Genomic DNA, 1,014,537 nt, shown 5'->3' on the forward strand with positions numbered 1-1,014,537 from the left:
ATGTACATGACTTCCTGTCTCTGTGAGGCTGGGCTAAAAATCCCAGAAGGTGGAATTGGAGAGACAGAGAACTGAGCCAGTGGGGTTTATTGGTTTATTTACTAAAGACAAATCACTGTGCACTACGAGTGCACTTGGAAGTGCAGTCGCTGTAGATCTGAGGGGAAGCTCTGCTGATTTCGATCATCCAAGTGTGCACAAAAATGCTGTTTTTTATTTCCTTGCATGTCCCCCTCAAATCTACAGTGACTGCACTTCCACGTGCACTTGCAATGCATTTGTAGTGCACAGTGATTTGCCTTTAATAAATAAACCCTACTGGCTCAGTTCTCTGTCTCTCCAATTCCACGTTCTGGGATTTTTAACCTAGCCTCACAGAGACAGGAAGTGATGTGAATAACAACGCACAGCCACTTCTAAATATGGTCAATAGAGGGCAGAATATTCCTGCACAGACTACAATGAACTTCCCCTACTAAGTAGAACATCATTTAATGAACTTAAAATATACAAGATAAAAATGCAGGGTTGCAAGTGGATTCGCCTTTACTAAGTAAACCCCAGTGTGTATCTGAAACCTTGTGACTGATTTATCTCTGTCCTGTTGTTATTATCTCACATGCACAATGCCAGCTAGCTAGGTCTGTGCTACTGTATATGTGTAGTGGTCTATTTTCTGTATATTTGCTGGTGCATCTGTTTATTGCAATAGAATTTATATGTAGTTGCTGCAACTTTAGTCAACCCTGTCCCTTCTGGTCTGGGATTCTATAGCTAGTTTTAGCTGAGGACTCAATAATCAGCATAGGCTAGGGCCAGATTAGGCATCTGAGGGCCACTTATAGTACTTAGAGGTCCACTTTCATGTCAGGTTTGAAACTACTAGGGATGAAGACACAGAGTAGATAGGCTGACTCTGAGTTCCAGTACCATATGTTTCCCGCTAGTGAGAATCTGCATTCCAGGCTGGTTGGACAAAGGTTGAAGGACCTCCCCATTACTGCTCATTTTGTCTTCATGTCACCAATACAAAGACAATGCTGCATTACAATCATCCTCAGCGGCCCCTGCAACGGAACTTTCCTGCAACATTCACCTGGATGTATCTTAATTAATAACTGTATGTACCCGGGTATGTGTGCACAAATCCACCAGGACTTTTGTTGGGCCAATTTGCTGATAATTCCTGTTTGCACATTGGATGTATGTACTATTATGTTCTATTATTAATCTTTTCCTATATAAAGCTTGTATTATTTTTATGCTGGTGTACATCTATATACGTATGGTTAATACTTATGGTTAATGTTATATGCTGGTTGCAGTAGTTCATCTGATCCCAATTACTAGGATAAGATAGCTGGTTAACTTCCCAGGAAGAGAATCCCCTCCGTTCAGAGGTCCTGTCCTGGATTGACTTTATTATCAAACCCACTCTTCCACTTCCACAAAGGTTCTAGTTCTCCTAATTACTTACAGGTGTAGAAAAATATTAGTGATCAACCGATATTGTTTTTTTATTGCTGATACCGATACCAATATTTTGGTCATCGCATATCGGTATCGGCCAATATTGGCCGATATTTTTGCACATTAAATACAGATACTCTTGTGGAGGGATCTGGGGGTCTAAAAGACCCCAAACCCCTCCTCTGCACTTAAAAGTATTCAAAACGCCAAGTTTAGCTGTTTTTGAATGCTGTAATTTTTTTTTGATTTGGTGCTGAGTACCCGGAAGTGATGTCATGACATTACTTCCGGGTTTTTACACAGAGATCCAATCCGGCTTTGATCAGGTCTTCTCTTCGGCGGCCGTGCAGGATGGTTGCCCGCCGCAGAAGGTGGCGGGAGGGGGGACATCCCCTCTCGCTCCTTGTAATGACAGCCGAGCGGCTTCTCAGCTGCATCGGTTGTCATTACAAGACAGCCGACCGTCAGCTATGGACGCGGTACCAGGGTATTGCCTCTAGCTGCAGGCATCACTCCGGTACATGCACTTTCCCGAAATATCGGCAATATTGGTAACCTCAGGGGCCGATTCCGATATATCGGGGAAAGTGCAGATCGGTTCTCGATATATCAACTTTGCCGATAATCGGTCGATCGCTACAAAATATCATGTTTTGGGGAGGGCCATTTCTCATAAGCCTTAAAGAGGGCTACACCTGTAAAAGAGTGCTGTTTTTTATGGATTTGTATTTACCTGTAGACTCCAGACCCTACCCTTTAAGCCCCTCACACTTTTAGTGCAATTTGGCCCAGCCCAAATTGTCAAAAAAAACCTTATCACTGGGTCTTTATTGATTATATGTATCTCTTGCTTTGCTGAGCACCCAGGCTCTTTTTTTTTTTTTTGTGCAGCAGCAACTATTAGAATTTTTATACGGTATATACTGTGTGTGTGTATATAAGTGTGTATATGAATGTGTGTGTGTATATATATATATATATATATATATATATATATATATATATATATATATATATATATATATAATATGTATATGTATGTATGTATATATATATAAATACACACACACACAAACACACACAGTGTAAATCCTTGATATCTAGAAAGTTGGCTATACCAGAAAAAATACAAGGCACTGTGTCTTTGGGAAATTGTGTGCATTCCACAGTTTTCTTTTTAATTCATAGCTCTATCTTTGCACTAAATCAGCATTTAGATGTCCTGCAGTCAGGGGAGGACTGGCAATGGGGGTAGGGTGGCAATTGCCCCCCGGGCCATGCTGAAAAGTGGTAAAAACTAGTAAAAAGTTAGTAAACTCAGGGCTGGATTAATGTAGGGGCCAGACACTGTATACAGCTGTCAGTCCAAAACCAGGTGGGCACGGATGGTGAGCTGATTCCATGGTTCAATGGGCCACTTGACTGGATTTGCCCCCCAGGCCTAAGGCTGCCAGCCCTCCCCTGCCTGCAGTAGTATGTTAATCTGTGCTGCCCTAAGCATTGGGGTGCACCTGGTTTTCAAACCTATGAATGGTATCAAGCAGAGGAAAAAAAATGAAAACTAAATGAGGCTGCAGCTCTGTAATGTATGGCTTTGTCTTGGACTATTTGAGTGTGACAAATGCATACAAGCAACACTTGTTGTGACTTTACTTAACTAGGAGAATTTGTATATGAAATTATTTCTGGGATTCCACATGGGTGATTCACAGGAGGATACACATTTGCAATTTAAAAAAAAAATATGTATATATATTTTAACACTGAAAATTATTCTGCTTGACTGAATCTCAGGAATGTTGATTATTTCTACTTAAACTAAATTCTTCCAATGCTTTGTTGCTGTAATATCTTGCCATTACAGCTGTTTATAATGCATGGATACTGTAAAATCTTACTAGTACTGCTGTTTATTATGTTTGTTCCCCCTGATTGAATGTGAACATTGTGGAGTAACTTGCATAGCTTGGTCTGTGCATGATAAGATTATAGCAATAGAAAAAAAATGTCACATGCACATTTACCCATGTCCTTATTTCTCAAGCTGTGAAACAATTAATGGGCAGAAAACAAGATTTACTTTTCCTGGGTGGGTTTCCAGGACCTAGTAAAAGAATTGTGCAATGCATATTTAGAAAGTGCACATAGTAATATAATTTTATTGCTTACATTGAAGCATATCTAAATCTAAGAACTTCAGTGTGATTCTGTATATTGCAACTTATCAATCCTGTGGTGCCAAAATCAGTTTATCTTTTTCTTTATTTCCATTTATTTTATCAGGTGATCCTCCCAGTAGCACGCTTTCTAAAGCTGACCATACATGGATCAAAATTGGTCCAGTTCAGCAGGAGCCAACTGAATTTCATTCCATGTATGGGCAGGCTGGTGGTACACAAGTTGCTCTATTGATTGACTTGTGTACCACCAGCAGGTTGAGTTTTCCCTGAACAATCATTGCTGCCTGCTATAGCCGGCAACACTGATCTCTGTGTTCTGAGAGCGGGGACGGCTACCCGCTGCTCAGAATACAATACCACACTATGAAGAATTCCCCTATCCACCTTGAATGTGTGGATGGGGGAATCAGCTCATTTTCTTCATTTAGCTAGCTGGCTGAACAAAAAATAATAAATCATGCATGGCCAGCCTAAGAGGTGACACACACACTGTTTATACAGGAGCAGTTTTGTCATCCCCATGCATCTTTAAAAGATCGCTTACAATTGTAATATTATTATTACCTTAACCAAAAGGCCAAGATCAAGTGTAGTATCTGTTCTTATCAGTTTTCTGGGCTAGGGGAGGCAGCGGTTAGTAATTCCTGATGTAATAAGGGGGAAGGATCCTTTCCTCCAGTGTTGATTCTGGCCTGGTACACCAGGCTTGTCCATAATACCCTTCTGGTAGGGATGGGGCTGTGCTTGTCTGGCTAGGGACTTGATGACTCAAGCAGCTGCCAGTGATGTTCCCCCTAGGTGTGGTGTCCCAGAGGCTCCAGAAATCACTATATGGTTGGTACCTCACTGAGTTTAACTGGCACTTGGTCACATCACTTGGGCAGGCCTTTTGGTTAGCCTGGAACAATTTTTATACTGGCCGAAAGGTTTGCCATATGTACTGTCAGGGCCAGTGCTACCGCTAGGCACACAAGGCAGCCGCCTGGGGCGCAGCCATAACCTCCTGCACCCAAGCGTCCCTGATTCGTCGGGATCGTCCCCAGCGAATCAGGGCTGAGTCCCGGAAGGCTCGCGGCGGTGCGGGCGGCTTGGTTCCCGCACGCCGCCCACGAGTTACACACACACATGGCAGCTGGTCTCTCTTCCCAGCTGCCTGTGTCAAAGCAGAGAGCAGAGATGAGCACTGAACCCACCCCTCCCCCTTCCTGTGGGTTTTCTGTACAGAGGAGGAGGCGGGCAGCAGCTCTCCACTCTCTGCAACAGCGCCACTCTGATCTGAGGTCTGTGATGTTAATAACTAATACTAACTTGCAAGGGGGGGTGTATGGAGCTGGGGGGTGTATGGTGCTAGGGGGGTGGAGATGGAGGGGTGTGTGAAGCTGGGGGGGGTGTATGGAGATAGAGGGGTGTGTGAAGCTGGGGGGGGTGTATGGAGAATGAGGGGTGTGTGAAGCTGGGGGGGGTGTATGGAGATAGAGGGGTGTGTGAAGCTGGGGGGGTGTATGGAGATGGAGGGATGTGTGAAGCTGGGGGGGTGTATGGAAATAGAGGGGTGTGTGAAGCTGGGGGGGTGTATGGAGATGGAGGGATGTGTGAAGCTGGGGGGGGGTGTATGGAGATGGAGGGGTGTGTTCCCACCCCTGTCATCTTCATCCCCCCTGTCATCTTCCCACCATCCCACCCCCTGTCATCTTCCTCCCCCCTGTCATCTTCCCACCATCCCACCCCCTGTCATCTTCATCCCCCTGTCATCTTCCTACCATCCCACCCCCTGTCATCTTCATCCCCCCTGTCATGTTCATCCCCCTTGCCCTGACATCTTCATCCTCCCTGTCATCTTCATCCCTCATCAGCTTCCCCCATCCCACCCCCTGTCATCTTCGCCCCCTGTCATCTTCCTACCATCCCACCCCCTGTCATCTTCATCCTCCCTGTCATCTTCCTACCATCCCACCCCTGTCATCTTCATCCTCCCTGTCATCTTCATACCATCCCACCCCCTGTCATCTTCCTACCATCCCACCCCCTGTCATCTTCATCCCCCTGTCAGCTTCCTACCATCCCACCCTCTGCCATCTTCAACCCCCCTGTCATCTTAATCCCCCCTGTCATCTTCCTACCATCCCACCCCCTGTCAGCTTCATCCCCACTGTCATCTTCCTACCATCCCACCCCCTGTCATCTTCATCCCCCCTGCCCTGACATCTTCATCCTCCCTGTCATCTTCCTACCATCTCACCTCCTGTCATCTTCATCCCCCCTGTACCCCACTACCAGCTTCCTACCACCCAAGCCCCTTAAGTTTACTGGTGCACATCATATATGATGGATGCAGGGACATTTTTTTCTTCCAGTGAAACCACCAATGCAGGGAATTTTTTATTTCAGTGACACCAAGGATGCATCTCTGCCCAAAACCCTGCTCACCCATAGTGCAGTGACCCTGTTTTTAAAATGTTTTATAATGTTTTTTTTTTTTGGGGGGGGGGGGGGGCATAAGTAACTGGTCTTGCCTAGGGCGCAAAATAGTCTAGCACTGGCCCTGTGTACTGTACTTCACTTTGCACTTCATTTTGCACTTGCACAAAAATGGAGGGTGCCAAAGAAGCCGGGGAGCCGATTCCCCCCCTCCCCCCCGCTCATCTACCTGCGGCACCCCCGCAAGGCTGTCTCCCCCCTGGGATTGGTGTTTCAAGTTTGGGTTGGGCTCTCATGCTTTCCCCCTCATTCCTGTGCTCTCCCTTCTCCCCTTGGGATCAGATCCTATCAGAGAGCCCAAGAGTGAGAGCCAATGGAAACAAGAGAGAGAAATTGCTGGGCAGAAGCTATGGGGATGGGACTTGTAGTTTCTTTGAGAGCTGAGCACAATGCAAGGTAATGGAGATAAATGGCTGAAGAACTGCAATGTCCAGGATTACTTGCACTTCAGAGGTGGAGAGACTGGGCTGTTTTCCCGGGTGAAAGAGAGACACTGGGGGTCTTTTTGCAGAGGGAAGCTGTGATGGGAGACCCTACAGAGAGACATGCCACAGCTGTATCCATGGCAGAGTGTCACATAGTGGGGATTCACTGCCTGAACCTGTCTACCTGCAAGTGAGGGAGGACTGACCTGCTGCCAGACTGCATCTGTGTGCGATCCAGCTGAGAGACTACCAGGAGTGTTGAGAGGAGTTACAATTTTTAACTCCCTCTACACTAATTTTCACGTAGACTGTCTGCTACTTAGCAGCCCTTCAGCTATATACCACCTACTCTTAGACCCCGTTCACATTAGGTCGCTCCGACTTAGGGCACGACCTGTGAAGTCGCGTGCAGCGCGACTTTGGCGCGACTTGCACGGACTTCACATAATGGAAGTCAATGCAAGTCGCCTCCAGGTCGCCCCCAAGTAGTACAGGACCCTTTTTCTAAGTCGGAGCGACTTGTGTCGCTCCTATTAGAACGGCTCCTGTACTTCACAGTGGGAGCGACGGTGCACGACTTGTCAGGCTGACCAAGTGTGAATGGACACTTAAAGTGATCGTAAAGGAAACATTTTTATTTAAAAAAAAAAAACGAAAAAACAAAACAAATATGTCAAACTTACCTGCTCTGTGCAGTGGTTTTGCACAGAATAGCCCCTATCCTCCTTATCTTGCATCCTCCGCTGGTGCTCTGGGCCCCTCCCCCTTGCTGATTGCCCCCATAGCAAGCTGCTTGATGCGAAGTCTTGCTTTGTTTATCAGCTTTAACACATAACAGTTACTTAACTTACTATCAGGTAGTCTGTGGCCTAATTTCCATGCATTATTATGGGGGTGACTTGCTATCACTTAAAGTGGTTGTAAACCTCAGACATGAAATACGAACAAAGCATGTTCCTCTATAGTATGTACTTGTCTCAATTAAGAGCACTAAGTGTAATTTCTGTCTCCTTCTTTGTTCATCTGCTATCAGCATGAACCAGTTCTGACAAGTTTTCCTGACACCTAGAGAAAACCGGTGACAGGGGAGGGAGCTCCAGATAATTGACAGCCTCAGCTCTGTTCCTGTGTACTGTGTGAAGTGTTGGTGCTCTTGGAGTTCTCAGTTCTCGGCCCCCTTTTTTCTGAACACTCAGACAAGCTTTATACATTCTGGACTTTGAATGGATGTGGAGAAGAGAAGACTGCAGAAAAAACAGGTGCAGATTATGTAGGAGGATTCGCTTCACCTGTGTATTACCTGAGGCCAGTCACTTCACTGGGTATACAGTATGTAAGGTTTTACAACCACTTTAAATTATCCATGTGTGAGAGGTCCTCTACTTATAACTGGGTGTGTCAGTGGTGACCGAGCAGAGTCATTGCAGAACAGGGGACATATAGTTACCAGCGCCTTCTGGGGGGGATTGGTGCTACACAGGTTTATTAGGTTCTCTCCTGATGTTAGGAGGAGGATCTGTGACTTTTGGATCTTTTTCCTTTCTTCAGGAGAGCCCTTGCCAAGAGCTTGGTGGACCAGCCTCAGCAGGTCCCAAAGGAGTGGAGTCTGCCTGTCTTTGGCCAGGTAGACCAGACTACCTTCACCCTGTTTGAAGCCCTGTCCCCGAGGTTCCAGGGACAGAAGCTCTTCTTCAGAGGTTGGTAAAAGCACCTTAGTGAACTTTTTTTTGTGCTGTGATTTCATGGTTTACTTTTTTTGTTCAGAGAATCGAAACACACTGCGCTCTGAAGCTCCATAAGAAAGGAAAAAAATGTAATCAATTATTATCAGCAAGCAATATATCAATATTTTATTGATCTCTTTCTGCAAAGTTAGAAAGGATAAAGTTGATTTAAAGATGGCTCACATAAAATGTCGAAGATGTCTCAGATGTCAATGCACTTTTCACAAAAGGCAAAAAGCATTTTGTCACAATATGCTGCCATGGATCGCTTTGTGCCAAGATTGCAATCTGGGAACCCCTTAGTGTTTATTGCTAGGTTGTGCCTGTCACAGAAAGCCAGTGGTTTCTGCATTAACATCTGCTGGAACATGCTACAGTCGTCTTGTCTGGACACATTTTTTAAGCAGCACTGGAACAAACCAATGTAGTTGCTGCAGTTGAGCCACATTTTTACTGCCCCCTCCCCTCCAAACATCGGCCCTTGAGCTGTAAATGCAAGGGACTGGGGTGTACACATGCTACAGCTGCAGTGATTTGCTTGACAGCCATAGCAGGAATGAAATGCTCAAAATGTTTTTTTAAATGACGTTCCTTGGCATAAGAAATCAGACACACAAGAAACATTTTATTTTCAATTAATTGGCTAAGTTTGTAAAGAGTGAGTAAAGCACAAACATTGTGTTGCAGGAAGCATAGCATGCATATGTAACAAATATGGACAAGGTAATTTATGTTTTGATGCAAAAACGGGTCTGGCAGTGCAAGGTTTAACCACTTGCCGACAGCCTCTTTCTGATTTACTGTGGCAAGGTGGCTTGGCTGCGCATAATCACGTAGATCTACGTGATTATGTGCATGCGGTTTTGGCGACGCGCTGCTGGAGCTTAGACACAGCGGGAAGCAGACTGCGGGAGAAGCAGGCTCAATCGCCGCCTGCCTCCCGCAATCTTTGTCAAAACTGACAGGAGAGCCGTCTGGAATGTAAACAATGTAAACAATGTAAGATTGCTCTCCTGTCATAGAGGCAGGGAAAGATCTTGTGATTCAGCTAAGCTGAATCACCGATCTCTCTCTGCCTCTGTTCAATCCAACCCCCCCACTGTATACTGTATTAATGTCACCAAAAAGTGTCACTTAGTGTCAGATTTGTCCGCCGCAATGTGGCAGTCACGATAAAAATTGCTGATCACCGCCATTACTAATAAAAAAAATAAAAAGTCCATAAATCTATCCCATAGTTTGTAAACGCTATTACTTTTGTGCAAACCAATTATTATATGCTTTTTGGAGTTTCTTTTACCAAAAATATGTAGCAGAATACAAATTGGCCTAAACTTTTTTTTTTATTGGGAATGTTTTATAACAGAAAATAGAAAACATTGGTGTTTTTTCAAAGTTGACGCTCTATTTTTGTTTATAGCGCAAAAATGAAAAACCGCAGAGGTGATCAAATACAACTAAAAGAAAGCTCTATTTGTGTGAAAAAAAAAGGACATCAATTGTATTTGGGTACGGTATTGCACGACTGCGCAATTGTCAGTTAAAGCAACGCGGTGCCAAATCACAAAAAAAAAATGGCCTGGTCATTAAGGGGGTAAAACCTTCCGGGGCTGAAGTGGTTAAATAAAGCAAACGCAGAAGGCTAGTGTGAATGTAGCCCAAAGCTGACCATACATTATATAATTTTCTTTAGATTTACCTTCAGCTATGTAGTGCAGGGCCTGCCTGACTGCATAAAAATTAAACGTGTTTAGGTTTGACCTCATATTATATGGTTTGGATTAATCTAAAGGAGACATAAGAAAATGATATATTGCATGGCCAGCCTAACAGACTTGTCTGTCCTTATACATTGATATAGCAAGTGTATCCATACTTGAAATAAATCTTGAGAACGTGAGAGAGGGAGTCTCTGTGTGCATGTGCGTATATATACATACTGTATGCTGTTAGATCTCTCTGTCGATCGCTTCAGCTATTCATCTACCACTTCACTTTAAAATTCAATAATGCTATTTTTTTGTTTATATGTATTTTTTAGCTAATTTAGAGAGAAATACCAGCTTTTTGCCTCTTACAATGTAACACCCAGACATGCAATCCTATACTGTATTCCACTGCTATTTTTTCTTTACCCACTGGATGTGTTTGTGCGTCTCAAAGAGAGACACTAATGACCTGCCATGCGCATGCTCTATTGTATTTGATACTCCCCCTCCTCCTCCTCCTCCTCCTCCTCTCCTCAGCAAGTAGCTTTCTAATTCCATCCATTAATACAAATAGGGGAAGCCTGGAAAAAAAAAAAACAGCATCTCCAGTATTTGGGAAACACAGATAAAGAGATAGACAGAGAGATGCATGATTGATGCAAACAACCAGGATTACAAGTCAGCAACATCAGCACCAGCACGTAATAAACAAGGATCTTGTAGCCCAGAGCAGCGATCAGAAATGCCTTCATTTGGGATTTTGTCACTCGCAAGTTGGACGGGATATTGGGACTCCTAGCTGGACAGACCGGCTGAAAAGAAAACAACGCAAAAAGGTAAGAGACACAATGAAGTGGCGTGACATGAAAACAATGCTTGTAGGGCTGACACCAGATCAGGTGAACGACAAATCCTGCTGTGATTTGGTTACACCACAGTATGGAGAGGAGAATGTGCTGAATGAAATGGTATCTCTCCTGTTTTATATGGCAAAAGGTTTATTACAACATGGACCTATGTACCTGAAATGGTGTTCCTTTGCATCTCCTTTTATTGCCATGACAAATTATGCAGGATGCTGCAGCCTTGGATACCAGTTAAGATTTATGTACTGTCAAACACCAGCTCATTCAGCTTGGCATTAATTCCTTCTCCATTTGCATACATAGGTTTTTTTTTTTTTTTTTTTATCTTATTGGACTGGGATCTTTGGGAATCTGGAACATGCAGGTTACACCAGCCATTCCCATTGTGCTGTCAGTTTGGAAAGTAGTAAAGATGACGCGTGAAAATCACTGTGTAATTTGAAAACAAAGCGTCAGATTTATCAAAGGAATGGATTTTTTTTTCTGTTTAATTGCTGGACTGGAAAATCAAAAAAAGGGGTGATGTTGAGGTCATGCATGGACATGATGACTTATTATTTAATACTACCACAAAGTGTCTGTGAGCTTGTGAAATAAACCAGGGGGGGGGGGGGTTGGTGTTGCTCTCATATTATCATTGGTGACCACATTCCCAGGGGATGGTATGCAATCTGCACAGGGAAATTGTGTTTTTTTTAATGACGGGGGGGATGGATGGGATATTTGGGAAAATGTGATCATATGAATTATAAGCAGAATTTTCCAGGATTTTAAAAAATGCATGCAGCAAATAATAACACATAAAATATACATAAATGATTTGGCTATTGAACATCAAAAAAATGGGAATCAACGGTTAAAATATAAGTGAAAAGCTGCTAGCAAAAAAAGTGCAAAATATACTTACACTAAAACATCAAAAATACAAAAATTGCAGTGCTCAAATATGAAAAAAGTGCAAACATATTATAGTGCATAAAATGTATGAAGTGTCCCATTAATATAAAAAAAGAAAATTCATAACATATTAATGGGACACTTGATACATTGTATGCATTATAATATGTTTGCATTTTATCATATTTGAGCGCTGCAATTTTTTGTATTTTTGGCTATTGAACATGCTGTCTCTGTGTGCTTGCATGATTGTGCAAGGCACGTTAGTTTTGTAAGCTCATTTGGGGAATGGGTGTACAAGTCAATTGCAAAGAATTTTATTACAATAATAATGTGCTAATAGGAAACCATGTTAAGCATCAATTTAAAAATTGAAAAGTAACATGATCATTCAATTGAAAGCTTTTCTTCCCTTATGTGAATCTTGCGCTACTGGACAATTCTTAGGATTTGACAGTGCCAACGTTTTTGGAAATATCAGAATGGTATACAAATTATAGCAACCCATATTGACATTATTTTAATACATTATGCCAGTTAAGGATGACCAAATGTTGTTTACAATTGTTTTTTTAATTAAATGGCAGTGGCAATTTAATCTAAATGATTGCTTGGATTGATAGGATGAACCAACAGTAATCCTCTGCTGAGAATCATTTTTGAACTAGTTGGAAATTCTTTCCACTTAAGGCTTCTATTCTTATCAGTCATTAGTGATTGTGTTGGTACCTAGAATACTTAGAGTTCTCACGGATGTTAAATCTTGTTCAAACAGTACAAAACAGTCATGTGTATGGCCAGCCTTAGTTCCATCTGCTGTGTGTTTAATAAAAGGAAAATGCTCTGTGCTCACTTTCTAGGGCACAAACAATAGGAAGGTTAGCGTTGAATGGAAGAGGGGGTGGGTCAAGTCTGCTCACTAATAACTTGGAGGGTTAGCATTTACTTTTGGTGTTTGTTCAGGAGTACAGCTACCATGGAATACAAAGCAAATATTTTATAAGCTACCTTATCTTGTTCTATGCTATTTTTTTTATTTTTTTCTAAGGATTACAATTTGTTTTAGAGTTGTAATTTATTGAGTGAGAGATCCACTCTGGGGTAGTGATTTATGGGATGCTATACATCCTATTTGTGAAAATTGAAAACATGTATTGTAGTTACTGTTATAATTTCTGCACAGGGACCAATTCTCTAGTCAATTATCAGCAATCACATTACAGAAAATGACTATGGATGTAACGCAAACAGGCCTGGAAAAAGCTATGCATGTGTTTTTGTTTTACATCATGGACCCTATTTGTAGTGCAAGTTTCTAAGTGAGGTTTTGCGGTAATTTCCGGTTTTCTTATAGCTGTATCTATTCTTTACATTTATTACACAGCAGATGAAACGTGTGATATGCTCATTGTATGATATGCTCATCTCATGATTATGTTGTGCAAAGTATTTTAATTTGTAAATTAATTTTGTACAGTCAGGTTGTTGATTTTTTATTTTTCAGTGCATACTTACTGGTGGACTCATTGGTTATGGTAAAAAAGGGATGCCTTGGCCCTTACTTGTTTTATTTGATTAATAAAAATTTAATAGATTGTTACCTTTATAGGATACTTATAGTGCATACCGGTCACAGTTTTAAAAGTATAACCAATTGGACTGCATAGCTTAGATCATCTCAAACTCTCATCTCATCTCATTGCACATCTCAAACATGCACTAACAAATGGTAGAGTTACATAGTTGGTAAGGTTGAATAAAGACACCAGTCCATCCAGTTCAACCTGTGTAGGTGTGTGTGTTAATAATCATTTCTTATATCTCTGTATACTGTGCTAGCTAAGATATGAGTCCAAGAGTTTTTTAAATCTATCAATTCTTCCCACTGACACCACCAATTGTGGAAGTGAATTCCACATCTTTACCACCATGGCAGTGAAAAACCCCTTACGCAGTTTAAAGTTATTGTGAAGTCTTGTTTTTTTGGGTTTTTTTGGTTAAAAATAACAAACATGGTATACTTGCCTTCTCTGTGTAATGGTTTTGCACAGAGCAGCCTGGATCCTCTTCTTCTTGGGTCCCTCTTTACTGCTCCTGGCCCCTCCCTCCTGTTGAGTGCCCCCACATTAAGCAGCTTGCTATGGGGGCAACCGAGCTGAGCTGAAGTTCCATGTATCCATTCAGACACAGAGCCTTGGCGGCCCAGCCCTAACCCCTCTCTCTCTTCTGATTGGCTCACTGAATTTGATTCTTCAGCAGGAGCCCATGGCGCCATGCTGCCGTCTCAGCCAATCAGGAGGGAGAGTCTTAGGCAGCCAAGACACTCCTGCAACATCGCTGGATAGAGATGAGCTTAGGTAAGTATTAGAGGGGCTGCTGCACACAGAAGACTTTTTATCTTAATGCATTTACAACCACTTTATGGTTAAACCGCTTCTCCTCCAGTTTTATCGAATGGCCCCATGTCTTCTTACACTCCCTGAGAGTTTATTCCCTATGCAAGTATCACCTTTGAGGTATTTGTATATTGCTATCACATCTCCTCTCAAGCGTCTCTTCTCCAGAGACAATACGTTTAGTGCTTGTAGTCATAGAGCCTAATATCTGAGTCCACTAGTGTAACATCATTGGGTAAAAGAGTCCACTTAGTAACTAATCAATGCTAGCCTTTATATATTTACTTTTGGAAATTACTTTGACCTAAAGTGGTATTAAAACCAAAACCAAAAATGTATTATAGTGCAGCTTACCAATCATTGAATGCGGTGGTTGCATATGTTTTCTTTTATTTGGCTTTTCCCCCTCTGTTTTCACCTGGTGATCTGGTCAGTAACACACCTATTAGTGAGACACCATTCTGGAGGAATGTGAACAGGAGGCACAGCGGACAGCAGAATTGTCAGTCTGGGGGGAGGGTAGTGTAAAATATATTAGCAAATTTAAATACACTAAACAAATTGAAGCCAAACTCTAGCCCACACTTTATAATCAGTTACAGCAAAAAGTGTTTTCCTTTTGGGATAAAGGTTTTGCATGAATAAACACTGCGTAAGCTGATCAAATGGTTTGCCTCATCCATGTAAACTGATCCATTCAACTGGAGAGCTTGAGCTTTTGAAAAAAAAACAGACCCACTGGCTGAATCACCAAAAGAAAATAGAAGAAAGAAAAATTTAAAAAAGGAAACTAATACAGTCAGTACATCTAAGAATTGATAAGCTGCAATAATTTGAAAGTAGAAGTCTACCCTAACACTAAAATCCCTGCACCTATAGACCTCCACAATCTAACACTAACCTATCCAGCCCTGTAAAGAAAAAAATAGTATACTTACCTTCCAGCTGTCAGCTGCGGCTTTGCTGTGTAAGCGGGTGTCGAGGGCACAGCTGACAACGGAAGCCCCATAGTAAGTCTATGGGAGACGTCACTTCCCATTCATTTCATAGCTGTTGTCAGCTGTGCCCTCTTCAGAGCTTCTGGCGCTGGAGTTCGGATCAGCTTCAAAAAAGGTATGTATACCTTTAGGTTAGTGTTAGATTGTGGAGGACTATAGATGCAGGGATTTTAGTTTTAGGATGGACTTACACTTTAATATTTGATTTTGGGTTTAATACTGCTTTAATTGTGTAATTGTGTCTACCTTTCTTTCAGTTGCCGTATGCTACCCGTGCCATTACCCTAATTTCAGGTGAAAAACATTAAGATGGACCTACAGAAGGATCTTGTAGTTCACAGAAACCCATTATTACAGAGAACAGAATAATCAGCCTATCCAGTGGAAAGGTTGATTATTCTGTTCTCTGTAATAATGGGTTTCTGTGAACTACAAGATCCTTCTGTAGGTCCATCTTTATGTATCCACCCTCAAGGATTAATATGTCATATATGTGGTCCTGGCAACTAGCTGTCCAAACATGATATCAAACCCTGATTGTAGCCATACAAAATATCAGTTCCTGAAAAATGACTGCGTAACAGTGCTACAGTGTATGCAATTTTAATTTACACATATAAATTGTCCTAAGGTTATCAACACCAAGACTAGACATTGTTAGGTAGATCTAATTAGCACCCTAAACATGTTGTAGGAGGTGGTACACCATGTTTATATCTTAATCATTTGGAAGTTTAGACGTTTTTATTAATTGTTTTAATATTATTGGATTATACTGCTAATGTGACACATTTGTAATGAGGAAATAAACATGAAACTTAATGAAAGAATATTGATCCTATCTCCCCCTGTTCCCAGAATCCCCATATCAAATTCATCTATCACTAAGGGTCAGACTGAGCAGGTAAATGTATGTGACAGCCTCATTGATTATTGAGCGTTAGACATGCATTTTGTAACCAGATCGCTATATTGTGCACAAATTCCATATATTGCTTGGCATCTGTATAGGAATATTTTTAAATTATATTTTCTACATATACTGTATGTTCAAAAAATCCACTAGATTTTAGAAAATCTCTCTTTGCTGCGTAGTAGGGAAGAGTTACCATGTATACCCTAACCTACAATAATAGTCTTGCAGCTTTGGAATTTGCTAGCTTAACTAGTGTATCCGGCAGTTCCTCTGGACAGGTCTAATCTTTTATTTATTTTTATTTATTTATTTCAGGTACTTATATTGCGCTGTCAATTTTACGCAGCGCTTTACATATACATTGCGCATTCACATCAGTTTTTAGTCAATTCAGCCTTAGGCATCTCTGTTTATTATTATATTTTCTATAGGCTATAATCCTTTTTTTTTTACTGAGGCACTACCATGGTAGTGAGAAATATAAACATTACTCTACAGGACTTTTCAAAGCATAACCGTATACACAAATATAAGTTGGACCTTATTTTTTTCTGGCCTAAGTCTTATACCCTACAAAATGTATTGTAATGCATATTAACTAGTGATACATACCTCCCATTGCTAAAGCTAAAGAGACACAGTCACCCTTCCCACGCACGTCTCCGCAATAGTCTTCTTTTGACCCCCTTATACTTATATTTTCATTCTTTTGGTGCTCCCCTGTCGTTAACAATACCGGCACTTCCCAGTATGGAAGAGCATGTGACTTCCTCCCCTGTGAGGGTACTTGGGTCTAGCAGCTATTCTCTAGGTCTGAGTACTGTCACATGCCTGAGAGGTGACACCACCACTCTTCCTTGTTGCTGACACAAGCCATTTTATTGCCAGTTGTAAAGGAGGAAGGACTGATGAGGGATTGCTAGTAAGATAAGTATAGGGGAGGCCCTTTGCAGAGAGACTGTCACTTTGCCTTGTATAGACAAGGTGAGGGTGTCTCGTTAAAAATAAGCAATGTTCTGCATTAAAGCATTTTTTCACCTTTATGGTGGTGGGATCTGCACAGTTTAGATGCTCACCCACCCAGAGCTGTCCAGCAGAGATCCTACTGGCAGCGCTCAGTCCCGCATGTTTGCTATGATGTCATCAAGAGGCTGTCAGCTGTTCTGGGATCAGCCTGAACGTCTCTCGGTGACACTCCACTAGGGTCATCCCCTCCTTTTTTACCTAATGAAAAGTTTTGCCTCCTGGGATGTGTGATGTGCATATCCTAGGAGGCAAAGGTAGGACAGCGCACATCGTTCGCCTAGGCAGATGACAGGCATAGTGGGCCGGCCAGAGAATTTCATTTAAAAAAAGTAAATAAACAGAAAAAAAGAGTTCTAATCGTGCAGAAGACTGGAGGAAGGGCGGAGAGGAGGGGTGAATTGGAGGGTGAAAATTCACTTTAAACTGTCAAAAGTGTCTCCCTTACCTTCAAAACTTCACTCCAGGCAGATATATAACAACACAATTTAACCACTTCACCTCCGTAAGATTTACCCCCTTTGTGACCATTTTTTGCGAAACAGCACTGCGTTACCTTAAAGTGGATGCAAACCTGATCATGAAATTTGACCTAAGCACATATATCTGTAGTGTTTTCCTATCTCTATCCAAAGCCCTAAGTCCCATGTCTTTCTGCTGTTTCATTGCTCTGTTATCAGCATGATAACTTCTGTAAAGTTCTCTGTCAACCAAGATAAAACCAGGCTGAAATTTGTGTTGTGGGGAGGCTGCTATAAATAGATTAGCAGAGAGCTTGTCTTGTCACAGCACAGCTCGGCAAGTCTCTGCCTATGTGGAGCGGGGGGGTGCCTTTCCTCCAATCAGCTGTCTTGGCTGTATACCAAGAATCCACTCCCAGTGCTGAACATGAAGAGAAAATCTCTAACAGGATGTGCACTTTCTAAAGAATATATAAAGCTGAAGACAGCATGTAGGGAGATTTGTTTCATCTCTATGTATCATCTGAGGCTGTTCACTTCACTGGATATATGTGAAGGTTTAAAAAATTAACAAAAAATTAATTAGCGCAATACAATGGGTAAAATAAAAATAAATAATAATAAAATAGTGCTATAAGACTGGCTGATATCACTAATAAAGTGTGTTCACGGCAAACATATAATCAAAAAATAGTGCTGCACCAGAAATCATGTACATAAATACTTGTGGACGAATTCAAATATAAATAAAAAACACAATTCAAAAGTCCATAAAACAAAAAAGTATTTAAATATAGTGAGTTAACATAATCATCCACCATCCATGCAAGTAGCCAATAAAAGTGCCTCTCCTCCAACTGTGCAATCAAGCCGCTCACCTTAAATTCTGACCCCTGTTTCACCAGTGGGTCAGAATTAGCAGAATTAGCAGCTCCCCTCTGAGGATAAAATAGGATCTGGTGATGTCTATGGCTGTGCTCCCTTTGGCCAGCTTCTAAAACCTCGGTCCCGGTCAGCAGTGTGTCAGTAAAAATAAAAAAGCAACATCTTGTGCTCTCCATTTTAAATGGATATTTATTAAAAATAATACACAACTCACAAATAAAGCACTTCAGCAGTGCGGGCTGTTCTAGCGAACAACATAAATCACATCTCATGCAATGACCGCAATGTGACGTCAACACGCAGGCTCTGCCCCCTATACGCGTTACGTCAGGCGTTAACTTCCTCGGTAGGGTGAGGGTTTACATCCACTTTAACTGACAATTGTGTGCCACTCTGAACACAAATATTGCAGTATGTCCCTTTTTCCCCACAAATAGAGATTTTTTTTGGTGGTATTTGATCATCTCTGCATTTTTTACTTTTTGTGCTATTAACAAAAAAAGAGCGACAACTTTGAAAAAAAAAAAAAAAAAAAACAATTTTTCTTTCTGCTATAAAAAACATCCAATAATTTAAAAAAAAAAATCAAATTTCTTCTTTAACCTCCCTGGCGGTATTCCCGAGTGTGGCTCGGGGTGGAATTTCAGTGCCATTAGCGGTAACCCCGAGCCACACTCAGGGTCTGCCAGGTAGCATCGCTGGATCCAGGTAGAGGTTACTTACCTTGTCCCCGGGATCCCGCGATGTGTCCCTGCAGCATACGGCAGCCGGATCTTCTTCCCGATGTTGTGAGCCCCGGCTTCCATCTCCTACGAACGTCACGTCGCCGGGGGGTGAAACCGGTGGCAAATTCAAATAGTAAAACACACAAACACACTGATATATTGTAATCCTATTGGATTACATTACAAAATAAAATAAATTGACATTAGTTTGCCCCCCAGTGCCCTTTCCTGCAGTTTTACAGTACTTTATATATATATCTATATATCTACATATATATATATATATATATGCACATATATCTATATATATATATATATATGCACATATATCTATATATATATATATATATATATGTATATATATATATGTATATGTGTATATATATATATATATATATATATATATATATACTTTAACTTATTTATAGTTATTTATTATATTATAATTTATGATTTTGTGTTTCAAACTTTATAACTTTATCATACCCGAGATGTTATAAAGAAGAATGCACAGTAAAAAAAAATCGTATGTAAATAGTTGGTTTGGGCTGCTAGTCCCTAAGAATTACATGCAAAATAATTGTACCGCTTTCAGCATCTAAAATCGGAAACAATCATACCACCAGGGAGGTTAATATAGGCAAATATGTATTCCGCTACATATTTTGGGCAAAAAAAAAATCCCAATAAGTGTATATTGATTGGTTTGCGCAAAAGTTATAGCGTTTACAAACTTTGAGATAAATTTATTGAATTTTTATTTAGTTATTTATTTTTTACTAGTAATCGCGGCGATCAGGGACTTATAGCGGGACTGCTATATGGCGGCGGACAAATTGGAAACTGACACTTTTGACACTTTTTGGGGACCAGTGACACTAATACAGTGATCAGTACTAAAAAATATGCACTGTCACTGTACTAATGACACTGGCTGGGAAGGAGTTAACATCAGGGGCAATCAAAGGGTAACTGTGTTCCTAGCCAGTGCTTGTGTACTGTGTGGGAGGTGCTTTGACTAGGGGAAGGCATTGATCCATGTTCCTGCTACTGACAGAACGGCAATCTGCCTTGTTTACATAGACAGGCCGCCATGCTGGCTCTCTGCCTAATGATTGGTGGGTGCCTGTGGACATCGAGTCCATGGTACCTGCAGATCAGCTTCCACTGTGTATAATAACAGAAGGAGCGGGTTGCTGGGGGCGCCCATGCACGCCCCAAAACTGAAAGTGCAGGATCACGTACTAGGTGTGTGATCCTGTGCAGGAGAGCCGCATGGCTGCCATATATGTAAGTTATACGGTCGGCAAGCAGTTAATGTACTTCTGTATTCATTTAAAGTGGTGGTAAACCATATCCAAAGAAAAAAAAATTGGGCTCCAGTTTAAAGGAATACTATAGGCAAGCACAGTAAAAATCATTATTGACATATAATAAGCTTTTAAGATTGATCTGTATTGTGCAAATAAATTAAAAAGCTCTCTTTGTACCTTATATTTGTTCAAAAGTGCTCCGGTCACGTGATTCTATTTCCTCTGCTCCCTCAGTCTTTTACAGCAGCTGGGCGTGCCATTACTCCCCAGCTGCTGGGCATGTTCCATGAATAAATATTTTAACCACTTTACCACTGGTAAAGTGGTTAAAATATTTATTCATGGAACATGCCCAGCAGCTGGGGAGTAATGGCACGCCCAGCTGCTGTAAAAGACTGAGGGAGCAGAGGAAATAGAATCACGTGACCGGAGCACTTTTGAACAAATATAAGGTACAAAGAGAGCTTTTTAATTTATTTGCACAATACAGATCAATATTAAAAGCTTATTATATGTCAATAATGATTTTTACTGTGCTTGCCTATAGTATTCCTTTAAACTGGAGCCCAATTTTTTTTTCTTTGGATATGGTTTACCACCACTTTAAATGAATACAGAAGTACATTAACTGCTTGCCGACCGTATAACTTACATATACGGCAGCCATGCGGCTCTCCTGCACAGGATCACACACCTAGTACGTGATCCTGCACTTTCAGTTTTGGGGCGTGCATGGGCGCCCCCAGCAACCCGCTCCTTCTGTTATTATACACAGTGGAAGCTGATCTGCAGGTACCATGGACTCGGAGGATTTTGCTGTCTTACGTCTGGGCCACTTTTTGCGATTTGGCACTGTGCAACTTTAACTGACAATTGCGCGGTCGTGCGACGCTGTACCCAAACGAAATTTACGTCCTTTTTTCCCACAAACAGAGCTTTCTTTTGGTGGTATTTGATCACCTGTGCGATTTTTACTTTTTGCGCTATAAACAAAAAAAGAGCGACAATTTTGAAAAAATAACAATATTTTCACAATTTTTTATATGAAATACCCCCCCCCCCCAAAAAAAATGTAAAAATCAAATTTTTTTATCATTTTTGGCCAATTTGTTTTCTGCTACATATTTTTGTAAAAAAAATCGCAATAAGCGTATATTGGTTTGCGCAAAAGTTATTGCGTTTACTAACTAAGGGAAAGATTTCTGTCGTTTTTGGTGTTTTTTTTTAACGAGTAATGGCGGCGATCTGCGATTTTTTTTGCGGGACTGCGACATTGCGGCGGACAGATTGGACCCTTGACTGACATTTGTGACACTTTTGGGGTTACCAGTGACATTTCTGCAGTAATCAGTGCTATAAATATGCACTGTTACTGTAAAAATGGCACTGGCAGGGAAGGGGTTAATTTTATTGGAGAGGGAGGGGTTAATGTATGCCTGGTGCTTACTAACGTGTGTGGGGGGAGGTGACTGAGTGACACAGGGACAGATCTCAAGTTCAGCTCAACCCTGCAATCTGACCCTGCCTGTCACTTCGGAGATCCGCCCGCTCTGTTTACACAAGCGGGCGGATCTCCAGACTCGATTCCCCTACGATCGGGGAAGAGCAGCGGCGATCGCCGCTGCTCCTCCCCTGGCCCGACTCCCGCTGTGACTGAAACCAGCGAGAGCGAGCCTCCGGCGGTGCGCGCGCGCCGCCGAGATGGGGGATGTCTGCCGACGTAGGTCTACGTCGTCAGACCTACAAGAGCCACTTTGCCACAGTAGAGCTCTAGTGAGCAGCGGCAAAGTGGTTAAGGAAGTGACATCGTCATTTGTAAGTAGTGTGTGTCTCTCTGTGTGTGCCATGTGCTGCTTTAGCCTTCGCTCCAGTGACATCAAGTAAATATCTCCTTAATGGTGCACATTTAGGAGGTATTTGCAGTACCTATAGGTAAGCCTTATTATAGACTTATCTATAGGTAAAAATCATACATGGGAGTTTACTCCCACCTTAACCACTTGCCGACCACCAGCAGTACATATACTGCAGCAGGTTGGCTCTGTCCTGTGACAAAGGGGAACCTGATCTGCGGGTCCGGCGGCCTGCGACTGCCGCCGCGCACCCACGATCTCTCCCCGGAGACAGAACGGCGGTCTGCCATTATAAACACGGCAGACTCCTGCTCTCTCAGCGATGAACGCAGTGATCCTGTGTTCCTCCTATTTAGGAACACAGGTCTTTGTGTTCATTCCATAAGTACATCCCCTACACAGTTATAAAGCATCCCCTAGGGACACATTTAACCCTTTGATCGCCCCTGGTGTAAACCCCTTCCCTGCCAGTATCATTATTACAGTAACAGTGAATATTTTTAGCACTGATTACTGTAGTAATGTCACTGGTCCCCTCAAAAGTGTTGAAAATGTCAATTAGGGGTCCGATCTGTCCACCGCAATGTCGCAGTCCCGCTAAAAATCTCAGATCGCCATTACTAGTAAAAAAAATAAATAAATAAAAATGACATAAATCTTTTCCCTAGTTTGTAGACGTGATAACTTTTGCGCAAACCAAATATACTTATTTGGATTGTTTTACCAAAAATATGTAGCAGAATATAAATTGGCCTAAAATTATGAAAAAATGTGATTTAAATTTTTTTTTATTGGGACTGTTATATAGTAGAAAGTGAAAAATATTTTTTTTTTTGTTTTTAGTTTTTTTCAGAATTGTTGCTCTTTTTTTGTTTATAGCGCAAAAAAAAAAAATCGCACAGGTGATCAAATACCACCAAAAGAAAGAGCTATTTGTGGGGGAAAAAAGGACATCAATATTATATGCGTTGCACAACTGCACAATTGTCAGTTAAAGTACCACAGTGCCGAATCACAAAAAATGGCCTGGTCATTAAGGGGGAAAATCTTCCGGTCCAGAAGTGGGTATGTCATAATGTATGCATAGTATGCACATTATGACAGACTTACCTGAAAACGAAGCCCTCCAGTAGGGTGCTGTCACCGTTGAAGGCACTTCCATCTTCATCTGGTCTTCTTGGCGGATTCACGGGCATTGCCGATATGAATGGCAGAGCTGGCGATGATGTCACTCCCGCGCATTCACGCAGGAGACACTGTTTTTGGCACGGCTCTGAAGGAACAGCACGGGTGCGGTGTTCCTTCAGAATGTATGTGCCGGTGACATCACCGGCTGCATCTAAAGTAAATATCGCCTAAATGGTGCCCTTTAAAGAGATATTTGCAGTACCTATAGGTAAGCCCTAATTTTGACTTATCTATAAGTAAAAATTATACATGGGAGTTTACTCCCACTTTAAGAAAATGCAATTAAATATTAAGATACCACTAACATAGGCAACCAAAGATGCTTGGCTGCAAATACCCTGTGCAGTACAAATCAGACTGGAAGAGTAAGGCAGTCTATACATTAGTCAGATTACATGAAGAAACTTCAGGCAGCTGCACCCTGTGGGTGGGTGGGTGGGTGGGTGGGCGGGGAGGCGTTAAAGCCCACCCTTTTTCCACCACACATATGCGTTATGCAAGTGGCAACAGGATAAGGAGCCACCATATCCCATATTAGTACAATGTAGGACATATTTATAAAACTGAATGTGACAATCATCAAACATTTACAGACGGTTAGTCTTTCTCTCTAACTTAAACTACTTTAAGGAAGATTCACATGCAGTGAATGTTTGGCAAATGTCACATTCACTGCTTTGTAAATAGTCCACTGTGTATAATGCTAAAAATTTCCTTCATAACAGTATAGGTAAAGGTTCCCACACATGTATAACAAATGATTTATGACATTTATATAAAACTGGCCACACAGTCCCATTTTTTTCAATATATTTGTAGTGCGACAGTTTACCTAAACAGTCTTTCTTATAATTGCCCTTATCACAGCACATTTGTTGGTAAATGAAGTTAATCTGACAGGTCTAATGTGAAACAAAATCTGACCGTGTGTGGCCAGCATACCACTGCTGTGTAGCATATTGTTTTATGCAAGCTTCCCTTTTAGTCAAAAGGAGGCTATGGAATAACAGATGGTAGTTTAATTCTGTGGGATTACTGGACACAATGTTAGCGGTGTGTTGGAAAATAATACTCTCTTCTAGGCCATCTTCAATTTAAAGACCAGCTACAGCCAAAATTGGAGAAAATGAATTGGGTTAGAATCTCTGGAAGGCTTTTATTTGTCAATGTGTTGTAATAATTGGGGGTGGTTTAGCTTTAGTGTAGTGGAGACCACGCCAGTTGTGCCATTTAACCCTTTCGCCGCGAGGCCCTGTGCTCCCCTTTTAAACTTAGCTGGCCAGGCCATTTTTGCAATTTTTCCATTGCTTTTTTATTTTTCCCTTCCAGCTTTCAGAGTTTGTTCAAGACCCCCCCCCCCCAACCAAATATTTTCTGAAAGCACACAACCAGTAGAATACAAATAAGGTGCTACTGATTTTTAGGGCACAATGATATTTGGGCAAATGTTCATTAAAACAATATTTCTGCTAAAAATACACTAAAATCATTATTCACAAATAAAAAAACACAACATACAAAATTCCTGCTAAATATAAAAGCTAACCTGTATTGAGTTTATAAATGGTCACTATTTGTAAATTTTAGATTGCGCCTTTTTTTGTGAAATGGTGAAAATCGAACATACACAAAAATGGAAATATCCAAATTTCTCAAAAAAAAAAAAAAAAATAGAGGTTTTCATTGTTTCCTTACAGCTTTCAGAGTTTGTTTAAGACCACCCCCCCCCCCCCAAAACCATATATTTTCTGAAAGCACGTGACCTGTAGAATAAATAGAAGGTGCTACCTATTTTAACAGCCTGCGATATTTGCACAAATTTTTAACAAAACTATATATTCGCTACAAAATTCTCTAAATTCATTTTTAGCAGATATAAACACAGCAAATTTCACAAAATTCCTGCAAAATTCCTACTAAATATAAATAGAGATGTCGCGAACAAAAAATTTTCCGTTCGCGAACGGGAATTTCCGCAAATGTTCGTGCGGGCGAACCGCCATAGACTTCAATAGGCAGGCGAATTTTAAAACCCACAGGGACTCTTTCTGGCCACAATAGTGATGGAAAAGTTGTTTCAAGGGGACTAACACCTGGACTGTGGCATGCCGGAGGGGGATCCATGGCAAAACTTCCATGGAAAATTACGTAGTTGACGCAGAGTTGGGTTTTAATCCATAAAGGGCATAAATCACCTAACATTCCTAAATTGTTTGGAATAACGTGCTTTAAAGCATCCAGTGTGTGTATACGATCAGGTATGATGTTGTATCGATCAGGTAGTGTAAGGGTTAGGCCTGCTTCACAGTGACAGACCAAACTCCCCGTTTAACGCACCGCAAACAGTTCATTTGCACAACCGCAAACTCCCCATTTGCACAAGGTTGGATACCAAGCTAGCCATGTCCCATTCCTTGTCCTCACTGACATCACTGAAGGTCTCTTACTCGACCCAGCCACGTAAAACACCAAGGGTCCCAGAAAGGTGACAACAAGCCCCCTGGGACGCCTGCTGTGGTTGGTCTTCCACCTCCTAAAAGCCACCTTCCTCCTCTGACTCCTCTTCTTCAGACTCCTCTCTCTGCGTTGCCGCAGGTCCAGCAATCGACGATGACAAGGCTGCTTCTGGTGGTGATGGTGACCACAACTCTTCCTCTTCATGCTCATCTACGGCCTGATCCAGCACTCTTTGCAGGGCACGCTCCAGAAAAACGTATATGGGATGAGGTCGATGATGTTGCCTTGGGTTTGACTGACCAGGTTTGTCACCTCTGCAAAAGGACACATGAGCCTACAGCCATTGTGCATGAGCGTTCAGTAACGCGGCCAAAAAATACCCAGCTCCGCAGAGGCTGTCCTCTTTTCTTTTAAATTAAAAAAATCTGTTCTTACCTCTTTAATCTCTGTTTTGTCCCCTATCAGGGGCCGGTGTATGGAATAGATTTTAGGAACCGGGAGATGGAAAAAGATGGTTGGTCGGCCCTCTCACTTCCAATTTGGGGCACTGCGCATGCGCCATGCAATATACTGTACCACCCTATATGAGTGGTGTGTAAAGTAGTACTATTCTTATCAGTTTAATCCCTGTTACGTCCCCTACCAGGAGCCAGTGTATGGAATAGATTTTAGGAACCGGGAGATGGAAAAAGATGGTTGGTCGGTCCTCTTACTTCCAATCTGGGGCACTGCGCGTGCGCCGTGCAATGTACTGTGCCACCCCATATGAGTGGTGTGCACACAGTACAGTCTGTGGGCCTGTGGCCTCTCTCACACGGGCAGTCAACAGCAATAAAAGCCAATTAGGGGGCAGGAGTCTGCTAGGAATGTGATTGGAGTGACTACGGGGTCCAGAGGCCAATCAGGAGTGAATACGCCCCCCAGAAGGTTTATGCCTCGTTTCAGGCTCTGATTGCACAGCATGCAAACCGCTTGTGTCCTGTCATCAGCACATTGTTTGAAGAACTGCCACGTTAGGGAACTCCTTTGAGCTGGCTTTGGTGTGCTCGGTCCCTTGCTGCGTTGGGCAGTAGCAGGCATAGTGTCTAGGGCACGGCCTCTCCGCTTTTGCACCCTGCTCCCTCTTCTGCGGTGCTGGTGGCTCTGTGCGACCACCGCCTCTTCCTCCAAACTACTCAGGTCATTTGCATGACGTTCATTCCATGTGGGGTCGAGGACCTCATCGTCCTCCACACCATCTTCCACGCAGTCTCCACAATTCAGAATTCCGCAGCAGTTGGCACCTGTGTTTCGTCATCATCCGAGACGTGCTGCGATGGTCCTCCCATGTACTTATCTTGATACATAAATGGTTGGGCATCGGTGCACTCGATCTCTTCCACTTCTGGGGCAGGGCTAGGTGGATGACCCTGGGAAACCATGCTAACAGAGTCATCAAAAAGAAGAAGAGACTGCTGCATGACTTGGGGCTCAGACTGCTTGGCTGATTTGCAAGGGGGTGAGGTGAAAGATTGATGGACATCGGCTGCAGATGCCAAATCTGACCTTTCAGCAGAAGACTGGGTGGGAGACAATGTGAAGGAACTGGAGGCACTGTCAGCAACCCAATCTACTATCGCCTGTACTTGTTCTGGCCTCAACATTTGTAGAGGCGCATTAGGCCCTGCCAAATACTGCTGAAAGGTTCTGTCGCCTAATCGCAGCTGAGAAAGGTGTTTCACTTGTGCATGTAGCTGGCACAGATCGACCACATCCTCTCCTTGCAACAGAAGCTCCACCAGCAGCACCACGACCCAGCACTAACATGGTGGAGCAGTAAGTGTGCACACGCCTAGACATACTGAATGTCTGCCCCCTTCAACTTCTTGCTCTCCAAATTGGGCACATGGCATGAGCTTGCCCTTTACGCCTTGGAGGTGCAGGCCTGCCCTGCAGCCAGTGTATTATCTGAATGTGTATTTAGCATGGCTGGGGGCATTATCACAGACAAGCGCAGCCGCCTGTCCATAGCCAATGTGGACAAGCTCACATTCATTAAAATGAACCAGGCATGGATACCACAGGACTTTTCCGTACCTTGTGCAGAATAGACATGTATACCGGCCTTACCCAGCCATTGTTGTATTTTTGATCTTTCTCACTCTTTTTGGGGTGTACCCTAATTTAAAAAGAAATAAAATTAAAAACAAAAACCAGTGTTGGCTACCTCGTCCTCCTCCACCGCCGCTTCCACCTACACTGCCGCATCCACCGCCACCTCAACCTCCTACTCCATAGGGGCCTCGTCCTCCTCCTCCTCCTCCTCCACCGCCGCCGCCACTTACACCTACACCGCCACCTCAACCTCCTACTCCATATGGGCCTCGTCTTCCTCCTACATCATTCAAGATGATTATTTTTTATTTTTCTGTTTTTTATGTTATTTTAAGTTATTTCCCTATCCACATTTGTTTGCAGAGCTTTCCAACTATTGACACTGAGACCATGTAGGTTCCCATCTTATTTATTTATTTATATACTGTTGTCCAATTTGATTAATAACACTATAGTATTTTGTATATATATACACTATATATATACACTTATTTTACTGGGATTGGTATATTTAGTTACAGTACCTCTTCACATTCACATTTTTATTTTATTTATTAATACATTTTAATAAGTTATTAAATGATTAATATTTAAATATATTCACTTAAACTATTATGTAATTAATTTATACAAATTGAGTTCACTAATTTTATTTGGGTTAAGCACTATGCACTCATTAACTGAACCCCAATAATTTTATATACATTGGGAATAATTACACCACAACACTATTTTTTTGGTAATACTAATGGTACCTTGGTAATTAATAAATATACATTGTACATCTATATATATATAGAATTGATGCACCATTAAGGGTTAATATCCCCATTCGGTTAGGTACAATATTGGATTAGAAATTTGCCTTAAACCATACAAGTCTCTGCATAATTTACTTATTTTATTTATGTATAAAAGTAATGTGGAAACAATAACGTTAATTAGCATTAATACCTGAAAGAACAGACAGACTCAAAATAGAGATATTTACTAAGGAAAGAGGCACCAACTACCCTATATGCATAAGTAGAAAAGAGGAGAAGGGGGGGGCATATAAAAGGGGACTTTCTAGAGGGGTGCCGTCATTAGACCAATATAATTAGAGAGTATGTAAATAAAACAAATATTTTATTGAAAAAACATAATATAAAAATATACTGTATTACCAAACAGGGTGAAACAGTATTACAATAATCAATTAAGAACATGTAAATACAAGCCAAATCATAATAAACTGTAAGTTGAACAGTACCTGCATTGAACAGTACATAGCATTAATACCTGTTATTTAATTGATTTTATCTGATCATTTTAAATATTTATTTAAGTAATGAGTAGTAGATAATAATATGGAATTATAGCAGCCTTTAGTATAGCCACCTATTAGGGCTAGTATATGTCATGAGTGTACGATATGTTTACACAATAGGAATAGCCGCCCCTCCTACCTTAAGGTGATGTAATTAGGAGGTGTGCATGTCAGCCAATGAAAAAAATATGAGGTGGTTATAAATTACAATGCAGCCTACGTTCGCGCTTTCCAGAATCTGAAGACGTCGCTTATTGATGACGAAACGCGTCATTTTGGAACGCACGCAGGGGGCACGTGACCGGTAGTCTGGTAGGCGTTCCCCGTCTCTCTCACACACTTGCGGTGATACCACAACATCCGTGCCTGCCTCATTATCTTGATTTTTGCAGTGTTCTCACGGTTTTTGTTACCAGTTTGAGCTTTTAGACCTGTCTTCACATTATTTCTACGGTTTTTAAAAGTTTGTGTTTTTAGATCTGTCTCATACGCATGCTAGCTTTTATATGACAGATCATATTTGAACCAATAAACCCCTTTTCAAAAATGGATCTCACTATGAGGCTTCATATTTTTTAATATATACCTGGCGACCACGGAGTGCATTTACAAGGGACCCTACATCCAGGAGTGCTGTGAGGACCAATAATACAGCCCCTGACTTTGGGAAGATAAAGATTCATTCTATACAAGTCTGTACGATCTCCCTGCCGTAAGGTAAGAGGGGATCCAACCTTTCTGGTGAGCCTCCCTACATTCTTCCCCTGAGCACTGTGGTGACCCTTATAATATATCTTTAATACCGATATACTATCCTGGTCGGAATATTCATCCTGGAACTCTGGACTCTCACCCATATATGGTGTAACCCTCACACCCTACATAGAGTGTCATATTGTGGACATTATTTATTTATATATTTACCTTCACAGGATTTTTATGTTTAATTTATACAGTTGGATGGATTATGTGGTTTAACTAATATTTGCATATGGTAATTGTTGGCACATTTAGGGTTTTCACATTATTTAAACACATATATAATTTTTGGTATACAGATTGCAAGCACACTAAACGTGTGTGTGTGTGGGGGGGGTCCCTTCTCCTCTTTTTTCACAAATTTTCTAACATGGACCAACACAGGACCAATACTTCACAAAGGTTCTAACTTGACATCCATCTATCCAAATGTGGATTCACTTTACATATTTCTACTTGTTTTCTGTGGAAAAGCATTTATCTTTCTGTGGAAAAACTAGTAAATGCAAGGGTCCAACTCTGCAACTGCTGACAGGGGACAGAGTTTTCTACTCTGTGGCTGCTTTCTAAATATTAATACAAAACTTTAAGACATTGAACAGCTTTTCTTTTTATGCATCAGAAATGTATTTAATCATTTTAAAATGAAGGTTTAGTTGGGCTTTATCACAGAGATTAAGGCCAACCCCCATGTGGAAGATTGTCTTTTCCAGCTTGTCCTCACAACTTCCTCAAAACAACTGTTCATCTTTTATAATGCATAGCTTATGATCGAAGGTGCACTTGCAAATAAAGATTGGCTGATCACTCATATACATGCACACTGTCTTTATTACTGTACTTATCTTATTCAAGGCTGAGGGGACAGAGGGCTAACGTTTACTGCATGCGATAACGCTGTCACTTGACTCATTTGCATAAATTTACGCATGCAGTAAATTAGGTCCAATCCACAAAAAAAGAAACGATTGTGCAATTTTTATTGCAAAATAAAAAATGTGCCAGTAAATATCATTTGAAAACCATGCGGTAAGCTCTTAAGTCCAATTCACAAATGGAACAGTTAATAAAAAAAATTCAATATTTATCACTAGGGTTTTGCTGTCGGTGTCAGATGCAGTATTTCTCAAAAAACAGTGTGGAGGTCCCCCAATAGCCGGTTGCTAAGAAGCGGGCCTGGAAGCCGGCTGTCATGTCCTAACAACGGATGACTCATCAGCTATTAACAAGTTCCTGTTGACAGCTGAATGTAAATAAAAACATGCTGGCTAATAAAAATTATGAAAAAATAAAAAAACAATGTGGGGTTCCCCCTAATGCATACCAGGCCCTTCGGGTCTGATATGGATTTTAAGGGGGACCCCATGCCAAAAAAAAAAAAAAAAACATTTGTAGTCCCCCCAAAATCCATACCAGACCCTTATCCGAGCAAACAGCCCAAAAGGTCAGGAAAGGGGGGAAAGGGAGCGAGCAGCCCCCCTCCTGAACTGTACCAGTCTGCATGCCCTCAACATGAAGGGGATGGATGCTTTGGGGGCCCAAAGCACCTTGTCCCCATGTTAATGGGGACAAGTGCCTCTTCCCAACAACCCTTGGCTGTGGTTGTGGGGGTCTTATCTGAATATGGAAGCACCCTGTAATAAGGGGACCCCCAGATCCCAGCCCCCCCTATGTGAATAAATATAGGGTACATTGTACTCCTACCCATTCACAAAAAAGTGTAAAAGTAAATAAAGACAGGAGCCAGTTTTTGACAATTCCTTAATTAAAAATTAATTAAAAAAATATAAAAACAATGTACCCCGATCTATTGTAAATAACGATGCCCGCCGCACCGCTGACCTGAAAAAAGAAAAAAAAAAGATCAGCTCCCGACAAATGCTCCTGCGGACTACCTGCTCCGCTGTGTGACAGGTCTTAAATAGGTAAGGGACAGGGCTACATTACCTGGTACATTACTATTACTTATCCCCTGATGAAGTCACGTGCTGTGACGTAACGCGTAGGGCCCCTCGATACCGGAAGTGAAGTAGATATGAGCTCTGCGCTCGTGGATTTCGGACCTCTGTATTTGTGTTTATGTGAGTACATCTGTTGCTTTTTAATAAACTATTCCCAAAACGTATTAAACTATGGAGCCTTCTCTTTTTTACATCTGAATATGGAGCAAATTGGATGATAAAGAGAAAGCTACCCCAAAGGAACTACACATGTTGTGTATGAACAGAGATTATCTACCATTGAGAAAAACCTCTAATGCTGTTACCTTACAGTAAGTAAGCAGTAAGGTGAGCGGTTTGTACAACCCCAGGTGCATCTTGCACTGAAGATTGCGTGATCTATCACCGGTTGTCACCTATTTCATAGCTTGGATTAACAATGTGTTGAGTCTATTTGAACAGTGCACTATCACTTATTTTACAGCTTGGATTCACAGTATGTTGGCACCAGATTGTTGTATTTTATTTTATTTCAGTTTATTCATGCAACCATTCTTTTTTATTTTTAAACATAGATAACTGTGATTTGTAATTTATCACCATCACACTCAGGGTGACGGACACCTACATTTATCTACTGTGCATATTAATGGTTCAGTTTTACATTTGATGCATTTGAATTCATCAGGCTTTTTTCAACATTTATTAATTGCACCTTGCAGCGCAACATTTTTTCTCACTTGTACTGCACCTTGTGACGTTACCGATGTATGCTGGGTTGGTGACATCAGAAGGGGCAGTGACACCAAGTGATGTCACCGGGTGGCCTCACCTCATACCTGTTTAAGAACTGTCACACGGCAGGGCAGGCAGACCGTGGGAGCATTCGTCGGGAGCAGAGATTTTTCTTTTCTTTTTTTTGGGTCCAGTGGGGGCAGTGGGTGTAGTAATTGACGATGGATCTACATCGGGGGACATTTTTTTTTTTTTTTTTAATAAAGGACTATTCAAAAACTGTGTGTTTTTTTCTTTTTGACACTTTTAGGTGAATGAGTATGGGTACAAGGTACCCCATGCTCATTCACACAGGGGGGAGGGGGCTTGGATATGGGGGTCCCCTTGTTAAAGAGGGCTTCCAGATTCCGATAAGCTCCTTGCCCCCAAACCCCGACAATTTACCACAAGCGTTTTTTTACCGCATTTTTTTGACTGTTATTTAACTCTTAGTGAATAGACCCCTGAGTCTCTTTAGCAATCTGTTTAGAACAGCCCATGTTGCAAGCATCAGTAGCGTGTGTGGGGACAGTGGTTGGCTTTACATATGTCTTTAAAACAAAGTGTATTTTGGGGAAGAAAGGGCCTTTCAAAAGCACGCTTGGCTTTACTGATGTAAATTGTACTTTTCCATAATAAAACCATTTTTCAGAGCAAAGTAACACCATGGCAACAGAAAGATCATTCATTTACTCCTATAGACAACATCAGTCATTTATATTACCATTTCAGGGACAGAGTATACAGTATTAACACATGGTAAATTGCAATTTTTTAACAGTGTAAGAGTTTAGGTACACATTGATTTATAAACTGAGAAATATTTTTCTACCCATACTAGCCAACAGAAAAGCAAAAACAGCTTGATAAAGAGGTCAGATGTAGGTCAAAAGCCACTCTGAAGAACTCAGAAGCATTTCAAATTAATCTTAAAGGCACGTTGCATGCACATGAAAGAAAACTATATTTGGTCATCTATACAACCCCTAAGATATTGAAAGGGAATACAAATGTGCAGTCAAGTGGTTGGTTTGTTGCAGTGTACAATTAAAATCATTATTTTAGCATACATTTAACTTATGCAAAAACAGGCAAAAACGAATTTAAAGAATAATAAGAAATTTGACGTATAGTAAGTAATTATGCATTTAAACTATGGTAAGTAGTATGTGCATATAGTATAGTAAATACCAGGATTTGGCCAAATATGGTGTGTTTATTGAAGGCGTGGTCAAATAGAGCCAGACCTGTTAGCATTTGATTCAGGTGGTGGTATTTTTGGATTTTCATTTAACTTTGGGGTATATTGCTTTTTATTGTCCATCTGTTCTTTAATCTGCTGTTTGTTCCAAGTACTCTGCTACATAATTTTAAAGGAAATAAACTATGTGCAAGAACAGTTTGCACCTTAGCCACCTCATATTTTATTACTCACATTCAATGCACCCTCTTTTCCCCACAGAGTAAATAAAATTTAGGTATGCACCAGTTGGGTCTATTATCCCTGATTAAATTAGTCCTGCTGCTGACCAGTTTTACACGGCTGTATCCTTTGCATGATCTTATTTCTTGTAGAAAAATCCACTTACTGTACTTTTTATCAAGTAAATATCAGCCTACTTTCCCAAATGTAAAATGTCCTGCTGCTCGCCAATTATACACTGCTGCATAATCTGTGGTCTATTAATTTTTAGGCCTTATGCACATGAATGGTTTGAGGCTTAAATTACTTGCACGGCACATAAAGCTATTTTCTTCTTTGGCCCGCACTACTACCATCTATAGCTCCCTGGGGGGAGGAAAAACACTGGGATTTCCATGTGCAAGAGGCCTTAACCTCCCTGGCGGTATGATTATGTCTGGAATTACATACCAAAAGCGGTACAATTCTTTTCATGGAAATTTGGCGTTATGTATTATAGGCCTACAATTCTTAGTAATTACTGACTTAAACCTGACCAAAACAAGAGTCTAGTAGACATCCCAGATGTGATCAATTTGAAACACAAACGCATGAATTATAATCAAATCAATAATATTATTTTATTTTTTAATATATAATATATATAATAAAATTATATTATTGATTAGATTATAATTCATGCATTATATATTATATATAGATATGTGTGTGTGTGTGTGTATATATATATATATATATATATATATATATATACACACACATATATATATATATATATATATATAACGCATGAATTATAATTGAACCAATAATATAATTTTATATATATATATATATATATATATATATATATATATATATATATATATATGTGTGTGTGTGTGCATATTATATATATATATATATATATATATATATATATATATATATATGCATATATATATATATATATATATATATATATATATACATATATATATATATATATGCATATATATATATATATAATATAATATAAAGTGTGTTTTGTGTAACGTTTTTTTTTTTTTTTTTTTTGAATTTCCCTCCCTAGTTCCGCTCCCATGCAGCATTGCTGCTGCAGGGAACGGAACTAGGAAGTGATCGTACCGACGGAGGGACGGAGGAGCGGCGGGACTCTCGGCTGGCGGTCGCAGCAATGAGAGATCATCGCTGGATCGCCAGGATAAGGTAAGAGAAGCTCCGCTGCGCTCTCTGCAATCCACCCCGAGCGTGACTCGGGGTTACCGCTCCTGCAATGAAAAATCAACCCCGAGTCACGCTCGGGATTACCGCTAAGGCGGTTAATAGGAACTTTTTTTTTTTTTATCATTTAATTTTTTATTTTGTTTCATAGTAGGCATCTTAAGTACAGTAACAAAGTGTTTGTAGAGAAGGTGTACATTACAATTAGGTAACCTGCAGGTTCGCGTATGAAAAAGGAAACATCCCTACATAAACAATTCAAATACAGTTACAGTACAGAGGATTAGCAGAGAAGTTGCGTTCAATATTTAGATAACCTGTATGTTTAAATATGAAAAAAGAGTTGTCTAAATATAGACAAATTAGTATTCAACCATAACTCTATATCTAATTTGTTGGAAAGAGAAAATAAACCATACCTCTATGGCTTTACCCCTTACCTCTTTGAAAATTTTGCCATATATCCCATTTGTTTTTAACTTTGGTAAATGGGCAAGATTGTAGTGCAGAGTATAGTTCTAGGTCTTTTGTGAGGTTGAGTTGCTGTATCACATCAGAAATATTGGGAGCCAAACATTGTCTCCATTTGTGCATTATTATTAATCTGGCCGCGTATAAGATGTGCATGACCAGGGTTCTAAGATTGGATGGGAAAATATCAATTCCGATACTGAAAATAGCTAAGTAGGGAGAGGGGTTAGTTATGAAGCCAGTTATTTCAGAAATTAGGGTGAATCCTTTTTTCAGAAGGGGAATATGTGCGGGCATTCCCATAGAATGTAGGTTAAGGACCCGGTTTGGGAGCAGCCTCACCAACAGTTGTCATTGTCTAGGTTAACAAATTTGTACATTTGTACTGGGGTTAGGTACCATCTCTGATGGAGTTTTTGAGAAAGCTCCCAGTAGTTGACACACTTGGAGGAGCTAAGGTTATAATGGATAGTTTTCCTCCATTGGTTGTCGGAGGGTGATATGTTTAGGTCACGTTCCCATCTTTTGAGAGCTTCTGTTTTTTTTAATGTGTCTTTAGTTTGGAGAAGGTTATAAAGCAGGGTAATGCCCTTCATATGTAAACAATCCGAGGACCAAAAAGCCCATGCCTTTTTAGGTATGTAGACCTTCGGGATGGAGTTTTATGTGGATGTAAGAGGTTAGTTGTCTATAGGTAAAAGTGTCTTGAGGGGGTATGGTAAATTTTTCTTGAGGAGTAGACAATGGAAGAAGTTTATGGTTTTGGACCAGTGACAACAGTTGGCTTCATCTCATGGAAGACCAGTATTTAAGGGACATGTCAGGTATCAGGAATTCGCCAATTTCCAGTGGAACTGGGATGCATGTGTCTAGTATCTCCTCTGGAGTTTCTTGGAAAAATATTTTCCATGTAGATAAAGCAACTGCGTTTGTTGGGTGGTCTATTTTTTGCATCTTGCTAGATACTGAGTGGGCTAGTAAAAGGGTACTCAAATCTCTCTTGGGGTGGAAGCTTGTTCTATCTGTCTCCATTGTTTATTTATGGTGGGGATGAACCAGTGTCTTATCTGGTCCAGTATCACTGCCAAATAATAATCTTTTACCTCTGGGGAAACCCATCCTTCTGCCTCTTTTATGTCTGATGATTGTAGCATATGAGCAGCACAGTTTTCTACGTTACCAAATATAGGAGCTTAAGATTTGTTTAAGGGAGCTGAAAAAAGAAGATGAAACCAATATTGACAAAGTCCTATATAGGTAAAAGAGCTTAGAATGTGTTATTATCATCTTAAATGCAGCCCCTTGCCAGCCCATGAGAGGTAATGCTTGTTTATCTTTTGGAGATCTTGTTTGCAGATATTGAAGAAAAAAGATTAATTATAGGAGTACAGTTTAGAAGAGGGAGATGTTACAGAAATGCCTAAGTAGAGCATGGAAGTGGAGACCCATTGAAAGGGGAATTGCGATTGAAGGGATGTCTTTGTAGAGGCTGGGACACTTACACTTAAAATATTGGATTTGGAGTCATTCACCTTGTAAAAAGAGCATACATTGAATATATCAAGTACTTTACAAACTTCTGGAAGGGAAGAAGTCGAGTTAGTCAGGCTCAGTATAATATTGTCCGCGAATAGGGTGGTTTTGTATTCCTGGACCGCTACTGGAATACCTGCTATGTTCTTTAGCTCACATATTCATTGGCCCAGTGGTTCCATCATAAATTTAAAGATTAGAGGGGATAGGGGAAATCCCTCTCTGGTACCACTGGTGATGTTAAATAATTCTGACAGAACTCCTTCCGAAAAGACTCGAGCTGAAGGCTTCGAGTATAGGGCCAAAATGACAGAGAGTATGTTGCCCTGGAAGTCAAATTTTAAAAGAGTGTGTTCCAGTAGATACGATCGACTCAGCGTCGAGTGTTACAAAGATGGTCTGAATGTTTTTTGTTTCGGTGTAATGGAGCAAGTTGATAATTTTCTGGGTGGCATCTGGAGCCTGTCTGTCTAGGGTGAACATGACCTGATCTGGGTGTATGAGTTGTGGCATATTAGGAGCTAATCTTTGGGCCACTAGTTTCACATATAACTTGAGGTCCTTGTTAAAAAGTGAGATGAGGTAAACATTTTGGGGAGTAACCGGCTCCTTCCCTGGTTTGGGAAATGTTACAATATTAGCAGAAAGCATTTCATCTGGGAATTTGCCAGAGGACACAGCAGCGCTAAATATTCAACACATTTGAGGGGCTAGAGTGGTTGAGAAGAGCTTGTAGTATTCAGCGGAGAAGCCATCAGTGACGGGGGCTTTGCCATTTGGGAGACTGGAGATCGCTTTGCCTATTTCATTAGGGGGAGAGGGGGTAATTAAGGGTCGTTAGGTGATTCTCATTTAATTGAGGACATTTTAAGGATTCCAAAAGGCCTGAAATGACTTGGTCTGAGGGTAGGTTTACTGTGGGGTCATCACAGAGATTGTATAGGGCACTGTCTGTAGTATGTTTAGAAGGCATTGGCAATCTCTTTTGGATAATATAGTTTGTAATTTGTGAAAGGGTCTAAAATGTAGGGGATTTTTTGTTTGGCTCTATGTTGATTGATTTGGTTTGCTAGTAGCTTGCCTGCTTTGTTCCCTGAGGAGTAGAAGTTGGCTCGCACTTTAAGGAGATATTTGGAGTGCTTTGTATTGTGGAGAGATCTAAGTTTACTTCTTACCTGGTAGATTTTATCGTTAGTGGCTAAGGAAGGAATGTGATCAGTGATGTCTCAAGGGGGTAGTGCCACCTTTTCTTTATTAAGCTGTCAGAAGGGAACCCTGATGAAAACTGATGGCTCATCGGTTGTTAAGGACGTTATGGCCACCCACTCCATAACAACCATGACAGTTACTGGTTATTAGGACATCAGCGGTCGCCTGTTTCTTAACAACCAGTATACATTCCTTAAATACTGCATGCCTTGACCACTTCTTAATTACCACATGCTTTTGCTTATTTATTTCTCTCAGTGAATTGAGTTTAACACCTGTTCATGTGGTATTACCGACTATTTGCAGTGTTTTGCGCTAAACACAGCAGAACGGTATAGTGAATTGACCGTTTCAAGATTGCATGCAGTATTTTGGAAAAAGGTGTCCAGATACCTATATACCGCATGTGATTTGGTTCTGTGAATGAAGCCCATTAACATTTCTAAAACTGTCTAGTTGGTTACCAGAGACAACTACACATCATGCCTTATCAATTAAGCTTTCTTTTACAGAGCTTGTATCATACTGTTTTCACATATATTGATTGAGCAGCTTAAGAGGTTTCATCTGTTGTGCAAGATGAGACAATCATAGGTCTGGCGTGGACCTTGTTAAGGAGTGCTTGAGAGATAAAGAGAGAGAGAGCACTACACATTGTGCAGGTTGATTAGGAAGATACACTTCATCATTTGCTGAGATATAGAACCTCTTCACTGCAGTTTTTCAGGTGCAAAAAATCATCCTATCAGGTAGTCCATTCCTATTGGCTAGTGAGGCTAACCATTATAGTGATGAGCCAAAAGAAATTTGCTGTAATGGCTTAGCAGCAAACTATGACACTATTAGGAAGTGTCAGAGCTTGCCTGTCAAATAACCCAGTATATTCAACTGAGACAAAAGGGTTTGAGACTAAAGCAAGGGCATGCACTTCATTCCTTCAGCATTGCTGCAGCAGTCCCGCTTCCCATACCAGTGACAGAATTGCAGTCATAAATAAGTCAATTTAAAAATTAGAATGACCCATTTCAGTCTGATTGGACATTCTATTATGGTTTTTGGCAAGATGTATTTGTACCATTTAACCTAGTAGACTGTACAGTCAGATTGTAATCTTTATGGTCATCTTTACTGTCTGACCATTTTATACAATGTATCTATTAAGTTTAGGTTGAATGGTACAAAGATCAAACAAAGGAGTTATTAGATTAAAAAAAGTTTTGTGGCATTACCAGTTCTACCACTTTGGGTAGAGCTCATCAAAATCTTTCAAATTTCCATTCAGTCTTTCATACAACTCAGTTTCTAGGAAAAATGGTACATATAATCCTATGCGAGCCTGCATGCGTTTTATTTTTTTATTTTGTACAATTCTATTTAAAATGAATTGATGATACTATAAGACTGTCTAAAAGGAACAAATATATATCTGTCGCACACCTTACAAAAGGAAATCTAAACATAGTTGGGTGCTGCAGCAACCCACGGATTTTGCTGTGGAACAATTTGCAATATAATAATGCTTCCAGCACACTTACTTCTTAGGAGACATATTTTATATAACATGAAACAGTCACAAAAAAATTTGACTCTTGAATGTGCTTTCTAAGAAGGTGTGATGACAGCTTATTATATCCAGTCTTCAATTTAAAATCATGCTCTATTACAAACTATTTGTTGCTAATGGTAAACCATATAAACATCTACCACCTATTTATGTGTTAATAATATGTGCACCCTTCTTTACCCTGTGGTTTGGTGCTCTCTTCAAGCAATCCCTCTGCTCTAGTGCAATCAATATAGAAAGCAACAGGAAGGTCAGAGAGTACTCCTGTATCTCTTAAAGGTCCAGTTTGATTTCACACATATTTAGGCTTATCGTATGAACCAAATAAATGGTGACAGGGTGTGCAGAGGATGATAACTCATAGCAACTAAAAAAAGATTTTGGCTTATTTAAATGCTTGCTCATTAAATGCTCTTGGTCTTGATTTGAATCCTTGCACAGAAATAATGCTAAGCTAAATCTATATGTGCAGTATATTGTAGTGCTATTTTTACATATTATTCTAAATGCAGGTTTTAGGTTGTAGGTATTTACTAACAACAATTTTTCAAGTTATCGTTAATAATTAAACCCAGTACATCAGAGAAGGCAAAGATCCATAGCTTTATAATAGAGTCAGTGTTAGTATATCAATTGATATCTTGTTGTTTTTTTTTAAGATACTTTAAAAAGGTTTAAGATAAAGGCATAATAAGCTAGTATGTATTGCATATTAGCCTTATTATAAAATACTTATGTAGCACTGCCCTCTAGAGGACTGCCGAGTATTACACTTTCTGGATATCCCTGGGTTACCCTTATCAACTGATAGTAGACAAATAGCATTGAAAGTCCTTGGCTCAGTCAATAAACAATCCAGGGGATGTTGGTTTATGTGTTTTTATTTGGAACTGGGATAGGAGAAGGGATTAGTGGGATACCCCAACTATGAACTATGCACAATCTTGAGGACAACTAGCTGTAGTGTGCAGCAAGGCCGCTGCTTCACCCTGCCACGGAAGTGAAGATAGATAATGTGTTCCCGCTTGAATTACTCTTCAGGGTTCTAACTTGGCACCCCCTTTCTCAGTTGCTGAATGTGCTGACATCTGTCCACTGACTCTCCACTGGAGTGGTCCCCTTCCTGGGCAGACCCCCGGCAAGCTTCCCGGTACTCACAGACACTGTTTTTCCCAAGGTTGATCTGCCTCCAACTCCACTAGTCAGTATACACTGCACCTCCTGGCTCAGCTCCACACTCCTGGCTCACAAGGCTGATCGCCTGTGACCACCATCCACTGCAGTAGAAGGAGAGACAAGTGTCACCCTCCTTCTGGGACCTGGCTTCCCACCCAAAAACCCCCTGTGCCCTTGGCTTTGATAACATATACCAGGATGCACCACTGTTTGTGCCAACCCACTGGGATAGTTAAAAAAGCCTGTGTGTCACTGGCTGGGTTTCCTCCACTGTCCAACATGCTCCCCTATTGGATACAGTGGGGAAACTCCCTCAGCCCAGATGAATCACACATGGACATATGCAACAGGCATAACTACTGATCAGGCTCCCCTGATAAGCAGATGGAGCAGACTATTCTCCTTGCTAAATATATATGAAAGGAGGTTGTAACGGCGCTACCTTAAAGTGAATAAGTGCTTATTGTATGTGCCAACTTAAGACAAAGTGCCAATAAAAATTGTGTCATAAAAAAACATTTAATTTAAAATTAAATAAAGTGCACTAGTGATTTGTGGTGTGACCAAGTTAGTTGGTTAATAAACTGGGCCCATAAGGTGCAACTCAGTAAAGTGCAAGTGCTGTGCTGCATATACTAGACGAGTAAGAAATAATGGGTTCCCAATGTGCATTTATTTTATAATAACAATTGGCAAAAAATAAGTTAAATTCATAAGTGAAAAATCGCATAAAACAGTGAACATAAATTCATCCGTGCTGTGCGTGGAATTTGTAATACCACTAAAGTGAAAAAAGTGCTAAATTGAATAAGAGAAAGTGATAAATAAAATTGGGGTTGCAATTTTTTGTACATCCACTAGATGTCGCCCCTAGATATACGACCTGTACTTAAGGAAAAAGATGGTCGGTTTCTTCCGGGGTTCTCCAGTGGGTCGAACCAGGCTTTTTAGTACCTCAGGTTATATATTTCACACTTTAACCCCTTGTGGGTTTGGTTGTTGGCAGCTTACACCTTCACTATTGTCTAAGGTCTACACTCCATAGCGCTGGTCACCCCTACCTTTCTATTCTCCTTGCTAGCACCTATCTAGGAGGGTGCTACACTTACCTTAGAGCAAAGCCCTCCAGTGGCGCCCACACACCGCTGAGACAGCTGACATCTTCCCCGTTGTTTCTTCCGGGTTTGCGGGCTCCAGCCCATGCACGAGGGAGCCGCTGTTTATGGCATGGCTCTGAAGGTCTGGCACAGTAAGCCACAGTAAGCCAGACGGTTGCATATACTCTGAATATCTCCTAAACTGTGCAAGTTTGAGAGATATTCACAGTACCTACAGGCAGGCCTTATTAAAAAAAAAATAAGGCTTTACTTCCTCTTTATTGCTTTGTACTATCCTTTTTTTTTGTACAAATCTTAAACAGGTCACAGACGAAGACCAAACCATGCTTTCTATGTCTAATTAAGGCACAATGTTGGTAAAGAAATTGTCAGTACAAGTAAAATTAAAGGGCACATAGGGTGTAAGTCAGAGGACAATAGAGCAATATCGAATGTAATCAGACAAGGCACACTAATATCCTGGATGAGATACCAATGTAAGGGAGCTAGATACCCATTTATGCCGTATTTCATTTAATAAGTTAGGCCTCTTCCTAAGTTCAATAGTAAGTTTATACATAGGAAGACTGTCCTTAATCAATTTAACCTTCCTAGCGGTATTCCTGAGCGTGACTCGGGGTTCCATTTTAGAGCCAAAAGCGGTAACCCCGAGCCACACTCGGGGTACCACTAGGAAGATCGCTGGATCCTGGAAGAGGTTTTACTTACCTTTTCTCCGGGATCCAGCGAAGAATACGGGCGGTATGCCGCGGCGGATCTTCCTCCCGATCGTCTGCGAGCCCCGGCTTCCGTCTCCGGCGATGTGACGTCCGCCGGGGGGTGGAACCGGCGGCAAATTCAAATGTAAAACACACCAAACACACTGATACCATTCAAAATAAAATAAAATCACATTACATTGCCCCCCAGTGCCCTTTCCTGCAGTTTTACTGTACTTTTTATGTATATATATGTATATATATATATATACATACATATACATATATATATACTGTATATATATGTATATATATATATATATATATATATACATATATATACATATTTATGTGTATATATATATATATATACGTATATATATATATATATATATATATATATATATGTATATATATATATATATATATATATACACGTAATTCTTGTGAATGAGTAGCCCAAACCAACTGTATACATTATATATATATATATATATATATATATATATATATAATATATAATAAATGTATACAGTTGGTTTGGGCTGCTCATTCACAAGAATTACATGCAAAATAATGGTACCGCTTTCAGCACCTAAAATCCAAAAGAATCATACCGCCAGGGAGGTTAAGAAAGGTGGTCAGAGTATGGTGGGTTGTTCCTTTCAAGGACAAGAGTATGGTCTTTTTAGCAAAAAATTACAATATATGTAACAAACATGTGCAGAGGCAGGAAGTTCACCAAAAATACCCAGTAAACATTTTTTAAGATGTACTATATTAGGTTCCACCAACACAGTAGAAAGAAAAGAATCAACCTCCGATCAAAACACATGAACTTACAGGGCAGGACTAGAAACAGTGTATAAAATAAGCAGCCTTCAAAGCATTCAGATGTAGGGTGTAGGCCCATTTTACACATCCAGAGAGGAGAAAGATGACTGTGATGAAATATTTTCAGTTGTACAATTTTATCCTCGGAGGATATCACTGAGCTCTTATAGGTGTAAGTGAACTTGGTCCAGTCCTTATCTATAAGTTGTATATTCAAAGTAGTCCAGTGGACTTGGACAGCAGCAAACCTAGGATTAGAATCAGACATTAGAGTAGAATAGTATTCAGAATTTGATTTACAGGTGTTTGGCCTTCTTAGTAATTTTTCCAGTGGAGCTAGAGATAATAGGAGAGGTTGCAGGTCAAATTAGGCCCTAAGGGCATGGCGCATCTGATGATAATAGAATAAAAAGGAGGAAGGAAGGTAAATTCTTATTGCATTTGAGCAAAAAGGCTTGGACCAGTATACAAGTGATACTTGATTCACCAGGAGATCCAATGTTGTGGTTCAGTAATCATGAGAAATTTGTTTAGAATATGGTTATACTAGAATGGATTTTTGGGTTAAGTAAACCACATAGCTTTTAAGAAACAAGTCCCTATAGTGATTGTGATAAAAAAAGGTCAAATTAGTCTGTAACATAGTGGTCCCAGGACAGGATATATACTTGTCTCCTATATACGTTATTATGTAAGGCTTTAAAGGAGGAGACTATAGGAGCTTCAGTAGTGTTGGTTTTTCTTAAAATCTTTTCAACTTATACTATAGATTTTGATCAGTACGGGGTCTAGTGCAGTGCATTAAGGTCCCATTCACAGCTAGTGATCCTGCCCGCGATTGTAAATGAAGCTAAAATCTCTGCAGAATGCGCAAAGCAGGTTTGGGTGCCAATTCATCCTTAACAACACCCCAAATGCAGTGTAGTTTTCCACAACTGATGTATGACAAAACAAGAATGTAAAAATGCTTCTGGCTCAGGGTTAAAGTTTGGTTCTTGAGCCTCTTTGCTGCCAGAAACCCACATAGGGCCGCCCATTCAAGTAATTAGGCTGCCCTATACGCAACACATGAAAACGCGTGCAAATTGCCCAACAAGTATTGTGAGTCGGAACATGCATTCCCGCTACGCTAAATGTGAGTAAAGCCTTATGCACGCATGTTGTTTAACAGATTAACATGCGTTGCATTAGGGCATCCTATTCATTTGAATAGGTTGTCCACCACACCATGGAATGGAATGGAACAAGAATGATGCATGCATGGTTTTCTTCAGTGAACTGCAATATATGTTAGTGTGTTGCCAATCCTTGCGCTGCATTAAAATGCACATCCACGGTGAGATGGGGTGCCATTAACCACTTTACCACTAGAGCATTTTGCTGTCTTACGTCTGGGCCACTTTTTGCGATTCAGCGCTGTGCGACTTTAACTGACAATTGCGCGGTCATGCGACGCCGTACCCAAACGAAATTTACGTCCTTTTTTCCCACAAACAGAGCTTTCTTTTGGTGGTGTTTTATCACCTGTGCGATTTTTACTTTTTGCGCTATAAACAAAAAAAATAGTGTTTATTTTGAAAAATTAACAATATTTTTAACATTTTTTTATATGAAATTCCCCCCAAAAAAGATGTAAAAACCAATTTTTTTTTTAATTTTTGGCCAATTTGTTTTCTGCTACCCATGTTTGGTAAAAAAAATCGCAATAAGCGTATTTTGATTGGTTTGCGCAAAAGTTATTGCGTTTACTAACTAAGGGAAAGATTTATGTCATTTTTGGTGTTTTTTTTTTAACGAGTAATGGCGGCGATCTGCGATTTTTTTTGCGGGACTGCGACATTGCGGCGGACAGACCGGACCCTTGACTGACATTTTTGACACTTTTGGGGGTACCAGTGACATTACTGCAGTAATCAGTGCTATAAATATGCACTGTTACTGTAAAAATGACACTGGCAGGGAAGGGGTTAATTTTATTGGAGAGGGAGGGGTTAATGTATGCCTGGTGCTTACTAACGTGTGTGGGGGGGGGGGGAGGTGACTGAGTGAGCCAGGGACAGATCGGATGTTCAGCTATGCGTGAGCGCCGCCTGCAGGGGGAGGAGTCTAGCGACGTAGGTCTACGTTGCTAGACGATAACGAGCCACTGTGCCGCAGTAGCAGCACAGTGGCTAGTGTTAAAGTGGTTAAGAACATATAGTACTGCATCGCACCAAAGCGTGTAATGATCATTGCCATTTGTTAGTGTGAGCCCTTAAATGTTCTCTTAACTAATCATTATCAGCTTTGCAGTAGCATTTCATTATCCATCTACCTAAATGTAAATAAAATTACTGTGCTTATTTGGTTTTTTTTTGGCTGTGAAAAAACATAACTGACAGAAGTGATTGCTTTTCAGTACATAGCACAGATGTAGAGAATATTGATTACAACTTGTAATTAACCCAGCACAAATCCTGGATTGCATAGAGGTGATAATGACATGCATTTTTTTTTTTTCTGAAAGAACAGGAAGCATGGGACATAAAAGGCAGAGAAATACATGTTTTTCATGAGGTCTGTATATTTCCTGTTCTAAAAGAACATTCTTTTAAGATGGTGGCATTCCCAATGGCAAAATTACAGTCATAGCAACTGTGTTTTAAGACTGGCAAAGAAAGACTAGTAAAAGAGCAATGGTTCATTTTTCATTTTTTTTCTGGTGTATAAAATGGCTATTATGTATATGTTCAACCTGTAAAGAATCAGTGCACAAAGGCATTCACAATGAACAGCATATTTTATACAACATACTGTAGTTTTGCTTTTAGGCCATTAAAATGGCTGCATAGAAACTTTGTAAATAACTACTTGCTTTATTTATTGTGGTCAGGAAGGTGAGATTAAAAGTGTTTTTTTTTTTTGTATCTGCTGAATAGGAAATATTGAATTTTAATATTTTTAAAGTAAAAAATATTTTACAATTTTTCTGCTTGAACCAGCAGTTGGAGCTTTAAGGCAGGCCATAGGTGGTGCAGATTTCTTGCCTGCAACCACAGGTTGCAGGAAAGAAATTTTGCATGATATCCCCATCTACACTGACAGTGCTGACAGGGGAATCCCTTCTGCTGAACAACTGTCTGCACTACGTCATTGGGGCAGGGATGGGAAGCCCCCCCCCCCGGGAGAAGACAGTGATTATTGCCAGTAAATCTGACTCAATCGATCAACTTGGTACATTCAGCCTGCTCACACACGGTTCGAATCTCGGCTGGTTACTGCTAAACCGGTCGAGATCTGAAATGTCTATGGCCAGTCTTAGCTTTCTTTTCCTGTTTTTCCAGACTCTTTTCTATTGCTTATTTTATGTAAAATCTGTTTAACACTTAAGCTCTGGAAGATTTTTTCCCTCCTCATGACCAAGGCGTTTTTTGCTAATCGGCACTGGGCTATTTTAACTGGTAATTGCACGGTCATGCAACACTGTACTAAAATGAAATGTATATGATTTTTTTTTCACACAAATAGAGCTTTCTTTTGGTGCCATTTGATCACCACTGGGTTTTTTATTATATAAACGAAAAAAGACCAAACATTTAAAAAAAAAAAAATATATATATATATATATATATATATATATATATGTTTTACTTTCTGCTTTAAAACATATCCAAAAAATGTCCTTATAAATTTAGGCTAACATGTATTCTGCTACATGTCTTTGGTAAAAGAAAAACCGAGTAAATGTATATTGTTTCATGTTTGCGAAAGGTATACCATCTATAAACTATGATATGTATACTGGAATTTTTTTTATACTAGTAATGGCGGTGAACAGCAACTTGTAGTGGGATTTTAATAGTGTGGTAGGCAATCTGACACTAACTGACACTGGGTGGGACCTGACAAACTGAAACTGACATCACCAGGGACACTAATACAGTGATCAGTGCTAATATTATACAATGTCACTGTCTTAATGACACTGGCTGTGAAGAGGTTATCATCTAGGGGCAATCAAAGCTTCTCCATGTACAGAGCCATGTGTTGCTAGTAAATACAGGGCTCTGCATTGTGATTTGCTAAGCCAATTTAGCAGGTCCCATCCATAAATTATTGATCGACTTGTGCTATATGGAATCACAGCACAGACGGGACAGCAGGCACTACCAGGAAATGCGGATCACGTACATGTACATGATCCGGCACAGAGCAGCTACCCTACTGCAATATATTTACATGGGGCAGTTGGAAAGCAAGTAAAGAGCCCGATAACTCAAAGCAGAACTCTACCACTTGTAGGGTGACTGGGTTCTTGTCACAATATGCATATGTGAATGGAATACCTCCATGTTGAGGCACTCCTATCCTTTAGTGTGTTCTCCTCCAGGAATATGATATGCAATACTAATTTGGCAACCAATGATGATATGACATCTGGGTATGCACGCTGGAGTTACTTTGTGCTTACTCCATTCTCTGCATCTTTCAGATGCTGGGAATGAGCCAGGGGTGTACATTACACTGCTTATGCTTCACCTACCCTTCTGCCCCTAACTTGATTTTTTTTTTTTCATGGACTTTTAGTTCCACTTCACATTGATACTTACACATGTAAGTGCACTGATCAAACCAGTGACTTACCATAGTGGCTAACCATTTATCAGAAAGACAAATGGGCTTTGTTGCTTAAAATGAACCTGTACTTTGACTATGGAGGGCAAAGCGACAAATTACAGACACGGCCTTATCCAGTAGCCAATGGTCAGATAATGAAAGATTCTTTTGAACAGGGGTTCTAAAATTCAAGGGCCCTGAAAAGAAAATTGTTACCATACTGGGGTACAAAAATCAACATGTCAGCAAAGGCAAAATGACAATGGACAAGGAGCATAAAACACATTGCAGATGCTCTTAACCATTTCTGTACACTAGCAAATCCAACAGAAATAAATTTTTTTGTTATATTTTCTTTTTTTTTGCCATTTTCAATTAGTGCCTGTATATTTCTCTCTGCCCCCAGCTTTGCAGGCATGCACACTACCTGTTTTTTTGGATATAGGCATCTAGGGATATGCTCAACTTTATACAAGTAGCAGTGCATAGTTGCATACAGCCGACTTTACCTGTTTATATCTCAGCACATTTACACCTGTTGAGCGGACACCTAGATGTCCGTGTTCGACGGGTTCGGCCGAACTTTAAAAAAAAGTCCGGGTCCGTGTCCCGGACTTTTACCGAACTTTTCCCGGACACCGAACCCCATTGAAGTCAATGGGGACCCGAACTTTAAGGCACTAAAATGGCTCTAAAACACCAAAGGAAAGGGCTAGAGTGCTGCAAATGGCAGCAAAACGTAATTAAGAGCATGGCAAGTGCTCTGCAAACAAATGTGGATAGGGAAATAACTTAAAACAACAAAAAAAAACAGAAAAATAAAACAATGTTCTTCTTCATCTCTGAAGGACGAGGCCCATATGGAGTAGGAGGGAGGTTGAGGTGGTGGTGGATGTGGCGGTGACATAGGCGTGCGCACAGGGTGTGCTGGGTGTGCCTGGGCACACCCTAATCACCTAGGGCACATAGCATTGCCAGTGAGGAGATGGGAAAGATCTCCCTGGGACCTGCTCTGCTCTATTTCTCCTTGCCTACAGGTACATGGCCCCGATACATTACTCTCCCTGCTGGCAAACACATGCATGTGTATTTCAACTTTGGGGTGCACACCTTAATGCAATAGGCTGCGCACACCTATGGGCGGTGTAGGTGGAAGCGGCGGTGGAGGAGGACCAGGGCCGGATTAACAGCATCAGGGGCTTGGTGCTGAGGATTTTGAAGGGCCTTAAGGGCCGTGCCTTGCCATGCACCCAGAGGAGGAAGGGTGCAGCCATGCATGCCTAATTCAACATGGGATGCTGTCTCTGAAGCCCATAAACACATCCATGCATCGCCAACTGTCCCTCCTTGTCCGGCCTTCACGCTGTGTGGGGAGGTTCTGAGGGTGCTGCCTGGGGAAGCGAGCATAGAAGCCAGACTTCTGTGTTTACAAGTGACAGAAGAGCGGTAACAGTGAATATGGCCAACCCGGGGCCTATATAAAAGGTAGGGGCCTGGAGCTGCAGCTCCAATAGCCCCTACATTAATCTGGCCCTGAGGAGGAGGACGAGGTAGCCAACACTGCTTCTTTTCAAAAATTTTAAATGAGGGTACACCCCAAAAGAGTGAGAAAGAGCAAAAATGGAACAATGGGTGGGTAAGGTCGGTATCCATTGCTATTCTGCATAAGGTACGGAAAAGTCCCGTGGGATCCATGCCTGGTTCATTTTAATGAACGTGAGCTTGTCCACATTGTCTCTGGACAGGCGGCTGCGCTTGTCTGTTATAACGCCCCCAGCCGTGCTAAATACCCGTTCAGATAATACACTGGCTGCAGGGCACGCCAGCACCTCCAAGGCGTAAAGGGCAAGCTCAGGCCATGTGCCCAATTTGGAGACCCAGAAGTTGAAGGGGGCAGACCCGTCATTCACTACAAGTAGGCGTGTGCACACATACTGCTCCACCATGTTGGTAAAATGCTGCCTCCTGCTAAGACGTTCCATCTGAGCTGCTGGTGCTGCTGTTTGTTGTGGCGTGCTGACAAAGCTTTTCCACATTTCGGCCATGCTAACCCTGCCTTCTGAGGTGCTGGCCGTGCCCTGGTTGCGTTGGCGACCTCCTCCTCCTCCTCCTCTGCCTTGTGCTTCCACTGTGGCCCCGCTGTCAGATGGGAATGCCAGCAGCATGGCGTCTACCAGCGTGCGCTTGTACTCGCGCATCTTGCGATCGCGCTCCAGTGAGTGAATTAAGGACGGTACGTTGTCCTTGTAACGGGGATCCAGCAGCGTGGCCACCCAGTAACCAGCACAAGTTAGAATGTGGGCAACTCGGCGGTCGTTGTGGAGACACTGCAGCATGTAATCGCTCATGTGTGCCAGGCTGCCCAGAGGCGACGAAAGGCTGTCCTCTGTGGGAGGTGTATCGTCCGTGTCCTCTGTATCCCCCCAGCCACGCACCAGTGATGGCCATGAGCTGGCCTGGGTGCCACCCTGCTGTGAACATGGTTCCATCTCCTCCTCCAGCTCCTCCTCCTCCTCATCCTCCTCATCCTCCAGAACTGTGCCCCTGCTGGACAATTGTGTCCCTGGCGTTTGTGTGTGCAGGAACCCACCCTCAGAGCCCCTTGCGAATGACTGCCCTGAAAGCCTTTGAAATGTTACCTCTTCATCCTCCTCCTCCTCCTCCTCCTCCTCATCCTGTGCCACATCCTCTTCCATCATCGCCCAAATTGTTTTTTCAAGGAGGCATAGAAGTGGGATAGTTAAGCTGAGAATGGCGTCATTGCCACTGGCCATGTTGGTGGAGTACCCAAAACAGCGCAACAAGGCACAATATATGCAAATGTCAAATATGCAAACTATGCCGCAATTTAATGTTTTTTACACCAAAAGGGTGTGTATTGAATAGCGGAATAGGATAAAAAACTGTGTATCTCACACGTACAAACACAGACTAGGCCCGATTAAATTTTTTCCTACCCTAAAGGGAGGATGAGGAAGAGGAGTATGGAACATGCAGCACCCTCAAATCTTCAGAAGTATGAGATGAACCCCAAAAACTTGGAAAGGTGGATCTCTCTCACACGTACCAACACAGACTATCCCCCAATTTAACTGATCCACAAAGGTTTTTGATTAAATAGCGGAATAGAAAATATGATCCAAAAAAAGTGTATGTATATCACACGTACACAACCACACTAGGCCCCAATTACTATTGTTTGTACCCCTAAAAGGCTAGATGAGGAGTAGGGGGGGTATGGAACAGGCAGCACCCTCAAATCTTCAGAAGTATGAGATGAACCCCAAAAACTTGGAAAGGTGGATCTCTCTCACACGTACCAACACAGACTATCCCCCAATTTAACTGATCCCCAAAGGTTTTTGATTAAATAGCGGAATAGAAAATATGATCCAAAAAAAGTGTATGTATATCACACGTACACAACCACACTAGGCCCCAATTACTATTGTTTGTACCCCTAAAAGGCTAGATGAGGAGTAGGGGGGGTATGGAACAGGCAGCACCCTCAAACCTTCAGAAGTATGAGATGAACCCCAACAACTTGGAAAGGTGGATCTCTCTCACACGTACCAACACAGACTATCCCCCAATTTAACTGATCCCCAAAGGTTTTTGATTAAATAGCGGAATAGAAAATATGATCCAAAAAAAGTGTATGTATATCACACGTACACAACCACACTGGGCCCCAATTACTATTGTTTGTACCCCTAAAAGGCTAGATGAGGAGTAGGGGGGGGTATGGAACAGGCAGCACCCTCAAACCTTCAGAAGTATGAGATGAACCCCAACAACTTGGAAAGGTGGATCTCTCTCACACGTACCAACACAGACTATCCCCCAATTTAACTGATCCCCAAAGGTTTTTGATTAAATAGCGGAATAGAAAATATGATCCAAAAAAAGTGTATGTATATCACACGTACACAACCACACTGGGCCCCAATTACTATTGTTTGTACCCCTAAAAGGCTAGATGAGGAGTAGGGGGAGTATGGAACAGGCAGCTCCCTCAAACCTTCAGAAGTATGAGATGAACCCCAACAACTTGGAAAGGTGGATCTCTCTCACACGTACCAACACAGACTATCCCCCAATTTAACTGATCCCCAAAGGTTTTTGATTAAATAGCGGAATAGAAAATATGATCCAAAAAAAGTGTATGTATATCACACGTACACAACCACACTAGGCCCCAATTACTATTGTTTGTACCCCTAAAAGGCTAGATGAGGAGTAGGGGGGGTATGGAACAGGCAGCACCCTCAAACCTTCAGAAGTATGAGATGAACCCCAACAACTTGGAAAGGTGGATCTCTCTCACACGTACCAACACAGACTATCCCCCAATTTAACTGATCCCCAAAGGTTTTTGATTAAATAGCGGAATAGAAAATATGATCCAAAAAAAAGTGTATGTATATCACACGTACACAACCACACTAGGCCCCAATTACTATTGTTTGTACCCCTAAAAGGCTAGGAGTAGGGGGAGTATGGAACAGGCAGCACCCTCAAACCTTCAGAAGTATGAGATGAACCCCAACAACTTGGAAAGGTGGATCTCTCTCACACGTACCAACACAGACTATCCCCCAATTTAACTGATCCCCAAAGGTTTTTGATTAAATAGCGGAATAGAAAATATGATCCAAAAAAAGTGTATGTATATCACACGTACACAACCACACTAGGCCCCAATTACTATTGTTTGTACCCCTAAAAGGCTAGATGAGGAGTAGGGGGGGTATGGAACAGGCAGCACCCTCAAACCTTCAGAAGTATGAGATGAACCCCAACAACTTGGAAAGGTGGATCTCTCTCACACGTACCAACACAGACTATCCCCCAATTTAACTGATCCCCAAAGGTTTTTGATTAAATAGCGGAATAGAAAATATGATCCAAAAAAAGTGTATGTATATCACACGTACACAACCACACTAGGCCCCAATTACTATTGTTTGTACCCCTAAAAGGCTAGGAGTAGGGGGAGTATGGAACAGGCAGCACCCTCAAACCTTCAGAAGTATGAGATGAACCCCAACAACTTAGAAAGGTGGATCTCTCTCACACGTACCAACACAGACTATCCCCCAATTTAACTGATCCCCAAAGGTTTTTGATTAAATAGCGGAATAGAAAATATGATCCAAAAAAAGTGTATGTATATCACACGTACACAACCACACTGGGCCCCAATTACTATTGTTTGTACCCCTAAAAGGCTAGATGAGGAGTAGGGGGAGTATGGAACAGGCAGCACCCTCAAACCTTCAGAAGTATGAGATGAACCCCAACAACTTGGAAAGGTGGATCTCTCTCACACGTACCAACACAGACTATCCCCCAATTTAACTGATCCCCAAAGGTTTTTGATTAAATAGCGGAATAGAAAATATGATCCAAAAAAAGTGTATGTATATCACACGTACACAACCACACTGGGCCCCAATTACTATTGTTTGTACCCCTAAAAGGCTAGATGAGGAGTAGGGGGAGTATGGAACAGGCAGCACCCTCAAACCTTCAGAAGTATGAGATGAACCCCAACAACTTGGAAAGGTGGATCTCTCTCACACGTACCAACACAGACTATCCCCCAATTTAACTGATCCCCAAAGGTTTTTGATTAAATAGCGGAATAGAAAATATGATCCAAAAAAAGTGTATGTATATCACACGTACACAACCACACTAGGCCCCAATTACTATTGTTTGTACCCCTAAAAGGCTAGATGAGGAGTAGGGGGGGTATGGAACAGGCAGCACCCTCAAACCTTCAGAAGTATGAGATGAACCCCAACAACTTGGAAAGGTGGATCTCTCTCACACGTACCAACACAGACTATCCCCCAATTTAACTGATCCCCAAAGGTTTTTGATTAAATAGCGGAATAGAAAATATGATCCAAAAAAAGTGTATGTATATCACACGTACACAACCACACTAGGCCCCAATTACTATTGTTTGTACCCCTAAAAGGCTAGATGAGGAGTAGGGGGGGTATGGAACAGGCAGCACCCTCAAATCTTCAGAAGTATGAGATGAACCCCAAAAACTTGGAAAGGTGGATCTCTCTCACACGTACCAACACAGACTATCCCCCAATTTAACTGATCCCCAAAGGTTTTTGATTAAATAGCGGAATAGAAAATATGATCCAAAAAAAGTGTATGTATATCACACGTACACAACCACACTAGGCCCCAATTACTATTGTTTGTACCCCTAAAAGGCTAGATGAGGAGTAGGGGGGGTATGGAACAGGCAGCACCCTCAAATCTTCAGAAGTATGAGATGAACCCCAAAAACTTGGAAAGGTGGATCTCTCTCACACGTACCAACACAGACTATCCCCCAATTTAACTGATCCCCAAAGGTTTTTGATTAAATAGCGGAATAGAAAATATGATCCAAAAAAAGTGTATGTATATCACACGTACACAACCACACTAGGCCCCAATTACTATTGTTTGTACCCCTAAAAGGCTAGATGAGGAGTAGGGGGGGTATGGAACAGGCAGCACCCTCAAACCTTCAGAAGTATGAGATGAACCCCAACAACTTGGAAAGGTGGATCTCTCTCACACGTACCAACACAGACTATCCCCCAATTTAACTGATCCCCAAAGGTTTTTGATTAAATAGCGGAATAGAAAATATGATCCAAAAAAAGTGTATGTATATCACACGTACACAACCACACTGGGCCCCAATTACTATTGTTTGTACCCCTAAAAGGCTAGATGAGGAGTAGGGGGGGTATGGAACAGGCAGCACCCTCAAACCTTCAGAAGTATGAGATGAACCCCAACAACTTGGAAAGGTGGATCTCTCTCACACGTACCAACACAGACTATCCCCCAATTTAACTGATCCCCAAAGGTTTTTGATTAAATAGCGGAATAGAAAATATGATCCAAAAAAAGTGTATGTATATCACACGTACACAACCACACTAGGCCCCAATTACTATTGTTTGTACCCCTAAAAGGCTAGGAGTAGGGGGAGTATGGAACAGGCAGCACCCTCAAACCTTCAGAAGTATGAGATGAACCCCAACAACTTGGAAAGGTGGATCTCTCTCACACGTACCAACACAGACTATCCCCCAATTTAACTGATCCCCAAAGGTTTTTGATTAAATAGCGGAATAGAAAATATGATCCAAAAAAAGTGTATGTATATCACATGTACACAACCACACTAGGCCCCAATTACTATTGTTTGTACCCCTAAAAGGCTAGATGAGGAGTAGGGGGAGTATGGAACAGGCAGCACCCTCAAATCTTCAGAAGTATGAGATTGTGTTCACTGTACCCCACAAAGATTGAGTTCACTGCACCCCACAATGATTGTGTTCACTGCACCCCACAAAGATTGTGTTCACTGCACCTCACAAAGATTGTGTTCACTGTACCCCCCAAAGATTGTGTTCACTGCACCACACAAAGATTCTGTTCACTGTACCCCACAAAGATTGTGTTCACTGCACCCTAAAAGGATGTTGTTCACTGCACCCCACAAAGATTGTGTTCACTGCACCCTAAAAGGATGTTGTTCACTGCACCCCAAAAAGATTGTGTTCACTGTACCCTCCCAAAGATTGTGTTCACTGCACCCCACAAAGATTGTGTTCACTGCACCCCAAAAAGATTGTGTTCACTGTACCCCCCAAAGATTGTGTTCACTGCACCCCAAAAAGATTGTGTTCACTGTACCCCCCAAAGATTGTGTTCACTGCACCCCACAAAGATTCTGTTCACTGTACCCCACAAAGATTGTGTTCACTGCACCCCAAAAAGATTGTGTTCACTGTACCCCCCCAAAGATTGTGTTCACTGCACCCCACAAAGATTCTGTTCACTGCACCCCGCAAAGGATTTTGTTCACTGCACCCCAAAAAGATTGTGTTCACTGCACCCCAAAAAGGATTTTGATCACTGCACCCCAAAAAGGATGTTGTTCACTGCACCCCAAAAATGATTTTGTTCACTCCACCCCAAAAAGATTGTGTTCACTGCACCCCACAAAGATTGTGTTCACTGCACCCCAAAAAGATTGTGTTCACTGTACCCCCCAAAGATTGTGTTCACTGCACCCCACAAAGATTCTGTTCACTGTACTCCACAAAGATTGTGTTCACTGCACCCCAAAAAGATTGTGTTCACTGCACCCCAAAAAGGATGTTGTTCACTGCACCCCAAAAAGGATGTTGTTCACTCCACCCCAAAAAGATTGTGTTCACTGCACCCCACAAAGATTGTGTTCACTGCACCCCAAAAAGATTGTGTTCACTGCACCCCAAAAATGATTTTGTTCACTGCACCCCAAAAAGGATTTTGTTCACTGCACCCCAAAAAGGATGTTGTTCACTCCACCCCAAAAAAGATTGTGTTCACTGCACCCCAAAAAGATTGTGTTCACTGCACCCCACAAAGGATTTTGTTCACTGCACCCCAAAAAGATTGTGTTCACTGCACCCCAAAAAGGATGTTGTTCACTGCACCCCAAAAAGGATTTTGTTCACTGCACCCCAAAAAGATTGTGTTCACTGCACCCCACAAAGGATTTTGTTCACTGCACCCCACAAAGATTGTGTTCACTGCACACCAAAAAGGATTGTGTTCACTGCACCCCAAAAAGATTTTGTTCACTGCACCCCAAAAAGATTGTGTTCACTGCAGCCCAAAAAGATTGTGTTCACTGCAGCCCAAAAAGATTGTGTTCACTGCAGCCCAAAAAGATTGTGTTCACTGCAGCCCAAAAAGATTGTGTTCACTGCAGCTCACACACAGAAAAATGGATGTGGATCACTGACACCTGCCTATCTCCAATCCCACACCACACAGCAATATCGATTGTAGTTTGTAGAACACAGTTTCCCTAAAATTCAGCAGACTCTGTCCCTAACAGGATTGAGAAGAGATCGTAGATCAGGATTGAGTGCAGATTCACCCCACCCCCCACACAGCAATATCGATTGTAGTTTGTAGAAGACACTGACCCTATAATTCAGCAGACTCTATCCCTAAAATGCCTACAACTCGCCCTGCCTAAACACTCCGACCTGTCCCTCAATTCTATCCGGACACAAATGGTTTTTTCCTGCCTATCTTTCCCTAATCAGCAGCCAGCACATTGATGTGTGCTCTGTCCCTTAGCTAAGCAGCAGAATGACGCTGCTGCGGCGGCTGCCTCGAACTTATAAAGACTTGGTCACATGCTTCAGACGGCCAATCACAGCTACTAAGACATTTGCAGGCATGGCTGGGATGGCTTAAGGCACACCAGTTAAACGATTGTTGATTGGCTGTTGAAAGCCCGCCATGAAAAGAGCGCCAAAGCATGCAAAACCCGGAAATAAAACGACCGAACACGGATTTTTACCCGAACATACAGTAAAGTGTCCGTGTCCGTGTTCGGGTAAAAAAAATCCAATTATTCGGTACGAACACGAATAATACAGTCCGTGTTCGCTCAACACTACCCGTTAATATTACCTGGTAATCCTGTTCATTACATACTTCCTGCCCTTGCCTGACAACATTCCCTCACCATAGTGTATCTTTAGAGCAGAAGAATTGTCACCCTAGAACAGGGTTAGGACCACAAAACTCTACTCTACTTATAGCCCTACTTGCTACAACATAAGAGAATGTGTAAATAACAGACGTTCATCATTAGAATTCAGAGAGTAGTGGTTAATGATTCTTACTCTGAATGATCTAAGTGGTATACCCCAAGGTTCATTGTTGGGACCCTTACTTTTTAATATATTTATAAATTATATAAGGTCTGGGATTAAAAGAATAATTTCTAATTATCTTTGCAGACACCAAGCTTTGCAGTGGAATAACTTCTTTACAGGATGTCTCCGACTTACAAGCTGACCTCAATGCACTATTTCATTGGGCAACTATGTGGCAAATGAGGTCTAATATTGATAAATGTAAAGTTATGCACCGAGGGGGGGGGGGGGGTAAGAATATGTGCATGCATCATACATACTAGGTGGAGTAGAACTGTGTAAGAATGGAGATCAGACGGTTCTACTATGTAGGACCGTTGATCTCTGTTCTTACACTAGTAGCCACAGCCAATCACAGTTAGAAACACGCCCCTAGGACACACTTAACCCCTCCCTCTCCAATACAGTTAACTCCTTCACTGCCAGTGTCATTTTTACAGTAACAGTGCATATGTATAGCACTGATTACTGTAGTAATGTCACTGGTACCCCTAAAAGTGTCAAAAATGTCAGTCAAGGGTCCGATCTGTCCGCCGCAATGTCGCAGTCCCGCCAAAAAAAATCGCAGATCGCCTACATTACTCGTTAAAAAAAACCCACAAAAAATGACAGAAATTTTTCCCTTACTTAGTAAACGCAATAACTTTTGCGCAAACCAATCAAAATACGCTTATTGTGATTTTTTTTTTACCAAAAATATGTAGCAGAAAACAAATTGGCCAAAAATTATAAAAAAATTTGATTTTTACATTTTTTTTTGGGGGGGGGGGGGGGAATTTCATATAAAAAAAATGTGAAAAATAATGTTATTTTTTCAAAATTTTCGCTCTTTTTTTGTTTATAGCGCAAAAAGTAAAAATCGCACAGGTGATCAAATACCACCAAAAGAAAGCTCTGTTTGTTGGAAAAAAAAGAACGTAAATTTAGTTTGGGTATGGCATTGCATGACCGCGCAATTGTCAGTTAAATTCGCACAGTGCCGAATCGAAAAAAGTGCCCTGGACGTAAGACAGCAAAATCCTCCAGTGGTAAAGTGGTTAATAATGACAGCTGAACTCATAGAATGGACAGATTTTTGTCTCTAAACAGAAGGAATTCACATTTTTTCAATGATTATACAGAAAATTTCTGGAGTGCTGTGTTTTTTTTTTCTGACTGATGCTATCAACATCCAATTACTACAAGTGAAGGCTGATTGTATATATTTTATTTTCGGATTTATTCGTTTATATAGCACCAACATGTTGTACATTCACATCAATCCCTACTTTCAAGGAGTTTCCAATATCAGGTCCTTCTCTCACATGCATACATTCACATATTAATGCCAGTCGACATGGATGTCCCCGTCTATGGCTAGGTCTGTTTCTGGCTAGGTTGTCACCAAGGATCAGAGTGAGGCTTGGTATTTCATGTGAATCCAGAATGAGGCTTGGAGCTCACACTTAACATTCACACATATGAATCTTGAGTGAGGCTAAAGGCCCGTACACACGAGTCGAAATTCGGCCGGGAATTTTCGTCCGACGACCGATCTGCCGATTTTCGGCTTGTTATTATGATGCTTCCAACAACCGATTCCGACTTTTCGGCCGAAAAAAATCTGGTGTGCAGGCTATAAAATTTTTGTCCTCCGTCAAAACACGTCCGATTTTTGTGCAGTCAGTACAGATTTCGACAGGGAAAAATCATATAAGCAAGACTGGGCATGCTCAGAGAAGAAAGAACACAAAGAAAGTAAACCAACACATGACATCACTTCTGAAGTAGAATTTTGTTGTGCGGGAAAATTCGTGTGCAGTCTAGAGCACATTCCAACCAACAGAAACCACTCTGGACAAAAGATGGACGACCGGTCGGCGGAAATTTGTTGCATGTGTACTAGGCTTTAGAGTGCACTCCAACAATCAGAGTGAGGCTTGGTATTTCATGTGAATCCAGAATGAGGCTTGGAGCTCACTCTACACCGCTATGTTTGGTTCCAGGAAGTAATGATTCAGGATGTGCCTTCAAGGGGACATCAATAAGGGAAATTACTTGACATTTTATATATATAAGCAATGGCCAAAATTTCTTCAGACCACAGATGATGCCTTTAAAGATGAAACGCATTGGGTTTCTTATCATTCAGAGCATTGCACTATGATCTTGTATACTGCATGATTTTACAAGCGATTGTTTATTGGGAACGATGTACGTTTTCTACTTTTTTAAATACATTTTGGAGATGTAGTTATACACTTTCCAGCCTCTGTCCTTGTTGCCCATATGGGCACCCGCGGTGCCCTACACTTATTTTCCAGGAAAATTGGTCCAACCTGGTCAGTAGCAGCACCGCTTTCAAACTCCCAGATGTCCTTTAATGGAGTTTCATAAAACCTCTTCTTTCTAATTTTCATTTCTATCACAATACTGACTGATTTACTAATTGGGTTAATCTTCTTCTTTATGACCTTTTGTGTCTTTAGATTTTCCCCGTTATACAGGCATTGGGGATATATCTTTTGAAATCCGGCCTTTAATAATGCTGTCAGTTTCATTTGGATCCATTTCAGATTGTCTCTGGCGATCTGCTACCTCCTCTGCATACATTATGTCCGGACCGGATGTTGCCATCCCCGACCTTCCGGTTCCGGCCGAACAATGCAATGCGGTCACGTCTTGATGACGCACTTCCTCTTCGGTCTCCATTGGACCACTGGGCGTACCTCGCTCTCATTCCCCCGGTGACGTCAGACGCCGAGGGAGTGGAGAGGGTGTATAAATGCCGACGCAATACGGTCAGTATTACACTAGACCACCGGGGAACGACATATGAGCTTCGAGACCATTTGCGGTAAATGAAATCTTCTAAACCCTGCTTCTCTCCTTACATCTTTTGTATATTAGATGCTGACTATGTCCTTCCATGCCTCTCTCTTCTTTCTCCTCCCGTGCAGTCTCTTTCATTTTGAGCGTACTAAAATTTGTTCAATTACAATGGCGGTGAACTTTTGAATACTGCATGATAATCTATGTGCCCCATTTTTGCCAATTTTGGGTAAGTATGCATACCCTCAAAACTTGACAGACCCGCATTGCGTTTGTCATTGTCATTAATAAACTCAATTTTTCTCTTTAAGGGATACCTCCCATTTGGGGATACTAAGGAAACTTTGTTTTCCCTCCCTGCTTTTTTACATTGGGGTACCTAGTGAATCAACTGCACATTCATTATAATCAGGTGAATATTTTAGCAATTTTTCAACCTGATATTTAGTCCTATACAACTGGAGATATAGCAATCTTGGGTTGAAGTGCATTTCCATGCTCTGGTCTCATTATTTCTACCCATCATTCCTAGCTTGGCTGTCACCCTCTCTATGGGTCAACTTTAAGAGGTTGGATGTCTCGGTTCCCCTCCCCCTCTGTGCTCGCTTGGGTGGCGTCACCTTTATTGCCTCCACCTTCGGCATAAGAAAGGGTTCAGGTCATCTTAAGGTACTTTTATTGGTATCATTGTCTTTCTAATATGTAAATCAATTGGGCACTCAACTTTAGGACCATTGAGATAAGCCCTATGTATATACACATGCTATGTCTTTTATGTTCTTTCCTTTTGTTACCTAGAAATGTTCACTCTCGAGAAATGTCTATGAAAACTCCTGAAGAAGCTATTATGAAGATGGCGAAACATGTAGAGTTGATATTTTCGAGTGCATTTTCTTGATTTTATCATTTTATATTGATGTACTGTCTTGTCCTCACCTCCTATGTGTAATAAAATGTACAATTTTTGAGAATTCAGATTTTTCTCCATCATTTTGCACCGTTAAAGTCCCACTTTGCCCCCCTCCATTGTAGCTAGTTATACACTATGTGGAGCCTTTCTTTATTTCTATGGTCCAACGCACTGTGTTGACACCAATCTATGTGGAATGGATTCATTGCGTTGTTACGTGTGCAAACGTTTGGAGTCTTCTAGTACCACTCCTGGACACATTCAAAACGTGGTTGACCCAGTACCTGTATGGTTAACTGAGTCCACATGTTCTGGCAAGCAGTCATTTTTACAAGTGGTGGAAGGTTTTCACATTGAGGATTGGAGCACAGAAGGTGTCACGACCCTGTTCTGTGATTATTTACTGCACTGGGGTATATGTTTTCAATTCTGCGGACTTTATTCTTTTGGAATGCATCGTCACTTTATTATTGTTGTTATTATATATATTTCTTCACATTTTTTGTTCAGCTTATTATAGTGATATTTATTTTTCAATTTGATTTAGCGCTGCACTTTCTTTGATTATTTGAATCAAGGACCCTAGTGCTAGAAGGCATAACTAATCCCTAAGCCACTGTGCTATTTCTTCATTTGTATAGCTGCATTTTGACAATTTGCTTCTCTAGACAAACTGGAATAAATAAATAAATAAATAAATAAAAAAAAAATAAAAAAATAAAAACCTTTTAGGCTATTTAGACTCTCAGTTTGACATGCAATCATTTTTGCAAAAAACTAAAAAAGAATATTCTGTTGGAAGAAGTTTTGTTTGCAGAGCTTCCATTCAACTCTACACTACAGTCCACAAAACAAGAGATAGGGGATATGGCAGACTATTGCTTGAGTCTAGACTCCGGAATATCCCCTAATAAGCTCCTGCACTGTCTACCCTGTACACATCTAAATTTAACTACTTATATAGACAGGTCTAGACAAGGTGAAAAAATTAAGGAGAAAAGTAAGCACAATTTTTAGGTTTTGTGGCATGGTGCTATTTTAACCACTTGCCGACCGCCCCACGCAGATTTTTCTGCGGCAGGGTGGCTCGGCTGCGCATAATCACATAGATCTACGTAATTATATGCACGCGGTCTCGGCGGCCCGCGCACATCGCTGGGGTGATGCTCCCGCTATGATTAGACACAGCGGGAGCCAGACCACGGGAGGAGCAGGCACGATTGCTGCCCGCCTCCCGCAATCATCAGAGAAACTGACAGGAGAGCCGAATGCCTATGTAAACAAGGCAGGCGGCTCTCCTGTCAGACAGGCACAGTGGGATCGTGTGTCTCAGCTAAGCTGAAACACCGATCTCTGTGTGCCTGTCACAGAACCCTCCTCCCCACTGTTAGTAAGCACAATTAGGCTTGCAATTAACCCCTTGATCACCCCCAGTATTAACCCCTTCCCTGCCAGTGTCATTTATACAGTAACAGTGCATATTATTTAGCACTGATCACGGTATTGATGTCACTGGTTCCCAAAAAGTTTCACTCAGTGTCAGATTCGTCCGCCACAATGTCGCAGCCCCGCTAAAAATTGCTGATCGCTGCCATTACTAATAAAAATAAAAAAAAACCCAAAAAGTCCAAAAATCTATCCCATTTAAACCTTATAACTTTTGGGCAAACCAATTAATATACATTTTTTGGGATTTTTTTTTTTTTACCAAAAATATGTAGCAGAATACAAATTGGCCTAAACTGATAAAAAAAATTGATTTTTTTATTTTTTTTTATTGAGAATGTTACATAGCAGAAAGTAAAAAATATAGTTTTTTTTTTTTTGTTTTTTTTTTAATTGTCGCTCTTTTTTTGTTTATAGCACAAAATATAAAAATCGCAGAGGTGATCAAATACCACCAAAAGAAAGCTCTATTTGTGGGGAAAAAAGGACAGAGTCGCACGACTGCACAATTGACATTTAAACAACGCAGTGCCGAATCGCAAAAAATGGCCTGGTCATTAAGGGGGAAAATCTTTCCGGTCCAGAAATGGTTAAGGGGGGTAAAACCTTCCGGGGCTTAAGTGGCTATGTAACATCACTGTAACCGCAGAACTCAGTAACTGACTTACAATTGCTTTACAGTAAATACACCCCTGATCCCTTACTAATGTGAATGATTTTTGCAAAGATGGTAACTTTATTATTTCAAAGATAGTTCATGACATAAAGATGCTGTATATCTATACTAGCTGACGTACATGGAAACAGGAAAACAGTTTATGTTATTGCTTTATATACCAAACAAAACAGGCCAATTAGCAGAGGCCCCAAGAGTCCACAGATAGTGTTGAGCGAACACGGACTGTATTATTCGTGTTCGTACCGAATAATTGGATTTTTTGTACCCGAACACGGACACGGACACTTTACTGTATGTTCGGGTAAAAATCCGTGTTCGGTCGTTTTATTTCCGGGTTTTGCATGCTTTGGCGCTCTTTTCATGGCGGGCTTTCAACAGCCAATCAACAATCGTTTAACTGGTGTGCCTTAAGCCATCCCAGCCATGCCTGCAAATGTCTCAGTAGCTGTGATTGGCCGTCTGAAGCATGTGACCAAGTCTTTATAAGTTCGAGGCAGCCGCAGCGGCGTCATTATGCTGCTTAGATTCAGGGACAGAGCACACATCAACGTGCTGGCTGCTGATTAGGGAAAGATAGGCAGGAAAAAACCATTTGTGTCCGGATAGAATTGAGGGACAGGTCGGAGTGTTTAGGCAGGGCGAGTTGTAGGCATTTTAGGGATAGAGTCTGCTGAATTATAGGGTCAGTGTCTTCTACAAACTACAATCGATATTGCTGTGTGGGGGGTGGGGTGAATCTGCACTCAATCCTGATCTACGATCTCTTCTCAATCCTGTTAGGGACAGAGTCTGCTGAATTTTAGGGAAACTGTGTTCTACAAACTACAATCGATATTGCTGTGTGGTGTGGGATTGGAGATAGGCAGGTGTCAGTGATCCACATCCATTTTTCTGTGTGTGAGCTGCAGTGAACACAATCTTTTTGGGCTGCAGTGAACACAATCTTTTTGGGCTGCAGTGAACACAATCTTTTTGGGCTGCAGTGAACACAATCTTTTTGGGCTGCAGTGAACACAATCTTTTTGGGCTGCAGTGAACACAATCTTTTTGGGGTGCAGTGAACAAAATCTTTTTGGGGTGCAGTGAACACAATCCTTTTTGGTGTGCAGTGAACACAATCTTTGTGGGGTGCAGTGAACAAAATCCTTTGTGGGGTGCAGTGAACACAATCTTTTTGGGGTGCAGTGAACAAAATCCTTTTTGGGGTGCAGTGAACAACATCCTTTTTGGGGTGCAGTGAACACAATCTTTTTGGGGTGCAGTGAACAAAATCCTTTGTGGGGTGCAGTGAACACAATCTTTTTGGGGTGCAGTGAACACAATCTTTTTGGGGTGGAGTGAACAACATCCTTTTTGGGGTGCAGTGAACAAAATCCTTTTTGGGGTGCAGTGAACTAAATCATTTTTGGGGTGCAGTGAACACAATCTTTTTGGGGTGCAGTGAACACAATCTTTGTGGGGTGCAGTGAACACAATCTTTTTGGGGTGGAGTGAACAACATCCTTTTTGGGGTGCAGTGAACAACATCCTTTTTGGGGTGCAGTGAACACAATCTTTTTGGGGTGCAGTGAACACAATCTTTGTGGGGTACAGTGAACAGAATCTTTGTGGGGTGCAGTGAACACAATCTTTGGGGGGTACAGTGAACACAATCTTTGTGAGGTGCAGTGAACACAATCTTTGTGGGGTGCAGTGAACACAATCATTGTGGGGTGCAGTGAACTCAATCTTTGTGGGGTACAGTGAACACAATCTCATACTTCTGAAGGTTTGAGGGTGCTGCCTGTTCCATACTCCCCCTACTCCTCATCTAGCCTTTTAGGGGTACAAACAATAGTAATTGGGGCCTAGTGTGGTTGTGTACGTGTGATATACATACACTTTTTTGGGATCATATTTTCTATTCCGCTATTTAATCAAAAACCTTTGGGGATCAGTTAAATTGGGGGATAGTCTGTGTTGGTACGTGTGAGAGAGATCCACCTTTCTAAGTTGTTGGGGTTCATCTCATACTTCTGAAGGTTTGAGGGTGCTGCCTGTTCCATACTCCCCCTACTCCTAGCCTTTTAGGGGTACAAACAATAGTAATTGGGGCCTAGTGTGGTTGTGTACGTGTGATATACATACACTTTTTTGGGATCATATTTTCTATTCCGCTATTTAATCAAAAACCTTTGGGGATCAGTTAAATTGGGGGATAGTCTGTGTTGGTACGTGTGAGAGAGATCCACCTTTCCAAGTTGTTGGGGTTCATCTCATACTTCTGAAGGTTTGAGGGTGCTGCCTGTTCCATACTCCCCCTACTCCTAGCCTTTTAGGGGTACAAACAATAGTAATTGGGGCCTAGTGTGGTTGTGTACGTGTGATATACATACACTTTTTTGGGATCATATTTTCTATTCCGCTATTTAATCAAAAACCTTTGGGGATCAGTTAAATTGGGGGATAGTCTGTGTTGGTACGTGTGAGAGAGATCCACCTTTCCAAGTTGTTGGGGTTCATCTCATACTTCTGAAGGTTTGAGGGTGCTGCCTGTTCCATACTCCCCCTACTCCTAGCCTTTTAGGGGTACAAACAATAGTAATTGGGGCCTAGTGTGGTTGTGTACGTGTGATATACATACACTTTTTTGGGATCATATTTTCTATTCCGCTATTTAATCAAAAACCTTTGGGGATCAGTTAAATTGGGGGATAGTCTGTGTTGGTACGTGTGAGAGAGATCCACCTTTCCAAGTTGTTGGGGTTCATCTCATACTTCTGAAGGTTTGAGGGTGCTGCCTGTTCCATACTCCCCCTACTCCTAGCCTTTTAGGGGTACAAACAATAGTAATTGGGGCCTAGTGTGGTTGTGTACGTGTGATATACATACACTTTTTTGGGATCATATTTTCTATTCCGCTATTTAATCAAAAACCTTTGGGGATCAGTTAAATTGGGGGATAGTCTGTGTTGGTACGTGTGAGAGAGATCCACCTTTCCAAGTTGTTGGGGTTCATCTCATACTTCTGAAGGTTTGAGGGTGCTGCCTGTTCCATACCCCCCCTACTCCTCATCTAGCCTTTTAGGGGTACAAACAATAGTAATTGGGGCCTAGTGTGGTTGTGTACGTGCGAGATACATACACTTTTTTTGATCATATTTCCTATTCCGCTATTCAATAAAAACCTTTGAGGATCAATTGAATTGCGGGATAGTCTGTGTCGGTACGTGTGAGAGAGATCCACCTTTCCAAGTTGTTGGGGTTCATCTCATACTTCTGAAGGTTTGAGGGTGCTGCCTGTTCCATACTCCCCCTACTCCTAGCCTTTTAGGGGTACAAACAATAGTAATTGGGGCCTAGTGTGGTTGTGTACGTGTGATATACATACACTTTTTTGGGATCATATTTTCTATTCCGCTATTTAATCAAAAACCTTTGGGGATCAGTTAAATTGGGGGATAGTCTGTGTTGGTACGTGTGAGAGAGATCCACCTTTCCAAGTTGTTGGGGTTCATCTCATACTTCTGAAGGTTTGAGGGTGCTGCCTGTTCCATACCCCCCCTACTCCTCATCTAGCCTTTTAGGGGTACAAACAATAGTAATTGGGGCCTAGTGTGGTTGTGTACGTGTGATATACATACACTTTTTTTGGATCATATTTTCTATTCCGCTATTTAATCAAAAACCTTTGGGGATCAGTTAAATTGGGGGATAGTCTGTGTCGGTACGTGTGAGAGAGATCCACCTTTCCAAGTTGTTGGGGTTCATCTCATACTTCTGAAGGTTTGAGGGTGCTGCCTGTTCCATACCCCCCCTACTCCTCATCTAGCCTTTTAGGGGTACAAACAATAGTAATTGGGGCCTAGTGTGGTTGTGTACGTGCGAGATACATACACTTTTTTTGATCATATTTCCTATTCCGCTATTCAATAAAAACCTTTGAGGATCAATTGAATTGCGGGATAGTCTGTGTCGGTACGTGTGAGAGAGATCCACCTTTCCAAGTTGTTGGGGTTCATCTCATACTTCTGAAGGTTTGAGGGTGCTGCCTGTTCCATACTCCCCCTACTCCTAGCCTTTTAGGGGTACAAACAATAGTAATTGGGGCCTAGTGTGGTTGTGTACGTGTGATATACATACACTTTTTTGGGATCATATTTTCTATTCCGCTATTTAATCAAAAACCTTTGGGGATCAGTTAAATTGGGGGATAGTCTGTGTCGGTACGTGTGAGAGAGATCCACCTTTCCAAGTTGTTGGGGTTCATCTCATACTTCTGAAGGTTTGAGGGTGCTGCCTGTTCCATACCCCCCCTACTCCTCATCTAGCCTTTTAGGGGTACAAACAATAGTAATTGGGGCCTAGTGTGGTTGTGTACGTGCGAGATACATACACTTTTTTTGATCATATTTCCTATTCCGCTATTCAATAAAAACCTTTGAGGATCAATTGAATTGCGGGATAGTCTGTGTCGGTACGTGTGAGAGAGATCCACCTTTCCAAGTTGTTGGGGTTCATCTCATACTTCTGAAGGTTTGAGGGTGCTGCCTGTTCCATACTCCCCCTACTCCTAGCCTTTTAGGGGTACAAACAATAGTAATTGGGGCCTAGTGTGGTTGTGTACGTGTGATATACATACACTTTTTTGGGATCATATTTTCTATTCCGCTATTTAATCAAAAACCTTTGGGGATCAGTTAAATTGGGGGATAGTCTGTGTTGGTACGTGTGAGAGAGATCCACCTTTCCAAGTTGTTGGGGTTCATCTCATACTTCTGAAGGTTTGAGGGTGCTGCCTGTTCCATACTCCCCCTACTCCTAGCCTTTTAGGGGTACAAACAATAGTAATTGGGGCCTAGTGTGGTTGTGTACGTGTGATATACATACACTTTTTTTGGATCATATTTTCTATTCCGCTATTTAATCAAAAACCTTTGGGGATCAGTTAAATTGGGGGATAGTCTGTGTTGGTACGTGTGAGAGAGATCCACCTTTCCAAGTTGTTGGGGTTCATCTCATACTTCTGAAGGTTTGAGGGTGCTGCCTGTTCCATACTCCCCCTACTCCTAGCCTTTTAGGGGTACAAACAATAGTAATTGGGGCCTAGTGTGGTTGTGTACGTGTGATATACATACACTTTTTTGGGATCATATTTTCTATTCCGCTATTTAATCAAAAACCTTTGGGGATCAGTTAAATTGGGGGATAGTCTGTGTTGGTACGTGTGAGAGAGATCCACCTTTCCAAGTTGTTGGGGTTCATCTCATACTTCTGAAGGTTTGAGGGTGCTGCCTGTTCCATACCCCCCCTACTCCTCATCTAGCCTTTTAGGGGTACAAACAATAGTAATTGGGGCCTAGTGTGGTTGTGTACGTGTGATATACATACACTTTTTTTGGATCATATTTTCTATTCCGCTATTTAATCAAAAACCTTTGGGGATCAGTTAAATTGGGGGATAGTCTGTGTCGGTACGTGTGAGAGAGATCCACCTTTCCAAGTTGTTGGGGTTCATCTCATACTTCTGAAGGTTTGAGGGTGCTGCCTGTTCCATACCCCCCCTACTCCTCATCTAGCCTTTTAGGGGTACAAACAATAGTAATTGGGGCCTAGTGTGGTTGTGTACGTGCGAGATACATACACTTTTTTTGATCATATTTCCTATTCCGCTATTCAATAAAAACCTTTGAGGATCAATTGAATTGCGGGATAGTCTGTGTCGGTACGTGTGAGAGAGATCCACCTTTCCAAGTTGTTGGGGTTCATCTCATACTTCTGAAGGTTTGAGGGTGCTGCCTGTTCCATACTCCCCCTACTCCTCATCTAGCCTTTTAGGGGTACAAACAATAGTAATTGGGGCCCAGTGTGGTTGTGTACGTGTGATATACATACACTTTTTTTGGATCATATTTTCTATTCCGCTATTTAATTTAACTGGGCCTCCATGCGAGACCTGTGTGCCTTGTTGCGCTGTTTTGAGTACTCCACCAACATGGCCAGTGGCAATGACGCCGTTCTCAGCTTAACTATCCCACTTCTATGCCTCCTTGAAAAAACAATTCGGGCGATGATGGAAGAGGATGTGGCACAGGATGAGGAGGAGGAGGAGGATGAAGAGGTAACATTTCCAAGGCTTTCAGGGCAGTCATTCGCAAGGGGCTCCGAGGGTGGGTTCCTGCACACGCAAACGCCAGGGACGCAATTGTCCAGCAGGGGCACAGTTCTGGAGGATGAGGAGGATGAGGAGGAGGAGGAGCTGGAGGAGGAGATGGAACCATGTTCACAGCAGGGTGGCACCCAGGCCAGCTCATGGCCATCACTGGTGCGTGGCTGGGGGGATACAGAGGACACGGACGATACACCTCCCACAGAGGACAGCCTTTCGTTGCCTCTGGGCAGCCTGGCACACATGAGCGATTACATGCTGCAGTGTCTCCACAACGACCGCCGAGTTGCCCACATTCTAACTTGTGCTGATTACTGGGTGGCCACGCTGCTGGATCCCCGTTACAAGGACAACGTACCGTCCTTAATTCACTCACTGGAGCGCGATCGCAAGATGCGCGAGTACAAGCGCACGCTGGTAGACGCCATGCTGCTGGCATTCCCATCTGACAGCGGGGCCACAGTGGAAGCACAAGGCAGAGGAGGAGGAGGAGGAGGTCGCCAACGCAACCAGGGCACCGCCAGCACCTCAGAAGGCAGGGTTAGCATGGCCGAAATGTGGAAAAGCTTTGTCAGCACGCCACAACAAACAGCAGCACCAGCAGCTCAGATGGAACGTCTTAGCAGGAGGCAGCATTTTACCAACATGGTGGAGCAGTATGTGTGCACACGCCTACATGTAGTGAATGACGGGTCTGCCCCCTTCAACTTCTGGGTCTCCAAATTGGGCACATGGCTTGAGCTTGCCCTTTACGCCTTGGAGGTGCTGGCGTGCCCTGCAGCCAGTGTATTATCTGAACGGGTATTTAGCACGGCTGGGGGCGTTATAACAGACAAGCGCAGCCGCCTGTCCAGAGACAATGTGGACAAGCTCACGTTCATTAAAATGAACCAGGCATGGATCCCACGGGACTTTTCCGTACCTTATGCAGAATAGCAATGGATACCGACCTTACCCACCCATTGTTCCATTTTTGCTCTTTCTCACTCTTTTGGGGTGTACCCTCATTTAAAATTTTTGAAAAGAAGCAGTGTTGGCTACCTCGTCCTCCTCCTCAGGGCCAGATTAATGTAGGGGCTATTGGAGCTGCAGCTCCAGGCCCCTACCTTTTATATAGGCCCCGGGTTGGCCATATTCACTGTTACCGCTCTTCTGTCACTTGTAAACACAGAAGTCTGGCTTCTATGCTCGCTTCCCCAGGCAGCACCCTCAGAACCTCCCCACACAGCGTGAAGGCCGGACAAGGAGGGACAGTTGGCGATGCATGGATGTGTTTATGGGCTTCAGAGACAGCATCCCATGTTGAATTAGGCATGCATGGCTGCACCCTTCCTCCTCTGGGTGCATGGCAAGGCACGGCCCTTAAGGCCCTTCAAAATCCTCAGCACCAAGCCCATGATGCTGTTAATCCGGCCCTGGTCCTCCTCCACCGCCGCTTCCACCTACACCGCCCATAGGTGTGCGCAGCCTATTGCATTAAGGTGTGCACCCCAAAGTTGAAATACACATGCATGTGTTTGCCAGCAGGGAGAGTAATGTATCGGGGCCATGTACCTGTAGGCAAGGAGAAATAGAGCAGAGCAGGTCCCAGGGAGATCTTTCCCATCTCCTCACTGGCAATGCTATGTGCCCTAGGTGATTAGGGTGTGCCCAGGCACACCCAGCACACCCTGTGCGCACGCCTATGTCACCGCCACATCCACCACCACCTCAACCTCCCTCCTACTCCATATGGGCCTCGTCCTTCAGAGATGAAGAAGAACATTGTTTTATTTTTCTGTTTTTTTTTTGTTGTTTTAAGTTATTTCCCTATCCACATTTGTTTGCAGAGCACTTGCCATGCTCTTAATTACGTTTTGCTGCCATTTGCAGCACTCTAGCCCTTTCCTTTGGTGTTTTAGAGCCATTTTAGTGCCTTAAAGTTCGGGTCCCCATTGACTTCAATGGGGTTCGGTGTCCGGGAAAAGTTCGGTAAAAGTCCGGGACACGGACCCGGACTTTTTTTTAAAGTTCGGCCGAACCCGTCGAACACGGACATCTAGGTGTTCGCTCAACCCTATCCACAGACACTTCAGTATTACTTGACGTCTTTGACTAAAATAGACACTTGATAATGGTGTTTTATTTATTATTCCAAGAACAGTGCCAAGGCATTAAAGTAATTTTAAAAACAGTTTTTAACCCTTTTTTTTTTTTTTGCAGCTTTAAAATATTTTTTGGTGATCCTGCCAAAAAAGTCCTTGTACAGACACTTGTAGAATGACAGTGTTCTGTCCCTGTCTTCTAACTGCGCTCTTAAATTGCCACCAGGTTATATGCCTTTCCAGTTGAGATTATAAGTGGCTGTGCACAGATGTGGTCCATTGTTGCCACCTTTGGGAAACCTGTCCTAAAAATGACTGGCAGCTGCTACTGGAATGAGTGCTTGTAGACAGAAAGTGGCAAACAAAGATAAAAAAAATGTATTTTCTAAAACCAAAAAAATATATATTACAATCGCTTACGATACACATTGCTTTAACAAATACACTATATTACCAAAAGTATTGGGATGCCTGCCTTTACATGCACATGAACTTTAATGGCCTCCCAGTCTTAGCCCGACTCTGTGCAGGACAATTAAGTTCCTTCATCCCAAACTCGCTCATCCATATCTTTATGGACCTTTCTTTGTGCACTGGTGCACAGTCATGTTGGACCAGGAAGGGGCCATCCCCAAACTGTTCCCACAAAGTTGGGAGTAGGAAATTGTCCTGAAGAGTTCCCTTCACTGGAACTAAGGGGCAAGCCCAACCCATGAAAAATAACCCCACACCATAATCCCCCTTCACCAAATAATTTGGACCAGTGGGCAAACAATGTACAAAACAATTGCCGTAAGATATGAGCCACACCCCTATGTAGTACAAAACCAAATAATAGACAAAAAGTGGGGTTTTTGAGGCTCAAATGAGGTGGTCAGTGCGCAAACAAGGTCCATAAAGACACGAATGAGCGAGTTTGGGGGGTGGAGAAACTTGACTGGCCTGCACACAGTCCTGACCTCAACCTGATTGAACACCTTTGGGATGAATTAGAATTGAGACTGCGAGCCAGGCCTTCTTGTCCAACATCAGTGCCTGACCTCACAAAATGATCAAACATTCTCATAGACACACTCCTAAACCTTGTGGACAGAATTCCCAGAAGAGTTGAAGCTATTATAGCTGCAAAGGGTGGACCAACTCAATATTGAACCCTACGGACTAAGACTGGGATGCCATTAAAGTTCATGCACGTGTAAAGGCAGGTGTCACAATACTTTTGGTAATATAGTGTATTAGCTAATTAGGGTTTAATCTACCTTAAGGCTGGACTTGGCAATCTGGTCATTTAAGTATATGCCAGAAGGATCTGTCTGTCTCTGATCAACGATGTGCAGCTGTGAAATTCAAGGGGCTGCTTATACTAATTTAGCCCAGTTTTAATATTTAAATTTTAAAACAGAGTTAACACTGAACTCTGGGGATAAATAACCATTCACAGGGCCGGAACAAGGGGTGGGCAGGAGGGACGGCTGCCCTGGGCACTATGGTATCATGTGATGTGCGGGGGGCGCCATAAGGACGATTAGGGGCGAGGGGATTTGTGTTGGGTGGGGGAATTTGGGGGGCAAGGGGGTAAGAATTGTTTTAGGAGGGGAAGTTTGGGGGTGCTAGGGAAGGTGGTTTGGGGGGAGTTTGTATTATGTGCTAGAAGAGGTAATATGATAGAGGGGGAGGGGATTTTTTTTTTTGGGGGGGGGGGGGGGGGGAGTTGTGCTTGTGGGGATGATTGGAGGGTATTTGTGCTAGGAGGGGAAATTTGGGGAAAAAAATGAATTGAGCTGGAGGAGGGGGGTAAGATTTGAGCTGGAGGTGGATTTATACTGGGTGGAGGGGGGATTTATGCTGGGGGGGTAAACATGCAGATTAGTGCTCATTTTTTTGGGGGGTGATTTTTGCTGACACATAATGCTCCTGCATCTTGGGGGGTTGGGGATGCAGTTTGGCATGTACGCCCTGGGCTCTTGATAACCTTGTCCCGTTACTGACCTTTCACTCACAGTTGCCCCCCTTCTCTACTGCAAGAGTTAACTGCTTGCTTTGCCTAGGGGATAATAAATAAACATATATACTTACCTTATTCTTCCTTCCTGAGTCAATCAACTCTCTCCTCCACTGTCCAACTTCTTGGGTTGCAGATGGGTCCTCTGCAACCCTGAACCCTCCCATATAATGCAGGACTGCTGGTCCTGCACTGTACAGGATGACATCAGAGAGTGGCAACTGGTCGGGCAATGAAAGGAAAAGTCTTAAGGGGATCGGTCACATGAAGGAGGGGAAGCCTGCAAGAATAAGGAACAATATCACCTTATTCATCATCCCCTATACAAAACATGTAATTAAAGTTTCATCTTTAACTGCAGCCTGTTCACATTTAGCATTTGGTCATCACAGCGGTACAGTAGTAATGAGTCAGCTTTTGTACTAATAATTAATCATTACTGCTCTGTTAGGCTTGGCAAATTTTAAGGGAATTGCTGTGTTTTTAATATCTTTTCTTAGTTGAGGCCTGGTTAATTCAATATATATATATATATTTTTTTTTTTTTAAGTAGTGCAGTAGCCTGCTGCAACTTATCATAATTCCATTTGCTGTAGATAATGAAAGCTAATTTGCAATTTGTCACTAACAGTTACTAAACATAACCTGCCTTTGCATTGTGTAACTGTGAATTCCATGTGTTCAAATGAGAATCAGTTGGCCTCTGGTATTCAAAAAACTGTGGCACAGCATTAGCATAGTGCTTCCAATTCACACATTCACAGCCCTGCAGGCTTGTCACATATCTGTACAGCTGGACTGAGTTACAAAAACTAGTTAACCTACAGCCAAGGTGCAATCAAATGGATTCCTAGTTTTATTTAAAAGGAAAACCTTACTGTAAAGTTGGCATCATTTCAAAAACAGCGTAAGTCCTTAAAGTGATACTAAACACACACTGTTTAATTTACCTTATTGCTTCTCATTCTGTATGTAGATGATGGCACTATAAACATGTTTTTCTTGTTCAAGTATTTTATTACTCAGGAAAGAATAAAGGGAGTACAATCAAACATTGGTCCTTACATGGACAAAAAAGTAAACAGGTAGCACTAGGGTTGCCACCTCATCCCTTTAAACCAGGACACATAATAATTACACAGGTTCTGTGGCTGATTAAGGTGGTAATTAAACTCACTTAGTGCCTTATGTGCATTGTTTTAGGCTCGATTCACACTGGGGCGGCACGACTCTTTACTACTTGGGGGGCGACTTGTGCATTGCCATGCACCACGACTTCGGAGTGACTTGCATGGACTTCACATAATGGAAGTCTACGCAAGTCGCTCCGAGGTCGCCCGATGTAGTACAGGACCCTTTTTCTAAGTCAGAGCGACTTGTGTCGCTCCTATTAGAACGGGTCCTGTAGCAGTCAATGGACCGCGAGGGAGCGCGACTTGCCAGGCTGACAAGTCGCCTGACAAGTCGCGCTGGTGTGAATGGAGCCTTAGCCTCAGAACCTGTTTAATTAATATGTGTCCTGGTTTAAAGGAATGAGGTGGCAACCCTAGATAGCACAGCAGTAACCATGAGCATTTAACGCATAAGGAATTATGCATATATGTAGGTTTAAGATAAAATTCAAATAATGTGGGCTAAAACCTAAAGTCTAGAAATATAGAACATGTGAAGATTGCCTTGAATATGTTAGAGTGGCACTGTAATTAAAAAAAAAAAAAAAAAAAAGCTTCCATTCCTCTGCTGCTGGTCACATGTTAAAAAAAATGAAAAAAACAGTCTTTGGATTACAGAGTAAAAATAAATAATTAATATCAATAAACTGTTTTAAATCATCATACAAATATATATTTAAAATCAAAACCTATTTTTTTTTTAATAATAACCTGATCAGTCACACCCCTCCAGCCTATGTCTTAGAATAAGAGGGAGGAGAAGTCTCCATCAATCATCATGTAATAGCCCACCCCCATTATGTTTAGCTGGTTAGTGGGCATGGAGCAGGCTGCCATTTACCGCTGTGTATACGCCCATATATGTGACTCTATAGTCACATGGGCTGCTCATATGTGATAGGGAGGAAATGCCCAGCATAGAAACTCACTGAAAACTGAGCATGTGAAGAGCTGCCACCACTGCTTGGCAAAATCCCAACTGCATTGGGGACATGATGAAAGGGGGGAGATAGAGAACATCAGGATCAACTAGGATTTTTGCAGACTACAGAAAATAATCTCACAGTGAGTATGAACAGCATGCAATACACCATTTGTTAATAGTTTTATATGATGTGGGTTTAGTGACACTTTAAGGGACTCTTTTTTTATTTAACTGTGCATCCAGCAAGCCATTCTAGGTGGAGAATGTACTTTGATTAGGGGTGGGAAATGTATTTAAAAAGGGCATGGTTCTACAAGAGGCCTATTGTAAAACTAATGCACAATTCATTTAGTTATAAAATACAGCATATACAGGAGTATTTATTATAATAAGGAATAGGGATGCATCGATACCGATATCTGTGGCAATACTAAGCATTTGCACAAGTATCGGTACCCGTACAAATGCACCGATACCTGAAATGAATACTTTCAGGCTGTTAGTGGGATTCCCCCACTGACAGCTAAAAAAAAAAAAAAGCCGACAATTATCAGTTGTCAAGGAACAGAGCCACCTCGTCCTTAACAACCGGTGACTCATTCAGCTGTCAGTGGGGTTCCCTTGTTAACAGCTGAAGTGTTAAAGAAGTCCTGCAATTGGAGCTGTCAAAAAAACAAAAAAAAAAACAAAAGCAGCCAGGCAATGTTTATCAACAAAATTGCTCAGGCGTGAAACACTTAGGCTACATTCACACCTGAGCGTAGCGTTTTTCGCGCGTTTTTTACCGCGATTTTACCGCGATTTTTGCGGCGATTTTTACCGCGATTTTACCGCGATTTTTACCGCGATTTTTGTGCAGGCGTTTTTAGATTGAATAGAGATCAATGGAAAACGCCTGTAATCTGCCCAAAAAGAAGCTCATGTACTTTTTTGAGCGTTGGGCGTTTTGTATACAGCTTCAAAACGCTCAGATGTGAACAGGGGCCATTGAAATGAATAGGATTTGTCTTGTTGGGCGTTTTGAGAGCTGATCCTAGAGCAGAAAAACGCCCCAAAAACGCCCCAAAACGCCTACATGTGAACGGAGCCTAAGATAAAAAGGAACATTGTTTCTTTTTGTATCTTTTTGTTTCTTCACCTACAGATCAAAGGGATGAACTTCGATTTGCAGATGAAGTCAGTTTAAAGCAACCTGTCAAGCAAAAAAAAAATTATTTTTGTGTTTTCGATCAAATCTTTTTAACCCCTTATTCTCCTCCATTTAATTATTATTTGCCTGCTGATTTTAGTTTTTCATTCACTTCTATTTTATAAACTATTATTAATTAAACCTTTTTTGTCTGCTTTGTTCGTCAGTATTTTTACACCTTTAACCACTTTACGACCGGCGCACGACGATCTACGTCGGCACTCAGCCCCGGCCAGGCAAACTGACGTAGGCCTACGTCAGCACAATTTGCCGGCCCTGTGCGCGCTCCCGTGCGTCCCCGCCGCCGATGATGACTCGATTGGGTTCAGAACCGATCAGTCATCAGGTCCAGGCCAATCATTTTTGGTCTGGACCTGTTGATCGGTCCTGCCCAATCAGATCATCCTCTAAGCCTGTGAAATGTAAACACAGGCTTAGAGGAGATGTGCCCTCCCCCCACAACGGTCTTTTCGGATCCAGCGTGAGAGGAGAGCACATCTTACTGTGAGTACTGCACCAAGCACACCCACACACAGTTAGATAGGCACATTTCACCCCCGATCGCCCCCCCAATTAACCCCTACAGCACCTGACACAACACACACTATATACAGCATATAGCATATACCTATATACCTGTATAAGTGTGATTTGTGAACAGGTGTAGCCCTTGCGACCCCCCCTTTTCCACTCAAATTACCCCCCACCCCCCCCTAATAAAGATTTAACCCACTGATCCCCCCTGAACCCCCCCTGATCACCGCCGTTAACCCCTACACCCTCTGTCACATCAGCACTAATACAAACGCAATATACGGTGTTATTGTATTTTTGTATTAGTGTCATTGTGATCAGAATTAGCGCAGGCGACTAAGTTTCTGTCCCAAGAAGGTTTAGGGTCCCCGCCACCCGCCCAATAAAGATTTAAGCCCCTGACCCCCCCCTGATCACCCCTACACCCCCTGCCATAACACACACCGTATACAGTATATAGCATTTTGCTATATACCCGTATAAGTGTGATTTGTGGTCAGGTCTAGCGCTTGCGACCCCCCTTTTTCCACTTGAATTACCCGCCACCCCCCCCTAATAAAGATTTAAGCCCCTGATCCCACCTGATCCCCCCTGATCACCGCTAGTTAACCCCTACACCCTCTGTCACATCAGCACTAATACAAACGTAATATACTGTGTTTTTGTATTTTTGTATTAGTGTCATTGTGATCAGAATTAGCGCAGGCGACTAAGTTTGTGTCCCAAGCAGGTTTAGGGTCCCCCCCACCCGCCCAATAAAGATTTAATCCCCTGATCCCCTCCTGATCACCCCTACACCCCCTGCCACAACGCACACTGTATACAGTATATAGCATTTTCTATATACCCGTATAAGTGTGACTTGTGACCAGGTTTAGCGCTTGCCACCGTTCCTTTTATCCTTAGGATACCCGCCAGTCCCTTCCAATAAAGATTTAAACCCCTGATCCCCCCCTGATCACATCCCGTTAACCCCTACACCCTCTGTCACATTAGCACTAATACACACATAATATACTGTTTTTACTGTATTTTGTATTGGTGTCATTGTGACTTGAGGTTGCGCTAGCTAGCTAGTTTCTTTCCCAAAGGAGGTTTAGGGTCCCCGCCACCCCCCCCAGATCCCCAGCGCATAGTTTAGAAGTAACCCCTTGATTGCCACACACGCACGCACGCACGCACGCACGCACGCACCTACACTTCCATTTCTAGTATAGTGTTTGAACAGATCAATATCTGATCTGATCAGAACTATACTAGCGCCCCCATAGTTTAGGGTTCCCAAAACGCGGTGTTTGCACGATCAGTACTGATTCCGGCCAGCACCTGCGTTTAACCCTTTCACCCAGGCAAGTGTAGTAATCAATAGATTACTGTCACTTGCAAAAAAACACAAGACACAAAACCGTTGTGTTAGCAGAGTCAGGCCTGATCCCTGCTAGCATTAGCAGTTTTTTTTGTAGCGCTTGAAATAGTCTTCGACAACCAGGTGCTTTTATTACCTGTGAGTCGCATCACTGTACGAGTAAATTTAGTTGCCAAAATGACCAAACGTTCGTACAGGGATGAAGAGCTTCTCAGTTATATGCTGACCGAGTCATCTGATAGCGAAGGGGAAGCTACAATGACCGAATTAGTGTCAGTATATGAACCTGATGACGGCAGCGGCTCCCTGACAGATAGCTCCGACGACAGATGGGTCCCTGTTAGACCCAGGCGTACCCGACCCCATTCTGAAGTTGTTGTGATGCAGGAATCGCAGGGTGCTCGTATGGAGCAGAGTGTGGGTACTAGTGCCGCTCATCCTTCTGGCGACCTGGCAAGCGCCAGCGGCCTAGTACAACCTGGACCTAGTACAACCAGCACTGCAGTAAGACCTGGTGACGTGGCGAGTCCCCTAAGTGCAGTTGAAGCTGGTGCGGTGGCTAGCACAAGTAGTGGCCCGCAGCCACCGCGTATTCGAAGACAGGCCCGTAGAGCCCATAGTGCCCTCCCTGATGCGCTGGCATTTCCTAATTGGCAACCCACCGATACTACAGCGCCAGTACTTCCCCCATTCACCGCCCAACCTGGAATCCACGTGGAGACAGCTGGTTTTACGCCCCTGAACTTTTTTGAGCTGTTCTTCACGGAAGATCTTTACAGATCTATTGTGGATCAATCAAATTTGTATGCACAACAGTTCATCGCCGCCAACCCAAATTCACACCTTGCCAGACAATTCGGCTGGAAACCTATAACGGTTTCCGAATTTAAGATCTTTCTGGGCCTTTCCCTCCACATGGGCATAACTAAACAGAGTGAATTGCGGCTATATTGGTCCACTAGCCCAATTCACCATATGCGCATGTACTCTGCCTCTATGTCCAGGACGAGATACGAGCAAATTCTGCGATTTATGCATTTCAGCGACAATGAACTCTGTCGTCCTCGGGGAGACCCTGCATACGATCGGCTCCACAAAATTCGGCCCCTCATAGACCACTTCAATCAGCGGTTTGCAGCCTTGTTTACCCCCGAACAAGTTGTCTGCGTTGACGAGTCCCTGATTAAATTTACTGGCCGCCTTGCTATGAAACAGTACCTCCCCAGCAAGCGTGCCAAGTACGGGGTCAAACTGTATAAATTGTGTGACAGGGCCACAGGCTATACAGTTAGTTTCCGGGTCTATGAGGGAAAAGATAGCTGTGTGGAGCCCCCCAACTGCCCAGACTACATAGGGAGCAGCGGTAAGATCGTTTGGGACTTGGTGTCACCCTTATCCGGAAAGGGGTACCATTTGTACGTGGACAACTTTTATACAAGCGTGCCACTATTTAGTCACCTTCTTGATTTACAAATTGGCGCATGTGGCACCGTGCGACCTAACCGCCGGGGCTTCCCCCAACGGCTTGTAGATTCCCGTCTTAGTCGGGGGGCGAGAGCCTGCTTGAAAACGGACAAATTACTTGCGGTGAAGTGGAAGGATACACGGGATGTTTATGTTCTGTCCTCCCTTCACCCAGACACGACGATCCAAATTCCTACGGCAACTGGCGTTGTGGAGAAACCCCTCTGTGTCCACGAATATAACCTTAACATGGGAGGGGTGGACCTTAACGACCAGCTTTTGGCGCCGTATTTAGTTGCCCGTAAAGCCAGACGCTGGTACAAAAAAGTGTCTGTTTACCTATACCAATTGGCTATGCTGAACGCCTTTGTCCTATACAGGGCGTCAGGACGAACTGGATCTTTCCGGGAATTCCAGGAAGAGATCATCCTTGCCTACCTGTACCCAGGAGGCATGCCTGCCCAACTTCCCCTTCCAGATGCAGTGAGCCGGCTGCATGAGAGGCATTTTTCACATGTCCTCCCGAGTACCCCTACCCAAAGATGGCCCCAAAGAAGATGTCGTGTCTGTAGCAAGCGCGGATTTAGGCGTGACACCCGTTATTATTGTCCCAAATGTCCTGACCAACCTGGTCTCTGCATCGGGGAATGTTTCGAGCGCTACCATACACTAGTGGATTATTAGCGTAGGGTACAGCACGACACAGTGTAGGGCACATAAACACAGGGTCTCGAAGGATGTTGGATGTCCATCGACATTTTGAGAGACCCAAGCTGGAAGAGAAGATCGCAGATGATCGCAGTCCCTCCCAAATCAAGAAGTAAAGGAACAGTTAGAAAGAAAAATAAAAGGATCCAAAAACTGTTGTGGTGTCAGTAATTTTATATGTCCTTCTACTCCTTCCTACTATACTTTTTTTCAATGTCCTTTGTTTGTTTTTTCATTCTTTTGTGACCTGTTTCTCTTGCAGGTCCCTCGTCGGCTACCACGCATTGATTTTATATATTCTGACACAAACAGCGTTTGCGCTCAGCATATATGGATACCTTTGCTGATAGCAGCTGTGGTGATTTTCTGATTTCAGCACTGCAGTTAAAATCCTATTTTGGTATACGTGGATAGCGCCGTGTATACCCATCATTCAATTCAGTGGGTGGTTGTTTGGGCGGTTAATGATGAAAATCCAAAAACTGTTGTTGTCAGTCATTTTATATGTCCTTCTACTCCTTCCTACTATACTTTTTTTCAATGTCCTTTGTTTGTTTTTTCATTCTTTTGTGACCTGTTTCTCTTGCAGGTCCCTCGTCGGCTACCACGCATTGATTTTATATATTCTGACACAAACAGCGTTTGCGCTCAGCATATATGGATACCTTTGCTGATAGCAGCTGTGGTGATTTTCTGATTTCAGCACTGCAGTTAAAATCCTATTTTGGTATACGTGGATAGCGCCGTGTATACCCATCATTAAATTCAGTGGGTGGTTGTTTGGGCGGTTAATGATGAAAATCCAAAAACTGTTGTTGTCAGTCATTTTATATGTCCTTCTACTCCTTCCTACTATACTTTTTTTCAATGTCCTTTGTTTGTTTTTTCATTCTTTTGTGACCTGTTTCTCTTGCAGGTCCCTCGTCGGCTACCACGCATTGATTTTATATATTCTGACACAAACAGCGTTTGCGCTCAGCATATATGGATACCTTTGCTGATAGCAGCTGTGGTGATTTTCTGATTTCAGCACTGCAGTTAAAATCCTATTTTGGTATACGTGGATAGTGTCGTGTATACCCATCATTAAATTCAGTGGGTGGTTGTTTGGGCGGTTAATGATGAGTAATACTACGCATTATTCCTGTGCTGATTTCTGATAGGTTCTCTTTTTTTCCGTTCAGCCCACAGGCTGCATGAAAAAAAAAAAAACCTATATGCCAAACAAGGACCAGCAATGTACTGGTACGTTGCTGGACTTTGAGTGGTTATACCAGGATGATGCCTGCAGATTTAGGCATCATCTTGGTATCGTTTTTTACAGCCAGCGGTCGGCTTACATGTAAAAGCAATTCTAGCAGGTAATTGGCCGCTAGACTGCTTTTACATGCAGTGGGAGGGGCCTCCCCCCCCCCCACCGCCGCCTTCCGCAGCCTTCCGCAGCCTTCCATGGTTTTTCTCTGGCTCTCCTGTCCCACCGGTTAACCCGAGAGTGCAGCCGGTGGTTCAATTATCTAACCATAGAGCTAATTGGAGATGAGAATGGCTCCAATCATCTCTATGGCCTAAGATGCCGGAGGCTACGAGCATTTTATGACTTCTGTTTCGCCAGAAATAAACAGGGCCATTGGGAAATTGGGAAAGTATTTTATCACACCAATTTTGGTGTGGTCAGATGCGTTAAGGTCAGAGGAGAGATCTAGAGTCTAAAAGACCCCAATTTTTTTTAAAAAGAGTACCTGTCACTACAGATTGCTATCATAGGGGATATTTAAATTCACTATGATAACAATAAAAATGATTTAAAAAAAAAAAAAATTAAAGGAAAGGTGTCAAAATAACATAAAAAAGCAAAAGAAAAAAAAAAAAAAAAAAAAATTGAGCCCCCCCCCTTACCCCCGGTGCTTGCGCGCAATGGCGCACGCAAGCGGTGGTCTAGTGTCATATGTAAACCACAATTGCAGCATGCATGTGAGGTATCGCCGCGATCGCCAGATCGAGTGCAGTAATTCTTGCAGTAGACCTCCTCTGTAAGTCTAAAGTGGTAACCTGTAGAGACTTTTAAAGGTTTTCAAAAATGTACATACGTTTTTGTCGCTGCGCAGGCATGCGCAATTTTTAAAGCATGTCATGTTAGGTGTCTATGAACTCGGCATAAGATCATCTTTTAAATTTTACCAAAAAAATTGGAATTATATAGTGTATTTGTGCAATAAATTAAAAAAAAATGTATTTTTTTCGCAAAAATTGCGTTTGGAAAATCTGTGCGCAAATACCGTGTGACAAAAAAATTTGCAACATCCACCATTTTATTCTATAGGGCCTCTGCTTTAAAAAAATATATAATGTTTGGGGGTTCAAAGTAATTTTCTAGTAAAAAAAAAATATTTTTTCATGTAAACAAAAAGGCACAGAAAAGGCTTGGTTTTCAAGTGGTTAGAAGAGTGGGTGATGTGTGGATAAGATTGAGTATAAAATGCCGGAACTGTTCAAACACCCCCCTAATGACCCCTTTTTGAAAAGTAGACACCCAAAGCTTTTTTCTGAGAGGCATGGTGAGTCCATGGAGTATTTTATATTTTGCCACAAGTTTCGGGAAAATTATTATTTTTTTTTTTTTTGTTGTTTTTTTACAGAAAGTTGTCACTAAATGATATATTGCTCATGCATGCCATGGGAATATGTGAAATGACACCCCAAAATACATTCTTTTGCTTCTCCTGAGTACAGGGATACCACATGTGTGAGACTTTTTGGGAGCCTAGCTGTGTACGCGCCCCCGAAAACCAATCCACATCTTCAGGTTTTCTAATGGCGTAAATTGCTGATTTTACCCCTGACTACCTGTCACAGTTTCAGAGGCCCTGAAATTTCAAGATGGCACAAAACCCCCCCAAATGACCCCATTTTGCAAAGTAGACACTCCAAGCTACTGGCTGAGAAGTATGGTGAGTCCATGGAATAGTTTATATTTTGCCACAAGTTTCGAGGAAAAAAATTTTTTTTATTTTTTTTTATTTTTTTACACAAAGTTGTCAGTAAATGATATATTGCTCACACAGGCCATGGGTATATGTGAAATGACACCCCAAAATACATTCTGCTGCTTCTCCTGAGTACAATGATACCCCATGTGTGAGACTTTTTGCCAGTCTAGCCGCGTACAGGACCCGGAAAACCAATGCGCACCTTTAGGCTTTCTAAGGGCGTAAATTGTTGATCTCACTCCTTACTACCTATCACAGTTTTGAAGTCCATAAAAAGCCAAGATTGCACAAACCCCCCCCAAATGACCCCATTTTGCAAAGTAGACACTCCAATCTATTTGCTGAGAGGCATGGTGAGTATTTTGCAGCTCTAATTTTTTTTGGAAAATGAAGAAAAAACAGGAAAATGCATTTTTTTTCCTCTTTTTTCAATTTCCAAAACTTTGTGACAAAAAGTGAGATCTGCAAAACACTCAACATGCCTCTCTGCAAATAGCTCAGGGTGTCTACTTTCCGAAAAGGGGTCATTTGGGGGGGGGTTGTGCTGTCTTGGCATTTCATGGCCTCCAAAACTGTGATAGGTAGTCAGGAGTGAAATCAACAATTTACGCCCTTGGAAAGCCTGAAGGCGATGATTGGTTTTCGGGGTCCTGTACTCGGCTAGACTGCAAAAAAGTCTCACACATGGGGTATCCCTATACTCAGGAGAAGCAGCAGAATGTATTTTGGGGTGTCAGTTCACATATACCCATGGCATGTGTGAGCAATATATCATTTACTGACAACTTTGTGTAAAAAAAAAAAAAAAAATATATATATATATATATTTCCCGGAACTTGTGGCAAAATATAAAATATTCCATGGACTCACCATGCCTCTCAGCAAATAGCTTGGGGTGTCTACTTTCCAAAATGGGGTCATTTGGGGGGGTTTTGTGCTATCTTGGAATTTTAGGGCCTCCGAAACTGTGATAGGTAGTCAGGAGTGAAATCAACAATTTACGCCCTTGGAAAGCCTGAAAGTGGGGACTGGTTTTCGGGGACCTGTACTCGGCTAGACTGCAAAAAAGTCTCACACATGGGGTATCCCTGTACTCAGGAGAAGCAGCAGAATGTATTTTGGGGTGTCATTTCACATATACCCATGGCATGTGTGAGCAATATTTCATTTACTGACAACTTTGTGAAAAAAAAAAAAAATATATATATATATATATATTTCCCGGAACTTGTGGCAAAATATAAAATATTCCATGGACTCACCATGCCTCTCAGCAAATAGCTTGGGGTGTCTACTTTCCAAAATGGGGTCATTTGGGGGGGTTTTGTGCTATCTTGGAATTTTAGGGCCTCCGAAACTGTGATAGGTAGTCAGGAGTGAAATCAACAATTTACGCCCTTGGAAAGCCTGAAAGCGGGGACTGGTTTTCGGGGACCTGTACTCGGCTAGACTGCAAAAAAGTCTCACACATGGGGTATCCCTGTACTCAGGAGAAGCAGCAGAATGTATTTTGGGGTGTCATTTCACATATACCCATGGCATGTGTGAGCAATATTTCATTTACTGACAACTTTGTGAAAAAAAAATAAATAAATATATATATATATGTATTTCCCGGAACTTGTGGCAGAATATAAAATATTCCATGGACTCACCATGCCTCTCAGCAAATAGCTTGGGGTGTCTACTTTCCAAAATGGGGTCATTTGGGGGGGGTTTGTGCTATCTTGGAATTTTAGGGCCTCCGAAACTGTGACAGGTAGTGCAGAGGTGACATGCACAATTTACGCCATTAGAAAACCTGGGAGTGTTGATTGGTTTTCGCGGTCCTGTACACAGCTAGGCTCCCAAAAAGTCTCACACATGGGGCATCCCCATACTCAGGAGAAGTGGCAGAATGTATTTTGGGGTGTAATTCCACATATACCCATGTCATGTGTGAGAATTTTATCTTTTAGTGACAACGTTGTGTAAAAAAAAAAAATAAAAAAAAAAAATAGTAATATTCCCAAAACTTGTGGTAAAATATAAAATATTCCATGGACTCACCATGCCTCTTAGCAAACAGCTTGGGGTGTCTACTTTCCAAAATGGGGTCATTTGGGGGGGTTTTGTGGTATCTTGACATTTCAGGGCCTCCTAAACCGTTAGAGGTAGTGAGAAAATGCAATGAAAAATGTACGCCCTTTGAAATTCTGATGGTGGGGATTTGTTTTTGTGGTCCCGTACACAGCTAGGCTCCCAAAAAGTCCCACATATGTGGTATCCCTGTACTCAGGAGAAGCAGCAGAATATATTTTGGGGTGTAATTACACATATACCCATGGCATGTGTGAGCAATATATCATTTCAATGACAACTTTGTGTAAAAAAAAAAAAAAAAAAATTTTTAGTCATTTTTCAAACACCTGTGACAAAAAAATGAAATATTCAATGAGCTCAACATGCCTCTCAGAACATTCCTTAGGATGTCTACTTTCCAAAAAGTGGTAGTTTGGGGGGGTTTTGTACTGCCCTGCCATTTTAGCACTTCATGAAATGAGATAGGCAGTCAAAAATTAAAGCTGCGTAAATTTCTGTATTTACACCATAGTTTGTAGACGCTATAACTTTTGCGCAAACCAATAAAAATACGCTCATTGAATTTTTTTTTGTCAAAGACATGTAGCTAAATATATTTTGGCCAAAAAAAAATACATAAATTGAGTATATTGGATATTTTTTAAAAGACAAAGTTGAAAATGTCATTTTTTTGCAAAATTTTCGCTCTTTTTTTATTAATATCGCAAAAAATAAAAAGCGCAGAGGTGATCAAATACCACCAAAAGAAAGCTCTGTTTGTGGGAAAAAAAGGACGTAAATTTCGTTTGGGTACCACATTGCATGACCGCACAATTGTCAGTTAAAGTCACGCAGTGCCGAGTCGTAAAATACCCCCTGGTCGGAATGGGGGTAAAATCTTCCGGGGCTTAAGTGGTTAACATATTGTTACACGTTTCACATTGAAATAAGCACAAAATGTAAAAAAGATTTAATTTGCAAATAACTTTTCAATGCTTTTTACCATTGCTGACAGATGAAGTGTAAGGCCCCTTTCACACTTGGGCGACTTGTCCTGTGATATAGGACTGCAAAGTTGCATGACAAGTCGTTCTCCATGATTTCCAATGAGTACCATTCATATCTGTACGACTTCAAGTCGCAACAATTTCAAAGTAGTCCCTGCACTACTTTTGGCCGATTTTAATGCGTTTTGAGGTCCATAAACATAGGCATTGCTTCAAGTCCATTTAAAATCGCTGCAAAATCTTGGTAAAATCGCGTGACTTTTCAGTCGCACAAGTGTGAAAGGGGCCTTAACAAAACAGTTGCAGTAGGTATCGGTAACAGCGAGTACTTAAAAAAAGGTATTGGTACTCGTAAAAAAAAGGGAATCGATCCATGCCTAGTAAGGACCGAAACACAGCCAAGAAGGTATTTTTCATTAGTAAAATTAGTAAAATTATTTATGTATGGCTATCTACAGTGTCTACAAAGTCCTTACAATCTATTTTCAATGTGGCAATCCAACAGCTGTGGAAAGAATACATGGCATACACCAATTACACTGCAAAAACATTTACTAAGTTAAATATTTAGAAACATAATTTGACACTGATCTTTTTGCTGACAGTGCTGGGTACTGTAACATTGGTTGTGGCTGCTGATGGGTTGAAGGTTTTAGTAGGTGGCAACATTCCTGTGATAAAACTAGCTAGGACTGTTGTTCTGACCCCCTTAAGCTTAGTTAGTAAATAATTGTACAGAAGGTGGTAAGTAGATGCACACAGCGTAGCAGAGATAAACATGGAAACATGTCATTGTGAGGATTTGCCATGCATGCGCAGTAATGAGAGCAGGCTCAGTGTTATGTTACATGCACAATCGGGGCCCCTATTTGAAAAAATGGGGACCCATACAGCCTACCTGACTATACTTGAATCAACCATATAGTCAAAAAAGTGCTACAATAACTCCCAACTGGTCATGGTGTATAACGTATATAAGTTATATGGCACACAGACAAGCTTGTGCTAAAGTGAAAGGCCCTTCTTAATTGCATATGATCACATATAGGGTTGATTTACTGAAGGCAAATAGACTGTGCACTTTACAAAGTGCAGTTGCACTCCTACAGGTGCAGTTGCTCAAGAGCTTAGTAAATAAGGTAAAGCTTCACTTTGCAAGGAATACCCAATCACATGCAAGGAAAAAAAAACAAAAAACAAAAAAAAAACAGCATTTTTGCTTGCACATGATTGGATGATGGAAGTCAGCAGAGCTTCTGCTCATTTACTAAGTTCTGGAGCAACTGCACTTGCAGAGAGCAACTGCAATTTGCAAAGTGCACAGTCTATTTGCCTTTACTAAATCAACCCCAATGTTTCTAGACCATGCAGGGGTCCTTCATCAGGCAAATGAGAAACATACAGCGAGCAGTGCAAACATAAAGATTTTATCCATTAATAGGAAATAAACCTTCTAGTGTCTCATTGACATCTTTTTACCAATACAAAAACAATGTTAACCATATCATGTGTGAAAATAAATGTGCAATTTCCCTAGATTTCAAGAGATACGCATGTGCAGCAACATGTGCCTGTATGCAAATGCGCATTCATGCAGCAGTATCAATGCACAGCTCGTGAGTGGCCTAATGTTTCTAGCAAGCACACTTGGATGTGAGTTGCACATCTGTATCTGCTAATTCTTTAACCCTATTACAAATTGACACAGGTAGGAACCTCTCACCCATCCGGGAGGACATTATATGACATCCTGCCAGTCACGCCGCTCTTGCGCAGCCCCAAGAGCGCATCGTGCGGCAATCAGTTGTAAGGCATGTCCCTTGGACACAGCCCATCCCTGATCAGGGTAAAAAGCCAACATGAGCTGCTGTGTCCAATCACAGCCAGGCACAAATGTAAAAAAAACTGCGGTAACTCACTGTTACCAGGTTCTTCTTCTCATACATTGATAAAGTGTGAGGAGATCTGGAAACAGTGAGTGTACAGTACTGTGCCCCAATGGCCCCCAAAATAAAGAGGACCTGTCTGTAAGCCCACCAGAGTACCTGTCAGTAAGCCCATCAGAGTACCTGAGTACCTATCTTCAGCCCATCAGACTACCCAAGTACCTATCTGCAGCCTATCAGAGTACCCAAGTACCTGTATTCAGCTCAGAGTACCCGAGTACCTATTTGCAGCCCATCAGAGTAACCAAGTACCTAGTGTCCATTGTCCTGGTGCTCTAGGGCCTTCATAGGATTGATAGGTAGTCAGGAAATTAGAAGCGTAATTAATGCTCCTAGAATGCCTGAAGGTGCGATTTGGATGTTGGGCCTTTCTATGTGGCCAGGCTGTGTAAAAGTCTCACACATGTGGTATCACCATACTCAGGAAATGTAGCAGAATGTATTTTGGGATGTCATTTTTGCTATGTACATGTTTTGTGTTAGAAATATCTTATGAATTGACAACTTTGTGTGGAAAAAATTGTTTTTTCTTTCCACATTTTCCAAAAACTTGTGAAAAAAAAATGACACATTCAAAAGACTCATAATGCCTCATAGAATATACATTTGAGTGTTTGCTTTCCAAAATGGGGTCATTTTGTGGTCCTTTCCATTGTCCTGGTGCTCTAGGGCCTTCAACGTTGTGATATGTAGTCAGGAAATTAGATGTGTAATTTATGCTCCTAGAACGCCTGAAGGTGTTACTTAGATATTGGGCCTCTCTTTGCGGCTATTCTGTGTAAAAGGCTCACACATGTGGACAAGTATCAGAATGTATTTTGGGGTGTAATTTTTGCTATGTACATGCTATGTGTTAAAAATATCCCATGAATTGACAACTTTGTGTGAAAAAAATACTACTTGGATGTTGGGCCTATGTCAGGCTGAGAAAAAGCCTCACACATGTAGTATCGCCATATTCAGGATAAGTAGCAAAATGTGTTTAGGGGTGTAATTGCAAGTATGCCTATGCCGTGCGTGAGAAATAACTTATTAGTATAATAATTTTGTGTAAAAAAAATATATAATAATTTTCTCATTTTCCAAGGAATTGTGGGAAAAATTACAACTTAAAAAAAAAAAAACTCGCCCTGCCTCTTACTAAATACCTTGGACTGTCTATTTTCCAAAAAGAGGTCATTTGGGAGTATTTGTACTGTCCTGACATTCCAGGACCTCAAGAAATGAGACAGGCCCTCCCCTTGTAGACTCTCTATAACTTTCACACTAATAAATAATAATAAACACTAATGTGGGTTATTTTGGCCAAAGATATGTATTAGTACACATTTTCAAATATATAACAAAAATTACTTATTTGAAAAATTTTATAATGGAAACTAAAAAAAAGTGTTTTTTTTTTTCAAAATACTCACTCTTTTTTTTTTTTGATATCACAAAAAAATAAAAAAACCCAGTGGTGAATAAATACCAAGCTCTGCTTGTGTGAAAAAAAAATTATACAAATTTTGTTTGGGCACAGTGTAGCTGCAGTGTTGACTGAGTAATTGTCATTTAAAGCGTGAGAGCACAAAAAGCTGAACATTGGTCTGGGCAGGAAGGGGGTAAAAGTGCTCAGTATTGAAATGGTCAAGGAGATTGCATATTCATTTTCTTAGTACCCAATATCACCTACTGTATGTATATTTGTTCATATTGTGTATATATATGCATGAGATTTTTGTGTTTTCAAACATGATATTGTTTGCCATGCTAGCACGGTTTACTCTAGGTTTGTCACCTGCCTGTCTCGGCATAGTCCCAAAACATTGCCTTTCTTTGTGATCATGCAAAGAAGAAGAGCTTTGCACTTTAAAACAAGTGTTTGTGTGCTAATGACATATCTAATTCACAGCCTAGCTAACCATCCTTAACACCTCCTACTCTCATCTCTGGTGAAGCTTCTGGCAGGAAAAAAACAGATCTGCATCTAGTTAGACTGTATCAATTACTTGACACACACTAGGATTGCTTCATAAAACAGAGCCCAGAAAACTGCAAAGTACAGCCGCTGCCCACAGCAACCAGTCAGTGTTTTGCTCTTAATAAGGAAGCTGGTTGCTGTGGACAACTACTCCACTTGTGCTACCTACTAAGTAAGTCCCTTAAAGTGGAACTAAAGTCAGGATTAATCACCTTTATTCTTACTATCTGATCCCCACGAGGTGCCAACATCTTCTCCCTGGCTTCTTCTGAGTACCATTTTTCGGCCATCTTGATTGGCTGCACAGGATGATGTCACTCCCTTGCATGTATGGCAGTCATTCATCCAGCCAAACTATCACTGAGTAGGAAATGTAAACTGAGTTGCACATGTGCAGCTCTGTGTACATTCTGCAGGCAGGTAGGTTTAGTTTATTGTAGAAGAGGCATTGCATTTATTTTCTGCAATAAAGAACCTGCTTGTTCATATTTTTTTCTGACTGTAGTTCCGCTTTAATTGGTGATACATTTTCGACATTACAGAATAATGTAGATGAATTTGACTAACTACTACCAGCTCAACTTCTGCTCCAGTTTTCAAAAGTACTTTCCAGCACACCATGCAATGTCCTGTATGATGCGTCCTACATTCACAGAGACGTGCATCTCACTGGGAAATTGCTTTGCTCTCTATGATTAGGCGGCAGGATGTAGAGCTCTGCCAGGGATGGAGTTAGCTGGACCACCATGTACATGAGGAAAGGATCCCTTTGCCTGCACATCCATGTAGTCCCTCTTACCAGTGTGAAAATGGCAACCTCAGCCTGGACTCCAGCAAGGTAAAGGTGGTTTACTCCATCCTTCGGAGCTTAGTCATGGGGTCCTTTTCTTCTGTAGAAGCTATAGTAGGAGCTGGGACGAGCTTCATCCCGTGCAAGCACTCCCAATGGTGGATGCTTAAAGATCGATATACACCCAGCTTCAACAAAGCCTAATCGGCACACTAAGTTGTATTGGGTCTCACTATGTACTGTACATAGGTATTCACTCCTGTGAGCATACTTATGTTGCACTTTCACTCTGCACCAGTTTTCCCCTCCACTATCTTACATGTGCAGGGGCAAAAAATGTGGAGCCACGAGCCAATCTGCCCCATCAGCACCCCCAGCACACAACCCCAGGCTGAGCGACACTTACTGGCCTGGCTGTTGAATGGTATGATGTTACTCTTGCCCTTGGTTTACATGCTTGTAGAAAGCTCATATTGTCACACATCTGTCAGACTCCCTGGAAACAGCTCTGTCACAACGGTGACACCTACTCTGATAGGCCTGCCAAGCGGCCTGTCCTATCTGCTCGCCATGGTATCCAGTTTGTTGGACAGACTCATCCCCTCCTTCCCCACAGGCAGCCCCTGTCATGCCTGGGCCCTCTGCTAAGCTGATCCAATGAGGCTCAAAACTGGAATGGGGCTGCTTTTGTCCACCTATTGGTGGCCCTGTGCACAGTACCCTGAACAAGCCTTACTTTGTGATCCCAGGAAACAGCCTGTGAAACATTGTTGCAAAAGGACTTACGAAAAAGTGGGACAAAAATGCTTTGTTTCAAACATATGTGCTTGCAATAAGCAAGCCTTATTACATGTGTTTTCACAACTGCCTAAAGCACCAGTGCTTGTTTTTCATATATGATAGTCTGCAGTCCTAATATTATATGTCTGAGGGATTCAAAGAAAGTAAAACTGAGGTGTATATAAGCAGAATTTCTAAAACACAAAAAAATATGAGTGGTTTTATTATATAACCATTATTTTCTATGGGGACAAGAAGGAGCTTTGTAAAGTGTTGCTTTGCAAATCAGTAATGTTAACTATCCCAGGAGAAATGGATGCACTGTTTCCTGTTGTAAACCCCAAGCTGCATACTGCAGGAAATTCCATAGATGTGAATAGGCCCTACTTCAACCTTATTAAGTGGAAAACACTTTTTTTATTGGTTTATGATTTTATACTTCCACTCTGGGTCTCAATACGCAGTGTCTGTTAAAAAGTGTTGTTATTGCATGAAAAAAAAATAATTTATGCAGTAGCATATAGTCTTCCAGTAACAATCTGGCAGTAAAAGCGGTGTACATTTTTTTTTCCATCTGTTGTTCAATTTTATGATGATATATGAGTCTCCTAATGTTGTAAGAAAAAAAATATCTGCCATAAAATTATTACTCCAGCTCTGTTCTTCTCGCATGACTGAAAATGGTCTTATTGCTGAAACTCTAAGGTGCAGACGGGGCTGAATTTATACTTCCTGCCACATAGACTAACTGTCTTAAGTCACCCCCACCACCTCCATAGAAGTAATAAAGCACTAGCAAGAGGTGTCGTAACCACATGACACACTGAGGCTAGGGAAGCAGAGACAGCTTGAAGGGTATGGTGAACCATAAGGGACAGTAACAGTGCAGACCCAGCCGAAATGCATTGGCAAGTAGGATGGCAGGGTGGCAGACTAGAATATTTTATTATACATGAGCATGTGTTACTGACAGATAGCAATGTGATCTATAGGTGGCTGTAGGCCAACCCTGGCTGCAGTGATGCCTAGACCCTGGCTAATGTTGGTTTTGCAGAAATCTGGCCCTGAGTACAGACTGTAGGGTTTAAAATTGAAACACTCAGACTCAGTCCATAAACTCCATAAACATTTGCAAATGCCAATTTAGACGTAAAGTCTTTAAGTGGAACTAATACCTCTGATGCTTATCTCCAATCCAGTGATGCAACTTTTGCACGCTCCATCACCAGTGCCGACATCTTCACCCACGTTCTATCATGTTTGTATCTTCGGTCATCTTGATTGATTGATGACTATCCATCTTAAAGTGTTTGTAAAGGTAGAAATGTTTTATCTTAATGTATTCCTATGCATTAGGTTAAAAAAACCTTCTGTGTTCTGCTCCCCTATCAGGTCCCATTAAATACTCACCTGACCTTGCTCTCGATCCAGCACTGTGCCCAAGAACAGCATCACTGCTCTCTCTAGCTCTCACCACTTGCCATTTGCTCCTGCTGCATGTTGCCTCCCATCCACCACTACCTCCCCTCCGCTGCACAAATAGGGCATTTGTTTATTTGTTGTTTATTTACATTTATTTTAAATAATGCTCTGGCCGCACATATTGCAGGAGGCATAGTCCTTTATTGGGAAATGAATTGGGGGCGGGGTCAGACAGCGTGTCAACAGGAAGTGGCCGGCTTAACCCAGAAGATCCGGCAGCCTACTGATGACGTCACAGAAGAAGATGGTGGCTACAACAGGCCAAAAGAAAGTACCATTCCACCTGGTGGGCTATGTTGACAATTCCAAGCCTTTCACAGACCCCCAAAGACCTCCTAACCCTCTATTTTTTTGTTGATAATTAAAAGATTGGGTGGGATAACTTCACTCTCAAGTCAGGCTTTCCAGAAATATTTCCCAGCAGCACTCTAGCCATACCTCTGCAGCTATTCCCAGTGACCGCTAACACCACATACAGTAGGTAAAAGCCTAACTCCGGGAATTATCCCTTGCAGTGGGACTGCACCCACACTGCAGGGGTTTAAGTGTTTCTTTTATTTACCTGATTGTCTGCTCCCTCTGCAGATAGTGTACCCCCACGCTCTTTTGGTGGACTGTCCCTGGGTGTTATTACGTCCAATGCACGGTTCTGGATCCTGCTTTGGTCTTGATGAAAAGGCAGCTTTTTTCAACTGGGATGCTTTCTGGATTCTTTAGGAGTGCCTTGAAAAAATACCTAACAATTGCCCCAAATTGCCCAAAAAAATTATAAGCCAGCAGGTGGATCGAGCCTGCCTTTTGTTACACAAAGCCATTGGTTTTCAATGTGCAACATTACAACCTCAGGCACCATGTGGACCAGCTGCCAACATTGTAACTGACATCAGTTGATAAGGGGGATATCTGGCACATGCACGGCATCCTTGTTTGACCCCCCCCCCCCTCTCTGTCAGCACTGGGGTCATGTTAGCTGCATGGTGGAGAGAAAATGAGGTAGAACAAATGCTGAGATATAAGTCATTACCAGCGTGGAAAAGTGTATTTGCTTTGCAAGAATAAACTAACTGTAATGTTGGGTGTCCTAAGTGTGTGGATGCTGCTGCAATATTTAAAACAATTAGGGGTGCCTCAAAATTGTGCATACTTTTTAAGGGTGCCTTGACTGGTAAAAGGTTGAGAAACACTGGTCTAGACCACCAAAGCATGGGGAAGAAGAAGCTGCAGGAACTGGTCTCCAGGAAAAAGTGAGGAATCGGGTTTGTTTTTGTTCTCCTAAACAAAAATGATCAATTAACTGTTGCAGTGCAGGCACAGCCCTACTTCATGGTGATTTTTTTTAGTTGCCCAGGGTTTAAGCTTTAACCTTTTTTTGGGAAAATTTCCTTAGTTATGTAGTTCCTCCATCCATTTTTCTCTTCTAATTTTTTGCACCTAATGAAAAAATATTCCAGTATGTTCACATCTAAAGAAAACATCAGCCCACGGTTGAAATACCTGCTGCAAATGACTACAAATGGTACTGCAAGATGTTTCTAAATCTCTAGGAATATCTGAAATTCTAAATATAAATTGTGCTACAATTTCTCCTCCATATAGAAATCTCCCCTCCCCCTTTTTTTGTCAAACCTAAGTAAAGTCATCTGTTATTCGTGAAACATCCATATGGCCATGGATATGTTTGCATAATGTAAGTTTCACCTACTCTCTTTATGTAATAGCTCAGCAGGCATGGATGATTAGAGAAATGTGCATAATTAAAAGGAACTAAAGCATTTTTATTATGTTCTAGCTATATTCTGAACGTTAAAGGGTAACTCCGCTTTCATGGGGGAAATAAATAGCAAATAAAGACAAAATAATTAAAATAATAAAATAATAAAAATAAAAATACTGTTGCTACACAAGTCATATTGTAATTGAATGTTATTAAAAGTTGCCTTTCCTTTTCAATCTGAAACTCTGTAATTTTCTGGAAAGTGCAATGCAATAAGGCTACCTGGAGATGTTCTGTACACAGAAACATAATTTCCTGCTTGTGTGATTGGCTCACTGATTTTCCCAGAAGTCTGCACTAAGATGCAAGTCAGATTTCTGGCATTCCCTGCAATACAAATGTCACTTTTTCGTGAGATACTCCCAATAGGGAATTGCGTCTAAAGGTATGAATGCCCAGCAGCTTTCCTCATTAGTGCTCTGCAGCTGCGGCAGCTGATTGATAATTATAACACTCCCATTAGACCCATTTCTTCACAATCACAAAAGGTAGGAATCAGCATCAAGGTTTGTTAAAATCCTTGCACTATACAATATCTCACAAAAGTGAGTATACACCTCAAATTTTTGTAAATATATTATTATAGCTTTTCATGTGACAACATTGAAGAAATTACACTTTGCTATAATGTAAAGTAGTGAGTGTACAGCTTGTATAACAGTGTAAATTTGCTGTCCCCTCAAAATAGCTCAACACACAGCCATTAATGTCTAAACTGCAACAAAAGTGAGTATACCTCAAAGTGAAAATGTCCAAATTGGGCCCAATTAGCAATTTTCCTTCCCCAGTGTCATGTGACTCATTAGTATTACAAGGTCTCAGGTATGAATGGGGAGTAGGTGTGTTAAATTTGGTGTAATCACTCTCACTCTCTCATACTGGTCACTGGAAGTTCAACATGGCATCTCATAACAAAGAACTCTCTGAGGATCTGAAAAAAACTATTGTTGCTCTATATAAAGATGGTCTAGGCCAGTGATGGCGAACCTTGGCACCCCAGATGTTTTGGAACTACATTTCCCATGATGCTCAAATACACTGCTGAGTGCATCATGGGAAATATAGTTCCAAAACATCTGGGGTGCCAAGGTTCACCATCACTGGCCTAGGCTATAAGAAGATTGCCATGACCCTGAAACTGAGCTGCAGCATGGGGGGCAAGACCATACAGTGGTTTAACAGGACAGGTTCCACTCAGAACAGGCCTCGCCATGGTCAGCCAAAGAAGTTGAGTGCACGTGCTCAGCGTCATATCCAGAGGGAATATCCAGTCATATCCAGTCTTTGGGAAATAGATGTAGGAGTGCTGCCAGCATTGCTGCAGAGGTTGAAGGGGTGGGGGGTCAGCCTGTCAGTGCTTAGACCATATGCTACACACTGCATCAAATTAGTCTGCATGGCTGTCGTCCAAGAAGGAAGCCTCTTCTAAAGATGATGCACAAGAAAGCCCGCAAACAGTTTCCTGAAGACAGGCAGGCTAAGGACATAAATAAGCTGAGGTCCGAGCGTTTATGGGTTAAATAAATGTGAATATGTTCACCAAAAAAACGTGGAAATAAAAGAAAGGGGGGGCTGCTGCTAACAAATAAGGTGTGGTGCCTTTAAATTGAAAAAGTGAATAAAGTCAGCGCTGCTTCTCACACTGTTTGTAATATGTGTGGTAAATCATAATATATAATTAAAGTCCTGGGTGTAACTTTGAATTAATTTATATACAAAGTTATATGTCAATATATAATAAAATGAATATCATCAAGTGCTGGTTTTATATACATGCTCAAATATATATCAAATCAAATTAATAAATAGCAAATAAAGTCCTTGTATAATAAAGTTCATAATGCAAAAAAAGGTGCTTCAGTGCTGTTATACACAAAGTGCTTCAGTGCTGTTATACACAAAGTGCTTCAGTGCTGTTATTCATAAAGTGACGGTGCTCCCCTTGGGTGACCCGCTCACCAGAAAAAATGTATGTAATCAGCCTAGAATGATCTCCTTAGGATTGGTGATTACACTTTTTCAAGATGACAACAGGAATGCTGAATGACTCATTCTCTTACAATCCTCATGAAATAGAATACAAAAGGCCCGCCATGGTGAAGTATGTAAGGACGATTTAATGAAATCAATTGAAATGCACTTACAGAGATACAGGAAGTGAATAGCAGTGTGGTCCGATGGATGCTGCTACCACAGCGTGCGTTCCACCGACCAGAAGTACCCGGAACTGACGTCACACGCTGACTTTTTTCACGTTTTCAGACTAAGGACATGGATTACTGGAACCATGTCCTGTGGTCTGATGAGACCAAGATAAACTTATTTGGTTCAGATGGTGCCAAGCATATGTGGCAGCAACCAGGTGTGGAGTACAAAGACAAGTGTGTCTTGCCTACAGTTAAGCATGGTGGTGGGAGTGTCATGGTCTGGGGCTGCATGAGTGCTGCTGGCACTGGGCAGCCACAGTTCTTTGAGGGAACCATGAATGCCAACATGTACTGTGACATACTGAAGCAGAGCATGATTCCCTCCCTTCGGAGACTGGGCCGCAGGGCAGTATTCCAACATGATAACAACCCCAAACACACCTCCAAGACGACCACTGCCTTGCTAAAGAAGCTGAGGGTGATGGACTGGCCAAGCATGTCTCTAGACCTAAACCCTATTGAGCATCTGTGGGGCATCCTCATGTTATACAAGCTGTAAACTCACTACTTTATATTGTAGCAAAGTGTCATTTCTTCAGTGTTGTCACATGAAAAGATATAATAAAATATTTACAAAAATGTGAGGGGTGTACTCACTTTTGTGAGATACTGTACAAAGATCATTCAGAGAGGAATGTTTTTTTCTCAACTAAAGTGGAGTTACACTTTAGGTGGTTGTTCATAAATAGCCTTATCAACATGTTAGGCCTCTTTCATACGGAGTGGACCGTATTGCGATCCGCTCCGACACTTTTTTTTTTCACGGACACGGATGACACTTGTGTCATCCGGTCCATATGTCCGCATATCATCCCATCCGTTTGCGGATGATATACGGACATAATGTATGTCCATGGGATTGCGGATGTGAGCGGATGACACCGCTGACATCCGATTTTGCAATCCGTTCCGTTTTTAAACGGAAGAAAAATAGTATTCTGTTCAATTCCAAAAAACGGAACAGAACTGAAAGGACGCAAATCGGATGTCAGCGGATGGTTATCCGCTGACATCCGCAATCCCATTGACATGCAGTATGTCCGGATATCACCCGCAAACGAATGGCGGGATATACGGACATACGTAACGCCCGTGTAAAAGAGGCCTTACTGTTTTATAAACCTTGTTTATAATTATGTATGTAAACAGGAAGCATTCTTTTTACCCACAGTAATGTTGTCTCTGTGATTTGGTAATATTGAATGGTTGTTCCTTACACATCCCGATTATAGTATGCTGAGCTTCTAACGGTAACATCGTTTACAGTAAACGCGCTGTTAAAGATCTCCTAGGGTCTGATAATGAGTGCATCTGGCAGTTGAGGGTGCTAATTATTGCACAGGGAGATTTTCTTTTTAGAAGAGTGAAGAAGGCAAGTACCATATGTGTGCTGCTCTTACCATAAAGCAAATATTGCCATTGTTTCCACATTTTGGAACATGGCCAAATATCTCAACATCAGTCATTCTTGTGCAAATATAATGCCATCTGTGGGGACTCATTCTGCTCATCTATTTCAGTGCAAATTCAAAGAAATGCACATCTTATGGAGTGAAATTGTATCTCAGGAGTTGCTGATAAAGAAGGTTTTCAAAGTTTCCTTAATGCCAAGATGATATTTTGCCAGCTTGTTAATTCAGGACTTCGGGCTCAGAAATTTTGCTTCCCTTGTATTTTGGATGGTGACATGGTTCATGCCCTTCTTATGCCTTCGCCTCAATTTTTGACTCAAAATACAAGAGTGCATCTAGGCCAGCCTCATTATGTCTTGGCTGTGTGAACCAGCCCCTTAGGGCAACAACATCATGCCATAAGCTGTGAGCCTTCATTCTGCTTCTTGGGATATGTAGTCCCAGAGTGGCAGTGTACATCACAGATGTTGAACAAATATGCACCGTAGATCTCCTCTCATGGTCCAGTAAAAGGTAAGGCTGCTGCACCAGTCTTCTAGCTTAGCTTTGACTTTAGCATGCAGGCATTGTATGGCCAAAAAAAAAAAAAAAACAGGATAAAAGAGGGAATCAGAGGAATATGGTACTTTGCATGTTGAAATTCTGCTTTAACATATGTTTAAGTGTTTTTTTTTTCAAATGTTTAACATTATTATTATATTATTCTTTTTAAAGTGACAATACAATCTAATAATGAAGTTTAGGCGACACCACTAATGAACCTATAAATGCTACCAATTCAAATTGATTAAATAAATAAATGTACAAGTATATGTGAAAACAAATCAATGCAAACCTACTAAGAAATGCATAAATATGTGCATAAAAAGTGAATAAGTGAAAAATTACTAGAATAATAAAAATGTATTAATTTGTATCCCGTGATGCAAATCAATAAATATTTGCCAAAAGACAACATGAATATTTGAATAACAAATATTATCAGTTAGACAAAGTATAAATTTGGTGACATTAAACCAATATGTGCCATCAAAGTTGTGCAAAATACAGTCCAAAAAAGGTTATCCAAAACACCAATAAAGTACATGAAACACTTCTAGTTAAAATAGTTTCACCACACCATATAGTGACATCCATTGAGCAGTAAAAACACTAAACACTCACCAGACCATCAGTGACCACTTATTGAAAAGTGGTCAATAAGCGCTTTATTCTATTCCATAGGTAGAAAAACTCAACTCAGGCTAATGAAACATCTCTCCTCCTAATAGTTACTATAGTAATAACTAATAACTAGTAATAATATCAGAATAAGCCCAAAAAGAGAAAGAAATCTCAGTGCAGTAAATTAATTTAATATGTGGAGACTAAGAGCAATAAAAGCAAATGGATGGCCTCCCAAGTCTGAAAAGATTCCCGATCAGCACCAATATAGCCCGCAAGTGAAAAAGGAACTCGCACCTTCGCCTGCTGTAACCAGGAACCAGTGTATTCCAATCACTGGAAATTAAGTCGCCAGAAGTTGCGTCCTCGAAGCTCCATCTCTAAGTGTTTCGTCACAATGACGTCTTCAGAATGCCGAGCAGACATGGACTGTAAAAAACATGGCTTAGAATATTTTTTGTAGACCCTTGTAAACAGTGGGTTATTGTCTTCACTTTCAAAGCTAGATGACACACCTTTGCCCCCATGTTGATGTCCCAGGTTATGTGTAATGGTTAATTGTACCACCATGACAGTCCAAAGTCATCTGAAACAGCTGCTTTAAATATATTAAATGATTGCTAAGTTATGAAAAAGGTAGTTTGGCATTTGTTGAAAAAAATTAAATTAATGACCAAGTCTGTATAAATTCAGGCATAGGTCCCATGCTGATAATCGAGAATGTTTCATTTGGGAAATAATCATAAATAAATGTCCAGACATACAAATGGTACAAGAGGGTTGATTCATACCAGAGAGCAGACACTGGAGAAAAAAATAGCAGCCACCGCACACCTGACAAGCCCAGCTATTACAGATTTTTCTCAGGCAATCCAAGCGGAACTGGAAGCGGGTACCTATCAAAACCAGATACCTGCTCTATAAAAAAAAAAAAAGTGCCCAAAAGTTGGAGAGGAGGGGGAGGTAGAAAAGCAGAACTTCCTCTTTTGGGTGAAGTTAGGCTTTAATCACATATTAGGACAATATGGGGTTGATTTTCTAAAAGCAAAAAGACTGCAAGTTCAGTTGCCCCAGAGCTTAGTAAATAAGCAGAATACTTCCATCATCCAATTATGTGCAAGCAAATTTCTTTATTTATTTATTTTTGTTTCCTTGCATGTGATTGGGTATTCTTTGCAAAGTGGAGCCTTACCTCGTTTACAAAGCTGGATTTGCAGAGGGCAACTGCAATCTGCAAAGTGTACAATCTATTTGCCTTTAGTAAATCAACCTTTATGTTACTACTTCCTTGTGTACTGGCTCTGTATTGAACATTAACTTTGTTTCAAATGTTAGGAGTAGAAGAAGAAAATCAGGAAAAACACAGAGGAAGGATAAAGAGTTATGTGGAGATGGGGTCAATGGTAACTAATCCTGAACCTCCATTCACTCTTGTGTTTACAGTACATATGAAATTAGAGACTAGTACCTCAATTGTGACTATTTTGTACTATAGATATAAATATTCAGAGCTGGCCAGCACAGGATAACCCCCACCCACAACCCATCCCTTGAGGGACAAAGGAATTCTTAGACTGTCAGGATGTACAAAAACAGTCTGACCAAGGGGTGGTAAAAATAGAAACAAAAACTTACAGACCCAAGAAAAAAACGACAGAAAACTGGGGACTGTCCGGAGTTCAAAGGGCCACCCAAATGACCCAATGCATAAAGTTGGCATTAGAGAAGGCCTGAATATCCAGCTGGTAGAACTTCGGAAATTAAAACAGAAAATCATGTGGTAGCCTTGAAAATTGGGGAAAGCTACTTGACGCTGAAAAGAAGCATTCGCAGATCCAGTAGAATGCACCTTGACAGGAATGGATTGAAACTGTTGTTGTGTCATTGTGTCTTGTTCTTTTCAATGTTGTGATTTTGTGCTGTCTTTGATGAGTGTTGCTGTGTTACAATAATTTCACCTCGGGATTAATAAAGTATTCCTATTCTGAAACAGATCCTTAAGATGATAAGTATGGGTGATGGCCTTCCTGAGTCACCTGGAGATGATGACATAAAGCCAGAGCAATCTTCTGGGGTTAATTCTGAATTACTAAAATAGATTATGCCATTCTGAAAGAAGCCATAGCAGAGGGAGTCTCACAGTTCGAATTACAGAGATACACCTGCTTGATTGCATATAAAACTGAAAGTGTTTAGGTGTGACCTCGTATTACGTGTTTTTGGTAAATCTAAAGGAAATTTGTTGAAGAAAATTGTATAATGTATGGCCAGCCAAAGTTCAGAAACTCTTGTTAGATGGCTATTCCAATTTTCTCAAGTTTCTTATCTGGATAAGACTTCTTCACCAAAATGTCTCACATTCCCAGCCTCTCATTTGCTTTTCTGTCAGCTACGCCGCCAAGCCAGCTGATTAACCTAAGTCTTTCTCTGCCTAACTTACTTCTATCTGAGTTTCACCTGACATCACCAGAGCCCCATAATCCACTACTCAGGTGCAGTGAATAAATTACTGATGTCAGTAATTTATTCACTGCACCTGAGCAGTGCATTGTGGGGTGGCTTGTGACGTCAGGTCACTATATAAGAGCTATCAAAATCAAAACAGCTCATTCCACGGGAAGTGTACGGGGAAGCAGCAGCTTCTTCTTTTTTCTTTTTTCTATTATTCCGCCGGAAGGGCGACTGATCATCGGGGGAAAGTATTTTTTTTATTTTTTAATAAAAGACTTTTCCAAAACTGGCTTTTGTCATTATTTTTTTTGTATATGTTTTTGGTAAATGGGTAGGGGTACGATGTACCCAATATCCATTCACATAGGGGGGGCCGGGATCTGGAGGTCCCCTTGTTAAAGGTAGCTTCCAGATTCCAATAAGCCTCCCCCCGCAGACCCCCACAACCACAGACCAGGGTTGTGGGGAAGAGACCCCCGTCCCCATCAACATGGGGGCAAGGAGCTTTGGGGCAAAAGCACCCATCCCCCCATGTTGAGGGCATATATCCTGGTATGGTTCAGGAGGGGGGGGCGCTCTCTCGCCCCCACTCCCATCCTGGTCAGCCAGGCTGTGTGCTCGGATAAGGGTCTGGTGTGGATTTTAGGGGGAACCCCACGCCGTTTTTTTTTAATTTTGGCGCGGGGTTCCCTTTAAAATCCATACCATACCCGAGGGGCGACCCAACACCATTTTTTTCAGCAATACTGACATAAACTGATATAAACTGAAGTTCATATATATATATATATATATATATATATATATATATATATATATATCTTTGTGGTATACACTGCACTGATTTCAACAAACTGTAAAAAGCAAAAATCTCTCTCCCTGCTAGCAATGTAATATTAATTATAAAATCTCACTTATAAATTACCCGTTGGCCAAGGGATTCGATCTCATAACCATCGCAATTGCAGGACTGGTATTCTACACTTAGTACGCTTAGGTTGAATACACTTTCCCTGCCTAATTAACTAACTCCTATCTCAACCTACACACAGTGGATGAGATAAAAGTTAGGGAGAGCGTGTTCAGCTTAACAGTGGAGTAGGTGGTAGAATGCCAGGCTTGCAATGATGAGAGCTGTGAGTTTGATCCCCCCTGCCAGCCAGTGATTTATTTACTGGAATTCAGAAGTCAGAGAGTCCATGATAATGCGGGAACTCGAAGTTCCCACGAAGAAGCCCATTTGTACGTCATTCGACAAACGAGTGAACAGCCAATGTTCGAGTCGAACTTACACTCGACTCGAACTCGAAGCTCATCCATATTAAACGGTATCCTCCACTGGTTCAAATGCTACGAGGGTTTACATCCATATAATCCTGATGGGCACTTGTGAAAATTGTTATTTTTACATACCATGTTGAATTGCAGTTGGTAAATATTTAACCCTACTGTTATTTTTATACTCTTTTGGGCTGCGTCCTTGTCTTTTTGTTGCATTATTATGCACCCTGTTCCGTTCCCTTCCTTTTGGGGTTAATTCTACTATGTCTTTATTTTTGCACGTTTACCTCTATCTTTAATAAAATATTTGAACAATAAAAAAAAATCACATTCAGGAGTTTACTACCACTTAAAGTAAATCACATTAGTTTCGGCAACATTGAATTTCTATCTTGCAAACTTAACTCTTTATATTTATTTGAGGGTATGAAGACAGTAGAAACTTTACCAGTCTCCTATTCTTAAATGTTTCTTTCTTGAGCAGATCTATCTATCTGCATAACAAATCCAAAACCGCCGCCGTAGCTTATTTTGCAAGCAGTGTACCATTCAAGTCTGTTTATAAGCAATTCATTAGTCCAATTGAATAATTGAATTCCTTAGCAAATATAATCTAACAATTAGATTGCAGCCTCCCTGAGGTTTGTACTTTTGTAACACCAAACAAAGAATATGAAGCATGTGTACAATCATTTGTTTTCCTACATAGGACATAGATGAGTTTTCTTTAAACATTAAGTAGGACAAGTTTGAAGCGCATGGAAATTTGTGTTCCTTAAATTGCAAAACAATGTTAATTAAATAATAATGGTTGCTAAGCAGGTTCTATAACAGCAATGGCAAGAATACAACACAGTGATCGACATGGTATACATTGAATTATTTTCCTTGATAATTAGCATATCAGGCAACAAAGAAAAACAATTATGTCTAAACTGCTTTCAAACTGTTTCGTATAATGCCAGAACACAGATGTTTTTTTTTTCTTCTTTTACAGTTACTTCAATGTCCTGAGGGAAACAATAGGCAAACACAATGAGATGAAAATATAGAAATATGAGTTATTGGGGTTCATAGAAAGATAAAGTAAAATTTGATCAGGTATAATTCTGAATTAGCTATATGTCAAATTTACAAACTCAAATGACAGAGGGGCCCAATGTGGACCCAATTACCCAATATGATTTTTGCATGAATATTCTCATGTGAAACTCAATGGCTTTTAATACAACATCCCCTTAATATGCAGTTCACTTATGTGGGACTATAGACTTAAATATAAACTGAAATAATTTTAAGCCCCATTTTTTTTAAATATGAGAAATTTACACACTCTGTTGCATTAGCAGTTTGTGAACCCTGTCAATAAAAATGGAAAACAATGAAGGGAAGGTTAAACTGTTGATCAGAATTCCATCTGCTTTTTTTTTTTTTATTATTATTTATAACCATTACATTGCACAATTTCTATCTAAACATCTTTTAATTCTTTGTTTCCAAGTGGTCTGGAGTTGTCAATTGGGTACCCCAGGGCTCTGTCCCGGGACCAATTATGTTTAACCTGTACATAAATGAAATAGAGGTGGGAAAAAAATAGCCCAATCTCAGTGTTAGCTGATGATACAAAGCTAAGCAGAGCAATAACTTCACAACCGAGTATAGCGACTTTACATAAAGACCTAATTAGAATAGAGGGGTGGACAGCTAAATGGTAGATGAGGTTTAATAAAGGAAAATGTAAAGTAATTGACTTGGTAGCTAAAAATATGCACGCAAGTTACATGCTAGGGGGAGAACCTCTGGGCAAAACAAGGATGGAAAAGGATCTGGAGGTCCTTGTAGACGTAGCAATAGCATGCCATGCCAAGATTCAGCAAGCAAGGCCAACAAGGCTTTTAGCATGTAATAAAAAGGTATTTATGGAAGGGATAAAACTATAATTATATCACTTTCTAAAATTCTAGCACCAGTTCTCAAAAATGATATCGGGGAACTAGAGAAAGTGCAGAAAGGCAACCAAACTGATAAAATGTGGAAAGATTAGAGGAACTGAATTTTTTCTCTCTTAAGAAGAGGAGAGTAAGGGGGGATATGATCAACATGTATAAATACATAATGGGTCCATATAGTGAACTTGGTGTTGGGTTGCGAAAAAGAGGGGGGAAGAGATCTGCCACGAAATGTATGTCTGGTTGCCTCCATCCCTAAATGTGTATTGTAAAAGAGGAAGAAATGTGGGACTTTAAATGAGTTTGCAACCAGGCATATTCATATACAATAAAATCCATAAAAATACTAGGTTACATCTGACATCAATTTCTCTATAGATGTCAGATGTATAGGTGTTGGGTTATTCACTTTAACCTGCTCCCATCCGCGCTACAGCCTATATACGGCTGCAGCGCGGACTTGAATTTTCGGGAGGCCGTTTTTAAACGGCCTCCCAGTGACACGCCCCCCGTGCGCTCCCGCGAGCGCGCATCGGGGAGAATCTGTGTCGGCCGTGTCCCTTGGATCGTGGTGAATGGCCAATCACAGCGGCCCTTCACCACGTGATCAAGCCGTCCAGTGAGAGATGATCTCATATGTAAACATATGAGATCATCTCTCATCGCCGGCGCTCCTTCCTCACACAGAGCCTGCAGTGTGAGGAAGGAGGGGGAGCCGTCAGCCGCCGGGGACACACAGCGATGTAATCAGGGCACTGATCACCAGTGCCCTGATTACTAAAGGTAAAAAAACACACACAGTGCCCGCCATCAGTGCCCACAGTGCCCGCCATCAGTGCCCCCATCAATGCCCACAATCAGTGCCCATAGTGCTGCTAGTCAGTGCCCATCAGTGCCTGCTCATCTAGGCACTGATGAGCACTGACTGGCAGCACTATGGGCACTGAGTGTGGGCACTGATGGTGCTGCCCATCAGTGCTCATCAGTGCCACCCGTCAGTGTCCATCAGTGCCATCCAACAGTGCCCATCAGTGCCGCCTATCAGTGCCCATCAGTGCCGCCCGTCAGTGCCGCCTCTCAGTGCCCAGCAGTGCCACCTCTCAGTGCCACCTCTCAGTGCCCAGCAGTGCCGCCTATCAGTGCTCATCAGTGCCGCCTATCAGTGCCGCCTATCAGTGCCGCCTATCAATGCCGCCTATCAGTGCCGCCTATCAGTGCTCATCAGTGCGGCATATTTGTACCTCCTCATCAGTGCCCATAAGTGCCACCTCTTCAGTGCCCATAAGTGCCACCTCATCAGTGCCCATCAGTGCAGCCTATCAGTGCCCATCAGTGCCGCCTCATCAGCGCACATATCAGTGAAGGAGAAAAATTTATTTTCAAAATTTACTCGCAGAAAATAAGAAAAACTTTTTTTTTTTTCAAAATTTTCTGTCTTTATTCTTTTTTTTTGTAAAAAATAAAAAACCCAGAGATGATTAAATACCACCAAAAGAAATCTCTATTTGTGTGAAAAAAATGATAAAAATTTCATATGGGTACAGTGTAGCATAACCGCGCAATTGTCAGTCAAAGTGTGACAGCGCTGAAAGCTGAAAATTGGCCTGGATGGGAAGGGTGTTTAAGTGACAGTAGGCAAGTGGTTAAGGTCATCACAGAGGACTAGGGGACATCTTATACATCTAGAGCAAAAGAGAGTTCATTTCTAAATACAGAAAGGTTTCTTTACAGTAAGAGCTGTAAAAATGTGGAATAGACTCCCTCCAGAGGTGGTTCTGGCCAGCTTAGTAGATTGCTTTAAAAAAGGCCTGGATTTTTTCCTAAATGTACATAAAATAACTGGGTATTAACATTTTTATGTAAAGTTGATCCAGGGAAAACCCGATTGCCTCTCGGGGGATCAGGAAGGAATTTTTTTCCCTGCTGTAGCAAATTGGATTATGCTTTGCTGGGGGTTTTTCGCCTTCCTCCGGATCAACTGTGGATATAGGATTGTGTATATGGGATTGTATGACTTTTTTATTTATTTTTTATTGGTTGAACTATATGGACTTGTGTCTTTTTTCAACCTGACTAACTATGTAACTTTACCAAACTCTGGCTCAGCCATATTTTGAGTATGTCATCCTGTTCTGGTCACCAATCCTCAGGATGGGTGTGCTGTAACTGCAGATAGTCCAGAGAAGGGCAACAAAGCTAGAAAGGGGACTAGAAGGCCTCCATTATGGGAAATGACTACAAACATTATTCTCCCTGACAAAGAGATGCTTAAAAGGGGAAATAATTGCAGTATACAAATCTTTAAATGGTGACTTTAGTACGGGAAGAAAATTGTTTAAACTTAGCACAATGAAGAGTGGTAAGAATGTGGAACTCTCTTCCATAATTGATGGTGTCAGTGGGGAGTGTAGATTAATGAAAAAAACGTTTAGATGTGTTTCTTAGCACACACCAGGGATGTGCAGTCAGGGGAAGCAGGGCATAAAAATAAAAAAAAATAAAAAATGATTGTGCTTCGAGGGTCGTAGCTAGGTGACTTGGGGGTCAGGTAGCGGAAGATCTACCCCACCACTGATCAAAATTTGGGGCTCCTAGGTTCCAGAGATATGGGGCTCCTTGTGCAGCCTGTCAGAAGCTACATACAGCATGGCCAGTTTAAATACAAGCTGGCGCACACAGTTTGCAGAAGACTGAGAAGATGAGCTCACAGTGCCTTTGGTTTTTTGTCAGAGGCACTGAGCTCAATGGACAGCTTGGAGCCTTGGGCCAATGTTAAAGCACCATTGGCCCAAGCTGTCCAATAAAAATGCTGCAGTAGAAGCTCTCCTCTCACTGTAGTGTCATAGAAGGGGGCATGTGTCTAAAAGACAAATGCTTCCTTCCAGCCCAGCCCTCTTAACTACAAGGAAAAAACATGGGTTTATGGGTATAAGGTTTACCCATAATCCCATGTTTTTCTCACACAGTTAAGAGGGAGAATCTGCTGCTGCTGAAAAGGTACTTTTTTAATCAAGCTAAATAATATATTATTATGCTATATGTTATAACATAATAATTTATTATTTATCTATTTACTGTGAAATTACTGGTTTAAAGTTATAACTTCAAACTTAAGTAATTTGCCCATTAAGCCACCTCCTTAAATACAGTTTTTGAAAATAATGCGCGTGGGAGCCGCCGTTCACGGCACAGGGCTGTGAAGGAACGGCATGGGTGGCCATTCCTTCAGAGCGCATGCGCCGATGATGTCATCGGCTGCATGCACTGTAAATATCTCCTAAACAGTGCATGTTTAGGAGATATTTATAGCACCTAAAGGTAAGCCTTAATATAGGCTTAACTATAGGTAAAAGTCTTTAAAGTGGATTTACAACCACTTTAAGTGTCGGTTCACACTTTGGCGACACGACTTCAGGGCGACTTAATGAAGTCGCCGTGCACTGCGACTTCGGCGCGACTTGCACGGACTTCACATAATGGAAGTCAATGCAAGTCGCTCCGACTTTGTCCAAAAGTAGTGCAGGAACCTTTTTCTAAGTCGGAACGACTTGAGTCGCTCCTATTAGAACGGTTCCAATTGCACAGCACGGTCCGCGACTTGTCAGGCGACCAAGTCGCCTGACAAGTCGGAACAGTGTGAACCGGCACTAAAGAGACAGTGTTTGTAAATATTTTTGTTAAATGAGTATAACTAGTAGAACTAGTAGAACGGCAATCACATATGAGATTTGAATACGTAACTTGTTAATATGTAACCTGTGTGTATCTGGCTCTGATACTAGCCAGTACCACACCAGCCACTGACCTCACCGCACCTCCCTGGCACACACATACACTGGTTGAACTGGATGAACTAATACCAATATTTACCCTTACCAACTATATAACTATGTACTAAAAAGTGGGCTGTCCTACCTAAAAGTGTAACTGGTAGCATACAGTTTTGTTTCCTGTACAACTCTGCTTGTATTTGTAGAATTAAATATATTTAACAAATGGGAAGTTTGCTCAGGTAGTGAACTACCATACAGTTATAAAGGATGCTGTGGGGTTGATTTACTAAAATGGGAGCACTCAGAATCTGGTGCAACTGTGTATGGTAACCAATCAGCTTCTAACGTCAGCTTGTTCAATTAAGCTTTGACAATAACCTGGAAGCTGATTGTATGCAGAACTGCACCCAATTTTGCACTCTCCAGTTTTGGTAAATCCCTACCTTTGTGTCACTGACCCTAGCACAAATCAACTAGGGAATAAAAACAGAGAGCAAACAGTTTACTGACCTTTTTTTATTGTTATATCTGGTTATTAAAAATATATTTTATGGGTTATAAGTGAAATAAGATTTGAACTGTTTATCATGTTCTTTTTTTAACAAATAAACATTTACAGGGTGCACTCTTTAAAGCAGTTTAGTCAAACATATTTTTTTCCCCCTACAGTTGCAGTCCCATAGTTACATAGTTACATAGTTAGTTAGGTTGAAAAAAATCCATCTGGTTCAACCAAAAAAAAAAAAAAAAAAACTGTATTGAAAACCCAACCATACAATCCCATATACACAATCCTATACCCGCAGTTGATCCAGAGGAAGGCAAAAAAAAAAGCAAGCAAAGCATGTTTGCTACAATTTGCTACAGCAGGGCTACATCAGTCACCTTACTTACCTGTAATGAAGTATGTGCCACATCATGCAGGCTGCTGGATTGTGTAGACATCTTCTCTGCAGGGTGCCTGGTCCTCTTTGTGGTCCTGAACTTTTGGCACGGCAGGGGTTAATAGCTTTAGATCTTTGGGCTAAACTACATGGTTTAATAGGGATCCCTCCCTCCCCTGTCTCATCCATTGAGAAAAGCCCATGTGTTGTTTACACTAAATATAACACAATGTATGAAGGGAACAGAGATGAAAGACAGGATTCCCTCTCACATTTATTTTTTTTTCTGACTCATTTATTAAAAAAATATGTGGTGATCATGCCAAAGAAGTCCTTCTTCATGCACTTACCGCTATAGGTTGACAATGCTCTTTCCCGGTCTCTCAACTACTCTCTTGTGTTGTCACCATGGGCCTAATTCACTAAGAATAAGGAGAATAAATAATCATTCTACATTTAATTACTCCCAATTAAAACAATTGAGATCTCAACTAGGTGAATATATGAACAGAAAAGTGAGTACAAATAGGTGAATATGCATTCGTGAATTCCAAATCGGCATAGTCAGGGTTCCATAACTGGCAATTGCCCACAAGTTTCCTATATGAAACTGCACTGCAGTATTTAGCTATGATCATGTGTGTACATGTATGCCAATACATATGGGGTGTGCTCTATCACTTGTGTGGCTATTTATTTATATTACAATTATTGTGCATAGTTTGTTTTCTTCTTTGGCTAACTAGTGTTGTTCTGAATGAATATTACAATGTAATGTCTGCTATTCCATGAAGTTACATGTATTAATCATTTACAGTTACATATCTGTTATATGTTTTGTTTTTTTCATGTTACATTTATTTTTTAGGATACTATAGAGTTCTAATTATCTATGTTCATTCTTTAATCATACTAAACTATTATGCAAGTCCAACTGTACTTGACACATTGGCTTAGTGGTCTGCGTTCATGAGCAAAAAAAGCTCTTGGGTCATGAGTTCATATCCCAACCCTGCGTGTTCACTAGTGTTTGACTATTTTATTTCTACACAATAATATTTCTGCTTAATAACATATCATTGCATGCAAATACTGAAACAACCATGCTGATGTGGCAGTTAGGTGTTTGCCTATTTTCAGAATACTCTGCTGTTTAAAGTTTAAGCACGTGACACCATGCTTGGGATTTGAACCCATGGTCTGAGTCTTGATAGGTAGGAGTGCTACCCACTAAGCCATTGAGAGAACCATGCTTACACTTACAATTTACAGTAGTACCATGATTAATGAATGAACATAGATCAAGAGAATCTATATTCCCCATAAATACAAATGCAAGATCATTGCTAAAGCGTCAGAAATTAGTAGATGTGACTTGTTTTTCTTATTTTCAGGGCCGTCTTTAATATGGATTGGACCCTGGGCAAAATTTTTTTTGGGCCCCCCCCCCCATGCAATTTATCTCTCCACCCCAACATCTCAATCTCTGTGGAAAAGTTTTGCACAGAGCACCCCCAATCCTCCTCTTCTGGGGTCCCCCAACAGCATTCCTTCATACACAAATCACAGTATCCCTTATCACATCACAGCGCCCCATTACATTGCAGCAATTTTCATGCATAGTGCCCCTTCACAAATCACAACACCCCATTACATTGCAGCCATTTTCATGTCACAGTGCCCCTTTACAAATTACAGTATCCCTTATCACATCACAGCGCCCCATTACATTGCAGCCATTTTCACATCATAGTGCCCCTTTATAAATTACAGTACACCTTATCACATCACAGCGCCCCATTATATTGCAGCCATTTTCACCTCATAGTGCCCCTTTACACATCACGGTACCCCTTATCATATTACAACACCCCATTACATTGCAGCCATTTTCACATCAATGTGTATACTAGTGCGGTATGATTTAAACATGCAGGGGGACCAGTTTTTTTATTTGTAAATTACTTTACTACTGCTTTAGGCCTGATTTACATGTACAGTATGCGGGTTGGCGGCCCACATTTTAGAAGGGACAGCATCCTATTCATTTGAATAGGCTGCTATGCCTGCATTTCACATAGAAAAAAGGTGCATGCAGCATTTTAAAATTTCAGTGGCCTTGAAATCCATCCTGATTTTGCACCATGCGACTTACCTGCAGTCCTGGCAAGCTTTCTGCGCTTTTAGGTATGTGGGCCATGCATTTAAAAACACAGTGCGTTTGCATGACACAGTTAACGCAAATGCACTGTGTTTTTAAATGCATGGCCCACATACCTAAAAATACAGCAAACTTGCCAGTGAAGGAACTGCAGGTAAGTCGCATGGTGCATGGTGCCACTGAAATTTTAAAATGCTGCATGCACCTTTTTTTTTCTGCAGGAAAGCAGCTCATTCAAATGAATAGGATGCTGTGCCTTTGAAAATGTGGGCCCCCAATCTGCATACATGTGAATCAGGCCTAAAGTAGGCCTATCAAGCATTGTCTGGTCTGGTGGTGGCCCAGAGTCATGCAGCGTGCTCTCTAATAAATAAATCCTTCTGGACACAGCCTGGCAGTGGCGGCTGGTGCTCAAAATTTTTTGGGGGGGCACAAACAGAAAAATGTAATAGGCATTGCTTTGCGGCAAAAAACGCTGTAAAAAAATTGCATGACTTTGAGGTCACAAAAGTGTGAAAGGGGCCTTCAGTAATTAAGGTATAGTGTGCCCCCCTTTCAACGCAGAGAGACCAGCGTGCCCCCTTTCAATGCACAGAGACCAACGTGCCCCCTTTCGATTCAGAGAGACCAGCATGCCCCCTTTCAATTCAGAGAGACCAGCGTGCCCCCTTCCAATGCAGAATGACCAGCGTGCCCCCTTTCAATGCAGAATGACCAGCGTGCCCCCTTTCAATGCAGAGAATGACAAGTGTGCCCCCTTTCAATGCATTGTGACCAGCATGCCCCCTTTCAATGCAGAATGACCAGCGTGCCCCCTTTCAATGCAGAATGACCAGCGTGCCCCCTTTCAATGCACTGTGACCAGTGTACTCCCTTTCAATGCAGAGACCAGCGTACCCCCTTTCAATGCAGAGACCAGCGTGCCCCTTCCAGGCTGCTGTCATGTGCATTACCCCCCCCCACTCCACTCCCAGGGGGGGTGGGGGTAATGCACATGACAGCATTTAATCCAGTTAGTAAATCCTGACCATTCCAGGCTGCAGTGGCTGGATTAAATGCTGTCATGTGCATTACCTGCCCCCCTCTCCACTAGCAGTGGTGGTGAGGGGGGTGGCTGGGAGGGGGGCAGTGGAGAGCAGTATAGGGGGACAGTATGGGGGGGCAGCATGATGGGAGGGGGACAATGGAGGATAGTATGGGGGAGGAGGACAGTATGGGGCGGGGGGAGCAGAGTGACAGTCAGTTGGACACCTGGAAAACTATACTTGCTGGGCAGTGTATTTCCTGATACTCTGCTGTGGCAGAGATTGTGTGTGTATCTAATTGAGCAGCCTCGGGGCAGGGAGCATTTCTCCTACCTGACCAGCGGCAGGGAAGAAGCAGGAGTTGAAGCCGGAGTCCGGGGGCGGAGCTAGGAGGCGGTCCTAGGAACAGATGACTACTTGTCAACACCGTGAATACAGCTAGTGCCAGGCTGGATAGGAGGTTCGGTGGGGCGGCATATGGTAGAAATAATCCCGCCCCTGCAGCAACTGAAAGCCCTGCAGGAGCTAGGAGGAGAATGGAGGAGATCGGTTCTCCTATATGTCGCCCCTCCTGCCTATACACCCTCGTGCTAGCTGTATCCAGTGTGGACAAGTGACAAGCAATAAACTTATCCGTACCTAGGACCGCCCCCCAGCTCCGCCCACAGCTCCGGCTAAGGCAAGCTACGGGATGTCTAAACTTGACAGAGGACCTGTGCGGGCCCCCTGCAGGCTGCTGTCATACACAAGGAGGGAGGGGAGGAGGGAGAAGAGGACTTTGACGCTCTTCCCCTCTGTCTCAGCTCACCGAGCACAGCACCGTCCCGCTCTTCTGTGCACCCGGCCACCCCCGCCGCCCGGGATTGGTCCTGCTGCCGATTTGCGGCTTAAGGGGCAGCTCTGCTTTGGGCCCCTAAAGATTGACAGGGCCCTGGGCAGCTGCCCCTTTTGCCCTGCGGTAAAGACGGCCCTGCTTATTTTGCTGATATTTATATTAATACCATTGATGTAGGAGTTATATCTCTATTTTATATATGTCAAAAAAATTGTATGTCTAATTCATATTTTATGAAAATGTTGAGTTCATTTTATTTATGTTCATCTTATATATGTTCATTCTGTAATCATGGTACCTCTTTATATGCTAAGTAAAATTGTACTCAGCATAGGGGCCTAATCTTTAGCACTCTTTGCTAGCAGAACTTAGGTCATAAGTTCAAATCCTACCCATGCTACCAACTCCCTAAAACTGCAATGGCAAATGCGCTTTGGTGAACACATAAGTGCCACCAGCAAGAGCTAAATTGTATCACACTGATAGCAAATATGCTTTCGCCTATGGACATATCCATTCACCATTGACACTTTAGGGAGGTGGTAGGTAGCATAGGTGGCATTTTAACCTATGACCTGACTGTTAGCTAGATCAGAGCGCTAACCACTAAGCGACTGTGTTGATCAGATTAAACGCTAGAATATATAGTAGTACCATGATAAAAGCATAAACATATATAACTAGAAGTCAACATTGTACTAAATTCTATTTAGACATTAAAACAATTATTTATCATATAATAGCGACCTAAGAACCTGGTTTGATATGGGTTTACCTCCATGCTGATTTTTTTTCTGATCAAATTTGCGTTGTTACACCCACTTGTGGCAGGCAGCACACCTCCACTCCACAAAGCTATGTAGAGTTCACTGGACACAATTAAGAGTTATCCCCAACTTTCTAAATGTTACTGAAGTGGATTTGTATTTTGAAAATGTTGTTGCAAAGCAAACAAGGATTAGAAGTAGTTAGCAACTAGTTCATTTTAGGTGGCTAAAGGTGGCCATACACTATAAAATCCCATTGTACAAGCTCTATACAATCTCCTTTAGATTTACCAAAACTATATAACGGGATGACACACCAGCTATGCGATCAGTCTGTATCCAATTCAGGCAGGTCCTTGAACTACATAATTGATGGCAGAGATGGCAGGAGATTGTACAACCAGATTGTATAGTGTATGCTGAGCTTTACAGAACCCAGGACACACTTCTACTGTTTTCAATACTACAGCTCTATCCATATAGGCAGTTATCTGATCTCTCATTTTCTGCACTTTCCAAATAAATAGATCTAATGCAAGATGAATTTAAGACAAAACAAAAATGTCTGTATTTAGTGAGAACAGTGATCACTGATTAGTTGTATTAGAAAAGCGTGCAACTAGCTGGGGGTGGTTGGGATCTGCCAGAAGGAGGGAACATAGTCACAGATGAGTGCTAATGAGGTCAGCTGATGAATTCCTTCCTGTGTCTTATGGTGACCATACACTATATGAAAAATCGGCCAAAAGTCGGTCATTTGGACAGTACATTCGCTTCTCAGCCAATTCATGGGCACAAATCGGTAATCTATAGTGAAGTTTTTGAGCCAAAAAAACCAAAGGACAAGTTTGGAAAATTTCTGCTGAATGAACAATAAATTGAAAGGCTAATATGTTTCTCGTCCAAACTGTTTGCACTAGGCATATGTGAAAAAACTGATTCATTTATGTTCATTGAATGATTTATCAGTCATTACATGATGGCACGATCATCTGCTCTCATGGCCGAGTGTTCGTTTTTTTAAAATGAGTTTGAACGATTTTTCGTATAGTGTATGGTCAGCATTACTGGCTTCTTTGTCTAATATCTACATACCAGCAAGAGATGAAGCGTTCTAAGGAAATATAGCAAAAGCACAGGTAAGGCCTTCTCTCAATTAAAGAAATTGGGTATTGTTTTGCAACAGAGGTACATTAATGGTATATTGTTACATAGAGGCACTGGAATTTAGCAAAATGAAAAGTGAACTTAGCTTTTAGGTGAGGCATATGCAGACACCCTCAGCTGTCAGGGAAAACTGGTAAAATGTGACCAGAGATGACTCATCTGTGAACAGCACCAGGATGAGGCAACCCAAAACAAGACATGTATGTATGAGATGGTGAAAATTGCTAGCTAAGTTATATGTGCGTAAAGTTCATTATGACTATACAGGATTTGATTTTATCCAACAGTTTGTGGACTTGCTAAAATAAACACACACACACACATTTCACACTGTATTACAGGAACATGTAGAAATGCAGGAAGTCTTCTGTGCATAGAATCAGGAAGTGATGTGTGTTCTGAGGATCACTAAATACAAAATTCCAACACTAATCCCTGGGAACATCACAACATCTCCCACACTTACCTTACAAATCAGCAACATCTCCTCATAATAAAAAAAAAGTGATCTTACCATGTTAACTTGCAGACAACTCTGAGCAGCACTAACACTTGCAAGTGCATCTGACCATCCTTCTACACACATGAGGATGCATTTCCAGGCCAGGAGCTAGCTCGGGCAACCAGTTGTGTGCCATTGCGAAAATGTGTTCAATATGCTTATTAAAATAATTATTTCAAAAATTGTGTTTATGGGGTGGGCAACTGGTGTTTAGAGAAAGTGAATACTTAATTTGGCATGTTCAATAGTTTACCTAGACCAGTGTTTCTCAACTCCGGTCCCCAGGGTACACTAACAGGCCAGGTTTGCAAGAAAACTGAAATACATCACAGGGGATATAATTTGCTGCTCAGTGATTGCAGTATTTTAGTCTGAATCTCCCCAAGGTAATACTTAAAATCTGGCCTGTTAGTGTGCCCTGAGGACCGGAGTTGAGAAACACTGACCTAGACCATAGCAACAATCAATGGAGCCTGAAAATCAGCATTGGAGCTGTTAAAAGCTTGCTCATTTAGTATAGGATTTATACTTTCTCTATTTAATGACTTGCATGTGTGCAGAATAAAATTATTTTGTAGCAAAGTAGATCTAGTAGAAATTGGAAAGTGTGTTAAAACATTCCACTTCTAAAATATTTTATTAAAACTCAAAATAAAACAAAAAAAAATACAAATCCAAAATCGATTCTACATTTTATTTGGACAATAGGAACACTATTTTGTTCATTCAGTTACTTTGCCCCAAAAAATTGACTGCCATTTAATGTTGCAACACTTTTCACAGCACTTTACAACATGGTTAGAAGGGCCCTGCTCTAAAGAGCTTACAATCTAAAAGAGAAACACTTAAATTGGACAAACCTTACATTTCATAGTGTACAGTAGGGATGGGCTCCGTATTCGAGTCAAACACAAATGGGGCGCTCAGTGGGAAGGTCGCCCACCGATGAGCGCACCATAATGCACTGCGCTATTGCAGTGCATTGATTGCTGATGATTGGCCAAAGCATGCACCTGATCTGTATGCTTTGGCCAATCACAGCACAATGTTCTGTCAGAGCCATGATTGTCCAAAGGCAGTCCACACCCCATACTATATAAGGCTGCTGCTTACATGGCAGCTGTGTATATTGTGTGACAATAGAGATTAGGCAGGTAGTTAGTGGATAGTGAGTTTAGTCAGTTCAGTGCAGTCAGTGTAGTGTACAGGCATACCCCACTTTTAAAATGTATGGATATGTTGTATTTCTAGGCCCCCTCTCTGTGCTCTCCAAGTTTTGTGTCCCTGTGACTTATAGTTTGGGAGCAGTGCTATGCCAAGTTGACCAAGATTTCCCTAAGAGGCCAATGTTAAAGACAGGGAGCAGTGCAATGCCAAGCTGATCAAGATTTCCCATAGATGCCAATGAGCACTGAAAGCTAAAAATTGGTCTGGGCAGGAAGGGGGTGAAAGTGCCCCATATTTAAGTGGTTAAGAGGACCCCTCTGACCGAATTTTTTAAAAAAATGGCATGGGGTCCCCCCAAAATCTATACCATATTCTCCCTGGAGAGTAGACGCCTGAGAGGGGACATGATAGCAACTTACAAATACATCAACGGTGATCTCAACATACAAAAAAACCTATTCAGGCGCAAGGAATGCATTAGGACACGAGGCCATACAATGTGATTAGAGGAGAAGCGTTTTAACCTCAGGCTACGCAGTGGGTTCTTTACAGTAAGGGCTACAAGATTGTGGAATTCTCTACCACAAATGGTAGTAACTGCGGGTAGTATGGCTACATTTAAAAGACTCTTGGATGTACATCTCAAGGATCAAAACATTCAGGGGCATGTGAAATGATTACAGCCACACACACCTACACAGGTTGAACATGATGGACTATTGTCTTTATTCACCCTCAACTACTATGTAACTATAGTGTCATATTTGTCCACCGCAATGTTACAGTACCGCTAAAAATCGTCGCAATTACTAGTAAAAACAATAAAAATAAATAAAAAGTCCATAAATCTATCCCATGGTTTGTAGACGCTATAACTTTTGCGCAAACCGATCAATAAGCACTTATTCTGATTTTTTTTTTTTACCAAAAACATGTAGCAGAATACATATTGGCCTAAATTAATGAAGAAATTAAATGTGTTAAATGTTTTTATTAGATATTTTTTATTGCAGAAAGTAAATAACATTTTTTTTCAAAATTGTCGCTCTTCTGTTGTTTATAGCGCATAAATAAAAACCACAGAGGTGATCATATCCCACCAAAAGAAAGCTCTATTTGTGGAAAAAAAAGAAAGGACATACATTTTATTTGGGTACAGTGTCGCACGACCGCGCAATTGTCAGTTAAAGCAATGCAAGGCCGTATTTCAAAAAATTGCCTGGTCATTAAAGGGGAAAAACCTTTCCGGAGCTGAAGTGGTTAAAACATTAGAAGCAATTGCTTATAATAGCGAGTTTGCAGATGTTATTGAACGCAAAGCCAATAACTTAGCAAGATATCTGTTCGGGTCATTGTTTCTTGCAGAGATAATTAAAAACTGCTGCAGTTTTAATATTCAGAATGCATATTAGTCCCAAATGGATGAACATCCACTACTGAGAGCAGAATTAGCATTTCTTTTGACCATGCCTCTTTAGTTCTTGTGCTGAGTGTAATGAGTTTATCTAAAGTGAAAAGTCAGGATCTACCTGAAGAACGTTGCACTTTGGAGTTGAACTATAAATGAAAATATGCTATATTATGCAATATGTAGCAGAATACATATTGGCCTGAATTGATGAAGAAATTCGATTTTTTTCAATGTTTTTATTGGCTATGTTTTTTTTTTTCTAAATTGCTGGTCTTTTTTTGTTTATAAGCAAAAATTAATAAACACAGGGGTGATCAAATAGCACCAAAAGAAAGCTCTATTTGTGGGGAAACAGGACTTTTTTTTGGGTACAGTGTCACACAACCGTGCAATTGTCAGTTAAAGTAACGCAGTGTTGTATCACAAAAAAATGGCCTGGTCAGGAAGGTAGGTAAGTCTTCTGGAGGTCAAATGGTTAAAAAACAGACTTTTTTTCTTGATAATTGAATGACGGAAGTCTGCAGTGTTTCACCTCATTCACTAAGCTCTAGAGAAAATACGCTTGCAAAGTGAATGGTCTACTTGCCTTAGTACATTAAGCTCAGTTTATCTACTCCACTTTAAAAAAAAAAAAATCCCTCTTTTTCACAATTTTTTTATTTCATAAGTAAAAGTCCATTTTAATGAAGGTAAATTAACATTTGGGATTTGATTGATTAAAACCATTTCTGATTTAAAAAATATAAAAAAATCAATGAGTTTACACTTGTGGTTGGGGGTGGTAAAAACATGCTGTTAAGCAATATTTTTATGACTCCCAACTGCTCCCTCTTAAAGAGGTTGTAAACCCCACATTTTTTTTTTCAACCTGCAAGAGAAACACATAATGAGCTAGTATACATAGCATACTAGCTCATTATGAAATACCACAGAACAAGCCCCCGCCGTGCCGCCCCCTTTCCTCTATGATGGGCGACATGTCCAGTCGCCCGTCTTCCGGGATCCCGGCATCCGGCCATCTGATTGGCCGGAGCCGCGGTGATGTCACTCCCACGCACACGCGCGGGAGCCGACGGTCACGGCACGGGCCTCTGAAGAAACGGCACCAGCGGCCGTTCCTTCAGAGCGCATGCGCCAGTGACGTCACTGGCTGCATGCAAGGTAAATATCTCCTAAACGGTACATGTTTAGGAGATATTTACAGTACCTATAGGTAAGCCTTATCATAGGATCACCTATAGGTACAAGTGTCAGAGGAGGGTTTACTTCCTCTTTAAGCTGCAAAGGCAATGGAGGGCGGTGTACACATGCCACTGGCATCGTGCCCTTGCGAAATTTATCTCAGCTGTCACGTTTGACAGTCGGTACCGCCCATCAAACATAGCCTACTACAACTAAATAGGAGCACCCCACAGCCACGTGCAAAGCCAACGGTTGCGGCATGCTGATGTTGAGTTTAAGGGGTTAAAAAATGTGGTAAGAAGATATAACGCCATTTCACTGTCCGTCAAATGCCTTCTATAGAGCAATCCAAAGTGGATTACTCTTCAGAGGGAAACCCCAGTGTAACGAAGCCCTATATTTTTAAGCATTGATGTCAGTGGGGGCGTGATATAAAAAGGAGCCTACTGCTTGCATAGCTAGATTGACTGTGTGGATATGTGCCCATAGTTACAAAATAAAAATAGGGGTTATTGTGAAATATTAATAAGCAGGTGTAGTTTTCAAACCTAATTAGGTGTGAAATTAAAAGGAATCTGTCAAGCATTTTCTAAGAGAATAAGCCCCCATTCACACTGGGGCGAGCAGCGCGCCGCTACCTCGGAGCGGCCGCCACGGACTTCGTAACATTGAAGTCTATGGCGGTCGCCTCCTGGTCGCCCCAAAGAAGCTCCGGACCCTTTTTCTGAGTCGGAGCGACTTGTGTCGCTCCTATCAGAACGGGTCCGCAGCTTCCCTATGGGTATTGAGTGGCCTATTGAGTGGCCTCAATTATTTATAAGAATGCTTAGGAGCCCCCCCCCACTATATAGCTGAATGTTTTTTCTCCTATGTCCTTGATTTCCCACATGACAGATTGTATTTTCTTTTGATTATTTTGTTCTATTTCCTCTTCCAATCGGCATGTTTGGCCTGTCTTTGAATATTGAATATTTGAATACCTCTATCGTATCTTCATTCCATTTTGAGGTTTATTTGCTCTGATACTTATTATAGCTACAAACCGTGACCTCTGTATTTTTCCTATAAACATCTTCTTCAATAATCTATATTTATTTATATACGGTTATGTCATCATGACGATCTTAAAGTGGTTGTAACCTAAAAAAATATATATATACGGTAAATATCCTGATCCTTTAAACCATGATAGCACAGTGCCTGTGCTGTGTTATTTAACCCTCTCTATGAAAATCTGGAATAAAACAACAAAATGTTTTAAAAAAAAGTTCCTATGTCCCCTTCTACCCCCCCCCCCCCCCCCCGTCCCGTCAGCTCAGGAGTCAGCACAGTGATATTCTGTAATCCCAAAAAATAAACCTTGATTAACGCATTGTAAAATGATGTAATACATTTTGTAAAAAGATTATATAATGTCCAGTGTGTCTCCTTTTGTACATTTACAGTGGAAAATACCTTATTTACAGCTCCACTGGGCGCTCACGTGACCCGCTGGAGCCCTTCTTCCTCACTCCAAGTACTGCAGAGGGATGGGCTGCTGATGTCAGCCGGGAGGAGAGGAAAAGATCGCCAGCGGGTCACATGAGCACCCAGCGGTGCTGTAAATAATGTATTTTCCACAATGAAGTTGCAAAAGGAGACACACTGCACATTATATAATCTTTTTACAAAAGGGTTACATGTTTTTACAATGACTTTAACTAGGGCTTATTTTCAGGATAGGGCTTGTATTGCAGCCATCCCCATAAATAACGATAGGTCTTATTTTCGGGGTAGGGCTTATTTTCAGGGAAACAGGGTACCTAAATGCTATCTCTGCATTGAGGTAAAAAACCTTTTGGATGCACAGGACTCTTTTTTGGGTCCGCATCAGAACCAGATCGCATGGGTGTTTACACTGCAATATGGGAACTGATCTGGGGGTGTCGTGAACTTTGTACTGACACCCCCTGCGATTTTCATGTGTGAACTGCCTGCGAGTTGAATACGATGCAGTGGATTCGCAGGGTTCCCGCATTGCATACGTGTGAACCGAGACTAAGGGAAGTAAAATACAATCAGGGTAAAACACTTTCGAGTACAAAGCACACCATGCACATGTAACGAGCAGATATAGCTTCACCAGGTAAACACCCATGGATTTATTTAAATGAAAAAAAACAATAAAAGGTGGTTTTATCCTTACATATACTCCAAACGTATGTTTAAAATTACACCAGTGTTGCTAAAGTAATTTTAAAAGTAGGCAACTACACAAGAAAGATATCATATTTACCTCTCTGGCGGCTCATGTTTCCTTTCTGTGCTCTGTTTAAGCTTTGTATCTCCTATCTGTGCTTTATTAAAGCTCTAAAGGCTCTTAGACTCCAGGGCATTCAACGCAATTTTTTGAGAACCATATAAAGAGTGTTAAGCGTGCCAGACATTAGACATGAGTAAACCCTTGAAAATGTTCGACCATGAAAAGATTGCTCCTTAATCTGACATTCATATATGCATGCACTTTTATCGGGATGCACATGCAAAAAAGGCATAGACCTGCATTTCCAATGAATATATTAGTAATCAGAGGAGAACAAAAGGCCAGTGGAAACAAATCTGCAAACGGACAGCCAACGTTTCCTCAAATGGTGTTGGCCATAGAATGCCTGTTTTGCCAGCTATATCCCATAAACAGCCCAACTGTCTTGCAAGAATCAAAAGACGGTCATGGCTTATACAGGTCTTTAACATATAGTACAGTAAACTGGCATGTACATTATTATGGGGTGATGTAGGATTCTCGCACTATCACTAAGATGGAAAGTAACAGCCCAAAACAGCTGGCAAACACCAATATAGCAAAACCCAATATACTATAGTATGTGAGAATAATTGTGTGTTAAATGTATCGCTGTAGGAATAATAATGTGCTAATAGCAATAAATGAACATTAAATGTAAAAAAATGATAAAAGTTGAAATTCAATCTCTGTTAGCGAGAACATTGAATGATAGTGAAAATCTATGATGTAACTCAAATGCATATATAAATGCATATAATATAAATGAAAAATCAAAAAAATAAATTACCATATATACTCGAGCATAAGCCGACCCGAATATAAGCCAAGGCACCTAATTTTACCACAAAAAACTGGGAAAACTTATAGACTCGAATATAAGCCTAGGGTGGGAAATGCAGCAGCTACTGGACCCAAATGGACAAACACGAGACCCAAAACAGGGGCTGCAGGTATGGTGCAGGGGCTGCAGATATGGTACAGGTGATGCAGGGCTGTGGGCATGGTACAGGAGATGGTTACAGACATGGTACAGGAGATGGTACAGGAGAAGGTACAGGCATGGTGCAGGAGATGGTTCAGGCATGGTACAGGATATGGTACAGGCATGGCACAGGAGATGGTACAGGCATGGCACAGGGAATGGTACAGGCATTGCACAGATGGTACAGGCATGGCACAGATGGTACAGGCATGGTACTGGAGATGTAGTGCTGTGGGCATGGTACAGGAGAATCTCCTGTACCATGCCCGCAGCACTGCATCTTCTGAGGAAATGCAGGGGCTGCGGAGTAGTCTTACTTACCTTTCCACCTTACATTAAAAAATGGGGCCGCCTGGCGCCAACACGTCACTGTGCATGCGCCGTCTGCCCCGGGAATAGCCAAACATGTACGGGCTTTCCTGAGAGGTGGTGGCGCATGCGCACTGACCAGGGAGAAGATAAGTGAGATTGTGACTAGAGTATAAGCCGAGGGGGGCTTTTTCAGCATAAAAAAACATGCTGAAAAAGTCAGCTTATACTCGAGTATATACAGTATGTCAGATATAAAAACAACTACCATGCAAAATGGTCATAAGTAAAAAATGTGTGACAAATGTTAAGAATTAAACATGAATTCAAACTGATAATGACAAAGAAAACAGCTGTGCAATCTGTGATTTAAAACTCGAATAATAATAAATCTTCAGTGCAATCAAACAGTTAATATCCCCTGATGAAGTCACGTGTTGTGACGTAACGTGTAGGGCATCGGCATACCAGAAGAGATGTGTGGACGAGCTCGGCGCTCGTGAATGTAATACACTTGTAGGCTTTCACAAAGTGAGTACCTTGCTGTTATTTCTTAATAAAATTGATCAAACGTTATCACGCTATGGAGCTTTATTCTCTTGCCTACATATAATATGGAGTGGACCAGAAATGAAAGGAAGAGAAATAATAGAAGGCACATCTTTAACCCTAGATGTGCTGGGAATGAAGGAGTAGCAAAGAAAAATTTATCTTAATGCTGTTACCTTACAGCAGTAAGGTGAGCGGCCTGTGAACACAAAGGTGTCATTTGCACTGAAGACTCACATACATTATTATAGTATTCCAAAAATTCCTGGGATTTTTCCAACTGCTAATAACCAACGACTCTTGAAAAATGTCCTTGAGTAGGGCAAATACGGGACATTAAATATTTTAAGACATAATTAAGCTCCAGCCTTAAATGATGGATAACACGATGGCAGCATAAAATGCCCTTGAAACCAAAGTAACATTAATGAACATTAAGGGTGTGTGTACCCATCAAGCATTCTGCACTGTGAGTTCCACAACCATAAGAGTTAAACTGAAAAGAAGGAAAGATCTGCTTAGCAGATCATGCTGGCAAAGCAATTCATACTCCATGTTGTGCTGGGCCGTTTATGAAACCAGCTGCACAGCAGGCCTCCACTGTAGAGAAACAGCAATGTATCTTTTGTGCTAGCAGGTAGGTTTTCTGTGGAGGAAGTCAAGGATTGCAATAAAGTCAAGGACAAGGACAAAATAACTCAGTGGGCTTATGCGTCATTTTAAAATCAATCTTTTCTTTTTATTTCTGTCAATAAAGGACACAGAAAGATAAAAACAGCTTGAATACAACCTAGAAATATAACATTTTTTTGCTGTTGATAGACAAATGTCTAAGAGCTTTTTCACACTTTACACTACACAAATGCGGCAAAAATAATTTTGCTGCAATTTCACCAGATTTTCGGTGCATTTTTTAAAGGAACTGGGACTCAAAAACTGCACCAAAAATGCATCGCGGGTGCATTTTTGGGTTCATTTTTACCACAATTTCCATTGCCTTTTAATGGGAAGATGTGCTTTTGGGGCAGTCCTCAAACATACTCCAAAAATGTTGCAAGCAGGATTTTTTTCACCGCAACAGCAGGTGAACACATTAATTGATTTTAAAGGGAAGCATTTTTCTTGAGCTTTTCAAGCTATTTTTTAATGCAAAAGCACTTGAAAACGGTGTGATAGCAGCCTAAAATATGCAATTAAAGTGCATGGGAAACATATAAATGCACCTTTTAAATGTCCAACTGTAGCCAAAACTCTTTTTTATTTCAGTTCTTTTTATGTGAAAAATAGTTAGAACCTCTGTTAGATTTTTATTGGTATACGTGTCCCCACAATGGAGACTTCATGTGACTATTGCTATGTGTTCGCTTGATAGGAAATAAAACCTGACTGAGATTCTAACTTTTCCCAACTGTACTACTGAAGTGTTTGTACTGCTGTATCTGTCACTTTTTTAAATATTTCCTATCACTTCCTGTCACTTTCACCCCCTCACTGGGAAAGGAAATCTCTCCAATGGGGGCACTGACTGCAATAAAAACGGGTGAGAGGGGTCAAACCTTCACACAAAACAAAAAGGTTATGTCTAGAGTCAGGCTTTAATAAAAAATAAAGGATGGCTAGCCTTGTTGCCTCTGCATCAGTGTTGTACATATAACAATATAGCTTTGCTGCATAGCTATTATATACTGTGCCACCCAATAGCTGTGGAATTATGAGGCACCTAGTGTCCGTGTAAGTCACATCACTTGTCTGAAAGACATGTAGCCCAGGAATCTAAGGGCTCTTTCACACGGACACTCCGTATGTCCGTATATCACCCCATCCGTTTGCGGGTGATATACGGACATAATGCATGTCCATGGGATTGCGGACCATCCGCTGACATCCAATTTGTGTCCTTTCAGTTCTGTTCCATTTTTTGGAATGGAACAGAACCCTATTTTTCCTCCGTTAAAAAAACGGAACGGATGCAAAATCGGATGTCAGCGTGACATCCACAATCCCCATAGACTAACATTATGTCCGTATATCATCCGCAAACGGATGGGATGATATGTGGACATACGGAGCGGATGACACAAGTGGCCGTGTGAAAGAGCCCTTAGAGTGGTAGCTTCCAATACATCTGAAGACTAGGCCCAGGCACCACAAGATGAGAGCAGGTTACATGTTTCTCTATAATTGTAAGCTGGTTATTCTCAATAGCTGAGGAGGGGCAAGGAGATGTAAGGGAACACAAGCAAGGAAAGTCTATAGGAAACAGTGGTTGCCCTGTCCATGCAAGGAAAAATTACCCTGGAAAGGGCAACCACTGTTTCCTATATACTTACATTACTTGTGCTCCCTTACAGCTTCTTGCTCAGCTATTGAGAATAACCAGCTTACAATTTTAGAGAAACATGTAACCTGCTCTCATCTTGTGGTGCCTGGGCCTAGTTATTGGATGCTAGGTCTGGGAATCATCACAAGGGAGCAGATCACATGATTAGGGGAATGAAGTCTCTTTTCCCCTGGGTCACTGATATTGTCAATCTCAGCATCAGCTGCAGAGGTTAAAGGAGCTGTAAATTAGGTGCAAGTGAAGTATGTAAAAGGGGACTGGGGATGGGATGTCCTTTTTAGAGATATTTTTAACATGCAGTGTCATTTTAACAGATTTAAATATATAGGGGATGCGTATTTTTATGTTTGTTTTTTGCATACATATCCATTAAAAAGGTTCCATTGAAGAATTACAACACTTCTTTAGTGTCCCCTGCTAGTCATGGAAAGGCTGATGCTGTCTCAATGTGAAAACTATTGACCTTATGCCAGCCCAGCACTAAGACCACCTCATGTCTCTCAACTGGAGACTAGAGATGACCAATGAAGTCCACCCTGTTTTTAATCAGGAATTTCCTGCACAAAAGGTACAGCATAATGGTTTGAATTTGGAAGGAATAGTTTAGCTGTGAACCTGTAATTTTTTTAAGAGTAAAGTTCAACTTTAAAATGGAAGGACAAGTGCCCAGAGGAATGCAGCTTGTATTTGTATACAAAAGATGATAAAGATAGACAATACTCTCCTTATAGATTAAAGCGGTAAACCACAGCTGAAAAACAAATCAAGTGGGCCCCCCTGCAGGGTTAAGTCATAATTTTCTAGTATACACCGCATATTAGTACATTATGACAGACTTACCTGTAAAGAGGATGCCTCCAGTGCCTCCGCTGCCATCTTTTCCCGCGGTCTTCCTTCTGGGTTTGCAGGCTCCGGCTGTATAAATGGACATGCGCGGGAGCCCTTTGCTCTGGCATGGAGCTGTGAAGGTACGGCATGGGTATGCCATCCCCTCAGAACCCTTGCATCAGTGATGTCACCGGCAGCATCGCAAGTGCAAGTTTAGGAGAGATATTCACTTTCTCTACAGGTAAGTCCTATTATAGGCTTACCTGAAGGTACAAGTTCAAAAGTGGAGTTTACCTTTTATGTTGGTTGCAAGAAGAGTTTTGGTTAGCTTGTTAACCACTTAAGCCCTGAAAGATTTTACCCCCTTCCTGACCAGGGCCTATTTTGCGATTCGGCACTGCGGGACAATTGCTCGGTCGTCGTCGTCGACGCTGTACCTAAACGAATTTGACGTCCTTTTTTCCCCACAAACAGAGCTTTCTTTTGGTGGTATTTGATCACCTGTGCGATTTTTTGATCATGCGCTATAAACAAAAAAAGAGCGTCAATTTTGCAAAAATAACAATATTTTTCACATTTTTTTATATTAAATTCCCCCCCAAAAAAATGTAAAAATCAACATTTTTTTACATTTTAGGCCAATTTGTTTTATGCTACATATTTTTGGTAAAAAAAAAAAAATCGCAAAAAGCATATTTTGATTGCACAAAAGTTATTGCGTTTACTAACTAAGGGAAAGATTTTTGTCATTTTTGTTGTTTTTTTTTAACGCGTAATGGCGGCGATCTGCGATTTTTTTGTGGGACTGCAACATTGCGGCGGACAGATCGGACCCTTGACTGACATTTTTGACACTTTTGGGGTTACCAGTGACATTACTACAGTAATCAGTGCTATACATATGCACTGTTACTGTAAAATGACACTGGCAGTGAAGGGGTTAACTTTTTTTTGAGAGGGAGGGGTTGTGTGTGTCCCTAGGGGCGTGATTCTAACTGTGATTGGCTGTGGCTTGATGTGTATGAACAGTGATCAACGGTCCTACATAGTAGAACCGTATGATCATTGTTCTTACACAGGGGAGAATGACAGGCGGCTTGTTTACATTACCCGCCTGCCTTTCTCCCGCTCTAACGGACGATCACACGTGCCCGGCGGACATCGGGTCCGCTGGGCACATGCACGCGGGGGGGGGGGGGAGCTGGGGTCCGTGACCCAGAGCCTCACAGGCTAGTGACGTACCCATACGTCACTTTGCCTGTGAGGGGCTGACCGCCGCAGTATATGTATTTGCGGCAGTCGGCAAGCAGTTAAACCATTGGATGGTAATGTCTGATGGATGCTAATTTAAATAGTAATAAGATGTGCGAACGTTCCACTAATTTTGTTACATTATTCAAACTTAGCTGATTTATGAAACTTGCTGAACTGCTCCACTAATCTCTAAATCTTCCTTCAGGCAGTGGTATTATCTACTTTTATCTTGTCCATAAATCAGTTTTCACAACTATTGGTTTAACATACCTGTCCACGAATCCAACTTGCCACATACGTAGAGCAATACACAAACCAAGTTATGTCACAATCTGACTGAGCATTACAAAAATTGCCATAATATAACAAGATCTGGTTTTGCATATGTGTGTAGTGCATTTATGGTCTTCAGAGCGTTACATTAGTTAAATTTAAGAAGAGTGTTGTATGATTGTTATGTCACACCTGCACTAGTGCCTGTGTGCTTATATTCTGTGTGTTAAACCTGACAGCTGTTTTATCCTTTCCACACTAAAATGTAAACTTTGATTAAAGTTTGACTATTTTGAAATCCCATTAGGGCCTGAGTACACAGACTTTTTGTCAGTACTACATTTCTCTCAATTCAAGTCAATGAGAATTCCAAATCACCTTAAAGCGGAGTTCCAGCCTCGGGGGTCAATTTTAGCTAAAAATACCCCCGGGACAGTCAGGGCTAGTACATTCCACAATGGATAGCCTCTGAACTGTCCCGGGTCGCACTTACCTGTAAGAAGAAATACTTACCTTGAAAAGTTCTTCTACAGCGCTGCCATCTCAGGTGTGGGCAGCTGAAGCCGCAGCGTCCCTCTTCGTGTCCTCTTCCGTGACATCGGAGTCCCACAGTGCAATGCACCGGCCCGCTCATCACTTCCGGTGCAGGCGCGGCATCCCTGCACAGCTTCTGGGCATGCCCAGAAGCTGTTTAGCAGGGAATGCCGCGCCTGCACCAGAAGTGACGAGCGGGGCCGGTGCAGGCGCATTGACTCCTGGGAGCGATGACGTTCAGCTCCCAGGAGTCATCGCAAGCTGAAAGTGATGACGTGGACCACGGCCACAGAGGGATGAAGTGGAAGGAAGGTGAGTATATTTTCTTCTATAATAAGGTAAGTGACCAAAAAAAAAAAAAATGGCAGTATCCATTTATTTTTCAGGTTGCACTCAGCAAGGGAATGGCCCAAAATCATTTTTTTTTTTTCATTTTGAGGCCGAAACTCCACTTTAAAGTAGCTTACAGTGATTGTAAACGGTCACCTTGTAAAACAACTCATTCAATTTAAAAAATAAATGAAGGGCAAAACATTTTTGTATAGATATAAAAAAAACTTATAAATACCTTTTTTCACTTTTTTTTATAAGTAATCACATTCCCTCTGTTCTCAGCTGCATAAGAGTTGGGGGGAGGAAAAGCAACAGCACACTGAGCTTCCCAGTGGCTTTTGCAGCGGGGGCATGTCAGGACAAGTCTGATCATTGGAGGAGAGTACACTGAGTTCCCAGCATAGCTAGAGAACTGACCACAGTGTTCTCTCCTGCTTAGTGTGGTCAGTTTTTAATAGGAAAACATATGGACTGGCAGGAACACCAGGGATTTCACACAAAGGAAGCAATACAAAGAGAACAGAATATTTTCTCATACAAGTACATGGTACAGCAGGCACATATCAGGGATAGAAAGTGATGGGGTAACAAACGCTTCAATGGAGTTTAAAAGATCAGCTGCAGGTGAAATGCACATATGAAGGAACTCAGATGCAACTCAGAACAGTTAGACCGTAAGTGCAAACTAAATGCACGTTAAATGCATGCTGCATTTACCCATCTTTGCAAGCAAGGGACTAACATACTTCTTAGTCGCTTGAAATATGAAGCACTATACAATATTGCAGTTTACAATGTTAATAAAATAGACTTACTAGATCAGTGAATGTTAAAAAATACCACGGGGGGGCTCTATGACAAGTGGGTAAGGGAGATCAAGTGTGGGGCTGCAAGACAGGGAAGCCAGATTTCTATAGTCATTTGGTGGGTTTTCATCCATTTTATATTAGAGTGCTTGAGGACACACAAATGCGTAAGTTAAAGCAAGGTTCCACTAACTCTTTTAAATTACCGAGGGCCAAGTTTGGTAATGCTTTCAGAATCAGAAGGTCAGCCCTAACAGAAATCCTTCATTAGGCAGGCAGCCTAGTAGTGGGAGAAATGTGAAAAGCAACGTGGAGAAAAATTGCTTGAGGGATACCTAATAAAAATTATGGCATTAGAGAAAGAGGGCTGAAATGCTTTCATCCTGCACATATTAGTCTCTTTTGAGAATCCAGAGTATTTTTAAAACCAGCACTAATTTAGATACACATTAGAGTTGACCTATAATCTAGTTGCCATTGCTGTCCGAATAGAATGGCCTTTTTTTAAGTGAACCTATTAAGATAGACTTAAAGTGATACTAAAGTCTTATTTTTATGCATGAAAAATTACAAACATGTTATACTTACCTGCTCTGTGAAGTGGTTTTGCACAGAGCAGCCCAGATCCTCCTCTTCTCGGGTCCCTCTTCGGCACTCCTGGCCCCACACAGCAAGCAGCATGCTATAGAGTGCACCCAAGCCGCAGCTCCATGTGTCCATTCAGACATAGAGCCGTGGCTTAGTTCCACCCCCTCTACCCTCATTGGCTCACTGACTTTGATTGACAACAGTGGGAGCCAATCGGGAGGGAAAGTCCCAGACAACCGAGTCTCTCGTTCAACATCGCTGGATCAAGATGGGCTCAGGTAAGTATTAGGGGGCTCTAAGAAGGCTGCGGCACACAGAAGGTTTCTTTTATCTTAATGAATAGAATGCATTAAGATAAAAAAAAACCTCCAGCCTTTAGACCAGAGGTCTTCAAACTATGGCCTTCCAGTTGTTAAGGAACTACAATTCCCAACATGCCTAGTCATGTCTGTGAATGTCAGAGTTTTACAATGCCTCATGGGATGTGTAGTTCTGCAACAGCTGGAGGACTGTAGTTTGAGGATCCCTGATTTAGATCCACTTTAAGGAGGAATAGACAACATTGGAATTTCACAAATATCCTGGAGGTCATGCACTGATATTTGCAAAAATAAGGCTATGTAGGGGTTAACTCTAGGTCATTAATGAGCATGTACTACTCTGAAAATGTCCTGTTGAGACTTCTGTACTTGCTGCTTCTTAAGCTTTAAAGGCATACTAGCATTGCTTAAGCAATACTGGAATATCCCAGAAGAGTCTATTGAATTTACTGTACACCCTGACACCAATATTGTGGCACTATTCCTATCACTGATAGGACATTTTCTACACCCACTGGCCACAGTCTGGTTGCTCTTAATTTTTAAGGATAGTATACTGGCCATTTGTTTAGAAAGTTTGGGGACCCATGGCTTAGTGAATTTTAGATAATAAAAAACTCACTGTTATAAACAGGTATTGTCTTTCTATCAATGTAGTCTAAGGTATATCAGTCAAAAGAGTATGATATAGAGGACTATATTTCCCCTGAATGTGATGTGAGAGTGACAAAAGTGTGTTTACAATTTTTTTTATTTTTTTTATAGAGGGAGGATAAAATAGAATCTTAAGCTGGATACACACTATCCAACTTTTGTGGTTAGATTTCCTTCAGATTTACCTTTTCTATGTAGTGTAAGGGCCTGCCAGATTGCATACAAATTGAAAGGGTTTAGGTTTGACCTCATATTATATGGTTTTGGTAAGTCTAAAGGAAAAAGTCTTCAGAAAATCTTATAGTGTGTATGGCCCATTAGTCATGTGTTTATTGCTGTGTGGGGAAAGCTTTTAATGGGAACATCTGTTCTGATGACACATTTTTAATATGGGATTTCCCTCCACTCTCATTTATATTATATTAGAGGGATTAGAACACCTGTCAGTTTTTATTGCTGTCTGTGCCCCATTAGAGGATGCATCCTCTTTAGTTGTCCTGTTTACCATTATCATTGCAAGTGAAAGTAAAAAAAAAAATTACCCAGCTTAAAACTCCTGATGACGTCAGAGTGATGAAACGTGTAGGACGGAGCCAAGCATCATTGCGCAGCTTCCCGTTTTGTGTTTTGCATCCATGGAGCACACGGTGTCCCAGACTTCATGGATTTCAATCGCAAGTGACTATTTAACTTATGTAAGTGCAATACTTTTACTATTAAATCCTGCTCATACAGTTTTACACTATGGGGGCTGTATCTTTCTAATATTATTGACCCACTTGGTAGGATGTAACTATACCACTGTATACGAGGAGGAACATAAGGAGATCGTGGAGAAGTAACACCAACCAGACACAATTATATACAGCGAGACACCTCTGTTGCAAGGGGTAGGATATCTGGTGAGTGAGATACCGGATGGGGAACACAAGTGAAGACACCGGGGATCATTGTATGTTGTGATTTACCCCTGAGTGTTACAATATCACTCAAGGCGCCCCAACGGTGGCACAAGAAGGAGCAGCAAGATCACGAGGGGAATCTTATGGACACTGTGTACACCTTTTATTCACAGGACTTCACAAATGTATGCACAATTTTATAAATTATTTTCCACAACCGTATGAACTTTTTTTCACTAATAATTTATGATTTTTACATATATGTATTCACTAAGTGAGTTTGGAATTTTAGCACTTGCACTTTTTTGGCATATTTTTGCACCTTTAATGATTTGCAAAGGTTAACTGTTTTGTGATTTTGCACATATGTAGCAGGTTTTCCAGGCATTGAGCCTGATGTGGGTCTGCCATCGTTACCGGTTACCTCTCCAGCCCAAGTAAGCTGCGGCCCTGGGTGTGAGAACTGAGACATTGACAACTCCGGCGTCTTTGTTTTGTTGTTTTATTGTATTTAAGGGGATTGGAGAAGGGAATGAGTGGAATACTCCTTTAGGCTCAACTAAGTACAACTTAGGACTTTATCCAGAAAAATGTCTGTTAACGCTGCCTTGGCGACAGCCGACGCTAGCCAACGCTCACTGACGCTTAGAACACACTGTACCTTGAAAGAAGTGCTGAATCCTCGACTTCAAGTCCAGAAGACTCAGGACTGTGGAGTATTGAACTACTGACGCTGCTGCACTGCAAAGTCACTGACTACTCCCTCCGGCCTTGCACTGGCTTGAGGTAGCTTGTTGTAAATTCCTGTATGGCTGCAACTCTCAACTGGTACTCTGTAGAATTCAGGGCCCAAACTGCAGGCACTCCCTTTACACTTTTAGCTCTTCAGGGTCCACTGACTATGTACCCCCTCTGTCACTTCAGGGTCCTCAACCTGGGTACCCCCTTTACAGCTAGCTGATACTGGATCCCAGAACCTCTTCCGGAGTGGTCTCCTCTAACACTTCAGGCAGACCCCCAGGGGCAATCCTCAGTACTCACGACCTGTGTAGGCTTTCCTGGGACTGGACCTCTCTCGCTCTCCGCTGGTTCTCAGCACACCGGATCCCCACAGCTCAACTTAGCACTCTCTGGATTCTCAGGCGACACCCCAAGATATCCGCTTCCTCAGACAGGAGGAGAGACAGCCGTTCTCTCCCTCCTGGGACTCTGCTCCCACCAAAGAGGCTGAGTCATGCGCCCCCTTCAGACTTATACCCTCCGCCAGAATCCTCTGTGGCAGAATCTGCCTTCTGGGGTAGATACAAGTCTAAATGTATCTCTGATTGGGTTTCCTCCACTGCCCTATCAGAAGCCTTCCTCCACTGCCCTATCAGAAGTCTCTGGGGAGACTCCCCTTGCCCAGAGACACACTCGGGAGCCATGGCAACCTACCTGACAAAAGAAACATGGCCCCGCTGTTAGGCAGACAAGGCCCAATATGCATTTACCTAGCACCTACCTGTAGGGTGCTACACATATAACATATGGTGTTGATGTTTTTTTTATGGTGATATATTTTTTATGGTGACATATTTTAATTTTATTTGTATGGTGACATATATTTATTAATTCATGAGATACTTACTAATTAGCACAATTCTTGTGGGTGGGGGCAGCAGTCATATATCAACTAGATCCATAGCGTGGAAACACATACCTTAATTACTTACGGAGAAGTATGTGCAGTATTTTATGCACTTAATACTTGGTCGGGGCTCCTTTTACATGAAATACTGCATTAATGTGGTGTGGCATAAAGGCAATCGGCCTGTGGCACTGCTGAGGTGTTATGGAAGCCCAGGTTGCTTTGATAGCGGCCTTCAGCTCATCTGCATTGTTGGGTCTGGTGTCTCTCATCTTCCTCTTGACAATATCACACAGATTCTTTATGGGGTTTAGGTCAGGTGCATTTGCTGGTCAATCAAGCACAGTAATACCATGATCATTAAACCAGGTATTGGTACTTTTGGCAGCGTGGGCAGGTGCCAAGTCCTACTGGAAAATGAAATCAGCATCTCAATAAAGCTGGTCAGGAGAAGGAAGCATAAAGTGCTTTTGAATTTCTTGGTAGAGGGCTGCACTGACTTTGGACTTGATAAAACACAGTGGACTAACACCAGCAGATGACATGGCTCCCCAAATCATCACTGACTGTGGAAACTTCAAACTGGACCCCATGCAACTTGAATTTGGTGCCTCTCCACTCTTCCCCCAGACTCTGCGACCTTGATTTCCAAACAAAATGCAAAATTTCCCACAGTCCGTGATGATTTGGGGAGCCATGTCATCTGCTGCTCACTGGGAAGATGTCCACAGCTTTAAGATGGATAGTGCTATCTCTGTGTCCTCTCACAGAGCACTGACAATAGCAGCATTACAAGCAGGGTAAGTCCTTGCAACCCCTGGTTTGCAAGGTAATTAGTGTTCATGTTACTGGATAGAGGCAATGACATGTCAATAACAACACAAAAAGAACTGGTAAAGCTATGATACTAAGCATATATTGTTGATAAAATATTTATTGTGGTTAAGCAAGAGGAAGAAGTGGTTCTAAAGAAACCTGGTATTACTTTCATTGGCAGTTTCAGGAGAGAAAAACAGGGCCTTAAAATGCCTCTCCATACCAAAAGGACTGAATAAAACATGAAGAATATCGCTTGCTCTATGCATATTTATAGCATAGCATAGACTATCGAGTCATGGGTATTTCTCTATTGCATATGAATGCTTTTTGTTGACTGCAAAATTTAGGAAAGTCCACCCCAAAAAAATTACTTATATAAACAAATAAAATAAAGGTAGTGGGTTTTATCATCCAATTTTTTCTTATTACACTTGGTAGCCCCAGAAGAGTTGTAGCTTGCAGATTGTGTTTTATTTCATTTAATTTCTTTGAATGTAGCAGATATGTGTGGGTATACTGCTTAGCATGTGTCACTAGAGAGGCAGAAGCTAGAGGCCAGATCTGAAACCTCAAAGTGGTGACTCCCCTATGCGGGTCCTTGAATTTTATTTGAAACACCATCCCATTATTTATTGTACTGGTATCCACTCATGGCTGTTATTTGGTTTTTTTTTTAGCTAAAAAACTGCTGTTTCTTTTCTTTTTTTTTTTAACCTTCCTAGCAGTATTCCCGAGTGTGGCTCGGGGTTAAATTTCAGTGCCAAAAGCGGCAACTCCGAGCCACACGCGGGGTACCGCGAGAATCATTGCTGGATCCTGAAAGAGGGGTTACTTACCTTTTCCCCCGGGATCCAGCGATGTATCCGGGCAGTGTGCAGCTGCGGATCTTCCTCCCGATGCTCTGTGTGCCCCGGCTTCCGTCTCCTGCGACGTGACGTTCGCCGGGGGGTGGAATTGGCGGCAAATTCAAAAAGTTAAACGCACAAACACACTGATACACTGTAATCCTATTGGATTACATTACTAAAATAAAATAAATTGACCTTAGATTGCCCCCCAGTGCTTTCTCCATTGCCCTTCCTGCATTTTTCCTGTACCTTGTGTCTGGATACTGCAGAAGGATCATGGCATCAAAAAAGGGCACCGCCACCTCAAAAGCGGTATATGACCTGCTGGAGAACAGCGACAGCGATACAGAATCGCTTGCAGAATGGAGTGATAGCGATTCATGGGGAAGTTCATCATCGGACGCAGAAAGCGATTTCAGCGATGATCCTGCGACTTTGCCCAGCGATGTGCAGACTTGGTACTCGATCGACTGCGGTACGGAGCACGTAGCACCCCCAAGGTTCCCGTTTACTGGAGCACCTGGTATCAAAGTGGATGTTGAGGATGACAACCCCTTGGCATACCTCCAACTCTTTTTGACTGATGAGGTTATTGAAAAGATTGTTGTGGAAACTAATCGGTACCAGGAGCAACAAGCTGCAGCACATCGGAGGTTTTTAAAGGAGCAGGACATCTGGAAGTTTCTGGGCCTACTTATTCTACAGGGTGCTTTGGGGAAACCCCTGCAGAAGTGGTATTGGACCACCAACAAATTACTGGCCACTCCTTTTTTTGGCACGGTCATGTCGGAATACAAATTTTCGCTCATTATGAAGTATTTGCACTTTACAAATAATGACGAATTTGATGAGACTTCTCATCCAGCTCCAAAACTCAAAAAGAAAAGATCAAATCATTTTGCAAAATTTCCAGCAGTCCTATGTGCCAGATAGAGACATTTGTATAGATGAAAGTCTAATTGCCTACAAAGGAAGACTCAGCTGGATACAGTATATTGTGTCCAAGAGAGCACGCTTTGACATAAAGTCATTCATGCTATGTGAATCCAGCTCTGGATACATTTGGAATTCGGTCCTATACACCGGGAAAGGAACCAAATTCAACAAAAGTTTCAGCAGCTATGGAATGGCAACCGCTTCAGTTCTTACGCTGATTAAGCCATTGCTGAATCAGGGGTACTGTGTCACCACAGACAAGTTTTATACATCCCCAGAACTCTATGAGTTCCTTCTTCAAAACAAGACGTATGTGTATGGGACCGTTAGGGCTAACTGGCGTGACATGCCCCCAACCTTTGCCAACAAAAAGCTCAAGGCAGGAGAAAAAGTTGCCTGGAAAAAAGGAAAAATTATGGCACTGAGATGGCACGACAAAAAAGATGTGTGCCTAATGAGTACCATTCACAACACCTCTACTCTCATGGTACACACAAAAGGTGGAAAAGATGTAATGAAACCACAACTAATGATGGATTACAACAACACCATGGGAGGTGTGGACAGAACTGACCAGGCCATGACTTTTTATCTGGCAATGCGGAAACAATAAAAAAAATATTATAAAAAAATATTCAGGCATCTTATTGAACAGTGTTTGTGGAACGCATTTATTCTCCTAAAAAAGAAGAGTGTCAGGCCTGTGGTTCATGCAGACTTTGTTTGGAAAATTGCCGAACTGGTATTTCTCAGGCACCAAACACCAACGGCTGTAAATAGATCCGGACGCCATACTGCTGGTGTTGTGAACCCCGAACGCCTAACCGGTCCTCACTTTATGGACCACATTCCACCAACGGAAACGAAGTCTGCACCCACAAGGATGTGTGTGGTTTGCTGTTCCATACGTGACGACACTGGAAGGAAAATCCAAAAAGAAACACGGTACTATTGTCCTTACTGCGACATTGGACTTTGTGCTGTACCCCGTTTTAAAATTTTCCATACCCGGGACATTTACTGAAGCAATAGGACCACTAATATTGCATCCTTGTTTGACCAAAAAAAATGTCAGTGTTTTTGATTACGTTATTTACTATAATTTATTGAATAAAAGTATTACTATTATTATATTATTATTTGTTATTATTTTATAGTTATTTATTATATTATAATTTAGGATTTTGTGTTTTAAACTTTATCATACCTGAGATGTTATAAAGAACGCACAGTAAAAAAAAATCATATATAAATAGTTGGTTTGGGCTGCTCACCCTTAAGAATTACATGCCAAATAATGGTACCGCTTTCAGCATCTAAAATCCAAAATAATCATACCGGCAGGGAGGTTAAGAAAAATAACATGTATACAGAGTATTTTCAGAATTTAAGAATGGGTAATGCTTTGCAGATACACATATTACTTTAGCCTCCGGTCTTGTTTAAACTGCCCAATGTGGATAGATTTAATAAAACTTAGGCTGAAAAAAAGTCTCTGCTCCTTGCTAAATCATGCACTTTTGTGTTTGCTTACATCATTATGATAATTTTGCAACTGCTTACCCAAAAAGTGGTAACAACTGTACTATTGCTGTACAAAAATTTTAAAGACTAAATTCACCTTTAAAGAAAAAATAATTAAAAAATGTGCATTTTTTTTTTCCTACATAAGCCTGGAAAGCATTGCACCTGCACCCCCGATCAGTAGATTTTGGGGTGCAATGTGGGCTTCTGCAGGCATTTCCTCTGGTTTTCAGTCCATACCTCTGTATGGCCTTCTTTCTGTTTAAAAGACATCTACTAAATGCAATGTTTAACCCATTAGGAAAAATGCCCTCCTAACCTCCTCCTAGCATGTCTACAGCTTGGGGCCAGCACAAAAAATGAAATGAGAAAAATTAGAGCTCCCAACACCATTTTTAAATAACCACTTAGAATGGCTAACATAACCCTCTACAGCTTGTGGTTTAAGATACTAATGGATGAAAGATAGGTTTTCAACTGAGACTGGGGGACACTATGACAACCAGGTACATTGTAAAAATGCTGTGTTGGATATGAATTAAAAAAAAAATAAAGTTGGCATTTTGCATTCAGTTTTATAAGTAGTCTAACATTTTTAAATAACTTACAGGCTAAAGCATACATTACCAAAACTAACATTTCTGTTTTAAGTAAAAAACTATTAACTGAAAAAAATAATTAATACTAACTAAACCCAACAATTTTATTGCAAGCTATTTCTAACTTAACATTTGTTTTCCCAATTAATGATATTTAGTATCTTTAGTTAGAAAAAAGTGGTAGTAAAAAACACACATTTAACATATTGTAACTTACCAACCATTAAATGGGGTGGCTACATTTTATTTTGTAGGCCTTTTTCCTTTATTGTCAGCTGCTTATCTTGCCAGTAATATACATCCTGTCTTAGGCCCCACATTTAAAAATTGGTAACCTGGCATATAATACATTTTTCTTTTTTAGTTTAATACTGCTTTAAATAAGTGAATCATACAATTTAAAACTTTATGTTGTGTTAACTTAGTATTGTGCTTGCAAAGTGTTTTACTACCGCCAGTAAATGTCAATTTCCTGCTGTGGGTTCAGCATCACCCAAGGACAATGTACAGGCCAGCCACTACAATCCTGGCTACCAATGATGTAATCCGTTGCTAGGGTGTCAGCAGCCCCATGCTCATCATTTATTTCAGTGCATCATACAAAATCAATGACAGCTTAAAAAAAAAAAAAAAAAAAAAAACTTGTTCTAGATAAGGGTCTGATATTGATTTTTAAGAAGGAATCCCCATGTAAAGGAAAGATAAAAAAAAAGGCATAGGGGAATCCCCAAAATCCCCACCAGACTCTTATGTCAGACTCCACCAGACTCTTATATCAGCTGATATGTATTTTAAGTGGAAACCCCATGCAAAAAATATTAAAAAATAATAATAAAAAAATAATTATACTAGGCCACATTTAAACTACTAATCCCCCTCCTGCACTGCTGCGAACATACAAAGTAAAAACACTCTGTCTTATAGAAAACCATTTCAATGTGATCCCTGTCAGTGTAGCGCTCAAACCCCTCTAGTTCCAAAATAAGAAGACAATACTCTATATACAGTGCGTTATAAAGTGCTTTCCTGTATATAGTGTAACAAAATGAAACTAATTAAAATGTACTCTCTATATAAATTGTCACAGTGTTATCTGTGCATAATTCATAAATAACACTATTATTGTTAATTGTCATTCATAAAGGAGCACTCTATAAAAAAAAGTTGAAAAAATGATTTCCATGCACCAGTTCATTATTTTAAATCTTTATTGATTCCAACTTTAGGAGAGTCCCTTTCTTACACCTCCTTCTCCCTCATATATTCTCCTTTTCACTTGCTGTGTTTACACGCCATCACACTTTTGTGCTCACCTTTAGAGATAGTCCCCTTATTGCTAAGAAGGTTTTATGTACTTTTCCCGTGCAGGGGTTAAGTATGCTCTCCAGACTTCATATGCACACACACTCCTCAGGAAAAACTTAGAACAGAACATATGGCAGATTCATAGTGCTTTCCATAAAAACTGTTTATTAAAATCATTTAAAAATTAGAACACTTGTATGGGATGGCAAGCATCTATATTATAGATATAATAAATAACTTACACCAGACAGCTTTTTTGGATAATAACTTGGCCACGGCCTTTATTTATTGGTTTATAAATTAATTAACTCATTAATCCATCAATCAATAATTTTTTCACTTTTACCATTAGCATAATTTTGCAATACATAACACAACTACCCAGCTTTGACGCTCGGGTTATCACTTAACCATATAAAGACACCTCCATATTTTTGTCCCCCTTTCGAAAAAGGTGACCCTACCACATAAATTTATAAGGCCGTGACTTTAATAATATATGGGCGGGCGGGCGGGAAGCTCCGCTCCGGCTGATCTTCTGAGGTGACTGACTCCGCGCCCTCTCTTCCACTCCTATATATAGCCTGCCTCGTTTCCAGAAGCTTCGGTCACCTGACCTCCCGCAGGCAGCTATTTTTGGCCAATCAGAATCCTCCCACCTCCATATCTCCCGCCCAAACGCTCTATACCAGGGGGGAGCTAGAAACTGCCTATCTGCAGCCCTCCCATGAGGAAAAAGTAGGAAAATGGGGTCCCTTGAAACCCCTTTCCCTTTTTCCATTCATGGGATGGCAAGCATCTATATTATAGATATAATAAATAACTTACACCAGACAGCTTTTTTGGATAATAACTTGGCCATGGCCTTTATTTATTGGTTTATAAATTAATTAACTCATTAATCCATCAATCAATAATTTTTTCACTTTTACCATTAGCATAACTTTGCAATACATAACACAACTACCCAGCTTTGACGCTCGGGTTATCACTTAACCATATAAAGACACCTCCACTAAGTCAGGAGGTACTAACCTCCTGACTACCCCACCAGCCCGCGGCCAATTCTATAGCTGTCTGGAAACCTAAATTCATTATATCCAAACCTATATCTGAAAGATGAATCCCATCTTTCCAATACAGGCCCGGAATACCCCCTTCCAAGTCCATATGCCTAAAGGATATGCCATAACCTATACTCATGAATTTCTCTATTCTATGATTCATTTTTTTCCTCATCTTCTCAAAAACCTTTCCTACGTTATCTTGCAACCAAACAAGTCGAGGGATGATCTCAGAAAAATACTACGACCGTACCAGGTGAAAAAGCTTTCCATTTTTTGATAACAAAACATATTTTAAAAAATAGTCTCACTGTTTTTATTCTCCCAATGTCATTACCTCCTAGGTGGATTAATAGTATGTCCGGTAATGGCCAACCATAACTCAGTCTACCCAGCTCGGTCATCAAATTGTCCCAGATCATCCCTCCCTTACCACACCAATATAATTCAAATAAACTTGGATCCAGATCCAGATTAGTTCCATAAATTCTTTCTGCAGCTCTTTTGTGTGCCCAGCGGACATAAGAGTGTCCCACGATCCAAACTATTAACTTCTTACCTGGAATTAGAATGCACATAGTTAGATCTGACATATCTCTGATAGACATTTGACTTCCACCTGCCAATTTTCTTTATGTTATCACTTCCCAATCCTAAATTTGCTGCAGCCGTGGCTGCCCCAATTCTAAATGAGTGGCAAGATAAGCCTGTATTGCACAGCCCTAAGACAGCTAAAATTTTTTCAAAGATCCTTCGAAACTGAAACCCAGTCAGGGGGGACAAATCTCTATGAATAAAGAGCCGTGACCTCTTTTCAGGCCTTACCTCCAAGTATGACTTCAATGTTTTTATCGGGCATATGGATTCCACTGTACACTTTCCTAGTAATATCCATGTTCCCTTACCTGACTGGTCTGTCTTAGATTTGCGCAAAAATAATTTTAATTTATCCTTTTCAAAAACTACATCTTCAAACAACAAACCACCCTCATCTCTTTTTGATCTAGGAACTAATTCTGATATACGTAAGGCTGCAAAAAACAAACAAACAGAAAATGCTGCTCTCAACAATTTAACTTCATATTCTGAAAAACATACTCTATCAGCATATTTACAAATATCTATTAAGTTATTCACAGAGATTGGACCTTGATAATTTATCCTAGTTTGTTTCTTTTTGTATCCTTTTAAAGCTTGCTGTACTGAAAAGAAAGATAATATAGACTCAAAACCTTTCAGTTTCATAAAATACGATACTCCATATAAGGTTTTGTTAACATGTGACCAAGACCATTTCTTTTGGAGTAAAGATTCGAGGAAACACAATACCAATCTCTCTGAAATTGCCATCCGTCCATTATTGGTCTCATGTAAGAATGATAACCATAGTGACCAGGAGCTGCAATAGCTTTTCCATGTTGAGTACGCCAAGGAGTTACGAATATTTTCTTGTACTAAACTAAGTCCCATAGATGCCCGGGACATTTCATACCCACTTTGTTGGCCTCCGGCACCAGTTTGAAGAATTTGCTCATCTGTAAACGTGAGAGAGCGTCAGCAATAACATTTAGTTTACCTGGAATATAACGAGCTTTTAACCAAATGTTATACAACAGGCACCTGGAAACTAAATATCTAATCATTGAAATAACTGGTTGTGATCTAGAATTTAAACAATTGATTGCGAATAATACTCCTTTATTATCCGTACTCAATAGAATTCTCCTGTTCTGAAACTTCCGTCCCCAAATCTCTACTGCCACTATGACTGGAAATATTTCCAACAATACAATGTTTTGTAACAGACCTTTTACTTTCCATTTTTTGGGCCACCTCTCCGCACACCACTCATTTCTCCAAATGGCCGAGAACCCGATAGAACCTGCTGCATCCGTGAATAATGAGTCTGTAATGAATTCTTCTTGGATCACTGTTCTACCATTGAATGTTTGTAAAAATTGTGTCCATATCAGCATATCCTCACGAATATCCTTAGTCAGCCTAATATGAAAAAATTGACTTTTCAATCCTGCCATTTTAAGATACATACGCCTTGAGTATATTCTCCCAACTGGCAGGATTCTAGTAGCAAAGGCCAGATTACCCAAAAGCTTTTGCAGCTCTTTCAGCAAAACCTTTTTCTTCCTAATCAAAATTAAGATGAGATTGTAAATTTTTTCCAACTTGTTCTTAGGTAATCTAAATTCCATACTATTTGAATCTATCAAAATTCCCAAAAATTCTAATTCTTGAGAAGGAGGTACAGTTTTTTCTTCAGCTAGTGGGATGTTAAACTGGGCACATATATCTCTGAACGAATTTAATACCTGTAAACAACCACTAGAATTTTTCTGGCCCATAAATAAAAAATCGTCCAGATAATGCATTGTATATCTGGAACCCGATTTTTCTTTCAAAACCCATTCCAGAAAGGTGGCGAATGTCTCAAAATATGCACACGATAATGAGCACCCCATAGGTAGAAACATGTCAAAATAAAATTTATCTTTAAACATGAAACCTAGCGAGTTTAAACAACTCGGGTGAATGGGTAACAACCTAAATGCTGACAAAATGTCAGCCTTGCTCATCAGTGCTCCCTTACCCAGTTCCCTCAAAAAAACTATCGCCTGTTCGAATGAAGCATATTCCACCGAACAATCGTTCGGGTCTATCTGGTCATTAAGGGAACTGCCCAAGGGAAAAGATAAGTGATGGATTAGCCTAAATTTATTCGGCTCTTTCTTCGGTAGGATACCCAAAGGAGAAACTCTAAAGTCATTAAATGGTGGATTACAGAATGGGCCTGCAACCCTACCTGCTGCAATTTCTTTATTTATTTTTTCCTCTACTATATGCGATAATTCTTCAATTGACTTTAAATTTCTTACCCTTGTACAGCCTTCTCCTTCAAAGATAGGTAGTCTAAAACCCTCTGCAAAACCTTCATAAAGCATGTTGGCCCTCTGTTGATCTGGGTATTTGCACAGCCATGTTTGCATTTCTTGCAGGTTCACCTGGAGTTTGCCCCTTAAGAAATGGCTCTTTACTTGATTGAGTATTGGCTGCCATCTTTTTAAAACATTTAGACACGCTATGCGCGCCAGCGCAGAACGCACATTCGTGTCTAAAACGGCAATTATGTAGCCATTTACAAGTAGAATCATTAAATGCAAAGCATATACCTTTCTTATAACTTGTGACCTGATTGGCTCCCATACTCACTGGCCTGGCAATTAGCGGTCTCTGTGGTATTAATAGGTTAAGCCACAGACCCACATCTTTACAACCCCACTGTAGCTCTTTATGCACAGACAATTTTTGCCGGAAAGATTCATCGTATGAAAACCAACCTACACCTCCAAAATTTTTGTACGCCTCAAGAATGATTTCTACATGATGAAAAAGGCCCACTGCTTTACTAGGTTGTTTCTCACACAGTACACCTGCAAATATGCAGAAAGCCTGCAGCCAGTTACTAAATGTTTTAGCCACAGGTCTTCTCCTATCCTCATCATTTTTTTCCGGCTTCAGGAATTCTTTGCTAGATGGAAGTAGGGATAAGATATCCACGAATTCCTCATTCCAAATCTTTTCCTTAATACCTGTACCCAAGTGAAAGCCTAGAGGAGAAGGTGAACAGGGCATACTTTCTTTCAACACAATTTCAGGTACTTTCTCTCTGAAACCTGTTGATCTTTCTGGCACCAATTTCTTCTCCTCAGGGTTTTGCCACACTGAAGATACATTCCCAGGTTGTACTTTACTGTGTAAACTGTTTAAGGAATTGACTATAAGTTTCAAGGACTGGTTCAAGTTTTCAAATATATTCACATTCAACTCACCCGGCCCGGCAGCACCCGGTTCTTCCAAAACCTGCATTTCCTCTGCCGGCCAATACAAAGGGCTGTCTTCTCTATCGCTCCTCCGGCAGCTGCCACTGAGGCCAGCAGTGGGCCTCCCTCCGACAGCTCCAGCTTCTGTTACTTCATGTTGCCATGATGCTGCAACCGCCTCTTCTTCTCTCACTGCTCCTTGAATTCCCCGCCCTCTTCCAGACTTCCGCTCTTCCACAGGTGGGCTGTACTGTCTTCTTGGCATCCTTCTTCTCTTCAGCCGCTCTTCGGTAATTGCGGCACTCTCTTGTTGTTCTAGCCCAGCTCCGGTCCGTCACGTTTTCTTCTGCAGTTGCCTCCTTTTTGCCCCGCCGTCCACTCGGCCTGCCTCTCTTCCCGCTTTTTCTTCTGAAACCGCTGGCTTCTTCCTCCGCTGTCCTCTTCTTTTCTTCAGGCAACTCTCTTCTTTGCGGCCGACCTTCCTCATTCTCTTCTTCCGCCGTCATCTCCAAGCAGCGCCGCAGCCACTTCTCTCCTCCCTCAGCTTCAGCCTTCTCCAGCAGCTGGCGAAGTAATGTCTCCATCCTGAAGCTCCGCTCCGGCTGATCTTCTGAGGTGACTGACTCCGCGCCCTCTCTTCCACTCCTATATATAGCCTGCCTCGTTTCCAGAAGCTTCGGTCACCTGACCTCCTGCAGGCAGCTATTTTTGGCCAATCAGAATCCTCCCACCTCCATATCTCCCGCCCAAACGCTCTATACTAGGGGGGAGCTAGAAACTGCCTATCTGCAGCCCTCCCATGAGGAAAAAGTAGGAAAATGGGGTCCCTTGAAACCCCTTTCCCTTTTTCCATTCATTCCTAAAGTATCCATATACCAGCTATTCCTAATAAAAGCAGATGCCCATATTACTGTCCCTTCCCACCTATGTACTGCAAAGCATGATGATGTCACATTGACTCCTTTAATGTGATGTCATTACGCTTTGCAGAATAAGCTTTATTTTCACAGAATGTACTATGAATGTGTCATATGTTCTGTTCTGGGTTTTTCCTGAGCATGTGTGCATATGAAGTCTGGAGAAAAAATGTAACCCCTAAAAGGCAACAGTGCATAAGACTTTCTTAGCAATAAAGGGTTTATCTCAGAAGGTGAGCACAAAAGTGTGGTTGTCTGCAAACGCAGCAGGTAGACAGGAGAATATAAGAGATAGAAAGAAGTGTAAGGAGAAGACTCACCTAAGGTTGGAATAATCGAAGATTTAAAACAATAAATTGGTGTATGGAAATAATAATGGACTTTGTATAATGTTTGGAACAGAAAGCACTTGAGTACTTTATTTATAGAGTGTAACTTTATGATTGATAGATAAAAATATTAGTTTTATTTATGAATTCTGCACAGATAGTACTGTAGATAAGGAAAAAAGGTCGGCCGCACACTACCAGAGGCTTAAATGAAGTGAAATCCTTTATTGTATAAGCCAAACATGAATAGGTGACATCAGATACAGGTAGACACGTTTCACACGTGTCAACGTGCTTGTTCACTACAATAGGAGTATCAGAGAGCCTACAATTTAAGAGCACCCCCATTAGAGCTAACACCTGTAGTCAATCGGCCATTTGTTAGTCCTGAACCAGAGATATAGACAAACATTGAAAAACATTCTAAACCCAAACAATCAAACAAAAGAAATATATATATAAAGAAAACATGTGGGAAAAAATAAAAATATAATAAATAAAAAAAGAGAGAGGGAAAACGGGGAAACCCCCAATACCTAAGTAGACAAGCAAATTTACAATAAGTCCGCAGACTTTATTGATATATAGTAAGGAAAATATTGTATAATTATTGTATAATGTGGAACTAAGAGGTTTGAGTTCTGCATTCAGAGGGATCAATATACTAGGCCACATGCCCTCAGCATGGCAAGGGTACTTTGCAAGGTATCCTGTCCCTGGGTTGATAAGAACAAGGGCCTTTTCCCCATAGCGCTGACCCAGTGTTTGTAGGGGTTTTGTGGGAGGGGGGGCTTATTAGAATCTGCAAGCCCACTTTACCATAAGGCCCCCTAGATACTGGCACCTCTTACAAGAAAGAGTAATGGGTACATGGTACTCCTGTTTACTCATTTAGAAAGAAATACAATTACAATGTAAATTAAAAAAAACAGACATTTCAAAAAGTCCTTCATTATAAAAAAAAGAAAAGAAAAAAGAACTCTCCCATGGAGTAAATCCATCTTCAATCATGTCTTCCAGTGACATAAATCCACATTAATCACCATAAATTACTCCCTTCAACCTACAAAAAAAAGAAAAAACACACAGATATGTCCGTTTCAAGGCGTTCTTACCACTAATGACAGCTCCTGACCCTGCAGCTGAATGTAAACAATGCTCATGACCATATTTGATCAGTGACATCATATCTGTTGACTGATAGGGGGTAAATTGTCAGCTGATGGAATCACAAAAGATCATTTAGGGTGACATTTATCCCCATTGTGTATTCAGCTATAGTTGCTCCCTCTGGTCCCATGTCACCACCCCTAGATATGAGATATTGGTAACAGGATTAGTGTGCATCAGTCTTCAGTTTAACCTTAAACAGCTGTTCTTGAGTAAAAGATTAAACTTCAGCCCACGGGTCTCATGTGGGAAGCATTTGTGCTTGTTACCCGTACTAGTCACATTAGTTGTTTCATTTGTAAATCAGCATTTCACAAATGACAGATGGTCTGACTTTCTGTGCACGTGTACATCAGTGAGTGATTTAAAACATGAGAAAAAACCTACAGGACACTAAAGAAAACAGATAGCAGCAATCCCTTATTATATCTGTACAAGCATGAAACTTTCTTTTTTATTAAAAAATATTCTCAAAATGAAAGCTGGGCCTTCTACTTTGAAAATGGAAGAGATTATTTTTGTATGAACTCAGATCCAGTAAAATTTTGATATAGCTTACAAATATTATGATATTGCATGTAAAGTATGGAATGTGCACTGCTAAAAGGTACTGTCCATCGCTGTAGGTGGGACACTGCAGGGCTGTGCAGATGGTTTGTGGGACAACATATAGTTCTTGCAGATGGCTTGTGGGACAACATACAGTCCATCGCTGTAGGTGGGACACTGCAGGGCTGTGCAGATGGCTTCTGGGACAACATATAGTTCTTGCAGATGGCTTGTGGGACAACATACAGTCCATCGCTGTAGGTGGGACACTGCAGGGCTGTGCAGATGGCTTGTGGGACAACATATAGTTCTTGCAGATGGCTTGTGGGACAACATACAGTCCATCGCTGTAGGTGGGACACTGCAGGGCTGTGCAGATGGCTTGTGGGACAAAATATAGTCCTTGCAGATAGCTTGTGGGACAACATACTGTCCATCGCTGTAGGTGGGACACTGCAGGGCTTTTCAGATGGCTTGTGGGACAACATATAGTCCTTTCTTAGGTAGCAGAAGATCATGATGATGCAGTGTATATGGGGAGCATGATGAAGCAGTTTATATAGGCTTTTATGTGTTCCAGTGGACATTTTTTTTAATTTAGTAATATATTTATTGATTTTTGGAGGTGCTGGTTTTTAAAATATTTCAGTTAAGCTTGTGCAGAATTACATGCATTAATTTGTAGAAGTGTCATTGAGCCCTATAGCAGGGCCTCGGCCCACCATACTGTATAGTCACCAGTACTCCTCTTTTAAAATATACCTAGATGAACCCAGGCCAATCCCAAACACTTATAAATGATGCTTATCCTGTCACGCATCTCCATTTGTATAAGTGGCAGCATTTCTGTTTTCCTTACAGGCTTCATCTGCTTGAACAGGATTGGGTCCCAAACATGATTTAGATCCTGTATGCTGGTGCTATTACAAGTGGCACTAGAACATTGCAAAGTTTTTGATGGTAACAAACAACTGAGCAAAGAATGGGACATGCTGAGCCATATGGAGTTACACTGGATAAAAATTTTCAAAATAATTTCAGAGATTTATTCTAGGAACTATTTATGACTATTTTACATTATTGGATGAAAAACTTCCTATAACAACATTCTGTCCTGCGATGTCACTCCACCACACCAGCTTCCTATGCAGAATCTTATGATTTCACCTTCTGATGAAGACCGCATATATGGCCATTTCAACACACATTACACAGACATGGTCCGCAATTTCACCCTAAGGAAAGCTATACAGCCATCACTGGAGTACTTGCAAGTAGTCAGGAATTGGCTGCCGGAGTTTATCTTGGCAGAACTGAAATGCAACAAAGGATGTAAAAAAAAGGACAAAACAAGTATTGTATTTTTCAATGTCAAAAAATGGCAACTTTTGCAGTTATATTTTCATATTTTCAAATTTCAAACCTTATAAAATAGGCCATGGGTGCTATCTCATAAGCACACCTTTTACCAGGGCTACTGATAAGGCAGTACAACTAGTCCTGTTGCACTGGGCCCGGCCCTATCAGCTAATTAGGGGGGCCCAGGCAGTTTTAAAGTGCATTTCTTCCAAACAAAAAACCAAACCAGGGCTTACTAAATGACATCCCCACTCCTACTTGCTTAAGGGGTGTATAAATATATTTTCCTGGGTCCCATCAGGTTAAAAGAGGGGCTCGGGAGGTGGTAGCTGAAGAGGGACTATTTTCCCATTTTTGGGTGGAGATACATAATCCTGCGCCCTGCCGCATGCTCTACATTTCTAACCCTGCTCTCCTTCCCTGGTGCTTTTAAGAGTGATCTGTAAAGTGCTTTACCTCCTCCGCTCTCTCAGGGACTCATGTGAGAAAGCTGTCAGTGAGGGAACGGTAAAACTGGTGGCAGCAGGGGGTAGCGCGACAGGCACTGGGCACTGGGCAGCACACAGTGAATGAGGTGTTACACATTGTAATCTTAATAGAATCATCAAAATCCTCACAGTGCTTTATGATCTTTAGCATTAGCATAATTATTTGCACAGCAGGTGCTCTTTGCCTCTGTCAAAGTGTGTCACATATCTGATGGGTGCCGACTTTGTCAATTTATGGCTGTACTGTGTATTACAGATTGCAACACAGTACAACCATAGCAAAGTCAGCACCCAACAGCTATGTGACAAACTTTAACAGAGCCGAAAAAGCACCTGTTGTGCTGTGTAAATGATTATCCTAATGCTATAAGACCTCGTGCACACAGGATGTTTTAAAAACGCTCCTCCTCCTGGCAGCAGCCTTTTGCCAGAAAAAACACCCGACGCTTGAAAAAATATCTAATGCTTTTACAAGCGTTTAGGCTTTGTTTTTCAAGCACTTGGTCCTCATTTCATTGGCCAGAATAAAAATTTATTCTGGTCATTGAAATGAATTAACGCTCAAGCGCTAAACGCACTGATTTTTTACTGCTTCCAAACACCCCTCTATGTTATCCTATGTATCCATGAACACATAGACGTTTAGAATCTTTTAATGACAGGGGCATTTACAAGCAGGAAAAAAAAAACACTGCCAGTGCGTCCAGTCTCTTGGCTAAAAAGGATTGACGCCTGTAGACTAAAAGATTCTAAAAGTCTATGTGTGCAAAACAAAACATAGAGGGGTGCTTGGAAGCAGTAAACAAAAAAAAAAAAAAACCCACTTGTGTGCATGAGGCCTAAAGATCACAAGGCACTGTGAGATGCTACTGTACACTTGTGATTTGTGATGGGGGGGGGGGTAAAAACAGACAGCTGAGCTTACATTTAGGCCTGGTCATTCTTGCTATTAGGATCTCTGTTGTCTCTGTAACTGTACCAATTATGTAGCTGAATTTGGCTCAATCCCCTTTGCTATTTTTTATTAAGCTACACCTTTTTGCAGGAACATAAATATATATAATTCATTTGTTCAAGCAACTTCTACGCCTCTATCTCACTGTAATTCATTATGACAATGCCATCTTCTAGCGCTGCATGAGAATATTGTTTTAACAAGAGCATAAAGATACGCAACACAGGCTATGGTAAATTGATTTGTTAGGCATTTTTATTGTAGGTAGAGGGGTTTCTGAGTCACTGCAGAAATAATTATTGGCTCTATCTGAATTCACGCAGTCTTTTATTCCAGCTGACAGTGTCATTTGATCTCATTCCTTATTTTCTCTTTGCCAGATATAGCTAAATTAGCTGCCCAATAATTAATTGAATTTGCACAACAATGTATGAGGAGTAAATAGATAATGTATAATTTGTTTACAGCTCCAAATGGAATACCAAAGCATACAGCTTTTGGAAAAAGCAGATACATTGTTTTGAGGTTTTATGGACCTATCAAATCCATGCAAATAATGACACAGGCTGATTAAAGCTGAGTTCCACCTTTCTTTTCACTAGAACTGAACGGAATGATCAATCTCAGCATAGAACATACCTCTGTACCATGTTGCTCTGTTGTCTGCAGATCCCCTGATATTCTGGGTTTAGTTGTGGCTTTTCATCATATGACACTCTGTATATCCTGCTGATAGACTCTGCCCCTTCCACAGCCACTTCCTGCAGCAGCTAGTCTGTAACACACCCCTCTGTAGTCTTTTAGACTCTGCAAATGATGTAACTTCCTTCACAGCTCTGATGGTGGGTGGTATTGAATACATCCTAATTAGCATTGAACCCCGCCCAGTCAAAAACCTCCCAAGTCCCATCCCACATATCAGAGCGTTATTAAAGAAGGAAACCCCTTCATACATAGCCTGTTCTGAAAGCTAGCTGTGCTGCCACTTCGGATGATTGAATGAATCAAAATTCAATCCTGTCCAGTTAAATATGCCGACCAGTGTGAACAGGGAGAGTCCCACTCCTCAGATCCCAGAGCCCTGCTCTCTGTGAAGGGATTCATTTACATATTAAGGAAACACCTTCATAATAACCTCCCATAACCCTTCCTCTGTAGTCTTGCAGTAAACCATTATTCTTTGGCATGCTTCAAGACATGAATGACACAGGAGGAGGTATGACACATTTAAATCTTTCACCACCCACATGAAGGCCCAGAAACACCCACAGTAACCCTAGGATCCACCAACATCAATTTCCAGAACTGCTACAAGTGACTATCATAGGCCGCCTTGAAACTAAAGAGGCTCAAAGGATCATGGGGCATGTAGTATCAGGACTGGAAAAGGAAGGAAGAAGTAAGTCAGAGAACTTTGAAATTAATCACATTCAATACCAGTGTCCATCCACATTGTGATTGTGCATATTATGTTTTTATTATATATGGATGTTAACTGGTGTAGCTGTATTTTGGTGATGCATTTTATTTAATTATTCGATTGTATGTGTAACTGTGCTATGTTGTTTTGAGCATGTAACTGCGGTGCATTCATCATATGGGTTCCATCAACCAACCCTGCTGGGGGTTAAATGGCAGTGGTACAAGAGGGAAGGGTGTATTATCACTGCCATACCCCTAGAGGGAGGGGCTCCCGAGATCTGAGGGAGGAGGTTTGAGCAATGCATTGTTATATAAACTTATGAGTTGGTCATGACACAGTGGCTCTGAGGAAGAGGCTGAGCCTCGAAACACGTCAGCCGTCATCTTAACAGGAATATGGACTAATACATGAACTACTCCTGACACTCGAGCGACTGAGCTTGATATGACTATTTTCTACCTTTGTTTGTGAGTAGCCATTTTTTTATATGTTGTACAAATAAAGCCTTATTGAGGATAATGCGCTAGGTCGGTGCGCCCTTTTTTTGTTTCTTTTTGCCTATAGTAATTTTGAAATTAAATCAGAACGAGGAGTGACATCACAGACACAGAGAATCTGCTGTATACAGCTAAAGGAGGCAAGTTACACACAAACCCAACTGAGTGAAGTAGGGAATAATTTACATGCATAGTACATCTGTTGTCTTGGGGAGAGAAAGCTTGAGTTCTTCTTTAAAAATGATTTAGAGCTATTTTGTCATAAATGACTGACGACTGACCTACTAAATGAGAGAGAAGATTTCTTATTTTTTGATGTTGAATCAGATGTTGGACCTATCACACAGCATTAAGTGTGGGAGAGCTTATTCTCCCGATGCCTATTTGGTTCAGTGTTGATAGCATTTGAGTCCATACAATCTGGTAAGCGCTCCTATATCCGTTATCGGCGGTGGCTCACACATCAGGGTGTTCTCTTGATTGGATTAACAAGGCTTTTCTTCTATCAATATTGAAGTTCAGCACAATTGTGTCCTTTCACTTTGTTTGGACATTATTTCACCTTTTTTGATGTCACATATGGATTTTGTTTATTATGTTAATTCTTGTACACTAATTAGTTGGTGAATCTGGAGATGTTCTATATGATACGCATTTATTTGATATATATATTTTTTAAATTTTGATATATTTCATGTTTTAACACAGTTCATATATAGCGCAGCACGTTTTATCCATTTTTGCTATTGTACAATTGTTTGTAAGATTGTAGTGCTTGCAGTCTTTTTTAGAGAAACATGGTTAACATAGGTGTTGAGAGGTGGGAGGGGACAATTTTAGAGCTAGTTAGAAATAAACTGGAAATCAACTTAATAAAGCAATGGGTCCTGATGACATTAATAACAGAGTTGTAAGAAAATGTCAAAGTATAATTGTTGAACCCTTAACTGATCTTTTTAATCAATTTCCTCTAACAGAAGAAGTTAGACTAATATATAGGTGTAGTATTGTAGAAGGGTAATAAAGAGGAAGCTGGCAACTACAGGCCAGTGAGTGGAACATACTGTACATAGGTTCAGTTTGTGTAGGGTTTGGTTAACATGACTAAAGTTTGAGAGCCAAATCCAAACCCCAATGAGTCCCCTGGATCAGCACCATGCATTGCCATGATGCGGGTGGGCCAGCTGCCAGCACCATACAGTAACAAAAAATTATGCTATAATCGACTCAAGGAATTTAATTCTACCAGGGTGGACTGCCCTGGTCTCTGAGAGAGCTTCAGCAGCTAGAATATTGGAACAATAGAAAAAGTATCAAGACTTGCAGCTGGGAGCTGCAGTGTTACTCTGAAGACTGCAATAAGTCTCCATCGACTCACATTGCTTTTCAAGTTTGTATTGATACAGGCTACAAAACAATGTGAGTGGTCTGGACAATTGGAGGCAGCATACTTGAGATGCATTGATGGGATACTATGAGAGTGAGGGAAGAATATTTAGAGGGTACATCAGCATACCCAAGAAGCCCCCAGAATCACTTCTGGATAAAGGATAGATTTATCTTTAAGTAAGAGGAAATCTCCAATCTCTTCCAAGGGCAACTGTCTAAGAGGCTACTTCTGCTCAATTTGGGAGATATCCTCTAACTCAGTGGTCCTCAACTCCGGTCCTCTGGGCCCACTAACAGGCCAGGTGTGCAAGATAACTAAATTACATCACAGGTGATCTCATTTGCTGCTCAGTGATTGCAGTATTCTAGTCTGCATCTCCCCAAGGTAATACTTAAAATCTGGCCTGTTAGTGGGCCCCAAGGACCGGAGTTGAGAACCACTACTCTAACTTCCTGGGGCATTTTTGGGACAAGAAGTGAAGGGAGATTTCCTCAATGGTAAACTTACATGGATTTAATTGCTCCATAATCTAAAAAGGATTCTAATAGCCTTTCTGTCTTAGGGTGACAACACTGTACAAAATTATTTCCGTGTAGTTAAGGCCCTTACCCCTGTAAGAGGAGCAACATCTGCATTACATAGGGAGGAGGACATTATCAGTTCACAGAAGATTGCTATAAAAGCTAATATCACTGCTTGAGATTTCAGTTTGATGTAGGGCCCCCTAGTAGCAATTGATAAGTCAGTTTCTGGGCTGGAGGGCATTTGTAAGGAACTTCACTGCTGGGGACCTAGAAGACCTCTATCTCAAGTGCTGGCTCAATTTTTACGACCTATGGGGCTATGAGGGAACCCCTGTCTGCTAGATACAAATAGTAAACAGGGTCCCATCTCTTGTGGTTGCCAACCTGGTCCTTCCAGAGTTCCACCAACTACATGGCCTCAAGGCTGCTGGGCTACTAAATACATGATGAATACAAGGGACCCATCTCTACTAAGATGCTGGCCTACCCAACTCACCAGTGTACCACCGCCCTGTATTTAGCCAGGTTCAACACATGGTTCCCAAGTATAGGTCACCCAACTTAACTGGCAATGAAGAATATGACTCCATGTTCTTCATTTCTTGTCCTGCAGAACATTAATCAGCATGGCACAGTTTAGTTGAATATGCTGAAAAATCTTCATGGATACATGAAGGGCACAACAGTTAGTTGAACGCGCAGTAACCTTTTCTTGGTTGCAGAGAGTTCCATTCTCTGCCCACAACAGTCTTTAACAAATAGTCTTCTAGCTTCTCTGGTCTGGCCCACTTAGTGGTAGGGAGAACAGGGGAAAGCTGATGTTCAGTGTACTACATGGTTACTGCTGGTGGGGCCCATGGATTCCCAAGAGGTCCTAAATCAGGAACACTTGTCCACTATGACTGCTTTCAACTACTACACCAACCACTATCTTCTCCCCACTCTCCCATTTATTTGATGGGCAAGCTAAGGACTACCACTTAACCCATACAGGGGAGCTACAGCAGAGTCATACACAGAAGACGCTGGATTTTTATTAGGCCCAGCAGGTGCTTTTCTGTACTTGAAGAACCTTGAACAAACTAATGCAGCCACAACATTCAAGGTAAACTGCAATATATAATTTTGTGTTCTTGGGTTTAGATATACTTAAAAACATTAACAGGTTCTTATATTTCGCCGGGAACTCTGAAAAAAAAACTCTATATCTGAGTTCCCAGCTACTGATGTCTATATTTTAGGTCCCAGTTTTTTTGTATTTGTAAGTATTTTATGTTATGGGGTATGCAAACTGCCTTAAAAGAAGGTGTCATGAGTCTGCAAATCAGATGGGAACTATGGTTTAGAGATCTCACTTATGGAATCCATCAAAATGTAAGAAACCAGTGGGTGATGTAGCTCACCACACAATCTATAAGACAATTTATATAATTTAATCATACCAAGCACAACTTACAGATGGACTAACAAAAAGCCATTGACAGAACTGCTCATAGCCCTGCATGAGTCTTTCATATATAAGATTAAAATGCTTGATACAGCCCAGCAGTGCATACTCTGCCAGAGCATTAATGCTGGTTCTCAGAGTTGCTCTGAATGCACACTCTAATGTGGTCTGATTACAAAAAGTCACAACGCTTTGAAGAATAAAACAGCATGTAAGAAGTACCTGAGTCACCGCGTTCTTTCCCCTTGAGCTGCATGATCCATTTATGAACTGTGATTTATCTTAAATTGCAGAGAGCAGAGACTGTTTAATCTGATAATGTTGCTGAGAAAAAGTTACCTCTCATCCCGTGTCACCTCTACTTTTGCAGTTGTGCTTAATGGAAAGTTTACTAGTACTACCAATACTATTACTAATAATACTAACTGATGTTATTATTTTTACGCTTTGCACAAAACCTAATACAGATGGCTTAGGGAAGAACTGGGAGCTTTACATTTTTCTTGATGAAGCTTTACAGAGTAAAGTACAAAAAGACATGTTCCTAGGGAAGATGGCATTTAGCTATGATGGTGTAACTTCACTGTTATTTAATATTATATGTATTACATTGGACAGTACCATGGAAATGTGCTTTTTCAATTTCCACTTGAGCTTGGCATTTGCCATAATAGACATTGGGAGAAAGACTGTCTGTAATGATAGTTCCAAAAGTTCTATACTACTTTAAAGTGGAAGTAAATCCTCCTTTCATTTCCTGCCAAGGAAGCTGCCATCTTGGCCTCTGATTAATCTTCAATTGCTATGGTGCTGCACCTGTGATCAGTTATGACACCAACCATTGGATGGTTTGACAGTTTGGTTGAGAGCACATCCAATGTGACACTTACATTCCCAGCATATGCCGGAAAAATAACAGTTTTTTTGAAACTGTTAAATCTATGGGTTTACTTCTGCTTTAATATCTAGAATACATTTGGAAGTTTTTCCATGCAGCCCTATGGCCCCTCAAATACCTTTTTTTCCAAGGGTTGTAGGGGGGTGCAGACAGAGATGAACATATTTCATTATTACCACCTGCTTTGTTCATAGCTTTTTCTTAGTCATCCTTTAGAAGTTTAACATTGCTGCTAAGAAATTTCGTCTATTTCTTTCTTGCTGTCACCCTTAGTATTGCATTTGCATTTAGTGCTTCAGTACAGTAGCTATGATTTTTATTTTTCAGCCTTTAATGCTTATTTATCTAGTCTGAAACATGCTTTGTTTTTAGCAGTTCTGTTACTAATATTTTTTACTAGCATTTCCTTGATTTTATTTGGCTTAAGCTCACCACACACATTACAATGTGATTGTACAATCTTCTTTTGATCTACCAAAAACTATGTATTACAAGGGCCTGCTTGATTGGATACAACTTGATTGTGTGGCTTAGGTAGGCGCTCCTTAAGCTGGCCATACACTATACAATTTTCTTATTCAATTTCCTTTAGATTTACCTTAAACTATGTAGTGCAAGGGCCTGCCCCTTGACCCTATATCACATGGTTTTGGTAAATCTAAAGCAAAGTTGAACAAGAAAATTGTATAGTGTATGGCCAGCCTTATACAACGTTTTAGTGAATATAAAGTTGGTTGTACAAATACTATATGATTACATAGTGTATGGTGACCCTTAGGGCAATCTCATTGTCAAAAAAAGATGTGCCATGAAGACTAAAGCTGGATACACACTATCCAACTTTTCAGGTTAGATTTCCTTCAGATTTACCTTTTCTATGCCAGATTGCCAGATTGCATACAAATTGAAAGTGTTTAGGTTTGACCTCATATTATATGGTTTTGGTAAGTCTAAAGGAAAAAGCCTTCAGAAAATCTTATAGTGTGTATGGCCCATTAGGGTCCTTTCACACGGGCGATCCGATCAGATCTGCCTGTCAGTTTTTCAGGCGGACCTGATTGGATGCTCTATGCATCCCTATCAGGCAGCAGATGTGAACGGAGACATCTCCGCTGACCCTCGCTGCTATCTGCTTCCAATCCTGTCCGTGAAATCCGGACAGATGGAAATCCTATTTTCCCTCTGTCCAGCGGATGGAATCGGATGGGAAAAGACAGGCGGTCTGTTCTCATCTGATTCCCCCATAGAGGACAGCGGGGATCTGACAGCTCCGTCTCCACACACAGAGCGGAGACGGAGCTATCATTCCCCTGCTCAGTGGGGATTGGCGGATCGATCCCCTGCTGAGCAGAGAATGGACCTCGTCGGACGCTGACCATGTGAAAGGACCCTTACTGCATTTATATTTTTCTTGAAAGTGACCTGCTTTAAAAGCAATCATATGGGGGTTGCTTAGTTCAGTGGTATATGCTTTTTAATGAGTTCACAGCAGTCTGTGGCTAAGGGCTTAGTGGCCCACTTTTCTTGCAAAGGAAAAAAAAGTTCAACACCTTGGTTGACCACGTAGCAAATTTGAGTTTCACACAGCAAAATGTAAAATAAATTTCCAAGCCACCTGGCTGTCTTTCAAGCAGCACAGCTGCTCTTGTCTCTGGTCTCTCAGACCTGGCTCTATTGATTATCCTGGTTCACCCAGATTTTTGTTACAGCCCCCAGCCATACAGGCCCACTCTTGGCCTTTCTGTAAGGGTTCTCCTGACACCCTGAGCTTTCTCACTCTCCTGAGACTTACATACTCTCTCTAAGTCACCCTGACTTGCAAGTTGTCTCAGCTCTCTCAGTCCTTCAGATGTCCCAACTCTCCCAGTCCTGTGGGTAAGGAACCTCTCCTACAGGGAGTTCTGTCTCCTGAGTGGAGCACCTTTGTTTCCTGACAGGAACACACATACCTCCTGGTTGGAGCACACCCTTATCTCCACACAAAGGCTTTGTCTTATATTGGGAGCCCTGACCTATGATCAGGCCTGGCTTTTAACAGGCATGCCCATCTGCATACTTACACAACCTGCAGGTCTCCTGCAAGACCTGGACCCAGGTTGGAGACTTCGTCTCACTCAAATACCTTTAAAGTCTCCAAGCTCCAGACCCTGATCGGCCATTACCAAACCTAGAGAACATTGTCAAGCCAGTTTTATAAACACAAACACAATACTCTAAAGGTCCGCACTCTCTCTAATGCCAATCCTGTGTGTCTTTTTTCTAAACTCACACTGTGTCAGGGTATTGCACATATTTAATTTGCTTCACATTTTACACTGAAAATAACTACGATTCCTGCAGTGTTTCAGTCAAATTTAAATAGGATCTCCCAAAGAATACAGACTTTTCAACTCCTAAAAAAAAAAAAAAGGAAAACAATGATAAGAACAACACATCTTCCCTTACATGAATTATTATTTAATATTTTGGCATCAACTGGGAGACCCCAATCTCTTTGTTTACATTTAGCCAGTCAGATGTCATTTGCAGTGTTGTGATTGGACATGTCTGTCGGTCAGAGGCTGTTTTTATTTTGGCAGTCATTTGTCGTCGTGACATCAGCAGGAGTCATTTATCAAGATGACAAGGATCTGCATTGCCGGACAAGTTGATCAATGATAGATTTACATTGTGGGACATTTTTGGTGGGTTTTATTTTTTAGTAAAGGAAATTACCAAATCTGTGTGTCAACTTTTTCATGTAAATGATTACCCCGTACACATTTAAGTGAGGGCAGCCGGTATCTGGATTCTACATTCCAATAAGAATGCTGTTTCAGGTACACCTATATATCTACCCCGTTTGTCCTACATTCCAATAAGTTCCCCTCAGCAGACCCCCAAAACTTCCATGTCAAGGTTTTGGGGAAGAGGCCATTGTCCTCATGTAAGGTCAGTCATCAAGTAAGGTCATTCATTCAAGTTAGGGCAGCCGGTATCTGACTTCTACATTCCAATAGGTCCCCTCCCCCCAGCAGACACCCAAAACCTCCATGCCAAGGTTTTAGTGAAGAGGCCCTTGTCCTCATCAACATGGCTCCCTGGCAAGGTACCTTCCCAAAATTGTGTGCATATGGCCTAATATGGTTTATAATGAATACTCTGGTTCTGGTATGGATTTTTGGGGGACCTCTACACTTTTTTTCTTCTTTTATTATGTGGGATTCCTCCATAATATTGATACCAGACTCGAATTTGGGGGACTCCAAGCTGTTTTTTTTTTATTTTTGGGACGTCCCCCATACTAAACAATCATCAAGGGTATGAGTGTGGTATGTACTGTATTTTAAAATTACAAGTCCCTGCTAGTTGAACATACATTTTTTTTTTGCTTTGGTATATCTTACCAAGGGCAGTGCCCTATTTTCTTTATTGTGCAAACCCTTGCCCCTTAGCCGAGAATATGGCTATTACTGCTTTTAAACATTCGGCTTCAACACTTGACCTTAGTGGGGTTCTACAGTAATTTGACATCCAAACTTTAGTAAATTTTGCTGAACCAGACTAAAACTGGTGCATTGAAATCATCCCTATTGGTCAGTAAGGTCATTCATCACATTAAAAGAGCTCATAGGAAATCTCAAAAACCAGGAACGTGTGGGTCCAAGAGGCTCAGGAGGCATACAATTCAGAAAATTACAAAAATGCAGTAACATGAACATTATATTAGTAAAGCTTAGGAGAATGCAGTAGAATGAGCTTGGTAATATATAGTGTAAATTCAGCCAATGTCTCATTTTTCATCAGGCACCTCATAGTTTATCATGCCTGATATTCGTTTGATGAGATTTAGTCAGACACATGACAAGGCTTTGCCAAGCGTACAGTTAGGTTGCCATGACACATGATGAGGTTGTGTTAGACATAAGAACAGGGTGCATTGCACAAGGGATGAGATTGCCTTGGATGTAAAATGAAAGACAATAGGGACAGTTCACAAAGTTCAGCATTTTTAGAGTAGATGTTAATTTATCTATTTGTATGTTACTGTTTTTTTGATTTTGCTTGCTGAAACATGCAATTCACAAATAGCTTTGATGTTATTCTATATCCATTACTGTGTTAAAATGATGCTTTCCATGGTAATACTTGCCAGTGCATTCTGGCCATTACACACTTCAGTTCTCTCAATATCCATGGACCAGACCAATTTTCACCTTCCTGTCATGGACCCATTTCTTTTGGCAATATTTTCTTAAAAATATATTTTTTTAAGCTTACGACCGCCAACCGCACATATTTTTCACACTCATTTTTAATCACCCTAGATGTTAACCCCTTTCCTGCCAATGTCATTAGTACAGTGACAGTGCATATTTTTAGCACTGATCACTGTTTTAGTGCCGCTGGTTCCCAAAAAAGTGTCAAAAGTATCAGGTAGTGTCCAATTGTCTGCTGCAATACCGCAGTCCCACTATAAGTGGCTGATCGCTGCCATTACCAGTAAAAAAATAAAAACAAATAAATAAAAATATCCCATAGTTTATAGATGCTATAACCTTTGCACAAATCAATCAATATATACGATTATTGGCATTAGCTCGTTGGCAAAATTATGTAGCAGAATACATATTGGCATAATTTGATGAAAAAATACATTTTTTACCTTTTTTATATTGGATGTGTTTTGTAGCAGAAAGTAAAAAGTGTTTTTTATTTTCTTTTCAAAATTTTCTTTTTTTGTTTATAGCCCAACAAAATAAAAATGCAGAGGTGACCAAATACCACCAATAGAAAGCTCTTATTGTAGGAAAAAGGATCAAAATTTTACTTAGGTACAGTGTTGCACGACCGCTCAAATGTCATTTAATGTAACATAAAGTGCCGTATGGCAAAAAAATGCCCTGGTCATGAAGGGGGGTAAATCTTCCGTAACTGGAGAGGTTTAAACAGAAGATGTAAAAAAAATTAAAACAAATAAGTGTTGTTTTTTTCTGCTTTGATCAGTGCTGGTTAAAAAAAAAAGTTTTCCTGCCAATAAAAAAGTGTACATTTTATTCTGTAATTTTTCCCCTTTATATTAACGCTAAAATATATTCCCTTTACAAAATATGTGAAATTGTTTATAAATCAAATACAGATGTTTAAATATGATGCATAAATGAAGCAGCAGCAAAATATTAGCTAAGCTGAGAAGGACAAGAACAAAAAAAGAATGGAAGGCGCACGCATCTCGTGCATTACCAATAAAACATTTAATGAACAGTAAAGTCAATAAAAAATGGGTACTCACAGAATGACAAATAATAGCAGGCCAAAAAACACACACACAATGCTGGACAGTGTGGACACACATGTGTCACTTTCACAGCGTAGGGTATACAGCTGACGTGTTTCGGGGCTGCACCCCCCCCTTCCTCAGAACTTGAAGTATCAATTGGACCACCCCATCTGAGGAGGGTAGCATCCATTTAACTCTTTGGCATTACCCTTGTCCCTGTTGTTCCACACCATAGAAGACCTCATATCGCTGGAAATGACTGCTTGCCTTTGTAAACTGAGAAGGAGTTTATTAGGGCTGATTAGAGTTAAAGTATAAATAAAGGGCGCATTTTTTTTTTTTTTAGTTTTGCATAGAGTGGAGATGGATTAGAACACCTGTCAGGTTTTTATTGCTCTCTGTGTCCCCATCAAGGAGATTTGCCCTTTCTGTTTGTCCTTTTTACCGTTACCATTAACCACTTCAGCTCTGGAAGGTTTTACCCCCTTAATGACCAGGCCATTTTTTGCAATTCAGCACTACATTACTTTAATGAACCATTGCGTGGTCATGCGACACTGTACCCAAATACAATTGATGTCCTTTTTTCCCACAAATAGAGGTTTCTTTTGGTGGTATTTAATCATCTCTGCGGTTTTTAGATTTTGCGCTATAAACAAAAAAAGAGCGACAATTTAGAAAAAAAACACAATATTTTTTTTCTTTCTGCTATAAAACAGTCCCAATACATTTTTTTTAAAAATCACATTTTTTTTATCAGTTTAGGCCAATTTGTATTCTGCTACATATTTTTGGTAAAAAAAATCCCAAAAAGCGTATATTAATTGGTTTGCACAAAAGTTATAGCGTTTACAAACTATAGGATAGATTTTTGGACTTTTTTTTATTTTTTATTTAGTAATGGCGGCAATCAGTGATTTTTAGCAGGACTGCGACATTGCGGCGGGCAAATCTGACACTAGTGACACTTTTTGGGGACCAGTGACACCAATACAGTAATCAGTGCTAAATAATATGCACTGTTACTGTATAAATAACACTGGCAGGGAAGGTGTTATCAAGGGGTTAGGTGTGAGCCTATTTGTGCTTACTAACTGTGGGGGGGAAGGCTCTGTGAAAGGCTCTGTGAAAGGCATGCAGAGATCGGGGTTTCAGCTTAGCTGAGACACACAATCACACTGTGCATATCTGACAGGAGAGCCGCCTGCTTTGTTTACATAAGCAGGCGGCTCTCCTGTCAGTTTCCCCGAAGATCACGGGAGGCCAGCAGCGATCGCACCAGCTCCTTCTGCGGTCTGGCTCACGTACATCTACGTGATTATGCGTGGGGCAGTCGGCAAGTGGTTAAAAGCGAAAGTAAAAGAAAACCCCACATTTTTGGTTGTCCACAGAAAAGTAAATCTTCCAATGGGGACACTAGTTCTGGCGACCAGGGGGGTCCCAGGGGATTCCTTAATGGCAAAAAAAAACAAAACATTTGCCAATGTTAAAACCTTCCCTTACTCTATCAAAATGAAAAAAAGTTTTGCCTATTAAGTAGTTCTACTTTAAGTGTTAATAAAGAGGTTAAATAGGAATAATAGGAACATTCTTTTTCGTTTTTGTGGTTACTTTAACTGACATCATAGATCACATGTTTACCTTGCTATGAATGAACCAAAGTAGTTACAATGTAGAAATAACTATATTGCTACCTTGTAACTCCTATTGACACTGTAGACACTGCTCTGTGAGTGTCAATTTGCACCCTAAATATTAAGATGATTTTTTTTTGAGGTGTGGATAGTATGCCAAAGTCCACAGCTGGTTGAAATGTTAGCTTAGTAAGTAATATAACACTTAAAAGGTTACTATACTGCCACGGCAGGTCTTATTTTTCAAGATAAGAAGTATTATTGACTTTTGTGAAGTGACTACCTTTACACAACAACTATACTATATAATGTGCAATATCAATGAAACAATATAAGAAATAAAGAACAAACAGTGTGAATTGGCCCAAACGTACCATTTTGCTGAAAGAATACTATACACAGGAACAGGTGTGAGTAACAAGAGTATATCTTACTGAAGAATCAAAGAAGAATGACAGCATAAAAAGTACAAGTAGTTAATTGATCATTTTATTATTTTTGTCTTAACCAGTGGCGGCCCATCCATCGGGGGCCCTATCTATGTGTACGGCCCCCTAATCTACATGCAGGGCGCCGTATGCATGGTTTCCAATGGGGGATTTTTTTTTTTGAAGCACATGATTAGAGCCAGAGGCTCTAATAAGCTTCAAAAAAGGGTGGGCTCAGGGAGCAGAGCAGTTGTATGACAATAGCGAATGATTATTCACTATTATCACACTGATTTTCCTCCCAGCCAATCAGGAAGCAGGTCGTAAGACCCCTTTCCTGATTGGCTGAAAAGAGAAGCGATTATACTGGCCATTGGCCAGGAAGAGGGAGGGGACGTACGGCCGGAGGTGACTCACAGCCGCACGGGGAAGGAGCAGGTAAGGATGCTGGCTGTCCGGCTGGGCAGCCAGCCGGTCGTCCGTTCCGGGAGGGGGGAGGAGGGAGGGGGTGGTAGATTTGATTGCCGGCCGGCCGTCCCGCAGGGGGTGTTGGTTTTTCCACCCCCCCCAATTTTTCATTCACCAGCCGCCACTGATCTTAACCGCTTGCCGACCGCCCACCGCAGATATACTGCAGCAGGCTGGCTCGGCTGCACTAATTGCCGTACCTGTATGGCAATCCATGGGAGCAATCCTAGGGGCTGGAGGCATTCACCAGCGGGGAAGCTGATTCATGCTCCTCAATGAGAGAGAACAGCCATCTGCTAAACACAGCAGACCTTTGTTCTCTATGCTATCAACACAGAGCTCCTGTGTTCCTCCTATTTAGGAACACAGGTCTCTGTGTTGATGTCACAAACCCATCCCCCTCACAGTTAGAAAACACCCCCAAGGCTCACATTTAACCCTTTGATCACCCCTGGTTAACCCCCTCCCTGCCAGTGTCATTATTACTGTAACAGTGCCTATTTTTAGCACTGATTACTGTAGTAATGTCACTGGTCCCCCCAAAAGTGTCAAAAATGTCAGTTAGAGGTCCAATCTGTCCGCCACAATGGCGCAGTCCCGCTAAAAATTTAATGTCACTGCCATTACTAATAAAAAAATAAAGAAATAAATAAAAATGACATAAATCTTTCCCCTAGTTTGTAGACGTGATAACCTTTGCGCAAACCAATCAAAATACGTTTATTGGGATTTTTCTTTACCAAAAATGTGTAGCAGAATACAAATTGGCCTAAAATGATAAAAAGATTTGATTTTTACATTTTTTTGGGGGGAATGTTATATAGCTGAAAGTCTAAAATATTGTTTTGTTTTTTTTTTGTTTTTTTATTTTTTAGAATTGTTGTTTTTTTGTTTATAGCACAAAAAATAAAAATGACAGAGGTGATCAAATACCACCAAAAGAAAGCTATATTTGTGGGAAGAAAAGGACATCAGTTTTATTTGAGTACAGCATCGCACAACCGCGCAATTGTCCGTTAAAATAATGCAATAATCGCTAAAAATGGTCATTAAGCTGGAAAATCTTCCAGTCCAGAAGTGGTTAATATAGATTTATGTTTATCTCAAGCATTTTTCCATTCTCTTTTTGTTGATTGGATACATGGTGAAAAATAGGGTGGATATGAGTTCAGGAATTTGTGTGTGACGCTCGTCTCAGATTATGCACTATGCTACTTTACAAAAACAGGTAACTGGTATTCCTGAAGTTAAAAAAAAAAGAAAAAACTAATATCTGGTTCACACCACATCACATCTTCTGCGTTCAGAATGTGTTTTTAAATATTCTTATGCATGCAATTTTGATACTTTTTGGAATAATCAATGCGTTCCAGTGCGTTTTTTTTTTTTTCCTCTTTTTCTATTTTGCCACTTGAAAAATATCAGGACAATGTGCATTCCGGTGCATTTTTCTTATGTTTACATGCATTTTTCAGAATTGAAGATGCATTACATACAGGAAAAATATTAAAAAAGAATAGCGCACACATGCAAAAGAAAAGGCTATCAAATATGGAGACAATCCATAAATAAAAATGGGGATTTGGTCCCACCATATGGCCATATCGTGCTCAAGCCCACCACTATGTCAAAGTACCCCATTATCAGTGGGTCCTACACTATCCATAAAAAAGGGGTGAATCCAGCCTCTCTTACCCTTGGAGATAACACTCCTTGCTGGGAGAGATGTGCAACTCGGGGTTAATATAGAGTACTCGGGGTTGCTCGGGGTGTGGCTCGGGGTTAATATAGAGTACCAAAAGCGGTAACCCTGAGCCACATTCGGGATTACCCCACAATAAAACACACCTTCCCCTGTGATCCCCCGCTGTCCTCCCCGCCATCCTCCAGCCATCCTCCCGCTGTGTGCTCGGCCAATGCTGGCACCTGTCTTTTTCCGGTTCTCTTCCCTGCGAGCGTTGCAACGCATGGGGGTTGAACCGGCCGCAATTTCTAAAATGTAAATACACAAATGACATGATACAAAGCTGTGATCCTAACGGATTACACTGTGTCATGCCATTCACCACAGGATTGCACCTGGTGACTTTTCCAGTGCCCTGCCTGTGCTTTTCCAGTTCTTTGTGCCTGGAAAATTGAGAATGACCATAGCGTCCAAAAAGCTTTCTTTTTGCGCAAATGCGCTTTTAGACAAGTTGGAAAACAGTGACAGTGAAACGGAGTTACTTGAAGAACTGAACAATAGCGATTGGTGGGAAAATTTGTCATCAGGTACGAAAAGTGACGACAGCAACGATTCTGATGTCTCTTTCTGGCACATAGCTCCGTAGGAAATTCTGAAGAATCATTTGATATACTTCCCAATTTTTTTTTAGTTTTGGTGCAGAATGAAAGAATTTGATGAAACTACTCATTCTGCACCAAAACTAAAAAAAATTGGGAAGTATATATTGGGAAGTATATCAAATGATTCTTCAGAATTTCCAACGGAGCTATGTGCCAGAAAGAGACATCAGAATTGTCACTTTCAATACCTGATGACGAATTTTCCCACCAATCGCTATCGCTCAGTTCTTCAAGTAACTCAGTTTCGCTGTCGCTGTTTTCCAGTTCGTCTAAAAGCGATTTTGCGCAAAAAGAACGCTTTTTGGTCGCCATCTCAATTTTACAGGCACAAAGAACTGGAAAAGCACAGGCAGGGCACTGGAAAAGTCACTAGGTGAAATCCTGTGGTGAAATGGCTTGATACAGTGTAATCCGTTAGGATCACAGCTTTGTATCATGTCATTTGGTGTATTTACATTTTTGAAGTTTCCACCCTCCTGCGTCGCAACGCTTGCAGGGAAGGGAACCGAAAGACAGGTGCCAGCATCGGCCGAGCACACAGCGGGAGGATGGCTGGAGGACGGCTGGGTAGGACGGCGGGGGATTGCAGGGGAAGGTGAGTTTTTTTGTGGGGTAATCCCGAGTGTGGCTCAGGGTTACCGCTTATGGCACTGTATATTAACCCCGAGCCACACTCAGGAATACTGCTAGGGAGGTTATAATAATTACGGTATTGATTTTGTGTTTCCAACTTTATCATACCTGGGATGTCTACTAGACTCTTGTTTGGACAGATTTAAGTGGGTTATTCCTAAGAATTACAGGCCTAAAATATAAAATAACATATTTTCATGCAAAACAATGTACCGCTTTTAGCACAAAAATTCAGACATAATCAGACCGCCAGGGAGGTTAAACACAAGCTTGCTGACACCTTTAACTATACTATATAATAGGCAGTCAATATTCCGGTCTAGCAGCTGCACCTGCACTCCAAGACTTAATAGGCAGCACAGGGAGATGACAGCAGAGCCTGTCATCTCAAGTGTATGCTTTTTTTTAATAGTTATTTTTTATTTTATTTTTTTTTATAAAAGGCTTATACTTTTTGCTTTATTTTCAATTGTACTGTAAAGTGCAAATACACCATAGAAAGCACAACGATCAATCACATTTTTGGATTATGAAAACAGATCAGTGAAAAGAAAAATTCTGATTGATTACAAAGGTCTTATAGACTATGGTGATTGAGTTTATTCTGGAAACTGTTATAGTGACTTTTGCTATATTAAATGTCATTTTTTCTGCCCTGAGCTAAACCGGGTTAAATGTTTAAAGATTTCCATTTTTTTTTTCTTCTTTGTTCCAGACATTTTAGGTATCACAGACCTTTCCAGCTGATAGGAAATGGCTTTGGAGAACAATACCCATCGCAGCTACTCAATTATACCATGCTTCATCTTTGTAGAGGTAAGTGTAGCGTTTTGTATTGGAAAGCTGTAGGGTTGCCACGGTTACAGTCGCAGATCAGTAAACAGGCCACTGTAATGTTTCATACTCCATTGATATCTACTTGATTTTATTGTTATTACATTACCTGTGTCACAGAGAAGCCTATGTAACAGCTGGTAGACCAGGCATCCAGTTAGATAAATATACAGTTACAGTTTTGTCTGTATACATTATGTGAGATTAACAGTTCGCACAATTTAATTTTCATTGTTAACATAATAATAACTGCACAGACTTTTAAACACATAAGGAGACTATTTATAAGCATTTAGCTAGGAAATGTGGTTGTTCAGATCAATACCATTGCAGTTACACAGAAAATCAATAGGAATTAAGAAAAGCAAAGCCATAGATCATTAAAATGACACCCATGCACATCTGTTGTCTAATACATGTCATTTGTGTTCTGAGAGGGATTTCAGAACAGTGTAACACAAACCAGTGCCATCACATTAAAAGCTGCAAAGTGATTTTTGCTTATGTACAATCGGGTTATATACAGGAAGTTACACGGAGCAAGCATGTGACAGCTTGGAGCATGGCTTGTCACAATGGGAACTTTGTAACCCAGAGCCATTTGTATAGGACTTGTGCAGGGCTGACAACCTGGCACTAGCTTAAAATGACTAAAACGCCATTGCCTAGAAGGATTTAGTACAAAAAGTGATTAAATAATCCATATTGACTCATTTAAGACAAGGGAGACAAAGGATGTTTACTTCTCATTAGCTTAAAGCCCAACTCCAGGGAAAAATGAAATCCAAATAGTTCATTGTGCATCAATTTCCTTACTACTTAATCTTCATTCCAAATACCTCTTCCTAAGGCATGCTGAAATGTAAAGGGGAAAAGTTTCCTTTATGGACCAAGCTAGTTTCCTGCCCCTAAGACCATCTACACCGCCCACCAAAAAAAAAAAGTAGCATACTACCAGTTCTTAGAGAAGATGACTACATTAGTTTTTATTTTTAAAGAACACTTTTAGCAAGTGCAGAAAATCCTGCTTTTCTTACAAGAAATGCAGTGTACCTGTAATTTCCTGTGAATGGAATAGAAAGCACAAACATCCTTGTGTTTCTTGTGTAAGAGGTTGAAGGTAAGGTTGCAAGGTTGAAGAAATGTGGCCTGTATGGCATAGGTGGTGCATGCACTCCCTGTCCTAATGCATGGCCGCATGCCTGGATGTGGGTTTAGTATGAATTTGAGGTAGGACCCCATGCCTTTTTTTTTTCGTTTGTCTTTTTTTTTAAGGGGAAAAATGGTGTTGGGTTCCCCCTAAAATTCAAACTAGATCCAAAACCTGGCATGCCGTCTGGGTGGAATGAGTATAGTTTGCATTAGAGCTCATTATTACTCATTACCAAAAAAAGATAAAAGTAAATAAAAACCCACACCATGACAATGTCCTTTATTTGAAAAAAAAAAAAAAGGAAAACATTGTTTCCCAATAAAAGTTAAAGGTCAATCACATTGTCCAGTGATGTAGATCCTGACCAATCAGATCAACCTGCAGCCACAATGATCTGCCACCATCTGCCAATGTTGACCCGCCGACAAGACGACTCACCACCCAACAATGTTCGCATGTCCCACTCCTGCAAAACAGATCCCCCTTGGCTGTTGTAAGTAAAGAAAGCATCCAGAGATTTTGGATGACATAATTGAACAAATAGAGCCATGACATCACCCAGGGTTTTCGGCTGGTTTGTTTACATACATCAGCTGGGCCAGGGATCTGTCATTTTTTGGTGGGAGTGGTTGCAAACAAGCATTTGCTTTGGGGGACAGGTGGGCGAACTGACAAAATATGGCCAGTTTGTACATCCAATTGCTGAACTGTGAACAGGTCAGGTTTGGGTCACACTCAAATTCAACACAAACCCAAAGCTCATACCTAGTGGCAACCGTGGCTTCTTTCCATAGAAATAGTTGAATGGGGGTGGGGCTGGGCCATACTGTGTGTGCAAGATGTCAAGATGCGGTAAAAAAGGCAGGGGGGGGCAGAGGATAGAAGATCAGCAGGGCAGTTTACAAGAACAGGAATCAGTAGGGTAATGTACAGTGAATCAGCAGGGCAGAGGACAAGGATCAACAGAGCAAAGGGGTCAGCAAAATGTAGAGCAGTAAATAGGGGTCAGCAGGGCATAGGACATGAGGCAGTAGGGCAGTGGGTAATGAGTCAGCAGGGTGGAGGACAGGGGTCAGCATGGCAGTGTACAGTTGCACAGGACATATATGTTCCTAAAGGCGACCTTAGCCTTTAAACAGTATAAATAATATGCAACCATTGACAATATTAACAATGCTCATAACAAGTAATCTGCCTGGCTTAATTAAAAGTGAAAACAGCATAAGAAAATGTAAGCATGGCTAGGATTTTGAAAGACATGGGACACCCTGGGAAAGAACCGAAAAATATGTCACGCTTTAAAATTGCATACACCTGTTGAATGGTGACAAATTATGGTACCTAAAAATCCCCATAGGCGGGGCTTTAAAAGGCTTCTCATATTACCAGTTTAGAGTTACATAGGAGGCCTTGTCCTGGAATTGTTGCTCTCACTCTGACGTTCATGGCAATACCTCACATGTGTGTTGCAAATTTTTCATCACTTTTATTGCTATCACAAAGGATGGAGCACACATCCAGGATCTGCCCTACTGCTAGATCTGAGACTGAGCCCGGCAGAACTTTGTGCATGCACAGTTGCTGCATTCAACGTGCTCTTCAGAGACCAAAGTACTTGTGAACAAGCCTCTAAAGGGATGCTTGGGATAGGCAGGAAAGGGTTAAAGCAGAAGCATCACAAACTTGTGAGGAAAAGCCCAATCGGTTTAGTAGTTTTGGGAGATGGCTGACAATCTGGTGGTTGGATAAAGAAGCTAACTGGACATGAAGGGGGGGGAGTGAAATTGATGGGGAAGACAAGGGAGGGAGATGGGGAGAGTTCAGTCACAAAACACTGCTAAGTTCACTAACCCCAGGATCGTCTTTGGTGGCTCCGACAGAGGCATTAGTCTTGCAGCCAAAATGTAGCTCCTGGTTGCAGTACTGTGAATTTCCCACCCACACATCTCCTTTCTCAGGCACAGCACTGGGGCAGACACATGAGTAGAGGGACAGGAGAAGGCAGTTTACGTTGATCCCATTCTCCTCTCCATGGAGGGGGGAGTGTGCTGGCTGGGCTCTGTGAGAATCTCACATACACTCAGCCTGCACAGATGCAGCCAGCTGCTGCAGACAGCTTCTATTGATGTACAAGGTCCATGGGTTGCCAGAGGGAGTGCTACTAAAATCTGGGGGGCACAGCCCACCCTGTAATCCCACTAGATCCAGCCATGCTGCAATGATATTGCCCAGAGTGGTGACTTACCCCCTCTTTTCAAGTCTCTTCCTTCTTCGTGCATGTGCCCCCTCAGTAAACTGTGTGAGTGAGCACCCACAGGAAGATGCCAGTGCCAGGGGTTACCAAAAAACAGGAGGTAAGCCACTGCTCTGTGCAAAATCATTGCACAAAGCAGGTAAGTATAATTTTTTTTTATGTTAATAAAAAAAAATAAGGCTTAATACTGTATCACTTTACAATGAAGTTCCGGCCACGAAAATGTTTTTTCAATAAAAATAGGGCTAGTACTTTCCACAATGGATAGCCTCTGTACTGTCCCGGGTCGCACTTACCTGTTAGAAGAAATACTTACCTTGAAAATTTCTTCTCCAGCGCTGCCATTTCGCATGTGGGCAGCTGAAGCCAGCGCGTCCTCTTCTGCGTCCTCTTCTCCCAGAATGTGCCTGCACCGGCCCCGCTCGTCACTTATGGTGCGGACGCGTCATCCCTCCACAGCTTCTGGGCATGCCCAGAAGCTGTTTAGGAGGGAATAAGCGCCCGCACCGGAAGTGACGAGTGGGTCGGTGCAGGCGCATTGATTCCTGGGAGCAATGACGTTCAGCTCCCAGGAATCAATGCAAAGAGGAAGTGATGGCGCGGGCCGTGGCCGCAGAGGGAGGAAGTGGAAGAAAGGTGAGTATATTTTTCTTCAATAACAAGGTAAGTAAACAAAAAAAAAATCGTAACTATCCATTTCTTTTTCAGGTGACCAAAAGCAAGCGGATGGCCCAAAATCGATTATGTCAATTTTGTGGCCGGAACTCCGCTTTAAAGAAGAAGTGCAGAAATAAAAAAAAAACATACATACAATTTGATGCTTCAAGATGTCCCCCGCCAGCTCTATGCCCGAAAATGGAACAATCACTTGACCGCTGATTACTCAGTTCTCGGGTCCGCTCTGAGCAGACAGTGGTGACTGTCACCACCTTGGTGTGAATTGACCCTTCATTTTACCAAAGTATCTCATATTTACCGCCCTCCCCCATTCAAATTTCTTCCATTATGTGCAAAATGAAACATATTAAACACTTAAAATGGGACATGACATGTAAGGTGGGGGAGCAGATACATTTGCGTCATCCCACCCATGGGACCATTGCGGACTTAAAATAGTTTTTTTTTTTTGGTCTGGCTGTTCACTTTTAAATTAGCTACAAGAACATACTGCTCCCCTCCCATGTTGCGGCTCTAATTATGTGGTTTCATCTCTTCGATACTGAAGGGGACAGTTCTTGCATTTATTGATGGTTCAGTAAGTTAGCGGGAGCTGTAATGACTGAACTAGATATATGGTTAAACAAAAATGCTATTATTTAAAAAGGATGATGATTTTCCTCATAAATGTAATAACTTAGTTGCTTAAAAACCAATAATAACAGACTGCAGTGAATTTTGGTCCATACATGTGTATATTGTATTTATTTATTTATTGATTCTGCCTATGGTCCCATCATTTCATTTCTTCAACCAATAATGAAGGCTGTTATCAATGGACAAAAGTATATTTTACATGATTCAGTATTTTGTTGATATCCGTTATGTAAAAACTATAATACAAAGACAACATAAGCATAACACATTTCAAAAATAATTTGGTTTTTGTTGTATTTGTAGTTTGGGTTTGAACAGGCCACACTTGCAGCAGTGTATACAGCTTATGAGCAATCCCATCTGCCATTTTGACATATAATGATTAAGTGCTGTCTGCTCACAATTGCCAAAGCTGTGGTAATGAGCATTTTGTTCCTCTTGCTGTGATGTTTTGCACTTTGTTCAGAGGTGTTTATAAACTAGAGTAAATTAACAATTCAGTGCAAAATGTATGCAATTCTTTTATTTTATTAGGTGTAATACATTTATTAGTATCAGCATACAAAATATTAAGGTGGTAAAAATAAAATTTAGTATTTAAACTAAGTTGGGCATTTTACACACAAAAGATGTAATATTCTATTCAGCCTTTCTTGTCATTTACCCATATTTGCCATATTGTACCAGCCATCATGTGACACCACTGTTCTCTATTCTAACCTTGCATCTGCTACATGCCAGTTGGAAACTGATTCAACAGTGGAATGATGCTGATGCATAGTCCAATTTCCAGCACGGTGGTCAGGAAGTAACACTGAAAATTTGGACCAGGAAATATGGTTCATGGAATGTAACAAATATGACAAGGGGATTATTTATTACATGGTGGGTTACATTCAGACCCAGTTACAATGTAGACACATAGGTTATCCATAAATATGCTAAGACATTTTTCTCTGGAAGACTAGTTGAACAGACCTCCACCAAGGTGCAGTTTATCTATGTCCCTCAATACCACCCAAGTGTCTATGGAAACAAGAAGGGGGGGGGATTGGAGAGTAGAGACATAAAAGAATAGAAAGTGGTTGAAAAAAAGGTTAGGAGGGACAATGGATGAGAGGAGGGGGGGGGGGCAATATAGAATTAAAGTCTAGGTTAAAGGATGAAGTGGGGAGAGGATGGTCAGTGACAAAATTGACATCCTCCAGGGATATATTAGGACTCCTAAAGTGGTTAGGTGCTTTTAGAAAATACTAAATATCAGCATTGTTATGCTAGAGAAGGTCTCAGCCTGCTCCAGAAGATTTGCTTGCAGGTGGACCCATTAATGGAGAACTTTATAAGGTTCAAAACTCAGCAGTATTCATAAAGTGAATCCAAGGGCCCCAAAGCAACCCCCATTAAAGCAGTCCTGAGTATCATGGAGGTGAGCCATTAGAATTTATATTCTTATCAATAAGCACAGTTTTTGTAACTAATAGTTTTTGATGGAGGTAATGGGTAAGCACCAATGTCTTAGCCAACCAAAGAAGTAAAGTAAGAGTCTTACAGATGTAAGATTATGATCCAGGAGGATTAACAATAGAGCTATGGTAGGAATGTTAGTTATATTCGCAACCTGTGATTGAGAGCAAAATATCAAATATTGCAGAGTTGGTTATTATGTGAGCAGCCTCACCAGATGTGTATAATACCTTTAGATGTGCTACAGCCCTAGCAGTGAGGAGCTGTCATTGTGTAAATTGTGGAAGATTTGCGTCAAGGGTTAATATTTTATAGCCTTTTTTTTAAACCCTAGTAGTTCTAATAGGTTTAAGTGTAACAAAGCCCTTCAGTGTTTCCTCCTGTGTAAGATCAGTCTCCATTTTGCAACATAGTAGGGATTTTGATTTTAGGAGGTAACATAGTAAAGAAATAGAATCGGCAAGGCCCAGAGAAAACATGCAGAGAAGTTCAAAAGCTGTACAGGGCCTTTGAAGGAGGCCTTTTTTTAGAAAGAGCTGATTAAAATTGCGCAACTGGAAGCCACAAAGTCATGTTCCCAATAGTGGAGCCTGGGAGCAGATTTTGTAAAGGTGTAGGGCCCTCAGTGTTGAAAGACTGATAAATGGGTGGTGCTCTATTCTGACTCCATTGCAGAAATGCAAAATTATAAGTAGGGGGGGGGGGGAGGAGAAGAGGAAGGAGAGAAGGTGAGGGAAAAGACAAAGGAGGGTGAGGAAGAAGAAGAAAGAAAAGTCAGCAGTGATGTACAGTATGGTATGGCTGGATCAAAGGTAGCCTATGGGGTGGTAGCCAGGGGGTGGGGGAACAAAAGAGTGGCAGGTCAGCTACCACAATGCTGGTAAATACAGGGCCCCAAAGATAATCTACAGTGATCCTACGAGCATCTTTAGAGGACTTAAAGAGTTGACAAGTCACATACTGAAACTGATGGTGAAATAATAAGGCCTGAGCAGGTTTTATAATTACAGGCGTTCCGCAGGTTACAAACAAGATAGGGTCTGTAGGTTTGTTCTTAAGTTAAATTTGTTTGTAAGTGGGAACAGGTACATTTTTTAGTTGTAGCTCCAGCCAAAAAATAAATTTTTAAGTTTTTTGGATAGCATAGGGAAGAGTTAACACCCCTGTAATATTTGTTTTGCTGTCTGTGCCCTTGTTCAGAAGATTTCATCCTACTTTCTGTCCTTGTGACAATTCGATTTTGAACATTTTGGATAGTTAAGGAAACAAGGATTGGTGATAAAGCATCAGTGGAGACACCTTTTTGCCACTAATTCCCAGTGAATTTCCATTCCTAGGGGTAGATTTCCTCTCACTTCCTGTTGTCTCCCTCCATTTGTAAATAGGAGTCGTTTATAAGTCAGATGTTTGTAACTCGAGGAGATGAAGATAAGGGAACTGTACTTGTTCAGTGTGCAATGAACTATGCAACAGATAATAAGTTCCCAAAGGTGTGTGGGCACATCATTGTGAGTAAATTTGCCCAGTAATATATTCTAAGAGGTAGTGCCAAACAGTGTCCTGTAATTGGGCAATTATCAACAAAAATGATTAAGTAAATATATTAATTTAGTTACTGTACAATAAACGGTAATGTGTAGCAAAAGCAAATGTAAAATAAAATAACAGAAGGGCAGCACAAAAATGTTGTAGTCATCTTCCTCACAAGAGAAGCTAATGAGGGGGACCCAATAGTGACCCTAGATCTCCTTAATGAGATTAATTGGGCACCTTGTTGTTTAAGGGTAACAGGGTTGGGCAGCCTCTTTCCAGATTCCATGTGTCTCAAGCTTGAAGAGAGCTGGAGATGGCAGGTCTAGCCAGGGTTGCAATTCAGGCATCTTTAGGCCCAAGCATTTAGTGAACACATACAAGTCTGCTGGGGAACAAAGTATCACCACTGTACCATCTTTCCTAGCTAGGAGGTGGAATGGGAACCCCCACTTGAAGTGGGCTCTCAAAAACATCTGGTTAGGTGGTGCAGGACTTTACAGTAGGCCAGGGTATGCTGCAAGAAACATAACCATAACGCCATCAAAGTCCACTGAGCTCTGTCCCAGAGCACATCACAGGAAAGTAGAGTCAGGGATTTTATAACCTGGGGCACGATGTGCCTGATCAATCTCAGTTTCATCTGTGGATGATCTGAACAAAAGCATATTAAAGATACTGCAGGTTGTGTACTGTATGGCATTTACTGTACCTCCTGCAGCTCTATGATCATCATGGCTTGGGGTCCAGTTGCTAATGAAAGTCCTGGAGGCCTTCTCTGATCTCCTGTATGTCTTTCTTGTGGGTAGTCTCCAGGCAGGTAAACATGGTTTTGAAGTATTTCTTCATCAGCACTCAGCAGGAGGGAAAATACCTTTTTGAGTTCCCTGGTCATCTTTGGACAGAATGGAGTCCTTATACTTGTGTGACTTCTTTGTGGAGCCAGAGTGGGCTGGGTCATCAGAATATGACACCATTTTGTCAGTGCAGCTTGTGGAGTATGAGTCAGTGGAGTGCAGATACTAAGGCTCATGGTGAGATGATATGGGCAAGAATGTGATCATGATTTCCATGCTACCTGATTGTTGATGTGGAAGTTCTCAGCAGACACATCTGCATATGGCCATAGGTGTATTTATTAGTGATGAGCCGAACAACCCCCTGTTCGGTTCGCACCAGAACATCTTGAACAGGGGAAATGTTCTAGCGAACATACGAACAATCACAAGTCCTCATTTTAAAGGCTTAAATGAAAGTGGCTATTAATCACCTGCTGGCCAGGGATGCAAACCTACATCCTCTCACTTGCAAGCCTGTTATTCTAACAGCTACGCCGCCGTGGCAGCTGAGTAATCTTAAGACTCTCTCTGCCTAACAATTCTCTATCTGAGTTTGACAGCTCTTTTATAGGGCTCTGACATCACCAGCACCCCATAATCCACTGCTCAGGTGCAGTGAATAAATTTCTGACGTCACTTCAGAAGGGGCAGGAACAATTAATAGATTTAATTAAAATCCCTAATTATTCTTAATCACCCGCTGGCCTTGGGATTCAAACTCACGTTTGCCTCTCGTTTGCAAACCCGTTATGCTAACAGCTAAGCAACTGAGCCAGCTGACTTATATTTTACTTTCTCTGGCTAAATAACCCATGTTAAGGGCATGTGGCCTGGTATGATTCACAAGGGGGGGCCTGGTATGGACTGGGGGGGACCCCACTCTGTTTTTGGGAGAGGTGGCCATCGTTTTCGTTTAGTTGCTGGTTTGCCTGTTCTCATAGTGTTCTCATACTGAAAACACCAGCCTGCAATGTCTGTAAACAACTGTCTTTTCACTTTCCCTCTGCAATTTACTTTTAGATCGGTCTGTTTAGAAATATTTATTTATTTTATATTTAGAGTTTATTTAGCATTTCACTTAGGTATGTCTGCATTATGTACCATGTTTTTCATTATACAAATCCCCACTGCCCTTCATGCTTTCTATAGAAGTTAATTGTTTTCATTGTACAGAGTTAGTTTTATGTCAACCCCGTTTTTTTAGTAATAGCAAATTTGTCTGTGTTTGTCTCACTGCAACCATCTAGAAACAAGGCTCTGCTTGACCTACTAATTAGAAACAACACAGAGCTGGTTGTGGATGTGGAAGTATGGGATCGTTTGGGAAACAGTGATCACAGGGTAAATACGTTCACCATAAATCATAGGAAAAGAAGACAAAAGGGTACAAGAACATTACATTTCAAGAGAGCCAACTTTACTAAGCTGTGCTTCATACTTCACAACATTAAGTATGAAGATATTCTAGAAACAAAATTATATTGGAAAAATGGTTGTGCTTTCAGAACAAATTATTTAATGGCATCAGCCAGTCTATTCCAATGGGCAACAAATATAAAAGAACTAAGGATAACCCTGACTAGCTAAATTTGAGTGTAAAGAGGTATAATAAAAAAAAAAAGCTGTTTAAAAAATATAAGGCCAACACTACTGGGCACATATTTCTGTAGTGTTTACTTATCTCTCTCCAAAGCCCTAAGTCCCGTGTCTTTCTGCTGCTTCGTTCCTCTGCTATCAGCATGATAACTTCTGACAAGCTCTCTGTCACACAAGTTAAAAAGCAGCAGCACCAGCTGTGGCATCATCTTAGGCTGACTGAACACTGTTATACATAAATCAAATATAACTCTCTGTAAGTAATAATCTATGTAATATTTCGTTTCTGATTTAGAATATTGTGATACCTCCCATTGCATAGCAGGCACTGATAATAGTGTTGTCTCAATTAGCTGCTGGAGCGCAACAAAGTTTACAAACAATTACTAACCTTCTAAAAGTCTTTACTTTTTGGCAAAAAATATTTAGACAGATAATATAATATTTATGTTTGTAAAAAAATATACAGAGTATATTCCACGCGCCAATGGGAAAGGGTGTAATATAAAGTGCAAACAATCTATATACCCGAGAGTATGTGTATATATAAATAAATAAATAAGATAAATTAGGCAAAAAAGCAGCTGCTGTAGGAAAAAGAGGTAGCTAAAAGGTGAATGGTCTATTCAGACCAAATACAGCGCTTGCTGTGATGTAAATTAATGGATAGCAATATCCATTCCAATTCTTATGATAAATGTGAATAAATAAACAAAAAATTGGTCATGAATTGGTAACAATAAAAATTATATATATACACGTGAATCATCAAAAATTCCCAATAATTAATTAAAACAGTGTCATATAGTGCATAAGTGACTGGTTGTATAAATAATAAAATTGAGAACTAAATAAATCACAATCAGCAGTAAAAATTAGATAAATGAACAGTCCAGAGTAAACGGTGACTTTTGTGCTCAAAAAGGTATAATGTCCTTAGTGGAAGTGAATCTTCAAAATTCAAGGTGCACGTGCTCAGGTTTGATTGACTATGTCTCAGCAATTTCTGGTCCCAAGTGAATTAATAAGTTGGGTCACTTACCAGATGTAGTGGGTCCTAAATGCCATATGGCACTACTAGGACCATTCAAGCTTAAAAGCCCCCTGGGCTAGATGGGTTCCCTCTGAGTGTGGTCCTACGGGCTGGTAACGGTTCCTTAGGCTCCAGGTCAAACAACCAGATGTAATAGGGAGGGAGAAAGAATGCTCCAAATAGTGTAGTATGTTAGAGTTCAAAAGAGATTATTTACCCAATATAAGGGTTCAAGGCAATAAAAAGCCAAAATACAGTGTCACTGGTGGTCAGTGGTGCGGGCTGCATGTCGTGGAATAGTGAGCTGGCTTCCGGCTTGCGCTCCACTTGCGTGACGCAACGACGCTATGCAGGCCAAGCTGATGCGTTTCGTCACTTCCGGTGACGTCCTCAGAGCTCCTCAGTTTTTTATTTGTTAAAAAAGTTTGAAATATCCAATACATTTCGTTCCACTTCATGATTGTGTCCCACTTGTTGTTGATTCTTCACAAAAAATTACAGTTTTATATCTTTATGTTTGAAGCCTGAATTGTGGCAAAAGGTTGAAAAGTTCAAGGGGGCCGAATACTTTTCAACAATGCACTGTAAATGCCGTATATGTAGTGTTAAAAAGACAGCAGATGTTTGCAAATAACTACACATAATGAGTACAAAGAGGGGTGGGTAAATATAAAAAAATGTCTTTTAAATTAAGTGATGTAATACATTTAAGAAATATTACATTTTTTATAATCACATTATATATGTTTGAGATAACGCTTTTTTATTATTTCTATAGAGTTTGTGTGTAGTATTCAGCTACTTATTTGTGCAGCAGTCTCGCCTCTGTAGCCAGGCGCGAGTTCCAGACGATGTACTAATAAACTACACTATATTACCAAAAGTATTGTGACACCTGCCTTTACATGCACATGGACTTTAATGGCTGTCCAGTCTTAGTCTGTAGGGTTCAATATTGAGTTGGCCCACCCTTTGCAGCTATAACAGCTTCGTCTCTTCTGGGAAGGCTGTCCACAAGGTTTAGGAGTGTGTCTATGGGAGTGTTTGACCATTTTTCCAGAAGTGCATTTGTGAGGTCAGGCACTGATGTTGGACGGGAAGGCCTGGCTCACAGTCTCCACTCTAATTTATCCCAAAGGTGTTCTATCGGGTTGAGGTCAGGACTATGTGCAGGCAAGTCAAGTTCCTCCACCCCAAACGCGCTCATTCATGTCTTTATGGACATTGCTTTGTGCACTGGTACACAGTCATGTTGGAACAAGAAGGGGCCATCCCCAAAATGTTTCCATAAAGTTGAGAGCATTAAATTGTCCAAAATGTTTTGGTATGCTGACGCCTTAAGAGTTTCCCTCACTGGAACTAAGGGGCCAAGCCCAACCCCTGAAAAACAAACCCACACTATAATCCCCCCTCCATGAAATTATGTGGACCAGTGCACAAAGCAATGTTCCATGGTCCATAAAGATGGGGTTGAGCGAGTTTGGGGTGAAGGAACTTGACTGGCCGGCACAGAGTCCAGAGTGGAGTGAGTTGAAAATTCCAGGCCTTCTCGTCCACATCAGTGTCTGACCTCACAAATGCACTTCTTGAAGAATGGTCAAACATTCCCATAGACACACTCCTAAACCTTGTGGACAACCTTCCCAGAAGAGTTGAAGCTGTTATAACTGCAAAGGATGGGCCAACCCAGAATTAAACCCTATGAACTAAGACTGGGATTCCATTAAAGTTTAAGTATGTGTAAAGGCAGGCTTCACAATACTTTTGGTAATATAGTGTAAGTGGCCATATTCCTAAACTAAAACTTTGTATAAAAAATATATATATTTATGCACTTTCTAGGAACATTTACCAAGCACACACAAACTTGATCTGTGGAAACCTGCTCTTTATGGGTCCATATGTATAGTTGGGGTGCTGCTTACATAACAAATGGCTCAACCTCCCTTCTTTTTTTTTTTAATTTGCACTTGGAATTTTACGAATGGGCACATTAGCATTACACTTAATTCCGTGAGCTTTTACTTGTTGTCTACTTTACAAATGATTCCTGCTTATCCTATTTACAGTATCTGCAAAAGATATTCTAGAAAATCTCTTTCGACAGATCTGGCAAAGGAAAAATCCTTTTACTGGAAACCAATCACTTCAGTATTTTATTTTATTTTTAATTAACCAAATCATGCAGCACAAGAACTTTCAAGTTTTTGTGATTTTAAATGTAGACAGAATATGTCATAATAATAAATCTTAAGTTTAGTGCCCTTCACTAATATAGAACCGTGTGCTTGCTGTTTTATATGTTAATTCAAAGTATTAGTTCCACTTTTAGTAGTTTTCTGGCAGTATAGTTAAGTTTTGAAGCCAGCAGTGTAAATCCATACACTTTGTGCTTGTCAACATTTATTATTTTCTGCTTCTTTATGCAATTTCAGATGGGTGAAATGTTAAATGAACACCATATTTAAAGGGTTACAGAAGCCACAGTAAGTTTCCTGGAAGTGGATGGTACTTAAGAGATATACAGATATATGGCTGCAAGCTTTATGCCAAAAAGCTTGGCTGGCATCCTTATGATTTAATTCAGTTAAAAGCCTCCATACAGTGTGGTGTAGATAGAAATAACTTTAATTGAATGTCAATCAATGCTTCATATTCTTGTAAAATTATATGCAGCAAAGTTTTTGAAAAGGACATGGGCATAATATTGCCAAGCCTTTAGGAACTCATCAGCTTTAGCAGTGTTAAAACGTAAGTCCACCTTTTTAAGATTTGTAATATTGGACATGTATCTAGTCATTCATTATTTTTTTCCTAAATTAGCTCCCTTAATCGCTTGCCGACTGCGCACAGTATATTTACTGCGGCAGTCAGCCCCTCACAGGCAGAGCGACGTAGGTCTACGTCGCTAGCTTGTGAGGCTCTGGGGAGTGAGTGCGCGCCGCCGGAGGCACGCTCCCGCGCGGTCACGGACCCCCCCGCGCGTGTGACCGGCGGACCCGATGTCCGCCGGTCACTCGGCGATCGTCGGGGGAGAGGGAGAAAGTCAGGCGGCTTGTGTAAACAAGCCACCTGTCATTCTCCCCGGTGTAGAAACACAGATCACACGGTTCTACAATGTACAACCGTTGATCAGTGTTCCTACACCTCAAGCCACAGCCAATCACAGTAAGAATCACGTCCCTAGGGACACACACAGCCCCTCCTTCTCAAATAAAGTTAACCCCTTCACTGCCAGTGTATTTTTACAGTATCAGTGCATATGTATAGCACTGATTACTGTAGAAATGTCACTGGTAACCCCAAAAGTGTCAAAAATGTCAGTCAAGGGTCCAATCTGTCCGCCCCAATGTCGCAGTACCGCAAAAAAAAACGCAGCTCGCCGCCATTACGCGTTAAAAAAAACAACAAAAATTACAAAAATCTTTCCCTTTGTTAGTAAACGCGATAACTTTTGCGCAAACCAATAAAAATACGCTTTTTGCGATTTTTTTTTACCAAACATATGTAGCATAAAACAAATTGGCCAAAAATGTTAAAAAATTTTGATTTTTACATTTTTTTGGGGGGAATTTCATATAAAAAAATGTGAAAAATATTGTTATTTTTGCAAAATTGACGCTCTTTTTTTGTTTATAGCGAAAAAAATAAAAATCGCACAGGTGATCAAATACCACCAAAAGAAAGCTCTGTTTGTGGGAAAAAAAGGACGTCAAATTCGTTTAGGTACAGTGTCGCACGGCCGCGCAATTGTCCGTTAAAGTCACGCAGTGCCGAATCGCAAAATACCCCTGGTCTTTTAGCAGCCAAATCCTCCGGGGCTTAAGTGGTTAATGTATGTATTCATTCTTAATTTTTTTTTTCCCTCTTAAGGCTGTCTGCCTTACTTTGCCTTTTTCAAATCATACCCTTGCCTAGAATAAGCATATACCCATTCTCCATTGTAGAGTGCCATATTAGCTGCAACTGCTATCACTTCCAGCACTTCTTGCGTGGCTTAGGCTGTCCATTGACAGCAGAAGTTGGTTAGACATGTGGGCATAGTTTTAATACCAACAACACAGAGTATTTCTTGAGCACTGCAGAACACTCACTAAGCGAGTAAATTATATTTCAATTTATTAAATTCATGTTTTTAACAATCATTGATCATAATTTTTAAAGCAAGCCAGGGTTCTGAATTTTTTTCTACTTTATGTGTAATAGTTTGATTTTTAAAACCACTTGGCATTATTGTCATTTTAGTGAAGATGCAAAATGAAGGAAGTGACTTGCGGATGAGTCATGCCTTGGGGTCCTATGTTGTACACAGAGATATTTTTTGCATGTCTTAAACTGTGGCTTGCATATAGAAATAATACTTTCTAAAACTATGTCTATCACAGAGCAAATCTTGTAGATGTTGTCAGATCTACAAAGAAGAAGTGTGTGTTATGGTGCTTGCAGATAAACATAAAATGTTTATTAATTTAAAAAGAAAGCTATCCAAACTATCAAATTTAGAGTGTAAGAGGACACTTTAGTCGTCTCCTGCTATTAAAAGAGTAACTCCACTTCTGTTGAGAAAAATCTCCTTTGGGTAATCAATGTACCAAAAAAATTAAGTCTTCAAAAGACTTACCATGCTTTTTCTATGCTCTTGGAAAATACCTTTGGGTGTCTAATTTCCAAAATGTGGTCATTTTGTGGGTGTTTACACAGTCCTGGTCCTCCAAAGCATCCAAAATTGTGATAGGTAATCATGAAATTAGATGCATAAACTAAGCCTGAATGTGCTACTTGGATTTAGGGCCAATCTATGTGGCTAGGCTGTGAAAAAGTCCCACACGTGTAATATCCCCATACTGTACTTAGAAGGAGTAGAAGAATATGTTTTGTGGTGTAATTCCAAGTATCCGCATGCTGTGTGTTAGAAATATCTTATTAATTGACAAATTCATTTTCTAAAAAACTTGTGCCAAAAAAATGACATTTTCAAAAGACACATTATGTCTCCAAGAAAATACATGAAGTTCTTAGTTTCCAAAATGTGGTCATTTTGTGGATGTTTCCACTTTCTTGATGCTCCAGGGCCTCCAAAAATGTGATAGGTAGTCAGGAAATTAGATGCATCATTTACACATAATTTAAGCTTCCTGAAAGCCCAAAGGTGCTCCTTGTATTTTGAGTTCCTCTATGCATCTAGACTGTGTTAAAGACTCATGTATGTAGTATTCCCATACTCATGAGGCATAGCAGAAGGTGCTTACCTTTTTTGCTTACGCAAGTATGTCTGTTGTATGTGAGAAATCATTTGTAAAAAGGAAAAAATTGTGGCAAAAAATGATAATTAAAAAAACTCACCATGCCTCTTAATAAGTACTTTGGACTGTGTTTCCAAAGAGGGGTCATTTGGAGGGTATTTGTGCTGTCCTGGTCTGTTAGTGCCTCAAGAATAGACAGTCATTACATGAGGATTGATCAATTTTTAAATATATATTGCCATCGGCGTAAACTCTGTAACTTTGACATAGTCTAAATAATATACATTGATTTGGGTTATTTTTTTACCAAAGAAATGTAGCAGAATACATGATGGCCTAAATATATGAAGGAATATTATTTATTTTCAAAATTTTATTTTAAACTTTTTATTTTTTTTTATTTTAGGTATTTGTTTATTTATATAGCAAAAAATCAAAACCCAGCTGTGAATAAATACCATCAAAAGAAAACTCTCTGTCTCAAAACATGATAAAAATGTAATTTAATGACAGAGTTTCAAGTCTCAAAACTTAAAAATGACCAGGGCAAGAAGGGGGGGGATGTGCCTGGTATTGAGGTGGTTAAAAAAGAAATGTAATTTTAAAAACATTAAATTACAATATGATTTTAGTAATTGTTGCTTATGCTATATTATTTTTTTTTTTTCACAAAAGTAGAATTACTCTCCAAAGGTCTCGAAATGCATGTGACCTGCTGTCCCTCTATGTACAGACCGTGGGCTATTGGGCACCTATCAAATTGCCGAGTGGCAGTGGGTTGCCCGGCACTGGAACACTCACCGTGTTCCAACTCCCAGCACTGAAAGAGAGACTTAGTGTGGGTGGAGTCATCTCTGTTCATATTACACGTAAGGTCCCTGCTACGGGAGAGACAGAGTGGCGAGGGAGCTAATGATGGGTAAGTGATCAACAATGGTGGGTTAACACTTTGACTGCCATGACCACCAATATAGGTTTTTTATTGGTGCCATAAAAAACACCAATAAAAACATCAATCTTCTCCCCCTCTGACCACCATGCAGAGGGGGAGAAGATTGACGTTTACTGCAATGACCACCAATACAGGGAAGAGATGGGGGGTTAACTTTCACTACCATGGCCACCAATGTGGGAAGGGGGATGAGGTTAACTTTTACTGCCACTGATCATCAGTGCATGGTGGGTATGGTAAATTTCATTGTGAATAAAATATTAAAACCCGCGCTTAATTGATGTGTGTTAGTACTACCTGCAGCCGCTGCTCACTTAGGAAACAAACCAAGGAAACAATAAGATAATATAACCACGGCGCTATCAGGCGTATATATTAAATATAAAGTGCACTTAAAATGTAAACTAGAGGATAGGTGCAAAAAAATAATCATAAATTGCAACAGTGTATAATCACATATAATCACATAATTCATTTAAAGTGCAGAAAAATATTAAAAGCAAAGTGCCAAATGTGCAAAAAGTGCAAAAAAAAAAAATATATATATAGTGCAGTCCAACAATTATATAAAGTCCACTTGAATCAAATAAGGTGCTGAATATCGTGCTCCACACAAAAGTGCCAAGTGCTTCCAAAGAACCATTTTGGGGATCCACTCACCAGACTTAGGAGAATTCAGAGCCTTATATACAGTAAAACCTTGGTTTGAGAGTAACTTGGTTTGAGAGCGCTTTGCAAGACAAGCAAATTTTTTATATAAATTTTGACTTGATATACAAGCGATGTCTTGATATACAAGTAGCGTCATGTATAAAAAAGAAGAGAGGAGCCTCTAAAGTGTAGCAATATGGTTACATTTAATGAAGGTTCAATATTTAGCAACTCACATGGTTGATGATTAAAACAGGCACATCTAAGTATGCAGGCATCTGGGGTAAAGCTGACTACATAGACCGTCCTCCGCACCGCCATCTTCATCATCCCTTCCCCGCTGCACTCCACGAGTGATTCAAAGCCTCACTTTCAGATCACTCTACTGCAGGCTATTCTTCCCAGTCAGGATTGCAGACTGACAGTGGTGAGAGCCGGTGGTTCAGAAAATGGTCTATGTGGACAGCTTTACCCCAGATGCCTGCATACTTAGCTGTGCTTATTTTAATCATCAACCATGTGAGTTGCTAAATGTTGAACCTTCATTAAATGTAACCATATTGCTACACTTAGAGGCACCTCTCATCTCTCTTATATTCTGTAGCTCTGCTAGATTTAGCTTCTAATCCCCTTGGGAAGGCTGCATATTTTGGATGGACATTTTATGGTTACACAACCTATCACATTGCTATAATCTATTTATATAGACTATAAACTGAAGGACTTGTGGAACGAATCATCTGAGTTTCCATTATTTCTTATGGGGAAATTTGCTTTGATATAAGAGTGCTTTGGATTACAAGCATGTTTCCAGAACGAATTATGCTCGCAATCCAAGGTTTTACTGTATAAATATATCCAGCTACACCTCCAATTCAGCCTCCAGCCTCTGATGCCTTGGTAATGGTAAATTTAATTGACACTAAACACCACTGCAGGGGAGAGATTGGGGTTATTCATCACCACCAATAATGCTACTAGCACTGACACCAATACTGGGGGTTATTATTGTGCCCACTAACTAGGGATCGACCAATTATCGGCAATGCCGATATATCGGGGGCCGATATGCACTTTCCCCGATATATATCGGAATCTGCCCCTGAGGTTACCGATATTGCCGGCATTCTTGGAAAGTGCTGTACCGGAGTGATGCCTGCGGCTAGAGGCATCGCCCTGGTACCGGAATCCATTGCCGACAGTTGGCTGTCTTGTAAAGACAACCGATGCGGCTGAGAAGCCGCTCAGCTGTCATTACATGGAGTTCCCCCCCCCCCACACCGCCTTCCACAGCTCGCCTGGGTCTCCCGTTTCACCAGGAGACCCGGGCATCCTATATCCACAACCACCGAAGAGAATACCCGATCAAAGCCGCATTCGGCTCTGATCGGGTCTCCATGTAAAAACCCGGAAGTGATGTCATGACATCACTTCCAGGTATTCGGCGCCAGATTAAAAAAAAATGACAGCATTCAAAGCAGCCAAACTTGGCGTTTTAAATGCTTTTAAGTGCAGATAAGGGGTTTGGGGTTTTTTAGATCCCCAAATCCCTCCACAACTGTACCTTTGAAAAAAAAAAATTAAATGTCCGAAAATATCGGCCAATATCGGCCGATACTGATATCCAATGACCACAATATCGGTATTGGCACTAAAAAAATGATATCGGTCGATCACTACCACTAACACCAATGCTGGGGGTTTTTGTACTCCCAATTTCTTGAGTGTGCATGGCAATACGCTGCAAAAAAATGCAGCAGGACCAAACTTTTTGGGCGTTTAGGTGTAAAAAAATGCACTGATATTGTATGGCCTTCTGGAGGTATTGGTGGCTACATTTGAGGCCCTCTATAATTTTACAGAAGATTAACACTGGTTTAGGGTAATAAGTGGTGCAGATACAATATACATCCAGCAGGGATACCACAACCATCTTGCATCTCTCAACAAAAGGCATCTTGGAAAACACATGCCAATACTCTTAAGGCAAAACAACTGCCCAGAGAGCAAATGATAGCTTAACCCTCCTCTTATGTTACAATTCCGTTACTATCCATGATGTTTAGGGTCGGTTTTGACCCGTGTTTTAAATCAGCCATAAAATACCCTCTGAATAATTATTTATCATCCAATTTGTTTCTTACCTCTCGGTTACCTTGTTAGGCTTCTTTATCCTTGAAAAGATTGGTTTTAATATTTTTGGTGTGACCCCTTAGACCTTTCTTTTGATAACATACCTCTCATTTTCAAATTTAAAAAATGGTAAAATAAAGTCAGCAACTCTGAAATGTATTTGTCCTATGTTTCTTCACTTTATTTAGAGAAGCAGACAAGCAGGAAAAGTGATAGGTCCCTCCCTAACTACAGCTCACAGGGTTGAGAGGGGATTGGCTGTCAGTGTTACTAAGCAGAGAGAGTGTTTATGATTTCAGTTTTGGCACTTATTAGTGTCCTAAAATCCTATATTATAACTGGGTCAGAATTGACCCTAACACCATGAACGTCTTAATTTTCACCACAGTATTTTATAATTTAGTGGAAAGGATTATTTTTCTATTACATTGTTAAATAGAGGTTCCTGACAAAGTAAAAAAATCTTGATGCAATAAACAAATTTATGTGATACTTATAGACATTCAAAACCTGAAAACGGGTCGGTTCTGACCCTAACATAAGAGGAGGGTTAATAAGTATTTGCAATCATAGTTAACAAGCAGCATAAAATTTTGCTATTTGTGACCCAAAGGCTATCACCATATCCAGACCAGATGACCCCCAGCTGTAGCCAGTGGCCTTAGCAGAAGGAGGCAGTTATATGATGTGGAGTGCAGCATGCAGAAGTCAAGAGGAGTGGAGTTTCTCCCAATTTCTGGATCAGGTTAACAATGGTGGAGAGGATTCCCTTTTATTAAGCCTGATTGTCAGAAAGTCCCTAGTGCAATTTAAACTGTTTAACATGGATGGGTTAAGGAGCTGGTAGGAGTAAAAAAAAGTTCAGAATGCAGGAGCTGGCCTTATGGTATCACAAAAATGGGATGATAGTATAACGAAAGAATAAAAGTATTTATTACTAAAACAAAAACATAAAGGGAGAAAAACATGTTTTGCTAATGTGGTTTTAAAAGTATTTTCAATATGCATGGACACAAAGAGCAAAAGCTGCTAACAGTTCTAGATACAATAGCCGGCTTAGTGTTTTCACATGAATGGGCCCATATTTGGCCCATTCATGTAAAACCAATCAGCCGGCGCTTGTACTCAGAATTATTTGCGGCGATTAACATTCTAGTGTGCTTCTGAATTTTAATTATGTACTTTATAACACATCTTTAGTGGCCAAAAAAGTTTTTGGGATACATTTCATTCATGTGTTTACACATAACAAACAGGTTGATTTTATTTGTTTTGCCATTCCTGATACTATCAGTCCATTCATGTGAAATTTCTAAGCTGACTCCTGTGTCAAAAGATATTTTCGGCTTTTGCTATTTTGATGTTGTTATGAAAATTATTATTAAATTTTTATAGCAAATTTCTAACGGCCTGGATTTTTTTTTCTCCCTGTATTGCTTTTACTTGCTTTATTATACTATCAGCCTATTCGTGTAATACAATAAAGCCAGCTCCTGCATTCTGAACTTTTTGCAGCTTTGGCGGCACCTAGGTCCACCCCCATCATTTATTTTTAACTTGTTCTAGGGACTTTCTGATAGCCAGAGTTTGGAAAAGGGGATACCTTGACTTGGCTTGGCAACCTATGGTACAAAAACCCTGGAAGTAGGAGGAACTCCATTCCTCTTGGCCACAACATACCACACTCTAAAAGAATTGATCCCACTGAGCCAATCACATCATCCTGGACTCTTTTCAGGTTGAGCCCTTGCTGCTGGCATCAGTTGGCAGTCATCTGGATACAGAGAAAACCTCTGTGCCACAGTTCTGGTGTTCTCTTCTTGGGAGAATATTTTAAGCTGAATTATGAGGGTCAGTTCACACTATAGAAACTAAGTCCGTATGCGTTCCGGATGCTTTTCTGCATGCACGTTTTAGACGCTTTTTTTTGATGCAGTCGAGTGCATTTTGTCCACCTCTTTTTTATGAATGTTAACCACTTATGGACCACACACCGTCAATTTACTTTGTTACTTTGGAGCTAAATATGGCAGATAGCTGCCATAACCCCAGTATTTTTTGAAGCAGCGGGCGGCCCTCTTTCAGATAAGGGTGGTCCCAGCAGGCAATTCCCCGCGGGATCACCCTTACAGTGCAGCGGAAGAGGTGCACCCCTCCCGCCGCGTCCCGGTCATTTTCCCCACTTACCGAACCCGCCGGCAGCGGGAAAAAGGATCCGGTCCATGCTCCTCACAGACAGGAAGTTGAGTGAGGGCAAGATGGCCCCCACTTGACTCTATGGTCTTGAAGGACCGAAGCGATGTCAAACGGCGTCTCCTAGCAACCGGTTTAAAGAGCCAATTTTTTGTCAGCAATTCTATTTGACCTCAGATCTCACAATAAAGAGGACCTATCATGCTTATCTCTATTACAAGGGATGTTTACATTCCTTGTAATAGGAATAAAAAAGATCAACATTTTTTTTTGAAAAAAACTGTGTAAAAATAAAAAATAATAAATAAAATAAATAGGAAAAAAAATAAAGCGCCCTGTCCCTGTTAGCTCGTGCGCAGAAGGGAACGCTCATATATGTAAACGGTGTTCAAACCACACATGTGAGATATCGTTAGCATGAGAGCAATAATTTAAGCCCTAGACCTCCTCTGTACCTCTAAGCTGGTAACCTGTAGAAATTTTTAAAGTGTTGCCTATGGGGATTTTTAAGCACCAATGTTTGTCGCCATTGCACGAGCATGCGCAATTTTGAAGCATGACATGTTGGGTATCTATTTACTTGGCGTAACATTATCTTTCACATTATAGAAAAAATTGTGCTAACTTTACTGTTTTCTTATTTTTATATAAAAAAAGTGAACTTTTTCCCAAAAAATTGTGTTTGGAAGACTGCTGCGCAAATACGGTGTGATAAAAATATTGCAACAATCTCCATTTTATTCTCTAGGGTCTCTGCTAAAATATATATATATAAAGTTTGGGGGTTCTAAGTAGTTTTCTAGCAAAAAATAACTGATTTTAGGTTGATAAACAACGAGTGTCAGAAATAGGCCCGGTCCTTAAGTAGTTAAATAAGGACATGTTTGCTTCAGTGCTTTTTTAGTGCATTTTTAGTGCATTTAGGTGCATTCCGGTGCATTTTTGATGTGTTTTACCGCGTTCCAGTACAGTCCAGTGCAGACAAAATGCTGCATGTTCTACTTTTTTTTCTGGAACTGGAACACACTAAAACTGACCGCACTGATGTGAACTACGCCGTTAAAAACCATATAACCTACTATCTATGTGTTTCTGATGCAGAAAAAAAAACACACTGGACTGCATGTGGTGTGAACTGGCCCTGAATACATTTTTTACTACACTATCAGTGCACTCTCTTCCCTGTTGTTTTGCCATTTACCTTAGAACCCATTCACATTGAGACGACACAACTTCGGGGGGCGACCTGTGAAGTCGCGTGCTCCGCGACTTCGGCGCGACTTGCAGAGATTTCACATAATGGAAGTCTATGCAAGTCGCTCCGAGGTCGCCCCAAAGTAGTACAGGACCCTTTTTCTAAGTCGAAGCGACTTGTGTCACTCCTATTTGAACGGGTCCTGTACTACTCAATGGACCGCGACATACCGCGACTTGTCAGGCTGACAAGTCGCCTGACAATTCGCGCTAATGTGAATGGGCTCTTAAAAAGACCATGTTTTTCTTTTAACTTTATCTATAGTATCTCCTATTTTTGAAATCTCTGTGCAGTTGCTTTTTTAACTCTGTGGTAGTAAATAAAAATAAAAATAAAAAAAAAATCTTTATTGTGTTTTATGTTTTCCTATTACTGCCTTTTTTTCCATTCTGGCACATATGCAAGCTTCTCTTCTCCATTTTTCCACAATTTGAGCTAAGCATCCCGCGGGGGAAAAATAGATGTCAGAATGATTTGTATTTGCTGTGACCATTTTTTTCCTTCAGGTTAACTTTAACAAAGACTGACATTATTCACATAATCATAAGATTTGAACAATATATAATGACTCACTGCTTGAAGAAAACACCTTGGCAAAGAAAAATAAAATGCTCACTGATTCAAAGCACACAACTGGAAAAGTGGATATAGCAAACAACTTAACAAACTTACATATGGCTTTTTCTAATGCCAGTTAATAGAAGGTATTAGAGACACACAGATAATTAAAAGTTTCGAGGGAGGAGTAAAACTTTTAAAGTCAAAATCCAAGCAGATATGAAAAACAATTAATTAATGCAGTTATGTGTTCATGAAAAAAATAAATTAATTAAGGGCCCAGTTAGACTTGTACATTTAGACTTGTACATTGTAGCAATGCATGGAGCCATGAACCTGCTCTATGTGTTGTATGTTGCAGTGCTACTCATTGTCAATGGAACTCCAATACACCATACAGTGGAGGGCAATGTACAACATACCACAGCGCACCACAATGCACATACCATGCCTTGTGTTGTTCTGCTAAACAAAGGATTGTGTTCATTTTTCATCCATTGTGGTGAGTTGGCAGTCCAGTAATGATAAATGGACTGCCTGAACTCAATGCATGTTAACACGCTATATGTGTGAACTTAGCATTTTTTGTACTTTTAGTTGGAGTCTGTGTAAATACTGTACCTTATTAGTTCCTTGCAATCCTTGCATCAGGAACACTTGGATGGGAGTAGGAGGATGAGAACCAGGATCTGTTGCACATGTGCTAACAGAACATGCTGATCGGAGGAGACATGCTGCTGCTTCTCCATTTTTCATTCAGCAGACTGACATTGTGTTCTTGACCAAGCCATGTTGTTGCTGCTGCATTGTAGGTCCAGATCTGATTGTGCTGTCTGTTAGAGGTGCCTGGATCACAAGTCTGATACACTGAAATTACAAATCCTTTGGAAGATTAGTCTGTTCGTATTAACCACTTGACCTCCGGAAGGGTTTTACCCCCTTCATGACCAGAGCATTTTTCTTTGCTATTCAGCACTGTGCTATTTTAACTGGCAATTGCATGGTCATGCAACACTGTATCTAAATAAAATGTATACATTTTTTTTCAAACAAATAGAGCTTCCTTTTGGTGGCATTACCACTTCTGGACCGGAAGATTTTCCCCCTTAGACCAGGCCATATTTTGCGATTCGGCACTGCGTTATTTTAACGGACAATTGCATAGTCACACGACGCTGTTCCTAAATAAAATTGATGTCCTTTTTCCCCCCCACAAATAGAGCTTTCTTTTGGTGGTATTTGATCACCTCTGTGATTTTTATTTTTTGCACTATAAACAAAAAAAGAGCAACAAGTCTGAAACAATATTTTTCGCTTTCTGCTAGATAACATTCTCAAAAAAAAAAAAATTTAAAAATCTAAATTTTTTAACATTTAAGGCCAATTTGTATTCTGCTACATATTTTTGGTAAAAAAAAAATCGCAATAAGCGTATTTATATTGGTTTTGCGCAAAAGTTATCGCGTCTACTAACTACGGGAAAGATTTATGTCATTTTTATTGGTTTTTTGTTTTTTTACTAGAAATGGCGGCAATTTTTTTGCAGGACTGCGACATTGCAGCGGACAAATCGGACCCCTAACTGACATTTTTGACACTTTTAGGGGGACCAGTGACATTACTACCGTAATCAGTGCTAAAAATATGCACTGTTACTGTAATAATGACACTGGCAGGGAAGGGGTTAACACTGTGGGTGATCAAGGGGTTCAATGTGAGCCTAGGGGAGTGATTCTAACTGTGGAGGGGGCGTGGCTTGTGAAATGATCACAGAGACATGTGATCCTATAAAGCAGGATCACAGGGGCTCTATGATCATTCCAGGGAGAAGAACGGTCAGCTGTGTTTACAGCAGCTGCCCGTTCTTCTCTCTCAGCGGGGAGCGATTGTGGGTGTTAGGCGGCAATCGGAGCCACCGGCCCGTGCATCGGAGTCCACGCTGCTGACTGGGGGTGGGAGCGTGGCAGCGGCGCGCGCTCGCCCCCTAGTTGCAGGCGTGCGACCAAGGTAGGTCTACGTCGGTTCACGCAGGAGAGCCGCACTGCCGCAGTAAAAAGGCGGCGGGTGGTCGGGAACCGGTTAAAAGCTACTGTTTTTTTTTTTGCTATATAAACAAAAAAAAAATGTTTGAAAAAAAAAAAACTCTGACATTTTCTACTTTCTGTAATAAAACATATCTGATAAAATCTAATTTCTATATTTTTTAAATTATTAAAAATATTTCTTTTTTCAAAATGTTTGGTCTTTTTTTTGTTTATTTAGCAAAAAATAAAAAACCCAGTGGTGAAATTTGGCTTGGCAGGAAGGGGCTAAAAGTTCCAAGTATTAAAATGGTTAAAGTGGTTGTAAACCCTTACCTATACTCAATGAAGTGACTAGCCTAAGATGAAAAACAGAGCTGAATTAAATCATCCTACATACATTTTACCTGTTTATCTGCAGGCACCTCTTCTCTACACCCATTCAAAGTCCACAATTTATAAAGCTTGTCTGAGCTGTCAGGGGGCAGAGAGCGGAAAGTACACACTGCAGAGCTCAGTAAGGAGAGCTCTTAGAACTTATTGGTGGGAAGGAACACACCCTTCACACACCACACAGGAACAGAGCTGAGGCTGTCAATCAAAGGCGGTGTGCTGGAGCTCTCTTCCCTGTCAGATTTTTTTGTCTTGGTGCCAAGGAAACTTGTCAGAAGTGATGCAAGCTGATAGCAGAGGAACGAGGCTACAGACAGAAATGACACCTAATGCTTTGGATTGAGTCCACACTTTAACGGTATATGCTGTGTTCATATTTCATGTCTTAGGTTTTAAAACCACTTTAAATTTAAGCCAGCGTTAATTTTTTTTTCTGCCTAAAATTTGATTGAGGGCAATCACTACAAGAACTATAAGAGATGTAGCCATTACAAAGATTATTCAAGGTCAGTCTTCTAGCAATGTTAAAAAGCATATTTACACAGACATTCCATTTCCAAGCAAATCCTATTCTACACAATGTACAAAAGTAGTGGTCCTAAAAGTCTTTACCTTGGAGTACAGAAATATATGACTTTCAGATATCCACAGGCACAGTGGTTCAAAACAAACGGGGTATGCTTTTGAGAAAGTAGAATAATGCAAGATCCACTGCACATATGGAACAAAGGTACTACATAACACATATAGGCTTATAAAAACAAACCAGACTAAAGGGAGGCAGAAGTCCCATACATGGGGAGGCAGAGGCCCTAGGTCCAACACATAGGGAGGCAGAGGCCCTAGGTCCAACATATAGAGAGGCAGAGGACCTAGGTCCAACACATAGAGAGGCAGAGACCCTAGGTCCACCACATAGAGAAGCAGAGGGCCTAGGTCCAACACATAGAGAGGCAGAGGCCCTAGGTCCAACACATAGAGAGGCAAAGGCCCTAGGTCCAACACATAGAGAGGCAGAGGCCCTAGGTCCAACACATAGAGAGGCAGGGGCTCTAGGTCCAACACATAGAGAGGCAGAGGCCCTAGGTCCAACACATAGAGAGGCAGGGGCTCTAGGTCCAACACATAGAGAGGCAGGGGCTCTAGGTCCAACACATAGAGAGGCAGAGGACCTAGGTCCAACACAAAGAGAGGCAGAGGCCCTAGGTCCACCACATAGAGAGGCAGAGACCCTAGGTCCAACACATAGAGTGGCAGAGACCCTATGTCCACCACATAGAGAGGCAGAGGACCTAGGTCCAACACATAGAGAGGCAGAGATCCTTGGTCACCACATAGAGAGACAAAGGACCTAGGCCCAACACAAAGAGAGGCAGAGGACCTAGGTTCACCATATAGAGAGGCAGAGGACCTAGGTCCAATACATAGAAATGCAGAAGTCCTACGTCCTATATATAGTGATGCAGAGACCCTGGGTCCAACACATAGAGAGGCAGAGGACCTACAGTAGGTCCAACACATAGAGAGGCAGAGAACCTAGGCCCAATACATAGAAAGGCAGAGGTCCTAAGTCCCAGATATAGTGAGGCAGAGATCCTAGGTCCTCTTTGTGAGCCTCTATGCACTGTACGTTATGCATGATTTAATACCTTTGCTACAGATGTGCAGTAGGTCTTGCGTAAGTCTGTATTTATGTGCTCATTTTTTAACACTATTTTTATACATTAGACCTATGCTTGAACACAATTTCTGTGTGAATATGCTTATTCCCATTACTAGAAGATTGGAAAACCTAAAATAATGGAAAAGACGGGACTTTAAAGGTGCTGGTTACCCCTTTTAGTGCTTCTACAAACACATATATATTTAATAAAAAGTTATTACTTTATCTAGATACAAAATTAGGATGTGGTGCTGACATTAGTGGCCAGGTCATCAGTTTACATTACTAGAAGATTGTCTACTGTAGATGCTTTGGGGGAGATTTACTAAAACTGGAGCATGCAGAATCTGGTGCAGCTGTGCATGGTGGCCAGTCAGCCTCTAACTTTAGCTTTGACAATAAAACCTGGAAGCTGATTGGTTGTTATGCAGAGCTGCATCAGATTTTGCACTCTCTAGCTTTAGTAAATCTCCCTTTTAGGCCATTGCAAAAGCCGGTTATTATTTATGGTGTTACATTGTATGGTGTGTATATGACCATAATAATCTATTGTGCAGTCAAAGTCACTCTGCCAGGTCTTAGATTTATTAACTATTTATACAGATATTCATAAAGTGATGAAAGCAGCTAAAGATGGTACAAAAGGTGAAAGTGATTAGAACATTTAGAAAGAAATGGCAAATAAGCAGTGACTAAATAATGAAAAGACATTAAATAGAAGACTAATGCCTCTCTAGTCTGAGGACCCTACAGTGGATGCATACCTTCCCGGGTTATACCTGGATAAACCATATCAAATACTTGTATAACTACAAATGATTGTGGTGTTAATTTCTCATATAATATAAGTTTAATACTTTTGTTTACACTTTTTCTTTACATTTAAAATGGAACTACATTGCTCCTGAGCACCACAAACCAAAATGCTATTTAATTCATTTTTATTATTCAAAGCAAATTCCCCCATCCATCCATGTCTCCATGCTTTATTTTGCTGAAAAATCACTTTGAAAAACACGGTCTAGCATTTCTGGAAGTAGCCATCTCAAATAAAGGAAGATGATTCAGGTAGCATTCATCTGTCCTTAGCTCAGGCATGCAGGCGGGAGAGTGTGCTTAGCTGATAAAACCCCTCCTCCCCTCATGTAGTCTCCTGGGATGTATGACATCATTTGTCTAGGCCTGGAAACCAGAAGGTGACAGAAGAAATGTAAAAAAAAAAAAAAAAAAAAAAAAAAGAAAATAAAGATGATATTTACTAGTACTAGCAGCATAAGGATTAAAAATAATCAGTCTTGATTGATAGAGTAAAGTTCTGCTTTAAGGGAAAACTAAAATTTGAGGTGTATGGAAAGTTATAACTATAAGCACAGTGGTTAATGCTTCCACTTTGCAGCACTAGGGTCGTCGGTTCCAATCCCAACCACAGCTCTACCTGCCTGGAGTTTGCATGTTCTCCCTGTGCCTGTGTGGGCATAGGTGTGCGCAGCCTATTGCATTAGGGTGTGCACCCCAAAGTTTAAATACACATGCATGTGTTTGCCTACATGTACATGGCCCCGGTACATTACTCTCCCTGCTGGCAAAGTGAAATAGAAGTGTGTGGCACTTCTCTTATAGCAGAGCAGGTCCGAGTGAGATCTTTCCCATCTCCTCACTGGCAAACAGAGCGATAATGCTAATGTGCCCTAAGTGATTAGGGTGTGCCCAGGCACACCCGGCACACCCTGTGCGCATGCCTATGTGTGTGGGTTTCCTCTGGGTACTCCGGTTTCCTCCCACACTACAAAGACATGCTGACTAGGTTAAATGGTACCTTTTAACAAAAGTATGTGTATGTATGAATGTGAATTAGGGACCTTAGATTGTAAGATCCTTGAGGGCAGGGACTAATGTGAATGTTCAGTATATATGTGTAAAGCGCTGTGTAATTGACAGCCCTATATAAATACCTGTAATAAAAGCAAAACTGTCAGTTTTTTTTTTAGCTGTCTGTACCCTCGTAAGAGAGATTCACCCTCTCGTCCTGCTAAAAATGTAAATTGGAATAAAAGTGACGGTAAATCCAAATTTAGAGTTGCCAGAAGAACAGCATTCGATCTCCGAATGTAGGCAGTTGTTACCCTGACAAAGGAATATATCTCACTATCTCACATTGGGAAAGGGTCTACAGGACAGGAAGTGAAAAGAACATTTCCTAGAGGCATAACAAGAAAAATAAATTGAAATGGACAGAAGTTTAACCCTATCCATACCTTATTCCTACCCTATCCATAATGAAATAAAAAGACTTGGTTGAAGATGCTGTATGCTTCCAACTAGAATTCCACTACTTACTAATACAACAATTCTTTCTCTCACATTGAAAACGGTTTCAGTTGAATAGACTGAAAAAATATCAGATGAAAGGAGCATTCACAGACTGAACAGATAAAACAAATATACTTTATAAATTGCAAATATGAGGTGAAAAATAGGCCAAATAATAAAAATAAAAAGCATTCAGACATGCATATATATTTATATATATATATATATATATATAAAACGGCTCGCTTAGATTTAGTTCCGACTACATGCACCTATACTGACATCTGCTGGAAATTTTGTTTACTGCACCCTTACTTTTAAACAAAACATTCAGCAAATATAAAAAGAGGTTTACAAATATATATACAGTATATATATATATATATATATATATATATATATATATATATATATATATATAGATAGATAGATAGATAGATAGATAGATAGATAGATAGATAGATAGATAGATAGATAGATAGATAGATATATTTCTAAAACTCTTTTTTATATTTGCTGCAAGTTTTGTTTAAAAGTAAGTGTGCAGTAAAGTGTATATACACTGTAGATATATATACCAATACATGTATTTCAATTTGCTGAACACATTGCTGGCCTATCTGAATTCTTCAGGCAGTAAGGCCTCTTTCACACGAACGATCCAATCAGATCTGCTTGTCAGTTTTTTAGGCGGACCTGATTGGATCCTCCATGCATCCCTATAGGGCAGCAGATGTCAGCGGAGACATGTCCGCTGACACCCGCTGCCATCCACATCCGATCCTTCCTGTCCGTGAAATCTGGATGGAAACCCTATTTTCCATCCGTCCAGGGGATTGGATGGGATGGGATGAGAACGGACAGGTGGCCTGCTCTCATCCGATTCCCCCATAGAAGACAGCGGGGCTCTGACACCTACAGTGCGGAGATGGAGCTGTCATCCACCTGCTCAGCGGGGATCCGCAGATCGATCCCTGCTGAGCAGAGGACGGTCCGCACCAGACAGCGGAGCGTATGAAAGAGGCCTAAGGTTGCTTGCTAAGCTGTCCTTTTTTGTATCATGTACCAAGGAAACCTTGTCCCAATTTACTAAAACATGAATGCGTTATGTAAGTATGTGTAGTGTAAATCCAGTACTTTACAAATTCAGTAAAGGAAATCTAGTATCCCCCTCATACAAATCTGCATGTTTTTCAATTTTTTTTAATTATTTAGGTTGAAGATGTGGCATGAGTTGACAAAGAAATTACTTAATGTGTAACCATATTAGTAATGTAAAGGGGAAGCCTCTAATTTCAATGGGTTGGTATTTATTTAGTCAATATTTTAGCATACCTCAAATAAACCTACTGTAAACGCAAACAACAACTCATGCCCTAAACAAGGGCTATAGAGAAATTTTGAAAAATGTGTTGTGCAACATTATACATGAAGTCTTAGTACTTACCTTGTGTTTACCCAGCCCCACCCCGCAAACCCACACCTTGATATTGCCAGGCCAGTGCAGAGTTTCCAACTTCCTTTGATGGAGTGAAATCATTATTCTACCTCTTACCAAATCAGAGTAACGTTGTCACCCTAAACATCAACTGTACCTGCAAGAACTACAGCACAATGCACTTTTATCTTGTCTATCCGGGGATTGCTACACCCATCTTTTCTACCATTAATTGTAACATCCATGATACTGTAGGGTTGATTTACTAAGGGCAAATTGCACTCTGCAAGAGCACTTGCTCCAGAGCTTATTAAATGAGGGAGACTTCTTATGACTTCCATTCAGTGCTTTAAGTGGCCCAAAAGAGGCTTATTATAGCCTATAAATTTTTTACCCCCCCCCCCCACCCCACATCAGGGTCCCCACAGAGCACCCCCCCCCCCCGGGCGTGGGCTGGTATTCCGGAGCAGGGGGACTCACTGGTGGTGACTGGTCTGGCTCTGGAGTGGGAAATATTCTTGGGGGGGGGCAATTGAGGGCGCAGATGTCCAAAATGAGCGTACTGGTACGTTAAGGCGCACGGAGAGGTGGCAGTTTGCTCAAGAGCCATATTTGGAAGTGGAGGTACTGAGTACCAGTGCATTCCGGCCCACTTAAAGCACTGCTTCCATTACATCATCATGTGATTGGGTATTGTTTGCAAACTGAAGCTTTACCTAATTTACCAAGCTTTAACCTAACCGCGCTTGCAGAGTGCAACTGCGCTTTTGCAAGGTGCACAGCCTGTTTGCCTTTAGTAAATCACCCCCTGTGTGACACTGAGTTTGCATGTCCAGGAATGCAGATTGGCTTTATGAATTACCTTTCGCAGACAGAATATTGCAAACATCAATGATGTAACAAAAGGACAAACAGTTTCCTGTGCTAAAATTGGTATTGGTTTTCACCTAAAAAAACAAATCCAAGTCCAACTTCTATATTTTTATCTTTGGAGATTTGCTTCCAAATAGAGAATCTAGTCTATTTTAAAAATTTGCATGCCAGGGAAACAGAAATAACAAGACATCAACTTTGTGCTTATCACATCATATTCTGGCTGTTGAGCTTCTATTGGTAGCTATCAATGAAAGGAAAAAGTTTGATACAAATTATAGCTTTCTAAAATATTGAAAATGGAAGCTTTGAAACGCCCTAGGTTTCTTTGTCAGGAATGATACACTACAGAGTGTGGTAATCAAATATTTATGCACAAAACTGAAAATAACTTTTATGTGCAGTTGAAGTTGAGTTGTCTACTCTCTGCTAGAGAAGTCTGTTTCCTTTCAGGGCTATGATGAAATGTATACAGTAATAACTTGCTGTTTCTTCAGGAATTCTTCAGCTATTTTCAATAAAATGTTAATTTGCTAATTCTTAAACAAATAATCCACCTAAAACTGATCTTCAGATTTTTAGCAGATGCATGAGATACATTCTTTACCAAGTTCTTGAACCTCGGGAAGCCTCTATTGGTGAGGCACTTGAGTTCCCAGGTCTGCACATCTACTATGGTAGAGACTGTCAGAGCATTTAAATCATGATAAGCCAGCATCTGATGCAGCCAACCAGGATACCTATAACTAAATGTCATTATATCCATTATTGAGAATGAGCCTTGAAGGATACATTTTATGTCATTTTCAATAGGGATTAACTTTTGTAGGAGTCTTGCTATTACTCAGAAAATATACTCACTAAAAATTGGTCACAGCTAATTTGTGTGCTACGGAACATTTGTTTATATAACGAAATATCACCTTGGGGTGGACTAAACCTTTAGGCCCTGTTCACACCTGAGCGTTTTTCAGCCCATAAAACGCTCATCTGTGAAAATCCAAAACACCCAAAATCAAAATCCCATTCATTTCAATGGCCCCTGTTCACATCTGAGCATTTTGTCCCCTGAATCAAAACGCCTGTAGCTCAAAAAAGTACAGGAGCTTCTTTTTGGGCTGAGCAAGAGCTGTTCTGGTCCCAAAGGAATGAATTCAAATGCCATTATCAGCGTTTCACAGGCGTTTCACGGGCGTTTTTCAAACACACAGGTGGTCTCCACCCCTTTTAACACGCTCATTTTTTAACATAAATCAAAATGCCTGCAAAAAATGCTCATAAAACAACCTAAAAACGCTCATAAAATGCCAAACAAACGCCAGAGAAACACCCAAAAAAACGCTCAAAAAAACACCTACAAAAATGCCCGAAAAACACCTGAAAACTATACGCTCAGGTGTGAATGCAGCCTATACACCCGAATGTATCATTTTCAAGCATTTTTATGGGCGTTTTTGTAGGCATTTTTATCAAGCGTTTTTTGGGTGTTTCTCTGGCATTTGTTGGGCGTTTTATGAGCGTTTTTTGGGGCGTTTTTGCAGGCGTTTTGATTTATGTAAAAAAATGGGTGTGTTAAAAGGGGCGGGGACCACCTGTGTGTTTGAAAATTGCCCATGAAACGCCGGTAACAGTGTTTTAATGCATTCCTATGGGACCAGAACAGCTCTTGATCAGCCCAAAAAGAAGCTCCTGTACTTTTTTGAGCTACAGGCGTTTTGCTTCAAGGGACAAAATGCTGAACAGGGGCCATTGAAATTAATGGGATTTTGATTGTTGGGCGTTTTGGATTTTTATGGGCTGAAAAATGCTCAAGTGTGAACAGGGCCTTAAGTGCAGTAACCTAAAGCAGCCAGGTCGATTCTATCCTGTATTTCCTTGACTTCAGCTGAATGAATTTTGATTGGTAGAAATAGCTTGTTTTTTGGAATTTGGAATAAGAATTCTTGATCGAAAAATGCTATATATCAGCAAACCATCCTTTTTATACAAAATGCTCATATTCTTTATGCTGAATTTAGGACAGAAAAAAAACACATATTATTGCAGCTTGGTATTCAATAAAACATCCTTAAATTTATTTTTAATGCAACCAATGTAAGAATGTGAATTTTTATTGGTATCAGCCTCTTGCAGTCCCTGCACAGCATAACTCAAACTAGATGAGAAGAACCAGTACAATCAGAAAATCAGTTGTGCTGCAGTACAAAGAGCATGCTGATAAGAGAAGAGTGCAGGGTGGTAGAGAATGGGAACCTATTAGTCTGCTGCTTCCCTTTTCACTATCTAGTCCCAGGTTAGGAATGTGGAGCCAGACAGGGCTGTGTGGTGTGGCAGGGCTGTGTAAATCTTAGAACTGGATGTACAGAAATACAAATCCTTTGGCAGGTAAAACAACCCCCTTATTTTACTAACCGCTTTCCAACCACCACACATAGGACTACGTTGGCACAGTGGCTCTCCTGCACTGGATCATGTACCTAATACTTGATCCAGCTCTCTTGAGTAGGGTGCATGTGCGACCGTCGTGCCGTCTGTGCTGTAATTAGTCACATCACAAGCCGATCAGTGGGTCCTGGCCAATGATTGCCGTTCGGGACCTGTTAAAGAGGATGATAGGAGGATGACAGGACAGAGCTCTGTGAATGTAAACAACACAGAGCTTTGTCATGTCATAGGGGATGTGTCCATTTTTTGTTTCTCTGCAAAGCAGAGAATAAAACCTGCACATCCCTTAGTAAAAACAGCACATAGTCAATTCACCAAGCACTGGTAGGCACACATTTAACCCCTTGGTCCCCCTAGATGTTAACTCTTTCCCATCCAGTGTCATTAGTATATTGCCAGTGTAAATTTTAGCACTGATCAATGTATTAGTGTCACTGGCTCCAACAAAATGTCAAAAGCAAAAGTGTCAGTTAGTATCAAATTACCCGCCATACTATCGCAGTCCCGCTATAAGTCGCTTATCACTGTTTTTACTAGTATTAAAAAATGTATAAATAAATAAATAAAAATTCCACTCTATATACCATAGATTGTGAATATCAATAGGATAGTTACTGCGTGCTTAGTTTAGTTAGTTGCGTAGTTAATTCCAGGTGGTGGTGACTTTTTTTGTTTGGCCAGGCAGTATATATATATATATATATATATATATATATATATATATATATATATATACTGCCTGGCCAAACAAAAAAAAAAATTCTTAAAATTATAACTATATCTATATATCTATGTATCTATGTATCTATGTAGATAGATAGATAGATAGATAGATAGATAGATAGATAGATAGATAGATAGATAGATAGATAGATAGATAGATAGATAGATAGATAGATAGATAGATAGATAGATAGATAGATAGATAGATAGATAGATAGATAGATAGATAGATAGATAGATAGATAGATAGATATAGATATATAGATATGTAGATATAGTTATCATTTTATTTTCTCTAGTGTCTACGTAAAATGTTTTGCAGCAAAAGTTATATCATACCAAGGACTTTAAAGGGTACCTTGTGTCAAAAGAGCTCTTTTATTTTCTCATCACAAAAAGCAGAAGTACAGTCTAACATCTGACATCAAGCCAAGCAAGTATTTGAGAAAGTAAATGGCTATTTTTACACAAAGTACTTTTAGAAGCCTTTTGGTGTTGGACACCATTTGCGGCAGCATGTTCAGGTAACCCTGTGGATGCCAGGGGGTTGCGGACTACAGCATAAGGCACTTTATTGAAACTGTTTGGTGTACACGCTGTTATTCAGTGGATAAGTAAAGTGTTTTTCTTTGCCGAGATCTGGGTATCATTAGTGACGCTCCTATGCCCTTTTTATTTTATAAAGGCATGCAATCCGGTATCCCTCTGTGAGCCAGACACAGAACCAAGTTCGATTAGGCACATTCATTAAATCAGTTTGCCAAAAGGCTTATGTATTGGATATTGTACATGTGCAAACAATCCAGCCGCAGTTATTGTAAGATTGCTTGGGTGATGGGGACATGTTCACTCAATGAATAATTGCTGTCATAAGACCTTTGGTTTTATGTCTGTTTTAATTTGCCATGCTTTATTTTCAGCTTGTCATTATGGCTGGCACAGTTCTGCTTGCATACTACTTTGAGTGTACGGATACCTTTCAAGTGCACATTCAAGGCTTCTTCTGCCAAGATGGAAATCTAATGAAACCATACCCAGGGACTGAAGATGAAAGTTTCATTTCCCCTCTGGTGCTGTACTGTGTGCTGGCTGCAACACCAACAGCTATTGTAAGTAGTTTATCAACAAAGCATTCTTAATTATTTATGGGAACCATCGCACTTTGGCAACGTGTTTTTAAATACATGTATAGAATTATAGATTGTAACAAAAATACACATAGAAAGTCACCGAATGTTAAGTATGAATTATTTTAAAGCAAACAGAAAAAGGCTGCTGGTGGTTGTTCTAAGGGCTGAGCTTTGATTTTCTCTAATAAGTTTATGTCAACACGTGTTTGTCAGACTGTTCCCACTTTCATTCTATTTGTTTTTTATGCATTAAGTGTTATACATTTCTCTCAGTTGAAAACTATGCACAATATTCAGCATGCACTGCATTATAAGCATTTGGCACATACAGATGCATTACAAAAAAATAGAATATCATCAAAAAGTTAATTTATCTCAGTAATTCAATTCAAAAAGTGAAAAACATAAATTATATATATTCATTATGCATAGAGTGATATATTTCAAGCATTTCTTTTTATTAATTTTGATGATTATGGCTTACAGCTAGTGAAAACCCAAAATTCAGTATCTCAGAAAATGTGAATATTACATAAGACCAATAAAAAAAGGGTTTTGAATACAGAAATGTTGGCTTGCAATACTTGGTCGTAGCTCATTTTGGATGAATTACTGCATCAATGCAGCATGGCATGGAGGCAATCAGCCTATGGCAATGCTAAGGTGTTATGGAAGCCCAGGTTGGTTTAATAGAAGCCTTCAGATGGTCTGCATTGTTGGGTCTGGTGTCTCTCATCTTCCTCTTGACAATACCACCCAGATTCTCTATGGGGTTTAGGTCAGGCAAGTTTGCTGGCCAATCAAGCCCAGTAAAACCATGATCATTAAAAGAGGTATTGGTATTTTTGGCAGTGTGGGTAGCTGCCAAGTTCTGCTGGAAAATGAAATCGGCATCTCCATAAAGTTTATCAGCAGAGGGAAGCATGAAGTGTTTTAGAATTTCCTGGTAGAGGGCTGTTCTGGCTTTGGACTTGATAAAACACAGTGGATCAACACCAGCCGATGACATGGCACCCCAAATCATCGCTGACTATGGAAACTTCACACTGGACCTCATGCAACTTGGATTCTGTGCCTTTCCACTCTTCCTCCAGATTCTGGGACCTTGATTTACAAATAAAATGCAAAGTTTTCTTTCATCCGAAAAGAGGACTTTCGACCATTGAGCAACAATCCAGTCCTTTTGCTCCTTAGCCCAGGTAAGACAGGTCTTACATTGTCTTTGGTTCTGGAGTGGCTTGACACAAGGAATGCAACAGTTGTAGCCCATGTCCTGGGTATGTCTGTGTGTGGTGGCTCTTGAAGCACTAACACCAGCTGTACTCCACTCCTTGTGAATCTCCCCCAAATTCTTGAATGGCCTTTGCTTCACAATTCTTTCAAGGCTGTGGTTATCCCTGTTGCTTGTGCACCCTTTTATACCACACTTTTTCCTTCCACTCAACTTTCTATTAATATGCTTGGATACTCTGTAAACAGCCAGCATCTTTAGCAATGACCTTTTGTGACTTACCCTCCTTGTGGAGGATTTAAATGACTATCTTCAGGACAACTTGATTGTGTAACCTACTGCACCAGATTTAGAGACCATTTAAAGGCTCAGGAAACATTTACAGGTGTTTGAGGTAATTAGCTGATTAGAGTGTGACACCATGAGTCTACAATATTGAACTTTTTAATATTCTTATTTTTTGAGACACTGAATTTTGGGTTTTCACTAGCTTTAAGCCATAATTATCAAACTTAACCACTTACCAACCGCCCAACGACTATATACGTTGGCCATTTAAACCTAAATACTGGTATTATGGCAGCAGATAGCTGCCATAACCCTGGTATTTTTTTAAACGGCGGGCGGTTGGCTTTCCAATAAGGGTGGTCCCAGCGGCAGATTCCGAAGAGGTGCCCCCCCCCTCCCGCCGCGTCCCGGTCCTTTTCCCTGCTTACCGGATCTGCCGGAAGCGGGGAAAACAATCCGATCCCGGATCCTCACAGACAGGATGTTGAGTGAGGGCAAGCTTGCCCTCACTCAACTCTATGGTCTTGGAGGACCGGAGCGACGGCAAAAGTTGTTGCCAAACAACCGGTTTAAAGGTCCCTTTTTTTTTTCATTTTATTTATTTATTTATTTATTTATTTTTCATCTTTTAGTGTACTTGTGAGATCTGAGGACTTTTTGACTCCAGATCTCACAAAAAAGAAGTCCTGTCGTACCTATTTCTATTACAAGGAATGTTTACATTCCTTGTAATAGGAATAAAAATGATCACATTTTTTTTTTTTTTTTAAATCGGTGTAAAAATAGAAAATAATAAATAAAATAAATAGTAAAAAAAAAAAAATGAAAGCGCCCTGTCCCCATTAGCCCTAGACCTCCTCTGTAACTCTAATATGGCAACCTGTAGAAATGTTTAAAATGTCACCTATGGGGATTTTTAAGTACCAAAGTTTGTCGCCATTCCGTGAGCGTGCGCAATTTTGAAGCATGACATGTTGTGTATCTATTTACTCGGCGTAACATTATCTTTCACATTATGGAAATAAATTGGGCTAACTTTACTGGTTTCTTATTTTTTAGTTCAAGAAAGTGATTTTTTTCCAAACAAATTGCGTTTGGAAGACCGCTGCGCAAATACGGTGTGATAAAAAATATTGCAATAATCTCCATTTTATTCTCTAGGGTCTCTGCTAAAAAAAAAAAAAATATATATATATAATGTTTGGGGGTTCTAAGTAGTTTTCTAGCAAAAAAAAAAACAGCACCTGGGCGTGTTGTTGCAGGCGTTTTTTTTTGGGCATTTTTTGGGCGTCTTTGGAGACAGGCATAACATCTGAACTTCTGCATAGGGGTATATATACACACACACTTATATGCATGTATATATTTATACACATACACACATATAGGTGTGATAGGAGCGTAGCCCTATGCCTGATAATTATTTCATTAGTGCAGGCATAGGGTTCTGCTACTTTCACACCTATATATGTGTATGTGTATATATACATACATGTGTGTGTGTATATATACCCCTACACAGAAGTTCAGATGTCATGCCTGCCTCCAAACACGTCCACAAAAAAGCCCTATAAACGCCTGCAACAAAAAGCCAGGTGTGAAAATAGCGAAGCCACTATCCTGCTCTACTGCAATTCTAATACAAAAAAAACTATTTTTTCTGGTTCTGGACATGCTACAGAGCTGAAACTTCACAGGTACACATTTTAGACCCCCCAGACACTAAATCCAAAGAAATCTCTTTTATTTTGTTTCAATAATTTTTTCAATAATTGGCTCTCTATCAAAAATGACAATTTTTAAGAACTTTTTTTGTGTGATTAATAGTCCCTGGGACATGACCCAGGACCCTAGGCACTTTTTAGGGGCATTTATTGGGTTTTAGGGCTTCAAAATTGTGTTTTTTTATTTCAATGGGGTTCTGAAATCCGGGCCGAACTTTCGGGAAGTTCGGGTGTTCTGGTCGAACCAAACTTTTCAAAAGTTCGATCATCCCTACTCATTACAGATATATGCAGCATCAAGGAAATGGGCTTTCTTCCTGCACACCACATATATGCGCAACTGACAGCTCCTGGTCTCCTACTAACAATCAGGAAGCAGTAGAACTGGCTCTCAGTCATGTGGTCACTGTGATTAGCCAATCATTCTGATCACTACTGTGATGACCTGCCCCAATGCTTGTCATCTAAAGGAAATAATACATTGTACTTTTTCTTCTTGCTTGAGGAGAAGTCTATGTAAATGAAATAAAAAAAGTCTGTAGAAATGAATAAAAATAAATAAAGATAAAAAAGATCAGGGCTTGATTTAGTTTAGTGAGTGTAAATGTTAACGTCAGAGTATCAGTTTAAGTGTTAATGCCAGTGTTATGGTCAGTGTATTTTGGATAGGAAACAATGCTTTTGTCAGTGTCAGTGCCTTTAGGTAGCACAAAAAAAGAAAATGCATACTTTTTTGTTTGTTTTTTGGCCTTACAATGGGTACAAGGAAAAAATAACGTACATGTGACGAGACCCTTGCTCGCTCGCTTCCGCTCTACCGACACTCCTCTGCTTCTAGTGAGTCAGCTTGCAGTTCGCAACGTCTGATGGTTCGGTCAACCAAGGCTCCGGGATCCGAACTACAGCTATGTGCCGTTCGGAATCCATTAGAACAAACACCAGGCAGGCTTTATGTAAGTTCAAAACAGGAAGACCATTTATTGGAAGTACACAATACACTTTTATACAGAATTTGGAACATCCTGCCCCCAACAACCGCTTTCCCATTGGTCAATTGCAAAGTACATGCCGTTCTCCTTCAGGTCCTCCTTAGCCATGCAAATGAGGACTTGAAAATGAGTCAGCAGGGATTGGTCCGATAGCTTGACCAGAAGGACTGTTATGTGTAATGAGACAGAAGCCCCCAATACACATTACTCTGAGTGTCAATACATCCCTTAGCAGACAACAGGTGAGTTCATTAGCACACCCGACAATAGGTGAATGGAAAGCCACCTCAGACAAAAGCAACATTGTTAGACAGTCAGTCTCCTCATTGAACTTCCTGGAATATTAGGAGTTGTACTTCCTGGTCAGAGACCTCATACCGTACAGGGAATAAAATCTTCATATTACAAGGGAGACATTATTCCTGAATATGACTGTCCCATTTGTAGTAGTCCAAACCATATTCTCAGTGTTTACCACCCTCCTGGTCACCCTGCATCCATAACAGATGCAGGGTGACTTAAACATAAGAGAGCCCCATAAGGCTGGGCATGGTGCCCCCCAACCTCTCTAAAGGAATTTGGGGTCCACAACCCTCATGCCCAAAGTGACTCCCGTCACATTTCTCCCCTTTCGGCAGGAGACTAACACAGAAGGAGACCCTAAACGGGTTTACTTCGAAGTTAGTCCATAGTTTCAGTCCTCCAGTGTCTGCACCCACAAAGTACCCCAAACAAATTGTCTGGGACAGAACATCACTCACCCAGCCAACCTCTGCCACTCTTGTAGAACATCCCCTGCGTGGGGAAGAAGCATGAACTGGCCTTTCTCCCAGGATTCCTTTCAGCTGCTGGAGAGAGGACAGGGTGGATAGACTCACTTCCTCATGTTTTTGGGGATCTGGGCCGACTGCCCAGCATCCCTGGGGTGTACAGGTGGAGATTGTAGCTTTTGCGGGTGCTGGGCAGAGGTCGGTAACACTCTGCCCTGTCGCCAGCTCTTCTGCTGGTTTAGGGTTGTCGAATAATACCCCCAGGACCTGGTTGGGGGTCTGCTGTAGAGAGGAGGGATCGCCTACCTCCTCCTCCTGGTATTCCTGCAGGGCAGGTTGGGGATCTGGACCAGCCGTCCAGCATCCCTGTAGGTCTGGTGCAGAGACCGTGGTCCCATCTGTACCATTGGGGTCAGGGCTGTTGTCTCCCTGTGGTTGGGGAGAAGGATTAGTTGTCTCCTCTCCCTGTAAGGTACACTGCTGCTTGGAAGGAAAGACGACACCTTTGGCTCCCTGTAACTCCTGCTGAGGCTGGGGACCTGGGCCGGCTGCCCAGCCTCCCTGTAGGGCCGGTAGAGAGACCTTGGTCCCATCTCCACCTGCCATCGGTGGGTCTTCCAAGTACCATCAGTCTGTACTGTCTCTCCAACTGAAGGGTTGTGGGTCTGGATCTGCCACCCAGGACTCCAGCTCTGCTTGCAGGGTAGATTGGGGTGGAATGGAGCAGAGCAGGCGTTGGTAGTCCTGCTCCAGTTCCCACTCCATTCCGACCAGATGAATCAGGTCTGACCCCAAGTCATCCGCTTTGGGGAGACCAAGTAGGGCTTCCCTGGTGTCCTGGATTTCCCAGCGCCGAAACTCTGCTGGACATCCAAAGTCCCTCTCCTCAAAGGCCATCCACAGCAAGCGACCGGGCCCTGGAGTTCCGCTACCTGAGGGGGGGCCCGCCAGCCCCTGTTTTCGTACAGCGGCCGCGGCATGAGGGGGTCCATCCGTCCCCCTGATGATCGCTAGTGGTGGCTGAGCAGAGTGAGAGAGAGACTAGTCTGGGCTGGATGCCACCTTCCCCGATCGTTGTGCGGGGGGGGCGGAGAGGAGAGGTACAGCAGCGGCATGTCATGTGTGTGATGTGTGTGCAGTATAGTGTAAAGCAATCTACGAGACGAGTACCTGCATTCTGCTGCTGTGCTGCCTGCACCGCCCTCATCCCTGCCGATCCTCCAATCCGAGAGATGGCTGATGCAGTGAGGCAGCAGGGGTGGACAGTCATTGAAAGTCAGCTAACCAGCTGACACCAATAGAGTGCAGGGGGAGGAGGAGTTCTCCCCTCTGCCAGACGAGTGCGAGGAGACCACATGCTGTGTCTGCCTGGCTGGAGTTGCTGAGCCTGAGGGAGGGGGAAATCGTCTCGACTCTACTGACTGCTAATCGTAAGTGAACTTCAACTTACCTTTTTGATCCCAAACTCCACCCTTACTGGCTTGCTGCCTCTTAATGATCCCATCCCATGCCTGGCACAGAACAGATCTCATCCTCTACAACAGAGCTTTTGGGGGTGTAGGGATGAGATCTGCGGTGGTGGGGGAATGGGAACAGTAAGACAGAGGTAGTGTTGACACCACATCCCACCCCTCCTCCACCTCCCCCACCATCGCCCCCACTGATCCACCATCACCTCTTCACCACCGCCATTGATCCCACCCCCCTCCCAACCATCACCCCCCTCATCACCGCCATTGATCCCACCCCACAATCCACCCCCCCCTCACCACCGCCACTGATCCCACCCCCCTCACCATCGCCGCCACTAATCTCACCCCCCTTTCACCACCATCACCGCTCCTGATCCCACACCCCTCCCCACCACCGCCGCTCCTGATCCCACACCCCTCACCACCATTACCGCCCCTGATCCCACCCCCCGCACCACCATTACTGCCCCTGATCCCACCCCCCGCACCACCATTACCGCCCCTGATCCCACACCCCTCAACACCATTACCGCTCCTGATCCCACACCCCACCCCACAACCGCCGCCCCTGATCGTACATCCCTCACCACCATTACCGCCCCTGATCCCACACCCTTCACCACCATTACCGCCCCTGATCCCACCCCCCGAACCACCATTACCGCCCCTGATCCCACCCCCCGCACCACCATTACCGCCCCTGATCCCACCCCCCCGCACCACCATTACCGCTCCTGATCCCACACCCCTCACCATCATTACCGCTCCTGATCCCACACCCCTCCCCACCACCGCCGCCCCTGATCCCACACCCCTCACCACCATTACCGCCCCTGATCCCACATCCCTCAACACCACTACCGCTCCTGATCCCACTCCCCTCTCCACCACCACCGCCCCTGATCCCACACCCCTCACCACCATTACCGCTCCTGATCCCACACCCCTCTCCACCACCGCCGCCCCTGATCCCACATGCCTCAACACCATTACCGCCCCTGATCCCACACCCCTCACCACCATTACCGCCCCTGATCCCACACCCCTCACCACCATTACCGCTCCTGATCCCACACCCCTCACCACCATTACCGCTCCTGATCCCACACCCCTCCCCACCACCGCCACCCCTGATCCCACACCCCTCACCACCATTACCGCCCCTGATCCCACACCCCTCACCACCATTACCGCTCCTGATCCCACACCCCACACCACCATTACCGCTCCTGATCCCACACCCCTCACCACCATTATCGCTCCTGATCCCACACCCCTCCCCACCACCGCCGCCCCTGATCCCACACCCCTCACCACCATTACCGCCCCTGATCCCACACCCCTCAACACCATTACTGCTCCTAATCCCACACCCCTCTCCACCACCGCCGCCCCTGATCCCACACCCCTCACCACCATTACCGCTCCTGATCCCACACACCTCTCCACCACCGCCGCCCCTGATCCTACACCCCTCAACACCATTACAGCCCCTGATCCCACACCCCTCAACACCATTACCGCCCCTGATCCCACACCCCTCAACACCATTACCGCTCCTGATCCCACACCCCTCAACACCATTACCGCCCCTGATCCCACACCCCTCACCACCATTACCGCTCCTGATCCCACACCCCTCTCCACCACCGCCGCCCCTGATCCCACACCCCTCAACACCATTAACGCCCCTGATCCCACACCCCTCAACACCATTACCGCTCCTGATCCCACACCCCTCAACACCATTACCGCTCCTGATCCCACACCCCTCAACACCGTTACCGCTCCTGATCCCACACCCCTCTCCACCACCGCTGCCCCTGATCCCACACCCCTCACCACCATTACTGCCCCTGATCCCACACCCCTCACCACCATTACCGCTCCTGATCCCACACCCCTCCCCACCACCGCCGCTGCCCCTGATCCCACACCCCTCACCACCATTATCGCCCCTGATCCCACACCCCTCACCACCATTACCGCTCCTGATCCCACACCCTTCACCACCATTACCGCTCCTGATCCCACACCCCTCACCACCATTACCGCTCCTGATCCCGCACCCCTCACCACCATTACCGCTCCTGATCCCACACCCCTCCCCACCACCGCCGCCCCTGATCCCACACCCCTCACCACCATTACCGCCCCTGATCCCACACCCCTCACCACCATTACCGCTCCTGATCCCACACCCCTCACCACCATTACCGCTCCTGATCCCACACCCCTCACCACCATTATCGCTCCTGATCCCACACCCCTCAACACCATTACCGCTCCTGATCCCACACCCCTCAACACCATTACCGCTCCTGATCCCACACCCCTCTCCACCACCGCCGCCCCTGATCCCACACCCCTCACCACCATTACCGCTCCTGATCCCACACCCCTCTCCACCACCGCCGCCCCTGATCCTACACCCCTCAACACCATTACAGCCCCTGATCCCACACCCCTCAACACCATTACCGCCCCTGATCCCACACCCCTCAACACCATTACCGCTCCTGATCCCACACCCCTCAACACCATTACCGCCCCTGATCCCACACCCCTCACCACCATTACCGCTCCTGATCCCACACCCCTCTCCACCACCGCCGCCCCTGATCCCACACCCCTCACCACCATTAACGCCCCTGATCCCACACCCATCAACACCATTACCGCCCCTGATCCCACACCCCTCAACACCATTACCGCTCCTGATCCCACACCCCTCAACACCATTACCGCTCCTGATCCCACACCCCTCTCCACCACCGCCGCCCCTGATCCCACACCCCTCACCACCATTACCGCCCCTGATCCCACACCCCTCACCACCATTACCGCTCCTGATCCCACACCCCTCACCACCATTACCGCTCCTGATCCCACACCCCTCTCCACCACCGCCGCCCCTGATCCTACACCCCTCAACACCATTACAGCCCCTGATCCCACACCCCTCAACACCATTACCGCCCCTGATCCCACACCCCTCAACACCATTACCGCTCCTGATCCCACACCCCTCAACACCATTACCGCCCCTGATCCCACACCCCTCACCACCATTACTGCTCCTGATCCCACACCCCTCTCCACCACCGCCGCCCCTGATCCCACACCCCTCACCACCATTAACGCCCCTGATCCCACACCCATCAACACCATTACCGCCCCTGATCCCACACCCCTCAACACCATTACCGCTCCTGATCCCACACCCCTCAACACCATTACCGCTCCTGATCCCACACCCCTCTCCACCACCGCCGCCCCTGATCCCACACCCCTCACCACCATTACCGCCCCTGATCCCACACCCCTCACCACCATTACCGCTCCTGATCCCACACCCCTCACCACCATTACCGCTCCTGATCCCACACCCCTCACCACCATTACCGCTCCTGATCCCACACCCCACACCACCATTACCGCTCCTGATCCCACACCCCTCCCCACCACCGCAGCTCCTGATCCCACACCCCTCCCCACCACCGCCGCCCCTGATCCCACACCCCTCACCACCATTACCGCCCCTGATCCCACACCCCTCACCACCATTACCGCTCCTGATCCCACACCCCTCACCACCATTACCGCTCCTGATCCCACACCCCTCACCACCATTACCGCCCCAAGTAAAAAAATTTTACTTTGCAAAAAAAAAAGTGTCAAAAACATGCTTTTTCGGGGAGGGGGCCCTTCATGATTTCTTGCACCGGGCCCTGAGAAATCTAGTTACGCCTCTGCACTATAGTCTTCACCTTCCGGCATATTGTCGTCAGCCATCCAGTGGTCGTAGCTGGTGGCGAACCACTTTAGTGCCCGGTAAGCTTCATCCAGCCACAACTCCTTCCAAATCAGATTCCACAGCTCCGTCACCCACTCATCTCGGGGTTGCTCTCCTAGGAAAGGTAATGACAGGGCAACGTATACCTGGAACCGCTGTTCTTCGCTGGGAAGGTTCTCTCTCCACCTCCACTGCACATCCTCTAAGGCCTCATACCACATTTCCTTTTGAGTGAAATCTCTCCAGTCCAGTATGGCTTCCTCTGATCCAGGCCCATCCTGTTGGACCATGTGTTGCTGCAACCTCCAGCGAAACTCTTCCTCATATGGGGATGCTGCATCTTTAGGCGTTTTCTCTGATTGCCGTATTTCTGCCATTCTCTGCTCATGCTGCCGCTCTTGTTCTCTCTCTTGTCACTCTAGTTCTTTCTCTTGTCGCTCATCCTGCAGCTGGATGTCTCTAATGGCATTCTGTATGTCGGTCTCTGATGGGTTAGCACCATATAATGCCAACCGCTCTCCAACTCGTTGCTGAAACAAGTCTTCAACTGACCGGGGTCCTGCATCACCACCCCTCTGATCCATCTCGGCTAGCTCACTGATCAGGGTGGCCTTGTTCTTTGTCCCACCTGTCCCTCCACGGCTCTCACGTCTTTCAGCATGGCTCTGCTGCATGCTGCATGGCTGGTCATTGACTGTGGTGGTTTGGAGTGTCCCAGTAACTGGAGAGCAAATCCCACCGCTGCCAACCAATGTGACGAGACCCTTGCTTGCTTGCTTCCGCTCTCCCGACACTCCTCTGCTTCTAGTGAGTCAGCTTGCAGATCGCAACGTCTGATGGTTCGGTCAACCAAGGCTCCGGGATCCGAACTACAGCTATGTGCCGTTCGGAATCCATTAGAAAAAACACCATGATAAAAGAAAAGGAATTGGCAGCACTCCAGGTTGAGTCAAAATCCAGATTTATTGACTGGACATCCAAATATGACAATCGTGACAAGGTAGACGCGTTTCACACACTGACTGTGTGCTTAATCATTACGAAATGATTAAGCACACAGTCAGTGTGTGAAACGCGTCTACCTTGTCACGATTGTCATATTTGGATGTCCTGTCAATAAATCTGGATTTTGACTCAACCTGGAGTGCTGCCAATTCCTTTTCTTTTATCAAGTTTTCACGGAGGCGAGCCGGGGCATGCACCTGTGTGAGTCATCAGGCAATTACCCCACCTTGAGCAGTGAGTCCTTGTCTGTTCAAGAAAAAACACCAGGCAGGCTGTATGTAAGTTCAAAACAGGAAGACCATTTATTGGAAGTACACAATACACTTTTATACAGAATTTGGAACATCCTGCCCCCAACAATCGCTTTCCCATTGGTCAATTGCAAAGTACATGCCGTTCTCCTTCAGGTCCTCCTTAGCCATGCAAATGAGGACTTGAAAATGAGTCAGCAGGGATTGGTCCGATAGCTTGACCAGAAGGACTGTTATGTGTAATGAGACAGAAGCCCCAATACACATTACTCTGAGTGTCAATACATCCCTTAGCAGACAACAGGTGAGTTCATTAGCACACCCGACAATAGGTGAATGGAAAGCCACCTCAGACAAAAGCAACATTGTTAGACAGTCAGTCTCCTCATTGAACTTCCTGGAATGACCATATTAGGAGTTGTACTTCCTGGTCAGAGACCTCATACTGTACAGGGAATAAAATCTTCATATTACAAGGGAGACATTATTCCTGAATATGACTGTCCCATTTGTAGTAGTCCAAACCATATTCTCAGTGTTCACCACCCTCCTGGTCACCCTGCATCCATAACAGATGCAGGGTGACTTAAACATAAGAGAGCCCCATAAGGCTGGGCATGGTGCCCCCCAACCTCTCTAAAGGAATTTGGGGTCCACAACCCCCATGCCCAAAGTGACTCCCGTCACAGTACACATACATGGTATTTCCAGGAGTAGGAGAATGTATTTATTTATGTACTTTTTGGTGGTGCGCCATGGTAATGGCAAGAAATATACAGCTAAACTATATTGGAGTAATAGTAGTTTGGTGATAAAACAAAATAAGGAGATACAGTATCTACTAACATTTACTATGAAATGTTAGCCCAAGTTGTTCTGAAAAAAAAAAGATATAATTTAACTGCAAACACTAAGCAGTTGCAATATTACAGTATCCCACAAAAGTGAGTACACCCCTTTAATTTTGTAAATATTTTAATATACCTTTTCATGTGACAACACAGAAGAAATGACACTTTGCTACAATGTAGTGAGTGTACAGCTTACATAACAATGTAAATTTGCTGTCCCCTCAAAATAACTCAAGACACAGCCATTAATGTCTAAACCCCTGGCAACAAAAGTGGATACACCCCTAAGTTAAAATGTCCAAATTGGGTATATCTGCCCGTACTATCAGTCTTCCTATAATAATATCCTGGAGATCTCTGTCTGGCTCTGCACAGTGTACACAGCCTGATCGTTCCTCTCCATACAAAGCCTCTGAATTGCCCTTCTGGTCCTATAAGGAGCGGTTTCAAAAAAAAAAAAAAAAAAAATGTCCAAATTGGGCCCAAAGTGTCAATATTTTGTGTAGCCATCATTATTTTCCAGCAGTGCCTTAACCACTTAAGCCCCGGAAGATTTTACCCCCTTCCTGACCAGGGGGTATTTTGCGATTCGGCACTGCGTGACTTTAACGGACAATTGCGCGGTCGTGCGACGCTGTACCTAAACGAATTTGACGTCCTTTTTTTCCCACAAACAGAGCTTTCTTTTGGTGGTATTTGATCACCTGTGCGATTTTTTGATCACGCGCTATAAACAAAAAAAGAGCGTCAATTTTGCAAAAATAACAATATTTTTCACATTTTTTATATGAAATTCCCCCCAAAAAAAAAGTAAAAATCAAAATTTTTTAAAATTTTTGGCCAATTTGTTTTATGCTACCTATGTTTGGTAAAAAAAATCGCAAAAAGCGTATTTTGATTGGTTTGCGCAAAAGTTATCGCGTTTACTAACAAAGGGAAAGATTTTTGTCATTTTTGTTGTTGTTTTTTTTAACGCGTAATGGCGGCGATCTGCGATTTTTTTGCGGTACTGCGACATTGGAGCGGACAGATCGGACCCTTGACTGACATTTGTGACACTTTTGGGGTTACCAGTGACATTTCTACAGTAATCAGTGCTATACATATGCACTGTTACTGTAAAAATACACTGGTTGTGAAGGGGTTAACTTTATTTGGAAGGGAGGGGCTGTGTGTATCCCTAGGGGCGTGCTTTCTACTGTGATTGGCTGTGGCTTGAGCTGTAAGGACACTGATCAACGGATCTACATACTAGATCCGTTTTATCAGTGTCTTTACAGCGAGGAGAATGACAGGCAGCTTGTTTACACAAGCTGCCTGACATTCTCCCTCTCCCCCGCCGATCGCCGAGTGACCGGCGGACATCGGGTCCGGTGGTCACATGCGCGGGGGGGTCCGTGACCACGCGGGAGCGGGAGCGCGCCTCCGGGGGCGCGCGCTCGCTCCCTAGACCCTCACAAGCTAGTGACGTAGCCCTACGTCACTTTGCCTGTGAGGGGCTGACTGCCGACGTAGATCGGCGTTAGGCAGTCGGCAAGTGGTTAACCCTCTTGGGCATGGAGTTCACCAGAACTTCACAGGTTGCCACTGGAGTCCTCTTCCACTCCTCCATGACAACATCACGGAGCTGGTGGATGTTAGAGATCTTGTGCTCCTCCACCTTCCGTTTGAGGATGCCTAACAGATGCTTGGTCTGGAGACATGCTTGGCAAGTCCATCACCTTTACTCTCAGCTTCTTTAGCAAGGCAGTGGTCATCTTGGAGGTGTGTTTAGGGTCATTATCATGTTGGAATACTGCCCTGCGGCCCACTCTCCGAAGAGAGGGGGATCATGCTCTGCTTCAGTATGTCACAGTACATGTTGGCATTCATAGTTCCCTCAATAAACTGTAGCTCGCCAGTGCCGGCAGCACTCATGCAGCCCCAGACCATGACACACCCACCACCATGCTTGAACTGTATAAGTATCTTGGTCTCATCAGACCACAGGACATGGTTCCAGTAATCTGTCCTTAGTCTGCTTGTCTTTAGTAAAATGGTTGTGGGCTTCCTTCTGTATCATTTTTAGAAGAGGCTTCCTTCTGGGACGACAACCATGCAGACCAATTTGATGCAGTGTGTGGTGTATGGCCTGAGCTCTGACAGTCTGACCCCCCACCCCCTCAACCTCTGCAGCAATGCTGGCAGCACTCATACATCTATTTCCCAAAGACAACCTCTGGATATTATGCTGATCACATGCACTCAACTTTTTTGAGGCTCTGAAGAAGAGGCTAAGCCTCAAAACGCATAAGCCTTTACAGCTTTAGGGGACGGTACACCCTTGGATCTCGATGCTGAGGACTGCGTACCTTGTTTGATATGCTTTTATCAAGAACTCGTTTATGAATATTTTAACCTTTCTTTTTAATAAACCTTCTAAAAGATAATGCACTAGACTGGTGCGCCCTTGTGTTTGCTTGTCATTTTCAGTGATTCCAGACTACCCTGGTCGTGTAAGGGGCAGCAAGGCGGAAGCTTTCCTGTGTTGCCGTGTCGTTAGCTCTAAACAGCTGCAAGATCACAGCTGAGGTGGATAGAGGATTACACTACTCAGAGCGCAGGGAACTGGTGCTTTGCATCAACTATTCATGTGTTGTGTGTATTTAATACATTACATAATATTTTTAATTTTTTGCTTTCCCATGGTTTTTTAAAGATGTTAGTCATTTTTTTTATGTTAGCACTAACAAGAGGCCTCCTCCTCTTCCCAATGATACAACTGCTGATATTCAGGTATACACCTGTTGGAATAATTAATTGATCAATGGATGGGTGGAGTTTCCTGTCGTTTGTGCATGTATATAAATGTTATTTTGTATTTTATGTGTGTGCTGTGACCAAGTGCTTGATGATTATTGGTGTTGGGGAGAACACTGCAGCCTGGGCACCCGACAAATGTTTCCACCTGCACAATGGTTCCACTGTTCTGAGTGATGCACTTTTGTTGTCTGTTTTCAGTGTATACTCTAAGAATTTATTAGCAGCATAATCAATAAAATAATTGCCAAGGGGAACTCTGGTAGGGTGTCAGTACCTGATCAATATGTTATTAATGAGGTATAAGTAAACACCAATATTTCTTGTCAAATAATAGATCATGCATAGCTGTTTGTATTAGCAAAATGTAATTACATTTTGATTTTTGTGTTGATTTAACTTCCTTAAAATATTAATATTTTGCTTCCCCTTGGGTTCATTTTTGACCACCCCCCCCCCCCACCCCTACGTCCATTGTAGGGAATATTAACATTTAATATTCTCATAAGAAAACGTTTTTTTTATTATTGTTTAAGTTGAAGACCAGCATAGAGTCTGATTTACTAAAGTGATTTTACTTTGTTTGTTCCCATTATTTATGATGGACGTAAAGTATTGTGTGCTAAAGTCTAAGTGTATTAAAGTGAAGTAAAATTGGTGAAGGATGCTGAGACTGTTTTTCTTTAGTTCACAACAACCTACTTCACTGCACTTCACTCTTTTGAGGTCTACAGACTACAGAAGTTGACACACAAAGGAATAATATATTTGTAAGCTTGCTACAGGAAATAAATGCACATTTACAGCAAAAATGGATGAAATGTTCCTAATGGTCAATAAACTATAGAACACTTGGGGGGAGATTTACTAAAATGGGACCACTCAGAACCAGCTGTGCATGGTAGCCAATCAGCATCTAATTTCAGCTTGTTCAATTTGGATTTGACAATAAAACCTTGAAAGCTGATTGGTTTCTATGCATTTCTGCATACAATTTTGCACACTTCGGTTTTAGTAAATCTCCCCCTTTAAGTCTTCCTCATTCATGAAGACTGAAATGTCATGTTTATTTGTCCATACTTATTTCGTGTTATACACAGATGCTTGACTAGAGGTGTATTGTAACCTTGTTAGTGCTTTAAACTGCATTATTTACTTTTTTTATTAAGCTAATTAAAATTTTTGTATTTGTTTCCACTCCTAGATTTTTATTGGTGAGATAGCAACTTATTTCATTAAATCCACAAGAGACAACCTGATAGTTCAAGAAAAAATGATTCTGACTGGAGAGTGCTGTTACTTGAATCCGTTAATTAGGCGAATTATACGATTTATAGGTGAGTCAGTGTTTATTGTTGTTAATGGCTTAATGTTATAATTAAAAAAAAAAAAAAAAACTTAGCATGAAAAAAACACCAATGCCTCCTATAGTGGATGATTACTTTGCCATTTCCAGCTAAGATGGTGGCATTTGTCTTATTATTATTATTATTCAGGATTTATATAGTACCAATAGTTTGCACAGTGCTTCACAATATGAAGGGGGACAGTACAATTACAATACAGTTTACTATAGAAGAAATAGGAGGGCCCTGCTCAAAGAGCTTACAAGCTAAAGGAAGGGGGAAGTGGTACAAGAGGTGATAGCTGCAGAGGATGATCTGATTGAGGTAACTCAAGTACTGTTCCTAATTGCAGTTGGGGTAGTCTTCCCTGATCGTCTAAAGGTGGACCGGGTGAGAGCTAACTGGATATACTGGTGTAGGGAGTTCCAAAGGATGGGAGAGGCTCTGGAGAACTCCTGGAGGTTAGCATGGGAGGAAGTGGCAAGGGAGCTAGAGAACAAGATGTTTTGGGAGCAGCAGAAAGGAATATTTGGGTGATAACTGCAGATGAGGTTGGTGATGTAGCTAGGGCAAGTTGAATTGTATATGTTGGGCTAGTGGAAGCCAGTGAAGGGATTGGAAGAGAGGAGCAGCAGTCACAGATCATTAGTAAGTTATATAAGTCTAGTAGCATTCATAGTAAACTGAAGGGGGAATAGTCTGTGTAAAGGTTGGCCAGTGAGGTGGGACTTGCAGTAATCAAGGTGGGATATAACCAAGGCGTTGATAAGTTGTTTTGTGGCATCATTAGTCAGGAAGGGGCGAATTCTGGAAATGTTGTGGAGGTTGAGGTGGCAGGATTTACCCAATGATTGGATATGGGGCCCGAAGGAGAGGTCAGAGCCTAAGATTACACCTAGCACTGTGGGGAGGGACCAATGACTGGGCTGTGGATCTCAATGGTAAAGTCATAAGGGGGGGATTGGGTAGGAGGAAATATAACAAGCTCAGTTTTAGAAAGATTAAGTTTGAGGGAGTGATGTGACATGTATATTGATATGTCGCTCAATAAATACATGAGGTGATCAAGGAGATGAGCTGGGGAGTAAAGAGATAGATCTGGTTGTCATCGATCTAGAGGTGGTATTGGAAGCCTTGGGAGGTTATCAATTGGCCCAAGGAAGAGGTGTAGAGAGAGAATAGGAGGGGCCAAAGAACAAAGTCTTGGGGTACCCCAACAGACAGAGAAAGAGGAGAGGAGGAGTTGGTGTTGTATGTGACACTGAAAGGCACCAGAATAGGTAAGAGGAGAATCAGGTAAATGCAGAGTTACAGAGGTCAAGGCAGTGGAGTTTATTGAGGAGGAGAGAGTGGTCAACTTTTGTAAAAAAAGCAGCAGAAAGGTTTAAGAGTAGGAGTATGGAGTAATTGCCATAGGTTTTAGCAGTTAGTAGGGTATTAGTAAGTATTAGTAGGGCAGTTGCAGTGGAATTTTGTGGGCGGAAGCCAGATTGTACGGGATTAGGAAAGTTGTTGTTGGTGAGGTAGCAACTCACACGGTTGTGGACAAGACGTTCAAGAAGCTTGGAGGCAAATGGGTACAGGGTCTTAAGTTATTCAAACAGGTTGGGTGCAGTGAGGGTTTTTTAAACTCATAATAAAGGCATTTTTTTTTAAAATAGCAAACATGTTATATTTACCTGCTCTGTTTAATGGTTTTGCATAGAGCAGCCCTGATAGTCCTCTTAAAATAGAATAGAATGCATGAAGGATAAAAAAAACCTTGAGACTTTAAAGCCACTTTAAGTACGGGGGTAACCACTCCATGTTTGAGAGGGGAGGGGAATGTGTTGATGGGGAGGGAGAGGTTGAAGATGTTGGTTAGAGAGTTTAGGATAGAGCGCAGGAAGGGGGCAATAGTAATTATGAGAGGACAGGGTCCAGGGGACAGGTAGTGAGGAGGGCAACTACCTCGGTGGTAACATGGTCAAAGGAGAAAAGTATTGAGTGTGATGTTGGACTTGGTATGTTGATTGGAGGACAAAGCTGGACACTGGAGATCTGGACACAATCTTGTTCTTGAAATGACTGGCAATCTCCGGGGTAGTAAGTAAAATAGTGGGTGGAGGCAGTGGGGGTGAAGTGAGGAAGTAAGGGTAGAAAAGAGTTGACAAATGACAAGGATTGGATGAAAGGTTTTTAATTAAAATGAAGTAGTATTTCAGAAGGATAGATTTGTAAAGGGTGAAGTCTTGCAGGGATTGTCCTACCTGAGAACATGGCAACTCCCAAGAGATGAAGCCAGAATCAAGACTCAGTTGAAAGTACCACTCTACAGATGTGGCCAATAACTACATTAGTACCTTGCTATAGTCAAAAGATGGCTACAGTACAGTACTATAGTTCTGGGGGGATGTCCATAGACATCCTTGCAAAACCCTGTCCCCTGCATTCCTCCTGCTGCATGCATTGAGCATACTCTGGGACTGCTGTGTCCTTCTGACACAGCTGATCACAGATTGGGATAATAGAGCCAATCACAGCGACCCTTTACCATGTGATCAGCTGTGTCCAATCACAGCTGATCACATGTAAACAGACTTGCTGCTTATTGGCAGTCCTTTCCTCAAATGCTATGTCTGTGTGAGAAAAGGAGTACCCATAACCAGCAAACCTGTCAGCACACTGCTTACGCTGATAATCAGGACACTGATCGTCAATGTCCTGATTATTAGTGCAGCCTCATCTGTGGTGCCTTATCAATGCTCATCAGTGCAGATTATCAGTGCCCATCAGTTCAGCCTCATTAGTGGCCATCACTTCAGTCTCATCAGTGCAGCCTCATCAGGGCACATCATTTCAGACTTATCAGCGCACATCAGTACAAAAGAAGAAAAATTACTTTTTTCTTTTCATTTTTTTAGGTCTTTTTTCATTTGTTGAGCAAAAAAAAAAAAAACTCAATGGTAATTAAAGAAAGAAAGCTCTATCTGTATCAAAAAATGATAAAAATGTAATTTGGGAACAGTGTTGCATGACCACGAAATTGTCATTCAAAGTGTGACAGCACTGAAAGCTGAAAATTGGCCTGTACAGGAAGGGGGTGAAAGTACACAGTATAGAAATTGTTTAAGCACACCCATGCTCAACTAATGGCAACATGTGCTACTGCAACCAATTTCAAATTGCAATATAGTTGTAAGAGGATTTTAAAAAACACTGTTTGCTAAGATATCCAATTTTGGTAGGACCAGGAGACTCTTGGATGCATTGTTCACATAAACCATAGATTTTTTTTTCAACCAAGAGCATATCCAGAGACTGAATACACTGCTATTGGAAAATAACTGGAAGCTGGAGTGTATCCTTTCTAATCTGGGCATTGTGACGTGGCTGCCAGTTATGTATTTCTTTGCCAATGCCCCATTCCAGCCTGTTAAATATTTTATCAGGGCACACAGTTATGTTTTTATACTTATTTACTATTGTTAGAATGTTACTTGGTTTCAGGCCTGGGTATGGTACAGTAATTTAGCTCACTGAGCAAACAGAAAGTAGTTTCTAGCATACCCATCAATTTACCATTTGTTCTACAGGACTAATGTCATCAATAAAACACACTTTTTCTTATAATGAGAGTTTGGTGTGAACTTTTACACAGTAATTGACAGCTGTGTGGAGGTAGCTAACATTATGGCTTGACAGAGTAAAAGTCTTGCAATAAGCAATTCCTTTTAGTGACGTTAATATGGTTGTACGCCCACTAAAAATGACTAGCTTGATTTGATACTGAGTTTAACAGCTGTTCATTTTTGAATCTTGTTACTGTATATTCCTGCTTCAAGCAAAGGCTACTCTATATTTCAATGAGTTTTCAAATTTTAGTGTAGCAAGGTGTGGGGGCTACAGTAGTATGGAGAAAGAGACTGTGAGGGACTTCTGACACCCACACTGGGTATCTCTGCAAGGAATAATAGCTGGGAATTGCACCCACGAACTAGACAACACTAGCTTAGGTGCAAACAGGAACAGCCTTTATTGAAAATTTGCACAGAATTTATAGCACACAAAATCAGATAAGAGCTTGATCACATTATTCTAAACAAGGCCCACCCCTGACAGCCCGGCACCTACATAGGAGTACATGGAACAGGGACACCCCTACAGTTTACTATCAGTCATTTAGGGGTGATCCAAAGGTAATGACAGCAATCCCGTGGTACTGTTTGATAGCTCCAAGCCCCAAGATGATACAATCCAAAAAGCAATGCCAGGGGCCAAATCAACAGATGGTATAAGGTACCTGGAAGCAGTCTCTACTGTAGCCAGGTGGGAATTCTACAGCTGTGGCTACTAAACCCCTGTAAGATGGTGTGGTGCAAACACAAGGGAGCAGTCCTTCAAAAAAATGAGAATATAACAAATAACACAAAACACCAAACCCTCTAGGGGACTCTAGGTGGGACTTTATAGGGCATAGAAGTGAAAAAAATATGTATAGAAATATAGTAAATTTAATTACATATGAAATACACATATTAAAAACAAGCAGATGCGGCTGTACATTACACAATGATTACACCATCAAAGAGGGAAACCACAAGCATTCTGACTGTAAATGCATCAAAGGAATGGCAGGAGCAATACCCCATGCAGTTCAAAATGTGTTCTAGATATTTTCTTCTTCAGGGGTAAGTGGTTGGTAAATTTTATATCTATAATAAAGGATATACATTAGCCATCATTAAATGGTGGCCCGCGGTCCGAGCACAGACTGAGAAATGCTCCTGCCTAAACCGCCAGACCAAATGTCAACTGTCATTGGTTTGCTGGGACTGCTCTCGCTCACGGCTCTCACTCCCGGCCGGGCCGCGAGTGGGGGTGTGACGTCACATGTGCACCCCACCCCCTGCTGCTCATGGCTCCCACTCCTTGTGAGGTATATCTCGCAGCTTCGGTCCCCTGCAGCTTGCCAATTGTGCTGACTCCTGACCTCAAGGTATGTGGGTCACACTTTTTTCCTAAGGTGATCGCTGATGGGCATATCTTTTTGTGCACACTGATGGGCATATTTTTTTAAGGGGCACATTAATGGGCACATTTTGTTGTGCCCATCAGATTGCCCTTTAATATAAAATGTGCCCATCAGTGTGCCCCTCAACATAAAATGTGCCCATCAGAGTGCCCTTTAACATAAATATACCCATCAGAGTGTCCCTTAATGCGTACAATCTTTCATGGCACAGACTTGTGATTCAAACCTCGGCTGGAAACATTTTTTAGTTACCGGACCTCCTTGAATTTTAATTCACTACCCCTGATATACATGATTAAAAGTCATGATTAACAAGAAAGTCCAATACAAACAGATGACAACTGACCCTTAAAGGTGTATTAGGTTGCATAGACAGAGCCGCATCTTAATTAAAAACCACACAAAGGAAGACTTGCTGTTTTCTGCTCCACCACAGCACAAAAAAGGGGGGGAGACACAAAGATGACGACAAGGCCAGCATTCCTCTGTCCATAAGGGGTGCAGGAGATGAAACGCCCAGAGTATACACCAAAAGCCCCAAAAGTATGGTCTCACTCTAGTTATAAAAGGAGTCATTGTTTAGGCTGACTTACTTCTTTTATTATAAGGTATAGACTGTGCTGGGAGACAGGTCTGGAAAATACTGTTGCTCTATACAGGTTCCACAAAGGTCTAAGAGTCCTATAAAAAGTCTATAAAAGTCTATAAAAAGTCTATAACAAGTATATAATAGTATAAATTCCAAAAGCATCCCTGTTGCAATTAACCAGCTTATAAGAGCTCCATCACATATCAATCCTTTTGTTGGTAGGGTAAAACATCAATCTGCTGCACAGATGCAGAAGCATGGACTGCTCATGGGGCATCCATGCTTATATAGGGGTGTCAAGGGAGTGGACGGACCAATCCACTTGAAAGGGGCAGGGTTGTCTCCTGGGTGTGAACTGATCTGGGGGCACACCCCAAACAGCATCCCCCGAATCACTGCCCCAGAGACCGACATCACCGGTCAGAACACCGGGAATGGCAAAGGGGCGAGAGGCCACCTTGCCCCTGGGGCACCATGACATCACTGATCCCGCCCCATGTCATGCTGGAAGACCGCCCCTGACAACGTCCCACATCAAGAGTTCACGGACGCAGCACAGGTGCCATAATAACCGGGAGGCATCCCGGAAACTGGACCATAGAGTGGCCGCCAGCAGCGGGCAGAACGGCCCACATGGTGTGGCCTGGGCGTGCTGGTGTTCTGACTAAAACTCCAACTTGCCAAAATCTTCAACCAAGTCACTTTCAATGATTCTACAGTAGGAATAATTGGATATTTGGATGAGTTGCTGTTTTCACAGACCACCGGCAGCTTGTACACTATGGTACACGACCAATGTAACATCTCTTTTAACAGAGCACTGGGTAAAGAGGAACAAAGTTGTGGCCGCCTTGGAGGCAGCCATGCTGTTGGTAAGTAGCGCCCATTACTAACAATGTCCAGTCATTATAGCGTGTATTGGAGTGTACCGGCTTCAGGTGGTCTGTAAAAATAGCAACTCGTCCAAATCTCCAAATATTCCTGCTGTAGAGTCACCGGAAGTGACGTGGTTGGAGATTTTGGCAAGTTGGAGTTTTCAGCAGAACACTCCGTGAAAAAACCATACCCGTGAGAAAACCATACCCTCGTCACTTCCGGTGCAGCTACGGAGGGTATGGATTTCTCACGCTAGTTACACTTGCCACCGTTACATTAAAACTGCTCCTCTGCACTATGAGTCATCTCCGCTCCTCTCCCTGTCACTTCCCTCATCTCGCCTAATAAATATAAAAGCGGATCACGGAGCCGAGATTGGCGTCATTTACATCTCATACACCTGCCGCCGCTTTTATATTTATTAGGGGAGATCAGGGAAGTGACAGCGATAGGAGAGGAGATGTTTGATGTTGCAGCCGAACTGTTTTAATGATACCGCCACAAGTATAACATTTCACACAGTGCCGTGATTATTTCCTACCCTCTGAGCATGCGCACTTGTGAACTTCTTTGCTGTTCAATTACGTCTCCGGGGCTCTGAGCATGCGCACTACTGCGCTGCTCAGCTGTTTCACACAGGAAGTGACGAGGGTATGGTTTCTTCACGGGGTATGTTTTTTTAACGTTACACCGGAACTCACACCCTCTAGTGGGCAAAGTGGAAAAAGAAAACAGCAATTACAAAAAAGCACAGAAATCATCAGATATATTGAAAAATGAACAATTGTATATGTATAAATATCACATTGCTCAAAATAGATAGTTTGCAAACATCTAGAAAAAGTACCATTCTACAGAACAACAAAGCCTATTATGTAAATAGGCAATAACCACATAAATCCACAAAACCTCAGTATTAATAGGAAATATATATGATTGACAAGGAGTTGAGCAAGAATAAGGAGGGTTCAGAGAGAGTTCAAGAAAAGTTATTAGTTATAACAAATAACAGGTGAATGTGGACAGAAAAGGACCCTGTAGCCAGTTTCTGGGACAACCCTCTTGGGGAAAAGGTTCCTTGTAACCCCAAGAGGGGGGGGGGGTCTCCTTAGCCCTGGGCTTATAGTCGGTGGGAAGGAGGCTGGCCCCCAGGCACCTCAAGGAGCCTAAGTCACGGTGCTTCCTGTGACATAGACATTGCCTTTTATTTTTCTCTCCCTCTACTGAGATACTGATGCTATGCTGCACCATCCTGCTCTTCCAGTGAAAAGGTGAGAGTTAAAGCCAAGCAACCCCATAATGTTCTATGCAGAGCACTGAGAATACTGAGAGTGGTAGTTTGAGACTGCATCCTTATAATGGAATGAATAGACTTCTTACAACACAGATCCCAATAGGCACTGTACAGTAGAAGGAGAGGAGAGAAGATTTTTATTAGCTGACTGGAAAGTATGGGACTGGGGGTGAGGTTACCTTAGCAGTGCAGCACCGCCCACATCACAACACCTGGACTGCCTCAGCAGGGACTGGAGTGACCACTTACAGTCTGCTTCCCCCCATTGCTTACTGGAGGATTTCAGGGGGAGATCAAGGGGGCTCTCCCTACCTGCATTCCATAGAGTGAGAGGATTATTCGTCCACTGCTGATACTGTTAGCAAGGACTGAGCCATTGAGAGCAGGACACCAAGTGTATCCAATCAATACCGCACCCATACTGCACTCTATACTGCACTTATTCCAAACCTAGACTACACCTATACCAGCCCTATACTGCATTATACTGAACCTTTACTGTATTGGAACCACATCTACCTGACACCTGTGCTGAGACTGTACATATGCTGTACCTATACTGCATGCAGTTTAACTGGGACTGTCGTTAAGTGCAAAGACACTCTTAAAGGGCCCAATTAATAACTGGCAGAAGAACATCTCAAAGGACTGCCCCTACTGTAGCAATTATTTCTGCAAGCTCTCTTTGTTCTCCTCCCCCCTCTGCTACCATCCCGCTTTTCTTTTGAACAGTGCATGGCCAGGCGGTCTAGGACTAGCATCACCACCATAAATGCACTCTGCCAGTATTATTCCAGCACATAAGTAGATTAAACCTTATTACTGCTCACTGCTGCACTCGAGTTGGCCTTGCTAGTGTTTATGCTGATCTGGACACCAAATGTCATCTTATGCCTAGTCCTTACTGTTAATCACTTTGTATGCTAAGTTGTGTTATAACCATTGGTAATTTATTTTATGCTAGTCTAGTTACCAACTATATTGATTTTTCTTTGATATAGCACTACTATTGTGTACTAAGTATTACATTCAGTTATTTCCTGTGATACTGTATTTTTATACACTCAACCTGGTGTGTCAGAGGGGTTGAGGTTCTCAAGAAGGTCAAAGCAAAAAACATACGACTCATTCTATCCATCGGCTCCTAGGGGGGTAGCTGTACGTTGGCATAAGTCACAGAACTGAGCACATGATTTATTCAAAAGCCATTTTGCTATCTACTTTTTAATGTGATTGAACTGTGATATAAAGATGGAGTTATCGCAAAATTTAAACTTTAACTTTTCATGAAAAGTATGATTTAAAAATGTATATTTTTACCATTGGATTTCATTTCAAAGAGCAATTCCTGGCAGCAAGGAAAAACAATCAGTTAATTTTAATGCTGACAAATTCACAAGCTAATACTATCCAAGAAACACTGTAAAGATACTTAAGTTCCCTTAATTTACTTTAGTCTGAGTTTTATAAAATCTAATGTAGCAAGATTTAGAAACTTTTGCAATGCTTCTGGGCCAGACTGCAGCCACTTATTAATTGCTTATTTGAAGCTTATTTGATGTGGAAGCGACTAGTGGTAGTGGAACCTATCATTGTCATCCAAATGTGCAAGGAACTCTAGAGCTGGAACCAGGGCTGTGGGCTTTGGGGCAGGTTTTTTTAAGCAAAAGGATGTGTATCTGAAAGGAATGCTGCTCATCCATGTTAAGTATTCTGGCTTTGAAAGAGAAAAGAGATCAGTACCTTGAGGAAAATAGAGAGAATGTGGTGCTCTAGCAGGGGACTGGCTGTGAGTTTAAGCACCATTCAACATGTCAGAACCGGCTGGGCATTTTCAAGACAAGAGGTGCATACAGGTTACCTAAGGAGCTGGTACTCAATATGGGAAAATTAAGTTTGTTATTTCTTTGAAGAATTTCTATCAAGCATAATATCTGGTGTACACTGGATGAAGAACAAAATCTCACCATGATCTCCAAAAGGAAATTTTAAATAGTGTCCTGTAGTGACATAGGGGCTTTAACGAAACAAGAGAAGTCTAGATTGTCTTAGCATATTATTGCTGTCAGTGTCCTTGTTTCAGATTTTCTCTCACTTCCTGTATGATGAAACAGTTGTAAAAAAGTAAAAGCCTGACGTGGGTTCAAATCCTTTCCCAATCTATCCAAAACTTAAAAAAAATAATAATATTTTGTTTGGATAAACACCTAATGCCTTTTAATCTGGCAACAACATCATTACTAGGGTTTAGTAAATATGGCAGTTTAAAACCACTGAGCGTAAAGTCACTGAGTGTAAATGTAACCAGAGGCATAACTACAACCTTCAGGGCCCGGGTGCAAGAAACCATGAAGGGCCCCCCTGACTCCATCCTAGGGTCCCTTCCCATGTTCTTCAGCGGGCCACCTCCTGCCGTTTTGAGGCCCCCACATGGTGGTGTAACACCAGAGCCAAGACACAAGTGCGACCTTTGAGACCCTGGTAGTTCTGCCACTGACCTTACTATTAATAGGAGGCATTTTGGAGGATGTAAGGGAGCACTCTGGAAGATATAAGGGGGCACTCTGGAGGTACTAAAACCGTACCTTCAGAGTTCCCCCTTATATCCACCTGAGTGCCCCATTGGGATCAGTGGCAGTAGTGGTGCTGGTGGTGGGAGGGGGTGAAATCTGTGGTAGGGGTGGTGAAGGTGGTGGGATCCATGGCGGTGGTGGTGGTGAGGGGGGTGGGATCAGTGGCAGCAGTAGTGGTGAGGGGTTGGGATGAGTAGCAGCAGTGGGGGTGGTGAGGGGGGTGAGATCAGTGGCAGCAGTGGAGTGGTGGTGGTGAGGGGCGGTGGGATCAGTGGCAGTGGTGGTGAGGGGGTGGATCAGTGGCAGTGGTGGTGGGGGTAAGGGGGTGGGATCAGTGGCAGCGGTGGTGGTGGGGGGTGGGATCTATGGCAGTGGAGGTGGTGAGGGGGTGGGATCAGTGGCAGCGGTGGTGGTGAGGGGGGTGGGATCAGTGGGAGTGGTGGTAGTGAGGGGGTGGGATCTGTGGCAGCTGTGGTGGTGAGGGAAGTTGGGTCAGTGGCAGCAGTGGTAGTGGTGAGGGAGGTCGATCAGTGTTGGTGGGGGTAAGCAGGGTGGGATCTGTGGAAGTGGTGGTGGGGAGGGGGGGGTGAGATCTGTGGAAGTGGTGGGGAGGGGGGGAGAGATCTGTGGCAGCAGTGGTGGTGAGGGGAGTGGATCAGTGGCAGTGGTGGTAGGGGTAAGGGGGTCAATCAGTGGCAGTGGTGGTAGTGAGGGGGGTGGGATCTGTGGCAGCAGTGGTGGTGGTGATAAGGGGTGGGATCAGTGGCAGTGGTGAGGGGGGTGGGATCAGTGGTGGTGGTGAGGGGGGTGGGATCTGTGGCAGCGGTGGTAATGAGGGGGGTGGGGATCAGTGGTGGTGGTGAGGGGGGTGAGATAAGTGGCAGCGGTGGTGAAGGGGGTGCGATCTGTGGCAGCTGTGGTGGTGAGGATCAGTGATGGTGGTGGGGGTACCACCGCCCAGCCACTTCTGCCTCTTACCGATCCCCCACCACCACCACAGATCTCATCCGTTTCCCCACCCCATCACTTCTGCGACAGAGGTGATGGGGGCAATAGGGATGAGATCTATGGTGGTGGTGAGGGGGGGGGGGTATTGGTAAGAGGCAGCAGTGGTGGAGGAAGGGATCAGTTGCACTGACATCTTGCAAATAATCACTTACTAAGTCAGTCGCAAGTCAGGGATGCCTCTGGATGCCTGGGGTCGCCTCTCAGAAGACAGAGCTCCCCCCCTTAAATCTATTGGTCGTCAGCTGCACAGCTGACGCCTCCCTTTCAGCCTCTCACTGTCCACCTCCCTACAATGACAGTCCCTGCTCAGCCTCCACTCAGCGGCCAGCAGGCAAGTGCTCCCTCCCCCAGTGGTGGAACAAACGAGGGAGGGAGGGGCCGCGCCGCTCACACTGACAGAGCCAGGAGAGGAACGGGCAGCTCACAGCTGAAGAGCGTAACGAGCGGGCCTTTCACAGCAGAGTGAGAGAAGAACGGGCGGGGAGGCTGGCCCCCTGCACAGTGGAGGAACGCCAGGGCCCAGTCGCTAGTGCAACTGCTGCGACTCTGGTAGTTCCGCCACTGAATGTAACACAAACTTGTGTGACCACAATGTACCTTTAAAAGAGAAGTATGGCCAAAGCTGTTTGGCCATACTTCTGTCGCGGGTCACAGGAGTGCACTTACTTTGCTCTTCTGTGACTCAGAGTCAGCTTATAGCTGTCTGTTGTTTACTCTTGACTGACATCACAGAGCCACTCCAGGCTCTGGAAAGAAGCCAACCATATTGTTGGCATTCACCAAGCTGTCTGATTGACAGCTGGCTCTGGCTCTTGTGGGGAACTGGGAGTCAAATCTGACAGTCCTCTCTCCTGACTGACACTCCATTGAGTGCTGGAAGAGCAGAGAGGAGAGTGGTAACTCAGTCACCACTCCCCACTCTCAGCAGACCAAGAGCGGAGCAGTCATGTGATCACTCAGTTCTTGGTCTTAGAGCCGACTTGAGACAACTGCAGCATCATACTATAAAGGCGAGTATGAAGGTTTGTTTTTTTTTTTTTTGTTTTTTTTTACACCCCAAAACGTCTCCTTTAAATACTAATTTACATAGTACTAATTAAAAATGATTCACAATGGTATTAATTATTTGTATCCTTCTTTGTTTATAATATCCTATTTTTTTATCTTATCTTTCTGTAAGTGTATTCTGTTCCTAACATACAATTCAGTCTACAAGTTATTGGGTTAATTCTATAACATTCAGATATCCTTGAACTTGACTTGTCTGTGACTATATTGATGTCTGGCACACTGCCATATAGCTGAGTTGGTGGGATTCCCTTTGGGCATCAGATATTCTGCATTACCAACAAGCTCAGCTTTTTGCAGCAGACTAATCAAATGCTTGTGCTGCTAGCAATGTTGACTTTGGATATTTAATAAATGTTACAGACTGAAGTTCATTTATTATCTGTATATTTTGCTTGCTGTACTGGAGTGATAATATTTAGTTTAGCTCAAATAATAAGCTAAAAGACATGATATCCATTGTATAGAACACTTATATTGTAGACCTTGCTTGCATATTGTAACAGAGCTGATGTTTTATTTAGCCTCTTTGAATATGTCATCTATGTCTCATTTGATAATACAGTGAGGCACAAAAGTAGACGAGCATAAAATACAGTACTTGCTATCAAAATAACCAACAGAATGATACAGCATCATTTGTGCTTATTCAACATAGTGTAAAATAAATTATCAAATTCAAAATCTGTAAAAAACAGTTCAGTTTTTAACCAAGTGATTCAATTAGAAGATGTAAATCTGCTTGGCTACATTGGATTACAGTGCTTGAAGTTTGGTCTTTGCCATTTTGAATATGCCAGAAAACTTCCCTTTGCATCCTATCAGTGATGGCAAACCTTGGCACCCCAGATGTTTTGGAACTACATTTCCGATGATGCTCATGCACTCTGCATTGAAATTGAGCATCATGGGAAATGTAGTTCCAAAACATCTGGGGTGCCAAGGTTCGCCATCACTCCTATAGCCCATAAAACCCACATTTTACAATTTCAGATAGGAACCTAAGTATGAATCAAAGATATGGGTTCACATGATCTGCCTGGCTGTTAAAGATTACTTTTCGATTCTATTACAAACAACTAAGTCTATTCCAACAAACTGTATATCAGACAATATGCAACAGAGGATACATATCAAAGTGAAAAAAAAAATCCAAAAGGTACACTATTCCCACTGAAGATGTCCAAAAGGGCTGGGTACATAGTCGATGCGTTGTGAGTTGTTTTCCAAACACAGAATGAACACTGCACTGACAGCATACTTCATTTAACCACTTAAGCCCCGGAGGATTTGGCTGCTAAAAGACCAGGCCCTATTTTGCGATTCAGCACTGCGTGACTTTAACGGACAATTGCGCGGTCGTGCGACGCTGTACCCAAATTAAATTGACATCCTTTTTTTCCCACAAACAGAGCTTTCTTTTGGTGGTATTTGATCACCTGTGAGATTTTAATTTTTTGCGCTATAAACAAAAAAAAGAGCAACAATTTTGAAAAAATAACAATATTTTTCACATTTTTTTATATGAAATTCTCAAAAAAAATTAAAAAATCAAATTTTTTTAACATTTTAGGCCAATTTGTTTTCTGCTACATATTTTTGGTAAAAAAATCGCAATAAGCGTATTTTGATTGGTTTGCGCAAAAGTTATTGCGTTTACTAACTACGGGAAAGATTTATGTAATTTTATTGTTTTTTTTTAACTAGTAATGGCGGCAATCTGCGATTTTTTTTTGCAGGACTGCGACATTGCGGCGGACAGATCGGACCCCTGACTGACATTTTTGACACTTTTGGGGGGTACCAGTGACATTACTACAGTAATCAATGCTATAAATATGCACTGTTACTGTAAAAATGATACTGGCAGGGAAGGGGTTAACTTTATTGGTGATCAAGGGGTTACGTGTGTCCCTAGGGGCATGATTCTAACTGTTAGGGGGTGTGGCTAGTGAAGTAATGACAGAGACATACAATCCTACATAGCAGGATCGCATAGCCTCTGTCATTACTTCAGGGAGAATGACAGACGGCTGTGTTTACATCAGCCGTCTGTCTTTCTCCCTCTCCTGAGGGAGATCTCGAGTGACCAGCGGACATCAGAGCCGCCGGTCACACACGCTGGCTAGGCAGGGAACGAGTGGCGGCGGGAGCGCATCACCGGCGGCGCGTGCTCGCCCCCTACAGGTTTGTGGGTGAGCGACGTACCCCTATGTCACTTTGCCCAGGAGAGGCTGACTGCCGCAGTAAATAGTCGTGTGGCAGTCAGCAAGTGGTTAAACCTTTTTTTAACTTATATGAAGCTGCATACTGACAAAGTCTATTATACACATGATATGGTTGGCCTGATAAATTGAAATTCCATCCATCTTTCTCCTCAAAATTTCTAAATAGGAATATGACATGAGAGCGTCCTCTGTTTGCAAAAAAAAATTGATTTAAGAGAAAATCGAAAGTTACATTTGCTAATATCAAATGTCTTTTTTGTCTGAAAATCTTTAATTTTAACAGTAAATTGCAGTAGAACTAGTTAGTCTGTCAAATGTTTACTGATTTCTCTTTTAAATATAAAAAAGAAAAAACTCTATTTTACCATATTTGGATAAGTATACCTACACTGTATATGAAATGGCAGTTTTGGGTCTTTATTTCATTCCCTATTTTAGACATTAAAATTTATTTTACATGCTCTACTCCTTTAGCAAATCACCCCCATTATCTGCGTGGCATCTGTACATTCTTCCCAAGTTATGTCCAAATGCTGTTTTTTCACACTGGGCATCTATGGCATGAAAACTTTTATAGACTGTGGCAAATATAGAACATTTTTACAAACTTCAGTGGAGCAAAAACGGATGTGAATGGCTTATGTTCTCTACAAAAAACTGAGAGATGTTAGCTCCATTTTAATTAGTTATTGCAATAAAGCTTTGTAAATGAAATATTGCAATCTTTTCATATTGATTACTGAGTAATGCTGCAAGTAATCAAAAACAGCTAATAATATTGTTTTGTTAATGAGTAGTTATCCTATTTCTATTTCCTCTCCCTCGCATTCCTGTGTTTATCAGATTGCTTTTTGCATTGAATTATTCATAATAAAAATTATAAAAAAAGGACAGTCATGCAATAAATCCATGTTTTGATTTAATTTTAAATAACTTCATGTTTGCTAGAAGCATTGAAAACGCTTTATTACTAAATGTATCTAATTCTTCCTGTTTCTCCAACATTCCAGGGGTTTTTGCATTCGGATTATTTGCAACGGACATTTTTGTAAATGCTGGTCAAGTAGTAACGGGCAATCTCACTCCATATTTTCTGACTGTCTGTAAACCGAACTATACTGGAATAGACTGTCTTGCTCATCATCAGTTTATGAGCAACGGAAACATCTGTACTGGTGATACAGAAATGATAGACAAGGCCAGGCGGTCATTTCCTTCTAAACATGCTGCTTTAAGTATCTACTCTGCTTTATATACCACGGTAGGTACTCTCTTATCACTCATGAAATTAAAGTACAGCATTTATATAATCACAAGTGCCTAAAGATGTGTGTGTGTGTGTGTGTGTGTGTATATATATATATATATATATATATATATATATATACACACTATATATATATATACTGTATTGTCTATAGGGTTCAATATTGAGTTGCCCAACCTTTTGCATCTTTAACAGCTTCAATTCTTCTGAAAAGGCTGTCCACAAGGTTTAGGAGTGTGTCTATGAGAATGTTTGACCATTCTTTCAAAAGCACATTTGTGAGGTCAGGCTCTGATGTTGGAAAAGAAGGCCTGGCTCGCAGTCTCAGCTCCAATTCATCCCAAATGTGTTCTATTGGGTTGAGGTCAGGACTCTGTGCAGGCCAGTCAAGTTCCTTCCCCCCAAACTCACTCATCCATGTCTTTATAGACCTTGCTTTGTGAACTGGTGTGTAGTCATGTTGGAACAGGAAGGGGCCATCCCCAAACTGTTCCCACAAAGCTGGGAGCATGAAATTGTCCAAAATGTCTTAGTATGCTGAAGCCATAAGAGTTCCCTTCACTGGAACTGAGGGGCCAAGCCCAACCCCTGAAAAACAACCCCAAACCATAATCCCCCCTCCACCAAATGATTTCGACCAGTGCACAAAGCAAGGTCCATAAAGACATGGATGAGTGAGTTTGGAGTGGAGGAACTTGACTGGCCTGCACCCCAATCCAGTAGAACACCTTTGGGATGAGTTAGAGCGGAGACTGTGAGACAGGCCTTCCCGTCCAACATCAGTGCCTGACCTCACATATGTGCTTCTGGAAGAATGGTCAAACATTCCCATAGACACACTCCTAAACCTTTAGGACAGCCTTCCCAGAAGAGTTGAAGGTGTATATTGAACCTTATGGACTAAGACTGGGATGGCATTAAAGTTCATGTGCATGTAAAGGCAGGTGTCCCAATACTTTTGACAATATAGTGTATATATATATATATATATATATATATATTTTTTTTTTAAGTAGTGGTAACATCATCAATGTGGTGCAGTAGATATTCCTTGCAGAAAGCAGAGCTGTGGGAGGGAACCCAATAGACCCAACCTCTGATGGTCAATGTGTTCTGACAGCAGCGACAATTAACAGCAATTAATGAAACTACTCTTTTACTCTGCTCTCTCTTCCTATTAGCAAGGCTCCTTGCTCTGCAGCACAGTAAGTTGGCTCCTTTTTCTTTCCCCCAGTCTAAAGCCTCGTACACACGCGTCGAAAATCGGCAGGGAATTTTCTTCCGACGACCGATCTGCCGATTTTCGGCTTGTTAGTATGATGCTTCCGACAACCGACTCCGACTTTTCGGCCGAAAAAAATCTGGTGTGCAGGCTATAAAATTTTTGTCCGCCGTCAAAACACGGACGATTTTCGTGCAGTCAGTACAGATTTCGACAGGGAAAAATCTTATGAGCAAGACTGGGCATGCTCAGAGAAGAAAAAACACAAAGAAAGCAAACCAACACATGCCATCACTTCTGAAGTAGAATTTTGTCGGGCGAAAAAATTTGTGTGCAGTCTAGGCACATTCCAACCAACAAAACACCACTCTGGACAAAAGACGGACGATTGGTCGGCCGATAATCGTTGCGTGTGTACTAGGCTTAAGCCTTGCTGTACAGTGACTGCAAGAGACACAGCCATGTTTGCTGTACTTACACTCATCTGTACTTACACTTCTTGCATTTCAAAACTTATATATATTAATGTATTAAAGCAGAGCTCCAGGTGAAGCTGAAACATATAGGTGAACAAGAACACCCAAACTCCCAGGTGGACAGCAATAGAGTTCAGAATAATGTCAAACACTGTATCCAACACATATAAGAAACCAAGATCTGACTCAACCCACCAAGTTCCAGCTACAACATAAATACCTTTTTAATAAACTGGGCCTTCAAAAAAAAAAAAAAAAAAGTAACAAAGCAATGCAATGTTAATAATTGTTGTAGGTCACTTGCACCTTTTCCACCAATTATATTTTGCTGTGTTTGACCATTATTTTAAATAAAACATTTTTTTTTTTTTTTTACTGCTCTTTTCTTCCCTGTTGTTGTCTCTGGATAGTGGATAGCACTATAAAATTGTAGGGGTTCTGAACCTTCCCTTCTCTATCCAAAACTAAGCCAAAAAAAAAAGTTTTGGATTGACTCACACTTTAAAAGGAAACATGGCCACTTCCTGAAAATGCTGGTTTATGTCTGTCATGTTGATTCTATAGCTTCAGTACTTTACTGACCTGGAATGATCATGCAGTAAATGAAACCATCCTGAAGTAAGAAATCCTGATCTGCATGAATGTTCCAGGATAGTCCCTAAAAGTATTGAAGCCAGAGATTCCTTTAGTCAACTAGCTTTTTTTAGTATCTCCTAATTAGGGAGAAAAGCCTCCCTACTCAGCCAAGTCTGGACCTTTTATAGATGCTTCTTGCAGATGCAAAGAATTAGAACTACAGCACCTGAAAATCACGCATAGCCAGTTGAATGTATGGCTTCTTTAGGATATGTGTGGATATTACTAATTCAACAATTGGAAAATGTAAATGTTTTGTGAACAATTGCTGCCCTCTAGTGTTTGTTGAGAACAAATAAGTAACATCAGACTGCTAACAAATTTCAGAAGGCGATCAACAATGGCAGTCTTCGTCTTTTCCCCAGTACAAGTGTCCTTTACAAGCCCTAATATATAATTGAAGTGACAATCAATTTGTTTTTGTATTTCAGATGTATATCACAAGCACAATTAAGACAAAAAGCAGCAGACTAGCAAAACCTGTCCTTTGCCTTGGAACTCTGTGTTCTGCCTTCCTCACTGGACTTAACCGTGTATCAGAATACAGGAACCACTGCGTTGATGTTATTGGTGGCTTCATTTTGGGGACAGCTGTGGCTTTGTTTTTGGTAATTATGATTGCAATAATAATATTAGGAGGCAGTTTGATGAACTTAGCATAATGGCTAGGTGGTTTGTTCTTTTCCTTTGCTTTACTGGACCCATGAGATCAGGATAGGTTCCCATATGAGACACTATTCGCAAGGCTTGTGCAGGTTTCCTTTTTAATATGCCAAAAACTAGAAAGTAATTTGTTAGTGTACTTGAATAACAGTGATGAGAAGACTGTAAACTCCAATGGGACAACTAAAATTCCTTTATGTAATCTGTAGAATACTGCCAGACATGTTTGCCCTATATAAATTCGGATATACATCAATAAATTCAAGGGATTGGCCATATTGACAATTAAAAACTCAGCAAACAGAATTAGGGCTGGTTCACACCAGATTCGGTGCAAATTTACAGCGAATTCGCTGAAAATTTGCACCGCTCAAAATTGCAACCTGTTAATGCAAACTGATGGCGAAGTGTATGTTAAGTTAACGACACCCCGCAATCAATTTTCAAAACGCAGCGCGATTTGCAGAATCAGATCGCATGGATGTGATTCTGGTGAGGACAAAAAAGGTCCTGCACGAGTTCGGACCGAATGCGATGTAAATTTATACAGTTTGTTTGGCTGAATTTTCATCGCACAGACATCGCATGTGATTTGCACAGCAATGTGGTGCTAAGCACATGTGATGTCTGCCATAGCACTAGTGTGAACTGGACCTTACAGATAATGCTCCAGGTTATTGTTAATAGCCTTTTTGAAAAATATTTAGTTAGTCAGTTAGTTAGTTATTTTACATTGGCTACAATAAAATCTGCTAACATGCTATCAACTACAGATGAGTAAATGTGTTTAGATTTGGTGATCAATGTGACCTGCAGCCGGCTTCACATTTCAGATTATTTGGCACAGATCACTGGCACTAAGGAAGTTCACTACCATATGTGTAGGTACCCTTACCAGCTTAGTCTCAATTTGATGATGTAGTATGCAGCTCATGGGTGTATCATTCCATCCTAACGTATATACAATATATATATATATACAGGCGGTCCCAGGGTTACAAACATCCGACTTACAAACGGGGGGAGACAAGAGGAAGTAAGAGGAAATATTCCCCGTAGGAAGGGAAATGCACTCCTGTAAGAGTTCTCATGGGAAAAAGGTGTCTCCACTGAAGCTTTATCACCATGTTTCCACAACAACCCAAAATTTTCAAAATCCAGTTGTCATAGGGGCAGAAAGTGAGGTGCAATCTTCTGAACAGGGGTACAGACAGCAAAACAAATGGTACAGGGGTGTTAACCCTTCCCTATGCTATCCAAAAAATGTAAAAATTATTCTTTTGACTGGAGCTACACTTAAGAAAATTTACCTGTTCCGACTTACAAACAAATCGGACTTAAGAACAAACCTACAGTCCCTATTTTGTTTGTAACCTGGGGACCACCTGTATTGGACTTTTTACTTTAACCTCCCTGGCGTTATTCCCGAGTGTGGCTCGGGGTTAACTTTCAGTACCAAAAGCGGTAACCCCAAGCTACACTCGGGATTACCCCAGAATGTTACTCACCTTGCCTGCAATCTCCCGCCGTCCTCCCCACGGTCTTCCCCGGCGTCCTTACACTCTCTCCCCACTCTGTGCATGGCCGATTGCCAACACATGCCTTCCGGTTCCCTAACGGATTACACTGTATCATGTCATTTCACCACAGGATTGCACCTGGTGACTTTTCCAGTGCCCTGTCTGTGCTTTTCCAACTCTTTTTGGACAACATGGTCATTCTCAATTTTTCAGGCACAAAGAACTGGAAAAGCACAGGCAGGGCACTGCAAAAGCCACCAGGTGCAATCCTGTGGTGAAATGGCATGATACAGTGTAATCCGTTAGGATCACAGCTTTGTATCATGTAATTTAGTGTATTTACATTTTTTAAATTGCCGCTGGCTTCACCCCCCCGCGTTGCAACGCTGGCAGGGAAGGGAACTGGAAGACAGGTGCTGGCATCGGCTGGGAGGGTGGCGGGGGAGGACGGCGGGGGATCACAGAGGAAGGTGAGTTTTTAAATATAAAACAACAGATTTCCATGCAAAACAATGTACCGCTTTTAGCACAGAAATCTGGACATAATCAGACCGCCAGGGGGTGTTAAGGGGAAGTCAGATGGCTGCTCACAACAGCTTTTTGAGAAATCACCCAACATTTGAAATCTTTTAGACAATATAAGTAATTTATTAAACACTAAACCCAAGATTATATTTGTGCACTTGCAAAATAACTGTAAACATTAGTGATAAAAAACAAAATAAAACAAATGCAATGGAAACTCAATTGGATCAAACGGACAGTAGCATCTAAAACACCAATCTGAGTAGGATGTATAACAAGCTCCAACCAAACAATAAAAAGTGCACTTTTTAAAATTCATTAAATAGTCTACAAAGAGTCTGTACAAACAGACATAAAAAGGAAGTGTCTAAGAATCTGGGACACATTTACCTTTCTATTTTGCATGTAATTAAAAATTCCCATGGCTTCAGATGTAAAAACCTCTAGAAAAAAAGGTTCATAACCAAGATTATAAAATAGAAAATCTGCGTCTAATTAAACTGGTTACACATTTACCCTTGGCTTTAAATTTATTTTAGAAATGCCCCAATTCCCAGTGGTTATAGTACCTATTTGGTACTATAGAATAATAAACTATTTACTTAAATCTAGAAAAACATTGGTTTAACCAGATGGTGGTGGGGTCAAAAATCTCAAAATAAAAATTTTAAAAGGGAATTAAGATAAATTAAGATAATTTAATTTAATTTAATTTAATTAAGATATTATTTCCACTGGACAGGCACCCAGGTGGCATTTTGCCAGCTTAACAAACTCGTGACATAATTGTAATATACTATTACCTACTATAGCATTTCTCATTTCGTGTACTTTGGAGAATTATAAGAGATAAGATACAGAGGAAAGGTTTTTATCTCCCCTGGGAGATTAATGACTTTGGTTACTTGCATAACATTTCATCATGTAACATTCTGTAAAAACACAAGGGTGATCCCAAGAGATTCCATTGCAGTTTATACTTTACAAGCTAGCGTGTAAGGTAACCAAACAGACAGGGGTGTGAGTATTTGTGGTACTACTGCACATGATTTATTGAAACATGATTGACCACTGCGACTGAGGTAACAAACAGATATAAGATATGCAGCAAGCTATCATACACAACTGCATAAATTAATTGATAGAGTAACTGATTAACCTGCTACTACGTAGTATATCTTGAGAAGTGATTTTCAATTTTAGTTGAACACCTTCAAATCAAACATAGGGTTTCAATGGCTGATTTAGTGGAAATAATAAAAGTAGACCATAAATTAACATCAATATTTACGTATTACTAAAATATGTGTATAACAATTGTGTATTTTTTTTTTTTTTACAATTGTAAACTTTGTATTCTGTATTGGTGCTGTTTTTTTTCCTAAATTCTCATTTGAATGTCTTTATAATCTTATAGGGCGTGTGTGTTGTCCATAACTTTAAGGGAACACATGGAACTCCCTCTAAACCGAAGCCTGAGGACACGAGGGGGATGCCTCTAATGGCTTTCCCCAGAGTGGAAAGTCCTCTGGAGACTTTGAGTGCTCAGGTATTATCCCTTGTTGTCATTTATTAAAATTTACATAAGTCTAAATTTTTACAGCTTTGTGCGTATTCCTGCCATATAGAATATCTTTATCAGTTTTAACCTTTTTAAAGTGACAGCAAAGTACATTTTTAAAACATTAAAAAGGGAGGTCACACACACCTGTTCTGTGCAACAATATTGCAGAGGAACATCACGTTCCTCCACTTCTCGCAGTCCCTGTAGGCTTACCTCCTCCTTAGGTGCCTCCTGTAGCAAGCCGGAGCTAAGAAGCAACCATGCGTGTGCACTACCATTGAGTACAGTGCAGAGCTGCATGCATCCATTGACACACTATGGGGTTTATTTATTAAAGGCAAATCCACTCTGCATTACAAGTACACTTGGAAGTGCAGTCGCTGTAGATCTGAGGGGGAAGATCTGAAATGAGAGGAAGCTCTGCTGATTTCGATCATCCACCTATGTGCAAGCAAAAATGCTGTTTTTTTATTCTTCTTGCATGTCCCCCTTAGATCTACAGCCACTGCACTTCCGAGTGCACAGTGGATTTGCCTTTAGTAAATAACCTCTATAGTGTTTGTAAGACATGCCCTTGGTCTCTCCTCATAGGAGTTTGACTAACAGTAGCAGGAGGCAGGGAAATGACGCTGGAACCAGAGACATCACTGGAGCAGGGGGGTTTGGGTAGGACAGGTAGATATTAGGGCATTTTTTTTACCTTAATGCAGAGAATGCATTAGAGTAAAATATTCTTAGACTGTAGTACTACTTTAAGGTCCATCAACAGTACATTAAGAGCCGGTTCACACTGAGGCGACACGACTTTGGGGGGTGACCTGTGAAGTCGCGTGCACCGCTGTGCACCGCGACTTTGGCACGACTTGCAGGGACTTCACATAATGGAAGTCTATGCAAGTCACTCCGAGGTCGCCCCAAAGTAGTACAGGACCCTTTTTCTAAGTCGGAGCGACTTGTGTCACTCCTATTAGAACGGGTCCTGTACTACTCAATGGACCGCGACCGACCGCGACTTGTCAGGCTGACAAGTCACGGCACTGTGAATGGGCTCTTATATGCTGGTCGAATATGGCCTAAATACAGTTTTTCACTCTCTTCTTCCCCACTGATGATTATTTTCTCAAAGCTTCATGCACTGCTTTGATTATCCTTTAGAGCCCCCAGATATACCTAGCTGGTAAATGTAGCACATGACCTTCTCCCATTTGTCCCAGAATGCAGTACTAGGCTAATCATCAGGCCCAAACACTGTTAAGAAGAGCAAAGGTCATTAGAGCATATCTAAACTCAAATCCAAAATTTAATACATTGCAGCTTAACACTCTTTATTTTTTTTTTTTTTAATTTTGTTTCCTATATTATTATCTGGTGATCCTGCCAGTAACACACTTCCTGTCCTAGACTGACACAACTGGCTCACTGTAATATATCAATTCTGGAGTCACTCTCTGCCACTCTCCTGATTTTGAGTACAAACACCTGCTCCTCTCCTCATTTTTTATTATATGGGGGAAGGAGTTCTGTGGTTCAAAGAAGTTAGCTATGAAAACTGATAACGTAGTCTGAAATATTCTGGCAGAATCAGGTATTTTTGGTATGTAAATGTACTACCATTTGCTATAAACTGGTAAGCTGTAATATATTATATTTTTGTTCTTCAGTTTAGATATTCTTAAACTCTGTCTAAGATCTAATACATGGGTAGACTCTGACTCTATAAAAATGGTAACAAACTGTTTAATTTAAGGTCCCCGACAAGGACACAAAGCCACAACTTTAGGGTGGAGGAAAGGAGATATAATCTGACATTTTGTAGGGGGTTCCTTACAGTAAGAATGTGGAACTCACTGGCATCAATTGGGAGCGTGGATGCCTTCTTATATGGGCCTAATATACAGGAGTAAGCATATTCTAGGAAACTCAAATTGATGTGCACATGTATACACACACATGCGCACATTGGAGTTCATGGTCTTGAGTCTTTTTCCACCCATATCTACTTTGTAACTATGATGTCATAGGTGAGCAGGGTGCAAGTGGAGAATGGGAAAGGTAAATATCAGTTAGCAGAAGTGGTGACTTAGCAAGAGAAGCTGACAATTTGCCATGAATTAGCAAAATGACAGATTCTCTTTAAGGCACCAAGATGTACAGTAAAGCTAGTCCAGTGAAAACTCGTCTTCTGTAAATGTGCCTGCGCAATAGTGAGGACATGCAGTTATGCACATGAGAGCACATCTTTGTCACTAGCATATCAACTTTCAACTATTATTTATTTCAGGTACTTATATAGCGCTGTCAATTTACGCAGCGCTTTACATATACATTGCACATTCACATCAGTCCCTGCCCTCAAGGAGCTTACAATCTAAGGTCCCTAACTCACATTCATACATATAGGGCCAATTTTATACAGGATCCAATTAACCTACCAGCATGTCTTTGGAGTGTGCAAGGAAACCAGAGTACCTGGAGGAAACCCATGCAGGCACAAGGAGAACATGCAAACTCCAGGCAGGTAGTGTCATGGTTGGGATTTGAACCATTGACCATCTTGCTGCTAGGTGAAAGTGCTAACCACTACACCACTGTGCCACCCTTCAACTAGTGATCTATTGACAAAGCAGTATTGCCTTAACCACTTAGGACTGGAAGGTTTTGCACCCTTAATGACCAGGCCATTTTTTGCATTATTTTAACTGATAATTGCGCGGTCATGCGACGATGTGCTCAAATAACATTGATGTCCTTTTTTTCCCCACAAATAGAGCTTTTTTTATGGTATTTGATCACCTCTGCAATGTTTATTTTTTGCGCTATAAACAAAAAAGAGTGACAGTTTTGGAAAAAAAAAACAATATTTTTTACTTTCTGCTATAAAACATTCCCAATAAAAAAAAATTTAAAATATCAAATTTTTTTCATCATTTTGGGCCAATATGTAGTCTGCTACATATTTTTGGTTAAAAAAAAAATTCCAATAAGTGTATATTGATTGGTTTGCACAAAAGCTATCGCATCTACAAACTAGGGGAAAGATTTATGTTATTTTTATTTATTTTATTTTTTTTACTAGTAATGGCGTTGATCTTTAGCGGGATTGCGGCAGACGGATCAGACACCTAACTGACATTTTTGACACTTTTGGGGGAACCAGTGACACTAAAAGAGTAATCAGTGCTAAAAATATGCACTGTTACTGTACTAATGACACTGGCAGGGAAGGGGTTAACACCAGGGCCGATCAAAGGTTTATATGAGTGCCTAGGGGGTGCTTTCTAACTGTCTGGGGGATGGATTCACTGGATGAACACAGAGACCTGTGTTCCTAAATAGGAGGAACACAGGATCCTTGTGTTCATCACTGACAGAAGAGCGACCTGCAGTGTTTGCATCTTCTGTCTCCATGGGAGCAATTGTGGGTGCCGAGCGAACATCGCGGCCCCCGGACTCACTGATTGGCTCCCCCTCTAGTCAATCGGCACATGCCCATGCCTCCGGCGGCATGTGTGCCCACATTAACTGCTGCACGAAGGGACATAGATGTATAACTACAGTGGCTGGTCGGCAAGTGGTTAACCACTTAAGGACTACCTGCTGCAGTTATACTGCAGCAGGCGGCCCCTCCTGCATGAACCGCCAAATGGGTACGTCGGTTGCGTGCCTGGTGCTGGGAGGCAAGCACGCACAGCCAGCGGCACGCTCCCGCGCCCACTCAGCAGCGGGGATGCTGATGCACAGGGCCAGCTCCCGCGATTGCCGCTGGCCCCCCGCAATTGCTCCCTGCTGAGAGAGAAGGATAGGCAGCTGTTGTAAACACAGCTGACCATTCTTCTCTCTGAAATGATCACAGAGCACCTGTGATACTTCTGTGTAGGATCACAGATCTCTGTGATCATTTTAAAGGCCCAACCCCCACAATTAGTAAACACACCCCTAGGCTTACATTTAACCCCTTCATCACCAACTAGGTTAACCCCTTCCCTCCAATGTCATTATTACAGTAACAGTGCATATTTTTAGCACTGATTACTGTAGTAATGTCCCTGGTCCCCCCAAAAGTGTTAAGAATGTCAGTTAGGGGTCCATTTTGTCCGCCCCAATGTCGCAGTCTCGTTAAAAATCGCAGATCCCTGCCATTATTAGTATAAATAAATAAATAAATAAAAATGACATAAATCTTTCCCCTAGTTTGTAGACGCAATAATTTTTCGCAAACCAGTCAAAATGCGCTTATTGTGATTTTTTTTTTTTTTTTTTGTTACCAAAAATATGTAGCAGAATACAAATTGGCCTAAAAGGATGACAAATTTTGATAATTAAATTATTTTTGGGGGGGAATGTTATATAGCAGAATGTGAAAAATATTGTTTTTTTTTTTTCAGAATTGTGCTATTGTTTATAGCACAAAAAAAAAAAAATCGCAGAGGTGATCAAATACCACCAAAAGAAAGCTCTATTTGTTGAAAAAAATGACATCTATTTTATTTGAGTACAGCATCGCACGACCGCGCAATTTTCCGTTAAAGTAACGCAGTGCCGAATCACAAAAAATGGCCTCGTCATTAAGGGGGCAAATCCTTTCTGGTCCAGAACTGCTTAATGACTGCTACACACTGTAAGGCCTCTTTCACATGGGCGTTCCGTATGTCCGTATATCACCCCATCCATTTGCGGGTGATATACGGACATAATGCTTGTCAATGGGATTGGGGATGTCAGCGGATGACAATCCGCTGACATCCGATTTGCGTCCTTTCAGTTCTGTTCTGTTTTTTGGAACAGAACAGAACCCTATTTTTCTTGCGGGTGATATACGGACATAATGCATGTCAATGGGATTGCGGAGGTCAGCGGATGACTATCCGCTGACATCCGATTTGTGTCCTTACAGTTCTGTTCCGTTTTTTGGAACGGAACAGAACTCTATTTTTCTTCCGTTTAAAAAACGGAAAGGACGCAAAATCGGATGTCAGCGGTGTCATCCGCTGACATCCGCAATCCCATAGACATACATTATGTCCGTATATCATCCGCAAACGGATGGGATGATATGCGGACATACGGACCGGATGACACCAGTGTGTCAGTAAAAAAAAAAAAGTGCTGGAGCGGATCGAAATACGGTCCGTTCCGTGTGAAAGAGGCCTAAAGCTGTGGTCATATAACCAAAAGATTAAATAAAAAAAATAAATAAATATCAGAGGAGGGGTTGAGCCAACCACCTTCAGATGAAGCCACCTAATTAGAATCATTTGAGTATCAAAGTATCAATATATCCACAATCATGAATGTGTTACAATGTTATTAAATTTGTTAAACATGTTTAAATTGTGTTGCATTTGTAGTTATCTGTATTCCATTTTCACCTTCCACCTTCACCTTCCCTGCATGCTGTTTTAAATTAGAATAACTATGAATTTTTTTCATTGGTCCCTAAAAAGGGAGAAAAAAAGCACTGGGCCCAACTATATGATTAATGTAATTCCCTGTCCTTTTTAAAGTAGAGTATATATGCAATGTGATAAGATTAGAAATCGAAGAGTGTCCAAACACTGGAATTTTGTCTCTCTTAGTAGCCATCCATTTGGGACTACAAGTTACTGCATAGCTATCATACAGTTGAAACACCTTTTGGGCATATTATCATTTACTGTACAAAAAACCAAATACATGGTATTTGAGAACAGGGTTTAGCATGGCTTAGAAGCAGAAACCTACTGGATAATTTAACGTTCCCTAAAAATCAGGAAAAATTTTAGGGAGAAACATTCAGTATCTTGGGTGAATTCGGATTTTCTATATATGTAAGGGCAATTTTTCAACTGTAAAAAATTATAGCATTTTACAGAGGTACTGTCTTACTTCATTCTACTGCTATACAGTGCAAGGTTAAAATTAATGTATCCTTAAAAGCGTATCTTTAAAAGCTTATAAAAAATATTTGCAGGTCCTTTGCTATACGCTACATTGTATCAGTGAGGATGGCAAACAACTATTATAGACAACAAATACTTGTTCCATTGCAAAACTGGTAAAGCATCCTACAAAAAGAATTCCAAGGGTTCCCTCTAGTGGTAGAGAAGAATTATTATAAGCTACACGTTTATATTGAGTTAAATGGTATTCCTAATGAAAAGTCAGATAAATGGAGCTTTTGATACGTTGCAGTATATTGCAGTTTTCATATTTTTCAAATTCTGTAACCTTTCATAAGCAACCCAGTGTGATCAATGACCCCCCTGGTGTGTGTCACGTTCTTCCATGTGCCCCTTTATTGCATATATTTATTGCTAGTACCCCTTAATATGTAGAAAATGCTTGCTTACAGCAAAGATGGATGCAGACACAGGGCCAGGCCATGCTGCTGGAAACAGGATTTATCTCAGTAAAGGTAACCCATTATATTGGCATTTTTCCAAAGGCTACAGGGTTTAGCACAAATGTATAATTAACCAGTTGCAGACTTTGGGCATACGGTATATGCACTAAAAACTTGTACCTTTGTGGTATGTCGTTTGCACTGTTTTTTTTTTTCCCCCCTGCCAATGCTTGTGAGCCACTGCTGTGTAAAAAGAATCTTAAGTACAAATTTTCAGAGCTGGATTGAGGAATACTCTACAAAGTAACACCATTAATGTTACATTGTCTTTACTCTGTTTCTTTCATGTGCAGATCAAAGGGGTGACCTTTGATCTGCATGTGATGTAAGTAAAAGCAACCTTACAAGTAAAAAAAAAAAAAAAATGCTTTCCTATTTAGTCCCTTATTAACGCTTAGTTAACCCTAATCAAGCCCTAATTAACACCTTCCTTTCCTTCTCCTTGTTTTTCTGCTGATTTTTTATTTTACTGTTTTTTATTTCCATTCATTTTGCTCATTAACTTTTTAGTGTTGCATGGAAATGTGCAAAATTGGGGGAAAAAAAAGCCTTTCATTTGTTTGCAAATAACGTTAAACTGCTTTGCTCCAGAAACGTAATTTTAATATCATTATAAATGGGACAAATTATACAATAAACTGTATACTTTTTATCTATGGTAACACTGGTTGTTTGAAAACTTATACTGGTCAAACTAGAAAAAAAAGGGAGGAAATTAGCTGTATGCTCAGTTTAACACTGAAGCATTGTAGAAGTTTGGAGAAAATAATAGTGCATGTGCACTATAGGAAAGGTCTGATGGAACCAGAGTTTTTCAATACATAATGAGATGGTGCCGTTTCTGGGTCCTGACAACGCTAGGAGGATTGCCCATTTTAAGAATGGCTAACTAACTGTGTCATTTTGGCACTGGAAATATGGTTCTAATTGGGGAGAACTCATGGTCTCAAGGTAATTTCCTACTATTAACCGACAAAGCAGGGAATCAGAGGCATAACTAGAACCTTCATGACCTCAGTGCAAGAAACCATGAAGGGCCCCCCGGACCCCTGGCCGGGGCCCTTCTCTTCAAGCCTGGGGCTCTTCCAACTGATCCTGGGGCCGTTTACTCTCATTTCGGGGCCCTTTATTACGGTCCTGCAATGGGACCCTTTCACAAGTTCTGCAGTGGACCCCCTTCCTGCCATCTTGGGGCCAGGGCCCGGTCGCAAGTGTGACCTTAGCGATCCTTTAATTTCACTCACTGGTGTCAGTAGTTTTTATTTTTTGGCACTTTAATTGTATTTTTTTATCATTTGATTTTTTTATAATGTCACTGACTATGACTCTGTCCATTCAGAAAAGGAAGGAGCTGGTAAATTACATATTTACCAAACCCTTCCTGGTTATCTATTGTGACACTTTTGTGGGGGGGGGCAGCACCGTAGGGGGGGACCAGGGGAGCACACAGGGGCCCAGAGACAGCAGAACACAAGTGAACTGGATAGGAGGAGTGGCGGGGGCAGCATGCAGAGGAGTTTGCAATTACTTTTTTTTAAACTTGCCTGGAGAAACACTTTAAGTACGTAACACTGAAGACATCATATTATATTTTCTTCTTTTTTTTCAAAATGCTTTTTATTGAAAAGGTTTAAACTTTTACAAAACACTCATAAAAGGAAAGAAAGAAAAAAAAAAGTATACATAGTACATAGAATATCAGATCATAAAGGACTACCACCAGTCTAATGTCTGAGGGATCACACAGATAGGTAGGAAGAATAGGAGCGAAAAAAAAAAATATATATATATATATATATATATACAGTGCCTTGCGAAAGTATTCGGGCCCCTTGAACTTTGCGACCTTTTGCCACATTTCAGGCTTCAAACATAAAGATATAAAACTGTATTTTTTTGTGAAGAATCAACAACAAGTGGGACACAGTCATGAAGTGGAACGACATTTATTGGATATTTCAAAATTTGTTAACAAATAAAAAACTGAAAAATTGGGCGTGCAAAATTATTCAGCCCCTTTACTTTCAGTGCAGCAAACTCTCTCCAGAAGTTCAGTGAGGATCTCTGAATGATCCAATGTTGACCTAAATGACTAATGATGATAAATAGAATCCACCTGTGTGTAATCAAGTCTCAGTATAAATGCACCTGCACTGTGATAGTCTCAGAGGTCCGTTTAAAGCGCAGAGAGCATCATGAAGAACAAGGAACACACCAGGCAGGTCCAAGATACTGTTGTGGAGAAGTTTAAAGCCAGGTTTGGATACAAAAAGATTTCCCAAGCTTTAAACATCCCAAGGAGCACTGTGAAAGCGATAATACTGAAATGGAAGGAGTATCAGACCACTGCAAATCTACAAAGACCTGGCCGTCCCTCTAAACTTTCAGCTCATACAAGGAGAAGACTGATCAGAGATGCAGCCAAGAGGCCTATGATCACTCTGGATGAACTGCAGAGATCTACAGCTGAGGTGGGAGACTCTGTCCATAGGACAACAATCAGTCGTATACTGTACAAATCTGGCCTTTATGGAAGAGTGGCAAGAAGAAAGCCATTTCTTAAAGATATCCATAAAAAGTGTCATTTAAAGTTTGCCACAAGCCACCTGGGAGACACACCAAACATGTGGAAGAAGGTGCTCTGGTCAGATGGAACCAAAATCAAACTTTTTGGCAACAATGCAAAACGTTATGTTTGGCGTAAAAGCAACACAGCTCATCACCCTGAACACACCATCCCCACTTTCAAACATGGTGGTGGCAGCATCATGGTTTGGGCCTGCTTTTCTTCAGCAGGGACAGGGAAAATGGTAAAATTGATGGGAAGATGGATGGAGCCAAATACAGGACCATTCTGGAAGAAAACCTGATGGAGTCTGCAAAAGACCTTAGACTGGGACTTAGATTTGTCTTCCAACAAGACAATGATTCAAAATATAAAGCAAAATCTACAATGGAATGGTTCACAAATAAACATATCCAGGTGTTAGAATGGCCAAGTCAAAGTCCAGACCTGAATCCAATCGAGAATCTGTGGAAAGAACTGAAAACTGCTGTTCACAAACGCTCTCCATCCAACCTCACTGAGCTCTAGCTGTTTTGCAAGGAGGGATGGGCAAAAATTTCAGTCTCTCGATGTGCAAAACTGATAGAGACATACCCCAAGCGACTTACAGCTGTAATCGCAGAAAAAGGGGGCACTACAAAGTATTAACTTAAGGGGGCTAAATAATTTTGCACGCCCAATTTTTCAGTTTTTTATTTGTTAACAAAGTTTGAAATATCCAATAAATTTCGTTCCACTTCATGATTGTGTCCCACTTGTTGCTGATTCTTCACAAACCAATTACAGTTTTATATCTTTATGTTTGAAGCCTGAAATGTGGCAAAAGGTCGCAAAGTTCAAGGGGGCCGAATACTTTCGCAAGGCACTGTATATATCAGATTATCATATAATATTTCCAGTATATTGTACATCATAGGCACACAAATTTGTTAATGCAAGCTGAAGCACATCAAACATTCTCATTTCTCATTTCGTTCATTAAAGAACACACAGTTTTAAAACTGTTCATACATCATGGTTTTATGTAGTCTTTAACCACTTCTGGACCAGAAGGATTTACCCCTTTAATGACCAGGCCATTTTTTGCGATTGTATAAAAAAACGTGTAGCGCTTACAATAATGTGTCAAAGTGAAACATAAATCAGTGAAACCATGATTCTAAATAAGTACCAAGTCCCAAAAAAAGTTCATATACGAAAAAATGTAGAAGAAAACTTGTGCATAAAGGAGAACCACAAGTCCCAGCATGCAGATGAGAGTCTCAGTCCCGCCACGACAGATGAGAGGAAGCCACCAGTGGGATAACACAAAAAGGGGAATGGCCGCTTACCAGAGGCTGTTGGCTATCCAAATGAATGGAAAAGCCAAAAAGCGATTGTAAACAGTTGTGGACCAATGGATAAAGATCATCTGACTCGGCTGCTCAGGTCAACTCACAGGAGGGCATATAGGGCACATGGGGTCCATATACAGTGCCTTGCGAAAGTATTCTGCCCCCTTGAACTTTTCGAACTTTTGCCATATTTCAGGCTTCAAACATAAAGATATAAAACTGTAATTTTTGGTGAAGAATCAACAACAAGTGGGACACAATCATGAAGTGGAACGAAATTTATTGGATATTTCAAACTTTGTTAACAAATAAAAAACTGAAAAATTGGGAGTGCAAAATTATTCAGCCCCTTTACTTTCAGTGCAGCAAACTCTCTCCAGAAGTTCAGTGAGGATCTCTGAATGATCCAATGTTGACCTAAATGACTAATGATGATAAAAAGAATCCACCTGTGTGTAATCAAGTCTCTGTATAAATGCACCTGCACTGTGATAGTCTCAGAGGTCCGTTTAAAGCGGAGAGCATCATGAAGAACAAGGAACACACCAGGCAGGTCGGAGATACTGTCGTGGAGAAGTTTAAAGCCGGATTTGGATACAAAAAGATTTCCCAAGCTTTAAACACCCCAAGGAGCACTGTGCAAGTGATAATATTGAAATAGGAGTATCAGACAACTGCAAATCTACGAAGACCTGGCCGTCCCTCTAAACTTTCGGCTCATACAAGGAGACTGATCAGAGATGCAGCCAAGAGGCCCATGATCACTCTGGATGAACTGCAGAGATCTACAGCTGAGGTGGGAGACTCTGTCCATAGGACAACAATCAGTCATATACTGCACAAATCTGGCCTTTATGGAAGTGTAGCAAGAAGAAAAAAAGTTACTTAAAGATATTCATAAAAAGTGTAGTTTAAAGTTTGCCACAAGCCACCTGGGAGACACACCAAACATGTGGAAGAAGGTGCTCTGGTCAGATGAAACCAAAATCGAACTTTCTGGCAACAATGCAAAACGTTATGTTTGGCGTAAAAGCAACACAGCTCATCACCCTGAACACACCATCTCCACTGTCAAACATGGTGGTGGCAGCATCATGGTTTGGGCCTGCTTTTCTTCAGCAGGGACAGGGAAGATGGTTTAAATTGATGGGAAGATGGATGGAGCCAAATACAGGACCATTCTGGAAGAAAACCTGATGGAGTCTGCAAAAGACCCGAGACTGGGACGGAGATTTGTCTTTCAACAAGACAATAATCCAAAACATAAAGCAAAATCTACAATGGAATGGTTCACAAATAAACATATCCAGGTGTTAGAATGTCCAAGTCAAAGTCCAGACCTGAATCTAATCGAGAATCTGTGGAAAGAACTGAAAACTGCTGTTCATAAACGCTCTCCATCCAGCCGCACTGAGCTCGAGCTGTTTTGCAAGGAGGAATGGGCAAAAATTTCAGTCTCTCGATGTGCAAAACTGATAGAGACATACCGCAAGCGACTTACAGCTGTAATCTCATTAAAAGGTGGTGCTATAAAGTATTAACTTCTGGAGAGAGTTTGCTGCACTGAAAGTAAAGGGGCTGAATAATTTTGCACGCCCAATTTTCCAGTTTTTTATTTGTTAAAAAGTTTGAAATATCCAATAAATTTCTTTCCACTTCATGATTGTGTCCCACTTGTTGTTGGTTCTTCACAAAAAAATTACAGTTTTATATCTTTATGTTTGAAGCCTGAAATGTGGCAAAAGGTCGAAAAGTTCAAGGGGGCCGAATACTTTTGCAAGGCACTGTATATATAAATATATATATATATATATATGGAATCAAAAAACACAATTTTGAAGCCCTAAAACCCAATAAATGCCCCTAAAAAGTGCTTAGGGTTCTGGGTCATGCCTCAGGGACTATTTATCACACAAAAAAAAGTTCTTAAAAATTGTCGTTTTTGATAGAGAGCCAATTATTGAAAAAATTATTGAAAAAAGAAAAAAGAGATTTCTTTGGATTTAGTGTCTGGAGGGGGTCTAAAAATTGTACCTGTGAAGTTTCAGCTCTGTATCATGCCCAGAACCAGAAAAAAAGATAATTTTTCTTAGAATTTTTATTAGCGCAGGGATGGTGTTCCACTCCTGTCACACCTGGGCGTTTTTGTTTCAGGCGTTTATTGGGCATTTTTTGGGCGTCTTTGGAGGCAGGCACGACATCTGAACTTCTGTATAGGGGTATATATACACACACACACACATTTATATATATACACACATACACACATATAGGTGTGAAAGGAGGGTAACACCATCCCTGCAAATAATTTCAGTAGCGCAGGGATAGGGTTCCGCTCCTTTTACACCTATATGTGTGTATGTGTATATATATACATATATGTGTGTGTGTATATATACCCCTACACAGAAGTTCAGATGTCATGCCTGCCTCCAAAGACATCCACAAAAAAGCGCAATAAACGCCTGAAGCAAAAACGCCCAGGTGTGACAGGAGCGGAGCCCCATCCCTGCTCCTAATAATTCTAATTAAAATGATCTTTTTCTTATGGCGGTCACCCTGACATGGATGAGTTCTGTCACCCTGGCATAGCAGTCAGTCAGTTCACCCTAAACTACACTACGGTCACCCTGACAATTAACACTTTCCCTACAGAAACTAGATTATTGAATCTAACTATAGTGGTATATAGTACCCTAACTACACTAGATATCCCTTTCCTCACACTAATAATTGCTAAATGACACTTTTGCAGCAGGAGTAACAGAACTGCTTCCACTCTCTTCTGCAGCCCCTGTATTACACTGCTAGAGATTTGGCGGGGCTATGTTATATACTGGGGGGCGTATTCACTACTGATTGGCCTCTGGACCCCCTAGTCACTCCAATCACATTCCTAGCATCCTCCTGCCCCCTCAATTGGCTTTTACTCACGTTTCTGTCCCATTGCATTTTGGGTGGTTCTGGTGTCCGCAAAAAGTTCAGAATTCGGCCAAATTTCGAACAGTCAATGTTCGGGTCGAACCGATGGTCCACCCGAACCGTTCGATCATCCCTACTGGTAAGTATATGGGATTTTAAATGTACATTCTGGGGTATACTGGACACAGACAAGTATAACAATTTTATTATATAAAATCTAAGAAAAAAGTGTAATATTTACCCTAGTATTTAAATAATATGTGAAATATCAAGGTGTCAATCATCAAAACAAATGTGTACATATATTTGAATTCAAACAAATATGGGAACAGCGACCCTTTAATATATTGCACATAACAATAGAAAATACCATGTATAGAAAGTAAATGCGCTATCCAAAACAACGGTGCTTTAAAAAATAATTAAGAGCATCTATTAAAAAAGGGTGTTTTTCACAAACAAAGTGAAATAATGAAACCCAAATTGAGTCGATGGTTAAATAAATGGATGAAAAAAAGTTCCCATGCACAAGATAGTGTGATCAAGTGTAAATTCCCAACAACCAGGGCCGGTGCTTCCACTAGGCAAACTAGGCAGCCGCCTAGGGCGCATTGCAACCTAGGGGCGCAGCCATGAGTTGGCACTCTCTGTCCATCCTGAATGATCCTTGTGAGCTGAGGGGAGGGGGCGGCAGTGGGGGAGGAAGAACTGACAGAGGAAGATGCCAGGTGTCTGGGGCAGTGACTGAACTACCAGGCCCTGGCTTTCCACCACTGTTGGGGGGGGGGGCCCAAGAGGCAGGAAGGGAGCCCAAAGGAGTGCTGCCTGCATGATGATCCTCTTTGGCTGGAGCTTAGTGCTGTAAACCCTGGGCAGGAAGTGACTCTTTGCACTGAGCTGGTAGGCAGCCGTTTATTTCCCTGGGTCGGTATTAGGCAGGGAGCGGAGGAGAGCTGAACCTGACCCCAAGCTTGGCACTGGAGGGTGGCACCTTTACTGGAGCAGAAACTACGAGGCACCAGAATGGTCTGAGGAGGTTGGGGATTAGGGACGTGCGGAGTTCTCGGACTGCTGCTTCTCCCTTCACCAGGAGCTGGTTGGAGCTGTGGTGAGCACTGTGGTCCAGAAGAGGAGCATCCTAGGAGAAGGAATCAGCAGGATCACGGTGAAGAAGGGCAGAGTGCAGGCCACTCTCTTCATACCGCCCAGTGAGTGTCCCCAGAACAGGGGGATCAGGGTCCCTGGGTGTGATATGGAGGTTCCCTGGTGTGAAAGGGAATCAGGGTCACCACGTGTGCCATGGGGGATAGGGGTCACTGGGTGTAACAGGGTTTTGGGGTCACCAGGTGTGCAATGAGGAATTGGGGTCCCTGGTTGTGCCATGGGGGACTGAGGTCCCCAGGTGTGACATGGAAAACATCAGGGTCTCTGGGTATGACATGGAGGAACATCAGGTGCCCCTGGTGTGACATGGAGGATCATCGGGGTCCTTTGGTGTGGCATAGAGGGACATTAGGGTCCCCAGGTGTGACATGGAGGAATATGGGGGTCACTGGGTATGACAGCATAACAGAGGAGCCATCAGATCAGGGTCACTGGGTATGACATAGAGGAGTTTTTAACCCCTTCCCTTTTTATTTTTTTTAGGGGCGGGGGCGCAAGTAGCTGGTCTTGCCTAGGGCATAAAATAGTCTAGCACCGGCCCTGCCAACAACTATTCATGTAACACATGAAAAAGGAGGAAACAACTCATTGCGCAGACATCCATAAAAAACTATTTATTGGTATAGACATGTACTTACAAGAAAGAAGGATATTATAGGCAAATCGGTTACACACAGCAGCTGGTGTCCTTACAGACGATAAGACGTCACCACTACCACTTCCGCCCCAATAAACGTTTCATTCTAATGAACGTCAACACTGTGTGTATCAGATTTGCCTATAATATCCTTCTTTCTGGGGAGTACGTCTTTACCAAAAAATATTTTTTTTGGATGTCTGCTCAATGAGTTGTTTCCTCCTTTTTCCTGTGTGACACAACGAGCTGGAGTGTGAATTACTAACACAGCTTGATATTAATGAGATGTGGTTTATCCAACCATACCGAGAGCCTGGATTTCCTTAGAAAGTGTCATCCCACAGATGAGGCGCTTTTTACTTGCATTGAAAAAGCTGCAAAGGTCAATCCATCTGGCAAGAGGCAGATCCTCTTTTATGTGCAGTGGAGCACAGTGTACTTAAATAGGATCACAGATATATTCAGGAAGAATCACCTCTGAATGGTTGTTGGGAATTTACACCTGATCACATTATCTTGTGCATGGGACTTTTTTTCATCTATCTATTCAACCATCGACTCACTTTTCCTTTAAATATTTCACTTTTTTTGTGAAAAGCACCCTTTTTTATTTGTTGCTAATATTGATTTTTTAAACACTGTTGTTTTGGATAGGGCATTTACTTTCTATACATAACAAATTTTATTGGAAATCACAGTTAAAAAGCTGATTTTAAAAACATATTCAATAATTAGGCAGCTACATAAATATCTATCTCGGCCTTGAGCTCCAATGAATTATCCAACATGTTTCGTGGGCAAACCTGCTTCATCAGGGCCTCAGATCCTCTAAAAAGGACTGTAACTATAAACAAAAAGATATACATGAGACATTTACTCATTAAATTACATAATGTCATAAGACATTTCACATCTTTTTAATTCAACACACATTGTAGGAGTGTTTTATATCCACCATGAATGTAAAAAGGGGAGGGATGAGTTAAAACTTACACAATATAGTCAATAACTTAATATCCATCTAAACTGTAGTATAATCCATTACTTACTATGAATCGACAGTACGTTGATGAAGCATAATTACCTCTAAATGAAGTACATGTAGTGCTGGTACCAGGCCCATGGGGAACAATACCAAATCCTCCAGCGTTACCTTGTACCCAAAGAGGTTGCCAGAAATGGAAATCTAAATATTAGAACAACGGGGAGTGGGAAATGTAGTGGAAATTAGGTTGCGTGAAATATAGTGGAAAGGGGGGGGGAGAACATCAGCTAAAGGTAATTAGAGCAAGACTACTTGGCATATGATATTGAAGGTGTAAAAGTAGGTGTAAATAATAGAACAGTTGGTTTTACTAAAACAATTACCAATTTAGCTGATATCTGTAGTCTCTTAGAGAAGGTCAGAGTATTAGAATGGAATAAACCCCATTAACCATGATTACAACTTCAGGGGAAAATGTTCAAATCTATTTTACAAATCTATGTTAAAGTTTTAGGAACTTTTACATAAATAATTTAAATGGAGTTTCCACTCATTGTTGGCTTTTTATATCTTTTGGGGATATGCTATAAAAACACATACAGTGAGAGGAATATGACTGGCTTGCTTGGCTTAAAAATAGTTGGATTATTATAGCTACTTGCTTGGCTTAAAGAAAAGTGGGATTATTATAGCTACTTGCTTGGCTTAAGGAAAAGTGGGATTATTATAGCTACTTGCTTGGCTTAAAGAAAAGTGGGATTATTATAGCTAGAGTTGAGCGGACACCTGGATGTCCGTGTTCGGCGGGTTCGGCCGAACTTGAAAAAAAGTCCGGGTCCGTGTCCCGGACTTTTTCTGAACTTTACCCAGACACCGAACCCCATTGAAGTCAATGGGGACCCGAACTTTCAGGCACTAAAATGGCGCTAAAACACCAATGGAAAGGGCTAGAGTGCTGCAAATGGCAGCAAAATGTAGTTAAGAGCATGGCAAGTGCTCTTAAAAAAAAATTCCCCTTTAAATTAATTTTTTAATAGCAGATTAGAACAGCAATCTGTAGTGAAATATAGCTGAACGCTGCACACAACAGACTGATAAAAATTGATTTTTTTCTCCCTCCTCAGTGGGCTCAAGTGAGGGCAAAAAGATTGTTCACTGCACCACCCCCCACACAGCAAAATCGATGTAGACTGTCCCTGCCTAATCTCCAGCCTGGCCCTAATATGCTCAATAAGATCGTTCACTGCACCACCCCCCACACAGCAAAATCGATGTAGACTGACCCTGCCTAATCTCCAGCCTGGCCCTAAAATGCTCTAATAACTTTCCCTGCCTGTACTCCGACCTGTCCCTGCATTCTTTTCGGACACAAATTTTCACAGAATCACTGTCTGTCCCTAATCAGCAGCCAGCACATATGATGTGTGCTCTGTCCCTAAACTACAGCAGAATGACGCGGCGCGCTGGGGCTCTCGAACTTATAAAGACATGGTCACATGCTTCAGATGGCCAATCACAGCTACTAATACATTAGTAGGCATGGCTGTGATGGCGCACACCAGTTAAACGCTTGTTGATTGGCTGTTGAAAGCCCGCCATTAAAAGCGCGCCATTACATACAAAACAGGAAATAAAATGACCGAACACGGATTTTAAACCCGAACATACAGTAAAGTTTTCGGGTCCGTGTTTGGGTAACAAAAATCCAATTATTCGGTACAAACACGAATAATACAGTCTGTGTTCGCTCAATACTAATTATAGCTACTTGCTTGGCTTAAAGAAAAGTGGGATTGTTATAGCTAGTTTATAGAGTTCAGAGAATGTCAGTTCCCAGGAAAGTTTCAGACCTTAGGTAAATACACCCACAAGTATCTACCCAAAGCAGACCTATGAGCATATTCAGTGTGGTAAGGGGCAAATTTAGTATCTCATAACAACCAAGTGTTCACCGACCAGACTTCTTTCAAATCATTTTTAATGTGATACCATTGGTTACTGTCTTTTTGCACGTTATTGCTCTATACAAGGTATCTTTCAACAGTATCTTTCTTCTCCTAAAATTTGGCACTTTTTTTAAAACTTGTTTTTGTGTTAATGTTCCTAGCTGCTCTAATTATTATTTTTACATGTCCTTTTCACAGAATCACTCTTCATCGATGACTGAAGTCACTTGAAATCTTTTATGGAAATATAAAGAACTGTTTTTATACTACATTAGCGCAAGAACAACAAGAAACACAGTTACAGAGTGTTAAACTGTGATTATCAGTATTATGTTCTATCTAGTTAGCTAGATGTTTTGTACAATTTTGTTCAAGGAAGTGATGTAGCTTGCCCTGATATTTCTTTTATTCTATTGTAGTGTCAACTTCAACATCCCATTATTATGCCATAATGCAATTTTCTCCTGTTATGGTATATGGTGCACTAAAAAACAACCATCTTTTTGAATCGTCAATGTTATGTGATCATGTTTGTATACAATTTTTGTATTATTTTATATGCATTAAACTGCTGTGTAAATTAAATTGCTATCAAACATTTTAATTTTATTTCTTTACAGAACAGGAGATTTTTATACTTGAAATATGTATAGGAATGAGCATAACATTTTTCTTTCTACAAAGTTATGAATTATGCTTCAAACTCCTCTACTAGTCCTTATTAGGAGCTGACATTTTACACTCATATGGGCATATTTTTTCATGTTGTTTCAGCTTGGAGATACATTAAAATGTAAATTCACAGTGATCTGACAACTGTTGAAAAATGTTTATGTTTTTCTTAAAATTGTGTTTTGGACAGGGCCTGATGATAAGATTAATGCATCCAATCAGCTTTGACAGGGCCCAGGGATGGAGAGCATGCTGCATACAAATGTGATCTAAGAAAGTACATTTAGGGTGGGTATTTTGAAAATAGGACCACAGCAAGGATGGAGTCCCAACAATTGGATTCCTGATGTGTCAGATATTCTCTTCATTACTGTATAATAGGGTTTGTTAGAAAAACCAAAGCAATACCTGCCAAAGTAATAGGTAGCTTCTCATGAAATCCTCAAATTGATACTTGTGTGCTGTCAAATAAATAATCAGCCTAACTATAGAAACTTGTGTAACAGATTGGCATCAGACAGCATTTATCAGTGCCCTTGTAACCATATGTATCCATATGTACAGTGCCTTGCGAAAGTATTCGGCCCCCTTGAACTTTTCGACCTTTTGCCACATTTCAGGCTTCAAACATAAGGATATAAAACTGTAATTTTTTGTGAAGAATCAACAAGTGGGACACAATCATGAAGTGGAACGAAATTTATTGGATATTTCAAACTTTTTTAACAAATAAAAAACTGAAAAATTGGGCGTGCAAAATTATTCAGCCCCCTTAAGTTAATACTTTGTAGCGCCTCCTTTTGCTGCGATTACAGCTGTAAGTCGCTTGAGGTATGTCTCTATCAGTTTTGCACATCGAGAGACTGAAAGTTTTGCCCATTCCTCCTTGAAAAACAGCTCGAGCTCAGTGAGGTTGGATGGAGAGCGTTTGTGAACAGCAGTTTTCAATTCTTTCCACAGATTCTCAATTGGATTCAGGTCTCGACTTTGACTTGGCCATTCTAACACCTGGATATGTTTATTTGTGAACCATTTCATTGTAGATTTTGCTTTATGTTTTGGATCATTGTCTTGTTGGAAGACAAATCTCAGTTCCAGTCTCAGGTCTTTTGCAGGCTCCATCAGGTTTTCTTCCAGAATGGTCCTGTATTTGGCTCCATCCATATTCCCATCAATTTTAACCATCTTTCCTGTCCCTGCTGAAGATAAGCAGTCCCAAACCATGATGCTGCCACCACTATGTTTGACAGTGGGGATGGTGTGTTCAGGGTGATGAGCTGTGTTGCTTTTACGCCAAACATAACGTTTTGCATTGTTGCCAAAAAGTTTGATTTTGGTTTCATCTGACCAGAGCACCTTCTTCCACATGTTTGGTGTTTCTCCCAGGTGGCTTGTGGCAAACTTTAAACAACACTTTTTATGGATATCTTTAAGAAATGGCTTTCTTCTTGCCACTCTTCCATAAAGGCCAGATTTGTGCAGTATACGACTGATTGTTGTCCTATGGACAGAGTCTCCCACCTTAGCTGTAGATCTCTGCAGTTCATCCAGAGTGATCATAGGCCTCTTGGCTGCATCTCTGATCAGTCTTCTCCTTGTATGAGCTGAAAGTTTAGAGGGACGGCCAGGTCTTTGTAGATTTGCAGTGGTCTGATACTCCTTCCATTTCAATATTTTCGCTTGCACAGTGCTCCTTGGGATGTTTAAAGCTTGGGAAATCTTTTTGTATCCAAATCCGGCTTTAAACTTTTCCAGAACAGTATCTCGGACCTGCCTGGTGTGTTCCTTGTTCTTCATGATGCTCTCTGCGCTTTAAACGGACCTCTGAGACTATCACAGTGCAGGTGCATTTATACGGAGACTTGATTACACACAGGTGGATTCTATTTATCATCATTAGTCATTTAGGTCAACATTGGATCATTCAGAGATCCTCACTGAACTTCTGGAGAGAGTTTGCTGCACTGAAAGTAAAGGGGCTGAATAATTTTGCACGCCCAATTTTTCAGTTTTTTATTTGTTAACAAAGTTTGAAATATCCAATTAATTTCATTCCACTTCATGATTGTGTCCCACTTGTTGTTGATTCTTCACAAAAAATTACAATTTTATATCTTTATGTTTGAAGCCTGAAATGTGGCAAAAGGTAGCAAAGTTCAAGGGGGCCGAATACTTTTGCAAGGCACTGTATCACAGAAGGGGGAGCCTCATAGCAGCTACCAAGCTTCCATGTATTCTATACCTATATCTTTGAAAGATATTGACTCATTCATACATGTATATAACAGTTCTCGAAAAAAACGAAAGAATTGTAATTGAGTTCAAAATGAAATGATGTTTATGTTGATGAAATTTTTTCTTAGTTGCATTTGCCTTCTTGGCAGTAAGAGAAAAGCTAACATTGGGTATCCTTCAGTCTTTTGCAGCTTCCAAAAAGCCATGAAGTTCTAAATATACAACTATACTAACTATTGTGAAAAATTTGATGTTTATAAATAATACACGCTACAAGCCTGAAACAAAAGAATCCGTTTATTCAGTGATAAATGATCTATTTTCGAGTTTTTGAATTTTGACATGGAAAAAATGTGCCCATATTAACTTGCTGTTGTCATAAAAAGCAGCTTCTGTATGACGCTTTCTTTCCCAGCTGCTATGGTGCCTGTATGTAGATGCCAAGCTCAGTTTTTTAAGATGCTACAGACAATATTTACCAGGTTGAAAAAAAAACCTAATTCATAGATGAGCTTTAGAGCCTGTGGTTTGGTTTTTGGGCATTGGTCTTTGGTCAATAGAAAACTGCAGATAGTTTCCACGTGCATTTAACTTCAGTTTGAGATGTTTTCAAGAGCTTTCACAATTTATTGACAGGTGCATTTGATCTGCACGTGACTTCTTTCTGACCAGCTTTTGAACTCCTTAACTGCATCAATCTGCTTGGAGCTGCTTTTGTATTGCTACATTATGCCGACTGATGTGTCCTGCAGTTCTGCCCACTGGATAGAATTTTGTTAACACCACAGTGGTAAATGAGGGCTTTAATGTAAAGATTAAACTGTATCAGTGGTAGGAGCTTGAAGCAAGAGCCAAACTACTTCTCTAAAAAGGCACCCCTGTGTATTGCTTCTTGATTACTATTTCTTCTAGAACTACAAAGACTGTGAAAATGTTGTCATTCCTTCTAAGCGAAGCAATGACTTAAAACATTTCAAACAAAAAACATAATTATCCTGCTGATATTTAATAAGTAATGTTGTTTGTACAGTTTTTGATTTTGTAAATTAAAACACTGAGAAACTTTACCATATTAAAAATTACATTTTCATAGTAACAGGAAACCCCTTGTACTAATACTGTTCACAATGTATTCTCACGCATGGCTGAAATATACAAGATGGTGTAAAGACAACTTGTGATGGCTGGTGCAGGGCTTGCATAAAATGGCATATACATTGTTGGTAATGTTATGGTCTATTCATTTTATTTCTTAAAAAAAAACAAACACAAAAAAAAATAAAAAAATAAAAAAAATAAAAAATAACATTTGAACATTAAAATCAACATTATTTTCACAGTAATATACAACATTTTTTTTCTTGGTAATATACAATTTTTAGTTCTTACCAAGGTATATCACTTTCATGTTTTGAAATGTCTGTATTTTATTCTGGTTTAAACCAGTAAGTACTTGGTGATGTTTAAATTTTAAACGTTTTTGAGCAATAAACTGTTCAATTTTAACTAGTGTTGTTGAGTGGATTTATTTCCACATACATTTTGTGTAGTCTTGCACAACATGGTGTGGATTCGGTACATGATTGCTGTGATTGCTAAACTGCAATAATAGTGATGGGTGTTAAGCCTAGTACACACAGGCTGAATGTCGGGTGACATCAGCCGGTTCAATAAAAAAGAGCTGACTTTAAACCCGTGTCTATGGCAGCCGGTAGTTCGGCCAGCTTCTGTTGGACGTGCATGCTGGAAAAAATGGTCGAGAATGCTGACCGGAGTGTTCTGGTGGGGGGGTTCCTCTGAGAAAAACTCTTTGCTTAAAGCCCAACCTCAGCTGAAAAAATGTTTATTTAGTTTTGTATAGAGCTGGGAAGGGTAAGAACTGCTGACTTTTTTTATTGATGTTTGTATACCTATTATAGATGTAGCAGTTTTTCCAGGGATTGGGCCTGATGTGGGTCTGCCATTGTTACCGTTGACACCTTCAGCCCATTTAAGCTGAATACCCAAATGTGAGGTTTGAAACAATCTTTGGTTTGTTTTGCTTATTTGATAATGGGGATGGGAGAAGGGAATGAGTGGGATACTCCTCTGGCTCAACTAGGTATAACTGGGACACTCTACAGAAAAATGCCTGTTAGCACTGTCTTACCTCCAGCTGGATGCCGACCAACGCTCACTGACGCTTGAAAAAATGCTGTTCCACTGAACTGTGCTAGAACTTGACTTTTAACCCTCAGGTTAACACAAAATATCCTGGACTGTAGTGAAGCTTGACTCTTGACACTCTGTTTAGCTCAAAAGTCCCGTGTACAGCTCCCTCCAGCCCTTCACTGACTGAGGTAGCTCCTTGTAACTGCTTGTGCTTCTGCAACTCTTAACACTGTACACTGTACGCTGTACACTTAACTCTTCTGGGCCCAACTGCTGGCACACCCTTTACACTTCAAGGTCCTCTCACTAGGCACCCCCTCTGACACTTCAGGGTTCTCTCACTAGGCACCTTCTCTGACACTTCAGGGTCCTCTCACTAGGCACCCATCTAACACTTCAGGGTCCTCCCACAAGGCACCCCCTCTGACACTTCAAAGTCATACTGGCACCCCCTTTACAGCTAGCTAGCTCCTGGATCCCTTGGACCTTCACCAGAGCGCTCCCCTCTCAGTTAGGCAGACCCCCAGGGGTAGTTCACAGTACTCACCATCTTGGAATGCTTTCCTGGAACTGGGCCCCCTCAACTCCGCTGGTCCTCGGCACACCGGATCCTCTCTGCAGCTCAGCTCAGCTCTCTCTGTACTCTCAGGCAAACCGCCCGAGACATCCGATCCTTATGACAGGAGGAGAGACAGCTGTACTCTCCCTCCTGGGACTCTGCTTCCCGCCAAAGATGCTGCATCATGCGCACCCCTCAAACTTATACCCACTCCCAGAATCCTGTGCGGCAGAATCTGGGTTAGATACAAGCCTGAATGTGCCACTGATTGGGTTTCCTCCACTACCCAATGAGAACCCTCTCATGGAGCCAGTGGGGAGACTCCTCTCTCAATGGCAACACCTGGGAGACATGACAGCCCAGCTGAAAATCATGGCCCTGCTGTTAGGCAGACAAAGGCCCACTGTACCTTGTAGGGTGCTACATTGAGAACAAAGACAAAACACATTTTCAAGACCTTCTTTCTGGTTGAATATGGACTTTTGAAGTACTTTAAACCTTTTTTCTGACTTTTAGCTCACTTTAAAATGCCTTGCATGAAGGTGGCTAAAATAGCAAGGGAACACATTACTAGGCAACTGGTAAAGCAAAAAAAAAAAAACAAATTTAATATTCTGACAGCGATGAGGTCAAATTAATCCCAAACTGAGTAGGGAGGATAGAGTTGTACTGAATTCAGTGGAACCCTCATTTTTCCAAAATGCACAAGTCTGCAACAAAATCGTCAGTTTGAAAACTCTCACACTAGAACACAACTAGCTCCAGCAGAACAAGTTGATTAAACAAAACTTCTAAAAGGATCATAAATCATGTTTATCCCATGATGATCTGCAAAACCTCTTAATGGAATAGCATTGTAAATAGCATTATGCCAAAGACTATTAATTATCCTCTGTTGTAAAATTGTTATGTCATAAAACCTCACAGAGCCCTTAACAGGCATGTTCTTTATCAGGGCAGTTAAATGAATGCACATTCCAGTCTAGTGTTTTTTTTTTTTTTTTGCTAAATTTTTATTGAATTTTCACAATTTTACAGACAGGAAAACAAGAATATAATGATTAAATAAACAACATAAATAAAGGTATAAGAATTGGTCATAGTGAATAAACAACAATGGGCCATGTAACTGCTTAGTTTGTTTGTTTGTCTAAGCTTCTGACAAACAATCATAACCAAATACCTTATGCATTGATATAACATAACCATGGTGGAAGCGTGGATGACTTTTAACTTATCTTGCTAATAGCAATAACGATTTTCCAGTACTTATTATAGAGAGGAAACAACTAAATAAACTATAATACATCCAAAGAAAAAAAAAAAAAAACATCTACTATTTTTAGTAGTAGTAAATTGTGGATCATAGCCATAGGCGTGCGCACAGAGTGTGCCAGATGTGCCTGGGCACACACTAATCACTCCGTGTGCAGCAGATTCCCCCTGTTTAGACCCCTGATATTTTACCAAAGTCCCCTAATGGGGCTCCAAAAAAAAATTATAAAAATGTTTTAAAAAATAAAATTATAAAACATATTAACCAAACTCTGCCCTGCTTACACCGTCCACTACTCTACTGACACCGGCACTATATATACACATATGCACATGGATATGTGTTTGAGCTTGTGCAATAGGCTGTGCACACCAATGATCATAGCTATGGAGTGTAGCCAGTTGTTTAATTTTCGCATTCACTAAAGGGATAGGACCTGTGAGGTGTGAGGGTTAATTTTGAAAAATCTTCAATCTTCCCAAGCCATTATGTAGGTTTTGCTTAATATACCGTTCGGTATAAAGAAAGGGAGACCTTAATTGGGAGATTTCAGAGTTTGATAATGAATATTTCATGAATGATTTCCATCTGGTGAAAAAATGTTTTGTAGGACCAAAAGCTTGAGTTATTGTATCAAGTTTTTCAATATACAATAAAGACTTCAACTCTTTTTTACTAGAGTCCCTTTAGGAGCTCTACGAGCTATAATCAAGCATAACGAGATCCAGGGGGGTATCACTGTTGGGCTTGATAGTGATGAAGTTGAATCAGAAGGAAAAATGTAGCCAAACTAGCAACTTATAGGATCTTTCTTGATACGTTGTGCTGTTATGCCATGAATATAATCAAGAGTTTGATCCCAAAAAGTAGAGATCTTATGACAACTCCGTAATCTGTGGATCAATGTAGGATTGTAATGTACCACACCATGGACACGTTAATACTGTTGGGTCTGTTTTGTCAACCAAAATGGTATGAATGCTCTATGTAATAGTTTCAATTGGGTTTTTCTCCAATTTTCACTTATTATTAATTTACATGTGGCTCTAAATCCTTCAAGAAGTTTGTCAGCCAACTTCTTATCTGAAAGGTCCTTTGACCAATTTTTAAATATCTGGCTTTTGTAAAGAGGTAAAGTGAAAATTCAAAGGTGAATAACGACTGGATATTGAATACATCCTGCGTTGTAATTCTTGATCAATCAACAAGTGTCTTGTTTGGATTGTAGCACAGCTTAATAAATGTCACCAGTTGGTTGTAAAAATGGAGATGTGAAACCGGTATCTGAAATTCTTTAGCTATCTCCTCAAAAGTTTTTATCCATGGTGAATTAAGGCAGAAGATTGAGGCTGCTGTTTGTAGCCCTTTTGTTTCGCATATGTTGATAGTTTTGATGTTTGTGGTTAATGGAAACTTTGGGATGTCTTGTAAAGGAAGGCTTTTAGAAACGTGTTTTTTTAACTGCCAAAGCAAAAACCTATTCATATTCCATAAATCCTGATATGATTAAAAAATAAATGTTAAGCAAACATCTACCCAAATTTAAAAGGAAAAAGCAGTTAGTTCAATATCATATTGTATATGCCTATGCAATAAAGCCCAGGAGGTGGATGAGACCAATTGCATCTCCTAAGAAGAATAAGCAACAATATCATGTCTGATGTCTATAAAAATGTGATTTCCTTCTTTGCAATAATATGTTGGTTGTTTGACTGTAAAACATGGTCATCTAGAAATATTTACAGAGTTGGAAACATAACAATAAATGAATGGTACTCCACTCAGGTATAATCAACCAGTACAGCATTAATACATTCATACAATTACTTTTTCACATAAATGCTTATTTAATTCGCTGTTGCTTATTCTATATTTTTTTTATATCTTTTTCTGTAAATATTTTCTTGCACCATTTTTTTTCCCATTTTCTCTCTCCTCTCTCTCATAAAAAAATGGTATACAAAATATAATAATCTCATTCTCTAAATGCTCTAAACAAGAAATAAAAGAACCATTATTTTTTTTTTTTTTTAAAGTGCTACTATATTTTCTGTCTGCATGGAAGTGTGTGTTACAGATATTTAATAAAGGTAAGAAATGCTACAGCAGATACGGTGAACAGTGTGTATTAAAATATGTGGTGGCATCTATTATTTTTGTGTGTAAAGAGATAACTGTGAAGTTAACAGATCCCAGTGATGGTAACTTTTAGTCTTCTGACCAGTGGCGGCCCGTGCATAGGGGGCGCCAGGGCGCCGCCCCCCTAAAAAAAAAAAGGAAAAAAAAAAAAAAAAAAGACAAAAAAAAACAATAAAGTTAGGAAAAAAAAAATTGGGTTCGCCGGCCTGACCGGCTTATGTGGTGGCTAAAGGGGGGGTGGGGTTTACGACCCAGAAGAGGCGCCGATTGGCTGCCTTCTGGGGCGTAACCTGGGCGCAGAAAAGAGCGCTTGGCCACCCCCACCTGGCTGTGATTGGTCCAGACTCCAGCCTGGACCAATCACAGAAGGACATCATCTGGTCACGTGACGCGTGGGGCGGTGCACTGCCCCGGCGTCACGATCACCGACACCGCTTCCGCCTTCCGGGTTCCATTCCTTCCCGGGCCGCGGCTGAGAGAAGATAGAAGACTCCCGAGTCCCATCCGCTCAGAGCACTCGCCGACGCTGAGTCGGCGCCTGACCAGGAGGACCAGTGCAGGACCAGGAGGAGACCAGGAGTCAGATCGGGTGGCGGCGGCGGGCCTTCTTCGTGGACGGACGGCAGACAGCATTCAGATCCAGGCCTCAGGTCGGAAGAGAGAGAAGAGTCCAGCCCTGTGCAGCAGCCCGGTAAGTCCTCAGTCGTCCTCCTCCTCCTCAGGCCTCTGTCCACTCACAAAAAAATGCATGCCTTGCCATTGCCATCCATGCCATTGCCAGCCATCCATCCATGCCATCCATCCATGCCATTGCCATCCATCCATGCCATTGCCATCCATGCCATTGCCATCCATCCATGCCATTGCCATCCATGCCATTGCCAGCCATCCATCCATGCCATTGCCAGCCATCCATGCCATTGCCATCCATGCCATTGCCAGCCATCCATCCATGCCATTGCCATCCATGCCATTGCCATCCATCCATGCCATTGCCATCCATGCCATTGCCAGCCATCCATCCATGCCATCCATCCATGCCATTGCCATCCATCCATGCCATTGCCATCCATGCCATTTCCATCCATGCCATTGCCATCCATCCATGCCATTGCCATCCATGCCATTGCCATCCATCCATGCCATTGCCATCCATGCCATTGCCATCCATCCATCCATGCCTTTGCCATCCATCCATGCCATTGCCATCCATGCCATTTCCATCCATTGCCTGCCATCCATGCCATGCCATTGCCATCCATTGCCTGCCATCCATGCCATGCCATTGCCTGCCATCCATGCCATGCCATTGCCTGCCATCCATGCCATGCCATTGCCTGCCATCCATGCCATGCCATTGCCATCCATTGCCTGCCATCCATGTCATTGCCATCCATTGCCTGCCATCCATGCCATGCCATTGCCATCCATTGCCTGCCATCCATGCCATGCCATTGCCATCCATTGCCTGCCATCCATGCCATGCCATTGCCATCCATTCCATGCCATTGCCATCCATTGCCTGCCATCCATGCCATTGCCATCCATTGCCTGCCATCCATGCCATTGCCATCCATTGCCTGCCATCCATGCCATTGCCATCCATTGCCTGCCATGCCATCCATGATGATAATGATATCTGCTGCAGATATCATCATCATGGATGGATGGATGGACGGACCCAGGCCAGAACAGGTAGGTACAGGCAGGTCACGGTGCAAGATTTATCAAGTTACCCAGGCCGGGCCCAGACCAGAGTGTGCAGATATCATTATATATATCATCATGGATGGATGGATGATCCATCCATCCATGATGATATATATAATTATATCTGCACACTCTGGTCTGGGCCTGGCTTGGGATATTATTCTTGCACCGTGACCTGCCTGTACCTACCTGTTCTGGCCTGGCCTGGGTCCATCCATCCATCCATCCATGATGATATATATAATGATATCTGCACACTCTGGTCTGGGCCCGGCCTGGGTAACTTGATAAATCTTGCACGGTGACCTGCCTGTACCTACCTGTTCTGGCCTGGCTTGGGTCCATTCATCCATGATGGATGGATAGACCCAGGCCAGAACAGGTAGGTACAGGCAGGACATGTATGCTGGTCACTACATTGAAAGGGACATGTACGCTGGTCACTACATTGAAAGGGGCATGTACGCTGGTCACTACATTGAAAGGGGCCTGTACGCTGGTCACTACATTGAAAGGGGGCATGTACGCTGGTCACTACATTGAAAGGGGGCATGTACGCTGGTCACTACATTGAAAGGGGCATGTACGCTGGTCACTACATTGAAAGGGACATGTATGCTGGTCACTACATTGAAAGGGACATGTAAGCTGGTCACTACATTGAAAGGGGGCATGTGCACTGGTCACTACATTGAAAGGGACATGTATGCTGGTCACTACATTGAAAGGGGGCATGTACGCTGGTCACTGCATTGAAAGGGACATGTATGCTGGTCACTACATTGAAAGGGGCCTGTACGCTGGTCACTACATTGAAAGGGGGCATGTACGCTGGTCACTACATTGAAAGGGACATGTATGCTGGTCACTACATTGAAAGGGGCATGTATGCTGGTCACTGCATCGAAAGGGGCATGTATGCTGGTCACTACATTGAAAGGGGGCATGTACACTGGTCACTACATTGAAAGAGACATGTATGCTGGTCACTACATTGAAAGGGACATGTATGCTGGTCACTACATTGAAAGGGGGCATGCACACTGGTCACTACATTGAAAGGGGGCATGTACGCTGGTCACTACATTGAAAGGGGGCATGTACTGTGGGGTTAGTGCTAGGGGGCCTGTACTGTGGGATTAGTGCTAGGGGGGCTGTACTGTGGGATTAGTGCTAGGGGGCCTGTACTGTGGGGTTTGTGCTAGGGGGCCTGTACTGTGGGATTAGTGCTAGGGGGTCTGTACTGTGGGATTAGTGCTAGGGGGCCTGTACTGTGGGGTTTGTGCTAGGGGGCCTGTACTGTGGGGTTTGTGCTAGGGGGCCTGTACTGTGGGATTAGTGCTAGGGGGGTCTGTACTGTGGGGTTTGTGCTAGGGGGCCTGTACTGTGGGGTTTGTGCTAGGAGGCCTGTACTGTGGGATTAGTGCTGGCGGGGTCTGTACTGTGGGGTTTGTGCCACTCTCAGTCAGTGTATCCCATAATAGGGTGTCTCTCACAGTATATGCCATAATAGGGCCCCTGCTCCCTATTATGGGATATACTAGTACTGAGAGACCCCTTAATATGTGATATATTGGGAGAATTTGTTCACGCAAGCAAAATATAGGGGACAAAATGGGTGGAGTCTATAAGGGGTGGGGCTTCTGATAAATGGGAGGGGTCAAAATAGAAGGGCGGGGTCTTGCGCCCCCCCATCTTAAAACTTCACCAGCCGCCACTGCTTCTGACACTTGGAAAATCTCTATACAGGAGGAAACTGAGAGTTCTATGGTTACAAATTTGGCAGAGAGCAAGGTGCAGTACCCATAGCATTAAGAACAATGAAAGTATATTTACCCACTTCCACTACCTTCCCAAGCCTATTCTGACACTTCGCTCCTACAAGTAAAAATCAACTTTTTTTGCTAGAAAATTACTAAGAACCCACAAACATTATATATATATATATATATTTATTTTTAGCAGATTTCCAATGCAATTTTTTTTTGGAAAAAAAAAAAACACTTTTATGAATAAAAAAACCAAAACAGTAAAGTTGCCCCAACTTTTTTTTATAATGTGAAAGATGAAGTTACACCGAGTAAATAGATACCTAACAAGTGACACTTTAAAATTGCGTCTGCCCGTGGAATGCCTGCAAACTACGGTGCTTAAAATTCTCCATAGGCGACACTATCAATGCCTTTACAGGTTACCAGTTTAGAGTTCCACATTTGGCCTGGTGCTAGAATTATTGCTCTCACTCTGATGTTCGCGACAATACCTCACGTGTGGAGCGAACACCCTTTACATATGTGTGCGGGGGTTTACACTTTATTGTTTGTAATTACTTTATTGCTATCCCTTGTGACAGCATGGGTCGTGACAGGTCCTCTTTATGAAGAGATTTGGGGTCCCCCATGGAGCCTATTAGACCGAGATTGGTCCGATCAGCTGCTTCTCTGGCCGCTGGTGGCCAGGTAAACAAAGGGGGCGGAATGGGAAGTGATGAATACTCATCGCTCCCAGTTTCCAGGGTTACAGAGAGAGGGGAACTACCTTGATTCCTCCCTCTCTGTACCAGGCCCAGGGCGCATCGCTCCCGAACCCGAGAGCCAGGGAGAGGCAGCGGTGGGAAGAGGGTGGGACCCCCTTCCATCACCCGCAGGAGTGATTGAGTGGCTAATTAGCCACTCATTTCACTTCTCCCTTAAAGGGGATCGCCGGGTGCGAAAAATGATACCAGGATGATGTCTGTAGGTGTAGGCATCATCCCTGTATTACCACTGAACCCCAAGGATGTACGGGTACGTCCATTTGGGGGAAGTGGTTAAAGGCAAACTTTTTTTTGGAGAAACTAGAGAAGGATTTACCCTGTCAGTTAATATTTTGTTGTTTTTTTCCCTGTTGGGAAATCTCACAAAAATCCCAGACAGTTGTCATTGGAGCAAGCATCCCCTTTAGTGTCTATACTAAATAGTGCAGCATTCCTTAAAACAAGATAGAGCAAGAAAATGAAATAAAATTAGATATTACCTCATATGTAAAAGCAAACAGATAAAAATATATAGTGTATATAAACCAAACAGGTAATCTCAAAAAGTCCTTGTGAAATGTGAAATCAGATATCATCATAAATTCAAACTAAACAAATACAGTTTGTAGTCTGAGTCTTCAACTAGAAATGCGATATCCGTAACTACCACAACCTGAGGTGTGCCAAAGTCGCGCTGGTCAGTGTACCTAAAAGAAGGCATACTCAAAGTATACAGGTGTCTGAAAATAGAAAAAAATGGGGGGGGGGATATGGGTGGAAGAGAACCAGAAGGAAATGGACCAACATGTGCCTGCCAGAGGAGGAGGAATATATACCTCACAGACTCCTACAAATACAGGCTGGCCAAAGGCCCACCTTCATATTTGTAGTCTGAGTCTTCAACCAGAAGTGCGATATCCGTAACTACCACATCCTGAAGTGTGCCAAAGTCGTGCTGGTCAGTATACCTAAAAGAGGGCAAAAAACACCAGAGTAGGTATGAGAGAAAAATGCTTTAATGACAGGATAACATGAACAATTTGGTCAAGTAAAGTAGGAAAGGCCCTAATGACTTCATTGTGGGGTTCTGTTATGTATCGACTGTAACAGGAGGAATTTCAGCGTCCCATAAATTTGATAATGTGTGAAGGAACCCCCTGTTTGGAGGCTGCGGACACTGCACCTATCCTAAATGAATGTTCTGAAAATTGTTTTGGGTTTAAACCTAAATGCGTGCACAAAATCCTAACATGAGAAATTAACTGCTTGAAGGTGAGAGGACGTGTTGGGAAAGGGAGTAACAAACTGTTAAGGGGAGCAGCTACAAATTCTTTGACAAGGAGGTCAAATACAACTACTGGGCACCAGCTACTTTGAGTTCTGTAATAATTGACCACAAATCCTTTTTATTGTTTGGAAGTTATAGAGAAAAATGGTTGGGGAACCAAGTGAGACTGCCTTTAAGTAGCATAGGTGCATGAGAACTGGCCTGGTATACCCTCGAGTCTGAGGAGACCAAAGAAACTTAAATAAATGGCTGCTTTGAGTGCTAAACTGGGACCTACACCAAACGGGGAAAGGGACAACATGTCTGACATGCCTCTGAAGATCTGTCCAGTAACTGGTAAACATGATAAATGTGACTGCCCCTGAGTTTTCTGAATACCCCTCAAAATAGCTTTGAGGTGGTGGGCCGCAAAAATGGTAGGACTACCAGAATCCTGCAGGGACCTGAAATGCTGAACACCTGAGAGATATAACTTGATAGTATTGAGAGATAGGGACAATTCACTATGGCAATAGGCAGCAGAAGCCATCACATATTTGACATCCCCAGGGGAACTTCAAAAGTATAGGGGCATGAACTTAACAAAAGTCCTCCAATCTGTAGTGTAAGCTTTGATTGTATTTCTGGATAACAAAATATTGACCAGGTCAACTGCCTGAGCCCAGAGTACGACTAACCCATGATCAGTAGGGAATAAGGTGTTACCGTCATGCCCACCAGATCTGCTTCCGGATGATGTAAGAAAAATTGTGAGAAATTAAAAGGAGATAAATGTGTCTGCTGAAATATTGTCGTTACCACTGATAAATTCACCAAGGAAATTAAATTTGTAGGTAAGGCCTAACCATGTCAACCTACGCATGAAGGATATGATGATCAGGGATCCATATCTACCCTTATTGATAATTTTGGCTACAGCCAATTTATCAGTTAAGAAAGTCACTGTATTGCCAGACCAACCAGAGCCCCACACTGCGGAGCCATGTGTCGGCATCCTGGGAGCACCAGATGTGACTGTACATGGTTGATGGCTCCCTCCTGATACATTAGCAGTCTGCTTTGTCCCTTCTGTGCAATGTAACTCCCCTCCCTTCTAGAGTGTAAGCTCTAATGAGCAGGGCCCTCTAGTTCCTCCTGTTTTGAATTGTATTGTAACTGTATTGTCTTCCCTCACATTGTAAAGCGCTGCGCAAACTGTTGGGGCTATATAAATCCTGTATAATAATATAATAATAATAATGTAACTTCCGCCTGCTTCTCCTCCCTATCTGCTGGTCCATCTCTCCCTCTGAACTCCCCTCCTCTTCATCTCTTGTGGGCGCCCATGTGACGTCCATAGACACGTCATCATCTACGTCACCTTCCCCACCACTAACATTCGAGATCTCGGAGTAGGCAGCAACAGCGGGGACCAACCTCCTTTGGCTGATCTGGGTACTGTCGTCAGACTGCTGGGTGGCAGCTGTTGCTGCCTCCTCTTCCTGATCCGATGCCAAGAATGGCTGCGCATCGCAAATGTCTTGTGATGGATCGGAAAATAATTCCAGTGACTCAAGCGGAGGGTATATGGTGGTGTTGGTGTCTTTGGGGGTGCACACAGCAGAGAGTGAAGAGGGTGCAGATAGAGAGGATGAGGAGGGTGCTGAAGAGGAAGGCTGAGTAAGCCACTCAACCAAGTCTGGTGCGTCCTTTGACATATTCAAACGCACCTTCTGAAACTCCGGCCTACTGCTCCTACCCTACCCCTACCACCCCTGTGTATGGTCCTGCCTATTCCTCTGCCTGTCATTTTTTAAATTACCCTGTGACAAAAGTCTCTAGAGAAGCGCAGTATATGTGGAAGAAGGTATATAACACCCCGCTTCAATCTGTGGTTTTAGGGGACCACTGGTCTATCACACCAGTTCTACAAAAAATTGGCCAGTAACTGTTGTCACTGTGTGTAGCACAGTTAACACAGAAAAAGAGGCAACATTTTTGCAGGACAAAAATCCACTGTTATACAAGTATATTGTTAGATAACACCCCACTTCAATCTGTGGTTTTGGGGGGCCACTGGTCTATCACTTACCAGTTATACAAAAAATTGGCCAGTAAGTTTGGCACTGTGTATAGCAGAGTTAACGCAGCAAAAGAGGCAATATTTTTGCAGGACACAAATACACTTATAAAAGTATACTGTTAGATAACACCCCGCTTCAATCTGTGGTATTGGGGGCCACTGGTCTAGCACAACAGTTCTCCAAAAAATTGGCCAGTAAGTTTGGCACTGTGTGTAGCAGAGTTAACGCAGCAAAAGAGGCAATATTTTTGCTGGACACAAATACACTGTTATGAAAGTATACTGTTGGACAACATCCCACTTCAATCTGTGGTATTGGGGGGCCACTGGTCTATCACACCAGTTATACAAAAAATTTGCCAGTAAGTTTGGCACTGTGTGTAGCAGAGTTAACGCAGCAAAAGAGGCAATATTTTTGCAGGACACAAATACACTTATAAACGTATACTGTTAGATAACACCCCGCTTCAATCTGTGGTATTGGGGGGCCACTGGTCTATCACACCAGTTATACAAAAAATTGGCCAGTAAGTTTGGCACTGTGTGTAGCAGAGTTAATGCAGCAAAAGAGGCGATATTTTTGCAGGACGCAAATACACTTATAAAAGTATACTGTTAGATAACACCCCGCTTCAATCTGTGGTATTGGGGGGCCACTGGTCTATCACACCAGTTATACAAAAAATTGGCCAGTAAGTTTGGCACTGTGTGTAGCAGAGTTAACGCAGCAAAAGAGGCAATATTTTTGCTGGACACAAATACACTGTTATAAAAGTATACTGTTGGACAACATCCAACTTCAATCTGTGGTATTGGGGGGCCACTGGTCTATCACACCAGTTATACAAAAAATTGGCCAGTAAGTTTGGCACTGTGTGTAGCAGAGTTAATGCAGCAAAAGAGGCAATAATTTTGCAGGACACAAATACACTTATAAAAGTATACTGTTAGATAACACCCCGCTTCAATCTGTGGTATTGGGGGCCACTGGTCTAGCACAACAGTTCTCCAAAAAATTGGCCAGTAAGTTTGGCACTGTGTGTAGCAGAGTTAACGCAGCAAAAGAGGCAATATTTTTGCTGGACACAAATACACTGTTATGAAAGTATACTGTTGGACAACATCCCACTTCAATCTGTGGTATTGGGGGGCCACTGGTCTATCACACCAGTTATACAAAAAATTTGCCAGTAAGTTTGGCACTGTGTGTAGCAGAGTTAACGCAGCAAAAGAGGCAATATTTTTGCAGGACACAAATACACTTATAAACGTATACTGTTAGATAACACCCCGCTTCAATCTGTGGTATTGGGGGGCCACTGGTCTATCACACCAGTTATACAAAAAATTGGCCAGTAAGTTTGGCACTGTGTGTAGCAGAGTTAATGCAGCAAAAGAGGCAATATTTTTGCAGGACACAAATACACTTATAAAAGTATACTGTTAGATAACACCCCGCTTCAATCTGTGGTATTGGGGGGCCACTGGTCTATCACACCAGTTATACAAAAAATTGGCCAGTAAGTTTGGCACTGTGTGTAGCAGAGTTAACGCAGCAAAAGAGGCAATATTTTTGCTGGACACAAATACACTGTTATGAAAGTATACTGTTGGACAACATCCCACTTCAATCTGTGGTATTGGGGGGCCACTGGTCTATCACACCAGTTATACAAAAAATTTGCCAGTAAGTTTGGCACTGTGTGCAGCAGAGTTAACGCAGCAAAAGAGGCAATATTTTTGCAGGACACAAATACACTTATAAACGTATACTGTTAGATAACACCCCGCTTCAATCTGTGGTATTGGGGGGCCACTGGTCTATCACACCAGTTATACAAAAAATTGGCCAGTAAGTTTGGCACTGTGTGTAGCAGAGTTAATGCAGCAAAAGAGGCAATATTTTTGCAGGACGCAAATACACTTATAAAAGTATACTGTTAGATAACACCCCGCTTCAATCTGTGGTATTGGGGGGCCACTGGTCTATCACACCAGTTATACAAAAAATTGGCCAGTAAGTTTGGCACTGTGTGTAGCAGAGTTAACGCAGCAAAAGAGGCAATATTTTTGCTGGACACAAATACACTGTTATGAAAGTATACTGTTGGACAACATCCCACTTCAATCTGTGGTATTGGGGGGCCACTGGTCTATCACACCAGTTATACAAAAAATTTGCCAGTAAGTTTGGCACTGTGTGTAGCAGAGTTAACGCAGCAAAAGAGGCAATATTTTTGCAGGACACAAATACACTTATAAACGTATACTGTTAGATAACACCCCGCTTCAATCTGTGGTATTGGGGGGCCACTGGTCTATCACACCAGTTATACAAAAAATTGGCCAGTAAGTTTGGCACTGTGTGTAGCAGAGTTAATGCAGCAAAAGAGGCGATATTTTTGCAGGACGCAAATACACTTATAAAAGTATACTGTTAGATAACACCCCGCTTCAATCTGTGGTATTGGGGGGCCACTGGTCTATCACACCAGTTATACAAAAAATTGGCCAGTAAGTTTGGCACTGTGTGTAGCAGAGTTAACGCAGCAAAAGAGGCAATATTTTTGCTGGACACAAATACACTGTTATGAAAGTATACTGTTGGACAACATCCCACTTCAATCTGTGGTATTGGGGGCACTGGTCTATCACACCAGTTATACAAAAAATTGGCCAGTAAGTTTGGCACTGTGTGTAGCAGAGTTAATGCAGCAAAAGAGGCAATAATTTTGCAGGACACAAATACACTGTTATACATGTATACTGTTAGATAACACCCCGCTTCAATCTGTTGTATGGGGGGGGGGGCACTGGTCTATTACACCAGTTATACAAAAAATTGGCCAGTAAGTTTGGCACTGTGTGTAGCAGAGTTAACGCAACAGAAGAGACAATATTTTTGCAGGACACAAATACACTTATAAATGTAAACTGTTATATCACACCAGTTATAATACTTTTTTAAAAGTGCTTTTGTCACTCTTTGTAGTTGTAGTATCCCTGCAGAAACGCTCACCACACCAGCTAAAGGTATATTTATAAGGTAGGGGGTATGCCCATGTGCTGAAATGTCTCAATTGGCTGTCCTGTTCCACCTGATGGATGTGTCATGGGTCAAAGTTCTCCCCAATGTAAAATAATATGGCCGCCGCAAACAACGCCATATGTTCGCAAGATCGACGAACTGCGAACGAGCAAAGTTCGCTGCGAACCGACCGCCGGGCAAACCGCAAGTCCATCTCTACTCTCCAGCCCATGTGAGCTGAGTCCCTGGGTGTGACAACTGAAGCAATGACAACTCCGGCATCTTTGTATGTGGTTTTTATTATAATTTAAAGGGAATGGGAGAAGAGAATGAAGGATACTCCTTTAGGTTCAAACTAATTACAATTGGGACTTTGATCCTAAAAATGCCCGTTGGCGCTTCCTTGATGCCAGCCAGCCCTCACTAACACTGAGTACACACTGCAACTTGATAGAAGTGCTGAATCCTCGACTGAAAGTCCAGAAGATCCAGGACTGTGGAACTCCTGACACTGTTATGCTGTACAACTCACTGAATACTGTCCCCCGCTTTGGCCAGCTTGAGGTAGTATGAAGTAGAACTCTGCAAATCTGTACTTGCAACTGACACACTCTATACAATTCAGGGCCCAGATGCAGATGCCCCCTTGACTGTAATTCTTCAGGGTCCACTGACTATGTACCCTTTTGCAACTTCAGGGTCCTCAACCTAGGTACCCCCTTTGCAGCTAGCTGACACTGGATCCCAGAACCTCTTCCGGACTGGTCCCCTCTGACTCTAGGCAGACCCCCAGGGGCAATCCTCAGTATTCACGACCTGTGTAGGCTTTCCTGGAACTGAACCCCCCTCGCTCACGGCAGGCTCTCTGCACACCCGATCCCCTCAGCTCAACTCAGCACTCTCTGGATACTCAGGCAACACCCCGAGATATCCTCTTCTTCAGACAGAAGGAGAGACAGCCGTACTCTCCCTCCTGGGACTCTGCTCCAGCGAAATGTTAAGTTTGAGCCTTGAAATAACGGACATCTACGCCAATCAGGTTTGCATTTGTCTCCGTATGTTTACTCAGAATATACGCCATACAGCCATACAACGTGTTCACTTATCCTCCAACGGATATGTGACACAGATTACATTTTGGTTACAGCTTTTATAGCAAATTGATACATGGAAGTCAATGACGGGGGAAAGCCCAAGAAAATGGTTACACAAGATTACACAATATTACACAATACATTCTTTGTTGATTACTTAGAGACCATATTGGTCGGCTCAACCTAGACAGGATGAGCGTCAATAGTTTAATATGACAATTAAAATGATAGATAATACTAAATTAATGACCAGTTACTGGAATTATAATAAACTAAGCCAAAAGAACTTCTTATCTTATTTCTGAGAATTTGGTCAGATCTTGGTGGAACATTTCACATCTTCTGGTAAACAACTTCTAGACACATATATTTTCATATCTCGACACAAAGACACCGTGCCACGCACTTCCCCCCAAACGTATACCCACTCCCAGAATCCTTTGCAGCCTAATCGGCCTTCTGGTGTAGTTACAAGCTGGGATGTGTCCCCTGATTGGGCTTCCCACACTGCCCTATGAGAAGCCTCTCACAGGAGCCAGTGGGGATACTTCTCCCCTCAGCAGGCACAGCTGGAAGCCCTGGCACCCTAGCCAAATAAATCACAGCCCTGCTGTTAGGCAGACAAGGCTCACTATACATCTACTGTACCTAGCACCTACCTGAAGGGTGCTACATATATATATTTTTTTGGATCGGGCATGGATTACAAAGCAGTTGGTGGGCAGTAACAAGGATGAACCAATATTACCGGCGTCACCTGCCAACCTTCTAAATGCTGCAAGGGGTACAGGTGAACCTAGGAACATGAATGTGAGTTTGTTTTTTTTTTTTTCTTACAGGAGAAAAGATGTGACTGAACAGTAGGACAGGCACTGACTGCCTGGTGTGAACGGACAGGTAAGGTGAGGGTTAATGAAAGCAGAGACAAGCTGAGCTGGATACCTCTGATACTGAAAACCCCCGCCCCTCTTTGTTCTGAGGATGGGATAAAACAACAGGAGTGTGCTCCATGCTTCCTGCTACTCACCCCCCTCCCCATGTCACCATGTGGACTAACCAGAGCCAGACTGCACATGAATATGAGAAGCAATTTGCGTGGCCCACTCCTCTATTCTCCCCCTCCCTGCATCACTCAGCCAGCACCTACCAGAAACCTGACAGCTGAAAGGAAAGGTCTTACTTGCTGATGGTGAAGCCTGACAGAGCTCCCTGCTCTGTTGTACAGAAACTGGAAGTGACAAAAAACGACTGTAACCTATAGAACCAGAAGGAAACAGACCGACATGTGCCTGCCAGAGGAGGAATATATATACCTCCCAGACTCCACCTACAAATACAGGCTGGCCAAAGGCCCGCCTTCATACATATATGATGTGCTTAAACTATAACAAACCCAATTTGCAAGCGCTGTCCTTAGAATACAACTAAAACACTACAATGTAAAGTAGTGAGTGTACAGCTTGTATAACAGTGTAAATTTGCTTTCCCCTCAAAATAACTCAACGCACAGCCATTAATGTATAAGCCGCGGGCAACAAAAGTAAATACAACCTGGAATTAAAATGTCCAAATTGGGCCCAATTAACCATTTTTCCTCCCCGGTGTCATGTGACTCGTTAGTGTTACAAGGTCTCAGCTGTGAATGGGGAGCAGGTGTGTTAAATTAGGTGTTATCACTCTCACTCTCTCATACTGGTCCCTGGAAGTTCAACATGGCACCTCATGGCAAAGAACTTTCTGGGGATCTGAAAAAAAGAATTGTTGCTCTACATAAAGATGGCCTAGGCTATAAGAAGATTGCCAAGACCCTAAAACTGAGCTGCAGCACAGTGACCAAGACCATACAGCGGTTTAAAAAGACAGGTTCCACTCAGAACAGGCCTCGCCATGGTTGACCAAAGAAGTTGAGTGCACGTGCTCAGCATCATATCTAGAGGTTATCTTTGGAAAATAGTCGTATGAGTGCTGCCTCAACAAGTATTTGGAGACTTTGCAAGAAGTATATTAAAGGAAAAACTATTAAGTGCTGCAGCACATTTTGTTTCATGGGAGGCCATAGTTCTACTAAAAAAAGGATGAATTTGTGTCTTAATTCTTTTGCAGATGAACTTCTGTAAGTTGAACAGTGTAAACAACTAATATGGGAGAGGAAAGGGCAAAGAGAGTCAGGAAGTGACCTGGAAGGTCTAAACCATTAGATGGAGTTTATTTTCAATACATGGTAGTTAATCAAACTGTTATAACTTCGGTTAATGTATGCTATTAAATGTTTTAATTCTATTTAAATGTCTATACATCTACTTTATTGCTAAAGTAAACCACATTTTAGGTTTATTATGTGTACAGCTATGACTGGAAAGCATAAACATTTAACAGTTTCTATTAATTCTGGCCATTGTTGTGTCTAATTTTATGTCACAAAAAGAAATTACCATCTTTAAAACCAGGCATTTTATTAAGTATTTATTTCAATACTGTCTTTTTATTGTTCCCCAGGGAAGAGTTGTTTCTAAACTGCTGTTCTGTTTATTTTATTACACATTTTGCTAGAACGTTTTCTATTAAGAGTATTCCTAGAGGGTAAAATTCTATAATTCCACTTTGGTTGCTTTAGATCATGTTTACACATTTGACAGTAGTAACCTACTTCCGAATTCTGGTTTTTATTCACTTAAAAAAAAAGTTAATTTAGGCCTCTAGACAGCTGGTGTCAGTCACAGAGAAGACCGATAACTATAAAAAGCTTTATTTTTCCCTATAGCAATACATGAAAAAGTATGTGCATGGTGTGATTGGAAAGAAAGGAATTTTAAAGTCAATTGACAGCAACAATGAATAGGCTTGTTATACATATTGCCCAACTGTTTCAAGTTTGCGATCCAGAAAAGGGCAGAGGTGAGTGAAGTGTGCATTTCTTTACCCAAATGTGGTCAATGTATAGTAGGTATTGAGTAGGTGTTAAGTTGGCTTGGATTGTAACAAGGTTTTAATGGTTCCTTTTAGTAACATTACAAATGTTAATTGGTTTGGTAGGGAACCGTGCTCAAACAAGTGAATATCTCTCCAATAAGTGAAATTCAAAATGAATCAATAAAATATAAAAACAAATCAATATCTCTCCAATAAGTGAAATTAGAAACTAAATGAGATACAAATATAAATCAATTCATATTTTAGTGACTGTGAAAATCCGTGGTGAATACTTCAATGGTATTAAATAGTGATAGTGTCCAATCTAACAAAGTGCTCTTAGTGCTTAGTATAATTGGTAATGGTGGGTAGATAAGCATTTATCGACATCCATTCAGTGGGTATGTGCTTTCCTCCACCTCCACTGTATGCATAGCCCACTTACCAGATTCCCCCTTGGGGTTTGGCGTTTATATGGTATCCCGCTGTAAACCCCTCAGAAGAGAGCGAGGTTCAAGGATCCAGATAGCCCTTTAGGTGTCCGCTATAGTCCAACGTTACAGATGTGCATTGATAAATGCCTCATGTCCCAATATACAGCATCATCCTAAATGTTAAAAGAAAAAAAAACTGTATTATTTATCATTAAAAAACAGTTCTTAGGCTTCAGGCAAGTGGCTGTGCATAAGCTGAGATAATGTTATCAGGAGTAAACATTCCCTCAGTCTACTCTCCCTCAGTCATTACTCTACAATATAATAATTTTGCAGCAAATCATAGGGTGAGAAGCTGCACTGTCTTCATCAGTTCAATGTTTGGGAGGTTCAGTGAACGGCCAATTTAATGGGTCTCACTGCAGCAAGAACTAAAAAAAGGTGGAAGTTTCCTGCTCAGGACCCTCTAGGTCTGGCATGAATTTTAAGGGGAATCCTACAAAATAAATTGCCCCCCCCCCCCAAATCAATGCCATACCCTTATCCAAGCATGTAGCCTGGAAGGCCAGGAAACAAAGGGGGGGGGGGATAAGGGTGTGACCCAAACCATACCAGGTCACATTAGCTCAACATGGGGGCTAGCTTGCTAGGGGGACCGCCTGGCATAGCACCATGCCATGTCCCCATGCTGGCCTTTTTTAGATGTCTTCAGCCTGGTCCCATTGCATGTAGTGTAATTTTCCTCTCCTAAACTTTTACTGAAGATGCAGAGAGCAGCACTGGCATTTGGATGGCAGGACCACTCTCTGCATCATTACACTGTGCGTGAAGTCTTCCTCACTGCAGGATGGTGGGCTTCATTCATTCCAGAAGACTGAGGCCATTTACTATTGGAAGGGACAGAGGGCGGTGCCAGTGAGGAAATGGGTATTACAGTCAAACCATTTTGTTTTGTTTCCAACCACTGCTTGGGGACAGTGGCGGCTGGTGAAGTTTTAAGATGGGGGGACGCAAGACCCCGCCCTTCCATTTTGACCCCACCCATTTCTCAGAAGCCCCACCCCTTATATACTCCACCCATTTTGTCCCCTGTATTTTGCTTGCGTGAACCAAATCTCCCAATATATCACATATTAAGGGGTCCATCAGTACTAGTATATCCCATAATAGGGAACAGGGGCCCTATTATGGGATATACTGTGAGAGACATCCTAATATGGGATACATGGACTGAGAGTGGCACAAACCCCACAGTACAGACCCCCCCAGCACAAACCCCTCAGGCACAAACAACTCAAGCACAAACCCACAGAACAGGCCCTCTAGCATAAACCCCACAGTACAGGCCCCTAGCACAAACCCCACAGTACATGCCCCCTTCAATATAGTGACCAGTATAAATGCCCCCTTTCAATGTAGTGACCAGCATACATGTCCCCAATGCAGTGACCAGTATACATGTCCCCAATGCAGAGCTATGCGTGCGTGCCTCCAATGCAGTGACCACCAGTGTACATGTCCCCAATGCAGAGATATGCGTGCGTGCCTCCAATGGAGTGACCACCAGCGTACATGTCCCCAATGCAGAGCTATGCGTGCGTGCCTCCAGTGCAGCCAGTGACCACCAGTATACGTCCCCCAATGCAGAGCTATGCGTGCGTGCCTCCAGTGCAGCCAGTGACCACCAGTATACGTCCCCCAATGCAGCGCTATGCGTGCGTGCCTCCAGTGCAGCCAGTGACCACCAGTATACGTCCCCCAATGCAGAGCTATGTGTGCGTGCCTCCAGTGCAGCCAGTTACCACCAGTACACGTCCCCCAATGCAGAACTATGCGTGCGTGCCTCCAGTGCAGCCAGTGACCACCAGTATACGTCCCCCAATGCAGAGCTATGCGTGTGTGCCCGACAGAGCAGTGCACTTACCTGGAGGCTGGAGCCCTGTGAGTCACGGCGGCTTCTCCCTCTCCTCTTCTCCGGTCTCCTCTCCGCTCCACTCTCTGCAATGCCGGTGCCGCCGTCACTCCCGCCGTGACCGTCCGTCCACCGTGTCCAGTGTCCACTCCAGTCGGTGCGGCAGCGTGACTGACGCACGCGACGTCAGCGGGGTCAGCATGGGGCCATGGGATGTCCGGGATGATGATTAGTCCAGGCTGTAGACTGGACCAATCACAGCCAGGATATCAGGAAAGTGGGGATGTCCAAGCGCAATGACTTGCGCCCAGGTTACGCCCCCAGAAGGCAGCCAATCGGCGCCTCTTCTGGGTCGTAAACCCCACCCCCCCATAGCCACCACATAGGCCGGTGTAGCAGGGAACACAATTTTTTTTTTTCAAAATTTTATTTGTTCTTTTTGTAATTTTTTTCTTTTTTTTTCTTTTTTTTAGGGGTAGAGGGGGCGGCGCCCTGGCGCCCCTATGCATGGGCCGCCACTGATTGGGGACAATTAAAAAACAATTCCGTAAGATTTGCTGTAGGCCCTGATCACACAGGTGTACTTATTGTATGCCCATGTGAAGGGCTGTCAATCACAGCCAGTCACAGAATATCAACAGAGAACACAGTAACAGCCAGTTACATTGATCCTGTGTTAGGAGGAGATTGTGGTAACAGCTAGTTACCGATCATAGTGCACCCCAAAACACACTGATTTCCCCCCCAATAAAGAGGACCTGTCACTAACCCATCAAAGTACCTGTCACTAGCCCATCAAAGTACCTGTCACCAGCCCATCAGAGTACCCGAGTACCTGTCACCAGCCCATCAGGTACTCTGATGACAGGTACTCGGGTACTCTGATGGGCTGGTGTCAGGTACTCGGGTAGTCTGATGACAGGTACTCGGGTACTCTGATGACAGGTACTCCGGTACTGTGAGTACTTGTCATCGGAGTACCCGAGTACCGGTCATTGGAGTACCCGAGTACCTGTCACCAGTCCATCAGGTACTCTGATGACAGGTACTCGGGTACTCTGATGGGCTGGTGACAGGTATTTGGGTACTCTGATGACAGGTACTTGGGTACTCTGATGACAGGTACTTTGGTACTCTAATGGGCTGGTAACAGGTACTAGGGTACTCTGATGGGCTGGTGACAGGTACTTGGGTACTCCAATGACCGGTACTCGGGTACTTTGAGTACCTGTTGTCTGAGTACTCGAGTACCTGTCAGAGTACCCGAGTACCTGTCATCGGAGTACTCAAGTACCTGTCATCAGAGTACCCTAGTACCTGTCTCTAGCCCAGAGTGCCCGAGTACCTATCTGCACCCCATCAGATTACCCAAGTATCTGTCTCTAGCCCATCAGAATACCCAAATACCTCTCTGAAGCTCATCAAAGTACCTGAGTACCTTTATGAAGCAAATTAGTGTGCCTAAGTACCTGTCTGCAGCCCATCAGAGTACCTGAGTACCTATCTGCAGCCCATGCTTCCTAGATTATGTGGTGGGGTGTTTGATTTCCAAAATGGGGTCATTTTTTGGGGGTTTCCATTGTCCTGGTGTTCCAGGGCCTTCAAAAGTATGATTGGTTGTAATGAAATTATATGTGTAATTTATGCTCCTAGAACACCTGACGGTGCTCCTTGCATGTTGGGCCTCTGTATGTGGCTATGCTGTGACAAAGTCCCACATATGTGGTATCGCCATACTCAGGAGGAGTAGCAGAATGTATTTTGGGGTGTCATTTTTGCTATGTACATGCTATGTGTTAGAAATATCCTATAAGTCCCGAGTCAGACTTGTGCGATGCGGGAAGGCTGCAAATTCGCAGCCTGTTCCCGCATCGCAAACGCACATCTGGCAGTTCACACTGCCATATGCGATACGCTGGGGGTGTCAATGAAATGTTAACGACACCCCCAGTTTGATCGTATTTCGCAGTGCGATCTGACAGTTCGCACAGGATCGGATCGCACAAGTGTGAACCACTGTGCGACCCGATCCTGATGCGGCTGAAAAAATGCCTCATGTGCGACTTTTGTGCGGGTGCAGTGCGAATTTAGCCATACAAAGTGTATGGCTGAATTCGCACTGCACATCCGATCGCATGTAATGAAGGAGCAGTGCGCTCCGATATTACATGCGATCGCCGCACACGCGGAAGTGTGAACCGGCACTTAATTGACAACTTTGTGTAAAAAAAAATGCGTTTTCATTTTCTTATCGCCATACTTAGGAGGAGTAGCAGAATGTATTTTGGCATGTCATTTTTGCTATGTACATGCTATGTGTTAGAAATATCTTATAAATTGACAACTTTGTTTAAAAAAAATGCGTTTTCATTTTCTTTCCACATTTTTCAAAAACTTGTGGAAAAAAATGACATGTTCAAAAGACTCATTATGCCTCATAGAATATATGTTGGGGCGTTTGCTTTCCAAAATGGGGTCATTTTGTGGGTAATTCCATTGTCCTGGTGCTCCAGGGCCTTTAAAAGTGTGATAGGTCGTAGAACACCTGACGGTGCTCCTTGCATGTTGGGCCTCTGTATGTGGCTATGCTGTGACAAAGTCCCACATATGTGGTATCGCCATACTTAGGAGGAGTAGCAGAATGTATTTTGGCATGTCATTTTTGCTATGTACATGCTATGTGTTAGAAATATCTTATAAATTGACAACTTTGTTTAAAAAAAAATGCGTTTTAATTTTCTTTCCACATTTTTCAAAAACTTGTGGAAAAAAATGACATGTTATCATTCAAAGTGTGAGAGCGCTGAAAGCTGAAAATTGGTCTGGGCAGGAACGGGGTGTAACTGCTCTGTATGGAAGTGGTTAATAATCCCTAAGTAAATGGTGAATAAGTTATAGTCACCATTAACTCCCTAAAAGAGTCAATAGGTAAATATAAATGAGCAGAGGTCTGAGCGCTTATGGATTAAATATAAATGTGAATACAATCATTAAAAGGCATGAATAGGGCTGCTGCTAACAAATAAGGTGTGGTGCCTTTGGGTTGGATAAGTGGAAAAGTCAGCGCTGCTCCTCCTCACTTAGTTTGAAATATGTAAATGAAAGTGCAGAGTGCAACTTAAAATATATGTGCAAAACAATTTACAATAATATATATCAACATATAATCAATATCATCAAGTGCTAGTGCTATTACGTGATCAAATCAATATCAGGTCAATAAAAAGCCACTAAATAACAAATATTGTCCTTAAATAATAAAGTTCATTGTGCAAAAAAGTCCTTAAATAATAAAGTTCATTGTGCAGAAAGTGCTTCAGTGCTATTATACACAAAGCTCCGGTGCTGCTGTTCAAAAAGTGCCAGTGCTCCCCTTAGGTGACCCCACTCACCAGAAGAATGAATATAGTCAGCCTGGAATAATTTCCTTGGGGTTGGTGATTTCACTTTGCCAGATAACAACAGGAATGCTGGATGACTCATTCTCTTATAATCCTCATAAAAAAGAATGCAAGAGGCACGTCATGGTGAAGTATGTCAGGAAGTTTATTAAAATCAAAACGAAATACACTTACAGAAATAAAGGAAGTGGATCGCAGTATAGTCTGGTGGATGCTATGGCTACAGCGTGCGTTCCACCGACCGGAAGTACCCAGGACTGACGTCACACGTTGTATGCTCTCTGCCTCGCTAGACGTGGCGTTTCGCTCTCTACTGGGCTTTCTCAATAGCTGGCCATGAGAGTGTGTATGGAGCTTATATAACTAAACCACTCCTCCTCTAATTTAACAATTATCATTGTTTCTTGGCGATCCAAGTGCTTCTATGAATGCCTCTAATAGCTCAGTTAGTATTGGTGCCTTAATTCTTTATTAATTCTGGAATATGCCAATACTGATAAATAATAAACTAATACTAAGTTTGAAATTGCTATTCTCATTAGAAAATCATATTACTTTTCTTATTGATATCATACAATAGCAGCCCCTAGTGGGCGGAATTAATATTGCAATAATCTAATAATGCAATAATCGGTGGTGGAAATTGGTGTATTTTATATTAGATTGTTGCAATATACACACTCTCATTGCCAGCTATTGAGAACGCCCAGTAGGAGGGCGAAACGCCGCATCTTATTTCTGTAAGTGTATTTCGTTTTGATTTTATTAAACTTCCTGACATACTTCACCATGGCGGGCCTCTTGCATTCTTTTATGAGGATTATAACAGAGTGAGTCATCCAGTATTCCTGTTGTTATCTGGCAAAGTGAAATCACCAACCCCAAGGAAATTATTCCAGGCTGACTACATTCATTCTTCTGGTAAGTGGAGTCACCTAAGGGGAGCACTGGCACATTTTGAACAGCAGCACCGGAGCACTTTGTGTATAATAGCACTGAAGCACTTTTTTGCACAATGAACTTTATTATTTAAGGACCATATTTGTTATTTAGTGGCTTTTTATTGACCTGATATTGATTTGATCACGTAATAACGTAATAGCTCTAGCACTTGATGATATTTATTATATGTTGATATAGATTATTGTAAATTGTTTTGCACATATATTTTAAATTGCACTCAGCACTTTCATTTACATATTTCAAACTAAGTGAGGAGCAGTGCTGACTTTTCCACTTATCTAATAGGTCAATATAGGGCATCCACAATCCCACATATAATAAACGCCGGCAAATCCCAAATTCCATCTTGCTGGGGAAAGCAATTGATACCTACCATTTCCTAATGTTTACAGAAGGTTGATGATCTCTGTTTAATGGAAGGATTAACATGTAGGAATAGGGGACTGATCTGAAGACATGACAATTTCAAGACATGACCACATGAGCAAAATGGTTTGAATTCAAAACAACTTTATCTTGGCTGTGTGCTTAGGGTCGTTGTCCTGTTAGAAGATGAACGTTCTCCCCAGTTTGAGGTCCAGAGGGCTCTGGAGCAAGTTTTCATGAAGGATGCCTCTGTACATTGCTGCTTTCATCTTTCCCTTGATCCTGATTAGTCTCTCAGTTCCTGCTGATGAAAAACATTCCCACAGCATGATGCTACCACCACCATGCTTCACTGTAGGGATGGTATTGGCCAGGAGATGAACGGTGGCTGGTTACCTCCAGATATGGCACTTGCCATTCAGGCCAAAGAGTTCAATCATTGTTTCCTCAGACCATAGAATTTTATTTCTTGTGGTCTGAGAGTCCTTCAGGTGCCTTTTGGCAAACTCCGGGTGGGCTGTCATGTGCCTTTTACTGAGCAGTGGCTTCTATCTGGTCACTCTACCATACAGCCCTAATTGGTGGACTGCTGCAGAAATGGTTGTTCTTCTGGAAGGTTCTCCTCTCTCCACAGAGAAATGTTGGAGCTCTGTCAGAATGACCATCAGGTTCTTGATCAACTCCCTGACGAAGGCCCTTCTCCCCCAATCGCTCAGTTTGGCCGGGCGGCCAGCTCTAGGAAGATTCCTGGTTGTATCAAACTTCTTCCATTTACAGATGATGGAGGCTCATTGGGACCTGCTGCAGAAATGTACCCTTCCCCAGATCTGTGCCTCGATACAATCCTATTTTGGAGGTCTACAGACAATTCCTTGGACTTAATGGGTTGGTTTGTGCTCTGACACGCACTGTTAACTGTGGGACTGTATATTGGCAGGTTTGTGTCTTTCCAAATCATGTCCAATCAACTGAATTTAGCACAGGTGTACTCCAATCAAGAGAAACATCTCAAGGATGATCAGTGGAAACAGGATGCACCTGAGCTCAATTTTGAGTGTCATGGCAAAGGCTGTGAATACTTATGTACATGGGATTTTTTTGTTTTTTGTTTTTAATACATTTGCAAAGATTTCAAACAAACTGCTTTCATGTTGTCATTATGGGATAGTGTTTGAAGAAAGGAGGAAAATAATTAATTTAATCCATTTTGGAATAAGGTTGTAACATAACAACATGTGGAAAAAGTGAAGCGCTGTGAATACTTTCCGGATACACTGTATAAGGACTCTTCCACAATTTGCTTTGCTGTGTCTTTGTTGTTTCTTGCAGTGTGAGATATTCAATAATACCCATAGCTTCTCTCATGACAGGAACGGTCATGCATGAATTATTCTACAAAAAAAAGTTGGCTATCAGATGTGTTTGGAAGCTATTAATTAAAGCTTTGGTAATTTCCTCCTTTGATAACATTTTATGATGATTAAAAATACTTATAACAAATGCTCTGTGTTGTTTTTTCTCAGTAAAACAGTATTATTTATCTACTTTTCTAATTTCCCATGGTTTTATGATAGACTGTGTTCTTCTGGCACCATCTATAGTTTCGCATTTTTCTGGTTGCCATGGATCAAATTATAGAATTTCTTTATAAATTGAAAAAAAAAATCAATGTTGGCTTTTTAACTGTCAGTTATGTATAGTCTATAACAGTGTCACATAAACCTCAGGAGAGAAGCAGTCATGCAGGAATTTATTTCTTCTATTACATTAAGCCCAACTATATAACAGCTAAATAAAAGTAAATGGTTAGTACCATTGCATACAAGTCATTTAAAAAAAAAAAGGATGGGATTCAACAGAAATGCATTATCTATCTGTCTGTCTGTCTGTCTGTCTGTCTGTCTGTCTGTCTGTCTGTCTGTCTGTCTGTCTGTCTGTCTGTCTGTCTGTCTGTCTGTCTATCTATCTATCTATCTATCTATCTATCTATCTATCTATCTATCTATCTATCTATCTATCTATCTATCTATCTATCTATCTATCTATCTATCTATCACATAGTAAACAGGAACAGCCGTTGATTGGCTTTCCTTACAGGGGGGGGGGGGGGGTCGGCACTGGTAATCAGATCATTGATTACCAGTGCAGACCCTCGGGGGGGATGCCACTAGAACCACCAGGGATGCCCACTATGACCCCAGGGATGCCCACCTATGACCCCAGGGATGCCCACTATGGCCACCAGGGATGGCAATTAGGGCTCAGGGAGCCCCCCATTGCCCTCCCCATCAGTGCTGACCACAAGTGCCCATCATTGCCATCTTTCAGTGTCGCCCACCAGTGCCCATTATTGCCCACCAGTGCCGCCTATCAGTGCCCATTAGTGCCCATCAGTGCCGCCAGTCAGTGCCGATCAGTGCCGCCCATCAGTGCCCACCAGTGCCACCTATCAGTGCCATATATCAGTGCCCATCAATGCCACCTATCAGTGCCTAGCAGTGCCGCATATCAGTGCCCACCAATGCTGCATATCTGTGCTACCTATCAGTGCCTATCAGTGCCGCATATCAGTGCCGCCTATCAGTGCCGCCTATCAGTGTCACCCCATCAGTGCCACCCCATTAGTGCCTCCTCATCAGTGCCTGTCAATGCAGTCTCATCAGTGCAGGAAAAAACTTATTTATTTACAAAATTGTATAACATAAACAAAAAAACTTTTTTTTTTCAAACTTTTCTGTATTTTTTTATTTGTTTAGCAAAAAGGAAAAAACCCAGAGGTGATCAAATACCACCAAAAGAAAGCTCTATTTGTGGGAGGAAAATGACAAAAATTTGGTGTAGGTACAGTGTTGCATGACCGCGCAATTGTCATTCAAAATGCAACAGCGCTAAAAGGGGAAAATTGGCCTGGGCAGGAAGGGAGAAAAGTGCCCGGTATTAAAGTGCTTAAATTGCACTACTTTAAATTGTACCCGCTGTGACCGCAGGCTAACCGTTTTCCCATCAGGTAGGACGGATACCAGGTACTCATGGTGGAGTTTTCTATAGCAGAAAGCAGATGCTAAGATAATTCCTGCCCCAGAATATAGGGAAAGCTTTTTTTTTGTTTTTTTTACAACAGAGGTACATTAATGGCATATTGGTACACAGGGAAGCTAGAATTTAAAATAAAAAAGGTGAACATAGCCTTTAGGCAACCGACCATAAGCAATTAGCTCTCATTCTCCTGTAGTTAGAATAATTAAAACACTATTTTTAATTTTGTTTTAATGAATTGCATGTTGTACATCCCTTTTGCTCTTTGCATTATTTTTTTTAAAGTTAAAATGTTTTTTTTTTATAAATACATTTTTTTTTCAAGTGTAGCATTACAAGAATGCAAATAGCTGAATTCATTTAAGTTACTAAAATAGTAGTACACATTCAGTACTCGGAATTACCTATTCAGCAATAAAGGCCCATTAAACCTTCCAGTTCTGAAACTAATTTATTTTTCAATCCGTTCCTCTTGAAAATTCAATATAACTCAGTAATTTATGAAATCAGTGGAGTGGGCAAGTGAGCCATAGGGATCTACAAGTGACATCTTAATCAAGTAAGCTTTTACATGTATATTTATGTTACTGGCTATTATTAATTTTAAAGTCTAATATTTAACAGAAAATGCACACTTTATGTTCCAATAAGCTTTGTAAACAATGAGAAATGAAGATTACAGGTATAGATGCATATATATATATATATATCTATATATATCTATATATATATATATAGATATAGATATAGATATAGATATAGATATATATATATATATATATATATATATATATATATATATATATAGATATATATATATATATATATATATATATATATATATAGATATATATAGATATATCTATATATATATATAGATATAAAATAAGAAAATCCATGTATTAATGCAAGTTATAGCATAACTTCAGCGAGTAATATACTTTTAAACCAAACTCCCCCCCCTCCTCCCTCCCCCTTAACCGCTTGCCGACTGCGCACAGTATATTTACTGCGGCAGTCGGCCCCGGCCAGGCAGAGTGACGTAGGTCTACGTCGCTCGCCTGTCACTCCTTCCAGAGCCAATAGCGGGCGGGCGCGCGCCCGCTGAGGCGCGCGCCCGCCTCGGCTCGTTCACGGAGGAGTGCGGGAGTGTGACTGGCGGACCCGATGTCCGCCGGTCACACTACGATCGCCGGTACAGCGGGAGAAAGACAGAGCGGCTTATGTAAACAAGCCGCCTGTCAGTTCTCCCTGTGTAAAAGTGAAGATCAGACAGTTCTACTATGTAGAACTGTTGATCTTTGTTTTTACACTAGTAGACCTGTCCCTGCACAGTTAGAAACACGCCCCTAGGACACACTTAACCCCTCCCTGTCCAATACTGTTAACCCCTTCCCTGCCAGTGTCATTTTTGCAGTAACAGTGCATATATATAGCACTGATTACTGCAGTAATGTCACTGGTACCCCCAAAAGTGTCAAAAATGTCAGTCAAGGGTCCGATCTGTCCGCCGCAATGTCGCAGTACCGCAAAAAAAATCGCAGATCGCCGCCATTACTCGTTAAAAAAAAAAAACACCAAAAATGACAAAAATCTTTCCCTTTGTTAGTAAACGCGATAACTTTTGCGCAAACCAATCAAAATACGCTTTTTGCGATTTTTTTTTACCAAACATAGGTAGCGTAAAACAAATTGGCCGAAAATTTTAAAAAATTTTGATTTTTACATTTTTTTGGGGGGGAATTTCATATAAAAAAAAGTGAAAAATATTGTTGTTTTTGCAAAAATTACGCTCTTTTTTTGTTTATAGCGCGTGATCAAAAAATCGCACAGGTGATCAAATACCACCAAAAGAAAGCTCTGTTTGTGGGAAAAAAAGGACGTGAAATTCGTTTAGGTACAGCGTCGCACGACCGCGCGATTGTCCGTTAAAGTCACGCAGTAAAAAATCGCAAAAAAACCCCTGGTCTTTTAGCAGGAAAATCCTCCGGTGGTAAAGTGGTTAATAATTAGCTATATGTATACAGTTAAAAAACGTAATAATAAATACTTTAAAAAGAATTTAAATATCATGGTCATGTGGGTCACCTTCTTCCCCTTTTGTTAGCTAATGATTTGCACAAAGTAGTGAAGAATATTTTACTCAATCAAATCAGTGACACATATAACAAGAGACTACATTTCCCATTATTCATTGTGCCTCCAGCAGCAATGGATATGTAGTAACTATGTTCTTGAGCGTATCAAGCGGCTGAAAGAAAGGAAGGACAGAAAAAAACTGACTCATGCAATAACTTCACCCACAAGCTATGCAATTATGTCATGGTGTCTGATTGACTACATGGAGCATTGAAATGACAGCTGCAGGGACAGGAAAATATACAGTAGTTTGAGATGAAATCTACTTTGAAGTGGTGGCAGCTTGAGAAAATAAAGGGCAGCAGTGAGGAACACATGAGTAATATGAATAATTGTGTTAAAGTTGGATTTACACTTCAAACCTAAACTTGGAAAATGAACAAGGTGATTATTACAAAAGGTTAATTCCAAAACTCTTAGTAGGTAGCAGTTTACTTGAGCGCAGCAAAATTGCATAGGACAGAGTGCAATGAAAGAGATCCCAAATGAAAAAAAAATTAAAAAGGGGTGCTAATCCAGCCTGATTTTGAAGTCTATGTTTAAACTACCAGGGGTTATTTTTTCCCCACACTTTTAAAATTGATTTATGCTCTAGTTAACTCTCCGGGAGTTTACTTTTACAGCTTGTAAGGAGATTTTCTAACCTGATGTGTGCTGATATTCTAGCCAATAGAAACAAGCATTCCTGCAATGTTCATCTTTATCTTGTAGATATAATGTTTCTCCATCCCCTAAATACATTTCACCTCCTTAAACATAATTCCCACCTATTTGGATTGAATTCTGCTTTAAAAACTTGGGGGAGAAACCTAATTGCATTGATTAGATCAGGGATCCACACACTACGACCCACCAGCTGTTGCGGAACTACACATCCCATGAGGCATTGTAAAACTCTGGCATTCACAGACATGACTAGGCATGATGGGAATTGTAGTTCCTGAACAACTGGAGGGCCATAGTTTGAAGACCCCTGGATTACATGAATGCAGAGGGAACACTTTACTTCCAAACAAGAGCAAGAAGATTTGGTCATCTGTAAAACAAACTTTTTGGGGAAATAGGGTATGATTAATATTTAAAAAAAAACAAAAACAAAAAAAAAACAAAACAGCCAGAATGGTCTTTTTTTTTTGGACATGTCCAGAAAATAGGGTAAAATACTGCTAAGGTTGGTAAGTGGAAAAAATAGCAATATTGCTTTATTTGCAGGAGGGGTAGTTTACATGAAGTGTTGCTCCAGTGCATTTAAATATTGATATTTTAGCATATTAGGCCCCTTTCTTACTGGGTGGATCCGCTCAGTGGATTCCGCTAGGTCAGCGAATGACAGGTCCTTCTTTGCTCACTGTGCAGAGACTGACCTGTCAGAGTCCTGCTCACCTCTATGGGGAGATTAGAGTAAAACGGACAGCATGTCTGTTTTCATCCGATCCCATCTGATCCGACCCGCTGTAAGAATGCTGAACGTTCTTCATCGCTGTTTTCAGCGGATCTTGTCGGATGGGATGCCAGACAGATGTCAGCGGACACATGTCCACTGACATCCACCTCCCCCAATCAGGTCCACCTGAAAAACAGACAGGCGGACCTGATCGGTCCGATCATGTGAAAGGGGCCTTAGTCAAGTATAGTGCTAATGAAATACTTAAACTTTATATGGTATCAAATATCTAAACAGGGATAATAGCAAAGCACCTGTAATCTTTCAACAGATATTCATCTCAAACTTCAAAAAGTTGGGGACTTGCTTGGGAGGCTATTATAGAGGAGTTCTTGTAGAAAGGAGGATTTGTTGATAATAGCTGGGAGGTGAGTGGGCCATGTGGGCAAAAGTGTTTTTTTTTTCTATATTTAGAATAGGACACGTTAAGTATTGAATATAAAACGAGGATCAATGCGCTACCGGAGGGGTCAGATCCTAAATAAATATAGTGATATATCCAGAAGTAGATGACAAAAAAAGTGAATCAAACAGAAAAAGCTGCCAATCTTAGTCGGTGTTTCCACCGTGAAATAACAATGTGCTAGTGAACAATATTGGTGCTAATTCAAATAAATATGTCTCAAACACAATATAGAACTGCTAAAAATATAGCTGAAAATCACTCAAATCAAATAGTGCTGTATATAAAGCAATGTGAAACAATGATGCTAACAGTAAGCCTGATGATGTGCAAATCAATACATGTATAGTGCAGGTGAAGAAATAATGGTGAATAAAATTCAAATGAATGTCCAAAATAACTCGTGCTAAAACACAAATCCTATGTGTGTAAAGAAGTCTTCAATATGACATCAAACTTGGTGGTCAGTTAAATGAATGCAGCAATAACAATCTTCTTATCGCTCCAATATCGATAGGTGTGTAGTGGCCGCTTACCTCAATACACACCAAAGAATGCGTGTTTGTAATCCAAAGGCTCTTAAACACTCTCTTAGGATGGATGGATGGTGGAATCCCTGAAGTAAGCAGTCACAGATCTCCTCCACTATCCCGCCAAATGTAGGTCCTCCGCTATGAAGACGTGTATCAAGAGCACCAATCAGCAGATTGGGCAGGCACTTACTGAATGGCAGAAAGATCAATGAACAAGGACGACACTCACCAGCACCCTCATAGTTCATTGAGAACTACTAGCCATCAGCCACAATTGTAGTTTACAAATTCACAGGAGACTGTGAATGAATAATGAGGCCCGCACAGCCGCACTGTTTTCCATTTGTGATAACGGGTGCAGGGAAAAGATGCCCCAACCACTGTCACAGAGCAGAGATCGCTGGTGGAGGAAAGTGGGTGGATAGGAGCATGTTACATACCCTAAATATGGGTGTAACATGTAACATGCTCCTAAAGGTGAACCTATCCTTTTAAACTGATTTTACTGGCCTGTTTCTAAATAAAAAATGGAAATAAAGAAATCCAGTATACAATGTACTTGTCAACATTTTCTTTTGCAGTAAATGTAGGCTCAGAATTGACAATATTAGACCACGGTGTGAATGTTGGGCTCTGGGTTCTTCATTTACATACAGTTTTGAGCAAGTGTACTTATTCAGACACATATTTACAATGCAAAGGTTTTCATTTCCAGTAATTCCAAGAAGAACCCTTTTCTGCAATGCTAGGAATTGCAAATGATTACTGTATTTTCTGGCGTATAAGACTACTTTTGAACCTCAAAAAAATCCCCCAAAAATGGGGGGTCGTTTTATACGCCGAGTATAATATCTCCAAGATAACCTAAGTATAAGTATTACCGTTAGATGAAAATTAGGGGGGTCGTCTTATACGCCCAGTCGTCTTATACGCCGGAAAATACGGTACTTAATTTTCACAAAAACAGGCCCTGTAAATACAGTTTTGAAGTAGCTGTAAGCAGTACTGTTATTTTTATTTGTCTGCTTGTGTACTCCTTACATTTTATAGAAACCTTTTTTGAACAAGCAATTTTATAAAAGAAACACTAGATGGAAGTGTTGATCCATGATGATTTTCCTTTCATGCAAATAGAAGAAATTTATAGAAATGTGACTAGAATTAGAAAATATATGAACATATATGCAATTGAAATTAGTTATGATCCTTGTCACAATGATTCAGTCATTATCTTGGATGGATAATATTTATAATATTTAATTTAAATGTGTAAAATGATTTCGTGTACCAACGCACTTATGCTGTTAAGCCTACCAAACACACTGTAATTAAATTTTATGTTGTAAATAGGCAGCCTGTCTGAATAGGCAATTTAGTTAGAGTATTACATGAAATATTTTTCATTTTATTTTCAGGTCTAAAAGGTTTATATTGGATCAGAATATCTGGCACTTTACCTTGTTTTTGATAGTATATTCATGATCTGTAAACCAGATGGTAAGAATGGGAGTACCTGGCTGACCTTTTGTCTAATGCCATACTCTGTGTGATAAAGGAGTGTACTGGATATACAGTATACCAGGTGCAGTGATAGAGAGAGGATAAGTGGGCTGTGCCGAAAAACCATGTACGTTAATTACTACTAGTAGATTCTACGTGGGAAGGAATAGATGGGATGCTTTGCTACTGCTTTGCTGTTATGATTTACATGCTATTGCCTACTAATTCCCACCACACCAGTAATTGTGCAGTTAGCTTTTCAGGATTATCCTTCTAATACCTCGTACACATGATCAGATAATCGGACGACTTATCATTCACATTTTGTCACATGATACTAGTATCAAATGTAACCACTTTAAGACTGAACGGATTTGCCTCCTTCCTGACCAGGCCCTATTTTGTGATTCGCACTGCGTTATATTTAACGGACAATTGCGTGGTCGTGCAACACTGTACTCAAACAAAATTTATGTCCTTTTTTTCTCCCAAACAGTGCTTTCTTTTGGTGGTATTTGATCACCTCTGCAATTTTTATTTTTTTGCGCTATAAACAAAAAAAAAAGCGACAATTTTGAAAAAAAAAAAAAAACAATATTTTTCACATTCTGCTATATGACATTTCCAAAAAAAATGTAAAAATCTACATTTTTTAACATTTTCGGCCAATTTGTTTTCTGCTACATATTTTTGGTAAAAAAAAAATCACAATAAGTGTATTTTGATTGGTTTGCACAAAAGTTATTGCATCTACTAACTACAGCAAAGATTTATGTAATTTTATTGTTTTTTTTTTACTAGGAATGGCGGCAATCTGCGACTTTTTGCAGGACTGCGACATTGCGGCGGACAGATCGGACCCCTAACTGACATTTTTGACACTTTTGCGGGTACCAGTGACATTACTACAGTAATCTGTGCTAAAAAATATGCACTGTTACTGTAATAATGCCATTGGCATGGAAGGGGTTAACCCTGTGGGTGATCAAGGGGTTAAATGTGAGCCTAGAGGAGTGATTCTAACTGTAGAGGGCGTGGCTTCTGAAATGACGATAGAGACATGTGATCCTATATAGAAGGATCACATGGACTCTATGATCATTCCAGGGAGAAGGACGACCCTTTGCAACAGCCGATCGTCCTTCTCTCTCAGCGGGGAATGATTGTGGGTGTCAGGCGGCAATCAGAGCCACCTGCCTACTGCATCGGCTTCGCCTCTGACGATTGGGAGCGGCGCGCGCGTGCTCCCTAGCTGCCGCCAGGCGAACTACGTATACCTACGTCGGTTTGCCTGGGAGAGCCACACTGCCACACTATATATGCGGTTAACAATGTGCACCAAACATATGATTTTTTTTGTACGATTCTGGAAAAGCTTCCTGGTTGCGTAGTTACATATCGCAAAACAAAAACAATAGAAATGTATAAAAAATGTATAAAAAATGATCAAAAATAAAGTGCATATATAGTGCATATTTAGTGCAAAGATGAAAGTTATCTATGTGGCAATTGAAAAATAAAACACACATATAATAAAGCCAAATGATGCAATGGTAATAGTGGCTAATTGATGAAAACAGATAAAGAAAAATCCAAAGTGAGTCCAAAATGTGAAGTTAAAAGCAGAAATCTTCAAACGTTATTCCACGTGAAAAATTCAAGCTCGTGCACAGGAACCACCACCAACATCAGAGGGGGGCTTACTGGATGAAATAGACTCACATAAGCTTACGCCTAGTGGGTCTAAATCAGCATATATAGATGGATAGAAAACCAATGGATATCGAGGTGGGCTTCAATCATAGTAGCAGCATCGACAGATAAATCGCTTGGATACAGACAACTCCCATAGCAGAAAGTCCAGATACAACAAGAATCCCAAACTCTTCTCCACACAGACTCAATGGGAAAGAAAACTCCACTTAGTGTAAAACCATACAAAAAGTGACTAAAACCAAACAAAAACAATGGCAGCCAGGCTTTTTCCGGGTTATTTTCATGTTTCTGATCATGCACTGTCTTTGTCTATCAATTTTTAGCGAACGCATACTGTACTGAATAAACTATTGTCGTTCGCTAGGCTATCGTACGACAACAGTTTTCGCATTTGTCCCTTCGGATTTTGTTGGACGAAATGTCGTGATTGGCTGTCGAAAGCTGTGTACTAAGGGTCAGATTATCGTGCGATCAATTTGAAAGCGATATTTTTCATATGATTATCTGATTGTGTGTACAAGGCATTCTATGTGTTTGTAATCAATTAAATGAGTTTCAGATTCAATACAAAACACACCCGGAAAGTTATAAATGAGCAGGCCTTTTGAATATTTTGATGGCAGTATGTTCTCTGGTAACCTAAAGCAAACCTGACACATATCTGTGCAAATTAAAGCAGATCATATAATGAGAAGAGCATTAGCTAGTGAAAATTGCATGTGTAACTAACCAGTAGATCCAGAGATATAGACAGCTAAAGTTTTCAGGTAGATGTAAATTATTCAATAAAATGTCACATGAGCTTTAAAATGTTAAAGCATACCTTCCAACTTTAGAACTTAAGAAATAGGTACACCCTAGGGAGATGAGGAGCTGCAGTATGAGTGGCGTGGCTAAAAGTGGGCATTGTTAAATTACAATGAATATTGTGCCTGGCTTAATAGAATTTGAGCCTTCTTGCAGTATACATCAAACGTGTATACATGTATACATCAAACGTGTATGCATAATTCCTTGCACTCACAAAATACTCTGTAATTAAAGAGGCACAAATGAGTGTCTTACATACATATGTCTTACATACATACATATCCCCCAGCACAGAGGATTCTTTTTTTTATTGAAACTCTTTCATTACATATGCCTTTTTCTGCATAGAATATAGGCAGATGGCAAACATTTTGGGATTGATTTACTAAAGGCGAATTGACTGTGCACTATGCAAATTCTGCAAGTTCGATTGCTCAAGATCTTAGTAAATGAGGTGAAGCTTCACTTTGCAAAGAATAGCCAATTACATGCAAGGAAAACTGAATTTTTGCTTGCACATGATAGGATGATGGAAATTAGTAGAACTCTTCCTTATTTACTAAGGTCTGAAGCAACTGAACTTGCCAAGTGCAACAGTACTTTGCAAAGTGCACAGTCTATTCGCCTTTAGTAAATCAACCCTATTGTCTGATCCAACCTTGAAGAAGAACTTTGTTAAAAAATGTAGGGGACACCACAGCAACTAGCAACCATTGAGAAAATAAACACTATCATCAGGAGTGTCAAATGTACAGGATAGCACAGATTACAGAGTGTAGTAGTCAGGCTTATATAACATAAATAACAGTATAGACAGTGCAGGAGTCAGAAGTATCTAATGTACAGTACAACATATCTTATAGACTGCACAGATCAGGATTAGGACATACAGCACAAGATACAATGTAAAAGGTCAGGAGTAAGTAACATAGCCCTGGCTGCTTGTCAGCGGTCAGCAAAAATTTCATGGCTTTGGCAGTCATTCAGAGGAAAAAACACAAAGATCTTGGTGGTTAGCGGAAGGAAATAAAGACTGTGGTCAGTAGGTAAATGATTTACTCATAATTAATGTCAGTGAGAAGAAGACTCCCCCTCCCTCATCTGCATCAGTGGGAGGAAGAATTCCTCCTCCCTAAGAACTAGGGGTCAGTGAATTAACCCACTTCCCTTTTACAGACATTGGAATTCAATAAGGGTTCACTCACACTAGAGCATTGTCCATTGGTGGTCAATGTTGTTTTCCAACCTTTCCCTTAAAGAAACATTTATTGGTGGTAAGCGGTGCCATTGGTGTTCAATGGTTAGTTGGTGTTTCCCCCATCCATGAAAAGCTTTGGTGTTCAGCAGCCAGGGGTGCTCCCCACATCTCCTAAAAATCACTGGTCAGGGATTTTTTTTTCTGTAATCCCTGAAAAGCATTGGTGTTCATTAGGAGGTAGTAAAAAGCACACATACCTCTTTCCGGTGCGGTGTTCCCCACTATTGCTAATGCGGTGACATCACTGCCAGAAATATGCTCATTTTGTCTGTCAGAGGAGTCCTCCACTTGGCAGTATGTATATAGGTGTGGAACCTAGTGCCTGAATGAGCATTCCCACATTGGGCTCTGGGACACAGCCCAGAGCCATGGGATGCCAGGGTTTTTGTTGAATATGCTGAATCGGGGATGGTGGGAGGCAATAATGCCTCAGCATCAGTGGGGGGGGGGGGCAAAAACTCCTGGTGTAAATGGGCGACAAAAAATCTCTTGCGTCACTGGGAGGAAGATATGCCCCATGGATCGTGGAAGACAATGCTGCCTTTGTATCAGTGGGATACAAAACAGCCACAGCTTCAGTGAAAGGCAAACACACCGGGACTGAAAAATGCCCCAAGTCAGTGGAACAAAAAATGTGCCAATGTTAGTGGGTGAGAAAATTGTACCTGCATCAGTGGGAGGAAAAGTGTCATAATGATGCCCCACTGAGCATCATTATTTTAGTAGAAACTCCAGCACCACACATCCCCATATGTCAACTCCCCATATTTTAATAGAGACCACCAGAAGCATGGCTCCACATATTTCAGCACAACCATTATCCCTCACCCTCCTTGCCATGTTTCATACCTCCTCACATTAGGGAGTGTTTCTAACTGGGGGGGGGGGGCTTTTGAAATTGTCATAGGGACCTGTGATCCTAAAAAGCAGGCGCTCTGTGGTCATTCCAGAGAGAAGAACGGTCAGCTGTGTTTAAAACAGCTGCCAGTCTTTCTCTCTCAGCGGGGAACGATTGTGGGTGGTCGACGGCAATCGCGGCCGCTGGCTCCGTGCATCAGCTTCCCCGCTGCCGAGTGGGGGCGGGAGCGTGCGACCGGTGGCGCATACTCGCTCCTTAGCACCAGGCACGCGACCAATGTAGTACTGCGTCAATTCGTGCAGGAGGGGCTGCCTGCCACAGTAAAACTGTGGTGGGCGGTCCTTAAATGGTTAACAAGATATTAGTATAGTCATAATCCCTGTGTTGTTTGTTACAGATGGAAAGACCTTACCTTGTAATGATAGATTCACATGTTGTGGTTGCTGTTTGTAGTGTCATGGAGGATTGAATACCCTTTCTTCATGCATTAACTTGTCCCTATTCCCCAGTAGGGCAAAAACATTTTGTTCTGGGTCACATGCATGCCAGCCAATTCTATGTGTTGCATCACAAATTCATGCTAATTTTATGATACAAACACATCCAGTTTGGCAAGCTCTGTTAATTATATAAAACTAAAGGATCAAAAAAGGAGCACCCTAACTCAAAAAATCCCTACACTGTGCTACAGCAATAAAATAATTGCACTTTAAAAAATAAAGATAAAATATAAAAAAAATAAAAATAAAAAGAAATAAAGATAAAATTATATTAAAGGCAGCTGTCACAAAAATTGAATGAAACCACGTCTACTCCAATGAAAGCATAATCAAATCTGTAGATAGTAGCACGCAATTTAAATACCCATCACTTAAAAGTGAAGAGTATTCAGTCCATAAATACAGTTTATAAAAACTCCAGGTGCAGAAATCAGCTTTCACCTACCTACGCAAAATGGAAGTGTAGTTCCGGAACAAAGCGAGGAGTCTGGTGAGACACGGACTTTACATCTTTTGGTCCACCGCGACCACAATGTGCCAGCAAATTGCTCTTTTAGATGCTACTGTTTTACTGAATCCATGTGAGTTTAATGTGTGAGGATTATTTATTAAAGAGTGTTTACAGTATTACGCTATGGACCTTTTTCCTTACATATATGCTCCCCCTGGTTATGTGGTTCCATTAATACTGGGATATCGCTTTGGATCATTTAACCCGTTTGTGGTTGCATGCTCTTTCTGCCTATATGAGAATATTAGACATTCATATTTGGTGAGTTAATAACCAAGAGGGAGCGATGACACCTATTCATGTGGTGCAGTGAAAGCTGATTTCTGCACTGGAGTTTTATGAACTGTATTTATGGACTGAATACTCTTCACTTTTAAGCCACGAGTGTTCATATTGCGCTACTATCTACAGCTTTGATTATGCTTTCATTGGAGTAGATGTGGTTTCAAGCTCTGTTAATTGCTTTCACCTGCATCAGCACTAGACTGTGGGACTGTGGAATATGTTGTTTCTTCACAGGAAGTGTCAGTTCTTACACTACAGACAGCGGTCATACTTTTAAGCGGACCTTCACTGTATCTGAGCACCACAAACCAAAAATGCTATTTAATATATTGATAATATTCAAAGCCCACTCCCCACTCATCCATGTCTCCATGCTTTTTTTTTGGTGAGAAAAACACCCCCTAGCTTTTCTGGCTGTGTCCATCTTGTGTAAGGTCAAATGATTCATGTAGCATTTACTTTCTGCCCTTAGCTCAAGCATGCATGCATGCATAAGGGTGTGCTTAGCTGATAAAACCCCTCCTCCTCTCCTGAAGACTCCTGGGATGTATGACACAATTTGCCTAGGCAGGAAAGTGGGAAGTAACTGGAGAAATGTAGAAAAAAAAAGTTTAAAACAAGTAAATATGATATACTTTCCTATCTGTTTACTAATGCTAACAGCATGAGGATTAAAAATAATCAATGCTGACTGAGAGAGTGAAGAGAAGTTCCACTTTAACCTGTGCAGTGCCATGGGGCATGTCTTATAATTCAAACAAGCAGGAATTTCTGGCTGTGTGTGCAGAGCAACAAATGACACAATGATACTACATGATCAATGCACATCTTATGCATATGAAATGCACAAGGTGCAAGTAGGAAGGTTTATAATGTCTTCATGCCAGCTACATTCATTGTAGAACCTAATGATAAATGTGCAGTACAATATAGAATAAGTTCCTGGGAATTTCAAAGAAAACAAAACAGTTAATTAAAATGATCAATAAATTAAATATGACATGACCGCATTGTAGAAACGCCAGTAATCTGCATATGCATGGACAAACACAGTAGGAGTTTGGGATTGCCAAACTTCTTGCTTTATCACAGAGAAGAAGCTTAGCAACTCCACCGAGAAACCTCAATCTGTCAGCTTGTACTTGTGACCTTATTCAATCATGCAATATCCGTATTGGATAGGGATGGAAATTGACGGAAGAACTGCCTGAAAACCTAGATCATAGATCTTTGCCACACACCAGCATAACAGCAAAACAACAAGGGTAGCTGGGAGTGTTTGATTTTAGAATTTTATTACATTATACAGCTGTGTGAATATGGACGTGGGAGTTGCTAAATAAAGCTACGTACTTGTGATGTGTCAAAAAAATCCTATGAGCCCTGAGCTGATTGAAATACATGTTAATGCAGGACATAAATCTGTAAGCAAATATAAAGTAAATGGTTGTGTGTTTTCTATGGGGATTTGGTTGTCATGGGAACATTAACAATATTAATGATGAAGAACTATTTGTAGCAAACTTTTCGCACAGCACCAAAGCATTAAAAAAACCCAGCCTTCCTGTGAAAAATGCTTTTAATGATATCCTTGTGCTTTTAAAATTCCGGTATTGCGCACATTTTAACCACTTCTGGACCGGAAGGTTTTTCCCCCTTAACGACCAGGCCATTTTTCTGCGATTCAGCACTGCATTGCTTTACCTGACAATTGTGCATTTGTGAGATGTTTTACCCAAATAAAATTGATGTCCTTTTTTTCCCACAAATAGAGCTTTCTTTTGGTGGTATTTGATCCCCTGTGCGATTTTTATTTTTTGCGCAATAAACAAACAAACAAAAAAAAACGACAATTTTGAAAAAAAAAAAACAACGTGGCATTCCCAATAAAATAATGTAAAAATATTTTTTTTTCATCTATATAGGCCAATATGTATTCTGCTACATGTTTTTGGTTAAAAAAAATCCCAATAAGAGTATATTAAGTGGTTTGCGCAAAAGTTATCGCGTCTACAAACTAAGGGAAAGATTTATGTCATTTTTATAATTTTATTTATTTATTTTTTACTAGTAATGGTGGCGATCAGCGATTTTTAGTGGGGCTGCAACATTGCGATGGACAGATTGAACCCCTAACTGACATTTTTGACACTTTTGGGGGATCAGTGACATCACTACAGTAATCAGTTCTAAAAAATTATGCACTGTTACTGTACTAATGACACTGGCAGAGAAGGGGGTAAAATCAGGGGCGATAAAAGGCAAGTGGTTAATTTACCCTTTTATAATACAAGCAGGGTAAAGGCCCCTACACACGATCTGAAAATCGGACGAAAAATACGGCTTTCAAATCATTTGTACGATAATCAGATCGTTAGTACAGAGCTTTTGAGATCCGATCAGTTCCGATATTATCCAATCGGACAAGCATGAACATTTTTCTCGTATGATACTAGATCATACGATTTTCATTTAATCAGTACAGTTGTTGTTCAAAACTACCATACAAATACACTACAACACATGACATGACTTCCGATTTTTTATTCTGTCATACGAGAATTTTCGTAACTTTAGTAAACTCTTCATGTTCGATATGCGACTAGCATGCAAAAAAAAAAAAAAACAACAGACGATTTTCAAATCGTGTATATGGGGCCTAAGCTCCTGAATGTAAGGTGCGGGAGGACAAGCATTTGCACTATCCACACCTATGGGACTGTGACAGACCTCGGGGAAATGTTTTAAATATTAAATGAGCTAATTGGCATATGTGTTGTAATTGGTTAAATATTTATATGCAATTTTTTTTTATATTTATCATTTTATTTGAGTTTTCAAAGAAGTCATTACAGAATATATAACACCGTATTAAATTAATGGGTTACAAAGACATTATACACACCAGTTTTCTCATCTCCGGGGTCTAATAACATCCTCCCGAGATTTCAAACTCATTGATATATGGTCCTTTATCAAATAATCAGCTAAGGCAAGATATTGTTAAGACAGCAAGTCTACTTCTCTGTGCCTACTCATTCAATCCTTGCCTTTTATTTACTTCGTTGTGCTTTAATTTAAATGACCCTTAGCCTCTGCTCTTGTCCTTGTTTCCCCATCTTCTTTCTATCCGTTCATTCTCTTCCTTACCTCTCTTTTTTATCTAAGTTACCCCCCCCCTCCCTCAATCCCCCATTCATACCCCCTGTCACTCAGCCCACATTCCCATACCAACAGCAACCACAACACAAAAAAAAAAAGGAAAGGAAACATACAAATTAATTCTCCTCCCCTTCCCTACGTCTCCCCTCCCCCTCTGCTGGAACTAGGGACTCCTTCTGCGTTTTGAGATGGTGGTACCAACAATTGTTTGCCTCTATCCGAAGCTATAAATAAATTCCATGTTCTCCATGTCTTTTTATATTGCTCCTGTTTGTGTTGTGAAGAGAGCACTAGGTCCTCCATTTTATTAATGTGTTCTAGTTTTCTTACCCATTCAAGCAATGAAGGGGCTTGTTTTTTTCTCCAATGTTGGGGAATGCATGCTCTTGCAGCATTCATCATGTGTGGTAGTACTGATCTTGCGTATTTCCTCTCTGTCTGCCCTGATATCTGTAAGAGGCAGAAGGCAGCTTCTCCCTCGATTTTAAGGTCTGTTACTTTTTGGACTATGTCCCCAATCTCTGACCAAAATTTCTTTATCTCTGGACAGTTCCAAAAGATGTGATATAAGGTGCCTTCCCCTTCTCCACATCTCCAACACCTGTCCGATTCTTGGGTGTGCCACCTATGCATTTTGACTGGTGTGTGATACCACCTCGTCAGGATTTTATAGTTTATTTCCTGAATTTTAGTACATTTAGTTGGTCTAAATATTGCCCTAACCATGCTCTGTTTCTGTGTATCTGTTATTTCTATATTTAGATCCGCTTTCCATTTTTCCAACCATTTCAGCTTCGGTTGGTCTAATGGAGTGTTCAGCATTTTATATAGAATAGATAGTGGGCGATCTATGCCTCCTATTTTCTCACATAGTTTCTCGAAGTGTGTCAGTGGTTTCTTAAATTTTTCCGGTTCCGGCAGCGACTCTAAAAAATGTCGCAATTGGAATGCTTCCCATAAGAGTAACCTATATGGTCCCTCCTCATCTGTTAATCTACCAATTGGGGGCCACATCTGCTGGCTCGTAAAAGTTTTGATGCCATCTTGTCCTGTTTCCCACAATTTTTTAAAATGCTGTCTCTCTAGGCCTGGGGTGAATTTAGGATTTCCCAAGATCGGGTATAGTGGAGATTCGGTTGAAGTTAGGTTTTGTCTCAGGGTCTGCTGATATCCTATTTTTATTGTGTTTCCCAGCAAGGGATGTGTTTTCAAAGATTTGGGGAGTGTCTTATAGCACCAAATTGCTCTCTTTAATGAGATCATCGTTTGAGCTTGTTCCATTTGGACCCACCTTTTCGTTTCCCGATGGTGCCACCAGTCCAATATTCTGTTTAAATGAATGGCATGGTAGTATCCACGCAGGTCAGGTATGGCTAACCCACCCATATTTTTGGGAAGTGTTATAGTATTACGCGCTATACGCGTTTTTTTACCCGCCCAGATATATCCTCCAAACACACCCTGCATAATTTTAAAAAAACTATTAGGAATTTTAACTGGGAGCGCTCTCATAATATATAAATATTTTGGCAAAATATTCATTTTAATCAAATTGCCTCTTCCAAACCATGAATGAAGGCCTCCCCTCCATTGTTCCAAAATTTTCTTTGTCTCTCCAATCAGGGGGGTGAAGTTTAGTTCATATATCTGGGCTAGCTTTGCGGGTATATAAGTCCCTAGATATTTCACTGCTTTCTCTACCCATGAAAATCCGAAATTGCTCTTTAATCTGTCCTTACTTGCTTTTGATAATCCCACACCCATTGCTTTGGATTTCCTATAGTTTATTTTGAAATTTGATAATTCTCCGTATTGTTTGATTTCCTCTAGGAGAACTGGTAGCGATATTCCTGGCTCTGTCAAAGTAAACAGCAGATCATCTGCATATGCTGCAGTCTTATAATGTTCCTTGCCTACCATGACTCCTTTTATATCCTGGTTTAGTCGGACTTTATTCAAAAAGGGCTCCAATGTCAGCACAAATAACAGGGGGGACAATGGACACCCCTGTCTTGTGCCATTTTTTATACTCAAAGGTTCCGATAGCACCCCATTTGCCTTTACTCTTGCAGTCGGGTTGGAATATACCCTAGTTATTCTTTCCCGCATTATTTCTCCTACTCCTATATACTTGAGCACCAACTGCATAAAGGTCCATTCAACTCTGTCGAAGGCCTTTTCTGCGTCGGTGCTCAGTATGATACACGGTGTTTCTGTTTTGGTGACTATATGAATTAATTAATTAAATTAAGAACTCTAGTGGTACTATCCTTTGCTTCCCTCGCCGCCATGAAGCCCACTTGGTCGAAATGTATTATTTTAGGGAGTGCCTTTGCCATCCTTGCCGCTATAATTTTTGTATAAATTTTTAAATCCAAGTTCAGGAGCGAAATGGGCCTATAACTTCCGCAATTCGAAGGGTCCTTACCCTCTTTCAATATTAACGTTAAATAGGCAGTTAATGTATCCCTAGATAATGTTCCCTCTGGGCCTCTCTCATTAAACAGTCTCTACATGTATGGTCCCAGAATGGGGGCCAATACATGGAAGTACTGTGATGTCAGGCCATCTGGACCTGGCGCTTTGCCATTGTTCATACTTTTTATGGTCTGTTCTATTTCTTTCTGTGAAATATGTCTTTCTAGGTCCTCTTTATCTTCCTCGGAGAGTTTCAGTATTCCTGATTGTACCAAATAGTCGTCTATTTCCTTTTGCTCTTTTCCTATTTCCGGCAGATTATAAAGCAATGAATAAAAATTCCTGAATTCCTCCGTTATTTGACCTGGCAATATTTTTTTAACTCCTTCTGGGGAAACAATTTGTGGGATGTAGGATCTTACTTTTTGATTATGCACAGATCTTGCTAACGCTTTTCCGCATTTGTTCCCTGACTCGTACGTAATTTTCTTTGATACTTGTATCGCTGCTTTAGCTTTATAATGCATTAAGTTGAGCATTTGCTTTCTTACGAGAGTCAATTCCCCTACTGCTGTATTTTCCTTTTTTTTTATGTTCTGTTTCTAGTAATTTAAGCTTGTCTAGTAATACTAGTAATTGTTTATTCCTTTCCCTTTTTAATCTTGCGCCGTGTTTAATTAAGATTCCCCTTATCACTGATTTATGTGCCTCCCATAATGTGCCTATCGCACAGCCAGGTATTTCATTAAGATCAAAGTAATCCTTAAGTTCTTTTTGTACCTCTGATCTTACTTCCTCTATCTGTAACAAACTTTCGTTTAATTTCCAGAATCTTTGTTTAGTTGATTTGACTGTAGAGATGTTATAGATCATCGACACCATTGCATGGTCTGACCATGAAATGCTGTCGATGTCCGTGTGTTTTACCCCCAGGAGATGGGCATGTGGCACCAAAAAAAAAGTCTATTCTCGAATAAGTCCCATGCGGGTGAGGAAAAAAAGTATACTCCTTTTCAGTTGGATGTTGGAGACGCCATACATCATTTCATTGTTCTTTATATATATTCTTCCTCATCTGCCGGCACATCCCAGCAGATGAAGTAGGTTTGGTTCTGGAGGCATCAGCCAAGGGAGACAGGGGTGTATTGAAATCTCCTCCCAGGATCAATTGGCCTTGAGTAAATTCTCTGAGTACATTCAATGTTTTAGCGACAAATCTGTCCTGTTGCTTGTTGGGAGAATATAATGTTGCAAATGTCATCTGCAATTCTCCTATTTTCGCTTTTAGGAAGAGATATCTACCACTGTCATCACATAGCTTCTCCTCCAACTGCCATGGCACCTTACTATCAATTAATATTGATACCCCTCTTGATTTTGATTGTGGGTAGGTTGTGTGATATCTGTATGGGAATGCATTGCTTTTTAGATATGGTAAGTTCTCCGATCTAAAGTGCGTCTCTTGTATAAACGCTATATTCGCCTTCACTCTTTTGAGTTCTGCTAATAATATTCGCCTTTTTTCGGGTGTATTTAGGCCCTTTGCATTGATTGAGACAATTTTTATATTCTCCATTACACCTGTCAAAATGCGCTACGTAAGCAGAAGCTGAGGAGCAGAGGGGTAAGAGAGGGAAATAGACCAAAAAAAAAAAAAATTAATATCTCACAACACAATCACTCACTCAGTCTTTTATTCAACCACCTCACACTATTTCATTCACTCTCGTGCCCTTCCCTGTGGATCTTTACCCTGCCGAGTAGAACTGATAGCTCTTCCCGGTCAGATCCCAGGTCGGATTATTAAATCCTTCCAACACACGGCATTTTACTGCCACCTGTGTGTTCTCACTTTTTCAGGGAAATGCCTGAGGCAATCCCCTCTGTCCCCGTTTCTCCCTCCCTATACTTATTTATATGCTTGTTTACTTTATTTCCTTGTATCCGCCCACCAAAAATTTTCTTTCCTCTCTTCCGGACCTCTCTCCCTACCTAACCCCCTAGTTTCCTATACCTCTGAGTTGTTGCCCTCTTATACCTCTATGTTTGTCTTAGTTTATCTTGGAGCCTTGATGTCTGACCATATCTTCCCCAAAACAGCCATGAGCAAAATAAAATAAAAAAAAAAAAAAAAAACCACCCCCCCAAATACCAATAACTCAATAGTACGTGACTTTCCCATTCCTTCAAATCCCTTGAAACTCTACTTAATAGGGGCTAATGTGCCCCAAATTAATCCTGTGTAATAAAAAAATAAAAAATAAAAAAATATTATAAAAAATAAATAAGAAATAACCATAAAGTGCACCCGGTAATTACTACCGACTGTGTGTCTTAATATGGGGTATTATACCCTTAAGTTCATCGTGAAAAAAATGAAAGAGAGAAAAAAAAAAAAGGGAGAGTATAATATTAAAACCTGGGGGAATAGGGGGTCAGTAAAAAGCTCTAAGTAAAGCCTATTCCCTATGCAGCTTTCACATTTAATCGTCCTAACCCACTCTTGTTTCTCACTGTAATACTAAATCTCTCTATCCCCCTTTTCCTATTAAGTTTCAGAGGTCTATCAATTTAGAGTGGGGGTCTGGGGGGTCTGGTCACCCAAGCTTTCCACAATCTCTGTTGGCATGTTCTATATTCAATTCTGTGCTCTATTATATACTACTGCAAAAAAAAAAAAACAAGAAACCCATAACAAGTAGCGACAACACTTCTATTAAAAATTAATACAGTGGAAAAGAATATACCCCTAATTTCCATATACTTTTAGTGCAATAAACAAAAAAAAAAAAAAAAGGAAACCCCAGAAAAAGTTACAACACCACTTCAATTAAAAATGAATACATTAGTGAAGGATATATCTCTCATTTCCATGTACTCTTGGTGCGAAAACCAGCAAAAAAAAAAAATTAACCCCAAAAAACGTAGCGACAACACTTCTATTAAAAATGAATACAGTGAAAAAAGATATGCCCCTAATTTCCATATACTCTTAGTGCAAAAAAAAAAGAAAAAAAAGAAAACCCCCCAAAAAAAAAAATATGCAATTTTTAACGGTTTTGGCACGAGTTACTGGGTATAAAAGGCTTTGATCTGCGTCAGGGCCGGCCTTTGGGGTGTGCGAGCTGTGCGGCCGCACAGGGCGCCATGGGCAACAAGGGCGCCGTGCGGCCATCACAGCTCGCAGAGGATCAGGCTGAGCTGTGTGAGAGATACACAGCTCGCCTCACTGCAACAATAGGTGATCGAGGCACGGCTGCACAGCGGGAGGTGAGCGGCTACTGCGGCCTGGACAGGGTTAACACAGGCCGCGGCCACCGCTTGCCTCCCGCTGTGCAGCCGTGCCTCGATCACCTATTGTTGCAGTGAGGCGAGCTGTGTATCTCTCACACAGCTCAGCCTCCGATCCTTCCACGGAATCCACGCTGACTTCCTGCCCAGTGCCCACACATCCCCGGGAGTGTGGGCGGGCGGGAGGAGGAGAAGGGGCGGGGCGAGGAGGAGCTGACAATCTCTCCTCTGGCGTCAGTGCAGAGAGGGAGGAGAGATCGTCAGCTCCTCCTCGCCCCGCCCCTTCTCCTCCTCCTCCCGCCCACCCACACTCCCGGGGATGTGTGGGCGGGAAGTTTAAAGAAAAAAAAAAGCTGCAGACAACGTAAAGTAAGTGACATCTCTCTCCTTCAAAAAATGTAAGGGGGGGGTCTGTGATGTAAGGGGGGGCTCTATGTGTGGGGGGGCTATGTGTGGGGGTCTGTGATGTAGGGGGGGGCTCTCTGATGTGGGGGGGCTATGTGTGGGGGGGGGGCTCTGTGTGGGGGGGCTTTTTGTGGGGGGTCTGTGATGTAAGGGGGGGGGCTCCGTGGGGAGGGGGGTCTGATGTAAGGGGGGCTTTTTGTGGGGGGTCTCTGATGTGAGGATGTGAGGGGGGCTTTGTGTGTGTGTGTGTGTGTGTGTGTGTAGGGGGTCTCTGATGTTAGGGGGGCTTTGTGTGGGAGGTCTCTGGTGTGCGGGGGGCTCTCTGATGTGGGGGGCTCCATGGGGAGGGGGGTCTGATGTGAGGGGGGCTTTGTGTCGGGGGTCTCTGATGTGAGGGGGGCTTTTTGTCGGTAGTCTCTGATGTGAGGGGGGCTTTGTGTGGGGGGTCTCTGATGTAAGGGGGGCTTTGTGTCGGGGGTCTATGATGTGAGGGGGGCTCTGTGTGTGGGGTCTCTGATGTAAGGGGGCTCTGTGTGTGGGGTCTCTGATGTAAGGGGGCTGTGTGTGTGGGGTCTCTGATTTAAGGGGGCTCTGTGTGTGGGGTCTCTGATGTAAGGGGGCTCTGTGTGTGGGGTCTCTGATGTAAGGGGGCTCTGTGTGTGGGGTCTCTGATTTAAGGGGGCTCTGTGTGTGGGGTCTCTGATGTAAGGGGGCTCTGTGTGTGGGGTCTCTGATTTAAGGGGGCTCTGTGTGTGGGGTCTCTGATGTAAGGGGGCTCTGTGTGTGGGGTCTCTGATGTAAGGGGGCTCTGTGTGTGGGGTCTCTAATTTAAGGGGGCTCTGTGTGTGGGGTCTCTGATGTAAGGGGGCTCTGTGTGTGGGGTCTCTGATTTAAGGGGGCTCTGTGTGTGGGGTCTCTGATGTAAGAGGGCTCTGTGTGTGGGGTCTCTGATGTAAGGGGGCTCTGTGTGTGGGGTCTCTGATGTAAGGGGGCTCTGTGTGTGGGGTCTCTGATGTAAGGGGGCTCTGTGTGTGGGGTCTCTGATTTAAGGGGGCTCTGTGTGTGGGGTCTCTGATGTAAGGGGGCTCTGTGTGTGGGGTCTCTGATGTAAGGGGGCTCTGTGTGTGGGGTCTCTGATGTAAGGGGGCTCTGTGTGTGGGGTCTCTGATTTAAGGGGGCTTTGTGTGGGGGGTCTCTGATGTAAGGGGGGCTCTTATGTAAGGGGGGCTAAGTTATTAGTGATCATAAAAAAGAAAAAATTTGCGGGGGGGGGGGCGCCACGGAATTAGCTCGCACAGGGCGCCTGATCACCTAAGGCCGGCCCTGATCTGCGTCATTAGCCAGACAGACCAGTGGGGACAGCAAGAGAAGAAGATAGTCCTGACCTCCCACCCATGTCGCGGTCCTAGTTATGTGGCTTTGAAATCCCTTTCTATGGAAAGGGGATGGTTTTTGTGTTACTGATATTAACTCGAGCTGTAATGGCTGAGTTAAAATGTTTTTTCTTGGCATAAGTTGGTATCTATTTTAAATGTTTTATTACATATTATCGGTGATTGTTAGCTGCTTTGGTTTATATTTCTTGCCAATAATAAAGGGCCGCGGCCAGTTCAATCCAATTAATGGTTGTATTTGTTTGGTTTTTTTAATAAAAATATAATTAATAAATATATGGTAATAAGGTTCTGTCTATGGTCCCATTTGACCTGGTATCTGCCCTGCACAGCACAACTTAAGAGGAAGTAAGCCCTCCTCGGCAAGCTGTACCTATAGGTAAGCCTATGATAAGGCTTACCTATAGGTACTGTAAATATCTCCTAAACATGTACAGTTTAGGTGATATTTACCTTCGATGCATCCAGTGACGTCACTGGCGCATGAGCTCTGAAGGAACGGCCACTCGTGCCGTTCCTTCAGAACTCCGTGCTGTGACCGTCGGCTCCCGCGCACGTGCGCGGGAGTGACGTCACCGCGGCTCCGGCCAAAAAGATGGCCGGATGCCGCGATCCCGGAAGTCATACAGGTAAGCGGGCGGCACGGCGGGGGCACTTTCTAAGGTAAGTATTTCATAATGATCTAGTATGCGATGCATACTAGCTCATTATGTGTTTGTCTTTCAGGGTAAAAAGGAAAAAAGAAAAAAAAAAAGGATTTACAACCTCTTTAGACTGGGGAAGGGCCAAGCAGAACAAAGAGCCAACAAGTTTTGGTGCACTGGAAGCAGTATGTTGATAGGAGGAGAGAGCAAAGTGACAGAGAGATAACCTCCGCAACCTGCTGCTTCTCCTTTACTATGCAGTCACATGATGAGAGTGTGGAGGAGACCTGTAAGTGTAGCAGAGCTGTTTTCATTTTAGAACTGTATGGATAAAAAGCCAAATCCTTTGGCAGATAAAATCACTTCCTTATAGGTATTGAATCTGTGGATTTAGCTGTTAGCCAGGAGATCAGCTTTAAACAGTTTCTGTTCTGTATCTAAATAAATAAATACAGGACCAAATATGTTTTTTTTATTGAATCAGAATATTATATCATAGGTAACAGGGCTTGCTGGAGATATACAGTATGGATACAGCTATATAAAGAAAAACTCACATGATCACTTTGTGATACAGAGTCGAAAATACCAAATTGAATATTTTCTATGTGTCTTGTATTAGCCTAGCCCCAGGTTTCCTGTCACCTTAAATAACAGTCCTAAATAAACAATTTTCTTTACTAAGTGATACGGCTGCTGTCAGCTCTGTACAAACAGTATGTGGGATCAGCTATGTACAGTATACAGCACTGTTTGCAGGCACTAGGAACAAAAAACCCCTGTGACTAGGTATCAGGGTAACAAAGTAGCTACTTCAATGACAAGAAATTGTGGTTGGGTTTATTCAAAAGTAGTAATTTATTACATTTTAGTATATGCATCAAAAATTCTTACAAAATAGCAAAAAAGTATATTAACCCCCCAGCATCCGAGGATACACAAAAAAACAAATAAAAGTGAATTTAGAGATGTTACATACCTGTCAAACAAACAGAAAACATATAACACGAATACAAAAAACCACGGCAAAATCACTGCTATATTCTTAATTCTCTTATAGTCTGAGCTGCGTCGTGTAACAACTCGTGTGTGGATCCCCTTGGCAGCTCAGACTAGTTTGTCAGGTATGCAACGTCTCCAAATGCACCTTTCTTTGTTTTTGTGTGTATCCTTTGATGCTGGGGGTTAACTTAATACACTTGTTTGCTTCTTTGTAAGAATTTTTGATACATATACTAAAATGTAATAAATTGCTACTTTTGAATAAACCCAACCACAATTTTTTTGTCATTGAAGTAGCTACTTCTTTACCCTGGTACCTAGTTATGGGGGATTTTTTGTTCTTAGTGCATGGTTGTTTGGCTATGATGACAAGACCAGACTGGTGAGTGGAAGAATTTGGGTTATTCGATTTAAGAAATCCCATGTCTTATTTTTTCTGCTGTAGCGCCCCCTAGCTAGTGTGCTGGGTGTAAATAGGTTTTGTTAGTGTAGGCAATAGCTGAGAACCAGGCCTGGGTTTAATCTGGGTCAGGGTTGAGTGACTCAGGGAGGCTGGATGACTCAGCAAGCATCATCTTTGGTGCCTCCTTCTGTTTTCTGGAACCTTGGAAAAATTTCCAGAAGCAGTGGGTGGAGGGTAGGAGGGGCTGTTTGGAATATTTATGAGGGTCCCAGCCAATTTCCATAAAAAAGAGCCTGGAAAGTGGCAGGCCACTTCATAAATACCCATGGGTCATGGCAGCAGGGGCAGTTAGGTATAAGATGGAGATTGATTTTTGGAGAGACTGTCAGTCTTTGAGGGTTCCCCCTAGTCTGGGGGGTGGCCTTGGGCCTGGGGTTTGGGTGCTGGAAAGGACCCTCTACAATACACAGAATAATTCTTATAATTCTTTCCTAGAGGCACAGGAGCAAGTAAGAGGACAGCAGGAGCAGGTCAGCATGTCTAGGAGATCTCCTGAGAGTCAGCCGGGTGGGCTGGTGAGTGTCAGTCTGGAGGACTGTGGAGAGAGTGTCAGTCTGGAAGAATGTGGGAGACGTTAGCCTGGAGGGCTGGTAAAAGGGGAAGTGGCAGCAAGGAGGGCTGGCAGGGTTTGAAGAGAAGGTGCTAGGATCATTGAGCACAGAGATGAAGTGCTGGAAAGTGTGAGCTGTGTCACGCTATCTGTTCTCCAAGTATAGGGGCTGTGAGTCCCTGCCTGTAATGGGCCTTTGCTATTAACCCACAACAGGGTGACATTGCTGAGTTCTGCAAGCAAGTGAAGTGCTGGAGGAAGAAGTGGAAAGGAAAAAGCCTTGTTCTCAGCCAGGAAAAGCTTTGTATTTATTGATACAAATTATAAGTTCGGCCTAAATTAACAATTTTAAGTAAAAGTAGATCTGAAGTTATGCTTTAAATGGATGCTGATTTCTTGCACATTAAGAGCAAGGATTCTGGATATACTTCTAGGAGAAATAAACATATCTGTTAGTATTTGCTGCACAATCCCCATGTACATGCTGGATATAGAGGCACATTTAAACAGTTTATAGAGAGAATGAACTGCATCCCATCTATTCGGCCATCACTGTATGTGCTGTGTCATTTATAGTCAGTTGATTGTTGATCTCTGAGCTACAAAGCCTATATGAATGCTAACACCTGATTGCAATATGGCACAGCCCAATCCCCAGACCAACAAATTCATAAGGACAGTACAAAGGGATATGGAATATATCTCCAAGGGAACACAAGTGTTTGGCATTGAATGTGCAAAGGAATTATTCCAGAAATTATAAAAACTACTCAGCAAAGAATTGCATTTATGGTGGAGATAGCCTCACTCAGTATATTTAAAAGTAAAAAGAATGCCTAGAGGTTAAAAAATACAAAAGTTCACCACATTTGGGGTTTTAATAATAGATTTAAAGCTATTTGAAATGCAATATTAAATGAGGCTTAATTTAGGTTAATGAGACTAATAGTGGGCTACAAACAGTTTTACCTTGAAGAGTCCGCCTGAAGGGCCTGGTATGAATTGAGGTAGAACCCCATGCTGTTTTTTGTCTAATGTCTTTACTAGGATAAAAGTCTGGTATAGATGAAAAGAAACCCCAACCACTTTGTTTACTGAAGAAAAGCGTCTGGGAGCTGTCTTTTTGCTGGCAATTTAACCACTTAAGGACTCCCCGCCACATATTTACTGCAGCAGGCAGCCCCTTCTGTGCAAACCGACGTAGCTGTACATTGGTCGTGGCTAAGAACTCGGGAACGGAGGGACTCCGATGCACGGGGCCAGCGGCTCCAATTGCTGCCAGGCAACCACGATTGTTCTCCACTTCTGCGCTTTTTCAAGCTTTGTCAAGGACTTGAAAAAGCTCAGGAGCGTGAAACATGTTGCTATAGCGACAGGACAACCTCAGACGCTTGCCTCTCCCTCCGCCTCCTTCCCCTGGTGTCCGGAGTCAAAGCGCGGTGAAGGACGTCATCACCCACCGCTGCAGCAGGTTGACTGTGACCGGACCGGAGCATCCCACGTCCAAGGCACACTACATTTAACACCCATCCGGTCACCCGGCTGGATTGCCTTTCTCCCCCATCAAGCGGCACTCCACAAAAACCCCCCTTCTTTACTGGAGAGAGCCCTCCTTTGCCTGCTGCATCCATCCCGGCTCCAGTGCAGATTCCATCATGGAGGACAGATCGAGGCTTCTTTTTCAAAAAGGTACTCTACCCCCTGCACTATGCAGTAATGAAACTTGCTTATAGATATGGCTTGCTCTGTTTTTTATTATTTTTTTTATTGCTTTTGATTTACAATAAACTTTGATCTTTTTATGAGAAAGTCTCTTAGTGCTCCCTTGTTAGTGCACTGTTAGTGGAAACCAGCAACTGTTAGCCTGCTCCTGTCAGCGCTTTTTCTCTACTTTGTGGCTTTTCTCTGTTACCCCCTTCCCAAAGGGTTAATCTCCTACAGCAGCTCAGGATCAGTCAGGCACTGCACCTTTCACCATCACCTATTGGTAAGCGCCGGATTTCATTTTGTGACTTAGTTTGGCTGGATGACAACTGATTCTGAGGGATGATGAGCAGAGCTCCTCTCACTCACGTCCGGCTCGGTCGGCTTCCGGTCACGCCCCCAATTTATACGATATTTATAACAAGTAGCATTAACATACCAAAAATGACACCTCAAAATACATTCTACTACTCTTCCTGAGTATGGCTATACCACATGTGTGAGACTTTTACACAGCCTGGCCACATAGAGAGGCCCAACATTTGAGTAGCACCTGCAGTCATTCTAGGAGCATAAATTATGCATATAATTTCCTGACTACCTATCACATCTGTGAAGGCCCTGGTGCACCAGGACATTGTAAAATGCCCACAAAATGACCCCACAAGACAGGTACTCTGGTGATAGGTCTGGAGAAAAGTATTTAGGTACTTTAATGGGCTTCAGAGAGGTACTTGGCTACTCTGATGGGCTGGAGACAGGTACTTAGGTACTCTGATGGGCTGGAGACAGGTACTCAGGTACACCCACAAAAATTACCCTATTTTGGAAAGCAAACATCCCAACGTATATTCTATGAGGCATGGGCTGCAGATAGGTACTCAAGTACTCTAAATGGCTGCAGATAGGTACTCAGGTACTCTGATGGGCTGCAAATAAGTACTCAGGTATTCTGATGGGCTCGATACAGGTACTCGGGTACTCTGATAGGCTGAATACAGGTACTCGGGTACACTGAGGGGCTGCAGACAGGTACTCAGGTACTCTGATTGGCTGCAGATAGGTACTCAGATAGGCTGGAGACAGGTACTCAGATACTCTCAGTTGCAGATGGGTACTCTGGGCTGCAGATAGGTACACGGATACCCTGGGCTGCTATTAGGTACTCGGGTACTCTGGGCTGCAGATGAGTGCTCAGGTACTCTGGGCAGGAGACAAGTCCTATTTATTTTGGGGGCAATCTGGGGACTGTTTTTTGCACTGTAATTGGTAACTCACTGTTACCAGATCTCCTCCTCACACTGGTTCAGAGTGTGAGAAAGAGAACCCAATAACAGCGAGTCCAATCACAGCCGGTATCATGGTTGGCTCTTTAGCCTGATGGGGATGGGCTGTGTCCTGAAGGACATGCATCCTTGATCACCCTGGGGGCATGCATGGGCAGCAAGAAGGGGCGGATGTCATATGATGCCCGCCCAGAGGGAGGAGAGGTTCCTGCTGGTGTCATTTTACAATGCCCTGGTAGGGAAGTGGTTAAGGGACATTGATGATAGGTCACAACAAAGTTTAAATACTTGGCAATCACAGTACAGCTCCCCTTAGCTACATATATTAGTAATAATCTTTTTCTATGAATTGCTGCTTTTAAAACCAAGGTTGCAAGTTGGTCAAAACTAACTCACAAATTAATGGGAAAGAGTCAATCTCTTTAAAAAGTGTTCCTACATATCTAAATCTCCAGTTTATATTCCAACATGACTGTTTCAGGAGATTGACTCCCTCATTTCCACATTTCTTTGGCACCCCAAAAACCCCTGAATTTTGTTGGAAACTTTACAGCTCCCCAACTCCCAGGGAGAGTTTGCTCTAACCAATCTTCGTCTTAACTATTACGCCTTTCATGTCGATTGGTGGCTTTTTCCACAGTTAAACAATGCAGCCATAGCCTCCGAATAGCATCCTTTCATGAAATGCTGGCAAACCTGATTTATAGCTAATCTTTATTACCTACAGGGGGTATAGATATACTGAAAGTTTTGATGAGAATATAGGTATCATATCTTGGTATATATCCCAGATGCCAGACTCTTTGCATTCTTGCTCGCCTAATCACCTAATACAGTAAGTAAGTACATCATCTCAGGGTGGTACAAAAAGAGTATTCTGTCTCACATCCTGTAAAGGATCAACCAGCACCCCGACTGGGTACCTCCGTTGACGGATGCTCCTAGTGCTTTCCGAGGGCTCCAAGCACTCCACCAGACACCGTAACCACTTCAGACCCCACGAACTGCCGCAGCTTGGTTAGGGTCTCGTCGTCTCCTACCCACCCTGGACCTACGACAAGGCTCCAGGTTCCTGTGGGTGAACCTCTCTTTCCCCAGAGAGTGCAGCAGAACAAGCTCTTACACAAGCTCTTACAAGAGCTGAGTTATTATCCAAGGGAGTAAGGAGGACATAGAAATCCCTTGTAGCCAATTCTCCCAATGAGAGACAGGACTCTAGATTGAGGGTGAAGTATAACTCAAACGTTATTGCTACAGCTGCTGTTTTATACAGTTTTCCCCCAAAAGGTTACCGCCCAGGTGGACCTTGTTGAGGGCAGGCCCTCAAATATAAAATCCAATGAAAACAGAGTTTTACACTCCCATACAGTGTACACAAAGATATACAATGTGGGACAATCCCCCTTCCCCCTTAGTAGCCAGTCCACATATACATCCCATAATAAGTTTCTCTTAAGGCAGACAGAACAATGTGAGGTCATTACATTCAAAAATGAAACAGGGGCAATCCACATTCCCTTCCAATACACAAACAATAGGGAAGTCTTCGAATGACAGTCTGTGTGTCTCTCTCACAGACAAGCATTGAATACACTGTGTAAGGTGGTATTAAATCTTCATATTTCTATATGAAGACATTGCTAACAAATATTGAATTAATCCAAACCATTAATTATCTGTCTTTTACTCATAGTGACGGTTAGTACCACCACACATCATATTACATAACTGAGAATATGATGCTCAACTTTGGGTACAGAAAAATCTGAAGTATGTACATCAACTCTATGCATATGGCTCCTTTAAATCCTTCACTATGTTACAAGAAGAGTTTGGCATCCCGGAACTGTGGCACTTTAGATATTTTCAACTTAAATGGTAACTCCACTTTCAGGGGGAAAAAATAGCATGTAATAAATAAATAATAATATATTGTATACATATGCAAGACAAGTCAAATTGCCATTGAATGTTATTAAAAAAATACCTTTCCTTTTAAATCTGCAGCCGCTGTCATTTTCTGTAAAATGCAATGCAATATGGCTACCTGGAGATGTTCTGTACACAGAATGTGTACAGATTGCCCCCCCCAGAAACATAATTTCCTGTTTTTGTGTTTGGCCTACTGATTTTCCCAGAAGTCTGCACAAGTCAGATTTCCGGCATCCCCTGCAACAAAAATTTAATTTTTGGTGAGATACTCCCAATAGGAACACACATAAAGAGATGCAGGCCCAGCAGCTTTCCTCATTAGTGCCCTGCAGGTGCAGCAGCTGCTTGATAATTATGAAACCACTCCCATTAGACCCACTCAGCACAGAGGCACAGAGGAACAAACAGGGATTTCTTCAGAATAACAAAAGGTAGGAATCTGCAACAAAGTTTGATAAAATCCTTGTAATGTACATAGATGACCCAGAGGGGAATGTTTTTTTTCTCAACAAAAGTGGAGTTACACTTTAAACATGTGGCTGAGACCCAATTGGGGACCAGAGATGTAGACTTTTGCAACTCTGCATTAGATAAAGTTTTACGACAACTTGAACATACTATACTAGTTTTCACCTTTTATATCACCCTGTTGAGTGCCAAATCCACCAAACTCATTAGTCTTATTATTGTTATTATTAGAACAAATGGATTAAGGATTGCAGATGGAAATTGGACTGCATTTCTTAACTTCTATTTTAGCACTACTATATCAGCAAGGGATAGACTTGTTCAGCTGAGATTTTTTTCATAGAACATATTACACTCCCCTAAGGCTGTTTCAAATGTGTAGCAAATATATGCCCAATTGTCACACAAGCTATATGCAAACAGGAGATTTTTCTGCACAGGATTTGGAGTTGCGAGATGGTTAGGCCTTTCTCACTGATTTCATTGCTACCCATTTTGATTTACACAATATCTGCAACCATAAGTGGTGCATATTAGGTGTTCTTAGATCTTGACACCACCAGGAAACAACTTTTAAGATCACTATTATAGTATGCCCAGTGGGTTCATACTGATCCTGTTGATATTAATTTGTGAATTTTAGTATCAGAATTATAATTTAGTAAGCCAAGTCATAACAGTCTGGACAAGGAGAGCACATGTGGTAGACACAGTGGATTCCTGCTGAGAGAACAGACTTATATGTGAGAATATATGGGACCAGGAAGGAATATAAGACCACAGGAGATCTTCGGCATACTGACCCAAGAACTGACCCAGAATGATGGGAGGAGAGAATCCCTATAAGGGAAATAATACATGCCCAAGATCATTTACAATCTGGTAAGAGGCCCACTTTACCTCTCTCTCGAGAGGTATGGGAAGATAGCATCATAGCTCTCCCCCTTACTTAACACCAGGAGTCTATTTTCTTGAGGTGGCTGTCTTTTCGCCCTATGTCATTTATCTGCTGGTAAGAAGCAAACTTGAAAGGTGGTGGGACATAGGATAGAAACATCTGACACGTGGTTGTTGTTTGGAGCACTGTTCTTATTTCATCTTTATCCTATCATCTGGATTTTTCACGTGTGTTTTGTTTCACTTTTTGGACTTTGAAATTGAAGAACTGTACACTGAACTTTTTGCACATCCCTTTGGGGATCCTTGCACTTTTTCATTAAGTTTGAGACACCTATATAATTGTTTATCATTTGTATATTTTTATCACACCCTAGTGGGGAATGTATGATAACTTTGTAGACATTTGAGTATATTGTCACAATTTGATTTGGCATTCATTTGTTTCTAACACTGGAGAGTGACACTTCATTATTTAGCGCACCAGACTTTTTGATGTGTACATCTATGCCCTTTTCTTGTCTTTGAGTGATGATGTACACAAAGTTTCCATCTACAGTATGTTGTCTTTCTGTACCTGTGTCATACAAAGAAAATGCTGTATAATTACTGAAGTTGCTATGTTATTATTATTATTATACAGGATTTATATAGCGCCAACAGTTTGCGCAGCGCTTTACAATGTGAGGGAAGACAATACAGTTACAATACAATTCAAAACAGGAGGAACTAGAGGGCCCTGCTCGTTAGAGCTTACAATCTATGTGTAATAACTCACTAATAATACACTCATTAATAATAAAAAAAAATTATCCCAAACAGGAAAAAGTGTTAGCAGTAGTTCAGCTTTAATTTGTTAGTGTTAGTGCATCTAACACTCCTCCCCCCCCCCAGACTTACAATTCTGCTGCCCAAAGGTGTCTCTGTTGCTCCCCCATTAAGAGTGAAGACACCCTAACTCTAGATTCATACATACTGTATGTGGATGCGGGAGTGTGTGTAAATTGCATATGCTCCTGCACCTGCAGGCACCTGCAGCTAAAACACACTGCTGCTTAACAGACACACGGGGAGTGTCATTCATTCTTAATGGCACCCCTTTGAATTGGAAAATGTGGCCTGGTTTCCCCTCTGCAGAGACGTGCAGAACTGCATGGCGCCAAACCTCCATGTGGCTTCCGTGTGGCTGCAGTTTTTTGAAAGAGGTAAGGGGGTTTTTCCATGTGTTTCCCACATCTACAGCAGCTCATTCAAATAAATAAGCTGCTGTACCCACATAAACATAGCCACAAAGAAACACATAGATGGGAACCTAGGCCACGAAAGGTGTATTATTGGCTGGATGGGCAGCTGAAAATAAAGTCAGTGCAAAAGTCCTCCATGCTGCATCTTTGGTGCAGATTTTCAAAGGAGCACCAAAAAGGCATCTGTTATTCTGAGTCATTGGGAACAAATCAAAAGCGCATCGAAAGTGGCCTTAGGCAATTTAAGGTGTAATGTCAACAACTGAGCCTGCTGATTAAAGGGGCAGCAACTCACTGATAAATCATCAACTCTGCTTTCACCTGCTCTCACTTCTTGTTAGCAAGTTCCCTACCAACAGATGTACATGCAAAATAGCTTGGTTAAGCTTCTATTGCTGCCCTATCCTTTTTCTAGTCAATGCGTTGTTGTGCAGGAGACAAGAGAGGCTGAAATAAAGAACCTTTGAATAGTAATACTAGTTGTATCTAAAATATCAGACTTAGGTCAGATTATCAGATAAATATAAAATCATCAGATAATTATCAGATAAATATCAGATTTATGTTGCCCCAGTCTATAGCACGGGCAGGTAGAAGCAGCCCAAGGACCCAACCCAAGGAAATCCTTCCCACCACCCGAGAACACAGAGGAAGGGGATATTGACTGATGTGCATATTGGGAGTGATAAGAGCCTGCTGTGAGAAACTGAGACTTGTGAGACATGTCTTCCCCCGACTGGTCATTAGTGAAAACTCCATTGCAACTGACTTCATGAAGCCCTGGACAAAGAGCTGGAAGAGTGTGTTGGGGGCTGCTGGCCATACTCTACCACATCCTACTTAAGGAACAGCATTGCCTACTCAGGTATCATTTTGGCACTTATACCCAAGTTGGGAAGTACTTTATATCTGAGTGCTCCAATGCCAGATTTGAACCCCAACATTCTGGCCTGCAGGGAAGGGTTTGATAAAGACTGATGGTCCAGTATCAATAGTATACTTTATTTTGCCACTATTTCACATACTTGTTTAACCACTTTAAGACCGGAAGATTTTGCTGCTTAATGACTAAGCCCTATTTTGCGATTTGGCACTGTGTGACTTTAATGGACAATTGCGCAGTCGTGCAACGCTGTACCCAATCGAAATTGACGTACTTTTTTTTCCTATAAGTAGAGCTTTCTTTTGGTGGTATTTGATCACCTGTGGGATTTTTTTTTTTTTTTTTTTGCTATAAACAAAAAAAGAACGACAATTTTGAAAAAAAGATATTTTTCACATTCTGCTATATAACATTCACAAAAAAAAAAAAAAGTAAAAATCAAAATTTTTTAACATTTTAGGCCAATTTGTTTTCTGCTACATATTTTTGGTAAACAAAATCTCAATAAGCATTTTGATTGGTTTGCACAAAAGTTATTGTTTCTACTAACTACAGGAAAGATTTATGTCATTTTTATTGTTTTTTTTTTTTTTACTAGTAATGGCGGCGATCTGCGTTTTTTTTACACTTTTGGAGGTACCAGTGACATTACTACAGTAATCAGTGCTAAAAATATGCACTGTTACTGTAATAATGCCATTGGTAGGGAAGTGGTTAATACTATGGGTGATCAATGGGTTAAATGTAAGCCTAGGGGAGTGATTCTAACTGTGGGGGTGTTGGGCTTGTGAGATGACCATAGAGACCGGCGGCCATCGGAGCAGCTTGTCACACGCACTGGCTCCCCAGCTGACGAGCGGGGTGGGAGTGCGCCGCCAGCGGCACTCGCTCGCCCCCTAGCTCCTCCCAGGTGAGCGCCATACATGCACGGGACTTTGCCTGGAAGAGCCAGCCTGCCGCAGTACATCTGCGGAGCTGGACGTAAAGTGGTTAAGTGATTACTGCCATCTCCATTTTGATGGTGATTGTATTATTGTATATAATGTTACAAAATAAAAACAATCTTCACCTCGGGTGTATCAAAGATCATGATGCTGCTTGCAGAGTCATGGGCACTGAAACAGGGAACCATAGAAAACAGTGGCTCTTTTGAGAGGAAGCACTACATTTAATAAAAAGAAATACACAACTGCATTATTTTTGGAGTTTGTTAACATCTGCTTGCAGTTCAGCTTTAATAACTATCTAGCCTAAATGTGTTCACTGAAAAATAAATAAAAAAAACCACTTTATTCTCCTTTTTTATTATATATTGATTTGAAACACAGCGTAACTCCACTCCCACACATATGTAGAAGGTGGGAGTGGGATGCTACATTGTATAACTATTTGTTTACTTTGTTTTATTATGACAACTGCACAGATGATAAAACTCAGAAACCATTTTAAGCTGTTCGGCATTCTTACCTGCTTAAAAAAAAACTAGTAAATGGACAGCAACTTTTGAGATAGCTGTGGTTTGCAGTGTATATGCACAGAGTTACAGGGAAATGCTAGTCTCCAAGAGATTTTGGATATCTAGCAGTAGGCTAATAGTAGTAGTGAGCATTTGTTATTTTGCAAAGTAGAGTAGGGTCTAAGAAAGATCATGTTTACACAGTTGCCAGCATAAAATGTATTGCATGAATGAAGGATTTGTTCACTCAGCCCCCTTAGTCAAATTTTAAATAAACACACAGACTGCTCAAAAGTGGTTTTAATGATCCCAGCACCCCCTTATTTTATCATGAAACAATTCTCAGTTTCAATTTAAAATAACCAAGCTAAAACCTACCAAATAAATGACATAACGACTCTTGGTTACAAGAAAGGGTCTTGGTGTCCGCTAAACAAAATGCTTCATTCCACCCTTTTCCCCAGCCGCACCCCACTGGCTGATTACCTAAGGGGACCAAGCTCTGTTAAACAAATGACACCAAGGTAGGGAGGCTATACCCCCAGATAGGCACCCCAACTTTGTAACCATTTCCCTTTTTCACAGACCCCCAAAGACCTCTAACCTGCCAAGCTGCTGTGATAACCAACTAGAAAACAAATCAAATAACTAACATTACATGAGGGAGCGACAACCTTCTTCCTTGTCAAGCTTTCTTGAAAAACAGCACCTGCAAGTCCTACACCTGCAGCCCCCTTCCTTCCTCCTGACCTATGACCTCCCAATTAGGTAAGGACTGTTGTTTCTTTCAAACCTTTTAACCTTTTAAACGGTCTAGTCTATTACTCCCCACCCCCAGTCATGCAGCCCCTCAACCTTCTTCCTTGTCAAGCTTTCTGGAAAAACAGCACCTGCAAGTCCTACACCTGCAGCCTCCTTCCTTCCTCCTGAACTATGACCTCCCAATTAGGTAAGGACTGTTGTTTCTCTCAAACCTTTTAACTTTTTAAAAGGCCTAGCCTATTACTCCCCACCCCCAGTCATGAAGCCCCTCACTTTATTTCCTTCGAGTCTCTTTATATACGCAAACCAAGAACTCTTTTTTTAATGCAAACGTTTGCTAGAAGTATGTAAGGATGTATAGCAGTATGAAGATGGTTCATTAAAAACCTTCAGAGAAACATCTGAAACACATTCCCCGAGACCATCTCTACATAGTCTCTAATTAAAAATCGTAGAATTTCTTTTCTTACTCCTATTTTTCAGATGAGTTGAAAAAAGAATAATTTGGTACAAATTCTGAACAGGTATTCAAATCTGCAGTTCATATTGTTTCACAAAAATAGAAAATTGAGCGTTATACTAAGCCTGTATCTGTGTGTCTTTGTTGTATATTCAATACTTTTTACTTACATTTTTATCAAAATGCTGTGTTGTCTGTGAAATGCTGGTCTCAATTGTAAATAAAAGCAAAAAAAAAAAAAAAAAGACAAAACATGGGGGATCACAATATGAAAACTATAAGAAAAATTGGTTTAGAATGGAGAAGTATTGACAACAAAATGTTCTTGTAAAGAAACTATATTGATGTTGTGTTTGGTATTGTGTAAAGATTTGTTTTTATACAGCATTTTCCAAAGTGGTTATAAAACCTAAACATGTTTTACCTTCATGCAATTCTGGCATGAAGGTAAAAAATGTTTAGATAGTAGTACACCCCCACACCCTCCCATATGCTTACCTGAGTACTCATTCAATCCAGCTCTGTGACCTTCTGCAGTGGCTTTCCCCCCTCACTACTTGGTCACACAGCATTTGTTGAGGCAATTGGCTCCTGTTGCTGTCAATCAAAGAGAGTGATGAGAGAGGGGTGGTGGGGCTGAGCCCCACTGGCTGTGTCAATAGACACAGATAGGGAGGCTCAGAAGCAAGCTCAGAAGTGCCAGCAATGGACCCAAGAAGAGGAGGTTTGCAATTCCAATGCACAGAGCAGATACAGTAAGTATAAATCCTTTTACAATCACTTTTATCAAGCTCAAGGAATTGTAATATATAATGCAGACCTCCCCACATTCCCCATAATGTCTGAAAACATAAGACAACCGAGTTTATGTTCCATATCCTAAAACACAAAATACAGTGCATTTGACTTTTATAATGCTTATAAAAAAGCCTTCACAATTAAGATGTAGCTGTTTATTAACTTATGTTGAATGTTCTCTAATTCAGGATATGCTTTAAAAAATTATTGGAAACAGTTAGTTTGTGTGTAGCGCTTGTCCACACAGGAGCAGTTGGTGATGGCTGGCTCTCTGTTCTATATCGTCATAAAAAAATGAAAACAATGCTCCTTTACCCAATATTCCTCCTGCTTGTACCAGATTAATACAAAAACTTATCTGTGCTATCCAATGGATGATAGCATATAACTGGCGCTCCCCCTCAGTTCCCTGGTCACAAGTGTTAGCAGGAATGGAAATGATTAAGTTATCTGAAAGAATTTACCATACTCTACATGACACCATGCATATTACTGTATGTCTCTAACTCTTAACTAATTTTCTTATTAGAGATTACTACATAAGATTATTTTTATATAACCATTCATATTATGTTACATTACCTTATGTACTAACAGTAGTATAGCTATTTAAAGTTTGGGTTCTTTAAATGTACTTTTTATGCACTATACTTAGGCCTTCATTATATGTTTCTTCTCTCCAATGTATCAGAATTTGTGATCTTATACAGATAATTCTTCTTTTTTTATATATAATTTTGTATTAGATAATGTTGTAGTATTGTGGCAAATGTTGACCTTCCTAATAAAAATCATTTGTAAAAAAAATAAAAAATAAAATGAAAATAAGAAAAAAACACCATCCATGGTCAGAGATCAGAGGCATCCCCACAGGACAATACCTTAGAATCCACAGAAATTGTACAAATATTAGGAACTACTGTAGAGAAAGTGGAGAACTAAGACAACGCTTCAGAGCTCGGGGATACCCAAACTCAATTATTAGGGAAGGTATGTCCACTGGAGTTAAAACAAGAACCTGTAGGGGTGGATACAACTAATGGTACTCATTGGAACCATCTGAGAGCAGTATTAGGGAAACACTGGCACATCATACTTTTGGATAATAAGCTAAGGCAAATTTTGGGTCCCCGCCCTAATTTAATTGCTAAATGAGCTCCGACAATAGGAGATTTTCTGGTTTATAGTGAATCCAAAGCGACAAGTTCAATTTTTTCATCTGCCTTTCCCCCGCATGGCATGTATCCTTGTGGACATTGTAGTATCTGCAAATATGTAGCAAAGACGAAAGACATTTAGAGACTCCGAAGGTAAACATACATATAAGGTACAATCTTTTGTCAATTGCTCCTCATCTTTTGTAATATATCAGCTGACTTGCCCGTGTGGCATGATATATGTAGGAAAAACTAGACGTGAATTTCATAAAAGAATGGGGGATCATTTGACCAGCATCACTACAAAAGATGATGATTCACCGGTGGCAATACACTTTAGGGATACACATGGTGCATCAACTAAAGGTTTCAAATGTATGGTAGTTTACAAGTTGGAATTGTCATAGAGCAGAGGGGACTGGGATAAAACTCCTCTGCTAAAAGAAGCAAAATGGATATTTTTATTAGATTCATTAGTAACTGAAGGGGAAAAAAAGTGACTTTTCACTTCAATGTTTCTTGTGAACAAAGGGTATGACCCTGGCTTGTACCTTTATCCCAACCATTCCCTTAACCTCCTTCTCAGCTCTCTCCCTTTTGTTGCCTTATGAGGAGTTTATGTGTAATCTCCTATAGTAATTGTAAATAGATGGATGTAAATATAAATTTTTCAAGATATTGAGTATTGATTTCAAACACATAGATGAATATGATGGTAGAAGGTGATCGTCTGTTCAGGGATGGGCAATTTGCCCAGCAGCTGACCTAGCATGATTAACCCTCCCCCCCCCCCCCAGAGAGGAGGGCTATCGAGAGGCTGGGTTGTGCTAAATATAGGGGATGGGGAAATTGTCCAATCAGAATGGCTCTAAGCAAGGCGATATAGAGCTATATTAGTGAAGGTGGGAAGGAGAGGAAGCTCTCTTGCATGCAGACTAGGATGAAACTCCTGGGGATGGTAACTATGGACTATATCTCTCACACTTAAACCTCTTTTGTGTTTGAACACACGGCAGGCACCATGCCTAAAGTTGAAAGGTAACCTAACTCCATGCTTATACATACATTGTATTCAGTGTTGGGGGTAACTAGTTACAAAGTAACTGATTACAGTAACTACATTACTTTTTTTGGTAACTAAGTAAAGTAACTAGTTACAATGCTAATATTGGTAACTACACTACTTTACTGGGCTATAGGAAGTAACTACACTACTTTACTAGGCTATAGGAACGCGCTTTCCTGCGTTACACAAGCCGTGCGATACAATAGTTATTTCGAAGAATAGAGAGGGATGAAGTTTATGACTTTTTGTTGAACTTTATGTTTTATTCTGTTTTTTCAGGTTTTGTTCTCATGTTTCCCAAAGCCTGTGTTTATACAATAAACTCTATGCAGAAAGAGTGTCATGTATCTTCTTCTACACCGTCAATGAAGAAAGAGTAAAGTAAAGTAATAAGTAGTGAAGTTACTTTTCAAATGCAGTAACTAGTAAAGTAATCTCATTACAATTTACAGAAGTAACTAGTAACTAGTAACTAGTTACATTTTTTGAGTAACTACCCCAACACTGATTGTATTGTAAATACGGCTATTGTGGGTAATTTGTAAATATCATATAAGCCAGGGGATTTATACTAATAATGTGTTGTAAATACTGTTTAGTGTGTAATTTGTATATATATTATGTAACCCTTTCAATAAATTTGTATTGCGGATTGAACTACCTCTTTTGTGTAAAGATCTCTCATGATCTAGATGTGTATAGGTGCATGCTACTACAATGATTGGGGTGTATGCACATTTACACATAATAAAAGGCAACACTTTTAAATAAAATCAATTATATCCCCATGTCTTCTGACTTGGGTTAATAAAAGATGAGGTTTGTTAATCCTTAAAGCTCCTGATATCATATATGACAAGATATAAATGCTATGACCATGTAGGCATATATGCCTTGTGAGGGTTTATTATATGTAAATTATATGGATTTTGGTCCATTAAAAATGTATATATACATAAAGTTTTTATGAGGATAATTCATATTGTCTGCTCTGATCCATGTTTGATACCGATTCTTCTCTCTATATACTTATTCTATATACATACATATTTGTTATCTGTGTATGGGGGCTGATTCCTGTCAGTTCTGCTTATTTGGTCCATTAGGGGCAACTTGATTAGTGTGTATGCTTTTACTATTTGTGAGTTGATTAGCCTTGTACTTTGGGTCATCTTCCGAATAGAAGAGGTGGGATTTAGCCCTGATTTACCCGGAGAAAACTCATGTCTCATATGTCCTGATGAAGTTCCAGTGGGCAGAACGAAACATGTAGACAAGGGGGCGATTTAGGGATGAGCCTCGTCCTCCCTGTCTTACTTTGGTATACCCGATGCATGTACCTGCCTGGACTATCCAAGACTGATATGCATACAGCGGGAACTGTTACCATCATTACTATAATCACTATTACATCATATTACCGTTCAGCCCGATATTGTAACGAGAATCAATTCTCCTCAATATAACTTCATAAAAGACAAGCACAAGAAACAATACAGCACAGCCTGAAACTATCTGACCAGATCGAGGATTGTGAGTAGTACAGTCCTCATAGAGCCTAGGTGGTTGTGTGAATGGTCAAATTCGCTGTATGCTGACAGAGGGGTTAGGTGTACTCAATTCTTGGGACCACCCCAGTGCTACAGGCTGGACCACACACACCTATGAGAGTGTATTATATTATGTATTCCATTCATTAAGGACTGGATGTTCTGCGTATGTCCTCTTTTTGGTACGTGCCGTTCTGATTGCTACAAGCTGTGATACCGATGGTGGACTGCTATATGAATTATTGTGTTCAACTTTAGACTTCCACCTGGCTAATCAACACTTCCTTTAGGAACATATTACCACCTACAACTTTATAGGATCTTTGTGGCTGCACATCGGTATATGGGCTGTACTGCATCATGCTGTTTGTCTGCTTTTCACGGTCTACAGGACTTGCTTTTGTTTCTATTTTATTCTCAATTCTATTGTGTTTTTTGTTGAGCTCCACACTGTTTCATTCTTTTGCTGTTTTCATCCAGATTTAGTCCCTACCCTGTAGAACTCTAGCACCTCATTCATCCATTGTGGTTTCAAGGTGGGGTGTTGGCCTCTCAGGGTACTGACAGGTTCATAGTAGTTGCTTCTATTGTGGAGCTATTCGTGCAGGCTATTTGGCAGGAAGGAGGGAGCTCTGAGGGGATTTTTTAACCAGCTCCAAGGGAGTACCTTTTTATGGGTGGGGTGTTATGTAGGGTGATTTTGAGCGAGATAGGGGTGTGTTAGTTGACTTGAGTGGGTATGGGGGAGGTTATTTGAGGGATTTTTAGATTCTGATGCTGTCAATTGTTACATTTGCCTATTTTGGCTAATTATTCAACTCTTTAGAGGTAACCATAGGGTGTGTTCATCTTTTTTTTTTTTTTTTCTTGTTTTCAATTTTTTATGACGTTTGCATACTGATTATACACCCCCCCCTTCCCATAATTATAGGGGCAGGACCTCTTTTCCTTATGTAGATAGCGCAGAGCTTCCAGACTTACAAATTCCATCAATAAAATATTAACTTAACTAACATGCATAATGTCCTTTTTTATTAACGGATATCATTAATCAATCAGTAAATGCTGTGCAACCCTCCTATGTAGTCTGCGTGGCTTAAGGAATGAGTGCTGATATATAAACGTGCCAAAGATGTTATTCATATCCTAATTAATTCATGCAAATTGATCAATTAATGTGCAATCCATATATTTCACTCATGATTGTTCCACCAACTGTAGTGCTTTTCCTTTCATCGACAAACATACTGTATATGCCCTCACCTCCAGTATTTAACCCAATTTAATGTTAGGTCAAATAACGGTTTTGCCTTTAAACCAGGTAGGTGTAAGTTCAGATGTTTCTCCAGATCCAATTATCTCAAGAATTCAATTCATCCTTCATCATATCATATTTCTTCCACCAAAACTCAAATGAAGATAGAACATCATAGCATAAAACATTTTCATATAGTATTTATTAAAAAGTATATTGAAAACTCACATTTAAAAGTGCATATCTGATGCACTCCAGACAACAAGCCTCTCCAGACTCTCACAAGATGGCGGATCGCAAACTTCCTATAATGTGGCTTGACATCATCAGCCCCGCCCTACATGTTATATCATTAAACACGTGATTTCATCAGGGGATCCCTGGGGCTGCTCTGTACAAAACCACTGCACAGAGCACGTAAGTATGGCATTTTTGTTATTTAACCACTTCAACACTGGGCACTTTCACCCCCTCCCTGCCCAGGCCAATTTTCATATTTTAGTGCGTGGCCATGCAACACTGTACCCATACAAAATGTTTACATTTTTTTTTTTCAGACAGATAGTGCTTTCTTTTGGTGGTATTTAATCACCACTGTTTTGTTTTATTTTTTCTAAACAAAAGAAAAAACCTGAACAAGTTTTTCTTAGTTTTGTAATAACATTTTGCAAATAAATAATTTTTCTTCCTCATTTCTATGCGTTGATGAGGCTGCACTGATGGGCACTGATAGGCTATACTCATGGGCACTGATGAGGATGCACTGATGATGCGGCACTAAAAGGTACAGATGAGGATGCACTGATAAGTTGCACTTGTGGTCACTAATAAGCTGCACTGATGGGCACTGATGGGCTTGCACTGATAATCAAGGCTCTGGTGATCAGTGCCCTTATTATCAGTGTAAACCATGTACTAACAGCCTTGCCAGTTATCGGCTTTCCTTTCCACACACAGACAGTGCGTGGGGAAAGGACTGTCGATAACCAGAAAGTCTATTTACATGTGAAGAGCTGTGATTGGACACAGCTGATCACATGGTAAAGGGCCAATGTGATTGGCCCTTTACCCTGATTTGTGATTAGCTGTGTCCAAAGGAGCCCGCAGGGAGAGTGCAGAGTGTGGGGTTCCGGGTGGATGTCCATGCACACCCCCCCCAGAACTAGATGACCATGCTGTAGCCATCATTCGGCTATAGCATGGCTGGCAAGTGGTTAAACAAAACTGCCTTTAATATCACTTTAACCACTTCAGCCCCGGAAGGATTTGCCCCCCTTAAAGACCAGGCCATTTTTTGTGATTTGTTACTGCGGTATTTTAACGGAAAATTGCGCGGTTGTGCAACGCTGTACCCAAATAAAATTGATGTCCTTTTTTCCCCACAAAAAGAGCTTTCTTTTGGTGGTATTTGATCACCTCCGTGGTTTTTTGATTTTGCGCTATAAACAAAAAAAGAGCGACAGTTTTGAAAAAAAACACCATATTTTTTACTTTCTGCTATAAAACATTCCCAATAAACATTTTTTAAAAAATATTTTTTTTTATCAGTTTAGGCCAATTTGTATTCTGCTACATATTTTTGGTAAAAAAAATGCCAAAGAGCGTATTTTAATTGGTTTGCTCAAAAGTTACAAACTACGGGATACATTTTTGGACTTTTTATTTATTTATTTTTTTATTAGTAATGGCGGCGATCTGCGATTTTTAGTAGGACTGCAACATATAATATATATCCCAATTTGAAAAAGGGAAGGATTCAGGCTATTCAGTAACACTTGTCAATTGTTTATAATTATCTTTAAATGGTATTAAACCACCCCAAAAAAATATTATATTGCAGCTTTAAAATCTTAGATGTGGTGGCTGCATTAAGTTTCTTTTTCCTTTATTTTTCACCTGGTGATTTGGCCAGTAACACTTCCTCTCCCAGGGTGACAATGCTCATTCACTGTCATGCATCTTAACCACTTCTGGACCATAAGATTTCCCCCCTTAATGACCAGGCCATATTTTGCGATTTGGCACTGCGTTATTTTAACGGATAATTCCGCGGTAATGCAATGCTGTACCCAAATAAAATTGATGTCCTTTTTTCACCACAAATAGAGCTTTCTTTTGGTGGTATTTGATCACCTGTGTGATTTTTATTTTTGCGCTATAAACAAAAAAAGAGCAACAATTCTGAAAAAAAAAAAAAAAAAAAACAATATTTTTCACTTTCTGCTGTATAACATTCTCAAAAAAAAAAAAGTAAAAATCAATTTTTTTTTTAACATTTTAGGCCAATTTGTTTTCTGCTACATATTTTTGGTAAAAAAAAAAAAAAAAAAAAATCGCAATAAGCGTATTTTGATTGGTTTGTGCAAAAGTTATCGCGTCTACTAACTATGGGAAAGATTTATGTCATTTTTATTGTGTTTTTTTTTTTTTTTTTTTACTAGTAATGACGGCGATCTGTGATTTTTAGCAGGATTGCTGCGGACAGATCGGACCCCTAACTGACCTTTTTGACACTTTTTGGGGACGAGTGACACTAATACAGTAATCAATAATATGCACTGTTACTGTATAAACGACACTGGCAGGGAAGGGGTTAATACTGGGGGTGATCAAAGGGGTATGCCTATGTGCTTACTCACTGTGTGTGTGTGGGGGGGGGGGGGGTTCTGTGACAGGCACAGACAGATCAGCGGTTTCAGCTAAGCGAAGATCCGCCTGCTTTGTTTACATAATATATATATAGATAGATAGATAGATAGATAGATATCTATATATATCTATATCTATATCTATCTATATATATATATATATATATATATCTATATATATATATATATCTATATCTATATAGATATACAGTATATATATAGATATATATAGATATATATATATATATATATATATATATATATATATATATATATATACAGTATATATATATAGATAGATATAGATATATCTATATATCTATATAGATATATATATATCTATATATATATAATTTTTAACAGAGATCCTAGAGAATAAAATGGAGACTGTTGCAATATTTATGTCACACCGTATTTGCGCGGCGGTCTTACAAATGCAATTTTATGGGAAAAAATACATTATTTTGAATTAAAAAATAAGAAAACAGTAAATTCAGCCCAATTGTCTTCTATAATTTGAAAGAGAATGTTACGCCGAGTAAATTGATACCTAACATGCCATGCTTTAAAATTGCACACGCTCATGGAATGGCGACAAACTTTGGTACTTAAAAATCTCCATAGACAATGGTTGTAAAATTTCTACAGGTTACCAGTTTAGAGTTACAGAGGTGGCCTGGGGCTAGAATTATTGCTCTCACTCTAACAATCGCGGCAATACCTCACATGTGTGGTTTGAACACCATTTACATATGTGGGCGCAACTTGCGTATGCGTTCGCTTCTGAGGGACTGGGCACTCTAATTTTTTTTTTTTTCTTATTTATTTTACCTTTTATTTTTACACTGTTCCTTTAGAAAAAAAAAACGTTTGATCACATTTATTCATATTGCAAGGAATGTGACCATCCCTTGTAATAGAAATAGACAGGACAGGTCCTCTTTAATGTGAGATCTGGGGTCAAAAAGACCTCAGATCTCACATCTACACTTAAAAACAAAAAAAAAAAAGTAATTTGTCATCTGCAAGAAAAAAAATGGGCCCTTTAAGGCTGTAGGGAGGAAGTGACAAATGACATTGCTCCGGCTCTCCGAGGCCATAGAGTCGAGTGGGGGCCATCTTGCCCTCACTCGTCTACTGCCGAGGACTTCATTGGACCGGATCATTTTCCCCGCTACCGACGTGGGGAAAACATCAGGAAAGCGGTGGGGTGCACCTCTCCCGCTGCCCATAAAAGTGATCCCGCGGTGAATGCGCCATTTAAAAAATGCTGGGTTTATGGCAGCTATCTGCTGCCATAATCCAGTATTCAACATGAAAGTACCGATGTAAAACTGCGGCGGGCGGTCCCTAAGTGGTTCAAATTTCAATAAAGACTAATTGAACCCAAAGTACCAAATGACTAGCAGCAAGGCCTTTTATAAAGTGGAGGTGCCTGGTACTGTATATGCCTCAAGGAAAAAAACAAAACCTTGGCAAGTATTATAAGACATAAAAAATGAGCAAAAAATTGCAACACCCCTTATGATGGAGTTTAGAAACAGGCCACTGTAGTATAAAACATGTATTTTTTATTTATCTAAAAAACATATTCATATAAAACAGAATTGACAAATATGCATGCATTTAGAAGACAATATAGGTACAAATATTCTCTAGTACCCATTACATATACAAAATAGACAATGTGTGCTCACCGAGCTGGCCGCCATACATTGTGTGTGAACACCTGACATGTTTCGGACCCTTAATATGAAATCCTTCTTCAGAGGTGCAGCAGTGGGTACTTGAATATTCCAAAACACAAACATGTCCTAGGACGCCAAGAAAAAGCAGTTGTAAAAATGTGCTATTAGAAGCGTTTTGTATTGGCGTTAATGCGTGTTTTAGTCACGTTTAGCAGCGTTAGCGTTTAGCATCCTTTCTCTGCCCTCTTCTATTTTCCAAACTCAAATCTAATTTCTACAGTTTAAAAAAAAACTGACGTGGCCTAACGCTGTATGCGGCATTAAGCTGCCTTTAGCAGCGTCAGGCGTTTTTACAGCTTAACGCTTTTGCTCCAGAATGCACTGGCTCTGGCTTATTTTTTTCCAGCTTCAAAACACCTATGCCACTTACAGCTCCTAAAAGCCTGTGTGTGCATGAGGCCATAGAATAACACAGAGGGGCCTTTTTCAGCTGCAAAAAAAAAAAGACGCCTGACGCTCCTAAAAGCAGTTGTAAAAACGCCCTGTGTGCATGAGGCCTAAAGGAGTACATCAGTGTTTCTTTGTTATATAGTAGTGATATCATGAAAATATATAACATTGATATATTCTCTACACTTGGCAAGTATTATGTGCTCCCTCACATTTTAAATTGATAAAAAAAAAAAAAAAATAATAATAATGTGTAAATTACTGTACAAATCTCAACACTGTGGGATATTCATTTTTGCAGAAACGGTTGGTAATAGCATGATAAAGTATTTCCCTATATATATGATAGATACTGTAATATATGGTTTTGCACTTGCCAATAAACTTTAAAATATAAAGCACATGAACCAGGAATGAACTTCATTGTGTGCTTATACATGCCAATAAACATTATTTCACAGATCTGCTTATGTGTGAATAATAGCCACTTACTAACCTCCTTAATGCTAGAACAAAGAGATTGATAATGGCACAACAAATAGAGCATAATATTGCTGAGCACTGTAATCTGCAGTAATAATAACTTTGCCTCCAGATTCACAATTACCCTTAATAATAGGTAATAGGGATGAAAACAACATACTAGAGTTTTAGATCTAGCTCTAATCTTGCAAAGTATAAAGGTCACCACTAAACTTTCAGTTTCAACACAAATAAGCACAATGAGCAATAAAGATACATGCAGTGCTGTTAACAATAACAACCAATCTTTTTATTATCTACTACAGCGAACTGAAATCGGATGTTATAGATAATTCCATTTTTCATAGTTCCATTGTTTTTTCTCAATACCTTACTTAATATAATCACTTTACACCTTCTTAAATAATGCCATACACTGATCAGTGTAACCCAATGAAACCAGAGTACACAATGTCACCCTTAGGCCTCATTCACATAGGTGTTGGGGTCCATTTAGTGTGAAATGGTCATTTTTTTATGTAGCACTGTCCCCGTAGGGCTTGCTGTGTGATGACTTCTTGGGCCTCCTCTGATTACCTGCAGACAGTCACTAGGGGACAATTCACTCATCCATTCTTACTCCCAGTTGCTCATTACTCAATAAACAGTCCAGGGTATTTGTATTTATTGTGGAACTTGGATGTGGGAAGGGAATAGCGGGATACTCCAACTTGAACTATTCACAATAGATAAGGACAACTCTCACTTGGCCTCACCAGGTTACTTGTGGAAGAAGACGCACTGCTTGAACCATACTGCCACCTGTATGGAAGAATTAGGTCCTCTTGCTTTCTCTAGCAGCAGACTTGATGCAACTACATTATCTTCAGGACACTCTCTAGCATCCCCTTTACTGACACCCATTCACTGACCCTTCTAGATGAAGTGATGGCCCTCACATGACAGGCCCCATGACACAGATCTATACTCACTGTAGGCAGAATTAGATCCTTTCCAGTGTCTCCATTCCAGTCAGCTCTGCAGGACATCTGGGTTCAGCTCCTCTCTGTCTCTCAGGCCCTCAGGTCGACCACCTGAGGCCACATGGCAGCTTCTACAGAGAAGGGGCAGCCGCCCCCTCTCTCCGGGACCCTGCTCTCCAGTTGAAAGACCCTGAGCACATGTGCCCCTGACATTTATACAGTATCACAGCATGCACTGAGGCACCTTCCTCTGCCAATCGCCAGGGCTGTAGTAAATGCCTGTGCACTCATTTGTCAGGTTTCCTCCCACTGTCCAACATGCCTTCCTATTAGATCAGTGTGAAACACTTAAGATAAACTGAGTTGCACCTGAGCACCATGAGCAGACCTCACTTATAGATCCTGCTCTCTGGTAAGTGGAGAGCAATATAAATTTACCTTGCAATCTCTCTGGTAAGAAGAAACCCAAAAGAAGACCCAAACACTATACTCTCTCTTCTAGCACCTATCTAGGAGGGAGCTACATCTTTGTGGTTGGAGCTGTGTGCAGATAGATCATGCAACTCAATGGGGATGTGACTGCTGTACAAACACAGCTGCTTCTCTTATTTGACAGGATTGTCAATGTGGGTAAGGGGAATCAAACTCAGACAGTATGAATTTGGGGCACACTTTTTAAATTAGGAGGAGGGACTGTCTGTTCATCAGCTGCATCCCCATAGATCCACAAATGTTTCCCAGAAGCACATGCTAATATAGTTAATCACAAAAGAAATTAACACTGTGACAGACTCAACAGGAACATAGGCTTTTGGAGGGGACTACAGGCTAGCCTCTTGCCTACTGACTATGAGGCCCTGGCTTTTAAGAGAGCATTAAGGTTTGGGAGGTTTGTGCCTAGGAGACCCTTGGAGTAATGTTACTTTGGATTCAAGTCCATGTCTCCCCAAAACACACAGACTCTGGGAACTGGGGAAACCAAATAAAAATATTTGGAGTCTCTAGACCGAAATCAGCAATGACTGCTTCACACTGTGAGACTCAAAGCATATGTTAATATTATCAGCTCAAAGCCACCTGTCTGAGGTCTCCTGCTATAATGTGTTTATTGTAAGTAGGTCTCTCCCATAGTAAGCTTCCTAGGTGTCTTTCTCCCATTGGTAATTGTGATAATTAGGTCACCTATTGTTTCTGTCAGTCTGCTCATCTCTTAAACAGGTAATTATTATTGTGACTACTGTACCTTGTTGTTGAACACTTATGATAATGTATAATGTACTTTGTAGCCAGGGTGGAGGGGCTTGGTGCTGAACAGTTTGGGTGAGCCAGTCACCCAGGTAGCTAATTGTTTACCTTATTGTTTATACTATATGTTGGTAGTTGTTTAGCTATGGTAATTATATTCCTGTTTACAGTTTGTATTGTTAGGGTAATATGATCAGGAGGGAAAAATTGTCTAAATTTCAATAAACAGTCATTTCTTTGGATTTTACATCACATTTTGTCTGTCCACGATGTTTGGGGTAAAAAGGGCTGGTATTAGTTCTCGGTCTGCTCGGAACTGTTTGGAGGGCAGAAGGCACTGTATGGCAGAAGGAAGCACCTAATCAGGGTGTCAAGCAGTTCCGTTACAAACACAAAATGGCTTCAGTTGGGTTTCCATCCATCAGGAAAACCCCTCTAACATGTTTTTCCTGTAGAGGGGTTAACTATATGTTTATTCGGTTCATGCATCCCCCTAAACTTACATGGACTACTTGTGGGTGATGCAATTTGTGTTCATATTAGATCACCAAGAGTTCCAGCTTTTCTGGGATGCTCAAGCAAGTATCTAAACCTACATAAAGGAATCTAAAGGTGCTTTTAATTCTGTTTTTGTTGGCACTTTCACAATATGAATTTATTTATTTTAAGCTTTATTTTAGCATGCACAGCTGATGAAAGGTGATGTATGATTACATGCTACACTGTCATTATTTATTTTCTATACCACATTTATGTTCTTTGTTGTCACAAGTTAATAAAGACAATACATTAAAGTCGGAATGTGTATAAGTATATACTTTAGGATCATTATTCATACATGGTTGATGACTAAAACCATATTAAAATAATGTTCTAAGCAATCATGTCTAGGTCCATTACATTCCAAATATATTATCAAAGTTAATTTCAGATGAAACAGCCTCCTAGCTAGGCTGCTAGGCAAATTTAGTCCTTGGTGTAGTGAGTAGTGACTGTAGTGGGTGGAGCAGTGATTGATGTTTTGGTATGCTCAGAGTTTCCTGAGCTGAGAATTTGATTGTTTCCCACCACCCCCTTTTGATGTCACTGACCCAGCAAGCACCATTCAGAGATGTCACAAGGGGGTGAGGCCACCAGTTAATGTCACCAGGTGCCCCCCGTATCTTACCTATTTAGCAACTGTCACCCGACGGAGGAGGCATTCGACGGTCAGCCTTCATCGCGGGTGAAGATTTATTTTGTGGTGCGGCAGGTGTCGTGACTGATGATAGATCTACATTGAGGGACATGTTTTTTTATCTTTTTAAATTTTTTAAAAACAGTACTTGTCAAAAACATGTCTAGTGTTTTTATTTATGTTTTACAATTGTATTGGTGAATGAATAGGGGTACTATGTACCCCTACTCATTCACATAGGGGGGCTATGTTAGAAGGGGGCTTGCAGATTCTGATAAGCCCCCTGCCCACGGATCCCCACAACCACTGCCCAGGGTTGTGAGGAAGAGGCCCTTGTCCCCATCAACAATCACCCCCTCCCTGTTGGAGGCATGTGGCCTGGTATGGTTTAAGAGAGGGGGGGGCTGCCCGCTCACCCCCCCCCATTTCCTAGCATGCCAGGCTGTGTGCTCAGATAAGGGTCCGGTATAGATTTCGGTGGGGACCCCACGCCATTTTTTTCTTAAATTTTGGCCATTTTTTCCCTTTTTTATATACTGCCAGCCGGGGATTACAACTGCGAGTATATTTAAATGTTATTTGACTCATTTCATGTTTGCTGCAGCATGTTCTACACATGCTACAGATGTGCCACTTTACAGGCAGACTAAGGGGACCCCCCCCCCCAGGCACTATATTTAAAGGATTTTTTTCCATTTTTATTGTTTCATTTTAGGCATCATTAAAATCACTGCTCCTTTAAAAACAATTGTTAAAAAAGAAAAAAAATTGCATTGAGATATGTCCCCCAGGTCAGTACCCAGGCCAATAACTTGCATATAAGCCTTCAAAATGGTGACTTTTGATATTTTATATTCGGGTCCTAAAGACTTCAATGGAGTTCATGGCCAAACTTCTTTCCCTGTTCTGGTGCAAATGGAACTGGGGGTTGTTTGGCCCAACTCTTTTGCTGGAGGGCACTATCCTGAAGTCCTGGTCTGGAGAAAGGATCTGTTATTTCCTTCACTGAGGATCTACCTTTGGATGCTGGGTGGCAAACAACTCCTGGATTATTGTGAGTAAACACCTGGATGTAGGACTTCACCCTATGGGATCTGGTCTTGAGAGGGATGGACTAACTCACTGGAAAATGCCCATAGGAAGCTGGAATGTGTGCAGCTGTCGTAAGCTTGTGAGTACTGATCCTGAACAGTGATCGCGCGTGACTGTGTGCTTTTGCGATGTAAGAGCCAGGGTTGCTATGGACTGGGATGGCTCTCATAGGGTTTCAGAGTCCCTTGTGTCCTCAGAAAAATCCATGTATGGGAACTTAGAGAAACATTTCCTCCTGCTATTATGCAAGCGTTATGAAGTATCCCATGCACTAACTCATCTCCATGTTCTTTAAGCATAAAATATTAAAAAGAGATCCTCTTGATTGAGTTAGTGGAGCTGGTATGCTTGGGCTGATGCTTCTGGTGTTGGACAGCCTCTGTACTAATTGGGAAGAACCAGTTATTACTTATTACCAACAGCCCCAGGTAGCACTACACAAAGTATTTCCTCCTGCTGTTCTGTGGAATTTGACTAGCAAATTTTAACCACTTCCTATATCTTGAGTACTAAGGGAGAGTGTTTGCCTGAAGATATGACATGAATTTTACTAGTTTTGTAATAGGAGAAAAACATATACATATCAAACAGTGGACAGAATGCTTTCAGAGCTGCCATTTTTGCCTTGCTTATACAAAAATACGTTTTAAATTTGTTAGCAGTTTTACAAAGTTAAAGAGTCACAGACAAAGATAGAAAGGTAACTATAAATAACAAGGTAAAGAATGGCTTCTGCAGGAATTATAATAAATGCTGTGCTGTTACAGAAGTTTGTTTAATTTATTCCTTTTTTTATGTTTGGTATGCTTCACTGTATTCCCCTCTGTTGGGCTGTCAAATAGTTCAGCTCGTAGCAAAACATTACCAATATCTCTATTCTGCTGTTAGTTTAAGGTTAGACACAGATGTTTTTTAACCCCTTAGAAAACAAAGAAACAACTGTTTGCAATGTGCTAAGTTGTAAACCACGTTGGTCTCTACTTCTAGGTCTTCCTATTGAGCTGACACTGCCCGTGGATGTTGTTGAGTCAGCAAGTTGCCATACTGTCCTTACAGACTGGGCCTCAAGAGATAAATATTTTGCAAATGTGCCCCCTTTGAGAGAGGACACTTGCTGTGCTCAAGTAATCATTCTCCCTTTGTAAAGAAATCTATAACACAAAGCCAATATAAGTTAGCAGAGCAGAAATTGCAAATTTCCATAAAATGGACGAAATGGTAGAAAAATTGATTGATAGAAGTGACCCAATAGAATTAATTTACTGGGAAAGCAGTGAAATCTATACCTCGGGGACATGAATCAATGGGTGGAAGTCATTAGCCTTAGTCTATATTCTACAGAGTGTGGTGTGGATTATTGCAAACTTCAGAAAATCAGGAAAACAGGATACACTCAGACAAGGGAATTTTCCACTCATAAGGGATTGATGCTAAGACATTTTTGTTAGGTTCAAGGAGACAAAGCATGTGTCTTTGCTTGCATTGTACCCAGTGCAATAATACAGTACGTATGAAATGTACGGTATCTACTTAATTTAGATAAATATTTGTATCATTTTTAGGCTCCATGTACACGGGACGTTGTAAATGGGCGTTTAGGAACAGTTGGGCGTTTTGCCCCTGAACCCACCTACATGTTATCTTATCTGTCCATGTACACAGGGTCATTTACAGTCATTTGCAGGCAGTTGAGTTCAGGGACGTTTTTTGGAAAGCAATTATTTGTGTTTGAACATGTGTTTTCCCGCGTTTCAAACGCAAAAACGCGACCGAACGCGGCCGAACGCGACTGAACGCGATGACCCGCGTTTAGCGCTCGCGTTTTTCCATATTAAAGGGGAATGATTTTTTTGACCTCTAGGAACGGTTCTAAACGCAAATGCCCCGAAACGCCCGCTAAACGCGGGTGCAAACGCGACCTAACGGACATTTTAAACGTCCTAAAAATTCCAGCATTCAAAGGGACTTTTAACAACGTCCCGTGTACATGGAGCTTTACCAGTTTGTTGACTATTTTCATAGGTTTTCTTTTAACATTTAAATTGGTTTACTGTAATTGTATATCCAAGTCTGAAAAAAGATGTAGTATGGGGCTTAACCCTTATCTAATGGTAATACATTAACAATAAAAGAAGACCTTTAAACTAATGAGTGCCGGTGAGTGTCTGGGGAAACACTATATGCACCAGAACTACAGTAAGAGTGGAGACATTTCTCCACTAAATTTATTTTATAATCCCTTAAATACATTCCTTTATATGGGGGGAACCTGTCTTTACACGCACATGAACTTTAATCCCATCCAAGGCTTAGTCCATAGGGTTCAATTTTGAGTGGGGGAATGTTTGACCATTCTTCCAGAAGCATATTTGTGAGGTCAGGCACTGATGTTGGAGAGAAGACCTGGCTCGCAGTCTGCACTCTAATTCATCCCAAAGGTGTTCTATCGGGTTGAGGTCAGGACTCTGTGCAGGCCAGTCAAGTTCCTCCACCCCAAACTCACTCATCCATGTCTTTATGGACCTTGCTTTGTATTTAATTTATATATTATTTATATATAATATCATTTATATTTTTGTCGTACTTAAAGCAGTATTAAACCCAAAGGGAAAAATGTAATATTTGGCAGCTTTCCAGTCATGTGTGTAGATGTGGTGGCTGTATTCGATTTTCTTTTTTTTAGTTTTTTTTCTTTCTGTTTTTACCCGGTGATCTGGCCAGTAACACACCTCCTGTATTAGAGTGCCCCATTCTGGGGGGCAAAGGAGCACAGGTGACACATTTGGACAGCAACATTGCCAGTCTGCGGGGAGGGGAGGGTTAGATGTATTAGCAGATTTAAATACACTAACAAACTAACACCAAACTCCAGCTAACACTTTATAAACAGTTACAGCAAACAGTTTTTTCCTTTTGGGATAAGGATTTTACATACATTAATAAAAGCTGGCCAGCGTAAGCACCCCTGGCAGTGGTAAAAGGTTTGCCTCATCCTTGTAACTGATACATCTGCAGAGGAGCTTGTTCTTTTGAAAAACATCAGACTTACTCCCTGGATCACCAAATTAAAGTAGACGAAAGAAAGGCTAAAAAGAAAACGAATGCAGCCACCACGTCGAAGAATTGCTAAGCTGCAATATAGTAAATGTTTAATGGGTTTAATACTGTGTTAAATGTATAACTAAACTCTCACAAATCAAAAACTAGTTTCACAGGACACTGTAAGCAAAAGAAGACTGCATTGTGTTTTGTTAAATTATACAGATTTTCTGTTTTCTTTGTTCACCCTATACTGTACACATTTTGTAGACCCTTTGTAGTCCCTTTGTAGATGAGTGTATGTTTTAGCAAAAGCTGAGTGCCACCATTCTACATCAAATTGTACCAGTGCTCTGTGCATTGGCAAGGCTGCTTGTAGTCCAACTTTTGAGTGTGTAGTAAATGGTGACAACACTGCAACTGTACTAACCATTGTCAAAGGGAGTGCCGGTAGAACCACCTTGCTGATTGATTTAACATAATTGAAATTGAGACATTTGGGAAAAAAAAATTTATACTTTATGCCTTATAAGAACATGTGTACCAACATATTAAGTTTAGATGTTTGGGTTTAACAACACTTTAAAGTGTTTGTAAAGGATTTTTTTTTCATTTGAAAAAAGTAAAAATGTCATACTTACTGCTCTGTGCAGTTGAATTGCACAGAGCGGGCCTGATCCTCCACTTCTCGGGTCCCCTGCTGGTGCTCCTGGCTCCTCCTCTTATGCTAATGCCCTCTATAGGAAACCAATTCCCATTGGGGCACACATGCGAGCTCCCTCCTGGGCCCTGCTGCTACATCCATTGACAGAAATGGCGGGATTCCCCCCCGCTCCCTCATCACTGGAGTTGATTGACAGGACTGTCATCTATATGCCCTGGTACTTGAAACATAGGGCGCTTCTGTTGGGAAAATCAATCCTTAATGGTGATGGAGAAAGGAGGGGAAAAGGGATGAATGGGCTTCTGTGATCGTGCAGGGGGTACCACGCTGATACAGGGGCAGCTCTTCTGAATGGGTAGAAGCAACTCCAACTGAGCTGATCCTCTAAGTGCAGCTAATAATACTTTTATTTGCACATGGATATTAAAAAACTTACCAGATGGACGAATAGTAGCATCATCACTCGGGGTCCAATCCTGACCCTTTGGCTCTATCTTCCTAGGCCATCCAGCAGTATTTGCCCTGGGAGTAGGTACAAAGCCAAGAGAGCTGCAGCTCTCATGCACATCACTGGATTGTGGTGGGCTTCAGGTAAGTACTGTATAAGGGGGGTGAGATGGCGAGTCTGTGACACAGTTTTTTTTACCTTAATGCATCGAATGCATTAAAGTGTAAGTCCACCATAACACTAAAATCTCTGCATCTACAGACATCCACAATCTAACAATAACATATCTAACCCAGTATGAAGAAATCCAGTAGCGGAAGCTCTGTAGAGGAGAAAGCTGACAACGACTGTGAAATTAATGGGAAGTGATGTCACCCATACACTTACAATAGGGGTTCTGTTGTCGGCTGTGTCCTCTGCACCCACCTCCACGAAGTCGAAACTGAAAGCTCAGCATGGGATCGGGTCGGTTTGGCTTCAAACAAGGTATTTATACTGATGTCTTCTTTACAGGGTTAGATAGGTTAGTGTTAGATCATGGATTTCTGTAGATGCAGGGATTTTAATGTTAGGGTGGACCTTCACTTTAAGTTAAAAAATCTTGAGGCTTTAGAACCCCTTTAATCCTACTTTGCTAAAATAATAAAGTAGAGTCTCTGCAGTGGATTTTTTTAAATGATTAAAGAAGTTGTAAAGGCAGAAGGTTTTTTTATCTTAATGCATTCTATGCATTAGGATAAAAAACCTTCTGTGCACAGCAGCCCCCCTCTGCCCCTCTAATACTTACCTGAGGTCCCTCTCTGTCCAGCGATGTCCATGAGTGTCTCTGCCATCTGAAATTCTCCCTCCAGGTTGGCTGCCGCTGCTGTCAATCAAAGTCAGTTAGCCAATCAGGAAAGAGGGGGGGGGCTACATGTCTGAATGGACACAGGGAGCTGTGATTTGGCTCGGGTGCCCCCAAAAGTAAGTTGATTGCTGTGGGGGGGCACTCACCAGGAGGGAAGGGCCAGGATCACAGAAGTGAGACCCCAGAAGAGGAAGATCCGGGCTGCTCTGTACAAAACCACTGCAACAGAGGAGGTAAGTATAACATCTTTAACAAATATATAAATCCTGCGAGCTACTATCTATAAAGTCAAGAGGACTAAGCTGCTGGCATTTTTCACACTCCCACTCATGTGCTGACCTAATCAATACATAAAAAATCCTAATCAAAAAATATTATACAAATGGTGCATACATTTAGCAAAATATTGTGCAATACAATTACTAATACCGTTTCTTAGCTCTAGCTCCCAATTGGATGAGTATACCCCTGATAAACACTTTATGAGCACACCACAAGATCGAAGGATCAGTTTAGGGAAGATAATTATAGGAAAAAAACTCTTGGATATGGTCAGTGATATATTTTTGATGTTCGGGGTCTAAAATTAGGGAGTTGCTGCAGCACCATATGAATGACGAGGGATGTGTGCTAGTATCAGCAATGGTCAGATGTATAGCTGCGTGATCAGACCAAGTGATTTCTGCAATTTTAGAGTGTATTATTTTTTGTAGCAAATGTTTGTCCACTAGAAACATGTCAATTCGGGTATATGTATTATGTCTAGGAGAGTAGTACGTGAAGTCCCGTTCATCCGCGTGTTGTCAGCGCCACACATCATAAACATCCTCCATATGAATGAGATTAATCAGGGAAGGTAGTCGGGATTGTACCCTGGAGGAGGTCTCCATGACATGGTCTGCTACCAAGCTGAAATCACCACAAATCTCCAGGTGACCTTTATGTACTCTAGAGATTTTTGTAAACAGAATGCGAAAGAATTTCAGCTGGCGTGAATTAGAAACATAGACATTGACAATGGTGTAAATACAATCGTTAATTGCACACACGAGTATAATATATCTACCCTCTTCATCCCGGATTTCTTTGGAGAGGGAGAACCTAACAGAGTCCTTCATTGCAACAATTACACCCCTTTTCTTTGCTTGCATTGAAGCCAGAAAGATGTGAGGATAAAGTTTGTGGTTGCATCGAGGTGTGTGGTCTTTGTGGAAGTGAGTTTATTGGATGGCGATGGCGTCTGCGTTGGCGGTATTTGCTTCTTTGCAAGGGGAACCTTTGCAGGATAATTCAGTCCTCGAACATTTAAGGACATAAGTTTAAGGTTCATTTGAGTAAGCAATATCGATGGATCTCACGATAAGTCATGTAAGGGTTGGTGAAAAGTTCGATGAGGCGTGTTGAATCAGTGGAATGGTGATGGACATTTGTAGAGAGTGCTATTAAGAAAATAGAGGATTTGTACCTGGAATGATTGGCCGTCCATGAGCGTCTGTAGCAGAACACATGTGGGAAGAGTGGTGCTGGATTTTGAAAGAGTCAGTAATGTGCAGCCGCCCACAAGTTGGTAATCCATAAGGTATGAGACCGTGCAGAGAATGAGACTAATGTCCAAAAGTGTGTCGGTAGAAGAAAGGAAATTAGCCAGGGATATATGGCAATTGATGCCCAAAGTAATGACAAAAACCATAGGAACAGTAACAAAAAAACAAAAAATATAAAAAAGAAGGTCCATTTGGAACCTTGGGTGCAACAAATGTTACCTATTTCACGGGGTTTTGAGTACGGAGGTAAGTACTCAGTTCCAGTCCAGTAACCTGTGGCTCCAGGAATGTCTGGACAATAGATTGTCTAGGATTTACGTGCTGAGGGTTTGGATTTACGTGTGACAACCTGCCAGTCTGGCGGAACACGCTTGGGTTGTTGATGATGAGGTAGAGGGACGGGTATCGTAGGCTGGGAATCTGGAATTATTCGGCATTGATGGAGGAAACGTATGCCTTCATCCATGGTATCTATTGTGGCAGATGTACCATTGTGAGAGACACACAACTTAGCTGGATATTTCCATTTGTAGATGCTGTTATTGTTTGGCAGGGCTTTAGTGATGGTGTTTAAGTTCCGTCAATGTTGTAGCGTATGTTGAGAGAAGTCAGAGAGCACTTGAACATGTGCAGCTTGCTCTGGGAGGTGGTCGCTGCGTCGGAAGGCCTCCAATATTTTTTCCTTCACCTGGAAAAAGTGGATTCTTAGCAGGACATCACGTGGTATTTCCTGAGGCAAAAAATAGGGTTTTGGATTACGATGGATCCTATCAATGGTGAGATCTGTTGATGTAAGATTAGGTAAGACTGCTGTGAATATGTCGCAAACATGGTGCAGTAGTTGATAAGGTTAAATCCTTTCTAGGATGCCCCTTATTTTAAGGTTGTTGTGACATGACCTATCCTCAAGGTCAGCTAGTTTATTTTTCATGTACGCCATGTCTTCCCGATAGGAGGTATGTGAGTCCACCAGAGTGTTAGACTAGATGGAGTGGAAAATAAAATGAGTGAAATCACTTCCTCCTATGAACCCCAGGTCCTGTATTTCTCTTTGGCAGTGTGTAAGGGAGGACAATATATTGTTTTTTTTATAGAGGAGCGTAAGGAGAGTAACATTTCTTTTAAGGTAGTATCCGATACCGGTTGGCCAGTGGTGGGGAATGTTGCAAAAGGATCTGGGGTGGGAAGGGATTTGGCAGTGTGCACGCTCACCTCCATTGAGGGTTCATCCTCACAGTCAGTGTCCTGCTCTTTCCTGGGCCTTGACTTCACAGGGCTCTGTGTTAAAGGTGTGGAGCGGCCTGAGTGTGAAGCAGCGTGTTCCTCCTTTTTGTCAGGGAGATGTAAGCTCCCTCGTGCAGTGCCATCATTCAGGTCTCCTGCTAGAGGGTCGGGGCCTGCATTGTGAAACCCGTTCCTGCCACCATGTTGTTGGAGACCAGCTCTGGCGGAGGTGAGGAGGCGGAGCTCCTCATCTCCTGTCGGTGGAGCAGGTGTTCCGCTACACTGTGAGACGTAAGTAGAGTCGGTGGCAGGTCTGTGATGTGCCGTAGATGTGGATTCATCCCGATCACTCACATGAGCTCCTGGATCAAGCAGCCATCACACTCCATGGTCGCCACGCCCCCCATACAATTACTAATATGCTACACTGTTGACTTTCTTATATCTTTTTATTCATGATGTCTGGATACCATAATCCACAATGAGAAAAGCCTAAATGAGGTTGGAGAAGCTGGATGTAGCCAATTGTGAGCCAAAAATCTTTTAGGTCACGCTTAATCACACTACCCCAGGTGAGATTACTCCTGGTGGGCAGGAGCACATCGAGGTGGCACAATAATATATATATAATAATATATTTGTGCCTTGTGAAGGAATTGCACATTTTTTTTTTATTATTACTTCAGAAGAATCTATATACATTTGCATGGACATTTTTGTTAATATATGGTAATTGTATTGCAAACAGTATAATATATTAGTAACTGTTATATTGCACAATATTTTGCTAAATGTATGTACTATTTGTCTAATATTTTTTGATTGGCAAGTATAACATCTTTGTTATTTTTATAGGGAAAAAAAACAAGACTTTACAATCACAGCGTAACTCCACTTTTGTTGTGAAAACAACATTCCCCTCTGGATGATCTATGTACATTACAAGGATTTTAACAACCTTTGTTACAGATTCCTACCCTTTGTTATTCTGAAGGAATCACTGTTTGTTCCTCTGTGCCTCTGTGCTGTGTGGGCCAAATGGGAATGGTTTCATAATTATCTATCAGCTGTGGCAGCTGCAGGGCTCTAATGAGGAAATCTGCTGGGCCTGCATCCCTTTAGATGTGTTCCTATTGGGAGTATCTCACCAAAAATGACATTTGTGTTGCAGGGGATGCCAGAAATCTGACTTGAATCTTAGGCAGACTTCTGGGAAAATTGGTGAGCCAATCACACAAGCAGGAAATTATGTTTCTGGGGTGTGGTCAGTATACAGTCTGTGTACAGAACAGCTCTAGGTTGACATATTGCATTTTCAGAAAATTACAACAGCTGCAGATTGAAAAGGAACGGTCATTTTTAATAACTTTCAATTACAATATGATTTGTGTCGCAAATGTATATGCTATATTATTTTTTCTTTATTTGCTAATCTTTTTTCCCCACTAAAGTGGAGTTACCCTTTAAGTTTCTCTCCATGTTTTCTTTCTCCAAGCTATAATTACATATTTAAAGTCAATCACATTATAGACTGTCTAAAAGGCGAGTCTTAAACTGTCAGCTCTCAGAGATTTACATTACTGGAAGGCAACATAATACAGCCGTTTTACTAGAAAGGACAAGAATAGGTTATATTTTTACTCACGTAAACCAGTATGTGAAACCATCATACTGTTTTTCCTGACTTAATACTCCAGTCCATACCAATGCCAATAAATAGAAGTAAACATATAAAATGGCCAAATTAATACAGGAACCTGAACGGAGTAGAAACCAAACTCGTGTATGAAAGTATTAAGGCGATATCATTAGTGCTAATGGTAATAGAGATCAACATAAAAACTGCTAGTGATATGACCTGTTCCTTCCATTGAGCTTGGGTTCACAGTATAGGTGACCTCAGTTACATTTATGCCAAATATGCCCCTATTGTTAACTCAAGGGATTATAAAATAAATTGCTACATTTAGCTGAATAATTACTTAACTATTTATCACAGTCCAGGGCCAACTCTTTTGAACCATATTTGATTTATATGCAAAGCAACTTTTCTTTACTTTCACATCTCGATACTTTCCTCAAAGAGCTTTTATGTCAAGAAGGAATCTTTTTTTTTTTTCTGCATAGAAAATTTAAAATATTACATGTTTTTCAAAATGAAACAGCTATTCCTGTATCTATTACACTCCCAGCTTGTATAAAATGCCATTTGTGATTTCACAGTTTCAGTAAGTTTTCGGACAGTTTGATATATCAGTCACATAAAATAAGAACACAAAGACATATCGCCTGTGGAGTGTTCTGCTCTCTGGTATAATATTCTTTGAATTAAATCCCACTATTCCTTCACTTTCGGCAGTTGATATAATGAGCAGTGCTATCTACACTCTCGGGCACCTTATCAAAGACCTGTAAGACATAAGATAACAATTCTTACCTCTTTCTAGCTACTAGTTTTTGTTTCTAACCCACATCAGGGTCAGATGACTTTCTCTTTAAAAGAACCAAGGGAACATCAATCGCTGTTTGTGCCTGTCTGATCTTTGGTCTTACAAGGAATTCCATTTCTAGTAATAAGGGTATGAAAAAAAAAACAAGTCAAATTAGCCTCCCATGGGCAAAAAAAGCACTTCAAGAAAGATGGAGAATTGGAGATGCTTCAAAACAATTTTAATGTATTATGATTTATTCCTGTCTAAACTAAATCAGACATAACCATGAAAACGTCAATTTATCTGTGAAATTATAGACTTTATTGGGGCTTTTGATTTAAACTGTTATCCAACTTAATCAAATGACAGGGGAAAATGTCTGTGAGATGTATTTGATCATTTTATTGGCTATTGGAAATCTTCTGTCAATAGCAGGTTGTTTATATCAGGTGATTCCACAGTGATCCCCATCTGTTTATGCATTATGGTGAAATGCATCATTTGCAAACTCAAGACTGGATACATTTTGTTTTTGGCCCTGCTGTACTCATCTGAGCAACAATTTTCTTTCTGGGTCTGAGAAGATATTTCCAGGGCTGCTAATAAGGCAGTACAGCCAATCCTCTTGTGCCAGGCACAGACCCCATCAGTTCAAATGGGGGCCTGGGCACATGCCTTGTGACTCTTGTGGAACCCCCTGCAGCCCTATCAGCTTGTTCCTTCTGATTGCACTGCAGGGGGATTGGTTCTAGTATGTGCCCCCCTCCCCCACAGCTCTATTAGCTTCCCTCATTCCCCAAACCCCCCCCCCCCCCCCCCGCCAGCAGCTGCTGTGGCCACAAAGGGATCTTTTCAGAAAAGAGAGTTTGGGGAGGGGCTGGTAAATGATACAGTTTCTGAATCACAATTTCCATTCATAACTGAAGCATAAGTTGCTAAGCACAGAGCACTTCTCATTCATTCACTGTCCAGTGTAACTAAGGCTGTAGAGAAAGGAACTGGACAAATCTATGTCCTCTGTCCCTTTCTCTGTCTCAAAAGTGAGACATCATGGGTCTGTTAAGTAACTAACTGAATCTCAAGGCACTGAAGGTATATATTGCCACCATTCCATAAATGTGTACCAAAATGTAATTTTTTTTTAATCATAGGTCTGTTTAGACCCCTGATAGTTCATTAAAGTTCACCAACAGGGCTGTTAAAAAAAATGTGTAATGTGTAAAAACAATAAAAAAAAATAAAAAAATTAAAATTCTTAAGCATAATAAAAAAATAAAGGACTTGTTCACATGTGCTTTGCTCTCTGAGAAGCAGTCAACATTTGGATTGCTCTTCAGAGCACATTCAACAGGCAGTGTGGAGGCATATTGCCTTTAGACATGTGCAGAACGGAAAAATGTGTTTAGTTTCATTTCAGATATATTCATTATATTACTAATTTCATTTTGTTACAGAATTCAATTAGTGTGATTTTGGAATTTATATAATTTAATAATTTTTCTAATGAATTCCACATTTTCAAGATGATTCAAATTCAGATCGGTCGAAAAATGATCAACCAATTTGAATTCTGTGTGAAGAATAGCTAATTGTTAAGCAGTGGTCCAGTAACCCGGCCACTGCATCCTTAACAACCAATGACTCATCTGCTGTCAGCATGCTTCCCCACTGACAGCTGAAAAGTAAACAAAACAATACCAGCTATAGTAAATTCAGAAAAAATACTGTGCCGGGTCCCCCCCAATCCATACCAGTTCCTTCAGGTCTGATATGGATTCTAAGGGGAACCCCAACACCAAACAAGACAAGCGAGTGCCCCCCCCCGAACCATACCAGGCCACATGCCCTCAACATAGGAGGGGGGGGTGCTTTGGAGCAGGGGAACTCTGCCCCCCACCCCAAAGCAAGGGCCTCTTCTCCACAACCCTGGGCTGTGGTTGTGGGGGTCTGTGGGCGGAGGGGTTATTGGAATAGGGAATCCCCCTCTAAAAAGGGCCCCCCCAGATCTTGGCCCCCCATGTGAATAAGTATGGGATATATAGTACTCCTACCCATTCACCAAAAATGTATAAAAAGTGAATAAATACATTTTTGACAATTCCTTTAATAAAAAATAAAAACAATGTCCCCCGATGTAGATCCATTTCACGCCACCCCCCCCCCCCACACTGCCAAACCCCAAAAAAGGCAAAAAACCTCCGGCCTTGTCGAACGCTCCCCTCGGACTGCCTGCTCCTTCATCTGACATTTCTTAAATAAGGGGCACAGTCACCCAATGATGTAAACGGATGACCCCACCCAGGGGAGGACTGGCAGCCTTGGGCCTGGGGGGCAAGTCCAGTCAAGTGGCCCATTGAACCACCGAGCTCACCATCTATGCCCACCTGGTTTATAACTGATATTGATGTTATAAAGCAAGACAAATATGATACAATGTGGTAACATAATTTAATGTTAATAGCAACAAAGGAGTTTTAACAAAAATAATGCATCAATGCAGCCTCACCAGTGCCCATCAGTCCAGCCTCATCAGTGCCCATTAATGCAGCCTCACCGGTGCCCATCAGTCCAGCCTCATCAGTGCCCATTAATGCAGCCTCACCAGTGCCCATCAGTCCAGCCTCATCAGTGCCCATTAATGCAGCCTCACCTGTGCCCATCAAGGCATCCTGATCATTGCCCATCAATGCAACCTGACCAGTGCCAATCAATGCAGCCTGATCAGTGCCCATCAATTCAGCCTCACCAGTGCCCATCAATGCAACCTCACCAGTGTCCATCAATGCAGCCTCTCCAGTGCCCATAAATGCAGCCTCACCAGTGCAGCCTTATCAGTTCCCATCAATGCAGCATGATCAGTGCCCATCAATGCAGCCTCACCAGTGCCCATCAATGCAACCCGATCAGTGCCCATCAATGCAACCTGATCAGTGTCCATCAGCTCAGCCTCATCAGTGAAAGAAGATTATTGGTGAACCCAACAAAAACTGCGCAAAATGAATGTGATGTATAAATAAATAAACACTACTCATATCCATAAATGTGTTTAAGGTGAAATTGCTTCCACTCTGCAAGCTGCAAAATCAACGTGAATAACGTGACAAATGAAAAAGTGAACAAATGTGGCGCTCAACAGTTTGATAAAACACAAAATAAATTATTCCAATGGGAAAACGTTCGTGCAAAAAAACAGTCTCTAGTGTACAAAAAAAAAATGGGTAAAGCAAACAGCCAATGATGGAAACACAGACTTGATAGGAGTGAATCTCAAAAAAGCCTCCACCTCCACACGATCACCCAGTGAAATGTATAGGTACCGCTTACCAGAACCATTGGACCCCTTAGTTATAGGGGGTCAAACATGCTTATTGATCCACATCAGATCCGACCTTGCACATCCCCCTCTCACATAGGCGACAGTGTGCAGCCAAATCGAAGGAGTATTAAAGAACCAAGTCATAGATGGAGAGAAATGACAAACAGGCTCTCATGGTGCAGTATTACTCATCAAAGGATCATTTATTGATATAAAATGCACTTACTACAATCCGAACAATGAAAAGCCTTAAGATCAGTTTCAGTTTGCTGGGGATAGGAGACGCCGCTCCACGCCTGCGTTCCTTAGACCCGGAAGTTTACTGTCTCACGTTCCCAATCTAAGGGTCTAAGGAACGCAGGCGTGGAGCGGCGTCTCTTATCTCGCCTGTGTGAGAGGGGGATGTCCAAGGTCGGATCTGATATGGATCAATAAGCGTGTTTGACCCCCCTATAACTAAGGGGTCCAGAGGTTCTGGTAAGCGGTACCTATATATTTCACTGGGTGATCGTGTGGAGGTGGAGGCTGTTTTGAGATTCACTCCTATCAAGTCTGTGTTTCCATCATTGGCTGTTTGCTTAACCCTTTTTTTTTTGGACACTAGAGACTGTTTTTTTGCACGAATGTTCGCACATTGGAATAATTTATTTTGTGTTTCATCAAGCTGTTGAGCGCCACATTTTTTCACTTTTTCAGCCTCATCAGTGTCCACCAGTGCAGCCTCATCAGTTTCCATCAATGCAGCCTCATCAGTCGCCATCAACGCAGCACCACCAGTGTCCATCAGTGCAGCCTCATAAGTGCTCATCAATGCAGCCTGATCATTGCCCATCAATGCAGCCTCACCAGCGCATTCAAGCTCAGCCTCATCAGTGCAGCTTGATCAGTGCCACCTATCAGTGTCCATCAGTGCCACCTACTAGTGCTGCATATCAATCCAGCTTACTCATTGCTCCGGATCAGTGCTTACCATTGCCGCCACATTCTCTGCCCTGCTGACCCCGTCCTATGTCCCACTGACCCCCATCCTCTGCCCTCATGTCCCAGGGTCTGATAAGGAAGCCACAGCCATTCATTGTGAACAGCTGTGGCTTCCTCATCAGACCCTGAGACAAGAACAGTATACTGTGGCTGGGGTGGGATACATTTAGATGGGGGTGCCGATTTAAATCTTGCCTAGGGTAGCACAAAAATAAAATACACCACTGGACACTGATGCATAGTGACTAGTGGCAGTCATTAACCCCTTTGTGCTGCATTAGTTGTACCCGTGTCAGTGCTTATTAACCATTTCATGCTGCACAATACAGGGGTTAATTAACACTGACACTGGTGCCACTGTCACTAATGCAGCACAAAGGGGTTAATTAACTGCCACTGCTCACTAATGCATCAGTGGCCAGTGGCAGTACATTAACCCCCTCCATGCTGCATTTTACAAACATCATTGTAAATGAACCCCTCCCCTCAATGAGTTAAACACTTCAGCCAGTTCACACAAGGTGTATTATCAGCCTCTGAAACTCACTTGCACAAGGCTTCACTGCCTGGGTTGGCTCCTCGCAGTTCTTAACAGAAGCAATCTCCTCCGTCCTTTCTTCCCGCCTCCTGGCCTATGTAATCCGGATGACATCACGCTCGGCCGGGACTAGGAAGCCCCTGTCGGGTGGAGATCACTCCGCCTGACAGGGAAGTGACTGGACTCACCAGTCAAAAAGGCCACTCGCTCCGCACCGCTTCCACCCCTGCAGACAGGCATGACACCCGCCAGCCGCCGCTACATAGTATTACAGTATACTTGCAGAGCTGCAGCAGAGCAGGGAAGCTCCGACCGCAAGTATAACACAATGTAGCGGCGGCCGGCGGGTGTCATGCCTGTCTACAGGGGTGGAAGCGGTGCGGAGCAAGTGGCCTTTTTAGGAAGCATCAGAGTGGCCTGGAGGGCAATTGCCTCCTTGCCTCCCGGCCCAGTCCGCCCCTGACCCCACCCCTTGTGACGTCACCGACCGGGGGCATGCTGGGTCAATGACGTCACAAGGGGCAGGGTCACCAGGTAATGTCACAGGGTGGCTCTGCCTCTTACCTATTTAAGAACTGTCACCCAGCGGAGTAGGTATTAGGTGGTCAGCCTTCGTCTCAGGCGGAGCTTTTTTTTCCGGTTGTGGTGGTGCATCAGGCATCATGATTGACGATGGATCTACACCAGGATTTTATTTATTTTTTTAAATAAAGGCATTGTCAAAAACCTGTGTAGTGTTTTTTTTTACACTTTTTTTAGTAAATGTTTTCATTTTTTTCATTTACTTAGAAGAAGCCCGGATCTGGGGGTCCCCTTGTTAAAGAAGGCTTCCAGATTCCCATAGGCCCCCTGCCCACAGACTCCCACAACCACAGCCCAGGGTTATGGAGAAGAGGCCCTTGTCACCAACAACATGGGGACAAGGTGCTTTGAGATGGGGGGAACAGAGCTTCCCCGCCCCAAAGAACCCCCTACATGTTGAGGGCATGTGGCCTGGTATGGTTTCCTGACCTGCCAGGCTGCATGCTTGGATAAAGGTTTGGTATAGATTATAAGACATAAGGCAAGGTATAAGGCTTACCCTTAGTCATTGGAGCTACACAGCACATCATAATCCACTGCACATGTGCATGCATCTAACTGGTGGTGTGCTGATGTCATCATGCCTATAGCTCTGCCCAATGCACAATTCCAAGGTCAGAGCAGTCAACCCCCAGCTGATCTGGACAGGGAAGAAGCTGATCAAGCATAGTTTGTGCTTGATTGGCTTCAGCAGAGTGAAGAGTAAAGAGTGATTATATATATTTTTCTAAGTTTGGAATTTCCTTGTTGTTTTTATCCTAGGACCCCTCAGTCCACTTTGCTGGTACATCCAAATACATCAGCATTACTGTAAGTTACTATTTATCTTATTAAAGTTGTCATCTTACATACTACACTATTGAGACTCTGTTTTATTTTGCATGAATGGAGAATTGTCTACAAAAGAGTGGATTCCCTCATCCAATGATTGTTTTCAAGTGAACATGCTATGTCAATTTGCTTTAAGGTTAGAGCCGCTCACTGAGCGGCCATTGCACTTAATGTTGGATATCGGTTGTTGGGAGACTGCACTGTTGACACTTCAGTTTTTGATGATCAGATCACATTTTATGACCAATTTCTGCAGAAATCCATATCATTCCAAAGGGTTCACATACTTTTTCTTGCAGCTGTATATATATATATATTAAAAAGGTTTATTGTGCACCAAGCACAAAGGTATTGCACCCAAGAACCATATTCCCTTTCCACACTCTATAATAAAAAGTAATAAAATACCCTCCAAAAAATAAATATCAATAATAAAATGGTTTATAGTGCACCAAGCCGGGCATGCTGTTCTTTTTTTCCGGTGCTGGCCATGTTATTGAGCCACAACATGCAAAAGAGTTGGTGGAGTGGATAACTAAGCCCTCCTCATCCTCCTCATTCTCTGTCACCCAGGCTCATACTAGTTTGCCTTCCATCGCAGCTGCCAAAGCAGCCTATTCCACAGTCTCCTTGTCCACAGCTACTCCTTCCGTACCCCCACCATCATACACAGAGGAGTCACCTGGGTTATTTGATCATAGTGTCAGTTACATGCTGCTGGAGGATGCACAGAAATTTGATTGCCCCAATGTTGGTTCCCAGGTTGAGGAAGAGAGTAACATGAGCCTAGAGAAGGGGGGGCCAATGACAGACAAGAAACTAGCAGTCATGTTCCCCCAGCTGCAGCATTCTGCAAAGTTTGCCCCAGTGACAAGGAGGGGGGATGATAAGGTCACTGATTGTACATGGGTGCCTGAAAAAACAGAGGAGGAAAGTGAGGAGGAGGCACAACTCCAATGAGGCAGAATGTCCTTCAGGGGCAGCAACCCTTTTGTATCACACCACAGAGCTCTGAAAGTGCAGGGCACTGCTGACTCTCTGCTGACTTCTAAAAGTTGGCGACCTGCCAAGCAGTTCATTTGCAACAGCACCTGAAAGACCCCTCATCATAAAACAATGCAGACTTCTCCTTGCTCCTCATCTGGGATCTCTACCCGCACTATACCTCAAGTCTTCTCAAAAACCTGCACTGAGAGGGATGATGGTATAACAATGGGTGCCACAGGTACTTTCACCCAATCTGCTAGCAGTACACCACCTGTTGACTTCACCAGGCAAATTTTGCTACCCCAACTTTTTATGCTCCAGTCCCAGTAGACGACCCCTTGTGTGGAAACGCGTTGGAAGGAGCTGATCGCACTGTCATTTTGTCACGATACCGTTCTGCAGACGGTCGTGATGTTCTTCAGCTTGTTGCATCTTTTTAACTTGGATTGCTGTAAGTGTATTTGCCTTTATTAAATTTGGTTTTAAAGGATAATTCACTATTAGTCCCTTTCTTTCTTTTGGGAATGCATCTTTGGGCCGTTTCATCTTGAGCCGCACCAAGTTGTTTTCTGGATCCTGTGGGTGGATGTGATCTGGAGTATCCTCAAGGAGAGTGCTCCACCTCTTTAGTCCTGCTAACACGGGATCATCTACCTACTTTGCTTGAAGTTTTTACCTCCATCATCTCTGGTAAGAGTCCATCTTTATCACTGGGCGTTATTTTATTATCACATTGTTTAGTTTATTTGGAGGCTCTGTTTTTTCTAACACATGGTAAGAGGCCATTCATTACGTTGGAATTTGAACACAGTCACCTTTTAAATGTGGACTCACCACTGAACATATTATTTGCACATGTTTGATTATGGACTTTAATTGATGAACTGTATTTTGTTTACACATGATTCTGAAGTCCTCCAATTTTGTGCACTATTTTTGCACCTACAAGATTTGATTGTTTTACACATTAATATTGTTGGTTTACTATTGAAGCGCATTACTATCCACTTTCACTTCATTTACATATTTCTCTAGTGCTGCTTCTACTTATTGATTTGCGCACCTTTTTTTGACTTTTCATCAATATATATAAAGGCTATATATACTGTCAAATCGCAGAGCGGGCAGAAGGTGGGATGCCTCCCAAAGCCTGCCTTTTCTTTTTTTCTGGTCCAGCGGCCCAGCGGGTGTCGTGATTGACGATGGATTTACAAGAGGGTCACTATTTTTTTCTTCTTTTTTTTTTTTTTTTTTATTTAAAGACTGTTTCCTTTGTTTCTTACTTTCTTTTGAATGGGTAGGCTTTCAGATTCCACCCACAGACCGCAACAACCACAGCCCAGGGTTGTTGGGAAGAGGCCCTTGTCCCCATATACATGGGGACAAGATGCTTTGGGGTGGGGGGCACCCCCTATGTTGAGGGCATGTGGCCTGGTATAGTTCAGGGGGGCACTTTCTCGCCTCCCCCCCCTTTCCTGACCTGCCAGGCTGCATGCTTGGATAAGAGTCTGGTATGGTTTGGGGGGGAGGGCCCTATGCCGTTTTTTTGGTTTACTTTGGCGTTTCCACGCTGTTTTGTATCATTTTTATTTCTGTGTTGCCGGGAGCTGGCAATACCTTACAGCCGCGAGCAAGTTTAAATTACAGACAAAGGGGACCCCCCAGGCACTATATTTAAATACATTTTTCGTTTTTATTGTTTCACTTAAAGCATCAATAAAATCACTGCTCCTTTAAAAACAATTGTTTTAAAAACATTTTTTGCATTGATACATGTGCCCCAGGGCAGTGCTCAGGTCCCCTTATACTTTTTATGGCAATAACTTGCATATAAGACTTTAAAATTAGGACTTTAGATTTTTCATGTTCATGTCCCATAGACTTTAATAGAGTTTGCGTGTTCGCTAGAACTTTTTCCCTGTTCGAGAGGTTCTGGTTCGAACCGAACCGTAATCATAACAGATACAACCTAGGAGTTCAAGATCAAGAGAGTTGTTACTTTCAGCATCAGACCAAAAACTGTTGCTTTTACTTTTTGCTTTCCTAAGCCAATCTTTGATTACATAGTTTTGAGTGATTTTCTAAATGGATCGCACTCAATTAAACTAAATAAAAAAAGCTACAATCAACAATGTAGTGAGGAGAAGCTTTTCACAAGCTAGAGCCATGACAATTTTTTTAATAAAAAAAATTGTTTGAATACATAAAAAAGATAATTTCCAAACAAAGCCACCTTAAATTCAGCCCAGCAGTGGGACAGGATGGATTTATGTGAGTTAAAGGTTGTTTATTCTCTACACACCTGACAGGAGCAGAAGTAAGAGACTACTTGAAGGAAAGTGGATTAGTATGGATCTTTAACATTACACATTCATAACATATCACAAAAGCTTCTCACAAAAGTTTGAGTGTCTTCATGGCTGAGGTTATGGCAATCACTAATACAAGGCTATTGGTTTCAATGTGCTATTTAGTAGAATAAAAATGCAAAACAATTCAGTTCATATGTGACATGTGCAAATCAATATGTTTACATAACGATGCATCATCTTCAAAAATGTAATGTAATAAAAGTTACATTTATAAGTGTCCAGCGCTTTACAGTGCAGAAAAAAAGTCAAATAAAATGACACCTGCACCTTGGCATGTGTGCCTTTTCTTCACTCTTGAAGACCCTGTCTTAAATGTCCAGGGGTGCTGGGGCAGGACTGTACAGGAGACAACCTTTGTCATCTCAGGCTCTGCATACAGGTACATGGTGTGTTATGAAAGAAAGGAAGACTGGTGAAAAGCTCACAGTTTGCTGTTTGCTTTTGTAGATAAAACTGCTGAAAGACCCCTGAAAGCTATGTTAAAAATAAGAATACTTCATTATTGACTGTTGACTTACCCGTCACAATGTCAGTCATTAATCTGGTGATCATCTGTACCTTTCTCTGTTCAGCACAACTGCTTTCCCTTTCAGACTTCACCTTAAAAGAAACATATAAAAAGCCAGCAGAACGACCTAAATTCCTAACTTTCAAATACACTGAATCAAAACAAAGTTGTTAAAGATAAAAATAGGGTGAGATGACAATGATAATCCCATGGGGCTACTTCTTTATTTTGTGGCTTTGAAATTTTTACACAGTAGGTTGTTGTTTACTGTATTTAGTATTGTAGTTGCACTACATCCTGTAATACTTCAATAACTCATCTGGTTCCATACAGTCTGGTATATTGTTGCAGAGAGTTTAGTTGCCAGCCAATCTACACACACAACCCCCCCCCCTACCAGGTAAACAGCAAAAATAGAAAAACTGTGTTCCATATTTGCAGTTTGTGGGAGTTAGATATTCAGATTTTCCTTTCCTTGATGTAATAGCCAGTTGAATTTTCTATACCTTAATGGCTAATGATTTGTACCACAGTGAATTAGCACAAAATGTGGTAAATCAATATGTGCAATTTACTTTAGGTAATAAATAATTTTATACAAAATTCTATATTTTCTATAAACCAAGTAAAATTAGTTTTAGCAAACTAAATTTAACAGAAGAAGGATTTGTTTTGCACTCTTCAGCATACTGAGATCTGTGTATCAAACAATTTGAAAAAACAGTGTACGTTTATTGCAGTATATTGCAGTGCGTTAGTGGATGTTTAACGCACCATATTTCAGTGCGTTGGTGCACGTTTACCGCAGTATATTGCAGTGCGTTAGTGCATGTTTAACACATATTTCAGTGCAGTATATTTCAGTACATTAGTGCACGTTTAACTCAGTATATTTAATTGCAGTGCATTACAGTGCGTTATTGTACATTTATCGCAGTATATTGCAGTGCGTTATTGCACGTTTATCACAGTATATTGCAGTGCATTTTTGAGCATTTATCCCAGCATATTGCAGTGCGTTAGTGTGCGTTTAACACAGTATATTTTAGTGGGTTGGTGCATGTTTACCGCCATGTATTGCAGTGCATTGGTGCAGGTTTACCACATTATATTTCATTGCATTGGTGCACGTTTACTGCAGTATATTGCAGTGTGTTAGTGCATGTTTAACACAGTATATTTCAGTACATTGGCGCTCGTTTACCGCAGTATATTGCAGTGCCTTAGTGCATGTTTACAGCGGTTTATTTCAGTGCGGTATTGCACGTTTACTGCAGTATATTGCAGTGTGTTAGTGCATGTTTAATGCAGTATATTTAATTGCGTTAGTGAATGTTTCATGCAGTATATTGCAGTGCTTTAGTGCATCTAAACCATCATCTTCCTAATTCTCCATCACCCAAGCAGAGACTAGTGTGCAGTCCACTGCAGCTGCAAGAGTGGCTTATTCTACCTCCTTGTCCACAGCTACAGTACCTTTATAGGGTTATGGCGTGAAGGCATCACCAACACCCAAAGCCCAATTTTTCTGTTCCTGTTACCTCTATCCAAAGTCTGTGAAACAGACATAAGAATTAAACCAAAAATTCTCTAATCATGTTCTAACTGCACTACATTGTGGCCTCATCATACAGACTGGCTCCCCAAGCCATTGTTTATAAAATAAAGAAAGCTTTCAGGGAAAAATGTAATTTTTTTTGCCTTTATAAATGCCATTATTTCTGCAGCAGGTTCTATATACTGTACAGATATGCCAATTTACATGCAGACTAAGGGGATCCCCCCCCCCCCCCCAGGCACTGTATTTAAATGAATTTTTCATTTTTATGGGTTCACTTTAAGCATCAGTAAATCACTGCTTATTTATAAATGATGTTTTTTACAAACTTTTTTTTATTGATACATGTTCCCCAGGGCAGTACCCAGACCTCCATAACCATTGTATGTCCAAATATTTGCCTATAAGCCTTCAAAATGGGAACTTTTCGGGTCCCATAGACTTCAATGGGGTTCATTATTCTGTTCCGAACTTTTGTGATGTTCAAAAGTTCTGCTGCAAACCGAGCTGGGGGTCATTTTGCCCATGTCTAGCTGTAACACAACTATTCTAAAATGACCATTATACAGGCTTAAAAGTAAATCACTGAGGATCCATAACACAGTAGAAAACACACTTAAAGAAGGGAATCATGTAAACATTAGAAACCTAAATGGAAATGCAATAAACAAATATAAACATTAATTTGAAAAAAAATGCTGGACAGTATCAAATCACCATTGTGGGAAATGCATGCCTGCTTGTGCTACTGTTGCTGGACATCCAAGAACATACACTGTTTTCCAGCTTCACTGACAAATATGCTGTAACATTACTATTTTAAAATGTACTGAACCCTATACCTCTAATTGGGACTTTAATGGTACCAAACTGAACATATTGTATTACAATAACCACATAACATTGGTTTGTTTTATGTTTTAAATAATAAAACATGGAAAAACAAAGATGCATGTTACAATTTAAAATACAAAACAATACATCAGTTTGAATAAGTCATAACAATATTGTAACTATATTAGAGAGCAGAGACCTCTCTGGTATTTTTACTATGCATCAATGTATGCTAAAGTAAAGTAATGCATCAGTAAATACTAAAGCATGGGCGTAGCAATGGGGGTCGCAATGGCGACCCCGCTCATGCTCCAGGGGGCCAGGCAGCAAGAGGAATGATCATTTCTGCAGAATCTGAAAGGTTGCTTCTCCTCCTCCCTGCCAGCATTTAGCTACTGCAGATAAATACAGCTGATCAGATTTAGTAAATTCTGTCCCTACTATTCTGTTCCTCTTCTTACCCTGGCCCCCTGTGTGCTCTCGGTCCCTCTCCCCTGCACGCTGCCGGCCGGCTCGAGGAGCCAAGTCGAGTGCCAAGCTCAAGCCAAAGAGTTTCCTAAGAGCATTATACGCCACAGGAGCCAGGTAACAACAGAAGTAGGGAGTAGATGATTTCAATGAAGGGATTCAGATGCATGGCTTTGTGACAGCTGAGTAGGGACAGAAACATTGGTCAGCACTGTTAATAGTGCCAATCCCCAGGGACACACAGGATTTCACAGCCATTCTATATGAGCAGCAGCTCTGCGGCTGCACAGACTTACTCCCATAGCTTTTGGGGAGAGAACCAAGCAGGTGGCTAACAGTTAACCCCTCAATTGCCAGATACCTTTGCCATGTACAACTTAAAGCACCCACTGATTAATTTACAAGGGACAAGAAAGAGGGTGGGGTGATTGTTAGTGGGGGAAGGGCAGTAGTTGGGGTGGTGGGGTCTGTCAGTTGTGGGAGGGGCAGAATTTGGGAGGGTGCTGATCTGGCAGATAGTAACACAGACTGTGATATCATGAACACTGTCTATATTTCCTCTGATTATAATTCAGCCCAAGGTATTCTGTCATCATGATACCCCTGATCTGCAAAGACAGACCCCCCACTCCCCCAGACTGACACTCCTCATCCTTAACTACTGACTCTCCCCTTCCATGTACAGATCCCCAACTACCAACCCCTGCCTCCCCCCGACAGACCCCATCCCCACACTGACCTTCCCACTTCCCGCATGGACTGTGAAATATAATAGGTGTAAAATAACTAGGGAGTTTCAAGTAGTGGCTGCTGGTTACATAGCAAAGGTGCCTGGTAATTGAGGGGTTCATTGTGATCCGCCCAGTCTACCTGGCAGCTGTGGGGTTAAATCTGCACCCTTCTGTGACACTTTTACTACTCTACTAACCCCAACCACTGCCCTACTGACACATCCACTGCTCTACTGACTGACACTCCACTGCCCCACTGACACTGTCCACTGCTCTACTGACACTAACCTCTACCCTACAGACACTGTCCACTTCCCTACTGACACTGTCCACTGTCCTACTAACACCCTCCACTGCCCTACTGACACGTCCACTGCTCTACTGACTGACACCATCCACTGCCCTACGGGCACCAACCTCTGCCTTACTGACTTGTCCACTGCTCTACTGACTGACACCATTCACTTCCCTAATGACACCAACCTCTGCCCTACTGACATGTCCACTGCTCTACTCACACCATCCACTGCCCTAATAACACCATCCACTGCCCTACGGACAACATCTGCTGCCCAACTGACACCATCTACTGTTCTACTGACACTGTCCACTGCACTATTGATCTTATCCACTATCCTACTGACACCATTCACTGTCCTAATGACACCATTCACTGCCCTACTAACACCATCCACTGCCCTACTGACACAGTCCACACACCATCCACTACTCTACTGACCAACACTGTCCACTTTATAAAAAAAAAAAAAACAGGAAAGGGTGAGAAAACTCAGAGGGCCTGGGGCAAGCGTGCAGTGGAAGCAGCGGGTGGTAGTGTGGGGCCCCAAGTCAACTTTTCCATCGGGGCCCACAAGCTTTAAGCTATGCCTCTGTACTAAAGTCTGTATAGCTTGTATATAATATTGTGTACTTGTTTCACAGGAATTAAACCTGCTTTCTCAGGAGCTTAGAGGTCTAAAATTTTGTCCAACAATATTGTAGTATGTACCTGTAAGTTTTTTTCAACATTGTATTAGACAAAAACAAGATTAACTAATTTGTGTGCGGTTGTGCTAATACAATATGTTTTTGTTTGATATTGTTAAAGTCCCAGATAGGGTTTGGTCTCTGGTAAGTAATCATAGGAATGTAGGTACCTGGGAATTTAGGCTACCTTTTTTATATTTCTGTTCTTAATACAGTATGTATTTTCATTCTTCCTTTTATGTGTAGATCAAAGAAGCGTCCTTTCGATCTGCCTATAATGTCAGTTGAAACAATCTTACAAGTTGGAAAACAGTTTATTTTTTAAATAAAATGTGCTCTTATCTAATCCCCCACTAATTTGGTTAAACCCTTTTCTATTACTTTCATTTATTTATTTTTGCTGATATTTTTTGTTTGTTTTTTGCTATTTACATCAAAACATTTTTGTTTCTTTTTAGGAGATATTTTTTAATGCTTTAACATATATATGAACAGTTTAATGTCTGTCTGTTGACAGTTACACTCCAGTGTTTTTAAAAAAATTGTAAAATGTTCAAATGATAATTCATAAATTTGCATAATCGGAAGACTGATGTCAACCTAACTCTAGGTTGCCTTAGAAGCATGCTTAATCTTGTGTGTGAAATTACAATGGCAAAAAAAATCCCATGTCTATGTATTATTTCCAGATCTTCCTAAATTATAGGGTCTGTTAATATGCAAAAAAAAAACCATGGGACATGTGTTAATCGTGAACAATGCTGTAATATTAGTAACTGATACCTGAAAATATCCATGAGTTAAGAAAGTCATTGTTGAATTTTCAAGAACTACTTTAATCTATAATAAATACGGACTCACCTTAGCTCTACCACATAATAGAATGAATATAGAAACTGAATGTCAGTGCTCCGGCTGCAACGTCCAGATGCATACAGTTGCTTCCAAGTAACAAGCAAAATGGCAAAATGCGAACGTGTTTCGGTCATAGTCTTACTTATAATCTATTCTACTTTAATCTATATCAGTCAAAGTCAGAAACTAGGAACAAAAATATCCAAAAGCAAATTTTCAAAACTTAGGGCTATCGCTCTTCAATTGCTGTCCTAAAAACATAAACGTGTCCTACAATGCAACATAACCTAGATATCTACATTAATTAAAATGCATTGGTTGGGCTGTCATCTTTTCTTGGGCCCCCTCAGTCTTTCCACAGCTAATCACAAGAAATGTATAAATAGGTATATACATATAAAAGCAGTGCCAAAGCAGAATAAAAACCGAGGTCACTGATACTGGAATGAAACAAAACACTTCCTTACAGTGTTGCTTAGTGCTGATTAGGGATGATCGAACTTTTGAAAAGTTCGGTTCAACCAGAACACCCGAATTTTCCAAAAGTTCGGTTCGGATTTCAGAACCCCATTGAAATCAATGGGACCCGAACTTCGGTAATCAAAAAACACAATTTTTAAGCCCTAAAACCCAATAAATGCCCCTAAAAAGTGCCTAGGGTTCTGGGTCATGCCCCATTAACTATTAATCACACAAAAAAAAGTTCTTAAAAATTTTTGATAAAAAAGCCAATTATTGAAAAAATTAAAAAAAAAAAGAGGGAGATTTTTTTATTTTTACTTTGGATTTAGTATCTGGGGGGTCTAAAAGGTGTGCATGTGAAGTTTCAGCTCTGTAGCATGTCCAGAACCATGAAAAAAAAAAGATAATTTTTCAGTAGAACAGGGATGTGGGTCGGGACCCTTCTATAACTTTAACACCTATATGATCTTTTTTTCTGGTTCTGGACATGCTACAGAGCTGAAACTTCACAGGTACACCCTTTAGACCCCCCCAGACACAAAATCACACAAAAAAAGTTCTTAAAAATTGTCATTTTTGATAAAAAAAAGTCAATTATAGAAAAAAAAAAAAAAAAAAAAAAGAGATTTTTTGATTTTTACTTTGGATTTCAGATCTGGTGGGTCTAAAAAGTGTACATGTGAAGTTTCAGCTCTGTAGCATGTCCAGAACCATAAAAAAAGATTGTTTGTATTAGAAAACTTTCAGACAGGGGGTTGGCTTCGCTGCTGTAACACCTTGCCGGTTTAATAGAAGGCATTTTTTTGGGTTCTTTGCAGTCAGGAAAAACATCTGAACTTGTGTATAGTGGTACTGTGCACAAGTTCTGATGTTTTGCCTGCCTCCAAAAACCCCAAAAAAATGCCAGCAAAAACACACCTGGGCATTTTTTTTTGACGCTAGCGTTTTTTTGGGCATTTTTTGGGGGGTTTTGGAGGCAGGCAAAACATCTGAACTTGTGTATAGTGGTGTATATACACACATCCATATATTTATATACACACCTAGACATATATAGGTGTGATAGTAGCAGAAATATATGCTTGCGCTAATGAAATCATTTACAGTAATATATTTCTGCTACTATCACACCTATATATGTCTAGGTGTGTGTATATAAATATATGTATGTGTGTATATATACCACTATACACAAGTTCAGATGTTTTGCCTGCCTCAAAAGAACCCCAAAAAATGCCAAAAAAACGCTAGCGTCAAAAGAAAAATGCCCAGGTGTGTTTTTGCAGGCATTTTTTGGGGGGTTTTGGAAGCAGGCAAAACATCTGAACTTGTGCACAGTACCACTATACACAAGTTCAGATGTTTTTCCTGACTGCAAAGAACCCAAAAAAATGCCTTCTATTAAACCAGCAAGGTGTTACAGCAGCGAAGCCAACCCCCTGTCTGAAAGTTTTCTAATACAAACAATCTTTTTTTTTTATGGTTCTGGACATGCTACAGAGCTGAAACTTCACATGTACACTTTTTAGACCCCCCAGATCTGAAATCCAAAGTAAAAATCAAAAAATCTCTTTTTTTTTAAAATGTTTTCAATAATTGGCTTTTCTATCAAAAATGACAATTTTTAAGAACTTTTTTTGTGTGATTTTGTGTCTGGGGGGTCTAAAAGGTGTACCTGTGAAGTTTCAGCTCTGTAGCATGTCCAGAACCATACAAAAAAAAGGATTGTATGTATTAGAAAACTTTCAGCTCAGGGGGTTTGCTTCTCTCCACACCTTGCCGGTTTCAAAGCAGGCATTTTTTTGGGTTCTTTGCAGTCAGGAAAAACATCTGAACTTGTGTATAGTGGTACTGTGCACAAGTTCTGATGTTTTGCCTGCCTCCAAAAAACCCCAAAAAATGCCAGCAAAAACACACCTGGGCATTTTTTTTTTTGACGCTAGCGTTTTTTTGGCATTTTTTTGGGTTCTTTTGAGGCAGGCAAAACATCTGAACTTGTGTATAGTGGTATATATACACACATACATATATTTATATACACACCTAGACATATATAGGTGTGATAGTAGCAGAAATATATTACTGTAAATGATTTCATTAGCGCAAGCATATATTTCTGCTACTATCACACCTATATATGTCTAGGTGTGTATATAAATATATGGATGTGTGTATATACACCACTATACACAAGTTTAGATGTTTTGCCTGCCTCCAAAACCCCCCAAAAAATGCCAGCAAAAACACACCTGGGCATTTTTTTTTTTGACGCTAGCGTTTTTTTGGCATTTTTTTGGGGTTCTTTTGAGGCAGGCAAAACATCTGAACATGTGTATAGGGGGTATATATACACATATATGTCTGAATATATACCCCTAGACATATATAGGTGTGATAGTAGCAGAAATATATTACTGTAAATGATTTAATTAACGCAAGCATTTATTTCTGCTACTATCACACCTATATATGTCTAGGGGTATATATTCAGACATATATGTCTATATATACCCCCTATACACATGTTCAGATGTCATGTCTGACATCAAACATGTCTTCAAAAAAGCACTGGCAGTGGCAGCCCCTGCAGCATAAAAAATGCTTGGCTGGTGAGAAGCCATATGGGTGTGCTGAAGCAATTCAGAGAAATGATCATTTCTCTATAGCGGTCACCCTGCTATGGAAGGGTTTTGTCACCCTGCCATAGCAGTCACTGCCAGTTAACCCTACACTACACTACGGTCCCCTTACACTTAACACTTTCCCTACAGAAACTAAATTTTTTAAGCTAACTTAAGTGTAAAGGAGCACTCTAACTACACTAGATATCCCTTTCCTCACACTAAAAATAGCTAAATGACACTTTTAAAGTAAAATTAACAGAACTGCTTCCACTCTCTTCCATGTCCAGTATAACAATGCTAGGAATATGGCGGGAGCGATCTTATATACTGGGGGGCGTATTCACTAATGATTGGTCTAGGGACCCCCTAGTCACTCTAATCACATTCCTAGCATTCTCCTGCCCCCTCAATTGGCTTTTGCTAATGGTTCTGGTCCAATCACGGGCTTTTAAAGCCCATTTCCTGAAGCATTGCATTTTGGGCGGTTCTGGTTGCCGAATTCCGAACTTTTTGGGCAAAAAGTTCTAAATTCGGCCGAATCTCGAACACCCAATGTTCGGGCCGAACCGATGGTCGACCCGAACCATTCGATCATCCCTAGTGCTGATGTCATTGTCACACATTGGCAATCAGGTGCTAGGCATAATAACTTTAAAAATCTGTTAGTGACCATCAGTCGGAATAAGGGTCAAAACAAAAAGTTCAGGATTTTTTTTCAACCCTAAGAACTAAAATGTCTATCTTCCAAAGATTTTCTCAAATAAGTGATTAACATTGATGTAAACACAACATTTAGACCCCATTCACACTGGGGCGAGCCGACTTTGCCGGGCGACCTGTGAAGTAGCGGCGCGCAGCTTGCACCGCGACCTCGGAGCGGCCGGCACGGACTTCATATAATTGAAGTCAAGGCAGGTCACTCCGGGTCGCCCCAAAAAGACTTGTGTCGCTCCTATTAGAACGGGTCCACAGCTTCTCTATGGCAGGCGACCTGCGACTACCTGTCAGGCGACCAGGTCGCCTGACAGGTCGCCCCAGTGTGAACCGGCTCTTACTGGGTTTTGTTGGGTGTTTTCGCTAAAGATGAAAGTAAGGTGTTTCCTTTTATATATACAGTATTTCTCAACTGTGAGGTTGCAGTAACATGGCATTTTTGGTAATGTGCTGTCAACAAGACATTCCAACTACCACATATGCTATAAAAAGGGAAAAGCACAATATATAGTTTGCATACACATTCAAGCTATATGTTGTCTCTGGTTAGCACATACTGACTGTTGTGTACTTTTTCCCCAAATTTTAACAAAAGAGAGACATCTTATTCCACATTTTTGTTTACATGTGACAAAATAGTTATATTTTGTACAGCTGGCTTTGTAAATTAGACAATCTTCTAAGACAACCTGACATTAAAAATAATTTTAAGAAATGTTGAAGATTGTAAATGATGTCATTTTTGACAGTCAGCTGGCAATCTCAAGTATATTGTCATATTGTTGTGCAAGCAATGAAAGCAGTACTGAGAAACAGTTTATCATTTTGGGGCTTCTTTTCCAACCAATAGTTGGTGCTTAGGCTTTTTCTATTGTTATATGTAATTTAATTATCTGAGATAAAGCTTGTGAGCAGGGGCATTTGATTATTGTTTCCCCCCTCGTGTCACTGGAATCACTACAGGATTGTTGATCCCCTTAAAACGTTCCTGCCATTGATTGAGATAAGTAAACACTGAAAATATAAGTCCACTGAAGATTTATTCCCAGTGTGGGGTACCCCAGAATTCCATATCAGACCCTTATTCAAGCATGCAGCCTGGTGGGCCAGGATGGGGGGATACAAGCATGTGACTCCTCCTCCTAAGCCATATCGGCCATGTGCTCCCATGGCAAAGAACCTTGTCCCCATGTTGATGAGATCAAAGTCCTTTCCCTCATAACCCTGGACTGGTGGATGTAGGTGATGTCAGGGGGATCCCCATGTAAAGGTACCCTCCCCCAATGTTGAGCACATATGGCCTGGTATGGTTAAAGTGGGGAGGGGCACATATTTGACTGCAGCTTTATCTAAACAACCGGGCTGCATGCCCAGATAAGGGTCTAGTATTGATTTTGGAGGACACTTGATACCCTCCTGAAATGAATACCAGGCCCAAAGGGTCAGGTATAAATCTTGGGATCCCCCCCCCCCCCACCACACACCTTTGTGGGAATCTGTCAGATTGAGCAGCAGTAATATTAGTAGTAAGCTGGAGGTTTAGCCTGGCCAAACACCTATTTAGTTTGGCTGTTATTTGAAACTCCAAACAAGCAAAATTTGGTCTGAAAATTAGCTCATTCCTAATCGTGAGTCATGGATTTCCATACTGGAATCCTATTTATCAATGGGTTACCTGACTTTATGACTTGCACTAAAAAGTATGTAGCTACATCAAAATGATTGCATTGTGTTTTTTGTAAGAAAATAAATACACATAAGTGGAAAATAGCGCAACAATTGCAAGACAAAAAGGCAAACATTCAGAATATACTGTAGATATAAACAAGAATACAGCTGACTACATCAGTGAAGGAATCAGGCTACAAGTATAGACAAGTAAATAACAAGGCTGCTTAGTGCAATAGTGCTATTACAGCATTTTGGTAAGTGCTAAGGGGAAGCTTTAGCAGAGCAAAAGGACAGGGCATACTACAAGCCGTGTATACTTCAATTAACTTTTTTGAGGCACATGTAGCACCCCCAGTGTCAACAAATAGTTAGAAATGTAGTCATGCAGGCTTGCAAAGTTACTGACAGGTCTGTTTTAGGGCTATAGCCGCTGACAATAACTGTAAAAATCTGACATGTTGGTTGTACCTGATGGATGTACCTATTGGTTGATTGATGGATCGACTTGGGTACAATCAGTCTGCCCATAGATGGTTCGAACCAACTATGGCTGGCTTTATTTTATACTTACATTACTTTCCCATGTAGTCTTAATTGCTTCTAAAGCCTTAAAGCGGAGTTCTGGCCTATTTTGCAACTTTAGTGATTCCTGGAGTGCTCGCTATGCTAATCAACAATTGGGCATTTTCAATTTTTTATGGGGGTCCCTTACCTTATTTTCAGGGCATTTTTGATTGTACTTCCTCCTTCTCCCCCCTCTGTGGCCACGGCCACCAACATTGTATTGCATCCTGGGAGCTGTTTGTCATCACTCCCAGGAGGCTGGAATCAGGAAGAACTCCCAGAACACTCCCTGGAATCAGGAAGAAGGACACAGCAGATTACACTGCGGCTTCAGATGCCCACGTCTAAGATGGCCGTGCCCAGACAGCGTTTTTAAAAATAAGTTTTTGACTAAAATCCAATACTGTACACCTTGTAAGTATGAGAATAGTGGTTCTGTAAAGGGCTATGGATTAGTATTATTGGGGTATTTTTAGTTAAAAAAGGTATTTGAGGCCCGGAACTCTGCTTTAAGGTATTTCATGCATTAGGTGAAAAGCCTTCTGTGTTGCAGAATCCCCCCAGCCCTCCCTTATTCTTATCTGAGCCTGATCTGATCCAGCGATGTGCCCTCCCTGGGCAGATTATAAGCAGTGGGAACTATTTTCTCCCGCTGCTGTCAAATGCTGTGCTGAGCAGGGATGGGCCTGAGCCGCCTGCTCTGTGATACACGCAGACAGGGCAGCTCGGGAGTGAGCATGCGCCGATGCCCCCTGGAAATCATCTTTCCATGGGGCAGTTGCCAAAAAAGAGGAGCCTGGAGCGCAGGTGGGGAAACCCAGAAGACGAGGATCAGGGCTGCTTTATGCAAAACCATTAGATAAGGTAAGTATGAAATGTTTGTTTTTTAATTTTAAAAAATTAAGCTTTAATGTTGCTTTAACTTATTTAAAAACAATGCAAAAATAAATTAATATTTAAAACTTTTTAGAGAAAGTTTGGTTAAGAATTGCATATGTCTTAAAATTCTATGCTGTTTCTTGCCATTGATGAGTTCTGCTTCCAATATCTTCTATTTATATTCTGTCCTATGCTTTGTTTCACTTACTTCTGCTATCAAGGGCCCCTTGTCATCTTGCACCACGTCAAGTATTCAAGCTGCTTGCAACATATCTATGACATGATATCATTTAATAAGACTAAAAGCGTTTATGTTTAGCTAGTTAATCTCCTAAGAGACACAAGAAACAAGAAAAATTCAATGACACAAGACAGCTATCTCTCAACAGCACACAGAGAAAGCAGAAAAAGGCAAGGAGACAGACAGAGATGATAACAAGCATAGGCCACTTCTGTCTAAGCTGCTTTCAGAGCTTGTTCCTGCTTTACTTATGCTCACTGTATAATATGTCACACAAATGTTCATTTGGGTTAATGAACGAGGTAAAAATTATACAAAATGTCCTGATGGCTTTTGATTGCAATGACTAAAGTGGGAGTTTATAGTGTTTTCTGCAGAGAAAGAAGCAATGTGCAGTATTTATGACTGTTATCAGAATTGCTAGATTTTCATTTCAGGCTATTCCTTAAGTTACAAGAGCATCTGGGATAATTGTTTAACTCATATACATTTTTTTAAAAAAAAATACTTGATTGAACAAGCTGAAGTTAGAAGTTGATTTCCTACGATGCACAGCTGTACCAGATTTTGCACTCTCAAGTTTTAGTAAATCAACCCCACTTTGTCAATTCTGCTGGAAAGACGTTGTATTTTCCTGGTTCCTGGGTCTAGATAGCCATGGCTGATCTCTCACATGTTCTATGAATTACTCAATCTGTAGAGTGAACCGCTGTCCTGAATTAGCCCAGTTTACCAAACAGCCCTCGAAACACACACAAAAATATATATATATATATATATATTGTGACAGAAAGTCAGGTAAATCTGTGGGTGTTGTCACAGACGGGAGATACATTTCTGCCTTGTTTAGACAATTCATCAATACTATCGGGTGTCAGCTGCAGAGGTAGCCAGAAAGGTGTAAGGACGTTGGAAAGCTTCAGCTATTCAGAATGAGGCAATTAAGGCCTCTATAAGTTATCCAGAGGATGACTACTAATTTCTGCATCCTGAGGCTTTGTGCGTTAAGGAGAGCAGTGAGCTGAGAGACTTCTGAAGGTGAGGTGGTGTTTAACTTTTTCTGTGTGAAAAGAAAACAAATAGACTATTGGTCTTCTGCTGTATGACCAGCAGTGTCTGCCCAGCAGTAGGTTGGGACAGACACCATAGGTAGGTTCCTGTGTTGTGAAGGTAGACGCCCCAAGTGGCCAGGGATTATTTTTTCAATCAAAAACGTTTTTATTTTGTCAAACACTATACAATGCATAAGATCAAACAAGTGTATAGAACCTCAAACCAGTAGAGGTTCGCAGTGGCAGTTGCAATCAGGTATCAGTCAAATGAGTCAAAAATAGAACATACATATAAAACAAATCATGCAGGATATTAAAACCCAGCCATAAACTAAGGTGAAAGGTAGGATGGGACAACAGTGTGCGACATGCATGTAATCTTACAACAATCCCTACCACATAAAACTCAAACAGTTGAAAACTTGGAGGAAAATGGGAGAAGACCCACCACTAACCATCCCCCACCTAAGGGGATTTGGGGATTGCTAAATACCTGGCCAGGCCGGGGTCTCCAAGCACCATAAAGGTTGCGAAACATCCGGAGACCCCCGCCTGGGTCCAGTCGAGGGGGATTCCCAGACTGATATCCGGGGATCCCACCATTCCTCAGAAAGTCGACCTGACCCTCAGGGTTAATCTCTAGAGTTAAAACCAGAATTTGCAGATGGAAGGGGGCACACGTGGCAGGCCAACCCAACTATATCGTCAACTGTCATCAGTGGATACATCACAACGTACAGATACAACAAGAAAGGGGGAAAGAAGAAGAGTGGGTGGGAATAGACATAGCTTAGGAGAGGGGATAGTCAAAGGAGGTAGTCACCGGGGGAGTCAAAAAGTAAGCAGGGAAGGAGAAAAATAATTTTCATGCTACAATGTGATCTTGAAGTGTAGTGCCCACGGCTCCCAGACACTCTCAAATTTGAGTATCCGATCCTTTAAGAACGCAACCATCTTTTCCTGGGCCATGATCCAGGAGACTTTCCTGGGTACAGCTTGATAAGGTACGGAAGGCCTATTCCAGGCTCTGGCCAAGGTGTGTTTAGCGCCCAGAAGTATAAAAAAAAACAGGGAAAGTGAATGCCTGGGAGCCATGAGATTGTACATGTGTAGAAATGCTGCTTGAGGGGTTTGTTAAATTGAAAGTGAAGTGACCCTTCTGATGAGGTGAAACACCTTATTCCAAAAGGAGCGAATCCTAGGGCACGACCGCCAGGTATGTAAAAAGGTGCCCCGGTGGTGGCATCCCCGGAAGCATAATGCGGAAGAACCTGGGTACATAGTCGCCAATCTGGTGGGTACTAGATACCATTGTGTCAGAATCTTAACGTTAGCCTCAATTAGGGTAACGTTCATCATTCCTTTGAAGGATTTGTGAAAAATCTTATGCCAGTCTTCTAGCGGTAGCTCTAATTCCAGATCTCGTTCCCATCCAATAGCATATGTAGGCTTATCTCTGGGCTGCGTGAGGGCAGCATGGATGAGGGAGATACCTCCTCTCATATTTTCAGATTACGAGCACCACCACTCATAAGGGGTCAACAGTCGGCAGTCAGGGTTGAGGGCCCACAGTGATCGTAGGAAGTGTGTGAGTTGGGAAAAGCAGAACTTCTCTGTAGGGGGCATCTTAAGTTTGGACGTGCAGTGAGATAAGGAAAGAGGGCCAGTGGAGGATATAAAGTGGCCAATTCGATACAGTCCCTTGTCTGTCCACCATTTAAAGGCTGCTATGTCATGTCCGGGAGGAAATTGGGGGTGATGGAAAATGTGCATTAAGGGACGTAAAGGTGAGACAATGGATGGGTTCTGATGTAGGCTCCTACACAGAGCGATAGAATATGACAGTGAGGGCGCAAGGATAGCAGGTTTAAGTTTGGGGGTACACCAGGCTATATAGTCCAAGGTATGCTTAGGCACCGCTTGGCGTTCCATCTTCACCCAGTCCGGTTTGGGGCCCCGGAGGTAGATCATAGAGAATTGGGCCAATTGGGCAGCCTGAAAGTATTTCCAGAGGTCGGGCAATGCCAAACCCCCCATCGTCCGGGACCGGAGCAGGGTTGCTGTGGGGCAGCGATATCCCGTTTTACCCCAGACAAAATGGACAATCTGGGATCGTAGCGATTTGAGGTGAGCATTGGGGACCGCCACGGGAAGAGACCTGAAAAGGTATAGTAAGCGAGGTAGGAGCGTCATTTTAACAGAATTAATCCTGCCTATCCAGGAAAAGATTATGTGGAGTCCAGGAGGTCAAGTCAGCTTTCAGTTTGCGGAACTGGGGTGGGTAATTGACCTGATACAGAGTGGCAAAAGTTGGAGTGAGCTGAATTCCCAGGTAGGAGAGGGACAAAGAGCACCAATTGAAGGGGAAGGCGGCTTTGATTGACTCGTAGACTGGGGGAGGGACTGTCACGTTGAGGACTGAGGATTTATCCAAGTTGACTTGGAGAACCGACGCCAGGGAGAATTTGCGGAGAAGTTCCAGGACGTTGGGGATGGTAGTGACCGGAGAGGATAAAAAGAGCAAAAGGTCATCCGCGAAGAGGGCGCATTTATGTTCAGTCGGGCCGCAATGGACCCCGCGGACGTCGGGATTGCGTCGGATCGCTATGGCTAGAGATTTGATTGCTATGGCAAAAATAAGAGGCGACAGCGGGCACCCCTGTCTAGTTCCCTGTTTAATAGGAAATGGGTCTGAGTAATGGCCAGCCGTGCGGATTTGGGCCGTGGGGGAGGAATAGAGAGCTCAGAGAATATTCATGAATTTAGGGCCAAAGTCCCATCTCTCCAGAACCCCGAAGAGATAGGGCCACGTGACCGAGTCAAAAGCTTTGTGTAAGTCAATTGACATAATTAAGGCTTCCTGAGGGGGTTTGCCATCCCATCTGAAATCCAGCAGAGAGATGATGTCTATGGCTCTTCTGATCTGGTCAGGGCCCTGTCTCCCCGGGATAAACCCTGATTGGTCCTTGTGTATATACTGGCTAATAAATCGGGAGATTCTATTCGAGATAATTTTGGTGAGAATTTTCAGATCAACATTAATGAGAGAAATGGGTCTGTAATTTTGTACGTCGCTATGGTCTTTGCCAGGTTTAGGGATGACCGTGATGTACGCAGAATTATGGGTTCTCTCGATCGAATCCCCCGATTGAAGTGCATTATAAAATCTAGTGAGATGGGGGACGAGTGTAGCAGCAAAGATCTGGTAATAGATTGAAGTAAAACCGTCGGGTCCAGGCGCCAAACCCTTTTTCAGGTGTTTAATCACTCCCAATACTTCCAATTCCGATATTGGGTCATCTAACAGGTCTTTATGCTCTTTTTGTAGGCAAGGGAGGGGTAGATCATTAAGGAATGCCGCCGGGGGGCCTGACGAGGAGGTGGGGGCTTTATAATAAAGTTTAGAGTAGAACGAGTGGAAGGTGTGAAGTACCTTTTGAGGGTGTTGGGAGAGGGAGCCCTGGGCCGTTCAAAGCTTAGGAACCGCTATTGTCCTGATTTTAGGGGATAATTTAGAGGCTAATCTAGGTCCTATCTTGTCTGTAGACTCATAAAATTTAGCTCCAGACCATCTCAATTGTTTTTCCACTAACGTGGATAGGGCCAAGTTAAATTGGAGCTTGGCCCCCTCCAGTTGAGTTTTTGAGAGGGGTGTGGGGTGTCGTTTGTGAGCCTTGCTCAATACTTGGAACTCAGTTTCTAATTTGACAAGATCCGCTGCCTGCTGTCATTTTAGTTGGGAAGAGAATTGTATAATTTTCCCTCTGATGACCATTTTATGAGCGGCCCAGAGATTTCCCCGGGGGAAATTTCCTCCGTCGCGTTTGTGTGTAAATATTCCACTAATTCTTTCATGAAAATGGTGCAATGGACCGGGTTGCTGAGGATGGCCTCGTTTAGACGCCATTTGAATTCCTTGCTTGGGGCTGGAGAACGAGTGATCACCAGAACCACCATGGAATGATCCGAGACAGGGGAGTCCCTGATATAGGATTTGACTGCCCTTGGTATCACATTAGCGGAGACGAATATGTGGTCAATTCTAGAAAAGATCTGGTGGGGAACCGAATAGTGTGTGTACACCCTAGCTGTCTGGTTCATCTCCCTCCAGATATCCACCAGTCCCTCCGTACAGAGCACCCGTGCTATACAAGTGCTCTGCCTAGAGGGCCGGCACAGTTGTGCTCGTCCAGGGCGGGATTTATCCATACTCTGGTCTAGTGCAACATTGGAGTCACCCCCCATGATAATTGTGCCCGTCGCCTGAGGCAAAACAGTGGCGGCCAAATAACGGAAAAATTGTTCCTGACCCTGGTTTGGTGCGTAATAGGAAAGGAAAGAGTAGGTGCGGCCATCTATTTCCCCATTAAGCAAAAGGTATCTTCCTTCTGGGTCAGCTACCTGTTTGGTGAGGGTGAATTGGACCTTCTTAGCGAAAAATATGCCCACCCCCCGAGTTTTGTTAGGAGCATTGGCTAAGTAAAACTGAGGGAACATGGCGTGGACAAACAAGGGTTTGTAGGTTTCTGGGAAGTGAGTTTCTTGTGTAATGACAATGTCTAAGTGATGTGAATGGTAAAGGTTAAACAACTTACGTCTCCTGAGCAGAGAGTTCATGCCCTGGACATTGTGAGCGGTGATCCGCATCTGCGCAGGAAGTTCGTCAGAGGGAGCCATTATGCTCTGGATGGGTGGAGAGCTGCAACGAGAGAGGCCGGCATGTCCTCCCCGGCTGACCGGTATCCCTGTAGATCTCACAGTAAATCAAGGGATCCCCCGGTGACTGCAAAGAAGAAGGGGAAGAAAAGAGAAGAAAGGGGAGACAAAGGGAGGGGAATAGAGAAGGGTCAAAAGCCAATACATGTACCTGACAAGACATACACACACACATAAAACAAAAAACCCAAGCCCAACAGGGATGGGGGAGGCCCAATCCTCCACCCACCCTGAACCCACATGAACCCGCCCGCAGGCAGGTCCATTGTCCTGATCCACAGAGGCTGGAACCCATGTGGATGAGGGTAAGGGGGCAGCAGAGAGCCCACCCCGGCCAGACGCCCTAACCAAGATATCAAGTCGCCGGAGACCTAGAAGTATCAATAATACCACGAACATTGAATACAGGTGTCTCCCAATAAAAAAGGGAAAGAAAAAACCTTTTTGAACCTCTAGTCATTGCAAAAACTTCAGAAAGTGAAAAGGCAAAGTCCAAAAATCGCCAAAAGAACCCAAAAAAATCCATATGCAGCTATAGTAGGGGGGTAGGGAGGGGGGGGGATCCAGGAAATAAATGGTGGGGACAGGGCCAACCATGACCACAGGAGGCCACCCATGGTGGTTGCCCAAAACTACGGGGGTAGGAGCGAGAGTCTCTAAAGAGAAAGAGACATCCAAAAAACATCAGAGCCAAGTGGAAATGTCCCTTCTGGGTTATCAAGGAGGCCTAGCGTCCTTGGACCGTTTGGAGTGCTGCCTCTACCAGGATTGCATGACAGGGCTCTGCGGGGAAGGCCTCTTCATGGATCCAGATCCCTTGAGCGCTGACGAAGTTGTAGGGTCCTGTGTGATCAGTCCAAGATGGAGCAGCAGGTGTTCACCCTCAGGAAGGGAAGAGAAGCCGTGGGTCCGTTGTTGGTAGATGAAGCTTAGGCAGAACAGAAAAGCCCACCAGTACTTGATGGCTTTTTGTTGCAGGACCTGAAGCAGTGGTTTAAGGGCCCGACGTTTCTGTATGGTGGTGGGCGACAGGTCAGCAAAGATCTGCACCGGGTGGCCTTGGATGCAGAGATTATCGGCTTGTCTGGCGTTCCTCATAATGGTGTATTTTACTTTATAAAAGTGTGGTTTGACTATAATGTCCCGTGGGGATCCATCCGGGAACGGGGCTCGCAGGGCCCGATGTGCCCTGTCCAGTTCCAGACGATGAGGGGGGATGTCAGGGATCATGTCCGCTATAAAAGATGAAACAGCGGCTTTCACATCTTTGACACTTTCAGGGAGCCCCCTGATCCTGAAATTGTACCGCCTGGACCTGTTTTCCAGGTTGTCTATTTTAGAGAGTGCTGTGTCAAGCTGGTCATGAAGTTCTTGGAGCCTGGCAGAGTTTTGGTTGATGCGCCCCGCAGTCTGGTCAGTTTTTTGTTCAATGGCCTCGATCCTAGCCCCCAGGTTCTGTAGATCAGCCTGAATAGCTGAGGTAATCTGGGTAGCAATCTGGGCCAGTCCAGTAGAGAGCATTTTGGAGAAAGTGGTCATAATATAGAGCATGTCAGAAGTGCTGGAGGGAAGATGCTGAGGCCCCTGTGAGGTAGCAACTGGGATAGAATAGGCCCCAATAGGGGACTGGATTAATTCATCCATTGTGCGTTCCAGGAGGGATACTGTAGAGGCTGGGGAGAGGATTTGGGGTCGGCAGTGGGAGAGGCCACAACCCAGAAATGGGAGGAGAGATCCCTGTGGACCAGAGGGCCGAGCTTAGGAGGGTCTTGGCAGGTCAGTGGATGTTCCGCTGTCCGTCGATACCGGTTAGTCAGCGGCGGTGTGCGGATATGAGCGGTGTGGGCATGAATGCGGCCAGGTTGGGATGGAGCTCCTGATTCAAGCAGCCATTCCGGGAGCTACCACGCATGCGCCTCTCTCCATGTGAGTTTTAAAGCTCATAGTTCATGAATTAGTTACTTGCAGGGAATGAAAGATGTATTATGATATAAGTTCTGCAGTCTTGAGTGTGCTATCCCTGGGGAACAGCTGTGGTCCGAAACAGAGTGCACTGGAGGACAATATGGCGGGTAGTGTTCCGCTGTACAGTGATCTAATTTGTGCCTCTAGGTGTTAGGAGAGACCGGGGTGTTTCAGCCAGTGTGCAGGGGCTATTGTTGGTAATCCCCAGTAAAGCTGTTACCGCCGCTTACCGGTATGCTTAACGTTATTTCGCGGCCTCCCGCAGGAAAGACCGCGGCTTCGGCCGCCGTGTAGGCCTCAAGTCCGGATTGCGGGTATTCTGCTATTGTTTTCACCCAGTCTTTTTCAGGCTAGTGCCTCGGGTCCCGGAGGGTCTCCCTCTGAGTTTTGGTGGCGATGGAGTGATGGAGGATGGTAGCTCCGATCGCGGCCGGGCGCCGCTTTTAGGCGTGTCCCCGGCTTTTAGGCCTAACAAGGCCGCGATTGTAAATCCGCTCCCGGTGGCTCGATTTTAAAAATAAATGGTTGATCGTGTCCCCCAGGGTCCTGAGAGGCTGGATGGGGCAAAGATGCACTGCTCAGGTCCGTATTTAGAGAGGATTGCTGCGGATTAACTATGCGATCGGCGGCGCTCCTCTCCGGTCTGCTTCCAGCCTACTCTGCAAACTTTTACTGATCAGGTCCCCTGGGTGATAGGGTGGCCGGTATTGAGGGTAGATTGTCCTCTGGAGAGGGGATGGAGAGCAGATGCGGCCGGATACTGCTTTAGGAAAGGCCGCGGCTTTTCCAGCGAGTAGGCCGTGGCTGGATGGCTGTGTTCGGCGGCTCTTTTGCTGTAAATTTTAGATTTATCTGGTCCCCAGGGGTTAGGGTAGTCGATGTGAGTGGCGAATTCTTCTCTAGAGAGGGGATAGAGAGAGGATTGCGGTCGATTATTGCAAGGAGCCGGCAGAGCTCTTCTCCTAGACGTCCGCCATGTCCCTCATCCGGCCACGCCCCCGCCAGGGATTATTTTATGTTTGTTTGATTTATGCTGTTTGGATGCTTGCACTTGTTTCCAGCAAATTGAAAGAATAAACCATAGACTGTTGTTTTCAACCACTCCTCGGCTGTCTCTCTGTGTAACGAACCCACCCAAGGGGTCACCCACACCCGCTACCGAGCTAACCCCTTACAATATATATATATAATTGCAAGAGTTGGCATATTTATGTGGTGGGTATGTACTGACAGGCTTGTTTGGTATGTTCATCGCTTGAGTAAAGACAACTTGTAGTCTATGGCATTCAGATTTTAATAAATACTGCTCAAAGAATCTCCTCAGCACTCAAATAGACAATCATGCTTACAAGTAAAATGCATGTCGCAGGCTGTGATTTAGAATGAAAGTCTTCTACTGGAAAAAAAATATATAGTCTATCAGCCAAAAAATTATAATCAATATCTTTTTTTTCTTCATTGTCACTTCATTCTCATTCATTTGTTGTGATATAAAGAAGCCTATAAACATTCAACTTGTCAAAAATAATCTCTAACGCACATATTGTCATGTTAATGAATACCTTTAGTGCCTTTTTAAAAAAATAATGAAAGCTCATTTGAACTTATCACTACCATCTTCTGCAAATTCTGCTGTGATACTGAAAAAAAGCCTGCTGGGCGATGCCCCAGAGAAGTATTTCTTGAATTTTTTCAAAACACTGTTTTCTTTGAGTTATTAATGACACAGTGGGAAGTTGAGTGGTAGAAAAGATTTCATAACTGTCCTGGTTTAAAAGGATCAGGAAATTCTAACAGCACAATTAAATCCAAACTTACGTGACCTAGATGCTAAGTTCCTTAACCCCTTTACTGTCGAACCAAATTTTCCAGTTGAAAATGTACTTAAGAACCCCAAAACAATATATTTTCCAAAAAAAGAGAGGACTTACACAATAAAAATATAGTACTACCAATTTTTATGTTTCAAGATGTTTGTAGATTGTGACAGTAGGAGGCTCTGTTACACTGAAAGTATAGAAAAATGTGACACGGGATAAATTAAATTAAATGTACAGACTAGTGTTTCCGGGCAGAGAAAGCCGTGAATCTGGCTTTCTCTGGATTCTGTACTTCTGGATCGGAACAGGCGATCATGTGTCTGAGTTTTGTTAGACACCTGCAACCTGGTTGAGTACGCAGGCATGCAGGTCTGAGGATAACTCAGAGCTACCAGTTTGAAGACCACTCCCAGTGGGGGAGACTAAAGTTCTCATTGAGGGATTAGGGGGCCCAGCCAGAAGCCAAGAGACAAAGAGTCTCAGCCAAGAGACAAAGAGTCTCAGTTCCAGGAGTCAGGTCGAGTTCTATTGGGTTGTCAGTAGAACCCCAATCCATAGTCAGAGAGACTGATAAGAGGTGCAGTGTGGTACTGCAGTTGAAGCTGAGTGAGCTTATGAACCAGGTGGCTTGGGATTTTCCAGTATTTGTATTCTGCAAAAGCTGGAGAAGATCCCCTGCGTGGGAAACCTTATATTGGACTGTTGTTTTGCCTTCTGCCATTTTAATAAAAGTGGGCTACTAAGCCCTTAAAAATAGTTCCTGTCTGCATGGACTCACTGTATAAATACATCTACCACGAGAGATAATTAATCCATGTCAAAACATGTGTCTTTTTACATATTTTTTAACATAATTTCTACAGCACACAAACACAAGACATGGGATAAAGACCAAATGCAACTAACCCTCCAATATTATTTAATAATATTTAATAATATTTAATATCTAATAATCATTACACCTCATCAGCTTAAAGTTAATTGTAAATATCGCCTTTAACATTGCAATGTATTCTATCTCTGGCATGTGTGGGTAACACATTTTTTTACCGCGATTTTTACCGCGATTTTACCTCGATTTTTTTCAGCCGTTTCTTCAGACAGGCATTGACATCTATCAAAAATGCTGGTAATCAGCCCAAAAAGAAGCTCATGTACTTTTTTCAGCTACAGGCGTTTTGCAAAACGCTCAGATGTGAACAGGGGCCATTTAAATGAATGGGGTTTTACTTGTTGGGCGTTTTGGAATGTTTTTTCTGAGCGTTTTTGGAGCTGAAAAACGCTCAAAAACACCCAGGTGTGAATGGAGCCTAAACCTAATTTAGCCCAAAATATAGGCTTGATTGTGGCTTTATGATTGCTAGCTTGTTTTCAACCTTTAACATCTTTACTCTAATTGTTAAAGTAACAGTAAAATGGTTAAAAGGCAGGTTCATACAAGAAATAAAATCAGCTAGTTCCCGTTCTTCCTTCACTCTTTACCTCCCCTTCTTCCCTTTTCCCATCCTCCCCCCTCTCTCACCTCCCCCTCCTCCCCTCCCCCATCTCCTGTTCGATTTCCCTACCTGTCACACTGTGGTCACTGCGCTCTACAAAATATATTGATAGGTGTCCCTGCTTTGCATTACCCAGGACCGGGACCTATGCGACTACGGTGTCGGTCCCCCATCCCCCGATACAGCTTGTTCCCCTCAGGGGGTGGCGGGGTTTGGGGGCCAGGCCCAAACGGTGGAAACTTCGCCTATCTCATCCCAGTCTTTTAAGACTTTGAGGACACTGCCCTTTCCGTGACCATACGTTGACGATTGTGCTTTTGGTAGAATTAATGTGAAGCCTTACCCTTACCTATTGTTCTCTTCAATGATGTGTTATCTCCCCCGTATTTGTTTACTTTATGCACTGAGCTGTTTAAATTGCATCAAACTTATCCATGTTGTGATCTACACATATGTTTTGATTACCATGTACTGCATATACCTTTCAATAAAAAGTTTTGGATAGAAAAAAAAAAAAAAAAAAGAACAGACAAAAAAAAAAAATAAAATCAGCTAGTGAAAACTACTTAAAAGACTATCCTAAATGTGTTGCAACAGTGTGACGTTTGCACACCTTATCTTGTCAGTGAATTAGAATCTCTAGCTTTCAAGAATGGTTTCTCTGCATGACTGCAGCAGCACAGAACTCGATCAAGAAGAAGCTGACCAGATAGAGGAAAGACTTTTTAGGTGATGTTGGGAACAGGAATCTGGGGGTTTTAATGAATATTACCTTGCCATCGGGTGGGGGTTGGCGGGAAGGTGGCACAAAAAGCAAAGCAGTAAAGATTCAAAGTTAAGTGCTGTGTAGCTAGGAGGTATGAGAGGATATAGAAGGAGCCAGCAGCACAATGATTGGCAAAGGGATACGTTCCCAGCAAAAATGCCAGGGCCTCATTTTCAATTTTGACTGGAATGTACCTTTAAAAAAGGCAATTCCTGAAAGCATTTAAATGAGTATAAATAATGTATGTACTGAAAGAGTTGACTTTTTGCTAGTGTACCAAAATGAAAACAGTTATGCAATACAGGTATTTTGTGCTAGAATAAAAGGTACTTTTTATCACCTGTTGCTATATATTATAGGTTATTTATATATTTTTTAAAATAGACTTCAATGATTAAAGTAATTTTAATGTCTTTTCAAATATAGAGGATCAGCAAAATTATGCCTGCATAGTAAAATGCCATCATAGTGTGTGGTAGAAGAAAGCACACAATTGTATCCAATAAAAGTGACATATCCACCTTAATAAATGGCATCATGCTGTTTCAAAAGGAACGGTGCTCTTAAAACACCATTATCACACTCTCCAGCAAACAACTTTGTTCTTTTCTGCAGTTGAACAGAAACACTTAAGAAGTGGCAAAACGTGTTTTTTTTTTTTTTCCAAGCGTGATGTTTTCCTAACTTTTAGAAGTTACCTAGATCATTCAGAAAGTATAAATTTTTAATAACTCTGAAAACAAAGGAATACTTTTTAAAATAATGATTTTTTTGATATTTGTACTTTGTTGATCACATAGTCATTATACAAAAAGCAAGCAACTGAAGAAGCAATTGAAATGAAGAAAATATCAAAGAGAGCAAAAAAGTCAAGGTGAAGATAGGCAAAAATAAGATGATCAAAAATGTTCCTTCAGGTAAGCATCATTAGCAAAAACAAACAACGCTAAGCTCCTGCAACCTATAAGCCTTTTATTCTCACAAAATGACTTTGGTCAGCACTTCATAAAAATTTCAAACTTTATTGAGGACATTTCATACAAGCGACTAGGAAATGTATGACTGGTTTCATGCAGGCACTTTGTCAGGGCCAGAAATTCTGGATTGGCACAAAAGAGAAAAGACATGTGGGGAAAAGTGGAACAGCCATTTTATGTATCAAACATTTATTTTTGATTAAGCAGATATATTGGATGAATACTTTGTAATTAGAAGTCCTGTTGTGTAATTCCTGAACTTCTTGTGTTAGAATGCTATTTACACCTCAAGCTGGGAAGATTGTTCTCTGTCTTTTAAAGAATTTTCCCCTAAATGAATTGCTGGAAATACATTTACTTTTCAATCTGGCTTAAGACTCAAACCCTTGCTGAAACCCATGAGTTTTGGGGTTTCCACATCAGACATTTTCTGCCATGCTTGGTTGTACAGTATGTTAGCGCATGTCCTCAACAAAGACTAAAGTTTTTTGTAAGTGTTTACCAGGGGCATTTAATGCAAATGACTGATTTTTGGGTATCACTAAATGATCAGTGCTTGTGTCTGCAAACTAATAAACCAGATTACATCTTCTTGCAAAATAGTGGAGTGTACTAGCACATTATCAAACACTATAACAGTGCTGTCAGTTCTGTCTTTTCAGCAGACTTTATATCGAAAAAATGTGTCATAAGCGAATATTGGTCATGGTCCAGCAGGTAACACATTCAGCAGCGCTTAATCATCCTAATAAAAGCATGATAAAAGTTCATGATAAAAAGTATAAAAAAAAAAAAAAAAAAAAAAAAAGTCTCTTTTTCATGAATCTAATGATAGACAATGGTGTCCAGTCTTTAAGCAGGGAAAAACACTTGAGGTTGAAATACTCCTGGCTAAACAACACCCGTGTTCCTTAGCTTTGGATCAGCAGCCTTCACCACATCTTTCGTGCTCCCCTTAGAAATGGACACTCACCACATCTCACAATGATAAAAGCCTGTATGCATTAGCTGCATGAGCCCTTGCCCCCGGATATCGGTCGCCTCCAGCACTTCAAACCACCTTTATCCGCCTCCTTCAACTCAGGGTCAGGCTCCAATTCCCAGCCAGCCAATCAGAATGTAAGCAGACAACAAGGAACAGAGGATAGTGTAATACTGATATGACTTTATTCACAATAAACAATCACCCTGATCCCCCTCAATCAATCTGCTTACATCTATTCAAACTTGTACAGGCATGTAAAATCGTGTAGGACCGAGTGTACCGTTGCTCGCCGGCCGCGAGCTGACAGCGTCTCCTTCCACAGGGATACGACAGTCCACAGCACAGCGCTACTTCCGTAACAGCCGCCTGACCAGCTGGTAACACTCACGGTCTCCTTGATAACGACGTACGAGCGTCCTTACCAAGGAGACCGTGAGTGTTACCAGCTGGTCAGGCGGCTGTTTCGGAACTAGCGCTGTGCCGTGGACTGGTGGTCGGTCCTACACGATTTTAGAGAGATGTCTGCTTACATTCTGATTGGCTGGCTGGGAATTGGAGCCTGACCCTGAGTTGAAGGAGGGGATAAAGGTGGTTTGAAGTGCTGGAGGCGACCGATATCCGGGGGCAAGGGCTCATGCAGCTAATGCATACAGGCATTTATCATTGTGAGATGTGGTGAGTGTCCATTTCTAAGGGGAGCACGAAAGGTGTGGTGAAGGCTGCTGATCCAAAGCTAAGGAACACGGGTGTTGTTTAGCCAGGAGTATTTCAACCTCAAGTGTTTTTCCCTGCTTAAAGACTGGACACCATTGTCTATCATTGGATTCATGTAAAAGAGACTTTTTATCATGAACTTTTATCATGCTTTTAATAGGATGATTAAGCGCTGCTGAATGTGTTACATGCTGGACCAAGACCAATATCCGCTTTTGACACATTTTTTCGATATAGAGTGATTTGTTTACAGTGGCTGCTAGTGCACACTTGTACACAACATTTTACCGTACTAGTATACATATATATGTTTTTAGACCACAGATTTTATACATATATATGTTTTTAGACCACAGATTTTATATATATATATATTATATATAAGAGTGCCGGGCGGGTGCATGCAGATTATCTTCAGACACCTTTTTTAAATTTTTTCAGCAGACTTGCATGGAATTTGAAAGGTGTGAGGCAGACATGAAATACACTGGGCACCATTGTTTCTAGCATAAATAGCAGTTGCATTTAAGTTACAATTTCATGAGAAAAAGATGGAAAACCTCATAGTCCACCTCAAAAACATGTTAGATAACTAAATACAGTCTGGGAGCTGTGGCATCTAATAATGATATATATATTCACACAGTATCCCTCACATTTTTGTAAATATTTTATTATATCTTTTCATATGACAACACTGAAGAAATGATACTTTGCTACAATGTGAAGTAGTGAATGTACAGCTTGTATAACAGTGTAAATTTGCCGTCCCCTCAAAATAACTCAACACACATTAACGTCTAAACCGCTGGCAACAAAAGTGAGTACACACCTGAATTAAAATATCCAAATTGGGTACAAAGTGTCACTATTTTGTGTGGCCTCCATTATTTTAGAGCACTGCCTTACCCTCTTGGGCATGGAGTTCACCAGAGCATCACAGGTTGCCACTGGAGTCCTCTTCCACTCCTCCATGATGACATCACGGAGCTGGTGGATGTTAGAGACCTTGTGCTCCTCCACCTTCCATTTGAGGATGCCTCACAGATGCTCAATAGGGTTTAAGTCTGGAGACATGCCTGGTCAGTCAATCACCTTTACCCTCAGCTTCTTTAGCAAGGCAGTGCTCATCTTGGAGGTGTGTTTGGGGTCGTTATCATGTTGGAATACTGTCCTGCGGCCCAGTCTTCGAATGGAGGGGATCATGCTCTGCTTCAGTATGTCACAGTACATGTTAGCATTCATGGTTCCCTCAATGAACTGTAGCTCCCCAGTGCCGGCAGCACTCATGCAGCCCAAGACCATGACACTCCCATCACTATGCTTGACTGTAGGCAAGACATGCTTGTCTTCGTACTCCTTTCCTGGTTGCTGCTACACATGCTTGACACCATCTGAACCTAATAAATTTATCTTGATCTCATCAGACCACAGAACATGGTTCTCATAATCCATGGGGAGGCCTGTTCTGAGTGGAACCTGTCCTGTTAAACTGCTGTATGGTCTTGGCCACCATGCTGCAGCTCAGTTTCAGGGTATTTGCAATCTTCTTATAGCCTAGGCCATCTTTATGTAGAGCAAAACTTATTTTTTTCAGATCCTCAGTGTGTTCTTTGCCATGAGGTGCCACGTTGAACTTCCAGTGACCAGTATGAGGGAGTGAGAGTGATAACACCAAATTTAACACACCTGCTCCCCATTCACACCTGAGACCTTGTAACACTAACGAGTCACATGACACTGGGGAGGGAAAATGGCTAACTGGGCCCAATTTGGACATTTTAACTTAAGGGTGTACTCTCTTTTTTACCAGCGGTTTAGACATTAATGACTGTGTGGAGTTATTTTGAGGGGACTGCAAATTTACACTGTTATACAAGCTGTACGCTCACTACTTTAAATTGTAGCCTAGTGTCATGTCTTCAGTGTTGTCACATGAAAAGGTATAGTAAAATATTTACAAAAATGTGAGGGGTGTACTCACTTTTGTGAGATACTGTATGTGTTTTTTTTTTTTTTCAAATCATGTTTATAATGTCTGTGATGTCATTTTCAGATGGGGAAAAAGCAGCTATACACTGGCACCATCAGGAGTGAACGAGGAAGCACTGACATCACCTTTTATTATTTAATGCCACTATATAAAGCTAAAATATTCCACCATACAGTGGGGATTATTTTCTTCAATATTCTTGAATGTGGGCAGGATTCTGGCAGGTGTGAATGGGTGTGACAGACTAGGAATCTCCTGGCCTGTAAATCATAGGGTTACTTCATTGTGGGTGGGACAGATCATAAGTCTCCTAGTTTCCTGGGGAGTAAAGGCCCGTACACACGTGCAGATTGTCGGCCGAAAAGATTCGGCCGACGACCGATCGGCCGATTTTCGGCTTGTTAGTATGATGCTTCCGACAGCCGACAGCGCAAGCATTAAAATTTTTGTATGGCGACACCAGAACGGCCGATTGTTCGCCAGTCAGTACAGAATTCGGCCGACAGACAGCAGATTTGCAAGACTGGGCATGCTCAGAAAAGAAAAAACACAGGGAAAGTTAACCATCACATGACATCACTTCTGCAGTCGGCGGACAAAATTCGTGTGCAATCTTTTGCACTTTTCAGCGGACACGACAGCCCGGGGACAAAAGACGGCCGATCGGTCGGCCGACGATCGGCACGTGTGTACGGGGCTTAAGTAGGCACATTGGCCACTGATCTTACAAACAAGAAATAAGGGACGCTGAGCCCTTAATTTGCAGAATTCTTGGAGTGATTTAGCAGTGGCTGCAGCATTGGACTGACAAAGAATAACTTTTTTGTTGAAGATAAGAAAATACATTTTTGAAACTGCTTTAAAATCTCTGGGTGGATTTCAACTTAAAGCTTTCTGAAATAAAACATTTATATGCCTCAGAGTTATCTCCAATTTCTGACTTATCTCAGAAAAAAATTCTTAAAGCAGTACTAAATGCTAGGCATTTTTTATGAGTGCAATAAGGTAAAATGTGCCTCAGTACACTTGTAAGCTCCTTAAACATGTACTTTTTTTGCTCTTCACTGCTGCTGGCTCCAGATGCCAATGCTCTTCTTCTCTAAATTTTTGCTTTATAGGGTCTTACTGAGGGCAGGAAGAGTAACAGGCTCCTGCTGCTATCATGCAAGTTTCTAAAAGGGGGAAGGATGAGGAAGCAAGTTTGCCAGATGCTGTGGGTGTCTATGAACCCACACGGCTTGGTTCAAATCCTGGCTAGATACGTCTTTCCTTAGCAGCTGGCTAGCTAAAGGGGACAATTGCAAATCAGGTGGTAAGGGCAGCAACCAGAGGACCAGCTGGAAAATTAGGAAAGCAAGATTTTTAAGGAATATGATAATTTCTATAAGACAAGTCCATGCCTCCTCCTTTAGAATAAATAAATAAATAATAAGGGGTTTAATATAACTTTTCTTATTGAAAGGTATTATAATGACTCCCTCCTTCTGTAAAATTTGATAATACTATGTCCAGGGTGAGGGGACTAATGTGTTACTAAACCTGTGACAGTAAAATCAGTCTGTAAATGCAGTAAAGCATGCTTGTTATACTCACTGTGGAGCCTAAGGAGTTAATCCTCTGCATTGTGTTAAAAGGCTGTTTGATCCTTTCATCTTTGATCTTCCCCTTCTTTTACTGTCCCCAACCCATCTGCTGATAGAACAGAGCCTCTGAGGCACCCTGCACACGCTCAGTCTTTTTTTGTTTGGGAGGGTGCATAACATCAGCACAAGGCCAAACAAGACTGTCCAGACAGAGAATCAGGAGTAATGCAGCCTCATAGGACAGTCAGAGGAGCACAAAAAGTCCTCCTGCAAGCTTTAACCAATGCTCGGCCAGACACTGGTAGAAGTCATGAGATTGCTATATACTGCTGATGAGAAAATGCATTTTGCAGTTTATATTTACTAAAACTATTGCATTTCCATGTTCTGTGTACTGTGGGAGACCAGGTATATTGAATGCAGGGTCCCAGGTTTAGTAATACTTTAACCACTTTAGAAGCGCTCACAGTAATACTACTGCGGCAGAGTGGTTCGTTATCGTCCAGCGACGTAGTATTAACGTCGTTGGACACTCCCCCTTCTGGGCGGCGCTTGCGCGCCGCCGGAGGCTCGCTCCCGCTGTTTTCATTCACAGCGGGAGTCAGGCCAGGGGAGGAGCAGCGGCGATCGCCGCTGCTCTTACCCGATCGTCGGGGATCGAGTCTGGAGATCCGCCCGCTGTGTGTAAACACAGCGGGCGGATCTCCATAGTGACAGGGAGTGACAGATCGGACTGTTCAGCATAGCTGGACATCCGATCTGTCCATGACTCACACAGTCACCTCACCCCCTACACGTCAGTAAGCACCAGGCATACATTAACCCCTCCCTCTCCAATAAAATTAACCCCTTCCCTGCCAGTGTCATTTTTACAGTAACAGTGCATATATATAGCACTGATTACTGCAGTAATGTCACTGGTACCCCCAAAAGTGTCAAAAATGTCAGTCAAGGGTCCGATCTGTCCGCCGCAATGTCGCAGTCCCGCAAAAAAAATCGCAGATCGCCGCCATTACGCGTTAAAAAAAACCACCAAAAATGACAGAAATCTTTCCCTTTGTTAGTAAACGCAATAACTTTTGCGCAAACCAATCAAAATACGCTTATTGCGATTTTTTTTACCAAACATATGTAGCATAAAACAAATTGGCCAAAAATTTTTAAAAAAATTGGTTTTTACATCTTTTTTGGGGGGAATTTCATATAAAAAAATGTTAAAAATATTGTTATTTTTTCAAAATAAACGCTCTTTTTTTGTTTATAGCGCAAAAAGTAAAAATTGCACAGGTGATCAAATACCACCAAAAGAAAGCTCTGTTTGTGGGGAAAAAAAGGACGTAAATTTCGTTTGGGTACAGCGTCGCACGACCGCGCAATTGTCAGTTGAAGTCGCACAGCGCCGAATCGCAAAAAGTGGCCTGGATGGAAGACAGCAAAATCCTCCGGTGGTAAAGTGGTTAAAAGCAGACCATGCATTTGCTTTATCAGATCTAATAGGTTTTATGTACATAATCATAGTATGGCTTGGAGAAAGATAGCTGCTCTTGGGTTTATTTATTTACCTTTTCCATTTTGATTAACAAATCAAAATTTACAGTCTGTTTAATGACAAGTTTATTTTCAATTCACATCAATTTTTAAGTAAGTTGTTTTAATTTAATCATATACAAATTTATGACAATTAAAGATAGTATCGAAACATGTAATATATGACAACTGTTGGGAGGTATAAAATTTGTTTATTTATATTTAATTTAAAGAGCCACTCAAAGTAAAACACAAATTGACTTACATAAAAAGTAGTTAGTAACCACTGATAGAAACATAAATTACAGTTCCCATTCTTCACTAGAGGTTTAAATATTTAAAATTGATTATTTGTTGTTTACCTAAGCACAACCTCACCAAACCTTAAAGGGAAAATGTATAGCAGTTTGCATGTATTTTCTTTATTTAATTATGCTCATAATAAAAATGAAAATGTAAAGCTTGAATGTAGTAATGAAATGATCACATATGAATAGTTTACACCCCTCTCTCCTACAGCATTCATATTCAATCATTAGCTGAAAAACAAAACAATTGTGCAAATAATGAAACTACATAAAACTTCAGTTTATAAATGTATTAAGTTTAGAAAAATGAAAATAAAAGTGACTAAAAATAATTACAGGCAAAGAATAGGCTGACTGAATTGCCCTAGTTGCATAGGCATTTGGGTTTAGAAAAAAAATATCTAAAGAATCTTAACTGTTCAGCTTACAGTTCTTTAAACTTTCGACTGCTTTTCTTAATTGGAAATAGGGAACACTTTACTTTCTTCATAGATTAAAAAAAAAAAAAAAAAAACAGGATGGGAAGGATAAGAGTTAGTGCAAAACAGTGGACAGCTTATGAGTACACGGAATCAAAACTATTATCTTAAAAAGCAAAATCTATAGAAAAATAAGTAACTGACATGTTCTGTCTCATTACATGACACTTTAGGGGGGTATTTATAAAGCAGTGAATGTGATATTCATTAAAAATTCACTGCAGGAGAATCTCCCTGGTGCATGTTTTTTCTTAACCCTTTCATTGCCGCCAACTTGAGGCTTACATCTTATGTTGGTGGCCGTAGCAAAAAAGGCTTTTACACTGCCGGCTGCTAAAAAAATAGTTTTCTGGTCTCCAGTGAATGAATTCAGAAGCAACAAAGATTATGTAATTTCCAGATGTGATGCTGTCATTCCATGCTGTGACTAAGCAAGAAGTTTTTCAAGCATTTTTCAAGCACAATCTGTGTTTTATCAACTTCTTTTGAATCCAGACGTGACATTAGGGGTTCAATAGATGTCTTATGTCTACTTTTAGATGACTTGTCATATATAGTATGTTAACACTATTTATCTACTAGTGTTAACAATTACAAGTTAAAAAAAGTTTAAAATGTAACCACTTTAACCACTTTAAGACTGGCAGGTTTTGCCCCTTAATTACCAGGCCCTATTTTGCGATTTGGCACAGCAATATTTTAACGGACAATTGCGCAGTCGTGCGATGCTGTACCCAAATGAAATTAACGTCCTTTTTTCCCCACAAATAGAGCTTTCTTTTGGTGGTATTTGATCACCTGTGCGATTTTTAATTTTTTGCGCTATAAAAAAAAAAGAGCGATAATTTTGAAATAAAAACAATGTTTTTTTACATTCTGCTCTATGACAAAAAATGTAAAAATAATTTTTAACTTTTTAGGCCAATTTGTTTTTTGCTACATATTTTTGGTAAAAAAAAATCACAATAAGTGTATTTTGATAGGTTTGCGCAAAAGTTATCGCATTTACTAAATATGGGAAAGATTTACGTAATTGTTATTGTTTTTTAAATTTTTACTAGTAATGGCTGCGATCTGCGATTTTTTGCGGGACTGCGACATTGTGGCAGACAGATCGGACCCGTAACTGACATTTTTGACACTTTTGGGGGGACCAGTGACATTACTACAGTAATCAGTGCTATAAATATGCACTGTTACTGTAATAATGACACTGGCAGGAAAGGGGTTAACACTGTTGGTGATCAATGGGTTAAATGTATGCCTCATGCTTACTGACGTGTGTGGGGGTTCTGTGACAGAGACAGAGATCTCAGTTTCAGCTATGCTGAATCCTGTGATCTCCTCCTGTCTGTCACTGAGAAGATCCGCCTGCTTTGTTTACTTTAGCAGGCGGGTCTTCTCACCGTTTCCACGATGATCAGGGGAGGGAGGCAGCAATCGCCACCTCTCCTCCTCCGGCCCGACTCTCGCTGTGTCTAAACACAGCGGGAGTGGGGCTCCGGTGGCGTGTGCATGTGCGCGCCGCTGGAATCACGTGAACTCTATGTCGTTGGACCCAGGAGAGCTGCACTGCCGCAGTAGGATTACTGTGAGCAGTCGGAAAGTGGTTAAGACCAGGCCTTTTTTGACACTTTTTGTCAAGGTATTTTTTCTAAAAAATTACTTAGAACCCACAAACCTTATAAAAAAATGTTGTAGCAGAAATCCTAGAGAATAAAAAGGTGGTCATTGAAATGTTTTTGTATGTCACATGGTATTTGCGCAGAGGTTTTTTTTTTGTAAATACACTTTAATGAATTTTAATGCAGAAAACACAATGTATAACCACATTTTTTGGTAAAATACTATATAAAAGATGATTTTACGCCAAGCAAATAGATACCTAACATGTCATGCCTTAAAATCACACGCGCTTATGGAATGGTGACAAACTAAGGTAGGTTTAGAGCTACAAAGGAGGTCTAGAGCTCAAATTATTGCTCTCGCTATAACATTTGTGGCAATACCTCACATGTGTGATACAAACACTGTTACAAATGCATGCCCAACCTATGTATGCATTCACCTCTGCACCAGAGCACATGGGGAATTGGGGCACTTTTATTTTTTTTTCTAACTATTTCATTTATTTAACATTGTTAAATTTTTACACTGTCCCTTTAATTTTTTTTATCACTTTTATTGCTAGTACAAGAAATGTAAACATCCCTTGTGATAACAATAAAACAATAAGGCATGATAGATCCTCTTTATGGAGACATCTGAAGTCCCTGAGATCTCTCCTCTACCCTTGAAAGCATCAAAAAAAAAACAAAAAACATTGATCTGTTGCTTTCCAAAAAAAAAAAAAAGATCTGGTCTCTCTTCACCTCTATGGCCAGCTGCTTGAACCACCAGATCAGATCCTGGGCTTGCCAGTGGGATGGGTAAGCCCGGGAAACACCTACAAGCTGTGGGAAGGGGGCACAACTACTTCTACTTCTAAAAGCAATCCAGTGACTAATCAGCCACTCAGATCACTTTTATTAACTTTAATACTAGGTTATGGCTTACAGCTGCAGTCATAGCCCCAGTAAACTGCAATTTATAAATACGTATTACGTTGTTAAGTGGCGTAACACATTGTACATACAAAAAAGAAAAATGTAATTCCCCTCACCCCTATGTATGTGCACATACATATGTAAATGCAGGTGCTGGGTGTAGCTATGTATGAAAACAAATATTGTGCTACATGTGTATATCACTGTAAATTCTGCATTAAGTGCAATGATTCTAGGGCCATACATGGTTTACTGTAGCATTTTTTACTAAACATTTGCATTCAACAAATAGTTGTGCTAATATTGCATGAGATAAACTCTCAAGTCTTCTGTTTTCAGAAAATAAATAACGTTTGGAGGTTTTAACCTCTTTCTGTTCACCCCAGTGTCCCTTGAAACAGTGAGGCTTGTGGGTGTTAAAGCCTACCTTTTTGACGGCACACATATAAGGCCTGCATGCAAACTGGTGTGCAAAATGGCAAAAATGGCTCTAGCAGTGAAAGGGTTAAATGATAAATGAAAGTGACTTATTCTCCTGCTGTGAATTTTTGTTGAATGTCTCATTCACTGTTTTTTACATTTGCCCTTTAAAGTAAATTACTATGCAAGGTGAATAGTGACCAACTTTGCACACAGAGCTAGAGCAGCTCAAAGACTCCCATGTACTTTTCATGCTTTTACATTGTGTGTGCATTCCTACAGTGTCTCTGTAAATTCTTCTTTATGCAGCAAATAAGAGCATATGTAATACTTGTATATCCCTTGTAATTGTTTTACCTTTTGTGATATTGGCATCCTATTTTTTAAACCAAGCCTATTTCTGACACTTGTTGCTTACAAGTTAAAATCAGTATTTTGTGCTAGAAATTTACTTGTAACCCCCAAACATTCTATCATTTTTTTTTAGTAAAGACTCTAGAGAATAAAATTGCGGTCGTTTAAATTTTTTGTCACACAGTATTTGCGCAGCAGTCTTTCAAACACAACTTTTGTGGAAAAAATATACTTCACTGAATTTTTAAAGAAACTAAACAGTAAAGTTAGCCCAATTTGTTTGTATATTGTGAAAGATGAAGTTATGCAGAGTAAATGGATACCTAACATATTAAGGTTTAAAATTGCGCACACTCGTGGAATGACGACAAACTACGGTACTTAAAAATCTCCATAGGCGACGCTTTAAATTTTTTTAACGGATACCAGTTTAGAGTTACAGAGACCTTTTGCTAGCATTTTTAGTCCCACTCCCCCACACTTTTGTTTGCAGGTGCGACTTACGTATGCGTTTTCTTTAGCACACGAGCATGCAGAGACAGGGATGCATTAAATTAATTTTTTCTTTATTTATTTGATTTAATTAATTAATTTATTTTTTTCCACTGTCTGTTTTAAAAAAAAATCTGATCACTTTTATTGCTGTCACAAGGAATGTAAACATCCCTTGTGACAGTAAAAGGCAGTGAAAGGGACTCTTTTATGGAGGAATATGGGGTCTAAAAGACCCTAAACCCCTCCACTGCACTTCAAAGTATTCAAAACACTAAAATAGGCTTTTTTGAATACTTTGGATTTTTCAAAATCTGCGCCGTTGGCAGCCAAGTAAACGGGAAGTAACGCTGCTTCCGGGATAATACATCGGAGACTGTTCAAACCTGATTCCGGATTTGTTCGGGACTGCGACCAGCCAGCAGAAATGCCAGCTGGTCGCTCGGGTCTCCTGCTACTGAGCGCATTGGTTGTTATCACCTGAAAGCTGACCGTCCGCTCTAAAAAACAGTACCAGGGTGATGCCTGCAGCATCACCTCGGTACAACCACTACAACAAAGCTAAGTATAGATATATAGATATAGATTGTTTTGCGGGAAGTGGGCAATGCTACCCCACATAGTAAAAGGCACATTGTTTTTTTTTTTTTTTTTTTTTTTTTTTAGGATTAGCATCTTTATAAATATTTACCTTTAATAATAAAATCCCGAAAACACAAAAACACTCCTATCCTAAAGTAAGGTTTATGTGTTCATGATCCATTAAAATTTCCATTATTTAATTTTTTATATATTCCTTTTTAATCAGATGCCAGCAATTTCAATCGGCAACTAAAAGTAGCATTTATTGAACTGCCTTGGTATATACCATTTGGGGCTGCAACTGGAAAAATATTTCATTTTGTTTGCTCTAAAACAAAAAAAGACAAAAGCACTCTCATGCATGCATTATTTTTAGGAAGCATGTGTTACCTCCACAACCAAACCAAAGCACTTAGGCTTGTTCAGTAAGGAATCAACAATAGTTTCAATCAGAGTAGAATTCCATCCAAAACTTATCTTGGGTAATATTCAATAGAGTTAGAAATGGTTAAAACTTTCACCAGGTTCTTGTATTTCTTGTATACTTATACGATTCACTTCCCCTTACTTGCTGCCCAAGTGGCATTAGTCACTAGCACAGCGATTGAGGAAAACTTCCCAAAGTGTTTAGAGAGGTTCTAACCCTTATTCACTCTTTCCAAAATATTTTAAATTATATTCTGAGGTTCTACTTTAAATTAAACCAGATTAGAGGTTACTGTTAATTAAAATGAACTTGCCGCTATACTCAAATTAAGCGTTCCCTGGAAAGGAAGTACTAACCTTTCTTGCTGCCTTCACTGCAAACACCACCCGGATCCTGAGACATCTTCATGTGTTTCTTCAGAAAAAACCTACACTTCTGAAAATGTCAGTCTGAAACTTTTATTAGTTTCTCCTGCTGATCTTCACATCACTACTGTCCTCTCTTACAGGGTTAGCTTGATATGAAATCTTAAGTATAGCAACTTCAAGATACTTTAAATATGCTTTACTGTTGTCTAAAAATGTCCAACTTATTGGAAAACATTTGTAAACAGATTGGTTAATACATCACTATTGCTGTACAAGTGTCAATACACAGACTCAACATAAGGTCTCACAGTGCACTATTCGCTAAATGTATTTAGGCTCACCACACTCATTACAATCTGATTGTGCAATCTCCTTTAAATCTACCAAAAATAATGTAGTACCAGGACCTGCCCGACTGGATATAAATTGATTGAATAGTTTTGACACTGCAGGGTTATGTATTACATTATTCTGATAAATCTTAAGATGATTCCAAAAGATGTATATTGTCAGATTGTAACATTTATGGTGAGGTTAAAAAAAAAAACTTTTGGCTTAGGCCTCTTTCACATGAGTGGTCAGATCGGGTCTGCCCTTCCATTTTTCAAGCGGATCCGATTGGATCCTCCATTCTTCTCTATAGAGCGGCTTGTGTCCATTTACACTTGTCTACCTCCAATGCAATCCGGCAAAAACAAATGGAAGGGGATCCATTTCCCTCCATGAAGCCTGATTGGAGGGCAGTCAGGTGTAAATAGACAGCCGGTCCATTTACATCTGACTGCCCATAGAGCAGAGTGGGCTGTGTACGTGTTCGCTCTACAGGAGCGGAGTGGATACTGACCTGCCATCAGCCTGCTTTGCTCAGCTCAGTCTGCTGATCCCCTGCTGAGAAAAAATAATCCGGCCATGAAAAGGCCAAAAAATTCACTTAACCTCCCTGGTGGTATGATTCTTTCGGATTTTAGGTGCTGAAAGCGGTACCATTATTTTGCATGTAATTCTTGAGAATGAGCAGCCCAAACCAACTATTTACATTTTTTTTTTTTTTTACTATGCGTTCTTCTTTATAACATCTTGGGTATGATAAAGTTTGAAACACAAAATCATACATTTTAATATAATAAAAAACTATAAATATGTTAAAGTATGTATGTATACATATATATATACATATATATATATATATATATAATATATATGTATAGGGCACTAGGGGGCAATGTAATGTGAATTTATTTAATTTTGAATGGTATCAGTGTGTTTGGTGTGTTTTACATTTGAATTTGCCGCCAATTCCACCCCCCTGTGAACGTCACGTCGCAGGAGACGGAAGCCGGGGCACGGAGAGGATCGGGAGGAATATCCGCCGCCGCATACCGCTCGCATACATCGCTGGATCCGGTGACAAGGTAAGTAACCTCTTTTACAGGATCCAGCGATGCTTCTGTCGGTACCCCGAGTGTGGCTCGGGGTTACCGCTTTTGGCTCTGAAATGTAACCCCGAGCCACTCTCGGAAATACCGCTAAGAAGGTTAAAGGATAAGTTCAGGGTGTAACACAGGGGCGTTGCTAGGTAGGAAAAAGACCAGGGGCTTCAGCCCAAAGGTAAATGTGATAACCCCTCCCACATTGTAATGTAAGTCCTGCCCAATCTCCACCCAATGCCCCCGAAGGGTCCTATTTGTCCACCGCAATGTCCCACTATAAATCACTGATCACTACCATTACTAGTAAAAAATAAATAAAAAAATAAAAATGCCATAAATCTATCCCCTAATTTGTAGACGCGATAATTTTTGTGAAAATCAAGTAATATACGCTTATTGGGATTTTTTCTACCAAAAATATGTAGCAGAATACACATTGGTCTAAATTGATGAAGAAATTTCATTTTTTTTTACATTTTTTATTGGATCTGTTTTATAGCAGAAAGCAAAAAAAATATATATTTTTGTTTTTTTTTGTTTCTAGCGCAAAAATTAAAAACTGCAGAGGTGATCAAATACCACCAAAAGAAAGCTCTATTTATGGGGAAAAAGGACATACATTTTATTTAGGTACAGAGTCGCGCGACCGTGCAAATGTCAGTTGAAGTAGCGCATTGCCGTATGACAAAAAATGGCCTGGTCATTAGTTAGGTAAAACGTTCCGGTCCAGAAGTGGTTAAGATGGAGAGATTTCTGATTCATTTATTTATTTATTCTGTCAGTAGCACCAATAGCTCAGTACAACATACTTTGGAATTTAGATACAAACCACAACTTGGCAAAAAATAATTCCTGCATTAATTAAACTCAATGAAGGTCAACATACCAAGTCACTCCTTTGATACACGTGCAAGTTTCTAAAGACTGGGATGGATGGTTGCCAGATGCACAAAACAGCAGCAGTCTGCTGTCTGTATGCTGATGCTCCCTGTCCCTCCCCACAGCTGCCACCCAGAGAAAATAGAGCCTGGAGGCATTGGAGACAATTCTAGGGATGGAGGAGGAATTTAAATCCTCATCCGCTCTGAACGCTGGGGCCCCACCCTCTGCTGGCTGTCACATGATGATGGTGACATCACAGGTTGCTGGCTATACTAGCAACCAGTGCAGAAGAGGCCCAGCCAGCAGAGCGGAGGATCAGATCAGATTGGACCTGCCTTCTGCCTGGCCTGGACTGGACTCGGGGCTATCCCATGAGACCTGAGGGATTTTGGGCGCCCACTCGGGAATAGAGCTCTGGTCAGCCCCCCCTCCTGACGCCACTGGTGTAACATGTTATAAACAGACCAGCCCCTGCACCCTCCGATTACCAGATCTGACAGCTAGCAGGGTTCATCTCCCTCCCTGCTAGCTGTCACAATTTTAAAAAAATGTGTCCCACTTTGCTCCGCTCACCCGGCTGCATCACAGTGTCCTTTGAATTGAAAACTACAAGGTCCGGCAGCCATTGTGGCTGTCAGCTTGTAGTTTTCAATGAACTAACAAGGCGCTGTGGAGCGCTGTTGTAGTTCATTCTCTCTTCCTGTCAGATTGTATCTGCTTGCCCGTACAGAATGTATGGGCACACAGATACACTGACAGACCTGCAGGCTTCAGATGCTTTACAGGCTCCAGAAAAAAAAAATAAAAATAATAAATGCACATTTTTTACCTGCAAAAAAATGTGCATTTATTATTTTTTTTCTAAAAAGTGAACTTACCCTAAAAAAAAAAAAAAAAAAAGTAAAATATTTTACATGCCAAAAAATTGTAATTCTCATCATTCACAGACAGGTCTTTAACCTCACTTTTTCTGCATTGTAGATAAATAAATTCTTGGTTAGGGACTACCCCACCTGTGATTGAATAATAAAGGAGCAGCTGCCTGTCGATGATATACTTCTTGAGATCTCCTGTTAGCAGCTTCTCTTTGTTACATCATTTAATGAAGTTGGGCCCTTTTTAATTCAGGGGGCTGCTTCATTCTCTCCAGCCTATTTAATGGGGTACTATTCAAAGATGTATTTATTTATTTATTTTTTTTTAAATAAAACCATATTTGGATGAAAATGTTGTTTATTAAAGTTGCCTAAAGATGTAGCCATGAGCTCTTAGCCAGCACACCTACCCATAGGAGGTTTATTTACTAAATAAACTCAGGATTTATTAATTACTTGGGAAGCCATTATTGAATCCTAATACTCACTAACCAGAGTCTTCTGACCGGAGCTTGAGAGATTTTAGATTTTAATGATTTTTGTAATAACTTTGATACAAGACATTTATACACACTGCAGTATTTAATCCTAATTTGCAAGGTATTTACAAATATTTACATTGTTTCAAGGACATTAATTGCTAACCAGAAATATATCATTTTTATGTAATCGCACATTATTTCTTCATTACTAATAAGCATTCTTTCTCTACAAGCATTATTTAGACTTTCATTTCCATTTAAAAAAATAAGGCATTCAATTACATGTAGCAGGAAATGATTGGAGTATAAATCAAGGAAAATCAAACCCAGATTGCAGCAAAATGAACTGATTTGTGACAATTGAATGCTTGCTGTGGATCACCTACTTGCCCTTCTCAATACATTTGAAAAGGGATTATTTTATCCCCTTTCTTTTTCAAGTCCTGTGCTCCTTTACAAAGTAGGGGTCCCTAACTGTGAATTCTAAGCACAATTTGTATTGATAAAGGGGACATATATGAACTGATGATGTAGAACTCCCATGAAACTGTGGCCCATTCAACAACTGTCACTCAGTATGGGCAGGGAAGCCTGCTGTGCTTTATGTAAAAAAATAAATTCATTTTAATATTTCTATAGAGCTTTTCCTCATGTGGTCTCCTCAAAGCACTTTATCTGCTGCTATAAGAGATGGTGAGGCAGCCACCTTGGGCATGCTCAGTGGATTATTACAGTAGGGCCAATTTTAGACAGGAGCCAATTAGCCTACCACATGTAGAAGGACACCAGAGAACCTAAAGGAAACCCACGCAAGCACAGGGAGAATATGTGAACTCCATGCAGACAGTGTCTTGACTGGAACTTGAAGCAAAGACAACAGTGATGCAAGGCATACATGCTTACCACTAAGCCACTGTGTTTCCCCTGGGATTGTGGCACTAAAAGGTGTCCATAGCATCCCTTTACCTTCCAGCAATGCGTACCAGATAATTCAACCTCCAATGCACATCACATGTCTGGACACATGCATCGCTATTTGTGAGTTTTAAATGTTTACATTTTTAAAGTTACTGTATCCTTGCTATTTCTTTTGCTATCCCAACTAACAGTACCAGTGCATAGAGACAATCGTATGTTTTATATGCTCTTTTATATTACAACTCTCTAGGAATACTAAAGAAAATTCAGTAAAATTCAACTTCACTTTTTTTCACTATCAATTCCTTTTCCTATTGGCTGTAACATTTTTTTAAGTATTTCATGACCTAAGTTAATAGAAGAAAATAATTCCAGCCAATCAGAAAAGGAAGGATGATGTAGTTGTGTCCAGGAGAACTGATTACAGTCAGTGTTTTGAAGGTTATAGTTATAGCTATTTACTATAGTATTATAGTTATTTATTATTACATCTGTTTGGTGGCTCAATGCACTCAATTTCACTTGAGTTATATTGCTCTTTTGTTAACACAGCTCATTCATTTTGAATAGGTTGACAACACATCCTGGCACACAGGAGACCACACTTAAGACTCTTTTTTTGGAATGCAAGGCATGGCATGTTACCACAACATACAGAAGTGACCTCTGTTGTACACAGTGTTTTTGCACATTTGATATCTAGGGACTACTGGGGAGGTAGCAAGAGCAATAAAAAAGCTTGCAACAAAAGAACACAGCTACTTTTAGATGGGATAGCAAGAAAAGGGGCATGCGTTTTTTTTTTAACCCCACAATAATGTGATTTTAGTGGGTTATTGTACACTGTTATTTGTATACCGGTTTGTACTGCTTGAATTTTGATGAAGGGGACAAACCCCGAAAGCTTGTCCTGAAAAGTTGTATGTTAGTGCAAATAAAAAAAGTATCACGGACAGTACGCAATTGTCTATTCCATGTTAAAGTGTTTTTGTGATGGGTTGAACAGGGAATACAATTACCAATTCACAAGAAACTAATAAAATCAGTGTTATACGATGCAGGAAATACAATGTTGTACTACTTTGTCTTATGCCTTTGTCTTATGCCACACGTGGCCTTTGTCTTAAGCCACACTGATGTCACTAGGAAGTATGTAGATCAACTATGTTCTCATATATAGTAAATTCATTTCCTCACTGTGTAGAGTCACACATACACTTTTACATTAAAGGGTTAGTCTTATAAAACCAATGTTTCATAAAGTAGTGGTATGAACTGTTAGGTTAAAGGTTCCATTCTCCAAACTTCTGCCATCACCTAAAATGGCAATAGAGTGATGGTAATTTAAAGCCGTCTTAACCTCCTTTTTTTAATCATACCAAGAATGCAAAATGAAAGATTAGACTACACTGCAAAAAGCTGTTTTAGAAACAACATCAGTGAGATCTATATGATGGATTCCCAAAGCAATGAGAGAAGGTCTTGGGTTAGGAACCCCACTCACAAGAAAACCAACAGTTCTGTGTGGACTGAATCTTTAAAATCACTCTGTCACAAAGCAAAGCTTTAATGTCATTAGGTGCAAATGGAAACATCCAATGCTAGACTATGTATGGGATACAATACACATATTCTTAGAGTGCAGCGCAACCAAAAATCACCATAAAAAGTAATAGAATAAAATATATATTACAAAATAATACAAAATTGTGTGTCTTCATTTAAAGTCCTTTTAAATCAACAATACATAAAACGACCCCCAAAAAAACAAAGCCCATGTGCGAATCAAAAATGCAATATAAAGAGTGATCCACCGCAGTGTTTTTCAATCACTTAATGACACCAAAAAGTGCACACCACCACCGGCTGGAAAACTTGCTCACCTCACAGATGAGATCAATCAGCTTTGTATATAAACACTCCTGCAATCTCCTGCTATGGTCTCCTTGCCTTGCAGCTAGGACCTGCTGAAAAAGCCCAATGAGTGGGCGACACGCTTATAGGAGGGAGGAGCCGAGCCCATGATGTCACGCAGCCACTGAGATCTATGTGGATTGTGGAGTGGTGAGCAGACAAATGTGAATGTGATTACAAGCACTTTTGATTTTATATTTTGTAAGTGTCTTTTATATGAGGGGTTTTATGTAGTCTGCCTTTGCACTTGCATGAGGTTCGCAGAGCAGTAAGAGAAGTTTGAAGTTTAAGACAAGTTTGCAGAGCTAGATTCCAGGAGAGAAGACCATATCATTGCAAAAGTGTTTATATACAAAGCTGATTGATCTCATCTGTGAGGTGAGTAGGTTTTCCAGCCGGTGGTGGTGTCCATTTTTTGGTGTCATTAGGTGATTGAAGAACACTGCGGTGGATCACTCTTGATATTGCATTTTTGATTTACACATGAAAAATATTTTTGGGGGATAGTTTTATGTATTGTTGATTTAAAAGGACTTTGAAAACACACAATTTTTTATTATATATTTTATTCTATTACTTTTTATGGTGAATTTTGGTTGCGCTGCACTGTAAGAATATTTATATGTAGTGTGGTTGAATCACTAGGAGTGTACAGCAGCATTTTATATAATTAATGAGTATATTGAAATATTGACACAGTATTTGGATGGTGAAGGGTAGCGCTGATTGTAAATCACATACTGTATGTATGGAATAAAGATGCCAGCAAAGTGAAGAGGTTTAGCTTTAATGTTATTGAACTACTATAAGACTCATGAGAGAGGAAGTGACTGCTTCCATCAGAGCCAAATCTCACGGGTGTTTTTCCTATGAGAGATTCCCTTTATGTCATCTGCATGATAAATGCACTGAGTTACATTACAGTAGTTCTGATATATTTTGCTGGTGCTTACACTGGCTCTTCATTATTATTCAGCCCTGTGAGCATGAACTAACAGTACATATCAAAATCAATACACATTTAAATTGTGAAAGGTACAGCAAACTTTTTACCATCCACCCTCTAAGTGCCATTAGGTATACATTTGTCAATCTGGAATGAGTGTCAAGAAATAAATTAAAGGAAAGATTTCAGTGTATTTTTTTTCAAACTTTTCCTGTTCCTAACAGTTTTACTATAAACTTTATTTGCTCAACACATATGCCAAAGTGCAAACATCGATCATTAAGTTTCTACTTGGAAACTTTTCTGAAATACTCCCAAGTCCAATAAACATAAAATCTTTATTATTGTCTTTCATTGACCTCTTCAAAAATGTAATCAGTTTTCAATATCATCAAATAGGTTGCTTTACTTCCTTCAGAAGTCCATTACAGAGCAGACGAGTAATTAATTTTTCACCCTCGTTCTCCACTAGCCTCAAACTGCTGAAATTTCAATTTCACAGACACACATTAAATGCAGATTTCCTTCATAAAAGTTAAAAATACTAGCAAAGGACTCGGTGGAAATAATTCAAAACCATTTTAGTTTTATTAACGCACACTAAGGGGCTTAGAAGTGAAAACCTTCATTTAATACCATAGAGGGGACAGAAGAGCAGAAGTGGTTCTCAGTTGAAAAGAGTCCAATGTCACATTTTAATACCGGATGACAGTTCACGCACTAGAGAAATACATGGTATATCTTACAAAAAAGACAAACAAATCTCATCAGAAGTAGAGAAATGATTCATGTAGATTTCCTGTGTAGTGACCAAAAAGAGTCTGTCTTTGACAAGACTTGTGTCGGTCATAAAGTTTCTTGATGTTAAGATTTGGAAGCTGCTTTTAAGACTTAGCAGTCCTGTTTTTCCTCTGGTACTCTTCCAGTTCATTCTTTCTGCTCATAGCTATGTGCAGTTCTTGTTTTATAACCTCTATTTGTTTTTCCAGCTCTGACAGTTCTTGAACCACCGAGTTTCTAGGTATGTTAAGGGATTCTGCTTTCCCATTAGTGGTGGTGAGCAATTTTGGAGTCTCTCTCCTTAACTGGGGTAGAGGCAAATCTTGCTGATGCCGGAAAGTTAATTCGTTGTGTGCTTCTTTGAGTATAAATTTTCGCCTGTTACTGCTTTGGTTCCCAGTATTCCACACACGTTGCTGACTGTTCCCTGTGTTACATCTGAAATAGAATAGGAAACATTTAAAAAAACATTAACTTTAACATTAATGTGTTTGTAAACGATAACACTATATATTTTTTTACATTTGTTCTCTTTTGGCCGGCTAAATATACCTTTGAACGTGTTTTGTTATATTTTTTCATTAAGTGTAAAAAATACCTGTTGATTCTTTCAGAAATCTTGTAAGATGATCATTTCAAAGCACTCAGCCTGTGTTGCTCTCTTATCAGTTACAATGCTATCTCTGTAGACTACACAACACCTCCTTTTTATGTTATGGAGACAAGGGGAGGTGTCCTGTAGTCATACCCTTTGGTGACAACATTGATCCTGGCTGGATTTCAGGGTGAAGTTAAATTTAAAAAAGCCTTATAAAATCTAATACGCACATTTATGAAGAGGCAAACTGCAATATATTCATTTTTGATTCTTGCCTTTAGATACACTTCAAAGTGAACCTGTCTTGAGAGGAACACGAGGCTGACATTACTTACATTGTTATGAAAATGCTGGTTAGCTGCTGCTTTACTAACTATCAACACTTTAACAATTGCAGAATCATGGCCCTGGAGGAAAGTTGCAGATCATATTGGAAGTAAGTGGCTACAAGTAATGTAGCAAGAGAGTCTGTGTGACTGCAGACAACAGCATTTTCAGGAGTAAAGTGGTGGCTAAAAATGCTGAAACATGCATTTTTAGGAGAGGCTACAAAAAAAGCCTCCATGTTTCTCTTTGTGCAGGTTGCAATTAAACAATTGAAAGATGTAATTTTAGTAACATTATATTATATTTTGGAATATGCACATAGATGTAAAACTCCAGTCAAATGTTAGCTAAAATATCATTGTCAAAATGTTGTTTGTCATGTCAACATTTACATACACATGCACTCTCATACTCCATTAGAGTGAAAGTGTTGGAAACATTGGGACAATCATCAAAGCCAATGATAACAGGAGACCGACAGAAGATTCAATCATATATTTTAATGGAGGTAACAAACATGCCTCTCCCTTACTTTTACCCATCAGATGCAGCACCAGTTCAGCCCCATTTTATGCACTCAATTGGTCTGTTCTTCTCTGTCTTTCAGTACATGCACAATTGCATGTACCTCTGTAATAAAATCTTTGGATTCTCATCATTGCCAACCCTTCAAAAAATGGCACTATTATAAATAGTTGCCTGACTCATAGGTGTGCTGCCAGTTAATTATCTATATTTTTGTTGCCTACTTACAGTAGCTTGTTGTGACGACTGAACCTTTGTTGTGTAGACTGACATTCTGACCTTCTCATCTGACCCTGTGGATTGGTTGCCTGATTGCAAACGTTACTAGACTGACTGTAACCTTCACTTACCCATCCTCTGTTTTCTGATTTGGTACTGATTGCCCAGCTGTTCTCCTGTTCTCCATCTAGTCTCTACCTGCCTAGGTATAATGGATCTTGTAAAAACACACAATCAATCACTTCCAGCACTCAGATATCCACCACAGTTCAAAAATTAAACAGTCCATTTAGACGCCAGTAGGACATGTATCAGGGAATGCTCAGCAGATGCAGCCCTCCTCAGACCGGGGAATACAATTTACAACTGTGAAGAAAACACACAGAAAGGCACAAATGCCTAGTGCATTATCAGAGATTGAATATATAAAATGTGGAAGAAGACAAAATGGATACTTACAAAAGTAAAAAGTACACTAGCATTAAAACCACAAGACACCATGCAGTGCAGAAATCGAATAACCCAACAACGGACTCTGCTAGGTTGGCGAGCTGACACATTTTGGGGGCCTACCTGAAGAAGGGGGTATGCCCCCGAAACATATCAGCTCACCAACTTAGTGCAGTTTTTTGTTGGGTTATGTGCTTCCTGCACTGCATGGTGTCTTGTGGCTTTAATGCTAGTGTACTTTTTACTTTTGTAAGTATCTTGTCTTTTTCCACATTTCACACCTTAAATCTCTGATAATGCACTAGGCATTTGTGCCATCCTGTGTGTTTTCTTCACAATAATATATCTTGTAATAAAAGCCAAGGGGGCATCCGAGTAGGAGAAAAACACTTTCAGTTTCCCCCGACTGTGGCATGTCAATAAGTAAAGCGTGATAAGTAGATTGGGACATTACATCTGAGCCAAGACCAGATCTCCTAATTAGGACATCACAAAAGGTCAATGTTCTCTGTAGTGAATATTGCTATATCATAGAGGGGGTAACGACTCAAGTTCTAAAATCATTTCCAAATGCCACTACCCACCACAGTATTTAAACCTGACTCATTTTGATATTACATTTGACGGTTGCCTAGTTAAAGGCTTTTTGCATCTAATTTAAAAAAAAAAAGGTCAAAGGTCAAGATATTTTGCAACAATAACAAACTTTCTATGACCAATCCCACAGTTTCAATTGCTCACTAACATCCCATACAATGGCTAACTGTTGGGTTATCACCAAATGTCCATTAATATAATTTAGGCTCAGTTATTTGTGTGCTCTATATAAATATAAATTACAACTTATAGCAACAGATGAGAAAATGTGAAATAATATGCAAGGTTGAGGTCCTTATGACAAAGACATTTCTCAAACTTGCTATTGTTAGATAGTTTCTATTATATAATACAGCATTAGTACATTTGGAACATTATTTCAGATCATATTTTTTTTTCCAAAAAGCTTTATTGAAAAGTGAGCATAGGAAAATAGATAATATTTTAAATTAGTTCCAACACCTTCTGCTTTTCCACTATATACATAACATCTTAGATTTATTACTATACATAAATTTTAGCCTTTGGTTTTAGAATACATTCCTACTTCCGGTTCCGGCGCCTCATGGTGTAGCTGAGCTCTCTCGCAGCTCCAGCGGCGGGACTCCATAAATCGGCTATAAGACCTGCCCAGACCATCCTGCCTGCCTCCACCTGCCCTTACCTGCTTCCCGCATCACTGGGACCCGGTAGCACCTTCAGCCATCCGCGCCTATGGAGCGGTTCCTGGAAAAGGCCGCTCCGCACCTACCGCCGGTCCCCCCCGTAAATCGAGGCCGTGGTCTCGGCCTACACCACCGCCTCGCCAGACGTGGCGGCTATGGATACCTCTCAGCATCAGACAGGCACCCCTCAGCAGCAACCCGCTGACACCCCTCCTCTAGCAGATCCCTCCACAGAGAAGATTGCCCAGGCTGTTGTGGCCCTATTGACACCCACCATTGTGGCCTCTTTGGAGAAGGCAGTTGCTGCTGGCATGGCCAGCATTAAGAAGGAGTTGGATGCACATTCCCACAGAATAGCAGAGGTGGAAAATCGTCTTTCCAACATAGAAGATGAACTGTACCAATTTCAGGGCACAGAACAAGCCAAGGATAAGCTGAATCGCATGATCATGGACAAATTGCAAGACTTGGAGAACAGGTCGCGATGGAGCAACCTCAGATTCATTGGGGTCCCGGAAAACATTGCGCCCACCGCCATACCTGAACTCTGCGCTAGAAAGATTCCTGCTGCCCTGGGGCTACAAGGTATGTGCGTGGTGGAGCGGGCTCACAGAATGGGTCTCTATTCAGAAGAACGCAAGACCCCCCGTCCCATTATAGCCAAGTATCTAAATTATGCGGACAAATCTGCTATCCTAAAAAAATTCCGCCAAACCTTGAATTTTCAAATTGAGGGCATGAAAATCCTTATTTTTGCAGACTACTCAGTCGATGTCGCAAAAAAAACGCAAAGCTTTCCTGACCATTTGCTCAAAGCTGCATCAGGAACGCAGAAAATTTACTTTGGCCTATCCGGCGACTTTACGTCCTTCGTGCGCCCAATGGAAACCAACTATCCTTCCATGATCCTGAAGAAGCAGAGAATTTTGTCCGTACACTTCATAATGGCGAACAGGGTCCACCTGCATCGGTCAAGTCCCTTCCCTTTTCTAGACCCCTGGTTCAACGGAGCCCTAGGAAGGAATCACCCAAACGGCAGAGGTTTTCTGATGTGGTTAGCTCTGGTCACCCGGTCACCCCTCGTTGATCCTTCTCCAGGACTGGAACTCTTAGTCTTCTGCCATGACTAGTCCTGGGGCCGACACCTCTGGGCTGTGAGCCCGGGAGGTCCTTAGTGCCTGGCATGGCGCATCTCTCAGGTTTTTTTCATTTAACATATTTATGTGATTGTGCTCTATACTTTGCTGCTCTGAATAACGTATATTTTAATTTTATTTTGTTTTTTCTTCAACATGCGCCTCTCCAGCTTCATTTGTGTGCACTGTGGTTGCCTATGTTTTTCTGCTGTGGGCCGTGACCCAAGCAACTTCAGTTGATAGGTCCTTCAAATGGGTCATATTGTACCTCCTCCTATCCCCGGAGTCCTTGCTTGGGGAGACGCACTCCATAGTGTACACATGCGGAAAAAAGTGAAGTTCATGCGTTTTTACTGTTGTGTTTACTGTTATGTTTTTATTTTGTTCCATCTAGTTCTCCCACCTCTCCCTTCCCCCACCCTTCTCTCATCGTGGTCTCTCCTGCCTCAACGCTACCTCACTTCCTTCATCTCCCTTCTGACATCCGTCGGGTCGCATCATGTTGGGCGTCTGCCGCTCTCACCCCAGGGTACTGGTAAGCACTACGTACACTCTTCCTGCCGCATACCTCCACTTCCCATACCATGACAGTAGTGAAGTGGAATGTCAAGGGTCTTCGAACCCCGGCTAAGAGGATGAAAGTCTTGCGCCACCTTAAACATTTCAGGGCAGACATCACTCTTATCCAGGAATCGCACCTCCCCGCGGATGACATGGAACGCATTGAGAAGCTGTGGGTAGGAAAGGTCATTGGATCAGCGGCCTCCGGCCGTAAGTCTGGGGTGCTGATTTTGATTCACAAACGCCTCCCAGTGGAAATTCTCTCCACGGACGCGGACACAGATGGCCGTTATGTATCGGCTCATTTGCGTCTTCATAATAAAGAATTTATTATCTCTAACGTTTATGCCCCTAATGTACTTGACCGCTCCTTCTACGCGGCGATTTTGGCGCGCATCTTGACCCTTCCCAACGTCCCCCGCATTGTTGGCGGCGACTTTAACGCTGTGATGGATCCTTTCCTGGATAAATCCTCCCCTAATACATCGTTGCCTCTCCGCGCTTCCGATGGCTCCACCCCCCTGGCGTCTGTAATCGAGTCTCTATCCCTGACTGATGTGTGGCAACACTCGCATCTGATGGATCGGGAATATTCCTTCTACTGCCACCCCCATAAACTTTTTATGAGAATAGATTATCTTTTTTGCACTGACTATCTCCTTCCTATTCTACAAGATGCCAATATACATGAAATAGCAGTCTCGGATCACGCTCCGGTTTCCATCTCCTTAGAGATATCTGACGCCCCGGCTACCCCCCTCCACTGGAGATTTCCCTCATACCTAAAAGACAATGCCGACTTTATCTCTTACCTAGAACACACGTGGGCGGAATACTCGGCATCCAATGCACAACACAGTACCTCCCCTCACCTCTTCTGGGAAATGGGTAAGGCCTTTTTGAGAGGCCGCATCATATCGTACGCGGCGACTTTCAAACGTCACGCCAATGGTGGCTAAAAATTATCTAGCAAGCAACTGCAGGTTGCACAGCGGACACCCCTACGGCTCGTGAAACTTGGCTGGAGGACAAACAAAATTTTGACACTTGGGCTGACAAACTGGAACGAATCCACAAAGCTCATCTTTCTGCGACTTTGCAAAGGTTCGGCAATAAAGCGGGCAAGCTTCTGGCGAGACTGTGCAAAGGCCTGATATCCCCCACACACATTGGCTCCCTACCTGATAGCGCGGGTTCTGTTAATACAACTCCCCAAAGGGGTCCAACGCATCATGCAAGCCTTCTACTACTCTCGATATGCACCTGACGAGCTGGACAGCTCTGTAGCAGACCTCTTCCTGTCTGACACTGGTCTCCCCACAATCTGTAAGGAACACCTTGACGTGTTGAACGCCCCTATTTCTCCAGAGGAAGTCCTGCAGACGATCAAACAGTTGGCTTCAAGCAAGGCCCCCAGTTCTGACGGTCTCTCTGGAGAATTTTATAAAGCCATTGCACCATGTATAGTTCCTACACTAGTTGATGTCTATACTTCTATATGGAACGGAGGTTCATATCTCCCGACGGGTAACCAGGCGATCATTAAATTATTAGCTAAAAAAGGGAAGGACCCCTTGGAACCGGGCTCGTATTGTCCCATTTCATTGTTAAATCTAGACGTAAAAATCCTCTCGAAAATAACAGCCTCCCGCCTAGCCCTCATCATGCCACATCTGGCATTATCGGGTTTCACGAAGGGCAGATCGGCCACCGCAAATATCAGGAAAGTTATTTTAGAACTTGACCAAGCCCGCACTTACCCTGATGGAGACACAGTCATAGTCACACTTGATGCCGAGAAGACTTTTGATAACGTGAACTTTACATGGCTTCGTCGGTCTGTCGGTCATGGGCTTCCAAGGCCCCTTTGTTAACCTCATAAACTCCATGTATGCCTCCCCAACTGCTAGGCTATGCTTGGGGGGATCCCTAACGGAAGACTTCTGTCTCTATAAAGGCACCCGTCAGGGCTGCCCCCTTTCACCGCTCCTGTTTAACCTAGCGATTGAACCCCTCTCACCGCTACCTCTTAACAAAAGCCCCTCTCCATGGCATATGTGTGGGATCCCAGGAATTGCGCCTCTCCTTGTTCGCAGATGATGTCCTATTGTTTACTTCCAACCCCTCCGCCGATATACCAGAGATTGTCTCCACCTTTGATAGATTTAGACAATGCTCGGGTCTGAGGATAAACTATTCCAAAAGCGAGATACTCCCTTTGGGGGGGAAACACAACCCGCTCATGGGAAAAAGACTCTCCGTTTATGAACATATAACATGCTTGGGCATCAAAATAGGGAGGACCCCATCCTCCATTTACACGCTAAACCTCCCCCCTTTGTTCTACAAAATAACAAGAGAACTGGAAAACTGGATGGAACTGCCGCTGTCGCTTCTGGGGAGATGCCATCTGATTAAAATGATCAGCTTTGCGCGCTTATTGTACCTCCTTCAGACTCTCCCCCTACTGATTAGACATAAAGACGTGCAACACATTGATCATGCTTTTTCCTGTTTCCTCTGGAGGGGAAAGAGGCCCCAAATTTCTACTAAAAAACTAAGTCTACCCAGACGCGACGCGGGCATTAAATTCCCTAATCTGAAACTGTACAATTTATCGTGCTTATTGAGAGTTGCCTTGTACTGGATTTTTCAGACTTCTCATTATTCTAACTATGGTTTGGAGTCCCAGATGTCCAGTCCTTTTTCTCTGTCAGCTCTCCTACATGCTAAATGGGCCTGGATACGCCCAGAGCTCCGTCATAATTTGCACCTTAGAGATACGGTTATTGCATGGGGGGAAGTGCGCAAACTCTTGAAATGACCTCTTTATTTCTCTAGGTTTCTCCTGATCCAGGGTAACCCAAGCTTAACTCCGGGCCTCGATCATGCAGCATACCAGACATGGGAAAGGAAAGGTCTAGTGAACTTTGCACACCGGTGCGATTTGCAGAAGGGAATTCCATATCCCCAGCACACTATTATGGCCAAATACAACCTTCAGGGACTGGACTCCTTCTACTTAGCCCAATGGCAACATTTTCTTGCCACTGCAGCCGGTAAGCCTGAGGACAGGTTCCGGACTTCCCTTATTGACAGCCTGTTGGACTTCGGGAACTTTACTATATCGGGCATCTACAAACCCCTTCTGGGTATGTGTCCTCCAACCCTTTTCACATCTTACCCAACATGATCAGCAGTCTGCGCACCACTCTCGGACTCACACCCAATGCAATTTGGAAAGAGTCTCAAATAAAAATTTTCCATCGAGCACATATCCCATTCCTATCTGATAAAACGATTCCTGATGCCAACAAATGTCCTCTTTGCTCTGCTGAGAGACCCTCTCTCTGTCACAAGTTTTGGTCCTGCCCCTCCATCTCCTTGTTTTGGGGCCAAGTCTTGTCCTTTATCACCGATGTGACGCATCTCCGTGCACCGAAAGACCCTCTGCTCCTTCTGTTCGGATATTGGGACAAACGCTTACAAAAATGGTCAGGTACCTCTGCCACGCCACACCGCCTGTGGATCCTTACATGTCTCCTGGTAACCAGAAGAGTAATCCTGGCCCATTGCATTTCCACGACCCCCCCCTTCGGTATCTCGGGTGAGATCAGAGCTTACCACACTTCTTTCCATTGATCGCCTCAACAGGGATTTCACAGCATCTTCTTCCCGAAAGTCCTTTCTCCTCAAATGGTCAAATTACCTCACCTCCATCTTAAAGGACTCAGACCCATCCGTAGACGATATCACATTTACCTTTCGGGATCCATCCAAGGACGCCACCTTGATGACCCCCACCCATTCTTAGGTCATCGAGTTCTGACCCTGCATTCCCCCCCACCCCCCCAGTTTGGTTTGCCCCCTGCAAGATCAAAAATATCTGTATAATGGTTTTATGTATCTGCTATTACATCGTTACTTGTCTGTTATGCTCAAAAATTAAAAAAAAAAAAGGTTACATTCCTATTTTTCGTCCTAAATCCCAACTTCAAACATACTTTGCTGAGTTTTTATGGCATTGTTTATGCCCTCTTTTGGGAGATTTACATTTATTTTCTTACTTTGACAAGTATTTAAGAAAACAATAAATGCTAGGAAACGTCCCAAACCAGCTAGCTACTCTGTCTCCAGCTGCTTACTTAGCAAAGTGCAGGTTTACTTAGCTTAGTGATTTTGTGTTCAAGTCGTCCAATCAGTTGCAAACAAAAATCCATTTTTTTAATTCCCCTTGCACACGGCTGGGTATTCAAAGCAAACAAAACTTTGTATTATTTATCAAGCTAAATAGTGAATATTCACATTGCAAAGTAAACAGTCCTTCAATTTTTAGTAAATAGATGCCAGAGAGTACTAAATTCAAAGACAACCATGCAACTAGAATTTTCATAAAGAATTCGACAATGGTATCCTTTCATTTTTTCATTTTCCTCATTGCAAATTTCCCTCGACGTTTGAACTAGGTGATGAGCTATGCTTTAAAAACATCATTCCTTCCTAAAGTAGGAATTAAGACAAGCTTGCTTAGTAAATGCAGCTTGTTAAATCCATGACATAACGCAAAAGTTAGGAAATGTATAAGACACTCACAGTTTGTGTGAAAAAGTTAGATATAAATTTTCAACATCATGGAAATCTCATTAACTCGTGACATCTCTTTTTTTCTGTTTATTCAGTGGCCATTACTTAATCTTTATACAAAATTGAAATAAGGACACCAAGTGTGCCGAGTAAATGGTGCATTTAATTGAAAAGTAATCATGCATTACATACGGTATGGTTCTTCCAGTTCTAAACTGTTGTTTGCTCTGTAATTAACCTATATTTCCAAGATAACTGTGTAAGCTAAATTAGGCAATAGAGGAAACCAAAATAAATGTCATTTTAGAACAGTATGCTGTTGTTTAGTTCTATGACAGTAACAAAAATAACGAGATAAAAAAATAAAAATGACTGTCATTACAGAAAACAAATAATCTTTGGATGCAACAAACAGCAAAATAAATTATTTCAACTACTGCATTGATTGGACAATTAAAACCCTTGTGTTAGTTGTAAAAGCACCAAAAATGTTGCTACCCATAATTAAGCAGCCCATACATGAATCAGTTATTTTCTTTCAGTCAGTGGGTGAAACTGACTTGATTTCCCTATCCACACATTGGGGGTGTATGGGGGAAACCACCCCACTTAGCTATTGTACTCTGACAACAGGCAGACTTCCCCACCAACAGAATACATTTATCAGCACTACAGGCTATAATCGGCTTGTACAGAAGTGGTTTGGTAGATTGACTTCTGTACAACCACCCTGCTCATACATAGATTGAAATTTGGCCGGTTCCTGCTGAACCGGTTGAAATTCGATCCATGTATGGCCAGCTTTATGGAACGTATATAGTTTTTTTTCATATGAATATATTCATTTTTTTGTTATGTCCAAGACTTAAAAATAATTTTAAAAAAATGTGTATTTGTTTTATATAAAGCACATATTAAATTTGAATGTTGCATATGTTTTTCTTGCAGCTACAAGCTTAAACCCCCCCCCCCCAAAAAAAAAAACCCACCAGCATTATTGTAATCAGAAAACAGCTATGCCTCAGAGTAGGGGAATACCCCCTCCTTCCAGAGATGAGACCACCTGACTAAGTTGGTTATAAACAGGCTTTAAATGTAACAAAGATTTTAATTAAAATGTAAATGAATGTTAACATTACTTTATATACTGAATGGTATATAAAAAAAATAAACATGTATGTTTATTATGTTTAGTATGTTTCTAAAAAAATGTGTGTTTTCTCTCTTTCCTAGCTGACTTTTTAAATGAAGCAGTGTAAGTATCAATGACAAGAGCAATAACACATATTAACCAATCAGATATTGGTTAGCTGCATGCATATCATCTATAGCATTAATGCATTCCATGGGTTACTGAACTTTGTATTGTCTTATTGGTTTTCTGCCACCAGGAGTTAAAGTGATTGTAAAGTCTCATTTAATTTTTTTAGAATAACAAACATGTTATACTTACTTGCTCTCTCTGCAGTGGATTTGCACAGGGCAGCCTGGGTCCTCCTCTTCTCACGTCCCTGCATGGAGCTCCTGGCTCCTCCCTCCTATTGCGTGCCCCCGCAGCAAGCAGCTTGCTATGGCACTTGAGCTAAGCTGCAGCTCCCTGTGTCCATTTAGACACGGAGCTGTCATTTGACCCCACACTCTCTTTCTCCTGATTGGCTCACTGACTTTGATTGACAACTGCGGGAGCCAATGACACTGTAGCTGTATCTCAGCCAATCAGGAGGGAGAGTCCCAGATGGCCCAGGGACTTGTGGACATTGCTGGATAGAGATGGGGCATAGGTAAGTTTTAGGGGGTGCTGGAGAGGCTGCTACACACAGAAGGTTTTTTATCTTAATGCATAGAATGCATTAAGATTTTAAAAAAACTTCCTGTCTTTACAACTCCTGTAAGTTCTAATCAGAATTGCACCTGTTTTTAAACTCTATGTTTTGCTTGCATAAGTTTTACTGTGTAAAACTTTTTTTTTAGATTGTTTGGTTTCTGTAAAATCAGGATCTTTGGAGTTTATAAGTACAGTGTAACATTATATTGTAATGTTGATTACAGCAGAGTCTTAATAAATTATTTTACCATGTAAACTTGTCATAGCCCCTAGAAAATTCAAATTGAACATATCAGCGAAAATTCATTTTGGAAATTGCAATTAATTACATACAGTTTTAAAAACAGCAAATCCATTAATATAGGCAGCTGAAATCATATAAAAATTGTATTGTTTCCTGTAAAAGTTGATTTTGACCTTTAGGATGATATGCAACCACGCTGACCAAAACGATAGAATGTCAAGATAATGCCAAAGGTCAACTTTTATAAGAGAAATGTAATAGACTATATTTTGCATCTACCAATCTTTTTGAAGATTTCACTAAATGTTTCCATTGAATTATGTTTTATTCCATCAAATGATCAGTTGAATTGCCCAGATTTAAGACTGGTTATGTTGAATACTTGGTAAAGATAATAATTAAGCATTATAATAATAACACAGAATATGTGTTAATTGAAAATGTTTTACACTTTCCCCTTTAAACTTAAAAGGTAAATGTACCTAAAATAGCTTACTTAGCAGCCTATTGCAGTACCAGGCCAGAGTGAAAAACATTAAATAAGCTTAGAGATTTTTCTGCTCATTGAACATTCTGAGCTCTTTCCTTTATTTTCATTAAAAAACACAACAGCGTTATACCAAATATACCACATTTATTATCTGAAGTCTATTTCTATGCCACAGTGGTTTAAACCTGCATGAAAAGCCATTAAGCAGTCTAAATGTTTGTCAGAATTCCATTTAAATTTTGACAAATACATTTTTTTTCTCTAGACATCAATTAAATTAAGTATTTTGCTTATGCCTCAGAGCATATGAAGCACAGGTAAAACCGTTCATCATGTTTTATAATATACAAGATATATTGACGCTGCCTAGTGTGTACCAATAAATCATCTGTTAGATCTGTTTTCTTTCACTGTGTATCTTTCACGATACTGTAATGGCATCAGCCACATCTTTACAATAAAGAAGAGTCTATTTATCAACCTAACCCAAGTCTAAAACAATAAAGTGAAAGTTTAAGAAAGTAATGTGACAGGTTGATAAACGCTGGTTTAAAAAAAAAAAAAAATTGTCTTTGAAATACTTGATAAAAATATATTTTGTTGAGCTTTTTTTGCAATTAAAGTTGAACTCCAGGCATTGTATTTATTATGTCATTAAAAATAATAAATTGTAAAAAGTACTTTTTTAATCACTTATACGGTTGGTCTTAGAATGAAAGAGGGAGAATCAGTACTATGAGCCAATCAGGCTTGCTGCAAGCACAAATAGACAGACAGTCTGCTGCTGCTCCTTCACTGTCCAATCACAAGCTGAGGACAAGAAGGCATTGATAAAAATGACTCTGTAACTGGATTAAAAAACAAACAAAAAGGCCTTTTTGCTTGCATAGAATAAAATTAACGATTACCCTTACCACCTCCCGAAACATAGATCTTCACTCTCATGAAGTGCTGAAGTTTAGTTAAAACATTTTTTGGGGGGTATACAGCACCAGGGTCATACCTTACCTCAAATGAAGTGTATTCTGCACCCTTCTGGCAGGTTGTTACTTTCACTCCTTTAGTTATGCTGGATCCTCTTCACAGTGGTGAACTTCTAGCACTGCATGAGATTACTGCCTCAACTTTAACAGTGAAAAATTGCACCTCTCTCCCATCTGTTTACAAACCATTTATATTATATTCACAGAATAAAAGGATTATGTAAATGGAGGAGGGGGATCCAATCATTCTCTAAATAGAGATAATTACCAGCTTTGGCCGGCAACCATGTCAGCAAGAGCATGTGTATTGGATAGGTTTAGTAAAAGTTAATACTTCTGTGAAGTTTCTATTGCTGTCTATGACCCTAATATGGACTTTATGGACAGCAGAACATGAAGCAAGGGCAGGGGTTGTCACTAGAACATGAAGACACAGATAGTAATAATAAACTAAGAGAGGTTCTAACCCCTTACCTTCGTCATTTTTTAATTTTTATTTTCCCAAAAACTTTCTTTGACAAATGCATATACAACGTAATGGAAGATATTACAATAACAATGTAGTATATAATAAAGACAAGAAACGTCAACTACATTTTCTCTTCTCAGCATATTGATTATCTTATGAAAATTGAAAGGTGAACACATATCTGCTGATGTATTTCCTACAACCATAGAACTATATAATTATTACCATAACAAGCATTTGGAGCCAGATCCATAATGGCATCATAACCGCAGTGGTGGAAACAAAGCTGTATATGTGTGGGGTATCCTCTTTTGATTACAGATATCCGGTAAGGGAAGATGGCATGTGAGTGTTGTTGTTTGGTCTAATATGATTTTATGTAGAAGTAGGTGTCTTTATACGGTATATGAAGTGTATAAATTGTTTTGCTCTTTCTAAACATAGGGTTGTGGTGGTGACATAAAGAAGAAAAGAATGACAGGAGCCCATAAGGTGTATGGGTAGAGATAAAAGGAGAGGGGGTGAAGTAAAGATAAGTATGAGGAGATATGGATAAAGTGGGTATGATCACAAAGGAAATTGAAAAGGGAAGAGAATGGGAAACATGGTAAAAAAAAATGGGATGAAGGTAATAAGGAGATAGAAGAAGAATAGGGACTCCCTCCTTCTCTTCCTAATTTCTTAATTTCTGTGTCCAACAGAAAGCAAGGGGAAAACTCCCGAATGGGGAAAGGTATCGCAAATAAAAACGTGGCAGACATTGTATATCTTCTCATTTGTGTCTAAAAATAAAAAAGGTTTGGCCAGAATTTAGATCCACTTAGATTGAGTAAAGTGGGCAAAACAATCAGAAGCACCTAGAAAGCATTATTTTACATTTAACCTTTTAATACGGCAATCCACATTATTGGGCCAATGAAGCCATTACACACCCTTTTTTCACCATACCATAAAGGCAGGACAAAAGCAGGAAATGATGCACAGGGCATTTAACAGAAAGACAGTTGTGAAATGATATATACATGTAGCATATTCATTTAAAATGTGGAAAATAAATGGGAGCAAAATCTGAATTGACTAGTCAGATTGCATATTTAGCTGAACTCCAGCCTTAATACATGTCTTGCACACTTGTATGGGCTCCTCTTCTGTACTGAACTAGCTTACTGCGATTTTACCACACATTGTGGGCTCAAAGTGTGCAATTTTAAGCTGCAGGAAGTTATAGCCTGTCTCATTTCCTGGCGGGACGACATTCAGCACCATCTAGCCTTCTCCTACCCATCATTGCTATTTCTGGACCTCCCCTTTTATTCCTTGTATTTCAGTCCTTTCAATCAGAGAGGCTTAGCATCACATACACTATATTACCAAAAGTATTGGGATGCCTGCCTTTACACGCACATGAACTTTAATGGCATACCAGTCTTAGATGATAGGGTTCAATATTGAATTGATCCACCCTTTGCAGTTATAACAGCTTCAACTCTTCTGGGAAGGCTGTCCACAAGGTTTAGGAGTGTGTCTATGGGAATGTTTGATCATTCTTCCAGAAGTGCATTTGTGAGATCGGGCACTGATGTGGACAAGAAGGCCTGGCTCACTGTCTCCCCTCTAATTCATCCCAAAGGTGTTCTATCAGGTTGAGGTCAGGACTCTGAAGTTCCTCCACCCCAAACTAGCTCATCCATGTCTTTATGGACCTTGCTTTTGGGCACTGGTGCACAGTCATGTTGGAACAGGAAGAGGCCATCTCCAAACTGTTCCCACAAAGTTGGGGGCATGAAATTGTCCAAAATGTCTTGGTATGCTGATGCCTTAAGAGTTCCCTTCACTGGAACTAAGGGGCCAGCCCAGCCCCTGATAATCAACCCCACACCATAATCCCCCCTCCACCAAATGATTTGGCCAGTGCACAAAGCAAGGTCCATAAAGACATGGATGGAAACTACAAAATAGACCATTCAGGTGCTGTGCAATGATATTCAGTTCATAAAATGGTGGAACAAAACTGAAATCCCTCGCAGCTGGGAGGTAAAACCATGAGCACCAACTTTGATGCCCAAGGACAACAATTTAACCACACAGTTCTTCAATGAAAGTGCTGAGGGATTCTTTAAGTCTGTACAGCCGTAGACCAGTGTTGTGAAAGCTGGTGACTGGTAATTTTAGTTCCACATAGGTGAAAGACCAAAACCACAGTTAATGCAAACTTATAAAATGTTTATTGGTCCAACAACACACTTAAAAAGGATAAAAAAAGCTCCTGTGTAAACAGTCTTTACTGTGTAAGTATAAATCACATGTTACAATAATCCCACATGAACGTGACTTGAAAAGCTGAAACCACATACCATTAATCAAGCAGGTGCTTGAGGGGAGCGAGGAGATCGTCTTCCCAGGTAAAACCACTCCTTCTCCCAAATGTAAAAAAACAGATGCTGTATAAAAGATATGGTGAAGAGCTCATTGTGTACCGCTATGATGGACTGCTGGAATAATGTGGAAAAGCCAGGGATGTATTTTGCAGGCAAGGATGCAAAAAGTACAAAAAAGCCAGGGATGTATATGGCAGCCAAAGATGACATTAGGCTGTGCAGCAAGGTCGCAGGCTTGACGATCAATCCCAGGACAATCCTGGCAGAAGATGGATAGCCGAAAACATCCGAGCGGCGCACCAGATGTGATGTCAAGCCCGCTGTGATCACTGGAAGCAGTGGGAAGCGGTGCATGTTGGGACACCAGGGGATAGCAAAAATGTTCTGTAAGGCAATCTCTCAGAAGGCGTTTAGGGTGTCATGTGACAAAGGCAGCCTATGAGAGTTTAAATTGGAAATGCATGGGGAGCCAAATTGATTCTTAAGAGCAGAATGATCTCCTTTCTCCTCTTCCAGCATAACCATATAAATAACATTAGTACTGCACAATCATAAAACATAAAAAAACACTGGACAATATACTGTAATAGAATTATATTCACTGAATTGTATATCCTATAGAGAAATGTAATAAAAATTATATAAAATATTTTTTTTTATATTTCTCAAAACCAGTGCATTATCCAGGAAATGAACCCCAGACTTGTTACTTTGACAACAGGACAGGATCCTTTCAAAGCAAAAAGAGGGGACTGTTTAACTTGCCAGTTCATCAGACATGGGCAAACCAAATTTTTGGACAAAGCTGGCAATGTTTTTTATAATAAGCATTTCATTACTTGCTCCACGGAATATAAGGGTGACTTGAAAAGCTGAAAACATATACCATTAATCCAGCACCTGCTTAATTAATGGTATGTGTTTTCAGATTTTCAAGTCACATCCATGTGGGATTATTGCAACATGTGATTGATACTTAATAATGATGAAAAAAAAAAAAAAAATAATAATGATGGGCCAATTGCAACTAGAATATCTTTGGCAAAACACTGGAGAACAACTTCTCCCCCCAATATAGGGGAAATTAAACATAGAGTCCATTATCAGTATGAAATGGAGAAACTCCTGGCGTACAAAGAGCACAAAGCTTCTGCATTTCATCACAAATGGAATGCATGGTTGACAATGTTCCCTGATGTGGACTAGTTAATGTGATTTAAACACATGGTGTAGACATATAATGCTTTTGTCTGGTGTCCTCTGGTGGTGCACATAGACCCTCCCCATTTTCCCACCCCCCTCCCTCATCTACCCCTTCTTTTAATTTTTTCCCCTCCTTACTTTGCTATTGCTGGTTATGTACTATGTTGAAAGTTTACTTGATGGACAGCTAATTGCCTCCCCTACAGGAGACCTTTTTTCTTTAGTTTGAATGTTACATTGTGAGGGGCTCACCACAAGCTATGGGTCTGCATCCCGGAGTGAGGGGGCGAGCAGTGGCAGTTCGCTTCCTCCTGCTAGCAACACTGGGGAGTACCTGTTCACAGTATGTTCCCATTGGGGGGACAGGTAATCCTCCTTTTATCTGCCCACTCCGTCCGGTATCTAGACTCATTCCTGCCCATGGTTTCTTGCTGTACTACACTTGCTGGTTTGCCTATTATACACACACAGTTGAGTAACACCCTACTTCAGGGAGCTCTCAACAGGCCTTTTGCTCATTGCCCATGTCTCACTGTTTGCACTTTGGCAGCTGCCGTTACTGACTCTGTTTATGTAACTACAGTCTTTCTTACTACCTTGTTGTTATTGTATTATCTGCAAAACTTTCAATAAAAATATATGCTTTAAAAAAAAAAAAATGATGGTCCAAACACCACCCTATTCGGTTCACACCAGAACATCTCGAACAGGGAAAAAGTTCTAGCGAACATGCAAAGTCTATGTGACATTTTAAAGCTCATATGCAAGTTATTGCCATAAAAAGTGTATGGGGGGGGGGGGGGGGGTCTTGGCGACCGCCGAAGAAGATGGCCGCTTAGCTTCAGACCTCCAGAGTGCACCAGATCAACGATCCATCTACGGCCTGCTACAGTGATGGTCTCCGGTCCTGACCGACATCTACGGCTATCCGAATATCCCCTGCACCTGCTGACAAGGCGGAAACTCTCTGAATTCTTTAAACCAGCGGCTGCCAGTCCTCAACAATGTGGCGCCGGAGCCCCTCCTCTTCCACAACGCATCCGCCCTCTAGCGGCGGCGCACATGGATGACGCATCCTCTCCCGCGGCTCACAAGCCCGATCAGACACAGGACCCGATGCGCTCCTCCCGGTCCTCTGACTCTTCCCCAGCCACGCCATCCACACAAAGCCTGGCGAAGTCCAGGCCCAGATGGGAAGAGACATTGCCAGCACTAGAACACCCGGACATGGAGGTGAGCGCTGCACAGGCACAGACCCCAGGTGCTGCTTCATACACACCGCTGCCATACCCCTTTGAAACCCTGGTCACCACAGGTCAGCCAGTGTCCGATACAACATTAAAGGACATGCTATCCATGCTGCACAATTTCATGCAATCTAATGTCAATGCATCCATTGCATACTGTCAGAGAGAGCTGCACGGTCTAGGTGACAGGGTTCACACGGTTGAAGATAAACTGGGGGAAGTTACCACATCTTACAACACTCTTGTTGACTCCCACTTGGCACAGCAAACCGACATACACCGTATACAAGCTAAATTGGCGGACTTGGAAGATCGCTCACGGCGAAATAATCTTAAAATTCGTGGTATTCCGGAATCCATCCTCCCCAACCAGCTGCCAACTTATGTGCAGGAGTTGTTCCACAAAACCGTCCCTGAGCTTACCAATGACGATCTAATGATCGATCGGATCCATTGCATTCCAAAACCTTCCTTCCTGCCACAAGAAGTTCCCCGCGATGTGTTACTCTGGGTTCATTTTTTCCAGGCTAAAGAAAAAATATTGGAAACATTCTGACGCAAAGATCGCTTGCCAGATTAAGTCGCATCTCTCCAAATACTCCCGGACTACTCCCAGTATACCCTCCAGCAACGGCGCAACCTGAACTCCATCACCAAGGCCCTCCGCAACCACAAGATCATCTACAAATGGAAGTACCCAGCCAAACTCTGCATAACCCATCAAGGGTCGACATCATACATCACCACCATTGACCAAGGAATTTGCTTGCTTCGACAATGGGGAATTGTACCTGACCCCCCTGACAACCCGCCCACATCTGTCACCCCTCATCTCCAACATGTCCAACCGGACTGGTCCGTTGCAACATGACCGTCCAGATCGTCCCACCGCAATAAATAACCATTTGCCTATGCATTCAGTAGGTGCACCTGGTCCTGAAGCATATGATGGACACCCACCACCGTGTCCACGATCCCTGCTATATTTGCAATCCAGATTGCACACCTGGCCGTAACAGGCCAAGTTTTTTCTTACACCTCCCTTTTATGTTTGTATGTCTTGTTTTTTGTCTTTTGTCCAGTATGTCCTTCTCGTCTTTGTTCTACGCTTTTTTCTATAGCTTTGGACCCCGAATCCCACTCTGTCATCACCGGATGTTCGTTTTCCTGGACTCCTTTTGCAACCCAGCGACGATGTTGGCTATGATCTTCACCACTATCTGCTCTTGTTCCTTTGGACATTCGCGAGCACGCTGCTATGACCGCTTCATGCTCAGATACTGTCTCTTCACCACATTGCTCCCGACCCAGCCCTTTTTTGAGCCTTGCCTCCGCGCCATATTTTGCTTCTTTTTGGTGGCCCCTACGGGCCCGGAAGGACTACTAGGTTTCACAGTTGTTGGCACATTTGATTCCCCCCTAATATTACCATGACGCCTCTGCATTTCCTTTCTTTGAACACTAAAGGCCTCAACCACCCTGCAAAGCTTCACTCCATGTGGCAAGAGGCGCTTTCGTTTAAAGCTGATGTCATAGCGGTCCAAGAGACTCATTTTAGAATTGGTTCTACCCCTAAATGCTCCCAACCTGAATTTCCTAATGTTTTTTTGGCATCCCTTAGCGAGAAGAAGAGGGGTGTGTTATTGGCATTTCGCGCCTCAGTGTCCTTCACCTACTCTTGGGTGGTGCAGGACACGGAGGGGCGTTATATTATTATCAATTGTACCCTAGACAACTGTAATTATACAATTGTGAATGTTTATGCACCTAATACTCACCAACTTAGGTTTTTGCGAAAACTGTTTTCCAAAGCTGCCAAGTTAACCTCGGGTAAGTTGATCATATGCGGTGACTTCCAGAGGACCGTCGAAATTGCCCACCTTGGCTGCCCTGGTACATGCCGAGAGACTCCACGATGTGTGGCGATACCAACACGCAGAAGAAAGGGATTATACTTATTTTTCTCCTTGTCACAACAGTTACACGAGAATTGATTTATTCCTAGTGGATTCTACCACGCTAACTCTGGTTATAGATACTCACATATCCCCCATCACCTGGTCCGACCATGCGGCTATTCACATGACGATTTCCACTGGCCCCAATGACCCTTCCACGTTTATTTGGCGTTGTAATAACTCCATCCTTTCAGACCCTGACGCTCTCCAACAACTACAGTCCAAATTACGCGACTTCTTCCTCACTAATGATACCCCTGATGTCACTCCCACCACCATATGGAACACCCACAAGGCATTTGTTTGGGGGATCCTCATCCAGTTGGGTTCTCGGTTAAAAAAAAAAAATAGAATGCTAAACTTAAAACCCTGAGTGACGAAATTCACTCATTAGATAATATTAATAAAACCAATCCCTCACCGGCTCATGCTTCCAAACTCTCATCCCTTCGCTCAGACCTTCGACGGTTGCTCATCGAACGACATGACAAATTTTTAGCCCGTCTGAGCTTACGTTATTACTCCTCTCACAACAAAGCGGGTAAATTCCTGGCCTCTAGATTGAAAGCTAGACATATCAAAACGAAGATCGAATCCATAACCCACCCCCACACGGGTGAAATCCTGAAACACCCACACAAGATCGCGGACGCTTTCGCAGATTATTATAGCTCACTGTATAACCTCAAATCAGATATAGATACCCCCCAACCCACTGAAACTGATATTAAATCCTTCTTAGACCGCCTCGCACTTCCCTCTTTATCTGCGGAAACCCTTTCTCAGATGAACCGACCCTTTTTACCCCAAGAGCTGACCACGACCCTCAAAAATCTTCCCCTGAACAAATCCCCAGGCCCAGATGGCCTAACGAATGAATATTATCGTTCCCTACAAGACATTCTGATCCCACACATGCTTCCCTTATTCTCCGAAGCTGTCGAGGCTGGTGTTCTTCCTCCCGAAATGCTTCAAGCCAACATCACAACCCTTCCCAAACCCGGTAAACCACCCACTACCCCTGCTAACTTCAGGCCCATATCCTTATTAAATAATGATGTTAAGATTTTCGCCAAGCTCATAGCCAATAGAATTGCATTGATACTTCCCCCTTGATAGGTTCCGACCAGATGGGATTTGTGAAGGGTAGACAAGCCTCAGATGCCACCAGGAGGGTAGTCAACTTAATTCATTATGCGGAGCGGACCAAGACGCCTTCTCTGCTCCTTTCTATAGATGCAGAGAAGGCATTCGACCGTGTCCACTGGGGTTACATGAAAATGGTCCTACAAAAATTGGGCTTCTCGGGCCCCATCTTATCGGCAATGCTTACCCTTTACACTTCCCCGTCGGCCAAAGTACTTTCGGCAGGGGTCCTTTCCAAACCTTTTTCAATAACTAATGGCACTAGGCAAGGATGCCCCTTATCGCCCCTTATCTTCAATCTCCTCATAGAACCATTGGCAGCTTCCTTTAGACAGAATCCCTAATTTCAGGATTTAAAATTAACCGCTCGAACCACGTCGTCACACTTTTTGCTGATGACGTGATTCTCAGTCTCACCAACCCTGTTGTCTCCCTTCCTGCAGCGCATGACATATTACACAACTTCAGCAAACTGTCCTACTACAAAGTTAATTTCAGTAAATCAGTTATCATGGGTATGGGTATACACGCCGTTACACGTTCTCATCTTAAATCTACCCTCCCATACGCATGGTCAACTTCACCCTTGCGCTACCTAGGTATAAACCTCACGTTCCTGTCCGCCAACTTGATTACCTCAAATGTAACCCCGCTGATCTCCACTATTTCAGCAGACATTGCCAAACTAAAGAATGTAGAGTTATCGTGGACCGGCAGAATCGCTGCTTTTAAAATGATGTGTCTACCCAAAATTCTATATCTGTTTCATACCCTCCCGGTCCCTATCCCCATGCACCTCATTAAACCTCTTGTGTCAATCCTGCGATCATTCATATGGCAAAAAAAGAGAGCGAGATGTTCGTATGCTCACACCATTCGACACAAATCAGTCGGCGGCCTGGGCATGACAGACCTGTTAGATTACTACCATGCAGCCCACCTCGCACCACTAAGACACTGGTTCTCAACCTCGTCATCTCTTCCGTGGGTCCCTATTGAAACAACGCTCAATAAGGTAGATTACCTTAGCACCCTATTGCTGGCGGATAGTTGGAAACGACTCCCCCTACACACACTCCCTCTGCCTACTCAAACTTCCCTGATTTCCTGGAGGGTATTGCTTCAATATCTCCCAGGTCCCCGGACGCCTGTTAAGTTACCGATCCCGTTGACTGTATTAAATGTCCTTCTCCCCTGCGTCAATATATCCAAATTGACATCGGCGGGTGTCACTTCTTTTACAGACCTATACTGCGGAAACAACCTTAAATCCTTTGCAACACTCGCGCAAGAATTTTCTTTATCCCCCACAGGCTAATTTTGTTTACAATAGCGTGTTCAGCTTCCTACGCAAACATCCTCCACCGGACATTTCCCTCCCACCTCAATTGTGGCAATTTCTCAATAACCCCACCAGCCCCCTAAAAGGCATCTCTTTGTTCTATAATATAATCAAACACAAAGCCATATTTCAAAAGTCACCGCAGATGATCACCTGGGAAAAGGAACTCAAACGAGAGTTCTCAGATGCGCAATGGCTGACCGCCATTCGGACTGCCTATAAAGCGTCCCAGTGCGTTTCTCACTGGGAACAAGCCCAGAAAATCCTTACCCGGTGGTACCTAACACCTTATCGCTTGTCTAAAATTTACACAACCAACAGCCCCCTTTGTTGGCGCAACTGTGATCAGGTGGGCACAATAGCTCATATTTTCTGGTACTGTAAAGGATTGACCAGTTTCTGGGGAAAAATATTTAAGGTTATTTCGGAATCCATGGGTGTACTATGCACGCCTGATCCCGCACTAGCACTTCTCTTCCTAGGCATTAATACTTTCCCACCTCAGATGCGCTTTGTAGTGGCACACATTTTGATCGCAGCCAGAACTATCATAGCGAGATGCTGGAAGCAACCTGTTGCTCCTTCACATTTGGATACATTGAGACAAGTCAACACCCAGTTCTCCCTATAAAAGGCCCACGCCTTTGCAAATTTTCAAAGCTCACAATTTCACAGAAACTGGTCAATCTGGGTTAATAGCAGATACTTTATCCCGTCCTGTTGACACCTTTCTACAGTCAAATGACTCTAATTAGTATGATACCACTAGGGCCAAGTAGATTAATTCAGATTAATTCAGGATGTCATATTTCACTCTGTATTCGTTACTCCTTACTTTGTATCTCATACTTGTACCTGTTTATCTCCCCCCTGCTGAGAGTTTAATTAGCAGATAGCTCATGTTGTAACTCAAGTTGTACTTAATTCATGTCCCCATATTAATGAGACATGCCGAAGATTTGTTCCCAGCTATAGATATGTATTGCACATATTCTGTTCAATCGCATTTTCTTGATATGTTTTATTTTGTTGTATGTGTTTTTCTTTTTTCTTCCTGTTGAAAACTTCAATAAAAATCTATTGAAAGTAAAAGTGTATGGGGACTTGGGTACTGTCCTGGGGGACATGTATCAGTGCAAAAAAAATAATAATAAATATATATATATATGTGTATGTTGTACAGTATGTACAGTATACATTAGACTTGTCTCCCTCCCTTCCTTTGCTATCCTTATCACTTTGATGTCTCTATCACTGAGAAAATATTAATGACTGTCAGATCCCAAACAGGCAGTCTCCCTTTGCTCCTGTGGTGGTGTGCATGGTGAGGGTTAGGTGGCACAGCTGGGGCCACAGACCTACAACACCTGCACAGAACACTAAGAGCTGTATTCCAAGCAAATGCTGACAGCAGGCCCTGACACACAAACCCTATTCAGATTTTATCTTTTATGAACCTATTTTTCTCTTCTTCTTTCTCTTTTCCTGCTGATTTTTTTTTTAACTATTTGTATGTACTTTATCAAAAACATTTTTGCACAGCTTCATCAACATATGTAATTGTGTGTTTTTAAAAAATGATATCTCTATTTCATTTGTGATTGAATTCTCCATACGTTTGTATTTGAAATGCCATTTTAGTTCCTTAGTAAAGAGCACAAATAGAATACAGTGTGCACATTTGATGAGTTTTAAATCTCTGTGCACTGAAGATAATCTGCTTACTATCACAACATTAATGAAAATCTGGCTCGGTTTCTCTAGGATCATTTTTGATATCAGAACATCCCTGCATCCATCTCATTTTGTTTTTTCATGAACCAAAGGATGGCAATCCTATGGCCAGGGAACAGCAGCTGTCATTTCTAAACCCTGCATTGACCAAGCCATTTCACATGATATAATGCTTGGATTTTCATTGTTACTTAATAGTGCCTTCAAAGCTATTTTACCTTTAACACTGTATGTACATCAAAGATAAAATTACAGATTTCAGAGAACTAACTTTCAAATAAAAACCCATTAAGGATAGATTACATAATTCATGTATGAAATTTGAGTTCTTTGTAGCATTTTTTAAATCATTTTGAAAATGTTAGCTGCTTACTGTGGACCCAAAGTCAGAATATGAGTCCCATATCCCCACTTGCTAACTACATTCTATAAATGCTAGAGATTCATCAGACCCTGATCCCCCAATGATTGGCTGCTTCTGCTTGAACAACCATTCAGTCATTTGCCTCTCACATATCCACTCCCATACCTGCACTGTTAGGCATTCCTGCATGACAACTCCAAAGGCAGATTCTACTGAAAAAGGATTTAGTAAATCCTGCTTTAGAATCTACTTCTTGATGTGCTATGTTTTCTCTTCATTGCTTCATTTGCAGACTGCCTTAGAAAACTAATATACACTGTATTGCCAAAAGTATTGGGACACCTGCCTTTACACGCACATGAACTTTAATGATGTTCCAGTCTTAGTCCATAGGGTTCCATATTGAGTTGGCCCACCCTTTGCAGCTATAACAACTTCAATTCTTCTGGGAAGACTGTCCACAAGGTTTAGGAGTGTGTCTATGGGAATGTTTGACCATTTTTCCATAAGCACATTTGTGAGGTCAGGCACTAATGTTAGACGAGAAGGCCTGGCTCATAGTTTCTGCTCTATTTCATCCCAAAAGATGTTCTGTCTGGTTGAGGTCAGGCCAGTCAAGTTTCATTACCCCAAACTCACTCCTCTATGTCTTTAACCACAAAGATTTTCAATGAAAGCGCTTAGGGATTCTTTAGGTTTATACAGCCACAGACCAGTGTTGTGAAAGCTGGAAATTGTAGTTCAAAATTGGTGAAAGACCAAAACCACAGTTAATGCAAACATATAAAATGTTTATTGGTCCAAACTTAAAAAGGATAAAAATATTTCTGTGTAGACAGACTGGTAAGTATTAGGGATGGGCTCTGTGTTTGAGTCGAACGTAATTTTGACTCGAACATCAGCTGTTCGTGTGACGTAAGAGCTGTCATGTGACATCAGAAGGGGGCAGTGCCACTGAGTGACTTAACCGGGTGCCCCCGCCCCTTGCCTATAAAAGAACTGTCAAAGCTAAGGTTGGGGCAGACAGTGGGTAGCCTCTTAACCACTTAAGCCCCGGAGGATTTTCCTGCTAAACGACCAGAGGGTATTTTGCGATTCGGCACTGGGTGACTTTAACAGACAATTGCGCGGTCATGCGACGCTGTATCTAAACAAATTTGGCGTCCTTTTTTTCCCACAAACAGAGCTTTCTTTTGGTGGTATTTGATCACCCATGCGATTTTTACTTTTTGCGCTATAAACAAAAAAAGAGCGTACATTTTGCAAAAATAACAATATTTTTCACATTTTTTTATATGAAATTCCCCAAAAAAAAATGTAAAAATCAAAATTTTTTTAAATTTTCGGCCAATTTGTTTTATGCTACCTATGTTTGGTAAAAAAAAATTGCAAAAAGCGTATTTTGATTGGTTTGCGCAAAAGTTTTTGCGTTTACTAACAAAGGGAAAGATTTCTGTCATTTTTGGTGTTTTTTTTTTAACGTGTAATGGCGGCGATCTGCGATTTTTTTTGCGGTACTGCGACATTGGGGCGGACAGATCGGACCCTTGACTGACATTTTTGACACTTTTGGGGTTACCAGTGACATTTCTACAGTAATCAGTGCTATATATATGCACTGTTACTGTAAAAATGCACTGGTAGTGAAGGGGTTAACTTTATTTGATAGGGAGGGGCTGTGTGTGTCCCTAGGGGCGTGATTCTTACTGTGATTGGCTGTGGCTCTAGCTGTAAGGACACTGATCAACGGATCTACATACTAGATCCGAGTGATCAGTGTTTTTACAGCGAGGAGAATGACAGGTGGCTTGTTTACACAAGCTGCCTGACATTCTCCTTCTCCCCTGCCGATCGCCGAGTGACCGGCGGACATCGGGACCGCTGGTCACACGCGCGGGGGGGTCCGTGACCGCGCGGGAGCGCGCCTCCGCGGGCGCGCGCTCGCTCCCCAGAGCCTCACAGGCGAGCGACGTAGACCTACGTCCCTCTGCCTGTGAGGGGCCGACTGCCGCAGTAAATATACTGTGAGCAGTCGGCAAGCGGTTAAGAGGCGGAAGCATTTTTGAAGTTTTTTCTATTTTTCCGGTTCAGCAGGCGTCATGATTGACAATAGATTTACATCGAAGGACACTATTTTTTTTTTTTTTTTTAATAAGAGACTCGTCAGAAACTATGTTCTGTGGTTTTTACTTTTTTACACTTTTTTAGTGAATGGGTAGGGGTACGACGTACCCGATTGCCATTCACATAGGGGGGTGGGACCCGGGGGCCCCTTTTTAAAGGGGGCTTCCTGATTCCAAAAGGCCCCCACCCACAGACCCTGACAACCACAGCCCAGGGTTGTCAGGAAGAGGCCCTTGTCCCCATCAACAAAGCACCCACCCCCCATGTTGAGGGCATGTGGCCTGGTATGGTTCGGGGGGTTGCTCGCCCCCCCTTTATTTGACCTTCTAGGCTGCATACTCACATAAGGGTCTGTTGTGGATTTTGGGGGGGACCCCACACAGTTTTTTTTTTTCATTTTTTTTTTTTCATTTTTTTTTTATCTGTATTGCCGGGAGCCAACAACAATACTTTATAGCCACGAGCAAGTTTAAATTAATTTTTTTTCCTTTAGATATGTCAGTATTGCTGCAGCAGGCTCCATACATCGCACACATGCATCACTTTACAGGCACATTAAGGGGACCCCCCAGGTACGATATTTAAAGGATTTTTTCATTTTTATTATTTCACTTTAAGCATCATGAAAATGTCTGCTCCTGTAAAAACTATTGTTTTAAAAATGTTTATTTGAGCGTGCTAGAGATAGAAATATGACTAGGGTTATGATAAGGGCAAAGTTTACAAAAGTAAGGATTGCATACATATTTGGTACCCCAATTATCCCCATAATCTAGATAAACTGTAGAATAGGAGATTGTTTTAAGGGAAATTTGAAGGAAACTTTGCTTTCAAAAGTTGCTCTTTTTGGAAGAATATTAAGCCTCAACTTCAATGTTAGTTTTGTAATGTGAAGGTATGAAATCGCTCTGGTCATACAGGAGGTAAAACACAAATATACTGATACAGAAATGCATGTGCTCATGTGGTAACTTGCTTGAAACTCAGCTCTATTACAAATTCCCAGCTAATTTTTCTATACAGATGCAAGTCTTATAGAGTTTAAAGTAAAAAGGCTTTACTTACCTCTTCTCTAATCGTCTTAATTTCTGTTGAAACTCGTCCTCATTAAATGATGTATTTAAAGCTCTGTGGAGACGCTGTTTTAAAAGGAGAGCACTCGTTAAACAAGGTTATATTCTGCAGATATATAAAAAGTTTAGTTAAAGGAATAAACATATAGTAACTATACAACTCAATCTTGCAGCATTATACTAGTTCTCGTTAACACCTAAGAACTATACATTATAGGAGGAGAAAAAAAACTGTAAAGTAGGTACACAAAGGGTGGCAAGTAGAAGGTGGAGTTTAAGTTATTGCCCTCCAAATGGCAAGTCTTGTTGTTTGACCCTTAGTAAACGAGGGGAAGCTCTGCTGACTTCCATCATCCAATCATGTGCAAGCAAACATGCTTTTTTTTAAAATTTTCCTTGCATGCAATTGGCTATTCCTATTCTTATTACTAAGCTCTCGAGCAAACGCCCTCGCAGGGCAAAACTGTAGCTGCAAAGTGCACAGTTTATTTGCCTTAAGTAAATCAACTCCAAAGTGTTCGGTACAAAGAATGTAGTTATAGGTTCTATGGTGCGTGGATCAAGAATGAACCAATTTTTTTACCATACTATAACTGTAATAGTACATCTGCAAAAATGTATCAGGCATTTTTGAAGATGTTCTATTACAGTTATAGAATATAATGTTTCAAATGCTAAGAAGTAAAAAACCCCTACTTTGTGTGTGGCATGAGCACTGTTTTACTATATAAAAAAGAGCTGATCATCAGTGGGCATTAATACAAAATCTGACTTTTTCCTCTTAAAATGACTATGTTGCCAAACGTAACATGCAAGTAAATATGTTCCCTGAAATACTGTAGTAATGTAGGAGTCAGCTGGAAGAATCACTGTGCTCAGTGAGGTATCTGGAAATCAGCACATCTGGAAGTGTAACTTCCTGAAGAAACTTCAGCCCTGATATTTACCACAAATAAGTGGTTCGGGGGCTAAAAAATATATTACATACTTTAATTTTTATTAAAAAACACTTTTATTTGCGTGTTCGGTGTTTGGTGACATTGGGGTAGGCTCTGAGGAAGAGGCTAAGCCTTGAAATGCGTAAGCCTTTCCAGCTTCAGAGAAGGATATACCCTTTGATCTTGATGCTGATGGCAACATACTTATTTGATATGCGTGTATCAAGAACTGGTTTGTGAGTATTTATATACCTTTTATTCAATAAAACCTTTTTTAGAGGATAATGCACTAGGCCGGTGCACCCTTGTGTTTGTGTTTCGTGTTCAGTGGGCTAAAAATGTAGTACATACTTTCAGTTTTATTAAAAAACACCTTTATTTGCGTTTTCGGTGTTTGGTGACATTGGGGTTTATTTACTAAAAGCAAATCCACTGTGCACTACTTGAAAGTGCACTTGGAAGTGCAGTCGCTGTGGATCTGTGGGGCACATGCAATGAAAAAAAAAAAAAAAAAAAACAGCATTTTTGCTTGCACATGATTGGATGTTGGAAATGCCCTTGGAAGTGCAGTCACTGTAGATCTAAGGGGAAAATCTGAAATGAGGGGAAGCTCTGCTAACTTCTAAGTGCACTCGCAGTGCATTTGTAGTGCACAGTGGATTTGTCTTTAGTAAATAAACCCTATAGTCTCTTTACATTATTGTAACAGTACAAACTGTTCTCTCAGGGGTTGAATGTTTTGGTATTTAGTTGTATTATCTCCTGGTCAGAGCTAAAAATCCGATATTAGTTGTAAAGCCACATACTGTAAGTTTTGTCTGGGCACATGGTTAATATCTCATGCGCTATCCAGGCTGCTGGAGGAGAATAAAACTGTCAATTAACAAAGCCGTTGGTTTTCTTTTATGTAATTTTAATTGTACTTTTGATATATCTTTGTGCTTGTTATCAGTACTTAACTCAGGGAGCTCCAGGGAGTTGTACAATTGTCTTTGAGGATCAGAGTATATATTTTTTTACCGGTATAGCCTGATTAGACCACGTTCTGTAATAATTCGTTTTTTTCTAGATTAACTATTGGTTTAGGGTTTCTGCAAGTTTTTTTTTATTTTTTTTAATTAATTGAAAATAATTTTTATTTAATTTTAATGTATTAAAAGCAGGAGATAGAACTGGTATACAGCTTGAAATTCTTCTTGATATGTCTGCTCTGATATCAGAAAATACAATGAAATACAAAAATTAAGTAAAGTAAAGCAATTTAACAACTTAAAGCGACTCTTCAGTCATTTTTCATCTTTCCATCTATTAAATATTCTGCCCTTATTGTTTTAACTTTGGATAGTAAAACATTGTTTTTCTGCCAGTAAATACCTTATACAGCCCACTTCCTTTTTCTTGTCTGGTAATTAGCCTAGGCTAATGACATCATGCACAGCTCTCTCTCTCACTCTCGTTTGCCAGGAAGGGAGGAGGGAAATCATAGGAAAGCCAATAAGAGCTTCAGAGCTGGAGGAGGCTGGATGAGGGTGGAGATAACAGGAGACTGCATAGATCCATGAGTATTCATCAGGAGAGGAGAAATGTGCAGGCAACCAGTGGTGTGAGTGCATCTGTCTCTCTGTATATATGTGTATGTGTGTGTATGTGTGTGTGTGTGTCTGCATATATGTGTGTGTCAGTATGAGTGTGTGTGTCTGTGTGCCTCTGTGTAAATCCAGGAAGTAAACAGGCAGCAGCTTCACCTGCCCACAGTTAAAATGGCTGCAGCCAGACTTAGTGGAAGGAGATTTCTGCATATTTGGCAAGTACAGAATCACAGTATATATGAAAAAATATGCAAAGGGGTTGGAGGGAAGTGTCGGCATGGCAAATATGTTTATATTACAAATTATGTGAGCAGACGGCAGTTCCTCTTTAAGATAGAGATTCAGATTATTGCAATTCTCCACTGACCAGAGAATATTTTTTTAAAAATATGTTTAGCATCTCGTAATCCTCCATCTGTGTTTGCAGCAATAAATATATTTATTTTACATTTGTTTTCTTAGCCAGCACCGCCTTTTTTCCTTCAAAGTGTGCCACATGCAATAAAGCTAGCTAGATCATTTCTTTAGTTTTACACATGCACACAACTATAATGAAAGAAAGGATAACCAAGCAGGTAGACTTTATATGCTAAACTTATAAGTATACTTGTCTATGGGTATCTAATTATTCAGAGAGTACAGTACTTTTTTTAAAGCAAACAGCGTGTGCCAAACTTACATTTTGCTTTTTGTGCCAGTGTTAAATGGCAATTTGTAGCATGTCCAACCTATACATAATATTCTATGGATGATATACATTAGGGCTGTCATAACACCTTTAAGGCTTAACTATAGGGAGATTTTAATCTCATGATCATAAGTAATCCTTTTGGTGCACTAGTATTTAGGTGAATATGAGTGAATTTGAATTATTAAGTATATTTTTTAAGCTCTTAGTGCAATTTTCTTTTTTGTTTTTCATATAGGTATATAAAATAATTGTATTCATTTTGTCAGCAACATCTGCAGTAAGTATTTAAATAGTCCTCTGTGATCCAGGGCTGATTTGTTTTATTAAAAGTCAGCTTCTTAGTCACAAATTTTCCCAAGTGCACTGAAGGTCTTCTCTGATGTCACCTGTAGCAGGCTAGTTCCTTAAAGGCATATTAAATCAACTCCAGTCAGTAGTACATCTTTGAAACCCAGTAATCCATAGATATGATTGTTTGTAAGTGTTTTAGTTGCAGCCTAGCTGTCTTTGCCCATGTATGAATAAATTGAAATTATGATGAAAATGTACATATGTAAAGAAATAAAAAAGAAAAAACATGGGAATTAAAAAAAAAAAGGTCTTAATTTAGAGATTGTTGGCCTATCAGCTTTGCTTTTTCATTCCCTTGTGTCTCCTCACACTTCAGAAACTGCTTTTTGAACCCATTAGACATTCCTCTCTCTATTTGCACTTACAAGATGAAATTGTTTGTACCCATTACTTCTGTGAGGCAAATGTCTGAGCTGGTGGCCTTATCTTGCAAGAAACATTTTTTTATGTAGGAACAAAGTGATGTTGAGGCCTATAACTTCTTTTTGGCCTAGGGTATTACCCAGTTTGCATTGTCACCCCGCCTGTGTTTGCTTGAAAGCCTTACAAGGAAAAACAATTACAAACATTAATTTAAAAAAGTAATCATTTTGTAAATATTAAAATATGTTAAATAAATGTATGGGGTAAAGCCTCTGGAGAGACTTTCTCTTATGTTTGACTTGTTGAAGGAATATTTGAGGAAGAGTGAGCAGTATAGCTACAGGATTAACTTTTTGTTGCTGCCTGCCTGTCCCCTTGGTGGTAAAGTTCCCTCTGCATTGTAGAAGGGTGGACAGCCTATGATCAAGGGTTTCCTCATCCTGCCCATTTTCTCCTCCTCACTGCTAGGACAACAACCCACCTCCTCCTCCTCCTTTTATTCCTCCTCTGCCTCCTTCTGCCTTGGCAGAGATGGCCTTTCAGGTAAAAAGAAATGTTGGCTGGGGAATAGCCTTCTGGAAAAAATATTTACACATACAGTATTTGCACATACAAAAGCCAGTGTGTGTGTACAAAACTTTCCCTTGGTAAAAAAGCTAGAAACACTTTTACACATGCGTACATGCATGTGCTATACAGCTCATTCTTACTATATTTTTCAGTCAGGAATATCTGATGTTTATACATCAGTACTGTTTGCAAGCACTCTAAGAATTATTAACTAGGGATGGGCCGAAACACCTCCCTGTTCGGTTCGCAGCAGAACTCCCAAAGAGGGGAAATGTTCTAACCCGAACGGCGAACCCCATTGACGTCTATGGGAGCCTAACAGGAAAAATCAAAAGTGCCCATTTTAAAGGCTTATATGCAAGTATTTGGCCATAAAGGGGGTATGGGGTTTGGGTATTGCCCTGGGGGACGTATATCAATAAAAAAAGCAAAAAACAAGCAGCGCGGACTCAAATTTTCGGGAGGCCGTTTTTAAACGGCCTCCCAGTGACACGCCCCCCGCGCGCTCCCGCGAGCGCGCAGCGTGGAGAATCTGTGTCGGCCGTGTCCCTTGGACACAGCCGATCACAGATCGTGGTGAATGGCCAATCACAGCGGCCATTCACCACGTGATCGGGCCGTCCAATGAGCGATGATCTCATATGTAAACATATGAGATCATCTCTCATCGCCGGCGCTCCTTCCTCACACGGAGCCTGCAGTGTGAGGAAGGAGGGGGAGCCTCACAGCGCCGGGGACACAGAGACATGTAATCAGGGCACTGATCACCAGTGCCCTGATTACTAAAAGGTAAAAAAACATACACAGTGCCCCCCCATCAGTGCCCACAGTGCCCGCCATCAGTGTCCCCCATCAATGCCCACAATCAGTGCCTATAGTGCTGCCAGTCAGTGCCCATCAGTGCCTGCTCATCTAGGCACTGATAAGCACTGACTGGCAGCACTATGGGCACTGAGTGTGGGCACTGATGGTGCTACCCATCAGTGCCGCCCATCAGTGCTCATCAGTGCCACCCGTCAGTGTCCATCAGTGCCATCCGCCAGTGCCCATCAGTGCCGCCTCTCAGTGCCCATCAGTGCTGCCCGTCAGTGACGCCTCTCAGTGCCCAGCAGTGCCACCTCTCAGTGCCCAGCAGTGCCACCTCTCAGTGCTCATCAGTGCCGCCTATCAGTGCCGCCTATCAGTGCCGCCTATCAGTGCCACCTATCAATGCCGCCTATCAGTGCTCATCATTGCGGCATATTAGTACCTCCTCATCAGTGCCCATAAGTGCCACCTCATCAGTGCCCATCAGTGCAGCCTATCAGTGCCCATCAGTGCCGCCTCATCAGCTCACATCAGTGAAGGAGAAAAATTTATTTTCAAAATTTACTCGCAGAAAATAAGAAAAACTTTTTTTTTTTTCCAAATTTTCTGTCTTTATTCTTTTTTTTGTAAAAAATAAAAAACCCAGAGATGATTACATACCACCAAAAGAAAGCTCTATTTGTGTGAAAAAAAATGATAAAAATTTCAAATGGGTACAGTGTAGCATGACCGCGCAATTGTCAGTCAAAGTGTGACAGCACTGAAAGCTGAAAATTGGCCTGGATGGGAAGGGTGTTTAAGTGCACAGTAGGCAAGTGGTTAATGTGCCTCTAAATTGGCGAACCTGTAGCATGCATAAAACATGCTAGAGAAAAAAAAAACAAGTCAAATCCCATTTACAATTGCCGGCACCCAGCTAGTGAAAAAAAAAAGAAAACTGGCGTGGGGTCCCCCTCCAGTCCATACCAGGCCCTTCAGGTCTAATATGGATTTTAAGAGAAACTCAACGCCAAAATTAAAAAAAAAATGGCATTGGGTCCCTCCCAAAATCCATACCAGACCCTTATCCTGGCATGCAGCCTGGCAGGTCAGGAAAGAGGGGGGATGAGTGAGTTACCCCCCTCCTTAACCATACCAGGCTCTCAGATCCCACCCCCATGTATCAGATACATAGTACCCCTACCCATTTACCAAAAAAGTGTACAAAAGTAACAACTACACAAGACAGTTTTTGACAAATCCTTTATTAAAAAATAAAAAAATAGTGTCCCTAGATGTAAATCCATCATCAATCACGCCGCCCACTGATCCAAAAAAAATTAAAAATTAAAATTTTTCTTGCCTCCTGGGAGGCCTTCTGCTCCGTGTTTTGAAATTTCTTATATAGGCAAGGGGTGGGGCCACCTGCCTTTGTCACCAAAGGGTCTGGTATGGACTGGGGGGGCCATGACGTTTTTTTTTTTTTATTTTTTTTTTTGCCTGCACTTTTTTCTTTTTAATCCAGCTGTCAACGGGGAAACCCATTGAGAGCTGATAACTCATCCTTTGTTAAGGATGCCACAACCTGCTTCCTGGCCCCGCTCCTTAACAACAACAAGCTTTGCCCAATCAGGGTGCAGAATGCACTGTAAAGCACTACATGTATTGCAGGGTGTTCGTCAGGGTGAACACCCTGTAAATTCAGGTGTTTGGCAGACGTGGGACTAAGTCACACATGTGCAAGTCACAAGCAAGTCTCAAGTCTTAACCTTCAAGTCTCAAGCATGTCCCAAGTTACTGTGGCGAAAAGCAGGCAAGTCAAGTCGAGTCCCTGCTAGAAGTCAAGCAATTCAAGTCATTTATTTTGGTCAAGTCACAAATCAAGTCAAAATACTAATCTGCCCCAATTTTCACCTTTAAATCGGTTAGAAGTCAATGGTCAGGAAAGGTTTTGTTTTATTTTCAACATTTAAAACAAAACAAAACTGCTTAGTGCTTTTTTCTTGGCATATTAAAGAAACACTTTGAATGCCCAAACAGCTCAAAATCCTTCGTCCGGTCACGTTTCATCACCACAGTCACTAAAAACATGTTAAGTATTTCCACTGTTAAACAGCCAGTGTCCTAAAAATCAGAACAAACTGAGGTGTTTTAAGCAGTGTTAATTTCGTCGACTAAAACCGACTAAAACGTTTTCGTCGACTAACACAATTCAGATGACTAAAATACGACTAAAACTTGAATGGCATTTTAGTCTTAAGACTAAAATACGACTAAAACTAAAATGGCATTTTAGTCAAAAGACTATAACTAAAACTAAATCGAAATTTGCTGCCAAAAATTAACACTGGTGCATGCTCAAAGCATAAATAATAACATATTAGATTTTTCACTCCAGGACCAGCAGTAGTATATAATGAGTTTGGAAATTGTAGAGAAATGCTTAAATAATGCATTACAAATTACAATTGAACTACACCCATTTGATTATAGATGACTAAAATGCGTTTTAGTCGACTAAAATGTAGGGCGTTTTAGTCGACTAAAATATACTGGAGTTTTAGTCGACTAAATACGACTAAAACTAAAACACTTGCAGAAGACTAAAATAGGACTAAAACTAAAATGCCATTTTAGTCCTAAGACTAAGACTAAAACTAAATTGAAATTTGCTGCCAAAATTAACACTGGTTTTAAGTGACTGTGGTGTCAGAAACATAACAGGCACATTCATTTTGCTTTAACACATCTTGAGAAAATGCAAATATTTAATAACTTAAAAAAATAAAGTAATTTCGAGTTATATGTCTCAAGTCAAAGTCAAGTCTCAAGTCATAAATACCAAGTCTAAGTCAAGTCGAGTCTTTTAATAATTTTAGTCAAGCAAAGTCCTCAAACTGGTGACTTAAGTCTGACTTAAGTAAAGTCATGTGACTCAAGTCCCCCACCTCTGGTGTTCGGTGAACGACTGAACAGGCAAATGTTTGGCCAAACTCATGTTCGGGCCGAACCGTTCACCCATCCCTATTAGTAACTGAGGTTTCATATTGACTGTACAGTGTATGCTTATTAAACCTTGCTTTCCATCAAAATGTAAATATTGCTTATATTTGTGCTACAACAATTTATGACAACTTCACCCTTTCTTTAGGCTGACTTTGGATTTTTCTTTATTGGTTTCTAATTGTGGGTGTTATATATCTGTTATTCATCGTGAAAAACGAAATTAAAACACAACTAAAATAAGTATCAGGAAAATCTTAGTCCTTTAAGAGCTCATTCACATGTAGTATTTAAATGAAAAAAACAAAACAAAAAACAGCACATTGGTTAAAGTTGTTATTCATATTCAGAAAGCCAATTTAATAACGGGTTTGGAAAAAACTCTAGCAATACAAATGGACTCCTTAGAAACTTGCATGGAGGTGGAGTTAGCTAGTCTGCCACCAGGTGACTCTGTCCCAGATTAGTGTATGGGGATAGAGAATAGTGTAATCGGGTGGGTGAGTCAGTGCATATTTGCACACATATGCATAAAAATACTGACCAGCAATGCAGATTTTTGATTTTTTTTTTTTTACTGATCTTTGGGCTGCATTTAGATCCGTAAAAATGCCTGGATGCCTACAAACATGCCATTTTTAGGCATCCCGTGTGCAAGAGGGCATAAGATTAACCTTGTTTGTAGCTTTTGATCATTATGTTCCCAATTGGCGGGGGTCTAACATTAAAAGAGAACTGTCCCGTGCTGAAACCAGGTGGATTTATATCCTTAAAACATATGTCCCCCATGGTTTGAATATAGAATGGGGCATTAATTGTTTCATTAACAATAGTTAGATCACATGTATTTTTATATAATTTTATCATGTACCTTTTCTGGTAAAATCCTTTAGGGGGCTATATTAACAATTTTATACTTTTATTCTAATTGTGTATTATTATCAATATGGTTTTTATCTGTACACATCTATTTGATTGTTTGTATTTTATGCAATTTTATCCTATTTAAATGGGGGAGTGCCATATATTCACTTTTATTATATTACTCAATTTTATATGTACATTATATAGACTATTGGCTCGAATATATCATTCTTACCACTAGATGGAGCCCAATGTCACTAGTAACATATATATGAAGGATTATAATTAACCACTTAAGCCCCGGAGGATTTTCCTGCTAAACGACCAGGGGGTATTTTGCGATTCGGCACTGCGTGACTTTAACAGACAATTGCGCGGTCGTGCGACGCTGTATCTAAACGAATTTGGCGTCCTTTTTTTCCCACAAACAGAGCTTTCTTTTGGTGGTATTTGATCACCCGTGCGATTTTTACTTTTTGCGCTATAAACAAAAAAAGAGCGTACATTTTGCAAAAATAACAATATTTTTCACATTTTTTTTATATGAAATTCCCCCCAAAAAAAATTTAAAAATCAAAATTTTTTAAAATTTTCGGCCAATTTGTTTTATGCTACCTATGTTTGGTAAAGAAAATCGCAAAAAGCGTATTTTGATTGGTTTGCGCAAAAGTTATCGCGTTTACTAACAAAGGGAAAGATTTCTGTCATTTTTGGTGTTTTTTTTTTTAACGTGTAATGGCGGCGATCTGCGATTTTTTTTGCGGTACTGCGACATTGGGGCGGACAGATCGGACCCTTGACTGACATTTTTGACACTTTTGGGGTTACCAGTGACATTTCTACAGTAATCAGTGCTATACAAATGCACTGTTACTGTAAAAATACACTGGTAGTGAAGGGGTTAACTTTATTTGGGAGGGAGGGGCTGTGTGTGTCCCTAGGGGCGTGCTTTCTACTGTGATTGGCTGTGGCTTGAGCTGTAAGGACACTGATCAACGGATCTACATAGTAGATCCATGTGATTAGTGTTTTTACAGCGAGGAGAATGACAGGTGGCTTGTTTACACAAGCTGCCTGACATTCTCCCTCTCCCCCGCCGATCGCCGAGTGACCGGCGGACATCGGGTCCGCTGGTCACACGCGCGGGGGGGTCCGTGACCGCGCGGGAGCGGGAGCGCGCCTCCGCGGGCGCGCGCTCGCTCCCCAGAGCCTCACAGGCGAGCGATGTAGACCTACGTCACTCTGCCTGTGAGGGGCTGACTGCCGCAGTAAATATACTGTGAGCAGTCGGCAAGCGGTTAAGATATACAAAATTTTGCATCTAATATAAACATTTGTACTTATATACACATGTCGGTAACATATGATAAAGGTTTCCTTTGATAGTTTTTAGTTTTGAGAGACCTTTTAATTTCCGGTTTGTGTGATTGCATCTCAAACATTACGTTTTTTTAACTTTAACAATCACAACACCTGTTTTTTATGCAATTTTAATGAGGCATTCACACTCCCTCATAGTTTTTATGCGGCACATTGATGTAAACATTGTGAGGTTTCCTTCTTTCCCTCACATCGCTCCTTGCATGTGTGACACTTCCGCCCTCACTCCATGCGATTGGTCTATGAAGCGGACGTGTCACTGCCTCTGGGGGATATATTGGTGTGATGGCTGCGTCCGGTAACCACGCCCCGGACAATGTCACGTATGACGAAACCGGTCGGGCGGTACCTGATGCACAGCTGTCACGCCCCCTAGATGCCGGCTATTCTATACACGTGGGACGCCGTGTTTTTTCTTCTTGATGTGCTTGGTTCAAGTCGGCTTATTGTAAGTGTTATTTTAATAAACTTTTTGTGTGCCTTATACGGGATTACACTATGTGTCCTTTATTTTCCTCCACACATACATGTTAACATTCCTGTAGTGCATTAAATTGGAGGCCTAAGCTTCTGGTAAGCTGCCACTTTAAATTCATCTATCACGGGTGTGTTCCTACCTTTACCTTGGGATTTAAGCCTCCTATACTATCATCACCTACCCTGGGACTTGTGCACATTTGCTGGAGTTATATTCAGTGATCTTCATGGACTTATCACTTATTTTTATTTACAATATATTGTCTTTATTGTAATACACTGTATGGGTTGCACCATATATGTTAGCGCTGCACTATTTTTGTTTTCTCATAAGATTAACCTGCCAGTGCATTAACAAAATTACAATGATCCTACAACGTGAAAGAAAGCAGTATTATACTTACCTGACTAGTAGCCTGGATTTCTGAACCCTCGATCAGCACTCCTAGTGCTGGTCCTATACAAATCCTTGTGCTGGTCAAATAGGGGTTATACTGCATGCCATTGTAGTTCCTGCTGCTGACCATTATTCACTGCAGGACACAATAGCAACTCAGGGGTTGGTTGGAGAATGACAGCAGTCAGCGGTGGACACACTATACCAAACATCTGGAAGTATAACATAGAAATGGTGCCGGAAGCTCTGCTACAAGGTGATGTTACAGCAAATAAGCTGCTGGACAGGTAAGCATAAACCTATTTTTCTCTCAGCTACTGTCATTTTGTCATTTTGTTAGCCCTATTTACTGAGTCACTTTAAATGTGTCAATCTGGGCCAGAATATATATATTTTTTTTCCAATATAGAATCATTTTGTATTGTTTATTCACTAAAGGACAAGATTAAATATTAGCATATCTTTATCAGGTATGTCCTGCAGTGGGAAATAGGTCTGAAGATCCGACAAAAGATGTGCACTATATTATACAACATATAGAAGATCATTCTTATAGAGGATATCGACAACCCACACCTACTTATATGATCAGAATATTTTGTCTGAAGAATAATGCAAAGGGGTGAATTTATTTTCATTATTTTCTCCTCTCCCAGTTTTAACTAGCGAAAAATGAAAATACAAAGATTTGTTTTAGAGAAGGGGATTGGAGGAATGAGTGTTATCAGTGTTGACCTGGGCAGGTGAAAATCTACCATAGGATTCTCTGAATAGTCTTGACAGTAAGGGAAATCTACTTTGTATCTGACACAATAAGGCAAGAGACTGAAATGCCCAGAATTATTTTTAAGAGTATAAAACAAGCATACCCAAATTTAGATACACTTTTCATAAAATGTAAAATGACATTTTCTTTATTTAACTATGGGGAATTTATAGCTTAAATTGGTGGGCTGTACAATATGGTTATTAGGCTGTACATACTCCAAATTTACACAGGATAAAATGTGCATTTGTCTTTTTTTTTTCTTCCAGTCTGTAGAAGCAAATCCATGTTAGACTATGCACATTTAGGCATTTACAGGCATATATGAAGAGGAGCGTTAACAGGCAGAAAAAAAAAAAAAAAAAAAAACCCCATCACAAGTAGATTTTTGAGAAAAAAATGATTGGCACAAGGAAATGCACACAAATGGAGTTAGGGCTTTTTTTAAGTGTAAATTGATTAGAATAAAAAATGAGCAAGGGAATGTTTTGGAATAAAATGCTTATATGCTCACAAAAAACATTCATGAACACGTGCAATATGAGCTATTATGAGCATTTTTATGTCATATTTTTCTGCCAGAAGTTCTGACATTTTTTCAAGTGCCTAGTGCGCATAGACCCTTACAGTAGTAGTTTTATACTGAACAGGCAAACGAGTCTTGGATCAGACAACATTTAGGCCAATAACAGTACTGGATGAGGTAAAACTAGCTTAAAGTTACTGCATGTGACGGACAGGACAGGACAGGACAGGACAGACAGATAGACAGACAGACAGAGAGATAGACAGACAGACTGCTAGACAGATAGATAGACAGACAGACAGACAGACAGACAGATAGATAGACAGACAGACAGACAGACAGACAGACAGACAGACAGACAGACAGACAGACAGATAGACAGATAGATAGATAGATAGATAGATAGATAGATAGATAGATAGATAGATAGATAGATAGATAGATAGATAGATAGATAGATAGATAGATAGACAGATAGATAATATAGATTTTTAAGTCTAAAACTATTGAATCTTTCAAGTGCATATACAAGTCTTGCAAAAACCAAAGTAATATTTTTTGTTTCCACTTATAAGTTTATAAATGAATTTAAACAACGTTAGCAATGCATCATAAAAGCAAAAAATCATATACATACCTGACTAGTATGAAGCCAGTACTTTAATTTGGATTTCTTTTTAATCCTCGGCAGAACCAATCTGAATACAATATGTTCTCCAATAGTGGTGAGAATGGATACACCAATTCCTATACAGAGCATGACAAACAGCCCTGAGAAGTGTTTGATGCCCATTTGCAGAGTCTGGGAAAGTAATATGCATGAAAAATCAATTAACATAATAGTGATAGTGCTGTTTTATTTTCCACAGCTGGACAGAATTTATCTTGCCTGAATATTAAACTATTCGAGCCAAAGGCTTTCAAAGTAAATTAGATGGCAAAAAGTCTACATTTTAAAATATAAATCAACTTTTAATTTAACAAACTTTTATCAGCACATACATAAAGTAAAAAAAAAAAAATCATTACTTATTAAGCACATTATTTTTCTATTATATAAGTGTGGTAGAAAGGGGTAGAATAAGTACATGAGTAAAGTCAGCAGTTAAAATATACTTAAAATTTGTAGTAAATGTATTATTACTTCTTAGGTTTTTTAATTTTAAGCAATTTTAATATGTTAATATTGTGTGTTTGAGGATTTGATCCCTGTTTTGTGCTGTCAGGCAATGTAGCTTGGCTGCTTGGTGACCAGTGATGTGATTTTTAGGTTTCACTGGTGTAGGCTTTTAATGAGTCCAACTGCTGAAGTGCTTAGACTTTTCAAATTTAAGGATGTCTGTGCAGTCTTAGATGACAAGATGATCTGGTGCACCTGCTTTATATAAGGTGACCACCCTAGGAAGGATAGTAGAGAACAAATATAATAAACTACATGCAGATAATTGAATTGAAAGCCAGAGGAAGTGCAGTGAAGAACATACAAAGTTTGAGTAAAATTTTACCAATAAGTGGGAAATGTATCACTTTCACCTTACCTATGCCCACAAAGTCTCAATTATCACAGAAGATTTATGTTAGTATGATGCCCTTCATGATTTTAGACTATGTTTTACTTTAGATAGAGTGGATAAGGCTTTAAAGCCTCTGTCGGGATTTTGTTGCTCAAATTCTATCTCTGTAACCAAAGAACCTCTTCATCAGAACCACACAGAAAACCTGACAGAAGTTCTAATTATTCTCCAATCTACTAAAGACTGCTTTCTTTGTCCACAGTATATAGAAACTCATATCTTGTCTTGGTGACCCCACAATAGTTAAGGAAAATCTACTCAATTAGATAACAGACAGTAGTTAAAAACTGAGAGAATCTTTAACCTGTCACCACATGTTTAAAGCTAACAAAAAAGTCTTAGCTAGAGTCAACATTTAGGAAGGCAAAGTCAGTGTTTAGACCAGGGAGAATTAGTTAGAGGGTGCATTATTTATATGTGCATATGGGATTTGACCACTTACTAAACATATTTTACTGCAGAATCTTTAGGAGCATTCCAATGTACTTAATTTTCAAGTAAGATGGCCCACTTTCTATCTCTCTAATTCAATCATTTTGTCTGATTTAATCATTTTTTTTTAATTTTCTTAATGGAAGGTTCTAGGTGCCTGTTGCATATAAAAGAACATCCAACGCACATAGGTATTTTATATTTTATTTATTTATTACAGATACATACATAGATCCTTCAATTCATGCAGCGCTTTACATATACAATACTGTGCAAAAATTTTTGGTGCGAAGAAATGCTGAAAAGTAAGAATGCCTTCAAAAACACACACACACATATATATATATATATATATATATATATATATATATATATATATACATTTACAAAATCCAGAGGGAGCAAACAGAAGAAAAATCTAAATCAAATCAATATTTGGAGTAACTGCCCTTTGGCTTCAAACCAGCATCAGTTCTTACACTTGCACACTTTGTACACTTGCACAAAGTCAGGGATTTTTAAGAATTAGAGTCAGGTGGATAATTAACCAATTATACAAAGCAGGTGCTAATGATCTGTATGATTAACCAATTATACCAAGTAGGTGCTAGCGATCATTCATTTTATATATTGTTTGAAACACAGTCATTGACTGAAACAGAAACAGCTGTGTGTGAGGCTTAAAACTGGATGAGAAACTCTGCTATGGTTGTGGAAGAGAGTTTCATGGTAAAGATCATACACAATGGCAAGACTGAGAAAAGCAACAAGACATAAGGTAATCATACTGCAACAGCAAGGTCTCTGCCAGGCAAAGATTTCAAAGCAGACTGGAATTTCAAGATATTCTGTTCAAACTCTTTTGAAGAAGCACAAAGAAACAGTCAACATTGAGGCCTGGAGATGCAAGCATCCAAGGAAGCTTAATGCAGCAGATGAAAGACATATTATGCATACTTCCCTTTGACATTAGAAGATGTCTAACAGTGCCATCTGCACATAACTGGCAGAAGCCAGTGGGACCCGGGTACACCCATCTAGTGGTCTGACCAGAAGGGGTCTTCATGGAAGAACTGCAGCCAAAATGCCTGATGTGGAAACAAGGCTAAGCAACTCAACTATGCATAAAAACATAGAAACTGGGGTGCAGAAAAATGGCAGCAAGTGTTCTGGACTGAAATTTGAAATATTTGGCTGTCGCAAGAGACAGTTTGTTTGCCAAAGGGCTGAAGATCAGTATAATAATTAGTGTCCTTATGCAACATTAAAGCATGGTGGAGGCTCTTTGCATGTTTGGGGCAAATGGAGTTTGAGATTTGGTGAGGATCGACGGTGTCCTCAATGCTGAGAAATACGGGCAGATACTTATCACTCATGCCCTTACCATTAGGGAGGCATTTGATTGGCCCTTAACGTATTCTTCAGCAGGACAATGACCTCAAACATACAGCAAATGTCATTAAGAACTATTTTCAGTGTTAAGATGAACAAGAAGATCTGTAAGTGATGGTTTGGCCCCCACAGAGCCCTGATATCAACATTATTGAGTCTGTCTGGGATAACTTAAAGAGACAAAAATATTGATTTGATTTGGCTTTCTCTTCTGTTCATTTACTTTCAATTTTGTTAATTGATTAAAATAAACTATTAACACTTCTATTTCTGCTGACATCATGACTTGTGCGCCCGTGCTGCTGCAGTGAGCCAATTGGTGATCCCTGCCCACCTCCGCTGTCACCTGCTGCCAATGCACTTAGTGATTGGAGTGGAGATGGACCCCGGGCCAAGGGACACCCTCCGTTCCAGAGGCGAATGAGGAGCCCTGGCTCCCTCACTGCTCCAGGGGTTGCTGAATTTCCTTCCTGCCCCCCACTGCTGGAAGATCTGGCTAGAGAGTGGACTTGCCTGTTTGTCAGTGAAGACTGGAGGGGGTAAGCTTGCCCTGATGCTTGAAGTATATAAGTAAACCACACTGGAGGATTTCTAGAGAGGAAGAGACCAGGGTGAAGAAAGCGGTGGTCTCCCATAGGCATACTAATTAACAGACACCCTTGGCTTCTATATACCCTTGATTGCTTGCTTGCTCTATATTCTTGTTATAAATTTTGATTGACTGCTGTACACTTTGACTGACTGCTGTATACTCTAATCGACTACTGTGCATTCTGATTGGCTGCTGCATACTCAGATGGGCTGCTGAATACTTTAATTGGCTGCTGTATACTGTTGTATACTCTGAGGGGTTGCTATGTACGCTGATTGCCAGATATATATTCAAATTGGCTGCTTGTATTTTGACTACCTGCTGCACACTCTGATGGGCTGCTATGCACTTTGATTACCTGCTGTATACTCTGATGAACTGCTGCATACTTTATTTAGATGCAGCATACTCTGACTACTTTATACCCTTATCAACTGCATTATATCTTAAATGCTTGGCGGAGAGTCTCCTTTTTTTTTTGCTCTAAAGGGACTGAGTACTCTGGAGGACTCTGTCCAGTTCTGGTCACCAGTCCTCAGGAGGGATGTGCTGGAGCTGGAGAGAGTCCAGAGAAGGGCAACTAAACTAATTAGGGGATTGGAGGACCTTAATTATGAAGAGCGTCTGCAATCGCTTGATTTATTCTCAATTGAGAAGAGACGCCTGAGAGGGGACATGATAGCAATTTATAAATATCTCAATGGTGATCTCAGCTTAGAAAAAAAGCTATTCAGTCGAAAGAATTGCATGAGGACTCGGGGCATACAATGGGATTGGAGGAGAAGCGTTTTAACCTCAGGCCACGTGGGGGGTTCTTTACTGTTAGGGCTACAAGATTGTGGAATTCTCTACCACAAGAGGTGGTTTCTGCGGGAGGTATGGAGGCTTTCAAAAGACTCTTAGACGTACATCTCAAGGAGAAAAACATTCAGGAGTATGAGAGATGATTACGGCCACACACACCTACACAGGTTGAACTGGATGGACTATGGTCTTTATTCAACCTCACCTACTATGTAACTATGTAACATTGAGTTGATTCTTGACCTGTGCTGGTGCTCCTTTGAATACAGAACTGATCCCACCTGTGATTAAAGATAAGAGGTAAATCTAAAACGAGCAAAGCAAATCCACCTGCCCCTAGTCCAGGTAGTATTCAGCATTATATGTCAGCAGAGACCAGTATGGTGGAAGAAGGGCCTGGGGTCCCAGGGCGAAACAAGATGGGAAAGCAAGGATCTATAATGGAAAAGCCCCCAGGAAGGGGGATTAGCGGCCCGGGGGCAAATCGACACAAACGTTTCAGAGGTGCCCTTCAATGGGGACCCAAGGCATGAAGCAGTGACCTTAAAGGGGAGAGACAGCCCTTATTGGAAGGAGACAGTGATCTAGAAGGCCCCCAAGCAAGTCTACCACTTACTAAGGAAATACTAGCAGAACTACTGGCTAAAGTGGAAATATCTTTAAAATCGGATATAGCAGCAGTCCAAACAGATATTGGACAGGTACTTGGCTGGGTGGAGGAAGTGGAAGAGAGGATAGACATACATGCCTGGCTACTGCACAATCTAAGTAAACAGATAAACTCATTGCAAAGAGCTAACTGCTCTATATAATATAAATTAGAAGATCAGGAGAATCGTAGCCGGAGAAAAAACGTCCAAATCAAGGGCATCCCCGAGAAACAGGGGAAGAGGATCTGATAACAGTAGTGCAGGGTCTTTTCAACCCTCTGCTGGGAAAGGAGCCCCCAGAGACTAGAGTAGCACTAGAGTAGAGTGCACAGGGTGGGAGGATATTGCAGCCAGAGTGGAGGCACCCCAAGAGATGTCATTGTGAGATTTCATTATGCAGAAGAAAAGATGAGATCTATGGCGGGGAGGGACAGTAGGTTTTTCCCCCCCCACTTTTTTTTTTCTTCTTTTCCTTCTCTTTATACAGAATCATTCCCTGGAAAAGGATATACTAGCTGCTCTTGTGGCTGCCAATGGTTTCAGTTACCTTAGTATCATATAATGTTAAAGGCTTGAATACACTTAGTAAAAGGTATAGGGTTATTGGAGAATTGCTCCATTATGGAATAGGAATAGCATGTTTCCAAGAAACACATACCACACATGATTCAGGGATTACTATCATCTCACCACTTCACTGTGGTTTTATGGTGATATGGCCTCAAGCCACTCACGAAGAGTGGCGATTGGATTCAATAGAAGTACCATATTTACGCTATAGGAGCAGCTGGCAGATCCTGAGGGAAGGTTTTTGTTCATTAAGGGGAAACTGTTTGATATGGAATGTACTTTTACAAATATCTATGCACCCAATAGAGAGCTGTATACATTTCTGAGGAAAATTTTGAAAAAACTGATGATATTTAAAGAAGAGAGGCTCATTGTAACGGAGTCTTTAATATGGATTCATCGACGGGGCACTCTCGTCTCCCATTACTATGGCAGAAGGAAATTAAAAGCCTATTGGGGGAATGTCAGTTGTTCGATGCTTGGAGGATTAGATATACAAAACAGAGATTATACTTGTTATTCCTCAGTACATGGGTCCTATTCAAGGAGTGATTACATCTTAATAGAAGATCGGCTGCTGACTTCCCTTAAGAATGCGACTATTTTGCCTATCACATTCTCTTACCATGCCCCAGAGATGACTCAGCTGGATTTATCTATAGCAGCACCTAAGGAAAGGGCTTGGAAACTGAATGAGTCTGTCATCCAGGATCCTAAAATAATAGAGAAGGTGGAGAAGAATTGGAGACTTTCTTCGTTATTAACGACACACAGGAGATTTCACGGACTAATCTATGGGAAGCGCATAAGGCTTATAAAGAGGGATGTTGATAGGCATTGGGACACAAAGAAAGAGGGAAAATAAGGAAAGGAAGAACTAGTTATTAAGGGAAATTAATATTTTAGAACAACAAGCTAGATCCAATGGCATTCCAGAGCAGCGAGAATTAATTGAGAAAAGGGGAGAATAAATGGCACTTATGGAGTGTGAGATGAAAAATGCATTTCATATAGTGATGAAGGAAAAATATCAATGGGGAAATAAACCCAGGAAATGGTTAGCAAGACCAGTAAGAGAGAAAAAAAATGCATCTTATATCCCTAAAATTAAAAACAAGTTTGGGCAAATAGTACACTCATCCCCGGATATTGCGCAGGTATTCCATTCATATTATAGCCAGCTGTACAATGTTAGAAAGAATAAGGAAGGTAGTGAAAGTAAAAAGGAGGAGCTGATGGTGAGGTAATACCTGCAAGAACTTGACCTCCCAAGGCTGCCCGAGGAAGAGCTAGAGGATTTAGAGCTAGAAGCCCAGATTACACATGGAGAGGTAGGATGGGCAATAAGGAATACTGTCCTGGGGAAGAGTTCCGGGCCCTGATGGATATTCTATCATGTATTATGAAAGGTTCCAAAAAATTCTAATTCCTAAATTTTGTATGTATTTTAATACAGTTGGGAAAGGAGAAAATTTGAGAGAAGAATCTCTTCTTGCTTACATAACACTCATTCTCAAGGAAGGGAAAGACCCATCGACACCCACAAGTTATAGACCGATCTCCCTATTAAACACCGATATAAAAATATTTGCAAAAATGATAGCAGGAAGGCAAAAACCCTTGTTGCCAAGATGGATTCATAATGATCAGGTAGGTTTCCTTGTGGGCAGAGAGGGGAGACAACTGCCGTAAGTCACTCCTATTGATCCATGAAGCGAAAGAGATGGGCACCCCGACCGTTTTACTGTCAGTGGATGCCGAAAAACTTTCAATAGGGTACATTGGAGCTTCATGTTGGAGACCCTGAGGTGCCTAGGTATTGGAGACAGGATGATGTGCTGGTCTTATGCTCTTTATTATCATCCTAAGGTGGGAACAAGAGTGAACAGCAGTTTGTCCTCCCCCTTTGAGCTATATAATGGAACTAGGCAAGGATGTCCCACATCCCCTATGCTGTTCGTTTTGGCCTTAGAACCGATACTGGTTGCAGTGTGTAATAATACAGATATTAAAGGGGTACGAGTGGGGAATAGAGAATATAAAGTGGCAGCATATGCAGATGATGTATTATTTTACATAACCAACCCTAGGTTGACTCTCCCATTGGTGCTAGGGGAATTGGGGAGGTACGGGGAACTTTCAAATTTTAAAGTAAATATAGCTAAATCAGAAATTTTAATATTACAGCATCAAAGAAAGAACAACAGGCAATTCAGCCCAAATTCCCCTTTGTTTGATGCAGAGAGGAATTGGCATACCAAGGTGTTAAATAAACTAGTTCCCTAGCAACCCTATTTAAGGCCAATTACAGACCAATATTGAATAAGGCGAAAGAACAACTGAACCATCAGAGACATAGACACTTCTCATGATTGGGTAGAGTTAACCCAGTAAAAACGAACAATCTCCCCAAGTTTAGCTTAGTTTAGGAAATATTATCAGGCAATCTCCATAGCATGAATAGAAGATTGGATTCAAAATAAGGAAGGGAAGAGTTGAGTGGGAATTGAAGGTACACCAGGTAGGACAGATCTGGGAAAGATGATCTGGATTCAATGGGCACATCGGGATCTGGCCAATAGCACAAGTAATAGACTAGAAACACGTTAAGAATATGGGATAGTTTACAAAGAAAAGCGCACTGGGATTATAATGCACCTTTGATTTCACTAATAGACACAAATTATCTTAAACCAGGGAAATAAGATTAGTTATATTTTGTTAGATGGGCAAAAAAGGAAGAGATACTATTGCAAGATGTAATGGTAGGAAATGTAATTTGCAAATTTTTAGAAATAACACAAAAATGGGAAAATATGCCACCGGATAAATGGAAATATACACAATTACATCTTTGTGCACTCCCTACCGCAGCCTCCATGGGGAAGGGGTAACGAGACCACTGGAAAAGTTATTTAGCTCCTTCACATGTGTTAAGCGTAGCATATCAAAGACATATAAGATCTTATTGAGGGAATTAGAACCTACATACCCGCACTACTTAGAGAAATGGGAACAGGAATTAGGGCCCCTTCAAGACGAAGAAAGAAAGGAAGAAAGTCTTAAGATTAGCTTGCTATTCCTCGGTAGATCTAAGAACAACAGAGATGTGTTATAAGCTGTTTTCTAGGTGGTATCTCACCCTTCTGAGAGCCCAGAGGTTTGGGGCAGGGATAATCTCAACTTGTTGGAGGGGGGGGGGGGCTGGTACATTTGCGCATTTGTGGTAGGAGTGCACAAAGCTACAAGTTTTTTGGAAAGAGATTATTAGGTTAATACACCAGATTACAGGTTTCATAGCACAGAGGAAAAGGTGATGGTATTTAAAATTACGTTAGTGCCCCATTTATTAAATGCTGCTAAAAGTCTGATTCCAGTGCTCTGAGCGGGCTCAAGAAGCCACGAGAGGGAATGGGCCGCAAGGGTGGACTAGGCGAGATCCATGGAGGATATGATATTTGCAGCAGATGACTCCTTTGGGAAGTACATTGAAATTTGGGGAGATTGGTTAAGATTTAAAAACAGAGGAGTATATAAAGATGCTGGGTATGTGAGAAGGTTGGGGATATACCCTAGGAGCTTACGGGTCCAGGACAGGGGAAAGTGAAATAAAATATAAGAGAGAGAGATGCTGAGAAGTAAAGAATATAATAGAAAACAGAGTGGAGGAGATCTGTTTTTTTTTTGGGGGGGGGGGGATAGAGGGGGGAGTGTCCACTAGGATGTAAAAGTTTTTAAGCACTGATTAAATATATCTGATGAATTTTTGTAATAGTATGAAATGGTTATATGCTCAATGAAAGTGAATACAATTTGAATATACAAAAAGTTAAAAAAAAAACACTTTTATTTCTGAAAGTATTCATAATTTACAGCATTTTTCACACCTGTCTAATACTTTTGGACAGTAGTAGATAATGTACATTCACACCAGTGCCTGAACTCAGGGAGCTTACAAACAAAGGTCCATAACTCAAATTTATACACACACATACTAAGGTTGATTTAGACAAGATCCAATTAACCTACCAGCATGTCACAAATTACTAGACAGTAGAATTATTTTTGCGAGCTAGCTAGTAAGTGTGCTTGGAAAAGTTTTGTTTGTTTGTGCTGTGCAAAGCCCTTCCATATGCAACTTAATTCAAAGCTAGTTATTAACCGCTTCCGGACCGCCCACCGCCTTTTTACTGCGGAAGTGCGGCTCTCCTGCGTGAACCGACGTAGACCTATGTCGGTCGCACACAGGCAGCTAGTTCCGATTGCCGCCTGACACCCGCGATCACTCCCCGCTGAGAGAGAAGAACGGTCAGCTGTTGTAAACGCAGCTAACCGTTCTTCTCCCTGGAATAATCATAGAGCCCCTTTGATCCTTCTATATAGGATCACAGGTCTCTATGATCATTTCGCAAGCCACGCCTCCCCTAGGCTCAAATTTAATCTCTTGATCACCCACAATGTTAACCCCTTCCCTGCCAGCGTCATTATTACAGTAACAGTGCATATTTTTAGCACTGATTACTGTAGTAATGTCACTGGTCCCCCCAAAAGTGGCAAAAATGCCACTTAGCGGTCCAATCTTTCCGCTGCAATGTTGCAGTCCCGCTAAAAATTGCAGATCGCAGCCATTACTAGTAAAAAAAAAAAAAAACAATAAAAATTACATAAATCTTTCCCGTAGCTAGTAGACGCGATAACTTTTGCACAAACCTATTAAAATACGCTTATTGCAATTATTTTTTTACCAAAAATATGTAGCAGAAACCAAATTGGCCAAAAATGTTAAAAAATTTTGATTTTTAATTTTTTTTGAGAATGTTATATAGCAGAAAGTGAAAAATATTGTTTTTTTTTTAATTGTCGCTCTTTTTTTGTTTATAGCACAAAAAATAAAAATCTCACAGGTGATCAAATACCACTAAATGAAAGCTCTATTTATGGGAAAAAAAGGAAATCAATTTTATTTGGGTACAGCGCCGCACGATTGCGCAATTGTCCGTTAAACTAGCACAGATTTAATTACTGTAGCTGACCCATCACTAGATTTTGCAACCCCATGAAGACAATTTTTATCCTCTCATAACCGAACCCCAATAGAAGTCTGGATCTTTTTGAAGTATGGAGGTGCCAATATGGGTCTGCAAAAGACTACATATACTTCATCCCTTCTCATCCATCAAATACCAAAATTAACAAGTTCTTAACTGATGAATATTCGTTATTCGTGGCAGCACATCCAAATAATGGAGACATATCCTGATTTGACCATGTGCCTATAGCACTTGAGCTCTCAGAACAACATAATCCTTCATCTACCTACATATATATATATATATATATATATATATATATATATATATATATATATATATATATATTAAAGCCTAATACATGCATTCTGACACAAATGGATGGAATGTTTTAAACAAATCAAAGCTTCTCTCTAGCAATATTTTTAATTTAATTCTATTGCAATCCTTGGATGCTATATGTTATGGAAAGCATTTATAAGAGGAATCCTTTTTTTTAAAAAAAAAGTTTCTCTGTGAAAAAGCAGAAGACACAGCAAATTGGGCAGCTCACTGACCAAATCTCTGATTGATTTGGAAGCCCTGGAGTCCCATTCTTTATCTTTATTTAAATATTCCTTAATCTTAGAAATCAGCTGTAATCTCTACTGTTATATAAATATGAATGAGATCTCCAGAAGACCTAAGCTGATTACTACTCACTGCTCAGCAAAACTGGAGAAAAAATAGTTCAAAGCTAATGCTATAGAATAGCATACATATCTATAACATTCTAAAACTACACGATACAGAATATTTTATTAGTTAATAAATCTAAACAAAAAGTTTAAATCCACATGCTAGAGCTAATGAATTCAGTAGGTATTATGTGGTGGATTTACTAAAGGGAAATTAGCTGTTTCGCTTTGCAAGAGAATTTGCAGGGGAATCTTCTCTAAAGCTTAGTGAATGCAATCAATTTTCACTTTGAAAAGAATACCCAATCACGTGCAAGGAAAAAAAAAAAAACACAGCATTTTTGATTGCACATGATCTGATTGGCATTCATTAAGCTCTGAGGAAAATTCCCTTGGAAAGTGAATGAAACTTTTTATAATTTAAAAAAGAACCTGTCAACCAGATTCTTACTTGATAGACACATTTCTTAAATTAGTACGTTTATTTGCCTTATCTCCTACTACAGTAGGATGACTCTCTAGCCCTTTCACCCCCTTAGGGATAACTCAACTTGTAAAATCTTTACCTAACTATAAGTCTTCAGGACTATATGGATTTGCCAATGAATACTTTAAAAAATGTCATCATGGGCGCATGCGCGGAAGCTCCCAAGATGGACGCTTGAGTCCGGAGCTCCGCGCCATTCCGGCACACTCTCCCGCCCCGAGGGATTAAACGGCCCCGCACCGCATCGCGATCAGCTGCCGGTCACGCTACATCACAGCGGCACCCGGTATATGTTCGCAAACCGGGTCCGCAGGGACCTCCGGAGCCAATTTCAAGCATCCCTGCTGGAGACCGCTCCTCCTAAGATGGCGGATCCGGCGCCTCAGAGCGAGGGGATGGAAGAGGGAGGACAGGCACAATCACTGGCGGCACAACAGACCGGGGGTCTCCTGGAGGCGACCCCGAGGACAGTGAGTACCCATTTGCTGCTGACCCCCTCACCTGCATCCACAGAATCCCTTCTGAGCAGAACTCTGGGGGCCTTCTCCCCTGACTACACCTCCCCCCACATCACCACAGGAGTACACACTATGATGGGTGCAGGCAGACCTGATCCACTGTCATATGATGACTTACTCAGTAAAATGTCACTCTTATTGGATAGGGGCTTAAACCAAATTGCTGACAGAATCACAGCTGACATGAGAATGGATTTCCAAAACCTGGGACACAGAATGGAAGCTATAGAGGGCAAACTAGATGTGACAGTGGCTAAAACGAATCAGCACACAGGGCTCATACAGTCTCTGCAGGAACAATTGGACTCTGCACTACTTAAAGTTGAGGATCTGGAGAACAGGTCCCGCAGATACAACTTTCGGCTGCGGGGCCTGCCTGACTCTGTCACGGACATTCCGTCCGCCATCCAGGGGTTTATTAAGGACCTCATCCCGGACATCCCCACACATAAATTGGAGCTGGACAGGGCCCATAGAGCACTGGGGCCTCCCAGGAGAGATGGCAATCCTAAAGATATTGTGGTCAAGCCTCACTTCTTCTCAGTAAAAGAAGAAATAATTAGCAGAGCTAGAAGTGCTACGCAACTTACCTGTCAAGGTCATCCAGTACAAATATTTACCGACCTGGCACCGTCCACGATCCAACGCAGGAGATCTCTAAAACCGCTTTTGTCCATTCTATCTCAGAAAGAACTGAAATACTGGTGGGCATTCCCATTTGCGCTCAAGTTCACATACAAGAACAAGACCTACTCCTTCTCAAGCTTTCCAGAAGGTGAAAATCTGCTTCACCACCTTCATTTGCTCCCTCACGCACCGGACCCAAACCCCTCCACTTCGAGCTCTGGATCCTCCAAACGCCCTAATCCGTCTAGTCCTATTGCTCCCCTGTGGCACAAGTCGACCTTCAAACGTTCCAAGGATAGCAAGCCTCCTTGATCGTCTACGACTGACTTTCCTTCCTTTTTCACGTCTGGAGCTTTTTTGTTCCTATAAGTGACTTCCTCCTCATACACTGAGACTGACAAGTTGTTGTGTTCTTGTTGTCTGCCGACTGACTGCTCTACATTTAACTCCTGAAAAATATATTTATAAATTTTTTTTTTTTTTTTTTGTATATTTCCCCAGGATAGGATTGTCTCCAACATACCCGATCACTGCTTACGTCTTTCACTTGCGGTTAATCACCTAGTATGGAATGTACGGGGGCCCGATGGACTGGGACACATGCTCTTCAATATTTAACTGAGAAACTGGTGGCGTTATACCATCTGATTAATATGGCCGTTTTTTCATTGAATGTTATTTTTCTTTCTTGACATATATTATGGGCGGGAGCCCTGCCGGGGTGGCCGGATGGCGCCTCCACTGATCACGAGGGAAAATTTTGATTCTCTCTCATGATCTTCTCCAGCCTCCCCATTTTGGGGGGCAGGAACTTTGTACCATAATTTGTTGGGTTGCTGCAGACCTCGACCCGACAATTGACATCCTTTTTGGATGTAGGTCTGCTCTTGTTTCTTCTTTTCTATATTCTCTTCACCACTTCTCTTACTATCCCCTCACAGCTGGTCTCCAGGATCGAGAGCCCCAGAACGTTTTCTGCACGCAAGTCCTTCAGCACAGACCATTCTCCTTGCAGGATTTCTCGCCTTGGGTCCGGGTAAGTGACATGGTGTTCCAGATGCATCCACATTCTCTGCCCCATGGCTAGTTCTAAAGGTTCGGCACCATACCTCAGGATAGCGACTCATAATGTGCAGGGTCTAAACTCTCCCATGAAGCGAGGGAAAGCACTTCAGGACTTTCACCATAGGAGGGTGGAGGTCTTAATGCTCCAAGAAACTCACTTTCCGAAATCTTACAAACCTCAGTTCTTACACGCTAAATTCCCCACGTTCTATTTAGCCAATGCGAACGACAAAAAACGAGGTGTGGCCATTTTGTTTGCCAAATCCTGTCAATTTTCCCTCCATTCTGAGATGGGAGATCCCGGGGGTAGATTCATCTTGGTTAAGGGCACTATCGATGAGCAATTATATTCCTTTGTCTCCTACTATGCGCCTAACCAAAATCAAACCACTTTCTTCCGTAAAATGTTTACAAAGCTACTGCCGCACTTAGAAGGCCATATTGTGTTTGGCGGGGACTCCAACACTGCTTTTGATTATGGCTTGGACAAGTCTAAACCACCGGGCTCACGAGGGATTAAACCACCAAAACATAGCTCACAAGTTGCCAAACTGATAAACCAAATGGGATTAGTGGATAGCTGGAGGGAAATGCACCCAACTGCTAAGGATTATACCCATTTTTCTCACCCACACCAGACTTTTGCCCGCATCGATCATTTGTTAGTTTCCCAGGCATTGCTCCCGTCCCTGACCTCAGCAGATATCAAGGATGTGGTCTGGTCGGACCACTCTTTGGTGACCATTAGGCTGACTCGCTCCCACGCTCCTAGGGGACCTTTCCAGTGGAGACTAAATGAATCATTACTTAGTGAACCGTGTAGGGTAACCGAGCTCGAACGCGCAATCTCGGAATACTTTACCCTGAACGATGTGGATGAGATTTCTCCCGCAACTCTGTGGGCGGCCCATAAAACAACAATCAGGGGGAAGCTTCTCCAAATTGCGTCCACCATTAAACGAGATAGGCGATCTTATATTGACCGGCTTGAAAAGGAATTCACCAATCTTAGTTCTTGCCACAAACAGAACCCAACCGCAGTGTCTGCAAGGGCTCTGGATGCGGCCAGGGCTGAACTTAACCTGGCTCTGACCAACTCGGCTGAAAAGCACCTCCGCTGGCAAAGCGCCAGGTTCTATAACCTCAGGGACAAGTTGGGCTCTATGCTGGCTCTTAACCTTAGACCTAGACCAAGACTCCAGACTCTTCCTAAAATATCTGTAAGTGGTGGTTGTAGGACCCAAAATCCACAACGTATCATGGAGGAGTTTTCAACTTACTTTGAACGGCTTTACAAGTCTGAATCTTCCGGGAAAGCTCTCAATATGCATGACTTTTTACGGGACTTGCCCATACCTAGCGTTTCCACAACTCATAGGGATATCCTGGAAGCTAACTTCACTGTAGAGGAAATTAAATTGGTAATTAAGGACCTTAAAGTTGGCTCTTGCCCTGGCCCGGATGGCTTCTCTAATATTTACTATAAAACCTTCTCGGAGATGCTTTCCCCCTATCTAGCGAGGTTTTTTAATACTCTCAAAGGTGGGACTCCCATAGATAAGCAAAGCATCCTAGCCTTTATCTCCGTCATTCCAAAACCGGACAAGGACCCAGGTGAGGTGGGTAATTACAGACCCATCTCATTAATCAATAATGATTTAAAAATCCTCACTAAAATTCTGGCCAATAGATTAGCGTCTTTCATCAACCATTATATTCATAAGGACCAAGTAGGCTTCATCCCGGGGAGGCAGGGTCCGGACCAGGTGTGACGCGCTATTGACATAATCTCCATATTGCAAACTGGGTGGGATGGTAGAGGTCCACAGGAAGGTATTCTTCTTTCTATAGATCTGCAAAAGGCCTTCGATTCGGTTGAATGGCCGTATTTATTCACGATCCTGGAACGCTGGGGCTTTGGGGATAACTTCATGGGAATAATTAGGTCTCTATACTCCTACCCGACAGCACAAATCAGATACCAGGGCTTTTACTCGAGGGCATTCCCGATTTCGAAAGGAACAAGGCAGGGTTGTCCCCTATCCCCCCTTATATTCGCCATAGCGATAGAAACGCTGGCCCTTGCACTCCGCACCAACCCGGATATAAAAGGGGTGTTGTGCGGACCAAAGGAACATAAATGTGCATTATTTGCGGATGATGTACTCATGTTTGTAACTTCCCCTTCCACCTCCCTGCCAAACATTTGCAAGGTGCTGGAAGACTTTGCGAAATTCTCTGGCCTTAAAGTTAACCTGGCAAAATCATCGGTTCTGAATATCTCCGTTAATGCTGTAGTAGCTCAACGTTTAAAATCTTCATTTGCTTTTACCTGGAAAGACAAGCAAATTAAATACTTGGGGGTTAACCTGACGGCCAAATTGGAAGATCTCCATAAAGCGAATTACACAAGTATCTACCAAGTCTTGGGTAAAGAAATGCAGGGTTGGTTACTTCATCATTTATCATGGTTGGGTAGAATCAATGCTATAAAGATGAATCTGCTCCCCAGACTCCTTTACCTGTTCAGAGCATTGCCGATCCCCCTTCTCAAAGCCCCGTTACGCTCTTTCCAAAACTCTGTCATAAAATTTATCTGGGGCGGCAAGGGATACAGATTGTCTCGCAAGACTCTGTACTGCCCAAGGAAACAAGGAGGGCTGGGAGTCCCCAATTTCTGGCTCTATTATCAAGCCGCCAGGTTGTCTCAACTATCCATAATATACTCCCGCTACGAAAAGCCGGATTGGGTTCAAATAGAAAAACAGGCAGTACCCTCTTACACACTGGATTTCCTTCTCTGGTGCCCCCCTAAAAACAGACCTCCCATTCTATCCCCGGTCCTGTCGTCCTCCTTCGCTTTATGGGACAAACTACGATGTCTGCCATCCCTCACCTCTAGCATGTGTCCATTATCTCATCTATTCCACAATCCGGCCTTTCACCCAGGAATGGACATCAAGGCGTTCCAGTGGTGGCTAGACAAGGGCCTCTATCGTATCGGACACTTTTTTACGCAAAGCGGACCCTTCTCTCTTGCACATTGTACTGACAAGCTTAAAATGCCAAAATCTGAAACATACCGTTTCTATCAAATCTCCCATTTCCTCTCATCAATCTCAGTGAAAGAGACTCCCCCCCTATCCTTTACGGAATATGAGGTATGGTGTTGCAACTCCAGGGAACAGAGAGGGGGCATCTCTCTGATATACCTGTCACTTGCTTCCATAGGGGACAAATTGCCTTATATGAAGGCCTGGGAATTGGAGTTGGCGGAATCTTGGGATGTGGAGGAATGGGGCAGGGCATGCTTCCGATCTTTTCAAGGGATAGGCAGCGTATCTTTAATGGAAGCTAGCTTAAAAGTCATAACCCGCTGGTACTTGGTGCCAACGAGGTTGCACAGAATGTATCCTTCCTCCTCACCCCTGTGTTTCAGGGGATGTCAGCTCTCAGGGTCCATGATCCATGTATGGTGGGAATGTCCACGTATAAGAGGCACCTGGGATCGGATCTTTCATATGATCTATAAGGTCACTAACCACAGAATTCCAAAATCGGCCCAAATAGCCCTACTAAATACACTAATTCCTGGGGTGCCGAAACACACCCAAAAGCTGATTCTATACATTTTACTCTGCACTAGGCTCTCTATTGCAGGAGCTTGGAAGAAATCTACTGTCTCTATCCGGAAGATTCGCAATAAGATCACATGGGTTATGGCCCAGGAGAGATTGGTGAGTGTGCTCACGGACACTGTGTCGAAATTTGAAAGAATCTGGGAACCTTGGGCCACATATGTGGGAATCTCATTGGTTCCCGGCGTGCACCCGAACTAAATGTAACCATCTGCGGCCCTGGAGACCGGCTGTTCTTTAGCGTTTCTACTGCTTTTCTTTTCCCCCTCTTCTCCTTTTCTCCATTTCCCCCTGGCCTCTTTCTTTCTTCTCCTATTTTAGGCCAGTGGGCCTTTTTGCCTGACTTCATTGAGATAACTTTCACTTCTCACAATGAACCACACGACGAGGGGTTCTGTTTTTGTTGCTAGTAGAATTCCTTTTGGTATATGCTAAATACAGTTTATGGGGAAGATGGGTTTGAAGTTCCTCTCTCCCCGGGTTATCTAGTCGATATTATGTTGTGGCTGGTCCTGACCTCTCTGCCACCTAGATACTGTTATTACCTCCCCTCCCAATAGGGCTATGGGGATCAGGACCAGGAAGTTATATGCCAATGAGGCTCTTTATACTGGGTTATGGACTTCACTACAGTACTCAAGTTTAGTAAGGGATATGGAAACCATCTCCCTCTTATCCTAAAGTAAGCTTTAGTTCTGCAAATGGGATGCATACGCTTCACAGCTGATTTGTACCATTCTCCCACTGTTGTAGCATCCTTCATGCTAATGTATTAAACTCCTGAGGCAGTATCTTCTTTTCTCAATAACCATTCATTATAAGTAGATTACCATTCCCCCCGGGATGCAGTTTTTGCTCCCACTGGGGTATCCCGGGAGGGATGGGGGAATGTCGGATACCTGGCCTGTCGTTAATACCATGAAATGCCTGAGACAGGGATCTGCCTTACTAGTTCTCTAAGTCTATTGACGCCTCTCCTTGTCATTTACTCTAAGTGGAATGGTAAATTTAATGCTGCACTGCTGTTATTGTTTGTAACCTTTTCTTTTCCTTTGTTGAAAAATTCAATAAAAACCATTGAAACTAAAAATGTCATCATATTTTATCTCCCCACCTTACTGAGACGCTCAAACATGGTGACTCTAGTGGGTAATTTCCAAAGGAAATGTTATAGGCTACAATTGTTTTACTAAAACCCAATAAAAATACATCTGTCCCCGGCAATTATTGACCCATATCTCTATTAAATACTAAAGGCATTTGCTATAATCCACTGGGGGTACTGATGCAAAATGTTGGAAAAATGTAGTTGTTCTGGGTGGATACTGTCTGCAAGTCTTTTATTATACTCACAGCTCTCAGAGTTGTATCTGCAGACCTTCTCTCCAGGAAGCTTTTGAATTTCCAGTGGCACAAGACAAGGATGCCCCTTGTCTCCAAATATTTTGACTTTAATCATGGAGCGTTTAGCTGTAGCCAGCTGCTGAGCTTAGGGCATCATAGATATCACTGAGGACAGTTCACCAACATGTAATTTTAATTCTTACCAATTCATTTACTTCATTACCCCTCGCTCACTTTATACTCCTACAGTTTAGGGAAATCACATCACTACTTTTTTAATAGGTAAAACACGAAAAGATCTGCACTCAGGCTCACTAGAAATCCGCTAGCACATTTGCTGGTCACAAACAAATACAAAACATAAAATGCAGCACTTTTCATAAAAGATGTACAATACAAACTAAAGTCCTTATCCCCTAAGAGAGGTGACAGCTTAACATGATAAACAGGAACTAAATCATCATAGATAGTATATAGCATAAGTACATTCCATTGATCTTTTAGAAAGAATACAGCTCAGCAGGGTGAACATAAATCCAGATAGCAGCTAAGCAGGGTGAACAGGAACATAAATCCAGATTAGAGACCGCCACCTTCACCACCGACACACACGGCCTCTTACAGGTGCCAAAAGTGGTTGACCCCTATTACAGAGGGTCGAACATGCATATATGTGATCCTTAGGCAGCTCCCAGGGCAGTCCCTTGCCTCTGATATCCCATCACAGAAGGTTCCTTCGAAGTCTTACTAACCACGCAAGCAATGACTCCTACTCAAATAAGCACACTCAGATCCATAGTGTAGATCAAAAGTAGTTGACCCCCTATTACAGAGGGTCAAACAGGCATATATGTGATCCTTAGGCAGCTCCGAGGGCAGACTACTTTTTTTAATACAATTTTAAGTTACTATCTTGCTCCCAAATGAACTGAAAAAATGTCATTATTGATTTGATTGTTTAGTTATCCACCACAGGGACCATTGCAATAATCAAAATGCTAATTTTGCCCCAAAATAATATATTTGTTCAGAAGTATTATAATTCACATTAGCTCCTTCTACTTTAAAGCTACACAATCATTTTACAACACATGTATTTGGGGGTCCAACATTTGAGACTCAGACACTTCCAAGATGCAATTAACCTGCTTTACTTTTATCTTGTAAAATTAGAAAAATCTCACAATTTGAGCCACTCTTAGTGCCTGTTAATGCTTCAAATTGGATGGATCAGATACAACACATTAAAGTGCTCCTGTTGCCTCAGAAAAGCCTGTGAGACCCGGAAGTGAGAGAAGAGAGCAGCTACAGACAGACACAGCGCTGGATCGAATGAAGACTCAGGTAAGCATAAATAGGAGAGGGAAGGGGGCAATATTGCAGCCTAAACAGCTTTCACCTTAATGCAGGGACTCCAATAAGGGAAAAATATTTAGGCTTTAGAACCACATTACCTACCTCTCTACACATTCCTGTAGACTATTCAGAGTATGTGATCCCAGATCTTAATCTATATCACTGGAGGATACAGGAAATTCCATTTTTGCAGGATTTGTTTCATGATATTAATTTGAAATACTTCCATATCTAATTTTCATGCCTTACTGCAAGCTGGGAAAAAACTACACGTATACCAAACTTCTCAGTGACAAAACCCACTGAGAGATGATGCAGTTTGTTGATCATAGATGGTATCTTACATCATAAAAACTGGCCAAATCCTCTTCACCTAAAGAAATATTAAAGTCTTGTTTGTAAGAAAAAAAATGGGGGGCTAAGGGGGGCTGCTGTACACAGAAGGCTTTTTATCTTAATGCTGAGTGCTGGAGAATGTGTGGGGAGACTGGATCACTTTTTGATATCCCATGGCCATATGAAAGTATTTTGGAACACTAAATTTCCATTTTTATCCACCATTATTAAAATAAGAGTCCCTCCTGCACCAACTTTTGCAATTCTACACTTAGGTCTTAATGAATTCTCCCCTCTGTAGAATTGTCTCTCACGCGTTACTGGCAGCTAATGTCAACATAGTGAAGAAGAAGCAAAGAAGGCAATTCCTTACTACTCCCATTCTTTTGAATGTGATATATATATATTACATAAGACATATTGGGGTGTCTGCCTTAACACATGCACAAACTTTAATAGCATCCCAGTCTTATGCTGGCCATACACGCACAGAATTTCGGCCGTTTGCAGACTGAACGATTAGTCGTCAGTCTAAAGCGAATTGGCCACTAACTTACAGAATAAACTCTTTCACATAATCGTTTTCATGATCATAATGACCGTTCGATAACATGCACAATACGAGTCAGAATATTATTTTCGTTTCAATTTTACCATACACGTACCAACTTTTGCAGAAACGATAAAAGTTTTCGCTATGGATCCATCGACATTAGCCGGGCACATGATCAAAATCGTCGGTAAACTTGTGTTCACTAACAGCCCGATTTTCGAACAATCTTTCCTAAAACAACCATTTCTGGCCAAAATTCTGTGCGTGTATGGCCAGCATTAGTCTGTTGGGTTCAATATTGAGTTGGCCCACCCTTTGCAGCTATAACAGCTTCAACTCTTCTGGGAAGGCTGTCCATAAGGATTAGGAGTGTGTCTATGGGAATGTTTGACCATTCTTCCAGAAGCTGAATTTTTTTAGGTCAGGCACTGATGTTGGAAAAGAAAGCCTGGCTCGCAGTCTCCACTCGAATTCATCCCAAAGATGTTCTATTAGGTTGAGGTCAGGACAGTTCCTCCACCCCAAACTCTCTCCTCCAAGTCTTTATGGACCGTGCTTTGTGCACTGGTCCAAATAATTGGGTGGTGAGGGGATTATGGTGTGGGGTTGTTTTTCAGGGATTGGGCTTGACCCCTGAGTTTCAGTAAATGGAACTCTTAAGGCGCCAGCATAGCAAGACATTTTGGATAATTTAATACTCCCAACTTTGTGGGAACAGTTTGGGGATGGCCTCTTCCTGTTCCAACATGACTGCTCACCAGTGCACAAATCAAGACACACTCCTAAACCTTGTGGACAGCCTTCCCAGAAGAGTTGAAGCTCTTAAAGCTGCAAAGGGTGGGCCAACTCAATATTGAACCCTACGGACTAAGACTGGGATGCCATTAAAGTTCATGTGCATGTAAAGGCAGATGTCCCAATACTTTTGACAATATAGTGTATATACAATATATATATATATATATATATATATATATATATATATATATATATATATATATATATATATATATGAGAGAACTGTAGCCTTAACACATAGGAACTATAAAGATTTGTACCATGCATGGTATCTCTCTCACTATTGCTATCCAGTGGTCAGCTTTCAGTGATATTTGGAAGGCAAGGGCAAGTGGGATATTTCCTTAGCAATGCAACAGTGATTAATTTTCTACACTATATACTAATTTACAATGACATTGCTATAACAGGAATTCATATAATTGTTATAATATTACCTGTAAACTTTTAATTATTGATTTCTGAAAATGTCATAATACCTCAGCTCAGCCCCTCACCAGCTATGCATACCACCTGTAATAAAGATCTACAGAATAATAAAGAAAGAAATACTCCAAAATAATAAATTTGATGGGATTAAAAATAGCTTTGGCTATATCCACTAACCCCATATTAGAGAAAGCAAAAAACGTAGGAATTATTTTTTCATATTTTTTCTCTAAGATTGCAGGAGAAAGAGCCTAAAATAACTTGCAAACAATGCACATACTCCCTGAAATACAGGGGTTCCTAAACTTTGCAAAACACATTTTCCCCAGAGCTAAGTGACTATGGTAAAAACTCACTTTGCTAAGAATATCTAATCACAAGCATAGGAAATAAAAAAATAGCTTTTTTTGCTCGCATGTGATTAAATGGTGAAAGAGATTCACTTCATTCACCAAGGAAAAATACCCTTTCAAATTAACTTTGCTAAGGAATTATTTGCCATTAGTAAAGCAACCCCATATTGTCACAAAAACACTTCTTCTGCTAACTATTTTAATATATTTTGTTCCTGGATACATCTAAAAAATATGGTTTTAAGGCTTTAACAACCATGTAATATAAATGCACACTATGTGAATATATGATTAGTATTAATATTATTATTATTATTATTATTATTACTACCACCTACAGCTTTTTCAAAGAAACATCCCTTTCATTTTTATAAAACTCTGAAACTACATATATAACCTTACTTATTTTTTAAGTAAGTATATAGTTGTGCATGTCAATTTACAATCTAGACACATATGTGCAATATAATATTGCAGGATTTTAAATTTCTCTGTAGGAATTGGAAGCACTGAGGCAGCAATCCATATATGTTTTCTAGATCCTTCTTATATGCCCATTTAAAGTGGACTCAGGAGACTGCAGTTATGACTTATATCTTAGTTTGACAATTTATTGCCCTGCTCCAGAGAAAAACAATAAAAAATATGATGTCATGAGGAATTAGTGTGAGACAGATTCTACTCAGCCATAAATAAATGAAAACAAACCATTTCTACAATCTATTACTTATGAATTACCATCCTTTATCATACAACTAAACAACAGTGATAGTTTGAAGCACATCTTAAGTAAAGCTATTTATAAAATACATCCTTACTCTTCATACCTAGTAATCCATTTTAATTTTCCTGTTTCCTTTAAAGAAATCATACTTACAGTACATTTGCAGAAGTCTCTATTTATCATAGTTAGAGGGATTCTAATATAGATTTGAGATATTAAAGTATTTCATCATTATGTAAAGCACATGCTATATAACATTTGAGCCTTGCAAAACAGATCTTCTACTGTCCTTAAACTCGTTATAAGGAAATGTACTTTAAAATATCAAATTAAGCAGGTTGGTGAACTGATGAAGTGTACCTTCAAAACAATTTCCTAAGATTTAATCCATCTTTGTTACTGCATGACTAATCCTCGCACACTGAGTCGGAAGACAGACTGCATTTGTCTGTCAAGTTCTCATGGGATATTATTTTTCATTGTGAGAGACAGCTTTGTCCCAAATTTTATTTATTTTTTGAAATAGAACTTTTAGATTTTAGATCTTCTTAACTACATCAAGTAGGAAAAAAAAAATCAAACCTCAAGTACGTAAAAAATCGCATTGGGAGAAAAGATAAAATATAATATGTAGACCTCAGTGGAACCACAGGATTTGTAATTCTATCTAGTCCATTTCTCTTTGACCTAATTATGTGAAATTTCATCAAGTTCTCTACTGGTACTAGAAATGAGAGCACTGATTTATGATGCACATTAAACACTGGAGACTTAACTCTGTGGTAGCTGCCCAAAGGTAAACTCTGATCAAGTATATCATTTTTCATGGTGGGGAGCTTTTAGAGAATATTTACAAACCCTTTTTTATTTTCTGTACCTCTGCTTATTTTAGGTGTTTATTGGTGGACAGACACAATGTCTTGTTGCACAGCTTCTGGTTAATGCTTAAGAAAAGATTATTAAAAAGCAGGGAAAAGAAGTAAAATCTGTGTTGTTTAAAGGATTGTCTTTAATTATACAATTTGCCAATGATCAGTAACTGATATCAAAAGACAATAAAGTTCTGTTGATTATTACAGGCACAAAATGTTAATGCTGTAGATAATAAACCAAACTTCTACCCTATAAAACTTCTACCCTATAAAATTAGGCTGAGCCAAGGCACACACAAAATTTTAAATTGGGCATTGCTGTATTGAGCAACAATTTCAACAAACTTTTTTAGTAGATGAAGGTTTAATCTTTATTTTAGGAAGGTTCCCTCAAGGAGCAAAATAATATATTAAAGAAGGGTTAAGTTGTGTTGTGAATAGTATCATCAAAAAAGAAAGAAAATAAAACATTTTCAGTGGTCACCAGAACAGGAATAGATGAGAATTTTTCCAATGAGGACCCACAGGAAGTGAAGGGAATAGGACACAGATGGCAAAAAAAAAAACATTTTAGTTTTACTTTAAAGAAATACTGCTATAAGAACCAAAAAGAATAGAACAATGGAACTCGATGGATAGTAATGTAGAGGATGACTTTGCTATATTAAAAAAAAAAAGAGCTGAAATGAACTAAGATATTTTAAATACTTAAAAAAAAGATAGTATTAGAAAATATTGGGGAATTAGTGGATCTACTTTTGAAGAGATAAAACTTCACACACAAAGATCAACACGCTTTAAAAGACTTGCAAAAATATATGTGGTCAAGCCAGCTGATAAAGGGGACGAGTTGTAATAACGAATTATGTTATGAAATACCTGGAGGATAAGGGTTCATACAGTATATGGCATTGAAGAAAGATCATATGGTCAAGAATATAAAATTAGTAAGAATAGTAAGAAAAGTATTAAAGTAGGGTCAGGAGTTAGGTGTGATTATTGGAAAACAGTGCTCAACATCCATAAAAGTCTGATAGACTCCCCTTGAAACAGGACATTTCATATAAAGGAAGAAGACCTAGTTGCCAGCCTCTGGTCAGGATACCACAAAGGGCGATTGTGATGAGCTAAATTTTTTACCACGCTTGTAAGTAGTTTTATTTTGATTCAAATTAAATGATTTGGTGCTATTCAAGAAGATGGTTTTGTTCCCTTTTTTCATCAGAAAACTTGAGCCAGATGGAGGCTTAAACATGTTGGAGCATCTGTGGTAGTTTTGAAGATGACCAGGGCGAAAGAAAAGCTTCACTGACAAGAGCTTGGGAGACATGCTGCCATAGTGGTGGCTGAACAGGCTGGAAAGTTGTGTTATAGGGAGGAAAATAATTGATATCTTCTCTTCAGAAGAGGTACTGTGATTTAAATGTGATAACATATGTGTATATCGCACTAAAGGTGATCCAAATGCAACAGAGCAATAAGCACATTAGCAGCGCTAATGTGCTTATTGCTCTGTTGCATTTGGATCACCTTTAGGGCGATATACACATATGTTATCATTTTTCATTGTTTATAGTAGCTGCTTTCCTCTTCAGGGTATGATACACCAGTGTTTGAAAAAAGCAGGATGAGAATTGCTCTGGAAAACTACAGTGTTAAGGACCTTGATCAGGTAATATGATTAGAACTTTACTGGAGGTTATCAATAAGTTTCTCTCTAAGACTAAATGTAACTTGTTAGAGTGGTACTAAGCAACAAGGGATTTCTGAAATGCTTTGTATCTTTTAGATCAAAAGTTTTTAACAGTTAAAGCACAAGCATGGAATAGATAAGTGCTAGATATTTTGTAACAGGATTGTTTGGTCACTAAATAATGGTCAAAAGGGTGGACTGAGTGATAGTCTGTAAGTTTATATGCAATAGTAACTTCTTACTCAGTATACAGGATATGTTGTCTTGTTAAATGCAGACTGTGGAAACTATATAAGGTGCTACATTTCTCAACTATATTGTTTTATAATCTTTTCCAAAGAAAAAAAAAAAGCATAATAAAAAGTAAAATGATATTACAACATAAGACAACTTGCTAGAATTTTAAGAGTCAAAGAAAAAAAATAGTAAAACCACTTAAGGCAATGAAAACCTTAGTGTGCAAATGGCAATCTTGTAAATGCCAAAGTAGAATTATACTATATAGACTGTGTCTATTTTCCCTTGTTGGGAAGGAAATTGATCACTGACAATTATACCTTTCAGCAAAGGTGACTACTTACATTACACAGTTATATTTACTATGTTGTTAATAATTTAAGTTGTGTACTTTTGAATATAAATAAATATATATATATTTATATATATATATATATATATATATATATATATATATATATATATATATATATATATATATATATATATATATATATATATATAGATATAGATATAGATATAGATATAGATATTTATATATATATATATATATATATATATATATATATATATATATATATATATATCCCAAGCAGCATAACATTATCACCACTGACAGAATATAATTGATTATCTTGTTACATTGGCAGGCATAGAGATTTAAGCAACTTTGACAAAGGCCATTTTGTAATGGCTAGACAACTGGGTCCAAGCAACTCTAAAACTGCAGTGATTGTGGGATGTTTATAGTCTTCAGTGGTCAAGACCTACCAAAAGAAGTCCAAGGAAGGAAAACCAGTAAACAGAGTTAGGGGCAGCCAAGCGTAACTAATGCACGTGGGGAGCAAAGGCTGGCCCGTGTAGTCCAATCTAAGAGCTTCTTTAGCTTAAATTGCTGAAAAGGGTAATACTGGTTCTGATAGAAAGGTGTCAGAACACACAGTGCAATGCATGTACTTATAGGGTTGTGTAGCTGCAGACTAGTCAGGGTGCCTATTCTGACCAGTGTCAACAGCCAAAATCCCTTACAATGGTCATGTGAGGATCAGAACTTGTGCACAGGAGCAATGGAAGAAGGTGGCCTGGTCTAATGAATTCAAGACTGGTTTGAGGAACACAAAAAGGAGTTTAGAGTGTATTTTTGACCTCCAAATTATCCACATCTCAATCCAATCAAGCATCTGTGGGATGTGCAGGAAAAGCAAATCTGATCCATGGCAGCCCCATCTTGCAATTTACAGGAGTTAAAGGATCTGCTACTTACAGCTTGGTGCTAGATACTAGAGCAGTGATGGCGAACCTTGGCACCCCATATGTTTTGGAACTACATTTCCCTTGATGCTCAGGCACTCTGCAATGTAGTTGAGCATCATGGGAAATGTAGTTCCAAAACATCTGGGGTGCCATGGTTCGCCATCACTGTACTAGAGCATACCTATAGAGTTCTAATGAAGACCATGCCTCAACAAGTTATAATGGGTGGCCAAAATGACCATGAGACACACAGGCTGTTCTGCTATAGCAAGAGACCCACAAATGATTGCCTCTCTGTTATAATTTTATGAAGCCATATGTCAGTTAGGAAATAGGTAGCACTTCCAATTCACAATGTATCCTAAAATGCTATTATTATTATTATTATTATTAATGTGGTTGTGAGACTGAAGATTTTTTAACCTTCATGCATTATGCATGAAGGTAAAAAACCTTCACTAAGCTTTTTGGAACAAAAAAAACCTTCACTATGTAGCTCTCCCCCCAGGCTCCCTCCTCCCATTACTTATCTGAGCCTGATCCCTATCCAGCAATATACACAAGACCCGCTGCTGTCACAGCTCTCTGCCTCCTTATTGGCTTAATCACAGCCTTGTCTTATGGACACTGAGAGCGGGGCTCAGGAGCGAGCATACGCAAGTCCCTCTATAGAAAGTGGCTTGCTATGTGGGCACTAAGCAGGGGAAAAGAACCATAATCGCCGATAGGGGACCCAAGAAGAGGAGGATCGGGGCTGCTCTGTGCAAAACTATTGCACAGAGCAGGTAAGTATAACATATGTTTGTTATTAAAAAAACTGAGCCATTTTATTATAATAATAATATTAATAGTAATTCCTTATTGTCTTGGATCATTTATTTTGTTGTACTTATAGCAAAAAAATAATAATACAAAAAAACTTGACCTACCTGTATATTGTGTTTTGAGAAGAATATATGTTCACTGTATGCAATGACAGAGACTAGCAAGCAAGTTTGGAAAACTCTGATGCTGAGACTTACTCAGAAGTAGGCTTTATTTCTCATTTCTAACTGTACATTAGAGTTTAGCTAAATGTACCTGGCTTGGGTTGGTGGGCATTTGCCAAACAGCTCAGAAGTTTTGAATGCTAATCTGAACCCCATTAAAGTCATGTGAGTCAAATGTTTAAAATCCATTGTGACCACTTTGAAGGCTAATAGACCAAAGATTGCCAAACAAATGGCTTTAAAGAAAATGTTTTAACGATGCCTTAAACCTGCCTGTGAAGTAGCTGCATCGTTATGATGTATAAAATGTACTACAGCACAACTGACATTTACAAAGAAAAATGCGCTGTTTAAATTACAGGCAAATTACAGTTCCCTGCCAGATTTGTTTTCTTAAAAAAAAAAAAAAAATGATATGACTTGGAGGCCACCAACATACACACTATAACCATAAGGGCCTGGTGTGTATTTTTAGGGGACTATTGGGGGAGTCCCCATGACGTTTTCTTTTTACAAAAAAAAAAAGATGGCAGGGAAAATTAAACCAGCAGAAAATGTTTTTCATTCTAAAACATAACTTTTGCTGTATTACATTTTACAGCAATTATGAAAAAGTAAACCAAGAATAAAAAACACCATGGAGTCTTCTAAAAAATGTATACTGGAAACCTTATCCTTGATGAGAGTCTGTTATTAACTTTAAGGGGTAACCCTATGTAAAAAAAACTAAAAAAAAGCATGCTAGGCCACATGCTCTAAACATGGTAAGTGTACCTTGTCAATGAAAACCCCCCGGGAAAGCACCCTGTCCCCATGTTGATAAGTACAAGGGCCTATTCCCCACAATCCTAGTTCAGCAGAGGAGGGGGCAGGCCATCAAAAATCATGTCATCCACAGATGCAGATCCTTGTCAATTATAATGAAAAACGCTTGCTGGAAAAAAAAAGACTCACCTGCTGACATGTCTACTCCTAATGAACACTCAAGACTAATGACAGATCTCAGTCTGACAGTTGAATTGTTAACAAAGGCAGGGATTTTGATGACCATGTACAGCCCAGGACCCCTCACTAGTTGCTAGGAAGCCAGCAGTTATCTAACAACAAGCCTGAGCAGACAGCTTTGCCAAACGCTGAACAGGCAACGTTTAGACCCAATTCAACTTTTGTCCGAACCTAAAGCTCATCCTTATTGTACACTAACCCATAATCACATTCCAAGGTTGGTCATATTACATGTTACACCCCAGTTGGGGGTTGTGTGGGGGTGGCTGTTATGGTGGGTCTTGTTCTCTACAGATTCTTTTCCCTTTCTTTCTCTTTCCTTCTTCCTTTCCTTCCTTTTCCTCTTTTCTATCTTTTTAGGGTGGTTGTACCATTTATAATACAGCAGATTCATCTACTTTACATTTTATTGTATATCTGTATGATGAAAGCTATGGTCAAATACCTTTCACAGGTTCTAGCATCCAAAGTATACATGATATCTTTATTATACTCAATTCCCTTGTTGGAATGCTGTTGGTCACCTAGATGGATATTTTGTGGAACACCGTTATATGACTTGTATTATGATAATGGTACATGTACCACTTTACTCTGTTTTTGGATGTTTTATCCTACCATATTTTGTCATTGTATATGCTTTTTTTTTTGTCTGTCATTTTTCTCAAACAAAAGGTTAATGAAAAGAAAGTAAAAAAAAAAAGATTGATCACTAATGAAAATGTGGTAATTTATAGCCAGATTATGGCTAGTGAAAAAAATCAGCATGTTTATTAGCAGATCGTCTTCTGCATGCTTCAGTTGGGATGATTCCAATAGGTCGTAAAAAGTTATTAAAATTGCCCATATTTAAAACCTCTGTTGATCACAAGTAAAAAGCTTTAACATTAACTGTACATACCTCCGTGACAGCAAAGCTTCTCTTTCCACAAGGCACCACTTTATACCACTTGTCATGAAGTGTATCCATATATCCACTTGATTTAAACTGGCTGATCAATTCTGATATATTTGAAGTGAGAGGAGAGTTTGGAGGAAGACCAATCCCATAGCCTGAAAATATACATAAACATAAATAAAATAGAATTTCCATAATCTCAACATTCTGTAAATCCATATAACAACATTAGGATCAAATCTACACATTTGACCACCTTTAAAAGTCTAAGGCTACCTTAACCACTTGTGGACCACCTAACGTATATTTACTGCAGCAGTATATTGCGCAAAATCACATACCTGTACGTCATTCTGTGCAATAGCCATTAGATGGTGCCATTGCACCGCCAGAGGTGAGATCGTGCCATGATTGGCTAACAGGAAATGTCCAAATTGGGCCCAGTTAGCCATTTTCCCTCCTCAGTGCCATGTGACTTATTAGTGTTACAAGGTCTCAGGTGTGAATGCGGAGCAGGCATGTTAAATTTGGTGTTATTGCTCACTCTCTCATATTGGTCACTGGAAGTTTAACATGGCACCTCATGGCAAAGAACTCTCTGAGGATCTGAAAAAAAGAATTGTTGCTCTACATAAAGATGACCTGGACTATAAGAAGGTGAGGAGTAAAAAGACAAGTGTGTCTTGCCTACAGTCAAGCATGGTGGTGGGAGTGACATGGTCTGGGGCTGGGGCTGCTGGCACTGGGGAGCTACAGTTCATTAAGGGAACCATGAAACATGTACTGTGACATACTGAAGCAGAGCAAGATTCCAACATAATAATACCTCAAACACACCTCCAAGATGACCACTGCCTTGCTAAAGAAGCTGAGGGTAAAGGTGATGAACTGGCCAAGCATGTTTCCAGACCTAAACCTTTTTTGAGCATCTGTGGAGCATCCTTAAATGGAAGGTGGAGTAGAGCAAGGTATCTAATCCACCAGCTCCATGATGTTGTCATTGAGGAATGGGCAGGGACTCCAGTGGCAACCTGTGAAGCTCTGGTGAACTCCATGCCCAAGAGAGTTAAGGCAGTGCTGGAAAACAATGGTGGCCACACAAAATATTGACACTTTGGCTCCAATTTGGACATTTCCAATTAGGGGTGTACTCACTTTTGTTGCCAGCGGTTTAGACATTAATGGCTGTGTGTTGAGTTGTTTTGAGGGGACAGAAAATGTATACTGTTATACAAGCTGTTCATTGTAGCAAAGTGTCATTTGTTCAATGTTATCACATGAAAAGATATAATAAAATATGTACAAAAATGTGAGGGGTGTACTCAATTTTGTGAGATACTGTACGTGCTTAACACATGTTTTGGTGTACTGTGTGTGGTGGTAATCCATTTCCACTGACCGCCATCTGATGTGCACCCTCTACCCGGAAGTGGTGGATCATGCACCTTATACCTATTTGATCCGGTATAACAGAGCCGCCTTGCCACCGCACATGTAAGTGATACAGTCGGCAAGAGGTCTAATGTGTATGTCAGAACAAAACTAAATTAAAAAAAGAAAAAAAACATATTGGGAGGATGGTTACAGAGGACACTGAAAAAGCAACCGTGCTAAATGCTTTTTTCTCGTCAGTCTTTACACAGGAAAAGGAGGGGTACACTGACCATGACTGTATGGTTAGTAGTAATAAACAGGACTTGCCACCATGGCTAACAGAGGGGGAAATCAGGGAAAGGCTGGATAAACTTAACACAAACAAATCACCAGGACCGGATGGCATAAATCCGAGGGTACTCAAGGAACTCAGTAAAGTTATATCGAGACCACTGTTCCTGATCTTTGCTGACAGTATTAGGACAGGAGATGTACCAGGGGATTGGAAGAAAGCTAACGTGATTCCAATATTCAAAAAGGGCCAGAGGCATATCCCGGGAAATTATAGGCCTGTCAGTTTGACATCAGTAGTATGTAAACTTCTGGAGGGGATGATAAGGGACTATATTGTAGAGTTTGCTAAGGACAACAACATCATCAGCAGTAATCAGCACGGGTTTACAAATGGGCGTTCTTGTCAAACCAATCTCCTTACATTCTACGAGGAGGTGAGCTGTGAGCTAGATAGGGGGAGACCAGTGGATGTGGTGTACTTGGATTTCGCTAAGGCGTTTGATACAGTTCCCCACAAGCGCTTAATTTATAAAATAAGGTCTGCAGGTATCGATAGCAGGGTTTGCTCTTGGATACGGAACTGGCTAAAAAGGCGGGTCCAAAGGGTAGTAATAAACAGCGCATACTCAGACTGGTCTGAGGTGGTAAGCGGGGTCCCCCAAGGCTCAGTCCTGGGACCAACCTTGTTCAATTTATTCATAAACAACATTGAGGTCGGGATCAGTAGTTCGATATCAGTTTTTGCAGATGACACAAAATTGGGCAGGGCAATAACTTCACAACATGAAGCAGATATCCTGCAGAATGACCTGGACAAAATAACAGAGTGGGCAACGACATGGCAAATGAGGTTTAACGTGGAGAAGTGTAAGGTTTTGCACTTGGGGACTAAAAACATAAAATCACAATACACGTTAGGAGGGGAGCCCTTGGGGGAATCAAAAATGGAGAAGGATCTGGGAGTATTGGTTGATGATAGATTAGGAAACAGCATGCAATGTCAAGCGGCAGTGACGTAGTGACGTAGTGACGTAAGACTCCACTCCAGGGTGGAGTCTTACGTCACTACGTCACTTCCGGTATTTGGAGCTTGGGCCGTGGAACGCGGAAGCTTCCCGGCTTCTCTTTACTGATCGAGGACAGCCTAACCGTGAGTTACTACCTCGCCTTTTAAAAGATTGGCACCATACATCGCACCAAGGGGTCCCCCTCTCTCTCTCTTTTTATATCCTGAGGTACTCTGGACGAGGAGAGACCGTGGTGAGGGAACCCCAGGATTCCATATTGGTCCCTATTGATATACAGGTGGTATATTGGCCGGGTGCGGCACCTAGTGGCTATAGTGGTGTTTGCAATCCGTGCTCTCCTTTTTCTTTTGTTCAACACCTGTTTTTTTCATTTCTCTACTAGAGAGGACTCACCATTTTATTTAATTTATTTATTCATTTACTCGCATATATATGTAAAGTTTCACATCACTTTATGATCACAGCACGTAATAATAACAGGTTATTATTTTACAGTCATTCTTCCAATAAAATAAGCACCATTTGTGTATATGTTATTTATGTAAACTTCCACGGTTTATCACTGTAATACACATTATTAATTTGAATAAAAGCACCGGGTTTGGTTTCTTTTTCAAGTTTTTTTCTGGCACTAGCACTTTTGATTGATAAATGTTGCAATATCTAACCCGTTATCACTCAGAATATGAGCACTTTAAATAAATAATACACTTCAGCACTTTACTTATACACTATTTATTTATTTATTTGGCATATTAGCACTTTGAAGGTAGCGCCGGTTTCAACCTTCTTTACAATTTTATCACTTTTTAACCCTTTCAGGGTTGGTTGTTGGCAGCTTACACCTTAGGTCTTTTTTTGTATTTATTATAAACTCCATAGCGCTGGTCACCTCCTGCATAAAACATTTGTAAATAAATACGTTTTTTCCTGCACTGATGAGCACTGATGAGACTGCACTGACAGGCACTGATGAGGAGGCACTGATGGGGGGCACTGATGGGTGGCACTGATATGCGGCACTGATGGGTGGTACTGATAGGTGGCACTGATAGGCGGCACTGATAGGCACTGATATGTGGCACTGATAGGTAGCACTGATATGCAGCATTGGTGGGCACTGATAGGTGGCACTGCTGGGCACTGATAGGCAGCATTGATGGGCACTAATGGGCACTGATTGGCGGCACTGGTAGGCACTGATAGGCGGCACTGATCGGCACTGATGGGCACTAATGGGCACTGATAGGCGGCACTGGTGGACAATAATGGGCACTGGTGGGCGGCACTGATAGATAGCAATGATGGGCACTGGTGGGCAGCACTGATGGGGAGGGCACTGGCGGGCAGCACTGATGGAGAGGGCATCCCTGGTGGTTCTAGTGGCACCCCCCCAAGGGTCTGCACTGGTAATCAATGATCTGATTACCAGTGCAGACCCCCCCTGTCAGGAGAGCCGCAGATCGGCGCTCCTTTACTCGTGCCTTTAGGCACATACTGAGGAAAGCCGATCAACGGCTCTTTCTGTTTACTATGTGACCAGCCGTGATTGGACACGGCTGGTCACATGGTAAAGAGCCTACGTCAGTAGGCTCTTTACCGAGATCAGACATGCGGTGAGTCAGGCTGACACGCTGCATCACCGATCCCCGCTCTGCGCGCCCTGCCGTCATATGACGTCCGGTCAGGATAATGCAACCTCTTTCCCGCAGTCATTTGCCTATAGGGCGGGTGGGAAGTGGTTAAAAACACTATTGTTTTATATATATATATATATATATATATATATATATATATATATATATAAACCTGTTGATCTGTCATAAATCCAGGGTGATTCTAACCTCTTGTTTGGTATGACAAAACACTGCTTTTGCTGCCCTGAAATCCCAACCAATATAGTTTGTTAGAGATTTAGGGTTTAATATTATTTTAAATGATACAAGTCTCTGAAATACATATGAATGTTATAATGTAATATGTTAGTTTTTGAAGGTTACTTCAATATGCCTTTGTGAAGGACAGAGAAGCCATTTTGCTATGTATGTTTTTCTCTTCTGAGTTTCAATGTCAGTATGTTGGGTGGAGTTGTGACTTAACTATAGACTGAAACCATATATGCAAGAGTGGGTGTTACTTTTATAAATTTAGAATTCCTACCTTCTTGGGGCACACTTTTTGCTGACATTGTCTTTACATATAGTGTAAAAGACAACTATCTCTACAGATCAAGCAGAGATGAGAAAAGAACATCCAACACTCTGAAGACATGTAGCACCTCTCTCTCTCCTTTTGATGCGTGAAACAGACAGCTGAGAAGTCTAATTTGAACATTTTTAACCTCTCTTGCTTAGCTACATATCTGTTCTCCCAACCCCCCCCCCCCCCCACACACCTGGTCCAACTCTACTTGCATTCCCAGCAAAACAAGGCTGCTGCCTTGATTTTATCACCCTGGGTGAGATTTACTAAAATTGATGCACACAAAATCTAGTACAGCTGTGCATAGTAACCACTCAGCTTCTAACTTCAGCTTGTTCAATTACACATTGACAATGAAACCTGGAAGCTGAAGGTCTTCTGACTTCCCTGCATATTCATTCTTGAACAGTGAATTAGGAAGTATTGAAGCAAGAGTCAGCCTAACAGCCAGACAACAACTATACTAAAAAGCAGATCAGTAATAGCAGTTCCTTGAATTCTCTCATGACCGGTGTTCATGAACCAATATAGCTTTAGCCTAGGTTCACACTAATGCGATGTGGGAAATGCAGTGAATCCTGTGCATTTCCCACAGAGCATTGAAATCGCAAGACATTCATGCGATTTGCTGCGGGTGTCAATGTTAAATTAAGACAACTTTGCAACAGCTCGCAAAACCCAGTGCGATTGCCAGAATCGGATGGCATGGCACAAAAAGGGTCCTGCTCCATTTTGGTGCAGATGCAGCACCATTTAAGCCATACAAAATGAATTGCTCAAATCACACCGCACAAACATTGAATGTGACTTGCACAGGAATGAAGTGCAATTACTGTGTGAATCACATGTGGTGTCCTGCACCGCGCAAGTGTGAACCCAGTCTCAGAGCTATTTTTGCATTTTATCTTTGAGTCAAATTATTTGATTTATTTTAGCTTTCTTTACTCTTCCGTGAACATATAACACAACATAAACATACTGTATATATGCAAAAAGCAATAAAAAGTTTGACCAGTGATCAAAAAAAACATTGATATATATATATATATATATATATATATATATATATATATATATATAGTTTTAATTTTATTCAAATATTTTTCCCATTTACCATTAGGCTATAATAATGTAGTGAATACCATTTTTTTTATGAGTACGAGTACTGATACTTTTTTTTTAGTACTCACAGATGCCATTTACCAATGCCTACCGCAACTGTCTTGTTTATACTTCAATTGCCAGCAATGGTACAAAGCACTGAAAAGTTATTTACAAATGAAATAAATACAAATAATTTTTAATTGTGCCCTTTTTATTGTGAAATTGTGCCCTTTTTTAATGTGAAATGTGTAAATATATGGTAAAGGTGTAAACATATCAACAAACAAAGTAATCAAAAAAAAGTTTTATTATTAATAGTTTATAAAAGAGAAGTCATAAAAAAAGCAGGAAAATAATAATTAAACAGAGGAGAATAAGGAGTTAATTAGGGCTAATTAGAGTAAATTAAGGGTTAAAAGGGGTTAAAAAGAGGGAAAAAAATGTTTTTACTTGACAGGTTGCTTTAAACTGACTTCATCTGCAGATTGAAGTTCATCCTTTTGATCAGTAGATGAAGAAAAACAGTAAGGGTCCTTTCACACGGGGTGGACCGTTTTTTGATCCGCTCCGACACAGTTTTTTTTCTTTTTTTACGGACATGGATGACACTTGTGTCATCCTCTCCGTATGTCCATTTATCATCCCATCCGTTTGCGGATGATAAACAGAGATAATGTATGTCAATGGGATTGCGGATGTCAGCGGATGACACAGCTGACATCTGTTTTTGCGTCCGTTTTTTTAAAAGGAAGAAAAATAGGGTTCTCTTCCATTCCAAAAAACAGAACTGATAGGAAAGGACGCAAATCGGATGTCAGCGTATGGTCATCCGCTGACATCCGCAATCCCATTGACATGCATTACGCAAAAAATGGGATGAAAAACAGACATACGGACCGCCCGTGTGAAAGGACCCTTAGATACAAAAAGAAGCAATGTTCCTTTTTATCTTTTGGCTGAGCAGCTGAGCAATGTTGTTGATAAATATTGCCTGGCTGCTTTTTTTTTTTCCATCTACATTTTTCGAAACTTTAGTTTACACTTTGGCCTCACTCCTTAACAACCGATAATTACCAGCCTTTTTTTTTTTTTACTTTTAAGCTGGCGGTGGGAGAATCCTGCTGATGGCTGAAAGACCTGAGCCTGAAAGTATAGGTTTCAGGTATCTGAGCATTTGTACGAGTACCGATACTCGTGCAAATGCTAAGTATCTGCACCGATACTGGTATTGGTGCAACCCTATTACAAAGCATGGAATTTTGTTAAATTTCATTAAAAATACTAGGTAAAATGGACAGTGAGAGGAGGGAGTTTATTTGCTTTAATTTAGATTAGCAAAGGTTTAATTATGAGCTAAATAGGAAAGACTGTAATGTACACTGTACTAAACCATTTTCCTACTTAAAAAGTATTGTGTGTGTAGTTAACTGCTCCTAACAGGTGGGACTTTCAGTGTGCTTATACTTCAACATTAGAAATGGACAAAAAATCTTTCCTAAAAAACATACTGTATGCATTTTTTTCTATGAAACATCCTAAAAATCCAAAAAGCAATAAAAAAGAAAGATAAAGACATCACAGCGTCACATAGTTCAATCCTACCATTGGACACCTTCTGCATCCCTCCAATTAAACTATTAAACATGCATCCATTAGAAAAATCCATTTGAAAAAAAAATAGCAGAATACAAACACATGGGATGACAGAGGATTCTGTATTAAACTATGTGAAGCTGTAATGTATTTATCTTTCTTTTTTTTATCACTTTTTGGATTTTTAAGATGTTTCATGCAATAAGATACACATGTTTTTAAGAAAGATTGTTTTTGTTAATTCCTAGGGTTGAAGTATAAGCACCTTGAAATTGTTTTGTGTTACTTTTCTATTTGCTGTTTGGGATGTGGCACTAAGGTTATCTATTCATGCCAAATCTTATCTTGCTCTAATAGGTGCAGCTAAAGACTATGTATTTATTTTTTCTAAAACTTTAACAAGCCATAAAGCTGTAATGTGTTACAGTGATGAGCACAGAAATAGATTCTGGCACTGACCAACAACTCTTACCAACATCAGGACCCCATCTCCTGAACTGACCTCAGGTCCTGGAAGCGACAGCTGCAAATGTAACCCAGTAGAATAGGACTTTTGAATACATTAGGCACATTCCAGGTTCTTAAATTTTAGCTCTGTTGCCTACATCGTGGTAACCATTCACTGGTTTGACTTACTAAAATGTAAAGTGAGGTGAAGTGTCATAAAGGGGCATAAATCTGCCTTCACTTAAATTGGAAGTTCACCCAAATACTAAAATCTCTATTGGCATTCACCATATCAGACTAACCTACCTAGTCCTGTAAAGAAGAAATTGCTATACATACCTTTTGCGAAGCCGATCCAGTCTGGTGTCCAGCGGTGGAAGCTCTGCAGAGGAGACAGTCAACAACGGCTGAGAAATGCCTGGGAAGTGATGTCACCCATAGACTTACTATGGGGCTTCTGCTGTCAGCTGCCTCCTCTGCACCCGCCTCCACAGAGAAGCCATCGCTGGCTGACAGCTCAGCATGGGACCGGACCAGAGGGACAGTGCTGTATCTTGGCCTAGGCCAACAAGGCCCAGGCCTAGGGCAGCACTTTGCAGGGGGGCAGCAAAAAAGCTGATGGGGGCCGTACTGATATGCTGCCCTGATGGACACTGATATGTTGCACTGATGGGCACTAATAGACTGCACTGATGGCCACTGATGAGGCAGGACTGATAAGCTGCACTGATAGGGCTGCACTGATAAGGCAGCACTGATGAAGCTGAACTTATGGGAACTCATGAGGCTGCACTGATGGTCACTGATAGCCTGTGGTTGTGGTCTGTGGTTTACAGATGACAGGGCGGGTCATAAACAGGAAAGGGTGTGGCCTTTACAGGAAGGGGTGGGTCATATTTAAATTAAGGGTGTCCAAGTTTAGTCAGGCCTAGGGCAGCACAAAACCTAAATACACCACTGCAGAGGGGCTTCAGAAAAGGTATGTATAGTGATTTCTTCTTTACAGAGCTAGATCAGTTAGTCTTAGATTGCGAATGCCTGTAGATTTAGAGATTTTAATATTAGGGTGATCTTCTACTTAAAGCAATCAGTCAGGTGCAGGAAAAGCTCCCTTTTCCCTTTATTCTTCACTGCATTTGACTGGATATTTTAAGTGAATACATTTTTGCTTCAGTTGATCTCACTGAACACTTTTCTAACTAGGACCTTGTCTTTTGTGATGAACTTAAAATGTTAATAAACCCACAACAGTAAAGTCAGTCTGTATATGCAGTAAAGCAGCCTTTTTCAACCAGGGTGCCCAGGCTGAGTGATGGAGACAAATTAATGAAAAAGTGAAACATTGGAATATTAGTCAGTACCAATGTGCCAAAATGTATTTGCTTCGGAAGAATAAATCACCTCTAACGATGGGTATCCTATGTGTGTGGATTTTGCTGCATTATGTAAAACTATTAGAATAATTTTTACATTTTAGAATGGGGTGCCTCAAGACTGTCCATGATTTTAAAGGGTGCTCTGACATTGTCTATAATTTTAAAGGGTTCCTTGACTGAAAAAAAGGTTAAGAAACACTGTAGTAAAGTATGTTTGGTATACTCATTGTGGAACTTAAGTAATCTTCCGTGTTAAAAAGCTGTCTTCTCCAATCCTCTGCTTCTTCCACAGTCTCTAATACATCTGCTGATAGTACAGAGCCTTGGGGGCACTCTGCACATGCTCAGTCTGGTGTGTTGTGCTAGAGAGGTTTTTTGTTTTTCTTTTGGGAGGGTGCATTTGATCAGCATAGGGCCTAACAGCATTGTCCAGACAGAGGGTCAGGGGTTCATGCAGCTTTAAAGGACAGTCAGAGGAGAATGAAAACTCCTCCTACAAGCTTTAACCAGTTCTCGGCTGGACACTGATAGAAGTCACACGATTGCTATAACTGCTGATGAGAAAAGGTATTTAGCAGTATATATTTACTAAAATAATTGCTTTTCCATGCTCTGTGTACTATGGGGGACTGGATATAATGAATGCAGGGTCCTGGGTTTTGTAATATTTAATTAAAGTGAATGTAAACCTCAGATATGCAAAATGAACAAAGCACAACACTCTTTAGTGCTAGCCTGAATCCAAAGCACTAAGTGTGGTTCTTCTCTGATCTCTTATCCCTCTGCTATCTGCATGGGTAACTGATATAACTGTAGACTAAACCTCCCGGGAGATGGTCCACCACCCACCAGCATACAGCAGGTGACTCATAGGGGTTGATTTACTAAAGGCAAATAGACTGTGCACTTTGGAAAGTGCAGTTGCACTCTGCAAGCGCAGTTGCTCCACAGCTTAGTAAAAAGGTAAAGTTTCACTTTACAAAAAATACCCAATACCATGCAAGGAAAAAAAAACTGAATTTTTACTTGCACATGATTGGATGATGGAAGTCAGCAGAGCTTCTGTTCATTTACCAAGCTCTGGAGCAACTGCTCTTGCAGAGTGCAACTTGACTTTGAAAAGTGCACAGTCTATTTGCCTTTAGTAAATCAACCGCATAAACTCGGCTATGTGTTCTTATCTATGAGTCTGTAGTGGGGGTCTGTAGAGCTCTGTGCTCTAGCCCTGCAGTGTGTGTGTGTATGTGTGACATTGAATTCCCACCCCTGGCTCTCTGCTGCTGTGGGAAAAATTTGTATTTTGGAAGACTGTAGAGAGGATTGGAAACTGCAGATAAACAGGTACAACTTTTGTAGGAAGATTTGTTTCAGCTCTCTGTATTACAAAGTCACTTCAATAGATATATATAAAGCTTTAAAACCACTTTAGGTTTTTTAAGGGCATCCTCAGCTCATATAATAGATGTGGTAGTGATATCCACCGTAAGAGAGAAGTAAGCAGAGACACCGCTAAGCATGTTTTGTGAAAGCAGATATTGTTTTACCTCACTGATCACATACACTGTGCGTAACTCTAGTTCTTTTCTGTAAAGCAAAATTCTAAAGGTGCTTTCTGCAATATCCATTACTTTAGTAATTTGTGAAAAATAATCATCTCTGAGAAGTGTATTAAACAGTCATTGAATCTTCCTAATTATCGTTTGCAGTAATGAAGCATAGGGGCAATAGGTAACTGTATGTTCCCCCTATAAAATATATTAAGACTATTCAGCATATAACCTCTGATGACTATTTGATGCTCTTTAGTCATAAAATTATGCACGTTTTTCTGGTAATGTATGAATGTAATTATAAAAGATTTCCTTAATTTGACACTATACTTTAGCAATTCTTTTTGCAAAAGTGACCTTTAACGATCGGTTTTTAAAATGCATAAGATTTGCTTAACTTGTTATGCACATTAAACTAATCAATTGTTATTTATAGAATGCACTGCAGTTAAGCTTTTGTATTGACATACGCCATGTTTAACTCTATCATTGCTTGTACAGTTCACACCTCTACCAGCATGAAGAACACGATTATGTTAGCTATATATATATATATATATATATATATATATATATATGTATATATATTCTAAATGGCCTTATTCTCAGTAATTTTAAATTATTAATCCAAAGCACTGCACACTCCACCAAACTCTATAAAAAAAAAGCGTAATCCCTCATCAACAATAACTTTGTCATTTCTTAAGATACAAAGTAATACATATTTTTGCGACAAACACAGATTTTTGTTAGTGACACTTGTTTCCGATAACAATTTTATTTTCTATGCAATCTATAGATAAATAAGAAGTAAAAAACACTTAGCTTTTAAAAAGTGTTATTGTAGGCAAAATGTATACATTTTATTTCACAATTTGCCTTATATAGAAGGCCACCAAAATTATGATTCTGGCACAAAGCAGTGCAGAGGTATCTAAAATTAAAATATAGTGGTTGTTGTTTTTTTTTTTTTTTTTTATTTTTTGGGGTTTTTTTTTTTGCAATTTTGCAATGCTACATTAAATAAAAATAACAAATGAAATAGCAAATGTAAAAAAAAATAAACAAGCAGGTAAATAATAATGGTTTAAAAAAATTCAGACAAATAACAGCAATAGGAAAAGGTAAAGAAGTTTATTAGGGCTGATAAGGGTCTCCCAGGGTGGGAGGATGACCCTCCCTGCCCCTTTCCTCTCCTCTCTTGCATAGATATCTTAAACTGGCCATAGACATAGTTGATCCATTCATGACCTTTCCAAATTTGACAGAAGTCGATCTAATGATCGACTTCTCTTTAACGGGACTGTTGAAAAATCTCATTCAGTCAGTGCCTACAGTCGATCAGCTATAGCATTGACCACTGTAGTCTGACATGGAAGGATCAATGTATGGGCTGCCTTACTCCAGTGTTCTCCCTGTTGAAGTCACTAATGAATAGATGACTAAATGGTAAATGATTAAAAAAACAACCCATATACTGTGAATTCACGGAAACCACTCCCCACAGAGTGGGGTCAGAGGAGGGGTGAGGATAGGGATCAAGATAAATGGGTCATTGATATTGTGCCTCATCTAGAGGCGTAACTAGAACCTTCAGGGACCCGATGCAAGAAACCATAAAGAGGCCCCTGACCCCTGGACGGGCCCCCCCCCCCCCCCACAGTGCGACCTTTGCTCTGTATAGAGCTTCTCGTTCATTCTCAAATTAAAGCACAGTAAACACACTTCACGATTACAGTACGGATCACTGACTCTATTCATTAAGACTAGAACGGGGCCAATAAATGACACATTTACTGGCCCCTTTCCTAAATTGTTATCCTGTAAGCATTTCCTGCAGTAACTGGCGGGAGAGGGGAGGGGGGAACCCGGCAGAACTTTGGAAGATGAGGGAGGGCTGGGGGTGTATACAGGAGCCCAATCACATCAGGAAGTGGATAGGAGTGGGACAGTATGTAGAGGATCCGATCTCCTCCATTTTCCTCTTGCAGGCTTTCCTCGGTTCCTCTATATACCGCCACCGTTGCCCCTCCTGCAACCCCTGTATATATGCCCCTGGTGTTATCGGAGGAGAATAGGAATATATAGCAAGGTAGAGGAAAGAAAAATGTAGAAGAAGAGAGGAGAAGGGTAATCGAGAGGAGAAGGAGAGAGATGAACTTTCATGGTTAGAAGTAGAGGGCCATCTGGAGATTTCTCCCTCCCCTTCCTTACTTATAATAAATAATTCAATCAAGGAATGATAAGGAGTTAACTAAGAACACATTTTATCTGATGAAAAAAAAAGTTTTCTATTTCTATGCTTTAACTGACATCATATGTACACCCCTTTGATAAACGTTACTTTGTATCCCAGAATCATATTTTTTTTTTATAATAAAGTGTTTATTGAGATTTATAGTAAAAAAAAAAAAACAATACAGAAAGGAACAAGATTGAAAATGGTGAACAGAAAAGAATCAGTCCACAAATGTATACATGAAGAAAATACATTGAACCTAAGAAAGCTTATTGAGAATATATGCAGTAAATGCAATGCAATAAGCCCTGGCTGGCAATAGGGAGTGTGTAAAAAAAAAAAAAAAATTATTAAAGAAACCTGTCAGTTGTCGATATTTCCAAAACACTTAAGGTATGTTCCCAAAACACTTCACTAATTCTGAGAGGAGGGTTAGGGTGCCCTGTGGGGCAAACCTGGCGCGAGCCATGTTTGCGTCGGAACCCCAAGAGTATCTAGGTTTTCCCCAGGGGTGAACCATGGGAATCCAATCAAAGGTGCTAGAGGGAATGTTTGGGGGGCATAGTGACCTGACATATTCAACCTGTCCCACACAGTGAAAGAAACCCGGGTTAATGGAGACACCCAGTCCGAGAGACCCCTAGAGGCATTTGGAATTCAGGGAGCTCCTGCTAGGTTCCTACCAGCCAACGTTTTCTCCAAGGGAACCCACAGTTTAGTGGAAGAATCATGCCACCAATTTAAAATACGCACTAAGAACATAGCCTTATAATATAGAGCTATGTCGGGGAGCCCAACTCCACCAATTAGTTTATGCCTATGAAAAATGTCATAAGCCAATCTAGGGCATCTGTCTTTCCATAAAATGTTTATAAATGCTCTACAGATACGTTTAAAAAGGCCTGTGGAAAGGCGATAGGCACAGTATATAATGTATGAATTATTCTGGGCAATATGGTCATTTTAAAGACATTCACTCTCCCAAACCATCGGAGTAAGGGGTAACCTCTCCAATCCTGCAAGTCCCTCAGAATACTGGTTAGTAGACAACCACAACTGAGGTCATAAAGGAGCTTCAAGTCTGTAGTAATATGAATCCTCAGATAAGGTAAGGAAGTAGAGCGCCAGATAAAGGGTAAGGAATGTTACAGGGAGGTTGCCATGGTTGGGGGAATGTGAATAGGCAAAAGCTCAGATTTTCAAAAATGTATTTTAAAGTTGGATAAAAGGCCTAATTGTTGGACTTCCAACATCATGGTGGGTAAGGTCGCCTCTGGAGTGGAAAGATAAAATAATACATTGTCCACATAAGCAGAAAGCTTGTGTTCTGCGCAAACGATATGCACTCTGAGATATCCGTATTTCTCCAGATTTTTCAAAGAAAGGGTTCCAATACCAATGCAAACAACAATAGGGAAAGGGGGCAACCCTGCCTGGTTCCATTGTGTATATTAAAATAATCTGAAAATGTGCCATTAACCTTAAACCGTTGGCTCTGAGGTTTGTATACAGCGTTGAAACCCAGCCCATCATACGATCGACTTGGCCTAGTTTTTGTAATACTTTTGTCATAAAGACACAATTCACCTTATCGAATGCCTTTTCGGTATCCATTAACAGGACCACCCGTGGAGTGTGATCAGGTCCATTTCGTGCCAAATGAAGGATGTAAAGAGCTCTGATAGTATTAACTCTGGCCTCGCGACCAACCATGAATCCCATCTGGTCGGGTGGACCAGTGTCGCCACATGGTCTTGTAATCTAAGAGCTAACATCTTAGCTATAAGTTTAGTATCAGAATTTAGAAGGGAGATGGGCCTATAGTTTGCACAAAATTGGGGGTCACTCCCAGGTTTCAGTAGAACCGTTACATGGGCTAACAAAGAAGAATGGCGATGCTGGGGTGGAGAAGAACTTTTTGTATTAAGTGTTTGTACGGCCATCTGGCCCTGGTGGCAGGGCATTAACTTCTGAACTCAATTCCTCAGTAGTAAATGGGTGTTCTAACTCTTCAACAACTAAAGGAGTCAGGGCAGACAAGGCAGATTCCTCCAGGTAAGCCGGAATCATATTTACCTGGTGCCCACTCTTGCCCGTTGAGGATGGGGGAATAATATACAAGGACTCATAGAAGGGGTGGAACTCTGCAGTTATGGACTGAGTATCCACTATCTGTTTCTTGTGGGTAGTCAGGGAGTGAATATGATGGGAATCCTGCTGTTTGTTTAATTGTATAGCTAACAACCGGCCGCATTTATTTCCCTGCTCACAGAAACGGTAGGCCCAGGGGAATTGGTTTCAAAGTAGAATGTCAATGTGCGAGAAAGGGTCTCTAAAATACATTTATCATCTAAAAGGGACTCATTCAGTCACCAGGTCCGCTCCGTATGGTAAGCAGAAACCAGGCGAAGAGTTAGAGTTATGGCAGAATGATCTGAGATGATGATAGATTCAATAGTGGAGGAGCAGACACAACTCAGAAAAAACTGATCCACTAATAATAAATCAAGGTGGGAGTATGTGTCATAAGTTTTAGAGTAGTAGCTATAATCTTTATCTCTAGCATGTGACACACAACCAACAATCCACCAAATTAAGAGAGCGTGAAAGTTGTTTAACATGTTTGAGGGCTCTAAAAGACAGGAAGTTTTACCTGATGAAGTGTCCAGGCAGGGGTCCAGTGTAAGATTGAAATCCCCTACCAAAATCAAAAAACCTTTCCTAAAGCCTTCCAGCTTTTGTAGGGTCCAAGAGAGGAAGTCAATGTACGTGTATTAGGGGCATAAATGGTGGCAAACGTATATCTATGGCCATGTAATGTGCCTTTAATAAAAAGATAACGGCCCTCGGGATCAGCTTGCAGGGAAGTGAGAAAGAACAAGCATGATTTCCTAATGAATATCGTTACCCCCCTCAGCTTTGGGAATGGAGCATGAAACCAAAAGAGGTGAGAGGCATACGAGGGGTTGATCATGCCGTAAAATAAGTCTCCTGAAAAAGAAAAAAAAAACATCTGCAGCCAGGTGACACATTTCCTGGCAGAGACATCTCCTTTTGTGTGGTGAACAAAGACCTCTCACATTGTTGGACACAAGTTTCAATGTTACAACCATTGTATAAGCCTAGGTAGGATCATTAATCGTATGAACCATAACCGCATCTTCCACAGGGATAGGCAACGGTCGTCCCGGGAAGAGACCCTTTGTTAGTTAAGTCTAAGACCCTAAGTGCACCTAGAAGGAAGGGAGAAAAGTACAAGTGAGCAACAAAAATTAAAAATAGGAAAAAAGGATAACACAACGTCTCGTAACATTGCATACACCTGCTAAAGGTAAGAGGGATCCAGAGAAGAGAGAATTTCCCCTCTCCAGGGCCCTCCGGCAATTTGCAACTTGGCAGAATATAGAGTCCCATAGTAAGGGACCCACTCAATGGAGGGGTGGGAGATGACTGGGGGCATAGATGGAGTTCCCAGTGCTCCCCGGGTAAACATGAAAAAAAGCATAAAAGTGACACCAATCTAGCGGCCAAGAAATTGGTGGAGAGGAGGAAAACAAACAGTTATCCGTCATATGAGTTCACATGATGTAGTAAGTAGTCCAGGTAAACAGCGAGGAGGCCAGGGCACTCAATGAGAAAAAAGGAAAAGAAAAATACTAACAAATAACAAGAACATGTCTAGACACCTTGATGGGCCTCCTCAACCGTCAACTAAACTCGTGTAGATAACTCACTTTACATGTGGGTCCATGAAGAATTAGTACAAATAAGTGGATCCATGATGAATTAGGTAGGTAAAGGGGAGACTATGACTGTGCCTGTCCTGGTGATGCTTCTTGGAACTTGACACCAGCGCTCGGGGCGCTGAAGACAGGGTATAGAGCTGTTCAGTCTCCAGTCCAGAAAATAAGTTGGGGGGGAGATGCAATAGTTTCCATGAAGTGTTGCAGATCATCCTTAGTTCGGAGGATCGCTGTCTTCCCATTCCAAGAGGCCGTAAGGTGAAAGGGGAAACCCCATCTGTAAGTGACATCTACTGAGCGTAGTGCCTCAAGGAGTGGGCAGAAAGCTCAATGCTGCATTAGGGTATGTCAAAATCAATGGTTGGTTTGTCACGGGTTGCTGTCATAATTGCTTCCTTTAATGAATATTTTTGCAACTTGCAAATAACATCCCTGGGCCTGTCTGTGTCTTGAGGGACAAGAAGTAGGGCTCGGTGAACTCTATCCACTTCAATGGTATCTGGTGCAGCATCCCCCAAGATCTTTTGAAAGAAACCCTGTACAGTGTGAAGCAAATCAAGAGCCTGGATCGCCTCAGGCAGACCTCTTATACGGATTTTCTGGTGGCAGTCTCTATTTTCATGGTCATCAAGTTGATCTAAAAGGGAATTCAGGAATTCCTCATGATGTTTGGTATGATCCTTAAGCGCAGTAACTGTCTGCATAAGGTCATCCTCCTGGCTTGTTTCCATTGCTTCTACTCTGTGCCCCAACTCCACTGTATAAGCCCTAAGACCCTCTACAGTCTGTTTACATGCTAGCTCAACAGCAGCTATTAGCTGCTGTATGTCAGCCTTGGTGAGGAGGGCTTTTATATGCTCTCTGAGGTCCCAGGCAGACTCTGTTGCATCAAGGTCAAAATGTATAGAGAACTGACCTACTGAGTGGATAGAAGCCGATGGGCCGAAAGGCTGTAGCTGCAGTGTTGTCTCAATCCCTAGAGAGCAGCCAATGTGTGCAGGAGAGCCACGTTGTGGAGTCTTGTGGTCCGGCACCATCTTGGTTGTGTGGCCTGAGCCTGCTGGATGCAGGAAGAGGAATGCCTGGAGCCTGCTTTTTGATGCCTTACCATCGCTGGGTGGTTGAGGGGTGGCGCGGCGGCGTGTGGGCATAATAAAGTCGGAGGAAGGACACAGGAGGCGGCTGCTAGTGGGGAAAAAGGAGCCCAGGGAGCAGAGAGCTTCGGGATGTGCAGCCTCACTCTATGCTGTCTAGGCCACACCCCCTTCGCTATGGCATTTTAGAGTATATCGGAATACAGCTTTATGCTTTGTTTTTTAGTGGAAAGGGCTACCTAAAAGTGCCAATTTAGTTATAGGTATAGCCTCATGACCTTCAGTCAGCCCTAGATTTTTTAAGTCTTGGAGATTCAGTTATAATTCCTTACTCTGTTCCCATGCAGCTTTGTTTTTTTTCAGCAACTCTTGTTGTACTCTTCATCAAATAAATAAATACATAGCGGGACATATCTAAACATTTATTGCCAGGGTTACCAAGATAGGCACCACCATCCGTGAAATCACAAATACCAACAAACACATAGCACTGTTAAAATGTAATGAATTTCTTCAGTCCATATAAAAATCATTAAAATTATAACATAACATACAGCAGTTCAGCATAACAAATTTACTGTATTCCAGAGTATAACATGTAAGCACAAAATTAAAGTATTTTTTATAAATTTGTTTCATAGCTGGTTGTTGGTACTCCCACCCTTTTTATATACCACTTGTCTCATGTGTCATTCCTACAATCAAATAACCTGGGGATTCTAAATGACTTTGACAAAGGAAGAAAATTACAGCAACTTTATTTGGCTTGCTCCTTGACTACCATAAAAAATAATCAATATCAAATAAAATATTTCACAAAATGTCCATAAAAGTCCTTAATTTGTGCTCATCTGTATTTTACCAACTTGTGAACCCCACAACTTCCAGAATAGTGAATCACCACCACTGGATGGCTCTACATATTATGCATAGTCATGGCAAGCTTGTGTCCCACTCTGTGGACTATTCATATCTCCCCAGTTTGTCTGCTGATCCTGCCTGGTGGTGGATTGCCTCTACACAATCTCCAATGCAACGCCAAACACTTCCACCAGCATTACATTATCACTTTAAGTCATGCTCTAGTCCACTTCTCTGCTCAGCCACACATGCAAAAAGAGGCTAAAATAGTGCTTTATCCTTCACACAAATGTATTCACTCCTTACTACAATGCAGAATTATACACACATTAACAAGTTGCTACAGTGCAGCAAACTTTGCCAGCATTATTACACATGTAATCACAATACATATATCAGTGTGCCTCAAAGTATTTTACCGATCCTCCGAACACTTCCTGGCATGCTTACATCATCCAACAATTCCCTCCCCTAAATGTTTCATCACTGGGACAAGTGACTTCCTCAGGTGGATATAATGATTCTGCTGGCTATGTTCAGGCACAAAATTGCAAAGAGTTGCAAGAGTTTGGTGTTACCAACCAAGAAAAAATTGCCAAACTGGAAAGTGTGGTAAAAGGCCAACAGGATAAAATGCATGATCTGCAGAGAATGCTCCCAAGATAATTCTAATGTAAGTATGCCTCTTCCATTCAAAGACATGCAAAAATCCGGAATATTGCTCCACTCCTTGGTAACTTTATTGACGTATTAAAATCCTATCACAGGTATGACAGGAACATGAAAGGTACCTTTTAAGTTCCTAAAAGAATCAAAGATTCCTGCGAGCAACCTTCCTGTCTTAGATTTTTAAAATGCCGCAAACACTTCACTTCTCATAAAGTGCAAAGAGCCAATAAATATATAATTAGTGTTGCGCAAAATAAAAATCTATCCAAATGTGTAAAAATTAAAAATATGAAGCAAAAAAATTATATATATGTGTATAACCCTCAAGCAAAATATTCCAATTTCATAATCTTAAAATGCTGTATCATAAATAAAATCCAATGATGAAAAGTATATAAAAAATATATATATATATAGTTGTGTACAGTGCGCTTCCTAAAAATAATATAAATATATATATATGCGTATAACCCTCAAGCAAAAGATTCCAATTTCATAATCTTAAAATGCTGTATCATAAATAAAATCCAATGACGAAAGGTAAAAAAATATATATAGTTGTGTACAGTGCGATTCCTAGAAATGAATATGAATTGTGCTAGAAGAAAGTGCAAAGTGCTAAATCACAAGTGTGTATCACAATAAATCCTTGTGCTTAAATGTACTGCATATCAATCCATACAATGTATAAAGTGCTATAAATGATAAGTAGTATCTGTGGTAAAATAATAAATATATAAGTCCATGCGGCAAATAGCAATCAAGTGTCCAATAAAGTCTTTTGTGACAATCTGTGCAAATAAATCTTCTATAAGTGCTCAAGCCACCAATTTGTGGCGGTGTTCCCAAACCAGGTGAGTGACCGGGGTGTCACAACTCACTCTTAATCGTGCACCCCCTTGTGATTGGGTGCTCACCTTATGTTAGATTCAATTGGGCTCAAATGCTGGATATCAAATGGTTAACGCCTCCAGATGATCATATCCCATATATCAGCCACTTTCTCCATAGTAATCAGCATATCATGAAAAATATAAAAGCTCACAATGGTGCTTATACCTTTTAAAAACCTTTTAATTTGATTAAAAATGTGGTATTGCGCTCACATGCTTTGGTGCATCTATGCACCTTTAAAAAGCCATCCACGTATAACAATCTTTAAAGTACCGTTGTGGTATAGTGGGAGACGCTGTAGCTGTGTCCTATCCTCTGCAGTGGATTCAGTCCAACAGCCTGACAGTCTCGCAAATCTCTTGGCGAAGCGCTCCGTCCGTCCTTGCACCTCCCCTACGCGTGACAACACAAGGGACCACGTGTCTTCCTCAGGGTAAATTTATTACTATCCCTCCCTTGGGAATCACACCCCAGGGTGGGAGCTGTGTATCCCCATTCATTTCCTTGTTTGCAATATTTTATTGTCTATTGCCTTGGTCCTATTTTTCCCATGACCGACTTTGGTCCCTTCCACTGTTGGCCATGGGATTGGGATGAGGTTATGTGAGTTGTTCATGTTTTGCACATTGTCGTTTTATCAATTTTGTATCAATAAATATTCAATTTTTTTATATAATTTGCTTTTTCTTCTCTTCTTATTTTTGATTGCCTTAACCCCCCCCCCCAGAGGAGAACAACACATTTGTGTTATTATTTCCTATAGTTATATGGGATGATGGCAATCATGGGTCACGCACCATCTGGGACTACTCTATTCTATAATGGGGACCCTAGGGGAACCTCTTTTGTGGCAATAGATAAATACCACCTCAGAGGGGAGGATTCAGCAGAAGGGGTGTATCCCAATTAGAGGTCAAATGGATCTATGAATTAGGTCAAGTAATTTGTCCCTCATGGTATGAATGTAGATTGGGACATAAGTGCTTTTATTAATAATTCATAATCATTTTAGAGTTCCTATCTATTAGACATTTTAATTTTCATGTTTATTTATTTAATTTGAGCAGGTGGTTAGTGTTCATTGTTTTCTGTTTCCTGATTACCCTTAATTATTCCAGTCATATTGCATGATTACTGTATTGCCTACTATGTATTGTAATACGTTGGAAGAGGGCAGCCACATCTTTTTCTTGATTATAATATATAGAGATGGTTTATTATACAATACCTGGCACTTTCACCTTTTATATAATGAATTTTTTATCCCCCTTTTTTGCCATTTCATTATTTTATGCAATGACTGCTATTCTGTGTAGGACCTATTTAAAAGCCAACATTTGCGGTCTTGAGATTAAGGTCTGGCCATCTACTGGTCTCCAAACCGAGGCTTGGTTTCCTACTCAGATTTTTAACAAGGCCATCTTGTTTTTAAAATGAGGCTTGGCCAGCTATACAAGTTTTATAGCAGCCATTTTGATTTCAAAACAAGGCTTGGTTCATTTATTGAGGTGGCCTTTTTTCATAAAAGAGGGTTGAATATCATAGGGTTCCCATCCACATAACGAGGCTTGGTAGAGTGATGGCCATATTGATAACACATGGAATTGGTTTAACAGAGACAGCTGCGCTCTCCCTGCCCTGGACACTATATAATGGCATGGAGGTGGACACAGACTCCATGTCCCCGATGATGTCACATATGACGAAACATGTATGACATAGTCTATGTCTAAACTAACCACGCCAGAGCTTGTATACAAGTTGTTTTTATCCCGGGAACTACCATTTTACTGCTGACTATTCACTGGATAGTTGTAAGTGTTTAGTGACCTTTTCTCAAAATAAAAGTGCTTTACGGTTTTACTCTATATGGACCCCCTTTTTCTGCATTATTGGTCATGTCTGAGTAACACCTAGGGCTTGTTTGGCCAGCAATATTACCTTCTTTTCTGGTCTAATCACTGAGGGATTTGCTTTGAGTCCTGGATCATTATTTAAATGCTTGTCTTGACTCCTATAGCGTGGAGTCTAGAGATCTGGTAAGCTCCTATCCTGTTTATTATCACAGTGGAGGTGCATCAGGTGGATATACAACTAAACAATCACATTTCTATGGATATTACTTCAATGGACTTTCTTTTCATCTGTCACTATGCACTTTAGTGTTCAAGCACTATATGGACTATTTTTTAATGATTTCCTTTGAACTTCATTTATTTAGCGCTGCAATTTTTTTATGTATGTTTTTGCACAATTGGTTCTGTTGCGGTGTTGCCAGCAGCTTTATTTCACTTAGGCTATCTCCTGCGCAGTAATATTTTTTACTTTTTGAAATATTTGGGACAGGCCATCTGTTCGCTCTTTTGATTCAAGCTTAGGCCTGAGGAAGTGCTGCTGGATGGAGCTCTCCTGTTAGGCCCAATAACCTGTTTTAAGGCCTAACATATGCTGAAGTGGTCCTGAAGCTGTTTCACTATTATTGTGTTAACCAGGAAACCGTTCTCTTCTGTGTGCCCCACTGAAATTACTTTAACCTGTTATTAGTGGCCAGGCTTTATTAATGTATACTTTTAAGCAGTGCTTTTACTTTTAAAAGTATAATGTGGCTGACAGTCTGACATTTTTAAAAATATAATATGTCTAGAAACATTTTTATTTTATTGCACAATACACTATAAAGAATACTTCTGTGAGTGTATGTATACTTATTCCGACAGCTTGATGCAGTTTCACCATTTAGAACTTGCTGAGCAGAAACATACATATTTTAAGTTTACGATCATCAATTGTATTAGTCATGGTAGTCTGTATGTGTATATTCGTACTGATAAAAACCCGCTAGCCTTTGTGAGCTTTTCAGTGATCCTGCTGGCTCATTCCGCAGAAGTCCAACCTCTTTCCCGCAGAGGCGCTACAAATGTATTACTCATTCTTTCTGAAGCTTTATCATTAATATGGCCTCTTTCTGTACCTGAGCTACACATCAGTCAGACTTTCTGTTCACTGTTTTTCTAAACCCTTCTGGGATTTTTGCTTCTGTTGCTATGTCTACCTGTTTCTGATCTGTCCATGTAATGGTTAGCATTTGCTGTTATTACATATTTATGCTGTTTTGTTCATGACTGGCTGCTTTCCACTTCTTGCCTTGCTCGTTTATTCTCTACCAGCTGATCTTATTCTGACCATGATCCCTACTTAGATGAGGCAGCCACTGTGAAATATGCTGACTTGTACTGTTAGTTGATACACCCTTTCAGATGCATTTCTCCAAACCTTCTAGCCTGGGAAAAAGAAACTCCCTTTAGAACATAATGTTTAGGTAAAACATAATCCCCTACCTGATCACACAGGGCATAAAAATAGAAATATAAAAAAAAACACCAAAAGAATCATTACCTACTGGGGGTTTGGTTCACAGCTACTATTCCTTTCTATTAGGGGTTTAAAAGAGCCAATGCAATAATACAAAAGCTGGATGAAAGTTTAGTTCTCTGCAAACAGCTTGGCACAGCTAAATAATACACTTTTTTATATAGATTTTTATATCAGAGCAAAAAGAGGGATATTTGAGGAGGATTAAGGTATAGAGAGGTTAGCTTCCAAAAATAATAATAGCAATTTTAAAAGAGGGACAGTTGCGATGTAAATCACAGGTATGGCATTACACCATGCAATGACTGTTTACAGTGCAGTAGCTCATAGCAGGCTTTTAAATTGCAGCTTACTTTAGCCTAAAAAAACAAATATGATTGGTTGCTAGGCATTACTTTATAAATGTATTTGGTCCTTAGTCATTCTAAAGGAATGTTTAGAGGTTTAATATATTTTGTCTCAGCTTTTATTATCTAAACTATTTTTTCTGATTATTTTTAGTCACGTAAATACAGAAGCTTGTGTTTGAGTATTTTAGATTTTATTACCAACCATGTTGGTTAAGTTCCAGGACTTTTTTCAGCATTTTCAACATGTTCATCTGTCTATTCTTAACTTTTCTGCTAATAAAATCCTTTTAAAACTTAGTAGCACAAAGTTGAATTTACGCACAGAACTGAATGAGCCAGAGGAGTAAATGCTTTCTTTTTTGAAAACAACCCATTGCTCTGTGAATTCTGTGTCACAGGTACTGCCTATAGTTGAAAAATTGAACAAAACATCAGTTTAAAAAATGTTAATATGAAAGGAACCGTGTCACGTCTCTAAAAAAATCCATCCAGTTGCCTCCTGCAATAGAAACAGCTGAATATTTACCTAAGGACCAAACAGCAAAGGAAATTCTCTTTGCAGAGCTAGGAGTGCGTTTGTTCTCCAATACTTCTGGGTGTCATGGACAGCATATCTCCCACTTGGCACTGTGGTTCCTTACAACAGCAACTGTGCCCTACAAGCATCCAGGAGGAACAATGGTGCCCAGCAGTTGGCACACTATATGACTTACCCAAAAGTGTTTGATAGCAGTGTTGTCTGGAGCTTATGAAGATATAAAAATGTGCTTGCTGCCTCTCATGGAGGTAAGTATTCAGCTTCTTCCATTGACAGGAGCAGCTAGCTGGGGTCTCTTTTTAACTTTTTTTTTCACAATTTCTCTCTCTTTTTTTTCAGGGCAGCATAAGTTCTGAGAACTGAGAGTTAAAAGGTGGATATTTCCAGTAATACACCGTCATTTTTACTTTTTCTGTCTATAAAGGTAAATAAAAACTCTTCTTGTATAGCACAGGTGTCAAACACAAGGCCCGCGGGCCGAATCCGGCCCTCCAGGCCATTTTATGTGGCCCTCGCACCTCTCCTGTAGCTGCAGGAGAGCTCCAGTCTTCCTCCAGACCTTATAATTTCTGCTTTCCAGCAATGCCTCCAGCTTCTTCCCAGCTGCACCACAAGGTAAGGGAGGTGCACTGTGATGTAAGGGAGGGTGGGGGACTCAACTTTTGATGGTGGAGAGGCTCTTTACGTCTTATGTAAGGGTAGGGGATGCTCTGGACATCTAGTCTTACAGATACAACCGGCCCTTTTGAGGGCAATCATAATGCTGATGCGGCCCACGATTAAATTGAGTTTGACACCCCTGTTGTATAGCGTGTGGACTGCAGCTTTCAGCAGGTGTTTTTTTTTTTTTTTATATATATGATGCTAATCACATATAATGAATGTAACTAGAAAAGGTGTAGACTTACAAAATGACAACCATAAGTAGGGGTACACCCAAAAGGGCCACTGGCGGGTGATGATAGAATGTAATAAAAGCACAGTCACAGCACATCTCCCGATAACAGCAGGGTTCTTTTCCTGATTATGGAGGCTGCCAGAGCACACACAATACTTATTCCATGCACACTGACCCAGTAACCAGTCTAGGGGATGTCTTTTTAGTTTTTAATGTTGAAAAAATGTATAACGCGGTAGAGGTGGAATGAATGTGATAATTCGATCAATGCTAGCTCCAAAGAAAATTGGTGAATAAGATAAGATAATCTAAAGCAAGAAAATAGCACTTGACTTGATCTCTGCGACTAGAAGGAATATCCAAATAAGAGACACTGTGAAATCTGTGTCCTGTAAAGCTACTCTGGCCCTTACAGTATATCCTTAAAGCACTAAATCTCACCCAGATCAGTAAACAGTCTTTTACTCACAAGGCCAACAAAAAGCTACCCAGACTTAGCTTCCTGTTGCCTTCTACTTAAGTGTTAGTAGACTGAATCCTCCAGGGTGAAGTCTCAGGTTTGTCTCTGTAGTGGCAGGTATGTGTCCCTCTGGACTCTTTTGAGCATCAATTTGGATCAGTAGCAATGCCTTCAGAGATGGCAGCTTCCCCAGCTGGTGAATCTCCTAGGCCAAATGTTTAGGGCTGTCTCCACAGCTAATGCTAGGCCCCAATCAGGCTTCTGCATCCTGCATCATAGACACTTCAGCAACAACCTCAAAGGCCTCAGCCTGAGGCAAGAAAATTAGCACATGGTCTCCCCAAACACAGTATCCCACAAAATTGAGTATACCCCTCACATTTTTGTAAATATTTTATTATATATGTTCATGTGACAAAACTGAAGAAATTACACTTTGCTACATTGTAAAGTAGTGAGTGTACAGTTTGTATAGCAGTGTAAATTTGCTGTCCCCTGAAAATAACCCAACACACAGCCATTAATGTCTAAACCGCTGGCAACAAAAGTGAGTAGCAATGTCCAAATTGGGACCAAAGTGTCAATATTTTGTGTGGCCACCATTATTTTCTAGCACTTCCTTAATCCTCTTGGGCATGGAGTTCACCAGAGCTTCACAGGTTGCCACTGGAGTCCTATTCTACTCCTCCATGACGACATCATGGAGCTGGTGGATGTTGGAGACCTTGCGCTCCTCCACCTTCCATTTGAGGATGCCCCACAGGTGCTCAATAGGGTTTAGGTCTGGAGACATGCTTGGCCAGTCTATCACCTTTACCCTCAGCTTCTTTAGCAAGGCAGTGGTCGTCTTGGAGGTGTGTTTGGGGTCATTATCATGTTGGAATACTGCTCTGCGGCCCAGTCTCCGAAGCGAAGGGATCATGCTCTACTTCAGTATATCACAGTACATGTTGGCATTCATGGTTTCCTCAATGATCTGTAGTTCCCCAGTGCTAGCAGCACTCATGCAGCCCCAGACCATGACATTCCCACCACCATGCTTGACTGTAGGCAAGACACATTTGTCTTTATACTCCTCAGCTGGTTGCCGCCACACACGCTTGACACCATTTGAACCAAATAAGTTTATCTTGGGCTCATCAGACCACAGGACATGGTTCTAGTAATCCCTGTCCTTAGTCTGCTTCTCTTCAGCAAACTGTTTGTGGGCTTTCTTGTGCATCATCTTTAGAAGAGGCTTCCTTCTGGAATGACAGTCATGCAGACCAATTTGATGCAGTGTGCAGCGTATGGTCTGAGCACTGACAGGATAACCCCCTACCCCTTCAACCTCTGCAGCAATGATGGCAGCATTTATACGTCTATTTCCTAAAGACAACCTCTGGCTATGACGCTGAGCATGTGCGCTTCTTTGGTCGACCATTGCGAGGCCTGATATGAGTGGAACCTGTCCTGTTAAACCGCTGTATGGTCCTTGCCACCATGCTGCAGCTCAGTTTTAGGGTCTTGGCAATCTTCTTATATCCTAGGCCATCTTTATATAGAGCAACAATTGTTTTTTTTTTTCAAATGGTTTTTATTGCATTTTGTCAAACAAACTGGTTAACAGGAAGGGGAAATAAGGCAAGCAAGTAGGCATGATACATAACTATGCATTCAAAAACAAGGATTAAACAAGGAAGAGACATTCCCGTTAACAGCATCAGCAAGAATGATAATTACAATCACGACACATGTAACTCTGGTGCCCTCTAGTGGCACATCCTAGTATCATCTACAGATTATACAATCATGGGGCTGGAACTATAGAGTACCATTGTGTCCACGGACTCCACCACGTTAGCTCTTTTTGGTACCGTTCATGGGAAGGGGCCATTAGAAGTTCAAACGTTTTATGCAGTTGTGTGGTATGTATCACCTCAACTAGGGAAGGCGGGTGGACATCTTTCCAACGTCTAGTGATATTAATTTTGGTAGCTAATAGTATGTTAATTACTAGTTTCCGTAGTGCTAGAGGGATTCGATCAATAGACAAGTGTAGCAAAGCTAGGGCAGGGGATGGCGGTATCGGTATCTGAATAAGTTTGGATATCAGGGCAAATACTTCCTCCCATAAAGCAAGAATGGGAGGGCACTCCCACAAAATATGTTTGAGGGTTCCCTGCGCCCCGCAGCCTCTCCAGCAGGTGGAATCGGCCGAGGGGGAAAATTTTGCTATTACGCATGGCGTGAGGTACCATCTGAGGGATATTTTTAGGTGGAGTTCTTAGAGATGCACTTAACGTGGCCTTGTAGCTCGAGGTCAGTGCTTTTTGACACTGGGACGGGGAGAAGGTTTCCCCCAAATCCAGTTCCCATTTCGTGATAGGCCGTGTTTTAGAAAGCACATCCTTTTCACCCAGCAGGGGGTAAAAAAGCGATATGCCTTTCGTGGTTTGGTGAGGCGCTGTGAGATAGTGCCAGGCCTGCACGGGAATTCAAGCTCTTAATTGTGGGTTATGAGAGATGCAGGAAGAAATTTGTTTATATCTGAACCATTCCTTGTGGTCTATATGCAATTCCTCCGCTAGCTGCAGGAAGGGCTTCAAGGTGCCACCTCCATAGAGTTTGTGCAAGTAAATAGGGGGAGTTCGTTGCCAAGCAGACAGCTAAATATCAGGGGTTATCTGGAGGACACTTGTGATTGGGAGGACAACGTCCATAAGCGGGGCATCCTTCCATTTGGTGTGCGTCAAGTGGAGCCATGCCAGCACTGATGCTTTGACAGTTGGTGATAGGTGTTTGGGGAGACCCGCACCTCTTTGTCTACTACAGAGCCAGGAACGAAGGTCGAAACGCGAGGTTGCGGCCTGTTCCATGGTGCCTCAAATGTTGTCGGGGGTCGATTGGAACCAAGTTCTCAATTGTGATAGTAGAGAGGCCCAGTAGTAGTCTATCAGGTTCGGCATGGCTGCACCACCCACAGCAGTAGATTTAATTAAAATACTCCTCGCACATCTGGCACGCTTTCCCTGCCAAAGGTATCTGGAGACCATACGTTGAAGTGAGGTTATGTAAGACATGGGAATGGGGATAGGCAAGGATCTGAACAAGTATAGCAGCTTGGGCAGGGTGCACATTTTAAAGGCTGCCAATCTCCCTGACCAAGTAAGTTCAAACTTGGAGAGGGACTGGAGTTCCTCAGACAATTGGGACTTAAAGGGAGCATAATTGGCCTGAAACAAGTTGGTAGTGGTATTGGTTAGCTTAATCCCCAGGTAAGTCACACCCGAATCCGACCATTTATATGGGAACGAACGCTCAATGAGATTTCTGGTAGTGCCGTCCACCCCGAGGTCTAAGATATACGATTTATTCTCGTTATCTTTATACAGAGAAATATCTCCGAAGTCTGCAAGAGTTAGTTTGATTTGCGGTAGAGAAGCGGATGGGTTTGATATCATAAGGATGACATCGTCCGCAAAGGTAATGCATTAATCTAGTTGCCACTGTCTTGGCATATATTTTAACGTCCGTATTTAACAGCGATATCGGGCGGAAGTTTTGTGGGGCATTAGGTTCTTTACCCGGTTTAGGGAGGGTGATAATAGTCGCTTTAAGCATTTCCGAAGGAAATGATGAGGATGAAGCAGCCTCATTGAAGACCGAGCATAGGTGGGGGGCTAGTAGGTCTTTAAGTTGCTTGTAATATTCGTTAATCATACCATCCGGGCCGGGTGAGCAACAATTGTTTTTTTCAGATCCTCAGAGAGTTCTTTGCCATGAGGTGCCATGTAAACTTCCAGCGACCAGTATGAGAGAGTGAGAGCGATAACACCAAATTTAACACACCTGCTCCCCATTCACATCTGAGACCTTGTAAGACTAACAAGTCACATGATGCCGGGGAGGGAAAAAGGCTAAGTGGGTCCAATTTGGACATTTTCACTTAGGGGTGTACTCACTTAGGGGTGTACATGTCCCTAGTCTTCTTGACTTCAGAAAACAGTTTGTGGGCTTTCTTATGCATCATCTTTAGAAGAGGCTTCCTTCTGAGGCGACAGTCATGCAGACCAATTTGATGCAGTGTGCAGCATATGGTCTGAGCACTGACAGGCAAACCCCCTAACCCTTCAACCTCTGCAGCAATGCTGGCAGCACTCATATGTCTATTTCCCAAAGACAACCTCTGGCTATGACGCTGAGCACGTGCACTCAGCTTCTTTGGTCGACCATTGCGAGGCCTGTTCTGAGTGGAACCTGTCCTGTTAAACTGCTGTATGGTCCTGGCCACCATGCTGCAGCTCAGTTTCAGGGTCTTCTTATAGCCTAGGGCATCTTTATATAGAACAACAATAGTTTTTTTCAGATCCTTTAGAGAGTTCTTTGTTATGAGGTGCCATGTTAAACTTCCAGTAACCAGTATGAGAGAGTGAGAGCGATAACACAAAATTTAACACACCTGATTCCCATTCACACCTGAGACCTTGTAACACTAACAAGTCACATGATGTCGGGGAGGGAAAATGGCTAAGTGGGTCCAATTTGGACATTTTCACTTAGGGGTGTACTCACTTTTGTTGCTAGCGGTTTAGACATTAATGACTGTGTGTTAAGTTATTTTGAGGGGACAGCAAATTTACACTGTTATACAAGCTGTATACTCACTACTTTATATTGTAGCAAAGTGTCATTTCTTCAGTGTTGTCACATGAAAACATATAATAAAATATTTACAAAAATGTGAGGGGTGTATTCACTTTTCTTTACAAAAAGTGCAGCGCTAAAGTAATTTGAATAATAATGTGGCAAGTGGAGAACCACAAAAAAAACATATACAATATAAGCAAAATAGTGTCCAAAATACTGAATAAAGTCCCAAAACAGAAATGCAAATGAAAATGAATCCGCATGCAAGGTGTTGAGGAGAACAATCCTTTTCAGTGACACCCAGGGAAAAGTGAAGGATGGGGACACCTCTGTGCACAAGTATCACAAGCAGCTTACCAGAACTCCTTGGCTACTCAATTTAATGAGACAGCCTCTCCCAGCAAGATGTTATACCAATGTCACCAGCGGTTGTCAAGCTCCAATGCTTCATAATCACTCCATCATATAAGCATGAGTATATAAAAAGAATAAAAGCCCATAGCGTAATTCCGTAACATATAAAATCCAATTTATTAAAAGAATACTACTCACAGTGAGAAGGTAAAAAACAGGTACATAGAACAGTGCGGCGTCCCGCAATTGTCCAAAACAGCATCAAGCAATGTAAAGCAGCCGGCTCCGTAAGGGGGCGTGTGGACTTTGCATCTGGAGTCGCCAACGTTTCGTCATCAAAAGACTTCGTCTCCAGTGTGTCTTTTGATGACGAAACGTTGGCGACTCCAGATGCAAAGTCCACACGCCCCCTTACGGAGCCGGCTGCTTTACATTGCTTGATGCTGTTTTGGACAATTGCGGGACGCCGCACTGTTCTATGTACCTGTTTTTTACCTTCTCACTGTGAGTAGTATTCTTTTAATAAATTGGATTCTATATGTTACGGAATTACGCTATGGGCTTTTATTCTTTTTATATACTCATGCTTATATGATGGAGTGATTATGAAGCATTGGAGCTTGACAACCGCTGGTGACATTGGTATAACATCTTGCTGGGAGAGGCTGTCTCATTAAATTGAGTAGCCAAGGAGTTCTGGTAAGCTGCTTGTGATACTTGTGCACAGAGGTGTCCCCATCCTTCACTTTTCCCTGGGTGTCACTGAAAAGGATTGTTCTCCTCAACACCTTGCATGCGGATTCATTTTCATTTGCATTTCTGTTTTGGGACTTTATTCAGTATTTTGGACACTATTTTGCTTATATTGTATATGGTTTATTTGTGGTTCTCCACTTGCCACATTATTATTCAAATTACTTTAGCGCTGCACTTTTTGTAAAGATTTTGGTTATTGATCACTGTTAGTTGATTTTGGTGCTAGCTGCTCACATAATTCATATCGAATTCACTGTCATTTATTTAACTTAGCGCAGGAATTTTTTTCTCTCCCTTTATAGTGTATTCACTTTTGTGCGATACATTATGTATACCCTTCCCATTATGCCCCAGTATCCTGAATCTCCTACTGAAATGGCTGTAAGAAATATGAATATTTAAAACTCAGCCTGACATGGAAACCTCATACTACAGCCCGTGATGTCAGTGACACCTTATCACAACAGTGAGAAACTACAACCCCACTGAGAAGAGAAACAAAGTGCACAACTATACTAATCAAAACTGGGCTAACCTAGTCATAAAAATCACCTAGTCATAAAAAACAAAATGTTCCTATCACTTAGCAACTTATCTAGGAGGGTGCTGCGCTTACATATTTGACTAGGGTAATATCCTCTCTAATTAGAGCCCTGCAATGCAGCATTAGCACATAATATGGAACCAGCTTTAGAGTAACCAAGCACCTGGAAGAATATCATGCCTCGAATGTTGGACATACAGTAGACACAATGATACATGCCTGTCACTATCACACCAAAATGTACTCCTATTTGTAGTGCTACAAGCGTCTATATACAACTATGCATCTGTAAATACAAAACTCTATCAATACATTTTTGATGTTTTTTTTAGCAGCAGTTTCTATGTTTGTAAAATGTACAGTGGGTTATAACTTCCTGTTATATGAGTTATACCACATTGCTAATTTTGGCAGCGTTCACTGTAAGAATCAATGAACATTTGTGAAATGTTGTATTCAGTAAAAAAATATACTACTACGTCCTTCATATATTATGTCTTTCTTTATCTGGAAGTAGAGACAAAGGATAGAAAAACTTTGCAGTGTTACTAGCAATTTCATATGTGCTTTAGGTCAACTTTAACTGCCTTTTTACTAAATCCAAGAGAAAGTCAGGATGGACAAATCATCCTTTAGATTGTGATAAGGGATACTAAGCATCTGTCATTCTCCTCTGCCACCTCCATTTTTTTTGACAGCTCTAAAATGTATAGCTTCAGCTTTAAATTATCCCATGAAAAGTGTACACTCAAATTCACTTCAACCTGATCTCAAATGTCCACGGAGACTTCTTTTAAAGCTGGCTATACATGAGGCAATCTGATTTGTTCAATCTCAATTTTGATTTAATTTTATCATCAAAACTGAAAAGCAATTGAAATACTAATCTATAGCTTTTATTCAATAGCTAGAAAATTGAGCTAAAGAAATATTAATCAAATTTGGTAGTAAATCTGTTTTCTATCAATTTCCACAATGGTATTTAATCACATCAATCAACATTTGGCAGTTGATCAGATTCCTAAATTGTACATTGCCTCTGTTCTTACAAGCACCTTCAATCATATTGGCAATAGAAAGTTGGTAACAAGTGGTTGAAAAGACCTGAACTTGACTATGCATTTGTAGAAAGTAAAGTTGCTACCTACTACACTAAAGCCAGCCATAGATGGGTTGAATCTTGACCAGTTCAGCAGGGACTTTGGGTATAACCAGCCTACCAGATTTTTTCATGTGATTATTGCCAGCGGCTACAGCCCCTAGCAATAATTACTGTTCTTCCAACAGGGGTGGCTCCCTGCCGGGAGAACACAGCAGCTCCACAGAAGGGATTCCCACAACATCATCTATGGCTGGCTTAAGTATGATAGCCATTTACACCTATGCATGTTTGCCATTGTTTTAATGGTTCTAGTTCACAAAATAGCAACACATTGACATTATTGAATATGGATCTTCCATCAAGGTTTGTTAAATGGGTTAAGAATAGGAATGTCAAAGAATGTCAATGCATCATGAAGTATGGTAAAAACTCAATGCAACAAAATTTCATATGTGTGTAGGGAAGAGGCTCTTTTATAAAATATCTACTGGGATTCTCTGCTATCCCTAATTGTCATGCAGGAATGTGTAAAAAGCTGTCTACTACAGAACACCGTTACCTGCACCCCACTCAAGCACAAACTGCTGCACCATGATGCCTGCTTGGCGTTTCTTCTTCCCTGGTGACAACCTTTAAAAAGGACAGATCTGACCCTTCTGAATTACTTTTGCAGTGTAAACATGGGTGTTGCACTGTGTTAGTCACAGTGGAGTTGAGTCACTAAAGGAACCTAAACAGTTCATTGCACTTTGCAAAGGAATTTTCACCAGACCTTGGTCATTGAGGTGAAACTCTGCTGACTTCCTTCATCCAATCCAATGGGCAAGAAATAATTCTGTTTTTTTTTTTTCCTTGCATGTGATTGTGTATTCTTTGCAAGGTGAAATTTCGCCACATTCATGAATTCCCTTGCAAAGTGCAACTTCCCCTGAAAATTGAACTGCCTTAAGTAAATCAACCTCAGTGTCTCTATGCCTAAGGTAGGGGTAGGCAACCTTTAAGAATTTGAGATTTACCTAAGCAACATGGTAGAGATCAAAGATCACCAGGGTGCAGGGCCCTTTTTTTCACTTTTTTTAATTTTTTAAAAGATATTTACTAGCAAGACCCCAATAAAAAGGATAGCATAAAGAAAACTTATGAGTATAAATAAACAAATGTCATTGTATAACTAAATAAAATAAATAATAAAAAAAGGTGTGTATACTTATCTATTTTCAGCCTGCCCAGGTCCAGTTATGTGATCTTCTCTGTGTCAGCTAGTGGCGGCTGCGGAGGAGACAGAGCTTGACAATGGTTGGTAAAACCTAGCGTGGTGATGTCACCCATAGGTTCCCATGTCCCAGCTGTTGTTGGTACTCCCTCCTTTCCTCTACATTCACCACTGGCTCACAAAGGTAAGATAACGTAACCACATTGGAGTGGCCTGAAAATAGGTTAAACATAGATGTTAGGAGGGGAAGGGGCATTTTTAGGGCTAGTTAGGTTTAGGCTGGAATTTACCCAAAAACATCATTTTAAGTACATTTAGTTTGCCTGTTTAGAGTGGTATACCATAGCTTTTTAGGCAGCCAACGTTTTTGTAAAAGCTATCTTAGCGGCTAATTAGCTGCTGGATTGCTTTTACAGGAGGCAGAAGGGGGTCCCTTGCCCTCTTGTGGCTCTCTGGTGACTCTCTGCACTGGTGGTCAGTGGTAGTGCTATTTCAAACTACCCTCCCAATTGGTGGGCAGTGGCAGTAATTGACCCCTTTGTGCTGCATTAGGGGCACCAGTATCTATGTTAATTACCTCTTTATGCTGCATTAATGGCCAGTGGCAGTTTAATAAACCCTTTATGCTGCAGCATAAAGGGGTTAATAAACACTGACATGACACATGCCATTATTAACCCCTTCACTGCTCACCCCCCCTCATATAACAAATGTGTTACTTACATTCACAGTGTCAATGCCAGCACCACACTCTCTTTCCCTCCTGCCCCCAGAAGCCGGGACTAGAAATCATCTGTTGGGTTGAGATCACTAAGTCTGGCAGAATGAATTTCTTTCCTTTCTACACTAGTGCCAAGTGCAGGAGCACATTCAGCACCCCACTGCAGCTCTGCATGTGTGCTGTGGGATGTGATCGGGGCAGGGGCGCGGCTTGGCTGTTGTATCTATATTTAGCAGGTGCGATCAGGATTTCCGGGATGTCGGGTCACGATCTACCTATCAGATGGCTGCGCTCGACAGGTAGATTGTGATCGACAAGTTGCCGACTCCCTAAGTGCTACGAACAAAGCAGGAGACAGGGTTCAGTAACCTGTTTGAGCGGCTGTCTACTGCTTGCACCACTGCAATGATCCACTGCAGGCTGTGAAATATTTATTTTTGCAGATGACTAGTTAAAGTTTGTAATTGTTTAGTAACCTGTCTATCTTACCAAAGGGTTAAAGGTGTAGAGGCCTGGTGTCTTGAATTGTATGTTAATGAAGACAGACTTGGAACAGATTCATTATGACATTGTCCAAAAACCTTGCAGTCAGCCATTATTACTATTATTATACAGCTTTATATTTTTATATATATATATATATATATATATATATATATATATATATATATATATATATATATATATATATATATATATATATATATATATATATATATACATATATACATTGCTCAAAAAAATTAAAAGAACACCTTTTAATCAGAGTATAGCATCAAGTTAATTAAACTCCTAGGATATTGATCTGGTCAGTTAAGTAGCAGAGGGGGTTGGTAGTCAGTTTTAGCACTAGATGGGCAACAATGAGACCACCACCAAAACAGAATGGTCTTGCAGGTGGAGGCCACTGATGTTTTTTCCCCTACTCATCTTTAATGACTGTTTTTCACTAGTTTTGTATTTGGCTAGGCTAAGTGTCATTACTGTTAGCATGGAGCGATACTTGGACCCTATAGGGGTGCACAGACAGTCCAAATCCTTGAGGATAGCACATCAATATGTGCCATTGCCAGAAGGTTTGCTGTGTCTCCCAGCACAGTCTCAAGAGCAAGGAGGAGATTCCAGGAGACAGGCAGTTATTCTAGGAGAGCTGTACAGGGCCGCACAAGGTCAGCAGGATTGGTATATGCTCTTTTGTGCAAGAAGGAACAGGGTGAGCACTGCCAGAGCCCTACAAAAAGACCTCCAGCAGGAGCAGGCCACTGGTGTGAATGTCTCTAACCATACAATCAGAAACAGACTTCATGATGGTGGCCTGAGGGCCCAACGTCCTCTAGTGAGCCCTGTGCTCACTGCCAGATACCATGGAGCTTGATTGGCATTTATCATTGAACACCAGAATTGGGAGGTCCTCCACTGGCGCCCTGTGCTTTTCACAGATGAGAGCAGGTTTACCTTGAGCACATGTGACAGATGTAAAAGGGTCTGGAGAAGCAGTGGAGAATGTTATTCTGCCTGTAACATTGTTCAACATGATATACAAAAAAATAAGGAAAAAGAAAAAAGTGGGGTTTTGTAGGCCAGAATGAGATTATGAACAACACAGCAGGTTTATTTAAAAACACATGTTTATTTATTAACGTTCCTCATAAAAAGGCATGTGCAAACATGCTCTAAGGACGTACATACATATAACATATATAAATTATAAAAACAAGAACACAGTTAAGGATAACCAAGTGGCGGGTCTCAACAAGAGAGGTGGAAAATGGTCCCTGCGCATCCAATGCGTTTCGCTTGGTTTTGCTTCTTCAGGGTTTAAGAGACCAAAAAACTGACTAGTGTTCCTTCGTGTGTGAAATCATGGAGCAGCCAGCAGATCCATAACTCGGCTCAAGTAGTATGTAAAATGTGGATTTTATATAGAAGTGCAAATGATAATGGAGTGATGAATTATATCCTCTGAATATTATGAACATATAGACCAAGTTTTGGGGCGCATGTGCAAATATATATAGAAAGAGCACATGTAGTATAAATATACATTTCTAGTGCCCCAAAACTGTATCCAAACTAACATCAAATCACCATAGTCACATCCATATATTTCATCCTTGTAAGGAGTATTATGTAGTTAGCCAGGCAGGTGGTTATCTAGATATACTCAGGTAGGTGATCACTCCCTTGACCATAATGGAAGGGGAGGAAAGGCAGAGGACATCAGAGGGAGTAATAATAAACTCCTCTCAGGAAGCAATCCATGCCGTCCATGCCGAATAGTCTGCTGCCTGAAGGCAGCACTTTAGCCATGACACCTCATCCTAAAAGAACATCTAAACATCTAAAAGGTAAGCAATAGGTATGCTGTGTGAATGAGAACACATAACAGGTAAGCAATAGGTATGCTGTGTGAATGAGCACACATAACAGGTAAGCAATAGGTATGCTGTGTGAATGAGAACACATAACAGGTAAGCAATAGGTATGCTGTGTGAATGGGAACACATAACAGGTAAGCAATAGGTATGCTGTGTGAATGGGAACACATAACAAACATATAGTGCTGTTTTCTCAAATTTGACTGCAAAAAAATAAATAGGCTGCAACCTGCCTTCTGTATTCCACATCTCCGTGATGCACTACCTGTAGTCAGTAATCAGGGCTGATTAGAATGGACAAGCTATTACTTCATCTCTATAAAGTCTACTTTATTTCACAGCTACATTTATTTTCTTAGCACTGTTTTATTAGTTAAATAATGTTGTTCCTGACTAGGATTTACAGAGAGCTTTAAAGTATGCAGAACTATTTTGTAATTAGTATTGGCTAGGGCACTGAAGCGTAGAGAAGACAAGCCTTTTATATTTCATTTTTCTTGTTTTTATGCATGTTATAAAAATCAATGAACTTTTATCAATTTTACCTTAGCATAACAATAAAGCTCAACAAATGAGAAATTGCAAAATGAGCTATGCAGCTCAAGTTCAAGAAACTACTGTTGATGCTGTTTGCAACTTTGTAGGGATTTGTATACTCATTTATGTGATGGATAATCCTGTCTGGAAACCCCTCCACTGGGACAGTTTTACAAAGCACACCTGCAATCAGTGGAAGTAATGGTGACTGAATTCAATACCTTTCTGTATCCTGTTGGAATTGAAGCAATGTAGTGGACCAAATCCTAGACACCTGCTACAGTGAACACGCTAGCAAACTTTCGAATGAAATAAATATGTATTTCTTTATTTTGCTAACGGTTAAAATGGAGCAAATCTCATGTCTAAGCTGTTGTACTCTTGCACAGTAATTTAACAAAGTTGTTGATACTTCCTAAACAAGAGAAGGGAGTAACCAACACATAATATGATGTTTATGTCCATTGACATTAACTACAATAGGTCATAGTTCAACTTAGGAAAAGTAGCCATTTTTCTTGGTAAGCATACTTCCATCTCTGCTCATCCTAAAGTATATCCAAATAAAAGTTTAATGAAATCTAGTTTGTTAAAATAAACAATTGCCTTAAAAAAATAAAATACTTGCTTTCATATTTTTATATCTGTTGTACACCTCAATCCTGTTGATCTCCTTCAGCATATTTACAACTACTTCCTACCTACATGCACGCACTCCAACAATTTCTATGTGACATTTTTAAGGCTTTTTTTCCTGATTATAATAACAATGAGCAAGGCCTGCAAAATTATAAGTCTGTGTGACAGGGTGACAGCCCACAATTGGAAGATGGGACAGAGCGTTGACCCCCTATAATAAATAAAAAAAAGTCTAAACAAGGACCTTCTTGGCAAGATCACCAGGTATGATTTTAATACAAGTATTGAAAATGACTTGTTAAAGCTCATATACAATTATAGTGATTTGATATACATATCATTTAAGACTTCCCTAAACAAAAATAAAATAAAGGGACATTACTTTTGCTGAAATTGTCCAATTATCCCCCCTCCCCACACACACACACACCACACACAAACTCTTACAGCCCATGATTCTATCATAGGAATAATGGCCTCTATGAATGGAGGAGCTGGGCAGTAAGGGGGAGCATAGTTCTGGACAAGTGTCTGTCACAACCTCTTAGTTCTTGTAAGCCCTGCCAAACCTAGAGATTTCATAATTTCCTAGTTTCATAGTTGGTAAGGTTGAATAAAGACACTAGTCCATACAGCTTAACCTATGAACTTGGTGTATGTGTTTTCATGTTGATAATCATTTCCCATATCCCTGCATATTGTGGTAACTAAGATGCATGTCCAAGAGTTTTTTAAAACTATCAAAACCTCCTTCTGACACCACCGATTGTGCGTCTCAAGCGTCTGTTCTCCAGGTAGAATAAGTTTAGTCATCCCTCGTTACTAAGGTCCTCCAATCTCCTTATTAATTTTGTTGCCCTTCTCTGGACTTTCTCCAGTTCCAGCACATCCCTCCTGAGTACTGGTGCCCAGAACTGGATTTTAAAAAGTGTCAGGATTATAGTTTTATCTCTGGAGTAAATGCTGTGGCTTGGCATTGCATGGTATTGCTCAGTCTGTCTTCAACTAGGATCCTCAGATATTTCTCCAACCTGGATTCCCCAGAGGTTCTCCCCCTAGTGAGTAACTTGCATTTATATTTTTTGTGGAGATTGTGGTGGCGGGGGTTAAAAGAACTAAGAGGTTGTGACAGGCAATCATCCAGTGTGCGCCTTTTCCACCCAGCTCCTCCATTCATAGAAGCCATTACTACAGCTTCTATGATTGAAACATGAGATATACGTGTGTGTGTGTGTGTGTGTGTGTGTGTGTGTACGAAGAGCATATCTGTCACAAGGGACATATCTCACTGAAAGCAAGTAATGTCCTCTGTGCTGATTTTTATATTTTTGTTTTAGTTAGACTTTAACATTTTAAGTTTGTAACTGAAAGTTAAACCTATTTCTGAAACTCAACAGGACAGTACACCCAAGAATAGTAGATGACTGTTTCATGTGACCTAGACAAATAAACAGGAGAGCACAATATACGGTATCTCACGAAAGTGATTACACCCCTCACATTTTTGTAAATATTTTATTATATCTTTTCATGTGACAACACTGAAGAAATGGCACTTTGCTACAATGTAAAGTAGTGAGTGTACAGCTTGTATAACTGTTTACTTTAGCTGCCCCCTCAAAATAACTCAACACACAGCCATTAATGTTTAAACTGCTGGCAACAAAAGTGAGCACACCCCTAAGTGAAAATGTCCAAATTGGGCCCATATAGCCATTTTCCCTACTCTGGTGTCATGTGACTCATTAGTTTTACAAGGTCTCCAGTGTAAATGGGGTACAGGTGTGTTAAATTTGTTGTTAAAGCTCTCACTCTCTCATGCTGGTCACTGGTAGCTCAACATGGCACCTCATGGCAAAGAACTCTCTGAGGAACTGAAACAAAGTATTGTTGCTCTACATAAAGGTGGCCTAGGCTATAAGAAGATTGCCAAGACCCTGAAACTGAGCTGCAGCATGGTGGCCAAGATTATACAGTGGTTTAACAGGTCATGTTCCACTTAGAACAGGCCTCGCCATGGTCGACCAAAGAAGTTGAGTGCACTTGCTCAGCGTCATATCTAAAGGTTGTCTTTGGGAAATAGACGTATGAGTGCTGCCAGCATTGCTGCAGAGGTTGAAGGGGTGGAGGGTCAGCCTGTCAGTGCTCAGACCATATGCCACACACTGCATCAAATTGGTCTGCATTGCTGTCATCCCAGAAGAAAGCTGGAGACAAGCAGACTAAAGACATGGATTACTGGAACCATGTCCTGTAGTCTGATGAGACCAAGGTAAACTTATCTGGTTCAGATGGTGCCAAGCGTGTGTTGCGGCAACCAGGTGAGGAGTACAAAGACAAGTGTGTTTTCCTACAGTCAAGCCTGGTGCTGGGAGTGTCATAGTCTGGGACTGCATGAGTGCTGCTACAGCTACAGTTCATTGAGGGAACCATGAATGCCAACATGTACTGTGATACTGAAGCAGATCATGATCCCCATCTTTCGGAGACTGGGCTGCAGGGCAGTATTCCAACATGATAGCCACCCCAAACACACCTCTAAGATGACCACTGCCTTGCTAAAGAAGCAGAGGGTAAAGGTTATGGACTGGCCAAGCATGTCTCCAGACCTAAACCCTATTGAGCATCTGTGGGGCATCCTCAAATGGAAGGTGGAGGAGCGCAAGGTCTCTAACATCCAAAAGCTTCATGATGTCGTCATGGAGGAATGGAAGAGGACTCCAGTGGCAACCTGTGAATCTCTGATAAACTCCATGCCCAAGAGGGTTAAGGCAGTGCTGGAAAATAATGGTGACCACACAAAATATTGACACTTTGGGCCCAGTTTTGAGAGTATTACTTAGGGGTGTAATCACTTTTGTTGCCAGTGGTTTAGACATGAATGGCTGTGTATGAGTTATTTTGAAAGGAACAGCAGATTTACACTGTTATACAAGCTGTACACTCACTACTTTACATTGTAGCAAAGTGGCATTTCTTTAGTGTTGTCACATGAAAAGATATAATAAAATATTTACAAAAATGTAAGGGGCGTACTCACTTTTGTGAGATACTGTACATATGGCATCCACATACCTCTGGGGCCTATAATTTGAAAACAGCCACTGACACCAAAATAAATGCACACTTCTGGCACCAATGTCACTGGGCAGAATTTGTGTCATGGGATCAGTGTAGCCTCTACTTTCATTTATTTGATAAATAATCAGTCACCAATGATCTTTCTAGATTTCTAAAAGAGGGCATTCTTCCCAATGAACTGCTCTTGTTTGCTCCTTATTGATCTGCTAAATATGCAGTTGAAGCATTTTGTTATATTAGTTTGATAGCAGCATAAAATACCACTTGACTGCCAAAAATGCTGTGTTTTTTGCTTTTGCTATATTCCTATCAGTTAGCATTGTTTCTAGCTATCTCTATGCACTACAGAACACTTGAATGTTATGGAGATGAGGAGAAGGGGATGTGTTCGGTAGCCCCAAAGCTGGCCATATATAGATCAAAATATGGCAGAAGGGACTGGAAACATTTTAATCAATCTATAGCAATTCCTGTTTGAGAGGAGTAATCTAATGACTAACTCTTCTCAAACAAGACTGTTGGCTGAAGCATTGAACAGTGTATTCTGACAGCAGACGGGTTCTGCTGTCAGGATACAATAGCACAGTCGTGAGGATTCATTAGGATTCCACCTCGTTTGTGTCATTTATGGCCAGCTTAAGGCTTTTCCTGTACTTGATTGACAATGCTGATCCTCCATAGATACAGTTTTGATGAATCAGCACTGTAATTCCAGGACAGGATCTGTTATATGTTTCAGGCAATTAATTTTAAATGCCGGCATTTATATTGTCAAGCAAAGAAAACTGAGCTTATAAAATTAACTTTATATAAGACTGAAGTAAAAATGTGACTACCACTTAATGAGGCCAAGTGTTAAGGGGATCAATACGGTGTAGTACTCACTTCTTTCAACTCCAACCTCTTCTACAGAGCTAGACAGAGATACAAATTTAGGGCACATTGATTTTGCTTTCTTTTATGGGTCCTTTGACAAGGATGGCCATTGAGGGATCTTATCCCTGCACATATCCCTGCTTCCTCTGTAAATCTGTACAGACAGCACAGACAGTTCAAAGTATACTGATTGTGGTTTCTGGTATGGGTCTCTGCATATTGAAATAATGTACTTATATTTATTACATGAATAATCTATGAGAAAATGAAATGCTAGAAGCAATGTGATTTGTGATGAACTAATGCTTTATATCATAAATAATAGTTCTATATACATACTAATAATATGAATTGGAAATGTAACGCTAATTGCTGGATCACTATTCATTTGGTAATGTAGTTCAGTAAGCTGCTATCATGCATGTCAAGTGCTCAGCTGACAAACAATGTTGGGCTTGCAGGACAACACACTGAGCAAAAAACAATTATAATTGTAATTTTTATCTTTGTCAAACAAATATGCAGAAACTTAATTGGATGTAATGTATCAGTTTTAATCATTTAATCCTCCAATTACTCTGGCTAATTTTATAAATGACAAACATGAATTTTTAGCGAAAAGGTGATAAGTGACCATATAAGTTGTTTCATTTTCTGGTGATTTACTATATTATCATTACTGATTCCCACAGCTTCCTAAACAGCTTCATTATTCATGAGCTGGTGATGATAAATTATTGCATATTAAAATTTCATTATGAAATATTCACACGCCCTTGCTTTGTACAGAAGGAGAATTCAAGTGAAAATACTATATCTAAGCTAAAACAGGTCTTATTGCTGTATTCCTTAAAGTCAACGACTGAAAATTTTTAGTTATGAAAGTTTTTCAAATAACAAATTGAAAAAAAAAACATATTGTGCAAACCCCCATACAAACGCTTTTTTTTTTGCATAGGATGAGAAGCTAATAAGTTGTCAAGGGCAGTCCAGTGTAGGGCAATCTCTCCAACATCCTGTCGATTACCTGTGTAGTAGTAATCTAGAGCTGTGGGGTCTGTATCTTGTACTAATTATTATACTTGTTCTTGTCCAGCACAGATTTTCAATGCAAGGCTCCCGGGACTGTGAACTAATGCTAATACTGTACCTGCCCAAAGTTTCACTAAATATTACATTACCCAGCAGTACAGTACAGCACTCCCTTAATGCTAAATCTTCCACTACCCGAACACTTTACATTTAGTCTAACCCCTAAAATATGCCCTTACTGCGGACCTTCAGTCATTTTTTCATCTTTCCATCTATTAATTCTTCTGGCCTTGTTGTTTTAACTTTGGCAAGTAAATCATTTTTTTTTCTGCTTGTAAATACCTTATACAGCCCACTTCCTCTTTTATGTCTGGTAATTTGCCTAGGCTAATGACATCATGCACAGCTCTCTCTCACTCTCATGAGAGTTTGCCAGCAAGGGAGGGAGTGGGCAGGAGAGGGGAGGAGGGATGAGTCATAGGAGTGACAAGGAGAGCTGCAGAGCTGGAGGGGGCTGGATAAGGGCAGAGATAACAGGAGACTGAAAAGATTCATGTGTATTCACCGAGAGAGGAGAAATGTGCAGGCAAGCAGTGGTGTGAGTGTATCTGTAAATGTGTCTGTGTGTCTGTGTGCCTCTGTGTGTTTGGGTTTGTGTAAATCCAGGAAGTGAACAAGCAGCAGCTTCTACTGCCCACAGGTAAAATGGCTGCAGAGAGACTTAGTGGAGGGAGATTTCTGCAGCATAATTGGCAAGTACAGAATCACAGTATGTATAAAATAAAATGCAAAGTGGTTGGAGGGAAGCTTCAGAATGGGAAAGATGTTTATATTACAAATTATGTGAGCAGACTGTAGTTGTAAAATATATCCTTAACATTTAACCTCCCTGGCGGTATGATTCTTTCGGTTTTAAGGGGCTGAAAGCGGTACCATTATTTTGCATGTAATTCTTAAGAATGAGCAGCCCAAACCAACTATTTACATATGATTTTTTTTTACTGTGCGTTCTTCTTTATAACATCTCGGGTATGATAAAGTTTGAAACACAAAATCATAAACTATAAATAATTTAAAGTATGTATGTATGTATATATATATATATATATATATATATATATATATATATATATATATACATACATATATATATACTTAAAAAGTACAGTAAAACTGCAAGAAAGGGCACTGGGGGGCAAACTAATGTGATTTTTTTTATTTTGCATTGTATCAGTGTGTTTGGTGTTTTACATTTGAATTTGCCGCCGGGTCCACCCCCCTGCGAACGTCACGTCGCAGGAGATGGAAGCCGGGGCACGGAGAGGATCGGGAGGAAGATCCACTACTAGACACCGCCGGGATACATCGCTGGTCTCGGTGACAAGGTAAGTAACCCCGCTTTCAGGATCCAGCGATGCTTCTGGCGGTACCCCGAGTGTGGCTCGGGGTTACCGCTTTTGGCTCTGAAATTGAATCCCGAGCCACGCTCGGGAATACCGCTAAGAAGGTTACAGAGGAACGTTTGTCTCTGCCCCCCCCCACTCTGGCACCTCCACCTTTGTTATTCTGGCACATGCGCCGATATGCCAAAGGGCTCTGCTTGGCCTTTGGGTCCAAGCAGAACCCTGCGGCACATCTGCACAAGGTTTAACCTTAACACTCAACATCTCCCCCAAACCATATTACATAATTTAACAACTTAACACCTCCATCCCCCCTCCAAACATTACCCTTAAAGTATGTCCTAACCACTTAGCCCACCCACCTGAACATTTAACACCTTTTCTGTTTGCTCCTCTTTAATTCACAAATTCTACTAACCACCCAACCAATCAACAGCCTTCCTTAGGCATACGTCCCTCCTGCCAGCCATAAACCAAGCTACCATAATTTAACATACTGTGGAACTTGCGCAAAATATGAAACACCGTTAATTTCTATTTCATTGGTATATCTATATTTTAAGAGAAACATTAAATATACTTTAGGAAGAACCTGTCTTCCCAGCATTACCTAGACAGTCTTTAATAATACTCTTACAAATAAACATTTTTGTTTGTTGGTAAAGCTCCAAAAATATTTTATAAATTACACCCATAGTGTTTGTCTAGAGAGACATGATAGGAGAAAAGTGACATGCCATCGCAGTCCTGACTATTGCAGCAGCTACCCTGCATTTTGCAAAGTAGGCGGTTTGGGTGAAATTAAAAATGAAGAAGTAATTTGCCCTTTTTGAAGTCTCTTTTACATAAATGAAACAATTTGTTTGTGCAGACAGGTATAAAATGACAACAGTTTTAGGATTCTGAAAATGTATTTACCACTGTCATTGACAAAAATATTATAATTCACAAAATAACTATAATTGAAGATAGATTAGCATCAAGTCTCAAATCTGATTTTTTTAAGAGAAATTAATATTCAGTTAGGCATTTGAAAGACAAAATATATGCAGTATATTTAATGGACCCATACCTTCAATAGCAAAAGGTTTACCCACTGTCAATAATTTGCATTCAGCATCTATTGAGACCTCATAATCCAACAGTGCTTTATCCATGATAAAAGCATCCAATGTTTCAGGGTCATTTCTGAAAATAAATAAATACATATTATTAAAATCACACCTGTGCTGACATCTTAATTGTATGAAATGAAAGACTGGAATGTAATTTCGCAAGTGAGATTGTATTATGTTACTGCACATGTATAAAAAATAATGGATACAAGTATTACTGTAGGTTGCAAAATATGCAAGGCACTACAAATAAAAAAGAAATATGACACATGTGGAGGCGACAAGTCACCTCATATTTATGTACTTTTTCCTCCTTGTCAGATGTGCTTGGTGAACCATCAGAATTTGAGGGTATACTTCTTCATATGGACCCTCCTAAGCATGTACTCTCCTCCCTCTATGGGCTACTGATTAAAACCTTTCGCCCAGAATTCCCGTCCTACACTAGGGTATGGGAACAGGAACTTGGGCATGCTATCTCCCCTTTAGACTGGCATAAATGCTTTATTTTAACCCATGGACTTTCTGTAGATATTAGGGTTCCAGAGAAGGGATTCAAACTATTAACCAGATGGTACCATTGCTCGGCTACTATCAGATATATAGATCCTACACTGTCTGATACGTGTTGAAGATGCTCCTCGGATAGGGGCACAATGCTACATATATGGTGGCACTGCCCCCAAGTCCTATGGAAAAGCATTGTTGTCCTTGATACCGGGCTCCCTCAGGTTGGTTAAGTTAGATATTCTTCACCATTTCTTGGCAGCTATGAGAATGGTGATCCCCACATATTGGAGACAATCAGACGTGCCTTCCTGGGTGGAGTGGGCGGTGGAGGTGGATAAAATTGTGCAGGATTCTGGTAATATGGAACATTTCCTGAATACCTGGCCTTCATGGTCTGAATTTTGAGATTCGACTTTTATTACGAGTTTATTTAATTGGGCTACCGATACATCTGTCGATGGTGGACCACGGTCGTAGCAGAGTGCATACTTTTTGTGTATTTCCCCTTTGTAGGTCTTTTCTGTTTTTTACCTTCTTGTTAAATTTGTTTATTTTCTTTTGTTCCTTTTCTGAAGGATAAGGGCCCTATAGAATTTAAACAATGTGATATTATCCCTTTAGTTTTGTAGTTGGAGTGTTTCTATCAATTTAGTAAGGCAACTAAGGTGCTTTGACATATTGACATGGTAAATTTGGCTCTATGTTATATACTCAGTGGAGCATTAAGTCCCTGGACCATATTTATGGTATGAGTTGCCTTTACTATTAATATATTAATGATATGCAAGCTGAAACTATTTTATGTAGTTAAAAAGTGTTTGCTTGATATTTAAAAGTTTGGTACCTATATTCCCGTCACAATATGTTTTGTATTATGTAAGTTTGTATTATGTAAGATGGTTTTCGAAGAAGTCTTTGCCCTTTTTTCTTTGTTGTACATTTCTATTTCCTCAATAAAATAAGATTGTAAACAAATATGAAACAGATCCAACAGAAATGTTCACATTGATAAGTTGGTATGTGTTTGTGGCTGTGAGGATGTTAGGCGGCAACCAAAGGTAGGCCCCTTTTAATGTGCTTCTTCACATCACAAGTTGGAACATATTAAGATTTATAGGAAATTAAGAAATTATGTGTCATCAATCTGATAGATTGTGAAGCTGTATTCTGTTCATTTCTGTGTATTATCCCCTACTATGTGCTGTCCTAATGAGTAGTTTCTTACCACCTGCTTATCTGTAGCTGACTGTCCTCTTCTCTATATTATTTCAGCAATTCAGGTGTTTTGTTGTAGCTCTCTGTTCGCAGAAAACGTGCCCTAGTTTGTCCAGTGTTCTCATTAGCTACCACCAGGCCCTTCCTCCGACATCAACCACATCCCTATTTGCTGGTCCTATCTGCTCTACTAACTAAAGTATTTCTGAGCCATGCAGAGTACAGTAGATAACTTCTTTTTCCCTTACATAAAATGTCCACTTTGTTCAATGTTAGAACCTGACTCTTTTGCTGTCCTGTCTGTAAGACCTCCACACCAGCCCTGGATGAATTGTGGCCGACAGCTCCACAGTATCTCACTGGGTCCTCTTCACCCTGGGTATGCACACTATGACCCAATTTATTCCTATGCAGATAGCCGTACTGTGCAGGATTTGTGGAAGCCACCATGAGCATGGCTTCCCATAGAAATAATTGGGGCCAGGATATACAGGCACAGTAAGAAAAGGACCTGGTGATTATTTTTTCAACAGCAAGGTTGTGCACGGCCTGACAGGACCCCACAGTGAAGACTACAGGGTCAAGGATAAAGATGAGAATCCGACAAGATGGGCTGCACTCAGTGGGGATGCTGCAATCTTTAAAGGATATTGGATAACTTGTACAAAGGATAATGATCTGGAATTATTCACAAAACAGGCCTTGGACATTGGATATAATAACTAATATATTATAAATGGGATGAACCTTAAAGCGGAACACCAGCCAGGTATAAAACATACACAGCAATGCAGCTTTATTCATTAATACATTAAATAGTGTTTTAAATATATGCGTATAAGTACCATAATTTGACTCACAGTCATTAGTCTTTTTTAATCTCTGTAAAGGAGAATGGAAGAGAAAGAAACAGCACAAAGAACCAACCAAATGATGTGCTGACAAGGAACATGCTGATAGGAGAGGAAATTGGAGTGATAGAGAGATAAGCTCATCACTGTACTGCTCCTCCTTTCACTGTTCAAGTACAATGATGGCTAATGTTAAGAGGAAGTGGGTAAGTGATGGGGCCCCCAGATTGAGGACAACTAGAGAAAAAAATTAAGTATTATAGGGGAAATCTTTGTATTAAAGGGGAATATAGCTCTAAAGGTTATTTTTATCTTTTAATGAGTTATTCCTTTTCAATTTGCTATTTTTGCCCTGAGGTTCATTCATCTCACACACAGAGGCCAGTTTCAAAAGGATGCCATTTAAAACATAACTAAACCAAAGAAGAAGAAGACTGCAGGTTCTTCCAGCTTACCAGTCCCTGGATGTGGTGGCTGCATTCGTTTTTTTAGGCTAATAGCATTATCAACAAGAACCGAAAATATATGTGGATTGCCATAAAAGCAGTCACCTTGTTCTCACTTGTGAGTAAAACCGGAATGACAGGTCAATATTATTTACTTTCTGTACTAATCCCCCATGTATTAGAGAGGAACCAATGTGGACATGTTTAAGGTCCAGTCTGGCTGAAAATCATGGTTCCCTCCCTAAATACGGGAGACGCGAGAGTAGTCACCTAGGGGAAGGAAGTGGAAAAAAGGAACAACACATCTAAGGACTGGTATAGCATTATATTATTGTTATTTAATTTGCCTATACTTCACCCTGTTGTTGGTTTGGGAGACAAAGGTCACGCAAAAGCATGTAGAACATATACAACTCCATTGAGTTGCAAGGCAAGATCATCAACTACTTAACTAATTTTTGCATACTGTATACTGTGTACTGCATAGAGTATGCATATCCTAACAATAAGGCCTAATGCACACTGGATGTTTTTACAGCGGCTTCTAGGGGTGTCAGGCATTTTTTTTTCCTGCCTCTAAACTCCCCTGCATGTTATCCTATGTGTCCACGCACACATAGGCCTTTAGCAGCATTTAATGGCAGGGGCTTCTAGAGGCAGGAAAAAACCCCCACTGCCAGTGCGTCCAGGAGCAGCAGAGTTTTGCAGAAAAAATGCTTGCTGCTACATCTAAACGCACCTCAACGTTAGGCGCGTTAAGCATTTAAGCACTAATTCATTTTTATGGTTTGACGCCTGTAAACACACATAAAAGCTTGTAAAGGCTTAAGTCACTTTTACAAGTTTCAGGCTTTTTCCTGCCAAAAAAGCTGCACCAGGAGGAAAGGCTTCTAGGAGAGTTTGTAAAATGTCCTGTATGCATGAGGCCTAAGGGTCATTTATAAAACTAGCACAGGCTGAACCGGAAAAGTTATCTGCTTTTTTTTTTTTTTTTTCTTTGAACTGCATTTTTCCTAGCGTGAACACTACTTTTACAAAGCACGGTTGTACTCCCTGCAAAAAAAGTTAAATGATTGGCAAAATTGACTTCAGTAAAGCACACAAACTGCCTAATTTTCTGTCTGCACTAATTTCAAAATTGTTCGCTATTGTTTTCCAATTGTTTCCTCAAGTACCACTAACTGGTTATGTTTGCAGCTCTCAATTTAGCAAAAGAACAGTGATTTTCAGTTCTTGTTTATGTAATGTTTATTTAATTGCTCTAGTAAATCTGAACTGTTAGAGTTAATTAAGGACAGGTTTTAAGAAAAACTTCCTTGTCTCCTACATATTTATTGCCCATAAACATGATCTACCATGTTTATTAACTAACTATAAGACAGTGAAAAGGGCAATTAGGATTGGCAAAGCTTAGTAAAGCCACCTATAAGATTTTACATTGTATTAGTTTTGAATAATGAGAAAAATTAAGGATAATCAGAGAACGTTTATGTAGGTTTCTGTACCTGTATCTTGATGTCTGCGTAATTCTTTAAACCAATTATTCTAAATTTTGCATTATCTTTCCTTAAAGGAAACTTATAGACTTTTCATGTATTTTTTTTATTTTTTATAAACACATATAAAACAGATTCACTTGATGTAAGTAATCATATTTAAGTGTGTTAAAGTTCCTTTAACGTTGCTATGGATAGGTTAGAATTATGAATTTACATAGAAGCAGTAATATTTAAAAATTTGTTAACAGAACAGAGACTGCTCCACTTAGTAATGTGAATGTTCACTGAGCTTAGTAGATAAAATGAACCTTGGAATTATGGCTGATTTGACTTTAGGTTATCTTTTTTTCTAGGTTATATCCTTTGTTGTGAATGAGTTTGGGGTACTACAGTATGTGCCCCTTATTTATTCACAAAGGGGGTAATATAGGGGACCCCTTCATTTTAAAGGGGGCTTCCAGATTCCAATAAGTTCCTTACTCAAAGAACTCCACAACCATTGGACAAGGTTGTGGGGAAGGGGCCCTTGTCCCAATCAAAATGGGGACAAGGTGCTTTGCCAGGGGGTCTCCTCTGGCAAGGTATCCCCACGTTGAGGATATGTGGGTTGGTATGGTTAAGGAGGGGGGGGGGGCATACCCTTGACCACCTTTCCTGGTCAACTAGGCTGCATGCTCGGGGTAAAGGTCTGGTATAGATTTATAGGGGGATCTCATGAATTTATTTTTTGCATGAGGTACCCCCTTAATATCCATAGCAGACTCAAATGGTCTGGTATACATTTATATGAAGACTCAATACAATTATTTTTTTTTTTAATTTTTGCTGTAGGATGTTCTATGGCAAAAGTGACATTTATAAAGAAATAAATAGCACAGAGACCCTTCTAAAGGTCTCTAAAAATATATAGCATTTCTTTGTAAATGTCAGTGCTGCTCCAGCACATTCTGTACATTATAAAGATACACCCTTCACAGTCAGGAGAAGGGCACCCAGACATGTTATTCAAAGAAAATGGGCATTTTTATATTGACAGATTCATTTAGTATTGATTTCAATGGGGTTTGGATTTGGCATTCAAACTTCTTTTATGTTTGGCAAACCCTGCTTGAACCCCATCATTTGTCCATGGGTAAAATATTACCATCATTTGGCAGAACATGCCCGTGTCTTATTTTGGGGGGGGGGGGGCATCATGCTGCATATTGTTTTTAAAGGGGGCTTCCAGATTCAGATAAGATCTCTACCTGCAGATCCACACAACCCCTGGCTGGGGTTGTGGGGAAGTGGAACATATCCTCATCAATATGGGAACAATGTGCTTTACCAGGGGGTCCCTCGTGGCATAGGTACATCCCTATGTTTAGGGCTTGTGACTTGGTACTGTTCAGAGAGAGGTAGCTGCACGTTCATCCCCACCCTTTCCTAGCTACTCAGGCTGCATGCGGCAGCAGATCCATCTCCCTAACCACCAGGAATAAGCTGTCACAGATTTTGCAGGCTCCAGTTTTTAATAAATAACCCCATAGTATTTTCTCTATTGGTAAATGTTAAAGTGGAGTTCCAGCCTGGGGGGGGGGGGGGATTAAAAAGTCAGCAGCTACAAATACTGTAGCTGATGACTTTTAATATAAGGACATAAGGACTTACCTGTCCAGGGAGCCCACAATGTCGGAACCTGAAGCCGACCCGTCCATGGGCTCCGGGTGCAGGCACTGGCATCTATACTAAGGGAAACAAGAAGTGAAGTCTGTTTCCTACTGTGCATGCACAAGTCATGCTGCTCTTTCTGAATGGTCCCGCTGTCTCCTGGGACCTGTGTGTGTCTCCCAGAAGGCAGCGGGGAGGAAGGAGAAGGGGCTGGAAATGACCTAGGTCTTTGCAGCCCTCTTACACGGAAGTGGTAGCAGGTACCTCTTTTTGACAGGTATCCGTTCCCCCCTTCCCCCCCTGGAGAGGTGCCAAATGTGGCGCTGAAGGGGGAAAGGAAGCAGTAAAGTGAAGCTTCCACTTTTGGGTGGAACTCTGCTTTAACTCACTTGTTTGAATGTTTTTGTAGCTCTTTTACTCTTAGGATCAATGTCAGGGAATGCTACATTCGCTCTTGTGAAAAGAATATTACACATACCCATTACACATATTACTGGTATCTTTCTTTACACATACATGAATGTTGAAGCATTTAACACTTAAAGGAGAGTAATTCAAATCTACCCTGCCTATAGCGGCAAGTAAAAATGACAAACATAAACAATTACTTTAGGATAAATACTGCAAAGCTACATAAAACTACAGTATATGCCTACTTAATATACAGTACACCGTAATTTCCCTTTAAACATTTAATTTCAACCTACTTTTAAATCTAATTATTCATTTTACTCAGTTTATGTTATAAATATTCATGTCCATATATGAATTCCCTAAAACACAACTGTGCTGTTGAGACATTAGGTTTTGGAAGCCTGCAAAAAAAGTACATTCATTATTAAACACACCAGGAGATGGGACAAAATCATAGCAACATTATTGACGTAATGTAAATTACTTTAAAAACGCAACTCCTTCTGAGGTAGAGGGCGTGTTATATCTCCGCATGTACTCATGCATCTCCGGGAAACTCTTCTTCACGTAATCTTCAGCACTGCTCTCTTTCACCGTTCCAAAGCGGAACCCCTGGGAGGGATGATGGAGCTATAAAACAAAGATTAAACTGTTATTGCTGGATTATGGCACAATCAGAGATGTCATTTTCTTTTCGTTACATAAATGACAATCAAAGATGAAATGGCATTTAGGAGACTACAGATGCAAAAATGAGATAAACGCAATACAATAACATGAAAGCATTTAAAGCAGCAACAATACATCATAAACTGAAGATTAAACTGCTCATCCGTTTCCGTATAAATGGCACTTAAGAAATGAATGCTGTAAATGCTTGTTAGTGCTTATTTGGAGTAAATTTTGACAATATAACCATTTAACTACTGGTCTTTTGCTATTACTGAGCTATGCAACATAGTCTAAGGGTGTGGAAGAACAAGCCAGTACCCTTCTGAACATATACTGTATTAAAAAAAAAAAAAAAGAGGTTCACAGCATTATAGAGAAAATGTACTCTATATGCATACAGTATATTGGAAAAAAAATAAAAATAGCCACAAATGGTTTCATAAAATGTGACTCTGTTACTATAAATATATTACTTATCCTGCAGAAAAGAAGAGAGGACAGAGACTGTTGTCCCCAGAAAGACAGTCTCAAAAAAATTTGGAAAAAAAACGAAAGGTTGTTGGACTCTCTCGATACCTTTGGTTCAGAGATCACATAATAAGAAAGCTTATATAAAAATACAAAATGTATTCAATACAAAATGTTTAAAAGGAGAACAAAGGACATATAGTCCAAGAATAGTTCATCCTACAAAAAGAGCTTATGTAACATATAAGACTAAACTAGAACATCATCTAGTGGAGACTTATTATATTCAAGTAATATTCAGTAATGCATACTAGGCGCATGTTCCTCACCATGTTTTGCAGTTGTAATCTGCTTCTTCAGGAGGATTTATCTTCAAAAATAATTCATACACATTCCCTACTCAAGCATAACTTCACTCTGTTGATCAACATTGACTATTTTTAATCCTTATGCTGCTAGCAATTTATTAGATAGGAAAGTATATTATATTTACTTGTTTTAAACTCTCTATAACCTTTTTTTAGTTACTTCCTGGTTTCCAGGCCTAGGCAGATGATGTAATGCACCCCCGGATTCTTAAATTGCAAATAAGGAGGTTTCAAAGCTAAATACACCCTCCTCACTGCGAGCCTGGCCTAAGGGCAGATGGATTCCAGGCAAATTATGTCATACATCCCAGGGAGAAGGGCTTTTCACAGGTAAACACACTCGCCCGCCTGCATGCCTGAACTAAGGGCAGATGGATTCCAAGTAAATGCTAAATGACTCATCTGCCCTAACTCAAGAGGGGCATGGCCAAAAATACTAGGGAGGTGTATTTCAAAGTGATTTTTCAGCAAAAGAAACAATGGAGGCATGGATGTGTGAGTTTGCTTTGAATATTAAAAATGCAATAATACTATTTTTTGTTTGTGGTGCTCAGATGCAGTGTAGTCCCATTTTAATGATCCTGTAAATTATTTTTCTATAAATCCTTTTTTAACAAGCTTTTCTGCCTCCTTGTAACATCCCTTTTGAGCTTCTGAACCTCTCCTTTTTCCCCTCAGTTCCCTTTGTTTGCTCATAGTCCATAGTCCCAATTCTGCCCAGGATTGAGCAAGAGAGGGTGGCTACATTACTACATACAGTAGGACCATGGAGAATAAATGTAACCACCCTCAAACGGAAAGCCAGATAACAGCAGCAAAAAATAAAAAAAATGGTAATTCGGAGGAGACTGAGAGCAATAGAAGGTACTTTTCTGTGTTAAAAATACTGTACATAGTTGGAAATTTATATATATATATATATATATATATATATACAGTGGGTACGGAAAGTATTCAGACCCCCTTAAATTTTTCACTCTTTGTTATATTGCAGCCATTTGCTAAAATCATTTAAGTTCATTCTTCTTCCTCATGAATGTACACACAGCTCCCCATATTGACGGAAAAACACAGAATTGTTGACATTGTTGCAGATTTATTAAAAAAGAAATACTGAAATATCACATGGTCCTAAGTATTCAGACCCTTTGCTGTGACACTCATATATTTAACTCAGGTGCTTTCCATTTCTTCTGATCATCCTTGAGATGGTTCTACACCTTCATTTGAGTCCAGCTGTGTTTGATTATACTGATTGGACTTGATTAGGAAAGCCACACACCTGTCTATATAAGACCTTCCAGATCACAATGCATGTCAGAGCAAATGAGAATCATGAGGTCAAAGGAACTGCCTGAAGAGCTCAGAGACAGAATTGTGGCAAGGCACAGATCTGGCCAAGGTTACAAAAAGATTTCTGCTGCACTTAAGGTTCCTAAAAGCACAGTGGCCTCCATAATCCTCAAATGGAAGACGTTTGGGACAACCAGAACCCTTCCTAGAGCTGGCCGTCCGGCCAAACTGAGCTATCGGGGGAGAAGAGCCTTGGTGAGAGAGGTAAAGAAGAACCCAAAGATCACTGTGGCTGAGCTCCAGAGATGCAGTCAGGAGATGGGAGAAAGTTGTAGAAAGTCAACCATCACTGCAGCCCTCCACCAGTCGGGGCTTTATGGCAGAGTGGCCCGACGGAAGCCTCTCCTCAGTGTAAGACACATGAAAGCCCGCATGGAGTTTGCTAAAAAACACCTGAAGGACTCCAAGATGGTGAGAAATAAGATTCTCTGGTCTGATGAGACCAAAATAGAACTTTTTGGCCTTAATTCTAAGCGGTATGTGTGGAGAAAACCAGGCACTGCTCATCACCTGTCCAATACAGTCCCAACAGTGAAGCATGGTGGTGGCAGCATCCTGCTGTGGGGGTGTTTTTCAGCTGCAGGGACAGGACGACTGGTTGCAATCGAGGGAAAGATGAATGCGGCCAAGTACAGGGATATCTTGGACAAAAACCTTCTCCAGAGTACTCTGGACCTCAGACTGGGCCGAAGGTTTACCTTCCAACAAGACAATGACCCTAAGCACACAGCTAAAATAACGAAGGAGTGGCTTCACAACAACTCCGTGACTGTTCTTGAATGGCCCAGCCAGAGCCCTGACTTAAACCCAATTGAGCATCTCTGGAGAGACCTAAAAATGGCTGTCTACCAACGTTTACCATCCAACCTGACAGAACTGGAGAGGATCTGCAAGGAGGAATGGCAGAGGATCCCCAAATCCAGGTGTGAAAGACTTGTTGCATCTTTCCCAAAAAGACTCCTGGCTGTATTAGATCAAAAGGGGGCTTCTACTAAATACTGAGTAAAGGGTCTGAATACTTAGGACCATGTGATATTTCAGTTTTTCTTTTTTAATAAATCTGCAACAATGTCAACAATTCTGTGTTTTTCTGTCAGTATGGGGTGCTATGTGCACATTCATGAGGAAGAAGAATGAACTTAAATGATTTTAGCAAATGGCTGCAATATAACAAAGAGTGAAAAATTTAAGGGGGTCTGAATACTTTCCGTACCCACTGTATATATACACTGAACAAAAGTTTAAATGCAACACTTTTGTTTTCGCCCCCATTTTTCATGAGCTGAACTCCGATCTATGACTTTTTCTATGTACACAAAAGGCCTATTTCTCTCAAATATTATTCACAAACCTGTCTAAATCTGTGTTAGTGAGCACTTCTCCTTTGCTGAGATAATCCATCTACCTCACAGGTGTGGCATATCAAGATGCTGATTAGTCAGCATGATTATTGCACAGGTGTGTCTTAGGCTGGCCACAATAAAGGCCACAATAAAATCTGCAGCTTTACTGTATTGGGGGGGGGGGGGGTCCAAAAACCAGTCGGTATCTGGTGTGACCATCATTCGCCTCACGCAGTGCAACACATCTCCTTCACATAGAGTTGATCAGGTTGTTGATTTTGGCCCGTGGAATGTTGGTCCACTCCTCTTCAATGGCTGTGTGAAGTTGCTGGATATTGGCAGGACCTGGAACACGCTATCGTATACGCTGATACAGAGCATCCCAAACATGCTCAATGGGTGACCTGTCCAGTGAGTATGCTGGCCATGCAAGAACTGGGATGTTTTCAGCTTCTAGGAATTGTGTACAGATCCTTGCAACATTAAGCTGTGCATTATCATGCTGAAACATGGGGTGATGTTCATGGATGAATGGCACAACAATGGGCTTCAGAATCTCGTCACAATATCTCTGTGCATTCAAAAAGCCATCAATAAAATGCACCTGTGTTCATTGTCCATAACATACGCCTGCCCATACCATAACCCCACCACCACCATGGGCCACTTGATCCACAACTTTGACATCAGCAAACCACTCGACGCCATACACACTCGACCCACACGACACCATACACACTGTCTGCCATCTGCCCTGTACAATGAAAACCATGATTCATCTGTGTAGAGAACACAAAGTGCCAGATGCCATTGAATGTGAGCATTTGCCCACTCAAGTCGGTTACGACGACAAACTGCAGTCAGGGCATGACCCAGATGAGGAGGACAAGCATGCAGATGAGCTTTCCTTAAACTGTTTCTGACAGTTTATTCAGAAATTCTTTGGTTATGCAAACCGATTGTTGCAGCAGCTATCCAGCTGGCTGGTCTCAGATGATCTTGTTGGTGAAGATGCTGGATGTGGAGGTCCTGGGCTGGTGTGGTTACACGTGGTCTGAGGTTGTGAGGCCGGATGAATGTACTGCCAAATTCTGAGAAATGCCTTTGGAGACAGCTTATAGTAGAGAAATGAACATTCAATTCACGGGCAACAGCTCTGGTGGACATTCTTGCAGTCAGCATGCCAATTGAATGCACCCTCTAAACTTGCAACATCTGTGGCATTGTGCTGTGTGATAAAACTGCACATTTTAGAGTGGCCTTTTATTGTGGCCAGCCTAAGGCACACCTGTGTAATATTCATGCTGTCTAATCAGCATCTTGATATGCCCCACCTGTGAGGTGGATGGATTATATTGGCAAAGGAGAAGTGCTCACTTAGGCTGGCCATACATGTTCAATCTTCTTGTACAATTTTCCTTTAGATTTACCAAAAACCATATAATATGAGGTCAAAACTAAACAAGTCTCAATTTTATCCAATTAGGAAGTCCCTTACACTTCATAGTTTAGGGTAAAGAAGATTGAACATGTATGGCTAGCCTAAAACCCCGTACACACGTTCAGATAATCGGATGACTTATCGTTCGCATTTTGTTGCATGATACTAACATCGAATTCAACAATGTGTACAAATCGTATGATTTTTGTCGTACGATTCGGGAAAAGCTTCCTGGTTGCTGCTACGTATCAGATGGTGCAAAACAAAAACAATGGCAGCCAGGCTTTTTCCGTGCTTTTTTAGTGTTTCTGATCATGCGCGGTCTTTGTCGATCGATTTTTAGCGGACGCATAGTGTACTGATTATTAAACGATTGTCGTTCGCGGGGCTATCATACGACATAATTTTTCCTGTTTGTCCCTTCGAATTTTGTTGGACCAACTGATGGCAGACAGTGGCAGATGGCAGACAGTGTGTATGGTGTCATGTGGGCCATTCTTAAAGGCCAACCCTTGACTATAGCCACTAATCTCTACCCCCCCCCCCCCAAACTCTTATTAAAATGCACAGGAGCCAGAAAAGGCCAGCACAATTTGGCAGAAGGTGCTGAAACTTTGCCTGTCAGAACACCTTGAGATTCAGACATGACAGGGAGGTTTGGGAAGCTGCTGCAGGATGTTTAGGTACCCCCAAGTGTTTTTCCTTTCCCTCCCTAATGACAGAGAGTCGTCCGCATATTTTATTTTTTATGTTTTTTTTTTTTTCCCAATAAAAGTTTACATGTACTAAAATGTTCACTTAAAATATTTTTATAGGAAATACTTCCCTTACTGCTCTATCATTCCTCTATGGGTCCTCCAGTGCTGGTCACATGACCAAAACTTTGTTACTTGATCTGCATGATAAAAACAGGAATAGGCGCATTTACATATACTTTAGTGTGGTTCAATAACTATTTAACCCTCATCTTATGTTAGAATTCTGTTACTATCCATGATGTTAACGGGTCGGTTTTGACCCGTGTTTTAAATCAGCCATAAAATACCCTCTAAATAATTATTTATCATCAAATTTGTTTCTTACCTCTTGGTTAGTTACCTTGTTAGGCTTCTTTATCCTTGAAAAGATTGGTTTTAATATTTTTGGTGTGACCCCTTAGACCTTTCTTTTGATAGCATACCTTTCATTTTCAAATTTAAAAAATTGTAAAATAAAGTCAGCAACTCTGAAATGAATTTGTCCTATGTTTCTTCACTTTATTTAGAGAAGCAGACAAGCAGGAAAAGAGATAGGCCCCTCCCTAACTACAGCTCACAGGGTTGAGAGGGGATTGGCTGTCAGTGTTACTAAGCAGAGAGAGTGTTTATGATTTCAGTTTTGGAACTTATTAGTGTCCTAAAATCCTATATTATAACTGGGTCAGAATTGACCCTAACACCATAAACGTCTTAATTTTCACCACAGTATTTTATAATTTAGTGAAAAGGATTCTTTTTCTATTACATTGTTTAAATAGAGGTTCCTGACAAAGTAAAAAAATCTTGATGCAATAAACAAATTTATGTGTTACTTATAGACATTCAAAACCTGAAAACGGGTCGGTTCTGACCCTAACATAAGAGGAGGATTAAACCAGCACGTAATGTATATGCATTACCAATTACCACAAGGCAACATACAGAAAGTTGCATATGTACATCAATATGAAGGTAGAAGTTAAAGAATGAGTTTACCTAAGGGAACATGTTACATGTTCCACCCATTTTTAGGGTAGATAACATGTCCCCACTGCTGCAGCCTCTCCCTGACCTGCTGACCTTAATAACAGTGAGTCGGGGATTTTTTCCCCGAACTCATCACAATTTAAGAAAAAACATGTTGTGCGGGGTTCTGCCCACTACAACCACTGGCAGCCTTTTGTGGCTGATACTTGTAGTTTTCAGTGAACTGCCAGAGCACTGGTGATAGTGGTGGTAGTGTGTTAATGCTTCCTGTCAGTGTGTAACTATCTGGACAGCTTACACTGACAGTCTGCAGGTACCCTGCATTGCACCCGCCATCTACTGATCATGGGTGCATTGCTTTCCAGGCTCCTAATAAAAAAAAATAATTAATGCAATTTTTTTTACCTGCAAAATTATTTTTTTTTAAAAGGTGAAGCTTTAAACAACAAGCCTAAAAGAAGGAAAACATTTGTTTAATTTCGCTTTGCTTCGTTATTTACATACATTTATTCAGTTAAATTCGTTAAATTTGTTTAATTTTCAGAATTTGTTTTGTTTATTTGAATTCAAATCAATTCAAATGTCCCAAATGTAGTCGAATTGTACTTAATTTGACTGAATTCTGAAAATTTGAATAGATTCAAATTTGAATTCCTTTCGAATTGGAATCAAAGTCCATTCAAAAATCTAATTTATTCTGTTCCAAATTCGAATTTTGGAAGTGTTATATTCTTTCTATTCCATTCTATTTTATTGTTTTTTTCTATTCTATGCTATTCTTTTCCATTCCATTTCTTTTATTTTCTATTCTATTCTTTTCTTTTCTATTCTATTCTATTCTTTTATATTATATTAGAGTTTGAATGTATTCTATTATTTTTCTGTTCTATTGTTTTCTATTCTTTTATGTTCCTTTCTAATCAAATTTATTCTATTAGACTTCAAATTTATTATATTTAAAATTTGAAGTTCAGAAGATGGTTATATTCTTTTCTAGTCTATTCTTTTTTTTTATCAAACTTTATTTGATTTTTTTTGCATTAAAAAAACAACCAATGTAATCAAGTATTGAAAAAATAAAAATAAATATGAATCAATACATACTTAATAATCCCCCTCCCTCATTCCCTTCCCTCCTCCCTCTCCCCCCCCTACCCCCTATTATGCCGATCTCCCCTACCCTTCCTTTCCTCCTCCAGTTCTCCACCTCTCCTCCTCTTTCCCCCCACCTACACTTTCCGTTTCTCTGTATATTTTCTAGTATTCTTGAAATCTGTCCATTTTTTCCATATGCTGTTGAATCTTTCCACTCGATCCTCCTCTTTACTACCTAGGTATTCCATTTTATGTATGTATTCTATTCTTTCAAACCATTCTTTTATAGTGGGTTTTTCAGGATCCATTTTTAAGTATTATTCCTTTCATTGCATTTATTAGATATGGCACCATGGTTCTCTTATATTGTTTTTTTGTGCTGTTTGTATTATGAACTAGACATACCCATGGGTAATTTGACATCTCCTCTCCTGTGATCTCCCTTATATAATATTGTATCTCTTGCCAATATTACTTTATTCTTTTACATTCCCACCAAATATGGGCCATAGTGCCCTTCTGATTGCAACCCCTCCAACATATAGGGGATTTAAGGCCCGTACACACGTACCGATCGTCGGCATACAAACGTCGGTGGACGAAGGATCTGCCGATTGTACGCGTGTTAGTATGGTGCCTCCGACAGATGTCTGCGCACAATCCGCGGACAAAAGTCTTTCTTGCAAACATGAAAATTTTTGTATGCCGACACCAGAACGGACGATTGTTCGCCTGTCAGTACACAATTCGGCCGACAGACCGCAGATTTGCAAGACTGGGCATGCTCAGAAAATAGAAAACACAGGGAAAGTTAACCATTACATGACATCACTTCTGCAGTCGGCGGACAAAATTCTTGTGCTGTCCTTGTGCTGTCTTTGCACTTTTCAGCAGACACCGACATCCCGGGGAGAAAAGAGGAACATTTGTATGCCGACCATCGGTACGTGTGTACGGGGCATTACTTTGTTGGTATTTTTGAGCCTTCAAAGGTGTTATGTACCATGTTACCAACAATTTATAATTCTTTTTTATTGTATTTATGTCAGGCACTTAACAGTGTTCCGCTCTCAGCACTTTAGCCACTTGTTGCTCATCCAGTCGTGTACCCAACTCCCCTTCCCATTTTCCAATAAATGTAGGCATTTCCTGCCCCCCCCCCCCCCAAAGTGAATATTCTATGAATCTGAGATATTCCATGTTTCGCTATTGCCTGAGTTACATAATTGTTCTATTTGGTTCTAATTCTCCTCCGATCTAATTGGCTGTGTTAATGTAGTCATGAAGTCCTTCCATTGTAAATACCTCCACATTTTATGCTTGTCAAATCACGTTTGTGTTTTAATTCCTGAAATGATTGTATTTTCTCTATATTCACTATATCTTTCAATTGTGTGTTTCCTAACCAATTTCCAAACAGTCCCCCTTTACCAGGTAAAAAAATAAATAAAAATTGTCCCTGCTAGTGAAATTAATGGTGAGTTGTATTCCAACTTGTCTATAAATTAGGTCTCAAAATGTAAAAACATTTCTATATCCATATATGTTTATCTAAATGTGTCTTGCTTAGTGTGTTCTCCATCCTAACCCATCTTTTTTCACTTTTTGTGTTTATCCATTATATCATTTGTGCTAATATTACTGAATTATAATATCTTTTTATATCTGGTGCTGCTAATCTCCCTTGTCTATTATCTCTACTCAGTAACATGAACTGTACTATTGGCTTCTTATTTTTCCATATATAGCTTAAATCATTGTCTTTGATATTTTAACCCGCCCCCGAAAGCTTACATTATATTTACTGCGGCAGGCTTTACAGGCAGAACAACGTAGCTCTACGCCGCTCGCCTGGGAGGAGCTAGGGGGAGAGCGCACGCCGCCCGCGGTGCTCTACCGCCCCTGATCATCAGCAGAGAAGCCAAGGCGTGTGTCAGGTGGCTCCGATTGCTGCCTGACATCCGCGATCGCTCCCAGCAGAGAGAGAAGCACGGTCGGCTGTTGTAAACACAGCCATCCGTCCTTCTCCATAAAATGACCACAGAGCTCATGTGATCCTGCTATATAGGATCACATTTCTCTATGGTCATCTCAGAAGCCACGCCCCCCACAGTTAGAAACACTCCCCTAGGGTCACATTTAACCCCTTGATCACCTATACTGTTAACCCCTTTCCTGCCAGTGTCATTATTACAGTAACAGTGCATATTATTAGCACTGATTACTGTAGTAATGTCACTAGTACCCCCAAAAGTGAAAAAAATATCAGTTAGGGGTCCGATCTGTCTGCCGAAATGTCGCAGTCCCGCTAAAAATCGCAGATCACTGCCATTACTAGTAAAAAAAAAACAATAAAAATTACATAAATCTTTCCCGTAGTTAGTAGACGTGATAACTTTTGTGCAAACCAATCAAAATACGCTTATTGCAATTTTTTTACCAAAAATATGTAGCAGAAAACAAATTGGCCTAAAATGTTAAAAAATTTTGATTTTTTTTTTTTTTTTGGGAATGTTATATAGCAGAAAGTGAAATATATTGTTTTTTTTTTTTCAAAATTGTCATCCTTTTTTAGTTTAGAACGAAAAAAATAAAAATCGCAGAGGTGATTAAATACCACCAAAAAAAAGCTCTATTTGTGGGAAAAAAAGAACGTACATTTAGTTTGGGTACAGCGTCGCAGGACCGCGCTATTGTCTGGTAAAGTAATGCAGAGCCAATTCGCAAAATAGGGCCTGGTCATTAAGGGGGCAAATCCTTCCGGTCCAGAAGTGGTTAAAAAATGTCTGAGGGGAGGGCTTTTGGCATCATCTAAAATTGAAATAAATTTTCGGGAGTATTGCCATTTTTACCATGTTTACCATGTTTATCCTTCCCATCCAAAAAAGTGGATGTAATGATATTTTCTAAATCTCTGTTTTGATCTCATTAAGTAGTGGGATATAATTAGCTTAATACAGATTCGCTAAAGAGGCGGTCAATTTTATTCTAGGATATTTTAATTATTTGTTCCCCATGTGAATGGAAATTCATTTTGTAATAATAGTTCTTCCTTCATGCTTAAGCTTATATTTTGGCTATAATGAACAGACTGGTGCGCCATTCCTCAGGGACCCGCTCTCGCCACTTGACAGCAACTTTCAGCACCCGCAGCATCCAGGAGATTTTTAAAACAAACTCCAGTGTGGGCAGGGGCACAGTAAGCAAGAAGGCACCAACACGAGGCACAGATGAGCTCAGTGAGGGCTCTCAGTCTGCCTCTGAAGATACGGTAAAAGAACTGGGAAACTCTGACCATTCACTCATGCTAGCTGACATGACTATTATTGCAGCAGATATCAAAACACTTTTTTCTCAGCTATTAAAGATCTGAAGGCAGATCACGTGACATCAGTAGGGGGTGGTGCCACTGGGTGATTTAACGGTGTCCCCGCCCCTTTCCTATAAAAGAGCTGTCATGGCTCAGTAGGCGTGTGAAAAGGTGGGAGATTTATTTATTTTTTTTTTTTCTATTTTTCGGGTGCGGCGGGCGACATGATTGACGATGGATTTACATTGGGGGACACTATTTTTATTTTTATTTTTTAATAAAGAATGTGTCAAAAACTGGCTTTTGTGTTTATTTTTTTGTACACTTTTTTGGTGAACAGGTAGGAGTATGATGTACCTGATATCAATTCACATAAGGGGGCCTGGATCTGGGGGTCCCTTCTTAAAGAGGGCTTCCAGATTCCAATAAGCCCCCACCCACAGATCCCGACAACCACAGCCCAGGGTTGTCTGGAAGAGGCCCTTGTACCCATCAACACCGAAAGCACCGTCCCCATGTTGAGGGCAAGCAGCCTGGTATGGTTCAGGAGAGGGGGGCACTCGCTCATCCCCCCACCATCCTGGCCAGCCAGAATGCTTGCTCAGATAAGGGTCTGGTATGAATTTTGGGGGGGAAACCACGCGTTTTTTTTTCAATTTTGTCGTGGGGTTTCTCTTAAAATCCGTACCAGACTCAAAGGGGCTGGTATCGACTGGGGGGGGACCCCACACCATTTTTTTTTTCATTTTTATTTATCTGTATTGCCGGGAGCCGACAATACATTACAGTCACAAGCAAGTTTAAATTACATTTTTTCCTTTAGAAATGTCAGTATTGCTGCAGCAGGCTCCATACATCGTACAAATGCGACACTTTACAGGCACATTAAGGGGATCCCCCAGGCACAATATTTAAAGGAATTTTTAATTTTTATTGTTTCACTTATGCATCATTAAAACCACTGCACCTGTAAAAATGATTGTTTAAAAAAAAAAATTGCATTGATACATGTCCCCCAGGGCAGTGCCCAGGTCCCCATACATTTTTTATGGCAATAACTTGCACATAAGCCTTTAAAATGAGGACTTTTAATTTTTCATGTTCGTGTCCCGTAGACTTTAATGGAGTTTGCATGTTGGCTAGAACTTTTTCCCTGTTCCAGATGTTCTGGTGCAAACCGAACAGGGGGTGTTCGGCCCATCACTGCTCACCGACAACCACTTTCCACTTGACAGGCCCATATGGGCTGCTAAGGTGGTTATGGAATCTGTTGTTCTGTCCATGATCTGATGATTCTATGGTTTTTTGTTCTTCTCTTCCAGAAATGCTGTTATTACATGTCCTAAAGTGTTTATCTGTTCTAGTTCACACAGTGCAATATATAGTGTTCTTACAGCTGGTTCATGTGGGCTAGCTGGTGGTTTAAATCAGGCTGCCCCAGGGAGATCTCCCTGCTTGCCTCATAATTGTGCTTGTACTTATTATTTATCTAGCTAACATGTTGCCAGAAGTATTATTTAGTATTCATGTTGAATATGCATGTTAAACTTTCATGGTCGTGGGTATCTCTAAACCTTGTTTTTTTCAAATGTCTAGTAGTGAATCTGTTTACCAATAACTGAGTATTCATAACCATTGATAAAGTCTAGCCTAGCTCTAAAGCCTAGCTCCTCTCACTTCCCCCTAAGTGGGCCTATCTGGATATGCTGGATACGGTGCAGATACTACCCACATTTGCAAAGCAGCAACACTTGTTGTTGAAGGCAGAGACCCTACCTTGCTTATTCGACCGCTTCTATCTAAGGATTTTTCCATTTGTCTCTTTTTCTAGAATATCTTCATCCACTGTCTGTTTTCTCCAAACTGGTCCCCTTCTTTTATTTTTTAATTTGTATATTAAACACTTTCCCAAAGTATACTATGCCACTAATCCCCTGGCAAAAACTAAGGATATATCAAAATTCATTGGTGAATCTGCTGGCTTTGAGGTCATTCAGCAACCTTCAGACCCAGAAGGTAGATTCCTATTCCCTAAGGGTACATGGGGCTCCGTACCCGTGACCCTGGTGAATGTATATTTCCCTAACTCTGCCCACATTTCATTCTGTAAGCTAATTATTGGAGATGGGTGAATATTTGCCTGTTCGGCTGTTGGCTGACCATCCATTGTTAAGCTGGTTTTAACCATGGATGAGTCATCAGCTGTCAATTGTTTTCCCCACTGACAGCTAAACAAAAAAAAGTGCCGGTTAAAAAAAAAAAAAATCTGCCTGTAAAGTGACACATCTTTGGCATGCATTAAACATGCTGCAGCAAAAATGACAATTCTAAAGAAAAAAAAAACACGTCAAATCACATTTAAAATGACTTGCATGTGCAGTTGATAGCTCCCAGCTTTTAAAAAAATTTAAGAAAAAAAACAGAGTCGGGGTCCCCCCCCCCCCCCCCAGTCTATATCAGGGTCTGGTATGGATTTTGGCAGGGACCCCCACATGGTTTTAAAAAAAAAAAAAAATTATAGCCGGGGGCCAGCAAATGCAACCACAAGTCATTTTAAATGGGATTTGACTTGTTTTTTTTTTTTCCTTTAGAAATGTCATTTTTGCTGCAGCATGGTCTATACGTGCTACATATGCACCTCTTTACAGGCACATTAAGGGCCCCCCCAGGCACTTTATTTAAAGTAATTTCTCATTTTTATTGTTGCACTTTAAGCATCATTAAAATCGCTGCTCCTATAAAAGGATTGTTTTTACAATTTTTTATTTTCATTTATACATGTCTTTCAGGGCAATACCCAGACCCCCATACACCTTTTATGGCCAATTACTTGCATATAAGCTCTCAAAATGGGCAATTTTGATTCTCCTGTTCGGCTCCCATAGACTTTAGTGGGGTTTGCAATTCGAGTTTTAACAATTCCCCTGTTCAGGAGTTCTGCTGCGAACCGAAGGGGGGTGTTCAGCCCATCTCTACTAATCATTGAGGAACCTAAAGTGGATGTAAACCCTCACATATACCCAGGGAAGGGAATAGCCTCAGACAATACACAGAGATAAAACAAATCTCCCTACATAAGTTGTATTTATACATCTGCTGTCTTCAGCTTTCTACATTGTTTAGAAAGTGAACATTACGTTAGAATTTTTTTCTTTCTGTTCCAGCATTGGGTGTGGAGTCTTGGCATACACTGTGTGTGAGCTGATTGGAGGAAAGGCACACACCCCCCTCCACATAGGCAGAGAAAAGAAGACACATGCAGAGCTGTGCTGTGAATAGACCAGTTCTCTGCTAATATATCTATATGCACCCACCCCAACACAATTTCCAGCTGCTTTTATCTCCTGTGTTGAGAACCTGTCAGAAGTTATCATGCTGATAACAGAGGAACGTTGTATCAGAAAGACACGGGACTCAGAGCTTTGGAGAGATATAAGTAAACACTACAGATAAATGTGCCCAGGTCAAATTTCATGAACGGGGTTTACATCCACTTTAAGAGCTTTGCCTCTGGCTCCATTGTCCTGGATGAAGTTTTTAATGTTCCCCTGGATCCCTTCTAGGGCACCTCATCAGTAAAGTTGAGCGTAACATATTGCATCTTAAAACGACTTGTAGTCTTACTTCACTCTTTGACCCTTGTGAACTTGTGGCACACAGTGAACCCGACAGGTAGAGATTTCACATACTATTTTGCACCCCAAAACAAGTACTCTCGAATGGCTTAAGTTTTCATTACACAGAAAGACTTACTGACTTTGCATGACGCCCGTATAGGTATAAATTATTTCCCAGTTGGTATGCAGAAAAGTTGTGCCGTTGGGGTGGGATTGGGTTGCTGAATGATGAGACAGTATTTTTTAATTGTTAGTTTTTGTTACATTACATTTTCTTTCTAAAAAAGCATTGAATCGCAAAATAGATAATGAGCTCTTCACATTGTTCATCTATAACTTCCTTTTGTGTTTTGCCTGCAGTTCTCCTTTAACTCTCTGTCTGACTTGTTGTTTCTGGCTCTTTAGTCTATGTGCATAAATAAATATTTCCAGGCCTTTGAAGCATCTGCGCAATAAATTGCCACCTAGCACCTGTCAGGCTAAAAACACCTGCAATAAACCAGTTCATAAGATATAAGGCGTGAAATATCAGCATTAATAAAATGCACTCTTACCCATTGACTTGACATATACTAAATTATACCCTATGTCTAGTTTTATCAGCCATCCCAACCATAAACAGAATGTGAAATAAATCTTTGATCATAGAATCGGCCAAGTTAATGCACTGATAAAAATCATCTTATATAGCGGGTCAGAAAGGATATCCTGTGGTCTTGTTCATGCTTTTTTTATAGTGTTTATTTTTTATATGTGTCACACTCTTGGTCAGTGTTAAAAAAAGAAAAGAAAAGCATGACTGCAAATCTGTTGTCAAATGTTTACTGTAAAAAGGTTGGATGAAGGGATAGCAAAATGTAACTGTAAATAAAATATGCAACTAGATAGAAAATAAGTGCAGATTCATCTAAAAGGCAGGCTATCCAATGGTTTTCAAATAAACAAATCTGTCTGAGCATTTCTTGTAATATCTGGTCATATAGAAGTTTATAAGTGACTCATAACAGGCAGATGTTGCCAATGAAAGTGCACATTATCATGCTGTAAAATATCAAATTAAATTAATTCTTTAGAAAATGCTTGGGATTGATTTTTGCTTATGTTTTAAAACTTGAGCATTAGAAAATGAAATCGTTGACTAAAGCACAAAAGCGAAACTGAACTCAGATATCGAAGGTTTGCAATATCAATAAAAACATTTCTAAATGTAAGTTGTGCCTAAATAGTACCCTAAAATATGTTCCTTTTATCTGTAATTCTTCCTGAAAAAGAGCATGAAAAATAGTGCATTTTCTGACACTCCTGTGCCTACAAACTCCGTTGTATATCTGTATTGTAAGAACTAAGGAACAGTTAAAGTCAGTTTTCTTCACATAGGCACTGTTAAAGTCCATTTTCTTTACATATTCACTTTATACTATCTCCAATTTTCAGTTGCCTTTGGATAATTTGGGGAGTAGGGCTATTTGTCCCTCAATTCTGCAAAAAGCCTTTGACAGCGTTGAGTGGACTTATCCCTGGGAGGTACTTGGCTGGTTCGGTCTCAGAGGTTATTTTATATGTTGGGTTAAATTACTATATTCTGCCCCACCGGCATGCATGCAAATAATGGTTCTTTTTTGCAGACTTTTCCCTATTTAAGGGTACCCGGCGGGGGTGTCCCCAGTCAACGCTGGTATTCACTCTGGCCATAGAGTCTCTGGCAATGGCAATTGGACAGGCAGATTATATTATGGGCTTCCAAAGGGGTGATAGGGAGGAGAATGCTTTCTTTATATGTGGATGGCGCTCTGTTGTTTCTTAGGGATACAGGTCAATTATTAGCCTCCCCTATGACCTTGATTCAAACCTTTGGCTCCTTCTCAGGCTTCACCATCAATTGGGACACATCTGTCCTATTCCCCTTAGAGGTGTCCTCCTCTTCTCTACCATTGAATGCCCAACAAATAAAAACTGTGACATTCTTTAAATATTTAGGTATATGGGTTTACCGAAGAGTGGAGGATTATTTGTATTACAATCTGACTCCGATTCTAAATACATTTAAAACTAAGAGTGAAATATGGACTAAATTGCCCCTAAAAGTGGTGAGACATGCTAATTTAATAAAAATGATCTGGGCCCTTCAATTACTTTACATCCTCCACAATTCCCCCATGTGGATACCCCTCAAGTGGTTTCAAAAAATGTACTCTTTATTTCATACCCTGCTATGGAAGGGTCAGAATTACAGGATTAAATTGTCTACGCTCCAGTTGCCTAAGAACTAGGGGGGTGGGGGCTAGCTATGCCACAAAGGAGACTGTATTTTTGATGGCTGCTCAACTTCTTCATTTTGCAGGTTGGGGAGTTGTGAACTGTGCAGACCCTATTCAGGCCCTGCTACTGGGTCGTTCTTCACGCTATTATCTTTTAGTTCAATTAGAGTCAAGGACATTTGTCCATGGACCTTATAGCCCTACCCTGGTACTTATGCATTAAGTTTGTCAGGAAATGGGACATATGAAACATTAGGGAATATCACACGCTATTATGGGGAAATGCGAAGTATGAGGAACTGGGTAAACTGTTAGGGTTTGAGTACTGGCATACATCGGTGATTCAATATTTTTCCCAGTTATACACTAAAAATATTTTAAGAACCTTCCAGGACCTACAGACATCCTTTCAATTGTCTCCCCTGCAGATTCTTCCAATATTTGCAACTGCGGCATTACAGATTCAATGCAAACATACCAAGTTAGATCTACAGCCCATGCCACATATAGATTCCCTTGCAACAGCCCAGAACAAAAGGGCCTTATATCCTCCCTATATCTAAAATAGATACTTGAATAGAACCAATGTGCACACCAAGTTATTCAAGAAAATCCTGTGCGCTTAGGAGTATAAAGATCTCAAATCAGTAGTGCTGCTACTTAAGCTACCTGTGGATTGCTGGGCTGCACCAAGCTAATGTGACTATACGCATATTATATTTTATGTAGTGCACCTTTTATATATCTTAATAAATGTTGTGTTTGAGACGTTATCACGCTATGGGCACTCATTTTTCTTCACCTTTATGAGCATTTGAGAAGTGGAGAATATAGGAGTGAGCTTTGACTGATCATCATCATTTGTGAAAAGCTGGGTGAGCCTGGTCCATGTAAGTGGACAGGCCTGGAAAGTTGGTGAGTGGCCACTTTCTCTATTTTCACACGGTGGAGGTTAAAGTGTGAAGGTGTACCCCTCTAACAACCACTGACCATCTTTATCTCCAATTATCATTTCACAATTGATTTGGGACTCAACACACTATGGACTTATATATGTTATACAGTCAGGTCCATAAATATTGGGACATCAACACAATTCTAATCTTTTTGGCTCTATACACCACCACAATGGATTTGAAATGAAACAAACAAGTTGTGTTTTAACTGCAGACTTTGAGCTTTAATTTGAGGGTATTTACATCCAAATCAGGTGAAAGGTGTAGGAATTACAACAGTTATTCCCTCATTATCCCATTTACAAGGAGCAGATAAATGGTCCAGAGTTCATTTCAAGTGTGCTATTTGCATTTGGAATTTGTTGCTGTCAACTCTCAATATGAGATCCAAAGAGCTGTCACTATCAGTGAAGCAAGCCATCATTAGGCTGAAAAAACTAAAAAAAAAAAACATCAGCGAGATAGCAAAAACATTAGGTGTGGCCAAATCAACTGTTTGGAACATCTTTAAAAAGAAAGAACGCACCGGTGAGCTCAGAAACACCAAAAGACCCAGAAGACCACGGAAAACAACTGTGGTGTATGACCGAAGAACTCTTTCCCTGGTGAAGAAAACACCCTTCACAACAGTTGGCCAGATCAAGAACACCCTCCAGGAGGTAGGTGTATGTGTGTCAAAGTCAACAAGCAAGAGAAGACTTCACCAGAGTGAATACAGAGGGTTCACCACAAGATGTAAACCATTGGTGAGCCTCAAGAACAGGAAGGCCAGATTAGAGTTTGCCAAACGACATCTAAAAAAGCCTTCCCAGTTCTGGAATAACATCCTATGCACAGATGAGACCAATATCAACTTGTACCAGAGTGATGGAAAGAGAAGAGTATGGAGAAGGAAAGGAACTGCTCATGATCCAAAGCATACCACCTCATCAGTGAAGCATGGTGGTGGTAGTGTCATGGAGTGGGCATGTATGGCTGCCAATGGAACTGGTTCTCTTATATTTATTGATGATGTGACTGCTGACAAAAGCAGCAGGATGAATTCTGAAGTGTTTCGGGCAATATTATCTGCTCATATTCAGCCAAATACTTCAGAACTCATTGGATGGTGCTTCAGAGTGCAGATGGACAATGACCCGAAGCATAATGCGAAAGCAACCAAAGAGTTTTTATAAGGGAAAGAAGTGGAATGTTATGCAATGGCCAAGTCAATCACCTGACCTGAATCCGATTGAGCATGCATTTCACTTGCTGAAGACAAAACTGAAGGGAAAATGCCTCAAGAACAAGCAGGAACTGAAGACAGTTGCAGTAGAGGTCTGGCAGAGCATCACCAGGGATGAAACCCAGCGTCTGGTCATGTCTATGTGTTCCAGACTGTATATATATATATATATATATAAATACACACACCACACACAAACATATACATACATATAAATATATATTTTTTTTTTTTTTGAGCAGTGTGTTTGTGTGTGTATGTATGCATACATATATATGTATATATACATGTATATATATATATATATATATATATACACACACACACAAACACACTGCTCATAAAATTAAAGGAACGCTTTAAAAACACATCAGATCTCAATGGGGAAAAATATCATGCTGGATCATGCGTGTTAGGAATGAAGGGATGCCTCATCCTTCAAAGGAAATTAAAATGATCAACCTACAGAAGACTGAATTCAAAGGCAACCCAAAAATCAAAGTGAAAAAATGATGCAGCAGGCTAGTCCATTTTGCTGAAATTTCATTGCAGCAACTTTAAAATGGTATTCAGTAGTTTGTTTGGTCCCCACTTGCTTGTATGCGTGCCAGCAAACATTGGGGCATGCTCCTAATGAGAGGGCGGATGGTGTTCTGGGGTATTTCCTCCCAGGTCTGGACCAGGGCATCACTGAGCTCCTGAACAGACTGAGATGTAACCTGGCAGTGTCGGATGGACCGAAACATAATGTCCCAGAAGTGTTCTTTTGGATTTAGGTCAGGTGAGCGTGGGGGCCATTCAATGGTATCAATTCCTTCGTCCTTCAGGAACTGGCTGCATACTCTCGCCACATGAGGCCGGACATTGTCATGCACCAGGAGGAACCCAGGACCCACTGCACCAGCGAAGGCTCTGACAATGGGTCCAAGGATTTCATCCTGATGCCTAATGGCAGTCAGGGTGCCATTGTCTAGCCTGTAGAGGTCTGTGCATCCCTCCATGGGTTTGCCTCCCCAGACCATCACTGACCAACCACCAAACCGGTCATGCTATAACAGGCAGCATAATGTTCTCCATGGCTTCTCCAAACCCTGTCACATCTGTCACATGTTCTCAGGGTGAACCTGCTCTCATCTGTGAAAAGCACAGGGCGCCAGTGGCACACCTGCCAATTCTGGTGTTCAATGGTAAATGACAATCAAGCTCCACAGTGCCAGGTAGTGAGCATAGGGCCCACTAGAGGATGTCAGGCCCTCATGCCACCCTCATGAAGTCTGTTTGTGATTGTTTGGTCAGAGAAATTCATAACAGTGGCCTGCTGGAGGTCATTTTGTAGGGCTCTGTCAGTGCTCATAGGGTTCCTCCTTGCACAAAGGAGCAGATACCGGTCCTGCTGATGGGTTAAGGTCCTTCTACGGCCCTATCCAGCTCTCCTAGAGTAACTAATTGTCTCCTAGAATCTCCTCCATGCTCTTGAGACTGTGCTGGAGACACAGCAAACCTTCTGGCAATGGCAGGTATTGATGTGCCATCCTGGAGGAAGTTGGACTGTTTGTGCAACCTCTATAGGGTCCAGGTATCACCTCCTGCTACCAGTAGTGACACTGACCCTAGCTAAATGGAAAGCTAGTGACAAACAGTCATTAAAGATGAGCAGGGAAACAAATGTCAGGAAAACATTCCTGTTTTGGAGGTTGTCTCATTGTTGCCCATTGTTAATTTCATTAACATCAGCCGAAACTGATTGACAACCGATTTTTACCCCAAAACCCATTTTCAAGCTTTTATTTCTGCATTCAGAAGCAAAAAGGTGGATCATTTGAACTGATTTTATTTTATAATGAGTTCAAAGATGTGCATTTCTTGTTTATATATCACAATATGTTTATTTGATGAAAGGCATGGTTGTAATGTCTGTTTTTTTTTAAGTTCTAAACCCTATTTTATCCTTTTAAGGCTAGGTTCACACCTATGCATTTTTTAGTGCATTTTGCGGTATGCAGAAACGCACTACAGTCCATTTACAGTGCATTTTTTAGCCGCTGCATTTTTCGAAAAAGGGTCTGGTACTTTTTTCCCACAGTAGATTGCATTTTGTGTGTAATAAACTTCAATGGACATGCACCAAAAATTCAAGTGTTGTGTTTTCTTTCCTCCATAACAAACTGTGAATAGTTGGTTGTTAACAACCGATGAGTCATCAGCTGTCAGCAGGGTTCCCCACTTACAGTTGAATGTAAAAAAAATGATTGCCGGCAAAGAAAGAAAAACAAAAAAGAAACGGTCTGGTATGGATTTTGAGGGGAACCCCACACGAAAATTTAAAAAAATGTCCTGGGGTCCCCCCAAATTCCATACCAGACCCTTATCTAAGCATGCAGCCTGGCAGGTCTGGAAAGGGAGGGGGCAAGGGAGGGGGTGTGCTTTGGGGCACCTTTTTTTTTTTTTTTACGGTGTAACGTAAAAAATTACAGTAGGCAGATTTGACAAGTTCTTTATTTAAAAAACAATGTCCCCCGATGTAGATCCATCGTCAATCACGATGCCTGCTGCCACTGCCGACCTGAAAATAGAAAAAAAAAAAAAAACAGTCTGCTCCTACCATCTGCCAGATCTGTCATATGACAGTTCTTTAATAATTATGGGGTGAGGTTGTCCGCTGACATCACTGAACGGCCTGCCCCTTGTGACATCTTTGGCCAGGGGCACGTTCGGCCAAAGGTGACACAAGGGGGTCATCCAGTAACATAAATGGGTGGCCCCGCCCCTCAGTTATTTAAGAGAGAGTGGGAGCTTTCGGTGGGAGTGGACCGTTTTTTTTCTTTTTTTCGGGGCAGTGGTGACAGCAAGCGTCTTGATCGATGATGGGTCTACATCAGGGGACATTGTTTTTTATTTTTGTTTTTTAAATAAAGGACTTGTGAAAAACTACCTACTGTCATTTTTTTGGGTGAATGAGTAGGAGTACTATGTACCCCTACCCATTTACATAGGGGGGGATGGGATATGGGGGCCCCCTTGTTAAAGGGGCTTCCAGATTCTGATAAGCCCCTCACCCACAGACCCCCACAACCACCAGCCATGGTTATGGGGAAGAGGATCCGCACACCGGTAGTTTATCTTAAAAAAATCATCATCAACATTGGGACAAAGTGCTTTGGGGGGCAGAACCCCCTGCCCCAAAGCACCTCTCCATATTGTGGGCATGTAACCTGGAATGGTTCCGGAGGAGGGGGGCACTTGCTCATCCCCTCCCTTTCTTGACCTGCTGGGCAGCATGCTCAGATAGGGGTCTGGTGTGGATTTGGGGGAGACATTTTTATTTTTTTTATTTTGACATGGGGTTTCCCTCAAAATTCATACCTGACCCGAAGGGACCCACATTGTTTTTTTCCTAATTTTTTTTCCTGCATCACCGCACAGATGTGATCCAAGCCTTCATGTAGTTTCCTATTTCATTTGCCGAGGCAGCTGTTCGTTTTTCAGCTCACAAAAGATATCTTCCTCCATTTTGATTCATCTTGCAATGTTTATATTATGAGTCATGGGACCAAAATACCAAAAAAGCATTAAATCTGGCCAGGAATAAAGTTTAGCTACTAAAACAAGTGTAATCATTTGTTTGGATGTGCTTCACTCCCTGTGGTCTTGCCATTTAAATTATTTTCTAGGTTACTGCGGTTGTTTCTCCATAAAAGTTCTATGATTCCGACTGGCACAAAAGTATGAGGTTGTTGTGAAACATGAATCATTCAAAGTAATTCTGTCTCATGGTAAAAGTAGATAGAAGATTTATGGTGTTACATAAACTAGTGAAACTTACATACTGAAAACCATTTGTAATTTTACTTTTGACTGCAAGGCATTAACAATAATACATGAACCTTATCATAAGGAATGCATGCACTGTGGATAGAAATAATCACAAACAGAAAAGGTTATTGTGTTTTCCTAAAGCATGATAAAAATAGAAACATTTCTTTGCCTTTCTTACACGCAGATAAATTATTTTTCTACCATATTAAAAGGGAAACTATAATGGCCCACTCAAACTTGTTTGATCTGTTGTGGTGTACTTAACACACGTTTCTCTAAATGGGCTACATAACACACCAAAACCGCCTTTAAATAGTACCCGCAGAAAATATTGTATTGCAGTATCCTGCAAAGCCCAGTAGTGCATTAGCATGGGTTGCTGTGAGCTGCAACACAAGTGTAATGTGGAGGTGCTTTGGGATGGTATTCACATTGAATGGCACTTTAGCACATCAATGTACATAACGTGCATTACTGCACATTCTATGGGATATAGAATCTTTGTTTGCAAATAAGCCTGTAAACTGGGTACACTCTTGAATCTAAAATCACAGAACATCATAGGTTGTCTCAGCAGAAGCTCTTTGCTTTTGAGCTTTCCGACTTAAAAATCATGCAAGCTGTCTGTGTACAGCAGGTGGAGGTCTCCCTCTTCTGAGTTATTTCTGTGGGTAAATGTGAGCTCAATTTATTGAGTTATGGCACTTGGTGAGCTTTTTCTTCAACAGAGCATCTCAGAACAGGCAAGTAAACATGTGAAAAGAAGAATTGCGTCGCTACATCCCTGCGTGCTTTATCTCCCTTGATATTCGGAAAGCCTTTGACACTTTATCATGGACCTACCTACAATCGGTACTACGAATCTGGGGTTTCGGCCCCCATTTCCTATCCTGGATCTCATCATTATATTCTACCCCCTCTGCCTTTATTCGCTATGCAGGCTTCCAGTCCTCTACCTTCTCCGTAGGCTGTGGCACTAGACAGGGCTGCCCCTTATCCCCTCTCCTTTTTGCACTTGCAATTGAGCTGCTTGCCCATAAGATCCGTTCCAACCAGAATATAAAAGGAATTGAACTAGGTGGTCACCATCATAAATTATGCTTATTCGCAGACGACATCCTTCTATTCCTCACCTCCCCACTCACCTCTGCTCCCAATCTCCTAGCCATTTTGCAACAATTTGCCCATATCTCTGGCTTGGTTGTCAACACCCACGAATCCAAAGCACTCAATATTTCCCTGCCTGCGCCCCTCCTCACACAACTACAATTGGTGCTCCCCTTCTCCTGGGCCACTCACCACATTCCCTATCTAGGAGTAAAGCTCACGGCTAACCCTCTTGACCTCTATGCACATCAATGTACATAACGTGCATTACTGCACATTCTATGTATATAGAATCTTTGTTTGCAAATAAGCCTGTAAACTGGGTACACTTTTGAATCTAAAATCACAGAACATCATAGGTTGTCTCAGCAGAAGCTCTTTGCTTTTGAACTTTCCGACTTAAAAATCATGCAAGCTGTCTGTGTACAGCAGGTGGAGGTCTCCCTCCTCTGAGTTATTTCTGTGGATAAATGTGAGCTCAATTTATTGAGTTATGGCACTTGGTGAGCTTTTTCTTCAACAGAGCATCTCAGAACAGGCAAGTAAACATGTGAAAAGAAGAATTGCGTCGCCATATCCCTGCGTGCTTTGTCTCCCTTGATATTCGGAAAGCCTTTGACACTTTATCATGGACCTTCCTACAATCGGTACTACGAATCTGGGGTTTCGGCCCCCATTTCCTATCCTGGATCTCATCATTATATTCTACCCCCTCTGCCTTTATTCGCTATGCAGGCTTCCAGTCCTCTACCTTCTCCGTAGGCTGTGGCACTAGACAGGGCTGCCCCTTATCCCCTCTCCTTTTTGCACTTGCAATTGAGCTGCTTGCCCATAAGATCCGTTCCAACCAGAATATAAAAGGAATTGAACTAGGTGGTCACCATCATAAATTATGCTTATTCGCAGACGACATCCTTCTATTCCTCACCTCCCCACTCACCACTGCTCCCAATCTCCTAGCCATTTTGCAACAATTTGCCCATATCTCTGGCTTGGTTGTCAACACCCACAAATCCAAAGCACTCAATATTTCCCTGCCTGCGCCCCTCCTCACACAACTACAATTGGTGCTCCCCTTCTCCTGGGCCACTCACCACATTCCCTATCTAGTAGTAAAGCTCACGGCTAACCCTCTTGACCTCTATGCAGCTAACTATCCTCCTATGCTACAACACCTAACTAGGCTTATGCAAACTTGGTCCTCACTCCCCTTAGCTTGGATGGGTCGCATCACGGTTGTTAAAATGGCCTTGCTGCCCAAAATATTGTACCTGTTTCGGGTTCTGCCCTTACATGTCCCCTCCTACTACCTGCGCCAAGCCGGACCTTCTCCTACATCTGGGGTAAAATTAGACCCAGGGTATCCAGACAGATTCTTCACCTCCACAAACTGCAGGGTGGGCTGGGCCTCCCCCACTACGCCAAATATTACCAGGCAGCCCAACTAGCCCAACTGACCAAATGGCATGCTACTCAGAAAATTCCCCTATGGGTGGCCCTTGAAGCGGTCGAATGTGATCCTTTATCGGTGGCCAACCTACTGTGGTTAAAATCCTCTGACCGCAGATCAATTACCAACCCCATTCCACGCCATTCCCTGCACCTTTGGGACACCCTAAAGTTCAAGTACAAGCTTCAGTCGCCCCATAACCCGCTTCTTTCCTACCTCCACAACCCGTCCTTCCCCCCAGCTTGGGAATCCCCGTCCTCTTTTCAACGTTGGTCGGCAGCTGGCCTCCTCCGGGCCCACTAATTGATCGTTTTCGATACATTTAAATCCTTCCCGACTCTCCAAGACTCACACCAACTCCCCAATTCTGAGATCTTCTGCTACCTACAAATTAAACACTTCTTATCCCGCTGCATATGTACAGACACGTCTCTACCCACCTTGACCTCATTTGAACACGTCTGTCTCCATGACCCACACACCCGAGGTCTAATATCCCTCCTTTACTCTAAACTTTCTGAACCCCTAACCCGAGCTCTCCCAGCATATGCGTCCAAATGGGAACGGGACTTGGGCATTACACTTGAGCCTACAGACTGGTCCAAGATCTGGCAGACGACAAAGACAGCCTCCCAAAATATTGTGGCTTCCGAAACTAACTATAAGGTGCTTATGCGTTGGTACCTTGTGCCAGCTCGTATTGCTAAATTCCATCCCTCATACTCTCAGGACTGTTTCCGAGGCTGTCAGGATGCGGGCACTCATATGCATATCTGGTGGTCCTGCCCCGTGATCCAACGATTTTGGAAGGCTATCTTTCGCATTCTCTCCACCCTCATGGACACACACATCGACCCTGACCCCTGTCTCGCCCTCTTGAACATGAAATCAGATGACATTTCCACACGGCAGCACAAATTGTTCCTACAAGTCACGACAGCGGCTAAACAAACAATAGCTAAAGCTTGGAAACCCCCCCCCCATCTACCTATTCTCGAAGTGAAACACAGAATCACTAATGCCATGATTCATGCGAAAATTGAAGCTGTCCTGCTGGACAGGGTCAAAAAGCTTGACAAATTATGGCAACCATGGGTAGACCACTTTCTCCCTCCGAACTTTGATAGCACTCTCTTATTGCCCTAAACGGCATATTTTCGCAATGCTTGTATCCACCAGTAGTTACCCTGCTCCCCCCCGGCGACCCCCCTCCTCCCCCCCACTTTCTCCCCTTCCACCCTCCTCCTTTCCCCCCATTGCTTTCTTCTTCCCCCCCCTTGTTTTGTCCCCCCGTCTCCCCCCTTCCTCCCTATTCTTACCCCTCTTATGACCATATCCCGCCATATGTACAATACTCTGTCTCTTACTCTTCCCCACAGTGGTTACTTCTCTCCACATTCCTTACACAAATCATTTCACCATTCTGCTACAGTCTACATCTTGTTTGACCTAATGCCAAGGACTCCTGATCTAACCAGGCTTCCTTCCTTCCTCTGAGCCATGTATTGCGACCTCCCAAAACGATACTTTCATGCATGCTATATGACCCACTGAAGGCGCAGTCGCGCGCGGGCACAGCAAGTTCCCTTTTAGGGGTGCCCGGGTATTGGCTGTGCTGGATGGATCTCCCTTTCTGGGGTCGTCGCCCACTTGGCTCCTGAACATGTCTGTTAACCTGGTTTGCTTTGTTACTATCTCCGGTTTACTGTTGTTACCTGTTGTGCAAATGTAACCTCTCCTGCTCTGATTGTACATGTTGCGTTGTATTTACTTTTGTTTATTCAATAAACTATTTGAACAAGAAAAGAAGAATTGCACGCCATCTGTTGGCTTCAAATAGATATACATAAATGTAGTATTTTATTTTTAATTGGTGTCAAAATATAATGGGAATTGCACTCACATGTATTAGTGGCAATGCATCGGGCACTAGTATGTACAGCTTGTGCAGAAATCAAATTGCTTCTCCAGGGCTAGTGTGCGGTCCAAACCTCGTTCCGACAAACTAGCCTGGAAATTATGTCCCACAGGACATGGAAGTAACAGAGTGGAGATCCATTACTTCCCGTTCCCACATCACATAATTTCTGGACTGGTTTGTCAAAGCTTGGACTACACCCAAGCCCTGGAGAAGTTATTTGATATCTGCACAAGCTGTACATACTAGTGCCTGGTGCATGGCCACTAAAACTTGTGAGTGCAATTCCAATTGGTTGTGTTTTTAACACAACACAATTACAAATAAAATACTACACTATGTTACTTTTTCACCTTGCTTCCTGTGGAGTCTTTTCCTCTTTGAGTTTCTTACTCTAATGGAGGAATGAAGTGGAGCTTCTCATCAGAGGGATCCCAGCTATTTTGTGGTTTCACAAGCCTATTTTGACCTACCTGTAAAAAGGGGTCAAACACCTCTGGTGAGTGTGCATCCACCATTTGAGCACTAATGGTGAAGATTAGGAGTATCTAATCACAGAAGCAACCATTGGTGTTGGGACAGTCACACTGGACCTTATCTTCTATAATATATATATATATATATATATATATATTGCTAAACCTCATTGCCTTTTTATTTATGTTATTCATGAATTTACAGGACACGTATGTGAGCATCATCCATTATTATTTGTTTATTGTTAGGTGCTGTTTTTCACATTTTATTTATGTATGTGAGTGCCATCTTTACATTTTTTATTTTGCATGAGTGTATGAATGCATAAAAACATTTACATTCTTTTTAACACTGTTGAAAGTAGACCTTAGACTTATACACAACATTACAGAGAGATGTGAGCTACTAAACAATATATTGAGAATCTTGAAGATTTTTCAATGTTACTGATAGGTTATCTTTGAAATGTAAACTGGATAGATGCCTCTTCCTTTGATGTCAGGTACATAATACAAAACAAAATAATAATGTTTTTACTTTTAATCAGGTTCTAACCCATGTAGCTGACAGAAGAAGAGAACAAAAAGTAGATAGAGGAAGATAAAATTAGTAAAAAAAGTAAAAAAACAGGATGGACCAGAGTATATGAGGGAGGCTATTGTTTACAAGCTGGACAAAGAAAATACATTTCAGATTAAACCAGACAACAAAAGTACTTGAGACAGCAAAAAAAAAAAAAAAAAAAACAACCTTTACATAATGATATTTAAAAAAGAATGTGTGAACAGTTTACTTACAAGAGGTTACCTCTTGATATTTAGATCATGACAAATGTTTCTTAATGAAAGTGTAAAGTACAGAAACTAATAATGAGCAAAAATCTGAAATCCTGCTCCACCGGTAGTTTAGTTGATATATTCCTGCATTCTGGTTCACAGGTTTCTAGTTTTAAATGTAAAGCTAGCTCCATTGGAGGAATATTTTGATAGCTTATTTAGAAGGTGTATTAAGAAAAAAAACTGGAACATTCCCTCACAAACTTGTATTTTAATAATCTAAATAGGTTCCATATAATATATATCCCAATTTGAAAAAGGGAAGGATTCTGGCTATTCAGTAACACTTGTCAATTGTTTATAATTATCTTTAAATGGTATTAAACCACCCCAAAAAAATATTATATTGCAGCTTTAAAATCTTAGATGTGGTGGCTGCATTAAGTTTCTTTTTCCTTTATTTTTCACCTGGTGATTTGGCCAGTAACACTTCCTCTCCCAGGGTGACAATGCTCATTCACTGTCATGCATCTTTACCACTTCTGGACCATAAGATTTCCCCCCTTAATGACCAGACCATATTTTGCGATTTGGCACTGCGTTATTTTAACGGGTAATTCCGCAGTAATGCAATGCTGTACCCAAATAAAATTGATGTCCTTTTTTCCCCACAAACAGAGCTTTCTTTTGGTGGTATTTGATCACCTGTGTGATTTTTTTTTTTGCGCTATAAACAAAAAAAGAGCAACAATTCTGAAAAAAAAAAACAATATTTTTCACTTTCTGCTGTATAACATTCTCAAAAAAAAAAAAGTAAAAATCATACAAAAATCATACAAATAACATTTTAGGCCAATTTGTTTTCTGCTACATATTTTTGGTAAAAAAAAAAAAAAAATCGCAATAAGCGGATTTTGATTGGTTTGTGCAAAAGTTATCGCGTCTACTAACTATGGGAAAGATTTATGTCATTTTTATTGTGTTTTTTTTTTTTTTTTTTTTTTTTTTTTTTACTATTAATGACGGCGATCTGTGATTTTTAGCAGGATTGCGGCGGACAGATCAGACCCCTAATTGACATTTTTGACACTTTTGGGGGGACCAGTGACAGTACTAAAAATATGTACTGTTACTGTAATAATGACACTGGCAGGGAAGGGGTTAACATTGTGGGTGATCAATGGGTTAAATGTGAGCCTAGGGGAGTGAGTCTAACTGTGGAGGGGCGTGGCTTCTGAAATGACCATAGAGACCTGTCATCCTATATAGAAGGATCACAGGGGCTCTATGATCATTCCAGAGAGAAGAACGGTCAGTTGTGTTTACAACAGATGACTGTCCTTCTCTCTCAGCGGGGAGCGATCGCAGGTGTCAGGCGGCAATCAGAGCTGCCTGCCCCATACATCGGAGTCCCCGCTGCCGAGTGGGGGCGGGAGCATGCCGGCGGCGGTGCGCTCGCCATCTAGCTGCAGGCGCGCGGCTAACGTAGGTCGACGTCAGTTTGCACAGTAGGGCCGCCCTGCCACAGTAAAAAGGCTAAAAAGTTAAAAAGGTGGTCCGGAAGAGGTTAAGAAGAGCAACGTTGTTACCTTGGGGCAATGTGTTGGGACTACCAAATACTTGCCCCTTCTCTTTAACAAGGGAGAGGTGTTCTGTTATTTTTCACCGCCCTTCACTAGACTAAGCTGTCCAGTAAAAGTGGCAGTTAGACAGTTGAGACAATCCATTTACCATTGGCAGGGGGGCTTACGATAGCCAGTTTTTTTTATGTAAAGCCTTAATTCCAAAAAAAAAAAAAATACTGCTGCAATTGCTTAAAAAATGTCAGTTGGAGTCCATCTTCTGTAAATCTACTAGTGTATCTAAGATTCCTTCTTTTCATATTGATAGTGCTGCCTGCTATCCAAAAGGGATGTCTTCTTCTCCATAGAGCAGAGATCCCCTAAGACATGTTACTGGCTAGATCACCAGGTAAAAATAAAGGAGAAAAAGCTTTTAAGAAGTAAACCAATACAGCCACTACATTTAGATTTCGATAAGCTGCAACATATTACATTTTTGTTTTTGGATTCTTTACCTACTTAGGGCTTACTTCTGTGAATAGCATGTCAAGCACATGTCAGCACACAACCATTGTTTTTGGCTATGCTGTTTCTTTGGACACAGCATATCCTATTGTGGTGTGTTTGAGCTGCAGGCAAAACAAGTCAAAGCAACATTTTCCATGAAACAAATAGCAGTGAACTTGAGGCTAATATTCTTTGAACCCCAACATTTTTTTATGAGATCTCATTTGGAGTCTTAGTTTATTTGCTGTGCACACCCGCTCTGACCTTTACTTTAGGAGTCACAATGCCCGTTTTTATATTCCTATAGATTTCACTATCAAAGACTGCTTTAATAGTACCATTGTTTAAATTACTGGCCTGTGAAGCCTACTTGAGCAGACCCAATTTTAGATTCACAGTATGTAGCTAGAGCTTTTCCATTTGCTGATTGTATTTTATTCGCTGGTGCACTTGAATATTTTCCATATGTAACTAACAAAAGGAAGAAATTGTGTACCAACCAGAATTATAAAAGGTTCTCATGGAAGAAAAGTACTTCTGAATTTATTCTGTAGAGATTATCTACTTAATTTTGAATGACACAAATTGGAGCAGATTTTATACACTTAATGAATTCCTCTCATGGTGTTCAACTATTATGACTGGCTGCCAATTACTAAGATGTTAATGGACTCTGTTTCGTACCAAAATGGTACAGAGAAAAGCATATACTTTACAAGTATTTGAAATTAGCATATGACCCAATAATGTTATGATTTTCATTTTTATTTTTCATCTGATAGAATTTGCTCAGTGATCATACCAAGACTAATTTAAAAAGCCAACTGTAATGTAAACCAGTTACCACATTTTTGCTTTGTGAGCACTATGGCAGGTTTGCATTTGGCATAAAGAGCTTAAGTAAAAGATGAAATCATTAACACAATTTCCACTCTGTTTTCATTTTTGTTTATTTTTTTTAAATATTTTAACATCATTATTTCTTGCTGCTTGCCTTCAACTAAGCACAGCATAGTAAAAATTTTGGAAGCTGTGAAATGTACATCATGATTTTACATTTTCTGAAAACAAACATATGGCATAAGCAGCCACTAAAGTGTTACATTCCTTTCCTTTCCAAATTATTTTTTTCATTTTCAGCACTGATAGTTTGATTGACAATTACAATGTCATTTAATACACTACCCATATATTTATTATATGATTTTTATTATCATTTTTTAGACAGCAATGGGTTGATTTACTAAAGGCAAATTACCTGTGCACTTTGCAAAGTGCATTTGCACTCTGAAAGTGCAGTTGCTCCATAGCTTAGTAAATTAGGTAAATCTTCACTTTGCAAGGAATACCCAATAACGTGCAAGGAAAATAAAAAAACAGCATTTTTGCTTGTACATGATTGAACGATGGAAATCAGCAGAGCTTCTGCTCCTTTACTAAGCCCTGGAGCAACTGCACTTTGCAAAGTGCACAGTATATATGCCTTTAGTAAATCAACCCAATAGAGCTTTTTTTTGGTTTGGGTTCTTTTTTTTTTATTTTTTTACTATATTAAACCAAAAATGTGGCATTTAACTTTCATTTTTGACATACTGAATTTTCTTCTATATCATTTAGTTTTCAATAGACAGTGGAGTTAATTTACAAGACAATTAGCCTGTTCACTTTTTAAGTGAAATTATACTCTACAATGGAATTTTCCCCAGAGCTTAGTGAATGTGGTGAATCTTCACTTTGTGAAGACTAGCCAATCACGTGCAAGAAAAAGCAATAAAAACAAAAAGCATTTTTGCTTGCAAGCGATTGGATGATGGCAATAAGCAGAGCTTCACCTCATTCTCTAAGCTCTGGGGATAAGTCCCTTACAGGGTACAAACACACTTGAACAGTCTATTTGCCTTTAGTAAATTAACCCCAATGGTCGGCATTGCTTTCTGGCATAAAACTTTAGGTCGGTACTATATTAAACATAAAAGCATTATGAGCAGAAGCAATAACCCCCCCCCCCCCCAATGGATCAATGCAATTTTAGAACTTCCCAAGTTTGCTGCCGCAGCTTTACCCATGCTTTGCCCTTTCATTCACCCATTACAATAATAAAATATGACCTGATGCACCCTGTGACACACCTCTATCCCTAACTAACATAGAAAGCTGAAAAAGTTTGCCCTTGGGACTTTAGATGAGGGACGACACTCCCAATGATGAGATATAAAATGCAAGTTTATTGGTACATACAATGTCAACAAGTAAACACAGACAAGTACTGTATTGTCAAACAGATTTGTGATGTTATACATAATATATAATATATTCATAGTCAGGTACAGTATTCCATAGAACAGTCCATGGTAGGTATGAAAATGCATCCTGGTAGCCCGACACTTTTCGCAAACAACCGTTCACTTCCTCAGGGGTTGATGCAATACATAAAACAATTTATGGTATGTAATAAAGATAGTAGATAATGTTGTACACTACACTACAAAACACTAAGGGGCCACCAAAGGGCCCATACTTACAAATCTGTTAAAAAAGGGATTGCCGCTGGGAATGTCTATCCTGGGAGCTGTGGGCGTGGGATCCACGAGGTCCTGGCAGGACAAACAGGGTCATACGCAAGCACAAAGCAACATGATGTGGCATCCACTGTGACGGTTCACCCATTATAACCAGAACGTCTCAACATCCATTTGTTCAATATCTTCTACAACACAATTCTCTTCTAACTCAAGAGAGTAATGTCTAATTTTTAACATTCTTTTACCACAGATAGGAGATGTTAACCCCCTTTAAGTGAGAGTATCATCACCCCTTTTACATATTAACACACCAACTAAAATGTCAAATAAAGTTACTTGCCTTTTCAGCTATCTTCTATAAAACAAAAAATCCTACCACTCTCCATGTAATGTACATCAAGACAGGAGGGCAAGTTTGAAGTCCAAATCAGGAGAGCATCCTAGGGTGGTAGCCCTGCTCACTACACTTACTAAACTGGAGTGAACGAGTGTAGCCAACTTATGACAGGAAGAGTATATTTTTAAGATCACCAGGCAAAAATACAGGTAAAAAACAAAAACAAATGCAGCCACCACATCTAAAAAATGGTAAGTTGCAATATATTAATTGTTTTGTGTTGGGTTTTCATTTTAGCCAACCAAACAGACAGATAATTAATTTTCTTTGGGCAATCTGTACCGCAGCTGTGCAGAAAACCCCAAGATTGCTTCACTGAACACTAGAGACATCTGCAGAGTGACACAAAAAAGTATTTTGAATATCATAAATTACAAAACGACTCGTGTAGCAATAGATTCAAGTTTTTAGTGAAAGTAGAGTTTTCTTTAAATCATTTTTGCATCACATGCAAAGTTTGAATAGGCGAGGCCTAACAAGATCTTTATGGATCACTGTCTTGCCGTGGCGAAGGGGCTTGCGTAAGTCAGTGAAGCTATAAGCTATGTCTTGTAGGCCCAGCAAAGACAGACAGGTCACAGTGGAGAATTCTGACAAAACGTGATCCACCTGAGAAGGAAATGGCAACCCACTCCAGTATCCTTGCCAAGAAAAACTCATGAACAGAAACAAAAGGCAAACAGATATATAACACCGGAAGATGAGTCCCCCAGACCGGAAAGTGCCCAATGTGCTACTGGGGAAAAGCGGAGGGCAATTTCAAGTAGCTCCAGAACTAATGAAATTGCTGAGCCAAAGCCACAAGGCCCAGCAAAGACAGACAGGTCACATTGGAGAATTCTCACAAAACATGATCCACTGGAGATGGAAATGGCAACCCACTCAAGTACCCTTGCTAAGAAAACCTCATGAACAGAAACAAAAGGCTAACAAATATTACACTGGAAGATGAGTCCCCCAGACCAGAAGGTGTCCAATGTGCTACTGGGGAAAAGCAGTGGGAACTTTCAAGTAGCTCCAGAACTAATGAAATGGCTGGGCCAAAGCAGCAAGGACTCTCAGCTGTGGATGGTAGGAGTGAAAGAAAAGTCAGATGCTGTAAAGAAGAATACTGCATAGGAACCTGGAATGTAACTGATCCTTTTAACATGATTATGTAATAAACACTTGTCATTTTACTGATATTTTTGTGTCATTTTTCCTGAGGGTGGATTTTCTAGCACTCTAAAAGTCCCAATCACTCCTCTTTTTGTCTTTTAATTAACATTTGTTACACAGTAGTTTAAAATACCTACTCAAAGATGTCCCCACTAATTATTTAAAGTGAACTTGTTCCTAGACTACATACATTCAAGTATCTATATATTCTGAAAAAGCTGTAGGCATTTTAAAAAAAAGGCCCTTATTCACTTTGGTAACTATATTCCTTTTTCAGAAATTCATCTTCACAGTTCATAACAGAAACCCAGAAATCGTAGCTAAATTCTAGGATATATAGAGACTTTGCATCTTGTTAGTCCTTTAATGTAAACAACCACTAGAAACCCAGTGAAACAGGACATTAAAGTCTCTGTTGGGATCTGTAAGGATCTTTGAGGGTAACTTACTTTCCAGTACCTGCAGCTAGAGAGACTATTGATGGCATGTAATGAAGCTCTTACTGCTTGTTAATTATATGTAAAACATTAATGTCTATGGTCAGGGCACAAGTGCACTTTAAAATATTATTTCTTCAGGTTTTAAGTATAACGAATTTTGTTGGGGTCTTACAAGTCCGGTACTGTTGGATCTTTGTATCCTGGTCCTCCATTGTTCTTCTCCATCACTAAGTCAAATATGTGCTAGTAGTTCACAGTACAGTCTCACTGTGACTGTGCTGTGAAAGAATGGTGCCGAGGTACATAACGGAGGCACAACTGTAGTATTACAATGTTATGAGTAAGCTGCCAGTAACATCTGCCGCAGAAATCAGTACTTCTTGTGTTGTGAGGAGACAATTAAACGTCCCTGTATATGTTGGGAAGGCACAGCCAGCTCTAGCTAGGGGCAGGATTACAAAAAAGAGTCACTGGAGTCCGCTGAGGCTGCTCATGCCACACTCATGTTGGCAACACCCAGAGGGATCAGAGCAGAGGAGGCCTTTTCAAAGAGTTTGTTTTCTTTCTAAAGCAGCCACAGCACAAGTAGAAAATTCTGTCTCCTGCCAACAGCTGCATCAACACAATAGGCTAGGTGGGACTTTAAGTGAGACCCCAGCAGGTAGTGCCCGGCGTCTCCATCCCTGTATCAAGAAAAAAATGAGGTTGAAGGAATATAAGAGGCGCATGAAAGTCAGCCAGCCCTCAGTCTGATGTACTCACCCTCCAGTCTGTCACCAACCAAGTGGACCTGTCTCATGATACAAAGAACAGGGGTTTAGTTGACACACATTTCCAAACGCATGTGTAAGCTGCAGAGCCACTACACAACACCCTGTTTTATCTGAAGTCCTAACACTCCTAATTTAGTGTCTCCACACTGGGAGCACATGGCTGCTAATGGATGGATGGGGGAACAGGTGGGAGGGAGACAGCCCAAACCTCCCCCAACCCACCCCCATCCAAGACTGGTCTGTTGTCTCAAAACTCAAATAACTAAGTTGTAATGCTGGAAAGGACCAGCTGAGAAGCATTACATCTCCATCCCCTTGGTGGATGCAGTATAAAGACAGATTGGGATTTTATATATGGGGCTTGGCCTGTAAAGCACAATGCCTTTCAACTGTGTCAATTAAACCCCTGTTCTTTGTATCATGAGACAGGTCCACTTGGTTGGTGACAGACTAGAGGGTGAGTACATCAGACTGGGGGCTGGCTGACTTTCATGCACCTCTTATAATCCTTCAACCTCATTTTTTTCTTGCCAACAGCTGCATAGCAGAACCCTTGCTCTCTGTGTGGAAACATTGGTCGGATACACCCCTTAGGGTCCTTTCACACGAACAATCCGATCAGATCCGCTGTCAGTTTTTCAGGGGGACCTGATCGTATACCCCATGCATCCGTATGGGGCAGCGGATGTCAGCGGAGACATCTCCGCTGACACCCGCTGCTATCCGCTTCCGATCCTATCCATGAAATCTGGACGGATGGAAACCCTATTTTCCATCCGTCCAGTGGATTGGATGGGATCGGATGAGAACGGACAGGTGGTCCGTTCTCATCCGATCTCCCCAAAGAGAACAGCGGGGAATCTGACAGCTCCATCTCCACACACAGATCAATCGATCCCCCGCTGAGCAGAACGGACCTCATTGGACACATGGCCGTGTGAAAGGACCCTTACTGAGTCCCATCTATAGCGCTGCAAATCAGCTCATGCTCCCTACTGATCAGTCTCAGACTCTGCAGGGGATGTGTCAGACTTCTGAAATGAGAAGACTGCTTACTCACCCAAACAGAGCATAGGGTCCAGCTCTACAGCTGCTTGCAGGAAACAGGGTTCTCTATTCAGATTGTGGCTGCTTGACAGGGTAAACAAAATGTAAGATATTGAACACTTTTTGTTTTGCTTCCCTTGCAATGTACAGTATTTAGCTGATTTCAGAAGAGGGTCCAGTTTGGCTTTTTAAGAACTTTTAATATTGCGCCCTTATTTTACATTTATTTTTTAACAGATTTTTTTTTTACTGTTTTAAAATCTATGGAGTGCAAAATTTGTATTATAGATATAATGAATATTTCCAGAATCCAGCTTCCCTGGAACTTTTCAATTATCTAAAGGGAAGTTCGGATAAGTAAATTATAGATATAGTGTGCCACTTGTGTTTATACTTGTTTTTCATACAACAATATGGAATGGTATACAGCTGATACAGTTTATTAAAATGGCTTGTAGCATTTCAAAGTTGTTTCAGTTTCATAAAATTGTCACTAGGTGGCACTTTAAAACAGGCTTAAACTTGCTTGCATGCAATGAAATTCGGAGTTTAATGGATATTATGTGCTGCTGTGCTTTTAACTCTGTCTTTATACAGTTGTTAATTTTACCCTTCTCCTCCAGGATATAAAAACTAAATATACAAATACTACAATCAAGAAAGAGCACAGAGGTTGTGTGCATAAAATTGGTGCCCCAACATGACCTCTGTTGTGCAAAGCATCTAAATAACAAGACATTTTTCTTGAAATATGGACTTCATTTGCTTTTTTTTTAATATGTAGACCTTGATTTATTATTATTCTGCACAGAACTGGGGCATGGTATTGTTATAAAACTAAAATTGAGTAGTACAGTTTGGTGTACATTAATGTAGACCAGAGTTCAAAGCCTTATCTAGACATTTGAAACAAGACATAGACTGTGCTGTAAGCAGCACTATGGCAAAAATCTGAGAAGGAGTCCTCAAGCAAAGAATAACACATGGAAGCTTAAAATGTGCATACGCGATTACATCATAAGTCAGGGTTGGTTTTGCACCAATCAACTTTATGTTTTTCTATTATATCCTAATATATCCTAATATATTATGCATATTTTCCTCTGAAACTATATTTCAGAGGCATTTATTAGGGATGTGGTTTGGGTGTACCATGGGTCATAGGTGAATCTAACCTAATCATGTTTTGTGGATCTGCTTAACCAATGCACAATTTTTCTGCCACAGTAACTGACTAAACATAATGCATTTCTGGACTTTGACCCTAAGTCATTATGACTTAAAAGGGAAAATATATTTCTTTTATAAGCCCCCTTTTTATAAAAAGGGGGGGAGGGGGGGTTCCTAGCAGCCATATTGACAATGTTCTTTAACTGTTATATGGAAATTATAGGAATTGCTGCTTATCAAGTGCATAGGAACAGATTCGTGTAGGCCTTATCCTAAGTAGATATAAATGTTCCTAAGGCCTCATGCAAACGGTACGTTTTTTTTTTTTTTTGTTTTTTTTTTTTAAATATCATGATCCCCACGCTATGTAGTATGTGGAATGCGTTTACAAGACTGCTGCTAGGATATATACCTCTCAGGTACTTTTATGTGTGTACCCAGCACTGTCTAACCATAAAAGTGCTTAATATGTATCTCTATTCATTATTTGTGCAGAAACATAATATTTAAATCACAATACATAATACTTTTTTAAAAATTAAAGTGCAATCAGTGCAAAAAATGTGCATGAACAATAAATCCTTTAAAGTACTGGTTATCTTATTCTTCCAGTACCAGTATGTTCCAAGCGCTGTTGTGCTCCCCTTATGTGCCCTTACTCACCGACAGCTGTAATCGCAGCAAAAGGTGGCGCTACAAAGTATTAACTTAAGGGGGCTGAATAATTTTGCACACCCAATCTTTCAGTTTTTTATTTGTTAAAAAAGTTTGAAATATCCAATAAATTTTGTTCTACTTCATGATTGTGTCCCACTTGTTGTTGATTCTTCACAAAATATTACAGTTTTATATCTTTATGTTTGAAGCCTGAAATGTGGCAAAAGGTCGCAAAGTTCAAGGGGGCCGAATACTTTCGCAAGGCACTGTAATGATGCCATTCTGGAATTCGAAAGTCGCGGTTTGCGTTCCAAAGAGCAGACATGACATAACCAGAAGTATCCACCCGCTTAATGCATTTCGCTCCACCGGGAAGCGACCTCAGAAGCTGGAGGATTCTGGTATCCAATTCTATATTTATATGGTTAGCACCTCCTACTACACCCATCACTACTTCCTCCTTTACCTATTACACCCATACTTACTCCTTCCTGTTTGTTCGGTTATTTCACTCTCATCTACAGTCACTTCCTCCCCACACTGCGTGACTACATTGTATGGATTTTTTGCACTGATGGGTATAATAGGGTTCCATCACTGCTGCAAGACCCCAGGAGGGTTGTGACAGCTAGCTAGCTCTTCAATTGTGAACAACGTTGCTACGCTTTTATTATTTGGAGTCTTTTCCCTTTGTTCCCATTGTTTGAAAGCAATAAAGAAGTGCAAGAACAGTGTGCACCCAAACCACTTTACATTATATTAGTCATTTTCACCCACCCAATCCCTGTAGATGAAATAAAAATTAGGCATACACCAGTTAGGTCAATTGTACCTAAAAAATGTGGTACAATAACAGTATGCACCAAACCACCTTATATTATATTACTAATTTTCATCCACCCAATGCCCTTACATTAAATAAAAATTAAGCAGACACCAGTTAGGCCAATTGTCACTGGTTAAAACTGTTTTGTCCCAGGCCAATTTTACATTGCATCCTCTGCAGTTTCTTAATTATTTTACTAAAGCCCTAGCCTGTGCTTTTTGTTACTAGCAAAGTTGGCCCAGTATTGCTTTTTAAAATTGTCCTATTGCTGGCCAATTTTATAGTGCTGTATCATCTGCAGTTTCATAACATTTGCAGTACCACACCTGCCTTCACTATTTTTCTCTAGTACATTTCAGCCAATTCTCCCTCATTTAAATGCCTTGCTGCTGAGAATTTTTTTTTTTCTTATACAGTAACTTATAGCATGGAGAGAAAGCATCAAGCCCTTTTGCTGACTGACCATTCAAGAGCAGATTTTTCCTGCATCCTTAAAAAAATAAAAAAAAACACTGTGCCCCAAAAACACTGCATATACATTCTCAGATTAATAAATATCAACTTCTCAGCCCCCCCCCCCCCAACACACACACGCACATACACACAGACACTACCTTACATAACACATGCAACAAGAAAAGCTAGTACCTCAACCACATATTGGGCCACCTCCAGCCATATGATGGCATAAGCATTCTAGTAGAAAAAAAAAAACATCAAAAAGTGATGGTAGGTGGTAAAATACATGGGTCTGGATTAGCATTTGACTCTGAGGTATACTGTATGCCCTTTTTATCTTGTTTTAGGGACTTTTGCCCTCCTTGATCAAGACCTTTGAAGAGGGAGTCTCCCATTAAGCTTCCTCTGTTTGTTCCATAAATAAATATTAGACAGCACTCCAAACAACTAAGATTTTTATAAAAGAAAGCAACATATAGAGAAATAACAGTACAACAGAGTACATGCACAAGATAGAAGGTGTTTTTACTCCGAAAAGTTTGTGATTCTCACCTCTCCCTGATATGAAGTTTACAAGCTGAAGGTTTTTTCTAGGATCCATCAATGTGTATTGATGTTTGCTAATTGCTGTACTTTTAGCCTGGATCGCCTCCCTGTTCTAAAGTAAATGTATATGATGCTTGTAGCTTAGAGTTTGTCTTTGTCTAGATAGAGGAACTGTTGGGAGATCTTGTGCATGTACTACAATTTACTGCTTTATCTTTATATGATGCTTTCTTTCATACATCTATGAAAATCAAAACATTAGCTCTTTGGTGTGCTGCCTACTATATATTTAAAGATTATTATTCCTAGGTCTTTCTTGATGAAGCCTAATCTATGGTTCCAGCACTTGTATTCATGTACATAACCATTTATGCACTGATGCTGTGATTTGGATGTGCATTAGTTTACCTTTTGTTTTACTAATTTTTTCCTCTGTTCATTCATCTTGTGACTCAGTGGGATCTGAATCAAGGATCTCTTTATGTTTCAGAAACTGGCTTTTTAAACACATTAGATACATTTGCTCTCTCTACTCTCACCTACAAGTTTTGTATTCTTTGCAGTCATTAAAAAAAAAAATAAAAATGTCTGTGTCAGAGGGTTGGTATTTAGATATTTTCATTTATTTTCTGAATTTATTGTTTATTGCCTTATGTTGCTTTTTTTTCAGCAAGTCTTCTCACCAATATGTGGACTTTTTTATAAGGGGTAGATTTTTTATTTTTTTTGTATTTTTATTTTATGTGGATAAGGCCTCTTTTAAGTGTAAAGTGCTCAAAGTGCAGAATTCACTTGTAACAGACCATCTGCTATAGGAAGCCACATTTTGTAAGCCAAGGTTTGGTCCACAATTGAGTTTGAATCAAACCTTAAGCTTAACTCTATTGAGTAGAAGAAGAGATGGAGGAAAAGAGTACATCAGCAGCACTTGCAGGCAAGTGGTTGCTCTGTGCCTGGGAGGAGTAAAAAGGAAAAAACTTTGTCAATCACTTCAATCTCCTTTGTGAATCACCACTGGGCCTCATTCTCATGCCAATATACGTTAAGATAATATTGAAAGAAAAAGGGGGAGGAGTAAAGGGAGGTGGACGTAAAACCTGCCTTGTCGCTTTCAATTTGTTATCAATTAAGTGCGCAAGTACTGTCCTGATGCTAGACAATGTCTCACAAACACATTCCCAAAATATTCAAAATATAGACTTCAGGTATAATTGAGGATAGCAGTGGGTTTGTGGAATGTAAGGTTGGGGTTGGGATGTGTATTTGTGCACACCGTTTTTACATTTTATAAAATTTTTAAGACAATGTAGTGTGGTACTGAGAAAAATGAAGCTGACAAACTATAAAAAGTCCAACTCAATGCCCACTGCAAGGGTTAAATGAATTGCTTGTTTTTGTCTAGGGGAGCAAAAATAAAATACATTTCCAATCCTCTGCTCCTCCATTAAGCTGGATTTGATGCTTCTGCACCCACAGCAATCTAGGGTTAGCAATCTAGGGTCCTGAAGTCATCAGGACCAATGCAGGTTTCATCCATAGCTCTACCAAAAACAAGATAGAACCAAGAGACAGAACTGTCAAAGAACCATAATATTGAGCCTCAGGGGTATAGTTGTAGTTGTCCATCAGTAAATAATGAAATGGAGTCAATAGAAAAATGCAAAAGCCTTTACTAGAACACAAATCGGGTAAAACGTATTAAAAACTAGCACCACCACCTTCCATCACCTTCCAGCACTGTTGCAAAAAAGGGGGGAGGTAAGACAGCCGTTATGTGGGATAGAGCTAGGGCATATGTAGTCAATCAAAACAAAAGCGCTAAGCCTGTTTACAACAATGGAATCCATCCATAGCTATGCTCTGGATGTGAGGATTCAGAGGTATAGTCAACTCCTGAGTAATGTAGAAGGAGAATTGAGTTGAGCAATATAATAACATGCAGTTGGCCGATAGGTACAAAGTTAAGAGCTTTATTTTATTTTTAGCTTTATTTTATAAAGATATAAACTTTCTTGAACTATAGTTTATATATATAGTGTGGCTGCTACTTCCATCATTCAATTTAGCTTCTTAATGCTAGAAAAAAAATCAGACATCACAACTAAAAGTACATGCAAAAAACATTCCCAAACAAAATTAATCAGATTGGGATGCCACTGTAGAATTTTAGCCAAGCCTCAAAGCTGCATTAAGAAAAGACCCTATCCATGCTGTATGGTACAGTAATTTGTAAATTTTACTTTGCTTTATCAAATATCCCCCTTTACTGTACCCCACTCTATATGCTGCTTTTTGAAAAAAGCTTGCCTATTAGCCCTAAAAAAGGCCAAAATTCTAAATTAAGATTTGCATTCCCCTCCCATAGACATCATTGGGGTTAAAAGCTGAGTTTGGGATCAACTAAGTCAATGAACCCTCATGAATGGAAGCTGAGCAGATTCACTGATCCCTATATAAGAACACACATTAGATGGTTCTTATGGTCAGAGTTTGCTTTGTTTTACTTAAATATGATGACACTGTTTGCATAGGCTTGCAATCACTCAAATGATTTTATGTAATGTAGGTTTAGATAAGCCTTTAACACATATACGTATATATTAATACAACATTGTAATTTATTATTTTACATTTTAGCATGTTTTTCTTTAGGGTTGGTGCTACCTCGAGTCAAGAGACCTGGTCCAGCATCCCCCACTTTCCTCATACATCTGCTGGAACTGGTCACTTGTAATAATTATCCATTGCTCATTATAATCAATAAACAATAGCTATTGCAATGAGTTTTGCTGTAGAGGGGAGAGGACTAAGCTAGGTCAGCACTCTATACTTCAATGTTCTTAAATCCTGAACACATTATATATTTTCTGAAAAGAGAGGCTCCATAGAATAAAAACTTTGTGGTTCTAATTTTTTTATAGCCCAATATTAGAGAACTGTTAAATTCCTCGCTCTCTATCTATATCTATATCTATATCCGTATCCATATACAGTATCTCACAAAAGTGAATACACCCCTAACATTTTTGTAAATATTTTAAATATATATATATATATATATATATATATATATATATATATATATATATATATAGAGATCTTTTCATGTGACAACACTGAAGAAATTAGACGTTGCTACAATGTAAAGTAGTTAGTTTACAGCTTGTATAACAGTGTAAATTTGCTGTCCCCTCAAAAGAACTCAACACACAGCCATTAATGTCTAAACCGCTGGCAACAAAAGTGAGTACACCCCCAAGTGACAATGTCCTGACTAGTGTTACAAGGTCTCAGGTGTGAATGGGGAGCAGGTGTGTTAAATTTGGTGTTATCGCTCTCATTTTCTCATTATGGTCCCAGGAAGTTTAACATGGCACCTCATGGCAAAGAACTCTATGAGGATCTGAAAAAAAGAATTGTTGCTCTACATAAATTTGGCTTAGGCTATAAAAAGATTGCCAAGACCCTGAAACTGATTTGCAGCACGGTGGCAAAGACCACACAGTGGTTTAACAGGACACATTCCACTCAGAACAGGCCTTGCAATGGTTGACCAAAGAAGTTGAGTGCACGTGCTCAGCATCATATCCAGAGGTTGTCTTTGGGAAATAGATGTAGGAGTTCTGCTAGCATTGCTGCAGAGGTTGAAGGGGTGGGGGGTCACCGGGTCAGCCTGTCAGTGCTCAGACCATATGCCGCACACTGCAAATTGGTCTGCATGGCTGTCATCCTGGAAGGAAGCCTCTTCTAAAGACGATGCACAAGAAAGCCTATAAACAGTTTGCTGAAGACAAGCAGACTAAGGACATTGATTACTGGAACCATATCTGACGAGACCAAGATAAACGTATTTGGTTTAGATGGTGTCAAGCGTGTAGTGGCAACCAGGAGTACAAACACAAGGGTGTCTTGCCTACAGTCAAGCATGGTGGTGGGAGTGTCATGGTCTGGGGCTGCAAGAGTGTTGCCGGAACTGAGGAGCTACAGTTCATTGAGGGAACCATGAATACCAACATGTACTGTGACATACTGAAGCAGAGCATGATCCCCTCCATTTGGAGACTGGGCCCCAAGGCAGTTTCCAACATAAACCCCAAACATAATCTCCATATTTTCTGTATAAAGGATGAGGCTGAGACAAGTACATAGGCAAACAAAATGCCAAGAAAAACTGCACATTGCCGCAAGATGACAAAAAACTAATATACCCAGAATTGTAGCTAGGGCATGCTTTAAAAGTCTTCAGTTATTATATTTTGAATTAACTGTAAAATTATCCTAATTTTTTTCCTTTCATTAAGGTATATGCAGAGATTTCTGATATGTTTTGCTCAATTGTTAATGTGCTTGTGTGTACAATTTTATATGCTTTTGCATTCATATGTGCATTTTTCAGGGAGGCTTTAACTTTTTTTTAATTTAGTTTATTTTTTGAAACCCCTTTTTTTTCCCACTATCTTATTTGCTATCACAAGATTGCTGACAAAGCCATATGTAAGAGCATACGTGGAGTGATAGGTACTCTTTATGGAGGCATCAGGGGTTTCCTCTGTGATGCCCCCAACAAGACTGAGTACAGACTTTTTACTTGATAGGTTGTTTTCACGGCCGCATCGGCATGGATCTGACAGCAATTCTAAGTTCATTTATTACAGAGGAAATTGAGAAACAAATGTTTCCATCCCCCCTCCACTTTCCATCCATAAAAAGATGACAGAATACTAGACTCATGGAGGAAGTAGGTGAGATTGGGACACATGGGGGGGGGGGGGGCAGAGAGTTTTTCGTGTTACAGCTGCCTGAATCACTTCTATATGAAAGCTCTTTAAAAAGCAAACATTCCCATTACTGCCCCATAATACTTACAGCAGCAGCAGCAATGAAAGGGTTTTGCACAGTGTAGATATGGCTTTAGAATGCTATTGTAGAACCATTCACCTCCTGAACTTTGTGCAAGATTCCATCTGTTGCTGACAGCAGAAACACTCATAGGGACCCACCATAATGGCTATGAAGTCATGCAACTGCAGTTCATTTCTTCCACTACATAAAAAAACTTTTGTAAACTGTGTATTGTACAGTACATTCACTAGTATTCTTTGTATACATTTGTAGCGCTACTCCAGCAGGAGCCGCATGGTAGATTTGATTCTCTGTTCTTCTGCATTAACTCTGAGAACAACCTCAGCCCCAATGACACATTTTGTTAAGAAAATGGATACTGCACTGCTACTGGAAGCACAAATATTGATACCTGCACACAAGTAAGGTTCAGTATCAAAAAGCAAATATCAGACTGGTTAGTGATAAAGGAACCCAATATATTGTCATGGGTTACAGTAAATAGCTGTATGCACAGTAAAGGATTAGGTCAATCACAGTTCTGTCGAACAATCGATCAATATGTTCACTGGGCTATAACAGCATAGAATTCTATGCAGCTAAATTAGAAAAAGACTGGTATATCAATATACCTAGCAATAAGTGATGGCATTAGAAAACAGTAATATCAATAATGATCAATACTGTATTAACTCCTCTAGACTGCACTCGATACGAATGGCTGTGATTACATTTACAACTCCCTAAAGAGGTACTATGGACTCTTACTCTGGACAATAGACTATTTTCCTGTTATTCAGCAATCTGAAAGAGCAGTCTTTAGCCCTATTTCTTCAGCCAGCTAGCAATGGGGCCCAGTCTTTACAGTGGTGCACAGGAACTCAGTCCCAGTAAAGTCTGGATGCAGTAAATAATGCTGCTTATTAGATGGCCTAAGTTTTGCCTTTAGTTATACTTTAAAAAGAGACAAAATCATAGTACTGGTATGGCTCTACTACATCTTTTCCCCTGTCATCTGGTCAACCAGTTTGTGTTTTGTTTCTTACGTACCATTTCTTAATATGGCCCACAATCCCCTTCCTTGCCTACTTAGCTTGGCCATGCTTTCTTTGCTGGTTGGTAATGGTAGTGTACCCAAGCTGCTCCATCTATTATTGATTGGCACAAGGAGTCTTGGCAGGATGTACTACTGTTTTTAATGGTTTTGCGCAGATGATTAGTTAGTTGCAAGGGTTGTTGGGGCAAGCAGTTCTAAAAACTGCACTTACATCAAAAGCTGTTTGAACTCCGACGGTTGAGCGATTTTGAATTTTGGAGCTGCTGAGCTACATCATATGACCCAAGCTTTGAGAAAGTAATTAAACCATTAAGTACATTATCATTGATTTATACATGTTTCATTCCTGCCTGTGCCTGTAATGTGTACTTTTTAAGAGAGCTAAAACTGCAGATTAATATTTTTAACAGTTCCTTTACACCAGGTGAAATTGTAAACCATGGTGACAGCAGAGGTGCCTATCCTGGTGGGTTAAATCGAAAGTACAGTAGAGAAGGGGATGGTTTAAACCAGTCCAAATGGCAGACCCTTCTGTCCAAAGCTTTACCAATTTTACTGATCCAGTTTCTTGAAGTGTCAGCTATGATTACCTTTATATCATGACAGATTTACTTTAGAATTGGTTTTAAATTCAGACATTCAAAGATTAAAGTGTTTTTTTAAAAGCTCAAGGTTTTTTTTTGCAATCTCTGCATTAAGGTTAAAAAAACTTCTGTACCACAGGAACCCCCTTAAACTTACTTGAGCCCAATCTCAATCCAGCTTGTTGCCCAAGAACAGTGGCTCTCTAGGCTTTCTCACTCCTTAAAGAGCAGACTGATAGCAGTGGGAGACATTGACAATGATGGGGGAGCAGGAGGCAGGGCCAAGCCACTATCTGTTTGGGTCTATAGATGCAGATAGAGCGACTTAAGATCTAGCCTGCACAAGTGACCCCTTAGGAAAAGGAGGAGCCAGGAACACTGTGGGTGGACCTCAAAAGAGGAGGATTGGAGCTGCTCTGTGCAAAACCATTGCACAGAGCACAGCAGGTAAGTATAACATGTTCTTTTATTAAAAATAAATAAATAAAGCAAGGTTCACAATCACTTTAAATATTGGAGGCTTAGAATATGCATGGCAATTCACATACAGCAAAGATATTTAAAATAAAAACTTTTGAAACTGTAAGATTGCATTACCAGAAATAGAAAACAACTGGGGAGCTGGGCACTGTCATAGAAGATATGTACCTATGCAAAAAAAAGTAAACATAAACTACCATACAGCGAGGAGAGGGATTTTAATGCAGCTTCAAGGACATTGAAAATACACAAATCATTTAAATAGCATGCCCTAAAGCTGTACATGGGGTTATGAAATAGGATAGAGCTTATGACAATATGCACTGACAGCATATATATTTTCTTTTACAATTAGCTTGGCTTACATACAGCAACAGCATTCCAATCTGATTAATTTCTGTTTGAAAAAAAATGTTTTTTCTTCTGATTGCTTTATCAGTGACTCATGCATTTTCTTCAAGTGGTAATAGATCCACTTGAAGCGGCAGATAGAAATTGGGCAGTAGTTTGTTGTCCCTGTTCTCACTGATGCTAAACTGTCCTGCTACTAGCCAGTTTCTATCAGGCTCTCATTAAGTATGAAAATACTTCAGATGAATCATATCTGGCCAGAAGTAGGATATTTTTATTATGGCAGCATTGGCCAAAAGATACTTGAGAAAACAGGTAGGTGTCTTACTACACAAATTAGGAAACTGTAGATGACACAGCAGCTTAAGGGCCCATTAACACCAGTGGACCGATTGGGTCCGTCTGTCCATTTTTCAGGCAGACACAATCGGACCACACTTTGATCTCTATAGGCTGGCAGATGTAATTGGACATGTGTCCGCTGATACCCACCAGCTTTTGATCCGGACTGCTAAAAACAGATGGTTGGCGATATGTTTGCCATCCATTCAGAGGATCGCATGACATGCAGTCCATTTCCATCTGACCACCCCATAGAGGAGAGTGGACACTGACCTATCATCTGCCTGCTTAGCGGAGATCAGTGGAGAGATCCCCCTGCTGAGCAGGCGAATCAGCTTAGATTGATCCACTCCATTTTAAAGGGGTCTTAGAATGGTCAGCGGCAGGATATTTTTTCATAGCAAGGCTATACTTACATTTACTAGAGACACACAGTACAGTCTAGGGCAGCGATGGCGAAATTGGCACCCCAGATGTTTTGTAATTACATTTCCCCTGATGCTCAACTACATTATAGAGTGCATGAGCATCATGGGAAATGTAGTTCCAACACATCTGGGGTGCCAAGGTTTGCTATCACTGGTCTAGGGCTTTGCTACAACAATTATGATACTGCAGAGGATACAGCAGTGTAAAAATTGTCCAGTAGCAGACCAGTTTGAATTTGCATAATTTCAAACTGGTATTTCAGTCCGAATTCTGGGGTGATTTGAGAGACATCTCTGTGGGTTCATGCACAGATGTCTATTGAAATTGCCCCTGAAGTCAGCAAAAGTAGTGCAGGGACTACTTTCGGGAATCAGTCCGGCGCCCCAAAGTCGGTGTCAGACTGATTCGGACGGTGCTGTTGCTGGCAATAGGCTCTGATTTGGCATGCAATTTGAAATGTCAAAGCGCATATCAAATTGGCCCGATGTGAATGGGGGCAAAATCAGGAGTAAAAGTGTACTAGAAACAAAGCGTACAGAGAGGTGTTTTTAACTACAAAGATTAAGAGATTGCAGATAACACAGTAGTGTAACATTGGCCAGCAAGAGGTTAGTTTTAATTTAGGATAGTGGGCTTAACCAGTGTAACTTTTATTTGATTTACGGCAGTGTTAGGGTGGGGGAAGCTGTGGTAAAGGTAAGTGATATAATGTGAGGTGTTTGGGTTCACACTGTTTTTGAACGTAGCTTTTTTTCTTTTACATTATGCAGTGTAACAGAAGCTCCGAGAATAGATTATAAGTAGCAAGCGAAAGCTCCATTATGAGCACCCCAAACTTAAAAAAGGCCCCATAATTTTTCTAAGGCAAGCCTTGCAACAAAAAAAGCTGCTTTACTGAAAATGAAGGCCCCAACAACATAAAATGAAAACCACTATGCCCTCCCCATAAAAGGAAAATCCCAAAATAAAAATAAAAGTGACTAATGACCTCAACCACAAAATAAAAAAATAAAAAAACAATATGAACAATAAAAAAATATATAAATAAAGGCAGCAACAAGGTTCATTGCCCAAAAAGCTACCGATCAAAATAAATGTGCAGTTTCCTAACTAATCCTAATGTGTCTGATTTCCAAATGCCTTTCCAGCTTGCAGTTCACTGACACTAAAGCTGCTCTGTGCTCCCACCCCCTTTTTTTGTGAGGGGGGCAGCTTAAAGAAGCATTAAGCCCATAAGCAAACATTTATTATATTGCTGCTTACAAATTCTCAGATGTGATGCTTGTATTAGTTTTGTAATGTCTGATGGTCATAGTTCAAAAGCAATTCAGTACAATATGGTTTAAAACATTCTCCCGAGTAAATCTGCACATAAATTCATCCAGACTGCAAATCTCAAAACTGCAGCGTTCTCCAGCAACCTGAAAAGCATTCCTAGTGCCAATACAAAGTTAATATATTGGCATGGCATCCTCGCTTCGGCAGGACATATACTAAAATTGGAACGAATATATTGGCATGGCAATATTGACAATACATGGGCAACAATAGGGTAATGGTGGCAAATCTCAAGTGACAGCAATACAGAAGTCTCCTCATTGTCCAAAGGGAGATGCTGAAGGAAGAGGAAACACAACACATGCCTCCTCCTTGCTTTCTTCTCCTCTGTAGCATTAACTTTTTGCTCCAGCACACTATTGCCTGAGAATAGTGGCAGTGATATCAATACTCCTATCAGTCAATTATTGAGTCAGTGCAACCCAGAGATCCATAGGCTTATTGAATAACTAGCATCTCAGGCTTAAAGCTGGAAGGTTTCCAGCTATGCTGGTAGACTGAATAACATTCTACACCTAGAAAACCACATGTTTCATGCAGCCAGTAACCATTAAACTGTAAGAATTATTTTCTGACTGCACATCAAAAGCAACAATTAGTAAAGTGTGGTCATCTGTATGATCATGCTATGAGAGACATCCACCAGATAAATATACTACAGGTGCATACACCATAAGTAATTTTCCTTCTGTCACATATACACGCACATCAGAAAAAAAACGTAGTAAGGGAATCTGTATTCACGGCAGATTACTTGTGCAGGAAGCTAATGTAAACTGACAAAGATCATAAATTCATTCTGAATGTCCATTTGCAGCAAACAGTTTTCTATCATTTTTTATATTGCTTCTCCTTTTCTGGTAAAGAAATTTCTCTAGGCTCTTGACCTTAATTCTTTTTTTCTGTTGTCTACAAAATGTTGCTTACATTTTAGTCCACTGTACTATACTTCAGCTAAACTCAGCCCTTAGAATTCACATCCAACTCTGCCAACAACCAACTTTTATATTAAAAAAAATGTCATGTTGCAAGAAATCACTATCTTGCTATCTTCACATACTACAAGAGACTACTGCTCAGCACATTTGAGAAAGAGAAGTGACCATTACAAAAGACTGTTACTGTATGTTAGAGATGGCTATCATATTACAATAAACTGAGAATTCTCCATTCTTAAAGTATTACTAAACCTAGGAGCCTGCATTCACTATATCTGATCTCCTACAGTACACAGAACACGGAAATGCAATTGTTTTAATAAATATAATCTGCTAAATACCTTTTCTCATCAGCAGTATATAGCAGTCATGTGACTTCTATCAGCGTCAGTTTAAATCTTGTAGGAGGAGTTTCCACTTTGACTGTCCTATGAGGCTGCAGGACCCCTGACCCTCTGTCTGGACAATGCTGATTGGCCCTGTGCTGATCACATGCACCCTCCCAAGAAAAAAAAAACTCTAGCAATACACATCAAACTGAACATGCATAGAGTGACTCCAAAGGCTCTGTACTATCAGCAGATGAATTGGAGACAGTGGAAGAAGGGGGAGGATCAGAGAAGACAGAATCAAAAAGCCTTTTTACACAATGTGGAGGACAAACCCCTTAGGATCGACAGTGAGTATAACAAGCATGCTTTACTGGATATACAGACTGATTTTACTGTTGTGGGTTTAGTAACACTTTAACTTATCATATGTCTGACAAAAAATTTTGATATGGGTAGCGAATTACGAGCATATTTATATCCTGCAACACATTTTTCTCAAATATGCATCCATGCTTGGGTTTAGAAGACTCAATTTAAAGAAAAAACAACTGCATCATCCTTTGCAACAGATGCATCAGAGTATTCTAATATGTCCAATTCACATTTCTCTTCACTTTCAGAGTTCTTGGGCACATCCCTCAGACATGAGAGGCACTGCAAGCCTATAGAGTTATATCGACAAGGTTTGGCATCTGTGTATCACCCACAACTTTGTGGAGCATTCAATGACTTAAAGTGGTTTCAAAGGAAGAAGGTCTGTTATATTAATGCATTCTGTGCATTAAGATTAAAAAAAAACCTCCTTAGTGCAGCAGCCCCCCTAATATGTATCTCCACCCAGGGATGTTGCACACAAGAGCCTCGACTGTCAGAAGACTCTCCCTAATTGGCTGAGACAGCAGCGGGCACCATTGGCTCCTGATGCTGTCAATCAAAGTCAGTGAGCCAATGAAGAGAGAGGGGGCCCGAGCCACAGCTCCATGTCTGAATGGACACACAGGGCAGCAGCTCAGTTTGGGTTCCCCCATAGCAAGCTTCCTGCTGTGGGGGCACACGGCATGAGGGAGGGGCCAGGGGCACTGGCGAGGGACCCGAGAAGACACAGCAGGTGTGTATAACATGTTTGTTATTTTTAAACAAAAACAAAAAACAAGACTTTAATATATCACTTTAAAGCTTCAAAAGGGTAAATTAATGTAAGCTGGAGCAGGAAAAACCAAAAAGCACTGTTGTCCATGGCAATTATTCAGATTGTCCTTTCTACCATAAACAAGGAATCTGTCTTGACATGTAGAGAAAGGTTCCTGCTCCAAGCCTGTATGAAACTTCCTCATGTCTGTAACTCTGGGTACTGCCCAAAGGGAGCCCAACCACAAACCTAGTAGGAATTCAGGAAGTTGCAGACCGATGATGTTACATCACCTCCAAATTTATTAAAGATAGACAAAGCACACTGCAGCCCTGACTAGGACTGCCCCTTCTAACATTTTACTCAATAGGGTCTTGATCTCAAAGATAGGAGAAGCATGTAGGGAAAGCTCTTTATGCAATATAAAATCTTAAATCTTAAAAGTAATTTAAGCCAAAAAAGGGATACACCACATAAGCATCAAGTCAGCAAAAATGACAGAAAACTGATATAAAGTTGTAATTTTATATCCCAAGACATAATTAATTGCACGTTAAAACATAATTGCACGTTAAAACATTCAAACATACTACAGGCCAATGCTGAGTTTAAGAAGATACTGGGCTCCATTCGTAAAACCAGATCACATGTGGTATGTAGGTGCCCGGACACATTTTCCCTAAATATCGCATGCTTTCCTGCAACTGTCAATTCACTATACTATTTTGTGATATTTACTGCAAATTGCTCAACACTGTCAGTAAATATCTCATGGAAAGGGGTTTAAGCAAATTCACAGAAGAACATAAATAATTAAATGCATGCAATAATTAAGTAGTGGTCCAAGCATGTGGTATTTATGGAATGTAAAAAATATAAGAGCAAATTTTGAGTAGTTTCTGCCGTTTTGGGTCAATTCTCTAAACAGTAATGCATAGAATCTGTCACAATCAGATGGTAAAGTCAACCTGGGACTGAAATCAAGGTCTAGTGAACCAATGGAACAACTGCACAGGTATACTTGGGTACCGGTCCTAACCGATGCAGGAGCAGTGTGACCGCATGCAAACTAAAGTGTGCCAGAGCCGCAGGATATAAGGAGCCACCCAGTCTTTACCAGAGCCACTGGAGGTGTGGATGTTGCTCTGCAAGTCGGCCCCTAGGTTGTGGCTCTCTAGCACACCTGTGCGGGCACAGTGCAACCAAATAGCATGATGTAAGGACATGGGCATGCACAGGAGACTATCAACCAAGAAACATACTGCAGCTACCTAGGAAAGGATGCCAGGGGAGAGGATGCAGGCAGAAAGCGTAAGGTGCAGGAGAGAGGGGGGGGGTGCTGAGCAACGTCGCAGAGGGAGAGAGAGAGACACACAGCAACTTAGAGAGGACTGCAGGCAAATAACCAGAAGCAATACGGAGAAAGACACGCACAGCAACCGGGAATGAAGGGATACACAGAAAGAAATCAAAGGGAATATAACTGCACAGTCAGAGGGAAAAGACTGAGAAGGAAGACAGGATCAAACAAAACACAAAATATAGGAATACTCAGACAGTGGCAAACACCACAAGAACCAAGGGGTCTGGCTTCCACGTGAAGACATGTTTTGCTCGAACACAAACACCTAGGTGCAAAGGCTTAATAATACCAAGGTTCAGGGTGGAATGGCAGGAACCCGTGCAACCCGGACATTGGGTAAAACCTGGCACCAAATCAATGTGCACAGAAACCTAAATATGGAAATATGGAAATCATTGGGGTTGTTTTACTTAAATATAACTAAAATAAAAACTTTTTTTGTTTTGGATAGGGTGGAGGTGGATTAGAACACCTGACAGATTTTTATTGTTATTAGTGCCCCCATTAGGGAGATTCACCCTCACTATATTTGTTCTGTATACCATTATCACTGAAAATAAAAGTAAAAGAATATCCCACATTTTGGGTTGTCCTCAGCAAAGTAATAGAGGGGAAATCTTCTAATGGGGCACAGATAAAAAAAAACAAGAAAACTGACAGGGATTATAACTCTCCCATACTCTATCCAAAATGAAAAAAAAGGGTTGTGCATATAGTTCTACTTTAGGCAAATAGACTGTGCAGTTTGCAAGCTGTTGCAGAGTTTTGTAAATGAGGTAAAGTTTCACTTTACAAAAAATACCTGATCACATGCAGGGGAAAAAACATGCATTTTTGCTTGCACGTGATAGAAGAATGGAAGTCAGCAGAGAGTCCCCTCATTTATTAAGCTCTGGAGTAACAGTACTTGCAAATTCCTCAGTGTATGTGCCTTTAGTAAATCAACTCCATTACATTTAGTAAATCCACCCCATTTTATGTAGTGAAATGTATCTATTTTCTCCAGTCATTTCACCAGATTTTTGGAGACTTTTTTTGTGTATATACAAACATATCCATCATTTACGGCAAACCTCCCAATTTCTCCAAACATAAGACAATGTACATATCACAATGGGCTAATCCCTTGTTAGAACATACTGTATGTTATATGTATTGGGATACTTTACATATTTACTATTGTTTTTAGAGATATCTTTTGCTCAAATATTCCCAAGACAGAATGGGCTTATGAATAGATAAGTATTCTTACAAAGGTGTGGAACTTGAGCTGTTAGGAGAGGTCATCAATTTGAAAGCTTGACAGACAGATACCAGAGTGACACTTTAAAAGACCATCAGAGAATGACAATGGCTATTCTCTAACAAGAAAAAACAAACCTGTCTAAAGATATAGCAATGAGTTTGCCAAATATCACAGCAAAAAATGACATTAAAGCAGGGTTTCTTGACCAGGGTTAGATGGAAGCCTAAGGTTCCTCCAAAGGCTACCAGTGGAAAATAGTATAAAAAAAAATTACACACATATATGAATACCCTTCTTCCACCAAAAAAAAAAGACAGCGTTGCATTTTTATTGGTGGAAGAAGGGTATTTATATATGTCTAGTTTTTGATACTATTTTCATTCAATATTTGACATGTTAAATATATTTTGTATTTACTTCATTGAATTTAGTTGTTTTTGATACACCAACTGTGTTCTGTGAAAGCAGCTTCCCTTTGACTGGTAGTCTAATCACCTTTTTTCTTTTGTATTAAACTAAGCAATAAACACAGACAGCGGCTCTAATTCTTCTTCTGTATTCATTCCACTGGATATCGCATGAGATAAAATACCCTATTGTTTCATGAGATAAATACCAGAAATTTCAATGAAATACCACCTGTGGTATTTTAGTAGCTTTGTGTATTGCTAAAAAATGTTACTGCAAATTTTAAAGAAAAACATATCGCTTCATGAGTGGAGCCCACTGTCCCTAGAGGTTCAGTGCATCCAAAATTAGCATTCTATTATCTCCCAGTTTCTCTCATTTCAATAGAAGTCAAATTGACATGCCTTTGTAGAGTTGTCCATATATGGATTTTTCCCAAACTGCCCAGTTGTTTGTCAATGGTCACTCATTTAAGATTGGGCAGTTGATGGATTGTCACACAAGGTATGTAAACAATGTTATTGTTTGTGTGATCAGCCACAAATAATATGTTGGCAGGTCTACATGACAGATATGTGACTATTTCAGGGACCATCTGTCTAATATTAGGACCAATAAAAATGCAATAAAACCAATATAAATGCTCACTACTTCATGGACAATTATGATTCCAGGACCAGTTCTCTTTAGGTACAAAGTATAGAAGCCCCATTGGGGAAGTTGACCATTTTCCTTACTAAGTAGAAGAGAAGTACATTGAAACTTTACCTTAGATAACAGATTATTCTAAAAAAAATTAACTTTGAACAGATTGTTACCCACTATCATAAATTGAAAACAGAAGCTGAGATAGCAGGTCTTTGGCTGTAAAGGATAGGAATGTTTATTATATGCAGATTGAAGGTCATACCTAATCTGCAGCTGAATGAAACAAAGTAGATACAAAAGTAGCAATTTTACTTTATATCCCTTTTTAATAAACACTTTGTCAAATGGTCTGTGCTTTGACAGCAGCAGGAAATACAGCTGCTATATTTACACAGCAACTGCTGACTGTCCTTTTGACAGGCAGGAAATGGCCAGCAAGTGCAAATGGGAGCCGATTTTTCCTTCGGCTCTCGGTTGCTTCCACTGGCATGGCTTGTAAGGGAAACTGGCAGTAAAGCCTTGCAGCTTCACTGCCGGTTCCCTACTGTACATGTGTGAAGCATGCTGCGCTTTCTGAATAGCCTGGTGGTGGGAGAAGGAGAAGGGGGGGCCAAACTTCTGGGTAATCTCACCACGCAAGATCACCCAAAATTGGGAGTGGGTACCTGTCAAACACAGGTACCTGCTCCCCTTCCCCCCCCCCAAAAGGTACCAAATGTGGCACTGGAGGGCGAAGGAGGCAGATAAGCAGAGCTTCAACTTTTTGGTGGAATTCCACGTTAAATATCTCTGTTACTGGTGTAAAGCCATGGCAAGATTATTTGATAGGTATCTGTTGCAGCATAGTAATCATGTCCTTACTTTAATTTAGGAGACATGATCGCTTGTAAGCATTTCAGCTATTTAAATAACAGTCTAGACAAGCATTTGCCTTTCTCCACTATCAAAGCTCAGGTTTCTGCCCTTATCTGGTTTTTAAAGACAACTGACCTCTCATTCTTAAATACGACCTAGTCTGTGTCACAGATCACCTGTAAAGCAGATTTTTATTTTTTTTAAATCTTTAATCTACTAGTACATAGTCTTTCCTTCCTTTATTCAGCATGCTTTGTTCCAGGATTTAGAGGTATAAGCATAACCCAGTCTGTTAGTCCAGTTTACTATTTGGCTGGGATCAGATCGACATTTGTTGCCTGAGCATAAGGCTCATATCCTAGCCCCCAGGCTACAGTACGTGTTATTTCCTGTATTCCTGTTTCAATGTTTACTAACTTTGGCTTGTACCGGACTATACCTGTTCACAACCAACCCTGACCTTTTGCCTGTTGCTTTTTCTGATATTGTTTGTCAACTATGATGCATGATCTGGTTCTGTTCCTGGTCGGTTGCACAGGTGTGTCTGAGGGCCACAACCTACATCCACCAGTAAAATCCATCACTTCTTAAAGAGTGCTCTGGTGAAGATCTGGTGTGTGCTTAGACTCTTCTACTCAGCCATTTTAAGGGCTCTTACACTTATTCAAAGAGCAAATACAAATACTGTAGCTGTTGACTTTTAATATTAGGACACTTAGCTGTCCAGGAATGCCGCAACGTTGGCACCCCAGCCGATTTTTCAGTCGGCTCTTGGGTGCTGCCACCTCCATTCCTTGGGAAACCAGCAGCTTCCCCTTTTGGGTGCAGCTCCGCTTTAATTGCCTTTTTTTTTTTCACTTTTTTTGCGCTTGAATTGCCTTTAAATCATGCACTATTCGATTTTATTGTTTTACTTTTTTTATTTTTGATAATATTGAAAAATGATGTCTAGATATGCATATGCTTATGCACCACAAACTCTAGAACATCACGTAATAACACCAACCTTGTTCCATGAACAGTTGTCTCAATTGAATTAGAAAATGTTAAAAGATACAAGCAATAGTAAAAAATCCAATAAGGAAAATGGATATTTAATGTAAACATTAATTAATTTGCATAAAAAAGAAAATGAACAAAATGTACAGAAGAAAATGTATTAAATATATTCCAACTAAGAAAAACATTCACTTCTGAGGGCATTAAAAAAAAACTCCTCTTGGAAGAAAGAAATAACCTCAAGATCACAAAGGCTAAATATGAACAGTATATAAACATTTGGCGCTTGATAGCATTAAGACTTTTAAATATCTCTGGGAGCACTGGCAGCCACCTGCTCCTGAGATCTTTAGATACACTCAAATTCACCATCATGTTCATTCTCTTCTTTAAAACCAACCACATTTCCCAAATGTTTGACAGCATTCAAAAGCCAGTCCCATAAAGACCCTACCCTGAAGGGTTTAGTGTCTGATTTGTATGTTTCCCTCACTGACACCAAGAAATCCCGCAGACGTCCCAACATTTCAAAATGGGAAGCTGAATTTGGTATAACCCTTGACCGGTCTGATTGGAATTAAATATGGCTCGACTTATTTAAATGTTTCTGGAACGTATTAGAGAATTCCTATAATTTGCTTTCCCGCTGGTATATAACCCGGGTATGGATAGCCAAATTTGTTACCACAGCATCTCCCTCGTGTTTTCATGGCTGTAGGGAATCAGGCACTCTTTTCAATATTTGGTATGCCTAAAGGCTCTGCATTTCTGAACCTAATTAGATCAATTTTTCCAGTTTCTCCAGTACATGACCCCTGGAAGGCCCTGTTTCAAAAGCCATTCCTGTCTCTAACTAAGACCCAAAGTAAGCTGCTGGGGCTTGTGTTTCTGGCAACCCAGCAGACTCTTGTAAAGGCTTGGTGCCAACCATTTCTTAACTTCATTGAGGTCAGGCAGTGGCTTATGGGAGCCATGATCCATGAAAAGCTCATGACGAAATGCTTAGAGGGGAGCCGACTTATGTGATGTCATCACACACCCAATCAATTCCCAGAAAAAGTTAGCAGCCATCTTGGGCTGTTACTTTGTTTTTATATGCGCATATGAGAATTTTGTTTGTGAGTATCATTTATGCTTTTTTTACAGATTTACACTTTGTGGTCTCAAGGTTCTTTTCTATCATTATAGCCACAAGCATTACTTTGGAGTGTGTGGTATTGGAGTGCATATATCTCACTCTGCCATGGAGCTATATGCTTCTATGTGATACAGGCACAGTCTGACTTCTTTTAACTTGGAAGGCAATCCCATCTGGTAAGCACATTTTGGAGTGGATGATGAAGGTGCATGGAAGTGGTGTAGCCATTCTACTTTTCAACATGGGCATACTCTCTCTAAAAGGCTTCATTTTTAGCTATACTTACAGCTTGAACTATTACATTTGGACTCCTCCGATTAAACACTGCACAACTTTTTTGTTTTCGCTCTTATGTGTTTGATTTATGTTTTTCATATTTGGATATTTAGCGCTGCACCTTTTAAAAATTTTTGTACTTACAATTTATATTTGTTGATGTGGTAGCTGCTTATTTTTATGCTAATTTTTATTTTTATGTGTATACTAACTGATTCCCCTGCAAAATTTTTGAACATTTGGGACCCATGGGTATCCTACAATGATCATTTCAACCTGGACCACTCCTTACTCTCCATCTGAATGTTTGGATGGCCCACTTCTATGCTGAGCCATTGTCTGACCATGTGGAAACCTTTCCATGTGCCCTCTTCCCTTCCCAAGCAAACCTCTTTTTTCCTACCTCTTTCCCTCACTTTACTGCTCTGAGGTCTTCGGGTGGAGGCTTTAAATTTTTTCTCTCTTCTCACTCGGAGCTCTCTCCTGGGCTCTAACTGCCTTCCCTCTTTTCACCTAGTCGAAACACTTATATGTTAGCTGCCCATGTCTACTTACCCACCCTCTGTGCATCTAATCTCAGGGCTGTTTGTGATTTTGTGCAGTTGGTTACGTTACTCTATGTACCATTCCCTTCATTCAATAAAATGTTGCCATATATTAGCCTTGGATATTTTTTTCCTTCTACTTATATTATTTTCTTCTTATGTACATGACAATTTGTACACTTCTGCTGTAAAACTTAAAAACTCAATAAAAACCCTTGTAAAATAAATATCTGAAAATGAGATTGAATGGACATCAGAAGCTAGCATTATTAACAAGCTTGTTTTGCCGATCATTATTGATGTGAGGCAAAATAGTCTGGTGAGTGATACTTACTATATATTGGGAGTGGTGATCACAAGGACAGGAAAGTGGAATGTTTTCTGATGAAGATTTGTGGACATTAGTGGTGGAAAATTTCACACAATTGTTATACTGTTGTCGGCTATGTTACACTGGGGCAATGTCCTACAATTGGGAATTAATCAAACTCAAATATATAGACATATAGTTCACCTCACATCAGTTTTCAATCTACTACATGAATTACCACCCACTCTCCAGAACATTGAGATCACTTTTACAGCTATGGAACTAACTCTTTGCAATCTTTGCAACAGAATATTAGGCAAAATTTCACATGGTAATATAAATGCCACAGAGCAGCTAAAAAAAGTGTTTTTCATTTCCAAACAACAAGGTTTGCTTGCATTTTTAGATATAGTCAAATATCACAGCATATCTGAGATGCTTACCTTCCTGGTCTTTTTTGTCCCCCTAAAATTTACTGTCTGAGATACAGTAAAATGCTTATGATTAATCTCAGTCCATCCAAATTGCCTATGTTGGTGTGAGATTAGGGAGATCTGGAATCCTAATAAAAATAAACTGCACTTAGCCCTTAAAGCATCCTATCTGACCTTCTATGTACAAACGTGGCAACTACCACCTCGTTTAATCTCTGATATGTCTGTGACATGGAAATTTAAATCACTTTTGCACTTTTAAGACAAAGATAGATACTAAACAAAAAAATGCTTCCATTCCCTATTCTAGAAGCAAAGTTTAACTTACAATTAGTGTTGAGCGAACACGGACTGTATTATTCGTGTTCGTACCGAATAATTGGATTTTTTGTACCCGAACACGGACACGGACACTTTACTGTATGTTCGGGTAAAAATCCGTGTTCGGTCGTTTTATTTCCGGGTTTTGCATGCTTTGGCGCTCTTTTCATGGCGGGCTTTCAACAGCCAATCAACAATCGTTTAACTGGTGTGCCTTAAGCCATCCCAGCCATGCCTGCAAATGTCTCAGTAGCTGTGATTGGCCGTCTGAAGCATGTGACCAAGTCTTTATAAGTTCGAGGCAGCCGCAGCGGCGTCATTATGCTGCTTAGATTCAGGGACAGAGCACACATCAACGTGCTGGCTGCTGATTAGGGAAAGATAGGCAGGAAAAAACCATTTGTGTCCGGATAGAATTGAGGGACAGGTCGGAGTGTTTAGGCAGGGCGAGTTGTAGGCATTTTAGGGATAGAGTCTGCTGAATTATAGGGTCAGTGTCTTCTACAAACTACAATCGATATTGCTGTGTGGGGGGTGGGGTGAATCTGCACTCAATCCTGATCTACGATCTCTTCTCAATCCTGTTAGGGACAGAGTCTGCTGAATTTTAGGGAAACTGTGTTCTACAAACTACAATCGATATTGCTGTGTGGTGTGGGATTGGAGATAGGCAGGTGTCAGTGATCCACATCCATTTTTCTGTGTGTGAGCTGCAGTGAACACAATCTTTTTGGGCTGCAGTGAACACAATCTTTTTGGGCTGCAGTGAACACAATCTTTTTGGGCTGCAGTGAACACAATCTTTTTGGGCTGCAGTGAACACAATCTTTTTGGGCTGCAGTGAACACAATCTTTTTGGGGTGCAGTGAACAAAATCTTTTTGGGGTGCAGTGAACACAATCCTTTTTGGTGTGCAGTGAACACAATCTTTGTGGGGTGCAGTGAACAAAATCCTTTGTGGGGTGCAGTGAACACAATCTTTTTGGGGTGCAGTGAACAAAATCCTTTTTGGGGTGCAGTGAACAACATCCTTTTTGGGGTGCAGTGAACACAATCTTTTTGGGGTGCAGTGAACAAAATCCTTTGTGGGGTGCAGTGAACACAATCTTTTTGGGGTGGAGTGAACAACATCCTTTTTGGGGTGCAGTGAACAAAATCCTTTTTGGGGTGCAGTGAACAAAATCATTTTTGGGGTGCAGTGAACACAATCTTTTTGGGGTGCAGTGAACACAATCTTTGTGGGGTGCAGTGAACACAATCTTTTTGGGGTGGAGTGAACAACATCCTTTTTGGGGTGCAGTGAACAACATCCTTTTTGGGGTGCAGTGAACACAATCTTTTTGGGGTGCAGTGAACACAATCTTTGTGGGGTACAGTGAACAGAATCTTTGTGGGGTGCAGTGAACACAATCTTTGGGGGGTACAGTGAACACAATCTTTGTGAGGTGCAGTGAACACAATCTTTGTGGGGTGCAGTGAACACAATCATTGTGGGGTGCAGTGAACTCAATCTTTGTGGGGTACAGTGAACACAATCTCATACTTCTGAAGGTTTGAGGGTGCTGCCTGTTCCATACTCCCCCTACTCCTCATCTAGCCTTTTAGGGGTACAAACAATAGTAATTGGGGCCTAGTGTGGTTGTGTACGTGTGATATACATACACTTTTTTGGGATCATATTTTCTATTCCACTATTTAATCAAAAACCTTTGGGGATCAGTTAAATTGGGGGATAGTCTGTGTTGGTACGTGTGAGAGAGATCCACCTTTCCAAGTTGTTGGGGTTCATCTCATACTTCTGAAGGTTTGAGGGTGCTGCCTGTTCCATACTCCCCCTACTCCTAGCCTTTTAGGGGTACAAACAATAGTAATTGGGGCCTAGTGTGGTTGTGTACGTGTGATATACATACACTTTTTTGGGATCATATTTTCTATTCCGCTATTTAATCAAAAACCTTTGGGGATCAGTTAAATTGGGGGATAGTCTGTGTTGGTACGTGTGAGAGAGATCCACCTTTCCAAGTTGTTGGGGTTCATCTCATACTTCTGAAGGTTTGAGGGTGCTGCCTGTTCCATACTCCCCCTACTCCTAGCCTTTTAGGGGTACAAACAATAGTAATTGGGGCCTAGTGTGGTTGTGTACGTGTGATATACATACACTTTTTTGGGATCATATTTTCTATTCCGCTATTTAATCAAAAACCTTTGGGGATCAGTTAAATTGGGGGATAGTCTGTGTTGGTACGTGTGAGAGAGATCCACCTTTCCAAGTTGTTGGGGTTCATCTCATACTTCTGAAGGTTTGAGGGTGCTGCCTGTTCCATACTCCCCCTACTCCTAGCCTTTTAGGGGTACAAACAATAGTAATTGGGGCCTAGTGTGGTTGTGTACGTGTGATATACATACACTTTTTTTGGATCATATTTTCTATTCCGCTATTTAATCAAAAACCTTTGGGGATCAGTTAAATTGGGGGATAGTCTGTGTTGGTACGTGTGAGAGAGATCCACCTTTCCAAGTTGTTGGGGTTCATCTCATACTTCTGAAGGTTTGAGGGTGCTGCCTGTTCCATACTCCCCCTACTCCTCATCTAGCCTTTTAGGGGTACAAACAATAGTAATTGGGGCCCAGTGTGGTTGTGTACGTGTGATATACATACACTTTTTTGGGATCATATTTTCTATTCCGCTATTTAATCAAAAACCTTTGGGGATCAGTTAAATTGGGGGATAGTCTGTGTCGGTACGTGTGAGAGAGATCCACCTTTCCAAGTTGTTGGGGTTCATCTCATACTTCTGAAGGTTTGAGGGTGCTGCCTGTTCCATACCCCCCCTACTCCTCATCTAGCCTTTTAGGGGTACAAACAATAGTAATTGGGGCCTAGTGTGGTTGTGTACGTGCGAGATACATACACTTTTTTTGATCATATTTCCTATTCCGCTATTCAATAAAAACCTTTGAGGATCAATTGAATTGCGGGATAGTCTGTGTCGGTACGTGTGAGAGAGATCCACCTTTCCAAGTTGTTGGGGTTCATCTCATACTTCTGAAGGTTTGAGGGTGCTGCCTGTTCCATACTCCCCCTACTCCTCATCTAGCCTTTTAGGGGTACAAACAATAGTAATTGGGGCCTAGTGTGGTTGTGTACGTGTGATATACATACACTTTTTTTGGATCATATTTTCTATTCCGCTATTTAATCAAAAACCTTTGGGGATCAGTTAAATTGGGGGATAGTCTGTGTTGGTACGTGTGAGAGAGATCCACCTTTCCAAGTTGTTGGGGTTCATCTCATACTTCTGAAGGTTTGAGGGTGCTGCCTGTTCCATACTCCCCCTACTCCTCATCTAGCCTTTTAGGGGTACAAACAATAGTAATTGGGGCCCAGTGTGGTTGTGTACGTGTGATATACATACACTTTTTTGGGATCATATTTTCTATTCCGCTATTTAATCAAAAACCTTTGGGGATCAGTTAAATTGGGGGATAGTCTGTGTCGGTACGTGTGAGAGAGATCCACCTTTCCAAGTTGTTGGGGTTCATCTCATACTTCTGAAGGTTTGAGGGTGCTGCCTGTTCCATACTCCCCCTACTCCTCATCTAGCCTTTTAGGGGTACAAACAATAGTAATTGGGGCCTAGTGTGGTTGTGTACGTGTGATATACATACACTTTTTTTGGATCATATTTTCTATTCCGCTATTTAATCAAAAACCTTTGGGGATCAGTTAAATTGGGGGATAGTCTGTGTTGGTACGTGTGAGAGAGATCCACCTTTCCAAGTTGTTGGGGTTCATCTCATACTTCTGAAGGTTTGAGGGTGCTGCCTGTTCCATACTCCCCCTACTCCTCATCTAGCCTTTTAGGGGTACAAACAATAGTAATTGGGGCCTAGTGTGGTTGTGTACGTGTGATATACATACACTTTTTTGGGATCATATTTTCTATTCCGCTATTTAATCAAAAACCTTTGGGGATCAGTTAAATTGGGGGATAGTCTGTGTCGGTACGTGTGAGAGAGATCCACCTTTCCAAGTTGTTGGGGTTCATCTCATACTTCTGAAGGTTTGAGGGTGCTGCCTGTTCCATACCCCCCCTACTCCTCATCTAGCCTTTTAGGGGTACAAACAATAGTAATTGGGGCCTAGTGTGGTTGTGTACGTGCGAGATACATACACTTTTTTTGATCATATTTCCTATTCCGCTATTCAATAAAAACCTTTGAGGATCAATTGAATTGCGGGATAGTCTGTGTCGGTACGTGTGAGAGAGATCCACCTTTCCAAGTTGTTGGGGTTCATCTCATACTTCTGAAGGTTTGAGGGTGCTGCCTGTTCCATACTCCCCCTACTCCTCATCTAGCCTTTTAGGGGTACAAACAATAGTAATTGGGGCCTAGTGTGGTTGTGTACGTGTGATATACATACACTTTTTTTGGATCATATTTTCTATTCCGCTATTTAATCAAAAACCTTTGGGGATCAGTTAAATTGGGGGATAGTCTGCGTTGGTACGTGTGAGAGAGATCCACCTTTCCAAGTTGTTGGGGTTCATCTCATACTTCTGAAGGTTTGAGGGTGCTGCCTGTTCCATACTCCCCCTACTCCTCATCTAGCCTTTTAGGGGTACAAACAATAGTAATTGGGGCCCAGTGTGGTTGTGTACGTGTGATATACATACACTTTTTTGGGATCATATTTTCTATTCCGCTATTTAATCAAAAACCTTTGGGGATCAGTTAAATTGGGGGATAGTCTGTGTCGGTACGTGTGAGAGAGATCCACCTTTCCAAGTTGTTGGGGTTCATCTCATACTTCTGAAGGTTTGAGGGTGCTGCCTGTTCCATACCCCCCCTACTCCTCATCTAGCCTTTTAGGGGTACAAACAATAGTAATTGGGGCCTAGTGTGGTTGTGTACGTGTGATATACATACACTTTTTTTGGATCATATTTTCTATTCCGCTATTTAATCAAAAACCTTTGGGGATCAGTTAAATTGGGGGATAGTCTGTGTCGGTACGTGTGAGAGAGATCCACCTTTCCAAGTTGTTGGGGTTCATCTCATACTTCTGAAGGTTTGAGGGTGCTGCCTGTTCCATACCCCCCCTACTCCTCATCTAGCCTTTTAGGGGTACAAACAATAGTAATTGGGGCCTAGTGTGGTTGTGTACGTGCGAGATACATACACTTTTTTTGATCATATTTCCTATTCCGCTATTCAATAAAAACCTTTGAGGATCAATTGAATTGCGGGATAGTCTGTGTCGGTACGTGTGAGAGAGATCCACCTTTCCAAGTTGTTGGGGTTCATCTCATACTTCTGAAGGTTTGAGGGTGCTGCCTGTTCCATACTCCCCCTACTCCTCATCTAGCCTTTTAGGGGTACAAACAATAGTAATTGGGGCCCAGTGTGGTTGTGTACGTGTGATATACATACACTTTTTTTGGATCATATTTTCTATTCCGCTATTTAATTTAACTGGGCCTCCATGCGAGACCTGTGTGCCTTGTTGCGCTGTTTTGAGTACTCCACCAACATGGCCAGTGGCAATGACGCCGTTCTCAGCTTAACTATCCCACTTCTATGCCTCCTTGAAAAAACAATTCGGGCGATGATGGAAGAGGATGTGGCACAGGATGAGGAGGAGGAGGAGGATGAAGAGGTAACATTTCCAAGGCTTTCAGGGCAGTCATTCGCAAGGGGCTCCGAGGGTGGGTTCCTGCACACGCAAACGCCAGGGACGCAATTGTCCAGCAGGGGCACAGTTCTGGAGGATGAGGAGGATGAGGAGGAGGAGGAGCTGGAGGAGGAGATGGAACCATGTTCACAGCAGGGTGGCACCCAGGCCAGCTCATGGCCATCACTGGTGCGTGGCTGGGGGGATACAGAGGACACGGACGATACACCTCCCACAGAGGACAGCCTTTCGTTGCCTCTGGGCAGCCTGGCACACATGAGCGATTACATGCTGCAGTGTCTCCACAACGACCGCCGAGTTGCCCACATTCTAACTTGTGCTGATTACTGGGTGGCCACGCTGCTGGATCCCCGTTACAAGGACAACGTACCGTCCTTAATTCACTCACTGGAGCGCGATCGCAAGATGCGCGAGTACAAGCGCACGCTGGTAGACGCCATGCTGCTGGCATTCCCATCTGACAGCGGGGCCACAGTGGAAGCACAAGGCAGAGGAGGAGGAGGAGGAGGTCGCCAACGCAACCAGGGCACCGCCAGCACCTCAGAAGGCAGGGTTAGCATGGCCGAAATGTGGAAAAGCTTTGTCAGCACGCCACAACAAACAGCAGCACCAGCAGCTCAGATGGAACGTCTTAGCAGGAGGCAGCATTTTACCAACATGGTGGAGCAGTATGTGTGCACACGCCTACATGTAGTGAATGACGGGTCTGCCCCCTTCAACTTCTGGGTCTCCAAATTGGGCACATGGCTTGAGCTTGCCCTTTACGCCTTGGAGGTGCTGGCGTGCCCTGCAGCCAGTGTATTATCTGAACGGGTATTTAGCACGGCTGGGGGCGTTATAACAGACAAGCGCAGCCGCCTGTCCAGAGACAATGTGGACAAGCTCACGTTCATTAAAATGAACCAGGCATGGATCCCACGGGACTTTTCCGTACCTTATGCAGAATAGCAATGGATACCGACCTTACCCACCCATTGTTCCATTTTTGCTCTTTCTCACTCTTTTGGGGTGTACCCTCATTTAAAATTTTTGAAAAGAAGCAGTGTTGGCTACCTCGTCCTCCTCCTCAGGGCCAGATTAATGTAGGGGCTATTGGAGCTGCAGCTCCAGGCCCCTACCTTTTATATAGGCCCCGGGTTGGCCATATTCACTGTTACCGCTCTTCTGTCACTTGTAAACACAGAAGTCTGGCTTCTATGCTCGCTTCCCCAGGCAGCACCCTCAGAACCTCCCCACACAGCGTGAAGGCCGGACAAGGAGGGACAGTTGGCGATGCATGGATGTGTTTATGGGCTTCAGAGACAGCATCCCATGTTGAATTAGGCATGCATGGCTGCACCCTTCCTCCTCTGGGTGCATGGCAAGGCACGGCCCTTAAGGCCCTTCAAAATCCTCAGCACCAAGCCCATGATGCTGTTAATCCGGCCCTGGTCCTCCTCCACCGCCGCTTCCACCTACACCGCCCATAGGTGTGCGCAGCCTATTGCATTAAGGTGTGCACCCCAAAGTTGAAATACACATGCATGTGTTTGCCAGCAGGGAGAGTAATGTATCGGGGCCATGTACCTGTAGGCAAGGAGAAATAGAGCAGAGCAGGTCCCAGGGAGATCTTTCCCATCTCCTCACTGGCAATGCTATGTGCCCTAGGTGATTAGGGTGTGCCCAGGCACACCCAGCACACCCTGTGCGCACGCCTATGTCACCGCCACATCCACCACCACCTCAACCTCCCTCCTACTCCATATGGGCCTCGTCCTTCAGAGATGAAGAAGAACATTGTTTTATTTTTCTGTTTTTTTTTTGTTGTTTTAAGTTATTTCCCTATCCACATTTGTTTGCAGAGCACTTGCCATGCTCTTAATTACGTTTTGCTGCCATTTGCAGCACTCTAGCCCTTTCCTTTGGTGTTTTAGAGCCATTTTAGTGCCTTAAAGTTCGGGTCCCCATTGACTTCAATGGGGTTCGGTGTCCGGGAAAAGTTCGGTAAAAGTCCGGGACACGGACCCGGACTTTTTTTTAAAGTTCGGCCGAACCCGTCGAACACGGACATCTAGGTGTTCGCTCAACCCTACTTACAATCAAAATCTCTTTGCCCTTAAAGCATCCTATCTGACCTTCTATGTACAAACGCAGCAACTACCACCTCGTTTAATCTCTGATATGTCTGTGACATGGAAATTTAAATCACTTTTGCACTTTTAAAACATAGATAGATACTAAAGGAAAAAAAATCTTCCATCCCCTATTCTTGAAGCAAAGTTTAACTTACCATCAAAATCTCTTTTTAGTTATAATCAGATCAAATATTTTACACAATCCATTTCAAAACCCTTTACTTTTGATAATAGCTACTATAAGCCTAATTCCAAACCTTTACCAAATCTTAAAAACATTCCAGACCGGCACACCTCTAAACATTCTTATATGATTAAATGGAAACACATTCTCAGAAAAGAACTAGACTAAGAATAGATTCTGGAGTTTATATGGTATAATGCCACCAAGTTCTCTCTCAGTACAGTATTTAGGGAGAACTGGTACAAAATATTGTATCACTGGTACCATACACTCCATTAACCCTCCTATTCTGCCAAACTGCTGGATATGCAACTGGACCACAGGCTCCCTGTTTCAGTTACGTTCAAAATTGCAAATTTTCTGTAAGACAGTTCAAAACCTACTTAGACAACTCAAAAAAAAAAAAAAAACAGTTTTCTATCCCCCCATTCTTTGTCTCCCTATCCCACAACTGGGGAAATTTACCACTCAAGCACTAACAGCTGCATGCTGTTTATTCACTTTAATTCCTCCTGAAGTGATTTTACACAGTCATAGGGTTTTAACTGTGTGAACAGTTTTCGGTTCTTATCAAGGTATGAATTACATTGTGCAATTTCATTCAATTATGTGCTTAGACACAACAGATTGCCAATTACATTTCAAAGATGACTGCCAATAAAATACTGTGTTTTTAAGGTACATCTCCACAGAAAAATTTCATACCAGCACCAAAGTATAGGTCTGCAAGTCTCTGAGCTGTCAGGAAGAAGTCTGATCCTGGCAAGGACTCTGCAGGCTATCTAAGCGAACAAACATCAGGAGGGGAAGCTTAGACAATGAGAAAAAAAAAAAACACTTTAAGAAAGCAGAGACCATTGTTGAATCTGAAAATTGGCAAAAGCAGAAAGATAAAGAGACTTAACTTGTGGTTACGGAAAGATTTTTGTCTGATAGGCATACCTGGAAACGAAATCAGTGTGCTTGAGAATGGGCGTGAACAGGGGGAGTCAGCAATAGCAGTAGGCTTAGTGTGCTGCGTTACAATCTATTAAAGGTTACTGTATGTGTTAAAATAGTTCCAATGGTTGTGGCATACCACAGCCAAATGAGGAGTTGGAAGAAGAAGTGGTTGTGTGGGAAAAAGTGAATGTCAAGTTGGAAAGCACATAAAGGGGGTTGATTTACTAAAGGCAAATATACTGTGCACGGCAAGTGCATGTGCTCCAAAACTTAGTAAATGAAGTAAAGTTTCACTTTGCAAAGAATACTCAATCACATGCAAGAAACATACAAAACAGAATGTTTTCTTGCACATGATTGGATGATAGAAATCAGCAGAGCTTCCCCTCATTTCAGAGCTTCCCCTCATTTCAGAGCTTCCCCTCATTTCAGAGCTTCCCCTCAGATCATGAAGTGCACAGTATTTTTGCCTTTACTACATCAACCTTCCTGTGTAGCACAAGATAAAGAGTGACTATGTGGGAAGGGAGAAGACATCAAGTGAGTTTGTAATAATCATACTGTAAGCCAGTGTAATGAGCCCAGCTGTTAACGAGCTGTTAATATTGGTGAAAAGCCGTCATTGCTCTGTGAAATCTTAAAAGTTCCAAGATATGCTGATTAGACCCAATAAGCAATATTTCTCACAGGTCCTTTTTTTAGAAAAGCAATTACTTATGATAAAAGATATTTATAATGTTGGATCAAAGGATTCCCTAAACAGTGAGCATATGGTGCAAAAAAAAAAAAAAAACCCCGTTCCTTCTATGCCCATGAACTGAATGTGTAAGTTAATAACTGAGCCAAACTGAATATTCAGAAATTTAAAAAAAAAATACATCTTGTATGCAGGCTCCTAGGAAATGAAGAAACATCTTGCATTTATTTACATACTGTATGTGCACTTTCACTAAATATACTGTAACACACTTCACGTCACTGCAGCCTATGAAAAAATGCCATTATGAAGGATTTTTTTTTTTTTTTTTTACTGAAGACAAACACTGTTTATCAACAAATGTTTAACAACATACATGACCTAACCATGGGTTTGCTAGTAATAATAAACTGTTCCTAGCCACTGCCAAAGAGTATTGTTTGAAAAATGTTTGGACATGGGAGACATGTTCTACTTTGAGCTGAATGATCCACTTGTCTCGATTTTTTAGAACCAATATTTACAGTATATAGGCAATCATTTTTTTCAGTAGAGATTGCCCATCATAATGGTATTTTCTCATAGACTGCTGGGACAAATTTCAATTTGAAAGTTTTAGTGAAAGTGCTGTTCACGTTAAGACCTGGGGTTTTGGGAGTTTGTTTATTGTTTTTATGTTAAGTCCTAGGGTTTTTAGGGTTTGTTTATTGCTTTTATATTAAATCTTGGGGTTTTGGGAGTTTATTGACTTCTCTAATTCACACTGTAAAACTGCACTGCTTTAACCACGTCTCGCCCATATGACGTCATATGACATGCTCAGGTTAAAGTGTTTATACCGGGAGTGATTTCAGTGGCTGAACAGCCATTCGATCACTTCTATGGGTGGTGGAAGTGGCCCCCTCCTACCTTTCCTGGGCTCTGCCGCCCAATCACAGAGCCTGGGAGTGATGAGACCGATGGCAACAGTGCCACTACACAGAGGAACTAATGTTTCTCTCTCTCTGTGACCCTGGAATCTGGGAACAGCAAGGATTTAGTCACTTACAGTTTTGGCTCTTTGTTTACCTGGCTGTTAACGGCGAGGAAAACAGCCGATCAGATCGATCTGTGCCTGATCAGCTGCATTGGAGCCCAGAGGAGAGATCTGGGGTCTAATGGGATATCTATCTATATATATATATATATATATATATATATATATATATATATATATGTCTATATCTATACTGTATCTATATGTTTGGGGCTCTAAGTAAAAGAATACAGATTTTTACATGTAGGAGAAAAATGTCAGAATTGACCTGGGTGGGAACTGGTTAAAATACAAAAAATAAGCATGGCACATTTATAGCACACAGTGAGAACAGGTCACAGGACCTGTTCATCTCCAGTCATGAAGCTTTCTCTGACTGCAAGGGGCTTTGCAAGCTGCACACCATGCATCCACTCTGTTATAAATGAACCCCTGAGAAATAAAAATGTGTACTATCTATGTTTGCATTTCACTACTACAATAGTGTCCAGTGTGAAGAAATGGTTGTCAGGAAGTGAATCATGTCTTCAGGCTAAGGTATATGAGCATAATTCTGGGTTAATTTACTAAAGGCAAAAAAAAATCTTTACTTTTTGAGGGAATTTTCTTCAGAATTTAGTGAATGAGATGAAGCTCTGCTGGTTTCCATTATCTATTCTAACAATGAACAAGCAGAAATGTTGTTTTCTTTATTTTCCATGCAAGTGATAGGTAATTCTTTGCAAAGTAAAATTTCACCACATTCACTATGCTCTGGGAATTATTCCCCTACAAAATGAACAGCATATTTGCCTTAGTAAATCAACCCATATATATATATATATATATATATATATATATATATATATATATATATATATATATATATATATATATCTTTAATTGTGGATGGGTATACTCTGAACATGCAGCTACTCAGAGCAACAGAACCTTTGACACTCCAGATCGAATTCCTAGTAATATTGGTGCACATATATATATATATATATATATATATATATATATATATATACAGTAGAAAAACTCAGACATGGCAAGACCAAAACAAGTAAAGAAAATAAGCATGGTGCCTCTAAAGCAACCGTTTAATACCCAGGGAAAACAGTCAAGCTTTGCTTCTAACAGTCCACCTCCTCATCGGTGATCCAATATGGATGGATAAGTATACAATATACATATATATGCAATATTATTTTTATATGAATCTGAGCCAAGTCATACTATATGGACCAAAAGCAAGAACTCCGGTGTGACTTTATGGACTGTATGCATCCAGACTGTTGGTACGTTATCATAAATGCCTGGGAGTACACACAGGGTTTAAACTCTCTATGATCCTATATGGACTGATCAATATAATATATGCACATATGCAATATCTTGCTTTCCTAGTTTTAAGCCAGAGGCTACTATGTGGATTATGAGCATTAGCTTCAACCTAATCATATGGAATATATGGACTTTTGTTATGGTTACATGACTTCATATGCTTTATATTGAATTTAAGATCAAAGCTTTATAAGCCGATAGCTTTGTAGAATGAGCTCCTATTGGCGTATGAGGGAGAATTTTGCAGTGGAATAAAGCCTAGCTATTTGAGGAAACTATACAGGCTTTTTAATATCCTCCTCTGAACCACAGTGCCCTACAAGCATGGCTAAGGGTGCAGCTAATGCAACATCTGATCATAAAGCATTTCATCAATACATTCTGGAACTTTGAATAATACCTGAAGACTTTGCTTTTTACACCTTGGATTAACCAACCAATCTACTCACTGGTTCAATCTTTGGAACTAAGTAAATGTTTGTTTAACAATAGGAACAGTAGATCTTTTACTGGCTCAGTCCTGGGAATTAAATGCATTACTATCTTCCATTTTTATGATCACCTAGAATCCATAAAATTGTTTGGACTCACTCATATTAATGCTGCACAATTGTTATGTTGATAAGTCATCAGTATAGGAAATTATACATATTGTATATTTGAGTGACGCATGCTTGAGAGAGGTAGAGCTTATGTTTTAAATATGTGTGTGTGATATATATGTAGGGTGATAGTGTTTTAAATCTGATATATGTAAAAAAGTATAGCTCATTATGTACATAGTCCAGTGAGGTGATTATAACCTATTCAGAGTAACTTCTCTTTTGTTGAGAAAAAAAAAAAACAATCCCCACTAGGTGATCAATGTGCATTTCAAGGATCTTAACAAACATTGTTGCAGCGTCCTACCTGTTTCTTATCTGAGAATAACGCTGTTTGTTGTCTGCAGAGTGAATCTGAATGGGAATGACATTTTCATTATTGATCAGCTGATGCACTTGCAGTGTTCTAATGAGGAAAGTTCCCAGGTCTACATCCCTTTAGAAGTAATTAACTTTTTGGCAGTATCTAACCAAAAATAACTTGTTGCAGAGTATGCCTAAAATCTGACTTTGATTTTGCCAGAAGTCTGCACAAAGATAAGTTTCACACACCAATGGTGTAGAGAATGCCTCCAGGTTTCCATATTGCATTGAGTTTCACAGAAAATTACAGCACTGAAAATTGTACAGGAGGGGTCATTTACATATATATATATATATATATATATATATATATATTTCCTGGACCTCCTCATGTCAGCCTACTATGGGTCAACTCCGCCCCTCTGACCCCTCTAGGACAACCTCTAACTAGTCTTTAAAGTGCCGCTGTCTCCCCTAGGAAACTGTTCTTTTTTCGTCCTCGCTCCGGACACCTTTAAAAATAAAAATAAAAAACATTTACCTTTCCCAGGTTCAGCCTCTCCTGGGCAAGAAGACCCCCTCTTATGGGCTGTAAATCTCCCTCGATGGTGGGTTCCCCTTGGTGCTGGGGGTAAGTTACATTGCAGTATAAATTGCTGCATTTCATACTGGTACCATTACTTGACAGTTAAAAACTGCCACAGATGCTGTATTCCACTTATTGTTACAGTATGCATGATGATAATGAAGCTGGCTGGTGATTTATTGCTGTATTTGTTTCCCCCTAAACATGCTTGCTGGCTCTTGTAGTTCACTAGAGATGGTGGTTTTGCATGCTCCAGTGTGGGGGAAGGGGGCCAGCCCAGGCTTCCTCTGATCACTATGGAGCTGTTGGGATGCTTGTAATCAGTGGAGGCAGTCTCCAGGTGCGGCTGGCTTCCTTTTCCTATGTGGCCAATACACTGTGTGTAATTGGATCTCCGCTGCCCTCACTGGGAGTACATGCACATCCTGGTCTACTTTGCCTGTGTTGAAGCTTGGGGTATTTTTGTCTATAGCTGCCACCACCCTCAACGCACTGAAGATTTTTTGAGAAGCAATTGTTTTTGTTCCTACAGCTTCTCTAGGTTTCTGGGTCAAGGTGCCCCAGTGCTGTGGGGGAAAGTTCACCACTCTAAGCCCACGGGGGCCCTTACATGTTCTGCATCTTGAGGCTTTGCAAAACTCTACAGCCATAGGCATGCCTCCTCAAGGCAGAGGCAACAGGGGGTTTGTGGTTTTGGATCATCTGCAGGTTCGTGGTTGGCTACCCTAGTTTACCTTGCTCTGGAGCGGTGGTGGGGAGTCTTGGTGCCCCGGATGTTTTGGGGCTGCATTTCCCGTGGTGCTCATGCACTCTGCAGTGTAGTTGGGCATTGTGGGTGATGTGGTTCTGGGGTGCTGAGGTTCGCCATCACTGCTCTAGGGCTTTAGTCAAATGCAGGTTTTAAAAAGAAAGCAGTGTACAATATTTGCATTGCCCCCATACCCTGGAAGACCTTTTAAACTTTTTAAGTATCAATGATAGCTAAATGTTCTTATCCCTGCAGCAGTTTCCTGTTCCTTGCCATAGCTCCCATGCTCCACCAATCTGTCACCGTTTAAAGGAGTGATTTGTGGCTCAGGGCATTCTTTCAATACAGATGCAGAGGTGGAGCACAAATATTCATTCCCTCTCTTGTATCGGATGGGCTTTAGATTTATCTTTATCAGTGCTAAGCATGTGGATGTGTTTATGAAGGTTCCTGTCTTCATGACAGAATCCTGGAAAACCATTATTCTGATGTTGAGGAAGGGAGGCTGGTGCCCTTTTCTGGACTTAGCAGATGCTAGTCTACATATTCCTATAATCGCCAGCACTTCTCAGGTTTTCTAGCAGACGATGACTTGGCCTAGGTCATGGTATGTTTTTTGGTTGGCATTCTCCCCAGAATCCTCTTGAGGGTACTATCAATATTTATGGCATTTATTTCCTCAAGGGATATCTTGCTCATAGCTAAGTAGGGGTGCTGCTGCTAGGTAACATTCTAGCCTGCAGGACCCTCTAGATCTTGGAGTATCTTGTCAGTTTTTAGTAGATTCAAATTCAGTCTACTTAGTCTGGGATCGCTGTTCAGTGCTAGTTAAGGTTATGCCCATCCTTCTGGGGCCTGGGATCCTGAGCATTTTATGCAGGAGGAAGGTGGAGGACAGGCTCTGTCTATTAGCAAGTGATGTGTGCTTGCTTGGTCTTCCTATCCTCCACCATGCCTGGGCTGGCAAGGGGCAAGCGGTGAAGTAGATGACTTGAATTTATGTTTCCTTGACAATGAGATTGCCATTCCTCAGTTCTAAAAGGTGGTTCTACCCAGTTCCATTAGCCCACTTGTATTGTCCCTCTGCCTCTCGCCAATGCTGTGGGCGCCAGGAGGCTAGGCCCAATACTGTGGAATATGTGTGGAAGCTCCAAACTATTGTGGATTTCCCTCCAGCTCTGCTGATTTTCAGGAGGATTCCAAGGATTCGTTGGCCATTTTGACTATTGTGCTGCCATGATTTCATACTCCAGGAGACTAGTATTTTGATCCAGAAGACAGAAATAGATGTCTGTAGGTTGAAATGTAATATCGTTGATCATTTTATTTTGCCAGAGGGAGAATAGGCTCCATATTGCAGAATCAAGACATTCGGGCTATTCCACTTATCATCACAGGTGGCAGTCTTTTTGCAGGATTCTTCGCGGAAGATTTGGGATTCCTTGTCTCCTTCAGGTTTAGACTTTGTGGTAGGCCACCAAATTGGTTAGAGAATGATGTGGCATTGAACTCATTGTAAACCCTACATCCTGTGCCAATGGATACTTGCTTCTCTAGAGAGATCAGGTTTATGAGTTTTTTGAAAAAAAAAAAAAGAAGTCGTCTTCTTTATGTCTTTTCGGCCACATGGCTTTTTCCCAAGTTCCAACATTCAATGGACTACGTTCCAAGGGAACTGAGAAACCACTCTTCCTGCTTTTTCAGAAGCTGAAAGAGAGAGAGAGAATATGAAAAGGAATTCAATCTTGTTCTTCCCTTTCAGCCTACTTGGGATCAGTTTGGTCTTTTCAAGGGGAATAACCACTTGGTGTCCCAAGTGGTTTTAGGGAAGTTTCACGGTGTTGGCAGGGGTTAGTTCTTACTGAACAGTCAGGATGGTTCAGTCTGACTAGCTCCCTGTGGCTTCCTTTTGTCTTCAGAAATTATAGCTCATTGCACAAAACTTGGGCAGTTCCTTGAGCATATAGGCCAGGGGGTTGGCAGAAGTGGAGTGTAAGCATTGGGCTATGCTGGCAAACACTTTTATTCACCACTAAAGAATGGTCCTGACCTTGCTGCTTTCTGAGGAACTTTTTCATATGATTTTCTGCAACTATCTCTCATGTAAATAGGTTTAGACAGCAGTTTGAGTTATTTTTTAGTCTTTATTCCCTCCCTTCCTGAAATGGTATTGCTTGTTATGTCCCATAGTAGGCTGACACGAGGAGTTCCAGGAATAAGGAAAATTGTTTTCATACTTACCATAATTTTCCTTTCCTGGATCCTCCTCATGTCAGCCAAGGATTTCCCACCCAGGTCTCCATCGCGAGGCTTGTAAGGGAACAGTTTCCTAAGGGAGACAGCCGCACTTTAAAGGCTAGTTAGAGGTTGTCCTAGAGGGGTCAGAGGGCCGGAGCTGACCCATAGTAGGCTGACATGGGGAGGATCCAGGAAAGGAAAATTACGGTAAGTATGAAAACAATTTTCCTTTATATATATATATATATATATATATATATATTTATTTTTTGCTATTTTTTCCCATAAAAGTGAAGTTACCCTTCAAATGAAAATTAATGGTGTTTTTTTAGGATCTGTAATCGTCATTACAAATCCCGAACATTTATCATCTGTAGACTGGTTTTATAATTTCCTACCACTCACTTCAAGATAATCTGCATTTAATTGTAGTTATTTTTTATCATATTTAACCTTTTAATCTATTTTATGTTACACTTAACTGATAGGTAAGCCTGAGATCTCTGCCTCATCCTACCTAATAAATGAAGAAATTAATAAAGAAAACAAAAATTGTCTAAGGGTTTTTTTATCAGCATTTATCAGCAGTGTTTCCAGAGCAAAAGCCCGAAGTTGCATTTTAGACCTAATAGCGTATCTTCTCCGTAGTGACTATACCGTTTGAAACCCAATTTCTCTAAATCAATTTCATCACATGAAAGTTTATTTATTCTTTCTGTTTACAATTTCCCAAACTTCAGCAGATCCCCATAAGGAATGACAAAATGCTAAACCAATATACACAGTTTAAATGTTTTCATTTTCATTTTCTCAGATCCCAAATTAATGCTCATCGGGATGGGGGTGACAGAGCTGGAGATTAAAGACCCATTAAAGACCCAACCCAGACTGATGAAAACACTAATTCATTAACATAAATGTAAGCATTTGATTTCTTAATTCTCTCTTGATTATGTTAATTTATTCTAGCAAGAGAATAAAAGACAAAGGAAATTTACGTGCTCTGGAGATAAATTCTCATATTAAAGTTGTTTTCTATGTCTTGATCCTTCTGTTTGTTTTGATCTTGTGAAGATATGTCAAATTGGAAATATTGATAAAAAGCAATAAAACTCATTTTTTTCCAAATAGGGACACAAATTATTTTAGTAACGTCTAAATTATATGCATAAGCTCATGAAAAATAATAACTGATAGTACACAAATAAATTGTTTATAAAAATATTTATTGGTTTGTTTAAAGCCAGACTCCAGGCAAGCAGGTGGTTTACCTGACAAATGTTTCAAAATTGTTATCTTGCAAGTCCTGAGATTTACAAATCCTGCCAGACTGGTAAACTAATGTTTTAGAACTGCAGTTTAAGTGGAACTTTGGGTAAAATAAAAACTGACATATGCAGTGTGTCAATAGCGATACCATGCAGTTTTCTTTTCAGTCCCTACAGTATTATTTAATTCTATTACCTGATCATGCTGCCCATAGATCCATTATTATTTCAGTGCCGTTAACAGATGAAGCTGTCTCGTCAAAACGGCAGTCACTTGGTTGAGAGATTCTATTTAACCACTTCTGGACCGGAAGGATTTGCCCCCAGGCCATTTTTTGCAATTCGGCACTGCCTTATTTTAACGGACTATTGCGCGGACATGCGACGCTGTACCAAAATAAAATTGAAGTCATTTTTATTGTTTTTTTTTTTTACTAGCAATGGCAGCGATCTGCGATTTTTAGCGGGAATGCGACATTGCAGTGGACAGATTGGACCCCTAACTGAAATTTTTGACACTTTTGGGGGTACCAGTGACATTACTACAGTAATCAGTGCTAAAAATATGCACTGTCACTGTAATAATGACACTGGCAGGGAAGGGGTTAATACAGTGGGTGATCAAGGGGTTAAATGTAAGCCTAGGGGAGTGTTTTCTAACTGTGGGGGGCATGGCTTTTGAAATGATCACAGAGACCTGTGATCCTATAAAGAAAGATCACAGGCGCTTTGTGATCATTTCAGAGAGAAGAACGGTCAGCCGCCCTTCTCTCTCAGCGGGGAGTGGTCGCGGATGGCCGGCGGCAATCGGAGTCACTGGCCCCATGCATCGGAGTCCCCACTGCAGAGTGGGGGTGCCCGCCCCCTAGCAGCAGGCGCGCAACCGATGTAGTGCTACGTTGGTTCGCGGAGGCGGTCCTTAAGTGGTTAACTTTGACAGGGGTGCTTTTTTGATAGTGTTTAAACATAAAAAAAACTGTTGTTGTAACTTCTGAAAACATGTTATTAGTCTTTAATTTGTTTGTCCCTTACTTAAAGCCCATTCACATCAGGTATGGTGGATCTGCGCTGACCAGCTTTGCCCAACACAGTCCCATTGCAGGAGAAGGCAAAATGCCTTTTTTCCTTTCAGGCCAGGTTATATAGCATCATGCTGTTGTGCTGTTTGTTTAAAAAGCATGGTATGCATTACTTTCTTTAGCACAACACAGTGCAATGCAATCTGCTGCATTGCACCATGCTGTGGTCAATAGAACATATAATACAATGTCTCTTGGTGACATTTCAATAGAATTGCATAAAAAACGTTTCTCTTACGTCCTCCGACAGTCGCCGCCCATTCACACAGTCTTCACTTATGGGGTATTGACTTCATCTCCACAGGAGTTTCTTGGCATAAGACTTGTAAAAGAACAATAAATCTACATAGTCACACCCATGGGGGCTGTCCTTCTAGCCCAATACCCCCCTGCATTAGCCATCCCAATTCAGTTTGTCTTCTGCCTAGCGTCAGGAGTGGATAGGCTTCCCTGTGCTGAGACTACAGCTTTAGACTTTCTCTTTTTCTTTTATGCTTTATTTTCAAAAGATGTCGTTTTTTCTTTACATTGCTAGCTGTTTATTTTATCAGCACTAGTTAGTGGATCTTCGGATGAAGACGGCGTTTGCGGAGCTGGGAATCGGACTGACCGTCCTGGTTCTCCAGGACAGAATGCGTGTATGTATTAGGGACCACAAATCCCTCGTGTAGCGGTGTCTTCTGGGACGCGGTGCGCTCCACCGACCGGATATGCGTCTCATTACATACACGCATTCTGTTTTGTTTCAAATGTGAGTACCATGTATTTTATCATTTAATAAAGCGAAAAGTGAGTTACAATACTTCACTATTGGAGTCTCTCTCTTCCTTACATTTATTTGGATACCTTCCCTTACTCTACTGGATCGGAATATCTATGAGGATCTATTGCCTATGAATTTTAACGGTGGAGAGTATGTGAAAGGTCTACTCTGGAGAAAGTGGATATCTGGTTAACTGTTGGAGGGACCCATAGGAGATATCCATTACGCTGGTTACCCCTGTAGGGGTACTACCCTCTGGTGAGTGCGGGATCAATAGGAGGGGAGCACCAATTCCTTCATTGAGCACCCCCATTTCTACAGATTACCTGGGATCCACTTTTTCTTACACTCTTTGGATTTTACTCGCACCTGTTTGTGGACTTGATTTGGATAACATTTTTATATATATTTTTACATATTTATTGCTACGGATATTTCATGGAATTTTATGGGACATTGCCTGAGGCTATTTAATATATTTATATTTATTTCTTGGAGAATTCTATTCACTCTAAGCACCTTATATGCACTTTATGTGAGCACTATCTTTAACCACTTTACCACCGGAGGATTTTGCTGTCTTCCGTCCAGGCCACTTTTTGCGATTCGGCGCTGTGCGACTTCAACTGACAATTGCGCGGTCGTGCGACGCCGTACCCAAACGAAATTTACGTCCTTTTTTTCCCACAAACAGAGCTTTCTTTTGGTGGTATTTGATCACCTGTGCGATTTTTACTTTTTGCGCTATAAACAAAAAAAGAGCGTTTATTTTGAAAAAATAACAATATTTTTAACATTTTTTTATATGAAATTCCCCCCAAAAAAGATGTAAAAACCAATTTTTTAAAAAATTTTTGGCCAATTTGTTTTATGCTACATATGTTTGGTAAAAAAAATCGCAATAAGCGTATTTTGATTGGTTTGCGCAAAAGTTATTGCGTTTACTAACAAAGGGAAAGATTTCTGTCATTTTTGGTGTTTTTTTTTTAACGCGTAATGGCGGCGATCTGCGATTTTTTTTGCGGGACTGCGACATTGGGGCGGACAGATCGGACCCTTGACTGACATTTTTGACACTTTTGGGGGTACCAGTGACATTACTACAGTAATCAGTGCTATATATATGCACTGTTACTGTAAAAATGACACTGGCAGGGAAGGGGTTAATTTTATTGGAGAGGGAGGGGTTAATGTATGCCTGGTGCTTACTGACGTGTAGGGGGGGAGGTGACTGAGTGAGTCATGGACAGATCGGATGTCCAGCTATGCTGAACAGTCCGATCTGTCACTCCCTGTCACTATGGAGATCCGCCCGCTGTGTTTACACACAGCGGGCGGATCTCCAGACTCGATCCCCAACGATCGGGTAAGAGCAGCGGCGATCGCCGCTGCTCCTCCCCTGGCCCGACTCCCGCTGTGAATGAAAACAGCCGCCCAGAAGGGGGAGTGTCTGACGACGTAGTACTACGTCGTCAGACGATAACGAGCCACTCTGCCGCAGTAATATTACTGTGAGCAGAGGTAAAGTGGTTAATATATGTATTTTATTTGATCACTATCAATTTTAGTAACATTTCAATTTGGTTAGTATTTAATTTATTGATCACTTTCATCACTGTGCAATCTAATATTTGGTTTTAGATTATTTATTGCATAATCTGGTGTGTTATTTGTTATTATAAATTTACCAGCACTTATTGGCATTTTCAGTGATCACACACACATAATTATCACTTTTAGATCATTTGGATATTTTTATAAAATATTTACTAATCAATTTACTATTTATTTATTTTGGATCACCCATACATAGTGATTACCAAGAGCACTTGACTTTTTCTAGTAATTATTTATTTAATTTAATTTATACACATTGCACTTAATATACTTCTGGCACTTTATCCCACACTCCATATTTACATTGGATATATACTGACCTACTAACAGATTTATATAGATATTTATATCCCTTACCCATTTTTATCAACAATACTTTTTGGGTTCAGGAAATGATTCGGTCACGGTACAAGATCGAATTTCTTTCACGGACGGCAGACAGATTCTTTCCCTCAAATCTTCATTTGACCCCAGGGCATTTACAGGACCTACATCAGGCGGTGCAGGATCTTCTCACTCAGGGGGTGATTGTCCCGGTGCCTCATTGGGACAGGTTTTGGGGTTTTTATTCAAATCTGTTCACTGTGCCCAGAAAGGAGGGCAAAGTGCGTCCGATTCTGGACTTAAAAGCGCTGAACCGCTTCGTGCGCGTTTGAAAGTTCCGCATGGAATCACTCCGCTCGGTGGTGGCCTCCCTGAATCCGGGGGAGTTCCTGGCCTCTATAGACCTGAAGGATGCGTATCTACACATCCCCATGTTCGAGGGTCATCAGAGGTACTTCCGATTCGCTATCGCGGAGGAACATTACCAGTTTGTGGCGTTACCTTTCGGTCTCGCTTCGGCTCCAAGGGTCTTTATCAAAGTCTTGGCGCCTGTTCTGGACCTGTTGCGGGCACAGGGCATTGCGGTCTGTTAAGATTGAGTGCCAGTCAGAGTCTTCTGTGCGATCTGTCCACTACGGTCCAGAGGCTTCAGGAGTTCGGTTGGACAATCAAAATTCAGAAGTCGACCTTGTCGCCTTCGGTTCGTCTCCCGTATCTGGGAATGGTTCTGGACTCTGCTCTAGCAAAGGTGTTCTTACCGGAGGACAAGCTCATAACGAGGTCAGGTCCCTCAGGGACAACAAATTCTCGTCGCTCAGGACCTGTATGCGGTCCCTGGGGTTAATGGTGTCGGCCTTCGAGGCGATACCGTTTGCACAATTTCACATGCACTCTATTCAAGCGGAAATTCAGGCTACCTCAGTCTTTGGACCTGAGAGTGTCTCTGAGTCGCCAAACCAGGATGGATCTCTTGTGGTGGCTTCAGTCCCCAGTGGTGTCAGACGGAAAATCCTTCCGGCCAATTCTGTGGAAGGTAATGACCATGGATGCCAGCCTGTCGGGCTGGGGTGGCGTTCTGGGCAACCTGTCTGCCCAGGGCACTTGGTCAGAGGAGGAATCCTCCCTTCCGATAAACATACTGGAATTGAGAGCGATCAGGCTGTGCCTGATCCATTGGTCGGATCGTCTTCAGGGCCGTCCTGTACGTATGCAGACGGACAATGCCACTGCGGTGGCTTACATCAACCACCAAGGGGGCACCAGGAGTGCCCAGGCGGCCCAGGAAGTGACCAGTATTCTGTCTTGGGCCGAGACTCATGTCCCGGCGATATCGGCGGTTCACATTCCAGGTGTGGAGAATTGGCAGGCCGACTATCTCAGCCGCCAGACCCTGGACCAGGGGGAATGGTCCCTACACCCGGAGGTGTTTCAGATGCTGTGTGTGAAGTGGGGATCCCCGGATGTGGATCTGTTTGCATCTCGGCTAAACCTCTAGGTGGAAAGGCTCGTGGCAAGAACGGGCGATCCTCTGGCAGACGCCTCGGATGTGCTGGTGGCGCCTTGGCGTCAGTATCGACTGATCTATACCTTTCCTCTGATTCAATTGTTGTCCAGATTCCTTTGCAGGTTGGCCTTGGAACAATCACTGGTGATTCTGGTGGCGCCGGACTGGCCTCGCCGGTCCTGGTACGCGGACATCGTTCACCTGGCCGTAGAGCCTCTGTGACGGCTGGCAATGCGAGAAGATCTGCTGTCCCAGGGACCGATCTTCCATCCTGCTTTACAGTCGCTGGCTTTAACGGCCTGGCTGTTGAGAGCCAGGTCCTGAGAGACAGGGGTCTCTCCTCAGAGGTCATTCCTACTTTGATAAAGGCTAGAAAAGCCTCTTCTGGTAAGATTTATTACCGTACATGGAAAGCGTATTTTGCCTGGTGTGATTCCAGGGGTTTCTCTCCTCGTGTCTATTCGGTGGCGAAGGTGTTGGCTTTCCTCCAGACTGGGGTGGACCAGCGTCTTGTGTTGACCACGATTAAGGGCCAGGTCTCTGCACTGGCTGTTCTATTCCAGCACCCTGTGGCGTCTAATTCCTTGATTTGCACCTTTATTCAAGGTGTGCGTCACCTGGCTCCCCCCTAGAAGGGAGCCCTTACCTCCATGGGACTTGAACTTGGTTCTGTCCGTGTTGCAGCGTTCTCCTTTTGAAAACATCAGGGAACTTTCGTTGCCCATGCTATCTAAGAAGGTTGCATTCCTGGTAGCGATCACTTCTGCTCGCAGAGTGTCAGAGTTGGCGGCGTTGTCTTGCTGCTCCCCTTACCTGGTGGTTCATAGGGATAAGGTGGTCTTGCGACCTAATCCGTCCTTTTTGCCAAAGGTGTTTTTCGGAATTCCACCTGAATGAGGACATTGTTTTGCCTTCGCTTTGTGCGAATCCTAAACATCCGAAGGAGGTTGCCTTGCATTCCTTGGATGTTGTCCGGGCGATCAGGGTTTACCAGTCGTCGACTGAATCCTTTTGAAAATCGGATTCTCTTTTTGTCCTTCCTGAGGGACCTCGGAAGGGTATGGCTGCGTCTGCAGCAACCATTGCCAAATGGATCAGACAGACCATTGTACAGGCCTATTCGTTGCGGGAACGGGTTCCTCCCTTCCCTGTCAAGGCGCACTCTACCAGGTCGATGAGTACGTCCTGGGCCTATCTGCATCAGGCTTCGGTGGCCCAGGTGTGCAAGGCTGCGACTTGGTCGTCGGTGCACACTTTCTCAAAATTCTACAAAATTGATGTTCTGGCATCAGCTGATGCATCCTTTGGCTGCAAAGTTCTCTGTGCGGCTGTTCCATAGGGAACCCTGGTTTTGTACAGGTTCCTAGCTGTTGGGGTTGTTTTCCCCTTGGTTATTTGTTTTCCTGAGTTGTTGCATATGTTGAGCCCTTTTTTGTTACTCAGAAGGTTACCTTATTGTACATGTAAGGTTCCTTTCTCTGATGTGGGTACTGCGTTGCTTTTCTGGCAGTTGCGTTGCCCACCCCTCATGTCTACACTGCTTTGGGACATCCCCATAAGTGAAGACTGTGTGAATGGGCGGCGACTGTCGGAGGACGTAAGAGAAAACTGAATTTTTGTAAAATCTTCCCGTAAAATTCCTTTCTCTGAGTCCTCCGACAGTCGCCGCCCCCGCCCCTCTTTTTGGGGTCTTTTTATACACTTTCACTGCTTGCGACCAAACTGAATTGGGATGGCTATTGCATGGGGGTATTGGACTAGAAGGACAGCCCCCATGGGTGTGACTATGTAGATTCTTTTACAAGTCTTATGCCTAGAAACTCCTGTGGAGATGAAGTCTATACCCCATAAGTGAAGACTGTGTGAATAGGCGGCGACTGTCGGAGGACTCAGAGAAAGGAATTTTACGGTAAGATTTTACAAAAATTCAGTTTTACCCTGCAATGACCTGAGACTGCTGTCATGCGATTGCATACCAGTGGCTTGGTTCTGATGCAGATGCTGGTATGAACAGGCCCCTAAATTTAAAACTAAGGGTAATGTAAGACCACCCACGTAGTGAAAACGCTGCTCTGTAATTTCACTGCAGAGTGAAAAGTGGTGTCACCCTGTTACAGGAAGCACAACCATAATAGACCTTCTGGCAGGATCAACAGATAATAAAACCATGTCACAGTGGGAAAAAACACAGTGAAAAAAACAAGAACGGGTATGTTAATGCTAGTTATGGGCTGCATAACACATCATTTTTTGTCCATACTTTTACTTTAGGCATTACAGCTGCTTTTTTCTTTTTATGTACTTTTAGTGTTTTGTATATTTACACATATTGCATGCTGCTTTTTCCAGACCACTTAAACACTGACAGCTGACTATTTAGAATAAGGCATGAATACCTTCCTGACTCAAGTCTGTGATCAGACAATGATGGAAAAGCAACTGCTTATTAGGGTCAGCCCTGCATTTTTTCCTTTTGTCATATTTTTTGCCAGGAAACATGCATACAGCAGAATCTGATTTAATCAAAGTATTAAGCAGAAAGACAGCTCTCCTATTTATCTCCATAGGCCAGAATCATGCCTAAGCATTACTTAGCACTACAGCTCCATACAGGATATAAACACTGGATGATGAAGTGGAAACTGAGGCAACAGGAAAGTACAACTGTATTCATAGATCTTTAACAGCAGTTAGTATTTCATAGCATGAAAGTCATACGCAACAGAAAAATCCAGTGTGCAATCAAGGACTAACCACCATGCCTTCTACAAGGTTATCCTGGTAGGTTTTATGCTTACAAAAAATGCATTGTAGGTTATTGGCTCATTATGTTGTTTTCTCACATTAAAACTGCAATCAGTTGTGGGCACTGTTATATAGAATACTATTATATGATATTTTTGGGGATTTTCTGAAATCTTTTATTTGTTATGTAAAATGTTTTTATATTTCCAGCTAAAGTGTATCCATGTGTTATGAATCATGTTACACATGCATTGTTTTTTTTTTTTTTTTTTTCTCTTTTTTCTTCATTTTGTCCCTAGCTCACTCCATAATTAAGGGAAGGTCTATGTAGTTAGTCCCATCTTTCTTTTTCTTGCTTAGTCTTCATTCAAAACATGTACTGTATCCTGCTGGAGCTAGACACACGATAATTATAGAACTATCTTATGTTAATTTGTTATGATCTGCACACAGTTTTGGATCAAAAAGCTTTCTATGATCTGCAAGATGTCATGGTTTTAGTCACTGTCTGCCAAGCTTCTAGACTGTAAGTTAAGCTATCTCACAGCAACTGGATCAATGATATAAATCACACTTTCAGTGCTAAGATTGCAGAGGTGGAGCAGTCAAAATGCACAGTGAAATGTGATACCACCCTGAATATACAGCAACTTATGACAGTGCAGACATTGTCCTCCAAATCTGTACATGCATGCAAGGAAATCACAGCAGCCTACAGCCTACAAGACAGCAATATTCCAGTGTTTTACTTATGGGATTGTGTTATACATATCAATGTGTGCCTTATACATGCATTCAGTAGAAGCTTGCTGCATTATACATGCCATTTTGATTTCTGCTTATAATACCTTCTCAAACAAGACAGTGAGAGACACAAAGCAGTCACAAATACAAACATAGCTAAGTAACTGATACTTTTCTCCAAAACTAGCAGTTAACTCTTTCATTGTCATCATAATGTCACAGCATGACATTACGATTTCTGTGGCTACTAAAACATATTATGCCTTTCTAAACCTTTTCATGAGGTACTGCAACTAGAGGGCAATCTCAAACAATTAATTGCTACCAATGAGAGTTAAAGGAGAAGTGCAGCCAAAGCTTGTTTGGCTGTACTTCTCCTGTGGATCACAGGAGTGCAGTTCATTCTGCACTCCTGTGACCCCTTTTCAGCAGACAGCGGGCTGAAGTCCACTGTCAGCTGATGTCACAGAGCAGGTCCATGTTCAGGACCGTATGGTAGGGATCCACCCACATGCCTGGACCGGTATCTGACTCATCCTCTCAGCGAGCCGCCGAGAGCCTGAGTGGGCTGCTCCCACACCCTCCACAGCCCAGTGCTCCAGTGAGCACAGGGGGCAGAGCAGAGAGCTGATGATTGACAGTCACCAGCTCTGCTCAAGGTGCTCTGAGAAACAAGTGATTGGAAGTGTTAGATCGCTCAGTTCTCAGTCTTAGAGGCGCAGGGGACAGATGCAGTATCAGATCGATGTTGCATCCACCCAGGTAAGTATGACTCTTAAATTAAAAAAAAAAAATACATCTCTATTAAAGCAGTACACCACTAAAGAGTTAAAAGAAGAAAAACATGGGTTTGATGAGCTTAATCTAGAGAGAGAGATGGTTTAGTACTACAAACAAAGACAAAGGCAGAAGTTAGAATCATACAACTTCATGAATCTAAATCTCATAGCTCTGTATCTACGAGACACTCCAGATCTGTCAAGTCTCTACAATCAAGATCTTCAACTTTCTGCCAACAACTTAATAAAGCCCAAGCCAATGCTGAAGCTTCTAAAATTCAGGCAGCCTTTGCCCAAAAGAAAGCAGAGATGAAAGCAGAATACTGAAGAAAGGAAAGACAATGCTCCAGGTGTATAGTGTGTGGTGATTGCCAGGAGATAGGATATCCAATAGAGTGCTGGCCCCGGCCCGCCTCCGTGGGGACACTTGTAGGAAAAGAAATAGCCGTACATCCAGGGATTCCAATAGGTTTCAAATACCTTTATTTCCAAAAAGTTGCAAGTGATGACACCAAAGACACCAGCATGAAGTCTCGTAGACGCGTTTCACACATACATCTTGTGCTTAATCATTACTAATGATTAAGCACAAGATGTATGTGTGAAACGCGTCTACCAGACTTCATGCTGGTGTCTTTGGTGTCATCACTTGCAACTTTTTGGAAATAAAGGTATTTGAAACTTATTGGAATCCCTGGATGTGCGGCTATTTCTTTTCCTACAAGAGATGAAAGCAGAAGCTGCAGAAACTGCACACAGGAAAGCAGAGAAGTAATCAATTTGATGCAGTGTGCAGCGTATAGTCGGAGCACTGACAGGCTGACCCCCCACCCCTTCAACCTTTGCAGCAGTGCTGGCAGCACTCCTACATCTATTTCCCAAAGACAACCTCTGGATATGATGCTGAGCATGTGCAATTAACTTCTTTGACTGACCATCGCGAGGCCTGTTTTGAGTGGAACCTGTCCTGCTAAACCGCTGTATGGTTTCGGCCACCGTGCTGCAGCTCAGTTTCAAGGTCTTGGCAATTTTCTTATAACCTAGGCCATCTTTATGTAGAGCAACAATTCTTTTTTTCAGATCCTCAGAGAGTTCTTTTCCATGAAGTGCCATGTTGAACTTCCAGTGACCAGTATGAGAGAGTGAGAGCGATAACACCAAATTTAACACACCTGCTCCCCATTCACACCTGAGACCTTGTAACACTAATGAGTCACATGACACCGGGAAAGGAAAATGGCTAATTGGGCCTAATTTGGACATTTTCACTTAGGGGTGTACTCACTTTTGTTGCCAGAAGTTTAGACATTAACGGCTGGCTGTGTAGAGTTATTTTGCGGGGACAGCAAATTTACACTGTTATACAAGCTGCACACTCACTACTTTACATTGTAGCACAGTTTCATTTCTTCAGTGTTGTCACATGAAAGATATAATAAAATATTTACAAAAAATGTGAGGGATGTATACTGTATAAATATATATAGGGTGTTCTTTGCTCTAATTTATGGTTGAGTCCACTAAGAGTTGGTCCTTTTTATCCTATTTTTATACCCTATTGTTTTCTCATTTAGTTAATCATATTAATATTATGATTATATTGATGCGGGACGCTACGGCGACGCGTTATCGGAGCATGCGCTCCTTCTTCAGGCCGTCTGAAGAAGGAGCGCCTGAAGAAGGAGCGCATGCTCCGATAATGCGTCGCCGTAGCGCCCCGCATCACCGCTAGGAGTGACGTCAGGATCCCAGGACCCACGAGTGCCAGCGTTCCACCAGCTGACGGGGAGCCCGCAGACACCACCGAGGACGTCCCTGTACACACGGAGGAACCCCCCTGCCGCTCTCACCGAGATCCACTGCCTCCACCTTCAGGACCCGCTCCAGTGATGACCCTAATGATCCACATTACGTGACTTACTGCATTTGATTCACCGACTAAATGTGAGTGTATCACTGATGCACACACTGCAAATAAATGTCTTGCTGCACTTAGAAGGCGCTGCACTGTCTTCCCTCTTGTCTCCCTCCAGAGATCTCTTCTGTCTCTTCTGCCAGCAGCCGCTACAGTGGACAGCTACCCCCTGAACTTTCTGGGGGTCCCCCTACCCCTGGTGTTTCCCTTCCCCCCTCCCCTGGGTCCCCAGGACCAGACTTTATTGAGACCTCTTCTTGCGCCAATCCACCACCAAACCATTATTCAAAAGCCTCCAAGCCTTCTACTGGCCCTTCTAAGACTGCTGACCATAGTGCAAAGGGCATGCAGTGCATTATGACTTAAAAAAAAATGCTGTGATCATGAATCTCGATCCCTCTGTATTTGCTTCGGTTTCATAGAAGCAGCAAAGTTGAATCCCATCTGTACCAAAACACCTAGTGCTCTTTAAATAGTGAGCTAGTTATATCTTCTATATGAAATCTCACCTTTAAATGATAAGTTCACCATTAAAAAAGATAACAAATGCACATTTTTTTGCAGGTAAAAAAATGTGCATTTACTATTTTTTTTTGTAAGAGCCTGGAAAGCTCATTGAACTACCAGACCACTCAACAGCGCTGTGGTAATTCAATGAGAACTACAAAATTACACTTTCGGTACTTGTAGTTTAGAACTCTGTGAATAAATGATGTGGCAGTGTGGGAGGAGCCCTACACAGTCCTGCTCTATTCAAATAGAGACAGCTTTTACAGGTAACTTCTTCCTGTACTGCTGTCACAGGGAGGGAGGGGGTTGGGGAGTAGCTGCAGCAGTGGCAGCATGTTCAGGCTCCTTAACCTTTGAGAAAGCCCATTGGGTGCCACGCATGAGGTGGGCAGTGATGTAATCACGCTGGAACTAGGTGGAGCTGTGCATACTGAGGATTGTATTGTAAAATGCTTGTTTTTTTACTTCAGAAATGTGAGTGTATTTTTATATGGAAGTAAATAATTTATATTGGAGATTTGCACTATGGTTCTGCGAGGAATTACAGTAGATGGACAGGAAGTCAGTGGATGCTTGAGATAGTGAATTAGATGGTGCTGAAGCCCTATATGGATGTTACTTGGTACCTATGATTGGTGTTATGAAAAAACTGTACTAATATTAGTCCAATGGGGCATCTGGACGATGTGTAGGCTGCTTCCCTACACTGAGGGACTTCCAGGAAAAGCCTGAGGAAATGTGTATATAAGTTGGTTTGAAAGAAGTAACACACTGGAATGTAGAAACACACTTTTTTTATTCCAAATCTGTAGTAAACTTAAAGTATAACTAAAGGCAAAACTTTTTTTTTGCTTTGGACAGAGTGGATATGGACCCTGTAAGGGAGATTCACCCTCTCTATTTATCTTTGGTTACCATTTTCATTAAAAGTGAAAGAGATTTTGTCTCCAAATAAGGAAAGGTTTCTTCACAGTAATAGCTGTAAAAATGCAAAATAGACTCCCTCCAGAGGTGGTTCTGGCCAGCTCAGATTGCTTTGAAAATGCCTGGATTATTTCCTAGGTGTACATAATATAACTGGGTAATAACATTTATAGGTAAATTTGATCCAGGGAATATCTGATTGCCTCTCGGGGGATCAAGAAGGAATTTTTTCCACTGCTGTAGAAAATTGGATCATGCTTTGCTGGGGTTTTTCACCTTCCTCTGGATCAACTGTGGGTATAGGATTGTGTATATGGGATTGTATGGTTGTGTTTTCTTTTTCTATTTTGTTGGTTCAGCTAGATGGACTTCTGTCTTTCACAACATGACTAACTATGTAACTATGTAACTATGCAAGAATTAAACTAAGGAATAGTTTTTGAACTAGATTTTTATGAACTGAAAAAAAAAATCTTGAAAGGATGACATTGAAAAGAACTCTATTCCAATATGCTACCAGAAGAAAGCCTCATCTGGCTGCCAAAATGTACTCAGGTATCACAAGGAGTAAAATATATAATTAAATGGAAAGCAACATACAATTTTGTATTCAGCCAACCCTTTTTTTTAGTTAGAGAGGGACAGGGTTAGAAGCCCTGCCAGGTATATCCAGTGCTTTGATGGAGTATTTTCCCATCACTTTCTGTTTTGGTGACAAAGGTTTTACCAGACAGGGAAACAAACACAGCATTAAAAATCTGACAAGGTTCTAACCTTTTCCTTCTTTACCTTTCTGTGTTGTTGCTAGATATTTTCATACATTCATCCATCACTTATCTGGGAATCAAAATAGGCAAACATCCATCCTCCTTATATCATCTGAATTTTTCGCCCACTATAGATAAAATCGTAGTTGAACTCCAATCCTGGCAGAACCTCCCCATCTCGTTCCTAGGACGCTGTCACCTGTTCAAGTTGATGAGTTTCTCTAAACTGCTGTATCCCCTTCAAACTATACCCCTCCTTCCGAAGCATACGGATGTCTCTATACTTAATAGGGCTGTTGCTAAATTTCTCTGGAAGGGCCGTAGACCGCGTATAGCTGCTTCCAAATTGTTCCTGCCAACCAGAGATGGGGGTGTCAGCCTCCCTGATATAAGCTTGTACAACTTGGCTTGCCTAATCCGTGGTGCAATAGATTGGATCACCAGAGATTCCAGATACACCAACTTTGATTTAGAATCCTGCATGGTCGGACCTCATGACCTGGTGGCGCTGCTGCATTGTGGGCACAGAGACCTCCCCTTGCCTCTGAGACAGAATGTTCTGATTAGGGATACTGTCCTGGCATGGAGGGAAATCCACAAGAAATTGGGGGCCCCTCAAAGGCTCTCTCCTTTTCTGCCTATTTGTAACCTTCCTCTGTTCCCCCAGGCTCAGCAGCAAAACCCCTTCTCATACTGGGCCTCTAAAGGTCTGATCAGGTATTCTCAATAGTTTGACCCCATCATGGGTCTCCCGAAACCAGTTAAAGAACTCAACGCTCAATATGGTATTCCGGTATCTCATCATCTGTATGTACAACAATGTATATGTTTTGTCAATTCCATATGCTCCGATAAGTCAACACGCTTCAAGCATACTTTGTTTGACTCCTGGGTCTCGCAGGGCAGGCATAGGATCTCCCACATGTGCACCCCCCCCCCCCTACGTCAAGAATGGCATGCCCCAGTTATTCTTCAGGTAGCCAAAAACTGGAATAAAGTTCTGGACTCCTCCAATGCCCAACACCTTGTTCATAAAGGCTACAACGCCACACGCCTATTTGTTCGCAACAAATTTTGGAGGGAACAGCAATTCAAAATTATGTATGGAGCCTACTTCCCTTGCCTCAGTTGGTCGGCCGTCCCGTCCCACAAAATGTGCACTCTCTGCGGAGATCACTTACCCATGCTGCTCCACAAACTCTGGACTTGTACGTTTATCTCACGTTTCTGGGACAAGATTCTATCCTTCATCTCTGCTACTCTAGGCTTGCCCCTGCCTAAAGACGTTTACGCCTTGCTCTTTGGTCACATAGACGGCATTTATGCTCATTTGACGATACCTGCCAGGAAATCCCTCCTTTTCCACAAACCTTGGCTCCTGAACTGCCTCATGATAGCGAGGAGGGCCATTCTATGACAATGGACTGCAACATCTCCCCCTTCGATCAAGGAGGTCCGAACTGAACTCAATACTCTGCTTAAGTTTGATCTACTGGACCTATACTACAGTCCGCATCCTAGCCACAGGTTGTTCAACAGGACATGGCAGCTATACTGTTCCACCAAGGCCCCCCCCCCTCTCTCAGACCCACAAGCGTTGCCTCAACTTGCTCTGCATGGTGTCCCCTTCGGATCGCCCCAGTCCCCACATCAACCCTCCTGACACAGATCGTGCTCACACCAGCTGTTTAGTTGATTGTTTGTTGTTTTTTTTTCCTTATTGTATCTACCTTGGCTACCTCACCTTTAGCTCTATGCCATAGCCTAGTCCCAACTCAACAACAGCCGAGCTTCCTTATTTGTTATTTGTAGTGTTTCTGCATATGTCCCCCCCCCTCCCCCCTTCTCCCTACCCCCCTTTTTCCCCCCTAACCATTCTCAATACATATTTTGGGTAACTGCTCTTAGATACCTTGATCTCATATAGTGTATTGGCAAACTTGAAGTTTGTACATGTTTGGTCATTTTTTACCAACGGGCCACAGCCTTATTGTGTTTTATGATATTATTTATACCTTTTCTGTGCCGTTCTGATTTTTTATCTGTATTTTGACAAACTTCAATAAAATGTTGTTAAAAAAAAAAAAAAGTGATTTACCCAAGACCTCTGTTTTTTTTTTTTTTTTATGTACATTTTATTGCACACTGTTGAACTCTGTGCCTGGAGAAGGTTTGTACTTTCAGCTGTCTGATAGTCTTGAAATAAACTTTCTGTGCTTGTGAGTGTACAGTGTTCAGTGGAGTTGTAAAATGAGCTCATGATTGAGGGAAAGAAAATGTATAAAACATCCATGCCCCTCTGAGGAAGTCTATCTAGGACAAAATGTATTAGGTAAAGCATGGTGTTTTAGGGAGTAAGGCCTGCACAGGGAGGATATTCCATACTCTTAGGATGTTTGGGAACGTGATTATTATGAGTGTTCTGAGAGTATATTAGCTGACACATGTATGACCAATGCTGAACAACTTGCCCCTGGCTGGCTACACAGAAATATAAAGTTGTATATGGCCACTTTTTACTTGTTTTGGCTGCATACCCTCTTGATTGCCATACTCAGTTTATTATCTCAGTTCTTGCAGGGCATTGGTTTTGAGTATCTACATCAGTAACCCAGATAATACAAAGTTGGTACCACTTAGTTGGTGTACAACTTTGTTATGGATTTGCATGTTGTGGAATTCTTCTGAGGATACAAATCTATAAGTCTGTGAATTACATACTACTGGAATAGATGTAATTCACTTAGCAGCCTTGGGCGGTGGAAACAAATGTTTGTTGGTTAATTGGGGAATTTATACAAATATTTATGGATATTAATGGATAACACAAAAATTTGTAGAATATGGTACCGCTGTTGGGAGGTGACCTTGGTAGGAGCCCTGAGGGTTGTCGTGGCAATACAGACATTAATCCATGGAATTTATGAGATTGTGACTAGGCCAATATGTAATTTGTATAATATTTGTGTCTATTTAAGTACACATCCCATGGCTCAGAAAAAAATACATTATTATGAGATATTTTATTGCACTATCTTCATATGCATGCCATATTTGACTAGATTGTTGATACATACCTTGAAAGCAATTGGACATATGTGGCATTAAATGACTCAGTGTTTATTATAGAATTGCATGGGGCCTTGAAATGTGTTTTTAATTATTTTGTAGCAATAAAGTGTGATTTTTAAATATATAATATATAGTATATTGGATACTGATGACTGACTACATATATCCTCTCATGTAGGAGGTATTTAAAATCGGAGACTGTGGAAAATAATTTTGATCTGTAAGTACAAAACATTTGGATGCCACAGACTGATTTGTGCAAATGCTAAGTAAATACCAGTGGATGTTCAGTTATTAGAAACACTGTAGTTAGGGTATAAAGGACACAATTAAATTGTCACTAACCAACATCATAAAAATACTATCAATAAATGCTGTAGTACATGCTGTTCATACTCACACAGTTACTATGAGGTTTGTTTTCAGTATTCTGCAAAAACCTGGCTGATCCTGCTGTTCTCCACCTTCTATTCATGTCCCCAATTCAGCTGGGATTTTTGAGCTGTGATATTAACTCTGCACGTGCTCAGTTTTTAGTGAATTTCTATACCGAGCATTTCCTCTCTATCACATCTGAGCAGCCCATGTGACTAGGGATGATCGAACGGTTCGGGTCGACCATCGGTTCGACCCGAACATTGACTGTTCGAAATTCGGCCGAATTGCGAACTTTTTGCGGCAAAAGTTCAGAATTTGGCAACCAGAACCAACCAAAATGCAACGGGACAGGAACTGGGATTTAAAAGCTGAGATTGGACCAGAACCATCAGTAAAAGCCAATTGAGGGGGCAGGAGGATGCTAGGAATGTGATTGGAGTGACTAGGGGGTCCAGAGGCCAATCATTAGTGAATACACCCCCCAGTATATAACATAGGTCCGCCTAATCTCTAGCACTGTAATACAGGGGCTGTGGAAGAGAGTGGAAGCAGTTCTGTTACTCCTGCTTCAAAAGTGTCATTTAGCAATTATTAGTGTGAGGAAAGGGATATCTAGTGTAGTTAGGGTACTATTTTCCACTATAGTTAGATTCAATAATCTAGTTTCTGTAGGGAAAGTGTTAAGTGTCAGGGTGACCGTAGTGTAGTGTAGGGTGAACTGACTCTGACTGCTATCGCAGGGTGACCAAACTCTTCCATGTCAGGGTGACCGCCATAGAAAAAAGATTGTTTGTATTAGAATTGCAGTAGAGCAGGGTAGTGGCTCCGCTACTTTTACACCTGGCCGTTTTTGTTTCAGGCGTTTATTGGGCTTTTTTGTGGACGTCTTTGGAGGCAGGCATGACATCTGAACTTCTGTGTAGGGGTATATATACACACATACATATATGTATATATACACATACACACATATAGGTGTGAAAGTAGCGAAACCCTATGCCTGTGCTAATTTAATTATTTGCAGGCATAGGGCTCCGCTCCTATCACACCTATATGTGTATATATACATATATGTGTGTGTGTGTGTGTATATATACCCCTATAAAGAAGTTCAGATGTTATGCCTACCTCCAAATACGCCCAAAAAATGCCCAAAAAACGCCTGCAACAACACACCTGGGCGTTTTTGTTGCAGGCGTTTTTTTCGGCATTTTTGGGGCGTCTTTGGAGGCAGGCATAACATCTGAACTTCTGTATAGGGGTATATATACACATACACACATATAGGTGTGAAAGTAGCAGAACCTTATTGTGTATATATGTGTATATATATTTTTTAAACACAATGGCAAGATATTATATGTAGATTAATGGAGGCCTCCCCCCGCTTATTCTAAGACCCAGGTTGGAGGAGTATGACACAACCTGTGACTGGCAGAAATCCGTCCAAACCCTATTATTTCCACAAAATAATAAGATTTGGCTTCAAATATATATTCGTATGCCAATTTAAAACAATTTAATGATATTAATTATTTTTACTCTGTATTCCAAAATCTGTTTTTTTTTTTCTAACATGTGACCAATAGCAGAGGAATAAAAGCTCCTCATGCTTATGTTTCCCTGCAGACAGGCTGGGAAAGATCTTGGTCATGTGACAGCTGTATATCAATTATGAAAAAAATAATTCCATTTTTTTTTTTCAATTAAAGTAGTTATAGTGCCATCATTCCCATACAGAAATAGAAGGGACAATGTAAATTAAACAGTGTGTGTTTAGTATCACTTTAATAAAGAAGTAATTGGGAAAATTACTACTGGATTCAGAGATACCACAGTTTGCACAAGAGCCAGATAGACCTCTTTACTGACAGAATCTAAAAAGAATTGGAAAGATTTTTTAAGGACAGAAGAGCCACACTTGCAGAGCATGTGATTTTGTATTTGTTTTTGGAGCATTCTGATAGGCTAATGCTCTTTATATTACCTAGAAGCTCACAAATGTTCAGGGATGATTGCATATTATTTTACATACCACATGCTGGTAAATGAAGCTGTAAGTGATATCGCATTCCATTTACAGGATATTTTGTTGTGTTTTGGAGCAGTTATTATAGACTTGGAGTTGTTTATGATAGTCATTATATTTCTATTTTTTTGATGTTTAAGAAAGTCAATAGAGATGAAGAGTAAACTGGTCTGCACAGACACAGACTTTCTGCAGTGTCAGAACGATTGGATTTTGAAAGCTTCCTCTCAAAGATCTTCTGGGAGGAAATGCACAAACAGTATAACAGTAATGCACTGCCTAGACTGGTAATATTTTGAAAATACACAAACAATTCTACATATTTTTTTTTTTTTAATGTTTCAACAACTGCAAATTCTTGTTGCCAATTATTACCATGAATACTTTATAGGAATCATAGGGCACATGTCAACTTTGCTAAAACAAATTATTTTGAGCAGAAAAACAAAAACAAAACATAAAGTCTCCAAGCCTAAGCATAGGCAAAGGAAATTCATTTCTTCTAACATGTGGCGATTTTGTATTACAGCCCATTCACACTGCCGCGACAGGATTTTGTGGGGCGACCTGTGAAGTCGCGATGCACGATGTGCACTGCGACCTCGGCGCGACTTGCACGGACTTCATATAATTGAAGTCAATGCAAGTCGCCTCCAGGTCGCCCCAAAGTAGTACAGGACCCCTTTTCTAAGTCGGAGCCACTTGTGTCGCTCCTATTAGAACGGGTCCTGTACTTTTCAATGGCGAGCGACCGACCGCGACTTGTCAGGCAACCAAGTCGCCTGACAAGTCGCGCTAATGTGAATGGACCCTTATTATTTAAAATGGGCATAAAGTAACAACATCAATACTGACAAAGACATGCACCTAGTATACAATATATTGTACATATTCAGTCAAAGTAATACCTAAGAGAAAATCTGTGCAATATAACATAAAAAGAAGTAATGTATTGCATAGACAATTGACAAGCTACGAGATTACTGAAAACAAATGAAAGACCTAATTACAAACTGTTTATAAAAATAAGTGTAAAATGTTAGCAAAGCTCATATAATTAGTCAGTTGAGAAACTATGAAAACTTAAACCAAAGGTCTTGTACGTATGTATCTCAAATATACTACAACATCATAAGGGCCACTGTTCAAAATCAAGTAGAAGTTGTGTCTAATGGACAATAAAGAGAAAATTTTGCATACCGCATACCCCAAATTCTCAGAAATGTTTTTATTTTTTCAACCCACAGTAAATGCTCATAGATCAGTTTCCTATATGGGAAAATGTTATTAATCTCTGCTTTCCATTATTGTAATCATAGAAATACAGAAAAGGAACACCAGACCAAATCTAGATAAAAGCGTCCAAGATCATCGTCACTGTTGTTAACAAAAAAAAAATTCAAATTAAAGTAATTGTACAGGTTTTTTTTTTAAAAAACAAACATGTCATGCTTACCTGCTCTGTGCAATGGTTTTGAACAGAATGGCACTAAACATCCTCTTCTGGAGTTCCCTGCCACTCCTCCTTTTCTCCAAATGCCCCCAAACAAATGGCTTGTGATGTGGGAAGACATGCTTGTTCAATCCCAAGCAGAGCTGTGTGCATCTATAGACACACACATTTCTGCTCAGGATTGAGCAAAGTGCCGCTCGACCCGCTCTTGTTCTCTTCTAACAGGATTTGATTTACAACAGCAGGAGCCAATGGCTCTCTCTGCTGCTGAGTCTCCTCTGTGAAAACAGAGAGGGGAGAAGGGCTGCTGTTGACGGGCACAGTGATGCATCAAGATCAGGCTCAAATAAATGTTTAAGGGGGGCTGAGCTGAGAAACTTTTGAAAGCTTTTTTACCTTAATGCAGAGACTGCATTAAGGTAAATCACCTTCCGACCTTTATAACCACTTTCTTTTAATTATAAAATTATAAAAAAATGTATAAAATTATCTGGGTTTCTTCTAGCACTCCTTTCTGTATTTCTAAGGCTAAAAAATCTCACTGCACCAATTTGGAGCTTAGACTATATGCCAACCTATTTTAGATTTTAACTTCAGCCTGAAGTTTAAAAACGAGCATCAGAATGGGGAAGAAATTTAGGGCAGTGCTGAATTCAAAAGGAGGTCCAAGCCGATTCTAGCAAGGTGTACTTAATAAAGTGTCCGATCACCAGCTGGTGCCTTGCTGGATCAAGAGAGGAACCCCAGGATCTACCTCTGTGGACCACTCTATTGGATCAGGTCGTATATACTACACCTAGTGGTCACTGAGGGTAAAACAGCACTATCACCTCTGAGGAATATATCACTCCAGGATTTTATTTGTTTATATATTTTCACCACTTCACTACCAGGGATTTGCATCCATATGTTTAAATCAGCAGTGCACTGTATCACTTTATTGGAATAAACCCACTATAACACTTGTTCACTTGTGGCACAATTATTATTTGCAGATAAAATTCACCATACATTGACAGATTACATCGCTTGTTTTACCGACACGGAATTGTGTGATTTTTAACCCTTTGAGAATTTAATTAATATTTATATTTAGATTAATTGGTATCGCCCCCTTTTTAAAGGGGTTTCTTTGCACATTATTGCACCTTTATCAGCACTTTATTAATTTTTAGGTAGCGCCGTCTCAACCCCTTTACACATTCACTCTATTCTTAACCCTTTGGGGTTTGGTTGTTGGCTGCTTACACCTATTTACCCACTCTTCACTGTTCTACCTCATACTCCATAGCGCTGGTCACCTTTGCTCTTTACTTCCTATACTTGCGCTAATTCACACTAATATGGCTCCGCTCCTATAACACCTATATGTGTGTATGTGTATAAATATATACAAGTGTGTGTGTATATATAACCCTATACAGAAGTTCAGATGTTTAGCCTCCCTCCAAAGACCCCAAAAAAATGCCCAAAAAATCACTTGCAAGAACACACCTGGGCATTTTTTTTGCGCAGGCATTTTTTTGGGTCTTTGAAGGGAGGCTAAACATCTGAACTTCTGTATAGGGTTATATATACACACACACTTGTATATATTTATACACATACACATATATAGGTGTTATAGGAGCGGAGTCATATTAGTGTGAATTAGCGCAAGCATAGATTTCTGCTACTTTCACACCTATATATGTGTATATATACATACATGGGTGTATATACCCCTACACAGAAGTTCAGATGTTATGCCTGCCTCCAAAGACGCCCAAAAAATGCCCAAAAAACGCCTGCAAGAACACACCTGGGCATTTCTTTTGGCGCAGGCATTTTTTGGGCATTTTTTGGGGGTTTTTGGAGGCAGGCAAAACATCTGAACTTCTGTGTAGGGGTATATATATATACATACACCCATGTCTGTATATATACACATACACATATATAGGTGTAATGTAGCAGAAACATATGCTTGTGCTAATTAAATAATTAACAGGCATATGGCTCCGCTCCTATAACACCTATATGTGTGTATGTGTATAAATATATATAAGTGTGTGTGTATATATATAACCCTATACAGAAGTTCAGATGTTTTGCCTGCCTCAAAAGACCCATAAAAAATGCCCAAAAAAATGCCTGCGCCAAAAAAAAATGCCCAGGTGTGTTCCTGCAGGCGTTTTTTTTGGGCATTTTTTGGGGGTCTTTGGAGGCAGGCAAAACATCTGAACTTCTGTATAGGGTTATATATACACACACACTTATATGTATTTTACACATACACATATATAGGTGTTATAGGAGAGAAGCCATATTAGTGTGAATTAGCGCAAGCATAGATTTCTGTGACATAATACAAATAATCTTTTTTTTCATGGTTCTGGACATGCTACAGAGCTGAAACTTCACAGGTACACTTTTTAGACCCCCCAGACACAAAATCCAAAAATCTTTTTTTTTTTTAAATTTTTTCAATAATTGGCTCTCTATCAAAAATGACAATTTTTAAGAACTTTTTTTGTGTGATTAATAGTCCCTGGGGCATGGCCCAGAACCCTAGGCACTTTTTAGGGGCATTTATTGGGTTTTAGGGCTTCAAAATGGTGTTTTTTAATTACCGAAGTTCGGGTCCCATTGATTTCAATGGGGTTCTGAAATCCGGGCCGAACTTTCAGGAAGTTCGGATGTTCTGGCCGAACCTAACTCTTGAAAAGTTCGATCATCCCTAATTCTGACCAGGTAATGGTCCGACCCAAATAACCACCAATCTCAATAATAATTGTGAGATCTGTATTAAGGGAAAAGTCTGAGTTCCCTAAATATAAAATCCTATTGTCAACATACAATCCAACTTTTTCATCATTTCCACCTGTAGACCCTTAATATCCAATTTTCCCTGACTCCAGCAGCCAGAGATTGCACTGCAATGATGTACTGGAGGTGAGACAGGGTAAATCCCTGTTTAGTGCTCAAGTGGAAAAACCTCAGATTTCCACCCATTAACATAAAACCTGGCTATGGGAAAGGCATAGAGAAATTATAATTTATATAATATGTAGCACTGCCCCCTTGGGGGTTGCTGGTTTTTAACACTTTTGCATTCCCCTGGGTTACCCGTAGCAACTGCTTGCAGAAATCCTAACACTTTATGTTTGGCTCAGTCAATGATCAGTCTAGGGTTTGATGTTTTTGTTGTTTTTATTTTATATTGGGATGGGAGAAGGGATTAGTGGCATACTCCAACACTTGAACTATTCACAATTCTGAGGACTTCTAACTTGAGAATGCTGCAAGGCCGCTACTTCATCCTGCCACTGGATGAATCTGAGGTAAATGTTCCTTCTGGTATTTCTCTTCAGGGCACTCACCTAGTACCCCCTTTCCTCCACTAGCTGACACCCATCTACTGACTACACTACCATGGAGTGGTCTCCTTCCTGAGCAGACCCTTAGGCAAGATCCTCTGTACTCACGATACTGCTTTCCAGATTCTCACAGTGCCTCAACTCCTCCAGTGAGCTCCCCTGGACCTCTGGGCCCAGCTCCACTCCTCTGGCTCACCAGGCTGACTGCCTGTGACCACACACCAACTACTTCAGAAGAGGAGGCAGTCGCCACCCTCCTTCTGGGACTCTGCTTCCTGTCTTAGACCTCGTGCACATGCGCTCCTGGCTTTATATACTACACCCCACAATGCACCAAGACAGCTGTCTTTGCCAATCCCTGGGGCTGTATCAAAGCCTGTGTCCTCATTGGCCAGGTTTCCTCCACCATCCAATGTGCCTCCCCTTTGGGCACAGTGGGGACACTCCCTCAGACCATATGACTCACACACTGGGCTCATTGAGCAGAACTAACTCACAGATCCTACTCTCTGTTAAGCAGAGTACAATATAGAATTGACCTGCTGCTCCTCTGATAGGCAGACAGAGCCAAAAACTGTACTCACTCTCTAGAACCTACCTAGGAGGTTGCTACAAATAAAAAAAGATAGTGCTCCACCTCTTGCAGTGATCAAATAAACATGTGAATAAATCTATATACAAAAATGACTAATAAATATCTCAACTTAAAACACCTACATAAAATATATCACTATAACATTTGTGATCCAAAATAAGTGAAAAAAAAAACACAAAAAACAAAACAAAAAAAAGAAACACTTTAATTGGCACTCCACCCAAAAGTGTCACAAACGTATATGATCTAATAACTTTATGATAAACTCTAAAAAAAATCATCACAGTGTCTGCAGAAATCAAAACCTTCATCATTATGCATCAAAAGTGCTCTTCACTCACTGTCACCCTATAAATATATACTGTATACAGTAGAAAGTCTATAAACCATCATTGAGGTTATTATAGCCAGGCCATCTGTCCCACTCTCCTTGCAGAATGCAATCTAATGCACAAAATCCTCCTTTTAGGTCGAAATCTTCCTGTTTGATAATACAGACTTCACCACAACAGCAAATGCTTTAAAAACACATAGGAGGACCAGCTAATGCTCTCTTATAAAATGTTTTACCTTTATTGACCTCAAAATGATACTCACCTAAACAGAACCTATAATACCACATGAAATGGCACTTGTGCTTTCACTCCACTGCCTGGTCTCACTGCAGTCATTGTAGCCATTTAGTTCACCCGGCAGTTTTTGCTGCAAAACTCCTCCCAGTAGCATGCTGGCATCAATCCTGCTTGATGCGTTGCATCCCAGTGGGACTTCCTAAGAAGCTAGGGTGCAATCAGATACTGTACGCTTTTAATAGAAACACATCTTGATGTTATCACAGCAACTGCTGAAAAAAAACTTCCTAAAAGCCGGAGTACGACCTTCTCTTTGTAGAGCTAACTAACACCAAAAAGCATTCCACATATACCTCAAAACTAATTTATATAATAAAAAAGTGTAGCAGTCCACTTCATATAGTGATTAAATTAAAATGTAAATATACAGTATATAAAAAAAAATACAAATATATCTCTCATCTAATCTCATAAAATGTATCATTATAACATTTGTGATTCAAAATTACTGAAAAAAAAAAAACACTTAAAAGGAGAAGTACAGCCAAAGTTCATTTGGCTGTACTTCATCTGTGGCTGAAGCCCACCCCTGTCGGCTGATGTTGCAAAGTTGGTCCAGGCTTGGGAAAGATTGCGACCATTTGGTCGGGATCTGCTCATATGCCTGGATCTGCACCTGGCTCAGCCTTTCAGCAAGCCACTGAGAGCCTGCCGCTCCTGCCCCCTCCACAGCCCAGCGCTCCAGTGAGAGCAGGGGGGGGGGGGGTCAGAGCAGAGAGCCAGTGACTGACAGTCACCACGGAGCACTGAGAAACGACTGATCAGCGGTGTTTGATTGGTCGTTTCTCAACCTTTAGAGCAAGGGGACAGATGCAGCATCCACCTAGGTAAGTATGATTTAACCACTAGCCGAACGCTCACATTGCTGCTACTGCAGCAGAGCGGCTCGGCTGTAGGTCCTACGTCGCTGGGTTCCTCCCTTTCTCTGTGACACAGCAGGAGTCGGGCCAGGGGAGGAGAAGCGGTGATCACCGCTGCTCTTCCCCGATCGTCTGGGAAAGAGTTAGGAAATCCGCCCGCTTGTGTAAACAAAGCAGGCGGATCTGCTCTGTGACAGGCAGGGACAGATCACAGGATTCAGCATAGCTGAACCTGCAATCTGTGTCTGTGTCACACAACCCCCTTTCCCCCCACACACGTCAGTAATCATGAGGCACACATTTAACCCCTTGATCACCAACCGTGTTAACCCCTTCCCTGCCAGTGTCATTATTACAGTAACAGTGCATATTTTTAGCACTGATTACTGTAGTAATGTCACTGGTCCCCCCAAAAGTGTCAAAAATGTCAGTTAGGGGTCCGATCTGTCTGCTGCAATGTCGCAGTCCCGCAAAAAAAAAATGCAGATCGCCGCCATTACTAGTAAAAAAAAAAAAATGATAAATCTTTCCCGTAGTTAGTAAACGTGATAACTTTTGCGTAAACCAATCAAAATACGCTTATTGTGATTTTTTTTACCAAAAATATGTAGCAGAATACAAATTGACCTAAAATGTTAAAAAATTTTGATTTGTAAATTTTTTTGGGGGGAATGTTAGATATCAAAATGTGAAAAATATTGTTTTTTTTTTTTTTTTTTAAATTGTCGCTCTTTTTTTCAAAATATATAAATCGCACAGGTGATCAAATACCACCAAAAGAAAGCTCTATTTATGGGGGAAAAAAAGGACATACATTTAATTTGGGTACAGCGTCGCACGACCGCGCAATTGTCCGTTAAAATAATCGCAAAATATGGCCTGGTCAGGAAGAGGGTAAAAATCTCCCGGTCTTAAAGTGGTTAAAAATACCCTCATTGAGATTTTTTTGTAGCTAAATACATTTTGGCCTAAATGTATGACAAAAATTTAATATATTGGATATTTTTTAACTGTCAAAGTAGAAAATGTCAATTTTTTCGCAAAATTTACGCTTTTTTTTTATTAATATCGCAAAAAATAAAAAGCGCAGAGGTGATCAAATACCATCAAAAGAAAGCTCTGTTTGTGGGAAAAAAAGGACGTAAATTTTGTTTTGGTACAGGGTTGCATGACCACGCAATTGTCAGTTAAATTTGCCCAGTGCCAAGTTGAAAAAAGTGGCCTGGACATTAAGCAGGAAAATCCTCCGGGGCTAAAGTGGTTAAAAAAAAAAAAAAAAATCCCATACTCTTTTAAATGGTACTTCACCCTAAAGTGTCACAGACATATGTGCTATATGCATAGTGTTATATATATTTTATAGAAACTATAGCCATTTAAAAAAAATCAAGGGCTAAAAGTTGTGTAATGCTTGCCACAAGTTGGCCCATTCCAAAGAATTGAATGCCCTTGCTGTATGCAGACTCGCCACAGTCCTAGTGAACAAACATTTTGTGTTAAATGAAGTGTTTTTACCTGGCATAAAGCCAGTTTGATCTTGGTGGGTAATGGTTTGGATAACTTGATTAAGCCTGAGGTAAAGGTTTTTTGCAAACATGTTAAAGTAAATTCTTGTAATAATGATGCAGGTCTAAAAGTGCAAGTGGGTATTTACAGTATTTGGCTTGGGGATAAGAATAATAACTGTTTTAGACATAGATGGTGGGAGTGTTAAAGTCATATATATATATGTATTTATAAAATGACAGTAGGCAAGGGGAAAGTGTCTCCATGTAGGTGGCATAGAACTCAAATACTCAAAGTAAAAATCAGTAAGGGTAAAAGGTGTTTACAGTGTGGAAATCTGTTCGGGGGCAGTTGTGGAAAAGAAATAAATTGTAGGTATTGAGATTTTCTAGGTTGCATAAGCTGGCTTAGAAGTATAAAAGGAAACATAAATCCAAAGCATATCCTGTGGGTCCATAATCAGGGAGCCCTGAGAAGAAAGGAAAGCAATAACTATGGGGCTTAAATTCATATTTAGCTGAATATGCCAGGAGTTTACCACAGCCTGTGTTCAAAAAATGCTCTGCTGCCAAAAGATTGTGCATTTTTTGGCCTTAAAGTGTATTTACTCCCACACAAAAAACAAAAAAATTAAATTAAATAAATCAATAATTTAAAAATGAACAAATACAAGAAAAATAAGAGTTTCTTGTCATAAAACCCAACAAGGGTTCAGATATGTAATCACGATATTCCAAGGATATTATGCCTGGAGTACCTGACTGCAATCTAAAACATATCTTACAAATATAACTACAATCCAAAGACAATATAGGGCCCTCAAAGAAATTTATATTAAAAATAATGTCTGTACAAATATATTCAGTGCACTAACTGTCCTTAGAGAAAATAAAAGTAAAAAGAAATATTGTGAGGAATTATCTTGTCAACACTGTACTCTTCCTCTGCTCCCTCTCCTGGCACACCACACTCATAAGAAGTTGTTGACCCCTTTAATTAAAAAAGAAGGTCAAATGCACTTATTTAATTTGTTGGCAACATCCATAGGTGACTGGTAAGCATCCGTCAACATACTAGACCAACTTTACATGATCTAACATAAACTGTACAAATATAGTTATAAGGATGACAACCCTCAAAGAGGTGAATGTATGGGTTGCATGATAATACAAATCTACTCATGGTCTTATAAAAGGTTGTTTGGTCACATCAGTCAAACGGGGTTTCAAATAAAATGATTAAATCCGACTTTTGTTTTTTAAGTAAAACAAGAATAGGGGAGCATTTCAATTTGTGACCCAAGCCTCTAACATTATATTCAATTGAAAGCATCCTATGGAAAATTAGAATATAATATTGTTAGACAGACTGGTGAACACCAGGATATTAGCATATCGAGTAATGTGGCTTAACAGTGCAGTGCAGAGCAGACATGGCATGACATACAACAAGTTGAGCAATAACAATACCCCAACCCTGACAATTCTACATTTATCCCAATTTGAGTGAGCAGAATTCCCACTGTGATTAAAAATGAACATGGAAAACCAAGAAGTAGAAAGCTCTGCACTTATAACTAGTCAAGTCAAAACCGCCCAGGGTTAAGTTCAGATGCTGAAGCATATTTAAATCAATGGGAGCTAAATCTTTTCAATTAAAAAGGCCTATTTTGTGAGCTAAAAGGTAAGGGGGTGTAAAAAAATAGAATGGGGGTGTGGTAGTGAGCGGGGGGAAGGGGGGTGGACTAGGAGCAGTGATTTAAATAAATGCTTAAAGTGGAACATTAAAAATGTCCAGTTCCTTTAAATAACATGCTTGAGGATATCCTTATTCTTCCTGTGAAGGGGGGGGGGGGACCTTTGTAATGTACAGAAAGTGCTTCAGCAGCACTGACATTTACAAAGGAAAAATTACCAGCAAATGACTTTGACATTTGTCATTGCTGGCCTCAATGTTTAAAAAAAAAAAAAAGAAAAAATTACATGGACGTCTTCTTCCCCCAAAGAGTCTTCTATGTATTTTAGAGTACATTTGGAGGGGTTTTTGTGCTGTGATTTTTAAAACAAAGAAGCTGGAAATCACATCTTTCAAACTCATTTGCCAGCAAATGGCACATTTTTTTCTTTGTAATGCCATTTTTGCTGTTGCACATGCACTTACATTTAAATGCAGTATGGATTTTAGAGGGTACCTCACAAAAAAATTGTGTATTGTCCCCCAAGAAACCCATACAAAAAACAATTGCATGAGGTCCCCCGAAAATCCATACCAGCTCCTAATTTAAGCATGCACTCTGGCTGACCAGGAAAGGGGGAATGAGCATACAGTCCCCCCTTCTTCCTAAACCTTACCAACCCACATGCCCTCAGCATGGAAGAGCGCCTTGCACGGCAAGCTTCCTTAGCAACCATTGGTAGCCAGCCACATTCACATTGTCACATTCATCCACTTTGATGAACATCCAGCAGCTAGTGTTCATTCCAAACTTAGGTTCAGACTGAACTATGAACTCATCTGTACTTACAACAATGAATAACATAAGGTGAAAAATCTTGTATGTAAACCACAGAAAATTATTACCATAAAAGATGAATAACCAATGAGGTGAAAATCACTGTAAGGCATTAGGAATTGAGACGGCCATTTTACTTTCTCAGAAAGTGAGTGTGCTAGTATTACAGAGTTTCTCTTTTTGCAGGGAATTACAAAAGTAATAAACAGGTAGCACTGTAGAGTCCAGATGAAGAGGTAAATTAGTGTTTCAAACAATAGTATACCAACTAGGTTTGTGCAGAAGTTTATTGGTCCTATGATGTTGGGCAATCAAGAGAAAGAAATCATCTTGGAGAGGAAACCCCTAGAAATAAACCTTTGGAAAGAATGAGTTTAGGATGAGCAAGTAAAAACAACCAGTAGATGGCAGGTCAGAGTCAGGCATAACAGAGGGAAAGCAAGAAAGGAGACAATAGATCATGTTAAGGAACGTTTTATCTTCAAGTAGTATATAAAGGATACACATTGCTCAAGCCAGTTAAACACATGACATGATGACATGAGTGCATGTAATCTTCATTTGGCCTCAATAAATGTATCTTGTTGTTTCTATAGAAAATTCTGGGTAAACAGCCACAGTGGTGTTTTAAAATGTATATTACCAATATCCCTGGCAAGTCCCAGAACCAGATTTTATTTTAATTAAACAGTTTAGCAATACAGGTTCAGAAAGGTGAAGATGTAAGTGGGGGTCTTACTGTTAGATGGTGGGCTCATTACACCACATTCTTTCTAACACAACTACTTCACTTTCAATAATGGCATCTATATTCAGTGTATGGGTACTGCTATGGAAAGAAAAATGGATCCCAATTATGCAAACTTATTTATGACTGACAAATACCTTAACCACTTCCAGACCGCCCGCCGCAGTTTTACGTCAGTACTTTGACATTAAATACCAGGATTATGGCAGCAGATAACTGCCATTACACCGGTATTTTTATAAACTGCCAGTGGTCCTCTTTCATATAAGGGTGGTCCCAGTGGTGGATCTGCCACGGGATCATCCTTATGGGCTGTGGGAGAGGTGCCCCATCCCCCTCCCAGCTCTTCCCGGACGTTTTTCCAGCTTAACAGACCTGCCGGTTGCGGGGAAAATAATTGGGTCTGTTCTCCTCACAGGCAGGAAGTGAGGGCAAGATGGCCCTTACTTGACTCTATGGCCTTGGAGGACTGGAGCGACATCAAACGTCGTTTCCTAGCAAGGGATTTAAAAAGCTAATTTTTTTCATCATGAAAAAAAATGACTCTTTTTAATTTTTTTAGTGTAGATGTGAGATCTGAGGTCTTTTTGATCCCAGATCTCACATTTAAGAGGTCCTGTCATGCTTATTTCTATTACAAGGGATGTTTACATTCCTTGTAATAGGAATAAAAAAGATCAAAATTTAAAAAAAAAAAAAAACTGTGTAAAAATAACAAATAATAGATAAAATCAATAGGAAAGAAAAATTAAAGCGCCCTGTCCCCGTTAGCTTGCGCGCAGAAGCGAACGCATACGCAAGTCCCGTCCACATATGTAAATAGTGTTCAAACCACACATGTGAGTTATCGCTGCGATCATTACAGCGAGTGCAATAATTTGAGCCCTAGACCTTCTCTGTAAATCTAAGCTGGTAACCTGTAGAAATTTTTAAATTGTCCCCTATGGGGATTTTTAAGTACCAATGTTTGTCTCCATTCCGCGAGCGTGCACAATTTTGAAGCATGACATGTTGGGTATCTATTTACTTGATGTAACATTATCTTTCACATTATAGAAAAAAATTGGGCTAACTTTACTGTTTTTTTATTTTTTTATTAAAAAAAGTGATTTTTTTTCTAAAAATAATTTTGTTTGTAAGACCGCTGTGCAAATACGGTATGATAGAAAATATTGCAACAATCTCCATTTTATTCTCTAGGGTCTCTGCTAAAAAAAAAAACATATATAATGTTTGGGGGTTCTAAAAAAAACCCCTGATTTTAACTTGTAAACAACAAGTGTCAGAAAAAGGCCCGGTCTTAAAGTGGTTAACAGCATGCAACCAAAGCCATACAAATACTATTGCCATATTAATGATATTTTCATCCTATTGACAGTAGGTGAAGAAAATCTAAAAAAAAGCATTCATTGACCAACACATTTCACCCATCAATCAAACTAAAAATTTACTATTCAAGCACACAGGTCAATTTCCTGGACACCAGAGTATACATCAAAGATAACAAGTTGAAAACCTTAATATACAAAAAAATCATTGTTAGATGCAACTATTTCCACATTTCTAGATTCCTCCCCAATACAGAAAATGGGTCATCATTCACAGCCAGGCCATCAGATACTGTACCACCAAATGTGCTCAGACCCAGAAGATAGAAATAAACATCTCAAAGTACTAGCCTAAATGAGGCTCTGAAACCCTGAAGAAAAAATCTCCTCCAATACAAAGAGAAAAAAAATAAAATAACCCTGTACCTCTAGTAACCCCATATAATTCAGCAATAGAAGGGATAAGAAAGACAATCAAAGATTTGCATTCCAACAAAACAGAGTAGAGAATGCTGAAAGAAAGATTGGCTTTCAGAAAACCACTCAACCAGACAAATTAATCAGCAGGAAACTTAATCCTGATTATGAAGTCACAAAAAACTGAACCAAGCCCTGCAACATAAAAATGCTCAAACTGTGCACTAAAATCAATTCATCAAATAGTGTCACACGCACAAAAGGGAGCTTCAATAGTACTGGAGCATATAGCTGTACCTCCAGCGATGTTGTGTACCTCATCCAATTCAAAAAATGCAACAAAAATGTATGTTGGTGAAACAGGACAGACTTTATTTTACAAAAAATAATTAATTCACACAGACACAATATTAAGGAACATTATTTCTCATAACCAGACCACACTATGGAAGACATGAATTGTTTGATACTTAAGGGGAATGATAATTCTATTTGACACAAAAGGTAATGGACTAAATGTGGACCTCATTTTCATAAATCACTTTCTTTAAGTTTTATAACCTCTTCCAACTCTTTGACTCTTCCTCCCTCCCTTATCTCACTAAATATCCCATTTTAATTACCATTGCTGTGTATGTTTGTTTGTGGTTTTTTTTTTTTTTGGTTTCCTCAAAGATTGTCTTATTAGCATTCTGCTAAAACTTTGTGTATTAGTACTGCTTGGACCTTGAAGGAAGGGATAAACCCTGAAAGCTTGTCCTGAAAATGTGTATGTTAGTGCAAGTATCACACACAGTACTCAATTGTTTATGTCATAATAGTAATTAAGAAGAATTCCAAAAACCCTATAGGATCAGAACCCCATAGGATCTGCTTTTTCTGAGAGACCTATAAACAGGAGGTTGTTTCCGTGTAATCTATCCCCAAGATGCTCCTGTTTATGCTTCAAATCCTGTAGTTGAAGATAATGTTGATCAGATGTGTGCTGTAAAGGATTTATTTGATCTTCCATAGTACTAATTCTAGTGTCAGTCTTTGTATCTCTTTATCTCAAATTATGTAAGTCTTAAGGCCCGTACACACGTACCGATCGTCGTGCTGGACGAAGGATCTGCCGATTGTACGCGTGTTAGTATAGTGCCTCCGACAGATGTCTGCGCACAATCCGCGGACAAAAGTCTTTCTTGCAAACATGAAAATTTTTGTATGCCGACACCAGAACGGACGATTGTTCGCCTGTCAGTACACAATTCGGCCGACAGACCGCAGATTTGCAAGACTGGGCATGCTCAGAAAATAGAAAACACAGGGAAAGTTAACCATTACATGACATCACTTCTGCAATCGGCGGACAAAATTCTTGTGCTGTCCTTGTGCTGTCTTTGCACTTTTCAGCAGACACCGACATCCCGGGGAGAAAAGAGGAACATTTGTATGCCGACCATCGGTACGTGTGTACGGGGCTTTAGAAATATCTATTTTAACTTCTATCTTATCATGATATATAAATTAATCTTGCCTTGCATTGAGTTTTAATCTCCTTTTTTATATTAATAAAGTAATCATTTTATCAATTTATGAAATTTTATTTATACTGAGTGGGGTAGTCTAGCACTTGGAACTATATGTAACTTCTATCTTTAAGCGTTCAAAGCATTTTGGCAAGGAGAAATAGTAAGTATTAGGGGGGTCTGGAGAGGAAGCAGGTAAAAAAACCTTCAGCCTTTAGAACCACTTTAACTTAAAACAAATGACACAAATGGTGACATCACACATTGATATATGTCCCTTTACATATACAGTGCAAAAAAGTCCACTTACATAACAGATGCTGTTATGCACAATTCTATGATGGGTGAATAACAGGTGCTAACAATCCTTGTAGTGATACCTGTGCTTCTTCAATGAACATAGAGCCTAATTTGCTTACCATAAATGTTGACCTCAGACTTTAAGAGGTCAACAGTGCTTAAACATTGGACAGCCAAACAGTCACCAGGTCACACTACAAAAAGGAGAGCCAGCTCTTTATCTCCTCTACTTCCTATTTATAACAGTAGCCCTAGATGTCAGATGTTGTGAGCCTCGAAAATGCTCATGCCAAATCACAGCCTCAATATAGCCCCCGGATTATTAACAAAAGAAAATAAAGGAACCATAGTGCATTGCTGCAAAACAGCCATTTTTTATTTATGGCATGTTTTAGAACCAGAACTTCTTTTTTAAAACATTTCAAAGGTCCTACAGCAAAATCATTAATTTTAGATACAGTTGGGAAAGGTTAGAACCTTTGTCTAGTTTGCAGTAATTTGCTTTCACTTGTTCTCCAGTTGGTTGGTGCTCTCGGGACAGAAAATAAAAGATACTTTTTCCAATGTGACTTTACTGAGAATTAAATCACCTTTTATTTATTTCCACTGATGGCATGACAATGATCCTGTATTGCTCCTGAATTCAGAGAAAAATTGCCAGACTCGTGTTTGCTGTGCCTGTTTGCACAATAGCAGGATGAAAAAAATTGTTACAGGGGCAGATTATCAGCAATGTTACTGCTGATCCACAAGCTTGTAGATTGCCAATCAGCACCTGGCCACCCATAGTCCTGCCCATTGCTTATTGGGTTGCCAGCACTGCCTTTGTTGCTAGTTGTACTTTAAAGCTCAACCACTCAAAAGCTCATTTTAAATCAGTGTAATACATTCCTAATACGTAATACAAGTATTCAAAGTCTTACAGTTTGTTTCCTTATGATAGCAGCTCCAGCCTGAGTAGAAAATCATGTCCCCCGCCAGCATGTTGTAGAGAAGGACCACTGGAAGCAGTGGTATATTTGCAGATGTCCCACACACCCCCTGCTTCATCAGAGCCAAAGCTCTCCCATCAAAAGGTCACATACGCACATTAACTGCCTGCAAGAGTACACTAAGAGCTCTATTCTATCTTCTAGAGTATTTCATTATATAATGGTCAACTCAAGATAAATCAAAGTTGTCTCTTGTGTCTTAAACCTTTTGAAGCAGAAAAAAGTTCAGTGAGAATATGCATTTTAGCAATAGACTTAGAATAATGTATAAGTAAACCCAATAACCAAAATCTCACATAAGGTCTATTACTTATCTGAATCACTGCAGGTATAGAATTCTGCATATGGAGGTTTTTTCTTTCTCAATTAGTTTTTATTGAATTTTTGCCAAGTGTAACATCATAAGAAAAAAGTGCAGATCGGGTAGCAACATAGGAACAGTGTTGGTTGCATTACATAGATTATGTAGGTGGCATACAAGTAGATCAGTAAGTAACGTAAGCGCCATGACCAGTAGCTTATGGTAGACAAGCAATCTGACCAAAAGCTTCATGTGACTATGTCTAATTTACTGTAGCTTTATTCTCTGGTTGCACTGATCATTTCTAGATATGCACTTTTGATTACTCTGAGGTTATCTTTTGGCGGGATGTCCCTGTCTCTCTAGGCTTTCCACAGAATTGCCTGTATTAAAACCCTGCAGTTCAGGGTGTATATTGTAGTTTTAAGGTACCAAGTATTGAATTTATGCCCTGAGTGTTACCCTTTTTCATTTGCCCTTGTTGCTTCTTACCTATGTAGTTGTTCAGGGGTACTGTGCATTGCATTTACTGTTTTTTTCACTTACATCTTGCGCACATAATATTCTCAGTGCCATCATTTTGGATTTGCTATCCTTTTGTTTTCTCTACCTTAGGCCTCTCAGCACTCCACTCCTCCAATATAGGAGATTTTTATGGTTTGATTACATAGTTGCTTTTATTATTATTTATGTTGTCTTTCATATGCATTGAATTCATACTGATGACATCATCACTGGGGGAGTGGTGGTGAGAGACATTGTAACTATAACTAGTTTGTGTGAATGTTTGTCACCTAGTTGTCATGAGAAAGATTGGCTGCCAAAACATTTACTACAATAAGCACCTTCTTGACTCTACCTCTTGGTGCAAGTCCCATGAAGTGTACCCACCTTATTGTTGGAATTTTACATATAGTCTTTGTGGACTGCTCCTAGGCCACTATCGGTATAATCATGTGCTGTGTCCCTCCTGTATACTACAGATACACACTTATGTACAGCAATGCAATTACCAACCATATATAAACCAAAATATGTTTCTGTTCTTCTTCCTCCACATGTTACAACATGCTGAAGATTCTAAGTTGAATAATCCTTATTGTAGTTTGGATTGAATAAGAATGAATTTGCTGCCGGGCCCTGGCAGTGTCCAGTTTTTTGTTTTTTTTTGTGTTCATTTTATGGATGGCTTCTAGATACTCTGATAACGATTCACAAGGTTTCTTTTTGTAAAATTCAGTCTGATAGTTCTGATAAGAATACAAGTAGAGCAACAATGAAAATTTTCCCTTTTTCTGGCTACACTTTGTGGAAAACATGTATTAGCACATATGAAAACATTTGCTGCTGCTTCTTAAACCATTGTAAGCTTTTCAAAGCAAACATAATAGTTATTTCTAACGGAACCTTGAGAATAAAAAACATGTTTTGTTTTATTTTTTTATTTTATTTGAATGAATGCTTGCTATTCTCTTTTAAAATATTTAGATCTCACTCTACTATGTTGCATTTTAATTGTATGTTATGTATCACCAGTGTTTTCTATTTTCTCTTGAATAAATAAAAAGTGAAAGAAAAATAAAAAATTTTCATAATATTTATCGATATCTGAGAAAAAATAATAATAAAAGTGCCATAGTAATTTTTCTAAAAAAAGGCCAAGGATAAAAAAACGTACAACCAAAAAAGACTAGAAGCCTTCCTGCTTACTTACAAGGAAGGTGGCATTGGATTTCTACGCACTAGAGACAGTTTGCCTTAATAGTCAATGTGACTTGCAAATAGGATAAACAGATACGCAAAATAAAAGAATAAGAAACAGAAAAAGAAAGGACACAATGGATGTCTGTACAGTTCTATATACGGTGGTGGGTGGCAAATATAAGTCATAATTTCAGTAGAAATATTAGCTCATTAGTTTAGTGCTGGCCCAATGTGACCACAGCTTCCAAAAGACTATCAAACAACAGCAATTTTATCTGTGTGGGAGACTAGCATTCTTTTACAGGTAAAGTATTTTTGGACTAAATCTATGAATTCCGATAAATTAGGAGCAAGATCCTTTTTCCAGCATCTAGTGCTATTCAATCCCGTCTCTAACAGATGTATATAACTCGACAGCAAACTGGGAAACTGTCAATCTTAAGGTTTAGGATAGCTAGGAAAAGGTTAGGTACTGTCAAGACTCCTGGTATCTCTGAGATCAACAGAAAGACTTTGTGCCAGCAGCTACTAATACTTTTACAGGTCCATAGTATATATAATAAAGTACCTGTGTGTCCACAGTCTCTCCATTATAAAGGACTGTAGCCTGAAGAGAATTTAGCGATTTGGTATGGGGTCAAATACTATTTTAGTGCCAGTTTGTGCATTTGTTCCCACAGGTAACACAGCATGTAGCTGTGGAGAGTGACTGAAATGCACTAACCCATTGATTAAGTTCTTTAGGATCTATATCCCATTTAAAAAGGGGGATATGGGAAAGGTCAATTTGCTATCAAAGAAGTTGAATAGAGATATTTCTATCAAGCCTAGAAAAGGCAAGCTGTAATGCTGATATAGGAATATATATTGTCTCAACCGGGTGCTTGGACAAGAAGTGTAAAATGTGCATGCAAAAGTTGCAAATATGTATATTGTTCTGTAAAAGGAAGGTTATATGCTCGCAGGAGCTCCTCGAATGCTTTAAGAGAGTGACTGGCATAAAGATTCCTGAATTGGAAGTTTACCATTTTAGATCCATGTGACTATAGATTAGTCAGGTATCAAAACTTTAAGGGCTGCTAGAGGCATGGAAATGGGTAAAGCCTGAGCGACCATAGGCTTTTTCCAAACTTCTATGGATGCTTGAAATGTCGGGACCAGTTGTCAGAGGAGGTTTTTTAATTTATTTTTCTATTGGTTCAACTACATGGAATTTTTCAATCTAACTATGTAACCTAATGTAATTTTAAAAGTAGTTTTAAATATTATTAAATCGCAAGTTTTTAAAAAAATAATACCTGGTAAATCTGCCATGAAAATCATTGTTCAGGCACTTCCTGTTACGGGATGACAATACTTTTTGCCTGTCTAACAATTTTGTTACTAACCTGTCACACGGGTATTTGATGGAGACTATAAGGCTCTGTTCACATCTAGGCATTCCTGATCACGGACGGAATCGCCACGCCTCTGCCCGCAATCTTGAATCACCGCAAATTGTAGGACATGCTTGTGATCCCCGCCATTTCCAATGGCACCCCAGTCGCGGTGCGATTTTGCCCCCATTGTCGCTGGACGAATCACATTAAAATTGTGCAAACAGAATCACCGGACAACTGTCACTCAAAAGAAGTTCCGGAACTTCTTTTGAGTGACAGGCGTCCCACCATTATGTTTGCACGATTTTACCGCAATTCGTCAGGTGACAATGGGGACAAAATTCCGCTCCGATCCAGAATGCCTGGATGTGAACGGAGCCTAAACTGTCATGTCAACACACATAAGGCAGGCATGATCAAATCTTGACACCATTTGAAGGCCCACCCTGAGAAATGCCATGCAGCCACTGCTGTAATGTATGTACATATAGAAGAGGGGGTAGCTGCAAGGATGCTGCAGGGGATCAGCATTGAGATTAAACAAAGGATGAAAAAAATAATAATTTATTTAAACAAAAAAGCAATTTATAAATAATTAAATCAGTTAGGGTTTACATCTACTGAAAATGTAGGAGGTAGGGAAGAGGCGTGGCAACCGAGCTCCAGAATGGCAGCATGGGATAGGAGCTCTGCTTGGCCACCGGAGAGAATCCACATACATCCAAACCTCCTAGCTGCATCCACCACCTCAATCACTGCCAAGAGCCAGCAGGGACCCTCAGAAATGGCAAGGTGAACAAAAAAACTGCCACAGCTCTGCAAGCTGCCGGGATTCTTCACCTCGGCCGCGCGCAGGCTACAACAAAATGGCAGCGGTGCCCGGATACAACGGCAGGATGACAAGGCCGTGACTACACACAGCGGGTAGGGGACATCACACAGAGTGGGTCCTCCTCGGGCACATCCATCCCCTCTACAAGGAGCCCTGTCAAACTAGACCTCAAATCGACTCCTAAGCCTGACAGCACATTGATCTTAGCATGGAGGTAAGCAGACCCCATTAAATTAATGCTGCTGCTTCATCCCTCACAAATGATCCCATTGCCGCAGTCCCAACATCAGATCAACTGATATCTGATACCACTTTAAAAGAAATGCTGTTGTCTCTAAGAGGAACCCTGCAATCAGATATACTGGCAGGCATAAATCAATGTCAGGCAGAGGTCCAGGCTGTTGGAAACAGAGTCAATCACATAGAACAAAAAATTTGTGAATACACTTCTTCCTTCAACACCCTAGTAGATGTGCAAAAAGCTCAGAGTGAGGATGTGGCTTGATTAACAGATAAAATAGCAGACTTGGAGGACAGGTCGAGAAGGTATAACCTCTTCGGGGTGTTCCAGAATCTGTTCCAGGGACACAGTTACAACAATACTCTCAAGCTTTGTTCTCAACATTAGTACCGTCCCTTACTGCTCAAGATACTCAATCCATCTAACTCTCTCTCCAGTCCTGGAAGACAACCATGTTTCTTTCTGTTTCCCCCAACTCCCTGAAGCAGAATACACTGCTCATGGATCCGTTAAAAGATCCCCTTTTTATGATTATATTCCTTTTCTTAGCACTAAATCTTTTCTTGTGTTGTTCTCTTTATCCCTTGTTTTATACACACAGAAGTGCTTTATACAGTATGCAAACCTCTACTGACATCTGCATGACCACCGGGTTACACCTATGTCCAACAAAAGCATCCAACCTAAGAAATTTCAGGCTTGCTGACATCAAGATGCCTATAACCACATCTGGAGAATCAGCCTTGGACTGGAGAAAAATTTGCCGGCACAGTGAGTACTCCCAGCATATCACCACACACAAAAACCCAAAGTACAAATGACCATCACATGCCTATCTTTAAACGCAAGGGGACCTAACCACCCCGCAAAGAGATACTCTCTGTGGAAAGAGGCCATCAAACATAAAGCGGACATTCTATGTGTGCAGGAAACTCACTTCCAAACCGCCAAAATCCCCCACTGCTAACATAGAGACTACCCACACATTTACCTAGCTTTTACACCAGAGCACAAGAAAGAAGGAGTACTACTGGCAGTGAGAAACTTGCTTTCCTAAACCTAAGTAAACCATCTTGGATGACAGAGAGGCAGGTGCATCATGGTCACCTGCACCATAAACTCAATTCCTTACCCCCTAGTAGTAGTATACGCACCTACTTCCCAACAAATCTGTTGCTCAAACGCGTATCTTCTGTAAAAGATGGGAACCTTCTTATATACAGGGACTTCAACTTAATTGTTGACCCAAAGATGGACACCAAAACCAACAAACCATCTCACCCCACGACACTCAGAAGAACTGTTCGATGTCTGGAGATGCCACCACCCTAACGACAGGGACTACACCTATTTCTCTCACAGGCATTGTTTATATTCCTGTATTGATATGTTTTTGATGGGCAAATGGCTGCTACAAAAGGTGTCCTCCATGCACATCCACGACATTATGTGGTCTGACCATGCTGCAATTTCCCTATTGATTGCAGAAAAGAATGTCCCCCCTTCCTCTCCCTATCTGTCGCTGCAATGTAAGACTCCTACAAGAACCTAATTCTGCTTCAGTGGTTTCTCAGCATCTCAGGGACTTTTTGTTACAACAAAAATTTATTGGAAGACCCCTACACATTATGGAATGCACACAAAGCATTCATGAGAGGCATTCTCATACAAATTGGATTCAGAGAGAAAAACCTTACAATGCAAAACTTAACTCCCTGCTTTCTGAAATTCACACTTTAGAATCTCCTAATAAAACGTCACCCAACATATCACTCTCAAATACCCTTTTTCACACTAAGAGAGAGTCTGAGAGACCTTCTTTCTCAACATTATGATCGGCATCTCAGACACCTACAACTGAATTCTTATGCCAACGCAAATAGAGCTGGTAAATATTTAGCAAATAGAATAAAGGCCGCACAACACCAAAACTAGAATAGCTCATCTTATCCTCACATCCCTACACCACAAAATCATTAACCCACAAACAATTGCAGACCCATTCGCTGATTACTATGGAGTGCTCTATAACTTTCAACATGACCCCTCAACACCCCAACTGACTACTGAGAACATACAACTATTCCTACAAAGATTAAATCTTCAGATTCTCTCAGAAACACACATCCAGGAACTGAATACCCCATTTACGACATCTGAGATAGAATCCATAATTTGTACACTACCAAACGGCAAGTCTCCTGGTCCTGAGGGTTTTTCCAACGAGTACCTTAAAAAATTCAGCAAAGTATTATCCCCTTACATGCAAAAAGTCTTTACCAAAGCTGCAACATCCGCTTCTTTTCCCCCTGAGATGCTAAGAGCCTACATAGTTACTTTACCCAAGCCAGGGAAATATCCTTTCACTCCGGCCAACTTTAGGCCGGTATCACTCTTTAACTCTGATGTTAAAGTCTATGCTAAATTACTGGCTAAGCACTTATCCCCTCTCCAATACAACTCAACCAGATGGGATTTGTAAAAGGAGAGAGACTTCAGATGCTTCTAGAAGAATTGTAAATATTATTCATTATGCTGAAAAAAAACCAAACGCCTTCTGTGCTACTATCCATAAATGCAGAAAAGGCATTTGACAGAGTACACTGGGGTTACACGAAGATGACACTTTCCAAGTTTGGATTTCAAGGTCATATCCTTAATGCAATTTTGGAAATATACGCCTGCCCCACTGCAGTGGTCTATACGTCTGGCCTTCTATCTAAAACTCTCAACATTTCCAATGGGACTCGACAGGGTTGCCCCCTCTTGCCGTCCATTTTAAACTTAATGATAGAGCCCCTAACTGAGGCGATCACATCCTCTAATTAATGGATTTAAGTTTGACTCCAAGTCACACGTAGTTACCCTATTTGCAGATGATGTCATTCTCCTCTTGATGGGTCCGCTCACTTTCCTCCCACATGCCCACAAGATCCTTTCAGGTTTTGGCAATATTTCTCACTATAAGGTCAATTACACTAAATCCCTTATCATAGACTTGGGAGTACTAAAGACCACCAAGCAAAGGCTCCAACAAACACTCCCCTACACGTGGAGTAGTTATGACATCACGTACCTAGGTATACAACTGCCAACCACAACCTCCTCCTTAGCCAATACCAATTTTAAACCCTTAATTACTAAGATAGAAACCCAACTCACAGAGATCTCAAAAAAAGAATGATCCTGGCTAGGCAGAATAGCAGCATTTAAGATGATAATCCTGCCCCAAATACTCTCCATATTTTGTGCTTTACCTATCCCCATCCCCTTCCACTTAATTCAAACCAGTCAGACTGGATCAAATCCAGGTGGTGGTTAAAAGAGGGAGATTTACCACTGTGGAAAGAGGTAGAGAAATTCCTAGCCCCTACAAAAGATCTAAAAACCTACCTTATAGGTGATCTCTGGAAACCATGGGATATTCAGGATAGTCCCCCCCTATACAAGTATCTATACAAGCCTGGAGGTTGTATAGATACGAACATCCAATTCCTCAAAGGTGGAATACCAGCTTGCACTAGGTCTGCTAGAAGCAAAAATCCCTATCCTAGCCACTAAACTGTACCCAACCTATGATATCAATGCCATAGAAAACGTCTTAGTAAACTCTAGGCCAAAAAAGCATAGAGCAACTCATCACTGAATATGACCTACCTACAAATATGCACTTCCCAAGCGCTCGCATACAACATTTTTTGGGCACATACCCTATTCTAGACCTACACTTAATCCGAAAAATATGGAAATTCTATACATCCCTGAAACCCAGTACAAAATATATCTCACTCCTCTACAATCTTATGCAAGAGAAAAGGTCCTTTCACAAATCAACATCCCTCAAAAAGTGGGAATTGGACCTTAATTCCACCTTCAATGCAAACCAATGGACGATAGCCTTTCAGGCAATATTTAAAGCGTCACATTGCAGTGTCCACTGGAAAATGATGATAAAATATATAACAGATGGCAGTACACCCCCCATAGATTGGCTGAAATGTTCCCAGACACCTCTTTCTCTTTGCTGGCAAAACTGTGGCCAGATGGATCATCTCCTACATATCTTCTGGGGATGCCATAGTATAAAAAGTTATTGGAACCAGGTCTTCCAATTGATATCTACCCTTACTGGTTATATAACACAGCCTAACCCAGTGCTTACATTACTCCACATTGGTATTGAAAAATCCCCTCCCCCCCCCAACTTTAAATATGTTATATCCCACGTGCTATCGGCCGCCCGCACTTCAATTCTTCAAAATTGGAAGAGTGATAAATCGAAGAACATTTCAGAGGTAAAAGTATTGGTTCAAAGAAACGACACCTTTGAACGATTATTGGCTATTAACTCTTTATCCTGTCAATCCTTTTACAACTCCTGGAAAATCTGTACAGAAAAATGTGCTAATACACAATAGTATGTTACTGACACTATTACTACTAACCTCGACCTGTTTAAATATGTCCATATGTTACCTATATGCAACAACATATATATTGTTGATGATATGCATGCAGTCACAACTGTGTGTTTATCGCCCTTTTCCTGTATATTTATCTTTGAAAACAATAAAAATGATTGAGATAAAAAAAAAAATATATATATATATATATATATATATAGGCGGTGGGAAGGAGTAGATACAAGGTCATCTTTATTTCCTATAATAAGGAAAGTGTAAAAAATCGGCACTACTTTCTCAATGTGCAGAAGCCCACTGTGAAAAATATAAAAATTCCTAATATGTTCAAAGAATATAAATAAAATAAAATAAATATCTTCAATGTGTTGAAAATAATAAAAGAGATGTATAAATGCCAACATAAAAATTATTGCTTTATATGCGAATCATGAAGTTTTAAGATTCTTTTTAATTTTTTCTACTCCATATTTATTGTCCTTTACACCTGCCACTTTATAATTTCTTTGGGGATATACACCACACATCAATTATTGATTATGACTTATTGATTATTTGTTTCGGCATTTATACATCTCTTTTATTCTTTTCAACACATCGAAGATATTTATTTTATTTTATTTATATTCTTTGAACCTATTAGGAATTTTTATATTTATCACAGTGGGGTTCTGCCCATTGAGAAAGTAGCGCCAATTTTTTACACTTTTCCTTATTACAGTAAGTATGTGGTGACACTACACAATTGGCTGCTCTTTCTTTTGATTATTTATTTATTTATATACACATTTGGATTCGTATTTACCGCACCTCATACGTCTCATACCCCATTGGTAGCGCATTGGCCTTCCCTTTATCTCTGCATCTTTATTTCCTGATGTTGGTATTTGGATAATTGAAAACCCCAATTAAAAAATATGCATTATACCGTTGTGGTCTTCCATACATGAAAATAAATATCTAATTTAGTAAAGCATGTTTTCCTCCACCTCAGAAAATCTTGCTTGCTTCAAACATAAAGTGAGGGGTAATACATTCATTTTTCCTTAAAGTTAAATGTTTGAGGCAAATTCAGATTATCTTTCCTTGAACAAAATTAGATGTCCTTTACTTAATCAACCTATAATTTTGTAAACTAGTTATACAGTATGTGTCCTTTACTGTTTCCTCCTGATATGTATTTACCCTGCTGCGAGAAATAACAACTGAAAAGGTTACAGCAATCAAGGCACAAAACAATAAGAAGAAACATTATTTTCCATGATAAACCAGAGAATTCAATCATAGTTACTAAGCTTTTGACAACTGAAAAAGCATATGTCTTTCCATGTTATTTCCAATGACCATAAGAGTCTTAAACAGGTAAAAAAAAAAAAACTAATAAAACTCATTATTTTATAATTTTTTTAGGCTGGTGTTATCTATTACAAATCATTGAGATCGTTAGGTATTTGAATACACCAGAACACTATACTGTAAAAGCTGCAGAGCATAAAACTAACTATAAATATTAAAATGTAGATTAAGTATGACCTACCTTAGGATCATGTATTCCAGATAGCTCCTCGTAAATCTTTTCCCCTACCATGACAGCTGCCAAATTAGCAGTATATGTTGACAAACAGAATAAGCAAAATATAGCCCAGAGATTCATCAAAAACCTTCCAGTCCAGCACTTGGGAGTTTTGATAGCAGCTGTCCTACCAAACAGTATGGCATAACACACATTTAATGCTGAAGAAAAGGAAAATACTTTGCTTCTGTTTCTGCCATTCGGTGTCATGCCAAAAGGGCTTTTCCATTCATATAATGTTAGGAATATTGCAGTAATATGTAGTGATACAAATATTCCAAGCCACATTGTCCAATGTAGTGGCCACATGAAGGCTCCAATTGGAGCTGCTGTATCTTTAGTCCTTACTAAAATACCCAGACTTGTTGAAAAGAATGGACTTGTAAAGTCAACGACTTGACTTCTGGCAGTATTAATGCTAAAGGAGGTTACGGCCATATGGGCAGCACCACTGAGAAGGTCTCCAACAAGTCCAGTCCAATGACCACTTTTAAAAGCTCCATATTTTCCATCACCGACAATATACAAGTCAAAGTCAAAGTTCATATCTTCTGCCAGTTTTTCTAAGAGGTCAATGCAATAACCATAGCAACACTTTTTGTATTCAATAGGCACAGTATCATTATCTCCTTGTAGGCGTTCAAAAAGATTGTCTAGTTCTGTAGAATCATTTGTCATGGGATCCAAGCAAAGTTGCCCAGCAGGACACTGACCATCGTCATCTACATTTCTTGTGAACACAAAGGGTGGCTCAATCAAGGTTACAACTCTTAGGTGCAGTCGAGGTGGTTGTTGATAATGACTTTTGTGTCTTTGTGCTTGGTCTGGCCACAACCCATAATCCATGATTATTTTTTCATTCTGCCAGCTTCCGAGTCGTGTCCACATTGGATTACCTATGGGGTCTTGCTGTAAGTTCCATATGAAGTAATGATTTTCTGAATTGATAACAGAAGAATCCTTAACCTTGATATGACCACTAAGTCCACTAAATGTTGTATTTACCAAAAACCTGTTAAATAAAGATAGGTCATTAATGATATAATAATTTGGTAAATCTATGCACCTAATTCCAAGCAAAATATGTTTTTTATTGTATTACACATAGCCCCGTGCATGTTTATGGCCGAATTTGTCATTAGCTAACTAATTTTCTGCTATAATGGGAATATGAAAATTCAAACAGATATACACAGTGTTCTTTCAATTTGTCTTAAAATATATGGATGGCACAGTACTTATCTATTTTAAATTGCTTTATCACCTTACAAGCTGAACATTTTAATAAAAATAACAAAAAAGCCCAATAAAATTAGAGGTTCCTAATTTCTCAGTTATATCACATGCAGCTCTTGATTCTCCCCCAATGACCATATATTACCACTAGTATTTTATTTAGAAAAAGTAAATAAATTGTGATAGTTATGGATTGGATGGATGGATTAGAACTGCTGCTGGGTTTTACAACTATCAAGAACTCCATTAAAGAAACTTTCTCCCACTCACACAAGATAGCAATAAAAATCAGGCAGGGATTCTAGCCTTCCCCTAATAAACTAAACAAGAATTTCTGTTGCTGACAGAAATGTACCTTTACATTCTGTTGAGTGAAACCATTGTCAGCAGAACAGGAAGTAGAAGTGATCCCTTTAATGGAGTCCCAGATTAACTTTTTCACTGTACATACACTCTAATATCCTAGAACTACAAGTAGTAGTAGCAGTGCCCAGCAATATGGTGAATGTAATTGTATGCAGCTCCCCTTTCTTCACCATGCACAAAAATTTTAACAAAATATTTAATTGAACAAAATGTACAGTTAATTGAAAAAAAAAAAAAAAAAAAAAACTGCCCTCCCTTTAGGAGCCTAAAATTGTCGGTAGAGTTGGGTGAACGGTTTGAGCCAAGCAAAAGTTCAGCCCGAACATTCCCTGTTTGCCCATTCAGCAAACACCCAAATTTGCAGGGTGTTCAGTGGGTGTTAGACCCACCAAATGCACCAGTCGGTGACATCACAAGGGGGGGGCGGTGCCACCAGGTGACATGGCTAAGTGGCCCCGTCCTACCTATATAAGAACTGTCAAACGGCAAGCCAGGCATTTGGTGGTTTGCCTTAGTTTATGGCAGACCCATTCAATAGGGGGGGATCTGGGGGCGGGCCCCCACAACCACTGCCCAGGGTTGTCGGGAAGAGGCCCTTGTCCCCATCAACATAGGGACAAGGTGCTGTGGGGTAGGGTTTCCTGACCTGTTGGTCTGCATGCCCAGAAAAAGGTCTGGTATTGGTATAAATCTAGGGGGGGCCCTATGCTGTTTTTTTAAACATTTTTCAATTACTGGCAATGGTATTGTTTTGCCTGCAAATTTAAATGTCATTTCATTAATTTTATTTTCTTTAGAAATATTAGTTTTGCTGAAACAGGTTCTATCCATGGTACAGATGCACCACTCTACAGGCAGACTAAGGGGACCCCCTAGGCACTATATTTAAAGGAATTTTTCATTTTTTTTGTTTCACTTTAAGCATTATTAAAATCACTGCTCCTGAAAAAAATATATATTTTTAAAACATATTTTTGTATTGGTACATGTCACCCAGGGCAGTGCCCGGGCCCCAATACCCTTTTAATGGCCAATAACTTGCATATAAGCCTTAAAAAATTAGGACTTTTGATTCAATAGACTTTAACCACCTAAGGACCATAAGGTTTTACCCCCTTAATGACCAGTCCATTTTTGCGATACGGCACTGCGTTTTTTTAACTGACAATTGTGCGGACGTCCGACGCTGTACCCAAATAAAAAAAATTTTCCTCGCAACTGGAGCTTTCTTTTGGTGGTATTTGATCACCTCCGCAGTTTTTATTTTTGTGCTATTAACAAAAAAAAAGTGACAATTCTGAAAAAAAAAACAATATTTTTTACTTTCTGCTATAAAACATATCCAATAAAAAAATTAAAAAATCCATTTTTTTTTCACCAATTTAGGCCAATATGTATTCTGCCACATATTTTTGGTAAAAAAAAAATCTCAATAAGTGTAAATCGATTGGTTTGCACAAAAGTTATCGCGTCTACAAACTAGGGGATAGATTTATGTCATTTTTATTTATTTTATTATTTCTTACTAGTAATGGCGGCGATCAGTGTTTTTTAGCGGGACTGCATCATTGCGGCAGACAGATCGGACACCTAACTGACACTTTTCACACTTTTGAGGGGATCAGTGACATTACTACAGTAATCAGTGCTAAAAATATGCACTGTTACTGTACTAATGACACTGGCGAGGAAGGAGTTAACACCAGGGTTAACCAAAGGGTTAAGTGTGCTTCTAGGCAGTGTTTTCTAACTGTGTGGCTGTGTGGGGGATGTACTCAATAGATGAATACAGAGACCTATGTTCCTAAATAGTCAGAACACAGGATCCCTGTGTTCATCTGTGACAGAACGGCGGTCTGCCTTGTTTACATAGGCAGACTGCGGTTCTGTCTCCAAGGGGTACCCTGGACCTGCTGATTGGCTCCAACTCGTACAGGTAAGTTGTTTCGCAAAATAGAGCCGACCTGCCACAGTAAAACTACGGCGGTTGGTCGGCAAGTGGTTAATAGGGTTCGCTGTTTGGGTCAGAACTTTTTCTCTTCGGGAGTTCTGGTGCAAACCGAACATGGGGGTGTTTGGCCCATCTCTACATGTAGGTCAGAGCCACTAGTTCGATAGCTGTGTATATTTATACGATATGTAGAAATAGGTCATAAACCTAAAATTTTAAACTATTAATTGTCAACAGATTATATTGAAGTTGAATAGAATTCTAGGTTTAATTTGTCAAATTATTTTATTAAAAAAAAATTATTTAGGTTGTAAAATCCACAAGATGTTTACCATATCAGTATACCTACACTATATCATTATGCTTACTCTATAGCTTCTCACACTGAGTGCTAACAATTACAACATACCTGGATAAATATTCTCCAGATGTGAGATTTTGAGAATCTCTTCCCATGCAATTCATTGTACTGGGAACAAGTGCTAATTCTGGCTGATCCATTGTAGCTGTGGCAACAGCTCTAGCTATCAACTCCATTGCATCTTGCACGTAGTGTTCAAAGAAAGAAGCAGTGGTCGTTCCATGAGCAATCAGTCCCAAGGGCAATCCTTCAGTCCTTAATTCATCAACATTTTGAGAGTCTCCAAAAATCCAAAAAAACTCTGGTAAGCCTATTCCATACTGAGCAGCAGCGTCAAAAATTCGTCTTGTATCTTCCATATCACACCCAAACATGACAATTGTAGATGTAGTGTCCTTAACACTCTCCAAATTCAGCTGCAGGTAGCTTAACATGTAATTTGTCATGGTTACGTTTACTGTGATGTTTATGATTAATCCAAGGTGAAATCTGGAATTATTTTGCGTTAAGGTGAGGAAATCTGTTATATTCCAGTCTTCTTGGCACAGCAGTATGCTATAATTATACCAGTTGTTCATTGTCAGAATAGAGAAAGTCACATCAGCATTTGAAGTTAGAGAATTTTCAACGCTAAGCTGCAGGTGAAGTGGATTCTGTAGAAAGAAAAGAGAAAAAAAATAGAAACAGATACATGTCAACTTTTTGTAAAATGTAGTCCTTTATTTTGTCATTGTATATGAACTAACAGTGACTCGTCATAAATTCCAAAGCACAGTTGGAATTGTCTGCCCATGAGTCAACTTTCTTCAGATCATAAGATGGTTTTGTTGTCGTTAAATGGTTAGAAGCCACTACAGTACATCAATAGAAAGAGTCCTAAGCACAGAGGAGTCTATCTATCAAAGTATCCCTTCTTTGCTTTTATGAAACAGTTAAAGCTCTGGCCAGGATTCAAAGGCTAAAAAACTGACTAGTGCATAAATTGCACTGCAATGCTGCTTTCACAGCCAACAAAAATACTTCTTTGTACCACTGATTCTAGATCATTTATACTCAAAGTTTTATTGTATTGAATTGTTTAATCTGGCAGTTCACAAATGCATTCTTATTTGGTTTGCCTTTTTTAGCACCAGTATGAATTAGAGTTCATTAATTAAAAAAATAAAATAAATCCTGTAAATGTCCCTGCAAAATACCTCAATACTTCCCTTAAATCTAGAAAAATCTAGAAAAATTTGAGAGCTGTAATATTTTCAAATTCACGATATGTCTGTTCAATAGAATGTATAGCGATTTTGTATATTGCATCGACACAAGTCGGGTAAATAAGAAATATTGCAAATATGAAAAAAAAAACTATTTTCATATCCAGGCAGCAGCTGGAGCTTTTGACTCTTGCACATGTGTTTTTCAGGTTATTCTAACCTGCCTTGTTCAAAAATATAAACACATATATTAGGTCAAATGAGTGACTTCTCCTCCTTTATGCCTGCTTTATTTAGGTGAGGCTGCTTGTATTCTAAAGCATATCTAAACCAAACAAATGTGTAATATATTGCAGCATGCCAGTTCTTGGATGTGATGACTGCATTTGTTTTATTTATGAGGGGCCTCTTCCTTTATTTCCACCTGGAGATCCTATTAAAAACATTGTTAGCCCTCATTCACACCGGTGCAATTTGTCAAGCGATTTGACAGTTCCAAATCGCATGACAAGATGCACTCCATTGCTGGCAATGGAATGGTTCAAGTTGCAGCGACTCATGTCACAGCGATTTTGAAAAAGGTAAAAGGTTCCTACACTACTTTTTTCAAATTTAATTGTGACTTGCATAGACTTTGGTTAAACAAAGTCGCAAGCCACACTGATCTGTGGCTTGGAAATCGCGCTGAAGTCACGTGATTTCAAAGCCGCACTGGTGTGACCCAGGGCTTATAATCCTAGGGTGACAGTGCTCCCTCACCCTACTCTATCAATGAAGAAGAAGATTTCTCTTCTCCCTAACACCGAAGGAGGTGTTTTGTAGGCTACAGGAATAGCTGAGAACAATTTAATAAAAAGGTGTGTAGCACAGGCAGAATACACAGAGAGTTATTAGCTTACAAGGTTTCTGGCAAGATCAACGGTTCATTTTTGCATTTATCAAACAGACATAACAAAACACTTTCAATTGTATTGTTAATATAGCAAAAAGGAGCAGATTCATTTTTAGGGTTTAACTTAATTTCAAAGAGAAAAGGAGAGAGAGAGAAAGTTTGAAGGCAAAAAGTATCTGTTGTCCTCTCTCTTTGGAAAGCCCATGGGGGGAATTCAAAACTGCTGTGCCACTTTTCTAGAATGAATCCCTCTCATTATTGTATTGAGCAAAATTCATGAAACATTTGCAACACTTTTGGTTCTGACAGCAACTTATGCACCAAATTCAGGTAGTTCTAAAATGTGCCACTTTTACATTGTGTCACATTAAATGCACCACTTTTACACTGTGTTGCTTTGAAAGTGCCCAGTATAAAAAAAAGGAGCTACCTTATTTATCGGCGTATAACACGCACCGGCGTATAACACACACCTTCATTTTAGGAAGGAAGTTTCAGGAAAGAAACATTTTAAACAATTAAAAATAACAGCACATAGCCCCTTTTCATTATACAGCCTCCGTTTACATTACACAGTTCCCCCATGCACAGTAGGATACAGCAGCTTTGAATCTAGAGGTGGTGTCAAAAAGTCATACATTCCACTGTATCCATCCTTGTACCTCTACACCCAAGTACTTCCCAGCTGAGCTCCTACATTATGCATTGAAGTTGTGGGCCTTGGGAGGGATTTGAGTTGTGTTGGAGATAAAGTGGGTTGTACATTGGAGAGTAACTTTTTCTCCCTTTCTTCAGCCCCCTTTACACTGCACAGCCCCCATGCACTCCCAGGAGACCCCCAGTCTCCTGGGACAATCCTGCCAGTGTACTCTAAAGTAAAAAAAAAAAAAAAATCACTGCCAGCCTCTTTTCAAAGATCTTTCCTACATTGTGTCAGTGTCCTAGTAAACCGATGCCTGTATATACCTTGTTAGCGCCGTTCTTTCATGGCCGATCATGTGACCGCTCTCCTCTGACGTTGAATGGTCGGTCATGTGATCGCTCTCCTCCACCAATCTCAAGCTACACTCAGAGGAGGAGGAGTGGGAGGAGGAGAGCGATCAGATAGAAGGAAGCTAACAAGGTATTTAGAGGCACCGTTTTGAAATGACAGTGATATAATGTAGGAAGGATCTATAAAAAGTGGCTAGCTGTAATCTTTTCTTAACTGCAGAGTACACTGGCAGGGCTGTCCCAGGGCCAGGAGAGGTGGGGCGGCCAGCCTGACACCCCTTCACCGAACCCCCGATACCCCCCACATTGGTAAAAACAAAATATCGTCGTATAACACTCACCCATTGTTTGCACTATTTTTTCAGGGGGAAAACGTGTGTGTTATACGCCGATAAATACGGCGTACAGAGAAAAAACCTGGCTCAGACAAGTTTTGTGAAAGTGTCTCATGTGCATTCTAAAAGTGGCGCAGTAATAGCCAAATTTAAGTTCTAGACAGGTATATGAATTTGGCACATTCTTCACCACTTTTAGAATGCACGAGAGACCCTTTTGAAAAATCTGCCTGTGCCAGTTCTGATTTCCAGGGATAGTTCTTTGTGAATCCATTGCTATGAGTCTAAAACAGAGATTCTTTATATATATATATATATATATATATATATATATATATATATATATATATATATATATATACACTTGTTTTCAGCAAACTGTTGGCTTTCTTGTGCATCATCTTTAGAAGAGGCTTCCTTCTGGGACGACAGTCGTGCAGTGTGAGGCATATGGTCTGAGCACTGACAGGCTGACCCCCTACTCCTTCAACCTCTGCAGCAATGATCCTCATAGAGTTCTTTGCCATGAGGTGCCATGTTGAACGTCCAGTGACCAGTATGAGAGAATGAGGAGCGATAACACCAAATTTAACACACCTGCACCCCAATCACACCTGAGACATTGTAACACTAATGAGTCACATGACTCCGGGGAGGGAAAATGGCTACTTGGGCCCTATTTGGGCATTTCCACTTAGGTGTGTACTCACTTTTGTTGCCAGCGTTTTCGACATTAATGGCTGTGTGTTGAGTTAATTTGAGGGGACAGCAAAATTACATGGTTATACAAGCTTTACACTCACTACTTTACATTGTAGCTAAGCAAAGTGTCATTTATTCAGTGTTGTCACATGAAAAGATATAATAAAATATTTACAAAAATGTGAGGGGTGTACTCACTTTTGTGACATACTGTATATGTATAAAAATTATATAAAATCAGGTAAAACATACACTTCAAAAAATGTAAATATCATTGACCCTAGGCCATTATAGTTTTTATAATTACTTCTGGATATCATATACTAATTGGCTAAGACAGGCCATAGATGATGCCTTTATTTTGTTCAACTATCAGTGTTGATGGGGGAATCCCTTCGTCCCTCCCTGCCATCAGAAAACAATGATCAGTTTTGCTGGCTATAGCCAGTGCCAGTTATTCAACACACTGGTTATACAGAAGTCAATTGCGTGATCAACTTCTGTACAACCAGCCTATCCATAGATGGATCATAATCGTCCCTGCTGAATGGGTTGAATTTTCATCCATGGCTAGCTTTAGTTAACCCCTTTCACTTTTGTGACTAGAGGTCATTGACGCTAAAAGCCTATGCCAAATTTAGCAGTGTTCGCATATGTCAGTTAACCTAATAGTAATGCTATGACTAAAATTCATACCAAAATAATTTCTATACATTTTTAAAAACATATTTTTAAAAACATAAAAGGTTTTTTTTTTTTGGTACACCCTACTTTGTTTTTGTTATACTCTGACATGTGCAAAAATAACAAAAAGTGTTTTTTATTTGTTATTATTTGTAATAATGCAATTGTATCTGGCATTTACAATATTAAAGTGATATCATCCCACATGAACACTGCAGCCTACAGGTAGGGGTGTTCATCTAAAGGCTGATGGCTTTAATTTTTTGCAAAGGAAGCCTCGAGCCTGCATGTGATCACCATGTCAGAGCTTTCAAAGTGGTCACATGGTCAGAAATCTCTCTGATTGGTTCCCATTCATTAGTAGGAGCTGCCATTAAAAGCTGGCAGCTGTCAAAGTGTTGGCTATTGTCTCTCAATAGGAATAATGTTTATTAATGTACCCCAGCCACAAGGCATCATGGTGTGAAAGGTTAAACAAGAGAGACTGTGAACAGGAAGGAGTTAATGAGGGAAAAAAGCTGCAAGTTTTAGTTACGCACAACCCTTAGTTAGAATTTTTTTCTAACTTATCCAGCTATAAAATTAAAATACATTTGATTACTATGGGTCAGAGTATTTTGTATTTCTCAATAGTCTTACCAAGCCAGGCACAATCTAAACATTTTTCTGCTCTCTATAGAAATCAAATGGTTAATTTTGTGATCTGATCAGCAATAAAAACAAATATGATCGTATTGTCATTCAATAAGGTGGTGTTTTTACTAATTTGGCTTTACAGCGATTTTGTACAAATTTACAAATTCTGCCCTGCAAAATAAAACGACAGTTGTTGCAATTTTTTTAAGCTTTATGATATTTGCACAACGCTTTAATGAATGCATATTTTCAGGAATTAAATATTATATAATGAGTTTTAGTGCAAACACACACAATATAATACCATTTTTTTGGGGGGGTAAACTATAAAATATGGGGTTGTGTCAAATAAATACATACCAAACATGTGAAGTCTTAAAATTGTGTATGCCCAAGATATCCTGAAAACTAGGGTACCCAAAAATATCCATAGGCGATGCTTTAAAAGTCTTTACTACTCATTTTGTGTTAGCTATGGTGCTAGAATTTTTGTTCTCACTCCAATGTTTATGGTGATACATCACATGTATCACATGTGTGGTGCAATCACAGTTCTGCATAAACGTGACACACTGTGCATGTGTTTGTGGGAATGTGGGTTACATGTATTTATTTTTTTAAATTTTTAAATTTTTGTAATCAATTTTAATATAGTTTTTTTTTTTTTTTGGTTTCTTTAAATGAACTTAATTGCTATCACATGGGGGGTTAACTAACCCCTATGTGACAGCCTTTGGCAGGTGACCGATACTCTTTTTTAATACCCCTAATGCCTCCCCTTCTCTCCAATGCAGCTAACCAAATACAAATCATGCTTAGTTAGCTCCTTTCCTACCTGTATCAGCCAGGGAATGACAGCTATGAAACCTTAAGTGACAAAATCTTTCTCTCCTGGATTCATTCACTGCAGAGGAAAGTGAGGAACGGATGTTCCCCGGTCTCCTCCCACTTGCCATCCTGAAGCCCTTCAATGTATTCCCAAGCTTCCAGAAAGAGTGGGAGAGCCTGGGAACCAAAGAGGGGGGATGCCGGGGGAGGGGGGGAACACACCTCCCACATTGTAAAAGTGATTGGGCAGCTATACAGCACATGCTTATGGCTACAACTGCCGCCACGAGATTGAGCTTTTCTTACTTTTAATTACATTGTTTAAAACATTTTTTTGGCTGCCAGAAAGTCCCATTGGAGATACTTCCATTGTACGTAGTTTAAAGGGATGGAGCAGCATCTGACTCATAGGACACTCACCTCAACTCAATGAGAGCCCATTCACACTAGCACGACTTGTGAGGCGACTTGTGTAGCCCCAGGTCGCTTGACATAACAAAAGCAATGTTAATCAATCAGTGCCATCCTAATTGGCACTACTGAAGTCGCTCCGACTTCAGAAAAGGGTCCTGTACTACTTTGAGGCGACCTGTGATCCGACTGTCCCATATACTTCAATGGGAGTCGCCTCCTTATCTTAATTGACACGTGTTGTTATCAGACTTTCCAGGAAGAAGAAAGAGATTAGCCAGGCATTCCCCACAGACAAAGTCGCCTGTCTCTTCAAAGTAGTGCACAAGTCTCTTCCAAGTCTCTTCCAAGTCTCTAAACAAGTCTCTTCAAGTCACGGGGCGACTTTCTGGTCATGGTAGTGTGAACCGGCTCTTAAAATTAAATTACCATATTTAACATTAAACTAAAAAAAAATAATATTATTCATTTATACCCTTGACAAAGTTGTATGTGACGAAACATGTTGGGGGCAGAGCCAGACAATGCAGGTGAATTTTGCTAAGCAGTATGTGAGACTAGGAGTGCTTCTTTACTGACAAGCCAGCACTTTGCTCTGTTAAGGAGTGAGTGCCCAACTAGCTGCAGGATTTCACTGAGGATATTTCACTGAAGCTGTTTTTCTGCAACATCGTATCATTGTAAATACATAGATGTGTTTACAATTAATGTGTTTTACTCAATAACATACTATGCAAAATGTATTTTTATAGTGACCATCCATCCATCCATCTGGATCCATGGAGCATTGCTGCGTTTATTTACACAGTGTAGGATCACTTACTTGGATTTAACACAAGCTGAGCTTGCCTATCTTAAGTAAAGACAGGCATGTTCTTTTGGTGAGTGCAATTTTGATTGTAAGGTGAAGGGATCACTAAAGGTCAGCATTGATTTATATTAAGATTTACAGGGTGAACATTTTTTAAAGATCATCTAAGAGGAAGAATTTCATCTTACTTTGTATTATGTTGGACACTTTTTATCCTTTGATTTTCCCTTGGATGTTTTTTTTAAATTATTTTTATGGGGTGTGTTTTATGGATACTATCACTCTGCTCTTTGTATATAGATTTTCACACATTTCCTACACGTTTTTTGAATATTAGCATAAGTATACTATTTTGGATTCTATGATATGGTTTTAAAATAATGACTGTACTATATAAGGGAACTTTGTACTTCATCTTTTGTTTTATGGGTGATTTAAATATGGTAGCTGATATATACAGGTGTATCTCAAAAAATGTGAATATAATCAAAAAGTTAATTGATTTCAGTAATTCAATTCAAAAAGGGAACCTAGTATATTATATAGATTCCTTACACACAGGTTGATATATTTCAAGCATTTATTTTCATTTAAAAAAGGAAAGATATGTACAAAAAGTAGTCAAGAATGAAAAAACAAAAGACAACCAGATTTCCTTTTTCTATCCAACATCAAACTCAAACTTACCATTATTCATCTGAAGATTTTTTAAATTGAATACAAGTACTTAGAATGAAAAGTAGGGTTAGGTAATAATCAATAAGTGTGTGTAAATAGGCCTGTATCTTTATTTGCAGTTAAGAAGTTGGCCATTTCCCCAAGCTTCCTAACTCTTATGCAGACAAGTGTCCAATAGCACTTCAGAACTATCTCTACAGCTGAACAAATATTAAAAATCCACTTCACCTGCAGTTTGCTGGCTCCATTCTCATTACCTTATTCTGCTCAGAGGAGGGTGAACTAATAGCCAAATGTTAAACTAGACAGGAAAATGCGGCTTGAAATAAAACTGTCACTGGGAATTTGCCACAGTCTGGAGAAACTAGGAAAATATTTTCTGTAGACAGCTCTGAACATAATAAGCTTTCCTTGTGGTTTTTAATTTGCTATAAGAAAAAAAAAAGGTCAAAATCAGGAACTTACATGCCTTACTACATACATTTTGACTAGCACTTGTATGATGTGATACAACATCAGGACCAATGCCTTCATTCTAAATTTTTTTTTACACACATAACTATAACCAAGTACCCCTCCCTGTTTCCACAGGACAGTATCTAGATTTTAGCAAAATCCCATATTCCCATAGGCCCAATGCAAATTCTGACGTTGCGTGCTATTCCCTGTTTTTCATAATTTGATGATAGCATTAAACAACAAAAAAACTAAAAGTAAAGGCTATGCAGCCATATGTGCAGGTTATAAAGTAAGAAGACTGTATCTAGTAGGTTTTGATTTCCAATTGCCACTAAATCCATATGTGTTAATTAAGGGATGAAACACGACCTGTTTGTAAGTTCAGCATAATGTTACTCACTTCACTATATAGAAATATATATAGGTACACAGGCTAGTATATATGAAAGACAGTTTAGAGCATCCCCACCTTTTTTCATTTTCCTCCCACAGACACCAACATCTATAATTTATTGCCTCCCACTAACTACCGTCACCAGATAATTTTTTCCTCCAACTGACTATCTACACAGGTAGATTTCCCCTCCTATTGCCCACTGATTTATTGGCAATATTTACTTTTAGAACATACGAAAGATGTTTTGTACATTATATACTTCTGACCCTGTACCATGTATACTATGTTGTCCTTACCATTACACTCTGTATGCTATGTTTTATGTTACATACATTGTCCTGGTTCTGAATATACATATATATTTATACATACATTATATTGTCAAAAGTATTGGGACACCTGCCTTTTTACGCACATTAAATTTAATGACATCCCAGTCTTAGTCCGTAGGGTTCAATAGTGAGTTGGCCAACACTTTTCAGCTATAACAGCTTCAACTCTTCTGGGCAGGCTTTCCACAAGGTTTTGGAGTGTCTCTATGGGAATATTTGACCATTCTTCCAGAAGTGCTTTTGTGAGGTCAGGCACTGATGTTGGACAAGAAGGCCTGGCTCGCAGTCTCCACTCTAATTCCTTCCAAGGGTGTTCTGTCGGGTTGAGGTCAGGACTCTGTGCAGGCCAGTCAAGTTCCTCCAACCCAAACTCACTCATCCATGTCTTTATGGACCTTTTTGTAAGCACTGGTGCGCAGTCATGTTGGGCAATGTTGGTGCGCAGTCATGTTGGGCAATCCTCAAACTGTTCCCACATAGTTGGGAGTTAAAATTGTCCAAAATGTCTAGGTATGCTGATGACTTAGAGTTCCCTTCACTGGAACTAAGGGGCCAAGCCCAACCCCAGGCCCTAAATCCCCCTTCTCCTTGGATGAGTGAGTTTGGTGAGGAGGAAATTAACTGGCCTGCACAGTCCTGACCTAAACCTGATAGAACACCTTTGGGATAAATTAGAGTGGAGATGCCATTAAATGGGATGTCATTAAATTTCATGTGCATGTAAAGGTAGGTGTCCCAATACTTTTGACAACATAGTTTATATAATAAACTTCCCCCACCTTTAACTGGTCTTTACAGCAAAAGCCAAAGAATTTCCAAGCTCAACTTACCAACCAGCCTGCGACCAACCGAATTTGGTCTCAGGCTGGTTGGTAAAATGCGTTGCCCTTACAGTGCTCCTTGCTGTAAAGACCAGTTATAGGTGGGGGAAGTGACCACTTTTTGTATTATTGTTGTTTTGGTCAAGCAACGCACTGACACCTTTGCTGCCATAGCGCAATGTGCTGAGTGTTCAGTGTGTTCTTTTGCCTTTAAGGAGAGGTGGGCTCCCTCCAGTCACCTGTCTTCCATCTATCCATCAGAATACATGTGCTTTCGGTTTGGAGACTCTTAAAAGGTAGAGTTAGGGACTGCAGATATCAGAGTGCCTTGCCAGGGCCTGCAGCTTGCGCATGTATTTGCAAATGGGTGCAACTAAATCCCTGTTTTTAACGCATACTGTTAGAAAGGTTAATTTGGTTGGTCGGTAAGTTAAGACTGGATATTCTTTGGCTTTTTTTTTTTGTTTGGGAACTGCCCTCTGTATTCACTAGTGGGGTTTAAAGTGTTTGAAGGCAGGTAGTGATTAATGCTGGGTTTCTCTTGGCGGGTTTTGCTGAATCTGACCCCTTGGTCCTGTGTGATATAAAAGGGACTGAGGTCCAGATCCAGGGGAGAAATGGTGTGGAATGGAGCAAGGGGAAAGAGAAGGAGTTCATTTTAGGCCTGGTACACCTTTCTAGGTCCAGCCTTATGCGACTACCAGAGTCTGAATGGCCAGTAACATGCTGCCGAAGTCAGAACTAGAGTCCAGACATGGACTCAACAGTATTGGACTTTTGCTTGAGTAGGTATGCTGGGGCAGTCACAAGCCTGAAGAGAGGGACTAAGGATGTTAGGAAATGTTTGCACTTCATCTTGTACTGTTGATTGTCTCTGTCATGTTAACTTATTCTTCAAGTAAAATGTTTGAAACTTTGCCTTTGCCTGGTCAGTTACTAAAGGGGTGCACTGTAAGTAACTGCCTGGCACAAATAGTCTACAGCTTAGATCACTAGCCACACTGGGGTATGAAGACAGAGGTACAAATAGTTAATCCAGTGTGAAAATACAAATGGTTACCAAGGGCAATAAAGGTTTATCTAGTGGCCTGTCATTAAGCATGTACATGTGGCTGATGAGCCTCTTGCAGCAAGGGAGATGTTTTTGCCACTCCTTTGGCAGCAATCCATTTGCCATAACACTGGGAGCAAATCTCTAGCACCAGGGCCCTTATCCTGTACACAGGTATTGAAGAGAAAGCATTAGGTGCACACATTGAGTCCAAGCTAAGTGCACTGTGAAGCCCCATACCGTTACTCATAGTGAGGTAGCGGTGATAAGCTGGACAGTTGGAGAGATCAAGGGTTCTGCATGTCCCTCCAATATGCACAAGTAACAGTGGTGATGCCTAATACATCAAGAGAGTTTATTAGAGTTCATTTGTCTGTTCAAGCAAAGGCACATTACCCTATTTAAAGTGCCTAGCATAACCCAGACGAACTCACCCTGGGGCAAGCCTCTCATGTGACCCTTGCTTGGTCCTCAATGAGGAGGAGAAGCATTGAGGCCACGTTCTTAATGCTTCTCCTCCTTATTGAGGACCAAGCAAGGGTCACATGAGAGGCTTGCCCTCCCTATCACCCTGCCCTACAACATGTTGGTTTGAACACTCGGTGATGCTGTCACAAGACTTGGGAAGGTGGTTTCTTTTTCCTTGGAAAGAGGAAAGAGGAGAGATCCCTTGTGTCTGTATAATGTATAGTGTAATGACTCTGGCTCCATAGAACCGTGATTTGTGAAGCAGTTATACTCGGATATGTGTTTAACAATTCAGCAGGGTGTCTCTTTTACATACTTTTGGTGCTGCACAGTGATTGTGCTTTTCTGCTCAATGTGACCTGTATTTTGTCTCAGCAGCTTTCCTTCTGGATTGCTGACTGCATGTCTGATATGCATTTATCCACTTGAGAAGGAAACTAAAAATGTGCATTTTTATATGTAATTCTCAGTATGTATATATGAAAACTACATAAAAGTATTAATTTTCTGCAAAAAAAATCACAGTATATTTTCAGTGAAAATATTCTATTAGTTTCTATTTCCCAAGAAAGCACAGGACGGCAAGCTCTTAGGTTTGAAGCATATGTGCATTTTATTTATGAATCTAGTATCACCCTCTATGTGTAATAAGTATACAATTTTATCTTAAACATGAAAGCAAAATCTATTTATCCAGAGGCACATATCTGTCTATTGTTAGGAGCTTCTGACATGATCTGGCTTGACTGCATCCTGAAATGTTAACCAGATTCTGTGTACTATAACAGACAATGCTATTGAAAGCGCAAGAAGCCTATTTGTGATAATATATTCCTCACTTTTTTTATACATAGCAAGTTAATTGGATTTGTATTGAATTGGTAGCAGAGGGATAGTGAGCTGCTACTTTCTTGTCCCATCTTCTGGAATAAGACTTTCATCATGAACAATGGAGGCTTATATTCATTTTTTTCACTGATATCTAGCAAAAATGTATTGAGTATGTACCCCAGCCATCTCTAAGCCTATACTATTTCTATGCTTTTTTATTTAAGCTGTCATATACATTCCATCCTATTACTGTCTCCATGATTATGAAAATCAGCTGATGTTGTATTTATTTACAAAATACAAACTAGGTTCTTGAAGGACTTTTTCACTTCTGTTTATACTTTGAATAGATTTTATAAAAAAAAAAAAAATATTATACTGATTCATTAAAAATATAAATAACATGTAACACTGGAATACCATGGGGAGGAAAGAACTAGAGGGACTTTTTCAATGGGTCTTCCAAGTGGTGGTTTATAAAGATATCTTCACATGCAGAATGTGTCTGATCCACTTTTTTGACAACCTAATTCAGGGTTCCTCCTGAGGTTGCTACGGGTTCCATGAGCAATGAGCAATTTCTGCCTCTCAGATAAGTTTGCAATGACACCATTGTTCCTTTTAGCTATCTGTAAGGGGGTCATTCTTCCCAATGATGACAAGAGTAAGGAGCATTCTTCCCACTGACTGTCACACTAATGTGTCATGAGTTGTAGATTATTAATTTTTAGTAGGGGTTCCCCGAGACCAGAAATTTATTTCAAGGGTTCCTCTGTGTTGAAAAGGTTGAGAAAGGCTGTTCATATTGTTACAAGCAGTAAGGCCTGGTTCACATCTATCTGGCTCTGTGTGCCACATTAGAATGGGCATGACACCCCATTCCCTGCATTTCCTACAGGAAAAAGGTTCTCGAATGATTTTTAAAAGAATATTAGCATGCATAGGGAGGGGATGTATTCCAGAGATAAAACTATAATCCTACCACTTTATAAAACACCACATCTGGAGTATTCTGTCCAGTTCTGGTCGCCAATCCTCAGAAGGGATGTGAAAGAGCTGGAGAGAGTCCATAGAAGAGCAACTACACTGATTAGGGGATTAGAGGACCTTAATTATGAAGAGCGCTTACAAGCGATTGATTTATTCTCCGTGGAAAGGAGACGCCTGAGAGGGGACAAGGTAGCAACTTACAAGTACCACAACGGTGATCTCAACATAGAAGAAAAACTGTTCAGTCGCAATGAGGACACGAGGCCATACAATGCGATTAGAGGAGAAGAGATTTGACCTTAGGCTATACAGGTTTTTTTTTTTTACAGTAAGGGCTACAAGATTGTGGAATTCTCTACCATAAGTGGTAGTAACTGCGGGGAATATGGCTACTTTTAAAAGACTCTTGGGCGTACATCTCAGGGATCAAAACATTCAGGGGTATGGGAAATATTAAGGCCACACACACCTACACAGCTGCACAGAAATCACAAATGTGTGCAGGAATACATGCAATTTAAATGCACCTGCACAGATGTGAACCTAGCCTAAAAAGACACACATATATTAGCTTGCAGAATTGGAGTGTTTTAATATACAGCATTTATCAGGGTGCTGATAAAGTTAAGTCACCTTCTCTCAGCATCCTCCTAGAAAAGTCTCATTGATGGTTATAAATATCCATAGAAGTGGTTAAAAGGCCATTAATGAAATTCATATTTCAGAATTGTCAAGGGCAGAGTCATTAACAGCACTATGTGTCAGGGATATGATGCATGGTCATTCTCTGTCAATTTTAAGAAGTTATTGCTATAACATCATGGAAAACATATTAAAGCTTAGAGATCAATATGTTGTGCACAAACATTAAATGACATGCACCATAAAGCTAAATTACGTACACCATAAAGCTATATTAGAAGGGATATTGCAGTGACATTTAATTAATCAATTTCTATTTTCCAAGTGAAACCTGACATTTCACATATGCTGCCATGTAGGATGACAAAAGACTGAAGTTCTCTACTTTCATTCCCTAATGCACACTGCAAATACCCTTTTAATGGACCAAATGATAATGTATATTAATCAATCACATGTTTGTCACTGATTTGATAAAATAACCTCTTTTTCAATAGTAATACAGCTGCAATCTCATTATGCTGCTTGCAGGCCAAATTTACCAGAGTGGATTTTTGTTTAAATGAATCCTGATAATACCATAGGTGCCTGTCAAATCTGGTTATTTGATGGGTATCCCCTTTATTAAAGATGACACTTGAACACAATGTTGAGACAGACAATTTACGTAGCGCAAGCCCCTTTAAGGGAAAACACAAGACAACTGACCCAGGGTGACAGGAAATAAAATGTATTCTGGTGGTGGGTAATGGGCAATGGAAATACACCCCCCTCTCCCAGACTGACAATGTTGTGCCCCCTGTGCTCATTCATCCAGAGTGTAGGTGCTTTAATACAGATGGTGTGTTACTGACCATATCACCAGGTAATAACAGAGGGAAAAAAAGTCTAAAAGAAAAGAAAATGAATGCAGCCACAGCATCTAATGGCATTCCTCCTTTTGCTATAAGCTAATGCTCACTTCAGTAACAATGAACTTGTCTGAAACAAAACTGTTCAGCATACTTTGCTGAACATACCAATAGTGGTAAGTAGGGACACACACAGAGGGGGTGTGTGTCACATCATGGAGTGAATTTATGTGGAGCACTTCAGCACTTTTAAGAAGATTGGAGCACATCAGCACTTTTGAATATTGATTTTATTGGGCGTTTTCTCTGACCCCCCCCCCCCTAACAGTACTAATCCCCTGTGGTTTCCCGGCAGCTGCCTCTTCTTCTCTCCCCTCCCTCTGGGGACTATTTTAATTATTTAACTATTGAAATAGATCCCCCCTGTTGCTCTGATTCTCCCTGTACTTCCCCCCGCCCCTCACCGATCCCCCAGTGCCCCTCCCTGCAGTGCTGTTGGTCAGCTTCCCCTTCTCCCCCTCCCGATGGCTACCACTGCTGCTGCAGCAGGAGATTAGTGTCAGAATGTAGAGCAGGGTAAACCCCTTCCTGAACAAACACAGTGAGTGATCACTTCTGTGTTCATTCATCACTAAAGCATAGTAAATTGTGCTTATTATGCTTCAGTTTGTGAATGAACAGAATTCCCTTATACACAGGCTTCTATTTATTCATCTGCAGCTAAGGCTATGGAAAAAGGGAATAAGGACTATATGTCCTCAGTCCCTAGCTCTGTCTCAAAAAAAGGTCATCAAGGGTCTCTATTTAGACCACTGATGTTTCACCACCCTCCCCTAAAAAAGTAAAAAAAAAAAAAGAAAATAGAAATTGAAAGAAAAGCGTAAGATCTTGGTCACATAAGGTATACTACCGCGTACCCCCGCGTGAGACCGTGTTTATTAACAAAGTGGTGCATGGGTGTCATTTATTAACTCAATACCATTTTAGCTTTTATATTTATTAGGAACTTTGCAGGAATTTGGTAAATTTTGCTGTGTTCACTTATAATGATTGTAGCGTGCTTTTAGCGAAAATATTGTTTTTGATAAATGTCGGCACAAATATCACGGGGCCTGAAAAATTTGTAGCACCTTCTTTTTTTATTTCCACTGGTCCTATGCTTTCAGAAAATGTATGGTTTGGGGGGTCTTCAACAAATTCTGAAAGCTGTAAGTGAAAATTAAAAAAAAAAAAAGAAAAAAATTACAAAAATATTTGACCATATTAAGCTGCAGTATCTGGGAGAGGGCGTTTGTGAGACACAAATGAAGGAGGATTTGGTACAATCGGGGAGGTAAAGGAAGTTTCTTGATAACTTTATGAGGTTTGTGCATCTCATGGTAACTGCACTTGGTTCTTGTTTAGACAGTCATACAGAAACCTTTAACCACTTGACCTCCGGAAGATTTACCTCCCTTCATGACAAGGCCATTTTTTTTGCAATACGGCGCTGTGTTACTTTAACTTTACTTTACTTTAACTGTTTAACTGACAATTGTGCGGTCATGTAAAGCTTTACCCAAATTAAATGTATGTCCTTTTGTTCCCACAAAGCCTTCTTTTGGTGGTTTTTGATCAAATTTAAAAAAATATATATATATTTTTTAACTTTCTGCTGTAAGATGTATATAATAAAAACAAAATGTAAAAAAATCGAATTTCTTCATCAATTTAGGCTTATATGTATTTTGCTACATATTGTAGGTAAAAAAAAATCTCAATAAGCGTAGATTGATTGATTCGTGCAAAAGTTATAGCATCTACAAACTATGAAATAAATACTAGAATTTTTCTTTCTTTCTTTTTTTTTTTACACTAGTAATGACAGCAATAAGCGGGACTGTGATATTGCGGTGGATAGTTTGACACTAACTGACACTTTGTGGGTACCAATGACATTAATACAGTGATCAGTGCTAAAAATATGCACTGTCACTGTGCGAATTACACTGGCTGGGAAGGCATCAAACATTTAGGGCAATCAAAGGGTTAACTGTGTGCCTAACCAGTGTTTTTGTGTACTATGTGTTCTGTTTTTGCTAAGGGATATGATGGATTTTCCATTCCTACTGACAGAACAGAGCTCTTCCTTATTTACAAAGCTCTGTTCTGTGTCTCTCCTTGCCGATCAGGGAGTGCCGGTGGACATCCATTGGCCAACACCAGCTGATCAGCTTGTGCTGTGTCTAAACACAGCACAGCTACAGCGCTGGTGGCACACGTGTGCACCCCCTACCCGGAAATTCCGGATCACGTGCTAGGTCACATAATAAGTACATCTAAGTGATGCGGTCGGCAAGTAGTTAATTTTACTTTAATTCTTCAAGCATGGTTGCATTATTCTTTATAATATTAAAGAACAAAATGGTTGCACACCACCATGGAATCCAATGAAGAAAAGTTCCTTTATTCACATAAGTGGTACAGGGTACAGCAGGGTAGGGCAGTAGATGCGTTTAACACGACTGCTATGTACTTGTTCACGTAGCAGTCTGTCCTACCCTGCTGTACCTTGTACCACCTATGTCAATAAAGGAACTTTCTTCATTGGATTCCGTGGTGGTGTGCGACCATTTTCTTCTTTTATGTATCTCCTGGTGGCGAGCCGAGGTTGAACACCCACCTTGAATCATAGACTTTGACTAGCCTGAGCGGTGTTATCTCTCTTCATTGCATTATTCTTTATACAATAGTAAATTTGTTCAATTCCATCTGCATATTTTATATGTTGCCCATGTACTTTGTCCCTTTAACCCTTTTGCAGCCAGTGCTGTTTTTTTTTTTTTGTTTGTTTGTTTTTTTAACATTTAAAGTTTAATTTTACATACCAGCAAAAAACAAAAAACAAAAACAATATAATTCTAGTATACAGGGTACAATATTCAAAAACTGGTACACAAACATATAGTAAAATAAAACCACAAGCGAGGAACAAAGCATGGAGAGCGATGCCAAAACGGCAACTCAGAACTTCAGCAGTCAGAAAGTGCAACAAGGTGAATTCACTTAGCGGCTGGTGTACACAAACGATTTTCAATAAAATGAAAAAAGCATGATGTTACAGATGTCAGATAACAAACAAACAGGAGTGAGAAGGAAGAGAGGATGAACAGATTTAATAGGAGGAGGCAGAAAATGAACAGAAAAACTGAGCTAGATGGAAAACAAAAATAAATGGGGGTAAAAAGGTAGGGTACGCATGTACAGTGACAGTTGCTCATCCGGGGAGGCCATAAGGGTGTTGTAGGTTTGTGAATACTGGAAATCATGCCAATAAAACCAGGGTTTTATTGAAGTGTTCCTCTTTTCATTTTAATGCAGCCATTAACCGCTTAACGACCACCCGCCACAGTTATACTGCGGCAGGCAGCCGCTTCTGCATGAACCGCCATAGGTATATGTCGGTTGCACACAGGCAGCTAGGGCTCCCACCCCTGCTCATCAGCGGTGATGCCAATGCACGGGGCAGGTGGCTCCGATTGCCGCCGGGCACCCACGATCGTTCCCCTCTGAGAGAGAAGAACGGGCAGCTGTTGTAAACACAGCTGACCGTTCTTCTCCCTGGAATGATCACAGAGCTCCTGTGAACCATCAATATAGGAACACAGGTCTCTGGGATCATTTCACAAGCCACGCCCCCCCCACAGTTAGAAACACGCCCCTAGGTACACATTTAAACCCTTGATCACCCACAGTGTTAACCCCTTCCCTGCCAGTGTCATTATTACAGTAACAGTGCATATTTTTAGCACTGATTACTGTAGTAATGTCACTGGTCTCCCCCAAAAGTGTCAAAAATGTCAGTCAGGGGTCCAATCTGTCCGCCGCAATGTCGCAGTCCCGCCAAAAATCGCAGATGGCCGCCATTACTAGTAAAAAAGAAAAAAAATAAAAATTACATAAATCTTTCTCCTAGTTTGCAGACACGATAACTTTTGCACAAACCAATCAAAATATGCTTTTTTGCGATTTTTATTTACCAAAAATATGTAGCAGAAAACAAATTGGCCTAAAATGTAAAAAAATTGTGGTTTTTACTTTTTTTTTTGGGGGGGGGGAATGTTATAAAGCAGAATGTGAAAAATATTGTTTTTTTTTTTTTTTTTTCAGGATTGTCCGCATTTTTTTGTTTATAGCACAAAAAAAAAAAATTGCACAGGTGATCAAATACCACCAAAAGAAAGCTATCTTTGTGGGAAAAAAAAGGACATCAATTTTATTTTGGTATAGCATTGCATGACCACGCAATTGTCCGTTAAAAACATGGCCTTGTCAGGAAGGGGGCAAATCCTTCCGGTCCAGAAGTGGTTAAAGTATACCTAAGGGGAAAACTTTTTTTTTTTTAGTTTTAAATAGGATGGATTAGAACCCCTGTCAGTTTTTATTGCTGTCCGTGTTATGGAGATTCACCCTATTTGCCCTGTTTATCATTATCATTGAAAGTAAAAGTAAAAAAAAAAAAAAAAAATCCTGAATTTTGGGTTGTCCCAGGAAAGTAATAGAGGGGAAATCTTCCAATGGGGCATGCTAGTTCTGGTGACCTGGGGGTCCCTAAGGAATGTCCTTAATTTGCAGCAATGTCCTCTCACTTCCTGTTTGGCTATGGGACAGGAAGTGAAGGTGAATCTCCTCATTGAGACAAAGATGGCAAAAAAAATAAAAAATCTGACAGGGGTTATAACCTGCACTTACTGTACCAAAATGAAAAAAAAAAAAAAGTTTTGCCTATAGTTCCACTTTAATTGTTCCATCAGGTTGATTTCATTCACCACAGCTATCCACTGACCAATTGTTGGGGGTTCTGGGCATTTTTGCGGTATACATATTTTAGTGGCATTGAGAAGACTCCTTATATTTATGCCTTGTAATCACTGAAGCAAGCACTGCATCGGTTCATCTGCTAGTGAAATGTCTGTCAGTCTAAAAAACAATTTCAGGACTGAGTCCCAAAAATTGGCGGAAAAGAGGGCATGTCCAAAATATGTGTAATAATGAACCGAGAGGTAAATCTTATGTAACAGCGTGGGAACTCTATACCATCTTGACAGGACCTTAAAGTGGTTGTAAAGTCAGAAGTTTTTTTTTTTCATCTTAATGCATTCCAAGGCTTCTGTGTGCAACAGCCCCCTGCAGCCCCCCTAATACTTACATGAGCCCCATCTCTATCCAGCGATGTTGCAGGAGTGTCTTGACTGCCCGAGATTCTCCCTCCTCATTGGCTGAAACAGCAATGTGACGCCATTGGCCCCCACTGCTGTCAATCAAATTCATTAGGCCAATGAGGAGAGAGAGGGGGCAAGGCCGGGCCACAGCTCTGTGTCTGAATGGACACAAGGGGCTGTGGCTCAGGTTGGGTGCCCCCATAGGGAGGAGCCAGGAGCACAGAAGAAGGACCCGAGAGGAGGAGGATCTGAGCTGCTCTGTGCAAAACCACTGCACAGAGCAGGTAAGTATAACATTTTTGTTATTCTTAACAAAAAAAAAGAGACTTTACAATCACTAAATGCCACCTCCTGGAATCTACTAGCAATTCAAGATTGGTGCATAAAATATAAAATACACACTTTTTGTTCAGCCAGCAACAGTTTGCAACTGTTTAAAAAATAATTTGGTAGTTCCAAATTTTTATTTCATACAATGTTAGCAAAACAATTTAGGAAATGGAAAATTTCAGCATAAAATACACTAAGGATAATTTTAAGGCACACATATCCATTTTTTTTTTTTTGGTAAAATACAAAAGATGAGGTTGCACCAAGTAAATAGATACCCCACATGTCAAACCTTTAAATTGCATGAGCCCATGAAACAGCAACAAACTTTAAGCAGTAATAAACCCAAAAGCAAACATTTATTTCCTTTATTTTCACTTGGTGAACTGGTCAGTAAGTCAGTTGTTTTTCAACAAAACAATTTGTCCTGCAGATGAAACCGTTATACACTAACATAGATGTTTACAATGGTCAGCTTTTATTTAATCCTATAAAAGCTTTATCCCAAAAAAAAATGCAGCTGCTGTAATTGCTTGTGTAACTGCAACGTGAGCTGGAGTTTTGCTTTATTGTGTTAGTATATTTAAATTTGCTAGTTTTTCTAACACTCCCCTCCCCCCAAAAGAAAAATGCTGCTGTTCAAAGGTGCAGATCGCATTCCAACAGCTTTTCCCCCAGCCATAACTGCTGGGAAAGTGACATGCGAACCCAGAAGTGATGATTTATACGTGACTTCTGGGTCAGTAATGGCAGGATGGTCGTTTGCTGGGCTGCCTCCCTTCTACCCAGTGGCACCCACTATGCCAGTCCTAGGATGGGCGCAGAGAGCCTGGGATACATGGCTGGGACTAGCGAAGGGGGCACTTAGAAACGGGCGGTGTGGAAGCAATCCAGGGGCAGCACAGCTACCTGATTGTTTCTATCTGTTAGCCAGCAATTGACTTGTCAGATATGCACGCTCTTGTACACACACTTCCTGTGTCTGCAGACACTGGAAGTGTGTGTACAACCACCCCACCCCTCCCCCACTGCTACCAATGGATGTCAGGGGCAGCGAAAGGGTTAAAACTTTATACAAAATGTAGGCTTTTACTGTTGCTATTTGGTCAGACATGCATTGTGAAGTAATAGCTCCTTCAGTGCACCTGTGAGGAGAGTTTAGATGCATGCTTTAGCCGCCGTTTACATCGGGCGATTTGACAAATAACAGGCAATGGCACTGTCCGAATCTGTGCAATGCGGACTTTGCAGCGCCGCATCAATTTCCAAAAGTAATTCCTGCACTACTTTTGGCGATGTTGGTGATGACTTCAATAGACATCTGTGCAGGAACCCACATAGATGTCTTTCAAATGGCCCCCAAACTTGCAAGTAAATGCGGGTTTGAAATTGTGCGAGTTCAGCTGAACTCGCACAATTTCAAATCCACCTCTGATGCGAACGAGGGCTTAGATAGAGGAAAACATGTACTATTGAATTGGGCAGTGGCGGCCCGCCCATTGGGGGCGCAGGGGCGCCGCCCCCCTATTCATGCGCCCCCCCTATTCATGCTCCAATAGGCTTAAAAAAAGGGTGGGTTCGGGTCGCAGAGCCCACCCAGTTGTGTGACAATAGCGAATGAATATTCGCTATTGTCACACAGATCCTCCTTCAGACCCGTTTCCCGATTGGCCAAAAGGAGAAGCCATGCAATTGGCCAAGGAGGAGGAGGGAGGAGACGCAGGACTCTGAGGGGGGAAGCCTCCGCTGCCGCCGCTGCTGCCTGCCTGCCCTCCACATGTCCAGGGTGAGTGAGCCGGCGACCGGGGGGGGAGGGTATGGTGTGCGGGCTGGGGCAGTCCAGGGGGGGTATGGTGTGGTCTGTTTGCCGCCCCCCTGGCCCATGGAGCACCAGCCACCACTGAAATTGGGGTGAGCTTTTGTAACTTGCCTGATTGTTTTGCTTCCTACGTATGTTCATTCAGGGCTGTTGTGTTCTGCTGTATGGACATTACTTATCACTCAATCCAGCAAAAGAGATGGTTTTTGAGACTATTATTTAATGTCTAAGAGCATCTTAAGGGCTAAAGAGAGAGAAAGAGAGAAGAGTGTCCACTAAGTGCATTTGCCAAAATATGCTCCTTCCCTGAGGGGAAGCCTAGGTTTAACTGCCTGCACTGAGGGGCTGCTTACACATATAAACGTTACGTAACTTTAGGCAGGGTGGCATTTGCACTACAATGAACTTATTTAATACAAGCTAATGATGCTTTCATAGTTATTTTAACTTCTTAACAACTGCCCGCCGCAGTTTTACTGTACGTTGCTTCGCGGGACTGCTAGCGGCTATTTGCCACAAGCGAAGCCAATTAGCGGGCCAGCGGCCATGACTGCTGCCTGGCACCCGAGATCGTTCCTCATGGAGACAGAACACAGCAGACCCCTGTTCTGTCAGTTATGAACACAGGGATCCTGTGTTCCTCTTATTTAGGAACACAGGTCTCTGGGTTCATACAGACAGCTCCCCCCCCCACAGGTAGAAAGCAACCCCTAGGGACACATTTAACCCTTTGATTGCCCCTGGTGTTAGCCCCTTCCCTGTCAGTGTCATTAGTAGAGTAACAGTGAATATTGTTAGCACTGATTACTGTACTAATGTCACTGGTCCCCCCAAAACTGTCAAAAGTGTCGGTTAGGCGTCCAAAAAGTTGCAGTCCCACTAAAAATCGCTGATCGTCGCCATTACTAGTAAAATAAATAAATAAATAAAAATGACATAAATATTTCCCCTAGTTTGTAGACGGAATAACTTTTGCGCAAATCAATCAATATACACTTATTGGGATTTTTTTTGTACCAAAAATGTGGCAGAATACAAATTGGCCTAAAATGATGAAAAAAATTTAATTTTTTAATTTTTTTTTATTAGGAATGTTATATAGCAGGAAGTGTAAAATATTGTTTTTTTTTTTTTTCAGAATTGTCGCTTATTTTTTTGTTCATAGCGCAAAAAATAAATATCGCACAGTTGATCAAATATCACCAAAAGAAAGCTCTATTTGTGAGAAAAAAAGGACATACATTTTATTTTGGTACAGTTTGTCAGTTAAAGTAACGCAGTGCCGTATCACAAAAAAATGGCCTGGCCATTAGGGGGGTAAATCCCTTAAGAGACAAGAAAAGATTACTTTATAGTGCATTAGACCAAAACCATGTTTTAAGTGATGTGAAGATTATCAGGTTAAACATATTTTAAAACTTGCATCTGTGGTCTATAAAAAAAAAACAAAAAAAAAAAAAACATTTGCATAGCTCATAGGAACTCCTCAGTGAAAAGTGCAATTTGCTAAATAGAGTTGGTTCAACCAGTGTGTGTTTTAGGTATAAAACAAACTTTTGCTTTGAAGTAATGCACTTATTATCGCATTGTACAGTAACATGTGTTAAGTGCGTTAGATAATGGAACCCCAAGCACCTTCCTCAGTGGACCTGCAATGCATGGCAACACAAGTTACATAGTTACACAGTAATAGTTACATAGTAATCCATCTAATTTAACCAATAAAATGGAAATAAATACAACCCTCTATACACAATCCTATACCTACATTTAATCCAGAGGAAGGTAAAAAAAACCTGCAAAACATGACCTAAATTGCTCCAGAAGGTGGAAAAAAATCCTTCCTGATCCCCCAAGAGGCAATTGGATATTTCCTGGATCAACTTTACCTATAAATGTTAGTATGCAGTTAAATTATTTACATTTAGGAAATAATCCAGGCCTTTTTCAAAGGAATCTACTGAGCTGGATAGAATCAGCTACTGGGGGAGTCTATTCCACATTTTTACAGCTCTTACTGTGAAGAAACCTTTCTGTATCTGGAGATTACATCTCTTTCCCTCTAGATGTAAAGAGTGCCCCCTTGTCCTCTGTGATGACCTTAAAGTGAATAACTCAACATCAAGTTCACAATATGGAACCCCTTATGTATTTATACATGTTGATCATATCCCCCCCATCAATCTCCTCTTCTAAAGAGAGAATACAGTAAATTCAGTTCCTCTAATCTTTCCTCATAGCTGAGCTCCTCCATGCCTCTTATCAGTTTGGTCGCTCTTCTCTGCACTTTCTTCAGTTCCCTGATATCCTTTTTGTGAACTGGTGCCGAAAACTGAACTGCATTTTCCAGATCAGGTCTTACAAATGATTTGTTCAGGGGTAAAATTATACATCTCCCTCTCTGGAGCCAATGCGTCTCAAAGTGATATATAGAAGACTTTTTTTTAAAATAACAAACATGTTATACTTACCTGCTCTGTGCAGTGGTTTTGCACAGAGCAGTCCAGATCCTCCTCTTCTTGGGCCCCTCACCAGTGCTCATGGTCCCTGCTTCCTGGCGAATGACCTCACAGTAAGCAGCTTGCTATGAGGGAACCCGAGTAAAGTCACTGTTCTGTGTGTCCATTCAGACATAGAGGGGCGACTCTGCTCCACCCCCTCTCTCTCCTTTTTGGCCCACTGACTTTGATTGACAGCAGCAGGAGTCAATGGGGCCCGCTGATGTTTCTCAGCCAATCAGGAGGGAGAGTCCTGGACAGCCGAGACTCTTCTGCAACATCGCTGGATCGAAATAGTGCTCAGGTAAGTATTAATAGGCTGAGGGGGGCTGCTGCACACAGAAGGTTGTTTAACCTTCTGCCTTTAGAACCACTTTAACCTCCTTAGCGGTAATCCCGAGCGTGACTCGGGGTTGGTTTTTCATATCAGGAGCGGTAACCCCGAGTCACGCTCGGGGTGGATTGCAGAGAGCGCAGCGGTGTTCTCTTACCTTATCCTGGCGATCCAGCGATGATCTCTCATTGCTGTGACCGCCAGCCGAGAGTCCCGCCGCTCCTCCGTCGGTCTCCGTCGCTCTGATCACTTCCTAGTTCCGTTCCCAGCAGCAGCAATGCTGCATGGGAGCGGAACTAGGGAGGGAAATTCAAAAAAAAAAAAAAAACGTTGCACAAAACACATTTTATATTATATATATATATATATATATATATATGCATATATATATATATATATATATATATATATATATATATATATATATGTGCATATATATATATATATATATACATATATATATGCATATATATATATGTATATATATGCATATATATATATATATATATATATATATACACCGGTATATATATATATATATATATATATATATATATATATATATATATATGCATATATATACATATATATATGCATATATATATGTATATATATATATATATGCACATATATATATATATATATATATATATATATATATATATATATATATATATATATATATATATATATATATATATATATATATATATATGCACACACACATATATCTATATATAATATATAATGCATGAATTATAATCTAATCAATAATATAATTTTATTATATATATTATATATTAAATAATAAAATAATATTATTGATTCGATTATAATTCACGTGTTTGTGTTTCAAATTTATCACATCTGGGATGTCTACTAGACTCTTGTTTTGGTCAGGTTTAAGTCAGTAATTACTAAGAATTGTAGGCCTATAATACATAACGCAAAATTTCCATGAAAAGAATTGTACCGCTTTTGGTATGTAATTCCTGACATAATCATACCGCCAGGGAGGTTAATACAAGAAAGGACTTTGCTTGCTTTAGAAACTGCTGCTTGGCATTGCATGCTATTATTAAGCTTATGATCTACCAGAACACCCAGATCCTTCTCCACCATTGATTCCCCCAGTTGTACTCCCACTATGTATGATGCATGCATATTCTTAGCCCCCAAGTGCATAACTTTACATTTATCAACATTAAACATCTTTTGCCACGTTGTTGCCCAATTAAACAGTGCATTGAGGTCAGCTTGTAAATTGGAGACATCCTGTAAGGATGTTATTCTACTGCATAGCTTGGTGTCATCTGCAAAGGCTAAAATGGTGCTTTTAATCCCAGACCCTATATCATTACTAAATGTATTAAAAAAAAAAAAGGGTTTCAACACTGAACCTTGGGGTACACCACTGATAACCTTAGACCATTCAGAGTATAAATCAATAATCAGTACTCTCTGAATTCAGTCTTTTAGTCAGTCTTCTATCCATTTACAAACTGATTTGTACAGGCCTGTAGACTTTACCTACATAAGTAGTGCATCACGTTTGATTTTGGACACTCCGGAGTGTGTTGGCAGCTCATTCAAATGTTTGTGTTAATGCAGTGCATAAATGTGAATGGGCCTTCAATCATAATGAACATTTTAAACAGAGCCATTATTTTATTCACTACTAAAGTAGTTTTTCTTTCTGGCAGCTAATAATTTCTCTGTCTCCTCTTGCAAATGTTCAAATTTTATTCTGAAATGTGCCCCCTTTATAGTAAAACTTAATATTTTAATAAAATTATTTACAGAAAAAAGTTTTCATAGAAACTGTAAATTATATACAAATGTGCAACATGGTCAAAGAGGTCAGTAATTGAAAAATAGGGTTAAGTTTTGGGTTATTTAGGAGTTAAAGTGGTTGTAAAGGCTCAACCTGTTTTACCTTCATGCATTCTATGCATGAAGGTAAATTACCTTCCTTGTGAAGCAGCCTCCCTAACACTTGCCTGAGCATTTTCCCAATCCAGGGATCTGCATGAGAGCCTCCTCATTGGCTCCCACTGCTGTCAATCACAGCCATGGATCCAATAAAGAGAAAGAGGGGGCGGGGATGAGCCAACGGCTTTGTGTGTGAATAGCAAGCTGCTAGCTTTGGGGGCACTCGTTAGGAGTGAGGGCCAAGAACACCGTCAGGGGGACCCGAGAAGTGGAGCATGCCCAATCCAAGGTGTTTGATCTAAAGTGGGATAGGATGTATGCTAATATATGGACTAGCAGCAAAAACCACCATTCGTCTTGCTGCTAGGCTGTATATTAGCATACAGCCTATCTCACTTTAGATCGGACACCTTGTATTGGGCAGACAGCTTCAGTATGTTAAGTACATAAGCTGGGTTGCCGTGCCCTGTGACGAAGTTGGAAGTGACAGAAATTAATCGGGCATGGTTATGCGGCAACCGGACTGTCAGTTTACTGTATGAGACACGATTCCCGGATGATCGGCAGCCAGGGTAGAGGTGATGAGATCTCGGGGGATTGTTGTGGCCGATTATGACATGTTTATGAGGCTTGTTTTTCTTGTGTAACGTGAGTGTTTTTGAAACAGATTTTAAATAAATATTTAAGTGCAAACAGTATCCCACTAGAGGAGTTTTTTCTTAGTTTTATGACCCATGGAGTGATTACTGTTATGACAGTTGAGGAAGTTGGAGGAATATATAAGCCTATTCGAGGTTCCTGCACTCCTGCCCTGTATTATAGCGCATTTGCCCAACCATGCGAATGGGGGGCCATCTGATGGGAGTGCGGAGTGTTGATGCACAACGGTGGTGGAGATTTTAGGTGATATATACAAGAAACATTCACTGGTGTGACTGGCTATTCAATCAACATTCATTGAACTCACTATTGCTTTAGTTGTTTGTTTTATAGTCTATGAGATTATTGAGCACTGACATTTGTTTGCTTTTATATACATTTATCTCAATTTATATTTATATATAGTCATTTGCTTCACTTTATTATTCATTTTTGAGACACTGTAATATTGGTGGCTGTGGTTTATTGTGCTGCTGGTGTTGCACATATTGGTTTTCATTTATTTTATGTGTTTTTCACTTGATGTATTGATTTATTTATTTGTAAGCAGCGGCATTTATTATATCATAATATTTGAGGGTACAGCGCGGGAGATAAATTTTCCATTTTAAAGATATATATTATATAAAAATATACAAGACACGTGTATATGGACACAATGCAGTATGAAACTTGCAATCATAAAAATACCAGTAAATGTAAGAAATCTTTGGCTTTATGATGTAATTTGCCATGCATTTATCGTAATTCTTGAAATTAGTCTGTTAAAGAACATAAAAGAAATAGTATAGCTTTTAATGCTACACATATAAATAGATTTAACATTCTTTGTAAAATAACCCTATGAAGTAAGAAAAAAATTGCAGAAGAGTAGAGAAGATCTCTGTGAGACTGAAGATATAACAGTGTGGACAGATATTCACATATAACTAAAAAAAAAAGTTGGTTATACGCTATGCTAGTTGCTAACTTGCTCTTTGATATAAACCGTATAATAACATATGAAGAAAGCTTGAAATGATAAACAGAACTGTATAAAGTTGCTATCTCGAGACTGAACATTTTAAATATATTTTTTTTTTTTTTAATATGATTTTGATTGTTTTTTTGTTTTTTAACATAAAGAAAAGCATAAACAAATAGTATGTAGCGTAAAACATGGGTATCAGAGGCATTTACCATAACATGTTTTGGATTTGAGATAAAGGGTGGAAAAATTCAGAGCATAGTAAAGCAGACAGAGGTCAGATGAGCAGCTAGGGGCTCCCAGGAATGGTGAATACTTTTCAAACATTTAAAATGTTTTAATTTAGCAGCTAGCATCACTGTTTTCAGGCCATCTGCATCATCTTCACCTAGAAAGGATTCCCAAGTCAGCAGAGAGATTGTGACAAGAGTTAGGGATTGCTTGTTAATTAAAGCAACTATAATTTCAGCCTCTATAGTTCTCTTCATACATTTTCCTTTAAAATGAGAAGTGATTGGTATTGCCAAATAAAACAGTAAACCGTTTACTTGGTATGGGGTAACAGTTAATCTGTAGCCCAAACCAGATGACACTAAATATCAGGCAGCTGTATCTATCGCCTCTGATCAGTGCCATCTTAAGAGCATTAAAGGGCCCTGGGCAAAGCAGTACACTGGGGCTCTGCCTACACAATCACCCACGAGAATAAAAATTCTAATTATCGATAAGGCGATATTTATTGGTACAGCAGTGCCAGGCTAATGACAGCTTCCATGTTCGGTGGCTGGGTTCAGTGAACACACACACAGACGGGAGTCAGACTTGACTGTCCTGTGTGTGCCTGTTCCCATGGAGGCAGACAGGCATTCCTGCAGTTATGGGATCCCTCTTCACTGGCCAAGTGGCCTGACAGCAGTGCAGGGCCAACAGGCGCTTGCCACCTATTAAATTTGGCGGTGGGATGCATACAGGAATCGGGACTAATGCTTGGTAGAGATGTCCGGAACTATTCGCCGGCGAACAGTTCCAGGCGAACATCGCTTGTTCGCGTTCGCTGCGGCGGGCGAACATATTCGATGTTCGGTCCGCCCCCTATACATCATCATTGAGCAAACTTTGACCCTGTACCTCACAGTCAGCAGACACATTCCAGCCAATCAGCATACCCTCCCTCCCAGACCCTCCCACCTCCTAAAAAAAAGCAAGGACAGCATCCATCTTAGATTCATTCTGAAGCTGCAGAGTTAGTTAGAGCAGGGAGAGTGCTACTGCTGAATTAATAGGGAAATTGTTAGCTAGGCCAGTGTTCTGTATCCACTCCTGCTGTAAGGACAGTGTCCTGACAGCACCCCAAAAAGACCTTTTTAGGGCTGGTATATCAGTCTGCTTTTATTTTTTTTTTTCTATATATATATACAGACTGTACTGTGTGCACACCACTCATATCAGGTGGCACAGTACCTTGCAGATAAAAAAGTCATTTCATTTTTACCCTTTAATATAATTGCAGTTGCCTGCCAGTGTGTGTCAGGCCCACTGACTGAACTGTGCCCACTGCCACTGCCCACCACTCATATAGGGTGGCACAGCACCTTGCAGATAAAAAAGTAATTTAATTGTTTCTCTGTAATATAATTGCAGTTGCCTGCCAGTGAGCGTCAGGCCCACAGACTGTACGATGCCCACTGCAAATGGACTGTTTGCGGTTGTTTGCGATGCGTTAAACAGGGAGTTTGGTCTGTCACTGTGAAGCGGGCGTAACCCTTACACTACCTGATCGATACAACATCATACCTGATCGTATACACACACTGGATGTTTTAAAGCACGTTATTCCAAACAATTTAGGAATGTTAGGTGATTTATGCCCTATATGGATTAAAACCCAACTCTGCGTCAACTACTTAATTTTCCATGGGAGTTTTGCCATGGATCCCCCTCCAGCATGCCACAGTCCAGGTGTTAGTCCCCTTGAAACAACTTTTCCATTACTATTGTGGCCAGAAAGAGTCCCTGTGGGTTTTAAAATTCGCCTGCCTATTGAAGTCTATGGCGGTTCGCCTGGTTCGCCCGTTCGCGAACATTTGCGGAAGTTCGCGTTCGCTGTTCACGAACATAACATTTTATGTTCGCGACATCTCTAATGCTTGGCTGGGGCTGCGTCGACCGGGCAAGTGGGGCCCCCGGGCAACTGCCTAGCGTGCCCATTCGATAAGGTGGCCCTGCCTCTGATACATCAGGTATGCATGCGTGTTTGGATGTCATTCAAAATTATTCAAGCCTTAGTGCATCAATGCATGTAATGTGTGTTGCCATGCATGTTACTGATACAGAGTGGTATAAATGGGTTATTAGGAAAGATTTCCTTTCAAAACAAAAGGTTCTTATGAATATTTAGAATACAGGTTTAATTAAGTTTTATTTTTTTAATTTTCTTTTGTATACATTTACCAGTTAGAGCATGGGAGTAAGCAGTGGATCTCAGTGAATTGCACTTATTCTTTTGATTTGTGTCCTAAATTTAAAACTAAGGTTTTTGTTTTGTGTTTTCCAGAAGTGCTTACCACAAAACTTAAAAGTAAAAAAACAAAACAAAAAGAAGCATGAGTTTATGATATTTTAGAGTTAAAGTGATTGTAAATGCTTGTTTTTTTTTTTTTTTTTTTAATAACAAACAGGTTTATACTTGCCTGCTCTATGGAACTGCACAAAGTGACCCTGAACCTCCTTTTCTCAGATCCCCAGCTGGTGTTCCTGGCTCCTCCTCCCAGATAAGTGCCCCCATAGCAATGAGCCTATGGACACAGACAGCCTGTGATTGACAGCAGCCAATGGTTCCCACCGCCTTAGCAAGGCCTGTGAGACCAGGAAGTGAGGAGAGAGAGGAGCTGCAGACAGGCACAGCACTGGATCAAATGAGGGCTCTGGTAACTTGGTAAGTAAAAGGGGGGATACTAATGCCTAAACATTTTTTACGTTAATGCAGGAAATGCAAAAAGGTAAAACCTTTTTAGGCTTTAAAACCACTTTAAAGGAAACCTAGAATAATATAAATATGAAGGCTGCCATTGATGACTTCAATCTTTCTTAGTTGCCTTGTTGTCTGCTTATTCAGTATTTTGAGTTTCACTGACCGAAATATTGTATGCAGCAAGAAAAGAACTTCACTGAGCAATAATTTCATATAAAGTAGTTACATAACGAGTCTTATGAGTGGACAATTATCCACTTTAGCCTGTCACACATGAGTAGGTCTAGCTCTGAAACAAAAATCTTTGCACCCTTGAACAGGAACTTTCTAACCTATGTTTCATGTACCATATGATAATACAAGGATGGGAGTGTACACACGTTGTGTGGTTGCTTTAGACTTTCTTTATCCTAAAGTAGGGCCAGAATTTTTTTTCTCTTGTAAACCCCATTAAATCTTCTTCCCCCACTTCCCCCTCTCCTTTTAAATAATTGAAGCTTCTTTCCTATTTATCCGTATAAATATAATCTCAGGACTAATGAGGTAAGGCTGTCTATGAACTGTTACCATGTTACATGGAAGTAAAATCTGAATTTGTTTGGGACCATGGCTGGCTGTAGAATTAAATGGTAATAAAAGGTAATTTTTTATTAATATTCTAGTAAGAGTTATGCAAAATAAAAAAAATATATATATGATACAGTTCATCTCTAGCATCATAGCAGATCCATATTCACCTCTTCTCCTGGGTTTACCCAGGGTGATATAACTTCTGTGTGTGCCCATCCCATAAAATATGTTTGTGCAGTCCTTGATTGGTAAACTGTGATGTTAAAATCTTTACAAAAGCCTTATCAATGCAAATGCATGTATTTTTGGAACATTATTGCCACTTTGACCAGCATAGGTTCGTCCTCAACAGACAAGCATCAGATCAAACCCATAGAGTATTGACTTTACTTTCGGGGATTTACTCCAAGTAGGACGCGCCAAAAGAAGGTTGTAATGTTCTCTCCGAAACGTGTTTGACAGATTGACATGTGATTTTTGATTTCAATTTCACTTTTTTCTTTAGACCCTCTATGGCACTCTGACAGTCTGAATTTTGCTTAATGGTTATAAGTGTCCTACAATAGATAGAGCAACTGGACAGGGTTGCCACTGGGCAGGGTTGCCCCTTGTCATCTATGTTGTTTGTGCTGGCAATGAAGCCCCATGCAAGGCTATTCCTTCCAAACTGGACAATAAGCGTGTAATTTGTGGCAAGGGCAAACGCGGATGACTCTCTACTATTCATTATCTCAACTATCATGACTATCCCTAATCTATTTAAATTGCTTCAATCCTTTGCATCTATATCTGGCCTGATGGTCAATAAAAAAATTGCAAGCCCTCAACATCAATCTATCACAGGCAACACAGGACTACTTCAAACTAACTTCAAATTCAAATGAGTCTATCCCGTATTTAGTCATGCATAATGTGTCCTAAATTATCCCACTCCCTTGCAACTTAGGATGGATAGAGGGCCAGAATAGCTCTAAATTCACCACATATGCCCCTTAACCCAGAATGACTCCACAACTTTGCAATAGTGTATAAAATAGGCCTAATCCCCATAGGTGACTTGCTGATGGATGATGAATTTCATAGTGTAGATTACTACTAAAAAATAAAACTTTCCAGTAGATCCGTTATTTTCCACTTCTTTTAACTGGGTGACAACTGAGTTTGATCTGCAGTGAAATCAATACAGTGCTGCTTCCTTGTGGGCAGGGTGGTTTTAGGATTTTGAGCAACAAGAATATCAAAGCTAATTCCAACTATCATTTTATAAACTGTCACAACAGCAGGATTTTTTTCTCTTATAATATATGTTTTAACCAGTTGTAGACACTGGGCATATATAGTACGCCCTGTCCTTCTGGCCAGCTGCCAATCCCCCACTTAACATTGCAATAAATAATTTTAAAAAATTGTAAAATAAAATAATTGTAAAAATTGTTAACATTTAAAAAAAAAAAAATATACATTTTTTTCTTTAAATATAAAAAAACAATAAAAAATGGGCTAATCACACAGGTTCTCTGCTATGTTTGTGTCTGCTAAAAATGATTTTAGTGTATTTTTAGAAAAATTCAGGGGGCACTGCCAGGTAGGCTGTACAAGGCCCCATGATTTCTAACAGCAGCCCTGGATGCAAGATACAGAAATAGAAAGTATGTTTGTTTCATTCATCTGGAGATTTATCTGCAATGGACAAGTAAAAGATTTTTTTTAAATAAACGTATTTAAATAATGTGTTCACATGAAACCTTTTATTTGTTTCCTGATGTTTTTTTTTTGTTTATTCCCATTATTATTTCTATTTTCCATCATTATTTTATTCTTTCATTCCTATTTAAATCATTTTTTTTTTAATGCAGTGTTTAAAAAAAGCAGTTATTTAATTTAAATTTAATAACTGCAATCCTTTGCAACAGAGTCATAATTTTAAACAGGGCAAGTTTTAAAATGTATACTTTTTGTTTACAGCAACAATATTCTTTTTTAACCACTTGACCTCAAAAAGATTGTACCCCCTTCATAACCAGGGCGTGTTTTTGCTATTCAGCACTGTGCTACTTTAACTGGCAATTGTGCGGTCATGCAACACTGTATGCAAATTAAATGTATAACTTCAACCAAATAGAGCTTTCTTTTGGTGCCACTTGGTTACCACTGTTTTTTTTTTTTTCTTAAATAAAAATTGCATTAACATTTAGAAAAAAATTATATTTTCTGCTTTCTGTTATCAAACATATCCAATAAAATCACATTTCTTCATAAATTTATTCTGCTACATGTCTTTAGCAAAAACCAAGCTGTGTTTTTGGGGACACTATACTATGCAGACACTACCATAGTTCTGATCATAATCAAGATACTGATTCATACAGACAATATTCTGGTAATAGCTGTGATCAGCAACTTATAGTGTGACTGTGCGGCCGGATTCCAACGCCAATTGACACTGGCTGGGAGGGGAACTAACTGACACTGACATTGCTAGTGACATTAATACAGTGACCACTGATAATACTGTACACTGTACAGTGTACTAATGTCACTGGCTGGTAAGGGGTTAACATCAAGGGGAAATCAAAGGATTAATTGTGTGCCTAACACGTGTATTGTGTGTAATGTGTGCTGTTTTTACTTAAAGTGGAGTTCCGGGCACAAAAACATTTTTTCAATGAACATACCCCTGGGACAGTCAGGGCTAGTACATTCCACAATGGCTAGCTTCTGATCTGTCCCGGTTCGCACTTACCTGCAAGAAGAAATACTCACTTATAAAATTTCTTCTACAGTGTTGCCATCTCTGTTGTGGGCAGCTGAAGCCAGCGCGATCCTCTTCTGTGTCCTCTTCCGTGTCTTCTTCTCCCAGAATGCGCCTGCACCGGCCCCTCTCGTCACTTCCGGTGCGGCGCCGCATTCCTACACAGCTTCTGGGCATGCCCAGAAGCTATTTAGTAGGAAATGCGGCGTCGCACCTGAATTGACGAGCGGGGCCGGTGCCGTCGCATTGATTCCTGGGTGCGATGACGTTCAGCTCCCAGGAATCATAGCAAACCGGAAGTGACGGCGCGGGCCGCGGCCACAGAGGGAGGACGTGGAAAATAGGTGAGTATTTCTTTCTACAATTACAAGGTAAGTAAAATAAATAAATAATCCTAACTATCCAATTCCTTTTCAGGTAAAGAAGAGCAAGCGGATGGCCACAAAATCGATTAGGTTGATTTTGTGCCCGGAACTCCGCTTTAAAGACCTGTCTGCTTTTCTCCCTGAAATCAAAGTTATTTTAGTGAGAAGAAGCAGAGTGGCCACAGCTGATCAGCAGGTTTCAGCCATAAATCTGTGATTGCAGTCTGCTGACAAACTTGTTCTGTGTCCAATCACAGCAAGGTTCACATGGGGCGTGCATGGCCAAACCAGAAAACGCACAGCGGCATACAGGTATGTTGCAAAATATCTGGTGTGAATGGGTCAGCAAGAGGTTAAACTAATCAAAATCAAATGGCTAGTCCTCAGCTTTGTCAGGAAATGGATGTGCCACCTCTAAGAAAGGATGTTTAACATCTGTTAACTTTTGAGAGGCCATCCTTTCCTGTTTTGTTTAGCCCTCATGGTGGGTTTTGCCCCAGGCTGATGTGAATCTCTAGTGTATACTGGATAACCTCATCACCGGTGAGTTTACAGCTGGCCTCTTTCCTCTTCCACTTACCTTACTGATATTTACTAGTAAGAGTGTGTAGGATGGCCCCTCTTCTGTAAATACAACATCAAATCCCCCTTGACCCATCAATATGGGGATCTATGGCTACCTTTATTGTTTGCTTTTAACTTTTATAAAAATACATGTCATTCATCATACATACCTTTTGTCCCGTGGTGGCTATGAACTAAGGATCTGTTGCATAAACTTTTTGTGAATGAATTAAAAATTGCTGGACCCTGATGATGTAGTTACAGCAATATATATATCTATACAATGCCCTTTTGGGATTACTGTATCGCAGTGATCATCTCTGTTCACAAATATATGTTTGTAATAGATTTGATGTATTCTCTTTCTTTTGATGTAATTTTTATGACACATATTTAATAAACTTTGTTCATTTTTTATACATCATTGTTTCAATATTACTTCTGAGAGGCACATTTAAATTCCCTCCTCCCCGATCTGCTTACCTGGTAGGTCTGGACCCCATTTCTTTCCAGTTTTTCCTTATAGGGGAAGGTGCCATTATATTTATAGATTTTTTCGGCCATTATCCCCTCCATACAATTTCCACTAATCAAAATCAAACTTATAAAAAGTTTTTTTGACAGCTGAATGTAAAAAAAGAGTTGCAATGAAAAATTTGGAAAAAAACAGAGAACACGCTAAAGTTTAAAAAACAATGGGGTGGGGCCCCACAAAATCCAAACCAGACCCTTACTAGAGCATATAGCCTGGCAGGTCAGGAAGGGGGGACAAGTGAGCTCCCCCCTCCCAAACCATACCGGGCAACATGCCCTCAGCCATGTTGATAGGGACAAGGGCTTCTTCCCCATAACCTTGGCCAGTGGTTGTGAGGGTCTGTGGGCAGGGGGCCTGCCAAAGGTCCTGGTATATATTGGGGGGGGGGGGAGGGGGATCCCATGCTGCTTTTGTCCCTAATTTTTTTACCTTCAGCTGTCAGTTGGCAACCCCTCTGAAAGCTGATGACTTATCGATTGTTAAGGACAACATGTTGTTTACTGGTTGTTAAGGAAGCCGGCAGCTGCCCATTATACATTCCATCATTTCCGCATGCCTCGATCACTACCTAACTACTGCATGCAATGTATTATTTATTTCCTTCTGTGAATTGAGTTTAATGCCTGTTCATGTGGTATTTACCGAGTGTTTTCAGTATTTCCGCAGAACAGTATAGTGAATTGACAGTTTCAGGATCACATCTAGGGAAAAAAAGTGTCTAGACACCTACATACAGCAATCTGGTTCTATGAATGGAGCCCTATATCACCAAAAGAAAGCTTTGTTTGTCCTAAAATAATTATTTGTAATACTTTTTTATCCTAAAGACAGTAATTGCCAAAAAGGACAGGTTCCTTGAAGAAATGTAAACATGCTTTAGGGTGGGGATCTTCAAACTTTGGCCCTCCAGTTGTTTAGGAACTGCAATTTCCATTATGCCCAGTCATGGCTGTGAATGTCAGAGTTTTGCAATGCCTCATGGAATGTGTAGTTCCGCAACCGCTGGAGGGCCGTAGTTTGAGAATCCCTGATCTAGGGTCTACTGGTGTGAAAGCTGAACTGGTTAAACAATATGAAAAAGCTGTCTGTAATAAATAAAAGACTGAAGGGTTGACAGGGTTTTCTTCAAAGCTTAATTGAACAAGCTGAAGTTAGAAGCTGATTGCCTACCATGCACAGCTTCATCAGATTTTGCACTTTCCAGTTTTAGCAAATCAACCCAGTGTCATATATGCCATGTTTGGTTTTTGCCCATTTACTTTACATTTCAAAATGTGTCATACAGCAGTTATGTGATGTGGGTTTTCCTTTAAGAGCACACATTCAGTACAATTGGATGTGCCTGAAACAGCTCAAGCAGTACCCTCCCACGGGACTCATAGATAAGATATCCAAGCTTTCCCAGCTGGCTCTTTTCAGTCTGAAAAGCAATGGCTCTACTGAGAGATGCTCTTGGATAACTTAACATCTCATCCTATTATGAAGCATAAGACAGTCAACTGCACAGAGAAACCTAATTTCCAGCACCTACAAATCATGTCCATAGATGAGGTCAGGCACATAAATAGACTCAAGCCTTGTTTGGAACATGACATTATTTTGCACAACCGCAACTACTTACTACTATATTTTAAAAACTGTAGCATAGAAATCTGAAGCAAAGTAAAGCTATTTTTACAGCAACCAGTTAGGTTGGATCCTTGTTTTAAAACAAATCTAAATATTTTTGGATAGCAATTTAACCTTTTTTTTTTTACATTTCCTTAAATTAGACTTGTTTATGGTTATTTATTAAAGTGTCTGTGGTGCCTCACATTTTAACATTAATTTTCCAACTTCCATTCTCTTTGCCAGATTAGAATTTTAAAACTTTAAAAAAGAGGGCCCATTTTGACAGCTTGTTTTAATTTTTTTTTTAATGAATATTAGATGAAATGTGTACTTTAGCAAACTTTCACATTAAAAGAGTTTAAAATTCACAGTGGTTACATTGAAGCAGCTTAAAGAAGATTGGAGTCTATAGGAGATTATAAAATTGAAAATACACAGTATGCATGAGATACTGCAGCTCTTAATAAATTTATACATTTCATGTGACAGAGCTAGTGGGATAATAAATAACACTAAGAAAGAATAGAAATCATTTTTGGTACTGATAGATTGATAAAACAACATACAATAGAAATTTCATTCTCTGTGTCAAGGTATTTGTCTGAAGCGTGTCTAATAGTGATGGACCCAAAGCTCGGCACGCCAACTTGAAAGAAGGCTCTAGCATGAAGCTTTAATTGTCTGTCAGAGGCGGAGAGGGTTCGAGTGACATAAGAGACAACAGCAGCTTTCAGCTTTTACCAGCTGCCACCGATTGACTATTTCCCAGCTTCATTTAACAATGAGCCAATAAAGAGCAGACAGATATCACCCGTGCTACTGTTAAAATGCAGGAGTTAAGGCTAAAGCAAAATTAACAAAAAGGTTCCAACTTGCAATAAAATTGCATCTAAAATGCATATCTGACCTATCTATTCTAAAAGTAAAATACAAAAAAAACTGTCTGAACTTTGTTAAAAAGTGGAAGCTTTCTGTATACTATAATTAGGAGGTTTTAGCATCAAATATATTTACATGTACACTTTTAAGTCAAAAATTACCCAGCTCCTTCTCTCTAACCCCCTACCACAATGTCTGCAGAAGGTAGCAATCCAGTGCCTACACATTATAGATTTGAATGGTACTTACCCATATAGAAGAAGTAACATCCCATTCAAGTTTAGTGCACAGGCACCTCAGCACTAGATTTTTACCTGACAGGCTGCAGACATCATGGAAGACTGCAGCCATTAGTAGATGTATGGACCTGCTTGTGGGCATCCCTTATGCACTGAGAGTGCTAGGGAGAAGGGCTGGGTGACTTTTGATTGAAATGTGTATATGTAGTTTAGATAAATGTGTGCCAACTAATGAGTAGGAGTAATTTTCACATGTGTTTATTAATTATAGACATCATGGAAGACTGCAGCCATTAGTAGATGTATGGACCTGCTTGTGGGCATCCCTGATGTACTGAGAGTGCTAGGGAGAAGGGCTGGGTGACTTTTGATAGAAATGTGTATATGTCGTTTAGGTAAATGTGTGCCAACTAATGAGTAGGAGCAATTTTCACATGTGTTTATTAATTACAGACATCGTGGAAGACTGCAGCCATTAGTAGATGTATGGACCTGCTTGTGGGCATCCCTGATGTACTGAGAGTGCTAAGGAGAACACCTGGGTGACTTTTGATTGAAATATGTATATGTAGTTTAGGTAAATGTGTGCCAACTAATGAGTAGGAGACATTTTCACATGTCTTTATTAATTACAGACATCATGGAAGACTGCACCCATTAGTAGATGTGTGGACCTGCTTGTGGGCATCCCTGATGTACTGAGAGTGCTAAGAAGAAGGCCTGGGTGATTTTTGATTGAAATATGTATATGTAGTTTAGGTAAATGTGTGCCAACTAGTGAGTAGGGGTCATTTTCACCAGTGTTTATTGCTCACAGATGTCATGGAACCCCCTTTGACAATTCTTGAATCTACTTTGCAGAAAGACAGTGCAATCCTTGTTTAGGCATTATCCGGGGTCATCATCTACATTCTGAACTAAGATGTTTTTTCAGAGATGACACAATTCTGTAAAACCTGGTGTCTGTGCATTTCTTGGCTGTGATCACAAATGTCTAACATAGAACTGCAATCTCTCACCTTGTGACATGTCCCAGAATTGCAATGTTGCAGGCTTGATTAATGGTATAGAAAAGACTGAGGATATACTTCCTCCTGCCTGCAGCAGACTGGTGACATCAACCTAAATAAAGGAAGTGTTTTGTGCACACTTGTTTAGTTACTAAAAGGTCCACTTTAGGACTTTAAAGCAGGGTACACACATAGGCCATTGGCTGATCGAATGCTGGTTTTCCAGCAGGACAGCTTGAGAGAAGCCAGTCATTAGACCAGCTTCTGTTGAAAAGACAGGTGTACACCTGGACTGAAATTCATCAGATTCCTGCTGAACCATTTGAATTTTGGTATGTGTATACTCAGTTTTAGTTTACAAACCAATTAAGTGATTCAACAACAGATAAAAGGAGCTTCCAAAAATGTCCTATTGCATTGTATTTGTTTGCAAAGATATCACACCAAAGTTTCAAGATAAAATCAGGTGTGTAAATATTTTCTTGCTGTGGCATAATTAGTGCTTGAGTGGCTGACATCCTTTTTTTAATCAAACAAGTGCTGCTTTGATTTACTTATAAAGAAAGAGAAATCCTCTTAGCCCAATAGTTTTCTATTGTTTAGACAAAAGCAATCCGTCTTTCATTTTTAATGAATTTTACATAAAACTAAGTAGCCTAATAGATTTATTTGCATAAAACTGCCTGCAAGTAAGATTGCCTATGGTTATGTTATGGGATAGAAAGATGGACAGTACTGTGCAAAAATGTCAGGTAGGTGTGAAGAAATGCTGTAAAGTAATTTTTTTTTTTTTCAATTTACAAAATGCAAAAGTGAGCAAATAGATGAAAAATCTAAATCAAATCAATATTTGGTGTGAATACCCTTTGGCTTCAAACCAGCATCAACTATTACACTTGTACACTTTGTACACTTGCACAAAGTCAGGGATTTTTGTAGGATTAGAGTCAGGTGTATGATTAACTAATTGTACCAAGCAGGTCCTAATGATCATCAATTTCATATGTTGGTTGAAACACAGTCATTAACTGAAAACAAAAACAGCTGTGTAGGAGGCTTAAAACTGGGTGAGGAACAGCCAAGCTCTGCCACTAACATGAGGTTGTGGAAGACTGTTTCATGTCACAGGTTATACACCATGGCAAGACTAACCACAGCAAAAAGACACAAGGTAGTTATAATGCATCAGCGAGATCTCTACCAGGCAAGGATTTCAAAGCAGACTGGGGTTTCAAGATCTGCTGTTCTTACTCTTTTGAATAAGCACATAGAAACAGGCAACGTTGAGGATGTAAATACAGTGGTCATCCAAGGAAATGTAACGCAGCAGATGAAAGATACATTTCAGATGTCCCTTTGACATCTGAAGGTGTCCAGCAGTGCCATCAGCACAGAGCTAACTAAAACCAGTGTAAGTTAATTGTCTAGAGAAGTCTGGCCAGAAGTGGTCTTCATGAAAGAATTTTGGCCACAAAGCCAAACCTCTGATGGAAAAATAAGGCTAAATGACTCAACTATGCACAAAAACATAGTGCAGAAAAATGGCAGCAGGTGCTCTGGATTGATGAGTCAAAATTTTAAATATTTGGCTGTAGCAGGAAGCAGTTAGTTTGTCTAAGGGCTAGAGCGGTACAATAATGGGTGTCTGCAGGCAACATTGAAGCATGGTGGAGTTCCTTGCAAGTCTGGGAGGTTCCTTGCTTGCCATTTCTCTTGCATACTTTTATTCACATGTTTAATTATTATTTTTCCAATATATTCTTTTACCTTTTTATAGAATATACACCATGGGATATTTTGGCCCCTTTTGGTTTGGGCTGCTCCCTTGCTCACCCTGGGGGTATCTACCCTACCTTATGATCCATGGTCCGCCCCTTCTGTTTTAGGATTGGTCAAGTTGCAGGTGGGTTGTTTGGTTTTACCCTATGCTCCTCCTTGTGATCCCCACATCTTAATGACTATTTATGTGTAAAAATCATTATACTTTTACTGTCAATATATTCATTCTTTTTTTCTTATTTTATGTCCTTATACCTGCGTAAATGCGGTGTTCCTCGAATCATGCTGGGCTAGTTCATGGGCATCAACATCCACTACATCAAAAACCTACCAGTTATACCATCTCTGGTCTATTAGGTTTGCTTGGGTGTTCGGAGTCTACCACCACTATGTAGGACACACTTTCTTTTGCCTATTATTTGTGCTACTCCTTGGTTTTTGTTTATGTTATTTGTAATACATTACTTGTGTTCATGGTAATACAGTAATTTTTTATATGTATATGGCTTTTTCAATAAAAAATGATTTTATATATACATTTAAATGTATTGGTCTGATGACGGTAACCCTTTAAAAGTCTCCCTGCCCCCTCCCTTTTTTGTTTTTTTTCTACTTTGGGACGTGGATACCTTTAACTTTAATTTCCCCCTCTTTTGAGCTAGTCTTCCATTTATCATCAATTGCAAATAGATTTATATTTTTATTTATGCAATATAATATTTATTAACCACTTCTGATTTTACCCTCTAATGCCCAGTCCATTTTTTGCGATACAGCATTGCATTACTTTAACTGACAATTGCGCAGTTGTGTGATGCTGTAGCCAAATACAATTGATGCCCCTTTTTTCCCCACAAACAGAGCTTTCTTTTGGTGGTATTTTATCACCTGTACAACTTTTATTTTTTGCGCTATAAACAAAAAAAGAGCAAAGATTCTGGAAAAAAAAAACAATATTTTTACTTTCTGCTATAAAACATTCCCAATAAAAAATTAAAAAATCGATTTTTTTCATCATTTTAGGCCAATATGTATTCTGCTACATATTTTTGTAAAAAAAATCCCAATAAGTGTATATTGATTGATTTGTGCAAATGTTATCACGTCTACAAACTACATAGTTACATAGTAGTTAAGGTTTAATAAAGACAATATTCCATCCAGTTCAACCTGTGTAGGTGTGTATGGCCATAATCATTTCCCATACCCCTGAATGTTCTGATCCTTGAGATGTATGTCCAAGAGTCTTTTGAAAGTAGCCATACTTCCCACATTAACTACCTTTAGTGGCAGAGAATTCCACAGTCATGTAGCCCTAACAGTAAAGAACCCCCTGTGTTGCCTGAGGTTAAAACGCTTTTCCTCTAATTGCATTGTATGGCCTCGTGTCCTCATACAATCCTTGTGACTAAATAGTAGATTTATGTAATTTCTATTTATTTATTTATTTTTACAAGTAATGGCGGTGATCAGCAATTTTTAGTGGAACTGTCACATTGCGGTGGACAGATCGGACACATAACTGACTTTTTTGACACTTTTGGGGGGACCAGTGACATTACTACAGTAATCAGTTCTAAAAATATGCACTGTTACTGTACTATTGACACTGGCAGTGAAGGGGTTAACATCAGAACGATCAAAGGGCTAAATGTCTCCCTAGGGGGTGCTTTCTAACTGTGTGGGGATGGACTTGTTTCTTTCCTAATAGAAGGAACAAAGGATCCCTGTGTTCATCACTGGCAGAACAGTGGTCTGCCATATTTACGTCGGCAGACCACCGTTCTGTCTCCACGGGGAGCAATCGCGGGTACCCAGCGGACATCAGCGACCCGGTGATTGTCTCCCCTGTGGCCTCTGTGCCCCCACTAGCTGTCCCACAAAATGACGCTGACCAACAAGGCAGTTTCAAGACAAAAGCTGCCTTTCAATCATGCTGGAAGCTGCCATATGAGTCAGGAGATAAATGCGGTAAACTATTAGCAAAAACCCTTAGAGAAACCCAGCTTAAGATCCTCCACAGGGCATATATCCCTTTTCTCTCTGGCAAGGATGACCCACTCAGCAGACAATGCCCATATTGTAGAGCTGACAGACCCAACCTACATCATAGGTTCTGGAGCTGTTCTTTCATCTCCGCCTTTTGGGACCAAGTACTCTCTCTCATTAAAAGGATTACCATCATTCAGCTCCCAAAGGACCCTCTCCTCCTCATATTCGGTAATTGGGACAAGCAGCTTCAGATATGGACTGACCGCCCACTACCACATCCTCGTTTGTGGATTCTAACTTGTCTACTTGTGGCTCGCAGAGCTATCCTTGCGAACTGGATTTCTCCGGTGTGCCCCTCTATCTCGCAAACTATTCAGGAATTACACAATCTTCTCATCAAGGACCGCATTAACACGGATTTTAACCATCAACCATCCTCTGACCGCTTCACTACCAAATGGCAGGACTTTCAGGACTCTATTCCCTGGGACGCGGCTTTGGGTCCAGTCAACACATCCTTTCAGTACTTGCTCCCGGGGCAGGGCAAGAAGTCGTAGGCCGGATTGGTTTAGTTTCTAGCCTCTAGATTCCCCCTCCCCCCCTTATTTCTCTTTCCTGTTTCCTTGTTGGTTCCCCCCCCTCCCCACTACTATGCTACATTTTAGGGGCGCTTTTGCAATGATCCATCCAACTAGGTTTCTAGTGTGTTTGCAATACTGCTCTAACCTTAATTTGTCGTTCTTGTGTTTCTGACTATTACTTCATGCATTACTTCTGCTTGTTCTATTGTTATGGAAAAAGTGTTGTTCGCCACATATATGCTTTACCTTGTACCGCCTATTGGTTTATAATAAAGTTTTTTGAAAAAAAAAAAAAACCCTTAGAGAACACCGTACTGCGACATGCATCCTCCACACAGAGAGGCATTTACACATACCTTTAGAGAATATCACTCATCCATGTATAACCTCTCTACTGTTTCTACGCCTGCATCCTCTATAGATTCCTACCTCTCCTCCACACATCTCTCGTCTCCCCAAAACGACAGACCCTGGAAGCTCCTGCCTCTTTGGAGGAATTACAGGCAGCAGTTAAATCTACAAAATTTGGGAAAGCACATGGCAAAGATGGCTTTACCATCCAATATTACAAAACGCTTCTCCCCCTACTGTGCTCTTATGTGCTTAAGCTGTTCAATGGCTAAGGACAGTAGTCTCCTTCACCCCAGATGCCCTCCTGGCCCACATCTCAGTAATCCCGAATGAGGGTAAGGATCTATCTGCTTGCGGCAGTTATAGGCCGATCTCCCTACTCAATGCCGACTTGGACCAAGTGGGCTTCATTTCTTCTAGGGAGGCGAAAGACAACACTGTCAAAGTTCTTAACTTGGTCCATTTAGCCAAACATCTCCGTGTGTCTTTCTAAGTACAGAAGCGGAAAAAGCCTTTGACAGGGTCATTTGGGATTTTATGTTCGTAGTTCTGCATAATGTGGGCTTTGGTACACGCATGCTTCAATGGATACTAAGTGTATACTCCACTCCATGGGCTTCAGTAAAGGTTAAAGGGGTATTCTCAGAACCGCTCACCATATCCAATGGTATGCTTTAGGGCTGCCCTCTGTCACCCTTGTTATTGGCTTTATACCTAAAGCCCTTACTAAACAACATACTTTCAAACCCCAATATCTCTGGCCTACGCATAAGAGAACACATTCATAAAATCTCAGCATACGCAGATACGCAGACCACCTACTCTTTTCTCTAACATATCTCCTTACTGAACCTCGTAAAAGAATTTGATAGATACGGTGCTGTTTCACATCTAAAAATTCATTTTTCCAAATCAGAGGCTATGGGAGTAGCCATTCCCCTACTCGCTGTGCTTGAACTTTAAATGGACGTCCACCGCACTAAAATACTTGGGAACACTCATTCCACCAAATCCAGCAGATGTCCTTAATCTAAACTTCCTGTCCCTACTAAGCAAAGTCCGTGCCCTCATAGACAAATGGAAATCGGGCCTGCATTCTTGGTTTGGCCACTGCAACATTATTAAGATGAGTATCTTACCAAAGTTCCTATATCTATTCAAATCGTCCAATCTCCATCCCCTCGACCTTTTTCAGGCAAATGAATGCACTTTTCACCAAGTATATTTGGGCTAATAAGTGCCTCAAACTCTGTAGATGTCTCCTGACACTACCTAAATTTCATGGTGGTGTAGCTATCCCAGATACTCCCAAATACTATCAAGCAAGATTAGGCAGATTAGGCAGATTGGTCGACTGGTGCAGACACGGGCATCTCAAATTGTGGACATCCATTGAACAACATTGTAGCCCTATACCCTTGAATAGGTGCTTTAGGACCCTTCCGACCTCCCTCGAGTTAGACCCTACTATAGGCTCTACCCTCCAAATCTGCTGCACAATGTGCCAAAAATCTGAACTTTCCTCCTTTTACTCTCCACTTTTCCCCATATTGGGGAACCCTGACTTCCCTATCAGCAATGAAGAGGGTGCATTCTTTAACCTCCTGGAGCAGGGCTGTTTTAAGGCTTCCCACCTCTTGGTCTTGGCCTTCGATTCCTATTCTGACTAACCCACTTGGACAGTATCATTTGAATTCATGGCAAGAGCTTCAACTTCAACATTACCTTAAATCCTTAGGCCCTCCGTTACCTTTCTGCCGTCAACAGACGATATTCGAAGAATATTGCTCTGACAGTGACCCCCTTCCCCGCACACTATCCAAGATGTATGCTCTACTCATAGCCCCACCTGTTAATTTTATGATGCCTGGTATAACTAAATGGGAAAGGGCACTTGCTAGAACTTTCACAACCACCCAAGGACAAAATATTACTCATTTCACCATAAAGTCATCCATCTGCACTCGCATGCAAGAAACACATTACAAGCTGCTGACACACTGGTACTACACCCTGACGGTCCTCTGCAAATACTTTCAGCAAACCTCAGATCACTGCTGGAGAAGCCGGGAGGAACCGGGGACCATACTCCATATTTTTTGGAGCTGTCCCAAACTCAAACCATACTGGACAGAGGTACGACAGATCACACAGAAGTTTATTGACTTTCCGATCCTGCCTTCTTTTTGCTACACTGCAATCAAATTCCTCTTAAACAATATAAGAAATCAGTTTTTTACGCCACCTGCCTAATGCTGCCAAAGCCTGCATCAGTCTCTGCTGGAAGAGTACTAGCCCTCCCTCCATTGCCATGTGGCTCAACAGAGTCAGGAACATTAATGCCTCGGAAGACCTGGTACTGACAGCACAGAATAGTAGGGAACAATATACCAAAACGTGGTCATATTGGAACATGTTTATTTACTCGGATGATGGTAAAACCCTATTGGGAAATCAACCTGGAGATTGAGACCCCGATACCCCAACTCTCTTAATGTGACACACACACCACCCATAGCACAAACATCCCTTCACTTCTCCCTCCTCCCCTTTTTTTTTTTTTTTTTCTTCTCACTCTCTCTCCTCTTCTCTCTTTTCTCCCTCTCTCTCCCTCCCCCTTTTGGGACTATTTCTGTTCTACGCCTGATTGGCACCCTTTCCTGCCTTTACTTTTTCTACGAAAAATATAATTATCCTTTATATCTTGAAGTTTACATCTTCTGGAAAATGTTAGTTAAGACAGTCTAATTACTTGCCCTTGCCTCTTACGCCCCTTTCACACGGGCGTTCCGTATGTCCGTATATCACCCCATCCGTTTGCGGGTGATATACGGACATGATGCATGTCAATGGGATTGCGGATGTCAGTGGATGACCAACCGCTGACATCCGATTTGCGTCCTTTTAGTTCTGTTCCGTTTTTTGGAACGGAACAGAACCCTATTTTTCTTCCGTTTAAAAAACGGAAAGGACGCAAAATCGGATGTCAGCAGTGTCACCCGCTGACATCCGCAATCCCCATAGACATACATTATGTCCGTATATCATCCGCAAATGGATGGGATGATATGCGGACATACGGACCGGATGACACAAGTGTTATCCATGTCCGTAAAAAAAAAAAAATAAAAAAAGTGCCGCAGCGGACGAAAAAAACTGAGCGGCCGTGTGAAAGAAGCCTTATGGCATTTCTGAAACTGTATTTTTTATATCTGTTCAACTGTTGACTGTCATACCTTTGTGCTAAATAAATAAAGAATTTGTAAATCGTGTTTTCAACTATCTCATCTGTCTGTATAACTCAACTTGAGCACGCTATATAAAACATGCAGATTTTGCATTTAATAAACTGCCTTATTAAAAAAAAAAAAAAATACTGCACTGGAAATATATGCAGGATATAGCTGCTCCATACAAACAATAAGCAGAGTAAAAACAGAGTTTAATATTCCCATGCGGCAGGATTTTGAGCAGTAAAATTCCTAACCCTGTGTTTTATTATCCAGGAAGAAAAGCAATATCAAGAACAGACTGATCTGCAGTCAGACAGAATCATTTTTCTTAACTGAAAATCGAGTGGTGAATCTCTGTAATTATTTGTTTAATTGTTCTGGACACAGTACAATAGTATCAGCGTATTCCCCATTACATTCTGCACATGTCAAAGGGAACTTATGCCACATCAAGCTGGAAAAAAATGTCACTGTGAAAGAACTAAGCAGCTGGTGAGTTTATTTCTATCCACTAAAGCATTATTTCATTTTCGGCTTCATATCACCAGTAGAAAATTGAAGTAAAAAATTGCTTTGGAAAGATGCACAATAGAAACCCACTAAGGTGGTGATTGCTTTTCTGGCTATTTGTGGCTGCCCATAACTTGTACTGCACAAAGAAAGCCAATTGATTTTTTTTTAATCTGGGATCAGTAATTGCACCGTTTTGTAATCGCTCACCAGTAAAAAGCTACTGTATTCGTTACTTAAAGACACACAATTACAGCTATGTATATCACTAAAATACACTAAAACACTAGGTAATGCAAATTATAATCAGGTGAACTGACAACTTTAAAATAGATATTAACTGGGGAATTTTTAGTTTGCTTAGTACTGTGCTTGAGGTGATTGTAGCTACAGCTAGCGCACTTTCAACAAAAACAACAGAGTACTGTCTGTGATACTTTTTTTTATTTGCGCTAACTTTTAGATTTTTAGGACAAGATTTCAAGGTTTACCTTCTTTTTCTCAGGTGTACTCCTGTCCATGATACTTTTTTTTTTTCCGCACAAACATTTAGCAACATTTTTATGACAAGTTTTTGGGGTGTACCCACTTCTTCTAATGTCCAAGCAGCACTGCCTGGACTTTAGAAGAAGGCAACACACCCTGAAAGCTTGTCCTAAAAATTTGAATGTTAGTGCAAATCAAAAAAACATATCACCAACAATACTCAATTGTTTTTGTCTAAAGCACAGTATCATAAACAACGGCCATTGTCCGCCGGTCACTTGCGATCGTCGGGTGGAGAGGGAGAAAGGCAGGCGGCTGATGTAAACAAGACACCTGTCATTCTCCCCTGTGTAGAAACAGTGATCATACGGTTCTACTATGTGTGACTGTTGATCACTGTTCCTACAGCTCAAGCCACAGCCAATCACAGTAAGAATCACGCCCCTAGGGACACACACCACCCCTCCCTCTCAAAAAAAGTTAGCCCCTTCACTACCAGTGTCATTTTACAGTAACAGTGCATATGTATAGCCCAAAAGTGTCAAAAATGTCAGTCAAGGGTCCGATCTGTCCGCCCCAATGTAGCAATCCCGCAAAAAAATTGCAGATCGCCGCCATTACGCGTTAAAAAAACCCCAAAAATGACAAAAATCTTTCCCTTTGTTAGTAAACGCGATAACTTTTGCGCAAACCAATCAAAATACGCTTTTTGCATTTTTTTTTTACCAAACATATGTAGCATAAAACAAATTGGCCAAAAATGTTAAAAAATTTAGATTTTTACATTTTTTTGGGGGGGAATTTCATATAAAAAATTTGAAAAATATTGTTATTTTTGCACAATTGTCGCTCTTTTTTTGTTTATAGCGCATGATCAAAAAATCGCACAGGTGATCAAATACCACCAAAAGAAAGCTCTGTTTGTGGGAAAAAAAGGACGTCAAATTTGTTTAGGTACAGCGTCGCACGATCGCGCAATTGTCCGTTAAAGTCACGCAGTGCCGAATCGCAAAATACCCCCTGGTCAGGAAGGGGGTAAAATCTTCCGGGGCTTAAGTGGTTAGAAAATGGAGCAGATGCTGCTGCTAGTTAAGAAAAAGGGGCACACGCCCCTTTGTTAATTAGGAGCAATCAGGTTTCTGTTCTGCCGCAGCGACAGGCACAGAACACAACAGAGAGTAGCTCCAATCTCTCTGTTTCCTCCCCCATCCCCTGCTCAGCTCAGAGTTGAGGGAGAAGGAGCATTGTTAACCCTGTGCAGTCTCTGCTTTTACTGTGTAATCACTAACCAAGCAGGGAGAGGGATATGAGCTTCCCACTGACAGCTCACATCTCGTATGGTATGGTTGCAACTGGTCGGGACCTGTGCCCTTTTCTATATGGGAAAACTTCCATATTCCCTCTGTTAATAAGCTACAGACCTGTGCTGGTTTATAGAAACTGGTGCAGATGGATCAGATAGACCTGAAAAGTTAACCTGCTTACTTAATGTGGTGCTTGTCATTCCTGACAGATTCCTGTGTCCTGTTAATTTTTTAGTTTGTGTCTCATTGCTGCTAAACTCCCCCAGTCTCTCTTAGCTTTTTTTCTGTCTCATTCCAGCATCTATTAGATATAATTTCTAGGGACCATATTACTTATAGTGACAATTGCGGGCCAAGCTTATGTAATGTTCATTGACACCACTAAATGTCATCTCCACCAGGGGTACATGTGACAGGATAACAATGTCAACATTCATATTTGCCAGCACATCATGGATCACAAATGTTGTCCTGATGGCTATTTTTTATTAAAGAATGATCACATCACAGAAAGAAAGGGTGACAATATAGGAGCAGTTTTCACCTAATAAGAGTAAGGTCTTGAGCACTGTAAGTTCAAAGGCAATTTTAGCATACCGATAGGTTCTTAAAATAGCGTTAGTTTGAACTACCTGAATTTGTCACCTGAATCAGTAATGTTACAGAAACTGGTGCAAATTAGTATTAGATGCAGGGAGTTCTAAAGGAAACTCCCCAAAAAATTGTCATTACTGCTTTACTGAATCAGAAAAGTACCATTACTATTAAATTCCCCTGAATGTCTCTCCTCAGTTCTGTCTAGTTCCTAGAATTCATCATTATTTTAAATAAACCTAATAATAAAGTTTTTTTTTTCAAGCTATTCTGCTATTTTTCCTTATTGTGAACTTAGAATGCAAATTTTTAAATACACATGCAGAACATATTGGAACTCATTTAAAATAACCAGAGCACAGATAATGAAAGTTGTTGCTGGAACAGCTAATTGGAATCCAGGTGACATTTTCCCAATGCAAGTTAGAGATTCAATAGCGAACATCTGGTTGTTGTGGGCAATTGCCATCTTTAGCATGAAAGCTACACAAAATTCTGTTATGTGCAAATTTGGGCACAAAAATCAAGCAAACACCCCTGAAAGCCAAAGGATATATTAATTTACATTACAATCACTCACATGCATTTATTAATTGGTAGAGCTAACTGTAGATCATTCTTATCATTTCTCCTAAATTCTTTTAGTGGCTTAAGATGGACAAGAAGACCATTTCCATAAACAAGCTGAAAGTTTAGATAAGTTCATTTCTAGCGTAGTCATCAAGGGTCACAGCAGTGATAGAAAGAATCAAACATCATGTTAGAAGATTCAAAAACAGTTCTGGCTTGTTGTTTGTGTGGCTTAACTAACATTGATATTGAATATAATTTTTTTTTTCCTTGCACAGTAATTAGCCCATTACATTTAAATGAAAATGAAAAAAGAAATGCTTTTGCTGTTTGAGAAATAGAGATGGACAAACTTTTTTAAAGTCTATGAGACCCCAACATGAAAAATCATAAGTCCCTGTTTTGAAGGATTATATGTAATTTATTGGCCAAAAAAGGGTATGGGGTCCCAGGTACTGCCCTGAGGGATATTTATTAATGCAATTTTTTTTTAAAACCATCATTTTTAAAGGAGCAGTGGTTTTAATGATGCTTAACCTCCACACTCAGGATTACCCTCAGGATTACCCCACAATCACACTTACCTTCCCCTACAATCCCCGCTGTCCTCCCCTGCCATCCTCCAGCCATCCTTCCGCTGTCCTCGCTGCGTGACTTGGCCGATGCCGGCACTTGTCTTCCTGTTCCCTTCCCTGCGAGCACCGCAACACAGGGGGGTGGAACTGGTGGGAAATTCAAAAAAGAAATAAAACAAATGACATGATACAGTGTAATCTGTTAGGATTACAACATTGTATCAAGCCATTTTACCACAGTTTTTCACCTAGCGGCTTTTCCAGTGCCCTGCCTGCACTTTTGTGGTTCTTTGTGCCTGGAAATTTGAGAACGTCCATGGCATCCAAAAAGCCTTCTTTTAGCTCAAAAATTCTTTTAGACGAATCTGGAAAACAGCAACAATGAATCGGAATTATTTGAACAACTGAGCGATAGTGATTCATGGGAAAATTTGTCATCGGGTACTGAAAGTGATGACAGCGACAATTCTGCAACTGAGCTCAGCGATGTGAGAACTTGGTGCTCTATTGACTGCGGTACGGATCAGGCAGCGCCTCCAAGATTCCTGGTATGGTGGCACCTGGTATGAAAGTTGACGTTGACCATGACAACCCCTTGGCATACCTACAATTATTTCTGACCGATGAGGTTATTGAAAAAATAGTTACCGGAACAAACCGGTACAAGGAGCAACAATTGGCTATGCATCAGAAGTTTTCAAGATGCAGAAAGTGGAAACCAGTTACCAAAGATGACATTTGGAAATTTCTGGGCCTAATAATTCTTTAGGCAGTGGTGGGGAAACTCCCGCAGAAGTGGTACTGGACAACCAATAGATTACTTGCCACTCTATTTTTTGGCACGGTCATGTCAGAGTACAGATTCTCCCTCATAATGAAATCTCTCCACTTCGAAAACAATGAAGAATTTGATGAAACTACTCATCCTGCACCAAAACTAAAAACAATTTGGGAAGTATATCAAATGATTCTACAGAATTTCCAACAGAGCTATGCGCCAGAAAGAGACATCAGCATAGATGAAAGTCTAATGGCCTACAAGGGAAGGCTCAGCTGGGTGCAATACATTGCATCAAAAAGGGCACAATTTGGCGTAAAATCCTACATGCTATGCGAATCGTCAACTGGCTACATTTTGAATTCAGTTACATACACTGGAAAAGGAACAAAATTTGATACAAAATACAGCAATTATGGAATGGCAGCATCTTTTGTTCTTTCACTAATTGAGCCATTGCTTAATCAGGGCTATTGTGTAACAACTGACAACTTTTATACAGCTCCTGAACTTTATGGGGTTTTACTGCAAAACAAAATCGAAGCCTATGGAACCGAAAGGGCTAACCGGCGGGACATGCTGCCAATGTTTGGCAAAAAGAAGCTCAAGACAGGAGAAATGGTTGCCTGGCAGTAAGGCAAAATGATGGCACTGCGATGGCGGGACAAGAAAGATGTGTGCCTAATGAGTACAGTGCATAATACCTCCACTGTTATGGTACGCATGAAAGGTGGAAAAGAAGTCATGAAGCCACAAGTAGTGATAGACTACAACAACACCATGGGAGGTGTCGACAGAGCCGACCAGGCAAGAATGTTATTGCCCAGCAATGAGGAAACAGAAAAATAAGTACTATAAGAAGATCTTCAGACATCTTCTTGAGCAATGCTTGTGGAATGCCTACATTCTGCTCAAAAAAAGAGTGATAAGCCTGTGATTCATTCAGACTTCATTTGGAAAGTTGCCAAACATATCTTTCTGAATCACCAAATACCGTCAATGGCTGGGAATAGATCTGGACGTTGTGCTGTTTGCGTTGTCAACCCAGAACGCCTGACTGGTCGTCACTTCATGGACTACACCCCACCAACTGAGAAAAAGTCAACACCTACAAGGATGTGTGTGGTTTGTTGCTCGAAGAGAGATGACAGTGGAAGGAAAATAAGAAAGGAAACCAGATTCTATTGTCCCGATTGTGATGTCGGACTTTGTGCAGTCCCATGTTTTAAATCTTTCATACCTGAGATGTTTACTAAACCATTATTGCAGTGACTAGTAATATCGCACCCCTTGTTTGTACACATTTCAGTGTTTTTGTTTTGATTATATTATTGAATAAAATGTATTATTATTATATTATCATTTATGATTTCATGTTTCAAACTTTATTATACCCGGGTTGTTTACTAGACTCTTGTTTGGACAGATTTAAGTGAGTTATTCCTAAGAATTACAGGCCTAAAATATAAAACAACAGATTTCCATGCCAGACAATGTACCGCTTTGAGATAAAAAATTCTGACATAATCAGACCGCCAGGGAGGTTAAAGTAAAACAATAAACTTCCGGTTCTGGCGCTTCATGAGTGAGCAACAGCGGCTCTGGCCAAATCTGCCTACAAAGCTTGCATTCTCGCGGTCACCAGACATCTTGCCCCTGCTGCCGCAGCACAAGTCCAGCCTCATGGACTGATTTGCGGCCCATAATGGATCGGGGATGTCTCTTACCCCTCGGCAACAAGGTGCTCCGCCACCCACGGCTCCCCAGCTAGGTAACATGGCCACCGCACTCTACGTGGGGAGGCACTTAACCCCCCCCCCCCTCCCTAGATCACACGCTGGCCTCACAAGAAGAGCAATGCCACCGTATGGCACAGGCTGTGGCTGCCATCCTCTCACCCACAATCACCATAGCAGTGGAGAGGGCGGTGACAGCGACCATATCCCAGCTCCGCAAGGAGATGGGAGATTAGGCAAACCGCCTTACAGAGGTCAATGATCGCTTATCAGACCTAGAAGATGAGATCCAGTCATCGCATGCCAGTGACAGAAAAGATATCCAGACACAGCAGTACATTTTGGAAACTAGAAGACCTTAAATATAGGTCTCGCAGGAATAATCTTAGAATTATTGGGCTCCCTGAATCCTTTAACACAGGCTCGCTGACGGATATCTGCACATCAAGCATCCCGCAGGTCCTAGGCATAACAAAGCCATGTATAACAGAAAGGGCACATCGTCTTGGGACCCCTTCAAACGACCGTCGCTCCCCCCGTCCAATTATTGTGCGATACCTCAACTACACTGACAGAACGGCTATTCTCAAATCCTTCAGAAATGCCAAATCACTACAGCTCGATGGCCAAAAAATAACTGCTTTTTGCCAACTATTCTCAAGAGGTTGCCCTCAGACACAAGGCTTTTCAGCCTTCCTGCAATGCCCTGTTCCACAAAGGCATTAAATTTACACTAGCTTATCCTGCTGTCCTCAGGTTTACAGACCAATCTGGCAAATCCAAATCCTTCTCCCACCCATATGAAGCCTCCGATTATATCCAGGCCTACCTCCATGTTATCATGGACACTCACCCACCTGCTGCTCCCTCCCTCTCACCCAATACCAGGGATCTCCACAGCCCTAAGAACGACTCACCGAAAAGGGCCTGTCTTTCTAATAGGCCCAAACAGGACAAACCTCATTGAGGCCCACCATGCCTGGGCCCCCGTAACCCCCCGCTGTATCAGATATCGATGAGAGAGCCGACTTTTCCTTATTGTATTACTCTCGGAGTCGTAACTCTAAATTATTTTTCCTGATATGCCCAGTTCATTGCCCCTCGCAACTTCCTAAGCTGTGGATGCGCTCAATTAAATGTCTGTTTAATGGTGTTATATATACACAGTATCTCACAAAAGTGAGTACACCCCTCACATTTTTGTAAATATTTTATTATATCTTTTCATGTAAAAACACTGAAGAAATTACACTTTGCTACAATGTAAAGTAGTGAGTGTACAGCTTGTATAACAGTGTAAATTTGCTGTCCCCTCAAAATAACTCAACACACAGCCAATAAAGCCTAAACCACTAGCAACAGAGTACACCCCTAAGTTAAAATGACCAAATTGGGCCAAATTTGTGCTTTTCCCTCCCGGATGTCATGTGGCTCATTAGTGTTAAAAGGTCTCAGGTGTGAATGGGGAGCAGGTGTGTTAAATTTGGTGTTATTGCTCTCACTCTCTCATACTGGTCACTGGAAGTTCAACATGGCACCTCGTGGTAAAGAACTCTCTGAGAATCTGAAAAAATGAAATATTCGAATGGCGAATATACTGAAGGCATTCCCGAAACATAGTGTCTCGAGGCATTATGACGAATGCCATGGGAATGATCCCAAAGGCACTGTTTTCTTAGGCATTGACAAGTTTTCGGGTAGTTGGAGGAGTAGTAACCATACCAGAGGCGTCTCACAATTAGAGACGAGCTGGATATATCGGTTGAAAACCTATGCCCCTCACGGGTTAAACATTGATTGGGATATCAATTCCTTTATCAACAATGCCTGATCGACTGGATGTCAGTATATTTAGACTGTTGGATATTTTGGTTACCAGGTTGTTACTATTTTTATTTGTGTTCTTACATTGGGGAAAGCTATTTATGCTTTTATTTTATTTTTAGGATGCTAAAATTTGCAACGTTTTGATGTATATTGGCATATTTTGCTTATATTTTAAGTCATGTTCAAAAGTTTTTCTTTTGTTATATCATGTTAATGTATGCTATATAACGGAGCACTCTCGGGAATTTTGTTTCTGACCAGTAGATGGCGGTGTGTCCGAGTAAGGTCTCTTATGACAGTATAGAGCATTGTTTCCATGGCAACTCATTTGTCTTTCCTATTGGAATTTTTTACAAATGTGGTTTCCCCTTTAAGATCAAATTGAGAATAGATGTTCTGCCCTTTGAACTTTAAAGTATATACATTCTTTGTGATCTTTATTAATATTCCATTGGTCCATTTCTGTTTGCGGGGTCCGATTCCGGGTTTGGTTCCGGGTATTGGTACGCAAATGGTATGCATCCGGTTCCGGGTCTCTGGTCAGCTTCCTTCCTGTCGAGGGTATGCGGTGACCTTCCCCTAATGGTTCAGGATTGGACGCAGTATGTCCCGCCTTGTCTCATCCAGCGTATAAGAGAAGACGCTCTGCCGTAGGCCACACCCCCTGACGACGTCACGTATTGACGAAACCGGTCGGAGGAGGAACCTGCGGCACGTCGCGCTGAGACCTACAAGGAGACACGGCAGCCATTTTTTCGGTTTGAAACAAAGTTCTGAGAGTATAGCTCCGAGATACGCTGTCATTTCTTCATGTACACGTGAGTTGCCACTCTGCTTTTATTCAATAAAACCTGTGAACGTACTTCACTATGGGAGTTGTCCCTCTCTTTCTCATGTACATCTGTTCCGGTCGGAGCTGATTGAGGGAATACTATGAGCCGGTACATGTTGATTTGGGCACCGGATAGACCACACAGGCTGACATTGATCCTTGTAATGGGGATCATTGCATATTGGTAAGGGGCCATTCATTATCTTGGTGGAGGTTCCTGCACTTGGGGCTTTTTCCAAGTTTGAAGTGGTGGACAGTTTCCCTTCTTTTGGAGCACTCTCTGTGATGGACTTTGTCTATTATATCTTATCTATTTTATCCATTTGAACATATGTATGGACTGTGGATCTAATATTGTTAGCGCTGCACCATATCCATTTTTCACATCTTCAAACAGAAGGTGGAGGAGCGCAAGGTCTCTAACATCCACCAGATCCGTGATGTCACCATGGAGGAGTGGATGAGGACTCCAGTGGCAACCTGTGAAGCTCTGGTGAACTCCATGTCCAAGAGGGTTAAGGCAGTGCTGGAAGATAATGTTGGCCACACAAAATATTGACACTTTGGGCCCAATTTTGACTTTTCCACTTAAGGGTGTACTCACTTTTGTTGCCAGTGGTTTAGATATTAATGGCTGTGTGTTAAGTTATTTTGAGGGGACAGCAAATTGACACCGTTATACAAGCTGTACACTCACTACTTTACATTGTAGCAAAGTGTCATTTCTTCAGTGTTGTCACATAAAAAGTTATAATAAAATATTTACAAAAATGTGAGGGGTGTACTCACTTTTGTGAGATACTGTATGCAAAATATTACCACTGTTGTTTCTATTGAGCAAGAAATACCTTAAACAATAGTGATGTTATGAGCGATCATTTTTTTCTCACAGTGCTTTCTTTATTCTATTGCCCTCTGTATTGAAGTTGTTTGATAAACACCAGCTGTTTTTTTTTTTTTTTTTAGTTTAAAAACAAATATAAAGAATACATTATATATTACACACATGTCATTTTTAAATTTAAGGCCAATAATTTTTGGCAGTTTTTAGTCATGCAGCAATAAGCTTTCTACAGTAACTCTGTGAAACAGACACTCAATTACATATGCAATATGTCAAGTGACATGAAAAAAATATATTGCTAAAGTCTGTTTTCCTCTTAGCTCATGTGTGCAACTAATCTCTTTTCTTGACCTAAAGGAGCAAATAACCATTGCATTTCTTGTGCAGCCCCACTGCAAGGGATCATTTTAAGGTTCCCAGAGTTGAGCTTTAGATTAAATACATAATCCTTACAGTAATAGTGTTTAACCCCTTGGAGCCTAAGGCTTTTTCTGACATATGTTGCTTACATGTTAAAATCAGATTTTTTTGCTAGAAAATTACTTAGAACCTAAAATATTATATACATTTTTTTAGCAGAGACCCTAGGGAATAAAATGGTGATCCTTGCAACATTTTATGTCACACGTTATTTGCGCAGTGGTCTTTCAAATGCCTTTTTTTGTGAAGAAATACGCTTTCATGAATTAAGCAAAACAGTGAAGTTAGCCCAATTTTTTTGTATAATGTAAAAGATGATTTTACGCCGAGTAAATGGATACCTAACATGTCACGCTTTAAAACTGTGCACTCGTGGAATGGTGACAAACTTCTGTACTTAAAAATCTCCATAGGCGACGCTTTAAAAAAATTTAATGGTTACCTGTTTAGAGTTACAGAGAAGGTCTTGTGCTAGAATTATAGCTCTCTGTAATGATCGCAGCAATACCTCACGTGTGGTTTGAACACTGTTTACATATGTGGGGCACGACTTGCGTATGCATTCTCTTCTGCATGCAAGCTCGGAGGAATGGGGCACTTTAAATTATTTTTTTTCTTACTTATTTTATTTTTTTATTTTTATTTTTACACTATCCATTTAAAAATTTTTTTTTTGATCGCTTTTATTGCTGTCACAAGAAATGTATATATCCCTTGTGACAGTAATAGGCAGTGACAGGTGCTCTTTATGGAGGGATCTGGGGTCTAAAAGACCCCAAATCCCTCCTTTGCACTTAAAAACATTCAAAACGCCCCAAGTGTTGCTGTTTTGAATGCTTTCATTTTTTTTTTTCAATCTGGCGCCTTTAAGGCTCCAGTACCCGGAAGTGATGTCATGACATCACTTCCTGGTTTTTACATCGGAGACCCGATCAGAGCTGAATGTGGCTTTGTTCGGGTCTTCGGACAGCCAACGTACGTGCCAGATGATCGCTCTGGTCTCTCAAGTCATCCCCTCCCACTCCTTGTAATGTCAGCTTCTCAGACATATTGGTTATCATTACAAGAAAGCTGACCAACAGGTCTAAACAACGGTTCCAGGGTGATGACTCTAGCTGCAGGCATTACCCCGGTACAACCCCCTGAAGCTGAGGCCGCATATTTGTATCCGTTGATGCTAAGGGGTTAAAAACAAGTAATCAATTCTGTATGAAGTATATTTCCATTCAGGCATCATCAATGTGCTGATTGAAATTTAGGGAGAAATGTAATGACTGAATTTACACATTTAGAAGTTAAAGTAATAATAGGGTGGCAAAAATTGTGAAATGCCATCTATTCTGGAATAAAGATATTTCAGAAAAAAAGTATCCCCAGAAGAGACTGAAGAGGAATAAGCCATATTGTGCATTCCTTAAGTAAAATGTTAACTGAGGAGGTTCAGTATCATTTGGTTTTAGGCTGTTATTAGCATACTTGTAAGACCTTTACTCTTTCTTGTCATTTATGCAGCCATCAAGGCAGTTTGGCAGCAGAATTGCTGCTGGATTGGTTATTTGAAGCATATGTGCCCCCTACTGAAGGAATTTTGAGTATCATCTGCATAGAATGGATACTGGAATTCAAAGAGGCTAATAGGTGGTCAAAAATATAGGTATGGATGGAGAAGAACAGGGATCCACAGACATAGACTTGTAGCACCCCAAGTGAAAGAGGGCAAGGAAAGGAAGTAAAGTAGGTACTATAGAGATCCAAGAAAGTACAAGAACAGAACTATCTCCCTTGCTCCCTTAATGACCAGGCCATTTTTTGCGATTCGGCACTGTATTACTTTAACGTAAAAATAGTGCGGTTGTGCGACCCTGTAACAAAATAAAATTGAAGTCCTTTTTTTTTTTGGTGGTATTTGATCACCTCTGCCATTTTTTTTTGCGCTATAAACAAAAAAAGAGCGACAATTCTAAAAAAAAAAAAAAAGAAACAATAATTTTCACATTGTGCTATATAAAAAAAAAAATAGAAAAATCAAAAATTTTCATCCATTTAGGCCAATTTGTATTCTGCTACAATTTTTTTTGGTAAAATAAATTGCAAAAAGGGTGTATTGCAAAAAGGGTGTTTTGATTGGTTTGAAGTTATCACGTCTACATACTAGGGGAAAGATTTATGTCATTTTTTTATTTTTTTTTATTTTTTTATTAGTAATGGTGGCGATCTGCGATTTTTAGCGGGACTGCGACATTACATCAGACAGATCGGACCCCTAAATGACATTTTTGACACTTTTGGGGGGGACCAGTGACATTGCTACAGTAATCAGTGCTAAAAATATGCACTGTTACTGTAATAATGACACAGGCAGGGAAGGGGTTAATCTAGGGATGATCATAGGGTTAATTGTGAGCATAGGGGATTATTTCCTAACTATAGGGGGAGGGGCTTGTGAAATGATCATAGAGACCTGTGTTCCTATATAGAAGGATCACAGACACTCTGTGATCATTTCAGAGAGAAGAACGGTCAGCTGTGTTTACAACAGCTGCCCGTCCTTCTCTCTCAGCGGGGAGCGATCGCAGGTGACTGGCGGCAATCATGCCCACCAGTCCCGTATATCAGCATCCCCGCTGCCTGGTGGGGGAAAGGGTACCACCGGTGTCGTGTGCGCTCGCCCCCCAGCACCACTCCTGCGACCGACGTACCCCTACGTTGATTCGCAAAGCCGAGCCAGCCTGCCGCAGTAAAACTGCGACGGGCAGTCAGCAAGTGATTAAAGGAGGAAGTTTTAGCAATCAATGCTTACCTTTCAATCACTCCCCACCCAATTCACCAATGGAGCAATACCCACAGTGTATATTGTGACAATATCTATCAACAACAATGCAGCTCTTGATTCCTGGATAGGCAAAACCAAGTCTTGGAAAATTACATAACCCTATAAGTTTAAGCTGTTATTTTCTCAGAACCTAGGTAATAGGCTGACATTGTGAAAGCTATGTATTCATCCTGTATTAAATCCCTTGAGGGCTTTGTGGAACAACATCAAATGTATAAAACTTTTACCAAATTGTTTTGGTGAGTCATTCCAGATTTTATATTAATTCCAAAGTTCTAGAACCAATGCAGAAAGACTTAGCTGTGCTATAGACTTTCAAGATTAAACTTTTATCGATCAAAGCAGCATCTATATTACACTTGCCAAATAAGCCAGTCTAAAATGGAAAACCATATTGTAGAAACATCACAGAGAAGTCTACATTCACAATTTAATAATCTTGAATTTCAGATATGCATACATCATCTTTCTGCCATATGGCTAAAATACTAAAGATGCTTTATTTCTTCTCATTATGTTTGATGGCATGTTTTAATTTTCACTCTATGCCATTCTAATTAAATGCAAATACCTCAACAGGGATTAACTTTTCTGTAAAAAGATGTATTGTGTTTATGTAGATGCTATTTGCTTTACAAAGCTTTAGTCTACACTGAATTAGGAAAAGCTGCTTAATAAAATTCTAGATATAAAACTTATATGTCGACACAATTAGATGACAGTAAAACTGCTATGTTCTTCCTAGTACAAGCATGTTCATTGTGCTTGAGCCGAAAATGCAGAAGGTTGAAAACAATATTTAAAACAAGTAATGATCTATTATCAGTTAAAGCCTTGTTAGTAAACTATTTGATGCCATGTAAAAAGAGATATACAGTGGGGATCGAAAGTTTGGGCACCCCAGGTAAAAATTTGTATTAATGTGCATAAAGGAAAGATGGAAAAATCTCCAAAAGGCATCAAATTACAGATTCAACATTCTTATAATATGTCAACAAAAGTTAGATTTTATTTCCATCATTTACACTTTCAAAATAACAGAAAACAAAAAAATGGTGTCTGCAAAAGTTTGGGCACCCTGCAGAGTCAATATCATGTACTGCCCCCTTTGGCAAGTATCACAGCTTGTAAACACTTTTTGTAGCCAGCCAAGAGTCTTTTAATTCTTGTTTGAGGTATCTTTGCCCATTCTTCCTTACAAAAGTCTTCCAGTTCTTTGAGATTTCTGGACTGTCTGTCACGCACTGCTCTTTTAAGGTTTATCCATAGATTTTCAATTATGTTGAGGTCAGGAGATTGTGAAAGCCATGGCAAAACCTTCTGTTTACGCCTCTTGATGTAATCCCCCGTGGATTTCGAGGTGTGTTTAGGATCATTATCCGTTTTTAGAAGCCATCCTCTCTTTAACTTCAGTTTTTTCACAGATGGCATCAAGTTACCATCCAAAATTTGCTGAAATTTTATTGAATCCATTTTTCCTTCTACTCATGAGATGTTCCCTGTGCCACTGGCTGCAATACAACCCCAAAGCATGATTGATCCACCCCCATGCTTAACAGTTGGACAGAGGTTCTTTTCATTAAATTATGTGCCCCTTCTTCTCCAAACATACCTTTGCTCATTCCGGCCAAAAAGTAAAATTTTAACCTCATCGGTCCACAGAACTTGTTTCCAAAATGCATCAGGATTGTCTATATGTTCATTTGCAAAGTTCAAACGCTGATTTTTGTGGTGAGGACGTAGAATAGGTTTTCTTCTGATGACTCTTCCATTAAGACCGTATTTGTACTTTTTAAAGTGGAATAGTGTACCACAACTCCAGTGTCTGCCAGATCTTTCTGGAGGGATCGTGCAGTCAAACGTGGGTTTTGAATTATTTTTCTCACAATCCTGTGAGCTGTTCTGTCTGATATTTTTCTTGGTCTTCCAGATCTTGCTTTAACTTCCACTGTTCCTGATGACTGCCATTTCTTAATTACATTCCGAACAGAGGATATTTACATCTGAAAACGCTTTGCTATCTTCTTATAGCCTTCTCCAGCTTTGTGAGCATCAACTATTTTCAGTTTCAGTTTTCTAGACAACTGCTTAGAAGATCCCATGGTGCCGATTGTTGGGGCAGGGTCATATGAGTCTGGGCATTTAAAACCTTTGAAATTGACATCACCTGGTCTTCCCAGATGATGATTGAGAACAATCTATGACACTTGCAGGTCTCAGCCTTGCAAAGGGGCAGTGCATGCTATAAATTCTGCAGGGTGCCCAAACTTTTGCAGACACCTTTTTTTTGTTTTCTGTAATTTTGAAAGTGTCAATGATGGAAATAAAATCTAACTTTTGTTGACATATTATAAAAATGTCTAATCTGTAATTTGATGCCTTTTGGAGATTTTTCCATCTTTCCTTGGCTTCTTTATGCACATTAATAAACATTTTTACCTGGGGGTGCCCAAATTTTCGATCCCCACTGTAAATGGAATAATCACTGTATGTCACAACAAGTCTTTCAATGCCATCATTGGCTTGGAATAAAACAATTACGATGTAAGATTTGCACAATTACCTGTTAAAGAACTTGGGAGAATCAGCATAAAGTCATTGGAAATTGTATGGTTTATCTCACCTTATCTCTTTACTGTTAAAAACATACTTTAAAGTGGCAATTAACAATATCCTATTTATTGTACAAAATTACACATCAATTAACTAAATCATGACATCCAGCAATGCAAATTCAGGTCAATCACAATGCCTGCTGACCCGCTGAGAAAAAACAAATTCTGCTGACTGCTGCAATGATCTGTTACTGACACTCACGTGCCACCAAATGATATATCCGTATCCTTGGTGCCAAAAGTAAACAAAGGAGTGGAATCAATGGCATTGCCCAAATATGGCCATACGGCTATATTTGGTCAGTGATGTCCACAATCTCTCTGTCCCTTTGTTTACATGGCTAGGATTCCAGACCAGAAAATAAATGGGGCATGGTGAGGTCACTCGTTGCTAAGAACGTATTTCTTGCCAGCACCTGCTGCTTCCTTAACAATTACTGATAGAGGATGACCTTTATCTGGTAGCTCAGAAAATGAGGGTCCATGTCCCCGCTTCTTCTCAAAGCCTGAACCTGTGCTTAGATTGAATTAAAAGTTCATCCTTATTGATCTTATAGATGGGGGCAGCAGTAAAAATGGGTGGCTGAGTGTCAGTTTTACCTAACCCTGGCCCCGAGTTCGACAGGCGATGCCACCTTTGAGTAAATAGGGCTGCACTGTAACCTTGTTCAATGCAAGTAATTGTGGGATGATAGTTGGGCATTTAAGGGTCAAATCAGATGAGGAGGTTTTTATTATATTTTTTTTTTTCCAAAAGAGGAGGTATTTTTAACATGGATCTCTTTTCAGAGGCACCACAGGACACACAAATGTGAAAGAGCCCTTGGTATATACAGTATGCTGGAACATCAGAGAATAGACAAAAACTACAAGCATCTAGTGCTCTCTTCCTTTACAACAGAGAACGAAGCTTCTTGGAAGTTTGCTAAAACACTGGCATCTGCATTTATTTCAAAGCTTCTGGATCTGTGGGTTTGGATATTAGCATTTGATCCATTGAACTGCTAATGGGTGATCCACTGCAATACTGATTTACACTGTAAACACAATGCACAAACAATTTATTACCTGTGCACTAATTTGCAATCAAGGGGTATAACTATATGAAGCCCATCTCTCTAAATATATGCTGTATTATTCATGACTACTGAGTTGGGGTGGAATGACTATTCAGGTACTCGGTCACTGCCGGAGGGCCCAGGGTCAGTAGGGGCCCCCTGAGAGGCTGCACATGTCAGAGAGTGGGGGGCTGCTGGTGATGGTGAGAGGAGCGGAGGAGGAGCAGCGGCAGTGTCAGCGGCAGAGGCAGCTGCACCCAGGGATTGCCAGCAAGCTGGGAGCTCCAAGTTTCTTTAATGCACAAATAATGGTTTTCATTTTTTCACCTGGAACCTTCAGCACTAGCTCCTTGCATTACCACTCACTACAGTCACCTAAAATCACAGAATCCCGGCTTCTGTGTTTATGACCACACACTCAAATCCCTCCCTGCTCTCCCTGCATATTCAAAAGAGGAGGGGGCAGGATGAGGAGGGGGCGGGGGACACAGCTCTAGCATCGACCTTGTAGCATCACAAGAACCCTGTGGTGTCAGCCTGACCTGTAAGTTACAGTCCATTCTTTTCTGTGGGGCAGAGGACGAGGAGGCCTGTACTGGAAAAGGAGGAGAGAGGCACTCTGCACTGGGCAGAGAGGAGAGAAGAGATCTGTACTGGGGGAGTAGGCAGAAATATGGGGGAGAGCTCTGTATTGGGGAGGGGGGGCGGGGCTTTGAGATATGCACATCTGCACTCTACACTTAGCATAAAGATATAAGAATGGTGCACTGTCCATAGTATACAAATGTAAATCTTAAATCAAATCAAACCTGCCAATTTTTCAGAAATAACAAAAAGAACAATGTTATATGTATACATAACTTTGCAGTAAAGTGACCGTGCTAACATACATATGTATATACTCAAAATCCTAAGTAATCTTCCAAAAAAACACGTTTAATAATGAAACAGAAAAAAATGTTATAATCTCCTTAATATGCAAAATCAATCAATATAATGTGCGAGAAATAGAAAGTCCATCTGTAGATCAGCAACTGCGTGTCAGGAAGCTATCACCTAACCTCCATGTGCAATGCCTGCTCACCTTAAATTCTAACCCATTTCAAGTTATATTGCACCTTTTGTATGTTTATAGTCTGGTGTAGTTCCACTAAAGATGTTTACTCTTCTTCCGCTGAAAAACACTCCACTGGGGAATGAGTACTTAAGATATGAAAGAATAGGCTTATAGCGTAGTACCTCTTAAAAGTGAGGTCTTTTAATAAGATTAAAAACACTTACATTTGCAGGACGGTAAATCTCCTCCTCACTGTGATACTTCCATGGGCACAGAAGTATCTCGCCGAGGAGGAGATTTACCATCCCAAAGGACTGTGTTTTTTTACATGTGTTTTGGCTAGTACTGCACTCCTGAACCCTGCTCTCTGTAGGTAGTGCAATCCTGAAACATGCACTCTGTACGTAGCACACTTCTGAACCCTGACCTCTCTAGGTACTGCGATCCTAAATCCTGCTCTCTGTGCATAGTGTAATCCTGAACTGTGCACTCTGTATGTAGCGCACTCCTAAACTGTGAACTCTGTATGTAGCACACTCCTGCCCTCTTTAGGTAGTGCAATCCTGAGCTGTGCATTCTGCATGTAGTGCACTCCTGAACCCTGCCCTCTGTAGGTAGTGTGATCCTAAACCCTGCACTCTTTACATAGCGCACTCCTGAACCCTGCCCTCTATATGTAGTGCAATCCTTAACTTTGCACTCTGAATGTAATATAGAAAAAACAGTGCAGCGCCTAATGGTAATCAAATGATTAATACATAATTAAATGTATAAAAAACAAATAGAGGAAATGTAGATGGCAACAATCCCCCAGATGTAAAAATCATTGTGAGTGATATACACATGGGTGTTAGGAAAAATACATAAAGTCTCTAAAGGTAAATGAAGAGAAGCGGTGATGACAGGAAGCCGCTCCCACAGGATAAAGATGATCCACCACCGTGAGAAACAACAAGGGTATTCTTACCAAACGAGGTGGACCCTCAAATTAATGAAAGATCAATCAAGCATGAAGAGTGTATCCTGTGTCTGGTCAGCAATTATCCGGTCACTCAGCCTGCTCATCACATTAGGAAGAAATGAAATGTACCTTCCAGTATAAAAAGGTGTCCCCAATTTCTCCAAAACACTTCACAAAGAAATAAAGGGGGATCCTACAGTGTAATACGTTCCAACTGATAATTTATTGATAAGCAGTAAAATGGGTACTCACATGAAGATTGTATGAGAAACAGCATGGAAAAACAAACATGGCTGTGGCGGGAGCGTGCTTACGTGCGTCAAACGTGACTGATGCGTTTCGTCATCATAGCGTGGCTTTTCTCTCTCTGTTTTGTTTATCTACTCTGAATGTAATGCACTCTTGAACACTGCAAGCTGCACGTAGTGCACTCTGTACTTAGCACAATCCTGAACCCTGCACTCACCGCACACTACTAGAACCTGGTGATTCTACTCTTTCCTAGCTGACAACAGGCCCTATTGCGAAAAGTTTGGACAGACTTTTTGAGAGATAATGCACAGCATACGCATAACTCAACCCTCCTTTGGGAAACGGGGAAAACAGTATTGTGCGGACAGATAATCGCCTTCACAGCAGCCTACAAAAAAAAGTACAAATGTCCAATTTCGACAATTTGCACCAGGCACAAGCTAAACTTTCCCAAGTAAACTCCCCAGCCCATAGACTTACATGGAGAGAAGCCAAACAAAATTTCGACCATTGGGCAGAGAGTAAGAGTGCTTTCACCACTCACTACAAGACCTTAAACTCCACAAATATGGTAATAAATCAAGAAAACTTTAGCCCATCTTTGCAAGGCCCAATACACCCTGACCTACATTGCAAAAATCAGAAATTCTAGGGGGGTGCCTTGCTCTTCCCAGGACGACATCTCTTAGGTCATGCATGACTTATACTCTACCCTTTATGGCCCAGAAGTAATCGATCTTCAAAAAGCTAATTCCTGGAAGGAGTATCCCTCCCCAAGTTAGACCCTGATGCGCTATCTGTGCTAAGTGCCCCAGTGACCATCTCCGAAGTGGCATTGACCATACATTCTCTTCCCTTGGGCAAAGCCCCAGGACCCGACGGATATAGTTCCAACTTCTTTAAAATCACATCTCTGACGACTGTTTACCAACACAAGTGTAGTGAATTAGCTCTGACATTTGGATCATCTCCAACCTGGCCAACACTTGTGACCAGGAAATGGAGGAGGAATGCCAATTTAATGCAGTCACCCAATGGATGGCTACAAAGAGTGTGTGAATCAGTCTTGCACAGGGAATGGGAACATCTGGAATTGGGGTAAAAAGGAGACACATTGGCAATATTAATGTAATGAGGTAACCTGCTATAAAGGATGATTTTGTGGCTGCTTTTTGCCAAATGGGTTCAAGATGCTTACAACGCCAAAAAATATGGATAAAGGAGCCTGAATCTTGGCAACCATAAAAACACAGGGGGGAAACCATAGGGTAAATGGTATGGAGATAAGCAGGTGTCATATTCCATCTTGTGTGAAGCTTGAGAGGCTGCACATGTCAGAGAGTGGGGGGCTGCTGGTGATGGTGAGAGGAGCGGAGGAGGAGCAGCGGCAGTGTCAGCGGCAGAGGCAGCTGCACCCAGGGATTGCCAGCAAGCTGGGAGCTCCAAGTTTCTTTAATGCACAAATAATGGTTTTCATTTTTTCACCTGGAACCTTCAGCACTAGCTCCTTGCATTACCACTCACTACAGTCACCTAAAATCACAGAATCCCGGCTTCTGTGTTTATGACCACACACTCAAATCCCTCCCTGCTCTCCCTGCATATTCAAAAGAGGAGGGGGCAGGATGAGGAGGGGGCGGGGGACACAGCTCTAGCATCGACCTTGTAGCATCACAAGAACCCTGTGGTGTCAGCCTGACCTGTAAGTTACAGTCCATTCTTTTCTGTGGGGCAGAGGACGAGGAGGCCTGTACTGGAAAAGGAGGAGAGAGGCACTCTGCACTGGGCAGAGAGGAGAGAAGAGATCTGTACTGGGGGAGTAGGCAGAAATATGGGGGAGAGCTCTGTATTGGGGAGGGGGGGCGGGGCTTTGAGATATGCACATCTGCACTCTACACTTAGCATAAAGATATAAGAATGGTGCACTGTCCATAGTATACAAATGTAAATCTTAAATCAAATCAAACCTGCCAATTTTTCAGAAATAACAAAAAGAACAATGTTATATGTATACATAACTTTGCAGTAAAGTGACCGTGCTAACATACATATGTATATACTCAAAATCCTAAGTAATCTTCCAAAAAAACACGTTTAATAATGAAACAGAAAAAAATGTTATAATCTCCTTAATATGCAAAATCAATCAATATAATGTGCGAGAAATAGAAAGTCCATCTGTAGATCAGCAACTGCGTGTCAGGAAGCTATCACCTAACCTCCATGTGCAATGCCTGCTCACCTTAAATTCTAACCCATTTCAAGTTATATTGCACCTTTTGTATGTTTATAGTCTGGTGTAGTTCCACTAAAGATGTTTACTCTTCTTCCGCTGAAAAACACTCCACTGGGGAATGAGTACTTAAGATATGAAAGAATAGGCTTATAGCGTAGTACCTCTTAAAAGTGAGGTCTTTTAATAAGATTAAAAACACTTACATTTGCAGGACGGTAAATCTCCTCCTCACTGTGATACTTCCATGGGCACAGAAGTATCTCGCCGAGGAGGAGATTTACCATCCCAAAGGACTGTGTTTTTTTACATGTGTTTTGGCTAGTACTGCACTCCTGAACCCTGCTCTCTGTAGGTAGTGCAATCCTGAAACATGCACTCTGTACGTAGCACACTTCTGAACCCTGACCTCTCTAGGTACTGCGATCCTAAATCCTGCTCTCTGTGCATAGTGTAATCCTGAACTGTGCACTCTGTATGTAGCGCACTCCTAAACTGTGAACTCTGTATGTAGCACACTCCTGCCCTCTTTAGGTAGTGCAATCCTGAGCTGTGCATTCTGCATGTAGTGCACTCCTGAACCCTGCCCTCTGTAGGTAGTGTGATCCTAAACCCTGCACTCTTTACATAGCGCACTCCTGAACCCTGCCCTCTATATGTAGTGCAATCCTTAACTTTGCACTCTGAATGTAATATAGAAAAAACAGTGCAGCGCCTAATGGTAATCAAATGATTAATACATAATTAAATGTATAAAAAACAAATAGAGGAAATGTAGATGGCAACAATCCCCCAGATGTAAAAATCATTGTGAGTGATATACACATGGGTGTTAGGAAAAATACATAAAGTCTCTAAAGGTAAATGAAGAGAAGCGGTGATGACAGGAAGCCGCTCCCACAGGATAAAGATGATCCACCACCGTGAGAAACAACAAGGGTATTCTTACCAAACGAGGTGGACCCTCAAATTAATGAAAGATCAATCAAGCATGAAGAGTGTATCCTGTGTCTGGTCAGCAATTATCCGGTCACTCAGCCTGCTCATCACATTAGGAAGAAATGAAATGTACCTTCCAGTATAAAAAGGTGTCCCCAATTTCTCCAAAACACTTCACAAAGAAATAAAGGGGGATCCTACAGTGTAATACGTTCCAACTGATAATTTATTGATAAGCAGTAAAATGGGTACTCACATGAAGATTGTATGAGAAACAGCATGGAAAAACAAACATGGCTGTGGCGGGAGCGTGCTTACGTGCGTCAAACGTGACTGATGCGTTTCGTCATCATAGCGTGGCTTTTCTCTCTCTGTTTTGTTTATCTACTCTGAATGTAATGCACTCTTGAACACTGCAAGCTGCACGTAGTGCACTCTGTACTTAGCACAATCCTGAACCCTGCACTCACCGCACACTACTAGAACCTGGTGATTCTACTCTTTCCTAGCTGACAACAGGCCCTATTGCGAAAAGTTTGGACAGACTTTTTGAGAGATAATGCACAGCATACGCATAACTCAACCCTCCTTTGGGAAACGGGGAAAACAGTATTGTGCGGACAGATAATCGCCTTCACAGCAGCCTACAAAAAAAAGTACAAATGTCCAATTTCGACAATTTGCACCAGGCACAAGCTAAACTTTCCCAAGTAAACTCCCCAGCCCATAGACTTACATGGAGAGAAGCCAAACAAAATTTCGACCATTGGGCAGAGAGTAAGAGTGCTTTCACCACTCACTACAAGACCTTAAACTCCACAAATATGGTAATAAATCAAGAAAACTTTAGCCCATCTTTGCAAGGCCCAATACACCCTGACCTACATTGCAAAAATCAGAAATTCTAGGGGGGTGCCTTGCTCTTCCCAGGACGACATCTCTTAGGTCATGCATGACTTATACTCTACCCTTTATGGCCCAGAAGTAATCGATCTTCAAAAAGCTAATTCCTGGAAGGAGTATCCCTCCCCAAGTTAGACCCTGATGCGCTATCTGTGCTAAGTGCCCCAGTGACCATCTCCGAAGTGGCATTGACCATACATTCTCTTCCCTTGGGCAAAGCCCCAGGACCCGACGGATATAGTTCCAACTTCTTTAAAATCACATCTCTGACGACTGTTTACCAACACAAGTGTAGTGAATTAGCTCTGACATTTGGATCATCTCCAACCTGGCCAACACTTGTGACCAGGAAATGGAGGAGGAATGCCAATTTAATGCAGTCACCCAATGGATGGCTACAAAGAGTGTGTGAATCAGTCTTGCACAGGGAATGGGAACATCTGGAATTGGGGTAAAAAGGAGACACATTGGCAATATTAATGTAATGAGGTAACCTGCTATAAAGGATGATTTTGTGGCTGCTTTTTGCCAAATGGGTTCAAGATGCTTACAACGCCAAAAAATATGGATAAAGGAGCCTGAATCTTGGCAACCATAAAAACACAGGGGGGAAACCATAGGGTAAATGGTATGGAGATAAGCAGGTGTCATATTCCATCTTGTGTGAAGCTTAATTGCAGTTTCACGAATAGAGATTGATTTGGAATTTTTGAGCATATTGTCAAGCATCTCTTCCCACTCAAGGGGTGTAAAAGTGAGACCAGTTTCTGTCTCTCATTGTATCATTGGTTTTGTTTTCTCCGCAAGAAACACTTTGTTAAGGTGTCTATAGATATGTGAGATTATACCTTTATCCCTAGACAAAAACTCACATATACAGTATGTTCAAAATGAGTGTTTTGTATTCGGGATATTAATGAACCTCTACTATGGAAAAAATGTTGGATTTGAATATATGTAAAGTACTCAGAAGGTGGTAAATAATAGTCTGATTAAAGTTGGGAGAAGGTTTTACAATGGGAACCAGGTTTGAAGGATTTAAATGAAGTTAAAACATTGGAGCACCATAGTATAAAGTGGTCTCTTTATTAAAAGGCTGAAGGAAAGTTGGGGTCACCTATAAAGGAGTATAAAGGTGTGAGTGGAGAAACTAATTTAAATCTCCCACTGTATACAGACCAAAGATGGAGAGTTTGGGAAATTATACTGTTAAGAGGGACTATGTGACTTGGTCGTATGGATCTGGACCATAATAAGCCTGGAAGGTGGTATGAGTACACTGAGTGAGTCTCAAATGTTAGCCAAGGAACATTTTCAATAGGGGAGTGCCACTGAGCAGTTTGAGTGAGTCTCCCCGTTAAATAGTAATTCCATAAATCAGGGAGGCCTAGACCTCCAAGAGGTTGGGGTCTATACAGCAGAGATCTGTGAAATCTTGGTTTCTTGGATTTCTATATAATTTTATTGATGTCCCTCTGAAGAGATTCAATGAAGGATTCGGAGACATATATGAGGTGGGCTCTAAAGAAAAAAAGTATTTTGGGCAAAATTGCAATTTTTATAGCTGTGACTCTACCTAGAAAGGAGATGTCATAAGTAGCCTAAATTTTTAGTAGGGTTCCAATGTGAGAGGCAATTGGGTGATAGTTATTGTGAAAAAGTGCTTGAAATGAGGGAGTAAGTTGAATCCCAAGGTAATGAAAAATTGGGTGCACCATGAAAAAGAAAAATGTTGTTGCAGAGTGGCCATCAGATTGTTTGATATAAAAATTGGCATTGCCAAACATTTTGACAGGTTAACCCTCAGACCTGATATGGGTCGAAAATAATCTAATAGGGATGTCAAGTTGGGTATCGCAATTAAGGGAATAGTTAGAAATAGCAATCTGCATATAGACTATGTTTGAATTCGCCTGGAACCTTACAATAGCCTTTGATGCCGATGTTTTCTAAAATGGCTCTAGACAGGGGCTCTATTTCTAAAGCAAAGAGGAGTGGGGATAGTCTAAATCCCTGCCTGACACCTCTTTGTAGTGGAAAAAATTGGGAATTATTATCAGGTAATTTGATGTGGGTCTGGGGAGCTTTATTTAGGGGATGAAGCTCTTTGAGGAAATCACCTGTAGTACCAAATCTAGGTAGTAGATAATATAAATATGACCAGCTTACGCTGACAAAAGCCTTATGGATATCAAGGCTAAGGAGAAGAACCTGTTTGGAATGTAGATTGGCATCTTGAATGATGTTGGTTACCAGGTGTATGTTATCAGTAATTTGTCTGCCAGGTATAAACCCGGTCAGAGAGACAATAGAGGTGGTTACCAAAGCCAATCTAAAAAACAATTCGGGGGGAATTGTTCCCTTTTAAAATATGGTTATAAAGGGTGGCCAGTTTCGGAGTTAGTGTTGATGAGAATATTTTGTAATAGGAGGTTGTGTAACCCCCATGATTTTTAACATTGGCCCTGGTGGCATCCAATCTGATGCCCAAAGTGGCTCATCTGTGCAGTAGTGCCGAAGCGGGTCGGGGTCCCGGGCTGTGATCTTTCCTTGACACATTCAGCTGGTGATGGAGCCGGCAGAAAGCTGAGAGGAGTCCCGGACTGTGTGACATGACTAGATACTGACTTGTTGACCAGACTAATATATTGATCAGAAAACCTGGCTGATGGGTACATTATAGTCATCTGAAAGTTGTATAACAAGTATAATTTTGAGGGGGGTGTCTCCTGGTGTAGTATGAGGGGAATAAGGGAGTCCCCCTTCTCTCACCCCCCCCCCCCTCATCCCGCCTCTCTCTCACTCCTCCTCACTCTCTCTCACCTCCCTCTGTCTCTCACACTTCATCTGTATCTCCCCTCTCTCTCACCCCCCTCTTTCTCTAACCCCCTGTCTCTTTCACCCCATCTCTTATACCTCCTCTGTCCTCCCTCTCTCTCACCCCCACATTGGCAGCCACTCTTAAACCTAGAAGTGCCTAGTTGGAACTTCCATGCAGGCTATGCTGTGGTAGATATTTAAATGTCCTCTCTATACAGCTGAGCTGCAATATGTAGGTGGGGCTTTGTGCGGGTGTGGCTTGAGTGTGGAAACAGGGGGCCCCATAATCTCCTATTGCCCAGGGGCCCCATGAGTTGCCAGTCAGCCCCTGCTCCTGAGGTCCCAAATTCTGCAATGTCGGCACAAATATCATAGAAAATTAGAGGCATCATGATATCACTGCGCAGAGAACGTAACTAAAAACCCATCCTTAACCACTTGACGACCAGTCACGTTGACTGTACTACGGCAAAGTGGTTCGTTATCGTCTGGCGACGTAGACCTACGTCACCAGACATTCCCCTCTCTCGGCGGTGCACGCGCGCCGCCGGAGGCTTGCTCCCGCTGTATTCAGTTACAGCAGGAGTCGGGCCAGGGGATCACCGCCACTCTTCCCCGATCGTCGGGAATCGAGTGTGGAGATCCGCCCGCTTGTGTGAACAAAGCGGGCGGATCTCCTAAGTGACAGGCAGGGTCAGATTGCAAGGTTCAGCATAGCTGAACCTGCGATCTGTCCCTGTGTCACATAGTCCCCTCCCCCCACACACATTAGTAAGCACCAGGCATACATTAACCCCTTGATCACCAATAAAAAGTAACCCCTTCCCCGCCAGTGTCATTTTTACAGTAACAGTACATATGTATAGCACTGATTACTGTAGTAATGTCACTGGTACCCCCAAAAGTGTCAAAAATGTCAGTCAAGGGTCCGATCTGTCCGCCGCAATGTTGCAGTCCCGCAAAAAAAAAAATCGCAGATCGCCGCCATTACTCGTTAAAAAAAAAAAACACCAAAAATGACAGAAATCTTTCCCTTCAGTTAGTAAACGCAATAACTTTTGCACAAACCAATCAAAATACGCTTATTGCGATTTTTTTTACCAAAAATATGTAGCAGAAAACAAATTGGCCTAAAATGATAAAAAAATGTGATTTTTACATTTTTTGGGGGGGAATTTCATATAAAAAAAATGTGAAAAATATTGTTATTTTTTCAAAAATGTCGCTCTTTTTTTGTTTATAGCGCAAAAAGTAAAAATCGCACAGGTGATGAAATACCACCAAAAGAAAGCTCTGTGTGTGGGGAAAAAATTACGTAAATTTCATTTGGGTATGGCATTGTATGACTGCGCAATTGTCAGTTAAAGTCGCACAGTGCCAAATCGCAAAAAGTGGCCTGGACGTAAGACAGCAAAATCCTCCAGTGGTAAAGTGGTTAAATGCCTCATATAGACAGGTTCTGCCACCTACAATGACAATTTTAAAAAATATCTCTCTTGCCACACTGGCAAAAACAGATTAAAAAAAAAACCTAAAGTATTTAACAGGTGTCTGCTATGGCTCCATTATTAACAGAAATGATCAACTGGGCTTAATGGGACTTTTAGGGTTCTTATATTTACAAAAGACTATAAAAAATAAAATATCACTATACTTATATCTACATTTTGTTTAAAATATACACAGATCCATGATCATTTCATCAGAATGTTATAGAATTAAAGAATACAATGGATACTCCTCATAGTTTGGGAAAATATTCCCTAAATAGTTTGTTCCTCCTACCTAAATAGGTAGGATAGTCCAGCAAATGTTGCAGAATTCAACCATCCTTTTTAACCCTTTGCACAATGTGCAGAAAATTAGTCAAATGGTACAGATAGGTAAGGTGCACTTAGCCCCGTTCCCCACATTATTGCATAACAAGACTAGTCGTTTTCCTGGTATTTAGAAACTAGCAGTCTTTACAAGGAGGTATTTTGCTTCAAAACAAGTTATGTGTTTTATTCTATATTTTTTAGGGATATAGTGCCAATTTTTTACAGCGTAATTAAAAACACGAATTCTGATGGTTTTTGCTATTTTTGATGCTTCCCTGTAGACTTAATCAGCTAATTGTCACATTTCAACAAATGTGAAACTTAGCCTGTACAATTAAATCTGAAGATAGACTAAAACTTTCTTCCCAAATACTAGCTGTCAAACACCCCCTGAAAATCCATCCACTGCAGATCACTTCTTAGAGGGCAGTAGTATAGTCGCACATATGAAAGAGCACTAAGTGCTCATTTACACTTGTGTTGCCCTCTGAAGAGCAATCTGACATAGAAGTTTGACAGGAAGTGTAAAGGCATTATGTTGCCTCCTCACCACGTGTTTTAACCCCAAAAACCTGCACCATTGTGCCACAACTAGGGTTGAGCGAACACCTAGATGTCCGTGTTCGACGGGTTCGGCCGAACTTTAAAAAAAAGTCCGGGTCCGTGTCCCGGACTTTTACCGAACTTTTCCCGGACACCGAACCCCATTGAAGTCAATGGGGACCCGAACTTTAAGGCACTAAAATGGCTCTAAAACACCAAAGGAAAGGGCTAGAGTGCTGCAAATGGCAGCAAAACGTAATTAAGAGCATGGCAAGTGCTCTGCAAACAAATGTGGATAGGGAAATAACTTAAAACAACAAAAAAAAACAGAAAAATAAAACAATGTTCTTCTTCATCTCTGAAGGACGAGGCCCATATGGAGTAGGAGGGAGGTTGAGGTGGTGGTGGATGTGGCGGTGACTAGACATATGCCGGTTTTCGGTAATTCGATATATCGCGGTATTGCATAGCCACGGTATTGTTATTGTGGCATTTTTAAAATACCGAGTTTCTCTGTCAAGTCTGCCTGACTTGTGAATTGATACATTTCAGTGAGCTGGATGACTCATTCACTCACTCAGCTAACACCTTTCAGCATTAAGTCTCCTAACTATAAACAAAAATGATTACATTTGTATCTTTTCCTTCCCTCTGCCAGGGAGAAAGGAAGTTTAACCTCTTAAAGACTGGATCTTTTTCTGACACTTGCTGCTTGCAAGTTAAAATCAGTTTTTTTTTTGCTAGAAAAGTACTTAGAACCCCCAAACATTTTATATATTTTTTTAGCAGAGACCCTACAGAATAAAATGGCGATTGTTGTAATATTTTATGTCACACTGTATTTGCGCAGCAGTCTTTCAAACGCAATGATTAGACTTTAATGAATAAAAAAAAAAAAAAAAACGTAACAGTAAAGTTATCCCAATTTTTTTTTTTTTTTGTTACACAGAGAATCCTGAGAGAATCGTGATCTTTATTCCAAGCTAAAAAATCGTGATTCTCATTTTGGCCAGAATCGTGCAGCTCTAATAAATATATATATACACACACACACGCCTAGCAGCCCACATTACATTATTATATAGCCATCAAGCAGTGTCTGGCCTACCTGGTGATGACTGGTCCTGGCGCTCTGATCCGATGGCCTGGTCTTTAAAGGGGCAAATCCTTGCGATCCAGAAGTGGTTAAACCTGCAGGAGGACCGGTGTTTTTATCTATTAATGACTTTACTATTGCTTTAGGCCTGGTTCACATGTATGCGGGTTGGTGGTTCACATGTATGCGGGTTGGCGGTTCACATGTATGCGGGTTGGCGGCCCACATTTGCACAGGCATAGCAGCCCATTGATTTGAACGGGCTGCTATGCCCTCATTTTCCGCAGAAAAAAGGTGCATGCAGCATTTTTTTTAAATTCAGTGGCCTTGAAATCCATCCTGCTTTTGCACCATGCGACTAACCTGCAGTTCCTGCTCTGGCAAGCTTTCTGCATTTTTTGTATACGTGGGCACGGCATTTAAAAATAAACAGTTTGCGTGTGCAGCAACGGCAGGTAAGTCGCATGGTGCAAAAGAAGGATGGATTTCATGGCCACTGCATTTTTTTAAATTCTGCATGCACCTTTTTTCAGCTGAAAACGCAGGCATAGCAGCTCAAGCCCATTCACATCAATGGGCTGCTATGCCTGTGCAAATGTGGGCCCCCAACCCGCATACATGTGAACCAGGCCTAAAGCAATAGTAAAGTCATTAATAGATAAAAACACCGGTCCTCCTGCAGGTTTAACCAATTAATGACTTTACTATTGCTTTAGGCCTGGTTCACATGTATGCGGGTTGGGGGCCCACATTTGCACAGGCATAGCAGCCCATTGATGTGAATGGGCTTGAGCTGCTATGCCTGCGTTTTCAGCTGAAAAAAGGTGCATGCAGAATTTAAAAAAATGCAGTGGCCATGAAATCCATCCTTCTTTTGCACCATGCGACTTACCTGCCGTTGCTGCACACGCAAACTGTTTATTTTTAAATGCCGTGCCCACGTATACAAAAAATGCAGAAAGCTTGCCAGAGCAGGAACTGCAGGTTAGTCGCATGGTGCAAAAGCAGGATGGATTTCAAGGCCACTGAATTTTAAAAAAATGCTGCATGCACCTTTTTTCTGCGGAAAATGAGGGCATAGCAGCCCATTCAAATCAATGGGCTGCTATGCCTGTGCAAATGTGAACCACCAACCCGCATACATGTGAACCAGGCCTAAAGCAATAGTAAAGTAATTTATAAACAACACCTCCTTCAGGTTTAACCACTTCTTGACCACAAGGATTTGCCCTCTTAATGACCAGGCCATCGGATCGGAGCCGAGCGCCAGAACCAGTTATCACCAGTTAGGCCAGACACTGCTTGATGACCTATTTTAGGCCTGGTTCACAGAGTCTGTACTGACTGACTATATAATAATGTGCATAAGTGAACCAAAGCCCCTAAATTCAGCAATGAAATTGAAGTGAGGTGGAAATTTAATAATTTAAATTTAATAATAGAATACCGTGATAATACCGTATACCGTGGCAAAACCTTAATCAATTAATCGCAGCATGAAAATCTGATACCGTCACAAGCCTAGCGGTGACATAGGCGTGCGCACAGGGTGTGCTGGGTGTGCCTGGGCACACCCTAATCACCTAGGGCACATAGCATTGCCAGTGAGGAGATGGGAAAGATCTCCCTGGGACCTGCTCTGCTCTATTTCTCCTTGCCTACAGGTACATGGCCCCGATACATTACTCTCCCTGCTGGCAAACACATGCATGTGTATTTCAACTTTGGGGTGCACACCTTAATGCAATAGGCTGCGCACACCTATGGGCGGTGTAGGTGGAAGCGGCGGTGGAGGAGGACCAGGGCCGGATTAACAGCATCATGGGCTTGGTGCTGAGGATTTTGAAGGGCCTTAAGGGCCGTGCCTTGCCATGCACCCAGAGGAGGAAGGGTGCAGCCATGCATGCCTAATTCAACATGGGATGCTGTCTCTGAAGCCCATAAACACATCCATGCATCGCCAACTGTCCCTCCTTGTCCGGCCTTCACGCTGTGTGGGGAGGTTCTGAGGGTGCTGCCTGGGGAAGCGAGCATAGAAGCCAGACTTCTGTGTTTACAAGTGACAGAAGAGCGGTAACAGTGAATATGGCCAACCCGGGGCCTATATAAAAGGTAGGGGCCTGGAGCTGCAGCTCCAATAGCCCCTACATTAATCTGGCCCTGAGGAGGAGGACGAGGTAGCCAACACTGCTTCTTTTCAAAAATGTTAAATGAGGGTACACCCCAAAAGAGTGAGAAAGAGCAAAAATGGAACAATGGGTGGGTAAGGTCGGTATCCATTGCTATTCTGCATAAGGTACGGAAAAGTCCCGTGGGATCCATGCCTGGTTCATTTTAATGAACGTGAGCTTGTCCACATTGTCTCTGGACAGGCGGCTGCGCTTGTCTGTTATAACGCCCCCAGCCGTGCTAAATACCCGTTCAGATAATACACTGGCTGCAGGGCACGCCAGCACCTCCAAGGCGTAAAGGGCAAGCTCAAGCCATGTGCCCAATTTGGAGACCCAGAAGTTGAAGGGGGCAGACCCGTCATTCACTACATGTAGGCGTGTGCACACATACTGCTCCACCATGTTGGTAAAATGCTGCCTCCTGCTAAGACGTTCCATCTGAGCTGCTGGTGCTGCTGTTTGTTGTGGCGTGCTGACAAAGCTTTTCCACATTTCGGCCATGCTAACCCTGCCTTCTGAGGTGCTGGCGGTGCCCTGGTTGCGTTGGCGACCTCCTCCTCCTCCTCCTCTGCCTTGTGCTTCCACTGTGGCCCCGCTGTCAGATGGGAATGCCAGCAGCATGGCGTCTACCAGCGTGCGCTTGTACTCGCGCATCTTGCGATCGCGCTCCAGTGAGTGAATTAAGGACGGTACGTTGTCCTTGTAACGGGGATCCAGCAGCGTGGCCACCCAGTAATCAGCACAAGTTAGAATGTGGGCAACTCGGCGGTCGTTGTGGAGACACTGCAGCATGTAATCGCTCATGTGTGCCAGGCTGCCCAGAGGCAACGAAAGGCTGTCCTCTGTGGGAGGTGTATCGTCCGTGTCCTCTGTATCCCCCCAGCCACGCACCAGTGATGGCCATGAGCTGGCCTGGGTGCCACCCTGCTGTGAACATGGTTCCATCTCCTCCTCCAGCTCCTCCTCCTCCTCATCCTCCTCATCCTCCAGAACTGTGCCCCTGCTGGACAATTGCGTCCCTGGCGTTTGCGTGTGCAGGAACCCACCCTCGGAGCCCCTTGCGAATGACTGCCCTGAAAGCCTTGGAAATGTTACCTCTTCATCCTCCTCCTCCTCCTCATCCTGTGCCACATCCTCTTCCATCATCGCCCGAATTGTTTTTTCAAGGAGGCATAGAAGTGGGATAGTTAAGCTGAGAACGGCGTCATTGCCACTGGCCATGTTGGTGGAGTACTCAAAACAGCGCAACAAGGCACACAGGTCTCGCATGGAGGCCCAGTTAAATTAAATAGCGGAATAGAAAATATGATCCAAAAAAAGTGTATGTATATCACACGTACACAACCACACTGGGCCCCAATTACTATTGTTTGTACCCCTAAAAGGCTAGATGAGGAGTAGGGGGAGTATGGAACAGGCAGCACCCTCAAACCTTCAGAAGTATGAGATGAACCCCAACAACTTGGAAAGGTGGATCTCTCTCACACGTACCGACACAGACTATCCCGCAATTCAATTGATCCTCAAAGGTTTTTATTGAATAGCGGAATAGGAAATATGATCAAAAAAAGTGTATGTATCTCGCACGTACACAACCACACTAGGCCCCAATTACTATTGTTTGTACCCCTAAAAGGCTAGATGAGGAGTAGGGGGGGTATGGAACAGGCAGCACCCTCAAACCTTCAGAAGTATGAGATGAACCCCAACAACTTGGAAAGGTGGATCTCTCTCACACGTACCGACACAGACTATCCCCCAATTTAACTGATCCCCAAAGGTTTTTGATTAAATAGCGGAATAGAAAATATGATCCAAAAAAAGTATATGTATATCACACGTACACAACCACACTAGGCCCCAATTACTATTGTTTGTACCCCTAAAAGGCTAGGAGTAGGGGGAGTATGGAACAGGCAGCACCCTCAAACCTTCAGAAGTATGAGATGAACCCCAACAACTTGGAAAGGTGGATCTCTCTCACACGTACCAACACAGACTATCCCCCAATTTAACTGATCCCCAAAGGTTTTTGATTAAATAGCGGAATAGAAAATATGATCCCAAAAAAGTGTATGTATATCACACGTACACAACCACACTAGGCCCCAATTACTATTGTTTGTACCCCTAAAAGGCTAGGAGTAGGGGGGAGTATGGAACAGGCAGCACCCTCAAACCTTCAGAAGTATGAGATGAACCCCAACAACTTGGAAAGGTGGATCTCTCTCACACGTAGCAACACAGACTATCCCCCAATTTAACTGATCCCCAAAGGTTTTTGATTAAATAGCGGAATAGAAAATATGATCCCAAAAAAGTGTATGTATATCACACGTACACAACCACACTAGGCCCCAATTACTATTGTTTGTACCCCTAAAAGGCTAGGAGTAGGGGGAGTATGGAACAGGCAGCACCCTCAAACCTTCAGAAGTATGAGATGAACCCCAACAACTTGGAAAGGTGGATCTCTCTCACACGTACCAACACAGACTATCCCCCAATTTAACTGATCCCCAAAGGTTTTTGATTAAATAGCGGAATAGAAAATATGATCCCAAAAAAGTGTATGTATATCACACGTACACAACCACACTAGGCCCCAATTACTATTGTTTGTACCCCTAAAAGGCTAGGAGTAGGGGGGAGTATGGAACAGGCAGCACCCTCAAACCTTCAGAAGTATGAGATGAACCCCAACAACTTGGAAAGGTGGATCTCTCTCACACGTACCGACACAGACTATCCCCCAATTTAACTGATCCCCAAAGGTTTTTGATTAAATAGCGGAATAGAAAATATGATCCAAAAAAAGTGTATGTATATCACACGTACACAACCACACTAGGCCCCAATTACTATTGTTTGTACCCCTAAAAGGCTAGATGAGGAGTAGGGGGGGTATGGAACAGGCAGCACCCTCAAACCTTCAGAAGTATGAGATGAACCCCAACAACTTGGAAAGGTGGATCTCTCTCACACGTACCGACACAGACTATCCCCCAATTTAACTGATCCCCAAAGGTTTTTGATTAAATATCGGAATAGAAAATATGATCCCAAAAAAGTGTATGTATATCACACGTACACAACCACACTGGGCCCCAATTACTATTGTTTGTACCCCTAAAAGGCTAGATGAGGAGTAGGGGGAGTATGGAACAGGCAGCACCCTCAAACCTTCAGAAGTATGAGATGAACCCCAACAACTTGGAAAGGTGGATCTCTCTCACACGTACCGACACAGACTATCCCCCAATTTAACTGATCCCCAAAGGTTTTTGATTAAATAGCGGAATAGAAAATATGATCCAAAAAAAGTGTATGTATATCACACGTACACAACCACACTAGGCCCCAATTACTATTGTTTGTACCCCTAAAAGGCTAGATGAGGAGTAGGGGGAGTATGGAACAGGCAGCACCCTCAAACCTTCAGAAGTATGAGATGAACCCCAACAACTTGGAAAGGTGGATCTCTCTCACACGTACCGACACAGACTATCCCGCAATTCAATTGATCCTCAAAGGTTTTTATTGAATAGCGGAATAGGAAATATGATCAAAAAAAGTGTATGTATCTCGCACGTACACAACCACACTAGGCCCCAATTACTATTGTTTGTACCCCTAAAAGGCTAGATGAGGAGTAGGGGGGGTATGGAACAGGCAGCACCCTCAAACCTTCAGAAGTATGAGATGAACCCCAACAACTTGGAAAGGTGGATCTCTCTCACACGTACCGACACAGACTATCCCCCAATTTAACTGATCCCCAAAGGTTTTTGATTAAATAGCGGAATAGAAAATATGATCCCAAAAAAGTGTATGTATATCACACGTACACAACCACACTGGGCCCCAATTACTATTGTTTGTACCCCTAAAAGGCTAGATGAGGAGTAGGGGGAGTATGGAACAGGCAGCACCCTCAAACCTTCAGAAGTATGAGATGAACCCCAACAACTTGGAAAGGTGGATCTCTCTCACACGTACCAACACAGACTATCCCCCAATTTAACTGATCCCCAAAGGTTTTTGATTAAATAGCGGAATAGAAAATATGATCCAAAAAAAGTGTATGTATATCACACGTACACAACCACACTAGGCCCCAATTACTATTGTTTGTACCCCTAAAAGGCTAGATGAGGAGTAGGGGGAGTATGGAACAGGCAGCACCCTCAAACCTTCAGAAGTATGAGATGAACCCCAACAACTTGGAAAGGTGGATCTCTCTCACACGTACCGACACAGACTATCCCCCAATTTAACTGATCCCCAAAGGTTTTTGATTAAATAGCGGAATAGAAAATATGATCCCAAAAAAGTGTATGTATATCACACGTACACAACCACACTGGGCCCCAATTACTATTGTTTGTACCCCTAAAAGGCTAGATGAGGAGTAGGGGGAGTATGGAACAGGCAGCACCCTCAAACCTTCAGAAGTATGAGATGAACCCCAACAACTTGGAAAGGTGGATCTCTCTCACACGTACCGACACAGACTATCCCGCAATTCAATTGATCCTCAAAGGTTTTTATTGAATAGCGGAATAGGAAATATGATCAAAAAAAGTGTATGTATCTCGCACGTACACAACCACACTAGGCCCCAATTACTATTGTTTGTACCCCTAAAAGGCTAGATGAGGAGTAGGGGGGGTATGGAACAGGCAGCACCCTCAAACCTTCAGAAGTATGAGATGAACCCCAACAACTTGGAAAGGTGGATCTCTCTCACACGTACCGACACAGACTATCCCCCAATTTAACTGATCCCCAAAGGTTTTTGATTAAATAGCGGAATAGAAAATATGATCCAAAAAAAGTATATGTATATCACACGTACACAACCACACTAGGCCCCAATTACTATTGTTTGTACCCCTAAAAGGCTAGGAGTAGGGGGAGTATGGAACAGGCAGCACCCTCAAACCTTCAGAAGTATGAGATGAACCCCAACAACTTGGAAAGGTGGATCTCTCTCACACGTACCAACACAGACTATCCCCCAATTTAACTGATCCCCAAAGGTTTTTGATTAAATAGCGGAATAGAAAATATGATCCCAAAAAAGTGTATGTATATCACACGTACACAACCACACTAGGCCCCAATTACTATTGTTTGTACCCCTAAAAGGCTAGGAGTAGGGGGGAGTATGGAACAGGCAGCACCCTCAAACCTTCAGAAGTATGAGATGAACCCCAACAACTTGGAAAGGTGGATCTCTCTCACACGTACCGACACAGACTATCCCCCAATTTAACTGATCCCCAAAGGTTTTTGATTAAATAGCGGAATAGAAAATATGATCCCAAAAAAGTGTATGTATATCACACGTACACAACCACACTGGGCCCCAATTACTATTGTTTGTACCCCTAAAAGGCTAGATGAGGAGTAGGGGGAGTATGGAACAGGCAGCACCCTCAAACCTTCAGAAGTATGAGATGAACCCCAACAACTTGGAAAGGTGGATCTCTCTCACACGTACCAACACAGACTATCCCCCAATTTAACTGATCCCCAAAGGTTTTTGATTAAATAGCGGAATAGAAAATATGATCCAAAAAAAGTGTATGTATATCACACGTACACAACCACACTAGGCCCCAATTACTATTGTTTGTACCCCTAAAAGGCTAGATGAGGAGTAGGGGGAGTATGGAACAGGCAGCACCCTCAAACCTTCAGAAGTATGAGATGAACCCCAACAACTTGGAAAGGTGGATCTCTCTCACACGTACCGACACAGACTATCCCCCAATTTAACTGATCCCCAAAGGTTTTTGATTAAATAGCGGAATAGAAAATATGATCCCAAAAAAGTGTATGTATATCACACGTACACAACCACACTGGGCCCCAATTACTATTGTTTGTACCCCTAAAAGGCTAGATGAGGAGTAGGGGGAGTATGGAACAGGCAGCACCCTCAAACCTTCAGAAGTATGAGATGAACCCCAACAACTTGGAAAGGTGGATCTCTCTCACACGTACCGACACAGACTATCCCGCAATTCAATTGATCCTCAAAGGTTTTTATTGAATAGCGGAATAGGAAATATGATCAAAAAAAGTGTATGTATCTCGCACGTACACAACCACACTAGGCCCCAATTACTATTGTTTGTACCCCTAAAAGGCTAGATGAGGAGTAGGGGGGGTATGGAACAGGCAGCACCCTCAAACCTTCAGAAGTATGAGATGAACCCCAACAACTTGGAAAGGTGGATCTCTCTCACACGTACCGACACAGACTATCCCCCAATTTAACTGATCCCCAAAGGTTTTTGATTAAATAGCGGAATAGAAAATATGATCCAAAAAAAGTATATGTATATCACACGTACACAACCACACTAGGCCCCAATTACTATTGTTTGTACCCCTAAAAGGCTAGGAGTAGGGGGAGTATGGAACAGGCAGCACCCTCAAACCTTCAGAAGTATGAGATGAACCCCAACAACTTGGAAAGGTGGATCTCTCTCACACGTACCAACACAGACTATCCCCCAATTTAACTGATCCCCAAAGGTTTTTGATTAAATAGCGGAATAGAAAATATGATCCCAAAAAAGTGTATGTATATCACACGTACACAACCACACTAGGCCCCAATTACTATTGTTTGTACCCCTAAAAGGCTAGGAGTAGGGGGGAGTATGGAACAGGCAGCACCCTCAAACCTTCAGAAGTATGAGATGAACCCCAACAACTTGGAAAGGTGGATCTCTCTCACACGTAGCAACACAGACTATCCCCCAATTTAACTGATCCCCAAAGGTTTTTGATTAAATAGCGGAATAGAAAATATGATCCCAAAAAAGTGTATGTATATCACACGTACACAACCACACTAGGCCCCAATTACTATTGTTTGTACCCCTAAAAGGCTAGGAGTAGGGGGAGTATGGAACAGGCAGCACCCTCAAACCTTCAGAAGTATGAGATGAACCCCAACAACTTGGAAAGGTGGATCTCTCTCACACGTACCAACACAGACTATCCCCCAATTTAACTGATCCCCAAAGGTTTTTGATTAAATAGCGGAATAGAAAATATGATCCCAAAAAAGTGTATGTATATCACACGTACACAACCACACTAGGCCCCAATTACTATTGTTTGTACCCCTAAAAGGCTAGGAGTAGGGGGAGTATGGAACAGGCAGCACCCTCAAACCTTCAGAAGTATGAGATGAACCCCAACAACTTGGAAAGGTGGATCTCTCTCACACGTACCAACACAGACTATCCCCCAATTTAACTGATCCCCAAAGGTTTTTGATTAAATAGCGGAATAGAAAATATGATCCCAAAAAAGTGTATGTATATCACACGTACACAACCACACTAGGCCCCAATTACTATTGTTTGTACCCCTAAAAGGCTAGATGAGGAGTAGGGGGAGTATGGAACAGGCAGCACCCTCAAACCTTCAGAAGTATGAGATTGTGTTCACTGTACCCCACAAAGATTGAGTTCACTGCACCCCACAATGATTGTGTTCACTGCACCCCACAAAGATTGTGTTCACTGCACCTCACAAAGATTGTGTTCACTGTACCCCCCAAAGATTGTGTTCACTGCACCCCACAAAGATTCTGTTCACTGTACCCCACAAAGATTGTGTTCACTGCACCCCAAAAAGATTGTGTTCACTGCACCCCAAAAAGGATGTTGTTCACTGCACCCCAAAAAGGATGTTGTTCACTCCACCCCAAAAAGATTGTGTTCACTGCACCCCACAAAGATTGTGTTCACTGCACCCCAAAAAGATTGTGTTCACTGCACCCCAAAAATGATTTTGTTCACTGCACCCCAAAAAGGATTTTGTTCACTGCACCCCAAAAAGGATGTTGTTCACTCCACCCCAAAAAGATTGTGTTCACTGCACCCCAAAAAGATTGTGTTCACTGCACCCCACAAAGGATTTTGTTCACTGCACCCCAAAAAGATTGTGTTCACTGCACCCCAAAAAGGATGTTGTTCACTGCACCCCAAAAAGGATTTTGTTCACTGCACCCCAAAAAGATTGTGTTCACTGCACCCCACAAAGGAATTTGTTCACTGCTCCCCACAAAGATTGTGTTCACTGCACACCAAAAAGGATTGTGTTCACTGCACCCCAAAAAGATTTTGTTCACTGCACCCCAAAAAGATTGTGTTCACTGCAGCCCAAAAAGATTGTGTTCACTGCAGCCCAAAAAGATTGTGTTCACTGCAGCCCAAAAAGATTGTGTTCACTGCAGCCCAAAAAGATTGTGTTCACTGCAGCCCAAAAAGATTGTGTTCACTGCAGCTCACACACAGAAAAATGGATGTGGATCACTGACACCTGCCTATCTCCAATCCCACACCACACAGCAATATCGATTGTAGTTTGTAGAACACAGTTTCCCTAAAATTCAGCAGACTCTGTCCCTAACAGGATTGAGAAGAGATCGTAGATCAGGATTGAGTGCAGACCCCACCCCCCACACAGCAATATCGATTGTAGTTTGTAGAAGACACTGACCCTATAATTCAGCAGACTCTATCCCTAAAATGCCTACAACTCGCCCTGCCTAAACACTCCGACCTGTCCCTCAATTCTATCCGGACACAAATGGTTTTTTCCTGCCTATCTTTCCCTAATCAGCAGCCAGCACGTTGATGTGTGCTCTGTCCCTGAATCTAAGCAGCATAATGACGCCGCTGCGGCTGCCTCGAACTTATAAAGACTTGGTCACATGCTTCAGACGGCCAATCACAGCTACTGAGACATTTGCAGGCATGGCTGGGATGGCTTAAGGCACACCAGTTAAACGATTGTTGATTGGCTGTTGAAAGCCCGCCATGAAAAGAGCGCCAAAGCATGCAAAACCCGGAAATAAAACGACCGAACACGGATTTTTACCCGAACATACAGTAAAGTGTCCGTGTCCGTGTTCGGGTACAAAAAATCCAATTATTCGGTACGAACACGAATAATACAGTCCGTGTTCGCTCAACACTAGCCACAACCATTTGAATTGGTCCTCGTTTGGTTTTCCACTGCCTTTGAAGTTCATCCCCCAACTGCAAGTGTACAGTAAACAAGGCCCTAAAGTATGGTCTTTTTTTACTTTGCCATTTTATTTTACTTTTTTTCACCAGGCTTCATGCTTTTCACAATTTTTTAAAACTTGAGTTTGACACCACAACATGTTCAAACTTGAATTTGGTAAAACAAAAAAACATTTTATGCTGAAATTGGTCAAGTTGTTAAAGTAGTTATTTTGCCACCCTTTATAAATAGGCACCATAGTCTCGAAGTAATATTTTCAGATCAACAGTGACAAGCTACTAAAATAATAGATGATGCAACATGCATGCTTCTACGGCTCATGTATTACACCGTTCCATACATAATGAAAGCTTTCTGATTGCTCTAAATGACTAATCAGTGCAACCTTTTTTTATGATATCCCATGCCATGCTGTGTATGTCAATGAATGATTAATGTAAAAACAGCATTAAACCTTCTGAGCCGTAAATGTCTGTCATTATGGATTAACATTGATCTGGATTTTATAGAGTCAATGTATGTGACTTACTTCAAGCATAAAATAGTAAATGTTAAAAATAATCCTTTATAGAGCCAAATACTTTATTAGGTTTACTTGAAAACTTGATCTCTGAAAACAATTGCATGTTCATGGTTGGTGACATTCAAAATGTGAGGGTTGTTCATGGGGATTAAAAAGACCATGTCACCAGACTACTCGTCTTCCCTTAGTTAATATGTGTGTTTAACACATTTTATGCATGCTAATTACCTGTAACAGTCTCTCTTGTGTAGACATCCAAAAGTTATGAGACTGCTACTGGGTACCACCATATTAGAATAAATGTCCGCAATCCCAGCAGACTGTAACATAGTGATACTTTGTAGTATTTTCATTCACTTCTCCTCCAGCAACCCCAAGGAAGGTTATGTGGGGAGAGAGGATTGGGCCTGCACAAACAATAAATACACACTCTCAGAAGAGGAAAGGACTTTAACAAATCAGGAGGGATGGAGGATTGTGGCTGTTCATTTAGAATACTTAATTGTTCTATGCATTTCCTGCAATGTATAAGTTAGTAACATAGTTCCTTTAGGCCCCTTTCACACTATCCGTCCATCGGACGGATTCTGTTTTTCTCAGCGGGGGATCGAGCCGCCGATCCCCCGCTGAGCAAGAGGATGACAGCTGTGCCTCCGCGCTGTGTGCGGAGACACAGCTGTCAGTTCCCCATGCATTTCTATGGGGGAAATCGGATGGGAACGGACCGTCGGTCCATTCTCATCCGATCCCTTCCGATGCGATCCACTGGACGGATGGAAAATAGGGTTTACATCCGTCCAGATTTGATGGATCGGATCGGATGTCAGCGGACATGTCTCCGCTGACATCCGATGCTCCATAGAGATGCATGGGGGGACCCTTCAGATCCGCCAAAAAACGGACAGGCGGATCTGAACGGTCCGCCTGTGTGAAAGGGGCCTTAAGGAGAACTTTGTGGAAATGAAACTTGTATTATTCTCTTAATACATATGTTTATATCTCTGTTATTCATGATAGTGTTATGTCTACATTCCTAGTGTACAAATGCCATATAGGACTCTTTTAATCCCTGTGAGTTTGCACTTCCTGGGAATATATGCAATAAGAAATACAAGGAAACAATGTGCAAAAACAAGAGAGCATTGCAAAAACCACCATAGTGTAGTATTAAAAGGATTCAAATTTATTAATCGAAAATAAAAAAATATGCATTCACAATTATCAATACCATTAAAGGCAGGTCAGAAGCACAAAGGGTCAAGTCCCTGGGGCTGGAAAGTGCTGCCTTGGCCACAGGTAGCAAGCAGATCATTTGGCGCAATTTGGAGTAAACATCTCAAACATCTACTGCAAGGAACAATATAAGCGCTCTTGGCATTTCCAGACCCCTAGGTATGGAACATGTTTCATGGAGAGCATTTTCTCCCACTTAGGCTACCCTGATGTAATACTTGCTGCCTGTGATCAGTGAAGCCCTTCCAGCCCCGGGGACTTTGCTGTTACTATTTTTTATTAATAAATCTCAGTCCTTTTAAAAGTCCACTATGGTGGGGTTTGCACTGTTTGCTCTTGTTTTTGCACATTCGATTTTGTTTGAGGCTGCCACTCCTTTCTCTTCAGAATTGGCTGTATCAATCTCTATTAGATTAGACTAGCTGTTATGTACTTATTTCATCAGACAACCTCTACTGCACCATATACATTTTATTCATTTTTTCACTGTCATAATTATGAGATGGTTATTAATTGATGTTTCATTTTGTATGGATTATTTCAGCTTTGTAAAGCCCATTCAGGACTGGTGAGGTTGTAGAGTGCATGCTTTCATTTTTAAATGATCTGTTAGACCACAGGTCACAACAAAACACAGACAGGCTCCTCACCGCCTCTGTGGGAATTAAAGGAATAAAATCTCACTGCTAGGACTTTATTTGCATAGAAATGATACATCATCATATATAACATACAAAAGGGAAGAGAACTCACTGCTCTAGGTGATTCCAGAAGCCTGATGACACATCGGTGCACGCCTCGGCTTGCCTCCGTGGATAATTAATCATAGAAGAAATGGCTGCACTCCAGGTGTGATCAAAATTTAGGTTTATTGGCTGAACATCCCAATGTGACAAATGTGGCAAGGTAGACACATTTCACACACTAGTATGTGTGCTTAATCATTACCAAATTACCAGGTAATGATTAAGCACACATACTAGTGTGTGAAACACATCCACCTTGCCACATTTGTCACATTGGGATGTTCAGCCAATAAACCTCAATTTTGATCACACCTGGAGTGCAGCCATTTTTTCTATGATTCATCACATATAGCAGTCATTGGTCAATGGATTTAAGCTGATTCTTCCATTTGGGTTTGAGTGGTACCAATACTTTTGGAAAAGGTAAGTGTGCACAAGCAGTTTTTAACATATTACACTATGTGGAATGCTCTCTGTTTTACTCTCATTTTGTGGGGAGCATGGTTCCACACTGAAAGAAGCAGAGTCCATCCTGGGCATTCTAACAAGCACTTATGACCGCTCAGCTATAGAGGGTCATGAGAATCTGGTAAGCAGTTTTGTTGGATTATTGATCACTGCTGGATTTAATTTCTACATTTCCATGGCTTTATCATACATAATGTATGCATGTTTTTTCTATTTATATTTTCTATATCAATACATTCTGTATTGTAATAACATTATTTTTGTAAAACTCAATAAAAGTTGGAAAAAAAATAAATAAATAGAAGACTAGTTCCCTAGAGAAAAGATGCAACTCAGCACAACAATCTTTATAACTTCAGTACAAAATACTATAACAATTGGTAAATAGTATTCTGGTGCTCGATAGGGGATCTCCATAAACATGAAGAGATTTATTTCTCAGTGTTTTCACATTACAATTCACTTAGCTTTTACCTATGATTCACACATTTTTCTAAATAGATTTGAATAGAAACACATGAGAATGAGAATCATGAGTGAAAGATAAGTGAATCTTGTGTGAAAACATTTATAAACAGAATATTTCTTGGGGACTTGTACAATGAGCCAAAAATGTATAATTTTAGCAACAATCTAATCCACTAAGCCCCGGTTCACACTTGTGCGTGTGCGGGGTTCGCATGTAATATCGGAGCGCACTGCTCCGATATTACATGCAATCGGCTGTGCGGTGCGAGTTTAGCCATACAGTTTGTATGGCTAAATTCGCACCGCAGCCGCACCAAACATGCACAGGACCCTTTTTTCTAGCCGCATCAGGATCGGATCGCACAGCGGTTCACACTTGTGCGATCCGATCCTGTGCGAGCTGCACGATCGCACTGCTATATGCGATCAAACTGGGGGTGTCGTTAAGATTACATTGACACCCCCAGCGTATCGCATATGGCAGTGTGAACTGCCGGGGGTGCGTGTGCGATGCGGGAACAGGCTGCGAATTCGCAGCCTTCCCGCATCGCATATATGTGAACCGAGCCTAAAGAAGTTATTGCTCTGCATTTTCCTCCTCTTAGCTTTCTTTTTCTTCATCTCTCTTTTTTTCTTGATCTTGTGTCTTTGTAGCCTCCCTTGTTCACCTTTACTTTGTAGTTGACTTTGTTTTTTCTAATTAACTTTTTTAAAGCTTAAAGTGTATTTTCACTTTTGCAATCAAATTGAGATAACCTTTTCTTTCTATTTTTCAGCTTAGCTTTCCAATTCTTTGTGAATATGCTGTGTGTGTGTGTGTGGGGGGGGGGGGGGACTGCTTGTACTGTGCAAAATTCATTATCAGTTTTAAAATAGATGTACACACTGTCTTAATTCTTTTGGGGTAAAATCTCAAGGTTTGGGTGATACAATGGGGGAGATTTACTAAAACTTGTGTACACAGAATCTGATGCAGCTGTGCATAGTAACCAATCAGCTTCCTGGTTGTATTGTCAAAGCTTAATTGAACAAGATGAATTAAGAAGCCAATTGCTTACTATACACAGCTACACAAGATTCCGTATGCATCATTTTTTGTAAATCTCCCTCATTGTATGTTAAAGCACTTACACTTGTCTCCTAATTTCATATTGCAAGATATTCTGAACAATTTCAAGCTGTCTATAGAGTCCTATGTATAAACTATCTCCAAAGAAACAACTAGAAAAGTAAGAAATATTTATTTCAATTATATTTAGGTATGCTGTAAAAATGGGAACAAATAACACCTAGGTCTTGCAAATCTGACTGCAACATTTGGAAAATATTTAAACTATTTTAGTATATTTTTTCTCTTTTTTCTTTATTGCTTTTTTCTTGCTAAATTTATTTTTACTTTGGTTATGCAAAAAAGGTGGTCACAGCACCAGGTGGCACAGCAGTACACATTGATGATGCCAATAATAGGAACATAGGAAACACTTACATAGGATATAACAACAGTTGCATATAAAAAAGGAAAAAACGAAAAAAAAGATGTAGAAGTACGGGGGGGGGGGGGGGGGGTATGGGAGGGCGAGGGAATCCAAGGGGTTTGTCAGGACTTGCATGGCATAAATATATACGCTACCGTTCAAATGTTTCGGGTCACCCAGACGATTTCATGTTTTCCATGAAAACTCACACTTTTATTCATCAAATTAGTTGCAAAATAAATAGAAAATATAGTAAATAAATTGACGAGGTTAGAAATAATGATTTTTATTTGAAATAATAACTGTGTCCTTCAAACTTTGCTTTCATCAAAGATTTCTCCTTTTGCAGCAATTACAGCCTTGCAGACCTTTGGCATTCTAGCTGTCAATTTGTTGAGGTAATCTGAAGAAATTTCACTCCACGCTTCCTAAAGCACCTCACAAAAGTTGAATTGGCTTGATAAACACTTCTTACGTACCATACTGGGAAGCTGCTCCCACAACAGCTCAATAGGGTTGAGATCTCTTGACTGCGCTGGCCACTCCATTACAGACAGAATACCAGCTGACTGCTTTTTCCCTAAATAGTTCTTGCATAGTTTGGAGGTGTGCTTTGGGTCATTGTCAAGTTGTAGGAGGAAATTGACTCCAATTAAGCGCTGTCCACAGGGTATGACATGGTGTTGCAAAATGGAGTGATAGCCTTCCTTATTCAAAATTCCTTTTACCTTGTACAAATCTCCAGACCATCACATTACCTCCACCATGCTTGACAGATGTCGCCAGGCACTCCTCCAGCATCTGTTCACTTGTTCTGCGCCTCACAAATGTTCTTCTGTGTGATCCAAGTACCTCAAACTTAGATTTGTCTGTCCATAACACTTTTTTCCAATCTTTCTCTGTCCAATGTCTGTGTTCTTTTGCCCATCTTAATCTTTTCCTTTTATTGGTCAGCCTCAGCTATGGCTTTTTCTTTGTCACTTTGCAGGCCAACATTCTGGAGTGGTCTCTTCAATGTGGATGTTGATACTGGCATTTTGCGGGTGCCATTTAATGAAGCTGCCAGTTGAGGACCTGTGAGACGTCTATTTCTCAAACTAGAGACTCTAATGTACCTGGGCATAAAAAAGAGAAAGAAAGAGGAGGCGCAAACACCTAGTGCATTACCCGTGGTCAATTTGCAAATTGTTTAATAAAAAATGCCAAATGCATACTCACAGACGTAGAGATAAAAACATGCCTAGGCATGTGGAAAGACCAGCTCTGAGGAAGGGGGCCTGACCCCCGAAACGCGTTAGCGGTCCTGACTGAAGGAGGTGTCCCAGTTCACACATGGTGGATTCTTGTAACATGTTTTTATCTCTATGTCTGTGAGTATGCATTTGGCATTTTTTATTAAACAATTTGCAAATTGACCACGGGTAATGCACTAGGTGTTTGCGCCTCCTCTTTCTTTCTCTTTTTTATGCACCCGTATTGGAGTTCCCTGCCTGAGGAGAGCAGCACGCCAGTCTTCCCATTCGGAGTGAGCGCTGGGTTGAATTTTTGTCTAATGTACCTGTACTTGTACTTCATTCCTCAGAACAAGAATAGACTGTCGAGTTTCAGAAGAAAGTTCTCTTTTTCTGGCCATTATGAGAGTATAATTGAACCCACAAATGCTGATGCTCCAGATACTAAACTAGCTAAAAGAAAGGCCAGTTTTTAAGCTTCTCTATTTAGCACAACAGTTTTTGGCTGTGCTAACATAATTGCACAAGGGTTTTGTAATAATCAATTAGCCATTTAACACGATTAGCTAACAAAATGTACCATTAGAACACAGGAGTGATGGTTGCTGGAAATGGGCCTCTGTACACCTATGTAGCTATTCTATTAAAAATCAGCCGTTTCCAGCTAGAATAGTCATGTACCACATTAACAATGTCTAGACTGTATTTCTGATTAATTTAAAGTTATCTTCATTGAAAAAACAGTGCTTTTCTTTCAAAAATAAGGACATTTCTAAGTGACCCCAAACTTTTGAACAGTAGTGTATATCTACTAAATTGAGCATCAATATTTTCAATATGGTTAAGTAAATATATATCATAAGAAAAAAAATACATAATAAAAGTCCAATGCAATTAAAGATTTTTATTTTTTTTTATAAATCAACACAATAGTCTTCCTTTGCTTATTCACTCATGCCTAGTTTAAAAAAGTCATAGCTGCAAACTTCATGTGTACACCATCACCATTTGTGCTCTCACGTGAACTAATTGACCATACAGAATATGTAAGGTCAAATTAAGTGTCCCCTTTAAATGGGTAAGTGGTCCACTGTGGCACTCCTCTGATTTTCCTAGGTGGATCTTTCTCCTCCTTCCACACCTGGCCACAGAGAGGGGTCTTGCTACTTTGTATGCATGTTCTTCCCCTTCAAAATGGTTCCTTTAGCGCTTTCTTTCCTCTTCTACTCTGCTCAGCCAAATAAAAGAAACAGACTGGATAATGTTTTATCCTTTATATACTTTATTCTCTCTCTCCCATAAAAATAGCACTTTCATTGCTTAGGTGTTCATGGGCACCAAGATAAAAATTCCTGAATATGCTTATAACATACACAGTATGTCAGTGGTTTTACAAGGCTCAAACTCCAGTTTTCTCTGTGCTTCATGAACATGATGACATCATCCAGTAACCCTCGTGGGGGGCGGGAATACTTGATGATGTCATCATCTTCAGAAAGTACAGAGCAAACTGGTATTTGAGCCTTGTAAAAACCACTGACACATAGGGTTGATTTACTAAAACCAGAGAGTGCAAAATCTTTAACAAAAAAAAAAAAAAACAGGAAATTTTAGTAAATCAACCCTATACTGTGTATATTATATGGATATACAGGCATTTTCTTCTTGGTGCTTGTGAGCAACTAAGCAATGTGAGTGCTATTCTTATGGGAGTGAGTGAATAAAGTGTATGAAGGATAAAACACTATCTAGTCTGTTTATTTTATGTGCCTGAACAGAGGAAGATAGTGCTAATGGAACCATCTTAAAGAGAAAGCATACTGTATACATACATAGCAGCAAGACCCCTCTCTTCCATGTGTGGAAGAAAGAGCAAGATCTACCTAGGACAATCAGAGGAGTGGCACAGTGGACCACTTAACCATTTAAAGGGGACACATGCCTACTTCCACCTTACATATTTTATATGGTCAATTAGTTCCAGTGGGAGCACAACTTGTGATGGTGTACAAATGAAGAAAGTTGGACCACACTCGTGGTTATGAGTAAGTGATTATCTATATCGTGAAACGCGTCAATCTGGCATGTCTCTCAATGCACTGTCTGTATGGATTCGTTTATGACGAGGAATAAAAGACATCTTTGATTTCATATTTTTCCGAGTGCGGTCCAACTTTCTTCGTTTATGCTAGTTCTGGATGGCGGGTCTGACCAGCACTGGTCTATTTAGCCTCACCTGAGCGGCTTTCCTCTCCCACTCTTATATTTCTTGGTGATGGTGTACACATGACGTTTGCAGCAGTGACTTTTTTTAAGAAAACTTGGATGACTAAGAATTAGAAGACAATTGTGTTGATTTATATAAATATACTTTAATTGCATTGGACTTTTATTATGTATAATATGTATATTTTTTTTATTTCATATGATATAGATTTACTTAAATGGCTAGTATATTGAAAATGACTGCTGCGCCATTTAGTAGATATGATTTATGTACATGATTATATGAGGGTGGTAGAGGTATTTAGCAGCTTTTTTGTTTTCACAGTTTTGAATTTGTTGTACGTGGATCATAGCAGCTCACAAGAAACACTTAATTTATAGTGTAAAGATATGAAATATTATTGAGACACTTGGGTACTAATTAAGGCTCCAAAAAGGATTTTTCAAAACCAGATAGCAGAAAGTGAGTTATCCAAGGGTGCCACAATTTGGTAAATGAGGGGATTCTGTCCTATAAGGTAATGTGGGCTATGTGGGACTTTAGATGAGACACCGGCAGGTATGCCCAGCGTCTCCATCCCTGTATCAGAAAAACCAAATTGAAAAGGATTAAAAGAGGTGCATGGAAGCCAGCCATCCCCCAGTCTGATGTACTCACCCTCCAGTCTGCCACCAACCAAGTAGACCTGTCTCAATATACATAAAGAACAGGGGTTTAGTTGACACACATTTGCAAACGCATATGTAAGCTGCAGAGCCACGACAAGGCACCCTGTTATATCTGCAGTCCCTAACACTTTTAAATGTAAGTGTCTCCACTCTGGGAGCACATGGCTGCTAATGGGTGGATAGGAAGCAGGTGGGAGGGAGCAGCCCAAACTTCCCCCACCCCACTTTCATCCACGACTGGTATGGTATCTCAATGCTCTATTAGCAATGTTCTTAAGATGGTACAAACTGAAAACGACCAGCTGAGAAGCATACACCTCCAATCCCTTGGCGGATGCAGTGTAAAACACAGATTGGGACTTTATATGAGGCAATTTGCCTTTATAGCTCAGTGCCTCCATCCCTAATTTCATAAAATATTTGGGACTTTACATGAGACAAGCAGGTCATGCTATGGTCTCCATCCCTGTATATGAAAAAACTGGGGTCAAATTAGACTGCATCCACCAAAAACGCACGAAAATCGCACGGTGGGACTTTAAATGAAGCACCAGCCTATAGGTGAGGTGCCTCCATCCCTAGTTACATAGATAATGTGGGCTATGTGGGACTTTAGATGAGACACCGGCAGGTATGCCCAGCGTCTCCATCCCTGTATCGGAAAAACCAAATTGAAAAGGATTAAGAATAGAGCATTGAGATACCATACCAGTCGTGGATGAAAGTGGGGTGGGGGAAGTTTGGGCTGCTCCCTCCCACCTGCTTCCTATCCACCCATTAGCAGCCATGAGCTCCCAGAGTGGAGACACTTACATTTAAAAGTGTTAGGGACTGCAGATATAACAGGGTGCCTTGTCGTGGCTCTGCAGCTTACATATGCGTTTGCAAATGTGTGTCAACTAAACCCCTGTTCTTTATGTATATTGAGACAGGTCTACTTGGTTGGTGGCAGACTGGAGGGTGAGTACATAAGACTGTGGGCTGGCTGGCTTCCATGCACCTGTTTTAATCATTTTCAATTTGGTCTGTCCTATAGGGTGGCTTCTATTTTACCATGGATCATGGCTTGTGGTATTCTATTCTTTGTTTCGGTAACACATACTTTTGGTGTTTACCAGGCCTTTGGTATTCTCTGTAAAGCTGCAGTGGTGACCAGCTGGAGGAGATTAAACTGCCTTTTAGTGAGCTCTCAGCTGTTTTTATTAAGGAGAGTTACTGTGGCCTCTGGAGAATGTGAAGTATAAAATAATGTGGAGAGCATCCCAAATACCTCAGCTCAAAATGTTCGTACTGCTTTTTTTTCTTCAACCTTAAAGTCTCTATTCTGCTCTTTTCTTACCAGTAAGGAACTTTCTTCTATTCAATTCCACCTCACAGCCACAGCCATGATCATCTCATTGCACCCCCACCGTTCAACTTCTTGCTTTTTGAATGCCTTCTCCTCCAACACCAGGCAAAAACAAGACTTTCAGTTGGGGTTAGGGATGTTTTCTTCACATAAAGCACTGCTACAGTTTTTTTTTTTTCAATGGGAATATCATACAAAGGAATAAAATAAGAAAACAGTCCAAAAATTGCTTTTCTTAGAGCAAGTTTTGAGCAACTTTGAACAAGAGCATCACAAACACTGATTACAAAGACAAACATTGGTGACAGCCTAAAATAGCATATATTTTTAGACAAGAAGTATGATGTTGGGGTGAGCTGAAAAGGGTGCTTATGGTGACCTCTTCGACCTAGTTTGCATTTGTATTTTGCTTTTGACATCAGACTGTGAAGCCTTTTTGACAGATGTGGAATGCATTGTTTGTATTTTAAAATAGCTCCTGCGGTGCTGTGCACCTGCGTTTATTGTGCTGATTTTCTTTTATTTCTCTATTAAAGTCGATGTGAATGGATTTCAAACACACCCTGATGGTTACTGAATTTGAGATTTGCTTAGAATCAGGTTGAAGTCATTTTCAAAAAATCCAATTATTTTCAACTCCCAGGTCACTGCTAATAAATGAGCAGAGCATAAAGTTGCAGGTTTCACTTGAAACATTTATTAAGGAGACCCCTTATATCCTTTGACTATCACATTCAGATATTTCACTGTTAATTTTTAATTAAAACTGAATAAGGTCTTCTAGGCTATGGATAAAACTTTTACAAGAATCTCAGACAACAGTTAAGAGACCAAAGCTATGAAAGAATGAGAAATGCTACTTTATTCCTTGTGTCAACCATGTATTGTATAACTGCAGTCATGTTTGGGTCCTATGACCTCATGTGTGTAGCTACCCATGTCCCTTGTTAGTTAAACCTTAGAGTTAAACAACAAGATAGGTAGGTATTTATATTGTATACTTTAGGTGTTTACTTTTAGATGCCGCCTTAGGTAGAAGTAAAGACTAATATAAGTCTGCTTAAAAATGTTGGCCCCCCTACTCCTACATATTCTGCATACTAATAAACAATGTTGCAGCCAGTGGCAGGTGGTGCTTCATCACTCAGGGGGGGGGTGGTTTCAGGCAGAAGACTCACCCCCCAATCTCTCCTCCATATCCCCCCCTGTGGCAGTTTACTTACCTTGCCCCGTGGGACTGCTCAGTCTCCATGTTCCCTCTCAGCTACCTTCTCCTCCCTCCTTCTTGGCAAATAGGATGCCTTCTCCTTTTGGCCAATTGGGAAACAAGTCTCAGGACCCGGTTCCTGATTGGCTGGGAGGAGAATCAGTGTGGCAACAACGAATATTCATTCGCTATTGTCACACAACTGGGGGGCTCAGGGCTACAGGCTCCTGGGCGAGCGACGTAGTACTACGTCGGTTTGCCCAGGAGCGCCAGACTGCCACAGTAAATGTACTTTCGGCGGTCGGCAAGTGGTTAAAGAGAATACAACAGATTACCACTACTTATAACTAAACTTGAGGCTGGTTCACACCAGATGCAGTTAAGTGCATTCTACTCTGAAACAAAAATACATGGACTGTGCATGGAAAACTAAGGCAAATCTATGTAGTTGAGGATGGGTGATATAGACTCAGCATTCCTTGGCTCTGAGGAAGGGGGTTCCCCCTCGAAACGCGTCAGCCTAGCCACAGCAGTTTTCATACACAGGATGCCACCCAGCATCACGTAGTACCCAGGCTACCTTGGAGACCCTATGTTGAATATTTTGTTGTTATGTGTGATATTCACATCTGGTTTGTGAGTATAATGCTTATCTTTTACTATTTTAATGAACATTTTTAGTGGTGATGCACTGGGTCGATGCGCCCCTTTCTTTGGTTGATTTCCAGTCCTGAGATTTGCACAGCACCTTCACACAGACTGTAGAAGGCATACAGTGATGTCTTCTGCTTATTCCAAGGTGAAACAGCAGCAGCAGACTGATGAGATCATCCCTCTGCCTATTCTGCTCTCTCCACCTATCAGCATGTTACTTGTTAGCACATTTACTAACACTGATTAGATCATCCCTCTGCCCATTCTGCTCTCTCCACCTATCAGCATGTTACTTGTTAGCACATTTACTAACACTGATTAGATCATCCCTCTGCCCATTCTGCTCTCTCCACCTATCAGCATGCTCCTTGTTAGCACATTTACTAACACTGATTAGTTCATCCCTCTGCCCATTCTGCTCTCTCCACCTATCAGCATGTTACTTGTTAGCACATTTACTAACACTGATTAGATCATCCCTCTGCCCATTCTGCTCTCTCCACCTATCAGCATGTTACTTGTTAGCACATTTACTAACACTGATTAGATCATCCCTCTGCCCATTCTGCTCTCTCCACCTATCAGCATGTTACTTGTTAGCACATTTACTAACACTGATTAGATCATCCCTCTGCCCATTCTGCTCTCTCCACCTATCAGCATGTTACTTGTTAGCACAGTTGCTAACACTAATTAGATCATCCCTCTGCCCATGCTGCTCTCTCCACCTATCAGCATGCTCCTTGTTAGCACATTTGCCAATACTGATTAGATCATCTGTCTGCTCATTCTGCTCTCTCCAACTATCAACATGTTCCTTGTTAGAACATTTGCAAGCAGCCCACCAGATTGGCTTCTAGATTTGTTCCCAGAACTGCCCTCTCTCTTTAGGCCCTGTTCACACCTGAGCGTTTTACAGCTCATAAAATGCTCTTCTCTAAAGTCTCATAACACCCAACAAGCAAAATCCTATTCATTTCAATGGCCCCTGTTCCCATATGAGCATTTTGTCTCCTAAAGCAAAATACCTGAAGCTCAAAAAAGTACATGAACTTCTTTTTTGGCAGATTACATGCATTTTTGTTAGATGGCAGTGCCTCCAAACACCTGCAAAAAACAACTGAAAAACACCTGAAAAAAGCCAGAAAAACGCCTAGAAAAAAAGCCCCCCAAAAAATGCCTAAAAAAGATACGCTCAGGTATGAATGGAGCCTTAGTCTGAATGATACTGTAAACAGAATTGCAGTATGATATCAAGTCTAATTCAGTTATAATACCAGCTATAAAGAGCAAGGCAAAACACCTCCAGTGGATCCACAAATGTTAATAAAAACCTGACAGAAGTTCTACTCCTTTCCACTTGATCCAAAACAAAAATCGGATTTTTGTAAGATCTTACCGTAAAATCCTTTTCTCTTAGCTCATTGACAGACGTAGTCTTCTTGATTCACAAGAACTGGGTTATGTTGTCTCCACAGGAGCAGGACTAGGCAGAAAGAAAAAACGTTCTGACTCCACCTTAGGGGCAGTCCCTGAGGGTATATCCTCCCTCTCTCTGCTACAAGGCATCAGTTCTGTCACAAAGCAGCAACAGAGAATTTAACCCAACCCAACTCAATGATAGAGGGGCGGGTACTACGTCTGTCAATGAGCTAAGAGAAAAGGATTTTACGGTAAGATCTTACAAAAATCCGATTTTCTCTGTCGCTCATTGACAGACGTAGTCTTCTTGATTCACAAGAACTGGGACATCCAGAAGCAGTGCCACAAATGAGGGGTGGGATTGACCGAAATCAAAATCCAATCTAGAAGGCCCAACCGGTGCCAAACTAGAAGTTTTAAAGGCTCATTTATAAACAAAGAATGAGACTCAAATGAAAATTTCCAAACGGAAAAAAACCCTCGAGGCAGACCACTGGTCTCCTCAAATGGCGGCCTGCAAAACCTTGCGGCCAAACGAGGCATCAGACGATGCCATTACATCAACTTTATAATGTTTTGTAAAGGTATGCACCGACGACCAGGTAGCCGCCTTGCACACCTGGACCACTGACGCCTGATGGCGAAAGGCCCATGACGCACTAAGTGCCCGAGTGGAGTGCGCCTTAACAGGGAACGGGGGCTCCCGACCCTTAATAGAATAAGCCTGTACCACCGTCTGTCTGATCCATTTGGAAATGGTCGCGGCAGATGCAGGCAACCCCTTTTTGGGTCCATCCAGGATCACAAAAAGTGAATCCTTCTTGCGAAACGAGTCTGTCGTTTTCAAGTATACCCTGATCGCCCGGACCACATCCAAGGAGTGTAAAGCAAACTCCCGAGGATGACTGGGCTTAGGACACAGGGAAGGTAATACAATTTCTTCATTCAGATGAAATTCTGAAACCACTTTTGGTAGGAAGGATGGATTCGGACGAAGAACCACCTTATCTCTATGAACCACCAGATATGGGGAACGACAAGATAAAGCGGCCAGTTCTGACACCCTGCGTGCAGAAGTGATAGCCACCAAGAAGGCCACCTTCTGGGACAACGTAGGTAGAGGAATCTCCCTAATATCTTCAAAGGGAGGTTTCTGAAGAACCGACAATACTAAATTAAGATCCCAGGGTGGTAACGGCGCGCGCACTGGCGGAGCCAGATGTCGCACCCCCTGGATGAAATTCTGCACCAAGGAATGAGTAGCCAAAGGCTTCTGAAAGAAGATAGCTAATGCTGAGACCTGACCCTTGATAGTGCTCAAGGCCAGTTTCTGCTCAACCCCTTGTTGCAGAAAAGCTAATATTCGGCTAACCGAATAAGACCGTGGACGGAACCCCAGAGGTTCACACCATGCAATGTAGGACTTCCATGTACGATGATAAATCTTTCTGGAAGTCGCTTTCCTTGCTTTAACTAGAGTAGGAATAACTGAAGCTGACAATCCCTTGTCCTTCAGCACCTGGGTCTCAATAGCCAGGCCGTTAAAGCCAGCGATCGTAAAGCAGGATGGAAGATCGGTCCCTGAGACAGTAGGTCCTCCCTGAGAGGAAGTCTCCACGGGACGTCTGCCACCAGTCTGACCACGTCGGCGTACCAAGCTCGGCGAGGCCAGTCCGGAGCTACCAGGATTACTGGAATTCCTTCCTCCTCTATCCTGCGAAGAAGTCTTGGCAGTAACCCGAGAGGAGGGAAGGCATATATTAGCTGGTATTGCCCCCACGGTGCGATCAGTGCGTCTGCGGTCTCTGCTAGAGGATCGCGGGAGCGAGCCACGAATCTCTGTACTTTCCTGTTGAATCGTGATGCCAACAGATCCACATCCGGGGTGCCCCACCGTAGGCACAACTGGTGGAAAACTTCTGGATGGAGGGACCATTCCCCTTGATCCAGAGTCTGACGGCTGAGATAATCTGCCTGCCAATTCTCCACCCCCGGAATGAACACCGCAGAGATAGCTGGAACAAATCGTTCCGCCCAGCGAAGAATGCAAGCCACTTCTTTGGCCGCTCGGACACTCTTGGTGCCCCCCTGGTGATTAACATAAGCCACGGCCGTGGCGTTGTCCGACTGGATCCGAACCGGGGTGCCCTGGAGCTGCTCGGTCCAGTGAATCAGACAAAGTTTGATCGCTCTCAGTTCCAATACATTTATCAGCAACCTGGATTCTTCCAGGGACCAAAGTCCCTGGACAGATAACTGACCGAGAATTCCTCCCCATCCGGATAGACTGGCATCCGTGGTCACTATCGTCCAATATATTGGCAGAAATGACTTTCCCTGGCTGAGCATTGGAGACCGAAGCCACCAGACCAGAGACTCTCTGGTATGTTTGCTCAATCGGATCCGATTGTCCAGGGATTCCGGATTCCGATTCCATCTGAGAAGAATCTCTTGCTGAAGAATTCGGGTATGGGACTGGGCAAATGGGACTGCTTCGAAGGAAGCCACCATCAATCCCAGAACCCTCATGCAAGTTCGAAGAGAAGACCAGCTGTTGGATAGTAACAACTGGACTGCTGATTGAATCTTCCGGAGTTTCCCTACCGGAAGGAAAACTCTTGACCTGACTGTGTCTAGAATTAGACCCAGATATTCGAGCCTCTGGGTGGGAACCAGAAATGACTTTTGCTGGTTCACCAGCCACCCGAATTCCTGTAAAGAAATTATAGTAATTTCTATGTTTTGTAGCAGGGTCTAAGGAGACTCTGCATGAAGCAGGAGATCGTCTAGGTAACCTAGAATCGATATGCCTCTTTGGCGCAGTAGTGCCAACATTGGGGCCAACACCTTCGTGAAGACCCGAGGAGCCGTGGCGAGAACGAAAGGTAACGCCACAAACTGATAGTGGTTCTCTTCTACGGAAAAGCGTAGAAACCGCTGATGTCCTGCGAAAATGGGAATGTGAAGATAGGTGTCCTTGATGTCTATGGACGCTAGGACATCCCCTGGATGCAGGAAGGCTGCTACTGTGCGAATGGATTCCATCTTGAATTTCCTTATGTTGAGAAAGGAATTGAGTGCCCTTAAGTCCAGAATTGGACGCACTTTGCCCTCTTTCCTGGGTATTGTAAATAGGTTTGAATAAAACCCTTGAAAACGTTCTGTCCAAGGAACGTGGACTACCACTCCTTGTTGTAGTAAATCCGTGACTGCTCACCGATCTTCTAAACGATCCGGGGATAGTCGGATATTGGAAGGGAAGAATCGCGCCGGTGGGAGAGATCGAAAATCGATCTTGTACCCTGACCTTATGACTTCGCAAACCCACTTGTCCGGGATTCTGGAAAGCCATGGATCCGGGAACCGGCGAAGACGTCCCCCCACCCCAATTATGGGTGGGGGCGCACCTTCAGGCTTTGGACGATTTATCTTCAGGCCTGGAGGGGGCAGGCTTTTGCTTGCCCGACCAACGTCCCCTGAAGCCTCCTGAAGGAGCTTTGGAGGACTTAATTTTTTCACCAGCGGGACGAAAAAACTTCTTGTGAGCAGAGAAAGAAGGACCTCGTCTTTGACGAGTTCCTTTACCCTTAACATTTTGCGGTAAAAAGATGCTCTTTCCACCCGTGAGATCCTTAATGATCTCATCTAAGTTGGCTCCAAATAGACGCTCTCCTAAAAAGGGGATATTAGCTAATGCTTTTTTGGAACCTTGGTCGGCTAACCAACCTTTTAGCCACAGTGTACGCCTGAGAACCACTGCTGAAACTGATGCTCGCGCCAATAATGGAGTGGCGTCTAACGCCGCATCACACACAAACTGTAACCCCTGTATCATTTGTTCCAACAAATCTGATACCCCCTGAGGGACCTCTTCTAAGTCCCGGCGTAACCACTTGGTCCATTCAGTTACAGTCTGTGAAACCAGACCAATAGCAATTATTGGTCTGAAAGCTGATCCAATCAAGGAAAACATGGTGCGAGACATAGCTTCTATCTTGCGATCCACTGGATCTTTAAAAGACGGAGCGTCTTCTAAAGGAATAACCGTGGCTTTATTCAATCTAGCAATTGGTGAATCCACCACAGGTGGTTCTGTCCATTTCTTAATGAGGGTTTCCTCAAACGGATAACGCCTGTTAATGCGTTTAGAAATAGCAGAGGTGCGTTTTGGCAGACTCCATTCTTCCTTGATTGGATTGCCAAAACATTTGGGCAATGGAAAAACCTTCGCCACTTTCATGCGTTTTTTAGTCCCAAAAGGGATTTCAGTTTCAGCTATTTCCGACGGAATACCCTGTAATCTTAAGGTTTCTTGAACAGATACAATGAGTGCGTTTACCAACGCTTCCTCTCGGGCTATGGCTGATGCCGAAACATCCTCCTCACTGTCTGAAGAGACAGTACCCGAGACACAAATCCCAGATGAAGTACCTGCAACTGCAGAAATAGGCTCAGAGTCTGAATCCGAAGTTTCAGATAATAAGGGGTTAGGCGGGGGTCGCTTTCTTGCGCCCTGTCCCTGACAAGCCACTTCCACCCGGGACACAAAAGTTTCCATAATAGCTGACAATGATTCAACCGTCAGTGGGGTGCTGGAGGATCCTGCAGACACCTCGAGGGGATCCGGTGGAGATACATGAGTGGCAGGGTCCATGTTAATTCAGGACACCTCTGCCAGAAAAAACAAAAAACTTTTTTTTTTTTTTTTAAATCAAAAAAATACCTCTCTTTTTTTTTTTTTTTTTATGTGTCTCCCCCTAGCGCAATAGCGCCCCTCAGAGTACCTGCTTCTCGATCCCCACAGAGAGAGAGAGGGACCCCCAAGGCTCACCACCCGATGCAGAGAAGTTTCCAACCAACTGCAGTCAGCGTTTGTCTTTTACAGACTGGAAAGAGCTGTGTTCGTTTTCCCGGGTAGAAGGACGTGGCTCCGCCCCCTGTGTACGCCTTCCGGCGTTCCCAGCTCTCCACGAGGTAGCTGGGCTCATCAAATATGGCCGCCCCCATACAGGAGACAATAGACTCCAAAAACATGGCGGACGGCGTGACCTGAGGACATACATGCACCTGGTCTACCGCAAAATGGCGGTGGACCGCCGAAATCGTTTTTCCCAGCACATCCACCTGCATCTCTGCTAAGTGGTGGTTTATCGATCTGCAGGAGGTACACTACAATTAAGGTAGGATTATACCTCCTATGTCTGCTGTAATACTACAGTCTGCTGGGTAGAGTGTTAGCTCTCAAACCAAGTCCACTTCCCACCAAACACATACTGTATTTACAAGGGGGACTTTTAGTGTCAGATATATACTGACCATGTATGGAGGGGCCCATAATTCATACTGCCTCATAACGAGGAAAAAAAGGGAACGTTTACTCACCATACCGAACCGACAGGCACCCTCTCTTCACAATACCCTCTCCACCGGGGTGGGGGGTTGTGGACCACTCCGGACGCCTCGACTCTCTGGTTCCTGGCGTCCAAGCGAGACTTTTAACTCGCAAGGTCAGTCCCTCCAATGGGACTCCGTCGCGGCCGACCCAGCGCGGAGCTCTGGTCTGCACGCGCTCGTAGGCAGAAACCGGGGTGACCACTGGATCTCAACATCCAGCCCGTCGCCCGGCCCCGCATACTTACTTGCATGTGTCGCTGCCGACCAAGCGCAATGCAATGGTCTGCGCGCGCTCGTAGGCCAGCTGGGGTGACCACTAGTGTCGCCCAGTCCGGCGTTTTTGCTTGAAGATCTCACAGGAAAAAAACACTGGAGAAAACTACCTAAAAAATATTTTTTCTAAAGAAAAAATCTTGCCAGGACCAAAAAGATCCCAGCAAGGAACTTAGGTCCTTACTCCTGACTAGACAGAAAAAAACTGATGCCTTGTAGCAGAGAGAGGGAGGATATACCCTCAGGGACTGCCCCTAAGGTGGAGCCAGAACGTTTTTTCTTTCTGCCTAGTCCTGCTCCTGCGGAGACAACATAACCCAGTTCTTGTGAATCAAGAAGAATACGTCTGTCAATGAGCGACAGAGAAAACAGCTTTGCCTTCCATTGGACTTTAACTTATATTTGAATGTATATAAATCTGCATTTACCCCTAAATAGAACGCAAGTATGCAAGTCCCAAAAAAGGGGCAGGTGAGATCTAACTGTCTAGAGTTAACCGCTTGCCGACCCCCACACGACTACGTCGCTAGCCTGTGAGGCTCTAGGGAGCGAGCGCGCGCCCCCAAAGGCATGCTCCCGCTCAGTCACGGCCCCCCCCCGCGTGTGTGCCCTGCGGACCCAATGTCCGCCGGTCACTTGCGATCGTCCGTTACAGCGGGAGAAAGGCAGGTGGCTAATGTAAACACAGCCACCTGTCATTCTTCCCTGTGTAAGAATGGAGATCAAACGGTTCTGCTATGTAGGACCGTTGATCTCTGTTCTTACACATCAAGCCACATCCAATCACAGTTAGAAGCACGCCCCTAGGGACACACTTAGCCCCTCCCTCTCCAAAAAAGTTAACCCCTTCACTGCCAGTGTAATTTTTACAGTAACAGTGCATATGTATAGCACTGATTACTGTAGTAATGTCACTGGTAACCCCAAAAGTGTCAAAAATGTCAGTCAAGGATCCGATCTGTCCGCCGCAGTGTCGCAGTCCCGCAAAAAAATCGCAGATCGCCGCCATTACTTGTTAAAAAAAAACAACAAAAATGACAAAAATCTTTCCCTTAGTTAGTAAACGCAATAACTTTTGCGCAAACCAATGAAAATACGCTTTTTGTGATTTTTTTTTTACCAAACATATGTAGCATAAAACAAATTGGCCTAAAATGTAAAAAAATGTTGATTTTTACATTTTTTTGGGGGGAATTTCATATAAAAAAATTTGAAAAATATTGTTATTTTTGCAAAATTGTCGCTCCTTTTTATTTATAGCGCATGATCAAAAAATCGCATAGGTGTTCAAATACCACCAAAAGAAAGCTCTGTTTGTGGGAAAAAAAGGACGTCAAATTCGTTTAGGTACAGATTCGCACGACCGCGCAATTGTCCGTTAAAGTCATGCAGTGCCGAATCGCAAAATAGGCCCTGGTCAGGAAGGGGGTAAAATCTTTCGGGGCTTAAGTGGTTAAAGGAAAGAAAATGAATATAAAGTCTTAGAAGCCAAAATAAAAAAGTCAATCCTAGTCATGTTCCATTGTTTAGTGGCAGCTTCTCCACATCTTTAACATTTTCTCAGGTAGTTTTATTCCAAACAGAATTATGCACTGCATCAAACACAATAATGGACTCTTTGATCAGTCTCCGTCATTATTTTATTCCCAGTTATAACAATTGTGGCTAAATTTTCATTCCACATTAGGGATTTATCTGCCAACAAAACATTTCTTTCCATAGCTATGACTGAATGCAGCAATGTTCGAATATAAAATTTCATTAGGAAAACTACCTCTGAAATAGCTTGCATTACTTTTGAATGATGTCTAAGCAATCATGCTGTTACATTTATGATTGGCTATTACTGTTATTTTGTGGTATTCTGATGGAAACTAAAATGCACAGTTTCATTCTTATACTAATGAAGGATGCTGAGCATCAGGAAGAATCACGCTAACTGTCTTACCCAATATGACCAATAGATGGCAATCTTCACCTGTCCCACACAGTCATATCTCTAGTCACAATAAAGATCATGATTGGTATTCCTTTCACAAGAGTTCACATATACAACTGTTAAGTATAAAAAGAAAAAAAAAAAGTTTGCAATATCAAGCTTGCCTCTGTAGCTTGATTATCACGTTAGATAGAGATTATAAACGTTTAAAAATGCATGTGGTCACAAAATTCATTATGCTCTAAAAGAATATGAAATCAAATTCAATTCTCTTTTGTTAGCCAAATGAACAGATTCTCCGGTCAATGATAAGCCTGAGATTGCAGAGCTTCACAACTACGGAATTAAAGCGCTGCTAAATTAGGGATGTGTTTTGTCTAGGGAGATGAATAGCTATAATCATGTATTATGTATCGACACGCATTGTTCCCCCAACGCAGGATGGATGTTTTAAAAACATGTTGAAGTCTTGTTTCATTTATCTGGTTTATTCTTTTCAGCAGTGATTGTTCAAATAAAGGATTAGCAAAGAATATAGTGTTAACGAGTATTTTGCCCAAGTAATGAAATCCTAATGAATGCATTATCAGTTTTACTGGCACAGCATCATCAAATTGGGTATCAGTGATGCTGTATGAAATCCAAGGCAACAGTGTAGTGCAGACTATTCTCCTATATAATACAAGTCTGCCAATGGCAACAATGACAAAAGAACAAAGTAGTGCAAAGGTTACAATTAAACACCCTCCTGTGTATTCTTATATTTACAACAGCTCTATAATATGCCCCCCTTTCTTTTGCTTTGCAGGTTTTGATGAGAGTTACGTCTCAACTTAGGATGGCTTAAGTCTCAAACAACCATAAATGATCCTCTTACTGTCTCCACCTTGTGCTTTGTTGCACAGAACACATAGCAGTGATACTACATAATCTCCAACATTACAAATAAAAAATCAGCACACCAGATAACCTCCACCCACACATGTCTCATATCATCCATCCCTTCACCTTTCTTGCCTAATCCTGGGGGCAATGCCAACTGAGACACTGAACAAATTCCATAAGCAAAATGGCCAGGACACAATTTCTTTTTCATCATTAATTCTCACACATGCCTGTATTTTAGTGATGCTCTGCCTAGTGACGAATGAATCAGGAGAATCACTGATTTATTTATCGCTTTTTAAATTTTCATGTCGATTTTTCAGATTTGCAGTTTGGGAATCCTGTTCCTGTCCTCTGTGAATTATATGGTTCTCTGTGTTATTTTTTTATTTGCACAAACAGTTAATTTATCTTGTCTTAACCTCTTGAAAAACCTCAGCATATCAGTACTTCTTGAATCTAAAAGAAGAGGTAGACCTTCAAAAATGTGTCCTAAAAGTTAACAGTTATTGCAAATGAAAAAAGTATCAAGGACCGTATTCAACTGTTTTGTTGCAAGTGCACTAATACAGTATGGCTACAATTACCTAAAGGGCCTATGCCAATCGGCTTTTTTATTTTATTTTAAACAAAGTCTATGGTAGTAAAAAAACCCACTTAAAACAGTTTAACTACTTCAATACAGGGCAGTTTCACCCCCTTCCTGCCCAGGCCAATTTTCAGCTTTTAGCGCTGTTGCATTTTGAATGACAATTGCGCAGTCATGCAACACTGTACCTAAACCAAATTTATGTATTTTTTTCCCCACAAATAGAGCTTTCTTTTGGTGGTATTTGATCACCGCAAGGTTTTTTTTTTTGCCACAGAAATAAAAAAAGACCGAAAAGTTTGTTTAGGTTATAAAATTTTGTAAATAGATACGTTTTTACCTGCACTGATGAGCACTGATGAGTCCGCACTGACAGGCACTGATGATGAGGCACTAATATGCTGCACTGATGGGCACTGATAGGCAGCATTGATATGCAGCACTGATGGGCACTGATATGTGGCACTGATTGGTGGGCACTGATAGACGGCACTTATGGGCACTAATGGGCACTGATAGGTGACACTGGGCACTGATAGGTGGCACTGATGTGCACTAATAGGTGGTACTGGTGGGCACTGATCGGCAGCACTGATAGGCATGTATAGGGGCACTGACGGGCACTGGTAGGTGGCACTGATGGGCAATATTGGACACTGGTAAGCGGCACTGATAGATGGAAATGATGGGCACTGGTGGATGGCACTGATAGATGGCAATGATAGGCAGCACTGATGAGGAGGGCACTGAAAAGGTCCCTGATTGGCATCCCTGGTGGCCATGGGTGGGCATCCCTGGTGGCCATGGGTGGGAAATCTGTGGTGGCTCTAGTGGCATCCCCAAGGGTCTGCACTGGTAATCAATGCTCTGATTACCAGCACAGACCCCCCCCCCCCATCAGGAGAGCCACAGATTGGATCTCCTCTACTCGTGCCTATCAGGCACGAACTGAGGAAAGCCCATCAACGGCACTTCCTATTTACTATGTGACCAGCTGTGATTGGACACAGCTGGTCACATGGTAAAGAGCCTACGCCATTAGGCTCTTTACCGGGATCGGAGATGTGGTGAGTCAGAGTGACATACCGCACCACCGATCACTGCTCTGCACGCCCCCCCCTGTCATATGATGGCCAGTCAGGATAGAGCAACCACTTTCCAGGCATCATTTTGCTATATGATGGGCGGGAAGTGGTTAAATGCAGGTCAAATGAAGGTCAACTACAGGTTTTATGCACCTATCTTTGAATTGTGAATGATCTCAGAAGTTTCTCAAATTGATGAGCCATCGACACAAGCCCAAAGCCAACTGATACAGTCTCCAAGTATGATACTATGCAAAGTAGACAAACTGCATACTGCATGCATGAATTAAGGTTAAGAGAAAAATTAATTATTTCCTTATCCATTTGGTTTTCACTTATCACTTTAGTTGTCCATATTGACAAGCCATTGGAGTCTAAAAAGCATGGTGGTTGGAAGAAAAATATGTATTCTATAACAGTCCAAGGACCACTTGCCGACCGCCACAAGTACATATACTGCGGCGGTCAGCCCCTCACAGGCAAAGTGACGTATGGGTCCTATTTTAAATCAAATAAATTAAATTAAAAGCAAATAAAATCACGCAGTGCCGAATCACAAAATAGGCCCTGGTCAGGAAGGGGGTAAAATCTTCCGGGGCTTAAGTGGTTAAGGAGTGCACTCTTTAGCATCCAAATACATGCAAGCTAAGAGCTGGCATAACTAAAGGAAAATTTGGGGGTCTATGTGACATATGTTAGCTATTGTGTATTTCGATTTTATAAAATATAAAGATCAGTGCACACCGATATTGGTAAAGGTGTCTGTAAAAAATCTTAAACCATGCTGCACATAGATTGGTTGGGTAATATCTCTTGAAGACTAGGTATACTTGTGCCTTATGTCAAACACAATGAAAACGAATATAATACTGTCCTATTTATTTGAAACCTCACAAGTAAATAGGCAGAAATGCAAAAATGACATAAAATGAATTGATCTTGAGTTTTGGTAAACAAAGTCCAGACTGCGATGTGTTGAATGATTCACTACATAATTCAACACATACATTTTTAGCAACCTGTTTCTAAAGGTCAAAAGTGATGTTCCATATAATTCATAGAATAGTTTAAATAACATTTACCAAAGTGTAGCTTATTTAAGTTGAAGTCTGCCCAAACAGATAATAAACAGTTTATATACCGTAAATATATAAACATATATATACACACTGCTCAAAAAAATTAAAGGAACACTTTTTAATTTAGAGTATAGCATCAAGTCAATTAAACCTCTGGGGTATTGATCTGGTCAGTTAGTAGCAGAGGGAGTTGTTAAGCAGTTTCAGCTGCTTTGGTGTTACTAAAGCTAACACCAGGTTCACTAGATGGGCAACGACGAGACAACCTCTAAAAAAAGGAATGGTTTTACAGGTGGAGGCCAATGACAATTTATTTCCCTACTCATCTTTTCTGACTGTTTTTCACTAGTTTTGCATTTGGCTAAGGTCAGGGTCACTACTGGTGGCATGAGGCAATATCTGGACCCTATAGAAGTTGCACAGGCAATCCAACTCCTCCAGGATGGCACCTCAATATGTGCCATTGCCAGAAGGTTTGCTGTTTTCTAGCACAGTCTCAAGCGCATGGAGGAGATTCCAGGAGACAGGCAGTTACTCTAGGAGAGCTCGACAGGGCGGTAGAAGGTTGATTCACTACATAATTCAACACATAAATTTTAGCAGGCTGTTTATAAAGGTCAAAAGTGATGTTCCATATAATTCATAGAATAGTTTTAATAACATTTACCAAAGTGTAGCTTATTCAAGTTGAAGTCTGGGCAAACAGATAATAAACAGTTGATATACCGTAAAGATATATATATATATATATATATATATATATATATATATATATATATATATATATATATATATACAGTATCTCACAAACGTGAGTACACCCAATACATTTTTGCAAATATTTTATTATAACTTTTCATGTGACAACACTGAAGAAATTACAATTTGCAACCATGTAAAGTAGTGAGTGTACAGCTTGTATAACAGTGTAAATTTTCTGTCCCCTCAAAATAACTCAACACGCAGCCATTAAAGTCTAAACCGCTAGCAACAAAAGTGAGTACACCTCAAAGCTAAGTGGAAATATCCAAATTTGGCCCAATTAGCCATTTTCCCTCCCTGGTGTCATGTGACTCATTAGTGTTACAAGGTCTCATGTGTGAATGGGGAGCCGGTGGGTTAAATTTGGTGTTATCACTCTCACTCTCTCATACTGGTCACTGGAAAATGAACATGGCACCTCATGGCAAAGAACCCTCTGAGGATCTGAAAAAAATAATTGTTGCTCTAAATTAGGATGGCCTGGGCTATAAGAAGATCGCCAAAAGACCTTGAAACTGAGTTGCAGCATGGTGTCCAAGACCATACAATGGTTTAGCCCTGTATCAGGCCTAGCCTAGCCATGGTCGACCAAAGAAGTTGAGTGCATGTGCTCAGCATCATATGCAGAGGTTGTCTTTGGGAAATAGACATATGAATGCTGCTAGCTTTGCTGCAGAGGTTGAAGGGGTGTGGGGGGGGGGGGTCAACCTGTAGTGCTGAGACTATATGCTGCATCAAATTGGTCTGCATTGCTGTCGCCCCAGAAGGAAGCCTCTTCTACACATGATGCACAAGAAAGCCTGCAAACAGTTTGCTGAAGACAAGCAGACTAAGGATATGGATTACTGGAACCATGTCCTGTGGTATGATGAGACAAAGATAAACTTATTTGGTTCAGATGGTGTCAAGCGTGTATGGCAGCAACCAGATGAGTACAAAGACAAGTGTGTCTTGCCTACAGTCAAGCATGGTGGTGGGAGTGTCATGGTCTGGAGCTGCATGAGTGCTGCCGGAACTGGGGAGCTACAGTTCATTAACCACTTAAGCCCCAGAAGATTTTACCCCCTTCCTGACCAGGCCCTATTTTGCGATTCGGCACTGCGTGACTTTAATGGACAATTGCGCGGTCGTGCAACGCTGTACCCAAAAGAAATTGACATCCTTTTTTTCCCACAAACAGAGCTTTCTTTTGGTGGTATTTGATCAGCTGTTCGATTTTAACTTTTTGCGCTATAAACAAAAAAAGAGCGACAATTTTGAAAAATAAATTTTTTCACATTTTTTTATATGAAATTCCTCCCCAAAAAAATTTAAAAATCTAAATTTTTTAACATTTTAGGCCAATATGTTTTCTGCTACATATGTTTGGTAAAAAAAAATTGCAATAAGCGTATTTTGATTGGTTTGCACAAAAGTTATTGCATTTACTAACTAAGGGAAAGATTTCTGTCATTTTTGGTGGGTTTTTTTTAACGAGTAATGGCGGCGATCTGCAATTTTTTTTGCGGGACTGCGACATTGCGGCGGACATATCGGACCCTTGACTGACATTTTTGACACTTTTGGGGGTACCAGTGACATTACTACAGTAATCAGTGCTATACATATGCACTGTTACTATAAAAATGACACTGGCAGGGAAAGGGTTAACTTTATTGGTGATGCAGGGGTTAAGTGTGTCCCTAGAGGCGTGCTTCTAACTGTAAAGGTGTGTGGCTAGTGATGTAACCACAGAGACATACGATCCTACATAGCAGGATCGTATGATCTCTGCAGTTAGATCAGGGAGAATGACAGGCGGCTTTGTTTACATCAGCCGCCTGCCTTTCTCTCTCTCCACGGGGAGATCGCAAGTGACCGGCGGACATCGGGTCCACCGGTCACACGCGCGGACTTGTTAGGGAACGAGCGGGGGCGCACCTCCGGCATCGCGCGCTTGCCCCCTAGAGGCTCTCAGGCTAGCGACGTAGTACTATGTCATTTTGCCTGTACGGGGCTGACCGCCGCAGGAAATGTACTTGCGGTGGTCGGCAAGTGGTTACGGAAACTATGCATGCCAACATGTACTGGGACATACTGAAGCAAAGCATCACCCACCCACCCTTCGGAGACTGAGCCACAGGCAGTATTCCAACATAACAACCCCAAACACACCTCCAAGACGACCACTGCCTTCTTAAAAAAGCTGAGGGTAAAGGTGATGGACTGGCTAAGCATGTCTACAGACCTAAACGCTATTGAGCATCTGTGGGGCATCCTCAAATGGAAAATATAGGAGCACAAGGTCTCTAACATCCACCAACTCTGTGATGTCATTATGGAGGAGTGTAGGAGGACTCCAGTGGCAACCCTTGAAGCTCTGGTTAACTCCATGCCCAAAAGGGTTAAGGCAGTGCCAGAAAATAATGGTGTCCACACAAAATATTGACACTTTGGTCCCAATTTGGACATTTTAACTTAGGGGTGTACTCACTTTTGTTGCCAGCGGTATAGACATGAATGGCTGTGTGTTGAGTTATTTTGAGGAGACAGCAAATTTGCACTGTTATACAAGCTGTACACTCACTAACTTTCCATTGTAGCAAAGTGTAATTTCTGCAGTGTTGTCACATGAATAGATATATTAAAATATTTACAAAAATGTGAGGGGTGTATTCACTTTTATGAGATACTGTATACAGTATATATATATATATATATATATATATATATATATATATATACGCACACTGCTCAAAAAACCCTATAGACGTTGCACAGGCAGTCCAACTCATCTAGGATGGCACATAAAATTGTGCCATTGCCAGAAGGTTTGCTGTGTCTCCAAGCACAATCTCAAGAGCATGGAGGAGATTCCAGGAGACAGGCAGTTACTCTAGGGGAGCTGGACAGGACGGTAGAAGGCTCTTAACCCATTAGCAGGACCAGTATCTGCTGCTTTGTACAAGGAGGGACAGGATGAGCAATGCCAGAGCCCTACAAAATGACCTCCAGCAGGCCACTGGTGTGAAGGTCTCTGACCGAATAATCAGAAACAGGCTTCATGATGGTGGCCTGAGGGCCTGACGTCCTCTAGTGGGCCCTGTGCTCACTGCCTGACACCATGGAGCTTGATTGGCATTTGTCATTGAACACCAGAATTGGCAGGTCCGCCACTGGTGCCCTGTGATTTTCACAGATGAGAGCAAGTTCACCTTAAGCACATGCGACAGACGTAAAAGGGTCTGGAGAAGCCACAGAGAACGTTATGTTGCCTGTAACATCGTTCAGCATGACCGGTTTGATTGTGGGTAAGTCATGGTCCAGGGAAAGATTACCGTGAAGGGACGCACAGCCCTCTACAGGCTAGGCAATGGCACCCTGACTGCTCTTAGGTATCAGGATGAAATCCTTGGACAAATTGTCAAACCCAATGCTGGTGCAGTGGGTCCTGGGTTCCTCCTGGTGTACGACAATGTCCAGCCTCATGTGGTGAGAGTATGCAGCCAGTTCCTGGAGGATAAAGGAATTGATACCATTAAATGGTCCCACGCTTGCCTGACCTAAATCCAATAGAATACCTCTGGAACAATATGTTTTGGTCCATCTGGTTGCAATTCAGTCTGTTCAGGAGCTCAGTAATGCCCTGGTCCAGATCTGGGAGGAAATACCCCAGGACACCATCCGTCGTCTCATTAGAAGCATGCCCCGACGTTGTCAGACATGCATACAAGCACGTGGGGGCCATACAAACTACTGAGTACCATTTTGAGTTGCTGCAATTCAATTTCAGCAAAATGGACTTGCCTGCTGCATCATTTTTTCACTTTGATTTTCAGGGTGTCTTTGAATTCAGCCCTCTTTAGGTTGATCATTTTTATTTCCATCAAATGATGTGGTATCCTTTTGTTACTAACACATTACCCAGTCCATATCAGTATAAATATCCAGCATGAGATTTTCCCCCATTAAGATCTGAAGTGTTTTCAAAGTATCCCTTTAATTTTTTTGAGCAGTGTATATTATATATATATATACATACACACACACACAGTACATGATTCCTTTTTCTGTAAATTATTTTACAGCTCCCTGTGGTCAGTGTAGTGATCCGGACTCGGTTAGCAAAGCCATATATTCAACATCTATTGCAGCTACAACTACAGCAGAACCCAGACTCATCATTGATTGCTGAACATATAAATTAACCATTTGTCGACTGCCGCACGACTATTTACTGTGGCAGTATGGCTCTCCTGGGCAAACCGACGTAGGGCTACGTCGCTCGCCCAGGAGGCTCTAGGGGGCGAGCGTGCCACCTGAGGCGCGCTCCCGCCCCCGCTCATTCCCGCACATCCCCGCACGAGTGACTGGCGGCTCCAATGTCCGCCGGTCACTCACGATCTCCCGCTGGAGAGGGAGAAAGGCAGGCGGCTGATGTAAACAAAGCCGCCTGTCATTCTCCCTGATGTAACTTCAGAGACTACACGATCCTGCTATGTAGGATCGTATGTCTCTGTTGTTACATCACAAGACACGCCCCTTTACAGTTAGAATCATGCCCCTAGGGACACACTTAACCCCTTGAAACCCCAAATAAAGTTAACCCCTTCCCTGCCAGTGTCATTTTTACAGTAACAGTGCATATGTATAGCACTGATTACTGTAGTAATGTCACTGGTACCCCCAAAAGTGAAAAAATGTTAGTCAGAGGTCTGATCTGTCTGCTGCAATGTCGCAGTCCCGCAAAAAAAAAACAAAGATCGCCGCCATGACTAGTTAAAAAAAACAATAAAAATTACATAAATCTTTCCCTTAGTTAGTAAACGCAATAACTTTTGCGCAAACCAATCAAAATACACTTATTGCAATTTTCTTTACCAAAAATATGTAGCAGAAAACAAATTGGCCTAAAATGTTAAAAAAATTAGATTTTTACATTTTTTGGGGGGGAATTTCATTTAAAAAAAATTTGAAATATATTGTTATTTTTTCAAAATGTACGCTCTTTTTGTTTATAGCGTAAAAATAAAAATCGCACAGGTGATCAAATACCACCAAAAGAAAGCTCTGTTTGTGAGAAAAAAAGGACGTCAATTTAATTTGCGTACAGTGTCGCATGACCACGCAATTGTCCTTTAAAGTCATGCAGTGCCGAATCGCAAAAAAGGCCCTGGTCTTTGAGCAGGAAAATCTTCCGGGGCTTAAGTGGTTAATAACCGGATAATAAAGAAGTAGTAGCAAAGTCATGAGTCCTCATCATGTGATCACTCTGCTCTCTCCTTCTGCCAGCATGTTCCCTGTCACTGCATGCTGTAAAACTAGACTGGTTTCCAGTTCTGGCCTTCTTCTCCCAGTGTATGAAGCTGAAAATAAAAGAGCTTCTGACTTTAAATTGGTAAAATCATTTTTTTTTTTTTTTCATTTTTGCTATTGGCAAAACATAACTTCCTAATTGCCTTTTTCATATCTTCTTCATATCTATTCGGAGTCCAATTTGAAAGCATCTTTGGGCGGATTTTTAATCATTCTTGTCACAATGCAATTTTAGGGAAAATAATTGGTAAAGGCTAAAGACTTTTTGCTCAATGTTTCTACTAATATTAATCAGGTAAAATCCATTATTTTGGAAAGAGAAGCTGGAGCTTGACACCAAGATCATAACTTTCCATTTTGAACATATCAACTGGATAATAATTTTGCAGCAATATAGGGTGATACAGTCAGTCATATCTACAGTAAAAAAAAAAAAAAAAAAATTATTTCACCAATGTTTATAAAGAGGTCTTAGAGTTCACAACTTAAATTTTAGGCATTTATTCCTGGCTAGGCTTCATGTATGGGCAGTAAAAGTTTGCATATGGGCAAAACAGACACTCATTTAATCTTTAATTTTGAAAGCTGAAATCTAGATACGTATAATGCAGCTCTGTAATCATTAATCCAGCAAGTGAAACAACGTTTTTTTGTTTCCCACTTGGTTTCACGTTGAAATGCAGTGCAGATTTATTGTTCATAATTGTAATGTAGGATTAGCATTAGCTTAACCACCTCCCTCCAAAGCCTATTCTGACACTTCACTCCTACATGAAAAAATCGACTTTTCTTTGCTAGAAAATTGGTTAGAACCCCCAAACATTATATATAGATAGATATATATATAGATATATATATATATATATATATATATATATATATATCTATATATCTATATATATATATATATATATATATATATATATATATATATATATATATATATATAGATATATTTAAAAAAAATATATATATTTATATATTTTTTTTTTTAGCAGAGACCCTAAAGAAAAAAATGGTGGGTCTTGCAATTTTTTATGTCACACGTTATTTGCACAGCTTTTTTTTTTTTTAGAAAACGCAATTCTTTTTGGGAAAAAAAAAACAATTTCATGAATAAAAAAAAGAAAAAAACAGTAAAATTAGCCCAACTTTTTTGTATAATGTGAAAGATGTTACACTGAGTAAATAGATACCTAACATGTCATGCTTTAAAGTGCCTAAAATTCTCCATAGGCGAGGCTTTAAACGCCTGTACCAGTTTAGAGTTGGACATGAGGTCTGGTGCTAGAATTATTGCTCTCGCTCTGACGTTCGCGACAATACCTCACTTGTGGTGCAATCGTATGCGTGTGGGAGTAACGTATGCGTTCGGATTTGCACGTAAGCACAGTGGGACAGGGGTGCTTTAACTTTTTTTTTATTATTTATTAAAAAAAAAAAGAAATTCTAACACTTTTTTTTGTACTATCTTTATTGCTATCACAAGGGATTAACAACATGCCTTGTGACAGCATGGGCCATGACAGGTCCTCTTTATGGAGAGATTCAGGGTCTGTTAGACCCCAAATCTCTCCTCTGCCCTCCCATGCAGCTGATCAGACACAGATCGGTCTGATTGGCTGCTTTCCTGGCCTCTGTTGGCCAGGTAAACAAAGGGGCAGAACCGAAAGTTTGTCGCTCCCAGTTTCTAGGGTTACAGAGAGAGGAGAACAATGTTAGTTCCACTCTCTCTGTACAGGGATTGTCATTGCTGCCGGCCGCATCACTCCCGAGTAGGGTTGAGCGGACACCTAGATGTCCGTGTTCGACGGGTTCGGCCGAACTTTAAAAAAAAGTCCGGGTCCGTGTCCCGGACTTTTACCGAACTTTTCCCGGACACCGAACCCCATTGAAGTCAATGGGGACCCGAACTTTAAGGCACTAAAATGGCTCTAAAACACCAAAGGAAAGGGCTAGAGTGCTGCAAATGGCAGCAAAACGTAATTAAGAGCATGGCAAGTGCTCTGCAAACAAATGTGGATAGGGAAATAACTTAAAACAACAAAAAAAAACAGAAAAATAAAACAATGTTCTTCTTCATCTCTGAAGGACGAGGCCCATATGGAGTAGGAGGGAGGTTGAGGTGGTGGTGGATGTGGCGGTGACATAGGCGTGCGCACAGGGTGTGCTGGGTGTGCCTGGGCACACCCTAATCACCTAGGGCACATAGCATTGCCAGTGAGGAGATGGGAAAGATCTCCCTGGGACCTGCTCTGCTCTATTTCTCCTTGCCTACAGGTACATGGCCCCGATACATTACTCTCCCTGCTGGCAAACACATGCATGTGTATTTCAACTTTGGGGTGCACACCTTAATGCAATAGGCTGCGCACACCTATGGGCGGTGTAGGTGGAAGCGGCGGTGGAGGAGGACCAGGGCCGGATTAACAGCATCATGGGCTTGGTGCTGAGGATTTTGAAGGGCCTTAAGGGCCGTGCCTTGCCATGCACCCAGAGGAGGAAGGGTGCAGCCATGCATGCCTAATTCAACATGGGATGCTGTCTCTGAAGCCCATAAACACATCCATGCATCGCCAACTGTCCCTCCTTGTCCGGCCTTCACGCTGTGTGGGGAGGTTCTGAGGGTGCTGCCTGGGGAAGCGAGCATAGAAGCCAGACTTCTGTGTTTACAAGTGACAGAAGAGCGGTAACAGTGAATATGGCCAACCCGGGGCCTATATAAAAGGTAGGGGCCTGGAGCTGCAGCTCCAATAGCCCCTACATTAATCTGGCCCTGAGGAGGAGGACGAGGTAGCCAACACTGCTTCTTTTCAAAAATGTTAAATGAGGGTACACCCCAAAAGAGTGAGAAAGAGCAAAAATGGAACAATGGGTGGGTAAGGTCGGTATCCATTGCTATTCTGCATAAGGTACGGAAAAGTCCCGTGGGATCCATGCCTGGTTCATTTTAATGAACGTGAGCTTGTCCACATTGTCTCTGGACAGGCGGCTGCGCTTGTCTGTTATAACGCCCCCAGCCGTGCTAAATACCCGTTCAGATAATACACTGGCTGCAGGGCACGCCAGCACCTCCAAGGCGTAAAGGGCAAGCTCAGGCCATGTGCCCAATTTGGAGACCCAGAAGTTGAAGGGGGCAGACCCGTCATTCACTACATGTAGGCGTGTGCACACATACTGCTCCACCATGTTGGTAAAATGCTGCCTCCTGCTAAGACGTTCCATCTGAGCTGCTGGTGCTGCTGTTTGTTGTGGCGTGCTGACAAAGCTTTTCCACATTTCGGCCATGCTAACCCTGCCTTCTGAGGTGCTGGCGGTGCCCTGGTTGCGTTGGCGACCTCCTCCTCCTCCTCCTCTGCCTTGTGCTTCCACTGTGGCCCCGCTGTCAGATGGGAATGCCAGCAGCATGGCGTCTACCAGCGTGCGCTTGTACTCGCGCATCTTGCGATCGCGCTCCAGTGAGTGAATTAAGGACGGTACGTTGTCCTTGTAACGGGGATCCAGCAGCGTGGCCACCCAGTAATCAGCACAAGTTAGAATGTGGGCAACTCGGCGGTCGTTGTGGAGACACTGCAGCATGTAATCGCTCATGTGTGCCAGGCTGCCCAGAGGCAACGAAAGGCTGTCCTCTGTGGGAGGTGTATCGTCCGTGTCCTCTGTATCCCCCCAGCCACGCACCAGTGATGGCCATGAGCTGGCCTGGGTGCCACCCTGCTGTGAACATGGTTCCATCTCCTCCTCCAGCTCCTCCTCCTCCTCATCCTCCTCATCCTCCAGAACTGTGCCCCTGCTGGACAATTGCGTCCCTGGCGTTTGCGTGTGCAGGAACCCACCCTCGGAGCCCCTTGCGAATGACTGCCCTGAAAGCCTTGGAAATGTTACCTCTTCATCCTCCTCCTCCTCCTCATCCTGTGCCACATCCTCTTCCATCATCGCCCGAATTGTTTTTTCAAGGAGGCATAGAAGTGGGATAGTTAAGCTGAGAACGGCGTCATTGCCACTGGCCATGTTGGTGGAGTACTCAAAACAGCGCAACAAGGCACACAGGTCTCGCATGGAGGCCCAGTTATTGGTGGTGAAGTGGTGCTGTTCCGCAGAGCGACTCACGCGTGCGTGCTGCAGCTGAAACTCCACTATGGCCTGCTGCTGCTCGCACAGTCTTTCCAGCATGTGCAAGGTGGAGTTCCACCTTGTGGGCACGTCACATATGAGGCGGTGAGCGGGAAGGCCGAAGTTACGCTGCAGCGCTGCCAGGCGAGCAGCAGCAGGGTGAGAACGCCGAAAGTGCGCACAAACGGCCCGCACTTTCTGCAGCAGCTCTGACATATCGGGGTAGTTTTTAAGGAACCTCTGCACCACCAAATTCAGCACATGCGCCAGGCAAGGGATGTGCGTCAAACCGGCTAGGCCCAGAGCTGCTATGAGATTTCGCCCGTTATCGCACACCACCAGGCCGGGCTTGAGGCTCGCTGGCAGCAACCACTCATTTGTCTGCTGTTCCATGCTCCTCCACAACTCCTGCGCGGTGTGTGGTTTGTCCCCCAAACAGGCAAGTTGTAAAACTGCCTGCTGTCGTTTACCCCTGGCCGTGCTGAAGTTGGTGGTGAAGGTGTTACGCTGTCCGGATGAGGAGGCGGTAGAGGATGAGGAAGCGGAGTAGGAGGAGTTAGGAACAGGAGGCAAACTGAAGCGCCCTGCAATCCTCGGTGGTGGAAGGACATGCGCCAAATTGCTATCCGCCTCAGGCCCATCCGCCACTGCATTTACCCAGTGTGCCGTTAGGGAGATATAACGCCCCTGACCGTGCTTACTGGTCCACGTATCCGTAGTTAGGTGGACCTTGGCACAGATGGCGTTGCGCAGTGCACACCTGATATTTTCCCCCACTTGGTTGTGCAGGGAAGGGATGGCTTGCCTGGAAAAGTAGTGGCGGCTGGGCACGACGTACTGTGGGACAGCCACCGACATAAGGTTTTTAAAACTGTGCGTCTCCACCAGACGGAATGACAGCATTTCAAAGGCCAATAATTTTGAAATGCTGGCATTCAGGGCCAGGGATCGCGGGTGGGTAGGGGGGTACTTCCTCTTCCTCTCAAGTGTTTGGGAGATGGAAAGCTGAACGCTTCCACGGGACATTGTGGAGATGGTTGTTGGTGACCCAGGTGGTGGTGTTGCTGACAGATCGTCTGTTTGCGGGGTGGCAGGTGCCGGTATCACTACAGATGTGGCTGGAGCGGCCGAGACTGCAGCAGAAGAGGAAGCAGGATGAGCCAGAGACGTTTCTTGGTTTTGAAGGTGTGTACTCCACTGCAGCTCGTGCTTTGCACTTAGATGCCTGATCATGCAGGTTGTGCTCAGGTTGAGAAGGTTTATGCCTCGCTTCAAGCTCTGATTGCACAGGGTGCAAACCACTCGTGTCCTGTCATCAGCACATTTTCTAAAGAACTTCCACGCTAGAGAACTCCTTTGAGCTGACTTTGGTGCGCTCGTTCCCTTGCTGCGTTGGGCAGTAGCGGGCGTAGTGTCTAGGGCACGGCCGCTCCGCTTCTGCACCCTGCTCCCTCTTCTGCTGTGCTGGTGGCTCTGTGCGACCACCGCCTCTTCCTCCAAACTATGTGGGGTCGAGGACCTCATCGTCCTCCACATCATCTTCCACCCAGTCTTCACCCCTGCCCTCCTTGTCGGTCTCCACAATGCTGAACGCCGCAGCAGTTGGCACCTGCGTTTCGTCATCATCGGAGACGTGCTGCGATGATCCTTGCATGTACTCATCTTGAGAAATAAGTGGTTGGGCATCGCTGCACTCAATCTCTTCCACTTCTGGGGCAGGGCTAGGTGGATGGCCCTGGGAAACCCTGCTGACAGAGTCCTCAAAAAGAATAAGAGACTGCTGTATGGCTTGGGGCTCAGACTGCTGGCCTGATTTGCAAGGGGGTGAGGTGAAAGACGGTTGGACATTGGCTGCAGGTGCCAACTCTGACCTTTCTGCAGTAGACTGGGTGGGAGACAATGTGAAGGAACTGGAGGCACTGTCAGCAGCAAACCAATCTACTATCGCCTCAACTTGTTCTGGCCTCATCACTTCTAGGGGCGTTTGATGCCCTACCAAATACTGATGCAGGTTCTGTCGCCTACTCACACTTGAGGAAGGTGTTTCACTTGTGCGTGTAGCTGGCACAGATCGACCACGTCCTCTCCTTGCAACAGGAGCTCTACCAGCAGCACCACGACCCAGGCCACGGCCCTTATTTGACGGTCTCCTCATATTTCTGTAATTTAAGATCTTGCCCTAGAAAGGTTTTTATTGAATAGCGGAATAGGAAATATGATCCAAAAAAGTGTATGTATCTCGCACGTACAAAACCACACTAGGCCCCAATTACTATTGTTTCTACCCCTAAAAGGATGGATGAGGAGTAGGAGGAGTATGGAACAGACAGCACCCTCAAATCTTCAGAAGTATGAGATGAACCCCAAAAACTTGGAAAGGTGGATCTCACACGTACCGACACAGACTATCCCGCAATTCAATTGATCCTCAAAGGTTTTTATTGAATAGCGGAATAGGAAATATGATCAAAAAAAGTGTATGTATCTCGCACGTACACAACCACACTAGGCCCCAATTACTATTGTTTGTACCCCTAAAAGGATGGATGAGGAGTAGGAGGAGGAGTATGGAACAGGCAGCACCCTCAAATCTTCAGAAGTATGAGATGAACCCCAAAAACTTGGAAAGGTGGATCTCACACGTACCGACACAGACTATCCCGCAATTCAATTGATCCTCAAAGGTTTTTATTGAATAGCGGAATAGGAAATATGATCAAAAAAAGTGTATGTATCTCGCACGTACACAACCACACTAGGCCCCAATTACTATTGTTTGTACCCCTAAAAGGATGGTTGAGCAGTAGGAGCAGGAGTATGGAACAGGCAGCACCCTCAAATCTTCAGAAGTATGAGATGAACCCCAACAACTTGGAAAGGTGGATCTCACACGTACCGACACAGACTATCTCGCAATTGAATTGATCCCCAAAGGTTTTAATTGAATAGCGGAATAGAAAATATGATCAAAAAGAAAGTGTATGTATCTCGCACGTACACCACCACACTAGGCCCCAACTACTATTGTTTGTACCCCTAAAAGGATGGTTGAGCAGTAGGAGGAGGAGTATGGAACAGGCAGCACCCTCAAATCTTCAGAAGTATGAGATGAACCCCAAAAACTTGGAAAGGTGGATCTCTCTCACACGTACCAACACAGACTATCCCCCAATTTAACTGATCCCCAAAGGTTTTTGATTAAATAGCGGAATAGAAAATATGATCCAAAAAAAGTGTATGTATATCACACGTACACAACCACACTAGGCCCCAATTACTATTGTTTGTACCCCTAAAAGGCTAGATGAGGAGTAGGGGGAGTATGGAACAGGCAGCACCCTCAAACCTTCAGAAGTATGAGATGAACCCCAACAACTTGGAAAGGTGGATCTCTCTCACACGTACCAACACAGACTATCCCCCAATTTAACTGATCCCCAAAGGTTTTTGATTAAATAGCGGAATAGAAAATATGATCCAAAAAAAGTGTATGTATATCACACGTACACAACCACACTAGGCCCCAATTACTATTGTTTGTACCCCTAAAAGGCTAGATGAGGAGTAGGGGGGGTATGGAACAGGCAGCACCCTCAAATCTTCAGAAGTATGAGATGAACCCCAAAAACTTGGAAAGGTGGATCTCTCTCACACGTACCAACACAGACTATCCCCCAATTTAACTGATCCCCAAAGGTTTTTGATTAAATAGCGGAATAGAAAATATGATCCAAAAAAAGTGTATGTATATCACACGTACACAACCACACTAGGCCCCAATTACTATTGTTTGTACCCCTAAAAGGCTAGATGAGGAGTAGGGGGGGTATGGAACAGGCAGCACCCTCAAACCTTCAGAAGTATGAGATGAACCCCAACAACTTGGAAAGGTGGATCTCTCTCACACGTACCAACACAGACTATCCCCCAATTTAACTGATCCCCAAAGGTTTTTGATTAAATAGCGGAATAGAAAATATGATCCAAAAAAAGTGTATGTATATCACACGTACACAACCACACTAGGCCCCAATTACTATTGTTTGTACCCCTAAAAGGCTAGATGAGGAGTAGGGGGAGTATGGAACAGGCAGCACCCTCAAACCTTCAGAAGTATGAGATGAACCCCAACAACTTGGAAAGGTGGATCTCTCTCACACGTACCAACACAGACTATCCCCCAATTTAACTGATCCCCAAAGGTTTTTGATTAAATAGCGGAATAGAAAATATGATCCAAAAAAAGTGTATGTATATCACACGTACACAACCACACTGGGCCCCAATTACTATTGTTTGTACCCCTAAAAGGCTAGGAGTAGGGGGAGTATGGAACAGGCAGCACCCTCAAACCTTCAGAAGTATGAGATGAACCCCAACAACTTGGAAAGGTGGATCTCTCTCACACGTACCAACACAGACTATCCCCCAATTTAACTGATCCCCAAAGGTTTTTGATTAAATAGCGGAATAGAAAATATGATCCAAAAAAAGTGTATGTATATCACACGTACACAACCACACTAGGCCCCAATTACTATTGTTTGTACCCCTAAAAGGCTAGGAGTAGGGGGAGTATGGAACAGGCAGCACCCTCAAACCTTCAGAAGTATGAGATGAACCCCAACAACTTGGAAAGGTGGATCTCTCTCACACGTACCAACACAGACTATCCCCCAATTTAACTGATCCCCAAAGGTTTTTGATTAAATAGCGGAATAGAAAATATGATCCAAAAAAAGTGTATGTATATCACACGTACACAACCACACTAGGCCCCAATTACTATTGTTTGTACCCCTAAAAGGCTAGATGAGGAGTAGGGGGAGTATGGAACAGGCAGCACCCTCAAACCTTCAGAAGTATGAGATGAACCCCAACAACTTGGAAAGGTGGATCTCTCTCACACGTACCAACACAGACTATCCCCCAATTTAACTGATCCCCAAAGGTTTTTGATTAAATAGCGGAATAGAAAATATGATCCAAAAAAAGTGTATGTATATCACACGTACACAACCACACTAGGCCCCAATTACTATTGTTTGTACCCCTAAAAGGCTAGATGAGAAGTAGGGGGAGTATGGAACAGGCAGCACCCTCAAACCTTCAGAAGTATGAGATGAACCCCAACAACTTGGAAAGGTGGATCTCTCTCACACGTACCAACACAGACTATCCCCCAATTTAACTGATCCCCAAAGGTTTTTGATTAAATAGCGGAATAGAAAATATGATCCAAAAAAAGTGTATGTATATCACACGTACACAACCACACTAGGCCCCAATTACTATTGTTTGTACCCCTAAAAGGCTAGATGAGGAGTAGGGGGGGTATGGAACAGGCAGCACCCTCAAACCTTCAGAAGTATGAGATGAACCCCAACAACTTGGAAAGGTGGATCTCTCTCACACGTACCAACACAGACTATCCCCCAATTTAACTGATCCCCAAAGGTTTTTGATTAAATAGCGGAATAGAAAATATGATCCAAAAAAAGTGTATGTATATCACACGTACACAACCACACTAGGCCCCAATTACTATTGTTTGTACCCCTAAAAGGCTAGATGAGGAGTAGGGGGAGTATGGAACAGGCAGCACCCTCAAACCTTCAGAAGTATGAGATGAACCCCAACAACTTGGAAAGGTGGATCTCTCTCACACGTACCAACACAGACTATCCCCCAATTTAACTGATCCCCAAAGGTTTTTGATTAAATAGCGGAATAGAAAATATGATCCAAAAAAAGTGTATGTATATCACACGTACACAACCACACTGGGCCCCAATTACTATTGTTTGTACCCCTAAAAGGCTAGGAGTAGGGGGAGTATGGAACAGGCAGCACCCTCAAACCTTCAGAAGTATGAGATGAACCCCAACAACTTGGAAAGGTGGATCTCTCTCACACGTACCAACACAGACTATCCCCCAATTTAACTGATCCCCAAAGGTTTTTGATTAAATAGCGGAATAGAAAATATGATCCAAAAAAAGTGTATGTATATCACACGTACACAACCACACTAGGCCCCAATTACTATTGTTTGTACCCCTAAAAGGCTAGATGAGGAGTAGGGGGAGTATGGAACAGGCAGCACCCTCAAACCTTCAGAAGTATGAGATGAACCCCAACAACTTGGAAAGGTGGATCTCTCTCACACGTACCAACACAGACTATCCCCCAATTTAACTGATCCCCAAAGGTTTTTGATTAAATAGCGGAATAGAAAATATGATCCAAAAAAAGTGTATGTATATCACACGTACACAACCACACTGGGCCCCAATTACTATTGTTTGTACCCCTAAAAGGCTAGGAGTAGGGGGAGTATGGAACAGGCAGCACCCTCAAACCTTCAGAAGTATGAGATGAACCCCAACAACTTGGAAAGGTGGATCTCTCTCACACGTACCAACACAGACTATCCCCCAATTTAACTGATCCCCAAAGGTTTTTGATTAAATAGCGGAATAGAAAATATGATCCAAAAAAAGTGTATGTATATCACACGTACACAACCACACTAGGCCCCAATTACTATTGTTTGTACCCCTAAAAGGCTAGATGAGAAGTAGGGGGAGTATGGAACAGGCAGCACCCTCAAACCTTCAGAAGTATGAGATGAACCCCAACAACTTGGAAAGGTGGATCTCTCTCACACGTACCAACACAGACTATCCCCCAATTTAACTGATCCCCAAAGGTTTTTGATTAAATAGCGGAATAGAAAATATGATCCAAAAAAAGTGTATGTATATCACACGTACACAACCACACTAGGCCCCAATTACTATTGTTTGTACCCCTAAAAGGCTAGATGAGAAGTAGGGGGAGTATGGAACAGGCAGCACCCTCAAACCTTCAGAAGTATGAGATGAACCCCAACAACTTGGAAAGGTGGATCTCTCTCACACGTACCAACACAGACTATCCCCCAATTTAACTGATCCCCAAAGGTTTTTGATTAAATAGCGGAATAGAAAATATGATCCAAAAAAAGTGTATGTATATCACACGTACACAACCACACTAGGCCCCAATTACTATTGTTTGTACCCCTAAAAGGCTAGATGAGGAGTAGGGGGGGTATGGAACAGGCAGCACCCTCAAACCTTCAGAAGTATGAGATGAACCCCAACAACTTGGAAAGGTGGATCTCTCTCACACGTACCAACACAGACTATCCCCCAATTTAACTGATCCCCAAAGGTTTTTGATTAAATAGCGGAATAGAAAATATGATCCAAAAAAAGTGTATGTATATCACACGTACACAACCACACTAGGCCCCAATTACTATTGTTTGTACCCCTAAAAGGCTAGATGAGGAGTAGGGGGGGTATGGAACAGGCAGCACCCTCAAACCTTCAGAAGTATGAGATGAACCCCAACAACTTGGAAAGGTGGATCTCTCTCACACGTACCAACACAGACTATCCCCCAATTTAACTGATCCCCAAAGGTTTTTGATTAAATAGCGGAATAGAAAATATGATCCAAAAAAAGTGTATGTATATCACACGTACACAACCACACTAGGCCCCAATTACTATTGTTTGTACCCCTAAAAGGCTAGGAGTAGGGGGAGTATGGAACAGGCAGCACCCTCAAACCTTCAGAAGTATGAGATGAACCCCAACAACTTGGAAAGGTGGATCTCTCTCACACGTACCAACACAGACTATCCCCCAATTTAACTGATCCCCAAAGGTTTTTGATTAAATAGCGGAATAGAAAATATGATCCAAAAAAAGTGTATGTATATCACACGTACACAACCACACTGGGCCCCAATTACTATTGTTTGTACCCCTAAAAGGCTAGATGAGGAGTAGGGGGAGTATGGAACAGGCAGCACCCTCAAACCTTCAGAAGTATGAGATGAACCCCAACAACTTGGAAAGGTGGATCTCTCTCACACGTACCAACACAGACTATCCCCCAATTTAACTGATCCCCAAAGGTTTTTGATTAAATAGCGGAATAGAAAATATGATCCAAAAAAAGTGTATGTATATCACACGTACACAACCACACTAGGCCCCAATTACTATTGTTTGTACCCCTAAAAGGCTAGATGAGGAGTAGGGGGGGTATGGAACAGGCAGCACCCTCAAACCTTCAGAAGTATGAGATGAACCCCAACAACTTGGAAAGGTGGATCTCTCTCACACGTACCAACACAGACTATCCCCCAATTTAACTGATCCCCAAAGGTTTTTGATTAAATAGCGGAATAGAAAATATGATCCAAAAAAAGTGTATGTATATCACACGTACACAACCACACTAGGCCCCAATTACTATTGTTTGTACCCCTAAAAGGCTAGATGAGGAGTAGGGGGGGTATGGAACAGGCAGCACCCTCAAACCTTCAGAAGTATGAGATGAACCCCAACAACTTGGAAAGGTGGATCTCTCTCACACGTACCAACACAGACTATCCCCCAATTTAACTGATCCCCAAAGGTTTTTGATTAAATAGCGGAATAGAAAATATGATCCAAAAAAAGTGTATGTATATCACACGTACACAACCACACTGGGCCCCAATTACTATTGTTTGTACCCCTAAAAGGCTAGGAGTAGGGGGAGTATGGAACAGGCAGCACCCTCAAACCTTCAGAAGTATGAGATGAACCCCAACAACTTGGAAAGGTGGATCTCTCTCACACGTACCAACACAGACTATCCCCCAATTTAACTGATCCCCAAAGGTTTTTGATTAAATAGCGGAATAGAAAATATGATCCAAAAAAAGTGTATGTATATCACACGTACACAACCACACTAGGCCCCAATTACTATTGTTTGTACCCCTAAAAGGCTAGGAGTAGGGGGAGTATGGAACAGGCAGCACCCTCAAACCTTCAGAAGTATGAGATGAACCCCAACAACTTGGAAAGGTGGATCTCTCTCACACGTACCAACACAGACTATCCCCCAATTTAACTGATCCCCAAAGGTTTTTGATTAAATAGCGGAATAGAAAATATGATCCAAAAAAAGTGTATGTATATCACACGTACACAACCACACTGGGCCCCAATTACTATTGTTTGTACCCCTAAAAGGCTAGGAGTAGGGGGAGTATGGAACAGGCAGCACCCTCAAACCTTCAGAAGTATGAGATGAACCCCAACAACTTGGAAAGGTGGATCTCTCTCACACGTACCAACACAGACTATCCCCCAATTTAACTGATCCCCAAAGGTTTTTGATTAAATAGCGGAATAGAAAATATGATCCAAAAAAAGTGTATGTATATCACACGTACACAACCACACTAGGCCCCAATTACTATTGTTTGTACCCCTAAAAGGCTAGATGAGGAGTAGGGGGAGTATGGAACAGGCAGCACCCTCAAACCTTCAGAAGTATGAGATGAACCCCAACAACTTGGAAAGGTGGATCTCTCTCACACGTACCAACACAGACTATCCCCCAATTTAACTGATCCCCAAAGGTTTTTGATTAAATAGCGGAATAGAAAATATGATCCAAAAAAAGTGTATGTATATCACACGTACACAACCACACTAGGCCCCAATTACTATTGTTTGTACCCCTAAAAGGCTAGATGAGAAGTAGGGGGAGTATGGAACAGGCAGCACCCTCAAACCTTCAGAAGTATGAGATGAACCCCAACAACTTGGAAAGGTGGATCTCTCTCACACGTACCAACACAGACTATCCCCCAATTTAACTGATCCCCAAAGGTTTTTGATTAAATAGCGGAATAGAAAATATGATCCAAAAAAAGTGTATGTATATCACACGTACACAACCACACTAGGCCCCAATTACTATTGTTTGTACCCCTAAAAGGCTAGATGAGGAGTAGGGGGGGTATGGAACAGGCAGCACCCTCAAACCTTCAGAAGTATGAGATGAACCCCAACAACTTGGAAAGGTGGATCTCTCTCACACGTACCAACACAGACTATCCCCCAATTTAACTGATCCCCAAAGGTTTTTGATTAAATAGCGGAATAGAAAATATGATCCAAAAAAAGTGTATGTATATCACACGTACACAACCACACTAGGCCCCAATTACTATTGTTTGTACCCCTAAAAGGCTAGATGAGGAGTAGGGGGAGTATGGAACAGGCAGCACCCTCAAACCTTCAGAAGTATGAGATGAACCCCAACAACTTGGAAAGGTGGATCTCTCTCACACGTACCAACACAGACTATCCCCCAATTTAACTGATCCCCAAAGGTTTTTGATTAAATAGCGGAATAGAAAATATGATCCAAAAAAAGTGTATGTATATCACACGTACACAACCACACTGGGCCCCAATTACTATTGTTTGTACCCCTAAAAGGCTAGGAGTAGGGGGAGTATGGAACAGGCAGCACCCTCAAACCTTCAGAAGTATGAGATGAACCCCAACAACTTGGAAAGGTGGATCTCTCTCACACGTACCAACACAGACTATCCCCCAATTTAACTGATCCCCAAAGGTTTTTGATTAAATAGCGGAATAGAAAATATGATCCAAAAAAAGTGTATGTATATCACACGTACACAACCACACTAGGCCCCAATTACTATTGTTTGTACCCCTAAAAGGCTAGATGAGGAGTAGGGGGAGTATGGAACAGGCAGCACCCTCAAACCTTCAGAAGTATGAGATGAACCCCAACAACTTGGAAAGGTGGATCTCTCTCACACGTACCAACACAGACTATCCCCCAATTTAACTGATCCCCAAAGGTTTTTGATTAAATAGCGGAATAGAAAATATGATCCAAAAAAAGTGTATGTATATCACACGTACACAACCACACTGGGCCCCAATTACTATTGTTTGTACCCCTAAAAGGCTAGGAGTAGGGGGAGTATGGAACAGGCAGCACCCTCAAACCTTCAGAAGTATGAGATGAACCCCAACAACTTGGAAAGGTGGATCTCTCTCACACGTACCAACACAGACTATCCCCCAATTTAACTGATCCCCAAAGGTTTTTGATTAAATAGCGGAATAGAAAATATGATCCAAAAAAAGTGTATGTATATCACACGTACACAACCACACTAGGCCCCAATTACTATTGTTTGTACCCCTAAAAGGCTAGATGAGAAGTAGGGGGAGTATGGAACAGGCAGCACCCTCAAACCTTCAGAAGTATGAGATGAACCCCAACAACTTGGAAAGGTGGATCTCTCTCACACGTACCAACACAGACTATCCCCCAATTTAACTGATCCCCAAAGGTTTTTGATTAAATAGCGGAATAGAAAATATGATCCAAAAAAAGTGTATGTATATCACACGTACACAACCACACTAGGCCCCAATTACTATTGTTTGTACCCCTAAAAGGCTAGATGAGAAGTAGGGGGAGTATGGAACAGGCAGCACCCTCAAACCTTCAGAAGTATGAGATGAACCCCAACAACTTGGAAAGGTGGATCTCTCTCACACGTACCAACACAGACTATCCCCCAATTTAACTGATCCCCAAAGGTTTTTGATTAAATAGCGGAATAGAAAATATGATCCAAAAAAAGTGTATGTATATCACACGTACACAACCACACTAGGCCCCAATTACTATTGTTTGTACCCCTAAAAGGCTAGATGAGGAGTAGGGGGGGTATGGAACAGGCAGCACCCTCAAACCTTCAGAAGTATGAGATGAACCCCAACAACTTGGAAAGGTGGATCTCTCTCACACGTACCAACACAGACTATCCCCCAATTTAACTGATCCCCAAAGGTTTTTGATTAAATAGCGGAATAGAAAATATGATCCAAAAAAAGTGTATGTATATCACACGTACACAACCACACTAGGCCCCAATTACTATTGTTTGTACCCCTAAAAGGCTAGATGAGGAGTAGGGGGGGTATGGAACAGGCAGCACCCTCAAACCTTCAGAAGTATGAGATGAACCCCAACAACTTGGAAAGGTGGATCTCTCTCACACGTACCAACACAGACTATCCCCCAATTTAACTGATCCCCAAAGGTTTTTGATTAAATAGCGGAATAGAAAATATGATCCAAAAAAAGTGTATGTATATCACACGTACACAACCACACTAGGCCCCAATTACTATTGTTTGTACCCCTAAAAGGCTAGGAGTAGGGGGAGTATGGAACAGGCAGCACCCTCAAACCTTCAGAAGTATGAGATGAACCCCAACAACTTGGAAAGGTGGATCTCTCTCACACGTACCAACACAGACTATCCCCCAATTTAACTGATCCCCAAAGGTTTTTGATTAAATAGCGGAATAGAAAATATGATCCAAAAAAAGTGTATGTATATCACACGTACACAACCACACTGGGCCCCAATTACTATTGTTTGTACCCCTAAAAGGCTAGATGAGGAGTAGGGGGAGTATGGAACAGGCAGCACCCTCAAACCTTCAGAAGTATGAGATGAACCCCAACAACTTGGAAAGGTGGATCTCTCTCACACGTACCAACACAGACTATCCCCCAATTTAACTGATCCCCAAAGGTTTTTGATTAAATAGCGGAATAGAAAATATGATCCAAAAAAAGTGTATGTATATCACACGTACACAACCACACTAGGCCCCAATTACTATTGTTTGTACCCCTAAAAGGCTAGATGAGGAGTAGGGGGGGTATGGAACAGGCAGCACCCTCAAACCTTCAGAAGTATGAGATGAACCCCAACAACTTGGAAAGGTGGATCTCTCTCACACGTACCAACACAGACTATCCCCCAATTTAACTGATCCCCAAAGGTTTTTGATTAAATAGCGGAATAGAAAATATGATCCAAAAAAAGTGTATGTATATCACACGTACACAACCACACTAGGCCCCAATTACTATTGTTTGTACCCCTAAAAGGCTAGATGAGGAGTAGGGGGGGTATGGAACAGGCAGCACCCTCAAACCTTCAGAAGTATGAGATGAACCCCAACAACTTGGAAAGGTGGATCTCTCTCACACGTACCAACACAGACTATCCCCCAATTTAACTGATCCCCAAAGGTTTTTGATTAAATAGCGGAATAGAAAATATGATCCAAAAAAAGTGTATGTATATCACACGTACACAACCACACTGGGCCCCAATTACTATTGTTTGTACCCCTAAAAGGCTAGGAGTAGGGGGAGTATGGAACAGGCAGCACCCTCAAACCTTCAGAAGTATGAGATGAACCCCAACAACTTGGAAAGGTGGATCTCTCTCACACGTACCAACACAGACTATCCCCCAATTTAACTGATCCCCAAAGGTTTTTGATTAAATAGCGGAATAGAAAATATGATCCAAAAAAAGTGTATGTATATCACACGTACACAACCACACTAGGCCCCAATTACTATTGTTTGTACCCCTAAAAGGCTAGGAGTAGGGGGAGTATGGAACAGGCAGCACCCTCAAACCTTCAGAAGTATGAGATGAACCCCAACAACTTGGAAAGGTGGATCTCTCTCACACGTACCAACACAGACTATCCCCCAATTTAACTGATCCCCAAAGGTTTTTGATTAAATAGCGGAATAGAAAATATGATCCAAAAAAAGTGTATGTATATCACACGTACACAACCACACTGGGCCCCAATTACTATTGTTTGTACCCCTAAAAGGCTAGGAGTAGGGGGAGTATGGAACAGGCAGCACCCTCAAACCTTCAGAAGTATGAGATGAACCCCAACAACTTGGAAAGGTGGATCTCTCTCACACGTACCAACACAGACTATCCCCCAATTTAACTGATCCCCAAAGGTTTTTGATTAAATAGCGGAATAGAAAATATGATCCAAAAAAAGTGTATGTATATCACACGTACACAACCACACTAGGCCCCAATTACTATTGTTTGTACCCCTAAAAGGCTAGATGAGGAGTAGGGGGAGTATGGAACAGGCAGCACCCTCAAACCTTCAGAAGTATGAGATGAACCCCAACAACTTGGAAAGGTGGATCTCTCTCACACGTACCAACACAGACTATCCCCCAATTTAACTGATCCCCAAAGGTTTTTGATTAAATAGCGGAATAGAAAATATGATCCAAAAAAAGTGTATGTATATCACACGTACACAACCACACTAGGCCCCAATTACTATTGTTTGTACCCCTAAAAGGCTAGATGAGAAGTAGGGGGAGTATGGAACAGGCAGCACCCTCAAACCTTCAGAAGTATGAGATGAACCCCAACAACTTGGAAAGGTGGATCTCTCTCACACGTACCAACACAGACTATCCCCCAATTTAACTGATCCCCAAAGGTTTTTGATTAAATAGCGGAATAGAAAATATGATCCAAAAAAAGTGTATGTATATCACACGTACACAACCACACTAGGCCCCAATTACTATTGTTTGTACCCCTAAAAGGCTAGATGAGGAGTAGGGGGGGTATGGAACAGGCAGCACCCTCAAACCTTCAGAAGTATGAGATGAACCCCAACAACTTGGAAAGGTGGATCTCTCTCACACGTACCAACACAGACTATCCCCCAATTTAACTGATCCCCAAAGGTTTTTGATTAAATAGCGGAATAGAAAATATGATCCAAAAAAAGTGTATGTATATCACACGTACACAACCACACTAGGCCCCAATTACTATTGTTTGTACCCCTAAAAGGCTAGATGAGGAGTAGGGGGGGTATGGAACAGGCAGCACCCTCAAACCTTCAGAAGTATGAGATGAACCCCAACAACTTGGAAAGGTGGATCTCTCTCACACGTACCAACACAGACTATCCCCCAATTTAACTGATCCCCAAAGGTTTTTGATTAAATAGCGGAATAGAAAATATGATCCAAAAAAAGTGTATGTATATCACACGTACACAACCACACTAGGCCCCAATTACTATTGTTTGTACCCCTAAAAGGCTAGGAGTAGGGGGAGTATGGAACAGGCAGCACCCTCAAACCTTCAGAAGTATGAGATGAACCCCAACAACTTGGAAAGGTGGATCTCTCTCACACGTACCAACACAGACTATCCCCCAATTTAACTGATCCCCAAAGGTTTTTGATTAAATAGCGGAATAGAAAATATGATCCAAAAAAAGTGTATGTATATCACACGTACACAACCACACTGGGCCCCAATTACTATTGTTTGTACCCCTAAAAGGCTAGATGAGGAGTAGGGGGAGTATGGAACAGGCAGCACCCTCAAACCTTCAGAAGTATGAGATGAACCCCAACAACTTGGAAAGGTGGATCTCTCTCACACGTACCAACACAGACTATCCCCCAATTTAACTGATCCCCAAAGGTTTTTGATTAAATAGCGGAATAGAAAATATGATCCAAAAAAAGTGTATGTATATCACACGTACACAACCACACTAGGCCCCAATTACTATTGTTTGTACCCCTAAAAGGCTAGATGAGGAGTAGGGGGGGTATGGAACAGGCAGCACCCTCAAACCTTCAGAAGTATGAGATGAACCCCAACAACTTGGAAAGGTGGATCTCTCTCACACGTACCAACACAGACTATCCCCCAATTTAACTGATCCCCAAAGGTTTTTGATTAAATAGCGGAATAGAAAATATGATCCAAAAAAAATGTATGTATATCACACGTACACAACCACACTAGGCCCCAATTACTATTGTTTGTACCCCTAAAAGGCTAGATGAGGAGTAGGGGGGGTATGGAACAGGCAGCACCCTCAAACCTTCAGAAGTATGAGATGAACCCCAACAACTTGGAAAGGTGGATCTCTCTCACACGTACCAACACAGACTATCCCCCAATTTAACTGATCCCCAAAGGTTTTTGATTAAATAGCGGAATAGAAAATATGATCCAAAAAAAGTGTATGTATATCACACGTACACAACCACACTGGGCCCCAATTACTATTGTTTGTACCCCTAAAAGGCTAGGAGTAGGGGGAGTATGGAACAGGCAGCACCCTCAAACCTTCAGAAGTATGAGATGAACCCCAACAACTTGGAAAGGTGGATCTCTCTCACACGTACCAACACAGACTATCCCCCAATTTAACTGATCCCCAAAGGTTTTTGATTAAATAGCGGAATAGAAAATATGATCCAAAAAAAGTGTATGTATATCACACGTACACAACCACACTAGGCCCCAATTACTATTGTTTGTACCCCTAAAAGGCTAGGAGTAGGGGGAGTATGGAACAGGCAGCACCCTCAAACCTTCAGAAGTATGAGATGAACCCCAACAACTTGGAAAGGTGGATCTCTCTCACACGTACCAACACAGACTATCCCCCAATTTAACTGATCCCCAAAGGTTTTTGATTAAATAGCGGAATAGAAAATATGATCCAAAAAAAGTGTATGTATATCACACGTACACAACCACACTGGGCCCCAATTACTATTGTTTGTACCCCTAAAAGGCTAGATGAGGAGTAGGGGGAGTATGGAACAGGCAGCACCCTCAAACCTTCAGAAGTATGAGATGAACCCCAACAACTTGGAAAGGTGGATCTCTCTCACACGTACCAACACAGACTATCCCCCAATTTAACTGATCCCCAAAGGTTTTTGATTAAATAGCGGAATAGAAAATATGATCCAAAAAAAGTGTATGTATATCACACGTACACAACCACACTAGGCCCCAATTACTATTGTTTGTACCCCTAAAAGGCTAGATGAGGAGTAGGGGGGGTATGGAACAGGCAGCACCCTCAAACCTTCAGAAGTATGAGATGAACCCCAACAACTTGGAAAGGTGGATCTCTCTCACACGTACCAACACAGACTATCCCCCAATTTAACTGATCCCCAAAGGTTTTTGATTAAATAGCGGAATAGAAAATATGATCCAAAAAAAGTGTATGTATATCACACGTACACAACCACACTAGGCCCCAATTACTATTGTTTGTACCCCTAAAAGGCTAGATGAGGAGTAGGGGGAGTATAGAACAGGCAGCACCCTCAAACCTTCAGAAGTATGAGATGAACCCCAACAACTTGGAAAGGTGGATCTCTCTCACACGTACCAACACAGACTATCCCCCAATTTAACTGATCCCCAAAGGTTTTTGATTAAATAGCGGAATAGAAAATATGATCCAAAAAAAGTGTATGTATATCACACGTACACAACCACACTAGGCCCCAATTACTATTGTTTGTACCCCTAAAAGGCTAGGAGTAGGGGGAGTATGGAACAGGCAGCACCCTCAAACCTTCAGAAGTATGAGATGAACCCCAACAACTTGGAAAGGTGGATCTCTCTCACACGTACCAACACAGACTATCCCCCAATTTAACTGATCCCCAAAGGTTTTTGATTAAATAGCGGAATAGAAAATATGATCCAAAAAAAGTGTATGTATATCACACGTACACAACCACACTAGGCCCCAATTACTATTGTTTGTACCCCTAAAAGGCTAGATGAGGAGTAGGGGGAGTATGGAACAGGCAGCACCCTCAAACCTTCAGAAGTATGAGATGAACCCCAACAACTTGGAAAGGTGGATCTCTCTCACACGTACCAACACAGACTATCCCCCAATTTAACTGATCCCCAAAGGTTTTTGATTAAATAGCGGAATAGAAAATATGATCCAAAAAAAGTGTATGTATATCACACGTACACAACCACACTGGGCCCCAATTACTATTGTTTGTACCCCTAAAAGGCTAGGAGTAGGGGGAGTATGGAACAGGCAGCACCCTCAAACCTTCAGAAGTATGAGATGAACCCCAACAACTTGGAAAGGTGGATCTCTCTCACACGTACCAACACAGACTATCCCCCAATTTAACTGATCCCCAAAGGTTTTTGATTAAATAGCGGAATAGAAAATATGATCCAAAAAAAGTGTATGTATATCACACGTACACAACCACACTAGGCCCCAATTACTATTGTTTGTACCCCTAAAAGGCTAGATGAGGAGTAGGGGGAGTATGGAACAGGCAGCACCCTCAAACCTTCAGAAGTATGAGATGAACCCCAACAACTTGGAAAGGTGGATCTCTCTCACACGTACCAACACAGACTATCCCCCAATTTAACTGATCCCCAAAGGTTTTTGATTAAATAGCGGAATAGAAAATATGATCCAAAAAAAGTGTATGTATATCACACGTACACAACCACACTAGGCCCCAATTACTATTGTTTGTACCCCTAAAAGGCTAGATGAGGAGTAGGGGGAGTATGGAACAGGCAGCACCCTCAAACCTTCAGAAGTATGAGATGAACCCCAACAACTTGGAAAGGTGGATCTCTCTCACACGTACCAACACAGACTATCCCCCAATTTAACTGATCCCCAAAGGTTTTTGATTAAATAGCGGAATAGAAAATATGATCCAAAAAAAGTGTATGTATATCACACGTACACAACCACACTGGGCCCCAATTACTATTGTTTGTACCCCTAAAAGGCTAGATGAGGAGTAGGGGGAGTATGGAACAGGCAGCACCCTCAAACCTTCAGAAGTATGAGATGAACCCCAACAACTTGGAAAGGTGGATCTCTCTCACACGTACCAACACAGACTATCCCCCAATTTAACTGATCCCCAAAGGTTTTTGATTAAATAGCGGAATAGAAAATATGATCCAAAAAAAGTGTATGTATATCACACGTACACAACCACACTAGGCCCCAATTACTATTGTTTGTACCCCTAAAAGGCTAGATGAGGAGTAGGGGGGGTATGGAACAGGCAGCACCCTCAAACCTTCAGAAGTATGAGATGAACCCCAACAACTTGGAAAGGTGGATCTCTCTCACACGTACCAACACAGACTATCCCCCAATTTAACTGATCCCCAAAGGTTTTTGATTAAATAGCGGAATAGAAAATATGATCCAAAAAAAGTGTATGTATATCACACGTACACAACCACACTAGGCCCCAATTACTATTGTTTGTACCCCTAAAAGGCTAGGAGTAGGGGGAGTATGGAACAGGCAGCACCCTCAAACCTTCAGAAGTATGAGATGAACCCCAACAACTTGGAAAGGTGGATCTCTCTCACACGTACCAACACAGACTATCCCCCAATTTAACTGATCCCCAAAGGTTTTTGATTAAATAGCGGAATAGAAAATATGATCCAAAAAAAGTGTATGTATATCACACGTACACAACCACACTAGGCCCCAATTACTATTGTTTGTACCCCTAAAAGGCTAGATGAGGAGTAGGGGGAGTATGGAACAGGCAGCACCCTCAAATCTTCAGAAGTATGAGATTGTGTTCACTGTACCCCACAAAGATTGAGTTCACTGCACCCCACAATGATTGTGTTCACTGCACCCCACAAAGATTTTGTTCACTGCACCTCACAAAGATTGTGTTCACTGTACCCCCCAAAGATTGTGTTCACTGCACCCCACAAAGATTCTGTTCACTGTACCCCACAAAGATTGTGTTCACTGCACCCTAAAAGGATGTTGTTCACTGCACCCCACAAAGATTGTGTTCACTGCACCCTAAAAGGATGTTGTTCACTGCACCCCAAAAAGATTGTGTTCACTGTACCCTCCCAAAGATTGTGTTCACTGCACCCCACAAAGATTGTGTTCACTGCACCCCAAAAAGATTTTGTTCACTGTACCCCCCAAAGATTGTGTTCACTGCACCCCAAAAAGATTGTGTTCACTGTACCCCACAAAGATTCTGTTCACTGTACCCCACAAAGATTGTGTTCACTGCACCCCACAAAGATTGTGTTCACTGCACCCCAAAAAGATTGTGTTCACTGTACCCCCCCAAAGATTGTGTTCACTGCACCCCACAAAGATTCTGTTCACTGCACCCCACAAAGGATTTTGTTCACTGCACCCCAAAAAGATTGTGTTCACTGCACCCCAAAAAGGATTTTGATCACTGCACCCCAAAAAGGATGTTGTTCACTGCACCCCAAAAAGATTGTGTTCACTGCACCCCACAAAGATTGTGTTCACTGCACCCCACAAAGATTGTGTTCACTGCACCCCAAAAAGATTGTGTTCACTGTACCCCCCAAAGATTGTGTTCACTGCACCCCACAAAGATTCTGTTCACTGTACCCCACAAAGATTGTGTTCACTGCACCCCAAAAAAGATTGTGTTCACTGCACCCCAAAAAGGATGTTGTTCACTGCACCCCAAAAAGGATGTTGTTCACTCCACCCCAAAAAGATTGTGTTCACTGCACCCCACAAAGATTGTGTTCACTGCACCCCAAAAAGATTGTGTTCACTGCACCCCAAAAATGATTTTGTTCACTGCACCCCAAAAAGGATTTTGTTCACTGCACCCCAAAAAGGATGTTGTTCACTCCACCCCAAAAAGATTGTGTTCACTGCACCCCAAAAAGATTGTGTTCACTGCACCCCACAAAGGATTTTGTTCACTGCACCCCAAAAAGATTGTGTTCACTGCACCCCAAAAAGGATGTTGTTCACTGCACCCCAAAAAGGATTTTGTTCACTGCACCCCAAAAAGATTGTGTTCACTGCACCCCACAAAGGATTTTGTTCACTGCACCCCACAAAGATTGTGTTCACTGCACACCAAAAAGGATTGTGTTCACTGCACCCCAAAAAGATTTTGTTCACTGCACCCCAAAAAGATTGTGTTCACTGCAGCCCAAAAAGATTGTGTTCACTGCAGCCCAAAAAGATTGTGTTCACTGCAGCCCAAAAAGATTGTGTTCACTGCAGCCCAAAAAGATTGTGTTCACTGCAGCTCACACACAGAAAAATGGATGTGGATCACTGACACCTGCCTATCTCCAATCCCACACCACACAGCAATATCGATTGTAGTTTGTAGAACACAGTTTCCCTAAAATTCAGCAGACTCTGTCCCTAACAGGATTGAGAAGAGATCGTAGATCAGGATTGAGTGCAGATTCACCCCACCCCCCACACAGCAATATCGATTGTAGTTTGTAGAAGACACTGACCCTATAATTCAGCAGACTCTATCCCTAAAATGCCTACAACTCGCCCTGCCTAAACACTCCGACCTGTCCCTCAATTCTATCCGGACACAAATGGTTTTTTCCTGCCTATCTGTCCCTAATCAGCAGCCAGCACATTGATGTGTGCTCTGTCCCTTAGCTAAGCAGCAGAATGACGCTGCTGCGGCGGCTGCCTCGAACTTATAAAGACTTGGTCACATGCTTCAGACGGCCAATCACAGCTACTAAGACATTTGCAGGCATGGCTGGGATGGCTTAAGGCACACCAGTTAAACGATTGTTGATTGGCTGTTGAAAGCCCGCCATGAAAAGAGCGCCAAAGCATGCAAAACCCGGAAATAAAACGACCGAACACGGATTTTTACCCGAACATACAGTAAAGTGTCCGTGTCCGTGTTCGGGTAAAAAAAATCCAATTATTCGGTACGAACACGAATAATACAGTCCGTGTTCGCTCAACACTACTCCCGAGCACTGCAATGGGACTGGAGAGCCAGGGAGAGGCGGTGGCGGGAGGGGAGGTGTGACCCCCTTCTGCCACCTACAGAAGTGATCTAATTAGCCACTCTAATCACTTCTGCATTAAAGACAATCGCTGGCTGAAAAGAATGGTACCTTTAGGTGCCACGTACAGGAACGTCCTTGGGTGAAAAGTGGTTAAAGGATAAGTTCACCTTCTAACAAAAAAAAAACATTAAATGCACATTTTTGTGCTGAAAAAAAAATTAGCATTTACTATTTTTTAATCAGCAGATGCCATGCAGGTCTCCTGTAGACTGTGACTGTAAGTGTTCTGCCCATCATACGGGCCGGCAATTTCACACTGACAGGAAGAATCAATGAACTACCACGGCGCTCAACAGCACCGTGGTAGTTCATTGAGAACAGCCGCAAATACTGTAAATAGCTGTAGTCCATTCATTCACAGAAAACTGTGAACGAATCACGCGGCCAGAGCCAAAGCACCCAACCATAAAGCACAGAGAAGGGTATAACAAGACATTGCAGCAATAGTACAAAGAGATTTTTAGTAAAGGGTATAGTGTATTTATATGGTATACGTGAGTTGCCTTGTTGTAATGCTTTACCCTCTTGTGTCTTGCATCTTAAGGCCCGACGACCGATCGGCTGATTTTCGGCTTGTTAGTATGATGCTTCCGACAGCCGACAGCGCACTTTCGGCCAAAAAGAATCTGTCGTGCAAGCATTAAAATTTTTGTATGCCGACACCAGAGCGGCCGATTGTTCGCCAGTCAGTACAGAATTCGGCCGACAGACAGCAGATTTGCAAGACTGGGCATGCTCAGAAAAGAAAAAACACAGGGAAAGTTAACCATCACATGACATCACTTCTGCAGTCGGCTGAAGTCGGCGGACAAAATTCTTGTGCAGTCTTTTGCACTTTTCAACAGACACGACAGCCCGGGGACAAAAGACGGCCGATCGTTCGGCCGACGATCTGCACGTGTGTACGGGGCATAACTTCACTGATCTATGTATTTGTTCCAAGTGTGTGACTATGAATATAACAAAGCCAGGTCAGTCACCATTAAAACAAGGGAAATGGTATTTTCCAAATGCGATTAGAAATGTCAGCTACCATTTTTCTCTCAGGGAAAGTTAACTTAAAAAGGATGTGTGTCTCTCTCCCAATTAATACTTTCCCAACATGCCAGTTGTACCCACAGTAATAGTGTAGCAAGTATATGAGGCCACTGCAATATAAGACTATGGGGTTGATTTAGTAAAATTGGAGGTTAGTCTAGTGCAGCTCTGCAAAGAAACCAATCAGCTTCCAAGTTATTTGTCAAAGCTTAATTGAACAAGCTGAAACTAGAAGCTGATTTGCTGCCATACACAGCTGCACCATATTTTTCACTCTCCAGTTTTAATAAATCAACATCTGCAAGTATCACGTGGTTGATTTTTGTTTTTATTTTTTTTACATACTTACATAGTTGGTGAGGTTGAAAAAATACACTAGTCCATCCAGTTCAACCTATGATGTGTGTGTGTACATCGTACATCCCTGTATATTATGGTCTTCAAGGTGCCCATCTAATAGGTTTTTTTAAATTGTCGATGCTCCCTGCTGATACCACTGCTTGCTGAAGAGAATTCCACATCCTTACCGCAATTCCACATCCTTACAAAGGTATCCCTGCAAAGGTTATTCTCCTACTATAAGGATACCAGTCTGACTACCATGCTGTTTTTTTTTTTTTATATTGGCACATATTTTCTTTTTTAAAACTGTTAAGAGAAAAAATACTGAAAAATGGCAGGTTGCCAGATCTGTCACCGAGGTGCATGCCTATCATTATGCATATGTCTTCATTTGCCATATTCATATATCTTTATTTGCCAGTTGAAGCCTCTATTGTCTCTCTTCTGAACATTGTATGAGGCATGCAATATGAGAGAAAGGTAACATAACCTCTGGGGGTTACAGTTGATTAAGCAACGACAAACATGTTAGATATGGGAACTGTAACAGAATTTGAAACAGCAATTTCAGATATCTATTACTAGGCTGTTGATATTGTGTATAAAAATTGTTAAACCCAAATTCCAGCCAAACATAACAAAATAAAAATGAATAGCCCATTACAAGATAAAATAAAAAAAAAAACATTTGTGTCTGTGATATTTACTTTCGATCCAGAGAAGTACCTTTTTTCAGCCACTAGATTTACCTTCAAACCAGCCTAAGTTGTCCTGGACCTGCCCCCGCCTGTTACTGGACAGACAAAGTAGAACCAGCACAATGGTGAGGTCATTTATCTGCTTTAGCTTCCTATCAGCATGTTTTAAGGCAGCGCAGCTGATGTCAGGTCCAATTCCATTCCAACTAGCAGGAGATTAGCTCACAGATCGGAGCAGAGCAGGTGGATGACAGATCCGTGTCTACTAAGTTTCTGCAGAGTGGACACAGACAGAGCCCTTTCTGCTTTACAACTGACTACCACTGATCCGCTCCGCCTAAACAAAAGAGGACTGAGTCATCTTCCATTTTTTTCGTTGACCCGATCGGACCCAAAGGTAGATGGATGGACACAAGTCTGTTTAAATCCACCTGTCCAAAGGGATGAATTGACCTTCTGATCAGGTTCGTCTGAAAACCTGACAGGCAGACCTGATCAGAATGCCCGTGTGAAAGGAGCCTTACTCTGCTTGCTTAAAAAAAAAAGGAGCCAAGCTCTAAAGAACGGAGCTGTCCTATTAAAGGGACATGATCCATTCCATGTGTGGTGGACTCTCGTAATGCAATTTTACTCTTCTTTTTTGTGAGTATGTTTTTTGTATTTTAATAAAACATTTTTAAGGTGACCACGGGTGATGCACTAGGTGTTTGCACTTCCTTCTTCTTTTTCTTTTATCCATAAATTTATTTTTTTTCATCCATAAACATTCTTCTTTTTCATATAACATAAAGGGGTATTTAGAGGCAGAAAAAAAAAAACGCCAGACACCCCTAAAGCAGCATTTTTAACAGTGTGCCTGTTATAAACTATCATTGTTTTTCTGTGTTTATTGGTAGGAAGACATATACAGTTGTGCTCATAAGTTTACATACCCTGGCAGAATTGATGATTTCTTGGCCATTTTTCAGAGAATATGAATGATAACACAAAAACTTTTTTTTCACTCATGGCTAGAGTTTGACTGAAGCCATTTATTATCAATCAACTGTGTTTACTCTTTTTAAATCATAATGACAACAGAAACTACCCAAACGACCCTGATCAAAAGTTTACATACCCCAGTTCTTAATACCGTGTATTGCCCCCTTCAACATCAATGACTGCTTGAAGTCTTTTATGGTATTTGTGGACAAGGCTCTTTATCTTCTCAGATGGTAAAGCTGCCCATTCTTCCTGGCAAAAAGCCTCCAGTTTCTGTAAATTCTTGGGCTGTCTTGCATGAATTGCATGTTTGAAATCTCTCCAGAGGTCAGGAGACTGAGATGGCCACTCTGGAAACTTTACTTTATTCTGCTGTAGCCAATGACAGGTCGACTTGCCCTTGTGTTTAGGATCATTGTCATGTTGGAATGTCCAAGTACATCCCATGAGCAGCTTCCAGGCTGATGAATGCAAATTTTCCTCCAATATTTTTTGATAACATACTGCATTTGTCTTGCCATCAATTCTGACCAAATTTCCTGTGCCTTTGTAGCTCACACAAAACATCAGCGATCCACCTCCGTGTTTCACAGTAGGAATGGTGTACCTTTCATCATAGGCCTTGTTGACTCCTCTCCAAATGTAGCTTTTATGGTTGTGGCCAAAAAGCTAAATTTTGGTCTCATCACTCTAAAAGACATTGCGCCAGAAGATTTGAGGTGGGTCTTTGTGCTGTTTGGTGTATTGTAAGTGGGATACTTTGTGGCATTTGCGTAGTAATGACTTTCTTCTGGCGATTCTATCATGCAGGCCATCTTTCTTCAAGTGCCTCCTTATAGTGCATCTTGAAACAGCCCCACCACATGTTTTCAGAGAGTCCTGTATTTCATCTGAAGTTATTTGTGGGTTTTTCTTTGCATCCCGAACAATTTTCCTGGCAGTTGTGGCTGAAATTTTAGTTGATCTACCTGACCGCGGTTTGGTTTCAACAGAACCCCTAATTTTCCACTTCTTGTTTAGAGTTTGAACACTGCTGTGATTCTACAGATCCTTTGACAATTCTTTTGCTTTCACCATGACTCAGAATCCAGAAACGTCAGTGCAGCACTGGATGAAATATTCAAGGGTCCATCAGGAGTCCAGAAACTCATTGACCTTTTATACACACACACTAGTTACAAGCAAACAGATCTCAGGCGAGGATGGTTACCTTTAAGAGCCATTCAAACTCCTTTGTGTCAACTTGTGTGCATGTTATCAGGCCAAAATCACCAGGGTATGTAAACTTTTGATCAGGGTCATTTGGGTAGTTTCTGTTGTAATTATGATTTAAGAAGAGTAAACACAGTTGATTGATAATAAATGGCTTCAGCCAAACACTAGCCATGAGTGAAAGAAAAGTTTTTGTGTTATCATTCATATTCTCGGAAAAATGGCCAAGAAATCATAAATTCTGCCAGGGTAAACTTATGAGCAAAACTGTAGAAATATTGGTTACATCTAAAAATGCCAAATCATCATAACTCAGAAAAACTTTATAGCCAATAAGGTCCAGTGTCATTAAATACTTGCCAACCAGCCGCCGCACATATACTGTGGCAGGTCAGCTCTATTGCGCGAAATGACGTATCTGTACATCGCTTCGTGCAATAGGCAGTCGGGGCATGCGCTGATTGCCCCTAGGAGGAGTCAATCAGCTGGTCCAGTGGACGTGATGTCCGCCGGACACCCGCAATTGCTCCTCATAGACCCTGAACGGTGGTCTGCCTAGCTAAACAAGGCAGACCGCCGTTCTGTCACAGATGAAAACAGGGATCCTGTGTTCCTGCTACTCGGGAACACAGATATCCATGTTCAACTAGTAAGTCCATCTCCCACACAATTATTAAGCACCCCCTAGGGACACCTTTGATCGCCCTGGTGTTAACCCCTTCCCTGCCAGTGTCATTAGTACAGTAACAATTCATATTTTTAGCACTGATTACTGTAGTAATGTCACTGGTCCCCTCAAAAGTGTCAGTTAGGTGTCCGATCTGTCTGCCGTGGTGTTGCAGACCTGCTAAAAATCGCTGATCGCCACCATTACTGGTAAAAAAATAAATAAAAATGTCATAAATCTATCCCCTAGTTTGTAGACACGATGACTTATGTGCAAACCAATCAATATACACTTATTGGTACTTTTTATTTTTACCAAATATATGTAACAGAATACATATTACCCTAAATGATATTGGCAGAAAGTAAAAAATATTGTTTTTTTTTTCTTCAGAATTTTCACTCTTTTTTTTTTTTTTTTTGTTTATAGCACAAAAAATAAAAATTGCATGATCAAATACCATAAAAAAGCTCTGTTTTTAGGAAAAAAAGACATGATGTTACAAAAGTAAAGTTGTGTTTCCTTCAATTAATTATTCAAGCCTATTCTTTATACCCTTGCACATAATTGGGTATTACAAGCAAATGCAGGTTCAGTGGCAAATTCCATTTTTGTAACCAAATAAATTTTTTGTTGCTTGAAACCATTGTTGCACTATAATGTTTCTCCCCATTGTTTTTCTCCAGCATTATTTATGATGTTTATGTATTTCTTTTAGAGATACACCCTATTCACTTAAGCCCGGATCATTATTTCGGCATCATTAAGGTGTAAACGTAAGCCCCACCTTGTCTTCTTCAACTCCAGTTAGTGGTTTGCCTGCATATTACTAGCACACTGCTAGGATGAGGGGAAGCCACAGTAAAGAAAAAGTAACTTGCACTGGGGAGAACACTAGTGGTGAGCAAAAGTTAGGCATCAAATGCAAAAATCTTAGCTTCAAGCACTGAAATTAGTGAACCAAATCAGACTTTTGCAACGACTTCTGGATGTTTGGATAATCATACAGTTCAGATAATCAGAATTTAAGTATAGCTTATATTAATATATTTAGGCAAGCGAAAAGTTTACAGTTTTTTTTTTAAATAATTTTCCTGATTTAAAAACTGATTAAAATCAATTAAACTAGAAAAATAACAATTATACAACTTTTTTGTTTTGTGAGTGTCTTCTTGTTTTACCGCATTTATTTGTAATAATATAGTGCAACTATATGTGGATATAATATTGCAGGAATTAATTCAGCAATGCATTTATTAAAAATCATTACATGTAATTTTACAGTAAATATAACCAGAGTAAGCACCTTTATCTCTTTTGATATCCTGTACAGTAGCTCTCAGAAAAGGCAAGAAGGGCACTCAGTGCCATTTAGATGTCACCACTAGTGTTGAGCGAACACGGACTGTATTATTCGTGTTCGTACCGAATAATTGGATTTTTTGTACCCGAACACGGACACGGACACTTTACTGTATGTTCGGGTAAAAATCCGTGTTCGGTCGTTTTATTTCCGGGTTTTGCATGCTTTGGCACTCTTTTCATGGCGGGCTTTCAACAGCCAATCAACAATCGTTTAACTGGTGTGCCTTAAGCCATCCCAGCCATGCCTGCAAATGTCTCAGTAGCTGTGATTGGCCGTCTGAAGCATGTGACCAAGTCTTTATAAGTTCCAGGCAGCCGCAGCGTCTTCATTCTGCTGCTTAGATCAGGGACAGAGCACACATCAACGTGCTGGCTGCTGATTAGGGAAAGATAGGCAGGAAAAAAAACATTTGTGTCCGGATAGAATTGAGGGACAGGTCGGAGTGTTTAGGCAGGGCGAGTTGTAGGCATTTTAGGGATAGAGTCTGCTGAATTATAGGGTCAGTGTCTTCTACAAACTACAATCGATATTGCTGTGTGGGGGGTGGGGTGACTCTGCACTCAATCCTGATCTACGATCTCTTCTCAATCCTGTTAGGGAGAGGCTGCTGCTGCTGAATTTTAGGGAAACTGTGTTCTACAAACTACAATCGATATTGCTGTGTGGTGTGGGATAGGAGATAGGCAGGTGTCAGTGATCCACATCCATTATTCTGTGTGTGAGCTGCAGTGAACACAATCTTTTTGGGCTGCAGTGAACACAATCTTTTTGGGGTGCAGTGAACAACGTCCTTTTTGGGGTGCAGTGAACAAAATCTTTTTGGGGTGCAGTGAACAAAATCCTTTTTGGGGTGCAGTGAACAACATCCTTTTTGGGGTGCAGTGAACACAATCTTTTTGGGGTGCAGTGAACAAAATCCTTTGTGGGGTGCAGTGAACACAATCTTTTTGGGGTGCAGTGAACAACATCCTTTTTGGGGTGCAGTGAACAAAATCCTTTTTGGGGTGCAGTCAACACAATATTTTTGGGGTGCAGTGAACAAAATCCTTTGTGGGGTGCAGTGAACAACATCCTTTTTGGGGTGCAGTGAACAAAATCCTTTTTGGGGTGCAGTGAACAACATCCTTTTTGGGGTGCAGTGAACAAAATCCTTTTAGGGTGCAGTGAACACAATCTTTGTGGGGTACAGTGAACAGAATCTTTGTGGGGTGCAGTGAACACAATCTTTGGGGGGTACAGTGAACACAATCTTTTTGGGGTGCAGTGAACAAAATCCTTTGTGGGGTGCAGTGAACACAATCTTTGTGGGGTGCAGTGAACACAATCTTTTTGGGGTGCAGTGAACAAAATCCTTTGTGGGGTGCAGTGAACACATTCTTTGTGGGGTGCAGTGAACACAATCTTTTTGGGGTGCAGTGAACAAAATCCTTTGTGGGGTGCAGTGAACACAATCTTTGTGGGGTGCAGTGAACACAATCTTTTTGGGGTGCAGTGAACAAAATCCTTTTTGGGGTGCAGTGAACACAATCTTTTTGGGGTGCAGTGAACAAAATCCTTTATGGGGTGCAGTGAACACAATCTTTGTGGGGTACAGTGAACAGAATCTTTGTGGGGTGCAGTGAACAAAATCCTTTTTGGGGTGCAGTGAACACAATCTTTTTGGGGTGCAGTGAACAACATCCTTTTTGGGGTGCAGTGAACAAAATCCTTTTTGGGGTGCAGTGAACACAATCTTTTTGGGGTGCAGTGAACAAAATCCTTTGTGGGGTGCAGTGAACAACATCCTTTTTGGGGTGCAGTGAACAAAATCCTTTTTGGGGTGCAGTGAACAACATCCTTTTTGGGGTGCAGTGAACAAAATCCTTTTAGGGTGCAGTGAACACAATCTTTGTGGGGTACAGTGAACAGAATCTTTGTGGGGTGCAGTGAACACAATCTTTGGGGGGTACAGTGAACACAATCTTTTTGGGGTGCAGTGAACAAAATCCTTTGTGGGGTGCAGTGAACACAATCTTTGTGGGGTGCAGTGAACACAATCTTTTTGGGGTGCAGTGAACAAAATCCTTTGTGGGGTGCAGTGAACACAATCTTTGTGGGGTGCAGTGAACACAATCTTTTTGGGGTGCAGTGAACAAAATCCTTTTTGGGGTGCAGTGAACAACATCCTTTTTGGGGTGCAGTGAACACAATCTTTTTGGGGTGCAGTGAACAAAATCCTTTGTGGGGTGCAGTGAACACAATCTTTGTGGGGTACAGTGAACAGAATCTTTGTGGGGTGCAGTGAACACAATCTTTGGGGGGTACAGTGAACACAATCTTTTTGGGGTGCAGTGAACAAAATCCTTTGTGGGGTGCAGTGAACACAATCTTTGGGGGGTACAGTGAACACAATCTTTTTGGGGTGCAGTGAATAAAATCCTTTGTGGGGTGCAGTGAACACAATCTTTGTGGGGTGCAGTGAACACAATCTTTTTGGGGTGCAGTGAACAAAATCCTTTTTGGGGTGCAGTGAACAACATCCTTTTTGGGGTGCAGTGAACACAATCTTTTTGGGTGCAGTGAACAAAATCCTTTGTGGGGTGCAGTGAACACAATCTTTGTGGGGTACAGGGAACATAATCTTTGTGGGGTGCAGTGAACACAATCTTTGGGGGGTACAGTGAACACAATCTTTTTGGGGTGCAGTGAACAAAATCCTTTTAGGGTGCAGTGAACACAATCTTTGTGGGGTGCAGTGAACAAAATCCTTTTTGAGGTGCAGTGAACACAATCTTTGTGGGGTGCAGTGAACACAATCTTTGTGGGGTACAGTGAACACAATCTCATACTTCTGAACATTTGAGGGTGCTGCCTGTTCCATACTCCTCCTACTGCTCAACCATCCTTTTAGGGGTACAAACAATAGTAATTGGGGCCTAGTGTGGTGGTGTACGTGTGAGATACATACACTTTCTTTTTGATCATATTTTCTATTCCGCTATTCAATTAAATCCTTTGGGGATCAATTAAATTGCGTGATAGTCTGTGTCGGTACGTGTGAGATCCACCTTTCCAAGTTTTTGGGGTTCATCTCATACTTCTGAAGATTTGAGGGTGCTGCCTGTTCCATACTCCTCCTCCTACTGCTCAACCATCCTTTTAGGGGTACAAACAATAGTAATTGGGGCCTAGTGTGGTGGTGTACGTGTGAGATACATACACTTTCTTTTTGATCATATTTTCTATTCCGCTATTCAATTAAAACCTTTGGGGATCAATTAAATTGCGTGATAGTCTGTGTTGGTACGTGTGAGATCCACCTTTCCAAGTTTTTGGGGTTCATCTCATACTTCTGAAGATTTGAGGGTGCTGCCTGTTCCATACTCCTCCTCCTACTGCTCAACCATCCTTTTAGGGGTACAAACAATAGTAATTGGGGCCTAGTGTGGTGGTGTACGTGTGAGATACATACACTTTCTTTTTGATCATATTTTCCATTCCGCTATTCAATTAAATCCTTTGGGGATCAATTAAATTGCGTGATAGTCTGTGTCGGTACGTGTGAGATCCACCTTTCCAAGTTTTTGGGGTTCATCTCATACTTCTGAAGATTTGAGGGTGCTGCCTGTTCCATACTCCTCCTCCTACTGCTCAACCATCCTTTTAGGGGTACAAACAATAGTAATTGGGGCCTAGTGTGGTGGTGTACGTGCGAGATACATACACTTTCTTTTTGATCATATTTCCTATTCCGCTATTCAATAAAAACCTTTGAGGATCAATTGAATTGCGGGATAGTCTGTGTCGGTACGCGTGAGATCCACCTTTCCAAGTTTTTGAGGTTCATCTCATACTTCTGAAGATTTGAGGGTGCTGTCTGTTCCATACTCCTCCTACTCCTCATCCATCCTTTTAGGGGTAGAAACAATAGTAATTGGGGCCTAGTGTGGTTTTGTACGTGCGAGATACATACACTTTTTTGGATCATATTTCCTATTCCGCTATTCAATAAAAACCTTTCTAGGGCAAGATCTTAAATTACAGAAATATGAGGAGACCGTCAAATAAGGGCCGTGGCCTGGGTCGTGGTGCTGCTGGTAGAGCTCCTGTTGCAAGGAGAGGACGTGGTCGATCTGTGCCAGCTACACGCACAAGTGAAACACCTTCCTCAAGTCTGAGTAGGCGACAGAACCTGCATCAGTATTTGGTAGGGCATCATACGCCCCTAGAAGTGATGAGGCCAGAACAAGTGGAGGCGATAGTAGATTGGTTTGCTGCTGACAGTGCCTCCAGTTCCTTCACATTGTCTCCCACCCAGTCTACTGCAGAAAGGTCACAGTTGGCACCTGCAGCCGATGTCCAACCGTCTTTCACCTCACCCCCTTGCAAATCAGGCAAGCAGTCTGAGCCCCAAGCCATACAGCAGTCTCTTCTTCTTTTTGATGACTCTGTCAGCAGGGTTTCCCAGGGCCATCCACCTAGCCCTGCCCCAGAAGTGGAAGAGATTGAGTGCAGCGATGCCCAACCACTTATTTCTCAAGATGAGTACATGCAAGGATCATCGCAGCACGTCTCCGATGATGACGAAACGCAGGTGCCAACTGCTGCGGCGTTCAGCATTGTGGAGACCGACAAGGAGGGCAGGGGTGAAGACTGGGTGGAAGATGATGTGGAGGACGATGAGGTCCTCGACCCCACATGGAATGAACGTCATGCAGGTGACCTGAGTAGTTTGGAGGAAGAGGCGGTGGTCGCACAGAGCCACCAGCACAGCAGAAGAGGGAGCAGGGTGCAGAAGCGGAGCGGCCGTGCCCTAGACACTACGCCCGCTACTGCCCAACGCAGCAAGGGAACGAGCGCACCAAAGTCAGCTCAAAGGAGTTCTCTAGCGTGGAAGTTCTTTAGAAAATGTGCTGATGACAGGACACGAGTGGTTTGCACCCTGTGCAATCAGAGCTTGAAGCGAGGCATAAACCTTCTCAACCTGAGCACAACCTGCATGATCAGGCATCTAAGTGCAAAGCACGAGCTGCAGTGGAGTACACACCTTCAAAACCAAGAAACGTCTCTGGCTCATCCTGCTTCCTCTTCTGCTGCAGTCTCGGCCGCTCCAGCCACATCTGTAGTGATACCGGCACCTGCCACCCCGCAAACAGGCGATCTGTCAGCAACACCACCACCTGGGTCACCAACAACCATCTCCACAATGTCCCGTGGAAGCGTTCAGCTTTCCATCTCCCAAACACTTGAGAGGAAGAGGAAGTACCCCCCTACCCACCCGCGATCCCTGGCCCTGAATGCCAGCATTTCAAAATTATTGGCCTTTGAAATGCTGTCATTCCGTCTGGTGGAGACGCACAGTTTTAAAAACCTTATGTCGGTGGCTGTCCCACAGTACGTCGTGCCCAGCCGCCACTACTTTTCCAGGCAAGCCATCCCTTCCCTGCACAACCAAGTGGGGGAAAAAATCAGGTGTGCACTGCGCAAAGGCATCTGTGCCAAGGTCCACCTAACTACCGATACGTGGACCAGTAAGCACGGTCAGGGGCGTTATATCTCCCTAACGGCACACTGGGTAAATGCAGTGGCGGATGGGCCTGAGGCGGATAGCAATTTGGAGCATGTCCTTCCACCCCCGAGGATTGCAGGGCGCTTCAGTTTGCCTCCTGTTCCTAACTCATCCTACTCCGCTACCTCATCCTCTACCGCCTCCTCATCCGGACAGCGTAACACCTTCACCACCAACTTCAGCACGGCCAGGGCTAAACGACAGCAGGCAGTTTTACAACTTGCCTGTTTGGGGGACAAACCACACACCGCGCAGGAGTTGTGGAGGAGCATGGAACAGCAGACAAATGAGTGGTTCCTGCCAGCGAGCCTCAAGCCCGGCCTGGTGGTGTGCGATAATGGGCGAAATCTCATAGCAGCTCTGGGCCTAGCCGGTTTGACGCACATCCCTTGCCTGGCGCATGTGCTGAATTTGGTGGTGCAGAGGTTCCTTAAAAACTACCCCGATATGTCAGAGCTGCTGCAGAAAGTGCGGGCCGTCTGTGCGCACTTTCGGCGTTCTCACCCTGCTGCTGCTCGCCTGGCAGCGCTGCAGCGTAACTTCGGCCTTCCCGCTCACCGCCTCATATGTGACGTGCCCACAAGGTGGAACTCCACCTTGCACATGCTGCAAAGACTGTGCGAGCAGCAGCAGGCCATAGTGGAGTTTCAGCTGCAGCACGCGTGAGTCGCTCTGCGGAACAGCACCACTTCACCACCAATAACTGGGCCTCCATGCGAGACCTGTGTGCCTTGTTACGCTGTTTTGAGTACTCCACCAACATGGCCAGTGGCAATGCCGCCGTTCTCAGCTTAACTATCCCACTTCTATGCCTCCTTGAAAAAACAATTCGGGCGATGATGGAAGAGGATGTGGCACAGGATGAGGAGGAGGATGAAGAGGTAACATTTCAAAGGCTTTCAGGGCAGTCATTCGCAAGGGGCTCCGAGGGTGGGTTCCTGCACACACAAATGCCAGGGACACAATTGTCCAGCAGGGGCACAGTTCTGGAGGATGAGGAGGAGGAGGAGCTGGAGGAGGAGCTGGAGGAGGAGATGGAACCATGTTCACAGCAGGGTGGCACCCAGGCCAGCTCATGGCCATCACTGGTGCGTGGCTGGGGGGATACAGAGGACACGGACGATACACCTCCCACAGAGGACAGCCTTTCGTCGCCTCTGGGCAGCCTGGCACACATGAGCGATTACATGCTGCAGTGTCTCCACAATGACCGCCGAGTTGCCCACATTCTAACTTGTGCTGATTACTGGGTGGCCACGCTGCTGGATCCCCGTTACAAGGACAACGTACCGTCCTTAATTCACTCACTGGAGCGCGATCGCAAGATGCGTGAGTACAAGCGCACGCTGGTAGATGCGATGCTGCTGGCATTCCCATCTGACAGCGGGGACACAGTGGAAGCACAAGGCAGAGGAGGAGGAGGAGGTCGCCAACGCAACCAGGGCACCGCCAGCACCTCAGAAGGCAGGGTTAGCATGGCCGAAATGTGGAAAAGCTTTGTCAGCACGCCACAACAAACAGCAGCACCAGCAGCTCAGATGGAACGTCTTAGCAGGAGGCAGCATTTTACCAACATGGTGGAGCAGTAGAAAGTGCAAAAGAAGTTGCCCCGGCGCTACCTCTAAGTGACACCTTGTCACTTTAAAATATATGTGCCATAGTGTGAGTGATTGGAAAAACAGTGAATAAAAATAAATATAAATAAATAGTGCACATATAAAATTAAATAATCCTTTTGTGAACAAGGATATTTCTTTGTGACCACTGTGAGAAGGTGCTCGTGTGCAAGTTGCAAATAAATAAATAAGTTGAAAAGATGAAATTTTTTTTATTCCAATCAATAAATAGATTAAATGAATTCAGGGCAATAGATAAATTAATCAATTCAGTGCAATAAAAGACAAATGAATAGTGCCACTGGATAGTGTGCCAGTGTAAAATTAGAAGGTGCCAGTGAGGCAAGTGAAAGGAAGAAATTCCCACTGTGAGAGAAATCAGTGAATGAAGGTTGCATACACTAGCGTGGCCGCTAGATGTCGCAACTACAATACGACCTGTTTGGTAGTATTTGCTGGATTAGGTGAGCACAATCATGAGGGTTCCTTCTCCACGGCGAACAAGTATTGCCAGTTGATGTCATGTAACATAAGAAAAAAGGGACCCCATTTGTGCAGTAAAATAAGCGGAAATTTGAAAAGAATATAGACACACTCACGGTGTAGGCTGATAGCGATCAGTTGCGGTCTCCCGGGAAGCTTCCGCGTTCCACGGTCAGATGCTGTTGAAACCGGAAGTGACGTATGACGCAATGGACCCTCCTTACGCGTTTCGTCAGAGGACGTCTGCTGAGGCGGCGTCACCATAGCGCACTCCCGGTTCTTAAATAGCCCGCCCATTTTCATAGCGACCAATCGGCTGGGGCCGCCGCCATATTGGTGCTCGCTATATGATGCCTAACGGAGGCCATCTTTTTCCTCCCTGTTTTGTCGGCTAATAACATTTAAGAGCGGTTACTATTTTCATCATTTCACATCAGCCTCACCGATAGCAAAGAACAAAAACAAAAAACACCAAAAAAAACTTTATTTAATTGTCAATAAAGTAGCTTAAAAAGAGTTAAAAAGGTAAAGAAAAATTAAAATTTAAAAAACGTCTTGCTCCAAAAGGGAAAGAAAGGGAGAAAAAGGGATAAAAAAAAACTTCTTGTTTTGGATGGCCTCCGTTAGGCTACGCGTAAGGCGGGTCCATTGCGTCATACGTCACTTCCGGTTTCAACAGCATCTGACCGTGGAACGCGGAAGCTTCCCGGGAGACCGCAACTGATCGCTATCAGCCTACACCGTGAGTGTGTCTATATTCTTTTCAAATTGCCGCTTATTTTACTGCACAAATGGGGTCCCCTTTTTCTTATGTTACATGACATCAACTGGCAATACTTGTTCACCGTGGAGAAGGAACCCTCATGATTGTGCTCACCTAATCCAGCAAATACTACCAAACAGGTCGTATTGTAGTTGCGACATCTAGCGGCCACGCTAGTGTATGCAACCTTCATTCACTGATTTCTCTCACAGTGGGAATTTCTTCCTTTCACTTGCCTCACTGGCACCTTCTACAAGCAATATTATAATTTTACACTGGCACACTATCCAGTGGCACTATTCATTTGTCTTTTATTGCACTGAATTGATTAATTTGTTTATCTATTGCCCTGAATTCATTTAATCTATTTATTGATTGGAATAAAAAAAAATTCATCTTTTCAACTTATTTATTTATTTGCAACTTGCACACGAGCACCTTCTCACAGTGGTCACAAAGAAATATCCTTGTTCACAAAAGGATTATTTAATTTTATATGTGCACTATTTATTTATATTTATTTTTATTCACTGTTTTTCCAATCACTCACACTATGGCACATATATTTTAAAGTGACAAGGTGTCACTTAGAGGTAGCGCCGGGGCAACTTCTTTTGCACTTTCTATTATCTTAACCCCTCGGGGTTTTGTTGCTGGCAGCTTACACCTGTCTGTTATATATTATCTATACACTTCCATAGCGCTGGTCACCCTTGCCTTTCTATTATGGTGGAGCAGTATGTGTGCACACGCCTACATGTAGTGAATGAGGGGTCTGCCCCCTTCAACTTCTGGGTCTCCAAATTGGGCACATGGCCTGAGCTTGCCCTTTACGCCTTGGAGGTGCTGGCGTGCCCTGCAGCCAGTGTATTATCTGAACGGGTATTTAGCACGGCTGGGGGCGTTATAACAGACAAGCGCAGCCGCCTGTCCAGAGACAATGTGGACAAGCTCACGTTCATTAAAATGAACCAGGCATGGATCCCACTGAACTTTTCCGTACCTTGTGCAGAATAGCAATGGATACCGACCTTACCCACCCATTGTTCCATTTTTGCTCTTTCTCACTCTTTTGGGGTGTACCCTCATTTAAAATTTGTGAAAAGAAGCAGTGTTGGCTACCTCGTCCTCCTCCTCAGGGCCAGATTAACGTAGGGGCTATTGGAGCTGCAGCTCCAGGCCCCTACCTTTTATATAGGCCCCGGGTTGGCCATATTCACTGTGACCGCTCTTCTGTCACTTGTAAACACAGAAGTCTGGCTTCTATGCTCGCTTCCCCAGGCAGCACCCTCAGAACCTCCCCACACAGCGCGAAGGCCTGACAAGGAGGGACAGTTGCCGATGCATGGATGTGTTTATGGGCTTCAGAGACAGCATCCCATGTTGAATTAGGCATGCATGGCTGCACCCTTCCTCCTCTGGGTGCATGCCAAGGCACGGCCCTTAAGGCCCTTCAAAATCCTCAGCACCAAGACCATGATGCTCTTAATCCGGCCCTGGTCCCCCTCCACCGCCGCTTCCACCTACACCGCCTATAGGTGTGCGCAGCCTATTGCATTAGGGTGTGCACCCCAAAGTTGAAATACACATGCATGTGTTTGCCTACATGTACATGGCCCCGATACATTACTCTCCCTGCTGGCAAAGAGAAATAGAGCAGAGCAGGTCCGAGGGAGATCTTTCCCATCTCCTCACTGGCAAACAGAGCGATAATGCTATGTGCCCTAGGTGATTAGGGTGTGCCCAGGTACACCCGGCACACCCTGTGCGCACGCCTATGACACCGCCACATCCACCACCACCTCAACCTCCCTCCTACTCCATATGGGCCTCGTCCTTCAGAGATGAAGAACATTGTTTTATTTTTCTGTTTTTTTTTGTTGTTTTAAGTTATTTCCCTATCCACATTTGTTTGCCGAGCACTTGCCATGCTCTTAACTACGTTTTGCTGCCATTTGCAGCACTCTAGCCCTTTCCATTGGTGTTTTAGAGCCATTTTAGTGCCTTAAAGTTCGGGTCCCCATTGACTTCAATGGGGTTCGGTGTCCGGGAAAAGTTCGGTAAAAGTCCGGGACACGGACCCGGACTTTTTTTTAAAGTTCGGCCGAACCCGTCGAACACGGACATCTAGGTGTCCGCTCAACCCTAGTCACCACGTGTCACATCGCAAAAAAAAAAAAATGCTGCAAGAGGAGTAGAGTGAAGGCTAATCAATGTGTTTCTGCTTCTTCCTTGTCCATTCAGCAAGCTGATGGTGTGACTAATATGTGCTCCTCCTTCTGTGTAGATCAAGGCCCTCGCCGTGCCATCTGGCAAAGGTACCTACATTACAAAATGTGCTGAACAGAATTGCATCCAATAGCTGTTCTCATTTTTTTTTCAAATTTAAAGAGATAATAATAATAGACACATTTATTGAAAAAGATACAAGAAACATCGTACATCGGACAATGATGCTTCAGTCCCCTTCAAAGAAGGCACCGTGGGACCTCAAACAGTTTTCCGAATGTCTCTTTTACAAGATCCTGCATCAAAATCTCAGACACAGTAGTTTTTGGGATCCCCAGATCAGCTTCAAGCTATCACACTGTCAGTCGCTGATCCTTGTTGATTGCAGCCCATAAGCGTTTAATATTCTCATGTATTCTGCTTGCAAGCCTTCCAGAAAGTGGATCACTTTCAGCAGGTTCTTGACCATCTTTAAAGTGTTTGTGTCTTCTGAATCATCCAAAAAGTTTTGGCAGAGGAATGTTCAAGCTTCACTCAAAATGTACCGCAGATTCGTTGTTCAACTCACTTATTAATTTTAAATGTTATGGCCACACAGTACGTATGCTCAGTCAACACTGTCTGGTTAGTGCCTTCACTGAATAGTACAGTGAAGTTGGCATTGTTCATGCATGCAAATTCCAGTCCATTCTCATTATATTATCAAAGGCTGGACTTTTTATATATACAAACCTGATTCAAAAAAAATTGGGACACTGTACAAATTGTGAGTAAAAAAGGAATCTCATAAACTTATATTTTATTCACAATATAATATGGATAACATATCAAATGTTGAAAGTGAGACATTTTAAAATGTCATGCCAAATATTGGCTCATTTTGGATTTCATGAGAGCTACACATTCCAAAAAAGTTGGGACAGGTAGCAATAAGAGGCCGGAAACGTTAAATGTACATATAGGGAACAGCTGGAGGACCAATTTGCATCTTATTAGGTCAATTGGCACCATAATTGGGTATAAAAAGAGTCTCTCAGAGTGGCAGTGTCTCTCAGAAGTCAAGATGGGCAGAGGATCACCAATTCCCCCAATACTGCGGTGAAAAATAGTGGAGCAATATCAGAAAGGAGTTTCTCAGAGAAAAATTGCAAAGAGTTTGAAGTTATCATCATCTACAGTGCATAATATCATCCAAAGATTCAGAGAATCTGGAACAATCTCTGTGCTTAAGGGTCAAGGCCAGAAAACCATACCGTATGCCTGTGATCTTCGGGCCCTTAGACGGCACTGCATCACATACAGGAATGCTACTGCAATGGAAATCACATCATGGGCTCAGGAATACTTCCAGAAAACATTGTCGGTGAACCCAATCCACCGTGCCATTCGTCGTTGCTGGCTAAAACTCTATAGGCCAAAAAAGAAAACATATCTAAACATGATCCAGAAGCGCAGGCACTTTCTCTGGGCCAAGGCTCATTTAAAATGGACTGTGGCAAAGTGGAAAACTGTTCTGTGGTCAGACGAATCAAAATTTTAAGTTCTTTTTGGAAAACTGGGATGCCATGTCATCCAGACTAAACAGGACAAGGACAACCCAGGTTGTTATCAGCGCTCAGTTCAGAAGCCTGCATCTCTGATGGTATGGGGTTGCATGAGTGCGTGTGGCATGGGCAGCTTACACATCTGGGAAGGCACCATCAATGCTGAAAGGTATATCCAAGTTCTAGAACAACATATGCTCCCATCCAAACGTTGTCTCTTTCAGGGAAGACCTTGCATTTTCCAACATGACAATGCCATACTGCATCAACTACAACATCATGGCTGCATAGAAGAAGGATCCGGGTACTGAAATGGCCAGCCTGCAGTCCAGATCTTTCACCCATAGAAAACATTTGGCGCATCATAAAGAGGAAGATGCGACAAAGAAGACCTAAGACAGTTGAGCAACTAGAAGCCTGTATTAGACAAGAATGGGACAACATTCCTATTCCTAAACTTCAGCAACTTGTCTCCTCAGTCCCCAGACGTTTGCAGACTGTTATAAAAAGAATAGCGGATGCCACACAGTGGTAAACATGGCCTTGTCCCAACTTATTTGAGATGTGTTGATGCCATGAAATTTAAAATCAACTTATTTTTCCCTTAAAATGATACATTTTCTCAGTTTAAACATTTGATATGTCATCTATGTTGTATTCTGAATAAAATATTGAAATTTGAAACTTCCACATCATTGCATTCTGTTTTTATTCACAATTTGTACAGTGTCCCAACTTTTTTGGAATCGGGTTTCTATCTATCTATCTATCTATCTATCTATCTATCTATCTATCTATCTATCTATCTATCTATCTATCTATCTATCTATCTATCTATCTCCTATATATATATATATATATATATATATATATATATATATATATATATATATATATATATATATATATATATATATACTACCTACCTACACACATATATATATATATATATATATATATATATATATATATATATACTACATATATATATATATATATATATATATATATATATATACTACCTGGCCAAGAAAAAATTTGCCACCTGCAATTAACTAAGCAACTAACTAAACTAAGCATGCAGTAACTATCCTATTGGATAGTTACTGCATGCGCCCAAAGAATGAGGTCAACTGACTACCTGAATATACTGAATGACCAGGTTATTTTATCAATGGATTTTTTCTTCCCTGATGGCTCGGACATATTCCAAGATGGCAATGCAAGGATTCATCGGGCTCAAATTGTGAAGGAGTGGATAAGGGAGCATGAGACATCATTTTAACACATGGATTGGCCACCACAGAGTCCAGAACTTAACCCCATTGAGAATGTTTGGGATGTGCTGGAGAAGGCTTTGCACAGTGGTACGACTCTCCCATCATCAATACAAGATCTTGATAAAAAATGAATGCTATGCTGGACGGAAATTAATCTTATGACATTGCAGAAGCTCATCGAAACAATGCCACAGCGAACGCATGCTGTAATCAAAGCTAAAGGCGGTCCACTGTATTGTCAAAAGTATTGGGACGGCTGCCTTTATACATACATGAATTTTAATGGTATCCCAGTCTTAGTCTATAGGGTTCAATGTTTAGTTGGCCACTTCAGCTCTTCTTGGAAGGCTGTCCACAAGGTTTAGGAGTGTGTCTATGGGAATGTTTGACCATTGTTCCAGAAACGCATTTGTGAGGTCAGGCACTGGTGTAGACGAGAAGGCCTGGCTTGCAGTCTCTGCTCTAATTCATCCCAAAGATGTTCTATTGAGGTCAGGACTCTGTGCAGGCCAGTCAAGTTCCTTCACCCAAAACTCACCCATCCATGTCTTTATGGACCTTGCTTTGTGTACTAGTCAAAATCATTTGGTGGAGGGGAGATTATGGTATAAGTTTGTCTTTCAGGGGTTGGGCTTGGCCCCTTAGTTCCAGTGAATGGAACTCTTAAGGCGTCAGCATACCAATACATTTAGGACAATTTCATGCTCCCAACTTCGTGGACTGCAACATCACTGTGCACCAGTTCACAAAGCACAGAGTCCAGACCTCAACCCGATAGAACACCTTTGGGAAGAATTTGAGTGCTTACATATTTTAGCCAGTGACTAAACATCCCAGAGCTACATGGGTAAGGCAGTGTGGCATATATTTACACAAAACAACCTTTCTCTTTAATCTAAATTATGGAAAGACTTTTAGTTAGGATTTCTGCATTCGCTAGCCAGATTGAATGCTGGGGACATTCTGTTACATATGTTCTATATGTTCTAAAAAATGTGCCCTAATTACATGCACAATCCCCCTTCTATAATTAGACTAATTCCAGTGGCAACCACAGTTTTTTTTGCTCACCAAACTGACTACATAAAATTACAAATCTTTGGTAGGTAAAACTTTTTCCTAATTAAGTATTTCCATTTTGTGGTAAACTGCTCTCCTGGATTCAGTGGCATATGAGTCACTAAGGGACCCGTGTGTTTTGAGCCCCTCATTTAACTACTGACCAAGAAAAACACTTTGGTTAGGTACACACGGCACGAATATCATACATTTCAGCAGAAACTGGCCAACATTTGGTCAGTTTGTGCAGCTGTCTTTTTGACAGAAAACAGTCTGACGACTGGCTTTTGGCAAAGGGACATGATGGAAAACCAGCATTTAAACAGTGCTCACATGGCTGTGAGCACTGATCAGTGTGTTCTGGTGGGGGGAGATTGTCCCACTATCATTGCTTGTCGTAGTATGGCAATCGGTCAGTTGTTTCATTCAGCCTGCTGGGTTGAATGAAAAAAAAAAACTTTATGTGTGGACCAGGCTTTTTTAATCTGTGTATCCTTTAGCAAGTAGAGACAAATGAGGTATGTCCAAGTGTAAATAAAAGTGGGAAGGATCCTAGCACCCATCTGACACACAAGTCCTAGTTGGCCTATCTGCAGCTGGATGGGTTACACAAATAGTATGTCCACCCCTACCTGGATTTCAGATTTAAAGTGGTTGTAAAGTCAAAACAAAAATTTCACTGCCATCCTACACAGTGTAAATGTGTAAAGGGGAGGTAACGTGACCGCTGTGGTATCCACCCAGCCCCTCCGGCTGTAGCCCCTAGAACAGAGGAGGAGAGCAGCCAGAGGACATGTGACCAGCCATAAAAGATCTGAGGTAAGGTATTAAGAGGCATCGTCTTACACAAACATTTTAACAGTGTAGGGTGGCTTGATAAAATAGATGGGCTGGCAGTAATCTTTATTTAACTTTACCACCAGCTACTAATAGCGGCAGGAGGAGAGGTGAGGGGAGGGTTGACTCACACATACAGGGAGGGAGGGGGAGAGAGGAGAGAAGCAGGATAACGGAGGTACTTAACATGACAACGATAATCATGGATCACCAGCCATGACTGCAATGGTCTGCACACTAAGGAAGACACAGAAATAGACAGGATTAACCAGGTTTTTTTTTTACAGTTTGGAGAGGGACCGATTAGACAGCACAAGCACTGTGTTGTTTAACCTGCTATGAGGGAATAGGGTCTCTTTTTTTAGGGTACAACCTCTTTAAAATGAGTGAAAAATGGGTCCTCTTTAAAGTCATTTTTGTTGCAATGCTTAGATTTTATACTTTCAGCCTTAAGATTTCCATACTAATAAGTAACCAATTAAACAAAAAGTATGTAGAGAGAATCATTTAAAAACACAAACTATATCTATTAAAACTCTCATGCAGTTAAATGTGGGCTGAAGGACTCTCTGTTGAATTGATTTATTTTAACTCTATAAAACATCAGACTATTTTTACTGGCATTGCTCATTGCAATTGATGGAGAACAATTAATTAAATGCTGACACTGAATATTCTGTTCAGTAAAACTGCTGGTTTCTCTGCATAAATCTTGCTGTGCAATTGAAAGCAAGGCAAAGCTTTCCTAGCTTGTACGGTTCTCCTAACTCATATACTGCCAGCTCTGTCTGATTGCTTCCAAAACTAAGGTGTATGATTTAAATGAAAAGAACCATCTTTTACTTTATAATGTTTTCAGCACTTGGCACCTTATATTGCATCACCACATCTTCAATAATTTAAGAAGCAAAGTGAATACAAAAACACTCCCCTGCCACTAATTAATTAGTTTTCAAATTTGAAAACCTTGTCATGGATTTATATCAGGTTAGAAACAAAACTAAATGGGGAATGTGTCATTTTAATTAACAATCTGATTATGTGTCTGTTTACCTAGATATTGAAGCAAACATAATTTCCATTTAAAAAAAAAAGTATCATTCCAGGTTCTAGGCCAACAATTCAGACAAACTTTGTAGATTTCAGTTTGACCATTGATAAATGACATCTGCTCAACATTGTGTTCAGTGGTGATTAATCTTCCTAAGCAACATGGATGTAGCGAAGAACAATTTTTTTAGAACATGTTGTATTGTTTTCAAAAAACGCCATTGTCTCTTCCACTGGAAAGATTAAAGGTTTAGTTCACCATTCTAACAAAATAAACTGTAGTGAAAAGCCCTATGCAGCTTTGAGATATTGTGCTTTGTTAAATAGCATTAACTGTAGGTCACCTGGGTCCCTCCCTTGAAGCCTGGCTAAACAATTTCTACAGATAGATGTAACACTTATTCTACTGTTGCTAGGACACTCTAACCATTAGTTGCTCACCCACAGCATCATAGGAGTGAGCATTCTCCTTTTTTAAAAACCCGATAAAATCTTTCCTACTTATGGGTTATATACAAACAGCTAAAATACCAGCCTGCCTTCTCTCTGTTGATGCAGAGAAAGCCTTTGACCGTGTTGGGTGGCCTTTCCTTCAGAGTTCTTTGACGCAAACGGGATTGGGTCCACTCTTGTTACATAAGATCTTAGCACTATATTCTAGTCCTAATGCCAGAATAAGGATCAACGGATCGCTGACTCCAATCTTTTCTATCCAAAATGACACTCGCCAGGGATGCCCACTATCTCCCCTACTATATGTCAAAGTAATGGAGCACCTTGCAATAGCTCTTAGACAAAACCCTTCTATCACTGGCATTTAAATAGATTAACAGGAGGTGAAACTTGCTCTATTCACTGATGATTTGTAACTCTATTTCACTAATCCAGATCTTTCTATGCCTTATATTCTAATTGAATTTCAGCACTTTGGAGTTCTGAGTAACTTCAAGGTAAATTTATCAAAATCAGAAATCCTTATTGTGTCCTTCGGGTTTATTTACTAAAGGCAAATCCACTGTGCCCTTGGAAGTGCAGTCGCTGTAGATCTGAGGGGTACATGCAAAAAAAATGTTTTCATGCACATGTTTGGATTATAGAAATCAGCAGAGCTTCCCCTTATTTTAGAACTAGAGAAACTGCACTTCCAAGTGCGCAGTGCATTTGCCTTTAGTAAATAACCCCCATTGCTACCACACCAAGTGGAGGCTCTTAGGAATAACTTTCCATTTAAATTCTGTTCCTCTACACTTACATACCTATGCATTAGAATTCCCTCTGATGAAGCCCATCTATATTCAACTAATTGTCTTTCTCCCGAGGTCGATAAAGACATGGATGAGCGAGTTTGGGGCAGAGAAACATGACTGGCCTGGTCCTGACCTCAACCTAATAGAACACCTTTGGGATGAATAAGAGTGCAAACTGTGACCAAAGCCTTCTCCTCCACATCAGTGCCAGACTTCACATATGCGTTTATGAAAGAATGGTCAAACATTCCCATAGACACACTCCTAAACCTTGTGAACATCCTTCCCAGAAGAGTTGAAGCTGTTATAGCTGCAAAGGGTGGGCCAACTCAATGATGAACCCTACGGACTAAGATTGGGATGCCATTAACCTATGGCGGTATGATTCTTTCGGATTTTAGGTGCTGAAAGCGGTACCATTATTTTGCATGTAATTCTTAAGAATGAGCAGCCCAAACCAACTATTTACATATGATTTTTTTTTCTGTGCGTTCTTCTTTATTCAAAATCATAAATTATAAATTATAATATAATAAAAAACTATAAATAAGTTAAAGTATGCATGGAAAGGGCACTGGGGGGCAAAAGTACAGTAAAACTGCAGGAAAGGGCACTGGGGGGGGGGGGATGTGAATGTATTTTATTTTGAATTGTATGAGTGTGTTTGGGGTGTTTTACATTTGAATTTGCCACAGGTTCCACCCCCCTGCGAATGTCACGTCACAGGAGACGGAAACCGGGGCACACAGAGCATCCGGAGGAAGATCCACCGCCACACACCGCCGGGATACTTCGCTGGATCCTGGTGACAAGGTAAGTAACCCCTCTACCAGAATCCAGCGATCTTCCTAGCGGTACCCCGAGTGTGGCTCGGGGTTACCGCTCTTGGCACTGAAATTTAACCCCGAGCCACACTCTAGGAAGGTTAAATTACTATTCCTATTACTATTCCTATTACATTCCATTACATTCCTAAACCTCGTGGGCAGCCTTCCCAGAATATTTGAAACTATTCAGACTAAGACTAGGATGCTATTAAAGGTCATGTGCGTGTAAAGGCAGGTGTCCCAATACTTTTAGTAAATTAGTGTACATCAAAATTTAATATATTTTACTGCATACCTACAGAAACCAAAATGTGGAAACCATTAATGTAAACATGACATTGCTTAAAATATTTAAACAAGCTACAATAAACAATATTTATTAAAATGTTTATGTTAATCAAGGAGATTAACACCAACAAAGAAAATGATATTACATTAATGCATGCATGTACAGTTGCTGCATTATATTAAGCACATTTTTATTAAACTCTATTACTTTAACTGTTACCTGCCCAAAATCTGTTTATTAATATTCCCCAAAATGATGCACTGTGGATTAGTCAATAAATGTTCTCCGCTTTGAGAGCAAGCTGACACCACTTTGTTCAGCTGCTTGCACTTTAGCAGTCACAGAAAACTGCACTGGGTCATGTGACCACTAAGATAGCTCTAACATTCGTGATCACATTCAAGCTGAAAGTAATATTGACAAAAATGAAAAGGAAACAAGGAGGATGCGGCTCCAGGTGAAGTGATTAGGCTGATTAGGCTCCATGTATGGGTGTATGAACGATTAACCCATACTAGTAGTAAATAATTGCAACTATTTACACAGATAAAAATATCCAAATGGTCCATAAAAGGTAATCCTGCTTGAATAGAAGAGAAAAAGTTAAAAAAAAATGAAACAAAACAAACAGAACAGAAGAAAACAAAACAAAGCAAAAACCGGAGACTAAAAAATATAACAAAAACAAAGGGAAAGAAAAAAGAGAATAATTCAAATAAATAAATAAAAAAAATCTATTTAAAAAAAGGGTTAAATAGGCACAGTATTCTTGTGTGAAACGCATCAACCATCTGTTCCTGCTACTGTCCAGTGTGTGTCACTATGGAATATTACAATAAATTGACTTAGGCTTAGGAATGGTGTGCAGCCATTTCTTTCTTTGATGACAAAAATGAAAGCCTTCGGCCTGTGAATTAACAATGTCATGTTCAGTCTGTGATGTTCATCTGTGGTGTAATTAAACAGTTGAACTATTAAAAATAATAACTAATTAAAGCATAAAATATATACTGTATGTACAATATATTTGTTTATATATATCCCTCCTGGATTTCACCTGTGTTACCAGAGCGACTCTGCGATTCACTGTGAGGGATGATGTTTAGGAGTATATTCTTAGTAGCTAGATAAGTAGCTGTGTTCTTTACTGTTTTACTAAAGTAGTGATTCTTAGCTTGACTCTGTTGTAATGGAGTATTATGAGACTATACTATGCAGCCACATGTTACCCCGATTAAAGTGATATTAAAGCCTTTTTTTTTTTGTTTGTTTTTTAAACAACAAACATGTTATACTTACCTGCTCTCTAAAATGGTTTTGCACAGAGCAGCTCAGGTCCTCCTCTTCTCGGGTACCACGCTGCCACTCCTGGCTCCTCCTTCCTGCCAGGTGCCCCCACAGCAAGCAGCTTTCTGTGGGGGCACCCAAGCAAGCACGCTCCCGACCCACAGCTCTGTGTGTCCATTCAATAGTGCCTGCTGCTGCCAAAAACCAGCCAAGAGTGCGTGTCCCCAGAGAGGCAAGGCTCTCATGGATATCTCTGGACTAAGAGGGGGCTCAGGTAAGTATTAGGGGGGCTGGGGGCTGCTGCACACAAAAGGTGTGAGGGGCTGCTTTGTGAAGGTGAAAAACCCATTGCCTTTGCAAACACTTTAACCACTTGCCGACTGCGCACAGTATATTTACTGCGGCAGTCAGCCCCTCACAGGCAGAGCGACGTAGGTCTACGTTGCTAGCCTGTGAGGCTCTGGGGAGCGAGCGCGCACCGCCGGAGGCGCACTCCCGCTCCCGCACGGTCACGGAACCCCCCGCGCGTGTGACCGGCGGACCCGATGTCCGCCCGTCACTCGCGATCGTCGGGGGAGAGGGAGAAAGGCAGGCGGCTAGTGTAAACAAGCCGCCTGTCATTCTCCCCTGTGTAGAAACAATGATCATACGGTTCTACTATGTAGGACCGTTGATCATTGTTCCTACACCTCAAGTCACAGCCAATCACAGTTAGAATCACGCCCCTAGGGACACACACAGCCCTTCAAATAAAGTTAACCCCTTCACTGCCAGTGTAATTTTACAGTAACAGTGCATATGTATAGCACTGATTACTGTAGAAATGTCACTGGTAACCCCAAAAGTGTCAAAAATGTCAGTCAAGGGTCCGATTTGTCCGCCACAATGTCGCAGTCCCGCAAAAAAAATTGCAGATCGCCGCCATTACGCGTTAAAAAAAAAACAACAAAAATGACAAAAATCTTTCCCTTTGTTAGTAAACGCAATAACTTTTGCGCAAACCAATCAAAATATGCTTTTTGCATTTTTTTTTTACCAAACATATGTAGCATAAAACAAATTGGCCGAAAATGTTAAAAAATTTTGATTTTTACATTTTTTTGGGGGGGAATTTCATATAAAAAAATGTGAAAAATATTGTTATTTTTGCAAAATTGACGCTCTTTTTTTGTTTATAGCGCATGATCAAAAAATCGCACAGGTGATCAAATACCCCCAAAAGAAAGCTCTGTTTATGGGGAAAAAAGGACGTCAAATTTGTTTAGGTACAGCGTCGCACGACTGCGCAATTGTCCGTTAAAGTCACGCAGTGCCGAATCGCAAAATACCCCCTGGTCAGGAAGGGGGTAAAATCTTCCGCTGCTTAAGTGGTTAAGGCACAGAGACAGTTGTTGTGAATTGTCCATGTCTGTGCTTTCATAATTTGTTTTGTATTATTCTGCAGTATATACATGCTCTGTGCCATTGCTTCTAACTTTGCTGCTGATTACCAATTCTGTTATAAGCACGTTTGAAGAAAAACAAAAGTCAAGCTATGGGTGCAATAATTAGACATTACTTCATTTATAGGCCACTACCTTTTAAACAGGGATGCTCCAAATCAGAAACATGTCTGGCTCTCTCCCTGAAGACCAATGATTATCCCCAATAACTGCAGTGAGGCTGCCAAGAGGACAGGTTATTGTTATCCAAAATTAAAATAATGTTTATAGGATTCAGCATTTACCTACAATAAAGTTTAAATGTTCAGCTATACAAGTTCAGTACAGTACAGTTTAACATAAAAAAATGCTGTATCTGTTTTCGTTTTAAATCATATAATACTAGATCAAAAATCTGGGTTGCTAGTTGTCTGGTATAGCTCAAAACTCTGGATCTGCTGAAAAATATATAATAGATTCTCATTTTAAAGTGTTGTATACCCCTGATGAGCAATGTAATTCTTGACAGCAACAACTTTTATTTATCAGTGCCATAGAATAGTGCATCCATCACTGGGTAGCTGCAGCAGCATGCTTATCTTCCATTATATCTTATCAGTTCTTGATGAAATCACAAGTTCTGGGACACACAGAGAGAAATAAGAACACTGGCTTTCATTTATGTCTTTTGATTCAATTCTACAAAGCTGCGCTCTTATGTGAAAGCAAGGCTGTAATCCCACCACTCTTACTTCAAAGTACATCTAGCTTTTATGAAATTACTTAACTATTTGAAACCTATATAGTATTAAATTGAAAGAAATATAAAAATATACCTGTGGTTAATCTGGGTATTGATCAAGGGGTCTGTGTAACTCATTGTGTGCAGTACATGCATTGGGATTGGTTTACTAAAGGCGTTGACACTGTTTACTTTGGCAAGTATATATTCACTTTTGAAAGTATATGATTATTTTGCAAACAAAAAAAAACAAAAAACAATGCACAGTTTTGTTCACTTTGAATACCCACTCATGTGCTAGGAAAAATGTTTTTCTTAATCTCCTTTGCACTTAACTTGATGCTTTATTTTTTAAAATATATTTCTATAATAGTAAATATTTCACTTTACATTTTCATTACCAATGCTCGTATACCCAAATCTATTTTCTGCTGCTTCTATGGATATTAACAGTCTTACAATTATTTACTAATTTTGAGTTACTGAAAACAATGCCTTATTACACTGGAATACTGTAGTATATAAAGCCCACATTTGAATATTATTATGATCCCCTACTTTATTTTATTTATAGATCTTTTACTGCTGTAGAGAGACAAGCCATAGTACTGTAATAGAAAAACATTTTCCAGGAAGGATTGCTGGTTCCTTGCAACATATGCTTTTAAACCCAGAATGCAACTTGTTTTTCTCATTTGGTGCTGGCTTAGCAGCCTGTTTTATTTATTTGGTTACCATATTATCTGCTTCCACTCCTCAGGTTTCATTGATAAAGTCCTGTCCTTTTCACTTAGCTGATGGTAACAATGTTTACCTTCTTTATCCTGGAATTATGTATTACGTATACACCTTTCAATATTTGCTGTTTTATATTGTAGTAGTCCATGAAGGTGCTGTTGTCTGTCCTGAATGCCTCCACGGACTTTATATACTGTAAAGCTTTTCAAAAATCCAATAAACATATTTATTCATGTCTATCCAGGGGGTTCAGGTGGGCAATAGTTCATATAAATTGAGCATTTTCGCTGATGATTTACTGATCCAAAAATAGCCTTTCCAGGCATTGTTTTTAAATTAGAACTATTTGGACTATAGCAATTTTAAAGTAAACGTAACAAAATCTCGGTGTCTTAATATCACGCTACCAATAATCGAAAAAGAAAATCTGGAAATTAATTTCCCATTTCAATGGGAATCTCAATCTCTTAAACATTTAGGGGTTAATATCACCCCTACAGAAGAAAATATCTGTCCATACTATCTGCCACAGACTAGGGCTAGGGGGAAACATTCTTGGATATGGAGAGTGGCTATATATAAGATGGATATTTTACCTAGTTTTTTGTAGCTATATCAAACGTTACCCAAAGTACTTCCACGGGCCTTCTTCCGATTGCTACGGTGTAGCCTACTCTGGTATCTTTGGTCGAATTCCTCGGCTAGGCTTCATCATTATATCTTAGTAATGCAGAAGACAGAGGGGGAGCAGGCCTACCGCATATGAAATTTTATTATATAGCATCTGTATTGACCAGAATATTGGATTGGCTCTATCATGGTCTCTCAAAACAGTAGGTAACTATTTAACAACAAATAACATCTGTCCCCTTGACTTCTCTTCTGTGGATTATCCCTACATTTCATCCATATAGACCAACACTCCCTACTTTGCCACTATCACTATTTAGAGTATGGGACTCAACTATGGGAAAACTGGGTATATATTCAACCCCGGGCCCACTCAACCCGATTATGGGCAACCCAAAATTCCTGCCAGTTTTATTGTTAGCCAGGTTCCTTCGATGGACACCCTCAGCCCCCCCTGATCAAACAAGCGCTTACAACTAAGGGATTTCCAATGTTTAATGCAATAGCGACTACAGAATGCAATTATTCAGGTCATTGGCTCACTTTTTTTTACACATTTATCAAACATGGGTTTACTTCACAGGGACTTAACTCCATTTGAATCTCTTTGGATCGGGCTTCCAGAGTGTTCTCATACTATTTCCATATATATATGGTAAATTGTTATCCCATGCATTTCCTAATCTTCCAAATTACACCAGAAGTTGGGAGAGAGAACTGGGTCATGGAATCACCACAGAAAATTGGAAGAAATGATCCATCATCTAACCCTTAAATCAAGTCTCTCAACATATATACAAGAGAAAAACTATAAAATACGAATCCGGTGGTACAGATGCACTGTGAGGCTACATTGAATGTCCCCTGAAAAATGCTGGCACTGCAGGAGGGATGTAAGCACAATGATCCACATACCACATATGGTGGACTTGCCCCTGGATGTGTTTAAAATTTCCTCACTTGTAGTTGGTACACCATATCAGAAGTCTCCAGAAATAGCTTTACTTTCTATTCATTCAGGCTCCAAGGGGGCAACTAAAAAGGGACTGCTTCGCTTTCTCCTCTCTGCAACCCGAATACTTATACCTAGACACTGGAATACCCATAACACTTCTACTATTAGTTGGTAGTTGAATTAAACCATCTAAGAAAAATGGAGGAACAGCAAGTATATAGCAAGTATACAGAAATGTTATTCCCCAGTACATGGCGTGTGGAATCCTTGGATTGAGATTAAAAGTAATATGAGGAAGTATTACTTTACTGAGAGAGTAGTGGATGCATGGAATAACCTTCCTGCAGAAGTGGTAGCTGCAAATACAGTGAAGGAGTTTAAGCATGCATGGGATAGGCATAAGGCTATCCTTCATACAAGATAGGGCCAGGGACTATTCATAGGATTCAGATATATTGGGCAGACTAGATGGGCCAAATGGTTCTTATCTGCCGACACATTCTATGTTTCTATGTTTCTATGAGTTCTTGAGCTCTGACACCCTGGGTTCCTTCTTATATACAGCTTCTATTTTAGAGCTTGGCCCTGACCTAAAATGTGGGCGTGGACAGAATTTCTTTGGTTGGGAAGGAGCTCCCTAGACAGACTGATAGAGTGATACATAGATAAGCTTGTGGAATTCTCTTTTTTTTCCCCTCTCTTTCTTTCTCTTTTTGTTTTTTTCTTTCTTGGGCAGATTCTTGCCCATGGGAAATACTGGTTACCTCAGTACAGATGCCCTTGATGAGCAGGTAGCAAGGCATATTCATACTAATCTTATTTTTAGTCCCTAAAAAGTATTATGAAGGATTGCCATATTCCTGTGCTACTAATGTTATACTATATGGGATCATGGTGTCCCAGACTACGTGCTTTATGAATGTAACTTTGCAATATATTTAATAAAATTATAAATGTAAAAAATAGGTAAACATACAGGACTAATTTAAAATAATGTCCAAGGTAAAAATTAAATGCAGCTTCCAAATTTGTATATTAATCCATAGAAGAGTGGGGACAGCTAAAAAAAAAAAGCAATTATAGGCAACCAATTATAGACAACACATGCATGCTGAGAAAAAAAAAAAAAAAAGCGTAAAAAAAATACAAAAATAAGTAAATCTACCACTTATGTCTCAAGATATTACATAGTTCATCCAGAACTATGGCAAAGATTAAAAAAATAAAATAAAAAAATGCATCATTAGTCCCCTAACCCTGCTGTTGATCCGAAAGAAGAAAAAACATGATCCAATTTAGTCCAGTAGGGAAAGAAAATCCTTCTCAATCCCATAAGGCAATCAGACATTTCTTCAATCAATTTACAGAGTTACTTCAGGTAAAGTTTAATAGCTGCATTTAGAAACATTTGCAGCCTTTTTTTCTCTACAGCATTGGTTAGAATGAACTGCTGAGAAAGGTAATTCAACATTTTCACAGTCCTTACTATAAATAAGCCTTTCTTTATGCAGAGGTAAATCTCTTTATTGCCTGTTGCAACGTGTGCCCCTTGTCATTTGCACGTGAACAACTTTGTACAAAATGTACTGTATGGACCATTTATGTATTAATAAAAGACGATCAGGTCCCCCTTAACTCTCTCTGATGGGAGAATACATTCAGTTCAGTTATTATTTCATCATAGCTGAGGTCTTCCATGTACCCTATTAATTCATTGCTCTGCACTCTCTAAAAATATACGGGTCTTACTTGAACATTGTACAGGGAAAAGCTTAGACAGTTAAAGTGATATTTACCAAACATTCACAGGTGGTTAATCATTTCCTGTAACTTAAAAAACCCATTGCCAGTTAGATTTGCTTGCACTAATTATTTGGTGATTGGTACATTTATTGCTTTATAAATATGTCCCTATGTCCCTTTCACGTGAACCTATACTTCGTTTTATACAAGTGTCTGTACTTTACTGTATGGACCATTTATGTATTAATACAAGATGATCAGATCCCTCTGACCGGAGAATACATTCAGTTCAGTTACTATTTCCTCATAGCTGCGGTCTTCCATGTCCCTTATTAAATCATTGCTCTGCACTCTCTCAATAAGTAAGACCTCTATGGGGTCTTACTTATACATTATACAAGGAAAAGATTAAGCAGCAAAAGCGACATTTACCAAAAATTCACAGGTGGTTAATCATTTCCCGTAACTTAAAAAAACCATTGCCAGGAAGATTTGCCTGCACAAACTATTTGGTGATTGTTACATTTCTTGCTTTAAAAATGCCCCTTTGTCCCTTTCACATGAACCTATACTTTGTATACAAGTGTTTTGTTAATGCTAAAAATTGGCAGATTGGCAACACATACTGTAATTATGTTCAAGATCCATCAGAACACCCAGATTCTTCTGTATAACTGACTCACCCAGCTGTAATCTCTTTAGATTGTAAGGTGTAGGCATTTTGTTAGCCCTCAAGTCCAAAAATGTACATTTATAAACACATACCTAATTTAAAATGTTGCCCAATCAAACAGTGCATCTTGATCAGGCTATTAGTTTAACCACTTCTGGACCAGAAGGATTTGCCCCCTTAATGACCTGGCCATATTTTGCGATTCAGCACTATGTTATTTTAACGGACAATTGAGCAGTCGTGTTGAATAAAATCAATGTCCTTTTTTTCCATCAAATAGAGCTTTCTTTCGGTGGTATTTGATCACCTGTGCGGTTTTTATTTTTTTGCACTATAAAAAAAAAAGAGCGACAATTCTGTAAAAAAAACAATATTTTTCACATTGTGCCATAACACATTCCCAAAAAAAATTTAAAAATCAAAACTTTTTAACATTTTAGGCCAATTTGTTTTCTGCTACATTTTTTTGGTAAGAAAAAAAAATCGCAATAAGAGTATTGTGATTGGTTTGCGCAAAATTTATTGCGTCTACTAACTACGGGAAAAATGGCATTTTTATTGTTTTTTTTTTTTTTACTAGTAATGGCGGTGATCTGCGATTTTTTGTGGGACTGCGACATTGCAGCGGACAGATTGGACCCCTAACTGACATTTTTGACACTTTTGGGGGGACCAGTGACATTACTACAGTAATCAGTGCTAAAAATATGCACTGTTACTGTAATAATGCCATCGGCAGGGAAGGGGTTAACACTGTGGGTGATCAAGGGGTTAAATGTATACCCAGGGGCGTGTTTATAACTGTGGGGGGGGCGTGGCTTGTGAAATGATCACAGAGACCTGTGTTCCTATATAGAAGGATCACAGGAGCTCTGTGATCATTCCAGGGAGAAGAACGGTCAGCTGTGTTTACAACAGCTGACCGTGCTTCTCTCTCAGCGGGGAGCGATCGCAGGTGTCAGGTGGCAATCAGAGCCACCTGCCCCATGCATTGGCTTCCCTGCTGACGAGCGGAGGTGGGAGTGCGCCAGCGGCGGTGTGCGCTCGCCCTCTAGCTGCAGGTGCGCGACTGACTTATACCTACGTCAGTTTGCGCTGGAGCAGCTGCCTGCCACAGTATAACTGCGGCGGGCGGTCGGCAACAGTTCAAGGCATCTTATCAGGGCTTCATTCCACTACATAACTTTGTGTCCTCTTCAAACACAGAAACAGTACTATTAATCCCAAACTCTGTATTGTTTATAAACAGGTTAAAGAATAAGGGTCCTTTCACTGAACCTGGCATACACTTCTAAAAAGAATATGAATCAGACTAAAATTGTTAAGCTTATAGACCTTAATGTAGGCATTAGTCATCTTTGGCAAACACTGTCAAATGCTTCAGTAAAATCCAGGTATATTATTTCCATAGTCATATTCAAATAGGTTTTTACTAAAGGAAAAACCACACAGAGAAAATGTTGCTCGTCCTTATTGACCACACAAAAATAGTTGTATTTCCCCCTAGGACATTAAGGCAGCACAGAATGGTGTAAAAATTGATAGCAACTTTATTTATACAAAATTAAAACCAAAAACAATACTTACAATATGAGCTCTGGTGTATTTTTGTACCCATATTATGCAAAACGATAACTGTATTGGTGGCAGGCTTATTATACCACACAAATGAATTTCTGAATGCTATTCCTACCAAAGGGAACCCTAATACATTTTAATTACAAAAATCACAATCTTCATCAGGGAGTATAGGGAATCGGATATCTTACAATGTGAGGATGGTGAACATAAAATAGAGCAATTCAAATTCTGGTGTTTTCAACCTCAGTCACTCCAACCACAAACTAGGAGGGGTGAGCCATTTGGGGCTTACAGGAGGCCACATGGGTAACTGCACCAGGGCATGGAGGAGACCACACACCTACACCACTTATACAGAGGGTATAAGATGTTAACTGGGGGATAAAAATATAAAACAATATAGGCACCAGTGAAATAATGGCTTAGAATTTGAAACACTGGCTTAGGTCCAAGGAACACATGCTTTCTGACCTGATGCATGCTGTGCGAATAAAGAGTTCAGTGTACTCTATGTATCAGTTGGGAGAAAAGAAAGGGTGCTGGAAAAAAAAGCACTGAGCAGGAAACTGTACTTTCGATTGTGAAATAATTATGTTGTTGTAGTAGTATTTCTAAGTTGCAAGAATTATAAATCTGTCAATTAAACCTTTTCTGAATAATGTACTCTAATTGTGTAACTGTAACTAAACTACTTATATAAAAAGTTAATAAAAAAAAATTATATACAGGTGGTCAGCTGCTGAAAATGCATAAATGGTTAAGGATAATTAATGCAGCAATTTACATTTTTTGTACTAGGAACTGATGAGATTAAAGTAATGATAAAAAAAAAAAAAGAAAAACAGTTAAATTAAAAGGATATACAGCATTTTACTAATTTACTAAATTAATCAGTCTTGTTCCAGTCTTGGTCCATAAGGACCACTACTTGATGAAAAACAGATACCATTGTGGGCAAGTACAACCGAGCGTAACTGTCTGTAAAACGTATGTAAAAATAAATGAAGTATATAGTTCACAATAACAAGCAGTCAGGTCTGAACTTAGAGCCCTACTTGCTAACCTGCTCTGGAAAATGATCAGATAAAGTGTATTTTTCTAGTACTCTTTATTTTATTCATATCAAGGGAACCCTATTTTTTATACTGTACTTTAGTTATGCAGTTTTTTCTATCTTTTGCTCCTATGATTTATTAATATATACTATTTACAATGCACGGTGATTAGAGTCTAATTTCATATATCTGAATGTGTTTTCTCAATGCTGTTTTCTGTGTTTATTGAATATAAACTCTGTGCCTTATGAATATTGTTATATTTTTGTGAAAATTGTCTGTTTTGCTGTGTCTAGCATTATGGTTGGGAAAAACTTATAAAAAAGTGAGACTATGTATAAAATATGCATTATTAGTAGGAGATTCAGTGTTCAGCTGAGTATAATATACAACACAAATAGTTGCTGAAAAAAAGTAGACACAATTTAAATTACCCTCTTGCCTGTGATTTATTGGAAACCTTGTTTTTTCTTTTTCAGGTTGAAGCAATAGTCAATATGGTTATAAAGGCATTTTAATTCCATTGGTATTCATTGTGCATGAATAAAGAAATATATCACCTGTAGTTATTATTACAATATCTGTTTGCAAATTTCACTTCTTTGTTGGCATTTAACCAAGTCTCTTTTCTTCCAAGAAAGCGATTATCATGAATTCCCTTGCATCTAACAACATGAAGCTACGCTGCTTTCTGCACATAAGAAGAAATCTGGCTTTATATTATTTACTGTGCCAGGTAGTTATAATTAATTTCAATTACTCAAACCTGTGTATGTCCTTTTGACAGTCAACCTCGATTGCCAGGCATATAGATATTACATTGAGCCATTAATTACCTTTCAACAATTTGTTCATTAGTAGTTTTAGTAGGAAACGTATATAATTTAACATTTATATACTCTGTCACTGGAAGCAGAGGGATTATATCTCATCATTCAAGTGCGGAGCTAGAACACAAAAGAAGGAAGAAAAGTTCAGAACTTTAACAGTGCTGACTGGGATGTGATGCTGACGTGATTGACTAGGACATCATTGTGCTATTCCCTATATGTGCGGATCCTTAAGGCTAGGTTCACACCTATGCATTCAGTGCGACCTGCATTTGCACGGACACAGCAGTCTTTTCACTTTAATGGGCTTCTATACCTATGGGAAATGCGGCTAAAAGCTCTTCTGTGTAGTCTAGGATCTAGCCCTGAATCTCAGCAGACAAGGACGTGTCTTACTCATATCTCTGTCCAATCTTTTCCAGGAAGATTGTGTACAATACAGAGTTATGGTTTGGAATGCTAGTGGTCAAATCATTTGGCAGCAGATTAAACTTTTTTTCTGTCTTCTAGGGACACTGGTCATAGATAAATCAGGTGGATGGAGCCAATATCCTGGATAAGTACTGATGTGTGGAGAAAATCTTTGTGGAACATAGATCCAGGCATAGGCTAAAATCATAAGGTTGTGCATTTTGCTGTTCTTTAAAAATGTATTTATTTATCAGATCATTCCCCTGCTGACCTCTGGTCTGCAAAGATTTGTGGTACCTTCATTCTAGAAACAGAACTAGACTTCTAGGCAATCCAAATTATCCCTTTACTGATTTACTTTAATCTAGTGGTTTCTGCTGTATAATCAAAGAGGAAGTGCAGCCTAACACCTTAAATTCTCCCCTGCAATCATTATTGTGAGCGGAGTTCAGCCTTATGTGTCAAAATTAAAAAAAAAATCCCAGTTTTTCTACCTTTATTTTGCAGTATTCAGTGCTGTCACATGACTTCAATTCCTCTTCCTGCTGAGTCCAAGAGCAGCAAGTGGGTGTGGTTACTGAAAGCCAGTGACATCACTTCCAGGGAGGGGCACTGTTCCTGTGAAGCCAGTGGGCATATACAGGATGGGAGGAGCTAATCATAGGTTCCTGCCCAGTGTTCTCTCATCAGAAGGATGCATTGTACATCCTAATTCATGAGAAAATGAAGAAATAATGCACACAGGACAGGGGGGGGGGGGACATATACAGTATAGCTGTGCTAGGCTTTGGATTAAGACTACCATAGGAGAAGGAAGCTGGATAAAGGGAGGGGGAACCATCAGTGTAGCTGGAACTGCTCCGGGGTCTCAGCTCACCGTCTACAATGATCATAATACAGGCAACCACACTAAGTCTGCATTTCCACTAGTACGGCTTGTCATGTTACTTTGGACACATAAAGTTGCATGACAAGTCACAGCCCATTAATTTCAATGGCACCCGTTCCCATCAATGTCACTTTGAAAATCAGTGACCTTGAAAAGGTACCTGCACAACTTTGATGCAGCTTTTGTAGCGACTTTGATCCAGAGAGAGAAAAGTTTGATCACAGTTGCTTCAAAGTCGCACTCTAAATCGCAATTGTGGAAACATAGACTAAAGCTCCATTTCCACTAATGTGACTTGTCATGCAACTTTGGACACGCAAAGTCACATGACAGGTCACAGCCCATTGATTTCAATGGCACCCGTTCCCATCTATGCAACCTTGAAAATCAGCGACTTTGGAAAGGTACCTGCACTGCCATGATGCAACTTTTGATGTGACTTTGATCCAGAGAGTGTAAAGTTGGATCAAAGCTGCACTCAAAGTTGCACTCCAAAGTCACACTCTAGCCTGGGGCTGGGCAGGTCTAGGCATGCCTGTCTAAGAAAGACCAACAACCTTTTCAGGAAGTGAAAGACAGCTTAGCAAATTCATATAAAGGGGTATAGCGTTGTCAGTGAAGAACAGGAAGAAGCTGATTCTCCAGCTTAGATAAGACTTTCTAAGCTCCACAGGCAGCTAGCCAGAAAATGAATAATATCAAAGATAAAGATATTTAACATACTATTAATAGGAATAATTTCATTTTTGACTGGAGTTTCCCTTTTAAGCTTGGAAAGTGGAAGGTACATTTACGCTTCATGTACATGGGACGTTTGAAAACCTTTCCTTAATGCTGGAACTTGACAGCTAGTAACTAACAGTTAAAAACGTCCATTTTGCTGCGTTTACATGCCACGTTTATGCGTGTTTAGCGGCGTTTGCGTTTAGAAGCATTTTTACATTGTAAAATGGTCAGAAATGTATCCCTATTGAAAACATCTATAAATTAAATGCTTTTAAATGTGAGTTACCGCATTAAAACACGTTTACACACGGTTACAAGTATATGGTGTTTCAATAAACTTTTGTCTGAACGCATTTTAAAAAAAAAAAATGCCCACTAAACTCAACTGCTTCCAAACAACTAAAAATGACTCAGTGTACATGGACAGATAAGATAACATAGAGGAGAGTTCAGGGGCTGCTGAAACAACCAACTGCTCCTAAATGTACATTTTATCAGCAGCAGTGTACATGAGGCCATAAAAGCAGGACTCATTACAACATTCTCCAGTTCCAGCCAACTATCTAAGGCTCCATGTACACGGGACATTGTTAAAAGTCCCTTTGAATGCTGGAATTTTTCAGTCGCGTTTGTACCCGCATTTAGCGGGCGTTTAGCAGCGTTTGCGGGCGTTTGCGTTTAGAAGCGTTCCTAGAGGCCATAAAAATGATTCCCCTTTAAAATGGAAAAACGCGAACGCTAAACGCGGGTCATCGCGTTCAGACGCGCTCGGACGCGTTCAGACGCGTTTGGACGCGTTTGTGCGTTTGAAACGCCGGGAAACACACGTTCGAACGCAAATAATTGCGTTCTAAAATACAGTCCCTGAACGCAACTGCCTGCAAATGACTGTAAACGACCTGGTGTACATGGACAGATAAGATAAAATGTAGATGGGTTCATGGGTTCAGGGGCCTCTGAAAAAAACGCCCAACTGCTCCTAAACGGCCATTTCCAGCGTCCCGTGTACATGGACCCTAAAGCTACATGTACATGGGACATTTGAAAAAGTCCTTTGAACGCTGGAACTTGACAGCTACAGAACGACGTTTAAAAACGCCCATTGTGTCGCGTTTGCATGCCGCGTTTGGATGCGTTTAGTGGCATTTGCGCTCAGAGGCGTTTTTTGCAAAACACATCAGGAGACCTTCCCAAACGCCCACAATGCAACAGAAATATATAGTTTTCAGCCATTTTCATTTGAATGAATATATACATACATATGTATACATGTGTATATATATATATATATATATATATATATATATATATATATACACAATATATATATATATATATATTTCATATTTCATATACACAATATATATCTATCTATATATATATTTCGGCGTTCGGTCGCGTTCAGTCGCGTTTTTGCGTTTGAAACGCCGGGAAACACACGTTCGAACGCAAATAATTGCTTTCCAAAAAACGTCACTAAACTCAACTGCATGTAAATGACTGTAAACGACCCTGTGTACATGGACAGATAAGATAACATAGAGGTGGGTTCAGGGGCTTCTGAAAAAAACGCCCAACTGCTCCTAAACAGCTGTTTACAAGTTGCAGTGAACATGAGCCCTAACATTCCTAAACAGAGACAAACTGCTAAGGAAGACTATACTATATAGTACTACTGTATATACTGTTGTGTAATATATAACAATTGTAAGCATTACAATACCTTACATAAATACAAATTGTTCTAAATACCTTTTATAACAGATTCATAGAAATATTATATTATATATTTTTATATATATTATATATTTTTAGGTAGAATAGTCTTTAACAACTTAAATACAGGGTACTTTCACCCCCTTCCTGCCCAGACCAATTTTTAGCTTTCAGCACTGTCACACTTTGAGTGACAATGGTACGGTCCCCAAATTGCATTTTTATCATTTTTTCCCACAAATAGAACTTTCTTTTGGTGGTGTTTAATCACTACTGTGTTTTTTTTTTTTTTTTTTTTTACTAAACAGATTTAAGAAGGCCATTATTTTTGAAAAAAAAAAGGTTTTCTTAATTTCTGTTGTAAAATGATGTTTTCTCCCTCACTGATGGGCACTGATGAGGCTGCACTGATATGCAGCACTGATAGACACTGATAGGCAGCACTGATATACAGTACTGATGGGCACTGATAGGTGGCACTCATGGATGGCACTGATGGGCACTAATAGGGAGCACTAATGAGGAGGCACTGCCAGGCATTTACTGATGGGCACTGATTAGCATCTGTGATGGGCACTAATAGACATTACTGATGGGCACGGATTGGCATTTTTATTGGTCACAGCTGAAAACATGGTAAAGAGCCTACATCCTAGGCTCTTTACCAAGATCTGAGATGCGCTGTGTCCGAGCGAAACACCGCACCACCGATCGCTGCTCTGTGCACCCTCAGGGGCTTGCATGAGCGGCTTTTCCTGCTGGACATCATATGACGCCCAGTCAGGATAACTGAGCCACCTTGCGGACATCATTCCACAATAGGCCAATAAGGAAATGGTTAACCACTTGCCGACCAGCCACCATCTACAGTGCCTTGCGAAAGTATTCGGCCCCCTTGAACTTTGCAACCTTTTGCCACATTTCAGGCTTCAAACATAAAGATATAAAACTGTAATTTTGCGTGAAGAATCAACAACAAGTGGGACACAATCATGAAGTGAAACAAAATTTATTGGATATTTCAAACTTTGTTAACAAATAAAAAACTGAAAAATTGGGCGTGCAAAATTATTCAGCCCCTTTACTTTCAGTGCAGCAAACTCTCTCCAGAAGTTCAGTGAGGATCTCTGAATGATCCAATGTTGACCTAAATGACTAATGATGATAAATAGAATCCACCTGTGTGTAATTAAGTCTCCGTATAAATGCACCTGCACTGTGATAGTCTCAGAGGTCCGTTTAAAGCGCAGAGAGCCTCATGAAGAACAAGGAATACACCAGGCAGAACCGAGATACTGTTGTGGAGAAGTTTAAAGATTTGGATACAAAAAGATTTCCCAAGATTTAAACATCCCAAGGAGCACTGTGCAAGCGATAATATTGAAATGGAAGGAGTATCAGACCACTGCAAATCTATGAAGACCTGGCCGTCCCTCTAAACTTTCAGCTCATACAAGGAGAAGACTGATCAGAGATGCAGCCAAGAGGCCCATGATCACTCTGGATGAACTGCAGAGATCAACAGCTGAGGTGGGAGACTCTGTCCATAGGACAACAATCAGTCGTATACTGCACAAATCTGACCTTTATGGAAGAGTAGCAAGAAGAAAGCCATTTCTTAAAGATATCCATAAAAAGTGTTGTTTAAAGTTTGCCACAAGCCACCTGGGACACACACCAAACATGTGGAAGAAGGTGCTCTGGTCAGATGAAACCAAAATCAAACTTTTTGGCAACAATGTTTGGCGTAAAAGCAACACAGCTCATCACCCTGAACACACCATCCCCACTGTCAAACATGGTGGTGGCAGCATCATGGTTTGGGCCTGCTTTTCTTCAGCAGGGACAGGGAAGATGGTTAAAATTGATGGGAAGATGGATGGAGCCAAATACAGGATGATTCTGGAAGAAAACCTGATGGAGTCTGCAAAAGACCTGAGACTGGGATGGAGATTTGTCTTCCAACAAGACAATGATCCAAAACATAAAGCAAAATCTACAATGGAATGGTTCACAAATAAACATATCCAGGTGTTAGAATGGCCAAGTCAAAGTCCAGACCTAAATCCAATCGAGAATCTGTGGAAAGAACTAAAAACAGCTGTTTCACAAACGCTCTCCATCCAACCTCACTGAGCTTGAGCTGTTTTGCAAGGAGGAATGGGCAAAAATTTCAGTCTCTCGATGTGCAAAACTGATAGAGACATACCCCAAGTGACTTACAGCTGTAATCGCAGCAAAAGGTGGTGCTACAAAGTATTAACTTAAGGGGGCTGAATAATTTTGCACGCCCAATTTTTCAGTTTTTTATTTGTTAAAAAAGTTTGAAATATCCAATAAATTTAGTTCCACTTCATGATTGTGTCCCACTTGTTGTTGATTCTTCACAAAAAAATACAGTTTTATATCTTTATGTTTGAAGCCTGAAATGTGGCAAAAGGTCGCAAAGTTCAAGGGGGCCGAATACTTTCGCAAGGCACTGTATATACGGCATTAGGTTCCCATGAATTGCCAGAGGGGAAGCCGATCCATGGGGCTGGCAGCCACGATTGCCGCCGGGCACCCGTGATCGCTCCCCATAAATAGAGAACAAGAGTATGCTCGTTTAAACACGGCAGACTGTTGTTCTCTCAGGAATCAATACAGAGCTCCTGTGTTCCTCCTATATAGGAACACAGGTCTCTGTATTGATTTTACAAGCCCAACCCCCCCCCCCACAGTTAGAAAACGCCCCCTAGGCTCACACTTAACCCTTTGATTGCCCCTAGGTTAACCCCTTTCCTGCCAGTGTCATTATTACAGTAACAGTGCATATTTTTAGCACTGATTACTGTAGTAATGTCACTGATCCCCCAAAAAATTTCAAAAATTTTAGTTTGGAGTCTGATCTGTCTGCTGCAATGTCACAGTCCCACTAAAAATTGCTGATTGCTGCCAATACTAGTGAAAAAAATAAAAAATAAAAACAACATAAATCTTTCCCCTAGTAGATGCGATAACTTTTGCGCTAACCAATCAAATTACCAAAAATATGTAGCAGAATACAAATTGGCCTAAAATGATGAATACATTAGATTTTTTATTTTTTTATTTTTTTGGAATGTTATATAGTAGAATGTGAAATATATATATATATATATATATATATATATATATATATATATATATATATATATTTTTTTTTTTTTTTTTCTGAATTGTCGCTTTTTTTGTTTATAGTGCAAAAAATAAAAATTGCACAGGTGATCAAATACCACCAAAAGAAAGCTCTATTTGTGGGGAAAAGAAGGACATAAATTTTATTTAGGTACAGTGTCGCACGGCCGCGCAATTGTCTGTTAAAATAACGCAGTGCCGAATCGCAAAAAATTAACTGGTCATTAAGGGAGAAAATCTTCCGATCAGAATTGGATAATAAGGGAAAAAGTTCAATGTCATATAAATATACACTGTAAAAAACATGTTTTAGGACCCACCCTGCTCCTAAGGGAGCAACTTTACCTCAAAATGCATTGAGCACTTCAGGAGGCTCTTTATCACTGCCCTATATTCTTTTTTTAATCAAATTTCCCTGCCTAATGATCATTTCAATTATTTTAACATCCTAATCAGGGTGATGGTCACTTAATTACACCGTATTTCACTGCTTCTGTTGTATCGCTAATACCTCTGTATGTGTTTTCATTCGCCATTATTACAGCTGAGTTGCTCATTGTTTGTCTTTTTCTTGTGATTTCACATGTTCATATTCCTCTTGGGGTATTATTAAGATAATTCAACTTACATATGATGCTTCATTTTGTCACATTTGTCAAGATTTGTTAGCTATATTCACTGTTATATTTTCTCTTTTTGGGATAGTAGTCTACTTCTTTTTACTGTGCTACTCAGTTTTGCTTTTACAGTGGACCATCTGTATATTCTCGTACATTATGAATAACTAAACTTTAATTTCATATGTTTTGATAGGGTCTGGACCTGGATCTACAATCCTGACTGGGAATGTAACCCTAATGGGCCAAATGTGTCTAGGGAAAGTATTTTAATAATGTGTATTTTAACCATTTTTAACATTTTAAATACACTTAATGTGTATTTTAACCATTCTTCATTTTTTTCATGCAATTGTTTCTATTACAATTTTGCAATTTTTGTATAAACAGAACTATTTATGTTTTATTTTTGGTCAAAATACTTTTGAGTCACTGGGGACTCCAGAGTATTATATTAATAAATAAAAAAGGGTTCGTAGGGCCTTCCAGGCATTTTTGATTGCATAAAGATTTGTATTGTAAGAATCTTAAATTGGACATCATTCAAATGCCTGTGACATTAAAATGTGTGACATCACAAAATCTACAAGAGCATCAACATTTTTAACTGCAGTGACACAATTATGTTTGTGACATCATGATAACTACTGTGTTCAGTTATATACATTATGGACTGTAGAGGACAGACTGCCAAGAAGTTAGTAGAGGAAAGTGGCGCAGAGATAAAGACTTATTAAAAAGGAGTACGTCCCTTGATTCCTGACCATATTTGGTCATTATTGTCACCCAGGTTCCCCAACTGGTTTGTTTACAAACAGAACCCAGGTGGGTATCTGCCATTTAGTGGCGGTAGTGCTACAGCTGTTAAATGACAGTTCCCCAAATTTGTAAACAAAAAGGCCACTTATAAAGGAGTACATAGTACTGTTCTACAATGTCACATGCAGGTTCAAGGCATCCCCAAAGCATGTTATATAAAAGATTTTTGTATTTTGATCATTGCTCTTTATGCTACATTAAAGGACACTCTTCCCATGAACTGGTGCCTGTTAGTTGGTGGGGCTTCATATTGGTGGGTCAACATAAATGAGCAGTAGGTCATTGTGACTTATTTGGATCTACATGAAACTAGGTATGTAGATCAGTTCTAGGGACAACTTCCCACATCCTTGAATTAAATATTGAACAACAAGAACAAGGAAAGGTAGAGAGGAGAGTACCCTCCCATTTTCCTTTACGGACTTTAAAGGATGTGGGGTTGTCACATACAGATGAGTACTTAAACAAATATTTAATTTGATAAAAAATCTAATTTTTTTATATACAAACTTTAAATTCTCATTAAAAATATACACAAAAATAAAGAGAAAAAATTACGTCACCATCTATGATTGCACATTTGTTGGGAAACATATTTTTGCGGTCCAGCATGTTTCACAGAACATATTGTTCATAAATTGCCTCCTCAGGGACCATCAATGTTGACTAAATTGTTTCTACAAGCACTTCAATCCATAAATAACCTTTGGTCTCTTGAGCATGAACGGTACACAAGCAAAACCACAAAGTCAGCAGCCATATAACCACCCAATGGCATGAATACTACTGGCAAGGGTGGGTTTTATGTACACCGGACCATGCCTATGACACTTAGGCAGGTATATGTACCAACTTCATTTGAGGTAGGCAAGGGACTAGAATTGTGCCCCCTAAGATGTGTACCAATCAGCGGATCATCAAATCTTGTCTCTTCCCAATATACAGCCATCATCAATGCCTCCAGGAGGTATGTTTTTTTTTCTTTCAAATGCACAATGATGAAATGCAGAAGTTCCCTGCACATGTCACTGTAACTCTAGTGATGACATCATAATGTATAAACTGAGATAAAATGATATCAGCACTGGTACTTTTAGAAGAAAATATGGACACATGTCTATACTATATACATAGGCTGGATATTATAACCTTTCATTAGAAAGAGAGACTGAGATAGAAAAGCTTAACTGATTTTTAGTACAGCTTGCAATCAGCCAGCTGTGTTAAGCATTAGTGTTCTCAGCAGTTAAATGTAAGTTGGAGAATTTAAACTGTAATTAATCATGGCATAATTAACATTTCTTTATTTGCTGCAAACTTCACTTAAAACCTGCTTCCCCTTACTTGTTGTGATGAACAGTTGTTAGAGTACTGGTCATAATGTATTTATGTGTGTATAGATTTTATAAGGATTAGGACAATTTTCTGGATAACAATGCATGGCTTCATATTAAGAAAAATAGACCTTTTTTTATACAGGACTGGATTTTGTGAGTGAACATGAACATGCTTCATTGCACTTCACCTAATTCCACATTTTAACAAGTTCCTATTTGTCAAGGCTCTTGTGCTAAAGAGAGGTAGATCCATGGTCTTCAGGGGAAGGGAGTTTATTGGCAAAAGGTCCTGAAAATTGTATTTATTTAACAGACTTTCCTGTCATTAGGGACAAATAATTGCCCCTGGATGCAACCTGTCTTTGCTTTGGACAGGCTGAGTGGTCACAACTATCTCCATCCACTGTGAATCCAGTAGCAGAAATCCACCGGAGTCTTGCTGTAGCTAGCACTAAAATACTGTGTGAATAGGGGATTTAGGCTGGCCATACATTATACAATTTTCTTACAATTTTATGTACAATTTTCTTTAGATTTACCTTCAACTGTGTAGTAAAAAGGTCCACCTTATAGGATACAACTGAAACTGTTGTTTAGTTTTGACCTCATATTATATAGTTTTTGGTAAATCTAACAGAAAATTGTACAAGAGAATTGAACATGTATGACCAGCCTTAGTCTTGCAATTTCAGTTCACAAAAAGGCACATGGTGGCAATTAAGAAGCAGAGTGCATTTCTGGGAGATCAATGGTTATTTTTCTGTACCGGTCATGTCTTTAAATGGATAATGAATGGAGAAATGTGGAAATAATGATGTACTACAATTTAAAAAATTAGACACTTTAAACACAGCTAAAATAAAATGTATTACAAGTACTTATACAGTTCCATAAATGAACTCTGCTCTGTACATATATATTGTACATTCACATCATTCCTTGCCCTAAGGTCCCTAGCTCACATTCATACATACTGTACATATAGTAGGGACAATTTAGACAGGATTGCATTAACCTATCAGCATGTCTTTGGGGTGTGGGAGAAAACTGGAGTACTCAGCGGAAAACCCACACAGCCACAGGGAGAACATGCAAACTCCAGGCAGGTAGTGTCATGGTTGGGACTCGAACCAGCCACCCTAGTGCTGCCAGGTGGTGCCAGGTTGACCCCAAACAATTATAGTTTCCCTTTTTCCAAATTATTGTTACTTTGTGTACACATTTACAATTTTTAATATGAATTTAAGATTATAAATTCATCATGTACATAATGTTTAAGGTTTTGGTATAAAATGTTTATTTTACAAACTAACAAATTAAACATGATGCTTCCATGATACTGTTTGCAGAGCATCAAGTATTCTCCCTTGACTGCTTCTGTCTAATTTAAACCTATGCCAGTCTATATTGGCTAGAGCAGCCTTTCTCAACCTTTTTACCCCAGAGGAACCTTTGAAATAACTTTCAGGTCTCAGGGAACTCCTGGTAAAATTAGTCCATTAGGGGTCATAAGAAAATGAGCCTTATATTGGTGGTGGTAAGTGGGAAGAATGTCCCCTTTACAGGGTGGCCAAAATTACACTCTTGGAGTCATGTTGCTGGCTCTGCCAAGACAACTCCAAGGACCCCTAGCCATTCCTGGAGAACCCTAGGTTTTCACTGAACCCTGGTTGAGAATGGCTGGGCTTGGGGTTTTAGGGGAGTGTTCTTCCTCTGACACATTACACAATGTATGCTTTTAGACCTCTATTAGTTACATGTGATATTTATGTTGTTCACTGTACAACACTTAGTCAGCTTATCAAGTATCAAGTCAGCTGCTGAGCAGCCTCAAGCTGGAAGCAAATGGTAAATATGGACTATTGGACTATTCATATGTGATATTTTGAATTAATGTGGTTAAAAGTAAAAATGTATTTTTATTAACAATGAATAAATAGGTAAGAATTTGCAAAAAAGAAAACACTCCACATAAAAAAAATTCCCTTGAAAACCTGGCTGAATCCTAGAAATAAACAATCAGAAAGACATTGTACTAAAAACCTTCAGTTTCATATATTTATCTTCACTGTCCTGTTACAGCAGTAGTGAAGGATGTATAAATAAATATGACTATAAATTCCAATGGGCACCTGAGATAGCCTCAGTGCACTCTGTAATCAGCTCTCTGTAACAGAGTTTGTCTGCTATGCCCTTTCATACTCTCTGCAATACAAGCCTGCATGAAAACTGAGATAAAAAGGTGTGAGAGTTTATTTAGGCTTTACAGGAAAAAGACCAGGTTAGAAGTTTTTTTTTTACAATGTTCTACTTATTTATTTTCTGAAGAGTTACAAGTTGAAAATATATATACAAAGTTGGAATAAAGTATGCTGGGGTATGAACTGATTTTCTGGTGGTTTGCCAATTTTAGCAAGGCCTTACAAGTTCAGACATAAACCACTAATCAGGATTAACATGGCTTGTCAAAGCTGTCACTCCTGCAGAAGATGCAGCCTTGTGCAGTAGAAACATCTGACTATCCTATGGTATGTTTCCCAAAAGATCATTACAGGGTATTCTAACATCACCATCAGATCAAAGTCGCAGCACCTATTTGTGGCACTAACTATTTTGAATAGGTAAGAGTAGCTAACTTTAGAACAGAACTTTGCTCCAGGCAGAAACGTTAATATATAAATACAGAAGGCTCCTTGGCAGCACAATGAAAGAAAGCTGAACCTTGAGATTTTAGTGCAGGATTGTTTTGCATAAGGAATATGAGAGATTGGCATAAACCTTGAATCATGTTTTATTAAATTTCTTATATCTATTTTCATTTTTTATATATATATCGTTTTTTTTTTTTCCCCATGATGTCAGGGCTTGAATGCTACCTTTATTTCAGTAAGCCAAATCTTTTACCCTGCAATGGATGATCACCAATAAACATTTAGAATTTAACGATTATTGTATCTGCTGTTTAATAATTGATACCTAAACCTATTAAAGATACTATGCAATGAGAGTTGCAATGGTGTGATTGATAACATATGCTCCAAAAACCAAAGAAACACACCAGCTTCCTTCTGCATATGTCCACCCTACATGAAAGGCAAGAGCAAATATAGGGAACTACTAAATAATCATATTGAAGGACCACCACCATGTAGTAAATAAACACATTTTAAAGAACAGTAAACTAAAGTCATGAAGGAACTAAAATGTGAATATAGCTACGAAGAATAATGGTATAATTGCTACTCTGTCTCTTCTCTCTGTAGGTGAGAACATTATACAAGTAGTTACAGTAATAAAGAAAAGAGCTAAGATACTACATAGCCTGTAAAAACATTCATAGTAGGGGGCAAGGATGAGGGCTAGCAGCAAATGTTTAGAATTTGCAAAGTTTGCAAAATGCTAATGTTTGGCTGAAAAGTTTGCAGGTTCACCAGCAGAAATATGGAACCCAAAGGTGCTGCATAGCCCATGCCCTCATCAGTTGATTCACAAGAGCCAACACTTTGAAGGAATGAATAACCCCAACACTTTTCTGGTTCACAGCTACCATTTTTTATTATTGTTTTTTAAACTGTGGTAGCTTCCTTTGCATTGTGTGACAATATCTTAGCTTATCAGCCCTTTAAATGGCCAAAGTTGAATGACAAGATTGCCCCCCACCCCCTGTTTGCAAATGGAACCCAGGCAGATTAACTCATCCCTAGTATGGGGAGGACTTAGGAAAGATAATGGGGAATGTGTCCAATTAGGATTCATTGTGTATTCTCTGCAACATATTTTATGCATTATCAATTACATGTGCTAATATTTACCATGGAACCTTGATTTTTGTTTTTTTACCATTACCAAAGTTATCCATGCAGGTAACATTGCATAGCCCATTATGATGACATCAGTATACCATGCATTTTTTGATATCATTTGACTGCTGTTCAGCTATGTTTAACACAAATTATATCACTTACCTCAATTCATTCAGAGGTAAACACAAAGGATGAACAAATCTGACTAGGTTTGTTTCATGGGAGGTTAGGCAAACCCAGCATGAAGTCCATGAACCCAAAAATTGAAAGCAATTTTTTCTGCCCATTTTCAAGATTATTTAGCAAGCTATTGTTAAAAAAAAGCATGCAGAGCTGGGCACTACCAAAAGGGACATGAGTCAATAAAAAAGAAATCTTTTATATGCTTTTTAATGCTGCTCAGTTGGAATAGGGTATTTTCATGTCTGTCTGCCTGTTGACATTTAGCAGTTGGGAATTTGGGTGGGTGAACAGTCCCATTTGTTTGGAGAGTCCCCAGACAAGCTGGGTTTCAGGCTTACAACTGACCTGATCCCGAATCTCATCCCTAGTAATGAACAGTGAATTATACAAAACAAAAACAGCACTTTGTAAAAGTTCCCTAGTCCATCCAGTGCAAAACAATCAGAGTTCATGTTTCTATTTGGTATTAAAATGTAAATAGTATTTACTTTTATGTATTTTATCCCAGGATACAAAACATGCTGCGAGGGCAGTTTGGTTCAATTATGGTGTCATTTTGATGTTCATTTGATATTACGTGTTGGCCAGCTATTATTGCATATTATTTCACAAAAACCTTGTGATTTTCATTTATAATAGTCTACGAAATCAGAACAGAAAAACACATCACTATGAATCTGTATTTTGCTCTTTAATTATATGTTTTTCAGAAAATCTGTGTGATATTAAAATAAATATGCTTGTACAGCAGCAGTGAATGACTACTTTATAGCTGTATTTGATTTATTACCAGGCACTGGCTGGCTTAATGAGCCAGTTTCTGTGATTAATTGGAAGTAAGTTGGTAAGAGATGATTTCTAAGTTTGATGTTTAGGTTTACTTTTGATCATGTGCATATAACGCAATTTCCCTATGGCATAGAAGACAAAATGAGGATTCAAATTCTGCATCATGTTAAAAAATGTTTTAAACTAATATGAAAGCACTCAGAGTCAATGAATTGTTGCTGTTATGATAAAGATGGTAGAGATACAAATAAAAAAAATTGGAGAAAATATAAGTATAGGCAAGATAACCAAATACACAGATCTAGTTAATGCTTCTTTTTTGTACCTGGCGATCCTGCCAGTAACTGACTATATCAACTATGACAATGCTCATTGAATTTCTATACTATTAATGAGCTGAGCTGCCCAGGCTGATTTCAGCAGGGTTTGGCTAACTGTAGCCCGATTGAAATTAATAGTCAAATCTGTCAAATCAAAAATGGCCATTTTCCTAATAGATAAAGGGTTGTTAAAGAAATATCATGTGAGGGTGAACATATGGAACATGTGAAGGAATTATATTTGGCTGGGATGGAATCAGTGATTTTTTAAAGCACTGATATTTACAAAGAAAAAAAGGTTTTAAATTGTCAAAAAATATTTTTTGGGGGTGCATGGCCTGAAGCTGTATGTGAGCAGATGTGTGTGAGAGGAGCTCTACCGACTGACATCCAAATATTCCATCCTGATCACGCACACTCAAGCGATACCTTCTCCTGCCACCCCCGGTCACCTCTGGACACCTTCACCTTACTTACCCGGCCATGTCTCCACTAAAGCGACCGTCCGAGGCAGCGGCAAAGCTGGACACATTTCGGCGCCTAGAGGGGTGCGTGCAGGCCCAAGATGGCGGACCGCCATCTTCTGCTCCCGCCGCGGCCGTGCCGGGAGTTATCAGGCAGCCATCCTCGCTGCTATCACGGACTGTAAGGCGTCCCTGAACGCAAAAATTGAGGAGATCAAAATTGATATATCCCTCCTGCGCCAGGGCTTCCAGAAATTGTGAGGGAGGGTGACAGAGACGGAGGGCTGCATATCCAGGGTGGAGGATGACCTACCTCCACTCCAGAATGCGGTAGAACAGGCCTCAAAAGACATTCAATATCTGCTACATAAACAAGATGACCTCGAGAACAGGGCCCGACGCAAGAATGTCTGCTTTATTGGCTTACCGGAGGACACGGAAGGGACCTCCCCTGCTACATTTCTGGAGGATCTCCTGGTTAAATCGTATGGCAGAGAGGCCTTCTCTCAGGCCTTTGTGATGGAGCAGGAGCATCGCATGCCTGCTAAGAAACCCCCTCCAGGTGCCCCTCCTAGAGTCTTTATTGCACGATTCATGAAATTTAGGGACAGGGATGCAGTTCTCCGTCTCTCCAGAGAACGAGGAATTATCCCTCTAGACAATTTTGCTGAAAAAGTTCAGAATTCGGCAACCAGAGCCGACCAAAATGCAATGGCACAGGAACTGGGCTTTAAAAGCCCGTGATTGGACTAGAACCATCAGTAAAAGCCAATTGAGGGGGCAGGAGAATGCTAGGAATGTGATTGGAGTGACTAGGGGGTCCAGAGGCCAAGCATTAGTGAATACGCCCCCCAGTATATAAGATAGCCCCGCCAAATCTCTACCATTTTAATACAGGGCTGTGGAAGAGAGTGGAATCAGTTCTGTTACATTTGCTCTCAAAGTGTCATTTAGCAATTATTAGTGTGAGGAAAGGGATATCTAGTGTAGTTAGGGTACTATTTTCCACTATAGTTAGATTTAATAATCTAGTTTCTGTAGGGAAAGTGTTAAGTGTAAGGGGGCCGTAGTGTAGTGTAGGGTTAACTGACTCTGACTGCTATGGCAGGGTGACAAAACCTTTCCATGTCAGGGTGACCGCTATAGAGAAAAGATTGTTTCTCTTAGAACACTTATAGAACCGGATAGTGGCTTCGTCCCTGTCACCCTGCTTTTTGTTGCAGGCGTTTATAGGGCTTTTTGAGGACATGTTTGGAGTCAGGCATGACATCTGAACTTCTGTGTAGGGGTATATATACACACACACATGTATGTATATAGACACATACACATATATATAGTAGGTGTGAAAGTAGCAGAAACCTATGCTTGCGCTAATGAAATAATTAACACCCATATGGCTTCTCTGCTATAACACCTATATATGTGTATGTGTATAAATACATATAAGTGTGTGTGTATATATACCGCTATACAGAAGTTCAGATGTTATGCCTGCCTCCAAAGACCCCTAAAAAATGCCCAAAAAAATGCCTGCAACAACACACCTGGGCGTTTTTGTAGCTGGCTTTTTTTGGGCATTTTTTTGGGCGTCTTTGGAGGCAGGCATAACATCTGTACTTCTGTGTAGGGGTATATATACACACACACATGTATGTATATATACACATACACATATATAGGTGTGACAGTAGCAGAAACCTATGCTTGCGCTAATGAAATAATTAACACCCATATGGCTTCTCTGCTATAACACCTATATATGTGTATGTGTATAAATACATATAAGTGTGTGTGTGTGTGTATATACCCCTATACAGAAGTTCAGATGTTATGCCTGCCTCCAAAGTGTAAGATTCTGGTACCTTCGGTACCCTTCCAGCCCATTTCTTCCGCATTGCGTCCCACCTTTTCAGCTAGGTGGAACGCATATACCTGCCTATCTCTTTAAGCTGCATGACGTCATCACTAGGCGCCGCTCTGAGCGGCTATTTCAATCGCCGGCTTTCACTCACAAGGTGTTCGTGCAAACCGCTTGTTATACAGCCTTGTCTGATGCTGCCGAAGCCTCCAGCTATTTCCCCAGTATCTGGATAGACCGGAGTCTCGCTACTTGATCCTGTATCTCGCTACTGATCCTGTATCTCGCTACCTGATCCTTATCTCATTATCGGACCCCTCATCTCTCTAAACCAACTAGTGATAAGTACCCCACAGGGGATTCCTTCCTATCAACTTACACTATCTACTCTTGCATACTAAAGACTGTTGCTATCTATGCATTACTATTTCTATCATCTGCACTGTTACATAGATTGCTAGCTCTTGAGTCTAGTACCATCTATATCCTTGCACTAAGTTAGCAATTCCTGTACACTTCATCTGCTGTCCCCTACCACCTGTTACTTGTACATAATTGCTAACCTATCTGCATACTATCTATCACCATCTGCTAACACTCCTGAACATTACTATTGAGTGCCTATCATTGCTATCACTACTCACGCCTGTCCTTTCAGCACATCACCTCTATACTATCGTATACAACCTATCACTCCAGGAACATCTTATCTGAGTGTCTGTATATTTGCATGCTGAGGCAGGCTGGGCCACAATGATGAGTCTGGAGAGTTGGATATGGTGATTCAACACATCTCTACACGACTACTGAGTGGAAATTCTGCAGCTGCAAATCCAGTTCACTAAACAAACGCCGGAGCGTTACACAAAGACCCCTAAAAAATGCCCAAAAAATGCCTGCAACAACACACCTGGGCGTTTTTTTTTGGCACAGGCTTTTTTTTGGGCATTTTTTGGTGGTCTTTGGAGGCAGGCATAACATCTGTACTTCTGTGTAGGGGTATATATACACACACATGTATGTATATATACACATACACATATATAACTGTGAAAGTAGCAGAAACCTATGCTTGCGCTAATGAAATAATTAAAACCCACATGGCTTCTCTGCTATAACACCTATATATGTGTATGTGTATAAATACATATAAGTGTGTGTGTATATATATATATATACCCCTATACAGAAGTTCAGATGTTATGCCTGCCTCCAAAGACCCCCCAAAAAATGCCCAAAAAAACGCCTGCAACAACACACCTGGGCATTTTTTTTTGGCGCAGGCGTTTGTTTGGGCATTTTTTGGGGGTCTTTGGAGGCAGGAAAAACATCTGAAATTCTGTATAGGGGTATATATACACACACACTTACTGTATATGTATTTATACACATACACATATATAGGTGTTATAGCAGAGAAGCCATATGGGTGTTAATTATTTCATTAGCGCAAGCATAGGTTTCTGCTACTTTCACACCTATATATGTGTATGTGTATATACATACATGTGTGTGTGTATATATACCCCTACACAGAAGTACAGATGTTATGCCTGCCTCCAAAGACGCCCAAAAAATGCCCAAAAAAACGCCAGCTACAAAAACGCCCAGGTGTGTTTTTGCAGCAGGCGTTTTTTTTGGGCATTTTTTGGGGGTCTTTGGAGGCAGGCAAAACATCTGAAATTCTGTATAGGGGTATATATACACACACACACTTATATGTATTTATACACATACACACATATAGGTGTGAAAGGAGAGAAGCCATATGGGTGTTAATTATTTAATTAGCGCAAGCATAGTGTTCTGCTACTTTCACACCTATATATGTGTATGTGTATATATACATACATGTGTGTGTGTATATATACCCCTACACAGAAGTTCTGATGTTATGCCTGCCTCCAAAGACCCCTGTCCACTAAATCCAAAGAAATCTCATTTTTTTTTCAATAATTTTTTCAATAATTGTCTCTCTATCAAAAATGACAATTTTTAAGAATTTTTTTTGTGTGATTAATAGTCCCTGGGGCATGACCCAGAACCCTAGGCACTTTTTAGGGGCATTTATTGGGTTTTAGAGCTTCAAAATGGTGTTTTTTGATTACCGAAGTTTGGGTCCCATTGATTTCAATGGGGTTCTGAAATCCGGGCCAAACTTTCGGGAAGTTCGGGTGTTCTGGTCGAACCGAACTTTTGAAAAGTTCGATCATCCCTAATGGGGATCACCCGTGCTGCATGCTCTATATCCTATTCTGTGAACTGTTGCACCCCACCTTGTGCTTCCCCTTTGCACCAGTCTCCTATTCACAGTCCTGTTGTATCCTGCACAGCCCTGATGTATCCTGCTGACGTTACTTGTGGGGTTTGGATTCCCCTTCTACTTCCCTCCTGTATCCACCTTCCCCCCACATGACTGACCACTATCCTGCCCTTTACAGTGCCTCCTCTGAAGGTTGCCTTATACACTACCCTGGAATGATCCCTTGCCTCCTGGCCATGAGGCCTCTCTGCCCACAGAAGGAACGATGTTCCCCTTCACGGAAGTCTACTCACTACCATGTCCCAACCCTGGGACTTCTCTTTGGAGATTGTTCCCCCCCCGTATCTTACTGCATTGCTGTCCGCCTTGGGGGCTCTGCCTTTCTGTGGGGCTCCCCACGGCTGCTTGCTCATGCTGTTATCCTTGAGGTTTTTGTTTTTTTTACCTGGTGTGGGGTTTAATGCCCACACGAGTTGGGGTGTGTGGTGGGCTGGGTGGGTGGTTGGGTTTTCAGTTTTTTAGTTTTGTACGGTTTATTTTTGTCAATGCATATACTATCGCTGTCATGTCTCATATTGCTACCCTACCACGGTACTGTCTCATGGGCACTGAGCTGCGGGTGTGGGCTGCACCCAACCTGAGGTTCCCTGTGTATCCTTCACCGCCACTTGCTCCCGTTCAGTCGCTATGGTGGGGTTAACCTTTCTCACGTGGAACGTGCGAGGCCTCCGGGATACAGTCAAATGAACTGTTATATTGTCCTACTTAAAAGAGCAGAGGGTGGATATTATTGCCCTAGTGGAGACGCATGCTGAGGGCACTATGTTAGGTGCCCTCCGCCACCCCTGGGTGGGATGGTCCTTCCACGCTTCACATTCCTCCTATTCCAGGGGTGTGATGCTGCTCATATCCCGTTCTGTGGCCTTCGCTGTTAAGGAGGTGGTGATGGATCCACAGGGCAGGTATGTTTTTGTGTCTGGTAAGATAAGCGGGCATGGTATCCTCTTGCTGGCCTGGTATGTTCCCTCCCCCTTATAGTGCTGTGCTTCTGACTGAGGGAATAGCTTTTATGTCTAGGTTCCCCTCTGTCCCTGCTGTTTGGATGGGGGACTTTAATATGGTTTCCAACCTGTACCTGGATAGGGCGGGCTCTTCGGACTCCCCGCCCTACCCGGATAGGGCTACCAGATTTCATAGGCTGCTTAGTCATTTCCAACTCCTGGACTCCTGGAGGAGTTTGCATCCCCACACTAGGGCATATTCTTGCTTTTCGGCCACTCATTCCACTATGTCCAGGATAGACTCCATATGGATCTCCCAGGCCCTCCTGCCCAGACTCCGTGTCGCTCGTTTTGGACCACGACTACTTTCAGATTACGCCCCATATATGTTAGAATTGTCTCAGTTTACTGACCCCCCTCAGAGGCATTGGCGTCTGAATCCCTTCTGGCTTAAGACCATTCCTGATATTGACAAGTTGACTGCTGAATGGAACTTTTTCTTTAGCACTAACACTGACACTGCGTCCCCCCTGGATGTGTGGGAAACCTTTAAGGGACATGCCCGACTGCTTCTGTCCTCGTGTGTAACCAGGCATAAGAGGGCGTCGAGGGTGGATGAGCAGTGTGCCGAGCGACAGCTAGCTGATCTAGAGGCCTGCTATGCCCAATCTCCCTCGGCTGACTTAATCGCTCAGCTTCGCCTTCAAACTTGGGCCCTGGACCAACTTTGCCAGGAACAGGTGAATCGCAAGTTGTTTTTCAACAGACAAAGGGTGTTTGAACATGGGGAACGGGCGGGCAAACTGTTAGCATATTTGGCACATATGGACGCTAGACTCCCTGTGGTAATCACTCTCCACTAATCGGTGTTGGGGGACTCATCAGGACCGGCGGCAGTGGCAGAGTTGTTCGCCTCTTATTTTGGTGAGGTTTATTCCTCTAAGGTGGTGTATGACCCATCTGATCTTGCCAGGTTGCTGGATACCCTTGAGTTTCCCACACTGACCCCTGCCCAGGTCGAGGCGCTAGAGGCCCTCATTACAGCCAATGAGATAGTTAATGCGATCTCGTGTTTTGCAAGGGCCAAGGCTCCTAGTTCTGATGGCCTACCCATCAAGTTTTATTTACATTTCTCTGAGACTCTGGTTCCTCGTTTGTTTGCGGTGTATGAGGCGGCATTAGATGCAGGTTCCTTGCCTGCCTCGATGCGAGAGGCATTGATCATCTTACTTCCCAAACCCGGCAAGGATCCGCAATATCCGGAATCCTACAGGCCTATTTCTTTGCTTCAAAGCGATATAAAAATCCTTGCTAAGGTGCTTGCCTTAAGGCTTAATAAAGTGATCATCTCCCTCATACACCCTGATCAGACGGGCTTCATGCCAGCCAAGAACACAGCTTTCATCACTAGGCGTTTGTTCAAGAACCTCCAGGCCACCCACGAATGCACAGACACAAGGGTCGTGGTGACATTGGATGCTGCGAAAGCCTTCGACTCAGTCGAGTGGCTGTACCTTTGGCAATGCCTTCTCAAATTCGGTTTTGGCCCGCACTTAAATGGCTCACCATTTTGTAAAGCCAGCCTCAAGCCCGAGTGGTAGCCAATGGGTGGACGTCTCGGTCCTTCCCTCTGTCCCGTGGTATGCGCCAGGGCTTCCCCATATCTCCGTTGTTATATGCATTGGCCGTTGAACCCCTCGCGATGGCTATACACTCGGACCCCGGTATCCGCGGTTTTCGTCGCGGGGAACTCGAAGAACGCATCGGCCTCTACGCGGATGACATGCTACTCTACCCGACAGACCCAGGCCCCTCATTACAGCAAACCATTCAGGTGATAGAGCAGTTTGGTAGCTTTTCGGGACTGTCGGTTAACTGGGATAAGTCCCTCATCCTCCCTCTTGACTGCTTCCCCCCGATGGTGGACCAGGCGGCGCTTTCTTTGTCCCGGGTGGACAGGTTTAAACACTTGGGAGTTCATGTGACCAGGTCCCTGACTATACTCCCCTTAATATTGAACCTCTCTTTGCTCTGGTCAAGGCTAAAACGCAGGTCTGGGCTCGGTTGTCGTTGGGCATCATGGGCAGGGTGATACTTCTCCCTGAAATCCTGTACTTGTTGTGGCATTCTCCCCTTTATATTCCCTATAGGTATTTCATGACACTCAATATTTTGCTGAAGACGTTCCTATGGGGTACTTCTAGACACAAGTTGTCTTGGAAGCATACCCAGAAACCCACTAAATTAGGAGGAATGGCTGTCCCGGACCTGGCGAGATATTATCTTGCGGCCCAATTATCTCACTTCTTTCATTTGGATAAGCAGGACTCAGGCAGATATTTGGAGTTGGTCTGTAGAGATGGGGAGTCGCGGCTCCCACACCCGTTCTGTGATCTGCTTCAAGGGATAGGCGGTTCTATGATGCCGGCCACCCGGGTCAGTCTTCTTTTTCACCACAGACGGATCTGGGACCTGGCGACTTCAAAGACTGGGGACACTGGATTCCATTCCATGACTCCCCTGTGGTATAATCGTTAATTACCGGAGCTTCTTCATATTCCCGACCCGGGTATCTGGTTTAACAAGGGTGTATACCTTCTGTCGCATGTTATTTCAGGTGGTGCCATCAAGCCATTTCCATTGCTTCAGGAGGAATTTCAGCTCCCGAATTCCATGCACTTTTACTATTTGCAAGTCACCCATGCTTTGCGGGTACAATTTACTAATGAGTTCCCTGCCTTACCCTTGGTTGAGATTCTGGATGTGCTCAGGGGTCATGCCCACCTCAAACTAATCTCTCAATTGTATGATATGCTGGGTATCAAGCAAATGACCAACCTGGCATTTGGTGTAAGGGGATCCTCGGTGGAGGATGTTGGGGAGCTGTAGGAAGAAGACTGGAGTGATGCCCTGGAGGCCTGTACGCTTGTCTCCCCGAAGTTGTCGGATCGGCTCACGCTGATATATATTACCCATAGATCATACCTCACTCCGGTGCGGATGGCTAGATTTGATTCCTCCCGCTCCTCTGCATGTCCTAGGTGCAGGCGCTCCTCGGGCACGTTTGGCCACATGATATGGCACTGCCTGCACGTGCAGGGATTCTGGACACAAATTGTCCAGTTCCTCCACGACCGCATGGGCTGCCCGGTCACTTTGGATCCCAAGCTGTGTATTCTCGGGATAATCCCTGATGATGATACGGATAAATACCCAATGCACTTTCTTCGTGAAACCTTATTCACAGCTAGGAAATTGATAGCCCAAAAGTGGATCCAGCCAGCTTCCCCTACCCTATATTCCTGGTTAGCGGCCGTCAATGCTACCCTCCCATACAAAAAGGTCCTCTATGCTAATAGAGGCTGTCCCAAAAGGTATAATAAGATCTGGGACAGATGGCTCGAGGCCCCTGCTACGTGTACCACCTAATCGGGGAGGCCTACACTGGAGGTGACCTGCCCGTTCTGATTTCCCTGGGATCTCGCCCACACCCGCGGCTCACATTTAGTCTGGTATTACATAAAATATTGGTTAGCTGTTGCAGTTTTTATGTTGCAGGCCTATGGTATTGTTGTCACTTATCCTTTTTTTACCATGGCAATCCCCTTGGTTCCTCGAGTGACTTGAGGGACGGGGGATTACATCCTTATTGCCCTTTCATAAGGCTTTTAGTTTTCAATAAGTTTTTATTAAGAGGCCAGAAATAAAAAAAAAGGAACAGGCGAACAAGGAATACAGTATCAATACAATATGTGACACAGCATTAAAGGGACATTAAAACAACCTCGATGCAGGAACAACAAGAGATAATAAAACAGAAAGAACAATTTGTGTCTGTTATACCGTGCAGGGCACGAACTATAAAACCTTATTCGCAACCGATCATGTACTGCCGGAAGCATAAAAACGGGAGTCCTCCTCCTGCTATGGCAGCATGATACGGTTCTAGAACTAAAGCTACGGGAGCACAACAGAAGGCTAATGAAAAATATGAAACAAGAACAACATAAAGCGAGGAGAAATTGACTCTACTTGAAAATTCAGGTGCAGGTAAATTCTGAGAATGACTTAGAAAACACAGCTTAACCTGCCACCTCCGAGAGCGTGGTACAGAAAGTTGACGATCCGGGTCCCCAGCACCCGAAGAGGTTGCGACACATTGGGGAACCCGGATGGGCAACCAATCAGCAAGGATATTGGAGTTCCTCCAGAGTGAGGAAATCCAAGTGCTCAACTGGGTTCAATAGAGGGAGCAAGCAGCAGCACCTTAGAGGAGCTAGGAAACTGCTCTGTGAGAACATAGTTAAGAAGGAAGCATGAGCGGAGTAGAGAGGGAAAGGAGAGAGAGGGTGGAGAGAAGTGGAAAGGGAGAAGGAAGAGGAGAAAAGGGGACGGATCACCGGGAGACCCTGAGCTATGTTAGGATTATCTATGAAATCGAGATATGATTCAGTCTAGCCCACAGTTCCCAGATCAGTTCAAATTTGGATACCTTATCCTGCAGGATCGCCACCATTTTTTCTTGGGCCATGATCCAGGATATTTTGCGCTTGGCAGCACCATATGAAACTGAGGGTTGCTTCCACGCTTTAGCCACCGTGAGTTTAGCACCCAACAAAATAAAAAATACCAAGGATAAAGAGTGTTTGGGAGTGCCCGGGAGTTTGTCATGTAAGAAAGCTGATTGAGGGGTTTGAGGTAGTGGGATTCCTGTGACCGAGCGAATGAGGTGGAAGATTTTGTTCCAAAAGCTTCTAATCCTAGGGCAAGACCACCATGTGTGCATAAAGGATCCTAAGTGTCCACAACCCCTAAAGCAAAGTGGAGATGTCTGCGGATACATGACATGTAAGCGGGCGCGGGCCATGTACCAGCGAGTGAGTATTTTGATATTGGCTTCTATAAGAGTGACATTAATGATGCCCTTAAAGGACCTACAGAAAATGCTGTTCCAGACTGCAGAAGGGGAGTCAATCTCCAAGTCCTGTTCCCAATGACGCGCAAAGGTAAGTTTATCAGGGGAAGACATCAGAGCCGAGTATATAATAGATATGCCCCCCTTCTGTATATGGGATTCCGCACACCACCGTTCGAAGGGCGTAGTCGCAGGAGGTATCTCCTTATTAGACCATAAGTTCCTGAGGAAGTGGGAAATTTGTAGGAAACGATACTTCTCAGACGCCGGCATTTTGAGTTTGGTATTACAAAAAGACAATGACAGTGGGACGGAAGGGGTAAGGAAGTGACCTATACGGTAAAGACCTTTGTCTGTCCACCACTTAAATGCTTTTATATTCTGGCCGGGGACAAAAAGAGGGTGATGGAATAAGTGAGCGAGGGGCGTCATCGGAGATATGAGGGAATCTAGCTTGAATAGTTGGGAGCATAGGGTGATAGAGTGAGAAAGAGTAGGCGCCAGGATAGGCGGCTTAAGGTTAACAGGGCAGCAAGCTATAAAATCTAGTGTGTGGTGAGGAACTGCCTGTCTTTCCATGCTGATCCAAGCTGGTTTGGGGCCCATGGAGAACACCGTGGCAAATTGGGCTAGTTGGGCTGCCCTATAGTAGTTCCATAGGTTTGGTAAGGCCAGCCCTCCTTGAGAGCGGAGCCGGAATAGAGTCGCCCTGGGGCACCTATATCCCTTTTTACCCCAAACAAAACGGATAATCTGCGATTGTAATTTAAGCAAGTGGGATTTAGGGACAGGCAGAGGAAAGGAGCGGAATAAATATAACAGGCGGGGCAAAAGGGTCATTTTGACCGAGTTAATCCTGCCTAACCAAGATAGATGGTGTGTATTCCATTCTCTGAGTTCAGAGCATAGATTTTGGTACATCGGAGGGTAATTGGTTTTGTAAAGGGAAGTGATAGAGGGGGTCAGAAATATTCCCAAGTATGGGATACAGTCTGAGCGCCAAGCAAACGGGAAATGAGGCTTCAGGGCTTCAAGGGTTCGCTGCAGAACTGATATATTGAGGGCCACTGACTTTGAGAAATTCACAGACAGACCAGACGCAAGGGAGAAGTCATTAAGGAGTTTGCAGACATTAGGGACCGTGACTGTGGGGGACGTTAGGAATAAAAGCAGATCATCCGCGAAAAGGCCACATTTGTGCTCCGAGGGGCCACAGGAAACACCCCGAATGTCAGGGTGTTGCCTGATGGCAGTTGCTAGGGTTTCAATGGCGATGGCAAAGATGATAGGTGAGAGAGGGCAGCCCTGACGCGTGCCCCTTCGGATGTTGAAAGGTTCTGAGTAGAAACCCGAAGTGCGAACCTGGGCGGTGGGAGTGGAGTACAGTGCTCTCAGGATATTGAGAAAACAGGGACCAAAGTTCCAACGTTCAAGAGTATGGAATAAGTACGGCCAGGAGAGGGAGTCAAAAGCTTTATGAAGATCAATGGAAAGCAAAAAACCTTCCTGGGAAGGACCCCCGTCCCATCTGGATTGCAGCAGGGTGATTATATCTATAGCTCTTCTGATTTGCTCAGAACCTTGCCTCCCTTGGATAAAGCCCGATTGATCTTTATGGACATAGGTTGCAACAAAACGGGACAACCTATTGGATAGGATCTTAGTTAAGATTTTTAAATCGACATTAATCAGGGAGATGGGTCTAAAATTATTTACATCACTGTGGTCCTTTCCCGGTTTAGGGATGACCGTTATGAAAGCGGAATTGGAGGTCCTATCCACTGGGCACCCACTTCGTAAGGAGTTATAGAAATTACCCAAGTGAGGAGCCAGTACCGGGGCAAAGTGTTTGCAGTAACCCACCGAGAACCCATCTGGACCGGGAGCAGAACCTTGTTTAAGATTTTTAATGACCCCCAAGATCTCTGAGTCTGAGATTGGGGATTCAAGTTGCAATCTATGTTCCTTGCTAAGTTGCGGCAGGGGAATTTGATGCAGGAAGGCCGTGGCGTCCTCTGAGAGAGAGGAATCATTACTGTCATATAGTTTGGAAAAGAATTCATGAAACGTTTGTAAAACAGTCCGAGGATTCTGAGAGAGGATCCCCGCAGAGGTTCTAATTTTGGGTAGGGAGTAAGTCCTCATCTTTGGAGACAATTTGGAGGCCAGCTTGGGGCCTATCCTGTCCCTGGACGCATAGAGTTTGGCGCCGGACCACCGAAGCTGCTTCTCAGCCTCCGTGGTAAGGGCCAAATTTAGTGACAATCTGGCGGATTCCAGCTTAAGTTTGGAGTCCGAGGAGGGACGTTTCTTGTGTTGTTTACTGATGTCTGCAAACTCCTTTTCCAATTTGGCAATGTCTGCCCTTCTTTGTTTTTTGAGGTTGGAGGAGAACTGTATAATTTTGCCCCGTAAAACCGCCTTATGGGCCACCCATAAAGTAGTGGGGGATATGTCGGGAGTATCATTGGTGGTAAAGTAGTCCTCAATATCTTTGGAGAACATGGCACAATGGGTGGGATTGCTCAAGATCGACTTGTTAAGTCGCCACCTAAATACCTGAGATGCTTCCTGAGATTTATTAATGAGAAGAGTGACCATTGCGTGGTCCGATAAGGGGGAATCCCTGATGCGGGATTGAAGGGCGAGGGGAACCATATGCGTATGGAGAAAAATGTGGTCTATTCTGGCGTAGCTCTGGTGAGGGGCAGAAAAATGGGTAAAATCCCGTGATCTAGGATTCAGTTCACGCCAGATATCCACCAAGCCTTCCGAGAAGAGCACCCGCGCTATACGTGTGCTCCGCTTGGACGACCGGCGAAGACGGTGGGCACCCGATTGCGTTTTATCCAGGCTCTGATCTAAGGCCATATTTGAGTCTCCTCCCATAACCAGAATCCCCTCCACGCATGGGAGAATCTCTACAGCTAGCCGGTGAAAAAAGGAATCCTGGTTCTGGTTCGGGGCGTAGTATGATAGCAGAGAATAGGTCGTACCATCAATAGTTCCTATTAATAAAAGAAATCTGCCCTCAGAATCTTCTATCTTTTTAGTGAGCGTAAAGGAGATATGTTTAGCAAAGAAGATCCCAACCCCTCTAGTTTTATCAGGGGCGTTGGCCAAGTAGAATTGGGGGAATTTGTGGTGGACAAACACCGGTCTATATGAGCTAGGGAAGTGCGTTTCCTGAATAAAAAGAATGTCAGTGTGTTGGGAGTGATATGAATTAAACAGCTTACGTCTTTTCACAGGAGAATTCAGGCCTTGGACATTATGGGAGGTAATCTTCAAATCACCCGGAGGGGTTGTAGACGTGGTCATAGTGAGGTATGAGATGTAATACGCTGATTATCCCAAACTTCCTGAGGACCGGGACTAGTTGTCAGTCAAAGCGTTTCCGGGACTGGTCTCCAAAAGGAAGGTGGTCCTGCTGGGAGAAAAGAGGGGGGCAAGATCCCCCGGTGATCCAAGAAGAGGAGAGAAAAAGGAAGAGAGGTAAAGGAGGGCCGAAAGAGCAAAAAGGGAAATGAGAGAGTCATGAGTGTACAATGAACAACACAGACAAACAAGACACAAACCCCAAACCCCGAGGGAGGACTGGGGCCCCATCCCCCCACCTCCCTGACCCCAAAGATTCCCAAGTAGGGGGGAATCAGACCCAGTCTGCATGGGCGCGAATGTCCCATGAAGAGAAGGGTCAATGCACCGCAGGAATCCCGCTCCGGCCTAAGGCCCGCAAATGTGCGCAACAATATGCATAATAAAAGAACCTGAATACAAGTGAATGGATGAACTATAAAGAAACAGTGCAAGCATGGTCTTGAAGCCACTGACACAAATAATAAGGGTAGGTCAGCAGCCAGGACCCAAAAGAACATGTTAAGTAAAGACATTAATATAAAAAATCTCATGTGTGACAAAGCCCAGTCCAGAACTCTTGATCTCGGCAGGAGCGGACCAGGGATGGAAGAAAAAAAAAAAAAAATAATAAAAAATGTTTTCCTTTTTTCTCCTTTTCTTCTCCTTTTTTAAAAAAAGAGTGTATATTTTAATGGGGGTGTGGGGCTTCAAGGGGGGCCGGAGGGAAAAAAAACAACAGAACCTCCTCCACCCCTCCCCCACATGGCGACAGTCGAAGTCGGACAACTTCTTCACAGAGGAAAACTGGAATCCAGGATGTATACGGAGGGGTCATCTAAGGAGGTCTGGCTTCTTTGGCTCTCTTTGGTTGATGCTTCTGCCATGTAGGGACCAGTGGGCTTTGAGGAGAAGGTCGCTTGGAGGAAGAAGAAGGGCGAGATCCCGGTGAAGCATCAGAATCCTGGGATATCAGGCCCAGGCGAAGTAGCAGGCGTTCCCCATCGGGAAGAGATGAAAAACTGTGGGTCTTCTGATTGTAGACAAAGCTGAGGCGAAATGGGAAGGACCACCAGTACTTGACAGAGTGCTGGATAAGGACTTGAACCAGGGGTTTTAAGGATCGCCTTTTTTGAATGGTGGTGGGTGAGAGGTCGGCAAAGATTTGAATCGGATGCCCTTGGATTATTAGCCGATCAGCGTTTCTCGATAGTTTCATAATGTCCTCCTTCACCTTATAAAAGTGGGGTTTAACGATTATGTCCCGTGGGGAACCATCAGGATTGGGAGGTCTGAGAGCTCTGTGCGCTCTATCTAGTTCTAGGCGATGTGGTGGAATATTCGGGATCAAGTCCTTTATAAATGAGACGATGGCCGGTTCCACTTCCTTAACAGATTCGGGTAATCCACGAATTCTGAAATTGTATCTGCGTGATCGGTTTTCCAAATCGTCTATTTTGGACAGAGCCGTATCAAGTTGGTCATGGAGGTCCTGCAGTCGGGCAGAGTTTTGGTTCACCCGCGCGACAGTTTGATCTGATTTCAACTCGATTGCCTCAATTCGGGATCCAATATTCTGTAGATCTGCATGTATAGCAGATGTTATCTGAGAGGCCGTTTGAGCCAGGCCTTTGGCCAGCATTTTGGAGAAAGTAGTCATTAAGTAGGAAAAGTCCTGTTGATTTTGGGGAAGATGAGGTGAAGACCCCTGAGGCAGGCTTTGATGAGCAGCATAGGCCCCATCTGGTGACTGAAGCAATTCCTCCAGGGTCCTCTCCAATAGGGAAACTGTGGATGCTGGGGATAATATAGTGGCTGTTTCAGGGGCTGTGACTGGGCTCGAAGGGATCAATCCTGGCTGGGTAGGGGTGGATGGTTCATCCGCTATATCCTCCTCATCCTCCAGACCACCACTGTAAGAGCTAATGGGTGCCATCAGGGGACCGCTGGGGTGGGGGGCCTCAGCGCCAAACTGGCTGGAGAGGTCCCTCCGGGCCTGCGATCCAGACATACTGAACTCAGATGCAGCACCCGACGGACAGTGAGGCAGGGCAGGTGAAGTCTGGGGGTGAGGGGTTGCTGAGGTCAGTGCTGTGGGTGCCTAAGGGGCCAGAGCGGGACAGAGCTTCCTGGTCACGCCGCCATCTTGTGCCTATCTGCTGCCCACTGTCCCCTCAGGCTCCAAGGCTGCTCATCGGTTTGTGGTAGGCTCTGGCCGTGTGAGAGTCGGTCCAGCCGAGTGCCCGAGCAACAGTGAAGGGAACGCTGTTAGTGGCAGTCGGCCGCGCCGCCGCCCTCCGGTTCCGGAATCTATTTGAGACCGCAGCTTCGGCCTAGTAGGTAGGCCGCGAATCTAAAGTGCGGCTATCCGCGGGGTATCCGACCAAGAAAGGTCTCAAACGAACCCGGAGGGAGCGGGGAGCTTGGACTGCCCGATGGTTTGAAGATAGCCCGTAAGATGCCGCCGATGGAGGCGGATTAGGGAGCAGTGATGGCGGAGCTCTCAAGAAGACGTCCGTAGCAGCGCTCGTGCAGGACACGCCCTCTCATAAGGCTTTTAATTGTGTAACAAATGTTTCAGTAATGCTATTAATGACGGTGACTGTACCTGCTTCTACTTTTTTTGGGGACCTTTTAAGAGGTCTGTGTGCTTTTCAAAGATGAGAGCAGGTTCACCCTGTGCACCTGTGACAGATGTGAAAGGGCCTGGAGAAGCCGTGGAGAATGTTATGCTGACTGTAACATCATTCAGTATGACCCGATTGGTGGGGGATCAGTGATGATCTGGGGAGGCATATCCATGAAGGGACACACAGACCTCTACAGGCTAGACAATGGCACCGTGACTGCCATTAGGTATTGAGATGAAATCCTTGGACCAATTGTCAGACCCCATGCTGGTGCAGTGGGTCCGGGGGTTCCTCCTGGAGCAACACAATGCCTGGCCTTATTGCAAGTGTATGCAGCCAGTTCCTGGAGGATGAAGGAATTGATACCATTGAATAGTTCCAGGCCATACAAACTACTGAGTACCATTTTGAGTTGCTGCAATAAAATTTCAGCAAAATAGACTAGCCTGCTTGATTTTCAGGGTGTCTTTGAATTCAGCCCACTGTAGGTTGAGAACTTTCATTTCCATCAAACGATGTGGCATCTTTTCATTCCTAACACATTACTAAGTCCATATCAGAATAGATATGCAGCATGATATTTTTTCCCCATTGAAAACTGATGTGTTTTCAAAGTGTTTCTTTCATTTTTTTGAGCAGGTATCTATTGCCCTATTCTCCCTTACATTTCCAGTCAGCTTAAAAGTCTTATAAAAGTGAATAAAATACTTACTTCTGTCCTTTTTAAATCAACTAAAATTGCTGGCAAATTTTCCATTTTTCTTCTTACTGATCTTGTCTTTGCTTTTGACACTACTGAGTACCCTCTGGTTCTCCAAACCTTGTGGTTCTTGCCTCATATATATAAGATCATACCATCAATGGCTTCCCTTCCTCTGTTCCCATCTCCGTTGGAGCTCCACAAGATTGCTTCCTTGGCTTAATGCCTTTCTCTGCTTTTACCACTTTTCTCTAACTATCCATTTCTGACTTTTCTACTTCTATCCCAAAAAAACTTTCCATGCTGTTTTCCAACCCTTTCCTCATAAGTTTCGGTTTACATTGATGTGATGCGGGAACCCTGCGAATCCACTGCGGGTTCCCGCATCACACCCGACTCGCAGGCAGTTCACACTGCTGGGGTTGTCAATACAAAGTTAATGACATTCCCAGATTAGTTCGCATATCGCAGTGGGAACTGTCAATTCAGACAGGAATCAGATGGCATAGGTGTGAACGCCCATGCAATCTCATTCTGGTGTGAACCAAAAAAAAGGTCCTGCAGGACTTTGGTCCAAATGCGATGCAAATTCAGTCATACAATTGGTTTGGCTGAATTCACATCGCACAGATATCGCATGTGATTTGCATAGCAGTGCGGTGCAAATCACATGCAATGTCTGACCATGCTATAGTGTGAACCGGCACTAAATGGCTCGGTCAACTGCCTTCTTCAATCAAGAAAAGCTAAAACGAATGCTACTTCCACCTAAACAGAATCTTTAACATATGTCCCTTTCTTACTCAAGAGACCACTAAAAACTCTTTTTCATACCCTTATAATCTGATCCCTTCATTAATGCAACATTCTGGTAAACTCCACTAACAGAATTCTCACCTCTTTCATTTGTCAAGAATGCTGGAGGAAATGCAATTTGGGAATCAAATACTTATTTTCAATTAAGTTCACATCACACCCTTCCTGTATTTCTGGTCTCTTAAACAAATATTCCAGAAACATCCAATGGCCTGCTTATGTTTTCCTCATTTACGACCTCAAACCATGCATTTTTTGTCAAGCCTTGGATACCGCCTATTATTATTGTATCTAATGGTACCCCACTTCTTAGACTGCATGCCCATTTAACCACTTAAGCCCCGGAGGATTTGGCTGCTAAAAGACCAAGGGGTTTTTTGTGATTTTTTACTGCGTGACTTTAACGGACAATTGCGCGGTCGTGCGACGCTGTACCTAAACGAATTTGACGTCCTTTTTTTCCCACAAACAGAGCTTTCTTTTGGTGGTATTTGATCACCTGTGCGATTTTTTGATCATGCGCTATAAACAAAAGAAGAGCGTCAATTTTGCAAAAATAACAATATTTTTCACATTTTTTTATATGAAATTCCCCAAAAAAAATGTAAAAATCAAAATTTTTTAACATTTTCGGGCCAATTTGTTTTATGCTACATATGTTTGGTAAAAAAAAAATCGCAAAAAGCGTATTTTGATTGGTTTGCGCAAAAGTTATTGCGTTTACTAACAAAGGGAAAGATTTTTGTCATTTTTGGTGTTTTTTTTTAACGCGTAATGGCGGCGATCTGCGATTTTTTTTTTTGGTACTGCGACATTGCCGCGGACAGATAGGACCCTTGACTGACATTTTTGACACTTTTGGGGGTACCAGTGACATTACTGCAGTAATCAGTGCTATATATATGCACTGTTACTGCAAAAATGACACTGGCAGGGAAGGGGTTAACTTTATTGGACAGGGAGGGGTTAAGTGTGTCCTAGGGGCGTGCTTCTAACTGTGCAGGGACATTGCTATTGGTGTAAAAACAAAGATCAATGGTTCTACATAGTAGAACCGTCTGATCTTAATTTTTACACAGGGAGAATGTTTACATAAGCCGCTCCGCCTTTCTCCCTTCACAGGAGCGATCGTAGTGTGACCGGCGGACATCGAGTCCACCGGTCACACGCACTGACTTGTCTGTGAACGAGCCGCGGCGGGCGCACGCCTCGGCGGGCGCGCGCCCGCCCGCAATTGGCTCGCAAGTCAGTGACAGGCGAGTGACGTATCCATACATCACTCTGCCTGGCCGGGGCTGACCGCCGCAGTATTTAGTCGTGCGGCGGTCGGCAACCGGTTAAGGAGGGCCATCTTTTATTCCCAGGCAATATTTTACACTTTTTTTTATCATGCACTTAATATTTATTGTTCAGTGCTACATAAACTTGAATGATAACCATAAAAAAAAATAATAGTAACATCTTCTAAACCAGCCTTTTTGAACCAGGGTGCCTTAAGGTTTCTTCAAGAGTACCTTGGCAAAATGCTTAAAAATTTATCAAAAATTGTATACAAGCCAGCAGGTGGCTCAAGCCTGCCTTTTAGTTACACAAAGCCACGGGTTTTCATTATGCACCATTACAACAAGACACTGGCATTCTAACAACCAATGACGTCACCTGTTGATAAGGAGGATGTCTGTTGCTTCCACAGCATTCTTGTTTGATCCTCCTCTGCCCCTCTCCTTTAGCATTGGGGTGACATTAGCTGACTGATGGAGAGAAATTGAGGAAGAAGAGAAACATTGGAATACTAGTCAGTACCAGTGTGCAAAAGTGTATTTGCTTTGGAAGAATAAATCACCTCTAACGTTGGATGTCCTATGAGTGGATGTTGCTGCATTATGTGAAACTATTAGAATCATTTTTTACATTTTAGAATGGGGTGCTTCGAGACTGTCCAAATTTTTTAAAGGGCACTTTGACTGAAAAAAAGTTGAAAAACACTGTTCAAAACCATTCATAAGGAATAAAAAAGGGAAACCGGGGCTTCTCACCACAGTGTTTGCATGCAGTTAGTCATTCGGTAAGATAGAGAATAACTGTCAGGCACTAAGCATTTTCAGGAATGCCACCCCACATATTTCCTTCACTATAGGATTCCTTTTATAACAGCTGCTAAATAACTTGCACAATATAACAAACCTGTATGCATGAAAGCATCATCAAGCCAATATTTCCATTAGTACAAAGGCAGAACAAGAAACATTGGTAGTTGCTACCCTTGTGTCCTCTGTTGCTCTGTTCGTAAGAATGCACACATATTCCCAGACATATTTTGTCAAATTTCAGCAGTGACATTTTTCAATTTTATGATTTTATTTTTTTTGGCAGAATAGCTTATCGGGGGGTATACTGAAATTTGCTGGCAAAAGAACAAATAATTAATCTTCTAATTAACAGGTGTTTCAATAATATTATACATTGACAGCAATATGCTGAAAACCTAAATCATGGTCATAAACTTTTATTTGTGTGACTGATTTATATGACAAGTGACGTTGACTTACTGACGCTGTCTTACTAAGAGATATGTTTTACTGGTATTCTCGTATGGTTTCAGAGACATTTTCATTTTATCTATAAGAAAAAAATGTATATATATATATATATATATATATATATATATATATGTTCTGATTTGCATCACTTTTCATCTACTTCGTTTTTATGGTGCTTATAAAAAAAACTGTCATAAGTCATTATCTGTACTTTCCATTACAGATCATAATTGTAACTTTCAGTGACTATAAAGTGACAGTTATAAAACATTCATACAGGTGTGCTTCCCTAAGGCCCTAAAATGAAAGAATTTCATTGCTGCTGACAGTAATTTGTGGTGTTCTTTGTCTTGTGCCTGTTAGTTAACCAACCTATTGTGTAGAAGATTTATACCATACTTCAGTCACAATTACACAATCAATATTTAACACTACTATTAATCAAGTCATCATCAACATTTAGCTAATTGCCACAGACACTTAGAGAAATTGATGGCAAACTTTTCTAACACAGTTACGGGAACAAACAAAGTACTACCGTATGTGGGATATTGACCCAACATTGTAAGCATTAATGCAGTGAAAAAAGATGGCGTCTTTGTGCAGATGTGTTTGTGTATATGTCTATATATATATTTATACATATATATATATATATTCAGTATACTATCTATACACAAACACACACACATGTACTGTATGTATTATGAATATATAAATATATATATATATATATATATATATATATATATATATATATATATATATATATACACAGTATCTCACAAAAGTGAGTACACCCCTCACATTTTGGTCAATATTCTATTATATCTATTCATGTGACAACACTGAACAAAAAATGACACAGCTTCAATGTAAAGTAGTGAGTGTACAGCTTGTATAACAGTGTAAATATGCTGTCCGCTCAAAATAACTTAACACACAGCCATTAATGTGTAAACCGCTGGCAACAAAAGTGAGTACAACCCTAATTGAAAAATGTCCAAATTGGGCCCAATTAGCCATTTTCCCTTCCTGGTGTCATGTGACTCATTAGCGTTACAAGGTCTCAGGTGTGAATGGGGAGCAGGTGTGTTAGATTTGGTGTTATCGCTCTCACTCTCTCTTATACTGGTCACTGGAAGTTCAACGTGGCACCTCATCCCAAAGAACTCTCTGAGGATAGAAAAATAATAACTTTTGCTCTACAAAAAGATGGCCTAGGTTATAAGAAGATTTCCAAGACCCTGCGACTGAGCTGCAGCACAGTGGCCAAGACCATACATCGGTTTAACAGGAAAAGTTCCTCTAAGAACAGGCCTCTCCATGGTTGACCAAATAATTTGAGTGCATGTGCTCAGCGTCATATCCAGAGGTTGTCTTTTGGGAAATAGACATATAAATGCTTCCAGCATTGCTGCAGAGGTTGAAGGGGTGGGGGGTCAGCCTATCAGTGCTCAGACCATATGCTGCACACTGCATCAAATTGGTCTGCATAGCTGTCGTCCCAGAAGGAAGCCTCTTCTAAAGATGATGTACAAGAAAGCCTGCAAATAGTTTGCTGAAGACAAGCAGACTAAGGACATGGAATACTGGAACCATGGTTCAGATGGTGTAAAGCGTGTGTGGGGGCAACCAAGTGAGTAGTAGGGATGATGTAACGGTTCGGGTCGACCATCGGTTCGACCCGAACATTGACTGTTCGAAATTTGGCCGAATTCCGAACTTATTGCTGAAAATGTTCGGAATTCGGCAACCAGAACCGACCAAAATGCAATGGGACAGGAACTGGGCTTTAAAAGCCTGTGATTGGACCAGAACCATCAGTAAAAGCCAATTGAGGGGGCAGGAGGATGCTAGGAATGTGATTGGAGTGACTAGGAGGTCCAGAGGCCAATCAGTAGTGAATACACCCCCCAGTATATAACATAGCCCCGCCAAATCTTTAGCATTGTAATACAGGGATGTGGAAGAGAGTGGAAGCAGTTCTGTTACTCCTGCTTCAAAAGTGTTATTTAGCAATTATTAGTGTGAGGAAAGGGATATCTAGTGTAGTTAGGGTACTATTTTCCACTATAGTTAGATTTAATAATCTAGTTTCTGTAGGGAAAGTGTTAAGTGTCAGGGTGACCGTAGTGTAGTGTAGGGTTAACTGACTCTGACTGCTATGGCAGGGTGACCAAACTCTTCCATGTCAGGGTGACCGCCATAGAAAAAAGATTGTTTGTATTAGAATTGCAGTAGAGCAGGGTAGTGGCTTCGCTACTTTCACACCTGGCTGTTCTGGTTGCAGGCATTTATTGGGCTTTTTTTGTGGACGTCTTTGGAGGCAGGCATGACATCTGAACTTCTGTGTAGGGGTATATATACACACACACACACACACACACACACACACATGTATGTATATATATACACATACTCATATATAGGCGTGAAAGTAGCAGAACCCTATGCCTGCACTAATGAAATAATTTGCAGGCATAGGGCTTCGCTCCTATCACACCTACATGTGTGTATGTGTATAAATACATATAAGTGTGTGTGTATATATACCCCTATACAGAAGTTCAGATGTTATGCCTGCCTCCAAAGACGCCCAAAAAATGCCCAAAAAAACGCCTGCAACAAAACACCTGGGCGTTTTTGTTGCAGGCGTTTTTTGGGCATTTTTTGGGTGTCTTTGGAGCAGTGTTAATTTTGGCAGCAAATTTCAATTTAGTTTTAGTCTTAGTCTTAGGACTAAAATGGCATTTTAGTTTTAGTCCCATTTTAGTCTTCTGCAAGTGTTTTAGTTTTAGTCGTATTTAGTCAACTAAAACTCCAGTATATTTTAGTCGACTAAAACGCCCTACATTTTAGTCGACTAAAACTCATTTTAGTCATCTATAATCAAATGGGTGTAGTTCAATTGTAATTTGTAATGCATTATTTAAGCATTTCTCTACAATTTCCAAACTCATTATATACTACTGCTGGTCCTGGAGTGAAAAATCTAATATGTTATTATTTATGCTTTGAGCATGCACCAGTGTTAATTTTTGGCAGCAAATTTCGATTTAGTTTTAGTTATAGTCTTTTGACTAAAATGCCATTTTAGTTTTAGTCATATTTTAGTCTTAAGACTAAAATGCCATTTCAGTTTTAGTCGTATTTTAGTCATCTGAATTGTGTTAGTCGACGAAAACGTTTTAGTCGGTTTTAGTCGACGAAATTAACACTGCTTTGGAGGCAGGCATAACATCTGAACTTCTGTGTAGGGGTATATATACACACACACTTATATGTATTTATACACATACACACATATAGGTGTGAAAGTAGCAGAACCCTATGCCTGCACTAATGAAATTATTTGCAGGCATAGGGCTTCGCTCCTATCACACCTATATGTGTGTATAAATACATATATGTGTGTGTGTATATATACCCCTATACAGAAGCTCAGATGTTATGCCTGCCTCCAAAGACGTCCACAAAAAAGCCCAATAAACGCCTGCAACAAAAACGGCCGGGTGTGAAAATAGCGGAGCCATTATCCTGCTCTACTGTAATTCTAATACAAACAATCTTTTTTTTTCTGGTTCTGGACATGCTACATAGCTGAAACTTCACAGGTACACTTTTTAGACCCCCCAGACACTAAACCCAAAGAAATCCCTTTTTTTTTTTTTCAATAATTTTTTCAATAATTGGCTCTCTAAGTCTCTATCAAAAATGACAATTTTTAAGAACTTTTATTTTGTGTGATTAATAGTCCCTGGTGCATGACCCAGAACCCTGGGCACTTTTTAGGGACATTTATTGGGTTTTAGGGCTTCAAAATTGTGTTTTTTTGATTACCGAAGTTCGGGTCCTATTGATTTCAATGGGGTTCTGAAATCCGGGCCGAACTTTCGGGAAGTTCGAGTGTTCTGGTCGAACCAAACTTTTCAAAAGTTCGATCATCCCTAGTGAGGAGTACAAAGACAAGTGTGTCTTGCCTACAGTCAAGCATGGTGATGGGAGTATCATGGTCTGGGTTTGCATGAGTGCTGCCGACACTGGGGAGCTACAGTTCATTGAGGGAACTATGGATGCCAACATGTACTGTGACATACTGAAGCAGAGCATGATCCCTTCCCTTCGGAGACTGGGCTGCAGTACTTTTAAATGTATTTTCAATAAACATCTGTCTGACTGACACATTGGCCTGGGGTGTGGCAAAGGTTCTCAAGCAAATTAATTAATATTCAGAGAACCTATAAGCTAGTGGATGGGCATTAAGATCTATGTTAGGTGGACATATTTTGTTGGGTGCCTACTGCATTAGATCTTGGTCTTTTAGTGGCATTTAACTGGAGAACTATATATCCAACCAAGGTGGCAGTGTAGAGCTGTGAGCTGTTGCTCAAGGATGGTGGCACCCCCTGATTTAAGATGATATTGAACTGTCATTTTAAGTACTAAGTATATATCATATAGAGGAGACGTTCTTCCATCCACTAATAGGTGCAATTTACAATGAGATGTGATTGATTTTAAATTGTTTTTAGTTGGTGTACAATAAAAACAGTTTTTTTTTTAATCCATTATGTGGTTGATGTAGTGCTTATAAAGTCTATATTTGTAATTTTCAGTTCTGTTGAATATATATATATCTTTTGGATGGGGCACCTATTACCAAACTATGTGCGGATCTCCACGCTACCACCCAATGGATCTCTGTTGTCATTACATAAATTATTTGTAATATTGCCTAAAATAAAAGTCGGAAGGATATAATTATGACATGTAATATAGACCTACATCTTATAAATGGAAGGAGTAACCTGTTACATCGCTAGCAGTCATGATTATGAAAATAGAAACATTTAAGTGAAAACCTTTTAATCTTCTTACAGTAGAACAAAATAGATAACATTATCATTCCACTGACATTAAACTGAAAGGTTAGAGGATACAAATCAATACTTCGGCACTATCTTCATGACAAGCCTAAAAATGAATTGAATATATAGGCAGAACAATGATATATTAGATTGGTTAATGAAACTATCAGTTCTTCATGATGCTACTTTCTTTAATAGCTTTGCTGTATGATTAAGCATTATTTGTTTTTGTAGTAATGTAAGTGTGAAGCTAGTGCTCATGGTTTGGTGTTTTTGTTATCATAACAGCTAGTGATGTAGTATCCTGCTCTTTAAATTTATAAGACATTGCTCTATGCTGTGTGTCTAGTTATGGTTTATTGAAGGACATGGATGTCAAAATCATTGCTGCTTCTACTATAAACAAAAAGAATGTGTGTAGCTACATGCTGCATTCCTAGTCTTTACAAAAGTTCCTAAATCAAAATGCCTGTATAAAAGACAAAAATTATTGCAGTTCTGTAATCAATAATATACATTTAATAATGTAAAAAAATAAAATAAAAATACAGCGCCCCATCCCCACGTGCTTGTGCGCAGTATTGAATGCATATGTAGGTCACGCCCACATATGTAAACGGTGTTTGCACCACACATGTCAGGTATTTACTGGAAACATCTGAGCGAGAGCAACAAATCTAGCACAAGACCTCCTCTGTAACTCTAAACGGGTAACCTGTAGAAATTTTAAAAGCGTCACCTATGGAGATTTTTAAGTTCCGTAGTTTGGCGCCATTCCACGAGCACACACAATTTTAAAGCATGGCATGTTAGGTATCTATTTTCTCAGCGTAACATCATCTTTCATAAAAAAAATCGGGGTATATATTATGTTTTTTTTTAATTCATTAAAGTGTATTTTTTCAAAAACAATTGCGTTTGACGCAAAACTGTGCGACAAAAAAATTTAAACTACCCCCATTTTATTTTCTAGGGTCTCTGTTAATAAAAAATATATAATGTTTGGGGGTTCTAAGTAATTGCCTAGCAAAAAAACACTGATTTTAACTTGTAAGCAACAACTGTCAGAAAAATGCTGGGTCAGGAAGTGGTAGAGAGCCATGACTGTCAGTGACTGTTGACGGAAGTCTAGTAGCAGCATTCATGAAAAAAATAAAGGGGACATAGGGTGTGTAAATGTAGGGCCATGAGAAAGTAGTTGCAACATTTGAGGCAAATGAAAACCAAGAAGTGAATTAGTAGCTTTGTGGTGCCATTTGTTAAAAAGGGGTACATTTTGGAAATCTTACAGAGATTTTGGACAGTCTTGGATGTTGGGACTAAGGAGAGCTCATCCCAGGATTATGCCTAGTATCCTGGCAAAAGTGAAGGGACTGATAATTATGGTATTGATCTTGATGCAAAAGTCGGGAGAAGGGACATTGGGGGGGGGGGTATGAACTTAGTTTTGAAAATGTTGAGTTTGGGGACGTTTGAGGAAGTGGTGTAATATCCATACTGATATATGAGTTTGCAAGATAAATGATTATCTACTGATCCAGGGAGGAAGTGTAGATGGAGAATATAAGGGATCTTAGGACAGAGTCTTGGGGGAGCCCTAAGGAAAGTGTAATAAGAGAGGAAAAAAGGAATTGTAGGTGACATTGAAAGTGACCTAAGATATGTAGGAAAAGAAACAGCAAATACCAGAGTCTTGGAGGCCAAGGTAGTGGAGTTTTTTTTAGAAGGAGCACATGGTCTTGCTGTTCACTAACCAGTAGAAGAATATGAGTACATAGTCGTTTCCATTCGTTTTAGCAGTAACTTGTTGGAAAGTTTCAGGAGGGCAGTTTAAGTTGTGAGTTGCAGATGGAAACCAAACTGTAAGGGGTTAAGAAGGTTAAGAAAACAAGTTCAGCTGCTCCAGGTGGGTAGGCAAGGCTGCAATTCGAGTAACCAGCTCCTTGAATAGGGTGCACGCCCTGTCACTGCTGCAGAACCATGTAGATAAAATCGAAGGATGGCCGCACTCCCATAAGCGATGCAATTAAAGCCCCGTACACACGATAGAAATTCGGATGGGAAATTTCATCCGACGATCGATCTGCCGATTTTCGGATTGTTAGTATGGTGCTTCCGACAGCCTACTCCAACTTTTCAGCTGACAAAATCCTGATGTGCAGGCATTAAAATTGTTGTCCTCCATCAACACACATCCGATTTTCTTCTCATTAGTACAGATTTTGATGGGGAAAAATCTTATGAGCAAGATTAGGCATGCTCAGAGATGAAAGAACACATTGAAAGCAATCCAACGCATGACATCACTTTTAAAATAGAATTCTGTCGTAGGGGAAAATTTGTGTGCAGTCTAGAGCACATTCCAACCAACAGACACGCACTCTGGACAAAAGACGGATGTCCGGTGGGCGGAAATTCGTAGCGTGTGTACGAGGCTTAAGTTTATTCAGGAGACAAAGTAAAAACAAAGAACACACACAATGGTGTACAGGCAGGGGGGATAAGGCGATGTGTTTCACATGACTAGCATGCTTTAGCAAAACCATACAAGACATTGCTACAATGCATATATATACACATCAAACATCACATGATTATACAAGTGTAATAAATCAGATTGAGTGGTCAAACTTGCTCATTCTGATCCTTGCTCCCATTTTTTTTGAGAGAGAGAACAACAATACAATAATTATTGATACAAAACAGAGCCTCTTCTGCATACCCAGGCTCAATACATTTTCCCCCATTTCATATAAATTCTCTTCCTTATTAACACATAATTTTCCTATTGCAACCTAAAAAAACAAACAACAATACCGAAAAGAAAAAAAAAAAAAAAAAAAAACGTTCAATCCTCAGCATATTATGTCTTCATGCAACATTTCATTATAAGCTAATTTTTACTTCCTATTTCCTTATTTTCACTTTATCTTCATCATACACCTGTATATAACATTAATTTTAATTCTTACCCCATCCTTCCTGATGTATAAGGCCTATTTGGGGTATAATTATCATTCTTAAATTCCCCCAAATCATACGAATAATCTATCCAAGCTTATGGTACTGTTGGGTATTATGGAAAAGGGCTAAGCTGGGTGCTACTATCTATGGTTCCCACATTTTTCAAAATGTATCCAACAATTTATTTAACAAACTCCTACTCTAATATACCTGTCTTTCCTTTGGTAAAGCAGCATTAACTTTTTTCTTTCATTCCTCATAGGAGGGTGCACCAGAAGACACCCACTTTAGAGCTATAATTTTTCGGGCTATAAATAACAACCTATTGTTTCCATTCTAGAAGACAAATCAATAGATCTTTGAACAAGAAAAATACCATTCAAAAATAAAAATTGTTTCTTTAAAAGAAAAAGATACATCTGAATATCTCTATAAACAATTATGAACCTCTAAAGCAGCCTTTCTCAACCTTTTCAACACAGAGGAACCCTTGGAATATTTTTCAGGTCTCAGAGAACTCCTGCTAAAAATGACTATATTTACAACTCATGATACATTAGTGTGATGGTCAGTGGGGTGAATGCTCCTTACACTTGTGGGCATTGGGAAGAATTACCTTCTTCCAGATAGCTAAAAAGATCACTGGTGTCAGGGGAACTTATCTGAGAGGCAGAAATTGCTCATTGCTCAAGGAACCCCTACCTCCAACCTCTGGAGGAACTTTAGGTATCTATGGAACCCTGGTTGAGAACCACTGCTCTAAAGGAACAACAAAGAGAAGAAACAAAAAGAACAAAAACAAAAACAAGGAACAATAAAAATATAGTACACGTTCCTAAATAAAGGACCATAAACTGGTGGACATTAGGGATGATCGAACGGTTCGGGTCAACCATCGGTTCGACCCGAACATTGACTGTTCGAGGTTTGGCCGAATTTCGAACTTTTTGCTGAAAAAGTTCGGAATTCGGTAACCAGAACCGACCAAAATGCAATGGGACAGGAACTGGGTTTTAAAAGCCCGTGATTGGACCAGAACCATCAGTAAAAGCCAATTGAGGGGGCAGGAGAATGCTAGGAATGTGATTGGAGTGACTAGGGGGTCCAGAGGCCCCCCAGTATATAAGATAGCCCCTCCAAATCTCTACCATTTTAATACAGGGCTGTGTAAGAGAGTGGAAGCAGTTCTGTTACTTCTGCTTCAAAGTGTCATTTAGCAATTATTAGTGTGAGGAAAGGGATATCTAGTGTAGTTAGGGTACTATTTTCCACTATAGTTAGATTTAATAATCTAGTTTCTGTAGGGAAAGTGTTAAGTGTAAGGGGCCCGTAGTGTAGTGTAGGGTTAACTGACTCTGACTGCTATGGCAGGGTGACAAAACCCTTCCATGTCAGGGTGACCGGTATAGAGAAAAGATCATTTCTCTTAGAACACTTATAGAACCGGATAGTGGCTGCTTGTTGGTCACCAAACCCCTCGTAGTGGTATGACTCAGTGGTTCCAGTGGCAAGTGAACCAAGTGATTAAAAAAAGAGAGAAGGGCCTCTCATAGCGTTAAAAAGTTTTGTAATTTATTGTTACAACATGTCAACTTTTTAAAAAAAATTCCATGTATCCAAACTCACGCTCACTGGACACCCAGGAAGTCAATGGGCACCAGCGAGTGTTCCACCTTAGCCCTAGAGTCATACCACTAAGAGGAGAGGACACCAGGCTTCAATCAGCAGATACTTTTGGGTCCCCAGGTGATCAACAAGCATGTTTGACCTTTTTTGTTGTATAACAAATGGGTCAAAATCATCTGGTGAGTGCGGTCTTTTACTTGAGCACGTGGTGACACAGCAGCATCAAGGGGTGATTTTGGTGATTTGTCATGGTACAACCTGCACAAAACTTTGAATAGACTCTTGGTTACATTGTATGGACTTTCACTGTGGATTTTATTACCTATTCTATTGGGATTAAGCACTTTATAATTATTGACACTTACAATATTTTGCACAGTATTATTTATGGTGATTATTTTTGCAAGCGCTATTATAGCACGGTGTGTGTTGTTTGGGGTTATACCTTTGTCATGGATTTCAGAACAGATTCTATGATGTATGCTTGTTTAACAAGAATCTCTAAAGTCTGTACATTATTACTGTAGTAATAAGACTTTGGCAGTATTGCTCTCTGCTAAGTGGCATGGATGGGTCACAGTGTCACGTTTTTTCATTCTGTAGTTTTTTTTACAAAGCTCATTGAACCATTGCAGCTTTTTGAGAAATTAAAGAATGAATGAAAGTGACACTGTGACCTAACCATGTCATTTAGAAGAGAGCAAAACTGCAGGAGTCTCATTACTAAGTTAATAATAATCAAACTTAAGAGAATCTTGTTCTATACACTATTTTGTAAGTCATGTCTGTCTTGTAATACACACCATTGTTTGTAAAATAGAATTGCTATAATAGCATACTTACAGTAAGAAAAAAATGTAATATATTGCAGTTTAACATTCCTTAGATAGGGTTGCTGGATTCATTTTTTTTTCTATTAGGCTAGTAGAGAAAAATTGAGCCTGACAGAAATCCAGTGTCTTTTTTTTATGGAACTAACACAAACAATATTATCAGCTTTCAAAGCTTTCTTGTGTGGACTACACAATCTTTCCTCGCTATGTAATGGCGATAAGGGGAAGGTGTTTTGTAGTCCAATCCAAAGCAGCAGAATAGGGTGACGACTTCTCCATTGATTCAGTACATTCATTTACAGTTACCCTAAGAAGTGTGTTTACAAACTTATCAATGGTGTCTTTAAAGCTGATAACAAATTGTTTAATCCTAGTGTCCTCATGGGTACATGTACACGTGGTTACAATTTTAGACTGGAGGAAAGGAGGCTAAATCGCAAATTGTAATTATACTGGCAGAATTATCAGGTGAAGATGAAATTTAAAAAAGCCTGAAAAGAAAATTAATGCAGCCACAACCTCTAATGATTGTTAAACTGCAATAGATTGCCTTTGTGATTTTGGGCTTAGATATACTTCAACAATTGTTTACATTTTTACCCTTTTCAGGGCAAATATGTTTTTTTTTCAGAATTGATGGCTATTATTATGCTAGTATTAGGGGAAGAAGGCTGCCTAAAGAAAAACTGTTACCCACCTATACACAAAAAGAGCAATTGTGTATGCTTATATCCCATCTTACCAATTCACATTATCTTGCTATGTTCATACTGCAGGAGTCCCTGGTTAATAAACTTGGTCTTGGAGCTTACATGAGAATATGAGGTCACTGTCTAGCCAAGTGACCAGAGTTCAGGCCTAACAGTTTAGCAATGTATTGTCACATTGGGAGTTCACATGCTCTCCCATACACAGCAGCCCTGCTCCATTTCTGCGATGGAACAAAGACTCTAATGGGGGTAAAGCAGCAAGGGAGCATAGGGGAGAAGAGTATACTTTGCTGGGGTAGTGAGCTATCTGAAGACACTGTCACTTTCCCTAAAATGGGCCAAAAGACAGTGGAGTTGATTTACTAAAACTGGAGATTGCAAAATCTGGTGCAGCTGTGTATGGTATTCAATCAGCTTGTTCATTTAAGCTTTCACAAAAAAAAAAAAAAACCTAGAAGCTGATTTCTAAGTAAATCTGCACCAGATTTTATATGCTCCAGTTGTAGTATATCAAACCCAGTGTCTCTTTGAGGGCCAGTGCACACTAGTGCGATGCCAGACATCGCATGTGATTCACCTTGCATGTCTGTTCAGATCACATGCGATGTCTGTGCAATGCAAATTCAGTCATACAAACTGTTCGCATTGCATTCAGACCAAAACTGTAGGACTCTTTTTTTGTCCGCTCCGGAATCAGCAAATCTGCGCTGTGTTTTGCAAACCGATTGCGGGTGTCGTTAACTTAACATACACACCACAATCAGTTTCATTAAAGGGTTGCAATTTTGATGTGCTGTTGTGAATTTGCACCACATCTCCTGTGAACCAGCTCTAAAGGATAAGTTCACCCTTACAACAAAAAAAAAAAATGAAATGCACACTTTTTGCAGGTAAATAAAATGTGCACTTTTTATTATTATTATTTATTTTTTTAGGAGCCTGTAAAGCACTGCACCTACGATCAGCAGTTTGTGGGTGTAATGCCCGGCTCCTACGGACTGTCAGTGTAGCTGTCTGCCTACACCTCAGATGCGGGCAGGCAGTGAATGACAGGAAGCTCAATAAACTACCTAGAGCACTCATCAGCACCCTGGTAGTTCATTGAGAACTACAAGCTGTCAGCGGCAAAGGCTGATGATAGTTGAAGTTCATTGATTCACAGGGATCTGACAGCCTGACAGACATTCCTGACCCCACAGTACTGAGATAATAATTCTTTACTCTGCAGGGGAATTTTCCTTTAGCTTGGTGAATGTGGTGAAAACAAACTTTGCAAAGAATACCAAATCATATGCAAGGAGAATAAAGAAAAAATCAAATTTTTTGCTTGCATGTGAAGGGACGATGGAGGTTAAAAGAGTTTTTTTTTCATTTACTAAGCTAAAGAAAATCCCTTTGTCCCAGAGGGTATATTCTCTCTTTCTCTGCTACAGGATGTTAGTTATGTCACAAAGCAGTGTCAGAGAATTTAACCCAACCCAACTCAAAAGTAGAGGGGCGGGTACTGCGTCTGTCAATGAGCTTAAGAGAAAAGGATTTTACGGTAAGATTTTACAAAAATCCATTTTTCTCTGTCGCTCATTGACAGACGCAGTCCTCTTGATTAATATCAAATTGGGACGTCCCAAAGCAGTGCCACAAATGAGGGGTGGGATAACAGAAATCAAAATCCAATCTAGAAGGTCCAACCGGTGCCAACTAGAAGTTTTAAAGGCTCATCAGACAAAAGGATGAGACTCAACTGAAAACCCAACAGAAAAAAACCCTTGAGGTAGACCAACAGTCTCCTCAAATTGCGGCCTGCAAAACCTTGCGGCCAAAAGAGGCATCCGCCGATGCCAACACATCAACTTTATAAAATTTTGTAAAGGTATGAACCGACGACCAGGTAGCCGCCTTGCAAACCTGGACCACTGACGCCTGATGGCGGAAGGCCCAGGAAGCACTAAGCGCCCGAGTGGAGTGCGCCTTAACAGGGAACGGAGGATTCCGACCCTTAATAGAATAAGCCTGTACCACCGTCTGTCTGATCCATCTGGAGATAGTCGAGGCAGATGCAGGCAACCCCTTTTTGGGGCCATCCGTGATCACAAAAAGTGAATCCGTTTTACGAAACGAGTCCATAGTTTTCAAGTATACCCTGATTGCCCGAACCACATCCAAGGAATGTAACGCAAACTCCAGAGGATGACTGGGCTTAGGACACAGGGAAGGTAACACAATATCTTCATTCAGATGAAACTCTGAAACCACTTTAGGAAGGAAGGATGGATTCGGACGAAGAACCACCTTATCCCTATGGACCACCAGATATGGGGAACGACAAAATAATGCGGCCAGTTCTGACACCCTGCGTGCAGAAGTAATGGCCACCAAGAAGGCCATCTTCTGGGATAAAGTAAGCAAGGGAATCTCTCTAATATTTTCAAAGGGAGGTTTCTGAAGAACCGACAACACCAAATTAAGATCCCAGGGCGGTAAGGGCGTGCGCACTGGCGGAGACAAGTGCCGCACCCCCTGGATGAAATTCCGCACCAAGGAATGGGTAGCCAAAGGTTTCTGAAAGAAAATTGCTAACGCTGAAACCTGACCCTTGACAGTACTCAAGGCCAGCTTCTGCTCAACCCCCTGTTGCAGAAAAGCCAAGATTCGGGTCACCGAATAGGCACGTGGAGGAAATCCAAGGGATTCACACCACGCAATATAAGACCTCCATGTGCGATGATAGACTTTTCTGGAAGTCGCTTTCCTTGCTTTAATTAAAGTAGGAATAACTGAAGTTGACAATCATTTGTCCTTCAGCACCTGAGTCTCAATAGCCAGGCCGTTAAAGCCAGCGATTGTAAAGCAGGATGGAAGATCGGTCCCTGAGACCGCAGATCCTCCTTGAGAGGAAGTCTCTAAGGAGCGTCCGCGACCAGCCTGCCCAAGTCGGCGTACCCGGGTCGACGAGGCCAGTCCGGGGCTACCAGGATAACTGGAATTCCCTCCACCTCTATCCTGCGAAGAAGTTTCGGCAGCAACTTGAGAGGAGGGAAGACATACAGTAGCTGATACTGTCCCCACGGGGCGACCAGCGCGTCTGCTGCGACCGCTCGAGGATCTCGGGAGCGGGCTACAAACCTCTGCTCCTTCCTGTTGAGCCGAGCTGCCAACAGATCCACCTCCGGGTTGCCCCAATGAAGGCACAGCTGGTGAAATACCTCTGGATGAAGAGGCTATACCCCTTGATCCAGAATCTGACGGCTGAGATAATCTGCCTGCCGATTTTCCACCCCCGGAGTGAATACCGTGGAGAGAGCCGGAACAGACCGTTCCGTCCAACGAAGGATGCTGGTCACTTCGATGGCCACCAGGACACTCTAGGTGCCCCCTTGGTGATTGACCTAAGCCACGGCCGTGGCATTGTCCGACTGGATCCGAGCCGGGCTGCCCTGGAGCTGCTCGGTCCAGTAAATCAGACAAAGTCTGATCGCTCTCCGTTCCAATACATTTATCGGTAACCTGGATTCTATCAGAAGAAATGACTTCCCCTGGCTGAGCATCGGAGACCGAAGCCACCAGACCAGAGACTCCCTGGTCCGCTCGCTCAACCGGATCCGATTGTCCAGAGAATCGGGATTCCGATTTCATTTGAAAAGAATCTCCTTTTGGAGAATTCGGGTATGAGACTGGGCATACGGTATTGCCTCTAAGAAGGCCACCATCAGTCCCAGAATCCTCATGCAAGTCCGAAGGGAAGGCCAGTTGAAGGACAGTAACATCCGAATCGTTCACTGAATCTTCCGGAGCTTCTCCGTAAGGAGACACACCCTTGCCAAGGATGTCTCCAAAGTTAGGCCCAAATAGTTCAATCTCCTGGTGGGAACTAGGAATGATCTTTGGGGAAAGTGAAGAAAACGCTGACATGTTCAGATGGACTCCATCTTGAATACTTGTACCCGGACAAAATGATTGAGTGCTCTTAAGTCCAGAATTGGACGCACCTTGCCCTCCTTTCTGGGTATTGTGAATAGGTTCGAATAGAACCCCTGAAAACGTTCTGCTCAAGGAACGGGAACTACCGCTTCCTGTTGCATCAAGTCCATTACTGCCCCCCGCAAAGCTTTTAAGCGATCCGGGGATAGTCGAATGTTGGAAGGGAAGAATCGCACCGGTAGAAGTGATCGAAACTCGATCTTGTATCCCGACCGTATGACCTCGCGAACCCCTTTGTCCGGGATTCTGGAAAGCCATGGATCCGGAAACCGGTGAAGACGTCCCCCCACCCAAGAGATGGGTGGGGGCGCACCTTCAGGCTGTATTGGTCTTATCTTCAGGTTTGGCTGAGCCGGACTTTTGTTTACCCGACCAGCGCCCTTTGAAACCCCCTGAAGGGGCTTTGGAAAGCTTCCCCTTATCGCCCGCCCCAGCGGAACGAACAAACTTTTTATGAGCAGAAAAGGAAGGTCCTCGCCTGTTACGAGGTCCTTTACCCTTAGCAGTCTGTGGCAAAAAGGTGCTCTTGCCCCCAGTGAGATCCTTTATAATCTCATCCAAGGTGGCCCCAAACAGGCGATCCCCTTGAAAAGGGAGATTAGCCAAAGCTTTTTTGGAACCTTGATCCGCCGACCAGCACTTTAACCACAACACGCGTCTGAGGACCACTGCTAAAACCGATGCACGCCCTAGCAAGGGAGTGGCGTCCAGGGCGGCGTCACAGATGAACTGTAGCCCTTGTATAATCTGCTCCAGCAAATCTGATACTGCCGGGGGGATATTTCTCCCCTTTATGTCACGGCGTAACAATTTGGTCCATTCTGTCAATGTTTGTGAAACTAAACCAATGGCAACCACTGGCCTAAATGATGACCCTATCAGGGAAAAAATGGAGCGGGATTTCGCTTCCACTTTTCGATCCACCGGAACCCTAAAGGACGGAGCATCCTCCAACGGGATAACAGTGGCTCTATTTAGTCTGGAAATCGGTGAGTCCACCACTGGTGGTACCATCCATTTTTTAAGGAGGGATTCCTCAAACGGATAGCGCCTAGCAATGCGTTTGGAAATAGCAGGGGTTCGTTTTGGACGATCCCATTCTTCTTTAATTAGATTACAAAAACATTTGGGCAAGGGAAAAACCTTCACCATTTTGGAAGGCTTGCTGGTACCAAAGGACATTTCAGTGTCAGCTACCTCTGCCGGTGTAACCTCAAGACTTAAGGTTTCCCGGACAGACATGACTAGTGCGTCCACCAACGCTTCTTCTTGCGCTATGGCGGAGGCAGAAACGTCCTCCTCACTGTCTGAGGAGACTGTACCCGAGACAGCAGCCCCAGAAGAGGGACCTGCAGCTGCAGTGACAAGCTCAGAATCCGTATCTGAAGTGTCCGATGAAATAGGGGTAGGCGGGGGTCGCTTTCTTGCCCCCGGTCCCTGACAGGCCACCTCCACCCGGGATACCAAAGACTCCAAAACTGCTGATAATGCATCAATCATAAGTGGGGCACTGGAGGGTCCTGCGGCCACCTCGAGGGGATCAGGTGGGGATGCATGTGTGGCAGGGTCCATGATTAACCCAAGACACTTGCCAGCAAACAAAAAATAATTGCAAAGAAAAAAAAAACTTTTTTTTTTTTCTTTTTTGTAATCTCCCAGCGCAACAGCGCCCCTCAGTGTTACCTGCTTTGGACCCCACAGAGAGAGAGAGACCCCAAGGGCTCACCACCTGATGCACAGAAGCTTCTATCAATCTGCTCTCAGCGCTGTCTCTTACAGACAGGAAGTCTTTTGGATCGTTTTCCCGGGTAAAGGAGGCGGCTCCGCCCCTTTATGCGCCTTCCGGCGCTTCCCATGCTACTCCTCGAGGTAGCTGGTCATCTCCAAAATGGCCGCCCCCATGCCGGAGACACGAGGCTATGCCAAGATGGCGGCCCCACGCGACCTGCGGGAGGATGGCAGCGGCCCCTGTGGAAAGATGGCAGCGGCCTGCTACATCGTGCGGCCTGCAGAAGGCAGGCATTGGCCTGTGCGGCCTGCAGGAGGATGGCGGCCTGTGGGAAGATGGTGGCGGCGGATGGCGGTAGTTCAGGCACAGGCATCAGCCTGTATTGCAACCTTATGTATAAGGTAGGATCATATCACCCTCTTACATGGCCATCCTAACAGTAATGCCAGCCACTGACTTCAGTCATGTCCCTTTACAGTGCCCACTCATACAGTGATTCCGATAGTCAGCTCCCAAACCAAGCCTCCTGGTTCTTATTCACCAAATCACCCTCAAGAGGGACATCTGTGACACCTGTTATAGGATAGAGGGGGGACCCAGGATCCTGAGGGTCCGATCATCCCAGGGAGGGGCCCGCGTCCACCCACAAACCCGTCAGGGGGAGAGGGGGAACATATTACTCACCATACCGGAACAGGCGGGCGCCAACTCCTGACAGAACCCCTCTCCACCGAAGTGGGGGGGCTGTCGACCAATACGGATGCCGCGACTCAGTTTCCAACTGGTCATCGGCGTCCCGGCGAGACGTTTAACTCGCAGGGCCAGTCCCTGTCCAGTGGGACTATGACGCGGCCGACCCAGCGCGGAGCTAGGGCCTGCACGTGCTCGTAGGCTGACTGGGGTGACCACTGGATCTCAACATCCAGCCCGTCGCCCAGCTCTAGCATAATTGCTTGAAGATCTCACAGGAACACTGGAGAAAAAAGCTGCCTAAAACAAAAATGTTTCTAAAAAATCTTGCCAGGACCAAAGATCCCAGCAAGGAACTTAGGTCCTTACTCCTGACTAGACAGAAAAAAACTAACATCCTGTAGCAGAGAGAGAGAGGATATACCCTCTGGGACTGCCCCTAAGGTGTGGCCAGAACGTTTTCCTTCTGCCTAGTGTCCTACTCCTGTAGAGGGCAGTATAACCCAATTTGATATTAATCAAGAGGACTGCGTCTGTCAATGAGCGACAGAGAAATTCCTTTGCAATATAAACTTTCCATTTGGCTTTATAAAATTCACCCCAATGAGTACATTCTCAGATGAGGCAACTGCATAATACCGAAAGTGAACCTTTGAGCATCCTTACCAGTAAGCAAAAATACCTTCCTGACATGTCACGATATATAAACAAGTAGTGCACCGCTCAAGGAAAACACCTCCCCTGCTGCTCATCTGTCTCTGACTATGAAGCGGATGCCATCCTTGCTTGCATCAGGAACATGTAAAAGAAAAAAGTCTGGATGGCCGCACTCCGGTAAACAACCACCTTTATTCCATGTGGTAAAGACGACAAACTGTACAGCAGATGGTGGTGAACCAACAGTAACAGCTAACACATTTCACAGCTGGACTGGTGCCTAATCACATCTATGATCCCATCCATATGGTCAGGATCTGCCCAAAAGCGTGGACCAGTAGCTGGCTTAGCCTCCCAGTGAGCTACTGTCGAACTAAGTCAGCTGCTCTCACCCCTTCACAGCCTAGTGCTTCAGTGAGATCTGGAGGGGCAGAGGAGAGAGCTGTTGACTGACAGAGCAGAGGGGAGAACTGATTGATCAGCAATGCTTGATCTCAGTTCTCAGCCCATACTTTGCTTTTAACATTGTAGCAAGTTACAATGTGATCACCTGCAACAGGAACTAATCTGTGTCAGATATGTATGAACTCAGTCATGAATTACACAGGCACCAGGATTTCTTATAGCAAAAAAAAAATCACAGGCACTGGGATTTGCATGACTGTGATATCTGAGCCATCAACTCAGTCAAGGATGCTGGATAATGCCTAAACAAAGATGGTGCCATTCATCTGGAGACACAACAATCAGATTAAAACAATGTCAGGTGGGGGTGGTGTGATATCTATGAGAGGTAACAAATACCTGTACCTGTAACACTTAAATATTACTTAACTTATGTGGAATTAATGACACTGTCACTAAAATCCAAACACCAATAAAAGATGTATGACAGTGAATAATGCCTTTCCAAAGACTTATTTTCAGAAAATGACACTTGCAGAAGTGTTGATCTTTTGGTTCCACCAAGGAACCCCTGCTCCTTACACTGACCCCTTTATTACTACTAACTTGACTTTGAGAGACCATTTATCTTTATTACAGCAGCATTGACCGCGCAGGGGAGGTAAATATTTGTGGCAGGGATATCAATTTGGCCTCATTCAAACACTCACTGTGGCCCATACAGCATGAATAGGTCATTTGGTTATGCAGCTAGAGCCACCCAGAGCTTTGTGCAGACAGCCTTCATTGCTCTATGAGAATGTAGCAGATGAATGGGCACAGTCACTTGTCCCAATTAGACAGGCAGGGTGGCCATCAGGGAGGTATAGCCCATATACTTGTATGGGGCCCGGGTGTCCCTAGGGACCAAGTGGCCTGGCAGGGTTGGGAAAAGGCAGGGACAGGTGCAAGGGTGCTCCGTGGCTGCACTGGCTTTCTGTATGCGTGGGAGTTGGCAGCTGCTGCTGCTCTGTGTCACTGAGCTCACATCGGGCTCTTTGTTGCCACTTCTGGCTACTTCCTGCATGTGCACTACTTGTATGTGCTGCCTGTACTGTATTGTGGACTGCACTTGGCTCTCTGTGCCTCAGCGACATGTAGAAAAAAGAGCTGGGGCTAGGAAGACCACCTTGCAAGTAAGGATTGTTGTACAAGTGAAGTGTGTGTGTATACATGTTTGTGTATGTGCCTGTGTGTACATGTGTGTGTGTATGTGTGTCTATGTGTGCGTGTGTCATATATACACATGTAAGGGGGGGCTGAGTGCTTACTGGTATGAGAGGGGCTGTGTGCGTACAGGTGTGGGGGGCTGAGTGTGTACAGATGCGAGGAGGGGGATGAGTGTGTATAGGTGTGAGGAGGGGATGAGTGCATACAGTTGTGAGGGTGGGCTGAGAGCATACAGTTGTGAGGGGAGTTGAGTACGTACAGGTGTGAGGGGGGCTGAGTGTGTACAGGTGTGAGGAGGGGGCTGGGTACATACAGGTGTAAGGAGGGGGCTGAGTGCATACAGGTGTGAGTGGGCTGAGTGTGTACAGGTGTGAGGAGGGGGCTGAGTGTGTACAGGTGTGAGGAGGGGGCTGAGTGTGTACAGTTGTGGGGAGGACTGAGTGTGTACAGGTGTGAGGGGGAGGCTGAATGAGTACAGGTGTAAGAGGGAACTGAGTGTGTACAGGTGTAAGGGGGGCCTGAGTGCATACAGCAGGTAGATTGCACAATCTCTTTGCTGGATTGGGATGCCTCTTTGCTTGAAATATATATTTTTTTGTTTTAGAGTTCTTTTTGTTTTCTTAGATCTGTTAGGGGAGGATAGATTGGGGGGTGTGTGGGAAGGGGGGGTCATCGAAAAGGTAGCGCAGTTAGTGTTAGTGTAGGGTCCTGCTCAAAAGAGTACACCTTGTGGTGGTAGGCTTTTTTTTATTTTTTACCCAAAATATACTGTGATTCCCTACTGTTAAATCTTAAAAGCTCTAATGACTTGGGATAAATTTTTCATTTTCATTTATTACATTGTAGGAGTAGTAAAATAAAATTGGGTGCACTGAAGGGCTCAGTGGGATGGCCAGTGGGTGGATTCAGTTGGGAAATGTTGGTGGTCAGGACTGGGGGGCCCCATGACTAGCTGTGTAAGGGGCTCCAAAATTTCTGATGGCTGCAGAGGGGCAGGTGAGTGGCCCCCATGGCACATTGTCTGTATTTGGGGCCACTCACTCACCTTCATATGCCTCTCAAAATAGGACGAGTGGCTGTGTCCATGCCACACCATCCATTAGAATAAGATCTTATGGTACTTTTTTTTTTAGCCGCTTTAACATGGAAAGTATATTGTATGTTAGGTCCACTAATTAAAAAAAAAAAAAAAGTCAAACTGCACTTTTAGTAAGTTTAATATTTTTTCAGTGTTCCTCTATAAAAATTTGATACCATTAAGTTATTATAAATCTTAAACTCTATCAATATTATCAAGGAATCATATGCCGCCGCTCTTTATAATAAGTAAAAATGCATTAAAAGCATATTAAAGGACAATCTCTTTTCAAAAATATCTGAAAATGTGAAATTCTAATTAAAGATAAGAAATTGAGGTCATGGGGGATTTGTTTTAAAATATGGCTGCTTTCATCATCTCTGCACTGAGATGCATGTCTTCAGATGCTGCTAAAAAATCACTATGAAAAATAAGCCTTACATTTTCATTATAACAAGATCATTTGACAAACCCTGTGGTATTTTATTTTATACCACATTATCAATATTCATTTATTCAGCATTATGTCATTTCCAACTGGCAATTTTTAGGCTAATTCAATGCTGGCCATACACTATATCAAAAATTGACCGCAATTCGGTCATTTGGACAGCCCGTTCATTTTTCAGGTCAGTTTTTGGGCACCATTGGGTAATTGGTTGTGATGTTTTTGAGCTGAAAAAAAAAAGAACAAGTTTGGAAATGTTCTGCCGAATGAACGATAAATTGAAAGGTTAATGTGTTTCTCGTCCAAACTGTTTTCGCTATGTACATGTGAAAAAACGAACAAAAAACTGATTAATTTATGTCCACTGAATGATTTATCGGTCATTACATGCTGGCACGATCGTTTGCTCTCACGGCCGAGTGTTTGTTTTTCAAAAATGAGTTTGAACTATTTTTCGTATAGTGCATGGTCAGCATTAGTTAAATTTGTTGACGGTTTATCTTTAAAAAATATACTGTTGTTCTTGCTTGAAACTACATAATTAAATGGTTGAAACAAATATTGAAGGTGAAACGTCCCTCTCTCTAAGCCCAGGGCACCAACTTACGTCATCTATACAACCCTTGAAATGATCTTGAATACACTGCCTGTGTTGAAGGGTTGAACATCCACACATAATGAATTAATATGAGTTTTTTAGTACTTGCTGACAGTAGATATGGATATTAAAAAGGGATTTGAAATGATTAAGAATATATACTGTTAATAGGTATAAAGTTATTAATAAATATTGTAGAATAACATTTTACTTATATGTATGTGGTATTTATGTAGTAAGTGTTGTACAGAAAACAGTTAACCATTCCCATCAATCCAAGGATTAAGTCTACTATTGAATACGCTAATGACACATTGCATGCACACATGCACTTCAAGAACAGAAGGCACAAGCCTAATTAACTTAGCAGGATGAGTGCTCAGAGGAAACTCAAGCAAACAAACAGAGAATGTGCAAATTCATACTAACACGATCCTTCAATTTAAACACCCGGCTTTAATACTGCAAGGTAGCACTGTTAAAAGCTAGGTAGGCTGGGTACTAGCACCGCTGCTAGGGTATCAATTGGCCCTTTTCTGCAGTACATTTATTTTAAAAATAAAACTGCTAATCCTAATGTTATTCTTTTGTGGAATTCAGGTTGCACATACATTTTTAACTATCAAATTCCTAACTTTACATCTTTCCACATTGAACCTCATTTATCACACAGCTGTTCAATCAGTCAAGGCCAGCTTGTTAGTCTGAGATATCTTTCATATCCTGAAATACATTGCATAAGCTTATCTCATTTACAAACACAGAAAGAGAGATTTTAATCCCAAACTCAATATAATTTATAAACACGTTGCAGAGCATTGATACCAAAACTAAACCTTGAGGTTCGCTACTTACAGTATATCATATACTAAGATTTGGTTATTACAATAACTGCATAAGGTCTTTATGCCTTTTTTTATTAATCTACATATAGTAAATTTACAAATTTAGAGTCTGTATGGAACTATTCCATATGCCCTTATATATTACATCCTCAACCACTCATTTACAGGGTATGTATGCTCCTTGTGCTTCCTTAACTACTTAAGGACCAGCCCTATTTCTGACACTTGTTGTTTACAAGTTAAAATCAGTATTTTTTGCTAGAAAATTACTTAGAACCCCCCAACAATATATATATATATATATATATATATATATATATATATACATACATACAGGTCCCTCTCAAAAAATTAGCATATTGTGATAAAGTTCATTATTTTCTGTAATGTACTGATAAACATTAGACTTTCATATATTTTAGATTCATTAAACACAACTGAAGTAGTGCAAGCCTTTTATTGTTTTAATATTGATGATTTTGGCATACAGCTCATGAAAACCCAAAATTCCTATCTCAAAAAATTAGCATATCATGAAAAGGTTCTCTAAACGAGCTATTAACCTAATCATCTGAATCAACTAATTAACTCTAAACACCTGCAAAAATTCCTGAGGCTTTTAAAAACTCCCAGCCTGGTTCATTACTCAAATCCGCAATCATGGGTAAGACTGCCAACCTGACTGCTGTCCAGAAGGCCATCATTAACACCCTCAAGCAAGAGGGTAAGACACAGAAAGAAATTTCTGAACGAATAGGTTGTTCCCAGAGTGCTGTATCAAGGCACCTCAGTGGGAAGTCTGTGGGAAGGAAAAAGTGTGGCAGAAAATGCTGCACAACGAGAAGAGGTGACCGGTCCCTGAGGAAGACTGGGGAGAGGGAAATGCCAAAATGCCTGAAGTCCAGTGTCAAGCACCCACAGTCAGTGATGGTCTGGGGTGCCATGTCAGCTGCTGGTGTTGGTCCACTGTGTTTTATCAAGGGCAGGGTCAATGCAGCTAGCTATAAGGAGATTTTGGAGCACTTCATGCTTCCATCTGCTGAAAAGCTTTATGGAGATGAAGATTTAATTTTTCAGCACGACCTGGCACCTGCTCACAGTGCCAAAACCACTGGTAAATGGTTTACTGACCATGGTATTACTGTGCTCAATTGGCCTGCCAACTCTCCTGACCTGAACCCCATAGAGAATCTGTGGGATGTTGTGAAGAGAAATTTGAGAGACGCAAGACCCAACACTCTGGATGAGCTCAAGGCCGCTATCGAAGCATCCTGGGCCTCCATAACACCTCAGCAGTGCCACAGGCTGATTGCCTCCATGCCACGATGCATTGAAGCAGTCATTTCTGCAAAAGGATTCCCAAACAAGTATTGAGTGCATAACTGAACATAATTTTTTGAAGGTTGACTTTTTTGTATTAAAAACACTTTTCTTTTATTGGTCGGATGAAATATGCTAATTTTTTGAGATAGGAATTTTGGGTTTTCATGAGCTGTATGCCAAAATCATCAATATTAAAACAATAAAAGGCTTGCACTACTTCAGTTGTGTGTAATGAATCTAAAATATATGAAAGTCTAATGTTTATCAGTACATTACAGAAAATAATGAACTTTATCACAATATGCTAATTTTTTGAGAGGGACCTGTAAAAAAAAAAAAAAAAAATATGGGTGTGTATATATATATATATATATATATACATTTTTTTTTTTTTTTTTTAGCAGGTCCTCTGTAATGTGAGATCTGGGGTCAAAAAGATCTCAGATCTCACATATAATTTTTTTTTTCAGCAAGAAAAAAAATGGGCCCTTTATGGCCTTTGGGTGGAAACAATGTTTGGCGTCGCTCCAGTCCTCCAAGGCCATAGAGTCGAGTGGGGGCCATCTTGCCTTCACTCGACTTCTTGTCTGGGACACAGAAGAACCGGGTCGCTTTTCCTGCTACCGGCCGCCCATAAAAGTTATCCCGTGGTGAATCAGCCGCTGGGACCACTTTTATGTGAAAGAAGACCGCCGGTCACGTAGAGAAATACCGGGGTTTTGGCAGCTATCTGCTGCCATAACCCCGATATTTAGCATCAAATTAGCAACATAAATACGTAGCGGGTGGTCCAGAAGTGGTTAAAAAAAAAAATAAATTTGTTTAGAAATAACTCTTTCAAAAAATCGACATTGACTATAACGTATGATATATTCTTGTGCTCCTATATGTGGTTCTTCTACAGCTTTTTCTATATTTATCTTTATCCTTATTAGGGATAACCCTAAAGTTTGGTCCAAACACAAGTTCAGATTGAACTTTAACTGTTCAGGCATTTGGATGAATGTAAGAATACAGCAATATTAGTACAGCTTTTATAGGTGACAGCTGTCAATAGTTGTTAAAAGGATTGTAAAGGCAGAAGGTTTTTTTTTATCATAATGCATTCATTTAAAAAGCCTTCTGTGTGCAACACTCCCACTCAGGCCCCCTAATACTTATTGAGCCCATATTTATCCAGCGATGTTGCAGGAGTTTCTCAGCTGCCCGGGATTCCCCTCCTCATTGGCTGAGACAGCAGTGTGGTGCGATTGGCTCCCGCTGTTGTCAATCAAAGTCAGTCAGCCAATAAGGAGAGAGAGGGGGGGCAGAGTGGGGTCTCGGCTCCGTGACTGAATGGACACAGGGAGCTGCCACTCGGCTCAGGTGCACCCATAGCAAGCTGCTTGCTGTGGGGGCACTCAACAGGAGGGAGTGGCCAGGAGAGCTGAAGAGGAACCTGAGAAGAGCAGGATCCAGGCAACTCTGTGCAAAACCATGTGCAAAACCAACTGCACAGAGCAGGTAAGTAGAACATGTTTGTTATTAAAAAAAAACAAAAAACAAGACTTTCAACCACCAAGTCCTTAACAATGAGTGATGTTACCGTCCCCATTCACTTACATGGTCAGGAATCTATGTAAGCAGGCCATGTAAGCAGGGAGGTGGCACCCTAGTAAAGTCATTGGTCTCATTAATGTTCATGTCCATATAAGGTCAATAACATTACTGGGAGACCCTGTCCCTTAATATATAAAAGGACAGACAGCTGACATCCACCAGACTGGGACATCTCTCCGCAGTGTTTTTTTCCCCTTTGGCAGGTCACTGGCCATTAGTCATTATGATCCATGTTTATCTGCATCACTGGACAGCGCCACGTCCATGGATTCACAATAAGGGACATTTCTTTGGAATCTTAATTTTTTTATTAACAACTAGTCAAAGAGTTAGATGTGTTTACTTTTAAGTTACAACTTTTTTTCCAATATGTATCCCATACTCAATCACATAGCGGGGGGCAGCTGGTATCTAGGTTCCCCTATATTGTTAAAGGGGGCTTACAAATTGAAAAAAGACCCATGCCCACTGACCCCCACAACCACCGCTCTTTTCCACATCAATATGGGGATAAGGTGCTGTGCTAGCCGCCCCTCCCCCTCCCAGTCAGGCATCAACCCCATATTGAAGACATGTATTCTGGTATGGTATAGAAAAGAGGGTGCATGCTCATTCCCCCTTTATCTGGTCAGCCAGGTCACATGCTTGGATTAGGGGCCTGGTTGGGATTTTCTGGAGGACCCCACACCTTTTTTTATGCAGGGTACCCCTTCTAAATCTAAAGCAGATTCAAAAGGCTCTGGTATGCATTTGGGGAGGACTCTATGCATTTTTTTCTTGCTTTGGGATGTGCTACAAAAAAAGTAAATTTGCAAAGAAAAAAATTAAATCATGGACCCTTGGGGGGCGGGGGGAATCTATGTTTTAGACTGTTTACTGTTTACTGTTTTAGACTGTTTACTTAGCAAAGTATTTGTGAAACAGCGTGTTCATTAAAGTGGTTGTAAACCTGAGACATGGATTCTGAACAAAGCATATCCCTCTATACTGTGTACCTGCCTCTCTCCAAAGCTCTGAGTGCCATTTTCTCTGCTGTATGGTTCTTCTGTTACCAGCATGACTCACTTTTGACTTTTTTTCCCACACCAAGAGAGTAAAGGAGATGGGGAGGTGAGCTCCAGGACACAGCATGTTATTAACAGCCACAACTGTGCTTGTTATCTGTGTAGACTAGAATCAGGATGGGGTGTGACCATTGCCTCCAATCAGGCCCAGACTCCTTCTCCCTTAACTGTGCAGTGTGAAAATTCACATTTCTGCTTTCTGCTGCCAGATTCTGTGTTAAACTTTGTGTTGTAGAAGACTGTACAGGACAAATGGCTGCAGATAGACTGGTATTTATGTAGGAGGGTATGTTTCAGCTCCATGTATCAGCTGAGTCTGATCACTTCACTGGGTATATGTAAGGGTTTAAAACCAGCTTAGTTAACCACTTACCGCAAAGTGACATGGGGCTACGTCGGCAAACTTTATGGTGTTATACCGGGGTGATGCCTCTAGCTAGAGGCATCAACCCGGTACCGTTGTTTAGAGCCGGCGGTCGGCTTTCCGGCAGCCACTCGGTCGTTACCCCAGCGAGCGGGAGGGGACGTCCCCCCCCTCTCGCCACCTTTCGCGGCTTTGCTCGGGTCTTCCGTCCCACCGGGAGACCCGAGCACCCAGCCGGCACATCCGCTGGCTGGATGGAGTCCCGATCAAAGCCAGAAGCGGCTTCGATTGAGTCTCCGATGACGTAACCAGGAGGCGGCGTCCATGATGTCACGTCTGGGTTACTCTGCTGCAAAAGGCGGCAGATTTAAAAAATGAATGTATTCAAAAATGCCGTTTGCTGCGTTTTGAATACATGGAAGTGTAGTGGTGGGGTCTAGGGTCTTTTAGACCCTCAATCCCTCCATAAAGAGTACCTGTCACTGCATATTGCTGTCACAAGGGATGTTTACATTGCTTGTGACAGCAATAAATGTGTTTAGATTTTTTTAAAACCTGTGATAATGTTAAAAAAAAATAAATAAATAGGAAAAAAAAAATTTTAGCCGCCCCCCGTCACCGTTAGCTCGCACACGAAAGAAAACGCATGTGGAAGTCGAGCCGCGAATGAAATCGCTGTTCAAACCACACATGTGAGGTATCGCTGCGATCGCCAGAGAGTGAGCAATAATTTAAAAAAAAAGAGTTACACTCTAACTCTAAACTGGTAACCGTTAAAAAATTTTAAAACGTCGCCTATTGAGATCTCTATTGACCATAGTTTGTCGCCATCCCACGGGTGTGCGCAATTTTAAACCATTTAAAACATGTAACATGTTGGGTATCTATTTACTCAGCGTGACATAATCTTTCACAGTATACAAAAAATGGGCTAACTTTACTGTTTAGTTTTTTTTTTAATGCAGTGAAATGTGATTTTTCGTAATTTTTCAAAAAAATGGCGCTTTAAAGACCGCTGCGCAAATACCGCGTGACAAAAAATATTGCAATGACCACTATTTTATTCTCCTGAGTCTTTGCTAAAAAATATATATAATGTTGGGGGGTACTAAGTAGTTTTCTAGGAAAAAATACTGATTTAACTTGTAAACAAAAAGTGTCCGAAATAGGCCTGGGGCTTAAGTGGTTAAGGAGTTGAAACTGTTCTCTTATATTTTCTGATCTTGTGCAAGGTAATTACAGCAAAATCATTTTCTTTTCTTGCACATGATTGGATGATTGCAGACCTCTGTACTTTATAATTTAAGAATAGGGGACACTGTTCCACTTCAAAAATAGGCATGACTAAATTATATTAAATATTGGGTATGGACTTGTAGCAAATTCTGAGGCAGTCCCACAGAATCCAATCGATTTCACATAAGAAACATTTATTTTGCTACTTTAACGGTGTCTATTTTCTAATCCTTTAGTAAGTCTTTCCGAAAGAGTACTTTTTCAAGAGCTTTACTCACATTAACTTAATTTAGACATTTTAAATCAAATCAGCATTAAGCCACGTTAGCAATAGTGCAATTGTGTCAATGCTATAGTCATACTGTACGTAAGCACCATCATTTCTATCTTTATACAGAGAGCTACATAAGACATTTAATACACTTGCCTTCTCTATACCCCTGTGATCTACTTTAGTCTGTCTGTCTGTCTGTCAGTCTGTCTATCTAATCGTTCTATCTATTGAGAGATATACATACACACACATACAAAACATTTGTAGTACGTGATACCATTTAATACCTAACTGAAAAGATGCAAATGTCCGAAGGAAGAATATAAGAAATCCTGAAAGTTTGCATCTCTAATCTTACATTAGCAAATAGAAAGTATCACTTGGGAGTATACTTTTAAAACATTTGCAGAGCTATTCATTCTATGAAAGTACATGTGCATTATTTACGAAGGAGAAGCAGAAATAAATCTTATTAGGGTATTTTTTTTATTTATATTGCAAAAAATTGGGGGAAAAAGGACATACATTTTGTTTTGGCACAGCATTGCATGACTGCGCAATTACCAGTTAAAGTCATGCAGTGCCAAATTGCAAAAAAATGGCCTGGTAAAACCTTCTGGTCCTTAAGTGGTTAATAAGAAATAAATAAAAGAATATGGAAATGAACAATAAACAGGAAAGATGTATTTTATGCTTGATTACATGCCAGTGGTGCATAGGTTTCAATTAGGTTACAGAAGCCTGAAATGTGCCTTTCAAGAGTTTTGCATACACCGTGCATGCATGCTTCTGATTATTGGATTACACAGATGTCAGCATCTGAGGCTAGGCCTAGGGAAAAAAAAATACTACCTGGTGAAAAAGCAGGTCTCCCCAAGTCCTTTTGCCCAGTGAAGGAATACAATTTTGAGTACCTGGTGCCAATAAAATAGCAGGTCTCTTAACAGCTTGGCTCTGACACAGAAGAGTAGGGAAGCTTTCTATTCACACTTTCTACTTTTGGTCAGGTGAAAAATGCATTTGAAAGAAATCTGCAAGGAAAATCTGGGTCAAAATTTTGTCATTTTGCTGTTGAGGAGGAGGGGTTGCTTTGAGATCTGATATGTAATGTAAACATCATGCCCCTTTAAACCACATTCAATATTCAGAGCAATTTTCCATACCCACCTTTTACCACAGTACAGTGCATGTATCGCATATAATTCCTGTGATACTTCTGATTTTCAAAATTTTCAAAATTTGGAAGAATGGCTTACTAGAAATGGGCCGGACACACCCTGTTCGGTTTGTAGTAAAACTCCTGAACAGGGAAATATTTCAGCCCCAAACTGCGAACTCCATTGAACTCTACAGTAGTGGAACACATAAATCAAAAGTGCCCATTTTGAAGGCTTATCTGCAAGTAATTGGCCTTGAAAAGGGGTATGGGGGTTCAGGTACTGCCCCGGGAGACATGTATTAATGCAAACAAACGTTTCCTTTAAATATAGTGCCTGGAGGGTCCTCTTAGTCTGACTGTAAAGTGGCACATCTGTAGCATGTATAGAACAAGCTGCAGGAAAATTACATTTCTAAAGAAAAAAAAAAGAGTCAAACCACATTTAAATTGACTCGCTGTTGCACCCGGCATTTGAAAAAAAAAAAAGAAAGAGAAAAACAGTGTGGGATCACCCCCCCCCCCCAAATTCCATAACAGACCCTTATCTGAGCACACAGCCTGGCAGGTCAGGAAAGAGCGGGATGAGTGAGCGCCCCCCATTCTGAAATATACCAGGCCACATGCCCTCAACATTGGGGGAGGGGCTTTGGGGCAGGGGGGCCCTGCCATCCCTAACCCAAAACACCTTGTCCCCATGCTGATTGGGACAAGGGTCTCTTCACCACAACCCTGGGCCATGGTTGTGGGGTCTGCGGGCAGTGCGCTCATCAAAATCTGGAAGCCCCAAAGCACCACACCCCTATGTTGAGGGCATGTGACCTAGTATGGTTCAGGAGGGGGTCCACTAGCTCGTCCCTCCTCTTTCCTGATCTGCCAGGCTGCATGCTCGAATAAGGGTCTGGTATGGACTTTGGGGGATACTCCACGCCTTTTTTTAATTTTTTTTTTATCGGCAAATGTTTTTTTTTTTTTTTCAGCTGTCAGCAGGGAAGTCCTTTGACAGCTAATGACTCATCGGTTGTAAAGGACGTGGCAGCGAGCTTCCCGGCCCTGCTCCTTAACAACCAGATTTTACTGCGATGATCAGGATGCAGAATGCACTGTGCAGTGCATTACATGATGTTTGGTGGGGCGAACACCCGACAAACACCCTGCAAATTCGGATGTTCCCTGAATGGAGTGAACAGCCAATGTTTGGCCCAAACTCATGCTCAGGGCCAAACCAATTGCCCAACCTTAATGCTTAATGTGCTATGTATACAAATTATCAAACAGCTTAGGTCTTCCCTGTGCACCATTCCTCCAACAGGATGCCTAAACACCTCAATTTTCATCTGCTAATGTGTGGAAAGTGGAAATTAGATTGGCAGCAATGTACAGAAAGAATCTCCAGGTAATGCAAGTAAAAAACAAGAAGGGCTCTCCTACAAAGCTAGCTTTTTTCTGGAGTTGAGTCATTAGAAGATACATCTTGATATTAGAAGCCAGTTGAAGCCACTAGCGTCTGAAATATATCTACAGTAGGTTGATCTTTGATTTACACACTACGAAATATCCAGGCCTTAACATTTAAGTGAGTTTTAGATCATTTTTATAATGCTCCTTCCTCTTAATATTCCATCTTCTTCGGGAATCAGCCATTTCTATTCAAATTAAAAAACACTGTTTGTTTTTTTTTATTTTTTTGCAATGTACCGTTAGAGGATTTATATACATGTCTAAAGCTTAGAGACACATACAATTTAATTTAAACATGTACTTAATTAAAATTGTTTGTGTAATGTTAAATTGTTATCCTGAAAGTATGATATTTGCATATTCGGGAAATGTAAACCTGTGCTGTAAATACCTCACAGGTGTAAACAATGTGATACATGATTGTTTGTTATTAATTACTGATTTTTATTTTTTTTTATGCAGCTCAAAACTATTTGCAATCCCCCTGATGAAGCCTAATTTGGCAAAATATGTTGAAAATAACACTGTTTTGACCACTTTGAAATTATGACAAAAGAGACCATATGCAATAAAACAGCATTTTTTTTATTCATGTCATTTTAAATTATGCACGTTAATAAAATGGTAATGATATTATTTTTCTAAAAAGTTTGGTGACTTTGTCTGTTCCTTTTTCACATTTAAAATCTCTTATTTTATACAAATCAACAGTCTCTGTAAATGCGGGATGTGGTTCTTATCCATGCTGTTCATCTATTACTCAATTGTGCCTTAAACTGGCTTATACTGTATATACACTATATTAACAAAAATATTGGGATGCCTACCTGTACACGCACATGAACTTCCAGAAGTGCATTTGTGAGGTCAGGCACTGATGTTGGATGAGAAGGCCTGGCTGGCAAGGTGTTCTATCGGGAGGTCAGAGCTGTCAAGTTCCTCCACCCCCAAACTCGCTCATCCATGTCTTTATGGACCTTTCTTTGTGGACTGGTTCAAATCATTTGGTAGAGGGGGGGTTATGGTGTAGGGTTGTTTTTCAGGGTTTGGGCTTGGCCTCTTAGTTCCTTTGAAGGGATAGCATACCAAGACATTTTGGACAATTTCATGCTCCCAACTTTGAACCTTACGAACTAAGACTGAGATGAAATTAAAGTGTAAATGCAGGTGCCCTAATGCTTTTGATAATATAGTGTATGCATACTGTATTATGTGTCAGCTGGCTTTACTGTTTTGCATTGTCTTTACTGAAATCCCACTCATTGTTTCCTCTCAGCAAAGTCACTGAACTGTCACTGACAGCTCCAGGTCATCATTTATGATCAGGAGTTGATGGGCAGGGCTCCCAAACATTAGACAGCTGCAACAGCCAATCACAGCAGTCACACAATCGGAAACGCCACCTCCATCTCCCATCTTTCAGAGCCCCTCAAAGGGTCAACAGGAGCCAGTGTCAAGGGGGTCGAATCATGTCCAGTGACAATAGCTATTTAGAATGCACGGGTTTGGAATAATAATAATGCACTGTGGGTCAGCCGTCCCTTTGAAAAGCCTCTGCAAAATAATGTTTGCTATAGTCTGTAACCCTCAAAAAAGGCCAAATAGTACACATTCAAAAAGCACAAAATTCTCAAGTTGTCATAGTGACCAATCAAAATCTCCATTTATTTTTTGCATTAAATAGTGAACTCTAACCCGTTGTTATTAGCAACAACTCTACATTTGTGCTCATTTTCTTTTCTCCATTTTTCTCTGTTTTAAGACTCTCAAAATGAAATCTGGTGCTTATTTTTATTACAGTCATTATGACTGTCATTGGCTCAGATACTGAAATTTCTGCGTCTATTGCGGGGTCTTATACTAAACCAGAAAGCTATCACTTGTTTAAACTGGAAATTGTGTTAATTTAGTCAATGTTTTATTTAAGGTTTTATTGACTAAGAAATGTGTAGGCACTTAAGGGAATACTGAAAGACAATTACATGTCCTAACTAATAGAGAAAACTTAATAAAAGACTTGCCTGGACTATATAATTTGCAACAGTCAGAGACAGCAAAAAAAAAAAATGCTTGAAGTGGCAAAATACCTAAATAAATACATAGATTAAAAAAAAATGTAAAATTGACTGACTGGCATAAGTGATGCATAAATAAGCAGTTGTTAATTTACTCTAAAAATAAAGATATTCTTACTGCATTTATAACTGCAAACATGCTGATCTATTTTAATTTTCAGGCATATATACTTAAAACGAAAGACTAACCCCATTCTGTTAGAAAATACATGCAGAACGAGGTAAGTCATCTCAGCAGAGTAGACGTATGGGCCATACACACTATACAATTGTCTTTAGATTTTTTCTTTAAGACTTACCAAAACCATATAGTATGAGGTCAAACCTAAACACTTTCAATTTGTATCAGGCATGGTACTACTGTACTACATAGTTGAAGGTAAATCTAAAGGAAATCTACCAAAGCTGGATACACACTATACAACTTTTGTTGGTAGATTCCCTTTAGATTTACCTTCAACTATTAAAAGGGTTTAGATTTGACCTCATATTATATGCTTTTGGTAAATCTAATGGTAAAATTCTAAAGAGAATTGTATAGTGTGTACCCAGCTTTATTTGGCTCTTTAGTGAGCATACTTTGCCCCCCTCCCCACAGCAAGAAATATAAAAATATTTTATTTATTATTTTGAAATATACAGTATTTTTCCTCTATACATTGTTTATGTTTGTATTTTGTTTCTGTTGTTTTGAAAATGTTGTGATTCACCAAACTGATTGTGTATCTCATTTAGTTTGTTTTCCCAATATTAATGAATTTTGATTTGTCTCCTCGCTCGATTATATGTATTTTTAATGCATGTGTTGCTATAGTTCCTATGACATAGCTGTATGTATAGATTTTTGCTTTAATTTGAAAATGTTCTTCCCTACTACACATTCTCCTAAATCAGAGGTACTGACTGAAGGGAATGCTTGAAAGTAAAGTTTTTTTAGCGTGAGCTGGTGGCATGAAGAATTGGTTTCCTGAAGAATCCAAGGAGCCATCCAGGTTAATAAAAAATTTAACGTAAAAAAATGTCATTGTTGACAGGTGACTAGTCATGGTATATTTCAAACTATACTCATTGTCACTAAAAATGTCTAAAAAAAATGGACAATTCATGATGCGTATTTGCTCAGATGAGTAGAATATCATCTATAAAGCAATACCAAGTTATGAAGTGATTCAAACTCTCAACAATGTTGTCATGTGCAAATAGATAATGCTCTCACCCCCAGATACAGGTTGGTGTATAATAGGGCACAATGAGTCCCCATAACCACTCCCTGCACCTGGAGGTAGTGAGAGCACTTCAACCTGATAGGTATAAATAATAAGATACATGATTGTTTGTTAATAATAACTGATTGATATATATTTTATGTAGATCAAAACCATTCTAAACAGCAATTCCACTGAGAAAGCTTATTTTGGCGAAACATGTTGGGAATGACATAATTCTGACCACTATGAAATGAGGAAAAAAGAGACAATACGCTATAAAACAGATTTTTTTATTCATGTAATTTCAAATTAGGTATGTTATTAAGATTGTTATGATTTTTTTTCTAAAAAGTTTGGTGACTTTGTCTGTTCCTTTTGCACCTTAATGATCCCTTATATTGTACACATCGAAATCCAGCATTACGGCCCATCTGCTATGCAACTACATATGTGCTGTATGCTGGTGTGAAGAGATTAAAGATTTTCTCTAGACAAAACTTTGTTTTTTTGCTTTGGAAAGATAAGGGCTTTAGCCTCTGTTTGTACTTGTGGCCATTGTCACTGAATAGGAAAGTGAGCATAAATACAATTTTTAAAGTTAGAGCAAAGCAAGAGGTAAGGGGAAATCATTCAATGTAGACAAATGCTCTAGGAACAGCTGTCCAGTAAGGAAATTCACCTCACTTTGGGAAATTTTCTGTAACTTCCTGTTGCATCTTTGGACAAACAATCATTAATATATTTGATACTCCAACATTTCATATCCCTGATATGTGTTTGATGTACCATGTACCATGTACATGTACTAGAAGAGTAAAATTTACTCTTCACTTTGTATTGCTTTCCTTTGTGAGACATACTTGGCTTCCCTGCCATTCCCTTGCTTTCCAATTTCAAACTGACCCTGCTAGGCATTGGAGCACATCTTGCTCAGTGTGGTCAGTTTTCTGGCTGTGCTGGGGGAACAGCCTGCCTGTCCTACAATGACCAGATCTGTGCTGGCATGCCCCTCCCCCGCACATTAAGTCAATGAGGATTACACTGATGTTTCTCCACCCCTAGCTCTTTAAGCCCTGTATGCAGCTGAGAAAAAAGATTATTTAATCACCTATAAAAAAAAAAAAGAAGAGAGAAAGAAGCAGCACAAGGAACCAATCAGTTGTTCTGCAACACTCATGTGCTACAAGGAGCATGCCGATGGAAGGAGAGAGCAAAAAATAGAGAGATATGCTCATCAGCCCATTGTTTCTCCTTCCCCACCTCACAAGGATGTATGACAGCAAAGTAGACTCCTTGCACCTAATCTCATACCTAGTATGTTATCTGCACTCATGGGCAGGGGGCGTGGGCACATCCGCATGCCCGACTGTACTGTGATTCGTCACAGCACATGCTGATCATCACCAGGTATTGGCCAATGATTGATGGCTGGCACCCAGTAATCAGCTCTGAGCTTCCCTGAACACAGCTCTGTGAATGTATACAACACAGAGCTGTCTTTAAGGACAGGGTATCTCATTGTTTGTTCATTTCCTGCTTAGCAGGGAATGAAAACAACTAGATCCTCAGTAAAAGCAGCACACAGTACACATAAACACTTGTTAGGCCTATATTTAACCTCTTGTTTGCCTTAAATATTAACCTTTTCCTTCCCAGTGTCATTAGTACAGTGACAGTGCATATTATTAGCACTGATCACTGTAATATTGACACTGGTAAAGTCGGTGGCAGTTATTCAGTTTCCCCCAGCGTCAGTTAGCACCAGATTGATTGCCACACTATTGCAGTCCCATTATAAGTTGCTGATCGCCACCATTACTAGTATAACAAAAATGTAAAATGTAAATTTAAAAACAAAATTCCAGTTTATATACTATGGTTTGTAGATGCTATAACGTTCACACAAACCAATCAACATACAGTTATTGGGATTTTTTTTAACAAAGACATGTAGCAGAATACATCTTGGCCAAACTTTATTTAGAGATTTGATGTTTTTATGGGATATGTTTTAGAGCAGGAATTAAAAAAAATATATATATATTTTTTAAATTGTTGATTTTTTTGATGATGTCAGACCTGTGACGATACGCGCAAGGCGGACGTACCGATGTGAAGCACGCTATACACACAGCGGTTTACCTTTTTACATGCTGATTCTGCAGTGAACTTATGTAAGTGCGCTACTTTCAATAAAGTTATTTGTTAAGACATACTTCACTATTGGCCCTTTCTCTGTCCTTCTGAGGCAATCTATAATGACAGTGTTGTGGGACCATTTGATTGTATCACCTATTGGAGGAATGGAGTCCTATTAAGCTGGGGGAGTTAACAAGGATCTACCCATTTTTATCAAGTGTACGGCTATCCCATTGGCGCTAGTTTGACCGCTCTGTAAAAGGAGGGTCAAACCTTCTGGTAAGGAGCCCTGAGTGTAACCCCAGGGTGGAAATAGGCTTTCCTGCTACACACACTGGTAATTGGCTGATTGGAATTGATCGTTTCCTTTCCTTCCTGCTTTACAAAGACTCTTTGGACTGAATATCATTTGATATTTATATATTTTTTTTTTTTATATGAATGTACTTCCTGGCGCTGCTCCTAATTTGTTCATATACTAAAATATAAAGAAACCCAGAGGTGATCAAATACCCCCAAAAGAAAGCTGTTTGTTAATAAAAAATTATATACTTTTTTTTTGGGTATGGTTTTGCATGATCAGGCAGTTGTCAGTTAGCGCAGTGCAAAATAGCAAAAAATGTTCTGGTCATAAAGGGGGTAAAATCTTCTGTAAGGCAAGTGGTTAAATAAACAAAACACTACTCTCAGTCAAAAAAAAAACATTTTTCTAAAGCAGCTCAATAAGTGAAATTAATAGTTTCTGACTTGGTGACGTTCCAATGATAGTGAAATCAATCATTTTGCATCAAAATACATTTTAACAAAGTCACCTTGGTATTGGGTATGACTTCCATACATACAGCAGTGGTCTTTATTAGCAGCCTGCCCCTTGACTTGGCTATTTTTTTTTCTACACATTGATTTTATCTATAGACATTCACACCAAACTTGAATTTGTCTGTAAGCATTAGGCAGTCCTAAATGTTACAGTTAATGTAAACCTGTCTGTTTGTTAAACATGTGAAAGATACTTGAAGTTACACATATCTTTAAAACCCCTGCAATGCCCTAATATTTACATCTTGATTGCCCCTGGTCCAATATAACTTGTATCCTGCCGATGGTGGAAGACGTTTGGTGGAGGTTGTCAGACGCATTCATTTTGGCATATAGGAGCAATGTTTTGCTTTTCAATTAAATCTACTATACTACCTCTTTTGGGATGTTGATAGTTGCGATTACATGATTATGGGTTGGCATGATTTCTTACTGGGAATTTATCTGAAAACATAATTTGGGTGTATTTGCTTTACCAACTCTTCTATGCCACTTTATGGTTAATCACTTAAGGACCACCCCACGTACATTTACTGTGACAGGGCAGTCCTTAAGCGCAAAATCACATACCTGAATGTGATTTTTTAGAAAGGCTCTAGGGGGTGCGCGCGCGTGGCTAGTGCCGCGCTCGGGCTGTGATTAAAAACAGAGGGAGCCAATCAGTGGGTCTGGTGGCTGCTATCATCCACCCGCAATCGTTCAGGAGAATGACAGAAAGGCGGTCTTCCTATGTAAGCAAGGCAAACCGACGTTCTGTCAGACAGGAAGAGACAGATCTACTAATCAGGAACACAGATTTCTCACTTCTTGGAGTCAGTCCATCCCCCACACAGGTAGAAAGCACTCCCTTGTAGCACACTTAACCCTTTAATTACCCCTGATGTTCACCCCTTCCCTGCCAGTGTCATTAGTACAGTGACAGTGCATTTTTTTTGCACTAATCAGTGTATTTGTGTCACTGGTCCCCAAAAAGTGTCACTAAGTGTCAGATTTGTCTGCCGCAATGTCGCAGTCCTGCTAAAAATCGCTGATCGCCCCCATCACTAAAAATAATAAAATAAAAAAAGTCCATAAATCTATCCCATAGTTTGTGGACACTGTAACTTATGCGCAAACCAATCAATATACACTTTTTAGGATTTTTTTTTTACCAAAAATATGTAGCAGAATACATATCGGCCTAAATTTATGAAGAAATGTGATTTTTACATTTTTTTTTATTGGATATGTTTTATAGCAGAAAGTAAAAAATATTGTTTTCTTTTCAAAATTTTGGTCTTCTTTTGTTTATAGTGCAAAAAAATAAAAACTGCAGAGGTGATCAAATACCACCAAAAGATTTGTGGGGAAAAAGGACATCAATTTTACTTGGGTGCAGCATTGCATGTCTGCGCAATTGTCAGTTAAATTAACGCAGTGCTGTATTGCAAAAAATGGCCTGGTAATTAAGTGGGTAAAACTTTCTGGAACTGAAGTGGTTAAAGGGTTAATTTGGTCTACGCCAAATCAAATCATATTATGTTCACACTTTTCATTTGTTGTGCATCACAAGTTGTTCTGCCATTGCTATTGGGGCTCTCGGGTTGATATGATACATTTCTTTGCTGCTAAGGTATAAGGTCCTGAGGAAGGGACTTAATGTGAAACGCACTGACCTCTTGGATAATTAGATTAGGTTCAAATTTCATATCATACTATGTATATCATGAGAGCAATTTTTATTGGTTTTATGTAGATTTTTAAATATATATATATATATATATATTGTGACAGGAAGTCAGGTAAATCTGGGGATGTAGTCACAGAGAGGAGACACATTCCCACCTGGTTTGGAAAGTTCACCAATTACTATAGGGTGTCGGCTGCCAAAGGCAGCAGGAAGGTGTAAAGAAGTTGAAAGGCCTTCAGCTGTTCGGAATGAGGAAATGAAGGCCTCTATAATTTGTCCAGAGGAAGTCTATGGATTGCTGCCTCCTGTCGCCGTGTGGGCTGGGAGAGGAGGACAGACAGATGTGTGCCTCCCGACGCTGAGGAAGCCTGGGAGAAGGACTGCTGCCTCCTGTCGCCGTGTGGGCTGGGGAAGACCTCCTAAAGCAATGTGAAGCTGAAGAGGGTAACAAGTGTGAAGACTAATTGAAGTGAGGTCTTGGATCGTTTCTAGGTGAAAAGAAACCAATGGACATTTCCTGTGTGAAGGGGAAATTAACCAGTTGTGAAGACGTCTCAAGGTGAGAAAACGTGGAAGAAATAAAGGAATGTTTACCATGTGGAGAGAAAAGGGACCTGTTAAGTGAACATGTGCTGTGTGAAGAGATAAAACATGGACTGTTGAGTATCCGCTGTAGGATAAGAAAGTCTGCCCAACAGTAGGTTGGAGACAGACTCTTAGGTAGGTTCCAGTGTGAGAAGGTAGCCGCCCACAGAGGCAAGGATTTATTTTGTCTTTTATTTTATTTTACTGGTTTTGACGCTTGCAGTCTGGTGAAGAAAAATGCATTAATAAACCAAACTGTTGTTTGCAAGCATTTCTCGGCTATCTTCTTGTGAAAATGCACCCCCCCAAGGGGTCATCCACACCCGCCACCGAGCTAATCCCTCACATATGGTGGAGGTATGCAGTGGGCAGAAGCAGAGATCCCTGCAAAGAAGTGCATATGTTTGATGAACTTTGTTGTGTCTGGTGCATGAGATTGCACAATCTATGTGTGCAGGAGAGAAGATCCTGAAAGAGAAAAAACGTGTTTTAAAGAGACAGCGGTCTCAAAATTTTTGATGAACTGTGTCTGGTGCAAGGGACTGCACAAACTGTGTGCGCAGGAAAAGAGATCTTGCAAGAGAGAGAAAAACTACATGTGTTGAAGAGACAGTGGTCTGAAAATGTTTTGCTGGACTGTGAAAAATTTGTGGAGTTATTGAAGATGGGGCGATCAAAACGCCTGAAAAATGCAAAGATAGATGAGATGAGAGACCGGATTCTATGGATGGAGGGGATGTTACCGTCTGAACGAGCCCCATCCATGCCTAAAGAGAGTCTACTAAAGAGGAAGGTTGTTGTCCCTAGCAACACTGATGAAACTGCTATGGAGACGCAGTGTGCTCAGATGAAAAGTAAACTCAAAATGGGGGAGATGCTGAAACAGCGGAGCTTTGCAGCTCAACAAAAGGCTCACCAAGAGAGCATGGCAGGCTGGAAACAGAGACGCCAGCAGCCAATGGAGGCCATCGGTTTGGAGGAAACCGAGTATGTGTGCAGGGCTGAGTTGGATGCCTTGCAACGGAAAATGGAAGAAAAGGAACAAGCCTTGGAATTGCTTAAGATGGAGCATAGAAACTTGCAGGAAACGAATGAACTACTCAAGTCTCATGTGTCACAGTGGGAAGAAACCACTGCTTTTCTTTTGGTCGAGTTGCAAAAACGTCAAGACACTATAAAGGAGAAAGATACCATCCTTAATGGAGAAGGAAATTGAAGTTAAGACTTTGCAGGAGCAAAGTATGTGTGAAGTGTTGGAGTTGCGTAATCAGCTGGAAAAAAGTCTTCAGTCTTTGGGAGCTACAAAAATAGACCTGCAGGAGTCACAGGAACAGAATGTCGCTCTGAAAACGACATTGTCTCTCAGCGACAAGAAGAAAAGTGAGAGAGAGGAAAAATTACTGAGGACTGTGTATGAGCTCACCACTTTGAGCAATGTGGTAGATGAATTACGTGCAGACTGTGAAAGTTGGGAAGGTGAAGCCCAACGTTTCCAGCAGCAGTTAAAGGAGAAAGAAGCCTGTGTGGCAGAATTACAGTCTCATTCCCAGAAACTAGCCAATGAGGTGAAGGCTCTTCTGCAGGGAAAAGGAGATTCTGAACACAAGAGAAAAAAAGTAGAGGCACAGCTGCAGGAATCGCAAGTCAAGGTGTCCGAAGTGTGCTAAGCTGTCAGAGAAGGCAAACCGATTGCAGGTTGAGTTGGACAGTGTCACAAATCAGCTTTCTCAAGCAGACAGCAAATCTAGAGAAATTGCGGAAGATTTTTCTATCTTGGAATCACAGCTGCAAGACACGCAGGAACTCTTACAGGAAGAGAGGTGTCAAAGGCTGAGTTTTAGCACAAAGCTCAAACAAATGGAAGATGAGAAAAATGGCTTCCTGGAACAATTAAAAGAGGAGGAGGAAGCAAAGAAAATCCTATCAGAGCAAGTCGCAACATTGCAAGCTCAGATAGCGGATATGAAAAAACGCATGGAAGAAAGCATTGGTTCATTAGAGTGTGTTGAAGATGTGAAAAAGAAGTTTGATCAAATGCTTGGTGAGGAGAAGACTGTGTCTGCAAAATATGCAGAAGAACGCGACGCGTGATAACGAGAGCAAAGCCCTGTTCTTGGCTCGCTCCTTGGAGGAAGCTCTAGAGTGTAAGGTTGAACTAGAAAGAGTTAACCAACAGCTGTGTACAGAAATGGAAGATTTGGTCAGCTCCAAGGATGATGTTGTGAAAAGCGTTCAGGAGCTAGAAAAGTCTAAGCGAACCTTAGAACAGCAAGTAGAAGAGATGAAGATTCCGTTGCAGGAACTGGAAGAGGAATTACAGGCAACAGAGGATCTGTCCCAAAGAGGGGATAGTGTGCCTGATGCAGTTTTTAAAAGGATCAGAGTTTTGGGGTCTGTCCTGAGTGAGCTTCAGAAATGTGATGACATGTGGCTTGAATCACCCCTTTGGAATAAACCGTTCCTTCAAAAACTTCAAGCATTGGAAAATGTATCATTAGAACTTCAGCAAACAAAGGAGCTGTGTAAGAAATGTGATGATTTCTCAGTTCAGGCTGAAAACCTAGCGGAGAAAACTAAATCGGAGAAAACTAAAGTAAGTGATATAAAGCTGGGAGAAAAAAAGCAAATGCCACCTAGTGGAGAAAACTAAGGCTGTTGATGAAAACGTGAAGCAAATGAATTTCAAGTGCCTTTCAGGGAATATTTCCAAAATGGAACTGGTGAAAGACAGGTGGCAGAAGTTTGATCGTGATCTTGAGATACATTCCATGTGGAGTTCAGATAGAGAAAAGGAACTAGGTGACCTTGAGCGGTCAAATAGTTCAGCAGATATGAAATTCAACCAAAGCAAGGAAATATTAAAGGAGCTACAAGGGAAAAGTAGTGCAATAGCAGAAAGTGCATTGAAGAAACCTGTAATTGACTGTGTTGTTGCTTTTGACCCATATGTTGGTGGAAGGAAAGTTGATGATGTCGCTGGAAAAATGAACAGGGGTCACTTTGAAGAAATGTGTGACAGCCTGTTGTCACAAATGGAAGGCCTTCTGCACAGTATCTTAGAGCAAGCCAAGCTCAAGAAGGCATTTCTTGGAACAAAGCCAAGTGAAGCAGAGGTTCTCAAAGTTTTGTGGAAATCATTTATTGATTGCAGAGAGAGGCGGCTCAAGAATGTTGAAGACTTTAAGACTAGCACAATTGAGTTGCCTATGGATCACGGTCCTCCATGGCGGATAGGACAGACGGTTATGCAGGACAAACCTGAGAAGAAGCGAAATGATGCCAAAAATGCAGTTGAAGAATGTGTATATGAGATGAGGGACAAGTTGTCTGACATTTATGAGAAATCTGTCAATGAAGATGACAGAAACAGTTTCATCCTGAAGCTTGAAGATACAGAGAATTGGCTATATGAAGATGGAGAGGATCAGCCAAAACAAGTGTGTATAGACAAGCTAACGGACTTAACCACTTGCCGACCGCCGCACGACTATCTACGTCGGCGGTCAGCCCCTCACAGGCAAAGTGACGTAGGGCTACGTCACTAGCTTGTGAGGGTCTAGGGAGCGAGCGAGCGCGCGCCCCCGGAGGCGCGCTCCCGCTCCCGAGTGGTCACGGACCCCCCCGCGCGTGTGACCGGCGGACCCGATGTCCGCCGGCCACTCGGCGATCGGCGGGGGAGAGGGAGAAAGTCAGGCAGCTTGTGTAAACAAGCTGCCTGTCATTCTCCTCGCTGTATGAGAGCTGATCACATGGATCTACTATGTAGATCCGTTGATCACTCTGCATACAGCTGAAGCCCCAGCCAATCACAGTTAGAATCACGCCCCTAGGGACACACACAGCCCCTCCCTCTCAAATAAAGTTAACCCCTTCACTACCAGTGTATTTTTACAGTAACAGTGCATATGTATAGCACTGATTACTGTAGAAATGTCACTGGTAACCCCAAAAGTGTCAAAAATGTCAGTCAAGGGTCCGATCTGTCCGCCGCAATGTCGCAGTACCGCAAAAAAAATTGCAAATCGCCGCCATTACGCGTTAAAAAAAAAAAACAACAAAAATGACAAAAATCTTTCCCTTAGTTAGTAAACGCAATAACTTTTGCGCAAACCAATCAAAATACGCTTTTTGCGATTTTTTTTACCAAACATAGGTAGCATAAAACAAATTGGCCGAAAATTTTAAAAAATTTTGATTTTTACATTTTTTTTTGGGGGAATTTCATATAAAAAAAAGGGAAAATATTGCTATTTTTGCAAAATGGACGCTCTTTTTTTGTTTATAGCGCGTGATCAAAAAATCGCACAGGTGATCAAATACCGCCAAAAGAAAGCTCTGTTTGTGGGAAAAAAAGGACGCCAAATTCGTTTAGGTACAGCGTCGCACGACCGCGCAATTCTCCGTTAAAGTCACGCAGTGCCGAATCGCAAAATACCCCCTGGTCGGAATGGGGGTAAAATCTTCCGGGGCTTAAGTGGTTAAAGAAAGAGCCACCCCTACAAGCATTTCAACAAAGGTTAGCAGTTGTTAATGAGCCGGGGAGGGAAATAAATTCATATCAGCATGAAAGACAGTGGCTGAATGTAAAAGCAAAGCAGATTGCTCAGAATTGCTCAGAAGGATGCATCTCTGGCAGCTGAAGCAGACAAAGAATCGAATGGACTGAACATTACTTGGGAAGATACTAGGAGGCTTATCAGTGAGAGTCAAGAGCAGTGCCTGACACATGCGTGCCTGGAAATCTGTGTCCCAACCCTAGGGTTGAAACAAGAGGGGGGGGGTATGTGACAGGAAGTCAGGTACATCTGTGGATGTAGTCACAGACAGGAGATACATTTCCACCTGGTTTAGAAAATTCACCAATTACTATAGAGTGTCGGCTGAAAAGGTAGCCAGGACGGATTAAGGAAGTTGAAAGGCCTTCAGCTGTTCGGAATGAGGAAGTTAAGGCCTCTATAATTTGTCCAAAGGAAGTCTAAGGATTGCTGCCTCCTGACGCTGTGTGAAGCTGGGGAGAGGAGGACAGTCAGATGTGTACCTCCCGACGCTGTGTGAGCATGGGAGAAGAACTCCTGAAGTGATGTGCGCTGAGGAGGGTACTCAAGGTGAGGTCTGGGATTGTTTCTATGTGGAAGAAATAAATGAACTGTTTGCTATGTGAAGAGACAAGAAAAGGAATGGTTGCTATGTGAAGAGACAAACAAAGGAATGTGTTCTATGTGAAGAGAAAAGCAAAGGGACATGTTCAAAGTGAAGAGGAAAAGGGACATGTTCAATGGACATTTGTTGTGTGAAGAAATAAATGGACTATTGAGTGTCTGCTGTAGGATCAGCAAAGTTTGCCCAACAGTAGGTTGGAGACAGACTCCGTAGGTAGGTTCCTGTGTGTGAGAAGGTAGCCGCCGACAGTGGCAAGGATTTATTTTGTGTTTTATTTTATTTTGATGTTTTTGAGGCTTGCACTTGTGTGAAGTAAATTGCAAGAATAAACCAAATTGTTGTTTGCAACCACTTCTCGGCTATCTCCCTGTGTAAACGCCCCCCCCCCCAAGGGGTCATCCATACCCGCCACCGAGCTAATCTCCCACAATATATATATATATATATATATATATATATATATATATATATATAATGTATACTAATGAGATATTACCATTCTTTCTTTGGTACCAGTCCAAAATCAAATATATTTTCTTCTATAACTTGTATCCATGGTGACCACATAACAGCATACATATAATTTCCAGAAATATGACAACCCCATGACTTTGACATATACAGTATATGCAGAAAGTTTGCTTTGTCTTCAACCTATCACAGCTAAACTGTACTGAATCATTAACAACATGTTTTGTTGCTACACAAACCAGTAGTTTTGTGTAGCAAACTAGTCAATATTCATTTTTTATTCACAAGGAGGCCGTATAGTAGGACCATGACTGTAAAGTATGAGTCAGAAGGGTTTTTTTTGCCATCGGGGTTCTCAAAAATAGATTGCCATCAGCCATCCAAAACTTATTGAGGCTATTGTTTGGCTTGATTCTTGTGAATTCCATTGTATTCTTTCTTAATTTATGTATTGATGTATACTATATACATATATATTTAAATATAAATAAACATATTGTATTAATTTCATGTTAGAAATACCTGTTTATTTTTTATTTTTAATAATAGTTTCTTAATGGGGTGTGGCGACTGCCCAGCGTGATGGATGCTTAAGCAGGGAGCTCCTCACAATCACCGAAGAAAGTGTACCTTACAGGAGCCCTAAGAATCCAACCCCTAACAATACAGTGACCCTCTGTGATGCCTCGCAGGAAGAGAGAGAGATTCCTCAGCCCCGTAAGTTATCGGGTTTCTTCCCGACAGTGTCCTGCAGTCTTCAACAAAATTGCGGCAGCTCTCGTAGTCCACAGACCGCCGCTGGGCCTCTAGCAGCACATTCAGCGCCATATTTCTGTCTCCCAACCTCACAGTTAGACACAGCATCAGGCTCAGGCGCATCCACGCCTGACTGAAACAGCCCTGTGAAGTCTAAAGTGCGTAGAGACAACCCCAAAACATGTTACGAGTACATGACAGGAGAGGACGAGTCTGTAACATACACTCCACCAATCCCACCTCCAGCTGACCCGATAGCAACTTTCCCTACCACTGGTCAGCCAGCGTCGGACACAATGCTTAAGGAAATGCTGCTATTAATCAGAATATCCCTTCAATTAAACCCCCTGACATGCATCAACCAGAAAAAAGCATAAATACAAGAGCTGGGAGACTAGATGGACCACATTGAGAACTCTATGAGTAAGTTTACTGACAACTACAATACTCTAGTAGACTCCCATGATGCCCAGACAGAGGACATAACATGGATAAAAGCAAAACTGGCACACCTAGAGAACAGGTCTCACAGAAATAATCTAATGCTTAGAGGTATCCCAGAATCTGTTCAATCAACACAGCTGCCCCATTTCATGAGAGACCTGTTACTAGAGATCTTACCAAAGCTCACATCTGCAGACCTAACAATTGATTGGATCCACAGAGCCCCAAAACTCTAATTTCTCCCAGCTGATATACCCAGAGATGTGATCATCCGAAACCATTTCTATCAAGTTAAGGAACCGTTACTGGAAGCTTTCCGCCATCAATCGCAGCTCCCGGAAAAAGCCTCTGTTATGAAAGCCCTTCGCAACCACGACATGCCTTACAAGTGGAAGTACCCTGTCACACTGGAGGTCACCTACTAAGGCCCCACAATGAAAATCTCTTCCTTAGAAGAAGGCCTAACCAGGCTACGTCAGTGGGGCATTATTCCTGAACTTCACTCTGCGCGCCAGCACACTCCGCAACCACCCACAATTTCAACAAGCAATAAGTATGCTAAAAACGCCCTACCTCACCCATTCTCTATGGCTCCTCACATCTAACATGCCCATATGGCTCATTAGCTTCTGGTGATCACAGGAGTATATACCATCATACTCCTATACCCCCGCAATTTTTCGCAACTTAAGTTGCCTCTTGTTTCCTCCTCATCAGAATGAGGGTTCTTCAATATTTTTACCTTCACCATTTTTTTTTAAATATTTTTTGTTATTTTTGCTGTTTCTGACAAATACCTACCTGTTTTTCCTCAGGTCGGAACCGCTTTTGTTATGGGACATTAGTCGATCACATACTATCCAGCTCGCAAGCATATTCTTTCAGTCTTTATCGCTGATGTCGGACCTGATACATGATTCACAAATTACTCTAATGACTCCCTTTGTACACCTACAGAGGATACTCACTATACTCATACTTGAGTGACAAATACTATTAAAAATAGGCCAACTGCCTCCACTGAAATACCTCCTTCTATACAAAGATGGGTATTAAATTCTTATCTCTTAATGTAAAGGGCCTCAACCACCCAGCAAAAAGGGCCTCAATGTAGAAGGAAGCTAACAAACAGGACGCGGATACTCTTAGCATCTACATCCGAGAAAAGAAAGGGGGTCCTCCTGGCTATAAAGAACTCACTATATTTCGAGCTCAATGTATGAATACTAGATCCAGAAGGACATTTCATAATTTTACTGTGCCTTCTAAATTCCAAGCCTTATACCCTGGTGAATGCCTACGTATCCAACACCCACCAACTCAGTTTTATTAAGAAGCTAATCAAGCAGATTCAGTCACTACACTTCAGAAGCCTAATCATTGGAGGTGACTTCAACCTCGTGATTGATCCTACACTGGATAGATCATCCAAGAACATCAGACCCCAACCTGGATTAAGTGCCTTGTTACATCTGTCTGAACTGTATGACGTATGGAGGTCCCAACATGGTACTGAATGGGACTATAAGTTCTTCTCGAACAGGCATCTATCTTACTCATGTATAGATTTTTTTTTTGGTTGACAAATGGTTACTGCAACAAACATCTTCCTCATAAATCTATGATATAACTTGGTCGGACAATGTGGCCATATCAATGGGGATCGAGGAGAAAGATGTTGGCCCTAAAGTATACATGTGGCATTGTAATAATACGATTATACAAGACCCTGACAACCATATGTCACTCTCCAATCTCATGCGGGAGTTTTTCCACACAAATGCAACCCCACACATTGATATTTTCCCTCTCTGGAATACCCATAAGGCCTACATGAGAATGCTTTTTATACAGTTATATGCCAAAGCCAAACAAAATTTCGACCTTAAGCTTGCCGAGCTGCTAAAATCAATTCATAACCTTGAAACTCAAAACAAAATCCACACTATTGAATCCATCTCAGCCAGATTAAATACACTACGCTATGAGCTCTGCTCTTTGTTATGCTCTCAGCACGACAACTGCATGAGAAGGCTTAAACTACACTATTATGAGAACAACAACAGAGCTGATAAACTCCTGGTGAATACGTTTAAAACCCAAATGCTAAACTTAGAATCCCTTTCATACTCCATCTTTTCACTAAAAAAAGACTCACGAATCCCCAACATATCGCTGGTGCATTCTCAGACTACTATGGCACTCTATATAGCTTGCACAGTGACAATTCCAGTCCCCAACAAACCTCAGAACTTTTAAACAGTTCCTTGACAGACTTAACCTCCCATCACTGTCACCCTCACAATTAGAGTTTTTAAATGCCCCCTTTACCACAAACGAAATCCAAAATACCATTAAGTCCCTACCAATAGGGAAATCTCCTGGCCCAGATGGATTCACTAATGAATACTATAAAAGCTTTAATGATATACTTTCTCTCCATTTAGTAAATGCTTTTTTCTGCTGTAGCCTCCAGAGCATTGTTCCCAACAGAGATGCTGTCAGCAAATATAATGGCTCTCCCTAAACCAAGCAAAAGCCCTGACACACCAGCTGACTTTAGGCCAATCTCTTTACTTAATACAGATGTCAAGGTCTACGCAAAACTTTTAGCAAAACGTCTACATGGTGTCCTCATGTCATTGATCCAGCCGTATCAAACCGGTTTTATCAAAGGACGTCAGGCTTTGTACAACAAGATGTCTCCTAAACATTGTGTAACTTTCTATAGATGCAGAGAAGGCGTTCGACTGTGCCCAATGGGGCTATTTACACTAGGTCTTATTAAAGTTTGGTTTCTCTGGCACAATACTATCAGCAGTTGAGGCACTGTACTCTAACCCATCTGCAAGAGTATTCTCATCAAGTATGCTTTCCAAGCCATGTTTAATAACCAATGGTACTCACCAGGGATGCCCGTTGTCCCCTTTAATTCACAATCTATGTATAGAACCATTAGCCAAAGTCATACATACTCACCCTGAGATATCTAGCTTCTGCTTCCACAAGCATCCTCATGTTATAAACTTGTTTGCAAATGACATTATCCTAATGCTATCCAACAATTTCCTACAATTTCCCTCTCATCCGCGCACCAAGTCTTGTCATCCTTTAGGACTAATTCTTATTACAAAGTTAATTGTGTGAAATCACTAATCCTCCCCATGCTCTTGGGCTGACCATACTTAGGTATAACCTTGACATACCAAACTGCTCAATTGGCCAAAGCAAACTACAAACCTTCAATAACTAAGATCAACGTTGAAGTACAGCAACACTTAGGATGTGAGCTTTCTTTGATGGGGAGACTGGCATCATTCAAAATAATGATTTTGCCACAAATTCTTTATATTTTTAGAACCCTTCCTATACCAGTTACATCCTGCCACATGAGGTCCCTCACCTCCTTGACTAAAAGGTATATCTGGAGCAACAAAACATCAACGCTGATCCCATGCCCATCTCGTCAAACACAAAAAATTAGGTGGTATAGGCATGGTAGACCTTCCAGACTATTGGGTTGCCACACAAATGTCCCAATTGAAACAATGGTAACTCCATACCCCAGATAATCTATGAGAAATTAAATCTCACCTACTACACACCTCAGATCTCAAGCTGATCCTCTTGGCTGACACGTGAAAAAGTATTGACAGTTCCCTCCTACCTGTTACAAACAAAATCAGCACTTATAGCCTGGAACACCTTCACATGTAATCAAACCATTGGGGCCCAATACACCATGATTCCAATACCCCTCTCTGCCTTAGAATACCTTATCCCTCACCAATCCACCACTAAGTGGCAGGAAGCAGGAATCGAATGGGTAGAGGACCTTTACAAAGGAACTCATATTAAATGAATAGCAGACCTCATAAATTCATTTTGTATCTCCTCTAAAGATGTTTACACCTATATACTGGTATCAATGTTTATGAAATCCAACCCTAAACCACCCGTACAGGTCCACTCCTCAGCATGGAAATTCCTCACATGGCCTAACCCCACAGTTAAAGGTACACCTCTGTTCTATTCTATCCTACAGGATAAAGGTATCTTCTCTAAAACACCCCATATGGCCAAATGGGAATCATAATTACAGCATTTTTTTTCTGATGACCAATGAAAAACAGCAATTCGTTACTCTCATATCGTGACCCACTGGGAACTATCCCAAAACGTTTTAGCTCATTGGTACATGACCCCATACCACCTAGCAAATTTCTCTTCTGAGAACTCTCTCTGTTGGGGGGGAACTGCGGGAACACTGGAACACCTCCACACATATTATGGGACTGTAAAAGCTTAACCAGCTACTGGAAAAAAAAAATTTCAGCCCCTTTTTCTACAGGGATAATCATTAAACTAGACCCAGCGCTAGCCCTACTCCACCTAAACATTGAACATTTCCCCACACATTTCCATGACATCATAGTAAGCATTCTCATTTCCACCAACATGCTCATTGCAAGATAATGGAGGTCTGTTCAAGCTCACAAATGTCTGAATTGATTGATCTTGTTAACCCTAACTTATAACTATGAAAAGAATATAGCTCTTAGGACAAGATAAATCCTCAAATGTAATCAGGTTTGGATTCCATGGCTTCCATGTTGTATAAACGTATATGTTGACCACAGTATAATTATCCAATACAGTTCATGCTGATTGTATATGATGTGCTTATATATCGAAAGACTGATCTGCTCAGATTTGATTGATTCATGTTCTATACTTAATGTGTTATTTCTAAACATGTATATCATAGTTTTCAATAAATTCACATTGTTGAAAAAATAATAGTTTCTTAATATAGTTTCCAACTTGATTACTAATTATATTCTACTTCTATGTTAATTGCATTTTTTATGTTTTCATTATTTCAGGATGATATGGTAAGCGCATTTATAAATGATTTTCTACATCCCATTAACCTCAACCTTAGGTTTTATGTCAAGCTACAAGATTTTTTTTTTCACTTATAGTTTTTATGTCGGAATACTGACCCTAGCAAACATTGTGTTCCAGAGAGCTTCCAACATAATGATGAAGATAAAAATAAATACCTTTACTATCCTTCAAAGCACTTAATTTAAATGTTAATACATATGTTTTTTCATATTGGTTGCACACTTCACTATTTTACACAGTGACCTCTGCATTTCTGCATTGATATTTATTTTTCTAAATTTCACGCTCAGCAACGCATTGAGTTTTCCCTAAGTGGCTGCCAATTATACTAATGATAGTTTCACAGTACATCAGAAGAATCACTATGCAATGTATCATAAAACATCAAAACAGTAAGTAAGGATACTTTATCCAGTACTGTCTAAAATATAAATATATAGATACTGTATACAATATAGGCCACACAAGTAAAATTGTTTAAAACTGAACTCCAGGCAGATTTAAAGCTTTTTTTCTAAATGCAAGAAGAGAAAATAAATACATTTGGTAGTGATCTCTTGCCTGTACTGCAGTGCTATGGTTGGACGATGGGACAGCACAAGGAGCCAATCAGCTGTGCTGCAGTGCCCATGTGATAAGAAGGAGCATGCTTGGAAATCTTCCAATGGGGACACTAGCTCTGGTGACCTGGGGGTCCCCAAGGAATTCCCTTAATTTGTAGGGATTGGTTCGGCTATGGGACAGGACCTGAAGAGAAATCTCCACAATGGGACACAGATGGCAAAAAAAAACTGACAGGGGTATAACCCTACCTTACTCTATCCAACATGAAAAGAAAAGTTTTGCCTATAGTTCTACTTTAAGTTGTGGGAGTTAATGAATAAATGAATATTTGTGCATCTGTGATGATTTGCACCCCTGGTATGTAGATGACTATTTGGGGTATTTTTTACATTATTTATTTTATTTTTAATTTATTTTTTATTTTAAATGTTTGATCGTTGTTTGTTCTGATGGTTAACCATTTAGGGGCAATTATGTTGCAGTATTTGGGACATTGAAACACATTGATGATATGAAGGGTTAAAGAAATTATATCTTATCCAGACAACTCCTGATTAAGTAATTTATGAAACGCATCGAGTGGACCCAGAACCCTATGACATCATCAGGTTAGAGACCTCACACACAAGAGATGAAGTGATGCAGGTTTCTCTTAGTCTTAGCTATACCAACCTGGGTACAGCGATTGAGCACCGCTGACTTTTTTTTATTACCCAGTTCTGGACCGGAAAGGATTTGCCCCCTTAATGACCAGCCCATGTTTTGCAATTCGGCACTGCATTATTATAGCGGAAAATTGCGCTGCTGTGCAACGCTGTATTTCAAAACAATTTAGACCTTTATTGAGGAGCTTTAGGAGATACTGTTGTTAATGCCATGTTGTATATTACTTCATTAATTTTTGTAGTTTTTCACTGAATTTGCACTTCATGCACGTGATTGAACTACTTTAGAAGGTATACTTATTTGTGCCATTTTTATTTTGTACATTTTCTCTACATTGTTTATGTATAATTAGTTAAATATATTTTGGCAATTATTACATCACTGTTATTTTTGGGTGCTGTATTTAGCTGTTCCTGGACTTTACCTTTAAGGGGCTGATTTATAAACAATTTGTTTTGCAAATGTTTCAACCTTCATGCAAGAACAATCCCCCAATGTTTCTAATGTGTGTGTGATAGATTTCTTGTTGCCTTTCAATGGGTGAACATTTTATTTTAAGAGAAAAATACCTTAAGAACATTTGACCAGCAGGGAACATAATATGAGGGAGACTTCTGCATTTTGTGTGCAGTCTATTGAGGATTTTGGGTGAATGGCAGAACGAATAGATTTTTGGTAGAATGATCCTCCAGCTGCAGAGTGAAGCAAAATATTTAGCAGTGGTAATTTTTACCACTGCTAAATGTGACAGCTTCCTCCTGGTGATAGTAAAGATAATATTTACTCGCGCCTAGGTACAGTAATCTGGGTGGGGAAGCAGCAAGTAATCAAGTGCACTATATAAATATAGTGAGCTTAAAACATGTGAAGTAAAAAATACTGCGCTACCCTATATGTATAAAACAATATAGTGCTGATGATCTCATTCAGTGTATAAAGTGCTAATAATGAATGAATAAAGTGCTAATAATGAATATCATACATCAAATCTTCAAAAAGTGCATGTGCATGTGCACAAAAACCAAATGAGACAATATAAATGTGCATATAAAAACCGTGCTGACTAGTATAAAATATAAATGCTGAACAATTAAATAATTAATAAATAGTAACAGTCCGTGATGCTAAAAACAAAAAGTGCAAAAGTGCTGAAATAGTCTCTTAGGTGCAGGTAGCTGTGATAATAAGCTTCAGTGACCCTCCACTTTCACCACACGGTGCCAAAGGTAAGGTAGCTCACTTACCAGATGATGTGGATTCTTGTGGCGTACGCCAGCAAGAATCTATATGCGCTTATTTGCTGCTCCTCTTTGTGGATGGATGGGATCCATAGGATGCTGGTATGCACTCACACGAACATCTAGGTTAAACAGGCAACCTCCATATAAAAACATCCATTTAAAAACGTCCATAAAAATCACTGCAGCGGTAAAATTATCATCACTCCTTAAAAACTGAGAAACGTGGGTGTCACAGCTCCTGGTGGTTAGAGAGCCACCAACTCAGTGACCTCATTGACCAAATATGGTCCCAGACATGCCCTTCAGATGATTCCTGCCCTTTGTTTTCTTTAGTGGCAGGGATAATCACAATGATATCTCTAGGTCCCTGCCTCTAAAGTAAACAAAGGGGTGGGGTCACCCTTTGATATCATTGACTAAATCTAAACATGTTTATAATTGGTCAAACACTTCATGAGTGTCTCTGCCTTTTTTTTTTCTTTAGCAATGGGGACCTGTAGCTGTTTTTTTGCAAGAAGGAAGAAACGGGACCAGGCATGCTTTGACACCATTTTTTTTGGACAACATGATTGATTATGGATATACATTGTGAAACATTTAGACCCCCGCGTAGAACTATGCACCCCAAATTCATTCACATAGGAGAACAAGTTTATGGGGCCCCTCTTATTTTTAAAAGGGCTTCCAGATTCCAATACTGTAAGCTCTCTGTGCAGACCCCACCATCATTGAACCAGGGTTGTAGAGAAGAGGCCCTTGTATGGTTCAAGGAGGGAGGCTGCATGCTTTACCCCCCTCCTTCTCTCATGGCCACTCAGGCTGAATGTACCAAAAAGTGGCCTGATATGGATTTGGAGGAGAGCCTCATACTTTTTTGCTTGCTTTAGCATGAAGTTGCCTATTAAAACACATACCAGACTTGAACCGTTTTTTTTTTTTTTTTTTTTATAAGGTCCTTCTTGAAGTCTATACCAGACCTAAAGGACCATGATTTTTTTTTAAATAAATATATATTTTTTCATCAAGCCTAAATACATATAATGGCATTTCATAAATATATAACAAAAAATAGAGAAATTCATTTTCAATTTCTCAAGCTGTCCATATGTCTATGTAGCTTATCATACATTAACAATTAGCATAAATCTATTCAGCCTATTATGCAAAGTGTTGGAATGTGCTACATAAGCTGAATCAGCATCAGCATACAGTAGCTCTAGCAATTGCGTTATGTACAGTATCTCTCAAGTTAGTTATGAAGGAAAAAGTATGCTGTGTTGAAAGCCAGTTTTAGGAGACTGCTTGGCTAGGAAGTTATTCATGTATGTCTTTAGTAGTACCAATGGGTAACCTCAATGACATACAATAATCTAAATTGATTTAACAAAAATCAGTTTTTATTTGTTAGGACTGAAATAAACTGATAAAAGCTGACTGGATGCTATGGACAATGAGCAGAGTTTTCTCTCTCATTGAATTATAATTACTGTAATTAAATTACAGGTTTATTCTATATGGCAGTGCAAAAGGTAGCATTCAAAATCTGCTTACAACCATTTTGTTAAAATCTGGTGTCTGATGGATTATGGATTAGTCCACACTGTGTTTCTTGTACTGATATTACATGGTTCTTAAAGGGTGCTGCAAGGGAATTATATAGCATACTTATAGTTTAGAAAAACAAGCATTTTTTTAAAGGAAACTTGTACTGAGCAAGGTATGGAGACTGAGATCCATCTGAAAATGCTAATTACTGACTATAGCCTCAATACTCTGAGTGACTGAAGCTAAACAAGGTTAACAGAAAAGGAAGTCAGAATTTTTTATCTGCACATGTATTGCAGCCAGGAAACTAGCATTTCATAAGAAAAGAAAGGCAGTCCATGGATACTCTCAGTGCACGTTTCTTTTAACCCACCTGTCCATCAAGTTCTCATTGTGGGAGTAAAAGTACAGTAAAAACATACTGTACTGTGGTACATACTAATAGCATTTTGTGCTCCTTTTAGGAACGTGTCAGATAATAAGCACATCATAGAACATTTTTTTTTACATTTTTCTTATCTATACAGCACTAGGGGTAGGAGATCCATCACTGTGTTATTGACTATTCACCATGTATGTGCCCCCCATTTCTTTTTAAAGGCTCGTCTGTATACACATAGTATAGGAATATGTGCACACTGAACATTGTTTTTCCCCAAAAAATTACCAGACCCTTGAACTTCATGCTGTGGTAAAACAATGAACATGTTACAAAAGGATCAATTCCTTTTACTGGCTGCTTACATACATACTGGCCTATAAACAATAATTAAAAGGCACATGGACTGCAGGCCCCAAACAAGTTCTTATAAAAATCCATATATAAGTTCATAGAAGAGAAAATTAAGTAGTGCAGAAACTTAGGGCTGACATCAGAAGGAACATAAATCAGGGTTCCAGTGAGCTGCAAGTGAATGACAAAGGGAGATGGGCCTCTAAGTGTAGACTGTATGACAATTTTAATGCAGAGTAAAAACATTAGCAACTCACATTGAGTAGAGTAAAGGAGGGCACATCAAAAGAGGAGGACAATCCAAGATGAAACTTCGGTGGACGTGTGGCTATCCCCTGATGAGGCAGCACCGTTCAGACTGCTCCTTGCTGATCACCGTGGAAGCCAGCTGTGCGGTGGATGGTAGTTCAAAATGAGGCTTGGGGCGCAGATGGTACAGCGGGGTGGATGGATGACATCACCAGGATGTGACGTGTTTCTGACCGAGTGTTGCGGCAGCCGCGCTCCTTCTTCATGGCAGGAATACAGAGACATGTCCTATACTAATGTCCTATACTAAATGTATACCACTAGGGGGAGGTGCTCATATAAAAAAAAACCTATGTGGCAGAAGAAGAAGAAGAGACCTGCAACCCCCATTTTTGCCAAAAAAAAAACAAATGTGTAATTTGCCTGTTTCTTGCTGTGGCCACAGCTACACCATAAGAAACAGTTAAATCCCAAGGACTGAGAGTCATAGAGTCATAGTGGCCCGTACGTGCAGCACTTTGCAGGTGACTCCAGTTATTGCAGCATAAACATTTGTTTAAAGTGGATTTAAAGGCTGGGAAACTGTACCCATGGTGTCACTGTGGTCACAGCAAGAAACAGGCTAAATATACATTTGTTTTTTTTTAGGCAAAAATAGGGGTGGTGGATCTCTTCTTCATCTGCCACATATGCATTTTTCTACAAGCACCTCCCCCTAGTGGTATAAATTTAGTATAGGACATGTCTGCATTCCTGCCATGAAGAAGGAGCACGGCTCGCAACACTCGCAGCACGCTCGCTCAGAAGCGCATCTTATCCCGGTGACGTCATTCATCCACGCCTCTGTACCATGCCCCAAGCCTGGTTTTGGTCTACCATCCAGCACACAGTTGGCTTACACGATGACCAGCGAGGAGCAGTCTGCATGGCGCTGCCTTGTCAGCAGAGGCCACGCGTCCACCGAAGTTTCATCTGAGATTGTCCTTCCCATCTGATGTGCTCTCCTTTACTCTACTCAATGTGAGTTGCTAATGTTTTTACTCTGCATTAAAATTGTCATACAGTCTACTCTTGGAGACGCCTCTCCCTTTGTCATACATACTGTCCTGGCAAAGCTTCAACAAGTAACCTTAGTAGTTTTTAAAAGCTGTTAAATGTTATTCAGCTTCAATCAAGGCACATTCCCTTGTTTTTTAAAGTTTGTCTAAAGTCAAATTAGTCTTTTTATTTATTTATTTATTATACAATACAGAAATGTTGGAATTTAGGGTTTTATTACTGTCTGGCTCCCAGCTAGAGGGCATTCACTCTCTCTTTTCAGGGGTTTCAACCATTCCATGCTCTCTTCATACATTTTAGATTTAGATATACTTTAAATCCTATCATCCATTCTCCAAGTGACCTAATATAGTACTTACAGTGTTCACATGTAACAGAGTTTGAACATGAAAGACATGAAATGATAGCTTCTAAATTTGTATCATGGTACATTTTATTTAAACAGGACAGTCTTTGCATCAGCAGTGAAAAAAAAAAAAAAAATCAACGATACCCCTTTTCCTACTTTCTTTCTAATATGTACTGTAAAATATCAGCAAGCTAATCTTTTGCTGTGGACAACAGGCATTTTAGCCATTTCTTATCAATGTGTTCTAACGTGGCCAGCATAAGTATGTATAAAAACTGCATGAACAAAATAGTCTTGCATGTACTCAATTTTTGTCAAGCTATGGTTTTAATAAAATTGAGCTAAGCGGTTTTGGGGGTAGGTTTACACAGGCTTATGAGATCCACCCAAGCTCCATCTGCTTTTCTCTGTGCTCACAGTGGCCTGAGTGACTCTTAAACCTCCACTCAAGATCAAGATGCACTTCCTTGTACATAATGTTTGCTTGCACTTCATTTCACATCAATCTAATTCATACTTTACTACATCTGCTCCACAATTCAAAGAGCAGGCATGTGATAAAGGGGCTTCAGAAGTACAAATGATAAGGCAAATCGCATATTTTTTTCTGACTTTGCAGTTTGGCATTGGAGTTTGAATTATTACACTAACTGAACAGAATTTCATATATATATATATATATATATATATATATATATATATATATATATATATATACGGTAAATTTAGCTGTTTTGCTTTATGGCAATGCATAAAGCAATTATGATGGGAAAATTTCAGAAACCCACAGCAGCCAACTAATTCAATTTTTTTTTTTAATTTAAAGATTTTTATTGAATTATTTCAAGAACATACAAAAGAAAATAAGTGCTATGCAAACTTAATACAGCAGTTCAAAAGACCACAAAGTGGCCTCATTGGCAATATAAACTTCACGGAATTGACAAACGTTTCATCAGTACACTCAGAAGCATCTACAATGAAGCAGGTCATACATGTAACCCATGTGCACAATAAACCCAAAGCAAATGAAAACATAAACACAGTAATGCGATATACAACTATAAACCACATTACTTGACCACCAAGCAACATGTGGAGGCTAGTAACCCCCCCCCCCCGTCTCCCACTGACCATGCTGGTAGAGTAAATATGCGGGCTCACCCCGTAGCCTCCGCTCCCGAGCACCCCCAAGGGGATCAAAACTGTGCTCGAGAACACAGACCGCGAGGAGGAGCCGTTCCCCTCCTACATAGGTTTCTTCTTATGAAGCATTTCAAGAGAGTAAAGTGAGCTAAGTAGAGGGCAAATGTACCATCCTGCTCTTGGACCAATTTATCCAAGGTTGCCATTGCAAACTCGTGTCTCGCGCTGATTTATGTTTAAGGGAGAGAGTACGCTCAAACATGTAGTGTGTGTTTACAAGGTCAACAACCTCTGCAGCGGTTGGTGGAAGCTCACGTTTCCATGCTAGGGCAATAATAAGTCTCACTGCTAACAGGACATGAAGTGTGGTATGTCTCAAGTCCTTTGAAACTTTTTCTATCCCAAGTGATAATATTGCTAAACTCGGATTGCTTAAGACGGGCCTCTGTGCTACCTCTGAGATGACCGTAAATACATCACTCCAATAAGGGTGTAGTTTTGGACATTGCCACAGTGTGTGGAAAAGAGTACCCTCTTCCCCACACAACCTCCAGCAGGTATTAGCGTACTTACTGTCAAATCTGTGTAGTCTCGAGGGGGTCAGATACCATTTCAAAGAAATTTTTAAGGACAGCTCCCATAGACTGGAGCAGCTAGTAACTTTATGTACTGATTGGAGTGCCCAGGTCCATTGACGTTCTGAGTAGGTTATTCCCAAGTCCCTTTCCCATTGTATAAAAGGAGTAGTTTTGGTGAATTGCATTTTATGTTGAAGGTAGTTATAGAAAAGGGTAATTCCCTTTTGTCTAGTGTGCCCAGGAGCCGAAAGATATTTCCAGATTGCGATAGAAATGAATTTCGGCCATGGTGGGATCGAGCGCAGAAAATGGACTAATCTGGTATAAGTGAAGAAAAACGATTGGGGAAGTTGGAATTTAGTTTGAAGGTCAGTGAAGGATAGTAACTCGGAGCCCTGATACATATCATCTAAATATTCGATACCTTTCATTCTCCAATCCACAAAATATGCACAGTCCATAAGGGAATGAAGTGCTGTAATGGGGATCCGAAGAGGGGATTGTGCGGTGGCTAATGAATTTTGCGCTAGTAAAGTCCTCCAGGCCGTAGCCGCTGCTTTCATAAAAGGTGGGAAGTGTGACGGTGTCTTAGCTCCTAAGGTAGTAGCCATAAGCCAGGCCTGTAAATCCTTTTTGATGCAGTAGGAGGCCTCGACTGAACCCCATAGGGTCATGGGGACTGGTCGAAACCAGTCCTGCATTTGGGTGAGAATGGACGCGGTGTGGTAATCTTGAACATCCACATAGCCCGCTCCCCCCACTGATCTATGTTTTATAAGTTTGTAGTGCGCACACCTAGGTTTTTTACCTTGCCAGACAAATTTAGAGAGCATTGATTGGAGGGATTTAAAAAAGTATTTCGGTACCGGAATGGGTAGTGTACGGAACAAGTATAGCAGTTGGGGTAGATACATCATTTTGAAGGCCGCCAACCTCCCCAGCCAGGAGAACCCAGAGGACTCTAAATGCCTTAGGTTATCTTGTAGAGTGGAGCGGGCTGGGATATAATTGTGCTTAAATAACGTTTTAGTGGAAGCTGTTAGATGAACTCCAAGGTAAGAAATGCATTTGTCTTCCCATACATAAGGAAATTGCTGTTGAAGAAGATTACTCGTAATAGGATCTATCCCTATGCCCAAGATATGAGACTTTGATTCATTCACTTTATAAAATGAAACATCACCAAACCACCTGAGAGTCCTCTGAATTTCTGGCAGGGAGGCTGAGGGATTGGTTACCATAAGGATAACGTCGTCTGCGAATAGACTGATTTTGTGGTGTTGGTCCGCTATACGAATCCCTGATATTTTGGGGTTAGAACGTATATGTTCGGCAAGCGTTTCCATAATCATGTTAAAGATCAGTGGGGAGAGAGGGCATCCCTGTCTAGTACAGTTAGTAATGTTAAATGGGACAGATATAGCTTCAGGAGTGCGTACTATGGCCGAGGGGGCGGAATACAGTGCCATGATGGCACTATGCATAAACCCGTGTATACCGAACTTATGTAGGACAGCTGAAAGGAATCCCCAATGGACCCTGTCGAACGCCTTCTCTGCGTCTAAGGAGAGGAGCAGAGAAAGCGTTCCAGAGATGTCCGCTTGGTGGATAATATTGATAACGCATCGTGTGGCGTCTGACGCCTGACGGCCTTTGGTGAATCCAGATTGGTCCTTATGGATAATGGAGGGAAGGAGGTCCACTAACCTAGTAGCTATCAATTTGGCATATATTTTCACGTCCATATTTAAAAGGGAGATTGGCCTAAAGTTCTGAGGTTGATTGGGCTCCTTGCCTGGTTTGGGAAGAGTCACAACCATAGCCTTTAACATTTCGCCAGGGAAGGAAGAGGAAGAAGCTGCATCATTAAATACTCCTCGCATTAGAGGAATTAAGGAAGATTGAAACGTTTTATAATATTCGGCCGAATAGCCGTCTGGGCCAGGGGATTTCAAGGTGGGTAGGGCCGATATGGCTACAGCAATTTCCTGATCGGAAAAGGGACGATTGAGGGACTCCAAATCATTAGAGGTAATGGATGGCAGTTTAATGCGGTCAAGGAAGGAAGCAATGTCCTGTGGTGAGGGTTGGTGCGTCATTGGGTCATCTCTAAGATTATACAATGATGCATAGTAGGAGCTGAAAGCATTAGCTATGAGATTTGGCTTAAGCAATTTCGTCTTAGAATCGGGATAATGCATGTAGGGGATCTTGGACTTGAGTCTTTGCCCTTTAATGCGCAGGGCCATTGCTTTGGTGGCTTTATTGTTAGTGGAGTAAGCAGCGGCTTTCCACTTTTTGAGAGTAGTACTAAATTTTTCAAGCAGGAAGGCTCTAAGTTCCTGCCGCAAGGCAAAGATCTGTGACTGCAGGGCAGGAGAAGGTGTTTGTTTGTGTTGCGAGTCCAGGGAGGAAAGTCTGCGGGTAATCTCATCAATTTGCTGTGTTCTCCTCTTCCTGTCCCTGGCTCCTAATTGCATGAACACCCCTCTCAGTACCGCTTTGTGAGCATTCCACACAACCAACGGATCAGAATCAGGTTGTGAATTTTCAGAGATATGGTTGTCAAGATGCATTTGGATTTCCTCAACATATGACGGGTTAGAGAGTAGGTGATTGTGCAACCTCCACACAAAGGTGGAGTATGCTGGTGGACCATGGGAAATTGTAATGCTTAGTGGAGAATGATCCGACCAGGTGGCCGTGTGGAGCTCAGCAGCCGAAACACGTTCTAACAAATGTTTATCAGAGATACACAGATCTATGCGCGAGTAGGTGCCGTGACGCGGGGAGAGGAAGGAGTAGTCCCTCTCCGACGCATGACAGCACCTCCACACGTCATAGAGATCATTGGACCAAAGAAATTTAGACAAAGAGGAGTTATGTCGTTTAGTCACTGCAGAAGAGTCTAAGGCACTGTCCGGAACTAGGTTGAAATCTCCACATACGAGGAGGTTACCAAATTGAAGTGCTTTCGCTTTACCTATCACAGAGCGTATGAAAGGCAGTTGATGGCTGTTTGGTGCATACAAATTAACAATAGTATATTGTCTATTATCAATAGAGCATCTGAGTATGATGTAACGCCCCTTGGGGTCCAGTATAGCTTCGTGGTGCTGGAACACCAGGGAGTGCTTGACGGCCAGCAGAACTCCCTTACGTTTCTTTTTCCCAGATGCCATATAGATGATAGGAAAGTTCTTATGGCTACAATGTGGAGTAGCAGAGCTAGCAAAGTGCGTTTCTTGTACACAAATGATATCTCCCTTAAGCGAGCATGCCGTGGACCACATAGAGGCCTGTTTGGCGGGGTGGTTCAAGCCCCTGGCATTAATGGATACAACGGAAAACGACATTGCTTAAGGAGTGCGGGAGGCCGAACCAGTGACAGGAAATGTAGGTACACACGCCAGTCGATAGTTACAGATACGTTACCGATATGAGTGATGCCGGGCGGGAACAATAATGTTACTATAGGTAGATGTGCAGGACTAGAGGAGACGGTGAGCACTTAGCTGGAGTAGGACGGTGGTCACTCCTAGATCAACACACTGGGTATTAAGAGGTAGTCGCTGAAATACTGCGGTGAAGCAGAATGTACAACACAGCGAAATTCGCTTCTGATGGCAGAGAGAAACAACAAAAACAAAAAAAATAAAAAATAAAGAAAAAGTTATAACAAGAGAAACTTGCACCGGCACTGAAACTGAGTACAATACTTTGCGGTTAAGAACAAAAAGTGCCAATACTCAGCAAGTGTAACCCTGTGTCAGGCTTGCTGAAAACAAAATGGGGGTTTTCCACACAGGTGGAAGAACAGAACGTGAGGTAAATCAGGTAATCACACATTTGTAGCCCGGCCGGACTAAGTGAAGCTATGGAGGGGTAGCTCTGAACTCACGTTTAAAACCTGAAGTTTGGGGACCCCTGATGTGGTCTGGATCTAGGCGGAGGGGGTAGCCTTGCACCCTCTTGGGAACCTTTAGGAAGCTCTGGAATGATACCCCAAGAGTGAAGTAGCTTCATTCCACCTTCGATAGTGGAAATAGTGTGGGGAATGCCGTTGTGTGTGGCCATAAGCGTGGCAGGATGACGCCATTTGTAGACGATTTTATGGTTGAAGAGAGCCTTGGTCAGGGTCTTCAGTTGCCGTCGCTGCTGGAGAGTATGTTGAGACAGATCTGCATATAGCTGGATAGCTTCGTATGGAGCTGGCAATGTGCCCATTTTCCTAGACACTTGAAGAATCTGTTCCTTAGCCGGGTAAAAATGTATACGCAAAAGTACATCCCTGGGAACAGAGTCTTCTAGGTGGCGAGGCCTAGGGAGCCTGTGGATCCGATCAATAGTCAACTCTATAGGTGACAGCCCAGGAACCATAGCAGAGAACATAGTAGTTGCATACTGTTGCAGGTCAGCAGGTTGCACAGACTCAGGGATGCCTCTAATTTTAATATTATTGCGACGAGATCGGTCTTCAAGATCCGCCAATTTATGCTTAATCCAGTCAGTATCATCTCTCTGTTCATTGTAAGCATCAATGAGATCGTTTACTGTGTCAGTGCATTCCTCCATTTTATCTTCTATATGTGTCACCCTCCTGCCCATCTGCAACATCTCACTAGAAAACTTCTGCATGATGGTAGATAAGTTCGCCATTAGAGACGATTGGAATGTCATCAACATATTTTTCATAGTGGTGTCTAGCACCAGTTGTCCCGTAGTAGGGAACGCACCTATGGATGATTGTAGCGCTGCCATCGCACACAGTTCTGGGAGCGGTGCACTCACTGCGGGATCAGACATGTCCTCCGGTTCCATTCTCATGCGGGTCTTAGCGGGGCTGCCCGTGACCGGGGTCGCTGGAGAAGAAGAAGAAGCAGTCGCTCTGTCATCCGGGAGCAGCGGCAGCGCGTCAGGTAGATCAGTGTAGGCCGCGGCATCTCTTCCCTCAGCAGGCGCGGCGGCGCCATCTTGGGATTTCCCGGGCCTCGCTGGCGGCCGAGAGAAGAAGGCCGTAAGTTTAGTAGGTCCCCTCTCGTCTTTTCGTTTGCGGGACGACATCTTCCTAAGGGGTCAGGAGTGCCAGTAGATCGATTCTGGAGCGTCGCTGTCTGTTTGCTGCCCCGATGCTGGTGGATTGTCCGGCCGGTTACAGGGAGCTCTCAGCTCAAGCAGCCATTCAGCTCGCGCGCAAGCCACGCCCCAACTAATTCAATTTTTGATTAACCCAGAAAAGTCAAAATAAGAAAAAAAATAACTAGCTACTATGGGTTAATGTACAATAATAAAAGCATGTAATCCTTTATGTTCATTCATACAGACGTTTACATTATTCTTTTTTTTTTTTTTGGTGTATAAAATGCCGTATTTACACTATTTTCTTACATTTTTTAAGTTGTAATGCATGAAATGCCCCCTTCATTTTCAGCCATAATTTGAACGATCTGCTACAGCCAGAATAAAAGGATAAATGAAAGCTATTTACTGTCTTATATCTATTCTGTAAGCCTGTCATTTTTCATCATCTTTTGAGCACAGTTTCTGATTACACAGTTCCTTTCATTTTCTGTTCACATTACTTGCACACCTATTTTCATCTTTCTTCAGAGTGTAGCATCTTCACTTTAGAAGACAAAAATAAGGTTGTATGGAAAATGATCACTGTGAATATTGGGAACATTTAAGAATTGTAATCAAGCTGTTGTCGGAATGATCATGCAACCAATTCCAGCAGTGAAGAAAATTTGTAAGGGACTGTGGATGTGCACATCATGAACATTGTTTTATTTGCACACAAATGGTTTCAAACTGTCCTTCCTTATCATAGATTTTGGCTGAGGAGTGATAGTGGAGAGATGTACTTTATGAAATTTAACATAGGACCTATGCAAAAAAAAAACAAAAAAAACCTAACATTTTCAAATCAATAGGGACGTGCAGGCGTGCAAGTGTGAAAAACATGATTGCAATCTAGACTGGCACAGAAAACAATAAGCAGTGTAGGAAAAGTTTGAAACAGGAATTCAGTTACTGATGTGTCTTTCTTTAAAGGAAACCTTAAAGCCCAATTAAACGTTAAGATCAAATTAGCTAAAAGCATTCTAGGTGCATAAAAACAAAAGGAGAACAACGTCTTACTGGTAATTTTAATTAAACATCAGTCACAGTCTTAATACAAAAGCCTGTGTCCTGCAGAGTAGGACCCTTACTTTCTGTGGGTAAGCAGAGATCTCCTTACAGAGGTACGACATGCCCTTTGCTAAGTCAGAGCCAGAACTCTTCTATCTATCTATCTATCTATCTATCTATCTATCTATCTATCTATCTATCTATCTATCTATCTATCTATCTATCTATCTATCTATCTATCTATCTATCTATCTATCTATCTATCTCTGTCTCAGAGATTTGATGATTTTCCTCCAATCGGGAGGGAGATATAAGGTAGGAGGTTTGGAATAGCTGTGAGGTGATAGTTGCAGTAAAATGAAGGATTAGGGTTAAACAATTATCTTTATCTTAGGAGTAAATAGTATCAAATATCTATCATCTATAATGTAGAGAAACTCTTACTTTCTTCATCCCAGGTGACTGCGGTGACATGTGTCACATTACTCGGAAAGCTATCATTCAATTTAGAGAGATAGGGCTATGATAAAGGGTTCACCCTAACCCTGCCAAGTTATTGGAGTTAAACCCAGTAAAACCTACTCCCTACACTCGCGATCATGATCTTACCACACTTGGTTAATACACTGTGTACTGCTTTAATACTGGCAACATGAGTTTGTATTACCATTTCTACACCCTGCAGCGCATAACAGTTACTCCAATGCTGGTTTAGTAGCCGGGAAGTGTTCTTCATGCTTGCCTCAGTCTTACCAACTTCCATAGGTTTGCACAGACTATTGCATTAGGGTGTGCATACCAAAAGCTCAGACACACATGCCTTTCTCTGCAGCCCTAGCTGCACATGGCAGCGAATGGATAGGAAGTGCTCTGTGCTGAGTGGCTTTCTGTTCATTCACAAACTGAAGCATAGTAAACACAGTTTACTATGCTTCAGTTATGAATGGACACAGTGAGCGAGTGTGTTAAAACAGGAAAGTGTGTTAAAAAAGGATCTATTAACCCCTTCCCCTGCTCTCCATCCCGAAACATCCCCAACAGCAGCCGGGAGGGGGGAGAGGGAAGGAGGAAAGCCAGCAGCACTGCAGGGCGGAGGGGGGGGGGCAGGAAGTAGGGGGAATCAGGAATGACATAGTGATTAGGGTGTGCCCTGGCACAGCTGGCACACCCCCTGCGCACACCTATGCCAACTTCAGTTTAGTTGCTGCTACCTATCAAAAGTTGTGGGCATGGAATGTCTTGGCTGTCAGAAGAATAGAGTAACTTATGCATGTTCAGTGCTGAAGGACACAGCAAATAACACTAAAGCCTGCTAACAGAAAAGTGTCACGATGTGTAGCAATCTTTTGTAGAACAAGGGGTGATATAAGAAGCATCCAAGTTAGTCTGTTCAATCTGAACAGGGAATTGCATTGATAATTATGCATATGAGTGTTCCAGAGATAAAAATACATGAAATACATGTATATTTCCAAAGATGATTTACAGTTTCTTTTTTCAGAGATAACAAAGGATCATATAGTGTGAGGAGCTAGGGATATCCTAAGCAGATGACCTAGGTGTCCTTTGTTTAAAGTATAACTAAAGGGACCATTTTTTTTATTTTGGATTGAGTGAAGAGGGATTAGAATACCTGTCCGGTTTTTATTGCTGCCTGTACACCTGTTAGGTAGATTAACCCACTTTTAAAGAAAAAGAAAAGAAATAAAGGAGACATTTTCCAACAAGGACACGAGTTCCATTTACCCTGGTGACAACCAGGGATTCACTCACTTTGTAGAGATTTCTTTTCACTTCTTGTCTTCGCTATGGGACCAGAAGTGAAGGGAAACATCCACCACAGATGGCAAAAAAAAAAAGGACAATGACGGTGTTCATGACTTTCCCTTACTCTATCCCAAATTTAAAAAAAAGGTTTTGCCTTTAGTTCTACTTTAACTTTGACATGTAACAGTAGAACTCCAGACAAACATTTGAATGCATTTTAAAATGTATGTTTTTTTTTCTCTACTTTTTGCAATATTGCAATTTTGTGCAGACGATCTTATTCTCTCACTCTACAGGGCAGGGGACATACTGTACATATTTCCTGTTCAGCAATACAGATTCCTATGTCATCTCCAGCCTGCTCTTTGGACACTGAATATAAACTAAGTTGGCTGGGAATTGATCCCAGTACAGGTAAGGCAGGAAAAAGCAGAGGGATCTTTTAAGTGATATAGTGTGGCAGAGAAGTGTGAACCACAAGACCAGCCAAACAGAAATAAAAATTAAATTGGTGTTTAAAACAGTAAACAAATATGTATTCTGACAGTTTATTAAGCTGCTTGCCCAGAGATCTGTCTAAATTATATTTTGTCTAGGATGTCATTTGTATTCAGAAGTGTAGGTCCACTACAGCTGTCAGGGGCTGCTGCAAAGGAACCATGCAGTGGAAATGACAAGAATGATCTTCATTCATGTGTATGTGTTAGTGTAAGCTTTGTGCATTGAAGTTCAGAAGACCTTGTACTTTGAAACATAAAAGCCATAGTTAAAATGCATTGAACTGTTATATGCAAGTAGGAATATGCAGCATAAAGCCTATTAGCTTTGTTGAGCTTAGTTTCAGTAAACAAAACATTGATGTACAAAGGGCAGTAACAATCTTCCACTGACTGCAGTAATGTGGTATTTGATTATGTGCTTAAAAGGTACTGCATTTTTTACACTGACAGTTCTTTGCACTGCCTTATATCTAAAATGGTCTATTTAAATACTGTATCTCCATTAAAAGGAGGCAAAATCCTCTAAATCTATGATGTTCAGGGCTACTGTAACAGCATTAGATATAAGATACTTATTAAAAACCAACTGTTATTGGTATCTCAAAATACATTCAATCAACAACAGGGATTCCAAAAACAGCTCATTGACAATCTGGCTGCTCTCATTTAAAGGTCATGCACCTCTATTCTAAATAATATTAATAGTGCCTAAACTAGCCACAGAGATTTTTAGAATGGAATTCATAATGTTATTCACAAAAAAATATACACACAATGCAAGTATAAATAAACACACTAAACAATACAATTACCATCAACTGGTCCAAAACTAGTAATTTTGGCTAAATACAGAAAGTTGTTGTCACGCAAAGGCCCATTACATCTCAGGGGACTAGGTTTGTGATATTTTTGCACTTAAACCAAACCTGTGCTTTGTCAGTGAAAGGTTCAACACGCTCACTTCAATATAAATAATCAAAAATCCCTGCATTATTAAATATCACAAAAGACGGAAAATGAATCACACCATAGAGAGATAAGTAGAGCTGCTACCACATATATATGCAATCACTATACACATAAAAAAATAATCAATCAAATTAAAGTATAGCGCTCCACACTACAAACATGAAAATAGATATAAGACAACAAAACACAATAATGCAAATAAAAATAAGTCCTTAATAAAGTCCCAAATGTAACACATGTGAAATATGAAGTGATTAAATAGAAGTCCCATATACAGTCTAATTTGAATCTATATGCAATCTTGATCTGACAAATAGCCCCACACTACAAACATAAAAGTAAATATGAAACAGAAAATACAATATTGCAAATAAAAATAAGTCCTGAATAAAAGTCCCAAATGCCATACAAGTGATATATAAAGTGACTTAGTGAAAGTCCCATAGACAGTCCAATTATATTAAAAATGAAATGCAAACTTTCAGACCATTTGTGCAATCTGGTAAGAGGTTTTCTACATGGCTTGTCTCATGAATAAAGGTATTGGAATTCACAAGCTTGCATGCGTTTAAGTAGTATGAAGTTTACTTGGAACTTTGGAAACTAAAAATACACATTTGGAGTGAGACTATAATTTTTTATTATATACAAGACTGGTCAATGTATGTGTGAATTGCACATTACATATTTTTTTATCATTTTCATTTTAATATGGTTTTCATGATGATGCTTGAGAACTGATTTGAGTATAGCGCCACATTTTTTTTCCTAAAAAGGTTTTTATTTAATTTTTTTTCCAAAAAAGGTTTTTATTGAACACATTTTTTAATTTTTGCATTTTAGGTTTGGTATTACAAGCTTTTAGTGTTGGCTGCTTTATCCCTTTACATTTTTATGTGCAGATTTTTTTTTTCTGTTTATATAGTAAGAGCTAAAATTCTCCTAGCAATGTCCTATCAACAAGGCAGAATGGGATGATCCAATCCCTGTGAGTCTTTCAGTCAGGCTTCAGGAGGTATGTACAGTAAATTGCCCAAGGGTATTATTAAACGTTGGTCACTGCTACTAAGTTTATTTTTATCTACAGGTGCTTCTTACCTGCATAGGCAGTTTTTTTTTTTAAAGGTAAACGATGCCTTTAAGCTTTCAGACAGGTCAACTCACCTGTCACAGTCATTATGATGAAATATCACTTTCATTGTTGGCTTTTTGGTTGGACTTTCCCTGCTGTAGAGAGTGGAAGAAAGCATGTTCCATATAACATTAAAACACATGCTGCTCTTCAAGAAAAATACAATCCTGATGGCGTCTATGTGCTTATTTCGCTATAATATGGTCTAAGATACCAGGGAGAAGTCATCTATAAATACACGTCTTAAGGGTGAAACTTTCTTGATTTTTGAAGAACATAAATAATAGATTTGCACTTAGAATAGAAGGATTAAGAGCAGCAGAAGCTGTGCTGCATTCCTCACAGATGATATAGTCAGTGTTTTATTTCCTTGCAATACTTTGCTTTTATTTTTGTGGTTGAAACAAGTAAAATTTGATCTATGGTTTTAGACTTTTGTTAATCCCCTTATGGTGATTTAATTTTGAGTCTTAAAAACTTAAAAAAACTTGACACAGGCTAAACACATTACCCTATGTAAGAGTTTCAAAAAGAGTTAAATGAGACATTTTAGTTAAACAGCAAATGTTGATTTTACCAACACTGTATTAGGAAATAATTAAGAAATTGAATTAGATACAGTATCACAATAATTTGTATTCTAATATCAGGAATATTTTCTGTCTTTTCAAGTTATGGCAAAAGACATTCCACTTGGTACTTTGTCTTATACATTTGTAAAATGTTTTAAGGTAATTATATAATAAAAATGTGACAAGGTGCAATTAAAAGACTAAAGCCTAATCCTAGGATAAAACTTCATCTAAAAAAGTTCATCTAATAACCATTTGCTGTGTTGCACTTATCATATCTTAACAAACATTTTGTACACTAAACCTTGCATTACAATATGCTTGTAGAACCTATTAAGTTTGGATAGAACTTTACAGAACAGAAACAATGGCCACCAGATGAAATAAAGGGATGCATTTACCTAGTGGGTTTACAGACAACAGTAAACAGTATTTAAGCCTTCCATACTCTATCCAAAACCAAAAGAAATGCTATTATATACACTTTAACCACTTTCATACAATACCCCTTCACTTCCATGCCATTTTCAGTTATCAGAGATGTGATAGTTTGACTGACATAGCCATGCAACACTGTACCCTTATAAATGTTATATCATTCTCATCAACCACAAAGAGCTCCTGTGATTGTATTTTATAACTACTAGATTTTTTATGTTTTACTATATAAAGAGAAAATAACTAAAACTTTAGAAAAAAAAGCATCAAATAAAAGCCCCCTCCCCCCAATGACCCCTTTTTGGAAAGTAGATATGTGACCTAATTTTCTGCTTTTTTTTTAAACATGCTGATATATAGGAGGTTAAAACATGGAGCTTGGTAATGGTGCACTAGATACAGATCATACAGGTCATACACAGAGGGAGAAAGATGTAGAGGTGTTAATGTACAGGATAAAGTGGGAGAGTAGACATGGGGAGGGGGGGTGTTAATGTGCAGGAGAAAGGAGGTGCAGGGTTAACATGCAGAAAACACACTGAGACAGGATGGATGTTAGATGTACAGGAGAGGAATCGGTAAAGGGTTAAAAACAATTCCATAATCAAAACCCCTTTCTATGAATCTGATGTTTCCTGATATCTGTAACTAATTAATTATGCATTCATTTATTCGTTTTTCCAATGTAAACTTCCATGTTTCTTCAATGTAAACAGTTCATTGACAACTCAGATCACAGGCATTACCATCATATGAATGGGGTGCACTGGCTGCCCATTTAAATGCACAGCGATAGTGAAGTGGTTAAGGTGAACTTTCCTGGAATAGGCAACTTTCTCTGAATTGCAGCAAGAAGCTATATACATTTTCCTAATGATCCCCATTGATCAAATTTGCCACCAGAGCTCTTTGTAAACCCTGAACTTCCAGATATGGAGAGAAATATGACACTGTCCTCTGCTTCTCACAGTCAAGTGCTCAGTGCCCCAATGGCCAGTTATCATTTCAGTACAGAAGGAAAGGGAGGAGTGTTCACAGGAATTTCTAAAGGAAAGAATGCAGTTGCCCATGATGTCTGTGGAATGTAGGAAAGGTAAGAATTGACTTGTAGTGGAGCAAGCTTGTTACTTTGCCTGGTCCACACAAGTACACATTCATTTGCACAGATGATTTTGAACAAAAAAAAAAAACAAAACAAAACAACAAAACAAACAAATATACATGTAATGCATATCTAACAGGGCACACAACTACCAAAATAAAATATTTCTAACTAAAAAGACCTAGCAAGTCTAGCATCAGCAATTAATTGAGGTTATTGGGGCATTTTAAAAACCAGCAATATGCAATTAACAATAACAGAGACATCAGATTTCAGTCTTCAAAAGGTTAGAGTAACAGCTTTTAATAAGAATGAGCCTCAAGTTCTGGTCAACAGAAAGCTCGACCCAATCCTTAGCTGTCTAAGATTTGCAAAACAGATAAACTAAATGGGCAGCTTTAGCCGGCTCACCTGCTCAAACCTCAGTCTGTTGCAGCTGGAAGTGATTCATTCAGTGGTGGCATCACTACTGCCACTAAATGAATGAATTTGCAGGCCCTTGTGATCTAATTTCACATAGTAAACAAGCCAGCAGATATCCTGGGTGATAAAATTGACCAGATAGACCATATTTGGTCAATAGCTTCAGTCAGCATCACTACTTGTTGTAGCTGACATTCAGCAACCAGCCAGTGAGCTGTCGTTCGTGATAAAGGTCCTAAAGCTGGATTGTCATGCATGAGTTGTCGTATTTGCATCAGAAGTTTATTGTGCATCTCTCATTGTGATTGATGATAGATCTATATTATTGGATACCATGATGGATAATGGAGTTACACTGTGGGACATTGTTTTCTTTGTTTTGTGTTTTTTTTTTAAATAAAGGACTTTCATTTTGTTACGGTGTGGGTCATTTATTTACCGGGAAACGGGGGGGGGGGGACTTCCAGTATATCTAGACTATATTTTAAATAAGGATGCCAGATTCTGAGCCAGAGGTTTGAGGATGAGGCTCTATTCACATGGAAATAAGTAGACCTGCCATTCGGTCCCCTCCCAATATTTCCATGTTGGGGGCATGGAGCTTGGTATGGTTCGGGGGGCACATGCCTGCTGCCCATTCCTGGCCACTCAGGCTGCATGCTTGGAAAAGTGTTGTATATTACTTTTGGCAGGGACCCTATGCTTTTTTGTTTTTGCATGGATTTCGCCAATGAAATCCATACCAGACCCTTAACACTGTAAACCAGGCCACATGCCTTAAAAAAAAAAAAAGAAAAAGAAAGCAAGAAAAAGTGTGGGATCTACCTAAAAATACACCCCAGACTCTTACACTGGTTAAGGTTGAGATATGGTTTTCAGGGGGACTTCATGCAAAATACAAACAATAACAAGTTTACTGAGGTCCTCCTAAGACCGCTTTCACATAGGGGACAGACTGTGTCTACCTGTCAGTATATTAGGCGGACATGATCAAACCATCCATTGTCCTCTATAGAACAGTGGATGTTAACTGATGTGTGTCTGTTTACACCTGCCAACATCGGACCTGATCCTATCCGCTAAAAACAGAGGGATAGGAGATCAGTCTGGTGGATCGAATGAAAGTCAGATGTAAAAGGTCTGTTTACATCTGACCACCCATAAAGGAATGAGTGGCTGTGTTCATGTCCACTCTGCATAACCTGTCATCAACCTGGCAGAATCAACCCGTGTGAAAGAGCCCTAAATATTTAAATAAAAAATAAAAATGACCCACTTCCATCAAAGGAAGGTGATTTTGCTTTGCTACATGACCCCCATGGTAATGCCAAGCTACCCATTCACTTTTTTTTTCCAATAGCTTGCAAAATGGCCCTAAAAAGTTTAGAAAAAATAACAAGATGCAGTTCTCATAGGCTTTAACGGGGCTAGCACAATGTGTTCAGAGCTTGCAGATGTTTTCATTTGTTCAGCCAATGTCCAGCAAACCGAACTTTGCTCGGATTAGTCATTACTAATTTTTATTTGGCTGCTACACCTCGCTGCAGCAGTTTTCACATGGCTCTTTGTATCATTTAAAAAAAATCCAAGGACAGAGAACTCCAGACTCATGGATACTTTTATATATTGATAATGGCATATCACATAATCAGTTCTGTTATTTATTATTTTACCACTCCTGTTAAGCAGTACAGTGCTTTAAAGTGTAACTGTGGCTAGGCTGTGGTATTCACATACTTACATATTCTTAACAAACAGTAACTAAGACTTTATTTAAAAATTAGCTCACTGAGCTCTGCAGATGCAGTTAATGTGGAGTAATTTATCCATAGAGCAGAAACAGCTAAGTGCACTGATAAAATACATATATGAAAGCTGTTTTGCCTGCCAAAAGGATTTGCGTTTTTGCTTAGGCTGTCCTGAGAGCTACACAACTCTGATGTACAGTGCAGTCCTGTCTGGCAGTAGAGAGGACCTGATCTCTCTCTGCTGCAGTTTCACTTTGAGGTATTCCCACCCCATGACTGGCAGTATAGGGAAAAGCAGCATATTGATGAGCTAAACTCTCTCTCGTTCTGTTATCTCTGCCTATCAGCATTCTTCTTACACAGCACCACAACAAATTGTCTCTCTCCCTGCTCTGCTGTACAGAGACTGCCAAAGGATGATATCAAGTCAAATTCAAATACTTACACTATTTGCTTTTAAAAAGTCACTAGGTATGTAATAATTATTACATAGCTACATTAATGGGTGCCTTTATTATAGGTATAGAAAGAGATAGAGGAACTTTTCAGCTTCTCTCAGGAAAGACTTTCTGAATTTATTAAAACATGGTACAGTTGGCTAAATTAAAAACAACCAAAGCCTATACTGATGCATGTTAAAAGTAAAGGGAGAGAAAAATAAAAATAAAAAGAAAGAATAAAATAAGAAAGAGAAAAACCCGCCACTTCTAAATCATTCCTAAGCTCCATTTTCAGACACTTATCTCAGTCTAACGCAAACGTATTCTTTGTAATCTCCCTCTAGACCTCTTCTCCTATCTTGAGGAGTAGGGTCTAGAAGTTATTGCATTTCCCTAACCAGTCCTGATTTTCTTCCACTTCCACCTGCTTTATACTAACCTACCCAGTTCTCTTTTATCTTCATTACCATCTTTTCTTCTATTCCCCTATCTTTACTTCATCTCTTACTCCACTCCCATAAATGGGGAGAGGAGAGGAGAGAAGAGAAGATGAAGAAAATTGTATCTTACCCCCCCCCTCCGTTTGTTGCCTGTCCTATCGCAACAAGCACACCTTTTTTTCCTTTTACAACATTCAAAAATATTCCACAAATTTATGACTTACACAGACTTTTAGATTAAATTGTTTTCTTAAGACTAGTAACTTAAACCTAAATTTCTAGATCCAGGTTATGTTAACACACTACAATTTCATACCATAGTCTTAATTAGATTTGATCAATGTTGTTAAATATGTCTATGCCATGTCCATTTTATGACAATGTATTTGTACCTTGATAATTTGCATACTCAATAAAACTTTATGAAATGCAAAATATATATACACATATATATATATATATATATATATATATATATATATATATATACATACACAGTATCTCACAAAAGTGAGTACACCCCTCACATTTATGTCAATATTTTATTATATCTTTTCATGTGAAAACACTGAAGAAATTACACTTTGCTACAATGTAAAGCAGTGAGCGCACAGCTTGTGTAACAGTGTAAATTTGCTGTCCCATCAAAATAACTCAACACACAACCATTAATGTCTAAACCGCTGGCAACAAAAGTGAGTACACTCCTAAGTGAAAATGTCCAAATTGGGCCCAATTAGCCATTTTCCCTCCCCGGTGTCATGTGACTCGTTAGTGTTACAAGTCTCAGGTGTGACTGGGGAGCAGGTGAGTTCAATTTGGTGTTATCGCCCTCACGCTTTCATACTGGTCACTGGAAGTTCAACATGGCACCTTATGACAAAGAACTCTGAGGATCTGAAAAAAAGAAATGTTGCTCTACATAAAGATGGCCTAGGCTATAAGAAGATTGCTAAGACCCTGAAACTGAGCTGCAGCACGGTGGCCAAGACCATACAGAAGTTTAACAAGGCAGGTTTGACTCAGAAAAGGCCTTCGCCCTGGTCAACCTAAGCAGTTGAGTGCACCTGCTCAGCATCATATCCAGAGGTTTTCTTTGGAAAATAGATGTTTGAGTGCTGCCAGCATTGCTGCAGAGGTTGAAGGGGTGGAAGTAAGCCTGTCAGTGCTCAGACCATACGCCACACCCTGCATCAAATTGGTCTGCATGGCTGTCATCCCAGAAGGAAGCCTCTTCTAAAGATGATGCACAAGAAAGCCCGCAAACAGTTTGCTGAAGACAAGCAGACTAAGGACATGGATCACTGGAACCATGTTCTGTGGTCTGATGAGACCAAGATAAACCTATTTGGTTAAGATGGTGTCAACTGTATGTGGCGGCAACCAGGTGAGGAGTACAAAGACAAGTGTGTCTTGCCTACAGTCAAGCATGGTGGTGGAAGTGTGATGGTCTGGGGCTGCATGAGTGCTGTTGGCACTGGGGAGCTGCAGTTCATTCAGGGAACCATGAATGCCAACATGTACTGTGACATACTGAAGCAGAGCATGATCCCCTCCCTTTGGAGACTGGCCCACAGGGCAGTATTCCAACATAATAATGACCCAAAACACACTTCCAAGACGACCACTGCCTTGCTAAAGAAGCTGAGGGTAAAGGTGATTCATAGGCCAAGCATGTCTCCAGACCTAAACCCTATTGAACATCTGTGGGGCAACCTCAAATGGAAGGTGGAGGAGCGCAAGGTATCTAACATCCGTCAGCTTTGTCAACATGGAGGAGTGGAAGAGGACTCCAGTAGCAATCTGTGAAGCTCTGGTGAATTCCTTGCCCAAGAGGGTTTAGGCAGTGCTGGAAAATAATGGTGGCCACAAACTATTGACTCTTTGGGCCCAATTTGGACATTTTAACTTAGGGGTGTACTCACTTTTGTTGCCAGTGGTTTAGACATGAATGGCTGTGTATTGAGTTACTTTGAGGGGACAGCAAATTTACACTGTTATACAAGCTGTACACTCACTACTTCACATTGTAGCAAAGTGTAATTTCTTCAGTGTCGTCACATGAAAAGATATAATAAAATATTTACAAAAATGTGAGGGGTGTACTCACTTTTGTGAGATACTGTATATATATATATATATATATATACTGTATGTATGTCTAGAATTCAGTTTCAAAGTTGGCAACAAGTACTGAGATTGTTCAGGTCATTTTTCTCAATAGCTTAGTTCACAATTCTCCAACCCTTATAGCATCTCCAATGAACAGAGCGCAAGTTCTCTGGGGGGGGGGGGGGGGCTGTTTGAACTGAGTCACTGAAAGTTAAGGACTATACAGTTTCTGTTGCGAATGTTGAAGATTCATTTTTCTACAGTGCCTGCTGTTACAGAGGTCAGTAAGTGACGTGTATCAATGCTTATTTACAGCTTGTTAGGATTAAGTATATGCTTGATTGCCCTAATTTAAGCTACAGTTGCTCTTAAAATTGGTCATAAACAGGCAGACTGTGCTAACACACACTCCATCTTGGATTCAGAAATACAATTAGCAATTGATTTGTTAATCCATCATGCAGGGAGCAATAAACATATTTATATATGAGCCTTATACTTACACCGATGTGCCTTTTATACAACTGCATCATTCTGCAGGCCCTGGCGATTTGATATCTGACCAAATAATTGTTGTCTTCAAATGTCAGGGTTAGTACACACATGATTCTGTAGGTGAACATAAACCAATCTCTCTTATAATAACTGATGTATCTATGGGAATGCTTAGAATGGTAGAGAAGGAGTAAGGAGTTATCTAGTGAAATTGGTAAGTAGTAATGGGAGACATCTAATAATCTGTGTAATAATGTGTGAAAGCCGTCTGATCTTAAAGTGATTGTAAAGTCTCCCTTTAGAAAAAAAAAACAACAAACATGTTATACTTACCTCTTCTGTTGCAGTGGATTTACACAGAGCAGCCAAGATAATCCTCTTCTCGGGTCCCTCTTTGCAGCTCCTGGCCCCTCCCTTCAGTCTAGTGGGCCCACATCAAGCAACTTTCTATGGGGGCACCTGAGCCGAGCTGCAGCTCCGTGTGTCCATGCAGACACGGAGCTGCCATTCAGCCCTGCCCCGTCTCTTCCCTGATTGGACGACTGACTTTTATTGACATCCGCGGGAGCCAATGGCGCCGCCTGTTGTGTCTCAGCCAATCAGGAGGGAGAGTCCTGGATGGCTGAGGGACTCGTGGACATCACTGAACAGAGATGAGGCTCAGGTACAGTAAGTATTAGGGGGTGCTGGGGAGGCTGCTACACACAGAAGGTTTTTTTTTTATCTTAATGTATAGAATGCATTAAGATTAAAAGAAAAACCTTCTGACTTTACAACTCCTTTAAGATTAAAAATTTTAATAAGTGTTGATGTGGTAAATAAATATAAATCTTTTTTAAATGGAAATAAATGTTTCAATTTCCATATCTCTATTTCAATAACAAAAACACCTTCTGTGACTTAAAATAATGATTGTAGAAATCCTACCGGTTGGCAAGAGAAATTAACTGTTACGCACATTAATTAGAGTAGGATGGTACTGTACCATAACAAGAGAGATGATGAACTATAAAGACAGGGGGCTGTTTACATTTGCAACTTTTATGATAGAACATTACACAGAAATGATAGCAAACACAATACATTCCCTGCTTTATGCTACTGGCACCTGTTTTCTAGCCACTCTCCTTAAGCATTGTGCATCTGGTTTGTTGAGGAGACTGAAAGCACACGCTGTAGATAAAACTTAATTAGCCATCACCAGCCAGATGAAATCAATTCCTCCAGCATCGTATAAAACCCTTCTGGACAAGTGCTTGGAACAAGGATTTATCAGAGGCTCTTTGTAAACTTTCTTCTACAAAATATCACTAAGCAGGCTGATACCTCAGAATAGCTTGGGTTGTTTAATAGCTCTCTATCAGGAAAATTTCAATTTGTAAAACCCACTCACTTTTATTATTTGTGCAAATGTGTGTCTGTGTGTGTGCGCATGTGTGTGTGTAGACAGAAAGTTTTGGCCTAGCCTTCAGGATTACTGGTAACTGAGGTTCAGCTCAAAAGTCCTTAACTTAGGCACTTCTAAACAGTGAAAAGGGAAATCACTGGTTATTGTATCAAATATTATAGGAAGATATTAGAATTGTTGAGTTATTGGTAGATCTGTTCTTTCTTTTAGGGGGTTTTGGTGTTGAGATCTTCTTACCCTTACCTCTCTCCCCACAGCTTGGAGCCACTGCTTCTATTGAAATAATAGTTTCAATTCCCATGCTGTATATCTTCCTATCCCTGCCCCCCACCCCCACCCCCACAATAAACAAACAAATAAATCAATTAATGAATACATTTTAATAAATATAAAATAATAATATAAATATAATATTAAATAAATAATATAGAAAATAAAAAAATAATACTTTTAAATCACAACAGAAGATGATTGAAACTTCAGGTCTGTAGACTTCCAGAGACATAAGCCAATAGATGATTTATCCAGCAAGTATTTATGTAAGAATGGAACTATATATTTTTGGGAAGGATGATCTGCAGAATATTTTTTTTTTTTTTGATGCACAGATTATGGTTCACTTTTCTTGCCAATAACATTTGTGGAACTGTTAATAGGAAGATGACTTTTATCATGTGACATTTTCAACTTTATGGTGTTTTCACCATACCATAATAATATTTATTCATTATCACATGTTTATTGATGAAATGGTATAAATGTTACCAGAAAGATATAGTTGATCTTTTACCATGAGTCTCTGCCCCCAAGACAAGTATGTCAATAAAGACTTTTGGCTTTTCCTCAAACTTCCTGAAATGCATGCTCCTTAAGGGTCTGAGACTCAGACAGTACTAAAGCAAAACAGCCATGCAATTGCCGTTTTCAGACAACAGTCAGCAATCTTAGCTTACATATTCCCATGGTTGAGAGGTGTACTTTAGGGCTCACCACACACATTACAATTTGACTGTACAATTTAAAAAAACATGAGGATCTACCTAAGCTTTCCGATCAGTAAGGTAGGCCCTTAAGCTACACATTTGTTGGTAGAACTAAAGAAGACTGCACAATCAGATTGTGATGTGTGTATGGCAAGTTTAAAGCCATACATTATACAATCTGATCATACAATTTTAATAGATTTACCAAACTATGTAATATGTAGAAAAAACTTAACAATTAAGTAAATTACTTTTAAATCAGGCAAGCCCCTGAGATGATAGATCTTAAGCTCACCACAAATTTTGTTATATCTACCAACAACTGGGCTTGTCTGATTGCCTGAGACAGACTGATTGGATAGTTTAGATTAGCTAGGTCCTCATATTACATACTTTTGCCCCTAAAGAAGATTGCACATCAGATTGTATAGTGTATGATCACCTTAAAAGAGAAGTATGGGAACTTTTTAAAAATCATATATACCTAGGTGGATGTAGCATCAGTTCCAATGCTGCATCTGTCCTCCACTGGTTCTAAGGCTAAGAACTCAATTCTCAGAGCTCCCTGAGCAGAGAGCTGGTTACTGTCAGTCACCACTGTCTACTCTGCCCCCCACCCCTCCACGTTTACTGGAGCACTAGGCTATGAAGGGGGTGGGAGTGGCTGGCTCAGGCTCTCATCGGCTCACTGAGAGATTAAGCCGGGTTTCGATCCCGACATATGGTAGCAATCTTTCCCGAGCCTGGACCGACTCTGTGACATCCACTTCAGCCTGCTGTCTGCTGAAAACAGGTCACAGGAGTGCAGAATGCACTGCACTCCTGTGATCCACATGAGAAGTACAGCCAAAGGAGCTTTGGCTGTACTTCACTTTTAAGGCCCCTTTCACACGATCGGACCTGATCAGGCCACCCATTGTCTCCCATGGAAAGACAGATGTCAAAAGGACATGTGTCCGCTGATATCCAATCCAACAAAATCCACTGAAAACAGAAGTATGGTGATACGTTCGCCATCCGTCCAGTGGGTTGGATCGCATGGGATCGAATGAAAACTGACAGGCTGTCCATCTTCATCCGATCTCCCCATGGAGGAGAGCAGGTTTTTGACAGGTCCATCTCTGCATAGTGAGCGGAGGCAGACCTATCATCTGCCTGCTCAGCGGGGATCGGCGAAGCGATCCCCACTGAGCAAGCGGAGTCCGTCAAAATGGATCCACACTGTATGGAAGGGGCCTAAGGGTCAGTGTGTCTTTTTTGGAAGCAATACATACATTTTTAAAGTGTGCTAACTGTATACACATGCGATAATAGTTATTTGTGCAGAAAAATCATGAGCTGAAATTCCTTTTGTCCCACCCTAAGCGCTCACTGACATTTGAGGCAGCCCTTGCCACCCCATGAAAAGCCGTGGTACATCACTTTTCAGAGGGTGGCTGACAGGTGGCATGGAGGTGATATGTCACCTCATTGCTTATTTAAACACTAAAAATCATGTGCCACTGTTCCACAACTGTGAGCGTGGCACACATTTGCAGAGTGTTTGCGACATAACCCTATTCGCATGAACATTTGCCAGCGGTACTGCCTGCTAAACATGACAGGGAGTACAATTTTTGTACAAACCTGTTTGCCAGGTGTTCTATGGTAAGGGGGGGGGGAGGCGGTCAGAAGGATGTTAAAGGGAGTGTTAAGGGGGGGGATGGTGCAGTAAACCTGTTGGGCAACTGCCTATTTTTTCCCCCACTTGCAATTGTGAATGAGCCCTTAAAGTGATTTTTAAAAGAAATTTCAGACACAAAACTAAAAAAAAAGTGTGAGGTGATCACATTAACAAATATGTATTTGATTTTTAAAGTATGTATACTTCCTTTTTTTTTTTTTTTTTTTGTTTATAAAAGTTGCAGAATAAAGAACAGCAGCTTAGCAAAGACTTATTTTAAATACCCCGAGGGGACAGAAATTCAGAGAGGAGAAGCTGTTCACCTAGCAGAAAGAGTAGAGCGCAAATAGCGGCAGGTGACATCCCCAGGCAGAAGCCAGTGCACTGTCCATGGAGCTGAAAGCACAAATCTGGGGCGTATATAACAGATACAGGTGCGTTATCCATGGTGCTGAAAGCACATATGACACATACAGATAAAATCCCTACACAGAAACTAGTGCGCTGTCCATGGTCATATAACCCATACAGATGAAATCTCTATACGGAAGCAAGTGAGCTGTCCATGGTGCTGAAAGCACTGATCTGTGAGTAAATTTGACCCATGCAGATGAAGTTCCTATACGGAAATGAGTGCGCTGTCCACTCCATGGTGCTGAAAGCCCATATAACCCTTACAGATGAAATTCCTATATGGAAGCCAGTGAGCTGTCCATGGTGCTGAAAGCACTGATCTGTGAGTAAATTTGACCCATGCAGATGAAGTTCCTATACAGAAATGAGTGCGCTGTCCACTCCATGGTGCTGAAAGCCCATATAACCCTTACAGATGAAATCCCTATATGGAAGCCAGTGAGCTGTCCATGGCGCTGAAAGCATTAACCTGGGGGAACATGTCACATACAGGTGGATCCCTATACAGAAGCTAGTGCGCTGTCTATGGGGCTGAAAGCATTAATCCTGGGGCACATATGTCACATACAGGTGAATCCCTATATAGAAGCTAATGAGCTGTCCATGGTGCTAAAAGCTTGCTCTGGAGGCACATATGTCACATACAGGTGGATCCCTATATAGAAGCTAGTGCGCTGTCCATGGTGCTAAAAATATTAATCTGGGGGCACATATGTCACATACAGGTGGATCCCTATATAGAAGCTAGTGCGCTGTCCATGGTGCTAAAAACATTAATCTGGGGCACATATGTCACATACAGGTGAATCCCTATATAGAAGCTAATGAGCTGTCCATGGTGCTAAAAGCTTGCTCTGGAGGCACATATGTCACATACAGGTGGATCCCTATATAGAAGCTAGTGCGCTGTCCATGGTGCTAAAAACATTAATCTGGGGGCACATATGTCACATACAGGTGGATCCCTATATAGAAGCTATTGCGCTGCCCTTGGTGCTGAAAGCATTGATCTGATGGAACATATGTCACATACAGGTGGATCCCTATATAGAAGCTATTGCGCTGCCAATGGTGCTGGAAGCATTGACCCAGGAGCTCATAGGACACACAAGTGAAATGCCTATGTAGAAGCCAGTGCGCTGTCTGTGGTGCTAAAAACACTAATCTGAGAGCACATAGGACACATACAGGTGAAATCCCTGTGTTGACACCTGTGTGGTGCTGAGAGCACTAATATTGGGGCACATATGACACACCTTAGATTTCATTACCAGGGTCAAAGTTTTTAGAAACCTTACTTAAATGCGCCTTTTAACCTTTAAATTTAACAATTCCTTTTGCTTACCTCTGATTTTCGGGTAAACTCACTTCTCACAATGCTAACAACAGGTATTTGTAAAGCGGATGATACAAACTCCAACTCCAGCATCTCCCCTTTGTTTTGGGGAAAGGCAATGATAGCACTGACTCCTTGGACCACTACAGTATGACACACACTCTGCAGGAAGGACACTGGATCACTACTCCAAGAAGAACTGGATGAGGAGAAGGGAAAGATGGGCAGGTCCCCTAGTCCAGCTTCTATGGCCATCACCACTTCCAGTGACAGATTGTATGGCAAGAGCCCTGGCACCCGATTGAGGTTATCCACTGCCAAAAGCAGCGCTTCCCTGGGAAACAACAATTCATCTCCTCCTCTGTAGCCAATAATACTCCTTGAACCAGGGCTCGACTTTCTTTCCAAAGTCGGGCCAAGCAGTTCTTGTTTGTCTCCTTCCCTTAACCTGCTGGAGCGCTCCGTCCCCTCCGCCTCATCTGCATCTTGATCACGAACTGTGCCCGTCTTCTGCAGCCCGGTGTCATTTTCAGGCCAAGTTCTGCTGTATTGACTGGTGATGCCCCTTGTCCTCCAGGGCTGGAGCTGGACAGCCCCGATCCGTACAGTGTGCCCAATCCTCTTGAGGATCTGACAGGGCTGAGGGTGCGAAGAAGAGCCAGGGACCCTGGCTAGGACCAGGGCACAAGGAATCAGCAGGCAGACCCTGCTTAGCACCAGGCACCACCAACTCAGCCTGCACATCCCTGGCAGGAGAGTCAAAGGAGGGGGAGAAGTAGCAGCTGTGGCTGTACAGTCAGCAGTGAAGTCCTGGGAGAGGGAAGGAAGCTTCCTCTGTAGACGTGTGATCACCAGCAGAGCGCACACAATCCCAGCAATAACCTCATTCTCTCCTCTACAAAACTTCTTCTGAGCTTCTCTCTCGCTGGACGCCCGTGTGGCTCCTAGCAAATAAAACACCCTGGCTGGGGTAAGAAAGATCAGCCACTTCAAGGGCTCTCCTCTCACTCCACAGATCATCACATTGCAGCTGCTCAGACCTTCATCAGCAAACTTCTCCTCTCCAGCTTCCAGCTCCACATCCAGCACTCACATCTCAATATATACAGCCAAGGTAAATCCCAGGAGTTTGAAGGTGATCTGGAAAAAAAATATATAATTTTTTTTTTTTTATTTTCCTAGGTTGATAAGACTGTTCTTTATTTCCTATAAGCGAGTGCAATGCAATAGATTATCCATAGAAGAGTTACACATGCCTTGGAGATTTTACTGCTAGTCTTAAACGGTCGCTTGGCTGCGCTAAAATACCACTGAAGGAGAGAAATAGCAGCAAGTTCGGAAAACAGATCTATGGGATGTGTAGTCTGTGCTAGGTAGGAAATGGCAGGGGATAGATCGCTCAGTGAACTACCCGCCCCACAATGCTGCTGTCACCACTCCGCCTCTCATCCTGCTGCAGTAATGAGACCAGTTTTCAAACAAATGATCGTGGCTGGATGTCGCCTTTAATATGCGGTGTGTACGAAAAGTAAACTGCTACTGTCCTTACATCGGTTTGTGATGTTAAAACGTGTGCGAGGAAGAACAAGTTCAATAACATCTGGCGGATTACCAAACCTGACTCATCTGACATCACCAAATGCCTGAGCTTCCTGATCACACCGTATTGATTAAAATCTGGATTTGTCAGATTAACTACCGACTACGGAGGGATCTGCAAACAGTAAATAGACATGCAACTGACTGAAAGCAAATGAGTGGTTATGGAATTTTTAATGGTAGCATTTATACTAATTAGATATCAGAGTACTGCAATTCCTTTTTGTTAAGGGATATCTGTGATCAAAATGCACTGTCATTTTATAACGTCAGCACTCCAAAAGCTATTTACATTATATTTAAAAATCCAATATAAACTTACTTCTCTTTTCATGCTGTGAGTTCTTTCTGATAGCTGTCTCTTTTCCCCAACTATTCTCTGCAGGCTGTGTAGCTTCTCCTCTGCTGTTTATGTTATACTTCTAAGGACTACATATCCCATGGTATATTGCTGCCTGCAAGCAGTGATTCATGTACTGACTCCGCCGTCTGAAAGTCCCTATCTCAGCACCTTAGTTCAGAAGGCAGGCTCTGTGAAATGTGTGACACAGCAATGCCTACTTATAGAGAATAGTAAACATGTTCCAGGTAGTAAATGTGTGTGGATCTTCACAAAATAAGTTTACAATTTTAACCAGTTAACCACTTGCCAACCGCCCGCCGCAGATATACTGCGGCAGGCTGGCTCAGGAACATTCACAGGAATGTCTGCTCCCGCCCCAATTAGGCAGCAGGGAAGCCGATTGCTGCCGGGTAGCCGGGTACCGGCGATCGCTCCCCGCGGAGAGAGAGCGACGGTCTGCTGTTGTAAACACACCAGACCACTGTACTCTCTGGAATGAACTCAGAGCGCCTGTGATCCTCCTATTTATGATCACAGGTCTCTGTGTTGATTCCACAAGTCCCTCCCCCATACAGTTAAAAAACACTCCCCTAGGCTCACACTTAACCCTCCAATCACCCCTGGGTTAACCCCTTCCATGCCAGTGTCATCATTACAGTAACAGTGCATATTTTTAGCACTGATTACTGTAGTAATGTCACTGGTCCCCCCCAAAAGTGTCAAAAATGTCAGTTAGGGGTCCGATCTGTCCGCCGCAATGTAGCAGTCCAGCTAAAAATTGCAGATCTACGCCATTACTAGTAAAAAAACTAAAAATAAAAATGACATAAATCTTTCTTCTAGTTTGTAGACGCGATAACTTTTGCACAAACCAATCGAAATATGCTTATTGTGATTTTTTTTTACCAAAAAATATGTAGCAAAATACAAATTGGCCTAAAAGGATGAAAACATTTGATTTTTACATTTTATTTTGGGAATGTTATATAGCAGAAAGTGAAAAATATAGTTTTTGTTTCTGAATTGTTGCTCTTTTTTTGTTTATAGCGCAATAAAAAAAAAAATCGCACAGGTGATCAAATACCACCAAAAGAAAGCTCTAATTGTGGGAAAAAAAGGACATGAATTTTATTAGGGGATAGTGTTGCACAACCACGCAATTGTCAGTTAAAATAACGCAGTGCCGAATCACAAAAAATGGTCTGGTCATTAAGGGGGCAAAACCTTCCAAGTCCTTATTTGGTTAAGAACCAGGCCTATTTCTGACACATGTTGTTTACAAGTTAAAATCAGTATTTTTGCTGGAAAATTACTTAGAACCCCCAAACATTATTTATATTTTTTTTTAACATAGACTCTGGAGAATAAAATAGCAGTTGTTGCAATATTTTTTTGTCATGTGGTATTTGTGCAGCGGTCTTTCAAAAAAAAAAAATACATTTTACTGAATTTTAAAAACTAGACAGTAAAGTTAGCCCAATTTTTTTGTACTTTGTAAAAGATTATGTTACACCGAGTAAATAGATACCTAACATGTTACAGTTTAAAATTGCACACACTCGTTGAATGGCAACAAACTACAATACCTAAAAATCTCCATAGGCGACGCTTTAACATTTTTTACCTGTTACCAGTTTAGAGTTACAGAGGAGGTTCTTTGCTAGAATTATTGCTCTGGCAATCGTGGCAATATCTCACATGTGTGATTTGAACACTGTTTACATTTGCTGGCACGACTTATGTATACATTTTCTTTGGTGCGCAAGATCACGGCGATGGGGGGCGCTTTAAACATTTTTTTTCCTATTTATTTTATTTTATTTTTATTTTTAACACTTTAAAAAAAAATATATAAAATCTGATCACTTTTTTTGCTGTCACAAGGAATGTAAACATAGGCAGTGACAGGTACTCTTTATGGAGGAATCTGGGGTCAGACCCCCCCCCCCCCCACTGGGCTTCAAAGTATTCAAAATACCAATATCAGCATTTTTGAATACTGACACTTTTTTTAAAATCTGGCTTCCTTCAGGACTTCCTTTGGGTCTCGGGCTCACTGGGATAACAATCGAGCGGCTGCTGAGCCGCATTAGTAGTTATCTCCAGAAAGCCGACTGCTGGCTCTAAAAAAACGGTACTGGAGTGATGCCTCTAGCTGCAGGCATCACCCCGGTACAACCACTTCTTCAAGACAACGTACAGGTACGTCAGTTTGCAGGAAGTGGTTAAAGTGTTACTAAACACAGGACCCTGCATTCACTATATCTGGTCTCCCACAGTACACAGGATACGGAAATGCAAATACTTTAGTAAATATAAACTGCTAAATACCATTTCTCATCAGCAGTATATATCAGTCTTGTGACTTATATTTGTGTCTGGTTAAAGCTTGTAGGAGGAGTTTTAAATTTCCTCTGACTGTCCTATGAGACTGCAAGACCCTTACCCTCTGTCTGGTCAGTGCTGATTGACCCTGTGCTGATCACATGCACCCTCCCAAGAAAAAGAAACAAAAAACTCTAGCAATACACACCAAACTGAGCATGTGCAGAGTGCCCTCAAAGTTCTGTTCTATCAGGAGATGAATTGGGGACTATGGAAGAAGGAGAGGATCAGAGAAGACAGGATCAAACAGCCTTTTTACACAATGTGCGATGAGCCAATGTCTGCACTGAAGAAAACCTGCTGGAGCAAGGAATAAGATAAATATTTACACTTTAATCCTCTACCCCTAGATTAATGAGCAATTAACCCTTGTGGTTGGGGGGGGGGGGTTACGCTGAAAGGGTGGATTTTTAAAAATAATTCCTGGAGTTGGATTTTAACTGAACATTTATGTCGAGGGGACAGAAAGGCACTTTCGCATAGCTGATCTCCACTTTACCAGTTAAATGGCCCTTCTCCATGCTCCGGCAGTGGGTTGTTCCTTGACATTTTCATATCCAGTTAAGAGCTATGGACCCTGCATCAGTCTTGATAACATCAGACCTTAGACTGTCATAGCATAGGAGACAAAGTGATAAAAAAACCTTCAGTTTTTTTTTTTAATTAAAAAAACAACTATGTCTATACCTATCTGCTCTGTGCAATGCTTTCACACTGAGCAAACCAATTCTCTTCTTCTGTGGTCCCCCCACCAGCATTCCAGACCCCTCCTCTTTGGTGAGTGCCACCAACGAAAGCCGCTTTCCATGGGGGAACCCGTGCATGCCCCAGCCCCAGTGATTGACAGCAGTGGGAGCAAATCTGGCTAATGTGGCAGGATCTGCTGATTTTGTGCATATTGTGGGATCAGATCAGGCTCAGGGAAGAAAAAGGGGGGGGGGGGGAGCTGCAGCACAGAAGGTTTTTCACCTTAATACAATGTATTAAATAGAAAAACCTTAAGGCTTTAGAACCACTTTAAGTAAAAGTGCTTTACCAAGTCCTCTAGTCATAAAGAATTTTAACCCTTGCAATGTGGGAAAATGTTTAGGTTCCCTGGAGTTTAGCTATAAAACAATTGCATAATACTTCTACATTTGCAAGCATTTCCCCTTAAAGAAATTAAAGAGATTGCCAAAAGCAGTCTACCTCAATCTTTTTACCACAGATACACTCTTCAAAAAGTTTTTCAGGCCCCACCCTAAAAATTATATCTATGACTCTTAATTCTCCTAATTAGAAGGCTGTGGAGTATTTTAAATAAAGAATAAAGAATGGATGCACGTAACCCGTCCCCTACCCAGCTCTACGTCACAAAAGTACCTTGAGTGATAATTTGAACATTCAAAAATTGTAGTGATCTATTACATCAGTGGTAAATATGGGCAATAGATCAATCTGCCGCCCATGGAACTCCAAGCATCCTCTTAAGGAACCCCAAGATTACATGGTTGGGATAGACTGGCCTAAGGTAACATATTTATTCCTAATTTTTCTTTATTGTCTGGATTACACTGTGGGATGGATTTACTAAAACTGGAAAGTGCGAAATCTAGTGCAGTTCTGCATAGAAACCAATCAGTTTCCATGTTTTTATTGCTAAAGCTTAGCCACCTCAGTACAGGTCACTTTCACCCCCTTCCTTCCCAGACCAATTTTCAGCTTTCAGTGCTCTTCACTTTGAATGAAAATTACTCAGTCATTCTATACAGTACCCAAATGAAACTTTTATTATTATGTTCACACAAATAGAGCTTTCTTTTGGTGGCTTTTTGGTTTGCCACTGGGTTTTTTTTCTTGCGCAAAAAGAGCAAACATTTTGAAAAAAAAAACAATATTTTCTACTTTCTGTTCCAAAAGAAATACAAAAAAATATAATTTTGTCATACATTTAGGCCAGAATGCATTCTGCTACATGTCTTTGGTAAAAAAAAAATCCTGATAAGCGTATGATAATAGGTTTATGTGAAAGTTTACAAGCTAGGCTACGTATCATTGAAAATTGATCAATCCTAATGTACTGACTACCTAATTTATTTAGGCCCAAAACTGTCAGGACAGTACACATACCCCACGAATGACCCATTTTTGTAAATATGATAGTCCAAGGTATTTAGTAAGAGGCATAGTGAGTTTTTTTAAGTTGCAATTTTTTGCCCACAATAGTTTGGGTAATAAAGATTTTATTTTCTTTCTACAAAATTGTCATATTAACAAGTTATTTCTTACACATGGCATAGATAAACTTGCAATTACAACTCAAAATATATTCTGCTACTCCTCCTGAGTATGGCGATACCATATGTGTGAGACTTTTTCACAGCCTGGCCACATACAGAGGCCCAACATCCAAGTAGCACTATCAGGCGTTCTAAAGGCATAAAATTACACATTTCATTTCCTAAGTACCTATCACAATTTTGAAGGCCCTGGAGCACCAGGACAATGGAAAGAAAACACACAAATATATATTCTACGAGGCATAATAAATCTTTTGAACATGTAATTTTTTTCAACAAGTTTTTTGGAATATGTAAAAAGAAAAGGAAAACATATTGTTTTTACACAAAGTTGTCAATTTATAATATATTTCTAACACATAGCATGTACATAGCAAAAATTACACCCCAAAATACATTCTGCTACTCCTCCTGAGTATGGCAATACCACATGTATGAGACTTTTCCACAGCCTGGCCACATACAGAGGCCCAACATCCAAGTAGCATCGTCAGGGGTTCTAAAGGCATCAACTACACATTTCATTTCCTGAGTACCTATCACATTTTTGAGGGCCCTGTGACAGATGTTGATCACTGAGATGTGGCAGATGTTGACTGGGACAGATGTGGCAGTTTGCGAAAGGATGTGGCAGATGTTGACTGGGACAGATGTGGCAGATCACGGACAGATGTGGCAGATGGTCATAGACAGATGTGGCGCATATGATTACAGAGAGGTGTGGCAGATTATTACAGACAGGTGTGGCATATGATCACTGGCAGATGAGGCAGAAAATGTGCATCAGATGTGCGCCAGATGATCACAGACAGATGTGGCAGATTATCATGGACAGATGTGCCAGATTATCACAGTGAGATGGGGCAGATTATCACGGACAGATGCAGCGGATGATCACGGACAGATGCGCCGAATGATCACGGACAGATGCGCGGATGATCGTGGACAGATGTGGTGGATGATCATGGAAAGATGCAGCGGATGATCATGGACAGATGTGGCAGATGTTCACTGTAACAGATTATTTTACTGGGACAGGGGTGTGACAGGTGTTTTCACTGTGTTGGGGACACTGTGTTGGATACACTAGCTGGGTGATCAGTGAGTAAAAAGCAGTAAAACAGCTTAATACTCACTGACCACTGGCTGTCAGCACAGATCACTGTGTGAGGAGAAGCAGAGCCTATCGCCGTTACAATGGCTTTATTGACATTGCATGATGGCTGTGATTGGACATAGCCATCATTTGATCAGGAGGACCAATCTCAGAGCCCTCCTGCCGAGCGGTGTTTTGCGATGTGTCCTTGGGACACAGGCACACCGAGATTGCACAGCTGTGAATGCACGCTGCCGTGCGATCTCCCTTCTTCTGAAGGACGTTCAGGAAAAATATTATTTTCAGGATTATTCATCCTTTTTGTTTCTTAGTAGCATTGATCACCCACAGCCTCTTTGCAGATACATCTTGTTTAAAGGCACTTGTTCCAGTGTCAGCTGTGCATTGTTATCCTTGACAAACTTTGTGATGGTGACAAAGATGAACAATGCCAGCACAATGTGTGCAAGACCAGCTGCTTGTGGTCACCAACATGGGTGCACATGACAGGTTGAGATGGGAGATAGTTGCCACTCCATAACAGAAAGTGCTTGAAAAAGAAATCTCATGGCAGGATCACCAAGTATTCTTTTAGTGAAAGCTGCATATTTGAAAGGATTTAAAACAATGAGTGGCATTTTTTTAATTCTTCCAGGTGGTTGCAAAATTGTGTTGATTGATCACAGTATAAAAGAGGCATACTAATGAACTCATGGTTTTATAATGAGATATGGGAAATGTGACCTGTTAATAGTCTTTGTGGATGTCTTGGTTTCTGAAACACAGCTTTATGAGACTGGTTTCCTGCTTTACATGTGGTATAACTAAGCTGAAACACACCATTTTGACCTTAGAAATGTTTATGTTTTATCTACAGTTTTCAATGATTCTGGTTCAATGTGAGTGGGATTAATATTAAATATTTCAGAACTTCAAAACATGCAGTTTCTCTTTGATTGCTATTCCTCAGGGTTTTTCTTTTTTTGTGAGTTGCCTATGTTCTGTATTTAAAGGGTTAATTAAGTTATTTGATGAAATGTGTTAATTTTTGCTTGCCAGTGTATCCATATTGCAGCTGTTTTGTTTGTAAACTGATAATGTGGAAAGTTTAATAAATATACTGCAGATCCCTTTATTTCTTCTTTACTCTGGTTGGGAACCTGCATTTCTGTTATGGTCCTTTTGAGGAGAGCAGGTCTCTGAATACTCAGGTGTAATTGTGGCCTGAAGAGTGATTGGTGCTACAGAGGTAACAGATGCCTTGCATTATTTGGACTTTGAAAGGCTACTCAATAAGCACATATTGACCTTACTTTGAATTTAGTCACAACAGTCTGGTGAGTGCAGCCCCTGCAGGGAGGGTGAAAGAAAGTTAGGATTGCTTAGGCTGGCCATACATTATACAATTTTCTTACAATTTTATGTAAATTTTTCTTTAGATTTACCTTCAACTATGTAGTACAAGGGCCTCCCTAATTGGATACAACTGAAAGTGTTGTTTAGTTTTGACCTCATATTATATGGTTTTTGATAAATCTAACAGAAAATTGTACAAGAAAATTGAAAATTTATGGCCAGCCTTACTGTTTACACCTAGGTCTCTATTTTTTTTTCTTGAAGAGTGTTCAAGGGCATCAGTAAACAGGAGCACTCTAATATGTAAATAGCAACTATCTACTGGTAATCCAACCAGGGCACAGTCAAGCATTAGGCAGTTGGACGTGATTCAGTCCTCTCCCGTAGTGTCTCCTGTGTGTGCTCTCCTGTAATGATGAGCTAAACATCAACAAATCCAAACTCTAGTTGTTGTTTAGTTTGAGGTGGTTTTCACAAACATTATGGTAGGTGCCTAATCAATGAAAATGAAATGTTAAAAAATGGTAATGGACATTTTCTAGGATAATAGGCAAGGGATTGTCAAACAAGTGACATAGGGCTGGATAATGCCCTGGGGACATGTACTAAAGCAAAAAAAAAAAAAAAAACTTTTTTTAGTCATGCTTAAATTTAAACATTAAAAATGCAAACTTTCTTCAAAAACATGCCTGACCCTGCCTGTGAAGTTTGCAATGTATACAACCTACCACAGAAAATTTGGCGTTTAAAATGAGTGTTTAAAGAATAAGTTCACCTTCAGAAACATGTCACATGCCAGTTTCTAGGGTTTAATATGTACCATGTTCTCGCTCCTGCAGCTCTCTGCCCAATCCCTCCACTCCCTGTCACAATTTAAAAAGAGTGGGGCTTTACCCACACAGTCACCTCATTCATTTGCAGAGTTCTTTGGCAAGTATTTCACTAAAGAACTAAAGAACAGGGGTGTGCATACCCACCAATAGGAGAGCAAAATACCTTACGCTATAATTTTAATAAATAGTGGTAGTCCAACGTGTGCAGTGTTATATATATCTATAGGATGGGGAACATAAATATTGGAGATACAGGTGCATCTCAAACAATTAGTATATCATCAAAAAGTTTATTTATTTCAATAATTCAATTCAAAAAGTGGAACTCATATATTATATAGATCCATTATGCACAGAGTGATATATTTCAAGCATTTCGTTATTTTAATTGTAATGATTATGGCTTACAGCTAGTGAAAACACCAAGTTCAGTATCTCAGAAAATTTGAATATTACATAAGACCAATAAAAAAAAAAAAAAAAGGATTTTTTTTATACAGAAATGTTGGCTTACTGAGTATGTCCATGTACAGTATAGTATGCACTCAATACTTGATCAAAGCTCCTTTTGCAATAATTGCTGCATTAATGCAACGTGGCATGGAGGTGATCAGCCTGTGGCACTGCTGAGGTGTTATGTAAGCCCAGGTTGCTTTAAAAGTGGTCTTCAGCTTGTTTGCATTGTTGGGCCTGGTAGCTCTTGTCTTCTTCTTGACAATACCCCACAGATTCTCTATGGGTCTTAGGTCGGGTGACTTTCTTGCCAATCAAGCACAGTGATACCATGATCATTAAACCAGGTGTTGGTACTTTTGGCAGTGTGGGCAGGTGCCAAGACCTAAAGAAAAAGGGGAGAAAGGTTGGGGCGTCGTGAAAATACAAACATAAGTCTGTTATCCACTACCCCAACTACCAACTAAGGGCACCACAGGTATGTATTCTTTAAAAAGTATAAGTTTATTAGGCACGTATGCCTTAAAGCAAAATTAAGACAAAAACAGAAACAAAGGCAGTGAGCCGTAGTGTTACAGAACAATAGTTTAAAATCAACAATTGAAAGCACCCATGCACATTGAAGATGACACCTTCTATCTAAATACACTTGGATCCGATGGACATCAGCATGCAGTGGAGGCTGAATTATCCGTGGGATGCAGTGTGAGGACCTCAATTATGTAGAAAACCCCTCCAGTTTATTATGGGAAATAAACTTGGCTTGATTGTACCGTGGATATATTCATTGCAGTAGGATAATCAATTCCTTAACGAGAACATAAATAGCACAAAGAGATTTGGACTCATTGAGAACACTCTTGCCTGCCAATAGAATTGTCCATAAACAATTGATAAGCTGTATGGGGTAGGCTCAAAGATGATGCAAGAATATGAAAAGCAGTGCTTTGAGTGGTCTGCTAAAGGTTCAATGGTGAGTCTTCCCAGGGAAGTCCTAATGGATGAAGTAGATGAAGGCCGTGGAAGTCATTGAACAGAGCTCAAAATAAATCCCAAAGGAGCAATAGGTATAATTAGTAACATGCCGTCCTTGCAATGAGAACAAACTGATTGGAGATGGAGCAGGTCAGAGAGTTACCTTAACATGTACTCCATTCGATGGCGGCATGTACTTCATGTAGAGGGGGGAGGATAGATAGCGGTGTATCACGGCAGGAGTTCCCAGTATCCGGTAGGCTTGTTGCTGTCGTATTCACCCGACGGCGTTCTTACCCTTCCGTATGGCTAAGCCGGCGACTGCGGGGCTTGACTTCCGGGTCGGAGGTGTCCTCCCGGTCGTCACTTCCTGTTAGACTGGTCAGCCGGATGCCTTCTCGGGGAACAGCCTGGGGAACGATAGGTAGCGGATCCCGTACAGGGGATTCAGCTGTCCTTAGTGCATGGGTGCTCTATGCACAATGCTGGATCTGACGCGTTTCACCAAAAAACGTTGGTTTCTTCAGAGCTACTGAATGGCCATAGGGTGCATCGATATATACCGCCCTTAATTGACAATTATTGCTTAATTATCCTTTAATGTGCGGGAATAAAGGGAAGTGAACTACCGCAAACCTCCACAAGATGTCCTCGCTCTTTATAAACAGTGCGGTATATTACTTCGGTGCAACCTGCCATTCTACCAGCAAGATAGTTATTACCATCTCCAGACATATCATCATGGAGATGATGCCAAATCTTCATGTTTGAACAAAAGTGAACATATAATTGGAAGTGATTAAAAGATTACACAGCATAGTGTACAACAAAGATATGAATAAATAACAGGATCTGCATTCTCTAACATGGTGAACTTTCAAAAATTATATAATGTAGGCTGCTACTTGATAATGAATTGGGAGCGATCATCCTTATACATTCCAAAGGACATAGCCAAAGGCTGATGTACGAAAGGAGATACTTGGAATTAGGTATGGGAGGAAATATCTAAGTTCACTATATATTAGCTGCTTGTGATGTTTTTGTTTACTCTGATCTCCTAGTCTACCAATTATATTTATAATATTTTGAGCTAGCTAGGGTCCACATTTAAATAGAGACAATGGCTACTATTGACATAATAATAGTCAGTATTCGTCCAAAATTTGGATTATAAAAGACCATTATCCCTATTCCATACCCTCCTTGAGAATTACACAAGGGTTCCCGATATTGGATACAAAGCAATATCAATAGCCTATGGCAAATACAATTAACCCCAAGATTCGCAGATAGAACATCATATGGGTATCCAAGTTTTTGCTCCTTACATAGTAAAATGTAGTTGACTAACTGGGATGGGTAGGTACCAAAGAGCATCACGATGCCATTCGCGAGGGACCCAGGGTTCAGGGGTTCAAGAAGGGCTGTAGGCTAAATTCCACGTTTAGTCCCATTGGTGACAATGAACCCATTTTATAGATCCACATCTTCTCCTTCTGGAGGAGGATCTTGTCAAAATCTCCCCTCCTAGCAGGTAATTTAAGAGCATAAATCCCCCTGACCCTGAACCCCTCGGGACTGGCATCATGATGCTCTATGAAATGAAGGGGTACCGTTCTCTTATCTACCCTCTTTTTAATGTCGGCGACATGTTCAAGGATGCGTGTTTTGAGTTGACGTTTGGTCTTGCCAATATATGATTTTTGACAGGGACATATTATTTCATAGATGACTCTTTCTGTTTGGCAATTAATAAAGTCATTGATGATGAAATCTTTTTGCCCATTACAGCTTTTAAACGTTTTTGACTTTATGACCAGTTTGCACATCTGACAGTGGCCGCACGGGAACATTCCTTGTAGACGTGGTAGAGAGGTCAACCAGTTGTCATTGTCACGTGATTTGATAAACTCTGAGTGGCAGAGTGTATCTTTTAAATTTCTTGCCCTTTTAGCTGTAAGTAGGGGTCTGGGGCCTACCAATTTTTCAATGAGGGGGGATACCGTCAGGACCTGCCAGTGTTTGGTTAAGATTGTTCTAACTTCTTCCCATTGTGTGCCGTACTGAGTAATAATACAGGGATATTTTTCATCAACAGCCGCCACATGTGGGGTGGGAACTTGTGGACCCCCAAGTAAGGTGGATCTGGGTCTTGATGCTGCTCTTTTGCGCGCTTTCTTAATCGTACCGTGAGAGTACCCCCTCTCCCTGAATCTTTGGTGTAATTGCTTTGCCTCTTCCTGGTAGTCAACCGGTTCTGAACAGTTCCAGATCCACCTTACTTGGGGGTCCACAAGTTCCCACCCCACATGTGGCGGCCGTTGATGAAAAATATCCCCGCTACTGATGTTGTCTGATGTTGTCTCTGGTTCAGGAGTGGCTTGACTCAAGAAATGCGACAGTTGTAGTCCATGTCCCAGATACAATAGTGTGTGATGACTCTTGAAGCACTGACATCAGCCATAGTCCACTCCTTGTGAATCTCCCCCAAATTCTTGAATGGCCTTTGCTTCACAACCCTCTCAAGTCTGCGGTTATCCCTGTTGCGTGTGCCCCTTTTTCTACAACACCTTTTCCTGCCACTTAACCTTCCATGAATTTGCTTGGCTACATCACTCTGTGAACGGCAAGCTTCTTTAGCAATGACCTTTTGACCTTTTGTGACTTACCTACCATGTGGAGGGTGTCCATAACTGTCTTTTGGACAACTGTCAAGTCAGCAATCTTCCCCATGATTGTGTAACCTACTGAACCAGACTAAGATATTATTTAAAGGCTCAGGGAACCTTTACAATTATGTTGACTTATTAGCGAATTAGAGTGTGACACCATGAATCTACAAATTTGAACTTTTTCACAATAGGAAAAAGTGGAATAGAATAGAAAAGGCAATTTGGCTAGCCAATTATTGGGGTATGGTGTGATGCATCCAAGTCACTTGTTAGTCTCAGTCACAAGTTGTGCAAACTTAATCACTGTGTAGTTCTTAGATAATAATAAATCTGCCCTACTGCTGCACAGTTTCAATTTTTGACTAGCCATCATTCCTATTATATATAATGTATAGATCACTGGGGATGTTCAATCGGAGCAAGAAATAACAGTTTGACTTGCCAAATACTGTGGTATGGTGTCTTGCATCCAAGCCACTTGTTACGAACTGTCTGTCGTTATTTACACTTTACTTTTTTTGTGAATGAGTTGGTGTACTCGTTGCCTATTTCAGATTCCAATAAGCCTTCAACCCCCAGACCAGGGTTGTGGGGAAGAGGTCCTTACCTTCGTCAGTTTAGGCAGCCCCCCAAAATTGAGGGCATGTGGTTTGGTGTGGCTCAGGAAGAGGAAGGAGCCCATGCTTGTCCCCATCTCTCTTGGCCTGCCAGGCCGCATAATCCAATAATGGTCTTGTAAAGGTTTGTGTGGGGAACCTGGCACTTTGTTTAATTTTTTTGTGTGCCATTCCTCCTAAAAACCCATACTAGAATTTGAGGGGACCTCACACCATTTTGTTTAATTTTTTTGCATGGTGCCACACTTAAAATCAATACCAGGCCTACAAGGTCTTGTCAAATGTATGGGGGAATCCCCCATGCCTTTTTTTTTTTTTTTTTTACTATACCTGGCTGCTTTGATTACATGGCATGAAAAACACTATTTCTGTAAACATTAGGCTTACCAGACAGAACCCTAAAAAATATATAAACACAAAACATAGCAATATGCAGTTGAAGGATGCTGAGACATACCAATTCCTATAGATTCATGCCCCTATGAAGGAGTATGGTAACAGAGCAGTTTCATAAAACATGAGCACTGTGCATTCTGGGAAGTGGAAGACATCATGCGTTCCAACCTATGGAAGTAGTCATTCTGCTCCTCCTACTGTTTTTGCTGGCCAGCGATTGAAAGAAACTTCTATCTGATCTGGCCCACATTGTGATGAGAACAGCAGCTATATACAGGAAAGTGAAAAAGTTTAGAATGACTGCTAAAGGCTGTGCTAAAAAAAATGTTTTGTTGCAGTCTGTGCCTTCATTAGAGTGATTTTGTATCATTCCCTGTCTTGATGGAAGGTGAAGGGAAATTACCCCCGATAGATTACATGCCACAAGTCAAACAGAGGTTATAACCCCTCTGCATTAGACAAAAAAAAAAAGTTCTAGCTAGAGTTAGACTGTAAAATAATTTTACATGTGTTTAATAGAAGGAAACTGATATGTATTTTTAAGTAAAAATCAGAGGCAGAGAGACCATGAAAAAATTATACCTAGACAAAGTGTAGCAAGTTAGAAAAACTTTTATACTAAACTGAAGTAATTTTAATGGTTTTGTGCTGTGTACTGTTACCCAACAAGGTATCTTGCTTTTAATCTTACTAGATGTGATGCAAGCGTAGAACAGATGCAGCTGACCTAAGCCATTGCCTACTAGCAAGATGTCTTAAGTGAACTCATGTAAACCTTATACTGAAAAGCAGAAACTCTCATGTTCCTGCTATAGATAATAGCTTTCACTTTTAAGAAGGTGTTTGCATTGATTGTAAGGAAAGATATCACAGAGAATATGTTAGGGAGAGCTGGGGTCTGTAAATTGGAAAAGGAAAAAGAAAGAACTATGCATATTCTTTATGGCATGAAATATATGTCTGCTCTTTTAACTGAGGTGCTGATGAAATCACTGAATAAAATCAAATATTTTCATTATCTAGATTCCTATTTAGGGAAGAACAGATGTAGTGCAAATTAACAGCTCTCTAATTCCCTGCACTCAAAAAAACTCTACATGCCTATCATGTTATGATGATTAATAGTGCAATTGATGCAGAAGCAGAGCAGGTGGCCTAGGGTGCTTCCTGTGCTTTATGAGAGCTGTATGTCCCCTTCACCTGCCTAGTCCTTATTCAGAGATGTTCAGATAAGACAAGCTAAGGATGAGAAGGGGGTCACATAACAACAAAAATTTTAAATTCTCTGTATGGCTTTTTGAGACATACAGAAATAATAAAGAGAAAGTTTTTCTCACAGAAAGGGTTCCAACAATTCTGGGTTACCCCTGTCACAATAGGGTTCCTGTAGCTGGTGAGAATTTGTTAACTATATGATTACTAAAAAAGTAAAAACACTCAACTGTTTGTATGTATCACCTCCCCATTAGCTAGATCTCTCACTGATGAAAACACTGCAGAATGAAATTGCCAGCAAGCGAGCAGCACATCAATCATACTGCTGGCAGGGAAGCAACAAATACATGCAGGGGAATTTCACCGGCCTGCTTTGTCCTGCTTGGAGAGCCTGCTGCTGGTGAGAACTTGCAAGTGACAAGATCTCTATTGTGACATGGAGCCCTATAGTTGGATTGTTATATTTGGAAGAGCGTTAAAGAAATCTGCCAAGATAGATATATTGGGCATGCCATTACCACCTTGTTAAGAATCTGCATGTTTTAAGACTATCGTCCTTATCCCAGAGCTTCAAGATTTGGGAGTTACATATCCAGAGCAAGTATGTATCCTGAACATTTTGACTTCATTGGTTGAAGGCATGTTTCCTTTCAATGATTCACTGAATTGTGAATCCAGAAGAAAAGGATAAAAGCTCAGGAACCTGCAGCTTCAAAAACTAGGAATCATACTACCTATCATATCTTTACTTTAACCAGTTAACTTCAAACCTGTGTTTTGTGTAATCTATATACTAAACAGATAACAGTGATTAAGCCTTTGTAGCAGACATAAAGAAAGATTTTTAAAACAGAATTATAGGTATAATTTGTATTACATATTTACATTGGTCCAGCTTGGACCAATGTAAGTATCCATATTCCATATGTGTGATCCCTATGGAAGTGGAAAATCACTGTAGTATTCATCACTACTGTAGTGATCCCCATGGTCTTCCGGGTCCAATGCCAGGTGGCTGCCCTGCTGCATAATAACTACAGGGGGTCAGTCGCTTGGCACGGATGAGAACACCTTGCATTTTCCTCAATTAATGAAAAGCATTCTCCTATTGGACAAGGTGGAGAGGCTAGGTGGTGATGTCTTATTCTCGATCTCATCCAATCAGAGAATGCTTTAAATGCATTGAGAAAAATGTAAGAAGTTCTCTGACTGGTGGCACATGACCTGAAAGATGTAGCGGTGACTACTACAGTGATTTTCTGCTTCCAGAGTGGTCCACAGGTAGGGAATATGCATACTTACATTGTTCCAAGCTGAACCAAGGCATTCTAGTCACAGACCAAATACTACATGTGTTAACCAATGCACTAGTTATAATATTTAGCTGTTAGCTGTTGGACTTATGTCCAAATTTAAAGTGTTTCTATTTTTGGATGGGATGGCGATGGGTTAAAACGCCTGATATATTCTTATTGCAGTTTTCCTATTTCTACTGGTGTCCATGGTCACTGGAATTGAAAGTGGTGGAAATCCTTCTTTGGAACACAAAATGAAGGGAAATATCCCCAATGAGACACAAACAGGAAAACAATATGACGAGGGTCTTACCCATTCCCTACTCCATCCAAAAGATAACTAAAAAAGATTTTATAAACTTTATATAACTGCTGGACTTATATGGGTTAGCATATCAGCCAATACGTTAGGTGGACATCGCAGCATACTTCTTCATTACCATTTGTCCCATGAAGTACTAAACCTGCCTTCTTCACAGGCCCTTATCTTAATTTTTAGCAGACACTGTTAGCAGTGAGTGAAAAAAGGCATTACATGATCTCAAATGACAAATGATGCATGCTAACTTCTATGATCTGTATTTTAGTAAGTATAGCAAATACTGAAGGAATGGAAAATTTTATTTTCAGCTTCTTCATTGCTCCCAGTATATGCTGATAGAAGGAGACAACAAGCTGTGTTCACTAACTTTTTTATTTCCACATTTCTCGTCTGTACCATATTATTCATTCCTATAACACTGTATTCATAGCAACATCACACTGTAGCTTTCATTTTCCAAATCATTCTGTATAAATGACTTTCAAACTGCTCTTTAAAAATGAATACATTTGTAAATCTGGTAACTGTGGGCATTACCTTTATTTTCATTCCACTCAGTTTTGATAGGACACCCACAAGCCTTTCCTTAGCCATCAGCTAACTAGCCATAAGCTTATCCTTAGCATGACATGATTTGAATGCCTAACACCAGCCATAACTTTTTTTAGGTATGAATAGAGAAGGGAATTTAGGAACTTCTGCTGTTAATTGTATACATTTGAAGTTTATGCATGAGTTATAATATATTTTTCAAGGATTTAATTGCAATTAATTATTTATTAATTATTTACTTATATTTACTATTATATTTGTTGCGCGGAATTATTTGGGATAAAAAGGTGACCTGTGTGTGACACCTTGAACAGAAGTATGCACCAAAGGGAGAGAGAGAAAAAGTGGGGCTATGAAAATAGCCAATGCTGAAAACTGTCTCATCCTAGTTGACAGGTGTTTGTATTTTGTACCTTCCAGGAAAAAAGGTTTCCTTGTCTCCCACCTCAATGGAGCCATCTACCACTCTAGAAATCAAAGAGTGCTGGGATGTGGAGACATTAGAGAATCCACAACCATGTCCTTCTGTCCTGCCTAGACAGGACATTTCCCACTGCAGAGGTCTGCAGTGGAACTGGGCAAAAGGAGCTATCTTGAACAAGGCAATCACCTTCCCCCATACTTTCATGCAGAGATGCGCTGAGGGATAACTCAGTGTTCTGAGGGAAGATATCTGATCTTTCAGAGCCACGGAACCCCCTAGAGGAAAAACTGCCCTTTTCTGCAGGAATTGCAGATACTTCAACCTCTGAATTGTCTCTAATTACTAGTGTGGAAAGGGGTTGGAACCAATGCTGAACTCTGGAAAATTGAGAGCCCATAAACCTCTGCAGGGTGGAAACTGTGAAAGATAACCCTGTGCTCCAGTTAATAATATAATTATTCCTAATCAGAAATACATCTAGTTATTCCAAAATGGTCACGCCCTGGACCCTCAAAAGGCTTAGAAAATGGGACTATGACTCATGTAAATGCTCACAGAACAGTGGAAAGATAAAAAAAACAGCTCCACTAACTTAAAAACGATGACTTTATTGCAAACCACAACAAAAATTCAGATGAGGAAGGAGATTAGGACATGTAGGTAAGTACCCTTAATGTCCGCTGATGCCAGGAAATTCCCTGGCTTGAGCAAAGCCATTTGAAACCTTCATACTTTGAGACATTTGTTGAGACACAAGGTGCCTTCAAGGACTTAGGAAATGGTAAATTTAAGCACTGAGGACCACCCTGGATAGTGACTTCACTAGGCCCCTCTGGACCTAGAGAACACCTTGAACCTTAGGTTCCTTAGACTCAGGCAACTCAGACGCACACAATCCTTTTCCAAAAAAGTAGAGGGGACCGGCAAAGGAGAGTGACAATTTCCTAGTACCTTGCCCCATAGAGGCAAACATACCAGCAAGCTCTAAACTGGCTAAGCAGCTGACAAATCCTCCTTCATAACACATGTAAATAACCCTGTTTTAGCCAGACAGGCATAATGGTTTAGATTATTCTGATACCCTAGGCCTTCCTGGGAAAACCACATCGGCAGGGCCACACCTAGTCTTCACATGACCTGACAGCTCCCACCCTCCTGTTGCGTACCCACACTTCCTCTTTTTTATGAGACATCAACCTGAAAAGAGTAACAGGACCTGTGTCTATGCAAAACAACTCCACTCAACTTAAAAGGCTATTTGTGCCCTAGTGACAACTCCCCAGCTGGTAACTCATGTAACCTACGAGCTATCTTGAGCCTCCCTGTCTGCCTCCTTCCAGTGCTTCCCAGGGCCTCCTGTGTCATGCCTGTCACCATGTTTAGGTTAAAAAAACTTTCATAAAAAATAAAGATGACCACTCCATTCTACCTCCTCAAAACTGCACTTGCAGAGAGGAGGTCTCAACACTGATCCGTTTGCCTCCAACAAAATGGTCACCCATTGCCCCGCCTCCCTATATATACACCATCAGACTTTTGCCCATGCTCGGTCAATTTCACCAAAGAAGATGGCATTTGCACAGATATTAGGAGGCTTTGAACAGATAAAAAAACATGGCAAAAGCCTTTGTGCCTCTCCTGGAAGCCAGAGACACAATAGAAGGATGCAAACAGTGAACACAGGCTGCCTATAGCAAATGCCCCTAGAGGAGAAAAGAGAAAAAGGCACACACAGCTTGAGGCACACTGCCAGCCCTAGCAGGAAAACAGTGAGCACAGCAGCTCAATACCAATTTCCACCTATTAGGGAAATGGGGAAAAAGTAACACATACATTCAAAAGCAGCAATAAAATTGATACCAAAATTGGCTTACAGGGACTTACCGATCTTGCCGAACTATCTGTCTAGGAAGACAAAGATACAACCTTCATCCATCACAGCGGGCAATGTCTAAGTTAACTCTCAGGGACTCGATCCCCCTTTCTTGGGGTTCCTTGCCCTGGACCTGTACAGCACCCTACTGGAAACACAGAGTTCCCTATACGCAGAGCCTAATGGTTGTGTTACAGGCCTCCCCTGCATGTTGACCTATTTCACCACTGTGGGGCAAACACATGTGCTGACAAATATTTAAATAGGATATTGGTACACCCTTTGGTCTTATGTGCATTAGGATTTTAGCCCCAGGGCAGGAGGCTCTGCTAATTTGGTGCACATGGAAACCATAGGCGCATCCATCATCCAGCCCTGCTCCTGGCAGTCTGTTAAGCTGTTAAGCTCTAGGAGAGGCTGACACAGCTGCAGAAGCTGGACAGTGCACTGAGCACTGCAGTATTAACTGTATATTTAGAACAATTTGCCCCCAGGAATGAATGCCTTGAAGGCATACTACTTGCTTTCTGAGCACTCATCCATGGGTGAATACTGGTCTAAACAAAAGTATCACTTGGCTCATGGCCCTGCATTGTCTGACTTCAGCAGCTTTCAGCTTTTCAGCTTTCAGCCATCTATGCACAGCTAAATGCTATAAATTCATGCACTGGACTAAATGTCAAGTCTACATGGGGCCTTAAAGGGAACAGAACAACCATCCATATTATTAACCAGTTGCCGACCGCTTATGTTATATTTATGGTGGCAAACTGGCTCCTACAGGCAGAATGACGTAGGGCTACGTCGCTCGCTCCCGTGGTTCTGGGGCGCGCTCCTGGTCCCTGCGATGGTCGCTTCAGAACTGATCAGTCATCAGGTCCAGGCCAATGGTTTTTGGCCTGGGCCTTGCGATTGGTTCTGACTAATCCCAGACCGACCTGTTCCTGTGTAATGTAAACACAGGCACAGGAAAAGGTCCTCCCTTCCCTCCTGGAGTCCTTTTGGATTCCAGTGTGATAGAAGAGAGGATAAAACTGTGAGTACACCAACAGCACATATACACACACCTAGCTAAGCACATTTAACCCCCCGTTCACCCCCCAGTTAACCCCTACACCCCCTGTCACATTGCACACTAAATACAGTATATAGCGGTTTTGCTGATTTCTGTAATAGTGTGCCTTGTGACTTCATTTAGCGTTAGCAACAGTTAGTTTCTGTCCCAAATAGGTTTAAGGTATCCGCAACCCCCCCAAATAAAGATTTAACCCCCTGATCACCCCCTGTTAACACCTTCATTGCCCTGTCACAGTGTCACTTTTATAGTGTACAGTTTGTTTTTCTGATCACTATTAATAATGTCACAGGTGACATTAGTTAGCGTTAATGCTAGTTAGCATCAGTCTAGGACAGCGCAGATCCCCGCCGCATAGTTAGAAATATAATTTAACCCTTTGAGTACTGGTAACACACACATACACACACATACACACACTGAACACTTCCATTACTAGTATAATATCTGAACGGATCAATATCTTTGATCTGATCAGAACTATACTAATGTCCCCAATAGTTTAGGGTTCCCAAAACACAGCGTTAGCAGGATTAGCCACGACACCTGCCAGCACCTGCGTTTAGCCACTCCGCCCAGCCCAGCCCAGCCCACCCCACCCAGGCAGATTACTGTCACTTACAAAAACACATCACACAAAACCGCAGCGTTAGCAGAGTCAGGCCTGATCTCTGCTAGCACTAGCAGTTTTTTTTGTAGCGTTTCAAATAGTCCTCGACAACCAGGTGCTTTTTTACCTGTGAGTCACACTAGGTACCTATAAATAAAGTGGCTAAAATGTCCAAACGGAGGTACACTAGTGAAGAGGCCTACAGGATACTGTCCACCATGTCAGATGAGAGCGATGGGGAAGCCTCGCTGGCAGAATCAGGGTCAGTATATGAACCTGTAGAGAGCAGTGGCTCCCTGACAGATAGCTCCGATGATGGAGGGGTTCCTTCTAAGGTCAGGCGTACCCGACCCCATTCTGGAGTTTCTGAGGTGCAGAGATTGCAGGGTGCTCGTAAGCAGCAGAGTGTTGGTACTAGTGCCGCTCAAACTTCTGGTGAACTGGCAAGCACCAGCGGTATAGTACACCCTGGTCATAGACAAACCAGCATTGCAGTAACACTTGGTGACGTAGTGAGCCCCACAAGTGCAGTTCAAGCTGGTGCGGTGGCTAGCACAAGTAGTGGCCCGCAGCCACAGAGAATTCAAACACAGGCCTGTAGAGCCCATAGTGTCCTCCCTGATGTGCTGGCATATCCTAATTGGCAGCCCACAGATTCTACAGCGCCCGTACTTCCCCCATTCACTGCCAAACCCGGAATTCAGGTGGAAACAGCCAATTTTACTTCCCTTGACTTTTATGAGCGTTTTTTTCATGGAAGATCTTTACAGATCTATTGTGGACCAAAGCAATTTATATGCTGGTCAATTCTTTGCCACACAAATTCGTCCCTTGCCAGGGAATTGAGCTGGAAACCTATAATGGTTTCAGAGTTTAAAACTTTTCTGGGCCTATCCCTCAACGTTGGCATAACTAAAAGGAGTGAACTGTGGTCATATTGGTCCACTAACCCAGTCCTCCAATGCGCGTGTTCTCTACATGCATGGCCAGGGGGAGATACAAGCAAATTCTGCGGTTCATGCACTTCAGTGACGATGAACTCTGTCAACCCTCGGGGAGACCCTGGATATGACTGGCTCCATACAATTTGGCCTCTCGTAAATCACTTCAATCAGTGGATTGCAGCCTTGCCCCCAAAAAAGTTGTCTGCGTTGATGAGTCCCTGATTAAGTTTTCTGGCCACCTTGCTTTCAAGCAGTTTGTCCCCAGCAAGCGTGCCAGATATGGGGTCAAGCTGTATAAGCTCTGTGACAGGGCCACAGACTATAGAGTTAGTTTTTGTGTTTACGAGGGTAAAGATAGCACTGTGGAACACCCAACTGCCCAGACTACATAGAGAGCAGCGGCAAGATTGTGTGGGACTTGGTGTCACCCTTATTCGGAAAGGGGTACCATTTGTATGTGGACAATTTTTATTCAAGCGTGCCACTTTTTAGTCACCTGCTCGAATTACAAATTGGCACATGTGGCACTGAGCGACCTAATCGCCAGGGCTTCCGCCAACAGCTTGTAGATTCCTGTCTTAGTCAGGGGGAGAGAGCCTGGTTGAAAACTGACAAATTGCTTGCAGGGAAGTGGAGCGATACACGGAATGTTTTTGTTCTGTCCTCCATTTACGCAGACACGACGGTCCAAACTTCTAAGGCAGCTGGTGTTTTGGAGAAGTACCTCCTTAATATGGGAGGGGTGGACCTCAATAACCAGCTTTTGTCGCCATACTTAGTTGCCCATAAAGCCAGACGCTGGTACAAAAAAGCGTCTGTTTATTTATTCCAATTGGCTTTGCTGAACGCTTTTGTGCTATACAAAGCGTCAGGATGAAGTGGATCCTTCCTACAATTCCAGGTTGAGATCATCAGTGCCTACCTGTATCCAGGAGTTGCTCCTGCCCAACTTCCCCTACCAGATGCAGTAAGCCGGCTGCATGAGAGGCATTGTCTGCATGAGAGGCATCTATGATGGCAGCACTGTAGGAGATGATTTCATCACCCCAGTTAAAAAAAAAATAGGTATGCGTGGCTTTCATCATGTATACCCATCATTAGAAAAGTGGGTTGGATGTTTTGGGTGGCTAATGATGGGTATACTGTACTACACATTTTCTGGCGGAGATTTCTTCATCTACATTGATCGATGTGGATGAAGGAATCTGTTAGGGTCTCTTTTTTCCTTCAGCCCACAGGCTGCATGAAAAAAAAAAAACCTACAATATATGCCAAACAAGGACCAGCAATGTACTGGCACATTGCTGGACTTTGAGTGGTTATACCAGGCTGATGCCTGCAGATTTAGGCATCATCTTGGTATAATTTTTTACAGCCAGCGGTCGACTTACATGTCAAAGTGATCCTAGTGGATAATTAGCCGCTAGACTGCTTTTACAAGCAGTGGGAGGGGACTCCTCTCCCCCCCCCCCACCGCCTTCCATGGTTTTTCTCGGGCTGTCCTGTCCCGTGACCACGCCCCGGACAACATCACGTATGATGAAACCGGTCGGGCGGTACCTGACGCTCAACTACCACGCCCCTTGAAGCCTGGCTTGTATGCTACACGCGGGACGCCGTGGATTTACATGCTGTGTCGATGCGATTTCTTTATCTTCTGGATGTAAGTGCAACCTTTAATAAATCATACTGTTCATCTTTACTGGTTTACACTATGGGTCTTCGTGTCTCCTTTCCCATATATGTGGCTTACATATACTCGGACCGTGCTTAACCTGACCTGGGAGAGATTGATTGCCCCACTTAAGGATCATACTAAGAGGAGTGTCTCAGATATAAATCCCAGCGTATGTGGCCTGACCATTAACTTGGGGGCCGATTCTTCTGGTAAGCAGCCATTACAGCAGATTTGTCACGGGTGTTTTTCCAGTCATTTTTCCTCTTGGGAATTCAACATCTCCCTTTTCATTACTCACTTTGGATCTTGCATATATGCCTTTGGACTTTTTGGACTGTTATCACTTTATATGCACATTGAATATTGATTATGTCTGCACTTTTTTGTCACTTTGTTGATTTGGAGTTGCACCAATTATTGGGTTATTTTTGATACTCACTATATATATGTTTATACATATGTTTCAATTTTTTTTGTTTACAAACTTTTATTGAAAGGAAACAGAAGATGGTGGTACAAAGAGAATTGGTACAATAATATGACAAAAATTGGTATCACATAGAGTAAACAGAGATATAACAATCTTAAGTCATTTCAATTTAACTCTATTCAAAATGGGAATTTGATATCAAAATAACAACAAGGGTATCGAGAATATAATTCCTGGATATAGGTACAGAGCAGAAAGAGATTTCCATAACACTAAGCATTAGGCCGGAGACACGGTGTCAAATAAAAGGGCTTTAAATAGTTAGTCACCTATACAGTAATTAGAAAAAAAAATATCTGAGTGTGTAATCCATGGGTCCCATTTATTAGTGTGAAATTTAATAGAGTTGTAAATAGTATGAAAATTTTTTTCCATAATATAGATCGAGTTTATTCTTGTTTTAAGTTGTGAAACCGGAAAAGAGTTTGATTTCCAATGTATAGCAATCAGCCATTGTATAGCAACTGAGATAGTGTGAATTAATCTAGTGTGAGGTATGGATAAATTAATAATTGGTGAAAAAAGTAAGCAATTAGATAGAGTGAGGGTGATGTTCGTATCAGCGATTTTTGAAGAAAAAATTTCCAATTGGCGCCAGATGAAAGAAATTTTATCACAATACCAAAATATGTGGGTAAGGGAACCAGGAGAGGAGCAGCCTCTGAAACAATTTGAGGGAGCGGAAGGGAAAATAGCGTGTAGTTTAAGAGGTGTTAAATACCATCTCATAAGCAATTTGATCGGTGTTTCTCTAATAGTGAGGGATCTTGTACATTTCCTGAGATTGTCAATATTCACACACCAATCTTCTATGGATAGAGTAAGCGAACATTCACTCTCCCATTTGAGCATATATGTGAGCTTGTTTGGAGGATTGGTATTAATTAAGTTATTATAAATTAAAGAAATAAGGCCTTTGCCTCTAGGGTCTTTGAGGCATATATTTTCATAAAAGGTAGGGGAATCTAGGTTGGAAAATGTCGAATTTGTAGAAAGTTGCAATGCTCCGAATTCGGAAGATTGTATTTTGAATGTAGGGAAGAGAAATCAACAAAACTTGAATCTGTGATGAATTTAGATAAGGTCATTAGGTTTCTACTAATCCAAGGAGAGAGGATACTCGTATTATAGAGACCTAATGGAAATTTTGGGTCACCAAGGAATGTAGCATTAATAGGAGTTGTCTCTTACTTAGGGGTCCAACTCACCCCAGACATTAACTCCCTTTTTGCAAAAAATTTCACACCTCTCTTTTTAAAAATCAGAAGGACCCTCAAAATGTGGAAGGTCTTTCGCATTTCCTTCTTGGGCAGAGTCACTGCGGTCAAAATGACTGTCCTACCAAAAGTCCTTTACTTATTCAGATCTATTCCCATTAGGATAAACAAATACTTCATTACAAAGTTCCATATGTTTCAATTTTCATGATAGCGCTGCACTATTTGTTTTCCATAAGTTTTGATTTATATAGATCAAGTGTTTCAGCTGCTTCACCATATCATTTTCTGTTTATATTATTTTTACTTAGCGCAGGATCTTCTTGTTTTTCATCTGTCCCAAATGTAACCAGAGAGTGCAGCCGGTGGTTCAATTATCTAACCATAGAGCTGATTGGAGATGAGAATGGCTCCAATCATCTCTATGGCCTAAGATACAGGAATCATTGAGCATTTCATGACTTCAGTTTCGCCAGAAATAAACAGCACCATTAGGAAATTGGGAAAGCATCTTATCACACCAATCTTGGTGTGGTCAGATGCTTTAAGGGCAGAGGAGAGATCTAGAGTCTAAAAGACCCCAATTTTTGTAAACAAATATACCTGTCACTACAGATTGCTATCATAGGGGATATTTAAATTCACTGTGATAACAATAGAAATGATTAAAAAAAATGAAAGGGAAGGTGTCAAAATAACATAAAAAAAAAAATTCAAGCACCCCTGTCCCCCCGTGCTTGCGCACAAAGGCTCATGCAAGCGTCAGTCTAGTGTCATATGTAAACAGCAATTGCAGCATGCATGTGAAGTATCGCCGCGAATGCCAGGTCAAAGGCAGTAATTCTTGCAGTAGACCTCCTCTTTAAGTCCAAAGTGGTAACCTGTAAAGACTTTTAAAGGCTTTTAAAAATGTACATAGTTTGTTGCCACTGCACGGGCGTGTGCAATTTTAAAGCATGTCATGTTTGGTATCTATATACTCGGCATTAGATCATCTTTTACATTTTACCAAACAATTAGGAATTATATAATAGCTAAATACATGTCGGCCAAATATATGACAAAAAATTAGTATATTGGATATTTTTTAAAAGACAAAGTAGAAAATGGCATTTTTTTTCAAAATTTTCGCTTTTTTTTAATTAATATCGCAAAAAAAAAAAAAAGCGCAGAGATGATCAAATACCACCAAAAGAAAGCTCTGTTTATGGGGGAAAAATAGATATACATTTTGTTTGGGTACATCATTGCATGACCGCACAAATGTAAGTTAAAATCACACAGTGCCAAGTTGAAAAAAGTGGCCTGGTCATTAGGGGGGTAAATCCTTCCGGTCCAGAAGTGGTTAAACATTTGTCTAATTGTTTATATGGGATGCTGGTGCACCTTAAGGAGTGAATAAAAGTCATCCATATGACTATACATAGTTTTTCAAATTTATGTGCAGAGAGAGACCTGAGCTGTAGGAGAGACCCAATAGGTCAACCCACTACAGACTACCTGCAGAAGGGGATAGGTACAAGACCACTCAACTTGCAAAAAGTGAGTGAGAGAGAGAGCAGCAGTGACTGGTCCCTATTACAGGAGGCTCCTGTACAGAGGACAAGTTCAACACTGAAATACTGCATATACTGTATTTGTAGGAAATTATATATACAAACTAAGATTGATAAATTTCTTATATACAGTGGGTACAGAAAGTATTCAGACCCCCTTAAATTTTTCACTCTTTGTTATATTGCAGCCATTTGCTAAAATCATTTAAGTTCATTCTTCTTCCTCATGAATGTACACATAGCACCCCATACTGACAGAAAAACACAGAATTGTTGACATTGTTGCAGATTTATTAAAAAAGAAAAACTGAAATATCACATGGTCCTAAGTATTCATACCCTTTGCTGTGACAAAGGGTCTGAATACTTAGGACCATGTGATATTTCAGTTTTTCTTTTTTAATAAATCTGCAACAATGTCAACAATTCTGTGTTTTTCTGTCAGTATGGGGTGATTTGTGTACATTCATGAGGAAGAAGAATGAACCTAAATGATTTTAGCAAATGGCTGCAATATAACAAAGAGTGAAAAATCTAAGGGGGTCTGAATACTTTCCGTACCCACTGTATATATTTTTTAGAAATAGCGCACTTTTCACATTATTCATTCATTTTACTCACTTTATCAGTAGCAGCTTTTTCACAGATCAGCGCACCCTTTTCCCATTTACATTTGTAGGAAATTAGCAAGGCACACAATAGTTCAAGTAAGGATACACATGCCTCTTGCATTTAAACAATATTTGTTCATCCTGGAGTTCAGCTTTGTGATAAACATTGTAACAAAAGTCAACAGTAGAAATGCTCTAAAATCTGTAATTTTCCTTTATTTGGCTTTATTTGCACACTTTCATTTGTCTTAGGGTTTGTGGAGACAAGCCCAGGGTGCACATATCACCTGGTCCATTTACAGTGCTTTGCGAAAGTATTCGGCCCCCTTGAACTTTTCGACCTTTTGCCACATTTCAGGCTTCAAACGTAAAGATATAAAACTGTAATTTTTTATGAAGAATCAACAACAAGTGGGACACAATCATGAAGTGGAACAAAATTTATTGGATATTTCAAACTTTTTTAACAAATAAAAAACTGAAAAATTGGGCGTGCAAAATTATTCAGCCCCCTTAACTTAATACTTTGTAGCGCCACCTTTTGCTGCGATTACAGCTGTAATTGGGGTATGTCTCTATCAGTTTTGCATATCGAGAGACTGAAATTTTTGCCCATTCCTCCTTGCAAAACAGCTCGAGCTCAGTGAGGTTAGATGGAGAGCGTTTGTGAACAGCAGTTTTCAGTTCTTTCCACATATTCTCGATTGGATTCAGGTCTGGACTTTGACTTGGCCATTCTAACACCTGGATATGTTTATTTGTGAACCATTCTATTGTAGATTTTGCTTTATGTTTTGGATCATTGTCTTGTTGGAAGACAAATCTCCGTCCCTGTCTCAGGTCTTTTGCAGACTCCATCAGGTTTTCTTCCAGAATGGTCCTGTATTTGGCTCCAGCCATCTTCCCTGTCCCTGCTGAAGAAAAGCAGGCCCAAACCATGATGCTGCCACCACCATGTTGGACAGTGGGGATGGTGTGTTCAGGGTGATGAGCTGTGTTGCTTTTACGCCAAACATAACGTTTTGCAATGTTGCCATTGGTTTCATTTGACCAGAGCACCTTCTTTCACATGTTTGGTGTGTCTCCCAGGTGGCTTGTGGCAAACTTTAAATGACACTTTTTATGGATATCTTTAAGAAATGGCTTTCTTCTTGCCACTCTTCCATATAGGCCAGATTTGTGCAATATATGACTGATTGTTGTCCTATGGACAGAGTCTCCCACCTCAGCTGTAGATCTCTGCAGTTCATCCAGAGTGATCATGGGCCTCTTGGCTGCATCTCTGATCAGTCTTCTCCTTGTATGAGCTGAAAGTTTAGAGGGGCGGCCAGGTTTTCGTAGATTTGCAGTGGTCTGATACTCCTTCCATTTCAGTATTATCGCCTGCACAGTGCTCCTTGGGATGTTTAAAGCTTGGGAAATCTTTTTTTATCCAAATCCGGCTTTAAACTTCTCCACAACAGTATCTCGGACCTGCCTGGTGTGTTCCTTGTTCTTCATGATGCTCTCTGCGCTTTAAACGGACCCTTGAGACTATCACAGTGCAGTTGCATTTATACGGAGACTTGATTACACACAGGTGGATTCTATTTATCATCATTAGTCATTTAGGTCAACATTGGATCATTCAGAGATCCTCACTGAACTTCTGGAGAGAGTTTGCTGCACTGAAAGTAAAGGGGCTGAATAATTTTGCACGCCCTATTTTTCAGTTTTCTATTTGTTAACAAAGTTTGAAATATCCAATAAATTTCATTCCACTTCATGATTGTGTCCCACTTGTTGTTGATTCTTCACAAAAAATTACAGTTTTATATCTTTATGTTTGAAGCCTGAAATGTGGCAAAAGTTCGCAAAGTTCAAGGGGGCCGAATACTTTCGCAAGGCACTGTAAATATTCAGACCTGAGAGGCTTGTATTTCCTCCTCCTGAATAAGAAGATCTTATTAAAGAAACCATTGACAGAAATTGTGCAGGCAGCATTATTAATTTTTTTGATAAAGGCTCCAAAGCTGTAACGAGTCAGCATATAGCCTGTACCTGTGTACCCATGTAACAAATAAAACACTTTTATTTAAGAGCATCCGAGTTGCCAGCCTTCCTGAATCAATCATTAATTTCAGACCCCACAGGTACAGTTCCTTTAGGGGTACACTGCAGCAAACTAATCTGTTTCTCATCCTTTGGGCTAAGGCAACTGTGGAGTGCTTGGCAATTATTTAAATACATAAAGGTTTACCTTTTTAAGGCCTGTGTGTTTACACTCAATTTATTTTCCAAACATTCTTCTGCAGTGCAAATGCAGTAAATGTTCAAAGCATGTTTACTGAATTTTAAATTCCGCACAATAGTACATTTCCTGGATTTATTAAGCGCAAATAGACTGTGCACTTTGCAAGTGCAGTTGCACTCATTTTCCTAAGTAAATGTCAGTATGGTAAAGCTTCACTTTGTAAAGAATACCAAATCAGATGCAAGGAAAATTAAAAAAAAAAAAAAAAAATGAATTTTTGCATGCACATGATTGGATAATGGAAATCAGCAGATCTTTACTAGTGATGTCGTGAACCTAAAATTTGCCGTTCGCGAACGGCGAACGCGAACATCAGCAAATGTATGCGAACCGGCGAACCGGGCGAACCGCCATAGACTTCAATAGGCAGGCAAATTTTAAAACCCACAGGGACTTTTTCTGGCCACAATAGTGATGGAAAAGTTGTTTCAAGGGGACTAACACCTGGACTGTGGCATGCCGGAGGGGGATCCATGGCAAAACTCCCATGGAAAATTAGGTAGTTGACGCAGAGTCGGGTTTTAATCCATAAAGGGCATAAATCACCTAACATTCCTAAATTGTTTGGAATAACGTGCTTTAAAACATCCAGTGTGTGTATACGATCAGGTATGATGTTGTATCAATCAGGTAGTGTAAGGGTTATGCCCGCTTCACAGTGACAGTCTGACCAAACTCTGACAGACAAAACTCCCCATTGTCATGGACATGCAATAAATGTCTGGTAGTTTACCTGTTCCTCATCCTCATGTCTGCATAAAGGGCCAGACTCTTCCTTCTGGCTGCTTTTATCATCTCTCTTCCCTGTTTGGCTCCACCCCAGGCCATTCCAGGAAGTCTATATTAACCAGTGCACTGCAGGTCAGCTTTGCTGTTCCCTGTTGCTAGTTTCCTGTTTCCTGTGTGCTTGATCTGCTGTTCTGTGTACCGACTTTGGCTTGTCTCTGACTATTCCTGTTTGGCTGTTACCCTGACCTTTGGCCTGTCCCGTGGTTACCCTTGTCTGCCTGTTAACCCGACCTCGGCTTACCCATCACCAGTCCGTGTGCCCTGAGTGGCTGCTTCCCTTCTCTCCCTACGGAGCGTGACCTGGGGGACCCCAGGGGCCGCGACCTGGGCCCAGCTGCAGCCAAGTCCATCCTCACCACTAGAGGCTCTGGTGAACACCTGCTGGGTCTTAGACTCCGCGCCCTGGGGAATCTTGGGCTCATGTTCCGGTCCATCCGCAGCAGTCTGCTATCGGGGTCACTACCTTGCGCTACGCCCCTGCCTCCAACAGGGTGCAGTTGTCACCTGGCCACAGGTGACCTGACACCCATTTAACAGTCAGTCAGTCAGTCCATTTGCACAACCGCAAACTCCCCATTTGCACAAGTTTGGATACCAAGCTAGCCATGTCCCGTTCCTTGTGCTCACTGACGTCATTGAGGGTCTCTTCCTCCACCCAGCCATGTACAACACCAAGGGTCCCCGAAAGGTGACAACAAGCCCCCTGGGACGCCTGCTGTGGTTGGTCTTCCACCTCCTCAAAGCCACCTTCCTCCTCTGACTTCTCTTCTTCAGACTCCTCTCTCTGCGTTGCCACTGGTCCAGCAATCGACAACGACAAGGCTGCTTCTGGTGGTGATGGGGACCACAACCACTCATGCTCATCTACGGCCTGATCCAGTACTCTTCGCAGGGCACGCTCCAGAAAAAAAGCATATGGGATGAGGTCGATGATGTTGCCTTGGGTTCGACTGACCAGGTTTGTCACCTCCGCAAAAGGACGCATTAGCCTACAGCCATTGTGCATTAGCATTCAGTAACGCGGCCAAAAAATACCCAGCTCCGCAGAGGCTGTCCTCTTTTTTTTAATTAAAGAACATTAATGTTTTTTCTATGAAAAATTATCCCGCGGATCGCTTTTGGTCTGTTCACAATGAAGCAACGACCTTATCATCTGGGGTGTGCCAACACACTCCTAGAGGTGATCGCTTCATTGTGATACGCAAGCCCCTTCACCACAACAAAGTAACGATCACGAAGGGGAATTGACACATGTATGTGCCTTTTTTTTTGTTTTTTTGCAGCCACAGTGTAGCACCAGAGGCCAGAAAAATTAGGCATGTACACATGCATGAAAAAGTAGGTATTGTTGCAGGTTTTTGAGGTTTTCAAGGCAGAAAGTGCACTAAAACATTGCGGCTTGAACCGTAGTTGGTGGCGGAGACGTCACGTAAGTCATCCGGCATGCAGAGATTAAATACAGCAGCGTGTGGACCATTTTAACCCAAGGCATCTCATCAGGCCTTTTTTAGTCAAATGCATCCCCCACTGTCAGTCCCTTTGGGATCCATGCCTCATTCATCTTAATAAAGGGGAGGTAATCTAGACTTTTTTGACCTAGGCGACTTCTCTTCTCAGTGACAATACCTCCTGCTGCGCTGAAGGTCCTTTCTGACAGGACACTTGAAGCGGGGCAGGCCAGAAATTCAATGGCAAATTGGGATAGCTCAGGCCACAGGTCAAGCCTGCACACCCAGTAGTCAAGGGGTTCATCGCTCCTCAGAGTGTCGATATCTGCAGCTAAGGCAAGGTAGTCTGCTACCTGTCGGTCGAGTCGTTCTCTGAGGGTGGACCCCGAAGGGCTGTGGCGATGCGTAGGACTAAAAAAGCTCCGCATGTCCTCCATCAACAAGATGTCTGTAAAGCGTCCTGTCCTTGCCGGCGTGGTTGTGGTAGGAGGAGGATTACTTTCACCTCTTCCCCTGTTGGATTCCCGTTGTGCTGTGACATCACCCTTATACGCTGTGTAAAGCATACTTTTTAACTTGTTTTGTAACTGCTGCATCCTTTGCGACTGCCGGTAATTCGGTAACATATCAGACACTTTCTGCTTATAGCGGGGGTCTAGTAGCGTGGCCACCCAGTACAGGTCGTTCTCCTTCAGCCTTTTTATACAAGGGTCCCTCAACAGGCATGACAGCATGAAAGACCCCATTTTCACAAGGTTGGATGCCGAGCTACTCATGTCCAATTCCTCGTCCTCACTGATGTCATTGAAGGTGTGTTCTTCCCCCCAGCCATGTACAACACCATGGGTACCAGATAGGTGACAACGAGCACCCTGGGATGCCTGCTGTGGTTGGTGTTCCTCCTCAAAGCCACATTCCTCCTCTGACTCCTCTTCCTCAGACTCCTCTTCCAGCATTGCCGCAGGTCCAGAAAGCGATGGTAAGGCTGTTTCTGGTGGTGATGGTGACCACAACTCTTCCTCTTCCTCTTCACGCTCAATTACTGCCTGATCCAGCACTCTTCGCAGGGCACGCTCCAGGAAGAAAACATATGGGATGATGTCGCTGATGGTGCCTTCGGTGCGACTGACTAGGTTTGTCACCTCCTCAAAAGTAGGCATGAGCCTACAGGCATTGCGCATGAGCGTCCAGTAACGTGGCAAAAAAATACCTAGCTCCGCAGAGGCTGTCCTAGCATACCCGGTCATACAAATACTGGTTGACGGCTTTTTCTTGTTGGAGCAGGCTGTCGAACATTAGGAGTGTTGAATTCCAACGTGTCGGGCTGTCGCAAATCAAGCGCCTCACTGGCATGTTGTTTCGCCGCTGAATGTCTGAAAAGTGCGCCATGGCCGTGTAGGAACACCTGAAATGGCCACACACCTTCCTGGCCTGCTTGAGGACGTCCTGTAAGCCTGGGTACTTCTGCACAAAGCGTTGTACAATCAGATTCAACACATGTGCCATGCACGGCACATGGGTCAACTTGCCCAAATTCAATGCCGCCAACAAATTGCTTCCGTTGTCACACACCACTTTGCCGATTTCCAGTTGGTGCGGGGTCAGCCACTGATCCACCTGTGCATTCAGGGTGGACAGTAGTGCTGGTCCGGTGTGACTCTCTGCTTTCAGGCAAGTCAACCCCAAGACAACGTGACACTGTCGTATCCGGCATGTGGAATAGCCCCTGGGGAGCTGGGGGGGTGCAGTTGGTGTGGAGCAAGACGCAGCAGCAGAAGAGGACTCAGCCGAGGAGGTTAGCAAAGAGGATGGATTAGGAGGAGTAGAGGAGGTGGCAGCAGGCCTGCCTGCAAGTTGTGGTGGTGTCACCAACTCCTCTGCAGCAGAGCCACGCATTCCATGCTTGGCAGCCGCCAGCAGGTTTACCCAATGCGCAGTGTAAGTGATATACCTACCCTGACCGTGCTTTGCAGACCAGCTATCAGTGGTCAGATGGACCCTTGCCCCAACACTGTGTGCCAGACATGACATGACTTCCTTTTCCACAATAGAGTACAGGTTGGGGATTGCCTTTTGTGAAAAAAAATTTCGGCCGGGTAGCTTCCACTGCGGTGTCCCAATAGCGACAAATTTTTTGAAGGCCTCAGAGTTCCGACAAGCCAGCTGTCAGACGCCGGGCAAGGGGGTGACTCTGTGACATTGGCTTCTTACACTCAAACATTTCCTTGACAGACACCTGACTGTGGGCAGATGAGCAGGAACTGCTGAAGGTGAGAGGCGGAGGGGCGGGTTGTTGATAGGGGGCAAGGAGAACAGCAGTGGTTGACGTGGCTGAAGATGCTGGACCAGCAGGAGGAACGTGGCTTTGAGTTTGTGTGCTGCTTTTACTCATGTGTTGATCCCATAGGCGTTTGTGATGTGAGATCATGTGCCTAAGCAAAGCAGTTGTACCTAGGTGGGTGTTGGACTTCCCGCGACTCAGTTTCTTTTGGCACAGGTTACAAATGGCATCGCTGCTATCAGAGGCAGACACACAAAAAAAATGCCACAATGCTGAGCTTTGCAATGACGGCATTCTGTTGGTGGCAACAGCTTGCGTTGATTGGCGGGCTGTCTGGCTGACCCCGGGTGCCGATACATGCTGTCTGACTGTGCCACTAGCTCCTTGCGATGACCTCCCCCTGCTTCCAACTCGTCTCCTCCTCCTCTCTGATTGGACAGGACTACTACGCCAACCCTGATGCAGCAAAAAGCAGGGGCGTAGTGAGATACAAAATCATGTGCCACATCCTAAAAATCTCGAAATAGAGGAACAGGGGGAAAAATGGACTTTCAAGGCACCATACGTAAAAGGAAAAACACTTTATTGTTGAATAGCATAAAACCAGAAAAAATTATTCAACCATCCCCTAGGGGGCGGAGACAATAAGTCAAAATACAGGTGGCACGGTGAAATAAACCCTGCCAATAGGGCATACAGGGTAACAAGAATTGACAAAAATACAATAAAAATCACAACTTAACCACTTAAGCCCCGGAGGATTTGGCTGCTAAAAGACCAGGGGGTATTTTGCGATTCGGCACTGTGTGACTTTAACGGACAATTGCGCGGTCGTGCGAAGCTGTACCTAAACGAATTTGACGTCCTTTTTTTCCCACAAACAGAGCTTTCTTTTGGTGGTATTTGATCACCTGTGCGATTTTTTGATCACGCGCTATAAACAAAAAATAGCGACAATTTTGCAAAAATAACAATATTTTTCACATTTTTTTATATGAAATTCCCCCAAAAAAAAAGTAAAAATCAAAATGTTTTAACATTTTCGGCCAATTTGTTTTATGCTACATATGTTTGGTAAAAAAAATCGCAAAAAGCGTATTTTGATTGGTTTGCGCAAAAGTTATTGTGTTTACTAACAAAGGGAAAGATTTTTGTAATTTTTGTTGTTTTTTTTTAACGCGTAATGGCTGTGATCTGCGATTTTTTTGCGGTACTGCGACATTGGGGCGGACAGATCGGATCCTTGACTGACATTTTTGACACTTTTGGGGTTACCAGTGACATTTCTACAGTAATCAGTGCTATATATATGCACTGTTACTGTAAAAATACACTGGCAGTGAAGGGGCGTGATTCTAACTGTGATTGGCTATGGCTTGAGGTGTAGGGACACTGGTCAACGGTCCTACATAGTAGAACCGTATGATTAGGGTTTCTACACAGGGAGAACTGACAGGCAGCTTGTTTACACAAGCTGCCTGCCTTTCTCCCTCTCCCCCGCCGATCGCCGAGTGACCGGCGGACATCGGGTCCGCCGGTCACACGCGCGGGGGGGTCCGTGACCGCGCGGGAGCGCGCCGGCGGCGCGCGCTCGCTCCCGAGAGCCTCACAGGCTAGTGATGTTAATTAACGTCACTTTGCCTGTGAGGGGCTGACTGCTGCAGTAAATCTACTGACGGCAGTCGGCAAGTGGTTAATAGGTGAGGGTGCTATACGCTACAATCGGGGAGCACCCGAGATCTAGGGTAACGCAGAGCGTCCTCAACAGTAAAAGTACAACTTGCACAAAGGAACAGGTTCATGTAGCCAGATGCTCTACATGTTTCGCCTGATGTTCAAGCTTCTTCCGGAGCTGTTAGGATACACGTTCTGTATAGCAAGATGAACCATAATTAGTAGGACATCAAAAATAACCATAGTATTCATAGTACAGATTTAATACATCCAGCTGATTTACAAATATACACCATGTCACACAGCTTTGCAAACAATTGCACATACAATGTTCCTCATAAAGCCGCAGATCGATACCCCCGGATGGGGATGGGGAAGAACCACCATACAGGAGGCTTGATGGCTTCCTCCTTTATAGCTCCACCGCTCCCGGGTCAGTGGGTCACCGGATGTGACGTCACTCAAACCCCGGCCATCCGTCCCACGCATGCGCCAAGCACCAGCGCTCAGAGGGGCAGGATCCTCCGAGCCGGCGGGGCGCGGGAAGGGAGGACCCCAGAGAGAGCACTGAAGTGATCCAATGGGCTCTCTATGCCACACGGAGCGTCATCCAGAACTGGAGACGCCTCGTGTGGCTACCTGGCCGCACATAGATCCCCAAAGGCGCCCAAAGGGGCCACCAGGAGCGAGACAGCGCCACCCAGTGGAGCCAGGACAAACTCCAACCCCCAATGTGTGCTAAACCAGAGACAAGGCAACAAAAGGAAAAATGAAAAAATAACAAAACAAAAAAATGGTAAATTGGGGCGCGGGTCACACAAAGACCGGAGGACCAAGAGATCCGCCGATTGCGTGAGCCTAACCTCAAAATAACAAAATACCATTAATAGGCAGATAAAAAACAAAAACACTGCACAAATGCAATAATACAATGATAAATAAACGCCTAATGCGGGGTAACAAACATAAATCACAGAAGACACTGGACATGAAGAAGGGGCAAGCCAAGAACGGAGGGGAAAAGGAGGGAAAGGGGGGAAGGGGGAAACTAACCATTACAAAAATGATTTGAAGGACTGCGCCTCATTGAGGCCAGGGCGACTGGTGGCATTGAGGCGTAAAATCCAAAGTGCCTCTCTCTGTAGAATCCGCCTGTTCCAGTTGCCCCCACGGGGGTCTTGAGGGATAACCTCCAATATGAAGAAATGTGCACACCTATTATTGAACCTGTGGTATAAATCTAAATGTCTTGTGACAGGGGTAATCATTTTTCCTTTTGAGGAATAGTAGACATGGTCGTTGATTCGACGTCTAAATTGACGTATAGTCTTCCCCACATAGAAAACCCCACAGTCACAATACATTAGATATATGACCCCTTGAGTACTACAGTCAGCTCGGAAAGTGGGGGATAAGGTCTCACCGTTCGGTAGAAGAAACTTATTACCCTCTGCCACCCATGGGCAAAAAGTACACTGGTGGCATCTGAAAGTGCCCTTACTCCAAGGAGGAGGAGCTCGAGATGGTTGATAAAAACTTCTAGTCAGACGATCGCGTAAAGAACGCGTACGTCTGAAGGTAACTTGCGGGGTACTGCTGATGTGCTTACGAACGATAGAATCCTCGTAAAGCATATGCCAGTGTCTATTTAAGATGTTTCTGAGTAGGCCCTGGTGGCTGGAGAACTTTGTGATGAGCCTGACTGTGGGTTGACGTGGAGCCACATTAGGTTTGTAAAGAAGCTCAGCTCTATTTTTGAAGCGAGCTCGGTTGTAGGCCTTTCGTAGCGTGCTCCTACTATAACCTCTCTGAAGGAGACGGCTACGTAGGAGGCCAGCCTGTTGGACGAAATCGGCACTGGATGTGCAATTACGTCTCAGCCTGATGTACTGAGCGTAGGGGATACTACGCAGTAGAGCTGGTGGGTGTACACTAGAGGCATGGAGGATTGTGTTACCTGAGGTAGGCTTACGGAACAGATTGGTCGTCACCTGGCCCTCCACATCCTCCATGATAGTCAAATCCAGGAAATTGACCTCTCTAGGGTGAAATGAGAAGGTGAATGTCAAATTAAACCTGTTTACGTTAAGATGATCGATAAACTCAGTCAAGGTGTCCGGAGAACCCGACCATACAATAAAAATGTCATCAATATATCTGAGCGACAAATGAATGTGGCAGACATATTGGATAAAGGTTTCATCCGAAAAGATGAACCGTTCCCACCCCCCCAGGTACAGGTTGGCGTAGGCAGGCGCACAGCACGTGCCCATGGCCACCCCCTGCACCTGGAGGTAGTGGGAACCATTGAAGGAAAACCAATTGTGAGTTAAAACGAACGTTAACAATTTCAGGAGGAAGTGGTTGAAGGGCCAGGTGCGACGATCCTGTTCTGAGAGGAAGGTACCAATCATCTTGACGCCCTGCTCGTGAGGGATACTCGAATATAGAGCCTCTACATCGAGTGTCACGAGCAGGGCGTCGGGAGGAAGGACCTCAAGGGTCTTCAGCAGATCCAGAGTGTCCTTGACATACGAGGGGAGTCCCACTACGTGTGGAAGCAAAAAGAAGTCAATAAAACGACTGGCATGTTCGGTGAGGTTACCTACGCCAGAGATAATAGGGCGCCCAGGAGGACATTGTAGGCTCTTGTGCGTTTTCGGGAGGGCGTAGAACGTTGCCTCCCTAGGAAAACGCACATTAAGATAGTTATATGTGTCCTGGTCAATAAGACCTGCCTGAAAGGCCTCACCTATAAGGGCTTTGTAGTCCTCACCGAACCTAACAGTCATAGAGCAATTGATCCTCTTGTACTAAGAGGTGTTATTTAATATATCACGACACATTTGTTCATAATTGGCCTTGGTCATGAGGACCACATTCCCCCCTTTGTCTCAGGCTTTGATAACTAAGTCTGGATGCTGCTGTAGATTACGCAAGGCCCTAAGTTGTTTGGGGGTGAGATTGCCACGGGAAGGTGGTAGGTGCCATTTGTGGATCTCACTAGCACAGGCTGTCAGGAACGCCCATATTTTAGGATTAGTGGTAAGGTCAGGAAAGGATGTTGACTTGGGTTTGAACTTGCTCGGAGGGGGTGGAGGAGCCTCCACCTGAGAAGGTGAAATAGTAGATAATAAACTTGAGGAGGGAACTGGGCCACCACGTTCATTTTCCTCCAAAAGGAGGATCAAGTCACGTAAGGCCGTGAACTCTTTAATAGTAAAATTCTTTATTTGTTCGGAAAGCTCACGTTCTTTGTTCTGGCGAACGTTATCCTGATCAAAGATGAATCTATAAGTCAGGTTACGGCAGAACAGATACAGATCTTTGATGGTATTGTACTTGTCAAGTGGATTGGTTGGGCAAAAAGTAAGGCCCAATTTAAGCAACTCCACCTCCTCAGGAGCAAGCTCATAGCCAGTCAAATTGATAACAGATAAGTTCAAATTTAGGTGGGGGGGGGGGTCGGAAGTTGACTCAACTGGAAATGTGAGGGTTGTGACCCAGGGGTACCAAAGTGGGAATCCAGAGTAGTTTGCCTGCTACCAGGCAGCAGGGTCGTAGAGGAAGATAAATTGGAAGCCCCCGACAGGGGTAAGATGGGCCCAACAGAAGCCCCAATGTTGGTACCTGGCTGACTAGTGCCACTCACTGTGGAGTTACCACTGGCAGCCAGGGTAGGTTGAAGCATCTGCAATGCGCGGGCCGCAATGTTGCCCAAATAGGGATCAGAGGCATTGACAGAAACCTCCTGTGGGCCAGTGTCATTAGAATGGCTGGTAGCTCCTCTCTGTCTCCCCATCTGAACTTTCCCCCTCTTCTTCTGCTCTTCGAGCAGGCACCCAGGTGACATCCACGGACACATCGTCATCATCAGCCGCTTCACTTGACAACTCAGCAAAGGCAGCAGCAGCAGGTACAACATCATCATCATCATCACAATGTATGACCATGTGTATAATGCTGCCTGACTGAGACATATTCCCGTTATCTACATCCTCTGGCACTAATGGTTGCGCATCACTTATTTCTTCCAACTAATGTGTAAATAACTCCTCTGACAGATCAAGTGAAGCGGCTGTGGTGCTAGTGCTGGTGGTGGTGCCGGCGGCGGGCGAGTGGTAAATTGAGAGGTGCCCGAAGCTGAGCTGGAGGAGGATGGTGCATTAAGGTTCTGAGCGGAAGCTGTAGAAGA

At 41.2% G+C, this 1,014,537-nt stretch overlaps 2 protein-coding genes and 1 pseudogene across 4 annotated transcripts; 2 read left to right on the forward strand and 1 right to left on the reverse strand.

Moving 5' to 3' along the window:
- The first annotated feature begins 10,488 nt into the window (after positions 1–10,488).
- On the forward strand, positions 10,489–266,018 carry PLPPR1 (phospholipid phosphatase related 1). 2 transcript variants are annotated; one of them, XM_082243197.1, is made up of 9 exons: positions 10,489–10,822; positions 170,957–171,057; positions 208,030–208,218; positions 224,620–224,752; positions 240,422–240,672; positions 243,444–243,620; positions 247,138–247,269; positions 253,616–253,678; positions 265,419–266,018. In XM_082243197.1, the coding sequence occupies exons 2-9, from the start codon at positions 170,995–170,997 to the stop codon at positions 265,449–265,451; spliced, it is 1,041 nt and encodes a 346-aa protein (XP_082099323.1). In that variant the 5' UTR covers positions 10,489–10,822; positions 170,957–170,994; the 3' UTR covers positions 265,452–266,018. The 2 variants fall into 2 exon arrangements, with proteins under 2 accessions (XP_082099323.1, XP_082099324.1); XM_082243198.1 differs by lacking the exon at positions 253,616–253,678 and having other exon boundaries at positions 10,490–10,822.
- Positions 266,019–417,403: 151,385 nt separating this feature from the next.
- GRIN3A (glutamate ionotropic receptor NMDA type subunit 3A) lies at positions 417,404–974,618 on the reverse strand. The gene is made up of 9 exons (XM_082260534.1): positions 972,998–974,618; positions 671,835–672,439; positions 667,837–668,884; positions 542,995–543,140; positions 535,883–535,998; positions 489,463–489,614; positions 459,200–459,364; positions 445,854–445,927; positions 417,404–418,057 (listed from the first exon to the last, which is right to left on the reverse strand). The coding sequence occupies exons 1-9, from the start codon at positions 974,006–974,008 to the stop codon at positions 417,724–417,726; spliced, it is 3,651 nt and encodes a 1,216-aa protein (XP_082116660.1). The 5' UTR covers positions 974,009–974,618; the 3' UTR covers positions 417,404–417,723.
- On the forward strand, positions 724,332–732,012 carry LOC309544397 (piggyBac transposable element-derived protein 4-like; annotated as a pseudogene). Its single transcript has 2 exons — positions 724,332–725,159; positions 731,965–732,012. The product of its transcript is annotated as a piggyBac transposable element-derived protein 4-like (transcript).
- Positions 974,619–1,014,537: the final 39,919 nt, after the last annotated feature.

Source organism: Pelophylax lessonae (genome assembly GCF_965119305.1).
Source record: "Pelophylax lessonae genome assembly, chromosome: 1".
Lineage (NCBI taxonomy): Eukaryota > Metazoa > Chordata > Amphibia > Anura > Ranidae > Pelophylax > Pelophylax lessonae.

What these genes read in the sequence shown, in the direction of transcription:
- PLPPR1 (XM_082243197.1), top strand. Translation starts at nt 170,995, where the DNA reads ATGGCTTTGGAGAACAATACCCATCGCAGCTACTCAATTATACCATGC. An exon ending in CTGCAACACCAACAGCTATT is followed by an intron (nt 208,219 to 224,619) that starts GTAAGTAGTTTA and finishes TTCCACTCCTAG; the next exon opens with ATTTTTATTGGTGAGATAGC. An exon ending in CAGCTGTGGCTTTGTTTTTG is followed by an intron (nt 243,621 to 247,137) that starts GTAATTATGATT and finishes ATAATCTTATAG; the next exon opens with GGCGTGTGTGTTGTCCATAA.
- GRIN3A (XM_082260534.1), bottom strand. Translation starts at nt 974,008, where the DNA reads ATGATCTGTGGAGTGAGAGGAGAGCCCTTGAAGTGGCTGATCTTTCTT. An exon ending in TCTGGAGAATATTTATCCAG is followed by an intron (nt 668,885 to 671,834) that starts GTATGTTGTAAT and finishes TTTATTTAACAG; the next exon opens with GTTTTTGGTAAATACAACAT. An exon ending in CTGGAATACATGATCCTAAG is followed by an intron (nt 543,141 to 667,836) that starts GTAGGTCATACT and finishes TTTGTTTTATAG; the next exon opens with CTCCATCATCCCTCCCAGGG.